Here is a 1153433-nt window from a genome sequence, read left to right on the forward strand (position 1 = left end):
ACTGAGGGAGGGCCTTTGTAGGTGTATTGTAATTCCAAAGTTTGATATATTGATCGTGTAAACACATCGTCCGGGTAAGAGTGTGTCGGCAGGTGCTGATGACACTATACTCATAGCGCTAACATTTTAAGCACAAGATAAACGTACTACATGGTTTCAGGTGGGTTATCAGAGTGTCGTGGTTGGTAGTAGGCATGTGAAAAATACCGTCTAGAGCCTGCGGAGTGTATGTTAAAATGTAAGCACAATATAAAAGTAGCACAAACTGTCCTTGTACATGTTTGACACCGGACACACACAGCAGTTTATACATAGTACGTCGGGGTGCGTGTTCGCACACTAACCAAAGAAAAAGAATGTGTGAGGTTTACAGAGTTAGTTATATGTGTTAGGCCCAGGATATACATTACACTTACGTTCGTGTTGGTGTGTGCACAAAACCCCGGAGAATGATGGGGGAAGTATTTAAGTGACAATTTATCATGTAAACATAGGCTGGCTGACAGGAAAGGCATAAATCGTGGTTAGAGTAATTTTCTGACGTGTTGGGGCACTAAGCACAGGATGTACCGGGTCAGGTTCACAGCGTATATGAATTGGGTACACAAGAAACATACTGCAGTGTCTAGTGGTGGGCAATGCTACATGAAACTGTAAAAGGGAGAGGAAGTGTATGTGACGGTAATTGATACCTGTATAGGTATAGTCATTGATTTTATAGTTGAAACAATCTTTGAAATTCTCTACGCTAATACTCTCCGTTTTGGGTCCTCCGTGCGGGTAACCGGTATCTAAGTTGGGCTGAACGAGGGTGCAAAGTGGAATTTGCAGTCCCAGACAGTTTCCCTGTACCTAGATGTGTCTTTGCCAGGGTATTAAATTAATGGCAATAACACACATAGCAGTAAGGGGTTTCTTAGTTTTGTTATGGGCTTGGAAAACCAGTAGTGTGCAAAAGACTCTTATGTCCATTTTATAGTGGGGAAACCAAAACGCTAAGCTCAGCAAGGCACCTGGGGTGAGCAAATTTAGTGTGCCACTGATGTTGAGAGTGCTCTATATGGGAGCTGCTTTCCACCTAAACTTGAAAACTACCCAGAGTTCTCTGCTTCTTTATTGCATAATTTATACAACACTTTTTTTCTGAATGTGTTTTGTTTAAACTTAAACTGGGTGCTCCCTTGAATAGGGACAGAGCTATACCTCTCTGAGGGCTCTAATGAGAGTGAAACACATGGCAGGGGGTTGCTTTTAATCATTTCAGGTTGGCTTGGATGGTATTTTCCCAAAAGCCAAAGCTGTAATGTTGGGCTTGGAGTTGTTAAAGGCTTTGGGCCATTTTACAGCTCGGCATGAATAGCACTGTGCTAATCCTTTGCTTAAAGATGTTGCTGCTGAACTGGCAAACGACTGTGACCCTTTTGATCTTATATCCTATGCCTAAAGACTTTGATCGAACAGCAGACATGGGAAGTGATGTTATGGGCTTTCAACATCATATGGTATTCAGCTATACTGGATTCACAATGCTCCGAGTCCCTTAGCTTCAGGTCAACCAGTCCTGAAAAGAGCTGGCGCACTATTACATTAATTGCAAGCGCTCTCAATTGGGAAGTACAAAGTCAATGTTACTCATGTAAGGGGAATGGACTTAGCGGGGGATTCTTTCATAAGGGACTGAAAGAGCTTCAATTTATACTCTATACCTTCCTTAAGTAACCATGATGGCGCAATTGATTCATTGTAGATACGGCATGTGCCCTCGGTGGAAATTGTAACAGTAACTAGGTTTATGGTTTTTCTGGAGCTATAAAGAGGGGTGCCATGACCTGTAAGCCAAATGCTGGCAGTGGGCTTGCACCACCATTAGGGACACCCACAGGGGTGTACCTGTGAAATGTGTTTTCAGACCTATCAATGTAGGGTCAGCTCACGTAGTTAGTGAATTGCCAAATATGGCTCAAATCTTCTTTTCTTTGCATGTAGGTTACCTCTGAGGCGGGCTCCAGGTTTTTCAACAAGGGATCGGTACTTACTGAGGGAGGTATGCTTAGCATATTACAGCAATTTCTTTAAATGGTGGGGAGGTCAGGCCTACTTGGCTATGGCCTTGGGGAGGGTCACTCAGGTACAGTCTCAACACTGACATCAATACACCCTAGGCCCTGTTGTCATATCTTCAAGGGTATCCCTGCGCGTTGTTGCGAGGGGTACATTGGAATGTGGGGCCTCTGTCTAAAGCCCTAGGTACCAAGTGGTTGTACATGTAAGCTTTTGGGGGGGGGTGTCATGTCACTCATACACGTATGTGTGGACAGACTTCGGGAATGCCAATAGCATCGGCCTGGCAAAAAAGGTGCTGGGCGGCAGATTACCTTTTAGTAACATAGATGCGCTTTTTCACTGCACTTCACACTGTGTACTGTCCTGAAGTAATCATGGGGGGGGCTATTGCATGCACTGTAGACTCCAGGTCTATTCCTTAATGAAGGTTATACTACCAGGCACCCTCACTGTAACACTAATTTAAATGCGTGTGACACAAACTAATGCTATGCTAAACACTCGCAGTGCAAGTTTGATGGGAATGCATCTGGTGCTAATCTTAGCTAATGCTTAGCATGTGACAGCAATGTAATACGGGCATGTGTACTGGATCTTTCGTCAGGAAGCCAGTAACACTAATCATTTGTGTTTGTTTTCTTTTATGTATGGCCGGATCCATGGCGGATACTTGGGAAGTGCTCCACACAGCAACAACTGCAAGAGGTGGACAGCCAAGGGGACCTCTACACCCGGAACGGGAGCGTCAAGCAAAAGCATCAAGTGTGATGGGCGGTCAATTCAACGGCTCAAGCGGTGCCAGCATGAGAAGGTGCTACCCATGCATTATAGTTGAAGTGTGTAATTGTCAGCCATTTGTGTTGCCAGTTGTGTGAATGGGCAGTGCACTGCATTACAGATGTATACCGTCACAGCTTGACTAGGAGCACAAGTATTACAGAGGAGGCATCACAACAACACCCTTGTTGTGAAACGGTTACTGCTATGACGACGCCTGTGCTTGCGGGCGCCTTCATAATTGACAAAGCGTGGTATTAGGAGGCTCCGTAGTAGGAAGGTAGGCTTGCACAGGGTTTAGCCTTACAATGGTATAGTTGCACCAACAACATTAACATTGACAGGGGAGGCGTGAATATCTGGTGCCCCATGATGCTGATGACGGAGGACAGGTAGTGGCTCCAAGAGGGGGTGTCATGTTCCTATGAGTAGGCCAGCCCCAGCTTTATGACCATGCAACTGGAGCAGGAACACTGAAGTACGTTCGTTTTGCACGTCTAGGGCCAAGATACGCCCTGTCACAGCGACTCCAGGGATTCCAAAGATGGTGTCCGTCCGTCCAGAGTAGGGGATGAAACCTTCAGACAGATCTTTAGGCACAGTTAGTGGTGTATAGTGAGGCGACCATTGTTTAAATATTGTTTATTTCAATTTTTTTTTTATTTTGTATGTTTTAATAAATACGGCTGGGGAGTCGAAAGATCCCCCGCCTTCCAAAGAAAGCCCTCTCACATCCTGTTAATAATATTGGTTAAGGGAAGGGTGGGGGTCCTCCTGCAATCCCTTGCCATATCAATTTTTGACCGGGTGGGGTGAGAAGCGGTGTAGACCTTGCCGAGGTTAGAATTCAAAATATTCAGACCTACGCAAATGACCAATCTAGCTCTTAACTAACCAAGGCGCACTTGAATAGGGGCGTTGGGATCTAAAATCAGAGGGGGAAAATAGGTAACTCGCAGCAGCAAAGCCAGTGTAACCTGGGACATAGTGCAAGGAAGGAACATGTCCCTTGGCTGCTGTTTGAATTATAAAGTACAGCAGTAACCAGGGCTCCTGAGCCCCTCGTGCCTCTCTGCCCCGGTGCCACTACACCTGCTGCACCATTGGAAGCTGCACCCATGGTAACATGTGCGAGTAGAGACATATCTGATCGCTGTGCAGGGTAGCCATCCACCAACAGACCAGTGACTACTCTGGCATGTTTAGCTGAGCGCATGCCCCTGTCTGGATGGAGCTCTCTCGAGAGCATGAGAGGTGATCAGGGAGTGAACACCTGCTAGAAACTGGCATCCCTCAGGAGAGTAGACGGAGCCAGTTCCATTAACGGTTCAGCTCTCGCATCCACGGGATGACGCGAGCAGCCATTGTTGTGGTCTCTTAGTGTGACTATGGTGCTCTGAGCCCTCATAGCCAGGTTCACGCTCTGGAAATACTGTCAGATAAATATTAACAGGGCGAAGAATTGTGGTTCGGAGCTCTGACTCCACACCCAGCTGCCGCATCCATAAGGTGTGACGCCCTGTCCTGCAGGGGTGAGATATGTGAATCACTCCCACCGACTCACAGATGCACCTAGTCACCTGAAACTTGGACACCCCTGTGCAGCGTCCAATAATTTTCTACCTGCCAGAAGCTGCAGCCGCGACCACTTCAACTCATCCAATGCCCCTCACACGGTATATAACAAAGATGTAAACAGTGGGCGCCCAGGACTGACACGTGCCCCTAGGGTCCCGGATCACATGGTTACCTCACAACATAATGTCCGCATCTTCCAGCGACAGATGTGTGATACCGCCAGAATCCAGAACTTTCACCCATACTCAGTGTTTCCCTTACATGTTTGCACTTGTGGGAGGCTTTCAGGGAACCAGGAAGTGATCACAGGAGGTCGGGCAGGATAGGGCTTAAGTGCCTCTAGGAGTAGGGCTGACACTGGAGAGAGAGCTTGCATCTCTAAAGTACAGGGACAGTTGTAATTGGAGCCTGAACGGACGCGCTCTGCAAAGGTAGCATGGGAAGGGGAGGGGCGGGAAAAGAGGTCTGCTAGAAGTCTACCATTCCTCACCGTGGCGGCCTGCGCCTTAAACAATAATGTAGTATCCACAGGCGCCCTGATGACCTCGTTATCAGTTTTACATCTTTACTGCAATGGTATTAAATTGTATTGTTTCATATGAGTGCCCTAGTTTCACAAAAGGCATCAGAGGAGTAGGGGGGGGAAGGGCACAAATAAATGTACATGGAGGACGCAGTTTAGGATTTATCTTGTGCGAGGGAGGTTTTTATTGTAATTAAAGTGCACAACAAAATAAATGAAGGACCCGTTATAGTTAAAGGAGTAGCACAGCTTGCCAAATTGCTTACTGTATAAATTACTGGTCTGTAAGCCGCTGCCTGCCAAACAAGAATGCACCTTGTAAAAGTAAAAAAAAAACAACCACACGCTCGAGCGCGGCAGCAGGGGGGAGGAGGGGGTCCTGCAAGATTCACTTGCTAGCGCGCGCTCCCGCAAGTGAATCTCCCGACGTGCACGCGTTGCCATTGAAGCCAATTGAACGCGTGCATGGTTTTGGGTGAAAAAGGGGACTGATGGCTTAAGGTCTCCTCCTATTCAGCGTGCATGCGCGCTTCGTAGGTGAGACCTAAAAATGGCTTCCCAGGCAGGCTCTAGGGGAGACAAGGGGTTGGATGGGGTTTGACCCTCCTTAGATCTGAGGCTCATGCACCAGGAATGTGGCAGGCACCAATCCAGGGCTTCTTTAGCTGATGGACTGGTGTGACAATCAGGAGCTTGGGCACAGTGGCTGTAGACTGGCGAGGTCTCTCATGCCCCTCTGGGGTGTGGAGCGGAGACAGGACCTAGTGTACAGGCCTAGGCTGATACTGGACCATGTTGGCATCAGACTGGGGATGATTCTGAGTTTCCTGCAGCCTGGACAGTTCCTGCCATCTGCACGCGAGAGGGAGGCAAAGCCAGGTTTCTCTAAACAAGGCGGGCCCACCTTCCATACCCAGGCCAGGGTGGCGTTGGACCAGGCAGGAGTCAGGGGCTCCTGTGGCTGAACAGTTCCCCAAATTCCTCCCCCCAGGAGAGGCTGGTGAAGTCAAGGTATTAGCCTGGGAAGTCAAGGCTCCAGGCAGGGGACATTTTTACCTTCCCTACCTCAGCCAAGGTGGCTTCGGACCAGGAAAAGTGTGGAGCTCCTGTGTGCTGGACAGGTCCTATAATCCCCCCATTACAGTTGGCTGAAGCCATTGCTTTTGCCTGAAAATCAGGGCTCTAAGCACCAAGCTCAGCCACCTTCCCTACTAAGGTCAGGGTGGCATTGAGCAAGGGAGGAGCCTGGGTCACCTGTGGGCTGATCAGCTTCTGTAAACCCCACCCCCTGTGAGCGGTGGGCAAAGCCATAACTTTCACATGGGAAACCAGGGCTCTAGGCACAGACAGGGTGTCAGGTTCCCCACAAGTACCTGTTTCTCGTGGAGAGTTCTCGCAGAGATGACACGAGCTATCGCCCCCACACCCACCCTACCCTACTCTGGATAAGGAACAAACTAGGAGAAGGATGGGAGCGAGGATGGTAGCCAAAAAGAAAGGATCAGGATGGTATCGGGTAGGTAGTAGTGGATGTCCCTCTGCTTGGATGAACCTTAGGCACCAGCTGGACAGGAAGACAAGGGAACCCCGGTTACCAACAACAAATGAACCCTGCAACCACTCACAAACATACACTCATGTAGAAACAGCTTACCTCCTATGAGGCCATAGAAGCTTGCTACCATCCAAAGAAAAGGAACTGAAAGTTTTTGTAATGCTGTACGCAAAAGAAACCAAAAAGCGCTCCTGTGCTATATATCAAAGAAACCCAGAAGCGCTCCTGCGCTATGTCCAAAAGAAAATAATGAAATGCTCCTGCGCTATTGAACAAAAACAACCCAGAAGCGCTCCTGCGCTATGTACAAAATATAGTCATAAGGCGCTCCTGCGTTATCGTCAAAATTACCCCAGAAGCGCTCCTGCGCTATATGCCCTTAGCGTTACTTCCAAAGTACCTGTGGAGAACAGTGCTCAGGCGAGACAGAGCCAAGAAGGCCTAGCCCTCAGCTAGCTGCAGTTCAAGCTCACTAAGGAGGTCCTAGAAGATCAAACAAACACACACGCGCGGCTGACTACTCACTCAGAAAGGTTTCTAGCCTAAGTGGAAAACAGGCAACGAAGCTGAAAGGCGCTCCTGCGTGGCGGGCAATTGCTCCGGAAGAACCTGCGGCTGTAGCAGGGAACAGGTCACGGATGCAAGCGCTCCTGCGCGGTCGGACCTGATATCGGCAAAGAGGAATCAGGAAACAGGCATCAGAATGAAATACGAAGCACCGTAACTGGGGGAAGCCAAGTTTGATAATCGGTCTTACCTGGAAGCGCTGATGACGCAACAGTACTTCCAGCCATAGGCTGTACCGCTAATGTGCGAGGCCGAAAGTGAGGAAACTGCGTCCCACGTGAGTGAAGACACACACTGGTAAACAGGTAAACAGGAGGGGGAACCCAGGAACCATGTTAGCACCCCCGCCCAAAACAGAACCCCCACCCGCACAGCAGACCTACACAGGGGTGGCCGGGCGAGGACTGAGGGGGTGACGGATATGGAAGGCGTGCACCAAATGGGAAGCGTGGCGAACATGGGTCAGGGGCTCCCAGGACCTCTCCTCAGGACCATAAACCTTCCAGTCAACCAGGTAAAAGAGCCTCCCCCGGGTACGACAAGAACCAAGTATAGCTCTAACCTCATACTCAGCGTGATCGTCTACAGGAACCTGAGCAGGAGGGGAGGACACGTCACACCTAGGGTGAACGGGATGCAGGAGAGAGACATGGAAAACGGGGTTGTCCTTGGCTAACTCGAACCGGGCCTGTTGCCAGAGCGCACTTAGCCGTGCGCGGGACTCTGAAATGGCTGGTCCGTGGCTCCTTCCATGGCATGATTCTAGGGTGCTTACCCTGGAGGCAATAGACGGGAGACCTGTCGATGGCAGAATGCTTATTGTTATTATAAGCGTATTCCACCATCCACAATACGTCTGCCCATTCTTCTTCTACTGACAGAGTAAGCAATGTAGATATTTTTCCATGGTGTGGTTAGTCCTTTCTGCTTGGCCGTCAGTCTGCGGGTGATATGCTGATGACAAGCGAACATCCAAATCCATGGCAGCACATATCTCATTCCAAAAACGGGACACAAACTGCGTACCCCGGTCTCTTATTACCACCGATAGTATGCCATGTAACCTCACCAAGTTCTGCAGAAAAACCACTGCTAGTTTGGCAGCCGAGGGTAGTTTTTTCAGCGGGACGAAATGAGCCATCTTCGTGAAGTGATCCACTATAGTGAGGATTGTAGTATGACCTGATGTTGAGGTTGGTAACTCCAAGACGAAAGTCATGGAGATGGTGTGCCAAGGATAAGTAGGAACGGGTATCGGATGTAACAGCCCAACCTATGGTCCAGTCATGTTCTTGCCCTGGGCACACGTCGCACAGTGTGCAATGTGGACCCTGGTGTCTTCCACCAATGTGGGCCACCAGAAGTGTCTCTGTAAAAGGTCCACCGTTTTGTGATAACCCAGGGAAATAGACAGAACATGGTCATGACACATGTACAGGGCCTGCTGTTGCCAAGCTACCAGAGGAAGATAGTATGTGTCACCTTTATACAAGAACCCATTCCGTGACATTACACCTTTGTGGTTAGCTGTCTCTGTAGACGGATTAATCTGTGTGAGGTCATACTGGAAAAGGGAGAGAAAATTAGAAGTCAGCACAACACCCTGGAAACATTGTTCAGGCATGATAGGCAAGAGTTCAGTGGCACAAACCGAATCATCGGTGTCTTCCAGGCGAGATAGTGCATCCGCCTTGGCGTTCTCTTTTCCTGGTCGGTAGGTGATGCGGAAGTCGTCCACATTAAAGAATAGGGTCCATCGCAATTGCCTAGACGTGAGGGCACGGGCTGAGCGAAGAAACTGAAGGTTCCCGTGGTCCGTGTATATCATCGCGGGATGTTTGGCTTCTTTTAGGTTATGGTGCCACTCTTCAAATGCTGTCTTTATAGCCAATAGCTCCTGGTCAGAGATGGTGCACTTGCGCTCTGCAGGCAGGAGTTTCCTGGAATAGAATGGCACTGGTTGCAGAAGACCTGTCTCAGCGTCTCTTTGCGACAACACACCTCCCAGAGCGTCTTGTGAGGGATCAGCTTCCACAGTGAATGGTAGTTCAGAGTTGGGATGCCTCAGAACGGGAGCAGTAGTAAATTTCTGTTTGAGTTCCTGAAAGGCGTACTCTGCCTTGTCATCCCAGCAGAAAGGCACCCCTCTGCGTAGCAAGCGAGTTATGGAGGTGACTATCCTGGAGAAGCCCGTGATAAAGCGGCGGTAATAATTGGCAAAACCCAAAAACCTCTGTATGTGCTTCACCGTAACAAAGCACATACAGTAGCCCTAGCCATGAAGTGCAGATGACACTGATGGAGGAAGATGCTGTACTTGTTGCTATCGCCATAAAAGCGTTCAGGTGGGGCTAGTTGTACAGGATGGGGAGCTATAACGTGGATGGCGTTTTCTGGTGGCGTGGTGGAAGAGGTGCCCTCATAGGTGAAGATGAGAGGTCGCAGCAGTCCGTCCTGCCTAACCCTAGAAGAAGGAGTGGGACACCAGGGACTCGTAACTCCCGCCGCTACATGGCCCAGTAAGGCCGTCATATCCTGGCGCAGACTGAGGTTTTCTGCCTGTATGTTGGCAAGCATAGCTGCTATGTCTTGCAGTGTTATTTCGGGATCAATCATGTCGTCTCGGCGAGATGTGTAACTTGGGCTTCGTATTCTGTCAGGTTTCCCACAAGTACCTGTTTCTCGTGGAGAGTTCTCGCAGAGACGACACGAGCCATCGCCCCCACACCCACCCTACCCTACTCTGGATAAGGAACAAACTAGGATAAGGATGGGAGTGAGGATGGTAGCCAAAAAGAAAGGATCAGGATGATGTCGGGTAGGTAGTAGTGGACGTCCATCTGCTTGGATGAACCTTGGGCACCAGCTGGACAGGAAGACAATTGGAGCACCTGTTACCAACAACAAACGAACCCTGCAACCACTCACAAACATACACTCATGTGGGAAACTGCTTACCTCCTATGAAGCCATAGACGCTTGCTACCATCCAAAGAAAAGAAACTGAAAGTTTTCGTAATGATACAAGCGCGCCTGCGCTGTACGCAAAAGAAACCAAAAAGCGCTCCTTATATATCAAGAAACCCAGAAGCGCTCCTGCGCTATGTCCAAAAGAAAATAATGAAGCGCTCCTGCGCTATCGAACAAAAACAACTCAGAAGCGCTCCTGCGCTATGTACAAAATATAGTCATAAGGTGCTCCTGCGCTATCGACAAAATTACCCCAGAAGCGCTCCTGCGCTATATGCCCTTAGCGTGACTTCCAAAGTACCTGTGGAGAACAGTGCTCAGGTGAGACAGAGCCAAGAAGGACTAGCCCTCAGCTAGCTGCAGTTCAAGCTCACTAAGGAGGTCCCGGAAGAACAAACAAACACACAAGCGCGGCTGACTACTCACTCAGAAAGGTTTCTAGCCTAAGTGGAAAACAGACAACGAAGCTGAAATGCGCTCCTGCGCAGCTGGCAATTGCTCCGGAAGAACCTGCGGCTGTAGTAGGGAACAGGTCACGAAAGCAAGCGCTCCTGCGTGGTCGGACCTGATATCGGCAAAGAGGAATCAGGAAACAGGCAGCAGAATGAAATACGAAGCACCGTAACTGGGGGAAGCCGAGTTTGATAAGGCGTTTTTCCCCGGAAGCGCTGATGACGCAACAGTACTTCCGGCCATAGGCTGTACCACTAACGTGCCGAGGCCGGAAGTGAGGAAACAGCCTCCCACGCAAGTTAAGACACACACACTGGCAAACAGGTAAGCGGGAGTGGGAACCCAGGAACCATGATACAGGGTCACCTTCCCTACCCGGACCAGGGTGGTATCAGACGAGGGGAGGAGTCTAGGGCTCCTACAGGCTGAACAGCTCTTGAAATACCCCTTCTCCATGAGATGCATGCAAAATCATGGCTTTCGCCTTAGAAGCCAGGGCTCCAGGCACTGGGCAGGGCCATCTTCCCTACCTGGGCCAGGGTAGCATTGGACCAGGAAGGAGCCTGGGCCTTCTTCAAGCTGGACAACTTCCTTAATTCCCCTGTTAAAGGTCAGTCTCCACTGGCCAGTGGTGCTAGCCAGCAGGCTGAGTCTCCTACACTGGTCAGGGCAGGATAGTGTCAGGAAGTAGCCCGTACTGCGCCTGCATCACTAAGGAAACTACACTTCCGATGATTCCCTCCCGTGTTGCACAGGAAGTACTTTAGGAGTCAGGACACGCTTCCTGTTGCGTGTTATTCTGGAGTTGGTTCTTGACGCAGTCGGGCGTGAGAGAAGGTTCTCTTCACGCCGTGTTCTTGTCTGCTGAGCGGGGCGGATTCTCCGGTCCGTTATTCAGAATCCAAGGTAGGATTCTTGGTGTTCGTTTGCTCGGCGCGTGCTGCCTTCTGCCGCACTGCCGAAAGGATTAGTTTGGTTAAGGCTGTGACTGCAAGGGGCTCGCTAGCTGGTTGCTACGAGTCTCCGTCTTTTTCTTTGGTTTGTTAAAAGACGTTTGCTAGAGAAACTAGTATCGTTCTTCTGAAAGACTTAGACTTGCCAGGGCTCTACATGCCCTTGGTTATTATGATTTTGGCTCAGGAATTTATGTCGCGGAGCGCAGTGGTGGTAGCAACTACGCGCTGCCGTGCCTATTGACATTATTAGATATAGAAGGAGGAAGGAAAAGCGGACCGTGATATGAAAGTATTATTTGTCGTTTCAGGTTTCCCTTTCCCTGCTGACCCCTTTGTTTCCCTTCCTTTTTTTCCTCCTCCTATTTTTCCCTCACCTAATGGCTCGAACATCATGTGCAACATAATCAAGGTGTTGGTGACATTTGGAGGTGGACCATTGTATGCAACAACTGGATTCCGTGGAGATAAACTTGACATATAGAGCCCCGAGCAAGGTCTGGTTTCAAGACGCCTACCAGTTAACTAGGCAGCTTCTTTGTGGGAAAAAAGGTCACTTGTCACTTTCTCAAGGCCAATTCAGCCAATGCACAAGCATGGGGTGGTGACCTACGTCAATAATCTTGCCTTCCTAATTTGAATTCTTCCCAGGCCTATCCCTAATATTCCATGAATCTTCACTACCTCTCTTAACAAGTAAATATAACGCACAGTTACATAACACATGAAGACAAATTCAAGTGTTATGTTATGAAATAAAAGTGGATTTCAACGGTTCAGCTAGAATTACAGCTCTCAGTTGGCAGCAAAAAACAGAACTCCATGCCAAACATTCACTGTGGAATTGAGAAATGTAATGTATAATAATCGACTAATGTCTGGGGACTTATTTCTGCTGGAGACAACCCACACCTTCTTTGCCAAAATGCCCTTTGGTGTGGGTGGAGCCGTTGCAAGTTTTACTTGGCAGGGTCGTCTAATGCTTTCGTAGTTCCAGATTTATATAGCACTCACTCTGCTACTTCGATTCGAGTCCTTGAGAGCAATATATTGTGAGTAAAAAGTATTTTATCATTTCTGAATTTCAAGGATGCCATACGGGTGCGAAGAGGCACCAGACAGGGCTGCCCCCTGTCCCCATTGCTGTTTTCCATGGCTATAGAACCTCTGGCTACATTATTGAGATCACAGGGGGAGGAGTGGGGAATCCCAATGGCGGATGGTATACATGCAGTCTCACTCTATGCAGAAGACCTGCTTCTATACGTCAGGGATTTGACCAACGTCCCAAGATCTCTGGCCACAATATTCCAGACCTTTGAGGACAGGTCGGGCTGATGAGTCAATTGGACTAAGTCGGGGGCATATTCATTCAGCCCGGAGACACCTGAATGCGACATCAGACTCGGGGGCGAAAGACTCAAGTGGTGTGACACGACGTTTCGATATCTGGGAATACACATATATAGGAACCCAACGGACGTATTGGATGGGAACCTGATGAAAGCGATCTCCTCATTGCGCGCACTGTTGACTTTCTGGAAAACCCTTCCCCTGAATGTGCCGAGTCGAGTGGCGCTAACGAAAATGATAGTTCTACCACGACTATTTTATTACTATGCTAATATACCGAACTACGTCCCTGCCAAGGTGTTCTGAGACTTGGAGACCCTGCTTCGCAACCTAATCTGGAACACGGGTAGGCCCCGTGTAGCGTTGGCGAAGCTATATATGACAACTGAGACAGGGGGCCTGGCGGTTTCCAATCTGGAACTGTACTATCTGGCAGCACAACTGCAATGGGTATTGGGATGGCTAAGTGGCAGAAATTTGGAAGACACAGCCACAGATACCACTCAATGGACCCACACACAAATTTGCACGTTGTTCCACCCCCTGACTAAAGTCTCACGCCCCACACAACTACACACAGCGGTAGCACACAAATGCTTCTTAATCTGCTTGAAATTAACCCGAGTGGTGAAACCATACGCCCCCGTACTCCCCTTACTGGGCACTCCCAGAGGAGATAGCGTACTGACGGAGGCTGCGCTGGAGAGATGGACACAGGCGGGAGTGGAGACATTAGGGGACCTCTATGCCGTCGGAACCTTACTCACCTTTGCTGAACTTGCAGCGGATACAAACTTACCAGCTGGTCAGTTTCTGACCCACAACTCCCTGGTGCGGACGCTAGCGAATGCCTGGGGCGATATTTCTGAGGTGCCGCCAATGCATCAATTCATACAATATCTGCAAGTCATGGGCAATGGCACCCACGTGGTACACTGGCTGATGCAAGCTCTCTTGAAACATACTCAACAACCTACCGACAACTAAAGACAAGTGGAAAGTGGACAGAGGGCGGGCCTGGACATGCAAAGAATGGGCAATGGTGCTGTGAAGCCCAATTAATGTCCCACGTAACTCCCGTTTCAAAATTATACAATTCTACATTTTGCACCACGCGTACCTGACACCTGACAAAATCAACAGATACTTCTCGGATACCAACGCTGCATGCCAGAGATGCTCCTTGATTGGAGCAGACCTGCTACATATGCTCTGGCTGTGCCCCAACATCCAGTCGTACTAGAGCACGATCACATCGCTGCTGACACAATGCACAGATGAAGAAATACCGCACACGTGGGAGGCTTGCGTCTTGGGGCTTTACAAAATGACCAAACAGAACAAGGTACTGACGCGATTTTGGGATCTGGGACTTGTCACAGCCAAACGCTTACATACCAGATGCTGGAAACATAGCGAACCCCCGCTTACCCGACACTGGTACACCTCTTTCATAAACTGGGCAGTGGCGGAGGGCACAGTGCTGCGCAGAGAGGAAACGATGGGACGGAGAAAATTCACAATTGCACACCTCTGGGATGCCACACTGAAATCCTTCCAATGAGCTAGTCTAGCACAAGGGATCACCTGAAATAAGACACACGTTCGGAATAGACCGAAGATATGGGAATAGACAGATGCCCTGTGTACTTCGTGCCTCCCTCTCCGCCAGAGACTAGCTACACAACGTGACATGCGTATCCACTTAACGGCAGAGATGGTAGGGAATGCAATAAATTGTAATCATACACCCAGCGCACATAGGCGTTGATGCTTCCCAATAGCATGGAAACAGCTGCACTGTCTCTCCCCCTCTTCCCCCCCCCCCCCGGGCGGACACCCCAATCCACGAGCTGGACGTGGCTAACACCTTCGCCGCCGGCCACTGAATCTCCCTGTGCCCGCATACCGACACTCCCCGCACACACCTAACACTGGCACTAGCAAACACATCTCATTTTAATCGTCTTTTTGGACCCCTTCCCAGTTTGCACTTACCTCTCCCCCACCTTTGTAAATTTATAGACAATTTTTGAATTTTTTTTATCATCCTTATTCCACTTTTCTCCCCAAGCTCATCTTACCCTCCTGTTCACACGATGGTTCCGTAATTGACAACTAAGCATGGGCGAATTTTGCGAATCGTGATCATCGAATTTGCGGATTTGTGAATTCGCGATCCGCAAAATTCGCGAATTTGTGCGAATTTTTGGGTTTTTTGCGTGTTCGCGGGGTTTTTTGCGTGTTCGCGGGGTTTTTTGCGTCTTCGCGAGCCGCTTGCATAGCGAAGTTACCCATGCAGTCGTTTATGGGAGAGGGAGAGATAGATAGATAGATAGATAGATAGATAGATAGATAGATAGATAGATAGATAGATAGATAGATAGAAAGAGAGAGAAAGAGAGGGAAAGAGAGAGGGAGAGAGAGAACGAGAGAAAGAAAGAGAGGCCGGATCTCTGAAGGGCCAGATTCCTGACTTGCCCTTACAGAACTTACAGCTTTTTATTTTTAGCAAAATGCATATGAAAATTGTGCTGTGAAGGTCTCTTTTAGTTTAACCCCTCCTGACAACTCAAAATGGGTGTATTTGCCATCCTCTCCCTTCTTCCTGTTTTTTATATCTGTAAGTGCTTCCTGATGAGGTTTAATTCCTTGGACAGGTGCCTCGTTGCGTACTTGTAACTATTCTCTGACCCTGCTTCAAGGGTCAGAGCAGGGTCAGAGAATAGTTGCAAGTAGATAACGAGGCGCCAGGAAGCAATTAGCAGCAGGTGTCCAAGTTGAAGTTAATTTGTTTGTAACCCTTTTATAAAAGGTTACAAAGAAATCAGGTTCAACCTTGCTTGGCTAAAAATTAGTCTCCGCTGATTCGCGGATTTTACCGCGATTTCGCTAGATTCGCAGATCGCGAAATCGCCGAAAATCCGCAAATTCGCCCGCGAAACGGATTTTACGCCCACCCTTATTGACAATAGGGTGCTATCACTGTTGATAAGACTTTTCTCAAAATTGTATATGTGAAATTGGTAATTGCACTTCATCTGGCACTCAGTACCCCCAAACAAGCTAAAGTGAGATATGATACACCACACATGGACAGCAAGATATAACCAGGAGGCTCATCACACTGAGAAGCACAAAAGAGATCCACTTCTCAGTACACTATTATGTCCTCCACAACGCTGTGTCCGACCACAGATGTCGCCGCATGCACACAAAGACTAGAGACAGGTCGTATGCGGCCTCACTAGACTATCCCCGACACCTATACGACACACATTTAATCTCCCGAAATTTATGAGCAAACTATTGTTGGGTGAAATAATTACAATAACGTTGTGAAGAGATTATAAATGATGTGTAATTTCTTATTTACAGTCTTCAACTGCTTTTTGTCATTATATGTACTGATTACAACTGCCAATGATTGAGAAATGCTATAAAAAAATATTCAAACAAAAAAATAATTTCTGAATTTCAACTCCAGAATTTTCATCTTTTTCTCCGAACATTGCTCGCTGCAGCCTGAAAGGAAATTATCATTGTGGAGGAAGGAGTTAGGTAAGTCTGCCACTGTGTACTTAAGACATGTGACTATATTTTTTACTGTACATTTGGGTAAACACATACTAGGTATTAGTTACACATTCGTATAGTTGTATCTACGTTCGTTTATAAAAGCAATATATATTTAAATTAACATCCAGATTTACATGCAGATACACCCTGCCAAGGACACTCCTTTAGCACTTTATATTGAGACTACGTAATAAAATTGACTTTTCCGATTTTATTGCTTTTTGCCTGGACTTAAACATACAGGATAGGACAGTAAAAAAAAAAACAGCCAGGTGAAAACCCTACTTACTCAGGAAGGGTATGTGACGTTAAAGACTGAACACTCAATGAATCATCTCCTACAGATTAAAGAATAAACATCTAGTCAGTGATTTTCCATATGGCCTATGCCAATGCTGGCAAATGTTCCCTCTCTTGCTCAACGGATTTCTCCCACCACTCAGTATCTTTCCACTTTGCACAGTACCTTTTATCCAATATTTCTATTTCTTTTAGAGAAAACTGAGCTTTCAGTCTCCATTGGTAGGCTTGAGACAACACCACTCTGGTTAGGGTGCGCTCAGCAAGGGTCACTGAGTGGGGGTGGAAGTGTCCTAATGTGGGCCGACCAATGTTCCTGCAGTCCTCGACTTGTGCTTCTATGCACACTGATCCAGGAAACAAGGCATGTACGGTTGAAGAGGAGGTGGCGCCAGAGTTGCATTGATCACGATCCACCTACCACCACATGTTGCCTCGTGCTAAATGGGTTATTCAAAATATTTAAAAAGGTATTGACATGTCAGTTCATACGGGGTCTCAGAAAAGTGGTTTATACAGTATTTATTATTCTTTCCCACTCCTCTCTAGAGTTGAGACCTGTGCTTACCGTGTCCAGTATGGATATATACCATTGTTCACATTTTTTACGCTTGGCGTCATATTGCTACCTCGCCTACTACCTGTTATTCGCTCAATTATGAACCATTTTATTTCATCAAAGGAATGGCCTTCTATGTTGCAATGTTCCACTAGAGGTGCATTCAGTTTATTATTCATAATGGCAGATTTATGTTCTAACAGGCGGGTTTTAAATTCCGGGCCTGTTTCCACCTCGTAACCTTTTCTGCATGGGCATATTAAGTTCTTAGTTCTGCAGTTATTTAAATCTTTGGACCATATTGTATAATTATTGTATGTAAAGTTCTTTTCTTCTATGCATTGACTACAAATGCTGCAATTGCAGCATTTGTATTTACCTACCACTTTATGGCCTGTGAGTTTAAGTGTGATTCCCTTGGATTGACACACCGATGATTATTGATTGAAATCACGGAACTTGGTGTCTCTTTCTGTTTTTTTAAATATCTTTTTCATTCTGACAATTTGTGATATTATTGTTTATGTATGTATGTCAATGTGATATTTTATGTTTTTTAATTAAATTGCTGATATCAATAAAATGTATAGATTGTAACAACATCCTGCTTAGGTGGCTTTATAAGTCCCAAGATAGGGAGGTTGGTAATCCAACACTACGCACAGATTTAGAAAGCACAGTAGTATTGTCAAAGTGAGTGGTGAATGCATGGACGGATGTATGAAATGAAATTTGATCCCAAGGTATATTGTATTTTACTTGACTCTTTGGTACCCTGTCCCTTGGATTGTCGGGCCATTCCCTTTTATTTTTTCACATGTTGTAACATTAGCAAATCCTGTTCTATTATGTCAATTGCAGAGGATACAATGCTGTCCAAAGAATATATTCTGGAGGACAGTTGTTAACCCATTGTCCACTACAGAGAGAGCTTTCTCTAAATTAATACAATCAATTTCTCGTATTCTTTCTGCAGTTTCCATTTGCGTTATTTTCCAAGCTTCGTTGTAGGCAGCGTATATACCGGCGTATATGAAAGGTTTTTGACGTGGTTTGCGAGGCCCCATTAAGAAATCTCGCAAATCATTGCCATCTTTAAGTAAAGATAAGTGTTGTTTGATTTCTGGAAGTGTAGACTTCTGTAGCCACTCAAGGCATAGCTTTCCTACACTGTCAGTAGTTACTATCCCTGGATGTTGTCTCTGGGAGTATCTTGGATCTGGTCTATTCTCTCTGAACTCTTGTTTTTTGTTCAGGAATCCATCTTGACAGTTATTCGTGTCTGTGGGACAGATTAACCAGTTTTTCCAATCAAGATTAGTTCTGTTTGATTTTAAAATATAAGGTATGTTTACCTCCTCTTCTGTAGTATCAATACTGTCAGATGTGGGTTTAGGTATAGACGATTTATTTAAATATTTTATCTTAGCCAGGCCAAGACGAGAAGTTTGTTGAACAGTGTCATTTAAAAACATTATTTGTTCTGGTATAATGCAGGCTCTGAACAGGGCTTCTAAACCTTGCACCTGCCAGTCTTTTGTGCCCCAGACAGTTTTTGTCTCAATGTTGTCTTTCCAAAAGTCAAAACCTAATGTAGACAGCTGAGCATGAAAGTTTTCAGAATAAATTTGTTTTGTATTGGTCAACATTGTTTTCATTCCTGTCTTATTCATATTTTTGAAATAAAACGTTGCTGGATTTGTAACATTAAACCCTGAGAAGTATGGAAACTTTTCATAAACATTTTTTGAGCTACCCTAAGGTGGTGTTGGACAATGTTCCCATTGATTATAAGTAAAAACATTCCTAGGGCTTGCAGATTTATGCAAATAATGGTGACCATAATGATTAAAACAATACATTTGTTCATAATCTGATAAATCTTCTAAGTATTCATGTTCTGTGAATTTAGCTGACATTTCTAAGTCTGTCATCATGTTATTAAAAGTTTCAAAGTCCCAATCATCACTAAATGTGCTGGGTGATACAAAGTCACTCAAAGAAACCTTGAACTGGTGTGGAATCTTCAGCAGTTCCACCGGGCCATAGATGTCACATTCAGTTCTGTCCCATGCTATAACACCAGGTATAGGAACGGCTGTGATGTTCACTGATGATAGGTCTCTTCGTTCATGTTGAGATGATTTGTTAGGTTTCAGAAGCAAGTTGATTTTCTTACTTGCTGTGTCCATTGTACTGTATTTTCCATCTATCATTTTTCCCAAGATTAAAACCAGAATGAGCCAGAGCAGGAGGAACAGTACAGCTAACACAATCCAAAATTTAATCCATGGTGAAACCAGATATGTTTTTTCAAGTTGATGAAAGAGTTATGTTATGTTATTTTTTCTTTGAAAGTTTTATTTGCTGGTGTATTTTCAGGTTCACTGCTATTCTCAGAAAATGTATCAAAGTTGATGAAATAGCCAGAGGCAGTCCTGTCAATTGTTGGAATTGCATCAGGATAGTTATTAATCTTTGGAGGTGCTTCTTCCTTTGCCATATTTGTATAGTCAGAAGCTACATCATTGTAGACAGGTGTTTCTTGACAAACTGTTATTTGGGGTCAAGAGGCACTAGTTCCATGGATTTGTTACATAGTCCTTCTTTTCTTACTGCAGGTTTATCAAAGGTGATACGTCTTTCAGTTTGAACCTCTTGGATTGTACCAAGATTTGATCTTCTGCTACTTCTTGGGAGTCCACTGGGCCTACTACTTATTATCAGCCACATGATGCGGTTTGACCAGGTCGATGGACAAAACTCTGTTCTCCCTTTTACCAGCAAGGGGTGGTAGCAATACTGATCTTGTTCTGTGGATTGCCAAGACAGGTACTGTTTTTCTATAAGAAGGCCCAAATTCCTTCTTTACCACGATCTTTTCCCTGACTAGATCCCCAATCTTTTGAATCCAGACAGGTCTTGCTGGGACAGGTGGTTTCTCTTCAGTGGTTGTTGGCTTCTGTATTGTGTTACTCAGACTTCTTCTTGTTTCATTTAAGTCCTGTAAAACAGCCAAACGATCTTTGACATCAAAGGGTTTTTGTTCCACCATTGAAGTTTGACAATCGAGGTCTTCGATTATCATTCTAGCACCAAACAGTAATTCATATGGAGTGATTCCACCCAGAGAATTCCTTGGCAGATTGTTCAGACTACGTTGGACACTTATTAGATGCTTGACCCATCCATCACCCGAACCTAATACCATAGCTGTTATAGATTACTTTATGTCACAGTTTTTTTCTTTCCCCTACCGCATTACCCTCAAGATGGAAGGAACTAGAATACCGCAATGCTCGTCCCAAGCTAGCCATGGCCTTTTTGTAAGCTTGAGAGCTAAACGCAGGACCCTGGTCAGAATGTAGCGTGCCGATTGCGTATGTGCCGTTAAAGACTCGCAAATCCTTTATAACAGTTCTCGCGTACGCCGGGCGATGGGACCACATCCAAATAAATGTTGTCCTATTAGTTGTGGGATCGCGTCTGTCCATGGTGACGTCTGCGTGTAGATAGTCTAATGCTGTCTAAAAATGGTGTCTGAACTGGGCTGGCTATAATATAGTCAGGTATCTGGTGATCTTCAAAGCTATGATATCTGTAACAGGTATTGCAGTTTATTCCAAATTTGTAAACTTGGACGCTCATTCCTGGCCATCAGTACATCTCTTCTAATTCTATTAGAGATTTTAATATCCCTTGATGTGTCAGACCCTCTCCCATATGTGCTTCGTGTATCAAAGCAGCTCACCTGTTCCTGTTTGGGATTACTCTGTCCCCCACTCCAGGGATTTGAACAAAAGGAACGGAATTTGCATCAATTATGTATGTATACGTGAGTGGATAGTTTAGAGGTAACGCTGCATAGCTGCCTTCCATTGAGGCTTTTACCGCTAGTAACGTTTCACCGTCTATTACTCTTTTCGAGCGAGCGATTGTAGCTACGGAAGCCGTTTGCACAGCTGCCTTTGTGGCTTCAGCAGCCAATGAATTCCCTGCAAAGTGAACGCCATCACGCTGATGACTCAGTGTGCGAATCACTTGAGTCTTTTGTAGTTCTTTCTGTAAAATAACTATTTGTTCCCAAAACATTTTGTGCTTAATTGTGCCACCGTTCGTGTTTTGTAAACCGTTTTGAACCCAGTTCTGCAAGTGCTTATTGTAGGATTCAAAGCAGAAATACGAATCGCACACTATTAGTGTGGGGAATTCGTGATCGGTATTTTCAAGCGCCATCTTGAAAGCCTGTAGTTCAGCTCGCTGAGCTGTACAGTCTCCGAGTGATTTAACGATCGCGCACGCAGCACTATAGGCTTGTTTACCCCCAATTGCGAGCTGTGCTGATCCGTCTGTATAGAATATACATCCTTAATGTTCTAGAGGCAGAATCTCGGTCGGCAGAGAACATTCGTGTTCGTATTGTAGGAATTCTTGTGTCTTCAAATAGGGGTCAAAGACGTATTCAACGTCTGTTGCAGCAAGAGAGTTAACCCACTGAATCCATCTCAGGTTCAGGTTCAGGTTTTATAGTCTTTATTTCGATTAAAAAAAAATCCTGAAAGACACGTATAACAAATTTTTAAAATATTCAAACAGTCTTTACAGTGTACTTTTGTGGTAGTTATAATTTAAAAGCACCACAACATCAACTTAATACAATAACTAAACAAAATAAGATAGGACTAGACAGATAAGGCAGAACAAAGCAAGACCGAACAAGGCCACATTAAGAAAAATTAAAATATTATTAAACTACATGAAATGCAAAGACAAACATGTCCAAGGCATAAATAATTTTTCTAAAATTCATAGAGTTTGGGAAAATACAATTTAAGCACAGTAAAACCGTTCCCAATACAGGATACACAATATACTAGTATTATCCTATGTTATTAAGAGAGGAGAACAGTTCCACTTTTGATGCGGATAACAGAGATTCAATCTAAGAGTTTATCCGCGTTTTGACCTGATAAACCAGGCCCATCCTAAGAATTTAGCTAGGCTCACCACAATCACCTCAGAGATGTTGGTTCTTAAGACCCGAATCGCCTCTGCAGACTTTCTAAAAGGGAGGCGCTGAAACAGGGGTTTTAGCCATTTAGTTCGCGGTGCTGAGTAGATAGGACAGGCAAACAAAAAATGACCCTCGGTTTCCTTGTGACATGGGCACCATCTACAGAATTCAGTGACACCATGAGTCCACTTATTTGTGAAGGTGTTTAATGGCAATGCTCCTACCCGAAACTGGTGGTAAAGTTTCTTGTCCAGCGATTTGGTAATGACATCCCAATATGACTCACGGGAGGGATCCAACTTGAAGGTCAGAAACCTTCCCGTGAGACTAGTGGAGCTGGAAGCAGAAACACGCATTTGGCGGAGCGAGGCCCAGTACAATGCCTTGAATTCCGATTTGGAAGGAAAGGCACTGGTGCTAGGAGATGTCTATAACTCTTCCAGTCCCATGTCTACTAGAATATGTTTTACCGTATGAAGCCAAGGGATTCTCCCAGAATCCCCAATTGACTTGACTTCAGCCAGTTCCTTTGCGAAAAGGGTGAGGTCGGGGGAAGTCCATATGCACCTCCAGAAGGCAACCAGTCTGAATCTAGCCATCTCATCGATGGGTTGGCACCCCAGGTCTAAACAAAGGGGGATAGATGGGGTCGATTGAGGTAGTCCCATCAAGTTCCGTAAGAACTTACACTGGGTTTTAAATAAACTAGAGAGATCCATGTTACCCCAGAGGTCAGCACCATATAAGATTGCAGAATTAATCTTGGTGTCATAAATCTTAAGTGCTGGGGTGACACGTTTTGTAATAGATCTCTTTTGCTCGTTTAATAGACAGCCAGTAAGTCGGGCAAGCTTAAGCTGTTGGGCACCAACTTGGTCCTTCCATCTCAAACGACGGTCAAGAGTAACCCCCAAATATGTCATGGTCTCAACTTGTTCTAGGTTGACTCCACTCATGCTTACAGAGCTCCGGACAGGATGCTTCCTTGTCAGGACCATAAACTTGGTTTTGACCACGTTTACCTTAAGGTCATTAATGACACAGAACTCCTCAAAGCGGTCCAACGCCCGCTGTAGTCCGCTACGTGTTCTTGAGAGAAGTAGGGTGTCATCGGCGGAGATGAGCATTGGGAACCTTGTCCCTGCCAGCAAAGGGGCATCAGTGGGAGTGTTTGCGAAGAATCTAACTACCTGATCTATGAATAAAAGGAAGAGTGTAGGAGCCAGGACGCACCCCTGGCGGACACCTCGGGTTACGGAAAAGGGTTCCGTCACTTGTCCCTGACCACCCCACCTCACCCTAGCATAGTTGTCATCATGCATTTTGACTATTAGGTCAAGTAGCTCTAAAGGCATTCCTAATTCCCTCAAGACACCCCACATTTTGTCCCTCGGCACAAGATCGAAGGCGGACTTCAGATCGATGAATGCTGCAAAGATGGTACCACCGCCAAGCAAGACCACCTTCCAGTAGATCAGACAAAATCTGAACACCTGGTCGATGGTGCTTGTACCCGATCTGAAGCCCGCCTGCATGGGAGATAGTATGTCCTCTAGTTCGATCCAACCTTGGACCCTGCCCAGAACCATGCATGCAATGATTTTTTTAATTGAATCAATGAGACTAATCGGGCGATAATTGCCCGGATTAGACCTGTCACCTTTTTTGTGTATTGGGAGTATCTCGGCCCCCTTCCACGACTTGGGAATTTTCGCTCCTTTGGCGATTGCATTTGCAATCTTGGTTATATAGGGCACCCAAAGGGCGGGGTTACCTTTAAACAGATCGGCAGGGATCAGATCCATCCCTGGCGCTTTTCCCTGCTGAGTCAGGCCAAGTGCTATTTCTACTTCAGTTTCAGAAAAAATAAGTTTCTCCATGCAGGTGGATTGCAGAGGCGCCTCACCCGATATGCATGGTGGGTTGTTATTTGCGACGCTAAATTGTGCCGAATAAAAGGTCACCCAAGCTTCGGGAGGGACATGGTTTGAGGGGGTGCGTGAGTCTGGATCTTTCCCCCATTTCACTAAATCCCAAAATTTGGTCGGGTTGTTCAAGGTGGAAGCATCCAAAAGGTCCGTCAAGTACATATCCTCGCACTCCCGTTTGGATTGCCACTGTATTTTCCTGTATTGCAACCTAGCTGCTTTAACTACAGCCATGTTCCGGGATTTAACTGCCTTAATAAGGTGACTATGGGCCTCCCTACACTTTTTATTGTACCATTTCTTGCGGGGGACATTAGGTTTAGTAGTTCCCTTCTGGCACGGAAGGGAGAGTAGAGACTTAAGTTGGTCAAAACAGCATTCGTGCAGGTCAATAATCATGTTTATGTTTTCGGGGCTACCCCCCGGCAAATCATTTGACAACATTTCATTAAACATTTTTAAAACCACGTTATTGACATTCTCCTGTAAGGTCTCATCCTCCACAAACCTAGACCATTTTAACCTTTTCCGATCATTAGTCATAGGCACGTCCCCTGTCCGTGAAGAACCAAGATCCTTCAATCTCTTCAATCCCGGTAGCCTTAGTTTAAGTGCCAGGGGATTGTGATCACTTTCTGGGCAGGATACCACTTCCATATCCACCAGCAAAGGCCGATATTCCATTTTTAGCAGAAAATAGTAAATCCGGCTTTTCCTTGGGCCATTATCGAAAGTGTATTTAGCATCTAGATCTGATTTGGTGCGGCCATTGGTGGCCCGGAAACCCCGTGTTAGACAAAGAGCCGTCCAGCTTATTGCTGCTTCACTTGCATTAACAGTTTTACTAGACAGCAAATCGGGGATGTCCCAAGCTGCATCCTCTGCTGATCCCCAACTGTCCCCAATGTCATAGAGCGGCTCAAAAGTACAGTTTAGGTCACCTGCTAAAATGATAAGATTTTCTCCGCCCAAGCCAGCAAGATTATGGTCCAGTACATCTAAAATAGCGGGGCAGCGACCGCCCAGTAAGCCTCGAGCATATATGTTAAAGACAACCAAATCCTGTTGGCCAGCCTTACTTAGTTTGATTATCAAGAGGTCCGGGTTCTCTACGGATATCTCTGAAGGGTGATATCCCAATGACTGCTTCACCCAGGCCAGCAGGCCCCCTGAGGCTCGCCCCTTACCACCTCTAATTGCTGGTTTAAAAAAGTTAGCATAGCCCACCCTATAGGTTGGTTCTAGTGCCCAGGTTTCCTGTAATAGGATGATTTCAAAAGTGTCCATGAACTCCAACCAATCTTCGGAGTGCATACAGCCCTTAACCCCAGCAACATTCCAGGACGCTATATTAAGTATTTCTGGATCGGAGGCAGCTGTAGGGGTCATAGGGGCTAAAACTACAGTAGATGCCAATTCTCCCCCAATACCTAGCCTACTCTCTATGTTCTTATGGATATCTGGGGTATCCCCCCCGTCCATGCATCTTTTGGGACCTTAAACGTTGTAACAGCGGCTTCTTCGAATGCTGGTACTCCCAACCACTCATCTACATCGTTTGTAGGTAATAGGACCTCCTGACATGGCGACACTATCGTATACCCACAATTCTCAACAAAGTTGGTCATTCTAGGAGGTGAATGATGTCAATCTATGGCCTCAAGATCAGAGAGGGGGCCAAAGTGATTGAAGAGAAATGGGGATTGCTGGAAATGTGGTGTCATGACTAAAGGGTGACTCCTAACAGGGGGTCTTGTAAGATTAGGGCGAGTTGGAAAAGAGCTCTGCCTATGGGGATAGAAATATGCTAGCCCCAAAGTTTGAACGTCGCCCTGTCTAGCAAACCTAGCTTCTCTTCAAATGGTATCCACCACCCAGGGATCCTTAAATGAGATTAGTATGCAGTCGCCCTCCAGATCTTTAGTGCCATGGCCAACCCAATCTACTCTCCTTACAAAGAGAATTTCAGTTGGTGAAGATGGTGGCAGAGGGCGGTTTTTGTTCAGCCAGAAAATCACCTTATTACCAAGGTCCCCGTACAATTCCTTACTACCAGCTTTTAAAGGGGCGACACCTGTTAATACAATTGTATATTGCGTTGCCTCCGGGGGAAGGTCTGCACGGGGGATGGTATACCTAGTGTGATTTCCTGCCATTGTGGTTGTGGGGCTTCGATGTTTAGATGTATGCCCTGATGATCGCTGTTGAGAGGTGGCGGGATTGGGTTTTGGCCGATCAGTTGGCCGAGCTATGAGAGGTCTGGCAAAATTGGATTTATTAGTGGCCTTCGTCTTTAGAGCCTGTGATGGAGTACCATCAGTTTCCTTAGTGGGGATAGCTGTTGACCTCCCCCCCCGCCCCCCCCATCGGTTTGTTGTTGGCTGCCCCTGAGGGTATTAGTGTAGTGGGTTTACTCATGGATGCATTATTAATACATGTTGTCTTAGGTGCTAGCTGAGTAGAAATACCTCCCACTATACCTGGGCTAAGTAACTTTTGTAGCAAGTCTAGGTTTGTGCTCACTACTGACTCCAGGGTATCTATTTTAGAAGTCATCAGCCTTGTCCGCTCCAAGACGGGAAGTAGGAGGGTTTTAATCATGGCTTCCATTTTTACTAAAAGAACTTCATCACTATTAAGACACATTGGGCAGGGGTTAGAGGATCCCAATGTGGTAAGGGGAGGCATAACACATTAGAGACAATTAAGGGTGTTGGGGTAACTGGGGGGTGCTCGAGAACAGGAGCATCATTGTTAGAAGGGTCTTTTAATTTGGGTATCTTGCGATCTCTCCCCCCGGTGACTCGAGTCTTGCTTTCTCTTTCGAGATGTTGTGTCTAGGCCCGAGGGATCTGCCTCTACTGGAAAATTCGATACAGTGTTACTGGCATTCGGGGCATTTGAAGATAAGTGGCTAGATTCCAAACTAAAGTCAGTTTCCCCACTGTCCTGGGTTTCAACCCCCCCACTAGATTGAGTGTCGTCTAAGTTGTGATCTACATGACCAAGGAAGAAGCAGGGAGGCCCCCCGCGCCCTCTATGTGAACTATTGCCTCAGTGGTGACAGTTTGAATGCAGTTATGTGCTGCATGTTTTGCAGGACTGGCAGTGGTTGCCAAACCACCCAATGATGATCGCTTCCCGCAAACAAGATTGAGAGAAAGTCTTTTTTCCACCATCGCGATTTCCTTTTCCAAAATCCCTGTAGCTCGGGTAATAAAGGCATCCAAGGGGCCCGAAACAACTCCATTGGTGGTTTGAATTTGAACTGTGCGCTCTTTACCTGATCTTAGAGGCATATTGAAATCTGCGTAGGACCAAGTATGACTATGTTATGTCTCACACGCTAATAGGAAGAGTGTTAAAAGTTTAGTAAGACCCACACAGACTACATATTGTTTCCTGTGCAAAACACAAATAGCTGTAAGGTTTTAATCAGACAGGGACTTCTGCCTGTAGGAGCAGTGCAAGGTCGGGCATAGGGGATGGGCCCGGGCCTGACTCTGCCGTACTCGAACGGCCTCAAACGGCACTCTCTTTGCCCGGTCTTCGCCCGAGCTGCGTCCCGCGCGCGTCTCGCTGCGCGTGATGGATACTCTGTTTTTATCCTCCCAAGTGGGTGGGCGTTGCCGCTGCAGGAAGAGGCTGCAGGTGTGTTGGTTCGCCTCACAGTCCCGCAGCAGTGTGGGCGGTATGGGTGTGTCCGGGGTCAAGCAGCAGCCATGGAGCGGGTGCCGCGACCGGGGGACAGCAAAGCAGGTTCCGGGCAAATGTTCCTCCAGTAAGTAGCCCAGTCGAGTCAGCAAAGCAAAGCCCCAGCAAAGAGTATCACCCGCACAGCGAGTGCTGCGAGATTATATCTGGGAGCCAGGCGGGGGCGTTGCCGCTGCGGGAAGAGGCTGCAGGTGTGATGGTTCGCCTCGCAGTCCCGCAGCGGTGTGGGCGGTATGGGCGTGTCCGGGGTCAAGCAGCAGCCGTGGAGCGGGTGCCGCGACCGGGGGACAGCAAAGCAGGTTCCGGGCAAATGTTCCTCCAGTAAGTAGCCCAGTCGAGTCAGCAAAGCAAAGCCCCAGCTAAGAGTAGCACCCGCGCAGCGAGTGCTGCGAGATTATATCTGGGAGCCAGGCGGGGGGGCATTGCCGCTGCGGGAAGAGGCTGCAGGTGTGTTGGTTCGCCTCGCAGTCCCGCAGCGGTGTGGGCGGTATGGGCGTGTCCGGGGTCAAGCAGCAGCCGTGGAGCGGGTGCCGCGACCGGGGGACAGCAAAGCAGGTTCCGGGCAAATGTTCCTCCAGTAAGTAGCCCAGTCGAGTCAGCAAAGCAAAGCCCCAGCGAAGAGTAGCACCCGCGCAGCGAGTGCTGCGAGAATATATCTGGGAGCCAGGCGGGGGGGGCGTTGCTGCTGCGGGAAGAGGCTGCAGGTGTGTTGGTTCGCCTCGCACGCCCGCAGCGGTGTGGGCGGTATGGGCGTGTCCGGGGTCAAGCAGCAGCCGTGGAGCGGGTGCCGCGACCAGGGGACAGCAAAGTAGGTTACGGGCAAATGTTCCTCCAGTAAGTAGCCCAGTCGAGTCAGCAAACCAAAGCCCCAGCGAAGAGTAGCACCCGCGCAGCGAGTGCTGCGAGATTATATCTGGGAGCCAGGCGGGGGGCGTTGCAGCTGCGGGAAGAGGCTGCAGGTGTGTTGGTTCGCCTCGCAGTCCCGCAGCGGTGTGGGCGGTATGGGCGTTTCCGGGGTCAAGCAGCAGCCGTGGAGCGGGTGCCGTGACCGGGGGACAGCAAAGCAGGTTCCGGGCAAATGTTCCTCCAGTAAGTAGCCGAGTCGAGTCAGCAAAGCAAAGCCCCAGCGAAGAGTAGCATCTCAGATGTAAAGCTTTAGCATTGGGAATGCTTGCTTTTGTCACTGCCTCTAAGGCAGGTACAGGTGTAATGATCATCATACGTTTTCCCTGCGCGAGAGCTCTCTTTTTTGCTACTGCAATTTGAACCGCTGTCAGAACTTTTTTCTGTTAAAGTGAATTTTATTTCAGCTTGTGTGTACAAGTATGATTTGTATGCTATTGGTAACTTTTCACCTTCATTAAAGGTCAGGTACGTGAATCCGCATCTACCTGGGATGATTCGGATCACAAGATTGCGCACATTGTCGCGTGTCTCTAACTGTGTTTTTGCTAACATGTCTGTTTGCACTGAACGCACAATTTCTGTATGGTTTCGAGTTCAATTTGTTGGTTTGAAATCAGGTTTGATTAGTTCGTAGAGAGGTTTGAAGCCTTTCTGCGTAATTTAGAACATAAGTTCTTCCGAAAATCAGGAAACCTAAAATTGATTGTACGTTTTTCAGCATTTTTGGAGGTTGGAGCAGCGCACATTTCTCTAGAAAGTTAGCTGCCAGGCTTTTGCTTTCACTTGAAAGTTTGTACCCTTAGAATAGGACGTTGAGGTGGGCAATTCGTGATTTTTTTAAATTGAATTTGTACCTCTCAGAAGCGAACCCAAGTATTATGGTGTTCACTCTTTTCTAGTGTACTTCTATATCATCGTCTGTAAGATAGATGTCATCGACATAAGATAATGCCTCATCATCATAGATTTATTGTAACTCTGTTACCCTGGCTGAAAATAACCCTGGACTATTCTTGAATCCTTGGGGGGGACGGCAAAATTGTCGCTGTGTCCCCATTATTGGGAAAGCGGTCAAATGCCTGCTTTCAGGTACAATGGCCCACATGCATCAATATGGGCTTTTGCGATTTCTAATTTACGAAAAATAGCGATTCGCAAATTAGAAATCGCAAAAGCCTATGCATAAATATTTTTGCATTTTTTATGCAATTCGGTAAAAATCGCTATTTTTACCGAATCGCATAAAAAATTCGATTTTCAAATTGCGAATTCACAATTCCCATTCATTCCTATGGGCTGAAATGCCCGTAGGAATGAATGGGAATTGCGAATTCGCAATTTGAAAATCGCAATTCAGCAATGCATTTCAAGGGTGGAGAGGGGGGTCCAAATGACCCCCCCCCCTTCACCCATGAAATGTACTTTTGAGTATAAGTTACATACACACATGTCCTATGGACATGTGTGTCTGTAACTTTACAGTTTAAAAAATGCATGTTTGTGCTTTTTTAAACAATTTCGCAAATTACCACGAGGTTCAACTTCGTGGTAATTTGCACTTGCAATTTCAAATTTCGCAATTTGAAATCAAATGATGCATAGCATTTTAGAAATCGCAAAATTGTGATTTCTGAAATGCTATCGCAATTTTAGAAATCGCGAAAAAGTTGTGATTTCTAAAAAAGCATGATGCATCTCAAAAAGCATTTTTGGAATCGCAAACGGCCGATTTTAAGGAATCGCACCGTTTGCGACTCCAAAAATGCTTGATGCATGTGGGCCACTGTTTTGACAGAAAAACCCATTTGAAATATCTAATGTGGTTTTATATTTTTTCTGCACGATGTTATTCATCAATGCTGCACTGTGTGCATTTTGTACTGCAAATGTTTTGCAACAGGAGTTTAAATGTCTGTAATCCAAAACCAGATGATATGAATTGTCTGGTTTAGAGACAGGAAACAAAGGATTGTTCATGGACGAGGTGCATGTTTCAATCACCCCTTGGTATTCAAGTTGATTTAAAATCTCCCTGACTTGTTTTTAGCTTCTTGCTTAACTGGATACTGACTTTGTGCAGTAGGCTGATTTTTTAACTGTATTTTATGGTGAGGAGAGTCCTCATCCCATCCTGCATGATTTTTATATAATGCTGGAGCTTGAGCTACTGCCCCTTTCCTGGCGTATGTGTATTTTTTATGAATTGGAATGTGATTTGAGAAGGCTGCCATAATTATCTCTTCGCCATGTGGGCACTCCCTGGCAAATTCAGGTGGACAGTCGTGTACAGCTAGAAGAATGTCATAACGCTTTGATAGCTTCTCCCAAAAGACTGCTTTTATTTTTCTAGGTATGTCCCCCTCCATCCGGATCGTTATTTCATATAACTTGTGGGGTACACTAACCCTGGTGTCTGCAGTTTCAACTTGAATGGATTCATTCAAGTCCACTGTCTCTAGATGATCCTTCAGGATCTTGCAAGCTATGGTGACTTCTGCTGTGCTGTCAAGCATTGTCTGGGCCCACTCCCCGTTCCTGAGTTGTGTCCTCAAGATCCTCGGCATGTCTGATCTTTACGCTTGCTACCTTCTTCTTGGTGAATTGAGTTTTCTTATTATTTGGAATGTGCTGTTTGTCTTTGGACTTCACACGTTCTTCTTTTTGTTCTGATCGTCCTCTCCTCTCTGATTTATGCGAGGAAGTCTGAAAGGTACGAAAGGAACGTGTATCAGTATCTTGATATCTGTCAGGTTTTCTTAGATTATCCCTATTTCTAAGGTTATATCTTTTTTCAGAGGGCTCCCGTTGTGGAGACCTACCTCCCCATTGGGGAGATCTTCCTCTGGACTGAGAACGTTTCTTTTTAGGAAGTGTCTGTTTACTATTTTCCCACTTCTTTTTAGGAGTAGTGAGATTATTTTTAATAAAAACTTTTTCAGGATTTTCTGTTAGTTGGGGTTTTAATGGTTTCCCACCCAAACTATCTCTTCCCAGTTCTTCATATGATTTTTCAATGATTCTTGCAAGTTCATATGGTTGGTCTGTTATATCTGTTTCTTTTAGTTTTTGGCAGATTGCCACGGATGCTGCTTCACCTTTAATGTTAGCTAATAATATAGCTGAGACCTGTTTGAAATCTTTCAGTAATTTCATACCTAGATTTAAGGATGGTTCTGGACCTTATTCATTTTGAATCTGTCTCAGAACGTCTGGTATTACTGCCATGGACAGTACACCATGTATTTTTGTGTAGATTGAAGCTAAGACTGTACCCAAGTGTCACAGTCCTCCACGTGTGGTGTAATCCCCATTGGTAAACAGATTGTCAGAATTCTGTGTTTCTCATGAGGTCTACTATCAGGGAATACTGCCTCTATCTGAAGGCGGGTTTTTCTAAGAAATCGTTGTGGATTCTTGGAACTTAGTAGAAGTAGCCATGCCATATTTGGGCTGCATAGGCTCAGTCTCATTATGGGTATGATTTCTATGCCTATATAAGGATCGGGTGATTTATACCTATATATGGGCATGAATCGGGAAAATTACACTAGGGTCCTAGATTTGTACCTAAAACTACCAATGCTCAAAACACCGTTTTGCCAACAGTCCAAAAACAAAAAAAGCTATCAAAATCAACATGGTGGGTGGCATAAGTTTTGGCGTGCATTGTATGCTTTGGAATTCATAACTGGTGGATTTCAGTAGTTTTACACTTTGAGAAAGAGCCATGCCTCAGTTTTTAACTGTGCATTATTAGCATGAAATCAGTTGCTATTAAGTAATGATATTTATCATCACATTTCCATTGAAAAGCCTTTTTTTGTTTCCCTGTAATTTTCATTATTTGACTAATCTTCACAAGATTTTCCCCAAAAAGTGTCATCGACCTCAGCTCCTTCCAGGAAAGATTTGAAAGGTGAATGTACACCAAATGTGGCAGAAAGCTAGATCTCAACACTGCGTTAAGATGTGGGTCCCAGTACTAGAGATAGTCAAAGGTATTGCCATCATACTTATGATGAGTGACTGTATTCAGTGCTGATCCACAAGCAAACCAAGTAAAACAGTTTTTAATGCGTCCAAAATTCATAGCTTTAGTTGTATTGCAATTCATAGGCAGTTTAATATTTTTGTTGCTATATGTAAAGGAAGTCTTTGTAAACCATGTCAAATCCAATAAGCTTTCACAGTCTGCCTATGCGGAAAAGCCAGAAAGCAGTATGCTGAATTTGCAATGTTAAACCAGATGCTTTTACGTGATTCTTAGGAACAAGGTATAGACCAAGCCATATATCCTGCACAGTATAGAGGCAGATTAAGATAATATTGCACCTTTCCATTGTATCCTTGTTGCCAAGGTCCCTTTCTAAGCAGTATGGAACCTATTGCAGCAGTTGCAAATGAAAGTCAACTGATTAGCACTGTGAGACTAATGTTGGGCAGACTTGCACTCTAGAAATGGGACTTTTGAGTGAGAAGAGAAGGAAGGAAGACAATGTTTGTGTTGCCAGCCATGAAGCACACACATTTTTGGGCGCTCCTCATGACCAGCATATGATAATATAGTGGTGTGTAACTTTATAAACTATCTACTTGCCCAAGTGATGGGATGCTTCAGAAAAATACTTACAAACGGGGACAGACAGTAAATCTCACCAGTATTATGAATAACAGTGGCTACGTAAGAAAGATGAAAAGTTTGTCTAATGATATGGAGTTTTGAAACTTAATTGTATATTAATGTAAACGTTTGATGATGTTTGATGCTGTAAATGGAAATACTAGTCATTGCATTTGTAATTGCAGTGACCCCTGACGAAGGGCATTAGAGGCCTGAAATGCATTGGGTATTAAAATAAACAACACTGTCCTTGACAAAATTGCTTTCCTTGTGTTCTGTGCAAGAGGTTTGGATGGCCCAGCCTTAGCATGTGAAATCTTGAACATTTTCAAATCTACTCCGCGTATGGAGAGAAAATGTTTGAAAAATTGAACAAAAGGGTGCATAAACTGGGTTACACAGAAATATAAGGGTTAACTTTGTTTAATTGGACAACTGCCTACACTAGGTAACTCCAGTTGTGCATTTGGCGATAACACACCCCTATTTTGAGAATGCAGTGAGGGCGTGGCACCAAGCCAAACGGCACGCCAATAGTGGACGTACTTGTATAAGTTTGTAAAGCGATTGTAAGAAAATGGTGTGCATCCCTACTCCTGAGAATTCTTTCAGAAATATACTTGCCATGTTACAAAATCCAGTTGTCCCTTTTGATGACATTCATCGTGTTGAAAAATGATTCCAACATCCTAATTCTATCAGCATACTGATAATAGCCTCTGCTATTATGCTAGATTCATATTATATCTGAGCTTTGATTCTAGCAAGACTCTAATTTTGCCATCTTTCCAGAAATGTACATGCAGGTGTTGGAAGTAGGCAGGAAGTAATATTTATAGGGTTGGGATTCACTGTGAATCTATCACACTCACATATTTACATGTTAAAGGGTATTCATCCACTCACATAACACATGACATAAAAATTGGATTTCAACGGTTTCCCTAGAATTACAGCTTTCAATTGGCAGCAAAAACATGGGAAATGTAATGTATAATAATCGACTACTGTCTGGAAGCTCATTTCTTCTGGAGACAAACCCACACCTTCTTTGCCAGAATGCCCTTTGGTGTGGTTGGAGCTGTTGCAAGTTTGACTTGGCAGGGTCGTCTAATGCTTTCGAAGTTACAGATTTAAACAGCACTCACTCTGTTACTTTGATTCAAGACCTTGAGAGCAGTATATCATAAGTAAAATCTCTTTATCATCCTGAATTTCAACTCCAGAATTATAATCCTTTTCTCCGCACATTGCTTGCTGCTGCCTTGAAGAAAATTATCATAGTGGAGGAAGGAGTTAGGTAAGTCTGCCACTGTTTATTTAAGACATTTGACTATTTTCTTTGCTGTACATTTGGGTAAACACATACTTGGTTTTAGCTCCAAATTTGTGTAGTTGTATCTAGGTTCGTTTATAAAAGCCACATATATTTAGATTAACATGCTGCTTTACATATTAGATTTAAAATTACGGATTGATTTCAGACTTTGCAAGGTTATCCTTGTTTGTGACTTTTATTTCCTATTTTATAACCGTATAAATCTTGTAAATATTGAGTGTGTTATTCATAAAGTATACAATGCATGATTTGTTGATTATCCAACAGTAGAGTGGATATGACTGTTTGTTTCATTTTCTGCTGTCCTAACACTGGATATTTGAAATTAAAGAAGTCACTGAACATGTTTACATACTCATTTGTTCAGTTCAAATTAACCAGCAAATTACGACAGACAGCCAACGCCAAGTATTTACACAACACAAAATTACAACTGTGATGGGACCTTTTTCAGGGGTCATTAGGTAAAGGGTGAATGTTGGGTTCGGACTGTGGCAATCAGAGCCTTTTATCCTGTTGTCTTTGGTGCTCAGTTTTGGGCTCCATACGATGGTTAAGCCTAAATGCTAAGGGCTTGACTTCAGGGGGTTATTCAGGACCAAACTGTCCGTAGTGGGCATAAGGCATTTGCCAGAGTAACTAGAAGGGTGGGGTGGTTTTGGAACGGTGGGGGCCAGTTTTGGATCAGTGGGAGCCAGTTTTGCAGTGATACTGCAATACCGGCCCCCAGTAACAAAAGCAGTAGTGCTAGGGACCGGGTTTGTTAAGTAGGAGCGCTTCACTCTTGAATCCCCCCAGGGGTGTAAGCCGGTCCCACAAAATTGCCAGGTCTTCTTTGGTTTTTCAGTAGAGTCTTGGTGGTGTTTGGGTTGTGAAACCACCAAATCAAATGCATTTCTGAGTTGGTTGTTTGGTCTGGGGGCCCTGAGTCAGGTCTGCTTAGTTTGTGTCAGTTTTTCTCATCCTGCTCCAATAATAAAATACAAAACAGTGGCATTAATGTGAAGCAGGTGAGAGAGAGAGAAAAAGAGATAACCATCTGCTGGCTGAATTCCAAAATGCGAAAACCAGATAACTGAAAATCCATACCACCTTCCCTGCTTTTCCAAAGTGTATAATCCTCGGAAAACATTTTGTTTCACAGAGCCTCCTTTTTCTTTATTTTCATATATAAGAGTACCTTTAAATAATTAATTTTAGGATGTGTACTTTAAAAGCTCCTTTCTTGTTTGAATTAATAGACTATAATCTTGTTCCATCTTCAATAGCAATCTCTGACATGTTTACGGCTTACATGAGTGCTGACTTGCCTCTTGGGCCACTAATGGTATTGTCATCAGGGAGAAAGCAGTTACAGTTTCTAGGGTCAAAGTCATTAATGTTTCTAGGTCTGATGTGCTAAAGAAAAATGCAGTTTTTTTTTACACAATATACACGCCAAATGTTTTCACGACTTGAATTGTGTGCGTACTCCTATAGACATCAAGACCCTCGACCTATTTTGCTGTTGCATCTACCTCTATTTGCAACTTGGGCTTTGTACCAGTTGAAGAGGTGGTGGCGCCAGAGGTCCATTGTTCATAATGCAGTGGATCTTGCCACTTGGGTTGTCCCTGAGGCGCAATCATGATCCCCAGCATCTAAACAATCTAATCAGCTCCGTTTCACAGTGAGGTGTTCTTCAGGCTGGTTTAAGTTCTTTCCATTGGAGTAGCACTCCCTCTGATACTTTTTGTCTTTAATAGTGAATTTCAGGATGGGGTCAGAGATTACTAGCGCCCTGATGTTTCTTGGCGCTGAGTTAATTTAGCGGAATGCACACAGTATCCATTTCCCTGGCACTCTTAATTCCAGAATTCCTTTTCACGTTCAAGCTGATTGGCCACTTCAGGGCTGCCAACCCAGACCCTGGGCAGAGCAGTGCAGGCTCTACCCTGTATTGCAACAGACACACTTGGTTCTTCTTGCCTCAGCATCTTTACAGCCCCTCTCCACAGCAGTGTCTTCTTCATGCAAGATCAACTCCAATTTCCATCCTGAGCAACTGTTCTTCTCTCTCCTTCAAATCACGATTGATGCAGTCTCTCCTGGCAGGTTTGTAGAACTCTGCATGTTTCACCTGGTGAGGAAGGCTAGCTGTAGTTACCCCCATACCTAGAGGTATAGTGAGTTTCTCGGCTGCCACTGGTTTGGAGGCACAAGATTTTAGAAGAGATATCTTTACGTGCATTTGCTCTAAATGTGCTGTCTCATCTTTATATCAATGTTGCAGACATCATTTGTGTATTCTAATAGTACTTTCAGGGGGATGTTTAAGGCAGTTCATACCTCTTATTTATTCTACTATAGCCTTTCTAGCCAGTAGCTAGATGGAAGGTGGGGTGCAACTGGGAGTCTTCTGTCAGCGTGACCCGAAAGAAGGTCAGAAAAAGAAAGACAGGCTGCCCTTACTTAACTACCTGTTAACTTATGGAGGGTAGCCCTACCAATGCTCGAAACACCGTTTTGCCAACAGTACAAAAACAAAAAAGCTATAAAAATTACCATGGTGGGTGGCATAAGTTGTGGCGTGCGTTGTAGGCGTTGGAATCCATAACTGGTGGATTTCAGTAGTTTTACACATTTGAGCCAGAGCCATGCCTCAGATTTTAACTGTGTATTATTAGCATGAAATCAGTTGCTACTCAGTAATGATATTTAGGATCACATTTCCATAGGAAATGCTTTTTTTGTTTGCATATCATTTGCCATTATCTGACTAATCTGTACAAAAGAGGGTGGTGATGGACGGAGCATCTGAATCAATCAAACACTCACACCGAGTCAAAAGATCTGGGTTAAATCCATCACCGTTCTTTAGCCCACTCTGCCACCCCAGTTCAGACATGGCTATATGCAAATCAGTCTGACCCTGTGCCTCATGGGAACAGTCCAGCCCGAACTGCCAAGCCATGTCTTCCCAGGACCGGAAACAAGCTTCTGAGCACCGGTTTCTGGCATTCCAGCCATCTTCAGCCCGGCTTGCTTGAATCCAGTGGCAAAGTGAGCAAGGGAGGACTAGAAAAAATGGTTAGGGGTTCTGCCCACCTCACCCTCCCGTACCTGAGCAGGAGACATCCACGGATGTAAAAAGTAGAGAAAAATGGTACTGAAGGGATCAATCCACTTTTATTTCTCAAACAAGAAACAATTAATTTTCTTGTGATTAGCAAATTAAATCAAGGAAGTATATCTATAAGTTCATATATACATATATGGGCGGGCAGCCAGAGAGGCACAACAAAAAACAATTTATATACAACACATCACATGTACATTTTATACAAATATACAACATATAAAATATCAAAAACACTTTTATGTACCCTAAAGACAAAAAAATATATATGTACAAATATATATATATACACACCAATTTACATATGTATCTCCTCTTAAGGTCTAGTGGAGTATACAATAAAAAAGGTAGTCCCAACAGACAAGCACCAGGGGGTTAACACATATACCCAACCTATATTTGTGTAGGTGCATCAATGAACAAATCAAATCTTTCTTGTATTAAACTAAGGGACTCCTTTCAAAGCCAAAGGTGTCGACGCAGTCGCGGTCGCGTTTCAGCCAGATGATATCGGCTTCATCAGGACATGGGTACTCTCATATGCACGGCCCTGGCCAAATCTAGGGCAAATATAATCAGTCAACCCACACACCCACCCAAGAGGGTGGGGTAGGTGCCACCGTCTCGGCTCAAGTCTCGAGTAATCTTAATCTCTTCACTGTGTCCGCCCAACACAATATATAGTATCAAAATAATTTAGTTCTTGGGGGTGGTTCAAGTCACACGATCTTCCTTCAATCTCCAACTGCTCCAATGGCGCGAGGAACCGGTATCGGCTAGCAACGTCTTCCTCCGTCAGCGTGACCCGAAAGAAGGTCAGAAAAAGAAAGACAGGCTGCCCTTACTTAACTACCTGTTAACTTATGGAGGGTAGCCCTAACAATGCTCGAAACACCGTTTTGCCAACAGTACAAAAACAAAAAAGCTATAAAAATTACCATGGTGGGTGGCATAAGTTGTGGCGTGCGTTGTATGCGTTGGAATCCATAACTGGTGGATTTCAGTAGTTTTACACATTTGAGCCAGAGCCATGCCTCAGATTTTAACTGTGTATTATTAGCATGAAATCAGTTGCTACTCAGTAATGATATTTAGGATCACATTTCCATAGGAAATGCTTTTTTTGTTTGCATATAATTTGCCATTATCTGACTAATCTGTACAAAAGAGGGTGGTGATGGACGGAGCATCTGAATCAATCAAACACTCACACCGAGTCAAAAGATCTGGGTTAAATCCATCACCGTTCTTTAGCCCACTCTGCCACCCCAGTTCAGACATGGCTATATGCAAATCAGTCTGACCCTGTGCCTCATGGGAACAGTCCAGCCCGAACTGCCAAGCCATGTCTTCCCAGGACCGGAAACAAGCTTCCGAGGGCCGGTTTCTGGCATTCCAGCCATCTTCAGCCCGGCTTGCTTGAATCCAGTGGCAAAGTGAGCAAGGGACTCACGTCTGAGCATACCCTGCCACACTTATGGCGGCCAAAAGCGGTACAAAAGGGGGTGGTGATGGACGGAGCATCTGAATCAATCAAACACTCACACCCAGTCAAAAGATCTGGGTTTAATCCATCACCGTTCTTTAGCCCACTCTGCCACCCCAGTTCAGACATGGCTATATGCAAATCAGTCTGACCCTGTGCCTCATGGGAACAGTCCAGACGGAACTGCCAAACCATGTCTTCCCTGGACCGGAAACAAGCTTCCGAGGACAGGTTTCTGGCATTCCGGCCGTCTTCAGCCCGGCTTGCTTGAATCCAGTGGCAAAGTGAGCAAGGGACTCACGTCTGAGCATACCCTGTCACACTTATGGCGGCCAAAAGCGGTACAAAAGGGGGTGGTGATGGACGGAGCATCTGAATCAATCAAACACTCACACCCAGTTAAAAGATCTGGGTTTAATCCATTACCGTTCTCTAGCCCACTCTGCCACCCCAGTTCAGACATGGCTATATGCAAATCAGTCTGACCCTGTGCCTCATGGCAACAGTCCAGCCCAAACTGCCAAGCCATGTCTTCCCTGGACCGAAAACAAGCTTCCGAGGACCGGTTTCTGGCATTCCAGCCGTCTTCAGCCCGGCTTGCTTGAATCCAGTGGCAAAGTGAGCAAGGGACTCACGTCTGAGCATACCCTGCCACACTTATGGCGGCCAAAAGCGGTACAAAAGGGGGTGGTGATGGACGGAGCATCCGAATCAATCAAACACTCACACCCAGTCAAAAGATCTGGGTTTAATCCATCACCGTTCTTTAGCCCACTCTGCCACCCCAGTTCAGACATGGCTATATGCAAATCAGTCTGACCCTGTGCCTCATGGGAACAGTCCAGCCCGAACTGCCAAGCCATGTCTTCTCTGGACCGGAAACAAGCTGACGTCTGAGCATACCCTGCCACACTTATGGTGGCCAAAAGCGGTACAAAAGGGGGTGGTGATGGACTAATCTTCACAAGAATTTCCACCAAAAAGTCTCATCCACCTCAGCTCTTTTCAGGAAAGATTTGAAATGTGAAAGTACACCAAATGTGGCAGAAAGCTAGATCTCAGCACTGGGTGCTTAAGATGTTAGTCCCAGTTCCAGAGATAGTCAAAGGTATTGCCATCATACTTATAATGAGTGACTGTATTCAGTCTTGATCCACAAACAAACCAAGAAAAACAGTTTTTAATGCGTCCAAAATTCATAGCTTTAGTTGTAATGCAATTCATAAGCAGTTTAATATTTTTGTTGCTATCTGTAAAGGAATTCCAAAGTCTTTCTAAACCATGGCAATTCCAATAAGCTTTCATATTCCGTCTATGCGGAAAAGCTAGAAAGCAGTATGCTGAGTTTGCAATGTTAAAACAGATGCTTTTATGTGATTCTTAGGAACAGGGTATATACAAAGCCATATATCTTGTACAGCATAGAGGCAGATTAAGATAATATTCCACCTTTCCCTTGTATTCTTGTTGCCAAGGTCCCTTTCTAAGCAGTACGGAACCTGTTGTAGCAGTTGTAAATGAAAGTCAACTGATTAGCACTGTGAGACTAATGTTGGGCAGACTTGCACTCTAGAAAGGGAATCTTGAGTGAGGAGAGAAGGAAGGAAGACAATGTTTGTGTTCTCAGCCATGAAGCACACACATTTTTGGGCACTCCTCATAACTAGCATAGGAGAATATATGGGTGCGTAACTTTATAAACTATGTACTTGCCCAAGAGATGGGATGTTTCAGAAATATGCTTACATACATGGACAGACAGTAAATCTCACCCGTATTATGAATAACAGTGGCTACGTAAGAAACATGAAAAGTGTGTCCAGGATACAGAGTTTTGAAACTAAATTGTATATTAATGTATTCGTTTGATGATGTTTGATGCTGTACTTGGCAAAACTAGTCATTTAATTTGTTATTGCAGTGACCCCTGACGAAGGGCACCAGAGGCCCGAAATGCATTGGCTATTAGAATAAACGACATTGTCCTTAACGAAATTGCTTTACTCCTGTTCTGTGCAAGAGGTTTGGAAGGCCCAGCCATTGAACAAAAGTGTGCAGAAACTGGATTAGAACAAAATATATGGATTTACTTTGTTTAGTTGGACAACTGCCTACACTGGGTAACTCCAGTTGTACGTTTGGCAGTACCCTGCCCCTACTTTGAGAATGTTATTTACCAGGTGCCGGGAGGGCATGGCACCAAGGCAAACGGCACGCCAATAGTGGACGTTTGAAAAACAATTGTAAGAAAATGGTGTGCATCCCTACTCCTGAGAATTCTTTCCGAAATATACTTGCCATGTTACAAAATCCAGTTGTCCCTTTTGATTACATTTATTGTGTTGAACAATTATGGCAACATCCTTATTCTATCAGCATACTGATAATAGCCTCTGCTATTATGCTAGATTCATATTATATCTGAGCTTTAATTCTAGCAAGACTCGAATTTTGCCATCTTTCCAGAAATGTACATGCAGGTGTTGGAAGTAGGCAGGAAGTATTATTTATAGGGTTCGGATGCATTATGAATCTGTCACACTCCCATATTTACATGTTTAAGGCCATTCATCTACTCCTCTCTAGTCATTTCCTGTACTAGAAATGATTTGAAATTAACTTCTCACAAGGAAAAAGATTGCGACACCCTCCGTTCGGATGAGTAGCTCTACAAAGGCTACTAAATTAAGCTAACTAAATTAGTAGGTGCTATAAATATGGTGTTTAGTGTAATTACTGCAGCAGATATCTACGTTTCAATTTTCTACAGTGCATCTATATCCCCTGTATACAGGGACCGGAAAAGTCATACACCTCACCCTAAATCATGGGTACTAGAAAATATTTTCCCAGGGGCAAAAAGGTCATTTCTGGTGTGACAGAGGAAGTGTAAAGTGGGCGTAGGGGAAGCAGCACATGTATATCTAGTAATTGAATTGCACCTGGGAGCCATCCCAGCTTCCAAACTGGACCAAACGGTGTGATCCTCGGCAATTGTTTTATTTCACTTTGCCTATTGGAATTGTTGTCAGGGTGGGGGAGTAAGGAGACATAAAAGTTTCTATATTCGTGCTCGAAAACTGTAAGTTTAAAGAAAGAAATTGCACTTTTAAAACCTGATGTACTGAGGTGAAATGCTTCTGCAAGTTAATGAAATACACTTTTCGGAATTTTGAAGGGACTTCATATTTTTACACGTTTGTTGCATTGTTGCAAAATATCTTTAAAAATAAAAGTGTTCTTAAAATCAAGATGTGCGGGACAGCGTCTGTGCTTCTTATTCTTTTCTTTTTTTTACTTTTTCATTTCGACTGTAAATAAATGCTTGTATTTATTTAATATCTTTATGAGTATTAGAGCTTTGAAAAGTAATCAGCAGCCTAGTGCTGCTATTTAACCAGGGCCCGGATGTAAAAGTCAGGCGGACCGCATACAGCCCCTGGAATTTACTTTGAGTTTCCCTGCTTTAAATGAAAGTGTTGAACAACGCAGCTCAATATGAATTTGCCTTGATGAAACAAAAGACAAGGCGTTTAAACAGGAAAAATTGGTTTAAATAAACACTGTGGCCAGGACTACAGCTTGCAGAAACAAATCTAAGGACTGTCTCAAAGCACAATCAATCCAAGCGATTGTTCTACAGTTTTGGGAGCAATAAATGTACATCCGGTGATCCGTGTTTGGTAAAAGAATGCGAGTCTTTTCTGTGGAGTCATAAATAAGAGGTACCTGGTAACAAATGCTGGTGGACCTTTGTGTGGGCACAATGTGGATGTTTGGGAAGTGTGTCCAGATGTCTGGCATGAGGGGCGCGTGATCAATGCATGTACTGTGTGTGTTGTGTCCTGATTGGCTACGTGTTCCTAACTCTATGTGGCATCTGACTTTATGATGTTTGGGAATGCTTGCACCCATCTGACCATGTGTGCTTAGTGAGGCTAATTTCCATGGACCATTATGGTGTCACTGTGCTTATCTGGAGGATGGACCTGAGTTTCCTGTTCAAAACCTTTATGCCAGCTATGTGCCACCCAATCTATGACCTGTCACTCAGTATACCACTGTCCTGGGTTAGAGAGCCTGCCTGATCGCGTATTTTCAAAATGGGGTTCATGGAGAGTTCATGATGGGTGAATTTGACAATAGCAATGGAATTTCATCTGTGTATGCAAATGGACCATCATAAGCCGGGTTTATCAATAACAACATTTCCCCTCTCTAATTGAATTTCTAACTACATTGTCTAACCCATACTTCAGAACAGTCACATTATTGGGGACATTCTGTTTTTAAGTTTTGACTACTGCTCCTATGTTCCTAGTTATTTGCATTCTACCTAATTTGAGGACAGCATTTTTACAGCAAGAAGCACCCAATTGAAAGAAACCACACAAGTTCAATAAAAGATGAAAATGGGCAACAGTGATGTGCACAGTCCAGTCAGCCACCGGGGGAGCCAGGCAAACAAGTTTAGATATAATCTCACTATAGTGATTCTAGAGGGAGGAATTCTTACCATCCACAGTAGCACTCCATGTAATCTGTATTTACAAAAGGTAACCGGATTGTGTATCCGAACAACTCACAGGAGAAACAAAAGGAGGGAAAAATGGACAGACGCACACAGTGTTAATACGAGAACCCTCACTCACCCTAGGGTGACATGCTTCATCAATGGATTCCTTCTTACACACCGGGACTACAAGATACACAGTGTGGGCTACAACTCTCCCGTAGGAGAGGAGTGCAAGATGTTTTTTATCATCCAATGTAGGGTGGAGTAAAAGGGCAGAGTGCTAAAAATAATAAAGTTAAATGTGAGTTCAAAACTATCTCCTGGTGGGGAGGAGCCAAGCTCGCGACCGTGATGGCCGCATTGTAGCTCGGCTCCGTCAACCTTCCTGCCTGCACCATAAATCCTGTACCTTATTCTGCCCCGAGAAGACTCACTCGACGGAATATGGAATTATGAAAGTCTGCTTGCACTCACCGTCTGTTCCGGGTGCTCCTGGGTGCCGCGGATTTTGAGCTGTGCCCTTGTTAGCTTCGGAGTCTCCGGGGCGTGCAGGCCGGGGACTCGCCTGCGACGGCCGGCCGGAGCGGGGTATCGACGCCGACCCCTGGTGGAGGAGAGGGGTCGGCCGGAGAGGCCATTGTGCGGTTGGACCCGTGGCGACTGACCGGGCCCGGTCTGGTGGCCCGGGGACCCAGCTGCGGGGTGCTGCCTCCCTCAGACGGGGGTTGGCCATACGGGAGGCTTGTCTCCCCTTTGTTCTCCTGTCCGGCCATCTTGAAGCCCTTCGCCCGGAATCGGCGGGCGGCGCCCATGGGACGGTGGCGCCGGCTGCCCCCAATATTTTGGTGGCCCATCTTTCTGCACCAAGATTGCCATTGGCGGACACCGGCGAGATCCCGTTGAGCCTTGCTTGACGGCCTAGATCGGGGTCGGAGAACGCAGCGGCCTTATTGCGCCAACAAAATGGCGGTCGGCGCCCCATGTCTCAGACCAGTTGGGGGCGGCGAAACTGGCCTGTCGAACTGCACGTTGGCTGAAGAGTGTGGGAGTGAGCCCACGATTGGCGATGTCTTCGCCGCCTTGTGTTCCTGGCGTACATCCATGGCTTTTGCTGCAGCTGGGCAGGATAGTGGCTTTCTCTCCGGGCTTGTTGAGCTGCCCCCCATGTATGCGGCCCGACCGAGGAAACGTGCTGCATAGTCTCTCCCCGCTGTTGAAGAGAATGCGGCCGCCGTTCGTCTGAGAGTCCAAATGCCTGTTGCCCTGTGTCTCCAGGAGATCTTCCTTGAGGTGGACGTGGTAAAGGGCCTCAAGCCGGGGTCCGTCCAGGTCAGTCTCGCTGGGGTACCCGGCGACCTTCTGACTCGAAATGCTTGTAAGGGATCCAGTGATTGTTCCGTGGGGGTAACTTCCCCCCTTTGGTCAGCGGGACTGTACCCGTGCTGCCTGCTGCTCCTGACGTTATTCTTCGCCAGTCTGGTCCGAGGACGCCATTATCTGTATTGACTTGGATCCCCTGCTTTGCACCCCTGGCCTGCCCTGTTCCGATCCTATGCACACTCCGTGCCTACAGCACTGGTCAGGAGAGGACAGGGATGAGATGGACTTGCCTCTGCGGATTGCTAATTCAATACATGGAAATGTGGACTGCTCGCAGCTGTAACAGTATGACCGATCCCTCTTCATGTTCCTGATGTCTGAGTTTGTGTTGATTTCACCTTGTCGTGGGTTCTAACTGTGTTCAGGTGGGGGGTGGGAGCTGACGGTTCTGATTGTATATCTCCTCTCCCACTGGTTTTTTCTTCCCTTTTTCCTTCCCTTTTTTTGTCTGTAGTGTTCCTTCTTTACTTTCTGACTCTTCTATATTTCGGGTTCTAATTAGGGCGACAGGCACGCTGCTGGGGGGGTAGGCCGTAGCCTTCTGCAGGGGTGCAGGGTGGTGTGGGTGGGATGGGGTCTGTATATTATTCGTTTTTTCTTTTATTTCGTTCTATGTCTCTTCTGTATCCCTTTCTCGGGACGCTGCGTCTGCATGCAGGCCCCATGGGGTGTTTTTTGACAGTTTGGGACATGTGTTCTTAGCGTTAATGATAATGACTGCCCACTTACGCATCCTCCTTACTTCGATCCCGGTTGCGGGGCTATTATTGAGTGCCTAATCCGCCATGGGGCGCATACTGCGACGCTGCGTTCTTTCTTCCCTGTTTTTCACATTCCTTCTTTACTCGTCCTTTCCCTTCTCTGGGTTGGTATAGTGGATGGCTATTTTTGTGCTGTAATTCTGATTTCCTTGAAAGGTACTAGCACATATTCTAGTGGTGACGGGTGGGCGGTTGGCAGTGGTGGGAACTGATTGACGGTGTGGGAACTAAGCTTTGCCTTCGTTAATTGTTGCTACTATCTCTGATTCTCACTGTTCCTTGTATTGCTGCTTTGCCAACTGCCCGCCATGGGACATCAGAAATTAATAGTTGCAATGTTCCTGCTATACTTCCTATCATAATATAAAATTAACCTTCTCTTATCCTGCTCCTAGCGGTTAACTTGGGACTTTAAAAGTAAACTGATTGCTTATGGACTGCTGGAGAACTGCTGGAGAATTCTATCCTATTCTGTGCGCCCGTACTGTGTTGTGGCCGGCCTGACTGGTTGTAGGCCCGTATTTGTATGCTTCAACTTGCACAATAAAGGTTTTCAAAAAATTTAAAAAAAAATTAAAAAAAACTATCTCCTGGTGGGCAACATTAAGATTTTATTAGTGTCCCCCGTGGATAGAATAAAAATGCTCTGTGAAGATATGGATATTCCCTATTAGGATCAGGTCGACATGTTTGCGCATTAAATAGACCAGAAAGGTTCTTGCCATTCCTCAGGACCGTTCACTATGTCACTTTGCTTAGTTAGTGCAAAAATATTAATATTAAGAGTAGGTTACCATACTTTTACTAGTGTAGGATTAATCAGTGGTACCAGCTTTTAGTAAGATCCACATTCTGTAAAGATATAAGAACACACATAAAAAACACAGTATGCATACTATAAGGTCCCATTATTTACAAAACACCAGTGTCCCTCACCAGCACTGCAAAAGTATGTGAATAACGTCAATTTAATGTATATAGTCTAAGCAATTAGAGACTATTAGTCAGCATCCACATTCATAAGTCCTTTTGTAGCAGGTATCAGGACTCTAAAGGTATACAATTTACAGTAACATATTGTCAGACAAAACAACAGATTCCTAGTCCTCTCCACCTTTAAAAATGAATCACACTATACTCAAGATGTGGGCAAAGTGTTGCACAGTAAATTAAATGTTTTTAACCATAATGATTCAACTTCTTGCGAGAGCTGAACTTTGTGAACTAGAGTCACATAGTATGACAGGACATTGTAAATGCTGCCACATAGCCCATCAAGTACATGTATTCCACCATTAAGTGAGCCTGCTATCACACTTGCAATCTGGGTTGATTAACTACATCACAGCAATAGAACAAACGAGCATTGGCATAGCCAATAGGTCTCGCTTTTGGGACCTTATAATTATTTAGATATGCAGCACAATATCCTTGGTGCAACAACATCAACTGTTGCATGGCTAAACACCTATAAGGTCCCAAAGGCGATACCTATTGGCTATGCCAATGCTTGTTAATTTGTGCCTTCTACCCGAGGTTACTAGCTGAGATTACTCCATGTCACGAAGAACGCATGCTTCAGTGCTGGTCTTTTCTTTTACAAATCATTATTTTCAGGTGCGTTTGTTGAACAGCATCAATTAGAGTGAACCAGGACCTCAACTCACTCCCAGAATCCATTCAGTCCTTAAACAAAAACCCAGACTTTGTGCAAATCATCCTTGTTGACAGATAGTCATTCGGCAACCTTACCCCTGATGTTTTCTATCCCCCTTCTTTTTGCCAAAATACATTTATTCAGGGTACTAAATAATTCAAACAACCAATCAACAAATATCATTACTACGAAGTGCATCTTTGTAAGCCTTCCTCAGGCAAACAGAACAGGAACAACATCTACATAGCAGCAGGCTTTCTGCCCACCAGAAGCACTTTGGCACCTTGACAGGTGTATGTAGGCCTGCGTATATGCAGTTTCAATTCAATGCAATAGACTAATTCTGCTGATGCAGCTGCAGGGCACAAAAACACAAAAAAGGTATGTCACATGCTGCAGTGCAAACCTACCTAACTCAGCCAACTTACAACACAGGCAAAAAGCAGGGCAAACTTCCATGGCACCCATTAAACAGCTACAGAACAGAGGGGTACCATGCTAGCATCCCTTGTCATTGAGTGTCATAGAGTTCTAATGTTGGATGACTTCAAAGTGGATAAACAAAATGACAAGGTTATGAGGAAAGAAACGTAATGTTGTCTTGCAAAGGGCTGTTGATGCAATTCAACAGAAAGGGAGGTTGATTTGCAGCTGCACAATTTTCTTAACACTGGTAAGGTCTCAGCTGGAGAAATGTATTCAGAATTGAGATTCTCTGTGCTTCCTAAATCTCTTGTAATTAAAAAAAATCTTAAAAGGGGCTTAGAATCCACCCATTATGTATCTTTCACTTACCATTGGCCAACTCTCACGTCACTCTTATTTCCTTTCTTCCGTTGGTCAGTGCCTCCTCCTCCATCCAGCTTTCTGCTTAGCTTCACGTCTTTGTCCTGGTGACAGCCAACCGAGGTAAGTTTTATTTCCGGTTTTTTTCATTAATAAAAGTTAAAAAAAAGAAAAAAATACCTGGGTTTGCCGTCGCCATCCGCCAACTCTCCTTCAACGCAGAAACCCGGAAGAACCCCGCCTCCCAGAATCCCCTGGCCTTACAGCAGTGTTGTGATTGGTCTGAGCTCTGTGGTTCGGTGGTCAGACAAGGGCTTGGAGGCTGGGCATGTTCTCCACCCAGGCTGTATAATACAGCCTATGGAGAACATGCACAGTGCGCATGACCGTTTGGCCGACCGGGAAGGCAGGCCAAACCGTCATGGCACTGATGGTGCAATCACCACTCCTCCTCCCGCCCTGCCTTAACAACCTAGTTGGCTTCAGTGCAACTGCAATACTTAAAATTAAATGATAATAATGTTTTGTTATTATCATTTTATTTTTCGTTTGCATTACCTTAAAGTAGTGGGGCAGCAATCCTCATCCTTAGCGGAGGAGCTACCCTTGCTTGTTTGTAAGTCCATTGCTTAAAGTAAAAAAAGGGCTATGATGCTGTCTGGCTACTTTATAACTTTTTTTTTACTTTAAGCTATCTAGCTGGGGACATTTTCTGTTCGGCTTACTTAACAGGAGCTGAGCATTATTTTATATATGGAGTGCTGGGGAAGCCTAAGAGGGCCTGTTGGTCCAAATCCATCTCAATATCTATGTCCTTGTATTGGCGCAATTTTTACCAAATCCTTGCCATCCGGCGCCCCAGCAATGGAAGAAGCCGAAGTGTCCTCTCCACAGCATTGTAATTTTGTGTAATATTTATACAGTGTGAATCGTCACCCATAAGGGAATCTTGGGCTTCAGAGAAGTAGCAGCAAGCTCGTAGTATCAGGAAGATAGGTAGGTTAAGGAAATTAAATGACAAGAATTAGGGGGATCCTGATTTTAACAGATTTATGGAATGCAAGTGTCCATCCATGAGATGGATGGAGACATGGCGGCTGTTCCAGTCTATTGCACCTCGATAAGAGTCGCACCCGCCTCCCAATTACGACTTCTTTAAGGACGGACCAGAAAAGATGAGACGATGATTTAAGTACCACAAGCAGCACAGTAAGACTTGAAACGTGAATGCAAGGCGGGGGGGAACATGACGGCCGGATGCTAACGGCCGTGATGGAGCCCCTCCCACTGTGTATGGCGTCTGATTCAAGCAGTTAGCGGGTGGTGGCTGTTTTCGGTTAGCGGCTGGTGGCATTTTCCTGCATTTCCCCGAGGGAATTTCGTGTATGAGCGGCAGGTAGCACAGGGGAGTGGCTGAGCGGTGAGCGGCTGGCTTAGTTTTCCTGCTTTTTGCGAGGCAAAATCCGGCATGAGCTGCGAGTCCTTTTCGAGGATGGTATAGCCATTTGTCAAGGAGGCTGGAATGCTGGAGAACTTCAGGGCTGAACTTTGAGAGGACTCAGCTGCAGTGCTACATAGTTTGTATATCGTTCTGCCTCCTCTTAGCGGCATTGTGCTCATATTTTTGAAGGCTTGTGTACACAGGCCGAATTTCTTTTCTTGTGGGGTCATTGCTGACACTTTTATTGGGTTGCTTTTTCCATTCCTCTCAAGCGGGTTAATGTCTGCGGGAGCTGCTCCAGCGATAGTCTTTTTTCTGCTTGGTCCTGTCAGCTGCAGCTAGATTTTGCTGAATCATTTATTTTTATTTTCCTTGCCGGGGAGAGAGCGGATGGTTTGTAGTGCTGGGGGCGGCGCGATGACGGAGCCTGCCTGGTTCCGGGAGCTCAGCACTGCAAGAGAGTGGAGGGACCCGAGACGCCTGACCTAGCGCCTCGGCCTAGGACTAGGTACATGTGGGCTGGAAGCATTCTTTCACGGAGGTGCGGTAAGACCGGGCATTTGTAAAGTGTCTGTAGCCTTGAAGCATTCCCGTGGGGGGGGGGGCGAGATAAAGAGGCTACTGATTTGGAGACCAGCTTTTTGACTCTCAATGGGGTATGGTCCTTCGGGATACAGGACTGGTGGCGGATTGACAATAGCGGAGCCTTGGAAAAGCCTAAAGTTGTTTTACAAATCCCCCCATCTGTACTGCTAGCTCTGCCATTAAATACCTGGAGTCCTGCATGGAGAGGCGTGGGCGTGCCTTCATCCTAGTACTCAGTTAGGTATCTCAGGCTGTCCTTTGATAGCTACTTTGCCTGAGGTGGGGGACTACACTACGAAACAGGTCTGCCAGAACTCTACCAGCCTCCTTTAAGCCATCAATCTCCCCTCCCATTATAGAAATTAAGGCTATTCCCAGGAAAGGAAAGGAGAGTCACATTGGTGTAGATACCCCCCCCCCCTGGGAGGTCAAAGGGTAGAAAAAAGCGAGGGGAGGTCAATCCACAGCACCTTAATTCACTCCATCACTGAAGTCTTACTCCGCTGTCTCGCTCACTTTGGATAGCAGCAACAATAAAGACACTGGGATGGCCTCTGTCTCTATAGGGGGCCTGGTTCCATCCACAGCCTCTCCCGTAGTTGCTATAGTTAGCGCCCCTCAACCTTCTCAGGTTAGCCAGCCCTCAGCCCTCTCTGTCTCCTCAGTCCCACCGGCAAATAATTGATCACCCTGCAGTGGAGCTATCAAATAGTTTTTCCGTATTAGCCAGTCAAGGTATAGAGCAGGGGGAGCAGGGAGAACTGGGAGATGCTGCTATAAGTTCCGTAGAAGGAGAGGTCCCTCTGACGAACGATGCAGTACCCACAGCTCCACAGTCAGTGCCGAGACCGGGCACTTTGGCGGACATTTTGTTGAGTTTAAAGGAGGATATCGGTAGGAGATTTACAATCTCGGAGGCAAATCAGGTTGCTATTCAGGCATCGTGTGAGGTACTGGCCCAGAAGGTTGAGGAGGTTGCAAAAAGGACAAACGCCCTGGAAGCTGAGTTACCCAAGTTCAAGGTCGATTTGGATTCCTCCTCAGTCGTAATGGATAAATTGGTACAGCAGAACGGGGAGATGAAGGATGATATCGAGCGTCTTGAAAATCACTCCAGAAAAAACAACTTAAAAATTTTGAACGTCCCCGAAGATATTGAAGGGAGTGATATTAAGGCATTCCTGGTCGCGCTCCTCAAGACAACACTCTTGAAAGACTCTCCGAATGCGGACTTGGATCTTTTAGGGGAAATTCAGAGGGTACATCGGGACCCATATAGGAGGAACCCTGGGAAAGAGCGCCCTAGGAAGATCTTGGTGAACTTTATTACTTACGCCATTAAAGAAAGGATTTTGTCTTCAGCCTTAAAAATTGGCTCTATAAAGTCAACCTTTTTCCCCAGCCCTTTTGCCTTTTCTATTCATTCAGATGTGTCCCATATAACTACTACAAGGCAATGGGAGCTGGGCAAGAGACTGGCTATTCTGAGCTCCTTGGGGCCCGGGCCCAGTTAAAATTTCCTGCAGCACTCCGCATAATGTGGAATAACCAAATGTACAATATACATCAGATGGAGGAAGCTGACAGCCTAATCGAAAAGATTAGGAAAGACAATAGTGGGGGTAGCGTGGCGGGGGTGCAATCAGCTGGGATGTAATTGCAGCTTGGTAAGAGACAACAGTACTTGTTACATTAAACTGTGCACCACGCATGTTGCATGGCCGCCTACCAAGCAACAGTCTCCACTTAGGATAAGCTAATTCATTCTTTGTTATTATTTTTTTTTCCTATTTAGTCTATACACAGGGGGGGAGGCATCCGCCCAAGAGCTTATGCTCAGAGAAGAAGAGAAGGTTCCCCTGGGTGGATTGGGTTCTTCGAGGTTACGGGGAGAGGAGAGGGGTGGGAAGGGGGGCACAGGTAGGGTGGCAGTGGGAGAAAATAAAAAAAGGAGTCCTCAGTTCCCCTTAATTCTTACCAGTTTTTGGTTGAGCAAGTTGGCCGCTGGGTGCTTAGCTAAAGCAAGAATGAGAGATATTACATTATTGCTAATATGAGATTAAAATGCAACTCCTTGAATGTTAATGGGTTTCGGTGCCCTCGGAGACGTAGGATGGTAATGAAGTACTTGGAGCAATATCCAGCTCAAGTTTTTTTCCTCCAGGAGACCCACTTAAGCCTCAGTGAGAGTAAGGAGATTTTTGGGAAAACCAGAGGTAGGATCATTTGCCTGTTCTGAGCAGACAGTGTTTAATAATGGGGTGGCAATATTAATCAAGGCCGGGTTATGTGGCTTTATGAAGTCAACATCTACAGACCAGTCGGGTAGGTGGATTCTGGCGCCTACAGATTTTGGCGGGAGGGAGCTGGCTATGGTATCTTATTATGGCCCTAATATTGATGATCCTGCCTGCTTGCTTAGAGTGCAGACCAGGTTGGTGGAGGTTACCCCCCCTGTGGTTATAGGGGGTGATTTCAATGTTCTCTTGGTCCCTCGCTAGGATCGATCAAACTATAGTCAGCATATTGCTGCTCCACAATCCCGTCGTGCCATGGTCAATATGCTTCACGAACAAGGCCTAATAGACACATGGAGGGCCAAGACGGGGCAGTCCCGGGTTTTACATATTTTAGTAAAAAATATTGGCATGCCTCAAGACTGGATTACATTCTAATGGAGGGGCCATGTTTAGATACATTAGTAGACATCAATATACTCCCAAGTGTCTTATCGGACCATGACCCCATTTTATTTACACTTCTGATTGGCAGCCCTAGGAATAATTTAGTGCCCAGATGGACCCTGAAAAGGGCAATGCTTCATGCCATTGATATAGTTACTGCGGTCAGCATTTCCATTGACAACTACTTTTATGATAACAATGGCTCAACATCGCCTGAGTTTGTTTGGGACGCATGCAAGGCCCATATACGGGGGCTAATGCATAGCCTGACCTCTGCTAAGAATAGGGAAGAGGCATTGAAATTTAAAAAATTGGAAGATAAGCTCTCTTCGCTAGAAACTGCTAGACTGAATGGGCATCCAGATAACCTGCCACAAGTACTTGAAGACCTGGAAGGTCAACGCTCTGAATATAGGGCCATGTTAGATCTAAAAGTTAAGGCGCAATGGGCTGCCCATGGTAGGGAGAACTACGTATATGGTGAAAAAGCTGGAGCAATCTTGGCCAATAATATCAAAGCGGATAGGGTAAGAAATATTATTAACAACTTAATTATAGATTATCAGGAAACTATCTCTTGCGATCAGGAGGATATGCAGAGGCACTTGCTCTCCCTATTCTCTAATCTTTATGAGGAGGAGGCTTCTCCAAGCCCTGATATCATCTCAAAATAACTGGAGAACAAGGCCTTACCATGTCTGACAGTGGAAGGCCGGAACATGCTGAATAGTCCCTTTACGGAGGAAGAAATTAGATCCCATATTAAGAAAATAAAGAATAATAAAGCCGCAGGGACAGATGCTCTCCCAGGAGAAGTATTTAAAGTGTTTCAGGAAGTCTTGGTTTCAAGGCTTTGTGAGCTCTTTAATTATGTATACAACCCAGAAGGAAGGGCTCCTCCATCATGGAAAGAGTCCATAATAGTGCTCATATTAAAACCAGGGAAGGATCCCCTTAAGGCACACTCCTATAGGCCTATCTCTCTGCTTAATGCGGACTATAAGATCATAACCAGCGTTTTGGCAGGGAGATTGGCTAAGGTGGCCCACAACTCATAACTTCAGACCAAAAGGGCTTTGTCCCTGGCAGACATATCCAAGAGTTAACTCTGCAATTAATAGGCAGTATCGATGTACAAAGGCAATGTGTAAAGTATTTGTGTGACACACAGGCACAGTAGCACAATGAATACACCAAAAAACATCTCCACAAAGGTTTAGAAAAAGGAAGACTTTTTATCTGAGTGAAACAAGACCAAAACAACAAAAATATAATAAGTATAAGCCAAGATATGAATTTTTAAAGAATAAATCAAAAATAGTACTTAGAAGGGAATAGCGGTCAAAAAGATTCTTGTGGTCACGAGGCACCAGTGCAAATCCAAAGTTCAGGCCAACCATGATGGAGGGCAAGCCAGATACTGGACCCACGCAGTGCCTGCTGAGAAAGTACCTTGGATGGAGCAAAGCGTCAACACTAAGGGCTCAATGTGTCAATCATTTCCAAGCAGTAGGGTCACTTCATTGTTGTCGAGACTTGCTGAAGTGTAGGCAATGCATCGCCAACAAACCACATAAACCGTTGACATCAAGCCATGCTGGCTGTGAAACCACTGTTGTCGGTCAGACGCTGCACCAAAGGGCAATGCAGCCAAATTTCTCATACAGTTAATGCAATGCATTGTTGTTTTTGATGAAAACAGCAGCAGAACCCACTTCTGAGGGCCAGAGCTTAGAGGGGGAACCTCAGTAAAGGGTAGGACTAACAGAAGACAGAGTCCAACAACACAAGCAGAATTGTAAGAAGTCTTTTGTGTCCCTGAGACTTAAGAAAATAGGCGGCATGCCAGCAAGCTCTTCGAGATCACTTTCAGGGAAGTCAGAGTCCTGTCAGCAGAGTCCGGGAGCAGCAAGCAGAAGGGTAACAAGCCAAAATGCACTTCTCCCAGAAAAGTAGCTCAGTTGAGTCCTTTCAGCAGCACAGAGTCCTTCTGACAGAGGTTCAGTTCAAGATCCAGAAGGGTCTAATTTTATGGGTCAGAAACCCAGTACTTATACCCAAAAGTGCTTTAGATGTAAGGGGTAATTTCAAAGGAACTCTCCGAAGTGCAGAAGGATCCTTTTCAACCCAGTCCTGTCTACCAGGCTAACACTGGGAGGAATATCAGTGCTTTGTGTGTGGAGAAGACACTACCTATTGAAGTGTAAGTGTCAGTCCCTCCCATTCTGCCCTACCTAGGAAGACCCATCAGAATGCAGATGAATGCAGATAAGCATCACCTCCCTGTGCTTGTGGCTATCTAGAGGGAATGTACAAAGTGTAGCTGGTACACAACCTAGACGTATATTGAAGACCGGGTGTCAGGCACATAGAGCAGTAAGTATAGAGTACACTTCTGTGTGTGGCACAATCAGTGCTGCAGCCCACTAGTAGCCTTTGAGGTTCATGCTCTTGGTATATGGTATACCACTTTACCAGGAGCTTACCGGTACACCACATATGCCAATCAGGTATACACCAATGTCATCATGTTTACGGAGAAGCACGTAAACTTTAGCAACGATTAGCAGTGGAAAAGTGCTCAGCATTCTAAGGCCAACAAAAAGAGTCTGCTACGATGGGAGGCAACAGACAAAATGGTTGGAGATTCCCCCAATAATTTTGTTTGTTACCTCTCATCTTTGATGATCTAAGGATGACAAGTCTAACACCCCCAAACCGTAATGATTACAAAATACAGTGGAGCCTAAGTTGGCATGGATAACTGGCCTCTGTGCAAGTGTGTAGAGCTGCTCGTTCATGGAATGTGAATGGAAGGGGGCAGTCTCCATTGCCCTTATGGCTCCACTTGTTCGTGGGGCACCTGGTGCTAAATTATTTGTAGACTTTCTGATTCTGGGTCAGGGTTCCATAAGTAGCCGAACAGCTACCTTGTTGCGATCTATTGAAAGACATCCTCTGTTCACAGCTTTTGTCTTAGTCTGTTGATGACTGTGTCCCCCCGGTTCTATCTGCTACTAGGCCGGTGGGAGAGATGGGGTGACAGCCCATGGGAAGCTGCCTCCAACATGTGCAGTGCAGCATGGGGGCCTCCTTCTCCTGTCCTGTGCCACTAGGTGTAGGGATGGGGACACAACACCTCACGGGGCAGCAGGGTGAACAGATGGCCAGAAAAGACATCACTGGAGCCGCCTAGTGATAAAAAGCTGGTCAGTGCCTCAAGGAAGTGACCTCCTGAGGGCTATCATCATCGTAGTCCTCTGCCAGAGTATTCAGGTCATCGGGTTTTGCCCAGCCACTTGGTTGCCAGGCTGGGTGACCAGATGACCAGCCAATGACTGGCTGACCAGATAACAAGTCAGTTGCTGGCAGGAGTGGGCACGAGGGCCTGCCGGAACAGACAACTTTGATGTTTGTCTCCTACCCAGGCTCCGTAAATCCCATGATAATCAATGAAAAATGGCTTTCCAGGCATGCTCTAGGGGAAAGAAGGGGTTGGCTTGGGTTTGACCTTCCGTAGATCCCAGGCTCATGGACCAGGAAGGTGGAAGGCACCAACCATGGACTTCTTTAGCCGATGGACTAGGTGAAAATCCATAGCTTGGGCATGGTGGCTGCAGACCAGCGAGGACTCTCATGCCTTTCTGGGGTGTGGAGCGAAGACAGATCCAAGTGTGAAGGCCCAGGCTGATACCGGGCCAGGTTGGTATCAGACTGGGAACAATTCTGGGTTTCCTGCAGCCTGTACAGTTCCTGTTATTTGTTCTTGAGAGGGAGGCAAAGCGAGGTTTTGTTGCACAAGGCAGAGCCACCATCCATATCCGGGCTAGGGTGGCGTTGGACCAGGCAGGAGTCAGGGGCTCCTGTGGCTGAACAGTTTCCCAGATTCCTCCCCCCAGGAGAGGCTGGTGAAGCCAAGGCTTTTTCTTGGGATGTCAAGGTTCCAGGCACAGGGCAGGTTCACCTTCTGTACCTCAGCCAAGGTGGCATCAGTCCGAGAGGGAGTCTGGAGCTCCTGTGCTCTAGACAGCTCACATAATGCCCCCATATCAGTTGGGTAAAGCCATGGCTTTTGCCTGGAAAGCAATGGCTCTAAGCACCAAGCACGGTCACCTTCCCTACTAAGGTCAGGGTGGCATTGAGCAGGGGAGAAGTCTGGGGCTGAGAGGTGGGCAAGGCATTGATTTTCACCTGGGAAACCAGGTCTCTAGGCACAGGCAGGGTCATCTTCCATACCCGGACCAGGGTAGCATCGGACCAGTGGAGGCGTCTGGGGCTCCTGCAGACTGAACAGTTTGTGTAAAACCCCTTCTACATGAGAGGCATGCAAAGCCATGAGAAGCCAGGGCTCCAGGCACTGGGCAGGGCCACCTTCCCTACCTGGGCCAGGGTAGCGCTGGACAAGGAGGGCGCCTAGGGCTCCTGCAAGCCGGACAAATCACTTAATTCCCCTGTTGGAGGCCCAGCCCTGAAAGCCAGTGGTGCTAGCCAACAGACTAAGCCTCCTACACTAGTCGAGGCAGGGTAGAGCCCCCCGCAAGGTCTGGTTTCAATGCGCTTACCAGTTAACTTGTCAGCTTCTTTGTGGAAAAAAAAGGTCACTTGTGACATTCTCAAGGCCAATCCAGCCAATGCACAAGCATGGGGTAGTGACCTAGGTCACTAACCCTGCCTTTCTTATTTGAATTCCTCCCAGGCCTATCCCTAAAATTCCATGAACCTTCGCTACCTCTCTCAACAAGTAAATATAACGCACAGCTACATAACACATGACATAAAAATTGGATTTCAATGGTTTAGCTAGAATTACAGCTTTCAATTGGCAGCAAAAAAATGGGAAATGTAATGTATAATAATCGACTACTGTCTGGATGCTCATTTCTTCTGGAGACAAACCCACACCTTCTTTGCCAAAATGCCCTTTGGTGTGGTTGGAGCTATTGCACGTTTGACTTGGCAGGATCGTCTAATGGTTTCGAAGTTCCAGATTTATACAGCACTCACTCTGTTACTTTGATTCAAGACCTTGAGAGCAGTATATCGTGAGTAAAATCTCTTTATCATTCCTGAATTTTAACTGCAGAATTGTAATCTTTTTCACCGCACATTGCTTGCTGCAGCCTTGAAGGAAATTATCATAGTGGAGAAAGGAATTAGGTTAGTCTGCCACTGTTTATTTAAGACATGTGACTATATTCTTTGCTGTACATTTGGGTAAACACATACTTGGTATTAGCTCCAAATTTGTGTAGTTGTGTCTAGGTTCGTTTATAAGAGCCACATATATTTAGATTAACATGCAGCTTTACATATTAGATTTAAAATTACGGATAGATTTCAGACTTTGCTACGTTATCCTTCTTTGTGACTTTTATTTCCTATTTTATTTATAACCGTATAAATCTTGAAAATATTGAGTGTGTTATTCGTAAAGTATACTATGCATGATTTGTTGATTATCCAACAGTAGAGTGGATATGAATGTTTGTTTCATTTTCTGCTGTCCTAACACTGGATATTTGAAATTAAAGAAGTTACTGAACATGTTTACATACTCATTTGTTCAGTTCAAATTAACCAGCAAATTACGACAGACAGCCAACGCCAAGTATTTACACAACACAAAAATACAACTGTGATGGGACCTTTTTCAGGGGTCATTAGGTAATGGGTGATTGTTTCGTTCAGACTGTGGCAATCAGAGCCTTTTATCCCGTTGTCTTTGGTGCTCAGTTTGGGCTCCATACGATGGTTAAGCCTAAATGCTAGGGGCTTGACTTCAGGGGGTTATTCAGGCCCAAACTGTCTGTAGTGAGCATCAGGCATTTGCCAGAGTAGCTAGAAGGATGGGGGTGGTTTTGGAGCAGTGGGGGCCAGTTTTGGATCAGTGGGAGCCAGTTTTGCAGTGATACTGCAATACCGGCCCCCAGTAACAAAAACAGTAGTGCTGGGGACCGGGTTTGTTAAGTAGGAGCACTTCACTTTTGCTTCCCCCCAGGGGTGGAAGCCGGTCCTACACAATTGCCAGGGCTTCTTTGGGTTTTCAGTCGAGTCTTGGTGGTGTTTGGGTTGTGAAACCACCAAATCAAATGCATTTTTGAGTTGGTTGTTTGGTCTGGGGGCCCTGAGTCAGGTCTGCTAAGTTTGTGTCCGTTTTTCTCATCCTGCTCCAATAATAAAATACAAAACAGTGACCTTAATGTAAAGCAGGTGAGAGAGAGAGAAACAGAGATATCCATCTGCTGGCTGAATTTCAAAATGCGAAAACCAGATAACTGAAAATCAATACCACCTTCCCTGCTTTTCCAAAGTGTATAATCCCCGGAAAACATTTTATTTCACAGAGACTCCTTTTTCTTTATTTTCACATATAAGAGTACCTTTAAATAATTAATTTTAGGATGTGTACTTTAAAAGCTCCTTTCTTGTTTGAATTAATAGACTATAATCTTGTTCCATCTTCAATAACAATCTCTGACATGTTTATGGTTTACATGAGTGCTGACTTGCCTCTGGGGCCACTAATGGCATTGTCATCAGGGAGAAAGCAGTTACAGTTTCTAGGATCAAAGTCATTAAAGTTTCTAGGGTTGATGTGCTAAGGATAAATGCAGGTTTTTTTTTACACGATATACATGCCAAATGTTTTCACGGCTTGAATTGTGTGCGTACACCTATAGACATCAAGACCCTCGACCTATTTTGCTGTTGCATCTACCTCTATTTGCAACTTGGGCTTTGTACCAGTTGAAGAGGAGGTGGCGCCAGAGGTGCATTGTTCAAAATGCAGTGGATCTTGCCACTTGAGTTGTCCCTGAGGCGCAATCATGATCCCCAGCATCTAAACAATCTAATCAGCTCCGTTTCACAGTGATGTGTTCTTCAGTTCTTTCCATTGGAGTAGCACTCCCTCTGATACTTTTTGTCTTTAATAGTGAATTTCAGGATGGGGTCAGAGCTTACTAGCGCCCTGATGTTTCTTGGCGCTGAGTTAATTTAGCGGAATGCACACAGTATCCATTTCCCTGGCACTCTAATTCCAGAATTCCTTTTCACGTTCAAGCTGATTGGCCACTTCAGGGCTGCCAACCCAGACCCTGGGCAAAGCAGTGCAGGCTCTATCCTGTATTGCAACAGACACCTTCGGTTCTTCTTGCCTCAGCATCGTTACAGCTTCTCTTCACAGCAGTGTCTTCCTCATGCAAGATCACCTCCAATTTCCATCCTGAGCAACTGTTCTTCTCTCTCCTTCAAATCAGGATCAATGCAGTCTCTCCTAGCAGGTTCGTAGAACTTTGCACGTTTCTGATCTCTACCTGGTAAGGTAGGTTAGCTGTAGTTACCCTCATACCTAGAGGTATAGTGAGTTTCTCGGCTGCCACTGGTTTGGAGGCACAAGATTTTAGAAGAGATATCTTTATGTGCATTTGCTCTAAATGTGCTGTCCCATCTTTATATCAATGTTGCAGACAGCATTTGTGTATTCTAATAGTACTTTCAGGGGGATGTTTAAGGCATTTCATACCTTTTATATATTCTCCTATAGCCGTTCTAGCCAGTAGCTAGAAGGAAGGTGGGGTGGAACTGGGAGTCTTCTGTCAGCGTGACCCGAAACAAGGTCAGAAAAAGAAAGACAGGCTGCCCTTGTTTAATTCCCTGTTAACTTGTGGAGGGTAGCCCTACCAATGCTCAAAACACCATTTTGCCAACAGTACAAAAACAAAAAAGCTATAAAAATCAACATGGTGGGTGGCATTGTAGTGTAGTTCCTATTTTCCCGATAGGCCCTGCGCATTGGAATAACATAAACAAAAGTATGGACGTAGAAGTGCGGGTCTTCCAGGTCTCTACTGACTATGCTAAACTTAATTGGGTTTGTTACCAACTAGCTCAGAGGTCACTGGAAACCTTCTTTCTTGACTGAATAGGAAGTGATCAGCTTCCCTGGTACAGACAAGAAGGGATTCAGTTTTCCAACAACCGCATAAACATGACAACTTTGCTCCTTAGAATAAGAGTCAATCTCTGGAGTCGTGTGAAAGAATAGACAGTTATTTTACTCAGTCAGTTGTGCAAATTACTTTCACCAAGATGCATAGAATAGAGAGACGGTTGTTTTCAATAAAGGTATTATTATTGAACAGTCTTTTCCTCTCATGCAAGAGAAATGTATTGCCACGATTGCAAGACTAGTTATTATAAAAAGTGCGTACTGTAAAATGAGTATTGCGAAATAATACTGTAAAAGCATTGATATGGTTTCTTAGCCATACAATGGTTAAAATGAATAAAATATATACATTCATATATACATTTAGCTAACGTACTCAACGGGTGCTTCTATCTATGCCCACCCCAGTGTACCTGACCTAAGCCTAATACTTGGGAGGGAGTAAGTAAGTAGCAGTTTTAGTTAAGTTGGTTTTGCCAAGGTTTGCTTCAAGAATTCTCTCTAAGGGTTTAGTCAACACCATACCTCTGGAATAGAATGTTGGAGGTCTTGTATCTCCTTCCAGGACTCGATATCCCAGTCACTCGCAAGAGTAGGCTGGAAACGCCGGAGCTGGATTTTCTTGGCAGGAGAAAAGACAGCGCCTCTCTCAGCGCGTCGAGGAGGAGGAGGGGCAGCGTCCGTGGGCAGCTTGCATCTGCTGGGCTCTGCAGGGGACAGCTGTTCTGCTCCTATGTTCACCACACCATCGCTATCATCGATGTTGTTGAGGCAGCGTTTGCTTAAGGCAACGTTGGTAATATTTATACCTGAAAGGTGCATGGTTTGACATAAGTTTTTGGACATAAGACGTCAATAAAGATGTCACTAGGAAGTGATCGTCTCTCAGTGCTCATTAGAGTTCTATTACTAATCAAAACATAGCAAGCGGGGTTTTCCCAGGTTGCTGAGTTTTATCTTGTTGAAGAACTCGGAGTGTAATCTAGGAATCTTAGATATGAGCTGCAGAGAAAGAGATTCTGAAATGTGGCTCTGATCGTGTTAGGCCAGAGACGAGTTTCTGAAATATCGCTCTTGATCGTTTATGCCATTATAGGGGAATAAATGGATTATGGCTGTATAGGGGCATAAAGTCACAGTATTGATGGGAGTCCTAGATTAGAACGCGACACCCACTCCACGAATTTATGTCCATCAATTTACTAAAAACTATAGCAAATGATGCATGTGTAACATTACCCACCCCAAAATACATATTTGCAATTGAAATGGCGTATTTGAAATACATGGATTGTACTGTACATCTTTAAGCATAGAAATCATTCAAAATTATAGCATATGTAATCATTGAACGATTTAGCGAAAAAATTACACATGAAATATCTCTTAATACAGAAAAGAAGGGCGAGATAATTTCATCACATATAAATGCATTGCTGTAAAATGTGCTAGAGGCAGATGTAAAGTTATTATATCTCTAGATTTACCTAAAAATAGAAGCTTCTGTTCTTTATGAATAGGTCTACTTTAAGCAAAGAATTTCGTGCCAGGAAAAAGGTAAATATTTTGAAAAAATGTTCAATTAAAAACTTTTTGAGTGAACGGGGGAATTGAGTTCCAACGCTTTTCAGCAGTTTTTGTTGATCAAATCTGAAGGCCGAATTCAGAGTTCATTGGAACGCTGTGTGTCGGAATGCTTTTCAAAAATATTGTTTCTGTTCAGAGGAGAACATCATATCAGACAGGCTCTCAAAGAATTGGTCTACAAAATCAGGTGACAGTTCGACCAACTTCGATAGTGCTGTAACTTGGCAGGTGTGAGAATGATTGCTATCATCAAAGTCTGGATCAGCAATGCTCACAGAAGGTCGTACCTGGGTGATGTTGCTTTTATTTCTCGCTCCACTGTTACCACCTAGTCGTAGCACAGGAGTCTCAACGAATGCCGTCATCAGGATTGGTAGCCGCTGGGGACAACACAATGCCTGAGCCGTTATCGGACTTAGCAAAGTATCGATATCCATTGGTACTGCTGATGGAAGTGCAAGACATATGTCCAACACGCACTCATCTCCGCATAGCATACATCGAAGCACAGGTAAGATGCAGGTCTTCCATATAGGTCTGAATGAAAGAAACCAGGTCATGTTCAGATCTCTTAGCCTGGCCAATCCAAGGACTCTAGTTATTCGGTCCCGGTAGCGTATTGCTAGGATCGTTTCTTCCATCCTTGTCGGAGTCATGTCTGAGTTTTGGTTTGCCATATCGGAGCAGGAGGGTCAAAAATAAAATGCCTGCTACAAGTACCAAAATCAGGGGTATGCCGCCAAAAACTGGATGGACAAAATTAGGACTGATTCCCAGAAAAATCATCTCAAATATGCCTGGGATGCCTATGGCGCTAGACATGTTAAGGATTTGGCTAAGCATTTCTGTGAAATGCACGGGGCAATTTGTTGATAAAAGGTCATGAATCTCTGATGTTGTCCTTGCAACATGGAGTTCATACGTCTCGACGTGATGGGCACTGTTGTCTGCAAAAGCACAGACTTCATTCTGCTTAAAGTATCAATTCGTATAGAAGAGAAATTCAAACGAGGCCATATGGGAGTCTCAGTGTCTCCAGGGCCGTTCGGAAACAATGCTTGCATACAGCATCTGACCATGGAAGTTACTTGAACGAGATATGCTTTCCCTGGCAAAAGGCCACTACAGCTGCGATCCGTTATTAGAATGTAACTCCCATTCGAGAGCTGCTTAAAGAAAGGCTCTATCTGCGTTGCAGTTGTGACATGTTGGTGGCATAAAAGGTTGTTAGAATTTCCTTCACAGGCTCCGTGTAAATTAATACCTTGGCACAAAAGTATACCGCTTAGTGAATGTTTGCAGTTTTCACCACTAAGAAATACATTTTTGTTGCTGTCACTATAGCATGTGTGTCTGTATGGTAATTTCCATGCTGACTTAATGTATCCTTTACCCAATCGTTCATACTGGCCAGTAGGTATGTATTCAAGGCAACTTTTAAATCGGAAAGTTGTTATCGGAATTGTGATAATCCTGTGTATTATCCATTCAATGACAGGACTTTCTGACATTGTCAAAGGTAATCTCTCAAGTTTTTCGATGCTCAGGATTGTATAGTCTGCTCCTTTCTGTGCCAAGCTGATTTGTTTATCAGTAAGGTTAAAGATGGAAAACAATGACGTTGTGTTGATTAAAGGCCAAGGCACATAGCCTGAACGGAGATTTTGCAGCGTCCAGCCTAACTGTACAATAGAACGCAATTGTGACTGGCCATGCTGTAACATTAGCAAGTCTTTGTCTATTATATATATGGCAGATGATACAATACTGTCCAGTGAATATATTCTGGAGGACAGAGTCATTAACCCATTGTCCACTACAGAAAGTGATTTTTCCAAATTAATACGATCAATTTCTCGTATTTTTTCAGCTTTTTCAATTTGTGTTATTTTCCAAGCCTCGTTGTAAGCCGCATATTTACTGACTGCTATGAAATGTTTTTGACGCTGTTCGCGTGGTCCCAGAATGAAATCGTGCAAATCAGCACCATCTTTAAGTAAAGATAAGTGTTGCTTAATTTCTGCCAGTGTGGATGATTCTAGCCATTTAAGGCACAGCTTCCCTACACTGTATGTTGTTACTATCCCTGGATGTTGTCTCTGGGAGTATCTAGGGTCTGGTCTGGACATTGCTAACCCCTGTGTTTTATTCAGGAATCTATCTTGACAGTTGTTTGTGTCAGTAGGCCAGATTAACCACTTTTTCCAATCAGGATGTGTTCTGTTTAGATGTAAAATTTTAGATACGTCTATCTCAATATCTGTTGTTGCATTATCAGGTATTGGCTTTGGAATAGACAGTTTGTTAAGGTCTTTAATCTGAGCTAAGCCAAGACAGGTTGTTTGTTGAATTGTTTCATTTAAAAACATTATTTGCTCTGGGATCATGCAGGCTCGAAATAATGCTTTTTGGCCTTGTACCTGCCAATCTTTTGTACCCCAGATGGTTTTTGTTTCAATGTTATTTTTCCAATAATCAAAACCAAATGTCATAATTTTTTCATAAAATGCTTCTGAATATATCAATTTAGTATTTGTCAGCATTGTTTTCAATCCTGTTTTATTTAACAGTTTATAATAAAACGTTTCTGCATCACTGGTGTTAAACCCTGAGAAGTACTGAAATTTATCATAGAATGTTTTAGAACTGCTTTTAGGTGGAGTAGAACAATGTTCCCATTGGTTATACTTTAAAACATTTCTAGGTTGTGCAGATTTATGCAAGTAATGATCTCCATAATGTGAGAAACAATACATCTGTTCATAACTAGACGAACCTTGTAAATAATTATGTTCTGTAAATCTCGCTGACAACACTAAATCAGACATCATATTATTAATACTTTCAAAATCCCAATCATCAGAAAATGTACTTGGTTTTACAAAATCACTTAAGGAAACCTTGAACTGATGAGGATATTTCAGGATTTCAACCGGACCATATACTTCATAGTCAGTTTTGTCCCATACTACCCCGCCGGGTATTGGAATGGCTGTGACATTTACTGTTGACAGTTCTCTTTTCTTCACGTGGGATGATCTGTGTGGTTTTAGGACTAAGTTGATGTTCTGATTGCTGTGTCCATTGAACTGTAATAAACCTTCCTAAAATTAAAACTAAAATTAGGCATAGTAGGAGTATAAATACCCCTGAAATAATCCAATGCTCAATAAATGGTGCATCCAGATATACTTCTTTGATTTGATGAAAGAGTTCTGTTGCTTTTTCTTTGAAAGGCTTTGTTTCTGGCATCACTTCGGCTTTGCTTTGATCCTCAGAAAAGTTGTCGAAGTTGATGAAGTAGCCAGAGGCAGTTCTGTCAATTGCTGGGATTGTTCTTTCAATTTGTCTTTCGGTAGCACATTCTGATGCCACATCATTGTAGACTGGTGTTTCTTGACGAACTGTTTTAATCTGTGTTTCAAGAGGCACGAGTTCCATGGTATTATTGCGTAGTCCCTCTCTGTGCACTGCAGGTTTATCAAATGTGATTAGTCGTTCAGTTTGAACCTCTTGGATTGTTGCAAGTTTGGGTATTCTGTTGTTTCTTGGGAGTCCACTGGGCCTACTGTTGATTATAGGCCACATGCTTGTGGTTTTACCAGGTCGATTGATACAACTCTGTTCTCCTTTTTACCAGCAAGGGGCAGTAGTACTACTGATCTTGTTCCTTTGATAGCTAAGACAGGTACTGCTTTTCTGTAAGAAGGCCCAAATTCCTTCTTCACCGCTATTTTTTTCTCTGACTAGATCCCCAATCTTTGGAATCCAGACAGGCCTTGCTGGGGCTAGTGGTGCCTCGTCAGTGGTAGCTGGCTGTTGCTTTAACTTTATGTTGCTTAAGGATTTTCTTGTTTCATTCAAGTCCTGTAAAACAGCCAAACGGTCTTTGATGTCAAAGTCTGTTTTCTTATCTTTTACCACTGACACCTGACTATCTAAGTCCTGAATGTACATTCTAGTTCCGAACGATAGTTCGTATGGGCTGAAACCTTTTAGAGAATTTCTTGGCAAATTGTTAAGACTTAACTGGACACTTATTAAATGTTTGACCCACCCATCACCCGAACCTAATACCTTCACTGTTATAGATTGCTTTATGTCCTGTTTTTTTCTTTCTACCACACTGTTCCCTTCGGGGTGTGACGGACAAGAATACCGCAAGCCAACTCCCATGCTGGCCATGGCCTCCTTATAAGCTCGAGAGCTGAAAGCAGGACCCTGGTCAGAATGGAACATGGCAATTGCGTATGTGCCGATAAAGACTCGCAGATCTTTTATAACCGTTCTGGCGTCCACCGAGCGCTGGGGCCATATTTTAAGTGAGTTTTAGTCTTAAATGATTAATAGGACACTGGATGGCATGTAGACAGCATTACGCTGTTTCTAATTGGTAGCCGGGCAACAGACTGGACCAGTTCGCTACTGCGATCCCTGTCACAGTCGGGACAGTTCTTTACATATATTTGATGTTGCACGCTCATTCCCGGCCACCAGTATACTGATTGTAATTCAGTCAGAGATTCCTTGATCTTTTTGTGCCTAGGACCCAATTTCATGTGTGCGTCTGCTATTAAAAATATTCTCCTGTTCATGTTTGGAATTACCCTATCCCCCACTCCAGGAATTCGAACAAAAGGAACGGAGTTTGCATCGATTACGTATGCATAATTGAGTGGATAGTTCACGGGTAGTGCTGCACAGTCGCCTTTTATGGACGTTTTCACTGCCAGCATGGTTTCCCCGTCTATGTATTTTTCTGAACGCTTTTTTGTGGCTACGGAAGCCGGTTTAGTTGCTTCCGCTATGGCTGTATTAGCCAATGAATTCCCTGCAACGCGAACGCCATCACGTTGATGACTCAGAGTGTGTATCACGTGAGTCTTTTGTAGTTCTTTCTGTAAAAGAACTATTTGTTTCCAAAGCACTTTATGCTTGATTGTGGCACCTGTGTCATCTTTGAAATCATTTTGAATCCAGCTCTGCAACTTATTATTGTAAGAGTTGACGCAAAAATGCGAATCGCACACGATTAGTGTCGGGAATTCACGTTCTGCATTTTCAAGCGCCATCTTTAAACATCTGATTTCAGCTCTCTGAGCCGAACAGTTTCTAACTGATTCAGTTTTTGTTATTTTTGGTCTGAATTTACCGCACAGCCAGCGACCTTTAACAATCGCACAGGCTGCATCGTAGGATTTGTTCTCTACGTTAAAATGCTGTACAAATCTATCTGTATAGATTATACAGGCGTACTGTGGGAGAGGCAGAAGTTCGATTGGCAGAGGATATTCTTCTTCATAAGTCAAGTCATTCAGTTTTTCAAGTTGCGGGGCGAAATAGTATTTCACATCTTCCGCTCCAAGAGAATCTACACACTGTATCCATTTCGGATCCAGTGACACTGTAGGCAGGTTTACTGGGCTGAATAGCGCCTCGAAGGCGGATTCCGCTTTGAGGATATTAATCCTTTTGCCATGTGCTAGTTCTCGTTCATTTGCTAATGCATTTTCTACTGCTTTCACAGTATTTTCTGTGAGACTGAATGTTTTTTCCGCTTGTACCTTTTCTCCCTCATTAGAGGTCAGGTACGTGAATCCGCATCTTCCTGGGATTACTTTGATTACAAGATCCCGTGTGTTATCACGTGTATCTAATTTTGTTTTTGCTAACATGTCTGTTTGCAGTGATCTCAAAATTTCTGTATGTTTTTGAGTCCAAGTGATTGGTTTAAAATCAGGTTTAATTAGTTCGTAGAGAGGTTTAACTCTCTCTGCATAATTTAGAATGTAAGTTCTTCCGAAATTCAGGAAACCTAGAATCGATTGTAAGTTCTTCAGCGTTTTTGGTGCTTGGAGCACAGCGCACTTCTCTAGGAAGTTGTCCGCAAGGCTTTTCCCTTCACTTGACAATTCGTATCCTAAAAATAATACTGTCAGATGGGTAATTCGAGACTTTTTAAAGTTGAATTTGTAACCCTCTGCTGCGAACCCAAGTATAATGGTGTTCACTCTTTTCAAGTGAGTCTCCAAGTCGGCGTCTGTGAGATAGATATCATCTACGTAAGATAATGCCTCATCATCATACATTTGTAGTAACTCTGTTACTCTGGCTGAGAATAGTCCTGGGCTGTTCTTGAATCCCTGTGGGAGTCTACAGAAATTTTTCTGTGACCCCATTACTGAGAAAGCGGTCAAGTATCTGCTTTCTGGTGCAATATTTTGACAAAAGAAACCATTAGATATGTCTAATGTCGTTTTGTATTTTTTCCTAACTATGTTATTCATTAGTGCAGCACTATGCGAATTTTGTACTGCAAATGTTTTGCAACATGCGTTAAGGTGTCTGTAGTCCAAAACTAGACGATATGAATTGTCTGGTTTGAAGACAGGAAACAAAGGATTGTTCATTTGAGAGGTGCATGTTTCAATCACCCCCTGGTATTCAAGTTGATCTAAAATCTCCCTGACTTGTTTTTTAGCTTCTTGCTTAATGGGATACTGCCTTTGTGCAGTCGGTTGATTTTTTAATTGGATTTTGTAAGGAGGAGAGTCCTCATCCCATCCTACATGATTTTTATATAATGCTGGTGCCTGGGCTACTGCCCATTTCCTTGCATAGGTATATTTAGTGTGAATCGGAATGTGATTCGAGAAGGCAGGCATAATCATTTCTTCACCACGAGGGCACTCTCTGACAAACTCTGGGGGCCAATCTTTTTCAGCTAACAGAATATTATAGCCTTTTGAGAGTTTATCCCAAAATAGACCCCTTATTTTCCTAGTCTTATCACCCTCTATACGCAGTGTTATTTCATATATCTTATGGGGCTTGCTAACTCTGGCTAACTCTGGTGTCGGCAGTTTCTACTTGAATGTATTCATTCGTGTCCACTGTCTCCAGATGACTCATCAGGATCTTGCGAGCTATACTGATTTCTGCTGCACTGTCTAGCATTGTCTGTGCCCACTCCTCGTTTTTCAACTGTGTCCTCAGTATTCTCGGCATGTTCTATTACTCTAATACTGGCTACCTTCTTTATTGGAAATTGAGATTTTTTACTTTGAGCAGGTTCCTTGTCTTTGGACTTGGTGTCCACTCCTGGGTCTGACCGTCCTCTTCTTTCCGATTTCTGCGAAAAAGATCGAGAGGGACGTGTATCAATGCTTTGATATCTGTCAGGCTTCTTCAAATTATCCCTATTTCTAAGGTTGTATCTTTTCTCAGAGGGATCCCTCTGGGGAGACTGGTGTTCTCGAGTCAGAGTTCTTTCCCTCCGTCGAGGAGACCTTCCTCTGGACTGGAAAAATTTTTCTTTGGGAGTGGATTGTTTATTTCTATCCCAGCTCTTTTTAGGAGTGTTTGAATTATTTTTAATAAATAATTTTTCAGGATTTTCGAGCAGTTGGGGCTTTACTGGTTTTCCACCCAAGCTGTCTCTACCTAGTTCTTCATAACATTTTTCTATGATTCTGGCAACCTCAATTGGTTGATCTGTTACATCTGTTTCCTTCAACTTCTGGCGGATCGTTTTATCCTCCATTGCCAATTGAACCAACTCTCTATATGCCTTTGCTAATTCTCCTATTTTAACTAAGAGTTCTTCACTTGACATTTTATCAATGTCTGGGTGTGGTGTGTAGCTGGCTAGAACCGGCCACGTTGCTCCTGGTCTACCTAGTGGACCGAGCCTGGTTATATGATCATTATGTTTTAGGGCGCCTTTAAACCAGAGAAAATGCTCTTGGAATTTTAATGGGATTTCAATCTCCTCGAAAGGAGCGTACTCTTCCGGTGGATCCACTTCTATGTAGTAGTGGAACTCGTGTGTTGCGGCGTTTGCAGCTGGAAATTTTATCCAAGAATAGAATACCTCTGTCTGCCGATATTCATGTGCCTCTATCACGAAGACGACTGTGTCACCTTGTGTCGTCAGCCCATTTTCTATAAGTTTTGACGTTATAGATTTTCTTAAATGTCCATGGATGATTATTGCACCCGGTTCAGTAGTACCGTCGGGACCCTGCTCAGTCGCATTTACTGCAGGTGCAGCGGTTACGTTTTCTCCTGGCAGTGCATAAATGCAAGGTTTGCAGAACAGGTCTCCAAGGAGACAAAGATTAGGTGCACAATATTTTGGAACACTGTATCCTTCAACGTTGAATAAACCAGAGCTTTACATAGGAATCTCTTCCTACTTAGTTCGGGCGGATTTTAACCTTTCACCCACTCCAGACGTCTATTGGAGTATTTACGGTAGAAAGGGGTCTGTGTGAAAAATGCACGACTGAGTTACTCTAACGTCTTGCGTTAGTTTTATCGCCTTACCAAACATTGGGCGCCAAGTAGTGTAGTTCCTATTTTCCCAATAGGCCCTGCGCATTGGAATAACATAAACAATAGTATGGACGTAGAAGTGCGGGTCTTCCAGGTCTCTACTGACTATGCTAAACTTAATTGGGTTTGTTACCAACTAGCTCAGAGGTCACTGGAAACTTTCTTGACTGAATAGGAAGTGATCAGCTTCCCTGGTACAGACAAGAAGGGATTCAGTTTTCCAACAACCACATAAACATGACAACTTTGCTCCTTAGAATAAGAGTCAATCTCTAGAGTCGTGTGAAACAATAGACAGTTATTTTACTCAGTCAGTTGGGCAGATTACTTACACCAAGATGCAGAGAATAGAGAGACGGTCATTTTCAATAAAGGTATTATTTATTGAACAGTCTTTCTTCTCATGCAAGAGAAATGTATTGCCACAATTGCAAGACTAGTTATTATAAAAAGTGCGTACAGTAAGTATTGCGAAATAATACTGTAAAAGCATTGATATGGTTTCTTAGCCATACAATGGTTAAAATGAATAAAATATATACATTCATATATACATTTAGCTAACGTACTCAACTGGTGCTTCTATCTACACCTACCCCAGTGTACCTGACCTAAACCTAATACTTGGGAGGGAGTAAGTAAGTAGCAGTTTTAGTTAAGTTGGTTTTGCCAGGGTTTGCTTCAAGAATTCTCTCTAAGTGTTTAGTCAACACCATACCTCTGGAATAGAATGTTGGAGGTCTTGTATCTCCTTCCAGGACTCGATATCCCAGTCACTCGCAAGAGTAGGCTGGAAACGCCGGAGCTGGATTTTCTCGGCAGGAGAAAAGACAGCGTCTCTCTCAGCGCGTCGAGGAGGAGGAGGGGCAGCGTCCGTGGGCAGCTTGCATCTGCTGGGCTCTGCAGGGGACAGCTGTTCTGCTCCTATGTTCACCACACCATCGCTATCATCAATGTCGTTGAGGCAGCGTTTGCTTAAGGCAACGTTGATAATATTTATACCTGAAAGGTGCCTGGTTTGACGTAAGTTTTTGGACATAAGACGTCAATAAAGATGTCACTAGGAAGTGATCATCTCTCAGTGCTCATTAGAGTTCTATTACTAATCAAAACATAGCAAGCGGGGTTTTCCCAGCTTGCTGAGTTTTATCTCGTTGAAGAACTTGGAGTTTAATCTAGGAATCTTAGATAGTGGCTTCTGCTGTGTCATTTGCTCTACTGAGCTGCAGAGGAAGAGATTCTGAAATGTGGCTCTGATCGTGTTAGGCCAGAGACGAGTTTCTGAAATATCGCTCTTGATCGTTTATGCCATTATAGGGGAATAAATGGATTATGGCCGTATAGGGGCATAAGGTCACAGTATTGATCGGGGTCCTAGATTAGAACGCGACAGCATAAGTTGTGGCGTGTGTTGGAATCCATAACTGGTGGATTTCAGTAGTTTTACACATTTGAGCCAGAGCCATGCCTCAGATTTTAACTGTGTATTATTAGCATGAAATCAGTTGCTACTCAGTAATGATATTTAGGATCACATTTCCATAGGAAATGCTTTTTTTGTTTGCATATAATTTGCCTTTATATCACTAATCTTCACAAGAACTTCCCCCCTAAAGTCTCATTCACCTCAGCTCTTTTAAGAACGATTTGAAATGTGAAAGTACACCAAATGTGGCAGAAAGCTAGATCTCAGCACTGGTGCTTAAGATGTGAGTCACAGTACCAGAGATAGTCAAAGGTAATGCCAACATACTTATAATGAGTGACTGTATTCAGTCTTGATCCACAAACAAACCAAGTAAAACAGTTTTTAATGCGTCTAAAATTCATAGCATTAGTTGTAATGCAATTCATAAGCAGTTTAATATTTTTGTTGCTATCTGTAAAGGAATTCCAAAGTCTTTGTAAACCATGTCAATTCCAATAAGCTTTTATAGTCCGTCTATGCGGAAAAGCTAGAAAGCAGTAGGCTGAGTTTGCAATGTTAAAACAGATGCTTTTATGTGATTCTTAGGAACAGGGTATAGACCAAGCCATATATCTTGCACAGCATAGAGGCTGATTAAGATAATATTCCACCTTTCCCTTGTATTCTTGTTGCCAAGGTCCCTTTCTAAGCAGTACGGAACCTGTTGTAGCAGTTGCAAATGAAAGTCAACTGATCAGCACTGTGAGACTAAAGTTGGGCAGACTTGCACTTTAGAATGGGACTGTTGAGTGAGGAGAGAAGGGAGGAAGACAATGTTTGTGTTCTCAGCCATGCATTGGGCACTCCTCATAACTAGCATAAGAGAATATATGGGTGCGTAACTTTATAAACGATGTACTTGCCCAAGAGATGGGATGCTTCAGAAATATGCTTACATACGGGGACAGACAGTAAATCTCACCCGTATTATGAATAACAGTGGCTATGTAAGAAACATAAAAAGTTTGTCCATGATTCGGTGTTTTGAAACTTAATTGTATATTAATGTATTCGTTTGATGATGTTTGATGCTGTACTTGGCAAAACTAGTCATTTTATTTGTTATTGCAGTGACCCCTGACGAAGGGCACCAGAGGCCCAAAATGCATTGGCTATTAGAATAAACAACACTGTCCTTAACGAAATTGCTTTACTCATGTTCTGTGCAAGAGGTTTGGATGGCCCAGCCAGAAACTGGATTACAACAAAATATATGGATTTACTTTGTTTAGTTGGACAACTGCCTACACTAGGTAACTCCTGTTGTACGTTTGGCAGGGGCGATAACATGCCCCTATTTTGAGAATGTTATTTACCAGGTGCCAGTAGGGCATGGCACCAAGCCAAACGGCACGCCAATAGTGGACGTTTGAAAAGCAATTGTAAGAAAATGGTGTGCATCCCTACTCCTGAGAATTCTTTCAGAAATATACTTGCCATGTTACAAAATCCAGTTGTCCCTTTTGATGACATTCATTGTGTTGAAAAATTATGGCAACATCCTTATTATATCAGCATACTGATAATAGCCTCTGCTATTATGCTAGGACTCATATTATATCTGAGCTTTAATTCTAGCCATCTTTCCAGAGATGTACATGCAGGTGTTGGAAGTACAGTTCAGGGGGTGTGTGAGGAGCACTCCTATTTAAGCTTAAGCGAACATTTTTATGGCGCAATTTGAAGCAGAACATTTGGTTGAAACTACAATGTGGACACAAGTTAAAATGTACTGTCGTTTCATAGACGACATCTTTTTAATTTGGCAAGGTACTGAGGAAACCCTATTGGATACCATACAACATCTCAATCAGGTGAACCCAAGGATTCAATTTACACACAAAATAGATCGTCACACGATGGATTTTTTAGATGTGAGGATACATAAACACCCTAGGGTTTCAACACAGACTATATACCAAATCTACAGATCGTAATAGTGCATTGCACTATACCAGTTTCCACCCAAGACCATTAGTGAAGAATCTACAAGTGTCCCAATTCATTCGCATTAAGTGGATTTGTTCACAAACTACAACATGTGATTCTAACATTGAAAGGTTTGCTCAAAGATACCAAGAACGTGGATATCCTACGCAAATAGTGGAATACAGTAGAGAGAGAGTTCAACAAATGGACAGACAAACATTGTTTCAACCAAGACCCCCAACTCACCAGGATAGATTGGTATTTGTGACAAAATTCACAACATTATCCACGAGAATTAAACGGTTTATCAATCAAAGGTGGGAACTTCTATCTACAGAGAAGGACTTTCATAGCGTATTTTCACAACAACCAATGCATGCGTACACGAGAGGTCCCAACATTAGATAAATACTCAAACGGACCACATTAGATGACCGCAATACCGACCACAAGGGCACCGTACTTTGCCAGAACTGTACACACTGTAACAACATAATTACAGGCAACACTTTTACACATCCAACCTCCGGCAAAACCATAAGATTGAGACACACCAGTGATTGCAACGTTCAAAATGTGGTATATGGGATTAAATGCCCATGTGGAAAGATGTATGTCGGCAAAGCTGAGCGGAAGATCAAAACCAGATTAACTGAGCACAAAAGCAGAATACATAACCAGCACTTATCATCACCGCTAGCTACCCACTGGAAGGAAGCCAGTCATAAGATTTCCCAACTACGGTTTTTCATTATAGAAAAAGTGAAGATTCAACCTGGCATTGATAACAGACAGAGACTCCTACAAAGAGAACTATATTGGATAAAACAATTGCAGACTATGCACCCTACGTGGTTAAATGACAGATATGATCTATCGTGTTACCTTTAGAATAAATGAGGTAGATTGCCTAGTGACCTAGTGTCTAGTATAGTTCCATGATTCATATTACTACTTTTAGAATGGCATCATGAATAAGATAATAAGAATAGATGTATTTTGTGATTTCTGACTGTACATTTCATTTGGTGAATGACACATGGTACCCTTAGCATTACAGTACAACATTGATGTTGAAAATAAGTTAGTACATAGATTATCATTTATGCCACTGTAAATCTTTTCAGTACATTAACACACATCTGTACATACGTCAAGTACGGGGAGAACATGACAAATGCGAACTTTGATATAGAACTTGAGTAATACAGTGAGCTTGCCCCCATCTAATTAATCACACAGAACCCGGAGCTTTATGACTCTCTGACTAATAGGAAACATGAACACTAAGTATGTTCTTTAACACCGTTTCTTTCTATATATAAAAGTAAGATGGAGCAATGGTGTCTTGTTACACTTGCTTCCGGATTAGATGCAATTTTCCGTATAATATACACATCATTCTAGGACTATTCTTATTTATCAGTCTCAAGACAATGTGATGTTTTCACAGAGAGAAGTAACATCTTCATATGAATATTGCACACTTTAAAATGGCGTTGTGCAACACCACCCATTTTAGTTACATTCTGAGGCTTGAGCACGGAGCAGGCGGAACCGTATAATGTACCGATCGTCACGTAGAAATTCAAATAATAATATAAGAAAGTGGTGTCTCGTAATCTCTTCCGGATTCGATGCATTTTCCTGTATAATACACACATCATTCTAGGATTATTCTTATTCATCATTCTAAAGATAATATGATTTTTTCGTAGATACAATTCTATATGAATATTGCACACTACAAAATGGCGCAGTGTAACACCACCCGTTGCAGTCACATCTTGAGGCATGAGTACGTCGTTTGTGTTTAGCATGTGGCACGAACCATAGAATGGTAAATACGAGTGAGACGCCGTGTGATCGCTTATCTCACCGGTAGAACTTGACGCGAGTATTCGGTTAAGAACACCGACTGCAGCAACTACAGGTATCTTCTCTTCATTTGACTTCTTCCGTTTGTAGATAGAACCGGCAATTTTAACAGTCCGATACTGAAAGCAATTTGTTTACTCCCTTTTTTTAGGAAGAATATTGATTCAACAGGTATGTTGTTCTAACCCGATGGTGATGATATATACCCCATCGTGAATGCACACAAATATCTAAACGCCCTATTATGCGCTTACAGGTCGTCATAACCAGTCAAGATAAGGTAGGACCTGCTATTTATTTTTTAGAATTATTCATCCATTGACACTAAGGAATGGTCACAATCAATTGCCGGGCTTTAACTTCTTCCCATAGAACTTCAAGTCCCAGAAATCATTGGGTAAGCATGAAGCTATGGCTTTTATGACTTAGATCTCATATTGCATCTTTCTAAATATAATATTCGGTGTCATGGTTTTTATTTTCAGCAGACTGATCACGCAAATACCATAGAGAGGTATGAAATAGAATTATTTACAAATAGTTACTCCCATGGCACATGTTATACACAATACATTTACACATTATGTTGTTTATTTTTTTTTTCAGATCATCCCCTGATGAAGGCACTATCTGGTGCCGAAATGCATTGGGCAGGAATTTATAAAATGTGAAATGTTAAGTCATGATTGGTTATAAAATATGTTATTACAGTGAATAATGTATAATGTATTGAAAAATATTGTGGACATTTATTTATCACAATTGTACAAAGATTATGGAATGCAAACATAAGTTGATTGATTGAGGAGAATCAGATTATGATATTAAATAACTGATTGACAATCGTATACAGAGTTGAAAGTGTATAATTAATTAAGGTGTAGGACAACACCATGTGCACAGTGCACAACTAGATGAGAGTTCATCCCATCATAACCGGTGTTGGAAGTAGGTAGGAAGTAATATTTATAGGGTTGGGATGCATTATGAATCTGACACACTCACATATTTACATGTTTAAGGGTATTCATCTACTCCTCTCTAGTCATTTCCTGTACTAGAAATGATTTGAAATTAACTTCTCACAAGGAAAAAGATTGTGACACCCTCCGTTCGGATGAGTAGCTCTACAAAAGCTACTAAATTAAGCTAAATAAATTAGTAGGTGCTAGAAATATGGTGTTTAGTGTAATTACTGCTGTAGATATCTATGTTTCAATTTTCTACAGTGCATATCTATCCCCTGTATACAGGGACCAGAAAAGTCATACACCTCCCCCTAAATCATGGGTACTAGCAAATATTTTCCCAGGGGCAAAAAGATCATTTCTGGTGTGACCGAGGAAGTGTAAAGTGGGCGTAGGGGAAGCAACACATGTATATCTAGTATTTGAATTGCAACTGGGAGGCATCCCAGCTTCCAAACTGGACCAAACGGTGTGATCCTGGGCAATTGTTTTATTTCACTTTGCCTATTGGCATTGTTGTCAGGGTGGGGGAGGAAGTAGACATGAATGTTTCTATATTCGTGCTCGAAAACTGTAAGTTTAAAGAAAGAAATTGCACTTTTAAAACCTGATGTACTGAGGTGAAATGTTTCTGCAAGTTAATGAAATACACTTTTCTGAATTTTGAAGGGACTTCATCATATTTTTACACGTTTGTTGCATTGTTGCAAAATATCTTTAAAAATAAAAGTGTTCTTAAAATGAAGATGTGCGGGACAGCGTCTGTGCTTCTTATTCTTTTCTTTTTTTTACTTTTTCAGTTCGACTGTAAATAAATGCTTGTATTTATTTAATATCTTTATGAGTATTAGAGCTATGAAACGTAATCAGCTGCCTAGTGCTGCTGTTTAACCAGGGCCCGGATGTAAAAGTCAGGCGGACCGCATTCAGCCCCTGGAATTTACTTTGAGTTTCACTGCTGTAAATGATAGGGTTGAACAACACAGCTCAATATGAATTGCCTTGATAAAACAAAAGACAAGGCATTTAAACAGGAACAATTGGTTTAAATAAACACTGTGGCCAGGACTACAGCTTACAGAAACAAATCTAAGGACTGTCTCAACACACAATCAATCCAAGCGATTGTTCTACAGTTTTGGGAGCAATAAATGTACATCCGGTGATCCGTGTTTGGTAAAGGAATGCGGGTCTTGTCTTTGGAGTCATAAATAAGAGGTACCTGGTAACAAATGCTGGTGGACCTTTATGTGGGCACAATGTGGGTGTTTGGGTAGTGTGTCCAGATGCCTAGCATGAGATGCGCGTGGTCAATGCATGTACTGTGTGTGTTGTTTCCTGATTGGCTGCATGTTCCTAACTCTATGTGGCATCTGACTTTATGATGTTTGGGAATGCTTGCACCCCTCTGACCATGTGTGCTTTAGTGAGGCTAATTTCCATGGACCCTTGTGGTGTCACTGTGCTTATCTGGAGGATGGACCTGAGTTTCCTGTTCAAAACTTTTATGCCAGCTATGTGCCACCCAATCTATGACCTGTCAATCAGTATACCGCTGTCCTGGGTTAGAGAGCCTGCCTGATCACGTATTTTCAAAATGGGGTTCATGGAGAGTTCATGATGGGTGAATTTGACAATAGCAATGCAATTTCATCTGTGTATGCGAATAGACCATCATAAGCATTAGCACCGTTTTTATCAATAACAGCATTTCCCCTCTGTAATTGAATTTTTAACTACATTGCCTAACCCATACTTCAGAACAGTCACATTATTGGGGACATTCTGTTATTAAGTTTTGACTACTGCTCCTACGTTCCTAGTTATTTGCATTCTACCTAATTTGAGGACAGCATTTTTACAGCAAGAAGAACCCAATTGAAAGAAACCACACAAGATCAATAAAAGATGAAAATGGGCAACAGTGATGTGCACAGTCTGGTCACCTACCGGGGGATTCAGGCAAACAAGTTTAGATATAATCTCACTATAGTGGTTCTAGAGGGAGGAATTCTTCCCTTCCACAGTACCACTCCATGTAATCTGTACTTACAAAAGGTAACCGGATTGTGTATCCGAACAACCCACTGGAGAAACAAAGGGAGGGAAAAATGGACAGACGCACACATGTGTTAAGACGAGAACCCTCACTCACCCAAGGGTTACATGCTCCCTCAATGGGTACCTTCTTACACACCGGGACTGCAAGAGACCCAGTGTGGGCTACAACTCTCCCGTAGGAGAGGAGCGCAAGATGTTTTTTATCATCCAATGTAGGGCGGAGTAAAAGGGCAGAGTGCAAAAAATACTAAAGTTAAATGTGAGTTCAAAACTATCTCCTGGTGGGCAACATCAATATTTTATTAGTGTCCCTCGTGGATAGATTAAAAATGCTCTGTGAAGATATGGATATTCCCTATTAGGATCAGGTCAACATGTTTGCGCCTTAAATAGACCAGAAATGTTCTTGCCATTCCTCAGGACCATTCACTATGTCACTCTGCTTAGTTAGCGCAAAAATAATAATATTAAGAGTAGGTTACCATACTTTCACTAGTGTAGGATTAATCAGTGGTACCAGCTTTTAGTAAGGTCCACATTCTGTAAAGATATAAGAACACACATCAAAAACACAGTATGAATATTATAAGGTCCCATTATTTACAAAACACCAGTGTCCCTCACCAGCACTGCAAAAGTATGTGAATAAAAACAATTTAATGTATATAGTCTAACCAATTAGAGGCTATTAGTCAGCATCCACATTCATAAGTCCTTTTGTAGCAGGTATCAGGACTCTAAAGGTATGCAATTTACAGTAACATATTGTCAGACAAAACAACAGATTCCTAGTCCTCTCCACCTTTAAAAATGCATCACACTATACTCAAGACGTGGGCAAAGTGTTGCACGGTAAATTAAATGTTTTTAACCATAATAATTCAACTTCTTGCGAGAGCTGTACTTTGTGATCTAGAGTTACATAGTATGACTGGGCATTGTTAATGCTGTCAGATAGCCCATCAAGTATATGTAATCCCACATTAAGTGAGCCTGCTATCACACTTGCAATCTGGGTTGATTAACTACATCACAGCAACAGAACAAAGAAGCATTGGCATATCCAATAGGTCTCGCTTTTGGGACCTTATAATTATTTAGTTATGCAGCACAATATCCTTGGTGCAACAACATCCACTGTTGCATGGCTAAACACTTATAAGGTCCCAAAGGCGATACCTATTGGCTATGCCAATGCTTGTTGATTTTGTGCCTTCTACCCGAGGTTACTAGCTGAGATGACTCCATGTCACGAAGGACGAACACTTCAGTGCTGGTCTTTTCTTTTGCAAATCATTATTTTCAGGTGTGTTTGTTGAACAGCATCAATTAGAGTGAACCAGGACTTCAACTCACTCCCAGAATCCATTCAGTTCTTAAACAAAAACCCAGACTTTGTGCAAATCATCCTTGTTGACAGATCGTCATTCGGCAACCTTGCCCCTGATGTTTTCTATCCCCCCTCTTCTCGCCAAAATACATTTATTCAGTGTACTAAATAATTCAAACAACCAATCAACAAATGTCATTACTACGAAGGGCAGCTTTGTAAGCCTCCCTCAGGCAAACAGAACAGGAACAACATCTACATAGCAGCAGGCTTTCCGCCCGCCAGAAGCACTTTGGCACTTTGACAGGTGTATGAAGGCCTGCGTATATGCAGTTTCAATACAATGCAATAGACTAATTCTGCTGATGCAGCTGCAGGGCAGACTTCCAAAAACACAAAAAAGGTATGTCACATGCTGCAGTGCAAACCTACCTAACTCAGCCAACTTACAACACAGGCAAAAAGCAGGGCAAACTTCCATGGCACCCTTTAAACAGCTACAGAACAGAGGGGTACCATGCAAGCATCCCTTGTCATTGAGTGTCATAGAGTTCTAATGTTTGATGACTTCAAAGTGGATAAACAAAATGACAAGGTCATGAGGAAAGAAACGTAATGTTGTCATGCAAAGGACTGTTGATGCAATTCAACAGAAAGGGAGGTTGATTTGCAGCTGCACAATGTTCTTAACACTGGTAAGGTCTCAGCTGGAGAAATGTGTGGGCACCACAAATGTGGCAATTGCGTGTCCTGTTCAAGGACACTGGAAGGAAATGTTTTTGACCATGATGGGGTCAAATGCAAGCATGATGCGTTCACAAATTGTATGACCAAGAATGTGGTCTATGCTGTGGTGTGTCCATGCAATAGAGTGTACATTGGAAAGACTTGCCAATCCATCAATGTAAGGATCACACAACACCAATCCCGAATAAAGAAAAAAGTCTTGTCCGCACCGATGGTTGAACATTTCTTGAATAACAACCATAGTGAAAATTATTTTAAATGGACAGTATTGGTCTGGATTGACCCCAAACATCAGTCCAGTGTTGAAACTGTGTTATTGCAAAAAGAGGCATATCTCATTATGAAATTCGACAGTGTCAACAAAGGACTTAACTGTCTAAGTGAAGTCAATAGGGCGTGAGAGCCACGTGCATCATAACAATTGCTTGGCCTAACTACAAATCCCATAAGACACTGCAACTGACTTTATGGCTCCAGACGTTTTGATTGGTCACACCAACATCACATGACCGACACTTGAATCTTGAACTTGTTGGCATTTCCGCGGATCCTGCTAGCTGCATGAATCCGGGGCAGAGTGAAACTGACAAACGCTGTTAATCGTGCCCTACAACGGTAAGCCACTGAAGTAGCACTGGCGGCTTCTTCCTGGTATTTCAATGTGGGACCAGTTCAGTGACTCTCTCCCGCCCTTTTACTCCCTACAGAACTGAAGCTCTTTGAAGCAGCAGCGGCCTTAATTTCCGTGTTCTTCTCGTTCCTCTTACGAGTAAGTCTCTTACTTTCTAATGAGTTTCAGTCGCTTTGCGGACACACAAAATTCTTACTTTGTGTCTGAATTTTTTCAGAGATGTGAACCGATCTGAAAAATTAATACACTTGCACGACAGTAGACACGCCGCCAGAGCAAGAAGGTTCAAGGTAAATAACATCCCTGCCCCCCACCCGCACGAGCATGAGTTGGCTCACTCTGGGAACCATTTCTGACCCAAAATGTACTCTATTGCAGCGTGATACCCACGGCACTGACGACATTTTAAAAGCAAGCGCATCCTTGGTTACGAGAAAAATAAGGTATTCCGCATCTTATTGATGCAACTTATTTAAAGATTAAATGGATTGAGGACCTCTTTGTAAAAATCTTCCCCCCTGCTTCTTTTTTTGTAAACAGTTCCCATGGCTCTGACTCATACTGCCCTGATGAGAGTCCTGTGAATCAGACAGCTGGACTCAAAACGCGTCGGCATTTCGTTCTTTAACGACATTCAATGCCAGGGACATTTGTTTGTTAATCCGCATCTATTCCCTGATTAAAATAAGTACAGATTGATACTGTATCATGAATTGGGGTGACACCTTACAAGTTTTTTCACCCCACAGGATTTGTATTGACGATTGAGTTTGTGATCATTGAGTTTTTAGTAACTGTTAATTGTTCCATGTTTTTGTAAATTGCGAGCACACTGTTGTTGTATCTATAATCACACGTTCACTGTTATGTTTTCTCATTGTAAATATTTATGACTAGCAGCCCGCCCCAGCGTTGGCTGGGGCAGAAAGGGGCTGAGGGCAGTACACCCGCTCCCGCCTGACCCCCTGCCGTCCTGACCCAACCCGACCCCCTCCCATCCCGACTCCCTCCCGCCCCCACTCCTCCCGCCTGCCCCTCTGTGCACACCCGCTCCCCTCCCGTCCCGACTTCCTCCCGCTCAGACTCCCTCCCGCCCGGACTCCCTCCTGCCCTGACTCCCTCCCGCCCTGATTTTAGTGTTTGTTTACATTACCTGAGCTGCCGCTCCGCTCCTCTTCGCCATGACGCGCCAAGGTGCAAGTTCTCTCTCAATGTTTACTTTACCTGAGCTGCCGCTCCGCTCCTCTTCGCCATGACGCGCCCACGCTCCTCAGCTCCATGTCTGCCGCGATTTCAATGTTTACATTATGCTCCTCAGCTCCATGTCCGCCGCTCCAACACGTCGTCATCACGCACGTCGTCGGGCGCGTCACGGCCATCGCTAGGTCCTGGCCGGCGCTACATTCAGGGGACTACTTTGTTTACAAATTAAATTTTTTTAATTTACTTTTTAAAAAAATTTATATAGCCTATGTCCATCTACACACCCTGACATTTTCATAGATGCATCGGGTGTGTAGATTGGCGCTGTGGTTCCCGAGTTTACCTTGCCAAAAGGTGCAAGTTCTCTCTTTATAATAGTAGTATAGATTTGTTCCTCACTGTGTCTAAAAGTATATGGTAATACATAAAGTTGACGACGGTCTTTTTTTTCTGTCTAGATATAAAAAGAATTTGATGATTTATCACAAAGAAAAATGACATAAACCAATGTCAGGATAAAACAATAAAGTTTTGTTTATCCCTTTTTCGACATTCATTGTTTGAATCTACATTAGAGGCTTACGTAAACCGTCTTATTTTATTGTATGGTGTGGCCCGACCTACCCTCTTTCCCACTGGGCCCAACCCCCCTTTTTTTTCTTCAAGAATAGGGAGGAGGCATTGAAATTTAAAAAATTGTAAGATAAGATCTCTTCTCTAGAAACTGCTAGACTGATTGGGTATCCAGATAACCTGCCACAAGTACTTGAAACCTGGAACGTTAATGCTCTGAATATAGGGCGGAGTTAGATCTAAAAGTTATGGCGCAATGGGCTGCCCATGGTAGGGAAAACTACGAATATGGTCAAAAAGCTGGCGCAATCTTGGCCCGTAAGATCAAAGCAGATAGGGTAAGAAATAATATTAACAACTTAATTATAGATAATCAGGGAACTATCTCTTGCGATCAGCAGGATGTGCAGAGACACTTGCTATCCCTATTCTCTAATCTTTATGAGAAGGAGGCTTCTCCAAGCCCTGATATCATCTCAAAATAGCTGAAGAACAAGGCCTTACCATGTCTGACAGAGGAAGGCCAGGACATTCTGAATAGTCCCTTTACGGAGGAAGAAATTAGAACCCATATTAAGAAAATAGGGAATAATAAAGCCGCAGGGACAGATGCTCTCCCAGGAGAAGTATTTAAAGTGTTTCAGGAGGTCTTGGTTTCAAGGCTTTGTGAGCTCTTTAATTATGTATACAGCCCAGAGGGAAGGGCTCCTCCCATCATGGAAAGAGTCCATAATAGTGCTCATATTAAAACCAGGGAAGGATCCCCTTAAGGCAGACTCCTATAGGCCTATCTCTCTGCTTAATGCGGACTATTAGATCATAGCCAGCGTTTTGGCAGGGAGATTGGCTAAGGTGGCCCACAACTCATAAATTCAGACCAAAAGGGCTTTGTTCCTGGCAGACATATCCAAGAGTTAACTCTGCAATTAATAGGCAGTATCGATTTAGCGGTGGTGCGGTCGGAGCCCTTGGCAGTGGGAGCGTATGACTCTGCAAAGACCTTCAACCGCGTCAACTGGGGCTTCTTATGGGAAGTGTTAAGAAGTATGGGCTTTGGAACAATCTTAATTGAAACACTTAGAGGGTGTTACGAGGGAGCTTCCGCAGCTATACTCTTAAACAGCCTCCTGACACCGCTCTTTAATATAAAAAGGGGCACGAGGTGGGAGTGCCCCATTTCGCCCCTTCTGTTCGATATTTATATCGAACCCCTGGCGTAGGCATTGAGGAAGGACGACTTGATCACCCCCTTTAGTGTTATGGATTACAGCTGAAAATTAGCCCTGTACGCTGATGATCTACTGGTATATACCAGTAATCCAGCAGAGGTGCTTCCTAGGGTTGAGGATACCTTGACTGAATTTGGTCTGTACTCTGACTACCTGATTAACAACTCTAAAACAGAGGTTATGTGCTGGGGGTTTGATAATTGGGCTGGTTTCCGTAGTGGCGAGTTTAAGTACCTGGGGAGAACAATAACACAAGACCTAAACAATATTACCCAGACCAACATGAAGATGGTGGCTAAGGAGATCAACCATCTATTCTCCAGGTGGCAGAACCTTCCCCTGACAATCTACGGCCGGTGAATTTGGTTAAGATGGTTATCTTGCCCAAATTGACGTACCTGTTTAGTACCATACCACTGGTTTTCCCAGATAAAATCTTGGGGAAAATCCAGGGGAAAATAGGTAGTTTCATCTGGGCGAATAAAAACTCCAGGCTCTCCTGGGAAAAGCTCAAGAGAAAGCTGCTAAAAGGAGGCCCAGCGCTCCCAGATGTGCTGTGGACCGCATTTTCTTTCCAGCTAAAAACTTTTTGCCGTCTCCTCTTTAGCCCTGACAATTCCAACAGGGGTCGGATTTTGGCTATAATGGCTAACCTTGAGGGTGGAGACACAGGCTTCTTATATCAATTTGGAGTGCAGACACCAATGGTGAAATGAGGACCTAAAATAAGATTAAAAAAAAAAAGAATCGTGAATGCAAGCACCAGGGAACAAACTGAAAGAAGGCTCTCGAGATGATCTGGATAGAAACAAAAAGCCAATGCAAGTTGTCCTGGTGGCAGACATGTTGGAGTGATGGGAAAGAAGGAAGAGAAGATGAGTATCATTGGTGCTCCCTGGAGAGAAGCTTCAAAATCAGCCCCCAGTAAGCAAACAAGCATTTGTAATGCAATAGGTTCTCGCATTTACGAAATGTTAAACTATTGGCGCTGTAAATGACAATGCCTTTTATTTCTCTATTTTCAAAACGAACACATAGATAAAAGGTTTGTCATTTACAATGCCAGTAGCTAAAAGTCTCGCAAATGCGAGACCTATTGCATTGCAAATGCTTGTTTAAAGCCCTCCCAAGAATGTGTGTAGACCACAAACATACCAGGATCCCAAATCGCAAAGCAGATATTGAAAAGAAACAAATAAATGGAATTCTTTTAGAAAGCATTTAAATTGTTAATTTCTTTCATGTTTACACAAGATCACACAGTACATTCGTGTTTTAATAGATCACAAAGTTACCACCTCAAGGTGAGAAGACTGAAACAAAACTCTGTTGCAAGAATGTAGCAGCCAGGCTGCTTGGCGCTTTAATCTCAAAGATGTTATCTTGTGCAATAAAGAATTCTGAAGTCGACCAAGTTAATGCACCCTAAGGACTGTGAACTGACCCAGATCACTAAATGTAAAAATGACGCCTATACTCAAATGGTTGTTTTGTACTATAAATGTGCAGCTGTTTGTGAAAAAATAATAGAAAATTTCTTATCGAACTGAATTTGTGCAAAGCGGTTCTAATGTGCTCCAAGCTAAATATAAAGTCAGGCTTGCACAGATACACTCATTTTCCCAAAAAGGGTGCAAGTCATTGAAGTTTACAGCAGTAAATACTCCTTAATAAGAGTTCATTTTTAAGTTCATAAGCAAAAGATCAAACGAACTTGAAACCATTTAATGCCCTCGTGTCTTTGTTACAAAGAAATATGCCCTTAAATAAAGTAACTGGTGACCATGTAATGCACCTTAAAGTCCTCTGGTTGTGTGTCTGCCGCTGTGAGCAGGTCATAGCCACGTGTAAACAGGACGCAAACTCTTAATACAAGCATTTGGACTGCAATAGGTCTCGTATTTAGGCGAGACCTATTGCATTACAAATGGGGGGCATCACGGACAATGGGAAGGGGGAAGGCATCATGAACAATGGGAGGGGAGAGGCATCACAGACAATGGGAGGGGGTGGTGGAGTAAAATGCACAGACAATGGGAGCGGGTGGGGTGGAATGAAAGGAACTGGCAACGGGAGGGGGTGGGGGAGTGAAAGGCACAAACAATAGGAGGGAGGGTGGAGGAGTGAAAGGCATGGACAACGCACACTGACAACGGGAGGAAGGGCAGGGGGGAGTAAAAGCCATGGACAATGCACGGACAACGGGAGGGAGGGAGGCGTGAAAGGTACAGACAATGGGAGAGAGGGGGGAGTGAAAATCATGGACAACGAGACGGAGGGCGGGCAGGGTAAATAATGCAAAAAAGCACGTCCTGCGTGGAGTAGGAGAACCTCATTAACGAAAATAGTGCTCCCAGTCTAAAATAACACCTGCCATGTAACACTTGAAGTAAAGCGGCCAGTCGCTATGGGAGACGACAAATGGAGAGGAGGCGGTACTAAGGAGGGACTAACTAGCCTATTGACAAATCTGAAGCCAGCATTTAGAACGGACAATGACATAAGCCAATGGCAAATATGAGTGGATAGTGGGTGGAGCTTCTACTCCGTACTCCTCTCAGGGGCGGCTCTAGGTTCATGGTGGCCCTGGGCAGGGAGCGTAGGTAGGGGGTCCCAGAAGATGGGGTCTGGACAGGGCGGAGCGCGGAGGCCAGTGAAGAGGGAGGGTCAGGTTGTTTGTAAGTGGAATAGAGCCAGAGGCCACCAAATCCCTGCCAGGGGCCGCCTCACAAATATGTATCCATCCTCGGAGGATTATTATTAAATTAAGGATATATATTGATGTGGTGGCCCCTGGGGTTTGGTGGCCCTGTGCAGGTGCACAGCTTACACATGCCTAAGGCCGCCCCTGCTCCTCTACAATAAGCCTTGCAGAGCAGTGCATTTGCGCCGGCTCTAGGCTCGACCTAACCAGCAGAACTGTGCAGCAAAATGACTCTTAAAAAAAAATAACTCACTGCAGAGTTTCTTGTAAACCCAGTAGTTTTTCTGCAACTATAAAAGTGTTAAGACAGATATCTCTGATTGTTTATCTTCCTACAGGAGATAGATTGGAGATTTGTTCGTTGGCAGTTTTGTGTTTTGACTCATCTAATGTAACGCACAGGGGTAATATGCCTGCTGCAAAGAAGGTGCACCATACAGATGGCAGAAATGTATTTAATGTTCCAAAGTTCTAAGTAACTAATGGGAAAGCTGGATCTGTAGTTTGAGGCTGTCATTAATTCATTGATGATTAAACCCATATTTTATAGGGACCTCTAAAAAAAATAGTTATTTTTTGTGAAATAAACAAAAGATTTAGAAACTTCATATTATTTAATGCATAAATATAAATTAACCATTGGTGATACTTCTTAGTTTTTACTTATAAAATGTCAAGCACCGACCAGAATCGGCATCAATAGCTAAACTGCAGGTTAGTTTTGTCAAAGGTTGGTCCCTTTGTATATGAGAGATGACTGGTAGAAATTGGGATAGTATTATGGCTCCCGTGCCAAAAAGATGTTTGCTTAGTAAAGCATAGGCAGGAAATGTACAGGAAGGTCAAAAAGGAAAGTGGTCCTGTGTAAAGGTCCTTAAGAATAACATGAATGTGCTTACATCAGAGGTCTACCCAGAGGCCTTCTTGTGATGATATGTTGTGCAGGAAGCTTTGTACAAAACTGCTCAAGTGTATCATTCACACAGGAACCCAATTTAAAGGATATTCAGAAAGAATATGGCCCACATGCATCAATATCGGCTTTTGCGATTTCTAAATTGCGATAAATAGCAATTCGAAATTTAGAAATCGCAAAAGCCTATGCATGATTATTTTTTTCATTTTTTATGCAATTCGGTAGAAATCGCTATTTTTACCGAATCGCATAAAAAATGCGATTTTCAAATTGCAAATTCGCAATTCCCATTCATTCCTATGGGCCAAAAGGCCCATAGGAATGAATGGGAATTGCGAATTTGCCATTTGAAAATCGCAAATCCTGATTGCATTTCAAGGGTGGTGAGGGGGGTTCAAATGAACCCCCCCTGCACCCATGAAATGTTGTTTCCGCATCATGTTGCACACACACATGTCCCAAGGACATGTGTGTCCGTAACATGAATGTTTTAAAAATGCATTTTCTGCGTTATTTACACTTTTTGCAAATTTACCGAGTAGTTCAACTACTCGGTAAATGTATCCCTCGAATTGCGAATTCTCAATTTAAAAAGTAATCATGCATTGCTTTTAAGAAATCGCAAATTTGCGATTTCTTAAAAGCAATCGCAATTTTAGAAATCGCAAAAATGTTGCGATTTCTAAAATTGCTTGATGCATCCAAAAAAGCATTTTTGGAATCGCAAACGGCCGATTTTAAGGAATCGCACCGTTTGCGACTCCAAAAATGCTTGATGCATGTGGGCCTATGTGTCTTACACTTACAGTGATCCGTGACGTTTATATCAAATAAGCATACATATTTTAAATAATGCATTGAAAAAGGCTTTACAGTAACTGGGCCGGACTGGCTGTACCGGACATCAGACGTTTCCTAGGGTGTCCGGAAGGATAGGGGGTCAATTTAGTTACTGGGGGCCAGTTTTGTAGTAGTGCTGGAGTTTTTTTAATTACTGCAAAGTTCCTTTTATATTCAGCAGGCTCTGGGCAACAATAAAAGTGTCAAGATAACTCTTGTGATCAATGTACCTGAAGAGAGAGATGGGAGGGAGTTTTGTCTAATAGCTGTTTTGACGCATCTAAGGTAGTGCACGGGGTTAATACGCCTGATGCAAAGAACGTGTACCATGCATATCAAAGAACAATAATTTATGTGGATAGCTCAGTGGGTTACTGCTTTTTGTTCACTTCCCGAATGAAAATATAATTTTGCCTTTTACTGTCAAGATCTCTCTCAAGTTTTTTGCGAGTAGAAGAGTTAGCCAAGCCGGACAGTTCAAAAGGTATCCTTTGCAAGACACTTGAAAACATACCTATTTTTGAGCAGCTAGGTAGCTGACATGAATGTGGAAGACTCCTGGTGAGTTTCTGTGAGTCAGATCAGATTCTCCTGAAGAGTCCCTTTCTCTTCTGATCCCTGCTTAACCACATCCTTGCTGTCCACGAATGCAACAAAGGCACACCTGTGTACAGGAGGAGCCTTGTATTCATGTTCTCAACGTTTGAGACAAAAATTACTCATTGATTTCTGAACAATGAGTGTAAAAGCGTTAGGGAAACATGTTGTTCCTGCTTATATTTTGCATGCTACACATAATTTTGCATTCCCTATGAGTGTTTTTTCCGTGATGTTATTTTTCTACAGGTAATGCATACTTTGAATTGAGTTACATCCAGGTGTTTATAATGGGGCAGAATTGGGTTGTAGCTGAGGACAGTGCAAGTTTCTCTCTGTGGGGCAGAAGGGTGTTCGGGGGGGGGATAGGATGTGGCACTATGGCCAGTGCTACCGAATTTGGAGCTGGGGAACCTGGTTCGGCCTTCATGACTAGTCCACAAGACCACTCTCCTGAGGGAGCACATTCCCATACTAGACCTTAGAAGGCAAAGCTAGACCTTAGAAAGCCTTGTATCTTAGCACCTTGAAGGCCTGTCCACCACAATCCATACTGAAGTTCACCTCTAGTCTTGCAGGCTGCTCTAGGGTGTGCTGCTTTTAAAAAGCAGCACACCCTAGAGCAGCAGTGACTGTGTCACTGAGGTCACATGACCCTTGAGGCCAGTGCCCCTCACTCATTGCTACCTCCATTGGCTTTGTTCTAGCAGTACTGATGCAGCTCACAAGGGATTGGCATTGTAGGATTTGCATGCACACCAGACTAAGGGGCATGTTTACAAGGGCCGTGCGCCATCCTTGCTCCACGCAACGTGGTACATGCCCAACGCAAAGCTCCAAGTCATATTTTAAAAGCCACGCAAAGCAACTTTGCATGTCTTTAACTCTACCAATGTTTGAGTCTTATAATTTCAGAATTGATGCTTTTTTAATTCTCATTGCTAACTAACTCGAGTAGCAATTACACAAACTACTAATACAATATTTGTATCTCATTCATCTGATACTAATAAAAAACAACTGCAAAACCAGCAGGTTTGGGTTGTCTATGTCTAGATACAATAACAGGAAACTAAGAGGCATCTGATGCTGGCTTCATGACATGTTGCGTGAAGCATGTAAAAAATGTAAGAATACAATTTTGCATTGAACTACGGGCACAGAATGATGTAATCAACAGTGCTCCCCAACATGTGGGCCCTCCTGTCGTACAATCTAAAGCCAAATGTTATGTTCAGAAGAAGTTAAAAAAAGGGAGGAGAAGTGCTGATGAAAGAAACTGCATGGCTTTGACACAAATGGCTTATGATGCCACTTATACGCGTATTCGTGACATTCTATGATTGAAAACGTATCCCACATTGTAAATGTATTTTAATGTCAATAACTCATATTAAACCTTAAATAAACGTGTATCTATTGGTTGCAATAAATAATCTTTATAAGCTGTAACTGGTTAGTGAAATGCCAAACATACTAAAAATTAGGATGTTTTGCTCTTTCTAGCCAAACCGTTGACTCCGCCCACTCAGATTATTCCCGCCCACAGTTCCCCAACTTTCTTTTCTCCATTTTGACCACTGAGCTGAGCGCGTGCCCCTGCCTGGATGGAGCTCTCGAGAGAGAGCGTGCAAGGCGATCAGGGCGCAAACACCTGCTCGAAACTGGCATCACCGAGGAGAGTGGACGGAGCCAGTGCCTTTAACGGTTCAGCTTTCGCATCCATGGGATGAAGCGAGCAGCCATTCTTGTATATGGTCTGATACTTACCTAGGTCCCCTCTCACCCTTACCCTCTGCCCCTGGTTCTAGGATGGCACCCCTTCCACCCCCCAGGCGCACAGGATTGGGGACACCACAACAGTTTGTTGTAAGTTTTTGGAATAGGGGGGAATGACCGCCCCGGCAGTATTTATTAACAAAAAAAAAACAATATTCAAAACTTTTAATTTTATACAAATTACGCAGAAAGTTCAGATACATTGGTAGACACATGTTACAAGAGCTATCCTTAACACAATCTAATACAGAAGGCACTCCTACCTTAAATCTAACAATGCATGATATTACTTTCTGCGTGTCCCTTCTAGAGCCTACGTCAAAGTCAATGTCTGGCAGCTTCTCCCGCCCTTTTTGTCCCAGGTCTACAACTATTACTTGTAGAGATGTCATTCTTGGAATGTTAATGTGTTGCCTAGTAGCTCAGAATGTTATTATTAGAGAGTACTGAACTGAGCTGTGAAGCAGGTTGTGGGTGAAGCTGGAGGTGCCTCTACAACTCTACAATAAACCTTATATTTCTTCAACTTGCCTGGACTCATCTTTACATTGGCGACGAGGGAAACCTACTAATTTCCTGCGCAAGGGGCAGATCTTGGTGCCTCCACCCTTGGACTTTAAACTTCTCACCCAACTTTTCTTTGTGAGTAAATTGATTTAATTCTGATCCAACTCTTCTGCATGAATGAGAGAGTTATTGATATTGGACTTAAAAACTTAAATGTGAAAACTACCTAGGAGACTACTTGAATGTGAAAGATACTTGAATATCTGCAAGACTTTATTCTGAAAGACTTTCACCATCAAAAAGAATAACAATCATTATTTTGCTAAGCTGCTGCTTACTTTGTGGAGCTTGATTATGCGCTTTGTTTACCCTGTGGAACATCATTATGCGCTTTGAATTGAATAACTGAGGAATCTTCATGCCTGTTGCTGTGTAACTGAACTGTAATGTGAGAGACTTTTGTTTTATAAACATTTTCCATTGAGAGGCTACCTCAATAGAAATCAAAGCAATTGATACGGCAAGTTCCGACTTCGCTACCTGTTTCCTAAACAAAATTGCCGTTTCAGATACTGAAGACACAATTGTCTCCCACCGGACGTTTCTTAACGGTCCCAGCGTTTTTTATTCCTTGAAGTTGTATGCCTCGTGGATGCGCTGCCATTTGTCCTCGCACTTCTTCTCGTTCGTCAGCTTGCATCCAACATTCACTCTCGTGAACCTGCAAGGTGTTCGAGATTCACGTCATCCATCAAGCCTCGCATTCACGTCATCTGTGGAGCGTCACTACGTGACTGACGTCTAACGTCTGTCGGCCATTTTGACTGGTTGGGCAGACTTGCATCTATTAACATCATCCTTATGCTCATCTAACTTTGGCTGTTACGAGCGCGTCTCTCAACAGTCGGACATCGATCATCGAGTAGTATCTTACAACCAACATTGCACTATTTATTCTTCGCTTTAATGCTGGAAGAAGTCAACATTTATGAAGGTTTTTATTTTAATCTTTTATTTTAGTTTATTTAGTTTTGACTAACAATTTGTTTTCTTTCAGGTGTGTTATCTTTTAGGTGTGTTATCTTAATAATATAACATGGGCGATCAAACTTTGTCCTCTCCTCCATCTTTCCTACCAACTCCTGGGGAACCAGCTATTCCTTGGAAAGAATGGAAGAAACTTTTTCTCACATACATTCTCGCTTCTGGGGCTGATTAGTATGGCCCAGTGCGTAAACAGGCTATATTATTGCATAATTTGGGGGTAGAAGGACGTAGATTGTACGAGAATTTACCTGAAGTTTCTCTTGGCACTGGAGATGGGCAAGCTGTGAACGTCTATGAGATGAGTTTACAAATGTTAGAAACTAGATTTTCTACTAAAGTCAATGTAGTTCTTGAGAGGCATAAATTCTTTTGTAGGATACAAAAGTTGGATGAAGATATTGCATCTTATGTTGCTTCTTTAAGGGGGTTATCATTAACTTGCCAATTTCAGACTCTGGCTGATTCGCTTATACGTGATCAGATTGTCAGATGAACTAATAACAAAAGAATACGTGAGAAGTTGCTTATAAGAGATTCAGAATTAGAAGAAGCTATACAATAGCTAAGGGTCTAGAATATACTGATAAGTGGATAAAAGAAATCGATAAGTGCTCGAATTCTCTTGTGAATAAGGATGAAGCAGCGAAGACTTCAATCTCTAAAGATTCTGAAGTTCATGCTAATGTTGATGAGACTAAAGTGGTTAAGCCATTTAATAAGTTCCAAGTTAAATCTGATAATAAATTTTCTGATATGAACAAGGAGTTTCTTCAATCTAGCAATGCTAATTTTACAACTTTTCGGCCCATTAAGTGCTATCGTTGTGGTGCTCCTGAACACATAGCTTCCAGTGTTAAATGTCTGGCTAGAAATGCGATTTGTAGAACATGTGGAATGAGGGGTCATCTTGCAAAAGTTTGTAGAACTAAAATGCCTTCTGTTCATCAAATAGATGATTCATGTGAAGATGTTCATGATTTTGTTCCTTCTGTTGATAATATTGTAGCTCATCAAGTAAACACACAGCAAGTGAATACACAAGATGTTAAAGCCATTGTTGGGAATGTTAATGCCACTAATATTCCTAGGGAAAGTACTGACAAGCTTGAAAAACCCCATTATGTCATCAAATTTGATTCTGTGGGGGTAAATATGCTAATTGATTCCGGAAGTTTGTATACTTTGATGTCTAAAGAAATGTATGTCAAGTCTTGGGGTGCATCAGCAGATAAAGAAGATTGGGACCCATCTGACATCAGAGCTGTTGGTTATGGTGGTAAAAGCATTGATATTTTGGGTTTAAAATGGATGGTAATTGAGTTTCTGAACAAAAAAGTTTATGGTCGTGTTTATTTGACTAAGCAAGGGTCAAATTTGTTGGGGTGGCGTCATCAAAAAGATTTGGGTATAGTTTTAAATCCTAATGCTACCAAACCAGTTCAATCTGTATTTTTAGTAAATGATAAGTATGATTCGTTAGTTATGGAGAGATACTCTGATGTATTCAGTGATGACTTGGGAAAACTCAAGAATTTTTCCCACAAGATTATTCTTAAGAGCAATGCTACTCCTATGGTTCATAAAGTAAGATCTGTTCCTCATCTCATGAAAGGTCCTTTGCAAGAAGAACTTGACAAATTACTGAAACTGGGTATAATTGAGCCAATTGAGGCTTCTGAGTGGTTGGCCCCCATCGTCGTCGCTCCCAAAGATGGGGGGAAGAAAATTTGCTTATGCATTGACCTTCGTGATTTAAACAAAAATATATGGGTTGATCGTCAACCTCTGCCAAATATTTCAGAAATGTTGACTGCTATGGGTGGAGGTAGTGTTTTTAGTGTTATTGACATGTCGTCAGCATATCACCAGATTGATCTCAGCGAAGAATCTAGACATTTGACATCTTTTGTAACACCGTTGGGGGCTTTTCGTTACCGTAGGATGCCCTTTGGGTTAGCTTCTGCTTCGGCAGTATTTCAAAGGGTGATGGGAAAAGTTCTTCATGGGATTAATGATGTACTTTGTTTTCAAGATGATGTGCTAATTGTTGGAAGAAGCTATGATCATCATGATCAAGTGATGGAAAGTGTTTTGTGTCGCATGCGTGAGCATGGGTTAATAATCAAGGAAGAGAAATGTCAATTGAGAAAGGATTTGGTTACTTACTTAGGTCATGAAATTTCCAAAGATGGTATTAAGCCTAAAAAAAGTATTGTTTCTGCCATCAAAGATGCACCAACCCCTACTAATAAAGATCAACTCAGAAGTTTTTTGGGTTTAGCAGAATATTGCTCAAAATTTGTGAAGAATTTTACTGATATCGTGGAACCTCTGCGCAAATTGATGAAAACTGGTGTTGAGTTTGTATGGTGCAGTTCTTGTGAGAATGCATTTGAGGAGGTCAAAAAAGGTATACTGTCAGCACCCAGCCTAGGACATTTTGATGTTAGGGCAAAGACGTATGTTACTACAGATGCAAGTGCCGTGGGTATCGGAGCAGTTTTAACACAAGTTTGTGGTGGTGAAGAAAGAATTATTGGATTTGCTTCGAGGAGATTACAGGGTGCTGAGCGATCTTATTCTGTGATAGAAAAAGAAGCTTTGGCGTGTTGTTGGGGTATTAAGCACTTTAGATACTTTGTGTGGGGTTTACCATTTAGACTCCGAACGGATCACAAACCCTTGGTGCATTTGGTTAAGGGCGGTAAAGGTCTTGAGGGGAGTGTTACTCCAAGGATATCGAGGTGGATTTTGTCTGTGTTGGAATATAACTTTGAGGTGGAGTACATGAAGGGGTTGAAGAATGTAATGGCGGATTGTCTTTCAAGGATTCCCTTAATGGTGACTGAAGTGGACTTTGAGACTGAGGAAATAATGTATACTGAAGAGCAGGCTTTTAGTTTGGAACAATGGAATGCTGCAATGTTAGAAGATGACGTGTTGAGTACGGTCATGCATGCTGTTTCTAATGGTTGGGATTGTGAACTGAACAATGATATGCGGTTCAGAGGTTTTTTCAATGTCATTGAAGAGTTGAGTGTGAGAGATGGGAAATTGTGGAGGAGAGATAAGTTAGTACCACCTGAGAGTCTCAAATCTAAGATTGTGAACATGTCACATGAAGGTCACTTAGGGAGGAATTTGACCAAGCGTCGTGTGCGTCAATCGTTCAGGTGGCCAGGTTTAGACAATGAAATTCAAGCAGCCGTCAAGGATTGTTATGCTTGTGCTGCTAGTGATAAGACCAAAGTTGTGCGGCAATCTCCTCTTGCTCCTGTCAAATTTCCTGATCGTCCTTGGGAGAGGTTAGTGATAGACTTTATTGGACCAATTTCCAGATTAGGTACAAGTTGCAGATTTCTTATGGTTTTAGTCGATTACCATTCTAAGTGGTTTGTTGTTGAAACATCTGAGGTTATTACAACGGAATTACGTTTCTAGAAAAAGTGTTCTTAAATGAAGGAATTCCAAAAATGTTGGTGTCGGATAATGGACCTCAGTTGGTTTCCAGAAGAATGGAGGAATTTCTTTGCAGTAAGGGTGTTAAGCATGAAAGAGTTGCTTTGTTTAGACCGCAGGCGAACGGCTTGGTTGAGAGGATCAATCGTTTGATCATGGACAATATTCAACTGTTCTTATGCAATGTTTTATCTTGGTCTGAGGAGTTGAAAAAGTTGATGTGGTCTTATAGGGTGACACCGCACTCTATGACTGGTGTTTCACCTTTCATCTCTCTTAAGGGAAGGGAACCAGGCTTGAAGGAGTTACCTGGGTGGTTGAAGTACAGAGATTGTGTGTGGGTGGATAGCGATGTAATTGGGAAGCAAGTTGCTAATAAACAAATTGTTCTTGCCAAACATTATGATCATTCCAAAGGAGTCAAGATTCCTGATATCAAATCCGGTGATTGGGTGGTGGTAAAACGTGGTGGTACTGTTGTCAAGGGAGATAGCAAATTTTCTAAACCGATCCAAGTAAAGGAAGTAAAAAGGAATGTTTTGATTTTGTGTGATGGGTCAACTTGGAGTTTTAGTAATGTTGCTAAATGTTTTTCTTTTCAAATGGGTGGTGTCTAAAGTTTTGACATATTGTCTTTTCATCATTTTTTTGTTGTATAAATTATTCCTTCCAATGTTGCTTCTTTTATTGTTGTATGTGTGGGGGGAGATGTGTAGAGATGTCATTCTTGGAATGTTAATGTGTTGCCTCGTAGCTCAGAATGTTATTATTAGAGAGTACTGAACTGAGCTGTGAAGCAGGTTGTGGGTGAAGCTGGAGGTGCCTCTACAACTCTGCAATAAACCTTTTATTTCTTCAACTTGCCTGGACTCATCTTTACACTACTCCCGGAGTAAGTTTGCGCAGGGGGTACAGCTTATCCCGGAGTTACATGATGCTGACCGCTAAATGCTGAATGTGAGATCTCTCAGCAAGCATTCTGAAGAAATTGCGCTACTCATTGAGTCTCTTGAGTTAGATGTACTCTTCATGACAGAGACTTGGACTAGAGCGAACAGCGCAGTGGAATTGGGGCTAGCTTGCCCTCCTGGCTATAAAATCAGACATAATCCCCGGATGGAGGCCAGAGGAGGAGGAGTTGGGCTGATTTTTAGGGAGACATTAGATCTTTCCCAGCTTGATATTAAGGCAATTCCAGGTTGTGAACTACTAGGCTTCTCCATAAATGGTCAGGGGGGTGCTTTATATACTGGGCTGCTGTGCTATAGACCCCCTGCCAGCGCTTTGTCTGTTGTAACGGAGCTTATTGATCTTATTTATGACTTATCTAACTCCCATACCAGGCTCATGGTGTTGGGGGATTTTAATCTGTGGCCGGAAGGACCGACTGACTCAGCCTTTAACCCTTTCGCTGCGGCGGCTATTCCGCCGCAGCGCTAAAAGGGCGGGGCGGCCGCACGGCGGCCGCATGCTGGTTACAGAACCGCTCCGTCACCAGCCGCGGTTGAGCTGTGCTCGTGACGGAGCGGTTCCGTCATGGCCCGCCCTGCTCAATAGAACGCGCCGCGCAGGCGCGGCGGCCGGGCCATGACGGAACCGCTCCGTCATCAGCACAGCACCACCACAGCTGATGACGGAGCGGTTCCGTCATCAGCAGGGGAGGGGTTAAAGAGTTGGTCCAGGCCAGTTGCAATATTCAGCTGCAGCAGTTAGTACTCTCTCAGACCCATCTAAAGGATCACGCCTTGGACTTGATCTTTGCTGATGCATGCGAAGTGACCATACGGAACATCTTAACTCAGTGCTGGACGTATCATGCACTTGTCCATTTCTCTCTCTCACTCCCCGCCGCATTAACGAAGAAAGGCAGCTTAGGAGCCACCATGGTGGTTAGACAATGGTCTAAGCTCCTTAAACAATCTTGTATGTCCACCACAGCGGAATGGTTGAGCCACAACTCCTTGCAATTTAACAGCTCCAAAACCGAATGCTACACTGCTCAATGGATCGCACCCCTAGGCCTCTTCCATCGAATTTCTGGCCTCCTTCTTTTCAGGGCACTAGTTTGTCGGCTGAATCCGTTCGTAACCTGGGGGTGATGTTCGGCTCCAGCCTGCAGCTAGACGTGTCCGTGAACAAAACGGTGGCCACTTGTATGGCACTGCTGCGGATGCTGCGGAAGATTTTACCCATGCTCCCTGTGCAGACCAGGCCAGAGGTAAGCGGAGCATCATCTTAAGTAGGCTCGACTACTGTAACGCACTACTTCTGGGGGCGCCCACGACCCTGGTGGGAAAAATGCAGCGTGTACAGAACTTTGCCGCCAAATTGGCCCTTTCACACAGACGATCTGATTCATCTACTGCGGCACTCAGGGATCTTCACTGGTTGTCAATCCTTCAGCGGATTGATTTGAAAGCCCTTTGTCTGGTATTTAGGGCCCTTCATGGACAGGGCCCATCTCCTTCGCAGGACCTGTTTTCCTGGTATGTACCGTCCAGATCTCTCCGCTCGGCCTCAGCTTATCTGGTGGTGGTTCCCAGGATTTTGAGGACCCGGATGGGAGGGCGGTCTTTTAGGTTCACCGCAGCGAGACTGTGGAATTCCTGACCTCTGTGCTTGAGAAGCATGGGAGATCTTGCTTCCTTCATGAAAGCTTTGAAAACACATCTTTTTCCGAGAACATTGTAAGCTGGGCAGCTGCTAAAACACTGTGTATGTATCACCTAAGTCTAAGCGCCAGGATACCCATTGGGTGACAGTCATTGCGCTATATAAATATACCTATACATACATACATACATACATACAAGACAGCAGACTAGGCTTACCACTGTTGATCGACTATCTGGCTCCCCTCCCACAGTAGGAAGGTCCTGTACTCTGCTTCAAACCCTCCAGCTAAGATATGATGTCCTCCATAAAGGCACCGTTCCCTTTATGTGAGAGGTGTACCCCGTCCTGCAGAAAAAACTGATCACCCCTGATGTACCTGTGCATTATGGTCCTCAACCTAGAAGTCTTAAATAACTTATCAAATCTGTTGTTGAGCTGCTTTACCGCGTGATTCTACGCCCTGACTGATTCACCACCCTTCCACTGGAACCTGGGTATCATGTGAGACGAAGCTATGATGGACTGAGGACACTGCTTTGCTATCCACCAAACTTCAGTCAGCAACTCTTCAACTAAAACTCTCCTACCTAACTTGGCCAGATCGTTGCCTCCTAAGTGCAGGATCCAGATCACTGGTGGTCTCGAGCTTGTGCATAAAGCGTGGTTCACCAGCTCCCTGAATTGCCCCACGCACAAACCACCTCGACTCACAAAGGACATTTTGGCTCCTAACTTTGTCACCCTATAATTGACGGACCCTGTAAAGAAAGTCTTCAGACGGCGAACATATGAGTGTCCAATTATCCAAATTTCTTGATTCTTCTGGTGCGAAGAGTAAACTTGCGTCACCGTGGTGTTGCCTTTGCTGATAACAGCCGCCTCTTCAGTGGACGCATGCCTCTCCCCTGAGTCACAGGGTGAAGAAGCTGCAAATAATTATAAATAAAGGTAGGGTCAGTGCATCTCCAAGTCGGCAATTCCTGCAACAACTACAACAACGTCAGTTATGACTTATTTTTGTGACAAATAACGCTCCCCTCCCTCTTGAGTCACAAGAGCAGGGGTCCCTCCTGTGTCTGAATGTTCTTTTAGGACCTTGATTCTAAAGCATGTGCAGCTGCACATACCTTTTGTAGCAGTCGGACGACCACCTACCGATCTTCGTAATACGTTCCCCCGAGACCCTTTCCGCAGCTTCAGTGGCTGCACCTATTCTGAAGGAGTGCGTCCTGAAATCACTGGAGTCCAACCCCGCCGCCTCTAGTGCCTTGAGCATAACTCTCTTAAACTGAAATACTGTCAGCGGTGTTCCGTCCCTATGTGTAAAGAATGGCCCACCTACGCTCTGTGCCCACTGAGCCAGGAAAGCCTCTAACCTAATGACTGGGCAACACGCGGCGTTCCCTGCCCTGTGCAAGACCACGCAATCCCCCCTGCCTTCTTGGTCGGTTTCAGATTTGGCTATGGAGATTCTCATTGAACCCTCACCTAGCTTCACATCCCCTCCTGGAGTCTCCCCCGCCAATCTTGCTTATGCCTTGCGACTAATTCCCCCACCCTGAAGGCACCCTAGAATGCTAAGCAGAAAGCAGCCTGGAAAAGGACTGCCTCACGAGGTGATGCACAGACCTGCGGTAGGACCCCTACAATCTTTCCCAGGGTTTCTAACCCAACGGGCCTCCTGAAATCTGGCTGGCTCCCTTGTAAACGTTGCCACCCTTTCAGGACCTGGCGGATCACAAAATGCTTGGTGGGGTCGCCCTTCCCATATAATTTGATGGGGTCGCCCTTCCCATATAATTTGGCGAAACAAGAGATTGCTGTAACATGACTCTTTGCTACTGTGCGGCCCTTTTCCCACATGAAGGCGAGGTACTCCACTACCGACTCATGATCCAGCCATTTGTCAACCCACTTATGCCCCAGAAAAAGACAAAAAGAACCAAACGCACCTTCATAGGCACTCCTTGTTCTAGGTACTAAGCTTGCAGCCACGAGGTGTGATACTCTGGGGCACCAAGTTGCCAAAGTCGTTCTGGGAAAGGTGTTGGGTGAACCGCTGCCTCTGGGATATGCGACCTGAATGCCTGCATTTTGAAACAAGACAATGCGTCAGCTGCATGATTCAGTACCCCGGGAACATGTTTTACTCCGAACAATACATTCAACTTCAAGCACTGCAACACTATCTCCTTCAGTAGGTGGAGTAACCACCCGCATTTTGCTGACTGACTATTTATGCATTCCACCACTGCATTGTTATCAGACCAGAAAATGACAGATTGGTCCCTCAAGGCCTCTGCCCAGACGACCAAGGCCACCAGGATTGGGAAGAGCTTGAGAAAGCTTATTTTACTGGTGAGCCCTGAACTTTTCCACCATTCTGGCCAGTGTTCCACCAACCAATCGTTTCCCAGGATGGCACCGAAACCTTCGCTGCATGCCGCGTCGGTCAGCAATCCCAGCTCTGAGTTAGACACGGCGGACCGGGCCAAACTACTCTGCCATTAAAGTCCCGCAGAAAAGCCCTCCATATCTGTATATCCTGCCTGACCTCTCTGGATAATCTAGTGTGATGATGCTTCTCTTTGAGGCCAGACAAGGCGTGAGCAATAATGCGGGGAAAGGGGCACGCCATTGGGATGATGCGTAATGCAAAGTTCAACTGACCCACCACTCGCTGCAACTGGTGTAGTGTCACTTTCTCCCTGTTAAGGCAGCATTCCAGGGTGAGCCCAAATTCCCTGACCTTGTCACTTGGTAGCCTGGACACCCCTTGAATAGCATCCAATTCAATTCCCAAGAATTCAATGGTGGTAGTTGGAGCCACCGTTTTTTCGGGAGCCAACGGTACCCCAAATTCCTGCATGAGTGTGCAAAATCCTTGCAGTGCAGTCCTGCATTCCTTAGAGCCTGGTGTCCCCAAAATGAGGAAGTCATCCAAATAATGGAGGACCCACTGGTGCCCTGACTTTTTTCTGAAAGCCCATTCTAGAAAGGAACTGAATTTTTCAAAAAAGGCGCATAACACAGAGCAGCCCATAGGCATACACATGTCAACATAATACTTGCCCTCAAACTGGAAACCTAGGAGGTGATAATCATCTGGATGGACTGGCAGTAAACGAAACGCTGATTCAATGTCAGACTTTGCCAGCATCGCCCCTTGCCCTAAGCTTCTCAGCATGGTCCCAGCCTGATCAAAAGAGGTGTACTTTACGCTATACAGAGTATCTGCGATGGCATCGTTCACTGAACTGCCCCTAGGTGCAGAGAGGTTGTGGATCAATCTGAACTCCTCGGGTACCTTCTTTGGTACCACCCCAAGAGGTGAACACACAAAATTTGGCATCAGGACATCCTCAAATGGTCCAGCCACCCTTCTCAGAGTCAATTCTTTTTGAATGTTTGCCCTTGCTATGTCCATATTGGATCTAACAGACATCTGATTCCTACAGTGTGCAACCCCGCTGTGCCCTTGCGCCGGTATCCTAAAACCTTCAACAAATCCTGATCGAATGACACTTGCTGATTCAGCACAATTGTACTGCTCCAGCCAAGGTATCATTGCCACGATGTTCACAGGAGACCTAGCCGTACCTAACCGTCCCTCACTGATCCTGTTTTCTATCCCCTTTGTCCCTTGCTTTTTTGTTGCACTTGGATTCAGGGTGAGAGGCGTTACCGCAATACCCGCAGGAATGTTTAAACTTACTCGTGCCGGGTTCCCTGGAGCAGGACCGTTTGTTATAGTCAAAACAAACCCCTCTCTTCCTGCCTGTTCCAGTTCTGGGCGAACTTCCCCCGCGTTCCCAGCATGGCCTGCCTTAAAGGGCTGAAACCAAGGAGTGTCCGTGACCGGCCCCCTCACGCCCTCTGGCGTCACCACTACCAAGTGTTTCAGATGTAGGAACATGTCTGTCTGACAACATTTTGTTTTGCTAAAAGCCAGGACTGGCCGAAGGTGTCACAAATGACCAGTATCCACTGGGAGGTTATGAATGTCTTGAGCTTTCCCGTTCTGCCAGTCTGATTCTGAGCACGGGGTTGGAGTCCTGAGTACATTATAATGTCTGTCAGAGGTAGAGCTATTAAAAACATCGAAGTCAAGGGAGTAACAATGGGTCAGAGTTCTCACTTCACGTAACAAAGTAGTGCATTCTGGGTGTTGTAGTCTTATTTTCACATTAACATAACGAATATGAACTTAAGGAAAAATATATCATGCCGTCAAGGGATAGAGTAAATTGGTAAGCTTAGCCTCAGTCATTTTCTCTGCACTTTACGTCAAATGTTGGTAATAAACGGCCCATTTTTACAAAAAGAAGTTGACCATTGAATATAGCAATAGGCTCAACTCTTCCCAAGTGTGCACATAGTCCTTTCCAAATACGTGCGTTTTTCCAGCTCCCTTGCACATGTGGGCTAAAGGAGTGTTTTGGAGGGTGCCCAGAGGGCCCGAGCCACTCCCCAAGATTGTTGCCCTGCCTTTTGGCTCTTCTCGAGCTTGGCTCTACGAATACGAGACTTCTTTGTAGAATGTTGTCCATCCTTGTGCGCCTGGCGTATAGACACAAGCAAGAGCTGCTATATATTGTCAATTTCCCATTCTCAGTGAGAAGCTGTGTGCTTAAAATGTTTGTTCAATTATCTGAATGCCATCATAGCTTCTTCTGCTAGGTAGGGCGCATAGGACCACGGACAAAAATGGGCTTTCTTAAGCAGAAAAAAATGAAAAATAATCTTTTTTTTCACATGCCCGGTACATCTAGGCTATGTAAAGTGGCACACCTTTACCAGTCTCTGCAGTCACAGTCCAGATTCTCACATTATAACATACGTGCGTTGTTCGTCCAGTCCTGTTTTGTTTTTATTTTGCATGCAATACTTTTAGTATTGAATATTCAATACAAAAATGCATGCAAGTCCCAGCCACAAATACCAGAACGTCGAAAAGAAAACCAAACAATACGAATAACACCCCTCTGTCATAGAGAGTTCATGTCTGACACTTTCACCATTCCATACTTATTGGCAATAAACATTCTGCATTCTAGGACCTGTAGTTTTGCGTTTCTTCTTTAGCGTATGTGCCCATAAATCCCAGAATGCAACATGAGGTTTGGTCAAAGCCTAGAACTATTATAGGTTTCAGGACAAGTGGTTAGTTGCCAAGTAGGACAGGCATGTAGGAGAGATAATAAGAGTAACACGCTTTGGTAAATGCATTAGGTATTGCCTATGTGTTTAATAATAAGTTGTTTTTTAAGCTTTAGTTTTGTTGTATGTCTATGTAGGACACTAATTCGATATTCACGATTCATGCCCTTATGTGGTTATAACTAATAATATCCTTATAAATGCATAAGAATCATATCCATATTTAGTAATAGCCCATGCCGTCCAAAACACGGCAAGGCTACTCCCATAGACTCCTAGAAATACAACGCGTTCTTTAAACAAACCAAGCCTCCAGCAGCCCGGGAACACTCCCTGCTTTTGTTTTGATTTGTATTTACAACAAGGGGTGGTGAGGGACAGAGTCTCTGAATTAAACAGAATACTCTCACCCAGTCAAGAGATCAGGGCTAGATCCAACACCGTTTTTTAGCTCACTGCACCATCCCAGTTTCAGAACCTGGCTGTATGCAAATTAGTCTGTTCCTGTCCCAGTGCATGATGGGAACAGGGCAAACCAAACTACAATAGCCAATTCTTACACTGGGAAGGAAACAAGCTACCGGGGACCGGTTTCTGGCATTTCAGCCGTCTTCGGCCCGGCTTGCTTGAATCCTGATGGTGCAATGAGCAAGGGACTCACATCTGAGTATACCCTTCCACGCTTAGGGTGGACAAAAATATTTACAACAAGGGGTGGTGAGGGACAGAGTCTCTGAATTAAACAGAATACTCTCACCCAGTCAAGAGATCAGGGCTAGATCCAACACCGTTTTTTAGCTCACTGCACCATCCCAGTTTCAGAACCTGGCTGTATGCAAATTAGTCTGTTCCTGTCCCAGTGCATGATGGGAACAGGGCAAACCAAACTACAATAGCCAATTCTTACACTGGGAAGGAAACAAGCTACCGGGGACCGGTTTCTGGCATTTCAGCCGTCTTCGGCCCGGCTTGCTTGAATCCTGATGGTGCAATGAGCAAGGGACTCACATCTGAGTATACCCTTCCACGCTTAGGGTGGACAAAAATATTTACAACAAGGGGTGGTGAGGGACAGAGTCTCTGAATTAAACAGAATACTCTCACCCAGTCAAGAGATCAGGGCTAGATCCAAAACCGTTTTTTAGCTCACTGCACCATCCCAGTTTCAGAACCTGGCTGTATGCAAATTAGTCTGTTCCTGTCCCAGTGCATGATGGGAACAGGGCAAACCAAACTACAATAGCCAATTCTTACACTGGGAAGGAAACAAGCTACCGGGGACCGGTTTCTGGCATTTCAGCCGTCTTCGGCCCGGCTTGCTTGAATCCTGATGGTGCAATGAGCAAGGGACTCACATCTGAGTATACCCTTCCACGCTTAGGGTGGACAAAAATATTTACAACAAGGGGTGGTGAGGGACAGAGTCTCTGAATTAAACAGAATACTCTCACCCAGTCAAGAGATCAGGGCTAGATCCAACACCGTTTTTTAGCTCACTGCACCATCCCAGTTTCAGAACCTGGCTGTATGCAAATTAGTCTGCTCCTGTCCCAGTGCATGATGGGAACAGGGCAAACCAAACTACAATAGCCAGTTCTTACACTGGGAAGGAAACAAGCTACCGGGGACCGGTTTCTGGCATTTCAGCCGTCTTCGGCCCGGCTTGCTTGAATCCTGATGGTGCAATGAGCAAGGGACTCACATCTGAGTATACCCTTCCACGCTTAGGGTGGACAAAAATATTTACAACAAGGGGTGGTGAGGGACAGAGTCTCTGAATTAAACAGAATACTCTCACCCAGTCAAGAGATCAGGGCTAGATCCAACACCGTTTTTTAGCTCACTGCACCATCCCAGTTTCAGAACCTGGCTGTATGCAAATTAGTCTGTTCCTGTCCCAGTGCATGATGGGAACAGGGCAAACCAAACTACAATAGCCAATTCTTACACTGGGAAGGAAACAAGCTACCGGGGACCGGTTTCTGGCATTTCAGCCGTCTTCGGCCCGGCTTGCTTGAATCCTGATGGTGCAATGAGCAAGGGACTCACATCTGAGTATACCCTTCCACGCTTAGGGTGGACAAAAATATTTACAACAAGGGGTGGTGAGGGACAGAGTCTCTGAATTAAACAGAATACTCTCACCCAGTCAAGAGATCAGGGCTAGATCCAACACCGTTTTTTAGCTCACTGCACCATCCCAGTTTCAGAACCTGGCTGTATGCAAATTAGTCTGTTCCTGTCCCAGTGCATGATGGGAACAGGGCAAACCAAACTACAATAGCCAATTCTTACACTGGGAAGGAAACAAGCTACCGGGGACCGGTTTCTGGCATTTCAGCCGTCTTCGGCCCGGCTTGCTTGAATCCTGATGGTGCAATGAGCAAGGGACTCACATCTGAGTATACCCTTCCACGCTTAGGGTGGACAAAAATATTTACAACAAGGGGTGGTGAGGGACAGAGTCTCTGAATTAAACAGAATACTCTCACCCAGTCAAGAGATCAGGGCTAGATCCAACACCGTTTTTTAGCTCACTGCACCATCCCAGTTTCAGAACCTGGCTGTATGCAAATTAGTCTGTTCCTGTCCCAGTGCATGATGGGAACAGGGCAAACCAAACTACAATAGCCAATTCTTACACTGGGAAGGAAACAAGCTACCGGGGACCGGTTTCTGGCATTTCAGCCGTCTTCGGCCCGGCTTGCTTGAATCCTGATGGTGCAATGAGCAAGGGACTCACATCTGAGTATACCCTTCCACGCTTAGGGTGGACAAAAATATTTACAACAAGGGGTGGTGAGGGACAGAGTCTCTGAATTAAACAGAATACTCTCACCCAGTCAAGAGATCAGGGCTAGATCCAACACCGTTTTTTGGCTCACTGCACCATCCCAGTTTCAGAACCTGGCTGTATGCAAATTAGTCTGTTCCTGTCCCAGTGCATGATGGGAACAGGGCAAACCAAACTACAATAGCCAATTCTTACACTGGGAAGGAAACAAGCTACCGGGGACCGGTTTCTGGCTTTTTAGCCGTCTTCGGCCCGGCTTGCTTGAATCCTGATGGTGCAATGAGCAAGGGACTCACATCTGAGTATACCCTTCCACGCTTAGGATGGACAAAAATATTTACAACAAGGGGTGGTGAGGGACAGAGTCTCTGAATTAAACAGAATACTCTCACCCAGTCAAGAGATCAGGGCTAGATCCAACACCGTTTTTTAGCTCACTGCACCATCCCAGTTTCAGAACCTGGCTGTATGCAAATTAGTCTGTTCCTGTCCCAGTGCATGATGGGAACAGGGCAAACCAAACTACAATAGCCAATTCTTACACTGGGAAGGAAACAAGCTACCGGGGACCGGTTTCTGGCATTTCAGCCGTCTTCGGCCCGGCTTGCTTGAATCCTGATGGTGCAATGAGCAAGGGACTCACATCTGAGTATACCCTTCCACGCTTAGGGTGGACAAAAATATTTACAACAAGGGTTGGTGAGGGACAGAGTCTCTGAATTAAACAGAATACTCTCACCCAGTCAAGAGATCAGGGCTAGATCCAACACCGTTTTTTAGCTCACTGCACCATCCCAGTTTCAGAACCTGGCTGTATGCAAATTAGTCTGTTCCTGTCCCAGTGCATGATGGGAACAGGGCAAACCAAACTACAATAGCCAATTCTTACACTGGGAAGGAAACAAGCTACCGGGGACCGGTTTCTGGCATTTCAGCCGTCTTCGGCCCGGCTTGCTTGAATCCTGATGGTGCAATGAGCAAGGGACTCACATCTGAGTATACCCTTCCACGCTTAGGGTGGACAAAAATATTTACAACAAGGGGTGGTGAGGGACAGAGTCTCTGAATTAAACAGAATACTCTCACCCAGTCAAGAGATCAGGGCTAGATCCAACACCGTTTTTTAGCTCACTGCACCATCCCAGTTTCAGAACCTGGCTGTATGCAAATTAGTCTGTTCCTGTCCCAGTGCATGATGGGAACAGGGCAAACCAAACTACAATAGCCAATTCTTACACTGGGAAGGAAACAAGCTACCGGGGACCGGTTTCTGGCATTTCAGCCGTCTTCGGCCCGGCTTGCTTGAATCCTGATGGTGCAATGAGCAAGGGACTCACATCTGAGTATACCCTTCCACGCTTAGGGTGGACAAAAATATTTACAACAAGGGGTGGTGAGGGACAGAGTCTCTGAATTAAACAGAATACTCTCACCCAGTCAAGAGATCAGGGCTAGATCCAACACCGTTTTTTAGCTCACTGCACCATCCCAGTTTCAGAACCTGGCTGTATGCAAATTAGTCTGTTCCTGTCCCAGTGCATGATGGGAACAGGGCAAACCAAACTACAATAGCCAATTCTTACACTGGGAAGGAAACAAGCTACCGGGGACCGGTTTCTGGCATTTCAGCCGTCTTCGGCCCGGCTTGCTTGAATCCTGATGGTGCAATGAGCAAGGGACTCACATCTGAGTATACCCTTCCACGCTTAGGGTGGACAAAAATATTTACAACAAGGGTTGGTGAGGGACAGAGTCTCTGAATTAAACAGAATACTCTCACCCAGTCAAGAGATCAGGGCTAGATCCAACACCGTTTTTTAGCTCACTGCACCATCCCAGTTTCAGAACCTGGCTGTATGCAAATTAGTCTGTTCCTGTCCCAGTGCATGATGGGAACAGGGCAAACCAAACTACAATAGCCAATTCTTACACTGGGAAGGAAACAAGCTACCGGGGACCGGTTTCTGGCATTTCAGCCGTCTTCGGCCCGGCTTGCTTGAATCCTGATGGTGCAATGAGCAAGGGACTCACATCTGAGTATACCCTTCCACGCTTAGGGTGGACAAAAATATTTACAACAAGGGGTGGTGAGGGACAGAGTCTCTGAATTAAACAGAATACTCTCACCCAGTCAAGAGATCAGGGCTAGATCCAACACCGTTTTTTAGCTCACTGCACCATCCCAGTTTCAGAACCTGGCTGTATGCAAATTAGTCTGTTCCTGTCCCAGTGCATGATGGGAACAGGGCAAACCAAACTACAATAGCCAATTCTTACACTGGGAAGGAAACAAGCTACCGGGGACCGGTTTCTGGCATTTCAGCCGTCTTCGGCCCGGCTTGCTTGAATCCTGATGGTGCAATGAGCAAGGGACTCACATCTGAGTATACCCTTCCACGCTTAGGGTGGACAAAAATATTTACAACAAGGGGTGGTGAGGGACAGAGTCTCTGAATTAAACAGAATACTCTCACCCAGTCAAGAGATCAGGGCTAGATCCAACACCGTTTTTTAGCTCACTGCACCATCCCAGTTTCAGAACCTGGCTGTATGCAAATTAGTCTGTTCCTGTCCCAGTGCATGATGGGAACAGGGCAAACCAAACTACAATAGCCAATTCTTACACTGGGAAGGAAACAAGCTACCGGGGACCGGTTTCTGGCATTTCAGCCGTCTTCGGCCAGGCTTGCTTGAATCCTGATGGTGCAATGAGCAAGGGACTCACATCTGAGTATACCCTTCCACGCTTAGGGTGGACAAAAATATTTACAACAAGGGGTGGTGAGGGACAGAGTCTCTGAATTAAACAGAATACTCTCACCCAGTCAAGAGATCAGGGCTAGATCCAACACCGTTTTTTAGCTCACTGCACCATCCCAGTTTCAGAACCTGGCTGTATGCAAATTAGTCTGTTCCTGTCCCAGTGCATGATGGGAACAGGGCAAACCAAACTACAATAGCCAATTCTTACACTGGGAAGGAAACAAGCTACCGGGGACCGGTTTCTGGCATTTCAGCCGTCTTCGGCCCGGCTTGCTTGAATCCTGATGGTGCAATGAGCAAGGGACTCACATCTGAGTATACCCTTCCACGCTTAGGGTGGACAAAAATATTTACAACAAGGGGTGGTGAGGGACAGAGTCTCTGAATTAAACAGAATACTCTCACCCAGTCAAGAGATCAGGGCTAGATCCAACACCGTTTTTTAGCTCACTACACCATCCCAGTTTCAGAACCTGGCTGTATGCAAATTAGTCTGTTCCTGTCCCAGTGCATGATGGGAACAGGGCAAACCAAACTACAATAGCCAATTCTTACACTGGGAAGGAAACAAGCTACCGGGGACCGGTTTCTGGCATTTCAGCCGTCTTCGGCCCGGCTTGCTTGAATCCTGATGGTGCAATGAGCAAGGGACTCACATCTGAGTATACCCTTCCACGCTTAGGGTGGACAAAAATATTTACAACAAGGGGTGGTGAGGGACAGAGTCTCTGAATTAAACAGAATACTCTCACCCAGTCAAGAGATCAGGGCTAGATCCAACACCGTTTTTTAGCTCACTGCACCATCCCAGTTTCAGAACCTGGCTGTATGCAAATTAGTCTGTTCCTGTCCCAGTGCATGATGGGAACAGGGCAAACCAAACTACAATAGCCAATTCTTACACTGGGAAGGAAACAAGCTACCGGGGACCGGTTTCTGGCATTTCAGCCGTCTTCGGCCCGGCTTGCTTGAATCCTGATGGTGCAATGAGCAAGGGACTCACATCTGAGTATACCCTTCCACGCTTAGGGTGGACAAAAATATTTACAACAAGGGGTGGTGAGGGACAGAGTCTCTGAATTAAACAGAATACTCTCACCCAGTCAAGAGATCAGGGCTAGATCCAACACCGTTTTTTAGCTCACTGCACCATCCCAGTTTCAGAACCTGGCTGTATGCAAATTAGTCTGTTCCTGTCCCAGTGCATGATGGGAACAGGGCAAACCAAACTACAATAGCCAATTCTTACACTGGGAAGGAAACAAGCTACCGGGGACCGGTTTCTGGCATTTCAGCCGTCTTCGGCCCGGCTTGCTTGAATCCTGATGGTGCAATGAGCAAGGGACTCACATCTGAGTATACCCTTCCACGCTTAGGGTGGACAAAAATATTTACAACAAGGGGTGGTGAGGGACAGAGTCTCTGAATTAAACAGAATACTCTCACCCAGTCAAGAGATCAGGGCTAGATCCAACACCGTTTTTTAGCTCACTGCACCATCCCAGTTTCAGAACCTGGCTGTATGCAAATTAGTCTGTTCCTGTCCCAGTGCATGATGGGAACAGGGCAAACCAAACTACAATAGCTAATTCTTACACTGGGAAGGAAACAAGCTACCGGGGACCGGTTTCTGGCATTTCAGCCGTCTTCGGCCCGGCTTGCTTGAATCCTGATGGTGCAATGAGCAAGGGACTCACATCTGAGTATACCCTTCCACGCTTAGGGTGGACAAAAATATTTACAACAAGGGGTGGTGAGGGACAGAGTCTCTGAATTAAACAGAATACTCTCACCCAGTCAAGAGATCAGGGCTAGATCCAACACCGTTTTTTAGCTCACTGCACCATCCCAGTTTCAGAACCTGGCTGTATGCAAATTAGTCTGTTCCTGTCCCAGTGCATGATGGGAACAGGGCAAACCAAACTACAATAGCCAATTCTTACACTGGGAAGGAAACAAGCTACCGGGGACCGGTTTCTGGCATTTCAGTCGTCTTCGGCCCGGCTTGCTTGAATCCTGATGGTGCAATGAGCAAGGGACTCACATCTGAGTATACCCTTCCACGCTTAGGGTGGACAAAAATATTTACAACAAGGGGTGGTGAGGGACAGAGTCTCTGAATTAAACAGAATACTCTCACCCAGTCAAGAGATCAGGGCTAGATCCAACACCGTTTTTTAGCTCACTGCACCATCCCAGTTTCAGAACCTGGCTGTATGCAAATTAGTCTGTTCCTGTCCCAGTGCATGATGGGAACAGGGCAAACCAAACTACAATAGCCAATTCTTACACTGGGAAGGAAACAAGCTACCGGGGACCGGTTTCTGGCATTTCAGCCGTCTTCGGCCCGGCTTGCTTGAATCCTGATGGTGCAATGAGCAAGGGACTCACATCTGAGTATACCCTTCCACGCTTAGGGTGGACAAAAATATTTACAACAAGGGGTGGTGAGGGACAGAGTCTCTGAATTAAACAGAATACTCTCACCCAGTCAAGAGATCAGGGCTAGATCCAACACCGTTTTTTAGCTCACTGCACCATCCCAGTTTCAGAACCTGGCTGTATGCAAATTAGTCTGTTCCTGTCCCAGTGCATGATGGGAACAGGGCAAACCAAACTACAATAGCCAATTCTTACACTGGGAAGGAAACAAGCTACCGGGGACCGGTTTCTGGCATTTCAGCCGTCTTCGGCCCGGCTTGCTTGAATCCTGATGGTGCAATGAGCAAGGGACTCACATCTGAGTATACCCTTCCACGCTTAGGGTGGACAAAAATATTTACAACAAGGGGTGGTGAGGGACAGAGTCTCTGAATTAAACAGAATACTCTCACCCAGTCAAGAGATCAGGGCTAGATCCAACACCGTTTTTTAGCTCACTGCACCATCCCAGTTTCAGAACCTGGCTGTATGCAAATTAGTCTGTTCCTGTCCCAGTGCATGATGGGAACAGGGCAAACCAAACTACAATAGCCAATTCTTACACTGGGAAGGAAACAAGCTACCGGGGACCGGTTTCTGGCATTTCAGCCGTCTTCGGCCCGGCTTGCTTGAATCCTGATGGTGCAATGAGCAAGGGACTCACATCTGAGTATACCCTTCCACGCTTAGGGTGGACAAAAATATTTACAACAAGGGGTGGTGAGGGACAGAGTCTCTGAATTAAACAGAATACTCTCACCCAGTCAAGAGATCAGGGCTAGATCCAACACCGTTTTTTAGCTCACTGCACCATCCCAGTTTCAGAACCTGGCTGTATGCAAATTAGTCTGTTCCTGTCCCAGTGCATGATGGGAACAGGGCAAACCAAACTACAATAGCCAATTCTTACACTGGGAAGGAAACAAGCTACCGGGGACCGGTTTCTGGCATTTCAGCCGTCTTCGGCCCGGCTTGCTTGAATCCTGATGGTGCAATGAGCAAGGGACTCACATCTGAGTATACCCTTCCACGCTTAGGGTGGACACAAATATTTACAACAAGGGGTGGTGAGGGACAGAGTCTCTGAATTAAACAGAATACTCTCACCCAGTCAAGAGATCAGGGCTAGATCCAACACCGTTTTTTAGCTCACTGCACCATCCCAGTTTCAGAACCTGGCTGTATGCAAATTAGTCTGTTCCTGTCCCAGTGCATGATGGGAACAGGGCAAACCAAACTACAATAGCCAATTCTTACACTGGGAAGGAAACAAGCTACCGGGGACCGGTTTCTGGCATTTCAGCCGTCTTCGGCCCGGCTTGCTTGAATCCTGATGGTGCAATGAGCAAGGGACTCACATCTGAGTATACCCTTCCACGCTTAGGGTGGACAAAAATATTTACAACAAGGGGTGGTGAGGGACAGAGTCTCTGAATTAAACAGAATACTCTCACCCAGTCAAGAGATCAGGGCTAGATCCAACACCGTTTTTTAGCTCACTGCACCATCCCAGTTTCAGAACCTGGCTGTATGCAAATTAGTCTGTTCCTGTCCCAGTGCATGATGGGAACAGGACAAACCAAACTACAATAGCCAATTCTTACACTGGGAAGGAAACAAGCTACCGGGGACCGGTTTCTGGCATTTCAGCCGTCTTCGGCCCGGCTTGCTTGAATCCTGATGGTGCAATGAGCAAGGGACTCACATCTGAGTATACCCTTCCACGCTTAGGGTGGACAAAAATATTTACAACAAGGGGTGGTGAGGGACAGAGTCTCTGAATTAAACAGAATACTCTCACCCAGTCAAGAGATCAGGGCTAGATCCAACACCGTTTTTTAGCTCACTGCACCATCCCAGTTTCAGAACCTGGCTGTATGCAAATTAGTCTGTTCCTGTCCCAGTGCATGATGGGAACAGGGCAAACCAAACTACAATAGCCAATTCTTACACTGGGAAGGAAACAAGCTACCGGGGACCGGTTTCTGGCATTTCAGCCGTCTTCGGCCCGGCTTGCTTGAATCCTGATGGTGCAATGAGCAAGGGACTCACATCTGAGTATACCCTTCCACGCTTAGGGTGGACAAAAATATTTACAACAAGGGGTGGTGAGGGACAGAGTCTCTGAATTAAACAGAATACTCTCACCCAGTCAAGAGATCAGGGCTAGATCCAACACCGTTTTTTAGCTCACTGCACCATCCCAGTTTCAGAACCTGGCTGTATGCAAATTAGTCTGTTCCTGTCCCAGTGCATGATGGGAACAGGGCAAACCAAACTACAATAGCCAATTCTTACACTGGGAAGGAAACAAGCTACCGGGGACCGGTTTCTGGCATTTCAGCCGTCTTCGGCCCGGCTTGCTTGAATCCTGATGGTGCAATGAGCAAGGGACTCACATCTGAGTATACCCTTCCACGCTTAGGGTGGACAAAAATATTTACAACAAGGGGTGGTGAGGGACAGAGTCTCTGAATTAAACAGAATACTCTCACCCAGTCAAGAGATCAGGGCTAGATCCAACACCGTTTTTTAGCTCACTGCACCATCCCAGTTTCAGAACCTGGCTGTATGCAAATTAGTCTGTTCCTGTCCCAGTGCATGATGGGAACAGGGCAAACCAAACTACAATAGCCAATTCTTACACTGGGAAGGAAACAAGCTACCGGGGACCGGTTTCTGGCATTTCAGCCGTCTTCGGCCCGGCTTGCTTGAATCCTGATGGTGCAATGAGCAAGGGACTCACATCTGAGTATACCCTTCCACGCTTAGGGTGGACAAAAATATTTACAACAAGGGGTGGTGAGGGACAGAGTCTCTGAATTGTTTTGATTTGCACAAGAACTCCTGGAGTCCGGAAAGAACTGTCAGTTCTTAGTGACTTCTTATGTCCAACCTTAAGTCAAACCCAGCACCTTTCAGGTATAAATATACCAACATTGCCTTAAGCAAACACACAGTGGTTGGGAGCAGAGCGACGTTCTACTTGCCCGGGAGCCCAGCTGTTATGAGAGCCGACGGAAACCGCCCCTCCCCTTGACACACTGAGAGAGACGCTGTCTTTTTCTCCAGCCAAGAAAATCCAGCTCCGGTGTTCCCAAGTCACCCTCGCGGGTTGCTGGGAGATCGAGTCCTGAGAAGCGAGATACAAGACCTCCTTCATTCTATAACCAAGGTACGGAGCTCATTAAAAACTTAGAGAGAATTCTTGATTCCGATACTTGGCAAAAACTTAACTTAACTTAAAACTGCAAACTTACTTACTCCTTCCCACGTATTTGGCTTAGGTCAGGTACACCAGGGTAGGCATATTTAGAAGCACCAGTTGAGTTCGTTAGTCAATGTTTTTATGTATGTATATATTTTATCCATTTTAAAGTATCATATGGCTAAGAAACCATATCAATGCTTTTACAGTATTATTTCATAATACTACTTTTACTGTACGCATTTTACTTTATAATAAGTATTGCAATTGTGGCAATTCATTTCTCTTGCATGAGAAAGAAGACTTCTCAATAAAATAACACCTTTTATTGAAAACGCCCGTCTCTCTATTTCTCTGCACTCTGGTGGAACTAAGCATGCACGATTGACTGAGTGAAATAGCTGTCTATTGTTTTCACACGACTCTAGAGATACACTCTTTATTCTGGGGGATCAAAGTTGTCATGTTTATGTGGTTGTCAGAAACTAATCCCTTCTTGTCTAAATCAGGATGGTTAACCATTTCCTGAACATTCAAGAAAGTTTCTAGTGACCTCTGAGCTAGCTGGCACAACTAATTAGGTCTAACATAGTCAGTAGAGACCTAGATGACCTCAGTCCTACGTCTACACTACTGTTTATGTTATTCCAATACGCAGAACCTATTGGGAACATATGAACTACACTACAGTTTAGTGGGCAGTTAACCAGTATAAATTCAAGAAAGCATGACTGAACTGTAGAGCAGGAAAGAGGTGGGTTTACCCCAGGCAGAAGGAGACGCACAGGTAGCTTCTGAGATACGTTAAATGGGAATCTTCACAGCAGGCCATCCCTGGTCACTGAGTGATGACTGAAATCTGTAATTTGGAAAGAGCCCAGTAAACAGAAATTTACACGGGGGCTTGATGCCCGCCTATTGCTTTAATACCACACCAGACCATTTCCCCTTCTAATGCACCTCCTTTAAATGGGGGGATAAAGTTGTGCAGGAATAAAGTCAGGGACTTCATATTTTTTCGTATGAGTACATACGAGATGAAAGGCGCAAAATAATTTAACAGCAAGTCACTGGTAAGTTCATCAGATACCGCCCCTCTGGGATTATAATGGGTTTGCCTCCTGATTTCAAGCCCTGATGCTTGCTGTTAAGTGGCTGAATGTGCTAGATTCTGACCGAGAGCGGTTCCAAACATTATTTAGTGATTGCTATTTGTGCAACAAGAGAATACTTGTTGCGTCCAGTGTGCTGGTGTGTGCCACCAGCAGGCACATATTTACAGACACAGCAGCTCAATCATGAAACCAGGCAACTGCCTGCATTCAAATGCGAGTGAACCTAAAAAGGAAAAAGCATACCGAGGATTAAGGTGGCGTCACCACGTTGCATTTCAGTCCAATATTTAATAAAGAAAAATCAAAATATAATTACCAAATGCTCTGCTCTGTTAGCTTGCCGTTTGACTAAGCTGCTTGGTTTAATAGGAAGTGGTGGCTATCAGGTCGAACCTAGGTATACACAAATGACTGGGGAAACAGACGCCTTCCTTCCTTCACAAGCAAATACAACGGCCATTTTTCCCAACAACTCTGCATTGTTCAGTAGAAGTTTCACTCATACTCAGTGTTCGCCTTACATGTTTGCGCTAATGGGAGGCTTTCAGGGAACCAGGCAGTGATCACAGGAGGTCGGGCAGGATAGGCGTTAAGTGCCTCCTGGAGCAAGAGCTTGCATCTCTAAAGCATGGGGACAGTTATAATTGGAGCCCTATCGGGCGCGCTTTGCAAAGGCAGCATGGGAAGGGGAGGGGCGGGATAAGAGGGCTGCTAGAAGTCTCCCGTTCCTAACCGTGGCGGTCTGCACCTTAAAAAATAACATAGGTTCTACAGGCGCCATATTGACCTCGTTATGAGTTTTACATCTTTACTGTAATGTTATTAAATTGTATTGTTTCATATGAGTGCCCCAGTTTCACAAAAGCTGTCCGAGGAGTAGGGGAGGCAGGGCACAAATAAATGTACACAGAGGACGTGGTTTCGGATTTATCTTGTGCGAGGGAGGTTTTATTGTAATTAAAGTGCACAACAAAATAAATGACCGGTCCGTTATAGTTAAAGGGGTAGTGCGGTGTGCCAAAGTGCTTACTGTATAAATTACTGGACTGTAAGCCGCTGCTGCCAAACAAGAATGCGCCTTGTAAAAGTAAAAGAAAACAAGCACCAGCTCGAGCGCAGCAGCAGGGGGGAAGAGAGGGGCCTGCGAGATTCACTTGCTAGCGCGCGCTCCTGCAAGTGAATCTCCTGACGTGCACGCGCTGCCATTGTAGGCAGTGGAACACGTGCACGGTTGTGGGTGAAAAGGTGACCAATGGCTTAAGGTCACCTCCGATGCAGCGCGCATGCACGCTGCGTAGGCGAGACCTAACAATGGCTTCCCAGGCAAGCTCTAGGGAAGACAAGAGGTTGCCTGGAGTTTGACCCTCCTTAGATCCGAGGATTATGCACCAGGAAGGTGGAAGGCACCAACACAGGGCTTCTTTAGCCGATGGACTGGTGTGACAATCAGTAGCTTGGGCATAGAGGCTGCAGACTGGCGAGGTCTCTCATGCCCCTCTGGGAGGTGGAGCGGAGACATGACCCAGTGTGGAGGCCCAGGCTGATACTGGACCATGTTGGCATCAGACTGGGGAGGATTCTGAGTTTCCTGCAGCCTGGACAGTTCCTGCGATCTGCTCGCGAGAGGGAGGCAAAGCCAGGTTTCTCTGAACAAGGCAGGGCCACCTTCCATACCCAGGCCAGGGTGGTGTTGGACCAGGCAGGAGTCTGGGGCTCCTGAGGCTGAAAAGTTCCCCAAATTCCTCCCACTAGGAGAGGCTGGTGTAGCCAATGTATTTGCTTGGGAAGTCAAGCTCCAGGCAGGGGGGAGTTTTACCTTCCCTACCTCAGCCAAGGTGGCTTCGGGCCAGGAAGGAGTCTGGAGCTCCTGTGGCTGAAGCCATTGCTTTTGCCTGAAAATCAGGGCTCTAAGCACCAAGCTCAGCCACCTTCCCTACTAAGGTCAGGGCGGCATTGAGCAGGGGAGGAGTCTGGGGCTCCTGTGGGCTGGACAGCTTCTGTAATCCCCACCCCCAGTGAGCGGTGGGCAAAGCCATGACTTTCACCTGGGAAACCAGGGCTCTAGGAACAGGCATGGTCACCTTCCCTACCTGGACCAGTGGGGTATCGGACAAGGGGAGGAGTCTAGGGCTCTGTAACGACCGGATTTTCGGACCAGATAGAATCAGCTCACCAAGACACCACCAACCCAGCCGAAACGTAACCACCTCCCTCCTCAGGACCCATCTATCCAGGCACCTGGGTACCTACCTGAAGATGGGGAACTAGCAATATACAAGCTCATATCATCAGAAACACCACTAAATCTATAGGGATTACTAGGAATACTCACTGATTACTAAGGACATCCATGCCCTACACCACACTCATACCTTATAGTCTCGCGGCAACTCAGACCCAGACTATGCTACCCTCCTACTCATAGTGAAGGGGGCAGTTCCAATAACTTACCATTACACACTGACACACTCAGTGCTCTCTCAAGCCACAATCTTGTGGGTATACGCACTGTGTCCTCCCAGTGCTCTCACTATTTCATACATACACAAGCCACAATCCTGTGGGTATACACACTGACCACAATCAGTGCTCTCACTAATGCCACTCTCTCTAGCAGCAATCTCACTACACACCGTGTCCCTCCGGTGTTCTCACAAGCCACAATCCTGTGGGTATCCACACCAGTATCCCCCCTGGTGCTCTCATTAACGCCGCCATACCACGACGATCACTTTCCTATGAATACCTTCAGCTCTCTCACTCTCTGTTGGGTAGTTTCTCTCACTATCCACTAAAAGTACAATACTATAATATTATGGATCACACAAGAATGGCCAAATTACACTGTGCACAACTTATTCTCTATTTCAAGGGCTCCTCTCTCCCTCATTATTCAGTTACCATTTACCTGATCGGGGGTAGCATCCGTTCATGCAACAGCACCTGACTAGAAGAAAGGTTACCTTTACTGTATAAAAACAAGAGGTACACACTGGTTCACTAAGAACTGGGGTTCCTTTATTAACAATAACAATATAATACTGCACTATAACACATAGCCTAAAAAGTAAAAGGGGAATAGACACATACACAGATCTGCGGGGTCTCTTTATAAAGATTTATTACTATAACACATCCACATGTCTAAAGAGGGAATGGATTATACTGCACACCGCAGAAAGAAAAAGGATTAGCAATACAGTAGGGCCAAGGTTAATGTTTAAATGTAAAGCAAACTAATATAACAGGACAGATTTCACCTGATTAGTATGAAGTCTTGCTCTAGCTGTCATCTGGGTTCCTCTCTCGTCTGTGCCTTAGCTCGTCTCAGATTCTCCCCTGCACTCTTGGACACGCATCTGCACTGATCACTCTGCACTGGATTCCTCTCCCCCACGAACTGTCTTCACTTCCCAGCTTCAGTCTAATAGTTTCTGCCGCTCTGATAACCGTTCGCTCCACTAGCTTCTTCACTCTGTCTGGTTATCCCAGCTCCAATGTCCAATTCACTCCAGCTGCTCCCACAGACTAATCCACAATATAACTTCAGTCTCTTCCAAAAGGCATCACTTCAGACTCCAGCTGATCACAACTCCTTCTGATAAATAACTGCTTCTGACTGCTTCCTTCAGTTCCAAACATCATCCCACTTCTCTCTGTTCAAAACACCATCTGCTCACAACTGCTTCTGACAACTCCAGCAATCATCTGTCTTCTCTCCCTCCAAGCATTAACTGACTTCTCTCTCCAGCTTCAACTGACTGACTTCTCTCTCTGGTTCCAACTCACTGACTGACTTCTCTCTGTTCCAAGCATCGACTCACTGACAAACTGACAAACTGACACTCCTCCTCTTCTGCACTTCGCTAATATGGAATGCTCTCTCATCATGGAAAGTTCCAGCCAGTAGCCTCCTCCCACCGGATCCATGTACCAGGCTCCTTGCTCTAGACGCCCCCACAATGACCAGCTGCTTGTTTTGTCTTGATACTTGAGCCCAGGGACACTTCTTGATTAGATTCAGCTCTGGCCGGTTCTCTCCAGTTTGCAAAGGGCGAACAACACCTCATAACTAAAACATCACCTTTACCCTGCAAGCATCTCAGTCTGCAGGGACAGAAACCAAAATGGAGTCTCTCTATTTCTGGGCCTTGTAGGCCCGAAAAGGATGAAATAACACTAAGCTCTATCAGAGTACATACACAAACCATACCAATATGAAATATAAAGTCAGGACTACAGGATCCACCCTCTACTATAGGTAGGATGATGAAAGGACACATAATTATGTCAAAGCCAGTATGCAATAGATGAATTAGAGTCAAGAATAAGGGATCTATCATCATATAACGCAGCTATCCTCTAGTTTATGCTTCTAGGTCTGAAAAGAGGCCTAAAAAGGACCAACACAAGGCAAGAATAGGGATTCAGGATGGTAGCAAGCTTAAAGTCACCATCACTCAGAAATAGAGCCAAAAACCCGGTCACTACATTGCACCCTGACTTTAACTTACTAACATCCGTAAACAACAACAAACAAATAAACAAACATCAACATAATCTATCAACAAAATCAAAAACCAAAAGACTCCTTAAAATGAATGACAACTAAGGAAAATACCACCTAAAACTTGATGTAGGGAATGTAAATCTGACAACCAATTGAAAACTAATCAAAGCACCCTTGACCTGAATGTTGAAATGTAACTAAGATTGATCTGATAACAACATAAACTAACCAAAGCACCCTTGAACTAAATGTGCCTCAACTTCTAGTGATAACTCATGAAATCTATTGATGTAGGGACATGTTTGTGAAATGAAAACAACAAAGGGCCTAAATGAGGCCTACCTACTTCGGTCAACTTAAGAAAGGATTTGGTAAAATCTAACAAATAAAAATGACAAAGGGTCCTCAAGGTCTGGGCAACTATTACTAATAGATGTAGGACATAACCTGACTAAAAGACACACCTCCCAGGACAACTTAAAGTCTAAGGTGACCACCCTTGGAACTAATCCCACTGTTCTAATTAAGAGTTGATGGATCAAAGTGATAGTGTAATAACAAGAGAACAAGGATAACCCCATTCCTACAAAATAGCTGGTGTAGCACTATGCATATCAAGCAATAAATCAAAGAAAGTTATCTAAGTGTGGTGTATATATTCTTCTACAAGATAATTCAGACATAAATAGTCTGTCCAGAAATCCCTATAGCTAAAATAGCTAAATCATAGACTTAAACTTGGGAAAATCAGTAATAGTAGACCATGCCAAAGGCAATAGGTAAAGGTCATAAGTCATCTAACTCAGGAAACAGTGTGCACCTAATCCCTCTGTATCAATCTGTGGAACACATGTGTGCACCATCATTTAAAACATTGCTTTCTTTCATTGGGAAAACTGTTTTAGAGAAAACAGGAAAACTATGAAATAGGTGAAAGATAAACAAGTGTAAGGTCGATCTGTATCAATAATGAAATAGCGTAGCATGCTAAAATCAAAATATCATGTATCACAGGGCATCAGATTATTAAAGCAGCTTACTAATCACCCTACACCCTATGACATTCAAATAATATCATTTGCATCATTGCATTAATGTGGCACTGCATCTTTTAGGTTTAAAGTATTTTATTGCAGCATTGAAAGAAAAAGGACAACATTACAAACAAGTAACCACAGGTGCCCCCCGCAAAATTGTGTATACAGTTCAACATAGGCATGAATTCCATTTGTGCAGTGCGATGGGCACATCCTGTTCCAGAGTCGCATGGCTAGTGCACCTGTGGACGGGGACAAACCAAAAGGAGAAAGAAAAACAAAATCCCCCCCAACCAACTGCCCCCTCCCAACCCCCCGACCCTCCCCACCCCCTGTACTGTGCTATCAAACTTCCATCTTTTCACTATGGCAGTGTAGTCATCCGTTTCCCCCTCTAGCTAACTACTCGGCAACTCAGATGGGCGGGTCTGGCGGAGGCATCAGCTGTAGCAATCTGAGATATCTAGGGCAAGTAATTTCTTTGAAATCTGACCTTAACAGTGTGTGAAATGTTGACCACAGCTCCTCGAATGTGTCCACCCCCCCCGCTACCACCAGGGACATCTTTTCCATGCCTAAGACATGCCACAGTCTATGTAGCCAACCAACAACAATAGGAGGCGTGGTAGTGCGCCAGTGAATGAGTATATTCTGTATCGCCGATCCCAGGGCGATCGCTATCTGCCTACCCTTCTTAGATCTTAGTGGGTACATCAAACCGTTCAGCAAGCCAAGTAGAACATAGGCAGGAAAGCGGGGTAATTCAATCTCAAAGCATTGGTCAACCTCGTTCAGCACCTCCTCCCAGTAAGGAGTCAGTAGGGGACATTCCCATAGTATATGAGTGAGTGTGCCAGTCTGTCCGCAGTCTTGCCAGCAGGTCTTGGGTATTGAGTGGTTCATTTCGTGAAGTTTCTCGGGGGTGCGATACCAGTAAGTGGAAATTTTTGTGAAAGTCTCGGTAAGCCCAGTGTGGTGAGCAGAGTGTCGTGCCCGGTAGGAGATGTGGTCCCAGTCAGTGTGGCTCAGCGATCGCCCCAGCTCCCGCTCCCAACGTTCTCTCCCGGGATTGTAGATGTGAAAGGGGGGAGGTTGCAACAATTTATAAAGGTCAGAGTTAAGCTTGGCGTCCGAGGAGCGAGTCACCAACCAACGCTCATATGCCGTGAGTTTCCGGTCCGCCGAGGCTCGCACCTGCGGCTGGAGCCTGCATGTATCTCATGCGCTCCGTCTCGGGCAGACCGAAGTCCAGCCGTAGATCCTGGAAGGAGACGGCACCTTCCGGGCCATACATGTGGAATAGGGCGGAGCAACGGGCCGCCCGCCAGAGCTCAAAGGCTCCCGGTTCCATACCCGGGCTAAAGTCCGGATTTCTGATTATCGGCGTAAAAGGAGAAGGAAAGGTGGTAAGGTCGTGTTTGGTGGACATGGAGTCCCAGATTCGGAGCGGGACCCGCGTGATGAAGGACGCATATAGGTTGGGGGGGCGGTGGGCCCTCCGCAGGAAGGGCACTTCCTGCAGCGTCCTGCCCGCCACCGCCTGGTCCTGAAACAACCAGTGCTTATCTGATTCCCACCGGCTCCACTCTACTAGATAGCGCAGTTGAGCAGCTTGGAAATACTTGTGCAAGTCCGGTATACCAAGGCCACCAGACTCAGGCGCTAGCGTGGCTATGGCTCTCTTGAGCCTAGGTTTGCGGCCCTGCCACACGAAGTGTGTTATATTAGACTGAGTCTGTCCGAGCCATCCCTTGGGGGGTTGCAACGGGAGGGCCCGAAAGAGATACAGGACTTGCGGTAGAAGGGTCATTTTCACCACGGCAACCCTGCCCAGCAACGACAGCGTGCCCTTGTCCCAACGGGTCAGTTCCTCCTTGATCTTCTTACTTAAGGCCGTATAGTTGGCCGCGACCATAGCAGGAAGAGAGGATGCTAGGAGAATCCCCAAATAGGGTACTTGGTCTTTAGACCAGCTCAGCGCAAAAAGCCTCTGTAAGTCAGCTCTGGTGGCGCCGGACAGCGAGATTTCGAGGGCTGCCGATTTCCCAAGGTTTACCTTGAAACCCACCACAGTCGCGAAGGTTTCCAGCTCTTCAATACAAGCAGGCAACGACCTCCTAGGGTCGTCGAGCGTCAATATCACGTTGTCCGCGTAAAGACTAAGGGTGTGGTGGAACTCCCCCATGCGGACGCCTGTGACATTGGGGTTCTGGCGAACTCTTTGTGCGAACGGCTCCATATAAAGAGCGAAAAGCAGTGGCGACAGTGGGCACCCCTGTCTGGTGCCCCTCTCTATCGCAAATTGCCGGAAGCTGCAACCGTTCACCCTCACCACCGCGGACGGGAATTGGTAGCAATTGAATACCAGGTGCCTAAACCTCTCTCCTATGCCAAATTTACTCAATACCTTCTCCAAGTAAGGCCAATGCACTCTATCGAACGCCTTCTCCGCGTCAATTGAAAGGAGCAGGCGTTCCCCGGGTATCCGTGAGGCCATTCCAGTATGTGGGTCACCCTTTTAGTATTATCGACAGTCTGCCGGCCCGGGACAAACCCGGCCTGATCCGGGTCAACCATACCCGGGAGGTGGAGTGCCAGACGTGCCGCTAGAATACTGGTGAAGATCTTCAGGTCCGAATTCAAAAGTGAAATCGGCCGGTAGGACCCGCATTCAGTCCGGTCCTTGCCCGGTTTAGGGATCAACGACACCGTCGCCTGAAGGAACTCCGGGGGGATAGCGCCCGGTTCAGAGAATGAATTAAACAGGCGCGTCAACAATGGTGCAAGGTCCTGGCAAAAGGTCTTATAAAAGAGAGGGATAAAACCGTCGGGCCCCAGGGCTTTCCCGTGTTTGAGCCGGGAGATAGCCGTAACCACCTCTTCAATTCGGATCGCCCTCTCAAGATATTGGGCCTGGTCCGGCGTGAGGGACGGGAGTGACACCGACTCCAAATAGTCAGTCTCGGCTCTCGCTAAGGGAGGAACACCGGCGTAGAGATCAGCGTAGTAACCACGGAAAACGTCCGCAATCTGGCCATCCTCCGTGACTGTCCCTCCAGTGGGGGCCGCCAGTTCTTTCACCCGATGCTGCTGGTGTTGTACACGGAGTTTATGCGCAAGAAGTCGGCCACACCTGACTCCGCCAGTGTAGTATTTGTGCTTCAGGCGAAGTACAGCGTACTCCGCCCTGTCCATGTCGAGCGCGGACAGGAGCTTTCTGGCAGCCTTAAGTTACCTCCAGACTCGAGGGGCTCCCGTCCGTTGATGCACCTGTTCCAGCTCCCTCACCTGGCGTGTAAGTTCATCCTTTTTAAGCTGTCGGTCTTTATTCTCCGCCGAGGAGATAGCAATAAACTCGTCACGGAGCACTGCCTTCAAGGCGGCCCATTGCATCGCGCGGGTGGTGTCATCATTGTCATTATTACGCTAATATTCCTCTATGGACTCGTGGATATGTTTCACCACGGATTGTTTGTGCAGCAAAGTGTCCCTGAGACGCCAGACCCCTCGCGAGGGGGACACCGGAGGTAGCCGGAAAATGCCCTCCACCGGGGCATGATCTGAGAGAGACAGGACCCCTATGTCGGCGGCCGAGGCCAGCTCGTACATCGGGCCCGTCTTCAGGAGATGGTCCAATCTTGCATAGGATTTGTGTGCGTGTGATTAGTAGGAATAGGCGCGAGTCGCGGGGTGGAGGCGCCGCCACATGTCATGCATATCAAGATCCTCCAAACAGGAACGAACCGAGCCCGAGAGCTCTCCTGATTGTAGGCGCCTTTGCACCGATCTGTCCAGGGACGCATCAAATACCATATTCAAGTCCCCCCCAATCACAATGTGCCTGTCAGGAGTGGATGTCACGTCCTCCAGTGCCATGTGCAGAAACTGATCCTGATGATCGTTGGGGCTATATATGGAGCCTACAGTTAACACTAGACCCCCCACCCTGACTCTATACGCCAGAAGCCTCCCCTTTTGTTCCGCTACCTTTAGCATTACCTCCCCTTTGAACCTCCTAGATATCATGAGTGCCACACCTGCTGTTTTGGAAGCGCAGGAGGAGAAAAGCTGCGTGGGGAACTTTGGGGTCCGTAGCCTGTGACAGTCTTTAGCTAGAAGATGAGTCTCCTGTAGAAGACAGATGTCTGCCTGTGAGTCTTCCAGGAGGGACAGTACAGCCTTCCGTTTAACCGGGTTATTCAGCCCCTTCACATTTAGGGTAATAATATTAAGGGCCATCAGTGGGGGGAATACCAGCATCGCTCTTCAAGGCGGGCACAGTCCGCTGGACCAAACTCAAAGGCATCAGCATGCGGCCACAGCACACAGTGATAGTAAACCACCTCATAGCACAGTACAGTCCCCGAGCCCCCAAACCCCCAGCTGTGAGGACCCCCTCCCTGGAACCCCAAGCACTCCCCTCTCCCCCGCTGCCCAGCGAACGCCCCAAACCCCAAACACACCCATTCAACTCCCCTGCCCACCCCCCTCACCCCAAACCATGCAGAGTACTTCATTGTCCCAGTCTGGTCCTCAACGGACAAGGCCGTGGAAAGTTGTTCAAGTGGACGTCCAGCCACCACCTCCAGCGCCCCCGCCAGACCCCACCCCCGGAACCCCCGCACCTGCGATGAAGATAGGCTACTGCAGACTCCCCCCGGAGCATGTTCAGGCCGTCAAGGCCACATCGCCATTCGCCGTAGTCCTGGAAGCCTCCTGTATGGCGCTGGACATTTCTGCCCGGATTGTAGGCGAGTCGGGTCTCGCGGGCGGTCGGGGATCACCGTTCCCCGACTAGCTGCCAGCCATCTCGCGTGCTCCGCCTGCGTCAAGGCGCCGGGGTGTCCGTGTCCGATGCCATGATTCCCAGCACCCCGCAGACATCCTGGAGGGACGGGAGCTGGTGTAGAGTTCCATTCCAGCGAAAGATGAGGCGGATGGGGTGCCCCCACGAGTACTGTGTGCCATGTTTCCTCAAGAAGTCCGTAGCAATTTTAAAGGCCTTCCGTTTCTGCAGTGTTATTGCGGACAGGTCCTGGTAGAGAGCCACCGGGTGATCCCTGAAGCGTAAGGGCTGTTGTCTTTGGGCCTCACGAAGAATCCGCTCCTTCAGGGGGAAATCCGGCAAGAAAGCTAAAATATTCGAAGGAGGCGCTGAGACCATGCGAGGCCGACCAACTCTATGTGCTCTGTCGATCCAGATTGGGAAGTCTTTCGATTCTCCCAGAATTTCACGGAACAGGGCTCCTAAGTAGGCGGCCACGTCCTCACCCTCCTCGCTGGATGGAACGCCTCAGACCCTTATGTTGTTACGTCTGGAACTGTTTTCAAGGTCTTCGGCATGGGCCTGTAGGTCAATCTGCTGATCCCTCAGCCTCAGGACCTCCTGCTGCAAGTGAGTGATTTCCTCGTCCCTAGAGTGGCCAGCCGCCTCCACCGTGTTCACTCGTTCTCCCAGGGAGTCCACCTCTCTCCGGACTTCCTGGACTTCCCCGGCCACCTCTTGCTTCAAGGCTTGAAAGTCCTCCCTCAAAGAGCCGAACAGTGACTCCAGGAATGATCTAGTCACCGGGAGTTCCCCGCCTTCTGCGCCCCGAGAACTAGTCGGGGGGCTGGGAGCTGGTTGGTTCCTGTCTTGCCTCGGGGCCCCTCTTCCCAGCATGTCCGGCAAGGTCCGGTCACCCTTCCTCGCCCCCTTGGCATTCGACATCGCGGAGGGGGGGGGATCACCAAAGCCCACGTGCTGTGGCGAGGAGGTAATACAGACCCGGGCAGCAGTGCAGCAGTAGGTGGCAATCCACACTGCTCGCGCCGATGAGGACCCAATCCCAATGAGGCGCCTCCAAACGCCGTGAGCGTGGCCTGCTCCAAGAGGTCGATGCAATCGCTCCGCTCCCGTCCAAGATGGCCGTCCGCTACCGCCTGGGGAACCAGCGCCGGAGTGGCGTAGACTTGTCTCCCGGACTATGTATGCACTGTTCTGCTCTGCCCAAGGTTGAAGTCAAGGTCTGCCGGTACAAGAGGGCACCACTGGACAGTCCTTCCAGTGATCGTCCCCGAACACCACTTCCGGCAATTCCGGCTAGGCCCGCACCAGGGGATCGCAGCAGTCCTTCCCCACTGGTCCACTCGATTATCACATGGCCGGTCGTGTGAGTCGTTCAGCAGTTGGGACCGGAGAGGGGTTAGGTCTCGTGGGCCGCGAAGGCGACCGTGGGTGCCGGAGGGGCTGGCAGCGCCCGGCAGTGGCTAAGGGCGGGGCTCAGGGCTGGGCCATGTGGCGCCGGCCTCGCGGCCCACCTGATCCCCGGGCTTGCGTAGCTGCTTCCTGTCGGCTCCGCCTCCTCACTCTCCGCTAATACGGCTCCGCTCCACCAAGGAAGGTCGTTTCAGGCCACAGCGGGGTCGTAGTGTCGGGATGCCCACAAGCCGTTGGACTACTCCGTGCTACTGGCCTCCCTCGCTGGATTACCGAGGCCCCACGATCGAGGGGCCCCCGGTCCTCCGGTGGCCCTCGCTGCGGACCGGTTCCCAAGCGGCTCCGCCGCCGCAGCAAGGAGACTGAGGGCTGCGGGCTGCTCCACACCACCACGGGGAGCACTGGGTGCATTTTCCGCTCGATCCGGGGGAGATCAGTGGTGTAAAAAGGTGCAGGTTTTCCAGGGGCTCGGGAGCTCACGGCAAGAGCGTCCTCTCAGCCCGCCATCTTGGCCACGCCCCCGCACTGCATCTATTAAACTGGAAAATCAAAACCATGAACAGGATTGAGAAATTTTAAATTGGATTGGGGCCTGGGGTTTGTTAGCTCATAGCTCTTGAGGCACAGCCGGGAGCAGGGACAGGATAAACTTTTTAAAAACTGCACAGATTTACTTGTAATTTTAAAGCGCCGTCAAGTCAAGTCAAGTCATAAAATTTGTATAGCGCACTACATACCCAGAGGGTTTCAAGGCGCTTAGGAAGGGGAGGAGGATTATTTGTCAAATATCCACGTTTTAAGCTGCTTTCTGAAAGCTAGGTGATTCTGGGTGAGGCGAAGGTAAGCGGGGAGTGAGTTCCATGTTTTGGCAGCCAGGTATGAAAAGGATCTGCCTCCCATGGTGGTCTTGTTGATGCGAGGTACAGTGGCGAAGGCTTGGCTGGAAGAGCGAAGTTGGCGGGAGGGGGTGTAGAAGGACAGTCGGGAGTTGAGGCAATCTGGTCCGATGTCGTAGAGTGATTTGTGTGCGTGGGTAAGCAGTCGGAAAGTGATCCTCTTATTGACGGGTAGCCAGTGGAGGTCTTTAAGGTGACCAGAGATGTGTTCGTTGCGTGGGATGTCTAATATGAGCCTGGCTGAGGCGTTTTGGATTCGTTGTAGTTTCTTCTGGAGTTTAGCGGTGGTACCTGCGTAGAGGGTGTTTCCGTAGTCCAGTCGGCTCGTGACTAGAGCGTGGGTGACTGTTTTCCTTGTTTCGGAGGGGATCCAGCGAAATGTTTTTCTGAGCATGCGAAGAATGTTAAAGCAGGAAGAGGATACGGCGCTGACTTGTCTGTTCATTGAGAGTGAAGAATCCAGGATGACGCCAAGGTTCCGTGCGTGGTCTGTCGGGATGGGTGCTTTTCCGAGGGCTTCCGGCCACCAGGAGTCGTCCCATGCAGATGGGGATGTACCTAAGATGAGGACTTCTGTTTTGTCTGAGTTCAGTTTCAGACGGCTTTGTTTCATCCAATCGGCGACTTCTTTCATTCCTTCGTGTAGGTTAGTTTTGGCGGTGCTGGGGTCCTTGGTGAGAGAAAGGATCAGTTGAGTGTCATCCGCGTAAGAGATGATGTTGAGGTTGTGATGGCGTGCAATGGCCGCGAGGGGGCTCATATATACGTTGAAGAGGGTGGGACTGAGAGAGGATCCTTGAGGTACGCCGCAGATGATTTCAGAGGCCTCGGACTTGAATGGTGGGAGGCGGACCTTCTGGGTTCTTCCGGTGAGGAACGAGGTGATCCATTCCAGTGCTTTTCCTTGGATTCCGATGTTTCTGAGGCGTTGTAAAAGGGTGCTGTGGCAGACTGTGTCGAAGGCTGCAGAGAGGTCGAGGAGGATGAGGGCGACTGTGTCTCCATTGTCCAGTAGAGTTCGAATGTCGTCTGTTGCTGCGATGAGGGCGGTCTCAGTGCTGTGTTTGGCTCGGAAGCCAGATTGTGAGGGGTCGAGTGATTTGTTGGCTTCGAGGAAGGCGGCGAGCTGGTTGTTGACAGCTTTCTCGATGACTTTGGCCGGGAATGGAAGAAGCGAGATGGGGCGGTAGTTTTTGAGTTCGGTGGGGTCTGCTGTTGGTTTTTTCAGAAGGGCGGTGAGTTCAGCGTGTTTCCAGTCTTCCGGGAAGGTAGCGGAGTTGAAGGAGCAGTTGATGACGTCTCGGAGGTGTGGAGCTATGACGGAGTCTGCTTTGTTGAAGATGTGGTGAGGGCATGGGTCTGTGGGGGATCCAGAGTGGATGGAATTCATCAGGCGGATGGTGTCCTCAGTGGAGATTGGGTTCCAGGCGTTAAGGGTGTTTACGGGGGGAAGATGGTCAGCAGATGGTAGGGTGGGTTGGCTTCCGGGTTGGTTGTCAAAGCTGTTGTGGATGTCAGCAATCTTGTTGTGGAAAAAAGAGGCTAGGGAGTCGCAGAGGGTTTGAGAGGGGGTGATGTCGTTGGAATTGGCCGAGGGGTTGGAAAATTCCTTGACGATGTTGAAAAGTTCCTTGCTGTTGTGGGCGTTGTTGTCAAGTCGATCCTTGAATGCTGTTTTCTTGGCTTTTCTGATCAGTTGGTGGTGAGTACGGGTGGCGCTTTTGAAGGCGTCCTTGTTGCTGGTGGATGGGTCTTTTTTCCAGGCCTTTTCGAGGGAGCGGCATAGTTTCTTGGACTTCTTGAGATCATCGTTGAACCATGAGGCCTTCTTGTTGCCAAGTTTGTGTTGACGTTTTTTCAGTGGTGCTAGGGTGTCGGCGGTGTTGGATAACCAAAGGGTGAGGTTGGAGGCGGCTTCGTTGGCGTTAGAAGAGAGGGCTGGGGAGGTTCGAAGGAGCGATGTGGAGATCAGATCCGTGGTGATTTTGTTCCAGTTTCTTTGTAGAGTTGGTTGGAGGTGGATGATGGGTTTCGGCTTGTTGTAGGTGAAGTGAACACAGCTGTGGTCAGTCCAGAGGAGATCCGTAGTGTGGCTGATGGAGACATGGTTGCTGGAGGTGAAGATGGGGTCGAGAGTGTGACCTGCGATGTGGGTGGGGGCAGTGACCAGTTGTTTAAGTCCGAGGTTGGAGAGGTTGTCTAAGAGGGTGGCGGTGTTGCGGTCGTTGATGTTTTCAAGGTGGAAGTTGAGGTCTCCCAGAAGGATGTAGTCTTTGGAGGGGAGCGCGTGTGGGGTGATGAAGTCCGTGATGTCTTCACTGAATTTTGCGCGGGGTCCTGGTGGCCTGTAGAGGAGGGTGCCTCTAAGAGTTGTCTTGGGGTCGGTGTGGATCTGGAAGTGAAGGTGTTCGGAGTTAGCGAGGTTGGCGTCAGAGCTGGTTGAGATGCGGATGGATTTCTTATGGACGATAGCGATTCCTCCTCCTGTATGGTCGGTGCGGTCCTTGCGTGTGATCTTATAGTCATCAGGGATAGAGATGGCGATGTCAGGGGCGGAGGAAGCGTTCATCCATGTTTCCGTTAGGAAGGCGACGTCTGGAGAGATGGCGTCTAGTAGGTTCCAAAGGTCGATGGCGTGCCTGTGGACCGAGCGGGTGTTGAGAAGGATGCATTGTAGGTGGTTGGGGTCGGGAATCTGTGGTGTGGTCGTAGCGGAGATGTTGTCGGTGCCGCTAAATTTGCAGGTGTAGCAGGAGAACGGTCCATGGGTGCGACCAGGAGCGGCTTGGACGCAGGTGGGGGCGCGACCGGGGTTAAGGGCTAGGAGGGTGGCGGCATCGTAGGTAATGCGAGAGGGCTGGCCAGCGCGCGGGGCAGGGGGTCTGGCGCTGGGCGCGGTCCAGGCGCGGACAGGCGTAGACGGGCTTACCTTTGGCGCACCTTCGGCGCGGGTTGGGCGCGGTCGCTGCGCGTGAACGCTGCGCGTGGGAGTAACTGTCATATATGGATGGTGGGAAGGGGGAGGGGCGAGGGAGGGTCAGCTGGGAAGGCGGGAGCGGGGTGGAGCCTCGGGCGTGGCGACACAAACAACAACAGCCTTAACACTAAAATGGCCGGCAGCGCGGAGCAGGCAGCCACAGCAAATAATCCAAGTGCAGGACAAACTGAGCGAAAGGGCAGTCAGGGCAACACAGGAACGGCACAGTGGTACAAGCAGCAACCAAGCAGGCGAGGTGGTCAGCGCTATTAGGCGACAGCAATTAGATCGCAGAGCGCAGCAGCTATATCACTGAAATAATTAAATAATATCGAAGTCTACAATTGCAGCGGTCCCGTAATGCGCGTTCAGACACAGATGGCAATGATTAGAATCAGCTGAGTAGAGTAACGATACCAGGCTGGAGTCAGGTCGGGGAGCAGCGAGGAGGAGCAACCGTGTCTGTGGAACACGTACCTGCACCACCCTTTCCCCACGCAGCAGACTGCATGCTGACGTAGACAAAGGATTCCCAGCTGTAGCGACTGGATTGGCCTGTCGCCAGGACACGCCCACTACCGAAGCCACGCCCCCTTTGACACAAAACGCGCGCTGATCACGAGCGCTGCATTTGTTAGCTCACAGCTCTTAGCTCACAGCTCTTGAGGCACAGCCGGGAGCAGGGACGGACAAATCTTTTTAAAAACTGCACAGATTTACTTGTAATTTTAAAGCGCCGTACCTGCGCCGTACCTGCAACACCCTTTCCCCACGCAGCAGACTGCATGCTGACGTAGGCAAAGGATTCCCAGCTGTAGCGACTGGATTGGCCTGTCGCCAGGACACGCCCACTACCGAAGCCACGCCCCCTTTGACACAAAACGCGTGCTGATCACGAGCGCTGCGTTTGTTAGCTCACAGCTCTTGAGGCACAGCCGGGAGCAGGGACAGACAAATCTTTTTAAAAACTGCACAGATTTACTTGTAATTTTAAAGCGCCGTACCTGCACCACCCTTTCCCCACGCAGCAGACTGCATGCTGACCTAGGCAAAGGATTCCCAGCTGTAGCGACTGGATTGGCCTGTCGCCAGGACACGCTCACTACCGAAGCCACGCCCCCTTTGACACAAAACGCGCGCTGATCACGAGCGTTGCGTTTGTTAGCTCACAGCTCTTGAGGCACAGCCGGGAGCAGGGACAGACAAATCTTTTTAAAAACTGCACAGATTTACTTGTAATTTTAAAGCGCCGTACCTGCACCACCCTTTCCCCACGCAGCAGACTGCATGCTGACGTAGGCAAAGGATTCCCAGCTGTAGCGACTGGATTGGCCTGTTGCCAGGACACGCCACTACCGAAGCCACGCCCCTTTGACACAAAACGCGCGCTGATCACAAGCGCTGCGTTTGTTAGCTCACAGCTCTTGAGGCACAGCCGGGAGCAGGGACAGACAAATCTTTTTAAAAACTGCACAGATTTACTTGTAATTTTAAAGCGCCGTACCTGCACCACCCTTTCCCCACGCAGCAGACTGCATGCTGACGTAGGCAAAGGATTCCCAGCTGTAGCGACTGGATTGGCCTGTCGTCAGGACACGCCCACTACCGAAGCCACGCCCCCCTTTGACACAAAACACGCGCTGATCACGAGCGCTGCGTTTGTTAGCTCACAGCTCTTGAGGCACAGCCGGGAGCAGGGACAGACAAATCTTTTTAAAAACTGCACAGATTTACTTGTAATTTTAAAGCGCCGTACCTGCACCACCCTTTCCCCACGCAGCAGACTGCATGCTGACGTAGGCAAAGGATTCCCAGCTGTAGCGACTGGATTGGCCTGTCGCCAGGACACGCCCACTACCGAAGCCACGCCCCCTTTGACACAAAACGCGCGCTGATCACGAGCGCTGCGTTTGTTAGCTCACAGCTCTTGAGGCACAGCCGGGAGCAGGGACAGACAAATCTTTTTTAAAACTGCACAGATTTACTTGTAATTTTAAAGCGCCGTACCTGCACCACCCTTTCCCCACGCAGCAGACTGCATGCTGACGTAGGCAAAGGATTCCCAGCTGTAGCGACTGGATTGGCTGTCGCCAGGACACGCCCACTACCAAAGCCACGCCCCCCTTTGACCTCCCTCCCTCTGCTACAAAGCATGTGCCTCCATCGGAAGCGCAGCGGACGAGCGCAGCGGGCGCGACGTCCGCGCCGTCTGCGCTCGTCCGCGCCGAGACCGGGCTTAGGGCCCCCCCTACCTGTTGCACACCAGCCCAGGATGCGCTCAGATACTGTCATATGGTTACTACGTTTCTATATATTGTGTTAAGTTAGCATGTGCTTATTAAATGTTTAAACGCCATATTTTCTTTCTGCTTCGGTTTGTACACGACACCTAATTGTTATTGTAGCTTTCAACCTAGACGAAAGATGTGATTTATTTGAGAAATAATATGTTATTGCACTGGTATCAGTCGTGCTTGGTACACTTGGTACAAATGTCTGCACACTGAGAACTGCACACTCTAAGAATAACCTAACATAAGGTTGCTGAAGGCCTGATCCTCGCACCACGTTAGTCATAACACAAATAATGTTGCTGCCAACATTGGGCTCTACGTGGTTTTAAGATAGAGTTACAGGGAATGAAACAACACACTTGATGCTTGGCATGCTAAGAGCTGGTAGCAGTTGATGTGATCTCCTCCTACTGAGAATTAGAGGTATGGGTCCGCCCTGCTAAGAACCCAGATGAGACCTTCTTAGATATAATATAATATGCTAATTAGGGTGCGCGAAATATAGGTGATACATATTCTATAGATTTTTGCATCATAACATGCTATCACCTTTTGCTTATTATGGATTAGTGACTATGCTGCTAACTCTGATTTTTATAATATGTATGTTGATATTATACAAGATACTGCGTTTGAGAATGTTGCATTGAAAAATAAACATTTCAAACTTGCACGTGTGTTCTCTGCCTCCCAGTTTCGGTTTGTAATGATTATGTAACGAAAGAGTGTTCATGTGTTCCACCATACCTGAGGTATTCTAAGTTCATGTTCTGGATTGTCTAAGTCATTGGGAAGTATTTACTACCGATGAGACACTGTAGCTAGCTTGGTAAGGGGATTTCTGAAACAAAGGTGAGTTCTGGGTCACCCTGACTCACCCAGGTTCTAGATCTCTGTGCACAGTTCTGTGGAAGAACGGAAACCCTGCTACATGGCGCCCAACGTTGGTTGGCCTTATATCATGACACTCGAGTAGTATAACATTCAAACCCTAACGCCTTCATTCCCGTTTCCGGAAAACGGCAGTGTCGGAAAAACCTACCTATTTTTGAAATAGGTCCTTTTCAAGCTTGAATCTAACTGTAAAAGGTTTCTTTGAATTACTACCCAGTTGTGCACAAAGTAATCTTTGTGTTTTCACTTTCCTGTGCTGACATGGCACAAGCCGTGGACATCCCGCAGCATAGTCGCATTGCGGTGCGTGACCATTTGCGGATGTATGATGTTCCTGTGGAAGGCTTGGCTGTCGTTCTGGTAGTGAGTGCGGAACATGCTTACCCGTACGAACTGTTTTATTCGTGGGTGACATTTCCGCCAGTGGACGCTAATTCTGGAGTGTTCCATTCATACACTGCTACAGCTGTACCGGCTGCGTATGCTCCGTACAGGGCACTGGAAGTTCCTATTGATGCATGGCAGCATGGAGTTTGGTTTGGTGGCGCCCTACCACACTTATTATCGGCTTCGAGGTTAGGTCCTTTGTCCATTCCGGGCACACCTTGGCCCGCTTTGGCTGGGTTCACTCCTCACCCTCAACGCGCCACTTGTAACGTGGCTGATCTGCGGCGGCTTCATGAAGTTCATAGAGCGCTTGTTCATTACACTAGCTGTAATGTTCAGGACGCGGCCCCTAGGGGCGCACAGCTTCGTGCAGAGCATGCTGGTCTGAAAATCAATCTGGTCATGGTAAATTCCGTGATGGGTAAAAAGCCCCAGGAAAAGGATGATTTTCCGTTCTGGCTCGCTGAGAAATTCGGACAGCTGGAAACTGTGTTTTCCAACACGAGTCCGGGGGATAAACACCGGATTCTTACACTAAGTTTACCGAAAGATTTGGCTCCTGAACTTGTTGACTGTGAGACCTGGGGCAAGACTTTTGCAGAGGTCTATTCGAGGTGCTATGGCTCCCCGTCTGTGACCAATCTGGGTGGGGTCCTTAAACGTGTTCAAGACGAACACGGACCGGAGTCGGCTGTTGAATTGGGTATGCGCCTGTGTGGCTCCTTTGATGTGGTTTGCGATCTGATCCTTGCAAATCTCAAGGGGGATGCTGTGAACTTTCAGGTGGCTAATGCATTGGCGTTAGTTCCAGAGGCCGAACGACCCCGACGGTTAGCAAGGATAATTGTAGCCGCTTACAAAATGGTTGGCCGCAATGCGAAGGGGGTTAAAGCTTTTCCTGATAAGGAGAAGAAACAGCCCCAGGGTCAGACATGGGAAACTAGTGGTCAACAAAAGTCCAAGAAGCAAAATTGGCCTAAAAAGCAGAATCAGGGTAAGCAACAACAACAACAAACACAGGTTTCTGCTCCTGCGTCTCCGTTGCCTGCGCAGTCGGATCGTGTTTATGATTTGCGCGACCGCGCGATGATTAAATCGCCTGACAGATTTCAGGCTTCTGACCAACGCTCTCCTCGTTCCTTTCAGGACTCATCGGCTCCGTCAACCGGTGGTGGAGGGGGCGGCAGGGGCCGGGGTGGCCAGCAAGGACGTGGTCAGCCCCGCCCGCGAAACGGTGGAGAGCAGCAGGAGGGTTCTACGCCCAAGAGACCACAGTTTGCCACGAAGAAAGTCGCCGCCCTGACAGCGCATCGTTATGCCCCAGATAGTGAGAACGCGGCTTCGGAATCTGACGTGGGCTCTGACCTTGCTGGACAGCGCAGCAGAGATTACCATAGTGAGAGAGGCCCTCCGTCCACTGTTGAAGGTGACACCGACTGATACTTATGTTGTGATTGAAACAGCTGACACGCATGTTCCTCCCCCTGAACGACTTTTTGAAATTGTCCTGTTAATTGAAGGTGACATGCAGAGAAACTGTAAAAGGGGTATTTTGGGAAAATCTCTCGTCTACGTATGACATTTTGCTTTCGGAGGCTGACTGGCCCCCACCTTTTGTTCTCGCAGCTCCGCGAGGGGAGGAGGTAATCCTACCCAGCTTCGCGCACACTGTGCCGAGAGTGGAAGCGCTGCATTTTGCAGAAGAGTGGGCTCTGGCGCTTGCGCCGGCTGTGTACCGTAATCAATGTGGCTGGGATAAATTGTCACCGAGCCACGAGATTCCTTTACGGTCTCAGACCCAGCCTCAACCTCAATATCCCATACGGCGTGAAGCCAAAGCTTCAGTCGCGGCTATCCTTGAACAATTGGAATATCAAGGTGTAATTGAAACGTGTGTGTCACCGATGAATAACCCCCTTTTTACTGTAAACAAGCCAGACGGCTCATATCGTTTGGTTTTGCATTATAGGCATTTGAACTCGCATTGCCGTAACTGCGCAGTACAGAATACTCATGGCTCTGCGTTAGTGAATAGTCTTGAGCGTAAACGGTTCAAAACCACGTTTGACATTTCCAACGGTTTTTATGCCCATAGATTAGACGGTCTAAGTTCCCAATGGACCAGTTTTACATGCGGCGGTGTGCAAAAAAAGTTTTGGCGTCTCCCAATGGGCTATAAGAACAGTCCTGGAGTATTCTCCGCCCGCATTGTCTCTCTTCTGGAGAGCTTCGACCCAGTTGCTTGTTCGTATGTGGATGACATTTATCTCACAGACGACGATCTTTGGGAGCATCTGTGTCGAGTAAATAGCATAATTTGTAACTTTGCTGACATAGGTTACAAGTTTAACTTTGCAAAGTCGCACATTGCAGAGTACACAGTGTTGTTTCTAGGTTACGAGCTTAACAACGAAGGGAAGGGTTTAGCACCCCACTTCCTGGAGAAATGCGCACAGTTGCGTTCTCCGACAACACTGAAAAAATTACAATCTCTGCTGGGCTTTTTGAATTTCGGGAGGACTTACATTCCGGAATATGCCCAGCGTATCAAGCCTTTGTATGCTTTGATACAACCATCTTTTTCCAAATCATGCTGGCTGCCTGAGCATTCAGCCATTCTATAGTCTTTGCAGGCTGATTTGCTCGCTTCTGAATCCTTACAGACTCGTGATAACCAAACCAACCTAGTGATAAGAATTATCCCTGGGGCGGTGGGTTTCACGTACATGACTTTTAATGAGGGAGATACAGTACCTATTGCTTACAAGTCACACTTGTACACTTCGGCTGAATTGCGTTTTTCCATTGTGGAGAAAGTTTTAACGGCTGTGCAGATGGCAATTCTTAAGGAACGTGCCCTGTCACAAGGGAAGCGCATGTTTGTTGTTACCCCGTGTCCTGCCTTAGAGGCAGTTACGAAGGCCAGTGTACCTAATTCCAAAGCTTTGCACCCTCGGTGGATTCAATGGGCTGCATCCTTGACGTCACAAGATGTCACGTTTATTTTTGACGCCACTTTACGGTCGCAGGAGTATTTACAGTACAAATTTGTTCATCCTGCTCCTTTAGCAATGCGGCCGTTGGAGGATTTCCATTGCATCATTTACACTGATTGTTCGGCGCAGGTTGCGCATGGCTCTAAACATGCCTACGTTTCCGCTTGCACCATTGTGGTTGGTGCCATGGTGAACGATGAGTTCAAGTCCAGTGTTGTGCACACGCAGACGCTTGGAGACTGCACCGCACAATTAGCAGAGCTTCGTGCTCTGATGCTTGCATTGGAGTACACAGATCCTAGTGTGACGACTTTGATCGTAAGTGACTCTTACTACTGTGTCCAGTCTTACAATGAAAACTTGTTCTTTTGGATTCAGAATGAATTTCGTGATTCCAAAGGTAGCACAATAAAACATAAAATGATCTGGGTCCGAGTGGCGGAACTTAAAGAGAAGCTGCCACTCGTGCTTGTGATTCATACTCTCGGTCATCAGCGCGTGGGGGTCCACGCTGTTGGCAATTCGCTTGCTGATGAAGCAGCGAAGTCAGCGGTATCAAAATACTTAGTTGCAGCAGTCACGAGGTCCAAAAGCAAAATAGATGATGACATCTTGGCAGCAGTTGCTGCAACAGAGAAGGGAATTAAATATCCTGCGGGGTTCCCTTCTAAATACACATACCACTTAAGTCCCGATAAGGTTCCTTATGTGAAAATCCCTGATGTTGGCGAACGTCTAGTTCCCAACTCGGATCGCAGGGCTGTTTTGATTGCAGCGGCTCATGAAGGTGTGGCGTCTGCGCATGCGGGCGTTTCAGCCACTGTAACTCAGCTACAACAAAGGTTCTGGTGGCGGGGGCTGTACAAACAGACGCGCAAATATGTTCTTCAATGTGACATTTGCCAGCAGATTAAGCCTTCAACTGCTGCGCCTCCGCCTCAGACACAGTTGTACATCTCGAATAAACCACTTGGATGCGTTTATTTGGATCACTGCGGTCCATTTTCTTCTGATACTGCATACAAGTACATCTTAGTAGCAGTAGATTCATGCACACGCTTTGTGTGGGTATGGCCGCATCGGAGCGCTGATTCACGTACTGTCATTAGGGATTTGCGAGTCTTTGTGGGAATTTTTGCCTGTGGTACCTTCCATTCGGATCAGGGTCCGGCTTTTGCCTCTAAGGCATATAAGGATGCTATGGTTTCGATGGGGGTCCAAGTCAAGTTTTCGAGTCCCTACAGACCCGAGGGTAACAGTGTAGTTGAACGAATGAACCGCGACTTAAAGCAATCTTTGACAGCTCGAGTTATAGGCACTGGCAGAAACTGGTTAGCCCACCTTATAGGCGTGCAGCGTGCGCTTAATAATCTCCCTAGAAGGTCTCTGGGTGGGCGGACCCCATACGAAATGCTCTTTGGTATCAAGATGTATGTACCTGACCTCGATGGGCTGGACTACAAGGCCCAGGCCACGGCCTTTGACGTAGATGAACATTGCAATGTTTTACAGAATCTACAAAAGACCAGAGACAGTCTTGCAAAGGAACATTTGCCCTCCACATCGGATGATGCGCTGCAGATCCCGGTAGTTGGCTGGCTGCCCCAAGTTGGAGAACTGGTTCGAGAGAAGATCGATAACAAGAAAGAGTTTGGTCCCTCATATCGAGCACCGGTTCGAGTTCTTGGAGTGAAGGGCACAAGAACAGTCATTTTACCACCACTTCCTGGTCGTAAGGAAAACAGATTTATTTCTATTGACAATGTCAAGACACACAGGGTGGCCGATTCTTCATAGCATGACACCGGCTGTATCCTGTCCTTCCATGGTGAGGCACTCTGTACTAGCAATAACATCTGGCGCAGAACAGGAGGTGTCCCTCGAGATGCCTGCCATATCCAGTCCTTTATTAAATACTATTCCTGTTACTAACATTGATGAGCTGAACTACACTTATCCTGCTGATTTATCGATGCCTGATCTGCAGACCCGTTTGGCCAACCAGTCCAGATTCTCTTTTGACTCTGATTCGGAACCTTCAAAGAAACACTCAAACATTGCAAGATATGCCACGTTGTTTAAAAAACATTTTTTAATTCCCCCTTGGACATACATTTGGTTGATCCTATTTTCATTTTATCTTTTTATGTCAATTGGTTTTGTGTTTTATTTTTTCCGTCTGATTGATGGTCACTACGTTAAAGAAAGAACAGGAATTCGGTACCTTAATGGAACATTGGCCCCTCTTTCCTCTTCACATTCAGCGCACAGACTGAAACGAAACTTAAATACAGTTAACATTACTGCTTGGCCCGTCCTTGATGGGATTGTGTGGGATGCGGTTAGGTTTCAGATACATGGGCCCACTGAAGTGATTAATGTTCCAAATGTGCTTAGAGTAAACATGGGAGATGTAATTAAACAAAATATACGTTCTGATGATTGGGATATTCAGGCCGTAGAAGCATTATTCTCTGATTTGAAGTATTATGCTGCCTTGGATGCTGAGGATCTGTATACAGACTCTATTAATTATGGCGATTTGTTTTGTTTTCAACACTATGGTAATCATTTTTTACATAAAACAAATTCCAGGAGGGTTGCTGTAAATTATACACAATGGGAACACTGCCCTGCTCCATTCGGTGGCAGCTCCAATACGTTTCTGAAAAAATACTCCTATTTTACAGACTTTAATCAATCAAATCCCGAGTCATTCTATTTTAAAATGACACAAAAGCCCATGTCCAAAGTTAGACTTACCGATACAAAATTGTTGTATTCGAAGTCCTTTCTAGACAGGTTGGCTGTAGATGGCTACGAGTTTTGGAAAGGAACAATTGACCTTAAATCGGTTTGGGGTACCAAAGATTGGCAGGTACAAGGCACTGAGGCTTTGCACCGTGCATGTCTCATCCCGAATCACATGTTGTTTTTAAATTCAACCATTTTCCAAACAACATGCTTTGGATTGGCTACTTCTAAAAAATTAAATACACCGACCATCCCAGATTTAGAGGAATATACAGGTTGGGGTAATTTTACTGATTTGTCCATTCATGAGTTGCAAACTCTTTTACACAATTCGTCCTTTAACATTTCCGGTTTGGATTCCAAGGGTTGGCTGGTGTGGCATAGAAGTGCTGATTCTTGCCAACGCCGTTTTCTGGGTTTGGCTGAGGGGTTCACAGAAGTCAGACTCGATCCCCGTTTTGAAGAAGACTATACTGTCACGACTTATTCTGTGGGGAAGCTGTGTCAGAATTGGTTACAACATTCCACGTTAGCTGCAGTTAAACTACATCTGTCTCTATTGAATGATAATGTGTATTTGAACGATTTTATAAAAGGCCCAGCTAAAGGTAGATCTAAACGATGGCTGTATGCGATTTACAATGAAATTTGGAAAGTTACCCAGGTTGAGGCTGCTAAACGCCTGAGAGCTATTGATCAAGCAAATTTAGAAAAGGTGCTTGCAGTTGTTGATAACAGTATTAACACGCTTTCTTCCCGGATTTACACGTTAAACAATATTGTGTCTTCTGTTGTTGACATTGTACATGATGAAGTGTCCGTGTTATATCATGGTCAAAATCAATTACGTTCTGTGATGCAGTTTGCTTGGACACTACAAACTCTTAAGTCTGGTCGAGTGCCTTGGAATTTTATGAACGTCTCATCACTATTTGCCCCATTTAATCTGACTGAAAAACAGCGCATGCTATCAATGAGAGATGCGACATTTTCTATGTTACACATTGAAAAATTAGAATCCTTGCCTTTTTCTGTGGCTGAGGTGACCGCTGCTACATGGCTTATCCATGGTGTTATTACCTTACTTTTTGCTTTGTACAAATTTACAAATTGTATGAAATATATAGCCATTGGGCGATATGAACCATTAGGCAGTGCTTTTCTCCATGAGACATGGTCTTTACCATACACTTATAGATGCCTAAAAGAGGGAAATGAAGTGAATTTGAATGGTGAAGAATGTACACAGTCACCTGACCGCTCACTAATATGCAGACACATCCAGTTGCATGGTTCTTGTAATCAGGACAAACCTAATTTGGCCTGTGTTTTGAAAGGGACACCAGTTCCTGCAATAGTTCCCACGTTCACTTTGTTGTCCAACGGTAGTTATTTACTTTTGAATAACGAATTCTGTTGTGAGTTAGAGGCCGGTATCGCATATGTGGTTACCGTGTCAGAAAGGGTGGTTTGCTGCAAGAATGTGTTATATCCACCCACGCATGGGAATTCAGATGTTTTAATTTGGCCAAGAATACCAACTTTGAAAGCTGAGTTCAATGGTTTAGGCCGTATAAGAGCCCTATTGTCTCAAAAGCAGGTGGCCCTGAGCTGTGCCCGCGAAACTTATGTCCTTCACATAGCAAACACACGCACAGAAGTACAGGCACTTTTAAGTACTGATTTGCCATTTCATTTGTGCGAGCTGGTTCATCAAATCTTCAATGCCTCCTCCACAACGAGCCTGGCTCATTTTTTTAAAATTGTTAGCAGTGGTCTCGTGACTACATTTGAAAAAGTATTTGGTATTATCCCTGCGTTCTTTCATTCTATATTCGCTAGCCTGTTTGGCGGATTTCCTGTTTTGCTGGCTTTGGCTGCAGGCGTTCTGGTGATATTTTACTTTATAAAACATGGATGCCCATCCTGCGCAAGGAAACGCTCAGCCCCTACTGATGCAGTTTCGCAACCGAATGCTTGATTACTATGGCTCCTTGCCGCTTGCGACTTTAAGCACGGCTTTTGGATTATCCTTCAGATTTTCCTATTTCACATGTGTCCAGCCCGTGTTTCATTGCCTGAGCTGTGATTTCGACTGGGCCATTGATTTGTGTCTCTGTTTACCGACTTCTCCTGACGTCAACTTTGATCAGCTGATGAACCCCGTAGTGGCTCACGAGCTGGTCTGTTCTGGTGAAAGGGTTATGGCTGTGGCAGCGATGCATGGACTAATGGGTCAGTGGGACATATTCGCAGCGGCGCATGACTTTCTGGCACAGAGCGTTCTCGAGAACCCACTGAGTTGTCCTCTGATGTTGCTAGAGGAACAGGTGTTGGAAGAGCACGTATGTTCTTTCCCATTGCTTAATTGGATGGCTGAACTGTTTTCGGAGGATGACAGTGATTTCATGTTGGAAGCTGTAGCTACCTATTTTGCATATTCATTCAACCATGAGTGACTTTGAAGACTTCCATCATTATGGCACGTGACTTTTTAGTAATTCTGAATGGTGCCTTTTTTCAATACGAACATTCGATTTTTTCATATGTTCTAGGCCTATTAACTGAGAGTAGGCCTTAAGTTCGACTTTTTATATTTTGTGTGGCCACTATAGGCATTCATACATAAATTTTGTTTTTGAATTTTACATACATTTGCATACATTTAGCTTGGCTCAATATCATTGAACTCTGCTTTCATGTCTTGCCTCTCATAGAGTATTGGCTTATATTTTTTCTTTTTTAACCGTCCTCGGATCATTGGGGGGGTGTCATATGGTTACTACGTTTCTATATATTGTGTTAAGTTAGCATGTGCTTATTAAATGTTTAAACGCCATATTTTCTTTCTGCTTCGGTTTGCACACGACACCTAATTGTTATTGTAGCTTTCAACCTAGACGAAAGATGTGATTTATTTGGAAAATAATATGTTATTGCACTGGTATCAGTCGTGCTTGGTACACTTGGTACAACTGTCTGCACACTGAGAACTGCACACTCTAAGAATAACCTAACACAAGGTTGCTGAAGGCCTGATCCTCGCACCACGTTAGTCATAACACAAATAATGTTGCGGCCAACATTGGGCTCTACGTGGTTTTAAGATAGAGTTACAGGGAATGAAACAACACACTTGATGCTTCGCATGCTGAGAGCTGGTAGCGGTTGATGTGATCTCCTCCTACTAAGAATTAGAGGTATGGGTCCGCCCTGCTAAAAACCCAGATGAGACCTTCTTAGATATAATATAATATGCTAATTAGGGTGCGCGAAATATAGGTGATACATATTCTATAGATTTTTGCATCATAACATGCTATCACCTTTTGCTTATTATGGATTAGTGACTATGCTGCTAACTCTGATTTTTATAATATGTATGTTGATATTATACAAGATACTGCGTTTGAGAATGTTGCATTGAAAAATAAACATTTCAAACTTGCACGTGTGTTCTCTGCCTCCCAGTTTCGGTTTGTAATGATTATATAACGAAAGAGTGTTCATGTGTTCCACGATACCTGAGGTATTCTAAGTTCATGTTCTGGATTGTCTAAGTCATTGGGAAGTATTTACTACCGATGAGACACTGTAGCTAGCTTGGTAAGGGGATTTCTGAAACAAAGGTGAGTTCTGGGTCACCCTGACTCACCCAGGTTCTAGATCTCTGTGCACAGTTCTGTGGGAGAATGGAAACCCTGCTACAATACAGCAGGAGCACACTCATGCTACTGAACGCACAGGCAGGAAAAACTGAGTGCCCACGCTTAGCTCCTCACGCAGTACAACAGGACGATAAGACTTGCCCTCACTGTCTAGTCCGGCTTCCATACATCAACCCCCTCCCCCCTAAATCAATCCTGATGCCTTATCCTAGCCCTGACAACATCAAGACCCTTTCCCCATCTACCCAAGGTGGAACCGAGCCCAGCATTAAAGGGGAATTAATCAACGGACTGCTAAATGTCCGATCCCTTCCAAAACACGCCACTGAAATACAGCTTCTGATCGAGACTAACAACCTCAACATCCTGTTCCTAACAGAGACATGGATGGCTGAAGGGATAGAGTCAGAGCTAGGCCTAGCATGCCCAGACGGGTTCAAGATCATTCAGAAACCCAGACACCCAGGTCGAGGAGGAGGCCAGGGGGTCATTTTCAGGGAACAACTAAACATCACTACCCTGGAAGTTGACACCATTCCCTCTGTTGAAATCCTCGGGATTTCTATAAAACATGATTCCGAACATTGCCTCATGTCCTGGTATGTTACAGACCTCCGGGGCACTTCAATGCCTCCCAACAGCAGGAATTTATTTCGGTCATAAATAATATGTCTATCTCCCACAACAGGCTGCTGATACTGGGCGATTTTAACGTATGGGACAATGACCAACTACGTACGGCCCTGAACAACATCACTCAATCCTGCCACAATCTAGGGCTGAAACAGTGGATAAACACTCCTACACATATACTAAGAAACACGCTTGATCTAATTTTTGCGGCAGAAGACTCACTGACCCTAGACTCTACTCTCCCAGTAGGCTGGTCAGACCACTATCTCCTCAGGTTCAAATCCCATACCCCGTCCCACACAGGATCCAAGAGACCGCATGTCAAAACCTTCTTAGGTCGCGACTGGAAGAACCTGTTAAAGAGGAAAGAGGAGGGAAAGCTCGATTTACACCAGATCGGGGCCTCGTTCAAAATAGAGAATGATGTCACCACAAATTATCTCTCCTTTTGCCACAAGACCACAAAAAAACTCGATTCCATCATCCCACTGAAAACAATCACAAAAAGGGGAAAACCCTCCGCCCCCTGGTATACAGATAAACTGAAAGAACTAAAAAACATCTGTAAAAAGGCGTAGAAGCTCTGGAGGAAAAGCTACTCAGACCAGGAGAAAGCAAGTTGGAGGATCACCATCCTACAATACAAGAAAGAAATAACCATAGCCAAATCCAACTACTTTGCCGAGATCATCCTCAAAAGCTCTAATAAAACCCGGGATACCTTCAGGATTATTAAAGAACTCTCTCACCCCGCCTGTGCTAACAGCCAAATCAAGCCCTCGCAAGAACTCTGAGATGGACTTGCAGTGTTCTTTCAGGACAAAATCAGCAAAATCTTAGATGGCATGAAGAGCTATCCCACCTCCTCAATGCCAGACAACAGTTCTCTAACGAACGACACCCCCCCCGTCTCAAATGCTATCATGGAAACTTTTTGATCCCCTCGGAACAGGAATTTCTAACAACAGCCCTCAATACCTCTTCAGGCTCTCCTTTATACCCTCTTCCCCATAGAATAGCAAAGAAATTTGAGGACGATGTCCTTCCAGCTCTGCACCAACTATGCAATCAATCTCTGCGTACAGGCTCCGTGCCCAAAGACTGGAAACTGGCGATTGTCACCCGCTCTTAAAAAAACCAAATCTGGACCCCAACTGCCAGAAAAAACTACCGACCCATATCCCTCTTACCATACCCAATAAAGGTCATAGAGAGATGGGTCAGCAGATCCCTAGCCCTCTTCCTAGAAACCAACAACATCCTGGAAGAGGAGCAGTTTGGCTTCAGACCAGTACATGGAACGGAGTCAGCCCTGCTGACAGTCATGGATGACCTGCGAATGAGGGCGGACAGGGGAGAATCAGCAACTCTGATTCTGCTTGACCTGTCTGCCGCATTCGATACGGTTAACCATGGCATTCTGATAGAAAGACTGAGGAACATCGGAGTCGGAGGGGTCGCGCTTGACTGGCTCCGCTCCTACCTGACAGACAGGTGGCAGGCAGTGGCAATCCCCCCCTACCAATCAGAATTCATCAAAGTCCCCCACGGGGTCCCGCAGGGGTCTGCTATCAGTCCCATACTTTTTAATATATACATGCAACCCCTGATGTGGATCATTAAAAGCCATGGCATCAGCGTGACAAACTACGCAGATGAAATGTCTCTTTGGCTCAATCAGAACTCACTAAAATTTAACAGTGAGAAAACTGAAATATTGCACTGTACGGTACGAAAAATCCCCAAAAATCTTCCACCAGACTTCTGGCCTCAGTCGATAGGGGATTCTCCCACCCCTGTGAGCTCAGTCAAAAATCTCGGAGTCACTATCAACAACAAACTAAGCCTTGAGACAAACGTCAACAAGCAGGTCAGCTGCTGTTTCGCCCTACTGAGAGGACTCCGCAGGCTGCTACCTCTTCTGCCCCCACAGACCAGAGCCGACATAGTCAGGAGCACTATCCTCAGCCGCCTGGATTACTGCAATGCTCTCCTGCTGGAATCCCCTGCCTATCTCATATCCAGACTCCAGAGTGTCCAGGCAGCTGCAGCCAAACTGGCACTTTCCCGTGAGCGAAGATCCTCTACCACCCTTGCCCTGGCCGACCTACATCGGCTGCCCATACACCAAAGGATCTGCTTCAAATCCCTATGTATCGTCTTCAGGGCAGTTCATGGACTAGGTCCACGACCACTCCAGAACAAATTCAAGTGGTACGAGCCCATCCGGTCCCTCCGATCCTCATCCCTACACTTCATTAGTGTCCCTAGGATCAAGAAAGCAACCTGCGGGGGACGATCTTTCAGCATTGCTGCAGCCCATCTTTGGAACAACCTCCCCATCGACATCAAAAAAATCAATGACCTTTTGACCTTTCAGAAAAAAGTAAAAACTTGGCTTTTTCCAAAAAACTCTCCCAAAACTCGTCACCATAAATAAATTCTTTCTGCCCCTTTCTCCTGTCCATGCTCCTGCCCCCCATAAAGCTGTAGCCATATAACCAAGCGCCAGGATGCCCGCAGGGTTACAGAGCGCTCTATAAATACCATAAATAAATAAATAAACTGTTTATGGTAACTGCAAAAGTGGCATAATGTCCATCTGAAATAGAAACATGGGAAAAAATGCAAGACTCAAGAATGCAGGCCAAAAAATTACATTTCAGACTCCTTTTGTAAAGGAACATCATTATAACCAAATAAAAATGGGTTCTTTTAGATCATCACTTGTAAAAGTCAATTAATAAGAAAAAATTCAAAAATAGAACTATTGGCTTTGTCAAGAATTTTTTTTTTAGGAAATCCAAGAATAGTATATGGGGTTTGAACCTGACTGCTGAGGCAGCCAACTGCAGATTGTAATACCAAGTTCGAAAGTTCAGTCAATATAAAAAGTTCTCTTCTGTAGTTGGTTGTAGTAGGAAAACAGTTCATTCGTATAGGCCACGATCCTCCATCTTCATCTGTATCCTTTGCCAAGGAAGCACGCCCTCCAATCTGGTCATCCGTCATCGGGTCCTGATAGGGCAGCTTCCGGTCTGGGTCCAGGCTCGGGGTTTTTTTTGGGGGGGTGGGGGGGTGCACTCATCCGAAAATAACAAAACACATCACTCCAAAATAAGAAAATCCACACTCATACAGGGCCCCCACAAGAAACAGCCATCTGAAACGAGAAACACGTATCATCAATCTTGCAAAAACACATTTTCCATTCAAAAAGCACCCCAAGTGCTTTTCATTTCTGTAAGAAACCTCCAAATTCATGAAAATAACTCTTCTAAATCCAAGGAATGATTTAAACATTCTACCTAAACCATATTCTTTAAATTTGTGTGGGCAAAATCTAATTTTGTCATACACAGCCAGAAGGGCTGGGGCCTAGCTACTCCTCATTCCTTTGAGAAACAGCCCCTCCCTCCAGAAAGATGTCCGCGCTCAGAGTTTTGAATCAGCTCCAACCATATTAAGCAGGAGCCGGGCTACACTGCGATGTAATATTTAATCACTGCCAAATGCTGATCTCATTGCAGGAGCGAAGCTCCTGCCAAGTTTTTTCTCTACACTGCCTTCCCTTTATCGTGATGTCACCCACAGGGCGCCTCCACCCTTTCAAAACTCTGAGCCGAGAACTGCTGAATATTTGCCAAAAATAAAAAAAAAACAAGGCAAGGACAGGTCTGCCTCAGATGGACGCTCCAAAAAGGGCCCCTCCATTGAAAACACTTATGAGAGCCTGGTAAGCTATCTATCAGCCAAGGTCAAACCAAATTCTTTCTAACTTGCAACATACCCGTTCCCAGGCTTCAAAGACCATTATTTCTAACTAATTTAAGCAGATTTAGACATGGTAAAAAGCATCCTAAAAACCGGAATTAATAAAGACATTGTTTTTTTGTAACCTAGACACATGCTAGCATTCTCAAATAAGAAGCAAAATAATTCTGTAGAATCTAAGACAAACTATATATCATATTGTACTACTACGTACTAAAAAGGAAAAAGATTAGAATAACATTTCATGCAGCAACATAGGAAATCACAACACATTTCTTAAAATAACATGTGAAACACCATCAATTTAAACAAGGGGAAAAAAAGTTATACATGTAATCTTGCACGGCATAACCAAGAATTCATAATTTGGTGCGCAAGCCTTTCTGTTCTAATTATTAAAAGGGTCAGATTTATTTTTTGCATATAGCCTTTTTTCCTAACTGAGTGGGTTTACTCTCACGCTGGTCTGCTTCATATCAGCGCAAAATACAGAATCATTTGCATTTGAACTTGAAACAAAAGGGGCAGCTTGCTTTAGGGAAATAATCACTTACATTTTCTAGATGTGCAAAATACACTACAGAACATTTTTTTTAAAGCACACGGTTGCATTTCACTGATTAAAGCACATTCTATAATGGGTCTGTTTTATTTCACAACTGGTAAACACTAATTCTAAAACACTGAGATGTATCTCCCTTTGCACCATCCACGCTGAGCTGAAAACCCTTTTCTTAATCCGACTGGTTGATTTATAATACTCCGACCTCCGAGTCAGACACATTAAATCATGTGTTCAAAGGCAAACCCACACAAACTCGTGGACGCATTTCAAACAGTATGTTAAATGAACACTGCTTTTTTTTTCTCCGTGCAAGATGTAACCCTTCCGTCAGCTAGCTGTCAAAGTACATAGGCGAACCCTGCAACTAATTAAAAAGTCAAATCAAACCATCATTAATCCAAACAGTCACTGACCTTTAGCGTCAGCTCACGTAACCATGCATGTTAAACAGCATGTTGAAATAAATACTACCGTCTCAATTCAAGATATTAACCCTTTGGCAGCTCAAACACAATCATTCCTCAATGTCTGCAGATACATGGGAAATTCAAGAAGTTATCTCTCCACGTTTTTATATAACACGTGCGCACATCTTAAAAACATTTTCTCCAAGCACTTGAAAGAGATCCAGCTCTCTCCTGCCTAACGTAAGGATAACATGCTATGTACAAGCCATATTCACAAGGCGTTATTCACAAGAAACTCAGCAAGTCATAATAATGACATGCAATTCACAAGCCATATTTACAAGGCAATATTCACAAGGAACTCAGCAAGTCATAATAATGACATGCTATTCACAAGCCATATTTACAAGGCAATATTCACAAGGAACTCAGCAAGTCATAAGAATGACATGCTATTCACAAGCCATATTTACAAGGAGCTATTTACAAGGAGCTCAACAAGTCATATTACACTGAATACATTTCACCTTTCACAGCATAAGCAAATGCAGCAAGCCATTTAATAGGCAATTTACAAACATTTTTCACACACATATGTACAACTGCAGCAACACCAAGATGTAATTGGCTCCCTCACGTACTGTTACCCTTCAAGCCTGTCAGTTCAAATACCAAGATGAAAAGCATTTCTTCTACACTGCATAAGTCAGATGCCATGATGTACTGCAATCTCCTTATACTCCAACTGTTCAAGCCCATAGGTCAGGGACTACACCTCACCATGCAAGTCACAGACTGTTCCTAGATGTCAAATTTAAAGGGTTTTAAGTCCAAATACATGTCAAGGGCTCCCTCCCACGCAACTTGTGCGAAGCTGCCGACTACGCCAGATGTAACGACCGGATTTTTGGACCAGATAGGATCAGCTCACCAAGACACCACCAACCCAGCCGAAACGTAACCACCTCCCTCCTCAGGACCCATCTATCCAGGCACCTGGGTACCTACCTGAGGATGGGGAACTAGCAATATACAAGCTCATATCATCAGAAACACCACTAAATCTATAGGGATTATTAGGAATACTTACTGATTACTAAGGACGTCCATGCCCTACACCACACTCATACCTTATAGTCTCGTGGCAACTCAGACCCAGACTATGCTACCCTCCTACTCATAGTGAAGGGGGCAGTTCCAAAAACTTACCATTACACACTGACACACTCAGTGCTCTCTCAAGCCACAATCTTGTGGGTATATGCACTGTGTCCTCCCAGTGCTCTCACTATTTCATACATGCACAAGCCACAATCCTGTGGGTATACACAATGACCACAATCAGTGCTCTCACTAATGCCACTCTCTCTAGCAGCAATCTCACTACACACCGTGTCCCTCCGGTGCTCTCACAAGCCACAATCCTGTGGGTATCCACACCAGTATCCCCCCTGGTGCTCTCATTAACACAGCCTTACCACGACGATCACTTTCCTATGAATACCTTCAGCTCTCCCTCTCTCTGTTGGGAAGTTTCTCTCACTATCCACTAAAGGTACAATACTACAATATTATGGATCACACAAGAATGGCCAAATTACACTGTGCACAACTTATTCTCTATTTCAAGGGCTCCTCTCTCCCTCATTATTCAGTTACCATTTACCTGATCGGGGGTAGCATCCGTTCATGCAACAGCACCTGACTAGAAGAAAGGTTACCTTTACTGTATAAAAACAAGAGGTACACACTGGTTCACTAAGAACTGGGGTTCCTTTATTAACAATAACAATATAATACTGCACTATAACACATAGCCTAAAAAGTAAAAGGGGAATAGACACATACACAGATCTGCGGGGTCTCTTTATAAAGCTTTATTACTATAACACATCCACATGTCTAAAGAGGGAATGGATTATACTGCACACTGCTGAAAGAAAAAGGATTAGCATTACAGTAGGGACAAGGTTAATGTTTAAATGTAAAGCAAACTAATATAACAGGACAGATATCACCTGATTAGTATGAAGTCTTGCTCTAGCTGTCATCTCAGATTCTACCCTGCACTCTTGGACACGCATCTGCGCTGATCACTCTGCACTGGATTCCTCTCCCCCACGAACTGTCTTCACTTCCCAGATTCAGTCTAATAGTTTCTGCCGCTCTGATAACCATTCGCTCCACTAGCTTCTTCACTCTGTCTGATTATCCTAGCTCCAATGTCCAATTCACTCCAGCTGCTCCCACAGACTAATCCACGATATAACTTCAGTCTCTTCCAAAAGGCATCACTTCAGACTCCAGCTGATCACAACCCCTTCTGATAAATAACTGCTTCTGACTGCTTCCTTCAGTTCCAAACATCATCCCACTTCTCTCTGTTCAAAACACCATCTGCTCACAACTGCTTCTGACAACTCCAGCAATCATCTGTCTTCTCTCCCTCCAAGCATTAACTGACTTCTCTCTCCAGCTTCAACTGACTGACTTCTCTCTCTGGTTCCATCTCACTGACTGACTTCTCTCTGTTCCAAGCATCGACTCACTGACAAACTGACACTGCTCCTCTTCTGCACTTCGCTAATATGGATTGCTCTCTCCTCATGGAAAGTTCCAGCCAGTAGCCTCCTCCCACCGGATCCATGTACCAGGCTCCTTGCTCTAGATGCCCCCACAGTGACCAGCTGCTTGTTTCGTCTAGATACTTGAGCCCAGGGACACTTCTTGATTAGATTCAGCTCTGGCCGGTTCTCTCCAGTTTGCAAAGGGGGAACAACACCTCATAACTAAAACATCACCTTTACCCTGCAAGCATCTCAGTCTGCAGGGACAGAAAGCAAAATGGAGTCTCTAGTTCTGGGCCTTGTAGGCCCGAAAAGGATGAAATAACACTTAGCTTTATCAGAGTACATACACAAACCATACCAATATGTAATATAAAGTCAGGACTACAGGATCCACCCTCTACTATAGGTAGGATGATGAAAGGACACATAATTATGTTAAAGCCAATAGGCAATAGATGAATTAGAGTCAAGAATAAGGGATCTATCATCATATAAAGCAGCTATCCTCTAGTTTATGCTTCTAGGTCTGAAAAGAGGCCTAAAAAGGACCAACACAAGGCGAGAATAGGGATTCAGGATGGTAGCAAGCTTAAAGTCACCATCACTCAGAAATAGAGTCAAAAACCCGGTCACTACAGGCTCCTACAGGCTGAACAGCTCGTGTAATCTCCCTTCTCCATGAGAGGCATGCAAATTCATGGCTTTCGCCTGAGAAGCCAGGGCTCAAGGCACTGGCCAGGGCAACCTTCCCTACCTGGGCCAGGGTAGCGTTGGTCCAGGAAGGAGCCTGGGGCTCCTTAAAGATGTACAACACCCTTTTTTCCCCTGTATGAGGTCAGTCCTCGCTGGCCAGTGGTGCTAGTCAGCAGGCTGAGCCTCCTACACTGGTCAGGGCAGGATAGAGCCCTCAGCAAGGTCTGGTTTCAAGACGCCTGCCAGTTAACTAGTCAGCTTCTTTGTGGGCAAAAAGGTCACTTGTGATATTCTCAAGGCCAATTCTGCCAATGCACTAGCATGGGGTAGTGACCTACGTCACTAGCCCTGCCTTTCTTATTTGAATTCCTCCCAGGCCTATCCCTAAAATTCCATGACTCTTCGCTACCTCTCTCAACAAATAAATATAACGCACAGCTACATAACACAGTGTAGAAGTGTGGCTCACTGGTTAGAGGAGGCAGACCCTGATACAGAGGTCAGACCCGGGACCAGGGTTCAATTCCCAACGCGGCAGGGTCTTGAGCTCAAAAATTTCCACGGACTCGATAATTCTCGCCTCGGGGCCTACTTGAATCATGGGTTCACACTCTGCAACTCTGGGCAATAGCTTGCTTAATCTCCACTATGGCCCCACCGCGATGGGATGCCTGGTCTTCACCTTGAGGATGCCCAGTAGGGGTTATCTCGCAGGGAAAGCCAGGACGGGTTCCCAAAGCAAGCGCTAAGAGACCTGTCGGTGATTTGGCGCTATATAAATCGAAATTAACATAACATAACATAACATAACATAAAAATTGGATTTCAACGGTTTATCTAGAATTACAGCTTTCAATTGGCAGCAAAAAAATGGGAAATGTAATGTATAATAATCGACTACTGTCTGGAAGCTCATTTCTTCTGGAGACAAAACCACACCTTCTTTGCCAAAATGCCCTTTGGTGTGGTTGGAGCTATTGCAAGTTTGACTTGGCAGGATCGTCTAATGCTTTTGAAGTTCCAGATTTATACAGCACTCACTCTGTTACTTCGATTCAAGACCTTGAGAGCAGTATATCGTAAGTAAAATCTCTTTATCATTTCTGAATTTCAACTCCAGAATTGTCATCTTTTTCCCCGAACATTACTTGTTGCAGCCTTAAAGGACATTATCATTGTGGAGGAAGAAGTTGGGTTAGTCTGCCCCTGTTTATTTAACATGTGACTATATTCTTCAGTGTCCATTTGGGTAAAAACATACTAGGGATTAGCTATACATTCGTATAGTTGTATCCACTTTCGTTTATAAAAGCGATATATATTTAAATTAACATGCAGATTTACACGCAGATACACCCTGCCAAGGACACTCCTTTAGCACTTTATATTGAGACTACGTAATACAATTGAGTTTTTCAAGGCTTAGTCATGTTTTTTGACACATTTTGTAGAAACAAATACTGGCCATTTCTTTACGTTTTGTTATTCTGAGACGGTCACGATCTGTTGTAAAGTTCTCAGGATTTTTTTGTTACATGTCAATTTTCCCTCTGCCTTCTGCAATAATTGCTAGGAAACAATTCACACAGCTCTTAAATACATTTTATTTGATAAATATATGTGTTTTCTGTTTCGGGATTATGTCTCGAAATAGAAAAAGTACCGATTTTATTGCATTTTTGCAATACTTTCACAAGCCTGGACTTAAACATACAGGACAGACGGTAAACAAAACAGCCAGGTGAAAACCCTACTTACTCAGGAAGTGGGTCTGAGGTTAAAGACTGAGCAGTCAATAAATCATCTCCTAGAGATTAAAGAATAAACATCTAGTCAGTGATTTGCAGTATGGCTTATGTCAATGCTGGCTAATGTTCCCTCTCTTGCTCAACGGATTTCTCCCACCCCTCAGTATCTTTCCACTTGGCACAGTACCTTTTGTCCATTATTTCCATTTCTTTTAGAGAAAACTGGACTTTCAGTCTCCATCGGTAGGCGAGAGACAACACCACTCTGGTTAGGGTGCGCTCAGCAAGGGTCACCGAGTGGGGTAGAAAGTGTCCTAATGTTGATCGACCAATGTGCCTGCAGTCCTCAACTTGTGCTTCTGGAGTTCTGGACTTTTTGGTTCCGTCCAGAGGTGTCAGGGACAACACCCAAAGACCCCGGAGTTCTACCTGTCTCGGTGCACAAATAAACAGAAACACGGGCTTCTCGATGGTGGCGTTAAAGACCAAAGGTTTATTACTGCAGGGACACAGAAGTCACAGAAACTACACACGGGCAGAATCTAGGAGCCTGTTCGATTTGTACAAAGAGGGTTGCTCCTTATATACGAAATATTGGCCTTCAGGCGAATTCTTCACATGTTGGTACATTCCCAAAACCTTTGTGTCCTAAACAATAAATATTTGGCGTTGCACAAGAATCGTCGATAATATCTGATGTCAAACATTACGAAGAGGGGTTCCCACTAGTCCATCACAATCCCTTGTCAACATTACATTCAAGAGCCGGACCGCCTCATCGTAAATTTCGTTACCTCCCCCTAATAAAGATTCAGAAAGAAAGGAGCGGAGCCAGGTGCGGAAGATAGAAAAGCAGGATAAGAGATGTTTGTGGGTCGTAAATGGGCAAGGCTACCAGCTTCGGCCGCCTAATCATGATCAGGCCAACGGACACGAGAACCAGTATGGCAGGACTGGCCTCAGGCAGAGGAGGCAGCCTTTGTCGAGTCATGCAGCCACAGCGTGTTCTGTTCTAAGGTGCACGTGTCACTAGAGAGGTGAATCTCCGGCTAAGCCTACGTGTCCTTAATCGAAATGGAGAAATCAGAGGTCATTGCGTGTCCATTGTCTATGTGAGGGCAAGAAATACAAAATGGCTGCCATGATCTAAGATGGATGCCATGGGTAGATCGGAAATGTGTTTGTAACAGGAGTACTCTTGCTCGTAGCATAGCGAAAACACCAGGATATGCTAAATGGATCATTTGCGGTTCACTGATACCAAAATTATGTATTTCCGACAATATTGAAAACACGGGTTCAAATTGTCACGGAACCTCAGACCCTCCTTTTGCCCTTACATAGGCAATTACTCAGTCTATGTCAGAATCTAGTTCTATGCTCATCAGGTCAGTGACATGCTGTTGTATCATCATCCTTTCTCGCGCCTTTTCTCCAAACGCAGGTGGTTTTCTAAAACAGGTTGCAGCACAAAGACTACACAGAGCTGGACCACACTGGATAATCAGGCAACACGAGAACAGGAATACTAAAATGACACCAATGACCATCAGAACCTTCCATCCCCACGCTGATATCAGAGTCCAAAACCACTCCATGAAGGACCAGTTTCCCTTGTCTACGTGTATAGAGTCGGAAATTTGTGTAGCTTAGAGATCGCCTCATAGACAGTTGGAGCATTATTGGGAATAAAAACACAGCAGCTCGATTGGATCATTCTGCATACCCCACCTCGATCTGCAAGTATCACGTCTAGAACCATACGGTTCTGCAACGTCATGAGTCGATCCGCCTGAAGCTCAGCCGTCAAGTTGCTAAGGGCACCAGCAGTTTCGGTAATAGTAGATTCAACTACCCGTGTTAGCTGACGTATGTTTCTACTATTGGCCATAGGCCCCCAGAACGGAAGGAAACCCTTGAAGAAGTCTCCAGCTTCCTGACCAGCGGTATCTTCCTTGCTGAAGACACCTCTTGCTACTCTGGTCTTGTGATAATCAGATGAAGCAGTGTATGTCGGAGGCAACAATCGAGCAATATAACATGAACCTGAAAAGTCAGCAGGCAACCATGTATAAGCTCTGTCTTGACAGATGAAGTAGGTACCCCTAGCAGTAAGAAAAGCAGGGGAAGAGTTAGACGGAAACACGTAAGTCTCAACGCACTCACTCCTCCCTAGCTGAGCTCTCGGATTTCTCCCATTTCCTTGCAAACAGACCTGACCTCGGTGAGGCACGACCCAGATTGGAGTTGAGCTTTTACGCTTGCTTTCTCCCAAACTAAGGCGATACTCTGAAGAATTCCAACTCAAATATACTCGTAATTCATCTCTAGGGTAAGATGGAGTATTATTGACATCCTTGATCATGTCAATAATTCCCTGGACTAAAGCTTTGTTAGCAGAGTTATATTTAGTGGAACATGGTGGACGCGGAGGATAGGTTTCAAGGGCATAAGCAAAAATGGTCTGAAGGGCCTGAAATGATCCATTATAGCTAAAAGGCAACACCAGATAGGGAATGCCTTTATCCATAGTGTGGGGTATCAAGCCACACACCCAGCAGTCTGTAGTGTTAACTACCAGTTGGTGTTGGTGCAAGAGTTGTACGAAAGTGTTATTGATGAATTCTGAGCGTCGAGCTTGCTCATGTTCAGAAAACGGGTGAAAAGAGTGCATAGAAGAAACAGTAGAAGTAGCAGGATCAAGGGGAGGTACTGTAGTTACTGGCATAAAAATCAAATTCACACCAAAGACGATTCCACCCACCAACGTTATCAAAACAATTAAAAATGTAATAGCACATTGCATCAGAAAACATTTGCTGTGGAGAATTCTGTAAAGTCTGTTTCTGCGAACATAGATCACATTTTTTCGTTGCAGCGCAGGAAGCTCCATCTTCTACAATCCGCTCGCGACCACTGATGATGTGTACATAGATGAAAATGCCTCTATCAGCCCTGGGAGTTCCCAGAACTAACAGAAAGATCGACCTTGTGTCTGACCCCCGCAGATTCAACTAGGCACACAGCCACGACCCTACGGCTACCCAGACGGCAAGGCAATTTAAAAATAATAAAACAATAGCAAACTTCCTGGCTGAGGGCAAAAGTTCAAAATTCAAATATCACAATAGGCAGTTTCCTGCTTTATTTGTCCATATTACGAGACCGTAAATTGTATCTTAGTTTTGCAGGAACTGTTTGATCTGGAAACAGTGTATTATCAGCAGATGTTGCAATGTTCAAGTTCACAGATGGCAAAGTTTCTTCTGATGCAGAGGACAAATGTTCAGAATTCAAAGGAGTAGTTTCAGGAGGAGAGTCAGAGTTCGATGTGTCAGTTATCAATTCGGCATCGCTGAAAGGGATAAACCTGGGTGTCCGTTCAAACTCAGAGGCACCAATTCCCTTCTTAACCCAGTTGTCATAAGGAAGTGGCAGGGGCACACGTTTGACGTGCGTCGTATGTATCCAGTGTTTGCGTCCGGCCACACGAACAGCAGTTCTCGTCACTAGCAGCACTTGATAGGGGCCGATAAATCTGGGCTGAAGGTTCTTCGTCCTGGCGAAGTTCCGCACCACAACGTGGTCACCTGGTTTCAGCTGATGACCTGGACTCTCCGGTGGCTTTGGCAATGCATCGAAAACCTGTTGGTGAATAAGACTCAATTTAGCAGTCAAGTCGTAAAGGTAGTCAATCAACATTGGATATTCCAGAGAACAAAATTCTTTTGGCCTAGGCACTCCCCAAACGTTAGCGGGACGACCGAAAACTATCTCGTAGGGACTAAGCCCTACTCTAGAATGTACAGTCGCTCTTGTTGATAATAAAGCCAAGGGTAGTGCATCTGGCCAGGATAAACCCGTGGATGCCTGTATTTTAGCGAGTTTTAGTTTGAGGGTGCCATTGTAACCCTCAACTAAACCAGCAGACTGGGGATGGTTTGCACTGTGAAATTTTTGCTTTATTCCTAAACCGGCACACACACTCTGCATAACTTTCCCTACAAACTCACTTCCGTTATCTGACCATACAATCCGTGGCATTCCGTACCTAGGGAAATATTCTTTGAGAAGAATTTTAGCAGTTGATAAGGCAGTATTCTCCTTCAGTGGATATGCTTCGATCCATCTGGAAAAAGCACAGACTACCACCAGGACGTATTTTAGGTTATTGCAACGATCCATGTGTATGAAATCTAGCTGAATCACTTCAAAGGGGCAGGAAGGAGGAGCGAAGTGACCAGCAGGTGTTGGGACTCCCTTGCCAGGATTATGCATCAGGCATACCATACAATTTTTCACCACTTTTTCAGCACACTTACTAATCCCATCATTCTTCCAGACTGGAGCTAACATCTTACAAATCCCTTTAGAACTAATGTGTGCTGTTCCATGTGCCATCGTCACCACTGCAAGCACGTACGCATCAGGCAACATCCAACGCTGTTGTTCCGACAAATCAATCCAACATCCACTCGAGTCCAATTTACCCGTACTCTCTTTCCATGCAAGCTTTTCCTCCTCAGTCGCTTCTTTCCGAATTTCTTTCACACTTTCCACTGTATCCTCACACATTCCAGACTCGGAAATCCATCTTGCAGACGTTGCAACATACATTCTACTCATCATATTTCTAGCTGCCTGTTTAGCGGTCTCATCAGCAAAAGCATTCCCCCGACCAACATCATCCGTGATTGCTTTATGAGCACTGCATTTCACAATCGCAACTTCAGTCGTCAAGGTTAGAGATTCCAACAAGTCGTTAACTAGCTGACCATGTTGAATCTTAGTCCCATGGGATGTAATGAAACCTCTTTCTTTCCACAAACGGCCAAAACTATGGGCCACGCCGAACGCGTACTGACTATCTGTGAACACATTCACTCTCTTTCCCTTAGCTAAAACACACGCTCTTGTTAGAGCGATTAACTCTGCAGCTTGGGCAGAATTCTGACTCACTCTTGCAGTCTCCACAATCGTCCTCAAAGTCATTACTGCGTAAGCAGCAGTCACATCACCATTCTCCAATTTAAAACATGACCCATCAACATACAACGTGCCATCTGGATCTGACAACGGAGTGTCTTTTAAATCAATTCGTCCTTTTGTCTCTTCCTCGGTTCTGAAACAACAATCATGGGGCTCGGAATCACTCGACTCTTGATTAGTCGGCAACAATGTTGCTGGATTCAATACATTGCATCTTTTGATTTGAATATGACTAGCTAGCAATGTCAGCTCATAACCTGATAATCTAGCGCTGGTAAGATGTTGCGTCTTAGTTCGATTCATGAGTGTATCCACAGCATGAGGAACCATGACCACTAGCATGTTGTTCATCACCAAACCAGCAGATTGTCGAATGGAAGCCGCAGCTGCCGCTGTAGCTCTCAAACAACTAGGTAATGCTCTAGCTACCGGATCTAATGTTGATGAAAAATACGCACAAGGGCGTTGTTTATCACCAAATCTCTGTGTCAGAACACTCAACGCGCAACCTTCTCTTTCGTGAACATAGAGCGTGAATGGCTTACTGTAATCGGGTGTACCCAATACAGGAGCTGAACATAATGCTTTTCGTAACTCAGAAAAACTCTCCTGACATTCAGCAGACCATGGCACCGGACTCGGAACACCTTTCCCAGTCAAAGCTACCAATGGTTTTGCTAAAAGAGAAAAATTTGGGATCCACTGCCTACAGTACGAGGTAATACCTAAAAAGGCACGTACTTCTCTCTGTGTACGGGGAACACTCATCTGCGTAATTGCTTTTATTCTCTCTGGGGTCAACTTCCTTCCCTCCTTTGACAAGAGATGACCTAGGTAGGTCACTTCTTGGCAGCAGTATTGCATTTTCGAAGGTGACACCTTATGATTCAAATTAGACAAATGATGCAATAACGAAATTGTAGCTGCTTTGCAATTTTCCTTGTCATCGGCAGCCACCAGAAGATCGTCTACATACTGTACTAAGGCAGAACCAGGAGGAAGTACAAAGGAATCTAACTGACTTTTTAATGCCTGACTGTAAATGGACGGACTCTCACAATAGCCTTGTGGAGCACGTTTAAACCTGAAACTTCGACCTCCTAAAGAGAAGCCGAAAATATCTCTGCTTTCTTCGGCTATCGGAATGCTGAAAAAGGCATTCTTCAAGTCGATGACTGAAAACCATGTGGCTGTAGCAGGAATCAACGTTAACAAGGCAGTAATGTCTGGAACCACAGGAAACTGCGGAACCACAATCTTATTAACCTCTCTGAGATCTATAACAAACCTATAAAGGAGGTTTTGAAGGATCAGTACGTTTCAAAATCGGTAATACAGGACTGTTACAGACATTTCCTCTAGTTTCTTCAACCACACCTTTCTTAATCAAATCTTGTACAATCAGTAAAAGTGCACGTTCACCTTCACTAGAAATCTTGTATTGAGGAATTCGTGGAAATTTGACATTTGCTTTCAAAGTGACTACATATGGTGGTATTTCCAAAAGGCCTACATCGTTAGGACCAGTCGCCCAAAGAGTATCAGGGAGTGAACGCAGCTCTGGCGGGAGTGCATCCATTGACAAGTACATCGGAGAGGTGATTCTTTGACCCAATGTAAGCTGTACTCCTGACGGAGAACAGTACAATGTCGCATATAGGCGTTTTAACAAGTCTAAACCAAGCATAAGGCAAGCTCGTCTGCGCTCGTCCGCGCCGAGGACGGGCCAACGGCCACCCCCTATGCTACTCCAGACCCACGGCCTCATCCACATACGGTGAGACTAACCTATTCCGCCGACGAACTACGCCAATTGAAACACCCAGCGGAGCAACCTCACTCACTTCCTACTCTAAGACACTCCAACCATATTGTAGGCCCTGTGTCATGTCCATCCTGCATCAAACGTTCCAGAATATCCTCAATAAATAACACACCTTCCATACAAGCGGCACTTATAAACGCCAGATCCCTTCCTAAACACAAAACGGAAATAGCCGACTTGATTGAGGAGTATAAACTCGACCTATTGTTCATTACTGAAACTTGGGGCGACGAGGCCTCGGGACCCGACTTTGCCGAAGCCACTCCTAACAACTTTAATGTTTGCAGACTCGACAGACCAATAAAAAGAGGAGGCGGCATTGCCATCATTTATAATAACCGTTTCAAACTCGCGACCAAACCACATATTTGTTCAGAATACGAGTCTCTTACTTTTACTCTAGGTTTATCAGCAAAAACATCCTTTAAGGGAATGCTGCTGTACCGCCCTCCTGGCTCAAGAGCGAAGTTTCTATCTAACATAGGGAATCTACTGGAAGCAGTCGCTGGCACCCCCCAGTTCACGCTATTAGGTGACTTTAACTTTCACCTTGAGATCTCAAATAATCAAGATACCTTACAACTAATTTCAGATCTCGAAGCTGCGGGACTAATACAGCTCATTAATTCTCCGACTCACCAAGCCGGCCATACATTAGACGGCATATTCACAAACAACCCTCTGGTAAATATTACCCAGATAATTCCTCTGATCTGGTCAGACCATTCAGTCATTTGTTTTACTATACAAACTACTGTCACTAAATCGAACAATGATGTACCAGCTCGTCTTACATACAGAGACTGGAAAAATATTGATATATCCCAATTATCAGAAATAATACAGGATACCTATGTCCCTACTGAGCAAGACCCCATCAAAGCATCTTTAAACTACCAGTCCAATCTGGACTCGGCATGTAATAAACTAGCCCCTCCCAAAACTACACACCGAAATAGAACAACACCTTCAGCCCCATGGTTCACGGAGGCCCTACGCATGCAGAAACAACATTGCAGGAACCTAGAAAGACAATGGCGCCGCAACTACAGCCCGGCAGACAAATCTACCTACAAAAATGCCCTCGCTATCTATAAAAGAGCGATAATTACTGAGAAAAGCCACTACTATGTTACTCAAATCAACCAGGCAAAAAACTCATCCGGAGAAATATTTAGGGTAGTAACCACCTTATCCAACCCCCCGACGCCGCCCCTAGAGACCTCTCAAGCACTGACCGATGCCTTGGCTAGCTTCTTTGAGGAAAAAGTCAGTTCCATCTTCCAGACTTTTTCACGTTCTAATCCGCTACAACCTGTGACGTCTCCCTCTACCAGTAACTCACCAACCTTTGTATCCTTTCAACCGGTAGACAAAGATCATATTCAACGTCTAGTAGTCAGCACCAAATCTGGCTCCCCCCGGGACCCCTGCCCCCCTTCCATTCTTAACCGCATACCAGAAGCAATCTCCCCTTCATTAGTCACAATATGTAATGCCATGTTCTCTACGGGAACATATCCGTCTGTCTGGAAAGAAGCAATAATAAAACCATTGCTGAAAAAACCCACTCTAGACCCTCTTATACCAGCAAGCTACAGACCAATTGCTTGTCTCCCTTTTCCAGCTAAGATTTTTGAAAAATCCATGAACCAGCAGCTGTCAAAATTCATAAACACCAACAACTTGCTAGACGATACTCAGTTCGGTTTCAGGCAGGGACATGGGACTGAGACGGCACTACTGAAAGCCGCTGATGAAATTAGAATAACTATGGACAAGGGAGGATCAGCTGTCTTGATACTCCTAGATCTCTCCGCTGCTTTTGACACGGTCGATCATATCACTTTGATCGACCGTGTCGCAGCCCTGGGAATAGGAGGAACGGCCAAAGACCTGATTGCCTCATTTCTCGTCAATCGGCCACAGATTGTCAAAATGGGTAACTACACCTCCCAGACCTTTTTTCTCCCATGTGGAGTCCCACAAGGTTCCTCGCTAAGTCCGACGCTTTTTAATATCTATGTATCGGACTTGGCGAGGGTGATAAAATCTTATGGCATTGCATTGACCACATATGCCGATGACACGCAACTAGTGCTATCGGTACATGACAACGGAACCAGTGTGGCAGCCAATTTCCGGGAAGGTATGAAGGCAATAGGCTCCTGGATGTCATCAAATTGCCTCAAGCTTAACTCTGATAAAACGGAGGTGATGACATTCGGGAGCTTGAAACCAGCATGGTCCCCACAATGGTGGCCACCGGAGTTGGGTTCCCCCCCCGAACCGGTGACTAAGGTTCGTAACTTAGGAGTTATCTTTGATAACAAACTGACCTTCCATCACCACGCCAATACTGTGACATCATCTGCATTCTTTATACTTAAAAAAATCAAGAAACTTCTCCCATATCTTCCTCAATCCGCGGGCAAAACTCTCATTAGTACACTGGTGTTCTCTAAAACGGACTATTGCAATTCCTTGCTTCTCAATGCGCAGGAAGGAGTCCTTAATAAATTCCAAACCGTCCAGAATGCGGCTGCAAGAATTTTACTTTCAATCCCCAAATTCACCTCAGTATCCCACCGTCTCAAAGAACTCCACTGGCTTCCAATCAGAAAGCGAATAAAATTTAAGGCTCTTTGTATAGCTTACAAGACCCTAAACTATCCAGGGCCTAAGTTCCTAAAAATAGCTCTTCATCCTCTGGAGCACCGCAGAACACTTCGATCCTCAACTACTTGCATGCTGTCTGTCCCTCGGACAAAGAAAGCGACTTGGGGAGACAGGTGCTTCACTACAGCTACTGCCAAGTTATGGAATACCCTCCCACTGCACATCAAAACTGCCCCCACCCTCATTAAATTCCGAAAGAGCCTCAAGACATGGCTTTTCTCTTCTGTTTAACCATTCTCATAGAGCAAGAGTTCCTTGAGCAACAGCGCCGAGACACCCGTAGGGGTATTTGTGCGCTTTAAAAATAGCAAGAAATAAATAAAATAAATAAATAAATTACAACCTGTCGTCAAAATCAGGGGTGCTTTCAATTGACACGGTCCCACAGAAATAGACAAAGGACCAGATACAGGATTGTAAACAGGGGCGCCTGAAAAACCTACAGAAACATTTGTTAAGCCGGACAAAGGTGCGCCAGGGAGTTTCGCATGAATGATAGAACTTTTTGCGGCACCAGTATCCAACAGAAACGGTTCGACTACACCTGATGTTGCTACTGCGATATAAGGCCCACTCTGATCCACTGGAACTGATACTACTCCCTCTCTCTGTCCATGGCTGTCCTAGTACCCATTCTGTTGAAATCCCTCATCCACTTCACAATAATCCTCAACATGATACTGTTGAGATCTGTTTTGTTGGGCAGACTGTCCATTTCGCTGATCAAAGTGATTAGAAGGGCGATCATTCGTCTGTGGAGGCATAGCACCTCGTCCTCGACCTCTAGAATTTTGCATAGAACCACCACGACCTCTCTGAGCTGCTGCAGCATTATTTTGTGCTAAGATCGGACAGTCATTTTTGTAGTGACCCTCTTTCTTACAGTACGCACACTGGTTCCACTGATATTGAGGCCTCGGTGAACTATAATCTGTCCTTTGATATGACCCTTGCTGCGTATTAGTCTGATTCATGCGAGGCGGATACGCCTGTTGCAAAAGAACTTTAGTCTTTAAGTCTTTCGTTTTTGTTATCTGATTTCTCTTTCTCCTCTTTATCCCTATTTTCATAATACTGTGCAGTTGCAAGTATTTGCGCAGTTGTAGAGACAGCCCACGCACTCTCGGAATCTTTCAATTTGTTGCAGAGCTCTGGTAGCAAATTGTGTACAAATTTATCGACAAACAATCTCTGTCCTCCTTCTGTGCTCATATCCTGACCACTGTGATCTACAAAAGTCTCTTCGAACCTCGTGAAAAAGTCGGAGACACTTTCGTCTTTCTTCTGCCTGCATGCGGACAACTTGTCCCAGTTAACGCGCAATGCTGGCATCAGAGTCTTCATTAAGTCAATTATCCTACCTGGAAGATTAGCAATTAGAGGTTCGGGTTTGGAACCACCTATTTGCTGACCATCCGCCGCTATGATAGCTGCCCAATCACCACCTAGGGCAACTAGATGATTCTCTTTACGTATCTTAGCCCAAATTGGTTGCGGAACTACATTCCCAAATAACATGTCAATGTCCGCTAGATTCATAACACAAGCCTCAACTGTCTGTGCTAACTCCTTATAGTACCCAGCAGGATTCTTACGCGGATCTGGCAAGGCCTGCTTCACTGCTAACACTTCGGCTCGCTTCCACGGAATGTGTATCCACACTCTCTGGAATTGCGCCGGAGCGGCAACAACACCATTTATTGCATCAGCTTGTACAGCTTCGCGCCAAATTGGAGGAACCTCCCTCATTGGATATTGGCGATTCTGCTTCGTACTCTGTCTTTCTAAATCTCTCGGTGAGCGAAGAGATGGATCATTCCTATAGCTTAAAATCAGTTCCATCGCTTCTTTTATATTTGGACCTACTATCATACCTGCAGCAAACTCTTTCTGAACCTTAATTAAGTCTTCTAAATTCGATTCAGAGCCATCTTCTTCTAGTTCCTCACGTAAAAGAGAGCACATCTCGTCAAACGCATATCGTTGCGTTGGTTCATTCCACTGCATAAATGTATCTAGTGCATCTCTCGTACTATATCTCCTACTCTTCGAAATCCATCTGAGAGCCGTGGAATCTAAGATTCCCCGTTCCTCAGTACTTGGAAGCTGACTACGTCTCTGTACAGACTCAGAGGCAGGAGTTTTAATCAAAGTGTTATAAAAGGGAGACAGAATATTAGAGACAGAATCAGTGATTCTTTGACGAACAGAAAGCGGAGTCATAATACTAGCAGATGTAGAGAACACAGTAGCAGTAGGAACAAATAGACCAGGAACAGTAGGAGTATCAGATAAGGTAGCTTGTGAAACAGTAGGTGTAAGCGATACAGGTATAGGCAAAGAAGCCGGCAACCCAGGAAGAGGGGGTGCCGAAGGAACATTCACATTAACCACAGGAGGTACAGGAGCTTGATTCTGAGGGGCAGGAGCAGGAATACCAGGTTGTCCAGCAACCGGCAATTGAACATTCGGTACAGGCGGAGCCGTAGCACCCTGTGCATACGGTGGGGGTGACTGTAACAAGTAAGACAACAGAGGATCGTTTTCGGGGTCCTCTACTATCTTAGTTGTACTCGATGGCAAGGCAGGATAGCACTTGTCGATCGCTAAATTACGCTCTCTAATAGCCACCTCTATGGCCTTCTCAGACTCGTTGACTTGCAGCTGCTTAGCAGCCTGTTCTAAAGTCAACTCTTGCTCTTTCTGTTCTTTCTTTAACCTTTTAATTTCTCTCTGTTTAGATTCTTTTCGCCAATAACGGAAAGAATCAAACATTGCCGGCCGGGCTTTCTTCTTAAACAATTTCGCTTCTAAATTGTCAAGGATTTCGGGTTCAAAACTACCATGCAGTGGCCAACTAAGGACACCGTCTTTTTCTGTATAGCGGACCCACACCTCATTATAAGATATAGGACCCACACCAAACTTACAATAAAGATCATATAGAGGAGTCCCAATCGGAGGAACCAGACATGAGTCCTCCAATTGTGAATCACTGTTGCAACCAAAATACGACAACATACAATTTTTCCGACTTACCATTTTGCAATCCGGAACACAGAACGAACAAAACACAAACAGATATGTGCACTCGAACCAAGAACTTAGGCCTACCAAAAGCGAACTAATGTATCGATACCCAAACTAAACCAATAGATTATCGTAACCAGAACAACCAGTGATAATCTTACGAAACCAAACCAAACCAAGAACCAAAAGGATTTTAACAACCCTCACGAAGTAACCAACTAGCAACCACTAAATACTTAACTGAGGCACTGAAGACGTCACCAAGGAGAAACCCGTCTTGTCTCGCCGTACTAAGGACTGCACCTCGGGTCCAAGACAGGGCGACGGTCAAGGCAACGGACCACTGCAGCCGTCTTGAACGGGAACCCTCGTGGAAGAGAACTTCGGGCCACTTTTGCGATATGCCGGGATCGATGAAGTGGGGCGCCTCCCTCAGGAATCTTCACACGAAGCTTCTCGAACTCTTCAGGCTTTTGGACCGGTACCGAATGACGTCGCCCTACGTTGGGCGCCAATTGGAGTTCTGGACTTTTTGGTTCCGTCCAGAGGTGTCAGGGACAACACCCAAAGACCCCGGAGTTCTACCTGTCTCGGTGCACAAATAAACAGAAACACGGGCTTCTCGATGGTGGCGTCAAAGACCAAAGGTTTATTACTGCAGGGACACAGAAGTCACAGAAACTACACACGGGCAGAATCTAGGAGCCTGTTCGATTTGTACAAAGAGGGTTGCTCCTTATATACGAAATATTGGCCTTCAGGCGAATTCTTCACATGTTGGTACATTCCCAAAACCTTTGTGTCCTAAACAATAAATATTTGGCGTTGCACAAGAATCGTCGATAATATCTGATGTCAAACATTATGAAGAGGGGTTCCCACTAGTCCATCACAATCCCTTGTCAACATTACATTCAAGAGCCGGACCGCCTCATCGTAAATTTCGTTACCTCCCCCTAATAAAGATTCAGAAAGAAAGGAGCGGAGCCAGGTGCGGAAGATAGAAAAGCAGGATAAGAGATGTTTGTGGGTCGTAAATGGGCAAGGCTACCAGCTTCGGCCGCCTAATCATGATCAGGCCAACGGACACGAGAACCAGTATGGCAGGACTGGCCTCAGGCAGAGGAGGCAGCCTTTGTCGAGTCATGCAGCCACAGCGTGTTCTGTTCTAAGGTGCACGTGTCACTAGAGAGGTGAATCTCCGGCTAAGCCTACGTGTCCTTAATCGAAATGGAGAAATCAGAGGTCATTGCGTGTCCATTGTCTATGTGAGGGCAAGAAATACAAAATGGCTGCCATGATCTAAGATGGATGCCATGGGTAGATCGGAAATGTGTTTGTAACAGGAGTACTCTTGCTCGTAGCATAGCGAAAACACCAGGATATGCTAAATGGATCATTTGCGTTTCACTGATACCAAAATTATGTATCTCCGACAATATTGAAAACACGGGTTCAAATCGTCATGGAACCTCACTTCTGTGCACTCTGATCCAGGAAAGCAGGGCATATACCAGTTGAAGAGGAGGTGGCCCCAGAGGTACATTGTTCACTATGCAGTGGATCTTGCCACTTGGGTTGTTTCTCAGGCCAAATCCTGATCCCCACCATCTAAACAATCTAATCAGCTCTGTTTCACAGTGATGAGTACTTCAGGCTGGTTGAAGTTCTTTCCATTGGGGTGGCACTTCCTCTAATACTTTTTATCTTTAATAGTAAATTGCAGGATGGGGTCAGCAATTTCTGAAGCCATGATGTTTCTTGGCGCTGAGTTAATTCAGCGGAATACATACAATATCCATTTCCCTGTCTACATACACAGATTTGACAGCTCCGCCAACAAGGCTTCTCACAACAGAGTGTGTGCCGTGAAAATGCATTTAAAACATGTGATCCCATGGCATGGAGTCTGGACATTGTGTTTAACGTGACCATAGTCACAAGGTCCCTAGAAGAACTACCAAGCCAGGTGGGGCAGGCAGGGGTCAAGCTTCAGGAAAGGGTTGGGGGTGGGGGGTGACACACCCCAAAGAAGTGTCGATTAAAGGGGTTCGAATGTGCTACATTCTGGAATTAACAAATAATGGCAGTAGTAGGCTTAGAAAGCAGTACCAGTCTCAGTTTTCCTCACATACTACTGGCAATTAGACACCCAAAAGTTGATAGGATGTATCCTTACAAAGTCTAACCACTTGCAATAGGAAGGGATAGCATTTCAACCCATCCTGTTTCACCCACTGTGCTACTATAAACAGAGGCCCACCCAATGCAAATCTCTTCTAACCCTGTTTATCACGGAAACAGTCCTCCCTGACCTTGGTCATCTCATCTTTCCACCCTGCAGCGCTCTCCTTTTTATAGTTGGGACTTAAAATTCATAGCCCCACATCTCCCTGGCTAAGATACACCCCACCAAGTGAGGTTACGTGGTTTTCGACTTCGCTTCGTATCTAGCCGCCATTTTGTTTTTAACTGCCATTTTGTGTTGCCTCACTCAGGCAGCACGGCAGACGTGGTGAACGCCGTGTTTTTTGCTTTTGCAGCTGCTACGTGACCTTCCCGTTAAAGAATAACTTCTGCCTATGTTTATAAAACCGAAGTCAGGGTCTCCCGAGTTTCGTAAATCCATGTCTAGACTGATTAATCCATGTCTTACTCCACTGTTTGGGTCCCACCATTCTTCTTCAATTTATCTTGTTTGACTGGCCTTCGCTATTCTCTTCGTGTGTTCTCTTGTTACATACACTTCTGTTCTACCACCTGTAAATTGAATTACAGGCACTAGTGTTGATTAACCTGGAGGGAGGAGAGCACACAGGGTCTGAAAGGAGGGTGTGTTTTAGACATTCGATAACTTGTTTTCGAACTATTCCTATTCGTCAATGTTGTATGCTTTGGGAGTTGGCATTGTAAACTTGTGTACTATAATAGTTTGTGCGCCACGGAATGAAGTGGCAGTCTCCTGAGAACCTACCATTGGTGTACTTACTGGACCACTGTGCTTAGCTGCAGCTAATAAATCTGCTTTTATACACCTAACAGAGTGTCACATGTCTCTGTCTGCCAAAGCAGGTGAACCCGGAGATCTTAGGCGTGCCCTGCGCCGCCTGGCCCGTAAGGTCAGGTTCTCCAATTGGCGGCCCAACGTGTTGGCGACTTCAGCGGTAGTAGTTTTGCCCGAAGATCGTGAGGAGCTTCGCAAGAAAATTCCGGAGGATTTCGCGAACCACGTGAGCGACCCCTGTATGTCAAAGTGGACCGAAGGTCTACTCCTCACTGACGGCTGCTGACCACTGCTGCCCTGACTGTCGCCCTGCTTTGGCCCCCTGGTGATGATTAGTATCGCGAGACATTTGATGGACATCTGTTGGCGTGAGAAAACATTTAGTTAAGTATTCGCGGGTAGCGCCCACCTTTTTGTTTTTGTTTTTTTGTTATTCGATTAGTGCACTAACCGAAGCCAAGGGGATGTATGATTGTGCTGTGACTATATTGTCTAAAATCCCTTGACGTTTGTAAGTAGTCCAGTTCGTTACGAAATGCCTGGATTTAGTAAGTTTAAGAAATTTTGTTGTTTTGGTTGTATTATGGATTCCAGGCTAGAGGGTTCGTGTCCGATTCCTCCGGTTGGAACTTCCACTTATGAGCTCTATTCAAAACATGGCTTAGGTCCTATTGTCTATAATGAAACATGGATTCGGTATACTAAAAAAGATGGTGTTTTACGGTGGCCACAAAATGGTACCTTTGAGCCTGCTATATTAGACAATTTAGAAACGATTCTATTTAAGAGAAAAGCCCGGCCGGCAATGTTTGACTCTTTCCGCCTCTGGCGTAAAGAATCTAAACAGAAAGAAATTAAGCAAATGAAGAAAGATAAGAAAGAGCAGGATATGATGATTTTACAGGCTGCCCAACAGTTTAAAGATGACGAAGCTAATAAGATGGTTGAGGTTTCGGAAAGACAGCATCGTATGGCATAGACAGATGTTATCCTGTGTTACCTACTGCCTCAAAGAGTAAAGGTTCTGATGAAGATCCTTTTGGGTCCCACCTCTTGACGTTAGCTCCACATTATGTGTCAGGCGCTAATGCACCTCCATTACAATCCAGATGTTCTGGTTCCTGCACAGTTGCCTCTTCCTGTGATTCCACCTCCACCCCCCTTGCCACCGACTTCTGTACCCCAAACTCCTGTGCCTCAGTTTCCTTTACCCTCTGTTGCTACTGGTTCTTCTCCTGCTTTACAGAATACGTTGTCGCCTGTTTTATTGTCAGATTCCCCTACAGCTCGACATTGTTTAGTTGAAACTGTTTCTGGTCTCTTGTCACCTTTTCTTGGACCTCTTTTCTTTTCTCCTGCTTCATCTCGAAAACAATCTCATAGTCAGATTCAAGATTTGGAAGAACGGACTAAATTGGATTCTCTTGCTCGTAATTGGATCACGAGCCGTATACAGTATAGTGTGCGTGATGTTTTAGACACATTTCTGCAATGGAATGCGCCTACGCAGAGGTAGGTCTTTAATATTATGTGCAACACTCTTATCAAAGGGTGGGAAGATATGGATTTGGATTTACCTCCTCAGGGTTTATTTGAAATACGGGATCAATTTGATAAGGGACTTATTGTGGGTCCTGATGTAGAGAGTGCTGTTCAGAAGCTTGTTACTTTCCGATCTTCCTTCTTTTCTCAAACTCCTCTTGAGCCTGATCCTGCGGTTCGTCATAAAATGGGACAGTATCCTATGCGAGAAGTTCCTCCGATATGGAGAGAGGCGGACGTAAACGCTAATCCTGCTGTCCCCGCTCATTTTCAGCGCATATGGGTACACGATCCTTGGAAAAGATCTGAAGTGTTGGCACTTAAGAAGTCCTTACCGGACCCTCGTAAGAATCCTGCTGGGTATTATAAAGAATTATCTCAGACTGTTAACGCGTGTATTATGAATTTGGCAAATATTGATTTGCTTATGGGAAATGTAGTCCCACAAGCTCTATGGGCTAAAATTCGTAGACAAGACCATGATCAAGCTTTAGGTGGTTATTGGGCTGCTATTGCGGCCGCAGATGCAGGACAAGTGGGTGGTCCCAAACCTGATGATCTGATTACGGAGTTGCCCGATAGAATAATAGATCTCATGAAAATGATGATGCCTGCGGTACGTGTAAACTGGGATAAGTTAGCAGCGTGCAAACAAAAAGTCGATGAGAGTGTCTCTGATTTCTTTACTCGTTTTGAAGAGACTTTCATCGACCATAGTGGTCAAGATATGAGTACTGAAGGTGGACAGCGATTATTTGTAGATAAATTAGTTTTTAATTTGCTGCCAGACGTATCGCATAAATTGAAGCAATCTGAGAGTGCATGGGCTGTTTCCTCACCTGCCCAGATATTGGCTACTGCTCAATATTATGAGAATAGGGATAAGGAAGATAAGGAGAAAGCGGAGAAGAAAACTAAAGAATTAAAAACGAGGGTTCTTCTGCAACAGGCTTATCCTCCTCGTTCTACTCAGTCCCAATTTCAACAGCCCCCACAGTTTCAGAAGCTGTTGCAAAAACCTGAGTCTCCAGCTCTGCGATTTCCATTGGGTCCTAATCAATGTGCGTACTGTAAAGAGGAAGGTCATTTAAAGATCAGTTCCCCGATTCTGTTGCAGCGTTATGGCGGATCACAGCCACAGGGTCGTGGAGATTCTCGGTCAGTATCCAGAGGTAGAGGGCGTGGTGCGTCGTCTCAGGAACGACGTCTCTCTCCCCCTCAGGACTCTGCAAATTATTTTGACCAGAGGAATTCTCAGTCTGCACAATATTACAATGACGATTATTGTACAGATGGTGAGTATGCTGATTTCCTCACTTGCTAGGACAGCCATAGACAGAGTAAGGGAGTCGTATCAGTTCCAGTGGATCAGCAGGAACCTTATGTTAATGTTGTAACGTTGGGTGTTACAGAACCATTTCTTTTGGATACTGGTGCAATGAGAAGTTCTATTATGCACTCTAAACTCCCTGGGGCACCTTTGTCTGACTTAACAAATGTTTCGGTAGGATTCTCTGGCACCCCAGTTAGCAACCCTGTTTCTTGTCCTTTGCCTATTTCCATTGGCCGTACGATTTAAAAGCTCCACTTCTTTTGACGACGGGTTGCGGAGAGAATTTATTGGGTTTGGATTTATTGAAACGTCTGTATGCCACATTGTATTGCTCACCCTCTGGTGAACATCTTACTTTCGGTGCTAAATTGACTTCTCCGATGTACGTGTCTAAAGACCAATTACCGCTTGAACTACGTTCGCTCCCTGCTACGCTTTGGGCTATGGGTCCGAATGATGTTAGTTTGCTTCACATTCCACCTTATGTGATTACTGTGAAGCCTGATGTTAGGTTGCCACGCATTCCGCAATATAAAATATCTAACGATGGTGAGAGAGCGCTGTTGGCTATTGTTCATGACCTGGTTGAGAAGGGTGTGGTCGAGGAGACCAGAGGAAATGTTTGTAATAGTCCTGTTCTGCCTGTTCTAAAGCGTACTGATCCTTCTCAGCCACCTGTGTATCGTTGTGTGATAGATCTTCGAGAGTTCAACACAATTGTTGTCCCTCAGTTTCCTGTTGTTGCAGACATTACTGCCTTGCTTACTATGATTCCTGCTTCGGCAGCTTGGTTTTCGGTTATTGATCTAAAAAATGTTTTCTTTAGCATTCCCATTGCTGAGGAAAGTAGGGATCTCTTTGGTTTCTCTCTTGGAGGCTGAAGTTTCCGATTTAAGCGTGCACCTCAGGGCTATTGTGAGAGTCCCTCCATTTATAGTCAAGCCTTGAAGTCAAAGCTTGACACCTTTTCTTTGCCATCAGGTGCTACTCTTATCCAATATGTGGATTATTTGTTAGTGGCTGCCGATTCAGAGGGTATCTGTAAGGATGCGACTGTGTCACTTCTGTGACATTTGTCTGATCTACATCACAAAGTGTCGCTTTCTAAGTTACAATATTGCCGACTAGAGGTTACCTACTTAGGTCACCTCTTGTCGAAGGAGGGAAGGCGATTGACCCCAGAACGTATTCAAGCAATTGCACAAATGTCTATACCATCCACACAAAGAGAGGTGCGTGTTTCTTAGGCATTACCTCTTATTGTAGACTATGGATTCTGAACTTCTCCCTACTAGCGAAACCTTTGTTGGCACTCACTTTGAAAGATACGACCCAATCGTTTCCTTGGACTGATGAATGCCAAAAGAGTTTTTCTGATTTACCTACTGCTTTGTGTTCGGCTCCTGTGTTGGGTACTCCAGATTATAGCAAAGCTTTTACACTCTATGTTCATTAAAGAGAAGGTTGTGCATTATCAGTTCTGACACAGCAATTTGGAGGGAGACAAAGGCCATGTGCCTATTTTTCGGCAACGTTAGATCCAGTTGCTAAAGCATTACCTAGCTGCCTTAGAGCAACAGCGGCAGCAGCGATTTCTATTCGTCAATCTGCTGGATTGGTGTTGGATCATACTCTTAATGTTATGGTGCCACACGCAGTAGATACTCTTTTGAATAGGACAAAAACCCAGCACTTAACGAGTGCTCGTTTATCAGGATATGAGTTGACGTTGTTAGCAAGTCATTTACATATCAGGAGATGTAATGTTCTGAATCCAGCAACATTGTTGCCTATTTTGGATGAGAAAAATGTACAAGATCAGCATGATTGTCTTCTTTGTACGGAAGAAGAAACTAAGGGTCGAGTCGATTTGAAAGATACATCACTTACGGATCCGGATGGGATCCTGTGGGTAGATGGGTCCTGTTTTAAGCTTCCTAATGGCGAGACGACAGCAGCTTATGCTGTTACAACTTTACATACAATAGTGGAAACTGCACGCATTTCACAGCATTCAGCGCAAGCTGCAGAATTAATTGCATTGAGAAGAGCATGTGTGTTGGCGAAAGGAAAAAGAGCGACTGTTTATACAGATAGCCAATACGCGTTTGGCGTTGCCCATAGTTTCGGCTGTTTGTGGAGAGAGAGAGGATTATTTACCTCCCACAGCACTAAAATACAGCATGGTCAGTTGGTGAGTGACCTTCTTGAATCACTTACCTTGCCCACTCAAAAAGCGATTGTGAAGTGTAGTGCGCATCAAAAGATTACTGATGACTTGGGTCGGGGAAATGCATTTGCGGATGAAATAGCTAAAGAAATGGCACGGAATGTTGAGGGTCGAATGTATGTTGCAGGACCGGCAAATTAGGTCCCAGATGCTGGTATGTGTGAAGACACAGTAGAAAGCATGAAAATTATTCAGAAAGAAGCAACTGAGAAAGAATTGAGTACGTGGAAAGAAAGTACGGGAATGTTGGATACGATGGGATGTTGGACGGAATTGTCAGAGCATCAGAGATGGTTGTTACCGGATGCGTATGTATTAACTGTGGTCACTATGGCTCATGGACCAGCCCATATTAATTCAAGGGGCATATGTAATCTCCTAGCTCCAGTATGGCAAAATGAAAATATTCCTAAATGTGCAGAAAATGTAGTGAAGCATTGTATTGTTTGCCTAATGCCTAATCCGGGAAAGGGAACTCCAACTCCAGCAGGTCACTTTGCTCCCCCTACATATCCTTTTGAGGTACTGCAAATAGACTACATCCATATGGAGCATTTTAATAACCTTAAGTATGTCCTGGCGGTGGTTTGCGCCTTTTCCAGATGGATAGAGGCCTACCCCCTAAAGGACAATACTGTTTTTTCCACTGCCAAATTCCTTCTGAAAGAGTTCTTCCCGAGGTTTGGTTTGCCGCGCATTGTCTGGAGTGACAATGGGAGTGAATTTGTAGGTCAGATCATGCAAAAAGTATGTGTAGGTCTTGGAATTAGACAGAAATTTCATGCGGCAAACCATCTTCAGTCAGCGGGTTTGGTAGAGTGTTATAATGGCACTCTCAAACTTAAGTTAGCAAAGATTCAGACTAGTACAGGCCTTTCCTGGCCTGACGCCTTGTCCTTGGCACTTCTCTCAACAAGAACGACTGTCCATTCTTGTTTGGGGCTTAGCCCATATGAAATAGTTTTTGGGTGCCCTGCTAATGTTTGGGGAGTCCCTCGCCCCAAAAAGTATTCAGACATTCCGTATCCATTGTTGGTTGACTATTTGCACAACCTCACCACTAAATTGTGTGTTATTCGTCAACAGGTCCAAAACGCTTTGCCGGAGGACTCCTCAGATCCAGGACACTCCATCCAACCTGGAGACTGGGTGTATCTGAAAAACTTCCAGAGGAAAAAGAATCTGGAACCTTGTTGGGGTCCTACTCACCACCAGTACAGCAGTGAAGGTCGTTTGAAAGCGAAACTGGATCCACAGCGTGCACTGTAAGCGGGTACCATTGCCTTTACCTTACGACCAGTGGGTCCGAGAAGGCGTTGGTGACAGTGAATGTGAGAAGGTACCCAAATTTGTACCATTTAGCAGTGCACACCTGGATTGGACTAGTTCCAAGAAAGAGGACGACAACGTTTTACAGGAAGCTGTACCTCCACATCTTCGACTAAACACGTCAGATCCAGAAACATTGGTCAAGGACCAAACAATGCCTGGCAAGACACGATACAACCTGAGAGAAAGGTTGCCTAGAGACATTTAAAGTTTTGTGTGTTCTAATTCTTGCCTTGTGTTAAGAAGTGAAAGATTCCTTTTCCCCTATCCATCAAGTTGCAGGGTCACGATAGGAGTCTTAGGCTGTGACCTGAATAATGACTAGGTCAACAGGACTTGCAGTGTCATAGGACGGCTAACAATCACAGCCAAGTGATTAAGGAAGATTATCGTGAGCAACGCCTTTAGAGTAATGGATGGCGCAGGAAAAGAGAATGATGTAAAAACAATGAAGAGAAAGCATTATAAGAAATTATTATTCCGTCGTTGTGGCGTAGCATTATGTATTTCAGTATGTTTATTCAGTTTATTAGCATGTATAGGATGGATTGTACACAGTGTGCAGCCGACACCTGTCTCTACTTCTACTTCTTTGATTCCCTCTACTACTATTTCTCCACACAAATTTTATGCACTCCCAGACCATGAGCAGATGAGGAGAATGGAGTATTTTAACAACTCATTTATCCAACTCTTGCATCAACATCAATTGGTAGTGAACACTACTGATTGTTGGGTTTGTGGGCTCATACCACATAACACAGAGAGAGGGATGCCGTATTTAGTTCTTCCATTCACGTACGAAGGTTCCGCTTGGGCTTATCTGGCTATGTTCTCTAATGCATACCAGAACCTACTCCGATATCCTCCTGGTGGGTACTATAATGGTGGAGTGGATTTCAGTCATAGCTCCTTGATCAAGGGAATAGTGACCATGGCAAAAACAGCTGATATTATTAAAATTCCCAAGGATGAGAAGAGAGCGTATGATGGAGGGAACATGGCCCGTACGTCACTAGTCTCACTGATAAGATTAAACAGAAGAAATTTGCACCAATTTGGGTTTTACCCCAGAGAGGTAATCTGTGTTTACGAATAAATGGTCAGAATACCAAAGTTGAGCAAGAAAGGAGTAATTGTTCCCATACATACGTCTATATACCCCTGACTCCTTCACCGTTAGTTCCATCACAAGGCACATATTTTATCTGTCATGATAAAGCTTATACATGGCTTCCCACACATTTCTCGGGGACATGTCATATAGCTTTCCTTCGCCCTCCGACATATACTGCTCCTACAGATCACCATAGAAAGAGATTGGTTAGAGGGGTTATTGATGCGGAAGACACGGCTGGACAAGAAGGAGGAGATTTCCTGAAAGGAATTCTTCCTTTTTGGGGTCCAATAGCAAATAGTAGAAACATTAGACGCTTGGTTCGTGTGGTCGATGCTACCATAAATATAACTTCTGGAGCATTGAATAATTTGACAGCTGAACTTCAGGCGGATCGCCCTATGACTTTGCAGAACCGAATGGTTCTAGACATTGTCTTAGCTGATAGAGGCGGAGTTTGTAAATTGATTGGGTCCAGTTGCTGCATTTACGTTCCAGATAATGCCCCTACGGTATACCAAGCCATCTCTAAGCTACATGTCATCTCAGAGTCCATTCATCAGGACACTGGAGATTGGTCTGTGATGGGATGGTTTTGGGGACTACTGTCCACATGGGGATGGAAAGTGTTAACTTTCCTTGGATCGATTCTAGAAGAATAACTTATGCCTATGTTTATAAAACCGATGTCAGAGTCTCCCGAGTTTCGTAAATCCATGTCTAGACTGATTAATCCATGTCTTACTCCACTGTTTGGGTCCCACCATTCTTCTTGACTTTACCTTGTTTGACTGCCCTTCGCTCTTCTCTCTGTGTGTTCTCTTGTTACATAGACTGTCCTTTGTAGCATTCAAGTGTGTTCTACCACCTGTACATTGAATTACAGGCACTAGTGTTGATTAACCTGGAAGGAGGAGAGCACACAGGGTCTGAAAGGAGGGTGTGTTTTAGACATTCGATATCTTGTTTTGAACTATTCCTATTCGTCAATGTTGTATGTTTTGGGAGTTGGCATTGTAAACTTGTATACTATAATAGTTTGTGTGCCACGGAATGAAGTGGCAGTCTCCTGAGAACCTACCATTGGTGTACTTACAGGACCACTGTGCTTAGCTGCAGCTAATAAATCGGTTTTTCTATGCCTAACAGAGTGTAAGTGTCTCTGTCTGCCAAAGGAGGTGAATCTGGAGATCTTAGGCGTGCCCTGCGCCGCCTGGCCCGTAAGGTCAGGTTCTCCACAAGGACACTTCTTTAGCACTTTATATTGAGATTACGTAATAAACTTGTTCTCCAAGGCTTACAAATTTTTTTTGCCCCATTTTGTAGAAACAAATACTGGCCTTTTGTTTACGTTTTGCTATTCTGAGACAGCCAAGCTCTGGTGTATGAAAAAGAACTGATGCAAAGTTCTCAGGGCTTTTTTGTTACATGTCAATTTTCCCTCTGCCTGCTGTAATATTTGCTAGGAAACAATTTACACTGCTCCTAAATACATTTTATTGGATATATTTATGTGTTTTTACTCTTTCAGGATTATGTCTCGAAATAGAAAAAGTACTGATTTTATTGCTTTTTGCAATACTTTTTCGAGCCTGGACTTAAACTTACAGGACAGGACGGTAAAAAAAAAACAGCCAGGTGAAAACCCTACTTACTGAGGAAGGGGATGGAAGGTTAAAGACTGAACACTCAATAAATCATCTCCTAGTGATTAAAGAATAAACATCTAGTCAGTTATTGGCTGTATGGCCTATGCCGCAAAACTAATCACAAGCTGTGTCGCTTGAGGGAGTCGCGCACTGTTCACCTGGTGTAAAAACACCTATTCATAATAATCATAATCATCACAATGTTAATTTTCACACTGTTGTATTTGCATCATTTGTTTTAAACAATAAATCAAAAAGTTCTCTAAGTTGTATACATAACAATGGAATGAATCAACTTGTATCCTTTACAAATCTTGCTATTGTACATTGTACATAATACATTAAATGAAAATCATTACAAGGACTTGATCATGATCATAGAAAAAGTCCCACTTAAAAATGGAGTAGACAATCACAAAAGACTGCTCCAACGAGAGACATTTTGGATTAAATTCTTAAATAGTATAAATACCATGATACCAGTAGGTTTAAATGACAGGATAGATTTTTCTTGCCACATTTGATTTAGGTCTTTATAAATCACATGTCAGGTACTCATCTGGTTCATAACACACTCATGAACAGAATACACGAACCCTTTCATCCAAATTTCCACACAGTCTTTATCCTTGGGACACTTACTTAAACAAGAGCATTACATCTAGTACACTCAAATAGGGGTTAAGTTGTACTTTTACGGTGATTTTGGTTTATCAGAATCATCTATATTAGTAACAGGTTCCATTGAGCATGATTTAGAGAGATATATATATCTTATCCATTATGTCCAGTTGGATTATGGGCACTGATTGAGCAATTGGCATAGTGTTGAGTTGGGGGAACTGTACCATCGAATGAACCAGAGTTATTGGCATCTTTAGATTATTCACATGTCTTTTGGTTGTCAGTTGCGGTATTTTGAACATTGTTTTTTTGAAAATCGCAAAATTGCACTAATAAGGAATTTGTTAATAAATTATTGTTGATATTGGCAATCTTATGAGTTTACATTGGTCTCGTTCAAAAAATGTTTTAATTTGAGCACACATTCAGGCAATAACAGTAGGCATTGAGCATTAATAAACATCTAGTCAGTTATTGGCTGTATGGCCTATGCCGCAAAACTAATCACAAGCTGTGTGGCTTGAGGGAGTCGCGCACTGTTCACCTGGTGTAAAAACACCTATTCATAATAATCATAATCATCACAATGTTAATTTTCACAATGTTGTATTTGCATCATTTGTTTTAAACAAAAAATCAAAAAGTTCTCTAAGTTGTATACATAACAATGGAATGAATCAACTTGTATCCTGTACAAATCTCGCTATTGTACATTGTACATAACACATTAAATGAAAATCATTGCAAGGACTTGATCATGATCATAGAAAAGTCCCACTTAAAAATGGAGTAGACAATCACAAAAGACTCCTCCAACGAGAGACATTTTGGATTAAATTCTTAAATACCATGATACCAGTAGGTTTAAACGACAGCATAGATTTTTATTGCTACATTTGATTTAGGTCTTTATAAATCACATGTCAGGTACACATCTGATACATAACACACTCATGAACAGAATACACGAACCCTTTCATCCAAATTTCCACACAGTCCTTATCCTTGGGACACTTACTTAAACAAGAGCATTACATCTAGTACACTCAAATAGGGGTTAAGTTGTACTTTTACGGTGATTTTGCTTTATCAGAATTAGATATCATCTGTATTAGTATCAGGTTCCATTGAGTAAGATTTAGAGATATATATATATCTTATCCATGATGTCCAGTTGGATTATGGGCACTGATTGAGCAACTGGCATAGTGTTGAGTTGGGGGAAAGGTACCATCAAATGAACCAGAGTTATTGGCATCTTTAGATCATTCACATGTCTTTTGGTTGTCAGTTGCGGTATTTTGAACATGGTTTTTTTGACAATCGCAAAATTACACTAATAGGGAATTTGTCAATAAATTATTGTTGATATTGGCAATCTTATGAGTTTACATTGGTCTCGATCAAAAAATGTTTTAATTTGGGCTCACATTCAGGCAATAACATTAGGCATTGAGCATTAAGTTTAAGAAGCATTGCAATCTTGGCAGTATATTCCCTTTTGAAGATGGCCGTCGTAATTGGACTTAGAGCAAGGAGCGTTTGTTTCGATGTCCGTCATTTAGTTCTACACCCTCAAACACATTAAGTGGAGTCCCGGTGCACCGACGAGGCAAACATTACATTGAGTTTATCGAATTGTCGGTTAATAATTTAGGTATGGACCGTTAAATCGAAGTTATTTTGGGGCAAAATAGAATATTTATTTATTCATTCACTTAATTAAGAGGTTTATATTGGACAGTGTTTTTCGTTTTTTCTAGATAATCGTTCGCGATAGAGAAAACTTGGTAGGATTACTTTAAGTTTTGTTACCCCACTCATGGTGAGTTGCAGCACATGGTGTTCTAACACACGTATTTATTCATATTCTTTTCAGTAAAAAGCTTTGATACTGAACTGAAGGAATGATTGGTTGTGTTAGTAGTTTAATTTACTGACATGCGAGTGTTACTTGACAATTTTAATTAGTTTTCACTTACAGTCATATGAAGTTCTGCATTCTGGCCCTTAATGGTAAGCTTAAACACATTCAGTTCTTTTTTGTGATTTCTTACTATCATTGCGCCATACTGGTGTCATGGATGCTTATTAGCATACCATTATTGTGCCATTTTGATTTTTGCAGAAAAGGTTGTCTTGAAACTTTAGGATTACCACACTGAAGTCAATAAGGTAGGCACATACCATGCGTATTTCATTTAACACATATATGGGTTTTGTTATCACCATGGACACTAACATCTCATTATAACACATTTTATTCACAGATCATCCCGTGAAGAAGGAACCGTTTGGTTCCGAAATGCATTGGGCAACCTCAATGAAATTGTTGCAATGATTTTCATTTAATGTATTATGTACAATAGTGAGATTTGTAAGGATACAAGTTGATTCATTCCATTGTTATGTTTACAACTTAGAGAACTTTTTGATTTATTGTTTAAAACAAATGATGCAAATACAACAGTGTGAAAATTAACATTGTGATGATTATGATTATTATGAATAGGTGTTTTTACACCAGTTGAACAGTGCCCGACTCCCTCAAGCCACACAGCGTGTGATTAGTTTTGCTTTTCAGTACACAAGGGGTGACATCCCTTGCCAGTCGCAGCACCATTAGATTTGCATGAATAAGGAGGAATTTAAACAAAACAGTTAATGAGTGCACCCCACATCCACATTAGTGTATCAAAATATTGATGCCAATGCTGGCCACAGCTCCCTCTCTTGCTGACCGGCTTTCTCCCATCCCTCAGTTTCTTTCCACTTTGCACAGTACCTTTTGTCCATTTTAGTTTTTTTAGAGAAAACTGAGCTTTCAGTCTCCATTGGTAGGCGAGAGACAACACCACTCTGGTTAGGGTCCGCTCAGCAAGGGTAACCAAGTGGGGTTGGAAGTGTCCTAATGTGGGCCAACCAATGTGCCTGCACTCCTTGACTTGTGCTTCTGTGCACACTGACCCAGGAAAGCAGGGCACGTACCAGTTGAAGAGGAGGTGGCTCGAGAGTTCCTTTGTTCACGATGCTGTGGACCTTGCCACTTAAGTTGTTCCTCAGGCCCAATTATGATCCCCACCATCTAAACTATCTTATCAGCTCCGTTTCACAGTGATGAGTACTTCAGGCTGGTTGACGTTTTTTCCATTGGGGTGGCACTTCCTCTAATACTTTTTGTCTTTAATAGTAAATTGCAGGATGGGGTTAGAGATTTTTAGCGCTGTGATGTTTCTTTGCATTGAGCTAATTCAGCGGAATACATACAGTATCCATTTCCCTGGCACTCTAATCCCAGATAAATATTTCTTGTTCAAGCTGATTGGCCACTTCAAGGCTGCCAACCCAGTATTGGGCAGAGCAATGCAGGCTCTTCCCTGCATTGCAGCAGAGGCCTACAGTTCATCTTGCCTCAGCATCCTTACAGTCCCTCTCCCCAGCAGTGTCTTCCTCATGCAAGATCACCTCTAATTTCCCTCCTGAGAAACTAGTCTTCTCTCTCCTTCAAATCAGGATCAATGCAGTCTCTCCTGGCAGTTTCGTAGAACTCTCCATGTTTATGATCCCTACCTTTTAAGGAAGGTTAGCTGTAGTTACCCTAATCCCTAGAGTATAGTGAGTTTCTGGGCTGCCGCTGGTTTGGAGGCACAAGATTTTAGAAGAGTCATCTTGACGTGCATTTGCTCTAAACGTGCTGTCCCATCTTTATATCAATGTTGCATACAGCATTTGTGTATTATAATAGCAATTTCAGGGGGTTGTTTAAGGCAGTTCATACCTTTTAGCCGTTCGAGCCAGTAGCTAGTAGGAAGGTGGGGTGGAACTGGGAGTCTTCTGTCAGCAGGACCCGAAACAAGCTCAGAAAAGAAAGACAGACAGTCCTTACTTAAATACATGTTAACTTGTGGAGGGTAGCCCTACCAATGCTCAAAACACCGTATTGCCAAAAGTACAAAAACCAAAAAGCTATAAAAATCAACATGGTGGGTGGCATAAGTTGTGGTGTGCGTTGTATGCGTTGGAATCCATAACTGGCGGATTTCAGTAGTTTTACACATTTGAGCCAGAGCGATGCCTCAGTTTTTAACTGTGTATTATTAGCATCAATCAATCATGGTATTTGTAAAGTGCGCTACTCACCCGTGAGGGTCTCAAGGAGCTCAGAGGGGGGGGAGGTCTGGCTACTGCTTGTAGAGCCAGGTCTTGCGGAGTCTTCTGAAGGCGAGTAGGTCTTCGGTCTGCCGTAGATCTGAAGGTAGGGTGTTGCAGGTCTTGGCCGCGAGGTAGGAGAAGGATCTGCTGCCGGAGGTTGTTCGTTGGATGCGGGGCAGGGCTGCAAGGGCGAGACTGGCAGAGCGGAGCTGGCGGGTGGGGGTGTGGAAGCTGAGCATGAAATCAGTTGCTACTCAGTAATGATATTTGGGATCACATTTCCATTGGGAAGGCTTATTTTGTTTGCTTATAATTTGCCATTATTTGACTAATCTTCACGAGATTTTCCCAAAAAAGTCTCATCCACCTCAGCTCCTTCCAGGAAAGATTTGAAAGGTGAACGTACACCAAATGTGGCAGGAAGCTAGATCTCAACACTGAGTTAAGATGTGGGTCCCAGTACCAGAGATAGTCAAAGGAATTGCCATCATACTTATGAGTGACTGTATTCAGTCTTGATCCACAAGAAAACCAAATAAAACAGTTTTTAATGCGTCCAAAACTCATAGCTTTAGTTGTAATGCAATTCATAAGCAGTTTAATATTTTTGTTGCAAATTTGTAAAGGAATTCCAAAGTCTTTGTAAACCATGTCAAATCCAATCAGCTTTCATAGTCCGCCTATGCGGAAAAGCCAGAAAGCAGTATGCTGAGTTTGCAATATAAACCAGATGCTTGTATGTGATTCTTAGGAACAGGGTATAGACCAAGCCATATATCTTGCACAGTATAGAGGCTGATTAAGATAATATTCCACCTTTCCATTGTATTCTTGTTAACAAGGTCCCTTTCTAAGCAGTACGGAACCTATTGTAGCAGTTGCAAATGAAGGTCAACTGATTAGCACTGTGAGACTAATGTTGGGCAGACTTCCACTCTAGAAATGGGACTCTTGAGTGAGAAGAGAAGGAAGGAAGACAATGTTTGTGTTCTCAGCCACGAAGCACACACATATTTTGGCGCTCCTCATGACCAGCATATGAGAATATAGGGGTGCATAACTTTATAAACTACCTACTTGCCCAAGAGATGGGATGCTTCAGAAATATACGTAAATACAGGGACGGACAGTAAATCTCACCAGTAATATGTTATGTTATATTATGTGACGTGGGGTTTTATAAAGTGCTCAGCTACTCAGGTAGAGTGTCCTGGTGCTGTCAGACCCAGCAGGCACAGAGCAAAAGGAATAGATGAAATTATTGTACAAACAGCCATGTTTTAAGATCTTTCCGGAAGACAAGAAGGTTGTCTAACCTCCGCATAGACAAAGGCAATGCATTCCAAAGTTGGGGCGCCAAACGTTTGAAAGAGCCTAATTGCTGGGACCATCGCCAGAGCTAGCGATGTAGAACGTAACGATCTAGACGGGAGGTAAAAGCCTATTCTTTTCCTAAGGTAGCGGGGGCCCGCACCGTGGAGAGTTTTGAAGATGATGCATTTGCGTACAGGCAGCCAATGGAGAGATTATAAATAACAGCGGCTACGTAAGAAAGATGAAAAGTTTGTTCAATGATATGGAGTTTTGAAACTTAATTGTATATTAATGTATTCGTTTGATGATGTTTGATGCTGTAAATGGCAATACTAGTCATTTCATTTGTTATTGCAGTGACCCCTGATAAAGGGCATCAGAGGTCCGAAATGCATTGGGTATTTAAAAAAACGACACTGTCCTTGACGAAATTGCTTTACTCGTGTTCTGTGCAAGAGGTTTGGATGGCCCAGCCTTAACATTTGAAATCTTGAAAATTGGCAAATCCACTTCGCATGTGGAGAGAAAATGTTTGAATAATTTAACAAAAGTGTGCATAAACTGGATTACACCGAAATATATGGATTTACTTTGTTTAGCTGGACAACTGCCTACACTAGGTAACTCCAGTTGTGTGTTTATCAGGGGCGATAGCAGGCCCCTATTTTGAGAATGTTATTTACCCAGGTGACGTGAGGGCATCGCACCAAGCCAAACGGCATGCCAATAGTGGACGTACTTATATAAGTTTGAAAAGCGATTGTAAGAAAATGGTGTGCATCCCTACTCCTGAGTATTCTTTCAGAAATATACTTGCCATGCCACAAAATCCAGTTGTCCCTTTTGATGACATTCATTGAGTTAAAAAATTATGGCAAACTCCTTATTATATCAACATACTGATAATAGCCTCTGCTATTATGCTAGGACTCATATTATATCTGAGCTTTGATTCTAGCAAGAATTTAATTTTGCCATCTTTCCAGAAATGTACATGCAGATTTTGGAAGTAGGCAGGGGAAGTAATATTTATAGGGTTGGGATGCACTGTGACTCTGTCACTCACATATTTACATGTTGAAGGGTATTCATACACTCCTCTCTAGTCTTTTCCTGTACTAGAAATGATCTTCTCATAATGAAAAAGATTGTGATGCCCTCCGTTCGGATGAGTAGCTCTACAAAAGCTATTTAATTAGGCTAAATATATTAGTAGGTGCTATAAATGTTTTTTAATGTAATTACTCCTACAGATATCAAAGTCTGAATTTTCTACAGTGCATCTATATCCCCTGTTTACAGGGACCGTAAAAGTCATACACCTCCCTCTAAATCATGGGTACTCGCAAACATTTTCCCTGGGGCAAAAAGGTAATTTCTGGTGTGACCGAGGGCCGCAATAATGCCAGCATGGTGGTGGTTGTTGGGCTTGAGAAGTGTAGTGGGCATATGGGAAGCAACACATGTACATCTAGAATTTGAATTGCACCTGGGAGCAATCCCAGCTTCCACACTTGACCAAACAGTGTGATCCTGGGCAATTGTTTTATTTCACTTTGCCTATAGGCATTGTTGTCAGGGTGGGGTAGGAAGGAGACATGAATGTTTCTAAATTGGTGCTAGAAAACTGTCAGTTTAAAGAAAGAAATTGCACTTTTAAAATCTGATGTACTGAGGTGAAATGATTCTGTAAGCTCATAAAATACACTTTTCTGAATTTTGAAGGGACTTCATCATATTTTTACACGTTTGTTGCAAAATATCTTTAAAGATGAAAGTGTTCTTAAAGTTAAGTGGTGCAGGACAGCATCTGTGCTTCTTATTTTTGTAACTTTTTTTTTACTTTTTCAGTTCGACTGTAAATAAATGCTGGCCATTTTTTAAATATATTTATGAGTATTGGAGCTTTGAAAAGTAAACAGCAGCCTATGGCTTCTGTTTAACCAGGGCCCAGATGTAAAAGTCAGGCGGACCGCATACAGCCCCTAGACTTCACTTTGAGTATCACTGCTCTAAATGATAGTGTCGAACAAAGATGCTTCAAAAAAGTCTTAGTGTTGCTCGATATGATTTTGCCTTGAAAAAACAAAACACAAGAAGAGTTTGGCAAAACAGGAACAGTTGGTTCAAGTAAACACTGTGGCCAGGACTACAGCTTGCAGAAACGAATCTGAGGGCTGTCTCAAAGCACAATCAATCCAAGCGATTGTCCCACAGTTTTGAGGGCAATAAATGTACATCGTTGTTCCTATTTTGGTAAAAGAATGCAGGTCTAGTCAGTGGAGTCATAAATAAGAGGTGCCTGGTAACAAATGCCGGTGGACCTTGTGTGGGCACAATGTGGGTCATTGAGTAGTGTGTCCAGATGTCTGGCATGAGGGGCGCGTGATCAATGCATAAACTGTGTGTGTCATGTCCTCATTGGCTGCGTGTTCATCACTCTATGTGGAATCTGACTTTATGATGTTTGGTAATGCTTTCACCCCTCTGACCATGTGTGCTTTAGTGAGGCTAATTTCCATGGACCTTTGTGGTGTCACTGTGCATATCTGAGGATGGACTTGAGTTTCCTGTTCAAACGTTTTATGCCAGCTATATGCCACCCAATCTATTACCTGTCAATCAGTTACCACGATCCTGGATTAGGGAGCCTGCCTGATCACGTATTTTCGAATTGGGGTTCATGGAGAGTTCATTATGGGGGAATTTGACATTAGCAATGCAGTTACATCTGTGTATGCGAATGGACCATTATAAGCATTAGCACCGTTGTTATCAATGACAGCATTTCCCCCTGTAGTTGAATTTTCAACTACATTGTCTAACCCATACTTCAGAACAGTCACATTATTGGGGACATTCTGTTTTTAAGTTTTGACTACTGCTACTACATTCCTAGTTTATTGCCTTCTACCTAATTTGAGGACTGCATTTTTACAGCAAGAAGCACCTAATTGAAAGAAACCACACAAGACCAATAAAAGATTAGAATGGCCAACAGTGATATGCACAGTCCCGTCAGCCACAGGGGGAGCCAGGCAAACCAGTTTAGATATAATATCACTACAGTGGTTCTAGAGGGAGGAATTCTTACCATCCACTGTACCACTCCATTTAATCTATACTTACAAAAGTTAACTAGATGGTGTATCCGAACAACTCACTGGAGAAACAAAGGGAGGGAAAAATGGACGGGCGCACACATGTGTTAAGCCGAGAACCCTCACTCTCCCTAGGGTGACATGCTTCATCATTGGGTTCCTTCTTACACACTGGGACTACACGATACCCAGTGTGGGCTACAACTCTCCCGTATGAGAGGAGCGCAAGGTATTTCTCTTCCAATGTAGGGTGGAGTGAAAGGGCAGAGTGCAAAAAAAGAAAATTAAATGTGAGTTTAAAAAAATTATCTCTTGTTGGGCAAGATTCATCTTTTATTAGTGTCCCCCGTGGATAGACTAAAAAAGCTCAGTTTTACCCTACTGATAATTTGTTGTTGCAGTAGTAATCCTGTTCAGCATGAGGGGAACTTTAGATTCGTACATTTGGAGTATATGCTCAGCTGAGGATCCAATGGGTCGATTATGCCATCTGTTGAATTATGACTAAATGCCTCTAAGTCAGAACTCCACTGTTAGAAATGGTATTCCTAGTTGGCTGAGTTAGGTACCTAGGCCAGGCAAGAACCACCACTCTAGTCAGGGTAAGCCAGACACACAATATGAGAAACTGTGCTCACCCTCTGGTAGCTTGGCACAGAGCGGTCATGCTTATGTACAAAGACAATGTGTAAAGTATTTGTGCAACACACAGACACAGTAACACAATGAATACACCAAAAAACATCTTTACAAAGGTTTAGAGAAATTGAGAATATTTATTGGAGTGAAACAAGACAAAAACAACAAAAATATAATAAGTAGAAGCCAAGATATACATTCTTAAAGAATAAACCAAAAATAGTGCTTAGAAGTGAATGGCAGTCAAAAAGCTTCTTGAGGTCACGAGGGACCAGTGCAAATTCAAAGTTCAGGGCGACCACGATGGAGGGTAAGCCGGCTAGAGGACCCACGGAGTGCCTGCTGAGAAAGTACCTTGGATGGAGCAAAGCGTCAACACTGAGGGCTCAATGTGTCAATAATTTCCATGCAGTAGGGTCACTTCATTGTCGTTGAGACTTGCTGAAGTGAAGGCAAATTATTGCAGACGAACCAAATAAATCGTTGGCATCAAGCTGTGGAACCACTGTTGTCGGTCAGACGCTGCACCAAAGGGCAATGCAGCCAAATTTCTCTCAGTCGATGCAATGCATTGTTTTTTGATGAAAACAGCTGCAGAACCCACTTCTGAGGGCTAGAGGTTGGAGGGGGAACCTCAGTAAAGGGTAGGACTAACAGAAGGCAGAGTCCAACAACACCAGCAGAATTGTAAGACGTCTTTTGTGTCCCTGAGACTTCAGAAAATAGTCGGCATGCCAGCAAGCCCTTGGACATCACTTTCAGGGTAATCAGAGTCCTGTCATCAGAGTCAAGAAGCAGCAAGCAGAAGGGCAACACGCCGAAATGCACTTCTCCCAGAAAAGTAGCTCAGTTGAGTCCTTTCAGCAGCACAGAGTCCTTCTGACAGAGGTTCAGTTCAAGATCCAGAAGGGTCTAATTTTATGGGTCAGAGATCCAGTACTTATAGGCAAAAGTGCCTTTGACGTAAAGGGTAATTTCAAAGGAACTCTCCGAAGTGCAGAAGGATCCTTTTCTTTTTTTTTTTTTCTCAAAGGTTTTTATTAAAGTTATTTGAAGTCAAATATCAATTACAAAAAGGAAAATATAATATGTCACAATTATACATTCACAGGCTTAAAATGGTAGAAAAAAAGAAAAAGAAAGAGATTTTAGTTACACAAAAAACTGTCCCCAAATCTTTTCAAACTTTGTTATCCCTCCAACTCGTGCTGCACCACTGGTACTTGTGGTGATCGCCAATTCTGCAGTAAAAGTGATCTAGCGACAGCCATTGCTATACAGACAAATTTAGCTAAATATTCTGGTAGTTGACAATCAGAATCATAACCAAACAGTAATAGTTTAACGTTACAGACAACTGGAATAGCGTAGTAGAATTGAAGAAAGTGAAAGATTGCATCCCAAAAAGGCTTAATTTTAGAACAGTATGCCATAGTATGAGACCAATTCGCCGGATCACATTGGAAACATCTGAAACAATTTGCAGACAGATTATTATACATTTTGGCAATAATGGCAGGGGTGCGGTACGAGAGCCATTTAACAAAAAATAACATTCTGCGCCAATTGGCGCCACGTAATGAGCCAAAATCTAACTTATTAATGGTTTTCCATGTATCGAGAGGAAGCACTATATTTTCCTGAATGTGCCATTTACGTGTTGCTTTATCACACAATTCCTCTTCCAGACTAAGGGGTCGATTAGGATCGCGGACGGACTTGCGTCCGTCCGCGACCCCAGAGCAGGAGGGAACCTCCGCATGGCATGCGGAGTTCCCTCCTGTGCAATTAGGATGTGACCGCCACCCTGGCGGTCACATCCTCTATTTTTAAAATTGCAGCGGGTGCAGCTTCAAGTTGCACCCGCGGCAATGTTAAAAGTGCACGCATTGCATTTGCATGCAGCAAGAGGCAGGCACTGCGCGGTGCCTGCCGCTTTCTGCATGCAAATGCAGGGGGGTACCATAGGTACCCCCCATGTGCACTCCCCACCCCCCCTTCACCTAGGGGGCCCGCAACGGGCCCCCGCAGTGAAGATCCGTATGCTTTTCCACGGCGGAAAACCCGCCGCGGAAAAGCACTTTTAAAAGCCCATCCTGATATGGCGGACGGTGTCTGAGAGACACCGTCACCATATCAGAGCTTTTCCGCCGCGGTTGTAAGCCGACCGCGGCGGAAAAGCTGCGGACAGAAACCAGGACCCACCAGCCATCCTAATGTGGCGGTGGGTCCTTGGTCAGTCCGCTGTGGTTTTTCTGCATCCTCTGGGCCGGCGGTGGCTTCAGCCGGCCCCGAGGATGCGGAAAAACCGCAATCATAATCGGCCCCTATGTGTCAAAAATGTTTCCCTTCCCCCGGCTTTTTTATTACCTTGTTTATAAAAAGGTCTTCAAACATTGGTGACGAAATACTGAGAAGACTCAGATCTAATGGAGTCAAAAGTTTAAGTATCTCGATATAAGACCTTATTAATATAAAATTGCTGGGAATCAAACGTTGCATGGCATCGAGCGTTAACCAAGACCCGTTATTCATCAAATCAGCTAGAGTTCGGAACCCAGCACGCTCCCAGTTCACGGTGATTGTAGATTGGATTTTTATTGCAGAAGGATCCTTTTCTTTTTTTTTTTCTCAAAGGTTTTTATTAAAGTTATTTGCAGTCAAATATCAATTACAAAAAAGAAAATATAATATGTCACAATTATACATTCACAGGCTTAAAATGGTAGAAAAAAAGAAAAAGATAGAGATTTTAGTTACACAAAAAAATGTCCCCAAATCTTTTCAAACTTTTTTATCCCTCCAACTCGTTTTGCATATACTTGTTCATATTTCCTGACCTTTTTCATTTTGTTCTGCCATTGCTGCACCACTGGTACTTGTGGTGATCGCCAATTCTGCAGTAAAAGTGATCTAGCGACAGCCATTGCTATACAGACAAATTTAGCTAAATATTCTGGTAGTTGACAATCAGAATCATAGCCAAACAGTAATAGTTTAACGTTACAGACAACTGGAATAGCGTAGTAGAATTGAAGAAAGTGAAAGATTGCATCCCAAAAAGGCTTAATTTTAGAACAGTATGCCATAGTATGAGACCAATTCGCCGGATCACATTGGAAACATCTGAAACAATTTGCAGACAGATTATTATACATTTTGGCAATAATGGCAGGGGTGCGGTACAAGAGCCATTTACTAAAAAATAACATTCTGCGCCAATTGGCGCCACGTAATGAGCCAAAATCTAACTTATTAATGGTTTTCCATGTATCGAGAGGAAGCACTATATTTTCCTGAATGTGCCATTTACGTGTTGCTTTATCACACAATTCCTCTTCCAGACTATGTGTCAAAATTTTTTCCATTCCCCTGGCTTTTTTATTACCGTGTTTATAAAAAGGTCTTCAAACATTGGTGACGAAATACTGAGAAGACTCAGATCTAATGGAGTCAAAAGTTTAAGTATCTCGATATAAGACCTTATTAGTATAAAATTGCTGGGAATCAAATGTTGCATGGCATCGAGCGTTAACCAAGACCCGTTATTCATCAAATCAGCTAGAGTTCGGAACCCAGCACGCTTTCAGTTCACGGTGATTGTAGATTGGATTTTTATTTTTAGAAAAGAAAAAGCACCGAATAGGGGAGTTAATAAATAAAAGGAAGGGAGGGAATATCTTTTAAGCATGGCATTACATCATTTGAAAAACCAGTTCAAAGTCTTATAGCGGACAAATTTGGGAGATTTAGGTACAAGGAGAGGGAATGGGATCTGAATTTCAGAGCATATTAATTCGAAAAAGAAGTTTTCAAAGGCATTTACGCCTGAAGATAAATTCTTAAAACGGTCCAAGTAATATACAAAATATGCATAATAGTATTCTCTTAAATTAGGTAATGAAACACCACCATATTCAGTTTTTTCGTATAGAGTACGAATGTCAATATGAGGGGGTTTATTTCCAAATAAATGCGGTGAACATCGATTCCACTCTATTGAAAAAAGACCCAGGGAGAAAGATTTGAGTAGTGGAGAATAAGAAATTAAAAAGGGGTTAGTATCAACATTTTAATCAATGCTATTCTTCCAAGAAGAGATAAAGGTAGTGGTTCCCACCGTGCTAACAATAAACGTACCTTTTGAATTAACGGCACAAAATTAAGTATATATAAATCCAGGATTGTAGGGGATAAAAAGATTCCCAAATATCTTTTAGGTTTTAGGTTAATACAGCCATATAGGTCCGGATGTAAAACAGGATTAGCACCCCCACAGACCAAAATTTCTGTCTTTTTTTTATTAATACCGTAACCCCCTACAGCCTCAAATTCTGAAAAGATGGTAATGGCCTGTGTTTGTGATCGAAGATCCGGTTTGATTAATAGCATGATGTCATCTGCATATAATTTGATCTTAGCCATGAAGGAGACGGGGGAACAATCTGAACACAGTTCCTGATAGCTACGGCGAGTGGTTCAATAAAATAAGCAAAGAGAACGGGAAACAAGGGGCACCCTTGCCTGGTTCCCCGCTGAACTAAAATTGATCCTGCTATTAGTTTATTAATAATTATATTAGCTGTTGCCCCGGTATACAAATTTTGAATTAGGGTAATAATTTGTTGTGGAATCCCAAAATGTTTCAAAATAATAAAAAGTGTATCCCAAACCACCAAATCAAAAGCTTTTTCAGCATCTAGTAATAAAACCAAAGCCGGTAATCTCCGTGACTCGAAAAAATCTAATGCCTCAATCAAAAAATGCGTATTGGTAAAAAGCTGTCTGCCAACAATGAACCCATTTTGATCGGGATGAATTAAATCTGCCGAAATAGAATTAAAACGAAGTGACAATAATTTGGTGGCAATTTTATAATCTGAATTTAATAGTGTAATTGGGCGGTATGAATTGGGGGTCTTTAGAATCTTTCCCTTTTTTCAAAAAGCTGACAACCGTCCCTTCGTGGAAAGATGCAGGAACTTGCCCGCCTTCGAGCATAGAATTTAATAGTAGCAGAAACAAATCAGCAAATGAATTAAAGAAAACTTTAAAAAAAACTCTGTAGGAATCCGTCAGGGCCACAGGCCTTACCCAAAGGAAGGTCCTTAACAATCAGATCTATTTCGGCACGAGAAAATGGGCGTCTCATATTTAGTTGGTCATCTAACGATAGGCTTGGGAGTGCATGTCTGCCAAGAAAATTATGCAACTCTTCATGATAAATGAAGTGCTGAGTACTATATATATTATGGTAATGAGAAAGCATTATAGAACTTATTTCAGCTTGGTTAGATGTCTCAATATGAGTGACTGAGTTTTTTAACGAATGAATCATATTGGAAGCAGCTTTAGCCTGCCAGGCTAAAAAATTTCCCGTGAAGTTACTTTCTTCGTAAACTTTTTGAGATTGATTACGAAAAGCCTCTTCACTCTGTGAATAGTAATAGGCATTCAATCCCGTTTTGCCGCATTAATTTGTTCCTGGACATTAGAGGCCGGATTCAGATATTGTTGTATTGTTAAAGCGTGAATTTTTTGTGAAAGAGAGTTCCTAATATTTTTTAGAGTGCGCCACTCAGCTGCGTCTTTACTTATAATTATGCCCCGAATAAAAGCCTTCAGAGAATCCCAGATAATGTGTAAGGGGGCAGATTCCAAATTTCGAGTTATAAAATCTGAGATCTCTGTTTTAAGTATCGTCACCCAATTTATCTCTTGTAGGTAGGCTTTATTAAAAATCCAATGTTTAGGTATCTTACTGTTGTTGTGACTCAGAGAAAAGTTAATAACCAACATTGCATGATCTGAAAAACCATTATGACATATTTTCTGTGAAATGAAATTAAGCTGTCTAGATGCCAAAAAATGGATGACTTAAACCATGCCGACCAACAAGTAAATTCGCATTTCTGTGGGTTTTTCACATGCCATGGGTCACATAGATCAAAAGTTGACATATTATTTATCATGGTCCGAAGGGATTTAGGTTTAGACTGTTTTTTAGAAGATAAAGTAGAATCCAATTTAGGATTCATAAGTAAATTAAAGTCACCGCCTATAACCATATCCCCTCTTAGTAATAACAGAGATTGAAACATTGCATCATAAATCTGGGGGTTATCCCCTATAGGAGCATAAAAGCTGACAAAGGTAATAGGTCTTTGTTGAAAATTGGTGTGGGAGCACACTGCTTCACCTCCCAGCAGGGTCGCCCCTAAGCATCATGGTAGATGTAGTCCGACAAGTGAGTACACTTGCAAAGTCTTTGGAGTGTTTCACCAGGTGGGTACAGATTAGGTCTTTGTTGAGTTTTGAAACGGAATGAAGCCCAACACCATCGGCCTAGACCATCTTGATCTGTCTGAACAATTTCAGCTTCTAGTTTTTTATTCAAAAACAGGGCAACACCTCGTTGTGAGCTAATTGCACATGAGAAACCCCGAAACGAGGCCCATGATTTAAACATAAGAAAATCCTCCTTTTCAGTAACAGAAAGATGGGTTTCCTGTAACATTATAACATCCGGATTTCAGTCCGAATCCATGATTCAATAGCCCGCATTTTTTTCCTATTATTTAGACCGTTCACATTAAATGAAGTTAATCTCAATCCCCCATTAACAGACATAATACAATTTATTAACTAATATAATCAGACATTGTGACTTCAAAAATAACTCAAAGCCTGTGAAGAGCATTTTCACAGAGAACCATCTGACTGCAAGAAACTTTGACTTTTCCCCCTTTTTTATGACCCACCCGGACTTCACCTGTGGCCCTCCTCCTACTGCTGTCACCCACGCCTGCCATTGGGTCTTGTCCCCTTCCATAGAAGTGTCTTGGATTAACACCCCATAACCTCCCAAGCCTTCCCACCCCCACTCCCGCACCCATCCACCAACCCCACCACAGCATATCTGTTATAAGACCATCGCCAAAAAAACGAGAAAACAGTGAAGAAGAACACTAAAGTAACCAAAAGCATCTAGCCAGACGACATTTTGCTAAGCAGATCATTAGCTTCATCAACATCTGTTAGCAGATAGAATTTGCCTTTAATCAGCACCTTTAGCTTTGACTGTTGTGCTATGGAGGCTTGTGCCCCCTTAGCTTTAAACAGGTGCAAGATTTCCACAAACTCCTTTCTGTGCCTAGCTGCAGCAGCAGACATATCTGAAAAGATCCGACATTTTGTAGTGGCGTTTGCTGCAAATTGACCTTGTTTTATGGCTTTTGACAAAATTGTCTCCCTAATGCGTATGTCTGCAAAATTTACCAAAATAGTACGGGGAGAGTAGAGTTTGGAAATGGCTGAGCAGGCACCCGATGAGCTCGGGTGATTGTCAAATCACCTTTGAATTCTGGGACGACTTCATGCAATAAAAAGGAGGAGACCCATTGGACCATATTAGATCCTTCAATTTTCATCGGGACCCCTACAATTCTGAGATTGGATCTACGATTGAAATTTTCCAGTTCGTCCAGCTTAGATTCCAGAGCCTTCGACGATTTGAAAACGTCCTTGACATCCTTTTGAAGCTTAGGCATCTCATCTTGTAGACTTGAAATTCTGGCTTCAGGTTCCTGAAGTCAAGGAGGGAGAGTAGAAACAATGTCCTCAATTTTGTCGAGACGATTTTGGATCCCGACCAGCTCTGCCCTCTGAAACTGTTTGACTTCATGAATCTCATCTAGGATTAAATTTAGCATGTCTTTAACTGATATTTGCTTGGTATCTGTATCTGTATCCGGAATAGTCTCAGTATACAAAGACAATATCGGGCTCAATATATCTACTTGTTCCACACCGCCCAGCTCTTTATGACTTAAATCTGAATTCACCTGGTTATCCACTCCATTTTTTAAATTGGTGACTAAAGCTGTTACTGGAGCGACCCCTACACTCGGGGTCGGTATTGAAACTGCACTGAGGTCTTTTGTAAGAGCTAATCCAGGAGTAAGTGAAGTGGAAATAGTGGGACTCAAAGTAGATAAATTACCCTTAGCATCGAACAGGGGGAACTGTTTTAAAGGTTTATTGAAAACCGTCGCATTCGACTGTGCCCCGTTACTTGCGGCAGAAAGGAAACTGGTTGAATAGTGTCAGTCTGCATTCTGTCAGGTAAAAGAGTCTCCACCACAACTGTGACTGAAGACTGTGTGACTGCCTCAATTTCTCCTTCAGAGCTCTCAGATGACATCTCTGCCCTGTCTTCCTGTTGACCCACTAATTTTGCTGCCGCCGCTTCTTTAACCTGAAGGCGACGTGCTCTTGCCTTAGCACGCACACCAGTTAGTTTGCCCATCCAAGACTATGGTTTTTTAAGAAGGTGGCTAGAAAGTGAATAAAAATTGAGCTAAAAAAATTAAAAAAAAGAACCGGCCACTAGAAAGGACCAGTATGTGAAAGTCAAGCCAATAAATGTTTTTAGAGCTCACTCACCAACAAACTTCTTTTCTTCCCACACTTCAACCACAGAAGGGAAAACATAAGGCAAACCAGCAGGAGTTTCACACCTCCACGTAGCACCTGAACGTCCTGCTCCTGTTTCTGCACTCCTCCCCCCCGCCACGAGTGCGATGGCGTCCACTCGTTTGAGGCTGAAGCTGTGGCACCGCCTATGCCACTAGTGAGCATTCTTTGCAGTGATCCACGTTCTTTGCTGTGCTCCGCGGTGGTCGAGGTGTTTTCCGGTTGTGAGGGGTCTGCACGGTGCTGGTATCTTCTGGCAGCTCTGGCGAGTGGTGGTGGCGAGAGGCGGCCCCTTGGGAAGCCGCTGCTGTGTTAGCTGTATTCCGCAGTCGGGGGGCCTGATAACCAGGTTTGCCAGAATTTGTGACAAGCAGCGTTCATCATACAACGTACAACGGGCTGCGGATTAAGTGCACATTGATTTCGCACGAATCCTGAGGACCACATTGCCTGCCTTTGATGACATTAGATGCCTTTGACGATTTAAGCGGCCCAGATTTCCTTACTAACAACGTTGCTGCAGAAACCGTTACTTTTCTACAGATGCCGACTTCTTCAGCCGTCTGCCTTTGATTAGAGACGTCAAGTGAGTGTAGGCTGGACTATATTGCTGCTGGTTTGCCTTATTTTTTCCCAGAAGGATCCTTTTCAACCCAGTCCTTTCTACCAGGCTAACACTGGGAGGTAAAGCAGTCCTTTGTGTGTGGACAAGACACTACCTATTGAAGTGTAAGTGTCAGTCCCTCCCATTCCGCCCTGCCTAGGAAGAACCATCACAATGCAGACGAATGCAGATGAGCATCACCTCCCTGTGTTTGTGGCTGTCTGGAGGGAATGTACAAAGTGTAGCTGGCACCCAACCCAGACATATATTGAAGACAGGGTTTCAGGCACAAAGAGCAGTAAGTATAGAGGATACTTCTGTGTGTGGCACAATCAGTGATGCAGCCCACTAGTAGAATTTGAAGTTCATGCTTTTGGTATATAGTATACCACTTTACCAGGAGCTTACCGGTACACCACAAATGCCAATCAGGTATACACAAATGTCATCATGTTTAAGGAGAAGCACATACACTTTAGCAATGATTAGGAGTCGAAAAGTGCTCAGCTTTCTAAGGCCAACAAAAAGAGTCTGCAAAGATGGGGGCAACAGGCAAAATGGTTGGGGATTTCCCCCAACCGTTTTGCTTGTTACCTCTCATCTTTGATGATCTAAGGTTGACAGGTCTAACACCCCCAAACCGTAATGATTACGAAATAATATAGAGCCTTAATTGGCATGGGATAGCTGGCCTCTGTGCCAGTGTGTAGAACTGCTCATTCATTGAATGTAAATGGAAGGGGGCAGTCTCCATTGCCCTTAGGGCACCACATGTTCATGGGGCACCTGGTGCTATATTATTTGTAGACTACCTGATTCTGGGCCAGGGTTCCAGATGTAGCAGAGCAGCTACCTTGTTGTGATCTATTGAAAAACATCCTCTGTTCACAGCTTTTGTCTTAGTCTGTGGATGCCTGTGTCCCGCCGGTTCTATCTGCCACTAGACTGGTGGGAGAGATGGGGTGACAGCCCGTGGGAAGCTGGCTCCAACATGTGCAGTGCAGCAAGGGAGCCGCCTCCTCCTGTCCTGGGCCACTGGGTGCAGGGATGGGTACACAACACCTCATGGGGCAGCGGGTGAACAGACAGCCAGAACAGACACCATTGGAGCCGCCTGGTGGTAAAAAGCTGGCAGTGGCTCAAGGAAGGGACCTCCTGAGTGCTATCATCGTGGTCGTCTCCTGCCAGGGTATTCAGGTCATCATGTTGGGCCCAGTCATCTGGTTGCCAAGCTTGGTGACCAGATGACCAGCCAATGACTGGCTGACCAGATGACCGGTCAGTTGCTTGCAGGAGTGGGCACGAGGGCCTGCCGGAACAGCCAACTCTGATGTTTGTCTCCCACCCAGGCTCTGCAAAACCCCGCGATAATCAATGAAAAATTGATTTTCAGGCATGCTCTAGGGGAAACAAGGGGTTGTCTGGGGTTTGACCCTCCTTAGATCCCAAGCTTATGCAACATTTGAAGTAATCAGGGTTCCCAAGGCCTACATGCTCCGAAGATAACCCACTTACACTCAAGAACTGTTGGCACGGAAACTGTAAAAGGCAAAGAACAAGTTTATTAAGACCCCATGGGGTGGTGGTACACTCAAACAGCACCCTTCGGTAATGCAAGAGGTATCACACCGAACACCGGTGTGACCCCGATTTATATACAGTTTGGGGCAATAAAAGATAGGCGGCACAAGTTAGGACCCATTTATGTACATATATGGTCATGTTTTGGAACACTGCCAGCTCATTGGAGGGGGCACAACTCCGCTGGTCAGTTTGGCGCACATTCCTAAAGGCTTACTGGTCAGTTGGGACTGCGCATGCGCAAGCTTGACCAGTACTAAAAATAGCCTGTTGCTGGGCAAACTGAAGTGGTCATTGGAACGGACAACGGACTAAAGGGCACGCTGGCCACGAGGCCGCTTATGATCTAAAATGGCCGCCACAGTATTCAAGATGGCGTTTTCGTATATAGCCAAGTTAAGGAGGACAACGTGTAGGTTCAGCTAATCGCTAACGCGGCCAGGCCAATTACGACAGACGACCCTTTTAGCGTTTAGCTGAATCTACCTCATAATAAACATAGTCAGGATGTTCGTCCTCAATATCTATTAACATGATTTGTGTTACTTCTTTATGAAGCATCATTTTGTCATGAGCAAGAGCTCGTCATGATGGTATGCAGGCTGATAGGCACATAGAACATAGGGCTGGGCCACATTGAATACATAGGCATATGAAAAACATTGCTCCAACAAGTATACACAGAATCGTCAACAGTTTCCAGCCCCAAGTAGCAAGCATGGACCAGAACCATCCCAAAAGTGTCCAAGTTCCATTGTCTGGGTGTATTTCAGCTGCAATCTTGTGGAGCTTGGAGATGGCATCATAAACAGATGGAGAATTGTCCGGAACATATACACAACAGCTGCTTCCGATAATTCTACATGCCCCCCCACGATCAGCCAAAACGACATCCAACACCATCCTGTTTTGGAGCGTAACAATCCTGGAAATCTGTAGCTCCTCGGTAATGTTCCCCAGGGCAATGGCAGTGTCATTCGCTACAGCCTCGACAACACGTGTCAGTCGTCTTATTTTCCGGCTGTTCAGAGCGGCCCCCACAAAGGAGAATAGTCCCAAATTAAAGTCCACATACTGTTGCAAGACAGTATCAGTCTGGTCAATGTCGTCCAGAACAACAGTTCGCTTAACCCTATTCAGGACGAAGTCATGATATAACGTGTAATCATTGTGATACATTGGTGGGGCAATAAATACAGGAGGCAGTACAAACGATACATAGCATGTGCCCAACCACCCCAATGGAAGCTGATGGTAACCCTTTGTTCCACAAATGAAATACGTATTCCGTGATGCAACAAATGAGATGCCATTCGGGCTATCAAAAGTGAGAGTAGTATTACATTCGCTTTTTCCCACTGCAATCGAACCCTTGTTTCTGATACATAAATCGGCTTTTGTGGCAATGACATTAATGACATGTGCACTGGATACATTAACATTCCTCTGGTTGCTGTACACACGTGGGGCAGACACGTTATCGGGCCTGTACTCTTCCCATTCAAATCGAGTACCCTCAGCCCGTGGAAACCCATCCTTGTCATGGGAACATACTTTATTCAAACGGAAAAGTACCCCCCCTTTGGTTGGCCATCTCAAGGTAAAAAGGAGGGTGTACCAAGCGTTGCATGATCCCTGATGTGAAAACGGGAGTGGAATAAGTGGGGTGCCCCCTCTCTTTTGGTGCCCTGGCAAAATCCCACACACCCAACAGTTTGAGGTATTGGTCATGTTATGTGTGTGGTGAAGAATCTGAATGAAGCTGTTATTTAGATACGTTTGCCTATGACATTCTTCATGAAAGGGTAATGTAAAATGAAAATGTTCAGACGGAGCCGGGGTAGTCGGCAGCAAATGTTCACGTACAGGCACCACAAGTTCAACTACCCAGGCTATAACAGCTATCACCACAATAGTCAGAACAAAAAGAAAGGCACCCAATACTTTCTTATCACGTGAAGCCATTGTTGCCATAGTTCAGAAATGTTCGTGCAAAGTCTTAAATAGCACAAATTGTTCGCAAAGTCTCAGATACACGTGCGTGTATACCTAAAAAAGAAAAATACGGTGCTGAACTCCGAGGTAGCCGTTGTTTTTTTCTCCGGGCCAAGACGGGTGTCGCTACACTGGCAGAACTGATCCCCCCCCTTGGAATTCCCGGTTTCCGTTTCACAAACCTGGAGCGGTAACCAACCAGTCTTAAAAATACAAAAAAAAATCTTCTCATCGAGGACGCAAGTTGTAGCGCTCTCGTCCGGCAGCAGCGTGGTCCGGGAAGGCTCCCTCAACTTCGGCCGACGTCACAGCTGGGCTCTTTTCTTTCTCCAAGATCTCTTTGTAGTCGGTCAATACAGCAGGAGTCACCAGATCCGGGGAGACACGGCGACAATGTGTCGAATGCACCCACCGCTTCCTGTTGGTCACTCGTACAGCGGTGCGGGTTGCAAGGAGGACCTGTTCGGGGCCCTTCCACCTGGGCTCCAGACTGCTTGCTCTCTCAAACGAGCGAATCATCACATGGTCACCAGGGCGGAGATCATGGCCCTCTCCAGTAGAGTTGTCAGGGAGCGCTTCTCGAACCTGTTGATGAATAGAGAGCAAATCATTTGTTAATCGTGCCAGATAGTCATTCATCATAACGCAAGGCACATCATGTATTAATCGTGGCTTAGGCACCCCCCAGATATTCATCGGGCGCCCAAACACCACCTCATAGGGCGTAAGGCCAGTTCGTGAATGGGGTACTGATCTAAGAGAGAGTAGTGCTAGCGGCAAAGCATCTGGCCACTTCAACGATGTGGACGCCACAATTTTGGCCAGTTTAAGCTTCAACGTGGCATTATACCGCTTGACCAGACCTGCTGACTGAGGGTGGAATACAGCGTGGAACTTCTGCTGAATCCCTAACCCCTTCAGTACATATTCCACAATCTTTCCAACAAAATGGGGCCCATTATCGCTCCACAGAAATTTATAAACTCCAAAGCGAGGAAAGAATTCCTTAAGCAACACCTTAGCTGTTGTCAGAGCCGTATTGTCTTTCGTGGGGTAGGCCTCAACCCATTTGCTAAAAGCACATACCACCACTAGGACGTACTTCAGGTTATTGCAGCGCTCGAGTTGGATGTAATCCATTTGGAGTACCTCAAATGGTGCAGAAGGTGGAACGAACCCTCCTTTCGGAATATGGGTCCCCTTTCCAGGATTGTGCTGTAAACAAACCAGGCAGGTCTGCACTACTCTCTTCGCAGTATTAGCAATCTCAGGATGTTCCCAAACTCGTGTTAGAAGCCGAGTAATTGCAAGAGCTCCGACATGCGCCAGTCCATGTGTCATCTGGACCATCGCCTGCAAGTAGGCCGCAGGCAATTTCCACTTCTCCATGTCTTTGCTTCTCCAACAACCCTCGTCATCTAGTACCCCATCTACTGCCCATGCCGCAAGTTCAGATTCAGTAGCTGATTTTTGAATATCCAGTATTTCTGCCCTAGCATCACTCCATCGTTCAGCCTGTGACTGTATCACGTACATGGGGGAGCTAGTTCGGGACATAGCCGTTTGTCTTGCTATGCTGTCTGCAAAGGCATTTCCTTGGCCCACTTTATCCGTGATCTTTTTATGGGCACTGCACTTCACTATCGCTAGTTTCTTTGGGCCAAGCAGCGCATTTAGGAGATCACGCACTAGCTCTCCGTGCATAATGTGCTCTCCATGTGATGTCAAAAACCCACGTTCTCTCCGGAGTAGCCCGAAGTCGTGTGCCACTCCGAAGGCATACCGGCTGTCCGTGTATATGTTCACACATAGACCAGTACTCAATTCGCGGGCTCTTGTTAAGGCTATCAGCTCTGCTGCCTGAGCCGATTTTTGTGGTATCCTAGCTGTTTCTACCACTGTCTTAAGTGTCGTGATCGCATAGGCTGCGGAAGTCGTACCGTCTGGCAGCCTTACACATGATCCATCAACCCACAGTTCCCCATCCACATCTGGAAGTGGGACATCCTGTAAATCGACACGACCCTTTGTCTGATCCTCGGTCAGGAAAACACAATAATGATGTTTTTCTTCCTGACCCTCCTCAGCCGGATAGGGCAATAAAGTGGCAGGGTTCAAAGTAGCGCATCTTTTCAGTGTAATATGTGGTGCCAAGAGTGTCAGCTCATATCCTGTTAGCCGTGCACTCGTGAGGTATTGGGTCTTTGTTTGGTTTAGCAGAGCATCTACTGCGTGAGGAACTAACACCAACAGTTTGTGTGATAACACTATTCCCTCACTCTGTCGTATGGCAACTGCTGTTGCTGCTACCGCTCGAAAACACCCAGGCAACCCTCGTGCTACAGGATCAAGAATGGCAGAGAAGTATGCACATGGTCTCTGCTTATCCCCGTGTAGTTGCACTAACACTGACAACACGCACCCATCATTCTCGTGCACGTACAATGTGAAAAGTTTCGTGTAGTCTGGTGTGCCTAACACGGGTGCGGAACAAAGGGCCTGTCTCAACTGTTCAAAAGCCTTCTGACATTCATCTGTCCATGCTAAGGGCATTGGTGTAGCTTTGGACAATAACGCTAGCAAGGGTTTTATAATGTGCGAAAAACCCATAATCCATTGTCTACAAAAGGACGTCAACCCTATGAAGGCACGTACATCTCTCTGCGTGCAGGGGACTGGTGTGTCTAGAATTGCTTGAATTCGATCACATGTTAATGCACGCCCCTCCTTAGACAACAGATGACCGAGGTAAGTCACCTGGGGTCTACAATATTGGAGCTTCTTTTTCGAAACCTTATGATTGTTCTGCGCCAAAAAGGAAAGCAACACAATTGTACTTTCTTCACATTGTGCATAAGTGTCAGCAGCAAGCAGAAGGTCATCCACGTACTGGATGAGAGCAACGCCAGACTGCAATTTAAACGAATCAAGCTGCCTTTTCAAAGCCTGGCTGTAGATGCTAGGGCTTTCAGTATAACCTTGGGGAACACGACAAAATCTATATGATTTATTATTGAGCGTAAAGCCAAACAGGTATCTGCTATCAGGATGAACAGGAATGGAAAAGAACGCATTCTTTAAATCAATGACGCTAAACGTGGTGGCCGTCGGTGGAACCAAGGTAAGCAGGGTCGTAATATCGGACACCACCGGGTATTGGGGAATGACAATTTTGTTGATCTCTCGCAAATCAATAATAAAGCGATAGATTTTGCCGTCAGTGTCTCTCTTAAGAATCGGAAGAATAGGACTGTTGCAGACATTATAACGGACCTCCTCTACCACCCCTGCAGAAATCAAATCCTGAACAATACGTGTCAATGCAATCTCACCCTCTCTCGAGATCTTATATTGTGGCACTCGTGGTAGAGGGGCCCCCTCCTTAACAGTAATGTGTATTGGTGGAATACGCATCTCTCCCACATCCGTATCTGAGGTCGCCCATAACGTATGCGGTAGAGAGGCCAAAGCTGGAACATCTAAGATGGCGTAAAACCTATCGGGGTCAGGATAATTGTCATTCAGGATAACCCGCACTCCCTCAGGGGCGCAACGTATCGTTGCTCGAAAATATTTAAGCAAGTCAATACCCAGGATATTGTCTGGTGTATGGGGTGATAACAAGAATTGACCAAAACTAAAGTATTTGTCAAGACATAGTGCAAGGGGCTTGGACAATGGGCTGGGGGAGGGTGTGCCATCAAACCCTACACATGTAATCATTTCGCCAGACAGGGGAGCCCTCGGAACCAAGTTTTTCGACAAAGCGCTACGTGTAGCCCCTGTGTCGACAAGAAATTGATCAGTAGAACCCAGAATACCCGCTGTTACATATGGACCCTGCTGATCTACCGGCACTTCAACTGATTCCTTACCCCATCCTACGCAGTCCTATGCATGCACATAATCCTGGTGTTCCACATTCTCTCCCTCCGAAATCTGATATTGATTCCGCCTATCAAACATATTTCGTTCATCCTGGCCACGGCCCCTCTCCTCAACCCGTCCACGATCACTTCCGCTACCTCTCGCTCCCGTATAACCTCCTCTCGACCTTCCACCTCCTCGACCACGCTGACTACGCTGCTCACGAAGTACCGGACAATCTTCGGCCCAATGCCCAAACTCCTTACAATAAGCGCACTGATCCTCCGCAATGTCTGTACGACCATACGACGTATTTCCTCCACCCCGTCTACCTCTATCATTCCCTCTACCCTGTTGTCCCCGAACCTGCGCCAACATCACCTTCGTTTTCAATTCCTTCGCCTTTTTCTCTACACTTTCTTTAGCCTCCAATTCCTGCCGCTCATAATACTGAGCCATAGTTAACAAGGACGCAGGGGTCGCCGTGGCCCAGGAACTTTCACTCGATTTCAATCGTTTTGCAATCTCCGGTAGGAGATTAGCCACATACTTATCTACAAACAAATGCCGACCCGTATCGTCTGTTAAAGATTGCCCACTGTAATCATGGAACGCCTCCTCAAAACGTGTAAAGAAATCTGAGACCGTTTCATCGGATTTTTGCTTGCAAGACGTTAACATGGTCCAATCAATCTTTTTAGAGGGAACAAGCATCTTTAATTTATTCAAAATAGCCGCCGGAAGATCTAGAATCAACTGACAAGGCTTACATGCTGGTTCCCTATCTAAATCAGCAGCGTTTATTTCTTTCCATGTGCCCCCCAGTATCGTTTCATCATTATTTTTACGAATTTGTCTCCACATATCAGGTGGCAGAATTAGCCCAAAGAACAAATCTATATCCACAAGAGTCATCACACAAGACGAAATAGCCCCTTCCACCCCTTCATAAAATGCCGCAGGATTTTTCCGAAGATCAGGTAAAGAGTTTTTCAATGCCATAACATCTGCTCTATTCCAAGGCGTGTACACCCAGTTATATACAAAATACCCTTTCGCATCTTTCGATAATTTATCATCATCTGTACCGTCCCCTTTAGGTGGAACATACAAAGGCGCGGCTTCACGCATAGGCATAACATGCAACGCAGAACTCTTATCTGAACCACGGAGAGAACACTCCTTAGCCTGCCCGTTATTCTCCAATTCGGACTCCTTTTGCCTCCTTTTCCGCTCCTCCCGCAATCTCGTCGTTTCGTCCCGCAGCTGGATCAGTTGCGTGAATAGGTCGTCAACATCTGCAAGATCAAATATACCTTGAAGCAAATTCTCACGATACACTGATACCGATTTAGGTTCTAACGTGACTGAAAGTTCACGATACGCAGCAACAACTTCATCTGCCAAACTAGATAAAAAATACATCAATTCAAGATCCGACCACGCCTTTTTCTCTGCAAGCAACTGATCCTGAGAAACACACTTCTTATTCACTTTACGAGCCCAACTACGTAAATGTGCGGACCTCTCCGCAGGAAACCTGAGAGCAGATACCCCCTTCTGTTTCGACTTATCCTGTCCATCGTCCTCCGAATCTGCAGCTGGTGCCGTCGGCGAAACATACGGAGGCGGTGACCGATCTAGCAATGAAAAATCATCAGTCTCATTATTAAGGACAGGATAAAGCGGTCGACGGATAGGAAATTGACCAGTCGTTTGCAATTTACGTTCCCGTTCCTCCCTCTCTTTCTTCTCCTGAGCCTCCTTTTCCTCAAGCTGTAAAGCCTTATCCCGAGCAGCCTTGCGCTGCTCTTTGTCCGCCAAGGCAACTTCACGCTTCATTCGTTCACGCACCGCTTTCTCCCACATTCGCACACAATCAAACATATTTTGTCTAGACCTGCGTTGAAACAAACATTGTTCCACAAACTGTACTTTACGTAAATCGAACGACCCATGTAGAGGCCATTGCAATTCAGGATCCGACTTGGTATACTTATGCCATAATTTGCTGTACATTATAGGGGGAAGGCCAAATTTTATATACATCTCACGATTTGGTGTTCCCTCTGGGGGAGCCGGCTGTGCTTCTGCTAACCTAATTGAGGTACCCTCTCCAAGACAGCACATCCCTCGGAGTGTGCTGAAAACAGGCATGTTCGAAAAGTATCACAAAAACGTGACACCGTACAAAATGGCACTTACAGTACTTCACACGATTGTGCCGCTCAGAGGAAAAAAACAAAGTTAGAGAAACATCTCTACATGCCTGCCTATGTGAAGTGCACTACACATATAAGTTCAAAGATCACAAATCACAATGTTAGCTAACTCAAATCAAAAACATAGATCGTAGGACTTCAGCAAGCGTCCAAGGACTACCTTACCGATCACAAATCATAGAACTTCAGTAAGCGTCCGAAGACTACCTTACCGAACACAAAGCTTACCCAACTTCTCAAACGTCCAGATTCCAACTGCCAAGGTCTTGTAAGCCAAATCAGCCAAACGGCACTATCTCAGCGATGCAGACACTCGAAAACTCAGTCGGAGACCGGCGCCACCTGGAAGGTCAGATCGGAAGGAAAGGAAGAAACACGGTGGCAGACAAGACTCGGGTCACTCATGGCAGCGCGCGTCCATGGCGAGTTTCCAAGCCTTCGTCACGACCTCTCCTTCGGGCATCCGAGTCGCCGATGAGTCCCTTCGTGGTCGCCAATTTGAAGTAATCAGGGTTCCCAAGGCCTACATGCTCCGAAGATAACCCACTTACACTCAAGAACTGTTGGCACGGAAACTGTAAAAGGCAAAGAACAAGTTTATTAAGACCCCATGGGGTGGTGGTACACTCAAACAGCACCCTTCGGTAATGCAAGAGGTATCACACCGAACACCGGTGTGACCCCGATTTATATACAGTTTGGGGCAATAAAAGATAGGCGGCACAAGTTAGGACCCATTTATGTACACTGCCAGCTCATTGGAGGGGGCACAACTCCGCTGGTCAGTTTGGCGCACATTCCTAAAGGCTTACTGGTCAGTTGGGACTGCGCATGCGCAAGCTTGACCAGTACTAAAAATAGCCTGTTGCTGGGCAAACTGAAGTGGTCATTGGAACGGACAACGGACTAAAGGGCACGCTGGCCACGAGGCCGCTTATGATCTAAAATGGCCGCCGCAGTATTCAAGATGGCGTTTTCGTATATAGCCAAGTTAAGGAGGACAATGTGTAGGTTCCGCTAATCGCTAACGCGGCCAGGCCAATTACGACACAGGAAGGAACCAACCATGGGCTTCTTTAGCCGATGGACTGGGTGACAATCCGTAGCTTGGGCATGGTGGCTTCAGACTGGTGAGGACTCTCTTGCCTTTTTGGGGTGTGGAGCGGAGACAGGTCCCAGTGGGAAGGTCCAGGCTGATACCGGGCCAGGTTGGCATCAGACTGGGGTAAATTTCTTGGTTTCCTGCAGCCTGTACAGTTCCTTTTATTTGCTCGTGAGAGGGAGGCAAAGCCAGGGTTCTCTGCACGAGGCAGAGCCACCATGTCCGGGCTAGGGTGGCATTGGACTAGGCAGGAGTCTGGGGCTTCTGTGGCTGAACAGTTCCCCAGATTCCTCCCCCCAGGAGAGGCTGGTGAAGCCAAGGCTTTTTCCTGGGAAGTCAATGATCCAGGCACAGGGCATGTTAGCCTTCCCTACCTCAGCCAAGATGGCATCAGTCCAGGAAGGAGTCTGGAGCTCATGTCCTCTGGACAGTTCCCATAATGCCGACGTAACAGTTGGGTGAAGCCATGGCTTTTGCCTGGAAAGCAACGGCTTTAAGCACCAAGCATAGCCACCTTCCCTATGAAGGTCATGGTGGCATTGAGCAGGGGAGGAGTTAGGGGCTCCTAAGGGCTGGACAGCTCCTGTAATCCCCACCCCCATTGAGAGGTGTGCAAGGCCGTGACTTTCACATGGGAAACCAGGGCTCTAGGCACAGGCAGGGTCACCTTCCCTACCCGGACCAGGGTCGCATTGGACTAGTGGAGGAGTCTGGGGCTCCTGCAGGCTGAACAGCTCGTGTAATCCCCTTTCTCCATGAGAGGCATGCAAAGCCATGGCTTTTACCTGAGAAGCCAGGGCTCCAGGCACTGGGCAGGGCCACCTTCCCTACCTGGGCCAGGGTAGCGTTGGGCCATGAAGGCGCCTGGGGCTCCTGCAAGCTGGACAACTCCTTTATGCCCCTGTTGGAGGCCCAGCCCTGCAGGCCAGTGGTGCTAGCCAGCAGGCTGAGCCTCTTACACTAGTCGGGGCAGGGTAGAGCCCCATACAAGGTCTGGTTTTAAGATGCCTCCCAGTTAACTTGTCAGCTTCTTTGTGGGCAAAAAGGTCACTTGTGACATATTCAAGGCCAATTTACCCAATGCACGAGCATGAGGTAGTGACCTACGTCACTAACCCTGCCTTTCGTATTTGAATTCCTCCCAGGCCTATACCTAATACTCCATGAATCTTCGCTACCTCTCTCAACTAGTTAATATAACACACAGCTTCATAACACATGACATAAAAATTGGATGTCAACGGTTTAGCCAGAATGACAGCTTTCAATTGGCAGCAAAAAAATGGGAAATGTAATGTATAATAATCGACTACTGTCTGGATGCTCATTTCTGCTGGAGACAAAACCACACCTTCTTTGCCAAAACGCCCTTTGGTGTGGGTGGAGCTATTGCAAGTTTGACTTGGCAGGGTCGTAGAATACTTTCAAAGTTCCAGATTTATACAGCACTCACTCTGTTACCTCAATTCGAGTCCTTGAGAGCAGTATATCGTAAGTAAAAACTCTTTATCATTCCTGAATTTTAACTGCAGAATTGTAATCTTTTTCTCTGCACGTTGCTTGCTGCAGCCTTAAAGGAAATTACTATAGTGGAGGAAGGAGTTAGGTAAGTCTGCCACTGTTTATTTCAGACATGTGACTATTTTCTTTGCTGTACATTTGGGTAAACCCATTCTAGGTATTAGCTACAAATTCGTACAGTTGTATCTACGTTCGTTTATAAAAGTGACATATATTTAGTTTAACATGCAGCTTTACATATTAGATTTACAATAACTGCTTGATTTCAGACTTTGAAAGGGTATCCTTGTTTGTGACGTTTATTTCCTATTTTATAACCGTATAAAACTTGTAAATATTGAGTGTGTAGTTGTATCTAGGTTTGTTTATAAAAGCCACATATATTTAGATTAACATGCAGCTTTACATATTAGATTTAAAATTACTGATTGATTTCAGACTTTGCTAAGTTATCCTTGTTTGTGACTTTTATTTCCTATTTTATAACCGTATAAATCTTGTAAATATTGAGAGTGTTATTCGTAAAGTATACTATGCATGATTTGTTGATTATCCAACAGTAGAGTGGATATGAATGTGTGTTTCCTTATCTGCTGTCCTAACCCTGGATATTTGAAATTAAAGAAATTAAAGAAGTTACTGAACATGTTTACATACGCATCTGTTCAGTTCAAATTAACCAGCAAATTACGACAGGCAGCCAACGTCAAGTATTTACATAACACAAAAATACAACTGTAATGGGACCTTTTTCAGGGATCATTAGGTAAAGGGTGATTGTTGGGTTCAGACTGTGGCAATCAGAGCTTTTTATCCCGTTGTCTTTGGTGCTCAGTTTTGGGCTCCATACAAAGGTTAAGCCTAAAGACTAGGGGCTTGACTTGAGGGGGTTCTTCAGGACCAAACTGGCCATAGTGGGCATCAGGCATTTGCCAGGAAAGCTAGAAGGGTGGGGGTGGGTTTGGAGCGATGGGGGCCAGTTTTGGATCAATGGGAGCCAAATTTGCAGTGATACTGCAATACCGGCCCCCAGTAACAAAAGCAGTCGTGCTGGGGACCGGGTTTGTTAAGTAAGAGTGCTTCACTCTTGCATCCCCCCAGGGGTGGAAGCAGGTCCCACAAAATTGCCAGGGCTTCTTTCGGTTCCCAGTCAAGCCTTGGTGGTGTTTGGGTTGTGAAACCACCAAATCAAATGCATTTTTGAGTTGGTTGTGTGGTCTGGGGGCCCTGATTCGGGTCTGCTAAGTTTGTGTCAGTTTTTCTCATCCTGCTCCAAGAATCAAATACAAAACAGTGACCTTAATGTAAAGCAGGTGAGAGAGAGAGAAACAGCGATATCCATCTGCTGGCTGAATTCCAAAATGCAAAAACCAGATAACCGAAAATCAATACCACCTTCCCTGTTTGTCCAAAGTGTATGATCCTCGGCAAACATTTTATTTCACACAGCCTCCTTTTCTTTATTTTCACATATAAGAGTACCTTTAAATAATTAATTTCAGGATGTGTACTTTACAAGCTCAGTTCGTGTTTGAATCAATAGACTATAATCTTGTTCCATCTTTAACAATCTCTGCCATGTTTAGGGTTTACATGAGTGCTGACTCGCCTCCTGGTAGTGGGGGTGTGAGGAGCACACCAAATTTGTCAAATTATCAATCTTATCTATCGGTGCTGCAACTGTTTAGGTTTGTCACGCCTGTTGTGACTATCAAGTTATGATGGGTTTAAAAACTCATTTAGTTGCGCACTGTGCACTTGGTGTTATCCTACACCTTAAATATTTTTACTCGTTCACTTCTTTTTACAATTGATTATCAGTTATTTATTTTCATAATCTGAATTGTTCAAATTATCATAACAAAATACATTGTTTGTACATTTGTACCCTGAAGCTGAGGTCAGCCCCGGGACCAGGGTTCGATTCCCGACGCGGCAGGGTCCTGAACCCAATTGTCCACGGACTCGATAATTCTCGCTTCGGTGCCCACTCTAAGCACGAGTTCACACTATGCAGCTCTGGGCAACAAGCTTGCTTAATCTCCACAACGGCCCCCTGCGGCGGGATGCCTGGCTTTCACCTTGGGGATGCCCAGCATGGGTGATCTCACAGGGAAAAACCAGGACGGGTTCCCAAGGCAAGCGCCGAGATGCCCAAGGGTAAAATCGAGCGCTATATAAGAACACACATACATACATACATACATACATACATACACTTTCAATCACAATTTACACAATACATTGTTTAGTGATACCAGTATTTCCACAATATAACCATTGATCACATTTCACATTTTTCACTCCTTGCCCAATGCATTTCGGTACCGACTGGTACCTTCATCAGGGGGAGATCTGAAAAAATATAAAATAAACTGTATGAATGTTGTGTATATGATTTGCCCATGGGTGTATTCATTTGCAAATTTTGCGATATCATACCTGTTTCTTGTATGTTTATGATCAATCAGCTGTAAAATAAAACCACAGTACCTAATGTTACATCTAAGACATAAGGTTTGAGGGTTCAGTCTGAGCCGTATAGTCTGCGTCATTGAGCTTACCTAGTGTTTTCTATATCCTGAGGCTTGTTAATCTGTCTGGAAAAATACATGAAAGCCCTGTGGTTAGTACTACTCGTTCCTATCTACCAATAGACACCATAACATAAAAACGATGTTTAAAACGGTCGGGTCCTACCTGATCTTCAATGGTTGTAATAACATGTCAATACATAATGGGATACTTTAAACTTAGCTCAGGATCACATTAATAAATGTGTCCCAGCTGTGATGTTATTTAAACATACCTGCGAAGGTATACTCTGTCGACATACAAGAAAAGAAACGCATAACGTATGTTATGTTATGTCGTTCAAATATACCTCAATTTCACTTTCTGAGGTTACGCTAGCTCTTGCTGAAGTTGAGTTTTCCAAGGCCTACTCATGTTGTTGCCATATGCTGTAGAATAAAGATACCGGCCATTTGTTTACGTTTTGCTATTCTGAGACAGCCAAGATCTGGTGTATGAAAAAGAACTGATGTAAAACTCTCAGGATTTCTTTGTTACATGTACATTTTCCTTCTGCCTGCGCTCATAATCATTCCGAAACAATTTACACAGCACTTAAAAACATTTTATTTGATATATTTATGTGTTTGCTGTTGAAGGATTATGTCCAAGATATTAAAAAATAAACATCCACTCAGTGATTTGCCTTAAAAGTGAAACTACTTTACTGGTTGCAAAAACATAATAATATTATACTCAGATATCAGCGGACAACTTTCATTGCTATGAACTTAAGTAATGTTTTATAATGTATACCCCTCTCCTGTCCGGCTTCAATTTGACAATAATCAATGGTACCTTTAAGGAAAAGTAAAACGCTCCATGGGAGTCAGTCTCCTGTGGTTCTGGAATGGCTAGTGTTCATGTGGAAGGCCCGTATGGCCTATGCCAATACTGGCCAACGCTCCCTCTCTTGCTGAACGGCTTTCTCCCACCCCTCAATTTCTTTCCACTTTGCACAGTACCTTATGTCCATTATTTCTATTTCTTTTACTGAAAAATAGGCTTTCAGTCTCGATTGGTAGGCGAGAGACAACACCACTCTGGTTAGGGTGCGCTCAGCAAGGGTAACCGAGTGGGGTGGAAAGTTTCCTAATGTGGACCAACCAATGTGCCTTCAGTCCTCGACTTGTGCTTCTGTACACACTGATCCAGGAAATCAGGGCATGTACCAGTTGAAGATGAGTTGGTGCCAGAGGTGCATTGTTCATGATGCAGTGGATCTTGCCACTTGGGTGCTCCCTGAGGTGCAATCATGATCCCCACCATCTAAACAATCTAATCAGGTCCGTTTCACAGTGATGAGTTCTTCAGTTTGGTTGAAGTTCTTTCCATTGGAGTAGCACTTCCTCTAATACATTTTGTCTTTAATAGTAAATTGCAGGATGGGGTCAGAGATTTCTAGCGCCCTGACGTTTCTTGGCGCTGAGTTAATTCAGCAATATGCACACAGTATCTATTACCCTGGCACTCTAATTCCAGAATTCCTTTTCACGTTCAAGCTGATTGGCCACTTTAGGGCTGCCAACCCAGACCCTGGGCCTCTACCCTGCATTGCAGCACACATCTTCGGTTCTTCTTGCCTCATCATCTTTACAGCCCCTCTCCACAGCAGTGTCTTCCTCGTGCAAGGTCACCTCCAATTTCCATCTTGAGCAACTGGTCTTCTCTCTCCTTCAAATTAGGATCAATGCAGTCTCTCCTGGCAGGTTTGTAGAACTCTGCATGTTTCACCTGGTAAGGAAGGTTAGCTGTAGTTACCCTCATACCTAGGGGTATAGTGAGTTTCTCAGCTGCCACTGGTTTGGAGGCACAAGATTTTAGAAGAGATATCTTTACGTGCATTTGCTCTAAATGTGCTGTCCCATCTTTATATCAATGTTGCAGACAGCATTTGTGTATTTTAATAGTACTTTCAGGGGATGTTTAAGGCAGTTCATACCTTTTGCTTATTCTACTATAGCCTTTCTAGCCAGTAGCTAGTAGGAAGGTGGGGTGGAACTGGGAGTCTTCTGTCAGCGTGACCCGAAACAAGGTCAAAAAAGAAGACAGGCTGCCCTTACTTAACTACCTGTTAACTTGTGGAGGGTAGACCTACCAATGCTCAAAACACCGTTTTGCCAACAGTACAAAAACAAAAAGCAATAAAAATCAACATGGTGGGTGGCATAAGTTGTGGTGTGTGTTGTATGCGTTGGAATCCATAACTGGCTGATTTCAGTAGATTTACACATTTGAGCCAGAGCCATGCCTCAGTTTTTAACTGGGTATTATTAGCATGAAATGAGTTGCTACTCAGTAATGATATTTAGGATCACATTTCCATAGGAAAGGCTTTTTTTGTTTGCTTCTAATTTGTGAATATTTTACAAATCTTCACAAGATTTTCCCCAAAAAATTCTCATCCACCTCCGCTCCTTCCAGGAAAGATTCGAAATGTGAAAGTACACCAAATGTGGCAGAAAGCTAGGTTTCAGCACATGGTGTTTAAGATGTGGGTCCCAGTATCAGAGATAGTCAAAGGTATTGCCATCATATTTATGAGTGACTGTATTCAGTCTTGATCCACAAACAAACCAAGTAAAACAGTTGTTAATGCGTCCAAAATTCATAGCTTTAGTTGTAATACAATTCATAAGTAGTTTAATATTTTCGTTGCTATTTGTAAAGTCTTTGTAAACCATGTCAAATCCAGTAATCTTTCATAGTCCGCCTACGCGGAAAAGCCAGAAAGCAGTATGCTGAGTTTGCAAATTAAACCAGAATGTATGTATGTGAGACCATGCCATATATCTTGCACAGCATAGATGCTGATTAAGATAATATTCCACCTTTTCCTTCTATTCTTGTTGCCAATATCCCTTTCTAAGCAGTACGGAACCTGTTGTAGCAGTTGCAAATGAAAGTCAACTGATTAGCACTGTGAGGCTAATGTTGGGCAGACTCTAGAAATGGGACTCATGAGTGAGGAGAGAAGGAAAGAAGACAATGATTGTGTTCTCAGCCATGAAGCACACACATTTGTGGGCCCTCCTCAAAAGCAGCATTTGAGAATATAGGGGTGCTTAACTTTATAAACTATCACCTTGCCCAAGAGATGGGATGCTTCAGAAAAAAACCTACATACGGGGACAGACAGTAATTCTCACCCGTATTACGAATAACAGTGGCTACGTAAGAAACATGAAAAGTTTGTCCATGGTATGGAGTTTTGAAACTTAATTGTATATTAATGTATTTGTTTGATGATGTTTGATGCTGTACATGGCAATATTAGTCATTTCATTTGTTATTGGAGACTGTCCTTGACGAAATTGCTTTACTCACGTTCTGTGTAAGAGGAAGAGGTTTGGATGGCACAGCCTTAACATGTGAAATCTTGAAAATTGGCAAATCCACTTCCTATGTGGAGAAAAAATGTTTGAAAAATTTAACAAAAGGTGCATAAACTGGATTGCTATTATGCTAGGACTCACATTATATCTGAGCTTTGATTCTAGCAAGACTCTAATTTTGCCATCTTTTCAGAAATGTACATGCAGGTGTTGGAAGTTGGCAGGAAGTAATATTTAGAGGGTTGGGATCCGCTGTGAATCTGTCACACACGCATATTTACATGTTTAAGGATATTCATTCACTCCTCTCTAGTCTTTTCCTGTACTAGAAATGATTCAAAATTAACTTTTCACAAGGGAAAAGATTGTGGCGCCCTCCGTTCGGATTAGTACCTCTACAAAAGCTAATAAATTATGCTAAATAAAAGTAGGTGTCATTAATATGGTTTTTAAGAACTATGGGCGCAAAATCCGTTCAGCTCGCAAAATTTGGGAATTTTCGGCGATTTCGCGATCCCCGAATCTTGCGAAATTGCTGAAAAATTTGCAAATTCGCTCACGGGCGGATTTTTTAAAATTTTTTTTTTGGATGGCCAGCTCACTCAAGGGACCAAAGTTACAGGCACACACGTCACTGGAGACAACTCTTCTGGGCCTTTACGCAGCTGTAGTGTAGCAAAAGTACTATACATTTACCCAACAAGGTTCTCGAGTGCAATCCCTGTGTACTTCCTGTGACCAAGAGGCTGTTTCTTCTCATCTGCTGCTCTGAACATTCTCTGACTCTTCATAAACATGGCATGTGAACTCGCATAGAAGCCCTGCCCGTTTGGCCCGCCCCACAAACACTAGGGTATGCAACGTCTTTGTGCCCTTTCGTCACAATGATGGACAGCTTACTCGAGGGGCCTCGGTGCCTATGGGAGCGATGGCAAAGTTTCAGACACACGTGGTCACTGGAGAGAACTCTTCTGGCCCTTTATGCCGCTGTAGTGTAGCAAAAGTACTATACATTTACCCAACTAGCTAGTACTTAATGATTAGCCAGCAGAAAGTACTCCAGTTGAGTAGAGGTATGGCACAACACGGTGGCATCGACGTGGATAAATATGCAGGCAGGATTCATTCTGGCACGATGCTCCTGTCACAAAAATTAAACCTCAACAGGAAGTACTTACAGATTATAAAGGTGCCAGAGTTGAAGCTCAAAATCAGTAACGCATTATAATCAGCCCCAACAACTAGTGAGCACGGTCGAGACTAGGCAGGTGTGCTTCCTCCCCATATCTACCGCCTACAATTAGATGTAATCCTTGATGGAGGCATTTGCATCCACGAGTTTCTCGAGTGCAATACCCGTGTACTTCCTGTGACCAAGAGGCTGTTTCTTCTCATCTGCTGCTCTGATCGGTCTCTGACCCTTTATAAACAAGGCATGTGAACTCGCATGGAAACCCTGCCAGTTTGGCCTGCCCCACACACACTAGGGTATGCAACGTCTTCGCTCCCTTTCCTCACTATGATGGACAGCTCACTTGAGGGACATCGGCGCCCAAACAACTAGTGAGCATGGTCGAGGCTTGGCAGGTGTGCTTCCTCCCCATATCTACCTCCTACAATTAGATGTAATCCTTGATTGAGGTCTGCATCCACGAGTTTCTCAAGCGCAATCCCCTTGTACTTCCTGTGACCAGGAGGCTGTTTCTTCACACCTGCGGCTCTGATCGGTCTCTGACCCTTTATAAACAAGGCATGTGAACTCACATGGAAGGCCTGCCCGATTGGCCCACCCCACACACACTAGGGTATGCAACTTCTTCCTGCACTTTCCTCACTATGATGGACAGCTCACTCGAGGGACCTCGGTGCCTATGGGCGTGGTGGCAAAGTTACAGACACACGTGGTCACAAATCCGCGAGTTCGCAGATTTTCGCGTGAACTTGCAGATTTTTTGCTGATTTCGCGTGAATTTGCGGATGCGCAATCCGCAAAATACTCCCATGCTTAGTTTTTAATGTAATTAACCCCTGCAGATATCTACGTCTAAATTTTCTACAGTGCATCTATATCCCCTGTATACAGGGACTAGAAAAGTCATACACCTCCCCCTAAATCATGCGTACTCGCAAACATTTTCCCAGGGGCAAAAAGGTCATTTCTGGTGTGACAGAGGGCCGCAATAATGCCAGCATGGTGGTGGTTGTTGGGCTTGAGAGGAACAAATTGGGCGTAGGGGAAGCAACACATGTGTATCTAGTGTTTGAATTGCACCTGGGAGCAATCCCAGCTTCCATACTTGACCAATTGGTGTGATCCTGGGCAATTGTTTTATTTCACTTTGCCTATTGGTATTGTTGTCAGGGTGGGGGAGGAAGGAGACATGAATGTTTCTATATTTGTGCTCGAAAACTGTCAGTTTAAAATAAAGAAATTGAACTTTTAAAATTTGATGTACTGAGGTGAAATGCTTCTGCAAGTCAATGAAATACACTTTTCTGAATTTTTGATTTCATCATATTTTGACACGTTTGTTGCAAAATATCTTTAAAAATGAAAGTGTTCTTAAAGTTAAGAGGTGCGGGACAGTGTCTGTGCTTCTTATTTTATTAAACTTTTTTTTTCCTTTTTCAGTTCGACTGTAAATAAATGCTTGCATTTAATATAATCTTTGTGAGTATTAGAGTTTTGAAAAGTAAACAGCAGCCTAGTGATGTTGTTTAACCAGGGCCCGGATGTAAAAGTCAGGCGGACCGTATACAGCCCCTGGACTTTATTTTGAATTTCACTGCTCTAAATTATAGTGTCGAACAAAGCAGCTTCAAAAGAGTTTGTGTTGCTTGATATGAATTTGCCTTGAAAAAAACAAAAGACAAGATGCGTTTGGCAAAACAGGAACAGTTGGTTTAATTAAACACTGTGGCCAGGATTACAGCTTACAGAAATGAATCTAAGGACTGTCTCAAAGCACAATCAATCCAAGCGATTGTTCCACAGTTTTGGGAGCAATAAATGTACATCAGGTGATCCTTGTTTTGTAAAAGAATGTGGGTCTTGTCTGTGGAGTCATAAATAAGAGGTACCAGGTAACAAATGCTGGTGGACCTTGTGTGAGCACAATGTGGGTCATTGGGTAGTGTGTCCAGATATCTGGCATGAGGGGCGCGTGATCAATGCACGTACTGTGTGTTTTGTGCCCTGATTGGTTGTGTGTTCCTAACTCTATGTGGCATCTGACTTTATGATGTTTGGGAATGCTTGCACCCCTCTGACCATGTGTGCTTTAGTGAGGCTAATTTCCATGGACCATTGTGGTGTCACTGTGCTTATCTGGAAGATGGACCTGAGTTTCCTGTTCAAAACCTTTATGCCAACTAGGTGACCTATCAATCAGTTACCACTGTCCTGGGTCAGAGAGCCTGCCTGATCACGTATTTTCGAAATGGGGTTCATGGAGAGATCATGATGGGTGAATTTGACAATAGCAATGCAAGAATCACATCTTCTAAAAAGCGAGGCCAGTGAGATACTGAAAAAACAGAAGTGGATTGACAAATTCATCAGTACTGATCACAACGCCAATATAAGAGGAATTCTCTTAATTTGTAAAAAAGCTGCAAAGGTGCAGATTCTTAACTTCAACGAGGACAACAGTGGAAGATGGCTGTTAGTTAAGTTGTCTATTGATGGATGGGTGTGTAACCTTGTCGGTTACTATGGTCCTAACATAGACGACCCATCCTTCTTAGAAATAGTCAGGAACAATTTAATTACCACCTCGGAACCTATAATATGGACGGGGGATTTCAATGTCATATTGAACCCTAAACTAGATAAATTCACCTATCACGGGAGACATAAAAGTCATCCTCCATCCAAAGCCAGGCAGTCTCTCAAAGAGATTATGGAGCAAATAGGTCTGGCAGATTTATGGAGAGAAAGGGCGGGCTCTAAACAAGGGGTATCTTTTAGGAACCTAAAATATAAACATACCTCAAGAATCGACTTTGCCTTGTTCAGTTATAGCCTTCAAAACTCTATATCCAGCATTAAGTATCTGCCCTCCCACTTATCTGACCATTCGGCACTCTCATTTACATTAAAACTCCCAGGTCAAGTCAAACATCCCTCTTGGTCATTTGATCGCACCATTTTTCTAGAATCGGAGGAAGTGACATACTTAAGGATGGAAACGAGCTCATTCCTTGAAACAAACCTAGGTTCAGCCTCTCTTGTTACAGTCTGGGAAGCTTTAAAAGCCTACCTGAGAGGGTGTATCACAAATAGAGCCTCGTATCTGAGGAAAGTCTATCTATCGAAAATTCAAACTCTTGAAATGGAATTAGAGAAAATCGAGCAGAGACTGGTGGCATCATCCGGGTCAATACAAGATCAAAATAATCTCTCTGATCTGAGAAATCGGCTGGACAATATATTACAAGAGAGAGTAACTAAGAGGTGGGAGGCTAGCAAAATTTCAAATTTTGAATTCGGGGAAACAGCGGGCAAGATTTTGGCATGGAGGGTTAAAGCAGATCAGACCAAAAGTCATATTAGAGGGATAAAGGCTGAAGGCGAAAATTATCTTAGAACATCAAACCAAGAAATTAGTATCGCCTTTAAGGAATTCTTTGAGGAAATATACAGGGAAGATACCCCTGATAACCAACAGTTAAGAGATATATGGTTAAACCAGATTACTTTACCTTCCCTGTCACCCATACAACGTGATGGGATCGAGATGGATATCTCTGAAATAGAAGTAAGGAGGGTCATTCTGTCACTTAAACATGGTAAAGCTGCAGGTCCGGATGGACTTCCCGGGGAATTATACCGTGTTTTGGTCGACGAAATCGCCCCTACTTTAACAGTCCTCTTCAACGATATCTTGAGGGAGGGCTTAGAGCCTCCTCGATCATGGAGTGAGACTACCATAGTATTGATTCCCAAATCCGGCAAAGACTTAACCCTATGTGGATCATATCGCCCAATATCTCTATTGAACAGTGATTATAAGATCTTCACGTCCATATTAGCATCTAGAGTGGGCTCAGTAGTGGGGGAAATAATTCACCAGGACCAGAAGGGATTTATTAAAGGCCGCCAGCTTTTTGATCTAACGTACGACCTCGTAGGGGCAATTGACATCGCCTCAGCCTTCTCCCTCCCGTTGGCAACACTCACCTTAGACGCAGCTAAAGCCTTCGATAGGGTAAATTGGGCCTACCTCAATGACGTGTTGAAGAAATTCAACTTCGGGGAGAGATTTTGTCGTACTATCAAACTTATGTACAACTTACCATCAGCCCGGCTCTTAATAAATGGCACACTGTCTGAGGCATTGGGGATTTCGAGAGGCACTAGGCAGGGTTGCCCGCTTTCCCCCCTCCTCTTCAATCTGTACATCGAACCGTTTGCAGAAGTCTTAAGACGAGATGTACTCATTCCATCTTTTAGGTTGGGAGAGTGGGAAAAGCGGGTAGCTCTTTATGCAGACGATATCATAATCTTTACTTCAGACCCAGAGACAACATTCCCAGAGGTAATAAGGAGAGCCAAAGAGTTTGGCCGTATCTCAGGCTATGAGATTAACCCAAGTAAAACCGATATCATGGCTTGGAACATTCCTGACTTACAGTTAACCGTAACCAACTCGATGAGATATCTGGGTATTCGGATAGTCCACGACATCGACAAAATCGCTCAAGTTAATTTTGCGAGAGTTTCTAATGAAAGCAAGAAACTCTTAAAATCCTGGGCTAGTCTTCCACTGACTGTCCTCGGCAGAATAAGTCTGATGAAGATGTCCATTCTCCCTAAATTCACTTTTATTTTTAGCACTATCCCTCTCGCTTTTGATAATGTGGCCTTGGAGAAATGCCAAAGAGAGCTTAATTCTTTTGTATGGTGTTACAAATCGGCAAGAGTGGCATGGAAGAAACTGAGAAGGAGGAGGGAAAAGGGGGGATTGTCTCTGCCTGATTTGCAGTATTATGCGTGGGCTTTCCAATTGTCTCACTCAAGAATGCTCTTAAAAGTCCCAACTAATACATCTATAGGTCTCATGTTTAAAGCGATGCTGACCGGAGCAGGTTTACCAACTAATGGCTATATGTTCAAATACGGTGATCAGAAATATTTCAAAAAAGTTAAATTAAAAATTCCTATGTCCCAAGCGAAGACCTGGTTTCATATAAGGAGGAAACTAGGATTGCAATATTACTCTAACTTTGCACCTATTTGGGAATCTCCGGGTTTGCCGCTTTGTCTGGAAGACAGGCTGGCAACTCCGCTGAGAGAAGGAGGAATAGCAACATGGGGAGATCTGTTGGTAGGCGAATCATTGAGGCCTTGGGAGGAGTTAAGGGACCAACTGGGCTCAGAGTTTTTGAGGTTTAAATTTTTACAAATAAACAGTTGGTTTAAAGCAATGAACAGGTCAGGGGTAACATTTGGGAAGTGCAGCTCCACTGAAGAGAAATTGGTAGGAAGACCAGGAGGGGGTAAAGAAGTCTTGCAGTGGTACTGGAGTCTGTTAGAAGAGATAGATGGAGAATTTATCCTCCCAGAACAGCTATGGGGCATAGAATTTGGGGCCCAGAGTATTGAAATCTGGCAGAAATCCTGCACCCTGCTATATAAATGTGTTAAACCAGCATGGCTTAGGCGCAACCATTTTTTACGATACATCAAGCCTATTTTACCCCCTTAAAACTGTCTAAATTCGTTCCAGGGAAGAAATGCAATAAATGCAATTACATCGCAGCTTCAGACATTCACATGTTTTTAGACTGCCCTAACCTATTGCAGTTCTGGAATGAGGTTAAAGCGACCCTGGATTCTATTCTTAACATCTCGATTTCTCTAACACTCCCCCTGGTTATTTTCGGGTGGGATAACAGTATAAAGGGCCATGCAAGGACATTTCTGTTTTATGCAATACTACTTGCAAGAAGAGAGATATGCAAGGTTTGGATTGAAAAAACACCACCAACACTTGCAAACTGGTTAACATCTCTGTATACAACCTCTAAAACTGACATGTTGGGATCAGGTGGCTCACGTAACCGGGCGTTTTGGAACTATTTGGTTCAGTGGAAGCAATAGCCGGGGTTTTTTTTTTTTTTCTTCCCCGGTCCAATGATTATGCCTTAGTAACTCCAAGAACTAGGCCCCCTCCGGTTGGCTCCAAGGCTAGTTCAACTGGTGTAACACCAAGGTTGGAGTCACACCCCGTCCTCTCTTCAGGCCATCTCCCGAGGGCAACCAATCGCATTATCAGGGGCAGCAGGAGGCCTGCACTCTGAGTAACAAATGCTTGGCAATTGGAGGCTGAATAAGAGGAGGATCAGGCAAATGAGGATTAAAAAAAAAAAATAGCAATGCAATTTCATCTGTGTATGTGAATGGACCATCATAAGCATTAGCACTGTTTTTATCAATAACAGCAGTTCTCCTCTTAACCCCTTCAGCGCGGCGCGAATTTTCACGCTGTACTGAGGGTTCTAAGGTTCTAACGGGCTCATGACGGAACGGTTCCGTCATCAGCACAGCTCACCCGTAGCTGATGACGGAACCGTTCTGTCATCAGCATGGAAGGGGTTAAATTGAATTTTCAACTACATTGTCTAACCCATACTTCAGAACAGTCACATTATTGGGGACATTCTGTTTTTAAGTTTTGACTACAGCTACTACCTTCCTAGTTATTTGCATTCTACCTAATTTGAGGACTGCATTTTTACAGCAAGAAGCACTCAATTGAAAGAAACCACAGAAGATCACTAAAAGATGAGAATGGGCAACAGTGAAGTGCACAGTCCAGTCAGCCACCGGGGAAGCTAGGCAAACCAGTTTACATATAATCTCACTATAGTGGTACTAGAGGGAGGAATTCTTACCATCCACAGTACCACTCCATGTAATCTATACTTACAAAAGGTAACTAGATGGTGTATCCGAACAACTCACTGGAGAAACAAAGGGAGGGGAAAATGGACAGACGCACACATACTTTAAGACGAGTACCCTCACTCACCCTAGGGTGACATGCTTCATCAATGGGTTCCGTCTTACACACTGGGACTACAAGATACCCAGTGTGGGCTACAACTCTCCTATTGGATAGGAGCGCAACTCGTGTTTTATTATCCAATGTAGGGCAAAGTGAAAGGGCAGAGTGCAAAAAATAATAAAGTTAAATGTGAGTTTAAAACTATCTCCTGGTGGGCAAGATTAATCTTTTATTAGTGTCCCCCGTTGATAGAATAAAAATGCTCAGTGAAAAGAGGGATATGGATATTCCCTATTAGGATCAGGTCTACATGTTTCCTCCTTAAATAGACCGAACAGATTTTTGCCATTCCTCAGGACCGTTCACTATGTCACTCTCCTTAGTTAGTGCAAAAATAATAATATTAAGAGTAGGTTACCATACCATCACTAGTGTAGGCATAATCTGTAGTGCAAGCTTGTAGTCAGGTCCACATTCTGTAAATATAAAAACGCACATCAAAAACATGATATGTATATTATAAGGTCCCAATATTTACAAAACACCAGTGCCCCTCACCAGCACTGCAAAAGTGTGTGAATAAAAACAATTAATGTATACAGTCTAACCAATTAGAGACTATTAGTCAGCATTCACATTCAGAAGTCCTTTTGTAGCAGGTATCTGGACTCTAAAGGTATACAATTTAGTGTAACATATTGTCAGACAAAATAACAGATTCCTAGTCCTCTCCACCATTAAAAGTGCCTCACACTATACTCAAGATGTGGGCAAAGTGTTGCACGGTAAATTAAATGTATTTAACCATAATGATTCAACTTCTCGAGAGAGCTGTACGTTGTGAACTAGAGTTACATAGCATGACAGGGCTTTGTTATTGCTGCCACATAGCCCATCAAGTACATGTATTCCCACATTAAGTGAGCCTGCTATCACACTTGCAATCTGGGTTGATTAATTACGTCACAGCAATAGAACAAAAAAAGTGTCCCTGTTCAATCTCCACTTTCTGAGAGCACATTATCAAATAAGGAGCTCAGAGGATATTCAACCACACGAAGTAATACATTATTCACAACATGTGTAATGTGCTCTGTAAACAATGTGAACTGACAGTGTGTCTTCATCCACAGATTGTAAGTAATTCCGCCTGGCTTTTCGAAATATTAACACCGTTCACTGACAGCCTTGAAGAGCCCAATTACACTTGAGTGGCAGTTTCTTACCCGCGCTCTGCATGTGTATGGCAAGTGTGTTGTGCTCCAAATTGAGCTGCAACGATCAGCTCCTGTATTATTAATCAAGTGTGCGTGCACCTGTAGCGCTCGAGACAGGGGGCCCCATAGTATTGTGTAAATTAGCTCTATCAAAGCTGATTAATCCTACTCACGGTATATGTATGGTGAGGGCGTCTGTCTCCGAAGTGCACCCAGTGGAGCAGCTTAGGTTAGCTCTTTTTGTATCAGCAGGTGTGTCAGTGCACAAATTGGAAACGGTATTAGTTAATAAACCGGTGTATGCACCATGAGGTGCTTTACCTTGTATCCTGTCTCCTGCATCGTTCACGGAAGGCACTTTTGATTTAAGCGTGGCTGGGCAGAAATGATCACATGATCTATTTCAGGTTCACGGGTGGGGGGGGGGGGGGGCTGATCTATTTCAATTTCACGGGTGTGGGGGGGGGCTGGGAATTGTAGAATTTTACTGAATTTTTATACTATCGGTGTCTATCATGATTATGGCTCCCAAATGTGCGTGTTAAAAGTAGTATTTTCTTTTCAGACCAATATAAAAACGGATGGTCATGTAGTAGAAATAGTTGAATGGAAAGACGGTTTAATCACAAAGCTGGTCAATTGTAGTTTATTCTATATTCTTATGATATTTGGAGCAAGGCACACTGTGAGGCCCCCATATATGCATGGTGTGTAATGAGTTTGCTACAAATAGCTGGGTATTACCATATTTCTCCGACCGTATAAATGGAAAATACTTCATGTGCTGGTCATATGGTGTATCTACCCACATAAATGGTAGATCTATTCTCTCCATTTTCTAGGTGGATATAGTAGGCAGGACGAATTACAATGAATAGGGATTGAATACACCTGGTTAGGTCCACCATATTTATATCTACCAAATATATCATAGTGAACACCGAGGGATATCATAATTAAGTCCTGTAGTGTGGCTCTAGTGAGGAGCACCCACATTTGTTCCCTCTTAAAGAGAACTCTCTATAAAGTACCCATTAGTGTGTCATATTTTGATTTGTCCAGGACCACCCAAGATAGATCGTCCTCTGTCTGTCCCGTTTAAGGAAGTATCTAGTCAGTCGTGTGTTTGACTATTTGCATCTAATAGAACTATAAAGCTCTACAATCCTATGTCTGACTCTACATGTGGTCATGCCAATATACTTGAGTGAACATGGGAATGTGATCATATAAATCACACCCCATGAGTTGCAATTTGTATGGTTATTTAATTGCCAAAGTGTCTGTAAGCCCAGATCTAGTTATTTAGTGCGTCATGTAAACGGACACACTTAATATGACCCACATGGGAAAAGTCCTAACACAGGGGGGTCCTCTCCACAATAATTGTTGTCCTTCTTGTATTTCTCTGCCTCTTGGTCGTGTGTGCACAAAAAGGACCTTAAGATTACTACTTCGTTTAAGAGCAAATAATGGTCTGTCCGGGGTCATCTCTCCTATATTTAGGATATGCCAGCTCTTGTTTATTGCTTTCTTGATGGCATCCATCAAGTGGCTAAATGTTGTCACACACACCAGTCTGTTTGTCTTTTCTTTGTGGTGTGTCTCCAGAAGGGCCTCCCTATTATTATTGCATGCCCTCTAGGCGACTCCACATACAAGATAATCAGGCTAATGGCGTGTCGGTAGCTCGCTGCTCAGATTTCTGGCATGTTGCTTGTATTTCGTACAGTTTCTCCTCCGCCTTAAGAATAGACCCACAAGGAGATTGTTCAGCAGTGCATGGGGATGAACGCTAGAATAGCTCAGTAAAGAGTTGCATGCCATGGGCTTCTGGTAAAGTTCACTGTTAATTCTGCCATCCTTAGGATAAAGCGGAAGATCCGAAAAGGAGACCTCTGCAGCACTCGATTCGCCAGTGAAACATAAGTTACGGGTATTGAACCAACTCAAGAAGGCATCAGGGGACATATGGTCTCCTTCTCAGATGACCAGAATGTCATCTATATACTGCCTCCACAACTTCAGGTTTTGTTGGAATGGATTGGTGATAGAGTAGATGTTCTTTGTCTCAAACCCATGCATGTATAAATTAGCCATGCTTGGGGCACAAGTGCTGCCCATTGAAGTTCCGGTGGTTGGCCTGTATAACTGTCCTTCGAACATGAAGACATTTTTTTTCAATGCCAACTTGGCACAATGCATGATGAATGAGTTGGGTGTCTGGTCCTGGCGAGGGTATCTTTCCAGGAGATGGTATATGGTGTCTAAGGTGTCATCCTGAGGAATATTACTATGCAATGATTCAACATCATATGTGACCATCAGGTTGGAGTGTGGATCAAAGGATACTGTTTCCAAAAGTTATAATACATGCTTGGTGTCCTGCTGGTAGGATGGTGTGTCAGCCACTATGGGGCATAGGAAGTGGTCTACAAATTGTGCAAGAGGTTCCAGGAGAGAACCTATTTCAGAGACAATAGGGCTCACTGGTGGTGGACTTTGCTCCTTGTGGATCTTGGGTAAGATATAGAACACCGGTATTGTAGGATGTTTCTGAATTAGAAATTTGGCTTCCCCTTTTGTGATTCAATCTGAGTACCTCCCTTCATTTATTAGGGCCTTAATCTCCCGTTGCAGTCTAGTGGTGGAATCACGTTGGATGGGTTTGTAGAATTTGATGTTGTTTAACTGTATAAGGCATTCACTAAGAATGACCTCCGTGTCCAATATCATTGTCGCACCGCCCTTGTCAGCTGGTTTGATGGTAATAGTGACATCATTGCCTAACTCCTCTATAGACTTCCTCTCCTCCTCGGAGATATTGCAGAATGGTAATTTTGCTGGATCTTTGTTAAACTCACATTCCTCCTCAAAAGTGGAGACTTGGGAAGGTTCCTGTTGTAACATAGGTAGGAAAGTCAATTTATTCCTCAAACCTGTATTGGAATTAGAGATGGATGTTTCTCTCTTGGAATTGAAGAAAAAAATAAAGGTGTACTTTGTGAAAAAACTCTGCTAGTTCCTTGTGTGTCATAAAATCGCTGCCCAATTTGGTGGGCACAAAGCAGAGAGCTTTCTCTAGGACTTGATTCTTCACTGCTGTGAGTCATTTACTACTCAAATTCACAATTAGGTTGTCAGGTCGCTTTTGGATGCCATGTGTTCTCTTGTCATGCTCCTGGTCACTCTCTGTTCCAAGGCAGGGTCCCAATTCACATGTTGTTGGTTGCATGTTGTGTGAATATAGTACTCAGGCAAATCTCTAATAAACACTAGCACATGAACAATGGCATTTGCCAAACACAAATAAAAAGTGATCAAAACAAGTTTTTGTACCTTGGATACATTTTAATTATTATTAAAAAACATGATTCAATTATAAAAATTGGGTACATTAATATACATGCATGATAAAGTGTTTCAACAATTTGTAACTATGTAGAATAAGCCTGGTAAAATAATAAGAAAACGTGCAGTGGCAGATAATAGATGAAATGGTGTTGACTGTAAGGTTGGATTATTGCAATGAATCTCTGAACTCCTTTGTGCAGAGTCTAATATTCCTTATCCATTTTCAGGAATTTTAATCAGCTGACTCCACCTGAATAAAGGCATAATCCCTCTGGATAAACAAAGCGAGGGAAAAAGGGAACTTTAATCAGCTGACTCCACCTGAATAAAGGCATAATCCCTCTATACGTCAATATATGACGTTAACCGTTATTTCTAGTCCATCTAGGTAAGCGGATATTGTAATAAAACGCTGAGCCAACTGCATACTGCTAGACAAGGTTTTTTGTATTATCTAATAACCCAAACGAATCATATAATGTGACACACACCATATAAAATCACTATGGGTAATTTGGGGATATATCATTCTTATGTCAAGCCAAGGTATTCAAAATTCTACACAAATAGTTTCTGTTTCTCCTGTCTCTCCTACTTATATGGTTTTTCACCCTCTATCATAGGTCTGTCTGTTGGTAAGCTTTGTTTTAAAGGCAATATATTCCTCAATAGGAGGGTACTAAGATAAAAAATCTACAGTGAACAACATTAGGTGTTCAGAGATATGTTGTAATTATGTAAATAGGTGTCTGTGGACTTGTATATAGATATATGTATATATGTACAAATGATGTTTCTTCTCTTTTTCTCTTTGGCAAACTTGTACATCAATGCGTAGCGGTATTATCAAATATGTGACATGAAAAACACTAGCTTTGTATGTATGTAATGACATAACTTAAATCATAAACGGTTATTTGCAGTGTAATACTTAGATTTGTAAATATTTGTAATATGTTTTACAGAAATACGATGGTACAGTCCTGAGGAAGACACACCCTGTGTCGAAAAGCGTAGACAGGAAACCATCTTTTAATTGTATTGTAAATGTATCTGATAAATGTCTGAACTTATGCATATGCTATAATGCTGAAACACTTTATCATGCATGTATATTAATGTACCGAATTTTTATAATTGAATCATGTTTTTTGATAATAATTAAAATGTATCCAAGGTGAAAAACTTGTTTTGATCACTTTTTATTTTTGTTTGGCAAATGCCATTGTTCATGTGCTAGTGTTTATTAGAGATTTGCCTGAGTACTATATTCACACAAAATGTTTTGCCCTGACTCAGGAAATTGATCCGTATCAGGGGGTCCTTGTTTTGTTTCACAGGAGGTTGGTTGCATGTTGACCGCCCCCTGTTGCTTCTTCTTCAACCTCTTCTTCCTCTGTCCTGTCCAAAAAGAGATTGGATGGAAGGGACTCCGAAAGGGGGGCATGTGTTGAAGGGTTGTGGTGGAAATGACCAAGGTTGTGGTGGCCAACAAGTTACCTGCAGAGGAAAAAGCTATGGTGTACCTCGGCATCTACCTCCCCTAGTGTTGGTCTTCAATGGGAGATCCGAATCTGAGTCATTGGAATCACTCCACTCATCTGAGTTCAAGTCCACTCGTCTGTGTCCCGGTGTCAGCCCCAAGTTCCTTTCTTATTTGTTCTTTTGCTCAGTATTGCCTAATACCCATCAGCTGTGTGCAGATACACCTTTTCCAAGGAGAATCTCTCTAGGTCTTTACTCAATTTGGTAATCTTGTATTTTACCAGTTCTTCTTTTGTCTCGTTCAAGTTTTTCATGATTTTCTCCAACTTATACGCTGTTATTTGTATGGAGGTTTTCATTTGTTTCTCCAAAGTCTGAATCTCTATAATCAAGAGATCAGATGTTTCCTTAGCTGTGTTTATCAGTAGAGCCAGCCAGTCTCTAGTACATCGCCAAGCTATTTTAGACCAGTTGGTAGTGAACACCTTATTGTCCAAAAAGAGTCATCGTGCATTGGACACTGTCAACCCTTGTGGGGCAATATTGCCTTTAAGGTATTCTGTTAGTATTGCTGCATGTAGAATAATTCTGACGTGTTGCTTTCTGATGCTACTAAGTTTGGTCCAGGCCTCTGTTTGTGAGAGTGTTTGTGAAATGTGGGTATCTAGTGTACTTGGTGTTTGTAGAATCGCCTGTACCATCTCATCATCAAAGGCTAGTCCTGTAGTCTCAGTCATGTCTAAATACATTGGTAACAAAATAGTGTAGTGCTACCACAAGGGAAAAGTAACAAAGGGTCTGAGTGTCTGATAATAACAACTGTGAATAATTAAAAAGTAACCAAGACCCACAGATAAAGTAGCTGTATTCAATATAGTTTCACTATAGGGGTTCAAGAGGGAGGAATTCTTACCATCCACGGTACCACTCCATGTAATCTATACTCACAAAAGGTAACCAGATGGTGTATCTAAACAAATCACTGGATAAACAAAGCGAGGGAAAAAGGGAAGGAAAAAAGTACAGACGCATACATAGTTAAGATAAGAACCCTCACTCACCCTAGGGTGACATGCTTCATCCTTGGGTTCCCTCTCACACACTGGGACTGCAGGGTACCGAGTGTGGACTACAACTCTCCCATAAGAGAGGAGCAGAAGGTGTTTTATATCACACAATGTAGGGAGAGTGAGTGGCAGAGTGCAAAAAATAATAAAGTTAAATGTGAGTTTAAAACTATCTACTTGTGGGCAAGATTAATATTGTATTAATGTCCCTAGTGGATAGATTAAAAAAACTCAGTGAAAATAGGGATATGGACATGCCCTATTAGGATACGGTCGACATGTTTCCGCTTTAAATAGACCAGAAAGATTCTTGGCATTCCTCAGGACCGTTCACTATGTCACTCTGCTTACTTAGTGCAAAAATAATAATATTAAGAGTAGGTTACCATACTTTTACTAATATAGGATTACTTTGTGGTACCAGCTTGTATTCATGTCCACTTTCTGTAAAGATATAAGAACACACATCAAAAACACATTATGTATATTATAAGGTCCTAATATTTACAAAACACAACTCTCCATCACCAACACTGCAAAAGTGTGTGAATACAAACTATTTAATGTATATTGTCTCACCAATTAGAGACTATTAGTCAACATCCACCTTCATAAGTCCTTTCAAAGTAAGTATCAGGACTCTAAAGGTATAACATTTACAGTAATATATTTTAAAACAAAACAACACATTTCTAGTCCTCTCCACCTTTAAAAATGCATCACACAATACTCTAGATGTGGGCAAAGTGCTGCACAGTAAATTAAATGCTTTTAACTATAAAGATTCCACTTCTCAAGATAGCTGTACTTTTTGAACTAGAGTCATATAGAATGACAGGGCATTGTTAAGCCCATCAAGTACATGTATTCCCACATTAAGTGAGCCTGTTATCACCCTTGTAATCTGGGTTGATTAACTACATCACAGCAATAGAAAAATAAAGGTTCCTGTTCAATCTCCACTTTCTGAGAACACATTATCAAATATAGAGCTCACAGAGGATATTTTACTATAAGTAATAATACAATATTCACAACATGTGTAATGTGCTCTATAAACGATGTGATCTGACAGTGTGTCTTCATTCACACATAGTACATAATTCAGCCTGGCTTTTCAAAGTATTAACACTGTTTACTAACAGCCTTGTACAGCCCAATAACATTTGTGCAGCAGTTTCTTACTCGCTCTGGAAAACTTCTCAAAGTATGTGAAAAAAGTTTGTCGTCCTCGCACACTTGGGTCTTGTTGGGGTTATAGAAATAGTCTTTGCAGAGGTGGTGTGTTGCTGTAAAGCAGGTGCACTGGGGCAGCTCGATTGCAGACCCGTTGGATAAGAGCTGCTGTTTGTTGGTTTAGTTCAGAAAACAGTTGCATCCTTACGCATATCATCATCATGAATTTGAATTTGAATTTAAAATATTTATAGAGCGCTGCGTTCACCATGCGGTTTCTTGGCGCTATGGAAGCAAAATTAGCAGAGGAACAGCAATAGAAACTGGTACAGTGAGAGGGGGCAAATGAGGACAATTTACTGTGGGAAGGCCTGCTTGAATGAGAAGGTTTTGAGGCCTTTACGGAAGAGAGAATAGTGCTTGGCCGACCGAAGGTGGTCGGGGAGGGAATTCCAAAAAGTGGGTGCCAAGAATGAGAAGTTGGCCCCTCCCCACTTTTTGCGCTTGTAGTGGGGTACCTGCAGAAGAGATTGGGAGGATGAACGAAGCTCTCTGGTAGGGATATACTCCTTTATCAAAGAGGTAATGAAGGCGGGAGCTGAGCCCTGACGTGCCTGGAAGACTATGCAGCCAGTTTTAAAAAGGGATCGCTCCCTGACAGGTAGCCAGTGAAGCGCCTTGAATAACGGGGTTGAGTGGTGGGAGTGGGAAAGGCCGTACACTAGTCGGGCCGCCTGGTTTTGAACCAGTTGGAGCTTTCATAAGCTGTAAGCTGGGATTCCGTTGTACAGGGCATTGGCGTAGTCCAGCCAGGAGATCACTAGGGCGGACATGATCAGTGTAATTGCCAGGGGAGAAAAGAAACGGGAAACAGTGCGAATAGTGCGAAGAGTGAGAAAGCAAGAAGAGACAACGGAGCTAATTTGTGAGTGTAGGGTAAGATGATTATTCATTTTGATGCCTAAGGTCTTAACTGTGGGAGAGGGAGTGGGAGGGGTACCTAAGGAAGAGGGCCAAAATAAAGAGTTCCAGGGACTGGAAGAGCCGCCAGTGAGAACCAACTCAGTTTTATCCGGGTTCAGCTTCAGGTGGTTGTGGCTCATCCAGTCCCTGATAAAAATCATAATAGTCTGGAAATTGGAAATAGAATAGGAAGAAGAGGAGAGGTTATCCTGGAGGTCATCCGCATAGTTATATACGGTGACCACCAGCTGCTGGAGTGCAAAGATTAAAGGATAGATATAAAGATTGAACAAAAGAGGGGAGAGAGAAGAACCCTGGGGAACACCACAAGTGACCTTAAGTGGAGTAGCCGAGAAATCCCCCAGCCGGACCGCCTGGGTGCGGTCCCTCAGGAAGGACGATAGCCAGACCAGGGCTGAGCCCCCGATTCCCGCCGCTCTGATATGTGAAAGCAAGATGGAGTGGTCCACTGTATCAAAAGCGGCGGAGAGATCGAGGAGCACAAGGGCCTGGTGTTTGTTTTGGTCCATGCCCACCCTGAGGTTGTCCAGGACCGACACCACGACGGACTCAGTAGAGTGCCTGGGCCGGAAACCCCTCATTCATTCTAGGTGATGTGCTTTTATATTCATACTTGCTATTTTAGTGGGGCACTGGAAGGTAGCCTTAATCAGGGATTTAAAAGCACACAGAATAAGTTACTTAAAATGAGTAAGTTACTCATTCTGAGTAACTTACTCCTTTTGGAATTCACAGAATGCACTTACTCATCAATGAGTAAGTGCCTTCTGTGAATACCAAAATGAGTAAGTGCATTATCTCAATACCAAAATGGTAGTAAGTTTATGATTTTGTAGTAAGTTAGTTCTGTGAATCGAGCCCGATGGACAGAATGCAGACATTCTACCCAGTCACAAAGATCTGGGTTTAATCCATCATTCTTTTGCTCACCATGGTGCCCCAGTTTGGACCCTGTTGTATGCAAATCAGTCTAGACCCTGTGCCTTATGGGAACACTCCTGCCAAACTGCCAAGCCAGGTTCTCCCTGGACTGGAAACAAGAATCCTGGGACCGGTTTTGGGACATCACCCCTCATCAGCCAGGTTGGCTTGAATTCAGTGGCGCAGTGAGCAAGGGACCCACGTCTGGGCATAACCTTCCCACATAGGACGACAAAAGCAAAAGGAACACCCCTAATCGGGGTAACTGGTACCCAGCAATAGGTGGTTATTCATGGGTCGCCTTCATGTTGATGGATGGGTCTCCAGCCCTCCCCTCCTCACCATGACAGAAAAGGGGTATTTTAAAGGATGGTCATTGTGAGCTTGTGGATGATTTTTGTTTTTTTAACTAAAGTTTTTTAGGGGTGTCACCAAGACAGTCTGTAGAAGACCTTCTGTGTTAGCTAAATTATAGGCCGGATACGGGGGTGAGCATATTCTGGTGTATTTCACAAGAAGCTGTGATGGGCTTTTGAAGACTCTCTTTCCTGGCACCCCTCTCTCTTGAGGTGCATCTTGTCCAGGAGATTTGGGCCTGCTCTCCCCAGCTGTGGACAGGGATGTTTAACTGGCGACAGGCTACTTCCATTGTCTTGGAGGGACATGACATGATGAGCAGGCTTCTGGATATTTAAAAAACTTTAAGGGAAAGGAGGCAGCAGAATATTGCTAAAATGGGAGTCCTGTGCGAGGCCAAAACTCATAAAAATTTGTCTAACCTGGACTCGGATATTTGGTGGTTCAGGCATTCGTCCCCTACTGACTGATTCTGTGCCGCATGGCGCTTTGCCACCTCCCGGATTTTGTATGGTGGGGGCCAGAGGGTCATCCCTATCCCGAGTATATGGAAAGACTGGCTCCCTACACTGGAGCACAACTTTGTTTTGGAACTAAATGGTGTCTCCATTGACTGGAGCTGCAGTTGCAACCACAAGGTACAAGGATTTTTGGTCCTGGGCCGGAGGCCCGAGTATGGGGTCCTTTTCAATTAGTCATAGGAACGAGTCCCAAATGGACTTAGGTGAGGGGATCTGGGTGCCTGTCTTTTAAGGATCTGGACGGGGACCACCCTGCCCTCCCCTGTGGTGTGGTCCGCCAGCCCGCCTTTGGGGCTCAACAGCAGAGGGTGGCCTAGGCTCTTGCAGGTACCCGAAATGGTGAACTCTAGGGAGGATTCCCGATCGGCATAAGGTACAGTAACTCTGAGATTCCCGAACGCATGTGTAGGCTTGAATTCCTAATGCTGCCTCACTAGTCTTTATTTTTTAAGTGAATGCTGAAGTATGCATGAAGTGGATATTTCACATTCGGTGTTTTCACTTACTGTGGATTTACGTTTTGTGTTTGCACAAAGGCATTACCTCCCCACACAGTTACCTTTCCCAGCCGTAGATGTAGCCCTGGTCCTTGTTGGGCTGGGTTCCCTGTCTGTTGCAGCTGTTGCCACATGTTTCACCAGCCTCCCGATCCTTGTTGCAGCGGTGCAGTGTCTGTTTTATTTACCTGTGGCTGAGTGTAAGGTTCATTTAGGTTACCCTGGGCTTGGTTTTGAGGATGGGGATTTTGCAGGGACTGGCCCAGGCTCACCCATCATTGTTCATGATATGGTTTTAGGCAGCATCAGTAGGCCTTGTGGCCCATTCTGTCGCAATATTAACACTCTCTGAGTTCTGGCTGCTGACAACCTCCCTGACCTCTGCCGTTGCGCCTGGGTTGAAACCCTCTGGGGTTTTGTGGTGGAGCCCCCTTTTATACTGGTGCCATTTTCACACTTGCAGCCAAAGTGACTCCCTCAAGGACAGTCTTTTTCAATTTGTGGCAGACCAGCTTGGCGGTGCCTCTATGGGCTTGCTCCTGTTTTTGCCTATACTTTTCCTGTTTCTTTCTGTAATAATGCAATCTGTCGGCCTGACTCTACTGCCAGGGTTTGTTGTTCAACCCTACTACTCTGTCCAAACCACTTTGAATTTTGGTAGACAGCCCCTTTTTGAGGATGTTATAGAAGAATGCAACCTGGGGGCCCGTATCGGTCCATAATTGTCCTGTCCCTTGTCCCCATTGTTCCCTCATGAAGTCCAAAACCTCAGCTATGGTCTCTCCAGGTTTTATGCTTTCAGCCATCACTCACCCAACATCTGGGCAGTCTGGGATTATTTCCCTCAGGGCCGTCCATATATGGTGCCTGTACAAATTTAATGCAGCCTCGTCATGCTCTGTGTTGCTCAGCATGACTGTTGGGATGCGGGCTTGTGTGAACACTGTTAGTCTGCTCTCCTTGAGACTGTTTAGCAGACTTTTCACATTGCCTACCACTAAGTTTATTCCATTGGTGTGCTTCTTAATACATGAGATCCATGGCCCCACTCCATCCAACAATGGCAGCAATTTGGTCCTGAGCCCTTCTTTGTCTAACTGGGCCCTTGGCACATAGATGGTCCCTGACGTGCCCATCTGCAGCAGCAGGGCCATTTTGGCTTAAAGTAGTGTTGCTTGTTTCTCTCCAACATAGCACTCCCATCTTCTTAGACAATGCTGCATGTAGGGGGAAGTATCGTTTTGATTCTAGTCTTCTGCAATGGCCATGTCCTCAGGTTCAAAGGATCCCTCCTCTGGCCAGGATCTATCGTACTGGCCCTCCATTTTGGTAAATGACATCTCACATCCATCCAATGGTTGACTGCCTTATCAATGTGAACTTTTAGTATTTTCTTATGTGCACTCTCATTCAACATGTAGCCCCACTCCTTCAAACCTTCGAACTGCACAGGTCAAAGCTGTGGTTACATTTCATACATGGCACTCCTCAAATTCTCAATCTTTTTGGGTGTTTGGGACAACAGATCGAGTTTTTAGTATCAGGATATAGAAATATTGTAAAAAACTATTGTGCAAAAAATATATTGTGATGCACAAATATGGCTATCAATCAAGAATATCATTGTTTTAGGTAAGTAATATATTTATTAAGAATGCTGTTGTTGTTAATATAGTTTTCAATATTATAGTTGTAAAGAAGATCATGTTTCAATTATTTTAATGTGTTTTAGTTCATATTTAGGAGAAGTTAATTAGGTAATAATGAATGAACAATTCATTTTTAATATTTCATTAATTGATTATTAATTATGTAAATTGTGTGCTAATTAGATGTTGGAGCTAAATTTTAGGTGTGGGTTGCTGGATTTGCACGGATATATGGTGGAAAGGTAATTAAGTAGTAATTATTTAACAATTCATCACTAATGTATTATGACTTATCAATAATTATTATATATATACATTATGTATAATGTGTTATATATATATATATATATATATATATATATATATATATATATATATATATATATATATATATATATATATATATATATATTATATAATGTTTTATGTATGTATGTATGGGCTGCTGGGTTTCAGGTAAGTATGGGCTGAAAATCCGTTCCGCTAGCGGAATTTGTGAATTTTTGACAATTTCGCGGTCCGCGAAAATGTCAAACAATTCGCGAACTGGCAGATTTTATTTGCTTGGTCGCGCTTCAAAAATACAATCCTGCATGCGCGGTATTGACTTGCCGTGATTCTGAGTTCGCCGAGTTGTTTTCCCCCCGGTTTGCGTGTGCTGCGCCATTTTCGATCTTGCTGCGTGATCGCGCGAGACTTTTCGACCACGAGTACGTCTTGGCGTGTTTGCACGAGACTTTTCGACCGCGAGTACGTCATAGCGTTCCGCCATCTTACACTGGGAGACTTTCAGAACGCAAATACGTCATAAGGGCCCACGATCACGTAGATGCGCCGCGCAGCTGACATCCGGCCTGGAGATTTGAACAGCTCGCTTTCCCGAAATTGCAAAAATTGCAATTATGCACAAGAAATCTATTGCTGGCAGCATAAACCTTCTGAAATTGATGATTTGGATCAGAAAAACTCCTCAGATTGGCATTTGGCTGCATTATTTTGTGCAAGGAGTCAATTTTTTTTGGGGGGGTGGGAGGAACGAAGTGCCCCACAGTCTCCAACTTCCTGTTCCTGTCCAGCAGGCTCCTCCCAGTGCTTTGTCCATGTCCAGGTCACTTTTCATTTGGATTTGGAGCTGGAAGAATTTTTGGGGATCACTTTTGGATTTGAGATTTTACAAGTAAGTTGGTGTTGTTTGTTTGGGGCATTGCAGTTGCTGCAACTACAATTTATAAACTTTTTCACAACTTTAATAAATATATATTGTGGGTACCCACAGTATCCAGTAGTCCCAAGGTTAGTCATGGGTGCATGATAAACTGTTTCTGTGAGTTTTGTTGAACTTAAATATCATTTATGACATGTTATTGAGTAGCTCACTGTTATATGTGGAAGTTTTTTTTAATTTTGGGGTGCGTGTTAAAGCCACAGTAGCCAGTAGGCCCAGGGGTAGTCAGTGGTGCATGGGCCATGTCTTTCTGTGGGTTCTCTTGAATTTAAACATCATTTAGGGCATGGGTGCCATTAGATTGGGGTGATTTTTATGTGTATTTTGATTTTTTGGGTGTTGTTGGGGCCTGGTACAGGACCTGGCCATGTGGGTTGGGGCCATTTTTAGGCCTGGCCCAGGCCTGGTCCAAGGGCCTTGCCATGTGGGTGGTGGTCTAGGGGCCATTTTGAAGCCAGGCAGTGTGCTTTGTTGTGCCATAGGCCTGCACCCAGTCTGCCTTGCTTTCCTCCATTACGCCCAGGGGCAGCCAGTGGTGCATGCGCCAAGTCTTTCTGTGTGTTCTCTTGATTTTGAACATTATTAAGGGCATGGATGCCATTGGATTGGGGGAGTTTATGTGTGTATTTCGATTTTTGGGGTGTTGTTGGGGCCTGGCCCAGGGCCTGGCCATGTGGGTGGGGGCCATTTTGAGGCCTGGTCTAGGGCCTGGCCATGTGGGTGGGGGTCTAGGGGCCATTTTGAAGCCAGGCAGTGTGCTTTGTGCCATAGGCCTGCACCCAGTCTGCCTTGCTTTCATTCATTATGCCCAGGGGTACTCAGTGGTGCATGGGCCAGGTCTTTCTGTGGGGTCTCTTGAATTTAAACATCATTTAGGGCATGGATGCCTTTGGATTGGGGTGATTTCTGTGTGTATTTTGGTTTTTTGGGTGTTGTTGGGGCCTGGTCCAAGGCCTGGCCATGTCAGTGGAGGCCATTTTGAGGCCTGGTCCAGGGCCTGGCCATGTGGGTGGTGGTCTAGGGGCACTTTTGAAGCCAGGCAGTATGCTTTGTTCGGCCATAGTTTTTCTGGGTGTTGTTGGGGCCTGGTCCAGAGCCTGGCCATGTGGGTGGGGGCCATTTTGAGGCCTGGTCCAGGCAGGGCCTGGCCATGTGGGTAGTGGTCTAGGGGCCATTTTGAAGCCAGGCAGTGTGCTTTGTTGTGCCATAGGCCTGCACCCAGTCTGTCTTGCTTTCATCCATTATGCCCAGGGGCAGCCAGTGGTGCATGTGCCAAGTATTTTTGTGTGTTCTCTTGATTTTAAACATCATTTAGGGCATGGATGCCATTGAATTGGGGTGATTTATGTGTGTATTTAGATTTTTTGGGTCTTGTTGGGGCCTAGTCGAGGGCCTGACCATGTGGGTGGGGGCCATTTTGAGGCCTGGTCCAGGCAGGGCCTGGCCATGTGGGTGGTGGTCAAGGGGCCATTTTGAAATCAGGCAGTGTGCTTTGTTGTGCCATAGGCCTGCACCCAGTCTGCCTTGCTTTCGTCCATTATGCCCAGGGGCAGCCAGTGGTGCATGTGCCTAGTCTTTCTGTGTTTTCTCTTGATTTTAAACATCATTTAGGGCATGGATGCCATTGGATCGGGGTGATTTTTGTGTGTATTTAGTTTTTCTGAGTGTTGTTGGGGCATGGTCCAGAGCCTGGACATGTGGGTGGGGGCCATTTTGAGGCCTGGTCCAGGCAGGGCCTGGCCATGTGGGTAGTGGTCTAGGGGCCATTTTGAAGCCAGGCAGTGTGCTTTGTTGTGCCATAGGCCTGCACCCAGTCTGCCTTGCTTTCATCCATTATGCCCAGGCAGCCAGTGGAGCATGTGCCTAGTCTTTCTGTGTGTTCTCTTGATTTTAAACATCATTTAGGGCATGGATGCCATTGGATTGGGGGGATGTTTGTGTGTATTTCGATTTTTGGGGTGTTGTTGGGGCCTGGTCCAGGGCCTGGCCATGTGGGTGGGGGCCAATTTGAGGCCTGATCCAGACAGGGCCTGGCCATGTGGGTGGTCATCTAGGGGCCATTTTAAAGCCAGGCAGTGTGCTTTGTTGTGCCTTAGCCCTGCACCCAGTCTACCTTGCTTTCATCCATTATGCCCAGGGGCAGCCAGTGGTGCATGTGCCAAGTCTTTTTGTGTGTTCTCTTGATTTTAAACATCATTTAGGGCATGGATGCCATTGGATTGGGGTGATTTTTGTGTGTATTTAGTTTTTCTGGGTGTTATTGGGGCCTGGTCCAGTGCCTGGACATGTGAGTGGGGGCCATTCTGAGGCCTGGTCCAGGCAGGGCCTGGCCATATGGGTGGCGGTCTAGGGGCCATTTTGAAGCCAGGCAGTGTGCTTTGTTGTGCCATAGGCCTGCACCCAGTCTGTCTTGCTTTCATCCATTATCCCCAGGGGCAGTCAGTGGTGCATGTGCCAAGTCTTTTTGTGTGTTCTCTTGATTTTACACATCATTTAGGGCATGGATGCCATTGGATTGGGGTGATTTTTGTGTATATTTCGATTGTCTGGGTAATGTTGGGGCCTAGTCGAAGGCCTGACCATGTGGGTGGGGGCAAATTTGAGGCCTGATCAAGACAGGGCCTGGCCAGGTGGGTGGTGGTAAAGGGGCCTTTTTAAAGCCAGGCAGTGTGCTTTGTTGTGCCATAGCCCTGCACCCAGTCTGCCTTGCTTTCATCCATTATGCCCAGGGGTACTCAGTGGTGCATGAAAAAACTCTCTCTGTGTGTCTCTCTTCTAATAATTTAAATATCCATTTTGGATTAGAATTGCAATTTTTATTTAGTGTCTTTCCGGTATTGGGTGTGTTGTGTTATAATAAATGCCTAGTTGCAAATATGAATTGAAGCACGACATATGCAACATTTATTTAACTGATGTACCTCTGGCTTCCTTTGCTTTAGGTGCCCAAATACTGACAACTAGGAATCATTCTTATCACTTGTTGTAATGCCAGGAAGAAGTCCTGTTGCTGTGTGTGCACAACGTCATATGACGTCACATGTGGTGGCCACAGACAACTCTGCAACTGCGTCCTGCTGTTCTGACATCTGAAAAAGATGGGCCCAAAAAAAGGAGGCCGTAGCTCCTCTACCAAGAAAGTTGCCAGTGCCACTGCCAGTAAGAAGGAGCAGAAGAAGCAAGTGGCGCCACTTACCAAGGCGACTGGTTTGCCGAAAGACACTTTATTGGGTATTGTTGGGGCCTGGTCCAGGGCCTGGCCATTTGGGTGGGGGCCATTTTGAGACCTGGTCCAGACAGGGCCTGGCCATGCGGGCGGGGGTCTAGTGGTCGTTTTGAACTCAGGCAGTGTGCTTTGTGCCATAGGCCTGCACCCAGTCTGCCTTGCTTTTATCCATTATGCCCAGGGGTACTCAGTGGTGCATGAGCCACGTCTTTCTGTGGGGTCTCTTGAATTTAAACATCATTTAGGGCATGGATGGCATTGGATTGGGGTGATTTTTGTGTGTATTTTGGCTTTTGGCTGTTGTCGGGGCCTGGTACAGGGCCTGGCCATGTTGGTGGGGGCCATTTTGAGGCCTGGTCCAGACAGGGCCTGGCCATGTGGGTGGTGGTCTATGGCCATTTTGAAGCCAGGCAGTGTGCTTTGTTGTGCTATAGGCCTGCACCCGGTCTGCCTTGCTTTCATTCATTATGCCCAGGGGTACTCAGTGGTGCTTGAAACAACTCTCTCTGTGTGGTCTCTCTTCTAATAATTTAAACATCCATTTTGGATTGGAATTGCAATTTTTATTTAGTGTCTTTCCGTTTTTGGGTGTGTTATGTTATAATAAATGCCTAGTTGCAAATATTAACTGAAGCACGACATATGCAACATTTATTTAACTGATGTTCCTTTGGCTTCCTTTGCATTAGGTGCACAAAGACTGACGACCAGGAGTCATCCTCATTACTTGTTGTAGTGCCAGGAAGAAGTCCTGCTGCGGTGTGTGCACAACGTCACGTGACATCACGTGTGGTGGTCACAGACAACTCTGTAACTTGTGCAACTGCTTCCTGCTGTTCTGACATCTGTCGAACATGGGTCCAAAAAAAGGAGGCCGTAGCTCCTCTACCAAGAAAGTTGCCAGTGCCACTGCCAGTAAGAAGGAGCAGAAGAAGCAAGTGGCGCCACTTACCAAGGAGAATGGTGTGCCGACAGACACTTTTTTGGGGGGAAAAAAACTATAACGAACACAAAGAGTTGGAGGGTCTGTTGACTAACAGAGCTGAGTCTATAAGGTCTTGTATAGGAGACCACACCTTTGCATTGCACTAACCCAGACCAAGTGGTCACATGAAACAAAAATATGATCGATATCCTATCAGCCCACCCATTTGGCGGAGCCTCGTCATGTAGGACGTCTAACCAGGGTGGTGAGTCAAAGCCCGGGTGAATTGGCCAGACAACACACACTACTGGTTCATATTGTCAAAGTGTCCATGCCACAGAGTGGTGCTGAAAAAGTGCAGTGCAAAATAAGGAGTGAAATAAGTGATGTTAAAATGACGGTCGAGGCAAAAGATTTTTTTTTATTGATATTCACCAGGACGCCAGGTTAAAAAGAAGTGTAGAACAGTGTGAAAAAATCACTGTGATGCTTTGCTGTGTTATGGATTAGGCCAACATGTTTCTGCCTAAGGTGAAACTACACCGGCATTCTTCAGGGCCAGATACACAAGATATTGCTACTGCAAAGGTACACTCAAATATTAATGTGTAAAGTGAAAAAATGAAAAGGACAGACCAAATCATTTGTTTAACGAACTGTCCAAACTAGTGGAGTGGTCATGTAGACCATCCTACCGTATCCTCCCGAACCAGTAGTTGGATAGAGGATGTGATCCCAGCAGTATGTGGGAGTCAAAGGGGAGGCCCCTTCGGCTTTGGTGTTAGCCGAGAGGTACCGACGGAGAGAGCGGGGCCTCATTCTCCGAGCCGTCGCCGGGTGAGGTGAGGCTTGACTCCCACATACTTTGGTGTTAGCCGAGAGGTACCGACGGAGAGAGCGGGGCCTCATTCTCCGTGCCGTCGCCGGGTGAGGTGAGGCTTGACTCCCACATACTGCTGGGATCACATCCTCTATCCAACTACTGGTTCGGGAGGATACGGTAGGATGGTCTACTTGACCACTCCACTAGTTTGGACAGTTCATTAAACAAATGATTTGGTCTGTCCTTTTCATTTTTTCACTTTACACATTAATATTTGAGTGTACCTTTGCAGTAGCAATATCTTGTGTATCTGGCCCTGACGAATGCCGGTGTAGTTTCACCTTAGGCAGAAACATGTTGGCCTAATCCATAACACAGCAAAGCATCACAGTGATTTTTTCACACTGTTCTACACTTCTTTTTAACCTGGCGTCCTGGTGAATATCAATAAAAAAAATTCTTTTGCCTCGACCGTCATTTTAACATCACTTATTTCACTCCTTATTTTGCACTGCACTTTTTCAGCACCACTCTGTGGCATGGACACTTTGACAATATGAACCAGTAGTGTGTGTTGTCTGGCCAATTCACCCGGGCTTTGACTCACCACCCTGGTTAGACGTCCTACATGACGAGGCTCCGCCAAATGGGTGGGCTGATAGGATATCGATCATATTTTTGTGTCATGTGACCACTTGGTCTGGGTTAGTGCAATGCAAAGGTGTGGTGTGATCCTGTCCCGCGTCCAACCCCGCCGGGACTACACACCCCTCCCGACTCACCGGTATCCAGGGGACCCCACAACAATCCCCGCTACCGAAAGCCCGTAACACACCACCATGACGGGGCGGCAACAGTGACTCGAAGTATCCCGCCCCTCTCTTCCATGCAGGAACCAATCCCCGGACGCCGCCAACAGGAAGCAATTGAATGCGACCCCGGAAGTCCCACCCCTACAACAGTGAAAAGCAACCCCAGCGCCCAGGACCCGGTCGGAGTATCGTGGCAGGATTCTCAGGCAGACGGAGAGGACGACGGAGCAGAGAGAGCGGAAGAAGACGTATGGTCAGAAGATTGGTGGAGTCCTTGAGGAGGTGGCTGAAGAGCGGCCGTAGTCCATCGGAGGGCTACGGCGGACCGCGTGAGTACCTAGTACCCCTTTCTGAACACCCTAGGTGCTCAGTGTATATAGTGTAAAGTCTCTCCTATTTAGACACGGAGCACGCTAGAGATACACTCACTGTATATTTTTGTAAAGCACGTTCACTGCATTGCCCGCTCCCCTCACTCACCCTTCGGACACCCTCTCTATTCCCTTCCTCCTCCTTCGCCCTCCTTCCTCCCCTTTTCCGCACTTATCTTCGTTTCTTGGTCCCACACGTATCCGGTGGTGGTGTCGGAAGGACTGCTGTTCCACAGTACTGGTCTAACGGTCCCTTCTTTCTCTTATTGCCCTCCGAGGTACCTCCCCGACATCTGATCCAACGCGAAGGTCAACAAGACGGGATCCGGGACAAGGAAAGAAGGACCGGACAAAGACCCTCCTCGCGGAAGTACAAGACCCGACGTCCCGGGAGTCACACCACCTGTTGTTCTGGGACTTACTTGTATACTTTAATAAACCACCATAGCTCACTATATACGGCCTCCTTGCCTGCTATTTCAGCCTGCGACAACCGCCCCTTCACATGTGGTCTCCTATACAAGACCTTATAGACTCAGCTCTGTTAGTCAACAGACCCTCCAACTCTTTGTGTTCGTTGTAGTTTGATTAGGGGTATTGAGTTTGGATGGTCTATAAAGATAGTCCCCTTGACCCTCCTTAACCATTGTTTTTCGGGAAAAAAACTATGCCTGCAGCAGCGGTGTCCGCCAGGGACCAAGCAGGGAGCAGCACCTCCGCTTCATTGGTCTCAGTGCCACCACACCAAGTTAGGCCAAAGTCCATGAGTGCGGCAGCGGCAGCCTCTTTAATTGCTCTTTCACCATCAACCAGTGATGTAGGCATTGACTCATCGCAAAGTAGCATCCAATCAACGCAGGGTGTAATTCATCTGACGAGTGTTCAACCACAGGTGCAACAAGGAGTGGCGCAAGGAGTGGCACAAGGAGAGGCGCAAGGAGTGGCGCATAGAGAGGCACAACTGCCCACAATGCTTGTTCCTCCAGAAGTAGGGGCACATCAGGAAATCGAGATTCAAGCAGAGGTATCATCCGAGCAAGCCACTCCTCCTGATGATCCATTGTCTTCCAGATACCCAGCAAGAAAAAGGTCAAGGAGGGCTATTACAAGTTCTTCTTCAAGCCCCCTTCCTTCTGATGATCTAGATCTTGATTGGAACCCACCAATGCAGTCTGAGAGGGAGGCACGCCATGAGCCGACAAAGGTAGCTAAAAGGAAGGTTCCCGCAAGGCTTTCACTTATGGGTGATGACGACGAACAAGAAGTAGAAGTGGTGTATTCTGCTGCTGATGAACAGTCTGACGATGACGACCCAGTCCTCACAGTCGTCACTCCAGCCCCAGTGGGCATGAAGCAGACAGACATTTTTACCTTATCCCGAATTGCTGCTGAGCGGGATGTGGGCGGCATGGCACTGGTACTACCACCAACACAGGTAGCTACTTGTCATAGGTGATCTCTTCAAGCGCAACCGCACACCGATACACAAGCCTCAGTACAAGGAAAGGCTCAGTACTGGTCCCAAACTACGTTTCCTAGAAGGCCTGGTGTACTGCTCAATATGATCATGTGAGCAACCAGGAAGAGCGTCAGATATTCTTCCTACCTCACCCTAGTTGCAGAGAGCTGTTTCGTGGTTGCATTCTTCTTAGGTAAGCCCGCATCCTGGTTTCTTTGTTGCGCTTGCTGAGAGGGAAGCAGTTTCCTTTCAGCATTTCTCCTAGATCTCTGCTCCTTGATTGATGCTTTCTCCGTTGGTGAGCCCACTGTTCTGGCGCTGGATTGAAGTACGCTCCTTGACTCCCAGTCGGCATTTTCAGCTGCCGCATCTTGCACCTTGTTTTTCCCTGGCTAGTGTCCTCCGTTGGTAGAGCTTCTTCTGTGGCGCTCGTGCGGAGGACGTTACAGGACATCAGACGGCATTGCTTGCCGCCAACTTGTGCCCTTCTGTTCTTTTGGCTATTGTGTCCTCCATTGGAAGAGCTGCTGTTGAAGCGCTCATGCTGAGGACGTTTACTGATCTCGGACGGCATTGTCGGCCGCCACTTAGCACGGGGTCCTCTGTTGGCGAACACTGGGATCAGAGTTCATGCAGAGGATGGTTCATTGTTCTCACTAAGTACTCTCAGGTATCATTTGATTCCAGTAGAACACCTGATTCCAGTAGAACACCAGATCTTCATTCAGGTACTCACATCAACATGCCTACATTATTTTTTGTTCTTTTGTCTTGATTACGGATTTAGACTTTGCTAACAGCGGGATTGTGATTAGCTTATCTTGGATGCAGCTTACCATGGTTTCGTTATTGGCAAGACTGATAGCAAAAATTGGTATGTAGTGTGACCTGCATGACATTCTTTTACCCCCTCCCCTGGAAATCAGCGCCCTTGTGGTTAATGGTCCATTGTCGATTCCTTATTTCTTTCCTCTGCAGTATACCGTCCTCATCCAACGCATCCAGAGGGTACATAAATCCAACCAGCTAGTATATATATATATATATATATATATATCTATATCTATCTATCTATCTATCTATCTATCTATCTATCTATATATATATATATATATATATATATATATATATATATATATATATATATATATATATATATATGTATATATATATATATATATGTATATATATATATGTATATATATATATATATATATATATATATATATATATATATATATATATATATGGTCCATGTTTTTTTTCTTTACAGGTATTACCACACGGTATAATAGAGCCACAGTACTATTGTTCAGGGGACGTTTCCAACGTAGTGATCTCTGTGCTTTGTCGTTTCAGATCTCCCTCCTCGCTGTTCCCTTTCTTTCCCTCCCTCACTTGAGCCTCCTAGTGACCTGTGCCATAATGGCATACAGGCTGTGGTAGATCAAGAGGTGGAACCCTTTTGTGCATCAACCTATCCGAGGACTTGCAAAGTAACATTACTACACCAACACGACCTACAGTTGCCATATTTTCTCTTCAGAAGGGCCGGCAGGGACCTCAATCCAGCTCGACCTCTTTTACCTCAAGTAGTGGTCCTGTAACCGTAAGTACACAACAGTCAAATTCGGCCACGTCCATCCTCCACTTTTCTGGCATTGAAAGAAGCACCTCCACCACCACCAGCAGACATCTCAACTCCCCAGTTTGGGACGACTTTAGTATTAGCAAAAAGGCGGAAAACCTAGTTATTTGTTTGATTTGTAAAACTGTAGTTAGTTGGGGTAAGCTTGGTACCAACTACGGTACCGGATGGCAGAGAGGTCATCTCCAAAAACACCACACTATCCAGTGGGAGGCACACCTAAGTAAGATACAGGAAGCCAAAATTACAACTAATCTAAATGTATCCATTGATATTGCATCTGATGATGACGAGGGGCTGATCGTGCAGGGGGAGGTGAAGAAGCGACAGACTTTTTTTCTGGTACACACAGTACCCCTTGCAGTAGCACTGCAGTGGTAGCACCCACACCGTCCTCTACCCCAGCAACATCAAGGAGGCACAGCAGTCTGGTAGAGACACCAAGGCGAACAAGTAAATCAATGAGTCAAACTGGATTGAAGAGGTCTGCATCCTCATCATCACGTATGAAAATGGTCCAGACCACCATTAAAAGCATGTTTTGGTTGGAGCGCAATTTGAAAGCAACCACCCAACTTTATAATGTAATGCTGGCTAAAATGTTAGCGCTGGAGCTTCTCCCTTTTTCTTTCGTGGAAGGAGTGGGTTTTCTAGAATTTGTGGCAACAGTCTGCCCTAAATGGAAGGTTAATAGCCGATCCTATTTTGCCAGAGTTGCGGTCCCAGCACTACATTAAGATGTGCTGGAGGTGATTGGGGCAGCTTTGCAGAAGAGAGCTGTTTAGACTATCCACCTGACAACAGACATGTGGACCAGTTGCCAAGCCCTTGATTACATGTGCATCACTGCACACTGGGTCTCTTTTGCAGGGGTTAGAGACATGATGTCTGCAGGTGTTGACACTGCCACAATTTTTCAAGCTAGTCGGAAACATGCAACAGTAGCCATGTTTGCCATGGAGAAATCTCATACTGCAGTAAACATTTTTGAGGAGTTTAACAGTAAGGTCTTTAAATGGCTGCGTTCAAGAGAGCGCATGATTAGTTATGGTTCCACGGATAATGGCAGTAATATAGGGCCATGAATGATGGTGGCTATTTCAGAGTGCCGTGTTTGGCGCACAGTATTAACGTTGTTTTTCAAGATTTCTTGAAAAAAGAAAACAAAGTCAGCAAGTTACTGACCACCTGCTGAAGAATCTGCACACATTTCAGCCATTCTTTTAAGGCCTGGAAGCAGCTGAGGATCATTCAACGTGTCCGTGGAGTGCCAGTCAGAGGATTCATCCAGGAGGTGGCAACACGTTGGAACTCAACCTTCTACATGCTTGAGCATCTGTTTGAGCAGTGCTTGATAATCAATGAGTGTCTTTGCACAGGGTTCTTCTATGAAAGACATGAGGCTAGAGTTGGAGGAATGGAACCTAGTTAAAAGCCTGACAGACATGCTTTGTCCTTTTGAGGTCTTCACGTGAGAAGTCAGCGGGGAGGACTGTACTTTGGGCAAAGCTATCCCATTGTTGCGCATGCTAGAGCACCAACTGAAGGTGGTGTCTTCAACGTTCAAAGATGATGCTTATAAGCAAGACGCATATCAGTTGGCGGAGAGGTTATTAACCCGCCTACTTGACAATGCAAGGTTTAAAAGAATACATCATGAACAACATTACATTTGTGCCACTATTCTGGATCCACGGTACAAAAAGGCACTGGCCAACAATGCATTCATTCCTTTTAATGAAGCAGATGTTTCAAAGTACAAACATTGGCTAGCTCTGTCAGCCACTCGGTTCGAATAAGAGCGGCAGGAAATTGAAGGAACCGCCGCAAGTGCTACTGAATCAGCAGGCCATCTGGCGTCCAGGTCCCATTCTGTGGCTGAAGGCAGTCACTTTCCCTCAGAGCTGTTACCGACACCAGCAACCGTATCATCATCATCACCTGCACCAGGCCCAGCCATAATATTGTCGGAAGCGGATTGGATAACTAATCGAGGGTTTGCTCGTTCCAGTGTTGATGCAAAGGCCACAGATGGCACGCAAAGTGGAGCACCCCATGCATGACCTTCAGTGGATGGTGCAGCCCTATCTAGATTACCCAACAGATGTCTTCATTGATCATAAGCCATTGCTGTACTGTTATGGGAAAAGGGGTAAATGGCCACTGATAACCAAGCTGCCTCTAAATTATTTGTCTTGCCCACTCGCAAGCGTGTCTTCTGAACGTGTTTCAATGCTGCTGATGCCATTGTCACTTCAAAAAGGACCGCCTCTTGCCCAAAAATGTGGAGAGGTTAACAATGATCAAGATGAATCAGCACTTCATACCATACCACCAGATTAGAAAATATGTGAATTCACGCAGGAAGAAGAGGACACCGACTTAGGTGACAGAAGTTCTTCTCTGTTATCTTACCTACTCCCGTTTCAATCCGCAGAGTTTGAGAATGAGCTCTACTTCCCTGACACCCAGGCCTGAAATACTGACTTTCTTTTTTTTCGTCTTTTATTCACTTTTATTCTTGTGTGTATTTCTTTGATTTGCAACTTTTACCACAACAAAACTCTAATCACAACAAATCCATCAGCAGTACTGTCTCCGTTTTATTTCCTTATTTAAGGTGCCACTGTCTGCATTCCTGAAGTTCACAAGTTCACACAACTCAGTCATGCTCCTCTACCCTCCTCCTCCAGACTCCCCCTATCCATTTCCCTCAAGGGGATGGCTGGATTACGCAGAATCAAGAAACTGTTGCTTCGTAGACGAATCCCCTCAAAGAAGTGGGACTGGAATTACTGACTATATGCCGCTGAATGTTACTTCTAAAATTGACATCAGAGGCTGCCCTGTGGGCCTTCACTTGAAGAATAAGATGCGGACAAAAAGTGGAACAGGTAATGAATAATGAGATGGCATGCAGTGGACAACACTGGCTGTCTGGCTCTGATGAAAGCAATTGTTGTTTGTTTGTTGTGCATGAAATTAATCCTATGCATTCTTCGGTTATTCATTAATCTTTTACACACTTGAGGGCCGATTCCGATCCAGTAAAAAGCGCTCCGAATAGCCGTTCAGAGCGTTTTTCCCATACGAATCGTACCCTGCAGCATCCCCCGTACGTACGACGGAGTACGATTCGTACCAGGAGCTGGAGTCCATACGAATTGTACAGAGACCGTCCGACTCTAATCTCTGTACGAGTCTCACCCTGAACCCGCTGTACGCGACATCTGTACGGTTCGCGGCTGCTTTTACCGAGTGTAAGGAGAGACCATGTGTTTTACCAAGAACAGAGTAACGTCGGTTATCCTTCTGTGAACAAGACGTTACTCTGAGTTTATTATTGAATTGCGGTAACATGCAGCTGGGAAACACAGACTTTTCAAAGTTATAAGAATCGTACTTTCTGAATTAATAGCAGCTGGGTTATACGAATAAGACCTGAGAGCCTTATTTTAGTCCTGAAGAAGTCTGTGGTCTATAACCACTAAAGACAAAACATGGGTTGGCAACAGCTAGATTGCATTAAGAGAAGGATTACTGCACAATAAAAGAAGAAACACTCAACTCTGTTTTTACCTTCTTGAATTCAAATTGTACTTCTACTGCAGGGGCCACTATAATGCATTTCTTAATATGGAAAAGGTCCTTGGACTGTTTGTAGACTGTGACTGCATGAACAACATTGAGTTTGCCAATACCATGATGATGATGAGTCTTGATGATCATGATCAAAGTTAATATCTTTCTGTACAGTCACTCACTGGGATGGATGGATCATAATCGTCGGTTTACGGAATAATTATGGCCATTTCATGAGTGGCAAACAGGTAAACAAGTCAACAACAACTGCAGCAGAACTACATGTCTGTCTAGTCGTGGTATGGAGTGGTTGAGCCAGTGTAGTGTTGTTATGCCAGAGTCCAGACAGCAGTTCATGTAAAATTGCGGCTTTGTGGCTTGCTGAATAAAATTAGATCTGCTTTGTCTGTCTGTGTCAAAGAGGTATGCTACATGGAGGTTAGTTCACTCAGTGGTGCCTGTCTGGACCGTCTGCTTGGCCCTGGCCTGCTGTGTGCTATTTACTATCCTTGAAAAGGAGACTCAGAGTACGCACTTTAGAAATGATGCTTGTGTAATAGTGTCGCCTCGGAAAGTGAAAGTGTTATTTTTGCACTATACACTGTACCTTATAATTTATTTTCTACGTGGTGTTTTAATATCCCTTCCTGTTTTTTCCATTGACAATTACAGACCGGCTTTCCTTTTACCCTGTGCTATGGGAAAAACATTAACTCAGGCTTACCATAGCAATCCGCAATTCTAGGGCAGATAGGCTAGTGAAATTGCGTAATTACTGCAGCCCTGTACTGTAAAATAGTTTATTCATAGTTAGTAAGTTGTAGTAACTACAACTTTTCAGTAACCTAACCATCCATTTAGCAAACAACTTCATGCATGCAGTGCACTTCCTTTATGTCCCTTAAAAGATTTATGGATATCTTCGTATCCAAAGATTTGTTTTTCTTCATTTGTTGTTTGTATATGCTGTGTTTTTTTCCCTCCTTCCACAAAACTTTCCCAAAAACCCACATTACCCAGTATTATGGGTGTCTTTCATAGATTCACATGCCTGAATCATTCCCCGTCGTCGAGACGGGAGTCTCTGGTACATACAAAAGTAATGTCCTATAGACATACATAGAGAATAGTAGGCCTAGAGGCCTCACCTTAGTAACATATCCATGTCCATTTGTAAAAAGGACCAAACTATAGAGAAGAGCCAATCAGCTGCCACCTCCCTCTAGAACCTTCCTGTCAGGAGCCTCAGTCCCTCAGATTTTCTACCGCACGTTGTGCTAAGGGAGTCTCCTCTGCTCAGATTCTGTGTTTTTGCACTTTAATAAATAACTTTGTTGTCAAGGATTCTTTTCAACTATGGATTATCTTCAAATACATTCTTTAAAGAAGGTCTGGTAAGGAAAGACTACAAGGTATGTCGCTCTTTCTCAATTAAGTTTTTGAGAGGTCGTGAAGGGCGACTTTTAATATGGTGTCAAACACTAGACCAGAAAGTAGGTTTTTTATTTTCTCCAGTGAAAGTGATGAGGTGTTGACCTCAACATCTAGGAGATCTCAAAAGAGAAGAAAATCTCCTCAAACTCATTCCTCAGGCGAACGTCCTGAAAAGGCCCTCAAAAAGACCACTCATGGGTCTTCTGGGTGCAGTTCTTCAAAATCTCCTCACTCTGTGGAAAAGGAGAGTAAAGAACTTGCTTTTGGAGAAAAATCATGTAAAAAAAGACTACTTCTGAGCCGTCAAAATCACCTCCTCTGGTCATAGGGCCCTTCAGGAAGGTGTCTTCTATACCTCTTGAGGTAAAGACTAAAAAGCCAACATCGTCAACAGGATCGTCGACGAAGAAACCATCATCATTGCCTATTACAGCCTCTTCGTCTACGATGGCCTCTTTTACGATGGCCTCCTTTACGATGGCCTAGTCTACGATGGCCTCGTCTACGATGGCCTCGTCTATGATGGCTCGTCTACGACGGCTCGTCCATGATGGCTCAACGACGACGGTTTGTCGATGACGACGACTGCCTCGTCTATGGCTGCTCGTCTACGACGGCCTGTTTACAGCATCGACGATGGCCTCATCTATGATGGCCTCGTCTACGATGGACTCATCGACGATGGTTTGTCTACGATGGTTTGTCTACGATGGCTCTTCTACAATGGCTAGTCTACGACGGCTCGGCTACGACAGCTCATCTACGACTGCTGGTCGATGACTGCCTCATCTATGGCTGCTTGTCTATGACGGCCTGTGTAAGGCGTCTACGATGGCCTCGTCTACGATGGCCTCGTCTATGATGGCCTCATCTACGATGGCCTCGTCTATGATGGCTCGTCAACGACTGCGTCGTCGACGACGGCCTCGTCTATGACTGCTCATCTACGACGGCCTGTCTACAGCGTCGACGATGGACTCATCTACGATGGCCTCGTCTATGATGGCCTCGTCTATGAGGGCCTCGTCTATGACTGCTCGTCTACGACGGCGTGTCTGGGGCGTCTATGGATCGTCTATGGCGTCGCCTACGACGGCCTTGTCTATGACTGCTCATCTATGACTGCTCGTCTACGAGGGAAATTCCGACAATTCTGGAATCTCTTATAATGTGGTAGAGAGAGCTGCTCAATGTTTTAAGATCTCAATGATCTCTCAAGAACAGGTCTGCTTCTTGTATGAATTCATAGAAGGCAGTAAGGTCAATACCGATTATCGATTACCTATAGTCACAAGAGGTAAAGGTCATGCAGAACCCCTCCTTTGTATCACCAGTGATCCCTCAGTTGGATAAGAAGCATAGGGCGCCAGATACAACACTGGCGTGTTTAACAGGAATCCTAAGCCGGACTCCGTGGTGACACAGGCGGCCCAGAGGACCTCCAGGAATCCTTCAGCCCCTTTGTCGCTTCCTCCATTTATGGAGGGAAAAATAGTGGACAACATTGGGAACAGGTTTTCCTCAATGTTGACAATGACGGTAAAGGCCGCGAATGCCCTAGCGCTCTTGGGACGCTATAATAGACAATTGTGGGCACTCATAGCCCCATACCTGTCGTCATTGCCAGATTCATCCAAAGAGGAAGTAAAGATGATTCTGCTAGATGGTGAAGCATCAGTGTCAGAAACTATAGACTGCGCAATGGATATCGCTATGACAGGGTTCCGCCAGTTGGCTGGAGCAGCAGTCTTGCGGCTCCAAGGCTGGCTAAAGGCAACCTCTTTCCGTCCTGAGGTGCAGACAAAGATTTTGGACAGGCCATATGATAGTCAGTTACTATTTGGCACAGAAAATTGATGAAGCAGAAACTGCGAGAGCTTTGGGCACTCTTCCGTATAAGAACCAGTCCTTTAGTATAAATAGAGGAAGAGGACAGTCTTCCTACAGAGGAAATTATCAATACAAGACTTCCTGCTCTTCAGGCCAGAGTTGACCGCAATACCAACAGTGCCAACAACAGCAAAACAAGCAATCCTTTTTTGGGAAGTCGTCCTTTCAAGGTAAAGGACAGCGGAAATAACAAAAATCTACGGCTGCTTCTACGAGAGATTTCGATTATGATACAAAAAGGAGCAATAGAGAGAGTACCTCCATCTCAGACGGGAAAAGGGTTTTATCCCCGCTTCTTTTTGATCCAAAAAAAAAGACAAGAAGTGGAAAAGACAAGAAGTGGAAACCAATCTTGGACCTCAGGGCCCTCAACAAATTCCTAAGAAGCAGTTGTTTTGCATGGTAACGATCCAGGAGGTCTTGCAACTACTGTAAGAGCAAGATTTTAGGGCGTCCATAGACCTACAGGACGCTTACTTCCATATCCCAGTTCACAGAAATCACAAAAAGGTACTTGCGATTTGTAGTATCGGGCAGACACTTGCAATTTCGCGTTCTGCCCTTCGGGCTCATGTCTGCACCGCGCATATTCATGAAATGTCGTACCCCGGTGGCGGCATATCTCGGACAGTGCCATCACCAAGTCTTTCCGTATCTGAATGACTGGCTGATCAAGGCTCCATCCTTAGAAGACACGTCCAGGTCTTCCAACGACTGTTTAAAGCTTTTCGATTGCTTGGGTTTCACCCTCAATCAGGAAAAATCGGTCATACAACCTTCTCAGTGCATCAGTTTCCTAGGTGCAACCCTGGACACCCAGTCAGCAAAAGCTTTACCATCCAGAGAGAGGATGAACAAGCTCCTTGCACTAGCTGCTATAGTAGCCTCGAAGAAAGTCTTGACAGTCCGCCTCTTCAAATCCCTCCTGGGGATGATGTCATCGGGTATCCTCCTAATTCCTAACTGTCGACTACAAATGAAACCTCTACAGGAGGTGCTCTCGAAGCTGTGGGTCTAATGCACAGGGTCATTCGACGACCACATAAAAGTGAATCCTCAGATGGTCGGAGCCCTGCAATGGTGGATGTCATCTCAAAACCTGTCTCAAGGCTTGTCATTCCTGCTTGCGGCTGCTCCTCATGTTGTCTCAACAGGCGCCTCATTGGAACGCCTGGGAGTTTTTTCTGCAAGAGCTACAGATAAGCGGGAAGTGGCCTCCTATGGAGAAGAAACTACATATCAATCTGCTTGAACTGCGGGCAGTCTTCCTCGCCCTTCAAGCTTTCCTGCCAGGAATCAAACATTCCCTGGTGCTCGTCCGGACAGACAACACCACGACTATGCACTACCTCAACAAACAGGGAGGGACACGCTCGCTGACGCTCTCTTGCGAGTCGCAAAAAATCTGGAATTGACTCATATTCCACAATGTAACCCTAAGGGCGGAATATGTCCCAGACACGGACAATGTGCTCACCGATGCGTTGGGCAGGCAGAAAACATCGTCACATGAGTGGGAGCTAGATCAACAAATTATCGAGCAGATCTTCTTCAGATGGGGCACGCCGCAAATCCATCTATTTGCGGCGAGAATGAACGCCAAATGCCCACACTTCGCAAGTTGGCATCCCCAGTCAGGGTCTCTAGGGAATGCATTTTCCATCGCATGGCGCAATGTCTTTGCATACGCCTTTCCGCCATTGCCGATGCTTTCCAGAGTCCTCAGGAAAATTTAGGTGGAGCCTTGTACTCTAACTTTAATAGCCCCAACTTGGCTCACAGAGCTCCACCTGCGGCAGTATCCATCCCTGCTCACAATGAACAACAATCAAGTTCAGCATCCGGATCTGAAGTCTCTCAGGTTAGCTGCCGGGCTCCTGAGTTCCGAGAGTTCCATAATTTAAATATTCCACAAGACTGTGTACACACATTCTTGCCAGAGCAAGGGCGGATAGCACGACCAAAACGTATTCCCTGAAATGTAAGCGCTTTTGTGTTTGGTGCACAGATCAAGGCGTTCGGCCTTTTTCCTCCTCACCGGAGCAAATCTTACCTTATCTATTACATCTGGCACAGTCGGGCCTGCCCACTCCTCCATTAAGGTACACTTAGCAGCAATATCTCGTTATAAAAGAACTTCAACAAGTGAATCTCTCTGGTCAAACAGGTTTATTAAGCAATTTCATAAAGGATTATACAGATCTTTCCCGCCAGTAAGGATGTTGTCACCTACCTGGCATCTCAATGTGGTTCTTAACCAGCTCATGAAGCATCCGTTCAAACCAGTACACAGAGCTGACCTAAAGTATGTCTCGTGGAATACAGCACTTCCTCCTGGCACTCAGATCTGCAAGGAGGGTCAGTGAGCTACAGGCGTTTTCAATCCAGGATCCTTTTCTACAGTTTTAAGAACGACAGAGTAATCCTGAGAACCAATCCTGGGTTTATCCCAAAAGTCCCGTCGGACTTCCACCTAAATGAACCTGTGGTTCAGCGTTCCTTCTTTCCAAACCCAAGCATGGCAGCTAAGAGATCGCTGCATTCTTTGGATCTCAAACGATGCTTGAAGTTTTACATTAACAAAACGAAAACATTCAGGAAATCTAACCAGCTATTCGTAGCTTACAGCAGACCTAGGAAAAGTTTTCCACTAACCAAGCAGAGCATCTCCAGATGGATTTCTGCAGCCATTGCTTTCTGTCATGACCAAGCTGGACAGCCATTGCATTCCAAGCTAAGAGCGCGCTCCACGAGAGCTATGTCCACTTCTCTGGCTCTCTTTGCTGGGGCGCTAGTCATTGACATTTGCAGGGCGGCAACATGGAAGTCGCTGCATACCTTCACTAGGCACTAATGCCTGGATACAGAGCTGATGCATGATGCAGCAGTGGGACAAACAGTGTTACGCCATCTATTTCAGTAAGGTGAGCCTTCCTCCATCCCTCCATCTTACTCTGATATGCACATTTCTTTACTAATACTTATTGTGGATGTCTAATGATGGTTCATGCTCACATGATGTGTATTATCTAAGGACTTGTATATGCTGTTCCATCGGAAATGTGCACTCTGCATTGCTTGCTACTCCGATTCAGGCATGTGAATCTATGAAAGACACCCATAATACTAGACAAGAAATGTGTTACTTACCTGTAACTGCAGTTATTCAGTATTGGTGTCTTTCATAGATTCACATCAAACCCTCCCGCCTTCCCTGGAAGGACTCACCTAATTCTCTCAGTACCACACCTACTTAGCTTAGTGCGTACGAAAATCTGAGGGACTGAGGCTCCTGACTGGAAGGTTCTAGAGGGAGGTGGCAGCTGATTGGCTCTTCTCTATAGTTTGATCCTTTTTACAAAAGGACATGGATATGTTACTAAGGTGAGGCCTTTAGGCCTACCATTCTCTATGTATGTCTATAGGACATTACCTTTGTATATACCGGAGACTCCTGTCTCAACAACGGGGAATGATTCAGGTATGTGAATCTATGAAAAACACCAATACTGGATAACGCATTTCTTCCCATCCACTTTTCTAACCCTAACCCTCTTCCCCCAGGGCTGTGGGGTTTTCATTGAGGTGTGACAGACTAAATGACAACAATAATTCCACACACTTGCTGGGGAGGATAAGGTCAAAGCAACAGAAAACAATTTCAAAGCTGGTGAAGGAATCCGAAGATATGTTATTCTTATTCTGCTTAACACACACCGATGAGTATTTGCAAATCAAATCAGAATTTCATGTGCTCCATCGAGTGGATTTATCATCCACTTTCTACATGTGACGGCTGCTTTGTCCTTCACCTTCAGTACTATTTCTTGTAGTAGCCATAGGCCATACTCCACGCAACTAGTAGTTATATTTTAAATACTTTAGCATTTCTCAGGTTATAATTTATGGCACTGTTCTTGTGTACTGTACTATCTATCGTACTGTTCTAATTCTCCGCTCAGGCCACTTAATGTTTCATTTCCTTTTTTTTCATATGCTGCTACTGGCAGTGTGTACCACTACTACTACCACCACCACCACAATGATGATATTTCATCCGTCCAGGATTACATAGCCAACCTTAATCGCCATTTGCCATGCAGCCAGCCAAGTGCCTAGCCCTATCCTCAAACACGAGTCACAGGTAAGATTAGCATTTTGGGGGAGGAAGAATAATGGAGTAGGAGGAGAGGAGAGACTGACAGTAGTACTAGTAAAGTAGTTGGACAATTGAATTCACTAACTGTCAGTGGCACTTTTGTTCAATTTTGGGCAATTTCAATCAAGCAGCCAGTTAAGTTTCAGGAAAACAAACATACAGTTACCCCCGCCTCCCCCACAGAACAGTAAAAACGCGTATGCTATGTTTAAGTAGAAAATAAATAATAATTTTGATCCCTAACAAAAATAAACTATCCTGAAAGACCCGACCAACCCCCTCCCTAACCCCGACATATGTCCATGAAATCAAATGTCCCAAAAGTCCAAAAAACACAACGCCCAATTCCCACCCCCCAAAATTCTTTAAAAAAGGGGCAAGGCACAGTCTCTCCTCTACTTCCGCCGGAGGTGTCCTTTGGCCAGGTGGTCATGCTCCTCTCTCTGGAGGTCCTTGAGCAGGGCTTTCAGCCTCGCCACCTCCTGCTCAAGGTTGGACACTCTGAGGGTCAAGCGATGCACACGAGCCTTACACTTGCAGGTACTGTGGGGGGCAGCTGATGTTTTTGCTGCTCGGTGGCGGCGGGTGGCTGCCGGGCCACGGCTCCATACCGCTGAAAAGTTGCGCTGACTGTATGACCCAGGGTCAGAGAAGGAGGATGCAGCTGCCGTGGACGTTGTTTACTGCGTGTCCTCCTCCTCCTGGGCCACCAGCCGCAGATATTCGGCGACAATAGCCTCCAGCTTCCGTTGCCGGGCCAATCTAGCCAACTCCTTCCTTGTTAGTTTGGAAGGAGCATCTATATAAAGAAAGACAAACATACTGTAACCAATGATCTTTAAGATTAACACAAAATAATTCAGCAGAAAGTTGTGTCATAGTAGCACTAGCAACTTGCAAGCACAGTACATAACATTTGTAGCATGTATCATGCAATCATTCTTCTTAATGTATCAACTGGACAAACCTTACTTTTTCTCACCAAAAAACACCCTTTTTATTTTATTTTGTAAACCGCCACTGCCACCAGCCATGCATCCGTGCTTGACTTGCATTTGAATTTGAACCAAAGGATATATTGTGCACGCATACAATTTCTGTTTCATCCACCCAGGCAGTCCTCTTTTCTTTCTCCTTCCACCAATCCTTGCTTCAGCCTTCAATCGGCCATGCATCAGATTCCCAGCTACCTGTGCCTGCATTCAAAAACAGGTATCATTCTTTGCCAGTCATTAATTTAACTCGCTCGTCCTTCCTTCCACCCTTCTTTCCCTTTTCGTTCATCCCATCCATCAAGTTTATCTCTGATCTGACTTGGCTTCTCGATAAAACTTTCACAGCTGAGTTGAAGTCAAATTTAGAGGAGGCCATTGGTTACTCATCAATTCCCGCCGCTAATGCTATTGCTAATGCGAAGTCAAGGGTGACTGTCTTTTACTTGTTTGATGAAAGCTTAGTTCTAAATTTGTAAGTTTTCTTAACAGTAAAGTGTACTTGTACTGTACAACATAGATATACACCACTGCAGCAAGCCTACTCTGCAACCTCAATAAGTAAGGAATATAAAAGCTTACCACTGCCCGCCACTACTGTGGCATCTTCCACAGCAGTTCCTGCTGGCTGTGGCACCGCTTCCGCCCCTGGAGTGCCAACCTCCTTGCTGGCCCCGGCACTGGTGGTTGCCTGTGCCGATGGTGTTACGCCTAGAAAATACATTTAATATTTTTAGATGCCACATACACCACTCCCTATTTTGTCTAGGAATGTAAAAAAGTTACTAGTACTGCATAAACACATTTAATAATTTTTGACTCTCTAGTCTAAACTAAAAATGTCCCTTTTTTCAGGGAAGGGTGTTTTTTATTTATGCTTAGCCATAACATGTGATGCTACACTTTTTGACACAACTGATAAATGCTTGCTTTTTAACATTTTTCTCATAACAGACAGAAGCTTCCCTTCTATGAACAAGAGCAAGATCATCATCAGATGTTAGTCAGGGTCATCAACGATTCATCCCCACCAAGACTTTAAGTTCCAACCAGGTGAGGGCTCTCCCACGATTAATGTGTGAAATCAGCGACTTTTCAGTTGTTCACCGTTTATCTCATATGACATTGATTTTAATAAATGTTTTTATATAATGCACAATTTAAATTGTTACAGAGTACACATAGAGCTATATGTTTTACTTTTATTAAAGCTTTAAAACTTACATAGACTCTGCGGTTTTTGGTCATGAGTGAGTGAGTGAAAGGGTTTCCAATTTGCAAGCATGAGTCCGTGACTCTGAGAGGTCGGGACTCTGACTCCATAGTCTTATGTTCTGGGTTGAATAATCATTGGGGATCATCGCTGCATTCGGGAGCTAAATAATCACTCTGACACACTAGCTAGTCAGTAAGGAGATTGGGAGTTTAACTTCTGTTATGACTGAGGTATGTGGAAAGTCTAACTGCGCCTATTATAATTTCTAACCAATACCCTATTTCTTGTCCATAGTTCTGTATGTGCAGAATAGTCCCTGCAACAGTAATAGTATGTCCTCCTATCCAATCAAAAAGTAAACTAGTATCTTATTCATAGTGGCCATTGACATTTCATTTTTGGGGATTGTCAAAGCATAAAAATTTAGAAGACTTCAATAGACATTATGGACAACCCAGAGGACTGCACTCAGTGCTATTGCTGAATAGAATAGGAGTTTTGTTTGACACCTTTTGCCAACTGTACAAGCTTAGCTAGCTATACAGACAGACAGACTAATAATAATACTCTAGTTGTACCACAGAGTCATAGTAGAGACAGGATAAGAACTTAGAAACAGTCTACAAGAAAATCAAAGATGATTTAGGAAAAAATAGAATTATGAGAAACGTTTGGAATAAATAGGTGCTGTAAAAAATAGGGAAGCATAATTACTATTATTAACAGGAAAACTTACAGGGGCCAGCAGAGGAGCCCTCACCGGACCTATCCTGGCCTTCCTGCTTCCCCGATGCCGCTACCTCCTCCTCTGTCCTCTTGCCCCTGGGGGATCTGATGTACATGAAAGAAATGCCCAAACATGGATGATTGTTGTCAACCAAATCAAACATTTAAAAAAAAACAATTTCAGGGAAATAGACAACAATTGCACTAAATTTATTGACCTATCTGCTGTGGTCTACTAGGATATTAGTATTGCTAGATTCACGGACCATCTACTTGGAAAGTTATGTAACTCCCTAAACCAACTACAAAAAGGTTCTACTAGGACTGGCAGGCAGCACTCTGCAGCACGCGAAGTGACAGCTACAGTCTGCCATGATTGCAGACCACCAAGAAGTTTCCTACTAAATAACCAGTCATAATATACTCAAACTATCAATCCACCCCACTATCTCTTCTTAGTGGCAGGAGTACAAGTCTCTAGTGTCTAGCATTATGCAGTTCTGTAAAGTACACTCATTCATTATCACTCAGGCCAAATAAGCACAAAATTGAAAACAAGTAAGCATAGTAGCACCGCCAGTGAGCAGGCGAGCACCTGCAATCACAGAACCTTTTGAAACATAATTTACCTGCAATGTAATCAGCAGCATTCTTGCTCTTTGGAAAAAAATATTTGCAATATCAAACCGAGAGCAGGAGAAAACAAAGTAGTGATCAAATAGATACCAGTACTCACCAAGCCCATGGATCTACACACCAAGCAGGTCGTGTTCCCGGTCCGGGATGTCTGACCACCGGTGCGTTGCCTGGTTGTAGGTGCGCCAGAACCCAGACTCCTGATACATGGCCCGGCAAACCTCCTCCATAGCTGGCGATGCTCCTGGAGCCCATACCCGGCACCGGGCCTGCCGCCTGCCACGATGGTCTTGGGGAGGTGGTGCTGGACAAAGAAAACCAGTGCGGCCACCTCCACAGTGCTGAAGATCTCCCGGGCAGTTACTGCCTCCCCCTTAAGCCCCCGCAAGGGAGCCGGGTGCTGGACCCTTCCCCTTAAGGTTCTTCCCGACTCCCTTTTCCAAGATCCTGGACAGCTAATGAAAAAAAATAGGAAAAAATAGGGATAAAGAAAAGAAAAGAGTTAAAAAAAGTAGTTTCAAAGTAACCAAAAGTAGAAAAAACACAAAATATAGATGTATAAAAATAAAGAGATAGATAAGGAGTAAAATGTTTTTTTTAAAGTTCAAAGAATTGCAAAGATTAAGGGAGGATTGAAAAAGCATGCCCAGAACCATAGCAATGAATGAAAAACAAGATGGCCGCGCCCATTGAGACCATGTGGGTAAGTTTGCACGATATTTCCCCCGCGAGCACACAAAAATGGACGCGAACACGCAGTTGCGGCCTGCACGTAGGAAATGCACAACGCGAGCATTCAACTGGCGCCCGGAAACGGAAATTCCCAACGAGAACACTGAAAACAAAATGGCCGTGCCCATGTACGATCACATGGGTAACTTTGCGGTCGCCGCGCTGAAAAAAAAACGCGAACACGCAAAGCGCCCTGTGAACACGCAAAATGAAAATCCTGCGAATTTGTGAAAATTTGCGATTTTGCGGACCGCAAATTGTATTTCGCGAAAATTTGCATACTGCGAATTAGCAAATTTCATCCATACTTAGTTTTAGGGTTGTTGTGTGGGGAGTTAATTAAGGAAATATTATTGAACAATTAATGAATAACTGTTAATTAGCTATTTAATAGATTATCAATAATGCAATTAGGTGAATATAATGTAGTTCCTATACCCCCTATAGGCTGTGCGCATTAGAATTCTCTACACTATAGCTTTTGTATAGGACTAAGGTCAGTATGCTCCTATCGAGGATATTAAACCAAAGTACTTTGTGTGCCAGCTAACTCTGAGGTCACTAGAAACTTCTTGAATGAACAAAAAGGGATTAGTTTCAGACAACCGCCTAAACATGACAACTTTGTTTCCCTTAGAATAGGAACAGTTCTCAGAATCGTGAAAACAATAGATAACAGTTCCACTCAGTCAATCGTCCATGCTTACTTTCTCCAGAGTTACACAGAAATAGATAGACGGGCGTTTCAATAAAAAGGGTTTATTGAACAGTCTTATTTCTTGTGCAAGAGATATGAGCTGTAACGATCGCAAGACAGCATGCAAAATATAATAAGTACAGCGTGAGCAGTAAGAAGAAATAATACTGCAATAGCATAGTCTTTTAGCAAAGATATATATTCATATAAACATACCTAAACAACACAGGCTAAAAATGTGAATACTCCTTTAATGCTTCTAAATAGTTCTACCCCAGTGTACCTATCCTAAGTGTAGTACGAGTAAAGAAGTAGGTGCTGTTTTTCTATAGTATAGTTTAGCTATAGTTTGTATTTGCCAGAAGTCCCTCTAGGTTCTAGTCTGCTCCATACCTTAGAATGAGAGAGGTTGGAATCTCTTTTCGGGTCTCAATCTCTAACACCCAGCAAAGGGAGTCCGAAACACTGGAGCTGGATTCTCTGTGAGGAGCATGACAGCGACTGGTCAGTGCATCAGGCGGGGACTCTAAATCCTTCCAAACTTGCCGTGGCAAGCCATATCGAGCCGTGTAGCCAAGCTGCGGTTTGCCATGGTAAGTGAAGGTATATTTATACCTGGAAGGTGCTTAGGAATGCTAGCATTGACATAAAAGTCGGGCAGAGGAACGTCATAAATAATCCCCTAAGGAATAGTTGTTCATGCATAATAAATGAGTTCTTGAAGAAACCAATAATCCAAGCAGGGAATGTCTGTAATGGTCTGATAATTCTGCCAATCATCAGGACATACAACCTTATCCCTTCTTGGGACCAAAAAAGGGACACAATACTTCACAATACTCACCCAAGAAAGAAATAATAACTACAGCTAACAAAAAATGGCCATTGTAGAGAAGCTCGCAAATAACAACAACGCAAGCAACGTACCCCAGGGTACGACAATGCAAACTAAGGGCCACTAGGTACGACAATGCAAAGGAAGCTCACCCAGATGTGACTACATCAACGTACCCCAGGGTACGACAAGGCAAACCAAGGGCGACGAGGAACGATAACGCAAACAAAGCCCACCCAGGTGGGGCTACATCAATGCACGCTCCTCTTAACAAGGCCTGGGGTGGAAGAATTAATATTTATACTTCCCTGGTTGAGAGCGGGACGGCTTTCCTTCAACAACTACCTGCAGGAAGGGAAACTTACCATCCTTCCAATACGTCAGCAATTGGATCAGAAGGCCCTGACCTCCAATACCAAGGAACACAGACAATTATATGCTCTGGGGTTTCTTTTATTACACAATGATAGAATGACAAAGGAAAAGACTCACTAATATGTCACGATAGGCCATGTATATCACTTACAGCACCAACTTCAAACTACCAATTATATGATCACTAAATGTAATCCGGAAAACATATAAAGAACTTATATGTATATGAATGTATGGAACCTCAAAAGAGAAGAAGATAGTTAAGCAAGAACAGTAGGAATATAAGAATTAGTGGAACACCTCACCAAGTATCTACAAATCCCATTTCCACTTTGCCAGAGGGGAGTACGTTTCCCTAGCGGAATCAGGATTATCTGCTCCACCGTCACAGCTACACGTCTGTACTGTGATGAACTACCAGTGGTCGAGACCCAAACACCCCCTTTAGTACAAGTGGAAACGTAGGACAAAGCTCCTGTGAGCCTCGCGCCCTCTCTCTCGTCAGATTCAGAGCCAGCCACTCCAAGGCCACAGCTTCTGCTGGCTAGGCATCTGTTAGGACTCCGGGGCAGAGTGAGCACATTCCTCCGACAAGAATAGTTTCTACCAGCATGCATAGTGCAGGAAACAAGTGAAAAGCAAAACATAGCTTCTCACCTAGAAAGGCTCAGCAGATGGAGTCACTTAAGCATAGGCCACTATTCCCCTAAAGAGCCAAAATTAGTATGCAAGATGGCATAAGATTCTGCCAAAGCCAATAGGCAAACCCTGCCATTAAGCAAGATAAAGTCAGAAACCGAAAGGTACATAATCAAACCCTACTTTGTAGTTCATTCTTACTAGGCAGGCCTACACATTACCATGTAATATGACAGTATAAATTTCAAAGCAGGATGACATGAGAGCATGTCAAAGGCAATAGTCAGCATTGCATTTAAGCAAGACAAAGTCAGAAACAGGCCTACACATCATTATATTAGGTAAAAATATGCTGAGAAGGTGGTGGGCAACGGTCATAATCGGGCCGTTTAACCATAAAATAGCTCAGTTACTACAAATGTCTCATGGCTTAAGGGTCTGGTTTCTAAGAACTCATTGTGATGTGGGATGGATGGATGTAGGTGACCATGCCTGTATTTGGATAACATGGCTGATGCCTAAATAAGGACTGGGATTCTATGCCTAAATAAGGGCAATGTGAGTTGTGCCTATAAATGGGCATTATTCGGAAAACCTATGTCCGGGTATCTAAATCAAAACACAACACCCACTCCAATTTCGTATGAACGACATTAGTAAATGCTAAATATGCTAAAGCATACTAAAATAGAGTTACACATGAGTTTCTAAAAACATGTCTAAAATATATTTTAAAATGCATTAAAACTGTTGCCATGCGTACACCCAAGGAAGAGGTCAAGAGCCTAGGAGTATGGATTGAAAACGACCTGAGCTTCAGAACACAGGCAAAAAAGACGGCAGGAATCTGCTTCGGACTTCTCAGGGCCTGCAGAAAGATCTTCCCCTTGCTCCCCGCGACCGCCAAGAAACTCCTGATTCAGGGCCTCATCCTGGCAAGACGTGACTACTGCAACGCAATCTACCTGGGAGCTCCCGAAGCCACCCTCAACACCTTGCAGAAAGTTCAAAACGCCGCAGCCCGCCTACTCACTGACACACCCGCCAGATCATCGGCAAAGCCAGCTCTTAAGCTTCTCCACTGGCTCCCAGTCAGAGAAAGGGTTGCCTTCAAGGCCCTCTGTCTGGCCCACAAAACCCTCTATAACAACGGCCCTCCCCTCCTCAAGGAATTCATTATCCCCTACAAAGCGGAAAGGGCCCTCCTACCAGCAGAGAGAACCTCATCACAGTCCCCAGAGTTAAAAAAGCCAGGTCCGGAGGCCGCCGCTTCTCGGTCCACACGGCCAAACACTGGAACAACCTCCCACGGAGACTGAGAACTGAACCCAATCTCCTCCAGTTCAGGAAATCACTAAAGACCCTTCTCTTCCCTCACCCATAACCCCCTCCATTGCTGAACACCCTTGAGTTTCAGGTTCTAGCGCTGGGATGCTCTAGGGTTACTACGCACTCTACAAAACCTTTAAATAAATAAATAAATAAATGTGTGAAGTGCAATGGTGCTGCACATATTAAAGCAATGTATGTAGGCATACTTATATAGCGCGACTGTCACCCAAAGGGCATCCTGGCGCAATGTTTCATTCTAAGCATATATTTACAGTGAATGCTAAATGAATGAACATACATTTATATAAACATGATGAAATGGCTCGTAAATACAGAAGAAAAAGTCTGGAACCATTTCACGTCAAGTTACATAAATCAATTGGTTGTTGACAAAGTGACATATTGTCTCTGGAAGTGTCCAAAGAAATATCGGCCTGATTCATGAACGGGCCGTTTTGCGAGGCTCAAATAGCGAATCATAAGGAATCGCTATTTGAGACTCGCAAAACGGTATTCATGTGGGAATCGCAATAGTAACTGCGATTCCCACTGATTCCTTATTTGCGATTAGCTAATTGCTAATCGCAAATAAGGAATAACTCCCCATGCATTCCTATGGGCCAAAAGGCCCATAGGAATGCATGGGGAGTCATTCCTCATTTGCGATTAGCAATTAGCTAATCGCAAATGAGATTGCGAGTACAAGGGTGCCAGGGGTGTCCAAAGGACACCCTGTAGCACCCCTGCATGGAAATTAACACAGGTGTTGCACACACACATGTCCAAAGGACATGTGTGTGTGTAACGTGCAACTCAGAAAAATGCATTTAAATGCATTTTTCTGAGTTTTCGCAATTTACCGCGAGGTTTGACCTCGCGGTAAATTGCGGCCCGAAATTGCGATTTCTCAATTGTAAAATGGATGATGAATTACATTTAAGGAATCTCAAATAGAGATTCCTTAAATGTAAATCCTCGCAAATATGCGAATTAGCAAATAGCGATTTTTGCATTTGGGATGTTGAATCCCAAATGCAAAAATCGCACTCGCAAAGGGCCAGATTCTCAGAATCTGGCCCTTTGCGAGCCGATTCGGCCTTGATGAATAAGGCTGTATGTTCTCTATAAATAGTTCTTCTGTAAGCAGGCTACTTGGCCAAAAAAAGAAAAATACAAATTTGGAAAAAAATTAATCATAGGAAAAAGTTCCAAGTTTAGTCTTTGTTTTGAAAAATGAACGCCAAGTTCAGAGTTTTTCCGGTACACTGTGTGCTGAATCAAAACTCAGTGTATGGGGATGGAGAAATCATTAAATCCTATATTCCTGTAGACAAAAAGTTGTCTACCGTTGTAGGTGAAAGTTGGATTACCTCATTTAGTAGATTAACCGCACATAGATGCAAAGCATCGCCTTCAGCATTGGAAGCTTCAGCAATGTCCGATTTTGAAGTTACCCGCGTGTCCGTTGTTTCCTCTCGTACCTCAGCAGTAGCACTTTGCGTCTGTGATATCTCAATGAATGCCGTCATCCGGATTAGTAGCCGCGGGGGACAACAAAGAGCATGGGCCGTTACCGGGTACTGCACAGCATCGCTATCCATTGACATGACTGATGGAAGTGTTAGACAGATGTCTAGCACTCATTCTTCACTGCAAAGCAGGCAGCGTAGAACAGGTAAGATGCAATCTTGCCAGATTGGTCTGAATGACAAACTGTGTGGTATTTAATTCTTATAGACAAGGTAAACCGAAAATGTGTACTATGCACTCATGACACTTCCTTTCTAGCAGGGCATTCTCCAAGATTCTCGGAGTGATGCTGGTGGATTGGCTTGCCATAGCGTAGTAGTGGGAATAAAAACAGGATACCTGCAACGAGTGATACAATTAGCGGCAGACCACCAAACGCGAGTGCACGAAGTTTGGAATGATTCTGAGGACTGCTTGAAAAGGTGTTAACCGTCCTAAACACATGTTCTTAAATACATGCACAAAACTGCTCATATCAGACATGTTTAGATGCGTTCCAACATTTCAGTGAAATGTATAGGGCAGTTTGTACTCAATAGAGCCTGCATCTCAGCCATAGTTCTTGCAATTTGTAGATCTTAAGTTTCTTTGGCCAACGTCAAAGGCACGGTTTGTTGCAAAAGAATGGCTATCATTCTGCCTAAAGTAACAATTCTTATAGAAGAGATGTTCAGTGAAGGCCATAAAGGCGATTCCCTGACTGTGTCTATTTGGGGGAACAAGACTTGCATACAGCAAGTGACGCTGGAAGTAACTGTTACTGGATATGGGATTTCTGGCAACATGCCAAAGCAGCTGTGATCTTTCAACATAATGTAACTTCCACTTGAAAGTTGTCCAAAAATTGGATTAATTACTGCTGATGGTGAACCTTGCAGGTGACAGGACAAGTTTGCAGTGGAACCTTTATAAGCCCTGTGTAAATTAATACCCTGACATAGGAGAGAACTGCTTAGTGTGTTTTCACAGTTTGCACCGCTAATAAAGACTTCACGCCCCCCACTCCAACATCTGTGTGTGTAAGGTTATTCCCAGGATGTCTTGATGTATTCTTTACCCATCCTTTCATATCTGCCTGTTAGTATATTTTTGAGGCAATACTGAAAATGGAAAGTTGTAACAGGCAGAGTTATTTTGTCATGTATGATCCACTCAATAGCTGTTTTTTCGGCTACCGTGAGTGGCAATTTTTCCACTTTTTCAATGCTCAGCACTGTATACTTTGCTCCCCTTTGTTCCAGTTCAATTTGTTAATCAGAGAGATTGAATTCTGAAAACAGAGATGACGTGTTAATAAAACGCCATGGCACTTAGCCTGCATACAAGTTTTGTAGTGTCCAGCCTAATAGCAAGATAGAACGTAGTTGAGACTGGCCTTGTCGCAGCATGACCAACTCTTGTTCCATAATGTCAATGGCAGAGGAAATAATGTTGCCCAATGAATATATCCTGGACGATAGAGTTTTTAACCCATTGTCGACTACAGCGAGAGATTTCTCTAAATTAATACAATCAATTTCTCAGATTCTTTATGCATGGCCTGCTTGGGTAACCTTCCATATTTCACATCCTCTAGTGTAGATTTCTGGAGCCAATCAAGGCACAATTTTCCTACACTGTATGTTGTTACTACCCTTGGATGCTGTCTTTGAACATAGCGTGGGTATGGCCTATTGATAGTGAAACCCTGTATTTTGTTCAGGAATCAATCTTGACAGTTGTTTGTGTCTGTGGGCCAGAGCAACCATTTCTCCCATTCAGGATCTGATCTGTTGTGATGCAAAATAGTATGTTTGTCAACCTCTCCCTGTATAGTGCTAATACTTGCAGGTGCAGGTATGAGCGGAGTGTTCTTGTCTTTGATCTTGGCTAACCCAAGGCAAGACGTTTGTTGGACAGTGTCGTTCAAAAACATTATTTGCTGTGGGATGATAGAGGCTCTAAATAAAGCTTCTATCCAATGGACTTGCCACTCTTTTGTACCCCAGACAGATTTTGTGTCAATTGTCTTTCCAAAAGTCGAAACCTTGTCTAGACATTTAGGCAATAAAGGCTGCACAATAAATCTCTTTTGTATCGGTTAACCTATTTTTCATTTCTCCTTTGTTCACATTTTCAAAGTAAAACGTTTCTGGATTGGATATATTTAACACCGGAAAATATGGAATCTTCATTGCAAATGTTTTTGAGCTACCCTTTAGTGGGGTAGGACAATGTTCCCATTGGATATACATAAATGCATTTCTAGGTGATGCAGTTTTATGCAATAAATGAAGACCATAGTGTTTGTAACAATAAAACTGTTCATAGTCTGATGAACCCTCTAAATATTCATGATTAGAGAATGCAGCATACATTTCTAGATCAGACATCATGTTATTAACAGTCTTGAAGTCCCAATCACCAGAAAAGGTACTAGTGGTAATAAAGTCACTTAAATACGTTTTAAATAAGTGTGGAATCTTCAAACAATGTCATATTCAGTTTTGTCCCAAACTATAACATCTTGGATAGGAATGGCTGTGATGTTGACTGCTGTTGACAAGTCTCTTGCTGCACGATGGGATGATTTGTGTAGTTTCAGATGTAAGTTCAACAAAATAGAAGGGGGTTCCCCAAAGGGTTCTTGTTTTCGATAAAGGCAGGAAAAAATAGGGTAAGAACAGTGTAATAGAAGGAGAGAACTGCCCTGCCAGGAAATGATTATGTGGTCCCTTCAGCGAGATCCAGAGAATGAGGGGGGGGGGGTGACAAAAATTAATGCTTCTGAGCCAATGATATAACAGACACATTCAGAACCAATAGTGAAAAAATAGAAACATTTATTATTTTTTTGGAGATAACAATTCATAAATAGAGTCCATGAGGTAACATTCTAGAGCATATATGTACACACAGGAGAGAGGTTTTCCTCCTATGACTAGGTAAGTATCGTCTATAAAAAGTTCCTACACAAAATACGAATTTGTTGGCGTCCACACACTCCCACAGTCATTCACTAAGCAAACATACACTTCTCATTCTCTCTCACAATCGAAATAATGCAATCACAACCATACAAGCATAGAGGGACCTGGGGGCCTGCAACATCACAATCAAAGGTTGCTAGGGTAGAGAGACCAACATGGAGGCAGTTAAGGATGAGGTACAGTAAATGATGATACACTGAAGGCCATCCATGTAGATGTAAGTTCACTCTTTTACTTGTTGTGTCCATTTGAATATATCTTCCATTTATCAGCATACACATAGTCATTACCAAAGCTAGCCAAAGTAGAAAGAAAAATATTCCAGAAACAATCCATAGTTCAATCCATGGTGAAACCAGATAAGTCTTTTTCAGGAGATGAAAAAAGTCTTGTGTTTGTTCTTTGACAGTTCTTTATGCTGGCGTTGTTTTAGGTTTGCTGGGATCCTCAGAAAATGTATCAGAGTTCATGAAATAGCCAGAGGCAGTTCTGTCAATGGTTGGAATTGCATCAGGATTCGTTGAAATTGCTGGAACCAGTTGATCACTTGTTATTTTGCTGTAGACATGTGTATCAGGACAAACTGTTATTTGGGTTTCAAGAGGTCCGAGTTCCATAGCATTGTTATTTAGTCCTTAATTTCTCACTGTAGAAGCTTTAAAGGTGATGAGTCACTCAGTTTGAACCTCTTGGATAGTAGCTAGAGGAGTGTGTCTGCTACTTGGTCGGTGTCCACATGGCCTACTGCTTAGTATCAGCCACATAGTGTGGTTTGATGAGGTCGATGGACACAAATCTTTTCTCCTTTATTCTAGCAAGTGGAGCAGAAGTACTGTTATTGATCTGTGGATTGCTTGGACAGGTACTGGTTTCTTGTCAAATTCCTTCTTGTCCTCAATCTTCTCTATGACTAGATCCCCAATCTTTGGGATCCAGACTGGCCTTGCTGGGACGGCGGGATTTTCCCCAGTGGTGGTTGGCTTCAGGAACACGTTGCTTTGTTTCGATCTTAGTTTATTTAAGTCCTATAAGACAGCCAAACAATCTTTGATATCAAATGGTTTATTTTCCACCACTGTGCCTTTTAAATCAAGGTCCGGAACCAACATTCTATTCCCAAATAGGACCTCATATGGAGTGACACCACCTAGAAAACTTCTTGGCAAATTGTTTAATGAGCGTTAGACCCCATAAAGATGTTTGACCCACCCATCTCTCAAACCTAATACTCTAGATGTTATAGACCGTTTATGTCCCATTTTTTTTGTAGGCCCGAGAGCTAAACGCAGGGCCCTGGTCAGAGTGTAGTGTGCCTATTGCATATGTGCCGATAAAGACTTGTAAATCTTTTATAACAGCTCGAGCATCAGCCGAGTGCTGAGGCCACATCCACAGGAACCTTAAACACAAATCCACTGTGACCATGATATATTTATAGTTACCATCCCTTTGTAAGGGACCGCAGTGGTCGAAGTAAACATATGCTAATGGTTTATCTGAAATTAACTGGGGCGTCTACGCAGGACGTTTCACTGTAGAGACTTTCATCTTCCAAAACATAGTTTTTGGTCTGTTTCCTAATACCTGGCCACCAGTATCTCTGTTTTAGTAATGACACTGTGGTGGAAACACCTGCATAGGCAGAGGCTATCCCTTCATTTTTAAAAAAAATCTGTTTATTGTTTTAACAGAGGCTATCCCTTCATGTGCTGCTAGGATTAGTCCTAATCTATGTTCCATATTTGCAATTACCCTATCCCCCACTCGAGGGATTCGAGCAAATGGAAAGTTGTTGGCATCAATTATATATGAGTATTTGAGTAGAAACATTTTAGGTAACGCTGCACCGCTGCCTTTGCTTGAAGCATTGACAGCCGTTAATATTTCACTCTCTATTCTCATTTTTGAACAAGTGATCGCAGCTATGGAAGCCATTTGCACAGCCCCCTTTGCGGCTTGATCAGCCAATGAATTCCCTCCAACGTGAACGCCTTCACATTGATAACTCAGGGTGTGTATTAATTGAGAATTTTGTAGTCCGTTTCGCAACTGAACTACTTGTTCCCAAAGCGTTTTATACTTGATTGTGCCACCTTTTGCATCTTTGAAACCATTTTAAAGCCAATTCTGCAAATATTCATTATATGATTGAACACAGTAAAAAGAATCGCACACTATGAGATTGATAATGATTCGGCAAAGAAAACCGTCCGACGATCCCTATTCGTAGCCTTTTCCGAACGAATCGAAAAAAAACTTTCGAATTGCGTAGTACGATCCGTTGTCCAAAAATACGTCCGAATGTTTGCTAACAGTACGAAAAACAATCAAAGATCCGTACGATAAAGACTCGGAAATTGGACCGTACGATTCGTAAACATGCCGTACGACCCAACAAGTACGATCCAGACCGGGGACTGAGAACGCGATTCGTACGGGTAAACATAGTCGCGTGTGAAGCATGATTCGTACGGAAAACATCGCGTATGAGCAAGCTGCACAAACAAACACGAACCGCACCCCTCATCAATAAAGCGCATGCGTACCCCCGGAATACGTCCCATATGAGCAAACCACACTAACAAATAAGAACCGCACCCCCCGTTAATAAAGCGCACGCGTACCCCCGGAATGCGTCCCGTATGAGCAAACCGCACCCACAAATACGAACCGCACCCCCCATTAATAAAGCGCACGCGTATACCCCGGAATACGTCCCGTATAAGCAAACCGCACTAACAAATACGAACCGCACCTCCCATTAATAAAGCACACATGAATCCCAAAAACAGCACAAGGAGGGTGCAAACGAGTCGCACAACACCACAAAACATGTCTCCTGTGTACAAACCATCAAAAATGAATAACCTAGCCACATCCTAACAGGCAAACAAAGGTGCTAAGTTGCACCCACCCCTTATAACAAGCCACCAACATTTCAAAATAAGCCACACCCACAAATGGACCAATAAAAGGGCCCACACACACAACCCATCATTCTTTGCAACATACCCATTTGCCTACAGACACTGACAACTGACACTGACAACACACCAACAACTGCACATATCCACCTTCACACATACACCCCTATCACATTCAGACCCACACCACCCCCTTCACAATAAGACCAATACCTCCCATCCATACAAACCATCACCCCCCTGATCACATTCACCCCAAACCATGACCACACCCAAGAATCCAAAGTTCACAAACCCGGAGCTGGAGATCCTTACCGATGAAGTCATCAGAGTTGAGCCACAGCTGTTTGGTGCATTGGTCAGACAGACCAGCATAGCTGAGAAAGCACGCCTGTGGGAGAGGAATCACAATAGGGTCAATGATGTTGCACCCATCAGGCGCAGCAGGAGGGATTGCCAGGCCAGGTGGTACGATCTGCAGAGGATGGTGAAGAGGAAGATGGACGAGAAGTACCTCCAGAGCCAAGTCACTGGAGGTGGTGGTCACCGCAGACCAGTACAGTACCATCCCTGGGAGGAGAAGGTCATGGCCCTGCTACCACCGGTGGAGATCATGGAATCGAAGGAGTTGTGGAGCCTGGTGAGTATACAAACAACTCATGTAACATGGGGGAACTCCCAGAGGTGCCCAACAGTATGGGGGTGGGTGCAGAGGACTCCCAGAAGTGCCCAACAGTATAGGGGTGGGTGCAGAGGACTGCCAGAAGTGCCCAACATTATGGGGGTGGGTGCAGAGGACTCCCAGAAGTGCCCAACAGTTTGGGGGTGGGTGCAGAGGACACAGAGAAGTGCCCAACAGTATGGGGGTGGGTGCATAGGATACCCAGAAGTGCCTAACAGTATAGGGGTGGGTGCACAGGACTCCCAGAAGTGCCCACCAGTATGGGGATGGGTGCACGGGACTCCCAGCATAGGCCAGACATATGAGTGGTGGGTGGATATGACTCCCAGAAGTTCACAGACAGTATGGAGGTGGGTGCACAGGACTACCAGAAGTGCCCAACAATATGGGAGTGGTATGGGGTGGGTGCAGAGGACTCCCAGAAGTGCCCAACAGTGTGGAGGTGGGTGCTCAGGACTCCCAGAAGTGCCCAACAGTTTGGGGGTGGGTGCAGAGGACTCACAGAAGTGCCCAGACAGTATGGGGGTGGGTGCACTGGACTACCAGAAGTGCCCAACAGTATGAGGGTGGGTGCAGAGGACTCCCAGAAGTGCCCAACAGTATGGGGGTGGGTGCACAGGACTCCCAGAAGTGCCCAACAGTATAGGGGTGGGTGCACAGGAATCCCAGAAGTGCCCAACAGTATGGGGTGGCTGCACATGACTCCCAGAAGTGCCCAACAGTATGTTGGTGGGTGCAAGGGGAGGGCCAGAAGGCTGCATGGGGGGAGGGTCAGAAGGGTGCAAGGTGTAGGGTAGGAGGGTGCACACATCCCATATGGCCCAGGTACACACCCATGCAACATGCTCAATGCACAGGGAGTGTGAAAGTACTGAAGAGATAGCTGACACTGGGCCCTGGTGTAGGTAGCACAAGGCCCTCCAGGGACCAGTGCAAACACTAACACCAGGACAAGGTCAGATATCTTGCACAGGAACTCACAACCACTTTCATGGCAGCATGCTCCATGGGGGGACAGCCACACCACAAGGGACGCCCACTTGCAAATCAGATTCAAACTACCAGCATGGCCTGTCACACAACCCCCTTACATAAACATAGCCTCTGGGGACAGGCAATGGAGTACCCAACTGTCACAATCGTCATGTATCACAACTAAACAAATGCAGAACTGATGACGCATCCAAGCAAAAAATGCACAGTGCTGAATCACAAGTCTCTTGTGCCTCACACACAATGCCGTTGATTCAGCTTTGTGATGCAGCGGATGCACTAAAGTAGCGCCATGGTCCTGGGTATTGACAAGGTGAAGCATCTGGGAGATGTGCCACGTTCTAAAGCCCTGTGCCAGAAGTCGGTGCACTGGTCCGGTGGGGTGGGCAGTGGTTGGCCCTCACGGAGCAGCAATACCTCCCAAAAGTTGATGAGTGAAATCATAAAGATTCCAATCAGTCACATCCATGCACATGTTGCCTTAAAACCCTGTGCATGTTTGAAGCAGCCGTTAAAAATTACGCTGCATTGTGCAGAAAGTGCCACACAGAGCATAGCTGGATCTGCGTTGCGCCGGCAACACAAGCCACAGCAATGGCTGTGCCAGTCATTGTAAACAGTCCCTCATATGTCAATGACCCCTGAGCACACATCAATTTGACCACACAACATACACATCCACAAGTGAACAATGAGAACAATCCAAAGCAGGTGGAACAGCGCTCAAGACAATGGATTTAAAAATTGGATGTTGCATTAAATGGCATTACCATTGTCTGTCTCTCACACCCACAGGGCAACGTGCGGAATCTACCCCCAACCAGGGGGAAGATGGATCCCAGTCCCAGGCTCCGCAGGACCCTTATCCCACCGACAGCGACGCCTCTCACCACACCATGGATGACCACAACCATTCTGGCCCTTCTGGAGCCCAAACCTGGGCAGCAGCTGGATCAGATACATCTGTGCCAACCACCACACCCATTCCAGCCACATCCCAGCAGACCGCTCGGAGCCCTGCCCACACCCCACACTTGAGCCAGTCTGACAATGAGGGACAAGGTAGGCCGGGAACCCAGGAGGTGGCAGACGACACCACCACTGCCATGTCTCAGGGGTCCCGTCGACTCAATGTACCCACAACAGCAGGCCAGGCTCGTGTGGTCAGGGGTGGTGGGAGTGGCACAAGGCGGAGGTGAGAACTTGACTAGCCAGCTGCAGGGTCCGGTAGGTCTGAACTGCAAAACATCATGGAGGCATACCTGCGGGACACCAGGGAGTTCAGGCAGGTAGTGGGCACCCTCAACGAAATAAGAAAGCAGCAGGCTGAGCAACACTTAAATCAACGACGACACCAAGGATGGATGGAGGCAAGACTGGATGAGCTCTTGACGGTGCAGAGGGACATAAGCCAGTCTCTCTGTCGGATCGCTGACAACATGCAGCGCCCTCCCTGTCTCACCAAGCCAGAAACATCTAGGCAAAGACCAACACCAGGCCCAGGGAGGGAGGAGGTGAGGAATTGTCCGGCGGAGCTTCCCAGGCATCGTCAAGGCCTGCACATGAGGGTCCCACAAGGAAGGTGGGTCGTCCACGGAAAAGACACTAAGAGGCAGTGGGCCATGTGCAACTCCCAGGTCACCTGATCTGGCATCTTGCCTATGTGTGCAACAGCATCACCTTATTGACTGTCCCACTCTCCCACATGGACTTGCTGGTCGCATTCTGACCAATGATGCCAAGCACTGTGGACTGGACTCTGTTGACTCAAACTGTAAGGCATCACATCTCCTGCTGTGAGCTTTGGATTCCTGGCATTTTTGTACAGCACATAGCACCTACTCATGTTTCCCGCACAAGATTGAAAAATAAATATAACAAACACAATACGCATTGATGTTGAAGTTTTGTTTCCAGAGTCAAAAACACATGTGTGGGGATATGTCAAAGTATGCCAGAGTGTGGAACAAACTCAAGCCATCCATACACTGGGATCTGAGTCTGGTTGAGGACACACATAGGTCACAATATATCATCAACTTCAAACATGGAGGGCAATACTCACCTGTGATGGTTACTATCTGCTGAAGTGGTGGGTGGCTTGCCATACTGCTATGACAGACAGTTACAGAAGAATAACATGAAGGTGTACAGATCATGGGTAATGTGTAGGTGTCCACAAAGGGAGTACCAGGTCTGTCTGTTGAGGTGTGAGAACTATCACCCGCATAAAGTAGTACTGTGGATGTGATTAATCTTGTTCAGGGCAAGGGTGGCAGGACGGACTTAAGTCAACGGGGTGTAGGATGGTAGACGTCGATATTTCTTTTTTGCCTGGGCTTGTGGAGTGCCTACTGAGTGTGGCTGAGGGAGTATCAAGGTGATCCTGCAGTTGACTGTGGGACTATTGTAGGTATCTCATGTGGACGGTCATGTGGCAGTGGCAGGGGATTTTGAGGATGAAGTGTGTGAATGCACCCTGGATGAGCACAAGTCCTCCTGGAGTTGGCTCTTGTTCCTGTGTAGAGGTTGCTGCTGTAGTTGAGCTGGCTGCTGTTGTTGACTTGGGTTGCTGTCTGTCTTGACTAGGAGTGGATCTATCTGAAGATCATTTCCAGCATGTGGAGGGACTTGCAGCATGAGGGAGTGATGGTGTTGACTTTGAGAACTGGATGCAAACGTTGATGTACCAATGCAGGATGGTGTATTGCTTGTGCTCCGGCAATGAGTTGCAATACCCCTGTCTCATGTAGTCTGTGAAGGTGCGGACCTGTGTGCAGATGTAGTAGTCCAATGTCTGAGAAGCAATCAGTAATGTTGATACCTAGCTCAGTGGTCTTAGATTGTGACACAATTAATGGGGAAGGCTCTATGCTCGATTTGCTGATGTGTCAATGCATTTCCCCTACTGACCCCTTGACTGCCAAGCAATACAATATCTTTTCTAAGAGTCACAATCACCATTCAAACGCCATTTATAACCTCAAACTCATATTGGGCTCCTATACAGATGCGTATAGACACCCAATCCTCCTGCATGTCTTAAGTATAGGCACTGCAGATCCTGACTATCCTTCAAGTTATACACCTAACTCTATTTTTCTGTCCAGGACAAGATTACTGTGAAATATTACATGCAGCAACTGATACCCTTTGTTGTAGATAATTGCCTACTTCACGACTCTCAATCCCACTTCCATCCCGGCCATAGTACGCAGTTGTCCCTCATACAAATGGCAGACTCTATACGCTGGGAGGTCAACGGAGGTTCCAAGGAGGTGTTGGTGCTGTTACAAAGAACCGCATTGAGACCATAGGTGTGGTGGCCTCAGTGCTGAACTGGATATTGTCCTGACGATCTGACAGCACACAGGAGGCCTGGATAGACCCATTCTTCCCCCCAGTCAAAACACTGAAGTGGGTCGTGCCACAGGGCTCTGGTCTGAGCCAGCAGATTTTTAACATTAACTTAAGCCCGCAGGTTGGATCGATTGCCATGTCTAAATTCAAAATCATATCATATGCTGATGATCTTCACCTTCTAATCACCAATAATCCTGTCTGTGTAGCAAATTTTTATACACTCCTAAATGTACTCAATATTGCGGCCTGGATGGACCACATTTACTTGAAACTTAATCCAGATAAAACCTAAGTTATGTACTCTTAAACCAACCTTCTGCCCTCTATTACAAACTTTGGTGGCCTGAGTAACTGGCCATTGCTCCGGCATACAAGGATTTGGTCATGGATCTGCAACTCAGACTGGACAATCAGATATCCCTTACCAGACAGGTACAAGATGCGGGTGCCATTTGTTTGTGAAACTTAAATCATCTGCAGATCCATTAGCTACCTGCACAATGTACCCCAGAAAACGGTGATTCACACACTGATCACCTCCTATTATGACTAAGCAAAATGCTCATCTGTGTGGCACACATGATGCTTGCTACGTATACTGCAGATGCTAAAAAAGAGGCTGACTGCATGATATGTGGAGTCTCAGTTTGGCCAAATTTCTCCCCATTTTAGGAAAGATCCATTGGCTGACCATGGCTACACAAATAGATTTCGATGTGCTGACATGCGCATTTAGGACAGGACAAGGCCGTGGGCCGGTTTACCTCATGAGTAGCCTCCGTCCCTATTGTCAATCACGATCTATGCGTTACAATGACAAGCACTTGCTCATTGGTCCTTGGTGTGATAAACGAAGATCAGGATGTGAAAACCTACAGGTAGGAACCACCCAATGTTGGACTAAGCCACCTCTTCCGCTGCTTATAATACGGTCTGAATGTGATTATTGCAAAGCCCTTGAAACATGTTCATTCTGCAAGCTCGATTACTTGCACCTCCGTATGCTACTCCTTTCTGGCGCACAACAGCGCTGGAAAACCATGTTGGGTCAAATGTGTGCACAATAAATGAATATCAATATAATTGTAGATGGCTTAGACAAATCGTGTGTGTAGGCTTGGAGATCTGTAGATGATAGTTACACTGAGGGTGGTGAGGGTGTTTTTGTGAAACTGAATGTGCAGATATTTGACAATGCTGAGTGTGTCCTTGCTGTTGTATGTGACTCTGAGAGTGTCCCTCATAAAGTTTGTCCTTTCAATATCCTGGATTGGGGTGTATTCCCTGCGGCTGATCTACTATCCGTCTGTGATTGCAATGTAGAAGTAGTGTGCTGAGGTTGCGTACTACCACGTTACAGTAATGAAGGCGATGTGTGGTGCTGTTGTGTCGATGAGTTAACAGAGTACAAAGTGGTGCTGGTGGAAGTAGCGGGTGTGCAGTATGAGGCACATGACCTGGTTTTACAGACATGCTCTCAAAAAAGTTTGAGAAGTGAATTAACGCCAAACACTGACCACAGAATTGAAGAATCCACTTGATTCCTCCTGAGTCACGTATCCAGGTAGGAATTGTTTGGTTACTTCTACTGGCAGAATGAGCTGGCTAATAATATCAAATAGCACAGTTTCTGACACAACCACTTGTGTCTTTTTAGAAAACGCACAGACTCGAAAAATCCTGTTTTTATACTCTGGACAAACCGATCATACCTCAAGTCCCCTGAGGTACGTTTCCCTACTTTTAAGTTGTACATAGGAGAAGGTATGAGTGGGCTGAGGAGAGCAATTTATAATGAGTGTCCGCAATTATTTGTGTTTTCACTAATAGGTTGAGAAACAGGGGAAAGAATTCATTTGGCCCTGAAGAGAGTTTGTGAAGATACCCTGCAAACTCGAAACGCGTAGGCGAACAGGATTACGTCCTAAGTTTGGAAATACGTTAAAATACTTGGGAATCTATAACCTTACAAACATTGTTTCCGAGAGGTTATTTTGTTTTCATGCAGATTCATTGAAAGGCTGCTCCTTGGGCAATAATTGCTTTATGGTTTGAAAAATGTTTGCTTAATTGCGTTTGTTGATGTTTTTGAAAAAACAATTTGACATCTTTCCCTCCCCACGTTCATGATATATGTTCACTTTGTTGTATACAAAAAACTTTTTACGCACTGTTTTCATATTATTTATGTTTGTAAATTTATGATTTGTGTAGCTAAACTTGGTTGGTTACTACGTAAATGGCAGTGTGATTTCTCTGTACACACAAACATTTTTTCTCAAAATTTGAAAAATAAAAACGGCGCAAATAATCGCCTTGATAAACATATTAAGTTTTGTTTATCTGTTCACCCAAAACAGAATGGTGTAATACAATTTGAAGTGTGGGTTACCTTCTTTGTTGCACTGTTATGTGGGGCAGCACAGTGGTGTCAGTATGATTTGCACACACAGCCTGAGAAGCTGTCATGGGTGCGCTTAGGGGTTGCCTGATACCAGGTGGATGATTGTCTGTTGTTCACTGTGTGGAGGGGGGGCAGGAGCATGAGTCTGTTGTGTCACCTGCATCATGGAATAACCAGAGTGTCTTGCAGTGTGCAAGTTGCAGGAGCTGACGGACCGGCCTTTGGCATGGAGGTGGTGCAACAGTGGCACAGACAAGCTATGGCATGCTTCAAGAATGGATGGATGGAGGAGTATCTTGTAGGCATGTGTGTTGCAGAATCGGGCCACTCTGTGTAGCGTTGTCGCTGGGGATGCAGCAGCAGGAATGAGTGAAAACATGACGGCAGGAGGGGTGAGACAACACGCTGCAATAGCATACAAAGACAAGGATTCTTGCAAGGCACTAAGTAACATGTGTATGGAAAGGAAGGAGTGTCTGATTACCCAAGGGTCACTGCAAGAAAATGGGTGAACCATCACCATAGATCTGCGGTTCCCAAAGTGTGCGCCGCGGCGCCCTGGTGCGCCGTGATGAGCAGCCAGGGGTGCCGCGCCACCATGCAGGAAGTCAGATGCAGATGATCAGAACAGTGGCTTTTCAAAGTATTTTTCCAGCTTGTCTTCCTTTTACCCGTGTGTTGTGCCCTGCCCTGCCGTGCCTTGCCTCGCCTGACCCTGTTCAAATCGGTAAGTAAGTGTCGCAGACGAATGCAGGAATGTCAGAATGTCTCATCACAATGCTTTTTAATTTTTCAATCGTTTGAACAGTAGCAAGTGCAGTGGCGCGCGATTTCACTGAGCTCCGCTTGAAAGCCCTTCGATTTTGCGGGTAACGTGAGATTCATGCCAAGCTTGTCTTCCTTGTACCCGTGTGTTCTCGGCTTTGCAGAGAGAGATAGTGTGAAGGGAGTTCTACATGGGAAGCCCGAAGGTGTCAGAGCGCTTCACAATAGGAACAGTAATGATAAATGTGAAAATTACAAGTGACCAAATTACAAAACCAAACGTTAAGTTACATGAGGCAGTAATATGAGCAAACAAAATACAAGAGGTAGCAAAAGGTACATTATAGGGGGCGCACGGAAGCAGCTCTGGGGGGGGGGGGGGTTGTTAAATAGTCCGGAATTAACCAGGACAGGTGGGAACAAAGCAAAGCACACACAAATAAAACATCTGTATTTTGCAGGCATGACTGCACCCATGCAGTTTTTCACTGATGGGTTTCAAAAAATGTATTTGCAAAAACTCCGGGTAAAAAGGCAAAACAACAGAGTCTGGTGCTTTAATGCTACCTTCATGGAGTGGAGCTCAGTATTTGGAGGTATTTACCACTTCCAGTAAATACCCGATCCTCATCTTCCAGTATTTGCAGGTGCATTAAGTGCCCCACCCTATGCCACCCTGCTCAAAATCAGGGCCTCATTATATGTAATTTAACCTCACATGGCTATCGTGAAAGTGCTACACAGGTCAGGCACTTGTGGGCCTACGTGGAATGCCCGAAGATGTCAGAGCGCTTCACAATAGGAACAGTAATGATACATGAGAAAATTACAAGTGACCAAATTGCAAAAGTTAAGTTGCATGAGGCAGTAATATGAGCAAACAAAATACAAGAGGTAGCAAAAAGTACATTACTGGGGGAAAAGTGACATGTGTGCAAGTTGTAAAAACGTACAAACTACAAGTAGAGGTATAATACTGCAATAAATGGCAGACACTCGAGCATAAGAACACATTGGGAAGGCACTTCCATAGTCATGGAGAAATTTCTGTACTGGAAGGTCTTCCTTAAGATAATAGAGAGGGCGTGAGTTACATTTGGAAGTGTCTTTGAAGGAGGCGAACGTTGAGGTCAGTTTTGAGGCCTGGGAGGAGGTGGTGGCTCCCGAACACATGCAGAAAAAATTGGTTTTCTCTGAGAAAAAGGCCCCCAAGCAGGGCGAGTTTGTCACTCCCTGGTGAAACTAGTGACGGGTAAACGGAGTGTGGCTGATCCAGGGGCCACCATGTCCCAGGGCGCCTCCATGCATATTTTGTTACTAATATCATTATAATACCTTCATTGCATCCCAATTACTTTACGGAAGACAACAGGAAGTACTCCCGAGGTCGGGCTTACATCCCGCCCACTGGTAAAAAAAAATAAACGGTGGGGAGCCACGGCCAACTGCCGATTAGGTCTAGGGAGCCACGGGTCAAAAAAGTTTGGGAACCACTGCCATAGATCATGGGCACAGGATTAGGCAACAAAAGGCCAAGCGGGCCACAGGACATATAGCGTCATCAGGTGTAGCCTGAACGTTGGGGGTATCAAGCGAAACAACTCATACACAACCTTGTATATCATGCACAATATGGTCCAGTAGCTTTTACAAACAGCATGTATGTTGCCACAGTAGACATAACCACATATGAACAATCATTATAAACAATGCCATATAGGACTCATGCAGACTGGCAAGAGAGCTGCTGTGACAGCAATGAGGCACATTGTACTGTGGGAAAACACAGTTTCTGCACAATAGGATAAAGTTTGTTGTGAGGCCATGCTTCTGTAGCCAATGTACATGCCCAGTGGCATTGCTCTGAAGACAATAACAGTCATGCAATGATGTCACCTGTAATGCTGGTGAAACTATCTCCACACGACTGCCAGGGACTGTCTGTACCTTTGATCCTCGGAGTGGTGCGATGCTGAAACGGGTCCATCTCCCAATAGCCCCTTGGTCTGAGTCAAATTGACAAACACAAAAGGGTGATCAGGCAAGGGAAGCAGAGGATGGGAACAGCAGGGAGGGAGATCTGAAACAGGTAAACAAGCATAAGGATTCCACACTTCTTGTCAATGAATCACAGAATACTTCCGGACCTATACTGTAACAGTCACACCTGTGAAGTGTGACCACAGCCACTGAATCCTATTTGGGATCACAGTTTTTGCAATGATATAAGATCTGAGGATTGAACAAGGACACATAAAAGGTAGCAGAGTTTGTCACATAAATGAAAGATTTGTAACGCTCACAAGGCTGCTCCAAAGCAATTACATCCATGCGGTCATCAAATACGTCACAGTGTATGATTGAGGCTCCAAATCATGAAAAATGTAAGGTTTAGCAGTGCTACTCACACAAAGCCAACAATCCGTACTTAGCCCTGTGAATCAGTCAGGGTCATGAAGGGAAATTACACATCACCCGCAAGAGCCGTAAGAAGCTCATCCAATGAGGAAGGGAATTATGTAAACACAAGTAAGCCCTGCAGGAGGTAGCCATTAATTGGCTTCGCGAACTGTGCCAAATAATGAGGAACAGACCAACAAAACCATCCCTACCATGACCAGGACATGCAGCACATCACAAGAGTATTCTGGGATTAACGTCACGCCACGTAAGCGTTTACATTTGCTACAGCACAATGTTGTGATGTTATCAGCGCAACATACCTGGCATCATGGGAATTGAAAGTTAACATCAACTTACAGAGAAGGCTGGCAAAGCAGTGTTCTCCACCGACACTGAGGTATCGACATGACAGTGACATGACCTACTGGCACAAGGGAAATGCATCCATACGAACAGACTCACAGGACAGTTGACTGAACATGTGGGACATACTCTGGCCCACACCTACACAACATGTTTTTTAGGAAATCAAACTGTACTGGCCCACGAGTTTGAGGGGATAAGCCAGACACATCCTGCTGCACACAGTTAGGCTGCAATTCACCACAGAGCCTGTGGTTGTGATGTCCCACACGATGTCAACCCATGGTATCTGCAATGTGTCAGGGGCAAGGTTTACACACATTGATGCATTCACCAGAGTCAGAACTCAACAACAGTTGACTGTCAAGAAGGGTGACTGTCCTGTCATAGGAGAGTTGCTACATTAATTTTCATCCATGGTAATGAGACATGTATGTATGGTCCCACAACATGCACATAAACATTCCCCACACATTCAAATACGATTCCAAACCAAAATTGCCTGTTTGGATTCCTTATCCGAACTGACATTTGCACAGGTCTGTGCATTGAACGCTGATTCGGCACACGTTGCAATCATCATGAGAAATAGCAGGAGGACTAAGATGATACGAACAAACAACAGGCAGGGTGACCTGGGAATGACAGACACACAAGGGGTCATGTTCAGAATATTTCCATACAGACATGGTCATGTGAACACCACTAATAGTGTAATACACTTGTACATTCCAAGATCACTCATTGCGCATATGTGTGTGGCATGACATCAGCACTAGTGTGACACATCACAACAAACATCAAAGTGACGTTGCATACAGTCAGCTGGACACCCAGTATGCTACACATGCTACTCTATGTTACAAGCTTGCACACTATTTTCAAGTGACTTACCATTATGAGAAGAAGTTGCGTATGAGCTGACTCTGGATATCCTCCTCCTCCTCCTCATCGCTTCCATCGTGGCCAAGGCCTTCTTCCTCAATGGGTGGGTGTTCCAGCTCCTCAGGATCCAGGATGTTGCAAGGCCTTCTCAACAGCCATGTTGTGCAGCATGCAGCACACAATGAAGATGTTACACACCTTGACCGGGGCGTATGGGAGGGATCCGCCAGTCTTATCGAGGGACCTGAACCGGCTCTTCAGGAGTCCAAACGTCCGCTCTGTCACTCGCCTGATCTGCCCGTGTGCATTATTGTACCGGTGGTCTGCAGCTGTTCTTGGGTTGTGGAGTGGAGTCATGAGCCATGGCATGTTGGGATATCCTGCATCTCCTACAAATATACATCATGGCAATGAGTGTGTAATGAGATGCCATCAGATAAAAAAAGAACATTAGACATACATGAGAAACAGAGTTTACCCACGAACAAGACATGCTCGATTGTTGCGCAGCTGCAGCATCATCTGTGGTACCCTGCTACGTCTTATGATGAATGCATCATGGCACGATACTGGAAAACGTGCACAAACATCGGAAATCAGCATGCTAGCAAGACACACCACCAGGGCATTTATAGAGTGGTAATGTTTCCTGTTGTGGTAGGCCTGCTCCTGAGCCTGTGGTGGACCAAAGCCACTTGTATTCCATCAATGGACCCAATGACAAGTGGCATCCCTCCTAGGGCATAGAATTCACCCTTGACAACTGTCAACTCTTCAGGAGTATGACATTTTATAAAGTCCTCAATGTGCCCCAACATAGCAGCTAATACATGATGTAGGACATGGCTAAACATGGTCTGTGACATCTCCACATATCAGATATGTTAAATTGGAACTGTAGCAAGGAAATGTAGGGCTGCCATCACCTTTACCTTGGGTGTCAGCGCAGTCGGATACCTGTGTCGCGGTTGGTGATGTGGTTCCAGCCTTTCCGTCAAGTCCTGTATCAACTCTCGAGTGAATCAGTAACGTTGGATGCAATCACGTTCCCTCATGATCTTCAAGTCTGGAAAAGGCCTTGGTAGAGGAGGTGCCCTGCACGACATATTTGTGAAAAATGGGAAAATACTGTCAACCAACTACGATAAAAATGTACATAGCACAAGCAACACTGCTACAACACATCAAATCACTTTTGACTCTGGCGTGGGCAATACATCGTGTGCATTTGACAAACCAACACCACAGCCATTGTCACGAGGCAGACATGTGTGGCTGGGACTAAATGATGTATGATGCCATCAGACACAAAGGTTGTGGAAATGCACATGTGGCATGGAGAGATTATATGTTAAACCTTTTCAATCACAACACAGACCCATTATAGATGCAACAACAGCAGATGCAGTTTATGGAACACGAACAGCAAGGACAATCTTTAACATGGCACACACATGACGTCAGCACAAACATTACGATGGAGCCTGCAAATTTAACACCTGGCTCTTACAAGCAATGGACAAGTTAGCCCCGGAAGAAGTTAAAAAACCTAAGATCCGCTCTGCAACCTCACAATGGTACACTCCAGAGGTTAAATTGATTACATTGAAATGCAGGAGGGCCGAGAGAATCTGGCGAAATGATTATAACCCTCAGTCCAAAAAGGAGTACACGGCTGCCCTACACGAATACAAGCTCGCCATAAAGCAAGCTAAGACCATATTCTATACTAAGAAAATCCAAGAGTCCTCAAACTCCTCAAAGGAACTATTTAAGACCATTACTCACTTAGCTAAAAGTCCGGGAGAAATCACGTTCCAACCTCACCAAGATTTTGTGGAAAACATTGCCCAATTCTTCCAACAGAAAGTTCAGACAGTTTATAATGACCTTCGATCGCTACCCCCATGCGAAGTGGTCCCCCATGAATCAGATCCACAGACACCAACTCCGGAATTCCCCAGATTTTCCCAGCTCAGCTGTGACCACGTTGCCACGCTGCTCCTTCAGACTAAGTCTGGCTCGCCAATGCACCCATGCCGCCCTCATGTTCTATATACGGTCCCTGAGACCATTAGTCAAGCCCTAACCCCCCTTCTTAATACTGAATAAACTCAGGACAATTCCCTAGCAGCTGGAGGAAGGCGTGCATCAGGCCTATACTCAAAAAGGAGCCCCTCGACCCCAAGGAAGCCAAGCATTACCGCCCTATATCATGCTTACCCCTACCTGCCAAAATTCTTGAGAATGCAATGAACCAGGAGTTAACAAAACACCTTGAGGACAACCACCTATTAGACTCCACGCAGCATGGCTTCAGGGCCTGTCACTCAACAGAAACTGCTCTGATCATTGCATCTGATGACATTCATCAATCTATGGATAAAGGAGGCAGAGCCGCTCTGATCCTACTAGACTTGACAGCGGCGTTTGACACCGTGAACCACGACGTCCTTTTAAATAGACTAACAACACTGGGCATTTCCCATACTGCCCTAAAACTGCCCCAGACCTTTCCGCAGGCACGCATTCACCAAATCCACTGGGACAGGCTCCGGTCTGAGGAGTTCCTCCTACCCTGCGGAGTCCCCCAGGGGTCGGCTCTGTCACCAACCCTTTTTGTATGTTACACCCCTTGCCGCACTGATTAAATCCCATGGCCTACACACAACTGGTGGTCTCACTGGCTCAGACAGTAGAAGCCACTGCCACCAGTTTCAGAAACTGTCTGTCAGACGTCAAGGCATGGATGAACTCTCACTTCCTCAAACTTAACACCGAAAAAACGGAGGTGATTGAGTTTGGCCAAAAACCTTCCATCTGGAACGATCTCTGGTGGCCCCCAGAAGCCGGCGTATGTCCCACTCCGGCAAACAAAGTCAGAAACCTTGGTTTCATAATGGACAAGGACCTCTCTTGCACAGCCCAAATCAACCAGGACACTTCGTCCTGTTTCTTCACACTGAAGGTCCTTCGAAAAATCTTGCCTTACATCCCCCTCGCCTTGAGGAAAACAGTGGTGGGTGCTCTGATTATGTCTAGGGTAGACTACTGTAACGCCCTATACATAGGTGCCAGCGAAAAACAACTTAACTGACTTCAGTCCATCCAAAACGCAGCAGCCAGAGTTCTGCTTAATCTCCCTAAACGACACCTCACCTCCAAAGCAATAAGCAAACTACACTGGCTCCCAGTCAGGAAAAGAATCCAATTCAAGGTCTTGTGCCTAGCCGACAAATCCCTATATGGGAAGACCACTAAACAGCTCTCCAATCTCCTCTCCCCATATGTTCCAGAGCACTCACTTAGATCCAGCACCCAAAATCTACTTCACATCCCTAGGATTAAGAGAGTCCGTTGGGGAGGCAGATCCTTTTCCCATCAAGTGCCAAAGCTCTGGAACAGTCTACCATCCTCACTACGTTCCGAAAAGAGCATAGCCAAGTTTAGGAAAGAGCTGAAGACCTGGCTCTTTGTGCTGCCATAACTCTGCCACCTCTATCTCTCCGTCTTACAGCGCCAAGACGCCTCGGCATAAGAGCGATCTAAAAATAATTCAGTCAGTCAGTCATTGTCACATAGGGTCATGGTGAGCGACAATTTGTCAAGTGAGACAGTGCCACGGTCCCTGCTATCATGAGACAGAAGCCCATACTGATGACTGTGCCATCCCAGTGTTGATGTGCATGAGAACATGTGCATGATGATACATAAGTGACAAGTGTAAAGGTAATGTGTACCACATATTTTCCCTTCAGAAATGATATGTCTCAACAGGTCATCACACATCAACTGTGCAACAAGATCACATGCACTGTGCTATTTCATTGCCTGCCACACCTAGAGCCTGCTCATGTAAGGATACAATGACAATAAATTCATGGACATCCTCATTAGAACCATACCCCTACATCCCTGCCATGTTTTTTCCTGGTTTCACTATTGTAATGGTGCCATGCATGAGCGTGTGAAATGCACCGTACCCCTGCATCCACTGGAGCGCGTGAAACGCACAGTACCCCAACTGTACATGCATGTGTGCGGGACGTTTCAGTGTTGAAATGGTGACATACGCGAGCGGTGCGTGCCCCGCCATTATGTGCGTGTGTGTGGGATGTTTTACTGTTGAAATGGTGACATACGTGAGCGGAGCGTACCCCAACTGTACCTGCGTCTGTGCGGGACGTTTCACTGTTGAAATGGTGACATACGCGAGCGGAGCGTACCCCAACTGTACGTGTGTGTGCGGGACGTTTCACTCTTGAAATGGTGACATACGCGAGCTGAGCGTACCCCGCCATTACTTGCGTGTGTGCGGGACGTTTCACTGTTGAAATGGTGACATCGCGAGCGGAGCATACCCCGCCATTACATGCGTGTGTTCGGGACATTTCACTGTTGAAATGGTGACATACGCAAGCGGAGTGTACCCCAACTGTACGTGCGTGTGTGCGGGATGTTTCACTGTTGAAATGGTGACATACGCGACGTGAAACGCACCATATACGTGAGGGGGTCTAAAAAAATACTCTGGGGACACCTAGGGGACAAGTATTAGGCCCTGAATTGTCATGGATACTGAGATTTGAATGTGTGCTACAGGTGTCCTGCAAAAGTCAGTTGGTCTAAAATATACAATGTTGCAAAATGATTGGGGAGCTGATGCTCAAATTTTAAACCATGCTAATGGGTGTCGGGCCTTAGGTTCAAAGGGATTGGATGAAAGGTAGGATACAAAGTGATCTGGCCTATCACACTATACTCCTGAGACCGAAACACCCTCAGCAGCACAGATTTAAGGCTGCATGAAGCCCTGAGAGAGCACTTGCCTGCACAACATTGGAGTGGACCACACAGCTGCTGTCTCTGCTTCCTCTGGACTGCCATGTCGCGTACTGTGGAGAGGCCCCAGCATTCTCTGAGAATGAAAACCAGGCCCTGCTGGATGCCCTCCTGCCACAGTACTGCAAGCTGTATGGGAGACCAGGGGAGCAGGTGAGTGCTGAATGCACTAGCTTTGACTGTGCACCTGTTGTGTGGGTGTCACAATAGGCATTGTGTATTGTTGGGACAGACATGCAATGTGGTATTGAGGGAGTCACAGGGGGTGTACATGGTGGTATCTCTCATGCAGAGCATGATGTAGTTCATGTGTGTTCACTCCTCACTTGCATTATGCGTACTGTGTCATTCAAAGCATAGTGAATTACGCATTTAGGCATGCAAGACCATGGTGGCCTTATTCACAAATGTCCTGAGATGTAACAGTGTTTCCCACGGGCTGACAGCTAAATGTATTCACAGATGTGAATGACTTTTGGGGACCTGTGGTGATATTCAACAAATGATGTTTCTGACCTCATGGACATTGAAGTGTGTGAATGTTCCTTGTCATCTGGGTGAGTGTGTGTGTGATGTGTTGCACCGCAGCTGCATGGCGTATGCAGCAGCTCTGGCCATCTGATGTGACAAGTGAGCAGTGCTGTGCGCATGACTAGCAAAGGTAGCATGCCACCTGTTACACCTCTTTGTGGAGTGGCACATATGCAAAGAGAGGGTTGTACCTACTGTGGTCATTGACAGGCGAGTGATCTGTGCCAGGGTGTATCTGTCTGGTCTTCTGAGGGTTATTAAGTGGATTCGGAAATGTGACTGCTTGCCATGTGCTGTCCCACACCCTGTAGTTGCATGTGTTGTACAGTGTGTCCCTTGATCAGTGAGTGTGTTGCCCCACTTATGCCATCTGTTGTCTTTTATAGGCATGTAGTGCATTGGGGCTTGCACACAGGCCACATTTACATGTAAGATGATGCAAGTTCTGTCAGCATCCTATGGCCTGTTCTCATCATCAATATAGTGCTAGTGTGTGTCTCTGAGACACAGAGCTGGTGTAGTGATGTTGTTTCACTTTGTCTTCCTGACAGGTAACTGCTTATGAGAAGGGGGAGATCTGGAGGGACATTGTCCGTGCTGTCAGGTCTGAGGGGGGCCCTCGCCGGTGGCTGGTGAACATCAGGAAGAGGTGGCAGGACATCCGGTGCTGGACCAGGCGTATCGCCCGGGTCCAGCTGAAGCTGGAAGCTCCACGCCGGCGTGGTGGAAGCCGTCACCTCACCCCCCACATGCTCCGGGTACTGGAAGTGGTCTTTCCAGACATACATAGGCAGTTGCAGGAGCAACAGCAGCAAGAAGGGGGTATGTACATGGATGTTTGTAGTGTTGTGTGTCAGCTGCTCTTTGAGGTGCTCTGAAGCCTGGAAATACTTCCACAGTTGGGGTGTCTGGTCAGACATGCTATTTGTGCATTGTAGTTTCTATTCCCCATATTCAGATGGTGCCCGTTTCCATCCCTTACTCCCCTCCTCTACATGTGTCCCCTGGTCTGTGTTATTGGGCATTTGCACAGGTTCTTCAAGGGTGCCAGGTAATTAGAGTGCACATTGATTTGCACATCATGTGGGAGGGAGGTCTGTGACATGTGTTGGTACCTTGCCTGTGCCATGACCTGTGAACTGTGTTTGTGCTCCATTTTGGTATGCACTGATGAGTCTCAACATAGGAGTGTGAGGTTTTAACTGCACACCCTTGCAGCATGCATGACCCATGCTGTGTTCTCAGACATCATGTACATCATTTGTGAGATATGCATAGAGCCATGACGGTTACTCATGGTACAGTCAGCTCTTTCCGTGACCACGGATAAGTGTGCCCACTACAGTCACCAGACTCACTCTGGCCTCCTAATCATGTGTGTCATGCAACACTGTGCCCATTCAATGTGTGTTCATCATGGCTCTGCCTCTGTGGCATTGGTCCCTGGCATGGTTTGTATTAAAGCAGTGTCTGCTACATGTGCACACTGAACATGGATACAAGATTTGGCTTGTGTATGGTCACACTTGGCAGTGCCTGTGTGCCTATTCACAACAATATTTGTGACTAATATGTATTGGCATCCCTACGAGGTGAGCTTGTGTTAGTATTAGAGTTGTTGTAGCACAGTTTTCGGTACCCTGATTTTTAGTTCACACTTCTTGCTCTGTATCAATGCCATTGACTGAGGGATGGGTGCGTTGTGCAGGGGAGGTCTAATGAGCCTGCCTGATTTTGACTTGCCAGGTGTGTCCTGTAGGTGAAAATTGGCTGGTCGATGTTTAACCATTCACTTCCCCTGTGATGGTGGGCAGTGCTTTTATTTTATGCTTGACAGCCTATCTTATTTGTTTCCAGACGTGATTGTGCCTCATTCATTTTCTCCACATGTAAGTAGTTGTGGTGGAACACAGTTTTGTCTCAGTGTGCACAGTACTGTGTTGTCATTTTGCCTGGATATGAGGGCCTGTCCACGATGCAGGTATGATTTTTTTTGCTCAATTGCAGGCCCATTAGCTTGAGCATTGTCCTGATTTAGGACATGTGGGCCACTTAACATGATAGCCAGTAGGTCTTATGTGCTAGCAACTGCATGATTAGGTACAAGATGCCCCTGTGAGGACTGACATATTTCGAGTTGACTCACATTAATGATTTTACCCTGGCACTCCCAAAACGTGTCCTTATTTCTTTGTTTTGAATGTGTACATATGATGATTTGTGTAAGTGACACTGATGTGCCTGCATGATAGTTGTCTCACAAGGCAGTGCACATGAGAAAACATTAGCAAATTTTGTGTTACAGGCTGGCAGCTTTGGAATGAGGCCAATGTTAGTGATTGATGTTGCATGTTGATCTCCATATACATGTCCACACAGTGGTCTTGGGGTCTTGGAACTCCTTTGTTCTCAGTTGTTCAGAATGATGTGTGTCAACCCATCAGGACCTCTGTTGGGCCATGCATGTAGCAAATCTGCTATGCCATTTATATCTGACAGTGTTTCATCTGACCAGGTGCCAGCTGTTTCAGTGAATGTGTCTATGTATATTGGCTGCATTTCCTTGTGAGTGTCCTTTCATGCAGGCACATACGTTTTCTCTTCACAAATTTGAGAATGTACACATTCAATACAAGTTGAATGTGTGAAGTATTGTGAGTCACAAGATGTAAACTATTTGGTACATCTCTGATCACCCAAATGTACTTACAGGGCTCTAAGTGTGGTGTCCCCTTGGGGAGTGAGGTGGGTGAGTTTGCCCTGAGGGCCACCACAACTTTTATTTTGTTTGTGAACTTAAAGTGCCTTCACTTCATTGTATGGGTCTGCTATCATGTAAACAAACAGATTCTTCTAAAGGTTACTCTCATTGAAGTTTGGGCCTGGTGTGCTCTTTGTATCCTTGTGTTCAAGTAGCATTTTGTCAATACCAACTGGTCAGTACTAGTCTAAAATATGTGCAGGGCTATCTGGCTGTTACTCATGATGCATGCCATGATTTGCAATGTGACCAACTGATTTAGTGCTCATGTGTCAGATGTGTACAGGTGACTGATGCATTTGTGTTTCTTCTCCTTGCCCACAGCATCATCAACCAAGCCAGAAGAAGGAGACATGAGCATGGACCAGGAGGAGGGACCCAGCCGCAGTGCCAACAGCACTGAGGAGTTTGAGGAAGCTTGTGTCATGGAGGGTGAGGGGAGTCAGCCGTCCATCCCTTTGGAACCCAACACTTCCTACCAGGCAGACGTATCATCTTCTGACTCCCAGGAGGAGGGGGAATACGCGGCAACACTCTCTGCCATCTCTGTGTCTGTCCCCGGCTCCTCCAGACCCATCTCCACCCTCCCAGCTGCTAGTGTCTCTTCTTTCCGTGCTGCCCACCATGTCTCCTTGGGCCCCGGCACCGCAGCCCCTGCCCCTGTCTCCCCTGAGCTCCCAGTGCGGAGTCTGTGGACATACTCCGGCAGATTCTGGTTGGTCAGACATCAATGCTGACTGTCCTCCATGGACACACTAACATACTAGCACAGTTGTAGTCATTCATGTCAGGTATGATGTCTGACCAAGGTCGGATTCTATCGTCCATGGAGTCCAAACTGACGGCAGCAGTATCCCTCCTGCAGCGGTCCGTACTCCCCCTCCTTTGGACTCATACACACCCCCTCTCTCATACCTGTCCATGGCACACACAGACGTACAAGATCATGCACATAAACAGACACAAGCAGAACACCACCAACACCAAAGTCTAAGCGCAGATCTCCAGGCACGTGATCTCAGAGGGATGCAGGCACACCCACAGGGACTGGGGACAGACGTCATGCACGCAGCCATAGACCTAGTCTGCTCGACTCACAGCCCTCTACCTCCACTCCCTTTGTGTCCCCGGGTGCAGGTGGTGGTCTGGTGGAACTGGCAGAAGTGTGCAGCGCTGAGTTTGTAGTCACCTTTGGGGCTGCACAAGCCAATGAGGCGGACTACTCCCCCCCTGTACCCACAACACCTACCATTCCTTCTACTGTCGCTGCGGTGCCTGGCCAGGACCAAGGTGATGCCCCCCACGGGTCACCAACTCTTTAGCTCCAAAAGGTGCAGGCAAGTTTGGGGTCGACAAGCTACCCAACGTCCCCATAAAGACTTTTAATGGACTGGCCACTGGCCTTGTTTGAGCCTGGACTCATTTACCAAATGATTTTATTCATGAGCTGAATAAAGCATTTTATTTTTCATTCTGAACTATTGCTTTTCAGGTACTTGCTTTCGGTGCTGGGGGCATAGGAGTTGGTGTCATGGTATATTTTTGGGGTTCTGTACGATGTCTATTTTATGATGGTGATGATGTGGACGATGGTATCTAAGTGCCATCACATTGTTGCATCTATTGATCTTTGGTTGTGTGTGTTCATTTTGGCTAGAGGCATTGTCACAAGGAGTGTTCCTTCATCATTGACACATGAGCTCTTCATTACAGACAGTTGCACAATTGTTGTTCTGACATGTGTGCAGATTTCCTATTTCATTGACCGTTCCCTTCAGCAATGGCCATGCCTGCTCACAGATGTCTACTGCTCATTAGTCTCTGCCATCCATTTTACTCACTGTACTTGTGTTTTCAGTAAGTATAAATGCCTTCCTGGACACATTCACCCTTTTCCCCACTATGCAGATGTGCAATCAAAACGTACACCTATATTGGGTTTTGTTATGCAGGGTATTTGCGAAGAGGAGTCACAATTTTGTGCATTGTATCTGAGGGGTTTCAACCCCATTGCTTCCATGAGAGAGTACATGTTGGTGGTCTGACCACCACCCTGACATTCATATCAGCCAAGGGATGTACATGACAGTGTGTGTTCCCTTTTGCCCTCTCTTTGTTTGGTGGTCTGTCACATTACTATACAGTATTGTGTCTTGATGTCAGGGTGTGTAGGTTGCCTGCAACCTTCATGGGTGGGTATGGACGTGGGATCTGACATCACACACACACATATGGTGTGTGACGCAGTGTGTGACAGAAGTACATCCTCCATGGAGTGGCACACTGCTGTGAGTGATGTGTTGCTATGGCACTATCAGTACTCTCACAGGTTAGGGATGTAAACATACAGCCATGTAGTTCTATGATGATGATAATGACCACCATATATCTGAGCAATGCTGGGAGTCATATCCACCCACCCCTCTTATGTCTTCCCTATGCTGGGAGTCCTGTGCACCCACCCCCATACTGTTGGGCACGTCTGGGAGTCCAGTGCACCCACCCCCATAATGTTGGGCACTTCTGGGAGTCCTGTGCACTCACCCCCATACTGTCTGGGCACTTCTGGGAGTCCTGTGCACCCACCCCAGACCACCCCCATACTGTTGGACACTTCTCGGAGTCCTGTGCACCCACCGCCATACCACCCCCATACTGTTGTGCACTACTGGCTGTCCTGTGCACCCACCCCCATACTGTTGGAGACTTCTGGGAGTCCTGTGCACCCACCCCCACCCTGTTGTGCACTTCTGGAAGTCCTGTGGACCCACCCCCATACTGTCTCCGCACTTCCGGGAGTCCTGGGCACCCACCCCATACTGTCTGGGCACTCCTGGGAGTCCTGTGCACCCACCCCCATACTGTTGTGCCCTTCTGGGAGTCCTGTGCACCAACCCCCATACTGTCTAGGCTCTTATGGGAGTCCTTTGCACCCATCCCATAACACCCCCATACTGTTGTGCACTTCTGGGAGTCCTTTGCACCCACCCCCATACATTCTGGGTACTTCTGGGAGTCCTGTGCACCCATCCCCATACCACCCCATACTGTTGGGCACTTCTGGGAGTCCTGTGCACTCACCCCCATTCTGTCTGGGCACCTCTGGGAGTCCTGTGCACCTACCCCCATACCACCCCCATACTGTTGTGCACTTCTGAGAGTCCTGTGCACCCACCCCCATACTGTCCAGGCTCTTCTGGGAGTCCTGTGCACCCACCCCATACCACCCCATACTGTTGTGCACTTCTGGGAGTCCTGTGCACCCACCCCCATTTTGTCTGGGCACTTATGGGAGTCCTGTGCACCCATCCCCATACCACCCCATACTGTTGGGCACTTCTGGGAGTCCTGTGCACTCACCCCCATTCTGTCTGGGCATTTCTGGGAGTCCTGTGCACCTACCCCCATACCACCACCATACTGTTGTGCACTTCTGGGAGTCCTGTGGACCCACCCACATACTGTCTGGGCACTTCTGGGAGTCCTGTGCACCCCCCCCCCCATACTGTTGGGACTTCTGGGAGTCCTGTGCACCCACCCCCATACCACCCCCATACTGTTGTGTACTTCTGGGAGTCCTGTGCACCCACCCCCATACTGTTGGGCACTTCTGGGAGTCCTGTGCACCAACCCCCATAATGTTGGGCACTTCTAGGGTCCTGTGCACCCACCCCCATACCACCCCCATACTGTTGTGCACTTCTGTGAGTCCTGTGCACCCACCCCATACTGTCTGGGCACTTCTGGGAGTCCTGTACACCCACCCTATACCACCCCCACAATGTTTACTACTCCTTGGAGACCTGTGAACCCACCCCATACTGTTGGGCACTTCTGGGAATCATTTCAACCCACCCCTCAGATGTCACGCACCGTACCCCAACATTAATGGCGTCTGTGCGGCTCGTATCACTATTGCGTATCACTATTGCAATGGTGATATATGCGAGCGTGTGGCGCACTGTACCCCAACAATAATGGCGTCTGTGTAGCGCGTACCACTATTGCAATGGTGATATGCGCGAGCGTGTGGCGCACCGTACCCCAACATAAATGGCGTCTGTGCGGCTCGTATCACTATTGCAATGGTGATATACGCGAGCATGTGGCACACCGTACCCCAACATTAATGGCGTCTGTGCGGCACATATCACTATTGCAATGGTGATATGCGCGTGTGGCGCACCGTACAGGTACACTTCTGTTGTTGCGGTACGTGATACTCTCCTTCTGCACCGTCGTTGGTTTCTATGCACCAGGCCGTAGGCGTACAGCACTGGGATGACACGGAAAATGGGGTTCATGGCGTGTATGTCGCGTACCGGGGTGCGTTTCGCGCCGGACTCTGCTTTTATGGCTGTCCCGTAGAAGAAAGGTCGTACGGAGTGTCGCTGAGACGGTTCGTACTTCCTGGCCCTGAAAGTGCTGCCTTTTTACGTGCGGACGGCGTGTACAGCGCGACCCGGATATTTATTGTAGGTATTTTTTGTTCGTATGGTGTTTGGTACGATTAGTATGTAAATGTGCTTTGGGGTAGGATCGTACTTCATTGTACGTACGGGGAAGTTGAAGGTGTGTGATTGGTATGGGAAATGCGCTCCATACAGCTAATCGGAGCGCATTTTATCGAATTGGAATCGACCCCTATGAGTGTGGGGAATGCTTGTAGTTCAGCTTGCTGAGCTGTACAATCTACTGGAGATTGTGTTTTTGTGACCATTGGTCTGAATTTGCCTTCGCGCATACGACCTTTAACGATTGAGCATGCTGCACTATAAGCTTGTTTACTCTCCGTAGCGGGTTGCGCAGATCCCTCAGTATAAAATATAAATTCATACTGTTCAAGAGGGAATATCTCAGTAGGCAGAAGACATTTGTGTTCGTATTAAAGGAATTCTTGTGTTTTCAAATAAGGATTAAAAACATATTCAACATCAGTTGCAGCAAGAGAATTAACCTATTGTATTCATCTTGGATGCAAAGCTTTTGCATTCGGAAAGCTCACTTTTGTAACTGCCTCTAAAGCTGGTACTAGAGTCACGACAATAATGTGTTTCCCCTGAGCTAGAGCTCTTTCTTTTGCTAAAGCGGTTTAAACAACTGTCAGAATTTTTTCTGTTGATGTAAAGCTCATTTTCGCTTGTGCATACAAATGTGATTTGTATTCAATTGGTACTTTTTAACCTTCATTAACAGTTAAGTAGGTGAATCCGCATTGACACAGAATGATTCGAATCACTAAATTGCATACATTTACGCGTGTTTGTAAGTGATTTTCTGCTAACATGTCAGCTTTAAGTGAACGCAATATATTTGTGTGTTCTTTTGTCCAATTTATGATTTTAAAATCAGGTTTGATTAATTTGTAGAGAGGTTTAAACCTGTCTGCATAGTTTAGAATGTAAGTTCTTCCAAAATTCAGGAAACCTAGAATCGACTGGAAGTTTTTCTACGTTTTTGGAGGTTGGAGCAGCGCACACTTTTCTAAAAAGTTAGCTGCCAAGCTGAAAGCTCATGTCCTAGGAAAAGGACATTGAGTTGGGCAATTCTTGATTTCTTGAAATTGAATTTGTAGCCCTCAGAGGCGAAGCCCAATATAACGGTATTCACCCTGTTCAAGTGCCTATCCAGGTCATCATCTGTCAGATAGATATCATCGACATATGACAATGCCTCGTCATCATAAATTTGTAGTAACTCTGTTACTCTTGCTGAGAATAACCCCAGGCTGTTCTTGAACCCTTGTGGGAGTCGTCAAAAGTGACGCTGGGTCACCAATATTGAGAAAGCTGTCAAATATCTACTTTCAGGTGCTATGTTTTGACAAAAGAAACCGTTAGAAATGTCTAATGTGGTTTTATATTGTTTATGCACAATATTATTCATTAATGCTGTGCTGTGTGAATTTTGCACTGCAAATATTTTAGAGCAAGAGTTCAGGTGTCTGTAATCCAAAACTAGACGATATGTATTGTCTGGTTTGGAAACAAGAAACAAAGGATTGTTCATTGATGAAGAGCATGTTGTAATCAACCCTTGGTATTCAAGTTGATCATAGATCTCCCTGACCTGTTTTTTAGATTCTTGCTTAAGTTGGTACTGCCTTTCTGCAGTTGGTTGATTTTTTTAACTGGATCTTATGGTGAGGCGAGTTCTCATCCCATCCTACATGATTTTTGTATAATGCTGGGGCTGGGGCAACTGCCCATTTCCTGGCATAAGTATATTTTAAATGTACTGGAACATGGTTGGAGGAGGCTGGCATAATGATGTCTTCGCCATATGGTCACTCCATGACAAATTCTGATGACCAGTCCTGTTCTGCTAGAAGTATATTATAACCTTTTGAAAGGCTCTCCCAAAAGAGTGCTTTCACTTTTCTTGGTAAGTCTCCCTCCATCCAGAGTGTTATTTCATATAACCTTTGTGGAGAACTAACCCTGGTGTCTACAGTCTCCACTTGTATGTATTTAGTCAAGTCCACTGTCTCCAGAAGTTCATTCAGGTTCTGGCGAGCTGTTGTGACTTCGGCTGCGCTGTCCTGTATTGTCTGAGCCCATTCTCCGTTCTTGAGTTCAATTCTCAGAATTCTCGGCATGTCTGATTTTCAGACCTGCTACCTTTTTCTTGGTGAATTAAGGTTTTTGGTTTGTTTTTCTGAACGTGCTGATCCTCTTTGAATGAATGAATGAAATGATCTTTATTCGGATTCAGAAAAAATCCATAAAAGTACATACAGGATGAATCATTTAAAATACATAAAAACATATACAAAAGTTAAAAGTTAAAAGTTAAAATACATCCCAATTAGGCATGAGCAGCATATATGGCATAAGGTGCATATTACATGATATAGTATCATAAACAGTTTAAAAAAGCATTCGTAAATTACTGTTTAAATAATACTAGTAACAATGTTTCCATACAGATTATTAAACCTCTATACAATTTATATTTAGAGTTTAAAGTGCGTTATGCATCCAGAGACCATTATGCATGTTCCATACTTGCCCTCGATTTTATACAGGCTTTTATAAAGCAGCTTATAGCAAATATAACATCATCGGTTGGTAACATTTGCAAGAATTTAAATGCCAATTTAAAGTCTCTTAGATTGTATTTTCTGAAAATTGGCAATAGGTAGTGATGGATGTACAATTTATAGTGACCACAGAAGATGAAATAATGCAGTAAACTTTGTCTCCCACCGACAGAACACGGGCATTCAAGCTCTTCTAGATTCTTATTATAGCCGAGTGGAAAGCTCAGTAAATTTACAATACTGCCATCGCGGAACCTAAATAAGAGGCTCCGGTTCCATCTTCCTGTCGGTAATGACAGATATCTACAGGGTTTGTAGGGTTCATTTAAAACAACATTACTAGTCACAGTTAGTGGAAGATATTTAATAATAGCTGGTTTCATTATTTCAATTCTCATGCGTTCCTCTTTGTATAACTCATACAATGCCCGTTTTACATTATTCTTATGGGCGGGCACAATGGTGTTTGGGGAGCTAAACAGGGAACCATGTCCAACACTAATTAGGCTATTCTTGACCGCGTTTAGCCAAGGTATGAGGTTGGATCGTTCATGAGATAAACAATCTAAGATTATGCTACGGGTCAAGGAAGCCGCTGGATTTGTCCATGTTTTTAACCAGAAAAGCGTAGGCCTTGACCTTATAAAATCAGCTATATATGGCAACTTAAGTTCTTGGTGGCAAATAAAGATGGGCGTACAAGAAATACCACCCAATACCTTCCTGCAAAATCTATTTTCCTCTAGCTGCAAAGGCAGGCTATTACAATAACCCCACACTTCGGATCCATATGTCCCAGTTGGCAGACATTGGGTACGATAAATATTTAACAAGGGGGTGATCACATCTGCCGTTCTCGGTTGGCGAAGGGATAAAATTGAGTTAATTGATTTGCCAATCTTATTTCTTGCGTGGGCGGTGTGATGTTGCCACGAGCCAGTGTTGGAAAATAATAACCCTAAATAGGGGAAAGTGCTTGTGCATTTTAATTCATTTTCGCCACTTTTAATTGAAAGAATGTTGTATCTTTTTAAACCACAATTCATGATAAATGATTTTTTAAAATTGGTATTTAAACCTAAATCAGACATAAAAACAACAAACGCATTTGGGGTACGCCCCATCAATACGGCGTCATCCGCATAGAGTAAGGTGGTGATGGGGGACCCATTAATAATTGGGACATCCTTAGTGTTCTTGCTCAGGGCAGGGCTCAGCCCATTAATATATAAAATAAAAAGTAGAGGGGCGAGTACACAGCCCTGCCGGACTCCTCTTTGGATGGAAATGTCACCAGATAGTTCACCTTCATTATTGATGCGTACTTTTGCCTTAAGATCCCTGTGTAAATATGAAAGAAAATATACTAAAGAATCATCTAAACCATATTCCAACAATTGTGACCATAACCTAGAGCGGTTAACAAAATCAAAAGCGGAACTCAGATCCATAAAACCTAAATAAAGTGGGGACTTTTTGACGATAATATATTTGGCCATGATTAGATTCAAGTTGAGACACTGCTCAACCGTACCCACATGGCTTCTAAACCCCAATTGGCTGCAGTGTAACACATTGTTATCCTCAGCCCAATCCCTTATTCTCTTAAATAGTACCCTACCAAGGACTTTTAATGTATTGTCGATCAGCGAGATCGGACGGTAACAGGCCGGATCGGCCCTGTCACCTTTCTTAAATATTGGTACGATAACGCTGTTCGACCAGGTTTCGGGGATGGTGCTGTCGGTCAAATGATTAAATAAGTTACATAATAGGGGGGCCCAGAAGTTAGTTTCCGATTTGATCTGGTCGATAGATAGACCATCAGGGCCAGGGGCTTTATTACTGGCACTGTCAGAGATTGCATCCTCCACCTCAGATATAGAGAAGTTCAGTTGATCAGTATTATTTAAAGACAATATAGAATCTATGCTAGGGGCAGCTATATTGTAAATTTTGGAGAAGTGCTCCACCCAGTCCTCTCCATTTATGTTACAGTTAATTGGTTGGATGTTAGAACCAAAAGACCTGAGTGATTTGACTTCTCTCCAGAACCCCGCGGTGTCTTTTAATAAGACAGTCCACGTTAGTGACTCCCAATGGTTAACCACTAAAGCCTCAGTTCTTATCCGTAGGGCAAGTTTATATTTAGCTCTTAATTCTCTCACTAGGTTAAAATCCCTAGAGTTTAGTTGTAAGGCCGCCCTCAGTTCCCTATTGGCTTTAGAACACGCAGAATCAAACCAGCGTGGGCTGTGGTCAATATTGGGCCTGGATGGTTTAGAGGATTCCCTTCTCACTGCCCCACAGAGATTGCTAAATGCCCCAATCAATACTTCATCAGTACTCTCAAGAGACAGACAGATGTCTATTAGCATTGGATGCTTTCTGATTACATTGGCTAGAATAGCTTTATTATCCGCCCCTTTCCATATTAGTCTTAGTCTATCGGTAGACAATACCAAATTTTGTGGCCCACTCTCAGTCTTTGATGCAGCCTTTCTTGTCTGAGGATGGTCTAGATGTATTCTAAGCGGATAGTGGTCACTATATGCGCTACAAATAACCTCAGCTTTTCGAATTATGTTACACAGAGATGAACAAAGAAATATATAATCAATCGTGGAGGCGCAGCCTTGGCCTATATAGGTGGGTGCAAATTTAGTTTCAGCACTAGTTCCAGCGATTTCCATAGCATTCACTAGGTTACGTGAGGCTAGTATATTCTTCAATTCCTCGCCATTTTGACACGGAGCACTAGTGCGATACATATGAGCATTAAAATCTCCCCCTATACAAATACCATCATAATGTCCATACTTCAACCCCTCAACGATATCATCAATGAAGCTAAACAAAGACAAGAAGTTTCCGTTGGGATGATTAACAAAATCATTATTATAAAAGTTAATTATACATAAAATCATCCTATTAATGTATTTAACAGCCATAAAACATTTGCCTGGTGTTGGGATCAGTTTGATTTGTACCCCAGGTTTTATCTTGGACCAGATAGATAGCCCCCCGCTTGGCCGTCCCATGGATGAGGCTAAGGCCTTTGAGTTATAACAGCAGAAGCCCTCCGTTGTAGGATTAGTTAAACACCAAGTTTCCTGGAGCAACAATAAGTCACAATTAGTGTTCACCCAATCAAGCCATTCTTTGATTTTCAGTTTGGATTTAAGACCCGCTATGTTCCAACTCACAACAGAGAGTACAAAATCCGAGGACTTATGATTCATAGATTGGCCTCTTCCAGGAGTCCCTATCAGGGAATTTGTATCTGCCTGGTTTCCGTTGGTGACAGATGATAAGGAAACAACTGAGTTGGCTGGTTTAATTAGAGAGGGTCAATCCAACATGTCCAACCCTGACAAGGGTGCAAATCTATTAAATGTATTGAAAGGGAAAGCAACTGGCTGGAAATGCATAGCTGGTGGCTGGGGGTACCTGGGTGGAGGGTAGAAATGCATTAAAGGCGGTTGGAATTGCATAGGTGGCTGTCTGTAAAAGTAGCTTAGGGGTAGCATAGTTGCGACCGTGGGAATAGCTGAGCAGTTACCACTTATATTAAGCAAATGTCTTACAGTTCCAGGATTTTTAAAATTAAGAACTACACAATCTCCATCCTTGTCTTTAGGTAGTGGTCCGATCCAAGGCACTCTGCGGGCTGATATGATTTCTCTTGATATGTCATATCCAACCCCTTTATGTTTAGTTAGCCAGTCTATGCATTTATTTCGTAATTGAACCCAGGTTTCCCCCTGATCCTCCCTCAGCACTGGTACTCCTGCCAAAATCAAAACAAACGGGCAGGCATCCGGTGGTAAGTGTAGAGGACGCACCGACCCTTCGTTTTTGCGGGGCTTATTTAACCTTACTTGGGTAGAACCTATGTTATCATTTACAGCTGATGTTGTAGCTGTAATAGGTTGAATAGGGCGGTCATCCTTGCTGGTTGGACTTTTGTTAGTAGTGGCCAGAGGGGTAGTTTTCCTTGGTGCAGGGGTTGGGATGGTTTTAGCAGCTGTACTGGATTTTGCACACTTAGCCCCTACATTAACAGTTCGCCGTTGCATTAAAGGTTGTGTAATGGGCGATGATGATGACGGTTCCAGATTATTCGTTCCCTTGTTCAATGCAATGCAAGCGGCCTGTATTTTAGATGGCAGAGTGTTGCTTAAGGATTCGAGATCCTTTAAAAGACGGTCGGCTCTAATTTGGTCCAGACTAATAGACCCCTTCCTTTTGGCTTCAACATTTTTAACCAGGTTGTCTAATCTGTCCAATCTTTTAAAAACATTATTAAATTGGTTGATCATAAGTTTCTCCACTCGGTTAAAAATAGTGTCTACTATAGTTTCGATAAGGTTCCCATTCTGTTTGGAAAAGTTATAATTATCTCCCATTAGTGTTGTTTGGGTCCAAACAGTATTACAGTTCCCACCGGGGTGATTTATGGGCAAAAAAGGAGTGCTATCTATATCCACTGAGTCTTTTTCCTCCATAGGTACGGTTACCACCCCCGAAGATTTTTGTTTGTTCCACAAGCTTTGGGGAGTAGGCTGACTCTTGTTTAGTGAGGGTTGTTTTCTTTTATTAGCGCTTTGCTTAATAATACCTCTTTTCCTTTTTCCCCGTTCTGGTTTGTTACTGCAAGACTCCGTAACATCCAGGGTAATGACATCCCCCTGGGAAACAGGTATGCTAATAGGGATAGTTTCTTTGAACGGAGGTGCCAGTTGGCTAGCAGCCGCCGTTCTTAAAAGGACAGGATCTGTAGCTATGTATGTAACAGTGTTTTCATCCTCCAAAACAATGGGCACAGCTACAGATGGGAGTAGTGGCTTAACCACAGTAATCTTGGGGATGATATGGATGTTTCCAGGAGCACTCGATATATTGTTAGTAGTATAAGAGCCCATTGAAAACCTCCTCTCCGTCTCTACAATTTCATTGAAGGCAGTTTCAATTAGTGTTTCAAAAGATGTAATAAGAGAGACTGAGGCAGAGGTATCAGCACCCTGGGAAGATATATCGATATGGGTGTTTATAGTAGTGGAATCGCCCATGTTTGTGCTTGGGTATGACACTTACGGTTGAGGAGATCTTAGGGGGGAGGCCCGCCCGACCACAGTCGTCCACGGACGGCCACAGACGGCCCGCCCTCTGCCCGGGCTCCGCCCGGCGCCGTCCGCGCGCGTCCGCGACGCGGAGGGAGCTCCGCGATTTTGAGCACCTCCTGGTGCGCGGGACAGGAAGTGGTGGTGGTATCCGGCCGCTAGGGATGCTGGGAACCGTAGTTCCTCCCCGCGGCAGCCAAGATGGTATGAGGCGCCGTCAACGGGGATCACCAACGGCGTCAGGAGCCCAGCACCCAGCAGCAGCAAGCACGAAGAAACAGCAGTGCCCAAGGGTAGGTGTAGACACGCTTCTACAAAGATCCTCTTTGGATTTCACTTGTTCTTCAAGGATCATCACTCAGCCCACCCTCTTCAACGTCTACATGAGACCTCTTGCAACCATCGCACGCCAGCACAACCTCAACATCATTTCCTACGCCGACGACACCCAACTGATCCTCTCCCTCACCAGACACCCCGCCACCGCCAGAACGAGCCTGCACGAAGGGATGAAAAGCGTCATCGAATGGATGAAGAACAGCCGCCTGAAATTGAACTCAGACAAGACGGAAATCCTCATCCTGGGACAATCGCCCTCCGCCTGGGACGACTCCTGGTGGCCCCCCACCCTGGGCACCGCTCCCAAGCCAACCGACCACGCACGCAACCTGGGCTTCATCCTCCCTCTCGATGACCAGACAAGTCAACGCTGTCTCCTCATTGTGCTTCAACACCCTGCGTATGCTCCGAAAGATATTCCGATGGATCCCGACCGAAACCAGGAAGACAGTCAACCAGGCCCTCGTCACCAGCCGACTGGACTACGGGAACACCCTCTACGCGGGAACCACAGCCAAACTACAGAAAAGACTCCAGCGCATACAGAACGCCTCCGCCCGACTCATCCTGGACATCCCCCGACGCAGCCACATCTCCGGCCACCTGAGGGACCTGCACTGGCTCCCCATCAGCAAAAGAATCACGTTCAGGCTCCTTACCCATGCACACAAGTCTCTCCACGACCTGGGCCCCAAGTACCTCAACGACCGCCTGACCTTCTACACGCCCACCCGTCAGCTACGTTCTACAAGCCTCGCCCTCGCCGCCGTACCACGCATCCGAAGAACCACCGCCGGAGGAAGATCCTTCTCCTACCTGGCAGCCAAGACATGGAACTCCCTCCCCATCCACCTCCGACTGACACAGAACCATCTCGCATTCAGGAAACAACTCAAGACCTGGCTGTTCGAGCAGTAGCGGACCCCTCCCCTAAGTGCCTTGAGACCCTTCCGGGTGAGTAGCGCGCTATACAAATGGTATGATTGATTGATTGATTGATTCCCTTTGATCTGACCGTCATCTTCTTTTGGATGTCTGTGATGATATCTGAAAGGTATGAGAGGAATGTGTATCAGTATCTTGATACCTATCAGGTTTTCTCGAATTATCCTTATTCCTGAAGTTATACCTCCTTTCAGAAGACTCCTTTTCAGGATTGAGAACGTTTCTCTTTTGAATGTCGTTTGTTATTTTCCCACTTCTTTTTTGAAGATGTAGGATTGTGCTTAATGGAGTCCTTCTCAGGACCTTCAGACAATTGTCTTTTAACTATGAAATTCTATTAAATCTTGTTCTTGATTAAGTAGTTCCTCGTCTGACATTGCTTCAATGTCTGGATGAGGTGTGTGGCCGGCTAAAATTGGCCATGTTGCTCCTGGTCTATCTAATGGATCGAGTCTGGTAATGTGATTGAAATGTTTTAGGGCGCCTTTAAACCAGAGATTATGCTCCTGGTATGTGAGTTGGATTTCAATATCCTCAAAAAAAATATATTCCTCAGGTGGATCACCTTCTTTTTTAGAGGTGAAACAAATGTGTTGCTGGATTTGACTCTGGGAATACTATCCATGAATAGAATACCTCTGTCTGAATAGCTTCATGTGCCTCTATCACAAAAACTGCTCTACCACCTCTCGAGGTTAGGCTATGTTTGATAAGTTGTAGAGTGATGGCTCTCCTTAAATTTGGAGGGACGTTTATACCATCGTCATCGGTTTCATTAAAACCTGTAAAATTAAAAGCTGGTGTGACTTGGTCGGCTGCAGCCCCACTGGTTCCGGTGTTGTTGTCCTCGTTAAAGGACATTGTTTAATGAAAAATGCAGAGCAAGGTTCAAGGGAACAAAGATAGGGTGCACAATATTTTTGGAACACTGTCTCCTTCAAGGTTGAAAAAACCAAACAGCTAATACATAGGATTTTTACCCTACTCGGATATGGAGGATATTATCCCTACCCACTCCAGACGTTTTATGAAGTATTATGAGTGGGGGTTTCTGAGAGTAGCACGACTGATTTACATCAGTATCTAGCGTTAAATTAGTGCCGTACCAAACTGTTGGGCACCATGTAGTGTAGTTCGTATACCCCTTAGAGGCTCTGCAGTTTGGAATAATATACACCATAGCTTTTGTATAGGACTAAGGTCAGTATGCTCCTATTGAATATATTAAACGTAATTACTTTGCGTGCCAGCTAACTCAGGGGTCACTAGACACTTCTCGAATGAACAAGAAGGGATTCGTTTCTGACAACCACATAAACATGACAACTTTGTTTCCCTTAGAATCAGAACAGTTCTCAGAATCTTGGAAACAATAGATAATAGTTTCACTCAGTCAATCGTGCATGCTTAGTTTCTCCAGAGGTACACAGAAATAGATGGACAGGCATTTCAATAAAAAGGGTTTATTGAAGAGTCCTACTTCTCGTGCAAGAAATATGAGCGGTTACGATCGCAAGACGGTATTCGAAATATAATAAGTACAGCGTGAGCAGTAAGAAGAAATAATACTGCAATAGCATGGTCTTTTAGCTATGACATATATTCATATAAACATACATAAATAACACAGGCTAAAAATGTGAATACTCATCTGATGCTTCTAAATAGTTCAACACCAGTGTACCTAACCTAAGTGTAGTACGAGGTAAGAAGTAGGTGCTGTTTTCAATAAGATAGGGTAGGTATAGTTTGTATTTGCCAGAAGTCCCTCTAGGTTCTAGTCTGCTCCATACCTTATAATGAGAGAGGTTGGTATATCTTTCCAGGTCTCAATCTCTAACACCCTGCGAAGGGAGATAGAAACACTAAGCTGGATTCTTTGCGAGGAGGATGACAGCGTCTGGTCAGTGTGTCAGGCGCGGACTCAAATTCCTTCTGAACTTTCCTTGGCGAGCCATATCGAGCTGTGTAGCCGAGCCTTGGTTTGCCATGGTAAGTGAAGGTATATTTATACCTGGAAGGTGCTTAGGAATGCTAGCATTGACGTAAAATTCGTGCAGAGGAACGTCATGAATGAACCCCTAATGAATAGTTGTTCATGCATATTAAATGAGTTCTTTGAGAAATCAATAATCCAAGCAGAAAATGTCCTATGGCTTAAGGGTCTTGTTTCTAAGAACTCGTTGTGACGTGGGATGGACGGATGTATGTTACCATGCATGTATTTGGAAAGCATGGCTGATGCCTACATAAGGACTGGGATTCTATACCTAAATAAGGGCAACCTGAGTTGGGCCTATAAAACGGCATTATTCGGAAAACCTATATACGGGTTTTTAAATCGAAACACAACAGTTGAATTGTGTAAATTGGTTAATTTTTTCCAAATTTTTTAAATAAGTGTAGTAAATATAAAATTTTCTAAATTCATATATTTATGCAAATATGTAATGTGTTGGAAGTGAAGAAATAGACCTGCTTTGCTGGGATTGAAGTCCAACGCTTTCCTTAATGTTGCTTGGACTGGAGTGAGAAGAGTAATTTTAACTGCTCCGAAGTCCAACGCTTTCCCAACTGTTGCAGAGACTGGAGTGGGATTAGTAAATTTTGCCCCTCTGAAGTCCAACACATTCCTTACTGTTGCACAGACTGGGGCAAGAATAGGAAATCTTACACCACTGGAGTCCAACGCTTTGCCTACTGTTGCTTAGACTGGAGTGGAATTAGTAATTTTGACCCTTCTGAAGTCCAGCACTTTCCCTGCTGTTTCACAAACTGGCGTGGGAATAGTAATTTTAACCCTCCGAAGTACAACGCTTTACATGCTGTTGCACAGACTGGAATCGGAATAGTGAATTAAACCTGTCCAAATTCCACACTTGCCTTACTGTTTCACAGACTGGAGTGGGAATACTAAATGTATCCTCACTGAAGTCCAATGTATCCCCTACTGTTGTACACTTGAGAGTGATAATAATATATTTAAACCCTCTTAAGATGTATGCTTTTGATTAAATAAACTTTTTAGGGACTGGTGAAAGAGATACATGTTGGACTAAATGATTTATGTGTGCTTGATTGGACAAGAAGGTCTCTGAAATCTTACTTGGAATGAACACCTGAGGGCTTATTTATGGGATTTTGCGTAGGGCAGTGCAGCACGGCACCTTGCTGCGCAGCCTACGCCCAAGTGAAATCACAGGAATGCACTGTATTTAAGCAATAAAGTGCATTCTTGTCCTTTCTCCCTGCGCTGGCACTGTTTCAGCAGCCTAGCACCAACCTAGGCACATTTGCACTATGGTGCAAGGGTACCTACGTTGCATGCAGGTTTGTTTTTGTGCAGGAAACGGCACCTTCCTGCACAACAACAATCCTAAGTGACGTTTTCTTTTTTCCATGTGTGCTGCAAAATGCAGCATGCATGGCAAGTAGAAAAAATGAGGAGAAATAAACATATTTCTTCTCATTACCCCTGACCTCAGAAGGCGTACTGATTTGGTGATTTCCCATGTTTAATTATATTTGGAAATCTGGGGCAGAGTCATATTCTATGAGTCATCCATATTGTGACCGTTGCAGATCTCTAATGTGGGAGATGTTGGCATATCATATTTGTAGCTTCACCAGCTTTGTCCTCTATCATCCCTTTCTTTCTCTTCCTCCTCCCAGCTCTAACCCCGTGATGTGGCCCCAACCCCTCATACAGATACACGTTACGTTCATTCTGTCTCCTTCAAGGCATTGATACCTTCTTGCAGCGAATAGTGTGTATTTAAGGTCAAAAGTAGTGATTTAGGGCCATATGTATCAAGCTAATTAGCATTCGCAAAGACCGAAATTGTGCGAATTTTGGCCTTTGCGAATGCTAATTTGACAAATGGTATGTATCAAACATGTTTGATGCAAAATAAGGAATTGCTAAATTTGCTATTCCTTATTTTGCGATTGCACTTAAGGAATCACAAATTTTGCGATTCCTTAAATGCAATGTATCAAACAAAAAATATCCAAAATATGCCATTAAGGATTCGCAAATTACCACCAACTTCTAGTTGGTGGTAAGTTGCGAATTCTTTACAAAAAGCTTTTTTCCAAAAAACCAAAGGTGCCATATGACGCCCATACATACCCTTAGGACATGTATGTGCGCCATATGCCCCCAAGTGTCTTTTTCAGGGGTGTAGCAGGGTGTTCTTGAGACACCCCTGCACCCTTGAAAAAATTCCTATTTTGCGATTAGCAAATTGCTAATCGCAAATTGCCCCTTCATTCCTATGGGCCTCCTGGCCAGGAGGCCCATAGGAATGAAGGGGCAATTTGCGATTAGCAATTTGCTAATTGCAAATTAGCAATGGGAAGGAATCGCTATTGAATAGCGATTTTGTACATACATACCGTTTTGCGAATTCCAAATAGCGATTCCTTAAAATTCGCTATTTGGAATTCGCAAAACGGAAGTAAGATACATATGGCCCTTAATTGTAGGTGAAATGCTCTGAAAACTCACATATGGATCTGCTACACTTGAGCGGGCAGCAGGAATGAGTTACTGTTTCAGGGATTGAATTAATTGGATGAATAATGTCCCTGCTGTGTTTTATTGTATCTCTGCTATTGTGTATTCCTTATTTCTTCTGGCACTGGAATAGGAGTGTTCACATGAGAGGTTGGACTGCACTGGGTTGATTTTAACACTGATTCTTGATTCACAAGATGAGAGCCCGGTAGCTAACCTATGGAAAGAGTAACCGCTACATCAGCGAGTATGGTAGTCTGGTGTTAACACCATGGAAGAGAAGAAGTGTGCAGGGTAGGGGTCCCCAACTTTTCTTTAGGGAGAGCTACTTCTGATCAGTGAAAATCATTGTGAGCTATTGAAGGCTAAGCAACTCGCTTATTGTTACCAGACACCCCCACACCCAGATAAATTCACTTTGAGCCTTGTGTCCACAAAGCTAGAAACTATGGTTCGAACAAAATACTTTGCCTAGGGGCACTATGACAGGGCTTCAATGTGTGTCATTGAGAGCGTAATCTTTGGGGATGTATGAACATGTGTGTTTATGATTAGAATATATGTTTGTGGGTGACTGTGAACCTGTGTTGTATGCACTTGTGACAGGACATACCTTTCACAATATGTGGCACTGTTACATGTACAACACAAACATACAACCATTTTTTTCAATGGGAGAAATTTAAAGTGCAGAAAAATGTTCAACAAAAATCTTAATTATATGGAAGATTTTTCGGACCTTTAAATGTCTCCTGTTTAAAATAATGTCTGTATTTTTCAGTTATAAATATGGCAGTGTATACAAGTTACTGGGAGAAAGATGCATGCTTTGCGTAATGGTGACACTTTAAAGTGGGAGAAAATTAAACTGAAAAGCTAACTTTATGTTTATATGGATTACATAATACTCATTTTTAAATCTTCTCTATTTCCAAGTGTCACATTTACAAACAGCTGGCATCTTGCTCGTATTGGCCTGTAGACATGGGGCAGTATTTATAACAGAAAAATACAGACATTTGTTTAAATTGGAGGAATTTAAAGTGAAGACATATGCTTCATAAAACATTAAGGGTCTGATTAGGATGTCAGTCGGAATTTCCTTCGACCAACATCCCTGCGGTTTCGAGACTGACGATCTCGGGTCGGTGGTCTGAAACTGCAACTATAATGCGACCGCATCTGGAGAGGTGACAGACTCCCATTTAACTATGGAAGCTTGTGCATCGGTCGGAAACCGGCCACAGCACAAGCTCCCATAGAGAAACTGGAGTCACTGTAAATCCCTGCACTGTGTGGCAGGCACATCATGGTCTAAATAATCAACAAAGACCACCTGAAACAGACATACAATACATATTCCGATGGTGTTGGAATACACTCAGTGTGTTAAAATACCCCTCACACACCAAAAGGGCCCTTGGTGTCATGCTTCATCATCGGGGTCTTCCCGCCCCCGCTGCGGGACGGGGCAGTGCTGCGACAAGCGGCTACGCCGGAGCACCTTTTAATTGTGAGTACTATGTGAGTGATAATGGAGTGAGTGTCAGTGAGGTCAGAAGTGATGAACAGTGAAATTAAAGTTAAAAAATACCTGGCCTGGTGTTTAGAAAAAATTATTTAATAGGCACTGGCTGGTATCGTTAAAAGGGGTGAGGCGGAGTGCAAGATCGGGTTACTAGTCTTGCTCTCCTGTGTGGGTCAACATGTTTCGGGGCGACATGCCCCTTCGTCAGGACCGGGATGTATAGATCCCCCTGTCACTCACTAATGCGCTCCCACAGATAGAGAGTGTTGTGTTTGATCAATGTGTATAAATAATTTAAATACACGTGAAAGAAGCTCGGTCAGTAATACTGATGATGTAAGCCTGCAAGGATAAGAACACAGGATTTTAGAAAGAGCGCGGATCCCAATGCGCTTTACTAATGAATACCTGTAAGGAATGAAAATACACATAGGGGAAGAAAACACACTTTAGGCTGTTACATGTCACGCCAAAGACTTCTTAGGGGGACCTGGATAGCCGGATATGAAAAAGACAAAATATATAGAACTGTGGAGAAAAGCATTCATGGGCTTATTGCCTGGCTGGCCGAGGATTTCCCGGAGGGGCCAGGTAACTTCACAGGGTGCAAATGGGAAGGAAAAAACACACATAAAAATGTATACATACATACACACACCAATATAAAGCATCAAAAACTAGCAAAGAGATGCTTATTCACTTTTTATACATACTTATTGAATGATGAGACAATGCCCCATGAGCCAAGCTGGGCGAAGGGTATAGAGGGTCCAACTGTGGGGAGACATGGAGAGATAATGCCAGGACCTAGATTAGCTTTTTACCCTGAGTGAATTAAGGTAGTGTATACCAGGTCAGGACTGTCGGCTATGCCGTACTTACTCAACCCCCACACCTCAGTGCTTCCTCCTTCGTCAGTGGCTTCCGTGGTAATGGTAAGCCGGGGCAGGGCGGGTCTTATATAGTGAGGCCGTGGCTTGTTAGCAGAGCCTTAATTAATTAACTCGAAACCGATGTGCGTGTTCGGTCGAGTGGTTTGGGCGTGTGACCAGAGCGGCCATTGTTAAATGTCCGAGGTCGGCTGGGCCGGGATAGGTATTGGCAAGGGTCGGTTGCATTTCCCTTACGATAGGTAGTAGTTGGCGGAGGGGGTGGGTAGAATGCTAGGATACATCCCAGGTCCGCTCTGATGCTAGTATCTGCGTGTCAGGCGACACATGCGCCTGCGCGGTGAAGTGTCTACACTCCGCGCATGCGCAGTAGAGCTGCATAGTGACTATCTTGTCGCGCATGCGCGGGAGGGAGGTGTTCCTCCGCGCTGCTCATCAGGAGCCTGGGGGGGTTTTTTGCCAATGGAAATACGGAGGGACGCTTATGAAGATGTATAAATCATTGTCAAAGCGGAACATGTGTTATTTACCAACTGTCCTGTAGGCAGAGGTTGTACATGGGTGAAGACTGATATTCTCAAATTATGTTCCACTTACTTATAGGTGGGAAAATAAAGAGGCTCTTGTTAGGTTACAGCTATTCAGAGCGAAAAACTCTTATTTTTTGCACACAGTTTGTAAAAAGGAATAAATAAAATAAAAATTCGAGATTTTCATACACATTTACACATCATGTCGGCCAGGACCACATTGCAGGTTTCTGTGATTGCTGGTGGGACACGATGGTGTTGAGTTTTATATTAGTACTGTATTAAGGTCCCGAACTATGGAACTCGCTTAGGTTTTAATCATGCCTTAAATTGCGACCAAGGAATATCGTCATTTAATCCTGTGAGATGCGTGCCCAAGCGATAGACCCAACGTTGCTCTTTTGCAAGAAGGTCCTTGTCACTCCCGTAGGCTTCTATGACTGTCCATTGCAGATCGTCTATACTGTGACCCATTGTGGCATAGTGGGTGGCCATTCTTGTGGTAGTTTTTTTGCAACGTACGTTGCTTCGATGTTCGCCCATTCGTATCTTGACCGGTCGTGTGGTCATGCCAATGTACTCTTTTTTACATGGGCAGGTGATCAAATAGACCAAATTCCGGCTATTGCAGTTGGTAAAGGAACGTTGTTCCCATGTGGATTTGTTAGAAAAAGTTATGTTACGACTTTTTTTTGTATATTGACAGGATGTGCACGAGCCACATGGGTGGTGCCCTCCAATGGTTGAAATGGCAGAGGGTCTCTCGTTCGTGAGTTGTTTAGGTCTCGTGTGGACCAGCAGATCCTTCAGGTTCTTACCACGCCTGTGTGCAAACATTGGTTTTGGGAAATCTAGTTTTCCGCAATTCAAAATTTTCCAGTGTCTGTTCACAATTTTTGTGATCTGGTTCGAATTGGTGTTGTACGTTGTGACACAAATCGGGCGTTGGTCTTGTTCTTTTTCTGCTGTAGTTTCCAAAAGGGCATCTCGGTTGTTGTTCCGTGCTCTCTTAAAACCCTTGTTGACTACCTTGCTAGGATAGTTCCTGTTACTGAGCTTAGTTTTCAAATCAGCTGCTTGGGTTTTAAAATCTTGGATAGCGCTGCAATTACGCCTAAGGCGAAGGAACTGGCCATAGGGTAAATTGTCACGTAGATGTCGTGGATGGAAGCTACTATATAGTAACAGACTGTTTTTAGCCGTGGGCTTGAAATGAGTACATGTCTCTAGTTTGCCATTAGAGGGGTAGATATTCAAATCAAGGAAAACAAGGTTTTCATTAGAGGCTGTGTGGGTGAACTTGAGGAACCGATCTTGTTGGTTCAGCCAAGTCATGAATTGTACCACAGAGTTTTGATCACCCCTCCAGATGACTAATACGTCATCTATGTATCTTTTCCATGCGACCACATGGTTCTTATAGGGGTTCTGGTCGTTCAGGATTCTGGTGGCTTCGAGATGGTGCACATAGAGCCCTGCTAGGCTCGGCGCACAGGTGCTGCCCATACTCGTGCCTACTCATGTCCGAATATTTGAAATCAAAGACGGCCCCTCCCGGCCTAATAGTGAAGAATGAACCATTTATCTTCACGCACGATCTAGAATTTAAGAGGGATTGGTCTCTTATAAGCTGGAAGTGTACTAGGGACTGGCTAGTCCTTATAGTAAAAACTGCAACCAAACTAACACAAGAACTCAAGATTGAGATAACCCAGTTAGAAGTGAAGATAAAAAGTTACCTTGCCCCAGCCATTCTGAAAAAAAGACTGGAGGAACTAAATCAAGAAATGACAGAGTTTGAGTGCACCCTCAAAAAGAATAAGTATAAAAAACACAAAAAAGACACAGAGAACTTCACGCATGAACGTATTTACCCGTACATTAAAAAAGACCATGTATCCAAAAATCAGAACAATGACCAGGACACTGACATGTCCGATACTAGTTCTAACGGGTCAAACTCCAGTAGAAACAGCAACCAGAGCACACGAGGAGGTACACAATTCTCTGGCAGAGGCTATCCACGAGGTGGAAGAGGTTGGGGCCCATATCAAGGACCACCTCCCTTCATGCAAGGACCTCCCGGCTTCATGCAATATCCACCAGGGCCTGTCTTCATGGGGAATCAATTCCCACCGTGGGACCAACAAATGCCCCCCTTTAACCACTATGGCCAACCGCCTTTTTTAGGCCAGCGCCAAGGAACAAGAAAGGGCCGCAACCGGAAAGGTACACAGGTACACTGGAATCAACAGCCAGCGCAACCCCTAGGGGTATCAACCCGGAGTCAAACAGCGTCAACCAGTCGAGGAACTTAGTTGTAAACTTGTCTGACCACTTACTAACGGAAGCTCAGGAGAATGTCCTAAGTAAGGGCTTGGGCTTCGTCCCTACCCATAAAATGGATAAATTCAAACTCTGCCAAGAGATGAAAGAGTTTACGCGAAAACTTAAGCTAAAAGCTTTTTTTCAGGACTCTAACAATGAAATGAATGTCCAAACAGATACAGGCCTGAAGAACAAATCCTCTTTCACACCTCTAGACTCTACGCTACCGGTTGAACTGTTAACCTTTGAAAAGGCAGTTATGGCAGATCTGGAAAAACTAACCACTGACAGTGGGGATGTCTTTAACAACACCTCCACAGCTGAGAGAACGGCCTTGTATGAACTGGCTAATGATGAAACGATTGTAATCAAGCCTGCCGACAAGGGCGGAGCGACGGTGATACAAACATATACCAACTATGATAAGGAGTGTAGGAAACTACTTGAGGACAGACGCAATTATCAAATACTGAGGGAAGACCCGACTGAAGAAGTCAGGATCTGTATCCTCATAATGATTGAGGAAGCAATGGCACACGACTGGCTCACAAAACAAGAGAGCGATTTTCTGATTCAAAAGAATCCAAAAACTCCGTATTTCTACACCATCCCCAAGATTCATAAGGACGCCCCATATCCACCTGGGCGCCCTATAGTATCGGGAATCCAGTCAATCCTTGAACCCTTATCAAAATTTGCGGACGCTTTCCTTAGACCAATAGTACAGAAGACGAGTACTTATCTAAAAGACACGAAAGCAGTCCTACAGTTGGTAAAAGAGATACCTTTTGACCCCGAACACGACCTCCTGTTGGGACTGGATGTAGAGAGTCTCTACACGAGTCTCCCCCACCGAGAGACTCTAGAAATTATTGAGGAAGTCCTGTTCTCAACCCCATGGGCGTACCACACCCCGAGGCAAGTGGTCCTTGAATGCATCTCCATGACCCTAAAAAAGAATTTCTTCATGTATGAAAACACATACTACCTACAAAAACACGGCACGAGTATGGGCAGCACCTGTGCGCCGAGCCTAGCAGGGCTCTATGTGCACCATCTCGAAGCCACCAGAATCCTGAACGACCAGAACCCCTATAAGAACCATGTGGTCGCATGGAAAAGATACATAGATGACGTATTAGTCATCTGGAGGGGTGATCAAAACTCTGTGGTACAATTCATGACTTGGCTGAACCAACAAGATCGGTTCCTCAAGTTCACCCACACAGCCTCTAATGAAAACCTTGTTTTCCTTGATTTGAATATCTACCCCTCTAATGGCAAACTAGAGACATGTACTCATTTCAAGCCCACGGCTAAAAACAGTCTGTTACTATATAGTAGCTTCCATCCACGACATCTACGTGACAATTTACCCTATGGCCAGTTCCTTCGCCTTAGGCGTAATTGCAGCGCTATCCAAGATTTTAAAACCCAAGCAGCTGATTTGAAAACTAAGCTCAGTAACAGGAACTATCCTAGCAAGGTAGTCAACAAGGGTTTTAAGAGAGCACGGAACAACAACCGAGATGCCCTTTTGGAAACTACAGCAGAAAAAGAACAAGACCAACGCCCGATTTGTGTCACAACGTACAACACCAATTCGAACCAGATCACAAAAATTGTGAACAGACACTGGAAAATTTTGAATTGCGGAAAACTAGATTTCCCAAAACCAATGTTTGCACACAGGCGTGGTAAGAACCTGAAGGATCTGCTGGTCCACACGAGACCTAAACAACTCACGAACGAGAGACCCTCTGCCATTTCAACCATTGGAGGGCACCACCCATGTGGCTCGTGCACATCCTGTCAATATACAAAAAAAAGTCGTAACATAACTTTTTCTAACAAATCCACATGGGAACAACGTTCCTTTACCAACTGCAATAGCCGGAATTTGGTCTATTTGATCACCTGCCCATGTAAAAAAGAGTACATTGGCATGACCACACGACCGGTCAAGATACGAATGGGCGAACATCGAAGCAACGTACGTTGCAAAAAAACTACCACAAGAATGGCCACCCACTATGCCACAATGGGTCACAGTATAGACGATCTGCAATGGACAGTCATAGAAGCCTACGGGAGTGACAAGGACCTTCTTGCAAAAGAGCAACGTTGGGTCTATCGCTTGGGCACGCATCTCACAGGATTAAATGACGATATTCCTTGGTCGCAATTTAAGGCATGATTAAAACCTAAGCGAGTTCCATAGTTCGGGACCTTAATACAGTACTAATATAAAACTCAACACCATCGTGTCCCACCAGCAATCACAGAAACCTGCAATGTGGTCCTGGCCGACATGATGTGTAAATGTGTATGAAAATCTCGAATTTTTATTTTATTTATTCCTTTTTACAAACTGTGTGCAAAAAATAAGAGTTTTTCGCTCTGAATAGCTGTAACCTAACAAGAGCCTCTTTATTTTCCCACCTATAAGTAAGTGGAACATAATTTGAGAATATCAGTCTTCACCCATGTACAACCTCTGCCTACAGGACAGTTGGTAAATAACACATGTTCCGCTTTGACAATGATTTATACATCTTCATAAGCGTCCCTCCGTATTTCCATTGGCAAAAAACCCCCCCAGGCTCCTGATGAGCAGCGCGGAGGAACACCTCCCTCCCGCGCATGCGCGACAAGATAGTCACTATGCAGCTCTACTGCGCATGCGCGGAGTGTAGACACTTCACCGCGCAGGCGCATGTGTCGCCTGACACGCAGATACTAGCATCAGAGCGGACCTGGGATGTATCCTAGCATTCTACCCACCCCCTCCGCCAACTACTACCTATCGTAAGGGAAATGCAACCGACCCTTGCCAATACCTATCCCGGCCCAGCCGACCTCGGACATTTAACAATGGCCGCTCTGGTCACACGCCCAAACCACTCGACCGAACACGCACATCGGTTTCGAGTTAATTAATTAAGGCTCTGCTAACAAGCCACGGCCTCACTATATAAGACCCGCCCTGCCCCGGCTTACCATTACCACGGAAGCCACTGACGAAGGAGGAAGCACTGAGGTGTGGGGGTTGAGTAAGTACGGCATAGCCGACAGTCCTGACCTGGTATACACTACCTTAATTCACTCAGGGTAAAAAGCTAATCTAGGTCCTGGCATTATCTCTCCATGTCTCCCCACAGTTGGACCCTCTATACCCTTCGCCCAGCTTGGCTCATGGGGCATTGTCTCATCATTCAATAAGTATGTATAAAAAGTGAATAAGCATCTCTTTGCTAGTTTTTGATGCTTTATATTGGTGTGTGTATGTATGTATACATTTTTATGTGTGTTTTTTCCTTCCCATTTGCACCCTGTGAAGTTACCTGGCCCCTCCGGGAAATCCTCGGCCAGCCAGGCAATAAGCCCATGAATGCTTTTCTCCACAGTTCTATATATTTTGTCTTTTTCATATCCGGCTATCCAGGTCCCCCTAAGAAGTCTTTGGCGTGACATGTAACAGCCTAAAGTGTGTTTTCTTCCCCTATGTGTATTTTCATTCCTTACAGGTATTCATTAGTAAAGCGCATTGGGATCCGCGCTCTTTCTAAAATCCTGTGTTCTTATCCTTGCAGGCTTACATCATCAGTATTACTGACCGAGCTTCTTTCACGTGTATTTAAATTATTTATACACATTGATCAAACACAACACTCTCTATCTGTGGGAGCGCATTAGTGAGTGACAGGGGGATCTATACATCCCGGTCCTGACGAAGGGGCATGTCGCCCCGAAACATGTTGACCCACACAGGAGAGCAAGACTAGTAACCCGATCTTGCACTCCGCCTCACCCCTTTTAACGATACCAGCCAGTGCCTATTAAATAATTTTTTCTAAACACCAGGCCAGGTATTTTTTAACTTTAATTTCACTGTTCATCACTTCTGACCTCACTGACACTCACTCCATTATCACTCACATAGTACTCACAATTAAAAGGTGCTCCGGCGTAGCCGCTTGTCGCAGCACTGCCCCGTCCCGCAGCGGGGGCGGGAAGACCCCGATGATGAAGCATGACACCAAGGGCCCTTTTGGTGTGTGAGGGGTATTTTAACACACTGAGTGTATTCCAACACCATCGGAATATGTATTGTATGTCTGTTTCAGGTGGTCTTTGTTGATTATTTAGACGTTCATAAGAGGAGGATTAGCCCACCGCGGTGCCTTGTTGCACCACCTCTTCACTCCCTTTGTTGATATTTTAGGCACATCATGGTGCCTACCACATAGTGCTGGGATTTAAAAGGGGGGCACCATAACAGAAACTGCAGTAGAAATTGGTCCCAGATAGAGGACCCTAAAATTGCTTTCCAACAGGCTTTCCATGTCGAAAAGCCCGACATAGACAGCCTGTTGAAAACTGACATCATAACCCCGAAGGCAGAAACACCGTCTATAGGGGATTATGTTTTGGTGTCCGACTGGTCGATGGGCTCCTTGAGCGAATCAGAAGCCAGCCAGATTGACCAGCCGGTTTGAATTCTGACCGCCGAGATCATAAAATGGTGGTCGGATTTCAAACGAAGGATGTAGGTCGGTAAGCCTCCGACGAGCGGTTGGAGGCTTACTGACCGAAATCCTAATTACCAACTAAGTTGTAATTAGCTTAATTGAAAGTGGAGAAAAACATTCAGACTTCATATTTCATAGAAATATTTTTCTTCACTTCACAAATGACTTTATTATTTTGTTATAAATATGGCAAAGGCCTACTGGTCACTGGGAGATGTCTGCTGTTTGTAAATGTAACACTTTGAAATGGAAGTAAATGAAAATAAAGAGTTAACTTAAACATTAAGGTAACTTTTCATTTTGATTTTATCTCCTTTAAAAGCATTTAGAAACATTATTTTGTTCTCCGGTTTCAATACTGAGTTGACAAGGACTTTTATTTAAGAGTTAACTCACTCAGTACTTCAGTTCTTCACCTCAGTGCTCCAGCCTTGGTCCTAAATCTGACTGAGCACCTCTCATTATCAGGTCCTGCTATCTGCAGGCTGATGATAATAATGTAAACTAATCACAGCCTTCACTTAAGTTTAAAGCCTGTGCTTTTTTAAAAAATGAACTCAAGGCTGTGAGCTACTCTGAAAGTGTCTGAGAGCTACTGGTAGCTCGCGGCCGACTGGTTTGAGAAACCTGGGTAGAGAAATTTCACAATGTCTCCAGTGACCCTGAGAAGTAGGAGGAGCAGGACAGTATAGCTATATCTACAGCTGCTTTTCAGGCCATGATTTCCAGTGCTGTGTCAGCAGCCCTGAATTGTCTGTGACAAAGAGGTCATTATTTACCCTGACACATATGATGAGGACCCTGTGCCAAAAGGGAAATATATACAAGGAGCACAATTACTCCTAAAACAAGTAAGGGAACTCCTACACCTTCAAGTTTCTCCACAAGACGAAGGATGAACTTACATTTTAGAATGTCATAAAAAACAATGTGTTGCAGGAAAAGAGAGATGTAGACAAATCGAACCTCCTAGATTCTTCAACAGAAAATAATCCTTGGTGAAGTTTTAGGAGGCATTTTCTCAAATGCATAAGGTGAACTCATTTCTATCAAGTATAGCCTCTTCATCCTCTATGGCTTCAAACAAATCTATTTTCACATATTCTGCCAACAACATGATGGAGAGCTCTCTAAAACGCTCCTTTGCGCATCTCATTTTGCAATCAGGGCTGGAATATATGTGGCATATGTAGCACAACCGTTTTTAAAGAATTTCCAGTCTTTATTTCAGTCTTAAAGAAGGAGATAATCATGCTGTATTGAGGGCTGAGCCTCATTGCGCACATTGCTATGTTAACATAGGCTTATTTGAAGTTTAAACGCTGTTTTACCTTTTGCTGCTTTTGCACACAACACTGCATATAGCTGTTGTTGTAAGTTATACTCCGTGAATTACTTCACATGAGAAAAGCTTGTTTTCTGCATCCCTAGACTTACATCGTGACCGTAGTCTGCACAGTGAGTGCTAAAGCCTCCAAGGTTATCATAACAAGGTAGCATTTGTTCAGGCTGATCGGCTAACGTTTTAGACATAACACACATGCAGCTGCAGTCAACTGTGATTCTGGCGCCGTTATTATTGCACTGTAGGCATGATTTCAGGCACTTGGAAGAAATCCGTTTCCTGAGAGAAAGACCTTTTGCAGATCCTGATGTGAGACACTCCTGCTGATCTTGGAGGTATGGAGTCCCCTGTTCAAGCCTAAGAGATCTTCTATATTTTATTAAACATAGTTCCTAGATAGGGAGGGTTATATACTAGGAGCTATAGAACCTGTTTTCTCCTTTTGTGTTTTATGGAATTGTAACAATGCTGATCATATTATTTCTAATCATATGTCTGCTTGTGTTAGCAAAAATATTGCATCTTAGAGCACGTCGTTAAAATAAATATTTTAAACTTGCCCGTGTCTCTTTTTTACCCCTGTTGTGGACTGGTATGAGAATAACAAACGAAAGAGTGTTCTTGATTCCCACCATTCTTGAGTATAACCTAAGTGGCATGTTCTGGGTTGTCTAATCATTGGTTCCTTTACTATAGGATGAAGAGATAATGTAACACTGATGCTAGCTGGTTAGGGTTTCTAGGTACGTTTTTTGGTCCACCATAATTCATTGAGGTCCTGGGTCTCTGTGGTCAGTCTGTGTAGGAGCAGAATTCCTACATCAATACCTACATTTTGCCAACATGGAATGGTTGGCCCAGTTATTGTGATCTACAATCATTCTGGTCCTTTGAAACATCTGCAGGTGCATTAGTAGCAGGGGGAGGGATTCTGTTGATGAACTTTGGTATCTCGATGTTGGTAAAAAGCTCTAGTGCATCATCTACTTTGGTCCAAAGGTTTTTGTACCTGAATTTAATGAATGTTTTAAAAAATCGGCTAACAAAGATGATTATTACAACTTTTTTAGCCACATGTTCTAAACAATCCTTTGTCCAGAGATACAGAATCTAAGACTTTCTGGATGGATGTCTCCCCTTTCAAGTCAGGGCTGGGATCTGGCACGTGCTGAAAAATGTTGTCTCCACTCTCCAGACCACCCAGCAACAGCCCTGAATAGCATAATTATCACTGCCCTAAGGTGGGAGGCAGTATGAACGCTTTCTTAAGAAAATGGAAATAAATGATACAAGATAAATGGCTATTGTCCAATACCCAAGGTGGCGATCATATAAAATTCAAGGTCCTAGTCCTGAACCTCTGCCTATTCCCAATCAGAAATCAAGAAGAACTCTCTTTTTCAAGATATGGAATACCTACTACACACATATGCAACGATTCTTGTCCCTCATTCTCATAAACATTTAGGAACCTATTCTATCCTATTTCTGGTGCCTAACCAGGGCAGGAGGGTTCATCCAGTTTTATACTTACAGACAGTAAACCGTTATGTCCTCTATACTCTGTTCAAGACGGTGACTTTACAATCTGCGATACCTTGATGGTGCCCTCTGCTTGTCATCAACTAAAACATCTACTGCCTCCATTAGTGGCTTATTGATCTCCGGAAACAAAAAGGTATGAAAATATAGTTCTGAAAGGAATCTAAAGTGGCTGGTTCATGAAAGTCCACAGAAAGGAGTTATAATACTTTTCCAAATTGTCATTTTGGATACAGATGCAAGCCCTTAGGCATGGGGCTGGCTAACAGTGAGCGGATTAGAATTGAACAGCAGTTGGTCTCAATCAGAAAACCTGCGATCATCAAATGTGTTATTAATTTTAAATGATTCTAAAATCTCTGCTGTGGTTTTCCCTTCAATTGATAGGGAAATCGGTGATACCACAGACAGAAAATCAGGAGGCTCACAGTTATGTAATTTTTCTGGGGGATATGACCACCAATCCCCTAGTGCACACAGCCACAGTGATATTGATGATACAGTGATATTGATGGTACAAAAAGGGGTCCAGGGTAGGCATGGATTGGCAGTTCGGGCTGGACTGTTCCCATGAGGCACAGGGTCAGACTGATTTCCATATGGCCATGTCTGAACTGGGGTGGCAGAGTGGGCTAAAGAACGGTGATGGATTAAACCCAAATCTGTTGACTGGGTGTGAGTGTTTGATTGGTTCAGATGCTCAGTCCATCACCACCCCCTTTTGTACCGCTTTGTTCACCCTATGTTGGCTGGGTATGCTCAGACGTGAGTCCGCGCTCACTTTGCCACTGGATTCAAGCAAGCCGGGCTGAAGATGGATGAAATGCCAGAAACCGGTCCTCGGAAGATTGTTTCCGGTCCAGGGAAGGCATGGCTTGGCAGTTCGGGCTCGACTGTTCCCATGAGGCACAGGGTCAGACTGATTTGCATATGGCCATGTCTGAAGTGGGGTGGCAGAGTGGGCTTAAGAATGGTAATGGATTAAACCCAGATCTGTTGACTGGGTGGGAGTGTTTGATTGGTTCAGATGCTCTGTCCATCACCATCCCCTTTTGTAACGCTTTGTTCGTCATAAGTTGGTAGGGTATGCTCAGACGTGAGTCCCCTGCTCACTTTGCCACTGGATTCAAGCAAGCCGGGCTGAAGACGGCTGAAATGCCGGAAACTGGTCCTCGGAAGCTTGTTTCCGGTCCAGGGAAGGCATGGCTTGACAGTTCGGGCTGGACTGTTCCCATGAGGCACAGGGTAAGACTGATTTGCATATGGCCATGTCTGAACTGGGGTGGCTGAGTGAGCTAAAGAATGGTGATGGATTAAACCCAGATCAGTTGACTGGGGGTGAGTGTTTGATTTGCTTAAACGCTCCGTCCATCATCCCCTTTTGTATCGTTAGGTAATTGCAGCATTACTCTACTAGAGCACTATTGAATTTAAAGTTGAATTCATATCACACCAACAAACATTAGAATACCAAATGTTTACTTGAGACTTTGTGCTTTCCTGTTTCAATGAAACAAGAAATGTAATAGCTCTTGTTTGCAAATATCATAGTAATAAAGATCATACCATAACATTATTCTTTTCATACCATATAGCTGAATATTTGCCTTATGGATCTGAGAGCATAAACAGTTACACACTGTAAAAATATAAGTGGCTTGAACATATTATCCAAGCTGTGTTCTAAAAGTTATTTTCATTTTAATTTCAGCTAAGAGAACTACCAGGAAAGGTGAGAAGAAAAGACTGAGTAAACTCTCATTAAGTTGAACTTTTCATTAATTTTTTACAAGGCAACCACCATGGCATTTTCCCCGAGAAGCTTTGCATCACATGAAGTCCATTATGCTCAAGCATTCAAAGTGTTCCTTGACAAGTCGACACAACATATGTGCACGCAGGAATTTATTTCAAAGGATTTTCCAAAAATTATTTCAGGGTAAGTTATCTGTTTATTCATTATATACTGTTGTCACTGGGTAGTTACAGTTAAATAAGCATTTCCATTCGAAATGCTGTTTGCATTGTTTTAAATAACTTTGGTGCAAACTGACAAATCTCCACAACATTTTCTAATGCTTTTTCATCAAGTTTTTCTGTGGGAAGTTTCACAGTGATCCATCAAGCAGGTGTTGTGAAAAAAAGATGGCCTCAAAATGCAAAATCCTCATGCATTTTCCATAGATTTCCTTAACAAGCGCTACCGCAAAAACTGCTGAACGCAATTTCACCACATTTTTAATTCGGATGCTTGTGATTTGGTGTGAATCTGTTCAGTAGTTTTTAGGAAATTAAGGTTAAAAAATATTTGTAGATCTTGAAGGTGGGGTGTGCAGGACTCTTGCAAGAGTCCTGCAGGAACGCAAATTAAAAAATGGAACCATATATTTGAACAAGAGGCCTCTCATCAGCAATCTCGAGATGCTCCCTTAAGCCCTGTCATTGACTGGCTGTTGGAGGTTTAGAAATGAAATTGCCAACACTGCACTTTTGTTTTGTCTTTATAGAGACAGTGGTCCCTATCAAAAAAATTCTAAAAATATAGCAAATAACTCCAATGACAACTGTTTAGGTTTGGGAGCATGGGAAGCAAGATGGCGGCAGCCTGAGGCCTTTGTAGCTAGCCTGCCACAAACACTGTGAAACAGAAAGAATTTTGGAGTGAGGGGGAAAGGGATTAAGAGATTCTACTTACCAACGGGAAACCAATGACTCTTCGATGTAGGTATCTTCAGCTCTGTTGCTGACTCCTGATCAGGGCTTGGAGGCTACCTGGGGGCCGCGCTGTCCCAGGCGTGCTGTGCGGTGCTTGATCGGCTGGTGAGGTTGGTCTTTGGATACACGTGGCTGTCGGCACTGCCAAGGGAGACTGACTGCATTGATTGGGTCCCAAGACTGTCAGCACCACTAAGGGGCAGCCGGCCGCACCCGACGGCGATTGCAGACTCAGCAGGTGGCAGGAGGAAAGGCAGACAAGGTCCAAGACAGAGGCCTCATTCAGTGAGGTTGGCGCCAGAGAATGTGATGGCAGAAGAGAGGGAAAGGTGGAGTTTCCTCAGGATGACGCCTCCCTGGAAGTACAGTGTTAGAGCTGCTACGCGGTACAGGTGGAAAACAGGCTGTAGCTGAGGCAAAGGCTGAGACACCAGGCTCTGCTGAAGGATTAGTGCAAAGTAATGGATCGATGGCTAATGAGGTTGCTCTGCAGCACACTAGCATGGTCGAAGAGCTACACTCAGGGGCTGAGAGTGTAAGTACCTTAAAAGAGGGAGAGCTATTGAATTAAGAGGTGGCTAAAACATTGGACAGGTGTCAGTAGGAGGCTCCTGGACATCTCATATCATCCCTGAATCAGGACAATATGAATGGGGGAGCACGACGGGCAGGGGGAGGACCGCTAAGGAGACTCCCAACCGTTAAGGATCCACAAGTCTCTTAAGCACCTCAGCAAGTGGATGCAAGAGGTCAGTCCCAAGACCAAGATTAAGGCACTTCACATGCAAATCTCGAGGCTGAGATAGACCCTAGTGTTTTTTCTCCCTCTCTGATGGTCCAGAGTGGTTGACTGATGGCTCAGGATCCTCTATAGCCTCAAGCAAAATTGACAGTGACCCAGATGCAGCTGGAGGCTCCCTCTTTACGACAGCCTGACTGACTGGGGGAAAGAGAATGGGGCATCATATGCAGAGGGCTGCCACCTAAGAGTAGTTGCATGTGTGGGTATTTAAAGTATAAGAGATATCAATATATTGTAACTGATGGGAGTGTAAACTTGTGAGCCACCATAAATAATTTTACATTTTCGAAGGTACCATAATGGTAAGTCTCCAGATGGTATACAACAATATGGGTGTGCGATCCTTGATATATGCAAAAGTGATGAGCCACATACATAGAAGCTAGAATGTGGGTTTGAATTAGGAAAGTTATAAATCATAAAGACATTAAGTCTGAATTAGGAGACTTATAGAATCATAAAGTATAATAAGGAAGACGCAGGCACAGGAAACCACAGTTGGTATTACTAATAATACATGAAGTGTCTTCCATTGTTTTCATTTACGTGAGAATACAGTATTGACTAAGAGAATTGGAAATAGAAAACTGGAAGAGGAGGGCAGAGACAGACAAGGAGATCATAATGAAAAGATATTGAAATTGTCAGAGCTTGTGGAATAATTAAAACAACAAGATAGTTTTCAGAAAACAAATACAGGGATCTTGTTGTATGCCTCAGAGCAGATTAGTCCAGCCCTCCATTTGGTTAAGGCCGGCATGTAAACTGTTGGTTTGCAGGATCCACTTGAGATCCTCTTTGTTTAGAATTACAGTGATATCTGTACTTCGAGGTGGTGGATAGATCACATTGACAACTTGCCATTTCAGATGTTCCTCCATATGTCCCAAGTTCGTGAAATGTTCAACCAATGGCGCATTTGGTGTTTTACACCACAGATGGCTGTGATGCTGACAAATCCATATTCTTACCTTTTGAGTGTGTGTGCCAATATAAATTAGGTTGCATGGGCACAGAATAGCATATGTAACATTTTGTATATCACAATTTGAAAAATGGTTCAATGATACATCCATGCTGCCCGGGGTTGAATTTCTTGCTTTCAATAGTTAAGTGACAAACCCTGCAACCACCACATTTAAAATACCCAAGTGTTGGAGATAGCCCCCACATTTCCGTTGCTGTGCTGGAGGTTTTTTTGGAGTTGGGAGGGATGCCCTGACCAAATGATCTTTAATGTTTTTGTTTTTATGGAATGCAAACAGTGGTCGACCAAGGGTCAGACTCCCTGCATTCAATATTGTCCAGTGCTTAAGAATGCACTTTTTTACTTGGTTGAATATAGGGGAAAAAGTGGTGACACATACCAAGCGGCTGTTTTCTGCCTTGGGTTTGGGCATTAAAAGTGCCTCAAGTGGACAGTACCTAGCTTGTTTCAGGGATCATTTAACGAGTTTGCTGGGATAACCTCTTTTCATGAGTTTGGTGGATAAGTTCCCAACTTTGTGAAACTAATCTTGTTTGAAAAAACAATTCCTTTGTATACAAAGAAATTGTGGGAAAGGTAGACCATGTCTTAATGCCTGGCACGGGCCGAGGGTCAGTCCCCCTGCTCAGGCTATTATCAAGAACCGCGTCAGCTGGTCTAGAGAGCAACTCCTACAAATTGGATTGGGCTCTTGTGATATAGCTGCTCGCTGCCCCCCTGAAAACCTAGACGGCCATTCCTTCCAATGTTCTCAGTGCAACTTTGTTCTCCCCCCTTGGTGCGAACGCACATCCCCTCCACCCCCAGCCCCGACGGCTCGTCCCTTAAGGGTAGCGTTGATCAACTGCAGATCTCTCCCTCGTCACGCCAACGAAATTTGGTCGAACGTGACCACCTACAATTGGGACATTCTATTCCTAACGGAGTCTTGGACCAAGGATACCTCAAAACCTGATATTTACTTAGCCACCCCCCCGGACTATCGCTTCCTGGGCATTAACCGAGAAGGAAAAACAGGGGGAGGACTTGCCATCATGTTCAAATCCAACCTCAACATCTCTATAAAACAACTTACTAACATTGGGCTGATTGAAGCCTTGTTTTTCTCGATTGCCAACTCTGCATCAGTTTACCTAACTGGCATTCTAGTATATAACCCCCCAAAAGCTTCCCCTGCCTCTTTAACACAGTTGGTCCACATCATAACTGACCTGTCTCTCAAGCACCCGCACTTTATAGTGCTAGGCGATTTTAATTTACATGCTGAGGATCCCACCTGCACCTCAGCCACCCGGTTCTTCGATTCTCTACAAAACCTGAGCTTGACGCAATTAATTCAAGGTCCGACACATGAGGCGGGCCATACATTGGACCTAATTTTTTCTAATCTACCAGGTATTAGCACCTATCCCCCCCTGCCCCTTACCTGGACTGACCATAACCTTCTTTCGATCGATATACCTCTTCCTCAGTGCCCTATCTCAGTGGTATTGGTACAGACTTCAGGAGAAAATGGCATAAAATCACGTGCTCTTCCCTAGAGCCGGTATTCAGTTGCCCTCTGGAGCCTCACATAGACAATTTAGATGATGGTGTTTTCAGGCTCAATGCCGCCCTACTATCTGCGATTGACGGTATTGCTCCATCTCTACCGGTTTCATCTGCAAGATCTCGTCCCTCTGCGCCCTGGTTTTCAGTTGCCTTACGGGAAGAAAAAAGCCGCTGCAAAAAACTTGAACGCAACTGGAGACTGACATACGATACAGAGGCGAAACTTATATACAAAACGGCCTTGAAGCAATTCTTCAAGCTCAAAAAAACTGCCATGAAAGAGTTTTTTACCTCGCAAATTAAAGATGCAGACAATTCGGCTAAAACTTTGTTCAAAATTGTTAAAGATTTTGTCAAACCTCCCGCAATCACACCTAACAATGTTGCCAGCCAATCTCTTTGCGATGGACTATCTGACTTCTTCCAGGAAAAAATTGAGAAAATCTCATCCACCTTCCACCCAGTTGTGGCGTCTGAGTACCCTTGTCTTCCTACATCAATTAGCCACGACACCGCTCCTACCTTATTGGCATTCAAGGACCTCACTCCTGATTTTGCACTTAAACTTCTTATACAATGCAAATCTGGCTCCCCTTTGGACCTGGTTCCCCCTAAGATCATGACTGACTTAGCTACCCTATTATTAAAGCCACTAACCTCCCTTTGGAATGCCTCCTTACAGTTAGGCCAATTCCCCTCTGCTTGGAAAGAAGCCTTGCTTGTGCCTATCCTGAAGAAATCAGATGCGGACCCCACTCAATTCTGCAATTATCGGCCTATTTCCCTCCTCCCTAAACCAGCGAAGGTTTTGGAGAAGGCCGTCCAACTTCAATTGGCAGAATATCTCCTGACTAATTCCCTACTCCATGACTCCCAGTCTGGTTTCCGTGCGGGTTTTAGCACGGAAACAGCATTACTAGAAGTTTCAGAGACTGTTCGAGAGTGTGTGGATAAGGGCGAGGAGGCCATGTTGGTTCTCCTCGACCTGTCCGCCGCTTTCGATACGGTGTCTCATCAAATACTTTTAGACGGACTGGAGCAGATTGGACTGGGTGGTTCTGCACTGTCATGGATCACTTCTTTTCTCCAGGGCCGATCACAGAGGGTTATTCTCAGACCTTTTAAATCAGGGTCTAAACCTCTTGCCTGTGGAGTCCCTCAGGGCTCGGCACTGAGTCCTCTGTTTTTTAATGTCTACCTGGCCCCGTTGGCCAAGGTTGTGGAGGCATGCGGAGTCAGAGTGATTTCCTATGCTGATGATACACAGCTGATATTCTCTTTTAGAGATCACTCTGACTCCAGCCTTTCTAGCTTCCGCCACTGTTTGGGAGAAATCTGTTCTTGGATGGCCTCGAACCACCTTCGTCTTAATGGGGATAAGACGGAGGTTCTGTTCTTTAATCAAAAAATGACAATACCCCCCTCACTGTGGTGGCCTACGGCACTCAACCCCCCCTATTCCGGTGCACACCGCCCGTAATTTGGGATTCCAGTTTGACGACACGCTCTCCTGCAGCCCTCAAATTAATAAAGTCACGGCTGCCTGCTTTGGAAAGCTAAAAATGATGAAAAAAATATTTCCATTCCTGCAAATGGATGCGCGCAGAACAGTTACCCAGGCTCTAATAACGTCCCACTTGGATTATGCCAACAGTCTTTATGCGGGGCCCCTTTGTACTTAATTGAACGCCTGCAAGTTGTTCAAAACGCGGCAGCAAGACTGATTGGCAATATCCCTTTCCGACATTCGATCTCCATGTTTCGTAAAAAGCTCCACTGGCTTCCTATAGCCTGTCGGATTAAGTTTAAAATACTCACTCTTGCTTTCCGTGCTCTCAACGGTACCGGTCCAGAATACCTGAGAAAGAGACTGACATTATCCCATTCAGTGAGAGACCTACGTTCCAACAGCCTACGTCTTATGGTTGTGCCACGCTTCCGCCGCACACGTATGGGTGGCAGAGCTTTCGCTGTCCTTGCTGCAAAACACTGGAACGGCCTCCCTTTAGACCTCAGATTTGCCCCATCTGAAGCACTGTTTCGCAGCCGCCTGAAAACATGCCTATTCTCCTCATCTTAGATAGGTTCCCCTTTTCTCTGCTGACAGTTTTTTGCGCCGGGACACCTCCGATGGAGGTAGCTGTGCGCTCTACAAGATCCATAAATAAATAAATAAAATAAATGCCAGAGGGTGATGACTATAGTAGGCAAGTAAGGTATTCCTTTCAATAGGTTTCCTGAATAGTGTAGTACATAGTTTGCCTAATAATTAGTAAGTCCAAAAAAGCTATCTGAGTTGGACTATGTTTAAGTGTAAACCTGAGTCCGTTGCAGTGGGCGTTTACCCCACTCATGGAACAATCCAATGCTGGTAGTTTAAAATTAAGCTGAATGACTTGCTACTAATCTGTTTTCTACTGCTGCTATTTTAGAAACTTATTTTTATAAATTTTGCCGTGTTTTAAAAAGCACTCGCATTTCATTCAAGGCAACATCTTATTTGTGTTGTTGTGCTCTGTTCCTTGCTGCTTGTTCTCTACCTGCCTGTGCCCCGTTCCACCGCAGGTTTTCCGGTTTGCGTGGGGGGCACGTTGGCAGACAGCTGGTCTCCGCTCCCATAGGCTGTCCCCGGTCAGCTGGGGCGCCAGACTCGGGCCCGGCCATATTTAATCGTGATGTTTGGAATCCTCGGTTGTTTCCAGTTACCTGTGCATGAGCTACGATGCCTGGTAGTTTAAAATTAAGCTGAATGACTTTCTACTAATCTGTTTTCTACTGCTGCTATTTTAGAAACTTATTTTTATAAATTTTGCCGTGTTTTAAAAAGCACTCGCATTTCATTCATGGCAACATCTTATTTGTATTTTTGTGCTCTGTTCCTTGCTGCTTGTTCCCTACCTGCCTGTGCCCCGTTCCACCGCGGGTTTTCCCGTTTGCGTGAGGGGCACGTTGGCAGACAGCTGGTCCCCGCTCCCATTGGCTGTTCCCGGTCAGGTGGGGCGCCAGACTCGGGCCCGGTCATATTTAATCAGTATGTTTCTCTCCGTGCACAGCGGGCGTGCGCCAAAGTTAAGCCCGTCTGCGCCCGTCCGCGCTGAGGACACACTAGGGACTAGCCAGGTTGGACCTCGTTTTACACTTTATGAAAATCGTGAGTTGTATTCCCATTCTGCCCTTCTTGCACTTAGACCTGGGTTTAACCTTGTCACTTTGCGTCAACTCCTGATAACCTGGCTATGTTCAATTGTTGCAGAGAGGCTTCAAGACCCATTCGCCCTCGCCATCATTGTCATAGAAAACCTAGGAGACATGGAAGTCAGTTTCCTGCTCCTAATTATCTAAGTGAGGCTGGCCTGCTCCTTAATGCTAGATCGTTGGTTTGTAACAATGTTGCCTTCAGTGATTTTGTTTCCCAAAAAAGACCCCCTTGGGTCTTTATCACCGAAACCTGGGGTTCTGAAACCTCCAGCCATGACTTTGTGGAGGCAGTCCCCGAGGGCTATTCTTTGGCCAGAATGGATAGGTCAGGTCGAAAGGGAGGTGGCCTGGGTATCCTTTTTTGAGACACTTTTACTTGCACTATTGAGCCTCTTTCTCTGCCCTCTGACAAGTTTGAGGAACTGTAATTTTCTATTAATTTCCTTCCCTCAGCCTCTTTTTCCGGTATTCTCTGTTACAGGCCTCCTGGCCCCAGAACGACCTTTGCTCTTGACATCCTTAAACTTATTGAGCCCTACGTTGATAAGCCTCATTTAAGCATTCTTGGCAATTTTAATTTTCATTTAGAGGCCATAGGCTCTAAGGATACGTCAGTACTTGTAGATGGTCTAGCGGCATGTGGCCTGGGTCAGCTGGTAAATGGCCCCACACATTTGGCCGGCCATACACTGGATGGTATTTTCTCAAATGACTCTAGACTTTCGTCTGGACCTCCCATCCCTCTTTCATGGTCCGACCATTTGGCAGTCCTCTTCCATCTTAATGTTAATGCCTCTTTATCTAATAAACCCAAAAGTAGTGTATGGGAAATTAGAAGGAATTATAAGGTAATTAATGATGACACGGTGTCACCATTTCTTAATGCCCTCAGCTGCCCTATCCACGGTGATCCAAATAGGGCTGCCATTGACCTTTCAAATGCCCTAGTCAGTGCTATAGATTCTCTAGCACCAGAAAAACGCTACCACTCAGCTCGCAAGAGCTCTTCGCAACCCTGGTTCTCTGCCCATTTAAGATCTTTGCGCCAGCAATAGAGGAAACAAGAGAGGTCCTGGACTACTCACCCTGATCTACTGGAGAAAGCCCGCCATAAATCCCTGCTCAGAGACTACAAGAAGGCGATTATAGAGGCAATAAGGGTTTATTTCACCAACCTTACATCTTCTCTTAAATCCCCCAGAGATCTTTTTAACATACTTGACACTCTGTCAACACCTACGTCAGTCGATCCTACTATTGAAACCCAGGAATTGTGCAACAACATAGCAAGCTTTTTCCATTCTAATATTGCCGATATTTATAGAGCGCTGGAAATCAACAATCAAGAACTTGATGCTAATGTGGTAGGCTCCCCCTCCTCAACGTCATGTAATGCTGAGAAGGTTGATGCCCCGCTTAAACCGCAGCTCTTAGGTTTTCCCTTTTTGTCTTTAGAAGACCTCAATCTTCTTCTCGATGTTACCAAGGCTTCTTCGCCCCTTGACCCATGCCCTTTAAAAATTCTGAAGACCTGCAGAGGTTCTGTTCTCCCTCCTTTATTAGAGGTGATGACCCTGGCAATCCGCGAAGGGATTTTTCCCTCCCCCTGGAAGACTGATGTTGTCCGACCTTTGCTAAAAAAGCCCTCCTTGGACCCAGAAATATTAAAAAATTATCGCCCTATTTCTTTACTTCCGGCTCCAGCTAAGATCCTGGAGTCCCACATAAACCGCCATTTATCTGTTTTCATCGAGAGGTCCAACCTTTAAGACATCTCTCAGCATGGGTTTCGATCATCCCATAGCACTGAGTCGGCTCTCATGGTCGTGATAAATACAATCCGAGCTGAGGTTGACAGGGGACACCCATCGCTGCTAGTGTTATTAGATCTCACAGCAGCGTTTGACACCTTGTCCCCGTCAATATTGATCTCTAGGCTCAGGGACATCGGAGTAGGGGGCTCGGCCCTTAGTTTACTCTCTTCCTTTCTCCATCATAGGGAGCAGAGAGTTAAAATGGGCAGCTTCCTCTCTGATTCTCAAGAAGTGCAATGTGCGGTTCTTCAGGGCTCTTCATTGAGTCCCCTACTATGTAACTTCTACGTTACCCCACTTGCCAAGCTGATAAGTTCCTTTGGTCTGGATGTGTTATCGTACGACGATGACACCCAGATCCTGGTATCTATCACCCAGCTGGCCAGTGAGATTGCCCCTAAGTTTAGAGCCTGTATTGAAGCTGTTTCTACCTGGATGGTTCGTAATTTTTTAAAGCTTAATGGCGATAAGACCAAAATTATGGTCTTTGGTGGGAGCCAGGAGCTTTGGTCTAAGGATTGGTGGCCTCTATCCCTGGGAGAATGTCCTCGCTCCACTCCTGTTGCTAGGAACCTGGGTGTCCTAATTGACCCAGCCTTATCTCTTGACTCTCAGGTAAACAGGACGGTGTCAACATGTTGCGGCATCATTAGAATTCTCAGGAAGATTTCCCCCTACCTTTCCTTGGCAGCTCGGAAATAAGCCACAGCTGCCTTGGTTTTATCAAGGCTTGATTATTGCAACGCCCTTTATGGTGGCATTAGTACAGAATGCCGCGGCCAGAATGGTTTTAACTCTCCCTAGGAGATCTTCTACCACTATGGCTAGAAAAGAACTTCATTGGCTTCTGATCCCCTCTAGGATTTCCTTTAAACTCCTCTGCTTAGCCCATGGTGCTTTTCACGGCGCAGGCTCAGAAGGTATCAGGGCCCTTCTGTGTGTGTACTCCCTTAACAGAACCCTCCGGTCTTCCTCTAAGAATATTCTTGTGGTTCCCAAGTTTAGAAAGGCTAAGTGGGGAGGCAGAGCTTTTTCTGTCTTAGCTCCTAAACTCTGGAACTCTCTCCCTTTGGAGCTCACTAGCCAATCTTCCCTAGCGGTCTTCAAGAAACACCTGAAGACCTGACTTTTCTCCCAGGCATATTAGGGGCTGCGCCGTTAGTACCTTCCTGGTTCATCTATCTGGTAATGTGGACTCTCCGTTTGTTTGTTGGGCCTTGATGCCTCTTGGGGCTAAGTTTTGTGCGGTATAAAACATGCTATTCATTCATTCATTCAGGTGCGGATGCACAGCGGACAGGGGCTGAGTCTGCCGGAGTCTCACCTCCTGGCTTTTAAAAGGTGACTTTTTAACAATTTTAAAAGTTGCTTCTGGTTGGAGAGCATTAGGCTTTTATCGTAAGACTTGAGGGCACTTATTCTTACAATACAGGATTACCGTGTTTCCTGCTCTGATCTGTCGTGGCTGCACTGCCGATTGTACGGAGGGCAGAGCGCGCATTTCAACTTCCGGCTTAGCACTTCCGGCCGGGGACAGTTGGGCTGCTAGGCTGCTTATTTAATCCAATGCAGGTGCAGATGCGCTGGTAATGCGCACAGCGGGCGAGCTGCTGGTGTCTCAAAGGCAAGCCCATCTGTGCCCGTCATCCTCCGGCCGGGGCTAGGAGCCAGGAACCCTGGCTGTCGCAATTCAGACACACAAGTAGCAATAAGATATGACACAAAAGAATTGATACAGCTGAGACCAACTTCCAGCCCACTATGTAGCCACTCAATTGCACTGCTATACCTGACAGTACGTAAGATCACATGCACCCACTGCAAATGGTCAGTGAAGGATGAAAGTGTCTGTTTAAAGGGGTACCCAACAGAAACAAAGGAAAAACCAAGATGGAGAATGGGGCTAATAAACTGTAGGTATATCCTAGCACATAAATTGAGATTAGATGTCTAATTGAGGAAGAGCAACTGGATGTCTTATTTGTAACTGAGACATGGCTTAAAGAATGGTCTACGACAAATCTCACACTGGCTCTTCCTTCAGGATAGAACATGAACAGGCAGGACAGAGTGGGAAATACTGTAGGAGGAATAGCCATTATATCCAAAGGTATACACAGTTGTTCTATTACACCTAAACCCTCCTTAACTGTGACACTATTCTGTTCAGCATTAGGCTATCACCCACCCAAACCTTTTCAGGGATACTCATCTATTGACCACCGGGGTCCTGCAATACCTTCCTGGAACACTTCCCAGACCTCATAGCAGAGAGTATCACTTCCAAAAGTGCAATAACCATTCAAGGCAATTTTAACATCCACCTAGATAAACAGAATGACCCCAATACCAATAGATGTATCAAAGACATCAATGCCATGCAGCTGGGCCAGAGGGTGCAGTCAGCAACACACGAAAAAGGACATATCTTAGATGCAATATTCACCAGCGATCTAAAACTAAAAGCAGCATCTCCTACACCAGTGCCTTGGTCAGAACATTCTACATCCCTCTTCACTGACCAACGTGCACCTTTACAAATAGGATACATTGTACCTAAATTAGGTAGAGACCCCAGGGTGATTACGCGCTATATAAATCAAATAAATAAATAAATAAATAAATAAAATGGACGAGAACCATCCCAGAAACGCCGATAGAATCCCTAGAGAGACATACACCGGAAATGACTAGGGATGTAGAGTTCGCAGACTCAATCTGGACAAATGGCTCACTAATGGGGCAGAGCCCTGTAGTAATAGAGGACAGGAACAAACCAGATACAAAAGAAACTAACTTTGTTTAACAGACATCTGGCATCCCTAAAAAGAGCCTGTAAAAAAACAAAAGACCCTGGTGGAAATCATATGGCACTACCTTAAAGCCACAATATAAGAAAGAGATTAGACTCTACCACAACAAAATCAAGATAGCCCAAGCTAGATGTTTCCAGGAAAGAATAAAGTCAGCCACTCACTTTTCCAGAGAACTTTTCAAGGTGGTTAAATCCCTCACATCAATAGAACCGGATGCCTCTCCACAATTCTCGTCTAAGTAGAAATGCAATAAACTGGCAGCCTTTTTTAAAAATAAGGTTGAAAACATCTACAATTCCATGACAGGGAGTAGAGATAATCCAGACCCTCAAGGCACCAAAGCTTTTATTGGACACACAGCGAGACCTATACTAAAGGAATTTCCAGCAATAAATAAAGACACTACGACTAATATACTACAAGGCATCACAACAGGGTCCACTTTAAATCAAATTCCCCCTCACATTCTGTTACAGGGGGGAGACCCCATCCTGACAACCGACACAAAGTTCCTCACTCTATCCCTCAGGCAAGGGAAAGTGCTGAAATCCTGGAAACACGCCATAGTCTGTCCATTGCTTTAAAAGCCACAAGCCGACCCAAAAGATCGGTGGAATTTCCGCCCCTTTTCACTCCTACCCATCTTAGGAAAGATGGCTGAAAAACATGTCACCCACACGCTGTCCCAGTTCTTAGAGGAGAATGAGGTACTACACCAAACCCAAATGGGTTTCAGACCAGCACACAGCACTGAATCTGCCCTACTACTGGTCAAAGAAGAACTGAAGAGAATCATCGATCAAGTAGGTGCTGCTGCTGTCCTGCTCCTCAACCTGAGTGCAGCCTTTAATACAGTGGATCATATAACACTTATTCTTAGACTAAAGAGAGCAGGGATTCAAGACCGCTTGTTAAGGTGGATAGTATCATTCTCAAAGGACAGATCCTTTCAAACCATAGAAGGCGGACACTTCTCAGATAGTCTAGAGGTCACATGTGGTGTGCCACTGGGCTCCTCCCTCAGCCCTATGTTGTTCAACCTGTGCATTCAACGTCTGGCCAAGATTGTCCAAGAATTTGGAATGTCAATCGTATCATATGCAGATGACACCCAACTGGTAGTTTCAGTGGCAGGGGACCCCAACTCGAAACACAACCTAGTGTCTCCTTGCCCTTGCATGGAAATGGTAGCTAGCTGGATGACAAGCTGCAAGGTAAAACTAAACAGGGACAAAACTGAACTCATGTACCGAGGTAACAATGTGCCACAAAAAGTCACCATGGAATGGCCAAAAGAATTGGGATGTCCACCGGTTCATAGAAATTTCATAAAGAACCTAGGGGTGTGGATAGACCAAAACCTCACCATGGAAACTCAAGCCAGGAAACTGGCAGCCACCTGTTTTGGAATTTCGCGGATGCTCTGAAAAATGTTTGAACTCATTCCAGAGGAGTCCCAGAAAACAATGATACAGTCTTTGGTGGTCTTTGCTCCTAAATTTGCCATTATGAACTGGCTTGAAACCAATATAATTTTGTCCGAATGTAACCCTTTCCCTCCAAATATTCTAGAATGGAAGCAATATAGTGACAATATTTGCGTGATTTGGAACGGTCCCGAGACTGAGTTGATCATGTTTCATGAGTCGTTAAACGCCCACTGCAACAGACTCAGGTTTACACTTACACATAATCCTACTTAGATTGCTTTTTTGGATTTAGTCATTTTTGCCTATGAAGACAAACTATATACTACACTCTTCATGAAACCTAATGAAAGGAATACCTAGTCATCACTCTCGGGCATTAGGAGATTCTCTACATTTCCCACAATTCCTTCATATATGAAGGAATTGTTTTTTCAAACAAGATTACTCTCACAAAGCTGGGAACTTATCCATCAAACTTATTAATAGAGGTTATCCCTGCAAACTCGTTCCCTAAAACGAGCTTGGTGCTGTCCACGTGAGGCACTTTTAACGCCAAATCCAAGGCAGAGAACAACTACTTGGTATGTGTCACCACCTTTTCCCCTATATCCAACAAAGTACAAAAGTGCATTCGACCACTGTTTGGATTCCGTAAAAGCAAAAACATTAAAGATCATTTGGTCAGGGCAGGCCTTCCCTCTCCAAAAAACCCTCTAGCACACTAATTGAAATGTGGGGGCTACCTCCAACACTTGGGCATTTTAAATGTGGTGGTTGCAGTGTTCATCACTTAACTATTGAAATCAAGAAATTAAACTTTGGCAGCATATATGTAATATTGAACCATTTTTCAAACTGTAATACACAACATGTTATATTTGCTATTCTGCGCCCATGCAACCTAATTTATTTTGTCCAAATGACTCAAAAGGTAAGAATATGGATTTGTAAGCATCGCAGTCGTCTGTGGTGTAAAACACCAAATGCACCATTGGTTGAACATTTGCAAAGAAGAACGAGGAATGGGGTCAAGCACAATTGCACTTATCCATAGTACTAATTCGTACACATTATAGGTGCCATGGACCGGAGATTCACAAGCCTCTACGGGCCAGATGCAGGTGGCCAAATACCGGTCGGTAACGGCCGATTTTGGCCATTACCGACCGGTATTTGGAGTTTGAGATGTAGGGGGACTAAATATTACCGATTCGGTAAATTTACCGAATCTGTAAATTTACTGATTCTGTAAAATACCGATTCGGTAAATTTACAGAATCTGTAAATCTAGATGTAGGTGGCACTGAAAACAGTGCCACAGGCCCTAAAGAACTTGGTATTTACCACAAAATAATATTTTGTGGTAAATAACGAATTCCAGTGTACATGCACATCTGTGCATGTACACCTGTGCCATGTGGCACACACACATGCCCTAAGGGCATGTATGTGTGTCACATGGCATACAAGCCAGAATCAGGGGTGCAACAGGATGTCAAAGTGACACCCTGTCCCCCTTGACAATTCGTTAATTTTACTGATTCGGTATTTGCCATTGATTCCTATGGGCCTCAAGGCCCATAGGAATCAATGGGAATTACCGAATTGGTACATACCGATTCGGTAATTACCGAATCTTAACGATTGGGTAAATGTCACCGAATATTTGACTAAATGGCATTTACCGATTTGTCAATACCGAATCGGTAAAATTCGGTATTTATGAATCGGTAAATGCCATTTACCTACATCTGGCCCTACATCTCCTAAGACAAAGATTGTCCTTTTTACAACTTATAACACACAATGGTCCAGCACACTAATAAAGAATATAATCTAATATTTCAACAGTGATAACAATATTTCAAATCGATGAGGACAGTAATTCAGTGGAGTTGTTTGCAGTTCGTTCATTTATTTTTCTTCCGTTTCGTCCTTCACAGACTTCTTCAGGTCTACAATTAACACATATACATATATTACAATTATTTTACATACATTTACACTATTTACAGATAAAAACATTTTCTTTTCAAATAATTCATGAATTTTCAAATATCATTTTAAACATCATTTTTGAGAGTCACATAACTATAATTTACACCGTATTTACCAAGCATTATACAGTGCCGCACAGTATTCTTAAATGAAGAACAATACTATATCACCCTACTTTTACTATTTAATCATGTTCATAGCAATTCACACAACCTGAACAATATGCAGATCAAAATTAAGGCATTCAAAACCTTTTTATCTTCATTTTAAAAATCTGGTGGGCTCGCAGAGAATAGCGTTATAAAAAATCACCAATGGGCACAACTTGAATTAGAAAGTTAGCATTTCATACCAGAAAAAAGTGTAAAGACACACGGAGTAACATCTGAAATGGCAAGTTGTCAATGTGATCCATCCTCCACCTCGAATTACAGATATCACCTCAATTATAAACAAAGAGGAACTCAAGTGGATCCTGCAAACCAACAGTTTACACACCGGCCTTAACCGAATGGAGGACTGGACTAATCTGCTTTCAAGCATACAACAAGATCCCTGTATTTGTGTTCTGAATTCTGCCTTGTTGTTTTAATTATTCCACAAGCTTTGACAATTTCAATATCTTTACAGTATAATCTCCTTGTGTGTCTCCGTCCTCCCCTTCCAATTTTCTATTTCCAGTTCTCATAGTCAATGCTGTATTCTCACGTAACTGAAAATAATGGAGCACACTTCATGTATTGTTAATAATACCAACTGCAATTTCCCATGCCTCCTTCTTTCTTATCATTCTTTATGATTCTATAACTCTCCGAATTCAGACTTTACGTCTTTATGATTCTATACCTCTCCTAATTCAGACCAGCATTCCAGCTTCTATATATGTGGCTCATCACTTCCGTATATATCAAGGATCGTACACCCATTTGTAGATTTACCATTATGATACCTTTGGAAATGTTGAATGATTTATGGTGGCTCACGAGTTTGTACTCCCCTCAGTTGCAAAATATTGATATTTCTTAAGCTTTAAATATCCACACCCACAACTACTCTTATCATTTTGCTCTTCCCATCAACCTAATTGCACTTCCCAATATGGCATTGACAATTCACCTACATTCATAGTTACACGCATGCGCATCACATGTGGCTTATATCATGCTCTAAACACAGCCATTCCGCACATCGTAACCAGGGTACGCAGCCTGTCAGAACTACACAATCTCTCGCTGGGAACAGTCCAGCCCGAACTGCCAGGCCAGTGGGAACACTCACCCAATGGGAATAGTCCAGCCTGAACTGCCAGTTCAGGTCCTCCCTGGACGGGAAACAAGCATCCTAGGACCAGTTTCAGGGTTTCACCCCTCATCAGTCAGGATATCCTGACTCCAGTGTCAAAGGGAGCACGGGAACCATGCCTGGGCAAAATGGCCCCACTCGGGGTGAAAAATGCAAAAACAACAATTGATAGACAGAATGCAGAACAATGTCATTCATTCACCCCAGTACATATATCTGGGCCTAAATCCATTATTTTTTCTGCTCACCATGCCATTCCAGTTTGAATCCAGCTATCACTTTTTGCCCTGAGTGGGATGGGTATGGCCAGACTTGGGTCCCTTGCTCACTTTGCCACTGGATTCAAGCTAGCCTGGCTGATGAGGGGTAATACCCCAAAAACCACCCAGGATGCTTGTTTCCGGTCCAGGGAGGACCTGGATTGGCAGTTAGGGCTGGACTGCTCCCATGAGGCACATGATCCACACTGCTTTGCAGATAGCTGTGTCCAAACTGTGGTGGAGTAGTAAGCAGAAGAACGATGGGTTCAACCCAGATCTCTTGAATGGGGTGAATGTATGATTCATTCAGCATTCTGTTCTTCATTTATTTGCATATCACTTTTTGCCATAAGCAGGATGGGTATGCTCACATGTGGGTCCCTTGCTCACTTTGCGACTGGATTCAAACTAGCCTGACTGATGAGGGGTAATACCCCGAAACTGCTCCCAGGTTGCTTGTTTCCTTCCCGGGAGGACCTGGCTTGGAGCTTCGGGCTGAACTGTTCCCACGAGGCACAGAGTCAAGACTGAACTGTATATAGCTGGGTCCAAACTAGGGTGGCATAGTGAGCAGAAGAAAGGTGGATATAACCCATATATTTTGACAGGGGGTGAATGTATGATTCATTTAGCATTCTGTCCATCATTTATTTGCATATCACTTTTTGCCCTAAGCGGGATGGGTATGCCCAGACGTGAGTCCTTTGCTCACTTTGCCACTGGATTCAAGCTAGCCTGGCTGATGAGGGGTAATACCTCAAAACCGGTCCCAGGATGCTTGTTTCCGGTCCAGGGAGAACCTGGCTTGGCAGTTCGGGCTGTTTCCATGAGGCACAGGGTCAAGACTGATTTGCATATAGCTAGGTCCAAATTGGGGAGGCACAGTGAGCAGAAAAACAATGGATTTATCCCAGATCTTTTGACTTGGGTGAATGTATGATTAATTCAGCTTTCCGTCCGTCTTTTGTATATAACTTTTTGCCCTAACCGGGATGGATATGCCCTGACGTGGGTCCCTTGCTCACTTTGCCATTGGATTCAAGCTAGCCTGGCTGATGAGGGTAATACCCTGAACTAGGATGCTTGTTTCCAGTACAGGGAGGACCTGGCTTGGCAGTCCCGGCTGGACTTTTCCCATGACGCACAGGGTGAAGACTGATTTGCATATAGCTGGGTCCAAACTGGAGTGGCGTAGTGATCAGAAGAACAATGGATTTAACACAGATCTTTTGACAGGGGGTGAATGTCCGATTCATTTAGCATTCCGTCCATCATTTGTTTGCATATCACTTTTCACCCTAAGTGGGATGGGTATGCCCAGGCATGGGTCCCTTGCTCACTTTGCCACTAGATTCAAACTAGTCTGGCTGATGAGGGGTAACACCCCAAACCAGTCCCAGGATGCTTCTTTCCGGTCCAGGGAGGACCTGGCTTGGCAGTTCGGGCTGGACTGTTCCCATGAGGCACAGCGTCAAGACTGATTTGCATATAGCTGGGTCCAAACTGGGGTGGTGGAGTGAGCAAAAGTGCAATGGATTTAACTCAGATCTTTTGACTAGGGGTGAATGTATGATTCATTTAGCATTCTGTCAATCATTTGTTTGCATATCGCATGATTTATGTGTAGCATAAGATGTTTCTTACAATTGTGACTGTTGTAAATATATGTGTGAAGTCACTATACGAGTAATTGCCTGCGGTATGGAAATATGTTGATTTTCAACCCCGTTTTTACCTACTGCACCTTATCTATGCTTTGTTTCCTTGTCGTAATAACTGTTTAATTAAATACAAATTGCTCATTTGAAAAAAACCTACACGGTTCTCATTGCAGTTCTGTGCTATATTTTAAGAAATGTTTGTGATAGGGGCCACTGTCTCTATAAACAAATTGCACGCCCTTGGTCCCTCTGGACTCCTAGGGTTCTCTGTTTCCTTGTAAACCACCTCTGCACTTGAGCACAAAGCTTCAGGAATGATGGGCACAAAAAGTAAGGAGTAATATGGCAAGCGCAAGCAGTATCAGGTTCCTTATTGGGCATGGAACTGTGGGGCCATATTAATGTTGACCAGCTGGAAGTGACTGGGAACAAATTTGAGAGGTCTTTCCTGAAATTGCCCCAAAGTACTCATATAGTACCTTTTAGAGTAGACCTAAACTGAAAATGTATAAGGGTCCGAAATAAACTAAAGCCATGTCCGGATCTGAGCTGTCCCTGATCTAAAACAGTGTAGGGATTGCTTGACCAACATCTTAAATTCTCTGGGAGTGTTGAAATTACCTTGGCTCCAGGTTTTCAAGACATTTGTTGAATGTTTGGGGTTAAGTGAACTGTGGACGTACAGGGAGAGCATTGACCAGTCTTCCAGTAAGCTCATTAAGTTGCGCCACTGGGAGTGGGAAAATTGCACAGTTGCCCCAATTTAGAGAGATTAACCTGGTAGTTTTTGGTATCCAAAGCTGCTCCCTGTTGTGAAGTTTTTTTCTATTACATTAATTCCCCGTCTGTAAGGTACATTTTTGTTTGGTGTAGATTGTGTACAATGCCACTCGCCCACTTCACAGACATACTGAAGCACTACCCCACCCCCCTCCCCCGGCAACTTAATTGCTGTGCATGTGGTGTTGCTCCCAAAATCAAGGCCCACTTTCTTTTCTTTGGCAAGACGTATGAAAGAAAAAGAAAATTCGGGATACTACACCTTTATATGCAACTGAGGGTTAGATAATACAGAATGGCCCTGATTATCTGTAATTTTAATGCCAGCCTCTGCATCCCATTGTCTGTTGCTAACTTCTTCGAAGCAGTTTGGGCTATAAGAAGGTGGAAATCAAAACATGCAATCAAAGTGTAGAGCCAGATAGCTATGGGGGCCTTATTTGGGTATCTTTGTCATACACGCTTCAGCCTAGTATGTATATCCCAGTACCACATTAGACATTTGTCTCTAGCCTTTACAAAGCATTTGCGCTTTATCTTGATAATCACTTGTAGGCAATAAAACATTGCAATAGGATCCTGATCCCAATTCGGATCTAGTATACTGGAGGAAGCTGGGCTTCAATTTGCTGTAGTGCTGTGTGGATGCCTAACATATGCCCCCCTTTCAGGACAATCAAATATCTAATGACCGCAGGTTGTTGGAGGGAAACAGTCTTTGTAATTACCTTGCCATATAATGTTTCCTGCGGAATTGTTTGTGCATAATGGCTAACCATTTTTTATTGCTTTTTTCACATGTTTTAATTATACTGAGAAATTGCAAAAACAACAAGTGATGGACCGAATGTGGATCAATGTCACACATTCCCCCAGTCAAAAGATCTGGGCCTAAATCCATCGTTTTTTTGCACTCCACACCACCCTGGGTTAGACAATGGCGATATGCAAATCAGCTCTGACCCTGTTGCCCCATGGGAACAGTCCAGTCCGAACTACAAAAGCCATGTCCTTCCCAGAACGGAATCAAGCATCCGAGGACCGGACCGGTTTTGAGGTAACACCTCTCATCAGCCCGGCTAGCTTGACTCCAGTGGTGTGGAGTGCCTGGGACCCACGTCTGGGCATCCCCAGCGCACTTAGGGCGGCAATTGCAAAAACAACAAGTGATGGACCGAATGTGGATCAATGTCACACATTCCCCCAGTCAAAAGATCTGGGCCTAAATCCATCGTTTTTTTGCACTCCACACCACCCTGGGTTAGACAATGGCGATATGCAAATCAGCTCTGACCCTGTTGCCCCATGGGAACAGTCCAGTCCGAACTACAAAAGCCATGTCCTTCCCAGAACGGAATCAAGCATCCGAGGACCAGACCGGTTTCGAGGTAACACCTCTCATCAGCCCGGCTAGCTTGACTCCAGTGGTGTGGAGTGCCTGGGACCCACGTCTGGGCATCCACAACGCACTTAGGGCGGCAATTGCAAAAACAACAAGTGATGGACCGAATGTGGATCAATGTCACACATTCCCCCAGTCAAAAGATCTGGGCCTAAATCCATCGTTTTTTTGCACTCCACACCACCCTGGGTTAGACAATGGCGATATGCAAATCAGCTCTGACCCTGTTGCCCCATGGGAACAGTCCAGTCCGAACTACAAAAGCCATGTCCTTCCCAGAACGGAATCAAGCATCCGAGGACCAGACCGGTTTCGAGGTAACACCTCTCATCAGCCCGGCTAGCTTGACTCCAGTGGTGTGGAGTGCCGCCCTAAGTGCGCTGGGGATGCCCAGACGTGGGTCCCAGGCACTCCACACCACTGGAGTCAAGCTAGCCGGGCTGATGAGAGGTGTTACCTCGAAACCGGTCCGGTCCTCGGATGCTTGATTCCGTTCTGGGAAGGACATGGCTTTTGTAGTTCGGACTGGACTGTTCCCATGGGGCAACAGGGTCAGAGCTGATTTGCATATCGCCATTGTCTACCCCAGGGTGGTGTGGAGTGCAAAAAAACGATGGATTTGGGCCCAGATCTTTTGACTGGGGGAATGTGTGACATTGATCCACATTCGGTCCATCACTTGTTGTTTTTGCAATTGCCGCCCTAAGTGCGCTGGGGATGCCCAGACTTGGGTCCCAGGCACTCCACACCACTTGGAGTCAAGCTAGCCGGGCTGATGAGAGGTGTTACCTCGAAACCGGTCCGGTCTTTGGATGCTTGATTCCGTTCTGGGAAGGACATGGCTTTTGTAGTTCGGACTGGACTGTTCCCATGGGGCAACAGGGTCAGAGCTGATTTGCATATCGCCGTTGTCTACCCCAGGGTGGTGTGGAGTGCAAAAAAACGATGGATTTGGGCCCAGATCTTTTGACTGGGGGAATGTGTGACATTGATCCACATTCGGTCCATCACTTGTTGTTTTTGCAATTGCCGCCCTAAGTGCGCTGGGGATGCCCAGACGTGGGTCCCAGGCACTCCACACCACTTGGAGTCAAGCTAGCCGGGCTGATGAGAGGTGTTACCTCGAAACCGGTCCGGTCCTCGGATGCTTGATTCCGTTCTGGGAAGGACATGGCTTTTGTAGTTCGGACTGGACTGTTCCCATGGGGCAACAGGGTCAGAGCTGATTTGCATATCGCCATTGTCTACCCCATGGTGGTGTGGAGTGCAAAAAAACGATGGATTTGGGCCCAGATCTTTTGACTGGGGGAATGTGTGACATTGATCCACATTCGGTCCATCACTTGTTGTTTTTGCAATTGCCGCCCTAAGTGCGCTGGGGATGCCCAGACGTGGGTCCCAGGCACTCCACACCACTTGGAGTCAAGCTAGCCGGGCTGATGAGAGGTGTTACCTCGAAACCGGTCCGGTCCTCGGATGCTTGATTCCGTTCTGGGAAGGACATGGCTTTTGTAGTTCGGACTGGACTGTTCCCATGGGGCAACAGGGTCAGAGCTGATTTGCATATCGCCATTGTCTACCCCAGGGTGGTGTGGAGTGCAAAAAAACGATGGATTTGGGCCCAGATCTTTTGACTGGGGGAATGTGTGACATTGATCCACATTCGGTCCATCACTTGTTGTTTTTGCAATTGCCGCCCTAAGTGCGCTGGGGATGCCCAGACGTGGGTCCCAGGCACTCCACACCACTTGGAGTCAAGCTAGCCGGGCTGATGAGAGGTGTTACCTCGAAACCGGTCCGGTCCTCGGATGCTTGATTCCGTTCTGGGAAGGACATGGCTTTTGTAGTTCGGACTGGACTGTTCCCATGGGGCAACAGGGTCAGAGCTGATTTGCATATCGCCATTGTCTACCCCAGGGTGGTGTGGAGTGCAAAAAAACGATGGATTTGGGCCCAGATCTTTTGACTGGGGGAATGTGTGACATTGATCCACATTCGGTCCATCACTTGTTGTTTTTGTTAATTATACTGAGGCCAGAAAACGTTTGAAGGGATTTCATAAAGGGGTTCCCAAATCTGTCTAATACAAAGAGTGGAATTCCCCTCTCAGGGAACTCCAGCATTAGATTGTTGGAGGCCACTAGATGCCACTAGAGAAATGGTTGAGTCCGTGTTTAGTTTTAGGTTTGAAAGTTTCCAACTAACATGGCAGACCAGTATAGGTTTCATCTGAGAATCGCTCGCACCTGTGTGATCCACCATGACATGTTTTTTTCTAGCCATGATGCTTGTATGTATATTCATTTTTATTGGAATAAATTGTACTTTTTACATATGTTGTTAATTGAGAGGAGGTCTGTAAGGCATAAGCACAGTGATGAAAATAAGTGGAAATCCTTTTTTTAAATTTGTTGCAATCCTGTGAGACACTTGTGGGATCGTAAACAATTAGAGAGGGGTAGATAACATCCCTTTCCACTGTACTATGAACATCCGTAGCCCTAGGGAGGAGTCTCACTGTAGAGGTAGTTCATCATTACCCACCACTATGCTTATTTCTCACGCTGTAGTGTAGTCTCAACAGAGAGGCCAGTCCCTTCCCATACAGTGGATACCTGTCTTCCTGTAAATGGATGCTAGTGGATAGTCCAGTCCCTCCCGACACCCTACTTAGTATACCCATCACCCTGAAGCTAGCCATCAATGGGGAGATCAATCCTTCTCCATACCCTCCTATGCACACTCGTCCTCTAGGAGAGAAATCTCAATGGAGAGGCCAGTTCCTCTCCATACTCTAGTATGCACAGTCAACACCCTGAAGATATCATGCCATTCTTTCCTCACCTGTTATCCCAGAAAGAGGTGTTAGCGGAGATGCCAGTTATTTTTTTACACCCTTCTATGTACCCCCTTTATCCAAAAGACAGATCTAAATAGAGCGGTCAGTCCCTTTCCACACCCTACATAGCACACCCGTCATCCAAGAGTGAGATTGCAGTGGAGAGGCCATTTCCGACCCACACCCTACTATGAATGCCTCTTACCCTGGGCATGTGTCTCAGTGGAGAGGGCGCTCATTTGTCACAGCATATTATGCACACTGCCAACCTGGGGGGAGGTTTCAGCGGAGAGGATAATCGCTCCCCATAGCGTAATACATGTGTTTGATAACCTGGGGAAAGGTCTCGGCAGAAAGGCCACTAACTTCTCGTATCAAACTACGCAAGCCCATCAACTTGGGTAGAGTTCTTAGCAGCTTAAATATGTTGTTGATAATTTTGTAGTTGATATTGAATGAATCGGTATTTTTGAGATTATATGTTTATTTAAAGGCAACAATATATTTGTTTTCAATGTATGTAAAAATTGATATTTCGAACAACAATATTTGTGTTTTTTATAGTTACGTATACAGTGGCGTTATTTTGGTTATCAATATTCTATTTAGGATATTTTTTGTTAGGATATTTTGTGGATCGATATTATGCCAGGGGGCTTAAATCAAGCTTTTGGACTTTTCGCAACGTGAACAGGCCCGTTTGCACTGAGATCACGCAGATCACACCAAAAACCAGTGTGGAGTGTCACCGGTCCATCTCTTCACACAGCAGCATTAACCGTTCATGGGGGAACACCAATACAAAGCTCCAGCCTGCCCATCCATGATACACAGGCCTGTTCTTTGCCATTTGCAAGCCTTCCGCGATGAACATCTTGCTTCTCGCAGCCCTCTCCAACGCAATTGGGAAGGTACCTTTAAGAAGGGAAATCTTCAGTGGGACTAACGTAGGACTGTATCCAACATGCGCTTCATTGCAGTTGGCCTAAACTTATGAATTTTATCCGGTTTAGTACTACTAGATATCCCAAATTGGCACTTTGTGCTTTTTGGCACTATATTCTCTTTATTCTTTTAAAATTCATATCACGGGGTCTACTCATTGGATCTATGCTGTTTTGGACTTGTTTAATTTATTCAATTCAGCTCAACCCTTTTAACTTAGTGTCGGATACTTTCTCTGTGGTATTTTCACTCTGCTGCTGTTTGAGGTTTTTCACAAATACTTTACACATTACCTCTAAGTTAAGCCTGACTGCTTTGTTCCACCCTGGCAAGGATTGTGGTTGCTGCTTGACCAGGGCTCACACCCCAGTCAACCAGTAACTCAATTTCTCACATTGGTGATCAGAGGTGAGGATCAGGACTTATGTTTTCCCAGTGCCATATTTGCCCTATAGTGATTTGGTGTACACCAACACCCCCTATCTGAGACCATTTTGAGTTTTAAATGCTCCCCGATTAGCCTTTTTGGATTTGTAAACATTTTTTGTGTCTATGGACCAATCTGCAAGAATAAAGTGAAGTAGTGTGGCTCACTGGTTAGAGGCGGCAGACCCGAGAGCAGAGGACGGCCTGGGACCAGGGTTCGAATCCCGGCGCGTTAGGTTTCTGGACCGGGGTCAGCGGACTCGATAATTCTCTCGCCTCGGTGCCCACTCTGATCAGCGATCACACTCGGCAACTCTGGGCATTAGCTTGCCTCATCTTCACTAACGGCCCCACCAGACTGCCGGGGATGCCTGGTCTCACCCTGGAGATACCCATTAAGGGACCATCTCTCAGGGAAGGCAGGAAGGGTTTCGCAGCGGTCGAAGCGCCTTGGGACCCTCCGGGTAAGTAGTGCGCTATATAAATGCCTATACATTTACATTTACATTTACATTTAAAGTTCACCCTTTACAACCTGGACGGCTACATTGTGGCTGAGCTCAAAGAGTTTTCCCAGGAGTGGGTGATGTCTGGCAAAAGGAGCACCAGAAAGCGGAGCTTCAAAAGGCTTGGAGGGGATGGGCAGAGACCCAGCAGTTGACAGGCACAATAGATGACCAGCAGGGTGAGGATGATGTGGAGGGATCATAGGAGGACATTCAGGAGGGTCTCATAATACAGCCTGTTGAAGTGGAGGATGACTTGCCTCCAGGATTGGAGATCCCTCCTCGTTCAGGAAGCAGTGTATTCTCTTGCAACCTGTTCTAAGAGTAGCTGGTACAGAGGAGTGAGCAGTGAGCATTTAAACTGCAGATGGTCCAGTTGATAAGAAAGAGATTAAACTGGTCATGGGGAAAGGAAACTGGTCACAGAGGAGAGAATGATTTTGGAGAGGTTGGCACATCAGAGGAGCCATAAGGAGCTGGACATTAAAGCCAGACAGTCAGAGAGCAGTAGTGATGGTGGCAGCATTTCTACAACGCCCTCTAGAGACAAGAGGGTCCATATTCCTAAGGGTCTGGTGCCTGACTTTGTTGTAGGGAACAATATCAATAAGTGGTCTGAGGCTTATGAGATTACTTTACAGATGCACTGGATCTCTAAGAAGGATTGGGGGGCTGGTCTGTGGACGCATATCCCTAGCAAAGGGAGGGACATCCTACTGACACTATAGGGTGACAAGATGAGGGATCTCCCCATGAAGTAAGCCCTTGTCAGAAAGTATGCCTTACCCCAGAGAAGTAGAGTCAGAGGTCTAGGGACAGTAGGAAACTGGCCCAACAGCCCTGGGTAGATTGTGTGAATCCTTTTTGCAATGCTCTAGATGGTTGGGTGAAGGACAGTGAAGTAAAAGATTATCAGGGTCTGGACAGTTTGAATGAAAAGGAGCACATGTTCAGTCTTTTTTGGACAGATCACCTGCATCCCAACACCATTACCCCCATGGTTCCACTCAAACCCCACACCCCTAACTCCTCTCATCCCTCCTCACCACCCTCCCTTATCCGCGCACCAGTACTTCCTCTGTCCCACTCACACCCCTTATCCAATCCACCTTACATCTACAGGGCGCAATACTTCTCCCCTATGCTTACTTCTCCCCCAAATTACTCTAAAACCCACACCATTCCAAACACACCAGAAATCACTGCCCCCCCTCATCCCACCATCCCACTCATCCCTCCTCCCCTCACATCTACTTCCAAAGCCCCACACTTGACCAACATCCAGACCCCCACACTCCAGGCCTTTAAACTCCCTTCACCATAGATAGCAACACAAAATCCGCCAACACAAGCTACCTGATTACGACTCCCCCACAAATGACATACATTACTCAACTACATATCCCTCACCCACAATCCATACATTAAATATGGCAATTCGCACTACAGAACCCAGACTAGATGAGATATTACTATCACTACAACAAGTCAAAGCTGACAACCAAGCTCCACACAATCTGATTCTTCAACAAACCAAGCTCGCGCACCCTGAACTAGAATCCAGATCACACTCACACATCAAAAATTCGAAGCACACCCAACAACTGCACGTAAGCTTCCAGAAGCAAGAACCCCCAAGATAGAAAACAGGGCCCTACCCTTACGCCTTATCCTGTCTAGCTGGGATGAGAAAAGCCCTATTATCTAAAGACTCAAACTCCCTACTCCGTTCTTATTATCTCCCACTTCCCTCTGAGCTCCCTGATAACTTACCTATACATTCCCTAATCCAAACAATCCCTATAAATACCCACAGAGCCTCAAGACACAATTCCAGAGGCATAGTTGAAAACAACCTCACTCGAATCCCCCTCACACTCGTACCCAACACAGCATCCAACAAGACGCAGTTAAAATGTATACTCCTAAATTGTAGGTCGGCATCAAGACATGCAACCGATATAGCTGACCTTTTACTTGCTAATTAACCTGATATACAATCCTTATAGAAACATGGGTAAATGAATCATCTAGACTCATCCTGGACATACTAGTACCACCAAACTATAACATCACAAGACTAGACAGAATTGATGGGCCAGGTGGTGGTATTGCTTGCATACTTCAGAGCAATCTAACGGCGATGAGTTACACCACCCCTGCACTTTCATCCTTTGAATACCTTTGTTTAAACATCTCCAGCAATAAAAATTCAATGTGTTCACTAAACACATTCTACCACCCTCCAGGGGATAACCTCACCTTCACAGATCACCTTATGGATATACCATCTACAAATAATGGTCAACAAAATATTCAAACATTCCAGGGTGACTTCAACCTCCATTGGGATGACCAGAAGACCCAGGGGTCAACAGCCTCAAAGCTTTTCTCTCAGACCTTAACCTTAACCAAATCTGCAACAGCCCCACACACGATAAAGGCTCAACCCTCGATCTTGTAATCTCCAAAACAGACACAACCCAACTTGAATCGATACTCCCTTGTGACTGGTCTAACCACCACATCAGTAAATTCGGCATTAAGGAATCAGTTAAACTACTCTCTGTACAACCCATAAGAACAAAAATCTGTAAGAGGAATCTAAAAAAGGTCAGTTCCGACCGACTTTCAACCTCTGATCCCAACATCCTGCTTCCCCCTGCAGGCCTAGCCGATGTACCAGACCTGACTAACCATTACTAAGTATGGGTGAATTTTGCGAATTCGCGATCTGCGAATTTGTGGATTTTTTATTTTTGCGTGTTCACGGGTGTTCGCAGGGAGCTTTGCTTGTTCGCGGGGTGCTTTGCGTGTTCGCGTTTTTTTTTTTGCCTGGTTCATCACTGCCACCCTCTCGTTTTTTATGCCCTTCTGCCCTCTGTACCACTTATTAGTGCCTTTCTGCCCTCTGCCTACTCTTGTTTGTGCCCTTTTGCCCTCTGCCCCACCGGTTTCTGTGCCCTTCTGCCCTCTGCCTAACTCATGCCTCTGTCCCACTTTGTGCCCTTCTGCCCTCAGCCATAAGTCAGCTTTAACAGGAAGCACTAATAGATAAAGTAAAGCAGGTGCTCGAGTTGAAGGTCAAATTCAGTTACACAGTCATTAATCACCCCAAGTTTGATGTGATTAATGATTGTGTAACTGAATTTGAGCTTCAACTCTAGCACCTGCTTTACTTTATTAGTGCTTCCTGTTGAAGCTGACTTTTGTAACTATTTTAGAGGCTCTGGCAGCTTGCCGGCGCCATTCTAAAATAGTACCAAAAAGTCAGCTTGAACTTTTGACCCAATCCGTTCCGCTCGCGTATTTTGCGGGAAATTCGCGAATCTCGCAGATTGCGAATTTACCGAAAATCCGCAAAATCCGCGAGCGGAATGGATTTGCCGCCCATGCTTAACCATTACTTCCACTTCATCAACATGGTATTAGACAAAAAAGTGTCTCTACAATTGAAAAGAGTCTACTCAAAAGACTCTAATCCCAAGTATGATGGTAGGCTAAACGAAGACAGATGATCACTAAGATTAATTGAACGTCGATGGAGACCTGCACCATCCTCGGACCACCTCAAGCTACTAAGAACCACAAGAAACTCCAACTTTAGAAAGATAAAACGATCTAAAGCAGACTTCTTCAGTTATCAAATAGACCAAGCCAAGAACCGGCCCAAAAAAGCTATTCGAACTAATCAAAGCCCAAACCAAGGGTGTACACACCCAACCCCAGGCTATCCCGGACACACTACCCACCAGTGAGGAATTTGCCTCCTTTTTTACTAGGAAGACAGAAACGATAAAGACTGACCTGCACAACGATTGTATATTGCTTACTGACACTCAAGAAACACTTCTCTGCCCTCGAAAGGTGCCCCACTCATATACCCACAACATTCAGCCTTAAAAACAAGGCATCCTGGTCCTCCTTTAACACTTACAGTGAAGATACTCTACTAAAAACACTCTGGGCTTTGATTACTTCCAGCCACTTCACAGACCCTCTTCCCACAAACTACTTAAAAGACTTCATTCCACTGGTACTACCTCTATGGGCCAAGATTATAAATACCTCCCTCCTTCGAAGAACCATTCAAGAAATCCTTAAAACAGGTCAGGTATCTCCTACCCTAAAGAGACCAACGGCCGACCCATCTTACTTAAATAACTATCGCCCAATATCCAACATCCCCACTCTGGCCAAACTCTTTCATAAATGTGTTCTCTCACAGCTTAGCAACCGAATTGAGCAATTCAACCTGCTCAACCAATACCAATCAGGCTTCTGTGCAGGTCACAGTATGGAATCAGCCATGACTCACATAATAGATGGCGCACTAAAAATCATCGACCAAAATTAAGCTTGTTTATTAATCTTACTTGACCTTTCAACGGCATTTGACACCGTCAAACATGACCACCTGCTGGAGCTCCTGAAATACAGAATGGGATTGCCTCTTTCCTCCAAAATAGATCGCAGAGATTCAAGGTTAATCAATCTCTATCTAACCCAGTCCCAGTCACTTTAGGAGTACCCCAGGGATACTGCCTCTCACACAAACTCTTCAACTTTTTCATGGAATCACCCATCAAACTTCTCAGTCTCTCCAAGTTCCACTTTCACACATATGCATTTACACCCAACTCTACTTAAAGATCCACTCATTTGAGGACATCAAATCTCTCAATGCAACGCTACAAAAAAATCAAACATGGCTGACCGAAAACCATTCGAAACTAAACACCCTCAAAATGAAATTCCTCTTAATCGCCCCGCCGAACCTATAGACCACCATCCTTGACTGGCTAACTCACCTAACAGCACTCAAAGGGCAACCTCTCTGTTATTGTTAGCTGTGGTGACTTCCCTGCTACTCAGCTGGTGTGGCTCTTGGAATGCCTGATGACATAATAGAATCCTGGGTGCCTGGCTTGTGTGGAGTGTTTAATTGCCTGCCCACGCTGTGTTTGTCGTGTTCTTGTGAATGGACAGCTGCTGTGACACCTTCAAAATTGACACCAGCGCTATATATTGTGAGAACTGGTAATCCTGTTAAGTTTTACACCTACAAATCGGAGCAGAGTCTGGTAGGAGTGTGGCTGCCTGGCACAAGAAGTGAGTTGGAATTTCCTGTAAAGGAGTCTGCAGTACATAATTGGTGCCATCGGGCTATCAGCTGTTATGCCGGCGTTAAGAGGTAGATTATGCCCTTGAAACTACTGCTTGAGCACCAATGCCCGAGTGCTGTGTTTTGACCTTTGGTGTTTTCACAATGTTTTTATTTTATTTTTACTTAAGGAGTGGACGGTTTAACAGTCAGATTGTTTTAAATTATGTGCGAGCTAAGTATTGCGCATTCATCTTACCTGCTGTGTCCTGCGAGAGTTCCAAGGCTTTTCTGACCTCGTGCATTCCCCCATGTTGTTTTCAAGCACAGGCGTGCCGAGAGCCACCCGGTGCGCCGTGCATTACGTGCCGCCATCTTATGGTGCACTATATCGTTTGCTACCTGTTTTCTGCCAACTACTTTGTCCATTTTCATGTCTTCAGAACATGACTGCAGACGTTGTTACACCTGAGTGAACTGGTGATCATTTTCACCAGGGTATCACAAGTAAAATAAGTATGTTTTTAGGTTTTTGCATTACTAAGGAATATTCGATGTTTTGAAACGGATCAACAGTGCCATCTATTGTTTTTTTTTGGGCAAAACGGCACCAGAGCTAGGAAGGGAAAGATCATTTCATTTTGGAAGGAAGAATCGGACATCTGGATTTTCTTTTCCTGGAGTTCTGCAAGCATGATGTCAACCCGCTATTTGAGCATAACTTTACTGAGAATTGTGCCTTCAAGGGAATAATACAGCTACTGGCAATTTAAGCCCAGACAATCCTCTTTGGTTGGAGACCTCGGGTGAGAGATCGCTCACTGGAGCACGGGACTTTCATTTCATTATAATGCTGGTCACTATAATGCATGTCTTGTTTTGTGTGTGTGGGTTTAAGGTCTACGCTCTGTATCAGTTTATACTGCACCGAGGTCATGGGTGTTGTGTATCCTGTCCTAAGGTGATTTGTTAGTTATTAGGGTGGTTAGTGCCCCGTGCTGTTTATTTTGGGGTGGTGAGTGCCTTGTGCAGTTTGTCTTAGGTTGGTGGGTTCCCTATGGTGGTAAGTTTGTGGGGTGGCGAGTTTCCGGTGTAGTTTGTTTAGGGTTGTGAGTGCCCTATGGTGGCGAGTCTTTGGGGTGGCGAGTGTCCCATGTAGTTTGCTTTGGCTGGTGAGTTCCCTATGGTGGTGAGTTTGTGGGGTGGTGAGTTTCCGGTGTAGTTTGTTTAGGGTGGTTAGTGCCCTATGGTGGTGAGTTTTTGGGGTGGTGAGTGCCCCGTACAGTTTTTTTTAGGGTGGTGACTGCCCTATGGTGGTGAGTTTTTTGGGGTGGTGAGTGCCCCGTGCAGTTTGTTTTAGGGTGGTGAGTGCCCTATGGTGGTGAGCTTATGGGGTGGTGAGTGCCCCGTGCAGTTTATGGGGTGGTAAGTGCCCTATGGTGGTGGGTTTGTGGGGTGGTGAGTGCCACGTGCAGTATATTTTATTTCTGGAAGTTTCCTGGATTTTCATGCATTTATTGTTATGCTAACTAGTGTCCTTTATGCTTGTTTTATTTTTTTTTCCTGAAGGAGGGGGGATGGGCAATGTAAATGTTAAGTTTGAAAATGCATTGCTTATTTTGGGAGATAATGTTTTTCTCTTTAAAATGCAATGTAAATGCTTTCTTTTCACCATGCATTGTATAGCTTCATTGTATATTCTGATGGTTGCTCACATTTACTTCCTTCACTTGTGAATTGTTGTTTCCCTAAGGAAGGGGGATATGTTATACTTAGCTTTAGTGACTTCCCTGCTACTCAGCTGGTGTTGCTCTTGGAATGCCTGATGACATAATAGAATCCTGGGTGCCTGGCTTGTGTGGAGAGGCAGTTGATGGCAGGCAGACTGAGTGGCAGGGAGGCCGCTCCTGGTGGGGTTTTTGTCATCCTAACTTATTTACTTGAAACTGAACTTGGAACTAAGTTTTATTTAATCCAGCTTGTTTAATATCTGGCTGTAGGACTTCTTTAATTACAACACTCTCATTGTCGACTCAGCGAAATCGCTGGGATTGACGCTGGACAGAAACTTAAATATGCAAAAACATATCAGTGCCTCTGAGAAAACTGAAACCCTTCCTGCCAGCATACGATTTCAAGCAGACAGTGCAAGCCCTAGTAATCCCAAGAGTGGAATATGGGAGTGGTGCCATATGCGGCCTCCCCACATCGACGACGGCCCCGCTAAGAGCCTCAATCCACTCAGATGCAGGACTCATCACTGGCTCAAAAAGAAACTGTCACATGTCCCCAGACCTTAGAACCCTCAACTGGCAACCGTTCGAGGCAAGCATTCATCTAAAAATTGCTTGTTTGACACACAAGGCATTACATCACAATACTCCTATGTAGCTCAAACTAGTACTCTCCTGTGGTAACAGATCCTCCAGGAGCTCCAAGAATCTTCTACTGAAATCTCAATGATTCGCTAAGAAGAAGACTTACAACTGGACCTTCTCAGGAATGGTGCCCAAGATTCTGAATGCTTTGCCCACAGAAACAAGACTGAACCCTTCTACTGTCTACTTAAAAAAAGAAGTGAAATCGATTCACATGGCTAAATTCACTTGAATGACTTACTTAGCAATATATTATAATGACTAGATTGGACTAGTGATCACCTTGTGTTTGAATTTCCTATACTTGTTTTTTTTTTTCTTTTTCTCTATGCTCGTACCTTTTTCCAACTTCTACCCTGTAAAGTGCTCTGATACCTGGGAGGGTCTTTTTCACGCTATATAAAACCTTAAAATAAATACATAGATCTACACCAATGCTTGATTGATAGTAACCTCACTGACCCCAGGAAGCTTGCTGAAGAGGCAGACCGCTGGGTCAGCACCTCTCCATCCATGCCTGTGGATTATTTGCTTGGCAATGACCAGGAGCATACCATCTGGAAGGAGGTGGAGCACAGGTAGCACTTGGAAATGATAGAATTGCTTGAGTGGGTGTGCCTGACCACACTGTCCATGGATGCCCAAGAGGGTAGTTAGGAGGATCTAATAAATGTCCCAGGAAGGACAAGGGGGATGGGAGACCCACTCCTGAAACCCCCACGGTCCAGGAGGAGACTGATCCTGAGGGAGATGTCCCAGAGCCTACAGATGAGGATGTTGCCATCCAGGAAGAATCTACTTGAGATGGCCAACTGGCAGCAGGAAGAGGGTCCCCCGGAAGGAGTTCTGTAAGGTACAGATTGAGCCCCCCACTCCTGTGAGCATAGAATAGCAGGTTGAGGCCCAGGCAGCTGGTGACACCTCTGGTGATCACCGGATTTACTAACAGAATGTTCTCCTGTAGGGCGAGGCTAAGGTGCCTGGGCCAACATATGTGCTAATGGCCCCCCGGTGCTACAGGGCCATTCTACAGGACCTGGCTCATTATGTACCCCTGACAGATCATTTGGGCTGGACAAGAACTTTGACAGGCTTGTCATCCACTTTTATTGGCCTCAAATGAGGAGGGCATCAGATGCCTACTGCAGGTTCTGTTCTACCTGCCAATCCAGTGGAAAGTCAAGAATGAACCGCAAGGCTCCCCTGCAACCTTTTCCTGTTGTTGGCACCCTCTTCGAAAGTGTGGGTATTGACATGGGTATGTCTCTGGATCACAAGACAGCCATGGGAAACAGGTTTATCCTGGCCATGAGGGACCATGCTACCCAGTACGCGGAAACTATCCCTTGAAGAACAGTGACTACGCCTGCAGTGGCCAGGGTACTGATGGGGATCTTTACCCATATGTGGTTCCCCAAGGAGGCAGTGTCAAACTATGGTACCAACTTAATTTCGGCGTACATAAAAGCCAAGTGGAAAGGAATATAGGGTAACCTACAAGTTCTCCTCTCCTTACAACCCCAAACCAATGGGCTTGTTGAGAAGTTCAAGAAGAGCCTTAATGGTAAGATCATGGGCCTGTCAGAACTCTTGAGGTGGAAGTGGAACATTCTCTTGCCATGCCTGTTGTTTGCGTACCGGGAGGAGCCTCAGAAGGAGTTTGGCTATAGCCCGTTTGAGCTCTGTATGGGTGCCCAGTGCAAGGACCTCCCATTGTGGTCAAGAAGGTGGGGGCAAGCTCCCAGGAAGGCCTCCAGGGTATAGCCAGCTACATGCTAGTACTGTAGACCCAGATGAACCATTTCTTGAAGCAAGCTTAGATCAATCTAGAAGGCAGCCAAGACGTCTCATGAAACAGTGGTATGGCCACTGTGGTTGAGTTTCAGCATGGCCAAAAAGGCTATCTAGGAGGATCCACAGGCCCTACAAGACCCTTGGTCTGGGCACTATGAAGTGCAAGAGTGAGGTCGCCTACCCTGGTGGACCTCAAGATTTCCAGGAACTCTTTAAGGGTGTTGCAAATAAATCACCTCAAACCTCACTTTGAGAGGTCTGGGTTAACCGTGCCCATGGTCACGAATGATGGAGTGGAGAAGGAAAGTGCACCTCTCCCCGACCATCTTTCTTCCAAGTAAAAGGATGGGTCAGTGGAGATTAACAGCTTCTCTTCTACATTGACCCTAGACCAACAGAGAGGCTGCCACCAATTGTTGGGCAGTTTGTCTCATTATTCTCCCTACCCCAGGTACATTCTGTACCCATGGTATTGACATTGGGGACAGCACATTGGTGAAGAGTAAAACCTACAGAATGTCTGATAAGGTGAGAGCCACCATTACGGAGGAGGTCTCCAAAATGCTGGAGTTAGGGGTAATTGAGCCCTCAAACAGTCCTTGGTCCAGACCAGTGGTGTTGGTCCACAAGTTGCCCCTCCTGGTTCCAACCCAGAACCCACATTCTCTGTGGACTATCTGGGTCTCAATGCAGTCCCCAAGACTGATGCACACCCCATTACAGGAGCAGATAAGCTTTATAGATCAGTTGCCAGCTGCCATGTTCCTCAGGACGTTGTGTTCAAGGTCTAGGTACTGTCAGATTGCCCTATTTGAAGGGGCCAAAGAGAGGTCTGCACTCTGAACCCCAGAAAGTCACTTCCAGTCATGGTAATGCCCTTTGGGTTGAGGAATGCCACATTCCAGAGGTTGGTCAACCAGGTTCTGGATGGTTAAAGAACTTTAGTGCCTGCTGTATACACAACATTTCAGTCTTCAGTTCTAGCTGGGTGAACCATTTGTGTCATCTCTGGGGAGCGCTGTAGGTTCTGCAGAGGGCATGCCTGCCTATCGAGGCCAATAAGTGCCAGATTTGGTAGGGTTCAGTTGTCTACATGGGTCACCAAATGGGAAGTGGCAAAGTGCAGCCTGTCTGGGCCAAGAGTGAAACCATTGTGTCTTGGGACCTCCCCCCCTGAGACGCAGACAGATATTAGAGCAGTAAAGTTGCACTCGGTCCTTTGAGTTGGTAGAGAACTGCGCAACGCCAGTTCAGAACTGAGCCCCAGTTGATTTACTTGTACGGCCTACCCATTTGGAGATTAACTGCAAAATTGAATGTGCAAGTTTACCGTCCTGAAGATGGTCTCTGGATCTTCAAGACCGTTAGAGAGACCGAAACATCGACGCTCTTGCACCTTTTTGTTTGTATTTATGTTCTAAACAGGCATAATGAAAGCAATATGAAAGGACCTGTTTAACTCTGATATAAGGTAATTTTCATCCATATGCATATAAAAGCAAAAGGTCTGGAATTACTACTGCGAAATAAAAAGATATTATCAGTAGTACTTTAGTTGCCGTACATGTTGAATTGAATATTTTTCTCAAATAACTGGATTAAAGTAACAATTTGTATAACATTTCTTTTGAGAAATTTCCTGATTGTGAGAAATGATGTTCACTTTTGTGAAACGATTTGAAATAAGAAAGAATACTTGAATGATTCCTCTAGGGACATTTGCTTTTTGTGATTGATTATACCCAGTCACAAGGGGATAATTGGGTTGCCCTATTGTATATTAGACAAGTACCATCTGCAACAACGACGTGTGGCAGCAAACTTTCTAACTCTTTTCTCATGAGGAAATCATGAAAAGATGCTAGGGCTGGATAGGTCACACCCTCTGCAAGCCCGCATGAAACAACACCCAACATGCTCTCACCTGGAACCACCAGGGTGAAAAGAAAAGATGAAGGCAAATAAACACCTGGCTTCAAGTACTCAAGACTAACTGTAAGGAGAAGGAGATGGGTTACACCTGGAGTTTTATTGGAAGAAAATCCCAGGATTGAGATCGCTGGAGAGTCCTGAGTGATAGCCTATCAGGAGGGGTAATAGGCATAGCTCTGGGCCCGATTCATAGAACTAACATAAGACAAAATCCTAAACTTACTACCATTTTGGTATTCACAGAAGGCACTTACTCATTTTGGTATTCACAGAAGGCACTTACTCTTTCGGTATTCACAGAAGTTAGGACTGCTAACTTTATGACTCCTAAATGCCTTCCATGAATACCAAAAGTCTTAAAGTTAGGATATTTATCAGTTTAGGTATAGTAAAGTTAGGACTCCTAACTTCAGGACTCCTAAATGCCTTCTGTGAATACCGAAAGTCTTAAAGTTAGGATTTTTCTCAGTTTAGTAGTAGTAGAGTTAGGACTCCTAACTTCAGGACTCCTAAATGCCTTCTGTGAATACCGAAAGATTTAAAGTTAGGATTTTTCTCAGTTTAGGAGTAATAAAGTTAGGACTCCTCACTTTAGGACTCCTAAACGGAGAAAAATCCTGTGCGATTCGCAAAAATCGGCTGTTTGCAATAGCAAAATTTTAGCTTTTACGATGCATCAAGGGTCAAGGCCCTCGCAATTTGAGAATTTGCAAATAATTGCGAGTTCTCAAATTGCGATTGCATTTAAGGAATCGCAAATTGAGATTCCTTAAATGCAATGCATTAAAGTAAAAAAATTGCAATTTCCCTAATAGGGGACGCATATTACCATGAAGTTGAACTTCATGGTAATTTGGAAAAACTTTGAAAAATGCACTAAAGTGCACTTTTCAAAATTCCATTTTACACACACACATGCCCTTGGGGCAGGTGTGTGTGCAAGATGTACTCATATGCAGATTTCAGGGGTGCAACAGGGTGTCCTTTTGACACCCTGGCACCCTTGAAATTGCATTCTCAATTTGCGATTCTCTACTTGAGAATGACAAATTGAGAATGTCTTCCCATTCATTCCTATGGGCCTCTAGGCCCATAGGAATGAATGGGGAGGTATTGCTTAGTTGCGAGTCGCAATTAAGGAATGTTTAACAATCGCTATTTTTTAAGCGATTTCTACATGCATAGGCTTGTGTGATTTTTTACAAATCGCAATTCAGAAACCGCAAAATCCAACATAGATTCACGTGCCAGTATGTCCGAGTCTAATAGACTATATCTTAGTGGATGTTAGATTATGGCCCTGTGTATTGGATATGACAGTGACTAACAGAATAGACAGTGATCACAATGCATTTGATCTTTCATTGAGTCTAACCACGAGTAAAGATGTAGTTACAACTTTTAATCGTCTAGTTAGGCTCTCAGAGGAAACTACTAGACATATATATATAACCTAGTTGAAAGCAATCTGGGGGCTTATTGTTACTTAGACCTTGATTTAAATTAAGGAAATTCTTTGAATGCAATAAGGGAGATCCATTCCAATCTTTTTGAGGATCTCAACAATGTTTTTATTTATAGAAGATGGCAAACAGGACAAAATTAGTGAAATACTAATAAGCGATGTAGACTGGCCAAAGAATGCAACAAAAAACGAGGGAGGGAGTAGTAGAGGCTAGGTTTGTCCTCAATATAGATATTTATTCACAAAATCCGGAAGAATCGAAAGAAACCCAGCCTGGGAAACAGTGTGAAACGAAGCAATAGATCTCCACAGAAACAGTTAGTAGGAAAGATTTCAGCACTTTCACTTGCCTGAGGGATAGAGTGAGGAACTCTGTGTCGGGTGTCAGGATGGGGTCTCTCCCCTGTAACAGAATGTGAGGGGGAATTTGATTTAAAGTGGACCCTGTTGTGATGCCTTGTAGGATATTAGTCGTAGTGTCTTTATTTATTACTGGAAATTCCTTTAGTATAGGTCTCGCTGTGTGCCCAATAAAAGCTTTGGTGCCTTGAGGGCCTGGATTATCTCTACTCCCTGTCACGGAATTGTAGATGTTTTCAACCTTATTTTTAAAAAAGGCTGCCAGTTCATTGCATTTCTCCTTAGACGAGAATTGTGGAGAGGCATCCGGTTCTATTGATGTGTGGGATTTAACCACCTTGAAAAGTTCTCTGGAAGAGTGAGTGGCTGACTTTATTCCTTCCTGGAAACATCTAGCTTGGGCTATCTTGATTTTAGGGATGCCAGATGGCTGTTAAACAAAGTTAGTTTCTTTTGTATCTGGTTTATTCCTGTCCTCTCTTACTACAGTGCTCTGCCCCATTAGTGAGCCATTTGTCCAGATTGAGTCTGCGAACTCTACATCCCCAGTCCTTACCGGTGTATGTCTCTCTAGGGATTATATCAGCGTTTCTGGGATGGTTCTGGTCCATTTCCTACCTAATTTAGGTGCACTGTATCCTATTTGTAAAGGTGCACGTTGGTCAGTGAAGAGGGATGTAGAATGTTCTGACCAAGGCACTGGTGTAGGAGAGGCTGCTTTTAGTTTAAGATCGGTGGTGAATATTGCATCTAAGATATGCCCTTTTTCGTGTGTTGCTGACTACACCCTCTGGCCCAGCTGCATGGCATCGATGTCTTTGATAAATCTATCGGTATTGGGGTCGTTCTGTTTATCTAGGTGGATGTTAAAATTGCCTTGAATGGTTATTGCACTTTTGGAAGTGATACTCTCTGCTATGAGGTCTGGGAAGTGTTCCAGGAAGGTATTGCAGGACCCCGGTGGTCAATAGATGAGTATCCCTGAAAAGGTTTGGGTGGGTGATAGCCTAATGCTGAACAGTATAGTGTCACAGTTAAGGAGGGATTAGGTGTAATAGAACAACTGTGTATATCTTTGTATATAATGGCTATTCCTCCTACAGTGTTTCCCACTCTGTCCTGCCTGTTCATGTTCTATCCTGAAGGAAGAGCCAGTGTGAGATTTGTCGTAGATCATACTTTAAGCCATGTCTCAGTTACAAATAAGACATCCAGTTGCTCTTCCTCAATTAGACATCTAATCTCAATTTATGTGCTAGGATATACCTACAGTTTATTAGCCCCATTCTCCATCCTGGTTTTTCTTTTGTTTCTGTTGGGTACCCCTTTTAACAGACACTTTCATCCTTCACTGACCATTTGCAGTGGGTGCATGTGATCTTACGTACTGTCAGGTATTGCAGTGCAATTGAGTGGCTACATAGTGGGCTGGAAGTTGGTATCAGCTGTATCAATTCTTTTGTGTCATATCTTATTGCTCCCTGTGTGTCTGAATTGTGACAGCCAGGGTTCCTGGCTCCTAGCCCCGGCCGGAGGATGACGGGCACAGATGGGCTTGCCTTTGACACACCAGCAGCCCGCCCGCTGCGCGCGTTACCAGCGCATCTGCACCTGCATTGGATTAAATAAGCAGCCTAGCAGCACAACTGTTCCTGGCCGGAAGTGCCAATCCGGAAGTTGAAATGCGCGCTCTGCCCTTCGTACAATTGGCAGTGCAGCCACAACGGATCAGAGCAGGAAACACAGTAATCCTGTATTGTAAGAATAAGTGCCCTCAAGTCTTACGATAAAAGACTAATGCTCTTCAACCAGAACCAACTTTTAAAATTGTTGAAAAGTCACCTTTTAAAAAGCCAGGAAGTGAGACGCCGGCAGACTCAGCCCCTGTCCGCTGTGCATCCGCACCTGAATGAATGAATGAATGAATAGCATTTTTTATACCGTGCAAAACTTAGCCCCAAGAGGAATCAAGGCGCCAACAAACAAACAGAGAGTCCACATTACCAGATAGATGAACCAGGAAGCTACTAACGGCGCAGCCCCTAATATGCCTGGAAGAAAAGCCAGGTCTTCAGGTGTTTCTTGAAGACCGCTAGGGAAGATTGGCTAGTGAGCTCCAAAGGGAGAGAGTTCCAGAGTTTAGGAGCTAAGACAGAAAAATCTCTGCCTCCCCACTTAGCCTTTCTAAACTTTGGAACCACAAGCATATTCTTAGAGGAAGACTGGAGGGTTCTGTTAGGGGAGTACACACACAGAAGGGCCCTGATACCTTCTGAGCCTGCGCCGTGAAAAGCACCATGGGCTAAGCAGAGGAGTTTAAAGGAAATCCTAGAGGGGATCGGAAGCCAATGAAGGTCTTTTCTAGCCATAGTGGCAGAAGATCTCCTAGGGAGAGTTAAAACCATTATAGACCACTACTAACATACTACATAGCAATTGTAATCACTAAATGATATAAACACTGGTTTACTTCATAAGTAAGTTTAAAGCACAGCAACTGTGTCTGACCAGAGTAGGAAATCATGCAGTGAGTGCTGCTGTTTCTGAGTTTATTGCAAACACAACAAGTGATGGACAGAATGTGGATCAATGTCACACACTCACCCCAGCCCAAGGATCTGGGACTAAATCCATCGTTATTTTGTAAGTTTCTGAGTTTATGGCAGTGCAGTAGTGATTCAACAATATACAGACGCATGGTACACACAGAGGATAAAATGGTACAACAGAGAAGAAATGCTGGAAACAGTGAGACAAATGCTACATGCAGAGGCAAATTGGAGTACACAGAGGGGGAGATAGTGAAGACAGAGATAAAATGGTACACGCAGAGAGTGCGAAACTACAGGCAGAGAAAGAAAAGATTTAACATGATGGCACAGTCTAATACACACCAGCAGCCATATCATTATAGGCCTCTGCAGATGTACATGAGAGGGTGCAGGCAGAGGGAGAGGGAAGATATAGACAGAAAATAAAATAATGCAGGCAGAGACTAAACTGGTACAGGCAGAGGATAGATGGTAGAGGGCTGCAAGCAGAGGGACAGATGGTGGCGTAGTCAGAAAAAAGATGGTGCAGAGAGAGGGTGAGATGTTTAAGGCAGAGACACAGATAGTGCAAGCACACACAAACATGGTACACACAGAGGATAAAATGGTACAACAGAGAAGAAATGCTGGAAACAGTGAGACAAATGCTACATGCAGAGGCAAATTGGAGTACACAGAGGGGAAATAGTGAAGATAGAGATAAAATGGTACAAGCAGACACTGTGAGACTACAGGCAGAGAAAGAAAAGATTTAACAACACCAGCAGCCATATTATAATAGGCCTCTGCAGATGTACATGGGAGGGTGCAGGCAGAGGGAGAGGGATGGTATAGACAGAAAATAAAATAAGACAGGCAGAGACTAAACTGGTACAGGCAGAGGATAAATGGTACAGGTTGAAAGAAAAGATTTAACATGATGGCGCAGTCTAATACACACCAGCAGTCATATCATAATAGGCCTCTGCAGATGTACATGAGAGGGTGCAGAGAGAGGGAGAGGGATGGTATAGACAGAACATAAGATAATGCAGGCAGCGACTAAACTGGTAAAGACAGAGGATAGATGGTACAGGGCTGCATGCAGAGGGACAGATGATGTAGTCAGAAACAAGATGGTGCAGAGAGAGGGTGAGATGTTTCAAGCAGAGACACAGATAGTGCAAGCAGAAACAGACATGGTACACACAGAGGATAAAATGGCACAACACAGAAGAAATGCTGGAAACAGTGAGACAAATGCTACATGCAGAGGCAAATTGGAGTACACAGAGGGTAAATTGTGAAGACAGAGATAAAATGGTACAGGCAGACAGTGTGAGACTACAGGCAGAGAAAGAAAAGATTTAACATATTAGCTCTGTCTAATACACACCATCAACCATATCATAATAGGCCTCTGCAGATGTACATGAGAGGGTGCAGACAGAGGGAGAGGGATGGTATAGACAGAAAATAAGATAATGCAGGCAGAGACTAAACTGGTACAGGCAAATGATAGATGGTACAGGGCTGCATGCAGAGGGACAGATGGTGTAGTCAGAAAAAACATGGTGCAGAGAGAAGTTGAGATGTTTCAAGCAGAGACACAGATAGTGCAAGCAGACACATACATGGTATGCACAGAGGATAAAATGGCACAACACAGAAAAAATGCTGGAAACAGTGAGACAAATGCTACATGCAGAGGCAAATTGGAGTACACAGAGGGGAAATAGTGAAGGCAGAGATAAAATGGTACACACAGAAGGTACGAGACTACAGACAGAGAAAGAAAAGATTTAACATAATAGTGCTGTCTAATACACACCAGCAACCATATCATAATAGGCCTCTGCAGATGTACATGAGAGGGTGCAGGCAGAGGGTGCAGGCAGAGGGTGCAGGCAGAGGGAGAGGGATGGTATAGACAGAAAATAAGATAATTCAGGCAGAGACTAAACTGGTAGAGGCAGAGGATAGATGGTACAGGGCTGCATGCAGAGGGACAGATTATGTAGTCAGAAAAAAGATGGTGCAGAGAGAGGGTGAGATGTATGAAGTAAGTAAGAATGAGGATCTTACACGTTGATAGTAGATAATAAGCAGGTTTAATGCAGCACAGAAGAAAACAGGTCTGTAGCCTATCTGGCCAAAGCTCTAACTGCCACAGCATATAATACACATAGGCATCACAGATAGAATTCATAAACAATCTAGAAGGCTAACACTGAAGAAAAGCTAAGCAGATTACAACATATCTCCCCCCCTTAGATAACAAAAGAAATTAACAGAAAACAAAAGAAATAAAAGAGCAAAAGAATCATCAGTGAATGTAATCATCCAAGTAAACTGGAGGATGACGGGAACGTGGACTCCTCAGACTGATACCTAAGGGAGCTAAGCGAACAGGAACAGAATAAAGAGTAGAACTGGCAACGAGGGCAGAACCAACATCATCACACAATGAAGTAGAAGCATCACCACTACCCACCTCCCCCCGTACAGCAGACGGAGAAGAAGCATTAGAATTACCATGAGAAGATAACATGTAGCCATTGCAGTTTTTATCTCACACATTTGAAGAATCCCCCTTAGAAATAGCTCCACGTTTTTGGTAAAGAGCCACCCTCCTGTAATTCCATTTTTCACTATTATCAAGAAGGACAAAATGGGAAAAAGCCTTCTTGACGAAAAAAGGACCTCTAAACTTAGTAAGGCCTTTAGAACAACGACCAGGCTTAACCTTGACAAGATCACCAACTGAGATAGGTGAAGAAATCAAGTTAGGTGAAGAAGATGAATTATCAATACTTCTCAACCAAGAAGGAGTCAACCTCGAAACAGGGGGACGACCACGCATCAACTCAAAAGGAGATTTTTCTCCATGTTTATGAGGAGTTGAGCGATAGGCCCACACGAGTTCCTGAACACGCTCATTCGAGAAACATCCACTCGCAACAAACATCTGAATCACACCCTTCACCAAACGATTTACTCTCTCACATAAACCATTACTCTCTGGATTGTACAGACACGTGCGATGATGCTCAATACCACACTCACGAACAAAAGAGGTCATTTTGGCAGACTTCAATTGAGTGCCGTTGTCAGTAATCAGCACTGAGGGAAAACCCTCATCAATAAAGACACTCTTTAGAAAAGCAATAGTGGAGTCAGTAGTAATCTCCCTCATAAAATGAACAGTCAACTACTTAGAAAAGCAATCAATTACAACTACAGCAAAACGCTGATTAGAAGGCAACTCATTCATTGGACCAATGAAATCAAGGCAGATACTGTGCCAAGGTAGATCCTTAAAGGAAATACTCCCAATAGAACGAGAGCCTACAACTTTAAGACGTTTTTCTCCCTCCTTACAAAAACTACACTTAATTACACAATCAACAGCATCGGAGTCAATCAAAGGCCACCAGAAATTCTCCTTCACACGTCTTTGGGTGAGGGTCTGCCCCAAATGACCCTCGTGAGCCATGTTAAGAATCTTACTCCTCAAAGAGCTAGGAGGAATAAAATGATCACCCCTCCTCAAAACATTCTTACCAGACAGAGATAATTCATTCAATACTCTAAGAAAGGGCCTAACTGGAGGCTCAACTGTACTCTCTCTTCTTGACCCTTTGACGACAAGATCCACCACAGCTTTTAAAACAAAATCCTCCTCCATGCCTTTCGACCACTCCTCAGCAGAAAAGGAACCTTCTCCCAAGAACAAGACATCTTGTAAAAAGGCAACTGCAGCATCATCCGGCACATCATCCAAAGAGCTTTGCAACTTAATAGATTGCACAGGAAGAAGAGATAAGCAGTCTGCCTGGATGTTCTTCCAACCATGTACAAACTCCACTTCAAATTGATAATCCTGTAGACGAGAAGCTAATCTGGCCAACCTGGGTGAGCCCTTCCCAGTACCCCCAGGAGCAAAAACATTAAGCAGGGGCTTGTGATCTGTACGAAGAACAAATCGAGAACCCCACAAATAAGTTCTAAAATAACTTGCCCCCCAAGCAGCCGCAAGTGCTTCCCGTTCGATTACAGTATAATTTAATTCAGACGCAGTCAACGGTCTGGATGCAAAAGCAATGGTTTTCTCCACCCCACCATGTTTTTGAAGAAGAACAGCACCCAGGCCAATCCCACTCGCATCCACCATCAGAATAGAAGAGCGACTGGTATCAAACGGAGTAAGTACATTGGCAGATTTGAGTTCGGCTTTGATCTCATTAAAACATGAATCTTGCTCACTAGACCACAAAAACTTGACCCCCTTTTTTAACAAACATCTCATAGGAGCAGTTTTGGTTGAGAAATCCCTAACAAACTTAGCATAGAACTTGATTAGTCCCATGAAAGATCTGAGCTGCTCTTTGTCAGCTGGGGGAGAAGCTAACTCAATGGCTTCTAACAGGTTTTTCTTCGGTTTAACGCCTTCAGCAGACAAGCAAAAACCTAAGTACTCAACTTCTTTGACCAAGAACGCACATTTCTCTCTCCGCAAAGTGAGTCCAGCCTCAGCCACTCTGCGCAAAACACTTCGTAAAACACTGTTGTGCTCCTCTAACGAATCACCAAAAATCAGGATATCATCCTGAAAGTATATTACTTTGTCTAAACCCTTAAAAACCTCGGTAACCATACGCTGGAAAACGCTCGCGGCTGAAATTAGCCCAAATGGTAAACGAGTGAATTGAAAAGTCCCTTCACCCGTAACAAAGGCTGTCAGATGTTTAGAAGCTTCCTCCAGACGAATCTGATGATATGCATGTTTCAGATCTAACTTACTGAAAAATTTAGCTCCTTTGAGAGTGGAAATCAATTCCCCAATATTAGGCAATGGAAACACGTCAGCCACTTCTCACTTGTTCAATTAGCGCAAATCCACACGGAACCTAATTTTGTTGTCAGGCTTCTGGGAAATCACAACCGGGCAAATCCATGGAGACGCTACCACAGGCTCTATAATCCCCCCTTGTAACATTTCTTCCAGAACAGATTTTACCTCATTCCGCAGAGCAAAAGGCACCCGTCTAGCTTTGTGTTGAACAGGAATACTGCCCTCTTTCAACACAATTCTATGTGAGTACCCCTGCAATTCGCCTAATTGCTCTCTGAAGACATTATTGTAACTGGTGAGAATGTCATCAACAGTGAGATTGTCTAGAACCATAACAGGTTCTTCAGCCCTTGGATTTACCACAATGTGTAAGTCATATTGATGAGAACGTCCCAAAATGGCAGGGCCATCTACAGATACATACACTTTACCCCAAGTGAACCTGTCTTTGAAAATGATCTTCCCTTCAAAGTAACCAAGAAGATTAATTTTCTCTCCCTGATAACCAGAGTAGTCAGAAAAAACATGGTGCAGAGAGAAGTTGAGATGTTTCAAGAAGAGACACAGATAGTGCAAGCAGACACAGACATGGTACACACAGAGGATTAAATGGCACAACACAGAAGAAATGCTGGAAACAGTGAGACAAATGCTACATGCAGAGGCAAATTGGAGTACACAGAGGGGAAATAGTGAAGACCAAGATAAAATGGGACAAGCAGACAGTGTGAGACTACAGGCAGAGAAAGAAAAGATTTAACATAATAGTGCTATCTAATACACACCAGCAACAATATCATAATAGGCCTCTGCAGATGTACATGAGAGGGTGCAGGCAGAGGGTGCAGGCAGAGGGTGCAGGCAGAGGGAGAGGGATGGTATAGACAGAAAATAAGATAATTCAGGCAGAGACTAAACTGGTAGAGGCAGAGGATAGATGGTACAGGGCTGCATGCAGAGGGACAGATTATGTAGTCAGAAAAAAGATGGTGCAGAGAGAGGGTGAGATGTATGAAGTAAGTAAGAATGAGGATCTTACACGTTGATAGTAGATAATAAGCAGGTTTAATGCAGAACAGAAGAAAACAGGTCTGTAGCCTATCTGGCCAAAGCTCTAACTGCCACAGCATATAATACACATAGGCATCACAGATAGAATTCAAAAACAATCTAGAAGGCTAACACTAAAGAAAAGCTAAGCAGATTACAACATATCTCCCCCCCTTAGATAACAAAAGAAATTAACAGAAAACAAAAGAAATAAAAGAGCAAAAGAATCATCAGTGAATGTAATCATCCAAGTAAACTGGAGGATGACGGGAACGTGGACTCCTCAGACTGATACCTAAGGGAGCTAAGCGAACAGGAACAGAATCAAGAGTAGAACTGGCAACGAGGGCAGAACCAAAATCATCACACAATGAAGTAGAAGCATCACCACTACCCACCTCCCCCCGTACAGCAGACGGAGAAGAAGCATTAGAATTACCTTGAGAAGATAATATGTAGCCACTGCAGTTCTTATCTCACACATTTGAAGAATCCCCCTTAGAAATAGCTCCACGTTTTTGGTAAAGAGCCACCCTCCTGTAATTCCATTTTTCACTATTATCAAGAAGGACAAAATGGGAAAAAGCCTTCTTGACGAAAAAAGGACCTCTAAACTTAGTAAGGCCTTTAGAACAACGACCAGGCTTAACCTTGACAAGATCACCAACTGAGATAGGTGAAGAAATCAAGTTAGGTGAAGAAGATGAATTATCAATACTTCTCAACCAATAAGGAGTCAACCTAGAAACAGGGGGACGACCACGCATCAACTCAAAAGGAGATTTTTCTCCATGTTTATGAGGAGTTGAGCGATAGGCCCACACGAGTTCCTGAGCATGCTCATTCGAGAAACACCCACTCGCAACAAACATCTGAATCACACCCTTCACCAAACGATTTACTCTCTCACACAAACCATTACTCTCTGGATTGTACAGACACGTGCGATGATGCTCAATACCACACTCACGAACAAAAGAGGTCATTTTGGCAGACTTCAATTGAGTGCCGTTGTCAGTAATCAGCACTGAGGGAAAGCCCTCATCAATAAAGACACTCTTTAGAAAAGCAATAGTGGAGTCAGTAGTAATCTCCCTCATAAAATGAACAGTCAACCACTTAGAAAAGCAATCAATTACAACTACAGCAAAACGCTGATTAGAAGGCAACTCATTCATTGGACCAATGAAATCAAGGCAGATACTGTGCCAAGGTAGATCCTTAAAGGAAATACTCCCAATAGAACGAGAGCCTACAACTTTAAGACGTTTTTCTCCCTCCTTACAAAAACTACACTTAATTACACAATCAACAGCATCGGAGTCAATCAAAGGCCACCAGAAATTCTCCTTCACACGTCTTTGGGTGAGGGTCTGCCCCAAATGACCCTCGTGAGCCATGTTAAGAATCTTACTCCTCAAAGAGCCAGGAGGAATAAAATGATCACCCCTCATCAAAACATTCTTACCAGACAGAGATAATTCATTCAATACTCTAAGAAAGGGCCTAACTGGAGGCTCAACGGTACTCTCTCTTCTTGACCCTTTGACGACAAGATCCACCACAGCTTTTAAAACAAAATCCTCCTCCATGCCTTTCGACCACTCCTCAGCAGAAAAGGAACCTTCTCCCAAGAACAAGACATCTTGTAAGAAGGCAACTGCAGCATCATCCGGCACATCATCCAAAGAGCTTTGCAACTTAATAGATTGCACAGGAAGAAGAGATAAGCAGTCTGCTTGGATGTTCTTCCAACCATGTACAAACTCCACTTCAAATTGATAATCCTGTAGACGAGAAGCTAATCTGGCCAAGCTGGGTGAGCCCTTCCCAGTACCCCCAGGAGCTAAAACATTAAGCAGGTGCTTGTGATCTGTACGAAGAACAAATCGAGAACCCCACAAATAAGTTCTAAAATAACTTGCCCCCCAAGCAGCCGCAAGTGCTTCCTGTTCGATTACAGAATAATTTAATTCAGACGCAGTCAACGGTCTGGATGCAAAAGCAATGGTTTTCTCCACCCCACTATGTTTTTGAAGAAGAACAGCACCCAGGCCAATCCCACTCGCATCCACCATCAGAATAGAAGAGCGACTGGTATCAAACGGAGTAAGTACATTGGCAGATTTGAGTTCGGCTTTGATCTCATTAAAACATGGATCTTGCTCACTAGACCACAAAAACTTGACCCCCTTTTTTAACAAACATCTCATAGGAGCAGTTTTGGTTGAGAAATCCCTAACAAACTTAGCATAGAACTTGATTAGTCCCATGAAAGATCTGAGCTGCTCTTTGTCAGCTGGGGGAGGAGCTAACTCAATGGCTTCTAACAGGTTTTTCTTCGGTTTAACGCCTTCAGCAGACAAGCAAAAACCTAAGTACTCAACTTCTTTGACCAAGAACGCACATTTCTCTCTCCGCAAAGTGAGTCCAGCCTCAGCCACTCTGCGCAAAACACTTCGTAAAACACTGTTGTGCTCCTCTAACGAATCACCAAAAATCAGGATATCATCCTGAAAGTATATTACTTTGTCTAAACCCTTAAAAACCTCGGTAACCATACGCTGGAAAACGCTCGCGGCTGAAATTAGCCCAAATGGTAAACGAGTGAATTGAAAAGTCCCTTCACCCGTAACAAAGGCTGTCAGATGTTTAGAAGCTTCCTCCAGACGAATTTGATGATATGCATGTTTCAGATCTAACTTACTGAAAAATTTAGCTCCTTTGAGAGTGGAAATCAATTCCCCAATATTAGGCAATGGAAACACGTCAGCCACTTCTCACTTGTTCAATTAGCGCAAATCCACACGGAACCTAATTTTGTTGTCAGGCTTCTGGGAAATCACAACCGGGCAAATCCATGGAGACGCTACCACAGGCTCTATAATCCCCCCTTGTAACATTTCTTCCAGAACAGATTTTACCTCATTCCGCAGAGCAAAAGGCACCCGTCTAGCTTTGTGTTGAACAGGAATACTGCCCTCTTTCAACACAATTCTATGTGAGTACCCCTGCAATTCGCCTAATTGCTCTCTGAAGACATTATTGTAACTGGTGAGAATGTCATCAACAGTGAGATTGTCTAGAACCATAACAGGTTCTTCAGCCCTTGGATTTACCACAATGTGTAAGTCATATTGATGAGAACGTCCCAAAATGGCAGGGCCATCTACAGATACATACACTTTACCCCAAGTGAACCTGTCTTTGAAAATGATCTTCCCTTCAAAGTAACCAAGAAGATTAATTTTCTCTCCCTGATAACCAGAGTAGTCAGAAAAAACATGGTGCAGAGAGAAGTTGAGATGTTTCAAGAAGAGACACAGATAGTGCAAGCAGACACAGACATGGTACACACAGAGGATTAAATGGCACAACACAGAAGAAATGCTGGAAACAGTGAGACAAATGCTACATGCAGAGGCAAATTGGAGTACACAGAGGGGAAATAGTGAAGACCAAGATAAAATGGGACAAGCAGACAGTGTGAGACTACAGGCAGAGAAAGAAAAGATTTAACATAATAGTGCTATCTAATACACACCAGCAACAATATCATAATAGGCCTCTGCAGATGTACATGAGAGGGTGCAGGCAGAGGGTGCAGGCAGAGGGTGCAGGCAGAGGGAGAGGGATGGTATAGACAGAAAATAAGATAATTCAGGCAGAGACTAAACTGGTAGAGGCAGAGGATAGATGGTACAGGGCTGCATGCAGAGGGACAGATTATGTAGTCAGAAAAAAGATGGTGCAGAGAGAGGGTGAGATGTATGAAGTAAGTAAGAATGAGGATCTTACACGTTGATAGTAGATAATAAGCAGGTTTAATGCAGAACAGAAGAAAACAGGTCTGTAGCCTATCTGGCCAAAGCTCTAACTGCCACAGCATATAATACACATAGGCATCACAGATAGAATTCAAAAACAATCTAGAAGGCTAACACTGAAGAAAAGCTAAGCAGATTACAACATATCTCCCCCCCTTAGATAACAAAAGAAATTAACAGAAAACAAAAGAAATAAAAGAGCAAAAGAATCATCAGTGAATGTAATCATCCAAGTAAACTGGAGGATGACGGGAACGTGGACTCCTCAGACTGATACCTAAGGGAGCTAAGCGAACAGGAACAGAATCAAGAGTAGAACTGGCAACGAGGGCAGAACCAAAATCATCACACAATGAAGTAGAAGCATCACCACTACCCACCTCCCCCCGTACAGCAGACGGAGAAGAAGCATTAGAATTACCTTGAGAAGATAATATGTAGCCACTGCAGTTCTTATCTCACACATTTGAAGAATCCCCCTTAGAAATAGCTCCACGTTTTTGGTAAAGAGCCACCCTCCTGTAATTCCATTTTTCACTATTATCAAGAAGGACAAAATGGGAAAAAGCCTTCTTGACGAAAAAAGGACCTCTAAACTTAGTAAGGCCTTTAGAACAACGACCAGGCTTAACCTTGACAAGATCACCAACTGAGATAGGTGAAGAAATCAAGTTAGGTGAAGAAGATGAATTATCAATACTTCTCAACCAATAAGGAGTCAACCTAGAAACAGGGGGACGACCACGCATCAACTCAAAAGGAGATTTTTCTCCATGTTTATGAGGAGTTGAGCGATAGGCCCACACGAGTTCCTGAGCATGCTCATTCGAGAAACACCCACTCGCAACAAACATCTGAATCACACCCTTCACCAAACGATTTACTCTCTCACACAAACCATTACTCTCTGGATTGTACAGACACGTGCGATGATGCTCAATACCACACTCACGAACAAAAGAGGTCATTTTGGCAGACTTCAATTGAGTGCCGTTGTCAGTAATCAGCACTGAGGGAAAGCCCTCATCAATAAAGACACTCTTTAGAAAAGCAATAGTGGAGTCAGTAGTAATCTCCCTCATAAAATGAACAGTCAACCACTTAGAAAAGCAATCAATTACAACTACAGCAAAACGCTGATTAGAAGGCAACTCATTCATTGGACCAATGAAATCAAGGCAGATACTGTGCCAAGGTAGATCCTTAAAGGAAATACTCCCAATAGAACGAGAGCCTACAACTTTAAGACGTTTTTCTCCCTCCTTACAAAAACTACACTTAATTACACAATCAACAGCATCGGAGTCAATCAAAGGCCACCAGAAATTCTCCTTCACACGTCTTTGGGTGAGGGTCTGCCCCAAATGACCCTCGTGAGCCATGTTAAGAATCTTACTCCTCAAAGAGCCAGGAGGAATAAAATGATCACCCCTCATCAAAACATTCTTACCAGACAGAGATAATTCATTCAATACTCTAAGAAAGGGCCTAACTGGAGGCTCAACGGTACTCTCTCTTCTTGACCCTTTGACGACAAGATCCACCACAGCTTTTAAAACAAAATCCTCCTCCATGCCTTTCGACCACTCCTCAGCAGAAAAGGAACCTTCTCCCAAGAACAAGACATCTTGTAAGAAGGCAACTGCAGCATCATCCGGCACATCATCCAAAGAGCTTTGCAACTTAATAGATTGCACAGGAAGAAGAGATAAGCAGTCTGCTTGGATGTTCTTCCAACCATGTACAAACTCCACTTCAAATTGATAATCCTGTAGACGAGAAGCTAATCTGGCCAACCTGGGTGAGCCCTTCCCAGTACCCCCAGGAGCTAAAACATTAAGCAGGTGCTTGTGATCTGTACGAAGAACAAATCGAGAACCCCACAAATAAGTTCTAAAATAACTTGCCCCCCAAGCAGCCGCAAGTGCTTCCTGTTCGATTACAGAATAATTTAATTCAGACGCAGTCAACGGTCTGGATGCAAAAGCAATGGTTTTCTCCATCCCACCATGTTTTTGAAGAAGAACAGCACCCAGGCCAATCCCACTCGCATCCACCATCAGAATAGAAGAGCGACTGGTATCAAACGGAGTAAGTACATTGGCAGATTTGAGTTCGGCTTTGATCTCATTAAAACATGAATCTTGCTCACTAGACCACAAAAACTTGACCCCCTTTTTTAACAAACATCTCATAGGAGCAGTTTTGGTTGAGAAATCCCTAACAAACTTAGCATAGAACTTGATTAGTCCCATGAAAGATCTGAGCTGCTCTTTGTCAGCTGGGGGAGGAGCTAACTCAATGGCTTCTAACAGGTTTTTCTTCGGTTTAACGCCTTCAGCAGACAAGCAAAAACCTAAGTACTCAACTTCTTTGACCAAGAACGCACATTTCTCTCTCCGCAAAGTGAGTCCAGCCTCAGCCACTCTGCGCAAAACACTTCGTAAAACACTGTTGTGCTCCTCTAACGAATCACCAAAAATCAGGATATCATCCTGAAAGTATATTACTTTGTCTAAACCCTTAAAAACCTCGGTAACCATACGCTGGAAAACGCTCGCGGCTGAAATTAGCCCAAATGGTAAACGAGTGAATTGAAAAGTCCCTTCACCCGTAACAAAGGCTGTCAGATGTTTAGAAGCTTCCTCCAGACGAATCTGATGATATGCATGTTTCAGATCAAACTTACTGAAAAATTTAGCTCCTTTGAGAGTGGAAATCAATTCCCCAATATTAGGCAATGGAAACACGTCAGCCACTTCTCACTTGTTCAATTAGCGCAAATCCACACGGAACCTAATTTTGTTGTCAGGCTTCTGGGAAATCACAACCGGGCAAATCCATGGAGACGCTACCACAGGCTCTATAATCCCCCCTTGTAACATTTCTTCCAGAACAGATTTTACCTCATTCCGCAGAGCAAAAGGCACCCGTCTAGCTTTGTGTTGAACAGGAATACTGCCCTCTTTCAACACAATTCTATGTGAGTACCCCTGCAATTCGCCTAATTGCTCTCTGAAGACATTATTGTAACTGGTGAGAATGTCATCAACAGTGAGATTGTCTAGAACCATAACAGGTTCTTCAGCCCTTGGATTTACCACAATGTGTAAGTCATATTGATGAGAACGTCCCAAAATGGCAGGGCCATCTACAGATACATACACTTTACCCCAAGTGAACCTGTCTTTGAAAATGATCTTCCCTTCAAAGTAACCAAGAAGATTAATTTTCTCTCCCTGATAACCAGAGTAGTCAGAAAAAACATGGTGCAGAGAGAAGTTGAGATGTTTCAAGAAGAGACACAGATAGTGCAAGCAGACACAGACATGGTACACACAGAGGATTAAATGGCACAACACAGAAGAAATGCTGGAAACAGTGAGACAAATGCTACATGCAGAGGCAAATTGGAGTACACAGAGGGGAAATAGTGAAGACCAAGATAAAATGGGACAAGCAGACAGTGTGAGACTACAGGCAGAGAAAGAAAAGATTTAACATAATAGTGCTATCTAATACACACCAGCAACAATATCATAATAGGCCTCTGCAGATGTACATGAGAGGGTGCAGGCAGAGGGTGCAGGCAGAGGGAGAGGGATGGTATAGACAGAAAATAAGATAATTCAGGCAGAGACTAAACTGGTAGAGGCAGAGGATAGATGGTACAGGGCTGCATGCAGAGGGACAGATTATGTAGTCAGAAAAAAGATGGTGCAGAGAGAGGGTGAGATGTATGAAGTAAGTAAGAATGAGGATCTTACACGTTGATAGTAGATAATAAGCAGGTTTAATGCAGAACAGAAGAAAACAGGTCTGTAGCCTATCTGGCCAAAGCTCTAACTGCCACAGCATATAATACACATAGGCATCACAGATAGAATTCAAAAACAATCTAGAAGGCTAACACTGAAGAAAAGCTAAGCAGATTACAACATATCTCCCCCCCTTAGATAACAAAAGAAATTAACAGAAAACAAAAGAAATAAAAGAGCAAAAGAATCATCAGTGAATGTAATCATCCAAGTAAACTGGAGGATGACGGGAACGTGGACTCCTCAGACTGATACCTAAGGGAGCTAAGCGAACAGGAACAGAATCAAGAGTAGAACTGGCAACGAGGGCAGAACCAAAATCATCACACAATGAAGTAGAAGCATCACCACTACCCACCTCCCCCCGTACAGCAGACGGAGAAGAAGCATTAGAATTACCTTGAGAAGATAATATGTAGCCACTGCAGTTCTTATCTCACACATTTGAAGAATCCCCCTTAGAAATAGCTCCACGTTTTTGGTAAAGAGCCACCCTCCTGTAATTCCATTTTTCACTATTATCAAGAAGGACAAAATGGGAAAAAGCCTTCTTGACGAAAAAAGGACCTCTAAACTTAGTAAGGCTTTTAGAACAACGACCAGGCTTAACCTTGACAAGATCACCAACTGAGATAGGTGAAGAAATCAAGTTAGGTGAAGAAGATGAATTATCAATACTTCTCAACCAATAAGGAGTCAACCTAGAAACAGGGGGACGACCACGCATCAACTCAAAAGGAGATTTTTCTCCATGTTTATGAGGAGTTGAGCGATAGGCCCACACGAGTTCCTGAGCATGCTCATTCGAGAAACACCCACTCGCAACAAACATCTGAATCACACCCTTCACCAAACGATTTACTCTCTCACACAAACCATTACTCTCTGGATTGTACAGACACGTGCGATGATGCTCAATACCACACTCACGAACAAAAGAGGTCATTTTGGCAGACTTCAATTGAGTGCCGTTGTCAGTAATCAGCACTGAGGGAAAGCCCTCATCAATAAAGACACTCTTTAGAAAAGCAATAGTGGAGTCAGTAGTAATCTCCCTCATAAAATGAACAGTCAACCACTTAGAAAAGCAATCAATTACAACTACAGCAAAACGCTGATTAGAAGGCAACTCATTCATTGGACCAATGAAATCAAGGCAGATACTGTGCCAAGGTAGATCCTTAAAGGAAATACTCCCAATAGAACGAGAGCCTACAACTTTAAGATGTTTTTCTCCCTCCTTACAAAAACTACACTTAATTACACAATCAACAGCATCGGAGTCAATCAAAGGCCACCAGAAATTCTCCTTCACACGTCTTTGGGTGAGGGTCTGCCCCAAATGACCCTCGTGAGCCATGTTAAGAATGTTACTCCTCAAAGAGCCAGGAGGAATAAAATGATCACCCCTCATCAAAACATTCTTACCAGACAGAGATAATTCATTCAATACTCTAAGAAAGGGCCTAACTGGAGGCTCAACGGTACTCTCTCTTCTTGACCCTTTGACGACAAGATCCACCACAGCTTTTAAAACAAAATCCTCCTCCATGCCTTTCGACCACTCCTCAGCAGAAAAGAAACCTTCTCCCAAGAACAAGACATCTTGTAAGAAGGCAACTGCAGCATCATCCGGCACATCATCCAAAGAGCTTTGCAACTTAATAGATTGCACAGGAAGAAGAGATAAGCAGTCTGCTTGGATGTTCTTCCAACCATGTACAAACTCCACTTCAAATTGATAATCCTGTAGACGAGAAGCTAATCTGGCCAACCTGGGTGAGCCCTTCCCAGTACCCCCAGGAGCAAAAACATTAAGCAGGGGCTTGTGATCTGTACGAAGAACAAATCGAGAACCCCACAAATAAGTTCTAAAATAACTTGCCCCCCAAGCAGCCGCAAGTGCTTCCCGTTCGATTACAGTATAATTTAATTCAGACGCAGTCAACGGTCTGGATGCAAAAGCAATGGTTTTCTCCACCCCACCATGTTTTTGAAGAAGAACAGCACCCAGGCCAATCCCACTCGCATCCACCATCAGAATAGAAGAGCGACTGGTATCAAACGGAGTAAGTACATTGGCAGATTTGAGTTCGGCTTTGATCTCATTAAAACATGAATCTTGCTCACTAGACCACAAAAACTTGACCCCCTTTTTTAACAAACATCTCATAGGAGCAGTTTTGGTTGAGAAATCCCTAACAAACTTAGCATAGAACTTGATTAGTCCCATGAAAGATCTGAGCTGCTCTTTGTCAGCTGGGGGAGAAGCTAACTCAATGGCTTCTAACAGGTTTTTCTTCGGTTTAACGCCTTCAGCAGACAAGCAAAAACCTAAGTACTCAACTTCTTTGACCAAGAACGCACATTTCTCTCTCCGCAAAGTGAGTCCAGCCTCAGCCACTCTGCGCAAAACACTTCGTAAAACACTGTTGTGCTCCTCTAACGAATCACCAAAAATCAGGATATCATCCTGAAAGTATATTACTTTGTCTAAACCCTTAAAAACCTCGGTAACCATACGCTGGAAAACGCTCGCGGCTGAAATTAGCCCAAATGGTAAACGAGTGAATTGAAAAGTCCCTTCACCCGTAACAAAGGCTGTCAGATGTTTAGAAGCTTCCTCCAGACGAATCTGATGATATGCATGTTTCAGATCTAACTTACTGAAAAATTTAGCTCCTTTGAGAGTGGAAATCAATTCCCCAATATTAGGCAATGGAAACACGTCAGCCACTTCTCACTTGTTCAATTAGCGCAAATCCACACGGAACCTAATTTTGTTGTCAGGCTTCTGGGAAATCACAACCGGGCAAATCCATGGAGACGCTACCACAGGCTCTATAATCCCCCCTTGTAACATTTCTTCCAGAACAGATTTTACCTCATTCCGCAGAGCAAAAGGCACCCGTCTAGCTTTGTGTTGAACAGGAATACTGCCCTCTTTCAACACAATTCTATGTGAGTACCCCTGCAATTCGCCTAATTGCTCTCTGAAGACATTATTGTAACTGGTGAGAATGTCATCAACAGTGAGATTGTCTAGAACCATAACAGGTTCTTCAGCCCTTGGATTTACCACAATGTGTAAGTCATATTGATGAGAACGTCCCAAAATGGCAGGGCCATCTACAGATACATACACTTTACCCCAAGTGAACCTGTCTTTGAAAATGATCTTCCCTTCAAAGTAACCAAGAAGATTAATTTTCTCTCCCTGATAACCAGAGTAGTCAGAAAAAACATGGTGCAGAGAGAAGTTGAGATGTTTCAAGAAGAGACACAGATAGTGCAAGCAGACACAGACATGGTACACACAGAGGATTAAATGGCACAACACAGAAGAAATGCTGGAAACAGTGAGACAAATGCTACATGCAGAGGCAAATTGGAGTACACAGAGGGGAAATAGTGAAGACCAAGATAAAATGGGACAAGCAGACAGTGTGAGACTACAGGCAGAGAAAGAAAAGATTTAACATAATAGTGCTATCTAATACACACCAGCAACAATATCATAATAGGCCTCTGCAGATGTACATGAGAGGGTGCAGGCAGAGGGTGCAGGCAGAGGGTGCAGGCAGAGGGAGAGGGATGGTATAGACAGAAAATAAGATAATTCAGGCAGAGACTAAACTGGTAGAGGCAGAGGATAGATGGTACAGGGCTGCATGCAGAGGGACAGATTATGTAGTCAGAAAAAAGATGGTGCAGAGAGAGGGTGAGATGTATGAAGTAAGTAAGAATGAGGATCTTACACGTTGATAGTAGATAATAAGCAGGTTTAATGCAGAACAGAAGAAAACAGGTCTGTAGCCTATCTGGCCAAAGCTCTAACTGCCACAGCATATAATACACATAGGCATCACAGATAGAATTCAAAAACAATCTAGAAGGCTAACACTAAAGAAAAGCTAAGCAGATTACAACATATCTCCCCCCCTTAGATAACAAAAGAAATTAACAGAAAACAAAAGAAATAAAAGAGCAAAAGAATCATCAGTGAATGTAATCATCCAAGTAAACTGGAGGATGACGGGAACGTGGACTCCTCAGACTGATACCTAAGGGAGCTAAGCGAACAGGAACAGAATCAAGAGTAGAACTGGCAACGAGGGCAGAACCAAAATCATCACACAATGAAGTAGAAGCATCACCACTACCCACCTCCCCCCGTACAGCAGACGGAGAAGAAGCATTAGAATTACCTTGAGAAGATAATATGTAGCCACTGCAGTTCTTATCTCACACATTTGAAGAATCCCCCTTAGAAATAGCTCCACGTTTTTGGTAAAGAGCCACCCTCCTGTAATTCCATTTTTCACTATTATCAAGAAGGACAAAATGGGAAAAAGCCTTCTTGACGAAAAAAGGACCTCTAAACTTAGTAAGGCCTTTAGAACAACGACCAGGCTTAACCTTGACAAGATCACCAACTGAGATAGGTGAAGAAATCAAGTTAGGTGAAGAAGATGAATTATCAATACTTCTCAACCAATAAGGAGTCAACCTAGAAACAGGGGGACGACCACGCATCAACTCAAAAGGAGATTCTTCTCCATGTTTATGAGGAGTTGAGCGATAGGCCCACACGAGTTCCTGAGCATGCTCATTCGAGAAACACCCACTCGCAACAAACATCTGAATCACACCCTTCACCAAACGATTTACTCTCTCACACAAACCATTACTCTCTGGATTGTACAGACACGTGCGATGATGCTCAATACCACACTCACGAACAAAAGAGGTCATTTTGGCAGACTTCAATTGAGTGCCGTTGTCAGTAATCAGCACTGAGGGAAAGCCCTCATCAATAAAGACACTCTTTAGAAAAGCAATAGTGGAGTCAGTAGTAATCTCCCTCATAAAATGAACAGTCAACCACTTAGAAAAGCAATCAATTACAACTACAGCAAAACGCTGATTAGAAGGCAACTCATTCATTGGACCAATGAAATCAAGGCAGATACTGTGCCAAGGTAGATCCTTAAAGGAAATACTCCCAATAGAACGAGAGCCTACAACTTTAAGACGTTTTTCTCCCTCCTTACAAAAACTACACTTAATTACACAATCAACAGCATCGGAGTCAATCAAAGGCCACCAGAAATTCTCCTTCACACGTCTTTGGGTGAGGGTCTGCCCCAAATGACCCTCGTGAGCCATGTTAAGAATCTTACTCCTCAAAGAGCCAGGAGGAATAAAATGATCACCCCTCATCAAAACATTCTTACCAGACAGAGATAATTCATTCAATACTCTAAGAAAGGGCCTAACTGGAGGCTCAACGGTACTCTCTCTTCTTGACCCTTTGACGACAAGATCCACCACAGCTTTTAAAACAAAATCCTCCTCCATGCCTTTCGACCACTCCTCAGCAGAAAAGGAACCTTCTCCCAAGAACAAGACATCTTGTAAGAAGGCAACTGCAGCATCATCCGGCACATCATCCAAAGAGCTTTGCAACTTAATAGATTGCACAGGAAGAAGAGATAAGCAGTCTGCTTGGATGTTCTTCCAACCATGTACAAACTCCACTTCAAATTGATAATCCTGTAGACGAGAAGCTAATCTGGCCAAGCTGGGTGAGCCCTTCCCAGTACCCCCAGGAGCTAAAACATTAAGCAGGTGCTTGTGATCTGTACGAAGAACAAATCGAGAACCCCACAAATAAGTTCTAAAATAACTTGCCCCCCAAGCAGCCGCAAGTGCTTCCTGTTCGATTACAGAATAATTTAATTCAGACGCAGTCAACGGTCTGGATGCAAAAGCAATGGTTTTCTCCACCCCACTATGTTTTTGAAGAAGAACAGCACCCAGGCCAATCCCACTCGCATCCACCATCAGAATAGAAGAGCGACTGGTATCAAACGGAGTAAGTACATTGGCAGATTTGAGTTCGGCTTTGATCTCATTAAAACATGGATCTTGCTCACTAGACCACAAAAACTTGACCCCCTTTTTTAACAAACATCTCATAGGAGCAGTTTTGGTTGAGAAATCCCTAACAAACTTAGCATAGAACTTGATTAGTCCCATGAAAGATCTGAGCTGCTCTTTGTCAGCTGGGGGAGGAGCTAACTCAATGGCTTCTAACAGGTTTTTCTTCGGTTTAACGCCTTCAGCAGACAAGCAAAAACCTAAGTACTCAACTTCTTTGACCAAGAACGCACATTTCTCTCTCCGCAAAGTGAGTCCAGCCTCAGCCACTCTGCGCAAAACACTTCGTAAAACACTGTTGTGCTCCTCTAACGAATCACCAAAAATCAGGATATCATCCTGAAAGTATATTACTTTGTCTAAACCCTTAAAAACCTCGGTAACCATACGCTGGAAAACGCTCGCGGCTGAAATTAGCCCAAATGGTAAACGAGTGAATTGAAAAGTCCCTTCACCCGTAACAAAGGCTGTCAGATGTTTAGAAGCTTCCTCCAGACGAATTTGATGATATGCATGTTTCAGATCTAACTTACTGAAAAATTTAGCTCCTTTGAGAGTGGAAATCAATTCCCCAATATTAGGCAATGGAAACACGTCAGCCACTTCTCACTTGTTCAATTAGCGCAAATCCACACGGAACCTAATTTTGTTGTCAGGCTTCTGGGAAATCACAACCGGGCAAATCCATGGAGACGCTACCACAGGCTCTATAATCCCCCCTTGTAACATTTCTTCCAGAACAGATTTTACCTCATTCCGCAGAGCAAAAGGCACCCGTCTAGCTTTGTGTTGAACAGGAATACTGCCCTCTTTCAACACAATTCTATGTGAGTACCCCTGCAATTCGCCTAATTGCTCTCTGAAGACATTATTGTAACTGGTGAGAATGTCATCAACAGTGAGATTGTCTAGAACCATAACAGGTTCTTCAGCCCTTGGATTTACCACAATGTGTAAGTCATATTGATGAGAACGTCCCAAAATGGCAGGGCCATCTACAGATACATACACTTTACCCCAAGTGAACCTGTCTTTGAAAATGATCTTCCCTTCAAAGTAACCAAGAAGATTAATTTTCTCTCCCTGATAACCAGAGTAGTCAGAAAAAACATGGTGCAGAGAGAAGTTGAGATGTTTCAAGAAGAGACACAGATAGTGCAAGCAGACACAGACATGGTACACACAGAGGATTAAATGGCACAACACAGAAGAAATGCTGGAAACAGTGAGACAAATGCTACATGCAGAGGCAAATTGGAGTACACAGAGGGGAAATAGTGAAGACCAAGATAAAATGGGACAAGCAGACAGTGTGAGACTACAGGCAGAGAAAGAAAAGATTTAACATAATAGTGCTATCTAATACACACCAGCAACAATATCATAATAGGCCTCTGCAGATGTACATGAGAGGGTGCAGGCAGAGGGTGCAGGCAGAGGGTGCAGGCAGAGGGAGAGGGATGGTATAGACAGAAAATAAGATAATTCAGGCAGAGACTAAACTGGTAGAGGCAGAGGATAGATGGTACAGGGCTGCATGCAGAGGGACAGATTATGTAGTCAGAAAAAAGATGGTGCAGAGAGAGGGTGAGATGTATGAAGTAAGTAAGAATGAGGATCTTACACGTTGATAGTAGATAATAAGCAGGTTTAATGCAGAACAGAAGAAAACAGGTCTGTAGCCTATCTGGCCAAAGCTCTAACTGCCACAGCATATAATACACATAGGCATCACAGATAGAATTCAAAAACAATCTAGAAGGCTAACACTGAAGAAAAGCTAAGCAGATTACAACATATCTCCCCCCCTTAGATAACAAAAGAAATTAACAGAAAACAAAAGAAATAAAAGAGCAAAAGAATCATCAGTGAATGTAATCATCCAAGTAAACTGGAGGATGACGGGAACGTGGACTCCTCAGACTGATACCTAAGGGAGCTAAGCGAACAGGAACAGAATCAAGAGTAGAACTGGCAACGAGGGCAGAACCAAAATCATCACACAATGAAGTAGAAGCATCACCACTACCCACCTCCCCCCGTACAGCAGACGGAGAAGAAGCATTAGAATTACCTTGAGAAGATAATATGTAGCCACTGCAGTTCTTATCTCACACATTTGAAGAATCCCCCTTAGAAATAGCTCCACGTTTTTGGTAAAGAGCCACCCTCCTGTAATTCCATTTTTCACTATTATCAAGAAGGACAAAATGGGAAAAAGCCTTCTTGACGAAAAAAGGACCTCTAAACTTAGTAAGGCCTTTAGAACAACGACCAGGCTTAACCTTGACAAGATCACCAACTGAGATAGGTGAAGAAATCAAGTTAGGTGAAGAAGATGAATTATCAATACTTCTCAACCAATAAGGAGTCAACCTAGAAACAGGGGGACGACCACGCATCAACTCAAAAGGAGATTTTTCTCCATGTTTATGAGGAGTTGAGCGATAGGCCCACACGAGTTCCTGAGCATGCTCATTCGAGAAACACCCACTCGCAACAAACATCTGAATCACACCCTTCACCAAACGATTTACTCTCTCACACAAACCATTACTCTCTGGATTGTACAGACACGTGCGATGATGCTCAATACCACACTCACGAACAAAAGAGGTCATTTTGGCAGACTTCAATTGAGTGCCGTTGTCAGTAATCAGCACTGAGGGAAAGCCCTCATCAATAAAGACACTCTTTAGAAAAGCAATAGTGGAGTCAGTAGTAATCTCCCTCATAAAATGAACAGTCAACCACTTAGAAAAGCAATCAATTACAACTACAGCAAAACGCTGATTAGAAGGCAACTCATTCATTGGACCAATGAAATCAAGGCAGATACTGTGCCAAGGTAGATCCTTAAAGGAAATACTCCCAATAGAACGAGAGCCTACAACTTTAAGACGTTTTTCTCCCTCCTTACAAAAACTACACTTAATTACACAATCAACAGCATCGGAGTCAATCAAAGGCCACCAGAAATTCTCCTTCACACGTCTTTGGGTGAGGGTCTGCCCCAAATGACCCTCGTGAGCCATGTTAAGAATCTTACTCCTCAAAGAGCCAGGAGGAATAAAATGATCACCCCTCATCAAAACATTCTTACCAGACAGAGATAATTCATTCAATACTCTAAGAAAGGGCCTAACTGGAGGCTCAACGGTACTCTCTCTTCTTGACCCTTTGACGACAAGATCCACCACAGCTTTTAAAACAAAATCCTCCTCCATGCCTTTCGACCACTCCTCAGCAGAAAAGGAACCTTCTCCCAAGAACAAGACATCTTGTAAGAAGGCAACTGCAGCATCATCCGGCACATCATCCAAAGAGCTTTGCAACTTAATAGATTGCACAGGAAGAAGAGATAAGCAGTCTGCTTGGATGTTCTTCCAACCATGTACAAACTCCACTTCAAATTGATAATCCTGTAGACGAGAAGCTAATCTGGCCAACCTGGGTGAGCCCTTCCCAGTACCCCCAGGAGCTAAAACATTAAGCAGGTGCTTGTGATCTGTACGAAGAACAAATCGAGAACCCCACAAATAAGTTCTAAAATAACTTGCCCCCCAAGCAGCCGCAAGTGCTTCCTGTTCGATTACAGAATAATTTAATTCAGACGCAGTCAACGGTCTGGATGCAAAAGCAATGGTTTTCTCCACCCCACCATGTTTTTGAAGAAGAACAGCACCCAGGCCAATCCCACTCGCATCCACCATCAGAATAGAAGAGCGACTGGTATCAAACGGAGTAAGTACATTGGCAGATTTGAGTTCGGCTTTGATCTCATTAAAACATGAATCTTGCTCACTAGACCACAAAAACTTGACCCCCTTTTTTAACAAACATCTCATAGGAGCAGTTTTGGTTGAGAAATCCCTAACAAACTTAGCATAGAACTTGATTAGTCCCATGAAAGATCTGAGCTGCTCTTTGTCAGCTGGGGGAGGAGCTAACTCAATGGCTTCTAACAGGTTTTTCTTCGGTTTAACGCCTTCAGCAGACAAGCAAAAACCTAAGTACTCAACTTCTTTGACCAAGAACGCACATTTCTCTCTCCGCAAAGTGAGTCCAGCCTCAGCCACTCTGCGCAAAACACTTCGTAAAACACTGTTGTGCTCCTCTAACGAATCACCAAAAATCAGGATATCATCCTGAAAGTATATTACTTTGTCTAAACCCTTAAAAACCTCGGTAACCATACGCTGGAAAACGCTCGCGGCTGAAATTAGCCCAAATGGTAAACGAGTGAATTGAAAAGTCCCTTCACCCGTAACAAAGGCTGTCAGATGTTTAGAAGCTTCCTCCAGACGAATCTGATGATATGCATGTTTCAGATCAAACTTACTGAAAAATTTAGCTCCTTTGAGAGTGGAAATCAATTCCCCAATATTAGGCAATGGAAACACGTCAGCCACTTCTCACTTGTTCAATTAGCGCAAATCCACACGGAACCTAATTTTGTTGTCAGGCTTCTGGGAAATCACAACCGGGCAAATCCATGGAGACGCTACCACAGGCTCTATAATCCCCCCTTGTAACATTTCTTCCAGAACAGATTTTACCTCATTCCGCAGAGCAAAAGGCACCCGTCTAGCTTTGTGTTGAACAGGAATACTGCCCTCTTTCAACACAATTCTATGTGAGTACCCCTGCAATTCGCCTAATTGCTCTCTGAAGACATTATTGTAACTGGTGAGAATGTCATCAACAGTGAGATTGTCTAGAACCATAACAGGTTCTTCAGCCCTTGGATTTACCACAATGTGTAAGTCATATTGATGAGAACGTCCCAAAATGGCAGGGCCATCTACAGATACATACACTTTACCCCAAGTGAACCTGTCTTTGAAAATGATCTTCCCTTCAAAGTAACCAAGAAGATTAATTTTCTCTCCCTGATAACCAGAGTAGTCAGAAAAAACATGGTGCAGAGAGAAGTTGAGATGTTTCAAGAAGAGACACAGATAGTGCAAGCAGACACAGACATGGTACACACAGAGGATTAAATGGCACAACACAGAAGAAATGCTGGAAACAGTGAGACAAATGCTACATGCAGAGGCAAATTGGAGTACACAGAGGGGAAATAGTGAAGACCAAGATAAAATGGGACAAGCAGACAGTGTGAGACTACAGGCAGAGAAAGAAAAGATTTAACATAATAGTGCTATCTAATACACACCAGCAACAATATCATAATAGGCCTCTGCAGATGTACATGAGAGGGTGCAGGCAGAGGGTGCAGGCAGAGGGAGAGGGATGGTATAGACAGAAAATAAGATAATTCAGGCAGAGACTAAACTGGTAGAGGCAGAGGATAGATGGTACAGGGCTGCATGCAGAGGGACAGATTATGTAGTCAGAAAAAAGATGGTGCAGAGAGAGGGTGAGATGTATGAAGTAAGTAAGAATGAGGATCTTACACGTTGATAGTAGATAATAAGCAGGTTTAATGCAGAACAGAAGAAAACAGGTCTGTAGCCTATCTGGCCAAAGCTCTAACTGCCACAGCATATAATACACATAGGCATCACAGATAGAATTCAAAAACAATCTAGAAGGCTAACACTGAAGAAAAGCTAAGCAGATTACAACATATCTCCCCCCCTTAGATAACAAAAGAAATTAACAGAAAACAAAAGAAATAAAAGAGCAAAAGAATCATCAGTGAATGTAATCATCCAAGTAAACTGGAGGATGACGGGAACGTGGACTCCTCAGACTGATACCTAAGGGAGCTAAGCGAACAGGAACAGAATCAAGAGTAGAACTGGCAACGAGGGCAGAACCAAAATCATCACACAATGAAGTAGAAGCATCACCACTACCCACCTCCCCCCGTACAGCAGACGGAGAAGAAGCATTAGAATTACCTTGAGAAGATAATATGTAGCCACTGCAGTTCTTATCTCACACATTTGAAGAATCCCCCTTAGAAATAGCTCCACGTTTTTGGTAAAGAGCCACCCTCCTGTAATTCCATTTTTCACTATTATCAAGAAGGACAAAATGGGAAAAAGCCTTCTTGACGAAAAAAGGACCTCTAAACTTAGTAAGGCTTTTAGAACAACGACCAGGCTTAACCTTGACAAGATCACCAACTGAGATAGGTGAAGAAATCAAGTTAGGTGAAGAAGATGAATTATCAATACTTCTCAACCAATAAGGAGTCAACCTAGAAACAGGGGGACGACCACGCATCAACTCAAAAGGAGATTTTTCTCCATGTTTATGAGGAGTTGAGCGATAGGCCCACACGAGTTCCTGAGCATGCTCATTCGAGAAACACCCACTCGCAACAAACATCTGAATCACACCCTTCACCAAACGATTTACTCTCTCACACAAACCATTACTCTCTGGATTGTACAGACACGTGCGATGATGCTCAATACCACACTCACGAACAAAAGAGGTCATTTTGGCAGACTTCAATTGAGTGCCGTTGTCAGTAATCAGCACTGAGGGAAAGCCCTCATCAATAAAGACACTCTTTAGAAAAGCAATAGTGGAGTCAGTAGTAATCTCCCTCATAAAATGAACAGTCAACCACTTAGAAAAGCAATCAATTACAACTACAGCAAAACGCTGATTAGAAGGCAACTCATTCATTGGACCAATGAAATCAAGGCAGATACTGTGCCAAGGTAGATCCTTAAAGGAAATACTCCCAATAGAACGAGAGCCTACAACTTTAAGATGTTTTTCTCCCTCCTTACAAAAACTACACTTAATTACACAATCAACAGCATCGGAGTCAATCAAAGGCCACCAGAAATTCTCCTTCACACGTCTTTGGGTGAGGGTCTGCCCCAAATGACCCTCGTGAGCCATGTTAAGAATCTTACTCCTCAAAGAGCCAGGAGGAATAAAATGATCACCCCTCATCAAAACATTCTTACCAGACAGAGATAATTCATTCAATACTCTAAGAAAGGGCCTAACTGGAGGCTCAACGGTACTCTCTCTTCTTGACCCTTTGACGACAAGATCCACCACAGCTTTTAAAACAAAATCCTCCTCCATGCCTTTCGACCACTCCTCAGCAGAAAAGGAACCTTCTCCCAAGAACAAGACATCTTGTAAGAAGGCAACTGCAGCATCATCCGGCACATCATCCAAAGAGCTTTGCAACTTAATAGATTGCACAGGAAGAAGAGATAAGCAGTCTGCTTGGATGTTCTTCCAACCATGTACAAACTCCACTTCAAATTGATAATCCTGTAGACGAGAAGCTAATCTGGCCAACCTGCGTGAGCCCTTCCCAGTACCCCCAGGAGCTAAAACATTAAGCAGGTGCTTGTGATCTGTACGAAGAACAAATCGAGAACCCCACAAATAAGTTCTAAAATAACTTGCCCCCCCAAGCAGCCGCAAGTGCTTCCTGTTCGATTACAGAATAATTTAATTCAGACGCAGTCAACGGTCTGGATGCAAAAGCAATGGTTTTCTCCACCCCACCATGTTTTTGAAGAAGAACAGCACCCAGGCCAATCCCACTCGCATCCACCATCAGAATAGAAGAGCGACTGGTATCAAACGGAGTAAGTACATTGGCAGATTTGAGTTCGGCTTTGATCTCATTAAAACATGAATCTTGCTCACTAGACCACAAAAACTTGACCCCCTTTTTTAACAAACATCTCATAGGAGCAGTTTTGGTTGAGAAATCCCTAACAAACTTAGCATAGAACTTGATTAGTCCCATGAAAGATCTGAGCTGCTCTTTGTCAGCTGGGGGAGGAGCTAACTCAATGGCTTCTAACAGGTTTTTCTTCGGTTTAACGCCTTCAGCAGACAAGCAAAAACCTAAGTACTCAACTTCTTTGACCAAGAACGCACATTTCTCTCTCCGCAAAGTGAGTCCAGCCTCAGCCACTCTGCGCAAAACACTTCGTAAAACACTGTTGCGCTCCTCTAACGAATCACCAAAAATCAGGATATCATCCTGAAAGTATATTACTTTGTCTAAACCCTTAAAAACCTCGGTAACCATACGCTGGAAAACGCTCGCGGCTGAAATTAGCCCAAATGGTAAACAAGTGAATTGAAAAGTCCCTTCACCCGTAACAAAGGCTGTCAGATGTTTAGAAGCTTCCTCCAGACGAATCTGATGATATGCATGTTTCAGATCTAACTTACTGAAAAATTTAGCTCCTTTGAGAGTGGAAATCAATTCCCCAATATTAGGCAACGGAAACACGTCAGCCACTTCTCACTTGTTCAATTAGCGCAAATCCACACAGAACCTAATTTTGTTGTCAGGCTTCTGAGAAATCACAACCGGGGAAATCCATGGAGACGCTTCCACAGGCTCTATAATCCCCCCTTGTAACATTTCTTCCAGAACAGATTTTACCTCATTCCGCAGAGCAAAAGGCACCCGTCTAGCTTTGTGTTGAACAGGAATACTGCCCTCTTTCAACACAATTATATGTGAGTACCCCTGCAATTCGCCTAATTGCTCTCTGAAGACATTATTGTAACTGGTGAGAATGTCATCAACAGTGAGATTGTCTAGAACCATAACAGGTTCTTCAGCCCTTGGATTTACCACAATGTGTAAGTCATATTGATGAGAATGTCCCAAAATGGCAGGGCCATCTACAGATACATACACTTTACCCCAAGTGAACCTGTCTTTGAAAATGATCTTCCCTTCAAAGTAACCAAGAAGATTAATTTTCTCTCCCTGATAACCAGAGGGAAAGATGTCACAATCTTGGAGACACTTGTCGCCCCATACAACCTTTAACAAAGACGCAGGAATGATGGTCCACTTTGAACCAGTGTCCACCATTAGACTGATACACTTATCATCAATCATAAAATCAGCTTTTGGAATTCGCTCTCTTTTCTCCAGACAGTAACATACTGAATCACACAAAACAAGAATTTTGTTCACATCTCGCTTTAGCTCACCAAACTCATCCACCACAGTTACCCTTGAATTAGACTTGTTTTTGCACATCTTGGCAAAATGACCTAGCTTACCACACCGCAAGCACTCTTTGTTATTCGCAAAACAAAACTTTGCCTCAGATGAATGTGAATAACTACCACATCTTGAACACATTTTGGGGTGTGGGCTATTAGAGGGTTGATAGGAAACATTTTTCTTTTGAAGAACATTACCCTTTTTTCTCACAATAGCAATAGCAGCCGCTTCACTGTCACTGTTATCACTATTAATCAATTTGTGTGAAACTTCAGCAACTTTTGTTTCTAAACCACTCTTCTGTAGTTCCTTAATGCATTTTTCGCTCTCTTCAACTATTTTGGCTAATTCAATCACCACTTTCAAAGTAGGGTTTTTAGCTGCCCATAGACCCTCTTGTATTTTGGGATTATTAGCTTGTACTATAAGTTGATCACTAATGAGCTCATCCGCCATTTGTCCAAAGTTACATTTAACAGACAATTCACTCAAACGTGCAACAAAATCATCAATACTCTCATCTTCAAGTTGTTTGTTCTTATAAAATTTGTATCTCTGTAAAACTAAATTCTCCTCTTTTCCAAATCTCGTCTCCAACCTTGTAACTGCTTCTTTAAACTCGTCTAGAGGTGAGGATGAATCAGAAGGTAAAACTTGTGGCAAAAATTTAAATATACGCTGTTCCTCCTTCCCCAAAGTTGTCATGAGAAGAGCCTTTTTTCTTTTAGGGGAAAAATCATCTCCATCTAGTGCCTCTATATAGTTATTAAACATTGCAATCCAATCTTCCCAAGCAGTAGATGGGTTTCCAGGCTCGCTAAGGAATTGAGGAGGAAGAGCAACATTGACTGGTTGTGCCATTATCTGAACACTTGACTCAGGAATAATATGCAAACAAAGAACCACAAAAAAAAATATAAAGTGGTTTGAGCAATGTGTTGAAGAAATCTTTAAAATAAACGCTAATGTCACAGTACAAGTTGTTATAAATAAATCGTTAGAATAGTTAATTCCAGTAACAATCCAAACAGTAGTTATTAACTTGTGTAGGAGAGTGAAATTGTAAACAACTTTTAAAAACAAACTAGCACAAAAAGAAATGCGCGCTTACTGCCGATCCGTTGAAGTAGTTATAATGAGAGAACAGGAAAATGACAAGTAATCCGATGAATGGCCGAAGGTGCAAAAGAAGATGCACATTTAATTAAAACGCACTGACGCAGTATTTTCCAAAACCATCGAAAGCCGATATGCTTTCCGAAAGATGGCCGACAGTGTCAGGCGTCATGTCAGCGTCAAACATCACGCGCGTTTGACCTTACGCTAGTGACGTGGAGTATCAACTGGTTGCCAGGTGACAAGAAGAATGCTGTGCGTCAGCTGCAAGAGCTTCTGAGTTGCCTTAGAAACAAGGAAATAATTAACTCACCGCAATGCTGTTGCTAAGACGACACAGAGGTGACGTCAGTAGATTGAGGCAACGGAAATACCAAGATGGAAAAACAATAAAGATGTAGTTCCGCTTCGTTTTTCTTGGCACCGCTCGACGTCAAAAGCAAAAGAACGTCTTTTTCTTTCAGTGCTTGTCACGCAGGATTCAGTTGGAAACAGAGCACTGTTCTTCTGTGAAATTCAACTCCACTGCAATTCATGAACCTTGAAGAATGGCCAGAAACATCCACAAGCCAAGTCGCCAAATGAAGTAAGTAAGAATGAGGATCTTACACGTTGATAGTAGATAATAAGCAGGTTTAATGCAGCACAGAAGAAAACAGGTCTGTAGCCTATCTGGCCAAAGCTCTAACTGCCACAGCATAGAATACACATAGGCATCACAGATAGAATTCATAAACAATCTAGAAGGCTAACACTGAAGAAAAGCTAAGCAGATTACAACAATGTATCATGCAGAGACACAGATAGTGCAAGCAGACACAAACATGGTACACACAGAGGATAAAATGGCACAACACAGAAGAAATGCTGGAAACAGTGAGACAAATGCTACATGCAGAGGCAAATTGGAGTACACAGATTGGAAATAGTGAAGACAGAGATAAAATGGTACAAGCAGACAGTGCGAGACTACAGGCAGAAAAAGAAAAGATTTAATATAATAGCACAGTCTAATACACACCAGCAGCCATATCATAATAGGCCTCTGTAGATGTACATGAGAGGGTGCAGGCAGAGGGAGAGGGATGGTATAGACAGACAATGAGATAATGCAGGCAGAGAATAAACTGGTAGAGGCAGAGGATATATGGTACAGGGCTGCATGCAGAGGGACATGGTACACACAGAGGATTAAATGGTACAACAGAGAAGACATGCTGGAAACAGTGGGAGAAATGTTACATGCAGAGGCTAATAGGAGCACACAAACAGGCAGATAGTGAAGACAGAGATAACATGGTACACACAGAAGGTACGAGACTGCAGGCAGAGAAGGAAAAGATTTAACATGGTACCACTGTCTAATACACACTAGCAGCCATATCATGGGTGCAGTGCAGGCAGAGGGTGCAGACAGAGGAAGAGGGATAGTGCAGACAGAAAATACATTTCCAAATTACAGCACTATCTCTATATCAGCATTTAATGAAAGCATGAGACACAATATCAAAATAAAGATTACTCTATAAGCAGAGAGATGCAAACTGTGAATAGACACAGGTGACATCATAGAAAAGGTGCAAATATAATTCTTTAAATTAAACAGACACTCAGTATGATCCTAGTCAAAAATGTTAAAACCATACATTTTACCAAAACACATATACCACAGTAAATCTTTAAAGAAACAGAACACAGCCCATGTAAATGAGCACTACATTACAGTGCAGAAACCAGACTCATTTCCAAAATATTTTTCCAATATGCACCATTACTTTTTAGAAAGCATTACATCCAAACATGAGACACAATGCAAAAAGAAAGAGGCCCCATATGCTTGTAAATCTGCCCAAGAGTGTATACAGTACTCTATCTATATTAAGTGGATCATTGCTAAGAAGAGATCTAATAAAATAGACAGTATTATGAAAAAAGCACATGAAAGGGTGCAGGCAGAGGTTACAGGCAGAGTAGGAGGGATGGTGCAGAGAGAAAATGAGATAATGCAGGCAAAGACTAAACTAGTACAGGCAGTGGATATTTGGTGCAGGGCTGTATGCAGAGAAGCATATGGTGCAGTCAGAGAAAAGATGGTGCAGACAGAGGGTAAGATGATTCAAGCAGAAACACAGATAGTGGAAGCACACACAGACATGGTACACACAGAGGATAAAATGGTATAACAGAGAAGAAATGCTAGTAAAAGTGAGACAAATGCTACATGCAGAGGCAAATTAGAGCACACAGAGGGAGAGATAGTAAAGACAGAGATAAAATCGTACACACAGAAGATACAAGACTACAGGCAGAGAAGGAAAAGATTTAACATAGTACCACTGTCTAATACACACCAGGAGCTATATCATAATAGACCTCTGCAGATGCACATGAGAGGGTGCAGGCAGAGGATGCAGACATAGGAAGAGGGATAGTGCAGACAGAAAATACATTTCCAAATTACAGCACTATCTCTATATCGGCATTTAATCAAAACATGAGACACAATATCAAAATAAAGAGTACCTTATAAGCAGAGAGATGCAAACTGTGAGGAGACACAGGTGACATTATAGAAAAAGGTGCAAATATAATTCTTTAAATTAAACACACTCAGTTTGATCCTAGACAAAAATGTTAAACCATATATTTTACCAAAACACATATACCATAGTAAATCGTTTAAGAGACAGAACACAGCCCATGTAAATGAGCACTACATTACAGTGCAGAAACCAGACTCATTTCCAAAATACATTTTCAATATGCACCGTTAGTTTTTAGAAAGCATTACATCCAAACATGAGACATAATGCAAAAAGAAAGAGGCCCAATATGCTTGTAAATCTGCCCAAGAGTGCATACAGTACTCTATCTATATTAAGTGGATCATTGCTAAGAAGAGATCTAATAAAATAGAAAGAATTATGAAGAAAGCACATGAAAGGGTGCATGCAGAGGTTACAGGCAGAGGAAGAGGGATGGTGCAGACAGAAAATGAGATAATGCCGGCGACGGAGAGAGAAAGAGGGAGTAAATCACATGGAGAGATGGAGTTAGAAAAGAGGAGCAAAGGAAAGGGATAATGACAGTGAGGAAAGAGTTATGAGGTTAAGGAAAGGAGAGTAAGAGAAAAAAAAGCATATTAAGAAAAAGGATAACGGAGTAAGTGGAACAGAAGGATTTATAGAAAAAGAGAGGAAGAAAAATCAATAGTGGTGGAGAGAAAGGAAGACAGTGAGACAGATTGAAACAGAGGGAAAGTGAGTTACTTCCACATTAGAACACATTTTTAATATTAACTTACACTGGACAACATATCCATACAAATTAATAACTCACCTTTAAAAATGCTTTTGAAGATTTAGAACAGTGTCAATCACACACCAGATTTTCTTAAGCAGAATCTCTGAAATGTACCTCAGACACTGCAACCACAAGATGGCCCTGATTCCCTCTCATTTGTCACACATATGTCTATACTTGACCAATTAAATTTCTTCCAACACGAATTCAAAACAAAACTGACATTTTAATTGGTTGTACATTTCAACACTATCAACCTTCCCCCACTGCTCTCTCTGCCTGTTACCATGATAACTCTCCATGGAACACATAACTGAACTCAAAAGGTGAAAAGTTCATCTCTCAATGTTGCAAACCAAAGCAGCAAGTGTGTTTGACTTCTCAATATTCCAGCTTATCCTGTGCAATGTTCTTTTCAATGACTTTTTCTAAACCAATAGTATTATTCCTTTTAAAAAACAGTAATATGCACCCTAGTTTTCAATGGTAAATTATCAGAAACCACCAATAATTTCTTTGTTTTTCAAGTGCACTGAATCTCATCCACCTTTTTTTCTAAACTCCAAGTTTTCAAACTGCCTTTTCATTTCCAGAGCCGATCTGAGTACAACCAGATCTGCCTTCAAGATGCTTAGAGTGTGGATTGTAGGACACAGTTTTATATTCTGGAGTGAAAGGTATGCAGCAAATAGATGCTTTCCCAACCTTGATTTTCCAAATGTAGATATTATGTGGATTGGCCAGAGAGGATTAAGATGTCACCAATTGATACCGTTGGTAAAATCCTTTTTGCATCTCCCACACCCTGACCTCATAATTGTGCACTATGGTGGTAATGATCTGTGCACTTTGACTGGGGTAGGTCTGGAAATGCTTTTAAAGGACACCTTTGGGCAATTGATGTCACTTTTTCCACAAACTGCCTTTGTATATTCTAATACTAGCAGCCCGTCCCGACCTTGTCCGGGAGCAATAAGGATTCCCCGACCCCCGCCTGCCCCGACATTGCCCAGCAGCCCGAGCCCCCGGCCGCTCCGTCCCCCGCCTGCCCCGATATTGTCCCCCGGATGTCTCAAAGCACCAGTGTTGAGCCGCTCTGCATAAATCTCCATGGCAGATGCTGTAAGTCCCCGTCCCCCACCTGCCCCGACCCCCGCCTGCCCCGACATTGTCCCCCAGAGCCTTTCCTCAGCCGATGTAAATTGTACCCTTCTGTTTTGTTATAACTCCCCGTCCCTCGCCTTCCCTGACCCCCGCCTGCCCGACATTGTCCCCCGGAGCCTTACCTCAGCCACCGCTCCTCCTTCTGTTTTGGTTTTGAGTCCCCGTCCCCCGCCTGCCCCGACCCCCACCTGCCCGACATTGTCCCCCGGAGCCTTACCTCAGCCGCCCCTTCTCAGTTCACCGCTCCTCGCCGCTGTTCACCGCTCCTCCCGCCGGTCCGCTGCTCCTCACCTCCTCCCTCGCGTCATGTCCGCATCTCCTCCTCGCGCTCCTGGACGCCGCTCCTCCCCGCGCTCCTGACGTCAGCACGCAGGTCGCGGCCGGCGCTACTTCGAGGGGACTAATTCTTTTATAATGTCAATTTTTTAAATATAATGTATTTTTTTACTCTATATAGCCTATGTCCATCTGCACACCCTGAGGATTACAACGATGTATCGGGTGTGTGGATTGGCGCTGTGGTTCCCGAGTTGACCCGCCTCAAAGTTCTTCCTTTATAATAGTAGTATAGATATGCCAAAGGCAAAAATGGAACTGGTCCAACCAATATTGTCCGCAGATTGAGAAAGCAAGGAAACATGTGAATAAGTCTGTTTCTGCTTTCCTCAGAGACTATGGAATAGGTTTTATATACTACAACAACTTGCGTTACAACATGCAAGGCATCTATAGGAGAGATGGTGTACATTTCACAGATGAGGGGAACAGAGTATTCCTTTTAAACACAACGGCTCTTTTTAGAGCCAACCAACATCTGAACACTCAAACTTGTTATTTAACTGTCTTTTTTATGTTGTTTTTTTCCACCTTGTGCGCACCGTGCGCACACCCCGCAAATTTTTCATATAATTTTCTTTTTCAAGCATACTTTTATGGGGGGGGATAATCACAAGGTACGCGTACGGTAATTGCACCGTTATTTTTACTGTTAATCATCCTCTGCACAAACTCCCCAAAAAGTTATATAAAGTTAAAATCGTTATACCTACATTTTTATTGTACATTTTAAAGCTAGACATTATCTAGGATAATCAAGAAAATGTTTTTTTTAAACTTAAAAGAACCGTATATTACTTAATCTCGCGAGGGTACGTCGCACATAAACGCACCGTGGGAGCACCGTAAGCACACAATAAGATCTTTGTGTGCTTACCTCCAAAAGTTTTATAATCTTACAAACTTAATATCTACGGGCCCGATTCACAGAACTAACTTAAGACAAAATCCTAAACTTACTACCATTTTGGTATTCACAGAAGGCACTTACTCATTTCGGTATTCACAGAAGTTAGGAGTCCTAACTTTAGGACTCTTAAATGCCTTCTGTGAATACCGAAAGTCTTAAAGTTAGGATTTTTCTCAGTTTAGTACTAGTAAAGTTTGGACTCCTAACTTTTGGACTCCTAAATGCCTGCTGTGAATACCGAAAGTCTTAAAATTGGGATTTTTCTCAATTTAATAGTAGTAAAGTTAGGACTCCTATCTTTTGGATTCCTAAATGCCTGCTGTGAATACCGAAAATCTTAAAATTGGGATTGTTCTCAATTTAGTAGTAGTAAAGTTAGGACTTCTAACTTTCGGACTCCTAAATGCCTTCTGTGGATACCGAAAGTCTTAAAATTAGGATTTTTCTCAACTTTACTACTACTAAACTGAGAATTTGTGGAAGAAGACCCACGGCCCAAGAAAAAGAAAGAAGCCATTGTATGGCAATGTTTTACCTACCCTGAAGGTGAAAAAAAGTTAACTCCCCACTAGTCACATGCAAAATATGTGACGCCAATAAAAATATTCTTTTGGAAGAGCAAGCATGGAACGCCATGTTAAAAACCTCCATCCTAAAAATTGGGCAAGAGCAGTTGTCAGAAGATCAGAGGAGGAACAGGGCTCTGCTCCAAGCACTTCAAGGGCACCAAAAACACCAACACCATCAAGTATGATTCCTTCTTTGCAGCCAGAGTTCAGAAACGTAATGGTTCGCTGCATACATTGCAACCAATTGATTTCTTATGGACAACAGTCCATGGAAATAATTCTTCAAAAGAACAGGAGCCGCAACTGCTCACAATAATTTTTTTTTTAAGTTCTTTGTTCCTGTTGAACACTTGTTTCGTTTACAAAGTAAATATTTTCTCCTTTTTTGAAGCAAAAACATAAAAAAAGTTATTTTCAGAACTACCTCTACTGGTCAAAAAAAGAACTATATTTGTATGTTTGTATGTTTTAGTTTGTCATAGTGAATGTCTAGTTCCTAAATGAATGAATGAATATGAAAGTGCAAAACTATAAGGATGTGGTACAGCATAAATCTATAGGGTATTTACCTATAGTATACTGTAGTACATCCAGAACACTTAAATGTAACATATGTATATAAATATGTTACAACTCTGTGCTTCAATTTGCACTATTAGTGAAAGTGTGTGAATGAATTTATATGTATTAAGGGCAGTTTTATAATCCCCTTGTGTCACTTTTTTTTGCCAACGTGCACGCACTGTCCTTGTACGGGTGTGTGGACCATGCGTGCACCTCGCAATTTTTTCAACAAAACAAAAATATTTTTATGGGGCCTTCAGGGTCCTTCAGGGACCCCCTGAGAAGGTCTAGGGGGCCAGGGGGTCTCTACCATGCCCCCTTTTCCTGTTTTCCACTTTTGTTTTGAGCTCTCTTGTGCCTCAGTTCTCCCGAGAGACAAGATGGCGGCCAATACTTCCTGGTTTGAACAGTTTGGAATGTTGACAGACAACTGACAGCCAATTACAATTTCGCTTCTTGCACGCCAGGGTCCATGTACAGTGCGAGGACCGTGCGCTTACGGTGCGGGTACTAGATATATATATATTTTTCTTTTGATTTTCTCAGTAACTACTGGAGGGATTTACACCATTTAAACAAAAGGGCGATCTGTGAATCATACTCTACAATTTTGCCAAATTTCTTGTAATTCCATTCAGCCGTTCGGGCTGTAGCTGTGTCTAATCGTCCTATGGAAAATAACTTGGTGGAAACACGTTTTGGGACCCCCTTTTTTCTCGCCCCCCACTTGACGAATCCCCCCAAAACTTTCAGGGAAGGAGCGGAGCGGGCCATCTTCTTTGAGAAATTCACAAAGATTCGTCAATTGGCGCCAAAGTTATTCCCAATAGAAAGTTGTGGATTTTCTATGGAAACTAGGTCCTAACTATAACTACCTATTGGCGACCGCCAGTAGGTAATATATATATTCACTTAAAAAAACATAGGTTTCAGGCCTTGTATAGTTAGGAATGAGCATTTGAAAAACCATTGAAATTGCGAAATATAGTTAGTTGTACTAACTATATTTCGCGTACCTGCAATCCACTGCTGATGATGTCACATATTACATCATTCATGACATGGTCAGTGACATCACTGATGACATCACTGATGACATCTCATTTGACATCACTGATGACATCATCCAGTGACTGTGTGTTTCTGTAAAGTTTAAATATGTTTTACATATTGAAGAATGAGCGGATGTATAAAAGTCTGGATGAAGGATTTAGTAGGTACGTGACTGACTGTATGAGTGAGTGATTAAATGTGTCTTACTAAATGCATGGGTTAGTGACTGAACTGTCTGAATGTGTGCATCAGTATGTCTGTTGTTGTGTAAGCTGCTGCATGTGTTGATCAGTAGCTATATGATTAACTATATGGGTTATTGATTGGTTGCCCAAGTATTTGCATGGGAGACTGAGTGTGTGTGTGGGTGGCTGGGAGGTGTGTGACTCTGTGCATAGATGTGTGAGCAGTTGATTTACTAGGTGTATGAATTCAAGAGTGCATGTTGAAACAGCTATATGGGCGGTCGACTGTGTGCATGGGTGTGTTGGTGAGTGAATGGATATCTCAGTGCTGCATGTCCAAGTTAGTACATATGTTAAACACAGTGCATGTGAGAGTTGGTATATATAGATCACTATACATGAGAGCCAGTGAATGTGCGAGTGGCTGTATGGATCATTGTGTACTTGTATCAGTGATTTTATAATTGAGTAAGTATGTGTTAGTATATGTTTGAATAAGTAAAGTGTTGTGTGTATAGCTGTATAGTTGAGGAAATGGAAGTGTGATTGATTCTTTGCATGACTGACTAGGTGTGTGAGTAACTCCATGGATGAGTGGCAGTGTGTGAGTGTCTGTATAGGTGTATGAGTGCATATGATAGTGTTGTATTGATGAGTGACTGTATGTATGAGTGATTCTATGGGTAAATGAGTGAATGTGTGAGCAGACCTAGGAATCGTTGAGTGCGTATGTAGTAACTGGTATTGGTGTGTCAATGGTTTCAAGAATGGTAGTCTGTATTTAACGGTGGGTGTATCAAAGGTTATATTAGAGTGTGAGGAGGTGCATCGTATTATCACATGAATGATATCATCAGTGATGTAATCAGTGATGTCAAATGAGATGTCATCAGTGATGTCATCAGTGATGTCAAATGAGATGTCATCAGTGATGTCATTTGAGATGTCATCAGTGATGTCATCAGTGATGTCACTTACCATGTCATGAATGATGTAATATGTGACATCATCAGCAGTGGATTGCGGGTGCACGAAATATAGTTAGTACAACTAACTATATAGGAGTAATTTCAATGGTTTTTTAAATGCTAATTCCTAACTATATAAGGCCTAAAACCTATGGTTTTTTAAGTGAATTTGCAAGGTTTTTAAAATGCTAATTCCTAACTTTATAAGGCCTGAAACACAATGGTTTTGTAAGTGAATTTGAAAGTTTTTTTTAAATGCTAATTCCTAACTATATAAGGCCTGAAACCTATGGTTTTTTAAGTGAATTTGCAAGGTTTTTTAAATGCGAATTCCAAACTATATAAGGCTTGAAACCTATGGTTTTTTCAGTGAATTTGCAAGGTTTTTTAAATGCTAATTCCTAACTATATTAGGCGTGATACCTATATGTTTTTTTCAATAAATTTCAAAGGTTTTGTAAATGCTAATTCTATTAGCGGATAACGTTTATATATGTTATATTCTGGGACCACCTGAGCAGCCATCTTGTTTCTCAGGAGAAGTGTGGCACAAGAGAGCACAAAACAAGAGTGGAAAATGCGAAAAGATAGAAGGATGTAGACCCCCTGACCCCTAGCCCTTCTCAGGGGGTCCCAGAAGAACCACCAGGTGCAAAAAAAAAGTATTTTTTTTTAAATCACGGGGTATGCGCACGGTACGCGTACCGTACGCGTACAGTGTTCGTACCCCGCGTTTTTTTGGATTTTCTTTTTTTTGCCCTTGGTGGTCATTTTGGGACCCCATGAGAAGGGCTAGAGGGTTGGGGGGTCTCTACCCTGCCCCCTTTTCAAAGTTTTCCACTCTTGTTTTGGGATCTCTTGTGCCTGAGTTCTCCTGAAAAACAAGATGTGGCAAACACTTCCTGGTTTGGACAGTTTGGAATGTTGACAGTCGACTGCCAGCCAATCAGAAACTCGCTCGCGCACGTAAGGGTATGCGCACGTACGCGTACGGTATGCGACCGTACGCGTACGGTGCGCGTACGGGGAGCGCATATAGATATATAATTTGCTCAAATTCAATTTTCTCAACAACTTCTGTAGGAATTTTCACCAAATATAGAAAAGGCACTACTGCATACCTGTCCCTACCATTTTGCCAAGTTTGGTGTAATTCCGTTCAGCCGTTCGGGCTGTAGCCGTGTCTAAAGGTCCCATAGAAAATGCCATTTGAAACATTTCAAATTCACATTTCTCACGAACTACTGGAGGGACTTTCACCAAATGTAGCAAAGGCACATCTGCATACCAGGCCCTACCATTTTGCCAAGTTTGGTGTAATTCCATTCAGCCGTTCGGGCTGTAGCCGTGTCTAAAGGTCCCTATGGAAATTAACATGAGGAAAACACGTTTTGGGACCCCCCTTTCGGCCCCCGCTTGACGAATCCCCCCTGAATATAAAACAAGGGACAATGTCAAATGAACTGATTTTCTTACCAGTGAAAAATGCATGAAAAATTGACATAAAATGTAAAATTGAAAAAAAATGATAAAATAAGTAAAATTGTAAAAAGAAATAATTCAAATGTTTAATATAAATTCACTTTTGTAGTGGTTTTTAATTAAAACTACAATATCCACAATGCAATGTGATCAGGAAACAGGAAGTGATGTAACACCCATCCACGAATGCATTTAAATTAGTTTGAAAAAAGTGTAGAGTTGATCGTGAGCAAGATGCTAGCAGCATCTAAACGCTTTGATCACTCGCTTTCATGTTGAAAAGATCTAAATAAAAATCCTGTTGTGGAAATTCCAGAGGAGTGCACCCAATTCTTTCACGAGTCGAAGGAAGTGTTGGAATATATATATATATTGGAGATCCTGCATCTGCTAACCAGGAGTTGGAACGTGACGACATGTTAGAGAGCCGATTACTCAAGCCGGCACTCTCTGATACAGGATATCCGAAAGCGGTCGATGAAATGGGCTGTAAAGTTAACCGAGGGGCTCCATAATCAACCACCCAGTGATATGACAATATCGAGGAGGCACGTTTCTCTTCCCGTTTAAGAATGGAAATATTGCAACAAACAACTACAATTTGGCAACAGAAAAACAAAGAAACAGACACTCCAAGATGGAGGCGTAAAATCAGAAGGGAATGCAACTCAAATGCAGTCCCTCCTTGCTGAACACTGGGTAGGAGGAGCCCAACAAGGCTTTTAAATGAACTGAAAAACACGAACTTCCTGAATTACCAGACAGCATCTGAGGAAGTCGGAACAGACGAAACGCGTCATGCTGTACGTAATAAAGGACTTCAGAACCCCATTGTGTGCTCCGTGAGTGTTCATGAAGGAGGGACACATTTGTTCAACCCTATTTCACGTGCATGCTGCTTGCACGAAGGAGGCACCCATCGAGTAAAGTGTTCGGCAGAACGGGCGGCTTTGTGTTGAAATATATATATATATATATATATATATATATATATATATATATATATATATGAGTTTAAAAAAACTGGTATGGTCCTATATGTAGAAACCGGAGTCGAGGCCCAAATTATGTTTTCAATGCTCAAGGTTTAATTGGCAAAAAAAGTATACAGCCCCAACGCGTTTCGAGGTAAGCCTACCTCTTTGACCCGTGACCAAGAGGTAGGCTTACCTCGAAACGCGTTGGGGCTGTATACTTTTTTTGCCAATTAAACCTTGAGCACTGAAAACATAATTTGGGCCTCGACTCTGGTTTCTACATATAGGACCATACCAGTTTTTTAAACTCATTTGAAGGATCGGCGATCCTGTCGAGCGCCCGCCGTGCAAGCGGCAGAAGCACGCCATCTGTTCGTGTTATATATATATATATATATATATATATAGATTATCTCGCCTTTACTCCACTCTGAACACGGAAAGAACGAGCGTGGACCCAAAATTTGTGCAAAATCTTTAATTAACCATTGCTGCCATTACGCGTTTCGGGAGATCTCTCCCTTGATCACATGACAAATATATATACATATATATTGACTGAAAAAACCATAGGTTATAGACCATATATAGTTAGGAATTAGCATTTACAAAACCTTGAAAATTCACTGAAAAAAACATAGGTTATAGACCATATAAAGTTAGGAATTAGCATTTACAAAACCTTGAAAATTCACTGAAAAAAACATAGGTTATAGGCAATATATAGTTAGGAATTAGCATTTACAAAACCTTATTTTACTCACACAAAACCATTGAAATTCGCATATATAGTTAGTTGCACTAACTATATATCGCGCACCCGCAATCCACTGCTGATGATGTCACATATTACATCATTCATGACATGGTCAGTGACATCACTGATGACATCACTGATGACAACTCAAATGACATCACTGATAACATCACTGATGACATCATTCATGTGATAGTACGATGAACCTCTTCAGACTCTAATATAACCTTAGATACACTCAGTGGAAACAGACACACACAGACTGTCACTCATCTATGGAGTCTATAACCTATGGTTTTTTCAGTGAATTTTCAAGGTTTTGTAAAAGCTAATTCCTAACTATATATGGTCTATAACCTATGGTTTTTTCAGTGAATTTTAATGGTTTTATAATAGCAAATATCAAAAGCTTTAAAATGTATTCTTCTTTTAAAGGAAAAATATATTTTATATGTATTTAATATCAATTGATGACACTTTTTCCCCAAACTGCCTTGGTATATTCCAATATATGCCAAAGACAGAAATGGAACTGGTCCAACCAATTCTGTCCACAATTTGAGAAAGCACGGAAACATGTGAATAAATCTGTTTCTGCTTACATGAGAGACTTTAGAATGTGTTCAATATACAACAACAACTTGCGTTACAACATGCAAGACATCTACTGAGGAGATGGTGTGCACTTCTCAGATGAGGGGAATAGAATATTCCTCCTGAATTTAAGACTCTGCATTGGAACATACTTGTAGGTACCTAAATCAGCCACAGAACCCAAAAGCTCTTTTCAGAGCTACCCTACCTCTGATCATTCAAAACGTTTATCTTTTTCTAACTTTTTTCACTACTTTTCACCCTACCGGGCGCTCCCCACGTGAATTTATTTATTTTTTTGCCTATATGAGCGTCCTAAGCCCCCCTCAGAAAACCTAGAGGGTCACGAAGTGTCTACAGTGCCCCCTTCTACCCATTCCCAACATTGTTTGCCCTCCATCTTGTGTCTCAATTCTACTGAAACACAAAATGGAGGACTCCCGTAACGCTGCCGGTAAGCGATTGCTAAAAAAAGGTGGGAAAGTAATTTACAGAAAAACCACTGGAGACACTTTCATCAAATATAGAATAGGCCCTACTACATAGCAGTCCCTACCATTTACCCAAATGTGGTGGTATTCCATTGAGCCATTTGGGCTGTAGCCCTGTCTAAATATCCTGAGGTAAATTACATGACAAAAACACAAATGAAACTGTTTGAATTTTCAACCAATTAAAATGTTACTTACATTTTGTACTTTTATGTGCTGACATTTGATTGGTTAAGTACATGAATATATATAAAAAATGAGAGGGAAACACAGCCATTTTGACTAACACTACCTAAGGTACATTTGGAAAAGAATTTGACAGAAAACTTCAACTACTTTGAAGAAGGTAAGTTGTTAATTTGAAAGGAGAACTATGTTATGTACTTTAAGTTAATTTTGTAAAACGTTTTCAGATAGTTATATACTGTCCCTCTATAAGAGTTAGTCATTGAGAAAGGCTTATTTATTTAAATTATTGATTGAGTTAGGCTTCTGTGGTATAATTATGAATTTTCTTAGGCTTCATCACAGGCACTTTTTAATAGTTCTACTTCCTGCCTGAAACCATACACTGCCCAAAGATAACTTCACAAGTACCTGTCTGAACTTAAACCCAACAGTGCCCTATCTCTACTGATATATTTATTTTTTATGCAATTTACAGCAAGAAAATGGAAGCACAACAAAATAAAAATAATATTTAATTTCCAATTAATATGGAACACAATCCTAAGGAAGACAAAGAAGAAATAGACTTTTTGGATGACACTGTAGACCAAGACTTAATTAAATGTGTTGAAGAAATTGAATCATGGAATGAAAAGGAGGACATACCAGTTGAATTAATGTTGCAAATTCTTTTAGATTTTGAAAAATCACAACAATAAATTTAAAAAGTTAAAATTGTTTGAGACATTATTCTTTTTTATATGAAAATTATGAAATAGTACCCAAAAAGATATAATATAAAGTGAGACTTAAAATATACTGTGCAACTTTTTTGTGTTACATAGTAAGTTTGCTCATAGTTACTTCCTTTCTCCAACTATAGTATCTCCAATGTGTATTTAACATCTCTTTATCATCTCCTGCCTCCATATTGTTACTGCTTTCCTGACAGACTATGGTATGAATTCCATATACCACAATAACTTCTGAAACAACATGCAAGATGTCTACAAAGGAGACTGTGTATATTAAATTTTAGACTCTGCATTGGTACCTACATGTTGCTACTTAAATAAAAAAAACAACAAAAAAAACAACAAAAAGAACAATCAATAAACATACAATATTTGAAAAGTCTATCATTCTCTTTTCCCCATAGTATGCTCCCCGGACCGCTTCCCGGTGCGCGTACCGGGCGCTCCCCCCACAAAAAAACTTTTTTTTTTTTTTTTTGCCCTGCGGGGCCCTTTTAAAGCCCCCACATCAAACCTAGGGGGTCAGGGAGGATCTACTCTGCCCCTTATGGTCATTTCCCCCTTTGTTTTGGCCACCTCTTGTGTCTCGATCCTACCGAGACACAAGATGGCGGCCGCTCCGGACTGTTTAGAATGTTTACAGACACCCGAGAGCCAATCAGCTTTCCACGCGCAAGTCGCGTAGCGCGCATGGAGCGCTCCCCGGTGCGCGTACCTGGGCGCGCTTACAGATATATTTATTTTTTTAACCTAAATTACTCAAAATCCACTAGAGCACATATCTTGAGACCTAGTAAAGGCACATCGGACTACCAGTCCCTACAATTATGCCAAGTTTCATAGAAATCCATTCAGCCGTTCGAGCTGAAAGTGAGTCCAACCGCCCTATGGAAAACTCAATGTTAAAAACACGTTTTGGGACCCCCCTTTTTTCTCGGCCCCCACTTCTTGAAACCCCCCCACACTTTAAGGGGAATCTCAGAAACAAAATGTGCCATTTTCCTGAAAATTTCAACGAATTCCGTCCATCAACGCCAAAGTTATTCAACATAGAATTTGCAGAAATCCCTATTCAAAAAAATCCTAACTATATATACCTACTGGCGACCGCCAGTAGGTAATATATATATATATATATATATATATATATATATATATATATATATATATATATATATATATATATATATATATATATATATATATATATATATATATATATATATATATATATATATATATATATATATATATATATGTTTATATATATATATATATATATATATATATGTTTATATATATATATATATATATTTAATCTCCTCTCACTCTTTTCAAGGAAGGAATCAGCACTCAGGTTGTAGTTTGGAAGTATTTAATCTACAAAGGACACAATCCACATGTTTTGGCTCGTCTGAACTTTGATAACGATACAAGACGTCATTGTACCTTCCTTATTTAAATGTACAAATGCTTCCAGTAGCCAACATTAACAAAGGACTGCATATTACTTTAATCCAAAAAACTGGCGGACATATTGGCCTGGTCACAATGTGAAAATTCAGGAATTGATACAATAAAGAAAAGAAAAAAAGTGTTAATAGGCACACAAAGTCATTTCAGCATATATTGCCCTGTGACCGCCATGCCACCGCCCTCCATTTAGCATGATGTACAAGTCCACTACTCATGCCCCCCCATTGCCCAATTCCATGCCCCATTATTGACCACCTGCTTAGCCTCTGTGCTTAGCTTGCTGTGCCAATTCTCCTTCCCCCTACCCTCCGATGTCTGTGTGCATGCCCCATCCTTTTTGCCCACCATGTTCCATGGACCTGGCCCTCCTATCTACTCTGAGTGTTCTGTTTTGCTGCCACTCCCCTCCCACCTGCCTAGCATTTCCAGATGACTGTAGCCTATCCCTGCCACATTCACACTGCCTGTCTACATTCCGTGCCCCTATCCCCTTCCTCCTGTCCTCCATGGCCCATTTTACTGCCACACCCTTCAGCCCTCCCTGGTCTGTTGTGCTGCAACTACTCCTCCAGCCTGCCCCACGTGGTCTGTTGTGAAGCCCCCTTCCCCTGAACTCTCTTGTCTGTGCACAGCTCCTGACTCGCCTGTCTATCCTTTATGGGTCTTTGTGCATGCCCCTGCCCCGGATGTACCATGTTACAACGCATACCGTTACAACTACCTACCATTACAATGCGACCATTACAACGCATACCATTACAACGCATAGCGCTTTGAGGTGCTGGATAGTGGTAAGTATAATTTACTATTCTAACTCCAGTCCCCGTGGACCCTAGGGAAGGTGTTGGATAGTAAATTATACTTATTCCCTATCCTAGAGCGCCCCCCAGCGCAATGCGTTGTAATGGTATGCGTTTTAAAAGTCGTGTTGTAATGGTAGTGCGTTGTAAGAAATGCGTTGTAACAGGTGTATACCCCCTGCCCCTCCTTCTTACCCATCATTGCCATTGTGCTGCCACTAACCCTCCGCTTGCCATGCATGGTCTTCTGTGCTGTCACGACCACTTCCAACGTTCCTGTGTGGTCAGCTAGTTTCTTTCTATGGATTGTTTTGCTGCACTCCTGTAATGGCTGCCCTTTTGGCTCCTTTGAGGGGAAGAATGATGGAGAGTGACTCCAGCCTATCACCCCCATAGCATAGGGATTAGGACTATAGACAGGGCCCCTGCCTTCCATATATTAGAGCATTTTTGTGTCACTTTCCTTAGTGTAGGGCTTATGAATTTAAGTTAGGGGTTAGATATATAAGTATTAGTCATAATCTGCCCATTTGCTAATATGTTAGGATATTTTCCATGGAGTTACGCATATTGTGGGCCCTGTAGGCCTTAAACGAGACAGACTCCATTTTGCTTTCTGCCCGGTAGCTCGAGAAGGCTTTCTAGGTGAAGTGTAGTGTTTTAGTTTCAAGCTGTTGTTCGCTTGGAGAGAACCGGCTCAGGCTGGCCCTTATCGAAGGAATGTATTTTTCTCCACACCGAAGACACAACTTCAGGCCGGCCGGCTGGGAACGTGTCCTTGGTACGGGGAGGTACAAGAATTTGGTGGGCGGCAGGTTACTGGCCGTAGCTTTCCATGAAGGAACGGGCTTTGATATTAGCGAAGGTGTTAGTCAGTTTTTCAGTTAGTCCGTAGGCGGCATCTAGCCGTTAGCATCTCTGCCCTTAATTATCTCATGGCGGACAGTCGCCATCTTTGAAGTCCGAAAAAGATTTAAGACCGAAACTCTCTGAGAAAGACTGAAGGAGAATTAGCGCGGAGCGCACTGATACAGAGAGAGAGAGAGAGACTGTAGCTAATAACCAGCAAGGTTCCGGTGCCCTGGAGGGAAGCAGACGAGGTTGAGCCTAGCGGTGCAGACGTGTACTTGTGACGGCTGGGGTGTGACTGCAAGGCGAGCCAGGACACAGAGACGAGAAGGGAACCTAGATGACTGCCGAGTCCAGACTTCATATTAACCAGGTGACCTCTGTCCTTTTCCCACTTAGCACGCGTTCTAATCTTTATCTTTCCTTTGCAGAAATTATGTTGCATAGTAATATGATTTGTGTCTATTGTCAATAAATACCCTAATTCTTATAGAATTATCGTGTGCCTTGTGTTCCTGTTCAATCTTGGTAAATGCAACTCCTAGTCGAGAGTTGTTTATGTGAGCGGATGTGAAATCCCGATCAGGTAAATGGTGATCGAACAAAGAGGGAGTGAGTGGACCTTTGATGCCAAGAATAGGAGGTACAGTATATAATTTGGAAACCATATCGAAAGTCATAATTATAGCTTTATCCCGAGTAGGTAACTGAGACATTGTCCTGATAATGGTTCATAGGAATGTGGTCGTCGTTGATATGCGGCGTTAGTGAGAACGTTGGGTGGGAGACCAACGCGTATACCCACAGGATTGTGGCTTGAATAAGTGAGAGCGCCAGGGGGGAGACTGGCGTGGAGGTTCGCCGGATTGTGAACCGTTTGGAAAAGGGAGCATTGGGTTCTGCAGGCCCATGTGTAGACGCACCGGATTGTGTGTCAGATCTGCCCTAGGGTAGACCGGTCTGGGTCGGGGTGGCCGCGAGACCAACTGATGTGAATAAGATATTGTAGAGAATCTATGTATATTCCCCATCCTTAGGTACGACCTGTATATATATCCGTACATCTATCCATTGTGAATACTGTCTAAGGAGGGAAGGTGAGTACGTTTTGGCTGGGTCATAGGGGCCCCTGGGGGCTGATCCCATCTCAACGAAAAATCCAGCCATTACATCTGGCGTCACGAACTGTTTACGAAGCCTGTGTGCATTGTGTTGTTTTAATATTGTTGGTTTGCGCTCGGCTTGTACGTATAAAATTTTGTTTATAATTGTGTATATAATTTTTTTGTGTCATTATGTTTGCGAAAAAATCATCGTCGGTTTTCAAGTTACCGATTCAGATTCCCGGCTGGGAATGTACCCCTTACGAGGCCTTGGCCCGCGAGTGGGCTGATTCTACTGGTTTGAGTGAAAATTGGTCTTCATGCTTGGAGCAGGCGGAGCCTGCCGATGTGGTATCGTGCTTGCAGAAAGCGCCAGTAGTGAAGGGTGATGAGCTTCCTATTTTAGGACGCAGAGGTTGGATTGTTCTTAATGCATATAGAATATTGCATGAGAGGTTTGTACAGCTACAAAAGCAGTTTAAGGACATGAAAGGACAGTGTGTTGAGTTGCAAAATGCGCATACTCTTTTGCGTTGTCAAAATAAATTGCTTGCCGACAAACTTGAAACATATCAGACCATTGCCGAAAGAGCTGCGGTCCGTATTGCACGATATAAGTATAAACATCGTCGTGGTCGTGTATCTACACGTAAGGTGCGTATGGTTGTAGCAAAAGCCGGAATGGATTGGAACCCCGATGAGTGGGACGGTAATATCTGGGATTCTCATACTTCTGACTCCTCGGCAGAGGAGGGTGACAAGCGCGGGTCTTCTCGCTCCGGACGTGATTGTAAATCTGCTTCATGTACTGATATAGGTCCTCACAGCGACCGTGCTCGTTCTTCCCATTCGGATGACGTAGCTTGCCCTGATTGCCATTCTAAATCTAAGATGCGGGCTTCCTCGGAAGCTCTTTCTGAAGTTTCTGCTCACCCTGTTTTTCAACGTAAACTACAACAAGCCCCTGGTAACCCGGCTGGTATAGCTTTAGACTGTATTGAAGATTTTACTCAGCATGAGGTTAGTGACATTTTACAACGATTTCGACAACGGCCTGGTGAGGCCTTGCTTACTTGGATGGTGCGTCTTTATGAACTTGGCGCTGCCGGTATTATGCTCGATGCGGTTGATTGCTTACGATTTTGCTCTTTGAGTTCTGATTCTACGATTCAGGATCATTTTCGAAACTATAATGGTGCTGGTCAAATTACTTTGCTCCAGCTTGCGTCTGACGGCTGTAATCATAAATATCCAACTGAATCTGATTGGCCCACTGATGAGAAACCATGGTACACTTTGCGCGATGCGTCGCAACGTTTAAAGGAGGAAGTCAAGAAAACGGCTATCTTTCTTAGTACTGCTGATAGGTTACTGGATGGTCTTTTAACATCTTCTGTGCGCAATCGCATTATCCGTTCTTCTCCTGTTGCTTACAAGCAGGTCATGATGACATTATTGATTAACCAAACTGGCAATGCTTTGTCTGCTGTGCTTGAGTCTGTTCGTCAGCTTGGTGAGCTGGGTGAGTAGTTTAAACCTGAAAGACAATCTCGACCTGAGGGTCGTACTGGTGGGGACTATAAGTTCTCTAGACGTGACATGTTTCTTGCTCTCATTGCTGATGGTGTTAAAAGGGAGGACATTGACGGTGAGCCTAATAATCGCTTATGGGACATGTTTCGTAAGCGTGGTTTGGATCGAAAGGAGGGTGCCCGTCGTGTGCGAAAGAATGACTGTGACCGTGGTTCGGATGACAGTGGTGATGAGAGGCGACGTGTGAATTCTGATCGCCATGATGATCGGCGTTATGAACGTGATGGATCCCCTCATCGTAATGACGGGAGGGGGAGAGAGGATGATCAAGAGAGGGGGAGAGATGATCGTGTTTCCAACAGACGAAAAGATGAAAGGAGTTATTCCCCTGATATGAGAAAAAGAGAGGATCGTAACAGACTTTCTGACCGTAATTCACAACTTTTTGGACATGACACTAATCCGTTTCGTACTGGAGACGGATATGAACAAGATATTTTGATACCAAAGAAAACTGAGAGCATTTACCCTGATTTGTCTTGGTTGACTGATCGCGGGAAAAATGACTAGGAAATAGGTCAAGCTCCGGTACACAAGTGGGCTCACAGAGACAACAGACCCTATGTAGATATTGAGATTTTTTGGAAACATCGTAATATCCAAAGGGCCCGAGCATTAGTTGATACTGGGGCGGAGGCCACTTTAATTCATGGTAAGTCGAAGAAATTTCATGGACAGTCTTTTACGATTACTGGTTTGGGTGGTAAAGAAACACCCGCAGTTCAAACTGCACTCGAAATTAAAATTGGTAGGATTGCTCGTAGAGAATACTCTGTGTTGGTTGTACCACTTTTGGAATTTATAATTGGAATTGACATTTTGAAAGGAATGACTTTGCATTTGGATGATGGTTGTTATCAATTTGGAACTAGACAGTACATTTCGACCAGACCCGTACGGGTTGGCCGTTTACGAATGCCACCTATTACAATACCTTTAGCCACGAAGGTGGTTTGTCAGAAGCAATATCGTATCCCAGGTGGTCATGAAGAGATTACTGCTACTATTCAGGATTTGGTTGACGCGGGAGTCATTACTCCGGTCACATCTGCTTGGAATAATCCCGTTTGGCCCGTGCGCAAAAGTGACAATTCTTGGCGCATGACTGTTGATTATCGAGAATTGAATAAAAACACACCTAAATTGACCGTTGCAGTGCCTGACATTGTCACGCTAATTCAGAGAATTCAAAAGCATCCAGGTACGTGGTATGCTTCAATTGATATTGCTAATGCTTTCTTTTCGATACCGATTGCCCCCGAATGTCAGGAACAGTTCAGTTTTACATGGAATGGACGTCAAATGACGTTCCGAAGTCTTCCTCAAGGCTATGTGCTTAGTCATACGATCTGTCACCGGCTGGTGGCAGAGCATTTGTCTGAAGTGCCCGTGAATCCACGAGTTCAGGTCTGTCATTATATTGACGACATTTTGATTCAAGGTGAGACGCAAGACCAGGTACAGTCCCATTTAGATCAGATCCTTGATTGTTTGCGAGCGAAAGGTTGGGAAATTAATCCTGATAAATTACAAACTCCATCCCAAAATGTGAAATTTTTAGGAATTAATTGGCATGAATGTCACAGAGAAGTGATCCCACAGGTAAAGCGAAAAATACTTGATTTTGCAGTTCCCAGAAACAGGAAAGAGGCTCAATGCTTCATTGGTTTGTTTGGATTTTGGCGTCAACATATTCCCCATCTAACTCAGATTTTAGCTCCATTGTATCGAGTCACTCGTAAAAAGAATGCGTTTGAATGGGGTGAGTCTCAACAGACTGCTTTTAATTTGGCTAAAGAAGCTATTCAGTATGCCTTGGATTTGTGGCCCGTGAGTGAAGGTGATGTGGATCTGAATGTGTCTGTGGAAGCCTTGTATGCCAATTGGAGCTTGTGGCAAAAGCAGGGCAGACAAAAAGTGCCCTTAGGTTTTTGGACTAAAAAGTTACCTGAGGCTGGTGAGCGTTACTCACCCTTTGAGAAACAGTTACTTGCTTGTTATTGGGCTCTGGTGGATACCGAGCAACTGACCCTAGGCCATGCTGTGATTTTGAGGCCCGAAATTCCGATTATGCAGTGGGTTTTGAGTTCACCGAAATCCCATCGAATTGGACATGCTCAGGAGGCTAGTGTGATTAAATGGAAATGGTACATTCAGGACAGGGCACGTGTGGGTCCGAAAGGTGTGGCTGTTTTACATGAGCGAGTGGCGCAGGCGCCCTCCAATGAGACTGACAGTGAGTGTTCGGTTCCCGTGGTGCAAGAGTCTCCCGTTCAGTGGGGTAAATCATTTGATGATCTATCCTTGGAGGATAGAAAACATGTGTGGTTTACGGATGGTTCAGCGAAGTTCATTGGTGACAAAAGGCATTGGAAAGCTGTGTCTTATAACCCGATCACGCAGAAATTATTGAGTACAACTGGGGATGGTAAGAGTAGCCAGTATGCTGAACTCTATGCAGTTTACCAAGTTTTGAAACAGGAACTACCTGGCACATGTCATATTTTCACTGATTCCTGGTCCACTGCGAATGGACTGGCGGTATGGTTACCAACATGGCATTCTCATAATTGGGAATTGCATTCAAAAGAATTGTGGGGAAAGGAACTGTGGCAAGAAATTTGGGAGCTGCTCCCGCAGAGTACTGTAACAATCTTTCACGTGGATGCTCACACTCCGATTGACTCCCTTGATAAATTTTTCCATAACATTGCAGATGAAAAATCTAAAATTGCTGAGGCAGTGGTGGATATGCAAGATTCTGATTTGGCGGGATTGGCGAAGTGGGCCCACCAGAAAGCAGGACATTTTGGAGAGAAAGCCACTAGCAGGTGGGCTGCCGATAGAGGAATTCATATTCCTTTTTCTTTGATTAAAGATGTCATTCTACATTGTCCCATTTGTCAGCATTCTAGGAAAAAGGAGGTGCCTCAGATTGTTCGAGGCCACTTGCATCGAGGTAAATTGCCCGTTCAAATTTGGCAGATTGACTATATCGGTCCGCTCCCTATGAGCAGAAATTGTCAATATATTTGTACAGTTGTTGACACTTATAGTGGCCTTTTGGTCGCTTTCCCTTGCAAGAACGCTACCCAAGTGAATACCATTAAAACCCTGGAGCTACTTATTCTATATTATGGTGTCCCATTCCAAATTCAATCAGATAACGCATCCCACTTTCGTGGAAGATTGGTGCAGGAATTCTGTGCGGAAAATAATATTGATTGGGTGTTTCACATTCCATATTACCCACAAGCTTCAGGCTTGATTGAGAGAATGAATGGTTTGTTGAAAGAACAGTTGCGCAAATTGACTGATGACCGATACAGCCAGTGGAGAGATGTCTTGTTTCAAGCTTTATTGATTCTGAATAATCGCCCTTTGTTACATGCTGAATCCCCTTTAATGCGTTTGTTTCCTCCAAATGTTGATGTGAAACCTAATTCTGTATCAAACACTGTCATGTATTGGGAAATCACCCCCGGTGCTTTGGCTCCATGTAGAGCGACCCCAGGCTCCGCAGGCCTCGACCTGCATGCTTTAAATGATGCAAAATTTCCAGGAAAGGATCGAATCATTATTGAAACTGGCATTGGTGTCTGTATACCTGCCGGTAGTTTTGGATTAATTGCCCCTAGATCTGGCCTGGCCCTGAAAGGTGTACAAGTGCTCAGAGGAGTAATTGACAGTGATTATCAGGGAGAGATTAAGGTTCTCCTGCTTAATAGCAGTGAGACTGATTTGTTCATTAAAAAGTCTGACCGTGTTGCTCAGTTACTGATTATGCCTGTCTTCAGTGGTGAGATCAAAAAAGGCTCTGCCCCAACGTTGCTAACTGTGCGAGGACAAAAAGGCTTCGGATCATCTGATCTTCCTGGAGCTAAGATATGGGTGCAATCGCCTAAAAATCCTCCTGAACAGGCTGATATTATTGCGACCGGTCATGACAACACCGTTTTGGTGATGAAGCCAGGGAAAGATGGCTGGGAAGCTGTCCCAGCTGATAAATGTTACTTACGAGAATGATTAAGGCCTGTGTTTCTATTCTTCCAGATCATTCTCTGGACTGCTGCTGCAGGATGTGTCGGCGCTGGACTCCTTTTGGCCTGCTACGCGGGGAGAGGAGAGGATCCACCGACGCCGGTTGATGGGATAATCCGAGCCCCGCGGTCTGCGTGGGCCGCCTCGTCCAACTTTTGGATTACACTCGCAAAGCGGGTGACGAACTCTCCGCATTTCTGTCTTACCCCAATGAAATCTGTCACTGACATTTTAGCGACCTGTTTGGTTGCCGTCCCTGCATCTACCGAGACTTTGCGACATATTTTTAATATCTCAAATGCCCGACCCAATGTTATTCTGGGCGACTTTGCGGCCCACGAATTTTGTCCCTCATGTACTGTTCTTCCAGACCTTGATATCGCTATTAATTCCCGAATTACTACTTTTAATATTACCCCTGGAGACCTATGTTTTATTATGACATGTGACCCTAAGGCTATCACCGAATGCTTGAAATTAAAGATACAGGCTTCTACTTCTTTTTCAGCTCATCAACGATTGCTGTGTTTAAAGAGACTTCCGAATTCGTGTCTTTCTGTAAGGAACAATATGACATGTCAACGTTTATTAGTAGCCCCTAGTTATTATCGTTCAATGTTGTTACCAGCTGGATGGCTGTTCTCCTGCGGGAATTCATCTTGGCCCTATATTCCTGCGAATATTTCTGGTGGTCCATGTGCCATCACTAGATTGAGCCTATTAATGTTTTCATCACATCCTACTGCACATTCCCGTATTGTCCGTGATTCTATGTCATTGCATGAGGATTGTGATTCCTCTGTTCACCTTTATTCTAAATCTGAATACCTTGGTTTAGCTTTTTCTATTATTGGAGTGCCTGCATTGGCCGTTTATAATGCCAAGACAATCGGCAAAATGGCCTGTTGGATGGTTAAGTCCATTAACCAAACATGTACTGTTTTATCTGACCTTTTATTAGACGCCCAAGGCGAACGTAGAGCTATTTTACAGAATCGCGCTGCTATTGACTACCTTTTGTTAAAACATGGACATGAATGTTCTGAGTTTGAAGGTCTATGCTGTTTTAATTTGTCTGACCATTCTAAATCTATCCAATCCCATATTGACAAACTCCACGACTTGACTGCAGAAATTAGACAACACATAGATCAGGGTTTCTTTGACTGGCTCTTTAATTGGCTGCCTGACTTACATTCTTTACGACAGATTTTAGGGGGAGTTATTGTTGCTATTTGTGTCCTGATAGCTATTTGTTGCTTTATTCAGTGCATCCCTTCCCTGCTCCAATTCTTTAAACTTGGTAAGAGTCATAGATCAGTTAGTTTTGTTTCCTATTATTCTTCTACTGATGTGAGTTCTATTTAGTTTGTGGTTAATAGACTGGAGTCAAGGGGTGTAATGTAATGGCTGCCCTTTTGGCTCCTTTAAGGGGAAGAATGATGGAGAGTGACTCCAGCCTATCACCCCCATAGCATAGGGATTAGGACTATAGACAGGGCCCCTGCCTTCCATATATTAGAGCATTTTCGTGTCACTTTCCTTAGTGTAGGGCTTATGAATTTAAGTTAGGGGTTAGATATATAAGTATTAGTCATAATCTGCCCATTTGCTAATCTGTTAGGATATTTTCCATGGAGTTACGCATATTGTGGGCCCTGTAGGCCTTAAACGAGACAGACTCCATTTTGCTTTCTGCCCGGTAGCTCGAGAAGGCTTTCTAGGTGAAGTGTAGTGTTTTAGTTTCAAGCTGTTGTTCGCTTGGAGAGAACCGGCTCAGGCTGGCCCTTATCGAAGGAATGTATTTTTCTCCACACCGAAGACACAACTTCAGGCCGGCAGGCTGGGAACGTGTCCTTGGTACGGGGAGGTACAAGAATTTGGTGGGCGGCAGGTTACTGGCCGTAGCTTTCCATGAAGGAACGGGCTTTGATATTAGCGAAGGTGTTAGTCAGTTTTTCAGTTAGTCCGTAGGCGGCATCTAGCCGTTAGCATCTCTGCCATTAATTATCTCATGGCGGACAGTCGCCATCTTTGAAGTCCGAGAAAGATTTAAGACCGAAACTCTCTGAGAAAGACTGAAGGAGAATTAGCGCGGAGCGCACTGATACAGAGAGAGAGAGAGACGGTAGCTAATAACCAGCAAGGTTCCCGTGCCCTGGAGGGAAGCAGACGAGGTTGAGCCTAGCGGTGCAGACGTGTACTTGTGACGGCTGGGGTGTGACTGCAAGGCGAGCCAGGACACAGAGACGAGAAGGGAACCTAGATGACTGCCGAGTCCAGACTTCATATTAACCAGGTGACCTCTGTCCTTTTCCCACTTAGCACGCGTTCTAATCTTTATCTTTCCTTTGCAGAAATTATGTTGCATAGTAATGTGATTTGTGTCTATTGTCAATAAATACCCTAATTCTTATAGAATTATCGTGTGCCTTGTGTTCCTGTTCAATCTTGGTAAATGCAACTCCTAGTCGAGAGTTGTTTATGTGAGCGGATGTGAAATCCCGATCAGGTAAATGGTGATCGAACAAAGAGGGAGTGAGTGGACCTTTGATGCCAAGAATAGGAGGTACAGTATATAATTTGGAAACCATATCGAAAGTCATAATTATAGCTTTATCCCGAGTAGGTAACTGAGACATTGTCCTGATAATGGTTCATAGGAATGTGGTCGTCGTTGATATGCGGCGTTAGTGAGAACGTTGGGTGGGAGACCAACGCGTATACCCACAGGATTGTGGCTTGAATAAGTGAGAGCGCCAGGGGGGAGACTGGCGTGGAGGTTCGCCGGATTGTGAACCGTTTGGAAAAGGGAGCATTGGGTTCTGCAGGCCCATGTGTAGACGCACCGGATTGTGTGTCAGATCTGCCCTAGGGTAGACCGGTCTGGGTCGGGGTGGCCGCGAGACCAACTGATGTGAATAAGATATTGTAGAGAATCTATGTATATTCCCCATCCTTAGGTACGACCTGTATATATATCCGTACATCTATCCATTGTGAATACTGTCTAAGGAGGGAAGGTGAGTACGTTTTGGCTGGGTCATAGGGGCCCCTGGGGGCTGATCCCATCTCAACGAAAAATCCAGCCATTACAACTCCCGTCCCGCATGCCCTGCGTGTATTGTGCTGCTGCAAACCCAGATACCTGCCCTGTAAGGTCAGTTTGGTGTACCTCTCCATGTCCCTCCTGCCCTCTGTTATCCGAGTCCATGTCCCTACCCCAATTCCTCCTGCCTTCCATAATCCAATGTACCATACTTGCTAACATTTTCAACTTGGTAAGAGGGAGATTTTGAAAACAAACTGGTATTGATTTTCCCATTGACTTACGTTGAAAAAGAGGAGATTGTAGACAGAAGACAGATCAAATTAAGCCCAGTTGGGCTTAAAAAAATTGGGTGTTTCCTGGCTGAATCGGGTCTGCTGGCAGGTATGGTTGTACTACTACTGCCTCTTCCTTCTGCCCAAATTGGTCTATTATATTGCCAAAGCCTCTCTTGCCTGTCCTGTATTGATGGTTTGTTGTACCTGCCCCTCTTTCCACTGCCATCCATAGTTTGTTGTGCTGCCACTGCCCCTCCTGCTTGTCCAGTGTGGTCAAATTGTTGCCTCTGCACCCTTCTACCTGCCTTCAATTTTCTGAGTCTGTGACCCTAGTTCTCCCTCTCAACAGTATCCTAATGAACAACTAGATTGCTAACATTCTATATTTATAACAAAAGTGTGGCACACCTGACGGCATCTTGATGTAATCAAATCTGTAATACCTAGAGCATTTCCTTTAGAAATTACATAGATAAGAGAGTCTTATTTGCATCAAAATTATGGTTCATGCTGTAAAAAACTAAAATGAGAGCATATCTGAGTTTTCAAATAGCGACAAAGCACTTTTAAATTATTTGTAATCTTTATGTTTTTTATCCAGTTGACCACTTGATTAAATGTTTCACTTAGGGGAGTGGATGTGGTGTTACTTCCAGAGCTGTAGACTTTGCAACTGGGGACCAGGTTGGAGTTTCTTCTTCAGCTCGAAATTCTGTGATTCTGGTCAAATCCCTTAATCTCCCCATGTCTACAACCAAAATTAATTTGTCCTTGTGTGATATAACCATTGCTCATGTAGAGCACTCCAATACCTGACCAGTCTGCACTATATAAAACTGCAAAAACACAAAAAAATTAAAAGTGTTTTGCACACTTCTGTCAAGTCAAGTCAAGTCAAAAGCAAGCTTTATTCGATTACTTAAAATCATAAAAGCAACAAAACAATACAAATGTTATAAATTTTCATATCACATAATTCATGACATTAAAATCATTATTAAGTCAAACCCAGTTGCGGTATCAAGTGCTTTCAAATGCTTAAAAAATTGATACAAGAACGATTCAATCACATTGTAATATAAAAGAGAATAGATAGCTTAAAAACATTTACAAAATCTACAGTATAGTGAGGTCACCCTTCCAAGTACCTCGGGGATAGCTTCCTGGCCTTCGTACACATGGCCGCGACCAGAAAGCTAGCAACCCCGAAGACTATCCTAGTGCTTCCTAACAGCTGTAAGTAAAATAGGGCTGGGCGTACTTGTGCAAAACCAGCTTCTCTTAGGATAGGGGCCAAGAACTGCTTTCTGCTCCTCTTAAAATGATCACAAAACATTACAAAGTGCATGAGGGACTGCTCTGAAAAATTATCGCAGGAGTACTGTATAATGTTGAACCTAAATCTAATAAGCAGGTGTCGATGGTATGGGCGGCTTACAATTTTTAGATAAGGTTCAATTGAGGGCGTAGTCAGGAGGAGGAAGTTGGCTCTGGCTCTAGGTTTAATCAGTTCCTCACTCTCCCTTATTTGAGTTGCCCTCCTCAAAAAGTTTTCCTTAATCCATTTCACATCCCCCCTACAAATTGTGTTTGGGTGGCTAAAAAGATTGGGCCTGCCAAGACTTTCCAGCGCGTCTTTTACATAGACCAGCCACGGAATCTTTAAAGCGTTATCCAGAGCCATGCAGTCCCTAAGAATGATATGGTTGAGTGTCATGTCATTGTTCAGCCAGGTTTTGGCCCAGCATATCAATGGTGCCAGAAGAAGCAGGTCAGTAATATAGCCTAAACCTAACTCAGAGTGTAGTGAAAAAACTGGTGTAGATTGTGGAACACCTAGTAGAGATCTAAGAAACTGGTTTTCCGCAATCTGCAAGTCACCCGTTGAGGAGTAGCCCCACAGCGGTGCACCATAAGTGGCTATGGATAAACATTTAGTTTTGTAAACTTTCAGTAAAGCCTCCATTGGTCGTGACCCAAGTCGTTTTGCGAAACTCAACAAAGCTGATGTTGATCTAGATACAGCTAGTGATTTCGCGGACACCTGTGGTTTCCACAAGCCCTTCTCCTCGAAAATCAGGCCCAAGTAGGTAAAGACTTGCACCCTTGAAACCCCCTCTCCACAACAGGTAAAGGATTTTAGCTTTTTCGGCCTTTGCCGCCTCCCCGCCACCATAACATGTGATTTTTTATTATTGATCAAAAGGTCTAACTTTGCCATAAAATCACCAAACGCATCCAGAAGCCTTTGTAGGCCCACTCCCGTGCGGGCTAGAAGGACGGCATCGTCCGCATACAGCAGAACAGGTACTGCGGAACCCCCCACATACGGAATATCAGGTGTGGACCCCTCCAAGGCTTTATCCAGGGAGTTAATGTAAAGAGTAAAAAAAAAAAGCGGGGCTAAAATACAGCCCTGCCTCACGCCTCTTCTGGAATTAAAAGGTCTGGTGGTATTGCCTTCTCGGGTGATTCTACTGGAGGCTGATAGGTCTTCGTGGAGTGCGGCCAGGAAATCTACGAGGGGAGGATCAAAACCAATGCCAGCCAGTATAGCCCATAGCTTGGCCCTATTGACCAAGTCAAAGGCCGAAAAAAGGTCCATAAAGGCCAGGTATAGGTGGCCCTCCTTCACCATGGTGTACTTACTGACCAGCATATGGAGATTCAAACACTGGTTAATTGTACCTTGTTTCTCACGGAAACCATACTGGAGGTCGGAGAGGACCCCCTTCTCTTTTGTGATATTACCCAGTCTGCGTAGAATGACTCTGCCAAGGATCTTAACTGCAGAGTCAATTAGCAAAATCGGCCTATAACAGGCCGGATCGCTTCTCAAGCCCTTCTTATATATAGGAACAATAGTTGAGGTGGACCAGGATTCAGGAAACCCCGCTGTGACAGTTGCATTAAAAACATTTGTGAGTATTTTGGTCCACAGGGATGGTCTTGAGCTGTATAGGTCTACTGGGATGCCGTCGGGACCCGGGGCCTTATGTTTGGTCATCTCATCAATAGCCCTGCTAACCTCTAATTCTGTAAAAACAAGGGGGGATACTTCTGCAAGAGACTGTTGGGATCTACCAGGTGCTGGAATCATATCACTATTATAAATTTTACTAAAGTGATCAACCCAAAGGTCCTCAGGAATCACACAGTCCATAACAGTGTTTGTTGATGATGCAAAATAAGAATGGTTTATAACCATCCAAAATTTGGAACTGTCCTTCAAGACATTAGCCGCTGTTAAACTGTCCCAAGCCTCACTTTTTATTGACTTTTTACGGGTCTCAATGGCCAGTCTGTATTCCTTCCTAAGCCCTGCCACCAAAGCCCTATTTCTTGGCTGCTGTTTCAGGGCGTGAAGTAAGTCATTATGTGTCTTTGAGCACTCCCTGTCGAACCATCTTGGGGTGGAGGAATCTACTTGCTTCTTTGTACTTGTTAAATCCCTATTGATTTTAGAGCATATGGTGGAAAAAGAGCTAATAATGGCAGTACCTTCGGATGTGCTATGCATACAGATTGTCATATCATCTTGTGAGTTCAGCACGAGGTTGTCCATAAAGGTATCCGGCACAACCTTTGCCCAGTTCAGTCTATGACCCTGCTCCTTAGGAACAAGGGTATCACCAAGGCCCCCCAGACGCTCAACCTGGGTGACGATGTTGCGACCCATGTTTAGGAACAAGACTACTGGGTTATGATCGCTAAATGGGGACAAACTGACTTCATAGGATACCACTGTGTCGATTATCCCTGGTGAAGTAAAGATATATTCAATAACAGTGCTATCATCCCTACCAACAAAGGTCGGCGTTCTCACATCCCCCCATGTCCCTTGTGCCTCATACATATTTTGGTTGGCTAGTAGGTTTTCCAATTCCACCCCCTGTGTGGTATGCTCAAAGTGAGTACTAACAGCTCCCGGAGGTCCCAATTGCTCTTTATCCTGGCACCCCCAGCTACATGGGTGGACGTTAAAATCTCCCAACAACAGGGTTTCGAATAAAGCGGGTTGCTGTAACTTATATCTTGTTAAAAAGGAAGATAGAGAGCTCAAGTGTGAGCAGTTTCTATCCCTATCAGGTGCATTATAAAAATTAATTATTAAAATTAGCGGGGAATTTGGCCTAGCCCACTCAATACCTAGGATGTTTTCCGGTGTGTGAACAATTTTCCGTGTGGTACCCACCAATTTTAAAGAGAAGAGTATATACAGACCACCCTTGTGCCTGACACCCTCCCCAGGAATAGCTTTGACTGAAAAGCTCCGGTACCCGTCTATGAAGAAATTATCACTGGTATCCCATGTTTCCTGGAAACCCAGGATATCATATTGTGTTACAAAATTTAACCATCTAGCGTCAGTGACTTTCTTCCTTAGCCCAGCGATATTCCAACTCACTGCTGTAACATCGCAATAGCTAACTATGGTAGCGACTTCCTGACTCGGTGAAACGGTGAGTAGTTGTCAGTCGTTAGTATCTAAAGTAGAGGTGTTCAAGAGAGGAAGTTACCTGTTGCTAAGTACAATCCCTTGCCCCTGACTGACAGTATGCTGTTCTTGGGGGACTGGTGCTGCTGCGGTATTTGATCTTGGCCGCAATAAAGCCTGCTGAGTTTGATAGGATACAAACGGCTTCGCTCTTATGCCCTCTGCTCTACTTGGTGGCGGTTGGATATGCAGGTAATGTGTTTTGGGCTGAGGATAGGTGGGGGGAGGGTAGAAAAACCCTAATGGGAGTGGTCTAATACCTACACCACCTAGATCAGATCCATCCCAGAGTAGAGTGTCTGCTATATTTGGTGTATTAAAATTAACGATCACACAGTCTCCAGTGATGCATTTAGGCCTCCTCCCCACCCAGTCTACCCTTCGTGCAGCTATGATATATTTACCCACGTCCAGGCTTCCACTACTAAACTGCGTGCACCAACTCCTCGTTCTGTTTAGTAAATCTAGCTCCGATTCCCTCTGGTGAGGTTTAAGACACGGGATCCCAGTTAAAATAACAACTAGGCTTGCTGCATCCGGAGGGAGATCCACCGGTCGGCTCCGTCTTTTTCTGGGTTCGCTAGGGTAATGCTCCTGGGGTCTAGGGGTGGATAACACGTTAGGGTGCCCTGTCCCCTCAACCCCTGCCTTTTGTTTCCCCCGTGAGGAAGCAATCTTATCATCACGTGTTGTGAGTGCGGGTAAATAATTTGTACTAAGCACTTGCATTGGTGGACTAGATGGTGGGTCAATAGGTATATTATCCCTCCCCTGTTGCTCTGATACTGTTTTACTCCTAATTGGGATCTGGCAATGTGGGTTAAACTCCTTAAGGTATTTATCAATTCTTTCGCATTTTTTCATGATATTGTCCACACATAATTTAAGAGTGTCCACAATGTCTTTAGCTATATCAGCCAATAATGGTTCCAGCTGTGATTCAAAAAGTCCCTCCACCACGTCAGTCAGGTTAGCCTGGAAGTCCTCAAGTGTCAGTTTCTCCGCACTAACAGTGTGATCCTTACGGGGTTTCTTACCTCGTATGTTTTTTGCCTTAGGTGGCATGTTCATAGTGGTATCGGAGTGTGCAGAGTCACTACCCAGGTCGTGTGGTGGAGTGATGGTCTTAGGCATGGAGGGAGCGGAAGGAGCTGTGACAACTATTTTAGGTTCCAATGAGATATGTGAGGTAGACTCGGGAACTATTACGTCTATTAAATCCCTAGGCTCTGTAGGCAACTGATTGTGACCCAGTTCTTTTTCCGCATTAGCAATCTCATCATTTATTGCCCCTACTGCGGATGTCAGATATGAGATGATAGTCTCAGACTTCCTAGGTACTTTGGCCTTCTTACCTTCATCGCAATTCGCCATCAGCTTGCGTTTCCCCATGACGTGGGGTAGAGTCTTGGGCCCTGCCCTGCCTTCCTCCTGCCAACGACTGCCAACGACTGTCCCGCCCTTGTCCCGGGCGCTCCCGCGCGCGACTCGCGGGGCGAGAGGGCGCAGGGTGATTTGTAGCGCCTCAAGGCGCTCTCGTGACGCGTGTGTTCAGCGCCGCCCCCGGGTCTGCTGGGGATTGTAGGCGAAGGGAGTCTCCTGGCTTTCGTGTCTGCCAAGGTTCTGCCGAGATGCTGCCGTTTCCCTCACGGCGTGCAGCAGCGCCAGGAGCCGATGCCCCCTGCGCTGTGTTGGACTTTGCTGTGGTTCCCCCCGGGCTCACGGGCGCAGGGTGATTTGTAGCGCCTCCAGGTGCTCTCGTGACGCGTGTGTTCAGCGCCGCCCCCGGGTCTGCTGGGGATTGTAAGCGAAGGGAGTCTCCTGGCTTTCGTGTCTGCCAAGGTTCTGCCGAGATTCTGCCGTTTCCCTCATGGCGTGCAGCAGCACCAGGAGCCGATGCCCCCTGCGCTGTGTTGGACTTTGCTGTGGTTCCCCCCGGGCTCACGGGCGCAGGGTGATTTGTAGCGCCTCCAGGCGCTCTCGTGACGCGTGTGTTCAGCGCCGCCCCCGGGTCTGCTGGGGATTGTAGGCGAAGGGAGTCTCCTGGCTTTCGTGTCTGCCAAGGTTCTGCCGAGATTCTGCCGTTTTCCTCACGGCATGCAGCAGCGCCAGGAGCTGATGCCCCCTGCGCTGTGTTGGACTTTGCTGTGGTTCCCCCCGGGCTCACGGGCGCAGGGTGATTTTTAGCGCCTCCAGGCACACTTCTGTCATTGGGCTACAGGTGGGCTACATCTGGGTGATATTTGTGCTACACTTGGGCTCTTTTGTCTCTGGTGGCCATCTTGGGAGATTTATTTGTTATGAAGTTTCCTCATTTCTGCAGTCTCCTCAGTAGGAAATACTTTCTGTTTTTTACTTTGATTCCATCAAGAAGGCACTCAGTTATTTCACACATTTGCCATAAATTCAGAATGTTCGCACTCTAGTTGCTCATTAGTTCACTGTAGTAATGCTACTGTTCACCAGGGAAGTCTGCCCTAAGTTTTCTTTCTGCAGCACTAATAATAATTTATATGGCAAAAGTAACCCCCTCATTTTGTTCCTTTGCACAATAAATGTTTTAAGTATTACCACTTTATTCCAATCAAGATGGCATCAGATGTGCCATACTTTTGTCGTAAGACTGTTAGCGCTCTAGTTGTTCTTTTTAGAACACTCTAGGACATTCTGTCTTTCGGCTATACTTGGGCTAGATCTGGGTGATATTTGTGCTAAATGTCGGCTCTTTTGTCTCTGGTGGCCATCTTGGGAGACTTATTTGTTATGAAGTTTCATAATTTCCTCATTTACTAGAGTCTCCTCAGTAGGAAATTCTTTCAGTTTTTTACTTTGATTCCATCAAGAAGGCATTTGGATGTGTCACACATTGGCATTAATCCAGAATGTTAGCCCTCTAGTTGCTCATTAAATCACTGTAGTAAAGCTACAGTTCATCAGAGAAGTCTGCTGCTGGTATTAAAAGTGCATGTTTCAGTCTGCATATCTGAATGTTTTTAATGAAATATACGAGGATTTGAGAAGTCACTCAAAATAAGCCCTAAGTTTTCTTTCTGCTGCACTAATCATAATTTCTATGGCAAAATGAACCCCCTCATTTTGTTTCTTTAAAAATTAAATGTTTTAAGAGTTACCACTTTATTCCAATCAAGATGGCTTAAGGTGTGCAATACGTTTGTCATAAGTAAGACTGTTAGCCCCCCAATCGTTCTTTAGAACACTCTGGGAAGCTGCAGTAGAACACAAAGGAATCAACTGACAGTCTCTGCCCTTGTTGGATGTACATGTTTTACTGAGACTGGCAGACTTCATTTTCACATGATTGAGAAAGATAATGTGAATTTACAGAAAATATGCTCTCATTTTAGCTTCTAGATCACCTTCCAAACCTCTGTGGGAAAAGTATGAGAAAATAGTTTTCTCCTAAACATGACTCATGATATCCCAGCAAAAGGAAATCACCTTAGAACACATCACAATTCCTAAAATTAGTATGGTACCATCAAAAAATGATTTATAATGTAACTAACGTCTTAAAAAGTTCTATTCTTTGCAATGCTTTTTAATGAGGTGCTATCATGTATATTGGTCCCAAGACGGCTGCCTACACTTCTTGGATGAAGTGCTGACAGCCAATCAGATCTCCCGATGAGATGTGTAGTTAGGCTCCGCTCAGATATATATATTTCTTTTTCCATTAATATTAAAAGAACTACTGAATGGATTTACACTATTTAATGAAAATGGCTCTTTCTGAACCAACAGCTACCTTTCTGCCAAATTTGGTATAATTCCGTTCAGCAGTTCTGGCTGTAGCTTTCTCTAAAGTTTCCTATGGAAATTTACATGGAGAGAACATGTTTTGGGACCCCCTTTTTCTCTTGGCCCCCGCTTGCCCAATCACCGCAAAACTTTGAAGATAGGAGCAGACTGGAGTGCCCCATGAGTTTCAAAAATTTCGCGAACATTTGTCAATAAGCGCCAAATTTATTGGGAATAGAATGTTGCGATTTTCCTTATGGTAAATAGGTCCTAACTAAAACTACCTACTGGCGACTGCCAGTAGGTAATATATATATGTACGCCAAGGTGTATTCGAAGAATGAGTGGCTGCATGAGTGTCTGTATGGATGATTTAGTGGGTGCATTACTGACTGTATAAGTGAATGATTAAACGTTGCTTAGTGTTGCATGGGTGAGTGACTAATCTGTGAATGTGTTTATCATACTATCAGTAGGTGTGTAAGACATGAGTGTGTCTATGGGTATAGATTAGCTGTCTGAGTAACTGTATGGTGCCAGAGTGTCTGTATGGGTGGTTTATGGGGTATGTTAATCCCTGCACGGATGTATGAGTGAAACCCAGGGTGTATGGGTTCATCAGTGCATCTGTGAGGGACTGTAGGGGTGAGTGTGCGTATGGCTGTGTCAGTGAGTGAATACATGTCTCAGTGGTATATGGGTGAGTAACCGCATATGTGAAAGGCAGTATATGTGAGTGTTGGGGTATTTAAGTGACTGTGTTTGAGTGAGTGATTGTGAGAGTGGCTGTATGGGTGAGTGTGTGCTTGTGTTAGTGACTGTATGGATAGTAATTATTTGTTAGTGTCTGTATAAGTAGTGAGTATTTGTGTGTTTCTATGTGATTGAGTGTTTGGGTGAGTGAGTAGGTGTGTGAGTAGCTTATGGGTGACTGGTGGTGCATGAGTGACTAAATGGGTATATGCCTGGATATCTCAGCTGCTCTATTGGTGAGTGAATGGCTGTATGAGTACCTATATGGGTGAGTGAGTGTATGTAGACCTACAAATCCGTGAGTAGTCTGAAATTTGGAGTGGGTGATTGATAGGTTATATTGGGGTGTGAGTAGGTACATCAGAGATTATGTGGATGTCATCAGTAATGTCATTTTGAGATGTCATCGGTGTTGTCAATGACCATGTCATGAGTGATGTAATATTTGACGTCATCAGCAGTGCATTGTGGGTGCGTGAGTATAACGCTGAATTTCTCTGGTTTTGTACAAATGAAATGTCAGCCTAAACTATAACATCCCTGAACCCTGTGTTTTTTTTTGTGAATATCCAAGGTTCTTTAAATGCTAATTCCTAACGATAATGTCCCTGAAACCTGTGGGTTTTTCAGTGAATATATACGTATACAGAAGAGGGTGGGAGCACACTGCATCGCCTCCCAGCACAGTTCACCACTTAGCATTATGGTAAATGCAGTTCCTGGTAAATGTTCATTTGAATATTTACGGGAGTATTACCAAAGTTGGTGCAGGTTAGTGCTGTAAATCTCTATCCACACAGGTGTTTTTGAATATCATCCATCATCAGTAGGGATACAAACAATTTAATCTGGGGTTGCTGAGCAAGCTGCCACAATCCCCTCAGTCCCAGTACCTCTCACAGGCACATCACCACAAGCTCGTCAGCTCAATGGCTCAAGAGAGATTTTTCAACCAGAAGGGGATGGGAGTACACTGCTTCACCTCCCAGCACTGTTCACCCCTTAGCATTATGGTAAGTGCAGTTTCTGGTAAATGCTTTCTTTTCCTTTCCTATATATCCCCTCACTTTTGTCCCACAGTAAATCCGGTCACATCCACATCACGGGGCTGGTGCACAACAACAGGTGTGAGTCCTATTAGTCAAAAATAATTGCCAGACCTCATGAATGCTATCAAGGAAGAGGGACAAAAAGGGCTTATGGAGGTCCAGCATACAGGCACTAGTCTAAATACCAAACAGAAAGAGTATTCAGTTCTGAGGGGATTAAAGGTGGATACGTGTGGGATGGGATCCAAAAGTGGCTAACGAGAGGAAGGATGCCCTCACACACCCAGCAGGCTGGGTGTCATGCTTCATCATAGGGCATGCTACTCATCGGGGCGGCACTAACATACCTGATGGAGACCCTATGTAGAAGCTCTTTGTCAGAGATCTTTCATTCCTAGCTGTATGGTGCAGTGCGTGTGAGGGGCCCTAAAAGTGTAAAAGTGCAGCTGATCAGGTTCTAGTAGACCATGTAGGTTAAATCAGGGAAATAGGAGGATCAGGGAGACTCATTTTAATGATCCTGCCTCCCACCCAGAATAAAATCGGTATGGCAACTATCTACAGTGATGTTGTAGAGAGTTGCAAACACAACAGGTGATGGACCGAATGTGGATCAATGTCACACACTCACCCCAGTCCAAAGATCTGGGCCCAAATCCATCGTTTTTTTGCACTCCACACCACCCTGGGTTAGACAATGGCGATATGCAAATCAGCTCTGACCCTGTGCCCCATGGGAACAGTCCAGTCCAAACTACAAAAGCCATGTCCTTCCCAGAACGGAATCAAGCATCCGAGGACCGGACCGGTTTCGAGGTAACACCTCTCATCAGCCCGGCTAGCTTGACTCCAGTGGTGTGGAGACCATGTAGGTTAAATCAGGGAAATAGGAGGATCAGGGAGACTAATTTTAATGATCCTGCCTCCCACCCGGAATAAAATCGGTATGGCAACTATCTACAGTAATGTTGTAGAGAGTTGAGCTTAAATTACTTTGGCCGACACGTTTCTTGCCTATTTAGTCGGATGGATCTGGCGGCAATTCTTCAGGACCTAAATAAAATGATGTATCTACACTCAAGTCAGTGGTAATGTGATGTATTTACCTAGTTTTATAGGCTTGTTGCACCAGAAGGATGTGATATTCATCGGTGCAGTAGTCAATCTTAAATAGAATCATGACTGGCCCCATCGAATAGTGGCATAAAATGGACACATTAAATTAACGAGTGTCGTTTGACTCGAGCCCCTCAGCGGACGACCTACCCTACGGTGCCGAATCCGGGAGGAATCACAGAGGCAAGGAGAGTCTGCACTCAGCGATTCAATTAAAGATGCAATTTATTCAGCAATTGAAGGGCAGAGTATGGACTCTCCTTGCCTTGGTGACGTCAGGCAATTATATATATATATATATATATATATATATATATATATATATATATATATATATATATATATATATATATATATATATATATATATATATATATATATATATATATATATATATATATATATATATATATATATATATATATACTTTACAAAGGGGCTCCTGCTGGCAATCCGACCGCTTTAAGAAGTGGCTCGTATCCGGCGGAGCAGCCGGAATCAATATTCCAAAGAAACGGCATACCGACGAGCACTCAGTAGAACAATCACAGAGGTCAGGACAAGGTTCCAGAGCAAAAGGGTTTATTAATTCATAAAACTTGTGACGCGTTTCGCGCTTAAAAAGCGCTTGTTCACACAAAGTCTGCACCATTACAATAATGCTTTATGGACATAACAAAACAAAGTCAAATGATAATATCCAGTAAATTAATGACGCCGTCATTGGTTTCACATACGTTGAAATGAATTGTCAGCCAGAGCGCACTAGCGAGCGAAGTATTTTGTTTATAATGTATTAGACGAATGCACACTTTTTTTAGATGTTTGACATACAGATGTCATTAATTTACTGGATATTATCATTTGACTTTGTTTTTGATATACAATGAAAAACTGTGTATATGTGAACCATTTACCATTCAAAGATGGCGAACAACGTCAGTCCTCTGTTGATGTCCATGACACGGAAGTGGTAATGTCCATAAAGCATTATTGTAATGGTGCAGACTTTGTGTGAACAAGCGCTTTTTAAGCGCGAAACGCGTCACAAGGTTTATGAATTAATAAACCCTTTTGCTCTGGAACCTTGTCCTGACCTCTGTGATTCTGCTGAGTGCTCGTCGGTACGCCGTTTCTTTGGAATATATATATATATATATATATATAGTATTAAAAATTGTTACAAAAAGAGATAGCAGGACGAGGGAATTATAAAGTGAGGCACCAAGTTGGTGTTAAATGTATTATTTTTACATGATTTGCAAATGTAAACTACATATCCCAGAATACCATTGTGAATGCAAACAGATTGGTGCAACCATGTGACCAAGGTGGGCGTGAACTCCCTTTTTAAAATACACCCAGCAAACAGTGTTTGAAACAACCGTGATCAAGTTAGTGGGGAGCTAACGAAACGCGTTGGTTTTGTGCTGTGAATAATGCTGCAGAGGATTTAAGAATAAATTAAGTTGTCTCACACAAACCGAGTGACTGGAGTGGCGGCTTCTTTTGTTTAACCGGGGGATCTGGGATTCCTTGGTAAACGCAGTTTGGATATATATATATATATATATATATATATATATATATATATATATATATATATATATATATATATATATATACACACACACACACACACTCACACACACATATAATCAATCAATCAATCAAACAGGGGGTTTATATAGCGCGCTACTCACCCTTGAGGGTCTCAAGCCGCTTGGGGGGCGGCAGCTCCAGGTCAGTCAAAGAGCCAGGTCTTGAGGTCTTTCCTGAACGTGTGCAGGGTGGGGGAGCGTCTGATGTTCACAGGGAGCTCATTCCAGGTTTTTGCTGCGATGTAGGAGAAAGCTCTCCCGCTGGTTCTCTTTCTGCGTATGAGGGGGACCTCCACCAGGGCAAGGTTGGCGGAGCGGAGGTTCCTCTTGGGTAAGTGGAAGGATAGTCTCTCGTTGAGGTAATTGGGTCTGATGTTGTTGAGGGATTTGGAGGCTCAGAGAGAAGTTTGAAATGGACACTCTTCTTGACAGGGAGCCAGTGGAGGCCACGTAAGTGTTGGGTCATGTGCTCATGGCGTAGTGTTCTGAGGACGAGTCTGGCTGCAGCGTTCTGGATGGTTTGTTGTTTGCGTAGACTAGTTTTGTTAATTCCGGCGTAGAGGGCAATGCTGTAGTCCAGTCTGCTTGTTATGAGTGTGTGGGTGACGGTCCATCTGTAGTCGGGGGGATCCATTTGAAGGTCTTACGGAGGATGCAAATGCAGTTGAAGCTAGTGGAGGCAAGGGCCTTGATCTGGTGGTCCATGGAGAGGGAGGAGTCAAGGATGCTGCAGAGGTTTTGAGCTTGGTTTGTAGGGGTGGGTGGGCTCTTGTGGGTGGGTAGTAAGCATGGGCGAATTTTGCGAATCTCGCGTTCGCGAATTTTGTGGATTTGCGAACTCGCAATCCGCAAAATCCGCGAATTCTCGCGAATTTGCGGATTTATTTTTTTGTGTGTACGCGCGGGTTTCTGCCAGTTCGCGAGGGTTTTGTACAATTTCGCAAACGCGAACTTACCTGTCGGGTCGCAAGTTTTGCGAACTTGTTGTTTCTACATGTCCAGCCTGTTTGGGACACTCTTCTTCATCACTGCCACTCTCTGTCACCACTGCCACTCTCTGACTACTCATGTCACTCTCTGGCCCACCCATGCCACCCTCTGTTTCATCACAGCACCCTCTGGTTGTCCAGTGTACATTATTGTGGCAAAGCAAAGCACACCTTCCCTGCCTCAAGTGACCTGAATTAATTTGGAGCTGATTAATGTGTCACAGAATATTTTTTTAGCTGGCACCTGCTTCCTTAGTGCTTCCTGATTAGTGATCTTTTGCACTTGCTAAGTGCTTTCATTGTTGCAAAATTAGTTACAACACCTGCCCTGCCCCAACTGACAATAATGAATTAGGGGCTGATTAATGTGTCACTGGATTTGAACTTCCAGCCTGGCTCCTACTTGTCTGCCTTAGCTGTAATTCAGGACCTTTGTGTAACTATTCTGAGGGTCAGAGCAGGGTCACATAATAGTTGCAAGTAGGCAACTGAACTCTGGAGGGGCCCCTCAGGAAGCACTACAGGAAATGGCTACTAATGATGAGCTTGAACTTTTGAACCTGGTTAGTAGTTTCAGTTTTGCTAAGATCGTATTTCTGCAATTTAGCGCTTATTCGCGGGGCGCGAAGTTGAACTGGGAAGCCGCGAACTCACGCGAACAGTGCGAGCAAGCCATAAAATCCGCTGCTCGCGGATTTTGCGGGAAATTCGCGAATCTCGCGGATTGCGAATTTACCGAAAATCCGCAAAATCCGCGAGCGGAACGGATTTTCCGCCCATGCTTAGGGGTGGCCACCAGGAGTTGTCTCAGGCAGTGGTGCAGGGTCCGAGGATGAGGATCTCGGCTTTCTCTGAGTTTAGCTTGAGGCAGCTGTCCTTCATCCAGGCTGCTACGTTCTTCATTCCTTTCTGGAAGCAGAGTCGGGTGTCTTTGGGATTCTTTGTGAGCGAGAGGATGAGTTGGGTGTCGTCGGCATAGGATACGATGTTGAGCCCATGCTGTCTGACGATGGCGGCGAGGGGGTCCATGTAGATGTTGAAGAGCGTGGGGCTGAGAGATGATCCCTGGGGTACTCCGCAGCTGATTTCCATGGGTTTAGAGAGGAAGGGTGGGAGTCGGATCCTCTGGGTCCTGTCGGAGAGAAAGGATTGGATCCAGTCGAGGGCAGCTCCCTGTATTCCCGCGTCGTGAAGTCTGGCAGCGAGTTTGGGATGTGAGCCGGTGTCGAAAGTTGCAGAGAGGTCTAGAAGAATGAAGGCTGCGGTGTGTCCCTGATCAACAAGCATGTAGATGTCATCAGTGGCTGTGAGGAGTGCTGTCTCAGTGCTGTGGTTACTGCGGAATCCAGACTGAGAGGCGTCCAGGATGGAGTTGTCTTCAATGAAGGTGGTCAGCTGGGTGTTTACGATTCTCTTAGTGACTTTCACTGCAAAGGGAAGGAGAGAGATGGGCCGGTAGTTTTTCAGGTCCAATATACACATACAAATGTACACACATATATTTACAAATCGATATATATATATATATCTATATCTATATCTATATCTATATCTATATATATATTACTTTGTATAGGGAATTGGCAACATTCTATTGGGAATAACTTTGGTGCCGGTTGAGGAATCTGCCTGAAATTTTCCTCAAGTTTGCCTCGCGGCGCTCCGCTCCTTCCCTGAAAGTTTGGGGGGGATTCGTCAAGTGGGGGCCGAGATAAAAGGGGGTCCCAAAATGTGTTTTCCCCATGTTAATTTCCATAGGGCGGTCAAACTCACTTTTAGCCCGAACGGCTTGTTGCTTGCTTATCTAGGATCCTGATCGATACTGTGACCTTATGCCCCTATTCGGCTATAGATCCATTTATTCCCTATATTGGCATAACCGTTCAAGTACAATATTCAGAAAGTCATCTCTGGCCTCACACGAACAGAGCCACATTCCAGAATAGTTTTCTCTGCCACTTCCTTTGCAACCAATTAGTGCAATGACAGAGCAGAAGTCACTATCTGAGATTCCTAGATTAACACTCCGAGTTCTTCAACAAGATAAAAACTCAGCAAACCTGGAAATCCCCGCTTGCTGTGTTTTGATTAGTAATGGAACTCTAATGAGCAACTGATAGCGATCACTTCCTAGTGACATCTTTAATTGACGTCTTATGTCCAGCAAACTTACGTCAAACATGGCACCTTTCAGGTATAAATATTACCAACGTTGCCTTAAGCAAATGCTGTGTTGCTGCTACTGTTGTTAGCTGTGGTTCGCTGAAGCTAGCACCCTGTTGCCCATCACCTGAAGCTGCTGTTATGCTGAAGATATCATAGCTGCTATCGCTACTGCTATCGCTGCTAACTGGCGAACGATGGTGTGGTGAAACTAGAAGCTGAACAGCCGTCCCCTGCGAAGAGCACAGCAGATGCCAGCTGCCCGCGGACGCTGTACCCCCTCCTTCTCCTCCTCGACGCGCTGAAGGGAGACGCTGTCTTTCTCCTGCCGAGAAATCCAGCTCCAGCGTTTCTGGTCTACCCTTGCGGGTGACTGGGATACCGAGTTTCCCTGAAGGAGATACCAGACCTCCATCATTCTATTCAGAGGTATGGTGTTGACTAAACCCTTAGTGAGAATTCTTGAAGCAAACCTTGGCAAAACCAACTTAAACTAAAGCTACTTACTTACTCCCCTCCCACGTATTAGGCTTAGGTCAGGTACACTGGGGTAGGCGTAGTTAGAAGCACCAGTTGAGTATTTTAGCCTAATGTATATATGACTGTATATATGTTTTATTACTTTTAAACCATTGTATGGCTAAGAAACCATATCAATGCTTTTACAGTATTATCTCGCAATACTTATCTTACTGTACGTACTTTTTATCATAACAAGTCTTGCAATTGTGGCAATTCATTTCTCTTGTACGAGAAGAAAGACTGTTCAATAAATGTTAACCCTTTATTGACAAACGCCCGTCTCTCTATTCTCTACATATTGTGAAAGTAATCTGCACTAACCTGACTGAGTAAAATAACTGTCTATTGTTTCACACGACCCTAGAGATTGACTCTTGATCTGAGGAGCAAAGTTGTCATGTTGCACAGTTGTTGGAAAACTGAATCCCTTCTTGTCTGTGCCAGGGAAGCTGATCACTTCCTATTCAGTCAAGAAAGTTTCCAGTGACCTCTGAGCTAGTTGGTAACAAACCCAATTAAGTTTAGCATAGTCAGTAGAGGCTTGGAAGATCCACACTTCTACGTCGATACTACTGTTCATGTTATTCCAATGCGCAGGGCCTAGTGGGAAACTAGGAACTACACTACATGGCGCCCAACGTTTGGTAAGGCGATAAACTAACGCAAGACGTTAGAGTAACTCAGTCGTGCATATTTCACACAGACCCCTTTCTCCCGTAAATACTCCAATAGACGTCTGGAGTGGGTGAAAGGTTAAAATCCGCCCGACCTTAGTAGGAAGATATTCCTATGTAAAGCTCTGGTTTATTCAACGTTGAAGCATACAGTGTTCCAAAATATTGTGCACCTAATCTTTGTCTCCTTGGAGACCTACTCTGCAAAACCTGCATTTATAAAATGTCAGACAGTGAAGAAGAAAGGGAAGCAGCTAGGCTGGCAGCCCAACTAATAGAGGAAGACTCGAGTCTCCTACAGACTGACCTGGATGCTATTATCATCCCGGTCCATTTAAGAAAATCTAAAACTTATAGAAAACGGACTGACACCACAAGGTGGTACAGTAATTTTCGTGATAGAGGCTCACGAATATCGGCAGACAGAGGTATTCTATTCATGGATAAAATTTCCAGCGGCAAACGCTACAACAAAAGAGTTTCACTATTACAAAATAGAGGAACCACCGGAAGAGTACGCTCCTTTCGAGGAGACTGAAATCCCACTAAAATTCCAAGAGCACCTGCTCTGGTTTAATGGCGCCCTAAAGCATAATGATCATATTACCAGGCTCGGTCCACTAGCTAGACCAGGAGCAACGTGGCCGGTTCTAGCCGGCTACACACCACATCCGGACATTGCAAAAATGTCAAAAGAAGAGCTGTTAGTACAGCTAAAAACACTTATAAAAATACATAGGCAATTAGTCCAATATGTAATGCGGACTGCAACAGTCCAACCAGCTGTTAATGTACCGCAGCTGACCCCTCATCAGGGGAACACTAATAAAATTACACCACAGAACATACAGTCATGTCTTGGTAAAACACCCATAAAACGGGAACAAATTCCTTTCTGGTTAGCACAGAAAATCACTCAAATAGAGGCAGTATTTCCTGATACTACCCCTATAGAGAAACACAGAATCTTGACAATCTGCCTTCATATGGGAATCGCACCACACGTGGAGGACTGCGACACTTGGGGTACAGTCTTTGCTTCCATTTACATAAAAACACACGGTGTTCCGTCTATGGCGGTAATACCAGAAGTGCTAAAACAGATTCAAAATGAATACGGTCCAGAGCCCGCTTTAAATCTTGGTATGAAATTACTGAAAGACTTCAAGCAGGTCTCGGCTATATTATTAGCCAACATAAAAGGAGAAGCAGCATCTGTGGCGATCCGCCAGAAGTTGAAGGAAACAGATATAAAAGATCAGCCAGTTGAGCTTGCCAGAATCATAGAAAAATGCTATGAAGAATTAGGTAGAGACAGCTTGGGTGGGAAACCAGTAAAGCCCCAACTGCTCAAAAATCCTGAACAATTATTTATTAAAAATAATTCAAATAGTTCAGTTCAATTAGTCTTTATTTCGAATATAAAATTCATAAAAGACAGCAAAAATGTTTTAAAACACATTTTCAACATTACAGCATTATACAATGGATCCCCAGATACATAAAAGATTGACTACAATCGTATACAACATTAAAAACTGATTACTGTTAAAAAAGGTTTTGCAGTTTCTTTACACGAATTAGCCACAGCCAGCCCAAAAATTTAGCAACGCAAATCACTGATTTAGCAGTGCGTAGATCTCGCAATTTGAGCAGGGCGGCGTGGCTACCCCTACAATTGAGTGTTTTGCAGATTGGTTTCAACCATTTTAATCTAGGCGATCGATAAGCAGGGCATGCAAAGAATAAGTTGGCCTAAACTTTCCGCCTGGTCAGGACAGAAGGGGCATTTGTTACTTGAATTCATTGCCCACTTTGCAGTAAAGGACTTGATCGGCAAGGTTCCTACCCGAAACTGATGATACAGCTTGCGGTCAAGTGTCTTGCATATCAGGTCCCAATAGGATTCAAGGAATGGATTTATCTTATGCATTAGAAACTGTCCCGTTAGGCTATTTTCTGAGGAATGGGTGACCAGTACAGATTTTTTAACAGCCCAATATAGCTCTTTGAATTTCACTTTAGATGGGAAGCTAGAACATTCGGGATGTAGCCATAGTTCGGGCAGGCCCATAGAATACAGTATTTGTTTAACCTCCCGTAGCCATGGAATTTTCTGGGCACCCCACAATGCTCTGACCTCACCCAATTCATGAGCAAATAAGCTTAGCTCTTGGGTCGTCCAAAGGCGACGCCATAGAGCTACAAGACGGTACTGTGCCATCTCATCCAGAGGTCTACAACCTAAATCTAAAAGCAATGGTATAATGGGGGAAGATTGAGGAAGGCCCACTAGGTTCCGAAGAAACTTATTCTGTGCAGTGGTAAGGGCGGACAAGCCTTTATAACCCCATATGTCCGCCCCATACAGGGTAGCCGCATTCACCTTGGCCTCATAAATTTTTAACGCAGGTGTGATGCGTTTGGTCAAGGTTTTTTTCTGTTCCTTCAACAGGCATCCTGTAAGGCGGACAAATTTAAGGGTTAGCACCTCCAACTGGGGTTTCCATGTAAGTTGATGGTCGAGAGTCACGCCCAGGTATGACATGACTTTAACCTGTTCTATTGGGACACCCTCTAATAAAAATGAACTGGTAATAGGTTTGTTTTTATTAAAAATCATGAATTTAGTTTTATCAGCGTTAATCTGAAGGTCATTGATTGTGCAAAATTCAGCAAATCTGTTTAGGGCGGCCTGTAGGCCGCTCCGAGTCCTGGAGAGGAGCAGGGTGTCGTCGGCGAATATTAACATGGGATACTTTGAACCCCCCAGGGTTGGAGCATCAGTATTTACGTCATTAAAAAATGCAACCACCCGGTTAATAAACAGGAGGAACAAGGTGGGGGCCAGCACGCAACCCTGCTGGACCCCACGTTCGACAGGGAAGCTAGCGGTCACCTGACCCTGTTTACCCCATCTTACACGGGCAAAGTTATCCTCATGTAGACGCCTAACCAGCTCTAATAAATCAGGTGGAAAGCCCATGAGTCTTAGGGCATCCCAAAGTTTTGCCCTGGGAACCAGGTCGAATGCCGACCTGAGATCAACAAAAGCAGCGTAGATGACACCACCGCCCAAAAGAACCACCTTCCAGTACAGCATGGTAAGACGAAACACCTGGTCTAGAGTGCTAGTCCCTGATCTGAACCCTGCCTGCATGGGGGAGAGTATGTTGTTTTGCTCAATCCACCCCTGAATTCTAGCTAGGGCCATTCGTGATACCACTTTTTGAATAGTATCGATCAGGCTAATGGGGCGATAGTTTTTCGGTGAAGATCAATCCCCTTTCTTATAGACCGGAATTATCTCCGCCCCTTTCCAGGACTGCAGTATCCTTTCCCCAGCTGCGATGGAATTTGCTAAAGTTGTTATATAAGGGACCCACAAATCTAAATTCAATTTAAAAAGGTCAGCTGGTACTGCATCAATGCCTGGAGCTTTCCCAGACTGAATGGAACCTAGTGCGTGTTCAGTGTCCGAAATACTAAAAATAAGCCTATCCCCATGGGATGCTGATGTGGTCCCGGCTATGTGCTCTTCAGCCAACTTGGAGACATTTGGGTTGATGAATTGTGCGGAGAAAAATTCCACCCAATCTGCAGCCGAAACATGGTTTTCAGGGGATAATGAGTCTGGGCCCCTGCCCCGTCTGACTATCTCCCAAAACTTAGTTTGGTTGGACGACTCACAGGCTTGAAGAAGATCAAGCCAGTAGGAGTCGTCCCAATCCCTTTTCGCTTCCCAGATAATTCGTTTATAATCCTGTCTCGCTGCCCTGATATCGGGGGAATTTCTAGATTTGACCGCAGCAATGAGAATGCTGTGGGCTTCTCTACAATTTTTATTGTACCAGCCTTTGAGTTGCTTCGCCTTCTGTTTCCGGCAAGGCCTAGTAAGGAGTTCCTTAATAGCCGCAAAACAAGCCTCATGGAGGTCGACAATTTTGGGCTTAGGCATGTCATTTGGGGTTGCTGCCATCATCCTGTCTTTAGTATCTAAGACCAGTTCTTCTATCTGGCAGACAAGCTCTTGATCGGCTATCACCCTTGACCATTTGACCCGTCTTCTGTTATCACGCAGGACAAGGTCAGATGTGATACAAGCTGATTCTGCCTGGGGAAGCCCTAGTCCAGGAACCTTAAGTACAAGTGAGAGAGGATTATGATCGCTCTCTGGCCTGGATTCTATTGTCATGTCAGTTACAGAAGCCCAAGAGTCAATGTTAATTAATATATAGTCAATGCGACTTGCGCTAGACCCATTATCAAAGGTTGGTTTCCCCTCCTTGTCAGATATACTACGGCCATTCACCGCCCGAAGCCCCCATTCTAGGCAGAGCCCAAGCCAGTTAAGGGCAGCCTCAGTACCCCCGACTCCCTTGCTAATTGATAGCGGGGGAATATTCCAAACGGAATCTTCTTCTAGCCCTACATCCTCAGCAAGGTTCAGGATGGGTTCGAATGAGCAGTTCAAGTCACCAGCCACTATACTGAGCTGGTCACTTTTGTACTCATTTAAGAAGGCTTCCAAATCATTAAGGATTGGTTGTTTCTTACCACCCTGACATCCTCTGGCATAGATATTAATAAGGATTATATCCTTGCAATTCTCCTTGCTTAAGGATATACAAAGGAGATCAGGGTTCGTCACCGGAATTTCTTTAGCGCTGAACCCAAGGGTATTTTTTATCCATATAGTGAGGCCACCCGAAGCCCTACCCTTGACACCCTGTATTGCTGATTTGTAAAAGTTTAAAAAGCCTAATCTAAACAAGGGGGCAACTGACCAGGTTTCCTGGAAGATGATGATATCATGTGCGGTGATGTAATCTACCCAATCATCATTATCCAGGCGACCCCTTAAGCCCGCTACGTTCCAGGAGGCTATTTTAATTTCATTAGCAGGGATACTAGGGCAAGGAGTTCCAGGCTGGACCAGAATTCCTAGCTCAGCCGGGGGGGGATTTTGGGCATTGACAAGTGTTGCTCGTTGGCCTGATGGCGGCATGGGACAAACCGTTCTGAGAACTGACATGGTGAGCGGGCTGTCTTCTGCTGAGTGTTTTATAGCATCCCCCCCCCCCGAGTCAGTCAACCTCCTCTAAACAACCAAACATATTAGATGTAGGAGCCCCCTGCCACCAGATGTTCTGGTTTGGTCCCCCATTCCTAAAACCCCTATGCCTGGGTTTTTGAATTGTTGTCCAAGGCCCACCCATTCTATGCTGATTTCTAGGAGGATAGAAAAAAGTTAGGGGTCTAACTACAACAGTGTGGTCTTCTTCACTAGGGGCCCATGAACAAAGATGCTGTGCAGTATGGGGGCCAGCGAAGGTCACCACTATGCAGTCGCCCATGATGGATTTATGGGTGGGTCCGACCCATGGTACTCATCGCACCATTAGTACCCGGCTTCTTTGGTGACTTGGAAGCTGTCTATTAGTATTGAACCAGTGTATTACCTTATTTTTAAGAGACTAATGGTCCTCTTTTGTTTGTGGATCAAGGGTAGGTACACCTGCTAATACAATGACATATAGACTAGCTTCCGGTGGTAGGTCAATATAGCCACCACGAAAGTTAGGTCGACTAGCTTCAACAGGTGGCAGGGTATTATGGGTTAACTGGTTAGACTGCTGAACAATAGGTTGAGGCCTGGGTTTTGAACGTACTATATTCTGCTGGGAATGTGGATCAGTCCCAGCATGGTGTACATTGTCCTTAGCGTGACAGGCAGTATGCTTAGGTTTAGGTGGGGCTGGATCCGCTAAAGGGGGGCAAACACTATGATTTGGAATGGTGATGGCGTTATTCCCAATTTTCGTGCGAGGTTTAGGTACAGGTTTGGGTCTTAGAGAAGGAGCAGCCGGTCCATCTACCTCTAAAGGTTGTGAAGATAAATCCTCCCCCTGTGGAAATCTAGCTTCCATCTGCCTGAGACTAAGACTAGCCAATGTGACGATTGTCCTGTCCATCTCAAGCAAATGGTTTTCCATTCTGGAAAGTCTAAGTTCCAATGGGGTGAGTAACTTCTTAAGCGTGTCCCAAACAGTTTGTACAAATTCCTCATCAGCCCCTCTTGTCCCCCTCTACCCCACTCAATTTTCCCTCCCTTGACCCATCATTACTCAGGTCAGGAAGAGATTCCACCAGGGGAACATTCACAGTACCATCCAGGACATTAGAAGTAACGCTAGCAGGCAAAATTGTATTGGTTGTCATTAGTTTCCCCAAGCCCAGAGGTACCTAATTGCCGTCGACAATTAAAAAACTGGGCTCTCGCAATTTTGGCCTTTTTACGGGCAAACGCAGACCTAGCCAAGCTTTTCTTTTGTTGAAGGGTAATTTTTTTTGCATGTGCAGCAGCCCTGGGCGATATACTCTTTACCTTGGAGCTTACACCAGCTACAAGAGTGGGTGGCGTGACCTCCTCCGGAGGTTTTAATAAGGGATCCTTTGCTTGCTCAGATAGAGACAGAGATAGGCGGTGGTGTATATCAGCCATTGTAAGCAAAGATCGAGGGCCAGATATACGCTCAGGGGTAAGTGCTAAAGCAAGGTTGCCTAATGATGATTTCTTCGAGGAAGCTATATTTAAAGACAATTTGCGAGCGGCTTCAAGTTCCAAGGATACCCTATGTTGCATTTTATTAATTTCGGCATCAATGGCCAGATTTGTCTTGGTTAGAAAATCATCCAGGGTCCCGCTAGGTCTATTTAAACCCCTGGCAGTTTTGCTGCGTGTGGCTCGTGTGCACATGGTAAACAATAGGGAGCTAAGACACAAATTAAAAACAAGAGATGGCTAACTCACATGTACACAACCAAAAGTTCAGCCAAGGGATATGGCCCAGCCCAGACCTCTTAGACCTCGAACGGCCTCAAACGGCCCGCTCTTAGCCCGGTCTTAGCTCCGAGCTGCGTCCCGCGCTGCGGTAGAGCAACCAGTGTTTATAGTTTTTGTGAAAGGGCGTGGGGCGGAGCTCCAGGGAGAGCGGACTGGAAGCTGACCACGGTCTCGCAGGGACACCTGGGTAAGGTAGTCCCTGCACGCTTGCAGCCCTGAAGTTCCCGAGTTCACCCAAAGTCGCCCCCACCGAAAGCGGGCAGAGTCAGCACCAGCACAAGATCCCTCGACGAAGCGGCACCCGCGGAGCGGGTGCGGCGAGCAGCAGAGCAGTAAACAAAGGGTGAGGTGAGCGCAGATCCAGCAGTGCGCTTGGCAGCTACAGCGATGTGTCCCAAAGGTCAGTAGCAAGCCCAGGTGGTTTTAACTGCCTTCTGATGGGCGGGGGGCGGAGCTCCAGGGTGAGCGGACCGGAAGCTGACCACGGTCTTGCAGGGACACCTGGGTAAGGTAGTCCCTGCACGCTCGCAGCCCTGAAGTTCCCGAGTTCACCCAAAGTCGCCCCCACCAAAAGCGGGCAGAGTCAGCACCAGCACAAGATCCCCCGACGAAGCGGCACCCGCGGAGCGGGTGCGGCGAGCAGCAGAGCAGGAAACAAAGGGTGAGGTGAGCGCAGATCCAGCAGTGCGCTTGGCAGCTACAGCAATGTGTCCCCTGTGTCAAATACTCCTAAAAAGAGCTGGGATGGAAATAAACAATCCACTCCCAAAGAAAAAGTTTTCCAGTCCAGAAGAAGGTCTCCTCGACGGAGGGAAAGAACTCCGACTCGAGAACACCAGTCTCCCCAGAGGGAGCCCTCTGAGAAAAGATATAACCTTAGAAATAGGGATAATCTGAAAAAACCTGATAGATATCAAAGTATTGATACACGTCCCTCTCGATCTTTTTCGCAGAAATCGGAAAGAAGAGGACGTTCAGACCCAGGAGAGCACACCAAGTCCAAAGACAAGGAACCTGCTCAGAGTAAAAATCTCAATTTCCAAAAAAGAAGGTAGCCAGTATTAGAGTAATCAACCATGCCGAGAATACTGAGGACACAGTTGAAAAACGGGGAGTGGGCATTGACAATGTTGGACAGTGCAGCAGAAATCAGTATAGCCCGCAAGATCTCGATGAGTCATCTGGAGACAGTGGACACGAATGAATACATTCAGGTTGAAATTGCCGACACCAGACTTAGCGAGACCCATAAAATATACAAAATAACATTGCGTATAGAGGGTGATAAGACTAGGAAAATAAAGGGTCTATTTTGGGATAAACTCTCAAAAGGCTATGATATTCTGTTAGCTGAAAAAGATTGGCCCCCAGAGATTGTCAGGGAGTGCCCTCGCGGCGAAGAAATGATTATGCCTGCCTTCTCGAATCACATTCCGATTCACAAAAAATATACTTATGCAAGGAAATGGGCAGTACCCCAGGCACCGGCATTATATAAAAATCATGTAGGATGGGATGAGGACTCTCCTCCTCACAAAATCCAGTTAAAAAGTGAACCAACTGCCCAACGGCAGTATCCCATTAAGCAAAGAAGCTAAAAAACAAGTCAGGGAGATTTTAGATCAACTTGAATACCAGGGGGTGATTGAAACATGCACCTCCCAAATGAACAATCCTTTGTTTCCTTTCTCCAAGGCAGACAATTCATATCGTCTAGTTTTGGACTACAGACACCTTAATGCATGTTGCAAAACTTTTGCAGTACAAAACTCGCATAGTGCAGCCCTAATGAATAACATAGTTAGGAAAAAATATAAAACGACATTAGACATATCTGATGGTTTCTTTTGTCAAAATATTGCACCAGAAAGCAGATACTTGACCGCTTTCTCAGCATTTGGGTCGCAGAAAAAATTCTGTCGACTCCCACAGGGGTTTAAGAACAGCCCAGGACTATTCTCAGCTAGAGTAACAGAGTTACTACAAATATATGATGATGAGCTATTATCTTATGTCGATGACATCTATCTCACAGACGACGACTTGGATACTCACTTGAAAAGAGTGAACACCATTATACTTGGGTTCGCAGCAGAGGGTTACAAATTCAACTTTAAAAAGTCCCGAATTGCCCATCTGACAGTATTATTTTTAGGATACGAATTATCAAGTGAAGGGAAAAGCCTAGCGGACAACTTCTTAGAGAAGTGCACTGTACTCCAAGCTCCAAAAACGCTGAAGAATTTACAATCCATACTAGGTTTTCTGAATTTCGGAAGAACATACATTCTAAATTACGCAGAGAGGGTTAAACCTCTTTACGAACTAATTAAACCTGATTTTAAACAAATCAAAAACACACAGAAATTTTGAGATCACTGCAAACAGACATGTTAGCAAGAACAAAATTAGATACACGTGACAATACACGCGGTCTTGTAATCCGAGTCATCCCAGGAAGATGCGGATTCACGTACCTAACCTCTAATGAGGGAGAAAATGTACCAATTTCAATTAAATCTCACTTGTACACACAAGTAGAAAAAACATTCAGTCACACAGAAAGAACTGTGAAAGCAGTGCAAATTGCATTAGCAAATGAACGAGAACTAGCACATGGTAAAAGGATTAATATCCTCACAGCGGAATCCGCCTTCGAGGTGCTATTCAGCCCAGTAAACCTGCCTACAGTGTCACTGGATCCGAAATGGATACATTGTGTAGATTCTCTAGGAGCGGAAGATGTGAAATACTATTTCACCCCGCAATTCGAAGAACTGAATGATTTAGAATATGAAGAAGAATATCCTCTGCCAATCGAACTTCTGCCTCTCCCACAATACGCCTGTATAATCTATACAGATAGATTTGTACAGCATTTCAACGTAGAGAGCAAATCCTACGATGCAGCATGTGCGATTATTAAAGGTCGTTGGCTGTGCGGTAAATTCAGACCGAAAGTAACAAAAACTGAATCTGTAAGAAACTGTTCGGTTCAGAGAACTGAAATCAGATGTTTAAAGATGGCGCTCGAAAATGCAGAACGTGAATTCCCGACAGTTATCGTGTGTGATTCTCATTTTTGCGTCAACTCTTACAACAATAAACTGCAGAGTTGGATTGAAAACGATTACAAAGATGACACAGGTGTCACAATAAAGCATAAATTGCTCTGGAAACAGGTAGCTCTTTTACACAAAGAACTACAAAAGACTCACGTGATACACGCACAGAGTCTTCAACGTGATGGCGTTCACGTTGCAGGGAATTCATTGGCTAACACAGCCATAGCGGAAGCAACTAAACCGGCTTCCGTAGCCACAAAAAAGCGTACAGAAAAATACATAGACGGGGAAACCATGCTGGCAGTAAGAACGACCGTAAAAGGCGACTGTGCAGCACTACCCGTGAACTATCCACTCAATTATGCATACATAATCGATGCAAACTCCGTTCCTTTTGCTCGAATCCCTGGAGTGGGGGACAGAGTAATTCCAAACAGGAGCAGGAGGGGCTTCCTCTTACTGGAAGCACACATGGGGTTGGGTCTGAGACATCAAACAATTAAGGATTCTCTGAAAGGATTACAATCAGAGTACTGGTGGTCAGGAATGAGCATAGATATCCAATGTTTTGCTCAAAATTGTGAAAACTGCAACAGAGATCGCAGTAATGAACAGGCTAGTGTAGTTTCAGGAACCCTGATAGACAGCATAAGGCAGTCTATCTGCGCAATCAAAGAAGAGAAGCGCGTCCCATTGTACATCCTTAAGGCTAAACACACTTAAAAAAATGTGGCCTCCAGCGCTCGGCTGACGCCAGAACGGTTATAAGAAAGATCTGCGAGTCTTTATCGGCACATACGCAATTACCACGTTCCATTCTGACCTGGGTCCTGCTTTCAGCTCTCAAGCTTATAAGGAGGCCATGGCCAGCATGGGAATTGGGTTGCGGTATTCTTGTCCGTCGCACCCCGAAGGGAATAGTGTGGTTGAAAGAAAAAAACGGGACATAAAGCGATCTATAACAGCGAAGGTATTAGGTTCAGGCGCTGGGTGGGTCAAACATTTAATAAGTGTCCAGTCCAGTCTTAACAATTTGCCAAGAAATTCTCTAAAAGGTTTCAGCCCATACGAACTATTGTTCGGAATTAGAATGAACATTCAGGACCTCGATAGTCAGATATCAGTGGTACAAGAAAAAACAACAGACTTTGACATCAAAGATCGTTTGGCTGTTTTACAGGAACTGAATGAAACAAGAAAATCCTTAAGCAAGATAAAGTTAAAGCAACAGCCATCTACCACTGACGAGGCACCACAAGCAACAGCCCCAGCAAGGCCTGTCTGGATTCCAAAGATTGGGGATCTAGTCAGAGAAAAAATCGCGGTGAAGAAGGAATTTGGGCCTTCTTACAGAAAAGCAGTACCTGTCTTGGCAGTCACCGGAACAAGATCAGTAGTACTACCGCCCCTTGCTGGTAAAAAGAAGAACAGAGTTGTGTCTATCGACCTGGTAAAACCACAAGCATGTGGCCTATAATCAACAGTAGGCCCAGTGGACTCCCAAGAAAAAACAGAATACCCAAACTTGCAACAATCCAAGAGGTTCAAACTGAAAGACTCATCACATTCGATCAGCCTGCAGTGCACAGTGAAGGACTATGCAATAATGCCATGGAACTCGTGCCTCTGGAGACACAGATTGAAACGGTTCATCAAGAAACACCAGTCTACAATAATGTGGCATCAGAAAATGCTACCGAAAGACAGATTGAAAGAACAATCCCAACAATTGACAGCACTGCCTCTGGTTATTTCATCAACTTCGACAACTTCTCTGAAGATCAAAACGACACCGAAGTGATGCCAGAAACAAAAAAGACTTTTTGAAGAAAAAGCAAAGGAACTCTTTCATCAACTGAAGGAAATCTACCTTATTTCCCCTTGGCTAGAGTTCTGGTTTGGTATAGGTGTATTTTTCCTCCTGCTGTGGCTCATCATGGTACTTTGTTTGGGAAAATTCATTGAGGGAAAATATAGTACAATGGACACAGCAAGTCAGAACATCAACCTAGTCCTCAAACCACACAGATCATCCCACGTGAAGAAAAGAGAACTGTCAACAGTAAATGTCACAGCAATTCCAATACCTGGTGGGGTAGTATGGAAGAAAACTGACTATGAGATCTATGTTCCGGTCGAGATCCTGAAGTATCCTCATCAACTGAAGGTTTCCTTAAGTGACTTTGTAAAACCTAGTGCATTCTCTGATGATTGGGACTTTAACAGTATTAATGACATGATGTCTGATTTAGTAATGTCAGCTAGATTCACAGAACATGATTATTTACAATGTTCATCTAGTTATGAGCAATTATTCTGCTACACACATTATGGTGATCAATACTTGCATAAATCTGCACAGCCTAGAAATGCTTTTTAGTATAATCAATGGGAACATTGTGCTACACCACCTAAAAGCAGTTCTAAAGCATTTTTTGAGAAATTCAAGTACTTCTCAGGGTTTACCACCAGTGATGGAGAAACGTTTTATTACAAACTGTTAGATAAAACAGGAATGAAAACAATGCTGACAAATTCTAAATTGATATATTCAGAAGCATTTTATGACAAAATGATGACATTTGGTTTTGATTATTGGAAAAATAACATTGAAACGAAAACCATTTGGGGTACAAAAGATTGGCAGGTACAAGGCCTTGAAGCACTATTCAGAACCTGCATGATACCAGAGCAAATGATGTTTTTAAAGGACACAATTCACCAAACATCCTGTCTTGGCCTAGCTAAGATCAAAGACCTTAAAACACCGTCTATTCCAAAGCCAATACCTGAAAATACAACTACAGATATTGAGTTAGATGTCTCACAAATTTTACATTTTAACAGAACACATCCTGATTGGAAAAAGTGTTTAATCTGGCCAACTGACACAAACAACTGTCAAGATAGATTCCTGAATAAAACACAGGGGTTAAAAATGACCAGACTAGACCCTAGATACTCCCAGAGACAACATCCAGGGATAGTAACAACATACAGTGTAGGGAAGCTCTGCCTCGAATGGCTAACATCATCCACACTGGCTGAAATTAAGCAACACTTGTCTTTACTTAAAGATGGTGCTGATTTGCGCGATTTCATTCTTGGACCACGCAAACAGCGTCAAAAACGTTTCATAGCGACCAGTATCTATGCTGCGTACAACGAGGCTTGGAAAGTCACTCAAATTGAAACAGCTGAAAAAATACGAGAAATTGATCGTATTATTTTGAAAAATCACTTTCTGTAGTGGACAATGGGTCAATGACTCTGTCCTCCAGAATATATTCGTTGGACAATATTGTATCTTCTGCCTTTGACATAATAGACAGAGACTTGCTAATGTTACAACATGGCCAATCTCAATTATGTTCTATTGTACAATTAGGCTGGACGCTGCAAAATCTTCGTTCAGGCTATGTGCCTTGGCGTTTAATCAACACAACGTCATTATTTTCCATTTTTAACCTTACTGATAAACAAATCAGTTTGGCACAGAAAGGAGCAGACTATACAATCCTGAGCATCGAAAAACTTGAGAGATTACCATTGACAATGTCAGAAAGTCCTGTCATTGAATGGATAATACACGGAATTATCACTATTCCGATAACAACTTTCCGATTTAAAAAGTGCCTTGAGTTCATACCTACTGGCCAGTGTGAACGATTGGGTAAAGGATATGTAAAATCAGAAAGGAAATTACCATAATTACATTCTTGCTATAGTGACAGCGACAAAAATGTATTTCTTAGTGGTGAAAATTGTAAACATTCACTAAGCGGTATACTTTTGTGCCAGGGTATTAATTTACATGGAGCCTGTGATGGAAATTCTAACAACCTTTCATGCCACCAGCTAGTCACACCTGCAACTCAGATAGAGCCCTTCTTTATGCAACTTGCAAACGGAAGTTACATTCTTAGAACGGATCACAGATGTTGTGGCCTTGTTCCAGGGAAAAGTTATCTAGTAAGTGTAACATCCATGGTCAAATGTTGTATGCAGGCATTGTTTCCGAGCGGGCTTGTAGACACAGAGACTCCCATCTGGCCTTGTCTGAATCTCTATTCTATACGAATTGATACTTTAAGCAAAATGAAGTCTGTGCTTTTGCAGACAACAGTGCCCATAACGTCATCAAAAGAGACGTATGATCTTCTAGCTGCAAGGACAGCTACGGAGGTTCATGACCTTTTATCAACAAATTGCCCCGTGCATTTCGTAGAAATGTTGAGCCAACTCCTTAACATGTCTAGTGCCACAGGCATCCCAGGCATATTTAAGACGATTTTTACGGGACTGCTAACACCTTTTCAAGCAATTCTGGGAATCGTTCCTAATTTTGTCCACTCTGTTTTTGGCGGCATACCCTTATTTTTGGGACTTGTAGCAGGGATTTTATTTTTGACCGTCCTGCTTCGTTATGGCAAGCCAAAGCTCAGACATAGCTCCCATGGGAATGGAAGAGACAATCCTAGCAATGCGCTACCGGGGCAGGATACCTAACGTCCTTGGATTGGCCAGGCTGAGAGATCTAAACATGACCTGGTTCCTTTCATTCAGACCTATACGGCAGAACTGTATCTTACCGGTACTACGATGTATGCTATGTGGAGATGAGTGTGTGTTGGACATCTGTCTTTCACTTCCATCAGCAGTACCAATGGACGTCGATACTTTGCTCAGTCCGATAACGGCTCACGCATTGTGTTGTCCCCAGCGGCTACCAATCCTGATGACGGCATTCGTTGAGACTCATTTGCTACGACTAGGTGGTAACAGTGGAGCGAGTGACAAAAGCAACATCACCCAGGTACGACCATCTGTGAGCATTGCTGATTCCGACTATGATGACAGCAATCATTCTCACACCTGCCAAGTTACAGCACTATCAAATTTGGTCGAACTGTCACCTGATTTTGTAGACCAATTCTTTGAGAGCCTGTCTGATATGATGTTCTCACCCGAACAGAAACAATACCTTTAGAGAAGCTTTCCGACACACAGCGTTCCCATGAACTCTGAATTCGGCCTTCAGTTTTGAACAACAAAAACTGCTAAAAGCGTTGGAACTCTATTTCCCCATTCAAGCATTAATTCTTTTGAATTGAACACTTTTTAATATTGACCCTTTTTTGGCACGAACAATTCTTTGCTTAAAGTAAAAACTATTCTTAGAGAACAGAAGCTTCACACTTCTATTTCTAAACACATCTAGAGACATAACAAACTTACATCAGCCTCTAGCACATTTATTGCAATGCATTTATATGTGATGATTTATCTCGCCCTTCTTCTGTTTCAGAGATATTTCATGTGTAATTCTTTTTGCATAATCGTTCATTGATTTCATATGCTATAATTTTTGAATGATTTCTATGCTTCAAAAACGTACAGTACCTAAATTTCACGTATTACAATATACGCCTATTTCAAATGCATTTATGTATTTTGGGGTGGGCAATGTTACACATGCATCTTATTGCTCTAGTTTTAGTAATTTGATGGACATGAACCCGTGGAGTGAGTGTTGCGTGCTTATCTAGGCTCCTGATCGATACTGTGACCTTATGCCCCTATTCAGAAAGTCATCTCTGGCCTCACACGAACAGAGCCACATTCCAGAATAGTTTTCTCTGCCACTTCCTTTGCAACCAATTAGTGCAATGACAGAGCAGAAGTCACTATCTGAGATTCCTAGATTAACACTCCGAGTTCTTCAACAAGATAAAAACTCAGCAAACCTGGAAATCCCCGCTTGCTGTGTTTTGATTAGTAATGGAACTCTAATGAGCAACTGATAGCGATCACTTCCTAGTGACATCTTTAATTGACGTCTTATGTCCAGCAAACTTACGTCAAACATGGCACCTTTCAGGTATAAATATTACTAACGTTGCCTTAAGCAAATGCTGTGTTGCTGCTACCGTTGTTAGCTGTGGTTCGCTGAAGCTAGCACCCTGTTGCCCATCGCCTGAAGCTGCTGTTATGCTGAAGATATCATAGCTGCTATCGCTACTGCTATCGCTGCTAACTGGCGAACGATGGTGTGGTGAAACTAGGAGCTGAACAGCCGTCCCCTGCGAAGAGCCCAGCAGATGCCAGCTGCCCGCGGACGCTGTCCCCCCTCCTCGACGCGCTGAAGAGAGACGCTGTCTTTCTCCTGCCGAAAAATCCAGCTCCAGCGTTTCTGGTCTACCCTTGCGGGTGACTGGGATACCGAGTTTCCCTGAAGGAGATACCAGACCTCCATCATTCTATTCAGAGGTATGGCGTTGACTAAACCCTTAGTGAGAATTCTTGAAGCAAACCTTGGCAAAACCAACTTAAACTAAAGCTACTTACTTACTCCCCTCCCACGTATTAGGCTTAGGTCAGGTACACTGGGGTAGGCGTAGTTAGAAGCACCAGTTGAGTATTTTAGCCTAATGTATATATGACTGTATATATGTTTTATTACTTTTAAATGATTGTATGGCTAAGAAACCATATCAATGCTTTTACAGTATTATCTCGCAATACTTATCTTACTGTACGTACTTTTTATCATAACAAGTCTTGCAATTGTGGCAATTCATTTCTCTTGTACGAGAAGAAAGACTTTTCAATAAATGTTAACCCTTTATTGACAAACGCCCGTCTCTCTATTCTCTACATATTGTGAAAGTAATCTGCACTAACCTGACTGAGTAAAATAACTGTCTATTGTTTCACACGACCCTAGAGATTGACTCTTGATCTGAGGAGCAAAGTTGTCATGTTGCACAGTTGTTGGAAAACTGAATCCCTTCTTGTCTGTGCCAGGGAAGCTGATCACTTCCTATTCAGTCAAGAAAGTTTCCAGTGACCTCTGAGCTAGTTGGTAACAAACCCAATTAAGTTTAGCATAGTCAGTAAAGGCCTGGAAGATCCGCACTTCTACGTCAATACTACTGTTTATGTTATTCCAATGCGCAGGGCCTAGTGGGAAACTAGGAACTACACTACAGGCTGAATGGATTTCCACCAAACTTGGCAAAATTGTAGGGACTGGTAGCCCGATGTGCCTTTGCTATGTCTCAAGATATGTGCTCCAGTGGATTTTGAGTAATTTAGATTAAAAAAATATATATATCTATAAGCGCGCTCCGGTACGCGCACCGGGGCGCGAACCAGCGCGCTACGCGAGTTTGCGCGTGGAAAGCTGATTGGCTCTCGGGTGTCTGTCAACATTCCAAACAGTCCGGAGTGGCCGCCATCTTGTGTCTCGGTAGGATCGAGACACAAGAGGTGGCAAAAACAAAGGGGGAAATTACCAAAAGGGGGCAGAGTAGACCCCCCCTGTCCCCCTAGGTTTGATGTGGGGGCCATAAAAGGGCCCCGCGGGGCAAAAAAAAATTTTTAATTTCAATTTGCGCAGGGGGAGCGCCCGGTACACGCGTACCATAAGGAATAAAGAATGACAGATTTTTTTTTTAAAGTAGCATTTTTTTATAAATTGGAGGTAGTTCTAAAAAGAACTGTTTTTTAATTCTTTTTGTTGTTTTATATATTTTTTTTTCTGAACATTTTTTTACTTTTTTTGGCTTTTATGAACAGTTTTACAGTTTTATATTTTTTTGTAATTTTTATGGGGAGAAACAAAAAACAGGGATTTGTAAATGGCTCAACTGGAGCAAAAAAAATCAGGAAAAAAATTTAGGTTTTTTTCTGCAGATATGGTTATCTCCTGCACGGTTGATTAGGTTTATACTTTTTTCGCCATATGTAATTGTAGTCCCACAATAGATACAAACAATTTTAAGAGATCCAAACTTGGTTTGGATGTTTGGGACCATCTCCCTTGCCTCTGGACCCGATGGAGTGGGTTCTTTGCTTGTTGAGGTTCTGAAAGAAGATTGGGCTAGGTTTCTGGACAGTTCTCTCACCTCTGCCACAGAATAGTTGTTAGGATGCTTGCGTTGCATATGGCGAATCATGGTGTGATTACAAAAAGAATATTTTTTTGTAGGGTTCCCCCTGGAAAGTTCACAGCCACAGATCAGACAAGTCACTTTTGCTGCATTGACTTTCTTCTGGCCTCTTGGGAATTTAAAAAACTCCCACACAATGTGCTCTCTCGGTTTGTAAGGGGGATTGTCTTCAGGAAGGAATGTCCTCTCCTCCTCCTTCTCGTCCTCCTCCTCCTCTTTTTCACCACCAATGTGGTGTTGTGGTGGTCCTTGTGGTGGTGGTGGTGGTTGTGGTGGTGGTGCAGATGATCCTGCTGCTGCTGCTACTGTAGCCATTTCTCAATGAATGAAAACAGGTCTTCCTCACTCAAAGAACAAACAGAGAATAAGGAGAAAAGGTGGTTTTTTCAGGTCACATGACCAGGGCTTTCATCATTTGGAAACCAAAACTCTCCCGAACCAATAAAAAGTGTTATTTTTAGGTCACATGACCCGTCGCCCAGGGGCGTGTCGCGTAAATGGGTCGGATGGTTACGTAACGCGATCGTATGCGCTCGAGTGCTTCCGGGTGCGCTTACGCCGTGCGTATCACACGGACGCGGCTACACGATACGTCACAATAATGTTTTCATTCGCGGCAAAAGCGCTAACGGGACACTCACCGGTACGCGCCCTGGGGCGCGCAGCAAGATTGCGCTTACCGGTGCGCTCACCGGGAGCGCTCCAGGGCAAAAAAATAAAAGAAAAGAAAAAACATGGACTATATACTTTAAAAAAAATAGTATTACATAAATATAAAATATAGGATTCATTATAAAAAATATTACATTTCATACCTATAGAAATTTGCTATTAAAAAACCTTTGACATTCACTGAAAAAACAGGTTTGAGGCCATATATATAGTTAGGAATTAGCATTAAAAAAACCTATGAAATTCACTGAAAAAACCATAGGTTTCACACCAGTTATAATTAGGAATTAGCATTTAAAAAAACCTATTAGATTCACTGAAAAAACCATAGGTTTCACACCAGTTATAGTTAGCTGGAAATTTTACTGACATAAAACCATTGAAATTCCCACGTTATAGTTAGTTGGACTCACTATAACTTGCGCGCATGCAATGCACTGCTGATGACGTCACATATTACATCACTCATGACATGGTCAGTGACATCACTCATGACATCACTGATGACACCATCCTTGTGACAGACTGACAGACCTCCTTTCAGTGTAATGTAACCTTTGAAACACATATTCAAAAATAGAAACTAACATTTTCAAAAAAATGGAGATACCCATACCAGTTAGAACAACCAATTCAGTAATTCCACCATCTATATACACATCCACTCATTCAGCAACAGTTCTATATAGTCACTCATACATCATATGTAGTGATACACATATACATCCTGTTACACACCAACAGTCATCCAAAAGTTACTCACACACATACTCACACATGCAAAGAAACTATTGAACATCCATTTATTTGCATATAGAGCTATACACACACTACCACCTGGCCCCCACATCAAACCTAGGGGGTCGGGGGGGGGGGTCTACTCTGCCCCCTTTTGGTCATTTCCCCCTTTGTTTTTGCCACCTCTTGTGTCTCGATTTTACCGGGCGCTCCGGACTGTTTCGAATGTTTACAGACACCCGAGAGCCAATCAGCCTTCCGTGCGCACCTCGCGTGGCGCGACCGGTACGCGCCCTGGTGCGCGTACCGGGGCGCGCTTATAGATATATATATTTTTTTGAACCTAAATTACTCAAAAACCACTGGAGCACATATCTTGAGACATACCAAAGGCACATCGGGCTACCAGTCCCTAGAATTTTGCCAAGTTTGGTGGAAATCCATTTAGCCGTTCGGGCTAAAAGTGAGTTCAACCGCCCTATGGAAATTAAAATGGGGAAAACACGTTTTGGGACCCCCCTTTTATCTCGGCCCCCGCGTCACGAATCCCCCCAAACTTTCAGGGAAGGACCGGAGCTCTACGAGGCAAATTTGAGGAAATTTTCAGCCAGATTCGTCAACCGACGCCAAAGTTATTCACAATAGAATTTTGAGATTTTGCATTGAAAAAAATCCTAACTATATCTACCTAATATATATACCACAAGAGACAAGAATAAATAGAACTGGAGAGACACAGCGGGGATTACAGGTGAGAGCTTTAATTCAATATAGCAATGGCATGATGCGTTTCAACATAATGTCTTCCTCAGATGCCTGCTCGACATTGCTTTTCATGCCAGGGCACTTTAAATACCTCCCCTCGTTCTGTCATCAGTGGACAATCCAGGTGCACCGGTTTAAGTCAGTACAGCCCCCTGTAGCTGCGTCGGCAAACTACAGTGCCCAAAATGCTATTCTCACAGCAAACTGGTAACGTGACATATACCTGGTGCATGTGTCCTTCCTTGGGTCCTGGATTCAATTAGGAATGGGGTACTTGTGCTCTGGAAAGCACAATCCCTGAAAGAAAGTTCCCTCTGGCCCCCAGTACGCCTCAACCGTAACAGTCCTTTTTCCCTTCAAGCCTGGAAATGACAGAAACAATGTCCTGAAACTCCTCCGTGCAGTATATATATATATATATATACACATATACACACACACACACACATAGATGTATATATGTATATATATATCACGAGCAAATGCCCCAGACGGGGGGAGCAACTTGATAGCTGGTGCTGGCGGCGAGGTTAGGACAGCCTCGCAAAGTATTTGTAAGCAAACTGACCTTCAATCAAGAAGACGCCGCACACCACTCCAGAGATTATTTTGTTTTTTTATTTCATGTAGGTATTCCCCACATATGCGTTTCGGACAGTAAATGTCCCTGGTCACGGTTAACAAACATTTGTCCTTTGTTTGTGTTACTTATTTATACCATAGTCACCTTATAGCAGTGTTACGTTGCATTATGGGCTTGGTTGTTTTTAATGCTTGCTGATTTTCGAAGCTCATCCTTATCTTTCGGCAGACCGGTGTCCAACATTTATGAAACATTATGGGGCGTAATTAACAAATCTATGTTATCAGCAGTATGCCATTTCTCTAGATGTGATTGCTCGAATACATTCCTGAATCATCATCATGAGATAGCGTGTTTCAAGCGTATGATTTATGACTGAGTGTCATTTGACATAATTAGCTAAGTGCCTTTGTTTACTTTTTGCCCCACTGGCTCATTCATGTCGATCTCCTGGTGCCAGTTCATCATTAAAAAATTAGTTTACTTCACATGTCTTCCGATTTTAATTAAGTAAAGTATAAGTTCCAGTAGACCAGTTTGATGCTGGTCCAAATTCAAAGAAGGGTTCCAATTCGTTGACAACATCACAATTTTCAATAAGTCCTTGATTGTTCACATTTGTTCTAGGTAACAGAGATGTACATGCATTTCCTCATCCGCGTTCAGTCCCCATGGGCTCAGGGTTTTGAAACGTATTATTAGTTTAGATTCAAGACATCTCAATTGTTTGTTTCTGTCTCCACCAGGTTCATTCTCTTTTATCATTGCAATTCCCGCATACTTTATATCTTTCCAGGTTTTGCCTGGATGACTTTTCAGATGTTTTGCAATGGCATAACTGTAATCGTTGTTTTGAATTGATCGAATATGTTCAAGTATTCTCTTTTTGAGAGGGAAAATAGTTGATCCAATATATTTCCGACCGCAGTAGCATTGCAATTGATAGACCACAAACTGTGAATCACAGGTTATCTTGTCTTTTATCTCAAAGTTTCTTCCCTTTGGATCTTTGCATGCCTTGCATGATTGGCATTTGGTGAAACCTAGTTGTCGTTTGTCCAGCCATGTAATCGGTTTGTCTTTTTTGAAATGACTTTTTACCAAGGTGTCTTGGATTGAAGGAGCTTTGCGGAATGCAATCAATGGTCTGTCTCCTATCAATGATCCTATTTCTGTGTCTTTTTTTAGGACACTCCAGTATTTTGTTAGAATGTGTCGTATCTTGAAGCTTTCCTTTGAGTACGTGAGAATCAGTCGTGGTTTATCATCATCTACTTTGATATTGCTTCTGTCCCTAGGTATGAGGGTTTCTGTTCTTGTTTTGATCCTTGCTCTTTGTTCGCATCGTTGGTTAGTGTGTTCCTCATAACTTCTAGTTCTGCCACAACTAGGTCATGGTAGGTGTCTATGCGGTTGCCTGGGTATAAGACAGGACAGAATTGGGATTTACTTTTGAGGTTTGTTTTGGAACATGAATTTGTTGGGATTCCCATTTCAGAGATTGCTTGAGTGTCGGTGTGTTCAGTTTCTTCAAGTTGGTGTGCCAGCTAGTATGCAGTTCATAGGCTAGTTGCATCGCCAACTGAGAATTGTTCTTGATCTGTCTTTGATGTGGGTTCAGTAGATGTTACGTCAGCTCTTTCACCACATCTTTTTTTTGCGAAAAACTTTTTCAGCTTTAACTTTCTAATATATTTGTACACATCGATTCTTGTTTCAACCTAGTCTTGATGCTTGTCAGGGCAAAAAGTGAGACCTTTTCTCAACAGCGTACATTCAGGTTCTGTTAGTGTGTAGTCCGATAGATTGACAACCACATTTGGATCCGTTTTTGTTAACTTGGTTGTTGTTACTTCTTTAGTGCTGTCCTGTTTCACTGAGGATACCTTCGATTTGCGGCTTCTCCTGGTTTTCCTCCTCGGCATTGGCTTGCCACTTGTCCTCTTCCTCCTCCTTTTGCTTGGGGATTATATATATTGAGATATATATATATTAAGTATGGGCGAAGTTTGCGGATTTGCAGTCCGCAAATTCATGCGAAATCGCCAAAAAATCTGCGAGTTCGCGAAAAATATTGCGGACTTGCGGATTTGCACAAATAGACTGTTTCTGGCCAATCAGTAAGTGCTAGCTTATTGGGTAAATGTATAGTGCTTTTCCTACACCACAGCTGCGTAATGTGTGAGAAGAGTTGTCTCCAGTGACCAAGTGTGTGTAACTTTGCCATAGTGCTGAAGGGCGCTGGGGTTCCTTGAGTGAGCTGTCCATAATGCAGTAGATAAAAAACACTAGTGGTCTGGCTCCAGGGGTGGGTGGGTGGGGTTCCTTGCTGGAATGATGATAGAGCCATGTGGGGGACAATCCCACATACCCACTGTTTCCTATTTTTCCATGTTTATGGGGGGGCAATCACTCAAATATTTTACACCTTGAGGGACCAACAGCATCCCCTGCCCTCTCCTTCAGAACCTGAATCCTGTCCATGAGCTGATACAATTGTGCCTCTGTTTCTCAAGCATGAGGCTGCAATGTAGCAATTGTCTATTATGAAGCCCGAGCTTACGGTGATAAGCGTGCAATAGCGTGAGCTGATGCGCTACAGTGTCTGTTTTGCATTCCAGAGAGACCAAGGATTTTTCCGTAGCTGTCAGGACAATATCCAATTTGTCATCAAGGCACTCAGGGTCTTTGGGATTGCCCGAAGAATACGCATATTCTGCTGATAGACCAGAAGTTATGGGCGGGTGCAAAGGTGCTTCATGTGTTCCTGTGCATAGGTGACCATTTGGAACCAAAATGGAAGAGCCATAGGAGTAAAATCAATTCCAAAGAGAAAGTGGGCTTGCTTGTGGGTGTCTAGAAGTGCACCACAACACTGCAGCATGAGCTGCCCTGTCCTCACATCTGAAGGTAAGGCAGTCTATAGCGATCGTGTAGGTTGCCTATCCAGCGTGGAAGGGCGATGATAATGGGGACACGCAGAGGCCCCTAGTGTGATTGTCCAAAGCCAATAATGAGGTACAATCAATGCAGGAGCCAGTGGTAGGCAGAGCCCACTTGCACTCACATTTGGCCCCTGGTGTGTAGTGCAGCACGTGCAGCCCTACAAAGTGAAGGCCACAGCAGTAGTTTAGTCACTTCACAGCCACAAGAGGTTATCTTGGTCATCCGGATCACTGCAAGGCTGTAACTGAACTGTGTAAAGGCAGATCTAGACAATGCCCCATCCAGACTTGAATGTGAGCTGCTTAAGTGGTGCTGCCAAATTATCTATGAGCTGTGAAAATCTATGCGGACATCCAGGCCGTTGACAAGGGAGATACAGTAACTGGGAGGAGAGGAAGGGTGGTGAGGATGGAGGGCCGTCCTAGCTCACCGCATGTTGCTTGGGGTGGCTTGTGTAAGAGGGCAGTACCTCCCTCTTCACAGGGCAAGCTCCAGTTCTACAGCTCTCTATTGAGATTCGTCTCACTCCTGCGCCGTCAAAATCAATACTGGAAAGGATACTGTCCACAGTGCCAGGTAGAGGGGTCTTGGGGGAGTAAGTAAAAGCTTGAAGCAGCACAGCTGTCATGTGGCTACTGGCATCAGCAGCTTCGCCAGCCCTGAATGGGGCAAAGCCACGTTTATGTCACATGAGGGTAAAGGGCGGGAGGACAGTGCACACTGCGCGTGTGTTTGGGTTGGGGCCAAATGGGCGGGACTTCAAGGCGAGTTCACATGCCTCTTCTGCTTATAAAAGGTCAGAGAGCAACAGAGCAGCAGATGAGGAGAAAGTATCTCCTGGTCACAGGAACTGCACGGGGATTGCGCTCGTGCAAAGTGAAGGATGCAAAGGCCTCCATCAAGCATCACAGCTAATTTTCGACGGTAGATATGGGGAGTAAGCACACCTGTCCAGCCTCGACGAAGCTCACGATTACTTGGGCTGATTAATGTGTTACTTAATTTGAGCTTAAACTCGGGCACCTGCTTTATTTATATCTGTAAGTGCTTCCTGTTGAGGTTTAATTTTGTGACAGGAGCATTGTGTCAGAATGAATCCTGCCCTGCATATTTCCCCAAGAAGAGGCCACAGATTTGTGCGATACCTCTACTCAACTGGAGTACTTTCTACTGGCTAATCAGTAAGTGCTACCTCGTTGGGTAAATGTATAGTGCTTTTCCTACACTGCAGATGTGTAACGGGCCAGAAGATTTGCCTCCAGTGACCGTGTGTGCCTGTAACTTTGGTCCCCTTGAGTGAGCTGGCCATAAAAAAAAAGATCCGCCCGCGAGCGAATTTGGCGAGATTTGTGGATCGCGAAATTGCCGAAAATCAGCAAATTTCGCGAGCGGAACGGATTTTTGGCCCATGCCTAATATATATATACACACACACACACACACACAAAAACAGTGTTTCAAACAACATGATAAGTTAATATGTCAATGACAGCATTGATTTATTCAAATTTAATAAAACACAGGAGAAATAGTAGAAATCTGTGATAACCTGATGCTCAAACATCCATTTCCAGTGGCTAAACTATGAAACTTGGAATCACTGTGGCATCAAAGGGTTTATCCTGGGTTAAAGTAAGCATCCAGTAATTCCTACATACTCAGAATGTGGGTATATGTTGAACTGGGTTTCTGGTTGTCAGAAAAGGAACACTTCCCAAGCAGGAACCACTTCTCTAGTCAAGATGAGCTTGATACACTAAAAGATAACCTGTGCTCACCCTCTGTTAGCTTGGCACAGAGCAATCAGGCTTATCTAAAGGGGCAATCAAAGGGAAAAGTGTGGGTTCCGACTGGCACAAAGTCATTACTGCATCAAAGTTGATGATTCTGGAAAGCAGAAGTCGCTTTGAAAGGCCCAGAACTGGGACGGCATTACTTTCTTGGGGCAAGGCTCACAGATGGCAGATTCCAGGTGCTGCTGCAAGATTGAATGAGGTCTTTGATGTCCCTGAGACTTCAGAACAGAGGGCAAGGCAGCAAGCCCTTGAAGTCACTTTGGGTTGAAGTGAGATGGAAAAACAAAAAGGTGTGTGGAGGGTCAAGGGGCATGTTTACCGACCTGTCTGCTATCACCCCTATTTAAACTATGAAACAACAACAAAGCAGACCAGGTCGAGCAAAGGTGTGTAACTGTACCAGTAACTGGAAACCAATAGCATGCAAGTGCGTATCTGTGCCGAAGGTAATAGATGGCAACTTATAGCTAGAAATAATCCCATCAGACCACCCTTCTTGGTGGAGTTTGCGTCATGTGGGAGTCGTTGATCATACCATAACACTTATGGCCATATAGTGCCGCAGTGCAAATGGATGTCAGTAATCTAGCCATAGTATATGCCATAAAGTGGACATACTAATGTGCAGTGCTCAAGTGACAATAGTGAATTGGAAGTGAAATAAAATTGACTACCTTAGTTCTGGCAGAATGTACATACGTAAACCTTGGTGTCAGAAATTAAATTGATTAAATAAAAACGCCTGGTGAAAAATCTACCCTATGGCGCTGTGCAGGTTGGTCGACATGTTTCAGCCTATGGGAGGTTCTCCCGGCTTTCTTCAGGACCATCGAACTACAAAAGCTACTGCAACTGTAACCACAATAAAAGTGTTGGGTAAAAACTGATACTTATCAATCCAAACGTTTTAGGCGTCCACTAGTGGGAGAAGACTGTCTTCTTCCTATCAACAAACAAAAGATGATTGTACAACAACAACACAGAATTACACCCACATAACTACCTGAATACAGAAAGACCGCATACAGGGACACACCTGCGTGAATACATTATATTCCGCATATATAGGAAAAAGCATAATAGCTCAATCGCCTAGAGGCATTTCCTCTAAGTGATACTCACCCAGCCTTGTGTGGGTGAAGGCCTCACCTCACCCGGCAACCGCTCGGGAGTAGGAGGCCCCGCTCTATGGTGTAGAAAAAGTACACAGTAAGTAAAAACTTTACGGTGCCTAAGCCAATCGCTCTACACACAGAACCCAACAAAACTGCAGTGCGCACCCCTCCACCAAGTCCAGGTCACCACATACCAGCACCAGCGACATTGTGAAATCGTATCTCTTGCGAAATGTCTCACGTAGCGAGACTTAATATAGACCCTGGGGAGTGTCTATATATAGCAATTACTGTTCTCATTAACTAACTGCTACATCCCAAACATATGCTCAAGTTGTAAGTATAGGCTAGGAGGTAGTCCTATGATGATCGACAGTGAATTGGAAGTGAAATAAAATTGACTACCTGTCCAGGGCGGTTTGTTTGATACCTCCCACTCCGCTTGGCTAACATGCTGGGGCACCGACGGACAGGTGAGTGGCTGTATGCTTTGTTCTCCTAATAATTGCAGACTAGACAGCAGCACTAAGCATTATAAGATCGAATGGAGCCTGCACGGTGCCAGCTATTTGTATTTTTGGGAAGTCTCAGGGAACTTACTTGATTTACATCCCATTTCACCTTAGCTGTTCATGGGCAGTACAATTGAGTCATCATAGGACTACCTCCTAGCCTATACTTACAACTTGAGCATATGTTTGGGATGTAGCAGTTAGTTAATGAGAACAGTAATTGCTATATATAGACACTCCCCAGGGTCTATATTAAGTCTCGCTACGTGAGACATTTCGCAAGAGATACGATTTCACAATGTCGCTGGTGCTGGTATGTGGTGACCTGGACTTGGTGGAGGGGTGCGCACTGCAGTTTTGTTGGGTTCTGTGTGTAGAGCGATTGGCTTAGGCACCGTAAAGTTTTTACTTACTGTGTACTTTTTCTACACCATAGAGCGGGGCCTCCTACTCCCGAGCGGTTGCCGGGTGAGGTGAGGCCTTCACCCACACAAGGCTGGGTGAGTATCACTTAGAGGAAATGCCTCTAGGCGATTGAGCTATTATGCTTTTTCCTATATATGCGGAATATAATGTATTCACGCAGGTGTGTCCCTGTATGCGGTCTTTCTGTATTCAGGTAGTTATGTGGGTGTAATTCTGTGTTGTTGTTGTACAATCATCTTTTGTTTGTTGATAGGAAGAAGACAGTCTTCTCCCACTAGTGGACGCCTAAAACGTTTGGATTGATAAGTATCAGTTTTTACCCAACACTTTTATTGTGGTTACAGTTGCAGTAGCTTTTGTAGTTCGATGGTCCTGAAGAAAGCCGGGAGAACCTCCCATAGGCTGAAACATGTCGACCAACCTGCACAGCGCCATAGGGTAGATTTTTCACCAGGCGTTTTTATTTAATCAATTTAATTTCTGACACCAAGGTTTACGTATGTACATTCTGCCAGAACTAAGGTAGTCAATTTTATTTCACTTCCAATTCACTATTGTCACTTGAGCACTGCACATTAGTATGTCCACTTTATGGCATATACTATGGCTAGATTACTGACATCCATTTGCACTGCGGCACTATATGGCCATAAGTGTTATGGTATGATCAACGACTCCCACATGACGCAAACTCCACCAAGAAGGGTGGTCTGATGGGATTATTTCTAGCTATAAGTTGCCATCTATTACCTTCGGCACAGATACGCACTTGCATGCTATTGGTTTCCAGTTACTGGTACAGTTACACACCTTTGCTCGACCTGGTCTGCTTTGTTGTTGTTTCATAGTTTAAATAGGGGTGATAGCAGACAGGTCGGTAAACATGCCCCTTGACCCTCCACACACCTTTTTGTTTTTTGTATTGAGAGCAACTTTTTAGTTGCGGGTCCATTAAATTCAGGTGGAATCATTGGTTATTCGCACCTTGTTAGCTCCCCTAACTTGATTGTGGGTGTGCTCCTTCTCTGCCCGGCCCCTTTCCTCCGCATCCCTTCCCAAGTGACATGTGGACACTATCTCCACATCTATTACTCATTCCCTTGACATTCAGCTTGTGGAAACTTTGACTCTCTAGTCTAGTCGCCTTAGAACTTTGTATGAATTTCTTCCAGACTGCTGATGTACTCACATTAATACGCAATGCTCCCACATGAGTATGTGTAATTACTTTCTACAGTCAGTTTACTGTTTGTTTACATCAATAATATAAGCACATATTATACTTAACATCTGTACCTGCTTTTGACACCTAAAATGTCAGTTGCTCCCTGATACAATGGTTATTCTCCTATCTGGAGCGCTGTCGCATCATTTTCGAATAGACTGAGGGCTGTGGACACACAGTCGCCGGGCGCATGCTCCAGAGAACAGCGTCTCCCGCATTGGGCATGCTCCCCGGCACTGTGACAAACACTGAATCTTAACGCAGGTCGGCCCTCTCCTAAAGGGGTTTATAGCTGCATCTTATCTAAGTTTGAGGATATATTCTTTCCTCTCTTTCTTACATTGCGCAACGCAATGCTATAACGAGCGAGTAGTATGGATTGACGCCTGACTACCGCCCGCGCATGCGCGAGGGAGCAGTGTCTCCTATCGCGTTTTTCTTCGTTGCCTGGAAGTTATTTAAATGTCCAGGGCGGTTTGTTTGATACCTCCCACTCCGCTTGGCTAACATGCTGGGGCACCGACGGACAGGTGAGTGGCTGTATGCTTTGTTCTCCTAATAATTGCAGACTAGACAGCAGCACTAAGCATTATAAGATCGAATGGAGCCTGCACGGTGCCAGCTATTTGTATTTTTGGGAAGTCTCAGGGAACTTACTTGATTTACATCCCATTTCACCTTAGCTGTTCATGGGCAGTACAATTGAGTCATCATAGGACTACCTCCTAGCCTATACTTACAACTTGAGCATATGTTTGGGATGTAGCAGTTAGTTAATGAGAACAGTAATTGCTATATATAGACACTCCCCAGGGTCTATATTAAGTCTCGCTACGTGAGACATTTCGCAAGAGATACGATTTCACAATGTCGCTGGTGCTGGTATGTGGTGACCTGGACTTGGTGGAGGGGTGCGCACTGCAGTTTTGTTGGGTTCTGTGTGTAGAGCGATTGGCTTAGGCACCGTAAAGTTTTTACTTACTGTGTACTTTTTCTACACCATAGAGCGGGGCCTCCTACTCCCGAGCGGTTGCCGGGTGAGGTGAGGCCTTCACCCACACAAGGCTGGGTGAGTATCACTTAGAGGAAATGCCTCTAGGCGATTGAGCTATTATGCTTTTTCCTATATATGCGGAATATAATGTATTCACGCAGGTGTGTCCCTGTATGCAGTCTTTCTGTATTCAGGTAGTTATGTGGGTGTAATTCTGTGTTGTTGTTGTACAATCATCTTTTGTTTGTTGATAGGAAGAAGACAGTCTTCTCCCACTAGTGGACGCCTAAAACGTTTGGATTGATAAGTATCAGTTTTTACCCAACACTTTTATTGTGGTTACAGTTGCAGTAGCTTTTGTAGTTCGATGGTCCTGAAGAAAGCCGGGAGAACCTCCCATAGGCTGAAACATGTCGACCAACCTGCACAGCGCCATAGGGTAGATTTTTCACCAGGCGTTTTTATTTAATCAATTTAATTTCTGACACCAAGGTTTACGTATGTACATTCTGCCAGAACTAAGGTAGTCAATTTTATTTCACTTCCAATTCACTATTGTCACTTGAGCACTGCACATTAGTATGTCCACTTTATGGCATATACTATGGCTAGATTACTGACATCCATTTGCACTGCGGCACTATATGGCCATAAGTGTTATGGTATGATCAACGACTCCCACATGACGCAAACTCCACCAAGAAGGGTGGTCTGATGGGATTATTTCTAGCTATAAGTTGCCATCTATTACCTTCGGCACAGATACGCACTTGCATGCTATTGGTTTCCAGTTACTGGTACAGTTACACACCTTTGCTCGACCTGGTCTGCTTTGTTGTTGTTTCATTGAAGTGAGATGGATCCAGTCCTTGTCCTAAACAAGGCAGAGATCAGTAGACAGCAGGGCAGCACAGCAAACCTGAAAAACAGTTCTTCCAGAGCAGCAGTCTAGCAGATTGGCAATCCTTGAAGCACAGCAGTCTTTACACCTGACAGACTTCTTGACTGGTCCAGTAGGGCACTATCTTGGTTGATTCAGAGCCCCTGTACTTTTACTTAAACCCAGTTGTGGCTTTGAGTTACTGTGGGAGTGACTTCGAAGCAAGCCCTTGAAGTGCACCCTTTTTCCCCCAGTCCTGGCTTTGAACTATTAGTAGGGGATAAGCAGCCCTTTGTGTGGAAACAATACACAGCTTATTCAGGAATAGCTGTCAGCTCCCCTCTCTCTTCCTGCCAAGGAAGAGCTATCAGGATGCAGATGAATGCAGATGAGTTCTCTGTTATAACCACTCTTCCTGTGTTTTTGGCTGTCTAGAGGGAATGCACAAAGTGTAGCTGTCACCCACCGCAGACATGTATTAGAGACAGGTTGTAGGCATACATAGCAGTAAGAGTAGAGAGGCCCACTTTCTAAAAGTGGCATTTCTTTAATAGTAATGTTAAATCCAACTGTACCATTAAAGAGGATTTAGCATTACCATTCCAAGGATGTAATACATAATACAGTACTCCTTTCTGATGAGGAATTACAGCTTATATGGGTATTAAAAAAAATCTTAATGCTAGCCTATGAGAGGAGTAGGCCTCACAGTGGTGAAAACCGTGTAGTTTGTCACTACCACGACATGTAAACTTAAAATGACATGTCCTACCTTTTAATAAGACACTACCCTGCCCTTACATCTACCTAGGTCCTACCTTAGTGGTGAGGTATGTGCAATAAAAGGGACGTTTAAGGCTTGACAAGTGGTATTAAATGCCACGTTGAAATGGCAGTAAACTGCACACACAGACTCTCCAGTAGCAGGCCTGAGACAGGTTTGAAAGGCTACTTATGTGGGTGACACAATCAGTGCTGCAAGCCCACTAGTAGCATTTAGGTTACATGTCCTGGGTATGTGGTATACCACTTTACAACAAACCTACAAGTAAACTAAATATGCCATTTGTGTATACACCACTTTTACCATGTTTAGGGGAGAAGCATATGCACTTTCGTACTGGCCAGCAGTGGTTAAGTGCTCAGAGTCCTAAGGCCATCAAAAAGATACAACAAAATAAACAGGCTAGCAGGCAAAAGTGTTGGGGAACCACCACCCTAAGGATGACAGGTCTAACATGGGTTCCTCTCCAGCTGAAAGTAGGGAGAGCTACCCAACTCTAGGGAGTTCTCATCACTAAGCAGAAGAACCTGGATAGACTATCAGCATTGGCGTGGTCTACCCCTCATCTGTGTCCAACCCTGATGTCCATAACCTGTAGGGAAATGGACCACCTCAAAAGTTTTGGATTCTCACTCCTCATTTGCGTGAGCCACTTGAGGGGCCTCTGGTCAGTCTGCATCAGGAAGTGAGTGCCAAACAGGTATGGAGGTATGGTCTGATCTTCTTCAGTGTCCAGACCAAAGCAAAATCTTCTCTTTCCACAGCATTCCACCTCTGTTCATAGGGCCCAGTCCAACTGTCCTGGAGGGCCCTGGGTCCCACAGGGACCATAACCCACACTTTCTGCCTGGGTTGTAATTCTACAGTGGTAGAAGTTTAGTCATACCACTCTTTCATCACAGCTTGACTGGCTTCTAAGTTGTCAGAAGCTTGCTTCCACAACTTGCGTCCTGAAAGCCAGCATGTAGCTTACTACACCCCGGGGAATCTTCCTGGAAGCTTGCTCCCATTCTTCCTTGACCAAACTAAGAGGTCCTCTGGCAGGGTGCCCATACAGAAGCAAAGATGGGCTGAAGCCAACTACTTTCTGTGGTACCTCCTTGTAGGCAAACAAGAGGCATGGGGCACCATTCCTTAGGCCCTCAAATGGGCCTCCAATCATGCCCTTTAGGGTCTTGTATAGTCTCTCATCAAGCAGGTTACCACACACTCCTTCCACATTGACTGGTGTATGCAAGCACCTGCTCGAGCACCTGCTTTATTTTATCTATTAGTGCTTCCTGTTGAAGCTAACTTAGTAACTATTTTAGGATGGTGCTGGCAGCTTGCCGGCGCCATCCTAAAATAGTTACAACAACTTCAAGCTTGAAGGCTTGAACTTTTGCCCCCCGGATCCGCCGCTCGCGGATTGCGGATTTACCGAAAATCCGTGAAATCCACGAGCGGAACGGATTTTGCACTCACGCTTACTCCACACAGGGTTAGTGAAGTAAACCATATTTTTAGGAGTAAAACAATGCCAAAACAATCGAACTCGATTAAATAGAACCAGGGTTATGAATTTTTAAGGAATTCATCAAAATGTAGTGCTTTAGGGGTTACTTAAGGTTGTCCTGGACCGGTGTGAATCCAAAGTTCAGGCGACCACGATGGAGGGCATGCAGGCTACAGGACTTACACAGGTCCTGCTGAAAAATAACCTTGGGTGGCGGAAGCATTAACGTTGAAGACTCAATGCGTCTGTTCCAATCTGCGCAGGCAATTATAGCTTCTTCGACAAACCCTTTTATGATGCAGCGGATGCGTCGTCCTTGAGCCGCGCTGTCCATCATTGTGAAGCAATCTTGAAGCAAGGCCGCCCTTCGAAATGATTTCATTGATTGTCTCCTGCCTCAGTGTCGAAGGGCAATGTGTTGGTTTCCGATTGGCACAAAGTCATCACAGCACCAATTTTGATGGTTCTGGACAGCAGAAGTCATCTTTTAAGGGTCCAGGCTGGGTTAGCACCACTTGGCAGAGCAGGACTTACAGATGGCAGAGTTGAAGTGCTGTTGTAGAGTTGAAGAACATTTTTGATGGCCCTGAGACTTCAAAATACAGGGGTAGTCAGCAAGCCTTTAGGGTCATCCTGGGTTCAAGTGAGATGGGTCCATTCCTTGTCGTCAGGAGAGCAGAGATCAGCAAGCAGCAGGGCAGCGCAGCAAAGCAGCAGTCAAGCAGAGTATCAATCCTTGGAGCACAGCAGTCTTTACTCTTGGTAAAGTTCTTCACCGATCCAGTAGTGCAGTCCCTTCATAGGGTCAGAGCCCCAGCACTTAGAGCCAGTTGTGCTTCTGAAGTGGGGGTGACTTCAAAGCAGTCCCTTAAAGTGCACAGGTCTCTATTTCTTCCCAGGCTATTAGGTGGGTGCAGATGAGTTCTCTGTCACAAGAACCCTTCCTTTTTTTGTGGCTGTCTAAAGGGAGCCACCAGCTGCTCTGCGTCTTTCGTGGGCGCTGATCGTGGGGGTAGGTTCTAACGGCCTGGACCGCGCGCCGCCAGAGGTACCATACCCATTTCGCCGGTCCCACGGGAGCAGTCTGCGGGGCACCTTTGGTACTTTCCCAGGGTTGCATTACTTAAGCAGGACCAATTGGCCTGCCCACCCACAGACCTACAAACTAAGGTTGTATCTTACACTTTGTGTTTATAATTTTCCTTTGTGTTGTACTGAACTATTAGGTCCTGAAGAATTGCCATTATGTCAAGAAACATGTTGACCTGACCTGAGGGTTGTAGATATACTGCTTCGACTCTTTCAAGCATATATCTCCCCTCCCACCCTTTTAATTAAGGGAGTCAACCACGCTAATAAAGTTCTTTGTGGAATGACCCACCTTTTTTAATTCACTTTCACTTCAAGACTACACTTCCCCTGCCCTCTCACACGCATGCACCATATGGCTGGAACAAAAGATCTCCGATAAAGAGCCTCGGTTTCGGGACCCCGTCAGACATTGCAGCGCCAGTCTGACGAGGAGCAGAACCCATATGACGAAGCATGACACCTAGTTCACTGGGTGTGTGAGGGTTTTAGTTCCAACAAGGGAATTCCCCCCTTCTCGCTCTCCCTAGTACACTCACTTAGTTTTCTCTTCTCCCGGGGAACTTTGTACCCTTCTTGTGTTACTGTCTATAGGGAATGCACAAAGTGTAGCTCTATAATATTTTGGAGCAAAGAAGAGGAAACTTGTTTGGACTGTGTATCTGGGACTACATGTGGTTAGGAGGATATATCTATCCCCATTGATCTTTTTTAGAATTAATTTGTATTTGTTGATTTGATCATGTGGTGTGAGACAGTGTTTTTGTATGAATATTGCCAATTGTAAACCTAACCTTAAATATATATTGTTTATGTGATTATTACTCTTTGTACGATAAATAGAAGAATTGTGAAAATAAATAAGAAACATTTTGTTTGGCCAGTATGCATAAGTTTTATTTCATTATATTGGTTATACTGTAAATGGTGTCTTCTGCCTAATAATTATAGTGTTGGATTTAAAGACCAGCAAAACACAGAGTATACTGGAAATAATCCAACCAGGGACATTTTGTTTTTTGAAGTAATTACCCAGTTTCCTTGGGGAATATTGTATTGCCCTAGTGTGGTAAAATATACTTTCTAAAAGTGTAATTTTAAAATAATAATGTTAAATACAGCTTTACCATTAGAGAGGATTGATCTTTACCATTCGAAAGATTTAATACAGCTAGTCCTTTCTACTCAGGAATTACAGCTTAAAAGAGTATCAAGGAATTTCCAATGCTAGCCTATGAGAGAAGTAGGTCTCACAGTAGTGAAAAACAACATTAGCTGTTTGTCACTACAAGGACATTTAAAACTTTAAAGGCCATGTCCTACCTTTTACTAACACATTATCTTGCACTTATGGCTACTGAGGGCCTACCATGGGGGGATGTATATGTAGTAAAAGGAGAATTTAAGGCTGGAAAGTGGTTTTAAATGCCAAGTCGAAGTTGTAGTAAAACTGCAGACATAGGCTCTACAATCGACTTTAGCACTGGTCAGCAGTGGTAAAGTGCTCAGAGACCTAAGCCCAACAAAATGATACAGCAAAACGAGAAGGTAAGCAGAAAAAATTGGGGGGAAGACTACCCTAAAGATGACAGGTCTAACAGTATATATATATGAGACAATACCAAAACCGAAACTAATCATGATGTTTTGATTCAAAAGTATTTTCTTTTTGATGCCATTCATTCGAAAAAATACATACAATATCTCAGCAGTTCAAATACCTCTTCCATTAAACTGTAATTCTGTAATAATTCAGAAATGTGTGATTAGAAAAACAATGGTCCTCAGGTGATAATACTACTACACATTTTCGATTAAGCATAAGTATATCGTTTAATTGATTCACAGCAATAAAATGTTGTATCCATTTTACTTTCAGGACTGGACAAGGGAAGTCTTCAATCAATGTCTTAGGTATAGGGAGTGGAACAGGTTTGTAAGTTTGAGTAATTTCAATGTATTTATTTTTCCTAATGCGTTGCTTTTTTGGGGGGCTTTGATTAAGACACCACTTGAATAATGTGTGCAATGTGACTGTCGTAACATTTGGTCTAATGTACTGTAAATGCTAGACGATAGCCATGCAAATAATCCCGACGAGTATGTGCATATTTGCCTTTTTCAGTGACACAAGCAATTGGTGAACTTATATTTAGTCATATGAATGTTAACCGAATCTATGTTCTTGATTTCGCATGTTACAAAACATTATACAATATTGCTTGAACTATTGTAAATTTCAAGCGTTCAGCCAAGTTCCTGGTAATGTAAGAGTCTGGCTTGTGTTACGAAGTGACCGGAAAACACAATGGAATGGCTGCTATTTCAACTATTGCTAGAAAATAACGGGGCTATATTTAGAGGGCATGTGGAAATAATGTTTCAAACATATCAATAAAATATGTCTCCTCCAGCACAGAAAGTGGTCTGTAAACATTTTCGATTATTATCAGGGGGTGTTTAGTGTCTCCATAGTACCTCTTGGACATTTACAAAAGTGTTTGTAACAGTGAGCAAAAACAAATTAGGTAAAATGATGAAAAAAAAGGCCTAGCTAAAAGCATTGTCTTTCCTGTATTGCTACCTCAAAAAAGTGTGAAGCTGTCCACCCAACCACTTTACTACCAAAACGTCAATTCATATTTGTATGAAGACTATCTATATATAAAATAATCTATCTTCTACTGACATAAAAGAAATAGAACACTGCTCTCTCAAATGAAAAAAATTACCCTTGCAAACTGCACTCATCCATCCAAATGTGTGCAGAATATAAACTTTATGGGGATTATTTATTTGCCCTTGCGTCACATTTGCAGCACCGGTGCGTCACTTTTGGTGATGCACCAGCAGGGTAAAAGTGTGCCATGTTGCATCATATTTACAAAGTGATGCATCTAGGTAGATGCTTCCCTTTGTAAACCACTGCCCCACATTTGGAAAGGGGCGACCACTCGGTCCCCCCGAACGTATGGCTGAGTGCCTCGATCCCCCCGGGAAGCCATTTTTGGGCGGGAGGCGCGTCTCGGCTGGTATGCCCGAAGCGGCGTAGCCGGGGCGCGCCTTTTTCCCGCCCTAGAGTGGGCTGGCCTAGACACCGACGCAGCCAGCCACGCCCTCGGGGCGGGCAGGGGCGGGTTTTCGCCCGCCCTGAAGACGGATAAAAGAAGGCGCAAGACCAGAAGACGTCCTCTTGTTCTTGTGCTCCGAAGCTGCACCTCCTCGCTACACGTGAGCTCGGGACGGAACGAAGAGCCAATTTTGAGCGTTTTGATCTTTTTCTTTGTCTTCTAGATACTTCGTAGGAGAGATGCCCAAGAAAGGCGAAAAAAGAATGACGACTGAGCAGATGGTTCGGGCACTATTCAAGGATATGTCCGACATAAAGAAACGGTTGGCGGAGCGAGATGGGGAGGAGGGTTCGGGCCCTTCGCCGGCTGGAGGGAGACCTAAGAGGCCGAGAAAGGTTCCAGCCGGTGGGGACGTCCCGGTTCCCTCTGCCCCTCTCGAGGCGCCGACCCCAGTACCGATGGAGGGGAATCCAATCCCCGTTGTCGTCACCCCGACATCGAAGGAAGACATGCCCCCCGAGCTGGCAGCACAGCTAGCAGCATGGTTGGGGGATAGTGGTGATGGCGCCACGGCTGCCGAGGCACAGGCGCTGATAAAAGGGCTTCGTGAGAAGAAAGAGGCAGCTAGAGTGGCGGGGATAGACAAGCCGCAAGCGGCAGATGCTGCGTCCGGTGCAGGTAAGCGGCCATTGCCGATTGCAAGGGACGAGTCAGCACCCTCTCGTAGAGAGAGATTGGGACAACATGTGCCTTTAGCTATAAAGGAAAAGATCTGGGCGGGGGAGTACGTGAATATTTTTTCCCTGCTTGTTGATCATTATGATGTGGAGCATGTGAAAAGTCAGAAGGACTTAATGCATCCGAGTGTTTGGCGCGCTAAAATGGCCGCCTTTAAGGTAAATGAGAACATTGGCAACTGGGGCAATGCGTGGGGTATTTTCACATCAATTTTGGGGGAACGTAGGCCCGAGTTGCTCCCTGAGTTTCCCGTTTACCAATCACGAATTATGGGTTACTCGACAACGTATCAAGGTAACCATTGGTTTTGTTATGACAATCTGTTCAGGAAAGAAAAGGAGCATAACAAGAGTTTGACTTGGGATTGTTACGATTCGTTAACATGGGACAAAATGAAAGAATCAGGAATGTTAAGAATGCCATTGGTCGGGAGCAATGTTGTTGATTACTCCCGCCAAAATGTGGGGACGCCCTTTCGACCGAGTACGAGCAGCGACGACCAGTCGAGGCCCGCAGGCAATACAGGGAGAAAGGGTTTCTGTTTTAATTTCAACAAGGGGAAATGTACCAGGCCTCCGGGATCGTGTAAGTTCAAACATGAGTGTAGTACGTGTGGGTCGTCCCATCCTGAGTCATCGTGCAGAGCCAAAACGGGTGAGAATGGGGGTAAGGGAGGCGCCAAACAGGTCTAAGCTAGGCCGAGGGGCGCCTTTACCAACCCCGATTGATACCTTGGCAATGATTCCCTGGCTCAGCGAATACCCGGATCGTACTTCTGCCGGGGTGCTACGGAACGGTTTTACACATGGTTTCCGCATCCCGGTAGGGGACTTTCGGGGTGTAGGGATTTGCAAGAACCAACTTTCCGTTTTACAACATTCATCTGTGGTGCAAGAGAAAATTCACAAAGAGGTTAGCCGGGGACGGGTCGCCGGCCCATTTAGTGTACCCCCGGTACCGGATTTTGTTTGTTCTCCGTTAGGGGTGGTTCCCAAGAAGGACCCGGGTGAGTTTCGTTTGATCCATAATCTGTCTGCCCCACACGGCCTTTCAGTAAATGACGCAATTGATCCAGAAGTTTGTTCGGTGCGATACGCATCGTTTGACGAGGCAGTAGCCATCTTGAATCGCCTGGGGCCCGGAACGTTGATGGCGAAATCAGATATCGAGTCAGCGTTCCGGTTGCTCCCGGTACACCCAGACGATCAGCGTCTTTTGGGGTTCGGGTTCCAGGGGTCATTTTACATGGATAGGTGTATGCCAATGGGATGCTCTATATCATGTGCTTATTTTGAACAATTCAGTACTTTCCTGCAATGGGTGTTCACTAAGAAATCGGGTTTTCGAAATGTAATGCACTATCTTGACGACTTTTTGTTCCTTGGTCCCGCCGCAAGTCCTGAATGTGCTCAGGCCTTAGCTGAATTCTGTGTGTTGATGGGTCATTTTGGCGTGCCATTGGCACCGGGTAAAACTATGGGTCCCACGACTTGCCTCGAGTTTTTGGGGATCGAGTTGGACTCAATGGAGGGGTGTTTCCGTTTACCAGCTAGCAAAGTGTTGAAATTCAGGACAGCCCTCCTAGTATGTTTGAATACACCTAAGGTTACACTGCATCAGTTGCAACAATTAGTGGGGAAGTTGAACTTTGCCTTGAGGGTGATCCCAATGGCTCGCCCCTTTTCCCGCTCAATTGCCCAAGCGATGGTTGGCCTGAAAGAGGGTCATCATCGCACGAGGTTATCGGCTGAGGTCCGCCAGGACATGCGGATATGGTTAGCATTCTTGGCGGATTTCAATGGCCGAGTCGTCTGGAACAAGCCAGCCGTGTCCTCGGAAGAGCTTGGGCTATGGACAGATTCAGCAGGGAGCATAGGTTTTGGCGCCATCTTCGGCACGAACTGGTCTGCTCAAAGATGGCCCCTATGGTGGCACGAGAAGGGGATAACGAGTAATATTGCTTTCCTTGAATTATTTCCCATTCTCGTGGCCCTGAGAACCTGGCCAGAAGGTTTCAGAGATCATTCTGTCGTTTTTTGGTCCGACAATATGACCGTGGTAGAATGCATCAATAGTCAGTCAGCCCATTGTAAAATGATTTTGAGGCTGCTCAAAGAAATTGTCCTACTATGTATGCAACTGAACGTGGTATTCAGAGCAAAACATGTCCCAGGGGTGTTGAATCAGGCTGCTGACGCACTGTCTCGTTTTCACATGCAGGCTTTCTCGGGTTTCCTTCCCTCAGCGGACCCGGAGCCGGCACCCTTCCCCGAAGCTCTCTGGTCTCTCGGTGCCCCGAACTTCGTCACCTCGTGGGAGAGAGTCTAGCACCCAGGACAAGGAAGGCATATGAAGGGGCGTTCCAGGCCTATTTAGCCTTTTTGGGGGCAGAGAGAGGGGGTCTTTGGGGTCAGGGAGAGTGTGTAGTACTTTTTCTGATGTCTTTACGTAGGGCTGGGAAATCGGTGGCTACGGCCCAAAGGCATCGTGCCGCCATTTCCTTTGTTGCCAGGGCCCATGGCATCCTGGACCCAACAGCGTCTTTCACAGTACAGAAAGCGCTGCGTGGGTGGCAACGCCTAGAGGGTCGCAGAGTAGACGTAAGACGACCGATAGGTCTAGACAGGTTGTCCCAGTTACTGGCCACACTCCCTAACACATGCTCGTCCCCTTTTGAGTCCTGTTTGTTCCGGACTGCATTTACGCTGGCGTTTCACGGGGCTATGAGAGTTAGTGAGCTGGTTGCAAGGAACAAACACGATGTGACGGGGGGCTTGTGCAGGGAACATGTTCAGATCAGGGGGGATGCGATGATTGTCTCCTTTCTCAGGTCTAAGACCGACCAAGATGGGAGAGGGGACTGCACGATCATTCGCAGGAACCCCGAGTCATCCATGTGTCCGGTACAGTGCTTAGAAGATTACCTAGCACGGAGAGCGGCATCATGGGGGGGGACATTGTTGAGGCATGCAGACGCCACCCCGCTGACGAGGTTTCAGTTTCAACGGGTGCTTGCAATGGCCGTTGCCGCAGCGGGCTTGGACCCGGGCGAATTTGGGACCCACTCCTTTCGGATAGGGGCTGCCACTGAAGCTACAGCCAGGGGTCTTAATGTAGAGCAAGTGAAACGTGTGGGGCGCTGGTCCTCCAATTGTTATAAGAGGTACGTGCGATTGCATATGTTGTGAAGCTGTAACCATGTACTCACGCCTCTTGTCTTTTGTTTGTTTGCAGTTGCGCAAGCCTACGCGGCAGGGCAGACTGTGCAGTCAACCCAACACCAGGCCAGCGGTCGCACGTCACCGGCTGTGAGGAAGGAGGTGTGGGTCGTGGGCCACTCATACGTGAGACGGGCCGCAGACGTATTCAAGGCAGGTGACATGATTCACGTACCTGGGGAATACGGGTACAGAGTGTCCTTCTACGGAAGGGGCGGTCTCTGTATTGACCAGTTTCAGGAATTTTTTGAGGGTTTGTTAGAGCGGATGAGGTCACCGCCGTCCATAGTCATAGTGCATTTGGGGGGCAATGATTTGGTCACCACCGGTAGACGACTTCTCCTGGAGGCTATGCTTTCCACGGTAAGTTGGTTAGCGAGGAGAGTTCCGGGGTGCCTAATTGCGTGGTCTCATATGATCCCACGAAAAGTGTGGCGGGGAGCTATCTCGATCCCTGCTTTGAATCATTCTGTTAAAAAATTGAATAACAAAGTGAGTAGGTTGTTCCGTTCCAAGACATTGCATTCGATCTCGCATAATTGTATTAATGATGACAGTATGTATTTGGGGGATGGGGTGCATTTGTCGAGGGCGGGGAATGAGTTACTCATAGGAGACTTCTTAGCCTGGTTAAAATCTTTAAAACATGACCTTTAGGTAGGAGTTTTGTGGGGGGTCCGGATAGCCGGTTAACTATCCGGACCTGTGGCGGTAAGGTCATGATCGGTGAGCACTAATTGGTAGATCCCTATGAGTGGGCGTCACCCAACACGGATGGGAGCGCTCGGGAGAGGTGGCCATTGGCCCCTCGGTGGGGAGGCGGTCCCGTCTAAGGGCGGGTCGCCGGAAGTAAAGGAAAGGCGGTCAAGGCCCCTTCCTTTGTAGGAGGGGTTACAGCCCCCTCCTGGGGAATTTCCCGGGGCCAGTGTCATCTGCGACGGCAGATGCGGTAAGTTGTGTGGGGTGGGGAGAGGTCAACGATACCTTCTAGATACCACGCACAAGTGTTCGAACGACCTTTAAATGGCGTCGAGTCTTAAGTGCCCCCGTCAAGACAAGGGAAATTGTTAGTAGTTGCACTTGAGGTAAGCCTCTGTGCTGTCGCCCTTCCCAAGTGGGAGGGGTAAGTCTGGTTAGGGATCTTGACACCGGTTATGACCTTGCCGTTGGCCCTTAAACGTTAGGATGTACAATTTCAGTGTTCTTAGAGAATGTTTTTGTAGGATGCTAGTTCGGCTAGGAGAACCTCTGTATTAGAGATTATGTTAAGGTTAGCCAAACATCGTAATGTGATAATGAAATTGTACATAATATGAAAACGTTTAATGCTTTAATTTTTTGTTTTAATAAATACGGCCGCGGGATGGTCACTCCATCCCACATCCAAAAACTTTAAGACTGTTTCCGGTTTCCCTCCTTTTGGGGATTGTGTTGAGAGGGGGTGGCGGGTATCTCAGCCATATGGAAAGGGGCGACCACTCGGTCCCCCCGAACGTATGGCTGAGTGCCTCGATCCCCCCGGGAAGCCATTTTTGGGCGGGAGGCGCGTCTCGGCTGGTATGCCCGAAGCGGCGTAGCCGGGGCGCGCCTTTTTCCCGCCCTAGAGTGGGCTGGCCTAGACACCGACGCAGCCAGCCACGCCCTCGGGGCGGGCAGGGGCGGGTTTTCGCCCGCCCTGAAGACGGATAAAAGAAGGCGCAAGACCAGAAGACGTCCTCTTGTTCTTGTGCTCCGAAGCTGCACCTCCTCGCTACACGTGAGCTCGGGACGGAACGAAGAGCCAATTTTGACCCACCCACCAGCCCCTGAGGACAGCAAGTTGTTGTGCAATAAAGTTAATTTATAAGTTTGTTTTTTCCGTTTTCGTTTACAGGCTGTGACAGTATCAGTTTGTGGTTAATCATAATAAAGTATGGTGAAATATCGTCTAGGTTGTTACGATTAAAATGAGTTGTGTAGTGTTACATTGCTAGTATGTTCTTTCGGTCGTAGCGACCAATCTTTTCATAGGTTTGAATAAAATTGTCGTATTTATTTTTGGTAGGCGGTAAGGTCATGATCGGTGAGCACTAATTGGTAGATCCCTATGAGTGGGCGTCACCCAACACGGATGGGAGCGCTCGGGAGAGGTGGCCATTGGCCCCTCGGTGGGGAGGCGGTCCCGTCTAAGGGCGGGTCGCCGGAAGTAAAGGAAAGGCGGTCAAGGCCCCTTCCTTTGTAGGAGGGGTTACAGCCCCCTCCTGGGGAATTTCCCGGGGCCAGTGTCATCTGCGACGGCAGATGCGGTAAGTTGTGTGGGGTGGGGAGAGGTCAACGATACCTTCTAGATACCACGCACAAGTGTTCGAACGACCTTTAAATGGCGTCGAGTCTTAAGTGCCCCCGTCAAGACAAGGGAAATTGTTAGTAGTTGCACTTGAGGTAAGCCTCTGTGCTGTCGCCCTTCCCAAGTGGGAGGGGTAAGTCTGGTTAGGGATCTTGACACCGGTTATGACCTTGCCGTTGGCCCTTAAACGTTAGGATGTACAATTTCAGTGTTCTTAGAGAATGTTTTAGTAGGATGCTAGTTCGGCTAGGAGAACCTCTGTATTAGAGATTATGTTAAGGTTAGCCAAACATCGTAATGTGATAATGAAATTGTACATAATATGAAAACGTTTAATGCTTTAATTTTTTGTTTTAATAAATACGGCCGCGGGATGGTCACTCCATCCCACATCCAAAAACTTTAAGACTGTTTCCGGTTTCCCTCCTTTTGGGGATTGTGTTGAGAGGGGGTGGCGGGTATCTCAGCCATAATACCTGCGCTGGGTTTAATTTATGCAGGGTGGGCATTTTGACACAAGTAAGCCTTGTAAAAGTGCCACCGTGAAATCTGAGATTTTACTGCATCACTTCTAGGATGCAAATGTGTCAATATCTTATGTCTGCCTCACAGCAGGAGAAAGACTGACGCAGGTGCATTTGAAATGGGACTTGCCCATGTGAAATGACCAATTGATGGAGTTGAGCCACTTTCGTGACACACTCTATCAAAGTGTCATTTTTACACCTACAGATACGTCAGAAATACTGACATATCTGTAACTCCTTGCAACGTGATGCATCATACTGTAAATATGACGCATCCAGCATGTTTCAAGGAGGGCGCAATGAAAAGTGACGCATTGCTGTTTCACGCAGCGATGTGTCACTTTAAATAAATGAATCCCTATGTGTTCCTTCATAAATTATCAAGTCTAAGGAACATCATAGAAACAATATTCAAGTCTAGGTTCCCTTGTAGCTAACACATTCCTTCAGTTTAAGGTTTAAATTATCCAGGATGCTTAGAGATACCAGAATGGCCTCATTTATCAAATAGTGTACCTAGTTTCAAAGCAGGCTCCTATAGTCCACCTTTTATTTGTAGTTCATCCACCAGAAAAAAGTCTGGAAATCTCTGATCTTCTTGTTTTAAAAAATTGAATGCTTTGGGCATCAAGATGAAGATGAACGCATTGTGATGCAGCAGCGGCTCCTCCGGTAAGGCGAAGGAGGGTTGCCACACTGCTTTGCGAGCAAAAAAGTAAAAAAGAAAACTAAAATGATAATAACTAATGTTCATATCATTTTAGTTTTCCTGGCTGCTCGGGTGCAGGGTGGGGTAGGGGAGCCGTGCTAGGCAGTGCAGGGGGCAGGGGAGGAGTATAAAGCACACCCTAAAGTGCGCATGACGGTTTGACCGGCCCTCTTGTATCTTCCCCACCAGGCTAGCTGCATTAGACAACCTGATGAGGAAAAGTTTAAGGAACAGTTTAAGCCTCCAAGCCCCTGTGTGAGTGCCGAACCATGGTGCTCAGACCAATCACAACGTTGCTTGAGGCAGCGTTATGATCAGACAGGGGATTTTAGAAGGCTGAGAGCTTCCTGTTGCAGCGCAGAGGAGATGGAGCAAGGCGGCAGCACCCTTCGGCTCCCAGGTAAGTGTGTTTATTTTTATTTTTTGTATTCCCCCCTCTGCTCCCCCTCCGCACCACCACCCATGCCCCATCACTCACGCTTAGTGGAGACCACTACTATTGTGGTGTGCTTAAGAATGGAGGAAAACTCAGAGAAAAGCTGTGCAGCAGCAAAGCATTCTGAGTCAGCTAATGTGAGGAACCAGGCTTTTTACAGGTTTCCACCTGCCCCTACTTTTTGCCTCCATTTGGAATACTAGCTGCCGGTTTTTCAACTCTGAGAGTGCACGGAGGTCAGCTAACCAGATCAAAAGGCCAGTGTTCTAGCCACATACAAAATGTATGTTGAATTGGATCTCCTGAAATGGCATATGCAGACTTACTTATAAGTTCCTAGTATATAGATCTAAGGGGACCCAGGAAATTAAAGTTAGAGCATCCACACAGGGCGTCAGCACTGGTTGTGCCATCCTGCATGTGACAAAGTAGAAAATGGCTCCTAGCCTGCCACTGCAGTCTGACAGAGCAGTTTTAAGGCTAGTTCGACTTTGCCATTCAAGCCAATGGCATAGCCCCAACTTCCCTCAACACTACATGTGTCTGCCTTAAGGAAGGCATATTGATCCCATAGGCAGGAAGCTGTATATTTTTAAGTAGGACAAATGTTAACATGTCCTAACAGTAAAACATCCAAATTGTCAGTTTTACTTGGGGAAGGTTAGTAGCTCCATTGGCTAATACCGAGTTACAGGCTTACATCTCAGTTCTGTTAACCTCTGAATTAGTTTACCAAAATGAGTACTTCAAGATATCAAATTAATCACAGCATTACACCAGACTAGATGCCTACGTCAAATTTAATATCACTTTTAAGGAAAGGCAACGTTTAAAAAGTTGCTACTCTTTTGTCCAGTTTATCTGGTGGCCTTTTGCTGTTGGTGGCCAACAGACAGTCTTCTGTCGTCCTAGGGAGTTGTACCAACGACTCCCAGGCTCAGGAAAAAGAAAGGCCTGCCAGAAAGAGAGGTGTTACCTCGCCCCTGTAGGAAGCCAAAAAAGATGCTGACCAAAAAGGCAAGCTTCAGAGGGTGGTCAAATGGTGATCACACTCGTGTAGGGCTGCCCTTTCATTCAGGTAGATGGGTTGACGCCAGCAACACAGAGGTAAAACCAGTTTTTTTGTGGGAGTGTAGCTCAGAGGTAGCCACACTTCTAGGGTGGGCTACCAAGCTTCTAATATCCAAGGAAAGGTTCAGACTTTCTGGAAGTGGCCATAATAGTGCACTCTGGGATTGCTAAATTCTACACAGACCTAGAAGTCATCATAAGGCAGGAGGGATCCGGGTAGCCCATTGACTAGTGACCGCATCATCTTCCCAGGGCACTTTTTGGGCATACATATGGCACCCCTGGCACCCTGAACCTCACACCGCATCTGGATTGGGGAGAATACCAAAGAAGGACTGCTCTGCTGACCCCTGTACCTGGCAAGAGAGGATGAACCTTCCACTGCACTGAACCTGCTTGCCCTTGGGCTACTGAGGAGAGGACTGTGCCAAAGACACTAGCACTCACCAAAAGATACAGCTGGACCCACTGTGATCGGAGATCGGTAGCCCAGCCGCTGGTGGGCTTCTACTGGTCTGAAGAAGATTTCAAGGGACTCCAACCCCTGTAACTAAAGTCACGCCACCTTACCCATGGACCGAGAAATAACCCCAGGCAGGCCCCTGTCAACCACACAGCGCCATAAGCATCTTTCAGCATCCTCAGCATCCTGCATCCCCAGCATCAGGACCACTTCATTGAAGTCTATGTTGGTCTAGATGTAAAGCGTGAAATTGGATGAGGGACTTCTTTGGTGACCAGGTAACAGTCCAAATACTCCTTATTGCCACCTTGACATTTTCCTTGTTGGAATTGGTTGTCCAGTCTGGGCCAAAGTAGCCGAACACAACTTTCTCAAACTTTTCAAAAGTTTACATACTTTATGGTTACCACTGCTTGTTAGACCTTTGGACTTAAAAGTAGGGGTGGTGGAACTCACAGAGTTTTCTTCCGTGGAATTACATGAGTTACATGAAAACTCCACAGGATTCTGCAGAGTTCTGCTAATGGGAGGAATTAGGCAAGTTGCCCTGCTTGTACTGATTTCTAGCGCTGGGAGCTCGTTCTGGCCTGAAGAATCAGCGTGAATGGCACTACGTGGAGCGCGAGTAGATTTTCTACTCGAAAGGCATCTTTCTGACCGCAAATGGTCGTCACTGCCTGCTATTGCCCTCATTGGGAAAATTACGCCTGGTGTCCTACCAGTGACTTGGGTACGCTAAATCTTGCTCACTCTTGCCAACTTACAATTGGAGAGCCGTGTGTGAGAAAAAACTCTGGCATGAGGAGGTTGGTGGAATTTGGCCTGAATGCCAGGTTACATGCAAAATCTACACCTACTCCACTGGTGAAGCAGAATTCATCACCCACCCCCACTGAAAAGCTGAGATGTAAGTTTTCCTGAACCCTTCAGTGGATTTTAATCATCTTGGTGTCCAAAAATTCATAAAAATATAATCTATCTTTGTAAGTTGTTGTAAGATTTCTTTTTTGTTGTGTCACTTTCTGATTTTGTTGTTTGGTGGTTCCTAATGTTTTGGGTATTATAAGGTGCTCTAACAAAATTAAATCTCCTGGGACCATTTGTAAAGTGCTATTTTGTTGTGGAAAATGCTCTGAATCATTTAATCTGAGTCTTTGCATGTGCTAAATAACTTTTGAGTATGTTCAGAACACAAATTGCAATTAATAACTCGTTACTGAATAGCAAAATAGGTGTGTGACTACATATTCAATCACAAAAGAAAAAGGACATGTTTAGGGTGTCCCTTCCAATATGCGATTCCTTATGGTATGTACCAGTGGATTGCACCCACAAATCATTGATAGGTTTCCGACACCTCAAACGAGTAGGTAGTGGTCCCTGGTTCCACTGTTTACTTTTTAAAAAAGTTTTGGAAATGTTCCTTTTTCTTCTTTTAAAAGCATCCCGTTTCGTTCGAGGAAAACAGTCTGTGTTGAAAAAAAAAATTGCTTTATTTAAAATCAATCACAAAGGGGTGTGGCCAAGATTGCAGGCAGTTGAGGTGAGTATCCTGATCTCTCCGTCCCGAGCCAAAGGGCCTTCTCTTCTAGAGTCTCAAGTCAGGGTCTGAGGCCCCAATTCGGACAGCTGTAGACTTCGTGCTTTTCATTGCACCAGCAGAGTGAGTTTTCCAACCCGTCCTGCCGTGGACACACTACTGTGCCAGCCGAGAGAGATCAGTGCCGCATCTTCACAAAATGGAGGTTTAGGTGCATCGAAGATCCAGACACTCGGCCCTCTGTTGAACACCTGCTTGAGGGAGCCGTGGAGGCCACCAGTTCATTGCTGTGCAATGGCCCCGAGTGCTAGCGCTCCTCCCACTGCCCAGATGGAGGTGCTCCATCCTGGAGACCTGAATACGCCTTACAGACACTCCCACATTGAGCCTGTGGTGTTGCTGCCAAGGCACTGCATCCTATGGAGGAGAAAGCAGCTGGTTTAGGAGGTGATCGGCCTCCTCTGGGAGCCACCCTTGGTGGACTCTGGAGCTGATCCTCAGCTGTGTTGATGCCCCCCCAGGAAGACTGACAGAGAGAGCCCATGAGGGCCTTAGTGTGGAGGACCCCAAAGTGTTTGGCTGATGATTGTCTAATTTCCTCTACTTCCCTGCCACCTGACTGATCTGATGCAAGGGAAAGTGTGGCCTGCTCTGGAGGAACAACAGTATCTGCGGCTACGGCTGGTGGTCGAGGTTGCCCCCCTCTGAGTCCCTGAGCTTAGAACTAGTTTCAGCTCTCACGACAGCTTTGCACCTGACAGACCCTGTGGATCAGCAGCCGCACAATCTACATACCTTGTGCTGCCATATGGAGCCTTCGACCTCCCTCAACCTCAGATAAGTGCCCCCTACCTCCTTTTCACATTGCGCTTTCAATTGCCTCTTTGGAGTTATGAGATGGTGTGTTCAGTGTACCGCACCCTGTGTATTGACTGCCTCTCTTGGATATTGCTAGTGGGACAGAGGGCTTAGAGGGCAGAATCATGACTGTTTTCTGGACTCTCTGCTGTGGCTGACCCCCATATTTGGCCCTACGTGCTTAGGCATTATCGGACGATGCTGAACAGCCCTTGGAATTACAGACTCTGAAGCACACACTACATGCACCGCTATTTTGAGGGCCACAAGTAAGCACTTGCATATTACTCCTGTTGTACATGCCAATATTGATCCTACTTTAGCAGTCACCTATAGAGGCTGAAAGATCCCTCCTCCACCCGCGGGCCTCACATCTATATGGCTACATGTTCTTCGCCACTCCCCTCAAGGTCTCTTATTAGTCCCCTAGAATACTCTGGGAGGTGAATTTGGCTTCATTGTGGCTGTAAGAACACCCCAGGCTATATTCACCATGGACATTGAACGGGGGAAGAGACACTACATGCTAAAGGACATGCTTATCAAAACTTCTGAACCTCAGCTGGAGGATGCCGCTGCGGCCTTGGGTAAAGATGAGACACTAGATTCTGGGTAACCTGATGCTCCAATCACCATCTCCTTTATTAGAGAGCTGTTTGCTACCCTGAGAAATGATATCCAAGCCTTAAAAAAGAGCTCTTTAGTTATCTCAAGGAGGTTCGTCGAGACAGAGAGCATTAGAAATGGAGTCTTGGTGCTCAAAGATCAAGAATCAAACTGAAACAAGGAAGTTGAGCAACTCCAGCAGGAAGTCTTCGCCTTCAAGACCAACACTTAGACCTGCAAGCCTTTGTGGAAGATTTAGAAGTAGGTCATGGCACAAAAACATCTGTATTAGGGGCAACCCCTCTGGTACGGCTGGCTCAGACATCACATCATTTGTGACTGAACTTTTTTGCTCAATTCTTGAAGCACCTTCAGACACTAAAATCAAATTGAATCGCACCCATTGAGTTGGTCCTAAAAGGTCAGCTCCGGCACACCCTGCAGACACCTTTCAGTTCCTGCTGAAAGGATACATCCTCCAAATGGCTCGAGACAAGCACCTGATCCAGTTTGAAGGACACAATTTGAGTCTTTATAAAGACCTTGCAGCATCCATGCTTCAAAAATGTGGCCTTTTATCCTGTCACTACCCACCGTAGATCAACTGGTGTATCATATTCATGGGGACACCCCTTCAGACTGGTCTTCCGCCTTGATGAAAAACTTCATTAGCTATGCTCACATGAAGAGGCATGTGAAATATTGAAAAAAATTAAAGATGTCTCCCCGGAGCTGTCTCTCAATGACCGGCAGGATCAAGAAACCTGGCGAACCTGCAAAAGGCGAGCCAGAAGACTATCCCCTGCAGAGCTACGCCCAGACCCAGAGACAGGCAGACCTGGTTTCGCTCAGTGGAGATTCAGCCAACTCAACAGCAGCATGAAGCAGACCACATCCTTTCCTCCTCTGCTTCTCATGTCCTCTTCTTCCTTTCTCCGCACTCTTGGCAGCTGACCCAGGTGGGGGCGGTAAAAAGGGCGTAGTGGCCACTGTACACCCATTTTTTCTGTATTCATTTCCATAGGGTGCTGAGCCCTGGACATTGACACTGTTCACAATGTTTCTACAACTGCTTGTTTTTTTACCCTTTGGGTTGTTTATTCCTTTGTTTTTTGGGACCTAAAAACTAGAGATCCCCTTTTCAAACACCAGTACTCTGGATATGGGCTTTCTCATGACACTCAATGGGATCCATACATGCGGCTTAAAACACCCCATGGAGGTACCTCTGGAGCTCACCAACCCCGCTCGTGCAGATGATCGATGACCTGATGATTCTCACCCTCAATGTTAAGGGTCTAAATAATCCCACTAAAAGACACGCATGTAAGTGGGGCTTTCCTCTCGCATACGTTTTGGCTACTTATTTTTAATTGCGCCTATCGGTGATTTAAAAAAAATTATCTTTGTGTGTATTTTATGTTGGGCGGCATAGGTCTAGGAGCTGTATTTTTCGTTTAGCCTAGCAGTCTCCTTACACCCCGGCGATTCTTTTGTATTTGCCTGTAGGTAACTTGTCTTTTAATTTTCGGCGGCATAAGTCTAGGAGCTGCTATCTTTCGTTTAGCCTAGCAGTCCCCCTACACCTCGGCGATCTTTTTTACTTGGCTGTAGGTAACTTGTCTTCCTGCCGGCGTCTCGGCTCCCAGTCCCGGTTTTCACATCTTCACCCCCCCGTTCTGACACAGGCTTGCTTGATTGAGCGGAGGGTGTGTGAGGAGGCAGAGGAACCACCTGATCCTGGGGGGGCGGAGTCTCCGGCAACACCTTCTCTTCGCCTGCCTACATAGCCCACATGCCTTACATCACGCGCAGCGGACGCATGTAAGTGGGGCTTTCCTCTCGCATAAGTTTTGGCTACTTATTTTTAATTGTGCTTAGTGATGATTTAAAAAAAATTATCTTTGTGTGTATTTTATGTGGGGCAGCATAAGTCTAGGAGCTGTAATTTTCGTTTAGCCTAGCAGTCCCCTTACACCCCGGCGATTCCTTTGTATTTGCCTGTAGGTAACTTGTCTTTTTATTTTGGGCGGCAGAAGTCTAGGAGCTGCTATCTTTCGTTTAGACTAGCAGCCTCCTTACACCTCGTCGATCTTTTTTACTTGCCTGTGGGTAACTTGTCTTCATGTCGGCGTCTCGGCTCCCAGTCTCGCTTTTCTCATCTTCACCGCCCCGGTCCAACACAGGCTTGCCTGATTGAGCAGAGGGCATGTGAGGAGGCCGAGGAACCACCTTATCCTGGGGGTAGGAGTCTCCGGCAACACCTTCTCCTCTCCTGCCTACATAGACCACATGCCTTACATCCCGCGCAGCGGACGCATGCAGCGGGCGCGCCGCTGGTGTGCCGAAGGTAAGCCAAAGGTAAGCTCGTCTGTGCCTGTCCGCGACTGGCCGGGACAAGGGGCAAGACACCCTGCTCAATTTCACAGGTATTCTTCTCAAGAACTTTTGGACCTGCAGAGCAATTAGGCGTTCCTGGACCATACCCTTTTAAGAATTCAAGAAATAGGTATTTCAAACGCAATTTTTCCGCACAACCTCTCCCCTTGTTAAGTCCTTTATCATGTTCTTTGCCCCTTGCTGGACACTCTCTTCCATTATTATTTAACCATTGGCTTTTCTCTGCTTGTGACCAGCTTGCGCCCCTTAAGTTATTGAAAACTCGATGCCTTCATGAGTCTAATAGATGGTTCTCACTTGAGCTAAAATTAAAAAAACTGGCTCTTAGACGCGCGGAACAGCAATGGAGGCTTGGTAATTGCCCTACTTTAAAATCCATTTATTGCACCTTGCTTAATGATTATAAAAAATCTATTCTTTCAGCTAAATCGGTTTACTTTAAATCCAAAAATTCTCATCTCCTCAAATAAATCTAAGGCTATCTTTTCCATTGTCCATGACCTTGCCACAACTACAAGGGCTATCCCTAAACTTTTTCCTTCACAAGCACTTTGTAATTCTCTCAATGAGTATTTTGTTGAGAAAATTATCACTATTAAAGCAAATATCTCCCTTTCCTCTCCCAATTTTTGTTGTCCTGTTCTTCAGCCCAATACTCAATCTTTAGACAAGTTTCCTCATATTTCCAGGGAAAAATGTTTTATTCTGCTTTCTAAAGTCAAATCGGGCTCCCCTCCTGATAGTTGTTTTGAAAAGTGGTAAGTGTGTTCTCCACATAAAATTACAACGATTTTCCAAGATTAATATCCATTCTTTCCAGATCGTAGTATGGAGGACAGAGACATTTTTGTTTGCAGTGAAGTTTCTTTATTTTTATTCATAGAACAAGGACAGCCGACACGTGTTTCGCCCCCTCTTGGCGATTTGCGCCGGGGCTTTCTCAAGGCTGTTGAAAGGGATAAGAGAGAAAGTTTAAGTTGTGTGGTCTGAGAGCAGTTGACCCCAAGAAAAACAGAGGAAACACCTAGTGTGAGGAAGTGGTTAGGGTAATTTTGTGATACCATGACAAGAGAAGAAATTAGCTTGGTGCTCAAAGAAAGGTGGTGATTCTTAAGTCAAATGCAGTGATTTGGAGATTTCCCGAGCCGCGCAAAGCAGGATTAAGAAAGAAACGATATAAAAGTTTTTAGAATTATTTTTGAAGGACGGCAAGATCATGGTAAGCGTGGAAGGAAGTGTCACGATATTCAGTTTGTCAATCAAGAAAAAGATCCCAAAGTGCCAGAACAAAAAACGGTAAGTGAATAGAAAAAAGTACAGTGTGGTAGATGAAATACAATCATAATACCAAGGTTGGTTAAATCACGTAAACAGTTGTCGTTTCCAAATATTTACAGTGTCCAAAATACGAAAATATAGTTCTTCATAGGTAAAACATATTTCTGTCAATTCAAACAGAACAATTCATAAGTACGATAGTATTGACATCCAGTCTTTTGTATAACATGTTTGAATAAAACATTGTGAAAGATACAGGCAAACTTGCATTATATAAAAGCATCTATCTATGTAAAAAAAAATTTGCCAAACGTGAATATCCGGGTTCGTGATATCTTTACATGAGGTATATCTAACCCATTGGCGGTAGTTTGCCTGTATCTTTCACAATGTTTTATTCAAACATGTTATACAAAAGACTGGATGTCAATACTATCGTACTTATGAATTGTTCTGTTTGAATTGACAGAAATATGTTTTACCTATGAAGAACTATATTTTCGTATTTTGGACACTGTAAATATTTGGAAACGACAACTGTTTACGTGATTTAACCAACCTAGGTATTATGATTGTATTTCATCTACCACACTGTACTTTTTTCTATTCACTTACCGTTTTTTGTTCTGGCACTTTGGGATCTTTTTCTTGATTGACAAACTGAATATCGTGACACTTCCTTCCACGCTTACCATGATCTTGCCGTCCTTCAAAAATAATTCTAAAAACTTTTATATCGTTTCTTTCTTAATCCTGCTTTGCGCGGCTCGGGAAATCTCCAAATCACTGCATTTGACTTAAGAATCACCACCTTTCTTTGAGCACCAAGCTAATTTCTTCTCTTGTCATGGTATCACAAAATTACCCTAACCACTTCCTCACACTAGGTGTTTCCTCTGTTTTTCTTGGGGTCAACTGCTCTCAGACCACACAACTTAAACTTTCTCTCTTATCCCTTTGAACAGCCTTGAGAAAGCCCCGGCGCAAATCGCCAAGAGGGGGCGAAACACGTGTCGGCTGTCCTTGTTCTATGAATAAAAATAAAGAAACTTCACTGCAAACAAAAATGTCTCTGTCCGCCATACTACGATCTGGAAAGAATGGATATTAATCTTGGAAAATCGTTGTAATTTTATGTGGAGAACACACTTACTACTTTTCAAAACTGTCTCTTTATTTGAAGCCCAAGAGGTCCAGAGCTTCGAGTGTGTCTCCACCCACCCATCAAGACTACTTATTCAAGTGTTGTTCAAAGCCTTAAATTCCCTGGACCTTTGCTACCCCACTCACATCTAAATATATGGATTTTTAAGGCTCAAACAACTGATTTTCTTCAAATCCACTAATCAGCACTAAAAGAATTTCACCACTGTGGTATACAAGACAATCTAACAAACAATGGCATCATACAACTCGAGACGTGATAGACAAAATGACAGACTGGAAGCAGCATTTGACCCCACAGGCGCAATTATAAGTCGAACACCCAGCACCACCAATTTAACGTCAGCTAAAAGCACTTTCCAGGCCTTGGAAAAAGTTGCAAAGAAGGAGACCTCAAAGTGGTGGGAGGTAGCATCCCTCAAAAAATATTTGGAACATAATCTCATCCCACGGGGATTACGTATTTTGATCTTTCCTCCAATTGAAACAACAGCTCCCGAAAAATTACAACTATGGGAAGACAACCTTCGTACTGCCTCTAACAACATGATCCGACAACTTATAGACATTGCAATGGAAGAATATGAAACCAACAAAAAAGAAGTTGACATTTTATCCAAAAGAATCGAAGATGCAAACTGGGGTGAGATCACAACAAAAAACTATGAGATCCTCAACAAATTTCTGGACGAATTTGAGGAAGATATTATTCAAAGAAAAAATAGGAAATTCAGACGTGACCTGCAGGACTATCAACAAGGGAGAGTGTACACCTTTGCACAAAAATACGACAACATCAACACCTCCACAACAAGCAACACGGTTAGCGAACCGATACAGACACCATCGTCATCTGAGGCAGGGTCATTAGAAAACCTATCCATATCATCCAATCTGAGACCGCAGGTAAATTTTCGGGAGGAGGTTTAACGACACCGCCTAGGAAACATACAAGACAACCGATCACGACCACCAAATTTGGGTATACCAAAACCAAATACACTGGGTGTACAAACCAGAGCAAGGAAAAGGGAACAACATCTGACCAAAACATAACCAACAACCTGGTACTCAATTTGTCTACAACTACCTTGTCGGAAACACACAATCAAATCCTAAATAAAGGACTGTCCTTCTGCCCAACTGCTCAATGGGATCTAGTGAAAACCAAAATAGATCTCTTTAAATTCACTAGGAGATTGAAACTACATTCCTTTTTCCAGGAAAATCCGAGGAAGACGGACGACGACCAACCACAATAACCAAACTAGTGACCTGTCTGCACAAGACTTGGAAAATAGCAATCTCCTACTTCACCTATCCTCTGAAGAAACACCGGATGACTTGGAATCACTCACTACAACTGCAGAGGAACTAGGCATAGACATCTTTCATACTAAACCGAATCCCTTGAAGAAAAAATCAAGATTCACCCCGTCACTACCACCTGGCAACTCGATTGATATGTTTCTCTCTAAAGTAACCGAAGATCTAAATAAGGAATTTGACAAGTACAAAGCCAAGCAAAAATATACCCCAAAAAACATTACAGCCAAAGAAAGACTTGCTTTGGCTGAATTACGACAAAACAAGGATTTGACAATAAAGGAAGTGGACAAAGGGGGAAATGTAGTTATTTTAAATACCTCAGATTACCTCTTAGAAGCACAACGACAATTGGATGACAATACCTGTTACCAGGTTTTGGAAAAGAATCCCACGCAACAAATCCAAGAAAGACTATCTGCATTACTTGACCTATGGTATGAAAAAGGCCTCCTCAGCATTGAAGAAAAGAATCTCTTATACATTAAAAACCCAGTTGTACCAACTCTGTACCTATTACCTAAGGTGCATAAACCAGGGCGAATACCAAAAGGAAGACCTATAATCGCTGGCATTGATTCTGTCTGCTCCAACCTAGGAGCTTTCATTGACGCGGAGCTACAGCCTCTAATGAAATCCCTACCGTCCTTTATCAGGGACACAAAGGATGTACTTCAAAAACTAGAAAATATAACGTGGCAAGAAGACTTTTTTCTAATTGCAATTGACATCACCAGTTTATATACCTCAATTAAACACTCAGATGGTATAGCTGCTACTAGAAAATACCTGCAAACTCGCTCAGTTCATCTAACGGCGCGCAACAGAATGATTCTTGACTTTCTTGAGTTCTGTCTATTTAACAACTACTTCCTCTTCAATGGGAAATACTACTTACAACTGCAGGGGACCGCAATGGGGGCAAAATTTGCTCCCCCATATGCCTGCCTTCTGATGGGCATGGTTGAACAACATTGGCTGTGGCAAGAAAGATCGGAAGATGTGACAGACAACGTAATAATGTGGGGTCGTTACATAGACGACATTTTAATGATCTGGCAAGGAACCGAGGACAAACTACGATCATTTATCAAGTCTATGTCACCGAATCAATGGGGTATTGAAATCACACATAACATCTCGAAAACAGAAATTGAATTTTTGGACCTGTCTATTTACATCTCAGAGAATCAGCTACACACCAAAATTTATGGAAAACCGAGCTCTGCAAACTCCATCTTACATGCCACCAGCAGCCACCTTGTCCACACCATTACAAACATTCCAGGAGGGGAATATAGAAGAGCACGCATGAACTGTAGCTCTGTGGAAGAGTATGAAACGCACTCAGAAAATATAACCGAACGCCTGAGACAAAGAGGTTACAAAGAACAACGACGGACTAAAGCACTTACCAAATTTAAAAAATCTGATAGACAGAGCTTACTGCATAACAACCAACTACAAGAGAAGAAACAAACGATTCGCTTTACAACTGAATACAATAGCGGTCAACAACATATTCGTAAGACCCAACAAAAACACTGGAACCTGTTGAAAGATAACCCAACCCTGTCCGATACAATACAAGAAAAACCTCAGATGGGCTTCTCGCGAAGCAGGAACTTAAGAGATATTATTTGTCCATCTTTTCTAGATATTCAGCCAAAACCAAGAGCATTTCCACCGCAGACCATTGGCTTTTACACTTGCATGAACTGTTCAATCTGCAAACTGGGCAAATCTAGAACTAAAGAGGTCCTAATCAATGGCAACAAATATAAGATCAGAGATCTCATCAACTGTGAAAGTACCTATGTTATTTATCTAATAACATGCCCCTGTGGACAACATTACATTGGCAGTTCTAAAAGACCTTTGAAAGTCCGAATACAGGAACACTACCGGAATATCCATGGTATAGACACTAGACAGTCCCTTGTAGATCACTTTCCACAGCACCATAAGAACAACCTGAGTGTCACCTTTGTTGGCCTAAAAAGACTAAAAATCCCCAAACGAGGAGGAGATTTGGACCAGATGCTTCGTCGAGAAGAGAGTTCATTAATCATTGGAATGGAAACTGTAACAAAAGGGCTTAACCAGGAATATGAGTGGCATCACTGGCTGTAACTGACCACACGCCTCTCACTGTGAGATGATGTAATAACCGCATGGACACAAATACAGGTTTACAACAGTTGAGAGAAATTATAGACTATAACTTTTTTTCACTCTCCCGTAAGTGAGATATTGAAACAATGCCATGGACAAAGTTACATACACAACAGATGAGATGTACAATTACATCTGCGTTTGTAAACTGTGTATTCGCTCTGGAAATAGCCAATATGTTTGATTATTTGTCTGACAAAATCCATTTAGTTTTTTTTTTTTGTTTTGTGAAAATGCTGAGACCGAATGTAGCAACACATTTTTAAGTGGACATTAAGGGTGTTACAAAATGATAACAGTTCATACCACCTTTTAAAAAAACGATCATTAGATGTGGACTGATCAAATCCTAAGTGCCCAAAAATGTGTGTTTACATCCCTGCTTCTGCATGCCCTGAGACTAATCCAATAACTGCCATTTGACAGTTGGTGGTAATGTAATTCGAAACTGAAAAGTTACCTGCTATTCAGAACAAATCACTCTACTTTTCTTGTGCTTTAAATAAATACAAGATATATGGGTGAACATACGTTACCCGCTAATAGGACATAAGGTGCTAAAACGTGACATTTTGCTTAGCAGGCACTCACACCTCTTAGTAATGGCGCCCGCTCTAACGAGCCGACCGGGACACCATTTCGAACAAATCCTGCAGCTAAATACCTTTTTTCCTTTCGCATAAACTATTTTACTGCTAAACAACTAAAAATAGCACGGAGAATTTTCACATGTTTATCTTGCCTCTTCAACCACAATAAATAAATAAACACTTAAAAATTTTGATTAACCAAAGGCCAACCCAACCTTGAGGTTACCACTTCCGGGTCGTTCTGTTTAACTACCGGGTTCCCGCGACTGTGAGAAGCGCGGGGATTGAACCCAAGAACCACCATGTCGGAAGGACTTTAGGCTCAGGGGCATTAGCCTAATAAGTAAGTCTCTTGTGCATGCCGCTTAAAATTGTTCTATGCGTTTCTCTGTAAATTACGGATGTATACCATTCCCTTCCCTCATGGACGGAAACGTCCGAAATTATACGCCATTCTCATTATACGTATACAATTGGTCTAATTACTGCTGCACGCCGTCCCGTTTTTTCGCGTATAACCGGCCCATTAAATTGTTCATGTCCTTTGCTCATTTCTCATATAATCCTAACACGACGAACGGCACTTTTACCCTTCAGGTATAAACCATCTTTACAAACAGATGTACCTATTAGGGCGACACTGCCTTTTAAAAGCAACCCTAATGTTTGTACAGAAATGTGGCTTAGCGCTTTCCACATGCCGATTTGTCTATGTCACAATAACAGCAACTTTAGGAACTCATTAATATCTGCACTGCTATGCAAATAATGCCCGTTTTGACAAATCAACAGAATATAGGAATGCTTTTCCGTTTTAAAATAATGCTACAAAATGTGTAAAAAATATGTAATGAAGATGTATAGATCGGTTAATATTTTTAATTATGTATCTCCTGAATATAGAAACTAAGCAAACTCCTCTTAATAGAGGTAAGCCAGGACTTTGCTACATGCATGTGATAACCCAATATAAGTCACTAGGACCATTATCATCTTGAACTAATTACCAATATATGATCTTTTGGATGGCAGTCCTCATGGTGCAGCCACAATAGCCATGTTTAAACCAACTGAATAATAGGCAATACCGCCAATGGGTTAGATATACCTCATGTAAAGATATCACGAACCCGGATATTCACGTTTGGCAAAAAAATGTTTATATAGATAGATGCTTTTATATAATGCAAGTTTGCCTGTATCTTTCACAATGTTTTATTCAAACATGTTATACAAAAGACTGGATGTCAATACTATCGTACTTATGAATTGTTCTGTTTGAATTGACAGAAATATGTTTTACCTATGAAGAACTATATTTTCGTATTTTGGACACTGTAAATATTTGGAAACGACAACTGTTTACGTGATTTAGCCAACCTAGGTATTATGATTGTATTTCATCTACCACACTGTACTTTTTTCTATTCACTTACCGTTTTTTGTTCTGGCACTTTGGGATCTTTTTCTTGATTGACAAACTAAATATCGTGACACTTCCTTCCACGCTTACCATGATCTTGCCGTCCTTCAAAAATAATTCTAAAAATTTTTATATCGTTTCTTTCTTAATCCTGCTTTGCGCGGCTCGGGAAATCTCCAAATCACTGCATTTGACTTAAGAATCACCACCTTTCTTTGAGCACCAAGCTAATTTCTTCTCTTGTCATGGTATCACAAAATTACCCTAACCACTTCCTCACACTAGGTGTTTCCTCTGTTTTTCTTGGGGTCAACTGCTCTCAGACCACACAACTTAAACTTTCTCTCTTATCCCTTTCAACAGCCTTGAGAAAGCCCCGGCGCAAATCGCCAAGAGGGGGCGAAACACGTGTCGGCTGTCCTTGTTCTATGAATAAAAATAAAGAAACTTCACTGCAAACAAAAATGTCTCTGTCCTCCATATTACGATCTGGAAAGAATGGATATTAATCTTGGAAAATCGTTGTAATTTTATGTGGAGAACACACTTACCACTTTTCAAAACTGTCTCTTTATTTGAAGCCCAAGAGGTCCAGAGCTTCGAGTGTGTCTCCACCCACCCATCAAGACTACTTATTCAAGTGTTGTTCAAAGCCTTAAATTCCCTGGACCTTTGCTACCCCACTCACACCTACTGATAGTTGTCCAGCTTACTTATTAAAGGAGGCCTTTTGAGTCCGTCCCGACCCTCCCCTATCTTTGTTAAACAACTCTCTCACATTGGGGGTGGTCCCTGATCTTTTCAAATCTGCTAAAGTCATACCTATATTGAAGAAACAGGGGCCGACCCCTCCCTTCCCACTAGTTTTTGTCCCATTTCCTTACTCTCCTTTTTGGGGAAGCTTTTAGAGAGCCATGTCACTTCCTGTCTAAGCCAGCTCGTTGAGGCCTCTAATTTTTGGGATTCCCATCAAGCGGGCTTTCGTCCTGCGCACTTGACGGAGTCCGTCATTCTTACGGTTCTTGATGAACTTAGTCGTGGCTCCGACATGAATTCCTTCCAGGCCTTGGTCCACCTGGATCACTCGGCCGCAGTTGACACGGTCGACCATGCTATCTTGGTCGACCGTGTCAAGAATGCTGGCCTACGGAGACCCGCCTTTGCTTGGATTTCCTCATTTCTGGAGAACAGTTATCAGGCGGTTCAGCTAGTTGGCTTTTCAGCCACAGCCTGCCCCATCACTTCTGGTGTCTCCCAGGGTTCTTCTCTTTCTCCTCTTCTTTTCAATCTGCACATTCTTCCCCTTATCTTGGCTCTTCATAAACTGGACGTCACTAGTTTCAATTACGCTGACGATCTTCAGCTTATTTTTAATATCTCATCTTCTTCTTCTTCTATTCTCAACTTTCAATCTGTTATGATCTTTATCAGCTACTGGATGAGCATGAACCATCTCAAGCTCAATCCAGATAAGACCGAGCTGGTCCTTACTGGTGGTGCTCCTAGCCCCTTCTATTTTCTGCCCCCCTTCTCTTGGCTCTCCTCCCTTCCCTTCTCACACTGTTAAAAGTTTAGGCATCAAGTTAGTGCGGTAGTGTCCTCATGTTTTCTTAATTTGCGTATTATACGCAAAATATCCAGTTTTTTTCCTATTGAGGCACTTAAAACGATCTTGCTAGCTATGGTTATCTCGAGTCTTGATTACGCAAATGCTCTGTATGTCGGTATACCCGCCTACGAGCTTCGCCGTCTTCAAATCATTCAAAATCAAGCCGCACGGCTAGTTTTTAAGCTTCCTAAATCCCATCACATTACTCCCCTTCTTAAATCCTTCCACTGTTTACCCCTCACTGAACGTTCTTTGTTTAAGCTTGGCTGTTTGATATTTAAGGCATTACCTGGATGCGCCCCGTCAATTGTGTCTATCAAACTTAAGCCTTACATTCCCAATCGTGATCTTCGTTCCTCCACTAAAAACCTATTGCGCGTTCCCCGCTTTAAAAGTAAGAAACATGGTGGTCGGTGTTTTGCCTATTTGGCCCCTGCTTTTTGGAACTCCTTACCGCTTACTATCAGAACCACAGCTTATTATATGGAGTTCCGCAAACTGTTGAAAACCTGGCTGTTTTCACAAGCCTTTGCTGAGTGAGTAGTTCTTCCTTTACATCTGTCCTTAGCGCCAAGGAACCGCCTGGTCATCGTGAGCTCAATAAATTCCTTTCAACTTCAACTTAAACGCTATCCTCTCATACTTTGTGCATTCTGGGGTTTATAATTGTCTTATTTATGAAAAGCACCTTCTTACCAGTGATACTCACAGACTGCAATCTAAAGCTTTTTCCCACCAATATTTCCTTATCCCTTCAGAGTAAAACTGCAGGAGTGGCAATTCTAGTCTCTAACTTCTTTCAAGAGAAAGTAAGTCCAAAACAGGCCGGCTGAAATTAAGGGCAGATTTCAGGCATATACGTTGATAGTGGAGAAGTGTGGCTCAATGATTGGAGCGGCAGACCCTGATGCAGAGGTCTAGCCCGGGACCAGGGTTCAATTCCCCGTCTCGGCAGGTCTTGGGGTAAAAAATTCCACGGACCTGATAATTCTCGTCTCGGTGCCTATTCCAATCATGTAGTCCCACTCTGCAACTCTGGGCAATAGCTTGCTTAATCTCCACAACGGCCCCCACAACGCTAAGGATGCCTGGCCTCCACCTTGTGGGTGCCCAGGAGTGGACGCCTCACAGGGAAAGCCAGGATGGGTTCCACAGCGGTATTCGTACAAGCGCCTTGAGACCCTTGCGGGTGAGTAGTGCGCTATGCAAGTATCAATTTACATTTACATAGTGGGCTCTTATACTTTCACCTAAAGAATGGCAGGAACCCTTTTTCTGACAAGCAGTGCAGAGGTGATAAACACCCCAGATCAGCTGATTTTACAGGGAGGGAAACTGAATTTGGTTTTACAGGTCAGTCCAACTTCACTGACAACTGGGAGCCCTTTCCCCTGAGTGGCGCTATGGTTAGGTGACATAGGCTTAACGGACATCTGGCTGGCCATCCAGGTGCACAATCGGGATTACACATTTTATTCCCAAGCACCCAAAACACATGCTAGATAAAAAAAATGTTTTAGCTCACCTGAGGTCAGGTGCATAGGGAACGTCCTCCGAGATGGAACCCTGTTCTTTATCGGACCATGCATCTGTAACTATTGCCTTGACTGTATCCCCAATCAGACCACCACCCAAAAGCGGGTGACTTTGAGAAACCTCAATGCAATGCTCTGAAGTTGTAAAAGAAAGCACTAAATCGATGGAGGAATTCTTAGCTATTAATAACACCCCAACATTACTATTACTACACTATGGTAAACTCTAACGGTTGTTGTTAGCGGGGAGCTGATTGTGATTTTTGCTGCAGACAATGAAATACGCAAGGAAAACTCGAACACCTGTCCCACCTGGTTTTAGAACTGGAATGCATTCTCAAATGGATGAACTTTCCCTGGATATAGCAAAAGCTCGAGGCTGCCCATTCCCAACTGGTGGGTACTGATCTGGAAAGAGCGAAATATGCAGTACTCTGTCTCTGCAAATTGTATTATATTGGGTGCAATAGATGTTGATGCCTTTTAGCTAATAGATTGCAGGTGCAATGGCAGACGATGGGGCTCCAGACAGAGTTTTATTTCTTTAAAGACATTTATACGGCCCAAAGCCTGTCCACAGACACGCCAGCCACATACCTCCAAGAGGCCCACACTCCAAAATTAGCAGCAGAACAAGCAGCCAACGTTGGCTGTTCCATCCGGATTGAGGAGGTCATCTTAATTATAGCCCTCAAAAAACACTTAAATACTTAGGCCCAGATGGCCTCTCTGCACACTTTTACAAAACATTTTGCTCGGTTTTAGCTCCCCCCCACACCAGATTATTAAATATGATTGAGGATCTTTCCTCAATTCCCCCTTCAATGTTGACAGAACCCATTGTGATTATTCCAAACATAGGTAATGATAGACAGTATTGTGAATTATATAGACCAATATCACTTTTAAATACAGATCTTAACCTCTTCACTGGCATCCTTAAAGCCCGTTTGAGCCCCTTGTTGACTGGCCTGATAGATCTGGATCAAGCAGGTTTTGTACCCAATCGCCAATGTAGTGATAATATGAAACGAGTACTCCATCTCATTGACAAAGCCCAGCGGTCAAATCAGGAACAGATGTTTTTAGCAATAGATGCTGAAAAATAAATTGATAGAATTCATTGGCTGTACATGGCGGTTCACTGGTACAACATCGATGTCACAAATATTGATGTAAAAAAGTATTGAGGAAAAAATATAGACTAAAAAAATATCGATTAGCATACCTAAACAAGAAAGTACAAAAATATTAACTCATAAATATTGATGTTAAAAATATAGATGTAAAAAATATCGATTTATATATATAAATATATATCCATCACAAACAGTTGCCCACTGTGAGGAGCCCGCACAATTCTGTATCTTAGTACAATGAGGTCACAGCCAGCTCGCAGTCACCAAACTGGCAATGTACAGTTCTCTTGGCTCTACGCGTTTTGAAATTGCTTTCTTGTTCACAAGCCTTAATAACATTGCAACACCAGCAAAGGTTTGGACCAACTGTTCTTTATTTGAATCAGACCCCGCCTTTCTGAGCGCGATCTGCAGCTTGCACAGGTGTGTGCCGTAGTGCATCATGGTATGAGCAGTTCAAGCCTTGCAGTACTACCCAAGTGGGTGCTGCCGTTGCAAAAAATATAAAATCAGTGAGTGTTCTGTGCAAGACAGCAGGCGCTGCCACCCAACTGACATTGACCCACTTGGGGGACACTTTGATTTTATATTTTTTGCAACGGCAGCACCCACTTGGGTAGTACTGCAAGGCTTGAACTGCTAATACCATGATGCACTACGGCACACACCTGTGCAAGCTACAGATCGCGCTCAGAAAGGCGGGGTCTGATTCAAATAAAGAGCAGTTGGTTCAAACCTTCGCTGGTGTTGCAATGTTATTAAGGCTTGTGAACAAGATAGCAATTTCGAAATGCGTAGAGCCAAGAGAACTGTACATAGCCAGTTTGGTGACTGCGAGCTGGCTGTGACCTCATTGTACTAAGATACAGAATTGTGCGGGCTCCTCACAGTGGGCAACTGTTTGTGATGGATTAATTTGCGGCTTGGTCCAAGTCGCGAGGAAGCCCTTCCGCAGTGCACGGACATGTGGCGTTGGAAAGGTTGGCGCCGCATCAAGGACAATTCCGTTTAAACAGTGAGTGTTCTGTGCAAGACAGCAGGCGCTGCCACCCAACTGACATTGACCCACTTGGGGGACACTTTGATTTTATATTTTTTGCAACGGCAGCACACACATGGGTAGTACTGCAAGGCTTGAACTGCTAATACCATGATGCACTACGGCACACACCTGTGCAAGCTGCTGATCGCGCTCAGAAAGGCGGGGTCTGATTCAAATAAAGAGCAGTTGGTCCAAACCTTCGCTGGTGTTGCAATGTTATTAAGGCTTGTGAACAAGAAAGCAATTTCGAAACGCGTAGAGCCAAGAGAACTGTACATTGCCAGTTTGGTGACTGAGAGCTGGCTGTGACCTCATTGTACTAAGATACAGAATTGTGCGGGCTCCTCACAATGGGAAACTGTTTGTGATGGATATAAATATATATATATGAGTGGGTGATTCGCGGTTGTGTGGATTCAAAAGTTCATCTGGAAAAGGGATGTATGGGTGAGTTAGTGTGTGTATGGGTGTGTTGGTAAATGAATGAATGTCTCAGTGGAATATGTGTAAGTAACAACATATGTTTTAAGGCAGTATATGTCAGTGCTAGATTATATAAATTACTATACATGAGAGTAAGTTATTTGAAGAGTTGGTGTATAAATGAGTGTCTGCTTGTATCAGACAATAAGTATGTGTTAATATCTGCATGAATAAGTGTTATGGTGTGTGTAAAAATAACTCAGTTGGTGTGTATAACTGTATACATCCGTAAATGAGTATGTAGTTCATTCTTTGCATGACTGACTAGGTGTGTGACTAACTATGGATGAGTGGTAGAGTGTGACTGTATATATAGGTATATGAGTACATGTTAAAGTACTGTATTGATGAGTAACTGTATGAATTAGACACTAGATGTGTGTATAGACCTAGGAAATAGTTGGTGGTATGTAGTATCTGGCATTGTTGTGTGTATGGTTTTAAAAATAGTAGTCTGTAGTTTAGAGTGGGTGTATCAAAGTTTATCGTAGAGCATCAGTATGTGCATCAGATTATCACATGGATGATGTCATCAGTGATGTAATTTGAGATGTCATCAGTGAAGTCACTAACCATGAGTGATGTAATATGTGACGTCATCAGCAGTGCATTGCGGGTGCGCAAGTTATAGTTAGCTCAACTAACTATAACTGGTGAATTTCTCTGGTTTTATATGAGTCAAATGTCCAACTAACTATAACGTCCCTGAAACCTATGGTATTTTCTGTGAATTTCTAAGGTTTTTCAAATGCTAATTCCTAACTACACCGTCTGTAAAACCTATGTTTTTTCAGTGAATTTCAAAGGTTTTTTAAATGTTAATTTCATATTTTAATATTTATAAAACCTATATTTCTTCTAATTGTTTTTTATTATTTTCTTTTTTTTTACTTTAAAAATTATGTAATGCAAGGCGATTTTAATTGCAAGGTGTGCCCCCTATCTAAGTGTTCAGCTTGTCATTTACTGATGGGGGCAAGCAAAGGTGGCCAACACTTTAACCACAACCCTTGTGGGAATATGTTTAACTCGCTGTGGATAAAATATTCTCTTTTTTTAACTATTGATCTCCTAGAAGAAACAAGTGCAGATTTAGTAACATATGTTGGGAGAGGCCGAGGCACCCTAATTGATTTTATTGTCTTATCTGATTATTTTAACTTGTACTCAGTGTTTTTTAACATCCATAAAAATGGTTTTACTGAGACAACAAGGGTGATATTCACTAAGAAATCAAGCTGTAAACAACAGAGCATCAATTGGTGATTTAATAGCGAATGCACACTACGGAATAATAAATTAGTAAAGGCCTTAAAAGTAAAACCCAGAAAGCCCATGGAGATAAAATATTTACAGTATGCCTATAAACAAGCGCTGAAGAAACGCAAAATGAAAATTAGGCAAGAAGCGTTGGGCCAACTCCATGTGGCAAGTCAAAGTAAGGATTCTAGGTTTTTCTGGTGCATCGTAAATCAGGAGCACTTTAATAGCTCCAAAAATGGCAGTTTGGACATGACAATTATGCCTGTATCCAGGGTAGACCATTTCGTTAGACTTTACAAAAGTTGCAATATTTCATATGATAGCCCTAACTTTCAACATGGGGCTCCCACCCTGGCACCGCCGGTGTTAGATGAAGTGGACAGAGCCCTTTACCAGACAGTGAAAAATAAGGCATCTGACCCGATGGTATACCTGCAGATCTGTTTTTAGCCAATCTTCCCCTGTGGTTACCGCTGCTAACGAATTTATTGATATGTTATGCATCCCAGGGTCCCCCTGACTCCTAGAGAACAGTAATAATAGTTCTTATTTTTAAAAAGGGAGACAGGTTGGACCCTAAGTGTTATCAACCCATATCTTTAATTGACTGTACCTGTAAAATTATGGGTCGAGTTATATTGGAGAGGTTAAAGTCCTGGGTAGCCGAAAAGGGGAACTTCTCCGATGTCCAATATGGGTTTAGGAGATGTCTGGGCACAGTTGAACAGTGCCTCAACCTGCACCTGGTCATCGCCAAATACATCTTAGCCAGGCCTGGACCCCTTTATTTAGGGTTCATGGACCCGACGTCTGCCTTTGACTGGGTACAGAGGGGGAGACTCTGGGAGAAGATGCAATACATGGGGATTTGATTCACCAATTGTCCAGTTTTCAGCAGCAATGCATCAGGGTGTTACGGGTAGAGTGCGGTACGGTACAAATGGTGAATTAACCGCTCCAATAAAGATGGATCGCGGGGTCCGACTGGATTGCGTACTTGCCCCTTTTTTATTTTGCCTATACATTAATGATTTAGAAAGCAATCTTGATAATGGGGATACAGACGCACCGTTAATAGAGCACAGACCTCTCCCAGCACTTTTATAAGCTGATGATTGTGTGTTAATGTCCAGAACTGGAGGGGTTGCAGAGGATTTTAACTGGTTTTAATAATTTTATGAATGACCTTGGCCTGAAAACAAATTTTATAAATGATGAAAAGTTACTTTACGTACCCACCTTTTCTTATTTGGGCATGCTTTTCAATCAAATAATTCCTGGTCTCACCTAATTGAGGCAAGAATTGGGGTTTCTTATCAAAATATTGAGGCCATGTTCAGATTTACAAAAAAACTAGGCTCTCTGCCTATAAAAACCATTATAGTCATCAATAAAGTTCGTACGTGTGCCATCATTATGTATGGTGCCGGTGTCTAGGGATTTTGTAATGTTACGGCATTACAGATCGCTGAAAACATGTTGTTGCAAAGATTATTGACAGTCCCGAAAAGTACTGCTGCTACGATTTGTCATAACAAACTAGGTGTGACCCCTTTATCTTTTCGTATACAACTAGCACCTCTTTTGCTCTGGCGTAACATCTGGGCAAAAGAAGAGACAGGCGTGAATCGTGCTATAATCACTGACTGTTTAAAGCTGGATTGTGTAAAGACAATTCCTTGTATTTCTATGATTTACTGGGGAAGTTGGGCTTGTCAGAATGTATTGATAGCCCTGGAAACATGGTCAAAGTTTTAAGAGCTGAGCTGAAAAGAGGTTTCCTGTTTTATTCCTTTTCAGTCAGAGATCATAAAGAGTTGACACAGAAAAGGGTTGAACACTCTTTGTTGGTTTGCTCCCCAGGCATCGAGCCCTATCTTTCTTTTTATTTTAATCATGTTAAGATGTTTTATTTCATAAGATTTAGGATGGGCACTGCTTATTTACTGGTTTCGTACCCACGTGATGCACATTGTGATGCTAAATTGGACCTGTGTCCTTGTGACTCAGAATCGGAACAGAGCACTTCATGCTATCCCAAGACCTTCTTTTTTAAAACCATTATTAAGATTTTTAAATATAAGAAAGTGTATAGTATTTTGTCTTAGGTTAGTATTTTGTCTTAGGTTAGTATTTTGTCTTAAGTTAGTATTTTGTCTTAAGTTAGGATTTTGTCTTAAGTTTTTTGTTAAGACAAAGTCCTAACGTATAGCAAAATACTAACTTAAGACAAAATACTAACTTAAGACAAAATACTAACTTTACTACTACCAAATGCCTTCTGTGAATATCAAAAGTAGTAAGTTTAGAATGTTGTCTCAGATTAGTTCTGAGATTCGTCCCCTAAGATCTTGGGATCGCTATAGTAAATATTACCCCCCAAATAGCAGAATATATTCAGTTCCCAAGTGAGATCTTTACAAGATTTTGGAAGTTGTATTACAGCCAGTTTCAGGAGGAAGAGGAAAAGGCTAGACTGCAAAGTCATTACAACTGTCCGAACTAACATAGAGCATTGGCATATGAGTCCACTTATGTGCATCATGTAGGACACAAGTATCATCCACATATAGCAAGATCACATGTGGTCCCCTAGCTGTGGTAATTTTCCCACGCCTGCCCTCTAGCCTGTGTACAGTTGCCAGGCTTTCTATTACTAGCTCACATATAATTGAGGACAGCAGGTAGCCCCTCCACTTACAATGTACAGAGTTCCAATGCAACTAATAGATTTGCTTCTTGCAGCTTGGCAGGCATACAAAACGGCAACCTCATTCTAAATCCCTGCTCATGGCCAAACATTCTAAGCGTTAGAAATGAAAATCTCAAACATACTGTATGAAGCACTTTTTTTCAAATTCCACATTACTGCAACAGCATTGTGTGGGAAATATGGAGCATTGTTCAATAAGCGAAGACCCTACAAATATTAAGGGAAACATTTCTACTCAGCACAAAGCCATTTTGATCCAATTTTTTTTCCAATTTAATACATCATAAAAGACATACATTACAATATACACAAAAGTATAACATTTATATAGAACTAGGTAAAAACATCTAAGACCATAATAAATCTCATGCACGGGCTTCTTATGAACGAATATAAAGATTAACAATAAAACACATAGATGACCACATTAACACAAATCAAATTAAAGCAGTGCATTCAGAAGTAATGGTTTTCAAACATGAATTTAGAAATGTTCACGCCCCCCCCACCCTGACAACAATGCCATTAGTAGATGGTTTTGTACATCTCTCATCCTGATCTTTTGTATTTCGGGGTCCTCTTATATGTGATAATGAAGAAAAAGGAGGGAAAGTGAAATATAACAATTGCCCAGGGTCACACAATTTGGTCAAGTGGCAAAGCTGGGATTCATCCCAAGTTTTCTGGTTACACATTGCGCAACTGAGTCAAGAAAGTAGATATACATGCTTCGCTTTCCATACACCCATGTTACACCCTTTCTCCCCCGCTGGCATCAGTGCGGCCCTCAATCCCACATAGGACCAAACTTGATGGCCCCCGGGAAACTGTGAGTACCAATGCTCTATATCTTATAACTAGCGTCCTTGCTGGGTTTTGGTAGTGTCACAAATAACACCTAAAACATTGCCAGAGGCAAAGCACTTTCTTGCAAGGTCACTGAGTCAGTTCTGTGAGTTGTTGCAAGTAGGTCTTGGAAGTAAGGTAAAATTCCACCTGAAACTCATCAGACCCGGGGGGTTTCCCTTTCACAATTTCATTCATTACAGTCACAATTTTAGATGTTTTATTTGTGGCACCCAGTTCTTTGACTTGCTGCTGCAGCAGTGCTGTATACAACAACTTGATGGGTGTAATCCTTGATTTAATCTCAACCAATGGTAATTAGTCAGGGCGGCGCCACAATCTGTCCTTATTTTGCCCCTCTTGCATGCCTCCTCAGTGTGGCGCAGGTATATGCAAACCAGTCTTGACCCTCTTCCAATAGGAATCGCCCTGGGCAAACTGCCAGATCCGGTCCTCCTTGAACCAGTATACAAGCAATGCAGGATTAGTCTTCCCATGTTTGGGGCTCTTCAGTCAGGTATAGCTTGGTTTCAGTGATACAATGAGCATGGATCCCATGTCTGAGCACACTTGGCACTTAGGGTTGTAGGCATGCGATGCTGAGTATACTGTCTAGCGTAACATGGAGTTAACAGACTGGGTAATGCCCTTTCCATATATCAACCAGGTCCCAGTTACCACACCATTCTTTCAACAATCAGGTCAGCCCCATTACTAGGGAGTTAGTTAGCAGTGAGTAAAACGTATTTAAACGGATATTGCTCATGCAGTTTAAATCATCACCCCCACTATCACCAAATTAAAGCAATTGATCTAATAAATGATAATAGTAACTTGGCTGTTCTGTTGGATCATAGTCGACATAGTCCCCTTATACTCATGTCAATATACAACCACATACCAGCCTTCCTTATCCACTTATGACATGATCAGAGTAAATGGAACCAGGGGCCTGATTTAACCCCCACCCCCTTGTGTAGCATAAGAAATAAATGGAAAGCAGATGACCTCTCCATCTTTAATGTAATTTCTTAACGTCCTCTTGTATAAGCATGTTTCATGGAGAAATTTTATACGTGTTCTGCATCTTTTCCAGACAAACAAATTGTATACCTCTTAATATCTTAATTCATACCCCCGGCATCCCACATTAGGAACTTAGAAGTCATCAGGCCATGATGAGTTTTAGCATTTGTCAGTACAATTGCCACTGTATACTGTGGTTTTGTAGGCAGGCAATCACCGCTCATTCTATCAGACTTTCCCATGGTGTCCCCTAACCATGCACAGCACAGGGTTGCTACTCATAAACAATTGACCCAGAAGTATTCCCCCACACACACCTCCCAGGGCTGAGTAGCAGCAGCCCCCATTCCACTAACAACACTGTAATCATTGGAAATGCAGCAACTATATCTTCTAAGGGGCAAAAAGTAATGAGTGGGCTAAGCTCAATGTTCAATGACTGCTGTTAGTAACCACAATTGCTTGCAAAGATTTTGAGTCAACACACATTTGTTTCCAAGTAATATACAGAGGCTCTGCTTGAAGCACCCTTGCAACCTCGTATTAAATTCTCAACAGAGCCTCGCAATATTCAGCATCACAACAAGTTGTACGCTATTCTGGGAGTGAGCTTCAGTGGGGCCATTTATTTTCCAGAGGCCTGCCTAGATCCCTGGCCATTGTCACAATCATTATCTCTGCCACTCCCAGAGCTCTCCAGCTTCTGCTGGCCACCCTGCAGCACACCTGCCACAGGCTCCAGATTTCCCCTTCCTTTGTCAGTGGTCACGCCTAGTTTTGTTTTTCATCTTTTACTAATCAGTCCCACAATGTTAACACTGATGCCTTGCCATGCCAATTTGCTCTTCTTATGTGTTTCCAACCAATCCCAGGCATCTGTGAGTTCAAAGAAGAATACTGCTTTGTTCTTCACCATGATTTTGTGTTTAGCTGGCAACAAGAGGGTGTAGTGCAACCCCAATTCTTGTCTGTGGTTTACTGTCAGGAAGCAAACACACAAGGACTGGGCAGCCAGCATGTAATAACATAACAGCAGAACAATACCGTTTTCCACTTCAAAATATCTTGAGTCCCAAACCTTTTATACAATCAAGTCTCTGTGTCTGTAGTTTAAGATACTAACTACTATTGGTGTTGGGGCCGAGCTGGGTGGTGAAGATTTCACCAGGGCTCTACATGAAATGTTCTGTAAAGTAGAATTTTGAAAGTCCTTCCATTCACAATGTTTGAGAAATCCAGTTCTCCAAAAATAGAGAATGTTATGCCTTATGGCCTTTCCAGCATCTATTAACTCATATGCTATTTCTCCTGGACTACCCATCCATGTGCATAGCTGTATGTTCACGGAACCCCACCCTCTAAGTCAGCTCTTTTAATTTTTTCCACAGTGCTTTTGCACTTGGTTAAAGTTCACTGTGCACTGCTTCCACAGTCCCTCTGTATTTTCCAGCTTCTTCTGGGTTTGTCTAATTATGCCATGAGTGATTATGATACACACAAAAGGTGATGGGTTGCAGCTTGTAATACATCTAACCCACTGGCAATATCAAGGGGTAGCTCTCCAACCCATTGTTCTTTTGCTCACCATGACAGCTCAGTTTGGAACCAGACATATGCAAATCAGTCTTGACCCTGTTCCACATGGGGACAGTCCAGCCCGAACTGCCAAGTCATGTCCTCCTGACCCAGGACACAAGCAACCCAGGGCCGCAGGCAACCCTAGTTGGGGTCTCATCAGCCGAGTACAACTTGGTTCCAGTGACACAGTGAGCATAGCACCCACATATGGGTAAAACAATGCCACTTAGGGTGGTACAATAAACACACAAAGATGATGTTTGGCAGCTTGCAATAAGTCTAACCTCTGACAATCGCTCGGGGTAGCACTTCGACCCAACGCTCTTTTACTTACCATGCTACCTCAGTTTGGCCCCAGCCATATACAAATCAGTCTTGACCCTGTTCCTTAGGGAAACAGTCCTGCCTAAACTGCTAAGCCAGGTCCTCCCTGGACCACATGTAAACGAGGACCGGTTTGACCCTAGTTATGTCCTCATCAGCATGGAGTTAGCAGCTGGCGCTTATTCCACATGCGGCACAAGCCATTCGCATTGAGATCGACATCTTGAAATTTATAACACCTTTGGAAAGGAATAAATCCCTGAATCACATCTTTTAGATTTCTGCATTACACAGGATATCAAGATTTAAGGTTGTGGCTTCTCATGATGAAGGCACTTTGAGTGCCGAAACGTGGGTAGATACCAGCTGGGTCCGTGCCAAGTTCTTCCTGTCATTTTCTCAATGCAGTCATTATTTGGGTCTCAGTCATATCTTACCCATCATCAGAATACTAAAAATACATTTTAACCATTCATATATATATCAAGGAGATTGACTAGCCATTGCAGAGTTGGTCATATGTATTGAATATCATTGTGTGTTTTTTTGTCATTCTGATTTTAGATTTGTGGATGTTTGAGTACCTGTAGACATGACTGAAGCAAGTATGTGAAATATTTTATTAAATTTTGTATTTGCTTAAAATAATAAAATATATATTGCATTTTTGTACAACTTGTCTTTTTCAAGATTATTTTACAACTTTTTTCTTTCAAGTGTCCTTTGAGTTGCCTTAGGACTTTCCACGTATTAGCTTGCTGTTTATGCCAGTCCTCTACTCTCTATATATCTATTGTCCAGGAGTGATCCAACTCTCTTCCCAGTAGTATCACTGCACTGCTGCCGGGTTACAGCCAGTGAAAGTGGGTGGTGGCTTACCAGGAGCATTCAAATTGAGTATCTGGTACCTAGAACTTATTCGGCCTGATTTTCTGTGTATCCAGACACCAAAAGGTACAATCTCAGAATCTCACTTCTCACTCCAGCGTATTCAGAATTTTCAGTTGCCCACAGCAGAAGTCTTTTACCCACTCTGGCAAGTAATGATTCCTTGTGCAAAATCTGGACAATTGAGGAGTAAAGAGGAACAAGAAGAGATCTGTCCTCTAGTTCCTGGGCAGTCATCCTCTCCTCCATTGCCACCAGGACCAACACCATACATTTGGTACCCTTGCGCAGTCCACTGCTCCCCAGAGTTTACTCTCTACCAAACAGGATTATGCAAGGGGGCAGCACTCTCTACTTTCTGCGCTAGATCACTCCTGGCATTCACTCATGTGGGCCTCTGTTCATCACAAGCCTTCTGCCCAGAAATGATGATACTTAAGTTGCTCACTAGTTGATTAGAAGTGCTTGGGACGCATCGGAGGCTTTGATAAACACCATATTGGAGAAGTCTAGAAGCCAGGAATACCTGCTGTCTAGACTCCAGTCCTCGGTTTGCAGCAGCAGCGAGGTGCAGAAGCGAGTGAGCGGCGAGTGGAGAGCGCCAAAGCAGCTGGAAACCCTACCAAGGCCAAAGCTGAGGCGAAGCTGAATGGGTCGCTAAAGGCCGCCGCCCTCCGCCACGCCGAGCCGCAAAACCAGAGAGCCAGGGACCGGGCCCCTTCCACAACTACCGGCAGCATCAGCAGCAGTGGTAAGCCCTTTGGTCTCCCCTTGCCACAGCAGTTAACGCAGCAGGGGCATACACATAACACTTAAGTTTTCACATTGCAAGGAGCGTGTTGGGCAGGGGAGCGGAGGGAGAAAGGGTAGTCAGCACCTGGGAGAGGCTGGGGCCGCCAGCCACCAAGAAAAGCAAGATCAGGGACTAGCCCGGCCCTCAACCTGGTCTCTATCCTCTCTTCCCTTGTCCTCCTCCAGAGGCAGTATCCAACCATTCAACCTACCCGACCGAGCAGGTGCTTTACACAGCAGGAGCAGCATTCTAGCTTCTCCTACGCCTAGCCAACCCCACTCCCCTGAACTCAGCATCTTGCCATCAAGGGAGGCAGAGGGTGGAGACAGCAGTGCAAATTACAGTCAAGTGGTGACTAGAGAAGTCAACAGACGCACAGAGGCAACTAGGTCAGGCAAACAAGGCGGGCAAGGCTTGCTCTGCCTTCCCTGCTTCGCCCTGCCTCGCCTTGCACAGACAGAGAGCCTGAGAGTCAGAAAGCTTCGCCCATAGGGCCTCGCTCTCATCTCGGGGGGGCTGAGAGAGAAGGAGTCCCACTTTCTGCATACATCCTGCAACAGTAGCCCACACCCCTCTATACGACTCTACCCACCCCAACACCTATTTTCAGGAAACAGAGGCAAGCAACCAGAGGGAAGCAACCAACAGTTGACAGTTCATAATCGGCAGCCACTACACCCAACTACCAACCAACAACTCTCTCCCCCATCATTATGCCCCCCGCGGACCTCCTTGGAGTGAGTCAGGAAAAGCAACAATGGGGCAGGTGGAGGGGCGGGGAAAAAGCAGAAGCAAGCAGGAACCCTATTCTTACTAAACCACTTGCAATACCACAACCATCATATTAACTCAACACAGCCTTGGCTCCAACCTCATTCATCCCTCTCTCCTCAGTATGAACATAAGGTCTGGAAGAGTAAGAAGATCGATAACAAGACCATCACCCAAACAAAAAGAAAGAAAGTCGCATGTGAAAACCACGGATGCAAATTGACTCCAGATAACAACAATCTGAATGAAATTAGCATCAAGGACAGCAAAAGCACCAGTAAGGAGAACATCAAGGACACAAAAACATGCTCAATCGATTGTCCGATAGCTAACAAAGAAAACAGTCCATCATCCATAACAGAGCTAAAAAATGCAAATCAGCTAAACGAAACACCCAAAAGTGACAAAAGAAAAAATCCTTACAAACTTATAAACAAAGACGGACAACCTTCAAGGAAGATCACAAACTCTTACCAGCCAAAAAACTTTACGAAATTCACTTTTCTAAAAGATCCAGGCAAAGTAATCTACTCAAACAATGACACCATAATGGGTCTACAATCCCCACTGCGACCCGCTGGAGCAGACAGTCCCTTACCCCGAACATCAAAAATCACAGCTGCGATAATTCATATGTTCAAAAACCATACAGAGACCACAGTCCACCTGAGAAGTATAATGGGGGATGGAGCTCAACGGGGGCAAGATGGGAACACCATTGAAGCAACTCAGGGGGCCAGCACCCAAAACAACTCCCCAAAAGACTCCGGTGACCAGGAAAAAAACTCAAGGGGACTCGTGCCCGAGAAGGAGAACGAGAGCAAAAGGGCCGTAGAACTAGAAGGGCTCCCGGAGCACCAGAGTCCCGACGACTCAAAAGGTCCGTTATCCTCCATCTACATTTCCCCATCCCATCAGAACACATTGAGCAAAGATGGAGAGATCATACCATCTTACGCAAAAAATAGTTCCCTCCATAATCAACCGACCATACAAGGTGACACTCCAACAGAAGACAAACAGCAAAGGAATATTGACCCAGCAAATCTCCCCCCACACTCGCTACACGGGGACTCGTCTACCACAGAGAGTGACATGACCTTTCTGGCGTCACATGAATGGGAGGGCCTAGTAGCAATGTAACACCAACCTTCAATAGCTCCACCGAAGAGCCGCACACTGAGGGGAGTAGGGCCCCACTGAAACATTCTGGGTAACCTTACTAAACACAATCCAGCTGTCGTGAACAGCACTGCATTAACAACGACAGAGGCTGTCCAATACCCCTGAACCAGGGACAATTAATAATAACACCTAACAAGAGGTTCAGGTACACAGATACAATAGCAACTATAAATTCATACTAGAAAATTCATTCAGGTAAAGAAGGAAGAAAAGAAAGAAGCCTATATTTCAGAACTAATTATAAAAAATACTCATAATTTATTAGACATATAATTTCAAGTAAAACACTTTACAAATCAAATGAACGCTCACAGAAAAGTGTTGGCAAAACTAGGACAACCAATTCATATTACCAAACACGTGGCTAACATACAACCATTACATGTACAGAAAGAACAACAAAAGCAATTATAATGTGTCCTTCACAATTTGTGGCCACAGAATGCGTCGACGGCGTTTCTACCGCTGATTGACTATGCGGTCATCATCAGGACAAACAATGGTTTGAGCGTTTTCAGTAACAGCATTAAAAGCAGACCATTCAAGATTTGAACGGCAGGTGCTGTGCGTTAAAATGTATTGAACAAATCACAAGTCCTCATAACACAAGTCGAGGACTGATAAGAAAGCTTGCATGCAAGTGTATCTTCAGTAAGAAAAGAAGTCCATGGGGAGCATTTAATTATGGCCCAGCGTTTGCTTAATCAATCAGCATAAGTCGCAGTGCTGCGAATTATCCCGTCTGACCCATTCTATGGCCACAAATTGTGAAGGACACATTATAATTGCTTTTGTTGTTCTTTCTGTACATGTAATCGTTGTATGTTAGCCACGTGTTTGGTAATATGAATTGGTTGTTCTAGTTTTGCCAACACTTTTCTGTGAGCGTTCATTTGATTTGTAATGTGTTTTCCTTGAAATTATATGTCTAATAAATTATGAGTATTTTTTATAATTAGTTCAGAAATATAGGCTGCTTTCTTTTCCTTCTTCTTTACCTGAATGAATTTTCTAGTATGAATTTATAGTTGATATTTTATCTGTGTACCTGAACCTCTTGCTAGGTGTTATTATTGTCAACAGCACTGCAGCACCAATCCGATAAACTAGACATGCAGCTGATCGTTCTGCAAACGCTAGCAGAAGCTATCTCTGGGATAGAAAGAAAACTTGCGGATCTTAATGGCCTCATAAAAAGAGGACAAGAAGCAGCAAAACTATCTCCAATAGTCAGAACTAACTGCGTCTGTTTCCCAATAGTCGACAAGCTATCTACACTGCCCACGATGTTAGGGAACCTCCTGGTGGATCTAAAACTAAACACAAATACACTCCCTACAACGGAGGCCAGGTCCGGAAGAACAGGCCTCAGCAAAAAACCACCATGGAACTGGCAACGACCATCACACTGCCATCAAGCAAGGGGACTCATCTCCAGAACACAAACATACACCAGAAGTGCAAGTTTTAAATGTCTCACGCAACGAAAGAGCCGGTGCAGAGATATCTATGAACGCGCAAGCATGCCGCAAACAAAAAAGGAAGGGTAGGAACAAAAAGACAAAAGGAGTAGGTTACTTTGACGAGAACCAGCAAATTGCATATGGAGATAAAGAGCAAACAGGAGAAACCATGAAGCTCATCGAAGAAAAAAAGTCATCACCTCAAGACAAAAAATCATCAGACACAAAGATCTTAAATGCAGCAGAGACCCCAACATCAACATATTCCAATGAGAAAATAAATAAACAGACAGAGCCGAAGGACATCGGCCAAGCCAAATGCAAGCAAACCAGTAACAGACCAGAACCGGAAAATGACACACGGAGCTAAGAAAGGAGCTCGGCAGAAAACTTACAAACAGTAAAAATACAAACCAGTACACAGGTCACAGAGCAGGCCCTAGAGGAGCCTGTCCACATTAACACAGAAGCAACAAACACTGACCTACCTACAAACAGTGTTACTTATCGCAATGAAATTACCTTCCAGGAACAAAAGCTCGAACAAGCTAGAAAATGAACAGGCAAAATAGGACTTCTACGGAGTCAGTGCAGCAAGCCACGACATAACAAATAAAATCCAGCCCTCTCACGGGGTCAAACAACACGAGCTCACCACCCATAAGCGAGTACCAACCCCTAAAAAAAAAGATACTGACATTATCCTATTTATCCCAAAATTCAAATCCAGAGGAAGAGTAGATACCCTAAACAGGTGTAACATACTAAGACTCATCCAATCAATTGAAAATGAAAACATATTAACACAACAGACCTGCTTGCAATAGAAGTTCACTCTTCCTCAGATCAACATGGACATGAAATGACAAAAACAATATGGAAAACAAACAACTCAGCAGAACAAATCCTGGGGGAAACGCTCAGATTCTCTCAGTGGGGAATAAAGCTTGAAGCAGAAAAAAGACTAGCCTACCCCACCCCACACCTAGAAGAAAGTAAAAAAGAATGCCCACTAACAGTCAAATAGATATTAAAAGGAGCACGTAGTTATTCCCCAGGACCCAACAGTAATTTACCACACCTAAAACACCTAGCAACTCAGCAACCAGATCTAAACTAGGTTAACATACAGCAGACTATAACCACAGAAGATACAAATTGACAAAGGGAACCAGGCCAGTCCTCTACAAAAGTTGACACCTCTAATATTAAAATATGTATCTGGAACATAAACGGTTTTTCAAGCAAACTGGAAGACCCAGATACTTTAAACTATTTAAAATTATTTGATATGATTTTACTCCAAGAAACCTGGGAAGAAAAAGTTACCCCTACAAGGATACACAACTTAAACCGACCGAGCAATTAGAGGTTCTCCTTATGGTCACAGCTCAGGAGGCCTGGCGTTACTTGCCTCAATACTAACAATAGGAACAATTGAAGAAATCAAGGTAAAATTCACTCCCCCTAGTGCCATGCAGGCAATAGCAATAACAATTGAATAAAACCAGGTGACTCAACCACTACATATAATAAATACATACATACAACCCAAAGCACAGACTAAAAGGGTCAAGAGAACTGGTCAGTGAACTGGTAAGGCTCATGGAAGAAAGGGAAATGGAGAATTTACTTCTGGAAGGCTACTTCAAAATCAGAAGATGAAATAGCACAGGAATTGAACATTGCATGGGGAATACGAAACCAATCCCCAACCTCTCCAAATAAGCAAACAAGATGCTCAACCCAACTATTTAAAGATCTGGAGCAGCTAAACCTGAGAGTAATAAATGGTTGATTCAAAGGGGACACACCGCCAGCAATAACATATTTTTCTTCAAACACCTCTTCTTACCTCGACTTCTCCCTTGCAACATTACCACTGTTTGATATAATAAGTTCATTCAAGATTGGAGAAAATGGCCAAAGGGACCAGCTGCCACAAAAAGTGAAACTAGGCGTCACTAGTGGGAACTACATTGAAGCAAGAGAAAGTGTCGCCACAGAGTATACCTCCAACTTTAGACGCTAAAATGTGCAAGATCGATAGAGTAGAAGAATTAACAATCAACGCAAAGATAATCTTCAACCGAAAAACAAGTTTGACAAAGAACATATTGGAGGCTTGGGAACAATTTGTAACGGAACTTGGAACAACACACGCCACAGTGCAAAAAACCCACAAAGGGAACATATCATGCAACATATTGGGAAAGGTAACCACATCAGAGATAAAAAAACCTAAAATGGAAAATAAACCAGATCCTAAGGCAGCTCCACAAACAATCTAACAATGAAGCTCTGCAAAAGGAGTTGCGAACCCTAAAGGCTCAGCAAAAGAAGAAGACTTGGGAAAGAAAAAGGCAAATGAACGAGGAACTCTGGGCGAAAATCGTGTTTGATTCGAAAAAGAAAAACAGTACAAGATTCTGGAAAACAATCCATAGCCTCCAATGGCCAGGTCACAAAGTAATACACTCACATATGTCTGAAACCGAATGGGCACATTCTTTATCAAATCACTTCAACGACAAAAACATAGAGGGGGACCCATTCAGAGTAAAAACTCGGACAATCAAGATGTACCCTATCACTAACAAAACTGGAACACACAAACAGGAAGTATATGATGACTCCAACCTTACTGAGACCAACCTTGCAAACCTGGAAGAGGAAGGAACAACAACCTCCATATTATTCACAAACAGGAAGGAATAAAATCACGCAGCAACAGTGGCTAGGATCAAGGCACAAATATCAAAAGGGAAACTAGAAGGTGCTCCTAGCCCCAATTGAACCCCACCAATAATGTACAAGCAAGACACTGACTTCTGGAGCGACACCCTGCCGCCAGTCTTCCAGGAAATTAGGGAAACAGCATTATGTCCATCATCCTGGAGAGGATCAATAATAAGTCAGATCTATAAACAGGGCGAAAGGAACAATCCAAATAACCATCGACTTATCGCCTTAATTGACAAAGAGGCAAAGTACTATGCGGGACTTCTCTTGGAGGAACTAACATCCTGGGCTACTTCAAAACACATCATCCCAGTAAATCAAACCAGTTTCTGTAGAGGTCAGGGCACAATAACTAACAGCATGGCACTAACTCTTCTGCCAGACGTGGTTAAGACAGCTAAGAGCTCTCTATTTCTTTGCTTCATAGATTACAGTGCTGCGTTTGACCATGTAGACCGTAGCAAACTGTGGCAGAAACTGGAAAAATGAGGGATTCTCGGGCCACTTTTAAAACAGCTGATACTATTGCATATTTCTCTTTTTTCAGACCATTATTATATGGGAGCGCACACAAGTATACCTGCATTGTGGTGATGAGATTACTACAGAACTGTTTATGGTGAGTTTTGTATAGCTTAAGATTGACCGACTGCTTATTTGGCAAATCTGGTTATGGGCCTTTTTGTCACCCGACTAGAAATATTCTAAATTAAATGTTGGTATAATGAATCTTTACTGGACAATTAGAATTAGCCTTGGTATACCTGCAGACCGGGACTGATGTTTGGAATTTTCTGACATTTTGATTGATTACAATTTTCTTTTCTTTTTTCACTTGGCGGCCTTCCGTTTTTTTTATTTTTTCCCCACTCTTTTCTCTTCTTTCACTTCTATTCCACTCATATCATTGATTTGATATGTGCACATTGGGTGTCCTTAAAGGATAAACTGACTCTATCCTCCATTTTTTTATGGCTTATTGTGAGACCTCTTGGTAGATGATAACCTGATTGTAATACAGAGTACAATTTCTGTGCTTTTTTGTTACTGTAGCCCAGAGGAAGTCATTGGGTGATTTGTCCCCAAGACGAAACACGTGTCGGCTGTTTGGCTACATCGGATGATATCAACTACACAGGATCATCTTTGAGTACATGTTACCTCAAATCTCTACATAAGAAAATAAAGAAACAATTTTGTGAATAATTAAATCTGGAGGATTCTTTTGGACTGAAAATATATATATGATTATTCTTTAATACTACATCCTGGTTGCTCGGGGACAAAATATTGTTTGTAGCTATTTCTCTGTGTTTTCACACTAGATTGTTTGGCACGCTGGTGGCCGTTGCCTCTTGTGTTCCCTGGAGCATTTATCATTATTAATTTGTTTTTCCAACACTTACATTGGTTTTGCGCAAGACACTACCCAGCCACGTCTTCTTAGTAGGATCAATAATAAGTCCAATCTATAAACAGGGTGAAAGCAGCAATCCAAGTAACCATCGACTTATCGCCTTAATTGACACAGAGGCAAAGTACTATGCGGGACTTCTCTTGGAGGAACTAACATCCTGGGCTACTTCCAAACACATCATCCCAGTAAATCAAACCGGTTTCTTTAGAGTGCAGGGCACAATAACTAACATCATGGCACTAACTCTTCTGACAGACGTGGTTAAGACAGCTAAGAGCTCTCTATTTCTTTACTTCATAGATTATAGCGCTGCATTTGACCATGTAGACCGTAGCAAACTGTGGCAGAAACTGGAAAAATGGAGGATTCCCGGGCCACTTTTAAAACAGCTGATACTATTGCATACCAACACTTTGGTCAAAATTAAATTGGGATATGGAACGCACCTTTCAAGGCAAATCAACACCACCAAAGGTATAAAACAAGGATGCGTTCTAGCCCCCATGTTATTTAACCTTTTACTCATAGATCTTCCTGGAGAACTGGATAAAACCAAATTGCATGCCCCACGGTTGGGAGACATCTAGCTATCAAATCTCCTGTACGCAGACAACCTGGTATTAATTAGTCGGTCCCCTATTGGACTACAACACCTTCTGGACACCACCAACAAATTCTCAATAAACAATGCATTAAAGATCAACTTAAACAAATCAAAAGTTATGTCAGTTAACTATAATAAAACAACGACATTTTCATGGTTCCTGGAAGGACAGAGGCTAGGCCACGTAGCCAATTACAAATACCTAGGGGTACTATTAGACAGCAGAGGTTCGTTTAAACCCCAACTAGAGGGTATCCGTCAAAAGGGCACAACATTCTATCTTTCAATAAAACCCCTGAAGAAAGTTCTCCCAGATCGATCACTGTACCCCCTCTTACAGGTGATCAGAGCACGTCTACAGCCAATGCTCACATACGGCAGCGAACCCATGCAAGGGAAAGACGTGACGGCTCTAGACAAAATAATCAGTAGAGCATACAGGGCAATTTCCATCCACTGAACTACATGTTCCCTGCCCAAATCTGCCTTGAATTTGGTCTCCAGAGACAAACGGTGGAGAGAAGAGGCACCTATTTAAAAAACTGGCGCAAACAGGGGAGAGGGAGTCAGATGTGCATATGGTTTCTGCTGCTAATGTTATTGTTTCTTGTTTATATGTACGCCATCTGTTTGCATGCCCAAGATGCAGGGTCAATATTGGACCATACAGACAGTTGAGGAGTTATCAAATCGGTCCTCACTAGTGGCCTCAAAGACTGCATCAGGACTGGTGAAAAGTAGCATAGTTACCTCCTGGGTGAGCATCCTCTGTTCCATTCACAGCAATGTTTGTATGCTTGTAAAAACACCATGGCCATATGCTGACACACTTATGAATAACCTGTGCATGATTGTGAGGTACTATGTGTGATGTTTGCGCTGTCAAGTGTAATCTTAAAACAGTAAAAACAGATTTGACAAGACAAAAAAAAAAGCTGGTGCACAATCAGAGATGCGGAGCAAATCTCTCTAAACACCATCTCTGGACCGAACTGTCTACCCAAGAGAACTCACCCGCTAGGAAATATCTATTCGAATCATTGGAGTAACTGGAACTAACCAATCTTTGAGAGTCATCCACAGAAAATAATAGCTTCAAAAAGGTGGTAACAAAAGTAACGAAAATGATTTCATCTATAGAAGATAAAGCAATACTGGCCACGAGGGCTCATGGATGGACAATGCTGGAAGATTATAAAGCTCTTAAACCGCAGGAATGCCAGAAAACGGGCCTCACGCAGAAGACAAAAGACAATTTCTTAAATCTACGCTTCGGCATACTACCAATACTACCTCATCTGGCACCTTGGAAAAGGGGAGCAGAAGACCACCTATGCTGTCTTTGTAGAACAGGGAAAGAGGACCTAATACACATATTTTGCCTCTGCCCAAACCTGATGGACATAAGGCGCGCCTTACTCCGAGTATTATGGTAGCAAAAGGGCATAACAAGTTGCAGGCAGGCCGTGAAGCTGTGCTTTAAACCTGAAGAGATCCAGCTAAATTGTAGACGAACAAATGCCCACATGCATCAAAGTTATTTTTTGCGTTCTCTAATTTGCGAAAATTAGCGAAACGCAGATTAGGAATCGCATAATGGTATGCATCATTTTTTTCGCATTTTTTTTGCGATTCGGTAAAATTCGCATTTTTTTCCGAATCGCAAGAAAAATGCGATTTTTTCCGGTGCGACTTCGCACATTGCGAAATCGCAAAATGCGAATTCGCATTTTGATGCATACCAATGAGGACACACCCAGGAAACCAGTACACAGATTAGACACAGCTGAAGTTCAGTTTAAACTGGGAGTGGCGGTTGGCAGTTGAAGCTCTGCTTTCAGCTACTGGAGGAGTGTGTTTGGTGTGCCCTTGACGGAGAGATGGCTGCGGAAAGTGCCGTTGAAGACGTGCAAGCAAGGAAGCGAAAATTAAAGTTTAGTGACCAGGAACTTGAAATCTTAATTGAAGAGGTCACTCTGAGGCATGACCAGCTTTTCGGTAAGGATTCCTTGAAGGTTCCAGAAGGAGTGAAGAGGAAACTGTGGCTGGCCATTCAATCGAAAGTGAATGCGGTGGGGGTTGCCCACAGAGATATTACAAACTTACAAAAACGCTGGTATGACTTGCGCAGCCGTGCTAAGGACAAAATTGCATCCAGGATAAAATATGCAAACAAGACAGGTGGTGGACCCCCAAAGGATAAACCAAACACCCCACTGGAGGAGATGGTTGAGGGGACCCTGCTTACTGAAGCAGTGGTTGGAGTGACCAACATAGATACATCTGAAAAGCCTGGTACTTCGCAAGGTAAGTGTGTAACTGTAAATTTTATTACTTAACATATGTCACAGACATTTGCCTACTTAGGAAATCTAAAATTTATTATTAAATTACAGCATGTTCAATGAAACACACACTAAAAGAGTCATAGGAATAAATGGGAGTCTGCAATGCATCAGTGCATTGTGGGAGATGTAGTTCGTATGAAGTTTAATCTTAACATTTGTTTGAATGAAACATTCACAAATGACTTACGAAGTCAGAGGACTGAAGAGTAGTCGAATTGCTACATAAAGAACACGCTTCTTTTATTGAAGAAAAGCATTTTATTTGAGTTAGAAGGTAATTGACATAACTGCAATAATGTGAAACAAACATTTTTTTTTTTAATTCGTAGATTTATTTCAAGACATGGAAATCACAGATTTGGAGAACACTGTCAATGCAGACATAGAGGACATGCCAGTCCGTAGTCAAAATGTTCCTTCTCCAACAGTATCTCTAAAGAAAAAATGTAAAAGGATACGACAACTGGAAGAGTCTGACAGTGATGAAAATATCAATACACAGGACAGTTTGCAAGAACCTGTTGGAAGTAATGCAACGAAAATAATAAATCAACGCAGTAGACTCAGACAATTTTACAGGAGAAGAGCACGTCCTGATCACCAGGCAATGTCCACACCAGATGACAGCCAGGCCAGTGCGGTGGAGAAAAAGCTCCTCAAAGTTCAAAGGCTGCAAGGCAAAGACATCAGGGTTATGAAGGGCCAACTTAGCCACATCAAAAGCAATATTAGCACCATGAGTGACAGCCTTGTCAGAATGGTTTCAGTTTTTGAAAATGCACATTTGGCCAATACTTCACAATTTGAGCGCATGGCAACAGCCATGGAGAGAATGTCTGATGCCATGGAGGCACAGAACATTGCAAATGCGAATAGGCACCTGAGGATGTACTCTAGTATACACACGTACACCAGAGCAATACATCGTATATGCAACACGAACACCACACTAATTACAACAGCAATGTCTATGCAAAAGGACTTAAAGAAATGCTGCAAGGCCCTGTCAGTTAAAATGGCTGCCAAAAGTAATGCCAAGGAGGTGATGCAGGAAAACGTGACTGTGTTTCCATCAACAAAAGGGTGCAATGCAAATGATGGTGCAGAAGTGATTACAGCATCAAAAACTGAAACGGTGGTTGGCCGACGTAGTGCCAGACATGTGACACTGCAGGGCCACTCATCTACATCTACATCTGTCAAGAGTAGTAAATGCAAGGCTTTAGGTGTGAGAGGACGAAAATGAATGTGATAAATGATGAATGCATCACAACTTGGCAATAGTGGGTTTAAGCAGCTGAAAATTGAAAGCTAGATGTTCTTTAATTCACAACTTCTTTTGCGTTCATGTAACATTGGTTTGACATTATTGCTAATTTCTTCTACAATTAAAATCATTATGAACACATGACATTATCTGGTTTCTTACCTTTTTTTTAAAAATAATGCTCTGTGATTTCTGCTCGTCTTCGCCTTCCTTCTGCAGCATCAGGTCCACGTATTCTTGCATGAGGTTGTTGAGGCTGGTTGTCATTATTTGGTAGAATGTCTTCTGCATCCAGTTCCAAGCCTCTCCGTGTGGCAATGTTGTGGAGGATGGCACATGTCGCTACAATTTTGCAGCATACATCTGGGCGATATTGCAATGCTCCCCCAGTTTTGTGAAGTATCCTGAACCTAGACTTCATGACCCCAAAGGTCCGCTCCACAACATTTCTAGTTGAAATATGGGCATGGTTGTAGTTCTGCTGCTTCTGGGTTGATGGATTCAGGTATGGAGTTAGTATATATGTCCTCACACCATATGCACTGTCTCCTATGAGAGTTGCAAATATTGGAATTACACTTAAGTCTTCATGTAACAGTAAGAGCAATGTAATTTGAGTAGTAATGCATGACTTACCTAGCAAATATCCATCTCCGAATTCACCAGACAACAGTCGCCCATGGATTGCACTATGTTTGAATATATATGAGTCATGGGCACTCCCAGGAAAACTTGCAACTAGGTCAGTGATTATTGTTTTGGAATTGCAAGTTACTTGGATGTTTAAAGAGTGGTAGTTTTTTCTGTTCCGAAAAATATACTCATTGGTAGATGGAGGACATATGGGAATATGGGTTCCATCTATGCAACCAATGACATGTGGGAAATTGGCCATGTTGTAGAAGTCCAACTTGGTTTCCAACAACTCTTGTTGATTTCTAGGCAAATAGATGTGATGCTGTATCCTTGTCAGCATTGCATTTAGGAATTCTTTGAAAAATCTAGAAAGTGCACTCTGTGAAACCCCCCCAGCAATTGCTATTACTCCCTGGAAGGAACCTGAGGCTAACAGGTGTAGACAACATAAGACCTGCACATGGGTAGGTATGGCTTGGGTCCTACGTGTTTGTCTGCGTAATATTGGGTCTAATTCCGCAATGAGATCTATTATGGAGTCACCATTCAACCTATACTTGTCATAGATTTCGGCCTGTGTCTGTCCAAACAAAGTAATCCGCAATCTAAATATCCTTTCACTGAGCATCCTCCTTCTCCTTCCTGCTGCTCTCAACCTCCAGCGACGGGCAAGAAAAATGACTGCTGCCATCCTCAAAGAGGTGTGCTGCTCATTGACAACCCCTTAAGTACCCAAATAATTGCTTTCACATGTGTCCTCAAAAAAAAAAAAATTTTACCGACTGCTCCCAGTACTTCTAATTTTAGAGATTCCTAAATGCGAATCCTTTGTCAAAACGCAATGTGCGAATTTTGATGCATACACATTTTTGAGTTTTTTTTGCGATTCCTTAAAATTGCGAGAATATAAGGAATCGCAAACGCATTTGCGAATTCGCAGATTGAGAAAAATACCATTTTGAATGATGCATCTCAAAAACAGAATTTGCATTCGCAAACGTCCGAAATCTGCGATTCGCACCGTTTGCGAATGCAATTCTGTTTGATGCATGTGGGCAAAAGTACTTTAATATAGTGACCAGAAGACTCATGAGCTAGCCATAGGGTACTTCTGAAACATAGCAAGCAACAGCACTCTAATCAAATAAGTAACAGCCTGCTAAAACACTTGCCAAGCCATAATATCGCTCAGGCATACTGAGTCACATTCAATTTATAAATTTAGAAAAGGACAACACAGACAATGCAATTGAGACTGGCACATTTTTATAGAGTATAAAACACCGTTTTCTTTTTATTTTAATAATGTAAGTGTAAAGCAAGGTTCAAAGGATTTTTTAATGATGGAAGTTTTTATATTGTGAGTATGTATTAACTGTACAATAAAGTTATTCTATTTCTTTTTTTTTATTATATTGGAGTACATTTTGTGGGAAGCTCCATCCATTTTTTAACAGTTATGCACATGCTTTTTAGGTCTAGCCTACCCAGTGCACATGCGCTGCATAGGAGAAAGACCATTAGTCATCGATGCGCCTTTTTAGCCAAAAACGTGCGCGCTTTGCATTGCTTTTAAAGACAACGCGTGCACATCTGGCGATTCCCTTGCGGGAGCGATCTTTGACACCATATGTTTGCATTAAACTTGCAAACATATGATGCCCCTGCTCACTCCCGAAAGGGTAACAGGTGCTGCCTCCTTCTTTAGCGTGAGGCACGCGCGTGTTTGTTTTTCTAGGTTTTTTTCCTTGTTTGTATAGCGGTTTGGTCAGTTGCTGGCTGCCCTGTTGGTTGACAGGCTGTAACAAATAAACTTCTTACTTCAACTCGGTTGCTACCATCCTTGGAGTGGCACTTCTTTGCAGTGGCATCGACCGGAGCACCCTCATGTGTGGTGGGGCAGCAGATGTTTCATCTGAATACTTGAATTCAGGGCAGTCTGACGCCTGGTAGCAGTGGTTGGACCAGGACACAGGCGGCTGAGAAAACTGTTTTGATCCCGTCCTATCTACAAGGATTTATTTTATTTGATCCTGTTTGACCGCATTTTCGACAAAGCAATGCCAGCTCAACGTCATTGCAGCGCTCAGAACGTGGCCGTTTGCATGTAGAATGTCAGCGGCCAATTGAGTGCATTTCCTGGAAACCAACAACTTCGGCATCGCTGTGCCCTGTCGAAACGGAGAGGAGTACTCGGAGCAGCTGTATTCTGTGCCCATCATTGGATTAAAAGTGTTTCTTGTTTTTTTTTGCACACTTCTCATCAAAGCCCAGTCTCTTGAAACCACATGAGCAAATCCATGTATGTGTAAAAGGGCACCTCAATGCCCCAGCTGACGTCATCAAACAAAGCCTCATTCTAGAAGACCTGTTGCTGGTGATTGTTAGAGATACAGGACTAGACGTGGCGGTGCCCTTGAGTATCGACCATGATGCCCGACACAGGCCCCCGCAGCATCTTTCCCAAACTGTACTCCTCCTATTCTCTCAGGCACGCCCTGTGTTTTATTGGGTACTTCTCTGTAATTATACCCGACGATGACGGTATATTATTTCGCTGCCAGCCTGGCAGCGCTAGCGTTGGTGCATTTATGTAAAGGAGATAACTGTGTGTGCTAGGGCGTCAGGCATTTCAGTGAGGACAGTGCCAACATTCATGTATCGTGGGTGGATAGTGGCGGCATATGAGGCAACAGTCACGCCCTTTGCCACTTCTCTGCCCGCTTTTTGTGAAAAACACTGCAACACTCATTACACATTGGGGCGGGGTTCATGCCAGCAAAGCTGAGAGTATGAGAGTAACAAAAAGATCGTGCCAGAGAATGAGACGCTCCTGGTGATGGTGGAAAGATAGATATATAGCAATGCCATTTTTTCCGGGAGACTGGCGGAACGTCAATTTTTAGACACTATCACCTCGCCCCTTCTAGACTGTAATATCATTTACAGAGTGAACAGACTATTACGAGGTTCGTCGCCACGGCAGGTAATATGTAGTAATTTGCGCTCGCTTAAAATCGGAATCACTGTGATACTAATTTAGTTCTGGTGTTATCGAGGCACTTGTGCTCTTTCTAAATTCATACCCATTCACCGCACCGTGAACAGTGACCAATGGCATTTCAATGTAACACTAGAGCGCACCGTCACCAATCAATCAATCAATCAAAGCATTTATATAGCGCACTACTCACCCAGAGGGTCTCAAGGCGCTAGGGGACGGGGGTCCGCTACTGCTCGAACAGCCAGGTCTTGAGTTGCTTCCTGAAGGCGAGGTGGTCCTGGGTCAGGCGGAGGTGGGTCGGGAGGGAGTTCCATGTCTTGGCGGCGAGGTAGGAGAAGGACCGTCCCCCTGTGGTGGCTCTTCGGATGCGGGGGACGGCGGCGAGGGCGTGGCCGGTCGATCGCAGCTGGCGCTTGGGAGCGTAGAAGTTGAGGCGGCTGTTGAGGTATCCTGGGCCTTGGTTGTGTAGGGCTTTGTGTGCGTGGGTGAGGAGTCGGAAGGTGATTCTCTTGTTGACTGGGAGCCAGTGCAGGTCTCTCAGGTGTCCGGAGATGTGGCTGCGACGGGGTATGTCCAGGATGAGTCGTGCTGAGGTGTTCTGAATCCGCTGGAGTCTCTTCTGGAGTTTGGCGGTGGTTCCGGCATAGAGGGAGTTGCCGTAGTCCAGACAGCTGGTGACGAGGGCCTGGGTGACCGTCTTCCTGGTCTCGGTGGGGATCCACCGGAAGATCTTACGTAGCATGCGCAGGATGTTGAAGCACGACGAGGAGACAGCGTTGACTTGTCTGTTCATGGAGAGGGAGGAGTCCAGGATGAAGCCCAGGTTGCGTGCGTGGTCTGTTGGTTTAGGTGCACTGCCTAGGGCGGGGGGCCACCAGGAGTCGTCCCAGGCAGAGGGTGAGGATCCCAGGATGAGGACTTCTGTCTTGTCCGAGTTCAGTTTCAGGCAGCTGTTCTTCATCCATTCGGCTACCTCTTTCATCCCTTCGTGAAGGTTGGCTCTGGCGGTGGCGGGGTCGTTGGTGAGGGAGAGAATCAGCTGGGTGTCGTCGGCGTAGGAGATGATGTTGAGGTTTTGCTGGTGTGCGATGTCTGCGAGGGGGTTCATGTAGACGCTGAAGAGGGTTGGGCTGAGCGAGGAGCCTTGAGGAATGCCGCAGATGACTTCGGTGGCTTCAGATCTGAACGGGGGGAGGCGGACTCTCTGTGTCCTTTCGGCGAGGAAGGAGATGATCCACTCCAGTGCCTTCTCCTGGATTCCGACGTTGCTGAGTCGCTGCACTAGTGTACAGTGGCAGACCGTGTCGAAGGCCGCGGAGAGGTCTAGGAGGATGAGGGCCGCTGTTTCTCCATTGTCAAGCAGAGCTCGGATGTCATCGGTGGCTGCGATCAGGGCGGTCTCGGTGCTGTGGTTGGCCCGGAAGCCAGACTGCGAGAGGTCGAGGGATCCGTTCGTCTCAAGGAAGGCGGCCAGCTGCTTGTTGACGGTCTTCTCGATGACTTTTGCAGGAAACGGGAGCAGCGAGATGGGGCGGTAGTTCTTGAGGTCGGTGGGGTCGGCTGATGGCTTCTTTAGTAGAGCGCTGAGTTCGGCGTCCTTCCAGCTCTCCGGGAAGGTAGCGGTGTCGAAGGAGGTGTTGATGATGTCCCGCAGGTGGGGTGCGATGACAGCGTCGGCCTTGTTGAAGACGTGGTGAGGGCAGGGGTTGGTAGGAGATCCGGAGTGGATGGAGTTCATCGTGCGGACGGTGTCTTCGGTGCTGATCGGGGTCCAGGCGCGGAGGGTGGTGGTGGGGGGCGGTGGTTCGGTCGTGGCGTGCGTTGGTTGAGTGCTGAAGCTGTTGTGTATGTCCGCGATCTTGTTGTGGAAGTAGAAGGCGAGGGAGTTGCAGAGGTCTTGCAAAGGGGTGATGTAGTTGTTTCCGGCGTTGGGGTTGGAAAGCTCTTTGACGATGTTGAAGAGTTCCTTGCTGTTGTGTGCGTTGTTGTCCAGTCGTTCCGTGAATGCGGTTTTCTTGGTGGCATGGATGAGTTGGTGGTGTTTTCGGTTGGCGAGCTTGAGGGCAGTCATGTTGTCCGGTGTTGGGTCTCTGCGCCAGGTTCTCTCGAGGGCTCGGCAGTTCTTCTTGGAGCTCTTGAGTTCGTCGGTGAACCATGGGGCTTTCTTGCTACCGGGTCTGCTAGGCGGGGTCTTCAGAGGGGCGAGGTCGTCTGCGCAGTTGCTGATCCACTTCTCAAGGTTGGTGGCCGCCTGGCTTGGGTTTGTTGCTCTGGTGGGAGGGTTCATGCTCAGGGAGGTCCCGAGCTGGTCGGCTGTGATCTTGTTCCAGCTTCTGCGTGATACCTGTTGCTGGTGGTGGTGGATCGTGGTCCTTCTGAAGCTGAAGTGGACGCAGCTGTGGTCCGTCCAGTGGAGTCCAGTGGCGTGGCTGAAGGCGATGTCCTTGCTGGATGAGAAGACGGGGTCGAGTGTGTGTCCGGCGTAGTGGGTTGGGGTGGTGACCAGCTGCTTGAGTCCGAGGTTTGCGAGGTTGTCTAGCAGGGTGGTGGTGTTGCGGTCGTTGTTGTTCTCCAGGTGGAAGTTGAGGTCCCCGAGCAGGATGTAGTCAGCGGATAGGAGGGCGTGCGGGCTGATGAAGTCGGCGATGTCTTCGCTGAATTGTGTGCATGGTCCCGGGGGTCTGTAGATGAGGGTGCCTCTGAGGGTGGTCTTGGGGTTGATGTGGACCTGGAAGTGCAGGTGCTCGGCGGGTGCGAGGGTGTCGTCGGTGTTGGTCGTGATGCGGATGGTGTTCCTGTGGATAATGGCGATGCCTCCTCCGGTGTGGTTGATGCGGTCCCTTCGGATGATCTTGTAGCCGTCTGGGATGGCGAAGGCGATGTCGGGCGCTGAAGAGGCGTTCATCCAGGTTTCCGTGAGGAAGGCGACGTCTCGTGAAGTTGTGTCAAGCAGGTTCCAGATCTCGACAGCGTGTCTGTGGACGGAGCGGGTGTTGAGCAGGATGCATTTCAGGTGGCTGCTGCTGTTGTTGCTCGTCTTGGTCTTGGTTGGTGCTGGAGTAGTGCAGGTCCGGATGCAGGTGAACTTGCAGGAGTTGCAGCAGAAGGGTCCGTGGGTGCGTCTCGGGGTGGCTTGGTAGCATCCTGGGATTCGGCCGGCGTGGAGTGCGTTGAGGGTGGCGGCGTTGTACGTCCGGCGGGTGGGCTGGGGTCTGCGGGGGTCAGGGCTCCTGGCGCGGACCGGCGCAGACGGGCTTACCTTTGGCGCACCTTCGGCGCTCAGTCGGCGCTCCCGCTGTGCGCGTCTGCTGCACGGTCGCTCTGGGGGCGTCATAAGAAGGGGGACGGCAGGGCGGGTCAGCTGGGCGGCGGGAGCGGCTCGGCGAATGGGCCGGTGGTGGGCGGGGCCTGTGGCGAGCTGCTGCGGGAAACTGGCGAGCGGGCGGCTCTGCTGTGGCTGGGCCGCTCAGAGGGCCAGGGGGGCGTCTGCGGCGGAAGAAGGCGTCAGGGCTGGCAGGCAGGAGCAGGAGGCGGCAGGAAGAGCAAGGGGGTGACCCGGCCTGGTGAGAGGCGCAGCGGTCACCAATGGCGCCTGTTGCCCAGTTTTATCTCAGTATGGGCGAGAACCATCAACAATGGCGTCCGCTTTCACTGTGACCAGTAGTGCGTCGCCCGCTTTTATCTCAACCCAGGTGCACACTGTCAGGGGCGGATTGGCAAGGCGGGCATTCGGGAATGGGCCGATGGGCTGATGCCTCAGTGCCCTCTGTGGGCTGGTTTTTTTCTCCCCTGTCCCAGTCCACAGAGAGTGGACTAGGAAAGGGGAGAAAAAAAAACGGCCCACAGAGTGCACGGAGACAGAGACTGAGAAAATGAAAGCAGCCTCGCTGTGCGGCCAGACAGCGATTGTCAGCTGTGGGCTCTCCTTCACCCCTATCCTGCCAAGCAATCAAGCTGAGGCTGGGCTGGGGAAGGGTGATTGTTTGCAATAATCGGCCTCCCTGGGGGCCAGTGTTTCTCAGGCCTTTGAGCCATTTGCACCTCGGCCCCCTGGCGCCCATGCAGCCCAGAAACGGTGTTAGTCTTAACACCTCGCCCACAGCCCTTCACATTCAGGGCATAGTGGGCGAGGAAGAATGGGTCTTGCTGTGAGGGCCTGGTGATGTTTGGAATTATTTTGTTTTATTTATTTATTTATGCGATTTTATATAGCGCTGACTTTACCCGCTTCACACTAGGAACAGCAATAATACATGAGGAGAAAATGATAAGTGGACAAATTACAAAAGCAAACGTTAAGTTACATGAATCAAAAGTGACAATAGAGAGCAACCAAAATACAAGAGGAGCAAACAATACATTACAGGAGGAAAAAGAGATATGTGTGCAGGTTACAAAAGCGTACAAAATACAAGTAGAGGTATTATACTGCAATTAATGGCAGACACTCCAGGACAAGAACAAACGTTACGTAGGCAATGGTGGCACTTGTGCAAGTATCTTAAGCAAACAAAAGTGAGAGGTAGCAAACAGTGTGTTACAAGAGAAAAGTGACGTGTGCAAGTTACAAAAGGGTACCATACACAGGTACAAGGGTAATACTACAGTAAATGGTAAATACTCAAACTGCCAGAACACACTGGGAAGGCACTTCCCATGCACCAGCTTCACCTCAGCCTCCCCCCTGGCTACCTGGCTACCTTGGATGACCCAGAAAGCTGTGCTTTGTGCTCCCCTGCCAGGACATTTTCCCAAGGCCTGGATGGTTGATTAATTTACTAATTGCAGGGGCCTTACCTCTGTTCATGTGCTCCTGAGCTGAAGGTCTGAGGAGGGCTGAGTAGGTTAGTAATAGCAGGGGCTTTGCTGCTTTTCAGGTGCTCCTGTGCTGGAGGGCTGGAATAATTGTGTGACAAAAAGGGGCCTTGCTAATTTTTTTTAGTTGCTCAGCATGTAGGCCATTGTCACCTTGGCCCTGTGCCATGTGCAAGAACAATATCCTACCACTTTCATTCCTTGTCTGTGCAAATGGTGTTTCCCTTAAATATGGGCCACGCCTCTTGAATGTGGGCCACTTTTTTCGTCAGTGCCCGGGCCGAATTGTGATCCCAATCCGACCCTGCACACTGTCACCAATGGCGCACGCTATCATTAACACTAGTCCGCACTATCACCAATGGCGCCCGCCGCCTGCTTTTATCTCAAGGTTGTGTAGTGGAAACAATGTTTTTCCTTTCACAAAAGATGATTACATAGTCCCAAATATGCTTGCATAATTTAGCCTTGAGTAAGTCATTGACTGTGATGCTTGCATAGTCTCAAACACGGCTTCAGGGCGCTTCGGACTGAGACGTTTCTACAACACTAACAGCCACATGCATCAAGCGAATTTGGAGTCGCAAACATTGCGAATCGCAAAATTCGGCCGTTTGCGATTCCAAAATCACTATTTGGGATGCATCAATGCAAAAGTACAAGAAATCGCTATTTTTTGCGATTTCAGAAAATGCAATTGCATTTAAGGAATCACATTTTTGCGATTCCTTAAATGCAATGCATGAATGTTTAAAAAATTGCGAATTCGGAAATAGGGAAAATGCATTTTTGAAAGTGTCATGTTACACACACACATGTTTGTGTGAAACTTGCACTTACATAAACATTTCAAGGGTGCAGGGGGGTCCCTTTGGACCCCCCTCAGCACCCTTGAAATGCATTAACAAATTGTGATTCGCAAAATGAAAATCGCAAAATGTTAATCTCTTCCCATTGATTCCTATGAGCCTTTTGGCCCATAGGAATCAATGGGAAGGTTTTCCTTAATTGCGATTCGCAAAATGTGAATCGTAATTAAGGAAAAATAAGGAATCGCAAAAAAAAATGCGATTTTTTGATGCATTGCCGTTTGCGATTCCTTAATTGCGATTCCTTAATTTCCGCAACTAAGGAATCGCAAACGGCACCAATGATGCATGTACCTGTTAGAGGCATGCACAACAGAAAGGATTCTCTCCTCACAGAAACAGGATGGAGAATGCTTCCATGGCCCTTACAGAGCCAGTACAATTTCGAGACAGTCTGCTTACTGATGAGGGTTTGTTGTCAAGCAGCCATAGTACTTTGCGGGGCTCCAAGTTATGTGCTGCACACTTTCCCCAGACCTCCAGGCAGATTTTGATTAGGGGTGCAAATTGGTATTATTAACCAGATCAGTATCCCAGTCCTGGAAGGAGGACCAACTGAGTCATCCCTGGCATGCTTGCTGGCAGATTAAACAGCATCTCAGCAGCAACGATGTTATCTGCAAGCAGGGGCATCCTGAGGATGGAGGCTAGAGCTTGCACTAAAGTAGGGATGACTCGTTTTCATAGTTTGTAACGATGCATGATAAAATGTATACTGGGACAGACTGTGAACGTGTTAGTAAAGGAGTAAATTATATTTATATTGCTGTTTTATTTCAAAAACATAAGGTGCAGGCCATCGACATCGCCGGACCTTAGTGCCTTGATTGTACTTTCAAAGTAGCTGATATAACTTATAAAATAGATGTACTTTACTTTGTAACACACGCACGTCTTTTTGTATCTGTTACAAAACCTCTAAAGTGCTCTGACTTTCTCTGCTCTCCTATATCCCATTAAGAATGTCACTAGTTAAAATAACAAAATAGCCTAAGAAAGCGGTCAGAGACCTGAATAGTAGACACAGCTTTCTGTGTTTAAAGAATTACAGTACTTAAAGGTGCCTGTCACGAAGCGGTTTGAACTTCAGCACACAGTAAATGCCTGAGGACTAATAAATGAAGGGATTTCCAATTTTTCATTGATAATGCTCTATCTGAACTGCGAGGATTTATAAGTGGGCTGCGGAACCCCTTCTTCCAGCGACACTGTGTCTGTCAAACAATAATACACAGCCCCCCCCCCCCCCCCCCCCACCCGGTTCCATCGACTCATTTATTTTCAGAGTTTGGCCCTGGTGCATCAGTTTGTTAATTCCAGGCACTCGGCAACAGCGCATTCAGAGATAGCCACTCACCTTTTTTCCCAAAGAAAAACTACAAACTGGGGGGGGGGGGCGTGGGGAACGGTATGTTATTTATAGAAGGCTGGCTGGCGGGCGGGAAATTAACTGTGCCAGAGGGAGGTGGGAGGAGAGGAATTTAGTTTGTGAGCTGTGGGTGCGTGGAATTATGGAGGCGTTGGCTGTTTGTTTGTCCTTGCTGTCGGTGGAGGACGAGGAGAGCTGGGGGGAGCAGCCGTGGTTCTGGAGCAGGTCGAGGCGGGCTAGGAAGTGCAAAGGCTCCACATGCAGCAGCTCCTACAGCCGTACAGGTATGTGCTGTCGCTGCCATTTTTGGAAAGCCGTCCGTTGTTCCTTTACTATTCATTTTGGGCCATATGTATCAACCAGAAATTAGCTCGCAAACGATGCGAATCGCTAAAAATAGCGTTTGCGAACACAAAAATCGCAAATTCCAATGTATGAAGTTGAAAATGCATGCAAAAGAAGGAATCACTATTTAGCGAGTTCCAAACCGTGCGAAAGTGCTAAATAGCGATTTTCATAGCGAATTCCAAATTAGCGATGAAACTGGTTAGCGAAAATCGCAAATCTGGGACTCGCAATTAAGAATTCGCAATAGAATGTATCAACCAATCGCAAATTGCGAAATAAGGGAATTCGCTAATTAAGGAATCGCAATTACCATCAAGTGGAAGCAGGTGGTAACCAGGTGCAAAGTATAAAATGAAGCCCAGAATACAACACACTCTTATCCACAATGTCTGGGCTCTACATGATAGTGAGGAGGCGAAGACTGAGAGCCATGGCGCAGAGGAGGAGACGGCAGGAGAGGATATTCCGGTTGCGCACCACCATCTTCCAGCGCACTGAGGAGGACATCTACACCCATTACAGACTGGATGAAGGGTGCATACTTGATTTAATTGAGGAACTCAGGCCCCACCTACAACACCCCACCCGCAGTACCCAGGCCATACCCACACACATCCAGGTCCTGTGTTCACTACACCTGCTGGCCTCAGGCAGTTTTCAGGGTGTCATAGCCTCAGCAGGAGGGGTGTCACAAAGTGCCCTGTCGCGCTTCTTCCACGCGTTTCTCGACGCCATGACACATAGGATGCAAGACCACATACACTTCCCCAGCACCCCACAGGAACTAGCACAGACCAAGCAGGACTTTTACAACATTGCCCGATTCCCCCACGTCATAGGATGTATAGATGGGACACATGTTGCCATTTCCCCCCCCCCTCAAACATAGAGTATGTATTCCAGAACAGGAAATGCTACCACTTACTGAACATACAGATGGTGTGTGATGCCAAAAACATAATCACCGACATAGTGGCAAAGTATCCACGAAGCACACATGACGCCTTCATATTCAGTCACAGTGGGCTATACCGTAGACTCTCAAGAGGGGAATTTGGAGAGGGATCCTACTAGGTAAAAGCACACAATGACAGCCCACATTCCAAATGGCCAGCATGTGCATGTCAGTGACTGACCTTTATACATTTCCACCCACAGGGGACAGTGCCTATGCAGTCCCGGATTTCATCCTGACACCCTACCTGAATCTTGCCACTTCTGGGAAGCGGCGCTACAACCGGGCACACATTTCAACAAGAGGCACCATTGAGAGAACATTTGGCATATTGAAGAGCAAGTCCAGATGCATTCACAAAAGTGGAGGAGCCCTCCAACACAGCCCAGAAACGTGCTGCAAAATTGTAGTAGCTTGCGCCATGCTGCACAACATTGCTACCAGGAAAGGGACACCAATGGAGTTGAGTGACTCAGAATCCTCCGACGTGAAGGGACTTGGACCTGTACACATGGAATCTGGCGTAGCTGCTGCTGCAGCTGGGCGACAGAGGCGTGATGAGATCATGCACAACTACTTCTAGGTGAGAAATAATGATACCATGACAACGTAAGCCTTTGCTAATGTGTTTAATTCCCAATAGCAACAATGTCACACATCCAAAGAAACATAAAGGAACTCTCCCAATCCAATGCACATGTTGAATTCACAGTGCAACAATTGTAGTCTAATCAGAGTAAATGCAACACTGTTGCTGGCCCAATGTCTCCCCTGTGTGAAATAGTCATTTTGCAGCAGTTCCTATTGGTGTGTGGCAGGCCTGGTGCTCCTGCCACTACTGCGCCTCTCAACAGTGGGTGGTGGGGTGTTGGAGCTTCGCACTGACTGTGAGTCCTCCTCACTGGGTGTCAGCACCCCTGGACCAGCAGTACGCAGTGCGCGCAGTTCATCCAGGCTAGCAGTTGACTGCACTACCACAGTGGCAATATGCTGGATTCCTACTGGGTCTCTATGGCACGCCTTGCCAGCATATTGGTGGAGGAGGTCAGCCGGTTAATAGCGCAAGTGTAGTGGTTCATTTGGGCCATTTCTTTGCGCCTGGCTGCGCGTTCTGCTCGCAACTCGGCAGTCAGCTCCTGCACAGCTCCCCTGATTTCTTGGCGTATTCCCCTGTCCCTGCCCTAATCTCCCGCTGAATAGCCTTCATATGTTTCGCTTGCAGGCGGTGCACCTGGAGCATGTGCATATCGAGGCCAGCAAACACAGAATCATCCTGCTGCTCACTGGAGCCGAAGCCTGTGCGGGGTCTACGACTGCCTGTGGTATGTGGTCTTGGCTCCTGCTGCTGGGTAACTGGTGCTTCAGACTGCACTGTCACATTGTCCTCATCCTCATCTTCCATGATCCTCAATGGCCTCACAATCCTCCTTCTGTGTCCCTGTGGTTGGGTGAATGGACAGTCCTCCCCATCTGTATCCTGGCCGTGGCTAGCTTCTCCAGAGGCTTGGGGCCCTGTGTCACTTGCACTGGCTGTTGCCTTTCCACTTGCAGGTGCTGTGGATAGAACAGCACACATTAATATTTTGTTCCTGTCATGTGATGTTCAAATAAATTATTTCACAGTTTTCCCTGACTTTACTTGTGTCGTTCAACTTTCCTGACCTGCACATGTGAAATTTGCTTTAGTTGGACTAACTTCAAACATTACTGACTTTTGTGACTACATCTCCCATAATGCATTGCTGTGTTTGCCTGTGTACTTGCTCAGGGCTGACATGTGGTTCCCCTTATCCCTAGGTCGCTGCAGGGGGTTGCTGGGGGTGGTTTAGGGTGGGGAAGGCATGCTCCTTACCTGGTCTTGCAGCCGGTTGAGCAAAGCTGTCTAGCAGGGACACGCCCGCCACACTCTGTGGAGGCAGTGTGCCCTCTACCAGTTCCTCCAGTGGCGTTGAGTCTGTGACATTGGAGGTTCCCCTACCGGTGAGCTGGGACTGCTCCAGCCTGGCAGCCAACTTCTCCTTGTGGCGCTGGCGCAGGTCGTACCAACGCTTCCTCAACACTTCTATGGTACGGTGTGTCACTCCAAGGGCATTTACTTCTCTTCCTGGCTTCAGGCACCTTGTGTGAACTCCTCCCAAATAATGTCTCATGGTGTGGCACCATTTCTGTGATGAGGGTTTCTAGTTCTGCCTCAGAGAACTTGAGCTTTCTCTTCCTGGCTGCTTCCCCCTCTTGCTGCTCCTGCTGGGTTGCCGGAACATCCTGATTTCCTCCTTCTGCCATGGCTCCTGAGTAGCAAACAACAGTCACACACTCTCTCAGTAGCAATGCTGAAGCACCATGGGAAATCACTCACTTCCTGGATGGTGATGTCATCATAAAGCATCAGGATTGAGATTGGAAGTTTCCAGAAAATCGCAAAATTGCGATTTTTCCCGTTGGAACGTCGCTAAATTGCGATTTTCGGGCTGCGATCTCGCAAATTTGCGATTTATTTAAATTAAGGATTCGCTAAAGTCCATCGCGCAATTATTTAGCGACTATGGCCGAATCGCTAAATATTTGCGATTGTGTTGATACATTCCGATTTGCGATTCTGAATTTGCGATTCGGTAAAATTCTTAATTTCAGAATCGCAAATCGATTTCTTGATACATATGGCCCTTATTTGTCTTATGCTCTTTTATGTGGGGCGGACTTTGCCCGAGGGTGTCAAAGCGCTTCGCAGTGGGAACGGTAATTATACATGAGGAGGAAATTACTGATGAACTAATTAGAAAAGCGAACGTTAAGTTACATGAGGCAATTGTGACAATTGTGAGAAAGCAGGATATAAGAGGTAACAGGGTGCATTACAGGAGGACGGAGTGACGTGTGTGCAGGTTACAAAAGCCTGCAGAGTACAAGTGGAGATATACACCCACATGCATCAAGGTATTTAGGAGTCGCAAACGGTGCGAATCGGTAAATTCGGCCGTTAGCGATTCCTAAATATCTTTTTTGGGTGCATCAAACATTTTTTGGAAAATCGCTATTTTTAGCGAATTCCAAAAGTGCGATTGCTTTTAAGAAAATGCAAATTTGCGATTCCTTAAAAGCAATGCATGATTGCATTTTAAATTGCGAATTCGCAATTAGGGGGTGCAAATTACCACGAGAGTGAACCTCGTGGTAATTTGCGAAAAAGTTTAAAAATGCTCAAAATTGCTATTTAAACACTGTAATGTTACAGACACACATGTCCTTAGGACATGTGTGTGTGAAACATGCACATAAAAATGCATTTCAGGGGTGCAGGGGGAGGTCATTTGGACCCCCCCTGCACCCATGAAATGCATTAACATTTTGCGAATCGCAAATAGAAATTCGCAAAATGTCAAAGCCTTCCCATTGATTCCTATGGCCTTTTGGCCCATAGGAATCAATGGGAATTGCGTAATCGCAATTTAGAATTCGCATAATCCTTGCGATTTGGTAAAAATTGCGATTTTCACCGAATCACAAAAATTATGCAAATAAATTGATGCATCCCATTTTGGGATTCCTTATTTGCGATTCCCTATTTTTCGCAAATAAGGAATCGCAAAATGTCCCGATGATGCATGTGGCCGATAGTGCTGCAGTGGATGGCAGACACTCTGGCACAAGAACCGACGTTGCGTGGGCGTAGGTGGCACTTGTGCAAGTATCAAAAGCGGGTACAGTGTAAGAGGTACCAAACGGTGTGTTACAAGAGAAGAGTGACGTGGTGATGGTGGGGAAATGAAGCAATAGGGGCAGGTGTACAGAGAGCAATGTGGCGTCAGCTCTTAAGTTGAGCAAGTGACAGTAAGTGACTGCAGCCCCGGGGATTTACAATAATGATTTCAGCAGGGCTGGGAAGCCTCAGCATTTTCATTGCGGATCCCCCCCAGCCTTGGCTAGTGAAGTTTTGCCTGCTTGCACCCTTTGGGGTTTGCCACATGGAGGGGGATGTCCAGACCAGGGAGGGTTGCTAATAGTGCAGGTCTCTGGTGCGGGGGGACATGGTGACGCAGACTGAGTTCCTGGATGACGCAGAGGGAGTGCATTGGCCTATTTGGTCCCAGCACGTGGATGGTGCAGGTGCCGGGTTTGAGCAGAAGGTTGGCACAGGTGTCAGGCCTGCTAAGGCTAGAACCAGAATTTGGCATGATGTTTGTGTCTTGGCGAATGCACAAAGGAGAAATATTGAAAGAAGAGCTATGCAAAATGGCAATTGGACTCGGGCGGTTCATTTGCGGAATTTCAAGATGGCCGCCAACCTGGAAAGCGAGTTGGCGGTCTAGTGCTGTTCTTCGTTTTCAGGTGTACTGCTCTAGGTGAGGCGCTTGAGCTAATTCTGCTGCACACTTCACCAGAGCTTTTGGATGATTCAGTTGCACTTCCTGAGGTCCCAGTTTCAAGAGTAGAATTGCGTTGCGTGTATTATTTTGTAGTTAGAGTCCCAATACTCTTATTAGCCCTTCATTCTGTGATAAGAGTATTCATTTGTATACTTAATCTCAAGTACCGCTTTCAGCGCTTCTGAAGTAAGAAGACTCTCTTTGACAAGCGATCCATTTTGCGAAGGAATACTGTCAAGACAGAAAAGATAGTTATTGAATTAGCGCTTAATATTAGTTTCACCGCTACGACAACTCTGAAGTAAGAAGACTCACCTTGAATAGCGGTTCCGGCTTATGAGGAGTATCTTTGAAGACAAGAGCATTCAGATAAGTTAATGAATTGAGAACAATGGTATTTAATATTGAATAATGAATGATAAGTAACTTAGAGATATTACGAGTAGAATACTAACCACTGGTCAGCAAATCTGTATCCTTCAGAAAGAGTAAGTCCAGCTAAGTCTTCATTCGACATAAAAGAGACAGATAGAATCCAAATACAAGGCAAATTAACTCTAAAATGAGGTATGTTAAGTAGAAAAACAGCCAATAGAAAAATAGTTAGGAATTACTACAGAGTGTAATTACATTATCATTGGTTGTATGTGTTTCCTATAGAAAGAGTACCAAAGACAAATAAGAATAAAAGAAGAGAGAGAAGAGTAGCTAAGCCTTAGATCAAGTAGGTGAGAATGTAGTAAGATATATATAGAGCCCATAGAAGAAGAGGGGAGGAAGAGTTTGAGCTAAATATTGTGGTGTATTCCAATTAGGTCTTCCACGGTCTCTCCGAACTGACGACATTGGAGAAGCCAAGAAGAAGAAGACCATCAAGGGCAGCCTCTTCTTGTTGTTTATTATTTTATCCAATTTGCCCCTTCCCCCTTGAAAAGTCTTGAGGGTCCAGTTAACTGAATAACGGACTCTGGGAGTTTTTGGGGTGGAGTTGGGAAGAAGTCTGCAGACTGTTCCCGTGCAATTCGTGGAGAGAACGTATCCTTTAAAAGTTGATCTGACAACAGGTCAGGTTACAAGGCAGTTGGTTCGCCCCTGCCATGATGCTGGGACAGCAGGTAGTGAGCATGGGAGGGCCAATTCAGGGGGTCGCCCAGGACTGTGCGGGAGGTCAGTGGGTATGGGTGGGTAGGGGTGTCACGTCCAGTGAGGTAAAGGGTATTAGGTCTGAGGGCATGCATGGTCCATCGGGTGCACAGGAACAGCATTGCAGGATGTCAAACCAGCAATTTGCTAAATATTTGAACTATTTCCTGTGGATATAACATGGAATAAAACATGATGGAAATTACCATTTCTTGAAGTTTGAGTACAATTCTTCAGAACGTCTCTACGTCCAATTGGTTGTGCCCAGAGAGACGGCACTTATCTCAAGTGTCGCAGACTGTTTCTTGATTACCACACCTCTTCGGGGAGTGATATCTCAGGAGCACACCACAACTTATAACACATCAGCAACTGCGGAGTGCGTTACCCTAACCCTTTTTTGTTTTTTATACAAGAACACAGGTTGAGAATTTGGTTGAGAGCTTCGAAGACGGTTCAATTGGGCAGGATAAAATGGGTTTTTTATTGAACAAAAAGGGGCGTGGGGGCTTTGCTGTCCTCTGGGGGAATGGGAGGTCTTCAAAGCTTCTAGAAATTTCACTTCAGGCATTATATTTATATATAGTTTCCCATGTTGTTTCTGATGTGTTTTTTGGGAGGCCTCAGGATTTGCTGGGCATTTACCTGGATGAGAATGATCTCATTGGTTTACCTGGCCTAATTCTAATAAAATTAATGAAACTGGTTCTGGCCGGCATCAAGGCTAACTGGGAGGGCACCACAGTGATTTTGTCTGAATTCATATTGCAGCTTCGCCGCCTGTCTGAGAGAAGGAGCTGTCGGTGCACTCCCCGTGCTCCATCCAACTCCATCCTCCCCGCGCGCCGTCACTCCTGGCCAGCCACTGCCATGTCTGAGCAGATGACCCTTCGGGGTACCCTTAAGGGTCACAATGGATGGGTGACACAAATCGCCACCACCCCGCAGTTCCACAACATGATCTGGAGTTCTAGCCGGGATAAAAGTGTAATCATGTGGAAACTGACCCGGGACGAGACAAACTATGGCATCCCTCAGCGTGCTCTTCGAGGACACTCTCACTTTGTCAGTGACATGGTCATTTCCTCGGAAGGCCAGTTTGCGCTCTCGGGTTCCTGGGATGGCACCTTGACGTTGTGGGATCTTACTACAAGCACCACCACCCGCCGCTTCGTGGGCCACAACAAGGATGTTCTGAGTGTTGCCTTCTCCGCTGATAACCGTCAGATTGTGTCTGGCTCCCAGGACAAGACCATTAAGCTGTGGAATACACTTGGAGTATGCAAGTACACCGTGCAGGAGGAGAGCCACTCGGACTGGGTTTCCTGTGCCCGCTTCTCACCGAACAGCAGTAACCCCATCATTGTGTTCTGCGGTCGGGACAAGATGGTCAAGGTGTGGAACTTGGCTAACTGCAAGCTGAAGACAAACCACATTGGACACACTGGCTTCCTGAACACCGTCACAGTCTCCCCTGACGGCTCGCTTTGTGCCTCTGGCAGACAGGACGGACAGGCCATGCTGTGGGATCTGAATGAGGGCAAGCACCTGTACACTCGAGATAGCGGAGACACCATCAATGCTTTGTGCTTCAGCCCCAACCGCTACTGGCTGTGTGTGGCCACTGGCCCCAGCATCAAGATTTGGGATCTGGAGGGGAAGATTATTGTGGCCGAACTGAAGCAGGAAGTGATCAGCAACAGTAGCAAAGCTGAACCACCTCAATGCACCTCACTGGCATGGTCTGCTGATGGGCAGACTTTGTTTGCTGGGTACACGGATAACCTCATGAGAGTGTGGCAGGTCACCAGTGGGACGCGATAAATATGCAGATAAAAAATATGCCTTTATTCCTGTTCATATTGCAGCTGCATTGGAGAGGAGCAAGAAACCACACACCATTGGAGAAGGCGAGACGTAAGCTTAATGGAGCCATGGGACTCTTATGGGGGGGCATCAGGGTCAAGGTTCTATGTCACTCTGATATACAAAGCACTGAGGGGTATCTTTTTGTGAGGACGGGGTGCGTTTATCTCAGATTGGGCAAGTGTACTCTTTACTGGAATTAAGGGATTGATGGCACAAACATGGAAAGGGAATATATGTCATAATTTTCTCCTTGTTGGGGCAGGAAAACTCTTCGAATTTCCTGGATGGCGGAATTTCTGGGGGGTGGGCAGTCTTGAGCGGGATTGTCCATCCTCCAAGGGGGGAGGTGGGGTACACAGTCATGTGGAAAGGAAATGAGAATGAGGGGGATCTCTCAACAGGAGTCAGTTATTCTGGGTTTGCTTGGGTCAACATTGGGGTTGCGTTTTTGTAGATAGGTTAAGATAAGCTTGGGAAATTGCTTTATCATATAATTGCAAAATGTATTTTTGAGAAAATATACTTTGAACCTGTCTTAATAAAGTGGCCTTTTTTGCTAAGAAAAGAAGTTGTAGATCGTGAGATATTGTGTGAGGGGGGTCCCAGGGGGAGCTGGGCACGAGCTGGTCTCCCCCTGGGATTTTTCGCACAATGGAGCAGCCACCCCAGGTGCAGAGGCAGGGATAATTAGGGAGGCAATAGGCGTGCGGGGGGGTATTTATAGTAGGCTTACTGGCGGGCAGGAAAGTAACTGTGCCAGAGGGAGGCGGGAGGAGAGGAATTTAGTTTGTTCCACCCACCTTTCCCTCTTTTTTCATCTGTTACAATTTTTGTCAGGAGTAAATTTTTTATTAGCCTTGGTTACTGCCAGAGGTGTCATATGTTTTTCTGCCACAATAAGACAGTTTTTCTTTTAGCCATTTAGAACTGGTAGGTGGAATTTCTGGGGGGTGGGCAGTCTTGAGTGAGATTGTCCATCCTCCAAGGGGGGAGGTGGGGTACACAGTCACGTGGAAAGGAATGAGGGGGATCTCTCAACAGGAGTCAGTTCTTCTGGGTTTGTGTGGGTCAACATTGGGGGTTACGTTTTTGTAGAAAGGTTAAAATAAGCTTGGGAAATTGCTTTATCATATAATTGCAAAATGTGTTTTTGAGAAAATATACTTTGCACCTGTCTTAATAAAGTGGCCTTTTTTGCTAAGAAAAGAAGTTGTGGATCGTGAGTTATAGTGCGATGATTCCAGTGTCTCTTCCGTAGAGCCGCTCTGTTACTGACAGGCCGTCCCTGCGTTCGCTCTCCCCGTTTTCACTGGCGCTGGGGTGCCACGGTGTCTAAGACTACACCGCCCTGGAGCGGTAGACTCAAACATCATGAACATTATTTTGACCACATTAGACTTACCTGTCAAAAACTTGTAAAAGAAACAGTGTAATTTAGTGTGCTAAATTATTGCTGCACCTGTCAAGCGCCTGGAAACAGCAATGGCGCTGTCAAGCCCCTGGAAACAGCAATGGCGCTGTCAAGCGCCTAGAAACAGGCGCTGTCAATTGTCTAGAAACAGTAAGGCGCTGTCTAGCGTGGGGAGGGGCACCAGCGCTGCGGCTTGTGACATCCCAGAGCCCGGGCTGCTCTGGGCACTACGCTCCTCTGCGGCGGGTGCTGGCTGTAACAGAGCTGGTGGTAATAGGCCCATCACAGACAAATAACCTAGCCTTTGAGCGCTCTAATTTTCACGTTGAAAATTAAATTACCTCTCTCTCACCCAGAGCACAAGTCCTAAACAAGCATTAAAAATGCAATAGGTCTCACCTTTCATTAAGTTAAAGCCATTTTCTTTGCTATACAATACCATTCACAAAGAAAATGGCTTTAGCTCAATCAAAGGCAAGACCTATTGCATTTTCAATCCTTGTTTATTATTGATTCCTTGGAAATATGTGTAGCTTTAATGCTACTATGAGCAGAATGTTGGAAAATTGTTTGTCCTGTTGAAGGAGTCTCCTAAGTAGGTGGATACCTGAAATATTGATGTTTGATATGCTACAAGAGACATGTACGACAAAATAGAAATATGCGAAGAATTAATATAATATGCAATCTGACGAGAATGTTAGGAAACTTACTCCTGCCAGCTCTTTCCGCTCCTTCTGGCATTGACAAATGTATTACCAAATGTGAAGAAATGCATTACAATTGTGATAGAATTTAATAGAGCACTTTTGAAACAGGTTAGGTAGTTTGTAGTACAATAATGTATTTTTAAACTATTTGGAAGGTGTAGGAAAGTGCTATTTTTGGTGTGATGACCTATATATTTTTATTGGACTAATGCTTCGTTTTTTTAACGCTGACAATGGGGCGCTGCAAAACAGGTGACTGTTAGGGGTGGGCGGGTGTATCTCATGTAATTTGCAGTGGAGAAATTATGTGAGTGCTAAACAGTATGTAGTCCTATTTTCTTATTGCAAAATGCTGCTTCCGTAGTGCAAAATGCACCCATGCGTCCAAAATGGACAAAAGGATGCATTTTGTGCTAATAAAATGATTGCTAAATGCAACAGAACACAAGCAGCAGAAGCCAGGTTCTACTTGCTCTTGCTAAGTTTGTTTTACCTGTGCTCCTGCTTTGGCATTTTTGTGCTAACTAAGTATGCAAACTGCTGTAATTGCACAATTTTCAGTAATTTTACATCAAAAGACTAACCGAAAATTACTTTGATTACTCCAGCATAATTGAAATGTCCCCTGTGCCTAGTGTTTAACAAAATAGGATAACTCCTAATTGCCAGCCTTAACATCTCTATAAGATCATGTTATATGGTGAGGAAATACACTCATGGCATTATAGGTTATATGACTAGTATCAGGAGAGTAGAGGGGATTCCTATACTGAATCCTGTGGTGCTCCTGCGGAGGATAGGGACCTCAATGTTCAGAATTTGTGAGTCAGCAAGTTTAAAAGACCTGAAACGTTCATCTGGATATACTTTATTCCAAAGTTCATATATTATTTTTCATATAGACTTCGATCAAGATTAATGTATGTTCAACATGTTATTCACCACCAAAACGATTCCTAAATGCCAAAATCCCAATGCATTTCCGGACGAGAGTCCCTTCGTCAGGGGAATAACGTACTCTGTGAAAGAAACCAAACACTGTTTCAGGGGGCAGATATTATTTACAATGACTAAAAAATACAAAAAGGAAAAATACCAGAGATGGCCTAGAGACATGAACAGGAACCGATCATGAGTGACAAAGCAGTGTTAAAAGAAGTCAAGTTATGAAAGGTGCACCGAAAAAAGGACCGTGAGTAGCAAAAACGTGTTGTAAACAGATTCAAAGGTAATCAAATTACAGGAGAAACACCACGGGTACTAGCGTGAATTTGGTAATCAACAGTTGTGAGTTCAAGGAGAACCGTTCACCGACACAAATAGATTAAAAGAAATTACAGTCCACCGATTTCCCAAACATTGTGCTTACCGGAATCTTCAGAATCTTATGTTCAAAGACTGCATACTCACGAGCGTAGAGGTGGAGAGTTAATAAAGAAGCTAGCTGGAGTTGCGTGCAGTGCGTGACATAGAGAGAGGACTTCCCGTGCAGGCGAAGGGGTTACTGTAGATTAAAACGTACAAAAGAGCCCTGGTAACCTACATAAATGTGAATAATGGGAGAGGATGAACAAATAGGTACTGGAGTCAGCGGGTCAAATGAATATTAAAATAAACAATAAATGCAATTGTTCATGTGCATCAAGGTGTCAGCCATCTTGGATAGGGGAAAGTAAACAAAAGCAACAGAAAGTAAGATCAAAGTTATAACAGGAACAAATAATATTCATGAAAACCAGTGAACAGTGCTAAGAGGTTATAGGGATGAACGATAAAGCAAAATAATAATTAAAAAAAATAAAAAGTGGAGTATAGGAAAGATGAATAATAAATGAATAAGTAGGAATGGGAGCTGTACAGTTGAGAAAGTGAATAAAGATGATTAGACAGGTGACAGATAAGCAGCATGTTATAAAAGGAAACAACTAAATTCTATCCGATCATTAAGTCCTTTCGGTTGGCATGATTCCAACAACTTAATCCAAAATAGTTCACGTTGCAGTAGTTTTTTCCGGTTGTCAATGCCAGGTCTCGTGGGGACAACCTCTAGGACAAGGAACCTCAGCTGGCTTATGTTGTGTTGGGATGAGATGAAATGTGAAGTTACAGGAGATTTCAGGTTCTTGTTCCTGATTGTGCTTTTATGTCCGTGAAACGGACTTTTACCTTCCTTTCGGTTTTTCCGACGTAAGGTAAGCCACAAGGGTACTTCAGTAAGTACACAAGATTGATAGAATCACATGTGGCGTTCCTTCTTAGTTTGATTTGTTTACCAGACCGTGGGTGATTGATGTAATTTCCCCCGATTATGTTATTGCAGTGACTGCAGTTATGGCAAGGTTTAGTTCCAAAAAAAGTACAGTCTGATGGCTTGGGGTTGAATTCCAGCATATTTTGGAGATTTTTTGCTCTCTGGTAAGCAAACAGTGGAGTACAATTGAAAATTCCTTGAAAATCAGGTTCAAATTGTATCATCTGCCAATTCTTAAGAATAATATTTTTTATCTCAAGACTTCTAGAAGAGTATTTGGAAACAAATACAGGTCTGATCTGTTTATTAGTTCTCGGGGTTTGAGACCAGAAGGTCATTTCTGTTTTTAGAGCAATTCGATCACTTGCGGCTTGCAGAGTCTCTTCGGGATATTGTCTGTCTTGGTATTTCTTGAGAATGATCTTAGCAGTGTGAGAATATTCCTCCGGTTCAGAACAGATCCTTTTGGCCCTCATTAATTGAGAAAAAGGTAGATGCTTTTTCAATGGGGTAGGATGACAGCTGGTGTATAGGAGGGCATTGTTTCGATCAGTGGCTTTTACGTACAGTGACGTATTTAGACAACCATTGTCTAGGGTGACTAAAATGTCCAAAAATGGTAGACTCACAGGGTTGACACTGTGGGTGAATTGAATGTGATCATCAACTCCATTAATGTACGAAATAAATTGGGATATTTCATCAGGGGGTCCTGTCCAAATCAAAAAAATTTCGTCTATATATCTCCAATATGTGGCGATTTTGTCACACCACTGGGTGTTTTCCAAGATGTAGTCAATCTCAAAGCGATGCATGAACAAATTTGCGTGGCTGGGGGCTGCACAATTGCCCATTGAAGTGCCCACTAGTTGAAGGTAGAAGTCGTTGTTCCAAGTGAAATAGCTGTGATACAGCATGAACTGCATAAGTTCAAGTAACAACACTTTCAAATCGTCGTTCATGGAGTTTTGGAGTAAGAAGGATTCCATTGCTTCAATGCCCCTGTTATGAGGTATTGATGTGTATAACACACAGACGTCAATGGTAACTAGAGTGTACTGGGTATTAGGTATTAACCTCACTTTTCTCAGTTGGTTTAGAAAATCGGTAGAGTCACGTATATAAGTAGACATGCCCCTCACTATGGGCTGAAGATACATATCAACGAACTTCCCAGTGGGTTCATGAATGGAATTCCTGGTGGACACAATCGGTCTAAAAGGTGGTTGCTGCAGGTTTTTATGGATTTTGGGCAGCATGTGGATGCTGGGACACTTAGGGTACGGGTGAATCAAATATTTCAAGTCTTTCTGTGTAATGGTACCCAATTCCATGGCCTTTTCTAGGATAAATTTCAAGATATTAGAGAAAGTTTCGGTAGGATCGGACAGCAGTTTCATGTAAAGGGCTTTGTTGCTTACATGTGTAGTGACACTTTTTGATAAAACTCCTGGTCCAAAACGACCAGGGCTCCGCAGTTGTCCGCTTTGCAACAGGTGATTTTCTTGTTCATCGTGATTTCTTTAAGAGCTCTGTAATCTCTGATTTTGAAGTTGGTAAACTTTGGAGATGGTTTCTTGAAACTTTCTTTCAGGCATTGAGGATAATTATTTCATAAGAATCCAAAATCTTATGACTCACTGGAGCCATAAAGGAGCTCTGGCTTCTGAGATCTTTACAAGTGTGTTGAACCCGCGGTGTTTTTCCCGTTATTTGATTACCTTCGCATCTGTTTACAACATGTTTTTGCTACTCACTGACCTTTTTTCGGTGCACATTTTCATTACTTGACTTCTTTTAACACTGCTTTGTCACTCATGATCTGTTTCCTGTTAATCACCCTTACAATGGTGGGGTCTCTAGGCCATCTCTGGTATTTTTTCGTTATTGTATTTTTTAGTCATTGTAAATAATGTCCGCCCCCTGAAACAGTGTTTGGTTTCTTTCACAGAGTACGTTATTCCCCTGACGAAGGGACTCTTGTCCCGAAATGCATTGGGATTTTGGCATTTAGGAATCGTTTTGGTGGTGAATAACATGTTGAACATACATTAATCTTGATCGAAGTCTATATGAAAAATAATATATGAACTTTGGAATAAAGTATATCCAGATGAACGTTTCTAGTCTTTTGAACTTGCTGACTCACAAATTCTGAACATTGAGGTCACTATCCTCCGCAGGAGCACCACAGGATTCAGTATAGGAATCCCTTATACTCTTCTGATACTAGTTGTTACTTCAAGTCCCCCACCAGCCAGAAGGGACAATATCCCGAGGTGCCCAAAAAAGTTTGAACTTTGGATCTAGGATTACCTGTCCTGAACTTGTTTAAAAATGTAGGTGCGCTACACCACCACAAGTCTTTTCATTATAGGTTATATGCCACCTGTGGACTGCAGCACATATAGTGTCATCTACTAGTGTCTTAAAGGAAAATATGGCTTCATGACTATTTCTTTTTCTTTTTTTTTAAGGTTTTATATAGCGCGAAAATGACCCATGAGGGTATCAGAGTGATTTACAGATACAATAGAGTAATACAGGGTCCTGGCAGGTCATAAAACAAACATACTGGTAAAACGATAAAATTTTTTACATAGGAGAGCTTACAGAAAATCAGGGGGATAAAGGTGGGACAGGGTAGCAAACAGGCACTGTACCTGGGGGATAGGATAGGCTATACAGCAGGACAAATATAATACATGAACAAGAATAAGGCAATAGTCTCTCAGGTGGCTGAGGGAACGAGATTAGCCAAGGAATCCATGAAAAAGGCCTTGGCCTCTTTTTTGAAGTGAGCAAAGGAAGGGATTTTTCTAATTTTGGGAGGGAGGGAGTTCCATATTCCTGGTGCAGTTCCGGTGAAAGCCCGGTTGTAGGTTTTTATTTCCCTAAAGCGTGCAGGCCGGAGTAAGAGGGCCTTGGTCAATCTTGAGTTTGTTTCCTCCAGAATACACAAGCTTCTGTGCAAGATACGCAGGGGAGTTAGAGTGAAGGGCCTTGTGCGTGATGCATGCCAGTTTGAGGTTAATCCTCGCCTCGGAGGAGAGCCAGTTTAACGCTTTCAAGTGAGGAGTGATGTGATCGAATTTTTTTGAACCTGTAAGTAGTCTGGCGGCTGCGTTGAGGCAGGCTTTTAAGGGTGCCAGCGAGATCTTAGGTAAGCCAGAGAGGGTGGAGAAGCCGTATTCCAGTCGAGAGATGACTAATGATTGGACAGCGAGTTTTAGGTCCGGACCGTCTAGAAAGGGTTTCAATTTCCATAGGTAGCTCAGGTGGAATCTGGCCAATTTCGCCATTGTGTTGATGTGATCCCGCATGTTTAGGTTATAATCCAAGGTAATTCACAGAGATTTGGCTGAATTCACAATGGTCAGGGAACAGTATAAGGCTGTGATGGCTTTAATCCATGTCTGGATGTCGGGGTTATTCTTGGGTGGGGAGATTAGAAGGAACTCAGTTTTCTTGGCATAAGTTTTAGTTGATTGGAGGATAGCCATCTGACGGTCAGCTTCAGAGCTTCATTCAGGGTGAGGATCTCTGCAAGAGATGAGATTTTTATGTAGATCTGAGTGTCATCAGCGTACATATGGAAGGAGGTATTTGCATTAAGCAGGACTTCGGCAAGGGGTTCCAGATAAAGATTGAAGAGGGTGGGGGACAATGTTGAACCCTGAGGGACTCCCACCGTGACCAAGGAGGGAGCGGACAGTTCGCCATTGACTAGAAATCGCTCAGATCGGTTATGGAGGTAGGATCTGAACCAGTTGAGGACTGTGCCTTCTAATCCCATCCTGAGTTTAAGGCGTTCGAGTAGCATCACATGGTTGACCGTGTTGAAGGCCGACAATAGATCAAGGAGGATCAGGAGACAGGTTTTGTCTTGGTCAAGGGCTTGAAGAGCATCATCAATGATGTGGAGCATGGTGGTTTCGGTTCTGTGCCCCGGTCGGAAGCCTGATTGACAGTTATCGAGTAGATGGTAGTTGTTGATGTGGTGACTTAGCTGTAATTGTACACACTTTTCCAGCACTTTAGCCAGGAGCGGAATGTTGGAAATTGGTCTAAAGTTGTCTGGGGAGGCTGGGTCCAGCGACGTTTTATTCAGAATGGGTAGGACTTTGCCTGTTTTCAGCGAGGTCGGTATTGATCCCTGTCGTAGGGAGGCATTGATGATTGCAGTCCAGCTAGGAATGATGGATTTGGTAACGGTCACGAAACAGTTTGAAGGGAGCGGGTCATTGAAGTGGTTGTTGGGGTTCAGGGAGGCAAGGATTTTCCCGACAGCGACTTCGTCATAGGATGCAAATTCGGACCAGTGAGCTAAATTCTTTGGTACGGATCGTGGCGGCAAGGAAGGAGGAGGCAGAGGGTCAAAGTTCGGAGGGGGGAAGGAGGCAGCCTTGAGTTCAGTATCTAAGGTTTTGATTTTGTTTGTGAAAAATGAGGAGAAAACCTCAGGGGAGATGAGAGACTTGGGGTTTTCTTTCACTGTTTTGGACAGTTTGTTCAATTGTATTTTAACCATCTCAAAGATTTTGCGAGGTCTGTTCTGGGCATTTCCTAGTTCCGATCTGAAGAATTCTTTTTTTGAGTTGACGATGTTCTTGTTGTAGATATTTCTGGCCTGGCGAAGGAGTTATAGGGGTCTGTTGAGGTGTGCTTTCTCCAGGTTCTTTCATGATGTCTGAGGGATCTTCTCTCATCATTGAGGGAACCAGTGAACCATGGGTTTTAATCTCTCACTTGAGTTCTTTTTATTTTAAGAGGGGCTAGGTCATCCAAGATGCTTGACATGGTAGCCGAGTAATGATCGTTGAGGTCACTGACCGAGGTGATGTGGGGGGGGGGGGGGTGGTAGGTCAGTTTTGCAGCGGATCTCAAGCTTGTTGATGTCTAGGTTTTTGGTGTCTCTGACCCAGCGTTTTGGGAGTACCTGTTGTGGTGTTCTTGTCTTGTGTGTGCTAAGTAACAGAAAGGCGATGGTGTGGTAGTCAGACAAGTCGTAGGGCTCTATCGAGGGGAGCTTGACGGCGGTTCCCTTGGAGATGATCCAGTCAAGAGTGGCTCCTTTCGAGTGGGTTGGGAGAGTGCAAGCTTCGGTCAGGGCTAGATCGGCCAAGAGGTCTTTTATGGCGTTGACATGGGGATCCTTAAGATCATTCCAGGGCAGGTTGAAATCGCTGAGGAAAATGTCCTTGGAGTTAGGGGAGTTCTTAGCCGTAATAACTTCCATGAGGTAGTCAGTGAAAGGTTTGTTTGTGCCTGGGGGGTGATAAAAGATGTGTAGGTTACATATGTGGATGATGCTACTGAAGACTGAGAGGGCTAGATTTTCGCAGGAGTCAGTAGTATCCGTTAAAAGCTCAGTGACAAGAAGGTTAGAGTGATGGATGCAGGCAATTCCGCCTCCTTTTTTGTCATGTTGTCTGTCGAGTCTTACAATGTTGAAGTTAGGGGGGATTAAGAGGTCGAGGCACGGGGATGAGGATTCATTAAGCCATGATTCTGTTAGAATGGCTATGTCGGTGTTGTTTTTCAGAATGAGTGCGGCGACATCGGCGCATGCATCACTGCAGAACAACAGTTGATTAAGAGACCCGTCAGGGCAGGGAGAGGAATGGTGGAGAGGGTCGGGACAGACAAGGGCACTGGCGTAAGGTTGCTTCTGAGTATTCTTCTATTACTGGGGGGGCTGATATGTGTGGGTCGATGGCTACCATGCGGATGGGGTGTGCGGCACTCACGTCACTCACATCAGGTAGACAGGGAGAAATAGGGGCTGTGTTAAGGTCCAGAAGGAGGTCCTGGATTTCCTTTTCGGTGAGATCTAGTAGGTTAGTTGTGGTGAGAGAGAGGTTGTAGTAGAGGGCGAGGTCAAAGGTTTCCTCCTCAGACAGGCAGCTAATGTGCTTGTGAGGGCGCAGATGTCTTGAGGTTGTCGGAAGTGGTCATTTGGGGAGCTCTGGGATTAGAAGGGAGGCAGTCTGGGGCATTAGCTTTGCGAAGGAGAGTTCAGCGAGGTGAAGGAGTTTTGTGAGATCAAGGATGGAGGAATGGAGGTTCTGAAATATTATGGAAGCTCTGGAGTGCAAGGAAATGATATCTGCGGAGTGGGGTGTAGTCGGGCACGGGTGGACTGAACTGGGAGTTGTAGGACAGGTGGCTTGAGTGTTAAAGGTGTTGGCCTGATCTGGTGCAGTAGGAGTCGTTGAGGGGGGTGGGGCTTGGTGGCTAGGATGGATTATGTGTGTGGTCATAGAGGGAGTGGCTTGAGTGTTAGCTGAGTGGGTTTGACCTGCTATAGCCCGGGTCACTGGTGACGTAGAGGTAGTGGTCCTGGAGATCGAGAAGGGAGCACGGCGGGAAGGGGTCAAAGGTTCAGTGTTGGGTTCGCTCGGGCGGTTGAAGGTGGCCTGATAGGGTTAAGGTGCAATGTGATGGGAGCCGTGGATTCCGAGTGGGAAGCGTGGGGGGGGTGGCTCATGTGGAGGGGTGGACTCAGGTCCATAGCGTTTGGGAAGATTGTAGGCATAGTGATGGGATTCGGATGTTCTGTATTGGGCAAGGGGGTAGGTGTACAGTTTGGCCGGGTGTTGGTCGCGACCCTGTGTCTTGCACATAGTTTCAGAGAGTTATGAAAAGCTCTGAGAATTTGTCAAGGTTTTTAGGTGAGGCTTGGGTCAGTACAATGCTGCTTCTGTGGATGGTGAGGGTGAGGTCAGCTCGAAAAGTTGTTGAAGGCGCTATTGTGAGCTTAGTGCCGTAGGGAATGATCCTGGATGAGTGAACATTAAGGAATAGTGAGAAATTGTTACGCCAAGCAGGGATTCCTTCGGAGTAAAAATCTAGGTCATTGGTGACAGTGCCTAAGTCCGCACAGAAACGTAGGTCCGCAATCAGTGTCTCCGGATGGTTTTTGAGGGTGAGGTGTTTTAAGGCTTTTGAGGCATTTTTATGGAGGTTTGGAGAGTAGACCAGTGTGAAAGCGTTTGAACCGTAGGCGGTTAGAGCAGGGCCAACCATGATGGCTAGGGATGGGTATGCACGAAGCGAACTGGATCAGTGAGCATCCGACATTGGGGTCATCCTCAAATAGTTGTTATGTGTTAAAAGTAGTCTCAAGGTTTAAATAAGAGTGAGTAGACCACTTTCAGATTGAGGAGAAGTAGAGAGCGGTCATTTTCCTGTTGCCGTGGGTAGTGAGAGGAGAGGATGCCTGTCATTTGAATCTGCGAGTTGGGTTAGTGCCACAAAAAGATGGCCACCACAGAGATAGAGGAGAGAGTAGTCCTCTTCAGTTGCAGTGAGAAGTGAAAAAGCAGTCCTCTTTCTGTTTCTGTTGCTGTTGTTGCAGTAAGGGTTTGTGCAGGCTTCTTTCTATGGAGGCAGTTTCCCTAACATCGCAGTCCTCTTTCTATGGGCACTGATTAGGGGTAGCCATTTTGTCTCATGTTGGGCTTAAAACAACAACATCATGGTGAATTCGAGTAGAAAATGTTATTCCCCACTTTCACTTGTCTGAAAGGTTGTGGAAAACTATTAACCCATGTATTTGTTTTCTTTGTTTTCTTTACGCCAAAAGCAATAGTCACAAAAAATCGAGTGCGCAAAAACACTCGAAGTGTTGGAGTGAGTGATTGTGCCTCGCACCCACTCTGCTTGCCGTCTGCCCCAGAAAGTAATCGACAAGCGGAGATGCCGACAGACAGCTCTGAGAGCACTCTGAGGGCAGGCTTTGGTGAAGCAAGGGAGAGAGAGTAGCAGGCTGCCACGAAAGTTGCACCTCAAGCCCTTTCCCTGGTAATTACCACGGGAGTGCTGTGGGAGGTGGGAGGGTCGTGCGCACCACCGCAAAAGCAGTCAGGAGGCACAGTCTTTCGGGAGCGGGAGGGGGAGGCAGGGGGCCACACTTACCTTGACCCTCGCCAGTAATGAGCTGCTGGAGCCTTCCTGTTTAGGGACGTCCAACGGGAAACCTTGGGACTTCGGCAGGGAGGGCGGCCAGAGGTTGTGGTGACTTCCGCAGGCAGGACTCGTCGGCAAAAACAGCGCTGGCGGTCACCCCGTTGAAAGTTTGTGCAGAGACGTCCACGGAAAACCTCAGGACTTCAGCAAGGAGGGCGGCCGGAGGCCGGTGGTGGCCTCCGCAAGCAAGACTCGTCGGGTGAAAAAGCGCTGGCGGTCGCTCCGTTTCAAAGTCGGCATCAGGCTCCAAGAGGTGAAGACCAGTCGAGAAACAGCACCGGTGCCCCCGGCAAGCAGCAGGCGATCCCCGCGGCTCGAGCTCGAGAGGTCGAGAGGGGAAAAGATTTGCCGCACAAGTCTGTGGATTCCAGTAGAAAAGGTAAGATAATCTCTCTAAAATAGTCAGATTACCCTGATGGATTGTTGGGCTCGATGGGGGGGTTTCCAGGAATTTACGCAGATTGCGATCCCTTACCCCTGAAGCAACTCTGGAGGAGCTCCTTCTCCATCGGCCATCTTATCCTTTTCACCTGATTGCTGCAGTGAAAACATACAGTGTGGTTTTAATTTTAGTAGCTCACCCCTAAGAAGGCCATTTTGCCCACAAGGTAGGGTATATGGTATTTAAAAGTGGGACATGTGCAAAATTAATGTTGGCATGACCCTACAGTGATAATGCCCAAAAGCCTTTTCCACTGTGGCAGTCTTAGCTGTCCTATGCAGAAAATCAGAGTACAGATTGAAAAACTAACACCATGTTATATTTTAGCATGATAATTGTTGCATTATTTATATGATAAATATTTTCAAGACTCAACTCATACACTGTCTCTTAGAGCCAGAGTCAGCGATGGCTCAGCTTTGGTTCAGCTCTCCCAGTTATTTCATTGGCTTGCCAACTTCTAGTGCTAATGACTTCATTAGCACTTATGAGCACTGTGAAATACGTGATATCAGGATGCAATTTGTACTAAAACTAATCCTTTTTTGTTCATTGCACAACCTGAGCTCACGAATTTTAAACATAAACAAAGTGGAATCCACTCAAGGTGGTGGTGATCCTTAAAGTGATGGGAAAACACACAGTGTTGTTTAAATGCCCCTCACACACCAACAGGCCCCTTGGTGTCATGCTTCATCATCGGGGCCTTCGCACCCCTCTACGGGATGCGGCGTGCTACGACTCGCGAATACGCAGGAGCACTTTGAAGTGGACTATGTGTGGGGGTGTGTGTAGGATCAGAAATGTGAGTGAGGTGAGGTGAAAAAAGTGAAAAGTTAAAAAATACCTGGCACGTCGGAGGAAAACATTTTTTAATTTAATCCCCGGCTGGTATTATTAAAAGAAGTGCAGGGCGTGGTTAGATAGATACGAGTTAAGGTATCAAAAACCACTAGTATAGTGTCAACATGTTTCGGAGGTCACAGCCTCCTTCTTCAGGACAAGGGTTATGCACTTACCCTCCCCTTACTCACATGCAGAATGTAAAAGTGTATTCAAAAATTAATAAAATTACCACAATGTGTAATATTCCTAACAGTGTTTTTTGTGTTAGCGAATGCAGTTGCGCCCAGTTGGCGAAAGAACCTGCGGAAAGAAATGCATAAGTAAATACATGCAGATGTCACAAGACCCTCATTGGAGGAGAAGAAAAAACCTTCTCTGAGTATCACCAGGTCATACCAAAAATAATGGGACCCTGTAGATAAAAGAAAAAGCACACAAGTGGACATGACAATACTGACACACACACATATACAAAACACATAATCACTCTCTGCTCTGATTGAGAAGAGCACATTAAAAGAAAGAGAAAGTCTTACTTAGAGTTCTAAAATATAAGACCTCATGAGCCTAAGCGTTTATTGGGGATCCTTCCTTCCTGCTCAGAAAAGACCTAAAGATATGAATGAACGGGGTTCAGTTGGAAACAAGGCACAATATTCAATCTACCAGGCTACAGGGAAATGCTAGTCATTGACACCCATAAACTCACGGTTACTGCATCAGCAATTCGCCTGCCTTCCCTCAACGCGGCTCCGATGAAGTGAGCCTGTGTAGCGTCAGGGTCCTGATATATATACTATCCCTCCTACTAATTAGAGAAGGGTAAATTGGTTAATTGGGATCGGTGTATGCCCAAATACGGGAAAAACCAACACCGAAGGTCCGGTACTGCGCTCTAACTGAACGCTGATGGCGCACATGCGCACTGCCGCCTGTCAGGTGCGCATGCGCGGACGAAAGGGACGACCGCGCATGCGTGAGGCAGACACGCTACTCATTGTGCCATGAAAGACGCGGAGGAGCATTCTACAGTGCCTAACACCTTATTGGAAAACGCGTGTATTTACTGGCCTCAGTTCGTAAAACGGGCAAAATCTACATGTTGCAATATTGAGGGACAACTTAACACATGTTATTAAATAGGTATTCAATTCATACAGTACTGCAGAACGGTGTATAAAATCCAATAATATCTAAACCCCCGAATTTATACAAAGAGGAAAATAACCTATTATAAATAGGAAACAAAGATAGACACTGGCATGGTTAGTATACAGAGTGATGTCAGTTGCAGGGGAAGGAGGCCATATGTGCCTGGTAAAGCGATTGCAATATAGCCAGATGAACCATATGCATCATAATTCAGGATCCGGACAGTATATTGTATCAGAGACAATTACTATCTCAAAAGGCTCCAAGGGATAGAGTCGTTAAGCCCCATTGTGTCAGTTCCCAGCCTGAACACCCATCGTTGTTCCTTCTCCAAAAGGCCCACTTCTGAGGGTAACTGTTCAATAACAGTCCACTGCAGCTCATTCACACAATGTTGGTGTTCAATAAAGTGGGTAGACATCTTGGTAGTGAGTTTCTTACATCTGATGTTGCTTTTGTGTTCATTTAATCTCACCTTGACAGGTCTTGTTGTCATACCAACATATTCCTTACCACAGGGGCACGTGATTAAATATACAACATTCTTGCTGTTGCAATTTGTGAACACATGTTGCTCCCATTGTGTTCCATTTGAGAAGGTCAAGGTCAAGCTTTTTTTGGTGAGATGGCAGTTGTTACAATTACCACACGGGTGGTGACCATGTATGCCTTGAAGTCTTGTTTGGTCCTTTTTGGTTGGAGGGGGTCTTGTGTGGACTAGCATGTCTCTCAAGTTCCTGCCCCTTCTATGTGCAAAAAAAAGGCTTCTCCAAGGTCAGACCGCTACTCGTCAGAGTGCGCCAATGTTTGTTCACCAGCTTTGTCACCTGGTTGGTAACTGGACTGTATGTGGTGACACATACTGTTCTTTTTTCGGCTTCCTCCCTACGAGGGTTATCCTCCAGGAGGGCCTCTTGGTTGTTGTTCCTTGCCCTTTTTGATGCTTTTCTGATTACAGTTTCAGGGTATTTTCTTTGTCTCAATTTCACACTCAGATCCTCAGCCTGAGATTTAAACTTGGCGATGTCACTGCAGTTTCGTCGAAGACGTAGGAACTGCCCATAAGGAAGGTTCTCCCTCAGATGAAGTGGGTGAAAACTGTCAAATCTGTGGAGACAGTTCTTGGCCGTTGGTTTGAAATGTGTTTCTGTTTTGAGCATTCCTGCTTCACAGTAGATGTTTAGATCCAAAAAGACCATGCTTTGGTTAGACATCTGATGAGTAAATTTCAGATAGGCATTTTGGTTGTTAAGCCAAGCTGTGAAGTCAGTTACTGTAGTCATATCTCCTTCCCAGATGACCAAGATATCGTCTATATACCTCCGCCATGTGAGAATCCTCGGCCTGTATGGGTTGTCTGGGTGGAGGATTTTAGTGGACTCTAGATGATGGACATATAGTCCAGCCAAGCTCGGGGCAAAAGTACTGCCCATACTGGTCCCATGTTTTTGCCAGAAGAGGGTGCCCTCATACTCAAAAAAATTTTTGGTGAGGGCCAAGGAGATGCACTCCAGTACTACATTTCGTGGAGTGTGGTATTTCCAGTTGGTAGAATGTGGTACCTCCTCAATGATTTGTAATGTATCTTCGTGTGGGAAACTCGTATAGAGGCTCTCCACATCAAGACTGAGGAGCATCTGGGAGCTGGGATCAAAAGTTTGGTTGTTCAGTAATTGAAGTACTGCCTTCGTATCCTTCAAATATGTATCAGTGGCCTGTACAATTGGTCGAAGAAAAGCATCCGCAAATTTGGACAATGGTTCCAGAATTGATGAGATGCCGGAAACAATGGGGCGACCAGGAGGATTATCAAGGTTTTTGTGCACCTTGGGTATGGTGTAAAAATAAGGAGTCCGTGAATTCTTTTGTATCAGAAAATCCGACTCTTTTTCCAATCATAGGCCAGCGCCTCTTCCACCATACCTCCTATTTGAACTCTCAATGATTCAGTTGGATTTTCAGTGAGGACCTGATAGTTCCTATCATCAGACAGGAGCCTCCTGCATTCTTTGTCATAGGCTAAGGCGGTTTGGATAACTACTGCGCCTCCCTTATCCGCAGGTTTTATAATCAAGTTCTTGTTCATCCTCAACTCCTTGATGGCCTCATTTTCCATTCTCAACATGTTTTGAAAAACCCTCTGTTTATTTTCAAGATATTTTAATTCTTGCATTATGGCTTTTTCAAAGGCCAGGACCTCTACCGGGAGTTGATTATCCAACGGAGTAAAAGTGGATCTTGGTTTTAAACCGGTGTCAGAGGTCTCTGTGGATGGTGCCTTATCTTTGAAAAACGCCCGCAGTTTAATAGTTTTAATAAACTCCTGCATTTCTTTGTGCAATAAGAAAATGTCTGGTTTGTTCGTGGGGACATATCCCAGGCCTTTGTTCAGTACCTCCCTCTGTAGGTCTGTGAGGGGCCAGGGGGTTATGTTAATAACTAGGTCCCCCTGCTGCTCGATGACGCCTGATTCGCCGTCATGCTCCTCGTCACCACCCGTGGGTCTGTCTCCTCTGCGGGTTGCCAGTTGACGTTGTTGCCCTTCTTGTTCCGCCCTCTGCGGGGTCCTTGGCCCCAGGATAAAAAAGGTTGTTGATTCTGGGGAGCGTTGGTTTGATCCGGGACCCATTGGGGGTACATTTGTCCCATTTGTGGTGGTCCAAACTGGTATTGTGGGAATTGGAAAGGTGGTTGATAAGGATTAAATTGGGGTCCTTGGAAACCTCGCCAGCCTCTCTGGCGTGGGAATTGGGCCCTTTGCTGTCGAAAACCTCCCCGTTGTTTTCTTTGTTGAAAACCTCCTGACTTGTTGCTAGAATTACTGCCATCAGAGTTGACACTGTCAGTATCACTTGAGTTATCCTTCATGACATAATCAGCTCGGGTGTAGGGGTAGGCTCTCTCCGGGGTAAAGCGATCTTTATCTTTTTTAAATTTATTAAATTTGCTTTGTTTTAAGGTAGCCTCAAAATCCTTCTTTTGTTGATTCAGTTCCTCAAGGCCTTTTTTTATTTCAGCAGGGGAAATGAAAGCTTTTAGCTGTACTTCCAGTCTTTGGATCTCAACTTTTAATTCCACTGACTTTCTTGCGGCGGTTTGAACTATGAGTACCAGCTAATCCCTGGTACAATGCCAAGAGATGAGTGACCAAGCCTTTTTAAAAACGAGGTCATCTTGGAAAATAAACGGTTCTGTCTTGACTAGTAGGCCCTGCGGGGCCATCTTGCTCCGTAAGTATTCCCTCATTAGTAAGCCATGAAGGGCTGTCCTGATTTGGGTTTTTCGGACATTCATTAATTCATCCCAATCGGCCACAGCAGGGCCAGGGTCGCTGTTACTAAGACCTTCAAAGGGTTTGTCATCAACCAAGATACGGTCAATGTCATCTTCACTGAAGGTTAATCCGTGTTCATCCTCCATGTTGTTAAGTGAGGAGAGCAGGAAGATAATGTGGAATTCAAGTGTTTTGTATGTGTGTGTCTAGACACGTCCAAAAGTGAAACTAAAGATGGGAAAGGGGCTCCCACAGCTGTGCGCTGTCAATACACAAATTATAACAGAAGGGGGGAGAGAGAGAGTCAGTGGATTCAGTCTCCCTGAATGTATACATAAACAAAGTGGAATCCACTCAAGGTGGTGGTGATCCTTAAAGTGATGGGAAAACACACAGTGTTGTTTAAATGCCCCTCACACACCAACAGGCCCCTTGGTGTCATGCTTCATCATCGGGGCCTTCGCACCCCTCTACGGGATGCGGCGTGCTACGACTCGCGAATACGCAGGAGCACTTTGAAGTGGACTATGTGTGGGTGTGTGTGTAGGATCAGATTAACCTTCAGTGAAGATGACATTGACCGTATCTTGGCTGATGACAAACCCTTTGAAGGTCTTAGTAACAGCGACCCTGGCCCTGCTGTGGCCGATTGGGATGAATTAATGAATGTCCGAAAAACCCAAATCAGGACAGCCCTTCATGGCTTACTAATGAGGGAATACTTACGGAGCAAGATGGCCCCGCAGGGCCTACTAGTCAAGACAGAACCGTTTATTTTCCAAGATGACCTCGTTTTAAAAAAGATTTGGTCACTCATCTCGGCATTGTACCAGGGATTGGCTGGTACTCATAGTTCAAACCGCCGCAAGAAAGTCAGTGGAATTAAAAGTTGAGATCCAAAGACTGGAAGTACAGCTAAAAGCTTTCATTTCCCCTGCTGAAATAAAAAAAGGCCTTGAGGAACTGAATCAACAAATGAAGGATTTTGAGGCTACCTTAAAACAAAGCAAATTTAATAAATTTAAAAAAGATAAAGATCGCTTTACCCCGGAGAGAGCCTACCCCTACACCCGAGCTGATTATGTCATGAAGGATAACTCAAGTGATACTGACAGTGTCAACTCTGATGGCAGTAATTCTAGCAACAAGTCAGGAGGTTTTCAACAAAGAAAACAACGGGGAGGTTTTCGACAGCAAAGGGCCCAATTCCCACGCCAGAGAGGCTGGCGAGGTTTCCAAGGACCCCAATTTAATCCTTATCAACCACCTTTCCAATTCCCACAATACCAGTTTGGACCACCACAAATGGGACAAATGTACCCCCAATGGGTCCCGGATCAAACCAACGCTCCCCAGAATCAACAACCTTTTTTATCCTGGGGCCAAGGACCCCGCAGAGGGCGGAACAAGAAGGGCAACAACGTCAACTGGCAACCCGCAGAGGAGACAGACCCACGGGTGGTGACGAGGAGCATGACGGCGAATCAGGCGTCATCGAGCAGCAGGGGGACCTAGTTATTAACATAACCCCCTGGCCCCTCACAGACCTACAGAGGGAGGTACTGAACAAAGGCCTGGGATATGTCCCCACGAACAAACCAGACATTTTCTTATTGCACAAAGAAATGCAGGAGTTTATTAGAACTATTAAACTGCGGGCGTTTTTCAAAGATAAGGCACCATCCACAGAGACCTCTGACACCGGTTTAAAACCAAGATCCACTTTTACACCGTTGGATAATCAACTCCCGGTAGAGGTCCTGGCCTTCGAAAAAGCCATAATGCAAGAATTAAAATGTCTTGAAAATAAACAGAGGGTTTTTCAAAACATGTCGAGAATGGAAAATGAGGCCATCAAGGAGTTGAGGATGAACAAGAACTTGATTATAAAACCTGCGGATAAGGGAGGCGCAGTAGTTATCCAAACCGCCTTAGCCTATGACAAAGAATGCAGGAGGCTCCTGTCTGATGATAGGAACTATCAGGTCCTCACTGAAAATCCAACTGAATCATTGAGAGTTCAAATAGGAGGTATGGTGGAAGAGGCGCTGGCCCATGATTGGATTACCAAAAAAGAGTCGGATTTTCCGATACAAAAGAATCCACGGACTCCTTATTTTTACACCATACCCAAGGTGCACAAAAACCTTGATAATCCTCCTGGTCGCCCCATTGTCTCCGGCATCTCATCGATTCTGGAACCATTGTCCAAATTTGCGGATGCTTTTCTTCGACCAATTGTACAGGCCACTGATACATATTTGAAGGATACGAAGGCAGTACTTCAATTACTGAACAACCAAACTTTTGATCCCAGCTCCCAGATGCTCCTCAGTCTTGATGTGGAGAGCCTCTATACGAGTCTCCCACACGAAGATACATTACAAATCATTGAGGAGGTACTACATTCTACCAACTGGAAATACCACACTCCACGAAATGTAGTACTGGAGTGCATCTCCTTGGCCCTCACCCAAAAAATTTTTGAGTATGAGGGCACCCTCTTCTGGCAAAAACATGGGACCAGTATGGGCAGTACTTTTGCCCCGAGCTTGGCTGGACTATATGTCCATCATCTAGAGTCCACTAAAATCCTCCACCCAGACAACCCATACAGGCCGAGGATTCTCACATGGCGGAGGTATATAGACGATATCTTGGTCATCTGGGAAGGAGATATGACTACAGTAACTGACTTCACAGCTTGGTTTAACAACCAAAATGCCTATCTGAAATTTACTCATCAGATGTCTAACCAAAGCATGGTCTTTTTGGATCTAAACATCTACTGTGAAGCAGGAATGCTCAAAACAGAAACACATTTCAAACCAACGGCCAAGAACTGTCTCCTCAGATTTGACAGTTTTCACCCACGTCATCTGAGGGAGAACCTTCCTTATGGGCAGTTCCTACGTCTTCGACGAAACTGCAGTGACATCGCCAAGTTTAAATCTCAGGCTGAGGATCTGAGTGTGAAATTGAGACAAAGAAAATACCCTGAAACTGTAATCAGAAAAGCATCAAAAAGGGCAAGGAACAACAACCGAGAGGCCCTCCTGGAGGATAACCCTCGTAGGGAGGAAGCCGAAAAAAGAACAGTATGTGTCACCACATACAGTCCAGTTACCAACCAGGTGACAAAGCTGGTGAACAAACATTGGCGCACTCTGACGAGTAGCGGTCTGACCTTGGAGAAGCCTTTGTTTGCACATAGTAGGGGCAGGAACTTGAGAGACATGCTAGTCCACACAAGACCCCCTCCAACCAAAAAGGACCAAACAAGACTTCAAGGCATACATGGTCACCACCCGTGTGGTAATTGTAACAACTGCCATCTCACCAAAAAAAGCTTGACCTTGACCTTCTCAAATGGAACACAATGGGAGCAACGTGTGTTCACAAATTGCAACAGCAAGAATGTTGTATATTTAATCACGTGCCCCTGTGGTAAGGAATATGTTGGTCTGACAACAAGACCTGTCAAAGTGAGATTAAATGAACACAAAAGCAACATCAGATGTAAGAAACTCACTACCAAGATGTCTACCCACTTTATTGAACACCAACATTGTTTGAATGAGCTGCAGTGGACTGTTATTGAACAGTTACCCTCAGAAGCGGGCCTTTTGGAGAAGGAACAACGATGGGTGTTCAGGCTGGGAACTGACACAATGGGGCTTAACGACTCTATCCCTTGGAGCCTTTTGAGATAGTAATTGTCTCTGATACAATATACTGTCCGGATCCTGAATTATGATGCATATGGTTCATCTGGCTATATTGCAATCGCTTTACCAGGCACATATGGCCTCCTTCCCCTGCAACTGACATCACTCTGTATACTAACCATGCCAGTGTCTATCTTTGTTTCCTATTTATAATAGGTTATTTTCCTCTTTGTATAAATTCGGGGGTTTAGATATTATTGGATTTTATACACCGTTCTGCAGTACTGTATGAATTGAATACCTATTTAATAACATGTGTTAAGTTGTCCCTCAATATTGCAACATGTAGATTTTGCCCGTTTTACGAACTGAGGCCAGTAAATACACGCGTTTTCCAATAAGGTGTTAGGCACTGTAGAATGCTCCTCCGCGTCTTTCATGGCACAATGAGTAGCGTGTCTGCCTCACGCATGCGCGGTCGTCCCTTTCGTCCGCGCATGCGCACCTGACAGGCGGCAGTGCGCATGTGCGCCATCAGCGTTCAGTTAGAGCGCAGTACCGGACCTTCGGTGTTGGTTTTTCCCGTATTTGGGCATACACCGATCCCAATTAACCAATTTACCTTCTCTAATTAGTAGGAGGGATAGTATATATATCAGGACCCTGACGCTACACAGGCTCACTTCATCGGAGCCGCGTTGAGGGAAGGCAGGCGAATTGCTGATGCAGTAACCGTGAGTTTATGGGTGTCAATGACTAGCATTTCCCTGTAGCCTGGTAGATTGAATATTGTGCCTTGTTTCCAACTGAACCCCGTTCATTCATATCTTTAGGTCTTTTCTGAGCAGGAAGGAAGGGTCCCCAATAAACGCTTAGGCTCATGAGGTCTTATATTTTAGAACTCTAAGTAAGACTTTCTCTTTCTTTTAATGTGCTCTTCTCAATCAGAGCAGAGAGTGATTATGTGTTTTGTATATGTGTGTGTGTCAGTATTGTCATGTCCACTTGTGTGCTTTTTCTTTTATCTACAGGGTCCCATTATTTTTGGTATGACCTGGTGATACTCAGAGAAGGTTTTTTCTTCTCCTCCAATGAGGGTCTTGTGACATCTGCATGTATTTACTTATGCATTTCTTTCCGCAGGTTCTTTCGCCAACTGGGCGCAACTGCATTCGCTAACACAAAAAACACTGTTAGGAATATTACACATTGTGGTAATTTTATTAATTTTTGAATACACTTTTACATTCTGCATGTGAGTAAGGGGAGGGTAAGTGCATAACCCTTGTCCTGAAGAAGGAGGCTGTGACCTCCGAAACATGTTGACACTATACTAGTGGTTTTTGATACCTTAACTCGTATCTATCTAACCACGCCCTGCACTTCTTTTAATAATACCAGCCGGGGATTAAATTAAAAAAAAATTTCCTCCCACGTGCCAGGTATTTTTTAACTTTTCACTTTTTTCACCTCACCTCACTCACATTTCTGATCCTACACACACCCCCACACATAGTCCACTTCAAAGTGCTCCTGCGTATTCGCGAGTCGTAGCACGCCGCATCCCGTAGAGGGGTGCAAAGGCCCCGATGATGAAGCATGACACCAAGGGGCCTGTTGGTGTGTGAGGGGCATTTAAACAACACTGTGTGTTTTCCCATCACTTTAAGGATCACCACCACCTTGAGTGGATTCCACTTTGTTTATGTATACATTCAGGGAGACTGAATCCACTGACTCTCTCTCTCCCCCCTTCTGTTATAATTCCTCACGAATTTTAAGCCAGTCATATTCTCAAATTATACAGGCTTATCATGAGTGTCCCAGTTTAGTATTGCAGCCCTCCCCAGCCCTCGCGCTCTGCTGCTGGCTCACTTTATAATAAAAAGGATTCCTGAAAGGCAGACACCAGGGCATCGCAAGCAGCCTCCTGTAAACCAACTTGTGACATCATACCTGGATCTATGTGGAAACATACTATGTATTCTATGTGGAACCTGACTATGTAAGGGAGTTCTACTGTTGTCACTTACTGAGTAGCAGTTGATGAATGAGGTGAATAAATCAGACAAGAGCCTTACTTGGTGCTTGTCTGTTTATTCCTGATGTGGAAGACACAACATGTAATCTGGCGACGAGCAAGGGCATCACCTCAACATCAGACAAGAGCTTTTTCCCTCCTTTTTCATTGTTAGAGAAGTTGTGGTCATCTCTTCTCCAGTGGCGAACATAAGGCAGACAAGTAGATGTGCTCCCACTCTTCTCCAGTGGCTGTTTTCGGTTTCATGGAGGAGAGCCTACTGCCAGGAAAACACCACAGTCAGGTAATCTACGGGACGGGAATGTGGTGAGACGCATGTGCGTTCCACAGTCCTTGCACGTCATCTCTAAAGAGGTTAGTTAGGCCTCAATTGGCCTGTGGGACGATCAAGTGTTGGAACACATTTGGGTTCCAGTGACGAAACGCTCATAGTCAGTATACCACAAGCATCCTGACGTGTGTTGTCACACAAAGGCGCCATCTTGGAGTAGTGGAAAGTTTTTCACAGCACTGCTCTGTGGTTAACGTGGTGCACAACGTGGTGCACAACGTGGTGCACAACGTGTGTCTGAACGTGTGTTGCCACGCACGGGTGCCATCTTAGAAGATTGGGAAACTTTATATAGGACAACGCATAATTCAAGTTATTTACGTCCTACGCGCAAGTGTGTTGCTGAGCAACTGTGTAACACATAATCTGTTCTCTCTGTTTGGGAAGTTGATTTGTTTCGCAACGACCTACGGTGATTGGCACACCTCTGCTTTTGCTTCATATATTTTGTGTGTCAATGACAAGTAACCACAGTGATTGGGACACCATAGCATAGTTACTGGAGCAGTAAGTCCTTCATCTCTCCTCTTTTATAAACTGAGTACTACTTTGTTTGAGCTGATTTGTATTCACTAAATTTATAAATATATTTTTTTAAATGAGGGATTTGACAATTTTGAAACAGAAGGAAGATTCAACACAAAAAAAGTATTTGAAGGAAATTAAGACTTTTGCTTCATCCAAGGCGTAAGGGTCCAGTAGCTGGCTTTGATTTTACAAAGTTAACATGCAGAATGTAACTTAACCACCATTTTTCTGGACCAGTCATGGAGAGACAGCAATAAATTGGCAAAAATGAAAATTGATCTTCGTAAACTATGCAAGAGTCTGTGGGACAAACAAGTGCAGAAAGTAAACATTCTTTGTTACTTCATTGTCTAGGGGGTGGGGAGGACAGGAGGTACTTGAACGTTTGCCAGAACTCAGTCCTGCTGATCAGAGGGCATTGAATGAGTATTAGATATCTGTACTACAACTAGATCAACACTATCTCCCACGTGTAAGCACTATAATAGACAGATACCATTTTGGTTTGCGTGAACAGAAGAAGGATGAGTCTGTTGAAGAGTTTATGACAGGGTTAAGAAAACTTGCTGCCTCCTGCAAGTTTGGTGGTGCGGTAGAGGAAAGAATTAGAGATCAATTCATTTTGAAGTTTGCTCATCATAAAATAAGAGATGGAAATATGGTAAAAAGATGTCCCACCCTTGGATGAGGTTTTGGCGATTGGCAAAAGGGTCGACATATGATAAAATGTGTAGACGAGTTAAGTAATGCAAAAAACAAGTCAAATGCTTTCACCACTAATACTGATGAAGTTATTTGTCAGGTAAAAAATAAGGCATCTGATGATATTGAAATTGGAAAGCCTTCTTGTGTCTGTTTTAGATGTGGCATGTCAGGCAATAGAGCTAATGTTTTCTTCTGTTCAGCTATGCAAGTCTATTGCAAGTGTGCAGAAGGAGATTGAGAGTTTGGTTGTTATGGGTGTCATTGTGTCTTTCGAGGCAACTGAGTGGTTAGCTCCAATAGTTGTTGCAAAGAAAGCCAATGGCAAGATTCATCTCTGAATTGATTTGCACTCTCTTAACAAGGAGGCAGTTGTGGATAGGTTTCCCCAACTAAACATCAATGAGATTGTCAACACCTTAGCAGGTGCTAAGTACTTCACTACCCTAGATTTCGCGTCCACCTACCATCAGGTGGAGTTGGACATGGCTTCTCAATATTTGACAGACTTTATGACACCCAACATAAATTCCTTAGGATGACATTTGGGCTTGTTTCAGCTGTGTCTGTATTTCAGCAGATCATGTTGAATGTGCTCAAAGGTCTTTCTGGGGTGAAGTATTAGTATCAGGATGGCTTGCTAATTTATGGTAGCACTAAGAATGAACATTTTTCAAGGGTTTGTGCTGTGTTGGAAAGACTGAGGAAAACTGCTTTGATGCTTAAGACGGAGAATTGTAAGTTTGCTGTTGAAGAGGTAAACTATCTGGGTCATTTCATCACTTGGGAAGGTGTCTTCCCTAAAAAAGAACTTGTTAGTACCATTGTGAAATTGAATGAACCTTGTAACAAGGAGGAGTTACTGCCCTTTTTGGACATGGTCAATTTCACTGTAAATTAATTCCAGGGTATGCTGACAAAAAACAAAGTTTTAGGAGATTGACAGGCAAGAATGTGATCTTTGAATGGACTACGGTTTGTTCAAGGGAATCTCCTTCCATCAAAAAAGATTAGAGGAAAGCTCCCTCCTTACAGGCTTTTTTTCCAGGTGATGAGACTCACATTTTCACTGATGCTAGTGCAAAGGGCATAGGAGCAGTGTCGCTTCAGAAAAGTTGTGGAATAGAACATCTGATTGCTTGTGCTTCGAGGTGTTTGAGGGGCTCTGAGCTGATGGCCTTGGCCATCTTTTGGGCTTTGAGGAAGTAAATGAATTTGATTTGGGTTACTAAGGTAAAAGTACTTTCAATAAGCCCTTAAAGGAAGTTTTTTCAAAAAAAGGTGTAGATTCAATTTCATCTAGGATAAGGAAGTGGATAATTTCACTTCAAGAGTATGACTTTGATGTTGATTATATTCCAGGAGTGATGAACAGCTCAGCCGACTGTTTGTCTCATTTGGTAGATGTCAAAGAGATTGATTATGGATGAGGAGAGCCTTGTTGTTGAAGTGAATAATGTCTGTGAGTTTATGTTGGGTGCAGTTGACGAGACTGAGTGGAGAGATGAGATTGCCAAAGATGTAGAAATCTCTAAAGTGATTGAGTTGCTGTCGTTAGGGAAGAACAAGTATCTTGAAAAGCCTTGGTCCATGGTTTGTGAAAAGTCATCAGTCATGGATGGTGTGCTTGTACGTGGTACCAAGCTAATTCCACTGTTGGGTGTACGGAGTAAACTCCTCACTCTTGCACATGTTGGTTATCCAGGCATAGCTAAAACAAAGAAGTATTTGAGGATGCAATTTTGGTGGCTGGCGATGGATAAAGAGGTTGAGAGGATGGTCCGGGATTGCCTAAAGTGTTGTGCAAGTGATAACATTTTGAAAAACAAGCAAATGCCCATGGTCTGAAGGAAGTTACCAGAACATCCCTGAGATGAAATTGCCACCAATATTGTTGGGCCCTTGCATGGTGTGAGTGATACCCTTTTTTTGACTGTAGTTTTGGATCTTTATTCAAGATGGATTGAAGTAAACTCAGTAAGGGAAATATCTTCGACAAGTGTCATTAAGTTCTTAGAGGAAATCTTCAAGAAAGAAGGTTATCCCAATTTTCAGATAATGGTCCACAGTTGTGTTCTTCTGAAATGCAGACCGTTTTGAAAGATTTTCGAATAATTCATAAGAGGAGTTAAGTTTACTATCCAGAAACAAATGGGCCTGTATAGAGTAAATAAAACTCTCAAAGAAAGCATTCAATAGCCAGGGCCAGTAATTTAAACTGGAAAACTGTCCTGCAAGACAGGATAACTGCCTATCGTATGTCACCCCACATGACCACAGGAAGGACACCCTTTGAGTTATTCAAGGGAAGGGCATCCAACTCTAAGTTGTTTCCAGGTTGGATGGTTTTGAACAAAGGGCTGAAAAACAACCAGCTAGGGGATTGGAGGAGCAGAGAGCTTTATAAACAGTGGGCAAGGAAATTGTACTTTGATGAAAAAAAAGTGTGTTCAAACCACTGACGTGAATGTAGGGGACTATGTGAAAATTAAGGCTCCTGTTGTTTGGCAACCATGGTCTAAGTACAGAAGAGTAAGAACAGTTGCTAAAATATTTAAGAATACAGTGAAAACTGATAATGGTAGGATTTGGAATAAAAGCAGAGTTGTCTTGGTCAAAACAAATCCAAATCTAGCTTTCAGTAAAAACGGTCATACTGGCATTAATTTATCAACAAGTGATGTTGATTCTTCTCCGACAGGGTCTATTCCTTGCCTGTTAATGTTAGAGAGAGGAGTCAGAGGGTGCACAGACCACCTGTGTATATGAAGGACTATGTTAAGTTCTCTTTTATGCTTTGTCAATTACCTCCCGTTGTTATTTCATATGCCATGTTTGTAAACACTTCATTTTCCCTCTTGTCTTTTCATGTTTTGTTTTATTTCTATTTTTTTTAAAGAGGGAAGATGTGTGACATCATACCTGGTTCTGTGTGGAACATCACTAGGTATTCTATGTGAAACCTGACTATGTAAGGGGGGTTCTACTGTTGTCAGTTACAGAGTAGCAGTAGATGGATGAGGTGAATAAAATCAGACCAGAGCCTTACCTGTTATGCATCTGTTTATTCGTGATGTGGAAGTCACCACACCACCCTTTCCCAGATCGTCGTGTGGTGGGGTCAGTGAGACTTGTGCTGGCCCAACCCACCCTGGGACAACCTGGGAGATGGTAGGATGGTGAGGAAACCTCAGCAATGACTGACAAGCAGCACTGGGAAGTAAAGAACTGATTCCCTACATGCCCGTGCAGCTTCTAAAATATGATGCTTCTACACATCATCCGTGGGAGGTCCTCCATGTCTCAGATTCCGGCAAACCTGTGCTGGTGCTAGTTTAGTCCTACTTAACCTCCCCAAAAAAAAAGTTAACTGCCACATGTGCATATGCAACTATAAACTGGCTTGTTGCCTGAACCTCAAGTGAGCAAGGGTTAAAGAAAGGCAGACACTGAGGCACAGAAATATTTTGTTATGCATGTGAATGCTAATTGTTAAAAGCAATTCCTAGCAATTAACAATTTAGCAATTAACATCCACAGGCCTGCATAATTAGGAGAACGAAACCCTGATGCTCAAACACCGGAACCGCCCCTGAATACAACACGTAATAAAAATCATGAAACAACTATTTTTAACGGTATTAAAAATCCAATTCAAAGGTGAAGTTGGATTTCTTATAAATATTTTGGATAAGTAATTTAAAAAAGTTACATATTCCATGTCTGAAGTACAAATTTTTATTAACACTCCAGATACGGCCATCCTGAATGAGGCGTGACTGAGGTATGGAATTCGTCCCAGGACCTACATAACAGTTCATTGTGGTAAACAGGTCACGTTGAATAGACCGAGATTACTCATTTGAACTAAGCAGAATAATGGTGTCCTGCCATTTTGCTGAACCTCAAGGTCAAATCCTACCTGAGAGGTCTGGTTGAGCAACACTTTACATTTTGACACCCTTGAAAGGGAGCAAACAGGATACCCGGTAAATTCATGTGCATCTTGTTTTTGTCTTACTGGACCTCTGTCTCATTCTTCAAACTAGGTTTTAGTGTTAGCTGTGGGTGGACACCGGTGATTCCCATAGTGCTCTCTCTACAACCCCCCAGCATTCAGAGCCCAGGTTCAGTGTTGCTAAAGACTTAGGCCATTTTGAAATTGCCCTGACACATGGCCCCTTGGAGCTATTTGTGATCAAGCAAAGTGGATCTACTGAATATGTGAGTTGGAGTAGCCCCAGGAACTTTTACTCCATGGGTTAGGGAGTGCCTAGGATTTACACTCACCCACTAGCTTGTGCCAGACATACATGTGGCATGCCAAGGCACCTCCCGAGAAATACTTTCAGGATTTGCAAAAGAACAGACTGACTTGCTGTCTTCACCTGAAGAACTGGACTGCTGCCCCTTGTACCTAGGTCGAAGAAGCTGACTCCAAAGGCAAGATGAATAAACTCCTGTGTGGATACATGGACATAAACAAGCTGTAAGAAGCCTTTTGCTGGAAATTCACAGCTGAAGAATGGCAAATAGAACTTCGACTGGAGTTTTCTCGTGGCCTCTGCCTGACACCATGGACATCTTTAAATGTCCCTTTGTGGTCCTTAGAAGTGTACACCTGTGGTTGTTTAGATACTAAAGCCATTTAGAAAGTTTAGAAACACTTTTGATCCAGAGCTTCAAGAGTACCTGCTGAGAAAAGTATCCGACCGGCAATTCCACAGACTTTTTAGACTTGTGTAGTTCCAAGCACCAGCGGGACCAATTTATTCAGTGTATCGGACCTGCGCTTCATCACAGTCGGTATAAAAACACTCCTAGTTGACGGTCTACAGTGACCATTGACCAAAGTTCATGACTCCTGTTCCCCTCATTGGATTTATGTTGTTTTGGTGTAATTTTGTTTATTACATTTTTCTCTATATGGATACATTGGATTGGGATTTGTATTGTGTATTTCTTTGACTTTCAAATTTTTCTGGTACTGCTGAATACTTTTTGTGTTTTCCTTAAGTTAAGCCTCTCTGTTCTCTGCCATATCTACCAAGAGGTGGGGCTCAGGTTAAAATTATTTAACCTTGTGACTGGACCTACCAAGTTAGTGGACGCTATTACTCATCTATCATCCACCCCAATTAATAATTCACTGTGTCACAGATGGTAAATGCTCATAGTATACAAAAAAAGTACAACTTGGTGAATTGTCCTTTTAGGTGAAAAATCATTTAAATAAATTGAGGGGGGATTTATAACTAGAGGAATGGCTCCATGATGGAGGTACCACCCACGTAATTTATAAGACGAACATTTATAAAGGCATTGACCAAAACCGCTGTGTTAGAAATGGGATCTCTGGTTGGCTAAGGCTTGCGCCAAAGCCAGGCAGAGACCACCACTCTAGTTAGGGCAAGGGAGTTACACTCCAAAGATAACCCCTGCTCACCCCCTCGGTAGCATGGCATGAGCAGTAAGGCTTATCACGGAGGCAATGTGTAAAGCATTTGTGCAGGCACCCACCAGCAACAATATCCCAGGTCCCACACAAAAGGAACTCCACACAAGATTATATCAAAAATAGCCTTTGTATTCTCAAAACACATTAGAATAATAATCACATTATGTACACTGTGCCAACTGGCATGGGGCAATATTTACAAGGGATTATGTACAACTGACAAGGCCACCTGGACCACTGTCCAATAATAAAAGAATATATATGACCTTAGAACACAGCCAGAAATCATTGGCAGACACTTTACTCAGCGTCAACCTGTAATATAAATCATAACAGGCACAGTATCCCACAATTCTTAATACATTAGACCATACCCACCTAAGTAAAAATAACACTAGGGGCGTTATCACACAGTGAAGTATAATCTCCCTAACACAAACCAGGATAGGTAAAACAACCTCATAATCAACCATATTTAACGGTATCAAAACAGGGTGCGCAAAACATACTGTACAGAATACATTTCCTAGCACCCATAGCATTAGCTCAGAAATCACATTAGGGCCTGGCGCCCTATATATGTAAAAAAAACCCTGGCCAACTGGCCATCCTAGAAAGGGGGCTCAGGGACTCTCTCAGGAATTGCGCCTAAACGGTGCAGCTGTCCACTACTTGCTGGGCAGCTGTAAAAGTAGAAATGCGGCATAGGCCTGCACTGGCCCTTTAGAACACTTTGTGCCAAACGTTGGAGCCATCTAGGCTCTGAGAAGTGAGTAATGCCTCAAACACTAGTGCTGTAAATAAATGAGGCCAGGGTAGAGCCACACATGCTCTTTAAACAAAACATGCCCCCTGGGAGCACTCTGGCTCCTAAACTAATTAATCGCCCAGTGTTGGGGGCTTGCCCCCAACACTGAGGCATCTCACAGGAGAGATAACATGGGCCCCTTGGGCCCTTGGAACACTCAGGGCCATGGGCAGCTGCCCTTTCAACTAAGGCCTTGATACCACAGGGAGGACCTAGAAATGCCCACGGGCCCCTTTGGCCCCGATGAATAATTATGCCTGCAATGGTGAAGTGGCCCGCTCCCCTGGTGGGACCGCTCGAGCTCGGAGACAGCCCCTACTCACCAGAGATTTTTATTCCAAAGCGAGCTCCTCACAAGGAGGTGGAGGGGGCAGGCACCAGCAATGTGCCTCGCACCCTCTCCACAGGAATCACTCTGCTCAGCTTGCGGCGGGGATCAAGCGGAGTGCCCCGCACCTCTTCACGGGGCATTCTTGCCTTCTACGGGGTCCCCGGGGCTCCCACCAACTCCTGGGAGCCCTGAGCAGCAGTCGGCCATTGTTCGGTCGGCTTCTCTCTCGGCAGCGTGGGTGGGCGCGGGGCTTCCTTCCGTACACTGGAAGTCCCGCCCGCCATTAGGCACCATTCTGCCTGACGTCCGGGTCGCTTGGGCTGCGGCAGGGAAAGCGCGGGGTGGGCACCCGCTTCAGGTTTAAATAAGTTAAAAAAAAGGCTAAATGAGGGGTAGGCTCCCTCCAAATCGGGCTAAAAAGCAGGTTGGGCTCCTGCTAGTTAAAGTATACAAATAGCGGCCATAATGCAGAGTGGGCACTTTAAAAGTCCCAGCAAACTCGTGGGAATGCCTATGCCGGGGATTCCTTCTGGGAAGCTCAAGCAACACCGCGCTGTGGAGGTTATTTAAAATCAAGCTCTCGCTATGCGCTGGGACAGGAAAAAGGTACTCAGAGATACAGAAGGGATCCTGGGGCAAAGCAGTAGGGTCCCAAGGAAATAAGGGCTCCAAGGCATCCAGGGGAAGGGCAGGGCCCAGGGAGGCAAGCCTTCTCCTGGGCCCCAGCAGCAGCACGCCCCTGGTAATTTCAAGTTGCAAAAAGCAAGAACATTTTACATGGGGTCACAGCCTCTTTTTGTACAAACATTATCTTTGTCTCCAAAGGTGCAGGCAAGGGGAGAACCAGATGCAACTGGTTCTGGAGCACTTTGTTTTGCTCCTCTCCCCTCTATTCACAGGACAGGCCAGGGACATTAAACGCACCTCAGGGGGTGGAGCCAGCATTGTGGAGGGAAGGCTCAGCCCTATTCAGGTCCCATGTGCAACTCCTCCCTCCCATCTACATGCAGATCTCCACATTCACCACCGGGCAGACCCATCCTGACTCCTGGAGCCATGCACACCAGCCAGCTCCCGTTAATCACAAACCAGACAGTCAATTCACACTCACTGCACACAGAAAGGCAACTTCTAAAAGTTGCACTTCTACACAAGACACATTAAATCTGTGCACACTGTCATGCAGCATTTAACCTCACGAGTTCGCACATACCAAACTCGACCCTAAACTCCCCACACATCAGGACCTACCATGGACACTCATATCCCCTTGCATTCCTATGGGAGGGAAGGCCAATCTCACCACGCACACTCAGAGAGCGCCCGCACTTTACACTGGGTCACAGTGCTAAAGTGCACAGAGACCAGAAATCAACTAACATCATGTCATATTAAAAGGCAAAAAGTTCAGGGGTGAACCTGCCAAAAGGGCCAAGTCCAACATGCTGTAATTGCGGTTCAGTTAAATGCATTTTCCTATTCTTTTTTTCTTTAAAAAAAAGAAAATCCAGTCCTGCCAAGCGTCACGCAACAGGTGTGACGCTCACGCATTTCAGTGCGGTGATCTGCATCACCGCACTGAAATGCATTGTCACGCATTTTGCCACCTGCTGCTACCAGGTGCGCCACCTGCAGCGCCTGTCACTGTGCCCGGGCTCCCTCTGCTGCTCCGAGAGAGGTGCGCCTGCTTCCGAGTTCCTAAACAGCTAACCAGGGACTGCTTTCAGCTCTGTGGCTGAGAGCGCTACAATGTATCTCTCTCGGCCAGAAACTTCCTCCTGCTGTGCATTTGGTGTGCCAGCGCGGCTACTCTCAGACTCATCACACACTGCAGGGGGATGCCCTCTCAGTCGATACTACAGCTGTCAATCACCGACCGTTGCACCAGGGGGCTTGGATTAAATCCGGATGTGCACAACCCACGCAGCGCTGTGCACGCGACGCCAGTGTCACTTATTTATGTAATGTTCAGCACGTAGTGTGTCCAATGAGAGACTGTAACTGGATGGCTGCCCCTCCACCTGTGGCTCAGAGGAGTCGGACACCCTCTGCCTGGAGGAATATCACCGCAGGCATCCTGGCGGCAAACCTGATATGCCAGGGCGGGCCTGTGGTGGCTCACGCCGGCCTGAGCCTGCCTGCTGCAGCCAGCTTTGCAGAGCACAGTCGCTGCCTGCAATTATGGGGCACCATTCGCCACACTCTAGTTCGGATTGACTCTAATCTGCTGCGTCCTCGGCCCAAGTAAGTGCCTGTGTGTGTTAATATAACACACAATGCCGACTGACAACAGACTCACTGGTCAGATTCCTAATACTGATCTATTTTCAGCGAGGTTTTAGAAAGGAACTCACCTCAGGTAACTTCTCAGCAGAGTGGAAGTGTCTGGGAGATGCAGGCGGCGATGGGAGCGGCTGCCTCGAGTCGTGACCAGTTGTGCTTATCTCCCAAGTCATCCCTGTTCGCTGCCTGTACATGTAAAGGCCAGAGTTTCGGCCTCTCCGGGGAGTCCTTGCCCTCACCTTCGAGGTCACTGGCCCAGAGAGCCCATCGATTCCTGCTGCTGTAGTGCCATGTACAGACCTCGGCTCCTCTCTGTTGGCTTCGGGGGTGTTTGTAATTAGAGTCATAAGAAGTCAGTCAACTGAAACTTCAAAGGACGTGGCGATTGCCCAGCCTCTTAACCTTGAAGGCCCTGGCACCACCCCTTGGCACACGCCTTGGCTGCTTATGTATCAGGCCCGCCTCCAGAGATTTTTACTTGGGTGGGCCAAGGGTGCATTTGGGTGGGCCACTGATGGCCCGATTTATCGTTTTTATATCTAGCCAGGCCTGCTTCTGGGCCCTCCTTTATCTCTCCTTAGCCTTACAAAAAACGCACTCTTTTCCAAGTCTCTTTCTAAATGTCATTACTCTCAAAAAGTACTTTTTTTCATGTAATGTCCCTTTAATGGGAAGAGGAGGTTTCAAAGGCGGGAGTATCAGGCAAGTGACACTACTCGGGATCCCTCTGTGCGAGCCTTCAGGGAGAAAACCTCTTCATTACTACCTCCACCTGACCCCTGACTCTGCAGCACACTCCCCTACAGGCTTGATTATCCACTTTTCTACCCCCCTTTCCTCTGCGCCTTATCTCACAGCTGACCTTGGACCCAGCCCCCTATCAGCCACCGTTCGGTTCCACTTTCATTATTCCGAGTAAAAAAACAATAGTAAAATCACCTTCAAACTAGAAACATTGAATATAAAAGTAAATGTAATTAGCATGCACTTTAAAGTATTTTTTTTTTTTTGTCCTCATTACGCAACAGTTAAAAGTCAGGAGTTTTCAGGGACCTTTCTCAACTTCTTGGCGCCCTTAGAAAAAGAAAAGGAAACCCCTTACGTCCACATACTTATAGGGAGAAGGCTTGGTTATACGTGGTAGGTTGAGCTAGCCATTTTTGCTACTCTTACATGCCATTCTCATCATTGTTGCGATAGCGTAATCATTGGACAGTGGACGGAGGAGGTGTTAGGGAAACCAGGAATGTTAGCTTCATATTGCATACACATATTATATAAACCACTCACATTAATTCACCTCTTATGGTATTCTTCCCACAAGTCCCAGAATCTATATTTTTTAGAGGCATGCTTCTTATTTTTATCTAAATTAAACACTTTCAGGATTGAAGCCAACCATTCATTAGGAGTAGGGGGAACCGGAGTTATCCATTTTACACAAATCTCCCTCCTTGCCAAAAGAATCAAGATAAAAAGTAAATTTTCTTGAGTTTTAGTAAGAGGTCTTTCTACATTTGTTCTTGATATCCCAAAAATAACTAGGTCCATACTTACAGAGAGTTGTCTTCCAAATACCTCCTCTAAGGTAGTACCCACTTCCTTCCAAAAGGCATCCAGGCTAGGACAACGCCAAAACATGTGTAGATCATCAGCCAGCTGTAAATCGCACTTTGGGCAGTTCTTCACTGTGGCCCCTTTAAAATTTGGATAACTTTTTCAGAGTCCAGTAGGCTCTGTGTACAGTGAGCAAATGGTTTCTTTTAAGAGCAGCAGAAGTTACAATTGACCAGCAAATGCTCATAGATACTTGCCATATGTTACTTATATCCAGCGTCGGCAGATCTTTTCCCCAGATACCCTCTGGAATTCGAAACTCTTCCTCCCCAGCCGAAATTAAGGCCCAGTACCAGAAAGAAGTTTCTTTCCAAAATGGTTTATCCGTCTGCATCTTTATCTCCAGGGTGGTATTCCCTTTTCTAATTTCTTTAAGAGACTTACTCCAACTCAGTAATTGGTAGTATTTGAATTTCGAAAGAGTATAGTTCGTACGATGAGACAAAATATCCCAATCAAGCAGTTTGTTTTGAAACAGGAGTTGACCCCAGTCCATTATTCCTTCTGATCTTAGCTATATTGCTAAGCTATCCTTAAGACAGTCTGGTGTGGTCTGAGAATCCCAGATCGGGGCCTTATCACTATAGAAGGGGATATCCAATGTAGATCTGATACAATACCATACTCTAGCGGCAGATTTCAGGACCTTTAGTTTAATTTTTTTAAAGAACTTTGGATGCCCAAATTTGTATAGAAAATGGCTGGTATTGCTTGTTAAAACACGTAAGAATAGTGGGTAGCCCAACAGCACCCTACTACTTTTGAATTGGAAGGCCCTGCAGTATTCTAATAAATCTGGGCTTGCTATTCCTCCCTGCTCTTTAGATCTTCTTAATTTACGCCATGCAATTCTTGGTTTTTTAGATGACCATATGAAACTGGATAAGTCTCCCTGGATCTTTTTTATCTTATCTCTATTGAATTCGAGAGGGATAGCGTTGAAAATGAAGGTAAATTTTGGTAGAATTGCAATTTTTATGATGTTTGATTTCCCCAGGAATGTTAATGGCAGAGCTTTCCAGACTTTCAGTAACTTTTTTACTTCAACCTCTACCCTATGTAAATTTATTTGGGTAATTTTATCAATCTCCTTTACCAGATCAATACCCAGATATCTTATTTTATCTTTAGTAAAGGGGAATACGAAGTTTTCATTCCAACTTACGGTTTCAGTTTTTGTTTGATTTATCTGATAACCAGATATCCTCCCAAAGCTTATCAAAGTCTCTTCTGTTGTTTTAAGAGCCTCTTCTAGGTCTGAGGTAAAGATCATGAGATCGTCCGCATATAACGCGACTTTCTTGTGCCACCCTTGGTAGGAAAATGGGGAGATTGAAGGGAGATTCCTAAGATGTTCTGCGATCGGCTCAATATAGAAATTAAAAAGTAGGGGGGAGAGGGGGCAGCCCTGGCGTGTACCTCTACCTATCAGAATATTATTTGTTAGGTGGCCGTTAATTAATATCTTGGCTCTGGGCGAGTTGTAAATATTTTCTACAGCTTTTACGATGTTTTCCCCCAGATTAAATTTCTTTAATACTTCGCTTAGATAAGACCAATTTACTCTATCAAATGCTTTAGCAGCGTCAATCGTAATTATTGATAGTGGGATCTTTTCTACGGTAGCGATATCAATGGCTGCAATCAGCTCATGCGTAAGGTCCTGTAAATGCCTTCCTGCCATAAAGCCTTTTTGATTAAAGTTGATTAATGTTCCCGCTATTTTCCCTAGTCTTTTTGCTAGGATTTGAGTAAAAATCTTGTAGTCGCAATTTAGAATCGATATTGGGCGGTAGGATTCGCATTGCTTTGGATTTTTACCTGGTTTCAGTATGATGGAGATGGTGGCGTCATTCCATGACTCCGGTATTTTAGCGTTGTTTATAAAAATCTTGTTAACTAGTAGTGTTAAATGGGGAACCAGCGTATCTTTTAACTTTAGATAGAGTTCGTTTGGGAGGGCATCAGGCCCTGCAGCTTTTCCTCTTTTTAACTCTTTAATAGCTTGGGCAACTTCTTCTGATTTTATTTCACTATTTAAAGTTATTTTTTCCTCTGGGGTTAAAACTGGAATATTTTGTGTTAGTAGGAAGTTAGTTATTTCTTCTATTTTTGGGTTGCAATCCTCAAAGTAGAGTTTAGTAAAAAAAGCCGAGAATTCTTCTTTTATAACTTTCTCTTAATACCCATTTTGAGAGCTGTCTGTCGGATGTATATAGTTTATTTTATTTCTAACTTGGTCTGTTTTGAGCTTCCACGCAAGCATCTTTCCACAGCCTTCTCCATACTCATAATAGGCAAGTTTACTACATTCCCATCTTTCCCTGATTTTTCCTTCTAATAATGTCGATATTGTAGGAAGGTGGATATCTGACTATGGTTACCCCCAAACCTTTTGCCTGGTGTTTAGCTGGTTTTTGACTTAGTTGGCCTGGGATCCTGCTATTCAGGGCCCCAGGCTGATTGCTCTCTCCTTAAAATGGACTCCATGTACCTTAGGTGCATAACACAATTGGAATTGGTTCACCTTATAGGCCCCTGTAACAGTGTACCATAGGTACCCAGGGCATAGGTGTAGCCAAGGCCTACCAGGGGCTGCAGCATGTATTGTGCCACCCCTGGCCTGGCCTCCATATTTGACACAACTGGCTGATAACTCAGCTGGGGTAAGTTGGTGTCATCACCTCTTACTTAGGTACAGTATGCCTGTGCCTAACCCTAAACTGGACACATATGTTCCTATCAGCCACTCCTATGGAAGGCCTCATCAATCCTGGAGGCAGAGTGCTTGGAAATATGTGAGATGGTGCTCTAGCATGAGCTGAGCCTGTCTGCAGCTGTCGGGAACCACTCCCTAAGCTGTTCCGGGATATTGCCATACCATATACTCTTAAGTGCATTATAATCCTCGCGGTTAAATGCTATCTTTGGTTTGGCTTTATCAAAACATGTCGAGTAAGGTGTCATACGAATTGGAATACTATCCCCTCGCCAGTTCTGGAGACGGGTATAGCATTCCACCCTTCTAGAGGGACACGACATGTGTGTAGCCTTAACCCCGGTTAAAGTTAAACAGAGCCTCAGCATCACAAAATGGATGCTGCCACCACAGACACATGTCTGACCTCCTGCTGCTGGGAGTCCTTCCAGCGAGGAGGGCCTGGACAAAGGGTTTCCTGCCTGGGGAGGTGCGAGCACCACCCCAGACAGGGTTTTGTGTATTGGGTAGGACAGGGCTGAATAGATTGAGACATGCCTGGGGCACACAAGGTGTCCCTGTGCATAAGCCAGCCCAAACCGGTTCTGGGGCTTTCCAGCCCCAGTCCTGGCGAGGAGCTGGACAAAGGAGAGGGGGTGTAACCACCCCCCTTCCTGGTCCCACCCATAGGGGAGGGACCTAGTAGGTGATCCACCCCTCAGATTGGGAATAAGAGTGGGAGCAGTGCCATTGCACAGCAGATCATCCTGAAATCAACTTTAAACAAGAAGAAGACTGGACTTCGACATTCTGCTGCACAGAAGACTGAAGAGAATCTCCCTTGTGGCCTAGGAGGGGCCACCCTGTGAACACAGGCATCACCCAGCACCTCAACATCTGCTTTGCCGCCGCCTCCCGCCGGAGCCCGAGTGCAGAGCCTGGCAAGACCCAGCTTCCCAGACTTCTCCCAGCCCGATCCACAGTCCCTGCAAAGAAGGGACCCGTGGAGGCACCGAGAGACGTGGGAGCGGACATCTTGAAAGACCCCCGAGACGCTGACTGCGCAGCACCCGAGGCACCCTCGACTCTGTGCTTTGGGGTTTAAGAAGCCCTACAACCGAGCAGCATTTGCACTAAAGATCAGCCCTCCAGCATCTCCACGATCTGCGTGGGGCCCTTTTGCTTTGTGCCACTTGACTCACAATCCCGGTCGCTTGTCACGTGATCAGCGGCCATCTTGGCGACGAAACCTACCATTTACACTGTGGGTCTGGTTGCTCCAGACCTGCCCTCGCTCCTGTAGAAAGGAGTACCCGCTCTGACCTTGCTGGTCCGAGTAATAAGCCTTTTTCACTTTCCCCGTGGCTTGCATTAACCAAGGCGTGTTTGCTTCAATCGAGTTGCCAACACCGCCATCAGCTAGAGCCTTCAAGGGACAGCTCGTGATCGACTCCTGGACGTCCTTGACCTCTTCGTGTTTACGTGGCTGCAGAGAGAAGCAACACCTCATCACCTGTTTGCACCCGACTTTGCCTGGTTCCAATCTGGTTCCATGGTGGTCACTGGTCAGTGACTTTGAACATTGTCCCCTCTGCTTTCAGGTCTTCACCATTTCAGATCCACCCTTGGATCCACCGGACACTTCTCCTTCACATCGCCTGCAGCATCTTCAGCTTCAAGCGCCAAGAACCTGCGTGTCAAAACCCGACGCCACTTCGACCCTGTGCACCCACTTCCTGTGGGTGAGGTAACATTGCAACGCCGGTGTCCCTACACTGGTACACACCTCTAGGGTCTGTGTCTTAAGTTTTGTTCCTCTAGGTTCAGCGGAAGTGCCCTTAAACTAACTTTGTACTTTTTAAGCACCATAGACTTTGCATTGGAAAGTGCGTGCACTTTGAACACTGCACCCGAGTCCCGTGGGCCTTTCCCGACTTAGTCATTGCCAGTCTCGAATAGCTCCAGCGATTCCCAAGGCCCTAGGCCTCTTCCCTTTCCTATTGGTATCTCTTATACCACTTTCTTAGTATATGGTTTAGGTGGCCCCTAGGGCTCATCCATATTGTGCAACTTTTGTGTATTTTAAACTGTCTTGTGATTTAACGCTTGTGCTTCTGTGCTCATAAAGAGTCCAGGGGATTTTATAGTTAATAAATCAATATATATTTTCAATATATATCTGTGTGGTGTCCCTTTCATTTGGTATTCAAGGGGGTTGTGTATGGTATAACAGCTGGCTTCACATGCCTTTCAGAGTTTAGCCTAAGACTGCTTTGTCCACGTTACCACTAGGATAACTGGTCTACAAGGTTGAATTACAACCATCATCATAAGGGTTGCTTGGCATGGTACAAAGTGATCACTAAGAATTAGTGAGCATTATATACCAGGCCAACTTCTCACATTGGTGAGCAGCGGATTGGGATCTGAGCTTGCTGTTGTTTTACCATTACAATCTTTGAGATTATCATTTGAAAGATCATACAGGTCCCTGCTAGGTACATATAAAACAAGACTAGTATACTTAAGTTCTACTGAACTTAGTTGTTGTAGAGCAAAGGGAGTAGCACACCCTAGCTACAACTACTAGATAGGTTTAGTAGGTAAACACCAGTGTAGGTAGATTGCAACACATCCACCCACACTAGAGCAATGTCTGGAGCAGAGGGGTCCAGTGGACTTACTCCTGTTGAGAGTGACCCTCCAAGGGCACCATCCAAATTTGCTATTTTTTCCTTTAAGGAATAAAGACAGCTTTGTGTCTTAAGGGGTCTGAAGACAGGGCCTTCCCCTACTACAGACCACCTAAGAGAGCTCTTAGATCAGTCTGAGACTCTAAAGCCCTCTAAAGCAAACCCCACAGGGAATGCTGAAGGAGGCCATCCTTCAGAGGATGACACTGTAGACACCCCTGCCCCTATCATCCTGGTAGATGAGGAAGCCTCCACCACTGGAGCTCCTCGGGTAGATGAGGAGGAAGAGGAAGAGGAAGAAGAGGAGGAGGTGGAAAGCAGTGAGTCAGATGATGACAGAAATAGTCAGGTGCTGGTCAGTAGGCTGAACCAGGCTAACTTAAGTGTGTTTGGGACTGAGGCAAGGCTGACCTTGCCCAGCCACCCAAATGGACTTAACCAGGGGCATAGGAGGAGGAGGAATCACTCAGGTGAATCCAATACCTCCCATGTCTCTAGAGGCTCTCATGGTCACTCCAGGAAGGAGATGACTAGCCCTCAGAGAAGGGAACATGAGGCCAAGATGAGAGAGGCTGAGCTTAGGATCCAGAGGCAAGAGTTAGAGGTTGCCCTGGCCAAGGAGAAACTTGCTAGAGCAAGACAGCCTAGAGAGAGTGGATTAGGATCCACTGGTGGCAGCACTATCCAGAAGGATAAAGACAGGTCCTTTGATACAAGAAACCTGAGTAAGATTGTGCCCCCCTACAAAGCTGGGGATGATATCCACAAATGGATGACTGCACGAGAGAGCCTGCATGGTACAGCAGATCCCTCAGGAGCAGTGGGCAGCAATCTTGTGGATCCCCTTTGAAGGTAGAGGCAGAGACAGACTCCTCACAGTTAGTGATGAGGATTCTAGAAACTACATGGTCCTGAAGAGTGCTCTGATTGATGGGTTGGGCTTAACCACTGAACAGTACAGGTTAATGTTCAGAGATACCCAGAAGACACAGACTCAGGACTGGTCTGAATTTGTTGAATGTGCCACTAAGGCTCTGGAGGGCTGGTTGCTGGGAAGTAAGGTTACTGACTATACAGGATTGTATAATTTAATTATGAGAGAGCAAATCTTAAGTAATTGTCAAAATCAGCTTCTACATCAGCACCTGGTTGACTCTGATCTGACCTCCCCACAAGAATTGGGTAGGAGGGCAGACAAATGGGTCAGAACCAGGATCAGGCCTAAGAATCAAGGTGGTGACCAAAAGAAAGAGACTACCAAGCCTCAAGAGAAGGGTGGGGATAAAAGTAAGGAAAGTACTTCCCCAGGGCCCCAAAACTCCAAGAATGGGGGTGGGTCCCAAGACACTTCTACAACCCAGAAAAAGCCTTATTGTCATGCCTGTAAACAGGTGGGGCATTACAAAACAGATAACTGTTGTCCCAAGAATGGCAATAAGGAGAATATACCTCCAGGTAAGGCTCCAACACCTCCTGTCACTGTTAGCAGTGGTCCCCCAGGTGGTGGGAGCACCCCCAAGAATTTGGGTGGGTTTACTTTTGGAGGACAGGTGGACTCTGGCCTATCCAGGTCCCCTAACTCAGATACTCTTGTCTATGAGACTGGCATTTGGTTTGCCAATTTCACTGCTTGCCCAAACACTTTGAGCAAGTATAGACAGGAGCCCCTCATCAATGGTTTGAAAGTTGAGGCCTTCAGAGACACAGGGGCTAGCATCACCATGGTGGCTGAATGTATAGTCCCCTCAAGGCAACTTTTACCTGATGCCAAATATCAGGTGACAAACATTGATGGCATAGAAACCAATCATCCCATGGCAGTAGTCCATCTTAGCTGGGGAGGTGTCACTGGCCCAAAAAGAGTGGCAGTGTCAGCAAACTTGCCTGTAGATTGCCTACTGGGAAATGATTTGGAAATCTCAGCCTGGGCTGAGGTTGAACAGCAAACCCATTCTAGAATGGTAAATCTCCATGGAAAGGTTAGTGGGGCTGTGATGGCTACAGCCCCAATCCAAGATGTCCTTCCTGAAAAGGTTGGTAGGGCTGAGCAAACCTCAGCCCCATCTTTAGATAACCTCCCTCCTGAAAAGAGTAGCAGGGCTGTACTAGTAACAGCCCATACCCAAACTGAGTCTCCTCCTGAAAAGGTTGGTGGGGCTGTGATGGCCACAGCCCAAACTCAAACAGATACATGGGTAGTGAAGCCTGAAATGATGGATCACTCCACCCAAACAGAGAGCATGGAGGAGGAAGAGAAATCTACCCCTCACCAGACTTTAGGAAAGGATCAGCCTCCTCAGGGAACTGATCTTACCCCTGATGAAGGAACTGTCCCAGAGGTTTTTAGGCCTGGCCTGACAGAGCCTCTGATGGCAGTGGACCCTTCTCAGGTGGGACCCAGTCTGGAGCAGGTAACCTGCCCCTCTCTACCTTGCCTTACTCAGCCCAGGGCTGCAGAGGACAAGAAGGACAGTGAGACCCAAAGGGCCCCCTGTCAAATAAAGCACCCCCATCAACAGATTAGGGGCACCGAAACTAGTAGCCCTAGTGAGGTGCAAACTTTAAAAACTCCTGAGGGATCCCCCTTAAAAGTAGTTAGGGACCTCCCCCAGATGGATATTGTTGGGCACAGCCAAACCTGGGACCCTAAGGGCCCAAACCTGAACTGTCCCTCCAGTAAGCCAAACAGAGGGACTCCGCCTCCAGCTTTAGGTAGCCGGAGGTTGACCCTGAGAGCACAGTGCAACTCAGTCAGAGAAAGAAAGGCACACATGGTGGAGAGTGATTGGAGGAAGCTGAGCCCTACAGAGGAATCTCACTTCAGTACTCCATTTCAACACCAGCCTTTGACTTTGCAAAGACACACCACAGGTAGAGATTCCCTATGGTGGAGACCCTCAGATACCCTTAGGGTGAGGGATTGCTTAGTGGACCATGAGACAGGGGGTTACCAAGCCAGAGCTGGTACTTCCTTATATGGCCACTTAGGCAATATAGGCTTACCTGGTCAAGGATAGCCTTATCTCCTTTCGTTTGGGGGGGGGGGGGTTATGTAGGAAGGTGGATATCTGACTATGGTTACCCCCAAACTTTTTGCCTGGTGTTTAGCTGGTTTTTGACTTAGTTGGCCTGGGATCCTGCTATTCAGGGCCCCAGGCTGATTGCTCTCTCCTTAAAATGGACTCCATGTACCTTAGGTGCATAACACAATTGGAATTGGTTCACCTTATAGGCCCCTGTAACAGTGTACCATAGGTACCCAGGGCATAGGTGTAGCCAAGGCCTACCAGGGGCTGCAGCATGTATTGTGCCACCCCTGGCCTGGCCTCCATATTTGACACAACTGGCTGATCACTCAGCTGGGGTAAGTTGGTGTCATCACCTCTTACTTAGGTACAGTATGCCTGTGCCTAACCCTAAACTGGACACATATGTTCCTATCAGCCACTCCCATGGAAGGCCTCATCAATCCTGGAGGCAGAGTGCTTGGAAATATGTGAGATGGTGCTCTAGCATGAGCTGAGCCTGTCTGCAGCTGTCGGTAACCACTCCCTAAGCTGTTCCCGGATATTGCCATACCATATAATCAATCAATCATTGACACTTATAAAGCGCGCTACATACCCGTAGGGTCTCAAGGCGCTTACAGAGTAAATATACTCTTAAGTGCATTATAATCCTCGCGGTTAAATGCTATCTTTGGTTTGGCTTTATCAAAACATGTCGAGTAAGGTGTCATACGAATTGGAATACTATCCCCTCGCCAGTTCTGGCGACGGGGATAGCATTCCACCCTTCTAGAGGGACACGACATGTGTGTAGCCTAAACCCCGGTTAAAGTTAAACAGAGCCTCAGCATCACAAAATGGATGCTGCCACCACAGACACATGTCTGACCTCCTGCTGCTGGGAGTCCTTCCAGCGAGGAGGGCCTGGACAAAGGGTTTCCTGCCTGGGGAGGTGCGAGCACCACCCCAGACAGGGTTTTGTGTATTGGGTAGGACAGGGCTGAATAGATTGAGACATGCCTGGGGCACACAAGGTGTCCCTGTGCATAAGCCAGCCCAAACCGGTTCTGGGGCTTTCCAGCCCCAGTCCTGGCGAGGAGCTGGACAAAGGAGAGGGGGTGTAACCACCCCCCTTCCTGGTCCCACCCATAGGGGAGGGACCTAGTAGGTGATCACCCCTCAGATTGGGAATAAGAGTGGGAGCAGTGCCATTGCACAGCAGATCATCCTGAAATCAACTTTAAACAAGAAGAAGACTGGACTTCGACATTCTGCTGCACAGAAGACTGAAGAGAATCTCCCTTGTGGCCTAGGAGGGGCCACCCTGTGAACACAGGCATCACCCAGCACCTCGACGTCTGCTTTGCCGCCGCCTCCCGCCAGAGCCCGAGTGCAGAGCCTGACAAGACCCAGCTTCCCAGACTTCTCTCAGCCCGATCCACAGTCCCTGCAAAGAAGGGACCCGTGGAGGCACCGAGAGACGTGGGAGCGGACATCTTGAAAGACCCCCGAGACGCTGACTGCGCAGCACCCGAGGCACCCTCGATTCTGTGCTTTGGGCTTTAAGAAGCCCTGCAACCGAGCAGCATTTGCACTAAAGATCAGCCCTCCAGCATCTCCACGATCTGCGTGGGGCCCTTTTGCTTTGTGCCACTTGACTCACCATCCCGGCCGCTTGTCACGTGATCAGCGGCCATCTTGGCGACGAAACCTACCATTTACACTGTGGGTCTGGTTGCTCCAGACCTGCCCTCGCTCCTGTAGAAAGGAGTACCCGCTCTGACCTTGCTGGTCCGAGTAATAAGCCTTTTTCACTTTCCCCGTGGCTTGCATTAGCCAAAGCTTGTTTGCTTCAATTGGGTTGCCGACACTGCCATCAGCTAGAGCCTTTGAGGGACAGCTCGTGATCGACTCCTGGACGTCCTTGACCTCTTCGTGTTCACGTGGCTGCAGAGAGAAGCAACACCTCATCACCTGTTTGCACCCGACTTTGCCTGGTTCCAATCTGGTTCCACGGTGGTCACTGGTCAGTGACTTTGAACATTGTCCCCTCTGCTTTCAGGTCTTCACCACTTCAGATCCACCCTTGGATCCACCGGACACTTCTCCTTCACATCGCCTGCAGCATCTTCAGCTTCAAGCGCCAAGAACCTGCGTGTCAAAACCCGACGCCACTTCGACCCTGTGCACCCACTTCCTGTGGGTGAGGTAACATTGCAACGCCGGTGTCCCTACACTGGTACACACCTCTAGGGTCTGTGTCTTAAGTTTTGTTCCTCTAGGTTCAGCGGAAGTGCCCTTAAACTAACTTTGTACTTTTTAAGCACCATAGACTTTGCATTGGAAAGTGCGTGCACTTTGAACACTGCACCCGAGTCCCGTGGGGGGCCTTTCCCGACTTAGTCATTGCCAGTCTCGAATAGCTCCAGCGATTCCCAAGGCCCTAGGCCTCTTCCCTTTCCTATTGGTATCTCTTATACCACTTTCTTAGTATATGGTTTAGGTGGCCCCTAGGGCTCATCCATATTGTGCAACTTTTGTGTATTTTAAACTGTCTTGTGATTTAACGCTTGTGCTTCTGTGCTCATAAAGAGTCCAGGGGATTTTATAGTTAATAAATCAATATATATTTTCAATATATATCTGTGTGGTGTCCCTTTCATTTGGTATTCAAGGGGGTTGTGTATGGTATAACAGCTGGCTTCACATGCCTTTCAGAGTTTAGCCTAAGACTGCTTTGTCCACGTTACCACTAGGATAACTGGTCTACAAGGTTGAATTACAACCATCATCATAAGGGTTGCTTGGCCTGGTACAAAGTGATCACTAAGAATTAGTGAGCATTATATACCAGGCCAACTTCTCACAGATATTTTTTCCTTCCAATTAGCCTTTCCCTCATTAGTTCTTGGCATCTCGGGGAGGAAGTGTCTACTAAGATCTGGCGGTCCAGTATTTTTATGTTTTCTTCCATTTTCTGGATCTCTTTTTTTGCCTCTCTTGATTTATGTATAGTCAAGCTACAAATCTTGCCCCTAATTACTGCCTTGTAAGCATCCCAGATCAGTTGCGGTGAAGCGCTCCCATTATTGTCTTGAAAATACTGTTCTGTCTCTAGTGAAAGTTGGTCGATTATTGTGGGATCCTGGAGCACTGTACGGTCTAGAGTCCATCTCGGTATAGTTGTAACATCATTTATTTTTAATGTCATTTGGACAGCCGAGTGATCTGAGAGATGAGCGGGAAGGCGGGTCATTTTATGAGTGTTTTCTACTAGTGCCTGATCTATTAAGAAATAATCAATTCTTGATTGTATTCCCAATTTTTTATTGTTAAACGTAAATCTATCCTGTTTGGAGCCCTTTTCGTCCCATACATCAAGAAGATTTAGATCTCTTTTATATATTACCAGCCATTCTCTCATTTTGGGCAAGGTGTTAAATTTCCCTTTTGGTATCCGATCTGTATTTGGATTTAAAATTATATTAAAATCTCCACCTAGGATCACAGGAAAGTTTACCAATATTAAATGGGAGTATAATGATTGTAATTGGGTGGGATCGTCTATGTTAGGGCCATAATACCTGGCTAAAATAAAGGTATTGTTGAGGAAGGTAATCTTGGCTAGGGCCCATCTCCCTTTAGGATCAGTCTCGGTGGATAGTATTTTTGCCTTCAGGTATTTTTTTATAAGAATAACAACCCCTTTTGTGGCACAATGTTGGTCCGTACAAACGTAATCCTCAACCCAATAAAGTGTTTTAATGATCTCCTCCCATTCTGATTTCATTAAATGAGTTTCTTGTAAAATTAATATTTCACTATCGGCAATTTTTAAATATTCAAAGATTTTCCTTCTTCTGCTCTTGACCCTTAACCCGTTAACATTCCAGGTGATTATTTTTATATTCTTCAGATTTTTTTCCATCTCCCTCGGAGAAGTGTGTGGCGCTCTTTACTAATCATCTGGTTCCAGATTTTCTCCTTTAATTTGGAATGAGGAAATTTTTTTGTTTTTTTCCCTATTTTGCTCCCAACCCTCATGTGCTCCCCACCCTCCCCTCTTAAGATGGCTAAAAGCCACTTGTGTATGTGAGAGTTTACAAAAATTATAGAAAAGAAAAGAAAAAAGGAGGGACGGGGAGACACAAACCCTCCCTGGGAAAGCCTCCCTTTCCTTTGGGCCTTAATTATGGCCCTCTATGAGCTCCGTGCCTGTAGAAGAAAAAGAATAAATAAGGATGCTGGTGTTATAAGTGTTATAAATGTTATAAGTAAGTCTTAATTCTAACTTTCATAGGATCATTATAAGGTCATTATAAGAGTAGTCGCCATATCAAATGTATTTGACGTTTAATCTAAGAGTGAGTTTGAGATTGAATTTGAATCTGATCCCGCATCTGTACTAACAGATTGTCAACTTCTAGAGGATCTTTAATATTATACATCTTGTTCCTCCACATAATCCTGAGTGAAGCCGCAAACTTCATATGGACTGTAGCTCCAAGTGATTTTAACTCGGGCATTTTTTGACCCAATTCCCATTGCCTGTCTTGAGTCACCTTCTCAATGTCAGATCGGATCCTAAAAGACCAGTCATCTCTGTTAAGTGTTCCTGTTTTTAAAGCTTCACTCAGGATCCTCTCTTTGATGTTATATGATTTAAAATTCACCAAAATCTTCCTTGGGTTCTTTCTTTCTTTGGATTTCCCAAAGGGGTCACGGTGAACCCGTTGAATGTCATTTTCCAGGTCTGAGGATTTACACCACGGAAAATATTCCTCTAGTAGCGAAATAATGAATTTCTTAATGTCTGACCCTTCTCGCCCTTCTGGCACATTAAGAAATCTCAGGTTTGATCTCCTAGACTGGTTCTCCAAGGCCTCGAGCTTTTCCTCTATACTTTTGTCCTTTGCTTTTAAAAATCTTATGTTTTTTTCTGATGCTTCCACCCTCCTTGTCAGGCCCACAGCTACAGCTTCTACTGTAGAGACTCTCTCATTTAATGCCAATAACTTTGAGTCCAAAGATTCAAACCTATCGTGAAGTTTGATTTGGTTATCTTCTGATATCTTAAATCTAGATGTCATCTCCGTAAACATTTTTTCCATAAGGATCTCCATATTACTGCTAGACTCACAATGATTTTTAGCGGGATTATCAGCTTTATCAGCGTTGGAGTTAGTGTTAAATATATCTGAGGTAGAAGCATCAGGGGGTACAGCGTTAGGGGGTACAGACTCTGTAGCGATCTCTAGCTCTGGAACGGGAGACATAGTGGAACAACTAGGGGTAGGATCAGTTCCAAAGAGGCCTTGAGGTTTGTTTATTGTCTGACTCAGCGATTGAATGGAGGTCTGGGCCTGGGATTGAGCTATCGTCTGTGAATCCACAAGTTCTTGGTTCTCTATCTCCCTCATTGAGAGTTCAGTCAAGAAGTTGTCCGGGTCGCTTAAATCCCCCGTTAGTGGCTGGGGTGAGGTTCAGTGACAATTGTAAGTGATGTTTTCGACTCGTACGAATATGGTCGAGTCTGGTATCTACGAACCGCAAATGATGAGTTATGTAAGTGTGCGCAGTTTCGCTGTGCTAACTTAAACCGTTCGTTTGCTACGTGGGTTTTTCATCTGTACCCACGGGTTCCATCTTAGATACGGCATCCATTTTTTCTCTTGCCCTCAAGTAGCCAGCGAACGGACGCTGTCCGCTTCGCGACCCTGGGACTCCCAAGATATTTGCGGAAGACACATGTCCTTTGTAAGTGTCTTTATGATGAGGGGGATGATACTGTAAGGCAGATGGCCCCGCTCGAGGCTCATCTCGCCGTGCCGGTTTATTGTCTTAGCCGTGCATCTCATTAGGCACGTCCCTTTGATGCCTGTAGCTCGTGTTTCCCGATACCTCCTCTTTTACACCCTTTCCAATCTCCCCACTGTTTCCATCTTCCTCTACACCTGTCCTTGTTCCTATTTCGATCTGTTTTACTGCTGATTGGAATGTACTAATGGTGGGAAGATGGGTTTTTACAGTTGGGAACCGCCAAATGTTTCCGCACTTATGTTCCGGACCTTATGAGTATCAAAGTGACCAAAGCGACCCCTCTCGGGGATAATTGTGGGAACCGGGTTGTAAACCTTTGTCTGCTATGCAAACCTATGGGAAAATCGTGTATAAAAGGAGCGATCCACAAAACCAAATTGAAGCAGTCTCCCCAAGTTGCACGTGTTGTACTTGTCGTGACTTCTGTGTTCCCTGCAGTAAATAAACCTTGAATCTTTGACGCCGAAGGAAGTGTCCCGTGTCTCTGTCATTCGTACGCCGGAGCAGGTTACCCACGAAGGTTTCAGGTGTTGTTCCCTGGCACCGCTGGGTCTTAAAGAACCCAGTCCTTCAGGGGTAAAATTGGTAACACTGGTGAAGCGGACTCTTCCATTGCGGGTATAGAGTGTGCTCTGTCTTGGAGTCTGTCCTGTACTTTAAAGTAAGTCCTCAAAGAGGGTGTAATTTTTATTACAGATTTTTTCTTCCTCTTATCAACTGGTTCCTGCCTACCTTCCAAGGCTCCTTTCTTATTTGCTGGTATCCCTTTATCTGATTTAGGGGTTTTACGCGAAACTCTCTTTGTGATTCTCGGGATTACTGTTTGTTTAATAGCAGGAGGAGCTGATTTTTTAAGAAAAAGCCTATTCCTTAGGCAGTAGGAAGATTTTTTTCCTGCCGGAACAAATCCAGATGAGGCTAGTTTTCGCGTCCAATTCAAGATTGTCCACTACGGTATCAATTTTATCTGCACCTAATTCACTGCAGTAAGGAAAAACTCTTGTTTGATTTAGTGGTTCTGGGATTAGTGGGGGTGTAGTGGTGCAAACTGTGCTTTCTTCCTGGTCCTCCACTTTTACTCTGGCCAAACTCCCTAAAGTAATATATTGTAAGTATAATTGGGAATGTTGAGAATGTTGAAACAATATACTGCTCTCATTAGGTCCTAGCAGGAGAATCAGCTGAGGTAAATAGTCTGGACTGGTAAATTTGTATGATTTCCCCAAAACAGGCTTGTCGAATGCAGAGTCAAATATAGAACAAGAACTTTTCTCAGAGCCTGAATACTTAGTTGAGAAAAATGCCCAGTTTCTCAGAACTTCTATCCCCCCCGCCTTACCCCCAGCACCGAACGAAAATCGGCTCACTGCCTTTCTGCAGGTCCGCCTTGCACGCAGGGCAGCCTCCCACTTTCCAGTAACTGAGCTCGCGAAGGTCTGTGAGTCGAGCCCCAAGCTATCGATTGAAGGGAGCCGTTTGCCGGTGCCGGTGCAGGCGCCCTCTGTCCCACCAGCGGCTGGAGGGGAAACTCGAGCGGTGGCGCCAAGCGGAGTCAGCATCCGTCCAGAAGGATCACACGGAGCTAAATACGGCAGGTAGGAAAAAAGAAACGGGGGACACTTCTTTTACTCGCCAATGGAGATGCGGGAAGAGACAGTCACTCCAAACTAAACCGCCAACTCTGTCCCTTTAGAAAGGTAGCAAGCAAGCAATATCCAGGATTTGCGACTTAGTCCATCATGACTTGACCGAACAAAAGAAAAAGAAAAATAAATCCTATTCCACGGGTCTCACGAGCATCCTCGCCAGGCGGAACCGCATATGGAGCTCAGGCACGGAGCTCCCGACCGGTCTCAACAGCCGGCCGCCATCTTTCCAAATGTTTGTAGCTATCTCTCATGCACTTTAAAGTATGCTCCACAGTTGTCCTAATCATCTGACTGTTAATTAAATAAACGAAAACAGAAAGGCCATGACAGGGCCGACTTAAGTGCAGGTGTGAAAGTCATTTTTGGAGCCCCACCAATGACCTCTTTCTCTGTAGATAACTTAACTACCACCCTCCAACATTGCCCTTCATCTCTCCATAGCCCCTCCCCCTCATGGCCTCCTCCTCAGACTCCCTAACTACCATCCTCATCCAGTGCCCCATATCTTTCTGTAGCTCCCCCACCCCATGACCTCCTCATCGGATTCCCTCACTGCCACCCTCCACTAGTGCCCCTCATTTCTCTGTAGTTCCCCCCCACCCCAAGACCTCCTCCTTGGCTTCCCTCATTGCCAACCTCCACCAGTGCCCCTCATCTCACTGTAGTAGCCCCCCACCCCATGACCCCCTCATCGGATTCCCTCACTGCCACCCTCCACTATTGCCCCTCATCTCTCTGTAGTTCCTCTCCACCCCATGACCTCTCCCTCGACTTCTCTCATTGCCACCCTCCACTAGTGCCCCTAAAGTCTCTGTAGTTCCCCTCCAACCTATGACCACCTCCTCAGAGTCCCTCACTGCCACCCTCCACCAGGGCCCCTCATCTCTCTGTAGTTCCCCCAACCCCATGACCTCCTCCTCGGATTCCCTCACTGCCACCCTCCACCAGTGCCCCTCATCTCTCCGTTGCCCCTCTCTCATATCCATTACATTTGTTGTATAGCGCTACTCATATCAGTGTAGGGTGTCACAGTACTTTACTAAATAGCACACGTTATACAGAGACAATAAATCAGTCTACGGGGAATGTCACATAAGCCAATGAGGATTACAAGGTGTAGAAATCTCATGTCATCCATACTGGTGGGCAATATATTTTACGAGGGTTTGATCTGGAGAAGCACAAACTTAGGATTTAAAGTGTACTCCAGTGGTTGGGGGTTGGCTTTACTGATAAAAATGGATAACTGCCCAAACAAACTCTTTTTAACAACATTAGAATAATGAAAGACTGGAGAAGCTCTAACTATATCACAACATAAAAAAGAGAAGTTTGTATGCAGCTCTTTGATGACAGTTCATAGGTCACTTCTGAACTGCAAGTAACACAAGGATATCTTTGACAAAGGCAGTAACCCACTGAGCTATTCCCATAAAATTCAGTTTATCGGAATTTTAAAACTACTAACAGACAAATGGTTGCTCTGCAGCAGAGATCATAAATCACCAGTTTTTTTATTGTTGTTGTACATCAGTGGCAGATTCACTGCAAGTGGCAACGCTCATGTTTGGGTGGGCCAGGCTCTTGTTTGGGAGGGCCTGGCCCACCCTCTAGAACCGGGCCTGTTATGTATGCAGGAAAATCACAATATTTTCTTGGGAATGTTGTTGTTTTCAACTTCCTCCTCTATTTTAACAGGCAGGGTGGACTATAGGTTGCTCCAGGTACTGAAGTTAATATTGAGCCAGGTCCGTTGGCAAGGCCGCAGCAAATCTTTTTTTTGTCCTGAACCTTACTATGTCAGAGAGGCCGAGAGTAGTACGAAATCACCGAGACACATGCTGCGAGGGCCGCAGGGGGTCATGCACAACTTTACAGCTGGGCCTGGCACATTTTAGGAGCAATCAACAGTCACTCACAACTCAGGGAGCAGTTACATATCAAAGGCTCACATCGAGGATCTCACACCTTGATTGAAAACACAGAAAGACAACCATTAGGGCAAGAGCATAGACAGGAAGCACACCACCTCACTGCTAAAAGAAAGGAGAAAATGTACATCAGCTGTGTCTTTCCCCTACTGAAAAACCCAGCGAAAAGGACCAAACATATTCACTACAATTTAGCAACACATCAGGCAATATATTTTAAACAATGCACACCTGGCAAATTACCCGCAAAATGTTCATCTCACCCGCAGATGCACAGCAAGACCTGCTTATCCGTGTAATTTGATGAGAATTCTTCTCTTCCGGCTGTGAGACAAGAATTCTTACCTGCACAGCACTATGAGTTAGAAAAAACAAACTGTCACTTCATTGTCTTTTTATTTGTAGAAGCACCACTAACCCCCAAGCAACAGGCTGAAATAGTGCCCAAGTCAGTCACAGCGCCGAGTACAGGGGGTAGTTTTGTGCAGCAATGCTGCACTTGCAGACTTCAGTAAAGCTCTGATACATAGCTCAGTTGACTCGCTTCTAGGCACTACTCGCTGCTTTGAAGACTGGAGTTTCAAACTGTGGTTGACGTTCTTGTGTCTTTGCCATGGTTGCTCGAGGGAAGTATTCAAGGTGGAAAAAGAATTTCTGGAGCACCAAAGACACTGCAGTTTCTGCACGAATCTCGTGCAAACAGGGCATGACTTTCAACACATTCCATGTACGAACATTGCCTAATTTAAACTATACAAACATGTGACCCCTAGAGTGCACTGCTACTCCTTATATATCTGACATTATCTGGTATTTTTACATGTTTGCAATGTATATCCCAAGCAGGCGCGCAACACCCATTGGGCTCACCGGGCTTCAGCCCCCAACCCGTCGCCTCCTCTGTCCGGGCTAAGATGACACGCACTGAAATGGTGCAAGAAGGCTGCGCATCCGATCCGAGAAAGTGATTTTTTAAATGCTTTCTGAGAGGCCCAGCAGCCCGAGCCAGACAGCCAGCCTCTGAACAGTTTCAGCGTGTGAACCCCCCTGCCCTGGCCTCTTGTGTTTCCTTTAGAGTGGAGCAGAGGTGAAATCCTTGCCTGAAGGCAGGGATTTCACCTAAGCACCTGATGGGTTGTGCTCATGGGGTGTGAAGATGTGCACAGCAGGGGGAATGCATGGCCAGTTAAGGTGATGCTTTTCCTTTGTAAAGGAATTTCTGCTGGCATCTTAGCCCAGGGTGTGCTGTCTGTGCACTTGTATAGATGTGTATTCCATACAAGTGCACAGACAGCAAACCCTATGACGCCAGCAGGAATTAATTTACAAAGGAAAAGCTTCACCTGCACTGGCCATCCCTTTCCCCCTGCTGTCTGTGCATTTGACCCACATTGATCTACACAGTGAGACCTTAGGGAGGGGCTGGATGCCAGGACACAGTGCTGCTGATCAGCCAGACTCCACAGTATAGTATCAGAGGAGCAGGCAGCAGTTTTTTGTGTAAGTTCCAGTAACTTTAATGCATTTTTCAGCACAGCATTACCTACTGCCTACATATCTAGGTTACTGTGAATGTTGTTCTTGACTTACATACATAGAAACGTCAAAGAGGACAGTCCCCTCCAAATATGCAAATGTAGTGTAAGTTTGTAGTGTTAATTTTTTTTGGGGTGCTAGTGGGTAATTTTAGAGTTCAGGGTGGGTGTGGGTTTTAGGGTGCCAGGGAGTAATTTTATGGTTCAGGGTGGGTTACCGGTGCCAGGGGGTAATTTTAGGGTTCTGAGCGGGTATGTGTTTTGGTGTGCCAGGGGTAATTTTAGGGTTCAGGGCAGGTGTGAGTTTTGGGGTGCCAGGGGGCAATTTTAGGGTTCAGGGTGGGTATGGGTTATGGGGTGCCAGGGGGGAATTTATGGTTCAGGGTGGGTATGGGTTATGGGGTGCCGGGGGGAATTTATGGTTCAGCATGGGTATGGGTTTTGGGGTGCCAGGGGTAATTTTAGGGTTTAGGGCCGGTGTGGGTTTTGGGATGTCAGGGGGCTATTTTAGGGTTCATGGTGGGTATGGGTTATGGGGTGCCAGATGGGAATTTATGGTTCAGCATGGGTATGGGTTTTGGGGTGCCTGGGGTAATTTTAAGGTTCAGGGTGGGTTTGGATTTTGGGGGGCAAGGGGGAATCTATGGTTCAGCATGGGTATGGTTTCTGGAGTGCCAGGGGTAATTTAAGGTTCAGGGCGGGTATGGGTTTTGGGGCTCCAGGGGGGTGATTTTAGGGTTCAGGGTGGTATTGGGTTTTGGGGTGCCAGGGGGTAATTTTAGGGTCTGGGGTGGGTATGCGTTTTCGGGTGCCGGGGAGGGATAATTTTAGGGATAGGATGGGTATGGATTTTGGGGTGCCAGGGGTAATTACAGATTTCAGGGCGGGTATGGGTTTTAGGGTGTGAAGGGGTTAATTTTAGGGTTCAGCGTGGGTATGTGTTTTGGTGTGCCAGGGGTAATTTTAAGATTCAGGGTGAGTATGGGTTTTGGGGGGCAATGCATCAAACTAACAAAAATGTGTGCTTTAATTGTTGTCCAGTTTCAAATGCAGAATTCACCACTTTTTTTTCTCAGCTTGACCTGAGCATTAACCGATCCTGATTATCTGCCATTTTAGCTCCGCCCATTGATTTACATTAGCCACGCCCCTTCCTCTGCCATGTGGGCCCCCCCGAAATTAAGACCTAGTTGCGCCCCTGATCCCAAGAGTAGCGTCAGTTGTTGCCTTTTAAAACAGGTGGACACTTTCTGTCCAAAGGCTACCTGTGTTTTTGTTTAAGGAAATATATATATATTCTGTTAAATCATGCATTTGTTTAAGTAGTTCCTACACTGTCTCATGAAGTTTATAATGTCATGGAGACCGGCAGTTGGGCTGCAGTGTGACAGGGCCTGCCTGTTGCCGCAGCTCTAGCTCACCAGATTCGCAAAAACAGTAATTCCCTGAAACTGAGTGACGTTATATTCTCATAGTTGCACTTGCTATGCTATCAACCATACTTATCTAGGCTAGCACACAGTCCATGAATGATCAGATTAATGACATTGTCTTCTGAGCAGCTGGAGTCCCTGCCTACCCTCTGTTACTGAGAACTGCAGTCATGAAGTCTGTCTCTGCTGAGTACCATTCCATTTCTGGTGCTATGCAGCAGTTTCAAGATCTTCTTAGAGGTTCATGTTGCTCAAATGGATGTAAATGTATGATATTTATATGTTTCCTTCGTCATCATTCCTTGATGCGAGAAAGTGTCACTTATAGTCATTAAAATGTCACTCATAATTACACTGAAAATATAGAAATGTCACACATAGCAATTTGAAACCTTGGCAGCTATGAAAATCCGGAACAGGATTTTTTTTTTGTAAAGAAAAAACACATTACTCCCCTTGGCATAGGACTTTTCTCCCATGGCTGGAGTAACATTATAATGTTTAAATTGTTCCTTTCTGACAGGTTTTAGGATTATATAGGATTATAGCAGTGGTTCCCAAACTTTTTCGACCCGCGGCTCCCTTCACATAATTGGTGGTTGGCCGTGGCTCCCCAATAATGTCAATGTTTTTCAGGGACGTGAGGAAATATAAATTTTATGGTCAAGAAATGTTCCCTAGCGTGTACCCCACCGTCTCCATGTATGAGCTTAAAGTGCATGTAACTTCCCTCCTGTGCCAGCTATGAAGACACAAATACATTTGCGTCCAACGTTAACATGTCCTCTTTCAGATCCACCCTGAACGGGTTGAATATTCCGTTCCTAAGTATGCCATGCCAACGTCTTTTGTGGTGTACTTTACACGTTTTTCAGCTCTGGCGAAGTAGGCCCTGAATTCTGCCATCGAGCTTTTTCCTGCTTTCTGACTCTGAACGCCTCAGCCTGGGCTGCCTCTGTACCCGTGACCTCTGCCTTACTCCCTGCGCGGCTAACGGCGCTTAGCTCAGCCTGCTGCCTGCCAAGACTGTATTCAACCTTCGAATTATCTGCTCCGCTCCTCAAACATACATTCCTGCCTACTAGTTCAAGTAAACATCCTTCCAGCTGCAGAGCAAAGGGCCCGGCCTCACTGTCTCCGTGCAAGTAATTCATAGCTTCTGTTACCATGGTAGGTCCATGCCCCCTCGCATCTCATGCAGACACGTAGACGCTTATACATGCACTCACAGTCAGTATAGAATAGCCTCTGCCCAAGAGACCTTTCCCTCTAGATAACATGGTTCCCAAACATCAGATATCAGATATGATATAGGTACGAGTTGATCTGACATACCAGACTTCTGTCTCTTTCCGCTGGTGTAAATGTCAAGTCCCCTGCACCCTCCAGCTCCACGTCAATCACACGTCATGCAGCTGCGCGCGCACCCAGACCTCAGATTTCTGCTGACACTGCAAGATTCTGCTATGTATCCACCCACTTGTGACACTTTTATGTGACGTTTCTAGCACACACCTCTATGTTCACGCCCTAGTTCACGCCTTTTGATTACGTATTGCTAACACGTGTGTGTTTTTATCTTGTTTCTCTCAGCTGTTACGCCTACTGTATTGATATTCATTATATGGTTTAAGTATAAAAGTTATGTCTTGTCAATAAAGTATGCTCTATCCCTTCCTGCACCCCAGTGGTGTCAGGAACCCGATATCCGGTACCAGAACCATTCCTTTTTAAGGAATAAAACCCCTAAGAACTCTAACACCACGGACTCTGCGTCTTTCTTTCCGATTGAGTTATTTTTGTTTAAGTACTTACCTGCATAGAAATTAGGACGGTAAATCAAATATTTACCACATTATTTTGGCGCCCGAACAGGGACCCCTCCCCCACCTTACGCGCCGGTTGGTGCGTTGCAACCTTTGCCCCCTGCCATAAGTCAAGACGGACAATTACGCGTACCCACAGGATTTCCTGTATCTCCCTCTGGCCCACGGAGGTGACGGAGACTGCGATCAGCACCCAGACAAGGCGGTGAGGAGTGCGGAGGATCCCGACCAGAGCCTAGCCGAAAGAAGCAAGGTCCGAGGTGTCAAGAGGCCCACCAGTTTCCGAAGTATCCACGTGTCGAGTCGAGTCGAGTCCAGTCCGGTCCAGTCCAGTCGAGTTTTCCGAGGCCTTCTGTTCCGTGCTTCCCGGTGAGTACCATTGCTGGGACGTATCTAGACGGGTGCATTATTATGTATCCGGTAAAGACTGGTTTGGGTACACAAACGCGGTCTGCACTGTTTTAGACAGTGTATCTGTACTGTTTAGCAGTATATCAAGCATTCAAGTTCTTGCACTGTTCTCGACAGTGTATCTGTGCTGTTTAGCAGTACATCTAGTATCAAGGGTAGTGATGTATGTTCAAAATGTTTTCATGTGATTAATGTCGTGGTATGAGTGACTGTTTGATGTACATTACTGTGTTTTTGTGTAACTAGCTGTGTTCAGAGTAAGTAACAAGTATCAAGTATCCAATACTAAGTAATAAGATGCCGTTTTTCAATAAATTAAGACAGATAGGAACTAGGAAAGGGATACTAGAGGAAGAAATTCCTATCCCCCCTAGGGACACTCCTGGAAATTTTATGTACCATAAGCATGGCTTAGATGCCACACTGTATCTAGATTTATGGGCCGATTATACCAAGCACCTAGACGAGAGACACAGATGGCCCGTTACAGGAACATGGGATGCCGAGTGCATCATGAAGGTAGAAGAAGCGCTATGGAAAAAGAAAGCCAGACAATCTCAGAAAGACGCCATAGAATTTTGGCGTAAAGAATCACATAAACGTGCTGAAAGAGCACTCCGTAAAGAAGACAGACATAGAGAAGAATCGGATAGAGTCCGAGAAAACGAATTAGTTAATGAAGGGATCCGAGTAAAAGCAGAACAAGTAGACCGCATGCGAAACAATCTTGTAAATGGCATGTACTTAGTGGCCGAGGGTTTGCCTGAAGCCACTTCGGAAATACCGAAAAATCTGCCGCCTCCATTGGTTCCGACTAAAGTAAATCACAGGACCACCAAAGACATATTCCTTGCTTCCTATCTAGACGATGTAGCACCCGCTTACACCAATCCACGTGCCCGCGTCCCGCCTACTGACGGTGACGGAGGTGGCAACCCGCCTCAAGACCATATCCCGCCATTGCCGCAACAAGGTTCACCCGATCGACAGCCTGCTCCACGTGTTCCTCCACCTCCACCACTTCCCACACCTAAGATTAATATACCGAATCCGACTGCGCCTGATCCCAGTAAGAGACAAGCTCAGGTACACATACAGACTCCACAGAGAAATAATGCTCAAGCTTCTGCCTCAGGAGGTGCGACAGGAGGTCTCCAGACCCCGCCAGCAACACACAGATTCAACTTAAGGGACATGCTGAAGCAACATACACCCCAATCACCCCGTCTCGACATGCTCAAAGAACCCCTTCCAATTTGCAGATACGATCCAGTACCCGGTAAAGACGATAGAATGTTGATAGCATCACTACGCTTGCGACAAGCTACAGATTACCTAGTGTTATTCCCAGGGATGGCTGATCACCTAGATAGAATATTTCATTTTGTCCAGACTGGGGAAAATCCCGAAAGTATTAAGGAGGCTCTGGCACACCAGAAAGTTGACACTCAAGCATATATATTACGTTTTTTCATAAATTGCTTAATAAGAGACCGAGACAGGCCTGGGGTGGACCAGGAAGAAATGGAAGCACTAAACAAGTGGGGTCAAAATATAGCCGACGGAAAGCATGATAAACTGAATTGTATAGCAAGCATGTACAAGAAAATCAGAAAGGAAGTAATAGAAATACACAGAAAAGAACAAGAAAAGGAAAGAGAAAATGACAACTCCTCCGAGGAGGACGAACCTGAAGAACCAGAAACGACTAAAGAAATGATAGCGTATGTAGGTAAGGGAAATTATCTTAGGAAAGGCATTCGTCCGGAAAGCAAGAGAGTTTTTCTCTCTGGCATATCAAAACCAAGCTCTCCCGAATATCTGTTTCAAGTTACCGATAAAATTCTTCAAGAACAAATGGGGTACCATGTACTCAATTCTATGGATGAACAAGAACTAGCCCGGTCAGCAGTGCTATGGGCTGACAATCCTAACACATACAATGATGATACAGTAGCACAGACATTTCTGAACCTTTCCCCAGACGAGCAGAAATTAGCTGGTGTATACATGATTCAGCATCTCATCACGTTATACAGACAACAACATTCTGATCCAGGTCCCTTACCTGATACATTAGAAGCACTACTTATGAATAGATGGAGAGGCCTAAGTACCAGATTAATTCAAATAATTCTAGAACAACGACGTAAATATAACGCTTTCTTAGGCCCACAATATGTTTCAGCTCAGCCACCAGAAAGAAAAATGTGTCATTTTGAGCATTTTGACAGGCAGAATCCTTTACGAGAAGTACACCCAGTTATGAATGCAAATCATGCCTTGGAACGTGTGTTTGTGTACACACCTTTAACAAAGTTAGAATTGTTAGAAATGAAGAAACTAGTACCCTGTCATGATAAAGACCCTGCAGGTTTTCACCGAGAACTTAAAGACATGTTACTCATGGGAGATTACACTTATACGGACATTATGAAATTGTTAAAAGTACTGCTGCCCACCGGCATCTACGAGAAACTCAAGGAAAAAGAATGGGAGGTGGGAGATAAAAAGATTATATGGACTGAAATAGAAGACGAGGAAAAAGGTCGTACCCCAGGGCTAGGCCTTGTGGACAAAGCTAAAGCATTACCAGGTTTAATAGTACAGGTCTTGCCAAGATTATTGACAACTAAAAAGGAAGACTGGGACGCAATCTCAGCCTGTAAACAGAAACACGATGAAGATACCAGTGACTTCTATTCAAGATTCGAGAAATGTTTCATTATTAATAGTGGCCTGAAACCAGGTAGCGAGTCGTACCCGCATCTTTTTGTAACAAAGTTAGTCGAGAATTCCCTGACATCAGTTAAGAACCGTGTATATAAAGTTGAAAGTACGTGGCAAGCAAATACGCCATCCCAGATGTTACAAATGTTACAATACCACCAGAACAGAATTAGAGAAGAACAGGATCACGAACAGAGACGTATGAAAGACACGAAAATGAAAATGTTAGTGGCCCAGTCGGTTCCAGCCGACGGCCAGAGAAAGGGTACGACCCAGACAGGTAATTCAGCAGCTCCCGTTAAAGGGACATGCAACTATTGCAAGCAGCCAGGTCACTACGTACATGAATGTCCAGTCCTGAAACACAATATAGCAACAGGTAAAACTAAAGAAAGACCGCATCCGCCTAGACAAGACCAGGTCCAGCAACAGACTTCACAGAATTAACAACCTATGCATGCTTCACCACATACAGCACAGACCGCAGCTGTATCACAGCCACAGCCACAGCCACAGCCCATTGCCGCGACACAGCAAGTTTCACGACAGATGAACCAGTATGCCCAATCTGATTATCCCGATTATCAGCGATACACATGAAACAGCCTAGAGAGGGAGGTTGGCTTGCCCCTTATTGAGATTCCTGTAGATCAGGAGGGTCCTTATGTACACAGTCAAGTATTGGGAAAAGACAGAAAATTTTTAATAGACACGGGGGCAAGCCGCACAACAATCAGCCATGATGAAGTCCCAGGGGCACCCCTCTCAGGCTCACAGAATGTTTCCCTTGGTTTTTCAGGACAGCCTATTGTAAATGAGGTATCAAAACCAGTCCCCCTAGCTGTGGGTCCATTATCACGTGTTACAGACTTGTTACTCACGAAATCATGTCCAGAAAACTTGTTAGGTATCAAAACATTGAAGGCTCTAGGAGCTGTGATATGTTGTTCTCCGGAAGGAGTTAGACTTTTCCTGCGTGACTTTAAGGGTCACTATGTATTACGAGAGTTTGATGTCAGATTAAAAAATGTACCGAAGCACCTGTGGGCACAAGGCCCAACTGATGTAGGTTGCATGTACATCACACCATACCGTGTTACACTCAAACCTGGAGTTGTTTTACCGCGAATCAGACAATACAAGTTACCACCCGATGCTGTAGTGGCTTTACTGGAAATCATTGAAGAGCTCATTGCCCAAGGAGTGGTTGTAGAAACCGACTCCAATATCTGTAATTCCCCTATCATTCCGATTCTTAAACGTACTGATCCCAATGCACCGCCAGTATATCGGCTGGTGATTGATTTACGAGAACTGAATAAATGCATTGTTCCACAGTACCCTGTAGTTCCCGACATCTCATCCCTATTGACTGCTATTGATTCAGAAGCAACGTTCTTTACTGTAATTGACCTCAAGAACGCCTTCTTCAGTGTGCCCATTGATCCAGAGAGCCAATACCTCTTCGGATTCAGTTTAAATGGCCGAAGTTTCAAATTTTCACGCGCACCTCAAGGATTCACAGAAAGCCCCAGCATCTATAGTCAAGCACTGAAAAGACAACTTGATTGTATCCAAATGCCAGTTAATACCGCCTTACTACAGTACGTCGATGATCTGCTGATCACCGCACGAAGTGAACCCGAATGTGAACAAGCATCACTGACAGTTTTACATTTTCTGGCCGACAAGGGACACAAGGTGTCTCCTTCGAAGCTACAATTCTGTGTTCAGCAAGTTGTGTACTTGGGTCACTTGCTGTCCAAAGTGGGGAGACAGCTCACACCTGACCGCATCCAGTTAATTATAAATATGCCACAACCCCAGACACAAAAGGAAGTGCGGGCCTTTATAGGCCTCACCTCGTACTGCAGACAATGGATTCCTCAATATGCATTTCTAGCTAAACCACTCATTCAGTTGACAACAAAGGAGGCAGAGACTTCGACTGCCCTCCCTTGGACTCAGGAACATACACAGGCCTTTGAGGAATTAAAGAAAGCTTTATGTCAAGCACCAGTTTTAGCGACACCATGTTACAGCAAACCTTTTACACTTTTTGTTACAGAACGTGATGGTACAGCGTTGTCTGTCCTCACTCAAGATCAAGCAGGTTCACATAAGCCTTGTGCTTATTTTTCAAGTACATTGGATTCAGTAGCCCAGGCACTCCCTGCGTGCTTAAAGTCAGTTGCAGCGATAGCCCTAGCAATCAGACAGAGCGACTCAATCGTATTAGGACATCCATTAACAGTACAAGTTCCACATTCTGTAGAGGTTCTTCTAAACCGAACCCAGACTCAACACTTGACTATAGCACGACTGACAGGTTATGAATTGACGCTATTCCAGCCACACATAGAAATCAGACGCTGTAACATTCTGAATCCTGCAACATTGTTACCTTCGATTATGACAAATTCAGCCCCGCATGATTTTATAGAGATCATTAATGCAGTAACAAAGCCCTGACGAGACTTAACAGATGTTCCACTGACAAATCCAGATCTGACACTTTACGTGGATGGTTCATGTATGAGAACAAACACAGGAGAATTAGTGGCCGCGTATGCAGTGACCACTGAAACTGAAGTTAAAGAAACATATCGTATTGATACACTGTCCGCTCAAGCAGCAGAGCTCATCACTCTGACCCGAGCCTGTATACTAGCCAAGAACAGAAATGTTAACATATACACAGATTCACGTTATGCTTTCGGAGTCGTACACGACTTCGGAGTGTTATGGCAAGAACGAGGTTTCTTGACCTCTCACGGTGCCAAGATCCAACACGGTCCCCTCATTCAAGCACTATTAGAAGCAATACATCTGCCTTCAGGCATATCCATCATGAAGTGTAAAGCACATACTAAAGTTACAGATTCCATTTCCCAGGGTAACGACCTGGCAGACCAAACAGCAAAACATACAGCATTGACTCACACCCAGACAACTGATGTGACAAAGACAATAGTGCCGACACAGTGTATGACAGTTAGGGATCCCACACTAGATGTAATCGATATTCAGACACATGCTACTCCAGATGAAATCAAGAAATGGACTGAACTAGGAGGGATCCAGACAGATCAAGGATGAATGACGAAGGGAAAATCTACATGGTTTCTCCCCAACTCTATGGTTCAAGTCATAATAAATACAGCACATAGTCCAGCACACCTAGGAGAAAAAGCTATGTTAGACAGTTTACAGAATCTCTGGTACAACAAACATTTACGAGCAGCAGCAAAACAGAAAGTGCGTACTTGCATGATCTGTTGTCAGTTCAATCCAGGTAAAAGCGTCCCTGTAGAGCAAGGTGGATTTCACCCTCCTGAACACCCTTTTGAAGTCCTCCAGATGGATTATATCCAGATGGACTGTTGTCGAGGATTCAAGTATGCCCTCGTAGTTGTTTGTGCACTTTCCCGTTGGACCGAAGCATATCCAGTCCCAGATTACACTGCCCCGACCACTGCCAGGCAGCTGGTTCGAGAATTCTTCCCACGGTACGGCTTGCCTCGTATCGTGTACTCAGATAACGGACAGCCATTCTCGTCCGAGCTCATGAAGCAGGTTTCACTTCTGCTAGGATATCAGTGGAAATTCCATTGCGTCCGACATCCCGAGGCAGCTGGCCTTGTAGAAAGACATAACCAGACACTGAAAACACGCCTTGCCAAAATATGTAAAGAGAAAGGGGTCGACTGGATAGTCGCCCTGCCAGTTGCACTGTTCTATATGAGAATGGTCCCCCATTCGAGATCAGGACTATCCCCGTATGAGGTGGTCTTTGGCCGACCACCAAATATGTGGGGGACGCCCATGCCTAAGAAAATAACCGATGTTGATTGTAATATGCTGACAGATTACCTTGCCTCCTTGATGTCTGCACTCCAATCATGTCATTCACAGGTTGCCGCAGCCTTTCCCGACAACACTGATGTAAAGCCACACGATGTCCATCCAGGTGACACTGTGTTGATTCGCAACTTCGACAGGAAAAGCCCGCTGGAGCCCCGCTGAAAGGAGCCGAAGATCGTCCTTCTGACCACGAGGACGGCAATTAAAGTTGAGGGCCGAAAGGGGTGGATCCACACGAGTCATATTAAAAAATGTAATGAACTGTTGCCAGAGACTGACTCTTCCACCCCCTCAAAGGACTGCCTCGATACTAGTGACTTTAAAGTTCCCAAGAGAGAGAAAACTCCCCAAGAGGAGTATAAAGCGAAACTACGGTCTAGCAAGTCAGACAGTTTAATTGTTTAAGTCCTCCCCTAGGTGAATCGGTTAAATTAGTTTCTGACATGTATCCCCTATACCGAGATAGAGAGAGAGAGAGAGAATTCAAGAAACGTGCATATTGTAAATCACTCCGTAGTCACTGTATAGTGACATTATTGGTTATGTTTTTTTCTAAGTCTTTTGATTATTGCTGCCAGTATATTACTGCCTATATATTACCCTATCTTCAAGCGTGAACAATCTGTTTACAATGTCACTGCCGAACATTATTTTAGTGAATTACCCCCTCATGAGTTATCTTACAGACTTGCGCTGCGCAACAACACATTCATTAGTATGTTACATCACTCCCATCAGACTAATAATGCTACAAACTGTTGGATATGTGGCCGACTCCCTCCCTATCAGAAATACAAGGGAGTTCTGCCCCTCTTTCCGTACCCGTTCACTCACAATGGCTCATGTGGAGCATGGTTTAGAATAATTAATTCCTTAGATCCTGATATTGCTGTTTTCGAAGGAAATTGGGTTTGGGGAAACCTGAACTTAGTTCTGCTTAACGCCTGTTATCCCGACAAAAAGGGACTTCCCACTAGAATAGGAACTGATCTAGAAAATGAAGTATATGGATTAGGTAATTATACAATTAACCTTATGATTCTTACTGTTGAATCTGAAACTGCACCAGTTTTGCCTGCTATGTCAGTATTACCAGTCACAGGTGACTTATGTGTCAGAAAGAAGGGTTCAGTACACTTAGGTCATAGTAAATGTACTACTGTGGTCGAATTCAGTGATCAAGGCAAGTCTTCATTTAGAGCTACTCGTCATTCCTACTTTGTTTGTGGTCATACCGCATACATACGCTTACCTCCAGATTGGGGTGGTACCTGTTACATTGCATTCCTTCTGCCACCTGTTTTCCTCGCCCCTCCTGACTATCACAGAAATACAAATCTAGTAAAGAATAGACTCCGAAGAGATCTCCCGATTGTCGACTATACTGAAACGGCATGGGAGCAATACACAGACTTCAATAAAGGTTTCTTCCCCTACTTAGGTACTGTCTTTAATAGTAAACTGATACAAAGATTAACTAGAACACTCGAAGCAGTAGTGAATGAAACTACCTCCGCTCTAGGCAACTTAACAGAGGAGCAATCTGCCATGCGGGTTGTTGTTCTCCAAAATCGTCTTGTTATTGACGTCATCCTAGCAGATAGGGGCGGAGCTTGTAAGGTCATCGGGTCAAGTTGCAGTGTTTTCATTCCAGAAAACGCGCCAACAGTATATAAAGCTATCACACGTCTTCATAAAATTGCAAGTTTGATACATCAGAATCCAGGCACCTGGACTTGGTCCGGTTGGTTCTGGACAACGTTGACCGCTTGGGGATGGAAGATCCTATCCTTCCTAGGCATTGCCCTTGTTATAGTATTCAGTTGCTGCCTGTGCCTACAGTGTGGGCCAGCGATTTGTGGTCTGTGCGCCACATCATGTATTCCACATTCCAGTTTTCACTCAAAACGCGAAAGGAAGAAAGAAGAGCAAATGATGTTACAAGAACAGACTGATCGATTTATGAGGATCGATATATCATGAAGGGTCCGTAGGGAACAAGGAGGGAATGAGGAAATATAAATTTTATGGTCAAGAAATGTTCCCTAGCGTGTACCCCACCGTCTCCATGTACGAGCTTAAAGTGCATGTAACTTCCCTCCTGTGCCAGCTATGAAGACGCAAATACATTTGCGTCCAACGTTAACATGTCCTCTTTCAGATCCACCCTGAACGGGTTGAATATTCCGTTCCTAAGTATGCCATGCCAACGTCTTTTTGTGGTGTACTTTACACGTTTTTCAGCTCTGGCGAAGTAGGCCCTGAATTCTGCCATCGAGCTTTTTCCTGCTTTCTGACTCTGAACGCCTCAGCCTGGGCTGCCTCTGTACCCGTGACCTCTGCCTTACTCCCTGCGCGGCTAACGGCGCTTAGCTCAGCCTGCTGCCTGCCAAGACTGTATTCAACCTTCGAATTATCTGCTCCGCTCCTCAAACATACATTCCTGCCTACTAGTTCAAGTAAACATCCTTCCAGCTGCAGAGCAAAGGGCCCGGCCTCACTGTCTCCGTGCAAGTAATTCATAGCTTCTGTTACCATGGTAGGTCCATGCCCCCTCGCATCTCATGCAGACACGTAGACGCTTATACATGCACTCACAGTCAGTATAGAATAGCCTCTGCCCAAGAGACCTTTCCCTCTAGATAACATGGTTCCCAAACATCAGATATCAGATATGATATAGGTACGAGTTGATCTGACATACCAGACTTCTGTCTCTTTCCGCTGGTGTAAATGTCAAGTCCCCTGCACCCTCCAGCTCCACGTCAATTTTATTTATTTAATTGCTTGTATCGCGCAGGAATCGACCAGAAGGTATCTCCGCGCTTTGCTCGCAAAAGTTCTGAAGTATGTTGTTTCTGTGGAAGCCATATGAAGAATTATGCCATCTGAAACAGGAGAGTTTTTAGGGTCTTCCTAAAACACAGGTGGTTGTCATTGTGTCTTAGGTCAGAAGGAAGTTTATTCCACATGGTAGGGCCAATAAATGATAGGGCACGTCCACCTTGTCTGACTTTTTTTACATTGGGGGTTTCCAGTAGGCATTGATTGCTCGAACGTAATAAACGTTCAGGTTTATATATCTGAAATTTTTGTGCCAGATATTTGGGGCCTTGCCCATAGAGACATTTGTGCACTAAGCAACAGATTTTAAATGTGACACGTTGTCGTATGGGCAACCAATGAAGATGACTTAACAGAGGTTTGGACGGGGTCCTTGCGGGAGCATTCAGAATTAATCTGGCTGCCGTATTTTGGACCACCTGCAAACGATTTAACGCCTCCTCGTTTGCTGATATGAGGAGGCCGTTGCAGTAGTCTAGGCGACTTATCACCAGTGCCTGTACAAGGGTCTTCTTGTGATTGTCAGGCAGCATGGGGAAGATTCGCCTTAACTGGCCAATTGTTCTAAAACAAGCTCCTGTAACAAAGTTAGCATGTTCCTTTAAACTCAAAGTCTGATCTAGTTTTACCCCCAAGTTCTTAACAATTGGCTTTGGGCATGGGACGGGGCCAAGATCTAAAGGCCACCAGTCGGGAGACCAGAGCATGCTAGCTTTCCCAAATAGCATTACCTCCGTCTTCCCGACATTACACTGGAGGCAGTTGGTAGCCATCCAGTGGGACACCGCTCTCATGCCCTCGGCAAATTTGTTCTTCACATCGGGTGTCAGAGAGTTAAAAGGAAAAAGCAGCTGTGTGTCATCAGCATATGACACTGGTGTGAACCCAAACCTTCTCACAATCGCTGCAAGGGGGGCCACATACACATTAAATAATGTGGGGCTTAGACATGAGCCCTGTGGCACCCCCTTAGAGAGTACCCTCGAGGTGGAACGATAGGGTCCCATGCTAACAGATTGTGAGCGGCCGGAGAGAAAGCTCTCCAACCAGGACAGTGCCAATCCTCCAATACCCACTCTCTGCAATCGGCCGAGAAGAATCTCATGAGACACAGTATCAAAAGCCGCCGACAGGTCTAGCAGCACCAGAATCATTGATCCTCCTCTATCCTGTGACATCTTGATGTTATCAGTCACGGAGAGGAGCGCTGACTCTGTGCTGTAGTTGGGCCTGAACCCAGATTGTGATGGGTCCAGGCCCCCTGTCGCCTCTATGAACCTGGAAACATGGATATTTACGTGCTTCTCGGCCAATTTACCTAAAAAAGGCAAGAGAGAGATGGGACGGAGGTTGGAGAGTTCTGTCCATGGTAAGGCCGTGTTCTTCCGTATTGGGTTCACAACTGCCTCCTTCCACTGCCGAGGGAGCTGGCCTTCTTTAAAAGAAAGATTCAGAATCTTTTGAATTGTGGGGCAAACAATTGTATTCAAGGTGGCAATAATTTTAGCTGGTATCAAGTCAAGAGGGGATCCTGTTTTCATATTAATAATTAGTGTTTGGGTTTCACTATGGCTAATCTCAGGGAGGGTGAGAAGAACACCTCTGGATGTAGCAGGGGAATGATTTATACTGGAATACTCCGAATCACTGGGGTATTGGGCAGTGATAATTTTTTTACAAATTATCTCAATTTTGTCCTCAAAAAATTGGGAGATGTTATTACACAAGAGTTGTGAGAATTTGTCTGGACTTTCACATACAGTTGGTTTAGTGAAAGTGTCTAAGATTTTATACAACTCTCTGGAGGAATTACCAGCCCCCTCTAACTGTGCATTAATGCTATTCTTCCTTGCCTGCTTAATGTTTTTGTAATAGGCAGACATTGCTTTTTGATAATTGATCTTATTTTCACTGGTGTGAGTTTTCCTCCAGAGTTTTTCCAGCCTCCTACATCTTTGCTTTTCCAATTTTAAGGATTCAGTATACCATATATCCCTCTTGGCCACAGACGGTTGTTTAACTGTTCTTAAAGGGGCCAAATGGTTTACCATGTCAGATAAGATGGAATCAAATTTAGACACAGCTGATCCAATCTTATCGGAGTCCAGTATTACGGGCTCAATCCAGACTTCCTTCACTGTTTCTGCCGTGAATTTATACCAAGGCCGACGTTTAACAGTCAGTATACTAGAGGGCTTGTTTAGTTTATTTATACCTTTAAGAGTAAATTCTAGCATACTGTGATCTGACCAAGTAACCGCTTTAAGATGATGACAGTATACCGAAGTGCAATTGGTGAATATTAGGTCCAGTGTATGGCCACCCCTGTGGGTAGGCCCGCTATTCTGTAACTCAAGACCCAATAAGGCCAGGTCAGATATTAGGGTTTTCGTCTCTGGATGGTCCGCTTTGTCCACATGAAAGTTGAAGTCTCCCAATAAGAGAAACTTTCCTCCAACCTTCATGTGTTGGGCCAGTAATTCCACCAAAGCTAAGGTAAAACCAGCATTAGGTCCCGGGGGGCGGTAAACTAAGGCTCCCTTCCAACACTCCTTAGGTCCCAGTACAATTGAAAATATCATGACTTCCATAGTAGGCTGGGTAATCTGTTCTAGAACAATGACTTTAAGATGTTCTTTATGTATAATAGCAATACCACCCCCAACTTTTTCCGGAAGGTCCTGCCGTAAGATTTTATATCCAGCAGGGATCCCCAATGTAATAGAAGGGGTAGTATGCGGCTTTAGCCATGTTTCAGTGAGGAAGCTTACCTCAGGCTTAAGAGTGTGGATAAGGTCCCATATTTGTAAGTGGTGTCGTGGAAAGGAGCGAACATTTAACAGGCAGCATTTCCAGCCTTCTATCATGGCATCGGTCTTCCTAACGTGGCCCCTGATAATTGATGTGTGTGTAGCCTGAAACCTACACCTGACACATGAAAAAGGTCCTTCAGGACTTGGCCAACAGGCGTTAATACAACTATCCAGCCCCTGAGGCTGTAGATTTAATAAATCGTAAGAGGAATAACTAATACGTGAGTATTGCGTGGAATCCATGACGATAGGGACAGAGTGACAGGCCCCAGGCCCGGTCTGGCACGGACGGGCACAGACGGGCCACTCTTTGGCTACTCTTCGGCTCCACTGCGCGCTCCCGCTGCGCGTACACAGGGAGGCGAGGGCTAAATAGCCCCGAGCTAATAACCGCTAGAGCGCTGACCGCTGAGCAGTGTGCAACCAAGAAGTGGTGTCCTCCCACCCTTTCCAATCAGGGCTCAGGAGGAAGCGCGAAAAACGGGCTGCAAAGCGGCTCGAAAGTGCCACTAAGCCCCCAGCAGTAAGTATACAATTCAGTGTGTGCAATGTAGAGTGTCACCAGTCAATTTAAAAACTGTCTCAATCAAATTTTTTAAATTTCGTACTTTCAGATCAGTAACATTAAAATAGTTTCAGGCACAAGCGCACTCAGCACAACATAGGTTTTTCACTGGAAGCTTAGGCGAGCGAGCGGGTCGGGGTGACGCTGCCACAATCACCTTTACCGCGTCGCGCCGATGTAAGGCTCCGCCTAAATAGCCCAGAGCTAATAACCGCTAGAGCGCTGACCGCTGAGCAGTGTGCAACCAGGAAGTGGTGTCCTCCCACCCTTTCCAATCAGGGCTCAGGAGGAAGCGCGAAAAACGGGCTGCAAAGCGGCTCGAAAGTGCCACTAAGCCCCCAGCAGTAAGTATACAATTCAGTGTGTGCAATGTAGAGTGTCACCAGTCAATTTAAAAAGTGTCTCAATCAAATTTTTAAAATTTCGTACTTTCAGATCAGTAACATTAAAATAGTTTCAGGCACAAGCGCACTCAGCACAACATAGGTTTTTCACTGGAAGCTTAGGCGAGCGAGCGGGTCGGGGTGACGCTGCCACAATCACCTTTACCGCGTCGCGCCGATGTAAGGCTCCGCCTAAATAGCCCCGAGCTAATAACCGCTAGAGCGCTGACCGCTGAGCAGTGTGCAACCAGGAAGTGGTGTCCTCCCACCCTTTCCAATCAGGGCTCAGGAGGAAGCGCGAAAAACGGGCTGCAAAGCGGCTCGAAAGTGCCACTAAGCCCCCAGCAGTAAGTATACAATTCAGTGTGTGCAATGTAGAGTGTCACCAGTCAATTTAAAAAGTGTCTCAATCAAATTTTTAAAATTTCGTACTTTCAGATCAGTAACATTAAAATAGTTTCAGGCACAAGCGCACTCAGCACAACATAGGTTTTTCACTGGAAGCTTAGGCGAGCGAGCGGGTCGGGGTGACGCTGCCACAATCACCTTTACCGCACACGTCATGCAGCTGCGCGCGCACCCAGACCTCAGATTTCTGCTGACACTGCAAGGCCAAAAACTGACAGCAGTGGAGGTGGTGCGGTGACGCTGCGACGGACGAGGGACTTATCATGGTCTTCTGTCAATGTTAAGAATACTTGAACTCACCTTCACGAAGCATGATTTCTGAGTAACTAAGTCTATTTTTCCTTACGCACTACCATTGCTTTGGATGCCAGTTCGTGTCCACTAGGAATATACACCAGGATACCGGATTATAAAGATTGTGTACCTAGGAAATCTCACCTTTAGGAACAACACTTTTGGTGTGATCGTAGAACTTGGCCTCCTCGACCTTTGAGAACAAGAATCGTGATGCCCAATACCACTGCACTCTTCTCATCTTTTTGGCCTTGAAAAAGTCTCAAAGGAGACGAAACACGTGTCGGCAGGACAAGCTGGAAATAATTTTAAATGATTATGAAATAAAAGAATTGAAGTCTAACGCCTGACTCTGGATCCATATTTTGGAAAATATATCTCTTATTGATGAACTTTATTCTACAGACTTATGACTTATGATCATTATTATTTGGACCTTTACACAACTCGTGAGGGTGCTTGATTTATGCCTGTTTTCTACTTGATACTTAACATTAGCGAAAGATTTCCTTTTTTGCTAATTTAACACTCCTGGTGGTGGGTGTTTTACAGGTTAATAGTGCACCTCACACTAAGAACTGTTTAAGAGTAACAATACACGTAGACGTGTTTAGAGATTTTTATTACTTCAAGGTGCTGACGTTTTCTCATTTTGAGAAACACTACCACCAAAATACTGTTTGACAATCTATTTTTGTTTAGACAGCACCGTTCTGTCCAACCAAGGGAATGTGGTGTCCAGATTTGCAAAATTATTTATTTTAACCTGGCTCCTGTTTCATTACCAGCAGCAGGGAATCTATACAAATGTTACTGGGTAAATAAAACCTGACATTTCTTTTTAGGGCATTACATTATATTATTGCATTATCAGTGGAACCAGCTTGTTATGGAGCTTTAAGACGCTTCATATGCCCCCTGCAGTTTGCCCTGCCTCTTCCTGTTTGTTTCTAGGGTCGGAGGCTTTAATTAAAGCACACACTGTCCTTGAAATTCAGCAACCATCTTTGATCGACTGAGGGCCCCAAGTTATCAACGGCTGTTTTCCTTAGAGAGTAAATGTTGTGAGCAGGAGTTGAACAATGTAGTAATGTCACAATTAGTAGTTTATTACTATCCATCCAAATCTTCCTGACCTGGTCAGAAACGGTCGCTCCACCCGCTCCTGGCCGTCTTTGTACCGCATCAACACTCTGTGCCAGACTGTGCCCCCGATCTCGCCTTCATCCTGGGATATATCGTATCTGTGCCCCCGATCTCGCCCTGCTTGGTGTGGTATCGTATTTGCTGCTGTAATTAATTTTTGTGCCAGACTGTACTTCGCGTGGTATCGTATTTACTGCCTTCATTAGTATATGTGCCAGACTGTGCCCCGATCTCGCCTTGCATTGCTTTGTTGTTTTTTGGTGCCATTTTGTTGTCCCAGCCTGTCTCTCCTCCCCGCTCCCTGCCGCTGCTCCCCTGCGGCCCTACCCCCGCTCCCTACAGCATCTACAATCGATCCCCTCCCCACTTGCCTCCCAGCTGCTCCTCCCTCACACTGGAACATAAGGATAGACCGGAGCAGTGAAGAGCTGTGACCGTCCTGACCTGGTCATAAATGGTCGCTCCATCCGCTCCTGGCCGTCCTTGTACCGCATCAACACTCTGTGTCAGACTGTGCCTCCGATCTCGCCTGCATCCTGGGATATATCTTATCTGTGCCCCCGATCTTGCCCTGCTTGGTGTGGTATCATATTTGCTGCTGTAATTAGTTTCTGTGCCAGACTGTGCTTTGCGTGGTATCGTATTTGCTGCCTTCAATAGTATCTGTGCCAGACTGTGCCCCGATCTCGCCTTGCATTGCTTTGTTGTTGTTGTTCGGTGCCATTTTGTTGTCCCAGCCAGTCTCTCCTCCCCGCTCCCTGCCGCTGCTCCCCCGCAGCCCCACCCCGCTCCCTACAGCATCTACAATCGATCCCCTCCCCACTCGCCACCCCGCTCCCGCCTCCCAGCTGCTCCTCCCTCGCTCCTCCCTCGCTCTGCCCCCCTCCACTCTCCACTTATGACAGATACACTTATGCGAAGCGGACGCGCCCTGAGCGTGCCGAAGGCGCGCCAAAGGTAAGCCCGTCTACGCCCGTCCACGCCTGGACCCCTGAACCCCGCAAAGGCCACCCCTCACGCCCAACTTACGACGCCGACACTCTTACTGCACTCAACACTGGCCGACTCCCCGACTGCCACCAAGCCGCCCCAGGATGCACCCACGGTCCCTTCACCTGCCAATCATGCACGTTCTGCTGCATCAGGACCCACACTACATCCACAAATGCCAAACAGAGCTCCAACAACAACCACCTGAAGTGCATCCTGCTTAATACCCGCTCCGTCCACAGACACGCCGTGGAACTATGGAACCTACTCAACACCACATCGGCGGACGTCGCCTTTATCACGGAAACCTGGATGAACGCCTCATCAGCACCCGACATCGCCATAGCCATCCCAGACGGATACAAGATTATCCGAACGGACTGCATCAACCAAACAGTAGGAGGCATCGCCATCATCCACAAGAAAACCATTCGCATCTCGGCCCGCTCCGAAGACACCCCCATAGCCACCGAACACCTCCACTTCCAGATACACACCGATCCCAAGACCACACTCAGAGGCACCCTCATCTACAGACCTCCAGGACCCCGCACACAATTCAGCGAAGACATCGCTGAATTTGTCAGCCCACACACCCTCCCCTCCAATGATTACATTCTCCTAGGGGACCTCAACTTCCACCTTGAGAATAACAACAACAACAACACCACCACCGTGCTGGACAACCTCGCCAATCTCGGACTCAAACAACTGGTGAATACCTCCACCCACTACGCCGGACACACGCTCGACCCAATCTTCTCCTCCAGCAAGCACATCTCATTCAATCACGCCAAGTGACTCCACTGGACAGACCACAGCTGCGTCCACTTCAGCTTCAGAAAGACCACGACCCACCACCACCCGCAGCAAGCTCCCCGCAGAAGCTGGAACAAAATTACCACCGACCAGCTCACCACATCACTGAACCAAAACCCTCCCGCCATCAAGCAGCCATCAATCTCGCACAGTGGATCTCCCACTGCGCTGACAAATTAGCACCCATGAAAAATCACCCCAACAAGCCCGGAAGCAAAAAAGCCTCCTGGTTCACTGACGACCTCAAGAACTCCAAAAAGAACTGCCGCACCCTCGAGAAAACCTGGTGAAGAAACCCAACCACAGACAACATGACCGCCCTCAAGAACGCCACCCGCAAACACCACCAGCTGATCCGCACCGCCAAGAAATCAGCCTTCAAGGATCGACTAGACAACAACGCCCACAACAGCAAGGAACTCTTCAGCATTGTCAAAGAACTCACCAATCCCAGTGCCGGCAACAATGACATCACTCCCTCTCAAGACCTCTGTGACTCTCTAGCCTCATTGTTCCACAGCAAGATCGCTGACATACATAACAGCTTCGGCGACCAGTCCACTCCCCTCACCACTGAATTGAAGCCCCCCACCACCACCCTTTGCACCTGGACCCCGATCAGCACCGAAGACACCATCCGCTTGATGAACTCCATCCACTCCCGATCACCAACCGACCCATGCCCCCATCACATCTTCTACAAGACCGACTCCGTCATCGCACCCCAACTCCGGGACATCATCAACTGCACCCTCAACACCGCTACCTTCCCAGAAAGCTGGAAACTTCCAGAACTCAGTGACCTCCTGAAAAAACCTACAGCTGACACCACCGAAATTAAGAACTACCGCCCCATCTCGCTCCTCCCATTCCCCGCCAAAGTCATAGAAAAGACCGTCAAAAGTCAGCTTGCCGCCTTTCTTGAGTCTAACGGCTCCCTCTACCCCTCACAGTCCGGCTTCCGAGCCAATCACAGCACCGAGACCGCCCTCATCGCAGCCACAGAAGACATCCGGACTCTGCTCCACAACGGGGAAACAGCGGCCCTCATCCTCCTGGACCTCTCCGCAGCGTTCAACACGGTCTGCCACCATACCCTTGTACAACGCCTCAGCAACATTGGAATACAAGATAAAGCATTGGATTGGATCATCTCGTTCCTTGCTGGAAGAACCCAGAGAGTTCGCCTCCCCCTTTCAGATCAGAGGCCACCGAAGTCATCTGCGGCGTACCACAAGGATCTTCGCTCAGCCCCACCCTCTTCAACATCTACATGAGTCCTCTCGCATCCATCGCACGCCAACACAACCTCAACATCATCTCCTACGCTGACGACACACAGCTGATCCTCTCCCTCACCAAAGACCCAAACACCGCCAAAACCAACCTACACGAAGGGATGAAAGACGTAGCCGAGTGGATGAAGAACAGCCGCCTAAAACTGAATTCAGACAAGACGGAAGTCCTCATCCTAGGGTCATCCCCCTCTGCCTGGGACGACTCATGGTGGCTTCCGGCCCTAGGCAACGCACCCAAACCAACGGACCATGCTCGCAACTTGGGATTCATCATAGACTCCTCCCTCTCAATGACCAGACAAGTCAACGCCGTCTCATCATCATGTTTTAACATCCTACGCATGCTCCGAAAGATCTTCTGATGGATCCCCACCGAAACAAGGAAGACGGTCACCCAAGCACTTGTCACAAGCCGACTGGACTACCGAAACACCCTCTACGCCGGAACCACTGCCAAATTGCAGAAAAGACTTCAACGCATTCAGAACGCCTCCGCTCGACTCATCCTAGACATACCCCGCCACAACAACATATCCGGCCACCTGAGAGACCTACACTGGCTCCCCGTCAACAAGAAAATCATGTTCTGTCTCCTCAACCACGCACACAAGGCCCTCCACGACCTAGGACCAAGTTACCTCAACACCCGCCTGACCTTTTACACCCCTACCCGTCAACTACAATCGTCCAACCAAGCCCTCGCCGCGATTCCACGCATCCGGAGAGCCACCATGGGAGGAAGATCCTTCTCCTACTTAGCGGACAAAACCTGGAACTCCCTCCCCACCCACCTCCGCCTTACACAGAACCACCTCTCCTTCAGAAAGCAACTCAAGACTTGGTTGTTTGATCAGTAATGAACCCCCCTCCCTCAAGCGCCTTGAGACCCTCTGGGTGAGTAGTGCGTTATACAAATTTTTTGACTTGACTTGAAACACTCTGCATTCATCCTGCAGCTATGCACCTGGACTAGGCATTTTAATCAAATTACCCACACTGAAACGAGAAGAAAGACATGTTACAAAGAAGGTTCTCCTGCATAACAAAAAAAAAGTGGAAAACAGTATTTTACTTTTTTCATACTCGTTGGTCTTATGCAGCATTTATTTTACTTGATAACTGTCTTCTGGAAAAATCAACTGAGAAAATGCTATAGCGCATTTCAACGATTATTGAGATGCATATTGCCTGGGAGCGTTTAATCAAGAATAAGGAATGTAGAATATGTTTCTTTTGAACTGAGAAGTTTTTTTTTCAAGTTTCTGTGTTCAGCAAATATACCTCCTCAAATGCCAAAGACAATTCACCTCAAGCAGAGCAAAGTAAGCCCTCCTGGGAAGAAGAATAATATGCCAATCAACAAATTACTGTAGTTCAGAGAGGTATACCTGTTTGGACTGATACAAGATGTGATTTACAGTGATGAAAATGGGCTGACTCATAGTTCACACTAGGTATATTATAGAAAATAAGCCTTGCAGAGCGCTGAAGCGAACAAGACAGACTTAAAAGATGCACAAGTTACTAGGAAGTGTATTCAGCTTGAAGCAGTCTGTGATTTGCTTACATTTTCAGATTTTTTAATGTCATATATTTTCTACTTAGGAAAAACGGATATACAGCTTTTGTCAAAATTGCAAGCTCAGTGCCCAGGAGTCCAAGTTAATAATCATGTGGTTGAACCAAGTTCTGTGCATCTCTCAGAATACCAAGGTAATGTATTCAGAAACATGCATACTATATGAAGTTTAAAGTGCGTTTAACTCAACATCGGTTTACAATGTGTTTCCAAACTTCTATCATTGTTTAACCTCATTGTAAGGTAGTATTTAATATGGGTAATCGTATAATGAGTTTATGTTTTTCTGAAGTAGCCCAAAAGACTCCACTCGTCCTAGAAGTAACAGTCCAACCGTAGGTCTTAATAATAGTTCAAAGAAAACACTGAGGTAGGCAGACTATTCAGGGCAAGGGTGCAGCTTTGATGACTGTGTCACTACAAGGGCCCCGTCCCTCCCGTGCAGAGCTCATGGGGCTTTATTATAGTGATAACAATATCTTAAGCCAAGGAGATGCCTAATTAGGTTTTGTATTTGCATGAAAACAATTGTTTCATCATATTCTTTCTTCACCTTAATAATAATTAAGTTTACCTGCGTTGTTGGTTTTGCTGCCAAGAAGGACCGGAGAACGCACTGCCAAGGGACTCCAGGTCCCAGGGGGCCACAGGAGACACCACACCTGCGCCGCATTGCCCACAGGCTATTAAAGTGCACCATCATCACCGCTGCGCGGTATGTGCATGGGCGCGCGCGCGCAGGGCGGGCCCGTTTGAGCCCGTTGGAGACCAGTGGAGGCTGGGCTGGGCCCCCCTCTGAACCCTGCGCTCCAAGGTTAGTGCTTATAAGACTGTCGCACATTTGTGTTACTATCTCCATCTGACGTCTATGAACTTGGGCTAGGCTGTAGGTGTGGCTACAAAGTTGCGATGTCTATCAGAGGAGGTAATGGGAGGAATTCAACCACGAGTGGGCCAGTGGTGGGGACACTGGACCAGTTTTTAATTAGAGCAACATCGGTATTGGAGCACAAAATTAAATTAACTGAACGAAGTTCATCCCTGGACCCCATGTTAGCCAAACGTTCATCCCTGGGCGGCTTAATGCATGTAAGGTCACCCTAGCAATCTTTAGTCTCGGCCATTGATCCTCTAGCCCCTACAGGATGCGCCAGCCAGCCACCACCGGATCTATTGAACCCAGTGAATCCAGCAAACACTTCCTGTTCTCTGGAGTCTGCAACAACGATCTCGCCTATTAATTCTGCGAGCAAAAAGTCTGCTAGTATTACATCCTTCCGAACTCTAACAAGGTCTGCTTGTCGTTCCACATTACAAGCGACAGCTCAATTGCGAGAGCCAGCAGTAAAGAGCAAGCGGGGTGGAGGTCCCCAGAGAAAAAAAAATGCCAAAATCCAATAATCTACAAGGTCAGGCACAACGGAAATGATAGAAGCGCCAACAACATCCGAAACCTGTTCCTGGTCTCACATGGAGGGCATGACTGCTCCAAATTTGGGTGATGTCCATCTGTCCCAAATTGAGGTGGACTTTTGTGCTAGAATGGAAGCGCTATTGACTAGATCACTTCTACCACTCCTGGAAAGGCTCTCTTTATTGGAGGAAAGGCTTTTGCATTATGAAACATTATTTGCTACTGATCATGCTAATATTGCTAACTCGATAGTGGGGAGACATTGGGCCTTCTGAAACAACAGCTAAAGTAGTGTGTTCTTCTTCTGCCCCCTCTAGCTCATCTTTTCCAGTCTTGTCTAACCCACCTGCATCCTTTAGTAGTGGGAGTGCCGAGGCTCCCACTGTTATAAATTCTGCTAGTATGATACGTGGGGTGGTAGATACTACTGAGAATACGAATAGAGCGATATTGATCAAGGGGGGGGGGGGGTGATTTGGTGTCTGAAGCCGTGAATAGAGATAAAACTTATGCCCTACACGCGAGCTCGCTGAGTCAGGGTTCAAAGAAGCCAATCTTGCAAAGTATACATTTACCACCCGCATCCACTCCGTATGTTGTTGTACTAGCTGGGGTCCCTGAGTTGGATTATAGTACAGAGGAGTCGTGTTTTGACCTCAAGAACAAATGCATCTATTGGTTAAACATTAACAGGCCACTTCCACCGCTGGTACACAGAGACATTTTATTTGCCCGTAGAGTCAACTGGGTGGGCCAAAGAACAAAACATATCGAGGGCGATTGCATCCTGATTAACTTTAGGGACAGGTGGGTGGTAGGGCACATATGCCATTGGCAGTTGACATGGTCTTCAACCCAGATACATTCTCTCCCTTTAACTTATTTTTATCCTCCCATTCCCTTTCAGTCATCAATAGAGGGAAGGAGCTGGGAATGGGAAAATTGGGTAAGAGGGGACTTGAGAGCGCAGGCAGGAAAACCTTACAATGGGCGTTGTATTTGACACCACCCTACCAGTCACCTTCCCTGTAAGCAACAGATTTAGTGTTCTAGATCAGGTAGACTGACTAATCATCAGTAGCCATTATTTCATTCCTGAGGCCCACCGGCTAGGCATCCTTACTGTTGGTGAGGGAGTTGTCGCCCATGAGCAGTCATTGTTGCCGAACAGGGAACTGGTGAGTAAGAAATCGTCTATGGGATCGATTGATAAAGGTTGTGCATTTCCCAGCAGGGTGAGGAATAAGTCTACTGAGACTCATTGTAGGAAACCCATTTCCTTACACCAGGTTACAGAAGCCAAAAGGCAACAGGTAGTTGAGGCTCCTGATCATCCGGTGAGGATGAGTAATGATCTGGTTTTAATCAAGAATCTTAACGGGTCACTCGCTTTCCATCCCGTGGCCATTGTTGAAACTATTGTTTGTCACGATGAGGAAGCGCTGTCTGTGTCCTATGAGAAAGGGGATCCAATTTTAGATCCACAGAGTAATAAGGTACCCATAGCACAGGGGCTAAGGATGCTCTCCTGGAACATTGCTGGCTTGAGTACCAAAATGGATCTCCCCGATTGGGCTGAATTCATGGACACTCATGAGATCTGCCTATTCCAGGAGACATGGGCCTTGAAGCCTATGCGTAGAGTGGGGTTTGTAACATATTGTAAAGCAGCGACACATGGTTTGAGGGGAAGACCGTCGGGGAGTTGGGTATCTGGGTTGGCGTCCACTTAGACTGCTCAGTTAGGACAATTGAAACTCACTTCCCTGATATCCTCTCTATTATCCTCTACCTCATTAATTTCCTAAAGGTGACCTCTATTAACGTCTACGACATCGCAGACATTAGATCACCTATCCTCCCTTCTTTCTACGCTGCCTGATGGAGTTTTGCCCATAATTGGTGGGGATTTCAATTGCCACTTTGAACCTTTGAATTCTCTACCTGATTCAGTCACGAGTGATGAGGATTCATCGTGGGGAATTCCAATGTGTAACCATTACCCAGTGAAGGGTTGGACCCCTCTATTCCTGCAATTGACCACTCTTTCTCTCTCAGCCATTCAAAGTTCAAAAGATACTTTATTTGGTTTAAATCACAAAAACCATAAAAGTGCACAAGCATAAAAGAGGTCCACAAGTCACCAGGCTGCATAATATATGATAAAAAACAACATGAAAAGGCAGGGAGTACCCAATAAAATATGCAATACATGATGGCAAGAATTTAAAAACAACAGCATATACAATGATCAAATAATTTGGGGAATTCATAAGAAGTTGTAATTTAAAAAAAAAAAAAAACTTGATTCAAATTACATTTGTGGAAAATCAACTAGGACCAAGCGATCTTTTTGCTGAGTCTCACCGCTATGGTTAAAAATTTAGCCACGTTGTAGATTTCCCATATTTCCGTCAAGAGTTGAAGGTACAACAAAGCTGGCTTCACTTGCCTAAAGCCTTTTCCTTTTAACAATGGTATAATGAACTTTTTCCTGATGCCCTTAAAATAATCACAAAATAACAGAAAGTGGACAGTGTCCATGATTGAGCAGCCATCGCATTTGCATAGATCCAAGTCCGTACCCCTGGTCCAGCCAGGGCGGCCACAAATTAAAAGGTGAATGTTGTTCAATCGGAACTTCGTTAAAAAGGTACCTATGATTGGCGTCGTTGACAACTTTGAGGTAAAGTTCCGGTTCAGGGCCGGAGGAGACGATCAGTTGATGGGTCCTGACAGAGGGCTTTAGCAGCTCCCTGCCTTCTCTGTCCATTCCTCTGTTCAGCAAGAAAGTGTTTTTAGCCCATTTCAAATCACCTTTCCCCAGACTAGAGGGTTTATCGAACAATTCGGGCCGGCCCAGCTTTTCGCACATTTGTTGTACATATTTCAACCAAGGGATCTTTTCCCAATGATCTAGCAATAGACAGTCTTTTAGAATTTCATGGTTCATATCAAGCTCTGGGTTTAGCCAAACTGCTAACCATTTTAATAGGGGGGCCATGGCAATTTTATCCTCCAAGTAGTCCACGCCGCATTCTTGATGAACTATGAAGCTTGCAGTGGATCTTGGGAGGGAAAGAAGCGTTTTTAAGAAATTGTCTTCCGTGACCTGAAGCGATGTAACTGGCCTAAAGCCCCACAAATCGGCCCCATACATGGCGATGGCAGTACATTTGGCAGCATATACTTTTAGTGCTGCCTCAATGGGCTTCACCCCTAGTTTACGGGAGAAGCCCAACACCGCAAAAATCGAGCGTGCCAGGGCTGTTTTTTTCTCCACCATTTGGGGGTGCCACGTGGAACCTTCATCAAAAACAACCCCCAGGTTAGGAAATCTGGGGCCTCGTGACAGCTTATGTCCATTACAATATAATGACATCACATTTTTTTTGGTCTTCGCTTTATGGCCCACTACCATGACATGGGATTTACCAAAGTTAACACTTAAATCAAGATCATTCATAAAAACATAAAAAGAGTTCAACAGGCATTGAAGTCCTACTGCAGTTCTGGCTAGGAGGGCAGCGTCATCCGCATACAGTAAGGCTGGCAGTAAATATTTCCCTGCCCTCGGGATGTCCTTGCACGCTGCACCCAAAACTCTACCTAGGTCATATATAGTGTAAAGAGCAGGGGAGCAAGAATGCAACCCTGCCTCACACCATTGATAATGCTGATTTTTTCCGTGCAGTTCCCCTTTCTGTCGTAACGGACCGTTGCAGTGATGTCCCTATGGAGGTCTGCTAGGAAGTGCACTATGTTAGGATCTATTCCGATGTTAAGGAGCTGACCCCACAATTTGGATCTGTTTACTCGGTCAAATGCTGAGGACAGATCCATAAAGGCAATGAACAAAGACCCTTGCTTAGCTAAGGTGTACTTCCCGATAAGCAATTGTAGGTTTAGGCTTTGGTCAATAGTACTGCGCCCCTTTCTAAAACCGTACTGTAGAGGGGAAAGTGTATCAGTCTCCTCTAACCAATTGGTCAATTTACCTAAAACCACTCTCCCTAAAACCTTAACTGCAGAATCAATGAGGGATATAGGTCGGTAATTGCCAGGGTCCCCCCGGTCCCCTTTTTTATAAATGTGTACAAAAACCGACTGTGTCCATGACTCAGGAATGCCTGTCTTAGAGACTCTGTTAAAAACATTGGCTAAAACTTTGGACCAAAATAAAATATCGACTTTAAAAAGATCAGAGGGAACGCCATCTGGTCCAGGAGCTTTATTACTGGTCATCATACCAATGGCCATGGCCACCTCCTCCTCATTCACGATTAAGGTATAAGGCAATTGGGGGAAGGCAATCATGCCTTCTGCCACCAAAGTCTCTTGTTCGTAAACGGACCTAAAGTGCGAGTGCCATTTGTCTTCTAGGATTCCACAGTCCAATTCATTATTACTGGAATCAGAGAATTAGGGTTGATTGACCACAGCCCAGAACTTGGCGCTGCTTTTTAAAACATCAATTGAGGTCAGGTCGGCCCAGGCATCCTCTCTAATTTCACGCCGCCTTCTTTCGATTGCGGTCTTGTATTCTTTCCTGAGAGTAGCCACGAGCCGTCTGTCTACTGGGTTAGACTTAAGTGCTACCTTAAGTTTATGGTTAGCCGCTGAGCAGTTCTTGTCAAACCAGCCTTCCTTCCCTTGTTTTCTGCTTTTACCCTGACGCGTCAGGTTGGAGAGAATGTTGAGGCAAACCTTTTTATACGCCTCCATTACTTCACTATCCCCAGCCTGGTCATCCATACATAGCTTTAGGTCCTCCCTACAACTAAGACAGAGGTTACAGAAAAACTCTTCTGGAATTAGCTTACACCATTTGATTCTGCGTGCTTGGTCTGTCAACCGCATATCATGTTTATCTACCAGGTTTGGGCAGCTTTCCTTAATGACAAATATGTTCTTAGCTTTTAATACAACAGGGTTGTGGTCGCTAAAGTGGGACCCTAGAACTGAATAGCTACTGATTTGGACTCCACAAATACTACTGAGGAATATGTAATCAATCACGGAACCACTGCCATGACCTATAAACGTGGGGATATCCTCCTCACACCCATTTGGCAGAATTAACCCATTTTCGGCCAACAAGGTTTCCAAAAAAATACCCTGCTCTGAGTGTTCAAAGTGGATATTTTCTTCGTCCGGGGGGGCCAAATAACACATTTGGGGGGCATTTATCCTGACAACCATGAACATTGAAATCTCCCATCAACAAGATGGCACAATCATGCTCTGCGGACTCTTTAAAATCAACCAGGAAAGAGCTTAACATCATCAGGTTACTAACTGGCCTGTCCCTATCAAAAGAATTATAAAAGTTTATGACCAAAACATTATGGTAGCTCCTATAAGTAATTAAAACAGCAAGACAATAAGGACAGCCAGTAGCTATTTGCGTGTATGTACCTGGGATTTTTGCAGAGATCAGGGTTACCAGTCCCCCTCTGGCCCGCCCCCTTGTTGACCCGACAGCCGGTATAGAGAAGGTGGTGAACCCATCCACTGTCAGTAAATTTTGGGTGTCCCAGGTCTCCTGCATAGCTATTAAGTCCATAGATCCTATGAGGTCCCGCCAGATCGGGTCATCCACTTTATTTTTGAGACCCACGATGTTCCATGTTGCCATAGTAATATCCCGTCCACCCAGTACCTCATCCATTTTTTTGTGCAATGGGGCCCCGCCTTCAGCACCCTTGCCAAAAGTGGGGATTGGATTTAACATCTGCCGATCCAAGATGCTATTTTCCTTTTGCAGAGGGGTGGGGGAGTTATTAGGCCTCTGTCTAAGTGGTGAACCCTGTGTTTGTCAGTCGACCCAATCCAGGGTTGATAGACAATCATAGCGGTTAGCAATTGGGAAGTTGAAATGATTATCATATCCGTTTGCAGTCTGATGGTAATAATATGGGTAACTATTTTGAGGCCCTGCAACAAACCCCCTTGAAGCGGTCTTCCTCTTCTTCTCCTGACCGGGTTCCTTTCCTCATCGCCACCCTCGTCCCAGCCCTGAGGATGCGCCTCCCATGGGGGGCTAAACCTCTGACTGGCTTTTTGCTCATGTGGGCCCCTTAACCAACTCCTTCTTTTATCTGCTTGGTTCCCGGGTAGGTAGAAATAAGAGAGGGGCCTAGCAGTAACAGTGCTTGCTTGATATCTAGAGGATCCTCTACATATATATTCTACCACCTGTGTGTTCTCAAAAGTGACCACAACACAGTCCCCTTGTAAGTTTTTTCTATTCCCTCCCACCCATGGGGTTCTCTCCACCATTAGAATTTTACTTGGAATATTCGGCGGTAAGGGATGGTTTTTGGAGAGCCAGTGGCACACTTTATTTTTCAGGGCCTAGTAGGATTCTACTTCAGATGGTGAATTTTCAGTGACTCCGGTAAGAATCACTACATAGGGGCAGGCATCTGGGGGAAGATGGATGTTTCTACGGGCCGCTACCTTAACTCTTGGAGCCGGGTCTGGGTTTGGGGTCGGCGGAGTGGGATCATTAGATTTAACTTGGGGAGTTGTCGTAGATTTAGTTGAGTTCTCTGGTTGTTTTAGATCAGGGGTCTTTGCTTTAGTGCCTCCCAGGTTTGGAGTGTTACTAGGGTTCTTGGGAACATTGTTTTTAGCCACAGTGATGCTTTTGCCAGCCAAAGATGACTTATTAGCTGTATTCGCGACGTGGGATGTCTTAGTGTTCAAGGTAAAGCTTGGGGCACTTATATCCTTATGAATGTTTTTCAAAATGGTTTCTAAGCAACGTAATCTAACCTCTATGGGTTCGAGAAGGGCTTTTAACAAATTAAAAATATTATTATTAGCCGTGCTTGACCCACTCCCATCCTGGCTATGTTTGGCTAGATTAGTGACTTAACCACCAAGTTCAAGGATTTCCTCCAGACTATTGTCAATAATGGTGTCGTCTGGAAGACTTAGAGGCAAGCCAATTTTTGTCGAATGCACCCCCCCCTATATCATTTGCACAGACTGCCAAGTTATTATTCACAATTGCCGGGTCTAAGATGGTATTGTCTCGGTTGTGGGCAGTTTGTGCTTTCTTCCCTTTAAGGGTGGTGGGTTTATTGGCCTTTTGTTTAGGGATTGCCCCTTCTTTCAAACCCCTTTGATTTGTGGCACTTGCCAAGGGTGAATTGTCTAGCTCATTTCTGTCTAAGCCACTCTCTGTCAGAAGATTTAAATTAGGGGTAGCTTCCAAATCCTGTTGTGAGCTTAAGACATAAAAATCCCCAGTATCCCCAGTGTTGTGTACCATGGCGAGAGTGTTGGGGCGGGACTCGGTGTTGGGTGTACATGCCTGGGCAATAAGGCCTAGGGAAGATCTCTTGGCCATAGCTAGATCTTGGGACACCCTCATGTCCATTAATACTATCCCCTCATCAATTAATGCATTGGTGCGAACAATAAAGTCGTCCAGAGTCCCGGTTAACTTTTTCGCTCCTGCAACAGCCATGCTTCAGGTCTCCCGACAATTCATGACAATCCCCAGTGCTAATCTCAAATGACCGTTTGAAATGTTAACAGTGTGATGACAGCCCCATGTACTTAAGGCTTAGCAATGAATGACAACTAACAGCCCTGTATAATGTAGTGAGATATTAGCAGACTTACAGTTTCTGTGTCCAATAGTCACTTGGGTTGAAGGAAATCGGGCAGGGGTAGTGGCCCAGGCCAGGCTCCTCAGGCCTCTCAGGGCCGCAGAGGGCCCGCCCTTTGCCCGGGCTTAGCCCCGCGCTTGGTCCCGCTCGCGTCCCGCTACACGGAGGGGGCGTTGTTGTTTTAAGCGCCTCCGGGCGCCTACTTGCGCGTCACTGCTGCGCGCCCCCGCAAAGGCTCCTGGGGGTTGGAGTCCCCCCGCTCTGCGTCCGCGTTGGTGATGAGAGGCAGCGGCAGGGGGGACTCGGCTCCTGCTCCTGCAGCCGTGGCTGTCCCGCTGGCAGACTCGTTCTCTGCTTTCAGAAAGGTAGCGTTTCCTCCTTTAGTTGAGTGTAGTTTAAGAAAGGGCTCCCAAGGCGCTCCGGCCGCGCTGCTGTTTTAAGCGCCTCCGGGCGCCTACTTGCGCGTCACTGCTGCGCGCCCCCGCAAAGGCTCCTGGTGGTTGGAGTCCCCCCGCTCTGCGTCCGCGTTGGTGATGAAAGGCGGCGGCAGGGGGGACTCGACTCCTGCTCCTGCAGCCGTGGCTGTCCCACTGGCAGACTCGTTCTCTGCTTTCAGAGAGGTAGCGTTTCCTCCTTTAGTTGAGTGCAGTTTAAGAAAGTAATGATCTGGTTTTAATCAAGAATCTTAACGGGTCACTCGCTTTCCATCCCGAGGTCATTGTTGAAACTATTGTTTGTCACGATGAGGAAGCGCAGTCTGTGTCCTATGAGAAAGGGGATCCCATTTTAGATCCACAGAGTAATAAGGTACCCATAGCACAGGGGCTAAGGATGCTCTCCTGGAACATTGCTGGCTTGAGTACCAAAATGGATCTCCCCGATTGGGCTGAATTCATGGACACTCATGAGATCTGCCTATTCCAGAAGACATGGGCCTTGAAGCCTATGCGTAGAGTGGGGTTTGTAACATATTGTAAAGCAGCGACACATGGTTTGAGTGGAAGACCGTCGGGGAGTTGGGTATCTGGGTTGGCGTCCACTTAGACTGCTCAGTTAGGACAATTGAAACTCACTTCCCTGATATCCTCTCTATTATCCTCTACCTCATTAATTTCCTAAAGGTGGCCACTATTAACGTCTACGACATCGCAGACATTAGATCACCTATCCTCCCTTATTTCTACGCTGCCTGATGGAGTTTTGCCCATAATTGGTGGGGATTTCAATTGCCACTTTGAACCTTTGAATTCTCTACCTGATTCCGTCACGAGTGATGAGGATTCATCGTGGGGAATTCCAATGTGTAACCATTACCCAGTGAAGGGTTGGACCCCTCTATTCCTGCAATTGACCACTCTTTCTCTCTCAGCCATTCATTGGGAGCATGTAATGGCCGCCTATCTGCTGATAACCCAGGGAAATACACCTTTGAAAGGAATGGCCAATCCTCTGCAATAGATTATATTTTGATCAATGTGGAGGTGTGGCATAGGATTGTGAACTTACTAGTGCAGCCCCGTACCCAAAGTGATCACAACCCGTTGGTTGTTACCATGGAGTGAAGCCACTTGGCAGAGGGACAGGTTGTGACCATCCACCCCCCCCTCTGATTTACTTGCTGTTGATGGAGGCAGAAGAATTTGATGGGGAACCTTTCTATAATCCCCAGAGGGATTGTATAAATCTATAATACCCCTTCTAGGTAAGCTCATTTGTAGATAGCAACGGCACCACCGACCCGTTAGAAGTGTTGGTGGAAAACCATGTGGCTATGGTCAGCACCCTAGCTCCGTTTTCTTTAGTGAATCAACCCACATAATCAAAGAACTAATAACCCTTGGTACAATAGGGCATGTAGAGAAGCAAAGAACGCCCTGTTGACCCATTTACGACAGGGTGACACTGTACGTATAAGGAAGGCTAGAGAATCTTTAAAAAATTTTATTTTAGAAGCTAAATCAGAATGGGAAATTGACAGATGGCAGGCTATTAAGAAAGGCCTAGAAGATAAAGACTCCAGAGGGTTTTGGAACTTGGTGAAGAATGAAACACCTGAGGGCAGGAACGCCATTGAACCAAACCTTGGGGAGGAGGTTCGGTGCTCCCACTTTGAACCTCTGTATTCTAAACATCAAAATTGACTCCTTGTGATGGGGTTGCCCATTTTGATTTTATCCTCGTCCCCGAGGCAGATTTACCCCTCTTTTCATTGGTTAAGGTCACAGTGCCCCTGTCCAACGTCTTCCCAAACAAGGCACCCGGACTGGATAGGATCCCAGGAGACCTGTTCAAATCTGAATTGGAGGTCTGAGGCTCGTATCTGCAGAGCCTATTTAATGCAATCCTCCACAGCATGACACCACCGCAAACATGGGCAGGTGCGGAGATTATTACCATTCATAAAAAGGCTCCCCCTTAGAACCGGAAAACTATCGGCCTATCAGCCTAATTGATGTAAACCAAAAGATTTGTGCTTGTGTTCTCTTGGGAAGACTGCAGAGCTGGATGGTCGACCATAATATACTTACTACCCTACAAGCAGGCTTTAGATCTAAAACCGCCACTATAGGCTAATTTCACGCCGCCTTCTTTCGATTGCGGTCTTGTATTCTTTCCTGAGAGTAGCCACGAGCCGTCTGTCTACTGGGTTAGACTTAAGTGCTACCTTAAGTTTATGGTTAGCCGCTGAGCAGTTCTTGTCAAACCAGCCTTCCTTCCCTTGTTTTCTGCTTTTACCCTGACGCGTCAGGTTGGAGAGAATGTTGAGGCAAACCTTTTTATACCCCTCCATTACTTCACTGTCCCCAGCCTGGTCATCCATACATAGCTTTAGGTCCTCCCTACAACTAAGACAGAGGTTACAGAAAAACTCTTCTGGAATTAGCTTACACCATTTGATTCTGCGTGCTTGGTCTGTCAACCGCATATCATGTTTATCTACCAGGTTTAGGCAGCTTTCCTTAATGACAAATATGTTCTTAGCTTTTAATAGAACAGGGTTGTGGTCGCTAAAGTGGGACCCTAGAACTGAATAGCTACTGATTTGGACTCCACAAATACTACTGAGGAATATGTAATCAATCACGGAACCACTGCCATGACCTATAAACGTGGGGATATCCTCCTCACACCCATTTGGCAGAATTAACCCATTTTCGGCCAACAAGGTTTCCAAAAAAATACCCTGCTCTGAGTGTTCAAAGTGGATATTTTCTTCGTCCGGGGGGGGCCAAATAACACATTTGGGGGCATTTATCCTGACAACCATGAACATTGAAATCTCCCATCAACAAGATGGCACAATCATGCTCTGCGGACTCTTTAAAATCAACCAGGAAAGAGCTTAACATCATCAGGTTACTAACTGGCCTGTCCCTATCAAAAGAATTATAAAAGTTTATGACCAAAACATTATGGTAGCTCCTATAAGTAATTAAAACAGCAAGACAATAAGGACAGCCAGTAGCTATTTGCGTGTATGTACCTGGGATTTTTGCAGAGATCAGGGTTACCAGTCCCCCTCTGGCCCGCCCCCTTGTTGACCCGACAGCCGGTATAGAGAAGGTGGTGAACCCATCCACTGTCAGTAAATTTTGGGTGTCCCAGGTCTCCTGCATAGCTATTAAGTCCATAGATCCTATGAGGTCCCGCCAGATCGGGTCATCCACTTTATTTTTGAGACCCGCAATGTTCCATGTTGCCATAGTAATATCCCGTCCACCCAGTACCTCATCCATTTTTTTGTGCAATGGGGCCCCGCCTTCAGCACCCTTGCCAAAAGTGGGGATTGGATTTAACATCTGCCGATCCAAGATGCTATTTTCCTTTTGCAGAGGGGTGGGGGAGTTATTAGGCCTCTGTCTAAGTGGTGAACCCTGTGTTTGTCAGTCGACCCAATCCAGGGTTGATAGACAATCATAGCGGTTAGCAATTGGGAAGTTGAAATGATTATCATATCCGTTTGCAGTCTGATGGTAATAATATGGGTAACTATTTTGAGGCCCTGCAACAAACCCCCTTGAAGCGGTCTTCCTCTTCTTCTCCTGACCGGGTTCCTTTCCTCATCGCCACCCTCGTCCCAGCCCTGAGGATGCGCCTCCCATGGGGGGCTAAACCTCTGACTGGCTTTTTGCTCATGTGGGCCCCTTAACCAACTCCTTCTTTTATCTGCTTGGTTCCCGGGTAGGTAGAAATAAGAGAGGGGCCTAGCAGTAACAGTGCTTGCTTGATATCTAGAGGATCCTCTACATATATATTCTACCACCTGTGTGTTCTCAAAAGTGACCACAACACAGTCCCCTTGTAAGTTTTTTCTATTCCCTCCCACCCATGGGGTTCTCTCCACCATTAGAATGTTACTTGGAATATTCGGCGGTAAGGGATGGTTTTTGGAGAGCCAGTGGCACACTTTATTTTTCAGGGCCTAGTAGGATTCTACTTCAGATGGTGAAATTTCAGTGACTCCGGTAAGAATCACTACATAGGGGCAGGCATCTGGGGGAAGATGGATGTTTCTACGGGCCGCTACCTTAACTCTTGGAGCCGGGTCTGGGTTTGGGGTCGGCGGAGTGGGATCATTAGATTTAACTTGGGGAGTTGTCGTAGATTTAGTTGAGTTCTCTGGTTGTTTTAGATCAGGGGTCTTTGCTTTAGTGCCTCCCAGGTTTGGAGTGTTACTAGGGTTCTTGGGAACATTGTTTTTAGCCACAGTGATGCTTTTGCCAGCCAAAGATGACTTATTAGCTGTATTCGCGACGTGGGATGTCTTAGTGTTCAAGGTAAAGCTTGGGGCACTTATATCCTTATGAATGTTTTTCAAAATGGTTTCTAAGCAACGTAATCTAACCTCTATGGGTTCGAGTAGGGCTTTTAACAAATTAAAAATATTATTATTAGCCGTGCTTGACCCACTCCCATCCTGGCTATGTTTGGCTAGATTAGTGACTTAACCACCAAGTTCAAGGATTTCCTCCAGACTATTGTCAATAATGGTGTCGTCTGGAAGACTTAGAGGCAAGCCAATTTTTGTCGAATGCACCCCCCCCTATATCATTTGCACAGACTGCCAAGTTATTATTCACAATTGCCGGGTCTAAGAAGGTATTGTCTCGGTTGTGGGCAGTTTGTGCTTTCTTCCCTTTAAGGGTGGTGGGTTTATTGGCCTTTTGTTTAGGGATTGCCCCTTCTTTCAAACCCCTTTGATTTGTGGCACTTGCCAAGGGTGGATTGTCTAGCTCATTTCTGTCTAAGCCACTCTCTGTCAGAAGATTTAAATTAGGGGTAGCTTCCAAATCCTGTTGTGAGCTTAAGACATCAAAATCCCCAGTATCCCCAGTGTTGTGTACCATGGCGAGAGTGTTGGGGCGGGACTCGGTGTTGGGTGTACATGCCTGGGCAATAAGGCCTAGGGAAGATCTCTTGGCCATAGCTAGATCTTGGGACACCCTCATGTCCATTAATACTATCCCCTCATCAATTAATGCATTGGTGCGAACAATAAAGTCGTCCAGAGTCCCGGTTAACTTTTTCGCTCCTGCAACAGCCATGCTTCAGGTCTCCCGACAATTCATGACAATCCCCAGTGCTAATCTCAAATGACCGTTTGAAATGTTAACAGTGTGATGACAGGCCCATGTACTTAAGGCTTAGCAATGAATGACAACTAACAACCCTGTATAATGTAGTGAGATATTAGCAGACTTACAGTTTCTGTGTCCAATAGTCACTTGGGTTGAAGGAAATCGGGCAGGGGTAGTGGCCCAGGCCAGGCTCCTCAGGCCTCTGAGGGCCGCAGAGGGCCCGCCCTTTGCCCGGGCTTAGCCCCGCGCTTGGTCCCGCTCGCGTCCCGCTACACGGAGGGGGCGTTGTTGTTTTAAGCGCCTCCGGGCGCCTACTTGCGCGTCACTGCTGCGCGCCCCCGCAAAGGCTCCTGGGGGTTGGAGTCCCCCCGCTCTGCGTCCGCGTTGGTGATGAGAGGCAGCGGCAGGGGGGACTCGGCTCCTGCTCCTGCAGCCGTGGCTGTCCCGCTGGCAGACTCGTTCTCTGCTTTCAGAAAGGTAGCGTTTCCTCCTTTAGTTGAGTGTAGTTTAAGAAAGGGCTCCCAAGGCGCTCCGGCCGCGCTGCTGTTTTAAGCGCCTCCGGGCGCCTACTTGCACGTCACTGCTGCGCGCCCCCGCAAAGGCTCCTGGGGGTTGGAGTCCCCCCGCTCTGCGTCCACGTTGGTCATGAGAGGCGGCGGCAGGGGGGACTCGGCTCCTGCTCCTGCAGCCGTGGCTGTCCCGCTGGCAGACTCGTTCTCTGCTTTCAGAAAGGTAGCGTTTCCTCCTTTAGTTGAGTGTAGTTTAAGAAAGGGCTCCCAAGGCGCTCCGGCCGCGCTGCTGTTTTAAGCGCCTCCGGGCGCCTACTTGCGCATCACTGCTGCGCGCCCCCGCAAAGGCTCCTGGTGGTTGGAGTCCCCCCGCTCTGCGTCCGCGTTGGTGATGAAAGGCGGCGGCAGGGGGGACTCGACTCCTGCAGCCGTGGCTGTCCCGCTGGCAGACTCGTTCTCTGCTTTCAGAGAGGTAGCGTTTCCTCCTTTAGTTGAGTGTATTTTAAGAAAGTAATGATCTGGTTTTAATCAAGAATCTTAACGGGTCACTCGCTTTCCATCCCGAGGTCATTGTTGAAACTATTGTTTGTCACGATGAGGAAGCGCAGTCTGTGTCCTATGAGAAAGGGGATCCCATTTTAGATCCACAGAGTAATAAGGTACCCATAGCACAGGGGCTAAGGATGCTCTCCTGGAACATTGCTGGCTTGAGTACCAAAATGGATCTCCCCGATTGGGCTGAATTCATGGACACTCATGAGATCTGCCTATTCCAGGAGACATGGGCCTTGAAGCCTATGCATAGAGTGGGGTTTGTAACATATTGTAAAGCAGCGACACATGGTTTGAGGGGAAGACCGTCGGGGAGTTGGGTATCTGGGTTGGCGTCCACTTAGACTGCTCAGTTAGGACAATTGAAACTCACTTCCCTGATATCCTCTCTATTATCCTCTACCTCATTAATTTCCTAAAGGTGGCCACTATTAACGTCTACGACATCGCAGACATTAGATCACCTATCCTCCCTTATTTCTACGCTGCCTGATGGAGTTTTGCCCATAATTGGTGGGGATTTCAATTGCCACTTTGAACCTTTGAATTCTCTACCTGATTCCGTCACGAGTGATGAGGATTCATCGTGGGGAATTCCAATGTGTAACCATTACCCAGTGAAGGGTTGGACCCCTCTATTCCTGCAATTGACCACTCTTTCTCTCTCAGCCATTCATTGGGAGCATGTAATGGCCGCCTATCTGCTGATAACCCAGGGAAATACACCTTTGAAAGGAATGGCCAATCCTCTGCAATAGATTATATTTTGATCAATGTGGAGGTGTGGCATAGGATTGTGAACTTACTAGTGCAGCCCCGTACCCAAAGTGATCACAACCCGTTGGTTGTTACCATGGAGTGAAGCCACTTGGCAGAGGGACAGGTTGTGACCATCCACCCCCCCTCTGATTTACTTGCTGTTGATGGAGGCAGAAGAATTTGATGGGGAACCTTTCTATAATCCCCAGAGGGATTGTATGAATCTATAATACCCCTTCTAGGTAAGCTCATTTGTAGATAGCAACGGCACCACCGACCCGTTAGAAGTGTTGGTGGAAAACCATGTGGCTATGGTCAGCACCCTAGCTCCGTTTTCTTTAGTGAATCAACCCACATAATCAAAGAACTAATAACCCTTGGTACAATAGGGCATGTAGAGAAGCAAAGAACGCCCTGTTGACCCATTTACAACAGGGTGACACTGTACGTATAAGGAAGGCTAGAGAATCTTTAACATTTTTTATTTTAGAAGCTAAATCAGAATGGGAAATTGACAGATGGCAGGCTATTAAGAAAGGCCTAGAAGATAAAGACTCCAGAGGGTTTTGGAACTTGGTGAAGAATGAAACACCTGAGGGCAGGAACGCCATTGAACCAAACCTTGGGGAGGAGGTTCGGTGCTCCCACTTTGAACCTCTGTATTCTAAACATCAAAATTGACTCCTTGTGATGGGGTTGCCCATTTTGATTTTATCCTCGTCCCCGAGGCAGATTTACCCCTCTTTTCATTGGTTAAGGTCACAGTGCCCCTGTCCAAAGTCTTCCCAAACAAGGCACCCGGACTGGATAGGATCCCAGGAGACCTGTTCAAATCTGAATTGGAGGTCTGAGGCTCGTATCTGCAGAGCCTATTTAATGCAATCCTCCACAGCATGACACCACCGCAAACATGGGCAGGTGCGGAGATTATTACCATTTATAAAAAGGCTCCCCCTTAGAACCGGAAAACTATCGGCCTATCAGCCTAATTGATGTAACCCAAAAGATTTTTGCTTGTGTTCTCTTGGGAAGACTGCAGAGCTGGATGGTCGACCATAATATACTTACTACCCTACAAGCAGGCTTTAGATCTAAAACCGCCACTATAGGCCAGTTGTTTAGACTTCAACGGATCTATTGGAAAACTATACTGTTGGAGGGAGGTTCTCTCTATCTAATGGTTGTGGACCTCAAATCTGTGTTTGATATGGTAGATAGAGACCAATTTTGGGATTTACTGCTTGAAATACGGTCTCCAGTTTACCTTTGCCAACAGCTTAAACGTTTACATGAAGGTACATTTGCAAAAATAAGATTTGGGAAAAGTGGGAATCTTTCTGCACTATTCCCTGTAGAGAAGGGAGTGAGACAAGGTTCTGTGCTTGCACCAACTCTTTTCTCCCTCTTCCTAAATGGGCTTATATAGGACCTTTTAGCTGTTAAGGACATAGACTCGCCAAAACTTGCTAACCACAGAATACCAGCTTTAATGTTTGCGGACTACAGCTCGTTTTGCAAAAAAGGGAATCTGGAGGTCAACATTTTGAAAACAAAGTATATGGTTTTCAATGCCGATTCTACCAACTGCCCCCATCTTAAAATGGATTCTAGACCACTAGAAAGGGTCAAATGGCTTAGAGGCAGCACCAGGTATGCAGTCACAGAAGAGTCAGGAGTAAACTTTTATCAGTATTCTTTTATTCTTCTTAGTTTTAAAATTGGAACAACAGCCAACGCTTTTCGTTCCTTTCAAAGGAACTTCGTCAGGGCAGATAATATAATATGCTGATCACAGATAGTTCCAAGTCGTAAGCAATCAAAATCAGATGGCGCCTAATTGAATCCAATATCCAAACATTGTTTAGGCCAATCTCCTGTTCATATATTATATAAGTCGTATTCGGAAGTATTCAGTCAGCTTCAATTCAAATCCGAAAATAAATCATCAAAGTGGCACAATTCACAATAAAATATTAATCATTCATGTAGGCAACCAGATTTCAGCTGAAATCTGGTTGCCTACATGAATGATTATTATTTTAGTGGCTGTTGTTCCAATTTTAACACTACGAAGAATAAAAGTATACTGATAAAAGTTTACTCCTGACTCGTCTGTGACTGCATACCTGGTGCTGCCTCTAAGCCTTTTGAAGTTTTCTATCTGGAATTCCAGTGGGACCCAACCACAGCAGGTCCTGGAGGCCCTATGCACAGAAATTGATATATATGGGACTTTAGGATGGAGGTGCTCAAATTGTAGTCGGCTGTGGGTGCTATAGTGTTTCTTTTTCAACCACTAGAAAGGGTGCCTGTTTTTGACTATCTGGGTCTCACTTTGAATGAGAAAATGGAATGGGGGCCACAGATTTTTAAGGCTAATCTCAAATTAACCCAAGCAAGTGGGGGAATTCTAAAAGTCTATAGAAGTTGTGCTGTTAAAGTTATTGGCCCTCCTGCAGAAATATATAGGGTCCAAACCAGGGCAGCTTCTTTATACGGTGCTGAACTTTGGGGTCATTGCCCAACTAATACCTTAACTGTGACAGAAAATAACTTTTTAAGGCATCTCTTGGGTCTACCTCAGAGCACTCCCCTAATTCCATTGAGGATGGACCTGGGAATCGCTCCCATTTCTGACCTGATCACCTCTTGTCCACTACTCTACTGGCGTCGGTTATGGAGGGCGGGGAAGATCCCTTGGCTGTCCTTCATTCGGGACACTCTTCGGAAAATAGGGAGAAATTACTTGTGGTCTGTACCTGAGGAGACTTGTCCTGTCACTTCCAAACAATAATTAACCTCTGCCTTGAAAGAATTTAGATTGACAAGAATTATGTAATCAACCAAGTCATCTAGTTTAACCTCCAGGTTTCTGGATGTAAAATTGCATTATACCCTTGAGCCGGTTCTAGACCTAATACAACCTCTTGTAGGTAAGAAATTGTTTCTCCGCGTTGAGAACGATTGAGGATGAATAAATGCTGGATGCTGGATGCCGGATTCAAAATAGTTGTTATTTTTTCCCGGAAAGCAATCTTGTTACCGCAAGTGAGCGCAGCCTTGGGTTTCAGTTAATGCTCCCCGGAGTTGCTTCCCTGCAATACAGACTTTGCTCAACTTGGCAGTGTCCCATGCATTCCTGGATTTTGGACTGATTCATTTTAAACTTTGGGGACTGATCTGGACTCCCTTTGACTCCCTGTTCCCCGCTTGCAGCTCCTGGCTCCTGGCTCCCGGCTCCCTGCTCCTGGCGCTGGTCTCCCCCCCGCCGCCGCAGCCTCCTGACATCCCGGAACGGCCGCAAGAGGGGGGGGACTACATTACCCAGGGACCCTTGCAGCACGAAGCCGCGCAAGCCTATTCCGCACCCGGAGGCGCGAGGCCGGGCCGGGCTAGGTTATTAACATTATTCTCACAAAATGAAGTAAGACTTTGGCGTAAATTGTGTGTATAGGTTTGGAAATCATATTGGAAAACATATTTTACCAAAACTTTTACCAAAAATTGTGTTGGGCAGGGGCCACTGTATGTTTTATGGCTTCTGTTTGTTGCTTATTTATGTAGGCGTCTTTATTGTTGATTAATTTAGACAGTATTTTGTGTTAGGCGAAAATGAATAAACCGAAGGAAGGCAAAGGGAAAAGGGGTAGTAGGCACCCTGGATGCCTTCCTAGTAAAAGCTACTTCGGTAGATATAAATGAAATCAAGTTGACAAAACGCAGGTTGTCATTAGATTCGCAACTGCATCAGAGTCGTCATTGTACCCCTAGCATCACCAGCCTAAATTTAGAGGAGGGACATGAGGAAGGAGGTTCAGAATTAAACGAGTGCCCCTTATCAGTGCCAGAGTCTCCCTGTATTCAAGAGATTTTAGAATCCCCGATAACAAGAAACAAATCAACTGTTACAACAAGGGCACAAAAAACCAAATAGACAAGTGGAAGTGGCCCTGCTGTTATGGGTAAAAACTGAAAGGGCCAGATAACTAGGAAGCCTCGTAAACAATACATACCCAAACTTCAGGCCAAGAAAGGCACGCAAGAGATCATGAGCCAAGACTAGATCCAACTACTGAAAACAATGATTCTCCAATGACAAATATTACATCTACACAGATTACACTCATTATGCATCAGAGTACAGAGGAACATTTCTGGTCTAAGATGAAAGTATTGATGAATGCCCATTTAGGACCCATTTTAACAAAATTAGTTGATATTGAAAACCGGCTATCTTATATGGAGAGCCAACAACTAAATATTAGTACACCACAAGCTGAACCGAGGTCTGGGTTAAATAAACAAATGGTTAAAAACAGAAGTGGGGATATTGCCACAGTGGACTGCTCAGGGCATAGTATGATACAGCTTGGGATGCCTAAGAACAAACTATTGGGGTAGGAAAAACCCAAAAAGAGGATAGAGGGGAAAAAACTTGGCCATTGAAGCTCCCCCACGTCATTTGCATGTAGACAGACCAGACTCCATCCTAAATTTGCCACCCCAAGCTACACCATATATTGTTGTTTTAGCAAACGTATGTCCATTAACATCAGGGGAAGGGGAAGACTGGTTGCCTCTGAGAAATAAATCATTGCACCTCATTAAAGCTAAGACAGTAATAGATAGTAATGTCTTATTTTTTGAACTCATTATGGCTCAAAGGGTCAGATGGGTTGGACCAAGTAAGAAATCATTGGAGGGGGATTGCATAGTCCTAACTTTTTGGACCCCAGGGCTTGCAAGAGCCATAATTGACTGGATGTTTGGTCAAATCATGGAGAAATCAAAAGTCATAATTTTATCACCGCCCCATATGGCAATCCAATCTAGCAAGAACAGAGTGCCAATATAAAGTACATCAGCAACTAGAGTGCCCACCATGGTGTCATGCAAATAGTTTTGGCCCCCTGAGCACATTAGCTGAGGTTGATTGACTACAAGTAGGGACCTCAATAAGAAATGATGTTAAAGATACGCTTGCTCCCTCACTAAACCTTGAGGATATTAACGAATGCATTCTATTTATTGACTCCATGGGGGAAGATGGAGATCCACAGTTGTCCGAAAATACAGATAACATGGGGGTATTGATTATGGATTCTGAGGATAATCGTGATATGTTGAATGCTGACCAAATGGGGGAAGGGATTAGCATAAGTAAATAAAGTAAACATCCAGAAATAATAAGTAATCGATTGGACAGACGTGCCTTCCGCATAATCTTGTGGAATGTAGCAGGTATCTCACAAAGATTGCGGGCTAAGGCATGGTTGAAATACATAAAAACTTTTGACATCATCTGTCTCCCAGAAACCTGGAGCAGAACAAACCAAAATTTTGATGGATAACATTCATTCACTGTTCATGCTGTACCTTCTTTCTCAGGGAGGGCAAAGGGTGGCCTAATGACATCTATTTCGGTGAAATATAATTCACTGAAAACACATGAAATAGTGGTCTCCCCATGGTATCAACTGATCTTGATCACACATTTGTTTTCTGTCCCCCTGCTTTTAATTAACTGGTATCATAACATCTTTGAAACTCATATTACATCTGTTGTCAACGGTTTACAGGTTGAAATAGCTAAAGTGACTGAAAGTTTATCACTCCTGTGTATCATGTGGTTAGGGGATTTTAACTGTACCTCATGCCATCAAAATGCGAACAAGGTTTGCGGTTTACTTGATACAGCCAGCAACCACTGGCACATTTTAAGCACACCACACAGGGAGATGCATTGAATAATATTATTATGATAAACAATCTCTGTATGCTAGAAATGTCAACTAATAGCTCATTGGTGCCAATACAAACCTTCCAAGGGACTGGGGGTCAAATGAGTGCAATTGACTTTGTATTGGTCTCTAGTAGGTATCTTCATATTATTGATGATTTTAGAATAGAAGTAATCCTGCTAGTCCTTTGAACAACCAATGAAATACAGTCAAAATCAAGATCTTAGGTTAAAGTGGGATAGGGTTGATTCTAAAAAGTTTGAGGAAACGATTTTTGGAGCCAATTATCTTCAAGTAGATACTTGCCTAATGAGTACCTGTGAGCCTGAACTGATAATCCAGAATTTTGAACTTCTTTGTGGGAGTGTGGCCACATACCTTCTGGGAAGGGCGATACCCGGGAGTATAAATGGTTTGATGCTGAATGCTCCGCAGCACAAACATTATTGAAGAAGGCATTACATCAAGTTCCTCGGGACAAGGAAAGGGTAAAAAAGTCAAGGAGAAATTATAAGCATTTACAAACGAAAACTGGAATTGAAAAAGCAAGCCTGGGATGACCTTGAAAAAGCATGTGATTTGAGGGACAGTAGACTGTTTTGGGAGGTAATAAATCGCCCCATCCTCAGTAATGAAAAAAGAAGTATGATTGCCCATATAACCGGGTAGACTTGGGAGACCCATTATTCTAGAATTTTTAACCCGAAGGGTGCCGTTTTGACAAATGAAGGTGAGGTCAAAAAGTTGCTTTAATACCGAAACTGCACAACAACTCAGCCTCTCACTTTCTTTGGGTGAAGTTGAGGAGGCATTAAGAAAAGGTATTCCCCTCAAGGCACCAGGTCCTGATGCTATACCATTGGATCTTTTTTAACATAATGTTGATGTATGGGCGCCATTGCTCCTTAATGTCTTTAAGGCAATTATTGTTGGGTGTATCCCATCATCCTAGAAAGAGGCAGTAGTTGTGCCAATTTTTAAAAAAGTTGAAAAAAGCGACCCTTGCTGTTACAGGCCAATTTCTTTAAAAGATGCCTCCTGCAAGTTAATGGGGAGAGTAATTTTGGCCCGTCTGGAGACATGGGCAGATTCCAGTGGCCTTATCGTGGACTCACACTATGGGTTTAGGAAGGGTAGGGGGACAATGGAGGGATGTCTCTATTTAGCCCTGATCATGGGTAAGTACATGAAGGCCAGGGGTGTTTCTATACACCTGGCCTTCATGGACTTATCCAGTGCCTTCGATACTGTGTGCAGGGAGAAATTGTGGTTGTTAATGGAGGCTATGGGGTTTGAGGAACCCTTAGTCACCCTGCTGCGCAAATTACATGCTGCTGCTTAGGTGGCCATTGGATATGGCCCTGGGGGCGAAAAGACAAGGCCTATCCCATCAACCGAAGGTGTCCGTCAAGGCTGTATGTTTGCTCACTTTTTGTTTTTAGTTTATACAAATGGATTAGAAAATTTTTTATTGGAAAAATGTTCAGACTTCCCTAAAATAAACAGCAAACAAATACCTTTATTGTTCAAGGCTGACGATATAGTGTTAATGACCTTAACTGCAAACAATATGCAAATATGTTTGAATTCGTTTAACAAATTTATGCTGGGTTTAGACCTTAAGGTCCATTTTACAAAATCTTTTACAATGGTCTGCGGTCCAAGCGGAACAAAAACTCGCAGGTTTGTTGTAGATAATTTGATCATTGAAAAGGTCCCAAATTTTAACTACTTGGGAAATCTTTTTAACAAACCTCTGAGATGGGACCCGTTAATAACGACACGAGTACAAAATACCACAAGATCAGTAGAGGCCCTCTTTCGTTTTGCATGTAAATTAGGCCAAAAACCTATTGCTGAATTGAGGATATTGAATAAATCCAAATGCTTGCCTGTCGTGATCTATGGAGCGGGAGTATGGGAATATTATAAGTGCGCCCAACTACAAGTTATGGAGAACAAGTTTTTAAAACGTCTTTTATCAGCTCCGATTAGTTCTCCAAACACTTTTGGTCATAATGAGTTGGGTTTAGAATTTGTGACCGATATTATCCATGTGTCCCCATTGCTCCTATGGGGAAAAATCTGGTGCTCAGAGGATTTGCAGCTTTCAAAAGAAATCCTAAAAGATTGTGTAAATTTGGATCATGCCATGCAGATCCCATGGTTGTGTTATGTGAAGGAAACTTTTTATAAAATTGGCCTTGGAAACTTTTATGAAAAGCCAGATTCTATGAAATTAGATGCAAAGATGGTAATTAAGAATGCGTACTGTAATAATTTGGGTTCGTCTAAAAATTATGAACTACCATTACACCAGGCAGGTAAACTACAACACCAATTTTATCTATCGTTTACTATACACACACAATGGCGTTTTTATCTGACAAGATTTCGATTAAATACACTGCACTTTCTAGTTGCCTTTCCGAAGCAAGGAGGTTGGTGTGAGAGGCTACATCCATGCCCATGTGATAATGAAGCCCAACAAAGAACTTTGCACTTTGTACTTTTTTGCACTCTCTATAAGACTCCAAGAGACCGATTTATTAAACCCATTCTTAGGGAAATCAGACCTTGTAATTTTAAAGAAGGTTTTGAGCATTTAAGATTACACACTGTTGCTATGTGTAGCGCTATGCTTAGCTTTATTAGACTGGCACTTTTAAGTAGGAATCATTATTGATAATTGATTCTTGTTTTGACTCCTTGTGTTTAAAATTGAAAGAAATTGAAAATCATGAAATTTATAATTTATATGAATATATTTTTTGTTCATCTGTTCTTCGCTTTGCAGCTATCTCTCAAAAAGTGGGTTGAGAGGTTAACACACTAATATATATGATGCTGTAGTTTGACAATCTATAGTACATTTTATTTCGGTCTCTTTAGTTGACAGAATATGTAAATATGCAACTAAAAATTTGTAAAATTAGGTTGGATAGTGTGAGAGGCTAACCAACTTATTTATGTGATATTGTAACTTAAAAATGCAGAGTGCACTTTATACATGTTAGATTGTGTTTTTTAGATGTTTTATTGAACTCTGTGTTTTTATAGAATATCATTTTTACTGATAATGTGCTTATGACCTTCTGTATGCTGTGTGTCTGAACCTTTTTGATATGAAATACCATTTGTCAATTTGTATGTTCCAAATGTATTCTTTCATGATTCTTTTCGAATCGAATAAAGTTTTATGATGATGAGATGCTCGGATTAAGGACTAGATGGTGTTGCTTCACTACTGATCAATTTCCTGATTTTAAATGGTATTAATTGTTGTTGAAATCTTTTAACCTCCCCTGTTAGTCTATTTATATTTTTAAACTTACATTTTTAGTATTATATGACTGTATTTTTCCATCTTGATTTTAAAGATTGATTATATTTGGGATGCTCGATTTTGCCTAACTGTTACCAAGGGTTAACCCATAGAGGGGTAGTCTCCCTCTTCATATTGCTTAGTTTTTGATATTTATGGTTTAAATGCGAGAGAGCAAGTATTGTAATTGTTTTTTTATACTTTACTATGCTATTTTATGCTGCTGCACTTTTCATGTGTTCTACTACTGTACTTTTATGGCAGCATTGCCGAAATAACGTTTTTGAACTGGAACTGGTACTGTATTTGCATGAAAACAATTGTTTCATCATATTCTTTCTTCACCTTAATAATAATTAAGAAGGCCTATTAGGTTTCTGTAGGAGTGGAATAAGGGATCATTTATCCTGGTCCTGACGAAAAGCCTTAGGGGATAGGCTAGAAACATGTAGGCCAGGAGACAGACACCCATTACAAAGTATTTTTTTAATACCAGCTACAGGATTTAATACATTTTAGCCTCCATGTAGCCAGGTATTTTTTTAACAAAAACTCACCTACTTGACCCTCCCACTCTCATATCACCAATCACTTATTTACCCAATGGTCAATACCCTACAAAGTGCTCCCACTTCCCCGTTGGTTGTAGCATGGCCCGTCCCGCAGCGGGTCTGGAAGAATCTGATGATGACGCATGCCACCATCATTGTTTTCCTTGAACTATTATTAAGCCCTATGGTAGCACCATTACTTCTTGGACAAGTGGACTCTTTTTGGTTACTTACATTAGATAGGAGGCTGAGTCCACATCGAACCTGACCTCTCTCCCCCCAATTTGTTTATTTCATATGTTTTTCCGAAAACAATGAGTTCTTTTGCATGAAATAGTTTTTTACTTTCATAAAACATGTTATGTTTCCTCATCTCTTGTTACCATGACCCTTTCAATATTAGTAAATATATTCTGAGTTGATCCAGGTAAGAGAGATTTTCTTCAGTATGAAGTGTGGGTGGTAGCTGGTTGGATTTTAAAGAGGGAACAGAGATTCCCCTAGCAGTCGGGTTCTATGAGTGACTGCACCCATCTGCAGGTCGATATCTATGGGGCAAATTACAAAGAAGTACGTCCAGTACAAACAGAGTAAAATGTGACCGGGCCTATAAAAAATGGGAGAGGAACCTTTTTAGGACGAGATCCCTCTCTCATCCGAGGGTGACATGCTTCATCATTGGATCCCCTCCTCACACTGGGACTGCAAGGTCCATGGTGTGGGCTACAACTCTCCAATCGGAGAGGAGTGTGAGGTGTTTTAGATGAGTAGATTGGTATTCACCTGTTACAACGCATTTTTTACTCCGCACTACCACTACAACGCAGGCATTACAACGCATACCGTTACAACGCATTGCGCTGGGGGGCGCTCTAGGATAAGAGGTAAGTTTAATTTACTATCCAACACCTTCCCTAGGGTCCACGGGGACTGGAGTTAGAATAGTAAATTATACTTACCACTATCCAGCACCCCAAAGCGCTATGCGTTGTAGCGGTATGCGTTGTAAATACCGCGTTGTAATGGTACGCGGAGTAAAAGTATGCGTTGTAACGACATACATCCGAGTAGATTATATGGAGTGAGGGAAGAGCAGAGTGCCAAAAATGAATAGTGGTGAATAAATCTACCTCCAGGGTACGAAAAACCTTTATTCTGTGGCCCACTGTGGATAGATTTAAAAAGAGGACCTGGGTTATGCAAAATATTAACCCAATCTAAAGGTCAAGAGGACAAAAGGTCGACATGTTTCTGGCTTCAGAGTTCCCACAATTGGGAACCTTGGCATTCCTCAGGAACAAAGCAAAAATATTCACTATGTACAAACGTGAATAAATGAAATGATACTGGCCAATAAGATTAACCTTATGTGTGGTGGACCATATAGATTCGGGGTCCACCGAAATTCAATAAATAATACCATGGCTAATAAGTGAGGAACTCCATAATGGCAGTGTTCGTGAAGGGATAATCATGCACTTCAACAAAGAATATTACAAACATAATAAAAGTAAATCCTAGAAAAATGTGCGCGAAGGAATTGCTGCTATTCATCATAATTACAGTGCTCGAATGAGGGACCAACATTCATGTTTACCAAATGGCCCTCACGTGTCTACACACTCGTAAAGAACCAAAGAAAACAGCAAAACACACACGGAAATTTTGCCAGACGATTGACAGGCATAAAATTCAAAGTTGGAAGTAACAACCTGAAGCTCAGTTGCATGCCCCACTCCAAGCTCAACTCAGGCATGTGCCTCAACAGCTCGCCCTGTTCCAGATTCCCACTTCACGGTTAAAATCTTACAGTAAAGGGCCCCCAGAAGGTATGATAAGTAACGTATAACAGCGAACTCAGTGTTGGAGTGTTGGTGCTCCGACTGTGGATGGCTCGGGAAAGGTAAAACCGGGCACCATGGGTTCTCCTTAAAAGTAGAACCAGATGTGACACAGGTACGTGAAAATGTCCTAGGAATGCTGGGGGTTGTAGTCTATCTGTCAATGCAATGCTACACTATCTAGATTCACAGTCTTTAACTATGATAATGAATATTCACGTGTCCTCGCTAAATAATTAATTCAGAGAATATTTCCAAATCATGATCATAAGGCGCATACAAGGCGGACTCACCTCCGTGAGTCAGTGCTCTGACTACGGATGTTCCACCGGCAAAAGTGAAGCAGGTGTTGTGTAATATCTGGTATCCCCACGATATCGTATATCCCCCGCTCTTCGGCACTTTTCGGAAATGAAACTCAGCTCGGACAGGTTCAGACCGAGGCAGCTGATTACTGCTCGCGCTGAGTTAGGGGATACACGATTTAACAGGATGCCAAATTCGGATCTGGCGATAAATTAAAAATTTGCCAACATTCATGACAAGAATTTTAAATTCTATTAAGGACAACGGAGGCGAGGATTATGCTTCGCATGTTCTTTGCTTTATTACAGCAGGCAATAAATAAACAATCTTTTCTATTCAACATGTTATCATAAACTACAAGTCCCATGAGCACACTGCCCTGTCTAACCATAGAGACTGTGCCTATATATTGTCCAACTGAGGCACACACATCCTCTTTCTTTGCGAAACCGTAACAGTCCAACATCCTCAACTTAGCATTTTCTTGCACGTCGTCCGTGAGAAAAAATGATCATAAGAACCAGACAATCTGAAGACCAATGGGAAAAAAATTTGATTTAACGCCAACTTTTGGTTGATAAACCTGGTGAAGAAACACCAACTTCGTAGAGGGAAAATCACTCTCCACGGCAATTTGAAGCCACCAATACGATCCTCACTTGCCATTTGAATCTGAAATAAGAAAGAAATTACATAATAACGAACATCCCTGAACTAATTGCCAACAGCAAAACATAACGGGGGGGGGGGGCAGTGAAAATCAAGCCATTAGAGCGCTATACAGACAGACATCGTATTTTCACATTGTATGAATTTGTAAATAAAGGCATAAATGCTGGGTGGGATAATCCTCGCCTCCTTTGTCCTTAATAGAATTGAACATTCTTGTCTTGAATGTTCGCAAATTTTTAATTCTATGTCAGGACCGGAGGCTCTGATTATGCTTGTTCAAAGCTGAGCCACCACCACTGATGCAACATCTTTAATAGGTTTGTAATAGAAATATTTAAATGTAGTTTCCGTTGACCAATCGGCTGTGTTCATGACGTCAGCGAGGCTTACTCCCAATGAGAAGGATTTAGACGCCATTGCACCACGAATAGAATGGGCGCCAAATTTAGATATATCAATGCTTGCTTCACTCATGAGCCAATGTACCCATCTAGCTACGGTAGCTGGCGTCACTGGCCTGAAAGGTTTTTGCAGTGCAATAAACAGTTGACCTTGCATATCACAGCGAAATTCAGAGGTACTTACCTCGTACGCTTTTAAACACTGCACCACACTTTATTTGGGATTATGTGGAAACATTGGGTAAGACACTGATGTAGAAGTACATGTGGTGCGTCTAGAAAAGAAATAGTAAAGGTGACCCCTTCTGGGGAAAAGGAACGACCAGCCAGATCCAAAGCTCTGATTTTGAAAACTCGTCTGCAAGAAACTAGACACAAGAGCATAGCCAACTTGGCCAAAAGTTGCAATTGAGATAAATACTTATTCACCGGCCAAGTTTCTAAGAACCGGAGAACTACTGACACATCCCACAGGAATGAATACTTGGGGCATGGTGGTCTGACCATCCTAATGCCTCTAAGCAATTTACAAACCAAGGGATGCTCCCCCACTGGCTTGCTTTCAATTGGGGAGCGTCCTGCCGAAATCGCGGACTGAAAACTGTTAACTGCCCTATATGCCGAGCCCGAGGAAGCCAAAGAAGCTAGGAAATTCATGACCTTGGAGATATCAGCTGTAGTGGGATCGACGTTACGTCGAATACCCCAGCTTCGCCACATGCTACATGATGATGAATACAGCTTGTGGGTATTACTTGACCAAGCCTGTTTGATGAAGTCCGAAGCATTTGTCCCGGAAACTCGCCATGCCACCAGTGGCAGTTGACCCGCGCCTATTAGAGGGTGAGGGATCTTGTGAGGGTCCAGCAACAGGTTCCATCTCTGAGGAAGGAGGACTGGTACAGCACAATACATTCCCAACACCATTGGGAACTATGTCTGTGCTCTCCACAGAGGGTTTATTAGCACCAATTCCGCCCGTTGCCGCATGGCCTGTGCCAGGACTCTGGTGATCATGACAAATGGCGGGAAGGCATAACAAAGGACTTGGGGCCACGTCTGAAGAAACGCATCCGTGGCCAGAGCCTCCGGGTCTGGGCACCAACTGTAAAACTCCGGGAGCTGTTTGTTCAGATGTGATGCAAATAGGTCCAACTGACAACGACCCCATAAGAGGTTCAGCATTCGGAAAACTTAAGGGTGTAACCGCCAATCGCTGTAATCCCTTAGATAACAGGAGTTCTAGTCGGCCACTTCGTTCTTGCATCCCAGAAGGTATTCCGCCACCACCGACAGTCTGTGTTGTAGACAATAATGCCAAAAATCCTTGGCGATTGTGGCCAGGATACGAGACCTCGTACCTCCCAGTTGTTCACGTATCGAACCGCCAATACATTGTCCATCTGCAACAGGATGCAACAGTCTGTCTTCTGTGGGGAAAGGCTGCGGATGGCAAACCAACCAGAAACTCCAGGCAGTTGATATGAAGAAAGAGCTCCTCCGAAGACCATCGACCCCCAGTTGAGATCGGACCGCAGTGGGCACCCCAGACTAAGCAGCTGGTGTCCGATTCGATCATTATCTTGGGGTTCGAGCCGAAGATGGCTCTCCCATTTCACGACTCCATGTGATCTAACCACCACAATATTTCCAACCTCGTGTCCTCAGAAAAAGAAATCTGTTCGGCATAACCGAGGCCTTTGCGGAGATATTGGATCTTCAAGTGTTGGAGTGCGCGGTAGTGAAGGGGTCCTGGGAAGATTACCTGGATCGATGAGGCCAGTAACCCCACTACTCGGGCAATGGACCTCAAGGACACAATCTGCCTGCTCACAATCACTTTCAATTCTCTCTTGATTGCTCTGATCTTGGAAGAGGGCAGGAGAAGCTGGCAGCTGCAGGAATACACTTGAAATCCCAGAAACTCTATGGATTGTTTTGGGACCAGGACTGATTTCTGGGAGATTACCACAAATCCGAGGCTCTGAAGGAGCTGGATGGACCATTCCAGATAAGTAGTCGCTAGTTGAGGGGATTGCGCCAAGAGGATGATGTCATCCAGATAGACGATCAGATGTACCCCTTGCGTGTGCAGGGACTCTACCACCAGACGAAGGAGTTTTGTGAAGCACCTGGGTGCTGACGAAAGTCCGAAGGGAAGGACGGTGTACTTGTAATAGACACCTTGCCATAGAAACTGAATGAAACGATGATGTGGGGCATAGACAGGGACAGATAAATATGCGTCTTTCAGGTCCAACCGGACCATACAATCCCCTTCCTGTAGAAGATCGTGCAACAGGTGGACGCCTTCCATTTTCAAATGGCGATAGACGATCCAGCCATTGAACTCTTTGAGATTTAGGACCAACCTGGACCTGCCCCCTTTCTTCTCGACCAGGAATATATTTCTGAGTAAACCCTGGCGATGACATTAAGTAATCGCAATCGCCCCTTTCGCCAGAAGGGCACGTATCTCTTCCGAGATAAAGTTCTGATCTTGTTGGGAACATTTTTGGGGCAGGCGGTGACGAGTTTGGGAGGGTGTCTCGTACATCTCTAGTTTGTACCCTTGCACCGTCTCCATGATCCAAGAATCTTGCGAGAGGGTGCACCATTGTTGCAGAAAAAGTTGAACACGTCCCCCCAAGACCACCTCCGTTTATGGGATTAACCTCACCTGTAGATCAGGTATCCTGATGATTTCCGTGGTTGCTTCCGAACCGTCCCCTGCGGAACCGGTTCCTCGCTCTTCGTGAAGGGTAGAAATTTGGGTTGCCGGCAGAGTTGTCTCGGTAACCACCTCTTTGGTGCTGCTGGCCATGTGGGGCACCTTGGTTGTTTCCTCGGCCGAACGAGCGCCTTTGACTTCGTCCAGCCATGGTGAAAACTGGTTTAAAGGCACGGCGAAGAGATTCCTGAGCCTTATACAGGCCACTAAAAGCGCCCACGAATTTGGTCAGTTCCTTTAAGAACGGCTGGCCGAAAAGTAGACCTTGGGCTACCGGACCCGCCTCTGACGAGGACAACTCGGACAATTAAGGGTCCAGCTTGAGGAGGATAGATCTCCTCCTATCGCTGAAAATGGCGCAATTGGCGTTGCCTAATAGGCAGACTGCCCGTTGTGCCCATCCAATGAGGGCGTCAGGACTTATTGATGTTCCCGATTCCTTGGCATGGAACCCTAACTCCAGGATTTTTGTTAAGGACCCTGAGAGATCCAGCAGTTTGTCCTGGCATGACCACCAGGCGCGGTCAATGCCCTTTTTGGGATCCTTTGCGTATTTTTTTAAGTAGGTGAACAATATCGGATCCACTTCAGGAGGATCCACTTCAGGAGTTTACGTGACTCGGGCCGCCAGGTCCGGACTGGGGCATTCTGACCGCAGCCAGGCCCTGACATTATTATTGAAAGGTCCGCGTAGATGAGCCTGAACGTAGTCCGTCACCTCTTGAGGTGGGAGCCACGCCATAGAATTGGGGTGGACAATGTCCATTGGATCATAGTTCAATACCTTGGGTTGCTGAGGCTCGGTGTGGTGCTCTTTCCTGAGCTTCTTTGCCGGTTGGGGGCTCACCTCTACCTCTGAATCCATATCGGTGTTTGAGGTGAAAGAGGTATCTCCTTGGGTGCCTTGGGCAGACTCATTCTGATCTGAGCGTGCGACATACGAGTGATCGTTGGCCAAGGCCTTGAAGAGGTGAGCAAAATCTTCAGCATGCGGGTTGGTTGCTTTAGGGTCTTTGTCATTGTGGCACCCTGCCGCCGCCGGGATCCATCCTGCTAAATGGCATATTTACTCAAGTGTCGCTTAAAGGAGGGTGCTATAGCCCGCACCAGGGCAGAATTCACAGAATGCTGCACACCAACATCCAGGGCCTCAACTAGGTCCTGCTCCAGGGAGCCTGACGGCTCTTCACCATAATAATCATCCTCATAAACGTAATCTGCCATGATAGAAGGACAGCACCAGCTATAATGCTGTATTAGACACTGAGGAGTAAGGGGGGAGAGGCACAACCCCCAGGCAAGCCAGGCCAGACAGCCAAATAAAGTAATCGTGAGTGGAGGGAGGCCCTTCCTACACCAGAACCTCTCTAGGCAGTGCCTATGCTAATTATACAGCCCGCAGCACTCTTCAGCGTTGGGCGTTCGCAGGGCAGCAATCTACATGGGCTTCGTTATTTGAAAACTCGTCAATTTACCGCTCCGATCTAGGCAGAAGATCACGGCGAAATTGACAGCCGGGCAAAATGGCCACCGCGCATGCCTGGACTCGACTGCCCGGTAAAACAGAAAGAGGACTGAGCACCTTGAAATGCGCGGTCCTCAAGCCCCACAACTCCCGCTCCACTTAAACAGGACTCGGGCGCGTGGCTCCCGGCCGGGAAGGCTGACCCGCTCCCTCCTGCCGCGTGCCGAACATAGGCGGAATCAGGGACAGCGGACAAGCGGGCTCAACGCCACCACATCAGGTACACGCCAAGACTTGTGCAAGACAAGTAATAAGGGGGAAGGCACTTAACTGGTTGCGGAGCAGCAAAGAAAGAGGACGTGTGTGCCTCAGTAGAACAATATATAGGCACAGTCTCTATGGTTGGACAGGGCAGTGTGCTCATGGGACTTGTAGTTTATGATAACATGTTGAATAAAAAAAGATCGTTTTTTATTGGCTGCTGTAAAAAAGCAAAGAAAATGAGAAGCATAATTGGAGCCTCCAGTTCTGAGATATGACACCTGAAACTTTTGCACGAAGTCAGGCAGAGAGCGCAATAAATACAGAAAATGAATCGTAATGAAAATAGCAATGAACTTAATAAACATTGTGAAAGCAAAGAAACTATAATTGTTGAAGCATATCGAAACGTTACGAAATAACACGAGGGGAAGAGAATAGAAACAACAGCAGGGGTTCAAATAAGGAGAAAATTAATATCAAAACGTGGGAAATGTTAAAGGGTGAAGGTTAAATAAAAGGCAATGGAAAAAAGCAAAGTATTAAAATGGGGAAATAAAGAGTTTTTATTTTCACATAATGACTATGTTACAAGGTGTTAATGACATACATATAACTTGCACAGTAAGTTGAAAAACAGTGCATGTTTAGTTAGACTCATACAACATACTTGGCATTTTACCAGCTGCCTTATATTTTTGTGTCCATGCTAAATAAACAAGCATTGGTAAGCGCAATCGGTATCATACTTAATCAATCAATCAATGACATTTATAGAGCGCACTACCTACCCGTAGGGTCTCAAGGCGCTTAGGGGGAGGGGGGTGCCGTTACTGCTCGAACAGCCAGGTCTTGAGCTTCTTCCTGAAGGAGAGGTGGTCTTGGGTCAGGCGCAGGTCGGCCGGGAGGGAGTTCCAGGTCTTGGCGGCCAGGTAGGAGAAGGACCTTCCTCCTGTTGTGGCTCTACGGATGCGTGGAACGGCGGCGAGGGCGTGGCTGGCAGATCGGAGGTGGCGTTTGGGAGAGTAGAAGTTGATTCGGTTGTTGAGGTAGCTCGGGCCTTGGTCGTGTAGGGCTTTGTGTGTGTGGGTGAGGAGCCGGAAGGTGATTCTTTTGTTGACGGGGAGCCAGTGCAGGTCTCTCAGGTGTCCGGAGATGTGGCTGTTCCGTGGGATGTCGAGGATGAGTCTGGCTGAGGCGTTCTGGATCCGCTGGAGTCTCTTCTGGAGCTTGGCGGTGGTTCCGGCGTAGAGTGCGTTGCCGTAGTCCAGTCGGCAGGTGACGAGGGCCTGGGTGACGGTCTTCCTGGTCTCCGTGGGGATCCACCAGAAGATCTTCCGAAGCATGCGCAGGATGTTGAAGCACGACGAGGAGACGGCGTTGACTTGCCTGGTCATGGAGAGGGAGGAGTCCAGGATGAAGCCCAGGTTGCGTGCGTGGTTCGTCGGTTTGGGTGCGGTGCCCAGGGCGGGGGGCCACCAGGAGTCGTCCCAGGCGGAGGGCGAGGAGCCCAGGATGAGGACCTCTGTCTTGTCTGAGTTCAGTTTCAGGCGGCTCGTCGTCAGCCACTCGGCTACCTCTTTCATCCCTTCGTGCAGGTTGGCTCTGGCGGAGAGGATCAGCTGGGTGTCGTCGGCGTAGGAGATTATGTTGAGGTTGTGTTGGCGTGCATTGGCCGCGAGGGGGCTCATGTAGATGTTGAAGAGGGTAGGGCTCAGCGAGGATCCTTGAGGGACGCCGCAGATGACTTCGGTGGCCTCTGACTTGTACGGTGGTAGGCGGACTCTCTGTGTTCTTCCGTCGAGGAAGGAGACGATCCATTCCAGTGCCTTCTCCTGGATTCCGACGTTGCTGAGGCGCTGCACTAGGGTGCGGTGGCAGACTGTGTCGAAAGCCGCGGAGAGGTCTAGGAGGATGAGGACCGCTGTTTCTCCGTTGTCCATCAGGGCTCGGATGTCGTCGGTGGCGGCGATGAGGGCGGTCTCGGTGCTGTGGTTGGCACGGAAGCCGTACTGCGAGGGGTCGAGGGATCCATTCGTCTTGAGGAAGGCGGCCAGCTGTTTGTTGACGGTCTTCTCGATGACTTTGGCTGGAAACGGGAGTAGTGAGATGGGGCGGTAATTCTTGAGTTCGGTGGGGTCTGCCGTAGGTTTCTTGAGTAGAGCGCTGAGTTTGGCGTGCTTCCAGCTCTCGGGGAAGGTGGCGGTGTCGAATGAGGTGTTGATAATGTCCCGCAGGTGGGGTGCGATGACAGCGTCGGCTTTGTTGAAGACGTGGTGAGGGCAGGGGTCGGTCGGAGATCCGGAGTGGACGGAGTTCATCATGCGGACGGTGTCTTCGGTGCTGATCGGGGTCCAGGCTCGGATGGTGGTGGTGGGCGGCGTTGCTGTGGTCGTGGCGTGGGTGGGATGGGTGCTGAATCTGTTGTGTATGTCCGCGATCTTGTTGTGGAAGTAGGAGGCGAGGGAGTTGCAGAGGTCTTGCGATGGGGTGATGTAGTTGTTTCCGGCGTTGGGGTTGGAGAGCTCTTTCACGATGTTGAAGAGTTCCTTGCAGTTGTGTGCGTTGTTGTCCAGTCGGTTCTTGAAAGCCGTTTTCTTGGCGGTGCGGATCAGTTGGTGGTGTTTCCGGGTGGCGAGCTTGAGGGTGGTCCTGTTGTCCGGTGTGGGTTCCTTTCTCCAGACATTCTCGAGGGCTCGGCAGTTCTTCTTGGAGCTCTTGAGTTCGTCGGTGAACCATGGGGCTTTCTTACTGCCGGGTCTGCTGGGCGGGGTCCTCAGAGGGGCGAGTTCGTCCGCGCAGTTGCTGATCCACTTCGTGAGGTTGGCGGCGGCCTGGCTGGGGTTCGCTGAGCTGGCCGGAGGGTGCTGGCTCAGGGAAGCGGCGAGCTGGTCGGCTGTGATCTTGTTCCAGCTTCTTCGAGCAACCTGTTGCTGGTGGTGGTGGATCGTCGTTCTTCTGAAGGTGAAGTGGACGCATCTGTGGTCCGTCCAGTGGAGTTCTGTGGCGTGGCTGAAAGCGATGTCTTTGCTGGATGAGAAGATGGCGTCGAGTGTGTGTCCGGCGAGGTGGGTGGGGGTGCTCACCAGTTGCTTGAGTCCAAGGTTGGCGAGGTTGTCGAGCAGGGTGCTGGTGTTGCAGTCGTTGTTGTTCTCCAGGTGGAAGTTGAAGTCCCCCAGGAGGATGTAGTCAGCAGAGGGGAGGGCATGCGGGCTGACGAAGTCGGCGATGTCCTCGCTGAATTGAGTCCGTGGTCCCGGAGGTCGGTAGATCAGGGTGCCTCTGAGGGTGGTCTTCGGGTCGGTGTGGGTCTGGAAATGCAGGTGTTCGGCGGAGGGTGGGGTGTTGTCGGTGCAGGTCGTGATACGGATGGTGTTCCTGTGGATGATGGCGATGCCTCCTCCCACCTGGTTGGCGTTGCGGTCCCTCCGGGTGATCTTGTAGCCCTCTGGGATGGCGATGGCGATGTCGGGCGCTGAGGAGGCGTTCATCCAGGTCTCCGTGAGGAAGGCAACGTCAGGAGCTGTGGTGTCGAGGAGGTTCCAGAGTTCGATGGCGTGTCTGTGGACGGAGCGGGTGTTGAGCAGGATGCACTTGAGGTGGTTGCTGCTGGTGTTCGGCTTGGCGGGTGCTGGTGCCGGGCAGGTCCGGATGCAGGTGAACTTGCAGGCGTGGCAGCTGAAGGGTCCGTAGGAGCGTCGTGGGGTGGCTCGGTAGCATCCTGGGAATCGGCCGGTGTTGAGTGCGATGAGTGTTGCGGCGTCGTAGGTCCGGCGGGTCGTCTTGCTTCGGCGGGGGCCAGGGGTCCTGACACTGGGCGCGGTCCAGGCGCGGACGGGCGTAGACGGGCTTACCTTTGGTGCGCCTTCGGCGCACAATCGGCGCGCCCACTGCGCGTGACCGCTGCACGTTCGCACGGTCGCCATATATGGCCAAGTGCGCGGGTGGGCGGAGCAGCTGGGAGGCGGGAGCGGGGAGGGTACAGAAAGAAAAGGGGCGGGGTTAGCGGTGGTGGCGGGAAGCGGGGAGCGGGGAGGGATGAGATGGGGGTGGCAGAGGGAGGCAAACCAGGGAAAACAAAGGAGGCGAGAAAAAAAACAATTTGCACAACAAACAGCAATACAATTACAATTTAAACGGACCAAAAACAAGGCAAAAACGAGTACAGGGACACAGGGCAGGAATCGAGTGCAGACCACGCCGCTCGGTGGCAGGGGGCGTGGTCTCGCGGCGGAGACGGGGCAGGCGAGGCACAGGGCGGGAAGGCACACGCAGCAGCTGGTGGCCGTGCGGCGCGGGGGTGTCCCAGAACTGGGTCACTTATGTGAAAGTTAGAGCTATTGGGGTTGTAAATGACAATGTTTTTTATTAATTTTTAGGTGGAGCCTGAGCAGCGCATGCGCTACTCTGTGGCATGATGTATTGGAGTATGGAATAGAAGCTCCACCCATATTTGCCATTGGCTTGTGTCATTGTCCTTCGCAAATGCTCCCTTCTGATTTGTTAATATGCTTCTAAGTCCTTCCTTAGTACTGCCTTGTCCTCATTTGTAACGTCCCATGAGGATTGGCCCTTTTATTTCAGTTGTTACACAGTAAGTCTTTTTTAGTTTGTAAACACTATTTACTTTAATGAGCTTCTCCTACTGCAGGCACAACGTGCTTTCCTGCAAAATTTAGTGCGCCATGCGTGCTTTCACCTTCCGAGCACTCCGGGATAATGGCGGACACTTATTTGAATAGGTCTTGCATTTACAAGAGTTTGAGTTATTGGCATTGTAAATGACTATGCCTTATTTATGTGCTAATTAGCAAAACAGATAAATAAAAGTTATTGTAATTTACAAGGCCAATAGCTTAAACTCTCGCAAATGCGACACCTATTGCATTGCAAATGGATCTCATACATGGGTCCTGGTGCACACTGGTGGCGCACATTCCAACGTTCGTTTTTCACATTGCTCGTCTTCGTATGCAGATACTGGTGCACACTCGTGTGTCAGGCTGCACTGCACACATTCTGTGACTAGTTCCCTTACTCCCTTTGTTCGTACACGGATCCTGGTGCACACTGGTGGGTCACGGCATACATTCTGGTGCTGGCTCCCTATGTGGCAGGTTTTTGTACAGGAATTCTGGTTCACGCCCATGTCACTCACTGCACAGCACACTCTAATGCTGGATTTCCACATAGCAGGGCAGGTTTTCCTACACAAATCCTGGTGCACACTTGTGTTGCATGCTGCACAGCACACTCTAATGCTGGTTTTCCACAAGGGTATTTTTCATGCACTTATCCTGGTGCACGCTCATGTGTCATGTGGCACTGCACACATTATGATGCTGGTTTTCATACACAGATCCTGGTGAACGCTTGTGTCTCACGCTTCACAGCACATTCTAATGCTGGTTTCCCACATGGCTGGCTTTCGTGCAAAGATCGTGGTGCACGCTCGTGTATGAACATTAGGAACAATGGGGCAAACTCTCGCCCCATTACCGGACGCACAGCGATCATAGAAGCATTCCAATAATGCAACGTTGTAAAACAAGTTCATTCCAACCATAGTTCAAAGTTTATTCAAGTTGTTCGCAATTTCCAAGGTATATCCAAAGTCAAGAGCGAGGCATTTTGCTAGCATCACTGAAACCTCAAACCCTACAGACATGCCGAGGCATTAATCGGTAGCTAGGAGTGTATGCCAGTAATCTTCATAAATTCTTCACGATAACCCAATGCATTTCGGGCCTAATCTTTCCCCTTCGTCAGGGGTATTTCTACAATTAAAAAACAAAGTTTCAATACAAAAAAGATGTATCTAAGTACATATTTAAACATATTGATGAGCAATTATGTCATAACCTTTTCAACGTTTTCCCGCTAACCGTGACTATAAGCTGCCACTGAATTCTTAGTTGATGTCTAGGTCTCCCTCCCTTATAATTCACATGTATAGTTCAATTTATGCGTCCCTTTATGGTGATCTTAAAAATGGCGAATGTGATGTACTACCTCCATTTAATTTCTACACTGGTAATAACTGTTCTTTATGAAAATACTGTTCTTCAAATTCATCTACAAACGGAATCTCTTCTATCAAATTCCTTACCCTTTCAAACGTCCTTCTCCTTCACTTCCAGGTGGTTCACTAACTGTGTTTTACCCGCTCGCTCGTGTATCACATTGCACAGCACACACTATTGCTGGTTTTCCGCAGGGCTGGTTTTAATGCATGGGTCCTGGTGAACACTCATGTCTCGCGCTACACAGCAAACTCTAATGCTATTTTCCCACACAGCTGGTTTTCGGGCACAGATCTCGGTGTACGCTCATGCCTCATGTTGCACAGCACACTCTAATGCTGGTTCCCACATGGCTGGTTTTCGCTCACAGATCCTGTTTCACGCTCATGCCTCACGCTGCAAAGCACATACAAATGATAGTTTTCATACATAGACCTGGGTGCACGCTCATTTCTCTCGCGGCACAGCACACAGTAATGCTGGTTTTCCATAATGCTGTTTTTAAGGCACAGGTCATTTTGCACGCTAGTGTCTCATGCTGCACAGCACACTTTAATGCTGGTTTCCCACATGGCTGGCTTTTAATCACGGAACGTGGTGCATGCTTATGCCTCATGCTGTACAGAATAATGTAATGCTGGTTTTCCAATGGATGTCTCCTACTGAGGCAGAACGCGCTGAATGTCCTGCAACATTCAGAGCACCATGCGCACTTTCACTTTCCAAGCAGCCCAGGACAATGCAGCTTCTTTGCTAAGAAATAGGTCTCATATTTACAAGTGTTTGAGCTATTAGCATTGTAAATGACAATGCCTTTTATTTATGTGTTAATTACAAAACAGATAAATAAAAGGCATTGTCATTTACAAGGCCGATAGCTTAAACTCTTGCAAATGCGAGACCTATTGCATTGCAAATGCTTGTTTTTGTTTGCAGTGGAGTGATAAGTTAGAAAATGGAAGTAAAAGCTATTGGCGTTGTAAATGTAGATATTTATGTGTTATAGAGTAGGGTCAGTGTATGTCTTGTTTAGTGGAATCATGTGGCTACCAGCCAGATAATGTGAGCATTCAAGCATTAGAGGTGAAGTTATGTTGGATGGATTGGTAGAATGATAGCTATTTGTATGAATGCTTGAATAGATGAATAGCTGTATGAGTACATGCATGGATGTCTGGGTGATCAGATGAATGAAAAGATGGTAGGTGATGCATGGGTAGGATTGTTACAGATGGTTGGTATGGAAAGAAAAAGATGGATACATAGGAAAAATATTTATAAAAACGAAATTTGAGTAGCATTATCGCCTTTTTGTTCTGAGGACTGCAACATTTCTGAGTGAGCCTTCACACCAGCAGCTTCCCAGTATCTTTGTTGCTTACTCGATTGGAAGATCAAACAAAATATCTGAGGCAGTAATACAGCTGACTGCGCTAGGGCTAATTGTCACAGAGGATCGGTCTGTAATGCCCTGTGATGTTGGCTCAGACTTTGAACTATGTGTTTATGTACGTTTGTGTCTGAGGGCATATTGTATTGGCGCACAGACGCAAACGCACATAAAGACAGACATACTCTGGTGCACAGCGACAATTAGCGCTGGCGCACTCATCTGTAATACGGCCCCAGCATGTTTAATGTACTGCTTAAGTTGATGGGCTAGGTGAAACTCCTTATTCTCTCACCAAACACCTGACCCATGCATTCACTGAAGCACTACGAAGAAGAAATAAGGCTGCACTGTGCTCTGAAAAAACCTTAGTCTAGCCTCACAAATCACCAGTATAACAATACCCAAAGCACGTTCCAGAAACATTTTGTTTGCCTTACAAAGATGCAAATAACAGTTTCAGGTGTTCAGCATGTTTTGTATTAAAAAGCACTCCTGCGGAACTTGTGTTGCTTTACCTGCCTGGACAGCCCACCACCCCTGCCCTACCTGAACAAATGGAGCTCCAAGGCCATTTGCATTGCCTGCTCCAGCTTCGTGAGGCCTAGTTTCACCTACTGATGCAGCAGCATGGGTACCATGGGTTTGTTGCTGCCTTCCGCGGCCTCTAGCAGCTCAGCCAGCACCGGAGGCAGAAGGAAGGCAATAACGGGATTACTTTGACAAGCGCAGCACCCGTACATTGTCACTCTAAGGGCGCTATATTAGTTAAGGTACTATCAACGCTGAAGGTAATCAGCGTAAGATCTGCCATTTTGGTTAAGGGATCGCAAACTGTGTAATCATGGTTGAGGGCTCACAAACATAATGCAGCGCAGCAACACAAAACAGCCACTAGCGAAAGAAGCGAGACGGCTCTTAGCAGAGGCACTGTCATACGGAGGGCAGACTTCATGACTTCATGCATTTAAGTTCACAGCATCCAGGCGAGCCTCCACTATTTTATTCTCCCCACTGACTGATGAGAGAAATGGGGGGTTGTGGGCTGGGAATTAGAAAAATGTAGGGGTCGGCGGCTATACATACGAGCTGGGGTGTACATTTGTTGCACAGTGATAAAGCATGACAATAAGAAAAAATAGTTATCCCCAACAACAGATGAAAAATGCAAGCAGAAAGAAACTGTATTTAGCTGGTGCTCTTCTGCGAAAAACCGAAGCGAGGTATCGCCACATGTACCAATTAGGAGGCAACAAAGTCGAGCTACACTGGACTGAACCAATGGTAAGCAGTAGGCAAGAACAAACTCCTTTATCAATATGACAGGTCTTCCAGAGAGCTCATGTTCATTGGCTAGACTCAGCATAAAAAGCAATGCAACTTTGTATTTGTTTTTTCCTTTTCACATATACACCTAAAACAAGAAGCATACAAAGCAGTCTTTTAAAAATATGCATTTCTTCTATGATTGCAAAAAATCGGATTCATACTTGGGGTGGACAACCATCCATCTCAAGGAATAATCACAACTCGAGATAGCGTGGACCTTTAAAGTCGCTAATTAACCTAAGATTCACCCGCCGATAGGAATGGTGTTGATAAGAGAGGATTAATTTAGGGCAGTGTGTGACTTATTCATTCACTGTCAGAACAGTAATAAAGTAAAAACACCAAGCAATAAAAATATCAAACCAAATTATAAAAATAGAGTAAAATGTAATAAGCATAATGACACCAAAACAAGAATAATCCATTAAGGTATATAACAGATATGAATTGTAAAGATTAAATTGATAATAGCACTGAAAAGAATTATGTGTCAATGATAGTCAATGACCACAGTAGAGTTTTTCCTTGGGGCTCAGTCTCTGAAATTGAAGTCAAAATCTTTCAGTAGGTCAAGCTGCCAGGCTGTATCCGACGGTGTGTTCCATGAAGCCGGGTACCTTATCAATCAGAGCCCACTGATTTACTGCTGTGGAGAAGCTCCAAGTGGGAGAAACCACTTTCTTCAAACCAGCGTGGCTATGCCTTGGGTGGATAGAATGCGTTTGTGTTTTCCGATTCTCCTGAGAACTGGAAATCCAAAACCTTGTAAGTTCCAACTTTTCAAAGTTGGTATGACAAGTGCATTTAGACACAGTTCAGCTTTCCAGGACAAGAGAAACAACATTTGGGAGTCAAGACTCTCTCCAGGAGAGGCAATCAGCAGGTTCCAAGTCAGGTCAAGTTGGTATTGGTCAGCTGAGCACTTCAAGGAAAATTCCTCTTGCAGCTTGTTGTGGCCCTAAACCTGCACAGACAGACAGACACACACACACATACAGCCTCTCTTTCACACACACACAAACATGCACACAGACACACATGCAGACACATAGATGCAGTAGATCAAACCGTGCCCACTGCAGCAATAAGGGAGAAGTATGGGGGGGGTGGCACTGCTACCATTATGGGGACAGGCATTAGGCACTAGTGAGGTGATTTGCATGGTCCTGATGAAAGCAGCATGATAACTTTTGGCTCCATTGAGTCTGCAGAAACATGTTGACCTTACACACTAAGTAGTAGTTATTTGCTGAGAATACTACTGTCGCATTCTTTTATTGGTTTGGGAGTGAAGAGGTGTTTATTAAAGGGTATTAACCTCCTCACTATCCAATTTTAGTCATTAAAGCACACTTTATTTTATTTATTATTAGTTTCACATGTTTTGTGCACTGCTCTACAGTTGTTCCCTTACACCCAGATACACAATAGAGTTCACTGGGCTTCGCTGGACAGATGAGTTATATACACCTTGCTTATCTGTAATGGGTACAAAATCTTACCTTCATGGTGTGAAGGATCCCAGATGATGAATAGGGCGGTATCGATCGACAACTGATGGGTATTTTTTTACATGGAAAGAGTACCCAGTGATTTAGTGTAATATCACTTAGCCACTTAATAATTTTTATTTATTTATTTAGATTCACCATTCTTTGGTTCTTTCTCCTGTTGTTTCAGATACTTAGTTAGTTTATTCTTCTCTCTGGCGCACTGCTACATTTTGTTGATTCATTGTGTATTTTTGGGGGCTGTAGCGGTGGTAGGTCATTAAATATCCCCTTGGACCCTCACATCCCTCTTTTGTTCATGTCAATGGTTAGAGCGGCAGACCCTGATGCAGTAGTCTGGCCGGGACCAGGGTTCAAATCTCAATTTCCCCGGACCTGATAATTCTCGCCTTGGTGCCTATTCTGATCATGAGCCCCACTCTGCACCTCTGGGCAATAGCTTGCTTAATCTCTACAACAGCCCCAACAATGCTGAGGATGCCTGACTTCACCTTGGGGGTGCCCAAGAGTGGGCTCCTCACAGGGAAAGGTCAGGAAGGGTTCCTCTGCGGTATTCGTACATGCGCCGAGATGCCTCTGGGTAGTCGTGCGCTATCTAAGTGCGTAATTATCATTATTTTATTATGGAAGGACACTTTCTCAGCCTCTCATCCTTCTGGCGATGTGAGCCTTTGCTTTGGGTCAGATAGGGGCCCATACTGACCAAAGGAGTGGCAGCACTGGGGCCAGATTGAGAAGCTGTACTTTATATCATCATTGATACGTGTGGGGGGCGAACTGTTATCGAAGACGCTGATTGTCGTAATACACATTGCCAATATTCTATTGTTGCACATACTGAACACTCGTCCCTAGGCGATAGGCCTGGCTTCTCATGGCAAGCTACTAAGGGGGTGAGCAGGGCTATCTCAAACAGTGCCCCTACTTGGCCTAATGTTGAATGAGGAGTCCCGGGTCTTGCCTTTTGTGAAAGTGGTGCGGGACGGCGACTCCAGCTTCCAACATTTGGTGGCAGAGGGGTGGGATATGATCTTAAACGTAATTGAAAAGTGTATGTGCAAAACCACTCACAGTAATTGGTGTACCTCATAAAGTGATCGCAGACCACTACGCAAAAAAATAGCCGGTGAGGCTGCAGCTGCAGAATTCGAGTTTAACATTGAGGCATTGTTAACCTACAAGGTTGATCAGTTGAAGAAATTCTGCGGAGCTTTGGGATGTCCCATGAAGGTTAGCGCCAAGAAGGAGGAGCTGCAAGTGGCCTTGAGGGCCTGGTGGGAAGCTAAAAAGTCCCAGGAGACAGGTGATTTTGGGGTGGATGAGGATGACCCAGGGAATGGATTTGGTCCACAGGATTTGCCAGTGGAGGGACTAGCAGAAGGGGCTGGTAGTAGCCATTCAGAGAGGAGTTTTTCACTAGCACCTTCGCTGCTAAGGCAATTCCCCTCCTGTGCTGGAAATTGCTATTTTCATTGTTTTATGACGAGCTGGGCTCGTCATCAGCACACGACCACTGTGCACCATGACGAGCCCAGCTCGTCATCAGCATCGAAAGGGCTAGAGGAGTTGGTGGAAAACCAAAGGGTCAGACTGCATGAGTTGGAGGTGTTCAAACTTAAAACTCAAGCAGAGGAGAGCAGGAATGCTCTCGCGTTGGAAGAGAAACAGATTCTGTTCTCTCATAAGTTAAGCATGAGGGAACTGGACATTAAGGGTAGACCAACAGAGTCCAGTGTGATGGGTGGCAGCGCACAGCCAGTGCCAAGTGTGGATAAGTACTAGTGTACACTGGAAGATTGGCTAGTGGTTAGCATGGTAAATGATTAGGCAGGGTTGTCCAATTTTCAGAAATACTTTTCCAGGATTGCGTTTTTTTGCGTTTTTTTGCACTCCACACCACCCTGGGTTAGACAGTGGCGATATGCAAATCGGCTTTTGTAGTTCGGACTGGACTGTTCCCATGGGGCACAGGGTCAGAGCTGATTTGCATATCGCCATTGTCTAACCCAGGGTGGTGTGGAGTGCAAAAAAATGATGGATTTGGGCCCAGATCTTTGGACTGGGTTGAGTGTGTGACATTGATCCACATTCGGTCCATCACCTGTTGTGTTTGCATATTCCGCCCTAAGTGCGCTGGGGATGCCCAGACGTGGGTCCCAGGCACTCCGCACCACTGGAGTCAAGCTAGCCAGGCTGATGAGAGGTGTTACCTCGAAACCGGTCCGGTCCTCGGATGCTTGATTCCGTTCTGGGAAGGACATGGCTTTTGTAGTTTGGACTGGACTGTTCCCATGGGGCACAGGGTCAGAGCTGATTTGCATATCGCCATTGTCTAACCCAGGGTGGTGTGGAGTGCAAAAAACAATGGATTTGGGCCCAGATCTTTGGACTGGGTTGAGTGTGTGACATTGATCCACATTCGGTACATCACCTGTTGTGTTTGCATATTCCACGCTAAGTGCGCTGGGGATGCCCAGACGTGGGTCCCAGGCACTCCACACCACTGGAGTCAAGCTAGCCGGGCTGATGAGAGGTGTTACCTCGAAACCGGTCCGGTCCTCGGATGCTTGATTCCGTTCTGGGAAGAACATGGCTTTTGTAGTTCGGACTGGACTGTTCCCATGGGGCACAGGGTCAGAGCTGATTTGCATATCGCCATTGTCTAACCCAGGGTGGTGTGGAGTGCAAAAAAACGATGGATTTGGGCCCAGATCTTTGGACTGGGTTGAGTGTGTGACATTGATCCACATTCGGTCCATCACCTGTTGTGTTTGCAGTTTGCTAAGTAAGCATGTTGTCCTGAAAAGTGCAACCATTTGTCAGGCCTTACTTTCCCCTTTGCGTACACAGTGGGCACCCTGTAGTAGGTCCCAGGTAACCACTGGGCAGGTTGCAGTGTAAGTACAATGCAGCAAATTTTTTGAGGTGTGTGCTATGTCCTGACAGTGAAAAGCACTCCATTTCGGTTTTCACTGATGAAAGGCGACCCTGCCCGTAGGACAGAATGGGGAGGCTGCGAATTGTGTTTTGTTAGCCCAGGTTCCTATAAGTTTAAAATGGAGGGGTGAAGTTTAGTATATATGAACTCACAGAGTCACAACAGATCTTTCTATGAAAGTGGTTTTGTCACTGTGTGTTCAGAAGCCACTCTTTTAGAAAGTGGCTGACTTTTGTGCTTTAAGCACTTCTGTGTGTCTCTGCTGGATGTGGATTGACTGTCTGGATCTGAGAGGTGAAAGGAGCTGTGAGAGGTCTTGACCCAAAGAGGGGTTAAAATGGCTCCAGGCTGCCCTGCATCTGGAGAGTAGAGGAAGGAGAAGCCCAGGAGGTGAAAAGGCATGGGCTGCTGCTATAAACCAATTGACCAATCTCCTGCTGAGTGTTTAGGGTCCAGACCCACAGTATCAAAGGGAGAAAGGTTTATTTATTTATTTATTTATGCGTTTTTATATAGCGCGGACTTTACCCGGAGGTGTCAGAGCGCTTCACAATAGGAACAGAACTGATACAAGAGAACATTACAAGTGAACAAAATACAAAAGCAAAAGTTACATTACATGAGGCAAAAGTGACAATCATGAGCAAACAAAATACAAGAGGTAGCAAACGGTGCATTACAGGAGGAAAAAGTGACATGTGTGCAGGTTACAAAAGCGTACAAAGTACAAATAGAGGTATAATACTGCAATTAATGAAGGACACTCAAACACAAGAACAAACATTACGTAGGCAACGGTGGCACTTGTGCAAGAATCGAAAGCAAAAAAAATGTGAGAGGTAGCAAAAAGTGTGTTACAAAAGAAAAGTGACGTGTGCATGTTACAAAAGAGTACCAAACACAGGTAAAAGGGTAATACTGCAATAAATGGCAGACTCTCAAACCACAAGAACACACTGGGAAGGCACTTCCATAGTTATGGAGAATAGAAATTTACTATACTAAAAGGTCTTCCTTCAGATAACAAAGAGGGCATGAATTATCTTTGGAAGTGTCTTTGAAGGAGGAGAAGTTTGAGGTCAGTTTTGAAGGCCTGGGAGGAGGTGGTGGTCTGGAGCTGAGGCGGAAGTGAGTTCCAGATTCTCACGGCGTTGCCTGAAAAGGATTGGGCAATCGATCTTTCCTTCTTGAAAGTGGGAGGTTCAAGCAGTAGATTTTCCGCATTTTGTGATGGTCTAGAGCCTCCAGAGAGTTTCAGTTTATTCGCCATCTTTCTGTGATCTCCGCAAGAAAGGGTAGGTGAGTGATGGGACAGAAGTTGTTGAGGTCATTCGCATCAGCAGTGGGTTTTTTAAGCAGAGGGGTGACCTGCCCAGTTTTGAAGGGAACAGGAAGGGGGCTTTGACAGAGGGAGAGGTTGATAAGAGTGGTCTAATAGGGAAGAGAATGGGTATAGAAGTCAATGGCAATGGCACTAGGGATAGGGTCAAGAGAATGGTTGGAGGGCTTTGTTTCGAGGAGGCACTTGAGGAGGACATCTTTAGAGATGGGGTTGAAACTCTGCCGAATGGCTAGTGATTTGCGCTCCTCTGGAGGGGTAGGATGAGCGACCTGATCGACAAGTGATTTTACTTTTTCGTCATTGAATACAGCGACATCCGCAGCTTTCTTTGTAGAATCCTCAAACTTGGAGTTTGGGGGAGAGCAGTTAGTATTCTTGATGAGATCAAATAGTTTTTGGGTCTATTTTTGGCTGAGTCAAGGAGGGTTCTGAAGTGTGATGCTCCCCAAGGAAGATGTGCTTGTGGTACTTGGATCTTGCTGAACGAAGCGTGGCCAAATTATTGGTGGAGGGCGCTTGCCTCCATTGTTTCTCCAGGAGTCTTAGGTGCTTCCTTTCTTCATAGAGGGATTTGTCGAACCACAGTGCTGAGGGAATGGACCTTTTCTTTTTGCTTTGGACAGGAGCGACGTTATTGATTTCGACTGCAAGGACTGAGAGACATTGGGAGGTGAGATCATCAACATCTAGGTTCGGGTCTAGCCTTGGAAGTGACAGCAAAGCTGATTCACAGAGGGAAATGGTGTCAATGGTTTTCGTATCACAGAACCAGGAGGTAGCCCTCTTAGGTTGGCCAAGAGTTATAGCGTGTGCTAGGTGAGGAGAGAATGGAATGAGGAGGTGGTCAGACCAGTCTATGTGAATAGAGGTAGCGATAGAAAGCATGCCAGCTTTAGAAATAACATGGTCCAGGATTGAGTCCTTAGAGTGTGTTGATTCTGTGCAGTGTTGGATAAGATCGTTTGTAGAGAGGAAGGTAGCCAGCAAGTTTGTGGAAGAGTCTTGCAGAGAGCCCCAGTAGAGATTGAAGTCACCCACGAAGGCCTGATTGTCACTTTGCGAGTATTGGATGCTGATGAAGTCAGTGAGTTCCTCCATAAACGAAGGGCCACTGCCAGGTGGGTGGTAAATGAGATGGAATCTGAGAGGTGAGCGGTGGTGTAGTTGAAGCTCAAGAGATAGACATTCAAAAGTGCGGAAGGCGCTGATGGGAGAAGCCTTAAGTTGAAGGGAGTTTCTAAAGATGACTGCAACACCTCCCCCAACTTTGATAGGTCTGTCATTCCTGAAAATAGAATAGCCTGTGGGTAATAGGAGATCAACCATAGAGTGAGAGGTATCGTTGAACCAGTTCTCTGTTAGGAAGAACATGTCAATATTGTGAAGGGTGAAGGTATCAGAGATTTCGAGTTTGTGTTTTATTGCAGATCTGCAGTTGTGGAGCATACAGCGCAGCTCTGTCGAGACTGTTTTGGTGACGGGGGCACTTGGGCTAAGAAGGGTGATAGGGATATTGTACCTATACGGGGGTGCACGGGAGGGTTTAGGTGGATGGTTGTTTCTGACAGAAGAGATGGTTGGAATAGTGTAGATAGTTGGGTTACTCGGTGATGCAAGTTGAAGAAGGGTGGTGTTCAAGGGCTTGTGTGAGTGAACGATGTTTGCAAACGACAGGTTATGCTTGGCTATGATGGGGTGAGGGGGCGAGGTGCATCTCGTGGGAAGGTGAGAGTTTTTCAAAGGAGTTGAGGTGAATGGGAAAGTGGAAATCTTGGCGCTTAAAAGAGAAATGGAAGCTACAAGCTGGGAGATGGAGGTGATAAGAGAGCCTAGCTTATTTTCAATAGAGAGTAGGGCAGAGCACGGAAGGTTGGGTGTCTCAATGGCAAAAGGAGGGTGTCAAATTGGTGGTGGAAGGCAGGGAGAGGTGGGGGACAGGAGGAGAGTTGGGGTATAGGGTACATAGGTGGGGAAAGGTGGAGGTTAAGAGCGGGGGTTGGTGTATCGGAGGTGAAGGGAGAGTTGTCTTTGTTGGCGTTGCACGAAGTTAAGAAGATCATTGTGACATTGTGACATTGACACTGAGAGGGAGACACCCAGAACTGATTTAGGCAGGGGTCAGGGATCCCTGAGCACAATGATCTTCAAAGACATTTATGGGTATAACTATGAGAGCTGAGGCCCCTGAATGTTGGAATGGAAATGGATTGAGACTGAAAAGGCTTAGACCCATTTTGTGGTAAAGAGGAACCTCTACTAAGGAAGGAACAACTGAAGAGACTGCTGGGAAGGACCAACCCTTGCTTCGTGATCTGGGGCTGGTCTGCAGTTTGCTGTTTTAACCAATGAAAAGGCTGTTGGGACTTTGCTGTGTGCGCTGGGTCCCCCTGCTTGAAGAAGACTGTGCTTTTTGTTGTGTCTTGTTACCCCAAGGGCCCAAGGTGAGCTGGCTCCCTGTTTGGAAACACAGGAACATAAAAGTTTACGGAAAAGTTGCAAGCGACGCGGTGGGCCTGTGTTGTGTCAGCTTGAGACCCTCGGAAGGTGTGTCCTGTGATCTTGGACACAAGGAGGAGAAGAAGGACTCGGACGCGTTGGGTGCATGTCGGTGTGCACAGGAGGTGTTGGTGAAGAGCGCCTGGTCAAAGTGTGCATCGAATGTGAAGCGAGTCTTGGGTGCCCTGGGTGCGTGTTGTGGTACACAGGGGGTGTTGGTGAAGAGCACATGATCAACGTGACGTGTGCATCGAAGGTGAATCGAGTCTCCGATGCGCTGGGTGCGTATTATGGTGCAGGAGGCGTTGGTGAAGAGAGCCTGGCCAACGTGTGCATTCAAGGTAAAGTGAGTCTCGGGCACGCTGGTTGCATGTCATGGTGCACCGCAGGCATTGATGAAGAGTGCCAGGTCAGTGTGTGTATCGGAGGTGAAGCGAGACTCTTTTGATTGAGTTAATAAATCCTTTCACATTCCAAGAAACAACTCTGAATGTAGAATATCAAAAATATACAAAGAGCAACACTTTTAACAGTGAAGTAATAATGTAAGTAAGAAGGAAATGGAGAAGGAGAGAAGGATAAAAACTGCAATGGTGTCATTGAAAGGGAAAGGAATGTTGAAGTGAAAGATACCATGAAAACATGTAAATAGAAAAGTACCACGTTGGAGAAAGAAGAGAGATGCATAGGGAAAGAGAGTGGTACAAAGAGAAGAAATTGCAGCAGCTTCAAGAAAAAGAGAGGGTGATCAACACTAAAGAGGAAAGAGGAAAAGGGACCGAAAAGAAAGAACAAGAAGACACAGTACATGTCAGAACCTGACGACTGTAATACATACCTCCACAGGGGAACAGAAGGAAGAATGAGGAGTGGCAACGGACATTCGAAGACAGCACACCCAACAAGGGGCAACGCACCATATCGGGACGTCAATTTAACATAAATAGGAGTGGGAAAATAAGGTGGGTACACAATGAGTTCAAAAGGACCTGTAATAGGAATAGGGAAGTCGTGTGAACAAAAAAACAATCAAACAAAGTAACATGCCTCAATGTAAGCAAAAATTATTAAGGTTACAGAAAAACTATTAAAGTCAAGTGTTAGAAGGAGGACCAGCAATCTCCATAGAGCAAGTAGAATGAGAGGGAGTGAATTTTCTAAGATCTGCAGGATCCTCAAATGAAGAAGTTTTATTCAAAGAGGTGACCTTAAATAAGCAGGGATGGAATAAACCATAGCGAGCACCAAGAGAGCAAAGAGCAGGGTGTCCAGGAATTTCTTTCTTCATTTAGCGTTGAAAGTTGAAACATCTTAAGAGATAAACCGTCTTGTAAAAGACCAAAGAAGCAGTTTTTTTTAATTTAGCTGCATTTAGAACTTGTAAAGATCAGTAATCTGCAGAAATAAGAGAATTACTCTGCAAAGCTTGGAGGGAGCAGATGAGGATGACAGACGCGGACCCAGTCTATGTGTCCATCGAATAATTCATTTGGTCATTGTGGGGAGGTCCAGAAGCTGTGGGAGGAGAGTGGTAAAATACATAACAGGGTCATCACCTTCGAGGCCTTTAGGAAGGCCATATAAGCAAAGATTGTTACAACAATTTTTGTTTTCAAGGTCTCCAGTCGTTCTTTTTAGTTGCAACACCTCGTTCTCCAAGAGTGTAATTCTATAAGATGACTCCTGGTCATCGCTAATTTGTTGTTCCACCAAGGATAAGCGGGAATCCATAGACGACCATTTGTTATCCAGAGTCTGTAGATGAGTATTTGTTTCCTCAACAAACAGTCTTAGAGCATGTATTTCCTCCCAGACAATATCCAAGGAGACGGGAGAAATAGATTTGGGTGGAGAAGGGTATCCTGTTTAATTCTTTTGTTGGTAGACAAAGATAATTGTGCTTTAGACACCATGATACGCAAAACTGCAGGGCCAGAAGACGCTGATTGTGCCATTTCCTCAGACAGCAATGAGGAATTATTGAAGGAAGTAGAGTGGGTAGAGAAAGACACTGTTTCATTGGACTTATGTCTCTTGGTGGAGTGTAGTAATATTTTGCTCCTACTCATGAACCAAAACAGCCAAGGACCAAGAAAAGGCTTATGTGACGAAGCACATTAATTGACGAAAAGTACTTTTCTGGTTTCAGAATTCCTTTAAATAAATGCTCCTCCCGGTACAGGAATACAGTTCAGTAGTAGAAAATTCAGAAAAAGTTGTTAAAAAGTGTGGAAAGGAGCATTCCAGAGCACAACAGACTGATTTCTGAGGAGAAATAGAGCAGGCTAGAATACAAAATGGCAGCTGAAAAACCACTTGCAGAATCACCAGAAATCTTTAAGGTCTATCAAGGAACATAGTGAGCTACAATGTCATCCTCCTCCGGGGAAGGTGTTCAGAAATAGAGAAACACCTGCAGAATGCCAAAAATGGCGCTGGAACTGCCAAAATCTCATCGATGACCCCAGAGGCGGCACGGGGCTCCGCATCTAGGCAGCCATCTTAGGTCACGTTGCACGCGCTCCCCTGATGGCACTTTATCTGGATTATCTCATTAGATAGTCTGAGCAGTTTTGGTGGGGGATACGGGCACCCCGAAAGTAGGCACACTAAATATAGACACCTGAAAACCTTTAGGTTCTCTAAAAAATGTTAGCATCCCATCATCTGGATTCTGTCTGCCCCAGTAGTTTCTAAAATTGATTATATGCAGTGTTACGTGTTCCGGAGCTTTTCGGGACCAAAGAAAAGTGAATATAAATATGGCTAGATGCATTGTGTTGTATTTTGGTTTTGTTCAAGTGCATTGTGGTTGTTTGTAGTTTGGGTATGTTCGGTATGAATTACACTGTGTGTGACCTCTTTTACATTGCAGTTCTGATTTGCGGGTCTTTAGGTGGCCTAGTTACTGTGATTTCAATAATTATGTCATATTTATGAGCTTGGTTTATGTGTTTGTTGATATGTCTATCTAGATTTTAATGTGGTTGGAATTGAGTTATTACTGTTTGGATACATTTGTTGACTGGTGGCCATGCCATTGCACTAGAAACCCCGGGTAGTGATTTTCAAGCTTTGCTATTTAAGGGAGACCTTCCCTTGTATTTGTTTAACTTTTATAAGAATGATTTTGTTAATATTTCAAACTCAAGGGTCACTTGTGTGTAGCTGGGGATTTTATTGCAAGATTGTCCACCAATCCTAAGGTACAGAATCATAATTATGCTTGAGAGGGTTTTGATCAAAGAGGTAAAGAGGTAGAGGCCTTCCTCTTATCACTTGATCTGCATAACTTGATTCATGAGGCCAGCATTAGTGACCCGGGGTTACCCATCGTCAGGGGCAGGGGCAGCTCATCCATTATCGATTAGATGTTTACTACCAGTAATATGAATAACTCACTAATGCCTAGTGCCATCATGTGTTCACATTTCAGAGACCATAACCTCATCAAAGTAGCTCTGGCCGTACCATCCAGGGTGAAATTTAATTTTGGGGACAGGATTGGCAAATTACAGTCATCCACAGATATTCTTAGAGAGGTATGGAAACTTCAGAATAAAAGTCAATTTCTGGATAAAGGAATAAATAAGAACATGGGGTTGGTTTTGAGTTGAATGGCAGACGAGGGAGGTAATGGGGCGATATTCACTTCTTTTGTGGATCTTTGTTTAAACAATAAATAATCCTTTTCAAAACCTTCTAAATTGACTTACCGAGATGTCTTAACCACAAATTCTAGGCAGCTAACCAATCACTCAAAGGACCCTCTCTGCTAACCCAGGTTCCCTCCTATAATAGCTGTTGTCTGGAAACAGTATAAATCACCTACTGTTAAGAGATGGAAGAGGTCATCTCACAGCAGTGGGATACAATAGTGTATGCTGCATCCAAAAAAGACAGCAAGTCCTTCTGGACTGCTGTATCTGTTGTGAGAATTGCTGACTATACAGTCACCCCAATTCGGTGTCATATCCACAGTGAGGCATGTCACAAACACGTTTCCCTAATATATTCTGCTGCAACAACAACAACACAGTTTCTCACATATGAAGGTTAACCTATCTGAAGTTGTTGCTTCTAATCAACAGAGTTTTGGTGGAAAGACTCCTGGCCCAGATGGAGACCCTATAAATTTAATTAAATGTAACATCAAACTCTGGGCCCATAGCTGACTAATGTTTTTAACAATCTTAAATATTCATCGGTACCGAGTTCTTGGGCTATTTTTACTATAGTTGCAATCTTCAAGAGAGTAACAGGTCACTGCCAACTTGCTGTTGTCCCATCTCGCTGATCGATACTGCTGTTAAAAGCATATGAACAGTATAATAATACAGAATTAAGGCGTATTCAGCAGTAAAGCAATTATAAATCATTGTCAATATGGCTTCAGAAATGTATAGGCACTCCTGAGCAATGTTTGAACCTAAATGTAATCATAGGCAAATACACAATAGCAAAGAAACACCTTTGCATCTCACATTTATGGGCTTATCCTCGGCGTTTGACTGTGTTATTCACTCAAAGCTGTGGCAACTCTTTCTCTCAATAGGGACGGATGTTGCACTCGTACACTTTTTAGCATCTTCGCATGAGAATATCAATGAAAGGATAAGATTTAACCCAAATGGTGAAGTTTCTAATGAAAGTGAGATTGGTTACAGGGCGCGGCAAGGCTGTGTGCTTGCCCCTTTTCTGTTTATCTTGTGTATTACCAAGCTCAGTCCTTATTTATCCTTTTGCATCCCTGACTTTATAAAATTGTAAATTGATACTTGTATAGCTCACTACTCACCCGCAAGGGTCTCAAGGCGCTTGTACAAATACCGCTGTGGAACCCATCCTGGCTTTCTCTGTGAGGCGTCCACTCCTGGGCACCCCCAAGGTGGAGGCCAGGCATCTTTAGCGTTGTGGGGGCCGTTGTGGAGATTAAGCAAGCTATTGCCCAAAGTTGCACTCCATGATTGGAATAGGCACCAAGGCGAGAATTATCAGGTCCGTGGAATTTTTGAGCCCAAGACCCGCCGAGGCGGGGAATTGAACCCTGGTCCCGGGCTAGACCTCTGCTTCAGGGTCTGCCACTCTAATCATTGAGCCACACTTCTTTTCAAAGATAAACGGTGCCTCTCTCCCAGTATTACTATAATCAGATGATGCCGTAATGAAGGCCTGTACCCTAAAAGCACTGCACTCATTTGTACAATTTATGGCTGCCCTCGTTTTACAGACTAATTTCTCCGAATCATATATTATGGTGTGCAGCCCTAAGTGTACTCAGCTTTCATATTTTGTAATCAGCAAGAACCGTTTACAAAGTACTAGCACTTTTTCTTATCTAGGGGGCACACGCATCACCCACTATTGGATGAAGTTGTCTAGGGCAGTTTGTTCACTCTTCAGTCTCCCACAACCACCTGGAGGTGGGCACTTTCTCCACTACTACGGGTATATATCACACAATGGGTACCTGTGGCAACCTAGGGGGCTGAAATCTCAGGTATCGCAGATTGTGTTACTATACAGGTGGAGAAAGACCACTTGTGCAGAAAAGTTCTGTCCTTCTGCCATTTTCTCTGTCATAGAGCGCTGAGTTTAATTTATTTGTGCAATCGTATTAGAACACGCCCACCGCTGCTGTGGTTATCCGTCTGGAGAACGGAGGAGACATTAATACTGACTGTCTTGCATGTGTCAAAGGTTTCTCCATCCAATGGTTAGCATTTGTAAAGAAAATTTTTCTTAGAGATTGGGTTTGCCCATGCCTTCCTTACAATTTCATTGTGTGACAACTTTAATAGAAAGCATGTGCAAGGGGTATTATTTCCCAGGCTCAATCTAACAGGCTAATTACAGCAATGCTAAAGCCCCTGTTGCAGCTTATCTGCATTTGAGCCCTGATATATGCCCAACTAATTACTTGTTTAAACTTTTTGATGCTTCGTACGGCCCCCGGCCATCCGATGTAGTGGTGGACGTGTGTGCACGCTAAGCATGGGCGGAAAATCCGTTCCGCTCGCGGATTTTGCGGATTTTCGGGAAATTCGCAATCCGCGAGATTCGCGAATCTCCCGCAAAATCCGCAAATCCGCGAGCAGCGGATTTTGCTCGCACTGCTCGCACTGTTCGCGTGAGTTCGCGCCCCGCGAATAAGTGCAAAATTGCAGAAATACGATCTTAGCAAAACTGAAAGTAACTACTTACCAGGTTCAAAAGTTCAGGCTCATCATTAGTAGCCATTTCCTGTAGTGCTTCCTGAGGGGCCCCTCCAGAGTTCAGTTGCCAGTTGAAACTATTATGTGACCCTGCTCTGAACCTCAGAATAGTTACACATATGCCACAAAGGTCCTGAATTACAGCTAAGGGAGACAAGCAGGAGCCAGGCTGGAAGTTAAAATCCATTAATCAGCCCCTAATTCATTATTGTCAGTTGGGGCAGGGCAGGTGTTGTAACTAATTTTGCAACAATGAAAGCACTTAGCAAGTGCAAAAGATCACTAATCAGGGCGCACTAAGGAAGCAGGTGCCAGCTAAAAAAATATTCTGTGACACATTAATCAGCCCCAAATTAATTCAGGTCACTTGAGGCAGGGAAGGTGTGCTTTGCTTTGCCGAAAATAATGTACACTGGACAACCAGAGGGTGTGGTGATGAAACAGAGGGTGGCATGGGTGGGCCAGAGGGTGGCATGAGTAGTCAGAGAGTGGCAGTGGTGACAGAGAGTGGCAGTGATGAAGAAGAGTGTCCCAAACAGGCTGGACACGTAGAAACAACAAGTTCGCAAAACTTGCGACCCGACAGGTAAGTTCGCAAATTGCGAAATTGTAAAAACCCTCGCGAACTGGCAGAAACACGGGCGAACACAAAAAAAAAAAATCCGCAAATTCGCGGGAATTTGCTGATTTTGAGGATTGCGAATCCGCAAATCCGCAAAATTCGCGAACACGAGATCCGCAAAATTCGCCCATGCTTAGTGCACGCGTCATTTTTTCCCACAGCGTTGCGGACAAGAGGTTAATATATGGGGGTACTGGGAACTATTACTTTTTCGCTTCACTGCAGATACAATTAAATGCCTACTCTGTTTTCTGCTGGGCTTCCAAAAGAATCTAGATCATGCCCTTGTGATGACATGGAGTGGGTAATCAGTGATGCATTTTACCTTTTTTGTGGTTTTTACAAAACATTTACCAAATTGTTTTTAATTCCTTTTATGAAGTCTCCAATTTTAGACAGTGCACCCAGTCTTTTTATTCATTGCAACAACTGTCTGATGACAAGTCCTGTTTTTATGCTAGTTCTTGCGATCCACTGTTTGGGTACTTTGAATAATGTCTTATCTCTTTGTACTGAATTATTTGTATGTGTATATATATATTACACTGACGAAGCCGCAAGGTGAAACGCGTCTGTCGGGGGTGAGGGGTTTCCAATAAAGAATTTGTAATATGGATACCAGCGTGCTTGCCGTTTTTGACTCGATGGAGCCAAAGTTTGTGGATATATATATAAATATATATATGGATCAAGGGCATAACTTGCCAAAAACACGTAGCTGGTCTCTGTGCGTCAATAAAACTTACTGATGCTGATTCGTTGTGGTCCGTCTTCCTTTGCTTGCTGGTGTGCGAGGCTGTGCCTGAGACGCCGAGAGATGCGAGGAGGAGCTACATGGTATATATATATATATATATTTATATATATATATATATATAAATTCCAAAGTCCGCTCTAAGACGCTGACCGCGGCCCCTCGGGAAGTGGCACCAATGCCGGCCGAGCAAGCCGGTAATTCAATTGCTTCAAAGTTCCAACCTTGAAGGTGCTCTCGGTCCGCACGTTGAACGTGAACAAGGCTGTCCGCAGCCGAAACATGTTGTTAGTTAAATAAACACCCTTGAAGTCTACAGTGGTGTTGTGTTGTTTTGCGGACCGAGAGTACCTTCCAGGTTGGAACTTTGAAGCAATATATATATATATATATATATACACATTTTTATCACTGCACTGAATTTTCATTTGAGATTTATGTCATGTCAACTGAAACCACACTGAAATGATCATGTAAGCATTGCCTGTTTTTACTGTTGTTTTGTGAACTTTTATGGCTGCTTTGGTACTCAAAGAAAGTTATTCTGAATTCTGAGCTTTTCCAGAATTTTCTGAGGTAATTGATGACATTTTTTTATCAAAACCAAGATCTCTTGATATTCATGTTTGTTTATCTGGGCTGCACAGTGGAGATGTGTAGTTATGATGGTCCACATTCACACAAGTGTAGGACATTTTTCTGTGTTGTTACTAAAGGACTGGTTGTGAATGCATTCTAATTTAGACTGGTCATTGTTTACTCTTTGTGGATGGAACTAGACGCTGGTGGTAAACTTGCTTATGTGTGGTGTTATTCTCTCTCTGAGTGAAATTAATGTACCCTTCATTTTTCTCTTTTGTGAAGTGAAGCAAACAAGGGATTTTGTTTTGAATAGATATAAATTGTTCATTAGTATTTTTTTTTTCAAGAGGAGAGCATTGCGACACACAAATGGTGCTGCTATTGGTTGAATGTCACAGGCAGTCCTACTGTGATAAGCTTGCTGTAAGAAATTGTGTTTTTGGTTGACGTGAGTGTTACACCTTCTCAAGCAGCAACTAGAATCCTTTTTTAGGGTGAACTACAAAAGACATCACATTAACGTGTGCTTAATCCTATGGTAGTCTTTACTATAATGTGAATGGTGAATGGAGAACTGATCCACGCTAGACGTCAGCAGACCAGGAGGCTTGTGGCAGATCAGCAGACCGCTGATGGCAATAATTCACAGCTCAATCCTCGACCTGCCACAATGCCGCCAGACCCCGCCAGACCCCGCTGGGTCTCGCCGACTACTACCCGCCGTCCCGCTCCTTGCACAATTTGGCACAATTGACGAGGGAAGCAGCGGAGGAAGGAAAGAAACACCAGGGAGCCAGAGAGCATGAAGCTCTAAGCGTCAGCACTAGCGGCAAGAGATGTGGCTGAAGGCCTTCTTAGAAAAATCCCAAGACCCAGAGTTGGGAGATCCATAATCCTGACCATACCCTAAAACGCGCTGAGAGGAGGTGAGTGAGCTGGTGGCCTCATGGACCAAGGAGGTTGTAGCTCCCCTGGGGGTGTCAGCAGGGTCAGAGGGTAGATCAGTGGGTAGATCAGCGACTGACTAGATGCCAACAAGCCAATAGGTGGCCAACTAGGTGAAGCAGGAACATAAGCAGCCCCTATCAGCATCAAACGACATCATCAACACCTCCTTCGACACCGCTACCTTCCCGGAGAGCTGGAAGCATGCCGAACTCAGCGCCCTACTCAAGAAGCCATCAGCCAACCCCACCGACCTCAAGAACTACCGCCCCATCTCGCTGCTCCCGTTTCCTGCAAAAGTCATCGAGAAGACCGTCAACAAGCAGCTGGCCGCCTTCCTCGAGACGAACAGAGCCCTCGACCCCTCGCAATCTGGCTTCCGGGCCAACCACAGCACCGAGACCGCCCTGATCGCAGCCACCGATGACATCCGAGCTCTGAACGACAACGGAGAAACAGCGGCCCGCATCTTCCTAGACCTCTCCGCTGCCTTCAACACTGTCTGCCACTGTACCCTAGTACAGCGCCTCAGCAACGTCGGAGTCCAGGAGAAGGCACTGGAGTGGATCATCTCCTTCCTCGCCAGAAGGACACAGAGAGTCCGCCTCCCTCCATTCAGATCTGAAGCCACCGAAGTCATCTGCGGCGTTCCTCAAGGCTCCTCGCTCAGTCCAACCCTCTTCAACGTCTACATGAGCCCCCTCGCAGACATCGCACGCCAGCACAACCTCAACATCATCTCCTATGCCGACGACACCCAGCTGATCGTCTCCCTCACCAACGACCCCGCCACCGCCAGAGCCAACCTCCACGAAGGGATGAAAGAGGTAGCCGAATGGATGAAGAACAGCCGCCTGAAACTGAACTCGGACAAGACAGAAGTCCTCATCCTGGGATCCTCACCCTCCACCTGGGACGACTCCTGGTGGCCCCCCACCCTAGGCAGCGCACCCAAACCAACAGACCACGCACGCAACCTGGGCTTCATCCTGGACTCCTCCCTCTCCATGACCAGACAGGTCAACGCCGTCTCCTTGTCGTGCTTCAACATCCTGCGCATGCTACGTAAGATCTTCCGGTGGATCCCCACCAAGACCAGGAAGACGGTCACCCAGGCCCTCGTCACCAGCCGTCTGGACTACGGCAACTCCCTCTACGCCGGAACCACCGCCAAACTCCAGAAGAGACTCCAGCGGATCCAGAACGCCTCAGCACGACTCATCCTGGACATCCCCCGTCGCAGCCACATCTCCGGACACCTGAGAGACCTGCACTGGCTCCCGGTCAACAGGAGAATCACCTTCCGACTCCTCACCCACGCACACAAAGCCCTACACGACCAAGGCCCAGGATACCTCAACAGCCGCCTCAACTTCTACGCTCCCAAACGCCAGCTTCGATCAACCGGCCACGCCCTCGCCACCGTCCCCCGCATCCGAAGAGCCACCACAGGGGGACGGTCCTTCTCCTACCTCGCCGCCAAGACATGGAACTCCCTCCCGACCCACCTCCGCCTGACCCAGGACCACCTCGCCTTCAGGAAGCAACTCAAGACCTGGCTGTTCGAGCAGTAGCGGACCCCCCTCCCCTAAGCGCCTTGAGACCCTCTGGGTGAGTAGTGCGCTATATAAATGCTTTGATTGATTGATATATCTACAACTACAAATACAATCACTCCTGCTACCTTCCTACAAATATCAAACGCTAATTACTGCACCCCAATGGCACATCATTGGCATACCACTGGCACCGCTTGCCAACAGCAGTCGCAACATTGGCAATACTTGTAGCAATAAGTTAGGCCCCAAGTGATCTGAGTGGAACTACTCTAAAGGCAACTTTAAGGAAGGGTTAACAACGTGTTACTTGAGGATAGATGGGTACAATGACACCAAGACTGAAATAATTTAAAATCTTCAAACACATTTTAATAAACGTCAAATAACTTTAGATAACACTTCAAACCAGCAAGATCTGAGCAACACAGAGTGCAGGCTAAGAAAAGACAGAGGGTGGTGCCAGTAAGCATGTCTACTTTAACACTACGTACTAGCTCCAACTTAGACCCGTCTGCCTAGAGGCAAGAGAAGACGGATAGCTAAGGACAGCCAAGGAACCTGGTGTGGAAGGATAAAGACAAAGGCAATAAAGGTGATCACTGACTCGCCGTTGAAGGAACAAGAAAAGAGGAAAAAGGAAAAAATAGGAGGGCCACCACCAAAAATCATAATGAGATCAAGGAAAGTAAGACAGCAGGTGGTAACAAAACCGAACAAAAGGATGCACAACACAACTAACAAGCCTTTTACTATAGCAAGCAAAGTTTAACAGGTGAAGAAGGAGGAGAACTGCTCCTTGATCTCACCACTCCTCACTAGCCCGCAGGGTCTGATAACCACTACAACGTATAGTGCGACCACTCCAATGAAATTTAGCCATCAACCAAAAATATACAGCAAATTCTCTTTCATAAAAGACACCGGGGAAGTTCTGTGCTTGAGCAACGATAAAGTAAACAATCTCCCTTCCCCTCTCCAACCAACCATAGCACAGCAGATAGTACAATGGCAGCTGAAGACGGAACTTGGAGAGCTTGTAACTTACAGAAAAGGCACAGGCGCAACAAAACTAGAAGAGCTTAGAGACCTGACGGTGATAACGCCTCTATAAATATGAAATACAAATACAAGAAGCAAGGGAAGAAGAGAAGGCTAAAGGAACCTTGGAAAGGGGGCAAGCAAGTCAAGATCATTTGTACCAGCCAGACTTGGCAATGCCTCAAAATTCCGCAAAACTCACTGAGAGTGGGAATGAGGGCCCAGGACAGGCTATGATCTATGCAGCGGCCACGAGAAAGAAGGGAAAAAACAAAAACGACAACCTTAACCCTAACAGGCACTCACAGGAAGAAAGCCCAGATAGATGGCTCGCAAACCCCATGAACAAGGAGGAGGACGAGCCACAAGCAAGCAAACACCTCCCTCATAACACCATCACCTCAAAGGGAGAGGCAGGACTCTTAGAGATGTTCCAACAACATGAGTCATTCAGGGCACAGGCAGAGGCAGAATCTAAACTAGAAAGGCAACTAACCCTCTCAATCATGCCTGAGGTCATCGAGGTCACTATGGGGAACAAAGACCACCACAACTTGATAGCCGTTAAAGAAGTAAAACAATCACCAGACTCACTCTAAACAACAACAGTAGAGCAGTCCAGGAACAACTGCACCACCAACTCCTGCAAAGCATTATTCAAACTCAAGCCCACCAAAAAATGCAAGTGAAAAATGCATTAAAAACCTGGGATTTGGACTTAGAGTAATTTTACCTCACAGAAGAGGAATGGGAGGAACGGGTAGCTTCATACACCTAGGTCTCCTGAGATTAACGATAAGAAAAAACTGGAGCTCTCCACAACAGAACCTCAAACAAGGCAAACTGCAGGACAAAGAAGACTTCTGGACCTCACTGCTGCATACAATTCAAATGTCTGCAAAGTACATGCAATACCAATCTGACAAGATGGACATTCAACTGTCAGTTTTAAACTCACTTTCCATCTTTGTTGAAAGCATCAATGCTAAACTGGCAGACCTAAACAACCTGATTAGGAGGGCCCAATCAGAGACGCTGCTCACTCAGGCCAGGTGCACTTGTGTAAGAATTGTTGACAAATTGTCAACACTACCAACAGTAATGGACAATCTCTTATCTCACATGAGAGAGGCTATGACAAACCAAACTGCGAAAAGTACAGCACCTTCCAGAAATAATGAGCTACCAGTGACAAACTCAATAACCCAGGTTCAGGGCCAGCTTACTTACAACTTAACATCATAAGCAAAGCCGTCTACGAGATCATGGAGCCAAAAGGAAAGGATTCTAATACTCCATTGTCTCAAAGAGCTTCAACTCCCCCAAAGGGAAACTTCACCCTTATGAGTAAACCCCCATAGGAATATGACTCACAAGTAAGTGCACAATCCTCTAAACAGCAGAGGAAACAGAGGAGGTAGGGTCCAAAATAGAAATAGATCTAACCAAAATCTCCCACTAGGGGCCAGAGCCCTGGCAATCAACTAAAGGAAGATTAACGAGACATCTCAACCTCGGTGCGAGACCCGTCCGATCATAATCACGAGTCAGCAGAGAACACCACTCTGGAAGGGCGGCTAGAGGGAACAGGAAGCATTATCCTAAAAAACAAAACAAGCAACAACAGAAACACTAAGGATAAACCCAGAAAAGGAAGAGAATGCACACATGGGGACATAGCTACAACAATAGGTCCTCGCACAGAGACAGTCCGGGCAGGGGAAACAAGCTCATAAGGCCTGGTACCAAAAATCAAACTGATTTAGTCACTTGGCGAACAAACAGCTCAACAGTACTCACTTGGTGAACAAACAGCTCAACAGGACTGAACAACAATTGTGGTTCACCCAGAGTATAAATCAAAGGGATGGGTCAAAATACTAAATATGGGAAATATCTTGCGTCTCCTAAAGTCTATCAGCCGCCTGAAGAACTTAGACACCAATGACTTAAAGTTAATCAAAATTGTGGCGGCACCAGATCAACATGGAGTCGTAGTAACCAAAACAGTCCGGGCCTCCCCAGACTTAGCTGAGAAAATCTTAAAAGAGCACGCCCAACTTAATGCCTGGGGCATTAAATTGCGGCCCTTTATTAAATCAAGATACCCAGAGCCCCAACTAGCCGAACTAAAAAATCTACCAGAACCCCGCCAGGACCAACTCAGTACCCAATCATACTCAATATTGTGAGGAGACTTCTGCAAATCCCCCAAAAGCAATGAATACATGAAGCAGCAGAATCTTATGATAAATAAAAACCAAAGTATAGCTGCACAAGAGTGGGTATGGCTATCCGGGACTATAGCAGAAGAAAGGTACAAAGTTCCCCGGGAGAAGAGAAAGCTACGTGAGTGTACTAGGGAGAGAAAGCAAGGGGGGAATTCCCTTGTTGGTACTAAAACCCTCACACACCCAGTAAACTAGGTCTCATGCTTCATCATATGGGTTCTGCTCCTCGTCAGACTGGCGCTGCAATGTCTGACAGGCTCCCGAAACCGGGGCTCTTTATCGGAGATCTTTTGTTCCGGCCAAATGGTGCATGCATGTGAGAGGGCAGGAGAAGTGTAGTCGTGGAGAGAAAAAATCCAGGACTATAAACATAAAAAGTCTTAATCTCTGAAATACCTTGCCCATAACACCAAAAGCAAAAAACACGCTGCTCCTGGAATATCAATGGCATTGGAAACAAGACATCGGATCCGGAACTGCAACTATGAACATTATTTCATTGCAGTTAACGTGGTGCGAACTACCAATAGACCTGCAAGGATGTAACTCACATCATTTACCAGCTACATATTTGGCCATAGTCTTGCCACTTATAGCTCTATAAGGAGCATTTATGCAGTGGAGCCTCTGCCCCACAACTTAGCGCCCCCCAACACAATGCAAGCACTTAGAATTAGGACATAGGCGGTGGATAAAAACGAACATATGATACTAATAAATACTAATAAATGTATATCAATACCCGTGTGATAAAACCAAAAGGCAGCCTCCAGCTGGGGGAAGAACTAATGAAAATATTGACGAAGGAGTAATCGAACATCTTGATTATTACTGGGGATTTAAACCTATACATGTTCAGCGAAACAGTCGACGACAACCACATGGACAAGAAACGATTTGCATAGGAAACACTACCACAAGAAAATAATACTTGCAGAAGACATTCTAAAATAGCACAGAAGCTTCTTGCAACCTTAGAGCAGCTGGGCTTCCACGCACTAAACATCAGACTTCCAGGAGTACGCCTACAGGCATCAACATTCCATAATTCAGTAGCAAGTACAACAATATCCCGTCATATGTTCTCAAAAGTAGAGGATTACCACATCGGAATCCTGGACTACAGCATCACCTGCCCTAAGAAATCACAATAAAAGTGTTCCTAACAACTCAATTACAGCTAGCAAATGTACACTGCCCAGAGTATACAACTAATAGGAAAAGAATAAAATGCAAAACAGATGACCCGGAAGGCCTTTTGGCCCTTGCAAAGCAAATTCTCTGAACATTTAAGCTGCAGAGCTTGATACAATAGAAAGGTTGAGACATTCACTAAAAATCTATGAAACCAATATGGAGTCAGAAAGGAAAACCAAAAAAATATGTTTGTCCTCAAAACAAATCCCTCGACTGCACCGTTGGAAATAACGCACAAGTAAAACATCTCAAAGCATCCATAAATCGCGCACATTGGAAATTAAGAAAAAGGCGGTCCTGACCCCATGGTGCAGTGAGATAAATAACGGTGATGGATCAAGCCCTGATCTTTGGACTGGGTAAGAGTGGTCTGCTTAATTCAGACACTCTGTTCATCACCACCCCCTTTTCTGAATCGTTTTTGGCCACTATAGGTGTGGCAGGGTATACTCAGACATGAGTCCCTTTCTCACTGCACCATCAGGATTCAAGCAAGCCGGGCCGAAGAAGGCTGAAATGCCAGAAACTGGTCCCCGGTAGCTTGTCTCCTTTCTGGTGAAGAATTGGCTTGGTAGTTTAGTCTGCCCTGTTCCCATGATGCACTGGGCCAGGGACAGACTGATTTGCATATAGCCAGGTTCTGAGCTGGGATGGTGCAGTGAGATAAATAACGGTGATGGATCAAGCCCTGATCTTTGGACTGGGAAAGAGTGGTCTGCTTAATTTAGAAACTCTGTTCATCACCACCCCCTTTTCTGAATCGGTCCTGACCCCATGGCCTTGTATAAACTGAGGCAATAAAAAGCCACTCGCAGGACACTAAATTGGCACCTCAAAATAGAAGCAGAAAAGACTCTGTGGGCTAAACTACTGCACGATATTGAGACCAATACCAGCTTGTGATTTTGGCAAAGAAACAATATTCTAGCTAATCCATTGAGCCAAGACATCAATTCATATGTGACCGAAGAGGTTTGGGCAACTTTTCTCCAATCACATTTTACCAGAGGCCTAAGAACCCAAACTTGCACAAATATACTTTCAACCAAATTGGAAGCATCATCGCCCCAAACTGACTCCATTTCCACATCGGAACAGCTATTAACAGTTATGAACAATCACATTTGTAAAAGAATTTCTAATGGCAAGCGGGAGGGAGCTCCAGGCCCCAATGAGATCTCGCCAATATTGTTCAACCTTGATCAAGAATCAATCCTGCAAACATCAATGATACCGTCAGCATGGAGGGGCTCCATTATCTTTCCGATTTATAAAAAAGATAATAGTAACGATCCACAAAACTACTGGTTAGTAGCGCTATTGGAAAATGATGCCAAATATTATGCAGGGTTAATGCTACAAGAACTAACGACTTGGGCTACAGAAACCATAGAAATATCACCAAATCCGTAGGAACATGGGGACCACTACCAATATCTTAAACCTCTCACTAATGATAGGTGATACACTTGCACTAAAACAACCCCTATGTATATGTTTTATTGATTACAGCTCAGTGTTTTATCATACAAATAGAAACATACTGTGGCAAAAGTTACAAAAGCTGAATATTCCATCTTTACTTTTAATACAACTAATCCTTCTACACACAACACCTTGGTGCAAGTAAAACTAGGTGCAGGAGATTATTTAACATACAAGATCTCCATGGCCTACGGTCTGAAACAGAGCTGCATACTGGCCCCAATACTTTTTAATCTCTTTATGACAGATTTATCAGACAGGCCAAATGAAAGCAGCTCACATGCCCCGAAGCTTGGGGGCCTGCACCTGTCAAATCTATTTTATAGGGATGATCTTGTGCTCATCAGTCAATTGGCCTACAGCGCTTGCTCAATATAACATCCCAACATTCAGAAGACAACAGACTTAGCATTAATCAAGCAAGAAAAAAATCAAATCATGAGCGTGAATATCTGCAAAACAAAGTCACTCTATCACTAGCATCTGGCAACACTGAAGCTGGAAGAGTACAAATTCCTGGGAGTCATCATTGACAATAAAGGGAAGTTTTCTGCTTAACGTGAAGCCATAAAAAAGAGGGAGAGATATAGTGACAGTCGTGGCACTAAGAAACTTAAAACATAAGATCTCTGGCAAAAGCTTCTCCTTGCTGACTTAGGTGATACAGGCGAAACTCATACCATCCATCACCTACGGAAGTGAAGCCATGAGAGGGAGAGATGCAAGAACATTGGATGGCACCATAGTAAGAGCACTGCGAATGATTTATGGGCTACCAAGAGATACATCCCCTGCACAATTGAGATTAAAGTTTGGGATACAGAGATAAGAGCTGGCCCGTAAAGGAGCTTATATTATAAGCTGGTATAAAATTAGAAAGGGGAAACCGGAAACCCTAAGTGCCTACTTAAGGAAAGAACTGCAAGCTAAAGAGGCAGGCCCAGCTAGATGCTAACTGGAAGACTCACTCGATCAACTTGGTCTACGAGACCTCTAGGAGACGTTGGGGACTTAAGCGAATTTTAAACACAAGTTAACAACACTGTCAAAAGAGAGTCCCTTATAGAAGAAAAAGCTATAGTGTAGTTCCTATTTTCCCAATAGGCTCTGCGCATTGGAATAACATAAACAGCAGTATAGACGATGGACTGAGGTCATCTAGGTCTCTACTGACTATGTTAAACTTAATTTAGGTTTGCGCCAGCTAGCTCAGAGGTCACTGGAAACTTTCTTGAATGAAGAGGGATGGATAACCTTCCCTGGCTCAGACAAGAAGGGATTCAGTTTCCGACAACCGCATAAACATGACAACTTTGCTCCCTCAGAATAAGAGTATATCTCTAGAATCGTGTGAAAACAATAGACAGATATTTCACTCAGTCAGCAGTGCATACTTAGTTTCACCAGAATGCAGAGAAATAGAGAGACGGGCGGTTTCAATAAAAGGTGTTATTTATTGAGCAGTCTTGCTTCTCATGCAAGAGAAATAAATTGCCACAATTTCAATACTTAAAGTAAAGTAAAGTGCGTACAGTAAAAGTAGTATTATGAAATAATACTATAAAAGCATTGATACGGTTTCTTAGCCATATGATACTTTAAAATGGATAAAATATATACATACAGAAATATATTGACTAAGAGGCTCAACTGGTGCTTCTAACTATGCCTACCCCGGTGTACCTGACCTAAGCCTAATACGTGGGAAGGGACAAGTAAGTAGCGATGTTAAGTTAAGTTGGTTAAGATAATTTTGCCAAGAATCTGCATCAAGAATTCTCCTAAGGGTTTAGGCAGCTCCGTACCTTGGTAATAGAATGTGGGAGGTTTGGTATCTCTTTCAGGACTCGATATCCCAGCAACCTGCAAGGGTAGGCTGGAAACACCGGAGCTGGATTTTCTCGGCTGGAGAAAAAGACAGCGTCTCTCTTAGTGCATCAAACAGGAGGGGCGGCTTCCGCGGGCACTCGCATCAGCTGGGCTCTCGGGCAAGTAGATGGCCGCTCTGCTCCAAACCACTGTGTGTTTGCTTAAGGCAACTGTTGGTATTTTATACCTGAAAGGTGCCGGGTTTGACGTAAGGTTGGACATAAGACATCACCAAGAACTAACAGTTCTTGCAGGACTTCAGGAGTTCTTGTTCAAATCAAAACAAAAGCAGGGGGGTTTCCCGGGCTGATGGAGGCTTGGTTTGTTTAAAGAATGCAATGTGCTTTCTAGGAGTCGATGGGAGTAGCCGTGCTGTGCTTTGGATTGCATGGGCTATTACTGAATATGAATCTGATTCGTATGCCTTTGTCAGGACATTATTGATTATAACCTCACAAGGGCATAAATCGGTAATATCGAATTAGGGTCCTAGATAAGAACACAACAAAGCCACCTTCTCAGGGTGAGCACACGGCTGATTCGCCATTGAAACCTAAATCAGGCCACGCGTCAAACGTACCTTCAAAATGGCTTTTCCAAAACCACCAAAGAAAAGTTCCTGAAATTCCACCTAGGTATACTACCATCTGCGTACCACCTGCCGCCATGGTTACGCCCCCGATGCCAGCAACCTGTCTTCTCTGCTGGAAAGGGCAGGAGGATATCCTGCACCTCCTAACTATCTGCAGGAAACTAATATGGGAGTGCCAAGCGTTACTCAGACTACGTTTTAAAAGGAAAAATATACCATCTTGCAGACAAGAAGTGCTAGCAAGTTTCTCAGGAAAGGATGTCCAATTGAGCTGCCCTTTGGTAAAATTTCTAACCATTGTGGACACAAGAATAAAAAAACTAATCAACAAATGGTTGCATAACAGCTCAACCAAATGAACTTAAAGGCGACCCCGGGCAGATGTGGCCGTTATCAAAATTGCAGCAGAAGGGCCTATCGCGCAACAAACTAAATGCTGCTGCAACTGTTGTTTTTTAGCTGCACTGGAATGCTCTTGGAAGCTCGCCATTGCTGCATTCATACTTAAAACACACCCACTTCGGTTTCTCCGAAGTAAACAAACTCAAAGTGACCTTGGGCAGATGAGGTCTTTACCAAAACTGCAGCAGATGATCCGACTGAGCTATAAAATAAAAGCTACCACAATCTTTGGCTTTTAACTGTACTGGAAATCCTGCTATTTTTGCACATAGAACTTGCCCTCTTATCTCCCTTACGGGGGACTTAGAACCACAACACCCTAGTGATGTCATTTTAAATATGTTAACCAACCTCTCTTCGATTTTATATGCAAAACCATGTTGTTGTAAAAATGGATCATTTCTTGCTTAATTATTTCAGTTTTAAGTAAATTATTGCAACAGTTTTAATTAATCATGCAAATAAGGTATGCTATGTTCTGCTATGGTAGCTTGGCACAAAAACAGTCAGGCTTAACTTAAACTGTGTTAAGCTTTTATGCAGCACACAAAAAATAATAAAGTGAGAGCAAAACACGTGAAAAGTTCCACAATACCATAGTAAATTCAATAAATAATTTGAGATGCGTATGATAAAAATCCAATCAATAGAACCAGAGATATGACATTTCAAAGATTTAGATAAAAATAGCACCTAAAAGCACAAGGTGCCACTCGGGGTCATCTGGTCGTGCTATACTGGGGAGAAGTCACAAGTTCAGGCCAACCGTGATGGAGCATGGGCAGAATACAGGACCACCGAAAAGTTAACAACTAATTAATTGTCAATAACAAAACATAATTAATAATAAAAATGAATACCAATTAATAATTAACAGTAACTTAATTATCAATACACAAAAAGTATTTTTAATATGTTATTAATTACAATTACATTACTTCCCACCCTATTCCCCTATAAACCCACAACCCACTACAGAAAATAAATTCATAAAATAATCATAATTATCAAATAATTAATTAATAAAAACGAATTACCAATTAATACACATTAATTACCAATTAAAAATTACTTTACAATAAATTCAAAATGAATACCAATAAATATATAACAATATTTAATTAATTATAATTAAATTACTTCCCACCCGATTCCCCTAAAAACCCACAACCCGCTACAGAACTAAAAAGCTAAATTATATTAAAAATAATTAATAATTGCTAAAAAATAATATTTAATTTAATATAATTAAATAAATTCCCACCCTATTCCCCTATAAACCCACAACCCGCGTACAGAATTAAATTAGGCAAAAATTAAGTAACATAAAATTAATTACTTAAAATAAATTAAACATACATTACAAAAATAATATACACTTTTCACACATATACTAACATAAAAAACACTCTAAAAAATTTGATATTATAAAAAATTCGATATATTTTAATGCCTATATTATATACTTCGATATTTTAAACTCCTTTTTTTTTGCCAATCGATATTATATTACTCACCTTCAATTCGATATTTTTAACCACATAATGTCCATTCAATATTTTGTCCATTCTATATTTTTACTTTGATATTATGTCCATTCTATATTTTGTATTCGATATTATGTCTAGTTACCTCTCTGACAGCATGGGCCTCACTCCAACTATGTCCATGGCCGAGGTAGCCATCATTCCCAAGCCAGAAAAAGACCACTCTCTATGTGCATGATACCGCCCTATCACCCTCCTCAACACCAATGCAAAAATGTACACTAAAATTCTGGCACATGGACTGGAACCCTATATACCCACCTGATCGATCCGGACCAGGTTGGTTCATACACCAGCGTAAGGGGGCATGTTTACTCTCTTTAGATACTGAAAAAGCATTCAATCGTGTTGACTGTACCTCTAGAAAATAGGCATGGACCTGGCTATGCTCTCATGAATTATGGCCTCTTACACCTCCCCCCATGCACAGATCAGGGTTACCGGCAAACTCACCCAGCCCATAAATTTGTATAGGGGCACCGGGCAGGGCTACCTGCTCTTGCCCCTACTTTTTGCCCTCGTGGTTGAGCCATGGCAATCGCTATCTGATAAGCTGGAGACATCAAGGGCATCCCCTTTAAAGGCACTGAGCATAAAGTAGCACCATTCACTGATGATCGCTTGCTTATCTTGACTGACCCTAGGAACTCCCTGTCCACACTGATATCACTCCTTGCTCTTTTAAAGGAACCTCAGGTTTTAAAATCAACTTGGCTAAATCCCAGACACTGAATCTATGGATTCTGATTAATGAAGATATTGACGCCATGTTTATTACAGAAACATGGCTAGACGAAGCTTCCTCCCCGGATATCTTAGAGGCTATCCCTAACAACTATAGCCTTCTAAGAATCGATCGTCAAAAACAACGGGGGGGGGACTGGCAATGATTTGCAAAGAAAAACTAGAATGTACCTTAACTGAATTCAAGATCACTGACAGTGAATGTGGCAGATTCACCATTAAACTAGATGCTACTACCACTATCAATGGCTTACTTATATATAGACCTCCTGGTGCAGCGGTGCCCTTTTGTAGCCAACTGATTGAATTTGCAACCCAGCTCGCTATTAGACACCAAAATGTCATCATCCTTGGCGACCTCAATATACATCTAGAGGATAGCCATTCCAAAGAAGCTCAGCTCCTATTGAATGCCTTTAACTCGGTTGATCTTAAACTCCTCTCCACTCTGCCCACCCATCAACAAGGACATTTATTAGATCCCATTTTTGCTAACTGGGAAGGCATTAACAGCTTGCCGCCCATCCCACTAATATGGTCGGACCACAGTATGGTGCCGTTTAAGATAGCCAGACAACATATCAATAACACCCATGCTAAACTGCCACCTTATAGGCACCGTAATTTTAAAAAATGTACTCCTGAACTTCTCTTACACGAACTAACTGAACATCCTCCTCTAACAGGAAGCTCCCTACAGGAAGTTTGGGATAATTATGAATCTTGGCTGACTAAAGCCCTGGACAAAATTGCTCCATGGACTAATAAACCACCAGCCAGACAATCTAAAAGTGCCCCATGGTTCACAGAAAAACGCAAAAATGCCAAGGCCCTTTGCAAATCCATAGAACGGAAATGGAGAAAAAACTACACTCCGGAACTCAAAGAAAACTATAGAAGCGAACGGAAAAAATATCAAAAATTGGTAAGAGCAGAAAAAAGCTTCTATTACAAAAGCAGAATTGTGGAATCCAAGAACCCTACGAAGGAGCTATTCTGTATCTATAGAGAAATTACCAATCCATCACGCCTAGATACCAAAGATACATACTCCACGGAGATATGCGATCAGATAGCGGATTTCTTTGTGGAAAAGGTTGAAAAAATCTATGCTACCTTCTCCAGTAGCACTAATACAACAATAAACAATGATTGCAACCCAGGCTCCCTCTCTTCTAAATCTTTCCTCACCAATTTCAGGACCCCTAACAAACAGGAATTAATAAAAATCATTAATGGAATTGGCTCAGGATCCCCAATGGATGCCTGCCCCCCGGAACAATGTAAAGCGGTCATGGAAAACATATTGCTAGATCAAATTAGTAACATGATCACCTTATCATTCCAAGAAGGCCACGTCCTGAAAAACTGGAAATCTGCCCAAGTTATACCCTTAAAAAAGAAACCAAATATCCCAATCTCTCAGCTCCAAAATCTCAGGCCGATCTCGCTTCTCCCTTTCTGTGCCAAAATCATAGAAAAGGTGGCTAACTTACAACTCATGGAGTTTTTGGAGAAAGAATCTCTCCTCCACCCATCTCAGTCAGGGTTTAGATCAGGCCACTCAACTGAATCTGCAGTTCTGTATTCAACCGAACAGATCCGGAAGTTGGTGGATGAGGGAGAGAAAGCAGTGTTGGTCCTATTGGACCTAAGTGCAGCGTTTGATACCGTGCTGCACTCAAAGCTGCTGTCTCGACTATCAGACATGGGAGTTAAAGATCTAGCCCTCACCTGGCTCCAGTCCTACCTTACTGACAGAACGTTCAAACTCCACTGCCCACCCTTTAAATCTTCGCCTCGCGGTGTCTGCCATGGGGTTCCACAGGGCTCTAGCTTGAGCCCTACTTTATTTAACATCTACATGGAACCCCTGGCACGCATCGCGGAGGATTTTGGAGTGGGCATTGTCAGCTACGCTGACGACACTCAGTTGATATTCAAACTAACTCCAGACAGCAGAGACTTAGCTAACAACTTTTCCAACTGTATGTCAGCGATAGCGACTTGGATGAACAACAACTGCCTCCGCTTAAACATAGACAAAACAGAGGTACTAATAGTAGGCTAAGCCATATCTGCTTGGTCCCAGGCTTGGTGGCCTAGTGAACTAGGAGAATTACCTATGCCAGTGGAGAAAGTGAAAAATATAGGCATCATGCTGGACGCTGACCTCTCAGGCAAAGCCCACGTGAATAAAGTGACAAGCAAATGCTTTAGCACTTTAAAAATTCTTCGCAAAATACTAGACCTCTTGCCAACCGAAGCGAGAAAAACCATAGTTCACGCTTTGATATCCCCTCACTTGGACTATGGAAATGTTCTCCTGTTAGGCCTAAATCAGAAGGGACTGCACCAACTACAATGTATACAGAATTCCCTCGGAAAACATCCACTAAAAATGCGCTTGCCAAACTTCACTGGCTCCCAATTAGAGAGAGAATTATATTCAAGACTCGCTGCTATGCTCATTGCATTGCCCATAATAAAGGCCCTAGCTATCTGAAAAACCTCATCACTATTCACCGCCCGATCAGAGATCTGAGATCATCGGGCATGATGCTATTCAAAATCCCTCGCATCACAAAAGCCAAAATGGGTGGAAAATCCTTCCTCTACCTTGCCACTAAGTCATGGAATGCTCTACCTATCCACTTGCGGATGGAGCCCTCTGAAACGAGATTCAGAGCAAAACTGAAAACTCACCTCTTCCCTAAACATTAACTTCTGTCATCTCTCGAACTATTCCTTGGACGAGTTTGCATTTGCAGTTAGCGCGGGGGGACACAGTTTTGTGTAGCCAGGCGCTCAATAAATGCCTTATTATTATTATTATTATTATTATTATTCCTAATAAAGATATGCCAGATTTGCAATCACTCACTCCTTTTCAATGTGCTCCACACTCACTCTGCTATCTCAGGCTGAAACTAATCCTGTCTTTATCAATATGGACCCAGGAAAACTGGCCAGAGTGTAGGAAATAAGTATTAGAAGAGCTACGAACCTGGAAGCTGCTCTCAATCTCCTGTCTTTGGAACAACTTAGTGCGGTCAAAATATCTATTCTGCAAAAATTTCTATACCTATTCCAAAGGCTGCCAACCCCTTATACCACAGGCAGACATACTGCATCTATAGATGGACATTACCGCTTTTATTTGGGGCAGGAGGCATCTGAGATTTCTTAACAAACTCCTCATGCTACCCAGGGATTGGGGGGCCTGGCATGCCCCAAGCTCCTGTAGTACTACTGGGCGTCACACCTCTGATTCATTATGAAATGGGTGGTCCGCAAAAGTGAGAAATACAAGTTCCATATGGATCGGGCATTGGCCTGCAGACCGCTCTGGGACATGGCTTGGCTCCTGCGGCATGCCCGGCCTCCTAGTGCTTATATAGCCACCCCCACGAAAACAGTCCTAGACATCTGTGACAAAATCATAGTACAAACGAGCCTCACCTCCTTTCCCTCTCCCAACACTCACACTCCATTGGCACACAAACTCGACTTTCCCCCTGCTCTATATGCGCAATCAATCTCAACATGGAGAGAGGGCAAATGCTGTACGATTCAAAATCTCTTTGAGAGAGATACGTTCAAAACCATTGATGAGTGCAGATGCAGTTTTCACCTACGGGGCGAGTCTAGACTGCAATATTACCAAATCTCACACCACTGAACACTCAAGGGGCAACTCGGCCACTCACCACTTTTGAATCACTAGTGCGCTCCTATGATGGCTCGCGGGGCGTGGTCTCTCGCACTTACCAAGTACTACAACACTCTACCCCGACCAGACTTCACTCATACCAAACAAGCTGGCATGCTGACGCTGCAGAGGAGATCCCTCGAAACAATGGGAGCAGTTATGGCACGACATTCGCATAATATACAAAAGCATACCGCAGCATGAAACTGCTTATAAACTTATGACAAGATGGTTCTACAACCGCTGCACTTGCAAAAGATGTTCCCCGCTTCCTCTCCCTTCTCTGTCACTGTCAATCTGTGACTGGGGTCTTCAATCATATATGGTGGTCCTGTCCCTCACTGACCCTTAATTGGAAGGAAGTTCTGAGCCACATCAAAGGCACCATCGGCTTCCCCATACCAAACATATACACTGTGGTTATATTGGGAGTACGGCTTCCAGCACTCACTGCCATGACCCACTCCGATTGTCACCTCATCTCACATATGCTTGGTGCAGCTAAACAATTACTAGCCCTCCAGTGGAAGAAGCCCTCTGCCCCATACATTGCTCTATTTTTTTACTCTCTTCTGGCATGTATGGCGATGGAACTTTTTTCATGTCGGGTGACACTCACAGAACTCAAAGTCACGCATATCTGGCAGCCATTGATCGACCACTTCTCCAACTGAAACACATTTGCTTCACCCCTACTTGGCTCTGTGACCTCCTATTTTTTAAGGACCTTTCGCAAGTGCAGGGTGCTGAAACCCCTCGTGAATATCCTTGGCTTGAAATTGCAGAGAACCCGATGTCTACCCCTTGACCCCTATAAGAGGCCTACTTGAGATACCTCCCCCTCCTCACACTCCCACCCTTTCCTGGCTCCTTCTCTTCCTTCTATATTTTACTTTCTTGTCCCTTTCTATTTCTGTATTGCCACAGCTATTGCTCCTTTAGCAAGATACAGTTATGATCTTAGCTGCCATGCTACTAGAAATGTGATGCACAATGTTAACGTTCCCACTATAGTTGTGCAGCCTATAATGCAGGATGTACACTATTGAAACACTTGTCATATGTCTCCATGCTGTGGTATAAGATTTCAACCTTTCAATAAATAGATTTGAAAAGAAAAAAAAAGAGATGATTTACTTCTTGATTTGAGATACATAGTGAATTTTATATGTAAAAAGATAGGACTAATTAAAAGTGCAGAGTCAATAAAAACTTTCAGTGATATTAATGCAGCCTTTCCTCAAGGAAATCCTCAATGTAATCTTACATGAGAAGTAGAGGAGGGAATGAAGCCCGTAACTGAAAATACTATAGAACAGTGAATTCTAAAGGAAGTGCTAGGTTGTGCCCATAATTCCCCTGTGGTGGGAATTTAAAACAACAAGCGGAAAATACCGGGTTGTCCCAGATCTTCAAAATATCAACAAAATTGCTGGTTCATGTTGTCCTGTGGTACCCAATCTCCTGCTGTGATTATATTTCACATTCCTTCAGATGCAGAATGGTACACAGTTATCGATTTATGCCAAGCGTTCCTCTCCTTTCCTCCTAATGAAGATAGCCACTATCTTTTCACATTCAGATCCTCAATAAAGTTCTTTTGGTGCTCTATCCTACAAAGTTATGCAGAAAGCCCCTCAATCTTTAATTACATTCTAAAGAAGAATTGGAAAATCTGCAACCACCCTGTAATTCGGTGCTCGTGAAATATATTGACTATTTGGTTGCAGCAAAAACAAAAGAAGATTGCAAGTTGGATGCAATTGCGCTCTAAAATCATCATTCTGATAAGGGTTGTAGAGTGTCTCTCACAAAAATGCTTTATTGTGTGAAAGAAGTAATCTATTTGGGTCATAATATTGAAAACAGGGCAAGAAAGAACATGTTACTGAGACTGAATACTCCAAACACATGAAGAGAAGTAAGAATGTTCCTGGCTCCTGGGAATAGTAGAGAGTGGATTCAACACTTTTCCTTCTTTGCAAAGCCTTTACTGAGACTTCCTCACAGCGTAGTTCTAATCCTGTGTAGTTTGAAGACAAATGCATGGGTGCCTTCCTTGTGCTCAGAGATAAACTCTGTAGTGCACCTGCTCCAAGTATGTAAAATGTTCCAAAATATTTCTGCCTATTCTGCCATGAGAGAGAAGGATGCACATTCTCTGTGGTTGTTCAAGAATATGAGAAAATCAGGAGAACCAGGGCTTATTTTTCTGCCACATTAGATCTAGCTGCTGCTGCACGTCTTGGATGTCTAAAGTCGGTTGTAGCAGTGTATCTTGCAGGTTCAGCACAGTGAAGGGATTGTGAAGGAAGGGTAACATATAGGGACCTTGATTCACAAATGTAAGCTTACACTTTGCTTAAGTTTACTACTTCTACTTTTAGTTAGTCACAAACTACGTGCAGAGTTATAAGACTCCACGCTCCCTATTACTTATGTGTGCAGAGTTTTTGGGCTGAGAACTCCACACACATAAGCAAAGGGAGTTCAAAGTTATAGAACCTGTCATGTAGTTTGTGAATATCTAAAAGAAGTAAACCTACACAAAATGTTTAATTTACCTTAGTGAATCAGGCCTTATTCTGTTAGTCCCTCATTCAGCTGGGATTGTGATGACTCGTACACAAACTCAGCATCTGACAAACAGTTGTTTTTCTACATTACAGTGAATAATTTTGGTGGCTGACAATATTTCAATCAGAACAATACTATGAGTTAATATATAAGTTTACGATTAGGGATACTCCACAGTTGGGGTGGAAAACTCTGCATATAAAAGATAAGCCTGTCTCATAATTTTATTGTAGAGTTCCCTGTCCTGACCATGGAGTCTCTCTAGTCGTAAACTTACTATTAACTATTGCGCCATCTTTTAGCCCTTTTTTACACATCTGCCAGATAAACAATTCTCAACCAAGTTACACAAAGTTAAACGTGATAGAGCCAACTTCTTGCCCCCACCCCATACATCAGCTGGAAACATATTCCTCAAAGAAGCTACATGGAGTCAAATGTGATAGAGAGAATGTATTTTCTTTTAACTGGACTGTTCTTCAGAACCCCTTTGTTATTGACCAGATCAAGATCATATCCTATTTCCTACCCCTTTTCCTATACTCTTAAATCTGCCTAATGGTACTTCTCTCGACCCAGGATGGTCCGCACTGCCATTTTGAGGATCATGTTTTCTGTCCTCAAAACTGTAAAGACTATAGAACTCTGGACCATAACCTGAAATTTTAATCTAATTCATTACCTGACGTTTTCCTGGCCCTGACAGTATGTTGCTATGCACCACTCAAACCCAATACATCCTGTCTCTCTTCTTTGATCCTTCCATTTGCGTCCAGCTCCCTATCAGACATGGATCCTGTTTAACTCAATGCACCAGACACCTACCTGGAATTTGACTGCTGCAATGCCCATAAAATGAAATACCCTTCCAATCTAACAAAAAAAGCCTCCAAGAACTTCAAGCACAGACTACTCCATCTGTACCCTGAAGCCCTAATCTCTGAGCCATACTTCTGCACCAGGAACCATAATAAATGATGTCATCTTCTACACAAAAAAAGAGCTCAATGAAGGAAAGCCCTCTACTCGATGCTCTTGATCCCTACATCCAGGAAAACCTTGCATAGTCTAAGACTATATGTTGCTCCCTCACCTGCCTTCAATGCAAAAATAATCATCTCCATTTATGACAATGGGATAATCCTCATCCACACACCAACAGGTCCCTTGGTGTCATGCTTCATCATTGGGGCCTTCGCATCCCTCTACGGGATGTGGCGTGCTACGACTCACGACTACGTAGCAGCACTTGAAGTGTACTATGTGTTGGTGTGTGTAGGGAAAATAAGTGTGAGTGGTGAGGTGGTGAAATGTGACGGTTAAAAGATACCTAGCTCGTAGGATGAAAAATAAGATGTATTAAGCCCTCGGCTGGTATTGTTAAAAAGGGTGCCGAGTGAGGTTGCTACTGTGTATTAAGGTACATCAACCTCAGAAAGTGCGTTGAAGTGTAAAAACTCCTTCGAGGAGGGGTGCGAAGACCCCAATGATGAAGCATGACACCAAGGGGCCTGTTGGTGTGTGAGGGGTATTCAAAACAATACTGTGTGCTCCCCACCATTGTAGGGACCACTACCACTACCTGAGTGGATTCCATTTTGTTTATTTAAATTGTCAGGGGAGACCGAATCCACTTTCCCTCTCCCTCCCTCCTTTGTTATACATTAATCCTCATCCAGTCATCGGACCACAACCTAGATATATTCAGCATATTCTTCCCTATCATCAAACAATCAGTATCCAATAAGGACTCAGCCCTCTCTCTAGATCATCCTAGATCTACACACGACCCGCAGGTGCCCCAAATATTGTCCTCGACCAGGCTTGCTAAATTAAATTGTCCACCCTTATCCCCTACACACTCCACCACAGCAATCAGCCCACACAATACCAACTCTTACATACCTCCTGATGGTCCAGAATAATTCCCATCGAATCACCCAACCAATACACACCCACAAATAACTGCTAAAACAAGGGCCATCGAGTCACAAAGCAACGAAAATATCTTCACCACGCCGACTTCACCCCCGATCTCGGAATACAATCCAAAAACTATCTCCAGGCAGACCTCACCATCTCTCTCAGACCTGCACCAACCCAAATACAGAATCTAGAGCACCCCCCACCTCTGCATCATGGTCTGCCGCTCTAACCATTTGAGCCACACTTCCAAAATGTGTTGTCCTCTGACACACATCCGTAGCTACTAATGCCTTTTCCCAGAACACATGCATCTGCCACTTCAGCTCACTAGCCTTGTGCTCTTAACCAAGCCATTTCAACCCTTACTATTACAGATGCTGACCTCAAGCCAAGTTGCTATTGACCTTCAAAACCCCCTCAGTAAACTGAAAACATCAACCATTGTTTTTTTATATGCTTGCTCCATTCTTCCAAACATGTCACCCCTAAAGTCATCTCCCCCTATATGGCTTGATCCTTCATATTGGGGAATCCCCCATTCCTGGATTCCTGGACCACAACATTGAATGTTAATTTATTTTGGCAGCAGAATACAAACATTCCTACAGTGAGAGATCCAGATTGATAACCAATGAATAGGCAGCCTTTGGCTGGGACAGGAAAGTGAACTGATGTCTCCATTGGACTTCACGAGAGAAATTTAAATCCATTCATTCAAGAAATGATTGAGTTATTTGCTGAATACAATAATCTCTTATTCTGAGTTTTCCTCTGAAACATGCAGAATTGGCATTTTCTGCACCACATTCTATAGGTATTGAAATGTACCTAATATTTTACACCTGTTGAGTTTTACCAATGGGAAATGGCGGTAGCGCAATATTTGCTGCACATCTCAGTATTCAGTTTTCTATGCAAAGATGAGATTGCATACGGATCCGAATTTACCCTTAACTGTGATCTGGACCATAGTCTGTTTGTGCCAGCTAGGCCATTCAAACATTTAATCGATCACAACACCAGTAGACAGTCTACGACAATTTTATCTGCGTTAGGGCTCAAAAACGCAATGGGTTTCCAATTACATTTACTATGGAGTACAGCTGTTTTCACTGTAAACTCAACTCAGCAGGGATGTTTTAATAGTTCTGTAAGCAAGGCTTTGTGTGTGGTAAATGGCATTTCTATATGTACTTCGATCTGTGCTCAATCATCGCTCTTTCTTTCCTTAGACCTATACTTTCCCTCATCCTATAGTCATGGGTTATTATAAACGTGCTTTCTCCTTGTCTTAGCCAGACAACCTTAATCCCATTAAACTGCTTTCAGCACGTGGACACTTACTTCATTGGGAAAAGCCTCAGGTAAGCCAGCTCCTTCAACCGAAATACCTTATTGCTGTTGAAGCAATTTTCATGAAGCTCCCGACTATCCAGAATGAGCTAGATTAATTTCTAGAATGAATTGGAAAAGAAAAATATTTAAAAAAATGACAAGCAATTTTTTTTTTCAGAGCTTGTCACCAAAACATCACATCTTGAAAATATACATTTCACCTGGAATGAAATGACTGTAGAAGAATATCAAAGCGAAATGGAGGATAAAAAAGAGCAAATCAAATTTGACTTTATCCACATGATTCAGGTAAATATCCACATGGTATATGAACTCAGAAGTAAAGAAATCAATGTTTGCCAAATAAAAGTGATGTACACATTAAGCTGTCAGGCCATATTCTTGAAAATAAAGTTTCTTTAGCAAATATAAAAAAGCCTGGGTCACTGAGAATTTTACAGGAATAAAGAACTCTTATAAATCTGCAGTTCTCCTGCCCTCTAAACTTGTAGCTCCCCTACCCCATTCAGAGCTGGGAAACCACGATTGACTCCCAGCAGTCAATAAAAGCTTTGCCTTATCTACCACACTAAGCTGCATTTTAGGTACCAAGAGGACCACCCTAAAAGGGCCCGATGTATATTTTCCAAATGACAAATAACAATGAACCTCACACACTGGGAAAAAAACACCAGCTGACAATCCACAGTGATCCCCACACATGGAGAAAACGGCGTGTGCCACAGGACCATATGTTTCCTTTTCATAAACAAATGACCACGTTGGAAGAGTTGTCAATGAAAAATAACAAGCATTGGAAAAACCCAAAAGTCCCGTCTTCCCCCTCCTCCGTGGAGCCTATCTTCTTTGCCAATGCTATTTTCCCCATAGATGGGCACCGAATGCGTGCTTTTTTCTTAAAGCAAAATAAAAATTTTCAAAGATGGCTGCCATACAACATACGGAGGTCCTCTTTGAATGATTACACTGTACATGCACACACAAATGCTGCAACGGACTTTCTAATTTACTGTAGATTTAGAGTTCTAGAATTGCAGGAATTAAGTATTCATGAGCTTCAATGAAATGGGAAAGAAGTGAGCTGCCTGATATTAGTGTGCCTCTGCTGGCACTTTACAGAAATTATTTAAAAATAAGAGTGAAAAAGTGGCAAAAGGGCAGTTGGGAGTGTCGAGAGCAGAATATGTAGGAGCAAAGCAGATCCCCCAAAGGCAGAGGACCTGCCGCAGGTCCGCCTCATGCTCCACAAAATGACCATCAACAAGTGACTCCTTATCTTGAATTACTAAGGACACCTCCTTCAAGGAGAAACATAACTTCTATGCAATTCAGCACACCAAATAGCTCTATCAATTGATGACCCTTCTGTCTTTTATATACAATGTGGGTGTGAACAATGGATAAAGGATTGGCTTCATTTTAAATTGAATTACTTACTTTGTTGCTCTAATGTTGCTGGAGTATGAGTCATTCGGGAACTGCATCTCATGTCATGGAGAGATGTCAGTTTATTATATTAATGGGATTTTGTTTTGGCATGCTCATTTGGACTCCAAATTAAAAGGTCAAATAGACCTGAACCTGGGCTGTGCCACAGGCGTTTTGAATTTTACAGAACTGTTTCTTTCTTTGTGTGCTGAGGGGGTTGATTGAAAAGTACCTGGTCAATTTTGAAGGGTGCAGTTCATTAAAGGGAAAGAGCAGTTTCATCACTACGCTGACCTGCAACACCATCATCCTGGAACAGCTGCTTAGATGATGACACTAACTCAGGGAATGTGTGACTGCCATATATGCAGTTCCTCCTCACAGATGCACATATACGCCTCTCCTAGCAGACATCCACCACTGCTAATGCTACCAGCAATAAGGTATGGACACCTCTGTTACCTTGCCTGATCAATCCTCTGAAGCATGCAAAGAAACAGTGTAAGGGCAAGGGCAGACGCCAATTGGAACACAGTGGCAGATGGCTTGGGTACAGGTTGGTATTCTCACCCAGGACCCCATGCACAATAGTCGGAGACACATCTTCACCATTCTGCACACTATAACCAGTGAATGTCTTCATGATCATCCTAACAAGACATAGAGCAAGTCAGTATGCTTACAATAGAATGACCAATAACTGTGCCCTCATTCGCACTATTGAGCAGACAAAACCGATGACAATGAGATCTCCCTATAATCTTTGTCCCGTTGGCTGCTCTGAACATTGTGCTGTGTCACGGAAGCCTTTTTATTGCACTTTCAACATCATGCACATCACTAATGTGAATAGTCACCACCTTAAGTCTCCCTGATTTGGAGTGTGACTGAGTCAAAGCTGCCCACCCTTGCAACTGTTGACCCACCATTTTCTGTTAGTCACATAACTCTTATTGCCACTTTCTTATAGTGCTCCCTACCCTATGTATTTGGTACATCACATTCAACTTTTGCCTAGTACCAGTCAATGGTAAGAGGCAAAGGTTTCCCCCACTACTGATAATGTCAATATGCTTAGGCAGGGCTTCTCCTCTACCAGCATTTAAAGTTTCTTGAGTTCCATGTAGTGCTCTCAGGGTATGTACTCATCCTAGCCTGCCTGTTGAAATGACATTCTGGTCACTCAAAACTATGGAAAAGTCGTTTCTGACCAGTACCGTCGAGGTTCTAACATTAAGTCAATCCATTTGCATGTGTTTCTATGTTTTTCCATCATCTAAGAAAGGGTATAGTAATGATCCAGTTATTCGCTCTGGTGATCGTAAGGGGGCGGCTGTCTCCCCTCTTGCTCTTACCTTTGACCGCAAATGAACACAGGAATCACCACCCCCGCTCTTAATCTATGGCCGCCGGGCAGCAAAAGCAGGAGGCGCTATGGGTGGCAAAAGTTCTAGATACGCCACCGCTGGTGATGGAAAGGTTACTCTACGCTCATGTTCACACATGGGATTTCTGGTAAATGCCAGGGAAAATTGCATTTTGTTGTTCAGAAGTTGGTTCAAGACATATGTATCATGTGGTTGACGGAGTCCAGCATCTATGTTGTTTATTTATTCCCATGCCTCTCTTAGCAATTAAAATAAAAAAGGAAGTGAACAAAAATTCCAGATGCAGATTTGGATCTCTGGCAAGGATTGTGCATCTCAATGAACATTCCATGTTAAAGCAAGCTGAATTTCCTTCTGGAACATATAGACATATATTAACTTCAGCACCATCTCCTACAGTTTCACAAGGGGCCTACTGTAGATCACTGACAGAATATCGACGTAGAGAATATCGAGCTCCAGGAATATCGAGTCTACAATATCGATGGACATATCAACAGCCTATCTCTACACTGGTAAGTACAAAAATATCGAAACCAAAATATTGTTGTTTAAAATATTGTTCTTTTTAAATGTCTTAAGCATAATATAAAAATTGTTAAATAATACATAAAAATAATAAAAACATAGTTAGAATGTTAAAAACTGATAATTGATAAAGGTAATATAAAAAATATTAAGCATGCCTATGTATATATTTTTAACCTAATCATATTAATTCATAATTATTTTATTTAATTATTAAATGTTAGAAACATAAGAAAAGTTATACATATATATATATATATTTACATAAACATGCACTGTAATTATAAAAATCATATATATATAATACATTAAAATATTTAAATTATTATTTAGTTATAAAAAAACAATTACACTACATTAACTATAAAAGTAGGGAAATGTTGGATAGCATATGGATAAAATTACTATTCCTACTACAGAAAGTAGGGAAAGTGTTTGATAGCGGAGGGGAATAATTTACTATTCCTACTCCAGTGAGTGCAACAGTAGGGAAAGTGTTGGATAGTGGGTGGGTAAAAATGACTATACCCACTCCAGCGAGTGCAACAGTAAGGAAAGTGTTGGATAATGGGTGGGTAAAAATTACTATACCAACTCCAGCGAGTGCAACAGTAGGGAAAGTGTTGTATAGCGGGTGGGTAAAAATTACTATTGCCACTCCAGTGAGTGCAACAGTAGGGAAAGTGTTGGATAGCGGGTATATAAAAATTACTATTCCCATTCCTGTGAGTGCAACAGTAAGGAAAGTGTTGGATAGCTGGTGGGTAAAAATTACTATTCTCAATCCAGCGAGTGCAGTAGGGAAAGTGTTGTATAGAATGTTGCAATAATTTCCTATTCCCACTCCACCAAGTGTAACAGTGGGGAAAGTGTTGGATAGCATAGGGGAATCATTTAGTATTCCCACTCCTGCAAAATAATTAACAAAGAAATAATTTTTCAAAAATAATTTACCTCCCACTAAATTCCACTTTAAACGTCACCACCAATATTGTAAAATATTACACAATTACCATAATTATTTAACAATTAATTCATTAAGTAATAACAATTAACAACCAAATTAAAAACAATTAAAAATATTAGTTCACACAATTAACACTATAAAATTACTATAATAAATATTGCATACAAAAATGAATACCATTTCTATTAAAATTAAATGTTCTCCTATCAACCCACAACCAACTCTTAAGAAAATAACATAATTAACATATATACAAATTATTTAACTAATAATTAATATCCAATTAATAACTAATTATTAACATTTTTAACACAAATAACAATGTAAAATATTAATGACATAACTTTTAATGAATACAATTATTAATATTTAATTATTATTACATTATTTCCCACCCTACTCCCCTATAAAACCAAAACCCTCTTCTAAAAAAATTACACAACATATTTACCACTTAATTATTAATAACAAATGAACAATGAATTAATAACAAGTTAATTAACACAACTAACAATATTAATTATTAAATACAAAAATATTAATTAATACAATTATTAATTAATTCATTAAAATTCATTTACTTTTCACCCCAATCCCCTTTAAACCTACAACCCGCCATGGAACTAAAATGCAATATTTATGTTTTTTTTAAATTATTAACTTCTAAAAAAATATTATGAAATATATTATAATTAAGTTACTTACCACCCTATTCCCCTATCAATCCACAACCCGCTACGAAACTAAAATATGAAAAAATGATTTAGCTTAAAATTGCTTACTTGTAAAAAGCTCAAACATACATTACAAAAAAAGCTATATTTTTAACACCTATACTAACATACAAAACACTAAAAATAAATGTGATATTTTTAACAACAATATTTTGACTGACAATATTGCTAACATCGATATTAGTTAAAACAATATTCCATACCTACATTTCAATATTTTGATCGACTATATTCTTGATGGTCGATATTCTGTCATATCGATATTTAAACATCGATATAATGGTATATCGATATTTAAACTTCGATATTATGTCTGCATACCGCCTACTGTGATATGCTCAGCACTCTTGTCAATGCCACTGAATGATGTATCTCTCTATGAGGATATCAATAGAGCTCCTCAGTTAGGTGCACAAAAGACAATGTCAGTCTAATATTTTGACCCTTGGGCATACCTAAGTGCCATCAGAGCAAATGTCCCAAGACAGAACCCACAGGGATGGAGTTTGTAGACTCTATACCCCTCATGTGATTTGTTGACATGGATTTCTTCTCTCCATTGCTGTTGCAGGGAAGCACAGATGTCATAAATGGCACGCGTTTTCAAGATTCATCCATGATTGGGAATGTTTGTCGGCCTATTGTACTAGTGTACTTCAGGTGGAGCAGGGCCAGTAGTTGTCAAGGCACAGATTATAGTACAGCGTCTTTGAGCAATTCTCAGCGTGCATACCCAGGAGTTGTGCGGCACTGCATATTAGATGCAGTAACTGTTTGTTCAGTGGATGTTCTTAACTTACTAAATCCTATAGCGTACTTTCCAATGACATGCAGCCCTGCCCTTATGGAAGCAAGAGGTCATTTTTTAGGGCCAGCAAAGGTGGCATTCTTGGAAAACATACTTTTGAAAGCCCCTTAGCCTGAACTGCAGCCCTAAACTCATTCTGTGGGGGAATAGTTTTAATATGTTAAGCAGGTGACATTGTCAATAGGCCGACTAGAAATTGCACTGAGACCCTAAGTATATTGGAATAGTATGTAACTCTAGGATATATCATGTATCTAGAGTATTGTCTGATCCGCATTGAGAATACACTTCTCCAAATGGTGGTCAATAGGAATATTATGTTGCTCCTCTCCAATATAAGGAATTCTGTTATAATGATTTTTATTAAAAGTGTTTAGTATACTGACCCTTATGCACCCAGCACCAAATGATTACGTTTTGTCAAATTCAGTCTCAGTTAGCTCCAGAGATATGGCTGATTGTCCTCTGTGTATTAGGGCACAGGGATGCTTAACTGACTATTGAAGACTATCAATGATTTATTGTACAGACTGAACAATACAGGTTCAAGAAAGGAGCCCTAATGTGACCAAATGGCATAGGGTTGGGGAAAACTCATCTAGCCCGCTGCAGTCATTTGGTACAGAATGAGGCAAGCCAGACTCTCTCCATGAGACCAACTATGCTGATCAGGATTAGAATGAGAACATTACCATGTAGCAATGTAAAGCATCTGAAAGAACTTGTAAATAGGTACCCACAACTCTAGGCCAGATGACTTCTCATACAGCACCAATACATTTGTAGGGCAGATTTACAAGAAAGTAACACATCTGTAAAGATGTGTCACTTTCCCTGCGCCACCCTGAGAAACCCTTGCACCTATATGGATGTGCCGTATTTACAATACGGCGCACCATGGTGCAAGGATTGACAGATGAGTCAGAAATTCTGACGCATCTGTTGATGCAAAAGTCACGCTGGAGTTGTGTCGCAAGCACGACACAACTCCAACAATGCAGGGGAGGCCAATCCTCATTGTGCTGCTTCAAGTAGGCATAAGAATTTGATGCAGTGGCTTATTGAAATCTTGTAAATTTCACTGCATCACTTCCAAGAGGCTTTTTTTGTGTTGGAACGCCCCGCCTGCATATATCATACCTGACACAGGTATAATGTGATGCAGGGCTTTACAACGTGACACATCTTCCTAGATGCGTCACATTGTAAATGGCCCACATTTTTACGCTGCTGCGTCACAACAGTGGTACAAAAATGATGCAAGGGGCTTGTAAATCTGCCCGCTGGTATCTCATTGTGTATCGCAACTTGCTGACATTTTTGACCAGTACAGCCGGACCTCATGCTTATCAAGTTGTCGAAATTAAGGTAAACATCTTCGACACCTACAATTCTTCCGGAGGAAGAAAGATAACAGAGAATTACTTGTACATTGCATTAATCCAAAACCGAAAATTGCTGAGTAGCCACAATGCCATTTCTAAGTGATACTGCTATTTTAAACATCTCAAAGACATTCCTTGTTTGGTACCTTTTTAGTGGAAAAAATATACATTTTTAATGTATTTTGTTAATTGGGTAATATTCTTAGCACAGTTCTTAGCACATTGTTCTCAATATATCTGCATTATTATTTGTAGGTGCTTTATTATGTGAAAGATGTCAAGAAAACTATAAACTACTTCAGAAATTGCTTGGCACCAGGTGGGAAACTTCTTATCATTCTAGTATCAGGTGGGTAACTTTGAATCTTTACTTGCCTCGCTAATCCGTATGTATTGCACTTACTATTTGCATTTCACTTGTGATTTTAATATAGAGTTCACCTTGTCCCACACTCACTAGCAATTATTCAAAGAAGATGCAACTGAAGACATGAGATAAGATTAGAGGATGTGTCACATGCAGGTTTCCTCCCACACATTTAAAAGTATATTATGTGTTCGCTTCTGCACTTTATACTCTTCTTGTTTTTCCTCATGGCATTCTATAGCACCTGGTCCTTGTTGTAGCTTCTATTTCAAAATGTAACATTCTCTTTGCGTAAAGACAGAGATACACATTTAGATAGCATTACAATAATAATTTTGTCACCCCTTGTGGTTTTTCAAGCAACCAAGATCAAACTTTCATTTTTCATTTTGTTTAAATAACTTTCTTTATCAAAATCAGTTTTCCTCCTTTCCCTATACTTGGTGAGAGTCACTGAACTCAAGATTTTAAAGTGCTAGTCAGTTAATTTGCATACTTTGGTGTTGTTTTTTTGACTATGTAAAACATTTTTCACTCATGATCTCTTTCAATTATTGCTATGACTTGTACTGCTAGCAAGAGGCCTGTCCCTGCTCCCACATCACATGGCTATTTCATCACATTCATGTGGCCATATCGGAAAGGTACTTAGGCATCCAGATGTTCAAACAAGCAAAAGCAGTCTGCAGCATGGATGGACAACAACAGATGCTGACAACTACTCAAGTGACCCTGAATTTCCCTTTACTATGATAAAGGGCCCCGAAATGCAACAACAATATTGACATGTAGGTCTGGCTGCCCTATGGAGGCTCTTTAGACCCCAGATTTTGCTTTGCAGAAGGGTGAACACAGTGTGTGTTACAGCAGTTGGAGGGCCTGAGCAGCACCGTCTTTTGGCATCAAAGTTGTAAGAAATTGGATTATTACTATTTGAGAGGGGTGGAAGCCCCTACTCTAAAACTAAACACAATCCTTCACAGGGGAACCACAAAAAGTCACCAAAATAACTTGTGCTTAGCCCTCTGATAGCTTGGTACAAAAGCAGTCTAGCTTAACTCAGAGGGAACGTGTAAGGTATTCATGCAGCACACACAAACAGTAATAATGGAATAACACAACACATGAAAAATCTCAATTCAATTTAGCAAAATGGAGTATATTTTTATAAATAAAATTATACCAAATAAACAAAATCCAAATAGTGGAACTGGAGCTGTGGATTTTTAAACTTTTTTGTGATGTTTAGCGCCAAAAAGAACTAAGTGTATCTGGTGTCACATGACTGGAAAAAGTCAAAAGTTAAGGTAGGCTGCTATGAAGTTACAAAGGGTGGATTGGGCCCGGCCACCGCTTACCTTCAGACTAAAAAGAAATTTCAGAAAATGTTCTTAGAGTCTCAGTGTAGCAAGGTACCAGGCTGTATCTGAGGATGTCTTGTGGACAACAGGGAGCCACTGGATGAAATCTCAGTAAAGCTGTTGACCAGGCTTACTCAGAATGGGAGAAGTCAGTAATTCATGCCAAGGAGATGTCATTGTCAATGGGATACTACTTGTCATCGAGGCAGGCGAAGTTTTCTACCTTTCGACTTAGAAGTTTTTCTGGAGCAAAATTCCTTCAGCATGTAGAGGCTAGAGGTATAGCCAAAGAGGGCTTCATGAGGCAGGATACCGTCAATGAGAGGTCCAGCTGAAGAGGATTTGCTGCTGTGGAGAAGAACATAGTAGTGTCTGTGGTAAAGTCAATCCCACTGGCAATGCGCCTTTTTCGGATCTGTGTGCAGGTAGGCCCTGGTCTCCTGGCCTTTCTAAGAACAGTTTGTGCTAGAAAAAGGTTTTAAGTCCAGTTTTGGTAGGAAATTGTCATTTTAGCACAACACTAAGAGTACCAAACCGGGTGTGGTCATTACTTGAGGGTCAGGACTCACTCCAGCAGTGACTATCAGCAGCAGGCAGGCAGGGTGCAGAGTCTCTGGAGGTAGTGATCCTTCATTCAAAGAGCAGGTCCAGTGTTTCCCAAGCAGCATGGCAGACATTCCAGCATCAGGGCAGTAAGACAGTCTTTCTTCTCATTCTTTCACACGTTTATAAGCGATATGACCTGGGGGTCAGAGAGTTACACGTTTTTATCCCGAGTGCCATATCTTTCTGTAGGGGGCAACGCCTGGCCTACTCCACTGCCCTTCCTAGCTTTGTCTCCCAAATGTCTAAGGTGACAAAAAGCTTGTGTCAGGTCCTTTGTGTGAGCTGCAGAGAGGTCTTTTGAAGTGTAATTTAGGTCTGGGCACAACTCATCCCCAGCCATTCTGCTAAAAAGGCCCATACTGTCACAATTATGTCTTTTTTGTTCCTATGTCTGGGAGGAGTACACGTCCTACAGCAGGAGAGCCATTAACATTTATGTGACCCAGTAGACTGGCAGTAAGGCACACTGGTTTAGGCACAGAAAATGCCAACTTCCCAAAAGTGGTAGTTTCAGAATCAAGATTTCAAATCCAACTTTACCATTGAAGAAGATTTTGAATTACAATTCATTTGAGTGTAAACATAATTTCCCTACCTCATAAAAACTTACTTTAGGAATTTTACACTGTAAGGACATGTAAAACCTAAACCCAGATCTCCTACTTTTCAAATTCCTTGCACTCTGCCTTAGTGCCTACCTTAGGGGTGACTTATACGTATTAATAGGAAAGGTTTAGGCCTGGCAAAAGGTTTATTTTTCCAGGTAGAAATGGCAGTTTAAAACTGTACTACAGGCTTGAGACATGTTTTAAATTGCTTCTTTAGTGTGGCACAATACGTTTTGTGGGCCCATTAGCAGCATTTAATTTACAGGCCCTAGGTATGAGTAGTACCATTTACTAGCGGGTTATAAGTAAATAAAATTTGCAAATTAGTTACAGGCCAATTTTTCCATGTTTTAGGGAGAGAGCACATGCACTTTCTGCATTTTCCCACTGCTATCAGTGCTAGAGTCCTAAGACCAACAAAATAGAATTCAGAAAAACATGAGGCATTTATCCCCTTCGCTGCAGGGGTAATTCCCCCGCTGTGCTGGGGGGGAGTGGGGCGCGCACAGCGCCCGCATGCTCATGACAAGCTGAGCTCGTCATGAGCTACAGTGCTCCTGTGCTCATGACGAGCTCAGCTCGTCACAGGTGCATTGGCTCACGTGGAACGCTCAGCACAGCAGGGGAATTCTCCCCGCACCTGAGCATTCCACGGCCCATGACGAGCTGAGCTCGTCATGAGCACCGGAGCACCGTGCCTCATGATGAGCTCAGCTCGTCATGAGAATGCAAGGTGTTAAAGCAAAACATTTGGTGGTAGACCATCCTAAGGCTGGCAGGTGTAACATGTGCCAACCTCCTGGGAGTTCTCATCACTAAGATGGAGGAACATGGACAGATCTTTAGCACTGGAGTTGTCTGTGTAGGATGGTGCTCCACCATAAACTCCATTACCTATGAGGTGATGTACCACCTCAGCAGATTGGGATTATTACCCCTCATTTACATGAGCCAATTGAGGGGTATGTGGTCTGTCTGAACCTGGACATGAGTCCCAAACAAGTAGGGTATCTGCTTCTTCGGTGCACATACCACAGCAAAGGCTCTCCTTACGATAGCACTCCAATTCTGTTCCTTGGAAAGTAACCTCCTTCTGATGAAGGTTACAAGTTGGTCCAGGCCCTCCTTGTTTAACTATGATTACACAGTCCCTACACCATTCTCTGAGAGAATGGCCTGTTTGAGGGTGTCAAAGGCTTTCTGACAGGTCCCTGCCCAGATAACCTTCTTGGGCTGCTTCTTGGAAGTCAGCACAGTTAAGTGGCACCATGGGTGCCGTATTCCTTAACAAACCTCCTGTACTATCCAGGTAGGCTCAGGAAGGCTCTCACTTCTGTTTGAATTTTTGGGGGCTACCAGGCCAGGAAAGTCTTTATTTTGGCCTGGAGGGGCTGCACCTTCCTGCTGCCAATGAGGTGTCTCACGTTCACCACAGAACTCTGCCCTATTTGAGTCTTGTTGGACTTGATATTCCGGCCTGCCTATTGCAGAGCCTAGAGCACTTCCTGGAGATTAAACAGGTGGTTCTCCCAGCTGCTACTGTAGAGTGCTATGTCTTCCAAGTAAGCAGCCTAAAGGCCTCAATTCCAGCTAGGACTTGGCTCTGGAAGGTGGCACGAGCAGTATTGAGTTTAATCGGCACCATCCTAAACTGGAAGTTGCCCTCCTGGAGTAGAGCATGCTGACCTCTCTTAGACCCCTATGGTTAGAGCCAGTTCCCTCTCAGTAGGTTTAGATTAACAGAATTTTCAACTTCTTTGAACTTACATTAATCAGCTCACAAACGTCTGTAAATCATGAAAATAATTAAACCAACAGATGTGCAGAAAAATCACTAAGTATTATTACAACATATTTAGTCATTTAAAGTAACAATCTTTAGAGGGTCAAGAAGGGAGGACAATGTTCTAGGGAACGTGTAAGAAAGAGTGCTCAAGTGTATATATAGTAGACAAGAGAGCTCAAAGTGTGTAGAAAAGTAAAGGGCATATATTTACAAGACTGTGCAAAACTGATATCCAATAAACAGTTTGATGCAGCCTGGCCACATGCAAATTATTCATTTGAATTATATATTCTAAAGTTGTAAGGCGAGTTTTCTTAAGGCTGTAAACAGAGGTAATGGGGAAGGGGAAATTGGTCCAGGTGCGGTAGGGGGTAGCATCTATGTTTCGATCCGGCTTATTGGCAACCAAGGGACTTTATTACCTCAGCCATGCGGATCTTCCACAAGACAAGGGGACAGTTGAAGTGACCCTCATTGATCTTGCAATGCTCAATTGGAGTTCAAAACCTGGTTACACCAATTGAGTGGCAAGGACAAATCCTGTTATTCAGTAGATATAAACCATGACGGTGGTTCCCACACCATCCATGGAACATAATATTCAGGGCCATATTTGTGTGGTAAGAGTTTGCTGAATGAATCAGGCAATCCTGGGCACAGCGTAATGTATACAACTAGAGACGGTCTGATCGACGTCCTTACTCTATCGCGGTAGCAGCCATGGAGTAAGGACGTTGATCAAATCGTCTCCAGTTGTATAAATTATGCTGTGCCCGGACCAATTTCCCCTTCTCCATTACACCTGTTTACAGCCTTAAGGAAACTCTCCTTACAACTTTAGAAAATATATTTCAAATGAATTATTTGCATGTGGCTAGGGTGCATCTAACTGTTTATTGGTTATCAGTTTTGTACCGTCTTGTAAATATATGCCCTTTACTTTTCTACACACTTTATATATACACTTGAGCACTCTTTCTTATACGTTCTCTAGAACATTATCCTAACTTCTTGACCCTCTAATGACTATTCCTTTAAATGACTAAATAAATACATTGTAATAATGCACATCTGTTTGTTGTAATTATTTTCACGATTTACAGTTGTTTGTGAGCTGATTAATGTAAGCTCAAATAAGTTGATAATTCTGTTAATCTAACTCTTCCTTGAATAATTGGTGCAGGACCATTGTTTCTTTATAATAACTGATACCCAGGTCGAGGGACCATTTGGGAATACCCCATTGTTTATAATGGCCTTCTCAGTAGGTGGCTGAATAAAAATGACCGGATGGATCACAGCCACCTTTTCATAGTGGTGTGACTGAGCATGAACTAAATCATGTATTCTAAAAAGAAAAAGAAGAATGGTGCTGGGGAGAAAAATATTACTGAATCAATGGTGAGACATAAGGTGGTAGGTTCCAAAGGCACAATGGCTGCCCTAGACACTGTTTTCAAGACACTTGCTAAAGTTGAGTAGTTATTGGTCATGGTCAAGTGTAGACTGCAGACTTCAGCGAAAAATTTTAAAAAGCTGGCATGCTCAGTGAAGGGTTTCTGTCTAAAGCAAATGGCAGAACAAATCGGCCATTGAAGAAGGATTCAAAGGCCCATAAGGAGTTTAGGGGTGGAGTGCAGAGGGCTCTGTTGGTTCTGTAAGGAAGAACTACATTTAATCAAAGGTAAATGGCTCATGTTAGAGTGCTGGGGCTCCCTGCGCTGGCACTCAAAGCATAACTGACTGAAGCAATGGAAGCACCTTATTGGATCACATCTCCCTGGGGACACTACCGAGAACTGATAACACTAGCTTCTGACTTTCCTCTGAGCAGACTGGGTGATTGGAAAGGAATAGCAGCAGGGCCATACTTGTGGTTCTCAGGGTCTCCTAGTTACCAACAGGCATCCTCAAAACCACAGTAGTGTTTGAATCAGCCTTACAGGCTTCTGATAATAGGATCTTTACATTCACAAATCTAAGCTTAATAGCCCAAGTTAAATGGGAGGAGTCTGTAACTGACTAACTGCTGATGCCAGATATCACATCTTCCCTCTGCTTTCTGCCTCATCTGAATGTGACGTGAGATTACAAGACCTACGTGTAGGTTCAGACAGAACGAAGTTAAGAAATCCACTGCAGTGGTATCTTTGGCATGATAAAGCTCTGCTGGTGGTTTAATACAGTGTCTGTAAACAACGTGAGTCCCTTGAGTCCTTTGGACCCATGAGTCCTTGAGGAGAGAGGTAGTGTAAAGGATTTGGTTCGGAGGATAGGACTTTGGAGAATTATTATTATAGTACAGTTGCTGAGAGTTACATTTTTTTAGTGTACCATGGAACAATGGGCCAGGCAAACAATATATGGTTGAAGAATAATTTACATGTTATCGAGGTGGTGCACTAATATTGGTAACTTTGACCTTCTATTTAATAAAAAAATAATTGAGGAAAATGTATCACACCAAACCTGTTTTGAAACAAGCGAATTGGAACCAATAGCAAAGAGGATTGTGTTCAAATCATTGTGTGTGTTTAATTGGAATTTCCATGACTCTAACCCTATATTTTAAAGTGTAACATTGTGCAAGTAAACACCTACACAATGGCCCAGTTTGTCTTTTAACCTATTCAGGATTCCTGCTGTCTAGCTAGGGACCTAATTACAGGTATGGTGGACTGATGATGGGGAGATATGTGGGTATGATTAGCTATTCCATACAGTATCTCATTGTCAACATGCAGCCATTGCTAGATAATACCCCCGAAATGGGGAACAACCATATCGCTCTGTAAATGCCTGAACCTTTTCAATGGGTTAGCCCTAATTCTGGGGACATTTCTGGTAACATTTACTTCCTGCTTTGGGCAGGAGGGTGTGGTTTGACAGGGCAGGCTCTGATGTGACTGGAGGGAGGGTTGCATGATCCCAATGTGCTGTGGCATTGGGTCGGGTGTAGGCCTAGCTGAGGCGCGTGTTCATGCGTCAGACATCAGGTTCCGGTGGTTTTACCAGGTGAGAAATCACACCCAGTAAAAGTGTGAACGGAGCTTCTGCACCAAGTAGACCCAGGTGCGGAAACCAAGGGGGTACCTGCGATTGGGTGGACTTACTTCTAGGAGTTACTGCTTTTCCAAACTCATAATGCAACCGTTCATCTATTGTGAAGACACAGGAGCTTATTTACAATCCCCTTGCGCCGCCAGTACGTCACTTTTTCCCATGGTAAGAGAGACTCACCAGCAGCGCAAGGGACCTGTAAATGAGCCCCACAGTTTTCTAGGTCCAAGTTCCAGTGCACTGCATTAAAGCATGAGCCAAGCCAGAAATCCTTCCACATGGCTTATCTAAATAGCTACAAATAAATCAAAATTGGTCGTGGGGATCTATATTCCAAATCTTCAGGGCATTTAAAGAGACTGTGGGCCATAGATTACCTTAAATAGGAAGCTATTTAAACCTTAGTGAAACCTCATGCAGTTGTCTTCAACTTAAATGGTGATGGGGAATCATGTCAATAAAATTGACCTTTGCATATGGAGGGATTTGCTGAAAAAACAGATCCTGAAATGGAAACTAATCTCCCCATTGTTTTAGAGATTACATTAGTTGCCACTGCAGTTGCAGATTATCTTTAGGACACTGATACATGCCCAAAAGACTGGGAAATCAGGCTGCAACTCTAGACAAGGTTTCAGATCTACAGACATGATGCATGCCAAATCCAACTTTGTTAGTAAAATACAGTTTTCATGTGTCATATATTTGTGACTCTCTGCATCTCAGATGTATTTCAGAATAAGGTTATTAAAAACTTGAGGTTATGTCCAGATCCTGGGAAGTTCTGAAAGCTATCTGATGTCCCACTGAGACTCCCAGACATATGTTTTGTTCTTCAGTAAATAATTCTCCAGTATTATACATGTTTACATGTACTGTAAACTACGTCAGCATAGAGAAACTGGTATTACCACCATCATTGCTGATGACTTGCCTTCCTCAAGCAAACCCTCAAACATCCACCTGGTTTCTCCCTGAGCACTTTCCTGCTGTTTTTTGTTTCTATGATTCAGGATCAGATGCTATGGTATGACAAGGAGATACCTTTTTTATTAAATGTTTTAAATATTCTAAATTTTTAGGTGTCGCCTGCACAGCGGGTTTGCTGAGCTTGGGAAATGTATTGTTATAAATAGAAACTTAAAAGGGGCTTACATCCCACCCCCCTCTTTCCCCGCTTTTCATTGGTTACTGTGTGTGCCACTTAATTTTCCTCTATTTCTATTGGCTGCAGCATATTTTCCTACATTTACCACTCCTTGTTCCTCGTCTGCTTCTCTTATCAGTAGTTGAAATGATTTTAATATCCGCTTCGATGGAACTATTTTTTCATAAAGCTTTGCCTGTTTCTGTTTTTTTGTCTTGAAGCAGATTTATATAAAGAAAGTCCACCCGTACGTCAAAACATTTCTATCCTTCCAGTAGATGTTTTGTACAAGTCAGGAAAAGCAATGAGATTTCTTAGAATAACCCTCACCCACCAAAAGGTCCCTTGGAGGCATGCTTTATAATTGGGTTCTCTCAGTCCCGCTGTGGGACAGGACGTGCTACGACCAACTGAGATGTGGGTACACTTTTGTGTATTACTACTGTGAAAGTGGAAAAGTCGAGGAAATGTTGTTAAAATATACTTGGCTATGTGGAACCTAGACATTATTAATTCCTGTGGCTGGTATTGTTAAAAATGGGGAGAGGAGAAATGTACACTATAATGTGTGTTTTTCTCTCTGGTCTACATGTTTCAAGCCTTCCCCTAGACTTTTCTTCAGGACCAAAGTGATTGATCCCTTTGAGCACTCATTAATAACCTATTTGGTCTCCTTGATAACTGTCAAGGTGGAATGTGTATATGAACACGCATGTTATGGTGTACGTTTCTCCTCTCCCCATTTTTAACAATTCCACCAAAATACGTTGCATCCTTTGCAGTGTTTTCCGAATTTTTTTTTCAGGATGTACATGAGGCACATACATTTTGCGCTAGTTCGCGACGCCTCGCATTGTAAATACGCTGCAGTGCTATTTACTTTCACTCACATAGCGCTAAGGTTTTCTCGTGTAGAGCGAATTCTACTCAACCTTTGAAAATCTCTCCCTTGGAGCCATCCCTTCCCGAAAAGCATAGACACAAAGGGGCAGATTTTCAAAGGTCGAATAGAATTCACGCTGCCCCAGAAAACCTTAGTGCTGCACAAGTGAAAGTAAATTGTGCTGCGTCACAGCACACAAAGAAACAGCAAAAACAAAGAAAAATGAAACATTTCTCCTTGTTGCCCCTGTTTGAGACCAATTTTATCCCTGATCCTAATTTTGGCACTGCCCTATATTTATGCTGCCCCTGGAAATATAGGGCAGTTTCAAAATCAAAGGGTGTTGCGGTGGAACGCCCACAGCAGCACCCATTGCCTACCCTTTTCACGCTGAGTATAGCGTGAAAGGGTGCTTATTTACAAGGTAGCATTAAGCCACGTTAAGTGGCTTAACGCTGCCTTGTAAATAAGGCAAAGCCCCTATCGCCACTACTACGTCCTGAAAAGTGGGCATATTTACCACAAAGTGGTGGAAGGTGGCATTGGTCTCCTTGGCTTAATGTCACTCTGCCACTTCTGAAATGCAGGGGTGCACCATATGTGCAACAATATGATGCAGCTCTGCGTTTCCCCCTGTGCTGGCACTAAATTTAGCAGCCTAGCGCTAACACATGCTCTTGTGTACCATGATGCAAGGGTGTCTGCCTTGAGGAGAAGATTGTTTATGTGCAGAAAGGTCTCCCTTCCTGCACATAAACAATATTTAAATGGCGTTTTGTGATTTCTATGTGTGTTGCTTAATGCAGCACACATAGAAGTTGCAAACGTCATTTTTTTATTGAAGGTTCACCGTCCTGCACATAAACAATCAATGGCCTTTTGCTGTTTTTATGTGTGCTGCACCATTAAACATTTCTCCTTGTTGCTCCTGTTTAAGACCATGTTTTCCCTATTCTTAATTTTGGCAATGCCCCATATTTACGCTGCCCCTGTAAATATGGCGCAGTGTCAAAATCAATGGGTGTTGAGGTGGAACACACACAGCAACACCCATTTTCCATCCCTTTCACGCTAAGTATAGTGTGAAAGGGTGCCTTGTTTACAAGGCAGCATTAAGCCATGTTAAGTGGCTTAACGCTGCCTTGTAAATAAGGCAAAGCACCGAACGCCACTAGAACGTCCTGAACAGTGACGTTATTGTGGAGATAGGGGCTTGTAAATATGCCCCTTAGTTTCTCTCTTTTCCATGACCACCACTGCTATCAGTGGAGTTTTAAGGTACCGTCATTTCACCAAACCTCGCAAGCCTAGATATGTGTCCCCTGACTTACATTCTGAGATTGCCACAATGTGGTATAACAGATGTTCACAAAGGCACACATATTCACGCCAGAATAGAAGAGATCTCTGGATGATGCACACCCAGCTGCTTGAAGAATGTCCAACATTGTGTGAAACAAAATGCACTCTGTCTGAACAGCCAAAAGACTAAGACCATCCTCTCGGCCCTGCAATCCCATCTTTGCTTCCTATCGACTGTCTATATTCTAAGGGATTTTCAACGACTTTCCAGGGTGCGGAATGATGGTGTCTTGTTTAACAAAGATTTCACTTTCCTCCAACTATTGAACACAATTACCATGAATGCACTTTGACATCTCTTTCTGGCCTGAGGTATACTCTCTGTATGTCTTCTTTCACAAAACTTACCTTGCTACTTTCATTGTTCTCATCTTGCCTAGGCTATAGCAACATGATGCACATGGTTCTGCCTAGGTAGACACTTAACAAATTGCAACCCATTCCCAAAACTATCAAGCTTGGTGTATATTTGTTGTAAGACAATTGGATCTTCTAATACTCATATATAGGAGAATCTACTGACATCCGATCAGGAAGAGGAAAACATGTAAGACTTGTTTGCAAGGTAGGCCCAAGATTTCCTTGCTAAAGTAATTTACCCCTATCAGCGTTCCTGAAAATCAGCCAATGTGAATATAGTGGACCATTCCTGTAAAATCTGGTGAAAACGTTTTCTGTGTACAAGATAATACCTCTGGACATTTCTGATGACTGAGAAAAGCTTGAAACCTATCTCTTCTGCTTGGCCCTCAGTTCGATTTGACTGAACTAGAATACATGCTCCAAACATTGCCTTATGTGCACTTGCCCCATACCTGGTCAGAGCCAAAAAGTTGGTTATGGTCGTTGTTAGATTTGGTCTCTAGCTGGCATAGATAGGTACCAGTGACAAATAGGGACCCTTGTGTCTAGTCAAGGTAAGGGGGTGCACTCCTAAAATAACCCCTGCTCACCCCCTTGGTAGCTTGGCACGAGCAGACAGGCTTATCTCAGAGGCAGTGTGTAAAGCATTTGTGAACACATACAGTAATCAAGTGACAACACTACAGATGGACACCACACAGGTTTTACATCAAAATAAGTATTCTTTACAAAGACTTATCACAAGACCACAAACGACGAAAATCCACAATACTGTACTTAAAATGGTAGAATTAGCTTAGTTCTCTTTAGGATGTAAAATACGACACTTTGAGTCAATGTACCTCAAGATGCGACATGCAGGGACACAAAAGTGTTGCAGGAAAGGTGATGCGGTAGTCCCTTACACGCAAGGATGGTGATGCGTTGAAGATCTGGTGCAAAGACATAAAGATGGCGCTTTCTTCTTGATGTGACATGCTTTCGAGTGGTAAAGTGCCCAGAGTCATAAAACAACCAACAACATGTAAAAAAAAATACAGGAGCCTACCATCCTTCCATGAGCATAAAGTTGGTGCCATTAAACTTGATAATATAATAATAGAATATAATAAATTCAAGGCAACCTGACGGGCGAGCAGTACCTGATTATACAATCAATAAAGCAATAAGTACTCTTCTCAATTCATTTTCTATACAACACTATTAGAGTCTTGCAGTGACAAGTGATAAGGCAGTCAAAAATTATTTGAATGATGCAACAGGTGCAATGACTCCGGGCCCAACAGTTGGCAGAACTCTTCTAAACACCTAATATTGCTATAGTTTACAACTAAACAGGCAGTCATGAGTGCAGTTATCTAGCAATCACTAGGGTGGTGATTTTAGTAGTGCAGGTTTAGTGGCACCCCCATTAAACACCTAATTGTGTTATATAATATTCCTAAACACACAACCACAAGTGCAGTTACCCTGTAGACAACAGGGTCATGTTTTAAATGGTGCAGCAGGTGCAGTAGCACCGGGCCTAAAATAACTCCTCTAAACACATACTATTGCTACATCTGACTACTGAACAGGCAGTCACAAATGAAGTTACCTTGCAGTTAAAAGGGACTGGATTTGAATGGTGCAGCAGGTGCAGTGGCACTGGGCCAAAAGTTCTAGGGAGCCCCCTAAACCCAGATTACTGCTAAATGTTACTACTAAACAAGATAGTCACAAGTGTAGCTATCTAGAAGCCAATAGATTCATGATTTGAAGGGTGCAGCAGGTACAGCAGCCCCAGGACCAAAATCGCTAGGCACCACTCTAAACACCTAATATTGCTATATTTTACTACTAAACAAGCAGTCACAGATGCAATTAACTTGCAGAAAACAGTGTCATGATTTAAATGGTGTAGCAGGTACAGTGGCACCCGGCCCAAAATGTGTCAGAACTCCTCTAAACCCCTAATATTGCTAAAGTTTACTACTACACTGGCACACACAATTGCAGTTACAAGGGGCCTGATTTGAATGGTGCAACAGGTGCAGTGGCACCGGGTGCAAAAGCTTTAGGGACCCTTCTAAACGCAGAATATTGCTACATTTTGCTACTAAGCAGGCAGTCACAAGTGCAGTTATCTACCAGGCACTAGGGCCATGCTTTCAATTGTGCTGCTGGTGCAGTGGCACCGAGGCCAAAAGCTGTCAGAACTCCAACAGGGTCATGATTTGAATGGTGCAGCAGGTACAGTGGCACCAGGCCCAAAAGGTTTTAGAAGTCCTCTAAACTCTTAATATTGTTAAAGTTTACTACTATATAGGCAGACACAATTGTGATTAACTTGCAGTTACAAGCGGCTTGATTTGATACAGGTGCAGTGGCACCAGGTCCAAAAGCTTTAGGGACCCCACTAAAGTCAAAATATTGCTTAAGTTTGCTACTAAACAGGTAGTCACAAGTGCAGTTATCTATGAGGCACTAAGCCCATGCTTTCAGCTGTGCTGCTGGTGCAGTAACACCGAGGTCAAAAGCTGTCAGAACTCCTCCAAACACCAAATATCGCTATATTTAACTACTGAACAAGCAGTCACAAGTGCAGTTACCTTGCAGGCACTGGAGCCATGATTTCAATGGTGCAGCAGAAGTAGTGGCACTGGCCCAAAAGTTGTCAGAACTCCTCTAAACACATAATGTTGCTATTACATCAAATAATTCTATCATTTCCCTCTTTCATTTCTTTTTTCAGAGTGTTGCTTTTACTTGCTCGCACGATACCACTAGTAACATGACAATATATTGCCTTTTTGTACGTAAACAAGTCATAACACATTAACAGACTTTCTGTAACTTATATTTTTTAACGACTCAGCAAGCTACAACTTACAGCAAAAAACTGTTAATTATTAATCACATAGGTGAAACCTAATGTCTTTGCCAATGCTTGTTTTGTTTCTAGAGTGACGTCAGGGGGGTTCAAACAGATCCCAGATCACACATTTCATCCACTGGCACATTCTGTACCTGATGTATGTAGTATGTTTATTCAGGTGCACAATACCTTCAATAAGGCACTCTCGTTCTCTTTGGTCTTCTCAGTCTTTGTTGATCTTCCTCTGTGTCACGTGCACAACTTGCCTTTCTTTCTTCAGTGATAGTTGGTAGTATTTGATCACCTGACATGATTCTTATCAGTTTCCTTTGAACATAGTTTTGTGGCCACTCAGCATTACAGGTGACTCTTCTTGGTCTAATGCTTGTTTCTTCATCGGGGTCTTCGGTTTATGCTGGTGCTATCGCAACAGCTTTCTCAAGTTGAGGTTTAGTCTCTTCTTTTTTTGTCAGAGACTTCAGTTCCACTTTACGAAATCCCAGGAACTTGTATCGGCGTCACTGGCTGTAGCTCTTCACCCCTTTCTTTTCCTCGCTGCTGTGATCTAAGTGATACTGCTCCTTGCAGTCGATCAGCTTATGGTGATACAATCAATCAATCAATCCAATCAATCAATCAAGCATTTGTATAGCGCACTACTCACCCAGAGGGTCTCAAGGCGCTTGGGGAGGGGGGGTCCGCTACTGCTCGAACAGCCAGGTCTTGAGCTACTTCCTGAAGGCGAGGTGGTCTTGGGTCAGGCGGAGGTGGGTCGGGAGGGAGTTCCAGGTCTTGGCGGCCAGGTAGGAGAAGGACCTTCCTCCTGTGGTGGCTCTTCGGATGCGGGGGACGGCGGCGAGGGCGTGGTTGGTCGATCGAAGCTGGCATGTGGGAGTGTAGAAGTTGAGGCGGCTGTTGAGGTATCTTGGGCCTTGGTTGTGGAGAGCTTTGTGTGCGTGGGTGAGGAGACGGAAGGTGATTCTTTTGTTGACCGGGAGCCAGTGCAGGTCTCTCAGGTGTCCGGAAATGTGGCTGTGTCGGGGGATGTCGAGGATGAGTCTTGCTGAGGCGTTCTGGATCCGCTGGAGTCTCCTCTGGAGTTTGGCGGTGGTTCAGGCGTAGAGGGAGTTGCCGTAGTCCAGTCAGCTGGTGACGAGGGCCTGGGTGACCGTCTTCCTGGTCTCGGTGGGGATCCACCGGAAGATCTTACGTAGCATGCGCAGGATGTTGAATCACGATGAGGAGACGGCGGTGACTTGTCTGGTCATGGAGAGGGAGGAGTCCAGGATGAAGCCCAGGTTGCGTGCGTGGTCTGTGGGTTTGGGCGCGCTGCCCAGGGCAGTGGGCCACCATGAGTCGTCCCAGGCGGAGGGTGACGAGCCTAGGATGAGGACTTCCATCTTGTCTGAGTTCAGTTTCAGGCAGCTGTTCATCATCCACTTGGCTACGTCTGTCATCCCTTCGTGTAGGTTGGCTCTGGCGGTGGCGGGGTCGTTGGTGAGGGAGAGGATCAGCTGGGTGTCGTTGGCATAAGAGATGATGTTGAGGTTGTGTTGGCGTGCAATGGCCGCGAGGGGGCTCATGTAGACGTTAAAGAGGGTGGGGCTGAGCGAGGAGCCTTGAGGAACGCCGCAGATGACTTCGGTGGCTTCTGATCTGAACGGGGGGAGGCGGACTCTCTGTGTCCTTCCGGCGAGGAAGGAGATGATCCACTCCAGAGCCTTCTCTTGGATTCCGACGTTGCTGAGGCGCTGCACTAGGGTGCGGTGGCAGACAGTGTCGAATGCCGCGGAGAGGTCCAGGAGGATGAGGGCCGCAGTTTCTCCGTTGTCGAGCAGGGCTCGGATGTCATCGGTGGCTGCGATGAGGGCGGTCTCGGTGCTGTGGTTGGCCCGGAAGCCGGACTGCGAGAGGTCGAGGGATCCGTTCGTCTTGAGGAAGGCGGCAAGCTGCTTGTTGACGGTCTTCTCGATGACTTTGGCCGGAAACGGGAGGAGCGAGATGGGGCGGTAGTTTTTGAGTTCGGTGGGGTCCGCTGATTGTTTCTTCAGTAGAGCGCTGAGTTCGGCGTGCTTCCAGCGTGATACAGTTACCAGTTCTGTCTGTTCAAGGTCAAAGCACACTGTTTCTTGATATGGATTCCTTACTCTTTGGGGGTGCAAAGCATGCACCCTTTTTGATACTACGGCACACTTAACAGTAGTGTTTGTGATTAATATCACCTGGAAGGGACCTTTCCATCTTGGTTCCAAACAAGTCTTCCGAACGTGCCTTTTGAATTCCAGTCGCCAGGACTGAGGCCATGGCATTGTATTTTATGCAGGTTTAGAGTGGCAGCTTCAACCTAGTGCCAGACGGAGCGCACCACGTTAGACAATCCTTCGCATTAATCGAGTATCATATAATCTGTCATGTTTAAAAGTGCATTTGCAGGTACAGCAGACAGTATTACAGCACACCCCATCAAGATCTCATGAGGATATAACCAATGTTTCTGTCGGATATACTTTGGAGACTCATCAACACCAACGGTAAAGTATTTGGCCGTTTCAGCGATGTGGAAGCACAAACGTTTGTTAATCAAGTCTTTATGAATGTAAAGATCTGTTCAACTTTGCCAGAGCCTTAAGGTCGATAGCTACAGTGCAATCTCTGAGCAATCTGTAATGCTTTACAAAGCATCCTCAGGACCTCATTATTGAAATGAGTCCCATGATCTGACTCCATAAAAGCAGGCAATCCATACCTTGGTATGAACTCTTGCAACAGTAATAGTTACATTAAGACAGTCATTCCTCCATGTTGGGTAAGCTTCCACCCATCAAGAGAAAATGCATACTATAGCCAGTAAGTATAACAACCCATTACAAACAGACATCTCTATAAAGACCATTTGCATCCTATTGAAAGGACACCAGATCTACCTATGTTACTCAGTGTTACTGGTGTTCTTTTCTCCACATTCATTTGTTGACATATCACACAACAATGGCACCATTCCTCTACGAGCGTACTGAATCTGGGGTTAAACAAATCTTGTCTGGCTAGCCTCACCACTGCATCTCTCCCTAAGTGTGTTGGGCCACGGAAATGTGTAATTGGGAGCAACAAACTGTCAGGTAAAACTGGTATTTAATCAGCTAACAACCAGATGTCATTTGAATTTTCCTCACAACCTCCTCTGAGCCAGCCCTGCTGCTCAGCTTTTGAAACATTTTACTGCAATCTTTTGAACTCTTCCCATTTGTCAGTTACTGGCAAAAACATTGAAAACACAGTGACCTGCTCATATTCACCTGTGTAAGCTCCACTAAACGTCTTTGTGACCATAACTGTCTAAAATCAAGAAAAACACCATAGCCATACTGACTGTCTGTAAATATAGTCACTCTCAATTTGAGTTGTTAACCTGCATGCTCTCGTAAGGGCACTTAGTTCTGCAACTTGCTGAGGTAACGCCTCGAACCCTTGAAGCATCCTCATCATTAATTGTACAGACGGTGCAAGCAGCTCTCAGGGTTCTTTCATTATTTCTCAAACATGAGCCATCAACAAAGATTACAAAATCAAGCTCATTCAAGAGTTCATGTTTAATGTTGGCGGGTTGGTGCATAAGTTTGTACCATCTAGACAATCATGTTCAACTTCATCACAATTTGGTTGATGGGTAGAAGTGTTTAGAGATTCAGAATTTGGCATCACCTTAAAATCACATTCTCCGATGCCAGGATTTGCTGCTCATACTTAGTGAGCTTATAGTCAGTCATGTACTAGGCTTTTGTTCTGGTATTATCTCAATGGAATAAGGAACCATTACAGTGAAAGGATGTCCCATCACTATGTTCTCACTCCTCTCAATACTGAAACCAAAGGCTGTGACCGCTTTAACACAGCGGGCTATCCTGCCGAAACAGGGTCAAGGCTAGTCAAAAAATAAGCCACAGGTATTTTTGCTTTTGAGAAAGCACTGAAAGAGTGCTGCCCTCTCTCACACTGCAAAACAATGTAAACATCTAACCATAATCTGGCATTCCTAGTGACGGGGCACAATAAAGACTTTCTCCAAGCTCTAGGAAAGCTTTCAAGCAATCGTTGCCCCATAGACGCAGATCAGGCACATCTTTGTCTGTCAACCCCAGTAAAAGCCTAGCCACTAGGGAAAAGCCAGGTATCCACTGCCTGCAGTATCCAACCATTCCCAAAAACATTCTGACTTCTCTGTGTGTTTGAGGTGGAATAGTCTGCAAAATTGCCTCCACTCTCCCTGGGGACACCTTCCATGCTCCTTTCTCAATGATACGCTCCAGATATTGGACTTCTTTCTGATAGTATTGCAGGTTACCCGGAGACACGTTGGGCCTTATTTACAAGAAGTGACACATTGCTGCAGTAAAGCATTGATGTGTCAAATGTGTTTGCACCTGCGGCAAACATCATTTCGACACCATGGGTGCGCTCTTTTTACAATATGGGACTTCATGGCAACAGGACCCAAGGATGAATCCAAAATACCAATCAATCTGTGGGAAGAATGCCAAAAGGCATGAGGCCAAAATGTTGTGCATTGCTATAGTAGGACATAAGACTGACACAACTGCAGCAATGCATCAAAAAAACAGAGGCAATGCATCTGTATTGACTGACAAAAGTAGCCTACTGAATGGGGACCAGTTGAAAAACTCACCCTGGACTCTATTACATTGGTCCTGTATGTCTTGCATATAAGTGCACATAGTTTACTTCTATGTACCACAATACCTACGTATGTGTGGCATATTCTGTGAAACTACTATATGTGTGGATACAACTCATCAAAGTTGTGTAATGTGGCATTTACTGTGTTTCCTGCCATAAGTGTGCACTTAACTATTGAGGGGACGTGAGTTCCTTGCAGATTAAATTGTTGGAAGTGATTTCAGCTGGCCAGATTTGTATGCCACAGCCAATGCGCCATTCCTATGCATGGTTTTTAGAGGCGTACAAATTCTGAAGCATTGCAAGCGCAGCACCCCCTTCCTGATAATACATCACTTTTCCAAAAAGTCCTAAATACCACTGCATCAGTTTTACGTGGGATTTTACATGGGAATGCCTACCTTGCATATATCAATTTTAACGTGTCACAGCTGATTCAGATGAAGGTAAAAATCAATGCAGGCCAACGAAAAGTGATGCACCTGCCTAGATGCATGCCCTTGTAAATATGGAGCAAAGAAAGTGCAGTCAGTATTTCAAAAGAATGATGCAGCAGCGGAGCAAGGTCCTTGTAAATTATCCCCTGTGTGTTCATTCTCAGTCAGGTGATTCAATAATGCAATTGTATCTTGTTAGCAAGCTTCTCATGTCACTGATGCCACAAGTATGTAATCAATGCACTGCATGAGAATTAAACTGTAGAACATCTGTAGTTTTTCAAGATTTGGTTGAGAATGGAAAGACTCTCTGTATACCCTTGTGGAACCCAGGACCATGTCAAAACCCTCAGTTGAAAAATGAAGTAAAATAGAAGAAGATAGTCTGCACAATCCAATATTTACCATTAGGTTTTTGCAAACCCATGATTGGAGAGTTGCCAAAACTTCCAACAAGTTCTTTTAAAATCCATGTATTCAACATGTCTTCAATTACGGGTATTATTCCTGCAATCGTTTATGGAGTCAAATTGTATGCTGTTGTTCTTGGATACACCAAGTTTGGCTTTACTGTGAATCAGACAGGTTCTTCATTGTTAATCAGTCCTCTATCCTTTCCTGTGAAATCAAATTTTTCTGGGTTCACTGTCTCTTTCAAATCAGGAATTAACTCTTCAATTGTTCTCACTAGAAATAATGCTACTTTTAACAATGGGGTCTCTAGTTGGCAATGGTTTGTACCCTGTCCAAGTAGGGACTCTCACTCTAGTCAAGGTAAGGGAGTTACACAGTAAAGATATCCTCTGCTCAACCCTTTAGTATCTAGGAATGAGCAGTCTGGTTAATCAGTGGAGGCAATGTGTAAAGTATGTTTTACACAAACAAAAGTAATTCACACCAGTTTAGAAAAACAGCCAAGATTTATCTGAGTAAAACAAGACCAAAATGACAAAAATCCAACATATCAAATCAAGATATTACTTTTGCAAAGATCACTTAGCAGTATAGATCTTAGAAAACAATAGTGCCAACTGGAGCTATATTGACATTGTGACAGGTACTAATCCAACAGTTTAGCACCGACCATAAAGAACCGTGGGCCGGCTGCGGAGTCTAACAGACCCCCAGTTACAGAACCTTAGAAAATGAGAAAGCAAAGATTTGCACGGTGTCAGGGAGGTGAGGCATCGCTGGGCCAGTGCTGTGTCAGTTCCTTACTGCCACAGGGGAGGTGAGGCATCGGTTCCTTACTGTTGAAGGGGAGGTGATGAGGATTCAGCGGCTATGTGTGGGTGTTGATGAATTTTAGGAGGTCACACACATCGGTTATCGATTCTGATGTGTTGGGGTTGAAGCGTTGGCGTCAACAGGTGTAAGTGGGACATTGCATTGTGAGTGGGGCCCTTGGCTCTGGTGCAGACAGCAGAGCAGCATCAGTGCAGAGCGCTGTCATCAGGGAGGTCAGGGGTGTGGCATGAGTCGGGTGGTGCATCGTGCTCTTCATGAGTGGTGCCCTCGGATCCGATGCAGGCAGCGACCTCGATGATCGAGTCACGGTCAATTAGTTGCTGCACCAGGGCTGCAGTGTAAACCGGGGCAGTGCCTACTGCTTTTTACGAGCGGTGCCCTTGGCTCAGGTGCAAGCAGTGGCATTCCAGATAGTGTCAGGGTTGTTTTTCTTGAGTTGCAGCACCAACTACACGATTCCAATGGCCTAGCAACCAGATTTAAAACCATTTGGCAATCAGACCTCCCAGCCAAGATGTTCAGGAGCTGTTAACAAGGTGCATGTGAAGTCTTTGATGGCCCTGAGCCTTCTTAGCAGGAGTCAAGGACACAGAAGCCCTTGGAAAACCTTGGAAGCAGAATGTAGAAAGCAAAGTCCAGTCTTTTCACTCCCAGAACAGAAGCCGCAGCAGACAGCCTGCATCATTAGAACTTGTTTCTGCAGGTATAGGCCTGCTCTCCTTCAAAAGGAGATTTTGGAGAGCGGGGATTGTCCTATGATAAATCATGACACCAGGAGGTGTGTGAGGACAATTCCCATTTTTTTTATGCCCAACACTTGTACTGAGTAGTGTTGGGAGGGATGCATCACATATCTCTATAAATTGCAAAATTCTCAGGGAGTCTAATTTTTGAACATATGTTTCTTTTTCTTCTCATGCTTTCTTGCTCACTTGCTCTCTAATTTTCCAAAATCACTCCATTTATGGATGAATTTTACTGGTTAATGTATGTGTAATCGCATTCCTGAAGAGCACAGTGGGGGTCATTAGGATATCAGGTGTATCGCCACCACCTGGTGGGCGGTGGCCACCCTCGGCCCAGCAGTGGCGATCCTCCCGTCAAATGTCCCTGGTTCATCCCCCGCCATATTAGTATGGCGGGGGCACCGCGTGGCGGATGGAAAGACCATCTGCCGCTTTTCCAGCGGTCGGATTGCCGGCCAGGCAGAAAAGGGACACAATATGGTGGCGGTGCATTGCAGGCACTGCCATCCATATTACTATGCCTGCGGTGGGATGCCTTTCCATGGCAGAGACTCCGCCATGGAAAGGCATGCAGTGAAAACGTTGGAGCCCGTAACGACCCCCCGGAGGTAGGGGGGTGGGTGACTGCACCTAGGGGGTACCTATGGTACCCCCTACATTGGCGTGCACTAGTTGGCAGGCACCATTCGGTGCCTGTCACGTTGTGAATGTCAATGTACAACATGCATATTTTACATTGTGGCGGGGCTGCAGAAAGCACCGCCTGCAACAATGTTCAGTATTCAGGATGCGACCGCCCGGGTGGCGGTCGCATTGTAATGGGCACAGTTGGATCGCTGCACCTCTGACGGTTGGTACAGTTTACCGTTATGGTGGTGGGCGGACTTTGTCCACCCGTCATCGTAATGGACCCCATTCTCTCAATAGCTTCATCATCTAATTGTACCCTATAACTTCTCAGTAACGGAAAACTCTTTCAAAGATCGACTCTGGCTAAATCATTTAATTTATCATGTGTCATTGCTGTATACCTTGTAATTTGCTTAAGTAAATCAATTATTTTTCATGATACTGGTTCAAATGTTTGAGTTGAAAACATTCCTTAATTATCTGCTCCAATTCAACCTTTAATTGTGAAATATTAAGGGCCCTCTACTTTTCAGGTTCTAGTGTAACTTGTCGTTCTTCACTCGCTGTCTTTTTAAGCCCTGCAGATTCCTCAACCAAGGTGGAAAAATTCCGTCTTCAAAAAGATGTGTCTCTCCCTTGACTTTTGGCTTCATAAAGACAATCCTTCTCCCTTCCTTCTCTAAATGCATCATTTGTGGTGGTGTCCATGTAACTATCTGTGATTTATGTGATGCCAGGATGAACTCTGTTGCAGTCTTTCCTTCACAAGCTCCTTGACCTTCTAAATTAGGGGAAATGTTTTTGTGGCAGTCGCAATTATAACTGGGGCAAGGTCAGTCTGTTCTGTAGCAACACATGGTATTTGCACTTTAACAGTTACAATCAAAGCAGTAATGCACTGTGTTACCACAGTTGATGTTATACCAACAGTTGCAGGAGCAACCTGGAATGTTTGAAATGGTATTTCAATCTGAATTACACTCTGTTGAACAGGGGCACTAGCCACTGTAGTACTAATTTTACCTCATCATTGTCCATCTAAATCCCACCTCACCTGGCACCCACAGCCCCACCACTCTTACCTGCACAGGCCATGGCTGCCTGAATCACTATCTGTATTGGGCTTCTTTTCATCCTTTTAATTTTCTACTCCCTGTGTTTTATCCATTGTTTGCTTCTCAGTAGTAATAGCAAGGTGTAGTCTATTTCCCTTGACTATGGCCTTTCTCCATCTCTTGTTCCTCATCCCAAAGATCATCTTTATAAATACGTACTGCTTTCTAGTCTTACTCTGGTACTTCTCTCTTTCTTTTTCGGGTGGTGTTTATTCCCAAATATTTAATGCTTCGTATTGTGTGTGTCTATATGGTGGCTTCATTTTATATAGCTTCTCATTCAATCCATCAATTATCTTAAGTTCTTAAATTCAAATGTACCATACCTTGGAAAAATCAACAGACGTTCATTGTCAATGATCTAGCACCATTGGCAAAGCCATAAACGTGTGCATCCCAAATGTAGTTGTCACATACTATGCAATTGTACCCTCGGGATGAGTCTCTTCACCTTCTTGTATCGGAATTGTAACTTTTCACAAGATTCTTAAATCCTTTAAGACATTTCATGATTGACGCTAAAGTTCAACAACAAATTATTCAATGATTCAACTAAAATGTCAACGTCATATTTCTTTTTCCAATCCTGACTCAGCTTTAATTCTTGAAGACTTGTTACGCATTCTTATTTGCAGAACTAACACAACAACTTGACCTGTCACAGTGTGTCACTCTGTGCCCTCTTCAACAATTCGCAGAGCAGCAGTACACCAGCCAACCAAATCTCAGCGCGGCACACTATGACATGTGATTTCACTCCTTGCAGCGATTCACCCTCCTGTACAATTTCCCTTTGTACATACAATTCTACAACTTTGAACAAATGTAAACAGACAAATATTTGTATACTTCACTAAAGAAACAAAAAGGCCATTCAAAAATAGAAATATAATGTTTTTACACCTACCGACTTTTTCCCTCAATAACGATTTTCACATTTGCAATTGAAATCTGGACCAATGAGAAATCCCACTTATCAATGTGGCTTCATTCTTTGCGCACCTAGGTTCTGCTTATACTAATCATTATAAGAAAATTCACAACAATTCCATCAAAGTCTCTATCACAATATTGTAGTCAACTATACCTCACGATCTACACCACAAAATCTTAGCAGACAAGAGAACCATAAATAGTATTCCACACCTTTCTGAACATCAATTAAGTGTATTCCAAAGTTTTCTCGACATCAATTGCTTTCTACAGGTATCTCAATATCAATCAAATGTATTCTACACTTTTCTCAATATACCAGCATCTTAGGCTACCTGGAGCCTGATAACTTCACCAACTTATTCCCAATAAACACATAAACACTACTAAGTCATTCATCACACATACTCCAATGATCTCACCAATAAAACACCACAATAATTACCTTCAAAATCTCAACTTGTCAGTCTTCGAGTTCTGGAGATTGGGCTTTGGGACTCAGGCATTATTCTAACTTGGGCAAATACTTAAAGCTCCTTTTCTCAGAACATAAACCATTCCTCTGCTACCAACCTTTTCTGGAGTAGGAATCAGTTTTAAATGCGGTTACCATCTTACACAAGGCTGGTCCCTGCTTGGGTCTCTTGATGTGGCTTGGACCTTTGTTGTTGTTTTAGAGAAGATAAGGACTATTACCACAATCTCTATTCTAAGCTCAGTCAATAACAAGAGCTAATTGTCAGTTTTGAAGGCTGTTACAATTTATTTAATAAATCATCTTCATTTAAAGTCATAAATTGCATTCATTAGTTTCCGTAAATCATTCACGAACAGACATAGATAATAACATTGATTTATCAGAAGTTCATAATAAATGCATAAAGCATGTTCCAGAAAGGAAAGAATCCTTATTCTAAGAAACGTGCAAAAAGGTGTCAGCTAGAACCCACAAAGAGTTCAAGCTCAAGAGGGTGAGAGATCAACCATAAACATCATAAGTACTTTCAAAAATCTACATTCGATCAAGAAGAACCTCCCATGAAGAGATGTTCGAGAAACTCAGTAGAGTCTTAGAGCAATAGAGAATAAGGTGGGGTAGAGGGGTGTCTCTGTAAGTCATAAAGTCAACCGATATAATGGGTCTGAAATTGGCAATGGGAATATGGTGAAAAGGTGGGGAATACCCTACTCTAGGAACACACACTAATATAAACAGTTGGAAACAATGTTGCAGTTAATGTTGCATCTGCTTTTGTTCCTCTCCTAGGAATAGGATCACTCCTCTTCTTCTCACATGAATACAATAGACTTCAGACAGTGTTAGATTTTAAAACGAAACTGTAGCTCTGTGCTCATGTTAGCACATTTGCAGATTCAAACTATGTTCCCATATCGTGTTTTAACCTTCTGAATATGAAATGTAAAATGTCACTAACAATGATCTATATAGAAATCGAAACTTCTGCAGTAAGGAAAAGAAAACATTTACACATCATCATCATCTGGAATTAAAATAAGTATGATGAAAGAGGTCAAGTTCAGTTCATTGCTGCATTTTATATGTGGCTATTCTTCCTAATTCTACTAAACTGACAATTTATACGCAAGTATTTGATAGCTTTCTTTGTATATGTAGAAACATTTCGCAGAGTTGTGCGGAAATCTGTTGTGTGCAAATAATTGTAAAAAACAAGATGATCACTGAAAAGTAAAAAATATTATTTTATGCACGTTTCAGCACGTCAAACTACTTGTTAGTCAATGCTGCTTTGAACACATTTGAGGCCTAGTGCAAGTAAAGATAATTACCTACTATAATTTTACACATTTTAAACTTGTTTTTCATTCATTTTGAGTTTGCACATTCATATTGCACATGTATTATATATTTTGCGTTTTATTTAAAATGTCCCTTCATGCATAACCCAGATTCTGGGAGTAAGTCTTTTCAACCCAGGGTGCACTAAATGGCTACCATGGTCACAAATTCTATACATGGCCTGGCAGTATAGATCCTTTCCTGGGCTACAGAAGGCCAACTTCAGGTCTCCCCAGCACAGCTCCTCACAGTCGCCGACTGTTAGGCAGCCTTTACTTTATACAGGTGAACCTCCAGGACCCCTCTTCAACAGTCAGTGGGATCCATCCTTTAAGGTTGCTCAATGTAGCTCCTTCAAAGAAAATTCAGATCCCAGAATCCTGACATCGGAGTTGGCAGTCAAAGATTCAAACACTGGAACACATCATTCTTTCTCTGTCCCCCCAGGTGTGGGATTTCTGGAACAGTTCAATGAGAAATGTCTCCTTGGTATTTATCCTACTTTTTCAGATGCAAATGTGTATCACTGAGTCCATTCCTCAGGGGGCGTGGACCTTATTCACACAGACTGATCTGCGATATTTCCATGATTTGCAGATTTAGGGAGGAAGATGATGGAGCTTGGTGTTTCTTGTCAGGGGAAGTAAAATAAAATGTCTCAAAGGGAAAGGAGACTTCCTGTCCTGGTTACTGCACAAAACTGTCTGCAGCCCCTCTCCCCCTCCCGAGGTAGAATGAAGTATGAGAGGGGCAGGGGATATCCACGCTGTTTATAGGTGGTTTCTGTCACTCGCCCTACACTTGTTAGCCCCTAACCCACTTCTAAATGTCCCAGTAATGTTCCCCGGCTTTATACCAGGTCACATGACAGCCTGGCAGGCTGATCTTCAACCTCTATCTTATCTACAAATCACATGCAGGAGTCCCAAAATAGACACCGGTTTGCATAAAGTAAGCACCTCATACATATCCATGCTAACTCTGTCCATCCACAAAGAGCAAATATATCTGCTGCAACCATATTCTTAAGGGTATACAGAAGGACCCGATTGAAATGAAGTGGTACATTTTTCTAAACTACAAAGGCTATTGGGCAACTATGACATTGAAGATAATGGATAAAAAGGTCACTCGACCACCTCACTCCCTGCACCATACACTAAAGGCCATATTCACGAAGGTAAGGACACTTTTGCATAAGTTTATGATTGTTTGCTATTCACAAAGGGATTTACGAGTAGTATATTTTCTCTGCACATAAAAACACCAATGTTTTTATGTGCAAAGACCCTGCACTCGTAAAGATACTACTGTAAATCCCTTTGTAAATCGCAAAAAATCATAAATTTACACGAACGTTTGTTTACATTTGTGAATTTAGCCCTCAGTGTGGGAGTGTTGGCTTTTTGTCCAAGAAGGACACTGACACAGAAGAAGAGATAAAAGGGAAAATACCTGAACAGCATTAGGATGGGACACCATCCACAGTGGAAGGGACAATATTTCTATTAAAGAGTGTTCCAGCAGTCTCAGCCCCTAGTTCTCCGGACTTCTAAATAGCATAGACATAATTCTGATCGGAATATCCACCTACAATGTCTTTAAGTCAGACTGGATGTCAAACAAAGGTAGATTTATTTAACACAGGACCTTCCTATGCCCTGAATGTTATTTTTATCATTGTCATCTTCATAGTGTATTGTACTATTTAATGTGTGCTTCTCTTAAGATGAGAGCTTTCCACATTTGTATGAATGTACCGCTAGAAAGAGTTCAACTTGAGTGCACTGCAAGACAGTCAGCATTTTTCAAGCACTTCATTGGCGCTATTTACCATGCACAATGCTTGAGGCATCTCCAGCTGCCAAGATGTAGATGACCTGAGTCACTGGGTGTGATGAAACCTAGCAACCTGTACATGACAAGAAGCTGCCAGATGAAATCCACCATTGTTATGTTGCAGGTGATAGGAAGTTGTAAGGTAGGCTGAAATTTAACAGCTGTTTGCAGCAAGATCACAGGAGCCTCAAAAATGTTATTTTCATCAGAGCCTGCCATGATGAAAATGAGAGAAAAATAAAATACTACAGTACAGCCGGAAATGCTCTGCACTATAGTAGACCAAAAATTTGAGAAGTTTTAAGGCATGGGGAAAGTGGCTGGTTGCCGGAGGGCCCCACCTTTCAGGTGCACAACCCTGGAAAAGTGAACTTTCTCTCTTTCTCACCTCACTGACTTTCTCTCTCTTCACCCAGTGTCATGTTAAGGAGTTTTGGAGCCTTTAGAAAGACATATTTCAACTGATGTTGTTTAACTTCATTTCTGAAAGTTTGTTTTGTATCATGCATTTGACATGAAAAATGACTAGCTCTGCTTGAGGACAGGATGGAATTATCTGGAAATTTTCTGAAATGGTTTGAATCCTTCCTTCAGAACAGATCACAAAGATTCCTATCAACCAGACGCTATCCCCATCATTCGCTAATTCGATTGGAGTTCCGCAAGGATCAACATTATCTCCATCACTATTTAGTCTATATGTCAAACCCCTTACAGAAATCCTCCAACACGCAAACATTTCCTATCGCATGTGTTCTGATGACACTCAGATATACATAAAAATCACATCACTGGAAGAGATCAACACTGTTAGATCTGGGGGTCTCTAGTTGGTAGAGGTAGGTATCAATGTCCAAATAGGGACCCTTGCTTCTAGTCAGGGTAGGGGGATACACTATTTGGCTAACGCCTGTTCACCCCCTTGGTAGCTTGGCACGAGCAGACAGGCTTATCTAAGGCAATGTGTAACATATTTGTACCAACACTCACAAACACACAGTGAAAACACCACAAATGGACTCCACACCAGTTTAGAAAAATAATGTATTTTTATCTAGACTACACAATACCAAAACGACAAAAATCCAACATACACAGTTCAAGAATATGATTTTACAAGGAGTTCAAGGGTTTGGGTCAAAATAATACACAGTTGCATCACTTTCAGTCCAAAGTACCTGTAGATGCGCCAAAAGTTCTAAACAGCAACTGCAGCGTTGAAAAAACAGGCGATGCGTCACTCCTGAGACCCTGGGGAGGCGATGCAACAACCCCGCTGCACGCAGCAGGCGCCTTGCGACGAATCCGGTCTCTATGGGGAGCGATGCAATACCTTGTATGGATTCCGGGGTGCAGCTTTTCCTGTAGGATGCGTCTCGCACAGGCACGATGCGACTATCTTTGAGGCGGTGACGATCTTCGGTGCGGCAGCGATGCGCGGCGCAGCATTGATCCTCTTCTGCCACAGCCCTTTGATGCGTTAATTCTGCGACGATGTTCGCAGCGACGGGATGTGGTCAGCAAGCAGCAAGCGGTGCAACGGTTTCTCACAGCGACGACAGGGTCTCTGACGATACTCGCAGCAACAGGAATCTTCCTGCACCGGGGCGATGCGCTCAGCAAGTGAATGATGCGTCGGTTCTTGCTGCAGCAACAGGCGCTGCGAAGATCTTCGCGGCGATGGAAATCTTCTTACACTGTTGACAATGCGCCCCGCACGTGAGCGATGCATGCAAATTATAGATTTTCTTCTTTTCTTCTTGTCCAGCTCCCCAAACAGCAGGGAACAACCTCCAGAGGCCACAAAAATGGATCAAGCACTCAAGGCAGGTCAGAACTCACACTGCAGAGTTCAGTAGGAAAGCTTGGGATGAAGTCCTTTTGTTCCTGGGACTTCTTAAAGTACTTCCCCTCTCCTTGGCAGAATAGCAACTGCAGGTCAGCCCACAAACACACAGCGGACAGTCCTTCCTCTTCAGTCTTCCAGCTTTTCTCCTTGGCAGAGGTTCCTTCTTGATGCAAGGATGATCTAAAGTTCGGGGCTCTGGGTATCCCTTTTTATACCAATATGTTCTTTGTCCTCTGAAGGCAGAGAGGATTTTGCCTAGTCCAAACCAGTTCTGGTCAGTCCTGGAGCACTCTGTTTACATGACTCCTTCTTTCCTTTGAGAGAGAGGGGCAGGGTTGTCAGCTGCCCAGCAGGAGGTGGAGCCAGCATTGTGGAAGGCAGGCACAGCCCTATTAAGGCCAAAGTGCTATCCCCTCCCACCACTCAAGATGCAGATGGAATTACTCAGTCCAGTGATGACTCATTCAGCCTCCTGGAGCCACCCCAGCCCCTATCACTCACAAACCAGACAGTCAATTCACAAAGAGGCAAAGGCACACAGAAAGGTTAGACAAGAAAACAGCCACTTTCTAAAAGTGCTGTTTTCAAACACAGGATTTAAAAACCATCCTTCCTAAAAGATGAGTTATTACATTCTGAGTTCAGGGATACCAGACTTCAATTTTCCACCTGGCTCCTATGGGAAGATATGCAGGTAAGCATTATACACAGCATTCCCCATTCTAGCCAATGGATAAGATAGCCTTTCAATAGTGAAAAAACGAAATTGACAGTATTTCACTATCAGAGCATGTCACCCACACTAGTACATGCTCTACTTTTCACGTACACTGCACCCTGCCCAGGGGGGTACCTTGGGCCTTCCATAGGGGTGTCTAATGTGCACAGAAAAGGAAGGGTTAGGCCTCGCCAGTGGGGACACTGGCCAGGTCAGCATGGCAGTTTAGCAACTGCATACAGGCACTGCGGTGGCAGGCCTGAGACACTATTTTAGGGCTACTAATGTGGGTGGCACAATCAGTGCTGCAGGCCCACTAGTAGAATTTGAATTACCAGCCCTGGCACACTCGGTGCACTTTACTAGGGACCGACTGATGAAACAAATTGGCCAATCATGTATAACCAATCATATTAACAATTTATACAGAGAGCATATGCACTTTAGCACTGATCAGCAGTGGTATAGTGCCCAGAGTCCTTTTGCCAACAACCACGGGTTAGGAAAACAAAGAAGGAAGAAAAGACAATGAACGAGGCTCTGAAAATGGCAGTCCAATGGTTAACTAGCAATCATCTAAAATTAAATGCACAAAACAGAATTCCTATTAATATCACCGCCAAAGCTCCCCACAAATGTGAAGGAATGGACTAAACTGATCACAGCGCTAAACTGCACCTCTACCCTAGTTGACTTGACCATATCACTAGGAGTCACACTTGATAAGAACCTAGACATGAAAGCCCACATAAGAGTAATGGCAAAAAGTGGACAGATTCACCTGAACTATATTAAAAAAATTTTGAAAACTCATTACTGCGGCAGAACTCAAATTGGCAGTTCAGTCCTTAGATATATCAAGGATTGAATATGAATGTACAACACTAACAGGTCTACCTCAAATCTCGACAGCACCACTAAAAGCCTGTCTCAATGCAGCTGCAAGGCTCATTACAGGCTCCAGAACATATGACCACATTTCCCCACAACCGAAAGCATTAAACTGGCTACCATACAAAGCTAGAATTCAACTTAACCTGGCATGTATTACCCACAAAGCAATCCACTACAAACCACCAATGTAAGTAGCCCAGATAATTGAGCTCTCAGGGGGAAGCAGACCTTCCAGGAGTGCCGGAAACCTGTTGCTGAAACCACCCATCTTTCAGAAGAAGAAAACGTATTATAGAGCATTCTCCGGAGCGGGCCCCAGTTTCTGGAATTCACTCCCTCCAAACTTTAGAAAAATTACAAGCACGACAACGTTCAAGAGGGAAATGAAGATCTTCCTAATGAGCAAGTTCCTTCCCTAGCCAAGACGGATCATCGTCTGCATCGTGGTAAAAAGACAGACATATCACAGTCCTATCATAGAGGGATTCATCCTGCACTCAAAGACAACAAAGAACATCAATACTAACCAAAGACAAATGTAATGATAAACTCATCAGTTAGAGGCAAAGACTTCCTAGACTGTACAATATTACATTCAATGGCACGTGGTAATAATGATGTTAAAAATACGAAAGGACATTTTGGAACCAATGCTTTACATTTGGTAAATTAAGCTAATCCTAAACGTGTTATTGTTAAAAATGCTAAGAAAGTCATGTTCAGGAGTCATATATATATAGTATTGCTGCTATACATTCTGCATCCTAAAATATTTACCTCATGTAGCAATAATTGTTTAAAATGTTAAGAAAGTTATGTACAGGAATCATATATATGTATATATATATATATATATATATATATATATATATATATATATATATATATATATATATATATATATATATATATTACCTAATGGCGGTCGCCAGTAGGTTGTTATAGTTAGGATTGTTTTCTATAAGAAATCCGCAACATTCTATTGGGAATAACTTTGGCGCCGGTTGAGGAATCTGCCTGTAATTTTCCTTAAATTTGCCTCGCTGCGCTCCGCCCCTGAAAGGTTGGGGGGATTCGTCAAGCGGGGGCCGAGATAAAAGGGGGTTCCCAAAACGTGTTTACCCCATGTTAATTTCCATAGGGCGGTTGGACTCACTTTTAGCTCGAACGGCTGAATAGATTTCCACAAAACTTGGCAAAATTGTAGGGACTGGTAGCCTGATGTGCCTTTGCTTTGTCTCAAGATATGTGCTCCAGTGGATTTTGAGTAATTTAGGTTCAAAAAGATATATATATCTGGGTGGAGCCTAACCACACATCTGATCTGATTGGCTGTCAGCACTTCATCCAAGAAGTGTTGGCAGCCATCTTGGGACCAATATACATGATAGCACCTCATTAAAAAGCATTGTAGTTAATAGAGGGTTTTAGGACTTTAGTTACATTATGAATCATTTGTTGATGGTACCATACTCATTTTAGGAATTGTGATGTGTTCTAAGGTGATTTTACCATGTGGAAAATCCTTCTGCTGTGATATCCGGAATCATGTTTGAAAGAAAACTAATATCTCATGATTTTCCCACAGTGGTTTGGAAGGGGATCTATAAGCTAAACTGAAAGCATATTTTCTGTAAATTCACATTATCTTTCTCAGTCATGTGAGAATGAAGTCTGACATTCTCAGTAAAACATGTACATCCAACAAGGACAGAGACTGTCAGTTGATTCCTTTGTGTTCTACTGCAGCCTCCTAGAGTGTTCTAAAGAACAACTAGAGCGCTAACAGTCCTACTTATTACAAAGGTATAGCACACCTGAAGCCATTGTGATGGGAATAAAGTGGTAACTCTTAAGACATCTAATTTAAAAAGGAACAAAATGAGGGTGTATATTATGCCATGGAAAGTATTATTAGTGCTGCAGAAAGAAAAATTAGGGCACATTTTGAGTGTCTTCTCTAATCCTCTTCTATTTCATTAAAAAATTCTGACATGCAGTCTCCCAATATGGCCACCAGAGACAAAAGAGCCCAAATGTAGCCCAAATATCACCCAGATGTAGCCCCAGTATAGCCCAATGACAGAATGTCCCAGAGTGTTCTAAAGAACAACTAGAGCGCCAACAGTCCTACTTATTACAAAGGTATGGCACACCTGAAGCCATCTTGATTGGAATAAAGTGGTAACTCTTAAAACATTTAATTTAAAAAGGAACTAAATGAGGGGGTGTATTTTGCCATTGAAAGTATGATTAGTGCTGCAGAAAGAAAAATAAGGGCACATTTTGAGTGACTTCTCAAATCCTCTTCAATTTCATTAAAAAATTCTGACATACAGTCTCCCAAGATGGCCACCAGAGACAAAAGAGCCTAAATATAGCCCACATATCACCCAGATGTAGCCCAAGTATAGCCCAATGACAGAATGTCCCAGAGTGTTCTAAAGAACAACTAGAACGCTAACAGTCTTACTTATGACAAAAGTATGGCACACCAGAAGCCATCTTGATTGGAATGAAGTGGTAAGTCTGAAAACATTTAATTTAAAAAGGAACAAAATGAGGGGGTTCATTTTGCCATAGAAAGTATGATTAGTGCTTCAGAAAGAAAAATTAGGGATCATTTTGAGTGACTTCTCAAATCCTCTTCTATTTCATGAAAAAAAATTCTGACATGCAGACTGAAACATGTACTTTGAATACCAGCAGCAGACTTCCCTGGTGAGCAGTAGCTTTACTACAGTGATCTAATGAGCAACTAGAGTGCTAACATTCAGAATTCATGGCAAATGTGTGACACATCTGAATGCCTTCTTGATGGAACCAAAGTAAACAAGCATTGAAAATGCAATAGATCTCGCCCTCGTTTAAGTTAAAGCCATTCTTTTTGTAATGAGGTGGCTTTTTAGCTTTGCTTTTATTAGTGTTTTTTAAACTTTCATGTAAATAACATGCATCTGTATGCATATATGTATATGTATGCATGCATTTATATTTGTATTTATATAGATATACAGATTATATATGTTTATATATGTATGTATGTGTATATATATATATACATACACATACATATATATAAATGCATATGCATATATATATGTGTATATGTGTGCGTGTAGAGAGAGGTTGAGAGGTAGAGGTGTAGAGGTAGAGAGGTAGAGGTAGAGAGGTAGCGGTAGAGAGGTAGAGACTAGTAGAGAGAGAAGTAGAGAGAGGTAGAGAGTAGAGAGTGAGTAATAGGGAGTAGAGAGTGAGTAGTAGAGAGTAGTAGAGAGCAGTAGAGAGATTAACAGAGTGTGAGTAGTAGAGAGTAGTAGAGTGAATAGTAGAGTGAGTAGTAGAGAGTAGTAGAGAGTGAGTAGTAGAGAGTGAGTAGTAGAGAGTAGTAGAGAGTAAGTAGTAGAGTGAGTAGTAGAGAGCAGTAGAGAGTGAGTAGTGGAGAGTAGTAAAGAGTGAGTAGTAGAGAGTAGTAGAGAGTGAGTAGTACAGAGTGCGTAGTAGAGAGTAGTAGAGAGTGAGTAGCAGAGAGAGAGAATAGTAGAGAGTAGTAGAGAGTGAGTAGTAGAGAGTGAGTAGTAGAGTGAGTAGTAGAAAGTGAGTAGTAGAGAGAGAGTAGTAGAAAGTGAGTAGTAGAGAGTAGTAGAGAGCGAGAAGTAGAGAGTGAGTAGTAGAGAGTAGTAGAGAGTGAGTAGTAAAGAGTGATTAGTAGAGAGAGAGTAGTAGAAAGTGAGTAGTAGCGAGTAGTAGATAGTGAGTAGTAGGGAGTGAGTAGTAGAGAGAGAGTAGTAGAGTAGTAGAGAATGAGTAGTAGAGAGTGAGTTTTTGAGAGTGGTGGAGTAGGAGAGAGTAAGTAGTAGAGAGTAGTGGAGAATATGTATGCATGCATTTATATTTGTATTTATATAGATATACAGATTATATATGTTTATATATGTATGTATGTGTATATATATATACATACACATACATACATATAAATGCATATGCATATATATATATGTGTATATGTGTGCGTGTAGAGAGAGGTAGAGAGGTAGAGGTGTAGAGGTAGAGAGGTAGAGGTAGAGAGGTAGCGGTAGAGAGTAGAGAGAGAAGTAGAGAGAGGTAGAGAGGTAGAGAGTAGAAACTGAGTGATAGGGAGTAGAGAGTGAGTAGTAGAGAGTAGTAGAGAGCAGTAGAGAGAGTAGCAGAGTGTGAGTAGTAGAGCGTAGTAGAGGGAATAGTAGAGTGAGTAGTAGAGAGTAGTAGAGAGTGAGTAGTAGAGAGTGAGTAGTAGAGAGTAAGTAGTAGAGTGAGTAGTAGAGAGCAGTAGAGAGTGAGTAGTAGAGAGTAGTAAAGAGTGAGTAGTAGAGAGTAGTAGAGAGTGAGTAGTAGAGAGTGAGTAGTAGAGAGTAGTAGAGAGTGAGTAGCAGAGAGAGAGAATAGTAGAGAGTAGTAGAGAGTGAGTAAAAGAGTGAGTAGTAGAGACTAGTAGAGCGAGAGAGTAGTAGAGAGTGAGTAGTAGAGAGTGAGTAGTAGAGTGAGTAGTAGAGAGTGAGTTGTAGAGAGAGAGTAGTAGAAAGTGAGTAGTAGAGAGTAGTAGAGAGTGAGTAATAAAGAGTGAGTAGTAGAGAGAGAGTAGTAGAAAGTGAGTAGTAGAGAGTAGTAGATAGTGAGTAGTAGGGAGTGAGTAGTAGAGAGAGAGTAGTAGAGAGTAGTAGAGAATGAGTAGTAGAGAGTGAGTTTTTGAGAGTGGTGGAGTAAGAGAGAGTAAGTAGTAGAGAGTAGTGGAGAATATTCCAAAGTTTGGAACAGCACCACTTGCACAATAAGTCCAATCAAATCATATCACTTAGAGTCCTTATTGAAGCGCTGAATCTTGGTGTATATTCAAATGCTTTTATTTTCCTTAAGTTTATGTACCACAGCCAGCCGAAACGTTTCGTTCTGTACAACAGAACTTCTTCAGGGCGTTCTTATTTGCTTCAAGTTATGTCGGTATCCTGTTGTCATATAACTAGATATTTCTTCCAAATGTTAGACGAGACGTAAGTACATCCTTATTCAAAGTGACTAGGTATCAATTTTTTCCACACAATTCGCGCAGACTTGAGTAATTTATAGCATCCTCAAAGTCAGTCTTACAAAAATTCCAAAGTATAGGACTTGATAATCCAAATCCGAATGTTTCTCAAGAAAAGTCATTTTCAATCGTTCGGAATATCGGTGTTTGGGCAGATATGACCCAGGGACCCCCAGTATGCAAGGGGCCAGTGGCCTGAGTTACAGAGAGGTGTAAAAAGGGGCATAGCCTCATTACATCTTTGTGCAATGCAGCCCCCTGGCACATACTGGAGGTTCCAGGTGGGCTAGTTGGCCCCCAGGGACCCCTAGTATGCAAGGGGAATTAGTTCCCCCTCTTCAAACATGCACGGGGGCTGCGTTGCAGAGAGGTGTAAAAAAGGGTGTGGCCTCATTACACCTCTCTGCAATGCAGCCCCCTGGCGCATACTGGAGGCTCCTAGTGGGCTAGTTGGCCCCCAGGGGCCCCCAGTATGCAAGGGGAATTAGTTCCCCCTCTTCAAACATGCACGGGGCTGCGTTGCAGAGAGGTGTAAAAAGGGGTGTGGCCTCATTACACCTCTCTGCAATGCAGCCCCCTGGCGCATACTGGAGGCTCCTAGTGGGCTAGTTGGCCCCCAGGGGCCCCCAGTATGCAAGGGGAATTAGTTCCCCCTCTTCAAACATGCACAGGGCTGCGTTGCAGAGAGGTGTAAAAAGGGGCGTGGTTAATCAGTTTAATACTTTGCTCTCCATAGCAAATTGTCCTTCCACAAAATTTGCAAACAATTTTGAAATCTCCAAACTGGGTTTAAATGTTTGGGACCATCTCACTTGTCTCTGGACCCGATGGAGTGGGTTGCTCACTTTGGGAGGTGCTGGGCGAAGATTGGGGAGGGTTTCCGGTCAGTTCTCCGACCTCTGCCGCAGCATAGTTGTTTGGGTGCCGGCGTTGCACCAATCATGGTGTTGTTGCCAAAAGAATACTTTTTGGCAGGGTTCCCCTTGGAAAAATACAACAAGACTGGGGTCAGAGCTATTTTCTACCTGCACACTATTCCACTATATATAGTCTTTAGTCAAATGCTCAGAACCCTGTGCGTATTGGTCGAGGGCGTGACCCGTGAACACCCCTAAATAGTGATGCAAGACATCACATGCAATGAGAAGAACACAGTGACCCGCACAAGGGAAATTGTACACAAATTGTATTTTTTGCCAAATAATGCAACAGTAAAGTACAGTGCCACAGATCAGACAAGTAACCTTTGGTGCATTAACTTTCTTGAGGCCCCTTGGGATTTTAAAAAACTCCCAGACAATGTGCTCCTTTGGCTTATAGGCGGTAGTATCTTCAGGCAGGTACCGCCTCTCCTCCTCCTCCTCCTCCTCCTCTTCTTCTTCTCCACCACTGTGGTGTTGTGGTGGTCCTTGTGGTGGTGGTGGTGGTGGTGGTTGAGATGCTCCTGCTGCTGCTGCTACTGGAGCCATTTCTCAGTACAAATAGGTACAAATAGGTCTGCAAACAGGTCTTCCTCAGTCAAAGTAAAAAGTGAGAATGAGGAAAAAAGGTGGGGGCTTTCATCTTTTGGAAAACAAAACTGTCCTGAACCAATGAAAAGTGTTATTTTCAGGTCACATGACACTGGCTTTATCATTTGGAAACCAAAACTGTCCTGAACCAATGAAAACTGTTATTTTCAGGTCACATGACCACATGCGCTTACGCTACGCGCCCCGGGGTGCTTACGTAGCGCGATCGTATGCGCTCGAGTACTTCCGGGTGCGCTTACGCCGTGCGTATCACGCGGACGCGGCTACGCGATACGTCACGATGATGTTTTCGTTTGCGGCAATAGCGCTAACGGGACGCTCACCGGTACGCGCACCGGGGCGCACCGCATGGCAAACAAAAAAAACCACAACAAACCATGAACAATATACATAAAAAAATAGTATTACATAAATATACAATATAGGATTCATTATAAAAAATATTACATTTCATAGCTATAGAAATTTGGTATTAAAAAACCTTTGAAATTCACTGAAAAAAACATAGATTTGAGCCATATATATAGTTAGGAATTAGCGTTTAAAAAAACTATGAAATTCACTGAAAAAACCATAGGTTTCACACCAGTTATAGTTAAGAATTAGCATTTAAAAAACTTTTGAAATTCACTGAAAAAAACATAGGTTTCACACCAGTTATAGTTACGAATTAGCATCTAAAAAACCTATTAAATTCAATGAAAAAACCATAGGTTTGACACCAGTTATAGTTAGCTGGAAATTTTACTGACATAAAACCATTGAAATTCCCACGTTATAGTTAGTTGGACTCACTATAACTTGCGCGCCTGCAATGCACTGCTGATGACGTCACATATTACATCACTCATTACATGTTCAGTGACATCACTCATGACATCACTGATGACACCATCCTTGTGACAGAGTGACAGACCTCCTTTCAGTGTAATGTAACCCTTGAAAACACATATTCAAAAATAGAAACTAACATTTTCAAAAAAATGGAGATACCCATACCAGTTACAACAACCAATTCAGTAATTCCACCATCTATATACACATCCACTCATTCACCAACAGTTCTATATAGTCAATCATACATATACTCACTCATCATATGTAGTGATACACCTATACATCCTGTCACACACATACTCACACATGCAAATAAACTATTGAACATCCATTTATTTGCAAATACAACTATACACACACTACCACCCTACTTCTACGGAAACTTACACATACTTGCTCTCTTAAACAATCACTTATTGAAACACATACTTATTTAAACAGGAACTCTTACAATATCTCACTCTCACATATACTCACTTATATACATCAATACTCACATATACTAGATTAAAACATATGTCGTTACTGATAAAGACACAAGTGAGACAGTCATTCACTCACTAACACACACATATACACACTCGTCCACCCATACAGTCCTGCACATATACTGTCTTCAAAACACATACAAACAGTGAGTCAGTCATTGATGCATCTATGTGCTAAGTAATACCCCCACCAAACCATACAGACACTCATACTGATACTAAAAAAACATCTAATAACCCATATACACACATGTAGCTACTCACCAACCCATGCAGCCACTTATACACAAAGTGAAACACTGATACATATATTTAAATATTTAAACATTACTCGCTAATATATGTATTCACTAAGATACACTTAATAAGCCAGTTAACCAATCACATTTTATTTTTTAAAAACATCCTTTTAGACACTTATTTAAACATTTATTCTTCCATCAACCTTTACATATACATATATAAAACATATTTATTTTTCAGAAAGACACACATTCACTTGATGGTGTCATCAGTGATGTCATGAGTGATGTCACTGACCATGTCATGAGTGATGTAATATGTGACGTCATCAGCAGTGCATTGCAGGCGCGCAAGTTATAGTGAGTCCAACTAACTATAACGTGGGAATTTCAAGGTTTTATGTCAGTAACATTTCCAGCTAACTATAACTGGTGTCAAACCTCTGTTTTTTTCAGTGAATTTATTAGGTTTTTTAAATGCTAATTCCTAACTGTAACTGGTGTGAAACCTATGGTTTTTTCAGTGAATATATATTAATGCAACTGTAACAACTGTATTCTAAAATAGATCCTCATGTAACTGTGAAGTGCTCTGATGCCCTTGGGTCACGTTCGCGCTATATACAACTCTATAAATAAATAAAAATAAACAAATGCCAGCTTGAGCCAGACGAAAAAATGGGTAAAAACATTTCCAGCGCCAACTGCTATAAAAGTTGCCCACAAGTTCCCCTGAGGCTATGTGACGCAGTAAAACCTGAAAAAAAGCGAGGACCCAGTGACAGCTGCAGGGGAATCGCTGAATACCCTGCATCTTAAAACAACAAGCATTGGCAAAGCCAGTAGGTCTCAGCTATGAAAGAACTATTGTGCGTGGCTGCTGTTCAGCATGTCTAAAAGTTAGTGTCGACAGTTGAATGTTGTAGAGCCAATTGGAGTAGAGTAGTGAAGAGTGGAGTAGGTGGCAAACAGTGAAGTAAACTGGCAAACTGTGGCGTGAAGCACAGGGACATTTTTTTATTATTTTATTTTTTTAATTTATACAGCGCATAGCTGCCCCAGTGACGAGGCAACCCAGCTCTACCCAAACAAATGACTCTGGGCCACTCCAACCCAAGGGGGTAGCCTACTCAAGGAAAAGCCTTTATGGTTTTATGAAATGCTAAATGGTTCTGAAGGCCTCTAATTGAGATCAGAATTCCAGAGGTGCGCTGCCTGGACCTTGAAAGAACGGCCGCCAGGTCTGGCTCATTGAGCATAGAGTAGAGGGGCATGGAGTGGAATAAAGTGTAGTAGAGTGGAGTGTCAAAGTGAGAGTGGAGTGACAGAGTCGTAGAGTGTAGTGGCATAGAGTGGAGTGAAGTAGAATGTTGAAGAGTGGAGTGTAGTAGAGTGCAGTAGATTGGAGTACAGTGTTGCAGGGTGGAGTGGAGTGGTGTAGGGTGTCATAAAGTGGAGTAGCATAGAGTGACTTGAATTGGACTAAAGTAGAGTGTCAGAGTGGAGGGGCCTAGATTGGATCAAAGTGTCATAGAGTGGGGTAGCGTAGAGTGGTGAGGCATAGTTTCGAGTGGAGTAAAGTGTCATGCAGTGGAGAGGCATAAAGTGGAGTCAAGTAGCATGGAATGTCAGTGTTGTGGAGAGTTTTAGAGAGGAGTGGTATAGCGTGGAGTGTCGTAGAGTGACCTAGAGTGATGGGACTGAGTGGAGTGTGGTGAAGTGTGATAGAGTGGATTAGAGTGTCATAGAGTGTCATAGAGTGGAGGGACAGAGTGGAGTAGAGTGGAGTGGCGTAGTGTGGAGGATGCATGGTTTCAATTTAAATGTCCATTACATTTGCACAATACCGTTTTCTTATAAAACTATACTGCCCTCAAATGATGTATATAGTTACGGACATGTAAATTGTGTTGTGTGCTGGAAATAGTTTTTTCTTACCCAGTACCAGCAAGATTGTCACATACATCCTCTCACTTTGAAGTCAGAGAAAGAAAAGTAAATACCAAGCTCTCCCAGAAGACAGATCCTGACATTTGACATCAGTCTTTGAATGCACAGCAACTTTGTCAAAATAAGAACAATAATGAAAGGCCTGTTTACAGACAGCAGTAGTTGTGGAAAAATACAGGGAGCAATGATGAATAAGCTTTGCTCCATAGGAGTCACAAAGACACGCTGGACAGCCGAAAACAAACAAAGCCAACACAAATAAAGTCAGAAAATGTGAGTTACAAACCACTAAGCAAATGGTAAGCAATGGGCGGAATGCATGCCCTATGAAGGTTTCAGAATGCCCACTGAAAGCTTTTTTGCAGCCAAACTGTGCTGTGCTGTCTGGTTGTCGTCGACCTAAAAAGGGCCTCTACAGAGAACTACTTTTTTTTTTCCTTTTTTAAGTTCAAGTTTATTGTCACCAAGCATAGAAAAATACTACAATAACATAGCATAAGTAATATAATAGAAATATAAATAAAAATATACAATAAGGGCATATAGTATAATAGTATAATATTTTTATTTAGATATAAAACAATGTCTTTAAAAGTTTTTCCCAAATCACATTTTGTACAGTTTTGTGAGAAAAAAGGTTTAAAAGAGAAATCCGTACAGACATAAAAAGCATAAAAAATAAGAATTTAAACTGTTTTATAAAAAATGACCTGGCGTGTCTCAAACATCTCCCATCGTATTCAATTATAAAATCAAGCCATAAAGGGTACATGCTACAGAGTTTCAATTGGTGTTGTTACCTTCCTGGTTGTTGGGGATTCAGTTACAGTACATTAATCAGTCTAGAAAGTCAGTGGCAATGCCATGGCAGTTTTCTTGGTGTTGAGGCAGTGATACGCTTGTTGAATAAATTGAGCAAATTTTATGTTTAAAACAGTATTGTCCGTGGACAAAGCGGCAATGATGGCATGCCTACAGGTCCGAACCCCCAACCTGTTCCATTCTGACCTAAGCATGCACCTGCATTGGTAGTTAAAGGTAGGGCAGATGCAGATCACGTGCATAATTGATTCTATCGCTAACCCACATCCACTACAGGTCGTGTCCTCCTCCGTACGGCGCCAGATGGGTAGATTTTGACGAAAGCGCCAGTCCCCCATTCTTAGGGCGATGAAGCTGCGTTTTAAATGGAGTGAAAAGGTGGTGGATAAATACGTGGCTGCGGATACTTGTTTGTAGGAGTTAACTACTGCCCAGGAATGGCTGCGTTTCGTGAGGAGGGCTTTATCAGTAGCAAGAGATATCGATCTCACACATTTTTTAATTGCATTTTTAAAGGAACACTGGCTAGGATTGAGGGCCCAGAGGTCAGCGGCCGACGTCTGGTGGATATAATCCTTCAAAAGACAGCCAAAGTATCCTCCTGGATTACTCTCATAAATTTCTTTCCAGACTAGAAATTCTAGTGAGCCAGATTCAGCCTGTCTTAGTTTGTGGCAGAGCTTGAGATATGTACCGAGGTTCTGGGCTTCGTAGTTTGTTAGCCCCAGCTCTAATCTAATCTGTGCAGGGGATGCGGAGTTTGGCAGATGGAGTACTTTTTTGTAAATTTTTGTTGTGTATTTTTTTAAGACGATGTTCATTTTACCTTTAAAGGTCTCTATACCATATGGTAATGTGTCTTTGCTCTTAGTACTTCTAATAGAGGAGAAAGGGTTAGGCCTGAGAGTTTCGTCAATAGCTTGGACAATGATACCATTACTGCTGTGGCTTTGGCTGCAATCACATTACTCTGCTTTACAAAATTACCCCTGGAGTCCAAGTGGACGCCTAGGTATTTGTATGATTGGCCAGTGCTGAGGCTTGTTTTGTTTAGAGACCAGCCACCACCTCCATAATGTTTCTTGCCAAAGGGAACAATCAGGGTCTTTTTCATGTTGACTTCTAGTTGGTTAATCGTCGTGTATTGCATCAATGAGTCAAGAAGCCTTTGTAACCCTACCCTTGTGAGGCTGAAGAGGGCCAGGTCATCGGCATATAAAAGGTTACATAATGCTGTGCCTCCTACTTTGGGCGGGTGACTGTTTACTTTATCTTGGGTGCTTGACAGGTCTGCTATGAAAAGATTGAAGAGAAGGGGGGCCAGCACGCATCCCTGCTTAACTCCTCTTGAGGTCATGATTTTTCGCGAGAGATGCGTGCCGGACCCTAACTTCACTCGAACCCAGGTATTAGTGTGCAATTGAATAATAGGGTTCAGGATTTTGTCTGGAATTCCCCACTGCCTCAATTTTTCCCAGAGTAGCGCCCTGGGAACCCTGTCAAATGCAGCTTTGAAGTCGACAAAGCAGCAAAATAATGTCCTAGATGTTGAAACGGCTTTGTCGATGATGGTAGAAACTGCTAATAAGTTTGTCATGGTTCCTGAGTTGGCAACAAACCCTGTTTGGTTCGGTATGCACCTGTTACAACGCATTTTTTACTCCGCACTACCACTACAATGCAGGCATTACAACGCATACCGTTACAATGCATTGCGCTGGGGGGTGCTCTAGGATAAGAGGTAAGTTTAATTTACTATCCAACACCTTCCCTAGGGTCCACGGGGACTGGAGTTAGAATAGTAAATTATACTTACCACTATCCAGCACCCCAAAGCGCTATGCGTTGTAGCGGTATGCGTTGTAAATACCGCGTTGTAATGGTACGCGGAGTAAAAGTATGCGTTGTAATGACATACATCCGTTTGGTTCAGTGGAATCAGGTTGTGGTCCTTTACCCATTGCCCAAGGTCCTCCAGAATAAGCCCCGCATAGTGTTTCGCCTCTATGTCCAACAGGGCAATTAGTCTGTAGTTTTTAGGGGCAGCGCATGATCCAGATTTGTGAATAGGGTGGATGATTGCACCACGCCATGAGTCCGGGATTGTTGCTGTCCTCAGGGTATAATTGAAAAGGGATGTTAGCTCTGTGGACCAGAAGGGAATGTCTGAATTAAACAACCTCTGTGGGAGGTCGTTCGGGCTCCATCTTGTCTCCCTTTTGTCACTGCTTTGATGACTCTTTCTTCAGGTAATACATATTCCGCAGTGGGCTATTGTGCTAGAACTAAAGGAGTGCTCAATGTTACACTAGCACCAGTGCTGTGTGCACTGAGTGGACCAGTGTGGCCCGAATGATCTTGTACCTGAAACTGGACCTTTAGATATGTTACCCATTCCGCTTCCTGAATATTTGCTGAGCCAGAATTTGTCAGGTTTTGATTGGTGCGGTTCACGAGGGCCCAAAATTTCCTCGAGTTTTTTTTCTTGCTTTCCCACACCAATTCAACCCAGTATTGGGATTCCTGCACCTTTTTTTCTTGGATAATTGCCCTCCTGAATGCTTTTTGGGCTTGTTGGTAAGTTATGTGGTAGGCGCTATTCCCTGGAAATTTTAAGAATAACCTTAGGGCGTTGTTTCTCGTTCTCTTTAGAGACTTTGTGTCGGTGGAAACTCTGAGCTCAGCTGATGGTGTGTGGCTTGAGCCCTGCTCTATCTCTGGAAAGTTATTAATTAGATGAGAGCAAAACAGCGACCATTTCACTGTCGGGGTGGCGTCTTGATCAAATCCGCCTTTGAGGAAGTCCTTGCTTACTATTAAGATGTTCTTGCTGTTATTCTCGCTCCATTTGAGATGCTTAAGATTTTCAGAATGTATTCCCTTGTAGGTTGCGGGCGCCGTTTTGTGGAATTCTATCTTTGTGTTAAAAATGATAACCTGCGGCCTGTGGTCACTTTCTGACCGTGGATGGATGCTGAAACTGTCCAGGTTGAATAATAGTTCTGAGTTACTGATGGTGAAATCTAGATATGATTTTTTGCTTCCATTAGACCAGGTCCAATTTGGGGGGTGGCACCGGTTGACCTTCCATTCATAACCAGGTAGCCTGCGTTGTAGAATCTCATCACAGAGAGCTCACCCAATTTATTAAGAGCTTGATTCAAAGGTTTAGTTTGGGTCATGGCCTCGATGATGTTAGTCAGAGCAGGCCCTTCCATGTCTGCGGCTTTCCCCTGAAATAGGTTGGTATTGAAGTCCCCAGTGACAATACAATCTGAATTGGAATGTTCTGTGGCAATATCGTTCATGATTTCACTGAGGCGGGCCAGGTTTTTTTTTTTGGTTCGAGTGCTGGGGTTAATATAAACATTTATAAGGTAGAGTGGACGCTGCTTCCTCCATGGATTAATTTTGACCCCTAGTAACCAGTCTTCTTTAAGTGAAAGGTGATTGAATGTGCCTTTTAGGTTGTTGGAAATATATGTGGACAGACCGCCTTTAGGGTGATCGTAATGGCTGTCCCTTAGTGCTGGCTTCCAAAATTCAAGGTAGCCTGCGATGGGGCAGCCCTCTGTGGCCCAGGTGTCCTGTAGTGTGATTGCTTCGTGTTTGCATAGGAAAGCCAGAGTGTCATTGATAGTGTTTTTTTGGTGGAGCCCACTGATGTTCCATGAGCACAATGAAAAGGGCAACAGCCCCTGTCTGTTGTCTTTTTTTGCCTGTGATTCTGCTACCGAGTGTGGTTTTCCGGGGAGTTTATATTTATCCACTTGCATTCCGGCCACGAACGGTCAGTTTGCATTTTTTGAGGACAGGAGAGCTGGCAGCCACCCCCAGCCTTGGCTTGAGTTAACCTGGGCGCCTTCTTTTTCAAGTGGTCTGGTTTGGGCTTCTGGTTCTGACGCGTTTTTTAGGATGGAGTAGGGCCACGCTGGTACTATTGGTTTGGAAGTGGTCGGTTGTCTGGGTGGCATTAATCTGGTGAGCAGGGAAGTTGGGTACCCTGGCAAGAAATATGGGTGCACTCTAATTCCCCAGTTTCTCAGGGTGAGCTTATGTTCCAAAAACGCTCCTACCCAACTGGCCGATTTAAAGGTCACCACAGTGACCTCGGACGGTTGGTTGCCTCTGGGAGGGAGGAATGTTATGGAATCTATGCTATCCGTTGACAGCCTTGCGAGCCCTGGAATGCCTTCCACAAGTTTTATCAGATTCAATCTATTTAGAATGTCATGCCGGCCCTTGGATTCATATTCAGGAACCAGTAAGATATGATGGCGCGATGGGTCGTTTTTGCTCCCGTCCGATGCACTTGGAGGCAGGTTGTCCAATTTTTCGGGTGGTGTGACTGGTTTGGTTTCGCGTGTCTGTTGTGTCAGTCTTTGAGGGGCCATCTTCAACGATGGGCTGTAACTGGTCGGGGTTATTAGATTATTGCAAATAGTTTTAGAGAAGTTTGGTCTTGACGTTACATTGTCCGAGGCGAATGAAATTAAAGCCGTTGAAGCTTTAGCTTTTCCTGTTGTCATTAAGGGCCCAGTTACACTTATCTTGTCTGAGGTCGTTGTTGTGTTTTCTGTAGATACGCCAAGGTTGTCCATTTCTGAGTCCAAATTTGCATTACTTTGATCCTGGTGACTCCTCGCTAGTTGTTGAGTAGCTGTTGCTGGGGGATCTCCATTGTGATTTGTCGTGGGCGATAATGCACTAGTTGTGGTGAGAGATTTTTTATTTTCTGTTTTTAGAAAAAGAGGGAAGAGTTTCTGGTGGACCACATTGGTGCTTTCCCTGAGGTTGTTTCTCTTTTTATGCTGGCATTTGCGCCCTCTCTTACTGCATAATGGGGGGAGCGGTGGGGGAACTTCCGCTGTTGGCGCGGTCTGGGGCGCTGGACTATCTTTTGACCCGGTCACAGCTTGGTCTGGGCCAGTTGTAGGCCCAATTAAGGTACAAGATGGACCGTTGTCGTCTGTCAGTTTTGGTTTGATTGGCCATGGTGGCTCTGCCCGTCTCGGGTGAGGTGTTGTTGTTCTTGCAGTGAAGGGGAGGGAGGTATGGTATTAACGTTTCCTCCCCTCATCAGCTTCACTTCCCTTATGTCAGTAGACAGGCATTCTGGGAGCAGGGAGAGAGAGTCTATGACTGGGGAGCAGCAGCAGACTGGTTGGGAGAGCTTCGCGGATGCTTGTGCCCTTAAGAATAAATTGTTTCATTTATCCAGTTTGCTATCGATCCCAGACGTAAATAAGGCCAGGGTGTTTAATAGATCCACCTGCACCTCCAGTTTTACCGAATGGGAATTTAGTGCGTTAACAATTTGTTCGAGAGTCTGGAGGAGTTGTGGCCAGGCGCTGGTTGCCATGTGTTCTTCGGGGTTAGACTTATCGTTTGGGATGTGCCTGGGAGAGTTTTGATTTGGTCTTGAAGAAGAGAGATAAGTCTGAAATGAGCTGATCATTCGATTCGGGCAGTTCTGGCTGATTTTGCAGTGAGACCTTTGGTAATCCAGGTGGTGAACATATCATATGCAGCGGGCTTAAAACTGGTGACGCAATTGGAGTGATTGAGGTTGGTGATGCTGAGGGTGGTTGGCTGCTTTTGAGAGGCACAAAGTTGTCTTCGCCATGGATTTACGCCGTTGTTGTTTGCCGGTGCAAGACTAATGAGGGCTCCATTGGTGTCGCCAGGCGGATATCAGGAGGCTGTATTGGAACTGAGTAGGCCTTTGTTGTACACAGAATACCCGCCGGCTGAGTTTGCGATAATTGAGATGATCCTTTGTCCTCTGCTGGGGGCAAGGAAGAGTTGCCCGGCGTGGAATAAGTATGTTGAGAGTTTTTGCTGTTTGCAATAGAGGTTTCCTCTTTTTTCTGCTTCCTCGAAAATTTGTTATGGGTAGATCCAAAGACGTAGACTTCAGATGGTTCCGTTGCCTTTTCGATTTCGAATGCCCAATGTTGCGGGGAAGCCGATTGGGTCAACCCTGATTGAGTCGGGATTATAGGTGTGGATGTGGTCACCTCCAGAGTTTGTGGGTTTGATTGTGACAGTGCAACAGTTTTTGCTGGCGTTCTTCTAAAATAATCCCGTAAGCTTAAGGGTTTTTGAAGTGTTTGCGGTTTTGGTCTGTAGTTGGCCTCGTTTGATGCCTCGGTGACTTCGGAATGATTAGATTTCTTTCGCTTAATTGGCGCAGTGTACTTCCTGACTTTCCCAGACCTCATATTCAACGATGTAATTAGGGTGTGGTTGGACTCTTCTGGATACTCCCGGCCCAGGGCTTGACTTATCTGGGCCGAGCTTACGGTCGCTCACTGTGGGTTTTTTCTTTTTACAACGTGTTTTTTTTTAAAGTCTAGCCACCGTGCGTTATGTCTGTGTAATTATAGCTATGTATGTGAATAGCTAATGGCAACCCCCTGCTCACCGGATCCAGCCCGCCCTGGGCCCCCCAACCTTGACCCCACCAGCTGTCACCCTCACCCCTCCAATTCAAACTGAAGCCTGAGAGAAACTGAAATTTCGTGCTATGCGGAGCAATGTAATCACAGAGCGCCGAGCACGCTTAGAGGGGGTGATTGGGGTGGAGCTGGCAAAGCCTGGCCGAGATGGTCGGGACCCAGGAAGGCTCCGGAGTAGGGAGCAAGGGGAGCAGCCCCAAAACTAGTGATTCCCAGCGGCTGGCCTGGGTGGCGGACGAAGAGGTAGGGGATGGCTGAGGACTGGGGGCGCGGGTAGTGGAGCCCCTGCCGAGAGCCCCGTGGTAGCACTAAGCTGCGAGGGTATGTTAAACAGGGAGAACTCGGGGGGGAGGTCTAAGCGCGAGGGGCACCTTGCGCCAAGCAGCTTCGTGTGGTTAGGGGGGGTGCGGGAGAGAGAGCTGCCGGGCGCCTATACACCAAGACTGGTGAACGACGGGAAATGATATCCGCCTCCCGGACAGCCACTGTGCCCCACGCCTCTCACCCCTCACGTGTGCTGGCTACACGCGGACGCCTTACCGCAGTACAGCTGGTCTTTGACTCGCCGACTCCTCTGACTCCCCGAATCCCCGAGTCTCCTGAGGCTGCAAGCGTGCAGGCGTTCAGCCGCCCAAGGCCCACGCAGCACCCGGCACCCAGCTCCCGGTTTTCCGGCTCTCACACACGCCGCGCACCCACTGCCACAGCTTCTTCACCCACCTGCGTTGACACGCCTTGCCTGATGAGCTGCGGCAATCGCTCTGATGAGACGCGGCCGGCATATGAGTAAAAGGAATCAAACAATAAAGTCTAGATAAGGATTAGAAAAGGGAGAAGAGGGAAAAAGAACAAGGGAAAGAAACAGGGTGTGAAGAGGTGTAAAACAAAAAGTCAGGCTTTCTCATTAAGAACTATACATTGTATGCATATACATATCAATAAAGGCAAAAATACAAGCAGTTTATAAAAAATAAAGAAAACAATAACAATAAAAAATGAATTCAGAGAAATAAGACAACAAGAAAAATGCTCATGTAGGCTTGCGGACTTCATCAGACAATCGCATTGGAGTATTAGAAGCAGGATTTGAGTGAGAGATGGATGAAAGAAATGAGGTAAGAGGAATCCAAAGGTGGTCTCTTTTAATTGCTAAGGAAACAGGAGTGACGTAGTCCGTGTCTAATTTGTGATGAAAGCAAATGGCATTCCACCACGCAGAATACGTAACTTTAGATGAATCTTTCCAGTTGGAAGTAATTAAATGCAATGCAACAGCTATGAGTAAATCAAGCAACTGACAATGAGAAGGGGCTTGTGGCCAGGAGGGAGATAGGGAACCTAAGAAAATAGCTGAGGGTGAGAAGGGAATGGTTGTGTTAAATATGATATTTATGCGAGACCAAATTGAGTTCCAGAATGTAGAAATGGCAGGGCAGAGGAAGAGCATATGCATTAAATCGGCATTAGGAGAAGAGCAAGACCAGCATGAGGAGGAAAGATCAGGGGAAAAGGAAGCTAATCTAGCGGGGGCTTACAATAAACATTGATAAATTAAATAAAGGGTTTGAGTACTATTAGCTGCTCTGGAGGTCTTGTGAATTTTTATCCAAATTTTGTCCCATAAGGAAATCAGCCAAGAAGAAGACAAATCTCGTTCCCAAGCCAATTCAGTCTTAGTTTTGAGTCGATCTGGAGTGGACAAAAGACATTTATAGTGGCTTGATGCAGACAGGGAAGTTTGTAGAAGCGGAAAGATTGTGGGGCAGGAAGTAGGAAGAACGGGAGAAGGAGGAAGTGACTGAAGATAATCCTGAAGGGAAGGAAGTAGAAGATCATATTGTTTTTTAAAAGATTTAGGAAGATGGAAAAGAGATTGAAGAGCAGAGAAAGACACAGGTACATCAGCTTGGAGAAGTTGTGAGACCTATATTAAACCCTTGGATCTCCATGATTTCGAATAAAAAGTACAATTCTTAATACAAAGTAGTTTGTTATACCAAATAGGTTGTTGAGATAATGAGAGTGGAGAAGGATAAGAAGAGGGGAGAAGAGGGGCCAAAAGTTGAAGGGTGTGAGCAATAACCTAAGAATGTAAGAAGGAAGAATTAGCAGTGAAGGCAAGAGTTTCGAGAAAGTTGAAAGGTGAAATAAAGAATTTCTCAATGGATAGCCAAACAGGTGGGTGAAAGGGGAGTTCAGTAGACAACCACCTAGAAGCTTTTTTAAGAGAGAAAGCCTAATGATAAGATTTAAAATCAGGGAACTTAAGCCCTCCATATATTAGATCTTTTTTAAGGTTTGATAATGCTATTCGTGGAGACTTATTTTTCCGAAGAAATTTTGATAAGATCGAATCTAATCTCTTGAAGTAATAACCTGGAATACGAACAGGGATCATAGAAAGAGAATATAGGATTATAGGCACCAACATCATTTTGATAGAGTCTAATCTGCCCCACCAAGAAAGGAAAATAGGATGCCATTTGGTAATTAAATCATTTAATTTTTTCAGTAACATACTCAAAGTTGAATTTTAACGCATCAGAAATAATTGAGGAGAACCAAAGTCCTAGATATTTTAATTTAACCGGTTGCCAGGAAAATCCTGGTTGATCAAAATAATGGCAAAGACATAAAACGTTAAGAGGTAAAACCTCACATTTGTCCCGATTAATGCGGTAGCCTGAGATTTGTGAAAAAATATCTACTTGGTGGAGAAAGGAGGGAAGAGGAACATCAGGGTTGGAACAATATAATAGGATATCGTCAGCATATACAGACAATTTAACGTAAGCAGAACCAAGTTGAATACCAGTATTGTGTATATCTTGCCGTATTTTTGTCACAAAAGGCTCCATCGCTACTATGAACAATAACGGAGATAATGGACACCCTTGGCAGACACCTCTAGAGAGAGAGAAGTAGTCTGAGATTTTACCAATGGCAAAGATAGAGGCCTTAGGGCCAGAATACAACAGGGAGATCAATTAAATTATTTCGGGGGCGGGGGGGAACCTATCCATTTCAGAGCATGAAACATAAAATCCCAGCCAATCCGATCAAAAGGCTTTTCTGCATCTAAAGTAATAGCAGCCAATGGATAATTTATGAGGAAGCTTTACTAAGGACAATTAAAAAGACTCTAGAGTTATCTGAGGATAAGCGACCTTTAACAAAACCAGACTGTTCTGGACCAAGAAGTTCAGGTAGAATGGGATCAATACGAAGCGCAAGAATTTTCGCGAAGATCTTATAATCCGTATTTACAAGAGAAATGGGGTGATAATTTTTACAAAAGGAGGGGTCCTTATTGTCTTTGGGGATCAAACAAATCATAGCTTCTTGAAAAGTACCCAGAGAAGAATTATTCGTAATAAAGAAATTAAAGAGCGAAAGAAGATGAGGAAGAAGGATCTTTGAGAAGTGAGTATAAAAGTCTATGGTAAACCCATCAGGACCAGGGGCTTACCGCGTCGTAAGATGGAGACAGCATGAGAAATTTCTTTCAAGGTAATATCCATTTCAAGTGAATCAAAGTTAATATGGGAAGAAGAAGGAGAAGTAGGACCATGAAAGTAAGAAGAGATATCAGATTGAGGAGGAATTGATTCAGGAGTATAAAGCTGCTTGTAGAAAGCAACAAATTCTTGTAAGATATCACCATCTTTAAAGAGAGAATCACCATTGGAATTAATGATAGAAGTAATCAGAGTTCTATCCTGGTGGGACTTTAAATAGGAAGCTAAGAGTTTCCCCATTTTGTTCTGACCACCATGGTATTGTGCGCTACTTTTCAAAAGATAAGAAGCTGCAGCTTCAGTGGATAATTTGTTAAAAGTGATTTTGGCAGATAGGAGGTCTTTAAGGAGGTTTCAGTGAATGAGCGGAAATAAGCAGATTCTAGTTGTTTAATTTTGGTAAGTAGCTGAGCCGATTGCTTTTCAAATGTTTGTTGAGAATGAAAGCCCTCGCAGTTGCTTTGAAAGAATCCCAAATCATAGCAGGAGAAGAGTCAGAGATTGTATTAGTGTTAAAAAAGTCCGTAGCAAGATGGTGGACGCATCGGCATCTGAGTGAGCAGCATCGCTAGCGGTCTCGCTGACCTAAGCCTTCCAACCCTTCGCATCCTTCCTGACAGCTTAGTGGTTTAGCGGCGAACAGCGCAATAAGGGGATATGCGTTTTCTGATTCTGAAAAAACCTTAAAAAATCCTACCTGTTTTCTTGTCCCGGGATGCGGCTGGATCTCTGGTGTTGGTTTCGCCGGACGCTGCAACCTACGCGGCGGCATCCATCTCTCACGTTCCTAAGGGCGAAAACGGAACCACGGACTGGAGCGGGAGCCAGCTTCACGGACAGCTCTATCTCGCAGCAATCCGCTGCTTTTGGCAGACGCTCTCGAGTACAGAGACGACATAATGGAGACACTAACGGAGCAATGGCACCAAAGAATCCCACGACGACGGCCCCTAAACCACAAAATAAGCCGAAGACGAGGGCAACCAGGGCAGCACAGGAAGGAGCTCAGACTGTTCAAAACGCCCAGACTTCGCAGAAGGTGCAGAACAGAGATAATGTTGGCAATACTGGTAATACCATACCGCAGGATAATCTTCAGAACCCTCCTCTCCAGAAACAACAACAGGTACTTTATAACTCTGATTCTGTCTTTGTGCCTGGTCTCATAACAGCCCTAGTAGCTCAAGCAGCTCCAGCCGAAATTACTACCAATGGCAACACCCGCTTGATAGTGGGGGATTCTCTGAGTTGTAGGCTGCGAGCTATTCCCAAAAATCCGGACATGTTTGCACAGAAAACAAATAATAAAATACTAGAACCGGGAAATACTTGCTTGAATAGCAGAACGGGGAAAGCCGCCCTAATTGGAAATGAGAGGTTAAAGATATCTAGCGACACTGGGCGGAACAAAGACACTGGCACTGGCAATGGTAAAGTTGGGTCAAAAGAGAGTCAAAATTCAATCCCTCCACGCCCGATTATTTTGGAAAACCTCCAGACAGCTGTGGATCTAATCAATAGCGCACAACCAGAACCAGAACCAGCACAGGACATACCAGAATCTTTACTAGTTGTGGAAGATGTTGAATCACTAGATTCTGCGGGTAATTTCTACTCTATGACTGACTTGTCGGTGGCTCTAGAATATGAAATCCTTGAAGCAGACGGTGGATGGAGAGATGATATGAGTGGCAAGAGCTCGGGATCACAACACGAATCACTTGGTTCAATGGGACAGGAGGAGGGGGAAGATGAAGATGCAGAACAGGGTGAGGATGAGGATGAAGATGCCCCTCAACACAGATTGGAATTCGGTGCCAAAGACTTTACAGCACTCACAGCACATTCTCCCCAACGATCCAAGTATGGCTGTACCACAGAATCTTCAGACTCAGGATACCACAAAATCACAATCGACTGGTACTATGTTAGATACACTCTGTCAGCTTATGATCCAGCATCGGAAGAGACAAGGGCAGAAAATCTTCGCACGCAAGGTGCTATTCGATGGCTTCAAAATACCTCAGAAAAGTTGCTAAATCTTGTAGTGAGACGTCTGCAAGAGTGACTGAGGCTGAGGGAAGAATCTCAGTGCTAGAAGAAACCGTGACAAGTCAACAAACTCAAATTTCATCATTGGTAGGGTAGAGAGACGAGATACACTGGAAACCGGTGGACTTGGAGAACAGATCATACAGAAATAACCTTTGAATCCTGGGTATTCCTGAGGGAAATGAAGGCGGTAATATAATACAATACGTAATTGATCTTTTTTTCGGAAGCCTTCCCAGAGATTGTGCAATGGAAATGGGATCTGGAAATTCAACGCGCACACCGATTTCGTAATTTAAAAAAAACACCAAACAGGACATTAATTCAAAACCCAGGGCAATCTTGATATGCTTAAACAACTTTCTGGCAAGAGAGGCTCTCTATGACCTGGCCAGGCCAGATAGGAAAAGAAGGGGGAGAGGTGTCGAATTCTTTGTTTGGCCTGACTATTGTCATGCCACAGTAGAACAACGTTGGTAGTTTCGACAGTTAATACCTGCCTTCCAAGCTAAAGGTGCTCAGGCCTTTCTTCTGAATCCTTCTAAACTTAAAATAATCTTCAAAGAAAAATCACACTTTTTGACCTCGGAGAGGGCAGCTAAAGAGCTTCTGGCTTCATTTTGAATGCAATTGCTTTAAAAGAATATTGGTACTTTATTTTCTCCTCCTCACGCTATATGAGAGTTACAAAAAGGGTTTTTTGAGATATCTCAAGAACAAGATTGCGGAAACTAATTTTGATTTTTTTGTCTTATACATACAGTCTTATTGATATAGAAGCATTTAATTAACTATTTTATTACTTGCTGACTAAAATAAGACAACTTCTATGTTTTTTTCTCCTCCTCACGCATTTTGAGAGTTACAAAAAGGGGTTATTGAGATATCTCAAGAACAAGATTGCGGAAACTAATTTAGCTTTTTTTGTCTTATACAGATAGTCTTATTGATATAGAAGCATTTAATTAACTATGTTATTACTTGCTGACTAAAATAAGACAACTTCTCTGTTGATCAGGTATAAAAAAAATGGTGGTATAGTGGGTGAATAGCAAGAGTTGAATAAAGGAAGGAGAGGGCAGTGAGACACCAGATGCTTCTCACATCATCCATATTAGGGACTACTAGTCCTTATGCCCGAGACGGGGTGGGGTCAAGAGGAAGGGGAAGAGGGAGGGGGTAGGGGGGGTCACCAGGTTGGGTGGGGGGTGCAAGCCAAAACAGTAAAAAATTGTTAAGCTATCTGATTGATGCTCCATCAATGCCTTTTATTTTTTTGTTTAAAGGGGTTGAGAACAGAAATCTGAGTTTGCATATAAATGATTATTGTACTAAACAGTATTGATGTACGCAGGTGGATAGAAAAGAAAACCGTATAATTGATGATGATGGGTAAACTCCAAATTTGCTCTTGGAATGTTTGTGGAATAAATAACAGAAAAAAAGGGGGATTTGTAACCAGATTATACAGAGCATGAATATAGATATAATGTGTCTTCAAGATTCAATTATTAGCTTGTACTAAACAAGGTACCACCACAAAAGGCGTGGCAATTCTTATGAGACATGGACGAGAACACTTAAAACGCACAAAGGTCGATCAGTATGGAAGATGGGCAATAATCGAGATTGAGATAAATGCTAAATTATGGACAATCTGCTCGGTCTATGCCCCAAACTCAGATGACCCCGAGATTATAGACTATCTAAGCTTAGAATTAGCAGACTGGCCGTCCTCGCTCATATTTTGTGGAGATCTGAACATGCATCTTGCAGAGGGACTGACATATCTAGTGATATTATATACCCAGGTTAAAAAAAAATACTTATAGTGCTGTTAAAGGTTTAGCAACAGAATATGGTTTAAAAGATGTGGGATACATAAAAAACCCTTCCTCACCTGGGTTTACTTTTTTTTCTAATCCCCATCAGAAATGTGTCTGAAGAATAATTGCTATGATGGACTGGGCTCAAGCCACTAACACATCCATTGGAATCACCCTGTTGAATGCCGAGAAGGCATTCGACAGGGTGGCATGGCCTTACTTATGAGATGTATTGGCTCTGAAAGGCTTTGGACCAAAAATGATTAAGGCTCAGAAAACCTTATATTTATCACCATCGTCATGTATTAAAATTGGGTCCTGTAATTCTAGTCCATTCTCCATCTTTCGGGGTACTCGGCAAGGGTGCCCATCATCTCCACTTCTATTTTCTATATATATTGACATATACCTTAATAAACTTAATCAAGAGGAAGATATAAAACCGGTGGAGGTTGCAGGGACTCCTTACAGAGCATTGGCATATGCTGATGATGTGGTAGTGATTACCACAGATATCGTAATGGCAATTCCAAAGATTGAAGAGATAGCAAAAGAGTTTGGTGTTTTTTCGGGCTATAAATTAAATTCCTCAAAAACCCAAATTCTATTTGTAGGTCAAAATCCACCTACACACCTCAACATAGTATCCACTGCAACATTCTTAGGAATTAAGATTACAAACCCAATTTCTGATATTCCCAAGCTTAATTTCACCCCCATTCTCAAAAAAGCAAATACTACCCTGGAACGGATTAACCACTTATACCTGTCATTACATGGCAGAAATAATGTATTAAAAAGGTTAATAGTTCCGCGATTTCTATACCTTTTTCGAACCATACCCCTTGAGTTTCCAATATAATTCTTTAAAAAATTGGAGAGAATGGCGGGAAGATTTTTATGGGGATACAAACGTCACCGTAGAGCTTTTAAAAAGCTGACTCTCCCTAAGAACCTAAGAACAGAGGAGGATGGACCACACCACATTTTTTATTTAACTACCTAGCATCAATATTGCAGTTCATCAATCCTTTAATTATTGGCATTAAAGCTCCAATTCACGAAGCACATTTCCCTTCCATTTATGATTTTTTTTTAGGGGCAGAAGCTCGTGGCTGCTTTTAAAACATTTTGAACCAAGTTACTTCAAGAAAATCAAATTTAAGACTGTAACAGCAGCATACCGGGCATGGAAGATTATTAAGCGACACCTAGGGATTCCTAAAATTTTTAGATATACCCCCTTGTCATCTAAGCATATATTGCCTGCTATATTTAGAGATCAAATTATTTTAAAATGGAGTAAACAAGGAATTAACTGTATCAATGATTTATGGCGCTATGATGAAATGATCTCTTTTCAGGCTCTTCAGGCTAAGTTCAATATTTCAACTCTGGATTATTTCAAATATTTTCAATTACATAGCTATTTTAATACCTTATCTTCAGAACAAAGTTTAGGGATCCAGAAAATATCTTTGATTGAATCTCTATGCATTAAAAGAAAGATAGGCTTCTTTTACAACTTATTGATTTCATCATACTCAGATGACCTATCTTTAGTTCAAGAAAGATGGGCAGAAAAACTTGGGGTGACAAATGTGCTGATAGAAGATTCCATTATGTTGGCTAACTCTATTTTGCTGACGGGTAGATCGCGCACTCAGCACTACATGGTTCTCTATGATTTATATCATACCCGCGAAAAAATCTCTAAATGCGGAGCATCTACAGGTACCGAATGTGAGAGATGTTTGCTGGAAGCTGCGGATGCAACTCACATGTTCTTTTTTTGTCCGCTGCTTTCATCAGTACTTAACCAGATACAGATTTTTATGTCTTTAATTCTTGGATGTAACATTATCCTCACAGCAGAGATCGTTTTGTTAGGTACCTCCTCTGTCAACATTCCTGAGGATAAAAAAAACTGTTATTTATATGTATGTCTGGTTATCGTGCCTGTGTTACTCAGGAATGGATTAGTCCAGATCTGTTACAATTTCATACTTGGAGGGCCCGGCGTTTAGCAAAGTATAATATAGAACAGGCAATCTATGCTGGGAAAGGACGTGTTAAAAGACTAATGGGGGGGAAATTTGGGCTCCAGTTCATCATTGGATACAGAAAGAACTTGGAACTTAGCAATTTTCTATTTAATATTAACTAAACAGATCTTTCTTTTTGCTTCTTTTAGATATGAGCATCTGTTGAACTGCAATGTACTCCTTTTTTATGTCTCTTCTTTTATTATGTTTATGTATACCTTTTCAGTATGAAATATGTATCTGATTTTGCTTGCAATAAAATTTTAAATAAAAAAATAAAAAAATAAAAAAAGTCCGTAGCAAAAGAACTGAATTGGCTGGAGAATTGAGGGTCTGTAAGGAGGGAATTATTAAAACGCCATCTACCCGAAGGTGGTTTAAAGGGGAGTATACCAAAATCAACATACACCGGGGCGGGTTCATAGATTAAAATGGAACCAATTTCTGAGTGAATAATGTGTTGTGTAAGGGATCTACTGAAAAAGAGATAGTCAATACAGGATTGAGTTTTGTGAGGAGGGGAAAAATAACTATATTCTTGAAGATCAGGATAACAAAGTCTCCAAACATCGATTAGGGATTTACGACAAATGGTGGAAGTAAATTGAGAGTGCATTTTAGAATGCACATATTTAACTGAGGAGCGCCTATCTAGGATAGGATAAAGGACTTCGTTGCAATCACCTCCAAAAATAATATAATCATCATCAAATGTAAGCAATTTGTCTGAAACAAATAACCAAAAATTATTATCAACAGAAACTGGAGCATAAACATTAAACAAAACTAGAGGGACATTGTCTATTAATAATTTAACAATTACCAGACGACCATTTCAGTCAATTTCTTGATGAGCAACAGAAACATTAAACTTTTTGTGACATAAGATCACAACTCCATTCTTTTTGTCTAAAGCTGGAGAAGAAAATACATTGCCAACCCAGGATCTTTTCAGTTTAGAAGCTTCAGAATCAGATAAATGGGTTTCCTGTAACATGGCAAAGTCAGTCTTCAGCCTAGCTAAGTGAGATAACACTTGTTGTCTTTTAATAGGGTTATTTAAACCTTTAACATTCCATGTAGTTACCCTGAATTTTCCTGCAGTAAGATAACATTAAACATGAAATAAGCATGCAATGTAATAACAGTTTTAAGAGGTAAAGCATACAACTTATGGAGGATAATACAATGAAATATAAAGATACAATCAAGAGGATATAGGAAAAAAATAGGATAGAAAAAAGAAAAGGAGATATAAAAGAAGATATGAAAGAAAGAAGATGAAGAAGAAGAGGAGGACAAAGAAAAGGAAGGAAAGGGGAAGCAAGTGCAACAGATGAGGAAACAAGATATATCAATAAGGGGATAAAAATAGAGAGGGAAGGAAACTTACATAAATTGTAGATCATACGAAGGGTGGAGGGTGGGAGGCCATACGGAGGAATGACGTTACCCAAACTCATGAAGGAGGAGCGGGGGAGGGGAACAGGACCAACGGACCGTTGATAAACATGGGGAGAAGGAGGAGGACTGGGCAAACAACCTGTTGAGGAGAAAAAACAAAGTTGAGTACGTAATATAAAAACAAGCAACTAACAAAAGAACCTGTAAGTAGCGAGTGAGAAGAAAAAGAGAAAGATGTAAGAACCATAAAGACAAAAGATAAAGAACTATAACCGTGCTAAACAGTATACCAAGAAAGATATATTGGAGGAGGTGCGAAGCATATTATGAACAAAGTGAAACACATGCAGAGATCAAAAACCAAAACAGGTTAATTAAAAGTAGATGCAGAGGAAGTATCCATGGGATCAGACCGGAAGGAATAGATAAAACTCTTGAGTTTCAACGGATCTTCATAAGTGGTAGTCTTATTGTTAATAGTGACTTTAAATAGACATGGGTGGAAGAGACCATATCTTGCACTAATAGAACGTAGCTGAGGTCTCAAAGCGAAGAACTCTCTTTGACGTCTGCGGTAGATTTAGCGTAATCTTGAACAAAAAATAGTGAATTCCCTGACCAAGTAATTTTGTTCAAAGCTCTGGCAGCAGCTAAAACTTTTAAAAGGTCAGTATATTCAAGAAACTACAGTATCATTCCTCTGGGTTTACTCAGTGAAGTGGAAGATGCATGGTGCGATAAAGAACCTAACCAATGTGCTCTTTGAATGTTTCAAGAGGTGCTTTCTGGAAGTTTGAGAAGCTTAGGTAAAAAGGACTTAAAGAAGGAGTTGGAATCTGATCCCTCTGACCCCTCCGCCAGGCCATAAATACGAAGATTGTTACGCCGATTCCTGTTTTCCAAATTCTCAACCTGTTTGTGTAAACTGTTGAATTGGGAGCATAAAGAATCAACCTTGGAAGCAGAGGAGTTTAAGGATTCAACACTTTGTTCCAGCGTAGTAACACGACTTTCCACATTTAACCATTTGTTAGAGAGTTCTTGGAGAGTAGTAGTTGTTTCCTGGAGAGTGGTAGTGGTTTCCTCAACAAATGGGCGCAAGGCCCTGATTTCTTCAAGCAAAAGGTCCATGGTGACTGACGAAACTGGTGTTGGGGAGAAGGCGGATCTTTCTTTAGTCTTTTGGTTGAAGCTTTGTTGCCAAGAATAGTCGGAGTATTTGTTGTTGAAGAAGCAGTTTTGGGTGAGGAGGCGGCTGAGTCATCCATGACTAAACACTGATATCGCAAACTAGTGTGAAGCAAGAATTTGCATGAGGTAGCTTTGGAATGAAGCGCCTCTTTAAGGTGTTTGCCCATGTGTAAAGAACAAAAAGGAGTGATAAACTAACATTAAACATGAGAGCGCACCCTGAAAGAAAACGGCATTGTAAATAGTAACAGGTCTACCTTCCCAACAAGTAATATGCTGGAAAAAAAAACAAGTAAAACCAGTATAACAATATTATAAAAAGTGTTAGGCTGTAGAGGAAGAAAACATGAAGAGCCACTCCAGGTGTATTGTGCTTGCGTGAATTAACAAATTGAATCTCACTCAGCCGGTAAAGTTGTAGACGATGGTTGACATAGAGGCATGATAAGCATCAGGTGTTTAAGAATTGTTCCAGTCAGCGTGAAGGTAAAAAATTGATACTTGTATAGCGCACTACTCACCCACAAGGGTCTTAAGGCGCTTGTACGAATACCGCTGTGGAACCCATCCTGGCTTTCCCTGTGAGGCGTCCACTCCTGGGCACCCCCAAGGTGGAGGCCAGGCATCCTTAGCGTTGTGGGGGCCGTTGTGCTCATGAGGAGAAAATCAGACAGCACACAAGTCTGTGGAGAAGCGCTAATGCAAGGCTAATAAAGCCTCAATTAACAGTTGGCATTTCCCATCAATCTTAGCAGTGCATAAAATACTAAATCTAATTCCAAGCACCAAGGGCATAGGAAACGCAGCGTAGAGAAGAAGAAATCCTGTAAGAGGGGCTACTCCAGGAGGTTGCGTTTATTTGAGTGAACAGCATTGAGCCTCACTCGGCCATAAAAGTTAAAAACAACTGCTGACAAATAGGAATGAGAAGCATCAGGTGTTAAAGAAAAGTTACAGTCAGCGAGAAGGTAGGCACATGAGGAGATTGTCGTACAGCACACAGTTCTGTGAAGAGGCGCTCAATCCAGCCTCATTTAGCAATTGGCATTTCCCATAAAGCTCAATAGTGCAGGAGACACTAAATCTACTTCCAGGCACCAAGGGGAGAGGAAACGCAACACAAAAAAGGAGAAACCCTGTAAAAGGGATTATCTGAGAGCGTTTCGAAATACCGCGATTCAAAATGGCGGCTGAAAATAGAATACGCTGCAAAATCCTGTGAAAATACGGCATTAAGGTCTCAAAAGATAGCGAAGGAGAGACCAAAGTCACAGCATGAAGCGCAGGCAGAGCAGAGGAGGCAAGTAGACATAATGAGCGCCACTCAGGGAAGTTGCGGTAAGAGAGCCGTTCCGTGGCTGAGTTCACAAAATGGCAGCCATGCAAATCGCGGGAGAAGAAAATAGAGAAACTGCAGTCTACCTTCGAGAAATGAAGTTGGTAGGACGTCGTAAAATGACCCCTACATGCTCGCAAGCATAGTCCTTCAATTTGGGCTCAGTCCAAGAGGAAGAAGGGCACCGCTGGTCCGTCTCTACCCTCGTAGTCCACGGAGAGCTACGAATATGCCGCCATCCTCGTCGGGCGCAAGCCAAGCCCCCCCACAGAGAACTACTTTCATCCCCATTACCAAAGTCATAATGTAAACTCAGGGTTAAAATGCGATTATCTACGAAATGTTGTGGGATTGACTGGTAGCTCATCTGAGCAATGCCTAATTATTTTTATTTTTTATTAATGTGTTTATTTGTAGGTAGCTAAGGGCATCAATAAATACAAATGTACAACACGTGGCCAATGAAAAGTAATTAATTAACCTGCAGCATGAGGCATGTGAAGCAAAAAATAGGCATTAAAAAATAAAAGAAAAAGGTATGAATGACTCTTCTGGTCGAAACAACTGTTCTCAAGTTTATGACCTTTTTCCCTTGGCTTTTAGGATGGCGGGTTCCATTTCATAAAAATAATACATTAACGTCCATCAATTACTCATCGAGGGTGAGAGTTGACATTATCTAGTCTCTTTGTTTACACAATCTTGCATTGACTATAACAATAGATACAATATGCACATCCCCGTCAGGCACATTACATTCAGTTCCCAGCATAATATCAAGCACAGTAAGCTCCATATCCATTTTAAGTCTTTCAGATAAACATGTAGTAGAACCAGTCCAATACTGGTAAAGCAAATAGCAATTTGCAAACATTTGTATTATGTCAGCATTTAAATGTTCGCAACTGGGAAATTTGGACATCATGCATACAGTTTTAAATTAAATTACTGTAGTTTTGACAGGGTAAATACTAAATGTGCACAAGGGGTAGTGAATGCTTGTTCATTTTCATAAATATTTTATTATGTTTTATTTAGGAGGTTTTATAAAGTGAAAACAGGACCCCAAAGGTATCAGAGCACTGTACATAGAAAAAGGTTGTTTCGATTACACATATAAGCCCAATACAACTGTTAAACATCAACATAACAAGAGAGAAACATTGTATAACCTTTATTAAATGTATGCATGCATAAAATGAAACAAGACAGTCAACGATATCACTGCAGTTTGTAGTGACGTGATAGAGCATCCCTTTAATGCTTCATGTTTACAGAGCCTACTCATGGTCACTGGGTAGCTTGTCAAAGCCCTTCCCCAGTTTCCTATAACCAAACATCCTCAAGGACTTGTCAGCTAGGGAGGTATATGTCTAATAGGATCCTTTTGACATCAATTATGAAATTGACACTCAAAGGGTGAAGACGAATCTCCAGTGGGAGAGAATTCCATATTTTTAGTGCCAAGCCAGAGAAGGTGAGGGCTTGAATCATTGATTTATTTTCTGAATCTTGCAGACTCTAGTAGGAAGGAGCTTGTACTTTCTAGAGAGCAACCACTACCTGCGAGAATTAGATTATCGGGTAAGTGCCCAGGAGTCCCATAGTGCAGGGCTTTGTGAGTCAGGCAAACTCTCTTCAGAAGGAAACTTGTTTCAATTGGAAGTCACTGTAGGGATTTGAGTGAAGGTGTTATGTGGTCAAAATGCTTCATACCCGTTATTAGTCTAGCTGTGGCATTGAAGGTTGCCTTTTGTGGTGCCATTTGTGTTTTGGTGGATGTTAGTGTTGCGTTTTTCATAGTCGAGACTGGATTTGACTAGGGATTGTACTGCTCTTTTGAGGTCAGTTGTTGGGATGAATGGTTTCACATTCTTTAAGAGTCTGAGTTGGAGGAGGGTCCCATATGTGCTGATGTGGGTTGCATGTTGAAATTTCTGTCTAGTGGTAACCCTAGAAGTTTAGATGCTTCAACAATAAGGGCCTCATTTATGAAAGCCTTGCGCCACCGGTGCGTCACTTTTTCCCATGTTAAAAGTGACGCACCGGCGGCGCAAGTCCTTCATAAATAAGGCCCTAAGTGTCTGCAGTCAAGAGCATCCAGGTGCTCGAGCCATTTCTGAAGAGGCGAGAAGCTATGTGATCGAGTGATGAATAGGAATTCAGCTTTCAGAGCATTTGGGGGCAGATTTACGACTTCAGGCACATCTCTGCTAATCAGAAGAGATGCACCAAAAGAGTTGCGATGCATCTGCCCACCCGTGCGCCACCACGGATGGGCTGCATTTACAATGCGGCTCACTGTGGCGCTCGGATGGGCAGATGCTTTACGCATCCCCGGGGAAATGCGGCACATTGCTGAAGTTGCGTTGCAAGTGCGACGCAGCTCCAGCAAGGCTCGGGGGTGACCTTTCTGTAAAATGCTGCATCAATCCTTACGCCTGCTTCAAGCAGGTGCAGGGTTTTGACGCAGCATGGCCCTAAATGTGACTGAGTGAAATCTTTTAGGAGGCGTTCCTGCACCGGAACGCCACCCCCCCCTGCACCAAATCACCTACATGTGGCGCAGGGCTTTACAACATGACCCATCTCCCATATGAGTCATGTTGTAAATGCCTTGCAGCATGGCGCTGGCTTTGCGCCGCTGCTGCGTCACAAAAGTGACGCAATGGTGGCATATAAGAGGCGCAAGGGGCTTGTAAATCTGCCCCTGACTTTTTGTTGTTTATTAGTAACCATCTTTGGATTGTCTGCAGTGAATTGTTGAGATGGACAATAGCTTCTAGGGAGGAAATCTTTATGCAAATCTAGGTATCATCTGCATACATGTGGCAAGCAGATTGGCTTGTTTCAGAATCTCCATCAACGGTTCCATGTAGGGATTAGAGAGCACTGTGGAGGTTCTGGAATCTTGGTGCTCCCAGTCTGACCAAAGATGGCTTAGAGAGCCAGTTACTCAATTTGGTATGCTCTGATTGGTTTTGTTAATAGGAGATGATGAGGATATAAAGTTTAAATACAGAATAGCGCAAAAAAACTATCATGGATTCTGTAGAACTGCTGGGGCCACCTTCTACTCAGAAAAAATCTCTTAAGCCAAAAACTGGCCAAAACTCTTTTCAGAGTAGTAAAGTAACCCTCTGACCCATAAATTGTATCTCCTTCGCCGACATTGTCCTACATACAATGCAAGGAGCTGGCACACTTCTTTGTCAAAAAAGTAGTGGACATCCAGCATTTCCCGATGACTTACCGAATGGAAGCATCCCAGGTGACCAGCAGCATGCTTTGCTCCAGACCAGGGAAGTCTCCTCTCACTGAGGACTCCTTTACCTCGCCTGATGTATAGCCCGACAGAAATTGAATTAGTGGGCTGATGGACACTCCTCTGTTTCTGTCCCTACTTCAATCAATAAAATCAGGCTCTCTGCAAGAATTCTTCCCTTCTGCCGAGTATCTTAGATACAGCCCTCAGTCTGGTGCTAGTAGTACAACTCAATTCCTCGCTACAGGAGTATCATATTCCACAGGCATTGCGGCACACCTTCGTCCTGCCTCTGCTGAAGAAACCTAATCTGGACCTTACCAATTTGTCAAATTAAAGACCGATCTCCATGTTGCCTATTGTATTTAAAATTTTGGCGAACACTTTAAAAAACAACTCTCCATCTTTGTGGAGTCTCTATATGTTTTTTATTCGTCCAAGTCAGGTTTCAGAGCAGAACATAGAGGCCCATTAGGATGGCGGACAGAAACGGGTCCCGTCTGCCATGGTCGCGGCAAAAATATTCCCGACTGCACCGCCGATAATCCGCGGTTGCAATTAGGATATTTCTGTCATCACACACTGACCGCGGTGGACGGATCACATCAAAGACCACCGCAAGCGGACGGTACCACAGAAACACCGTCCCCCGCGGACGCATTGACCGCTGAAACAGGCCCAACCACCGCCAGACCTGTGGAGGGTCCGGCCGCACGATTAGGATAACTCTGCCATCCCAATGGAACTCACCACCTTCCTCGACCGCCGTGGAAAAAAAGCACCGACAAACGGAGCTTGACTGCGGAAGGACCAAACAAACATCACCCCTGCCGTCAAACCGATAAAAAAATGGCAAACGGAAGTAAATTTAAAACAAAAAAACAGGACACACACCCGTCTCAAAACACCCACCCCCAACAACTACATGCCCCATTGACACCCCCCCAACCACAAACAAGAGCACCCAAGTCACCACACCCACAGAACACCTGACTGGCAACAACCATTGGGACACAACCACCACACAGAGTATAAAATGAATCCCTCCCATTACTGCAATCCTTTGCATCACAGCACAGCTGGAAGAAAGAGGCAGAATAGCACAAACAGCAGACACACACAAACACACATCCAACCTGTACACCAACACACCCACCACACAAACCCCCATAACACCATCTCTACATACCACACACCTGCATACCCCACCACACCCCACCAACACCTTGCACATCACACACCATGGCACCCAAGAAAAACCTTAAGTTCACAGAGGGTGAGTTGAGGGTTATGGTGGATGAAATCATCCGTGTCGAACCACATCTGTTCGGTACCCTAGTCCAGCAGACCACCCTGGGAACTAAAACCACCATGTGGGACAGGATAGTGACCAGAGTCAATGCTTCAGGGACCGTGCCACGCACGAAACACGAGATCCAGAGGCGTTGGCAGGACCTCAAGGCAAGGGTGAAAGGCATCAGGGCCAAGAACCACCTGTGGCCACAACACACTGGCAGCGGCACTCCCCCGGAGCCTATACCATTTTCCAAATGGGAGGAGAAGGTGCTGGGCATACTGCACCCTGAGAGCCTGGAAGGAATAGAAGAGGGACTAGAGGCTGGTATGTACAAACCAATGACCACTATCACACTGTCATGGTCTGCCTTGCACAACTGCCAAGACACATCTCCCAGGCTCCAATCCATACATGTGGACCACACAGTCACCCACATGTGAAGTCCAGGGCTCAAATGCACCCACCATGATCAACCACTAATGTTTTCTCCTATGTTCCCAGGCTTGCATGTTAACAAAGCAGCTAACACCACAACTCCCAACAGGCCCCCATGTCCACATGGAGGATGGTGGGGGCGTGGGGGGTGGAGGGGGGGGGGTTTAAGCACTACAACTCCCAACAGGCCCCAATGTCCACAGGGAGGGTAGGGGTGGGTGGGTGAGAGTCCAGCACTACAACTCCCAACAGGCCCACATGTCCACAGGGAGGGTGGGGGTGGGTGGGTGAGAGTCCAGCACTACAACTCCCAACAGGTTCACATGTCCACAGGGAGGGTGGGGGTGGGTGTGTGTGTGGGGTGAGAGTCCAGCACTACAACTCCCAACAGGCCCCCATGTCCACAGGGAGGGTGGTGGTGGTGGGGTGAGAGTCCAGCACTACAACTCCAAACAGGGCCCCATGTCCACGGGGAGGGTGGGGGTGGGTGGGTGAGAGTCCAGCACTACATCTCCCAACAGGCCCACATGGAGGGTGGTGGTGGGGTGTCCAGCACTATAACTCCCAACAGGCACCCATGTCCACAGGGAGGGTGGTGGTGGGGGGGTGTGTGGGGTGGTCCATCACTACAACTCCCAGCAGGCCCCCATGTCCACAGGGAGGGTGGGGGTGGGTGGGTGAGAGTCCAGCACTACAATTCCCAACAGGTCCACATGGAGGGTGGTGGTGGGGGGTGGTTGGGGGGGTCCAGCACTACAACTCCCAACAGGCCCCCATGTCCACAGGGAGGGTGGTGGTGGGGGGGGTCCGGCACTACAACTCCCAACAGGCCTCCATGTCCCATCACAGAGCAAGCTGGAGTCTGCCCACCAATTGCTGACCAGTGCATCTCCCCCGTCAAACTTACAGGTAGTTAGCCATCTTCACAAGGGCACCATCCAATAGCAGGACCGGTACACACAAAAACAAGTATTGTCTCCCCACCTCCACACCACCATAATAACCAGTACAGTCTACCACACCAACATGATGACACCAACCACCATGTCCTGATTCCCTAGAAATTTTTAATGTAACAACAACAAACATGTCATGTCCACAGCATTGATTAATACATTCTTGTCCCTCAGGTGATCGTAACTTCACAGGCGAAACCAGCAACCACCAGCACCAGTCGCCCTCCTCACAGCCAGTACTCTCTGGTGAAGATTCCATGGACACCTCGGGTGCAGAGGACAATGCTGGCCCAAGCACACTCCCAGGGCCATCAGGCTCCCAGGACATCCCTGCCTCCACCACCTTGGCCAGTGTCACAACACCAACACCTGCCATTGTGAGCTGTGCAGCTACCAACACCACCTCCACCACCACTCCTGCCAGTACCACCCTGCCTGACCCATCGTCCGATGATGGTCCATTACAATCTCAGGCTAGCAGGGAGAGTGGATGGGGGAGGACACAGGTAAGGCCACAGCTCACAAACAAGAGTGCAGGTGCAAGGTGAGGTCGGGAACAACACCCAGCCCATCCTGGGACCGAGACCCTGGATGCCATTGCCAGCGTGCAAGCCTCCTAAAAGCAGTCGCAGGCACAGGCGGATCGGGCACACCAAGACTCGCTACAGACCTGCCAGCTATTGGGTTCCATGGACACCCGAATGGGACAAATTGTTGACCTCATGGGGCAGCAATCAGCTCTCTGGAGGGAGTGGTTATCCAGTGCCACACCACCTCCCCCTCCCCCAAGTGGCCAGCGGGACAGGGCACCAACACCACCTCCCCCTCCCCCAAGTGGCCAGTGGGACAGAGCACCAACACCACCTCCCCCTTCCCCAAGTGGCCAGAGGGACAGGGGACCAACACCACCGCCACCATCACCTGAGGCCACTGACAGGAAGGTGGTCCCAGAACAACATGCCCCCGCAGCTGGCTCCGCTCCAGCTCCAAGACGGAGGGGCCGCCTGAGGCTGGATCCAGCACAGAGCAGTGGCAAATAACCATCCACCCGTTTGAAGATGGGCCGCCACTGACTTCCCCCTTCCTTGAGCCTGGCATTCACTCTGTGAACTATCTTGCCCCACAATGCCAAGCAAATGGCAAATGTACGTTCCACCACCCGACGTGTCTTCCAATGGGCCTCATTATAGCGCATTTCACCTGGGATACTTGGAATTTGTATGGGGCTTAGCAGCCACTGGCAGTTTGGGTACGCAGAGTCATCTAGGTGGGGGGATGACAGACACATACATCATTACCAGGATTGGTGTGAACAGCATGGCATACATACAACAAAGTAGTCATCACAGCACACTCACCTACAAGCCATACACGTTCTTGATGCAGATTAGCCATCAGTTGGGGGACAATGCTGCTCCGCAGGATGTGGGAGTCATGTGCGGACCTGGGAAATCTGGCACACACATGGGAGATGATGTTGTCAGCCAGGCACACCACTTGCACATTGATAGAATTGTAGTGCTTCCAATTGCGATAGATGGGTTCACGATCCTGGGATGGAATCAGACCAATATGTGTGACATCAATGGAACCCACTACGTGTGGAATCTGCCTGGGCCATAGAAGTAACCTTTCACTGCAGCCAGCTCCGCCGGACGTGGGAAATGGATGTCATCATCCTTGTAATGCATCATGGCTTCCAGCGCATCCAGCAGTACCATGTTGAACATGGATTGTGACATCCCCCCGGCATTACCAACTGTGTACTGGAAATTGCCTGTCGCAAAGAAGTGAAGTGCCGCCATCACCTTTGCTGTGGGTGTAATTGCTCCTGGATATGGCCTGCGTGGCTGCAGATGAGATGCCAATTGGGCTACAAGGTCCTGCAATGTCGGTAGGTCAAGCCGGAATTTGCGGATAACCTCCTCTTCAACCATGTCCTCCAGCACAGTGTCAGATGTCAATAGACCAACACCGCACAGCTGTTCCACACTATCACATCTTGACCAACACAAAACAAATAATACATGTTGCAGACACTGATTGAATGTGTGACGTGACAGAAATATAAGGCACTACAGCTAACTACACACACAATGTTTACCCACAAACAACATCCTGTGTGCAAACATGTCCAATGGTACGTGCACACATGTTGAAAGAACAGCCATGACTGAGGGACCATGTGTGGACAAGCATCCCCACAGACACACATGGACGTGCACACACAACACAAACATGGAACACACCCTCCTTGTCTTCATGCACCCATGACCCCACCTACAATGCTGTGCATCCTCACATGACAGGCATGGACATACAACAGGTGACACACAGACGCATACACAGAATGCATGTATACCCCCATCATTGCTACTTGCACACACAAACCCCACACTCACGAGTGCTTCAAAATCTGAGTACACAACCTTAATGTACTGTGTAGATGTGTACAATTAGAAACGTGTGACCTCAAAACCAAGATAGCCATGCACATATGACGCAACTTGGGCTCCCATCAGTGGTCTTTGTTAACCACTGGCAAGGTCAATAGTATGACCACACATGCAACTAATGGCCATAAATGAGACAAGTAGGCACAGGCCATTGCCATGACATAATGATTCTTGACGCATTTCGGACATGGCCTGACACACATGTATACCTATAAACATTACATGTGTGCGGAAACATGCAGTGTGTGTACACACAGCATCTGGGTACGCCTTCCGCCAACACAGAAGATGATCCTTGATACTGCAATTGTGCGTAACATTTGCTGCATGGTCAAGGACCATCACGGTCACACCCCGGATGGTCACCCACCGCCCGCACCCGGCGGTGGGTGTCCGGCCATGGCCATTCATGCCAGGGTAACATCAATACACAGGGCGGTCACCCACCGCCTGCACCCAGCGGTGGGTGACCGGCCATGGCCATCCATGCCAGGGTAACATCAAGACACAGGATAGTCACCCACCGCCCGCACCCGGCGGTGGGTGACCGGCCATTGCCATCCATGCCAGCGTAACATCAATTCACAGGGTGGTCACCCACCGCCCGCACACAGCTGTGGGTGACCGCCCGCACACGGCGGTGGGCGACCGCCCGCACACGGCGGTCTGTGGTGGGTGCCTCTATGTGACTGAAAAGGGGGATACCAACTGCCATTTCCACTTGCTTATTCAAGTGTATGTGTTTGCCTGCCCTGCCCCCGCAGAATGGTGCCCCGCCATTGCAATGCCAGTAAGTGATGATTTTCAAAAGATGCACCACCGCGGTAGCGCACACATGCGGTTGGCGGAATGTGACCGTGATGGTCCTTGCACATGTAGCCAATGGAAACAGGTAACGCGGGACGCGTAAGCGATTTTAAAAATAGCGGAAGCTGTGCACCGCCACAGCAGGGCCAGTCATTGGCTCATTTTGAATAAGGCAGCGCGGGAAAACCAATTGCTGCAGACGGTGCCACTGATATGAGCTCAGGGCCCTATAAATGTGTGAATTTCTGGAGCACACATCCACTGCTTACAGCCACTGCTGCCTTCACCCATCACCTCTACCTGCTGCATCTGAGCAATCCACCAACTGCTGCCTGCACCCATCACCTCTACCTGCTGCTGCTGAGCAATCCACCAACTGCTGCCTGCACCCATCACCTCTACCTGCTGCTACTGAGCAATCCACCAACTGCTGCTGTTGTGCCACAGTCCTGGACCTTGCCATGCCGAAAGTTCGAGAGATTCGGTCTCATCCCTTCACCGCAGCGGAGCTGGAGGTCCTTGTGGACGGTGTGCTCCGCCACTATGAACGGCTCTACGGTGCCCCCGGACAGGTGGTAAGTGCAGTGGGGGACATGTTGGTGTGCATGAGGTGGGCACCTACTCCTGGCTTCAGCAATCTTGGCGGTGTGCTGTGTGACCTTCACATGTGCTGTACTGTGCATGACTGCTGAAAGATATGTGTTGCTCCTATCTGTGTGAATGGCCAACTGTCCACTGACTTGCCCCCTCTTGTCTCCCATCATGGTAGGTCAAGCTGCACCGTTGCAAGGCTGTGTGGAGGATAGCACGTGATGTACGGGCAGTGGGGGTGTGCAATAGGCGACACACACACTGCCACAAGCGGTGGGACGACATCTCCAGGCTCAGCAAGAATGTGGCAGAGATTACACTGGGGATGATTCCAAGATCAGGCCAGCTTGCACAACGTACCATCTCAACTCACATGGTACGTATCATAGCTGTGACACATCCTGACCTGTCCGCCCGGTTGAGAGGGGAGCAGCAGCAAACGAGCGGTAAGCAGACTGAATGGGTTTGTGACTTGTGAGTGCATGCATGTATTGCTGCTCAGACACAGTAGTGACAGCGGTGGTGTGTATGTTGTGCTGTAATTGCATGTTGGTGCCATTAGCGGAGTGAGCGTTAGCATCCATGTCAGCCAGGTGGACATACCTGTTGCATTGCAGTGCAGGGTCCCAGGACATGCCGTTGAGGTCTGTGGTCCCAGGGCATCACATGGGTGGTGGTCAGCATGCACTTGCCCTGTTTGTTTGATGTACATGTTTCACAGGCACCCCCGGTTCTATGACATGAGGATGTCTGGTAGGGGTGGTTTGTGTGCAGGATGGGTGCTACATGTTGGTCAGCAGTCAAGGACGTTTTGATTTTGTAATTTGCAGTACATGAGTGTGGCACTTAGGTATACCTCTTTTCACTCTCTTTCAGCTTTAGCCAAGGGCACTGACCCACGAACGACGGAGCTTAGTGGTGGACATGCATCCGGATCAGAGATCACACACACGCAGAATGAGACTGGAGAGAGCAGCCCCGGAGAAGGGGACAGAACTGTCCCTGAGGACTCACATGTGGAGACACCATCGTCCTCATATTCAGACAGTGTTGGTGAGTCAGCACTGTTGGTAGACACAGGGAGTGGGCAATCTTCACCTTCAGTCGGTACACAGCACACTGGGCCCACACTGCCACCAACTGCAACAAGTACTGCTCGTGCTCACCAGAGTAGGGGGAGCAGAGTGGCCTTCGGTGCAGGCACCGCTTTCCCAGCCCCTGTGACACAAACTGCCCTTTGTGCTGAGGCAGTTGATCTGCTGCGACAGCTGTGTGTAGGGCAGACCAACATGATCAATGCATTCCAAGACCACGATAGGAAGTTGAGGCAGGTCGTAGCATTCATGGAGGGGATGCATGGCGATGTTGCTGGTCTCAAAAGATCAGTTCAGTCATTATCCAACACAGTGTCTGCAGCCATTCAACAGTCGCATGGACAAGGTTCAACTTCAGTTCCCCCATCCACACCACTTGATGTCTCAGGGGAGAGTGACATTTCTGACCAGGCCTCATTTTCTGGGTATTGTACTAGAAACAGGCACAGGCAGCAAGGCAGGACACGGAGGCCACAGACACCATCCCCTAGGACAGAGAAATATTTCACTGAACACAACATCAGCTACCCTGGAGTTGACACACAGGATCCTCAAGGGGTGTTATGGGACAGGGATTCACATGTAACACAGGCATCCCCCTCAAAAGGTACTCCCAAGGCAAGGGCACCTCCCAAGGACAGGGACAGTCCCAAGGACAAGGACACTACAAGGGACAGGGCAACTCCCAAGGTGAGGGACACTCCCAAGGACAAGGACACTACAAAGGACAGGGCAACTCCCAAGGCGAGGGATACTCCCAAGGACAAGGACACTACAAAGGACAGGGCACCTCCCAAGGCCAGGGACACTCCCAAGGACAAGAACACTACAAAGGACAGGGCAACTCCCAAGGCCAGGGACATTCCCAAGGACAAGGACACTACAAAGGACAGGGCAACTCCCAAGGCCGGGGACACTCCCAAGGACAAGGACACTACAAAGGACAGGGCAACTCCCAAGGCCAGGGACACTCCCAAGGACAAGGACACTACAAAGGACAGGGCAACTCCCAAGGCCAGGGACACTCCTAAGGACAAGGACACTACAAAGGACAGGGAAACTCCCAAGGCCAGGGACACTCCCAAGGACAAGGACACTACAAAGGACAGGGCAACTCCCAGGGCCAGAGCACTGCCAACGGATAAGGCACATTCCAAAGACAGGACACCTCCCAGGGCCAAGGCTTCTCCCATTCACAGGACATCTACCAAGGACAGCCATATATCACCCCTGCGTCCCCTGAAGCTGATGTTCTTGAAGGAATGTACACCACATGTGTCAGAGGTGGAGTCCCCCATACCTCTACTCCCATCCACACCCCGGTGAAGCAGGGGAAGGAGTACACTGTTGTTGCATCCCCCATTACACATGATACAGAGGGCAGAAGGCAGGGCCATAGCAAGCGTCAAGCAGGGTCCAGCACGTCCCCAGAGAGCAGACCACCACCAGCACATGAACCACCTTTGATGGGTGATGTTTCAGATGAACCCGCACCACTTACCAGTCCAGTCATGTCCAGGGTGCCCTTACATATCCCAAAGAAATGGAGACACACACCAGTGACACCTGACCACCCCAAAGTCGCTCCAGTACAGCTGTCCCCAGCTCCCAGAGCCACCCTGCCTCCTGGACCATACAGCCATGTGGCTCATCATTTCAGTGGTTCTTGTGGGTCAGATGCAGTTCACTCTCATGTGTCAGATAGTGGCACAGTGTCTGTTGTTCGCTGCCATGCCTCATGTAGTAGCACTGTGCCAGTTGTGCCCTCTCCTGTTTCAGGTACTGCTACTGTGTGTGTCCGCAACTCTCATGTCTCAGATGCTGGCATGGTAATTGTTGGTCCCTGTACAGGGACATGTCCTGGCAGTGTGTCTGGGTCTATGGCTCATGTGTCAGTCAGTAGATCTGTGGCTGTGTCTCACTCTCCTGTATCTGGTGCTGGTAGTGTGTCTGGGTCTATGGCTCATGTGTCAGTCAGTAGATCTGTGGCTGTGTCTCACTCTCCTGTATCTGGTGCTGGTAGTGTGTCTGGGTCTATGGTTCATGTGTTAGTCAGTAGGTCTGTGGCTGTGTATCACACTTCTGTATCTGGTGCTGGCAGTGTTTCTGGGTCTATGGCTTATGTGTCAGTCATTACATATGTGGCTGTGTCTCACACTCCTGTTTCTGGTGCTGCCTGTGTGTCTGGGTCTCTTGCTCATGTGTCAGTCACTAGAGCTGTGGCTGTGTCTCACACCCCTGTTTCTGGTGCTGCCAGTGTTTCTGGGTCTCTGGCTCATGTGTCAGTCACTAGAGCTGAGACTGTGTCTCACACTCCTGTTTCTGGTGCTTCCAGTGTGTCTGGGTCTATGGCTCATGTGTCAGTCACTAGAGCTGTGGCTGTGTCTCATACTCCTGTTTCTGGTGCTGGCAGTGTGTCTGGGTCTATGGTTCATGTGTCAGTCACTGGTACTGTGGCTGAATCTCATGATCCTGTATCAGATACTGCCACTGTGTCTGAAGCTACTAGGTCAATCAGTCCACCTGATTCTGTGTTGTGAGGTGCAGTTCCCATCACTCACATGTCATTGTACTTGGTGTCTGGATTGTCCATTGTGACCACCTATGCATTTTTTAATGTCCATGGGACGGGGCGCATGACACACGTCCTTGTGCTGCCTCAGATGTACCTGCTCTGTTCTGTACCATGGCCTGTTGATGCTCGTTGCCCCTCTCATGTGCTGCATCAGATGTACCTGCTCTGTTGTGAACAATGCCCTGTTGCTGTTAGGATGCTGCATTATGCCCTCTCATGTGCTGCATCAGATATACCTGTTCTTTGCCAGGGACTGTTGATACACGTATCCCCTCTCATGTGCTGCCTCAGATGTACCTGCTCTGTTCTGTGCCATAGACTGTTGATGCTCTGCGCCCATCTCATGTGCTGCATCAGATGTACATGTTCTTTGCCATGGCCTGTTGATGCTCTGTGCCCCTCTCATGTGCTGCCTCAGATGGACCTGTTCTTTGCCATGGACTGTTGGTGCACTTATCCCCTCTCATGTGCTGCATGCATCAGATGTACCTGTTCTTTGCCATGGCCTGTTGAGGCTCTGTGCCCCTCTCATGTGCTGCCTCAGATGTACCTGCTCTGCTGTGAACACTGCCCTGTTGCTGTTAGGATGCTGCATTATGCCCTCTCATTAGCTGCATCAGATGTACCTGTTCCTTACAATGGCCTGTTGATGCTCTGTGCCCCTCTCATGTACTGCCTATGATGTACCTGCTCTGTTGTAAACAATGCCCTGTTGCTGTTAGGATGCTGCATGGTGCCCTCTCATGTGCTGCATCAGTTGTACCTGTTCTTTGCCATGGATTGTTGATGCTCTTATCCCCTCTCATATGCTGCCTCAGATGGACCAGTTCTTTGCCTTGGACTGTTGATGCACTTATCCCCCCTCATGTGCTGCCTCAGATGTACCTGCTCTGTTCTGTGCCATGGACTGTTGATGCCCTGTGCCCCGCTCATGTGCTGCATCAGATGTACCTGTTCTTTGCCATGGCCTGTTGATGCTCTGTGCCCTCTCATGTGCTGCCTCAGAAGTACCTGCTCTGTTGTGAACACTGCCCTGTTGCTGTTAGGATGCTGCTTTGTGCCCTCTCATGTGCTGCATCAGATGTACCTGTTCTTTGCCATGGACTGTTGATGCTCTTATCCCCTCTCATGTGCTGCCTGAGATGGACCTGTTTTTTGCCATGGACTGTTGATGCACTTATCCCCTCTCATGTGCCGCCTCAGATGTACCTGCTCAGTTCTGTACCATGGCCTGTTGATACTCGTTGCCCCTCTCATGTGCTGCATCAGATGTACCTGTTCTTTGCCATGGCCTGTTGATGCTCTGTGCCCCTCTCATGTGCTGCCTCATATGTACCTGCTCTGTTGTGAACACTGCCCTGTTGCTGTTAGGATGCTGCATTGTGCCCTCTCATTAGCTGCTTCAGATGTACCTGTTCTTTGCCATGGACTGTTGAGGCTCTTATCCCCTCTCATGTGCTGCCTCAGATGGACCTGTTCTGTGCCATGGACTGTTGATGCACTTATCCCCTCTCATGTACTGCCTCAGATGTACCTGCTCTGTTCTGTGCCATGGACTGTTGACGCTCTGTGCCCCTCTCATGTGCTGCCTCAGATGGACCTGTTCTTTGCCATGGACTGTTGGTGCACTTATCCCCTCTCATGTGCTGCATGCATCAGATGTACCTGTTCTTTGCCATGGCCTGTTGAGGCTCTGTGCCCCTCTCATGTACTGTCTCAGATGTACCTGCTCTGTTGTGAACACTGCCCTGTTGCTGTTAGGATGCTGCATTATGCCCTCTCATTAGCTGCATCAGATGCACCTGTTCCTTGGAATGGCCTGCTGATGCCCTGTGCCCCTCTCATGTGCTGCCTCAGATGTACGTGCTCTGTTGTAAACACTGCCCTGTTGCTGTTAGGATGCTGCATGGTGCCCTCTCATGTGCTGCATCAGTTGTACCTGTTCTTTGCCATGGACTGTTGATGCTCTTATCCCCTCTCATGTGCTGCCTCAGATGGACCTGTTCTTTGCCATGGACTGTTGATGCACTTATCCCCCCTCATGTGCTGCCTCAGATGTACCTGCTCTGTTCTGTGCCATGGACTGTTGATGCTCTGTGCCCTGCTCATGTGCTGCATCAGATGTACCTGTTCTTTGCCATGGCCTGTTGATGCTCTGTGCCCTCTCATGTGCTGCCTCAGATGTACCTGCTCTGTTGTGAACACTGCCCTGTTGCTGTTAGGATGCTGCTTTGTGCCCTCTCATGTGCTGCATCAGATGTACCTGTTCTTTGCCATGGACTGTTGATGCTCTTATCCCCTCTCATGTGCTGCCTGAGATGGACCTGTTTTTTGCCATGGACTGTTGATGCACTTATCCCCTCTCATGTGCTGCCTCAGATGTATCTGCTCTGTTCTGTACCATGGCCTGTTGATACTCGTTGCCCCTCTCATGTGCTGCATCAGATGGACCTGTTCTTTGCCATGGCCTGTTGGTTCTCTGTGCCCCTCTCATGTGCTGCCTCAGTTGGACCTGTTCTTTGCCATGGACTGTTGATGCACTTATCCCCTCACATGTGCTGCCTCAGATGTACCTGCTCTGTTCTGTGCCATGGACTGTTGATGCTCTGTGCCCCTCTTATGTGCTGCATCAGATGTACCTGTTCTTTGCATGGCCTGTTGATGCTCTGTGCCCCTCTCATGTGCTGCCTCATATGTACCTGCTCTGTTGTGAACAATGCCCTTTTGCTGTTAGGATGCTGCTTTGTGCCCTCTCATGTGCTGCATCAGATGTACCTGTTCTTTGCCATGGACTGTTGATGCACGTATCCCCTCTCATGTCCTGCCTCAGTTGTACCTTTTCTTTGCCATGGACTGTTGATGCTCTTCTCCCCTCTCATGTGCTGCCTGAGATGGACCTGTTTTTTGCCATGGGCTGTTGATGCACTTATCCCCTCTCATGTGCTGCCTCAGATGTACCTGCTCTGTTCTGTACCATGGCCTGTTGATACTCGTTGCCCCTCTCATGTGCTGCATCAGATGGACCTGTTCTTTGCCATGGCCTGTTGGTTCTCTGTGCCCCTCTCATGTGCTGCCTCAGTTGGTTCTGTTCTTTGCCATGGACTGTTGATGCACTTATCCCCTCACATGTGCTGCCTCAGATGTACCTGCTCTGTTCTGTGCCATGGACTGTTGATGCTCTGTGCCCCTCTTATGTGCTGCATCAGATGTACCTGCTCTTTGCCATGGCCTGTTGATGCTCTGTGCCCCTCTCATGTGCTGCCTCATATGTACCTGCTCTGTTGTGAACAATGCCCTTTTGCTGTTAGGATGCTGCTTTGTGCCCTCTCATGTGCTGCATCAGATGTACCTGTTCTTTGCCATGGACTGTTGATGCACGTATCCCCTCTCATGTCCTGCCTCAGTTGTACCTGTTCTTTGCCATGGACTGTTGATGCACTTATCCCCTCTCATGTACTGACTCAGATGTACCTGCTCCGTTCTGTGCCATGGACTGTTGATGCTGTGTGCCCCTCTCATGTGCTGCATCAGATGGTCCTGTTCTTTGCCATGGGCTGTTGATGCTCTGTGCCCCTCTCATGTGCTGCCTCAAATGTACCTGCTCTGTTTTGAACACTGCCCTGTTGCTGTTAGGATGCTGTATTGTGCCCTCTCATGTGCTGCATCAGATGTACCTGTTCTTTGTAATGGATTGTTGATGCTCTTATCCCCTCTCATGTGCTGCCTCAGATGGACCTGTTCTTTGCCATGGACTGTTGATGCACTTATCCCCTCTCATGTGTTGCCTCAGATGTACCTGCTCTTTGCCATGGCCTGTTGATACCCTGTGCCCCTCTCATTTGCTGTCTAAGATGGACCTGTCCTTTGCCATGGACTGTTGATGCACATAATACCTCCCATGTGCTGCATGCATCAGGTGTACCTGTCCTTTGCCATGGCCTGTTGATTCTCTGTGCCCCTCTCATGTACCTGCTCTGTTGTGAACACTGCCCTGTTGCTGTTAGGATGCTGCATTGTGCCCTTTCATTTGCTGTATCAGATGCACCTGTTCTTTGTCATGGCCTGTTGATACGCTGTGCCCCCTCATATGCTGCCTCAGATGTACCTGCTCTGTTGTGAACACTGCCCTGTTGCTGTTAGGATGCTGCATTGTGCCCTCTCATGTGCTGCATCAGATGGACCTGTTCTTTGCCATGGACTGTTGAAGCACTTATCCCCTCTCATGTGCTGACTCAGCAGGTACTCCCCTTCCGACAGCGATTGGTGTGTTTGCATACCTGCATCGTCGTCGGCGACGGTCCATGACTTGCTGGTGGTGGAGCACGAAGAGGAGCGGACATGCGTGCAGAGCCGGGTCCATGACGGCGATCTGCCTGTGGTGGGTATCTCTCTGCAATGTTTTGCCTCTCTGCTGTGGGGAATCCGCCGTGTTCAGGCTGGTGGTTTTTCCGCTGCGATTTGCTGTGTCTTTTACGCCATCGTGATTACGGGGACGGTCGGAGACGTCATTCCGTACGGCGGTGTCTCTGGATTGGTTACGGCCACCGCGGGGTCCGGTGCATTTATGCGGCGGTGCTTGTTCTTCCGCGGCGTAGAGAAATTTGACAGGGCTTCCCATCCTAATATGGAAGATGGACTGGCCTCGGCTGGCGGACTGAAAAATAGGCATTTTCCACCTACTCCAGGCCGGCGGTCGTTCTTCCGTCCGCCATCTTAATCGACCCCATAGTACTGAATGTGCCCTTCAGTAGTCATGGAACACATTAGGTGGGTCCTAGATAAGGGTGACACTGGCGTGCTGATTTTATGCGATCTCAGCGCTGCCTTGGATACTCTGTTGCATGAAATTCTGCCAGAGAGACTGACTAACCTGGGCCTTCAAAAGACAACTATTTCCTGAATTTCATCTTGTTAGACTTTGCTCCATTGGCGTGAGTCTCCCTTCACTTTTTGCTGTTGCCTCATCTGTTTTTGCTGGTCTAGATGCTTTGGACACTTTGCCACTGCTGTTTAGTGCCAAAGTGCAAGTGCTCCCTATTGTGAAATGTTGTCTGGATTAGTGATTCCATGATTGGTTATTTGATTTGCTTGTCAGTCACTAGTCCAGTGCACCATGTGTGCCCAGGGCCTGTAAATCAAATTCTGCTGGTGGGCTAGAAGCACTGATTGTGCCACCCACAGAAGTAGCTTGTAAAATGTGGCTTAGGCCTGCCATTGCAGAGCCTGTGTGCAGTCTGGGACTGCCATGTCGAGTTGGCAAGTGAATGCACTTGCCAATCCCTAAATCTTCCCTTTTTTGCATGTTAGTCACCCCTAAGGTAGGCCCAAGGTACCTCTGTGGGCAGGGTGAATTGTATGCGAAAGGTAGGACATGACCTGATGTGTGTGGCATGTCCTGATAGTGAATTATAGCCAATTTCCTGTTTTACTATTGCAAGGCTATCTGTTCCCATAGGCCAGAATCAGCTGTATAACATCTTATAAACTTAACTGACCCAAGGAACAAGATAGGAAAATAAAGTTTAGTATGCCTGAACTCAGATTGTTAAATTGCATCTTTTAGTATGGGTGATTTTAACATTCTCTGTTTGAAAATGCCACTTTTAGAAGTATTTTCTTGCCTAGTCATCAATTATGCCTCTGCTAGGTTTGTGTATTGCATGTTTGGCTTGAGAGTAACAGGAACTGGGAGAGGGCTGCGGCTGCAGCAGTCTGATGATTCAGGGATGGTCTGAATGGGACCTGGGTTGAATTTAGAGTAGGGGGAGGAGATTTCCATTCATCTGCGTGGGCCAGGTCTGCTTTCAACAATGCTGTCACAATCTCCTTCCAGGAACCTGCACCAGTGAAGACAGAACTGGCTTTGGCTGGGTACAGACACTCTCTGCCTTCAGAGACAATGGATTTGTGTGTATACAAAGGGGGAACCAGACCCCAGAACTTTAGATCACTTCTGAGAATTTAAGAGGAACCTTTGCCAATGATAAGAAACAGGAGAAGCTTAAGAAAGATTACTGCCCCTGTGCTGTTTGCTGTTTGGGGTTGACCTTAAGTGGTTACTTATTGCCAAGGAAAGGAGAAAAGGACTTTGCTGTCTGCTTTGTCATCTTGAGGAAGATCTCCAAGGGCTTGAAATTGAGCTTGCCTCCTGTCTGAAGTCTCAGGGACACAAAGACTTCACCAACAGCTCCCCTGAATTTCCTTGCTGGGAATTCTAACCTGCAGAGTGGTGCCTGCTGCTGTTTAGGACCTCTAAAGACTGTTTGTCGCTGGGAGCGGTAAGGGCGATGCAAAGACAAAAAAGCCTTTCGCATGCGCACTTAGACTGGATGCATCACCGAGAACATCGTCGCAGCGCCTGCTGTGCGGCTGCCAAAGTTCACGCATTGGACCAGATGACTGCATCGCATCAAGCTGCCATTTTATCGTATCTCACCGTGTTGTCGCATCGCATCAAGGTGCCATCTTGTCGCATCGTAACCAGAACTCAGTTAGAAACTGATGCATCAACTCCCCATACAGTAAGGTAGCAATGCATCTCCTCCCCTGCGCTGCAGTAAGGAACAGACGCATCCACTTCCTGAGTGTAAGGAATGGCACATCACCTTCCCTGCGACCCTTTTGTTTGTTTTTCGTGATGCATCTGAGGTGCTTTGTTGGAAAAGTGCTGCATTTACAACTTGCAATGAACTGAGCTATTTCTACTATTGAAGAGCCTATTTTTGATACTGTATTGTGAATTTTTGTCCTTTGGTCTTGTTTAGATAAAGGTTACCTATTTTCCTAAACTGGTGTGGTGCCCATTTGTAATGTTTTTACTCTGCTACTGTTTGTGTTCACAAATGCTTTAAAGACTGCCTCTGAGATAAGCCTGTCTGCTCGTGCCAAGCTACAAAGGGGGTGAACAAGGGTTATTTTAGGAGTGTATCCCCCTTTCCCTGACTAGAAGCAAGGGTCCCTATTTGGACAATGGTGCAAACCATTGCCAACTAAAGACCCCCATTTCTAACACATATTTTTGTAAACAAACATACTTTCCAGGATTTATGTGCCAATGCCCACCGCTCTGGAGTTCCTCAAGGATCAGCCCTAAGTCCACTTTTATTTAGCATCTATGTTCATCCACTTAGTGGAGAGCTATGGTCTTACTCTATTCTCATACACAGATGACCCACAAATCATCTTCTGCCTGTCTTCTGTGCAGGACCACAAATCGGAATCCTTAAACTCATTCGTGGGTTTGATCTCAATGTGGGTGAAAAGCAATTCACCCAAATTCAATGGCGACAAAACTGAGTGTGAACGTGGGGTGACGGCGGGCTGGAAAAGCAGGCAAGGAGGCCAGATGTAGTGGGCAATATCTGTTCTTTTATTGCAACACAAAGTCGGTTTTCAGGGAAAATAGGAAAACAAAAACGAGGCTCCAATGTACGGCGTCTTGATCCTCTCGAGGTGGGGCTGGGTCTTGGGTCCTCGGGAAGTCGGGATGTCCAGAGAAGGGGGAAGGTCCTCGGAGGTCAGGAAGAGAAAATAAATAAGGAGCCGTTAGTCCTGCTAGGCTTACTATAGTCACAACCGTTACCAACACCAGAGTTCCAGTGAAGGGCTCGGAAGACGACCGTGAGGGAAGGGAAAGGGGGAGGAAACTTCAGGGAGAAAGAAAGGAGGGTGTCCGGTGAAAGGCTTGAGGGAAATGGAGTAGTTCTTAGTGTTTTACAGGGGGCCGGGTGCTTTACAGGCTTTTACAGTGTTACCAGGTCTGTGCCTAAAAGAGAGGGACTAAATATATACAGGGATACTATATACAGAGCACCTAATGTGCTACACTAGGGGAGGTTTGTTGGTACTCACACTCTCCGCTGCAACTCTCCGATGAGTTGCAGCCGCTCTTCAGCCACCTCCTGGGGACTCCACCAGTCTTCCGTCCACACGTCTGCTTCTTTGTTTGTCTGCTCCTCCTCCGCTGCGGTCCGAGTCTCCTGCCACGAGATCGCTCCTCCGACGGCGTCTCTCTCTCTCGGCTTCCGTCTTTTCCCTGTTCCGGTGCTGTAGTCGAGGCGGGATTTCCGGGGTCAGGGCGATGTGCTTCCGGTACGTGTCCTTCTCCGATTGGTTCCTGCAAGAAAGAGAGGGGCGGGGATCTTGTTGTCAGGGTTGCTTCCAAGGACGCCTCGGGATACGTTTCTGAGAAGGGCAGTCGTCCAAGGGGTGGAGGTCCAGGGAGGGTGAGTAACGGGGTCGCATCATACTGAGGTACTAGTGCTGGGAAAGAACCCTTTGTAGTGAGGACCACAGCACTGGCCAGAAACCTTGAGTGCGGTCCTGGAGCCAGCTCCCAAGTTGAAGAACCTTTGCTTCTGGCTGGACAAGAAGTTGTCCAAGAAGCCTCAAGTGGCTAAGGTTGCCACAACCTGCTTTGGTGTCCTGCAATAGCTGAGGAAAATCAATTGGGTTCTCCTATTTTAAGCCAAATGAAGTAATTCAAGCCCTAATTCTTTCATGTTTGAACTACGGCAACATTCTTTCCCTGAGAGCTGATAAGGTCTCCATTAGATGTTTGCAAGTAGTCCAGAACTCTTCTCTACCTACTCCCAAAATGTGCTTCGCCTTCCGCCCTTCTCCAAGAGCTTCAATGGCTCGCGGTGGAGAAGTGGATTCAATTTGAAACTTTGTGCTTCATGCCCAAAGCCAGGGCAGGTATAGGCCCATGGTACCTTCATAAACTGGTGAGACCCTACCTACCTGCCTTCTCACTGCACTCAAGTAATTTGACCCTGTGCACTGTCCCCAAAGGCAAACTGGCACATATGGGAGGTCGTACTTTTCTTACCTTGGCCCCAGCTGTGGAATTACCCCCAAGAAACTGCACCTCATTGTCAATTTTTCAAAGACAGTCTAAACTTAGATGATCTAATCTGGTAGGTTCAGCAAGACCTTACCTGCAGCTAAAGTGCCTGGAAACCCTGTGTGGGTAGCTGTTACGCTATATAAAATTCCAATCATCATATTATTAGGAGATTTGCCATTTTAGAATGATTCCTGGATGAACCCCAGTATTAATAGGTGAAGGAAAGTGCCCTTCTTGGATGATCACCCCCTACTTCTTGCCGTAGCGGCTGTGTTTTGGATCTGAAAATGCACGGGACTTGCTAAGCAGGTCCAAGTGCCAGTGCTCCTTACCTCAATAGGTAATTGGTACACCCAGTTGGCAAGATGCTTTATCCCCCCTTTATAAATCTCTAGTATCTGGTACCAGTGGTACCCAGGTCAAGGGTGTTAAAGGGGTCACCAGGGCTACAGCACTATCTGAGTGACACAAGTAAAAGTAAAGTCTGCAGTACTGCTACCGCAGCCTGCATGACCAGCTTCCCTACTCGAGTTTGACTCTGCTCACATCATGTGTGGCAGAGTTCCCTCACTGCATTGAAATATGTAAGTCACCCCTACGGTATGCCTCCTGAAGCCCAGAAGGAAGAGTGCATTATTTTAATGGTGAAGGCATATGTTCAGACATATATGTCTCAACAGTAACCTTGCAATTCAAGTTTACTGTAAGTGAAGGGCGGTCCATAGGCTAAAGTGGACTTGATGCCGGACAAAACTGAAAAACGCCACCTCCATGATGGTACCACTGAACTGAGTCATGATTGGTATCGAATACAGTTCCTTTTCACACCTGACACGATTCTCATGCCGGGGGTGAGCTGGCATGCAACCAGGTGGCATCCTTAGAGGTTGCCTACCAAGATACCGAGATCCCTTGTGCCTTGGTGGACTTCCTGGACCATTTGCTGCCAAGACAGATGTCTGCCCACCTTCTAGGGAGGGTTTTCACTCTCAGAGCATGAGACAAAAAGAGGTCACACCCCTCCTTGCCCGGATGGCTAGTGAAAGACTTATCAGGATAGTGAGCCTCAAAGGCTTCACCACCTCTGATATGTAAGTGACCTGTCCCTCAGTGTAGGCAAAGCCCCCCTGTGAGAAGTTAGCCTGGCATATGCTGTCCACTATTCTAGTGGGCACCTTGCACCAGTCTAAACGACCGTTATTGATGGTGGTTGTAAAATCAACCTTATAGACAAGCTATCCTAGTGGTAGCATGGACCAGCATTCTTAGGCTAAACTCCAAAGAGCATGTGAAGCTGTTTGTTTTACCAATTATAATCCCTTGAATACCAAATGAAAGGACACCACACAAGGTATATATCAAATATATATGTATTTATTTCTAACACAACCCCTCTGACTTCTTTATGAGGTCAGTGATCAAAGTACATCACAAGTTACTTAAATAGCATACGATAAGTTGCACAAATAAATGTTTGCCCTAGGGGCCTCACAAACCATATATACTAAGTGAGTGGTATAAGAACCACTTCAGAAATAGGGAATAGGCCTAGGGCCTAGGAAATTGCTGAGGCTACACTAGAAAACCAAAGGTTAGGAAGTAGGAGACCCACGGGAGAGGCGTGCTGTGTCAAACACAGTCGCGAGTTACCATTGACTTAGAATGGAGAACGTAAAAGTTAAAAAGTTAAAGATTTAGGGCACTTCCGAAAGGACTATGGCATAACCACTTTATACTAGGACACTTGAATAGTCAATACCCATGGGAGCACCGGAGTACTCGAGTTACCTCACCCAGGGAAGCCGGGTACATAGGTGTCGGGTTTCGTTGATGTTTCCTATGGAGATCTGCGAAGAAGTGCTGCAGGCGGCCAGGGGAAAAGTGTCCGGGTGGATCCAAGGGTGGATCAAGGAACTGCATAACTTGAAAGCAGAGGGGACAGAGTCTGGGTCACTAGCCAGTGACCAGGAAGGAACCAGGAAGGAACCAGGCAATGTCGAGGAGATTTCAGATGAAGAGATGAAGCTTGTCTCTGCAGCCACGAGGACCAGGAGGTGTCAACGACAACCAGGAGCTGGATTCAAACTGTCTCACAAAAGATCTAGTTGACTGCAGTGTTGGTATCTGGATTGGACCCAACAAGCCTTGGCAACCGCAACCCCCGCAGGAAGAGAAGATTGGCTTCGAGTCAGACCAGCAAGGTCTGGGGAGCTTCTTCTTTGCAGGGAAGCTGAATCAAGCCTGGAGCAACCAGACCAGTGGTATAAATTCAAAAGGAAGTCTTCAAGGGGCTAACTAGCCAGCAGGCTAGCAACCGGGAAGATGCATCAAGCTAAAATGCAGGAGCAGGCCCCACGCAGCACTCTTGGAGTGTGGAGGTCTGAGCTTTGGTGCAAATGGCGCTGGGGTCTGGGGCTTCTCATACTCCAATGCACAACTGCAAGGGTACCCCGGGAATTGAGCAGTTAGCAAAATGCAGGAAGTCCAGGGCGTCCGGTCCCACGTCTCTCGTGTCTGCCATGGGTCCCAGCTTTACTGTGGATGTGGATCGGAGTTGGAGAAGTCTGGAAGTCTAGTTTCTGGGTTGCTGATTCTTTGGGTTTCAGCAGGAGCATCGACAAAGCAAACTGGCAAGTTACTGGTGGTGCCTGTTTGCACAGGGTGGTCACTCCTTGGACACAAGGAAGATGTCTTCAGTCTTCTAGTCGAAATATAACGTCAATGGTCTAAGAGCTTCATTTCAGAGTTTCAGTCCAGGATAATCTAAAGTCGCTAGACACAGCTCCTTTCTTAATACTGATTTTAGGGGCTGGATTACCTGCGAGGTCCCTCCTATGGGTGGACCTGGGAAGGGGAAGGGTACATCCCTTTCTCTTTGTCCAGTTTTGCGCCAGAGCAGGACTGGGGTGCCCCAGCAACTGGTTTGAACCGGGCTATGCATGGAGCACCTTGTGTGCCCCAGGCAGTGTCTGGAAAAGCATCTTTCCTTTCAACCCACCCTGCCCCAATACACTACAGGCTGTCAGGATGTCTGGGGAGTTGCTAGCAACTCCCCTGATAGGAAACATATTGTCCAGGGCTCCCTTTCCGGAGTTTCATCCAGCAGCAAGAGGTCAGACTCGTGTCTTTGGCAGCAGCATCCATTTTGTGATGCTGAGGCTCTGTTTGACTTTAACCGGGTAAAGCAGTAACTACATGTCTTTTCCCTCTAGAAGGGTGGAATGCTACCCCCGCTGCCAGAACTGGCGGGGGGTAGTATTCCAAAGTGTTTGACACCTTACACAACATGTTTTGATAAATCGAAACCAAAGTTAGCATTAACCGCGAGGATTATAATGCACTTAAGTGTATATGGTATGGCTATATCATAGAATAACTATACGGAGATGGTTCTGAAAGCTGCAGAGGGGCTTGGCTTATGCTAGGGCACCCTCTCATAAAACCAAGCACTCTGCCTCCAGGATTGTTAAGGCCTGCCACAGGAGTGACTTATATGTTACTTATAGGTTACTATGTGTCGATATATATAAGGTAGATATAGATATACTATATCTAAGTAAGGGGTGATTACACCACCTTACCCAAGAGTGATCAACCTGTGGTGTCAGTTTGGATGGCCAGACAGGGGTGGCATATTACATTCTGCAGCCCCTGGTAGGCCTTGAATGCACCTATGCCCTGGGTACCTAGGGTACACTATACAGGGGCTCACAAAGATGACCCAATACCCAATCAGGTATGTACCTAAAGTACATGGTATCAATTTAGAGAGAGAACAGCTGGGCTGTGGGTCTGATTAGCAGGCCCACAGCCACATTAAAGTCGAAAACCAGAGATTCGCAGCAAAAAGTGGGGGTGACCCTACTCTCCTACATCCCCCTCGCCCCGAGTACTCGTGTTTGCGAGCAAGTGGGAAATTAGGTATTCAGGAGGATTACCACCCCCAAAAGCTAGCCATGCCTCTACAGTGGGCTGGTGGGATCATACAGCCGAGGATGGCTAGTGCCATTTTAAAAAGTCCAAAGAATAGTGGGTTCTGTGTAGTTTGGTGACATACACCCACAGGATGTAGTCACCTCAGGGGCGTATTAGCCAATGGAGTAGCAGCACATTGGCTACTAGCCCTCATACTCATAAACACCCACTAAATCAAAGATTTAAGGAGCACCCCAGACACCAGATCTCCAGATTAGCTTGGAAGAAGAAAAGGATAAAGAAGAGGCCCATGTCAGCACAAGACAGGACGTCCAAAAAGAAGAAGCACAAAGATTGCACCATGTGGCAGTCCACCTGCAGCCGCCATACTGTGACTCGTCCAGGACCAGAGACATGGCCAAAAGGAAGGTGAAACCCTCTGCAACCTGAAGACATCACCAGGAATTCCTAGGACTAGAGGAACTAGTTGCCTGCAGTTGGCAGGCACAAACAACACTTCCATAATCTGATGAAGGACTGACCACTGAGCTCCATCATAGACCACCCCGAAAGTGACCAGTCAGGTGCCCTTCTGGAAAGCCCATTCCTGAACCTCAGTGAGTCTCAGCCCTCTACGGCGTTCCCTGGGCCTCTGGAATAGGATTGAACAAGCTGTGACCTTTTCTGGGACCAAGGCTTGTTGGTGGTCTGGCTGACTGCCAACTACTTCACTTGACGCCCGATGTGGAGAGAGCCTTCTGCATTGCCCCCCCTCCACCCCTGTGGGGCAGTGTTTGAGGTCTTCCATCCCAAAGATGGCTTTGTTGGCATGCCTGGTAATGCCAGCACCTACAGTTCCATGTAGCACCACGAACAGCCAGGCACACCTATGCAGCCGAGAGGCCCGAGGTAGGTAGATCTGTTCTACATGGTGATTCATGGTCCAGGGGCTCCTCCAAGTTTTCTTCAAGGGCTCCTCTGAAGCACTATTTTTGACAGCTCCTATGTCTCTAGTTCAGCACCAAGGATAGCCAAGTCACCTCTACACCTGGACTCCTTGGGAAAGGTAAAATAACTCTGACTATTGAGGCTTGGTCTGTGGACCTGTAAGACCTTAACTCTTAAGTGGGTTCCATTGAGATTTTCCCCATTAACTGCAATGGTAAAGTTTGACAGCTCTGCAAAATACTGATTTATTGAACACTTTAAAATAACGCTGGTTATACGCCTTGTATGGATTTCATTCTGGTATTTATATACAAATAAGCTCTATTTTTATATATTGGTGTCAGAATTATTTTGAGTTGTGTCAATTACTTATCGTCCATGTTGGTACTGTGCAATGCTCAACATATTCCTCTAAGCCGGTATGCTCTTTGCCACTCTACCAGGACTGAGAGAAGGATTACTAGTGTGAATCCAAGGTCGATTTTGGGTTTCATGTTAATATTACATGGTAAGGCCTCCCCGCCATACCACATAATATTGCCACTTTGCCACAGTACCATTAAGGCTAATGGGGTGACTCTGTATCCCTCAGGACCTAAGTATTAACAATACAACAAAAATTGGTCCTGTCGGGTATTTCAATTGCTTTGCTACGTATATATTAATGTTAAGAAAAAAATGATTCAATTAATATAGAAAACAAATGTACATTTTCAAATGCAATAAATAAATTAAAGTTTTGTAATTAGAACACACCAGAGAAACCATTGTTTTAAAAAAATAACGTTTTTATCCTTTGGTTTTTTCAAAAGTAAGGCTGTCATACATACAACTTAATTGTAGATAAATAAATTGTGACAATAGTGAAAGTAGGTGAAATGTGGTGATTGGTGAAGTGGTGGTGCACTATATACAGGATGTACTTGATTGGCATAGATGATTAAATACAAAAACAATTTCTTCTCCATATGTACTGTCCTTGGTTTACACATGCATTCTAAACACAATGGTTAGTCTATAATGGGGTCAAGGAGGCCGTGTGGACAGGTATGTTGTTAACATTGACGTTTCAACCCTAGTATACAAGGCAAATGTGGTGCGTCAAAAGTCGATCTTCCTCTGGACTGTGACTGGCAGAAAGGACAGCTTGTAGGCATTAAATGAATGGAATAAAGGTGAGTTCAAAGTTACAGGCTAACCAAAAGTATGGATTACCCCTAAATTAAAGTAAATAACCAAGAAGAAGAGGTGGCTGATTCCACTCCATCTTAATATGTTATTCACAGGGGGCTGATTCCAACAAAGGATTATCCCTAAAATAAACAAACATGGGGACGAGGGATCTAATTCAACTCCACCCGTACAGGCTATTCAGAAGAGACTGATTATACTAATGGAGGCAGTGATGAAGCTGAGACTCGGACAAAAGAGATTTGCTCAGACGCAATCCTCTCATATAAACCCGTAATGAACTATTAATAATGTATTATGATACTAATCTGCACCACATTTCCAATATTTTATAGATAGAGGAAGCTTGCCTATGTGTTTAACTAACAAGTAACCAGAGTGTGACTTAAAATGGCTGCTGATGCGGGAAAATGTATTGAGCATGTGTCAACTGCACTTACGCAGAATGACGTCTTTACGCTTGGAGGGAAAATTCTGCTTCTGCACAAATGCATCTAAAATGGCCGCTTGGAAACACATGCTGTGCATCTGCTTGGCTGAAACTAAAATGAGTTATATACTAAATGCTTATGCATGAAGAGTCTTTATAAGTTAATGTGATTAGAGTAGAGATGGGTGGTATACAGTGAAATAATTTAATTTTGAAAATAATACTTTTTCTTTTGACCTCTCTATTAGTTCGTAATTGGGCATCTGAATGATGCTAAAGTCCGCCGCATACGTGGTTCCTCCTGCATGCGCAAAAATGACAAGTCTGAAACAATGATGTCAAAGCTTGAAACTCGTCCAAAGACATTCTCAGTACATGTCCTGGGAACCAGCTGAACATCCTGAAGATTCAATGGACAACTGTGAAATGTATACATTGTTGTTTATAAAGTTTGCAAATGCATGTTGAAAATAAAGCTTGGGAGAACAAATTAATGGGCGGGAACTTAAAACAATAAACTAAAGAAAATGATTAAAACTTAGCATGGTTTGATGAAGATCCCCTCAGCCTGTCCAATCAGAAGTAGGGGTTTCATAAAGTTGAAACAATTAGGGGTGGTACATGCCATTAGAAAAGTCTAATTAAGGTAGTTAGTTAGTGCAAAGAAAAAAAGAAGGCAGTCATATCAAGAACGCTAAGAAACTGAGATGCTGTCTGAATGCTGATCAAATACCTGGAGAAGCAGACTTAGAATTTTAGAGCGAAATAATCACAGAAGACTTGAGGAGGTGATGGAAATAGAAGAAGATCGCGGAAGAATTAAAGAGGTAATAGAATTATTAGAAGAAGATTGAGGAAGACTCGAGGAGGAAGTTCATGTCAGAGAGGGGTGAGACGCAGGCGTTGAATCCAGAAGAGATCATCTATCCTGCCCTGAAGTGCCTGTGACGTGTTCTTTACTCGAGGACCTATTAAACTCTTAGCCTGAAGAATCTGATTTTGACACCATCCTAGGTAAATATATCTCCCTGTACTACATTTTTGATAAAGATCTTACCTCTTCGGAAAGATGGAGTTAACACTGTAATTTGTTTTGCACATATGATATAATTAGATAAACATTTAAACTTCCCAGAGTCTGTGGTTATTTAATGAATAGGAGGTGAATGAATCTATGTCTTATCACCAATTACTATTCCAGCTAAATATGTCCATTGCCTAAAAGATAGGGCTTTAGGACCAGTGATAGATTAGGTTACTGATAAGTTAATGATCTTTTTAAGCCCCTATAAAAAATTTGACCACCTGTGGTGTTGACCAACCTATATAAGTGAGTGTGTATATGGGCCCAGATGAATGTATGGTGATAGATTTTATCAGGTTCGTTGACTGCTGGATCAGTAGCGAAGAGACAGTTTGCTTACTTTAATAAACGGGGAGAAGGAACAACAAATTCCCTACTTATTTAAATTACTATACTGCCTGCTATATAGTGTGAAACCTTACCAAAGTCCTATATTAATCGGAGCTGAAGGAAATCAATCATGAATAATCTGGACATCCACCATCCGGTTGGAGTCTCATCTGAATTACAGCCATTTTCATTTTTCACTATTGAAGGGCCCTCTGTTCCCCATAGGCCAAAATGAGCAGTTTGAATATTATACCTTATTATCCTAACCGACTCAGGGAACATGGTAGAAATTTGAATTTAGTATGCCTGAACTCAGAATGATAACATACATCTTTTAGTGAAGTTGGTTTTAACATTCTGTGTTTGAAAATACCACTTTTAGAAAGTAGGCATTTTCTTGCCTAACCACTAAACCTGCCTCTTCTAGGCTGTGTTTTCCTTGTCTGGAGTTGGAGTGACAGGGGCTGGGGGATTCCAAGAGACAGAGTGAGTCAGCACAAGGCTGAATAGAGAGTTCTGCATGCAGATGGGAGGGAGGAGTTGCACCTGGGACCTGAATAGGGCTGTGCCATCCCTCCCCAATGCTGGCTCCAACTCCTGTGGTGTGTCTGATGTCCCTGGCCTACATGGTGAAAGGGAAGAAGGAATCTTCTCAACAAAGTGCTCCAGGACTGTCCAGAACTGGTTTGGACTAGGCAGAGGCCTCTCTGCCTTCAGAGAACAAAGAGAATATGAGTATAAATATGGGGACCCAGACCCCAAGACTTTAGATCACTTCTGGAAACAAGACAAACCTTTTGCTGAGGAGAAGAACCAAGGAAGCTCCAGGAGTTTGAACTGCCCCTCTGCCAGAGTGCTGTTTTCTGGGTTGGCCTGCAGTGGTTTCTTTATTACCAAGTAAAAGAGAAGGGACTTTTAAAATACTTTCATCATCTTGCAGAACATTACTCCAAGGGCTTGAATGTGTGCTTGCCTCCTGCTGAAGTCTCAGGGACAAAAGACTTCAGCACCAGCTCGCCTCTGAATTTCCTTGCTGGGAATTCTGTCTGCAGAAGCCTGTGTGTCGCTGGGAGCTGGAAGCGCGATGCATCAAGAAGAAGCATGTCGCTCTGGCAGCTGTTGCCGTCGCATCGCCGGAGAAGTGTGTCGCCGGCGCATAGGTTGCCGCCGCAACACAGAGAAGCGTGCCGCAGGGCCTATTGTGTCTCTAAAGCTACAGAGTTCGCTGCATGGCCGCTGGGGGTGCACGCATCATCGCATCATGGGCGTCATCTTATCGCATCTCACCGGATTGTCACATCGCAACAAGGCGCCATCTTGTCGCATCGCAAACATAATGCATCACGAGAATCTACGTATCACCCCCTCTCCAGTAAGGACCAAGACGAATTCCCTACTCAGCGCAAGCATTGAGGCGTGAAGCATCGTCTCTCCCGAAGCAAGGAAGCAATGCATCTCCCTTCCTGCAAACCTATTTTTTGTTTTGCGTTACGCATCCAAGTACTTTTGTGAGAACTTTGCTGCATTCATCATCAACCTGAAAAGTAACTTCTACCATCTTTAAGTCTATTTTGAGTACAGTTTTGTGGATTTTTTTCATTTGTGGTCTTGTGTTAAGTCTATATAAAGAATACTTATTTTTATAAAACCTGTTTGGTGTCCATCTGTACTGTTTTCAATGTTTTACTGTGTGTACTGTGTGTATTCACAAATGCTTAACACACTGCCTCTGAGAAAAGCCTGTCTGCTCATGCCAAGCTACCAAGGGGGTGAGCAGGGGTTATCCTGTAGTGTAATCCCGTTTCCCTGACTTAGAAGCAAAGGTCCCTATTTGGTCAAAGGTGTATACCATTGCCAACTAGAGACCCCCAGTTCTAACATCCGGTCATACTGATTAGATTCTTGGCATTTTGGTCTTGATTTATTTATTAAAGTTTATTCTATTTATCTAATTTGGTGTGGGATTTTCCTTGTGTTTTCACTTTATTACTGTTTGAAGTGCTGCATAAATACTTTACACATTGACCCTAAGATACACCTCACTGCTCTGTGCCATGCTACCAAAAGATTGAGCACAGGTTAATTTGGGGTATTCTTGTGCGCAACACTGAGAAGAATTGTAGTTTCGGCTTGAGTGGGTTTCACCCCCTCAACCTACTAGCAGAGAGCGCGAAACCCTTCTCAAGCAGCAAATACAATTTGTTAAAATTGGGAATCATTACAGGCAACTGCTAGTGTCACTCTTGAACAGCTCCTGACACAGGGCAACCTTAAACCTTAGAAATGTTACAAGACAAATTCCACTTACCATTCAAACAAAAATTGAAATATGTACAGCTTAGGCACTGTCTCTAGAGCCGACTAGGGGTACCACCCTGAAACATACAGGACCGCCCTACTGAATGATACCTAACACATTGGGACCTTCATAAGGGGGAGTTGGCAGCCGTTTATAACCTTTTAATGTCTCAATTGCATGCCAGGCCATTTACTAACAGAAATGGCAAAAAATGTTACTAGTTGAATACACTGCCATGGAATGAAAAGAAATAATCAGAATCTTGATGGGCGGGATGGGAGGTGAGGAATCTGAAATGAAATGGTCTTTCTTATAATAATTCAGAATTGGTACTGGAACCACAAAAACTGTTTACAGACAATCTACCTCACTACATGCACTGTTGGAGATGTGTCCAGGTGGTGTGTGATATAGTGCATGTTCTCAATGGCTGCTTAAACATACTTGGACCCTTGATATTCCACTACCCCTAACGTGAAAGTTGATCATGTTGCTTGGCATGACTGACTTCCCTTCTTGAACAAACAATAAACAACATTTACTCTCCACAGAACAAACCATGGCCAAAATCTTTATTCTATGTCACTGACGATTACCACACCTACATGCTCATGATGATTGATTAACTGAAATGTATACAACTGCTTCATATTAGATGCTCATATACAAGTTACAGGATAGTAAAGAAGTTTATCTTCAATCTGTTCACCCTTTCTCAATGATAGCGCATAGATCCACAGTTAGGGTAAGAGCTGGACTAGAACTTCTATTAGTATCCTCCCTGCCCCCTCCTCTAACCCCTCGCTCATTCACCATCTTTCTCCCCCAAGCAACGTATCCTTGGCATAATCACGCATATCATATCTAATGACCACGAAGCTGCAGTGCTGTCTATTGCTCCCTACCTCGTCCACTAATGTCATGTCCATGTATGCACACAGGACACTTTGTTTTCTTGTTTGGTTCCTGAACTTTGGTATTTTTGTTATTTGTTCTTTTGTTGAAATGATGCAGGTATATTTTGTTGAAATGATGCAGGTGTACATGTAAATCTCTCAATATGCACTCCTTGATCCTACCCTAATGTACTCCACATTATTATTACAATTTTATCATGTCACATAATTTTATTAGGTTGGTAGATTTGTCTGCTGGGCTGATTTGCCTACATTCATTATCTTTTATCATTTGTTTTCAATATTAATATAATACTTTATTGGATCACAAACCATACTCTGTAATATTCTGCTAGACATGGACCTATGAAGATCTGTACTCATTTTTGTTAATGATTGCCAAGGACAATTTCTATGTTTCGTTGTACATTTTCAAATATATAAATACATAATTTTAAAAAATATCCTGCAACTTATGTTTTTTTTCCAGCAGTATGGGATTATTTTTGGCATAGCATGAACTCAAATGTAAGTCTACATATACATGGCTTGTTGGAATTAATACATTCAGACAAGACCACCATTGGTCTTGTCGGATATTTCAATTGCTTTGCTACATATGTATTAATGTTAAGAAAAAATAATGATTCAATTAATATGTAGTGTAGTTCCTATATTCCCAATAGGCTCTGCGCATTGGAATAATATAAACAGCAGTGTAGACGTAGGACTGAGGTTGACTAGGTCTCTACTGACTATATTAGACTTAATTAGTTTTGCCAGCTAGCTCAGAGGTCACTAGAAACTTTCTCGAATGTTCAGGAAAGAGTTAACACTCCGGATTTAGACAAGAAGGGATTAGCTTCTGACAACCATACAAACATGACAACTTTGCTCCCTCAGAATAGAGTGTATCTCTAGAGTCGTGTGAAAACAATAGGCAGCTATTTCACTCAGTCAACCATGCATACTTAGTTTCACCAGAGTAAAGAGAAATAGAAAGACGGGCGTTTTCAATAAAAGGTGTTATTTTATTGAGCAGTCTTCTTTCTCATGCAAGAGAAATGAATTGCCACAATTGCAATACTTATCATGAAGTAAAGTGCATACAGTATAAGTAGTATTATGAAATAATACTGTAAAAGCATAGATATGGTTTCTTAGCCATATGATACTTTAAAATAGATAAAATATATACATACATAAAAACATTGATTAACGTACTCAACTGGTGCTTCCACTACGCCTACCCCCGTGTACCTGACCTAAGCCTAATACTTGGGAAGGAGTAAGTAAGTAGCAGTTTAAGTTAAGTTGGTAAAGATTGTTTTTGCCAAGGATCTGAATCAAGAATTCTCTTAAGGGTTTAGTCAGCTCCGTACCTTGGTAATAGAATGTGGGAGGTCTGGTATCTTTTTCTTCAGGACTCGATCTCCCAGCAACCCGCAAGGGTGACTCGGGAACACCTGAGCTGGATTTTCTTGGCGTGAGAAAAAGTAGCTTCTCCAGCGCGTCAAAGGGGAGGGGCGGCTTCCGTGGGCTCTCGCATCAGCTGGGTTCTCGGGCAAGTAGATAGCCGCTCTGCTCCAAACCACCGTGTGTTTGCTTAAGGCAACTGTTGGTATATTTATATCTGAAAGGTGCCGTGTTTGATGTAAGGTTGGACATAAGACGTCACTAAGAACTAACAGTCTTTTCTGGACTCCAGGAGTTCTTGTTCAAATCAAAACAAAAGCAGGGGGGGATTTCCCGGGCTGCTGGAGGCTTGGTTTGTTTAAAGAACGTGTTAAGCTTTCTAGGAGTCGATGGGAGTAGCCGTGCTGTGCTTTAGACTGCATGGGCTATTACTGAATATGGATATGATTCTTATGCCTTTATAAGGATATTATTAATTATAACCGCATAAGGGCATGAATCGGGAATATCGAATTAGGGTCCTAGATAGAAATACAACACCTACTCCATGGATTAATTACCATCATTACTAAAAAAACTAAGCAATAGTAAACATATAACAATGCATGTGTGTTTTCCAACCCACCCCAAAATACATATTTCGCATTTGAAATGGTATATGGTAAATACACAAAAATGAGTGTTAGTACTGTACGTTTTTCAAGCAGTGTCATCATTCAGGTAAAAGCATATATATATATATCAGCTGAATGAATTGCGAAAATTACACATGAAATGGCTCTGAATACAGAAAAGAAGGTCGAGACCATTCCATCACATATTTATACAAAATTCTGTATATGTGCTAGAGGCTGAGGTAAAATATTGTCTCTAGTATCCTAAAAATAGAAGCTCTGTTCTCTAAGAATAGTTCTACTTCAAGCAGAGTACCACGTGCCAAAAGAAAGGTAAATATTTTGGAAAAATTGAGAAAATAATTTCGCTTTCAGGGGAAAAAATAGTTCCAAGTGTTTTCAGTAGCTTTGTTTATCAAAACTGAAGTGTTATTCTTGTTGTTAGGAGAGAACATCATATCAGACAAACTCGCAAAAAATTGGTCTACAACATCAGCTGAAAGTTCGACCAAGTTCGAAAATGCTGCAACTGTGCAGTTCGGAGCATGATTGCTATCATCGATGTTTGGATCAGCAATGCTCACAGAAGGTTGTACCTGTTTGGTGCTGCTTTCCTCTTGTACCTCACCACCACCTACTCGTAGTGGTGAAGTCTCAACGACTGCCGTCATCAGAATAGGTAGCCGCTGGGGACAACACGATTCATGAGTCGTTACAGGACCTAGCAAAGTATTGATATCCTTTGGTACTGCTGATGGTAGTGTAAGACAGACGTCCAACATGCATTCTTCTCCGCATAGCAGACATCGAAGCACAGGTAAGATGCAATCCTGCCAGATTGGTCTGAATGAAAGAAACCAGGTTGTACTCAGATCTTTTAGCCGGGCTAATCCGAGGACCTTAGTGATACAGTCTCTGTATCGTATTGCTAGGATCGTTTCTTCCATTGTTGCTAGAGACCTTGTCTGTGGTTTGGCTTGCCATATTGGAGCAGAAGGAACAAAAATAAAATTCCTGCCACGAGTCCCAAGATTAAGGGTAGGCCGTCAAAGACAGAATGGACAAAATTCGGGAAGATGCCCAGAACTGTTTCAAAAGGTGCTAACGGTCCCGAAAAAACTGTCTTAAATGCATGTGCGATGCCACTGGTATCAGACATGTTTAAGATTTGGCTTAACATTTCTACAAAATGCACCAGGCAATTTGTCGATAAAAGAGAATGTATCTCTGCCAATGTCCTTGCCACTTGCAGATCATACGTTTCTTTGGATGACATTAAAGGCACAGTTGTCTGTAAAAGAATAGACTTCATACTGCTTAAATTATCAGTTGGAATAGAAGAGATATTCAAAGAAGGCCATAACGCAGCCCCCATATCTGGATTGCTGTGTGGATACAATACTTGCATACAGCAAACGACCCTGGAAGTTACGGTCATGAGATAAGCTTTCCCTAGCACCATTCCACAACAGCTGTGGTCACTTATTAAAACGTAACTCCTGTTACTAAGTTGTCTAAAAAATGGCTCTATCTGTTTTGCAGGCGTGCATGCAGGTGACATGAAAGGTTATTTGCAGACCCTTTGCAGGCTCCATGCAAGTTAATACCTTGACACAGAAGTGTACCACTTAGTGATTTTTTACATTTGTTACCACTAAGGAATACCTCATTTTTCCCTTCAATATAACATCTGTGTGTATAGGGTAAACCCCAGGTTGATTTGATGTATTCTTTACTCAACCTTTCATACTGGACCGCAGGTATATACTCTTGGCAGTATTTAAACTGTAAAGTTGTTATCGGAATTGAAATTGTTCCGTGTATTATCCATTCAATGACAGGTCTCTCTGACATTGTCAATGGTAATCTCTCAAGTTTTTCAATGCTCAAATTCGTATAGTCTGCTTCTTTTTGTGCCAAACTGATTTGTTCATCAGTAAGGTTAAAGATACCGAATAATGAGGTTGTGTTGATTAAACGCCATGGTACGTAGCCTGAACGCAGATTTTGCAACGTCCAACCAAGCTGTACAATAGAACATAATTGAGACTGACCATGTTGTAACATTAGTAAATACTGCTCTATTATATCAATAGCAGACGATACAATGCTGTCCAATGAATATATTCTGGAGTACAGAGTCGTTAACCCATCGTCCACCACAGAAAGTGATTTTTCCAAATTTATACGATCAATTTCTCGTATTTTTTCTGCTGTTTCAATTTGCATTACTTTCCACGCTTCGTTGTATGCAGCGTATATACCGGCCGCTATGAAACATTCTTGACGCTGTTTGCCTGGTCCCAGTATGAAATCACGCAAGTCAGCACCGTCTTTAAGTAAAGTCAAGTGTTGCTTAATTTCAGCCAGTGTGGATTTCTGTAGCCACTCAAGGCATAGTTTCCCTACACTGTATGTTGTAACTATCCCTGGATGTTGTCTCTGGGAGTATCTTGGGTCTGGCCTGGTCATTTTGAACCCCTGTGTTTTGTTCAGGAATCTATCTTGACAGTTACTTGTGTCTGTTGGCCATATCAACCACTTTTTCCAATCAGGATGTGTTCTGTTTTGGTGTAAAATATGGGATACGTCTATCTCCACATCAGTAGTGCTATCACTATCAGTCATGGGTTTCGGAATAGACGGTGTATTTAAGTCTTTTATCTTAGCTAAGCCAAGACAAGTAGTTTGTTGAATTGTGTCATTCAAGAATATCATTTGTTCTGGGATCATGCAGGCCCTAAATAATGCTTCTAGGCCTTGTACTTGCCAATCTTTGGTACCCCAGATCGTTTTTGTTTCAATGTTGTTTTTCCAAAATTCGAAACCAAATGTAGAAATGTTATCATAAATTTTTTCAGAATAAATCAATGTATTATTTGTCAACATTGTTTTCATTCCTGTCCTAGTTAACATTTTAAAAACTTTTCTGGATCACTGTTGTTAAACCCTGAGAAGTACTGGAATTTGTCATAAAATGTTTTCGAGATGCCTTTTGGCGTTGTTGGACAGTGTTCCCATTGGTTATAAGATAACACATTGCTAGGCTTGCAGTTTTATGTAAATAGTGATCGCCAAAATGATTATAACAGTATAACTCTTCATAATTCGATGAACCCTGTAAGTAATCATGCTCAGTAAATTTGGCTGACATTTCTAAATCTGACATCATATTATTAATGTTTTCAAAGTCCCAATCATCAGAGAAAGTACTTGGTGTCACAAAGTCACTTAATGAAACCTTGAACTGGTGTGGATATTTCAAGAGCTCAACCGGGCCAAAAATGTCATACTCAGTTCTGTCCCATGCTACCCCACCGGGTATTGGATTGGCTGAGATGTTTACTGATGACAGTTCTCTTTTCTCGATGTGGGAGGATCTGTGAGGCTTTAGGACCAAGTTGATGTTCTGACTTGCAGTGTCCATTGTACTATATTTTCCATCAATGAATTTTCCCAAACATAGAACCACAGTGAGCCAAAGCAGGAGAGTAAGTACACCTAACACTATCCAAAATTCAATCCATGATGATATCAGATATGTTTCTTTTAGTTGGAGAGAAAGTTCAATTACTTTGTCTTTGAAAGTTTTTGTTGAAGGCATTTCTTCATTCTCGCTCGGATCTTCAGAAAAGTCGTCGAAATTGATGAAGTAGCCAGATGCAGTTCTGTCAATTGTTGGAATTATTTCCGGATTTTCATTTGCTTTTGCATTTTTCTTTGTTTCATTAGCATATTCAGAGGCTACATTATTAAAGATTGGTGTTTCTTCACAGACTGTTGCAATTTGGGTTTCAAGAGGCACAGGTTCCATGGCATTATTGCATAGTCCTTTTTTATTCACTGCAGGTTTATCAAATGTGATTAGTCTCTCAGTGTGAGCCTCTTGGATTGTAGCAAATTTCGGTATTCTGCTATTTCTTAGGAGTCCACTGGGCCTACTACTTATTATTGGCCACATGATTGTGGTTTTACCAGTTCGATGGATACAACTCGGTTCTCCTTTTTACCAGCAAGGGGCGGTAGTACAACTGATCTCGTTCCGCTGACAGCTAAGACAGGTACTGCTTTTCTGTAAGAAGGTCCAAATTCCTTCTTCACAAAGATCCTCTCTCTTACCAGATCCCAAATATTTGGAATCCAGACAGGTCTTGCTGGGACAGGTGTTTTTTCTTCAGTGGCTGTCGGCTGTTGTTTCAACTTTATGTTATATCAAATTAATTGGAGCCTCAAGGGGATGAAAGAGGGAACAGGCCGCCCCTCACTCAAATCTGTAATAAACAACAAATGGCCTGTCCCTCCTGACACATTTATAATTTTATATACACGAAATGTAGTGGTGAACAATTTCTACTTCCACAGGCCCACCAGTTTTGGGCTGTTCATAACTGTATACGTGTCAGAAATTATTAAGGTACACACAGGTTCAAATAAAATAAAGTTGTCACGCTACCAACACCCACCAAAATTACAGTGGAAGAAATGTGGCAACAAGAGTGAGCCCCTCACGTAAGAACCGCCAAATGGGTTATCTGGCTATCAATTGCCAGTGTACCCATTTATCATCATCGGTAACTCACTCTTGAGCAGGTGGAAAGGAAAAACAAACACAAGAAAAAGACACCAACATAAAACAGTGCTTTTACTTAACATCAGCCCCACAATCTGCTGAATGTTCTTACCAGAGCCACTTAGTGTAAACCCTAGCTATTACAGTGTACACATACACAAACCCCTAGTGAGAAATGAAAACGCGTATCTCACACAGTTAAAATTGAAGGATTCACTGGCCACTATGGATTTATTCTGGGCTGTGAATACTTCAAATTAAAATGACTCACACCAAGCAAAGTCTTGTGTGAATCAGTGTCACCAACATGTTTCGTTGCTTGTAATTTACGCAACTTCTTCAGGGCATACAGGGGTTATCCACTTCACTGAATGATCACGTAGCCCACTGGGAGACCCGCTATCATCAGGTACTCCGTGCCGGATCACCGGCAACTCCTTATCTCAGCCACGGCTACGTGATCATTCAGGACATGGATGCAACAGTTGAGTGGGGTAGCAGGTACACGTGAGAGACGCTAACCCCAGATGTGGTTTACCAAAGAGTGGAAAGGGAAGTGGAGTTCTTCCGTGAGGGGCTCACTCTTGTTGCCACATTTTTTCAACTGTAATTTTGGTGGGTGTTGGAAGCGTGACAATTTTATTTGAACCTGTGTGTACCTTAATAATTTCTGACACGTATACAGTTATGAACAGCCCAAAACTGGTGGGCCTGTGGAAGTAGAAATTGTTCACCACTACATTTCGTGTATATAAAATTATAAATGTGTCAGGAGGGACAGGCCATTTGTTATTTCAACTTTATGTTACTCAGGATTTTTCTTGTTTCATTTAAATCCTGTAAAACAGCCAAACGGTCTTTGATATCAAAGGATTTTTCTTCTACCACTGAAGTGTGACAATCAAGATCCTGAATGTGCAATCTAGTATCGAACAATAGTTCGTATGGAGTGAGACCTTTTAGAGAATTTCTTGGCAGATTATTAAGACTTCGTTGGACACATGTTAAATGTTTGACCCACCCATCACCCGAACCTAATACCCTCGCCGTTATAGATTGCTTTATGTCTCGTTTTTTTCTTTCCACTACCGCATTTCCCTCAGGATGGAAGGGAGAAGAGTACTGCAATGCAATGCTCATGCTGTTCATGGCCTCTTTGTAAGCTCGAGAGCTAAACGCAGGACCCTGATCAGAATGTAGCATGCCAATTGCGTATATGCCGATAAAGACTCGCAAATCTTTTATAACAATTCTTGCGTCAGCCGAGTGCTGCTGGTCTACATTTTTAAGTTAATTTTGTCTTAATAATTATGGGGACGCATTTCTCCGGGTGGATTTCTGCATTATAGATAGCCTGAAGCTTTCTAACAAAGATGTCCTGGCAATAGTCTGGTCCGGTTCACAGCTGCGATCTCTGTTGCAGTCTGGACAATACATTGCAAATTTGTAATTTTGCACGCTCATTCCCGGCCACCAGTACTCTGATTGTAATTCTTTATCCAATATGGAAAGCACCGCTTTGTAACTCAATCCCATCCAAATCGAAGAAACTAGACAACTCTCTTAGTATCTTCACACACAGACGCTGAGTCTTGATGTAAATTTGCAATGCTCATTTAATGATCCGTTTTAGGAAAAAAAACAGCCAATGCTTTTCGTTCTGAAAACAGAACTTCTTCAGGGCGAAATAGTTGTTCCAATGCACATTGGTTTCCAATCTTAAAGAGTTGGGGAAGGGGGAAAGAAACCTCTGTGTCCTTATGCTCCTTATGTATTCCTTATATTTGGATTTCCCCAAATAGAGCTCCAAATTAGAAGTATTGTGTTTGCCCCACTCGGATATTATTCCTTTAATGCTAGAAATCAGTTAGTTTCCAAATGATTTTTTATATAATGGCAAAGATCTTAGGAACGCAAGTCCGTCCTACATGGTATGAAGTGTGTATGTTCTAATCCAAAGTCAATAAGTATCAAACCGGTAATCACCTGGGATGTTGATCACGATGCATCAACACTGCAGCGTTCCGCCGTTTCAAAAAGCCGCTGTGCCTTTTCTCTTGATAGGTCCACTGTCCAAAGTGTTGTTATATAAATAATCTGATTGTAATTCTATTAAAGATTTCAAGATCTGTTGGTGCCTCGGACCCAGTCCCATGTGTGCGCTTTTCAATCAAGAAAACTCTCGTGTTTGGAATTACTCTATCCCCCACTCCAGGGATTTGAGCAAAAGGAACGGAGTTTGAATCAATTATGTATGTATTACTGAGTGGATATTTGAGAGGTAATGCCTCATAATCGCCTTTTAATGAGGCTTTTACCGCCAGCATGGTTTCCCCATCTATGTGTTTTTCTGAACGCTTTTCAGTGGCTACGGAAGCCGGTTGAACCGCTTCCGCTGTGGCTGTGTTAGCCAATGAATTCCCTGCAACATGAACGCCATCACGTTGATGACTCAGTGTGTGTATCACGTGAGTCTATTGTAGTTCTTTCTTTAAAAGAACTACTTGTTCCCAAAGCGTTTTATGCTTTATTGTGGCACCTGTGTCATCTTTGTAACCATTTTTACTCCATGTCTGCATGTCACTGTTGTAAGACTTGACGCAGAAATGCGAATCGCACACAATTAGTGTCAGGAATTCACGATCAGCATTTTCAAGTGCCATCTTTAAAGATCTTATTTCAGCTCGCTGAGCTGAACAGTTTCTGAGTGATTCAGTTTTGGTAATCATCGGTTTGAATTTACCAGAGCGCCAGCGACCTTTAACAATCGTGCACGCTGCATTGTAGGATTTTTCCTCTACATCGTAGTGTTGTGAAAATCTGTCCGTGTAGAATACACATGTGTACTTTTCGAGAGGCAGAATTTCGATTGGCAGAGGATATTCTTTTTCGTATTCTAGATAATCTAGTTTTTTCAGTTTCGGGTCAAAATAGTATTTCACGTCTTCTGTAGCTAGTGAATTTTCCCATTGTACCCATTTTGGATCTAATGCCACTGTATTCAGATTGTGTGGACTTGTTAATGCCTCAAGGGCTGATTCTGCAGTATAAACAGTTATTCTCTTGCCTTGGGCCAGGGCTCTTTCTTTTGCTACAGTAGTTTTGAACCGCTGTCAGAATTTTTTTGTAGAGCTTAATTTCATTTCAGCTTGAGTGTACAAATGTGATTTGTAAGCTATAGGTACAGTTTCTCCCTCAGAGGTCATGTATGTGAATCCGCATCTTCCTGGGATGACTCGGATTACAAGATTGCGTGTGTTTTCGCGTGTTTGCAATTTTGTTTTGGTTAACATGTCTGTTTGTAGTGATCTTAAAATTTCTGTGTGTTTCTGAGTCCAATTTATTGGTTTGAAATCAGGTATTATTAATCCATAGGGAGGTTTAACCCTCTCTGCATAATTTAGAATGTATGTTCTTCCGAAATTCAGGAAACCTAGTATTGATTGTAAATTCTTCTGCATTTTTGGTGCTTGGAGTACAGCACATTTCATCTCTAAGAAATTGTCAGTTAGGCTCTTGCCTTCACTTGATAATTCATATCCTAGAAACATGACAGTTAGATGGGCAACTGTGACTTTTTAAAGTTGAATTTGTAACCCTCTGAAGCGAACCCAAGTATTATGGTGTTCACTCTTTTTAAGTGAGTCTCCAGGTCATCATCGGTGAGATAGATATCATCGACATAGGATAATGCCTCATCATCATATATTTGTAGTAACTCTGTTACCCTTGCTGAGAATATTCCTGGGCTATTCTTGAATCCCTGTGGGAGTCGACAGAAGTGTTTTTGTGACCCCATTATTGAGAAAGCGGTCAAATACCTGTTTTCAGGTGCAATGTTTTGACAAAAGAATCCATTAGAGATGTCTAATGTCGTTTATATTTTTTGCGCACAATGTTATTCATTAGTGCTGCACTGTGTGAGTTTTTTACTGCAAATGTTTTACAACAGGAGTTAAGGTGTCTGTAGTCCAAAACTAGATGATATGAATCATCTGGCTTGGAGACAGGAAACAAAGGATTGTTCATTTGTGAGGTGCATGTTTCAATCATCCCTTGATATTCAAGTTGATCTAAAATCTCCTTGACTTGCTTTTTAGCTTCTTGTTTAACTGGGTATTGCCTTTGTGCAGTGGGCTGATTTTTTAACTGGATTTTGTGGTGAGGCGAATCCTCATCCCATCCTACATGATTTTTATATAATGCAGGAGCTTGGGATACTGCCCATTTTCTTGCAAGTGTATATTTTTTACGAATTGGTATATGATTAGAGAAGGCAGGCATAATCATTTCTTCGCCATGAGGGCACTCCCTGACAAACTCTGGTGGCCAGTCTTTTTCAGCTAACAGGCTGTCATAGCCTTTTGAAAGGTTATCCCAAAAGAGACCCCTTACTTTCCTCGTCTTGTCCCCCTCTATACGCAATGTTATTTCGTATATTTTATGAGGTTTGCTAACCCTGGCATCTGCAGTTTCCACCTGAATGTATTCATTCGTGTCCACTGTCTCCAGATGATTCATCAGGATCTTGCGAGCTATGCTCACTTCTGCTGCGCTGTCTAGCATTGTCTGGGCCAGCTCTCCGTTTTTCAGTTGTGTCCTCAGAATCCTCGGCATGTTTAATTCTAATACTTGCTACCTTCTTTCTGGGAAATTGTTATTTATTACTTTGATGAGCAGGTTCTTTGTCTTTGGACTTGACGTGCTCTTCTCTGTGTTCAGACCGTCCTCTTCTTTCTGATTTCTGTGAGGAAGATCGAGAAAGATTGAGTGAGAGGGATCGAGAGGGATGTGTATCAATATCTTGATATCTATCATGTTTTCTCAATGTATCCCTATCTCTAAGGTTGTATCTTTTCTCAGACGGCTCCCTTTGGGGAGACTTGTTTCCTCGGTCTGGAGATTTTTCTCTCCTTTGAGGAGACCTTCCTCTGGACTGGAAGCTATCTCGGCAACAGGCGGTCCAGGGTCCAGATAGGCTCACACGCTTCCATTTTCCATGACAATGACAAGGGTGTTCTACAGGGATCCATATTGAGCCCAACCCTTTTTAATCTATATGTCTCCCCCCTTGCGTAGGTCATCAGAGCACATGGTTTTGGGACCGTATCTTATGCCGACGATACTCAAATCCTCATCACCATCAATAAGAACCCTGATGACACAAAAAGGAGGTTCAAAAACTGTATGGTCAGCATACAAGAATGGATGACCAGGAATGACCTCATGATGAACGCAGGAAAGACAGAGGTCATGTTGTTCGGCAAAGCCGACAAAATCTGGTCGCCAGACTGGTGGCAAGCTTCCCTCGGTCCCTGCCCAGCCCCCAAGCCCTCTGTCAGGAATCTTGGAGTAATCATGGATGATAAGCTAACCATGTCTGAGCACATCAGAAAAACCATGGGCACCAGCTACGGCCTGATGCGCAGTTTGAGGAAGATCTTCAAATGGATTCCATTCTCAGCACGTATGCCCCTAGTCCAAGGACTTATTGTTAACAGGATAGACTATGGAAATGCTCTTTTCTCAGCCATTAACTCAACACTACTGAATCAACTGCAGGTCCTTCAAAACACCGCCACCAGGCTAGTACTCGATCTACCCCCTCGCACCCCCTCAGCCCCCTGCCTTCGGACTTTGCACTGGCTACCCATACAGAAGCGAATAAAGTTTAAATTATGCTGCCTAGTCCATAAATCTGTAAATGGTCATGGACCTGTTTATCTTGAACACAAGCTCAAGGCCCACATCCCGGTTAGAACGCTACGCTCTTCCAGCAAGGCCCTTCTCTCTGTACCTAGAGTTCGGACAGTCATAAATGGTGACAGAGCTTTCAGTAAAACCGCCCCCAAAGCCTGGAACTCTCTCCCCATTCAGATCAGGCTAGAGCCTGATCATGTGAAGTTCCGTAGACAGCTAAAAACATGGCTTTTTTAGCCAGATGAGCTTCCCCTGCTCTCTTGGATTCGTTGGACATGAGGTTCCTTTGCCTGCTAGCGCTCTGAGACCTTCGGGTGATTTATGCGCAATTCAAGTGCAATAAAATGGAAAATGGAAAAAAATTGAATCGTTTTTCCCTGGGAGTGGACTATTTATTACCATCTCAACTCCATTTTGGAGTATTCAGATTACTTTTAATAAAGGTTTTTTCAGGATTTTCACTTAGTTGGCGTTTTACCGGTTTCCCACCCAAACTATCTCTTCCTAGTTCTTTATAGGATTTTTCTATGATTCTGGCAAGTTCAAATGGTTGGTGTGCTACATCTGTCTCCTTCAATTTCTGGCGGATCGCCACAGATGCTGCTTCTCCTTTTATGTTGGCTAACAATATAGCCGAGACCTGCTTGAAGTCTTCCAATAATTTCATACCCAGAGTTAAAGCAGTTTCTGGACCGTATTCATTTTGAATCTGTCTAAGTACATCTGGTATAACCGCCATAGACGGAACACCATGTGTTTTTGTGTATATTGAAGCAAAGACTGTGCCCCAAGTGTCACAGTCTTCCACATGTGGTGCGATCCCCATTGGAAGACAGATAGTCAGAATTCTGTGTTTCTCAGTAGGAGTAGTATCTGGAAATACTGCTTCTATTTGAGTAATTTTCTGTGCCAACCAGAATGGAATTTATTCCTGTTTTGTGGGTACTTTACCAGGACATGATTGTATGTTCTGTGGTGTGATTTTGTTTATGTTCCCCTTATGAGGGGTCGGCTGTGGAATATTAATTGTGGGTTGGACTGTTGAAGTCTGCATGACATATTGGACCAATTGTCTATGTATTTTAATTAATAGTTTTAGCTGCGCTAAAAGTTCCCGGGCTGGAATTTTATCAATGTCTGGATGTGGTGTATAGCTGGCTAGAACCGGCCACGTTGCTCCTGGTCTACCTAATGAACCGTGCCTGGTGATGTGATTTTGATGTTTTAGGGCGCCATTAAACCAGAGCAGGTGCTCTTGGTAATTTAGTGGGATTTCAACGTCCTCGAAAGGAGTGTATATATCCGGAGGTTCCTCTATTTTGTAATAGTGGAATTCTTTTGTTGTAGCGTGTGCTGCTGGAAAATGTATCCATGAATAGAATACCTCTGTCTGCCGATATTCATGGGCCTCTACCACGAATATGACTGTACCACCTCTTGGTGATAGCCCATTCTCTATAGGTTTAAGAGTTATAGTTCTTCTTACATTTACCGAAATGATTATAGCATTCGGGTCATTGTCTTGGATGGTTGTGTCATCCTGTACGAGCTGAGCTGCTATTCTAGCTCTCTCTGCTTCATCGTCACTTTCCACCATTTTTACTGACAGAAAGCTCTTTGTTGCAGATCAAGTTTCAAGGAAACAAAGATTAGGTGCACAATATTTTGGAACACTGTATCCTTCAACGTTGACTAAACCAAAAACTAATACATAGGAATCTCTTCCTACCAAGTTCCAGCGGATATTAACCTTTCACCCACTCCAGACGTCTTTTGGAGTTTTTACGGAGAAAGGGTTCTGTGTGAAAAAGCACGACTGAGTTACTCTAGTGTCTTGTGTTAGATTATTGCCTTACCAAACGTTGGGCACCATGTAGTGTAGTTCTTATATTCCCAATAGGCTCTGCGCATTGGAATAATATAAACAGCAATGTAGACGTAGGACTGAGGTCGACTAGGTCTCTACTGACTATATTAGACTTAATTAGTTTTGCCAGCTAGCTCAGAGGTCACTAGAAACTTTCTCGAATGTTCAGGAAAGAGTTAACTCTCCGGATTTAGACAACAAGGGATTAGCTTCTGACAACCATACAAACATGACAACTTTGGTCCCTCAGAATAGAGTGTATCTCTAGAGTTGGGTGAAAACAATAGGCAGCTATTTCACTCAGTCAAACGTGCATACTTAGTTTCACCAGAGTGCAGAGAAATAGAGAGACGGTGTTATTTTATTGAGCAGTCTTCGTTCTCATGCAAGAGAAATGAATTGCCACAATTGCAATACTTATCATAAAGTAAAGTGCATACAGTATAAGTAGTATTATGAAATAATACTGTAAAACCATAGATATGGTTTCTTAGCCATATGATACTTTAAAATAGATAAAATATATACATACATAAAAACATTGACTAACGTACTCAACTGGTGCTTCTAACTACGCCTACCCCGGTGTACCTGACCTAAGCCCAATACTTGGGAAGGAGTAAGTAAGTAGCAGTTTAAGTTAAGTTGGTAAAGATTGTTTTTGCCAAGGATCTGAATCAAGAATTCTCTTAAGGGTTTAGTCAGCTCCGTACCTTGGTAATAGAATGTGGGAGGTCTGGTATCTCTTTCTTCAGGACTCAATCTCCCAGCAACCTGCAAGGGTGACTTGGGAACACCGGAGCTGGATTTTCTCGGCGTGAGAAAAAGTAGCTTCTCCAGCGCGTCAAAGGGGAGGGGCGGCTTCTGTGGGCTCTCGCATCAGCTGGGCTCTCGGGCAAGTAGATAGCCGCTCTGCTCCAAACCACTGTGTGTTTGCTTAAGGCAACTGTTGGTATATTTATACCTGAAAGGTGCCGTGTTTGACGTAAGGTTGGACATAAGACGTCACTAAGAACTAACAGTTTTTTCTGGACTTCAGGAGTTCTTGTTCAAATCAAAACAAAAACAGGGGGAGATTTCCCGTGCTGCTGGAGGCTTGGTTTGTTTAAAGAACGCGTTGTGCTTTCTAGGAGTCGATGGACTGCATGGGCTATTAATGAATATGGATATGATTATTATGCCTTTATAAGGATAATATTAATTATAACCGCATAAGGGAATGAATCGGGAATATCGAATTAGGGTCCTAGATAGAAATACAACAAACATATCAACAATGTACATTTTCAAATGCAAAAAAGAAATACAGTTTTGTAATGAAAACACACCAGAGAAACAGCTGTTTAAAAGAATTTAAGCTTTTATACTTTCGTTTTTTTTTCAAAGTAAGGCTGTCACAGATACAACTTAATTGTAGATAAAAAAATTGTGACAATAGTGAAAGTAAGCGATATGTGGTGATTGGTGAAGTGGTGGTGAACTATATACTAGACGTACATGAGTGACGTAGATGATTAAATACAAAAACTATTTCTTCTACATGTTTACTGTCCTTGGTTTACACATGCATCCTAAATACAATGGCGAGTCTGTTATGTGGTCAAGGAGGCTGTGTGGACAGGTATGTTTTTTCAACCCTAGTCATTGGTGTGAGTCTCCCTTCCATTTTGAAGGATTGCCTCCTCTGTTTTGATATGTTTTTTTGCTGGATTTAGGCTTTGGGCACTGTGCCACTGCTAATCAGTGCCACAGTGCAAGTGCTGCCTATGTTAAATGTATGTACTAAGTGGTTATTCCATGATTGGGTTATTTACCTGTCAGCCCCTAGTATAGTGCACCATGTGTGCCCTGGGCTTGTAAATCAAATGCTGCTGGTGGGCATGCACCACTGGTTGTGCCACCCACAGAAGCATCTTGTAAAGTGTGTTTCACGCCTGCCATTGCAAGGCCTGTGTGCAGTCTAGCACTGCCATGTCGACTTGGCAAAGTGCACTCACTTGCCAGTCCCTAAACCTTCTCTTTGCTTCATATTAGACACCCCTATGGTAGGCCCAAGTGAAGGACTGGGTTCTTTTGGACCCAGCGGTGCCAGGGCACAACACCTGAAACCTTCGTGGGTAACCTGCTCCGGCGTACAAGTCACAGAGACACGGGACACTTCCTTCGGCGTCAAAGATTCAAGGTTTATTTACTGCAGGGAACACAGAGATCACGACAAGTACACAGCGTGCAACTTGGGGAGACTGCTTCAAATTGGTTCTGTGGATCGCTCCTTTTATACAGTTTTTACCCATAGGATAACATGATACACAAAAATTTACAACCCGGTTCCCACAATTAGCCCCCAGAGGGGTCGCTTTGGTCACTTTGAAACACACAAGGTCCGGAACATAAGTGCGGAAACATTTGGCGGTTCCCAACTGTAAAAACCCATCTTCCCACCATTAGCAAATTCCAATCAGCAGTAAAGTAGATCGAAATAGGAACGAAGACAGGTGCAGAGGAAGACGGAGACAGTGGGGAGATCGGAAAGGGTGTAAAAGGGGAGGTATCGGGAAACACGAGATACAGGCATCAAAGGGACGTGCCTAATGAGATGCACGGCTGAGACAATAAATCCGTGCGGCAAGATGAGCCTCGAGCGGCGCCATCTGCCTTACAGCAGCAACCCCCTCATCATAAAGACACTTACAAAGAACATGTGTCTTCCGCAAATATCTTGGGAGTCCCAGGGTCGCGAAGCGGACAGCGTCCGTTCGCTGGCTACTTGAGGGCAAGAGACAAAATGGATGCCGTATCTAAGATGGAACCCGTGGGTACAGATGAAAAACCCACATAACAAACGAACGGTTTAAGTTAGCACAGCGAAACTGCGCACACTTACTAAACTCGTCATTTGCGGTTCATAGATACCAGACTCAACCATATTCGTGCGAGTCGAAAACACCACTTATAATTGTCACGGAACCTCAGACGCTCCTTTTGCCCTCATGTAGGCAAGCACTAGTCGGAATCATATTCGATATTCATCAGACCATCGAGATGTTGTTGCAGCATAGCTCTGTTCAACCGAGTCCCCTTGGTAGCAGATGGCTGTCTCATACACGTTGTAGCACAGAGGCCACATAAGGCAGGACCACACTGCACACAAAGGCAACACGTGAACAGGAACACTACCACAACTCCGATGATCATCAGAATTTTCCAACCCCAAGTCGACATCAGGCCCCAAAACCATCCAAGTAGCGTCCAATCCCCTACATCCACGTGTATGGATTCGGAGATCTTGTGCAACCTCGAGATGGCTTGATAGACAGTAGGAGCATTATCTGGGATGAAAATGCAGCAGCTCGAATGGATCACCTTACATACCCCACCGCGATCTGCTAGGATGACATCTAAAACCATTCGATTTTGTAACGTCATAAGCCTCTCCGCCTGAAGTTCTGTGGTGATATTACCAAGGGCACTGGCAGTAATATTAGCTGTCGATTCTACCACTCGAGTCAACTGTCTCAGGTTCCTACTATTAACCATAGGTCCCCAAAACGGGAGGAAACCTTTGAAAAAGTCTCCTGCCTCTTGACCGGCAGTGTCTTCTTCGCTAATTACGCCTCGTACAACTCTAGTCCTATGATAATCGGCATCTACAGTGAACGTCGGAGGCAACAGATTTGCAATAAAACATGTGCCCATGAAGTCAGCGGGCAACCATGTGTATGCACGATCATAACAGATAAAGTATGTACCCTTAGCAGCCAGAAACACAGGGGACGAGAACATCGGCAGAATGTAATTTTCAGTGCAAGCACTTGCTCCAAGTCGGGCTTGCGATCTTCGACCACGACCCATAAGACAAAAATTACCAGTGTGGGGTACGACCCATATTGGAGGCGAGCTTTTAAGCTGCTTTTCACTAGTGAACACACTATATTCACCTCTACTTAGGACCTTATAGGCTTGTACCTCTTCTTCAGGGATAAGCGAATAGTCATGGATCTCACTTTCCATATCCTCTATTGCTATCGATAAAGGCTTCTGATATGAGGTAGGACCAGAGTAGGGGGAATGTGGTTCTCGAATGGGGTGGAAACCCAGTGCGCTTCGAAACATTGTTTGGAATGCTCGAGCTGACCCTTGGGAACTATACGGTAACACCAGATATGGAATTCCCTTATCCGTAGTATGTGGCATCAGCCCACACACCCAACAATTAGTAGTGTTAACCACTAACTGATGCTGATGGAGGAGCTGAATAAAGGAATTGTTGCGGAATTCTACACGTCTAGCCTGCTCGTGTTCCGGTAACATGTGAAAGGAATGGGGAGAAGCAGTAGAGGTAAGATTGGGGTAAGGAGTAGGAGTAGGTGTAGAAGGTAAAAAGTAAGACATCGTGTAATACACCCCACCCGCCAATAATGCAGAAGCAGTCAAAAACAACACAAACAATTGAAATATGAAACATTTGGTACGACTGAGTTGCTGCAGCTTGAATCTATGCGCCTGAGCTCCTTCCAAATCATTCAGCTTCGAGAATGCCATTCCCTACGACCGTCCGCAACGTTTCTTGACGCACTACGTTCTGTGCAGCAATAGTCAATCCCCAGGAGTTCCTAGGAACCGACGGCCTTTAACCTAGCGTCAAGACCTACTGTCCAGAAGGAAGTACGCGCGCGGCCCTACGGCCTTCAATACACAATATGTATATATATAAGCACAATGTCTCTCAGCTGTGGAAGTAAAAAGATACAAGGAGGAAGCTTGATATATGTACAAAAAATTTTCAATGATACGAATGTTCAAAACTGATCACGGGAAATCGGGGATAATGCAGTTGTCAATTTAGCAAAGCAAAAATATTTTATTTGTCCTTAGTGTGAGATCGCAAAGAATATCGATGTTTCCCGGGACGTGTCTGCTCGTCGAACAAAGGATCCGTTGAAGAGACAGCGTCCTGCTGATCAGTTGATTGTTCTGGTCTTGAGTCTTTTGCTGATAAGTGTTCAACAGTGGCTTTCTGCTGCGCTGAGTGTTCTCCAACAGGCTGTGCGTCACTGAAAGGCACAAACGCCGGCAATGTTTCTGTTTCTGTTGACGCAATGCCTTTCCTTACCCACGGGTCTGCCGGCAAAGGAATAGGGACTCGCTTACAATGGGTAGCATGTACCCAATTTTTCCGCCCCTCAAGACGAACGGCAGTCCTCGTGGCCAGGAGTACCTGGTAAGGTCCGGTAAATCTAGGGTCCAGATTGTTCTTTCGTGAAAAGTTGCGTGTCACTACCCAGTCTCCGGGCTGGAGCTGGTGGCCTGGACCCTCCGTCTGCGTTGGCAATGCGTCGTAAACCTGTTGGTGAATTAACCTCAGTTTAGCAGTCAAGTCATGTAAATAGTCAATCAACATCGGATACTCAAGATCAGAAAATATTCCTGGCCTAGGAACCCCCCACACATTCGCAGGACGGCCGAACACTATCTGATAGGGGCTAAGCCCTATTCGGGAGTGTACAGTCGCCCTAGTTGACAGTAATGCTAAAGGCAAAGCGTCAGGCCATGAAAGACCAGTCGTAGCCTGAATCTTTGCTAGCTTTAGTTTAAGGGTGCCGTTGTACCCCTCAACCAATCCAGCTGACTGAGGATGATTGGCGCTGTGGAATTTTTGGTTAATTCCAAGGCCCTTACACACACTCTTCATCACACTTCCAACAAACTCACTTCCGTTATCTGACCACACGACTCTAGGCATTCCATACCGAGGAAAATATTCCTTCAGTAGGATTTTCGCAGTAGACAAAGCAGTATTGTCTTTGAGGGGATAGGCCTCGATCCATCGGGAGAATGCGCAAACCACAACCAAAACGTATTTCAGGTTATTGCATCGCTCCATATGGATGAAGTCCAATTGAATCACCTCAAAGGGATATGAAGGAGGAGCAAAACTGCCAGGGGGAGTTGGGGTTCCTTTGCCAGGATTGTACATTATACACACCATACAATTCTTCACCAGACGTTCAGCACATTTCGTAATACCATCATTCTTCCACACAGCAGCCAACAACTTGCAAATACCTTTCGCGCTAATATGTGCTAACCCATGTGCCATTGTCACAACGGCCAGCACATACGCATCAGGCAACATCCATCTTTTCTGATCCGACAAATCAATCCAACAACCATTCGCATCCAACTTTCCCGTACTTTCTTTCCACTTCATCTTTTCAGTCTCAGTGGCCTCATTCTGAATTGCTTTCACACTCTCTATAGTATCTTCACACATACTCGATTCTGTAGGCCACCTGACCGGACTCGTCACATACATTCGAGTGCTAAGGTTCCGGGCAGTCTCCTTAGCAATCTCATCTGCAAACGCATTACCACGACCAACATCATCCGTCACTTTACGATGCGCACTACACTTAACAATCGCAACTTGTGTAGGCAAAGTCAAAGCATCCAAAAGATCGTTCACAAGCTGGCCATGCTGAATCTTCGTACCGTGCGACGTCAAGAAACCACGCTCTCGCCACAATCGTCCAAAACTATGTGCTACACCGAAAGCGTACTGGCTATCGGTGTACACATTCACACGTTTCCCTTTTGCTAACACACATGCTCTAGTGAGAGCGATCAGCTCTGCAGCCTGGGCAGAATTCTGATTTAATCTTGCAGTCTCAACAACAGTATTCAATGTTACAACAGCATAAGCAGTAGTCACATCGCCATTCGGCAACTTAAAACATGACCCATCCACATACAGAGTGCCATCCGGATCTTCCAATGGGGTGTTTTTAAGGTCCACTCGACCTTTCGTTTCCTCTTCCGTCCGCAAGTAACAGTCATGTTCTGCTACTTCATCTGACTCTGCACTAATTGGTAACAAAGTTGCCGGGTTTAGGACATTACAACGTTTTATCTGAATATGGCTTGCCAAGAGCGTCAATTCATACCCAGACAACCTCGCACTCGTCAAGTGCTGAGTTTTCGTTCGATTTAAAAGAGTATCGACTGCATGCGGAACCATCACCGTAAGCATATTATCCATGACCAATCCTGCTGATTGTCGGATGGAGACCGCAGCTGCCGCAGTTGCTCTCAAACAACTCGGCAATGCTCTAGCTACTGGGTCTAAGGTCGAGGAAAAATATGCACATGGACGTTGCTTACCACCAAAAGGTTGCGTTAGAACACTCAAAGCACAACCTTCCCTCTCGTGAACATATAACGTGAATGGCTTGCTGTAATCAGGGGTACCTAACACAGGAGCCGAACACAATGAATCACGCAGTTCAGAAAAACTTTTCTGACATTCTTCCGTCCATGGTAAAGGAGTTGAAACGTCCTTACACGTAAGAGCCACCAATGGTTTCGCTAGCAATGAAAAATTAGGAATCCACTGCCTGCAGTACGACGTGATACCTAGAAAGGCACGCACATCTCTTTGGGTTTTTGGCACAGCCATTCGCGCAATCGCTGCAATTCTCTCTGGGGTCAATCTCCTTCCCTCCTTTGACAATAAGTGACCTAGATAGGTTACTTCTTGACAACAATATTGGAGTTTAGAAGGTGACACCTTGTGATTTAACTCACAGAGGTGTTGCAGCAACGACACTGTAGCAATTTTGCAAATGTCCTGAGTATCGGCAGCCACCAATAAGTCATCGACGTATTGGATTAAAGCCGCACCAACCGGCAACCGAAACGCATCCAGTTGACCCTTCAAAGCTTGACTGTAAATCGATGGACTTTCACAGTAGCCCTGAGGAGCGCGTTTGAACCGGAAGCTACGTCCACCGAGAGAGAAACCGAAAAGGTCCCTGCTCTCTTCGGCAATCGGGATGCTGAAAAACGCGTTTTTCAAATCAATCACCGAAAACCATGAAGCAGTAGCTGGAATCAGAGTCAGCAGCGCCGTGATGTCAGGCACAACAGGAAATTGAGGAACCACAATTTTATTTACCTCCCGTAAATCGATAACAAAACGATAAACAGGCGGTTTTGTAGGATCAGTACGTTTAAGAATGGGCAGTACAGGACTGTTGCACACGTTTCCCCTGGTCTCTTCAATGACATCTTTCTCGATCAAGTCATAGATGATCGCTAACAAAGCTCGTTCACCATCAAGGGAGATACGGTATTGGGGAATACGTGGCAATCGCACATTCGATTTCAACTGAACAACATAAGGGGAGATATCAAGTAGGCCCACGTCATTTGGACCCGTCGCCCACAAAGACGCAGGAAGAGAACTCAATTCCGGTGGAAGCTTATCGAGGGACAAATACATGGGAGAGACTACTCTCTCTCCTAACGTAAGCTTTACACCCGCAGGAGAACAATACAAAGTTGCATACAAACGTTTAAGCAAATCCAGGCCCAAAAGATTTTCACCACAACCAGTGGTCAAAATCAACGGAGCTTGGAGCTCACGCGACCCTATGGTAAGGGGCAAAGGGCGCGAAACTGGATTGCTAACGGGGGCGCCAGAGAATCCAACGGAGACATTTGTTAAGCCAGACAAAGGTGCGCCAGGGAGTTTCGAATGCATGATAGAACTTTTCGCTGCACCAGTGTCCAACAGAAAAGGCTCAACGACGCCCGATGTAGCAACTGCGACGTAAGGCCCTCTCTGATCAACCGGAACTGATACCACTCCCTCTCCTTGTCTTTGGCTGTCCTAGTAATTACTGTCGTCAGTTCCCTGATCGACGTAATAATCGTCTACATTGTACTGCGCAGATCGTCCTTGCGATGATCCACGTTGATCGAAACAGTTATTAGAATTTGATGAATTGTCTGAGCGATCGTTCTGAGCACCACGACCTCTACCACGTGATGCGTGCTGTGCACCACCACGACCTCCTTTAGACGCATTACCGCTATTACGTCCATTTAAAGCAGGACAATCAAATTTAATATGTCCCTCCTGTCTACAATAAGCACATTGATTGTACCCTAACGAAGATCTTTGGAAGGAGGAATCATTACGTGGCTGCGATCGATTCGATTGCGACTGCGATCTATTCTGTTGAGGCGCATTCTGATTAGAACGCGGCGGATACGCTTGTTGCAACAACACTTTAGTTTTTAGGTCTTTCGTCTTTTTATCAGCACGGTCATTCTCCTCTTTCTCTCTATTCTCGTAATATTGTGCCGTAGCCAATATCTGAGCTGAAGTAGAAACAGCCCATGCACTTTCTGAATTCTTCAATTTATTGCTCAAATCGGGCAATAAATTTGACACAAATTTATCCACAAACAACCTCTGTCCACCCTCAGTACTCATATCTTGTCCACTATGATCAATGAATGCTTCCTCGAACCTCGTAAAGAAGTCGGAAACACTCTCATCTTTCTTTTGCTTACAAGCTGACAATTTGTCCCAATTCACCCTCATAGCTGGCATAAGAGTTTTCATTAACGCTATTATTCTTTGAGGGAGAGCAGCAATCAACTGTTCAGGCTTAGCACCACCGACTTGCAACCCATCTGACGCTACAATGGCCGCCCAATCACCACCCAATTCATTTGCGTGATTTTCCTGACGAATCTTAGCCCATACCGGTTGCGGTACGACATTACCGAACAACATGTCGATATCGGCAAGATTCATTACCGTAGCATCTACGAGCTGCGATAATTCCTTGTAATACCCTGCAGGATTTTTGCGAGGGTCAGGCAAAGATTGCTTCACTTGCAACACTTCCGAACGTTTCCATGGGAGATGTATCCATACTCTCTGGAAATACGGCAGAACCGGAGGGGCAGCAGTAGGATCGCCTGGCATCCAAACCGGCGGAACTTCACGCATGGGGTATTGGCCAGACTCGTCTGGTTGTTTTTCAATATCCTCAACAAACAATGCATGAGGTATGGGAGCGGGACGAAGAGATAGCAATCGCTCAATAGCACGTCGAACATTAGTATCTACTATCAGTCCAGTTGCGAACTGAAGTCGAAGCTCAGAAAGGGCGGTTAGCACCTCGTCAGGCGCAACGGCCGCTATCTGATCATGAAGGAACTTGCACATTTCGTCAAACACATATCTCTGAGTTGGTATGTTGAATTGACTAAACGTTTCGAGAACAACACGAGGTGGATTTCTAAGGGGGTTTACCATCCATCCCATCGCCATATTATATAGCGCAACACGTTCTCTGTTTCCAGGAAGCTGACTACGTCTCTGAGGACCATCAGAACCAGCGGACCCATGAACAGGTCCGAGCGACTGAAAGAAGCTTGTCGCAAGGGGAGAATTACGATTACGGGTAGAGGGAGAAGAGTAAGACACAGGGCTAACAAGAGAAGGAGTAGAAACAGTAGCAGCGACAGGGGTTAACAACACAGGAGCAGTAGCGGGAGCAGGAGTATGTGGAAGCGGAGGAGCAGTAGGAATAGAAACAGACAAAGGAGCAGGAACAGGCGGAAGAACGGGTGCAGGTTGAGGAACAGGTGGAGGAACAATAGGTGGAAGAACAGGTACGGCAGGGACCACAGGAGCTGCGGTACCCTGTACGTACGGAGGTGGCGACTTCATGAGATAGGACATTAAAGGATCCTCAACTGCCTCTTCCTTCTTATCCAACTCTGTAGGCAAAGCGGGATAACATTTATCTATGGACATACGCTGTAGCCTCTCAAACACTTCCTTATCCTTATCCTCCTTATCACGCTGGAACTGCTCAGCTTTCTTTACTATGGTAGCAACAGTATCTCGCTGACTACGTTTATTCTGTCTGATTTCTTTCTGTCGGGCTTCTTTACGCCACAACCGAAAGGCATCAAACATGGCCGGCCTTGATTTACGTTCGAACAACTTCACTTCCAGATTATCTAAGATCGACGCTTCGAAGCTACCGTGAGGTGGCCAACGAAGGTCGCCGTCTTTCTTTGTATATTTAACCCAATAATCGTTAAAAGCAATCGGGCCTAGCCCATGTTTGCTATATAAGTCATAAGTAGGAGTTCCAACCGGAGGTATCGGACACGAGTCCTCCAGCAGGGAATCCGCACCACAAGGTCTGAAACAACTGAACAAAGTACTGCGACCAGGCATCTTGCACACTAGCCGAGTTTCACAAACTTCAAGGGTTACGGGATTTACCAAGTCCCAGCAAAGAACAAAACCCTCGGTTTTTGGCGGCTGCAGTCGTCAAATAATACAACAACAAAGTACGCTAGCAAAGTGTCACCGACAAAAACACTCACACAGCGTAAACAACAAAAAAAAACACTCGCTAAAGTGTTCAACAACCAAGAACTCTGGGAGCGACCCACAAATACTTAACTCAAAGATCGATGGCGTCACCAGGAAGGCCCGTCAATCGTCTCGCTATACCAAGGTCTACGCCAGGCGCCAAAACAGGTCTACAGTCAGGGCAGCAGTCCGTCGCAGCCGTCAGGAGGCGGGAATCTTCGCGGGAAAAGTCTTCGGGCCACTTATTTCGACAACTGGATCGATGAAGCGGGGTGCACCTTCCCTCGGAGATTTCACACGAAGTTCCTCACGATCGTCGGGCTTGGACCGGTACCACTGATGCAGCCCCACGTTGGGCGCCAACTGAAGGACTGGGTTCTTTTGGACCCAGCGGTGCCAGGGCACAACACCTGAAACCTTCGTGGGTAACCTGCTCCGGCGTACAAGTCACAGAGACACGGGACACTTCCTTCGGCGTCAAAGATTCAAGGTTTATTTACTGCAGGGAACACAGAGATCACGACAAGTACACAGCGTGCAACTTGGGGAGACTGCTTCAAATTGGTTCTGTGGATCGCTCCTTTTATACAGTTTTTACCCATAGGATAACATGATACACAAAAATTTACAACCCGGTTCCCACAATTAGCCCCCAGAGGGGTCGCTTTGGTCACTTTGAAACACACAAGGTCCGGAACATAAGTGCGGAAACATTTGGCGGTTCCCAACTGTAAAAACCCATCTTCCCACCATTAGCAAATTCCAATCAGCAGTAAAGTAGATCGAAATAGGAACGAAGACAGGTGCAGAGGAAGACGGAGACAGTGGGGAGATCGGAAAGGGTGTAAAAGGGGAGGTATCGGGAAACACGAGATACAGGCATCAAAGGGACGTGCCTAATGAGATGCACGGCTGAGACAATAAATCCGTGCGGCAAGATGAGCCTCGAGCGGCGCCATCTGCCTTACAGCAGCAACCCCCTCATCATAAAGACACTTACAAAGAACATGTGTCTTCCGCAAATATCTTGGGAGTCCCAGGGTCGCGAAGCGGACAGCGTCCGTTCGCTGGCTACTTGAGGGCAAGAGACAAAATGGATGCCGTATCTAAGATGGAACCCGTGGGTACAGATGAAAAACCCACATAACAAACGAACGGTTTAAGTTAGCACAGCGAAACTGCGCACACTTACTAAACTCGTCATTTGCGGTTCATAGATACCAGACTCAACCATATTCGTGCGAGTCGAAAACACCACTTATAATTGTCACGGAACCTCACAAGGGCAAGCTGCATTGTAAGTATAAGGTAGGATATGCTCTGATGTGTGTAGCATGTTCCAATAGTGAATTGCAGCCATTTTCTTTTTCACTAGTGAAGGCTACCTGTTCTCATAGGCCAGAATGGGCAGTTAGATTATTACATTCTTATAATCCTAACTGACTCAGGGAACACTGTTGAAATTCGAATTTAGTATGCCTGAACTCAGAATAATAAAGTACATCTTTTAGTAAAGATTATTTTAATATTCTGTGTTTGCAAATACCACTTTTAGAAAGCAGGTATTTGCTTGCCTAACCATTTGAGCCTGCCTCTGCTGGGTTGTGTATTCCTTATCTGGGCTTGTGAGTGACAGGGCTGGGGAATTCCTGGAGACAGGCTGGGGCATCCGGTGGTGAATAGAGAGATCTGCATCTAGATGGGAGGGAGGAGTTGCACCTGTGACATGAATAAGGCTGTTTCTTCCCTCCCCTGTGCTGGCTCCACCTCCTGTGGGGCGTCTGATGTCTCTGCCCTGCACAGTGAAAGGAACAAGAGAGTCATGTAAACAAAGTGCTCAGGAATTGTTTTGGACTAGGCAGAGGCCTTCAGAGAACAAAGGATTTTGCGGTATAAATATTGGGACCCTGATCCCAAGAAATTAGATCACTTCTGGAACAAGAAACCTTTCTGCCAAGGAAAAGAACCAAGGAATCTGCAGGAGTTGTACTGCCCCTCCGCCAGTGTGCTGTTTGCTGGGTTGGCCTGCAGTGGTTGCCTCATTGCCAAGGTAAAGGAGAAGGAACTTTGGAAGGATTTTCATCTACAGAATATTCTCCAAGGGTTTGAACTGTGCTTGCCTTCTGCTTGTCTCAGGGACAAAAGCCTTCACCTCCAGCTCCCTCCTGAATTTCCTTGCTGGGAATTCTGACTCCAGTCACTTGCGTGCCGCTGGGAGCTGGAAGCGCGATGCATCGAGAAGGAGCGTGTCGCCACCGCAGCTGAAATCGTCACAACGCCGGAGAAGCGAGCCTTCGCTGCATCTCCCTGGAAGCGTGTGTGTTCATCGAAGCTGTCTGCTGTCGCATCACTGGAGAGGCGTGACGCCATCGTGAGAGTCGCCATCGCATCACTGGAGAAGCGTGTCGCAGGGCCTGTCGCGGCTCCAAAGTACAGAGTCGTCGCAAGGCTGCCAGGGCATCATCGCATCATTGTCGCATCGCCGCATCAAGGGCGCCACCTTCTCGCATCGCAACTGGATCATCGTATTGCATCAAGGTGCCATCTTGCGCACCGCAACGGACCCTCAAGCCGAGAATCTACGCATCAACTCTGCACAGGTAAGGCTCACAACGAGTCCCCTACTCTGCGCAAGCATTGAGGAAGGACGAAACCGTTCTCCCAGGTCACGAAACCGACGCATCTCCCCTTTTGCATGCCTTTTGTTCACTTTGCGTTATGCATCCAGGTACTGTGTTAAGAACTTTGTCGCATTTACCAAACAACTTGATCTAAGAGACTTAAATCATCTTTTAAGTAATCTTTAGTGTAGTATTGTGGATTTTTCTTGTTTGTGGTCTTGTGTTTAAGTCTACATAAAGAAAACTTATTTTTATAAATCCTGTGTAATGTCCATTTGTAGTGTTATCACTGTATTACTGTGTATATTCACAAATGCTTAACACACTGCCTCTGAGATAAGCCTGTCTGCTCGTGCCAAGCTACCAAGGGGGTGAGCAGGGGTTATTAAGGAGTGTAATCCCCTTATCCTGACTTAGAAGTAAGGGTCTATATTTGGACGAAGGTGATTACCATTGCCAACTAGAGACCCCCAGATCTAACACTCTACTTATTTAAATTACTACACTGCCTGCTATATAGTGTGAAACCTTGTTTCACACTAAATGGCAGGCCTGAGACACTCTTTACAAGCTACTTCTGTGGGTGTCATAACCAGTGGCTGCAAGCCCACCAGCAGGATTTGATTTACAAGCCCTGGGCACACATAGTGCACTGTATTAGGGTCTAACAAGGAAATCAAATAACTAGGGGTGGGCGGAATTTACATAATCGCGTTACGCAAATCTCTGCAAAATGGTAAAAAATCTCCGCGAACAAGCAGAAATTCTGCAAACAAGCGGAATTGCTTGTTTGCAATGCTTTTTTACTCTTTGCAATCGCTGTTTGCGTGCTCGAGGGGAAATATCTCCCAAACATGCATTTTGAGAACTCGAACAAGCTAAAATTTCACGAAGTCGCGGAACGCTGAATTTTGGGCAATTTTGCGTTCTACGGCGAATGCGAAATTCCGCAAATTCCGCAAATTCCGCGAATGGAATGGAATTTACCGACCAGGCCTACAAATAACCCAATCATGGAGTCACTAATTAGTAGATCAATTTAACATAGGGAGCACTTGCACTGTGGCACCGAATAGCAGTGGCACAGTGCCCAAAGCATCTAAAACCAGCAAACAGATCAAAAACAGAGGAGGCCATCAGAAAGGGAGACTCATGCCAATGATACCGGATCTAACATGTGTGCCCTCCAGTTGAAATGTGGGAAAACTACCCTTCCCCTTGGAAGTTCTCTTCACTAAGGTGGAAATATCTGAACAGACCATCAGCATTGGCATGTTCTGTACAAGGGCATTGTTCCACCGTAAAGTCCATCCCCTGTAGGGAAATGGACCACCTCAACAACTTTGGGTTCTCACCTCTCATCTGCATCAACCATATGAGGGGCTTGTGGTCTGTCTGAACCCAGAGGTGAGTCCCAAACAGGTATGGTCTCAACTTCTTCAGTGCCGAGACCACAGGAAATGCCTCACGCTCAATTGCACTCCACCTCTGTTCCCGTGGAAGTACCCTCCTACTTATGAAGGCTACAGGTTGGTCTAGGCCCTCCTCAATAATCTGTGAAAGAACAGCCCCCACACCATGCTCTGAAAGTCTGTTTGAAAAACAAATTCCTTTGAGAAGTTGAGTGCCTGAAGCACGGGTGCTGTGCACATGGGTATCAAAAGCCTTCTGACAGGTGTCAGTCCAGTTCACTTTCTTTGGCTGCTTCTTGGAAGTCAGCTCAGTCAAGGGTGCAACCATGTTGTCATACCCCTTGACAAACCTCCTATAGTACCCCGTGAGTCCTAAAAAGGCTCTCACCTGTGTCTGAGTCTTTGGGGTTTCCCATGCCAGGATGGTATCAATCTTGGGTTGCAGGGGCGCCACCTGGCCGCTCCCTACCTGGTGTCCCAAGTACACAACGGAATCCTGCCCGATCTGGCACTTACTCGCCTTGATCGTGAGGCCTGCCTTACCCAGTACCATCAACACTTTCCAGAGATGGTGCAGATGTTCTTACCAACTGGCGCTGAACACTGCAATGTCATCCAGGTAGGCGCCACCAAAATCCTCCAGTCCAGCCAACACCTGGTTGACCAACCTCTGAAAGGTGACAGGGGCATTCTTCATTCCACAGGGCATTACACAAAATTGGTAGTACCCATCTGGTGTGGAGAACGCTGACCTCTCTTTGGCCCGATTAGTCAAGGCAATCTGCCAGTACCCAGATGTCAAATCAAACGTGCTGGGGTACCGTGCAGCCCTTAACCGATCAATGAGCTCATCAGCTCTGGGGATGGGATGTGCGTCAGTCCTGGTGACTGAATTGAGTCCTCGGTAGTCCACACCGAACCGGAGTTTGGGTGTTGCACCAGGCCCAGTAGCCTTTGGGACCAAGAAAACTGGGCTGGCCCAAGGACTATTGGAGGGCTCAATCATCCCTAAGACAAACATCTTGGAGACCTCCTCCTTGATGAAAGCTCTGACCCTGTCAGTCACTCTGTGAGCTTTGTGCTTAACAGGAGGACTGTCCCCGGTGTTCACATCATGGGCGCACCACTCAGTGACACCAGGAACCAGGGAAAACAAATCAGAGAATTGTTTCAACAGTTGGCAAAAATCTTGCTGCTGTTCAGGGGTCAGTGTGGCAGAGAGGCTGACACCATCCACTGACCCATCTTGCTCTGCTGCAGACAGGAGGTCAGAAAGAGGCTTGGTCTCCTTCTCCATTCCATCATCTTTCACTAGGAGCATGCCCACTTTGGTCCTTTCTAAATGGGGATTCAGGCGGTTAACATGCAGGACCCGCAAAGGGTTCCTAGGAGACCGCAAGTTCACCAAATAGGTGACATCACTCTTGCGCTCCACCACCTCAAATGGTCTGGTCCACCTGTCCTGGAGCGCACAAGGCTGCACAGGGGCCATTATCCAAACTTTCTGTCCAGGTTGAAGCTCAATCAGAATGGCATTTTGATGGTACCACCTCTTCATTTCCTCCTGGCTGGCTTTCAGGTTCACCTGAGCAAGTTGTCTGAATAACCGAGTCTGGTTCCTGAAGGCCAGCATGTAACTGTGTACATCCTGGGGAGGTTTCCTGGGAGATTGCTCCCAGCATTCCTTGACCAGACTCAAAGGTCCTCTTACTGGGTTTCCATACAGCAGTTAAAAGAGGCTGAGACCTAGGGACTTCTGTGGCTCTTCAGGGTAAGCAAAAAGAAGGCATGGCAAGAGGACGTCCCACTTACACCTCATAGGTTCCTCAAGACCCATAATCATGCCTTTAAGGCTCCAAGTTTTGCAATATTCAGAAGCAAGAATGGTCTTGAACAAACCCAGACGCTCCCCTACGCGACCCTTGCTTCAAGCCCTACATTGGCTTCCCGTAAAAACAAGAGCAGTCTTTAAACTCTTCACACTGGTGTTTAAGGCAACTGGAGACCTGGGGCCAACTTACTTAAGGAAAAAGACGAGGCCTTATGTTCCCGGTTGATTCCTCAGGTCAGGTAATCAAAACCTGTTAGTGCCTTGTAAAATTAATAAATACAGAATGGGAGGGCGTGCATTTTCCTATCTGGCCCCCTCCACTGGAACAGGCTGCCGGAAGAGATACGTCATTGTACCTCGCTGGGACACTTAAAAAAAAGCCTAAAAACCTGGATGTTTTAGGGGTTTACATTGCTCTTGGTCACTGTCTGTTGTCATGCCTAAGCGCCGTGACATACCCCCGGGGTGGGGATGATATGATGCGCCATACAAATTTTAAATAAATAAATACATTTAAGGGTCCGTTTGAACCTCTCAACCAGCCCATTACCTTAGGGGTGGTAAGGAGTGGTGAACTTGTATGTAACACCACACTCCTTTTACAGGGACTGCATGTAATTAGATATGAAGTTGGTATCACGGTCTGACACCACCTCTCTGGGGAACCCCACACGGGAGAAAATCCACATCAGTGCACTTCCCACCACGGGGGCCGTCACTGTCCTGAGCAGGATGGCCTCCAAGTACCGGGTGGCATGGTCCACCAAGACCAGGATAAACCTGTTGCCCATGGCTGTCTTGGGGTCCAGTGGCCCCACAATGTTAATGTCCACCCGTTTAAAGGGGGTACTAACTACAGGGAAAGGTTGGAGAGGAGCCTTTTGCTTCATTCCACTTTTCCCTCTTGCCTGGCAAGTTTGACAATTCCTACAATGCTTATCTGACCTACGCTGCATCTGGGGCCAATAAAAGTGGGTGACAAGCCTTTCAAAGGTCTTACCCTGCCCCAGATGTCCAGTCAAAGGCACATCATGAACCAAACACAGTAGGAAGGCTCTGAAGCGCTGGGGTACCACCAGCACACGGGCTCACCCAGGCTCAGCAGCCGTAGGCTCGCTATACAGGAGGTCGTTCTCCCAGTAGATCCAACGTGATCCAGACTCATCACCTGCTTCCTGGTTTGTGGCCTGTCACCGTAAACCCACAAGAGAAGGGCACTTCCTCTGTTCTGCACGAAATTCCTTCCTGGAGGGTCCCTCCTTCTTGCTGCCAATGGGTCAACTCAGGTAGGTGCCCCAGTATAGCAATTTTTTCCCCTGTAGGTTCCAAGGCATCCCCCTCAAGGTCTGTCTCCTCCTGGACCGTGGGATCAATGGGGGCTGGTTTCCAGTGCCCCGTACCTCTTTTCTTTAAGGCAGGTATCTAGGCCATACTTTCAGGCTCCAGGATCTCTTGTACACCCTTACTAGCTGCCATAGACCGAGTGGTCACACACGCCCACTCAGGAAGACCCAACATCTCCAAATGTGCCGTCTTATTCACCTTATCCCAAAAGGAGCTTTCCAAATCATTGCCCAACAGACAATCAACAGGCATGGCTTGCCTCACAGCTACTTGAAGAGTACCATAGACCTCCCCCCCAACTCAAAGGGAACCTGAGCCACCTTCCTGTGCCTTTCAGAGTTGTCAGCGACAATAACTGGGAAGAATGGATTGGGGACCACCTGCTCTTCAAACACCAAGTGACACCTGACAGCTGCTACACTGGCTCGTTGTCTCTAAGAGCCTCCGCTTTATGGCCATTGATGGTCACCCACTGCCTATATTTCTTAGTGTTAGCAGGCAGCTGAGTTTTAGGGACCATCTCAAAGTCTCCTAATGAGACAAGGGACATTTCTGCGGGACTCCACCCACCTTGGGCACCCATCTCCTCCCCTTCTACATATATACAACAGGTCTCATAAGTTTTATCCTTAAAAACAACAGTGAAAAACACTTTTAAAATGGACATGGATCCTAAGAAAAACCACAAAAAACACAAGATATTACATGCTATGTACACAATCATGGTGGATTATAAACTTATGAGACCTGTTGTATATATGTAGGGAAACTGTATATATTTAGTATGAAACTCAGCCCATTTATTTACTGCAATTTTCATTGCTTCCAGCCTTGAAAAAGCCCCTGTGTGGGCGAAACACGTGTCGGCAGTGCAAAGCTGGAGAACTTTTAATGTGCTTAAAATAAAGATTTTTGAAGATACTACGTACGGTTTTGGATCCATACTTTGAAGCCCATTTATTTCTCATGAACTTGTGTCTGAAACTGATGAAAAAGTGGTGAAATAACCAATGTGTAATGCAGAATTATTACTGATTCCTGACTCCTCAGAGGGTGCTTGTTGCAACTTGGTTTCTTCTTAATTATTGACACGGGCATTAAGTTGCTTTGCATCACACCCCCGGTGGTGGGTGTTCTACCAGGTTGGCAGTGCACCTCTATCCTTGAATTTTCACACGCAACTTGACCAGTGAAAATAGTCGTTAACAGAAGGTGCGGACGTTTTCTCGTCTCGAGAAACGCTACCACCAACATTGTTGTATCACTAGTAGTGTATACCAATAACTGTATAAGAGTCACAAATGCAGGTCCAAATCCTCACCGCTGACCACTAATGTTAGAACTGAGGGTCCCTATTTGGTCAAAGTTGTATACCTTTGCCAACTAGAAATCCCCTGTTCTAACACCAGAGATATGCAATTTTCAACTTTTAGTGCAAATAGCACAGAAATGCATACACAGCACCAACAGTGGATATCTAATTATGCCAGACCAGGACAAAGTCACAAGTTCAGGCTGACCATGATGGAGCACAGGCCGGCTATAGGGACCCACTTAGGCCCGCTGAACAACTGTTCCTTAAAGTCTGGTTGTAGAGCATTGCAATGTCCTGCATCAAGGATGAGTTGCGCAGCTGAGGTTGATGAGTCGGTTCAGTGGAGCTATGAGGTTGAGATGTGAGGTCCTGCATCATTATCATCGAGGCGCCTATCGATGAGGTGCTTGCGCTATGAAGTTTGGCATCGAGGATCTGTCATGCAGTTTGAGCGATGCATTGGTTCCAAGTAGCTGCATGCCCCCGATGCAGAGTCTGGCATCATTGTCAAGGTTGCTGTCCATGAGAGGCTTTCGATGTGAGAGTCTGTGGCAAGAATGTGTCATGCTGTGGTAGTTCTAATGAGGCTATGGGCGGTGAGGGCAATGTGAAGTCCTGATAACTGGAAAGGCCACGCAGCAGAGGTGATACGTCGGTTCTGAATGGAGTTATACCATGCAGCAGAGAAGATGCAAAGGTTCTGCTGGTTTCATGAGACTGAACCCTTACAGTCAGGAGGGCGGTCTTCACTAAGTCAGGAGGGTGGCAGGGCAGCAGCCCAGCAGAGTGGCAGTACTTGTAGCAGCACAGCAGACCTTCTTCCTGGCAGAGTTTTCTACAGGTTCAAAAGTGTACTGGGGCCCAATATCTATACCTGGTGCCTTTTTTAAGGTGGGAGAAACTTCTAGAGGATTACCTTTGAAGTACTCAGGTTTCCTGCCTCTCCTGCCCTGCCTCCAGACATAAGCCCTGATTTAGATCTTGGTGTACGGGATACTCTGTCACAAACATGACAGACCTCCTGTCCGCTGTATTACAAGTGCCATAGGACATAATGCACTTGTATTATGGTGGACAGGATATCTGTCACGTTTGTATAGTGAGTATCCCAACAGCCAAGGTCTAAATCAGGCTCTAAGCCTATTAAGGTATAGGTGGATTAGAAAAAAGACCAACTGTCAACTACACCTTGTCATGTGGCCCAGAGGCAGGCTGCAGGTACTAAATGGGTAAATGGCTAAGGCAGAAAAATAAAATACCAACTTTCTATAAATGGAATTTCCAAAATTGTCATTCAAAATCCAACTTCACCATGACAGAGGATTTTTCATTACAGTTCTAAAGACATCACACATGAACTGTTTACCTGTTCCCGTTTGGAAGACATCCTTTTAAAAGTATTGAGTTAACTTCACTGTTATCCTATGGGAGAGGCAGGTATTGCAATACAGAAACATGAATTTAGGAGTTTTTCACTACCAGGACATGTAACACTTAAAAGTACATTTCCTACTTTTTAAATACACTGCACCCTGCTCTCTGCTGCCAAGGGTCTACCCTACAGGTGACTTAAACCTACTAAAACAGAAGGTTTAATACTGACAAAAAGTTTTTTTGCCAGGTCGAAATGGCAGTTTCGAAATGAACACACAGTCCGCAATGACAGGTCTGAGACATGTTTAAAGGGCTACTTAAGTGAATGGCACAATCGGTGCTGCTGGCCCACCAGTAGCATTTAATTCACATGTAGTACCACTTTACTAGGGGCATACATGTAAATAAAATGTGCCAATTGGGTATAAGACAATGTTATCATGTTTAGAGGAGAGAGTATGTGAGAAGTTGGCTCAGATATTTGATGTTCACTTATGTAAGTGGACACCTTGCACTGATCCAGGCAACCCTTATGGTGATATAAGCTGTCTTAGACAACCTCAGAAAGCTCTCTAAGCAGTTGCTGTGGAGAGCAGCCTTCGGGCTTAGTCCAGAAGGAGTGCAAAGCAGTTCGTTTTACCAGAATTTAATCTTATAGGTATAGCTTAAATGAAAAAGAACCACACAGTGTATTTATAAAAACATGCATTTATTATAAGACACTCACTAACACATACAGATATCTCCTAGCCAGAGATGTACACAATGCTTTACGATAGAAACAGGTAAGTAGCAAAGAATACACAGTGCTCACAAGAGGGGGACCAAACCATATACTAAAATAGTGGTATACGAACCACGACTTGAGTCAAGACTATACCCAGAAGATGTAAAAGTGTTGGGGACCCAAGAAATCCCCCAAGGTAAGTAACCAGCAGTCCCACGGAGGTTGTGTGCAGAGTGGGAAAACAACCGCAGGATCAATAAAAGTCAATGGGTAAGTCGCTGTTGCAATTTTTAAGGAAGAGGACCCTTCCCAGCAGACCCTGAAGAAACCCTGTGGAAGAGAAGAGCTTGGAGAGCCGACCCACCCGTAGATATCTCTGGAACCGGGATACCTGCACCAGGGAAGCTGGGTGCATAGGTGTGAAGTGGCATCGGAAACCGTTGCCAAAATCAATGGGAGACTTCAGAAGGATGCTGCTGCTGGAGAAGGTGAAAGTGTCCGGTGGAACCCAGAGGTGGGTTCAAGATGTGAAGAACCTGCAAGCAGAGGGGACAGAGGCTTTGCCACTTTGGAGTGACCAGGAGGCATGGAAGACGAATGCCCACCGATAACATGTGTTTCAGGAGAGTTGACTTGACCTTTAAACTGCAGTTGTGTGGACGATGCAATGCTATGGAAGACCAGGAGCCATGCACAAGCTTTGCCACATAGGATGGCAAGAGTTGAGAGGTTGTGTCCGGCGGGATCACCAACAAGCCATGGCAATTGCAACCAATGAAGAAGTAGAAGAAGGTACAATGTCCGTACCAGCAAGGTCCAGGAGACTCACCTCAAGCAAGGAGTCAGGGCAGACCCCAAACATTCACGAGAACCCACAAGAATTAAAATGTGACCCTTGAAAGGACCCACAGACTGGAGGCACTGGAGTTGCAAGAGGACCTCGAGCTGCTACCAAAGAAGCAGGCCTGAGGTGCAAGTAATGTGGTGTGGTCAAAGATTATGGTCAATGGAGATTATTGAGGTTGGGGCTACTTGGAGCCTGAAGATCTTGGAGAAAGGAAGCCAATAAGCCTTTGCAACTGCAAGTCAACGCAGTGCCCAGGGGTTTATTTTCTGCAGGTCTGACAAGGGATATTGGACTCAAACGTGGTGAGAGGACAGGGCAGGCATCGAAGAAAGTGAAGAACCACAATCTGCTTTGCTGACCCTTTGTGAGTCCATAGGAGCCCTGGATCAGCAGACCGGTTAGCTTAGTTGCAGTACCTGCAGATGCATGGAAGTGACTCCTTTACTTCAATGGAGATTCCTTCAATGATTCCACAGTGCGGACAAGCATTCGGCACTGTGCAATCATTGAAAACGGCATCTTGCACAGTGTGAGCTGTTGTTTTCTGCCTCTCGAGTAGTTTTTTACTCGAGAGGCAGCTTTCTCAACGTGGACTGGTAGTTTCTCATCACGAGCGGTCGCAAGCATACGCAACCACTCGCAATGAGAAACCTGACCTCCCCCCGTTGGGAATCTTACCGGGAGTTGTATTGCTTGATGTTGCTGATCACGAACGAGGAAAAAGTCACGCCAGGATGTTATTTTGCTTGCTCGCGATTGACAACTTGACGTTGAGGACCGTGAGCAAGCAAAAAATGACTGCTGCACTACGGCTACGCGTGTTTGCACTGTGCTACCTGCAATTTGCGTAGTGCAAACTTCGCAAACTACGCGAGCGTATCGTAGTGTTTTGCCCAAAGCTATTGTCCAAAAGCCATGGACGAGATCCTGTATGGAGCCCGGGCACAGACTTTGGAGCAGACAAGCTGGGCAAAGAGATCAGGAGCAGCAGGAGTCTTCCCTGTTGCAGCCTTGATACCCAGAGCGAAGTCCAGCGAAATCCAGAGTGCGCAGATGGTCAAAGTTGAAGTGGTGCTTGAATTGTATCATGTCCCACGATGCATATAGGGACCCACCCACATGTAAGCCCTTAAATACACTAAGTAAAAGGTTGGGATGATACAAGAGTCCCTCCCTAAGGAGGGGCTGGACAAGGGGGAGGATTTTCCCCTGTCCTTTGTCTAGTTTCACTCCAGAGTGTGAGACAATAGTTCCCTGAACTAGTTTGAGCTGGAATAAGCATCGAGGGCACCAAATTGGTCCTGCATGCAGACTATGTGGCGCTGACAAGCGCTCCCACCCTGCCCGAATACACTAAATCCAGTCTGGGTGTTGGTCACACCTCCCTGTGACAGGATGCCTATTGTTCTGCCTACTCCTGCCCAAGCTTGGCTCGGCAGCAGGATGGCAGAAACGTGTCTCTGGCATGCAGCAGCCCTAGCTTGCTGTCTGGGTCTAGACGACTGGTACCAGGAGCACTGAGGGCCTAACAGAGGGCCTTTACAGTGCTTGGAATCATACCCCCCCACAGTTTACAGTGTGGGGGTATGATTCCAACATGTTTGATACCAAACATGACAGGGTTCGTTACAGCCAGTTTTGAGATGGTCTTCGCTTAATGATACTGTGCCCCTCTAAATATTAAATGGCTGTCTCACTTTCAACCCTGGAGAATAGACTCCGAAGGTGGTAGGGGTGTCCTGCTCATAGATGGGCACTCTCCAACTTAGAACCATGCACCCTGTAAAAAGGCCTGCTATAGGAGTGGGTTATAGGTTTTAAGTGCATTGATATTAGATATAGGACAAACCTATATCTTTTGTAAGCAGTGCTATCACCAGCTTACATAGGCTGCAATCATTACAAATAATGGGGTCACCCTAAACGGTCTTGGACCTGGGTACAATATGACACAAAAGACAGTGGACCTTGACCTTCTCATAGGAAAAGAGATTAATCAGTTAACCTTTTGTATTCAATAAATCATTTCTGAGCATGCTAAAGAACAATCCATCTGCTCATAATACTTAATAACTTACCCAAAGCAAAAACAAAGAAAAGGGAATTGCAACATACCAAACTCTATTTCACCATGCATTTTATTTTCATGTCAAATGGTGAGGCAATTGAATTACTGAACACTCTACATTTGATATTTACACATTAGGGCTGCTCCAAGGGGAACGTGCGTAAAGAAGGGTGCTCAGATGTGCAGTGGTGAAGAAAGAGAAATCATGGAAGTGACATAGGGAAAGAATTAGTACGATTAAAAAGGGGGCGGACTGGTTGTAAAACAGTGTCCTTAGAGGCCTGGCCACAGTTTCTAGTTACAATTTTTCATGGAATTATATTCTTATGTGGCACGTTTAGATATAGATTTAGGGTCCAGGCCCTTTAAAAAGGTGTCGACGTTTCGACCCGTATTGCGGCCATACGGATGGGTTAGACCTTGGCCATGCGGGTCTTCTTCAGGACAGGGTGGGGCAACCCTAGGTAGGGGGATGGGCCTTTCTTGTACCCCCCTCTACGATGCTTGGGGTGTCACTCGATTTCAATAGTCATAAAAACTGGTCCACATGCTCCTGTGGCCGTGGAGAAAATTCCAGGCTGGTCGAGTTAAAGCATGGTTATTAATTCCTAATTGTGTGGAAAGCAACCAGACTTTTCTGTAGTGCGAGGGTACTCTGAGTAGTTAGGACATCCTTCTTTTCAGAGCTACAACTACATAACAAGCTCCAGAAACTCCCTGCAACTGCCAAGCTGACCTGCTGCATGGACCTACAACTGGACCTGCATCTGGACCTGCATGAGTCCTGCTGGCCTCTGCTGGAGTGAGTTCCTGACCCCTAAGTTGTGCCTCTCAGGTCCTGAAACTTTGCTGTGGCTCTGTTGAGCTCCCCTGAAGTTTTCCGACTCATCGTGACTGATATTGGGCCTGTTCGCACCAAGACCTAGCTGACTGCACCAGCCACCAACTCAAAGTTCCAGAGAACCAACTCTTTGCCCTACTGCATCGATCAACAACGCAGCCCTGATAGTCTGAGGCGCCAACAGGATCTTTGAGCTACAGCAATGAAAGTCTGTGATGCCCAAGCTGGCTCTTCGCACTACTTTTACTGAGACCCACAACACTCTCCCTACTCCTCGTCTCCCCTTCTACCATGAACAGAACTCTTGACACTTGACTGAGGTCACTTTTTCAACTGGACTAACATGGCCACTGTATCTGACATACGCTCCATCGCGGTTGGCTTTAACTTGTAACTTTCACCTGGGCATGCAGACCCAGACAGCCACGAGTGGTGCTTTGGATTTTTGGTACAATTTTCACTCTAAAAATTCATAACTCCAGTTTGACTGATTATATTTTGGTTGTTTTGGTGTAAAATTATTTATCAAATTTTACTCTATTTTTCTAAATTGTGTAATTTTTCTTTTGATGTGTTTTAACTTTATTACTTTTTGAATTGCTATATACATACTTTACACATTGACTCTAAGTTAAGCCTGACTGCTCTGTGCCCAGCTTGTGTATTCACCCTGACAAGAATTGTGGTTGATGCTTGAGAAAGGTTTTAACCCCCCTTAACCAGTAACCCAATTTCTTACACCTTGTTTAAGCTCACAGGCTAGCCTTAAGGTCAACAAGTTTTAACAAATGATGAACAGGGATGGCGTTCTGCTTAGCTCACGAAACATAACCTAATGTATCTGAGAGAACTAGTTCTTGGTGATGATGTACACAATAACCCAATTAATGGTTGGGACAAATGGAGACCACATTGTCAGAGCTGAGCGACAGCTCCAGTCCGAGGAGTATATCCTCACTAACTTCTGTGCTGGACTTGTAGAATGAAAAAAGGTCTCTCCTTGTAATGGGGAAGCACACCTTCTCAATCACTTCTCTAATTCATTCAAGGAAATCAGATATGAATGTAATGCAGGTTCGGTTAAAGTCCCTTTTGTAGCGTTATTTCACATGTTCCCTCTTTAGGGGTAAAGACCATTGGTATTCAACCATGGGTGGTCTTTGTCACTTTTTCCTTGTTTCCCCTCTAATTAACAAGCACTGTACCACAACCAATGATCCAATTGGTGAAGGCGCCGGTGAGTTAATGTGGCACCTCAGTACACATATAGGTATGGTAAGACCTATTCCTGATGGTGGGGGACTGGTGCTGCTGGATCACTTCAATGACAATGCATGTTCTCACTGAGTGGTTTGGTGCCTTTCCTTTAGACCACATAAAAATGATGCGGTTATGCACAACGCTTGAAAGTGGAGTGTTGCCCAGGCTGATAGGATTGAAGGGCACATAGCAAGGGATTCTGGTCTGGTAAATGTGTGCCCTTGCAGTCTTTTGAGACATATTCTTTCCACTCCTCTGTACGCTGTGCCAGTACCTGGCTGCAGTTACTTGTCTGGGTGTGGTTCACCACACCACCACCTCATTGGGTGAACAGCAGCATCCTCACTCAGGTTCCCAGATGCTCACTGGCTGCAGGCAATATAGAGAGACACTCTCCTCTGGGCTTCCTAATTTCTCCTACCCTTTTCCATAACTGATATGTGTCTTGTGCCAGTTAGATCATCTTTTTGACTTCAGTTTTCTTGCTGGCCACCAGCGCTTCCCATTGAAGTGGCCATCTTCATCCGTGGCCAGACTCCTGAGATGTTGCTGGAGTCTTGGCTTGAAGATCAGAGAATGTTTGAAACCATATGATCTAAGAGAAACTAGCAAATGGCCGTCAGGCCATTTCTGTGCCATTTGTGATGAGTACAATTGCAAAAAAACAAAGGAAAAAGTGTTACTCCAAATCTGTGTGTATGAGTTGATATTAGTGATATTATAACATTTGCCCCAAACACATCATATTTTGGAATTGTCTTAAATCTCAGTGATTTAAAATAATTAGACTCTTAACTAAAACAACTACTGGTTTCCGTACCCATAACAAAGATTCTGTGGAGACATCACTTTTTTTTACCCTTCTCTCCATTAGAAGAGAGCAGATACACCAACCAAAGGATGACCTGAATTACATTTTAAAGTTTGGTAAAGCCTAGCTTTAGGAATCAGATAAATCCTCGAGCCCATATAAAGCTGCCAATGGCTAGTTCTAGTTGCCTAAAAAAAGAATTTGGCAAAAGCAATAGGATTGCATGAAACAAAAAGGATTCATTTTCACAATTTGATATCGTCCAATGAGACCTATCTGGAACCGGTACATGTGACACATTTTGAATCTTCATTGAACACGTTGCATCATAAACCATGAACCAATGTTTCCCTCTGGTTTATACTTCAGAATAATCTGTGTTTTAATAGTGTTCTGTTTATTCCGAGATACTATGCCAATCTGCAGGCCTTGCCTTCGATATCAGAAATAGTTTTAATGGCATTAGTAGAATATATGGCCACGCCATCAGAATGAGCTGTGATTTGAACTTTGACCCCACTGATGGGGATATTAAATGTGTTATCCATTTTCCAATGTAGATTGAGTTCAAGATTAATTGCGAACAATAATGGTGACATTGGGTAGCACTGGCAGGTGCCTCTGTAAATCAGGAATAATTGGGACACTAGACTGGTAATAACAACTTTTCCTACGGATTTTTGTTTATGAAGTGCCTGGACCCGGTTCACACATTTCACACTGAATTCCATCATAATCAAGGTGGCCCATAAGAAAGGCCACAAACCTCTATCAAACGCCTTCTCTGCGTCTAGGAGGTTCATTCCAACTAACTTTTCAAAGCAGCATCACACAATGAGATTGCTTCATTTTGGTGAATGGTAATATCCCTTCCAAGTATAAAGCCATGTTGTTCTGGACTAACAAGTACCTCAATAATGGAAAAAGGTGAGTGGATAAAATGTTACCATATATTTTTGCATCTTTGCGATATAGGTAAGTACAATCCTATGTCTTCAACAGGCTTCCCCCTTTTAAAAAAAAACTGCAATATTGATTGAGTTCCTGTGAAATGACATTTCAGATGCATGTTCTATACCAGTGTTAGTTACAAAAGAATCAACCAATCAATAAATCAATCAAACATTTGTAGAGCGCACTACTCACCAGTGAGTGTCTCAAGGCGCTAAGGTGGGGGGGAAAGGGAGAACTGCTCGAACAGCCAGGTGTTGAGAAGTCTCCTGAAGGTCGGCAGGTCCCCGTTCTGTCTCAGGTGGATGGGGAGGGTGTTCTATGTCTTGGCTGCGAGGTGGGAGAAAGATCTGCCGCAGGTGTTAGTTCAGTTGATGCGAGGGACGGTGGCGAGGGAAAGGTCAGCAGACCTCTTCCTCGCCCCCCAATTAGCTCCTAGACTAGAAGCTAATTGACATATAAATGCCTTATTAGAGTCAATAGGAATGCCATTATTTACAGCACCTTTCCCAGATGGTAAGGATAGTATGGCAGATCTAATCTCTTCTAGGAAGATTTCTGCATCTAATATTCTAATTTTAATTTTATTTAGCTTTAGCTTATAATGATTTTTGTGTAAGACTATCGAGTCAGGAGAACATGCTGAGTCCTCACTATAAACATTATATAGTGTTTGGTAAAATATTAGGAACTGTTTGGGGTATCAAGTCAAGTCAAGTCGATTGGTCTTTATTCGGATATAAAATATCCATAAAAGTACAATCATCACCGCCAATAGGACATAAAATATACAATCATCAAGTAACAAAGTACATTAAAAAGTAATAAAAATAGGGTTTGGTAAGTCAAGTCTAACAATCAATAGGTAGCATGAAACCAGTGTGCAAAGGATAGCAATAAGTGCAAATAGAATACTATATAAACATGTAGCGGACATGAAAACTAGCAGCATCATTGTGCAAAATCGCAAGTTGTAAACTTTGAACTCAGTGCAAAATAGGCAGATGTAACTTTGGACTAGGTACAAAGTAGGCAGTTGCATATTTGTTAAATCCTCTTAAATAGGTATTACATGTGCAAAAAACAGTAGTGTACTATATAACTTGCTAACAGAGCGATTGCAGATATCTAACTTGTTTTAAGGTGTGTTCATAGAGGCTCGTGAACGTACCACAGCTTGCAAAAATGAACTTAATCGGAAAATCATATCATCACAGCCTAGCTGCAGTATTTCCTGATATACCCGAGTATAATCAATAATTGCATATGCCTTAAAATAAGGGATTAAATATTGTTTGGTGTATCTCACATAAAATTTGCAAAAAAACAAAAACATTAACAGTTTTTGTTTGCAAACGATGCCACATGGACAGCGCAACTCCTCCAGATTATTATTGAAACCAATGGGGAAACAAGGGAATATTTTATCCTGTTATCCCTGAGACGGAAAAGCAAACTCCTATTCCATCTCCCGATATTTATCCTGAGATAGACCTGTGGCATATGATATTCAATGCTTGATGACACCAAGATAGGGACATATCTGATAATTGATGGTTTGCAGAGCTCAATGTTTCCTCTTTCCTTGCGGTATAAGTCATACAAAGCCCCTCTCACTGTTTTTAGATTTATACCGTCTGCAGGTAAGGGGTGATGAAAGGCATTTTCCAGCTTCACGCTGGCTAGGCTAGTATGTACTGCACCGAGCCAAGGTATACAGCTACCCCTATCCCATTTAACCACATGGCTGCTAAGGCAATTCCCCTCCTGTGCTGCAGATCCTCCTTTCTCATTGTTTCATGACGAGCTGAGCTCGTCATAAGCACACAACCAGTGTACTGCATGACGAGCTGAGCTCGTCATGAGCAGCGAAGGGGTTAAGACAATCTGCAATTATCTCTTGAGTTAAAATTGCAGCTTGGTTTCACTGTATCTTTAGCCAGAATAATGCTGGTAGGGATTTAATAAAAATCTTCCACATAATGTAAATTTCATTCTTTATGGCATATATAAGTAGGCGATAAGATTTGTGCCCCTAGTACACTTCTACAAAACCTATTTTCCTCAATTTGTATCCCATTACAATTTACATACCCCCACACTTCAGCACCATAAGTTGTCGTTGGTGCACATTGGGTTTTATAAATCTGTGATAGGGGTATCACCACCTCTACCTTCTTAGGCTGTTGCAGGCTAATGATAGAGCTAACCGCCTTGCCAAGTTTATTTCTACCATGGGCTACATGTGGTTGCCATGATCCTGAGTCTGAGAAAGCTAAACCCAAATAAGGGAAAGTGCTAATGCTTTTTAGAGATTTATTTCCCAACATTATGTGCTTAATGCGATGCATTTTTGGCCCACAGGACATTATATATGATTTTTTTAAATTAGTACAAAGGTCCAAATCTGCCATACAAGATACAAAACCCGTAATTAAAGTGCGAAGTGCGTTTGGTGTGCAGCCCATAAGGACCGCATCTTCCGCATATAAAAGTACGGGGAAGAGTTTACCAATAATTTTGGGTATGTTGCTTGTCAGTTTGGACAGGGAATTATTTAGTTAATTTAAATAAAGGATAAAAAGTAGAGGGGCTAAGACACAACCTTGTCTAACCCCTCCACCAATTAAAATATCCCTGGAGACCTCTCCTTCAATGTTTATCCTCACCTGTGCTTTCCGGTCTCTGTGCAAATAAGCCAAAAAATGAACGAGTGCATCATCCAACCCATAATTTATAAGAATCTCCCATAAACGTGATCGGTTAACAAAATCAAAGGCTGAGGTTAAATCCATAAAACTCAAATATAATGGAACTTTTTTAGCGATGGTATATTTGCCCAATATAAGATTTAAATTTAGACACTGTTCAACGGTTCCAACGTTACTCCTAAAACCCAGTTGACAACAATTTAAAATTTGATTTTCCTCTGCCAATTCTTAATCTTATTAAAAGCAACCCTGCCCAAGATCTTTAAAGTATTATCTATCAGAGATATTGGGCGATAGCAACTAGGGTTGGATCTGTTGCCCTTCTTAAAAATGGGCACAATTATACTGGTTGACCAATTTTTTGGAATTGGGGTGTTGGTCAAATTATTAAAAACATTACATAAAAGAGGGGACCAGAACTCGGGTTCAGATTTGATAAGATCAATTGACAAACCATCAGAACCTGGGGCTTTATTCCCTGCACTTTGAAGTATGGCGTCTTCAACTTCAGTTATTTATATGGCAACCTTAGTAACTGGGGGATGACTGTCAATGTTCGTTGTGGGGGCTGTGTATATTCTTGAGAAATGCTCCTCCCATGACTTACTAGCTATATTGCAGTTTAGGGGAGTGATGTTTAGTCACATAGACCTCATAGCTTTTACCTCACTCCAAAACCCAGTTACATCTTTAAGAGCGGAAGTGTAGGCAAGGGAGTGCCACCGTTCCTTCAGTATCTCCTCTGAGCGTAATTTAGTTGCTTTCTTATAGCGCTCTCTCAATAATCTAACTAAAGTCATGTCCCTAGGTTCACCAGCTAATGCTTCACGAAGTGCTCTGTTAGCCCGAAAAAAGGCGCTGTCGAACCATCTAGGGATTTTACTCAGGTTCGTGACAGGTTTAGAGATCTTGTGTTTGATGCCAGCACATAACCCAGTAAAGCCCTGGACGATCGCTATACCTGAGCATCTACTAGACAAACACGTCTCCACTAATAGGGGATAAGATTTTATAGTGCAGGCAAGTAGGGACTTATTATCTATGCCCTTCCAAATCACTTTCAGTTTGTCGGTTGATGCTACCAGGTTATTTGCCCCTATTTCTTTCCATTTTATAAATTTATTAAAAAATCTAATAGTTGTCAAAATTGGGTTATGATCACTGTAACAAGTACCTAAAACTTCAGCCTTGTTAAGCAATTTGAGAGAGAGGAGGATATAAAAACATAATCGATGGTAGATGAACATCCACGTCCTCTATAGATAGGCAATAGGCCTTTGTCTGACTCACATCCGACCTTGTCCATTACATTAATTAAATCTCGAGTGGATAGGTAATTGTGCAATTCTTCCCCTCTTTTGCACGGAATTAACCGGACAGGTGTGACAGCAGGGTTATCCATTCTATTGTACAAATGTGCATTGAAATCCCCCCCAAACAGATTCCATCCAATTTGCCATACCACTCTTCATCTACCAAATTGTCAATAAATTCAAATAAGTTAATAAAATTCCTATTGGGCAGTGATGTAAAATCATTATTATAAAAATGTATTAAACATAACGTAATCCCCTGTGAATAGATCACAGCCTGAAAATTACCATTGTTTCTCTCCAGGGGTTTTATATTAATTCCTGCAGTAATCTTTATCCATGGGGATAGTCCGCCACTAGGTCAACCAAGTTCCAGGCTGGGTACAATATTATTAAAACAGACAAATCCCTCAAGAAACAGGCCACTGGTGCACCATGTCTCTTGGAACATTAAGATGTCAAAATTACTAACCAAGTTAATCCATTCCGCTATATTCAATTTGGGTGTTAGACCTGCGATGTTCCAGCTAAGTATACTTAGGTTTTGGTCTAAAGGTCGCGGTTCAATAGTGACGGTACAGATTGATAGCGGTTCTACCAAGCAAACCTTTTGAGGGATATCAATGGACCTAGATTCTATAACAGCCAAACGGTCCGTTAGTGAATCCACTGACCCTACTACAATATTCAAAGGTATATTTGGTAGTCAGTCCTGTCTCTCCAGGTCGGACAGAGCAGTGAACAGGTTATATGTAGATTATAACGGGGTGGCTAAGTTGCATGTTCTCTGTGGGGTTCTGTAAAAGAAACCCAATGATAGTAGAGTGATAAGTATAGGAGTACTGAAAAGGTCGGTTGGGCTTTTCAGTAACCATTTCACCAGGGAAGGGTGCCTGAAATTCATGACTATACAGTCACCCATAATATTCTTAGCTGAAGGTCCTACCCATCCCACCCGTCGCACTATTAAGATTTCGTTGGCAATTTCCCTCCCTGTCCCCTTATATTTGGAAAACCAATCAATACACTTATTTTTTGAGTTGGTCCCAAGACTCACTTTGATCTTCTTTAAGTGGGGGTACGCCAGCTAGAGTTATGGTATAAGGGCATGCTACTGGGGGTAAATGAAGAACAGCCTCAGCGTGTTTTTTAACTTGTGTAACAGGGGTGGGCTTATTACTTGGGTCTGTTGCCGATTTTGTGGGGGCTGGCACAAGCATTGCAGGCGGGGCTACTGTAGGGGATGGATAATCGCTAGGGGGCCTGTTCTCGACAGGTACATTACTAACCACAGTACAAGACATGAGATTAGGTGACAGGCTGTTCTTTTTACCATCACATGCATTATTGGTACCAGAGAGTATACAAGTACAACTAGTATACTGTCAAAATATCGAGTTTTTATTATCGATTTGCATTAATATCGATTAAAAAATATAGAATGGACACAATATCGACTGGACAGAATATAGACTACAAAAATATTGAATAGGATAGCATTAATATTGAAGTAAAAAATATAGAATGGACATAATATCGAATGGACAGAATATAGACTACAAAAATATAGAATGGACAGAATATAGACCACAAAAATATAGAATGGACAGAATATAGACTACAAAAATATCACATTTGAGGTAAGTAAGTTAATACCAATTTTTAAAGTGTTTTTATTGTTAGTATATGTTTGCAAAGTGTATATTTATTTTATTATTTATATTAATTCATAATTTTTATGGTATTTAATTTTTGCGTAATATAATTCTGTAGCGGGTTGTGGGTTTATAGGGGAATAGGGTGGGAAGTAATATGAAATGAAATGAAAAATTATATTTGTATAGCGCCTAGACTACCCGGAGGCCTCGCAGCGCTTTAACTGAAATCCATGGCAGTAGGCTGGGGTGATTAACAGGCTCTTCCGAACAAGTGAGTTTTGAAAGACCTCCTGAATGCCATCCGGTTGTTGTTCTCTCTAAGGTCAAGCGGGAGGGAATTCCATATTTTCGCAGCATTGTGTGAGAAAGAGCGACCACCCCAGCGAGCTTTGTTTATCTTAGTCGTGGTGGCTAGATGCAACGAACTGGAACGAAGAGAACTGAGGGGGAAGTAGGGAGTATCTAGAGGGTACATTATGGCTGGACCTGTTCTATGAATGGCTTTTTGAACAAGACACATGGCTTTGAATTGTACCCTAGCTGCCACAGGAAGCCAATGTAGCTTCTTTAAGGCATGTTTGGCCGACTGCCAGCGTGGGATATTGAAGAGCAGTCGGGCCGCGCAGTTTTGGGTGACCAGGAGTTTGTTGATCGCTGCCACCTGGGCACCTAGGTAGAGAGCATTACCGTAATCCAGGCAGGAGAGTATCAGGGCCTGGACCATGACTCTCCTCGCCTGGAACGGGAGCAAAGGGAGCACTTTCCATGGCATTCTCATCTCAATAGTAATTTTTACCTCTTCGCTATATTAATAGCTAACTAACTGTAATAATTAAATTTAATTTGTAATTTTAATTGATTAAATATTATATTATGTTAAATTGGTAATTACTTTTAATTAATTTTTTATAGATATAATTTTTTTTAAAAATAATATATGAAGTATTTACTTTCCCTACTGCTGCACTCTCTGGAGTGTGAATAGTAATTTTTACCCCTACGCTATCCAACGCTTTCCCTACTGTTGCACTCTCTGAAGTGGGAATAGTAATTTTTACCCCTACGCTATCCAGCGCTTTCCCTACTGTTGCACTCTCTGGAGTTGGAATAGCAATTTTTACCCCTACGCTATCTAACGCTTTCCCTACTGTTGCACTCTCTGGAGTGGGAATAGTAATTTTTACCCCTACACAATCCAGCGCTTTCCCTACTGTTACACTCACTGGAGTGGTAATAGTAAATTTGACCCTTTCGGCTAGCTTACGGTAAAAATATTGTACGTTTTCTTATTAATATTACGTATATATATATATATATATATATATATATATATATATATATATATATATATATATATATATATATATATATATATATATATATATATATATGTACTAACAAATCAATTTGTATGATTTTTTTTACTTACATTAATTATTTATTAATTTTAAGGTTATTTAGGAATTTTAATTATGTTTAAATTCATTATATTTATTATTTCATTAATTTTGAATTAATTTAAAGCATTTTAAAAAAATTCGCTATTTTGACTAACTATATTTTTGATTCAATATTTTTGTACTTGCCTGTTTGGAGATAGGAGGTCGATATTTTGGCATTCTATATTTTTACCTCGATATTTTGGTAGGTCGATATTTTGGCATTCTATATCATGTCAGTGATCCGATAGTAACCCCTTTTCTTTTGACATGCTATTTCTTCACCAGGCTTTCCAGTCTATCCAAACATTTAAAAATGGCATTAAATTGTTTATCCATTAGACTTTTCAAACGATTAAAGGTAGAGTCCTATATTATGTCAATTAGATTTTCATTTGGTCTTCCTTGTATGCCGTTTACAAATGTTGTTTCAGTTTGTGTGCAAGTGGAAAAGGAAACAGCTTCTGTTGTGGTCAAATCTACAGTACTGTTGTTTGGTTGCACAGTCGAACTAACTGACACCCAACTTATTCCAGTCTCTCCTTGTGACCAAATACTCAGAGGGATAGGTTTAGATTTATTGCGGAGAGGTTGTTTCCTCTTAATTATTAGGCATTTTTGCTGGTCCTCTCTTCCTTTTTTCCCCCACATTTTTTGTAGATACAGCTGGAGTAGTAACGCTAGTATTAACTTGGAACCCCTGCTGAGAGTCTGGAATATCTATTACATCTTTATCGGTCACAGAGCCCTCAGGTAACTTTCCATGATGGATAGATTTATTAATTATTATAGTAGGTGATAACCGCGAAGGCGCCATTGGCCCACTCTGCTCTAGTCCATCAAACATATGTGGGTGAGATGTTGGTTGGCCCATAAAGAAGCTCCTCTCAGTGATTTTGATCTCAGAATTAACCATGTTAACCGTGTTTTCAAGCATGCTTTCAAAGGAGGGTGTAATAATAGTGGTACTCTTGAGGCCCGAGGTAGATGTAGAAACTATACGTTTTCCCATGATACTTGTTGGGGCTATATGCACTTCCTGGCACTGCTGTTACGGCGTCAGAGCGCGGCGCGCCGCTGAGGCTGCTGGGAATTGCAGTCCCGGGGCGGCAACGGCGCTGTTGGTTGCCTCTATGACTCTTGACGTTGGCGGCAGCAAAAGGTAGGGACCTCCGCTATGGCTCCGGTGGTTTTCAGGACTCTTGGCGGTGTCGGCAGGCTCCCTCCTGCCCTGCTCCGCTAGTCTCCCGCTAGTTTGGGGTATCTTCGTTGGTTGAGAGAGAGTGCCTCCCTGACTAACTGATGAAAGAAGTAATGGTTTTATTCAATATATTCAATATACTTTTATATGCCAAGGCTTTACCAAATGATTTGTCATATTCATACTCTGTTCTCTTGCATACTTTACAGGCAGAAGCAGCTTGTTCCCTAAGTTAATGGCCCTAAGTAAATAGCCAATTTGTGTTCTATAGTGAGCCAATTGGAGAATAATATATTTTCTCTCAAGGATCTTGAGTCTATAATAATCTAGCAATTTCCATTTCTAGTGTCAATAGGTTTAAATAAATGTTTTCTTCCCTTTGACTTTGTAGCATGCTTTGATTGGAGACAAATGTAATAGTAACTCCCCTGAAATATGCTTTGAGAGTGTTAACAATCCATGTTATTAGTCAGAAGCTCATGTAGGGTGGTTAGTAACTATTTTGTATTCAAGATCAAGGTAAGGGGAACATTAGTTATTAAATTTCTGCTTCCCCTTGTTGAATAAATAAGATGACAATGATACAATATCACTTTAGAGGAGATTTCATACGAGCATTAAATGTTATTTTATATAATGTTAGGCCCAAATCCATATAGGAGTAATGTTTATTGGGAGGGAAGTGTAGACTGTTTTATCTCTTTATAGCGCTTGGCAGAAATTGATAAAACCATCAATTTTCATCAAGGCATGTATTACATTGCAAGCTCTTGACATCCAGGATGAGGCACTAGGAGAAAAGTCAATTTTATATTCTGGCATGCAACTGAAATTGCTAAGTATGACTAACTCCCAATGTCAAGCTTCAATCCTAGAACTAGAATATCAATATTCTAAGGATAATCTAGATTATTACAAATTACACATATACCATGTAGAACATGCTCCATCTCAGGCAAGACTATGACCCATGCATCAAATTGGTCAGCAGCCATCTTGGACACTCTCATAAAGACACGACAACCACTCTGCAGATAGTCTTATGTGGCACGTTTAGATATGGATTTAGGGTCCAGGCCCTTTAAAAAGGTGTCGACGTTTCGACCATTCTTCCGGCCATACGGATGGGTTAGACCTTGGCCATGCGGGTCTTCTTCAGGACAGGGTGGGGCAACCCTAGGTAGGGAGATGGGCCTTTCTTGTACCCCCCTCTACGATGCTTGGGGTGTCACTCGATTTCAATAGTCATAAAAACTGGTGGACATGCTCCTGTGGCCGTGGAGAAAATTCCAGGCTGGTCGAGTTAATGCATGGTTATTAATTCCTAATTGTGTGGAAAGCAACCAGACTTTGCTGTAGTGCGAGGGTACACGGAGTAGTTAGGACATCCTTCTTTTCAGAGCTACAACTACATAACAAGCTCCAGCAACTCCCTGCAACTGCCAAGCTGACCTGCTGCATGGACCTACAACTGGACCTGCATCTGGACCTGCATGAGTCCTGCTGGCCTCTGCTGGAGTGAGTTCCTGACCCCTAAGTTGTGCCTCTCAGGTCCTGAAACTTTGCTGTGGCTCTGTTGAGATCCCCTGAAGTTTTCCGACTCATCGTGACTGATATTGGGCCTGTTCGCACCAAGACCTAGCTGACTGCACCAGCCACCAACACAAAGTTCCAGAGAACCAACTCTTTGCCCTACAGCAGTGTTTCCCAAACTGGGGTCCGCGGACCCCCAGGGGTCCGTGACACATTCCCTGGGGGTCCGTAGGCAACAGTTTTAAAAGCACAGAAAAGTTTCTTGTATAATTAGCGGAGTTCGAGAAACAATAAAAGTGTCAAGATAATGCCAGTGATGAATGTACCTGCTGGAGAGCGAGGAGAGTTTTGTTCAGTGGCAGCTTTGGCTTAACTAATGTAGCACAGAGGGTTAATGTGCCTACTGCGAAGAATGTGTAACATGCATTTTAAAACGCAGTATTTTATGTGCATAGGTGCGTGGTTACTGCTTTTGTCACATAGATTCTTTCGTTACTGTGCACTTCACAAGTGACATTTGTAATTTAGTAGAGGGACCTATAAACTGTTATCAAAGAGCTGCTTGCAAACTGCATGGTACCAGTTAGTAACTTATGTTTTTCCCCAGTTATTCATTATTCTGATGCTGCTAGAAAGGTTTATTTGGGTGAAAATACATTTCTAATGTTAAAGTCAGTGCTAGCCACCGTGTTATGTTCTGAATCCTGAGTTTGTGCTTTTACAGGCCAAGCACTCTTTAAACATTTTATACCCACACTGATTTACATGTATGATTCAATGTATCTATATATGTGAGATGTAAAGTGCTCTGGCATCCTACAATAGTATGAGAGATGCTATAAAACAAATAAAATGTATGTGACAGAGGGGCTCTTACTTCAATATAAAATACTAGGGCCAGATGTATGATCCTTTTTTATATGCGCGAACGGATTCGCGAACCTGTTTGCGCATGCAAAAACCCATTGGGCCTTGTACATTGCCTATTTCGCGAGTCGCAATTTGTTTGCGACTCGCTAAATACATTTTGCAACTTGATATTTGGAAGGGGCATTTCCTTCCAAATAGCGAGTCTCAAAACCATGTACAAATGTTTTGCGGTCGCAAAACATTTGCAATTACCACCTACTTCAAGTAGATGGTAATGCATTTGCAAATCGGAAATGGGACTCCTTCCCCTTTGCAAATGCATGCAAAATTATTTTTTAAGGGCAGTCAGTGGTCCCAGGGACCTCTGCCTGCCCTTAGAAAATGAAACGAAAATGTTTCATTTTCTTTTTCTTTAAATGCATGGTAAATTGGCTGCATTTTCTTTTTTTCAACTGCTTTATTTAAAAGCAGTCCCAAACATGGTGGTCTCCTGAGCCCAGCAGGCCACCATACCTGGAAGGGCTGGCATTCCCAATGAGCTGCAAATTGCGAGAGGCTCATTAATATTAATGAGTCTCGCAATTTGCTAAACACACTGTTGTACATTTCATTTAGCGACTCGCAATTTGTCATTTGCCATGTGTCGCCAATTGCGAGGCGCTAAATGAAATGGTCGTACATCTGGCCCCAAAATCCTTAGTACTTGTATTTGTACTTGTTTTGTATGCACATATGTGTATTTTTTTCGAATTACTGTTTTAACATTTGAAATTCAACTCATACAAATTGATTGGGGGTCCCCGGCTTCCAGTGGTGACTCAATGGGGGTCCTCAGGAGTCAAAAGTTTGGGAACCACTGCCCTACAGCATCGATAGACAACGCAGCCCTGACAGTCTGAGACGCCAACAGGATCTTTGAGCTACAGCAATGAAAGTCTGTGATGCCCAAGCTGGCCCTTCGCACTACTTTTACTGAGACCCACAACACTCTCGCTGCTCCTCGTCTCCCCTTCTACCATGAACAGAACTCTTGACACTTGACTGAGAAGGTCACTTTTTCAGCTGGACTAACATGGCCACTGTATCTGACAGACGCTCCATCGCGGTTGGCTTTAACTCATAACTTTCACCTAGCCACGCAGAACCAGACAGCCACGAGTGGTACTTTGGATTTTTGGTACATATTTCACTTTAAAAATTCATAACTCCAGTTTGACTGATTAGATTTTGGTTGTTTTGGTGTAAAATTATTATCTTTTACTAACCGTCCTGTTAGGGAGCTATTTAAATCACATACATTCTAGCATGTTAACTTTATAGTTGCCATGTAATCATAAATGTATTGCCTCCATTCTGCTTTGTTTTCATTTATTTTTGCACACTACCTTCTGTCAATAGAAATTCAAACCTATTTGCCCTTCTCTTCTTTTTTACTCCCTGTGCCTGTATTTAATCTGTCATGAATAAAACTCTTGTTCAGTCTACCTCAATAGTATAGTTTCCATGTCTATTTCTTGAAGACTTAATTTTGAATTTCTCCAATTGTTTCAACATTTTAGCAATTTTCACTTCTGTAGTACAAAAGTAAGTATAGCCATGTCTCTGAATCTTCAGTAAGATGGTGTTTTGCAAATACACCTGTGCCCTTGCTATTTTCTATGGTTCGATCATTGTGCATAGTCGTCACTGATGCACTAAATTTAAATGGCAGTAACCAGATCAACCAAAAAAAGATGTAGTGCTAACAGGATTGAATTAGTAGGGTGTGCCTTTAGATGGGTTGTTTGTCATAATAAAGAGTTACCAATATTTATTAAAATAGGTCTTTGTTTGGTAGTTGTAAGCAAATTAGATTGCATATATATAGCCAAATGAAGCCAATTGGCCCGTGGAATTTGGTAGGCAAAACCCAAGTCAGTTAGGTCAGGAAATAGTTTTTGGCATAAGAGTATAATGAATTGCTGGGGATCATTCCACTACTGATCTTCTAGAATACCAAAAACCTGAAGATTATCCGTCAACTGTTAGTTCACTAGATCTTCAATTTTTTGCATTGGATTTTCTGAACTTGTCACTCATGCCCTTGAGCGGACGCAGTTATCCGTGCTATGTCTTTTTTGGTCTCTGCAGTGCATTTTCAGACTCAGCCATCTGCTCAGTCAGGGTACAGATTTTTCTGGCGACATCTGCTAAGAACTGTTTGTTCTTCAGCTCATCAGGCTTGGCCTTCTTATAGTATACTAATGGCTCATGTCTATGTATCTGAATCAGTTGAAAGATGGCTTCCAAGGTAAGTTCTTTGATCTGTGTGTCATTATGAATTTTCCTTAAGTTGCTGGAGCTTTAATGGGTTGGTAAACCAATGAGTCATCATAATACGGGAAAAATAAGTAACAGATGGATGACTCTGTTTCAATAGGCTATTTACACTTCTGTGCTGATACTATGTTTACTGCAGAGATTCTTAGGATTTTGCAGCATCGTATATGGTTGGCCCTGAAGTTTAGGCATTACTTTCTTATTGTCAATCATATTTGGATCGCCTCTCTTATTTGTAAGTTTGAGCCCCCTTTTTCCGATGGAAACATTGTTAGGCTGGGCTTCGAGCATGTCTGTTGCTGTTTTACCGATGACCACCTGTCTAGAATAAAGAATATATTATATATTTCAGAAGAGTTGCTGGAGCCATTTTGTCCTCTGAAAAGCAGTGAAATTTCAAATGTATGTAGGCTTATTTAAAGACCTGGTTTAAGTTTATGGTCTAGCACTTGTATAATGGGGTACCAACTGTACATCAGTCCACCCTTTGAGGAGGTGCTCAGCATTTATTATTTCAGGGTGGATATCTTATCAGTGGAACTCAAGCTTCCTTTGAATGTTTCTGGGTTTGTTCAATATTAGTGAATTGCTTTAGTTTCTCAGATGAATTCATTTGAAAAGAGTTGGAAGAGACCGATGCTATTCTATCAGAATTGAGTGCAACATTTGTGTCTCTGTTTGTTGCTGAACAAGCAGCTTTGTGGGATACTTTTTTGTCACCACAATCCATCTTGCCTTCCGATGTAGCCCCTGCCTGTGACCTTAATTTCACCTCCAGGTGAATCTGAGGCCTTCTCATGGAGTTGGAGCACTGATATCACAACAAGTACTGCCGCTGAGTTCTCTTGAAAGGCATTACAGAGGCATGAATTGACCGGGGAATCCTAAACATTGGCTATTCTATTGGTTTGAAAACTGGCTTGATTGGATAGGTATCAAGCACCCATTGTTCATTGTTCAATGGCTGATTCCAGTTGCTAAATTGTCACCTTTCTGTTTGCTTGAGCCCCAACCATGGCATTCATTGCCTAGAGATCAGAAGCCATGGCCGCTGCTGTTGCCTCCCCTGGGTGCAACTATGACACTGATGGTTGCTGTTGTCATCCACTGAGAGCCGATAAGTATGGCTATTGAAACTGACAAAACTAGACTCAGTACTCTCTCCTTTTTTCTTCATAGCTGAAAAGACAACCATATATCTACATGGTGTGGGACTGGCAGGAGAGTGAACAGCACTGTCTGTGGCTCTCTTTGCCACCATTTGTTTCTCCCTTAGCAATGCCTAATTCATAAATATAACTGGAAACACAATGTCAAAGCATCATGCAGCTGCATCTTGATTTTGCACATGAAGTGGGACACAAAAGGTGTATGAGCCACAGGTTTGCAGGTTGGTATAGAAATACCTCACATCAGATAGTCACTTGGGTCCACATTTTGAGATCAGCCCTTATCCTCTTTGAGAAGGTATTCAGGAACTTGCATGGCTCTACAGGGAAAAATGTCCCACTGATGCAGGATTGTAGCAAGGATTATGAGGCAGAGGAGCCATTCTGAAACTGAGATTTCTCCTTTGACCTCATAGTTTAAGTTTAGGTCGTAGCAATGTTGGTCCTAGCTGAGCTGTCTGTGAGTCTGATTATGAGTGAGTACATTTCTGCTTAGTGCATCTCTTTAATTTCTCCTCAGCTTTCAACATTATTTTATAGAACATGACTTAATATGTGTATTAAACTATATTTTCCCCTCCACAGGAAACAGTGGATCGGCCACATTATGGAAGAATTATGGCCAGTTTTATCCCAAGGATTATAAAATCTCAATGCGTACTTCTTTGGATGTGAAGACATTTCTAGATGAGCAAAAAGTTAACTATGAATATTACCATTTACCATCTGAAATAGACATTTCAGAATGCTATGTCCAGGGAAGCAGAGATGGAGAACTTCTTCTGGATTTTTTAACACGCACCATTGACTTTCATAAAGTAGCCACATCTGATAGGGTAGTTAAATTATTGGACATTTTAAAACAACCAGATTGCAGTGATGAGAAAGATGGAAAGTTTTTTTTTAAAATAAATCATGAAGCAATTGTGATTACACAGTGAATATTTTATGCCTACATTGCGGGGAAATAAATATATTCTTAAAGGGACGGGTTGGGGTCTTGATTATTTTCGTGCTATCGTATCTGTGTACTGATGATTGTTTACCCTATCTTAAGATCAATAAATCAATGAAAAATTTATTAAAAAATGTTAGTGTACCAAGTAAAAAGCATGAATATTTTACTCTGCTAAATTATCTTTACAAATGTATTTTCAATCAGGTGTGAAACATTAGGTGATGGCATTAGTGTTAAGGGATTTTTATTTCATTTTTATTTCTTTAAAATTCACAAACATGGTGTATTGGCTTATTTGCATATAGTCAACAATAAAATAGTGCCATCCAAGTTATGGTTTTCCACATTTAATCATGTTGTGGAGCAGTGTTAACATTTTATATTGAAGTTTTCTAATGTTTGAAGTAAGGAATATTTTTCTTTACTTGTCAGTTGTTTCTGTATTGAATGTGTGGGATATATCCAAATAATATGATTGTCTTCTGAGTTACTCAGGGAGAGTCTTTCTCTATGCAGTACATCAAGACATGTTAGACATTTACAACATAAATAGAAGGCAGAATTTTTGCTGTTAAAGTCAACTATGGAAAAACAATGTACAATACAGTAAGTTCCAACTACTTTGCACATTGCACTGTTCAGGGCCTCATCATGACGGTAGTAATTCTGCATCTACAGAGTTAACAATGCAGAGGGTCCTGTTAAATCTGGGGGTGCAGAATTAACCTGGATTGCTCGTTGAATCCTAAGATTCCCCAGAGAATTTGGGAATTACCTTTGAGATCTGAAATTCTAGGTAAAATTCCCCTGTTAATTCATAATTTCTCAAAGACTTTCATTTATCTGGGGGACGTCTTGGGGTGAAAGTATACAATTCTGCTGTTGTGGCATGGGTTCTGTAAAACACAGTGTTAGATTGGGGGTCTCTAGTTGGCACATGTAGGTACTTGTGACAAATAGGGACCCTTGCCTCTAGTCAGGGAAAGGGGGTACACTCCTAAATTACCCCAGCTCATCTCCTTGGTAGCTTGGCATGAGCAGACAGTCTTATCTCAGAGGCAGTGTGTAAAGCATTTGTGACCACATACAGTAACCCAGTGACAACACTACAGATGGACACCACACAAGGGTTTATATCAAAAATAGGTATTCTTTATATAGACTTATCACAAGACCACAAACAACAAAAATCCACAGTACTATTACTTTAAAATGGTAGTTTTAGCTTAAGTTCAGTTCAGTTCTTAAGATGCTACACATTGCGTCAATGTACCTTACGATGCGTTGCGCTTCCACAACAAGCAATTTTGCAGTGATTGAAATGCGTGGAAGTTCAGGTGCAAAGAAATAAAGATGACACTCTCTCTTCGATGCAACATGCTTCCCAGTGATGCAGTGGCTTCTGCGGCGAAGTCGATCCTCTCTCCTGGCGATGCGAATTGCTTTCACAACTATGAGCCGCGACAGGCCCTGAGACATGCTGCGGTGTCTGCGGGGACCTAGGTCCTTCTCTCTTGACACATGCTTCCCGGTGATGTGTTGGCACCTGCGGCGACGTCGATTCTCTTCTCCGGTGTTGCGGGGTGCTTTGTGTTGTGAAGCGGCAGCGGCAGTTTGGCAACACGCTTCTTGAACTTAAGTCGCGCTTCCAGCTCCTTGGGACATGCAAATCCCTCACAAAGTCCAGCACAGCTGCAGGCACTTCAGGAAGACTCTTGGGGAGCTCGTTGGTGAATTCTGTTGTCTCTGAGACTTCAGCAGGAGGCAAGCTCTGTTCCAAGTCCAAGTTGAAAATAAAGCACAAAAAGTTCTTTCTCCCTTCTTTAGCAGTCAGGCAACCACTGCAGGCCAATCCCCCAAGCAGCACTTCAGCTTAGAGATAGTCTATCCTCAGTTTCTTCAGGTTCCTCTCCTCAGCAAAGGTTTCTTCTTGTAGTCCAAAAGTGATTTAATTTCTTGGGATCATGGTCCCAATATTTAAACCCCTAAATCCTTTGTTCTCTGAGGGGGGAGGGGCCTTTGCCTAGTCCAAACCAGTTCTGAAGAACTCTGTTTACAAGACTCCTTCTTTCCTTTCACAGTGCAGGGCAGAAACATCAGACACCCCACAGGAGGTGGTGCCAGCATTGTGGAAGGCAAGCACAGCCCTGGAGCACTTTGTTGACAGGAATCATTCTCTTCTTTCAGTGTGCAGGGCAGAGACAACAGCTGCACCCCAGGAGATGGAGCCAGCATTGTGGAAGGCAGGCACAGCCCTATTCAAGGTTCAGGTGCAACTCCTCCTTCCCATCTAGATGCAGATATCTCTATTCACCACTGGGCTGACTCATCCTGTCTCTTGGAATCCCCAGGGCTGTCATTCACAAATCCCAGACAAAGGAATACACAACCTAGCAGAGGCAGGCTTGAAAGGTTAGGCAAGAAAATACCTACTTTCTTTTTAAAAAAAATGTTATTATTGCAAGAAAGACAACTTAGTACAATTTACGTAACATAAAATAAACAGACAAAAAGAAAAAAAATCAATGAAACCAATAAGTAGCATCAGAGACAGAGGATCAACAGTTACATATTAGAAGAGAAAGTATAAATTTACAAGAGAAATAAACACAAATTTTACTGGCCTCAATAAGTAAGAGATTTTACAGGTCAAAAAGGTTTCGGCAAATTTTTTCCTTCTTTTTCAAAGCCTTGGGACCTCTGAGTTTAGCTAACGAGAGTTCCATTACATTTATTTCATTTATCACGGTCCACCATTCGATAACATTCGGAGGTTCTTTTAATTTCCATGATCTTGCTATAACAAACCTAGCACATGCAAATACTATGGTTATTAAATCTTTGTATTGACAATTGACATCCTGGATATCAAGTAAAACCAAATGTGCTGTAAGAGTTGGAGTAGTAATTTGTTTACTAGCTAGAACATCCATTATGCCCTTCCAATATGAAGATAACACCGGGCACGAAAAAAGCATATGTTCTATACCTGCTGCATCCGTATCACATTTCGGGCATTTTGTTCTGTCATTAGATCGGGCCCCCAGTGCCCAGCTAGAAATTCTTTGAGGAGTATAATATAGCTGCGTTATAGTTCTATACAGCTGTAGCTTCAGGTTAGAAGACTAGACTATTGAGTTTATATGGCATAGCGAAAGAGATAACTGTGTTTGGGTTAATATTAATTTCCAGCCTTGATGACCATTTAGCTGCTATTTTCACAGTATCATCAATTTTGCCTAATATTAAATGTCCATAGCCCGAACCGATAAGTGATTTTGTTTTATCTGAGTATAAACATCTTAATGTATCCGACGGAGCCACTTCAGCTATTTTCATTTTACAGTGCAAATAATCTCGTATTTGAATGTATTTAAAATACATATCATTGTTTAGTTCATAAATAAGTTTTAATGTGTCAAAATCCATAAGCCCATTCGGTCCATACAAGTCACCCAAAGTACTAATACCGTGTCTAGCCCATCAGGTAAACCTGGAGTGCCCCATAATCGAAGCTCAGCATTAACCCCTTCGATGCTGATGACGAGCTCAGCTTGTCATCAGCCACGGGGGGCGTGTGCGGATGACGAGCTGAGCTCATCATGTAACGCAGCTTTTGTAAAAAAGCCGCGCAGGGCAAAAATGACCGCCGCAGCGATGCGGTTAAAGAAAGAAATGTTGTCAGTAATTATTACTTCATCCCAATTTTTTTTTATTTATCTAGCTGTCTTAAATTTTACTCTTTTGTAGTAGTTAGTATCGTTTAAACGAAATAAAAATTGGTTACAGTCAGGTCCCAACATGTATTGATGATAGAAAAGCGAACTTTCGTTTTTCATCAGGCTTCGTATACGGCGAAAGAAGGTAGCAAAAAAGTATAACCTAAAATCTGGAAATGCTAATCCCCCCTTTTCTATTGGTAACTGTAACAGTTTTATTGACCTACGTGCTTTTTTGTAACCCCACAAGAAGCTACTGCAAATACCTTCTAATTTTTTAAAGAAAAGTTTGCTAGGTTGTAAGGGGATGGATCTGAATAAGTATAGTACTTTGGGCAGAATCTTCATTTTTACTAGGTTTATGCGCCCCACTAAGCTAATCGGGATCTTGTGTCATTTTTTCAAAGTTAAGGCGATTTCCTTTAACAAAGAGTCATAGTTCATACTTAGTATCTTATCTGTACTAGCTGCTAACTTAATACCTGAATACGTCACACTTTGGCATTTACCAGGAATCGTGTCCGAGGGTTTATAATTAGTAATGACCTGCGTCTTACTTACATTTAGTTTGTATCCTGATACATTACCAAACAGTGCAGCTTCTTTAACTATTTCTGGGATAGCTCTTACTAAGTCTGTAGTAAACACCGCAATATCATCTGCAAAAGCAGTTATTTTTAGACTCTTCCCGCCGGCACGAAAATACCTACCTTCTAAAAGTGGTATTTTCAAACACAGATTGGTAAAACCAACTTCACTAAAACATGTATTTTACCATTCTGAGTTCAGGCATACCATGTTCTCTGAGTCAGTTAGGATTATAAACATGTAATAATCTAACAGCCCATTCTGGACTATGGAGAACAGGTAGCCTTGCAATAGTGAAACACGAAAATGGCCATGCCACACACACCAGGGCATGTCCTACCTTATACTTGCAATGCACCCTGCCCTTGGGCCTACCTTAGGGGTGTCTGATATGAGGAAAAGGGAAGGTTTAGGGACTGGCAAGTGGGTGGACTTGCCCAGTCAGAATGACAGTACCAGACTGTACAAAGGCTCTGCAATGGCAGACCTTAGACACCTTTTACAAGGCTGCTTCTGTGGGTGGCACAACCGGTGCTGCAAGCCCACTAGCAGCATTTGGATTACAAGCCCCGGGCACTCCTGGTGCACTGTACTAGGGTCTGACAAGTAAACCAAATAGTCAATCATGGAATCACCAATTAATACATTCATACAATAGGGAGCACTTGCATTGTGGCACTGGACAGCAGTGGTACAGTGCCCAAAGCATCTAACACCAGAAAAAACACATGAGGCACAGCAAAAAATGGAAGGGAGACCCACACCAATGGTGCCAGGTCTAACACACAGTGATTACGCTCTAAGGGCATTCTTGCTCTAAGCGGGGTACAGGAAAAAAAACATGACCACTAGGCCAGAAAAGCAATTTAATAATTGGGTTTTCAGTTTGTGTTCCGAAAATCAGTATTCTGGAAATAACAAGTTGCATCATAAATATGGAACGAAGTGTACCTCAAATTGCTCAATCTTTTTTTCATTGGTTCATTCTTATTGATTTTTATATTTGTAAAATGGATAATTACATTTACTATATTTCTTGGTCACGTAATTGTAGAAATGGCATATTACTACATATGTTATTGTTTAATGTAAATGTGTTAACTTCATTTTGGACCATCAAATGGTCTGAATCCTTTGAAACTTTGCAACGTAATGTTCCCCATACATTTAATAAGGTTGTTTTGTATCTCAATACAACTTTATTCGGTTTTAGCAAACCATAAAAGTCACACAAAGAAATACACAAAATACACGAATAACATAAAAGTGGTAGAGAAGCCGTCTCAGCAAAATTAAAATTAATAAAAAACACATCAGGGCCATCCAGCTCAGGAAATTTGAAATTCATTAACCTTCTTCAGACACAATAAAATGATAATCATTCAGTTATATCTAAATGTAAGAGTTACGAAAGACATTAAAAAATGTTTCAAGCACAACATAAAACCCTAAAATAAACATTCTTTAAATTGCACAGTGCCTATAAAATGAGGTAAAAAAGAAGGAATAATAAAAAGATAATCACTCTGATAATTCCATATTACTGGGAAAAAGGACTCAACTAATTAAAAATATGTTCAGGCTCAACACAAAAACCTGTGAAGGAAACATTAGTAAAGAACATAATGCCTTTTTGAAAATACAAAACAGGATTGGATCAAATGCGATCTATTATCCTCAAAAGAATAGGATCATTCAAGCATTTCCAGATTATCTGGGATGCAGTGCTAGATCAATGAATACATCACAAGATGTTCACACATGACATCCAACCTTAGAAGCGGACATATTTCAAGGTGCATAAAGCCTTTTGAAAACGCCAGAAGAATGGTAAATCCTCCGAAGGTTGCAAATAATCTGTCTAGACAAATTAAAGAGATCAGGTTCGGTACTTAAACTAAAAAAAGTAAGAAAGCAATAATTTTCCAACTAGCCTCTTTAAACGAATTGCAGCAGAAATAAATCTATATAACATTTCATAAACGTATTCTGTTTGAAGTAGCCGAAGGTGGAATAGAGCCAACCTTTATTTTCTAATATTCAACATCCTCAGGAGTGGTAACGTAAGCTCCCTGCATGGTTTGTCTTATAGCTGACAAAAAAAAGAAATGCAACATGTTCTGACTTGATATACAGTCACAGGGGGAAGGATCCAGATAGGGATCGGGAAATATTTTACTGGGGTAAGGCACCAAGTGAGCGATGCCAATGCTAAATCCTTTAAGATAAAAAAAACGTATAATGTCAAAAAGGGTACAGGAGATTTGCTCAATTCCGTCAGTAGTAAGCAGACGTAAATAGTCGGCTACATGATTTTTACTAAGCTCCACATGTTCTCAACGCTCCATTAAGCAATTAAATGTTCTCCTTTCAGTTGGGGTTTCATGACAGAAGTGATAAGATGAGGATTTGTAAAAACAGTCCAGCCTCCTCACGAGATCCATCTGGATCTTAACATAGCCAAGCCACAGTATTTTGTGTGCGTAGTCACACTTAAAAATATCCTTAAATATTTCTGGGTTTAGGGCTGGCTCTTCATTTTCCCAAATCGAGCACCACAACATGATTGGGCAATCTGTATTCGATCTGCTAGGGGCATTAGCCCCAATTCCTTGTGACAAATGATAGAGGGCAGGCTTGTGGGGGTGGGGGGCCATAAATCTTCTAAGGAGGACATTTTAAGTAATTTGTATAGTTAATGAATTAAAACATCTCCAAACCTCAGCCCTATACAAAACCACTGCAAAAAGAACAATTGGTGGACAGAATGCAGAACAGTGTCATGCATTCACCCCTGTACAGTGATCTGGCCTAAATCCATAGTTTTTTTGCACAGCCATTCCAGTTTGGACCCCACCATATGCAAATAAGTCTTGACCTCGCACCCAATGGGAACAGTCCAGCCTGAACTGCCTGACCTGGTCCTCCCTGGACTGGAAATAGGCATCCTATGACCGGTTTTGGGCTTTCAGCCCTCATCAGCCAGGATAGCTTGACTCCAGAAGCATGGAGAGCACGCAACCCACACTGGAAACACCCGTCCCACTCGGGGTGACAAATGCAAAAAGAACAATTGATGGACAGAATGCAGAACAATGTTATACATTCACCCCAGTACAGCGATCTGGGCCTAAATCCATCAATGTTTTGCTCACCATGCCATTCCAGATCGGACCCAGCCATATGCAAATCAGTCTTGAACATGCCCCCAATGGGAACAGTCCAGCCCGAACTGCCAGGCCAGGTCCTCCCTGGACTGGAAACAAGCCTCCAGTAGCATGGAGAGCCCAGGACTCCTGGTGTTTGCTTTGTTCGCCCTAAGATGGCAGGGTATGCCCAGACGTGGGTCCCCTGCTCAAGACCTGGCTTGGCAGTTTGGGCTGGACTGTTCCCATGAGGCACAGGGTCAAGACTGATTGCATATAGATGGTTCCATGAGCCTTTTTGGTTGAAAAGAATGCCTAGATAGGACAAATTTTAAACGTGGGATAATTTTTCATTATTAATAAAACCGGATCTTTTCTTTCACAATGTGCTTTCCTCAACACCATGAGGTGTGACTTGGCTATATTAGTCTTTTGACCCAGCTCACTCATAAATACATTAAATCTTTTGACAAGGGTTTGCAGCCTCACACCTGTTCTTGAAATTAAAATGCAATCATCTACATATAAAAGTGCGGAGATATTTTTCAGCCCCATCCTTGGCCCTTTAATCACCCCTTCATTCAAGAAGCTTTCCAAATGTAAAGACAGAACAGGAAATTGGCCAGCACTCACCCCTGTCGAACGACACTGTTTATTTTAATCTGAGATGACAGTTCTACGTCCTCCCCATACCTCACTCTGCCTGTCACGTCGCGATGCATCTGTGCAAAGAAGTGAACTAGGGGAACATCTATGCCGATTTTTAACATCTTTTGCCATAATTTCCCACTCATCACACAATCGAAGCAGATGTTAGGTCCATAAAGCCCAGATATAAATTAGTGTTTTTTGCCAGTGTATATCTACTTAAACCAGGTATAGATTAAGGCACTGCACCACAGTACTCAGGCCTCTTTTAAAACCAGTTTCAGCTATCCATGTTTCAAGGCGATCGAGTAAAACCCTGCCCGTCAACTTGCATGTGGTATCAATCAGTGATATTGGGCGGTAACATTTGTGGTTCAACCTATCTTCTTTTTTAAAAATAGGGACAATTACAGTTGACCAGGATTCTAATGGTCCTGTAACAGCAACGCAGCTTAAAATATTAGTTAAAATAGGGAGCCATGAATCAGGTTTCCCCAGAAAGAAATCAGCCAGTATGCCATAAGGAATGGCTGCCTTATTTTTCTTAGTCAAACTGAGTGCCTTTGTGACTTTGTGGATTGGGAGTGGATCTAACCTTATCACAGCCCCTGTTGCATAATTATCACAGTCTATGATGTCAGTAAAGCCCCCTCCACTCCTGTAGATTTCAGAAATATGGTCAACCCATTCATTTGGGGGGAGTGTAACATCAGTGGTGTTATAATGACTATCCTGGAAGAAAGGGCAATTAATGGTCTTCCAAAAAAGATTACCGTTTTCAGTAACACTGGCTTCATAGAGTTTCTCCCATGCCTCCTTCCTGATAGTCTTTCTACGTTCCGCTAGGGTCTTTTTATACTGCATCTACAAACCCTTTCTGGGTCTCTGGGATTTTGGTTTAGGGCCTCAACAAGTTTTTGTGGCTTCTTGAGCAATTGATAATAAACCATTTAAATCATTTACGAGAATTATGCCTTCAATGTTATGTTATGTTATTGCAGTTTGTAATGCACACATTTAATCAGTTTTTAGCAGATTTGATTCCGTTACTAAATGCAAGCAACTTGCATGCTCCAAGATTGGGAATCTAATATTACCATGCCTACTCTACGCTGATGACCTAGTATTGATCAGACAAATGAAGGTGGGTCTACAGCGTCTTCTTGACATCACGTTTCAGGCCTCAGCAGCCTCATTGAGAAACCTCAACTCCAGACTGACGGGCCCCTCACTAGCTCCTTTGGTTGAAGTTATACGGGCACAAATTCTACCCACAATAACCTATGGGATCGAGGCACAGAGGGGGAGGGACTCAAAGCTCTTGGATGCTGTGGTCGCAAAAGTATACAGAATAATTTTTGGTCTACCAACACGAGTCTCTCCAGCACAAATTAGGCTCGAGTTTGGTGTGCAAACACAGATCATTACAAGGAAAGGTGCAACAGTCATCTTTTGGGACAAAGTAAGGAAAAATTAACCTGGTACCCTAAATTGGCACTTGTGGACTGAGCTACAACAGAAAGAGTTATCACCAGCGGCAAAATATCTTGCAACACGCTTGTGAATGCTGGGTCTTACCGAACTTTGTGCAACACCGACAAGTCACTACCTCCTTAAAAAACTAACAAAGAAAATAGTACCAAATTAATCTTGGATTGAAGACAAGGCAGCCCTAACAAGGAGGTCGCATGGTTGGATGATTCTGGGTACCTATTCCTCTCTGGCGGCACAAAAGTATCTAGCTTTGGGTTTTGCCAAACATACACAAATTCTATTTTTAAAAATACAGATTAGGCTTGTTCCCATGCACAAAGCACCTTCCACATTGGCTGAAAAACCAATCTGAGTCTAACTGCCGTTTATGTGGGACAATGCAAGAAGATATGCTGCATCTCCTCAGCGCATGTAAAGATCTAAAAGAGGAAAGGAGACGGCTTCCTAAACCACTTTTTAACCAGAGAGGCATTCGCACACGGAGACATGCTGTGTTGGAATGTTTTGCACCCGAGGACACACAGCTTAACTGTCGCTTTGTAAAATTTTTGAGACAAGTGGAGAAGAAAATGCTAAAGTCTGTACAGCTATACAGCAGATAAGGAAAAAGACTGACGCTGCTATAATAATTGCTTATTTTTTAATGTACTGTAAACACCATTTGGTTATAATGTCTTTTAACCAGTTTTAATTTGCAATGAGATATTTTGTAGCTATGGTTTTAAGTAACTATGCTAAATAAAATAAACTTGAAACTAATGCACACAGCTACTCCAAGGAGTGTCCTGTCACGAGTTTTGAGGTAGGAAGAAGTGTTAATTTGTTAAAAAGAAATATTTTATGCTGTTTTTAAAACAAACCTGATCCTGAATCATGCGCAGAGTGTAAGGAAGAGAGTTCCAGGCTGTGGCAAACCTAAAGGCAAGAGAAGTGTCCCCCATTCTTCGGAGGTCAATACAAGGTATCTGGGACGCTGACCTTAGCTGTCTAACAGGGGGATAAAACATGAATGATCAATTTTTAGAGTTTTGTTTATTATAGTAATGTTGGTAAATGATTCTAGCATGTTCTTTGGGTATAGATCACTTTCGAGGCATGTCAGGAATTGTGACCTATTTATGTTCAAAAGTTTTTCCAGAACCATCTCAAGATTCGTGGATGCCCATGAGCACATGGGGCTCTTATTTCTACTACGGGTTAAAGTAGGCGCTACTATGGTCGCTTTCTTAATTTGCGCTTCAAACTGAATTTCTAAGAGAAAGTGGTCACTAAGAAATATTTTTAAAATTGAAAAATATATGGATATAGGTTTATAATAGTCAGAGAGTGCGATAAAATCAATAAGACTACCCTGACCACTACTAGTGTGTGAACTCCCGGTGATAAGGTCTGTGGTTAAAAAAAGGGGGAATTTAGATAATATAAAGTTAAAAACATTACCGCAGGGGGTATGTTCAAAATAACAATGATCCTCAGTGGATTCTTCTGTGTGAGTACATGGCAAAACCTGTGACAGTGTACAGGGTCTACAAATAAAATCCCCACCCCTTAATATAATCAGTCTTCAGCTCCATGATGTGTTTACTTAGAGATGTTTCAAGTAAAGCAGCTATTTCAGTGTTAACAGAAATAACATTATTATGATAAAAAATGTACAATAATAAATGTGATTTTTAATTTATACGTGTTATTTTGTATTTCATTAGTCTTTTCTAATTGCAACTCTACTTTTTTTTAAATTATTTTTATTGGTCAGCTTGAAAATGCAGGAAGAAAACAAAGTACAAAGTAATATAAGCAAGGCAAACATTTCAGAAAATAAATGCATATTGTTATTTACAATTAAAAAACTTACGGATAGATAACAATAATAAGTTGGTTAAATAATACATGGCTTAACGGGGGAGAATGTACAAAAAAAACAAATGTAGTAAACCGAGTAACTGATTAATTATTCAGCCAAAGCCTAAAGGGCCCCATATTTTCAAGCCCCTTTCTCGCCTTCTTTTACCCCCTCTTAAGAACACTGCTGACTCTAAATTATGGAGAGCTAAGATCCTTGCCCTCCAATTCGCAAAAGTGGGGGGAGCCGGGTTAATCCATTCCGAAGTTATACAAAGTCGAATCAGTCGAATTAGTGACATTGAAATACAAAGAAAGGATGCCTCATAATAGGATCTATCAAGGCTTGCATCATATTCACACTCCGTTATTACCAATTCGGAAGAAAGAATCACTGATATATTAACAGAGCTGTTTATAAATGATTGGACTTCTTGAAGGAATAAATCTAATTTAGCACACGAGAAAAACATATGAAAATCATTAGCTGCCATGAGGTCACATCTTGGACACCAACGAGCACCACTACCTCCCCATTTTGATATTTTAGCGGGAGTAAAATACAAATCAAACAAAGCCATGTAGCTTTGAGAGCGTAAGCTCCCAGAGATTAACACAGAGTTAGAAAGATCTAATGCATGAGTAATATCTATACCCACCTTACCTAGCTTGACTTCAAATTTTGCATTTTGTATAGCAAGATCGTCGGGAAGTCCCGATATTAGATTTTGATACTGAACACCAATTCGAGCCTGCCTTAAAATCAATTCCATAAGTAGATTTTTGGCTAGCGCAGTTGGAGTATTATGGAGAAGTTGAGTTAGATAACTGTGTATCTGCAAATTCTTAAAAAAATCATTAGTGTCCAATACATACTTATCTTTTATATATGAAAAAGAGGCTACATTGCCTTCATAAGCTAAATCCCCCAACGTGAAAATACCATGGGATCTCCACCTAATTGTAACCACGCCTTGAAAGATAGATGGTAAAAGCCTAGCAGTGGCCAGAGGTGTGTAAAAATTAATGTTGGGGATAGACCATTTCGGACGCACCTTCCTCCAAACTGAATACATTGCTGAAATAACCTTAAACTTGTTTTTTTTTATAATAACTGGTTTTTTAAAACGAGGAGAGACGCTTTGGCCTCTTCCCCTAGGCCAATCTCGAAAAAAGGAGGACTACATGATGGTGGGAGTGAAGCACGTAAGCCTAAAAGTGGCAGGGACAGATGTTGCAGTAAACCGGCCCAATTATACAACAAAAGGTTGGGGACTGACCACCCACCCCCGTCTAGAGTTAAATACATCCAGTTAGCAGCTCTGCGTGGAAGACGATAGCTCCACAAAAACCTATCGCAACATCTTTCTGCACTAGAGAGGCTAGAATGGGCAAATTCAAGGGGTATGGTCCTAAAGATATATAAAAATGTTGACAAGATCAACATCTTTAATACGTTCCTCCTACCAAATAAAGAAAGATGTAGGTTATCCAACTTACGCAAAGTGGAGTTCACAGTATCTATAATAGGTATGATATTCATTTTGGGTAGTTGCTCAACTGCAGCGGTGATTTTAATCCCCAAATACTTAGCACTTTTGGCGACTGGAACTTCAGACGTGCCCATGGCCGATGATTGTAAAACCTGAGTTTTCTGGACATTAAGTTTGTACCCTGAAAGTCAGCCCAAGGCTACCGCCAAGGTCTTAATGGCCGAAAATGAAAGTAACACATTGCTGGTTATGACAATAATATCGCGGCATATGCCAGGGCTTTAAAATGACCGCATTGATCTTAGCCGGTAAAATATTACAAGCCAGCTCTATTTTGTTTATGAAAGGGTCGATGTAAAGGGCAAATAACAGGGGCGAGCAGGGGCAACCCTGCCTTGTGCCCCGGCTAATATCAAAAGGATTTGAGACCACCCCTGAAATTGACAAAGTTGCTTGGGGGGCTATATAAAGTGATTGTACAGCATGTATAAAATTCGGAGAGAACCCTTTCCAATATAGAACCTTCCAGAAGAAACCCCAAGCAACCCTGTCAAACGCCTTTCCAGCGTCCAACATGATTGATCCAAGATGAGATCGCGTGGCTTGGGCCCAGTCAAAGAGAGCTATAACACGGTGGATATGATCCGCTGTGTCCCTTCCGGGAATAAATCCATGTTGCCGGATGGAGACTAATGGGGTTATCACCGATGCCAGTCTAACAGCCAGAATTTTTAAAAAGATTTTACTGTCCGTATTAATTAGTGAAATCGGCGGAATGAGGCAGGATCTAGCTCAGGTTTATCTTCTTTTTTAAACAAGATGATCATTGTATAGCGCCAAGAATCTAAAATCCTACCAAGCTGAGCTTCTCTAAGGATCATTAAAAGGTAATCTTTGATCTCAGACCGAAATGTACTATAAAACTCCAGGGGGATAGAATCAGCACCGGCTGCCTTGCCGCTAGCCAATGAGTTTAAAGCTAATTCAACTTCTTCCAACGCAATGGGTGCGGCAAGAACCGCGTTTTTATGATCTGACATTTTAGAAGTACTAAGCCCATCTGTATAGTCACAAAACTCAAGATCCACCGTTTGGTTACTAACTTCCTCAGTATATAGAGAACGATAAAATTCAGAAAAAACTGTCCCAACTCCATCAGGGGTATCATGAATAACCCACTGAGAATCCTGAATCCTACTAATACGGTTAACTAAGCCTTGCTGCTGCAGCCGTTTGGCGAGGACACGGCCAGATCTCTCACCATACTTGAACATCGTCGAGCGATACTGCAAATATTTGGCCGCAAGATCCCGACCAAAGAACTCAAGCAGAGAGGCCTTAATACGTGCCACGTGTGACTGACTAAGAGGTATATCACCACCATCCCTAATTTTACTTATAAGCTGAACCTCTGCACAGCATAGATCGTCCATCCGACCCTTAATTTGTTCTTGAATTTGCTTCAGGCGAAAAAATGAGAAACTTTTAGTCTCACCACGAACTACGGCCTTAAGTGAATCCCAAACTATGTTACTAGGGGCGGAGCCTCTATTAATGTTCAATAATTCAATTACCCAGGGTTTCATGTGGTCTAAATAGGAGGATTCTAATAATAGTTTTCTCTCAAAAGTTCAGGGTCTGGAAATTCTTGCAGCACCCCTTACCGTACAGTCAACAATCACAAGGTTGTGGTCCGAGATGATTCTGGGAGAAATATTAATTGATGTGGTGTCTGTCAATTGATCAGACACAAAGAAATAATCCAAACAGACCATTTTCTTATGGGGGGCAGAAAAATATGTAGAACCATCTATATTCCTACAATGATAGTACCACAAATCAATCATAAGGTGTTCTAGCACAATGGCTTGCAGAGCTCTATAGACTCTAGGTTTTTGACCCACATAGTTCTGCCCTCCAACAATATTGAAATTGGCTGATAAATTAATATTAAAATCCCCACAGAAACAAATAGACTGGGGCCAAAGGACCGGTTCTATATTTAAATAATCTATAAGTGCAAGGACATCCAGATTTGAGTTATACACAGTGCAGACCGCCATCGATGAACCGTTGATCAAGAGCTCTGCAATAGCCCATCTCCCCCCTGAATCTTGGCTGGTTCTTAAGCATGAGCCCAGGCCATGCTTCATTAGAATAGCCACACCTCTTATCATGGAGGACTGATGAGAGCAGACTACTAAATCAAACCCAGGGATTTTAAGACATTCTCTATTATTCCAGGGAATGTGTTTCCTGCAAACACAGTACCTCAAAATGCAAAGCTTGAACAATCCGTGCAAATAAAGCTCGCTTCTTCCCGTTATTCAGTCCACAAACATTCCAAGAAGCAATAGATATTTTACCCAAAGCCATTGACAGTTTTTAGAAAGAACATCACACTTTTGATAATTCTCTGATTTAATCCATGATTGCCTTGTTATAAAAAAAGGACATTTTTCAAGCTTAGTTTTTTAGATGCACCCCCAACCCCACCTTCCCCAAACCCCCCACCCCTGAAAACCCCCCACTCTCCCCCATAAGCCCCAACCACCCCCCAAACAAGGCAGGAACCGAAGTTCCAGTGATGGAGAAGCTGGTATGAGGGGGACCCCCCAACCTGAACTCACCAAAGATACTTGAGAAGAAAAAAAAATGAGATACATCCCTTATGAGAGCAATGACCCTACTAATAGCTTAAAGAGAAAAGGAAAAAAAGAGAGCACTTCACCTGAGATTCTACTTGAGGAGCAACTGAAAATCCAGCGTTGTGAAAGCTAGTCAGGGTAGACTCGCATTATCCGTGGTTAGCTTCTTCGGTAAATATTCAGGTTCCAAAAATATTAAGGTCAGTGCTAATTCTTAGTTTCTTCCCAAGTTTAAAAAATCAGTTAATCATTTTCTTGTCGAGTGAACATTAGCTTCCAAAGAGAAAAAAATAAAGGTTGTTTCCTGAAACGAAGACTAGTCACAGAAATATTAAGAACTTGAACTTCAAAGTATCACTTCTTTAAATATAATTTCAGAGTTAAATACATTCGGGCGTTACCTTTCAACACACCGTGTTCTGAAGAGCCTCTGTAAGAATCTAATTAGTCGATGTTCTGATGCAAGCACATTTCCTCTGCGTGCTGCATTAGTCTTTTCTTGTAAAATATAAAACATTCCTTCGAGCACTTATTTATTCCTTGTGCCTCAAGTTTAGGAAAGCCATAAATAATCACTCTGACACACAAGGTTAATTTATTCTGTGAACTGTGTTGTATTTGTGCTAATTAGACGGACTATCACGAGAAGGGTTTCCTGTTTCTGTGTTCGTCTTTCATTAGCCTTAGAAATGGAAAGCGCTCGGCTTCTTTTAGTCAAGGAGTTTTCTTGAAAATATTAGTCATTCTTCCCACCTCCTCTAAGAAGTCCCAGTATAAGAGTTAAAAAGAGCTTCCTCATTATACCTTAAAAAACGAAAATACTACGTGGGCTGGAGGAGTTGGTTTTGGAGAGAAGCAAAAGATTTCTACAATATTTCAGACCCCCCCCCACCCCCACCCCCCCCATTAAAAGATCTTCAAGTCTACTTGTTAAGTGAGTATAAGAAAGGAAAGAATCCTAAGGAACATAATCATAGAAATTAGGAGAGAACACACTTACCTTGTTTCCCCTCAAAATAGACAGAACAGAGAAGGAAGCAGAAAGGCTAGGAAGGAAAAGAACAAGAGACTTAGAGAAGACTTCTTTTGATGAAATGACACATCCATCAGGAGAAGTAAGAAGAGAGGCAAGCCCAAAACAACCTCCTGGTAAGATAAGTTATTCATGTGACATTAAAGGAAAGTGAGTTTAAGGCAAGCAGAACAAGTTATGTAAGCATTGATTTTTAGCCTGAACGAGCTGAAGAAGAAAAAGAACAGAAGAAGCAGCCAGGCAGTGTTTTGAAGCAGTCTCTTCTCTATCCAAATCCCCTTTTCCCTCCTGGGTACTTACCTGCAAGGGAGTAACTACCTACCTTGCCTGGAGGTTCTGAGAGGGGCATTGGGACCTAGCAACATTCTGTTTCTGTGTGGTATATTGGCTGTTTGTGAGCAGCCCCTTGACACTATTACAGTAGAGGTGGTGGAGGAGTTTGACTACTTGGGTGTCAGGATTGCCAACAGAATGAAATGGGACTCCCATGTGGCCAAAATGCTCTTAAATCTTAAAAGAACTGCTGGAGCAATCTTGAGAAATCAGCGCTTGTCTACCAGCAGACCAGTAGCCCCAGCCCTGGCAGTCTATGATGGCAAGGCCTTGGCCTCTGCTATCTACGGCTCGGAGCTGTGGGGATGTGAAAACACCATGAACCTGGCAAGAGCGGAGAATAAGTTTATGAGGGATATGGTTGCCCTTCCGCCCTCTACTCCTCTTAAACCACTTTTTATAGACATGGGAAAACACTCTATCTCAGACATAGTGCGCCTCCGTCCTCTGCTGTTCTGGGTGCGCTGGAGAAGGACGCCAGAACTAGCAAACTATGCCTTAGTGTTGGATGAGTTGATCATCTTGAATAGTTCAAATAAGATCCACTGGCTAAACAAACTAAAGCAGTTGGTTTTGAATTTAGGGCTGGGAGAATTCTGGATCTCCCAATCCCCTGCCCATAAGCAAATTATTAAAAGAAATCTATTGGGAATGGGTCCAGGCGGAGGAATTAAAAAGTACAAAGTGGGGGTCTTTAACTACAAAATTTTTGGAACAAAAACCCACCAAGAAGTTTAAAACCCTTCCTTGATTTTATCCAAATCCCGATAGGTTGCTCTTCATGAAAATGAGATACGGAGTACTTCCTCTGAACAAATTCATGGAGGGTTGGAAAGGATTCAGGATTCATTCCCATACCTGCCTCGGCTGCCCATGTATGAGCGAATCTTTACCCCATTTCTTGTTCGCTTGTACAGCGTATAAAAAACCAAGAGCAAGATGTTTAAAACCTGTATGTAGAGAGTTGGGAGTGAGAGATTTTAGGATTGCTCTACGTATCCTCTCATCAGATACTGCATCTCTGTTTGTCGTATGTGGGATTGCTAAGTATCTATCAAATGCATGGTTTATACGATCAAGGCTGCTAAAAACTATTGAAGGCTAGAATGCGGCTTCTAACTTGTCACCTAAACCTGCTATTACATATGATTTACGACTTTTTTTTATATATAACCAAGTGTTTTATATGTAAATATTCTTTTATCTTTTTAAAATTATGAAATGAATCGAATATGATATTTTAGATGTGTGTTTTATGTTTAAATTGTTTGTACTTTTGAGATATGTATATATCGAATAAAGTATTGAAATAATACTTTATTTCGATAAAAACAAACTTTATCATAAAAGTACATGCAATTCATTATTTTTTTTAAAAAAAGAATAAAAACGTTAAAGGTAAAATCTTTTCAGAAACAAGTGGAGGCGCAGGAGGTTAGGGGCTAGATTAGAAAAAAGTCCTGAGACAAACAACCGGGGGATGGCCTGGTGCATTGTTATATACAGTTTCCTACCCCATTCTCGATTTTATCAGTCTAGAACGTATCTGCCAGGCCTTTCCCAGGAATTTGGCGACTCCGCAAAAAATCGTCAAGGATGTTGTGTCAGTTACCAGTATGCGGAGTGCCATCGCATGGTGCCTAACTCCCAGTTCTCTGCATACTGGCTTTAACCACCTTCTCCTGGGTCCGCTGTATGCTCTACAGGCAAATAGAAAGTGAGCTAGAGACTCATTAGGGTTTGGGCATCCAGGGCAGCTAGAATGATTGGACATAGATGTGTTCCAGCGCCTAGTAAAAGTGTTCAAGGGAAGTGTTCCATATCTAAACTTTAAAAACAAGGTTCTGTCTCTAGGTGCTTTAATGACATCAAGGAAGGGTTCAAACTTCTTCACCGGCTTGTGTTCTAGGAATTGGTCAGTTAAAACCCCCCAGTTTGATTTTTCAAGCTCCTTGGCTAGGACCCATTCCCAGTATATTTTTTTGATTGTCTCTTTCGGGGGTGGTGATTGGGACAACCATGTATCGCTTAGCCCCAATTTGGCGAGCATGTCCCTTAGGTTGTCCAACCATGCAATCTTAGTCATCTTATTCAGCATAATAAGTTCATCCAGAGCTGCAGCATAGTGTACCAATTCCGGTGTCCTTCTTAGTCGTACCCAATATAATAACGGTCGAAGGATTACAATGTCTTTGATTGCACGGCGGCCCATGTCTTGAAGCAGTGGTTTCAAGGGGGTAGAAACTGGGAGGCCCACCAGGTCTCTCAAGAATTTGTTTTCAGTTTTCGTTAGTTCTGTGATGTTATCAAAGCCCCATAGTTCTGCCCCATATATTGTTGCAGCCAATGCTTTCCCCTCATAGATGGCAAGGACAGGGGCAATGGGCCTGCTTGCAGAGGCTCGGTGTTCTCTAGCAATGGCTCCCGTAGTCCTTTTCAAATTCAAGTGCATTTTTGATAGATGGGAGTCCCACTTCATTCTCCGGCTCACCCTTACTCCCAAATAGTCAAATGCATCAACCTCCTCCAGTGTACATCCGTTAAGCGCAACATTGATCTTCCTTGGTCTCTTAGTTTGGGACAGAACCATTAGTTTGGTTTTTGCGGTATTAATTGTTAACCCACGTTCCTCACAGAAGATGTCAAACTTGGTCAAAAGTTTTTGGAGACCAGAGGGGGTTTTGGACAGGAGGAGGGTGTCGTCCGCAAAAAGGAGGGTCGGTATTTTTTCACCTGCCAGGGTTGGAGCATCCGCAGGGTCCTCCCTCAAATGGTCTGCCACCCCATTTATAAAGAGGGAGAACAGAGTGGGAGCCATCGCACAACCCTGGCGAACCCCCCTGTCCACTGGTATTTTATCAGTTAGTTGGCCCTCACTCCCCCATCGAATCCTTGCATACGTGCCTTCATGCAGTCTTTTAACTAGCTCAAGGAGGTAGCGTGGGTAACCCATGGCCTGAAGTACCTGCCATAATTTGGTGCGTGGAACAAGGTCGAATGCGGTTTTCAGGTCTATGAACGCTAGATATAATGACCCTTTGCTGACAGAAACAGTCTTCCAATAAATCGCAGTGAATCGGAAGACTTGGTCTATCGTACCGACCTTTTTCCTAAAACCTGCTTGTAGGTGTGTTAAAATATCACCCTCCTCTAGCCAACTCACAGTTCTAGATATGAGGACCCTGCCAACCACCTTCTGAATGACATCAATTAGACTGATTGGTCTATAATTGGCAGGGTCCTCTCTAGCGCCCTTTTTGTATATCGTAACCACTTCTGCCCCTTTCCACGACTCAGGGACTGGGTATCCCTGAGTGAGAAGGTTCATTAGTGGAAAAATAAGATTGGCCCATAGGGTCGAATCGTGTAATAAAAGATCTCCAGGCAAGCCATCCGGGCCTGCAGCCTTCCCTGGAGCAATATTTTTAATAGCAGCTTGGACCTCGAGAAAAGTAAAGGGATCTACTGGTTTGACATTCATGATTGTTGGTTCAGATTCAGGGTGTGGGTCTTGCAGTTGTGCGGAGTCAGCTTCGCAGGAGTAGAGTTTCAGGAAGTGGGAGTACCATTGCTGTTCGGTTATATGGTGTAAAACAGAATCCCCTCCCCTTCTTGATGATTTGTTTATTAGATCCCAAAAGAGAGTTGAATCTTTTATGGAAGCAGCACTCCTGAGTTCCTGCCAATGATCTTCCTCCCATGTTCGTTTTGACAGTTCTACAGTTTTTTTATAATCTTTCCTAGCTACCCTTAAAGCTGCTGGGTCTTTTTTTTGAATCGCTAGAGAAATGGCTTTCCTTTTTTTCCTACAATCTGTTGAAAACCAAGGGTTGCCATTTTTAGGAGTAGTGTGTGTCCGCTTGTTTGGTCCTATAATTTTGAAATAGGAGCCCAGCCTTACTATAAAATCATTGTAGATATTGCCCAGTTCTGGACTAAGGACACCACCCCGCAAGGTGTTCAGCGTACTAAATTCCAGTCCCTTAGATGCCACTAAAAGGCCTATACTATCCAGAGTTTTCTCATCGGATGCCACCTTGTGCCATTTTAACCTTCTATTGCAATTAAATGGAACTACTTCTTTGGTGTATAGGTGATTATTAAGAGTTTTCTTTTTTAAGTCCCATCTAATTTCAGCGGAGAGAGGATTATGATCACTGTCTGGCATCTGCTTAACATCCATGTCGACAACATTCCCCCATAATCTTGTATCCAGGAGAATGTAGTCAATACGGGATTGGCCGTTGGGGCTACTGAAAGTCATGGCCCCGTTAGGGTCTGAAGCTGTTCTGCCATTTAAAGCACGCACATTATATTCCAAAGTCAGAGCATTCATCTGCAATGCTCTAACCGACCATCTCTTAATGGGTTTTAGATTCAATGGGGGGATAGACTGTTTAATGTCCTCCTCAGTGACCCCTAGTAGGTCATCCTCCGTTAGAGGTTCATACGTGCAATTGAGGTCTCCTCCCAATATGATATTGGATCTTGGGGGGGTACCCTCTAGAGCCGTTTCCAATATGGATATAGTTTCTGATTTTTTGCAAGCTGGCGCTCCTCTAGCATAGACGTTAAACAAATCTACTCTGTTGCCCTTTAGCGGACCCTTAAAAGTTAGATGCAGGATATCTTCTGAATTTGTATTATGGCAGGTAATATCTAGATTCATTGTTACTTTGACCCATATTATAAGGCCCCCTGATGGGCGGCCCCTACCTTGGCTGACAGCAGGAGCGAAGAAAGTAGAGTAACCTGATTTGTACAGAGGTGTCGTACTCCAAGTCTCCTGGAACATGCAGACCTCGTGTTTCTCAATAAAATCATTCCATTCTGGAATTACCAGGTGTTTTTTGAGGCCAGCGATGTTCCAGGAGAAGATACGAATTGTATCTGAGGTGTCCTCCACTTCTATATTATTTCCAGTTCTATTCTGCTTTGAATGGATTGTGACATCAGTGCCAGAAGGTTCATTCACTGGGGTGGTTAAATTTCCCGTAATGCCCATATTGAGGCTGCTTTCCGGATCGATATAATAATTACCATTATTTAGTCAATCTACTCTATTTAGATCTGAAAAATTATCATCTTGAGTGATTGACCACCAAGGGGACGATCTAATCTGTATATTAGAGTGTCTCGGGGGGCAAGTTCGAAACTCTAACGTCACTAGATTCTCTGCCAGGAATTTGTTACAAAGTTGGATTTCGATACAGTCGGTGTGCGAACTCGACAGGGACAGTCTTTTGATGCTAGTTATATCCTCCCTTATGATAGATCTTCAGCCCCTCACATGTCTTATCCAATGGATAGCTTTGTTATGAATTGAATCTCTTGTTTCTTGTTCAGAATTCGAGTGTAATTTAGGAACACCTGTCATATAGACTGTTGTAACTGGGTTCCTTATCACACTGGATTGGGGTGTTGTGTTTTGGCCTGTCTTAGAGTCCCCATGGCTTCCCAACCTTATACCGTTTGGGAAAGATACCTGATTATTCGCAGTCTTGTTATCTAGTGCAGGGCCTTTTGACATAGTGATTTCCGCATATGATTTAGTGTTACGGCTATGCTGCACATCAGTCCTACTTAACACTCCCGCACCACTAACCGGCTGCCCTTTTTTAGTTGGAACATTTTTGTTGGGCAATCCAGGAGTTGTGCGTTTGGTTAAATTAGGTTTTGTCGTAGGTATTGCGGGTGTTTCGGGCTGCTGAGTGGTGTTTGTTATGTCAATGTTTCCCTTCTGAGTTGGTGGATTAAATAGTTTCTTTATGAATACTATGTCCCTTTCTAGTTTCTCTAATTTTTTTAGGATCGCCCTGTGAAAAGACCCACATTTTAGACAGTCATCTTCTAGGTCTGTACTAGCATCCGTAGCTTTGCTACCACTTTTAATAGCCCGCGCGATTACATCTGCGGCTTCCCCAGATTCTCCTTCCAGGACGGCAAACTTATTAGTGCACATTGTGGCTGGCTCCCCTACATTTTTTGTGTTGCCCCCCTGATCAATACTTCCACACACATTAGTTACAGTACTATTCTCTTCAGGAGAATCCAGCCCGGGCCCTCCCTCTTGGGAATTATGAATAATACAAGTGGTTACGTTTTGGGGGGGTTTTCTATTGAAAATAGCTGGTATCACTTTCCCTCGACACTGTCCTTGGCTTTCTATCCCACTATCAGGGTTCTTCTCCTGTTGGGTATTGGGGTTATCTATCAATATTTCCTCAAGGTCATTGACCAGAGTTTCAATGCGAGTCAAGGTACAATTTGAGCCAGGGTGGGTCAGTTTTTTCGCCTTTTTCCCTTTTCTTGGTAGAGACTGTTGAGCCATCCCTTCCATAGTTTTTCTCTTGCCCATTGTTAAGAGGAAGGCAGATAGGTTAATTCACTCTCGGGGCCTTGTTACAAATGGGTCAGTACGACAGAATATGGAAACAGGGTTTAAATACTCATAGGTCCCTTCGCACCACCCGGTACCTTTTAGAACTTGGATCCTGTTTTCCGCAGTTCGATGATGAATGGGCAGACGTTAGATGTGTGGCCCAGCCCGGCCTCGGTCGGCCCCGGACGGCCAAAGAATAAAGTATTACAATACAATACAATATATTACAGTGAATCCAAAAATACTTTGGCCTGAATCTCAGACTCAAGAATCTAGTCTGGCCTGATGAATAATTTTAAGCTTAGATGGAAAAAGCAGAAAAACCTGTGCCCCCTTAGACTGAAAAGGGGCAATCAGCTGACGGAGCTGCCACCTCCATTCTACCGTGGCTGGACAAAAATCCGGCCTCACGAAAAACTGACAGCCTTTTCCAGACCTTTGCCTATCAGGCCTGGCTAGATCATAGATCTTTTCTCTTGCTAAAAAATTATGCATGCAAATTAGGATAGCGCAGGGTCTGGTCGCTGCTTGGCCCGGGCGCAGCTTCAGTTTGAAGGGGAAACAATGGGCACGTTGGATCTCCAATCGCCAGTCCCATTCCTTCACCTCTGGGAATGCTTCTGAGAATATGTCAACAACAAACTGACGAGTATCTGATCCTTCCCTCGGGAACCCCCAAAATTCTTAAATTGTTTCTCTGTGCCCGGTTCTCAATGTCAATGAGCTTTTCTTGAATGTCTACCCTCCGTTACTGAATTTCATCCATCGCTGGAGTCTGCAGCAGTTCGGTGTGCAGAGCAACGATTTGTGGATTAGACGTGGGACCTAGTGGGACTACGTCTCCCAGAATCCCCCTTGATAGTACATCCAAGCCCAGGACAGAGTCAATGCATGAAGCTACCACAGGGATATTATCAGCAGGCTGCGTCTCCTCAATTTGTGCGGTTACAGTTGCAAGCTTATCCCCAACAGTATTTTTACAGACTGCTACAGGAGGGGGAGACAAAGTATCAACGTTTGTCTTACCGGTTTTAGCTGTGACTGCGGACTCTGCTGTGACTGTGAGGGTAGCTGCAGGGCTCTGGACACCATTCCCTGTGGAACTCCCCTGTGGTTTAAACATTGCTGGTACCGGGATTAACACCGGCTTTGGAGTTTTGCTGGCCCCTGCCTGTATCTTTTTTGAAGTATCAGGGACAGGTAAAGCTGCTGCTGGCGGCATAGACCGAGCTGGTGCTAAGGCTGGGGCAGGCACTGATGTTCCTACTACGGTCTTAACTGCGGCGCGAGGGAGACTCTTCAATTGATTTTTCTGAGGCATCCTGCCGCCGATGAAGGGCTGGGCGGGCCGACCTGGCTGGATGTACTGAGCACAATGATGCAAAAGCAGACAGCCGCCGGAGAGACACAGTTCTCCCAAAATCCAGTGCGGGGAGTTGCGGAGAGAAGCACAGAGCTGCCAAAGCATCATCCGACGACGAGGCAAGGTAAGGATCCAGCACTTGATTAAGACCTCGCGCTATAAGGCATGAATGTTACCAGCTCTTGGAGTGGGGAGAAAATGCCAGTACCAGCTCACTCGACCAGATGACTGGCCGACATCTTGCCTCCAGTACCACAACCGCAACTCTACTTTTAATGTCAATTTATTAAACTTGTTTCTTGCTGTTGCTTTCAGGCAAATGAGTTTGTGTTGGAAAGACTTTTCAAAATTGTCGAACCAGACTTGGTTGAATCATTTATGTAATATTCACAGGATAGATATTTCTCATTAGAAAATAAAAGCAATTTAGTAATGATTTGTCATGGTTGCCTCTTAACTATATATTCATCTAGTTGCTCAGCTGTTTAAATAATGTCATACTTTTGTATTCAATTTTTCTAATGTCTTGCTTCTTTTATTCTGTACTTTTTCTCACCTTCTTTTCCTCTTTCTGTATGTTCAATTTAAATAATTCTTATAACTCTAAGAAGTAACATTTTTAAAATGTTCCAATAGTAAAGTAATGACATTGCCATAATACGTTTGGTATTGTCTGTTTTATTTTATGTAATACTGCTTTTATTGCTTTGAATAACATTTTATTAAACAAAAAATGTTTTATTGGGGATATATTTCAGAAAACTTCTGATAGTAGATTGGCTTATAGAGACCAGAAAGCTGTACTTCGAAGGTGAAGTTTTAATTTCTGTTTAAGAACCCTGGGACTACAGTTGTGAGATGGTCAATGTACTAAACATAATGCTTTAGATATGGGGCTAAAATTCATAGATAGCCACTGTAGGTCACACTAGGTGCAAAGACAATGAAGCATGCATAGTTTGACCAAGAATTGGCAGCAGAGGTTTGAATGATCTGAAGATGATGGGAGAGGTAATCAGGGAGTCCAAGGTAGAGTGAGTTCTCATAGTCCAATCGAGAGACTATGAGAAGCATATTACTGTCTTACAGGCTGGAGAAAGAAGTAGGGATTCACAGTTCACGTTGGTTAAAGATTAAACCCAAATTCCTGCCAATTAAAATTGTGGCTTAGGAGATTCACATTTTATCTGATCACCAAGATTTGGACTGCAGAGTTGTTTTTCGGCCAAACCTAAAAACCTATGTGTTGTCCTTACTAGGTTTAATGCAGTGAGAAATCATTTCATAAACAACAGAGCTAATGAAAGCAGAAAAATGTGTTTGGGTATGTATGAAATCATTCAGTATGGAAATAATGAGTGACATCTGCATGGGAAATCTTGTCAGGACCAAAGGAACAAGTAATCATTGTACAGCATAAGACTATTAGAAGATCACTTAGGAACCCCCCCCCCCCAAGTAAATGAAACTACATTAGATTTGAAAGGTAGTAGATAGACTACCTGTGCTTTCCTACAGTGAAAGGATAACATCTATTTAAGTGCTGAATTACAAATCTCCAAGGTCGAAAAAGGCTTTGATCAGAGTGGAATGAGATATGTATTGTATACCATTTACAGGTTAAGTAATACGGGAGCGGTGGAATGTCCCCGCTATTAAATACATCTTAGGTCAAGTGCTATTGAAAGAAGAGCAGTTTCTATGCCATGAAGCGGGTGAAAACCAGATTAAGAGTAGTCCAAGAGATAGTGGCCTTCAAGATATTGTGAAAAGTGTTCTTGATGACTTTAATTGGAATGGGTAAAAGCAATATAGGAAAAAGTTGAATAGGATTTTGAGGTCACAGGTATTTTTGTTTTGAGAATCAGAACCACATGTGCCTTCTTCCAGTATTCTGGTACTGTAGCTGAAGCGGTTGCATAAAGTAGAGCGGACAAATCCCATCAACTGTGAGGCGTGACTGCTATTCTGGGAGAACAGGTGTCAGGTGAAGAATCTAACTTTGTGCCTCATTTATGAGGTTTTGGAGCAAGGCTGTAAGGAATCTTGCAACACTGTCCTACATTAAAATGAAAGGGCAGGAATGTGCTATATCTATGCGATACCGCACATTCCTGTCCTTTTTCCCTGCACTGGTGCACAACGGGCTGCCATGCAACAACGCAGGCACCCTTGAATGATGGTGCAAGGGTGCCTGCACGGCGGGGCTGAAAAGGCAAGGAGAAATCAAAACATTTCTCCTCTTTGCGCCTTTCTAATTCCACCCCTGGGGTGGGGTTACATTCTGAGGCATTCCCAGGTTTACAATTTCTCGCAAATCTGTGAATTCTTTAGATTCCATGGGAGTTGCATGGGAACATCCACAGCAACACCCACTGAATGCCCCTTTCACGCAGTGTTCTTTCTGAAAGGGGCACATATTTACAAGGCAATGAAATGCATGTTATGAGCGAGTAGTGTTGGTAGGGCTAGAGGATTTATCCAAGGATCCCATAACTGAGAAAAGATATGGTTGAGAGGGAACTTTTTTCGCTATTATGGGTATTTTGTTAAAGGGAAAAGAGTACTGGTTTTGGTAGAGTTGAGATGATGGGAAGATAGATGTGAGATTAATGCTGAACATTTCTCATGAAGAATTGGACAAGGTCTTGAACTTCTCAATAAAGCAGGAGGGACAAATCATCGTAATCAGAAGGTGGGATTTCTGCTTTATAGCTTTGTTGCAAGGGACGTAGGAAAGGCACAATTGGCGTTCTAGGGCCTTGCCATGATGTTTAACTCTTGTTAATTTCCCCAAATATCATCAGGTAGAGGGAGATATGCAGTGTGAAAAAAAAGTTTAGATGAGATGGTATCATCAAGGTTATTTATGATCAAACAATTGATCAGAGCAGAGATTGAAGGCAGAGGTAGCTTATCGGGCCTTACTTTACAACAGGATAGACCTAGATGAGAGGAGGGATTAGCCTTTATTGAAGGCAGATCAGATGCCATGGAGAAGATAAGCGGAGCAGCTAGGTGGTATGGCCAGTCTACGGGTAAGTGCATGATAACTATCATTTAGTGATTAAGAACAACTTTTAAGTGCTGGTACAGATCTTTATTAATCTGTTGTTTTTAGTTTCCTTTCAAAAATGTGTACAGTGATATTATGTGAAGGGTGTGGAGGGCTACTCATTTTACTGAGTTATGGGTGGGTTTGTCTGCATTTTTGCACTTCTGATTCCACCACAGAGGTGCCATTTTAGTCCCCACACTCTAGTGGTTGGAGTCAGTCTCTTTCCTAGGCATTTAAATCGGGCAATGTGTCAAATGTGGAACGGGTTTTAAATGCTGGTACAGATTTTTTTATACCTGTTGTGTTTAGTTTCTTTTTAAAAGACCCCATCTCCAGGACTATATTCCTTAAACCAGTGTGCCCTGTGAGGAAGAGGAGAGCATTAAAGGGAGCACGATCCAGTGAAGCGCCATGTCAAGTAGTCCCGCTGTGTGAGTTGTGAGGAAACAGCTGCTGCAGTGATCGGGTCAGTGCCCATCTGCAGGACCGAGTTGATGACTCCTGTATGCCAGGACAGACCCACCGTGAATTGAGCTATGAGGCGTATTGTGCCTTACTACTTACTACTTTTGGTATTCACAAAATGCACTTACTACTTTTGGTATTTACATAATGAATTTACCACTACTAACTTTACGACCACACTCCGGCCGGAGATTCCGGCCCGGAGGTGGAGATTCTGGGCCGGAAGTGGTGATTCTGGCCCGGTTGTGGAGATTTTGGCTCCGTTGTGGAGATATCGGCCATGGCTAAGTCTCTGCCACTGGCCCGAATCGCCACCTCCAGTGTGGACGTAAAGTTAGTCGTCGTAAGTCCTTTCTGTGAACACCAAAAGTAGTAAGTGCATTCTGTGAATACCAAAAGTAGTAAGTACGTTCTGTGAATACCAAAAGTAGTAAGTTTAGGAATTTGTCTTAACCTCTTCCGTGCTCATGACGAGCTGAGCTCATCATGAGGCACGGTGCTCGTGTGCGCATGACGAGCTGAGCTTGTCATGACCACACCCATTTATTTTGATCCTCAGCACAGAAGAAGAATATCTCAAGCAGCGATGGTGTTCAGTTAGTTCTGTGAATCGGGACCTGAGTCTTTAAACTTTTATGTTGGGGTTCTGCTTCTTTTGAAGTATCCACTCTTCCGCTCTCTCTTTCTCTTGAAAAGTAGTCAGTCAAAGCAGGAGCAATTCCCAAGCTGATAGCCCCACAGCACAGGCATGGGAGTGATGAAAGGTCACACCTGAATGTAAGCCACAGTGATATGTCTATCAGAATGTTAGCTCAGGACTCCTATCCCTACTCTTTATGATTCTCTTATTGGCCCCATCTCCATCCTTAGATGTGCCCAGACCCCATTCTTGGGACCTCTCATAGAATCAAAGAGCTATCTTTGAAGTCTACAGGGGAAGCCTGGCTCTCCACTCCCCAGGGTATGCCCTACTCAGCTTACAGAAATGCAGCAATGCACAGATCTATCTGGGGGATTAATCTACCTCCTCATGCTTTCACCATGCAGGCCTGGGTCTCTCAAAATGGAAACCAGGGTCCTCAAATCAATGTACCATCTGCAGGCACATGTATGGATAGAACATGCACACACCGCAACACACTGTATACTCCACGTACTGTACCAAACATTGGCACTCTTACACACAGCACAGACACCTTACCATGAATGCACTGTGCAGCACTGTGTCCTTCATGTATTGTAATGCTCACAGGCCAACATACATCCAGCACATACATGCAATAACTACCTAACACTGTATCCCTTGTGCATTGTACCACTCCTAGGTACACATGCACCCAGCATATGCATATAGCATGCACATACTGCACAGCACTACCTCCTTCCAGTATTGTACCTTTCACAGGCACACAAACACCCAGTATATGCATCCAGCACACACATGCTGCACAGTAATACACCATTTGTGTATTTTACCATTCACAGGCAAATATACAGCCAGCACATGCATTAATTATGCGCACACTACATAGTTCTGCATGACCCTTGTATTTGACCCTTCCCAGGCACACATACATCCAGCGCGAAAACACCAGTCATGCACTGTACTGCACTACACACTAAACTGATGTAAGCCAAGGGGTGAGTTAAGCACACAGCAATGGGTCTTTTACAATGTGAGAGCCAGTTGGCCTATCTCCAGAGACACAGGTTATAAAGGAATTGTTCACTTCTCCTGATCACTACACGGGATGCTGCCCTTACTGCACTTGTGCTGCATAACTTCTGTTGAAGGCAGTAGCCTTTCACCACTATGAGGGTAGCGCTTTGGGTACCCCTCCTGGTCCAACAAAACTGCAATCCATGAAACAGGCTTCTAGCATGGCACACACTCATGATCCATGTTTGCCTATGCAAAAACAACAGGGTGATGGATGGAATATTTCAACTAATCTCAACCTCTGGCAATTGCTCTGCAGCATCCCAATGCATAATTTTTTGCCCACCATGCCACCGCAGTTTGGATCCAGCTATATGCAAGTTAGTCTTGACCCTGCTCTTCATGGGAACAGTCCAGAACAAATTGCCAAGCCACGTCCTCCCTGAACTAGAACACAAGCAACCTAGTGCTGGTTTTGCCCTAATTAGGGCTCTTCAGCCAGGTATATCTCGGTTCCAGTGGCGAGTGAGCCTGCAACCCACATCTGGGCACTAAGGGCAGCAAATGCAAAAACAACAAGGTGATGGATGCAATGCTTTAATCACTCTCAGCCACTGGCAGTTGCTGGGGCCGCATCACAGGTTATCGTTTTTGCTCACCATGCCACCTCAGTTTGGACCAAGCCATATGCAAATCAGTCTTGACCCTGCTCATCATAGCAACAGTCCAGCCCAAACTGCCAAGCCAGGTCACCTGTGAACCAGAACACAAGCAACATTGGACCGGTTTTGCCCTGGTTAGGGCAGCATGGTATAGCTTGGTTTCACGGGCACAGTGAGCCCAGGACTCACGTCTGGGCATACCTGGTATACTTAGGGCAGCCAATCTAAAAGTTACAAGGTGATGGATGGAATGCTTGAATTAACCTCAGCCACTGGCAAATTCTTGGGCAGCTGCCCAATCCATCATTTTTTGCTAACCATACCAGCTCAGTTTGGACCCAGCCAGATGCAAATCAGTCTTGACCCTGCTCCTTATGGGTCCAGTCCAGCCCAAACTGCCAAGCAAGATCCTCCTTGATCCAGAACACAAGAAATCTAGGACCAGGTTTAGTTAGTTTTTGGAATTTGTATTGCGTGACAGCTACCCAAACAGGGTTTCCTGGTGCAGACAAAATAGTAGAGGCAGCAGGAAACCAGCAAATTTTATTTATCAAACAACCAGGTGTTAAGTGACTTGTGGAAGGTGATGTAATTTGTCTCATTTTAGAGCTAGACAGGGAGTGAATTCCAGAGTACGGGCCCTAAATGCGCAAAGGATTTTCCCCCCATCCGGGCCAGTTTGAATTTGGGGACAGCAAATCTTCCCTGCGTGGCTGATCGTAGATTACGGGATGGGATATATGGTTTAGCCAGAGCAAGAAGGTAACTAGGGGCCATTCCTGATTTAATTTTATGCATATAGGTGAGTGTCTTAAATTTTACTCGGCTCTCAATTTTCAGCCAGTGAAGTTTACTTTGTTGCGTTGAAATTGATGAGGTCTTAGGAACTCTACATAGTAGCCTGACAACAGCATTTTGTGCTACCTGTAATCTATGTATTACAGATTTGTTTTCTCCCATTTAAAGCACAGTACCGTAGTCCAGCCTTGATGTAATCAAGGCATTGACTGCGTTTATTCTGGTCTCTTCTGGTAGCATCCAGCAGATTTTTCGCAGCCATTTGATGATGGTAAAACAAGTGGCTATGACTTTAACTGACTGGGAATGCATACTGAGGGTCTCATCAATTAGCACACCTAAGTTGCGTACTTGCGATGAGGGAGATGGAAGAGCACCCATTTTGCATGGCCAATGTTGCTGACTCCAGAGATTTTTCTGTTTTCCTTGTACCACTATCTATGTTTTCCCTCCATTTAATTAAAATAAAATTAGATTGCATCCAAGCTGCTATGTTATTTAGGCCTGCTTTGAGTACAGAGGTGGTAGGGTGCTAGGGTAGTTTACCCTAGTTTGGGCTCTTCAGCCAGCTTGGTTCCATTGGCACTGTGAGCCCAGGACCCATGTCTAGGCATACCAGGCGCACTTAGGGCATAAAATGCAAAATCAAAAAGGTGATGGATGGATGGAATGCTTGAATTAATCTCAGCCACTGGCAAGTTCTGAGGCCGCAACCCAATCTGTTGTTTTTTGCTCACTATACCAACTCAGTTTGGACCCAGCGATATGCAAATCAGTCTTGACCCTGCTCCTCAGGGAAACGGTTCAGCCTGAAATGCCAAGAAATATCCTCCCTGAACCAGAACACAAATAACCCAGGACCAGTTGTAAATGAGTAAGGGTTCTTCAGCCAAGTATTGCTTCGTTCCAGTGGCACAGTGAGCCCGGGACCTCAGCCTGGGCATAACAGGTGCACTTATCGAGGCAGCAACAACAAGGTGATGGATGGAATGCTTGAATAAATCTTAGCCACTGGCAACTGTTCAGGCCGCATTCCAATCCATTGTTTTTTGCCCACCTTCCACCTCAGTTTGGACCCAGCCATATGCAAATCATTCTTGACCCTGCTCCTCATGGGAATAGTCCAGCCGAAACTGTCAAGCCCGGTCTTCCCTGAAACAGAACACAAGCAACCTAGGACTGGCTTCACCCTAGTTTGGGCTCTTCAGCCAGTTATAGCTTGGCTCCAGTGGCACAGTGAACCACTGGAACCAGGTGGGCATACCCGATGCACTTAGGGCGGCAAATGCAAAAACAAAAAGGTGATGGATGAAATGCTTGAATTAATGACAGCCACTGGCAATTGCTCAGGGTTGCGTCGGAATCCATACTTTTCTGCCTATCATGCCACCTAAGTTTGGACCCAGCCATATGCAAATCAGTCTTGACCCTGCTCATCATTGGAGCTGTCTGACCCAAACTGCCAAGCCAAATCCTCCCTGATCCAAACCACAAGCTACCTAGGACCAGTTTGGCCCTAGTTAGGAATCTTCAGCCAGGTATTGCTTGGTGCCAGTGGCAATGTGAGCCAAGGACCTACGTCTGGGCATAGCAAAAACAACAAGGTGATGGATGGAATGCTTGAATTAATCTCAGCCACTTGCAATTACTATGGTCCGCATTGCAATCCATAATTTTCTGCCCACCATGCCACTTCAGTTTGAACCCAGCCATGTGCAAATCAGTCTTGACCCTGCTCCTGATGGCAATAGTCCAGCCCAAACTGCTAAGCAAGATCCGCCCTGAAGCAGAACACAAGCAACCTAGGACCAGTTTTGCCCTAGTGAGGCCTCTTCAGCCAGGTATAGCTTGGCTCCAGTGGCACACTGAGTTTCGGAACCCATGCCTGGGGTTAACTGGTGCACTTCTGGTGGAAAATACAAAAACAAAAATATGATGGATGGAATGCTTGAATGACTCTCAGACACTTTCATTTGGTCGGGCCGCATCCCACTCCAGCGTTTTTTGCCCACCATGCCATCTCAGTTTGGACCCATCCATATGCAAATGAGGATTTACCCTGCTCCTTCTGGGAACTGTTGAGCCCTAACTACTAAGCCAGGTCCTCCCTCAACCAGTAAACAACCAACCTAAGATCAATTTCACCCTAGTTAGGGCTCTTTAGACAGATATATCTTGGTTCAAGTGGCACAGGGAGCCTGGGACCCACATCTGGGCATACCCAGCACATTTAAGGTGTCAAATGCACAAACAAAGGTGATGGATGGACTACTTGAATCAATTTCAGCCACTGGCAATTGCTAGGACCACATCCCAATCCATCATTTCTTGCCCACCATACCATCTCAGTTTGTACCAAGCCATATGTAAATCATTCTTGACCCTGCTCTTCATGTTTGATATGACAACAAACATTTGCATTAGGGTTTCAGACATCAATACACTTGGGCACTCAGGTCAGGGGTGCACGTCTGTTACCATGCAGTGGACATTTCCTTCCCAACAGAGGCCCCTCCCAGATCAGAGCACCCTGAACCATCTTGAAATCTGGAGAGGGTGGGTGATCAGATTGATAAAACCAGGGGGAAAGTCCATCACCATTCTCATTGCACAATCCGGTTCTGTGCTCAACCAAAACGTCTGACTATTGCAAAGAACTATACTGTTAATAATAAGGTCTCTAGTTGGCAGAGGTATGTCACAACACAATCCTATATTATCCGGTGCTCACCCCCTGGTAGCTTGGCACAGAGCAGGCAGGCTTAACTAAGAAGGCAATCTGTAAAGTATTTATGCAATAATCCATACAACGTCAGAGCAAATACACCACAAAAGGACTCCACAACAGTTTCGAAACATTTAAAATATTTATGTGAGTAAAACAAGACAAAAGTGATCAAAATCCATCAATTAGAAGTCGAGATTTAGACTGTTGAAGAAATAAATGCAATAGAGCACTTAGAAGCAGACTGTGCTAAAAAGGTTAGTTCAGGTTAAGAGGGAATGGTGCAAATCCAAAGTTCAGGCCAACCGCGATGTACCACGGGCCGGTTACAGGGAACCACTTGGGCCCGCTGAACAGAGTACCTTGGATCCTGGAGTGCAGTCTGCAATGAGAGGCTTTACGTCATTCGACCTCAGTTCCAGGAGGATGTGCGATGAAGCTTTGCGAGGCTTCAAATCATCTGACATCAGTTCCGAGAGCTGTCAGCTGTAGAGTGATGCTTTGTAGGGCTTTACACTGCATCACATCAGATTAGGCAGAAACTGAGCCGCAGAACCCACTTCTGAGGCCCAGAAGTTGGAGGGGGCACCCCAGGCAAGGGTAGAACTCACAGAAGGCAGAGTCCAGCAGCACCAGCTAAACTGCAGGAAGTTTTTTGTGTCCATGAGACTTCAGAAAAGGGAGACAAGCTAACAAGCCCTTGGAGATCACTTTGGAGAGAACGTAGAGTCTAGATCTCCTTTCATCAGAGTAAGAGAGCAGCAGGCAGCAGGGCAACAAGCATGAAAGCAGTCCTTCCAGAAAAGCACTCCAGTTGAGCCCTTTGAGCAGCACCGCAATTCTTCTGACAGCGAATCAGAATAGGTCCAGAAGTGTCTGACTTGGGAGGGTCAGGGACCCAGTCCTTATACTCAAATGTGCCTTTGATGAGGACTAAACTTCAAAGAGTGGCTTTGAAGTGCACAAGTACCCCTTTCAAACCAGTCATGTCTGCTAGGTTAACTGTAGGGATCACCAGCCATTTGTGTGGGGTCAGGTCATTGCTTTTTGATGTCCCAGTGTGAGCCCACTTTCCTCCCGTTTGCCCTGGCCAGCAGAGGGGTGATCATCCGCCCCTGGGCTCCCTAGGTTTGTGGCTGTCAGGGAGGAATGCTTGAAAGGGATCTGTCACCCTGTCCAGATTGGTATTGAAGACAGGATGAATGTCACATAGAGCAGAGTTAAGAGCAGACAAATGCCCACTGTCTGTAAGTGATATTTATGCAATAGTAGTGTTAATTCCAACTTTACCAGCAAAGCGCATTCATCACTACTATTCCACCCATACCAAACATGATGGAGCTACTCCCATGGGATCAGGAATTACCACTTAGAAGCACTTATGAGAATTCCCAATGCTGGTCTATGAGGGGAGTAGGCCTCATTGCAGTGAAAAACAAAATAGGCTGTTTTTCACTACCAGGACATGCAAAGCGTATGCCCTTCCATTTGTTTGTACAGCACCCTGCCCTCTAGGATACCAAGGGATGTCCTTAGGGGTGACTCATATGTAATAAAAGGGGAAGTTCAGGGCTTGACAAGCAGTGTTGCCTGTCAGTCATAGCGAGAGCAAACTGCATGCACAGGCCCTGCAATGGCAGGCCTGAGACATTGTTAGGGGGCAACTTAAGTGGATGATACAATTAGTGCTGCGGCCCACTAGTAGCATTTAATTTACAGACCCTGGGCACCTCTAGTGCACATTACAAGGGACTTGTAAGTAAGTTAAATATATGCCAATTGGGTCAGATCCAGTGATACCATGTTTTAGGGGAGAAAACACAAGCACTTTAGTACTGATTAGCAGTGCTAAAGTGCACAGAGTCCTACAACCAGCAAAAATGGGTGCAGAAAAGGGAGGGAGGCAGGCGAAAAAATTGGGGGAAGGCCCTCCTAAGGCTGTCAGGTCTAACATATACCATCTCAACAACTTGCGATTCTCTCCCTTCACAACCATCAACCATTTCAGTGGCTTATGATCCATTTAACAAACAAATAAACAAAAACTTACACAAGGTCCACACTATGGCAAAGCACTCTTTCTCAATAGATGTCAAGTTCTGTTCGCTTGGTAGTAATCTTCTACTGATAAGGCTACTGGATGCTCTCTACCTTTATCATCCAGTTGAGCTAACATTGCCCCAACTCTTTCGTTAGAGACATCCACCTGTACAATGAAAGGTTGACTCTAGTCAGATGCTTTCACTACATGTGCAGTGCATAGCACCTTCTTCAGTTTCTCAAATGCTTTCTTACACTCTATCCTGGGCTGCTTCTTAGATATCAAAGCAGCCAATGGGACAATTATACTTCCATAGTTTGCCATAAAGTTCCTGTAATACTCAGTGAGCCCTAAAAAGACCCTCACTTCAGTCTGGGAAGTAGGCACTTTCCACGCCATCACAGACTGAATCTTGGCATTCAAGTGGCAAATCTTCCCAATACCCACCTCATGCCCTAGGTAGACTAAAGGACACTTTGGTTACGTTGATGGTCAGTTTTGCATCCTGTTTCCTACATAACACCTGTTCTAAGGGCCCCAGATGGTCCTGCTATGAATTGCTGAACCTAGAAATATCTTCCAGGTAGGCCTTCCAGCTCTGTTAAACATGATTCCCCAGACACGGAAAAGTGGCTGGAGCATTCTCAACCCAAAGGGCATCACTTTAAACTGATATAGCCCTTCTAGTGTGGAAAATGCTGTCTTCAAATCAGCATTTCTTGACAAAGCAATTTGCCAATATCCACTGTCATATTGAAGGTTAGAGTTAACCAATTCACAAGCTCATCCGTCCCTGGAATTGGATGGAAATTGGGTTTGATTACCTAATTGAGGGCTCGATAGTCCACACCTACTCACAAATCAGTAGACCCTTGCTTTGGTACTAGAATCACAGGACTTGACTAAGGAATATTAGATCTCTAAATCACCCCCAGGTCTTAATATATGCGAAGTTCCTCCTAAATGCATCCTTGAACACAGTCAGAGATTTCGTACATTCTGCCCTTCACTGGCCGATTGTCACCCGTGTCTAATTCATCCACAGAGACAGGTGTAAACCCTGGAGTCAGCATGAAGAGGTTGGCAAACCATCCCAATACTTCTCTACATTCTCTGCTGCCCAGATGTTAACTCAGCTGCTAACTGAACCCCCTACACAGTACTATCCCTCATGTCATTATGTAGCAAGTCTGGAATAGGATCACTGTCTTCCTCTCCTTCCTCTGCCATACCCATGACGTTCACTGTGTAATCTCACTGGTGATAAGGCTTCAGCCTGTTTATCTGGAACACCCTCTTGCGTTCACTTGTGGCACCTGTGTCCACGAAGTACTTTACCTCAGAAATCTTCTGAATTACCTTATATGGCCCACAATATTTGTCCTCGAAAGCCCTGGGAAAAATATGCTTTAGTATCAACACCTCCTGACCTTACTGATACCTAGTCAGCACAGCATTCTGGTCATACCATTCTTCTTCAGCTCTTGGCTGGGCTGAAGATTTTCTTTGCCTGACTCTTGTGTTGCGCCATCAACATCCTGAGGCCAATCACACAGTCCACCATATCCTTTTTGTGGAGACTCCGGGGTTTCTTCCCATCCTTCTCTGACTAAGGTGAGTGGGCTACATACCAAGTGTCCATATAGAAGCCCAAAGGGACTGAACCCTACCCCCTTCTGCGGAATCTCTCGCTATGCAAACAAATGGCATAGCAGGAGAAGATACCACAGCCCCTTGAGGTTCTCTTGCAGAGCTCCCATGATGCTCGTTATTGGTGGGCAGTGAATTCCACTCAGCCAGCTGAGTTCGCAGAGTTTTGCCCATTCTGCAAAACTCAGCAGAGTTGCACAGAGTTTTCCTCTTGCCTGGCTCATCAATATTAAGTTGGTGAGCGAGGAAAATCATACGCTAGACCACTATTGGGCGTGAGTTCTCAATGCAGCCGGTAATGGCAGGTCATTATTGCTTGCGCTGAGAAACCTGCTGCTGGTGTTGAGGAATGCTGCAGCTCAAGTAGAACATCTTCTCAAACAGCAAAAAGTAGCGGACCCCTTTTGTGATGTGCATGGTGCCACTCGCTCTGATTTTATAGCACTGGTAAAACTCTAAGCGCTAAAAAATCAGCCCAAGCAGCATGACGGTATACAACTGTTACAACGAAGTTTTTACAACGCACTACCATTACAACGCAGGCATTACCACGCATACCATTACAACGCATTGCGCTGGGGGGCGCTCTAGGATAGGGAATAAGTATAATTTTATATCCAACACCTTCCCTAGTGTCCACGGGGACTGGAGTTGGAATATAAAATTATACTTACCACTATCCAGCACCTCTAAGCGCTATGCGTTGTAACGGTATTCGTTGTTAATACCGCGTTGTAATGGTATGCGTGGTAAAAGTATGCGTTGTAACGTCATACATCCAGCATGACTTACCACACTCTGCCGCTTGTGGACTGCAACAGATTTTTTTCGGCACTTCGCACAGTTCTGCGTGGCAGAACTGCGCAAACTTCGCCCAAGCCTAATGCTCTTCAGTGTCTAGTTAAACTGCACCTTTAAACCACTGGTTTGGGGATGATATACTGTGAAGAAGTGGCATGTCATATCAGTTTGCTCCCACATCTCTCTATTGTGAGAGGAGATGAAGTTGGTTCCCTGGTCAGAAATTACCACCCTTGGAAATCTGACCCTAGACCCTAAACACTTCTGGGGTCTGCCACCCCATGCCAGATCCCGTGTATGATGAAAGAGGCTGGAAGCTCGAAATTTAGAGATAATAGCACACACACAGCATGTTAAACAAGCATTTCCAATGCAATTGGTCTCGCACTTAGAATGTTTGAGCTATTGGTACTGTAAATGACCCATTTTTTTATTTATGTGTTGGTTTTGAAAATAGCAAAATTAATAGCTTTGTCTTTTACAATGCCAATAGTTATAACTTTCGCAAATGTGACACCTATAGCATTTGTAATGCAATATGTGAACACCAAGATAAGATGTTTTAAGATTGCTCTGTTCCTAACGGGCAGCCAGTGCAGGGACTGCAGCAGGTAACGGGACGGGGTACGTCAGGGCTTATTCAGAGCCTTTCTTGTGGTGGTATTTTGCAATATCTGGAGCCCACAACACAGGCTATGCGAGTGACTAGAATTCAAATCCTGGATGTCAGCCACAATGATATGTGCATCAAAAGGTTGGTCCAGGTGTAGCAGACCTACTCTTTGTGATTCTCTTCTCAGTAGGTCTGGGCAGAAATGGCAGTTTCATTCAACAGAATCACATTAAAATTCGGCCAAATTCTGCGGAGGGGCAGAATGGGCAGTGGGCATCCTGCAGGGACGAACAACAGATCCACGCGCGCCGCAGTACCAGTAAAAAGTAAATACAGGCTCATGCTGGGCTGCACTCCCCTCCTTCAGCTGCTCCACCTCCTGCCGGTCTTGCAAGTTGTACTCCAGCCAGCATTTGCCTGGACTTTGGGCTGCCTGGAAAGGGCAGCCCAAAGGCCATGACTGGAGGAGGAGAAGACACTGCCTGGGTATGCTGAGGTCACGGAGCCTTCCAAGATAGGCAGTCTCGTGTAACCACAGATGCTGAATATAAGGATCAGCAGCACTCACGTGCTTGCGCCGAGACCTGTGAGACACTTTCAGGGGCTTGCACACAAGTGGCAGGCTAGATGCACTGGAGGCAATGTTTTATTGGGTCACATTTCGCATTCCTTACTCAGCATCTCATTGGCCTCCTTCTGCAGGAGGAGGGGGGATCAGGTTAAGGGTCATACCCTACCTCCTACACACAGTATCTCTTAAACTCAGTACCTCACTGAGGCCTTGACGAGTGATGCTCGAAACTGGCGCAGCCCCTTACCCCCTCACCGCTTTGCAGACTTTGCCGAAGCAGTGCAGTTGACGACGCTCGGGCAGTTAGAACTTACCGCGCCTCCATACAGGGGCGGCCTTAGGCATGTGCAAGCTGTGCACCTGCACAGGGCCACCAAACCCCAGGGGCCACCACACCAATATATATCCTTAATATAATAATCCTCTGAGGATGGATACATATTTGCGTGGTGGCCCCTGGCAGGGATTTGGCGGCTTCCGGCTCTGTTTCATTTCCTAACACCCTGACCCCCCCTCTCTTCACTAGCCTCTGCGCTCCGCCCCGCCCGGATCCCCTCTTCTGGGGCCCCCTACCTACGCTCCCTGCCCAGGGCCGCCATGAGCCTAGAGCCGCCCCTGCTCCATAGCCCACCAAAACGGAGCAGCTCTTCTCAAAGGAGTGAAATCTGAGGTAATGGAGACCCTGGAATGGTGTTTTTCACAGCTCATGACTATATACGACCTTCCACCACCTATTGGATTTAATATGTTAAGAGGTGAGGAAACAGTGTATGAGTGCAGGGAGAATGGTGTGAATGCTCTCTGTGCAGGGTGAGTGTGCAAGAATGAAGGTTGATAATTGTTCGAGTGCTGGGTGAAAGTGCCTCAAAGCATAGTGATTGATGTGTGTTCAGTTCAGAATGAGAATTGTGTGACTGTACAGGGTGAGAGATGTTACCTTGTGCAAGGTAAGAGGTGTCCAGGTCTAGGGTGAGCAATGTCAATAGTATAAGTGTAGGATGAGTGGTTTGAGTTCACGGTGAGAGGTATGGGTGGAGGGTGAGAGAGGTGAGAGGAATGTGAGTGCGGGGTGAGAGGTATGACAATTTCGTGTAATTGCAGAGTCAGCACTGTGTAAGTGGTGGGTGAGCAGTATCTGACAGCCAACGCAATGTCAGGGTGACTGTGCAGAGTAAATAGTGGGGGAGTGTGTAGGGTGAGTGGTGTCTGGAAATAGGTGAAATGTATTTAAGTGCTGTGCAAAGTTACAAAAAGAGGCAAAGCCGTGCTTTGCAGCTGCCTGCAAAGTAAATATCAACAGTGGCGACAAAAGCCTTTATTTCCATTTGCTCCCCGAGATGTGCTATACTTCAGAATTACTACACAATCTGCGGCCACTGTGCCAGCTTCTCTTTCTGTTGGGAGGCAGCAGCTGTTAAGCGTGATATCTGGACTTTGAAATGGCATGGAGTAAGAATAAAAGAATGGGGTACAAATAAATTACTTTGATAAATAAGATATGGGTGAGGAATAGAATTACTTGGTGAAAGAAAAATAATATGGGACAAGAAAAATGTGTAGGAGTAGAAGAAATAAAAAGGGAACATAAGGGCATGAGGTAATGAAAGAATAAAGTAACAAACATATGCAAAGTCAATAGGTCTGAGTTTAATGTGCTAATTAATCCATTGATTTGTACATGACTTTGTTTTCTGTCTTTACTACATTAAAGCCAGACCTATTGGCTGCACATATGCTCATTTTGTTTCAAGCAACTAGATTGACTACATGTATACGTGTGTGTGTGTGTGTGTGTGTGTGTGTGTGTGTGTGTTGTAAAGATATGCGCATGTCTGTGACTTCCTTGTGATTCCTGCCTAAAACTTAAGGAAAATGTTTAGGTCTGTTGTAAGCAGCTCATGTAGTCCTGAAACATGGAGGGTTGACGTTGGTGCTGATTAATACAAATAATATGAAATACCTTTACAAACAACATATATAACACGCTGTAAAATTCATCCACACACTTGTATTGACAGCACTAGTAACATACAGATAAGAAATGGAAGAAAATACAATTGGCCGAAGGTCTTTGGAGCGAATATGCAATGCATACAGCGTTTGTAAACAATACAATTCAACCTCATTTGCATGTGCCCAGATGCTCGATCTAGTTCATAAAACTGTGCTGTGCAAGCCTGTTCATTAAACCATTTATTCATAATCTTTACAAACCCTTAGTTGTACAGAGGACTGCAAAAGTTAAGTACAGATTTAACCAGAAGCCATACAAGTGACAGATGCAAACATTCGGAAATACTCAAGTGGAAACAAAGGTCTGGGGATCAACGAACTCATTCAAGTTTTTACCGCCCTAGATTTATGAGGGAAAAGAAAAACTAAATAGCTAATCAGTTTAAGAGCACTAATCGGACAAAAAAAGAGAAAAGTCTGTGTCCTAAAAATGGAGCGATGTATGCTCGGATGTGCTCCAGATGTAAAATAAATCGCTATACAAAAGATTATGTTAAAAAAGTGAATTCAGGCTTGCTCAAAAACAGCTGGGAATACCGAAGGAGGGAAGCAAAGAGGCCCATGCCATCATATTCAGAGAGCAGGCTAGCAAACATCCTAGCAGTTTACAGAGATCGAGCAGGCAGGTAATCCGCACAGCCATACATATAGATAGAGCAGGCAGCCAGCCATTATTTTGCAGAGATTGAACAGAACAGGCACGCTCCCAGCAGATCGCAGAAACAGGACTGATGTGCTAGACTTGGCTTTCCCCTCCCCGACTTTCTGCTTTTTGGTCTCCTTTTTTATACCTCTTGTTTTATGGTTATACGGACTCTTGGCACTTACCACTGCTATTCAGTGCTAAAGTGCATATGCACTCCATGGAAATTGTGCTTATGGACTGGTGTTTCCATGATTGGCTTATTTTATTTACTACTAAGTCCCTAGTAATGTGAACATGGGTGCCAAGGGCCTGTATATCAAATGCTGCTTGCGGGCCTGCAGCACTGATTGGGCCACCCACACAGGCAGCCTTTCCAAGGTGTCTCAGACCTGTCACTGCAGTGTCTGCCCGCAGATTTTGCTACCTTGTCGACCTAGCAAGTGTACCTACTTACCAGGCCAAAAACTTCCCTTTTCTTAAATGTAAGGCACCCCTATAGGTAGGCTCAAGGTACCCCCATGGGCAGGGTGCAGTGTATGTGAAAAGTACGACATGTGTGTTTTACATGTCCTGATAGTGAAAGACTGTATATTTCGTTTTCCGCTTTTGCAAGGCTGTCTGTCCCATATATTTATCATGGGAGTTGCCATTGGGATAACATAGAGAAATTGAATTTAGTATACCTGAACTCAGAATTTAGAAATACATCTTTTAGTAAGGATGATTTTCATATTAGAAAGTGGGTATTTTCTTATCTAACCATCCTGTGTGCCTCTGCCTTTTGTGTATTCCCTGTCTGGGTATAGTGACAGGTGCAGGGGATGTGCATTCACACTAGACTAACACAAGGGGGGTTGAGGTGTGTCCTGCCTTTCCTGGGTGCCTCATAGCCAGGCTGAATAGACCTGGCTGCATTTAGAGTAGCGGGGGAGTTGTTGCTTGCACCTGAATGGACTGTGTCTGTCTTCCACAATGCTGTCTCCACCCCTTGGAGTGAGCCTGGCATGAGCCAGGCAGGACTGGATTATGTATGCCACTGGAACTTTGTTTGTGCCATCTTCAAAGCGAATTGTGGTATAAATATCGAGGTTAACATGTCTGAGATTCAATACTCTGCACTTTATGGTAGCTTTTCGATCCTTGACTTCCCATCATGTGACTCTTCCATTATACTCCTGTGATAATTATTTTACACAATGCTCTTTGCACTTATTGTTCTTTTGTAAATATTATGTGGAATATTTACAATAAAGTGACAACGCATGCCGTTAAGCCAAGAAGTCTAACAACACAATTCGTCACTTTAGAAAGGCAGGGCTGCACCATATTTACTAGAATATCGTGCAGCCCTGCGTTTTCTTCCTGCAATGGTGCTAACTTTAGCTGCCTAGCGTCACCGCAAGCACCCTTGCACTATAGTGCAAGGGTGCCTGTGTTGAGGGGATGATTGTTTATGTGCAGGAAGGTCCCCCTTCCTACACATAAACAATCTTTAAAAGCAGTTTTGTAACTTCTATTTGTGCTGCTTAATGCAGCACACATAAAAGTTACAAAATACTTTTTTAAAATATTGTTTATGTGCAGGAAGGGACACTTTAATGCATATAAACAATCATAGGCAATTTGGCGTTTCTATGTGTGCTGCACAAAGAAGCACACATGGAAACAACAAAAACTAGGAGATTTTCCCTGGTCTGAATTTTTTGCGCTGCCTTCTATTTACGCTGCACTTGTAAATAGGAGGCAGCATCAAAATCATGGTTGTTGCAGTGGAACGCCCACCACAACACCCATTGCCCACCCTTTCACACTAAATACAGCGCGAAAGGGTGCCAGCTTAACACTGCCTTGTAAAGATGGTGAGGCCCTTATTGCCATCACAAGGTCACTGAAAGTGACTTGTGGTGGTGATAGGGGCTTGTAAATATTTCCCTATGTCTGTCCTAGAGGTTGTTTCCTGATGCCTCTTTTAAAATGCAAATTTGAGGCATTGCATGGAAGCCTCGGCTTGCATTCAATTGTTACCTTTGTTGTATATTTGCTGGGTTGTGGTAAATTTATTACTGTGTGTAATCAAGCTGCGGAAATTGTTGAGCTGATTTTATGTTTTATTAAGCTTGGCCGTTTTACTGGTATCTGTTTGATTATATATATTTTAATACTGTGAATTAAGTTTTTTGTTAATTACTAATGCCATAAATGCTTTTTTATATAAAAACACAGAGACCAAGGGTGCTATGAGACAAGAAAAAGAAAACAAAAAGAGGGTCAGGATATACCAGCTACAGCAACCTACACCCTACATATATGTGTCTAAGTTAGTCAGCCCAAACAACATGAAAAATACATCTCACTGATAGATCCAAGCAAAATATTAGATATTACAAAGACTGTAAAAACTCTTTAGCTTGGACCTCAGATGTAAAAAATCTATTATGATCTTTATGTAGAACTTTTAGTTCTGCCGGAATAAGTAAAAAAGCTAGAGCCCCTTTAGCCTGGAATGGTGAGATAATGAAATGAAAACAAATTTATAACGCGCTGACTCAGCCCATCGGGCATCAAGGCGCCTACAATTTTTTTATATATTTTTCATGTCCAGAGAGTTGAATTATTGGTAGGCCTTTCTTGAAACACCATGTTTTAGGGGCTTTTTAAAAAGGGGCAGAGAGGTTAGGGACTTGAGTTCCAGTGGAAGTGCATTCAAAAGGCGAGGGGCAATTGTGGAAAATGCTCTTCCACCCCATCTGGACTTCTTAGTTCGAGGTATCACCAACAGATTGTGTTGTGATGACCGTAAATACCTGCTAGGGGTATAGCCAAAGAGGAGAGATCCCAGCCCATCAGATGTTCCCGCCTTCAGAGCCCTGTGCACAAGACAGATGATCTTAAAAAAGATACGATGCTCTATGGGAAGCCAGTGAAGGCTCTTTCTGGCTAGTGTCGCAGAGGAGGAGCAGGGAATGTCTAGTACAAATCTTGCGGCCGCATTCTGTACTGTTTGGAGGCGCTGGATCAGTCCCTTGTTGATCTCTGCATAAAGAGAGTTGCAGTAATCCAATCTTGCCCCAACCAGCGCGACTACTGTCTGTTTTCTAACCTGGGGAGTAAGGTAGAGCACTATTCGTCGGAGAATTTTAATAATTCCCCAGCAAATAGCCAGAGTTCTGTTGACCTGAAGGGTCATTGCCAAGGGTCAGTGTCAAAAATAACCCCTAAATTTCTGGCTGAATGAGAGGGGACAGGGTATGTTCCCTGGGAAGGCGGCCACCATTTATTCGACCATACATCCTGGTCCCTTCCAAATATCAGCACCTCGGTCTTTTCGCCATTCAGCCTCAAGGAGTTGAGTATCATCCAGTCAGAGACTGATTGCATACAACTCCTGAAGCTGGATGCGGATTTGCTGGCCGTTTGGGCCAGTGACACCATGACCTGAGTGTCATCTGCATTTGACACTACTTCCAGACCATGTGCTTTTACTAGTCTTGCTAGTGGGGCCACATAAATGTTAAATAGGGTAGGGCTTAGAGCCGACCCCTGTGGTACCCCACATTGCAATGAAGTAGCAGGGGAGAGGTATTCTTCAAATTTGACCCTCTGTTCTCTAAGATCTAAGAAGGAGGACAGAAGGCTCAAGGCGGCCCCTCCACTCCTATCTCCCTCAAACGAGATGTAAGAATTGAGGGAGATAGGGTGTCAAATGCTGCGGTCAGATCGAGTAAAACTAGCAGCGTTGTCAGTCCCTGATCCACTTTCACTCTGATGTGACTTGTCACCATGGTAAGTGCAGACTCCGTGCTGTGCAGCTTCCTGAACCCATGCCGGGTCTGATCTAAGAACCCCGTGAATTCAATGAAAGCAGACAGGTGTGAATAAGCTGACGGAGCTGCCAGCGCTTTTCTACAGTGTGGTGGCAATAAGGGCACACAAGAAACTCCAGCCCTTTCCCAGCCCTCTTTCTATCAGGGCGGGCCAGCTCAAACAGCTTCCCATGCCAAAAAAATGATTGAGAGAAATTAACATCATTCTGGGTCTAGCAGTTACTTGACCGGGTCCAGGATGAATGGAAAAAGGGAAACGATGGGCCTCTGTACCTCTCTATGCTTTTCCCACTGTGTGAGATCTGGGAAGGCCTTGGTGAACATGTCGATAATAAACTTGCAAGGATCCTGCCCCTCTATGCCCACCAGAATCTGCACAATTCTAAGATTGTTCCTGCGTGAGCGAATTTCTAAGTCAGCCAGCTTCCACTGAGTGTCATATTTTAGGGAGCGTAAAGTCTCAGTTAAGGCCTTCTGTGCTACAAGTTCATCTTCTAAAGAAGAAATCTGTGCCTCAGCTTTGTGGGATCTAGTTGTAAATTCCGTGCAGGTCTTAGCTATACTACACACCGAATTCTGAAGTTTGTGGCAAGAGCTTTGCACTCTCTGGCTCTCTGACTATGTCTCCTTCCTATGGTTCATTAAAGTTTGATAGATCAGGGCAAGTGATACCTCTTCAGATGAACCAGGTGCATCTCCTTTAGCCACCTCAGTACCCGTTCCATTCTCCTTTGTAAAAGAGTAATCCCACTGCAGAACATTGCCACCATTGCCGCTGTCTACCAATTTGGGACCCTCTCTAAAATTCTGTTTCTTTCGCATTGTATGAGGGCTGTCTTCAGATGTATCCCCTCCTCTATCCTCCAGATGTACACTGCTAAAGTCGCTGCTACTGGCCCCATGCAATCCAGCTTGAGTTTTTAGGCTTAGCTCTGGTTCATTGCTGGAGGAGTCAGAGTGGTCTGACAGAACATAAAATTATTCTTCAGAGTCTGTTTCCTTCTGGGGTGATTTTATCTTTTGTAAATCATTTTTTATGCCCAGTTCCAAATTTCGATATTTTCAGGGATCAATGCATTAGCACTTGACGCTCCTTCAGGGATAGAGATAAATATGTGTTATGTAGAAGTGTTTTTCTCTTGCTTTACATATTGGAGGGGTTTTTACACATAAGGTGGCATGTTAGTACAGTTGGGGGTCACCTGGTGGCGGGAGCTTATCATCACATGGAACATGGTTCCTATTCCCCTATTGAAGCTTTGGGGAGGGGGGAAGAGGGAGGGGGTTTGGGAAGCCAGATTGGGTATGGGGTTAGGGGTAAGGTGAGTGGGGGTAAAAAAGAAAAATAATCCACAGTATTGTTAAGTCCGTGAAATTGAGAGATAGCAAAAGTTACTTAAGAGAAATTAGTAAGGGATGGCATCCATGTTTGTGTTATGGCTATGGTAGGGCTCCAAACATGTTCGGTAAATGTCTGTGGGCTTAATAGTTACAATAAAAGACAAAGAGTTTCCGCACAGCTTAGGGTGATCCACCCCGATCTTGTTTGCATACAGGAGACACACATACCTTGGGGAAAGCTGAAGGTCCTATCAGAATTTGGGTATGTAGTCTTAGCCACCTCACAGCAAACAACAATGAATCGTGGGGTAGCGGTGTTGGCCAAATGAACTATACTTACATCTGGACGCACTTCTGTGGATAGACATGGGTGGTGGCCAATTCTGGAATGCATTTGAGGGGCTCTAGGTTTACGTTATGTACAGCGTATGGTACTAATCTGGATGAAGCCCCTGTTCTTGAACATCTAAATCTCAAGCATGCATCATGGCCCACCCCGCTTGTGTTATGTGGAGATTTTAACATTAACTTGGTGCGGGCGAATTACAAGCAAACATTCAGAGCTATACTGGTGGGACACCTAGGGTGTTCAAGGTTTTATATCATTTCATCTCGAATCATGGCTTATTAGATGTTTGGGAGGCGCTTAAAATATCCAATTCTGGGAATACATTTTATTCTCATCCGCATGGCAAATTAGTACAGCTTGATTATTTTTTTATCTCGCCGCTATTACTTTCAGAAGCCCAGATACAAGTTGTGAGAAGTTGGCCTGGCATATGCTGTCTACTATTCTAGTGGGCACCTTGCACCAGTCCAAACAACCCTTATTGATGGTAGGTTTAAAGACAACCTTTATAGAAAGCTATCCTAGTGGTAGCTGTGGAGAGCATCCTTCAGGCTAAGTCTTGGAGAAATGTAAAGCATCTTGTTTTAACAGTCCAAAATCTTGTGAATGACCAAATGAAAGGAGAACCACACCAGTTATATATATATAACATATGCATTTATTCTAAACACATCCCTCTAGTTCCTTTATGAGGCTAGAGGCAAAAGTACGTTCAGTAAACTTAATAATACACAGTAAAATAGCACAATATACATTGAGCCCTATGGGCGTCCCAAACCATATATTAAGAAAGTGTTATAAAAACCACAACTGGATTAGAAACAAGGCCTAGAGCCTGTAGAAGTGCTGGGGCCACAAGGAATCAGCCAAGGTAGTGGCACAGGGGGCTCATGCAGTGTCTAACACAGCAGCGGATCATCATTAACTTCTATGGGGAAAGTTGCGGTTGGAAATTTAAAGCTTAAGGACACTTAGGAGAGGACTTTGAGCAAACCCCTTAAGACTTAAGGGGTTCTAGGGCCAAAACCCACAAGAGCACCGGAGTACTTGAGTTACCTCAACCAGGAAGCCAGATGCATAGGTGTCTTTTGGTGTCTGGTTTCGTCATTTTTAATGGTGAGCTGCAGCAAAGTGCTTCTGCCGTCCAAGTGGAAAGTGTCCGGTGTGGGCCAAGCCTGGATCAATTATGAAAAGAATCTGAAAGCAGAGGGGACCGGGTCTTGGTCACTTGCCAGTGACCAGGGGCACGATAGTCAAATGCCCACTGATGTCGGGTGATTTCAGGTGAAAGAGGAGAAGTTTAACTCTTCAGCCACGAGGATAAGGAGGTGTCGATGACAACCAGGATTTGGAATTGAGCTGTCTCACAAAGGATGTGAAGTGCTGAGGTGTTGGTGCCCGGGTTGGACCCAACAAGCCTTGGTAACAGCAACCCACGCAGCAATCAAAGAAATGCTTTGGTGTGGACCAGCAAGGTACGAGAGAGACTCACCACGTGGTGGAGAGTCAGGGCACAGAGAAGCCCAATGAAAATCAGAGTTGCCTTTGTAGTGACCCACCAGTCGACAGACCAGGGATCGCGAGGGAGACTCAAGCAGAAATGCAAGAAGCTGGCTCACGGAACTCTCTTGGAGTGTAGGCCCACAATCTTTGGTGCAGATGGTGCTTGGGACTTGGGCTATAAGTAATTCAATGCAGAACTTCAAGGGATGTTGAGAAGTTAACGCACTAGCAAATGTGCATGGTGTTGAGAGGTTCCGGTTCCACATCACTCGTGATGGCTGAGGATCTCAACTTTGCAGGGGACTCGGATTGGCCTCTAAGAAGTCTGGAAATTCTCTTCTTGTGTTGCAAATACTTTAGAGTCCGGTCGGAGTTTTGAAAATGCAGACTGGCAAAATGCTTTGTTGGTGCCTGCCATGCAGGGGAGTCACTCCTTGACCCCAGGGGAGATTCTTCCATCCTCTAGTCTTTACTAGAGCGTCGAAGTTCCAGTATTCAGTTTCAGAGTTTCGTCCAGTTGTAATCTAAAGTCCTGTTGCCAGGGGTTCCTTACTTATTCTAAAGAAAGAGGTTGGACATACCCTGGGGACCCATCTATGGAAGGGTCTGGAAAGAGGGCTGGTTACAACCATTACCTTCATCCAGTTTCATGCTAGAGCAGGGGCTGGTACTTCTTGCAACCGGTTTGAACTGGACTATGCACACGGACACCAAATGTGCCCCCAGTGCAGACTTTCAAAGCACTCATGGAGTGCTCCCAACCAGTCCCAATACACTAAAGCCTGTCTATGAACTGGTTACACCTCCCTGTGAGAGGAAAGCTATTGTCCAGGCCTCCCCTGCTGGAGTTTCGGTCAGCAGCAGGAGGCCAGACTCCTGTCTGAGGCTGCAGCATCCATTTTGTGATGCCAGAGCTCTTTTAAACTATTACCGGTTAGACCAGTGTGTACATGTCTCTCTCTCTAGAAGGGTGGAATTCTACCCCCCACCTCCAGGACTGGCAAACATGACATGTTTCTATGCAGCCATACCAAGTTTGGATTTACAGCGAGGTTATAATGCACTTAAGTAACTTTAGTATATGGTCTGGCTGCATCACAGAGCAGCCTCAGAGAATAGGCTCTGAAACCTGCATAGGGGCCCAGATTATGCATGGGCACCCTCTCACAGAAAACCAAGCACTCTGCCTTCTGGATTGATAAGGCCTGCAATAGGTGTGATTGATAGGTTTATATGTGCAATGGTTATAGGTAGATGTAGGTAACCTATATCTTAGTAAGGGGTGCATGCACCACCTTACTTAGGCTGCAGTAGCGGTCCTGTAATTTCATTTTGGAAGGCTTCCCAGAGGTGGCATAATACATGCTTCAGCCCCTGGTAGGCCTCTAGAGTACCTATGCCCTTAGTACCCAGTGTACCATATACTAGGAACTCACAAGGGTACCCCGGTAATCAAACAGGAGTGTACTTATAGTATATGTAATCAATTTAGAGAGGAAACAGCTAAGCTGGGGTCCTGGGTAGCAGGGCCCCAGCCAGACTAAAGTCGGAAAACAGTGAAACACCAGCAAAAGGTGGGAGCAACCATAGTAAGCAGATCCTACTCTCCTACACAAGTTTTCCCCCGAATCACCTCTCATCATGCTCCAGTGGTGCTGGATATTCCTGCTCTGGGTATTAATTCAGTTCCAAGGGGATTTACTTTTGATGGAAAGCTCCTGGATAGTGTTTTTATTGACCACATGAGGAATTGGATTGGGGATTTTTTTCAAAGCAATACACGTATGGGACTGTTTGGGATACTTTCAATGCCTGTTTTAGAAGGGAAATGTTAAGTTTAGGACTATATAAACAGAAACAGGCTAAACAGATAGTCCAGCAGCTGTATAATAAATTGAAATCTGCTGAAGAAAACTTAACACATGGGATTTTGTGCAGAAGCAACATTATCAGGCTTCAAACTAATGTGGCTAGATGTAAGGCCAGTAATAATCTGGCATGGAGTAAAGAAATATCAGCTCTTTGAAAAAGAATGTTATGAATATGGGGATGCGACAGGGCGTTATTTAGCTCAAAGGTTACACTCCAAAGAAGCGATACAAAGAATAGAAGGCATGAAGAATACTTCTGGTGTCTTGGTACAATGATCCACAGGAGATTCTAGAGATTTTCCACAACTTTTATCAAGAGCTTTATACAGAGCAGGATATAGAACAGGATGCTAAAGATCTGGGGTTTTTAAATGTACAATTTCAGCAGCTGGCACATGAAGAAGTAGGAATATTAGACAGTTCTATTACGATGGATGAGCTAGAATAGGCTATTAATAGCATGACGAGGGGTAAGGCTGCGGGTCCAGATAAGCTTCCATCTGAAATTTACTGGATTTTTTTCACAGACCTCAAAGTGGATATTTTGGCTGTCTGTCAGGCCGCTCAAATTGGTGCGGTACCACATTCGTGGGACGATGCTAACATTGTTGTTTTAAAGAAGAAGGACAAGCCATTTGATCTCCCGGGGACTTATCGCCCAAATTGTGACGGGAAGGTTTATGCAAAGATTCTCATGAATCTACTGGCTAAGGTTATATCCCCTTTGGTTTCCTTAAGACAGGACAGGTTAATCCCTGGAAGGGGAACCGTGAATCACATTTCTAGAGGTATTACCATACTGGACATCGCCCAGGTGGACTCTCTGGATGTAGGAATAGTGATGCTCGAAGCCTAGAAGGCATTCGACCGCATGTGGTGGAACTTTCTTTTGGGGATCTTACAGTTGATGTGATTTCCTCCAGGTATATCTGGGCTTTGCAGGTTTTATATTGCTCTCCTGTGGCTGGGATCTGTTCTATGGGATTAACATCTGAGGTAGTTCAGATTTATAGAGGTACACATCAGGGGTGCCCCTGCTCTCTGCTTTTGTTTGCACTTAAAATCAAACCTTTCTTGGATATGCTCAAGAGGAGCGCAAGGATAAGGCCATTTATGGTGGTGCAGGATCAGTTCTGTGTCTTCGCATTTGTGGATGACATAGCCATAGTAACATCTGATCCTGTGATGGCGCTACCCGAAATGGAACATTTGGCACACTAATTCGTCCGTCTGGCTGACTATAAGCTCAATATGTCTAAACCCAGATTCTTTGTACTAATATAATTAATGATTATGATCCAAGAGTTGTTAGTGAGGTTATGTATCTGGGTATCAAGATACGGGTTGGTCTGAAAGAGCTGGTCGATGTCAACTGGGGGGCCATCACTGGAACTATTAAACAAGCTCTTGAGAGATGGGAATGTCTTCATCTGTCTTTGGTTGATAGAGCTAATATTCCTAAAATGAGACTTTTGCCAAAAGTGCTATATTTTTTTAAATTGGTACCTTTGGAAATATCTTGGCTGCGATTACAATAGCTGCAATCACTCTGTTCTAGATTTTTGTGGGCCCCGGGAAAATCATGTAGAGCGGCACGATTTATGACTCTTCCACGCAACAAAGGGGGGTGGTCAGTCCCTGATTTTGCATGATACTATTATGCTTGTATTTTAGCAAATATACGTCTATTGCTGACTCGAGAAATAGTAGATAACCCCGCTGAGGCTCCATCAATCTATCAGATGGTGCTTGGTAAATTGCTTGTTTAAAATAATTGATGTTGGCGCCTATAAAATAACTTGTTTCAAAATCTTGGGTGCAGTCTATAAGGTGTGGAAGACCGTGCAAAAGAATTTGCAGATTGGGGGGCTCTCATTTTATACACCTATGTCCACAGCAGGAATTCCCCCATCGATATTTCATGATTATTTGGTAGGGAAGTGGAGACTGTCTGGTATCATGCAATTGGGGCATTTTACGGAGGCTGGTAGGCTGTACTCCTCCTTTTTGAAACTGGCGGATAAGTATCAGCTACCCAAAAGCCAATTTTTAAAATATCTTCAGATACATGATTTCTTAGTAAACATGTTACGATGCTAAAACAACATAAGATAGTTAAAGCTATCAGATGCCATGAAAAAATTGGGCTCTCAATATAGGGTTGTATGACATTACAACTCGGGCTTTTACCCCACGTGCCATTACGACGCTGTTTTTACAATGCAAGTAGTTACAACGACTTGCGCTGTAAGCGCTGGATAGTTGAATAGTTTAATTTTCTCTTCCAACTCCAGCCCATGTTACAGTAGGGAAGGTGTTGGAATAGAAAATTAAACTATTCCTTTTCCAACAGCGCCCTCCAGCGCAAGTCGTTGAAATGACTTGCGTTGTAAAAGCAGCGTCGTAATGGCAGCGCGTGGTAATGCCCGCGTTGTTATGGCTGCTCACCCTATAAAGTGCTACAAGTATCTAAAGTCGATAACCTAGAGAAACTTAATCTTAAATGGGGGAATTCCCTTGGTGAGCAAGCTGTGTCCTTCGAGAATTCTATCGATATAGCAGAAAAAATTCTTATGGCAGCGAATTTAAAAACACAGCATTACAAAACATCATTTACTTTATATCACACTCCTGCAAAAATGAAGAAATGGGGGTGTGTGTATGATGGGAAATGTTTCCGAAGTGGTGCGAAAGTTGCTGATATTTCTCATGTATTTTAGTCATGTATTAATCTGGCTGTGTATATACAACACATCAAGAGGTTTTTATCAGAGGTTACTGGAGTAGCAATAAAGATTTCAGCCCCTATAATGTTACTTGGGACTGGGGAGGATCTACTTCAAGGGATGCCGACATATAAGTTTAGGTACCTCATTTTTATTGATATGGCAGTTGCACAGTTGTGTATTGCATCCACATGGCTCCATCCTGAGGCACCTTCTTTTGAATTGTGGCGTGCTAGGTTTTATAATACATTTAACCTAGAGTTCAGCTTGCACTCTGTCAAAGGCCCAAGAAAGCGAAAGTTGGGTATGTATATATGGGGGTATGCTTGATCATTTGACCTGCTGAAATTATTCTATTGGGGAATGGAATGAATTTATACTTATTCATCATTGTAATTTGATTTATGATGTGTCTGTATTTAATGGTTTGATACAGTGGATTCTTAATAAATATATATATTTTTTAATTATGTTTTTTGTATTGTTTTGAATTGTACTTTTATTTTCATGGTTGATGTATCTAAATGAATAAAGTAAGACTTGACTAGACTTGCCCTGAAAATATTTCACCCACATGTGATGTGGTGAGAGAAAAGGGAAAGAAACGCCCTCTGCCAAATCAACAGTAAGGCAAAAGTTAAAAACTACAAGCCATAAATAAAGCAGACAGCCTGCAGACATGAAAAACTAAATGCATACTGAGTATCAGTATCTCCGTCGACTGTCGTTAAACACCACACAAGGAAAAGTGGGAGGAATTACAGTAACTACACCACAGAGTGATAGAAGTAAACCCCAGCACGTCTATGAAAGAAGCAACCTACGCAGTGTAAAGCAAGTAGGTGATGTTACCAGACTTCCTCCCTATGTCGTGCTAGCTGGTCTTTCTCAGTTGTTGATACTGATGGAGCAGGGTTTTTGTATAAAATAAACCAGCTCGGATTGAACCCTCAGTAACATTCACTAACCGTGTGCAGTGAAAAATAAAAGTGAAAAGTGAAGCATTGGAGAAATGCTTCTGCGCAAGCGCGAAATAAACTACTAAAGTAGGTTGCAATAATGTCTTGATTAATAAAAATAAAGGACTAATGCCGCTTCAAGCGAATGTTATTATAGCTTTAATGCAGAAACTGACATGGGTTGCGCTGGGATGAATGCAGCATTTGGGATGGTGCGTAAAGAAATGTATTTTCAGTTGGTAACTAAATCTTTGAGTTTTGTTCATTATAGAAACAAGTATGGATTTTGTGCTTCATGACAAATAACAAGTTAAAAGTCATTCACGTTAAAAAATCAAATACTAGAAAAGAAAAATCTGAGCAGGAGAGAAAGCTGAACCTAACTTCATAATCCGGAATATCTGCCAAGATCCGAATGAAATGAACAATGTTGTGCACTTGGAATGAGGCTTCTTCTGCAGAGAGGTGTTCGGAGGAAGAAATATACATGGTTAAAGATGATTGTCAGAGAGGAGGAAACAAATTATAGTAACTTGAATCTTGCTTCCTGAGGAGAAGGTTGATGTCATATGGATGAATAAAACAAAGAACTGTTTAAAACTTAGGTGTGCGTAGAGTAACCAATCAAATGTGAAGCATGACCTAAGTAAGATACTTCTGAGGGTTGGTCTTTTAGGTTTTAGGGTATAATTGAGGTGCCAGGAGGAAGGAGTTAGGACAGACATTTTTGCTGACTGTAGGGGTGAGAGCGTCGTATGTCGTCGGTTTGCTATTTCTCTTGTGTTTCCTGACTTAGAGGGTCATTAGGATGGCGGGCGGACTTTGTTGGCCCCCCACCTTTTCGGAGATTGAAATCCCCCATTCATGACATCAGAATGCGCCCGCCACACTGGCGGGTGCATCCCGCATTCTTTACATTGCGGCTGGTGGTGCTCTCACCGACAGCGCTGTGCCTGCCATGTTGTGCATGAAACTGCAGGGGGGTACCATATGTGCCCCCCCTTGTGCACCCCCCACCCACCAGAATCCCTGGGGGCCCACTACAGGCCCTCAATGGCAAAACCACCTGCCTTTCTGTGGCGGCAACGCCGGCACGGAAAGGCACAACCCGCTGCAATTATAATATGGATGGCGGTGTCTCCCAGACACCGCCACCATGTTAGCAGCTTTTCCGCCCGGTCGACTCTGCGACGGGGCGGAAAACCGGCGGAAGGTCTTTCCATTTGCCGGGGTCCCTCCAGCCATGGTAATGTGGCGGGGGGAATCATAACCGGGCAGAGGATTTTAGCAAGTAGATCGCCACCGCCATACTGGTGGTGGCGATCCGCGCGCTATCCAAATGACCCCCTTAGTCTATACCTCTTCAAATCTTCTTGAAGGGCCCATGCTATTGCCCTGGCCAGGTGACAGTGTTTCCTAATTGGGTTAGTATAGCCTGATATCTAAGTTTGCATAATCGTTTGCAAATGTATTTTTATCTCTGAATCTTTTGTCTCTTCTCCTATCCACTCCGAGATGGAATGTCATTGATTAAGAATTTGACATTTTCTCTTCTAATGTTGTTTGCTTTGTGATGATCAATGATTGGTACTGTGTTGGAGTACTGTATAAACATTTATTCACAATATTTAGATAAATATTTTAAATTTACAAATGAGTCGGTCTTAATTAGAGTATTTTATTCATGAGTATTGATTTGTCATTAAATGCCAACAACATAATGATTTAATTGCCATATTTGATAAATTAGGTAGAGCATACTAATGGAAATTGGTATGTTGGTATAGTCATTAGAATCTCACTGCTAAACTGACTCAAGTGTGAGGGAGCTAACTTGTTGGGTAACGGAAATTGGGCCCCTGTCTTTGGAAATTTGTAAGTTCCTGAGCACTGGATCAGTACAATGACCACTGAACTGCTACAGGTCTTTCCTTTAAACCAAACTGTGAAGTCACTGCCCTGCAGGTTTCTTTTCTTATAGACAGCAAGCCACACCTAGATACTGAGGTGAACAATACCTAATTACAGAACCCTAGCCAAACAAGAAGCTTGAAGAAATGTAACACACAGGAAAGAAACAGAAAATGTAGGTCTTAAAGTTAGGATTTTGTCTCAGATTACTTTTGTGAATTAGACCCATTGATTTTATCACTTTCCCTTTGGACAGGAAACTCTACATGAAGTTCCGTTTTGGATCACTTCCATTAAACTCATACACTAGCTCCAGGAGGCAGGCATCTATTCCTTTGCACTATTGTCCCATGTGCATATTCGCTGTTGAGACCATTACCTACGTATTTTTTTTCCATAATTATGGTACTCCAAGACGCAAATGGCTGAAACCAATCTGTAAATTGTTGGGCATGCGTCGCAATGTTGAAGCCCTGCGTATTTTAAGGGCAGAAACCTCCCTGGCAATTGTTTGGGCTGTTGCCAAGTTCTTGGGTCACATGTGGGCAAAAGGAAGGCATTTGACAATAGTATGACATCTGTATATAGATAAAAACTCTTTTTAGATATTTTATTCATATGGTTTTAAGTTACAAAGAGCACATTCAAGACTGGGGCAAGAACAGTTTACAACAATTTCAATCAACCCCCCCCCAACCCCCCTCCCCCTAGAGGACTTGAAAAAGATAGCTCATAGTATAAGATCAGGCTCTCCTACCAATCCAGCTACTCCCGAGGTAATTGGTACAGGGTTAGAGGTAATACTCCCCTATATGCAACAGCTGTTAGACTCCTCCTTTCGAGAAGGCCATCTACCTGATAGATGGAAACGTGCTATGGTTCGTCAAATTAAGAAAAAATCTTCAGCAAATCTATGACCAGTCTCACTGCTACCATATTTCTCAAAAATAGAGGAAAAAGTGGTTAATAAACAGCTTGAACTTCATATAAAGGAGAATATTCTACTACACCGCACACAATCTGGCTTTAGGCCAACCTACTCAACTGAGACAGCCTTGCTTTTTGCTACTGAAACAATACGGAAGAGAGTAGATGAAGGGCTGACAACTGCGCTAGTCTAATTATACTTGAGCGCGGCATTTGATATGGTGTCACACAAGCTGCTCATCCATCGCCTAAGGAGAGGGGGTGTGACTGGGACTGCGATAGACTGAATGTTATCCTTTCTACAGAACCGCAGCTTTCAGGTGATAAAATCTGTGTACACATCTAAACCCATTAATCTGGCACAGAGGGCGCCTAACTCTTTTTAATTTATACATCGCACCCCTAGCAGACATAGTAGAAAATCATGGAGCTTCAATTGTGTCTTACGCAGATGACACCCAGTTAGTGGTAACTCTGACGCCTAACTCACCCCAGGCAGCAAATAACATTGCAGCCTGCCTGAAAGATCTGGCAGGATGGATATCAGATAACTGTCTGAGTTTAAATGGCAGTAAGACAGAGGTGCTAGTAGTGGGAAACTCCCCATCTATATGGTCACCGCTATGGTGGCTAACTATGCTAAGACCTACTCCCGACCCCAAGATGGAAGTGAAAAATCTGGGAGTATGGATGGACTCAAAACTGTCCTTCGAGGCCCAAATTAATAGAACAAGAGGTAAATGCTTTGGCATTATAAAATTTACCAGAAAAACCCTGGACATCCTTCGTATGACTGCCAGAAAAACCCTAATCCATGCACTTGTTACATCAACAATGGACTACGGGAATGTGCTGCTTCTGGGTGCACAAAAAATGGTCTTCAGAAATTGCAATCCATACAGAATGCAGCCGCCCGTTTGGCCCTGAACTTACTGAGAAAGGCACCATCTAAAAATGCACTGAGAACACTGCATTGATTGCCTGTGCAGAAGTGGATAAAATTTAAGGCACTTTATTTTGGTCATCGCATTTTGCAAGGGAAAGGCTCTGCCTATCTGCACTATCTACTTCTACCATATAAAACGGTACAACAGTTAAAATCAACAGGGACACACCAAGTAGTTGTCCCAAAGATAAGAAGAGCACGTATGGGTGCACGCTCATTCAGATATTTGACAGCAAAGAGCTGGAACAAGCTTCCCACTTCTCTCCGAGTGGAACAATCACATACAGTTTTCCGCAAGAGATTAAAAACCTGGCTGTTCACACAGTTAGACTGAAGGCAACATAAACTGCATGCAAATGGCCCTTTAAGATATTCAGTTGGAATGGAAAGAGCGTGAGGACACACCAGCTGGTGTAACCAGGCGCTTCATAAACCCTAACTGAGCTTTAACTTTTTTTAACTTGAATTACATGTCGCTCTAAAACACCCTGACTTGTATTGAATTGTTTCTAATATCTTTTCATAAAAAATATCTAACTGATTTTTAATGAGTTTAATTGTGCACCAGAGGTTTTATTTTTTTAATATTAAGGTTTGCAAACAGGCTCTCTCTTTCATATGAAAACTGCACACTAAGGTCTTTAGTGGTTTGTGGTAAAGGAGATGGTGTGACTATGGATTATATGGGATAAAATACGCCTTGGTGTACATGATAAGGAAATTGCAAGTCACCTCAGAGTTCCATAATCATATGAGGGAACCCGGCTTTTGCCCTCATTCCACTATATGGTAATGAAACTCCTCTGTGACTTGCAATGTCCTTATAATGTTTGACAGTACCAGAATGGGGAGATGACTAGTCTGAATCGGTTTCTAAAAGGTGTTTGACAGCTTAAATGCTTTAAATAATGAACAGCAGTTAACTATCTATCTATCTATCTATCTATCTATCTATCTATCTATCTATCTATCTATCTATCTATCTATCTATCTATCTATCTATCTATCTATCTATCTATCTATCTCTCATACCTTTGAATGGAGAAATTTCAGAGCCATGAGCATGTTAGTCGAATACCAAAACCACCCCATAATCTTTGCAAACTGAATTGTAGTCATTGTCATTTTATGGCCATCAAGATTAGCAGAGAATGTTCTTTTGCATCTAGACCAGATCAAGATTATGACCACAGAAAGGACAGAAAAATGTGACCCTTTTCATAATTGAATTGAAGTCTACAGCCTTCAAACGTCCAAATTTTTCAAAATGATCCACTTTCTATAGATCTTGGGGCAAAATAATTTAAAATTGCAATTTTCTTAGATCCCAGAAAGAGGAATAAAAGAGGTCTTTTGAAGAACATTATAATCCAATTTACAAAGCCATTTGCATTTGTAAATAAGGTTTATAAGTCAAAATGGAAGGCGTTATGGCTGCCAGGACTCCCGAAATGAGGACATGCATCTGTAAGTCTGTTGATCTATAAGAAGATTTTTACCACAGCTGCACACATCATGACGCAGAAAACACCAAGCTGAGGACAAGGAGTGGATCTTACAAGTTCCAGTCGCCTTCTAAGCATGTGAAAACCCACAAAGTAGTAAGCTTGTGATCATTCAAAATCTTCTATCTGACTTTTTTATACCCTGAAACCCTTCTGGTGTGTGGCTCAGGTTGAGCTCTCCCACAAAGACTCTGAGTATTGAGAGGAAGAACCATGCAACCTAAAGCATACAACCTAAATGAGTATGTCGATGGTAATCGTGGTTGTTTGGTAAGTACTCATAAATCAAGAAGGATCAGTATGCATATTTGTGGGATGGAATTGTGGTGAATAGAACTTCTCCGATCCAACTTATTTTGTGCCATGCACGATAACGAATGTTTGTGAGTGCATGTTTCTTACATGTATGCAGAATCAAGAATAGTGGGGAGTCACTTTTTGAATGATCGCAGTGAGCGAGTGCATTACCACTTTGAACTGGGTGGTATGAGAGAGTGAAGAGAGGGAGCCAACTAAATTGTTTTCAAAATCTTCCAGCACTTAACGTGTATTATATTGCTTTTAGTAGGTTGTGCATTTTTTAACCTTATGTGGAGTCAGGTTATTTCACGTAAAAGTAGTTCTCCCTCTTTAACCATTGTCTATGCAGATATGCTGCAATTTTTGGATACAAAAATATATTGTGAGGGCTCCTAGAATGACTGCCTATGATGAAACATCAGGAATACACTACTTACCTAATAAATATGGGGGTAATGGTTATACTTGGCTCTCTCCACAGATTCACTCACAATTTTCCCTATGTTGCCTTCACCCCATCAGTTTTTGCTGAATTTGTTTTTAGAAATTTGGACATGTACTTTTAAGTTTCATATTTCCTGGTAGTGAATAACTCTTAAATTAGTTTGTCATTATCGCCGGGCCTACCTCTCCCATAGGATAACATTTGGTTGCCTTACTAAATCTAATAATTGATAACTTTTGATTGGAATTAGGTAAGAATATCATGTTTGGTGTCTGAGAAAATGAAATTTGAAGTACCTCTTTAGTGGTGGAGTCAGATTTTTTTTAAAAATCCACTTTTTTGAAAGTTAGTATTTTCTTGCCCTAACACTTTGGTGCATACAGTTTGTTTCTGGGTCACACAACTAGGTATATTTGAAGGTTGGTCTTCGTTTATTCCTCCAAGGAAGCCACAAAATAAAGGATCGGGGTGTTGACATGATGGGCCATTCTGACTGACAGGGGCAGAGCTTTCACCTGTATCTCTTGTACTTCAAAGACACTACCTCAGCTTGCACACAAAGGAATTCCTACTAGCATATTGTGCATGCAGAAATACTGGGACCAGGACAGGGAGACAGGAAATTCCAGACAAATCTGTAGACTCCAGAAGTTTCTTCCACTTCAAAATGAGTACAAGTTATAAAAAGGGGACCCTTTGACCCACTCTTCAATACACTCAAAAACCTGTGGGAGAAGATTTACAAGAAGGTGCCGCAGCTTGGCACCGCACGCCTTTTGCTGCGCCATTCCGCGGCACTTTCAAACCACAGGTATGTGACATATTTTCAATAATATGTTGCATTGCTGTGCTCTCCCCTGCACTGGCGCACAAACAGTTGCCATGCCCTGGTGCAGGCACCCTTGCACCATGGTGCAATAATGCATGCATCACGGGGAGATTGTCTTTTGTGTAGGAAGGGGCAACTTCCGGCACAAAAACAATCACTACATGTATTTTTCTCTTTCAATGCATGCTGTAGAATGCAAAACGCATTGAAAGAGGAATAAAACTAGGAGAAATGAAAATATTTCTCCTCGTTGTTCCTCGCTATACCACCCCTAGTGTGGCGTACCATATTGACGTTTTCCAGCTTCACAAATCCTCATAAATCTGGAAATGTGCCTGGTTCCATGGGTGTTGCGTGGAAACACCTACAGCCACACCCATGGAATGCCCCTTTCACGCAAAGTACTGCATGTAAAGGGGCCGTATTTACAAGGAACAGGACAAAATCCTAACTTAACTTTAACTTAAGTTAGGATTTTGTCTTAAGATCAAAACTTAAGACAAACATAAGACAAAATCGTAACTTAAGTTTAACTTAGGTTTAACTTGAGTTAGCATTTTGTCTTAAGACAAAAACTTAAGACAAACTCCTAACTTTACTACTCCTAAATGCCTTTTGTGAATACCGAAAGTCGTAAAGTTACGATTTTGTCTCGGGTTACTAAGGTGAATTGGGCCCAAGATATTTTTCATAAGATCCAACAATTTTAAAATTAATAAAATCCAAGGTCAGACGACCCCATGAGGAGCTAGTAGCTGAACCCTGGGCTACCCAATTCCAGTACTGTTTTTTAAGTGCATCTTTCCTAAGAGGCAGAAATTGGTTCTTACTGTTCCAGAGACCCTCTAGACCAAATGCTCTTAAAGAGGAATTCAGATTGAAAATCCAGCCAACCTCCCTAGAAAAGGCAAGTGCGACCACTTCATCAAAAGTTGCAGCTTCCGAGTTAGACCTAATGTACAGTCAAAATATTAAGGGGCAAAGTTTAGCCTTCTCTACAATGGTGGTTCTACGCATATCAAGTCTTAAAGGGTGTAGTGGCGTGCTTTCTGGTAAAGCGACTAGGGACCTCAGATATTTGTTCCCCATTTTTAGTAAAACACCCATCCTTTCAAAGCTCCATAATATATGCACATAACCCACAGCTTTAGCCTCATAGATCTGAAGTGGGGCTGCCAGTGGTTTGGTAAAAGATGTACTATGTTCTTTGAGCAGAGCCCCAACAATTTGTCTTTGCTTGAGTGTCTGCTTATCTATATGGGGTTTCCAAGACAAATTTTCAGAGATAGTAATTCCAAAGTAGTCAAAAGAGTTCACTCTTCCAAGGACACCTGTCCTATTGTAAATTTACCTTTGAATGACTTGTGTGGATTGAGGAGGAGATGCTTCGTCTTTAGAAAATTAACCTCCAGACCCCGTAAGTCACAGAAGGTTTTGAACCAATTCAAGAGGAGATGGAGTCCACTTAGTGTTTTCGATACTAACAAGGTATCATCAGAGAATAACAGTAAGAGATGCTGGACTATATCATTCACAAAGAGGTAGAAAAAGGTGGGGGCCAGAACACAGCCCTGTCATACCACCCTATTGATTCCAATTGGGTCGGTGTGCTGACCTTGGCAACCACAATGCACCCTAGTAAAATTTGCCTCGAGAACACAAATGATAAGTGTTAAGATCTTCTTAGGAAGGGCCATATCATTTAAAAATTGCCATAGTTTATTTTTAGAAACAAGATCGAGGGCGGGCTGGAGATCGATGAAGGCTACATAGAGACTCCCATAACCCAAGAGCACGATCTTCCAAGTGAGAAGCAGGAAACAAAACACAAAGACAATGGTTCTCTTTCTCTGCCTAAAGCAAGCCTGACATGAGGAAAGATTCACTCATCCAGTCTTGGACCTTAAGCAGGAGTGCCCTGGCAAAGACTTTTTTCATACAGTCAATCAAACTGATTGGCCTGTAATTTCCCAGTAGACATCTATCCCTTCAGCTCCCTTTCAAGAGATGGGTATTTGTGCCCCCGCAGCTATGGCATTGGATAAGGCCAGGATATAGTCTGCCCAGTTCTCACTGTCATATTTAAACACGACACAGGTGACCTCATTAAGCCCGCACCTTTGGCCTTGGCAATGCAATTAATACAGATCATGTTTTCACTTCGAGAAATCATTTGCTGAAGCAGGGTCATGGCCATATGAGGCATCCTCTTTTCCAAATGTACTGGGCCCAGAATATAGCCGGGAGAAGTGATCGTACCACGCGGTAGTAGAGATGTAGTTAGTGGGGCTGGGGTCTTTTAGCAGCCCCCCTGTTGACAAGGAGCCAGAACGTTTGTGAATCCTTGTTATAGCAAGCCTCCCTAAACAGAGCCCATCTACTCACATCACACTCCCTTTTAGCCTTCTTTTGTGCTACCTTGTACCCCCTCCTCAAGTCCCTCATTATTGTCAGATTGTTCTCTCTGATTGACTGGGCTTGGTGTCATCTTATGACTCTACATTCCTTGTTGAATCAGCCTGTCTTGGGATATACGTTCCAGACCGATTTACATGTGTGCACTGGCTCGTAAAAGAGAATGGCTAAATGCTCAAAAAGATGGGAGTGACAATCCCTAATCTGTTCCAGCCCTCCCGGTTGGTCAACATCCATAACTGGCCTCGGGCCGCTCAAGGTGAGGATTGTCATTAGAAACGTGGCTTCAGGAATGCTCCGGACCGGATATTGCCGTGGCTCTACCGGACTCATACGCCATTATGGGACTAGTCCGGAAAAATAAGTTAGGTGGAGGAATAGCAATTATTTTTAAAAGCGTTTACAACTGTGAATTCAACAGAATCCCATGTTCCGGTTGTGAAGGTGCTATTTTCAAACTCATACTTGCCCCAAATTACACCTTTTCAGGAGCAGTTATCTATCGACTGCCAGGTGCGAGGTCAAACTGGTTGACAAGTATGTCAGAACTTATTGGCCCCTTAGTAATGAAAACTGACAATTTCACAATCATTGGTGATATGAACCTGCATTTGGATAAAGGGGACTGTATAACTGCCACTGAATTTATAGCTGATCTAGCCTCCCTCAACCTGATTCTGAAAAACTCTGGACCTAGGCATATTGCCGGTCACTTGTTGGATCCTATTTTTTCCAACATCAATGACATCGTCACTTTTCCTGCCCTACCCGTTCCCTGGTCAGACAATTTTCCTATCAAATTTTCACTTCAAGTACAACTGTCGAAAAAGGACATAATATCGGCTCCAACCCAATTCGTTAGGAAGTGGAAACAATTTGATATTGACATTCTTAACTTTTTTTTGGAAGTACATCTACCCTGTATCAAGTTAATGGTTCAAAATCTATCGACATCAGTTCAAAAATGGCTCATGACAGCCATTGATTCATGTTTACCTAAAAGAAGTTAAAAGGTAACAATCACCGCCCCCCTGCTCCGTGGTTTAACGAGATATTAAAGCAAGAAAAAACCAGATGTAAAAACGCTGAGCGTCAGTGGAGGAAGACCTATTCTCCAGAAGCAAAGAAAGAATATAAAATAAAATTAACAAACTATCAAACGATGTGTAGTAAAGCTAAAGCTGAATTTGTATGTACCAATATTACAGAGGCCCTAAATCAATCTAAAACACTCTTTAAAATAGTGAAAGAGCTGGCTGGCTCAAATACCACACAAACCACGCCAGACCTGAATAAAACACAGTGTGATCAATTGGCTACTTTCTTTGTAAATAAAGTTGATAAATTTATATCAGGGCATTGAGCAAGCACAAAATGAACAAAATAAGGCAAACATGACTGTCCCTAATACCTTATCTGTTAGACTGAGCAATCATACTAACACACCAGGCCCTAGCGCCCGTGATATTTCTCCCGTCACATTAGAAAACTGGCCTATGCTTAATACCGATATTGTCTTTGAGCTACTCAATACGATCAAATCTGGTTCGCCCAAAGACCCTTTGCCATGCTCAGTCTTAAAACAACTTAACAGGGGAGCTATGGCCATCATCCCCTACCTTTTAAATGCATCCCTTCTGGAAGAATATGTGCCAGATGAATTGAAACATGCAATTATTCATCCCCTGCTAAAGAAAGCAGGTGCTGACCCTAATCTGCCTTCTAATTTTCGGCCAATCTCCCTCCTGCCCATCTTTGCAAAAATCCTGGAGAAACACGTTCATTGGTCCCTTACGAAATTTATAACTACACATGACCTGCTGCCCCCCAATCAATCAGGCTTTCGCTCAGGCTTCTCTACTGAGACTACCTTGCTAGGTGTAACAGAGAGCATCCGTGCCCTGTTGGACAGAGGAGAAATGGTGGCACTTGTGCTTCTCGATCTTAGTGCTGCATTCAATACGGTGTCACATGCGGTACTTATACAGACCCTCTATTCCATAGGCATTCGAGGTGCAGCCATCAATTGGATTAAATCATTGTTGGACAATCGCACATTCCAAGTTTTCTCTCAATCTGCCTGCTCAGACACCCTGACTTTCAAACACGGAGTACCGCAGGGTTCGATTTTGAGCCCGCTACTCTTTAACTTATACATGAGCCCGCTTGCTAAAGTAGTGGAAGAGACTGGATTTCAAATGTTTTCCTATGCTGATGATTCTCAGCTTCTCTTCTCTCTTTCCTCTGCGGAAAGTGACAATCCTTCCACCGTAAAACTAGGATTGGGAAAGATTGCAGGGTGGATGCAAGAAAACTTTCTTAAACTGAACGGTGATAAGACCGAGTTAATTGTCCTGGGAAAAAATAAAGAACTGTGGGGACCCCAACATTGGCCATCTGAAATGGGCACTCCCCCCGGTTCCGGCTACGCAGGTCCGAAATTTAGGTGTCATTGTTGATGACTCCCTGAACATGCACCAGCAAGCTGTGAAGACATCGGCCACTTGCTTCGCAATACTAAAATGGTTCAAAAAGATCTGCTGGATGCTACCCGAATCCACTAAGAAAACGGTCATCAACGCCTTAATAACATCCAGGCTTGACTATGGCAATGTGCTATATTTGGGGGCAAAAAAGGCAACGATCCGCAGATTGCAGACAGTGCAAAACGCTGCGGCAAGACTGTTATGGAAAATCCCTATTTCCTCATTAACCTCCAAATATATTCGGGAGTTACACTGTTTGAGAATAGAGAACTGGATTATATTTAAATCCCTGTGCTTTATGCATAAGAGCTCCACTAAAAATGTCCCTAAATACTTACAAAAGCTAGTCCATCCCTATCATCCCTCCCGGACTCTTCGATCTGCAACAGCTAATCACTTTGTGATCCCAAAAATAAAATTATCACGCATGGGTGGAAAATCCTTTGCATTTCTTGGACCTTCACTATGGAATGCTATGCCACACGCAATACGTAATGAGGTGAGTTATATGAAATTCAGAAAAGCCTTAAAAACCTGGCTGTTCAACATCTGAAAATGCCTTGTCCTGTAACATACCATTGAATCACTAGCGCCAGAAAACCCTTTGTTGGGTAGCTGTTCACTATATAAGTGAAATAAATAAAATAAATAAATAAATAAGGGAGTATCTCCTTCAAAGACAGGACTTTATTTGGAGAACTAAGGGAGTCCACCCAGAGTGGCTAGCACAAGAGTTGTAGAGGGTTATGGTGGCTATCCAGGGTGGAACCCACACACAAATCACGCACTCTGTGCCATAGCCTAAGGTCCACCAACATGTCATCTATACGGCTTAAATTGCTAGTCCTGTTAAAACAGAAAGCTTGGACAAGGTCAATGCACATCCTCCTCGGTTAGGTATCCTCCGTGTAACGCATCTATCGTATGCAGACGATGTGGTACTGCTGAGCCAGACAAAAATTGGCCTTCAACGCCTATTGCACGATATGACCGCTTATACAAAAAAGAACTTCCTAACAATAAATATTAGGAAAACAAAGACAATGATCATAACACGACGACACAAAACTCCACCAACTTTCCGAATAAACAATGACCAGTTGGAATCGGTAAATAGCTATAAATACTTAGGGGTACATCTAGACAAGCGCCTTAACTTCCAAGTGCATTTTAAGGACATGGAAAAAAAGGGGTCTACTTTACTGCACGCCTTTACTAGTTTGGCAACTGAGCTAAAAGGTCCTCTTGTCTCCCCTTTGCTAACCGCAATGAAAGCAAAACTATTACCCGCAATAGCATATGGGAGTGTACTACATCATGGGAAAAGCGCAACTCTCATAGACAAAATACAAACTAAAGTCTACAAACGGGTTATCTCCTTACCGAACAGTTCTTCACCTGCGCAAGTACGACTTGAATTCGGGCTACAATCTCAAGTACTACTGAAAAAATATGAGGCCGTCAAATTCTGGTATAACGTTTGGAGGAACAAGGAGAACAAAATAAACAGGAGCATTGTGAGAAGCAATCGACATATGCCCGAACTCTGAGTATGCAAAGTACCTAAAACTCTCATTAGACACAACGGAGCTGGGACCATTGTGGGAAACAAAATTGACGGTTTCTTCATGTAAACAGGTGGTTAAGAGGATCGCTAAGAAGCACTCATTCCTCAATGACAAAATAACCTTTAGCGCCCAAACCCACGCTTGGATGACTATCAAAGCATGCACAAAGCCCACACCAGCAGCTTATTTAGACATTGCATTCTCACTCTTCATTAAACGTAAATTTCTCCACTTAAGGCTGGGCAATCTTCCAACAAGACTGGACCAACCAAAATAGAGACCACAAGAAACAACAGAACGCGACCTTTGTGGTGCAGGCAAACAAGACAGTATTCATATAGTTTGTATCTGTCCAGCTATGTACCAAGGTCGGCGGTACTGGTTAAAAGACAAGCTCAATGAGCAAGGAGTACGCACCTGCAGGACTGCCATAGTCCAAATCCTATGTACAGCGGATCCACAACTGATTTGCAGATCAGTTAAAAATTCTGGACAGCTTTGCGAGAAAATGAGGCCTATTGCCACAGGCCCGACCTTTATCTTGACTTAAGAACTCAGCTATTAAAGACAATCTTGTGCTCCGAACACGTCTACTGAAATTCACGACAGACTCTCGGTCACTGATTTTATTCTTTTTCTTTTTTATTGTAGCACTAAAAGCTTGTTTTAACAACTGTGAAATACTAACATTGTAATGGTTTTAATTAACCAAACAATAAAGAATTACTTACTAGTCCTGTTAAATGTGTTAGCCCCCACTTTTGCCTAAAATGGTTTGCTGCCCCTAGCACGAATTCCAAGGACAATGCATTTAATTTGAGTGCCACTTGTGTCCATTTTTTACAGAGGGAAGATCAAGATGGGGGAAATGCCACAGTTTGTTCTCCTGGCTGGACTCGCAGACATCCTCGCTCTCCAGAGGTTCGAAAGTGACATTGAAGTCACCAGCTGCAATCAATAGAGCTGGAGTAGCCCTATCATCCAGGAAGCCTCCAACTCGTCTAGCGTGGCTGACATCTTTCTCACCTTAGTTCCTCTGGCTTTGAGTTGCACAGTTAAAATGTCCAGGCTATCGGACCTCAACTTGAGAATTGTACATTGGAGTGCCATCTTGATCCCAGTTTGTTGGAGATTGCTGGGCAATAGAAAGTTACATAGCCAGGGACCTAACAAGGCTTGGTACTCCAAGACTCTTGCAGTGTACATGTGTCAAAGAATTTGATAAACTGTAACCAGTGTTGGAGGGTCAGGGGTATGAAAACTCGGAGCGCCATTGGGTAGCCTTGTTCAAAATATATGGGGGGCAGTTAAGGAAAGATGATATCCTGACTTAATGTAAATACTGAGGAATTGGAAAATAGGATAATGGAGGTTTTAGACACAGATAATTGCTAGGTAATGCAAGTCAATCATTGGCTTCTAGCTTTGAGTCTCTGTCTGGATAAGGGAACAGAAGATTGAGCTCCCTTGGGCAATGAGTTCTGCGAGAGGAAATACTTAAATTGGATGGGAGAGTATGTAGGGGCACTAAATTTTGATTCTAAGGCTATCAGGTTATGAGGCACTTTTGCATCAGCCAGGCATACTTCAAGGAAATACACGTGGTCGCTGAGGCGGGTTAGCCTTCTGGCTCCTAAAATGTCATATCTAATTACTGAGCGATAGCCCCTCACATGACGAGTTCAATGAACAATTTTATTTTTGACCCCTTCGTATTTCTGATTCGACAAATGTTTAGGGACTTTGGTCATGAAAATAGATCTGGGGTGAGAGATAGAACGCATACACTGTACCTTTGGATCGTCAGCTGAATGAGCATACCTAGGGAGTCTGGGCAAAAATTCGGAGTTGGACAGAGAGACCCTTCTTGGCAGTGACCCCTGCATAATTTGGAAATCTGTGCTAGTTGGCCAAGAAGGCCCAGTTTGCCTTGGTGCATCTGTGGGTTTTGGCTTGAAGGTAATGGGAGCAGTAGTCACATGGGTTTGAGTCAAGATTGAGTGCAGAGGGGAAGGTGTAAAGGCACAATGCCTGCAATGTGATGTGAGGCCGCATTCTGCTGGCACTGCTAGCAATTGTTAGGCTGATCTGGTCGGTGAGATCGTAAATAATTGAATTCAACATGTTAACTTCAGACCTTAGATAAGTTATGATTTTAAAAATACCTAAATTAGTCACTGTTGGGCCTTCGAAATGTGGATCATTTTCAACTTCACCTAAAGTCCCCCCAAAATACCAGGTCTTTCCCTTCCCCACTCAGTCTCTTAGGATCGTTGCTACCCTCTAGGTCATTACTTTGGTCCAATAGTAGTAAAAATAGTGGTAAAAACCTATTGCTCAGTATAAGACTAGTAGCCTGAATATCGGGGGCTAATTGGATTTCCAGCATTTCTGGATAGATAGGCTTGCTATCAACCTCAGTGGCAAAGCAGTAGGCGATCCTTGTGCCTGTTTAATACTGTGTGTTGTAGGCTTTTTAAACATTGCAGGAATATGTTTATGGGCCATGGGTTTAGGGCCTGCTGGAGTCACCTCTAAGGTAAAAACTGGAGTGATCACGGGAGGGATTAGGATCTTCTCACATTCGCCCAGAAGGTCATCAATACAATCCAACATGCAATTGTTCCCGGCAATCTTGCGTGGAAGCTTGGCTTTACTTGCATTTGCTTGTAGCTCTACCCCCCACCAGATTTTTTCTTCCCCCTAAATAACTTTCCCCAAAAAATGAGAAGCAAGGACTAGGAGAGATTATTGGCCCTTATTGCATTGTCAATGCAAATAGACCCTTGTTGTCTAGAACACCTGACTTTGCTATAGACTTACGCACTCTAGCTATACCTCTATACCAATGTACTTTTTATGTTTACTTAGCAAAAGATTATGATCAAATGATAACTGTGACAAGAAATTAGCCTTGTGGATATTTGGGCTTCGTCCAAGGGGCCGCACAATAGACACGTAGGTAAACAGACAGGAGTCACTTTGGGTCCTAGACTAGAGGATTCAAGTATGGATTGATATGGAGTATTGGTATAGTGCAGACGAGCTTCAAAATACCAGTAAAAAATAGGAGTGGGCACATGAACACAGTACCTTCTGTTTAGGCCAACAGGATCCAGCAGCTTCTAAATATAAAACGTAAGGGGTGGCCCTACCCTGCCTCTGACAGACAGATAGATAGGTAACTGCTTCTCTTTATTTATTGCATTTCTGTAAGCAAACATTTTTTAGAAACCATTTCAGACTAGCCATTTTGCCATTCTGTTGCTACCAATCCACCTATCTAGCTGAAGATATTCATATCTAAGATGAGGTTTAATCTTTCCGAATGCACAGTGGATAATTTTACCATTTTTGCTTGACCCAACAGGGTTTCCATCGCATTAAGCCAATGTGATTGTAGGAGGCTCGTTTAGATACCATAGAAAACAGACTCTCACCACTATGGTTTATTATGAATAATTGTATGGTTGCGATGTGTTTTCTTTGAGTCTTGGGTCAATCATTTTTACTGGATTGTGGTGAATATTTCTGTTTACCACTGATGGCCCAAGTCCTTAGAAAACTCTGCATTATTTTTGCACAACTATATGCTCTAGTTATAGTCCTGCAAACAAAACAGGTGATGGACCGAATGTGGATCAATGTCACACATTCACCCTAGTCCAAAGATCTGGGCCCAAATCCATCGTTTTTTTGCACTCCACACCACCCTGGGTTAGACAATGGCGATATGCAAATCAGCTCTGACCCTGTGCCCCATGGGAACAGTCCAGTCCGAACTACAAAAGCCATGTCCTTCCCAGAACGGAATCAAGCATCCGAGGACCGGACCGGTTTCGAGGTAACACCTCTCATCAGCCCGGCTAGCTTGACTCCAGTGGTGTGGAGTGCCTGGGACCCACGTCTGAGCATCCCTAGCGCACTTATGGCGGTATTGCAAACAAAACAGGTGATGAACCGAATGTGGATCAATGTCACACATTCACCCCAGTCCAAAGATCTGGGCCCAAATCCATTGTTTTTTTGCACTCCACACCACCCTGGGTTAGACAATGGCGATATGCAAATCAGCTCTGACCCTGTGCCCCATGGGAACAGTCCAGTCCGAACTACAAAAGCCATGTCCTTCCCAGAACGGAATCAAGCATCCGAGGACCGGACCGGTTTCGAGGTAACACCTCTCATCAGCCTGGCTAGCTTGACTCCAGTGGTGTGGAGTGCCTGGGACCAACGTCTGAGCATCCCCAGCGCACTTTCTCGCCATTGTCTAACCCAGGGTGGTGTGGAGTGCAAAAAAATGATGGATTTGGGCCCAGATCTTTGGACTGGGTTGCATGTGTGACATTGATCCACATTCGGTCCATCACCTGTTTTGTTTGCAATTGCCGCCATAAGTGCGCTGGGAGATAGCCCACCTCCCCTCCATTATATGTTTGCTTTGTGGATTACAGTGCCGCCTTTGATGGAGTTGATCGAAATATCCTGTGGGCAAAATTGGCTAAATGGGGAATACCATGGACACTGCAGGTGGCAATCTTATCACTCTACACCGGCACGTGGGTGCGAGTAAAGCTAACTAGTACATGCGCAGCTGCCAAGAACAGGGGGCTAAAACAGGGCTGAGTGATTGTCCCTACCCTGTTTAATTTATACACTGCTAACTTGAGAGAAGCACTGTTAAAAACTAACATCTTTCCTCAAAAATTGGGACACCTTAGACTGCCAATTATGCAGTACGCGGACGATCTTGTTTTGCTGGATCATAAAAGAATTGGCATGAAAAGGGCATTAGAGATGCTACATAATTTCAACACTGAAAAAAAGCTTGGAGTTAATGCATCAAAGATTAAAGTGCTCATCTTTGGCCATAAGCCAAAAAACAAATACTGGCATGGCAGCTGGGCCGTCTAAGGATAAGCATGATCAATAAGTACTCCTACTTAGGAGTGCAATTTACAAATACCTGCAGACCAGCACTGCAGGTCAAAGCACTGGAGGCAAAAGCAGCTAAGCTATGGCTTGTGAAAATTACACCATAATCTTGTTAGCCACTCGACAGAGGGGATCCGACGAGTTATCAAAGCCAAGCTAATGCCCATACTCAGTTATGGCCACCTTGTCTTTCCTGGTCTGTTGACCAAAAAATTGGAAGACCTATACACAATGGCGTATAGAAAAGTCTTTAAGCTCCCATACTCGACCAGGCGTTCACTGATCCGATTAGAGTTTAACATCACAGCAATGGACATTGAATGTAAAAAAGACATAGTCAAACTCCAGCATAATGTCATTAATGCTTGCCCGGGCACAATCAGGGCTGCGCTACAGGTGGCCTTCTCAGATAACAACAGTCGCTGGGCGAGGTATCTCTTGATTGCCAAACAAACATTGGGAATAACAATTGAACCTTCTACAGACATACTACTAACAAAGTATAGCTTAAAGATCCTGCTAAAAAAGTGTGGTAAGAACATTTCGAGGCAACAAGACCTTGAACGGATCAGATCAGTCCCAGGTGCAGAAGGCCTTGGTGACTGACATGAAAGCACTACATGTCATCCCTACTTAAAAGCAGGTCTTGGAAGGCAAGCCCTACATAATTTCTTAAGAGTGAGGCTCTTAACTTTGCCCATACAAGACTTTACAGCCCACTGGAAAAAATGGTCATCAATTGGCTACAGCTGTTGTCTGTGTCAACATCCCGCAGAATCTGCGGAACATGTTATTTGCTGCTGCCCAGCTTTGCTACCCCCAAGGTGCTAGTATCTGAGATCTATGTTCATATACCACGGTGTTAGATCATGTAAGGAGGCTTTAAGGCACATCTACACCACCACAGTCCCGATGGAGCTGGAACTAATTGGGGAGTTTTATGCTGCTGCTGGAATGCTCATACGTTCATCCAGAAAAGTGACAGTTGTATAAATTAGGCTCCGTGCATCACTGAGACTTAAAATAATTTATAACCGTATTTCCATTAATACACATGCCTACACTAACTTTCGGTAGGAACAGGTCGCTCAGAGCAGTTTTGCACATTCCTTGTTTGACAATGACTGCATGTGTTGTTTTTTAATGGACCGCTTTTTCCCCTTTACTTGTTTTGGTACTAAGTCATTCGCGTTTAGCAACCTTATTGTATCTTCGTACTTTAAAACATGTTATTTTTTTAATTTAGATTTTATGTATTTTATTATCACTGTTCTTTTTAAACTTGCACTTTCTGCCATTTTTGTAAAGGATTTTAATTAATCATACACTAAAGATTCAATGTGTCGGTACTGTTGCCAGATATCAACCGGAACAAGAAGACCAAAAAACATTTCAATATTGGCTAGAGTCATCACACTGGAGGAAGCAGCCTCTGTTAGCTCCTCATAATAAGTTTTGGATTTTTCCTAGAATCAGGCAATTGTTTGATAATAAATAGATTTTTTGTGTATGTTATTACATTCCAGATTGTATCTGAGAACCAAACGTGCTAACACTTCCTTGAGGAAGCCTTGGCTACTAGCACACCTAAAGTGCCAGGACTATAACTAGCAAACAAAACAGGTGATGGACCGAATGTGGATCAATGTCACACATTCAACCCAGTCCAAAGTCCAGTCCAGTCCAAAGATCTGGGCCCAAATCCATCGTTTTTTTGCACTCCACACCACCCTGGGTTAGACAATGGCGATATGCAAATTGCCAGATATGAAAGTGCGATGGAGTTGTCCATGGTTGACGAATTTGGCCGAAAGTCAGTCTGATAATGTGGGATTACTTGATTTTTTGTGATCCATGACTCTAGCTCTTTCAGGAGCATTTTTGCAAATGCCTTTCCTTCCACGTCCAGTAGTGCAATCAGTCTATAATTCCCTGGGTCAGGGGCATCCCCCTTTTTATGAATGGGATGCAGGATGGAGCCTTTACATGAATCCGGAACCACAGAAATATTGTAGGAATGACTAAGTAAAGTTTGACTGAGGGGTGCCCAGTATTCACAGTCTTACTTAAAGATATACCCAGGCAGGCTGTGGGGCGCTGTCACTCCATCATTCCTGATGCCCTGGAGGATGGTTAGTGTTTCCTTTTCTGTTAGGTAGAGATCATCCCCGTTGCTCTCTTCATGTTGGTGGTCTTTGGCCTTGACAGTGCTTTCCATGGATATTTTCTGATCAATGTATAGGTTGGTGGCATGAGCAGCCCATTTGTTAGCAGGGACAGCATTATGAGTGTGCTGGACACTATTTAGGCCTTTGACATAGCTCCAAAACTCCTTGCTTTTATTGGGAGCTAGTAGTGTATACATGTATCTCCATTTTCCCACTATGTTGGTTTGTTTCAGTTGCCAAACTATTTTTTTATGCGCTTTCCTTGCTGTCTTCAATTGTTTTCCTGTTTGAATGGATTTTTCTTTCCTTTGCTTTAATTCTGCCAAACGGCATCTCTTTTTACTCTGAATAAAGATTTGATTGTCTGTGTAATTAACTTGTCCCATTTGCCTGTATTTATTGTTATAAGTAGGTTGTTTTCCTGGAGTCAAAGCATTGACAAGCGAAGTCATAGTTTCGGGAAAACTACTCTTTTTGCCGTTTATCCAGGTGTTCTGCTTCCATTTGATATACTTTGCACGGCTTATAGGCCCCTATTTGATGCATTTAATTGAAACTGATTCATTATCTAGACTGAGCATGCTGCCTGCAGTTCGATGTTCCTCATGCATCATGCTGGTAGTGTTGACCAGGATTGGTTGATGATCGCTTCCGGGAGTGGGCAGTACCTTTTACGCTGCACATCTCCTTAACAGGTTCTTACTCATAAAAATGTAGTTAAGTGTGGAGATGTTTTTAAATGTAGGTTGTGGAATCGTTTTCAGCTGGCATGTGTTATTCGCGGACCCCTGGTTGAATTTGTTAATGCAAGCTTCCATAAGAATATGACTGTGGTCCTCGTGATTTTGTTCCGAGTCACATAGATCTCCTATGTTTAAGTCCCCAGTTATGATGCATTCATGTTCAGGGTTCTCGTGGAGGTATGCTTTAATTATACTAACGATCCTTCTGATGTTTGTATTTTTCACCTTTTATTTGGGTTGACAATTAGGTTACCGTATTTTCCGGCGTATAAGACAACTTTTTAACCCCTCAAAATGTTCTGGAAAGTCGGGGGTCGTCTTATACGCCGGGTGCCAAATTTGAAAGTATGTTTTCAAGCGTTTTTTACATAGCGCGGACTACACCCGAAGGTGTCAGACTGCTTCTGCATTATAAAACAATGGGCTGATGTGGTTGTTTTTCTACAGGAATCCTCCTGTAACATAAATTGCTCAAGCAGTGAAAATACTAAGGCGTATTGGGCGCACTGGCTGGTGAGGGGCTGATCTTGTGTTCGTCTTGTGTTTGAGTTCCCTAAGCTGAACCATTTCCCGCCCGCGCTGCGGACCCAGCCAGGGGCTCTAATCCGCCGTCCGTGCCCAGTGCCGGAGCTCCCCCTCCCCTCGCACCGCGGGGGCTGTGGGGGATATTGGTACGTCACTAGCGCAGGCGTCAATCATGCACTAAAAGGTTTATGCGATTTTATATAGCGCGGACTTTACCCGAAGGTGTCAGAGCGCTTTACAGTAGGAACAGTATTGATACAAGAGGAACAATTACAAATGGACAAATTACAAAAGCAAATGTTAAGTTACATGGATCAAAAGTGACAATAGTGAGCCATAAAAATACATGAGGTAGCAATCGGTACATTCCTAGAGAAAAAGTGATAAGTGTGCAGGTTACAAAAGCATACAAAGTACAAGCCAAAATAAAATAAAATACATTCTCAAAATGGCTATGCATAACTGCGTTGGACTGCACTGGAAGTGGGGGTAGTCTTATGCGGCGAGTATAGCACGAAACCTACATTTTATCAAGCAAAGTAGGTAGTCGTCTTATACGCCGGGTCATCTTATAGGCCGGAAAATATTACTCCAAGTTTGAATGGAGTGCCCTCTACTCTGAACCCATTTATTGTTATATCAATCAATCAATCAATCAAAGTGCTTTATTCGGTTAAAATTAATAACCATAAAAGCATACAGCATAAAATTTCATATACAACATATTTTACACATAATTCCCAGTCCAAATCAGGTTTCCTTGAGGACAAACAATAAGAAATCGATCCAACAAAAGAGATTTAACAATTTAAAAACAATAAAAAGTATGGAAGGCATGTAAAGCTATGTTTAATCTATAAATAAAAGAACACTTGGCAACATCAGTTAGGATTCGAATTCATCGCCATAAAAGTACTTCATACGGGAACAGTAATTGAGATGATATCCTTATCCTTGCAGTTCAGCATGTGTAAACCATAGAGTAGGTCATAACGGTTGAAGGTAGGTATCCTGTAACTGCTCGGTACGGGACCCCTCCCACTCTTCAAGTAGTTTTCCTCCACACTCCATCTTGAGGATGGTGGATGAGCGATTCTGGGATAAAAATCGCACAGTTCCATTGTTGCTATTGGCTCATCTCCTATTTGTGGCTGCCACCTACGAAGAAATGGGACGACCTGGTTATCCCTGAAATTTACAATAATCAGGTCTCCAGCTAAGTCCTTGGGACAGGATCCTACCCACCCCACCCTTCTAACATTTAGGATACTACCATCAATGTCTATTTTTGGTTAACCAAAATGATACCTTGTTTTTAAGCTCCTGATAACCTTCAACTTTCCCGATTGTAAGCTCGGGCACTCCCGTAAGGACACATACAAAAGGTGCTGCCTCTTGAGGTAAGTTTATACAATTAATTTTTCTTTGCATGTTACCCTGATTAGCAAAAGACCCCTCAGAAAACGTAGCTACCTTATTCAGCCCTGCTCTAGGAGCAGAACTCAGTACATTTGGTGATTCTTTGGGTACTTCCTTGGCTTTTGAAGCTAATAGTCTAGTAGCGACAGGACAATGTTGGGCCATTTTGCTAGGCATATTGGAGGCAGCTAAGTTCTGAGTTTGCTTGTTACCTGACATTCTATTTGTAAGCATGTTTGCCTTGATGGATTCTTCTATCATCGTGACCTTTTCCCCTATTCTATCCATCCTTACTATCAGCGGGGATATTATAGTTTTAACCAGTTCTTCAAGCTGGGCCAGTAGCAGGGCCGGACTGGGAAACAGATCCGGCCCTGGCAAAGTGCTCGGCCGGCCCCCCTCACCCACTCCGGGAGGAGAGGGGAGGGGGGAGAGGTGCGACCGCGCTCTATGACAGGGCCGGTTTTCGGCCGTTTTTGTTACAGGGCCGTTTTTGCAGCATAACGGCCCTGTAACAAAAACGGCCCTAGTGGCCCAAAACCGGCCCCCAACCATGCGGCCCACCGGGGAATTGCCCGGTGCCCTCAACGGCCAGTCCGGGCCTGGCCAGTAGTTTAGATGGTAAAATAAATAGCGAAGTCTCCAATGTTGGACATGCCTTGGATATTTCTGTGGTGGTGGCAATGACCAGTGGGGGACTTGAGTTTATTTTCTGTTGTTTCGCTAGCCTCCCTGTGTCTTCCGCACCTTTACGCTTTCTGTTGGCAAGAGGGACCTGAGGGAGTACTATCGGTTGGTTATTGATTATTGATTGATTATTAACTTTGTCTATTATTGGGAGGTGGGTTTCCAGAGGACTTTTATTTAATTGAGGTGATGCACTAAGCTGGGGGCTTCTATTCTCCATGGGGCTTGCGGGAGCACCAAATCACTCCTTTTCCTGTTCTACTGAGGTATACCTGCTGTTACAGATTTCATTTAGTTCCCTCATTAAGGAGGAGTTAGCTAAGTCTTCAGGCATCATGGGGGATCGTATATTAGGTGAAATTTCTATGGCAAGACTATGTTCTGCTTTCTCTAATGCCAATGATACCCTGGTTAGATAATGGTCCAAAGTCCCCTTAATTGAACCGTTCTGAGACAAAGTTTGTTTGGCGGCCCCTTTAGAAGACATGTTGCAAATACCTATTATGCAATACACCTGAAATAGTAAGGTGGGTATCTTGATTACCAGTATTTAGTCCCTTTGAAGAAACCAAAAGAGTTTGTAGGTAGTCTCTAGGGCTTATACCTTGGGTCGTATCCTTTGACCCGCAAAAACCAAGAGGGGTTGCCCGACCCGACCTCCTCTGACCTCTGATGGCCGCAGATGGCCCGCCCTCTGCCCAGGCTCAGCCGGGCATTGCCCGCGCACGTCCCGCGGGATGGGAGGCGTTCCGCTCTTTGTTTGCACCTCCGGGTGCTGCCTATGACGTCCCAGGTGCGCCTCTGCCACTGGGGCACCTGGGAAATGAAGTTTCCGCTGGCCGTTCCCCTCACGGCACTCGGCGGACTGGAGCAGGAGTGGTGGGCAGGTACTGGGCTATGCGGTTGCCGTCACGGCGCTGTCTCTGCCTGCTGCTTGGATCCCAACAAACGCCCCGACAGAGCGCTCAGCGCTCCGCTCTTTGTTTGCGCCTCAGGGTGCTGCCTATGATGTCCCAGGTGCGCCTCTGCCACTAGGGCACCTGGGAAATGAAGTTTCCGCTGGCCGTTCCCCTCACGGCGCTTGGGGGACTGGAGCAGGAGTGGTGGGCAGGTACAGGGCTATGCCGTTGCCGTCGCAGCGCTGTCTCTGCCTGCTGCTTGGATCCCAACAAACGCCCCCACAGAGCGCTCGGCGCTCCGCTCTTTGTTTGCACCTCCAGGTGCTGCATATGACGTCCCAGGTGCGCCTCTGCCACTGGGGTACCTGGGAAATTAAGTTTCCGCTGGCCGTTCCCCTCACGGCGCTCGGCGGACTGGAGCAGGAGTGGTGGGCAGGTATGGGGCTATGCCGTTGCCGTCACGGCGCTGTCTCTGCCTGCTGCTTGGATCGTTAATCCGGATATCTGATGCATGCGTGGGCCAGTCCTCGATTTGTAGTTGCAGGTTTAATTTTGTAAATATCGAGATCCCACCACTTGGTCTTCCGAATATGTTTTTTTACTTGCCATTGTATGGATCGCCTGGTTACCTTTCATGTAATTCGGTGTTTCCAACCAAGTTTCCTGCAAGTATAAGATGTCCCCAGTCATCAATGATTTCATGGCTTCATTATTGGTCTTGATTGACTTAAACCCTGCCAGCTAATTAGCCTAAACATAGAGTTTAATATCTCTGTATTAGTGCCACTGTGAATGTGTATCTTAGTCCTCCCTGCCGGGCCATGTTGTTGTTAACCATGCAAAATTTGTGTTTTCCTTATACTAGGAATTTCCCCAGTCCTGGAATGGGAATGCAGAAGTAAGCCATGCCCAATCTTCCTGTTTTTTGACCTGGGAGATGCACACCTCCTTGCAATGTCTGATGGTGGTATCTTTATGTATCTCAATCTTAAGGTCATTGTTAAATGATAGGCTTGAATTTGTCTTGGTGCCCCTTAATGTACGGCACTGTGCGCGAAGCACTACTTGTTTTTTTTACCTCTGAAGTAGCACTTGTGGGTACTTTTCAGTTGGATAACTATCTAATCGGATTCTCCAATCTTTAAGTGTGTCAGTTTCTGCCATTATGTTTTGGATGTCTTGTTTATTGAGCCACTTTGTCAGGGTCAACTCCTTGTTCCCTGCCCAAGTGTATTTTTTAAAGTGGACCGCTACGAGTTGAGCAGAAGTTAGATAAGCCAATGAGGGTATGCTTGTCAAAAGATACAGAATGTTAGACCGATTTAGGATATCACCTGGGCCCCTTGTCTCAAATTTGGGGGTAAACATAACTTGGCCCATGATACGTTTTTTACTATAGGCATTGTTTGGATGTTATTCAGGCCTGGGGCAACGTTTGCTTCTTCTTCTAAATTAATGTTAGGAAAGCATGGGTGCTCATGCATCTGACTCCTTAGACCAGATGAAGAGGTCTTTCTTACTTGTATTATCTTTGTTGTTTGCAAGGGGAGAGAGCTTGCTGCTTTTTTAGCTTTGCAAGGGCATTCCATGTTAAATTGGTGGGTTTTTGCTACACCAGGTTCCTTCTTAGTTGCCAATGTCATTAGCTCAGTTTTCTCTCCTGTTAGCTTTTTGCTGAGCATCTGACCTGTTGAGTGGGAAACCGTACAATTACTGGTGTCTAGCCTAAGCCTTGGTTCCTGATTTTCTTTCCCTCTTAATGGATCTACTCTAAGGTCACCGGTTTCTGGTCCGTTGGGTGGGTTGTCAAAGTTTGTGATCACCATCTAATCATATGCTTTTACTTGTGGATTTAAAGGGGTTTGTATATTACAGAGTAATACACTTTCCTTATGTGGGTCTTCCATATGCTGCCTTTTCAGACATGTTTTCCCAGGAATTTCCTGGCAGTTATTCTCATTGGATGCTTTGGATGAGGAGCTGTTTCTCATTTGAAAAATTGGACAAGTCATAGGACCCTCTTTATTGCTGGCAATTCCAATGATAGCCTGATTGCTGGGTTGGATTAAAGAGTGGGTTGTTTCATGTTTTTTTAGCATTGTTAACATGCCGCCTTTCCGTTTGTTTGCTTTTAGAATTTTCCGAAGTTTTTTCTTTTGACGTCTGGATAGCTGTCCATCGGTTGGCTTTTGACCAGTGTTCTCAGTTTGATTAACCTCCCCTATACTGGTACGGGGCTGGCCCTTTTGACCGGGGATTTGCAGATGTTTGTAGCTACGTTGTCTTTTATGGCCTCGGAGTCCGTAGCTGTAGACATATTTATGGCTCAAGGGCTGCAATATTTCTTGTTTAGTGTGGGATTTATCCCTGCCTCATTGCATTGTTTAATTAACGTTGCCAGCAGATTTGGGAGTGCGATTAATTTCTCCACAATTGCGTCACTGAAGATTTTTGCAGGGATTGTGGTGCTCCCAGCGCCCTTTTCACTGACAACCAACTGTTCAACATTGTGAATGATCATGTCCACTTTTTCGTTAATTATCAAGACCTTTTGTACCAGCATATGTATTAAATCCACTTTGATCTCTAATTTGTGTGATTGCCAGGAGAGTGCCTTTACGGCTTCCAGTAAGGACACATTTATTTTATTCAAGATGTATTCAGGGCCATACTTTTCATTTGACTCTTGTTCCTCACTCTGGGTTCTGCAGTGTCTGACAGTTGTGGCCCTGCAGAGCCCTCTCCCAAAAGCTACACTTTAGGGTCTGCTAAAGGTGCTATTTTGGTAATTCTGTGGATGCCAATTCTAAGACTCTAGCGGCACCTAATTGATGTTGTCTTTGTGTCCTGCCTTGGTTACTGGGTGTGAAACAGCTCTGGGTGCTCCCCTGACCACTCGGATTAATAAAGGCATCTGAATTGTCCTGTGGCTGGTTGTTTAAGTCGTGATGGACTAAAGCCTTTATGAGAAAAACCTTCTTGTTGCGATTAGGCTCGCTAGATTGAAGGCCCTGAGGTATATTTAACGTTTCTGCATCATTTAATGTCGATGATATCTCAATAAATTGCTCTGACCCCTGTTCCTCCGATTCATTGTTTTTAAATTTAGCAGTGGTAACTTTGATGGCATTCTTAGTCGTGTCTGCCTGCTCCACCATTTCTGCGAGCCTCGCCATCTCAAAAATGAATGTCTCCTCCAGCCTGTCCTGGGCTGTGCTTTTTAAGTTGACGGGGTTATCCTCGCCCAGTGTTCTCAGCTTTTGGCTGTATAAACTGATACTGGGACTGTTTTCTATTACTCCCCCTTTTTTCGTCTTGCGGGCCTTATGAGTGCTGGGAACTTCTATTTTTTGTCTTGTGAAATATTGATGAATCTGGGGAACCCCTATTATTGGTAATGGGCCTCTCGTTTTTTTTTGCTGCAGCTAATTTTCCTGGCAGCAATGCTATGTCTTCGGGCCACAAATACTTTATGCGAGTACTTCCAGTTAGAGTGAAAAGAAGAGCGCTGTAGCCTTACCCCACGGTCCTGAGCTCTGTCCGCTCTCTAGCCTTCTGCTGCCTCAGAAGGCTGTGTCGAGACACTATTTGCGCTTGCGCTTGGTGAGCTTGTGCTGCCTAGTACATTAACTCAGTAGTCGAATGAGCGGATGCTGGAGCTAAATCGTGGTTTATAGGAATTGAAGCGTGGTTTAAGCCAGTCTGCTGGGCTGCTAGTCTGTGAACCGTTAATTAAGCTTTAAAGGTGCTACTTCCTGCTTTTGGATGAGAAAAAAAAGAAAAATGTACTTGTATCCATCCACCAATAATGATTGCCTTTTTGTGAGCTTGTTGCAGGGCTTGTCAATAAGCCAACAAGTCTATAGCACTGTGCATTGCCCCACAGGCAACATGAAGCTGTACCTTACTGCAGTAATAATAATGATGATGAATAATGCTGCAATAATAACGAATAGTAGTAAGTGGGGGGTGGTTAAGCAACCGCAGTGCTGAAGTTTGCTGAAAATTGCTAAAATTGCAAAAAAATGATTAAAAATTGCCCCCTTGCAGAGGCACTCTGCAGTTGCTCTGCGGCCTTCTGCAGACACTCTGCGGTAGCTCTCCGAACTTCCTTGCTCCACTCTCTCTGCTCCAACAGCGGCTCTCAGCGGGCGCTGGTGTTCAACAGGAAGCGGCCTGCGGCTTGCTTAGACTGCACAGCACTCAACATCCAGTGAATACGATCAGTGATTAGTGATTAGTTTATGAAGAGCTGCGTAACTCTGGTATGGACCTCTATATGTGTTTCAAGGACTTTAAGTCTGGTTTAACATCTAAGGTTGACTTTTTTTTTTGTTCCGCTTTGATGCCTACAATGTGCCTTGCCAGAGTTGGACGGTACAGGAGGTAAGCTGCCAACAGGTCGCAGATATAGCAGCAGCGGCAACCGCGTGTTATCTCCTCGGCTGCGGTGGTGGCGTTCACTGCCTGTTCTGCACACAGGCTTGGCAGGACAGAACAAGTGAACTGGAGGCAGCGACCAAGAACTCCCAGTGAGCCTGAAAGGGCAGCAGGGATGAAGCTGCAGGCCCCCCTCAAACCCCCTCAGACAGCAAACCTCCCAGAGGTGCGCCAGCCAATCCTGCAGTGCTGCAGTCCCCACAATCCCCCTAAATGGGTGATCTGCAACCCATGCCAAGCACACAGCCGCTCTGTGGCTCACAGGCGCCCGCAGCTCTCACCTCCGCTGCTCCAGGAGTTCGCCACCGGCACTCAGTTGCCCGCAGGGCCAGTACAGTGCAGTCCGGTCCGGGGGGCACTGTAAATGAAGCATCAGGAAAATAAGGCTCCAGGCGGGAAGGCAGCAGGTCACAGGCTTCAGGTGGCAGAGCAACAGTCAAGCTGCGGGCAGCAAACAATGGCAGGCAGATAGCAAGGTATCAAGCAGCAGTGGCGGTGTGTGGCTCCTCCTTTTCCTCTAGATCTGTGATTCCAGCAGAGCTCCGTATGCCGACACACACCTTATGTGCGATATCTGGCAACATGTGCTGCTCAAGATCATGTTTAGAAATTGGGTGGTACATGGGATGTGATTAAATGATTGGATCAGGAGAGGAAACCTGGCGATAAGCCTCACGCTGAGATACTTACTTTGCCGGGTCTTTTATTACATACATGCACAGATCTATTACGTTGGTATAGTTGGGATAGGTTGACAGCTTATGGCAGAATAAGAATGAGAGTGTATCAGATTTCTTTACACAGTTTGAAAACACATTTTTGGATTATAGTAGGCAGGATATGCCCAATGAGGGAGGAGTTGGGCTGCTTATTGATAGGTTTGTTACTAATCTTCTTGCCAAAATAATGACTTGTTTGCAGGCGTCTGAGAGTACTTGGTCTACATCTTCCTCTTCTGTTATATTTAATATGGCTCAATACTATGAATATCATGATTAGAAAGATAAAGATAAGACAGATGAAAAACATAAAGATTTGAGGACAAAGGTGTTATTGCAGCAAGCGTTTAGGGTAAATAATAGGGGACAAGGTGGTCCTTCTAGGCAGCTTTCATGAACAAGTAGGCAGCCGTCAGCGACACCTTTGGGGCCAAATCAGTGTGCATACTGTAAGGAGGAAGGTCATTGGTGTAGTGAGTGTCCTGTGCTTTTACTGAAGGTTGCCTCCCCTAGAAGGCAAGGTTCTTGAGGAAGAGATCGTGGGTCTGAAAGAGATCAGAATGCTGCGGTTTCGCAAGGTCGTTCTGATATCAATTATTTTGATGACCCTTGTGATGGACAGTATTATCATGATGACTATGCTACGGATGAGGTGACAGGAATGTCTTACAGCTAGTACAGCGTAGGACAGGGTGAGGGACCAGTCCAGATGCCTGTTGATCAGCGTGGTCCTTATGTCACAGTGTATTAGCAAGGTTTGACTAAGGAATTTTTGGTGGACACAGGTGTGACAAAGAGTTCTGTTTCTCGACATATAGTCCCTGGGGCTGCTCTGTATGGCCACAAAAATATTCTGGTAGGTTTTTCAGGTGTACCAGTTATAAGCCCCATTTCACATCCCCTTGAACTGACTGTTGGCCCTTTTACTGTGGAGCCCCATTTTTGTTGACATCTAATTGTGGTGAGAATTTTATGGGTTTAGATTTACTGAAGAAATTGCACGCTACAATTTATTGTTCTATGGCGGGTGTTTATCTTACAATGAGCCCAGATGTAGGTACGATACAATATTTGTCCTAGGATGCGCCTCCTCCCGCCAAATTTGCTGAAGTGCCATCCACTTTATGGGCAACAGGTGACACAGATGTAGGGCTGTTGCATAATCCACCAGTTTCAATACAGGTTAAAGACCATGCCATTTTGCCTCGCATTCCTCAGTATAAAATACCTCAGGCAGGAGAACGGGCCCTTCTCCAGATTATTCAGGATCTAATACAAAAGGGAGTAGTTAAGGAGAGTTCTGCTAATATTTGTAATAGACCTATTTTTCTGATTCTTTAAAGGACACCCTCAGGCTCCTCTGATGACCATGAGGATGTTTATCGTTTTTTGATTGGTTTGTGCAAGGTTAATACCATTGTAGTTCCACAGTTCCCTGTGGTTCCTTATATCACCACACTTTTGATGGTGATTCCTTCTACTGCTGAATTCTTTTCTGTTATTAATTTGAAAAATGCTTTCTTTAATACCCCTATCCATACAGACAGTAGATATTTCTTTGGATTCACCCTGGCTGGTAGGTGCTTTAAATTCTGTTGCGCTCCTTAGGGCTATACAGAGAGTCTGTTGAGAAGTCCTGTGAGTCACTTCTGACGTTTCCTTTTGAAGCTGCAAACTCCCAACCCCCTCAAGGATCAATTAACTCAATCAGGATTACAACTCTGACTGAATCAACTTTTCCCTCAGGGAAAGGGGAAGTGGACAGAGAAACTAACAACATATAAATAAACACTGTCTTCTGCTGTTGTTTCTCGAAAAAGTGTTCCAGGCCGTAGACCTCACTTAGTTGCGCTTCACTGGTTTTCACGCAATTCTGTAGTTTAAATTTAACTTTTGTTAAAAATCTCAAACCAAATTTCTTAACACAGAATTATATTTAAAACTTCAGTAACTGACCATTGGTTTTGATGGCCCTTGTTCACACTCTTTTAGATATCAGAATTTGCTCAGTCTTTTCTCAATCACTTTTTAAAAAGGGGAAAAAATTCCACATTAGCAAAAGCTTCACCTAATTAATGGATTAGTTTGTTAGTTAGTTTTAGTGAACTAAACAGGCTGAAATCATGCAAACTTGTACCTGAAGACTTCGGCAACTCTTCAACTTGTTGGGAATCTGCAGTTAGGAGATAGTAAAACAACAACCTACTCCTTTTAACTACTGCAAAAGGATCTAGACTCAGGAAATTATCTCTAAAAGAATTACTCAACTAACAGAGTCTTTGCTGTATTCTATTTACACCTTAATGAAATTACTAAACAGTTTTAGTTGACTTTACTATAATTCATTGTCTTAGCTTAGGCTTGTTTTTTCTTTCACAGGAGAAAAAACTCTTCCCAATTGAGAAGTCAGTTTATGAAATCTCCTTGCCTTTGCCAAGGCCTGTTTCTTCTGTCCGCTTAAATAATAGAATGTCTTTTTCCTAACAACGTTGCACTCAGATTCAATTTCCTTCACGTAGAACTCTAGAAACGTTAAGGTCTATGGCTTCTCCTTCAAAAGAGTTAATTAGCCTTACTGTACATTGTACTCGCTTCACTGTGCAGACTGCCTTCCAGCAGAGATGAAAGTAACTTGATCTTCCTTCTTGCGCGGTGAAAGGGACTCGGGTTCTCGGCTTCAGCAAAGCCACAAATCACACAGGAACTGACAGCTAGGGTGATGGCTCGAGATGGGACCAAAAATTCAGGTTGAATTGAGGGCATAAAAGAAAGTCAAGGGCAAGATTAAGGCTTGAGGCGATCCGTCATGACAGGAGCAGAAGCGCTCACCAGGGCAGCAACACGAGATGAAGCGCCGAACCGTTGGGCTTCAGTCTATTTATAAACAAACACAGTCACGAGAGCAGCGCAGGCTCTCTCCTCATGTGGATTCTAATCTCGAGAGCCTGCGCGAGCCTCTCTCGAAAAATGAGCGCACAATCTTGATTGTTAACCCCTAAGGCTTAACACAAAGACTAAAAGTAAACAAGCATTGTTAAATGCAATTTCCTAAACAGTATTTACATTGACCTAAAACAGAAAATCACCTACTTAAATTATTCCAAAGTTTCATACAATTATTAAATTGAACTGACAGTTTATTAAACACATGAACAGAACCTAAATCCCACTAGATGAAGTAAGACGACCAGTAGCACCCCTAACAGTTCCTCCCCCCAAAGGTTGTCTTACAGGTCGAGGTTTGTCAGGGTGTAAAGCATGAAAAGACCTAACAAGTCTAGGGGCATGAACATTCTTTTCGGGTTCCCAAGATCGCTCAGAAGGATCATAACCCTTCCTATCAACCAAATAAAACAGAGAACCTCGAATCCCTTTAGAATCTAAAATAGATTTAACCTCATATTCAACATGATCACCAATCACCACTGGTGGAGGTGGATTATCAGGTCGAGTAGAAGGTTCAAAAGGTTTCAAAAGAGAAACATGAAATACTGGATGAATAGCATATTCCTCAGGCAAAACTAATTTCACAGACACAGGATTCAAAATTTTCTCAATTTGAAAAGGCCCTAGATACCTGGGTTTCAACTTCCTAGGACCCTCTAACTGAATGTTTCTAGTAGAAAGCCAAACCAATTGACCCTCCTTGTACAAAGGAGAAGGTCTACGCTGGGAATCGGCTGTTCTTTTCATAGTTTCCTTACTTTTAATCCACTGTTTTCTTGCCTTTTCCTGAATATCCATTAACGAAGTCAACCTATCATTAACTGCTGGCATGAATTGCTGTTCCTCAGGTAAGATAATAGGGAGAGATCTTGGATGTTGACCAGTGAGAAAATAAAAAGGAGAACAACCCAAAGCCGAATGAGTGGTGTTATTATAAGAAAATTCCGCCCAGGGCAAAACTTCATCCCAAGGCCTAGAAGAAGTTGTTAACAAACATCTTAAACCCTGTTCTACATGTTGATTAACCTTTTCAGTTTGTCCATCAGTCTGTGGATGAAAAGAAGAGGACAGAGCTAACTCAATTCCTAACTGTTTACTAAGCTGTGACCAAAATTTTGATATAAATTGAGGACCTCTATCTGAAATAATCTTGGAAGGAAGACCATGAAGTTTTACAATATTAGATAAAAACACATTACTAAATTCTGCAGCAGATGGAATCTTGTGTAAAGGAATAAAATGTCCCATTTTAGATAACAAATCAACCACTACAAGAACCGTAGTATAACCATTAGATTTAGGAAGATCCGTAATAAAATCTAAACTGATCGTGTGCCAAGGTTGAGGAGGTATAGTCATTGGACGAAGTAAACCCATAGGAGCTGCATGTAAGGCCTTTTGTCGCGAACAAACTGGACAAGCTTTCACAAATTGCTGAATTGCAGAAATCATCTTTTCCCACCAAAAATGACGCTTACATAAATCCAAGGTTTTATTAATACCAGGATGAGCAGCAAATGCCAAATCATGATTCCATTGCATAACTTTAATTTGTAAGTCTTTTGTGGGAATAAATAATTTATTGTTGTGATAGAAAAGACCTTCCCTGATAGAATTCCCTTCCTTAGATAACCATTCATGAAAATTAAAAGTTTTCAAAACCTCCTTAACAGAGTCTAGGAAATTTTCAGAATGAACCTCTGCAGCAATTTTTTCCATGGGCAAAATACTTGGTGGTTCTTTAACAGAATTAATATTTTTTTTCACAAACTAATCGTGAAAGTGTATCTGATAACAATTGCTTATTACCAGGTCGATACATAATTAAGAAGTCAAATTCACTAAAAAACTGTAACCATCTCATCTGTCTAGGAGTGAAGGCCTTAACAGAGGAATAAAATTGTACATTTTTGTGGTCAGAATATACGGTGATAGTATGTTTAGCCCCCAAAAGATGATGTCTCCATTCCTGAAACACATCTTTAATAGCTAACAGCTCTCGTTCTGCAACTGTATAATTCTGCTCAGCTAATAATAACTTCCTAGAAAAGAAAGCGATGGGATGTAAATGACCAGTATTTGCATCCTTTTGAAGCAACACACCACCAACGGCAGTTTGAGAAGCATCAGCTTCCACAAAAAAAGGCTTATCAGGATCAGGATGAATCAAGATTGGAGCAGAAGTAAAAGTCTTTTTTAACAAAGAAAAAGCTTGATCAGCTTCCTCAGACCAAGAAAAGGCTTTCCCCTTTTTTAATAGCTGAGTAATGGGAGTGACGATTTCAGAACATTTGGAAATGAATCGCCTATAAAAATTGGCAAATCCAAGAATTCTTTGTATATCTTTAATTGAAGCAGGAATTGGCCAGGTTAAAATTGCTTCTACCTTCTTAGGATCCAAATGAATCCCTTCAGGTGACAAGCAATAGCCAAGAAATTCCACCTTGGAGGCATTAAAAACACATTTTTCCAATTTAGCAAATAATGAGTGATCTCTCAGCCTCTGTAAAACAGATTGAACATGCAGTACATGCTCTTCAGTATTCTTAGAATAAATTAAGATGCCATCAATATAAACTATGCAACAGACATCCAACAAATCATGCAAGACCTCATTGATAAAATATTGAAAGGCCGCTGGAGCATTGCAAAGACCAAACGGCATAACAGTATATTCAAAAAGACAAACTTTCGTACGAAAAGCGGTCTTCCACTCGTCACCCTCCTTGACTCTAATCATATGGTAAGCTCCTCTAAGATCCATTTTGGTATAAATACTGGAACCCTTAATTTGATTAAGAAGCACAGGAATCAAAGGTAACGGATATTTATTTTTAATTGTCGCTTTGTTAACAGCTCTTTAATCAATACAAGCCCTCAAATCACCTGTCTTCTTCGCAACGAAGAAGAGAGGAGACGAGACTGGGGAAGTGGAATGACGGATAAAACCTAATTCCAACAGTTCATCCAGATACTTCCTTAGATAATCATTTTCTGGTTCCGTTAAAGCGTAAATCCTACTGCAAGGTAGAATAGCACCAGGTACTAAGTCAATCCTACAATCAAATATTCTATGCGGTGGTAATTTAGTTGCTTCAACAGGATCAAAAACCCTTGAGAAATCCCTATACTCAACTGGAAGCTCATTAATTTCAGGATTCAAAGTAGCACAAAAAAGAGGCATCACCGGGTCTCTGGTCTCTTGATAACAATGCAACTTACAAAATGAAGACTCTAAGGTAGCAGTTCTTTTAACCCAATCAATTCTTGGATTATGTAATTCTAACCAAGGAATACCCAAAATCACTCCAAAGGTAGGTGCATCTATAAGATCAAAAACCACCTTTTAAGTATGCCCATTGTCTGCCACTAAAGTTAATGGTTCTGTATTAAATTGAATCATCCCAGAAGACAGAACCGAACCATCAACAGCTCTTACAGACTCCGGTTCCTCCTTGGCAACAAATTTCAAATTTAATTTATGGGCAAACTCAATATCAAAAAAAATTCCCAGTGGCCCCAGAATCCAAAAGTACAGGAATGCTATGTCTTTGAAGAGTAGTTAAAATAAAAACCATCCGAATTGTAAAATGTTTAGGAATATGCGTAGTTACATTTGTGACAAATTGGGAGATCTTAGAAAAAGATTTACTCGAAGAAACGATCTCATCTTTCCTCGAGAATTCTAGTTTTCCGACGGATTAGACGAAAAAGTCTCAATCACAAGAGCCTTCTTTTTAGCAGGTTTAACAGTACAATCCTTAGCAAAATGACCAGGCTTGCCACAGTACAAACACAAGTTACCCTTACGTCTTCGTTCTTTTTCCTCAGGGGTTAAAGGTCCTTTAAACCCTCCCGAAAGAACAGGTTCAACTAAGGTATTCTTAACTTCTGACTCTTTTTTCTCAACTCTAACTTGTGAGCTTCTAAAATCACTTCTTGTTTTCTCATTTTTACGTTCACCTAAACGGTGATCAAGGTCTTGAAATTCCTTAAAATCCCCAGGCTGATCAACAATGTGTGCAAGAGAATCTTTCAAATCATCCCTCAGACCTCTATAAAACAAAGAAATTCTTTTCTCTTCAGGCCAATGAGTTTCAGTCAAAAGTCTATTGAAAGTAGTGATGTAAGAAATCAGATCCTTGCTCCCTTGCCGAAGACTCAATAACTCATTATCTGAAGACTGAACAAAGGTATGCTTAGCAAATAAACTGGACATGGCTTTTTTAAAATCTCGCAGATTATGAAGCAAGGGATCATCATTATCTATCAAAGGCATAGCCCAATTTGCGAGCCACCCCTCCCAGATAAGAAATAATAAAAGCTACCTTAGCTGTGTCAGAAGAAAAAATCTGAGGTTTACACATGAAATGCAATTGACATTGGCTAAGAAAAGTTGCAAATCTACTATTATCTCCGGAAAATCTTTCTGGATTTGCCAAAGGGACAGGTGTCGGGGTGACTACTGTGACTTGAACTGGTTGACTTTCAGTCTGGTCACCTAAAGTATGTGACTGACGAACCTCAGTTCCAAATCTAGTTGGCGCTAAGACTGGCTTTTTCTCCTTAATAGGATCCCTCCAGACAGAGAACCCTGCTCTGGTTTCATCCAAATCCTGACGAAGCGTTAGGTTCTCTAAACGTAAATTCTTCATCTCCACAGTCATTTTCTGCACTAACTGTGACAACTGCGAGATATCCATGAGGGTGAGTTTACAAACTCAAGAGGAAACGATTAAGGTATGTGGCTTCGTCTACTGTTGAGAAGTCCTGTGAGTCACTTCTGACGTTTCCTCTTGAAGCTGCAAACTCCCAACCCCCTCAAGGATCAATTAACTCAATCAGGATTACAACTCTGACTGAATCAACTTTTCCCTCAGGGAAAGGGGAAGTGGACAGAGAAACTAACAACATATAAATAAACACTGTCTTCTGCTGTTATTTCTCGAAAAAGTGTTCCAGGCCGTAGACCTCACTTAGTTGCGCTTCACTGGTTTTCACGCAATTCTGTAGTTTAAATTTAACTTTTGTTTAAAATCTCAAACCAAACTTCTTAAGACAGAATTATATGATGGCCCTTGTTCACACTCTTTTAGATATCAGAATTTGCTCAGTCTTTTCTCAATACCTTTTTAAAAAGGGGAAAAAATTCCACATTAGCAAAAGCTTCACCTAATTAATGGATTAGTTTGTTAATTAGTTTTAGTGAACTAAACAGGCTTAAATCATGCAAACTTGTACCTGAAGACTTCAGCAACTCTTCAACTTGTTGGGAATCTGCAGTTAGGAGATAGTAAAACAACAACCTACTCCTTTTAACTACTGCAAAAGGTTCTAGACTCAAGAAATTATCTCTAAAAGAATTACTCAACTAACAGAGTCTTTGCTGTATTCTATTTACACCTTAATGAAATTACTAAACAGTTTTAGTTGACTTTACTATAATTCATTGATTTAGCTTAGGCTTGTTTTTTCTTTCACAGGAGAAAAAACTCTTCCCAATTGAGAAGCCTCAAACGCTAAACCTCTGTCAGTTTATGAAATCTCCAAAAACTCTTCCCAATTGAGAAGCCTCAAACGCTAAACCTCTCAGTCAGTTTATGAAATCTCCTTGCCTTTGCCAAGGCCTGTTTCTTCTGTCCGCTTAAATAATAGAATGTCTTTTTCCTAAAAACGTTGCACTCAGATTCAATTTCCTTCACGTAGAACTCTAGAAACGTTAAGGTCTATGGCTTCTCCTTCAAAAGAGTTAATTAGCCTTACTGTACATTGTACTCGCTTCACCGTGCAGACTGCAGCCTCGAACTGCCTTCCAGCAGAGATGAAAGTAACTTGATCTTCCTTCTTGCGCGGTGAAAGGGACTCGGGTTCTCGGCTTCAGCAAAGCCACAAATCACACAGGAACTGACAGCTAGGGTGATGGCTCGAGATGGGACCAAAAATTCAGGTTGAATTGAGGGCATAAAAGAAAGTCAAGGGCAAGATTAAGGCTTGAGGCGATCCGTCATGACAGGAGCAGAAGCGCTCACCAGGGCAGCAACACGAGACGAAGCGCCGAACCGTTGGGCTTCAGTCTATTTATAAACAAACACAGTCACGAGAGCAGCGCGGGCTCTCTCCTCATGGGGATTCTAATCTCGAGAGCCTGCGCGAGCCTCTCTCGAAAAATGAGCGCACAATCTTGATTGTTAACCCCTAAGGCTTAACACAAAGACTAAAAGTAAACAAGCATTGTTAGATGCAATTTCCTAAATAGTATTTACATTGACCTAAAACAGAAAATCACCTACTTAAATTATTCCAAAGTTTCATACAATTATTAAATTGAACTGACAGTTTATTAAACACATGAACAGAACCTAAATCCCACTAGATGAAGTAAGACGACCAGTAGCACCCCTAACAGAGTCCTAGTATTTACAGTCAAGCATTAAAAGGTCTGTTGGATTCTTTTTTTTTTCCCCCCTCAGATAATGTATTGAGGCAGTATGTAGATGATCTCCACATAGCTTCTGATACAGAACAGGATTGTAGAGATAGTACTGTTAAATTATTGTTGCATTTGGCCCATCATGGACATAAGGTTAACCTTTCTAAGTTTCTGTATTGTTAATAGCAGGTCACCTATTTAGGTCACCTGCAGTCGAAGGAGGTTAGGAGGTTGACCCCTGAGAGCATCAGTACTACTGTTAAAATGCAAATTCCAGAAAGTCAAAAAGATGTGTGCCCTTTTATAGGGATTACTTCCTACTGTTGCCAGTGGATACCCAAGTACTAATTACTAATCAAACAATGAAAGAAGTGCATGAGCCTTTGCCTTGGATGCCTGAATGTCTTCAGTCTTTTGAGCAATTGAAAACTGCTGTTTTTTTCGGCTCCAGTACTTGCCACTTCCAATTACAATAAACAGTTTGTGCTCTATGTCCACCAGACTGCTGGTTGCACACTCTTTGTTCTAACACAGTGATTTAGGAATAAAGAGAGACCTTGTGCTTATTTTTCTGCTGTGCTTGACCCTAACGCAAGAGCCCTCCTGAGCTGTCTGATAGCGGTCGCAGCTGTGGCCACTTTCATCAGACAATCAGCTGGACTCATACTCAATACTGATCTCACAGATATGGTACACCATGCTGTGGATACGCTTTTGAATTTGACAAAGACACAGCACCTCACCAGTGCACGTCTTACTAGCTATGAATTGACATTGTTTGCTAAACACATTAGGACCAAAAGTTGTGCCACTCTGAATCCAGCCACGTTACTATCCCTTCATTTTGAAGATGATGCAGTTGACAAACATGATTGTATCTTCCGGACGAAGAAGAGACGAAAGGACGATAAGACCTGACTGATGTCCCCTTATCTGACCCTCAAGGGAAACTATATGTCAATGGATCTTGTATTAAATTACCAGACAGCACCACCACAGCAGCTTATGCTATGACTACATTGCATACAGTAGTGGAGACATCGCGGGTCCCCTATCAGTCAGCTCAAGCTTCTGAGCTTGCTGCCCTTATTCGAGCTTGTGAGTTGGGTGAAGGATTGACCGTCAATATTTATACTAACAGCCAGTATTCCTTTGGGGTCGTGAATAACTTTGGCTGACTCTGGGCTAAGAGAAGGTTCCTTACTTAACATGGCACCAAAATTCAGCATGGTCACATTATACTGAGGCTTTTGCTGCAATAACGCTTCCCAAGAAATTAGCTATCGCTAAGTGTAGCGCCCACAGGAATGTCACTGATGATGTGGGTAGGGGAAATGCTTTTGCTGATTAGACAGCTAAGGAGACGACTTTAACAAATATAAAAGAATGATTGTAGCAGGTCCGGCTAGGTGGGTTCCTGAAGTTGTCATATTTGAAGATACCCTTGAAAGTGTAAAGAAGATACAGAGTGAAGCCATGACAGATGATTTAGCAGAATGACGGGAGAATACAGCACAGTTGAATGAAGAATTATATTGGATTGATAAATCAGGGAAGCCGAGATGGATGTTACCAGATGCATATATTCTCCCCGTGGTGACAATGGCACATGGTCCACCTCATATCAGTGCCAAGGGCATCTGTAAATTGTTAGATCCTGAATGGCAGAATGGCAATATCCCTAAGACAGCGGTACATTTGGTGAAATATTGCAAGGTTTGTATGATGCATAATCCTTGAAAGGCTAACCCGACATCACCTGTTAGTTTTGCACCACCCATTTTTTATTTTGAAGTCCTTCAAATGCACTATATTGAATTAATTGCAATAATCTGAAGTATGTTTGGTGGTTGTATGTGCATTCAGTAAACAGGTTGAGACTTATCCCACTAAAGATATACAGCCATTACGACTGCAAAGGTACACCTGAAGGAGTTCTTTCCTCGTTTCAGCTTTTCCCGAGTTATCTCGAGTGACAACAGTAGTCATTTTAATGCAAAAGTGTTTCAATTGATTTGTGAGAGTCGTTATTTAAAGCAGAAGCTCCATGCTGCCAATCATCCACAGTCAATGGGTTAGGTTGAGAAGTACAATGGTACTCTCAAACTAAAATTGGCAAAAATACAAGAGACAACATGAATAAAATGGTCAGATGCTTTACCGTTAGCACTTTTGTACACAAGAATGACAGCTCATTCTAGGACAGGATTGTCTCCTTGCGAAATCATGTTTGGGGACCGGCAAATGTCTGGGGCGTCCCGCTTCCTCATAAGTTTTCAGATATTGAGTACCCTATGTTGCTTGATTACCTTGGCCAGTTAACCAAAAGTTTATGTTGTATTCACCAACAGGTGCGGGAGTCCCTATCTACTATACGAGAGGGACCCGGCCATAATATTCAGCCCGGAGACTACGTTCGCCTGTAGAATTTACAGCGCAAGAGTCACGCTGAAAGGGACCTCTACAGGTTCTGTTGGTGATACGGACGGCTGTAAAAGTTGTTGGGCAAAAGAACTTGGTGCATATCACCCACTGCAGAAGGATTCCTTTACCTCTACCCTACGATCAGTGGGTTAAGGACAGCATTGGGTACTCAGAGTGCAAGCAGGTGCCCAGGTTTGTCCTATTCAGTGATGCCCAGCTAACATGGACACAGATGGATAATAAAAATGAGAATGTGTTGACTGAGGTTGTTCCTCTAGAAATACGAGCTATCCAAGAGCCTTTGTTCACTGATCACACTGTGTCTGGGGCTACCAGGTACAATTTGCGCCCCTGGCTGAGGGATACGGATTCTAAGGTGAAAAGAGATTAGGGATGGACTGCATAGGATAGGTTATACGGAATTGTGGTATCAACGGAATTAGTTGGAACTAGTGTAGGACGTTTAACTCACTTATTCAATTCAATTCTTAATTCAATTGTAATCTTTATTCGATCAAATATAAATAATGATAAAAGCACAGATAAAAGAAAACATAATTTCATGAAGGAAGAGAAAGAATCACCCCTTCTAATTCATCATAAATACTCAAGTAAAAAAGACAAAAGCTAATACAATAAAAATATTTCATTAAATAAAAATACTACACAGCTGACTAAATCATGGGGTAAGTTCACAATACTTGGCTTGGCAAACCACCCTACCTCTTTCTTAATCAGGCCCATAGGAAAATCGCTACCAAATAACAGATCAATGCAATGGATCAGATAATGATTTAAAAAAATATAGTGCCACTCTGCACTGTTTAAAATTCCTTTGTTTTAAAATTGGGAAAATGTGCTGTTTCCTCTCTTTCTTATAGAGCCTGCAGAAAAGAAGGAAGTGCAACTCTGTCTGTGATGAGAGATTGTCGCATGGGCATGCACTTAAGTCTGAATGATTGTATTTTTCCCCTGGAAACCCTAGCATCAAAGGAATCAGATTCAAGCGGAGTCTCAACAGTATAAATCTGTGCTGTAGCCAAGTAACGTTTAGTAATCATAAAAACCCCTCTTCTAATAAAGGGGGGTTTTGGCGATATAAGCAAACCGCTTGTTTCTCTTTATGAAGCTCATTACGTTTGTACTCAGACCTTAATAAGAACATGTTTGTACCTTTTTGTTTAAAGACCTTTTGGCAAGCGAGAGGATTATAAACCAAGTCAGGGAGGCTGATCTCCTTTAGAGCAGATTCCACATAACTCAGCCATCTGGAAGTTTTCCACTTATCCATACTTAAACAACTCTTCATTATTGTTTGGGTGAGTGTCACTGTATCTCTCCGCCAGATTGAGTGCCAGAGGAGAATCGGGGCTAGCTGTATAGAGTCTAAAATATAAGATATAGCCAATTCTGAGTGGAGGATATAGTTTGATGTTGAGGCAGGGAGTCCCACTAGGGATTTAAAAAAAACATTTTTAGGGGATTGGAGTGATGTCGATGTTGCCATACCCCAGACACCCGCCCCATATGTCGCTGCTGCCTTTACCTTGGCCTAGTAGATCTTTTTCATAGGTAAGATAGGTTTAGCGCCCAGTTTCTGAGCAAAGTATTTAACAGAAGTGATGCCTCTATCCATTGCCAACTTCCTTCCCTCTATCAATTTAGACCTTGAGAGGTCTTTGCCAAACTGGACCCCCAGATAGGGGAAAGAATCCACCACCTCTATTTTCAAGTAGGGTGTTTTATCTTTGTTTTTCTCGCCCGCTATTATTACAAAGGACTTGGTCTGATTTACCTTCAAGTTTAGTGAACCCATAAAGGAGACATTTGCGTTTATCAAATGTTGTAGACCGAGTCCTGTTCGGGCGATTAACACAGCATCATTTGCGTAAGCCAATATCGGTAGCGGTTTGGTATCAAAAAGAGGGACACCTTGGGAGGCCATAGTGAGTGCTTTCTCGACTCCATTAGTGTATAAAGAAAAGAGGAGTGGGGCATGGATACCTCCCTGCCCCACTCCTCTTGCAATTTTGAAGGGGCGTGTACAGTCTGCGTCCTTGGTATAGTGGACTGTTGCCTCAGCATTTGTATAAATTGCCTAGTGAAGTTTAGTATTTTTTCTTCGACCCCCATCACCTCCATTATATTCCAAAGCTTAGCGTAGTCCACACAGTCGAATGTGGCCGTCAGGTCCATGAAAGCCATATAAATCTTTCCAGCCTTCATTTTGGTGTATTTTTCAATGGTCAGTGCTAAATTTAGGCACTGATCCACGGTGCCCCTTCCCTGCTGAAACCCATACTGGGCCTGGATCAGGATATTATTTTCCTTTGCCCATTCCTCTAACATGGAGAGGAGAAGATGTCCCATCAATTTAGATGTTGTGTCCAATAAGGAGATTGGTCTATAATTCTTTGGACTATCCCTATTTCCTTTTTTGTGGATTGGAACAATCACGCCTGTGGACCATAATGGTGGGGGGCTTACCAAAGCTACGCTATTCATTGCATTTGTCAGAAGGGGTCAAGGTTTTCCTGGAAACAATCAATTGGGACACCGTCTGGGCCTGGGGCCTTTCCCTTGCTACTAAATTCTAATCCGAGTCTAACTTCCTTAAGAGAAAATATGAGGGGGGATAAGACTTTTGCTCTACAATCGTGGAGCAGGTTAGAGAGTTGGATTTTAAAGCAAAGATATTTTCGAAATATAAGACCCATGTTTCCTCATCCACATTTATGTCTATTGAAGGGTCACTATGGTTTTTAAAATATGGTGCATTCACCAATTTCCAGAAATCTTGGCTATTTTCCTGAGCTAGAGGCCCTATCCAGCTCTACCCATAAATCCTCCTTGATGGTCCTTTCTCGATTTTTCTGTGCCAGTTTATATGAGGCGCGTAATGTTTTTATGTCTTCAGGAGGTCTGGGCCTAGTTTTCAAAGCTAGGGTTAGTGCCTTCCTTGCTTTAGTGCACAGTGAATCAAACCAGCTCCTATCCTTTGCTTTATCTGACTTTTTTTCTATATAAGGGCCAATTTCACCTTCTCAAAAATATCTCCAAAAGCCTGTACCACTCCCCCTGCATCATCCTCTGGATCTTGGCGCAATAATATATTATCTTGTGTTTTTGTTATGACATCTAAGGATATCTTTGAAGTATCAATAGATGCCCATTTAAATCGCACTCCGTTTTTCCTTTCCACTATTGGGGTTCCAGCTTGCTTATGATTGTGTGTGTTCCATAAAGGTACTTTCATCTCCAAAGATAAAATAGAGCGATCACTAAAGGGTGTAAAACAGTTACCTACCCTGGAAACCCTTAATCTATCGTTGACTCGTGCCAGTTTCGGTGGAAAGTTCACCCCAAATGTTCTATGGCAGGATCAATTTCACTGACTACTCCCATATTCAGAGAGGCTAATAACCTGTTTAGGGAGTTACCATACTCATTATGAGTAAAATGAAATATGGGGTTTCCCTCGGTGTTCTCTAGTCCGCGAACCAGGAGTGCGTTGGGACCACACGCAAATGTTAAAGTCACCCATCCAAATAATATTGACATCAACATCCTTAAGGTTATGGATAATGTTTTCTATAGCTTTGAAAAGCTCACCCACAATTAGATGCATGTTTGGGCCAAATCTAATATTATAAAAATGTACTAGTAACCATATCCCTTCTTGTTGTATCTCTAATGTCAGGATGTGGAAATTGGATTAGTACAGTCACACTTTTTCACATTGATATTTAGATCGTTTTTGATTAGTGTTAAAATGCCTCCCTTTGCCCTCCCGGAAATTGATGGTGTGGCTTTAGTCTGGAAGGTGCGGTAGCCATTAATATACACTGGCCCCACAGCCCACGTTTCCTGGAAACAAACTATTTCATTCTCTTGCCAAACAGTTAGCCAGTTGTTATCACTCAATTTGGGAGTGATACCTGCTACGTTCCAGGAAGCTAATTTTAGGGTCACTTTTTGTTTCTCCTGTGATCTTATTGGCATCTGTTGTGTGTCGCCGGATGCGGGGGCCAACCTGGGGTGGGTTTCACTACTCTCATTTCTCTCTATGTGACTCAATTTCACTGACTGTAGTCAGTCTCAAGCTTCTAAATCAGAGAGGGGTGCAAATCTGTTTTCGGGTCTCAAATCTGTAAGCCTGGGGATCCCCCACAACATCCCCCGTGTTTTTCTCTCCATTTGTTGGAGGCGGCTCACTGATGTTTGTCGGGGGTTTGGTCTATAAAAGTAACCTAATGGTAACACCATAATGTTAGTGTTTCTGTCAATGACATTTTCCAAGGTGTCCAAAAGAATTCGAACAATAAAACCCTTATTAAAATTCAAAACCACATAATATCCCCACATTTCATTCCTAGTAGGGCCTACCCAAGTAACTCTTCTAGCCATATTCATTTGCCTTTGTAGGTTCCCACCCCGGCCCCTGTCCCCCTCCAGATTTTGGACCACCCAATGCATATCTTGGACATTAATTGAGATGTTGATCTAGCCTGATCCTCCCGCAGGGGTGGCACATTTCCCAAGACCACTACCAGGGGGGCAGCCACTGGGGGAAAATATAAGGGCTGGGTTCCAGCTGTCAATAATCCACGGGCTAATCTTTCATTCTTCTTGTTGACTCCTGGCTGCCCTTCCGTGGAGATACACTACTTTGACCAGCTTTTGTACCGTTAAGGTTGTCCGATGATAGATTAATTTTATCAGCCACTTTTTCCAATTTTTTAGCGCAGGGGGGACTTGGGTAACTTTGGGAAAATTCACTGGATATGTCAGCTATGAAAATGTTATTCACATCAAGGCTAATAGGCGTCTGTAAGGGAGGCCGAATTTTGGGGTGCAATCAACATCATAGCTTTCAAAGGTTTTGTATTTGGGGCTATTTTGCTTGCCTCTTGAGTGACTTGGGTAGTTTGAATTCCTCTGTCTCAAGTTGGCCTGTTTCTTACTAACAGTGCAGCCAAAGCACGAAAATTGTTTTTAGCCTGCGATTCCAGGCCACTTATTTTTCCTTCAATCCGGCTCAGTCTCAATGTAATTGGATTTAGCATGGTGGATACCAGGGTTCCTAATCTCTGCCACATGGCCTCCTTCGACGCCAGACAAGTAGCGGGGGTCATTGTTTCCAGGTTGCTACGGTCTCCTTGGTCTGTATCTAATGTACCCCTCTGCATTTTTTATTGGGCTTTGAGATCTTTGCAGGTTTTGATCTTTGTGGGCCTCCCCCCTCTTTCTCTGTACCGCAGGGTCAGACATGGGTCCTGTGGTTTTTGACAATACTGCTGCCCTAGAGGCTCTTTGGGTAATCTGAATTGGTTCAGGGACAGGAGATATGGGGCCCATGGATATCTCTAGGACTGGCTCGGATTCTATATCCATATCCCTGTCTGGGCTCAATGAATTGCCAGGAGTAGTATGGAGTTAAAAAATGATCGAGTGTCCCCACGATGCTTCCTCCTAGTTGGACGCCCTTTCCCTCTCCCTCTTGCTTACTCATCTTGCTCATTTTATTTGTGGCTGCCTAACTCCAGGATGGGTGTTCGAGCAGACACTGCCAATGTCAATAGCCCTAAATTTTAAAGTCAGCAATTAAGTACCTTCTGTTGGCACAGATTTTTGAGGGAGGGGCCAGCCCAGTCTCCTCCGGGCATGAACGGGCCCAGGCGCGTCCTGCGACCGTGCGCTAGTGTTCCTAATCCTCGGGGGGGTGGGGGGCAGAGTCAACAAAGCCCCAAATACAGCTACAAGGGGCCACGAGCCGGCGTGCAGGTTTAATAGCGCGACCGTGCGCTAGTGCTCCTGGAGCTTGTGGTCCTCTAGGGGGTCAAACAGCAGAGTCAGCAAAGCCCCAAATGCAGCTACGAGGGGCCGCGGGCCAGCATGCAGGTTTAATACCCCGACTGTGCGCTAGTGCTCCTGGTGCTTGTGGTCCTCCATGGGGGGCAAACAGCAGAGTCAGCAAACCCCCAAATGCGGCTACAAGGGGCCACAGGCCAGCGTGCAGGTTTAATAGCGCGACCATGCGCTAGTGCTCCTGGTCCTCCAGGGGCGCAAACAGCAGAGTCAGCAATCCCCAAATGCAGCTATGAGGGGCAGCGGGCCTGTGTGCAGGTTTAATAGCACGACTGTGCGCTAGTGCTCCTGGTGCTTGTGGTCCTCCATGGGGGGCAAACAGCAGAGTCAGCAAACCCCCAAATGTGGCTACAAGGGGCCACGGGCCAGCGTGCAGGTTTAATAGCGCGACCATGCGCTAGTGCTCCTGGTCCTCCAGGGGCGCAAACAGCAGAGTGAGCAAAGCCCCAAAAGCCGCTACGAGGGGCCACGAGCCGGCGTGCAGGTTTAATAGCACGACCGTGCGCTAGTGCTCCTGGTGCTTGTGGTCCTCCAGGGGGGGCATACAGCAGAGTCAGCAAATCCCCAAATGCAGCTATGATGGGCAGCGGGCCTGTGTGCAGGTTTAATAGTGCGACCGTGCGCTAGTGCTCCAGGTGCTTGTGGTCCTCCATGGGGGGCAAACAGCAGAGTCAGCAAACCCCCAAATGCGGCTACAAGGGGCCACGGGCCAGCGTGCAGGTTTAATAGCGCGACCATGCGCTAGTGCTCCTGGTCCTCCAGGGGCGCAAACAGCAGAGTGAGCAAAGCCCTAAATGCGGTTTAGCTCACTTAATTTTAGTTGTATGAACATTAGTTAGGAAAGACTGAAGTAAACCCGGAAGTTATATCATCTTGATCGACGTGGGATACGAGCTTAGGACAGAGTAAGCTCCACCACGGGTGCTCAAGAGTGCCAGCGGATTGATGGACAATAAGAGCCTGTACCAGTGAGGCTCTGATGGACACTGGGAACTTGTGTATCTTTTGCATTTGGCCCCTTTTATTATAATTTGGGTATCCCTTTGGTAGAAAGGTCGTTGACGTAGAACAGACAATTGTTATTGTTGCTCAACATTGTATGGTGTACACTCAAAAGAGGAAAATTGCATGTGTTATCCTGTTGATTCTGCTGATCATATAATTTTGTCATGGATTTTGGAAAATGATTACAATGTGCCTTAGCGCAGCAAGGGTAAAGCTATTTCCCCGAAAAGAAGTAAAAGAACAGTCCCAAGTAATGTATTCCTAGATACACATAAGCGATAAGAAGGAACAGCTTCTTATCCCACTGAATCTGTCACTAGTTTATGGTCTGCATTCCTATTGTCACTTGTAAACTATATATATACTCATCCACAGCAATTTACAGAAGTAAAGGACATTTTTGGATTTGGCTATCCAGGTCCTTGTCTGTATTATAGAAAACCATTGTGAATGGGTTATCTATGTTGTGCTAACAATACCTATTGTGATAATCTCTATATAAAGAAGTAGTTTGTCACATTGGTGGGTTGGCATTATAAAGAACTGGTAGTCAAGTCAAGTCAAGAAAAGCTTTATTCAACTAAAATATTAAACAATCCTAAGAGCACATAGGAAACATAATAAAATTACAATACAAAAATTGATGAAATAATCACCTAACACCTACTTACAAGTTACAAAGAGTTAAAACATCACTAAAAAGAGCCACATGTTAAAGGAGGGTAGGTATACAGTGGTTATAATTCATCAGTTAACACACTCTTCCTGAGTTGGAGCACCTTCTTTGAAAGCATGGCTAGCCTCTATTCTACATGTACATTGTCAAGTAGTTGAAATCGGATTAAAGCTGGGCGGCATTGCCTCAACCCCTGTTGTTTTAATAGTATTATTATCCAAGCTTTCCTTGACTCTACATGAAATTTACAATAAAAGGCTAAGTGAATTGCGGATTGCTCAGATCGTTTATCGTGAGGGCAGGGTATCAACATTCGAGACCAGTCATTCAGCTTTGGGAATAACGCTAGCCTATGAACATTACCCAAACTAAATATTGCTATCATACCAACGGACACAAATGATAAGTACGGCTCCATTTCCAGGGTAGTAAGCATTAATTGATGTTGGATGACGGTAGGCTTTAGGATTTCTTCTGACATTCTTACGAAGCTCAGTACTTCCAGACCCTTTTTCTTTAAAGCCTTCCTGGTAGTCACCAGTATAGCGGTTGGATTCGTAAAATAGTCTGGATGGCCAAAGTCATTTGTGAAATCCCCTACAAACCTAACCCAAGGAATCTTAAGGGCCCCATCCAGTCTTAGAATATCTTGCAAAATCTCCCTGTTTAATTTGGTCCTCACTAAATAACCTGTGCCATAAGAGTATAGGTTCTATCTTAATGAGGTCTGTTACATAGGTGAGACCCAGCTCCTTGTGGCACATGTGGGAAGAAGAACTGGGTGGAATGGACAGAATATACTTCAATAAAGAGTTTTTCAAAATTTGGAGAGCAGAGGAATTAACAAAACCCCACACCCCAGCTCCATACGTCGTGGTGGGAATGCACTTGGTGTTATATATTTGCAGGAGTTCACCTGGTGGCTTCTTGCCAAGATTCTTAGCAAAAGATGCTAGAGCTGTAGTTGTCCTAGAGAACACCACTTTTTCACAATCATCAATTGACCCCACAAATCATTTTGGTTAAATAAGATGGAAGAGCAGAAAACCTCTTTGTTGAGGTCAATTTCCTGTCCCCCAAAAACATGTCTCAAGACCTCTTGGTCCCATGACCACATCTCATAATGTATGTCTTGGTGATGTTTATACTTAAGCCAAGGTCCTCCATATAATTATTAAAGCAGTCCAGGACCCACTGTAGGCCTATTTCTGTGCACACCATCAAAACGGCGTCATCCACATGAAAAAGAGCCGGTATACAATGCCCCTTTTCTTGGGGATAATCTTGGCCCTTCTTTAAAAGCGCTTCACCCAGTCCATTGATATAAAGATTAAAAAGGAAGGGGGGCAGGACACAGTCTTGCCTGACCCCTTCCTGATAGGAAACACTTTAGAGCGCTCGCAGCCCAGGCGGTATCGCACACTAGCAGTAGCTCCACAGTGTAGTCGTTGAAAAAAGTGATTTTTGAGACTTCTTCCTTCCTTACAGCCCCCTTTCCCAATACCAAGAATATGGAATGCTCATAAGGAGTTTTATACATGGTCATCTGTTTTCCTGGTTTTATATTTTCCTTGTTGCTGTCAGAAAATGTTTCAGCTCATGCTAAAAGTAGGGTCTGTTGGAATAGAAATATTCATGTTTGCGTATTTCTCTATGTAAGCATTCACTGCACCATTTTCTATTCGGCCACCATTTTGAATCATAATCGAAATTATGAGAAAAGGCCCCTGTTATGTTTTGTTTCTGCAGTGTTGGATTTTGCTTCACTAATGAATAGACTGTTCATATTAGTGCATATCTTTTTTACTAGATTGAGGCCCTATCCCACTTGTCTGGCAGCGTGTGCAGGGTGAAACGAGCATGGGTTGCTTTAGATAGTGTGAGAAATGAGAAGCAAAACTCATTCTTTTGGTATTTCACTGTCCAGCTGCATCTGCTTGGAAAATTCCACTTTGGGCGTGCCTTCACCCGGTCATGAAACGGGCATAATTTATCTATATGCTTGTTGATTTCAGTCCTCTCTGCAGCACTCCTAGCAACTTGACAGACTGGGATCCGCTCTGAGGGCCTCATTTATGAGAAGTGACGCTTCGCTGCATGAAAGCAGCGATGCATCACTTCTCAGTGTGCCCTCCTACGACATTATTGATGCGTCATATTTACTGTATGACACATCATGTCGCAAGGAGCTACAGATATGTCAGTATTTCTGACATATCTGTATGGCACAAAGGTAACACATTGCTGGAGTGTGTCACAAAAGTGACACAACTCCAGCAATGTGTCCTTTCACATAGGGCATGCCCCATGTGAAAGGGCCTGTAGCAGTCTTACGCCTGCAGTGAGGCAGGCATAAGATATTGACGCATTTGCACCCTAGAAGTGGTGCAGTGAAATCTGGTAGATTCCACTGCGTCACTTCTACGAGGCTTACATACGTGGGAACGCCCACCCTGCATACATTATACCTGACACAGGTATAATGTAGCCCAGGAGTTTACAAAGTGACACATCTGCTTAGATCCTTCAATTTGTAAATTGGGCCCAACAGAAGGCATGATTTACGCCACTGATGCGTCACAAAAGTGATGCAATGGAAGCGCAAAACTGTTGCAAGGCCTCATAAATAAGGCCCACAGTGTATAATGAATAAACAGTTATTGATTTGCATTCTCTACTGTCTGACCAAATTCTTTATTTGGTACATAAGGCCGAGACGTGGTCACAGGGCTCTTGTGATCCTAAACAGGCCTCTTCCTTCTTACCGTCACACTGAGTTTTAGCTGAAGTCTTATTCTTCATGTTGAAAATCATCAAGATGGATGACTCAGGAAATCATGCATGTCCATGGTGAGCCCTCCCTTGGAAAGACTCTGCATTTTGTCCGGGACCCAACCAGTTGTGATGTTGTGAATGTTCATTTCTTAGTCTTGTGCAGGGCTAAGGCTGTTAACTGATGATCATCAAGCAAGAGCTGTAAAAGGAGAGAGAAGTCAGCCCCTGGTCCTTCCTGGACTTGGCTAAACTGATTTTCATGTTTCAGCCAAGCAAAGGAGACCCAAGATCTGGGCAGCAATCACCCCTTCCTCCTTCTGAAGCCCCAGTGACACTGACCTACAGGAGGATGTTGTGAAGACTCCTTGTGTCTCGCAAGACGGCTTCTAGCTTTACCTTTCCTGTGGCTAATCCATGTATTTTCATGTATTTTAAAGAAACAGGGGTGAAAAGAAAAGAAGAGGACGTTAGGACTTTGAAACGTTGAGTGCAGAGGGACTATACCAGCTTAAATGGGCCACTGCTGCTCCACTGAATTTGACGGAGCTCTCAACATTTCATTATTCTAATATTCCAGAGAGCCTTGGGTTTAAAGATTTTCTGGATGTGTATCACATGTTTGGGCAAATAGTCGGTGTGTATGCACAAAAAGAAGATAATTAAGGCATAAAACCTGTTTCTAGAATATCTGCAACTATCAGGTTAACAGTTGCACCAGGCAGAGTTACAAGTCAGAAAATTCAAGGAGAGTTCGGGAATTAGATTTACGATCTGTAAATACGAAACACAGGCTTGGGAGCCACAGAAGATTTCATCTCCTCAGTACCTGATGCCTTTGTTTTCTCAATTAGGACTTTCTTCCCTTGTGGGTCAAAATGTTCTATTGACTTTATAGGCCACTGTAGATCAGCCATACCAGCAATTATTGGCCCGCTCCCTTCTTTAAAACTAGAGCGGCCCTTTAATGACCAGTATAGCCAGTTACAGTGCGCTATAAATCTTTATTGTTTGAACTGTAACATAAAATATATTTACAAGATTAGTATAACTTGTGTTTCCTATAAAACACACTTGTTGCCTAGTTGAATATATGATGTAACATAGCATACCATTACAATGCATACTTTTACAATGCAGATTTTAGAATGAGACTAGTGGCTCATCAGCCAGGCTAGCTTGAATCCAGTGGCTAACCTGGCTGGTGAGGGGTGTTACACAAAAACTGGTCCCCGGATGGTTGTTTCCGGTCTAGGAGGGACCTTGTTTGGTAGTTCAGGCTGGACTGTTGTCATGAGGCAAAAGGTCAAGACCGATTTGCATAGAGCTAGGTCTGAACTGGGGTGGAAAAGTGAGCTAAAAAACGATGATGGATTTAACCCAAATCTGTGACTGGGAGTGAGTGTCTGAAAAGTTTCAGTGCTCTGTCCATCCTCTCCTTGTGTTTTCTTTGTTCGCCCTAAGTTGGCAGGGTTTGCCCAATCTTGGGTCCCTTGCTTACTTTGCCACTTTGCCACTGGATTCAGCTAGCCTCACTGGTGAGGAGTGTTACCACAAAACCAGTCCCAGGATGCTTGTTTCTGGTCCAGGGCGGACCTGGCAAGGGCCGTTCAGGCTGGACTGTTCCCATGAAGCACAGGGTCAAGACTGATTTCATGTAGCTGGGTCTGAACTGCAGTGGTTAAGTGAGCTAAAGAACGATGATTGGTTCAACACAGATCTGTGACTGGAGGTGAGTGTCTGAAAAGTTTCAGTGCTCTGTCCATCATCTCCTTGTGTTTGCTTTGTTCACCTTAAGTTGGCAGGATATGCTCAGACTTGCGTGCCTTGCTTACTTTGCCACTGGATTCAAGCTGCCTGGCTAATGAAGGGTGTTACCCCAAAAACGGTCCCAGGATGCATGTTTCTGGTCCAGGGAAGTCCTGCCTTAGAGGTTTGGGCTGGATTGTTCCTATGAGGCACAGGGTCAAGACTGATTTGCATATAGCTGGGTCTGAACTGGGGTGTCAAAATGAGCAAAAGAACGATGATGAATTCAACCCAGATCTGCGACTGGGGGTGAGTGTTTAAAAAGTTTCAGCGCTCTATCCATCATCTCCATGTGTTTGGCCATAATTAATATTCTAACTCCACAGGATGCTTTAGTCAGGGAAGATGCTGGTCAGTGGTGTGGGCCAAACATATTATTCAAACTCCACAGGACGTCTACCACAGGGAAGGTGATGGTCAGTGGTGGTGGGAAAGCTTACAATTCTAGGTCCGCAGGATGCTTGCCTTAGGGAAGGTGCTGGTCAGTGATGGGTGGCATAATTAATATTCTAAGTGTGATCAATTAGAAACTGATGACATCCCTTAGTGCCCTAAGGGATGTCATCAGTTTCTAATTGATGTAATGTAATGTAATGTAATTTAAGGGACATTTCTACCGCGCGGGTTTCACTCCAAGGAGTATCTTGGCGCTCACACAACTCAGGTGGAAGAGTTGGAAGGGAAAGGGGTGTCCTATGTTCTACATAAACATTACACCAAGGTCCTACATGTAGCGTCAGGCAAAGAGAAAATCCAAGTTTTTAATGCCTTCCTGAAGGGGGCTTCTTGAGAAAATGACCGCAAAAAAAGAGGAAGCTTGTTCCAGGCCTTAGTGCCCAATACAAAAAGGGATTTGCCACCTTTTGTGGCCAGTTTGAAATGAGGGAGGGTAGGTATCACACTTCGCTTACTTTTCAAATTCACTCGCCCAAGGGTGGAGGGCGACAACTTAGGAGCACCTATTCTAAATTTGAATAACGTTTCATTGAACTACTTTCAAATATAGGTTGTGCACGGGCCAATCAAATTCTTTATAATTAATATTCTAACACAACAGGGTGCTTGCCTCATGGAAGGTGCTAGTTTCTCCCTGCTTTATTACATGTAAACAAAAAAAGTGAACACAAAGAGTCATTAACTTTTTTTTTACACAGCTTCAGTAAACTCCATTTAAAATCAATACAATCAAATTCATCAACTGTACCTCAATACATATTCTCAAGCACTTGTTCAACAAGCAGAGGGCCTTTCACAGGTGAAATAGTTGAAAAACCTAATATTTCAACCAAAGCTAACAAAAACATTTCTTTAAAGAAAGCAAAAAAACAAACAAAATTAAATCATACAAATCCACATTTCCTTTTAGACCTACCCAACATCACTCTGAAGTGAGAAAAATATCTGCAAAAGCAGCTGCAGATACAGAACTGCACCAGCAAAGGGCAAAAAAGTAAACAAAGGAACCCTTCAAGGTGAAACATACTACTTTACCGATATGAAATGCAGCTTTATCTTTTAGCAGGAATCAACAACAAAGCATTTTAGAAAATCATAGCTCGCAAAATATAAACCCAACAATTTAATAAACAACATTCTCTATTAACCATTACTTTTTTGCTGGTTGCAAGCAATAAACAATTTCAAATTAGAAAAGTACTTCATAACAGCAAAACATTGTGAAACATGTATTCTTAAATATAGACAGTCAAACGTACAACTGATAACATTTTCTTTACAGATTAAACATTCATTTTGAAATATATAACTTAATAACTCTTTTTATCCCCTTTTTTACATTCATATACATAATGGCATAAGGAAGAGAAGCCACCTAGATGAAATCTCAAAGAGGAAATCAACTCCTAAAGAACAGTGTCTTCCATTTTTAACTGAGATTAACTGTGCCCAGGAGTCATTGGAGAAGTGTGCAGTATTACTCATCCCATTGCACAGGTAGAGTGGGTACTCTTGGTGACTCTGTTGAAAGGAACACAGAGCACAACCACTCTGCCTCTTCAATGAGATTGAGGTTAGAGAAAGCATTAACCAAAAAGAAGAACTTGCATCCACCTCCAATGAACCCTGGGTTGCAGTTTTGAGGGAGTTATCCGATTCAGATTAGCTTAATTCGATTTTAGTTTTAAAAAATCATAAAAGCAGTAACAGTAAAAAATACAAACACCTTAACATTTCATTACAATAACGGTTGTTAAAAACAAGATTAAATGGGTAAAACAGACCAGCTAATCAGTATGGAAACATTTCAATGTCAATGAGACAGGTCTAAAAACAAAGAAATCGTACATACAAACTAAGAGGCCGGGAAAAGACATCAGGTAAGCCTCTGTCGGTAATTTGTTTGTTAATTACATACTGCCCTATCTAATAAACTCTAGCTCATGGATGGCCTCTTTGTGGTACGGTCTAATAAAATTTCTGGGAAAAAATTCTAATCTATTGAAGGCTTGAAAGTTAGTTGCACGAGAGGCACAAGATCCCCTTCCCCATGAGTTGTATTTTCTTATCGTTGGTGTTTGTAAGGGGATGTGTGATTGACTTGGGTAAAAGTCATGCAAGTCCCAGATGGAGATGGGGCCGTATCTATCTTTGGGCGGACAGAATCATAGAAAGGGGACAATGTTCATGTTCTTAAATTTGATAAGCACCAGGTCCCCCGCAATGTCTTTGGGCAGCGTACCTAGCCTCCCCACCCTCCTGACACTCAATATTCCACCATCTAGTTGAGGTGGCAAGGGTCTATTTTTCTGTAACCAAAAAATGACCTTGTTTAGCAGGTCCTCATGTGATTCATGTGTTCCCTGACTTAGTGCGGGAACCCCAGAGAGGACAGTTACATATGGGGCAGCTTAAGGGGGTAAATTAATGTGTGGCATTCTTACCAAAGTGGGTCTGGCCCCTGTGTCAATTATCTCAGATGGTAATAAAGCTTTAGGGCCAGTCAAGGTAAGTGTATTAGGAGGCTGTAATTGATTTTCACCTTTTTTATATGTAACAGACTTAGGCTTCACGGGGGCGATTGGATGATTAGGGCAGACAGATGTTACTATTTTATTAGATGGAAGAGAGTTTTTTTTAATAAGTTCCTAAATGCTAGTCAACCTATCCACCAAGTCATTAATTTTTGTTACCAGTGGTGAGATAACAGATAATAGCAGTTGTTCAATTTGGGCCAGAAGTGGCATTTGGGTGGACAACGCAGGATCGTCTATTTTGTCAACCGCCTTGACCTCCATTGAAATTGTTGGGTTAAAGGGAGATGAGGTAGGACTGGTGCACATATTTTTGGTAGTGGCGTAGTTCTTATTGATGCTATCATAGTCATGGTTCCCTCTAGTATTAGGATCCAGGGACGGTGTGTTTAAAGGAGTGTGTTCTTTATTAGAAGGTGGAGCTAGGTCCCGTGAGATATCATTAAAAATAACAGAGTTAGTGTCCTTAATAGGGGGGGTTAATACATCCGGAATGTACTTAGTGCCGCACAGGGCGTTAAGTTCCTCCCAAAGGGACATAATTAGTGAGATGGTGAACGAAAATAGTCAATGGGTAACAAGCAACCCAATACCGGTGCCGCTAGGGCGTCTGGGTGTTGTAGTCCGTGTTGCCCCCCCTCCGCACTGCGGCCGCTGGTGGCTGTGAACTGCGGCGGCGGGAGGGAGGAAGACAGGAGCAGGTTTGGCAATGGCTGAAGTTTGCCGAGTTTGCCCCCAAGCTGCAGGTGAGTCCCCCCACCACTACTCCAATTTGGGAGCCCGAGAGCAATGAAGCTTCACTCCCAGCCCACCTCTAGCAGGCCTGCCTCCCAATTGCCACACGGCTCCACTGCGTTAAGGGAAAAGAAAGAAGGTATTTTTTTTCCGCCTGGGGAACAGCAGCTCACACACAGTCCGTTCCGCTATCTCCCTCGCGATATCGCTCCCTTAACAGAAAATCACCACCAAGACTGTCTCAGAAAGCGGCTAATTACCACCGCGTTTAAACGTGCAGGCTCTGCAGCATTATTTAATACTCCTCGATCGGCTCAGCGCGCTCCCGCTCAAGTGAGCCGTTACTCCAGCTGCTCTAACTCAGGTGAGCCCAGTGGGGACGGGAACAGGCTTTCACTTGCGGAGAGGAGCTCCATGCTCTTCTCTGAAGATTGTCTCTTCCTCAGGGAAAGATCCACACCACGACAGTCCGCGGGAAGCTCCACATACTCTAAACGCTTTGACCCCCGCGCCCACCGTACACGGAGCAGCTCCCAGAGGTACTCGATCACCGCAGCAGGTGAGGACCGGAGGTAAGCAGAAGCAGCTGCGTTCAATCGCCGAGACTCTCCAGGTTCCTCCACTATAGCATCACTCTGCACTGCAGACCGACCACAGCTTTCCCGACCACAGCACCTCGAGAGCACGAAAACTGCAGCTCAGAGCTCCACCGGGGATACAGATGCAGCAAAGAATCGCAGGTAATTCAGCAGGTAGTTCGGCATCGAGTAGGGACCGCTCATGCACCACCTCTCACTCGGCCGCTGGTGCGGCCGCCATCTTGCAGACCATCCAAACACATTCCTACATCTGTAGCAAGTTATAGGCTTACAATCCCAAACATACGCAGATTTATACAGAGAAAGAAACAGGCAAGTAACCCCTAACTTGAAGCACCCTCAACATATTCTGATATTAACATTCCTCCTGAACTAACTGTTGCTGTTACTAATGAAAACTTTATTTTACATAACAACAAAAACCCACAGAAAAAATACTAATCTTTAGCACACTCTGTAATCTTGTAAAAGTGGAGACTAGATATATTTGGATGATGGATTGGATGTTTAAATTCATACCCCAACAATTCACCCAAATATACACTATTCACACCTACATTAATAACACTGTAGTTCCCTTAGTGTACAGTTTACACCCGAATAAGCAAACCTTAACTTACACTGAATTTTTAACAGTGCTAAAATCTAGTCCAATAAAAGTGATAATTGATTTAGAATTATTATTGATTAACACCATAAACAAAATGTATCCTGCAACCTAACACTGTAAATGAAGATACATTGGGCGGCCTACTACATTACTTTGAGGATACATGGATTGGTCAAATAAGCAAGTCGAGTAGCAGGAGGAATTCAAGGTTTCTTGTGAAGTGGCAGAACTGTTAAATAACATGCTTAGAGGAAGGCGAAAAGACCAATTAGGCCATAGAGGGATGGCACCATGCCTTCAATAAATCAATTGGAAAACTTCACCCAAACATTTATCATTTCTTGGAAATTTTGAAGTAGCAGCAAAATGGACGTATTTTCAAAACAACAAAAGAAATGTTAGAGAGACTATTGCGACAAATTCAACAGTTTTTGTTTATGATGACTTCAGACTACCTAGACAATATTGCACACATACTCCATTTCTAACTATCACCACCACCCATTCTGTCTTACTTGCCTGTTTTGTAACTTTAAAACAAATTAAATTGCCATTTTTCAAAATCCATAAAAAAGTCGGGTTCCTTACTTCAGTTGTCTTCCTTCTTCGACTTGTTTTCTTTTGTAAAATTCCAAAGTTCAACAAGAGTCTGCAGCGCACCAAATATCCAAAGCATCAGCTCCATATTCCACGATTTAATCCGAAGCCTGTGCAAAACTATCAAAAGAAACACAGATTGGCATAGACATATTTTACAACACACTGCTGCAAAATATATGATGTAAACTAAAAGAAAATGCATCCCCAAACTAAATTCCTGAAAAATGAAATACGTTTTGGAAACAATGCAACAAGAAATCTATTGTTGGAAGCCTCTCTACATCAATTTTCTGACAAAAGAGTGCCAAAAACAAAAAATTCATAACTTTAACGTCCAGAAAAAATCCTCCAGTAAGTTAAAATCTATTTGAAAAAATTCCAAATTGTTCAAAACAGTCATTTGGCCACCCATGCCATCTGTGTTCTCCATGCCTCCAAGTGCTTGAACATCCATGAATACAATATATATATATATATATATATATATATATATATATATATATATATATATATATATATATATATATATATATATATATATATATTGTTTTTTTAATGTGATACACCAATAAGTAAAACAAAGTATTGCTTCCTTTACACATTGATTTAAAAGAAATGTTAATAATTCTTTAGAAATACTTAATTTTTTTCAAACCAAAAGTGTAAAAAAAGCAATCAACTCGATATGGGTCGCCAACCACTACCTGTATAAGAATCAAACTTGGCTTACAAAATACATACTGCTAAATACTAACATCTATTTAACTACCTCCCTCCTCACTCCTTACAATAAACTATGCTACCAGCAATGTCTATTAAATAAATAAAATGTCTTATCCGACTGCAGCTCTTCCTTGCTTCTGATCTAGAAACAAATTGTGTACGTCCTCTGTAAAAGTAAAAAGAAAAAAAGGACATTTTCATCCATTCACTTCAATGGAAAAATGTGGGAAAAATCAAAAGAATATGTATACATTTTTTTTAATGTACTCCTTTGAAAAATATATTGTTTTACAATAAATACATAGTTTTAATAAATATGTTTATGTGTCCTATTCACTTATTTAATTAGAAAATTATAAATAAATGTATTTTTCTTATTTTCCTATTTACTGTTTCTTTATAAACAGATTGGAGTTTACATATGACCTTTTTTCCTTTTTTCGAAAGTTTTATTAATTTATTATGTATCAACTGTTTTAATATAAATAATGTTTTAAAATACTACTCACCCCTACACAAAACATCTATTTCTATATCATCCCATGCCAGATTGTGCATGATGAACCCTCATATTTTTTTAATTTAGTTATGAGAAATATTGTAAAATTATTAATATTATAAAATGTAATTACTTAACAAGTATTAAAATTATTACTAGGGTATTAATACAATGCCCCACCCAAAGCGCCTAGTTCCCTTGCTTCCCTTCCAGAGAAAGGGTGTCACACCATCATAAGTATTATTTAAAATATTATTAAATTACTGAAAAGTAATGTTAAATGTATTATGTATTAATCCCCAGATTTAAAAATGTATACCTGAGTATTAATACACTCCCTCACCCAAAAGGTCTAATTCCCTTGAATCCATTGCCAGAGAAAGGCTGTCACGCCCTCATATGTATTATTTTTAATTATTATTCAATAACTGAAAATGTAATATTCATCATTGTCCAGGTATTAAATGTAGTACCTAGGTATTAATAAACTCCCCACCCAAACTGCTAATTCTCTTACATTCCATGCCAGACAAAGGGTGTCACACCATCATACACCATCATACAAAACATTTTTAATATTTATTACATTGATAATAATTATTGGTAAATGTAACAATCATTAATACCCAGGTATTACAATTAATGTTCGGACATTAATACACTCCCCACCAAAAACCCTTATTTCCTTTGCATCCTGTTGCAGATAAAGGGAGTCAAACATAATCATAATATGACTTTAGTTATTATTAAATTGCTAACAATTAGTATTAAAAGTATTAATCATTACTACCTAGCTATTGAAATGAATACTTGAGTATTATTAACCCCCCACAAAACCCACGTATTCCCCTGTATCCCCTGTCAAACAATAATAATTACACCCTCTAATTTTTATTACATTGCCTAACATATGCAATAATGGGCAAATTACGATGGTGGTCAGAAGTGCCTCTAACCAACACTGCATCTAAGAATCAGGACCGACTGACCGCCGGATTATGGACAATTTTATTTTTGGATTTATTTAATGGACATTGGTTGGAGACTATATTTTTGAACATTGTTTGGGGTTAGGAAGAGGGGTAGGTCAGGTGTTGTGGGATTTTTTACATTAGTTTATTTTGTTAGGGGACTCAATTATATTTATACTTAAACTTTACATATGATGTAAATGTTTTATGGGGGGGTTACTCTTTTACATCACACGGTTTCGTTCCTTCGCTGCTGCAGGGCGACGGCCAGTTTTTGATTTAAATAATCTGCTGATTTTGTAACACACAAACAGATGGATGCGGTACCCTCACTGAGTGACTTGTCCATCTAGTACAGTCAGTCTCTCCTCCCAGTCTATGCAGCCAAAAACTGGACTTGAGGGCGTTGGGTGTGTGAATTAATGAATTAATTTCCATTATTAATTATGCCTTCCACAAGCTTCTTCTCTTACCTGTGATTGCTGTTTAAATGTAGGCACAGCTATGGCTGCATGGTGATGATGGTTTGGTTTCCCAAGATGCCATGGTGTTAGGGTTTGTGCACAGCAAAGAGCATGTCCCCTCTCATTGCACTAGTGGTCTCTGCAATAGCTCTCTTTAAACATACTACTGAAAGCCTTTCTTGTTATCTCAGCTCCTCTCTAAGACTTCTGTGTATGTTGCTCAATATATTCACAAGTTTGGACATTGCTGTATTGTTTGCACATTGAACCTTGCTTTTACCAAGGCTTATATAGAAAACATTGAACCTTGCTTTTACCAAGTCTTATTTAGAACACTCCTCCCTAGGCCATGTGTTACTTCAACTCATTAGCATAATAACTAAAGCTCTGCACACCTGCTTGTGAGAACCACACCCAGTTCTTCGAACCACACCCAGCTCTTCGAACCACACCGAGCCCTGTCTATAAAAGGCAGCCCCTGAGCCTCACCCAGTGCTTGTGCTCATCTACCTCCCACTTATCTGAGAACAGATCCTTCGGCGCTGGCACTCCTGCTCTCTCCAGACCTTCATTGACTTCAACGGGCACGGCTTCTGGCTCTTCCTTATTCTGGTTTCCGGCTACTTCTTGCCTCAGCCCCTCTTCTGTCCACTGCAATCAACCTGCAAAAGAGAAAGAGGTCAAGGTTAGACTGATCAGTATCCCTTTTCAGCAACAAGTAAGTGCAAAACCTTTTATTACCTGAAGGAACTTTATCTGCGATTTCTGGATTCATGTAAAGACAATTTGGAACAACATATCTCCCACAAACTTTGTGGTTCAAACCCTTTGTTACAAGAATACTTTGTGGAATAAACATTGTTTTACAGGGAACTTTTTTAAGAATTGAACAGAGGAAACCATTGACAGCAAGGTAAACAATAAATCAAGGACTTACACAAATTACCTGCTGTATTTTGATGTAAAAGTACAGTATTTGTTTTATAAAAAGTCTGGACATGTGTGAAAAGTGAGTTTGCTATTAAGAATTTAGGCCTTAGTTATATTAAGGTGAATGTTAGACGTTTGTAATTCTGATAATGATATTCGTTTGATTTTACAGAAGTTTTACAGTAAAAGAAAGCACATCCCAGAACAGTAACACATTCCAAACCTGGAAGCTTCAGACCAGGATCCAAGAAGTACTTGTAGAAGAGAATTTCTAATAAGTTTACGGTTTAGTCAGGAACACATGATGACTGGTTGGGAAGGGGTATTTGAGGGAAAGGTTTGACAAAGACAAACACTACAAATGTACAACAACAACTGAACACACACAATCTTGGCAGACAACCATCGTAAATCTGTTAAGGGAAAAAAAGGAAATGATGCATGACGATAACTTGATGGTTAATGATGATAAGTAGTACTTACTAACTGGACTAGTAGATAGTACACAGCAGCAGTATATTAATAATTATTATTATGCTATTTGCCTAGCCTATCTGCCTTCAGAGACACCCAAAATACATACATTTTATGTTCTGTTGTACCGGGCTTCCTTTTAAAACTAGCAAAGAAAATTACAAAATATCTGTAGGGATACATTATAAGCTAAGAGCAAACATAATAACAACAACAGCATACAAACAGTTGCAATGATTGGAGAGAAAAAATAAATACAAATATTTAAAAGATGATGACTGATACTAAAGTTACTGTATATTATCCTGGTCAAATTGGGGAGTTGCATCTCGGCATTCCTCTTGGTCCTTCCTTTCATGGATGCTGCGTCCGTCTAACTTGGGTGCCACTACCTGCCTGGTGGATGCAGATTGGTAGGTGAATGTGAGTTGTTTTTCTCTGTTTAACACAGGGTAAAGGCTGGCCTGTAAGTGTAGATGGAAAAACAGAAGTGATATTGAAAAATCAAGGAGAAAAAAAAGCATGAATTACAGAGGAGTGCAAACACTTTCAGAGGCGGCATGGCTGAATCATGTCTACTCTGTTGTATGTTTCCAGCATTAACCTACAACAGCAACAAGACAGAGCCCTCCCAACCTCCACTTAGCTTAGATTTTGACTGAGCCAGACATTTACAGAGCACACAAATACAGCAATATAGCATTTGCCAAAGTAGTAACTAAATCAATGTATGCCTGTCAGTAATACCACTACTACACTTGTGACTACTCAACTACACCACTACACAGACATGTAGGTCTGCTGTGCTTGTTGTTGACTTGTTTACCTTTTATGCCACTTCATCATTTGAAATGCCCTGAGTTATTCCATCAATCATATCTGATCCAACTGACTGTCTGCGAAGATACTATGTGGTCATCATTACGGTGTTGTCCAACTCAGTCTGTAGTGTAAAAATTGAGTCCAGATTCCATATTCAAAAGTGCAATGGAACGGCCTGCAGTAGAAGTACAATTTAGTTATTACACAACAAGAAGGGAAAGTTTGAATTGAGTCACTTTTAGTGTGTGGATAAAATACTAGTACATTTCGACTTCATGTGCACACCGACAACAACACAAACACCAATCACTCAGACTCTGCGTCCTTTGCATGCCATCATTACCTGTTTCTTCTCATATTAAGTTAAGGGGCTGTCCCTCTCGGCTCAGAAAGGAGGATAGCTATAGTCATCATTTTCCACTTCTTTTGGAGGGACTCGATGAGGTAACATTTCTTGTACTATTCTCCATCCAATGCCTGGCTTGAGGGAAATGGATTCAGGGCGAGTCAGGAGGATGGAGCAGGACTCAGAGGAGTGGACTTAAATGCACACAGCTGCAACTACAATATGGCAATAAAAAGAGAAGACAGTTGTCATGGATTTGTTGCAGTTCGAACCAGAAAGACAGAGACACATATAAATAATCAAAGTAAATAAGGAAGAAAGAAAGTAACAAGTTGAAAGCCTAGTTGTCAGGGAAGTATAGCTCGTCCTCAAACTCTCGTGGTTCAACCAGAAGTAGGTAATCTAACACACTACTTCCGTCACCTAACTCGCTGTCCTCATCCTCCTGCTGTGATTCACGTATTTTGTAATCCGGTGGTATAAAGTGCTGATTCATTTTGATCATGGTTAACCTATCCATGTTTTTGGGCGAGAGACTGGTCCTTTTCACTGTTACAATGGCACCATCAGCAGTGAAAACATGCTCAGAAGAGACACTTGCGACAGAGCAAGCTAGAAAATGTATCGCCAGCATGCTGAGCCCTGGCCATTGGCACCTTTTCCCATACCAATCCACCAATGGTTTTTGATCAATGTAGACCTCTGTTGGGTCATACAGATAGGCCTGGACCATCCGCTAAATGCTCAGGGGTGCTCCGCTTTGCTGGGCCTCTTTTGCCTTTAAACCAGCACGGGACCTAACAAGCCCTTGCTGTAGATACCAATCCTGTGCCGATTTCCCCGGGATGATGATCCTGTACTTGCTGTTGTTAATAATGTTGGTGACTGCTGTGAGCCAAACGCACTGCCTTCAGGCTCTGAAGGTAAACTTTACGCCAGATGCCCTGCAGTACTTGTTGTGGGTTGGAGTAGCTGGCTTTTAATTACCAACCGTTCTTTTTCCAAGTCACTGGCTACCTCAGCTATCCAAGTTTTTTACTGGGCAACATCCACTTCTAAAAAATGAATTAATGCCTTTTTCAGTGTTGATTTATACAGTGGATCCAGAATTGTGGCAGAAATGTAATATTTGTCTGATACAATCTTAGTTTGCACCATTGTAGTTTCAGCTAAGCGAAGGGCTAAGCTCAGCACCAACTCATTTGCTTTTTGTTTTCCTCCACACCTGCATACATTTCAGACACCGCCCTCAGCTGCTCTAGCCGTTACAACAATGGGATAGCTTGGCCCATAGTACAGTCCTCCTTGCTGGCTTTATGGGTGAAGTGCTCGAAAGAAAGTAGCATCTCTGTCAAGCATTTAACTAGGACCCATTGGTACATCTCAAAGGTTATGCCTTTCACAATAGAATGCCCTAGTCTTTGATTGACATAGTCATTGATTGGCATGTACTGATCAAACAGATGATCAAGCATGTAACAAGTTGAGTTACAACGTGTTGGCACCTTCTTGATGAGTGCTTTGTCTGGCACACTATGCTCACATTCAATGATCCTCAGCTGCTTCCAGGCTTTAAAAGAATGGCTGAAATGTGTGCATATTCTTCTGTCGGTGGTCAGTAAGTTTTTGACTCTGTCTTGAACAATGATGTTATTGCAGAGCGCCAAACACAGGACCCTGAAATAGCCACCAATGTGCATGGCCTTAATTATATTACTGCCATTGTCCGTGGCAACAAAATACCTTGCTGTTACAGTCTTCCAAAATGTTTGCAGCAGTATGAGATTTCTCCATGGTGAACATGGCTACAGTTGCTTGTTTACGAGTAGCATTAAAAATCTCAGCAGTGTCAACAAAAGAGATCCAGTGTGCAGTGATGCACATGTAATCAGTGGCCCGGCAACTGCTCAACATGTCTGTTGTAAGGTGGATATTGTGAACAACACTGTACTGCAAAGCTTGTCCAGCAATTCAGAATGTTGTGATGTAGTGCTGGAACAGCAACTCTGGTGAAATAGGATCGGCTGGGAATCTTTCATTTTGAGCAGATGGCTGTCACAAATTCCAGAAAACCTACCACTTCCACAAAAAAAAGGGAGAATGTAAGCGCTAGGTCCAGCGCTAACATTTTTGCCAGCTTCGCTTTGTACAAACGTGCCGTTGGGTGGTAGCGTTCATACTGCCTCTCCGACCCAAGCATGCTGACAATGGTAGGCTGGATTTTTTCCTTTCTGGTGCCACTGATGCAGGTGACTTCTGGAACCCAGATGCTGTTAGGCTCAACAACGCACTTTTTTTCATTGCAGTACTCTGTTGCCTTGGTGTCTCAGCCTGACTCTTACCAGGGTGCCACTAAGATGTTGCTGAGGATGATGACGATGTGGGGAGTAGTGGTATCACTGCACTGCTGGGGACAGGGCTACTTTGTGTACCAGACAAAATGTCTTCCTCTTGTTCACCTTTCACTGCGATTGTCTCTTCTTCTACTTCTTCATCCCCAACACCAACAATGGGTGCAGTTTTTTTGCTGCTAAGATGCACCTCCCATTGGATCATGTGGTGTTTTTCAGATGGGTACTTTCGCCTCCAGTACAATTGTTTGTACCAAGCTTACCCTGACTACCACCTTGTCGACATATTGAGCGTATAGCAAAGTTCTCCTCCTTACTGCTTACCAAAAAGAATACCTAAACTGGAGAGGTGAACTCTCCTACATTGCTGGTGGTGCCACTTGTAATGTTGGATGAACTGGAGAGTTGCCTGGAATTTGACTCTGTGCAGTTCCACTACTTACTAAGGTGGTAGTTGTGCTGTATGTAGGTCCCTGCCGGGCCTTTGCAAATACGGAAGCTAGAGGTAGTGTTGGTGTTACCTGTGTTAGTGGTATCCGTGCCACATCCCTCACAGCAATTTGGAATGGGGTAATAATTTCAGTCTTCATCTCCACTGGGGCGGGAGTGATGTTCCTGATGACTGGTTCGTCATCATCCTTTTCTTCTACATCTACCTCCATAACTCTAAAGATTTCTGGAACCTTCCTTTTCCCAAGCCTTGTCTCGTGGCATGTCCCACTCTCAGTCTGAGCTGGTGGCTTCCAAGTGGCATCTAGATCATCAGAAGGGGAGATTGAAGAACAAGTTGATGGACTAACCCTACTTTTCTTTGCTGGGGAGCTGGAAGACAATTGCTCTTCTTCTTCCTCTATAGGAAGCTCGATTTCCTGAACTACCCCTACTTTGGGGGGAAAAACTATTATTGTGGGTAATGTTTGTGGCTGTTGTTGCAGCTGTAGTTTCCCACTTATCCACTGAGCTTCCTCCTGCGGTGATTGGTTACTACCTTGCAATAATGATAAGTCAATTTGAACATCACTGCTCGTTGGCGTTTTCGCAATTAGACTGGTTGCCTCTGCGACACTCATAGGCTTGAGCCTAAAATGGTGGGGTGGTCCTACTGAAACGGAGATGCTGCTCCTAGCTTGCTCCCTGGACACTGCTGCTGCAAGGTAAATATGTAGTTTCCCCAAAAACATCCTAGGCAGCACACCAGCCTTGGTAAGTTCCACTTCTTCCTTCTGTTCCTTTTTCTCACATGCAACTTTCTTGGTTCTGTAGGACCTGGTACCTTTCTTTGGGACCATCTACTTCAGATGTTAGCAGGACGCAGTTGCACAATTTGCAGAGATGTCTGTGGTCACACGTCACGTGACGTGACGTTGTGCGCAGCAGGACTTATGTTTGGCAGTACAACAGGTGATGATGACACCTCCTCCTCAGTCTTTTGTGCACCTAAAAGCAAAGACGCCAGAAGATCATCAGTGAAATGTTGCATTTGTTGTTGTGGTTCAATTACTACTACTACTACAAACAAACAATTGTGATATATAACTTAGTATGTTGTGGTCACACTTGTTAGTGTTATGTTATTACATTTTAATAACTCAGTTATTAAAAAAACATAACAACAGTGTAGCCATTTGTGAGACTTTGACAACAAGGGCTTTCATGGTATAATGTGTACCCTCGGGAAGGATAGGAAAGAAGAACAAAAACAAAAATTCAAATGTAATGACAGTGGAACCTGTTTGGCATTAATTTGTGCATCACATCATTCAGGGACCTTCAGCTGGCAAAGGGGATGGAAGCAGTAGGCCAAAAGGAACAAAGGACAGACATTCAGGCCTATATGGCAAAAGCGTCCCGCTTTTAAACTACCACCACAAAATGGCCACCAGACACATGGTCACTCACAGTCACAATAAGCAGGAGGCATGGAAAACAATTAACACCAGCAGGCCTATAATATGGCAAGACAAAGGAGGCATGCTTGTTAAACTACACAGCTTTAATGCAAAAAATAATATCGACAAGACTAAAAAAGGTTGGAAAGTTACACAACACAAGTACAACCACACCACACACACATCCAACAAAGGCCTTTATTTAACACACATCAAAAAAAGTGAAATACCCCCCAAAAACACACTTTGCAATTCAATCCAATGACATCCACACCCTAATTGATGTTTAAATTCAACAGACACAACAGCAACAGTTGTTTCATGCACCCATGAGTAGCTCTGGGCCTACTGGCTGAAATGCCTATTGGCAGACTTGGCCACACACTTGCAGGCCTATGGCAAATGCATACTGGCTGGCTCCACAAAATTGTCGCCACCACATGGCCAGGCCACCCACAACAACAGAAAAGGGAAGACAGACAATGCAGGCCTATGGCAAAAGCACACTGCCTGGCTTCACAAAATAGCTGCCAGCCACATGGCCAGGCCAAAACAATAAGAAAGGGAAGACAGACAATGTAGGCCTATGGCAAAAGAATCCTGCCTGGCCTCACAAAATAGACACCAGCCACATGGCCAGGCCACAACAACAAGAAGCATAAGCCAAGAGGAACATAGCAAAGACATGCAGGCCTATATAGCAAAAAAAAAAACAACACACTATTGAACTACCACCACAAAAAAGTGCCACCAGCCACATGGTAAATCACAGTCACAACAAGCAGGAGGCCTGGAAAACAATGAACTCAAGCAGGTCTATTATATGGCCAGACAAAAGAGGCATGCTAAATTACACAGCTTTAATGGAAAATTATAAAAACGAAAATCCACAGGGGTAAAAAAGGTTTGCAAGTTAGACAACAGCCACACCACACACACATCCAACAAAGGCATTTATTTAACACTCACCACAAATAGTGAAAAGCCCCCCACAAAACTTTTTGCAATTCAGTCCAATGCCATCCATGCCCTAAATGATGTTTAAATTCAAAAACACCACAGAAACAGTTGTTTCATGGACCCATAAGTAGCTCTGGGCCTACTGGCTGAAAGGCCTATTTATTGGGCCAGAATACTAGTCTAGTGAATTAAATAAATATTGAAAATTGACTAGTAGAAAAATTGCATACAAAGAAAAACAACTAGGCCCCTACTGAAACTACAGGCCACCCACAATGAAAAGCCCTTGTAAGGTGCAGTCTTGTTGTTGGCTCGGTTTCTTGGAGAACCTAAAAGTCCTATATAGCTCCGTAACCTGAAGAATTCAGTGGATATAACAGTATATTGATTTAAAAAATCTACCTTAATAAGAAGTTACAGATGAAAATGAAGACACAAATGGCTGTTTATTTCAACTCGATTTCAATATATCTTTTTTCAACTATTAATTATTATATGAAAACCTTAAAGGATCTACAGAATGGCCCATTACTGAATTAAGATTTTTGTCTAGTTTTCAGAAATGTGTAGCTTTACAGGCTCCATCATGGGTTTCACACTCGTTTTGTTAATGTTGAAAAAGTCACTGTCAGTATGAATATTGATACAGTCATGTATAAAAACAAAATCGCATCATTATTGACAAATCCACCCATTATGAACTCCACGTCAACCCCGACTCAAAAATACATAGGCCCAGGCCCAAGGTAACAGGTTGATAGATAGGTCAAGATAGGTAGCAGACAAACGCGCAAACAGGAAATCCCAGATCGATCCTACAGATAGGCGCAGGGACACCACAATGGTTCAGGGAGATATGCTCCAATAAAGCATACATGACCAGAGGGGTGTGTGCATTACATGTCACAGAAAGTTAGGAACACTTACCCAATAAAAAAAAGCACACGCAGTGACTATGCACTTCCCATCAAAGACATCGGGACATGTTACCCACTGGCCGCATTGTGTCCGTGCAAGTTCAAGGCCCACCTGGATTCCTCATCCAATACCCTAATTTATGGCTTCTGAGACAGAGGTACACATTACTTACCAAAAAAAGATCACCGGATCCATTGTATTGCTTTCAATGAACTGTATAAAAGTCTATTTTAGACCAATTGTAAGTTGAGACAGCCCTTAGATATTATGATGGTGACTGTGCTCCCGGAAGCATTGTTTAATTAAACAAACTGCTCCTGTTATGCCAAATACCTCCGGTCTCTTATTTTTTCAAGGTATTTGAAGTTCAAGCAACAGTCTTATTGTTTTTGCAGTATTGTTTTTTGCAATTTTCACCCCGAGTGGGCTGGGTATGCTCAGACGTGAGTCCCAGGCTCTCCACATCACTGGAGTCAAGCTATCCAGGCTGAAGAAGGCTGATAGCCAGAAACAGGTCTTTGGATGCTTGATTCCGGTCTAGGAAAGACATGGCTTGGTAGTTCGGGCTGGGCTGTTCTCATGAGGCACAGGGTCAAGGCTGATTTGCATATAGCCATTGTCTGACCTAGGGTGGTGTGGAGTGCAAAAAACAATGGATTTAGGCCCAGATCTTTGTACTGGGGTAAATGTAAGACAATGTTCTGCATTCTGTCCATCAACTGTGTTTTTTGTTTTTTTCAAGCAGCAGTCTCCACCACAAACTGGAATGAGGTTGGAAGCACAAATATAGGAAAAATGGGCTTTCTCCCAGTAAAATGACAAAACTGTGTTAAGGAATGTGGTTTTCTGATTTAAGTCTGCCTGTTCCTCAAAGATGGGAAGATGGTGATTTTAACACTGCAAAACCTTCATTGATGTCATTTGCAGGGGAAAAAAATGGATGCTTTCTTCTGCAGCACTTTTTCCCATTTTTCCCCCAAAAACCAAACATAGTTATATTTTGACTAATTTCTCAGTCCCCTCTATGGAAATCCACAAACTCTGGGTACCTTTGGAATTCCCAGGATGGTAAAAAAAGGACACAAATTGGGTGTAGATAGCTTATGTGGACAAAATGTTATTGAGATCTAAGCGTGAACTGCACCAAATAGCCAAAAAAAGGATTCATACTGGGTGGGAAAAAGGCCTAGCAATGAAGGGTTTAAGGCCCAGCACATGGTCAATACATATATACAGCGAGGTTGGATCAATGGAAACCATGTGATACCCCTCCTGCCATGAAATGTTCTGAGGGCGGCAGAGAAAATCCTTTGTATCTTGTATGTTTGAACTCAATTGCTTTACTTTACGAGCAAGGTATTTGTGAAGGAATTTTGAGGTTTTTCAAGAAGTAATCCAATGCCGGAGACAGTTGGTTCCCCTGGTGGTTTAATGGCATCCTTGCACACCCTTGAACAAAGTATGGACCTCATTTATAAGACTCCTTGCACCTCCGGAACATCACTGTTTTAGACATTCCGTGGCACAGAAGCCTGCTTGATATTTATCAGGCAGCACTAGGCCACTTTTTGGGGCTTAATGCTGCCTGATAAATATCAGTCCCTTTAACGCAGTGTTCTGCGTTGAATGGGCATGCAATGTGTTTTGCTGGGGGCGTTCCTAGCAACATCCATGGCCTTTTGACACTGCCCCAGATTTACGAGAAATCATAAATCTGAGACAGTGCTAAAAGCTTTTGCCTCCCCAGGGAAGGCGTAAGGGGCGCAACGAAGATAAATATCTTTATTTTTCCTTGGTTTTCCTGTTTCTATGTGTGCTGCATCCTGCAGCACACATAGAAAGAGGAAAAATCCTCTTGTGATTATTTTTGTACAGAAAGGTTTCCCTTCCTTTACAAAAATAATCATCCCCGCCATGGTGCAAAGGTTCCTGCGTTGGCGCACTACAGCCCAATGTGTGCCAGCGCAGGGGAAAAGGACAGGAATGCACGTATCTTATAGGTAAGGTGCATTCCTGCCCTTTCTTTTGTCGTAGGGAAGCACAGCTGTAGGCCTGCTGCCCTGCACTATGACGAAACCTCATAAATGAGGCCCTGTGTTATGGGCATAATAACATACTCCACCATCAAAAATCTTACCACCTCTTCACTTACAATGCTTGAAGTTTTTAAATTTTCAATGTATTCCCAGTTACACTTTTAATTTATTCCAGGCCATATTTCTGTAACATTTTGGATCATTCGACTGTCTGCAGTCCTTCTTCATGTAACCAGCTCTAGATTGAATTACTATACCACGGGCCCCCATTCCCGACTCATGAGAGAGTGCAACAGTATTATCCATATACAATAAAAAGTGATCGTTCCCTACCATGTAACTACAGGCCAAAAAGTCCTACAGACTAATAGCCTGATTCATGAAAACCGAATTCTGCGATTTTTAAATTGCGATTTACAGCGAATCGCAATTTAGAAATCGCAGACCGGCATTCATCAAAATTAGCGAGAAAATAAAGCGATTCGCACGCGGCCGCAAAAAGCGTTTGCGATTTTCAAAAATCGCTGAAAAATTGCTATTTCCGTCAACATCCGTGTAGGAATTGCGATATCGCTAATTGCGAGATCGCTAAATGCGATCTCGCAAAATCGCGAGTTCGCAAAAACGGGAAGTCGCATTTCGAGCACAGTGATGACATCACAACCAGGAAGCAGCCAGTTCCCACCCCCATTCAGAACAGTGAGGCTGATCTTGAGGCTGCATCTCACTGAGCTCCTTCCAGGACACCTCCAAACTTCAAAATCCTTTTCTTTTGTGACTGCAGCAATGGCAGAGGATGCAGCACCAGGGCCCAGCGACACCGGGTGCAAGCGGAAGCTCAAATTCTCTGAGCAGGAGTTGGAGCACCTGATTGACGGAGTGGTTGATAAGCACCCAAAACTTTTTGGAAAGGACTCCAGGAGGGTGCCTGAGGCAGAGAAACGCCGACTCTGGCTTGGGATAGCCGCAAAAGTCAACTCAGTGGGCGTGGCACACAGGTCGCTGGAGGAGCTGAAGAAGAGGTGGTACGACCTCCGAGGTCGTGCCAAGGAGAGGGTGGCAGAGAGGCTGGGCGAGACCTTGGCTACTGGAGGCGGAGATCCTACAGTCCCTCCCAACAACCCCTTGGAGGACCGTGTGGAGGACACTCTTGAGCCAGAGGCGTGCATAGGGGTCATCAATCTGGACTCATCCCGACCCACCCAAGACAGCCAAGGTAAGTGGCATGCGACTGCGACCCTGTCCCCTAACAATGGCCATGACCCTATAGCCTCCCATAATCATCCCAAGTCATGCAATCCATGCACATTAGGTCATGCCCAAAAGCATTGTGGGACATGTAGTCTGCCCACAATGTACAAGAACCCCAATGCAGCCAGACATGTCCCAAAGTACGCAATGCCACAGCCAGTCAGGGAATGTCATCCAGCATGCATGTAGCAACTGCACGTGTGACAGATACATGCAATTAATGTACGTCCACTTCCCCTCACAGGTGGCGCTGACAACAGCAGCGACAGCGACAGGCTGCTCATTGACGAGGCACCAGAGGATGCAGAGGAGGTGCCAACAGCGACACATCCTGCACCATCATGCGCTGCACCTATCCCCGCAGCCAGGGCAACAGCATCTGCGCCAGCACCATCAGGTGCAGCACCTATCCCCGCAGCCAGGGCAACACCATCTGCGCCAGCACCATCAGGCGCTGCACCTATCCCTGCAGCCAGGGCAACACCAGCTGCGCCAGCACCATCAGGTGCAGCACCATTGACAACCACAACTCCACCACCAGCGGGACCCTCCCTGGCGCAGCAGCAGCAGATGGTCCAATGCTGGGAGGATGTGGCGCGAGTCTTGGAGCAGGTCACCACTGCCGTACTGGCATTCCATCCTACTGGGCCAGGCAATGTCGGTGAGGACGACACCAGTGAGGGCACCTCCAGTGTCAGCAGCCTGTCTGCCTCACAGGTTGGCGTGTTACGCCACAGCACCAGGCCCACTGCAGGGTCACGTACCGTCCCAGAGGAAGAGCCAGAGAGGCGATTGAGTGCTGTGCGCCGGAGGTGCACTTGACTTAAATGTACATTGGCTGGGACATGCTGATGATACAAGCATGTCCTGTGTATTGTTTGGAGCAGTATGGCGCAATACTGCTTGCATGTAAAGAATAGAAACATTACATTATTATTGTACCTTCAACAATAATATTTATTCTAGCATCATACATCGGCCTCCTGTCATTATTTCCATTGGCATGCAATTGTGATTTGTTGGGTGAGGGGAGTGGGTGCACTAGAAACTGTTCATTGTGATGTGGTTGCGGCGTCTGTGTCCTTACATGTGCAGGTGGTCCCCGTCCGATTCACTGCCAGAGATCTCTACAGGTATCCGGCGCTTGGTAGCAATGTTGTGTAGTATTGCACACACAGCCAAAATGCGGCAGCACACATCAGGACTGTAGTACATGGCCCCACCAGTCTTGCGCAGTATGCGGAATCTGCTCTTCAGTAGCCCAAATATTCTCTCAATGCAATTCCTTGTGCGTATGTGTGCTACATTGTAACGCCGTTGCTGTGGTGTAGCAGGGTTGAGGTATGGGGTGAGGAGGTATTCACGGAGTGCGTAGCCACTGTCACCTGAATGAGAGGAGCAGAGGGTGAGTGCCTGTGCAGCGCAGCTACTTCGTCGCAGTGTAACATTGTGGGCCAAGTGTACTTACCAAGTAGGTGTCCTTCACCAAAGTCTCCCCTGGCCAGTCGTGTGTGGAGGCCGCAGTGCAGGAATAAGAAGGAGTCATGTGTACTCCCGGGTACTGTGCCACTATGTCTGTGATATATGTCTTAGCATTGCAGACCATCTGGATGTTGAGGGAGTGGTAGGACTTGCGATTGCGCTACATGTACTCCGTTGCAGCTGGTAGGCAGATGTGGATGTGGGTACAGTCAATGCATCCTATCACATGTGGGAAATGCGCAACATTGTAGAATGGATGCTTGGTCTCATCCAAATCCTGTTGGCTGGTGGGAAATTTGATGTGGTGGTGTAGCTGGGTCAGCATTGCATCAAGGAAACTCCCTAGGCAGAGGGACATGGTGGGCTGGGATATCCCTCCAGCAGCCGCAACTATCCCCTGGAAGCTCCTGGAGGCCAGGAGGTGCAGGCTACACAATACCTGTACATGTGTGGGCACAGCATTGGTCCGCCTTGTTGGGTGCTGCATCAGGGGGTCAAGGTCCTGAATTAGCTTGATGATCATTGGCCCATTCAGGCGGTACTTTGCGTATATTTGCTCTCTGGTTTGGCCCAGCAGGGTGACCCACTGGCGGAATATCCTGTCCTGGATTCTGCGTCTCCTCCGTGCTGCTCGCTGTAGCCTTCCCTGCCTGACCACCATGTAGAGTCCTGGCATTCTGAGACTCCTTATGCTGATGCTGCATCTCCTTAAGTGTGTTTGGTCAGGCCTGCACCTGTTACTGATTGGGCAACGGATTTTCCAAAAAAAAATTCAAATGGCTTTGATGGTTACCACCTGCTTTAGGTTGTCCTTAAATTGCGCCTCGCAAACAGCGATTTTGGGGTTTTTCGCTATTTGCGATTTTTCATGATTACTGATTGCGATTGTATTAATTCGCAGATTCCGTGGTTTATCGCAAATTCCGATTCGCTAATGGTTTACTGCCGGCATTCTGCGAATCTTTTAGCGATTTCGCTATTCTTTGTTTGCGATTTCGCACTTTTCTTGGTGAATACCGATTTTGAAAATTGCGCGCGCAATAGCATTTTCGCAGCTATTGCGAGCGCAATTTTGCTTCATGAATCAGGCTGTAAGTCCCCAAAAATCTTTTGTCGCAATTTTCTAGCTAAAATTCAAGATATTGGAAAACAATGCTCTTAGTCCATTCCAGGCTGGTTTTCGTTGGAAGGTATCAACTATTGACCAGGCCATCTGACTAATGCTGATTTATTGGAGGACTGTTCTGATTGGCGAGGGCAACCTTTATGTTGCCTTTGCTGGTCTGAAATCGGCCTTTGATTTGATCCTCAGCCTGGCCTTCGGGAAACTCTGACTGATCTGGCAATGATCTCACATATTTTAACACTTTTAGGTGGATATTCACAAGGACTCATCTCCAATTTATCTCCACCTTAATGCATCAAAAGTGGAGATAGATATAACAATCAATTCACAAGCTGATAAAAACTGCAGACATCGCCAGTATTCCCGCGATACCTGCCCCAAAATGTATCTCCACGGTGGACACCACCAACTAACCCCAATGAGATGCAGAGTGGGCATTCTTGTGCAAAACCACAAGAAAAAAACCACAACACCACTTTCTCAACGAACTGCCAGATCTGCAATCACCCCTTAAAAAACAGGTGATGAGCCGCAGTAGCAGCAGGGAATTAAAACCTGCCTTTTGCTGGTGTTAAGCAGGACGACTACCTGCGGCATAAAAGGGAGCCCAGCCAAGAGCCACACCTGAAGACTCACAGATGCCTTGGAGACAATGACCATGCAACACAGATACCCATGAGGGCCACAACACCCACCACAATCACCCAAGGCCCACCACCACCCCCTGGACCCGTTCCCCCCCGGGAACACCACAGAGGCAGCATACACAAAGACAGCAGACCCACCTGATACGCACCTGCCGCCAAGAACAAACGCCAGAGGAGGACAATTCCCATTACAGGCCCAAAAGGGCAACCATCCCCCGCATCCTGACCCACATCCCCCACCTGCTGAAGGTCCCAACCCAATGGACAACCAACATCCCTCCGCAGACAGAGCTACCAGCTGCGCACACCTTCAAAAACCAGCGTTGGCATGGACCTGGACATGCGCGGATAGGCATTACAATGGTGTGCCGTTGGAGTGCACGTGATGCAATCACGCAGCGCACACAAATGTGGGGGCTGGTGGGAGGGAGGAGCAGCTGTGTGGCAATGTACCACACAGTGAGGCCGCTCATGTGCCACGTTCTGGGCATATCATCCACGATTCCCAAGGTCGCAGACATCCCACCACACCCACAACAGGTCTCTGTACATTTCCTGTATGCATGCAGATGGTGAAGTTACTGTAGTGACGAAAGGTCCTTTGTCTGAACTATCAGGCGGTAGCACATTTGCAGCTCCGTGCAGGAACTTGCATGTGCTCAGCACCCCCTGGCAGATACAATAGCATTTGATTGCGACTCCCATGCTATGCACTGCCCGTCATGAGACCAACGTGTACACATCCCACACGCAGAAGTACTTGGTTGTAGTTAGCGTACGTGAAATGGCCTTCACAAGTACTACCACCTCACCCCAGGCCTACACCTGCTGCACACAGACACTGCGCATTGCACCGTGATGTGCCATTTTATCCACAGGACTGGTGCAGGGCAAGCCAGTGCTGCTTCAAGCACAGCCACGGACACAATGGCAGCCCACCCCAGACACCTGCTTGACTCCAGTCTCCGGGACCTGTACCGTGCACGTCTGCTGAATGTACTGGGGATACTTCCGTTGGCAGTGTTGCGGATCAGTTACCGGCTGAGCATCCACCTTGCGGACTTCACCTGCGTTCAGCCTGTGTTGAATTGTCACTCGTGCATATTTGAGTGGTCCATGGATGTCTGCCTCTCCAACGTAACAGTAGCTGACCTGTATTCCGGCATGTGTGTGCGCCCCCTGTTGGCCCACGACAGGAGTGTCACTGTGATGCCCATTTCTGGCATGCATGGATGTTTGGTATGCAGGCTGGAAACTGGACAGGGAAGATTGCACGAGCCTCTACCCGATTAGGCTTTGGTTCACATTGGGTCCAGTGGTTGGAGTTAGCACATCTGACCGGGTCAGCTGATGGATTACATCGACGACATGTCAGATGTGGTGACAACGATCGCTCATTGGAGATGTTGGCCTATGCTGCTGCACTCATGTTCATAGATGAGTGACAAGGTGCCTGCAGCCACAACTGGATGTGACCCATTGCAGGTGTCCCGACGCCTGGTTGCATGTTTGAAATCTGGTCACATGTCCAAAGACGACAGTGGACATAGCTGCATTGGCCTTGACTCATGATCCAGGTGTTGGTGATGGAGTCCCCCGAGCTGGACATGGGCGATTTCCTACGTTCCTCATTCAGGCATGCTTCTGCATTGGTCTGCATATTGTGGCACTTCTCTTGGTCGTACTGACATGCACGTGTTGATAAGGTTTCCGCACTTTCACTTGTCTCCAACTTTGTTGTGTCTTGATTTGCATCCCAATGTGTGCGTCACAGACTCTCTGGCTCCCTGCCATATGTGCATTGCTACCCCATCAGGACTGTGGGTTTGTACTTGTGCATTATCATGTCCCTGATTTGTGCTTTGCCAGATGCATATGGCCGTTTACCAGCCACAGGCGGGTGCACTTGTGTCCTGTGTTCGGTTGTGCAAATGTTTGTTTTTGTACCACATTGTGTTCGATGTTGGGGTGCTCTGCTACCTATGTGTGTGTGCTGCATTGTGTGTGAGATGTCCCTTCAGCTCTGATTTGGCTCACCCTTCTCCCTTTTAGGCAGTGTGGTTTTCACTTCTGTGCTTTTTCAGTGGTATGATATTGCCGGGTTGTGTGACTTGTGCTCTTGGTTGGCGTGTTTCTGGGTTTTTTTGTGCGTTTCACATCATTCCGGATGTTCTGGTTTTCTTCCATTATCCTTCTCTGCTCCCAGGCTGCATTCACCTTGTCTAAGATGGCCAGTAATGTACAATGTTTTGTTGCCAATGGGGCTTGTGGGGTTATATACGGGCTTGGGTTGCCTCCATTGGGCTTGGCTGCAGTATTCTGTTTGGTTTGTCTTTCTTTTCAGGCTTTTGTTGTGCCTATTCCTGCCTGCTGTGTGTGTCGTGGGCCTGGCGGTGCTTATCCCTGCTTTCCTCATCGCGAATGGGCACATCGCACATTTTTTTCTGTTGTGGTTTGTGGTTTTATCTCCGTCGAGGTGGTTGTATCGCGGACATTGGCCGCGGTTTCGGCAGACTATCGCATGCTACAGCCTTGTTGTGAATTTCACACTGGCACAGGGTTATATACCAGCGATAGGCTGCGATGTGTAAAGTTGTGTTTGCATTTTTTGGTGATGTTTAGCATACGTTCTTGTGAATATACCAATTAGTCCGTTTAAATGAGGACAATTATGTGTGTTAGAGGTGGTTGGAACAGGGCCAACTTACTGATAGGATAGCTGATCGCAAATGTGTTTTCCAAGGTTGAGTCCTGGCACCCACTTTGCTCTCACTATTTATCAATGACATTGTCCACTTCTTGTCTCAGGGTGACATGGATGCCCTATCCTTGGCATAAACTAAAGCTCCAATCCTCCTTTTCATGGACAACACCTTGTTTATCTCCAAGACCCCAAGCAGGCTACAGAAACTCTGTACTCGTTGAAGATGTAATTTAACCAACAAAATGTAACCCTTGAGAAGGTTGATTCTTTTGCGTACCTTGGAGGTCACATTCTCAGAGGGAAGGTCCTTGCACCTTAACATTAATAAGGCAGCAATTAAACTTAACCCCTTGTATGCTCATGATGAACTGAGTTCGTCATGGCATACAGTGCTCGGGCGCTCATGACGAGCTCAGCTCATCATAAGCCCCACCCATGAGGGGAGCGCCAGCGCTCCCCCCGCAGGTGCCCGATCTCCTTTGTTTCTGCGTGGAAGGCAAGGGAAGACCTTCCCCTGCCTCCCCCCCCAGCAAGCGTCATCAATGACGTCAGCAAATGAGACGCGCTTTTCATTGGAGGTTTCCTTTCTCCTCCGACGTGCAGGGAAGCCATTTGCTTCCTGCGCGTCGAAGGAGAAACAGATCATTTTGGGGGCGGGGGGGGGGGGATTTAAACTAAAGAGGCATTGGGGGAAAGGAAAGTGTTTTCCTTTACCTCGATGCCTCTCTGGAGCATTCCTGCTGCACGATCGTGCGATCGTGCAGCAGGAATGCCCACTAGACACCAGGGTTTTTTTTTTAAAGTGGCAAAGTTTGTTGGTTTGGTGTGCGGCCCCTTGGGCAAGGGTCGCTCCCGTTTAGGGGGCATACTTTTTAAGTTGTTGGCCAGCCGGGAGAGGGCACAACTTTATTTATGTATTGAAAAAAATGTATAAAATCTGGCATTGTTTTGGAGAGTGGGCAAGGGCCACTCTCACGGGGGCCATTTTAGGTCTTCTAAAAAATTATTTATTTCGTTTTGGGGAGCGACCCCTTAGGCAAGGTTCGCTCCCCTTTAGGGAGCATTTCGTAAGCCTTTGACTACCCCCCGGGGGGGTCAAATGTTTGGAAAATATAAAGGATGTGCTGGGGAGTGGCCCCTTCGGCATGGGTCACTTCCCTTGGGGGCCATTTTAGGTAACCCACATTTTTTTTTGTGTAGGGGAGCGACCATCTAAGACTAGGGTCGCTCCCCTCTTGGGGGCAAATTTATTTTAAATTTAGGGATGTGCTGGGGAGTGGCCCCTTGGACAAGGGTCACTCCATTTTTGAATGCCCACTTTTTTGTCTATGTTTTGAGGGCCATCCTTTTAGCTTTGTTTGCCAAAATAAAAGTTGTAATAAATTGTTTGACACACTGTGCCAATTGTGTAAATGTAGTGGGGAGTGTCCCCTTGGGCAAAGGCCACTACCCTTTTTTGGGACAAATATTTTGCCTTGCCATTTTGGTATGCCCATGATGTAAGGTTGTAGCTCACTGCAGCACCCCAGTTCAGACATGGCCATATGCAAATTAGTCTGACCCTATGCCTCATGGGAGCAGTCCTGCCTGAACTGCCAAGCCATATCTTACCTGGCCCGGAAATAACCATAATGGGACTGGTTACTGGCTAATCAGCCGTTATCAGCGAGGTTAGCTTGAGTCTAGTGGCAAAGTGAGCAAGGGACCCATGTCTGCCAACTTAGGGCAATCAAAGCGCAAAGGGTCAGTCTGATTTGCATTTGGCCATGTCTAACCTGGGTTGATGAATTGAGCTAAATAATGATGATGTATTAAACCGAGATCAGTTGACTGGGGGTGAGTGTTAGATTTGCTCAAGGGCTCCGTCCATCATCCCCCTTTTGGTGTCACCTTGAAGGGCAGTTTTGCTGTTTTTTTTATGGGTCACTAGGGGACCAGGGTTTATTTTTATGTTAGGGATCCGCCCCTTGGACATGGGTCGTTCCACCTTCATGGGAGGATGATTGTGGCCTTTACTGCCTCTTTGAGTGGTAGAGTAGCAGAATGTGTTTAGTCCTATCTGTCCCCAAGGGCGGCAGAAGCCACTAGACACTAGAGTTTTTTTGATTTTTGTTTTGGTGGGGATGGCCTCATGGGCAAGGGTTGCTCCCCTTTTGATTTTATACTGTTAGGCCCGCCTACCCCTTAGCTTGGCAGGTGGACTGGTGCATTTTTTGAATATGTGATTCTAATTTTTTTTTCTTCTTTTTAAATCTAGTGTAAAACTTTTGCTTCCTGTTTGCGGTTTCAACAGTGGTTGTTCTGCAGTTTTGTGTAGTTGCATTTTTATGGGTAAGAAAATGTATTTTTGTTGTATGTACTCCAAATGAGTAATATTGCAATGTATGAATTTTATTTTGTAAGCAGTGTCATAGTGGCATTTAGTTACAGTTTTGAGCATGAAATTCTTTGTGATGTGTTTTGCATTGTCTTATGTGTATTTTTGTTTTCTCTTTCTTTTTTAGTAGGATATTATTGATCCAAACTGTGTCTGTGCAGAGTACGTGGTGGAGAGTTTAGCTGCTTCAGGCAAGTGAGTGGTTTTTTTTTGCAGCGTATAGGTATTTTTGATAAAGGAGAATTTTGTTCATTGCTTATTTTACATAGTGATTGCTGTTGTTGACTTGTGTGACAAGTTACTTTTATTAGTAATCATTATGGCTAGCCGTAGAATGACTGCTCAGCAGGTGGTTGGTATGCTTTTGAGTTTTCCTCAGAGCCGGATTATGACACTGACAGTGCGTCTGAGGGAGAGGAGGGAGGGAAGATTCTGGCAGTGAGTTTTCTCTCCACATGTAATCATTGGATGATGAAGGTACTCTCAGTGCAGATGAAGGGCCTGTTTTAGAGGAGGACACTGCTGTGCCGATGGTGCAAGAGGCATCTGGATTGCAGCCTGAGGCTGCTAGTCTTCCTACTGGAAGTGTTGGACTCTGAGTTGATCCTAACATGTTGCAGCCGGTGTTGCCTGCCTTTAGCGGTGATGCAGGGTGTAGAGTGGATTTTGAAAACTTTTTGCCTATACAGTATTTTCAGTTATTTATGGATGATGTGTTTTTGGGTGAGATTGTTGAGCAGACTAATTTGTATGCTGAACAGTTTTTGAGGGTCAACAGTGACAAACTTTGGCCCCACTCTAGAGCTACCCGGTGGACTCCCACAAATCTGGAAGAGCTGAAGAAGTTTTTGGGTTTTACTTTATTGATGGGTTTGTTAAAGAAGCCGAACCTGGTTTAATATTGGTCTACCAGTCCCTTGATGGCAACAGCCATATTTCCAGCTGTTATGCCTCGTGATCGGAATTTACTTTTGCTACGCTTGTTGCATTTTGTAGTCACCCTGACTGTGACCGTCTTTTTAAGATTCGGCCCGTTCTTGATCACTTTGTTGATCGATTTTCAAAGATTTACATTCCTGGGAAAGAAATATCTATTGATGGGTCTGTGGTTTTGGTCAAGGGTCATTTGGTTTTTAGGCAGTACATCCCTAGCAAGAGAGCACGCTATGGAATTAAACTGTAAATGCTGTCTGAGAGTAAGACAGGGTATGTTTTTAATTTTCGTGTGTACACTGGTAAAGATTCCACTATTGACCCCCTGGTTGTCCATCCACTTTTGGAGTATCAGGACAATTGTGTGGGATCTTGCTAGAAGACTGTTCAACAGAGGCCACCATTTGTACCTTGATAACGTCTACACTGCTCTGCAAATGTCTAAGGAATTGTTTAAAGTGGACACTTTTGCATGTGGCACAATCCGCTCTAACCGCAAAGGTTTTCCAAAGGAGCTTGTTTACAAGAAACGTCAGAGGGGTCAGTGCAGTTCCTTACGATGTGGCGAACTACTAGCTGTGAAATTTGTGGACAGGAGGGATGTGTACATGCTGACTACCATCCATGATGAGAGTACTTCACCTCTGCCAGTTTGGGGTCAGGTTGCTGAAGTGTACAAACCTGTGTGCATTCTGGACTACAATAAGCACATGGGTGGTGTTGACAGAGTAGATCAGAGGTTGGAACCTTACACTGCTAATCGGAAGGTTTATGTTTGGTATGAGAAGTTGGCCATCCATTTTTCCAACTTAGCATCTTTCAAAGCTTTTATTGTGTTGAAGGAGTGTTCTCCTGGGTCAAAGTTGACATTTCTTCAGTTTCAGTACTCTGTGATATCTAGCCTTGTTGTTGTGGAGCAAGTAAGTGTTCCTAGATTTGGAGTGGTGGAGGATGTGGCTCGATTGTAAGATCGCCACTTTCCTGATTACATTCCTCCCACATCTACAAAAGACTTTCCCACTAGGAGATGTAGAGTCTGTTGGCGAAGAGGTTTGCCCTGGGTGTCCTTCTAACCCTGGGCTGTGTGTGCCTGCTTGTTATAGAGCTTACCACACACAAAAGAATTTTTGGGAGTGTCCATGAGTGGTAAAATGTACTTGTAGGGCACGAGTAAGGGAAGCATAGTCAATACTAAAAGGAATATGTATTCTTTGATATGAGAACAACCTAAAGGCCACCACTAATGGATATTGTGACAGATCACGAGAACAGCACCCCATACGAACATATACCGAGCTACCTCATATTGGTTATTTGTTATATATACCTGTTTTAGTTACAAGTTTAGCCATAGCATATTTTAACGCGAACGCCTCACGTGTTACGAATATATAGTTGTTGTACTTTAACTGTTTTATATATGTTAACTGTTTTTATATATGTTAACCCTCTACCTCTCCTATGTTAAGCGCTCTGATACCCAAGAGTCTTGTTCGCGCTATACAAAACTCTATAATAAATAAATAAATAAATAAATAAATAAATAAATAAATAAATACTGCCTGGTCTGTGTTTTTTAAATAATTTGTATTCTCTTTTAAGGTTGGCATTTGTGCAATGTATTTAGTTACAGATTTTGTGTTACTAGATTTTTATCTATTTGCATTTATTTTGTTCAAAATGTGATGGCGGTGGGCGTAGGCTAGCGCTTGGCTGGCGGTGTGGGCGAAGTGGCGCTTGGCTTGCAGTGTGCGTGGAGTTACGCTTGGCTTGCAGTGTGCGTGGAGTGGCGCTTGGCTGGAGGTGTGCGTGGAGTGGTACTTGGCTGACGGTGTGTGTGGAGTGGCGCTTGACTGGCGGTGTGCGTGGAGTGGTGCTTGGCTGGCGGTGTGCGTGGAGTGGCGCTTGGCTGGTGGAGTGTGTGGAGTGGCGCTTCACTGGTGGTGTGCGTGGAGTGGCACTTGGCTGGTGGTGTGCGTGGAGTGGCGCTTGGCTGGGGGTGTGTGTGGAGGGGTGCTTGGCTGGCAGTGTGCATGGCCTGGTGCTTGGATGGTGGTGTGTGTGGACTGTTGCTCGGCTGGTGGTGTGTGAGTAGTTACTTTCTGTTGGTCACTACACACACTGCTAGTTGAGCGACACTCCACGCAGTCCATCATTATGTGTAGTTGCTGTGTCAGGAATGTGGGCGTGTAAAAGTGATGGGCCCTTGAATGGCGCTGTCTGCTGGTGTGAGTGTTGTAATGTGATGGGCCCGCGGCTGGCGGTGTGAATGTTTTGTATGTGTCACACGTATGAAAGGTGTATGAATGGCCTGTAAAGAGGTTGGAGCCTTGACGTGGCTTTACAGTTCAGTTTCTCATACTTTCAGTTATTCGCATTGCATTTCATTTTTGTGAAATTACTTGCGAATACAATTGTATGTACTGAATCGTCACTCACCCTCGTGCCAAATCCAACCAGTATGTGTGTGTGCTTGAGGATTAGATGGCTGTGTAGTAATATTTGTCTTTTTTCTCTTTCTGAAGTAGGGTGTACCTTGTCCCTTTTTGTGAATGTTGTAATGGGTTGCTTTTCCTTCCCGATGGTGTCAATGGTCTGGTGTGTATCAGGTATGAAAGGTGCATGAATGGCCTGTAAAACGGTTGGTACCCTGTCGTGGCTTTACAGCTCATGAGTTGCAAGTCACTGGTTCGGTGTTTACGCATTTATTTATTGACAGATCATTTTCATTTCTGTGAAATATCTTGTTAGCAAAATTCTATATCCTGAACCATCACTCGCCCTCGTACCAAATACAACCTGTATGTGTGTGTCTTTGAGGAATAGATAGCCGTGCTGTAATGATTGACTTTTGAGTAACTCTGTTAAGGTGTACATTACAGCTATAAATAACTTACTAAATGTAGATATTAATGTTAAACCATGGGAGTATATGGTCATGTTTTTTTTGTGAATTAAAAGTTATTTTTTTATCCACAATGTCCTGCAAACTTGAAAATGTCTGTCACAATTTCCATGCAATATTGTCCCAAGAATCTCACGCTGTCGAACTGAAAACTTAATTCAGTCAAAACAATTTGGTTTTGCAAGGGAGCTTACCTGGGTTTTTGGTCTGGTGCTTGGTGGCCATCTAGGGAAACCTATCAAACTCACACATTTCTAAAAACTAGACATCTGGGGGCTTCCAAGGAAGTATGGCTTGCGTTGATCCCCCGAACGTACCCTTGCCTAGAATCCCTTGCAAACCTCAACTTTTGCTTGAAGTTTTCACACATTGTTAGAAAGCATGGCATAATTGGGCCCACACAACTGTTTCCCCAGGTCTCCCAATAAAAATGGTGCCTCACTTGTGTGGGAGGCCCTAGTACCCGCAACAGGCAAGGGCCCAAAACATAGTGAGGCGACTGTAAAATTGCCTATGTTAAAACCACCTACTTTTGCATCAGGGGTCACCTCGGTCTGCCATCTAGGGAAACCTACCAAACCTACACATTTCTGAAAAGTAGACATCCGGGGTCTTCCAAGGAGGTATGGCTTGCGCAGATCCTCCAACGTCATCTTACCCTGAATGCCTTGTAAACCTCAATTTTTTGCAAAAAAATTACTTTTTTTCACACATTTTTGTTTGGGTAAGCATGGCATCACTGGGCTCACACAACTTTCGTCCCACCAAGTGTTCCCCTCGGTCTCCCGATACCAATGGTACCTCCCGTGCGTGGGTGGCTCTAGCACCCGCAACAGGCAAGGGCCCAAAACCTAACAAGGCATCATCAACATTACCCATCACAAACCAACCTGGAATTGCAAGGGGGTTCCCATGAGTTTTTGGCCCGGGGCTCGGCCGCCATGAAGGGAAACCTACCTAACCTATACATGTCTGGAAACTAGACACCACTGGAGTGTGGGGCAAGATGGAGTCTGCGTGAGCTTTTGCCGCTCGGCTGTCCACGCCAGAAGCGTAGCACTGCGTCAGCCTGACAGATGCCAGAGCGATGCAGAACGAGGCGAGTTCAGACGCTTCAGACGCTTAATCGCCTGCCAAGTCGTCTGACCTACAGGAGACCCCGGAGGCGCTGGACAGTGACAGCCTTTATCCCAGGCAACTTGGGGACTTATAGCGCAGTATTTAAAACGCTACTATTTTTCTTCTTCTTAATTGCCGGCTTTCGGACACGAGGGCTTTTGAGAAGTTCTCTGTCCACAAATTGCTTCCTCCTCATGGCTGTTTCGACGGCCCCCCCAGAGAGAGGTCATAGAGGCTCAGCACTTCAGAGGCACCTGCATCGGAGCAGCATCATGAGCAGCACGAACACCAGAGGAGCACGGAAAGGCTCCAGAACAAAAACCCCTATCACGACGAGTGAAGCGCAGAACTCAAGGAATGCGGCGATTGCTGCTGTCGGCGCCACTACCTCAGGAGGGGCCCAGGGAGGTGCATCGAACCTGAAAACTGAGGTTAGTGTCGGGCTAAAAGGCATGGGGAAGACGGTGGCGAGGTTAGGGGGGGGACCGGAGGCAAGGACCTCAAAAACATTGATACTAAGCATCCTCCCCGCCAAGATATTTTTGGGGTCAAAAAAGTCCACAATTCCCAAACCACATCAAATCCCTCAGGCAGAAGGGGCGGTGCCAGTAGAAAGTCTCAGCATAACACCCCTACAATTGCCAGAAGAAGTGACTTGTTCTGTTATGGCCCCGGCCCTATCCCCCCAGGCCTTGACTGCCCCGACTACTGCAACACTGGAGCTCTCCTTTCCATTAGAACAGCCCTCCAGCGACTGCACCCTCGAGACACCACTGTCCACCCCTAACCTCCTGTCTCCAAACAACTCCAAGGAGATCAGTAAAGCCATACAAAATTTTGTGGTGCCTTCCACTGTTCAAACTCCCTGGACTCCTGGAGGACTTTTACTCTGTCTCCGATGGCACCCTCTCGTCTAGCGAGGAGGCAACGGATCTGACTGGTGGAGCCAGCGAGGGTGACTGTGAAGTTTCCCATAAAGACACAGATACTGTCCAGAGGCCTAAGAAACCCAGCTGCAGGAATAAACGACGGAGCCAAATAAAGTGGAACTACTCCAATTCCCAAATGTCTTACCTAGCCGAGGAAGAGGACCTCAATTCTACCCAGTGGGGGAGCTTAAAAAATCTACTGCCTGAGCCGCCAGAACCCTCGCTTGCCTCCATTTTAGCCTCTATTAAGGAGTTCCAGGAAGAGGTCAGAATAGACAATCGGGTCGCTAAAGATGCAGCCAAAAAAGTACAAGGTGGGCTAAGACGTCTAAATAAAAGCTGCTCCGAGATCAGTGATCGCGTAACTATGGTAGAGGCACGCACCGAACACCTAGAGACTGAAAACCTAGCTGAAAAACAGTTGGGAGAATCTAACTCTGCTTGCATGGTTGACTTCATGACCAAAATGGAGGATCAAGAGAATCGTCAGTGCTGAAACAATCTGCGCCTCCTGGGTATCCCCGAAGGGAAAGAGGGAGACGACCGAAGGCGCTTCATCGTCAAGCTGTTAGAGGAGTCTTTTCCTGAAGAGAATAGCTGGGACTGGAACTACGAGGTACAGAGGGCTCATCGCTTCCCCTTCCATCTAAAGCGACACAATCCTGGAGGACACCCGAGAGCATTCCTTGTATATTTTGGAAACTTTCTCCTACGGGAGATGATCTATGACAAAGCTCGGTTCAACTCAAAAAAAGGCGCTAATGGTATAACCTTTTTTTTCAAAGCTAGACTTTTGCCACCAAACTGTTGAACGAAGACGGCGTCTAAGACAATTAATCTTACCATTCCAGCAGCAAGGCGCTGACGTTTACCTGATGAACCCTGCTAGACTGAAAGTCATCTATAAAGGAACCACTAAGATCTTCCTGTCGGAAATAAAAGCTGGGGAATACTTATCTGAGACAAAAACCAGAGACAACAACCGATGACCTAGGGACGCTTGATAAATACTTGCTTTGTGCTGTGTCCTCTGGCTTCTTTGTTTCTTCTTCTTTTTTCTCTCTCTTTTTTTTGCACTTTTCTGATCTTGTTTAAGTTTATTGCTCATATTGTTGTGGAGATTGAGACACTTAGAAACACTTAGAGAGAGAAACACAAAAGCGGGACTAAGGTTTCTTGTGGACTCATTCCGGCGTGGCAGACGGCCAGGACTCTTGCAGACTTCCAGCATTCAGGGTTTCCCTGATTGCTCAAGAAGGGGGGGGGGTGCAGCTCTATCTTCTTTAGGGGAAATGGGGTACAGAAACTATATGCAATTTCTTTTCACTTTTGTATTACACTTGCACATGCATATGCTAAATGACTGTATTGTTCTTTTTGCGAAAATTGCTCTCAGGTTCTTCTATATATGGTATAGAAGACACGGAAAGCCCCTATATATCCTTTACCATGGCTAATGCGGATACATTAAGAATTGTATGTGTGAATATCTGGGGACTGAACGATCATTCTAAATGGCAAAAAACTGCCCAGGGGCTTAGAACCTTGAGGAGGGATATTTATTGTCTTCAAGAGACCCACAATGAAGACGCGCAGAAACACTGCTGGACTCCCCGGGGTTTAAAGTTCTGGGGACAACCACTCACGGCTCCAAAACTAGAGGGGTGGCTACTCTCACAGAAAAAAGACTTCCTCTCAACACTCCCCGGCTTAAAGCAGACACATTGGGGAGGTGGGTCATATCTGACTGCTTTCTCCCCGGCAGTATTCCCTTCACATTGTGTTCGATCTATGGCAGCAATATTGATGGCCCAGGAATTATTAACTACATCTCAGGTGAACTAGCCCACTGGCCTACCCCTATTATTCTCTGTGGAGACCTCAATTTACACTTGCCCAGCAATTGGGCTACTGACAACAACTGGCGGTATACAGGCAGGAAAACACTGGTATTCCAGGCACTGAGTAATCTGGTAACAATACACGGGCTGAAAGATGTCTGGGCTTGCCTACATCCCTCACTGTCCGGCCACACTTTCTTTTCGGCGCGTCATCGCACTTTGGTTAGGCTAGACTACCTCTTTATTTCCTCTGTACTTCTTAGCAACAGCACCATCGAGATTAGCCCACGCTTCCTGTCTGATCATAATCCCCTTATTCTTAGCATAAGGGGGCTGGGAAAACCAAGAACGCTCTCCTCCTGGAACTTCGAGAAAGCGCTACTCCAGGACCCACTGTATCAAACGCATATGCGGGCCCGGTTACAGGACTTCCAAGATACCAACCTAGTGTCCGCTTCACTGCCAATAGTCTGGGACACACTAAAAGCTGGCATCCGGGGAGAAACACTTGGCTTTTCAGCAGGAAGAAACAAGAAAGAGAGGCTTATTATGACTGACCTCCAGGGAAAGCTTAAGGAGGCTAAACTTAAGTTAACCCAAGCCATTCAACTAGGGCTAAATATAGAGAGTATTCAAGATGAGGTGGTCCTTGCTAGGGCAAAGATAGGAGCCATATTTACTGAAAAAGCAGCATCTAAATGGACTAGCATGCAGCAAAAAAGTTACGAGTGCAGTGATCGCATTGGACACCATCTGGCAGTAAGGACGTGAAAGCAGGTCTCCCATAATGAGATACATGCAATTAAGCTCCACTCAGGAGAAGAGACCAATGACTCTGAGCGAATAAGAGAGGGTTTTCAGGAGTATTATGCTAATCTCTACTCAGAGGAGAATAATGATCTGGCGGGCTCCCTTAAGGCTGACATAAATAGATACCTTACGGTGGCTAACCTACAAACGCTCACTACTGACTCTAGTGAGGCCCTAGATTTAACTCCCACCTGGGAAGAGATTCTGGCTTCTCTGAACTCTCTTCCTGATGGGAAGGCGGCTGGGGTAGACTGTATCCCAATAGAGTTCTATAAGACCTTATCTCCAAAGATTAATAACTGATTTAATGACATCCATTTTCAATGGGAGCACGCCTCCTCCGTCATGGTCTAACTCCAGGATTGCAATCTTCCCTAAAAAAGGCAAATCTACCCTTGACATGAGCTCATACCGACCCATAACACTCATTAACACCGACTCCAAACTTTTCTCTAAAATCCTGGCAAACCGCATCTCCAAAGTCGTGGGATCCCTTGTCTCCAAATACCAACACAGGTTCATCCCAAAAATAGGAACAACGGAACAAGTCAGAAGAGTCATTACTTTGTTTGACGCGGCACAGGTAGCAGGGGACCCCCTGTCGTTAATACTACTGGACGCCGAAAAGGCCTTTGACCGGGTTGCCTGGAAATACCTGTGGTCGGTCATGGACAGGATGGGTTTTGGGGAAAACCTGATCCATGCTGTACAATCGCTATACTTAAATCCTACCGCTTGCGTCACTATAAACGGCCAACTCACTAAACCATTTAAGATATCCCGTGGCACAAAGCAAGGGTACCCTTGTTCCCCTCTGCTTTTTGCTCTCTATTTAGACCCCTTCATTAAACATATTGAAAATAGCCAATTCATCCTACCAGTTGACTTCCAAGGCTGCTCCACTAAAATTCTTCCTTACGCAGACGATTTGGCCAAAAACTCTCCAGACTCACTAAGCGCCATAACAGGTCTGGAATTAGAAGCTAGCAAATTCGGCAAAATGTCTGGCTACACCCTCAACAAAAACAAAACACAGATAATAACTAACAGTCAAATCTCCTGGACTGATCACAGAATAGTTTCTAAAGCCAAATACCTAGCTGTCCATGTATCCTCTAATCTGGACGAAATCGTCCCCTTTAATTTACTACCGCTCTCAACACAAACCAAAAAAGCTCTGAAACAAATTGACAACTTGCATCTCACTCTAGTTGGCAGGTGCAACGTCATTAAAATGACTTTTTTTCCTAAATTGTTTTACTTTTTCTGTACGATCCCCCTAGAATTCAACAAAGCCACCCTTACGAAATTACAGCAATTCTATACACAATTCATCTGGGCATATTCTCAACCTAGGAGGGCCCTCAGACAATTATGCCTGCCAAACGATAGGGGCGGCTGGGCCTTCCCTAATATCACTCTGTACTTCTGGGCTTCTGTTATGCAATATAGCTCTGACCTATTGAAAGACCAGCCCTATTCCTACTTGATAACACCGCCCTCCCCTTTTCAACTACTGGTTGGGGAAAATACCTGGAGATGTGTTGAGATTCACCACGCTCCAGCTCAGGTTGTTTCCTTTTGTTGCTGCAAACCCCCAATTTTGTAGGTTTGCAAGGCATTCTGGGTCACAGAACCTGGTGGGAGGCAGTCGAGTCACCCCATCCTGAGTTCCCCAGGGTGTCTAGTTTTCAAAAATGTATAGGTTTGCTAGGTTTCCGTAGGTGCCGGCAGAGCTAGGGTTAAAAAACTACAGGTAGACACTTTGCCAGAAAAGGGCCAGTTTTCACTGTGAAATAGAGGTGCGACTGATGAAGCAAGGATTCGCATGTAAAGCGCCTTGCTCACATACAAGAACCTTGCCTAAATGTATAATCATATTAATCCAGTTGTTCGTCATTTATTAAACGTTTTTTTCAAACACGCGGGTGTCCCTAGGATGCTTGCTTGTATGTCTTTCCCATACTAACGAAGCTTGCACTAAAGAAACGGCTGCTTCGCTGAAGTTCAGTCTGCGCATGCGTCGGTCATACCCATGTGATGTGACGCACTCGCATTCTGGAGGGAGTCTATTGCACATGCGCACTGCTGTAAACATGGCCGCTTGTCTTTTACCACGCTCTGTGCTCTTACAGCTGCTTCAGCCTATCTGTCTTTTCGCACTAAACAGTAATGCTATAGTTATTATAAAGTAAGGGATGTTTAGAATTTCATCATGGTATACAGTGTGATCATTTTATATGTGATTTTAATTTGTTCTCGCTTACTTTTCATGTACTGCGTCTCTGGGGCTGGGAAATTCGGGAGTGGAGCCATACTTGAGGCTCTGCTGGGCTCCGACATGTGACCAGGGAAAAAACTCTACTGCGCAGAAGCTGAAACTAGCCAGCTGGCTCCTGAAGCACAATGCGCCTGAGAAACTCTCTGGGAAGAACAAATCTCACCTTGGAAGAAGCAATACTGTTGCTACATATTATGAACTTTACTGTACTGCTGTATGCTTATGCATGGGAATGTGAACCCAAGGGGCGGGTAGGAAAATTTTAATATTTAGGATGGGAAAGTCGAATTCTAGGAGGTGGTAATGACCGCACCACCTCCCCTGACCAATCATAATGTGGGAAACTGTCACTTGCAACATTAGTGGGTGGTCTGAGGGACCCCAAAACAGTATAACTGCCCTAGTTTAGCTTAGGAAAATTGTCCGACTTGTCCGAGTAGCAGACCTGTCACTGACCCTACAAACTCTATAGGTGCTCAATCCAAAGTGCTGCGGAGCACTCTGTCCGTACTTTCCACAAACTCCTAAGGGGTGGAAATAATCCTAAGTGCTGGTGAAGCACTTTGCTGGGAAATTTGAAAACCCAATCGGGGTTGCTGGCGGATTACTTGCAGGAGAGGGGTAACGCAGGCGTTGCTGTCCGAAGCTGTGGGTGTTGGTCGTACCCTGGGAGGCCCAGTCTTGATCCAAAACCTGAGGGGTATCCTGTCCTGACTGTCCTTGGGCTGTGTCTACTCGCATCCTGGGAGTCCAAATCCTTGAGGGTCCTTGTCCCCGTCTTTTCCAAACTGACCCGTGGCCAGGGTTAGTTTCTCACTCCTAATTAGGTAAATATGAACTGTGGGTTTGCGTCTTTTCCATAGTCTTCTCTCACTTAGACTCATATCTTTTTATTCTTTCTTAAGGGAATAATCTTGACTTTGAGATTGATTTCTGAAATGCCAAACTATATACGTCTTGCTTGTTAGAATTGTTCCACATCTCTCCCTTCCTTTAGAACTTTGCTGAATTGTCGAATTTATTAGTATGTTCCAATTTTTTCCCCTTCCTTTAGTATGATTGCGGTGAACTTAGCAAGAATAGTCTAAAGAACGTAGGTTAAGTACATGTTCTAGGTCCCATCCATGTCCTATGTCCTAGTATAAAGTTGCAGTGACTAGCTCTGTTCTAAATTCCTACCTTTAGTCTTCCCATATACTCAAATGGTCCTAAGTTTAATTCATAGTTACTTAGTGGTTTTGATACTGATGATTGACGTATTATTCTGCATATCACTTATTGCCTTGTCTTATTTTCTTTGAAATTCTATATAAAACTTTTAACATCATTAGGTGTCTGTGGTCATTTTACAGAGATTGTGGATAAGTATGTACTGATTTATAAAGAGTATTTTTCTAGGCCCTGTCTACTATTTCCCTGATAGCTCCAGATCTGTTATAAGTAATGTGCCTGTGGTAAGTCGGGTACATGGTAAGCAGAGGTGAAACCAAACTTTAATTGCTCATAGCAGCGTGCAGGGGGAGAAGGAAAAAGGTAATCTTCACCCGGTTCACCCAAATGTCATTGTTATATCTGAATTTGCACGCCAGGGCCCAGTGCGTGTAAGAAATTGGTAATCTCGGTGACCCGGGTGGACTGCGCGCTCTATCAGTAATTTTCTGGTAACCAGAGGATGGTTTGGACTAGTTAGATTAGGTAGACAGGATAACTGATAAATAAACCGTGAAAATAAAATGTGCTGCTGAAATTTCTATGCTGCTGATATTTTTTTATTATTACATTGATTTAAAGATTTTGAAAATTTTAGGATATATATGTCTATGTATATGAATATTGCATTGCTGCTATTAGTGTGTGTGTAATATTAACAGAAAAATTGTTTGTAAATGTTCAGTGTAGTCCGAATCCCCGGGGAAGTATTTAGCTAACGGTGAGCAGAATCCGGTTAGCTGTTGAAGTCACTGGTTTTGAGTCATTAGTGCAGGGTTAGGAATAACTGGAAGCACTAATTAGGACCTTTTTTTGCATCTGAAGTAAATGATAGCTACGAGTCCTTTATAAAACTTTCCTTGCGACATCACCTAGTAAGGGTCGCATACGGAAGAAGTAGTAGGGTCTCCGAAGCTTGAATGGTAAGTAAATTAGTCCGCTGGTGAAAGCCTGACTTAGTATATATCCCAGGAAGAAGTGGATAAGTCAGGGGAATAACAGGTTCTATTTTACGTATGTAAAAGGTTAGGCAAAGAAGTCTATCCGGAGTGAATGAAAAGTAGACAGAAGTGGTTTACTAGCAGTGAGAGAAAATTCTTTTATCTCTTTAGAACACTCAGACATAGTGGCAAACGTTGCGTGTTGTTGACTAAGATTTGCATTCGCACTTTAGGGAGAGTAAAAAGTTTCCGTTATCTTGTGAAGGAGGGAGTCGGGCGGAAAGCTGCTCTGACGTCACTCCGTGCCGCGCTGGTATTGGTCAAAACAGCGGGTGTGTAGTGAAGCTGAATTTGTGAAGGAGGGGTGAGTGCCGAAGCGTGAGACTCCGTCTTGCGGAAAGGCCGCGCACCCATTGGTTAAGGATCTTTTGTGTTCTCTGAGTTGATTGGGTATTACGAAATAAAAGTCGCGCTAGCATTGGAAGCACAAAGGTAAACAAAATTAATCAGGCCGAGTTAGAAGCGAGTCTGGAAAGTTGCATGTGGTATTCAGATTTCATACCGAATCCAAAATACCTAGGATTTCATAAGGATCAGCTTATATGAGGTAGACCGCACATGATGTATGGAATAAAAAGGAAAATGTCATTTACTGATAAAATAAAGAATTTTTTTAAAACTGACAAGCCATTAGAACGAGGGAAGGCGTGCTCATTCCCCCGCCGAATACTCCAGCCTCTTTCATGATGTTTGATAAAGGGTACCATACCTGTGTATGGTTAGAAAACTGGGCAAAGTATACCGCAGATGACGGAGTCCTAGCCTTCCCTGTTGAAGGTACATTTAATGGTCGGATTCTGTTTAACTTAAGGACCCGCATGAATGAATTACATCCTAGACCTAGGTTGACCCAGTACGAAGCCTTGGAGGAATGGGAGATTGAGGCTCTAGAGCGAGATAGACCCCGGATGGACAAGGGAGTAAGTAAATGGTATCCGAGGGTTCAAGCACAGACCAAAGAGCAGAAAATGAAACAGTGGAGGCAAACCATGATGACTGAAGGACTGTTCCCAATGATGGGGGTGTTAGAAGAGGGGAAAGGAAAAAGTAAAGAAAAGACCCATCATTTAATGCCCGTGGGGGACTCAGAGGATGAGCACCTAGAAGATCTGTTAATGAAAAATCCACCTCCCTATGTTGCAGAATCAGAACCTGTGCATTCTCCAAACCCTTTTTCGAAGTATCCCAGATGTCGGAGGGATAGTGATACAGATGGAACGGGTACAGACAGTAAAACCAGTAATGGGGATGGGTTTTGCAGACCAAAATGTACGGTCCCAAATTATCAGCCGTTCGGAGAAGATCCACCTCGGTTGGTCACTCCGACTGCTCCCAGTATTTTTCCTCCCTTAGTACCTCAGGTATTGCATGACCACTCTGCAGAAAAGGCTTTACGAGAAAAGGAAAAAGAAGCCCTGGCTAGACAGCGAGATGATTTAGTTCGAACCATTGCCCAGATACATCCCCATCCTGATTCCCTGACTATTCCAGTAACTATTGGTCCAGCTATTCCACTGTATAGAGATGACATGGCTAGTCCTCGTCCTCCTGTTATCTCCCCAATACTGCCTACTCCTAGCATCCCTCCCCCGAGGAAGGAAGTATTCGTAGATGATGATCAAGAGAGTGAATGTGAATCTGTGGTCCTGATGGACTTGCCCATTAGAGAGCCTAGGACTAGTATGTCGGGGGCAAGAAGTCAGATTAGACCAAAAGAGGTGTTGATTGAAGGTGCATCTGGGGTTAGGAGTGCCACCGTAGTATCCCCAGAAGAATTAGACAGATGGACCAAGGAGCTGGAGAAGGAGGCCACTCCCCAACCGAAAGCATTAGAGATATATAAATTGAGAATAGAAATAGAAGAGATGATGGCTGGAAGTGTGGGAGTGGAACGCCTGAACTCTTTCAGTGAAGAAGAGTTACTGTTCATCAGTAAAAACCTTACCCGAAACGCTAGGTTGCTCCATGAAAGGATAATGGATACAGCCACAGAAATGGGAATCGATGTTAGTCGCTCCAAAATACTTCAGAAACCATACAGAGTAGACTTTTCAGACAAAGATTTAGAAAGCTTGAATGTAGTGGGAAAACAGATCCAGATAAAGGAATTGTTGAAGCTCTTGCAGAAGTGGGGAGAGGTGGGGAAATGGAGAACCCGGTGGGCAAAGAAAAAGGAAGACAGCAGGGCTAAGTCTCAGGCTTCAGAATTCGTGTTGAAAGAAGTAAAGCCGACAGAAAAATTGTGCCCCATGAGAGAGGTCCCAGGAGGAAAATATGTACACGTCCCTTGGTCCCGACAGGATATTGTGTCATTTACTAATGACTTCCCGAAATTACGGGAGAAACCAGTTGATTGGTACAGGCAGGTAGAATGCTTCATAAAAGTTCAGAAATGTCTCTTGAAAGACCTAGATGGGTTTTTCGACATTGTGGTCCCTGTAGACCTATGGACCGAATGTAAAATAGAAATTGATTGGCCTAATGATGAATATCCCAGAGATGAGAAAACAGGAGCTCCCTCACCTGATGTAATGAGGAAATATGACCAGGTCATACAGTACCTCAAGAAAAAGGTGCCCGCAAAGGAGACAGATTGGACCAGAATAGACAGAACCACCCAAGAACGTGATGAAACTGTACATTCCTTTTATGAAAGGTTACTACAAGTATTCAAGACTTACAGTGGAATCGATAATGTAGACATGAAAGACATGACCCATTTCAGTTACAGATTTGTGCTAGGATTAAGACCTGAAATATCACAATGGATTCGAGATAATAAAATCAGTTGGCAGGGAAAACCCATAGATGATGTCCTGAAGTATGCAAAATACTGCGAAGATGAAATCGAAAATAAAAAGAAGGCTCTCAAAGAAAAGGTAATGTGGGCACAGGTGAAATTAGCTGAACAGCAGGAAAAGCAGTTAAGTAAATTGACTTCTAGTAATAATGCTCAGAATGCCACTGCTGGGGGAGGAGGAAAACCCCGAGCTAAAATGAGTCGGGAAGAGGCCATGAAGAAGTTTCCTTGCCATGGGTGCGGCCAGATAGGGCATTGGAGAGACGAGTGTCCACACCTGCAGGCCGGTAATGCCCCTGTAAATGGTTTAAATCCACAGGTGCCGAAAGAGGGGACAAGAAAGAACCAGCAACAGGTAAAATTACCTCCAGTACCTCGCGCTCCTAGACAAAATTTTAAGAATCAGGGTCAGCAGAATGAGAGGGCGGAAGTATGGGAAATCGAGAATGAAAGAGATGCCATCATCCCACAGTATTTGTTAAATGATACCTTCCTCCGTGAAGATCAAGATTGACGGGGCCTGAGAGGGGAGGACGAGGAGTGCGTGCTTGGCGCCTCCTTACCGGTAGACCAGACTGGACCATACATTGAAGGAAAGGTTGAAAGAAAAGACGTCACCTTTCTGTTGGACACTGGTGCTACCAGATCTACTGTAAGAACAGTGGATGTTCCTAACCTACCCCTCTCGGGAGAAGCGATCCAAGTAGTGGGTGTCTCCAATCAAATAATAAGTACTCCAGTAACGGAACCAATGGAAGTTTCTATAGGAAATTTCAAAGAAATGCACAGATTTGTGGTCTGTGATTCCAGTCCTGTGAACCTGCTAGGACGGGATTTGTTGTGCAAGATGCATTGTACCATCTATTGCACACCAAAGGGCGTCGAAATTCAGACCCCCGATGAAGATGGTTTGTACAAGCTGATGTTGGTCAGACAAGATTCTGATATCAAACCTTTAACAGTTGAGGATTTACCTGAAGAGCTCCAATTAAGAGTAGTTCCAGAAGTATGGGATTTCACAGGAAAAGATGTAGGCTTAATGGCAAATGTGGACCCAGTTAAAATAGCAATAAAAACAAATGCTGTATACCCCAAAACGAGACAGTACAAAATGGGTGCAGAAGTAAAAGCAGGAGTAGCGACTGAGATTACCAGGCTGCTCGAAGCAGAAATAATAGAGGAAGTGATGAGCAGTCCCTGTAATTCACCTATCATTGGGATCAAAAAGCCTAGTGGGAAATACCGGGTAGTGCAAGATTTGCGCAAGGTAAACCAGATTGTTGTGCCTTGCTGTCCTGTGGTGCCTAACCCTGCAGTGATACTATATCAGATTCCCTGGAATGCAGAATGGTTCACTGTCATCGACCTGTGCCATGCATTCTTTTCCATCCCATTGCATCCAGAAAGCAAGTTCCTTTTTAGTTTTGAATTTGACAGTCATATCTATGTCTGGAATCGTGTCCCCCAGGGGTACACCGAAAGTCCATCGATTTTCAACCAGATACTAAAAAAGTGCCTTGAAACCCTAGTGCTGCCAAGAGAGTCTGTTTTGGTACAGTACATAGATGACCTGTTAGTGGCATCTAAAACCCAGACGGACTGTGTCACAGACACAATTGCCTTGCTGAATCACCTAGGAAAAGGAGGACATAAAGTGTCACCTGACAAGTTACAATTTTGTAAGAACTCAGTGAAGTATCTGGGGCACCAGATAGAAAAAGGAATCAGGAAAGTTACTACAGAAAGAATCAAAATAATTAAAGCAATGGAACTGCCCAGAACACAGAAAGAGGTGAGAATGTTCTTAGGAGTTGTGGGTTACTGCAGACAATGGATTGTAGGATTTGTGGCTCTAGCAAAACCCCTGATAAAAATGACCAAGAAGGGAGTAGAAGACCCCGTCAGTTGGGACAGTGAAAGCATGAACGCTTGGGTAACTCTGAGAAACTGTCTATGTACCGCTCCTGCATTGGGTATGCCTGATTACAGTAAGCCCTTTGAGCTATTCTGTGACACGAGAGAGAATTGTGCTCTTTCAGTCCTGACCCAGGAGCACGGATTAGTTAGACGACCAGTGGCCTATTTTTCGGCCACCCTAGATCCGGTGGCTCCTGGATTACCTGGATGCCTGAAAGCAGTGGCTGCTACTTGCGTCAGTCTGGAACAGAGTGAGAACATTGTCATGGGACATCACGTCACTGTATATGTTCCTCATTCTGTTGTAATCCTACTGACAAGAACTAAGACCCAGTACCTCACACCTAGTCGGCTGACTAAGTATGAGAGAATTTTGATTGGTGCTGAAAATGTAACCATTTCCCGGTGCAATGTCCTAAACCCTGCGACACTGTTACCTGTTCCTCTGGATGTAGAAATTGAAGAGGGAGGGGAACATAATTGCATCGATTTAACTGAGTTCAGTACTAAGCCCCGTCCGGACATCCGGGAGATAGCTTTACTAGATGGAGATCTTACCATCTTTGTGGATGGCTCGTGTTTAAGACATGAAAGTGGAGGACTGTGTGCTGCCTATGCTGTGGTCACATTGACGCACACTCTGGAAGCATCTTACCTGTGCGAGGTGAAATCTGCACAAGTGGTAGAGCTCATCGCGTTAACCAGAGCATGTAAGAGGGGTAAGAACAAGAGAATAACTGTTTACACCGACAGCCAGTAATGTTACGGGGTTGTTCATGACTTCGGCCAATTGTGGTTGCAAAGAGAATTCATGACTTCCTCAGGCACCCCTATCAGAAATGGAAAGGTGGTGCATAACTTACTGGAAGCTATCCAATTGCCCAAAGAATTGGCTGTGGTCAAGTGCGCGGCTCACAAATCTGGGAATGATGATGTGACCGCCGGTAATAGGTACGCTGACCAAATTGCCCAATTTTGTGCCCGATACCAAATGTCCCTCCAAATTGCGTTGTGGGGTGGAACCAGCTGCCAACTTATGTTGTTTGAGAATGTGTCAACGTGGGAAGAATTAAAGGATTTGCAACAGGCAACAGACAGGCAAGAAAAAGGCAGGTGGGCAGCAGATGGATGCAAATTGAGAGATGATGGTGTGGTGGTAAACTCGACTGGGGTGCCTGTATTGCCTGACAGCCTGATAGACCCCATGGTCAGAATGATACATGAACCAACACATATGGGAAGGGACGCAATGTGTCGAGTGTTTGACAAGGTGTTCTGTAATTCAGGATTCAGGAACTAGGCGGAAAGGCTTTGCCAGAGGTGCCTAGTGTGCCAGCAATTCAATGCAGGAAAAAGGACTGTGGTAGAACAGAGTACTATCGGAAAGGCAGTAGGTCCCTTTGTCAGAATGCAGGCAGACTTTATAACAATGCCTAGGTGTCAAGGGTATAGATATATCTTAGTCATAGTTTGTCTATTCTCCCGGTGGGTGGAAGCGTATCCCGCAAAGAAAAATGATGCCCTAACTACAGCCAAGTTATTGCTCAGGGAGTTGATACCTAGGTACGGAATTCCCGAGACAATCGAAACGGACCAAGGTGGGCATTTTGCCAACGATGTCCTAGAAGAACTCTGTAAAGCATTCAAAATGAAGCAAAGACTGCATTGTGCCTACCGTCCAGAGGCTTCTGGGGTAGTGGAGCAAATAAATGGCACCCTGAAATCCAGATTGGCCAAAATGTGTGACTCCACAAAGATGAACTGGATAGAGGCTTTACCCCTTGTGCTGATGAGTTTGAGAAGTATCCCGAACAGAAAAACTGGCCTAAGTCCCCATGAAGTGTTAATGGGAAGAGTGATGCGACAGGCATGGGTACCCGGACACAAACTGCTAAGCATTTCTGATGATATGGTATTAGAATACTGCAAGCAGCTGGGTGACCAAGTGCGTTCTCTCTCTCAGCAGATTGGAGAGACAGCTGACGAGTGGCCAAAGACTCCAGCACATAAACTGCAACCAGGAGATTGGGTGGCGTTAAAGAAACACACCCGGAGCAGTTGCCTGAAACCAAGGTGGGGAAAGCCACGACAAGTGATCCTCGTCACTACAACTGCTGTAAAGTGTGCTGGTGTACCGAAGTGGATCCACGCCAGCCACACAAAGCGGGTAACTGGAGAAAACGCGACTGGAGCTGAAGGCAGCGCAGTTGAAGAGGCTTCCGAGGAGGAAAGTTCGGAGCTAGCTGACATCGAACTGCCGAGCACAAGTCGAGACGTTGAATGGTTCCCCGCCGACGACCAGGTTCATGACCCAATACGAACCAGGAAATATTCCTACTTAGACAGTGAGTGGGATAGTCCAGGTGAGCTAGAAATAGAGGAAGAAGGTCAGGTCAACGAGAACCACATCACACCTGATCAGGAAGTAGGCCAAGTAGGGTCAGATCAAGACATCGAAACTCCTCCTGAGACTCCGGAGACTGGAGAGGGACAGATAATAATTAGAGCTGACGTTCATGCAGAAGAAAACGAAGAGATCGAAGAGCATGAACAGGAACAGATAGAAATAGACCAACGTGCTCAGACAACCGAAATAAAAGCAACTAAAAATAAAAAGCAAGTACGATTTGAATCTGAGCAGGGTCAGATTAGGGACCAGGCAGAAGAAATAGATGAAAGACCTGGAACTAGTCAGACAGGCAGGGAAACAGAGGTGCCACAACAAAAAGAAAAGAGAGTGCACGAAGAAGGCCAAGTTTCCTCAACTACTGGGAGGCACGGAGGCAGAAGTGCACCCCGATACGTCAAGAGACTGAGGCTCAGACTAAAGACAGTCGAAGAAAAACTGAAAGACCGAAAAAGGGATGAAAGTGAAAGAAAGGCAGCCCAAGGCAAATCGCTAAGAAAGAGCGACAGAGTAAAGAAACAGAACCGACTGTATCGGAGCCCTGAATGGACTTACTTTGTGTTGGAGGAAATTGACGAGCCCCACCACAGTGGCAACAGTGACGAAGAGTCCATCGCTGATCGGAGTTCTGACGAAGACCCTCCTTGAAAAAGCCCCGAAGTGAGCCTCTGGTACAAAGAAACGAAGAGGGGTAGCAAAAGCCACCTGTAAGCTAAAAATGTCTGATCCGAATGTCTCTGGAAGATCCAGATGTGGGTGTCTTAAAACTTGCTGTAAGATATGCTTGTGTAGTATAGCAATGCTAATAGTAATGTGGATAGGACTAACGGTTTTTCTACCTTTTATGATAAATAAAAATCCTAACTTGTCCCCTACTGAACCAGAAGCAGTAGACGTAGGGGCTGTACAGACTGCAGAGACACCACGAAGCTTAGAAAGACGTGACAAACAAGTAAGTCTGACACACACACGACCTAATTTAGAAGCATCAGATGAGGATGGACTACACTTTCACAAAATGAGAAACAGGACACATTTGAATATTTTTGCTAACTTGTTAGTGCATTATGTAGAAGCTATGGAAATAGAGGACTATTATGTCTGCATGAAGCTACCTACCTCAGTGGCTGAAGGCGTTACATATCACCATCTACCTTTAACCTATGGAATTTCCTGTAGTATATTAGCTAGCTTGTTTTATAGGAGCACTTTACAGTACTATTATTCAAATGCTGACGTAGTATTTTCTGAGCTTCCTATTAGAGGACACCTGAACCTTGTACATATTAAAAGTGACGTGACCCGTTATATGGGAGAATATTTTCTGACTATAGGCAACATAGATTTAGATGAAGCAAGACAAGCTAATCTGACCTGTTCTCTACAAGAGCAGGAAAAGATGTTCTTAAAAATGGCAGACAGAAGGAGGGAAAAGTTTCAGAAGAAAGCAAATGACGAAAAGGATAGAGTCCCTAGGTGGGCTGAGCACATGGATAACACCTCGCAAGGCGAAGCTAATCCTGCCTTGTTGTTGGATTTTGAACGAAAGGGTAAACTTTGTATCCATAGGGAAAAGACAGAGTACTATAACAATGTATTCATCGGTTCCAGCGAGTGTGAACATAATTACAAGGTAATTGGAGGTTGGGGTTTCAAAAATGGGTCAGAACCTGTGTTTCCCGGAATATATTATATATGTGGGAACAAGGCTTATTTCAAATTGCCGGATCACTGGTATGGAAGCTGCTACTTTGGCATTGTTTTTCCGAAAATATATCATGTGAATAATGCAGCTGGAAGCGATGAAGAGACTAATGGCTTAGTGCGTAGTAAACGTGAAAGTGTAGGCAAAATTATAGGTGATATTTTTAGTGCACTGATACCTGGAATGGGGGTAGTTCTGAACACTCATAGAATCTGCAAATTGTCTACAGTAGTGGACCGGCTATCAACGGACACTGCTGCTGGATTCCTGATGGTCAATACTGAAATGGTTGCGATCAGATCAATGGTTTTGCAAAACCGTCTTGCTCTTGACACCCTATTAGCAAAAGAGGGCGGAGTCTGTAGAATGTTGAAAGCGCAACATTGTTGCACTTACATTCCTGATAAAAGTATCGAATTAAAACAATATGTGAAGAACATAACTAATTTGGAAAAAGAACTCAAACCATTGGAGGTTGACAGTGCCTGGACGAGACTGACTGGAGGTCTCTCCTCTATAGGTAGTTGGTTTACTAACCTAGGTAGAAATATTTTGTGGAAAATACTGATGCCAATAGTTGTAATAGGCGTAGTTGTATTGATCATTTTCATTTGCTGCAAATGCCAGAAATCCAAAAAGAAATATACAGTAAATAAGAGGGGGGTGAAGAGAAATATTGATGAACTAGAATTAGAAGAATTAAGGAATGAAGTCTACAAAAAGGTGAACAATCACCACTCTCATAGAGAAGCTGAAAGAAAACTCAACAATAAGTTTGTTGAAATCCAAATGAGTGATGTGGATGAATGAGAAAAAGTTGGCATCTGTTTCCTTTATGTGGTGATGATAGTAAATATCATCAAAGAGGGGATTGATGAAGCAAGGATTCGCATGTAAAGCGCCTTGCTCACATACAAGAACCTTGCCTAAATGTATAATCATATTAATCCAGTTGTTCGTCATTTATTAAACGTTTTTTTCAAACACGCGGGTGTCCCTAGGATGCTTGCTTGTATGTCTTTCCCATACTAACGAAGCTTGCACTAAAGAAACGGCTGCTTCGCTGAAGTTCAGTCTGCGCATGCGTCGGTCATACCCATGTGATGTGACGCACTCGCATTCTGGAGGGAGTCTATTGCACATGCGCACTGCTGTAAACATGGCCGCTTGTCTTTTACCACGCTCTGTGCTCTTACAGCTGCTTCAGCCTATCTGTCTTTTCGCACTAAACAGTAATGCTATAGTTATTATAAAGTAAGGGATGTTTAGAATTTCATCATGGTATACAGTGTGATCATTTTATATGTGATTTTAATTTGTTCTCGCTTACTTTTCATGTACCGTGTCTCTGGGGCTGGGAAATTCGGGAGTGGAGCCATACTTGAGGCTCTGCTGGGCTCCGACATGTGACCAGGGAAAAAACTCTACTGCGCAGAAGCTGAAACTAGCCAGCTGGCTCCTGAAGCACAATGCGCCTGAGAAACTCTCTGGGAAGAACAAATCTCACCTTGGAAGAAGCAATACTGTTGCTACCTATTATGAACTTTACTGTACTGCTGTATGCTTATGCATGGGAACGTGAACCCAAGGGGCGGGTAGGAAAATTTTAATATTTAGGATGGGAAAGTCAAATTCTAGGAGGTGGTAATGACCGCACCACCTCCCCTGACCAATCATAATGTGGGAAACTGTCACTTGCAACATTAGTGGGTGGTCTGAGGGACCCCAAAACAGTATAACTGCCCTAGTTTAGCTTAGGAAAATTGTCCGACTTGTCCGAGTAGCAGACCTGTCACTGACCCTACGAACTCTATAGGTGCTCAATCCAAAGTGCTGCGGAGCACTCTGTCCGTACTTTCCACAAACTCCTAAGGGGTGGAAATAATCCTAAGTGCTGGCGAAGCACTTTGCTGGGAAATTCGAAAACCAAATCGGGGTTGCTGGCGGATTACTTGCAGGAGAGGGGTTACGCAGGCGTTGCTGTCCGAAGCTGTGGGTGTTGGTCGTACCCTGGGAGGCCCAGTCTTGATCCAAAACCTGAGGGGTATCCTGTCCTGACTGTCCTTGGGCTGTGTCTACTCGCATCCTGGGAGTCCAAATCCTTGAGGGTCCTTGTCCCCGTCTTTTCCAAACTGACCCGTGGCCAGGGTTAGTTTCTCACTCCTAATTAGGTAAATATGAACTGTGGGTTTGCGTCTTTTCCATAGTCTTCTCTCACTTAGACTCATATCTTTTTTTTCTTTCTTAAGGGAATAATCTTGACTTTAAGATTGATTTCTGAAATGCCAAACTATATACGTCTTGCTTGTTAGAATTGTTCCACATCTCTCCCTTCCTTTAGAACTTTGCTGAATTGTCGAATTTATTAGTATGTTCCAATTTTTTCCCCTTCCTTTAGTATGATTGCGGTGAACTTAGCAAGAATAGTCTAAAGAACGTAGGTTAAGTACATGTTCTAGGTCCCATCCATGTCCTATGTCCTAGTATAAAGTTGCAGTGACTAGCTCTGTTCTAAATTCCTACCTTTAGTCTTCCCATATACTCAAATGGTCCTAAGTTTAATTCATAGTTACTTAGTGGTTTTGATACTGATGATTGACGTATTATTCTGCATATCACTTATTGCCTTGTCTTATTTTCTTTGAAATTCTATATAAAACTTTTAACATCATTAGGTGTCTGTGGTCATTTTACAGAGATTGTGGATAAGTATGTACTGATTTATAAAGAGTATTTTTCTAGGCCCTGTCTACTATTTCCCTGATAGCTCCAGATCTGTTATAAGTAATGTGCCTGTGGTAAGTCGGGTACATGGTAAGCAGAGGTGAAACCAAACTTTAATTGCTCATAGCAGCGTGCAGGGGGAGAAGGAAAAAGGTAATCTTCACCCGGTTCACCCAAATGTCATTGTTATATCTGAATTTGCACGCCAGGGCCCAGTGCGTGTAAGAAATTGGTAATCTCGGTGACCCGGGTGGACTGCGCGCTCTATCAGTAATTTTCTGGTAACCAGAGGATGGTTTGGACTAGTTAGATTAGGTAGACAGGATAACTGATAAATAAACCGTGAAAATAAAATGTGCTGCTGAAATTTCTATGCTGCTGATATTTTTTTATTATTACATTGATTTAAAGATTTTGAAAATTTTAGGATATATATGTCTATGTATATGAATATTGCATTGCTGCTATTAGTGTGTGTGTAATATTAACAGAAAAATTGTTTGTAAATGTTCAGTGTAGTCCGAATCCCCGGGGAAGTATTTAGCTAACGGTGAGCAGAATCCGGTTAGCTGTTGAAGTCACTGGTTTTGAGTCATTAGTGCAGGGTTAGGAATAACTGGAAGCACTAATTAGGACCTTTTTTTGCATCTGAAGTAAATGATAGCTATGAGTCCTTTATAAAACTTTCCTTGCGACATCACCTAGTAAGGGTCGCATACGGAAGAAGTAGTAGGGTCTCCGAAGCTTGAATGGTAAGTAAATTAGTCCGCTGGTGAAAGCCTGACTTAGTATATATCCCAGGAAGAAGTGGATAAGTCAGGGGAATAACAGGTTCTATTTTACGTACGTAAAAGGTTAGGCAAAGAAGTCTATCCGGAGTGAATGAAAAGTAGACAGAAGTGGTTTACTAGCAGTGAGAGAAAATTCTTTTATCTCTTTAGAACACTCAGACATAGTGGCAAACGTTGCGTGTTGTTGACTAAGATTTGCATTCGCACTTTAGGGAGAGTAAAAAGTTTCCGTTATCTTGTGAAGGAGGGAGTCGGGCGGAAAGCTGCTCTGACGTCACTCCGTGCCGCGCTGGTATTGGTCAAAACAGCGGGTGTGTAGTGAAGCTGAATTTGTGAAGGAGGGGTGAGTGCCGAAGCGTGAGACTCCGTCTTGCGGAAAGGCCGCGCACCCATTGGTTAAGGATCTTTTGTGTTCTCTGAGTTGATTGGGTATTACGAAATAAAAGTCGCGCTAGCATTGGAAGCACAAAGGTAAACAAAATTAATCAGGCCGAGTTAGAAGCGAGTCTGGAAAGTTGCATGTGGTATCCAGATTTCATACCGAATCCAAAATACCTAGGATTTCATAAGGATCAGCTTATATGAGGTAGACCGCACATGATGTATGGAATAAAAAGGAAAATGTCATTTACTGATAAAATAAAGAATTTTTTTTAAACTGACAAGCCATTAGAACGAGGGAAGGCGTGCTCATTCCCCCGCCAAATACTCCAGCCTCTTTCATGATGTTTGATAAAGGGTACCATACCTGTGTATGGTTAGAAAACTGGGCAAAGTATACCGCAGATGACGGAGTCCTAGCCTTCCCTGTTGAAGGTACATTTAATGGTCGGATTCTGTTTAACTTAAGGACCCGCATGAATGAATTACATCCTAGACCTAGGTTGACCCAGTACGAAGCCTTGGAGGAATGGGAGATTGAGGCTCTAGAGCGAGATAGACCCCGGATGGACAAGGGAGTAAGTAAATGGTATCCGAGGGTTCAAGCACAGACCAAAGAGCAGAAAATGAAACAGTGGAGGCAAACCATGATGACTGAAGGACTGTTCCCAATGATGGGGGTGTTAGAAGAGGGGAAAGGAAAAAGTAAAGAAAAGACCCATCATTTAATGCCCGTGGGGGACTCAGAGGATGAGCACCTAGAAGATCTGTTAATGAAAAATCCACCTCCCTATGTTGCAGAATCAGAACCTGTGCATTCTCCAAACCCTTTTTCGAAGTATCCCAGATGTCGGAGGGATAGTGATACAGATGGAACGGGTACAGACAGTAAAACCAGTAATGGGGATGGGTTTTGCAGACCAAAATGTACGGTCCCAAATTATCAGCCGTTCGGAGAAGATCCACCTCGGTTGGTCACTCCGACTGCTCCCAGTATTTATCCTCCCTTAGTACCTCAGGTATTGCATGACCACTCTGCAGAAAAGGCTTTACGAGAAAAGGAAAAAGAAGCCCTGGCTAGACAGCGAGATGATTTAGTTCGAACCATTGCCCAGATACATCCCCATCCTGATTCCCTGACTATTCCAGTAACTATTGGTCCAGCTATTCCACTGTATAGAGATGACATGGCTAGTCCTCGTCCTCCTGTTATCTCCCCAATACTGCCTACTCCTAGCATCCCTCCCCCGAGGAAGGAAGTATTCGTAGATGATGATCAAGAGAGTGAATGTGAATCTGTGGTCCTGATGGACTTGCCCATTAGAGAGCCTAGGACTAGTATGTCGGGGGCAAGAAGTCAGATTAGACCAAAAGAGGTGTTGATTGAAGGTGCATCTGGGGTTAGGAGTGCCACCGTAGTATCCCCAGAAGAATTAGACAGATGGACCAAGGAGCTGGAGAAGGAGGCCACTCCCCAACCAAAAGCATTAGAGATATATAAATTGAGAATAGAAATAGAAGAGATGATGGCTGGAAGTGTGGGAGTGGAACGCCTGAACTCTTTCAGTGAAGAAGAGTTACTGTTCATCAGTAAAAACCTTACCCGAAACGCTAGGTTGCTCCATGAAAGGATAATGGATACAGCCACAGAAATGGGAATCGATGTTAGTCGCTCCAAAATACTTCAGAAACCATACAGAGTAGACTTTTCAGACAAAGATTTAGAAAGCTTGAATGTAGTGGGAAAACAGATCCAGATAAAGGAATTGTTGAAGCTCTTGCAGAAGTGGGGAGAGGTGGGGAAATGGAGAACCCGGTGGGCAAAGAAAAAGGAAGACAGCAGGGCTAAGTCTCAGGCTTCAGAATTCGTGTTGAAAGAAGTAAAGCCGACAGAAAAATTATGCCCCATGAGAGAGGTCCCAGGAGGAAAATATGTACACGTCCCTTGGTCCCGACAGGATATTGTGTCATTTACTAATGACTTCCCGAAATTACGGGAGAAACCAGTTGATTGGTACAGGCAGGTAGAACGCTTCATAAAAGTTCAGAAATGTCTCTTGAAAGACCTAGATGGGTTTTTCGACATTGTGGTCCCTGTAGACCTATGGACCGAATGTAAAATAGAAATTGATTGGCCTAATGATGAATATCCCAGAGATGAGAAAACAGGAGCTCCCTCACCTGATGTAATGAGGAAATATGACCAGGTCATACAGTACCTCAAGAAAAAGGTGCCCGCAAAGGAGACAGATTGGACCAGAATAGACAGAACCACCCAAGAACGTGATGAAACTGTACATTCCTTTTATGAAAGGTTACTACAAGTATTCAAGACTTACAGTGGAATCGATAATGTAGACATGAAAGACATGACCCATTTCAGTTACAGATTTGTGCGAGGATTAAGACCTGAAATATCACAATGGATTCGAGATAATAAAATCAGTTGGCAGGGAAAACCCATAGATGATGTCCTGAAGTATGCAAAATACTGCGAAGATGAAATCGAAAATAAAAAGAAGGCTCTCAAAGAAAAGGTAATGTGGGCACAGGTGAAATTAGCTGAACAGCAGGAAAAGCAGTTAAGTAAATTGACTTCTAGTAATAATGCTCAGAATGCCACTGCTGGGGGAGGAGGAAAACCCCGAGCTAAAATGAGTCGGGAAGAGGCCATGCAGAAGTTTCCTTGCCATGGGTGCGGCCAGATAGGGCATTGGAGAGACGAGTGTCCACACCTGCAGGCCGGTAATGCCCCTGTAAATGGTTTAAATCCACAGGTGCCGAAAGAGGGGACAAGAAAGAACCAGCAACAGGTAAAATTACCTCCAGTACCTCGCGCTCCTAGACAAAATTTTAAGAATCAGGGTCAGCAGAATGAGAGGGCGGAAGTATGGGAAATCGAGAATGAAAGAGATGCCATCATCCCACAGTATTTGTTAAATGATACCTTCCTCCGTGAAGATCAAGATTGACGGGGCCTGAGAGGGGAGGACGAGGAGTGCGTGCTTGGCGCCTCCTTACCGGTAGACCAGACTGGACCATACATTGAAGGAAAGGTTGAAGGAAAAGACGTCACCTTTCTGTTGGACACTGGTGCTACCAGATCTACTGTAAGAACAGTGGATGTTCCTAACCTACCCCTCTCGGGAGAAGCGATCCAAGTAGTGGGTGTCTCCAATCAAATAATAAGTACTCCAGTAACGGAACCAATGGAAGTTTCTATAGGAAATTTCAAAGAAATGCACAGATTTGTGGTCTGTGATTCCAGTCCTGTGAACCTGCTAGGACGGGATTTGTTGTGCAAGATGCATTGTACCATCTATTGCACACCAAAGGGCGTCGAAATTCAGACCCCCGATGAAGATGGTTTGTACAAGCTGATGTTGGTCAGACAAGATTCTGATATCAAACCTTTAACAGTTGAGGATTTACCTGAAGAGCTCCAATTAAGAGTAGTTCCAGAAGTATGGGATTTCACAGGAAAAGATGTAGGCTTAATGGCAAATGTGGACCCAGTTAAAATAGCAATAAAAACAAATGCTGTATACCCCAAAACGAGACAGTACAAAATGAGTGCAGAAGTAAAAGCAGGAGTAGCGACTGAGATTACCAGGCTGCTCGAAGCAGAAATAATAGAGGAAGTGATGAGCAGTCCCTGTAATTCACCTATCATTGGGATCAAAAAGCCTAGTGGGAAATACCGGGTAGTGCAAGATTTGCGCAAGGTAAACCAGATTGTTGTGCCTTGCTGTCCTGTGGTGCCTAACCCTGCAGTGATACTATATCAGATTCCCTGGAATGCAGAATGGTTCACTGTCATCGACCTGTGCCATGCATTCTTTTCCATCCCATTGCATCCAGAAAGCAAGTTCCTTTTTAGTTTTGAATTTGACAGTCATATCTATGTCTGGAATCGTGTCCCCCAGGGGTACACCGAAAGTCCATCGATTTTCAACCAGATACTAAAAAAGTGCCTTGAAACCCTAGTGCTGCCAAGAGAGTCTGTTTTGGTACAGTACATAGATGACCTGTTAGTGGCATCTAAAACCCAGACGGACTGTGTCACAGACACAATTGCCTTGCTGAATCACCTAGGAAAAGGAGGACATAAAGTGTCACCTGACAAGTTACAATTTTGTAAGAACTCAGTGAAGTATCTGGGGCACCAGATAGAAAAAGGAATCAGGAAAGTTACTACAGAAAGAATCAAAATAATTAAAGCAATGGAACTGCCCAGAACACAGAAAGAGGTGAGAATGTTCTTAGGAGTTGTGGGTTACTGCAGACAATGGATTGTAGGATTTGCGGCTCTAGCAAAACCCCTGATAAAAAAGACCAAGAAGGGAGTAGAAGACCCCGTCAGTTGGGACAGTGAAAGCATGAACGCTTGGGTAACTCTGAGAAACTGTCTATGTACCGCTCCTGCATTGGGTATGCCTGATTACAGTAAGCCCTTTGAGCTATTCTGTGACACGAGAGAGAATTGTGCTCTTTCAGTCCTGACCCAGGAGCACGGATTAGTTAGACGACCAGTGGCCTATTTTTCGGCCACCCTAGATCCGGTGGCTCCTGGATTACCTGGATGCCTGAAAGCAGTGGCTGCTACTTGCGTCAGTCTGGAACAGAGTGAGAACATTGTCATGGGACATCACGTCACTGTATATGTTCCTCATTCTGTTGTAATCCTACTGACAAGAACTAAGACCCAGTACCTCACACCTAGTCGGCTGACTAAGTATGAGAGAATTTTGATTGGTGCTGAAAATGTAACCATTTCCCGGTGCAATGTCCTAAACCCTGCGACACTGTTACCTGTTCCTCTGGATGTAGAAATTGAAGAGGGAGGGGAACATAATTGCATCGATTTAACTGAGTTCAGTACTAAGCCCCGTCCGGACATCCGGGAGATAGCTTTACTAGATGGAGATCTTACCATCTTTGTGGATGGCTCGTGTTTAAGACATGAAAGTGGAGGACTGTGTGCTGCCTATGCTGTGGTCACATTGACGCACACTCTGGAAGCATCTTACCTGTGCGAGGTGAAATCTGCACAAGTGGCAGAGCTCATCGCGTTAACCAGAGCATGTAAGAGGGGTAAGAACAAGAGAATAACTGTTTACACCGACAGCCAGTACTGTTACGGGGTTGTTCATGACTTCGGCCAATTGTGGTTGCAAAGAGAATTCATGACTTCCTCAGGCACACCTATCAGAAATGGAAAGGTGGTGCATAACTTACTGGAAGCTATCCAATTGCCCAAAGAATTGGCTGTGGTCAAGTGCGCGGCTCACAAATCTGGGAATGATGATGTGACCGCCGGTAATAGGTACGCTGACCAAATTGCCCAATTTTGTGCCCGATACCAAATGTCCCTCCAAATTGCGTTGTGGGGTGGAACCAGCTGCCAACTTATGTTGTTTGAGAATGTGTCAACGTGGGAAGAATTAAAGGATTTGCAACAGGCAACAGACAGGCAAGAAAAAGGCAGGTGGGCAGCAGATGGATGCAAATTGAGAGATGATGGTGTGGTGGTAAACTCGACTGGGGTGCCTGTATTGCCTGACAGCCTGATAGACCCCATGGTCAGAATGATACATGAACCAACACATATGGGAAGGGACGCAATGTGTCGAGTGTTTGACAAGGTGTTCTGTAATTCAGGATTCAGGAACTAGGCGGAAAGGCTTTGCCAGAGGTGCCTAGTGTGTCAGCAATTCAATGCAGGAAAAAGGACTGTGGTAGAACAGAGTACTATCGGAAAGGCAGTAGGTCCCTTTGTCAGAATGCAGGCAGACTTTATAACAATGCCTAGGTGTCAAGGGTATAGATATATCTTAGTCATAGTTTGTCTATTCTCCCGGTGGGTGGAAGCGTATCCCGCAAAGAAAAATGATGCCCTAACTACAGCCAAGTTATTGCTCAGGGAGTTGATACCTAGGTACGGAATTCCCGAGACAATCGAAACGGACCAAGGTGGGCATTTTGCCAACGATGTCCTAGAAGAACTCTGTAAAGCATTCAAAATGAGGCAAAGACTGCATTGTGCCTACCGTCCAGAGGCTTCTGGGGTAGTGGAGCAAATAAATGGCACCCTGAAATCCAGATTGGCCAAAATGTGTGACTCCACAAAGATGAACTGGATAGAGGCTTTACCCCTTGTGCTGATGAGTTTGAGAAGTATCCCGAACAGAAAAACTGGCCTAAGTCCCCATGAAGTGTTAATGGGAAGAGTGATGCGACAGGCATGGGTACCCGGACACAAACTGCTAAGCATTTCTGATGATATGGTATTAGAATACTGCAAGCAGCTGGGTGACCAAGTGCGTTCTCTCTCTCAGCAGATTGGAGAGACAGCTGACGAGTGGCCAAAGACTCCAGCACATAAACTGCAACCAGGAGATTGGGTGGCGTTAAAGAAACACACCCGGAGCAGTTGCCTGAAACCAAGGTGGGGAAAGCCACGACAAGTGATCCTCGTCACTACAACTGCTGTAAAGTGTGCTGGTGTACCGAAGTGGATCCACGCCAGCCACACAAAGCGGGTAACTGGAGAAAACGCGACTGGAGCTGAAGGCAGCGCAGCTGAAGAGGCTTCCGAGGAGGAAAGTCCGGAGCTAGCTGACATCGAACTGCCGAGCACAAGTCGAGACGTTGAATGGTTCCCCGCCGACGACCAGGTTCATGACCCAATACGAACCAGGAAATATTCCTACTTAGACAGTGAGTGGGATAGTCCAGGTGAGCTAGAAATAGAGGAAGAAGGTCAGGTCAACGAGAACCACATCACACCTGATCAGGAAGTAGGCCAAGTAGGGTCAGATCAAGACATCGAAACTCCTCCTGAGACTCCGGAGACTGGAGAGGGACAGATAATAATTAGAGCTGACGTTCATGCAGAAGAAAACGAAGAGATCGAAGAGCATGAACAGGAACAGATAGAAATAGACCAACGTGCTCAGACAACCGAAATAAAAGCAACTAAAAATAAAAAGCAAGTACGATTTGAATCTGAGCAGGGTCAGATTAGGGACCAGGCAGAAGAAATAGATGAAAGACCTGGAACTAGTCAGACAGGCAGGGAAACAGAGGTGCCACAACAAAAAGAAAAGAGAGTGCACGAAGAAGGCCAAGTTTCCTCAACTACTGGGAGGCACGGAGGCAGAAGTGCACCCCGATACGTCAAGAGACTGAGGCTCAGACTAAAGACAGTCGAAGAAAAACTGAAAGACCGAAAAAGGGATGAAAGTGAAAGAAAGGCAGCCCAAGGCAAATCGCTAAGAAAGAGCGACAGAGTAAAGAAACAGAACCGACTGTATCGGAGCCCTGAATGGACTTACTTTGTGTTGGAGGAAATTGACAAGCCCCACCACAGTGGCAACAGTGACGAAGAGTCCATCGCTGATCGGAGTTCTGACGAAGACCGTCCTTGAAAAAGCCCCGAAGTGAGCCTCTGGTACAAAGAAACGAAGAGGGGTAGCAAAAGCCACCTGTAAGCTAAAAATGTCTGATCCGAATGTCTCTGGAAGATCCAGATGTGGGTGTCTTAAAACTTGCTGTAAGATATGCTTGTGTAGTATAGCAATGCTAATAGTAATGTGGATAGGACTAACGGTTTTTCTACCTTTTATGATAAATAAAAATCCTAACTTGTCCCCTACTGAACCAGAAGCAGTAGACGTAGGGGCTGTACAGACTGCAGAGACACCACGAAGCTTAGAAAGACGTGACAAACAAGTAAGTCTGACACACACACGACCTAATTTAGAAGCATCAGATGAGGATGGACTACACTTTCACAAAATGAGAAACAGGACACATTTGAATATTTTTGCTAACTTGTTAGTGCATTATGTAGAAGCTATGGAAATAGAGGACTGTTATGTCTGCATGAAGCTACCTACCTCAGTGGCTGAAGGGTTACATATCACCATCTACCTTTAACCTATGGAATTTCCTGTAGTATATTAGCTAGCTTGTTTTATAGGAGCACTTTACAGTACTATTATTCAAATGCTGACGTAGTATTTTCTGAGCTTCCTATTAGAGGACACCTGAACCTTGTACATATTAAAAGTGACGTGACCCGTTATATGGGAGAATATTTTCTGACTATAGGCAACATAGATTTAGATGAAGCAAGACAAGCTAATCTGACCTGTTCTCTACAAGAGCAGGAAAAGATGTTCATAAAAATGGCAGACAGAAGGAGGGAAAAGTTTCAGAAGAAAGCAAATGACGAAAAGGATAGAGTCCCTAGGTGGGCTGAGCACATGGATAACACCTCGCAAGGCGAAGCTAATCCTGCCTTGTTGTTGGATTTTGAACGAAAGGGGAAACTTTGTATCCATAGGGAAAAGACAGAGTACTATAACAATGTATTCATCGGTTCCAGCGAGTGTGAACATAATTACAAGGTAATTGGAGGTTGGGGTTTCAAAAATGGGTCAGAACCTGTGTTTCCCGGAATATATTATATATGTGGGAACAAGGCTTATTTCAAATTGCCGGATCACTGGTATGGAAGCTGCTACTTTGGCATTGTTTTTACGAAAATATATCATGTGAATAATGCAGCTGGAAGCGATGAAGAGACTAATGGCTTAGTGCGTAGTAAACGTGAAAGTGTAGGCGAAATTATAGGTGATATTTTTAGTGCACTGATACCTGGAATGGGGGTAGTTCTGAACACTCATAGAATCTGCAAATTGTCTACAGTAGTGGACCGGCTATCAACGGACACTGCTGCTGGATTCCTGATGGTCAATACTGAAATGGTTGCGATCAGATCAATGGTTTTGCAAAACCGTCTTGCTCTTGACACCCTATTAGCAAAAGAGGGCGGAGTCTGTAGAATGTTGAAAGCGCAACATTGTTGCACTTACATTCCTGATAAAAGTATCGAATTAAAACAATATGTGAAGAACATAACTAATTTGGAAAAAGAACTCAAACCATTGGAGGTTGACAGTGCCTGGACGAGACTGACTGGAGGTCTCTCCTCTATAGGTAGTTGGTTTACTAACCTAGGTAGAAATATTTTGTGGAAAATACTGATGCCAATAGTTGTAATAGGCGTAGTTGTATTGATCATTTTCATTTGCTGCAAATGCCAGAAATCCAAAAAGAAATATACAGTAAATAAGAGGGGGGTGAAGAGAAATATTGATGAACTAGAATTAGAAGAATTAAGGAATGAAGTCTACAAAAAGGTGAAAAATCACCACTCTCATAGAGAAGCTGAAAGAAAACTCAACAATAAGTTTGTTGAAATCCAAATGAGTGATGTGGATGAATGAGAAAAAGTTGGCATCTGTTTCCTTTATGTGGTGATGATAGTAAATATCATCAAAGAGGGGATTGATGAAGCAAGGATTCGCATGTAAAGCGCCTTGCTCACATACAAGAACCTTGCCTAAATGTATAATCATATTAATCCAGTTGTTCGTCATTTATTAAACGTTTTTTTCAAACACGCGGGTGTCCCTAGGATGCTTGCTTGTATGTCTTTCCCATACTAACGAAGCTTGCACTAAAGAAACGGCTGCTTCGCTGAAGTTCAGTCTGCGCATGCGTCGGTCATACCCATGTGATGTGACGCACTCGCATTCTGGAGGGAGTCTATTGCACATGCGCACTGCTGTAAACATGGCCGCTTGTCTTTTACCACGCTCTGTGCTCTTACAGCTGCTTCAGCCTATCTGTCTTTTCGCACTAAACAGTAATGCTATAGTTATTATAAAGTAAGGGATGTTTAGAATTTCATCATGGTATACAGTGTGATCATTTTATATGTGATTTTAATTTGTTCTCGCTTACTTTTCATGTACCGCGTCTCTGGGGCTGGGAAATTCGGGAGTGGAGCCATACTTGAGGCTCTGCTGGGCTCCGACATGTGACCAGGGAAAAAACTCTACTGCGCAGAAGCTGAAACTAGCCAGCTGGCTCCTGAAGCACAATGCGCCTGAGAAACTCTCTGGGAAGAACAAATCTCACCTTGGAAGAAGCAATACTGTTGCTACCTATTATGAACTTTACTGTACTGCTGTATGCTTATGCATGGGAACGTGAACCCAAGGGGCGGGTAGGAAAATTTTAATATTTAGGATGGGAAAGTCAAATTCTAGGAGGTGGTAATGACCGCACCACCTCCCCTGACCAATCATAATGTGGGAAACTGTCACTTGCAACATTAGTGGGTGGTCTGAGGGACCCCAAAACAGTATAACTGCCCTAGTTTAGCTTAGGAAAATTGTCCGACTTGTCCGAGTAGCAGACCTGTCACTGACCCTACGAACTCTATAGGTGCTCAATCCAAAGTGCTGCGGAGCACTCTGTCCGTACTTTCCACAAACTCCTAAGGGGTGGAAATAATCCTAAGTGCTGGCGAAGCACTTTGCTGGGAAATTCGAAAACCCAATTGGGGTATATACGTCTTGCTTGTTAGAATTGTTCCACATCTCTCCCTTCCTTTAGAACTTTGCTGAATTGTCGAATTTATTAGTATGTTCCAATTTTTTCCCCTTCCTTTAGTATGATTGCGGTGAACTTAGCAAGAATAGTCTAAAGAACGTAGGTTAAGTACATGTTCTAGGTCCCATCCATGTCCTATGTCCTAGTATAAAGTTGCAGTGACTAGCTCTGTTCTAAATTCCTACCTTTAGTCTTCCCATATACTCAAATGGTCCTAAGTTTAATTCATAGTTACTTAGTGGTTTTGATACTGATGATTGACGTATTATTCTGCATATCACTTATTGCCTTGTCTTATTTTCTTTGAAATTCTATATAAAACTTTTAACATCATCAGGTGTCTGTGCTCATTTTACAGAGATTGTGGATAAGTATGTACTGATTTATAAAGAGTATTTTTCTAGGCCCTGTCTACTATTTCCCTGATAGCTCCAGATCTGTTATAAGTAATGTGCCTGTGGTAAGTCGGGTACATGGTAAGCAGAGGTGAAACCAAACTTTAATTGCTCATAGCAGCGTGCAGGAGGAGAAGGAAAAAGGTAATCTTCACCCGGTTCACCCAAATGTCATTGTTATATCTGAATTTGCACGCCAGGGCCCAGTGCGTGTAAGAAATTGGTAATCTCGGTGACCCGGGTGGACTGCGCGCTCTATCACGACCATGTTGCGTTTTGCACCGTTTCCTCTCGCAGGCACTAGGTAGACCCAGGAAAGTGAGGTACCACTTTTCTCATAAGACTTTGGGGAACATGGGGTGGGTGGAAATTTGTTGATCCACCAAGATTCCAGAACTATCCACCACAGAAATGTGAGGAAAATGCGATTTAAAATTTCTTTTTAGGTTTGCATGGGAAACTGGGTAACAGAACCTGGTGGGAGGCAGTTGATTCACCCCATCCTGAATTCCCCTGGGTGTCTAGTTTTCAAAAATGTATAGGTTTTCTAGGTTTCCCCAGGTGCCGGAAGAGCTAGGGTTAAAAAACTACAGGTAGGCACTTTGCCAAAAACGGTCAATTTTTCACTGTGAAATTGAGGTGCGACCACGTTGCGTTTTGTGCCCTTTCCTGGCGCAGGCACTAGGCAGACCCATGCAAGTGAGGTGCCATTTTTCTCAGAAGTCTTTGGGGAATGCGGGTGGAAGGAAATTTGTTGATCCACACAGATTTAGGACCTTTCCACCACAGAAATGTGAGGAAAATGCGCTTTTTTGTCAATTTTTAAGATTTGCAAGGGATTCTGGGTAACAGAACCTGGTGGGAGGCAGTCGAGTCACCCCATCCTGAATTCCCCTGGGTGTCTAGTTTTAAAAAATGTATAGGTTTGCTAGGTTTCCCTAGGTGCCGGCAGAACTAGGGTTAAAAAACTACAGGTAGACACTTTGCCAAAAAAGGGCCAGTTTTCACTGTGAAATAGAGGTGCGACCATGTTGCGTTTTGCACCGTTTCCTCTCGCAGGCACTAGGTAGACCCAGGCAAGTGAGGTACCACTTTTCTCAAAAGACTTTGGGTAACATGGGGTGGGTGGAAATTTGTTGATCCACGCAGATTCCAGAACTATCCACCACAGAAATGTGAGGAAAATGCGTTTTTTGTCATTTTTTTAGATTTGCAAGGGATTCTGGGTAACAGACCCTAGGGGGAGGCAGTCGAGTCACCCCATCCTGATTTTCCCTGGGTGTTTAGTTTTTAAAATTGTATAGGTTTGCTATGTTTCCCTTGGTGCTGGCAGAGCTAGGGTGCAAAAACTACAGGTAGGCACTTTGCCAAAAAAGGGTCAATTTTTAACTGCGAAATTGAGGTATGACCATGTTGCATTTTGCCCCGTTTCCTGTCGCAGGCACAAGGCCGACCCACACAAGTGAGGTACTGTTTTTATCTAGAGACTTAGGGTAAATCAGATTTGTAAATCAACTATTACCTATTGAGTTTTCATGAATTTCTCCCTTCAAAATGAAAGACAATGTGTAAAAAAAAAATCATTTTGAAAAATGACCAATAATTCTCATGCTAGTAGGAGTATTCCCAATTTTGAAAATGTGGAAATATATACTGTTTCTAAACTCTATAATTTGTACCCAATTCAGAAATACATAGGTGTCTTTCATACCGATTTTTCCATGTATACATTTTCCCAGAATAATTGCTCTATACCCGGTACACAATAAAAAACCATTGCAAGTTGCTGCTCAGTTTTTGGCTCTGGGTTCGTCGGTACTTGGCGGAACTACAAGTCCTGTATATCCTCACAACCAGGAAGGTCCAACGGATGTAACGGTATATTGCTTTTAAAGAGGTGACAAAATTGCAAGAAGTTACAGGTGGAAACATTGAGACAAAAGGCTGTTTTTTTCAACTAATTTTCATTTTTTTCAATATTTAACTGTTAGTTTCTATAAAGAAACCTTCATGGATTTAGACAAATGACTCCTTTCTGAATTCAGAATTTTGTGTACGTTTCTAAAATCTATAGCTTTTCAGGATCCATTATTGCTTTTAAACTAATTTCTACCATTAACTGGAAGGAGGTTGAAAGCACTAAAAATAGCAAAAATAGGCTATGTCCCAGAAAAATGCCAAAACGGTGTGAAAAATGTTGGTTCTCTGACAAAAGACTGTCATTTCCTAAAAGCTGAGAAAATGCTGATTTCAGCCCCAGAAACCCTTTTTTGATAACATTTGCAGGGAAAAACCCAGAGTCTTTCATTTGCAACCCGTTTTCCCCATTATTCTGAAAAAAACAAAAATGTTACTGTATTTGGCTTAATTTCTGGGACCCTTCCTAGGGAATCCACAAACCCTGGTTATCTTTGGAATTCCCATGACGTTGGAAGAAGAGGACGCAAATTTGGCGTGGATACCTTACGTGGTCTAAAAGTTACAGGGCCTAAGCCCGCACTGACCCAAATCGCCAAAAAAAGGCTTAGCACAGGAGGGGGAAAGGCCTAGCAGCGAAGGGGTTAAACAGACATCTGGTGCATTATATAAGGAATTTTCTTTGTCCTTTACTAAACGCACTTAATGAGGACAAAGCACTTGGTTCTGCCTTGGATGGGGAGGAAATGTGGGCTTTTCCAAACACGATTAATTGACTATAACTGAGATAAAAAATTTCAGAAATATGGTTTCATTTCCCTTTAGTACACCATTTCACCCACTGTTTATGCATCTGGGAGTAACAGGGGTGTCAGGTAAAATTTGATTGCTTTCCCTATTGAATTGGAGACACTTATGGACACCCCTGACCTTGTAAATTATGTTGAAAGTCTTGAAGATTTCATGAAGGCTGATCAATTTAACAAGGTTCCCTGACTTTCAAAACAAAGTTGGCTCTGTATTAACTCGAGATGCACAATTTGTGGGACCATCCGGATTCCACAGAATTCATGCAAAGGCCCTCCTGAAAAAGCAATATTGGTCATCATTAGTGGCTGAGGAATCTCGCTGAGCAGTTTGTTCCAAACTCACCAGTGACTTCATTGATTTCAATCCCACTTGTGGTTTTGAGCCATCCTGTGATCTGTTGTCAGTTGTACTGGACAGGAAGCTATACTTCCAGGCACCTTACCCCTCAGACTGTTCACCTCCAGATTGTAACTCTCCAAAAGAGAGCATCCCACATGTTCTGTATGTGTGCCCAGGCTATTCCTCTCCTCGTTGCACTTGGTTAGCCCTAATATGCAGGATACTTGTTGTACATCACCACTCTTTCACCCTTCGCATCCTCAGGGTGGATTGTTGTCCAATAATAGCCATCTCAATTGTGAAATTCCTGGGTGCAATTTGGGTTCTCCAAACGAAGGCCCTTCCTCCCACTATTACTGACTTTGCCCATATTCGCTACCAGGCTTTACCTTGCTGTACTGTTTTCTAAATTCCTGGTAGGAGGGTTTTTTTTTCTCTCACGGCAGCTATATGTATTGCCTAGACGTCTAATGGTCATTAGTATAATGTATGGTTTTTAAGCAAATGCCATGTAAGCCCAGTTTTATATATTGTATTCAGTTGTTTTACTTGCGTCTTGCTTGTAAAAACATTTGTATGCATGTTTTATTCAATTTTACTCTCTTTTATATTGTCTGTACTTTTAATGGCCCTGCCGGCCGAAATAAAGTAATTTGAACTGCCTCAATTACTATACCGGTACAAAAGGGGGTGGTGATGGATGGAGCATCTGAATCAATCAAACACTCACACCCAGTCAAAAGATCTGGGTTTAACCCATCACCGTTCTTTAGCCCACTCTGCCACCCCAGTTCAGACATGGCTATATGCAAATCAGTCTGACCCTGTGCCTAATGGGAACAGTCCAGCCCGAACTGCCAAGCCATGTCTTCCCTGGACCGGAAACAAGCTTCCGAGGACCGGTTTCTGGCATTCCAGCCGTCTTCAGCCCGGCTTGCTTGAATCCAGTGGCAAAGTGAGCAAGGGACTCACGTCTGAGCATACCCTGCCACACTTATGGCGGCCAAAAGCGGTACAAAAGGGGGTCCAGGGAGGACATGGCTTGGCAGTTCGGGCTGGACTGTTCCCATGAGGCACAGGGTCAGACTGATTTGCTCCGTCCATCACCACACAGTGCAGGAATGAACAGTGGGGGCACCATAGGTGCCCACTTGGCCACCAACCGGAGGCCCCTGGGCCATGCTAGGGGGCCCCAAAGTCTCTTTCCGACAGGCATGGAAACCCTGCTGGAAGCCGACATCATAATCCGGACGGTATAAAACGCTGTCCATAGGAATTGTGTGCTGGTTCCGACTGGCAGACGGGCTCCTTGAGCCAGTTGGAAGATGGGCAGTAAGCATGGGCGAATTTTGCGAATTCGCGATCCACGAATTTGCGGATTTGCGAATTCACGATCCGCAATATTCGCGAATTTGTGCGAATTTGCGGATTTTTGGTTTTTTGCGTGTTCGCGGGGTTTTTTGCGTGTTCTCGGGGGGGTTTTTTCGTGTTCGCGGGGATTTTTGCGTCTTCGCGAGCCACTTGAATAGTGAAGTTACCCATGCAGTCGTTTATGGGAGAGGGAGAGAGAGATAGATAGATAGATAGATAGATAGATAGATAGATAGATAGATAGATAGATAGATAGATAGATAGATAGATAGATAGATCGATAGATAGATAGATAGATAGATAGATAGATAGATAGATAGATAGATAGATAGATAGATAGATAGATAGATAGATAGATAGATAGATAGATAGATAGATAGATAGATAGATAGATAGATAGAGAGGGAAAGAGAGAGGTAGAGAGAGAACGAGAGAAAGAAAGAGAGGCCGGATCTCTGAAGGGCCAGATTCCTGAGTTGCCCCTACAGAACATACAGCTTTTTATTTTTAGCAAAATGCATATGAAAATTGTGCTGTAAAGGTCTCTTTTAGTTTAACCCCTCCTGACAACTCAAAATGGGTGTATTTACAATCCTCTCCCTTTTTCCTGTTTTTTATATCTGTAAGTGCTTCCGGATGAGGTTTAATTCCTTGGACAGGTGCCTCGTTGCCTACTTGTAACTATTCTATGACCCTGCTTCAAGGGTCAGAGCAGGGTCAGAGAATAGTTGCAAGTAGGCAACGAGGCGCCAGGAAGCAATTAGCAGCAGGTGTCCAAGTTGAAGTTAATTTGTTTGTAACCCTTTTGTAAAAGGTTACAAAAAAATTAGGTTCAACTTTTGCACCTGCTGCTGTAACCCTTGCTTGGCTGAAAATTCGTCCCCGCCCATTCGCGGATTTTACCGCGATTTCGCGAGATTCGCGGATTGCGAAATCGCGGAAAATCCGCAAATTCGCCCGCAAAACGGATTTTACGCCCACCCTTAATGGCCAGATTGTCTGGCAGATTTCCAAGCACACAGCCTCCATTGGAATTAGGCTGTTGGTTTTGAAACCGCGATGAGGCCCAAGGTATGCTTTCTGGAAGAAAATCCATCTATCTGTCAAATTTTATGTAAAACCGTACACCTGGTCAGGCTGTATCTGTGTCTAATATTCCTATAGAAAAATGAATGGTGAAAATGTGTTTGCCCCCCTTTTCTCTGCCACTGCTTCACTGATTACCCAGGAAGGAGCTGAGGTTGAAAAACATTGTTTTTGGGGAATGTTTTGTGTAATTTCAGAAAACAGTTATTAGGAAAAGAAAAATGATTTTCCTACGGAAACAATGCTAATTACAATTACTCACTGGCTAATGGAGGCAAAGCTAGACCAAGCAGTCGGAACTTTCAGCAAACTTCTCTGTGTGCTAATGAGGCATTTAAGTTCAACATCTGGAAACCACAAGGCCACACTGTAGGAACCATGAGACATCCCAGAGAGCACTGAGGGACAATATCTATTATGGCAAATGGCAGAGAGATCAACAGTTTAGGGGATGAAATAATGGAAGGATTTAGCTAAAATATAAAGCCAAATCCAGGGCTTAGTGCAAGTGCTCACAACAATGCCCCTTCATCACTGTGTAAACCGAGGGCTTTGTGTCATGCTTGCACCACGCAACGTGGTACATGCACAACGCAAACCTCTAAGTCATATTTTTTCAAGCCATGCGTAGCCACTTTCCATGGCTTTAAATGGCTTAAAAAAGGAGTACTGCAAAGCAGTGCAAATCAATGTATGCATTACTCCGTGCAAGGGAGGCATTCCATGGGCATTGCAGTGTGTGTTCTCAAGCAAACCCCATGACTTCTGATGCAATTCCAGATTTACCAACCCTGCTAAACCTGGGAATGCACCAGAAAGATTCACCTCCCAGGTGAGGCATACGTTACCTCCTCTTTCTGTGTGTGCTCTGTTCTTCAGAACACTTAGAAAGAGGAAAACGGCTCTCAGGATTGTTTTTCCTTCCTTCTAAAATGTAATTCTGCTTACAATACAAACACTCTTGAACCATGGTGCAAGGGTGCCTGCGTTGGAAATAGGCTTTCAAAACAGCACCTGCCCGTTCCCTGTGATGCAGGGCAGTGCAGCAAAGTAATTTGCTCTACTGTCCTGTGCCCTGACCCCAAGATTAATGAGTTGCAGACTCCCAGCAGTGAAGGGGTCAGCAAACCACAGGCAAAGAACCAAGCCACTTATACACATTGGGACTCCTACATAGAGCGTTTTGACTTTATATTGCACACCTGCTTGGACTGGCCATATCTGGCATTAGAAAATTCTCCTGGGTCGTGGAGCCCTGTAGACTAGTACTTGTAGACCTGAGGCCACTTTTGTCATTCTTTATAACCTCCCACCCCCACACTCACACTCCCACTCAGTGGCTCAGTGGCTGCTGGCACTGCCATTCATTCCTTCACAATTCCTGGCAGAGAAAGACCATGGGGGATATTTCCAATAAAATGTTGGAGCGTGGTGCTACTCCAAAATTGGCAATGCCGTGCTCCGACACTTTTAAAAAGCGGTCCAAAACGGGGTGGTGATGGACGGAGCATCTGAATCAATCAAACACTCACACCCAGTCAAAAGATCTGGGTTTAATCCATCATCACCCCGAGTGGGACGAGTATGCTCAGACGTGAGTCCCGTGCTCTCCATACCAATGGAATCAAGCTATCCTGGCTGATGAGGGCTGAAAGCCCGAAACCGGTCCTTGGATGCTTGTTTCCAGTCCAGGGAGGACCTTGCTTGGCAGTTCGGGCTAGACTGTTCCCATGGCGCACAGGGTCAAGACTGATTTGCATATGGCTGGGTTCAAACTGGAAAGGCATGGTGAGCAAAAAAACGATGGATTTAGGCCCAGATCTCTGTACTGGGGTGAATGTATGACATTGTTCTGCATTCTGTCCATCACCTGTTATTTTTGCATTTGGCACTTAAAAAGCAGCCTAACACCAGGACAGGCACCCTTACGCCATGTTGCAAGGGTGCCTGCACTGCAGGGGTGATTGTTGATGTGTAGGAAGAGACACCTTCCTGCACATAAACAATCTTTAAAGGCGACTTGCTCTTTCTATGTGTGCTGCAGAATGCTGCACACATAGAGAAAGAGCAAAATACGAGGATAAATTAATAATTTCTTCTTGTACCAGCATCCTAAGCCCATCCCAAGAAAAATGAAACTTGAATTGCAAGAAAAATGGAATAAAAAACGTTAGTTAGAAAATAACTCAAGGATGTTATGCTTGTGGAAAGCAAGGATGTTACGTCTGCAGAAATGAAGAGGTGATATATTGAGAAGAAATGTGAGAAGGCAAAAGAAAGGAAGAGAAAGGAAATTACAAGAAAAGGCAGTATGTGAAGAACATTTTGAAAAAAGTTGCACTTTATCATTTGTTCAAAAATGTCTTTGGAGGGAATTCCCTAAGTACAACTTACAGTCCTCGCTCCATGCATTATGTTGTTGGTATAGCGGAATTAGGCAGGGCCTTTGGTGCTGAATCTGGCTGTGATTAGAAATCCAGGCATGTGCGTGTCCTAGTGTTTTACTCTGCAGAGAGGAGACAGAAAGTTTACGCAAGTGGTATTCAAGGGTAATGCTCCACACAAAAGTGCGCTTGATTGCCATCTCATATTTTTCAGTTGTGGTGAGAGGAATCATTGATGCCTCAGCCAACAGTGGCAAGTCAATTGTTGCCGATAAGACCATTTACAGAGGACAAGATTCAATAACATTGTGGGGCTGATTTACTATAATTTTACACCATGTTTGCTTCAAAAAAGTGACACAAGTCAGTGCAAAAGCTTTTTGTCTGACTTTCTTTCCAGCGCTAAACTAGCACGCTGGAAATACTTTCAAGGTAACAAAATACAGCGCATACTTAGCGCTGAAGTGCTGTACCATGGGTGGTGCATGGGCGTTCTGTTGCAACCACCCAAAGTTGCGGATGCTAAACTCAATACTTTAAATTATGTAGTCAGGGTTTAGTGTAAGAAAATAGTACACCCTTCAACCAGGCTCTATGAAGGAGAAATTATTCTCCTTTATTTTCCGACTTTGCATGTGTGCTGCATTGTACGTCACGAATATGTTTAAAATTAGTCTAAGGATGGTATTTTGTACTGGAAGGTTATCCATTCAGTACAAAACCTTTGCTTGACTCACAGAGAAGCCCTTGCACTATGACCTAAAGGTGTGTCTGAAGGCACAGTGCAGCTAATTTCAGCACCGGAACTAGGGAGAGGGGAGCAGAGTGCCATTTTCATTTTTTATTTTTTTTATTTTTTTGAAAACCTTTATTTATCGTAAACAAAGTACACAGCGTCTGCCTACAACCACTGCGGGCCGGCCGCTATGACACTGTAAAACATTCCAAGGCACCTTGACCTGCAATAAATGACAGAAATAACAACACTACGATGTACTAGCAAGGAACTACTGGAAAAGGATAAAGAGGGTTTCATTTTGTAATTTTGGCGAATCGTCCTAAAGTCAGACCGGGTAGCTGAGAGGGCGGGCCACATAGCAAGGTATCCACAAGTGAAACAGCGTTATCAAAATACTGGCGTAGGTCATTACAAGCAGGTTACACTAGCGCGGGAGTGCATGTCGCCCCAGTTAGCGCCCGCCCAATCAATATATCACCTCAGGAGTTGCGATCTAGCTTGTCTATGGTATACTAGGATGTAAGAGGGTTCATTCTATAGCATCAATGAAAGGATCCGACGACATACATAAAGGCATACATTACGTGGGACAATTCGTAGACAGGATATGCGCCCTCAAGCAGAAGTATAGGAGGGAAGGAAAAGCAGAATATGCAATCATTCAGTAACTATGCATTAAAATCGATATCTTAGCCATAGAATCAATAAACCATGCAATAAAGACATAGACGCAAAGCGCAAAAATCGTCCCAGAAAGAACCAAACCCTGACCCCCCGTCTGACCCAAGTTATATAAGAAAGAAGAGAGATACAAGAGAAAGAACAAGAAAAAAGAGAGGCCATAGAAACAAAAAGAAATGAAAGTCAAGCCCCAGCCCCCCCCACCCTGCACGTCGAAGAGGCTACGGCCCACCCCCCAACTAACGTGCCTGTCGCCCCAGAAATACCCACATAAGGGAAAAGACGGGGGAAAGTCAACACAACCAGACTCCAGCCCCACCCCACCCGCACAAAGTAGCTCAGGCTCGATCACAAACAGACTAATAGGTTGGCAAGCAATGGCGGCGTCGCAGTATAGGTCAGCAAAGCGTTCACATCATGATGGGTGACCGGGCATCTGTCCTGCGATAGATAGAGGAAGAGTACACCCCCGTCTCAGCTTGACCCTTCCGTCGACACGTAGCCACTGGATCCCCCCACTCACACAAAATAGCTCAGGGTCGATCATGGTGAAGCCAGCTCGTTAGCAGGCAATAGCGGCGCCGCTACATAAAGCATTAAGCAAAGTCAACACACTAGACGTCCGGGGATCCGTCCTCATAACGCAGAAGGAGGGGTCACCCCTGTCCCATTTTAACCCTTCCATCTAAGCGTGGCCACTGAAAGTTAGTAATGCAGTACTTCAAAAGATCAGGGTGGCAAGGCAAGCAAGGCAGAACCGGCCGCACGGGTGATCTCGCCATCCAGAGGCTGAGAAACCAATCTTTCCAGACGTGGAAGAACATCAGCAAAGTACCAGGCCACCTCACCAAGTCGCAACACAATAAGGGCAAATCAGATTCGATGGTCACAGGAGCCATTCCGTGAAAGCGATCCACCTGCAGCACAGGTTCAAGTCCCAAAGTCACACTCAAGCAGTCGGCCAGCCTGAAGCCGCCTCCATTGCTGGCCAGGGTCCCCCATATGACCACCCGTGAAGGCATAGTCACTTCTCCCATTTCCTGCATAACGCTGTCTGTGGCCCCACTCACCGTCCGATCGGCAGGGCTCTCATGCATCGGCGAGCTATAATGGCGTCCAGTCGTCTACCAAGGTCTTCGGCTCCCCTTACCCAAGTAGCACGGAGGGAGTCCAATGCATTCAGGATGTGTTGAATAGAGGGCTCCATCCCGCGAGGCCAGACCAAGCGCATACCCCCGCAAAGTAGCGTCCTCACAAGACAGCGCCAGATGTTGACGCGGTGCCCCCTAGCTGAAGAGCTCCTAGGGGATGCATCAAACAGGGGCCGGCAAAGCACATAGTCATGGGATACATTTCACCATGTCCACTACGGCCACAGGCAGGGCACTTAAACCTCGAGCATTACATGGGAGACGCCGGCGATAGTCGCGCTTCATGGTACGGGGTCGTGATGATCAGGATAGACAATGCAGGATTACCGATCCCCGTACCACTGAGATCCAGGACACACAAAGCACAGGGCTTGCTCCAACAAACAAGTTACACAACGCAAAGCCTGCTCCAAAATGGCGACCCGCCTCCGAGTAGTCAAGCTGTACAAGCAGCTTCGAGAACAAAGGGACGACCTCACAAGCCGATATAGTGGACTCCCCAAAGTGTGCGTCTGTTTCTGGTATTGCGCTCGGTCTCCGCGCTCATCTGTTTGGCTCCAATGCCATCTTAAGCATGTCGGATCTCCGGATGTCCCGGCCTACACAGCCGCGGTCTCCTGTACCATCTATAGCCGGCGTCCGCATCCGGCCCCTCGGTCAGCTGCCCGACTCGGTCACAGCTCAAGCGGCAGAGAGCAGGGAAGGGGGATGCCGGTCTCGTCGAGCCCCAAGGTTTCAGCCAGTTACTCCCCGGACCTTCCGACGCCGCTGAAGATCAGCGCCAAGCTGGTGCAAGCGGGGGAAGGCAGGATAATTCCAGGATTAATGCCGTGGCGAGCGGAGCTCACAGCCTAAGCGGCCATCTCGCTTCGCGCTCGGCCACGCCCCTCCAGAGTGCCATTTTCAGTAAATTTGGCGTTCTCAGACTCTCTCCTTCTCACACAGCTCAATATTTGCAGCTTCTGCACTGCGTGAGAAATTGGTAAATCTGTCCCTTTCTGTCATGGTTGTGCAACTTTTTTGTTACAGCCACCACGAAAAATGCGAGTCCAGATTTACAAAGCCAAGCAATGGCTCACTTGCATTTCCTTGAGTGGATTTGTAACGAAATTCAGTGCTTCCATGCATCCATCTATGTGTTATGTAGGATACAAACTCCGACTTACTAAAAGCAGTAAACCTGGTTTGCACCAAAATGGTGTACCTACATGAGAGATGCGTAAAGAGGAGAACTAGGGGCAGGCCTGGACTGGCCATAGCGGGCACTGGGCAATCCCCCGGTGCGCCGCACGGGTGGGGGGCCGGATTTGGGCCCCTGGTGGCCATTTTTGTTACAGGGCCGTTTTTGCAACATAGTTGCAAAATCGGCCCTGTAACAAAATCGGCCGAAAACCGGCCCCGACAAAGTGCTCGGCCGCCCCCCTCCCCCGAGTGGAAAGGGGGGGCCAGCCGAGCACTTTGCCAGGGCCAGTTGTGGTTCCCAGTCTGGCCCTGACTAGGGGGCATATTAAAGTCAGGTATTTAGCAGACGTTAGATTCTAACGTGTGCTAAACTCCTGTGGGCTGCCTTGTAAATATCGCAATGTGAACATCAGCAATATTTTACAAGGTAGACCATTAGGGTACGCCCAGTGACGCCCACTTTGCATCTTATTAAAGATGCAAAGGCAGGCTTTGGGAAAAAGGGTGCTAACATGTGATTATGCATGTTAGGACCCTCTTGTAAATAGGGTGATAGTTTTATCTCTGTTTTTTTTTTTAGCTTTTTATGCCAAAAAAGCGGAAATAAAGCCCTTGTTGATATGTCCCTAGTTCTCTTCCTTACTTATTCCCATGTGTGATACATTCTACAGGTATTTAAGGAGTTTTATATATAGCCACATTTAGCAATGAAAACAATGCGCACATGTGCTATTGTTATTTAAAATTATTGCTTTTGGTATGTAAAATCGCATTCCGAAATTTTCAAAGTGGACCAGATAAAGAATGTGAAAGGAACACTTCGGACAATACCTTTTTTTCGAGATATTTTGAGCTCGTGTGAATCTTTATGTCCAGACGAGACCATCTTCTTGAGCCTTGGGTTTAGCTTGCTCCACATAGATGGAGGCTAGGTTTTATTTAGTTAAATAATCTGTGGATAACATATCTGCAAGATTTCAATTTTTATCATTGGAGTTATTTATTGTACAAGAGTATTTCTTTACCAGCCAGTACAGTACTAAACGTAAACAGCAGATGGCAACAGTCACCTTCCTAAATGTTTTTTCAGGTGCGTTTTTCAGTTTCGTCGCTGCAATTTCTCTTACATCTTTAATAGCTACTAATACTCTGCGTGGGTCACTTTAGGGTTATGGTCTAGCAGGATGCAGTCACTCTATCTGGACTTTTCTGCTCAGACCAAGGCACTTCTACGTGTTTCAGTATGGAATTCGCTTTCAAGTATAACAAGAACGTTTATAATGAATTATGTGCATTCTAGCAAAGCCGTTGTGACGCTTACGAAGCCTACATTTGTTCGTTGTATAATACTACTTGACAGTTTTTTACTGTATAACATAAAAAAACGATATTGTTTGCAGTATTTCAGAATTTAATCAATGTTACCCAGTACCAAGTGGCACCATCGGCAGAATCAATTAACTTTAGCAAGCAAAATAATGTTTGTGCCAAAACTTGGGGGCATATGTACAAGCCCCTATCGCTCCGAGAACATCACTTTTTCCGACGTTCCTGTGGCGATAGAGGTATCGCCTCATGTACAAGACAGTGTTAAGCCACTTAACGTGGCTTAATGCTGCCTTGTAAATAAGGCCTGGCTATCACGCTGTATTTAACGTGAAAGGGGAGGGCAATGGGTGTTGTGGCGGGCGTTCCAAAGCAACACCCACTCATTTTGACGCTGCCCCCTATTTACAAGGCTGGCGTATATAGGAGGCCGCAACAAAAATTAAAACCAGGGAAAACCTGGTCTTAACTTGGCGAAACGAGGAGTAATGCTTTATTTCTCCTCATTTTTGCTTTATACATGCATGATCCCTTGGGAAGCACACTTGGAAAAAGCAAAACGCCCTGTATTGTGTATGTAAAAGGAAGGTGTCCCTTCCTGCACATAAACAATCATAAAAAGAATAGAGAGACTTTGTAACTTCCATGTGTGCTGCATTAAGCAGCACACAAAAGTTACAACACAGCATTTAAAGATTGTTTAAGTGCAGGAAAAAACACCTTCCTACACATAAACAATCTTCCTATGCATGCAGACACCATTGCACTATGGTGTAAGGGTGCCTGTGTTGGCGCTAAGCTGCTAAATTTAGCACCAACACAGCGGAAAAGGCAAGGCTGCACAATATTCTTGTAAATATGGTGCAACCTTGCATTTCTTAAGTGGCGGAGTGAGGCGTTAAGCCATGACAGCTAACTTCTCACTCCGCCACTTCTTTGTACATATGGCCCTTGATGTGAGCATGGAAGCGAAGCAGCACTAAGGGTTACATATATCAAAATTACAAATTGCGAATAAATAATTGTGATTTTCTGAGAATTGCAATTAGGTAATCGCAATTTACAATGTATGAAACTCAAAAAGTTTTATAAAGCGATTCCTAGGGGGTCGTAAATTGCACTTCCTCAAGAGGTAGATCGCAATATGAGACCCTCTAGGAACCACTAAAATCACGGAGATGGTGGCCTGCTGGGCTCAGCAGACCACCATGCCCATGATTTCTTTTAAAAAAAGCAATTTTTAGGTCGCGCCTACGCAGCACACATGCGCTACATAGGCAAAAGACCTTAAGCTATCGCTTCGGCTTTTCAGCCAAAAACGTGCACGCGTTCCATTGCCTTCAATGGCAACGCGTGCACATTTGGCGATTCCCTTGCGGGAGCGAACAAGGGACCATATGTTTGTAATTAACTTACAAACACATGGTGGTCCCGGCTCGCTCAAGCAAGGGAAACGCTTTGTGTGCTCTCAGCGCACTCCCCCCACCCCTCCCGCTTGTTTACTTCTTGCTCCGGCTCTACACCCCTGTTCCCTCCTCCTCACAGGTTGGGCCCTCCCTGTCCCCCTCCTCCCCTCTCTCACACGCAGGGCTTTCTTGTCCCCTCCTCCTCTCTGAGGATGCCTCCCCTGTTGCATGCCTACAGGTCTCTTAAAGGTGGGCCCTGCATGTCTCCGTGAGCTTCAGTTCTCATGAAGTGGTTGACCTCCATGTTCCTCCCTCCTCAGTGGGTGGCTCCCTCCATATATCCCTCTTGTGACCCTGGCCCTTTCTATCCCCCTGCCTCAGGGGGTGTCGCCTCTCTGGCCTCCGTGTTGCCTCCTCGTGGAGTAGCCCTTTTCTCAGGGGGTGCCGCCTCTTAGTGGGTTGGCCTGCCCTCCTCAGACGGTGTGCCTCCCCTCCCGGGGCGTCACTTCCCTGGGCCTCTCCTGGGCGCCCCACCTGGCCCTGGCTCTGCACGCCCCCCCTGCCCGCCTCCTCTTTCATGTAGCTCCTTCCCCTCAGTGGTGCACTCTCCCCGCTGTAATATGACGAAGGTGTACGATCACTTCTTCAAGCTGCTGCTGATCGGGGACAGCTAGGGTGGGGAAGACCTGCCTCATCATCTGCGGAAGACAACATCAACTGCGCCTACATCTCCACACTAGGTGAGGGGCCAGGGGGTACACTGACACCCTCACCTCTACCACCGGTAGGGTTGGGGGCCGTCTCGTGGGGGGAGATGAAACTCCTGCTGGCCCCTCTGCCGTCAGGTCACGGCCGGTGCAGATCTACCCCCAGAGAGTGAAGTGGTCTGTGTCCAGGGTCTGTAAACGCACAGGCGCCTAATTCACCACCGGCAGGATACTATAACTTTGTATGAACTATTGCACAATCTGCTCCCTTCGTTGATGGCGCTATGATCTTGGACAGCACCTAGACTCCCCCGGTGTGCACCCTGGCGCTCTCTATACTGCCTTAGTTTCTACCTCATCTCTCCACTCCCCCCATTCCCATTCCCATTGCATCGCTCCGCTACACACAGTACCACGCGGCCGTCCTCCGCTTCATCCATTGCTTCACCCCTGCGCATTACACCCCCTTCCGAATTCCCTAGGCCTTACCCAAACTTTACCCATTTTAACCCCTTCTTTGCACTGTACTCCCCAATACTCGTTCTCCTTTCTTAATGCTCCCAGCCGTTGAAGACAGCAAAGCACAAATTGCCGTTGTGATTTTGGTAGCCAAAGTTTGGGTGACAAACTACAAATGTCACAGTATAGCTGAAAATGTTGTTTTTTCTTGACCCGTGTACATTTCTTATCGGTTTCCACTTAGCTCAAATTTTCCGGGCCCCTGCATGAGTAGCTCATCCATTCCTTGATTTATCTTTGCATTTTGAAACTTGTATTCCTCAGTTCCCAATTCTATAACAAGTTACTGAATCACAAAATGCATTTTGATACATGTAAAAAGCGTTTTTAGCATTCGCAAATGAGCCGATTCTGCGAATCAGCCCGTTTGTAAATACTAAATAGCTTGATACATGTAGCCCTATATCACACAGTGTGGAACCCTTGGTACTCCATGGAAAGTGTGTAATACAGGGAGAAATGTGCAAGCACCCTGAGAATTCCATGTAACACCACATCAATTAAATTCATGCAAAGTAACATGCTTCGGCCTTGCATGAATGTGTAAAATCCTAAAGCCAAGCAAAAATAGGTGCCAGCAAAGAGTACAAAGTAAATGGCTGGGCAAGTGGATATTTAAATAACCACTTGCCCAAAATTACACATACATATAGTTGCAAGGTTGCCTGTGTAAAGAGATTTACTCTGGAGGTTGTACCTCAAGTGTAAAACTCATGCTAAACACTGCTTGGTCCCCACTGCGGGCCTCATTTATGAGGCACTAGCAGCACTTGTTCACCACAGGAGCATCACTTCTTTTGCCCTCCTGTGGTGCAATGTGCAGCAGCATATTTCCAATGAAACTCCACACCACTTCATGTGGCTTCCTATTGCTGTGTAAATATATGCCCCTTTCATGCAGAACACAGCATGAAAGAGGCATTTCATTGGTATTGCTGTGGGTGTTCCCATGCAACACCTATGGAATCTGAGGCATTCCCAGATTTACGAGGAATCGTAAACTTGGGAATGCGTCAGTTTCCTACTCCGTCCAGTCGTGGCCGGCACAGATCGAGAGTGGAAGGGTCAGGGGTGGGTGAAAAAAAGGAACAAATAAAATGTATCTCCTCACCATTTCCTCACCATGTCTCTCTTCCTGCCAGAACAGGAAACACACCCAGGGAACCCAAAGCCAATCACAATGCTGTAATGCAGCATTGTGATTGGTCTGAGCAACATGGTTCGGCGCTCAGAGCGTCAGTAGGATCCTGTGCTTGTTCTTCACCCTGGCTGCGATTCAGCCTGGATGGAGAACATGCAATGTGTGAATAAATGTTTGGGTGGCCCGATATGGACCTGCCAAACTTCATGCGCACTTACAGAGAGTGCTCACCACTTCCACTGCTCCTTTGTCATTGGAGCAGCTCCACCCGCCATGCAAAGCTGCTGAAGCAGGACTAAATAAAATGGCAATAATATCAATTCATTATCATTTTATTTTTCGTTTATATCACTGCCGCAAAGCAGTGGGGTGACGCTCCAGGGGAGGCATAACAGTTGGAAAAAGGAGGAATACTTTTATTACTCCTTGTTTTTCCCTCTTTCTATTCATGGTGCATTCTGCAGCACAAATAGAAAGAGTAAAATGCCATCAATTAGTGTTTTTGTGCTGTAAGGTCTACCTTCCTGCACATAAACAATCTTCCCGCAATGCAGGCACACTTGCAACATGAAGCAAGGGTGCCTGCGTTGGTGCACAGCTGCTGTTTGTGCACCGGCGCTGGGGAGAAGAATAGGAAGGTGCTGCATCTTGTAGATATGGCGCATTACAGCCCTTTTCTTTTGAGGAAGGTCTGCTGCGCTGCCGTGCATCAAAGGTTTGTAAACTATGCCCTGTATCGTTTGCCTTATCAAAGTGGGGCAGTGATTCAGTTCTTGAATACAGAGGCTGGAATCAATTATGTACAACAATACAAAGAAGGTACCTCTGTAACCATAAATAAAACATTACTGATACCACAATACTCCTTTTTATTGACTCCGGGCTTCATTCACTTATATTTTCTTTTGTTTTTTCAAATGTTTTCTTCCCATATTATAAATTCAAAGATACACCTCTAAGTATTTTTTAATATGTACAAAAACTGTGTCAAAGGAACAGTATTTACATGACATACGTACACATTGCATCACATTGCATAAAATGTTGGTTGCTTTTGGCCCAGCTTTGGCCACAACATGAAAGAGGCCTACAACAAAGTGTGCAATGTAGGAGTACACTTGGGAGATAGAAGTGAAGAATGACTTTGAACAGTCTCTGGGCATGATTGTGACCTCGGTGCTAAAGAATAACCTCCCATTTTCTGTAGAAATACTCACATCTGTGGACACCCTACCTGTACTTTTTCCTTCTCTATTTCGTGCCACCCTATTAGATGGGACATCTGCAGGGAGCAGTGTGATAACAATGTTGTCTCCCTATCTGTGAGAACTGTGCCAGATATTGTTGATGAGCAGTTGGGTGATAACCTTCATATAGAGATTAAGAGTAGAAGTTGTACCTTAAGTAGAAGGCCTTTGTGAATACACTTGCTCGCCTTTGCTGTTTTCACCCTTGAGGCGGAAGCCGGGGGTACACTGCACTCTCTTGCGCGCTACTTTTAAAAAACGCTGATTTAATAGTGCTGGCATTGATTTAAGAATCATTTCTCATTTAAAAATCTGTATATATTTTAAATCGCTAACTTTTATCTCTAGCCCCCACCTAGGAGCGAGAATTACTTCACCAAAGGTTGTTTTCACTGCATGACACAGCGCCGCTGTTGCTAGTCGCTGGTCACTTCCCCTAGCAACTTGAGCCGCCATCTTTGGCTGGGGAAGGCTCGCGCTGCAGATCTCCGTCCCTCCCACCCTCCTCCCACTTCTCGAGATGTATTTAAACCACCATACCGCCCGTCCGCGCAGCGGGCGCGCCGGCGGCCGCTGAAGGCGCGCAAAAGGCGGGCCCGTCTGCGCCCGTCCACGCCTGGACCGGGCCTAGGGCCAGTCCCCCTGGTTCTCATCCCTTGCCCCCAGGAAGAACTTACACTGCTAATCAGCTTCGACACTGGCGCCTGCCCCAAGACCAATCTTGCACTATACTCGATCCTAGCCTCCTTACTGGAAATTCACCTCACTGTTGTTCGAATTGCTCCGCATCAATACCCTTATATCTGACACACCCTCGGTGTAACCCTAACAATACACATAGCTCTCATTCAATTGCCCTTATCAATGTTCGATCGCTCGGCAAACACCGACAGGAAATATTCGAACTTATAGAGGACAACAAACTAGATCTTCTATTTTTGACAGAGACCTGGATGGACAACGCGTCCGATCCGGACGTAGTCATTGCTGTCCCTCACGGTTTCTCTATTTATAGACTGGACAGACAACGCAAGAAAGGGGGTGGGATAGCAATCATTGCTCGTGGTTCATATGCGGTAAGAACCAACGTGATACCGCTCCTTTCCTGTGAGGCTCTTCAATTCTCTATTAAACTGACCCCTTCGGTGAATTTTAAAGGCATTCTCCTCTATCGCTCACCAGGGCATAGGTCTGGATTCATTTCCAACATTGGGTCTGTTCTGGAAGTGTCTGCCCTTGATAGCTCATTCACCATCTTAGGTGACTTCAACTTTCACTTTGATAAAATTGAAGATAACGATACAGCTACTCTCCTGGCAGACCTGATAACCTTTGGCCTTTCCTCGCTCCCTACTCACGAAGAAGGTCATATCCTTGATGGGATTTTTACTAATTTGGAGGACCTACATGTTACCGAAATACTCCCCATCACCTGGTCAGATCACTATGTCGTAATGGCTTCATTTATCACCCATGACACTGGAGCACTTATGGCAAGTGTCAGTCCCCGCCAGACATATCTGGCCTGGAACGACATTGACCGTGACAGTCTAAAATCACTCCTGACCACCTACAAACCTCTCCTCTCACATGACCCAAATATTGCCATGACTCAATTTAATGAGTGGGTGGGATCCGCGACCTCTGCTTTGGTCCAGACCAAACAACGCTCTTGCAACAGATCTTCCCTGTCAGCCCCCTGGTATTCCGAGACCTTAAGAACACAGAAACAATTGTGTAGAAGGTACGAAAGGTGTTGGCGTAGAGACTATTCTGAAGAGGCCAAAACCAAATATAAAGAAATGGTGACCAAATATAAAACAATGATAAGTGAGGCCAAGAACAAGTTTTACTGCGAAAGAATAGAACTCTCTAAAAATTCCAACAAGGCCTTGTATGAGACCACTAAACAGTTAGCAGGTGACTCGCCCAACTTACACCCTCCCCCCTCCCAACCACTCTGCGATGCGCTGGCAGAATTCTTTTTTAATAAAGTTAATGATATCTATGCAGCCTTCGCTAACGGTGCTAAATCCACTCCTAAAACCATCTCTGAGCTGGGTTGTATCCCAAGGACCAGCCCATCGCTCCTCCAGTTTGCAGAGGTCTCCACAACCCAGATCAGGGACATTATGTCCTCCATTAAAGCAGGCTCCACCCTTGACCCATGTCCTTCCAAAGTATTATCTTCAGTTACTGAAGTGGTTCTTCCTGCTATTACCACCATTTGTAACACCATGATCACTACAGGTATTTATCCACTTACTTTGAAAAAAACCCTAATAAGACCTTTGCTCAATAAAGTCAAATCTCGACATGGATGAACTTAAGAGCTATCGGCCCTTTGCTAACCTCCCAGTCTTGGCAAAGATTGCTGAAAAGGCTTTGAATATTCAACTTTCAGCCTTTATAGAGGAACATCACTTATTGGATGATTCCCAGTTTGGCTTTCGTCAATATCATGGGACGGAGTCGGCCCTGATCAAGGCTGTGGAGGATATTAGAGCTATTGGGATGCTGGGGGAACAGCAGTTCTTATACTGCTGGACCTGTCAGCAGCATTTGACACGGTTGATCATACCATCTTGATCGACCGTGTCGAAGGCATTGGCGTTCAGCAAAAGGCCAAGACTCTCCTGGCCTCCTTTTTGGCAGAAAGAACCCAGGTGGTCACCATAGGACCCTTCCAATCTGCCACCTTATCACTGCCATGTGGAGTACCCCAAGGCTCATCCCTGAGTCCGACACTTTTTAATATATACGTGTCAAACCTTGCTAATATCATTCGAACTCATGGGATGAGCCTTACATCCTACGCTGACGACACCCAGCTGGTCCTTGCCATCAGGAATGATGGCCAAAAAATTGCTGACGAATTCAATCTGGGCATGCAAGCCAGAGGGAATTGGATGGCCTCCAATTGCCTGAAATTGAATTCTGATAAGTCCGAAGTAGTTATCTTCGGAAACTTGACCCCTGAATGGTCGTCCAGCTGGTGGCCACAGTCTTTAGATCCTCCCCCCACACCTGTAAGTAGGGTGAGGAATCTGGGAGTCATTTTTGACGACCGTCTTACCTTCCTCCCACATGCCAATCAGATTACCTCCTCTGCTTTTTATAAGCTACGACTTATAAAAATAAATTCTCCCTTTCCTTCCGACCTCAGCAGGCAAAACTTTGATTACGTCCCTGGTTCTGTCCACCTTGGACTATTGCAATGCCCTATTCCTGGACACACAAGAAAGAGTTCTCAATAAAATGCAAGCCATCCAAAATGCAGCTGCCAGGCTTTTGGGAGGTGTTCCCAAATTTCACTCAGTGTCAGGAACTATCAGAGAACTCCATTGGCTTTCTATCAGGAATAGAATAAAATTCAAAACTCTTTGCATTGTTTATAAAGCTTTGCATAACCAGGGACCAGCCTTTCTCACTCAAAATCTTCCATTACCGTCCCCTTAGACCCTTGCGATCTTCTAACTTACACGAGTTAGTGGTACCCCGTACCAAACTGGTGTCATGGGGTGACAGAAGATTCCTCGTGTCAGCACCCAAACTCTGGAATACTCTACCTTTGGCCATTAAAACCAGCTTGTCTCTTTGGTCTTTTCGAAAGCAGCTTAAAACCTGGCTTTTTAATCAGTGATCCCCTTCCCCTCTTTGGCTGTACATAGCATATATTTTTAGCGCCGAGATGCCCAAGGGCCTTCGTTCGCGCTTTACAAGTGCTATAAATAAATAAATAAATACATTTGTGTCCCACTGAAATGCAAAATCTTGATTAGCTTCCTACAAACAAGACAATGTTTGCACTAGCGGACCATGACTCACAGTCGTTGATGGATTAAACAAGAGTTTATTCCAGGATAACTACACAGCAGACAGGAGCATCAGGTAAGTAGTGCAACTCTCTTCAACAGCTCCCAGCGATTTGAATGAAGCACCTAGCAACAGGGTAACCAAGCAGCACAACAACATTCCACCTGATGAGCCCTGAAGTTAAGAGCAACTTGAAAGGAAGAATACAACAAAGTTGTACCTCAAGTAGAAGGCCTATGTGAATACACTTGCTCCCCTTTGTGTCCTACTGAAATGCAAAGTCTTGATTAGCTTCCTAAAAACAAGACAATGTTTGCACTAGCGGACCAAATACACCATCGTTGTGCATCAAGTAAAAAATATGTCACTTACAACCCCATGCTGCCAGTAATTTAAATCATATTTTCTCAAAAGCTAACGCAGTTTTAAATAGGTGCACCACCTAATAATAACAGCCATGTTGTGCCTCCCAATGATTAGTTTATCAAAGCATTACATATTAGATTGATTTCATTTATGAACGTGCTTGAGAAAACAACATTGTTTGGGTCAGATGGTGATGGATTAAACTTTTCGTTTGTTAGTCAAGTGAATAAGAATTAAAGCTTAAAAAAAAAAACACCACAATATGAGTGGTTGTGCTTGATGACTATTGAGCACGGGGCATAAAGGTGCGAAAATTGTATTAAAAAAAATGTTTTTTTGATTATTCTGACACCAGTTCTGAACACTAATCTAAAATCTAGGAACAGTATTATTCATTGTTTTGAATTCCCCTTTATTTATTTCAGCCCAAAAGTGTTTATGATTCCTTTGTTGACTTGCATGTGGCAATGTGGTCCAAATGCCTTCACTATGTTTGGATTATAGGTCTGTTTCATTTTTCAAGATGGTTGATTGAGTCTTGACTAGGTTGATTTCCACGCAAGTGTGCACTTCTGAGATCCTTAGCAAGAATTTATTCACGTTCCTTAATTCTGGAGTGAACCATTATTCCCTGTTCTGGCCTATAGCTGGTAGGGTTGTGTACTTGAATAAAAATGTCAGTATAAAGGTTTCGACGACGACCATCTGAGCCAGTGTCGAGGTCATCCTATCTTCGAGGCTCGATACACCCTGATAGAGGCGGATTGTAATGAAGACCATAATTGTATCTGTCACCTCTCCCTTTCATTCGATGGGGCAGATTTAAGACTTCTGGTGCATCTCTGCTAATCAGCGGAGATAAGCCAGAAGAGTTGTGACGCATCTGTTCACCCTTGCGCCACCACTGATGCGACGCATTTACAATGCAGCGCACCGTGGCGCTCAGATAGGCAGATGCGTGACGCATCCCCGGCGAAAATGCAGCACATTGCTGGAGTTCCAAACGCCTGCTTCAAGTAGGTGCAGGGTTTTGATGCAGCATGGCCCGAAAAGTGACTGAGTGAATCCTTCTAGATTTCACTCAGCAACTTTTAGGAGGTGTTCCTGCGCCGGAACGCCCCCCCCCCCCCGCACCAGAACTCCTTCATGTGGCGCAGTGCTCAACAACGTGACGCATCTCTCAGATACACTGCCAAACTTGGGCTGCGATGGTTTCCTCCGATCAGGTAGTGATAGTGATATCAGTCCCTGGCTGCTCGGAATTTGGTCTGAACTCCATTGCTTCTATGTTTCCAGACCTGGCGTGATTTAGGCCCGGCAATGCTTCCAGCAATCTTAGTACTGTGCTTTGGTTTGGAATGTTGTGAGCACCCTTTGATTTGTAATGTGGAATCAACTCAATCTTTACACATTTCTGAATTATAAAGCCCCGCACCTGTCCCCAGTCCCCCTCTGTGGGGTTTACTGCTGATGACCATACATGGATTTTTGTAGCATGTTTGGTTAACTCAACAGGAGAATGGGAAGTTCTTTGGTGGTCTATATGGGGGAGGGGGGTGGGAGGGGCTTCCCAATGACTCTTCTTGGTGGTTTTCTTCCCACTAACTGTGAGGCGTGTACATTCCATAAGTCAGGCCTCTCGATAGAGAAAGGTTTTTTGCCACTAGGGGGATCCTCCGTTCTTTGTTCTCTGATTTGCAGGGATCGGACCAAGGAGGCTTCATTACTTCGATCCACTGCTGATTTCTTGGCAGGTCTCCTGTGAGGATAGTTGAGACGTATTTGAACTATGGGTAAAATGACCCGGAAGGCCTCTTGTCACAATAGCCTCGGCTGATTCTGGGCACTGAAATATTGGGTACGGAGTAATGGCAGGAGTTGGATGTTTAATTGGTTCTTTGGCTGATTCTATGGCTAGCTTCTTATTACTATGTGAGCTAGGGGCTTGCATTTGGGAAGGTGTAATGAATTCAGCCGGTTCTATAGCAGACGTCTTATCGCTAATATTGCTCCAGGCTTGCATTTGTGCAGGTGTAGTAGAGGTGCTTTGTCTTTTTTTCCTTTGCTTTTCCTGGCTTTCCTCAAGTGTTTGCATTCCCTCTTCGTGAGGGAAACTTGTGGCTTGTGCTTGGTGAGACTTGTGCTGGTTTTTCTGTTGGAGCTGACTGTGATGACGAGACGTTTGGTAGTCCATTCATATGTATTATCTCCATGTGTAAGGCAAATATTTTTTTCAGGCTCCATCTGCATGGGAGGTGGGGTGCAAGCTACAGCTGGCTGACTCTTGCAATGGCATTGTGTGGTGTTGACCCACTGATGGCGGGTGTTGGGGGTAATTTCGAGACTCCTTTACTTTTCCTGGTAATTGTGTCTATATGGTGGGAACCGTGGCAAGTGTGTCCATCCTCGAGGAGGAATGACATGTATTGTTGGCGGTAACTGGCTTCGTAGAACTTTTATTATCATATTTGTTCAATGCCTGCAGTTTGTGTTCAGTTTCCTGAACATGATTTTCTAGTGCATTCGATAGATCCACATGCATGTCCATCTTATCTGCATGGTATGTTAATGCCCTTGTATATACCTCCATGGTGCTTAACAACTGTTGCCAGGTAGGTGAATCTGGCAGTTGGTTTATATTGCATGTGAAGAGCCTTTCCAATTTCCATATGGGTCTTTTGCTTTTTAATCAGAGCCTCTTTGGCCCCATTTACACTTGTTGCGGGTGGCTCCTTGGTATCGATCTTAAGGTGACTATCTTCCTAATAAACAATGTGGCCCCCTGAGCTATTTTGATGTGGGAGAGCAGGGTGTTGATGTTTACACTCTAAAGAGGAAGAGGAGCAGGACTGAGCAAGAGGTAATGCCATTGGCTGTTCTACTGTAGGAATAACCAACAATCGGTATGAAGGAATAAATAATACACTCATTTTGGTGAAGGTATTTTTACTTTACCTTCCCTATGTTTTTTAGTACACAATGAATATATCATACATAAATTGTCTCATCCTAGCCAATGACACCTAATCAATGAATTACACAAATTCACATGTAAATACTTTACATACAAGGACATAAGCTCTATGAGAAAACCACTAAGTAATAGTGGCTTCTATTCACATCTGGTCAGACCACTCGGAGGTAGTCGTAGTGGCTGTTCTACTGACTTAAGAGGATCTCCCACCAAACCGCTGAGTCATCTGGGTCCTCCTTTTAAGCAGAGTTGTTTAACTAGCTTGGTGACTGAATAGATGTTTGTGTCTGATGTGTCAAGGGCAGGTAACAAGCATTATATTCTGCCGACTCCCTTTGCTCATGTACCGGAGCCTCCATCAGAAGCAACAGCCAGACCTGAGTTCCGCCGGTGATGATATGGGGGGATTGATGCAGGACAGTGATCGAAACTCTGAAATCTTGCCCGGCATGCCTGGGCTCCTCATCAGGCTTGACACTGGCTGTGATGGCTTTGGTAGCTGTTTGTTCTTGGCTATGTTGAGAAGAGTTCCCTTCTCAGAGGATAGCTCTATTTTGATTAACTAGCCCATGGGCTACTTGGGTCGTATAAATGGGCCCCTGCGATACATGATTAAACCATCCATTATCTTTACCTTTTTGGGGCCCTTGGCTTGGGACTTGATGTAATATGGAGTGATGACTAGTGTCCCTACCTGTTGGCTCTGTATCTGAATCAGAGGTTGGGTCCGGAGATCCTTTGTAGTTGATTGTAGGCTGTTCCTTCTGCTTCTTAGCCCCTCTTATGTTTTATTGCTGATTTGGAGGCTCTTTGTACTTTTCCCAACCTCATGGTGGTCTATTAGAGCAGTTACAAATAGATGATATGAAATATTGCTTGATGGAATGCACTGATGGATTCAGAAGCTTGTTGCTGCAGAGCTTCTCAGGAGGTACTAACCACACCTGAGCCTAGCCAGGCCGCTTCCATGCCCATCCCAGCTCAACACTTAACAACAGCCCATAATGCTGTCTCGCGCCCTTTCAGTGGAGTACCACGCTCTGTTTCCGGGTTTCAGGTTCCTCCAGATTCTGCAATCAGCACCGCCTCACCTTCCCCTGTGGCTAAATCACTGCTAGTTCTGCTGGGAAGGGGCACCAGCATGCTTCTGTCTCTGAATAAGAAGATCCAATAGTTGCTATGCCTGATTTGCTTCTCGGCTTGAGGGACACATGGATCAATTTGCTCTCAAAGTTAAGCTATACATTTCTCAGTGATTGTGCTTTGATAATTGAGCTTGCTGCAGCCATGCCTATGCGTTAACACACAACTATTTCCTGGTGTGTGTGATTGTGTGTCCCCCTGCCCCCAGCACTTCTTTTCATTTACTTTTGTTGGCATTCACTGAATACTCACTGAACACTCCAGAGTTCCGGTCCTGGTCTTCCCGTCTGCTCCTTTGCTCCGGCCTTGGTCGCAAGGCCACTTCTATAGCCACCAAAGCGTGGACCCAGTACTGGGGCCGGTGCCGGTGCCAGGGGTCCAAATATAACAAAAAAACAAAAAAAATATTGGTAATCAGTCTGTGATCAGAGCGTAATGTGAAGTCTTGGAGAAGAAAGTGGGATTATTGAATGCAAGGACTGAGACCTAGGAGGGTTCAGTTGAGGACCTTAAGGCTAATCTAGGGTCGGCAGAGGCAAAAATTCAAGCACTACGCAGAGATGGTGATGCCTTCACGCGGAAATAATCTACGCCTCTTGAAGATCCCATAGGGGAAGGAAGGGAGCGACATTAAGACCTTCATAATGGAGCTGCTTAAGGATTCTCTGAACCTCGAGGAGTCAGTGGGTTTTTTGGAAAAAGATATTCAGAGGACCCACAGGGATCCGTTTCGATTAAATCCTAGTAGGGCTAAACCGAGGAAGATTCTCATTAATTTCCTCACCTACACTGTAAAAGAGAAAATCCTGAACTTGGCACTCAAGGCTAAATCGTTAAAGGGACCAGATTTCTCATTTGAGGTGCGTTCGGATCTAGCTAAAGTGACCTTAGAGCGTCACTGGGAATTAGGCCAAAGAATGGATAAGTTCAGGTCATTGGGGGCCACAGTGCAAATGAGATTCCCTGCTATTCTCAAGATCATGTACAATAATAAAATGTATGATATCAAATCTCCTTATGAGGCAGACGTGCTACTGGAATCTATAAGCAGCCCATACCGGGAGAAAGTCCGGCTTAGGCCTTCTTTCTTCCCCGCTCCCTTTAGGTTTATTTTATATATGAACCTTAATTATTGAATATAATGGGGAGGAAAAAAAAGGGTTAGGAAAAATATGACTACAACAGTTAAAAAAAAAAGAAGAAGAGAATAAAAAAAAACTAGGAAAGAAAATGGTTTGAAAATATTTGATAAGTTGGTGGTGGGATGGAATGTTATGTATAGATTTATCACAGATTTATTATTCATTTAGCACAAGTTAGTATAGTTTAAGGGGTAGGGAAGGGGGTAAGTAGCAGTAGGACGCAGACTTGGCCATTCAACAGGCCAAAGCAATAAGGGATGGGTTTCCCAAAGGGTGGCGGGGGGCACAGGGGGTTTAAGAGTAAAATGTCCTCATTTGCTGACACCCTATCAGTATTACGTATTCCTAAAGTTTTGTGGTGATAAAATCCAGGGATCTCAGCTGTTTGCTAAGGACAAAAAAGGCCTGAAACTAGACTGTGGCTGTGGGATGGCATTCATGGTAGCGATGAAAGAGACACCATTACTTTGTTGCAGTATCTGTCCTGGAATGGCAATGGCCTGCGCACAAAGAGTAGAAGAGTTAGAATTCTTCAATATTTAAGAGACTCTCCGGCGCATATCATCGCCATCCAAGAAACTCACCTTCTCAAGTCAGAGACAATAGAATTGTTAAAAACCCAGAGATGGGTTGATGTCTTTAAATGCACAGATCAATCAGCGAACATTAGAGGGGTGATGTTTTTATTTAAAAAGCAAGCCAAGGTGCAAATATTGGAATGCAAGGAGGATCTTAGTGGCAGATGGCTTTTATTAAAGACGTTATTAGGGGATGCGCTTTTTACTTTGGTGGGTTACTATGGTCCCAATCAGGATGACCCCTCCTGTTTGGACACCATTCGCGGCCACCTCATTGACTTCCCTGATCCCGTAATTTGGGTAGGAGATTTTAACATTGTTCTAAACCCTAAGGTAGATAAATCTCCAAACTCCAGAGCTGTAGTTCCTTCTAAATCACGGCATATGCTTATGACTATAATGAAGCAGATCGGTCTCTCTGCTATATGGAGGGAACGTGCAGGAGACCAACTGGGGTGTCGTTCATCAATCTAAAATACAATCATTAATCTAGAATCGATTATGAATTGTTTAGTTATACCCTCAAAGATTTTGTCAAAGATGTCGTATACCTGCCATCCCACCTGTTGGACCACTCTGCAATAGCCTTTAGTCTAACACGTACACAGCAACAACAGAGCAGATCGTGGTCTTTTGACCGTAGCATCTTATTAGATTATATACATAAAAAAATTATATTAAATACATATAAAATATATTTTTCCTTTAAAAGAAGAATACATTTTACAGCTTTTGATATTTGCTATGTGAGAGTTGACATATATAAATAACTGTGCATAAGAGCCAGTGAATGTGTGAGTGGCTGTATGGATCATTGTGAACTTGTATCAGGGATTGAATAAGAGAGTAAATATGTGTTAGTATATGTTTGAATAAGTAAGGTGTGTATAACTGTATAGTTGAGGAAATGGAGGTGTGATTGATTCTTTGCATGACTGACTAGGTGTGTGAGTAACTCCATGGATGAGTGACAGTCTGTGAGTGTCTGTTTACACTGAGTGTATCTAAGGTTATCTTAGAGTCTGAAGAGTTTCATCGTATTATCACATGAATGATGTCATCAGTGATGTGATCAGTAATGTCAAATGAGATGTCATCAGTGATGTCATCAGTGATGTCATTTGAGATGTCATCAGTGATGTCATCAGTGATGTCATTTGAGATGTCATCAGTGATGTCACTGACCATGTCATGAATGATGTAATATGTGACATGATCAGCAGTGGATTGCGGGTGCGCGATATATAGTTAGTGCAACTAACTATATATGCGAATTTCGATGGTTTTGTGTGAGTAAAATAAGGTTTTGTAAATGCTAATTCCTAACTATATATGGTCTATAACCTATGGTTTTTTCAGTGAATATATATATATATATCGCCAGTAGGTAGTTATAGTTAGGACCTAGCTACCATAGGAAATCCGCAACATTCTATTGGGAATAACTTTGGCGCCGGTTGGGGAATTTGCGTGTAATTTTCCGAAATTTAGGGCAGCTCTGCTCCGCTCCTTCCCTGAAAGTTTTGGGGGGATTCGTGAAGTGGGGGCTGAGAAAAAAGGGGGGTCCCAAAACGTGTTTTCCCCATGTTAATTTCCATAGGACGAATATACAAGGCTACAGCCTGAACCGCTGAACGGAATTACGCCAAACTTTACAAAATTGTAGGGACTGGTACGCAGATGTGCCTTTGCTATATTTGGTGAAATTTGCTATCTATAGGCGCGCTCCGAGCGCTCACCGGTATGCGTACCGGGGAGCGCACCCGGCGCGCTACGGGAGTGCGCGAGCGGAAAGCTCATTGGCTGTCGACATTCTAAACAGTCCGGAGAGTCCACCATCTTGTGTCCCGGTAGAATCGAGACACAAGAGGTGAAAATAAAAAGGGGAAAATGATTAAAAGGGGGCAGGGTAAACACCCCCTGAACCCCTAGGTTTTCTGAGGGGGGCCTAGAAGGAAGGTTTTTGCAATTTTCGCGGGGTAAGCGATGGGTGCGTTCCCATGTAAGCTCACCAGTATGCGCACCCTAAGCGCACCACAGGGTAAAACAATGAAAGAAAATAGTGTAAAATAAGAATTTGGATTGCTTAGAGGTAGGGTAGCTCTAAAAAGAGCTGTTGTGTTATGTGGGTGATTTAAGTACCTACAAGTAAAGGTCTAAAATTCAAGAGAAAGACTATGTTCCCCTCATCTGAGAAATGTACACCGTCTCCTCTGTAGATATGTTGCATGTTGTAATGCAAGTTATTGTGGTATATAGAACTCATACCATAGTCTCTCAGGAAAGCAGAAACAGATCCTTTTAGGAACCCCTGAGAAGGTCTAGGGGGTAAGGGGCACTCTACCCTGCTCCCTTTTCACGTTTTGAACTATTATATTTCACTCTCTTCTGTAACTACACAAAATGGCGGCGATAGGGTGCATCAGAGACAGACAGTGAGAGAAAGGAGGCAGGAGATGAAGAAGAGATGTCAAATACACATTGGAGAAAGTATAGTGGGAGAAGGGAAGTAAATATGAGAAAACTTACGATGTAACATAAAAATGTTGCACTCTATACTATAAGTATCACATTATACTACAATCACTTCGCTACTACCTCATAAATTAGAAATAAAAATGAATAATATGTCAACTAATTTTTAATTTGTAAATATTAATTTATTGTTCAGAATTTTCATAATTTAATAGAACTTGTAGCATGTCCTCATCTGGAATTTCCTCTTCAATCATATGATCAGGAATCTCCTCATGAAAAGTGTGCAATGATGATTGTTGGAATTCTATTGTATCCAAAGATTCGATAAATTCTTCGTCAAGAGATTCATCAAAAAAATAATTCATGTCATCTCCTCCTTGTGATAAAATTGTGCTGTCAATATCCGTGACATTTTGAATTTCAATAAATGTAGTTGAAATTTCAAAAGAAATTTCCTTGGTCTCCTCATTCTGATCAAATTTAATTTCAAATTTCTTGCTGTAAATTGCAGAAAAAAGTAATCACTTTCATTTATCGTTTTTAGTAATACATAATATAAAAGTAGCTTAATCAAGTATTTAGTTCTTTAAAATTAATTGGTAGTGTATAGTATCAGGCAAGAACTAGAAATATAAAGCACTGCACGTGATGAAGCCTATCTTAATCCATAATTATATCAGAATGACTGTAAATAGCTAACAGAAAACATTTTCCAAATTATCTTAAAGTGTACAACATAGTTCCCCTTACAAAGTAACAACTCACCTTTTTGAAAGTAGGAGAAGAGTTAGTACTGTGTAATTCAAACTCCAGAAATTGAGCACCCAAAATTCCTCTCAAAAGTACCTCAGACAGGAGTATCACAAAATGGCTGTGTTTTCCTCTCATTTAAGATATATACATAACCAATCATACTTCATTACACACAAATTCAAAACGAAAGTAACATTTTGATTGGTTCTAAATTTCAATACTTTCAAATGTGTTTTCCCCATGCAATTTTCCATAGGACATTTAGACACGGCTACAGCCCGAACGGCTGAATGGAATTACACCAAACTTGGCAAAATGATAGGCACTGGTACGTAGTAGGGCCTTTTCCATATTTGTTTAAAATTGCTCCAGTGGTTTTTATGAAAAGCAACTTTAAAAACACGTATATATCTATAGGCGCACTCCGAGCGCTCACCGGTACGCGTACCGGTGAGCGCACCCGGCGCGCCACGGAAGTGCGTGAGCGGAAAGTTGATTGGCTCTCGGGTGCCTGACAACATTATAAACAGTCCGGAGAGTCCGCCATCTTGTGTCTCGGTAAAATCGAGACACAAGAGGTGAAAAAAAAGGGGGAAATGATTAAAAGGGGGCAGGGTAGACACCCCCTAACCCCCTAGGTTTTCTGAGGGGGCCTAGAAGGACCCTGAAGGGCAAAAAAACTTTTTTTTTTTTTTGCAATTTTCGCGGGGTAAGCGCTGGGTGCGTTCCCATGTACGCTCACCGGTACGCGCACCCTGAGCGCACCACGGGGAAAAACAGTGTAAAAAATTAGAGTAAAAAAATAATTTAGAAAAAAAAGCTGTTGTGTTATGTGGGTGTTTTTTGCACCTACAAGTAGGTACCGATGCAGAGTCTCAAATTCAAGAGGAAGACTCTATTCCCCTCATCTGTAAAATGTACACCATCTCTCCTATAGATGCCTTGCATGTTGTAACACAAGTTGTTGTGGTAAATGGAACCCATACCATAGTCTCTGAGGAAAGCAGAAACAGATTTATTCACATGTTTCCTTGCTTTCTCAATCTGTGGACAACATTGGTTGGACCTGTTCCATTTTTGCCTTTGGCATATATTAGAAAATACCAAGGCAGTTTTTGGAAAAAGTGACATCAATTGCCCAAAGATGTCCTTTAAAAGCATTTTCAGAACTACCCCAGTCAAAGAGCCTAGGTCATTGCCACCACAGTGCACAATTATGAGGTCAGGGTGTGGTAGATGCATAAAGGATTTTATCAATGGTATCAATTGGTGATTCCTTAATCCTCTCTGTCCAATCCACACAATGTCCACATTTGGTAAATCAAGGTTGTAAATACCTCTGTTACTTGCAAATTTTTCACTCCAGTAGACAAAGCTATGACCCACAAACCAGACTTTTGGCATCTTGAAGGTAGATGTGATTGTATTCAGATGAGTTGTGGAAATGAAATGGCAGTTTGAAAGTAGGAATTATGAAACAAGTGGTTGAGATTCAGTGCACTTGAAAAACAAGAAATGATTGGTGCTTTCTTAAAATTCACCACTGAAAATTAGAGTGCATGCTTTTTTTTTAAAGAAGTCATTTTAATGGCTGAGAAAAAGTAATTTAAAGAAACATTGCATATGATTAGCTAGTACATTGAGAGGTCAAACACCCTTGCTGGATTTTTTTGCAACATAGTATGATGAACTTTTCAACTGTGTGCTGGGTTAGGTGGGAGTTACCATGGTAACAGGGTGAATGAGCACTGGGGGGGATATGTGAATATTATGTGAATTTCTAAGTGTTGAAATGTACAATTAAAATGTGCAGTTTGGTTTTGAATTTGTGTGGGAAAAATTTTCATTGGTTATGTACAAGAATATGGGTCTGAAATGAGAGGTAATCTGTGCCATTATTCTGAGGCTGCAGTGACAGAAGCATTATTCAGAGATTCTGCTGAAGAAAATCTGGTGTGTGTGACCGACACTGTTCTACATCTTAAAAAGCATTTTTAACGGTGAGTAATTATTCTTTCTATAAAGATAGACTGCTGTATGTACTATGGGAAAGATTAAGAAGCATATTGTGCTTCTTTATTCCTGCATTGTGTGTCATGTTTTTTTGTAATGCTGTTAAAAAATGTAATGGGGCATACTTGAAATGAATTTTGGAAATGAGTTAGGTTTCTGCCTTGTTTTGTAGTGGTCATTTAAATGGGCTGTACTCTGTGTTAAAAATGATTTACTATGGAATATGTTTTCTGGTAAAATGTCTGGCTTTTAAATTTTTGTCAAGGATTACAGTGAGTGTGTGTGTGAAATAAGGAACTATGGGCCCGATGTAGGTAGCCCTTTACCGATCGGAATCGGCCGAAAATACCGATTTTCGGCCGTTTCCGATCGGTAAAGGGCTATCGAGATGTAGGGGCACATTTTCGGTAATTTTACCGAATCGTTATCATTACCGAATCGGTAAATTTACCGAATCGGTAATATTTACCGATTCGGTAATGATAACGATTCGGTAAAATTACCGAACATGCAATGTAGGAAGCCAATGTTCCATCAGCACATGGCTTACAGAATCGGTATTTTACCTTGGAATACAAATCCATGGTAAAATACCGATTCCTGTGTACATGCACATCTGTGCATGAACACATGTGCCATGTGACAGACAGACGTGCCCTTAGGGCATGTCTGTGTGCCACATTGCACACATGCCCGTTTTGGGGGTGCTAGAGGGTGTCAAAGTGACACCCCCTGCACCCTTGTGAATTCTTTAATTACCGATTCGGTAAATACCGAATCGGTAATGCCTAATCATTCCTATGGGCTTCAAAGCCCATAGGAATGAATGGGCATTACCGATTCGGTATTTACCGAATCGGTAATTAAAGAATTGTTAAGGATTCGGTAACAAATCCAGATGTTGGGACCTACATCCCATTTACCGATTTTGAAATACCGAATCGGTACAATTCGGTATTTCAAAATCGGTAAATGGGATTTACCTACATCGGGCCCTATGTTTTCACATTTTTCAATAATGTCACATGTGTCTGCTGTCAGTTTGCCTCTCTTAGCTTAAAAGGTAGTCTGTGCCTGTGTTTTATGTCACTTTGCATGTGCATAATCTCTCTTTTTATGTGTGTCATTTCTCTCTTTGTGTGTGTGTCATGACATGTGTCTCATGTGGCTAAGATTAAACTGTGAGTCAAGCTCGATTTTAAATGGATCTGGGTGAATAATTTGCTTAGTTGATGTTATGTTATGTTATGTTAAAAAAAAATTGTAAAGTGCAGCTAACATCTTAAGGTTTCTTGGCGCTTGTGCTGAGGGGACAGTGAAAGAAACGTGAGGGGGAGAACTAATTGTAGGCCTCAATGAAGAGGAAAGTCTTAAGAAGGGATCTGAACCTGGTGTGTGGGGAGGGCAACCTAAGAGGAAGGGGAAGGGTGTTCCAAAAAGAGGGAGCTAAAAATGAAAACCTGAGGCCGCCATGCTTCTTCCTCTTGAATCTTGGAACTGATAGCAGGGCCATCTGAGATGACCGGAGATTGCGAAGAGGAACATACGGGTGAAGAAGGGAAGAAATGAAAAGGGGACCGTGACCTGCAAGGGATTTAGAAATGATGCAGCCTAGCTTGAACTTACAGCGAGCAGAGACCGGAAGCCAATGGAGACTTTTTAAAAGAGGGCGGACATGTTGATCTCTAGGTTGGCGGTAAATCAGGCGAGCGGCCTGATTTTGGATCAACTGGAGTCTCTTGATTTGATAGTCAGGGATGCCTACATACAGTGCATTTGCGTAGTCGAGTCTGGAAATGACTAACGCAAGCAAAGCCAAGGTAAGAGCCTCGGTAGTGAGTATGCAAGAGATTTTGCGGATTTTCCCGAGCTGGAAGTGGCTAGAGGACACTACTGCGCTGATCTGGGGCATCATAGAAAGATCGCTACTAATGACGACTCCCAGACTTTTGGCTGAGTTGACTGGGCAAAGGGAGCTGCCCAGACTTGCCGGCCAAAAGGATGGTTGCCAAGAGTTGGAGGGTCCCCCGACAAGAACCAGCTTGGTCTTGTCGGGGTTGAGCTTCAGATGGTTTGAGCTCATCCAATTACTAATAAAACAAAGCGTGGTTTGAAAAGTGGAGATTGATTCATCCGAGGAATCAATAGTGAAGACCAATTGAATGTCATCCGCGTAATTGAACGCAGTGACACTCAACCCGCGGAGGGAGCGGATTAGAGGAACCAGATATAAATTAAAAAGAAGAGGGGACAAAGAGTTACCCTGCGGGACGCCGCAGGTCAGCCCGACCAGAGTGGTGGAGAACTGGGACAGTCTGACTGCTTGCTGGTGTTTGATCAGAAAAGACTGAACCCAGTCCAGGGCGGTAACCTGGATGCCGGCCTCTCTGACACGGTCGACCAAAATGCCATGGTCGACCGTGTCAAATACGGCCGACAAATCCAGGAGAACCAGGGCCTGACAGATGTTAGCGTCGGCCCCTCTGCGCAATTCCTCCATCACAGAGAGGATGACTGCCTCTGTGGAATGCGCAGGTCTGAACCCGGCCTGCTGGGGGTCCAAAAAGCCCGATTCCTCAACAAAAGAGCTGAGAGTTTGGGTTACATGTGACTCCAAAACTTTACTGAGGAAAGGGAGAAGGGATATGGGGCGAAAGTTGCTCATGATGGAGGGATCTGCCGAGGCTTTCTTCAAGATGGCAACCACCTCGGCCTGCTTAAAGGAGCAAGGAACCTCCCCCGGGGCAAGAGAGTTGTTCAAAAGGGCCAGGGGGGGTTCAGGGCAGGCGGTAAAAGCTTCCCGAAGGGCCGAGGGGGGCAACAGTCGCTAGGTGAACCAGAAGAAACTTTGTGCAAGAGGGCAAGAAAATTGTCTTTCAAAATGAGGGGAATCTGAGTTAGGATGTGAGTATTGGGATGGTGGCAAGAAACAGCAAGCAGAGGAGGGACTGGCGGGGCTTGGACAGAAATACTGTTTTTAATCTTGATAATTTTTTCCACGAAGAATTGGTTCAGGGAGTCACATAGAGACTGAGAAGGGAGGGGTGCAATAGTGACTCTCGCTGGATTGGACAACTCCTCAATGATTGAAAATATATCTTTGGATTTGTTGGATGAATCCAAGATTCTGTTGGAGAAGTAGAGAGATTTAGCCGAGGCTATGGCTAACTTATACTCTCTAAGCAGGGAGGAGAATATCTGTTTGGTCTCAGGGGAATACCCCCGGCGCCAGCGCCGTTCTGCCTGTCGAAGCCCAAGTTTTTGGGCTTTGAGATCCTCGGTGAACCACCTTTGGGCGTCGTGACAGCGCCTCGCTCTAACTAGTTTTACAGGTGCCACGGAGTCAGAGGCAGAAGTGAGCCAGTGAGTCAGACCCTGTGTTTGAGAGTCAATAGAAACAAAAGATCCTGTGCTGGGTGGAGCGAATGTGCTAAGAAGGGAGGTGAATTTGTTCAGATGTGTTTAAAAATATGGAAATACATGTTTTCTTAAAGTCAGTTGGGCTTTAGCATATGTACTAGTAGGGAATCTTAGGCAGCATGTCTGTTAGGCCTCTTACTTCACAAATAGGCTTTAAGCTGTGCAATCAAGATACAGGGTGTGCCGTTGAAATTAAAAAGGAATGTTATGTCTTGCTTATATATATGTTCTCTGTTTTTTGCCAGTAGAGACAGTGAAATAGTATGAGCAGAGACACACATATTGCATGCAGAGACAGACATGGTAGATTACATGTAACATCCTGGTCATGTGCCTAAGATCACACTGTGAGTCAAGCTTGATTTTAAATGGATCTGGGTGAATAATTTGCTTAGTTGATGTGTTTAAAAATAGGGAAATACATGTTTTCTTAAAGTCAGTTAGGCTTTAGCATATGTACTAGTAGGGAATCTTAGGCAGCATGTCTGTTAGGCCTCTTACTTCACAAATAGGCTCTAAGCTGTGCAATCAAGATCCAGGGTGTGCCGTTGAAATGAAAAAGGAATGTTATGTCTTGCTTATATATATGTGGTCTGTTTTTTGCCAGTAGAGACAGTGAAATAGTATGAGCAAAGACACACATATTGCATGCTGAGACAGACATGGTAGATTACATGTAACATCCTGATCATGTGCCTAAGATCACAATGTGAGTCAAGCTCGATTTTAAATGGATCTGGGTGAATAATTTGCTTAGTTGATGTGTTTAAAAATATGGAAATACATGTTTTCTTAAAGTCAGTTAAGCTTTAGCATATGTACTAGTAGGGAATCTTAGGCAGCATGTCTGTTAGGCCTCTTACTTCACAAACAGGCTCTAAGCTGTGCAATCAAGATTCAGGGTGTGCTGTTGAAATGAAAAAGGAATGTTATGTCTTGCTTATATATATGTGGTCTGTTTTTTGCCAGTAGAGACAGTGAAATAGTATGAGCAGAGACACACATATTGCATGGAGAGACAGACATGGTAGGTTACATGTAACATCCTGGTCATGTGCCTAAGATCACACTGTGAGTCAAGCTTGATTTTAAATGGATCTGGGTGAATAATTTGCTTAGTTGATGTGTTTACAAATATGGAAATACATGTTTTCTTAAAGTCAGTTAGGCTTTAGCATATGTACTAGTAGGGAATGTAAGGAAGCATATCTGTTAGGCCTCTTACTTCACAAATAGGCTCTGAACTGTGTAATCAAGATCCAGGGTGTGCCGTTGAAATGAAAAAGGAATGTTATGTCTTGCTTATATATATGTGGTCTGTTTTTTGCCAGTAGAGACAGTGAAATAGTATGAGCAGAGACACACATATTGCATGCAGAGACAGACATGGTAGATTACATGTAACATCCTGGTCATGTGCCTAAGATCACACTATGAGTCAAGTTTGTTTTTAAATGGATCTGGGTGAATAATTAAATGAGAGTTAGAGAGATGGAAACTGTGAGGAGACACAGGTGACATTATTGAAATATGTGAAAATATAATTCCTTATTTCATACAGACACTCAGTGTGATACTTGTCAAAAATGTTAAAGCCATACTTTTTACCATGAAACATTTACCGGAGTGAGATGAGACACACGCATACAAACAAATGACACACAGAAAGAGAGAGAGATGGGGAGACACAGAGTGAGATGAGACATAGGAACAGAGTGAGGTGAGACACAGGCACAGAGTACCCTTTTAGTTTAGAGATGCAAACTATGAGCATACACAGGTGACATTATTGAAAAATGGGAAAATATAATTCCTTATTTCATTTAGAGACTCAGTGTGATCCTTGTAAAAAATGTTAAAGCCATACTTTTTACCATAAAACATTTACCAGAATGAGACGAGACACACACAAACAGACAAATGACACACAGAAAGAGAGAGAGATGGGGCAGGCACAGAATTGTTGTATCGGGTTCCCAAGGCCTACATGCTCCGTAGATAACCCACTTACTCTGAAAGAACTGTTGGCACTGATACTGAAAAGTACAAAGAACAAGTTTATTAAGACCCCATGGGGTGGTGGTACATTCCTACAGCACCCTTCGGTAATGCAAGAAGTATCACACCGAACATCGGTGTGACTCGTTCTCTCATACAATTTACAGGTAATAAAAAGATAGGCGGTACAAAATTACAGAGCTTTATGTACATATATGGTCATTTTTGGAACACAGCCAGCTCATGGGAGGGGTTACAACCCCACTGGTCAGTTTGGCGGCACATTCCTGAGGGGTGACTAGCCAGTTGGGACTGCGCATGTACAGGCTTGACCGTTACTAAAAATAGCCTGTTGCTGGGCAAACTCGAGTGGTCAGTGGTACGGACAACGGACTAAAAGGCACGCTGGCCACGAGGCCGCTCATGATCTAAGATGGCCGCCGTAACGTACAAGATGGCGTTTTCCAGTGTAGTCAAGTTAAGGAGAATAATGTGTAGCACAGCTAAGCGCTAACCCAGCCATCGTCAAATTACGACAGACGACCCTTTTAGCGTTTAGCTGAAGCTACCTCATAGTGGACATAGTCCGGGTATTCATCTTCGATATCAATCACCATTAGTTGAGCAGCTTATTTATGCAGTACCATTTCATTCTGAGCAAGAGTACGTCTGGACGGGATGCAAGCTGATAAACACATGGAACATAGGGCGGGACCACATTGTATACATAAGCATATGAAGAACAGTATTCCAATAATGACACATAGAATTGTTAATAGTTTCCAACCCCAAGCTGTAAGCGTTGACCAGAACCATCCTGAAAGAGTCCAAGTTCCATTGTCTGGGTGTATTTCGGCGGCTATCTTGTGCAATTTTGAAATGGCATCATAAACAGATGGCGAATTATCAGGGACGTATACACAGCAGCTGCTTCCGATGATTCTACATGCCCCCCCACAGTCAGCTAGAACCACGTCTAGAACCATTCTGTTCTGGAGCGTAACAATCCTAGAAATCTGAAGTTCTTCAGTAATATTCCCTAGTGCAATAGCAGTATCATTGGCTATCATTGGCTACAGCCTCAACAACACGAGTTGTTCAAAAGGGCCAGGGGGGGTTCAGGGCAGGCGGTAAAAGCTTCCCGAAGGGCCGAGGGGGGCAACAGTCGCTAGGTGAACCAGAAGAAACTTTGTGCAAGAGGGCAAGAAAATTGTCTTTCAAAATGAGGGGAATCTGAGTTAGGATGTGAGTATTGGGATGGTGGCAAGAAACAGCAAGCAGAGGAGGGACTGGCGGGGCTTGGACAGAAATACTGTTTTTAATCTTGATAATTTTTTCCACGAAGAATTGGTTCAGGGAGTCACATAGAGACTGAGAAGGGAGGGGTGCAATAGTGACTCTCGCTGGATTGGACAACTCCTCAACGATTGAAAATATATCTTTGGATTTGTTGGATGAATCCAAGATTCTGTTGGAGAAGTAGAGAGATTTAGCCGAGGCTATGGCTAACTTATACTCTCTAAGCAGGTGGGAGAATATCTGTTTGGTCTCAGGGGAATACCCCCGGCGCCAGCGCCGTTCTGCCTGTCGAAGCCCAAGTTTTTGGGCTTTGAGATCCTCGGTGAACCACCTTTGGGCGTCGTGACAGCGCCTCGCTCTAACTAGTTTTACAGGTGCCACGGAGTCAGAGGCAGAAGTGAGCCAGTGAGTCAGACCCTGTGTTTGAGAGTCAATAGAAACAAAAGATCCTGTGCTGGGTGGAGCGAATGTGCTAAGAAGGGAGGTGAATTTGTTCAGATGTGTTTAAAAATATGGAAATACATGTTTTCTTAAAGTCAGTTGGGCTTTAGCATATGTACTAGTAGGGAATCTTAGGCAGCATGTCTGTTAGGCCTCTTACTTCACAAATTGGCTCTAAGCTGTGCAATCAAGATACAGGGTGTGCCGTTGAAATTAAAAAGGAATGTTATGTCTTGCTTATATATAAGTTCTCTGTTTTTTGCCAGTAGAGACAGTGAAATAGTATGAGCAGAGACACACATATTGCATGCAGAGACAGACATGGTAGATTACATGTAACATCCTGGTCATGTGCCTAAGATCACACTGTGAGTCAAGCTTGATTTTAAATGGATCTGGGTGAATAATTTGCTTAGTTGATGTGTTTAAAAATAGGGAAATACATGTTTTCTTAAAGTCAGTTAGGCTTTAGCATATGTACTAGTAGGGAATCTTAGGCAGCATGTCTGTTAGGCCTCTTACTTCACAAATAGGCTCTAAGCTGTGCAATCAAGATCCAGGGTGTGCCGTTGAAATGAAAAAGGAATGTTATGTCTTGCTTATATATATGTGGTCTGTTTTTTGCCAGTAGAGACAGTGAAATAGTATGAGCAAAGACACACATATTGCATGCTGAGACAGACATGGTAGATTACATGTAACATCCTGATCATGTGCCTAAGATCACAATGTGAGTCAAGCTCGATTTTAAATGGATCTGGGTGAATAATTTGCTTAGTTGATGTGTTTAAAAATATGGAAATACATGTTTTCTTAAAGTCAGTTAAGCTTTAGCATATGTACTAGTAGGGAATCTTAGGCAGCATGTCTGTTAGGCCTCTTACTTCACAAACAGGCTCTAAGCTGTGCAATCAAGATTCAGGGTGTGCTGTTGAAATGAAAAAGGAATGTTATGTCTTGCTTATATATATGTGGTCTGTTTTTTGCTAGTAGAGACAGTGAAATAGTATGAGCAGAGACACACATATTGCATGGAGAGACAGACATGGTAGGTTACATGTAACATCCTGGTCATGTGCCTAAGATCACACTGTGAGTCAAGCTTGATTTTAAATGGATCTGGGTGAATAATTTGCTTAGTTGATGTGTTTACAAATATGGAAATACATGTTTTCTTAAAGTCAGTTAGGCTTTAGCATATGTACTAGTAGGGAATGTAAGGAAGCATATCTGTTAGGCCTCTTACTTCACAAATAGGCTCTGAACTGTGTAATCAAGATCCAGGGTGTGCCGTTGAAATGAAAAAGGAATGTTATGTCTTGCTTATATATATGTGGTCTGTTTTTTGCCAGTAGAGACAGTGAAATAGTATGAGCAGAGACACACATATTGCATGCAGAGACAGACATGGTAGATTACATGTAACATCCTGGTCATGTGCCTAAGATCACACTATGAGTCAAGTTTGTTTTTAAATGGATCTGGGTGAATAATTAAATGAGAGTTAGAGAGATGGAAACTGTGAGGAGACACAGGTGACATTATTGAAATATGTGAAAATATAATTCCTTATTTCATACAGACACTCAGTGTGATACTTGTCAAAAATGTTAAAGCCATACTTTTTACCATGAAACATTTACCGGAGTGAGATGAGACACACGCATACAAACAAATGACACACAGAAAGAGAGAGAGATGGGGAGACACAGAGTGAGATGAGACATAGGAACAGAGTGAGGTGAGACACAGGCACAGAGTACCCTTTCAGTTTAGAGATGCAAACTATGAGCATACACAGGTGACATTATTGAAAAATGGGAAAATATAATTCCTTATTTCATTTAGAGACTCAGTGTGATCCTTGTAAAAAATGTTAAAGCCATACTTTTTACCATAAAACATTTACCAGAATGAGACGAGACACACACATACAGACAAATGACACACAGAAAGAGAGAGAGATGGGGCAGGCACAGAATTGTTGTATCGGGTTCCCAAGGCCTACATGCTCCGTAGATAACCCACTTACTCTGAAAGAACTGTTGGCACTGATACTGAAAAGTACAAAGAACAAGTTTATTAAGACCCCATGGGGTGGTGGTACATTCCTACAGCACCCTTCGGTAATGCAAGAAGTATCACACCGAACATCGGTGTGACTCGTTCTCTCATACAATTTACAGGTAATAAAAAGATAGGCGGTACAAAATTACAGAGCTTTATGTACATATATGGTCATTTTTGGAACACAGCCAGCTCATGGGAGGGGTTACAACCCCACTGGTCAGTTTGGCGGCACATTCCTGAGGGGTGACTAGCCAGTTGGGACTGCGCATGTACAGGCTTGACCGTTACTAAAAATAGCCTGTTGCTGGGCAAACTCGAGTGGTCAGTGGTACGGACAACGGACTAAAAGGCACGCTGGCCACGAGGCCGCTCATGATCTAAGATGGCCGCCGTAACGTACAAGATGGCGTTTTCCAGTATAGTCAAGTTAAGGAGAATAACGTGTAGCACAGCTAAGCGCTAACCCAGCCATCGTCAAATTACGACAGACGACCCTTTTAGCGTTTAGCTGAAGCTACCTCATAGTGGACATAGTCCGGGTATTCATCTTCGATATCAATCACCATTAGTTGAGCAGCTTATTTATGCAGTACCATTTCATTCTGAGCAAGAGTACGTCTGGACGGGATGCAAGCTGATAAACACATGGAACATAGGGCGGGACCACATTGTATACATAAGCATATGAAGAACAGTATTCCAATAATGACACATAGAATTGTTAATAGTTTCCAACCCCAAGCTGTAAGCGTTGACCAGAACCATCCTGAAAGAGTCCAAGTTCCATTGTCTGGGTGTATTTCGGCGGCTATCTTGTGCAATTTTGAAATGGCATCATAAACAGATGGCGAATTATCAGGGACGTATACACAGCAGCTGCTTCCGATGATTCTACATGCCCCCCCACAGTCAGCTAGAACCACGTCTAGAACCATTCTGTTCTGGAGCGTAACAATCCTAGAAATCTGAAGTTCTTCAGTAATATTCCCTAGTGCAATAGCAGTATCATTGGCTATCATTGGCTACAGCCTCAACAACACGGGTCAATCGTCGTATTTTCCGACTATTCAAAGCAGCCCCCACAAAGGAGAACAGTCCCAAATTAAAGTCCACATATTGTTGCAAAGCAGTATCAGTCTGGTCGATGTCGTCCAGAACAACAGTACGTTTAACACGATTCAACACGAAGTCGTGATAAAGTACATAGTCATTATGATACATTGGTGGGGCGATAAATGCAGGGGGCAATACAAAGGATACATAACAAGTGCCTAACCATCCCAACGGAAGCTGATGATAGCCTTTCGTTCCACAAATAAAATAAGTATTACGAGATGCTACAAACGATATGCCATTTGGACTGTCAAATGTAAGTGTAGTGTTGCATTCACTTTTTCCAACCGGGATTGTACCTTTATTACGTATGCACAAATCAGCTTTAGTGGCAATAACATTAATAACATGTGAACTGGATACATTGATGTTCCTTTGGTTGCTGTAAACACGGGGTGCAGATGCATTATCGGGGCGATATTCCTCCCATTCAAATCGAGTACCCTCAGCTCGTGGATACCCATCCCGGTCATGGTAGCAAATCTTATTCAAACGGAAAAGCACCCCCCCTTTCGTTGGCCATCGCAAAGTGAATAGAAGAGTGTACCAGGCATTGCAGGATCCATTATGTGAAAACGGGAGTGGAATGAGTGGAGTGCCCCCTTTCTTCTGATGCCCAGGCAACATCCCACACACCCAGCAATTGGAAGTATTGGTCATGTTATGAGTATGATGCAGGATCTGAATAAAGCTATTGTTCAAATAAGTCTGTCGGTGCCGTTCTTCATGGTAGGGCAAGGTGAAATGAAAATGTTCAGATGGAGCCGGGATAGTCGGCAGCAAATGTTCACGTGCAGGCACCACGAGTTCAACTACCCAAGCCATCACTGCTATTACCACAATTGTCAAGACGAATAACGTGGCACCAAGTATTCTTTTGTCTCGCGCTGCAGTGGACCCCATAGTTCAAAAGAGTTCGCAAAAGTCTCAAATAGTTCAAAGAGTTCACAAAGTCTCAAATGTACATATGTGTATACCTAAAAAGGAAAAAAATACGGTGCTGAGCTCCGAGGTAGCCGTTTTTTCTTTTCCGGGGTCAAGACGGGTGTCACTACTCTTGGCAGAACTGATCCCCCCCCCCCTTGAGATTCCCGGCTTCAGTTTCACAAACCCCAGAGCGGTAACCAACCAGTCTCGAAAACCCCCAAAAAAAATCTTCTCCTTATCGTGGCCGCAGATCGTAACGCTGTTGTCCAGAAACAGTGTGGTCCGGGAAGACTCCCTCAACTTCGGCCGATGTCACAGCTGGGCTCTTTTCTTTATCCAGAATCTCCTTGTAGTCAGTCAGCACGGCAGGATTCACCAGATCAGGAGAAACACGACGGCAGTGAGTTGAGTGCACCCACCGCTTTCTGTTGGTCACTCGTACAGCTGTTCGAGTAGCCAGGAGGACCTGCTCGGGGCCACGCCACCTCGGTTCCAAGCTGTTCGCCCTCTCAACGACTTCAACATCACAAAGTCACCAGGACGAAGATTGTGAGCCTCTCCAGTAGAATTGTCAGGGAGCGCTTCTCGAACCTGTTGATGAATAGAAAGCAGATCATTTGTTAAACGTGCCAAATAATCGTTCATCATTATACAAGGCACATCATGTATCAATCGCGGCTTGGGCACTCCCCAAATATTCATAGGCCTTCCAAACACCACTTCATACGGTGTGAGGCCTGTTCGAGAGTGGGGCACTGATCTGAGAGAGAGCAATGCTAGCGGTAAAGCGTCCGGCCACTTCAATGACGTAGATGCTACAATCTTAGCCAGTTTCAATTTCAACGTGGCATTGTACCGTTCAACAAGACCTGCCGACTGAGGGTGGAACACAGCATGAAACTTCTGCTGGATCCCCAACCCCTTCAACACATATTCCACAATCTTCCCGACAAAATGAGGCCCATTATCGCTCCACAAAAATTTGCAAACTCCAAATCGAGGGAAGTACTCCTTGAGCAACACCTTAGCTGTGGTCAAAGCTGTATTGTCTTTTGTGGGGAAGGCCTCAACCCATTTGCTAAAGGCACACACCACCACTAAGACATACTTAAGGTTATTGCAACGCTCAAGCTGGATATAATCCATTTGGAGTACCTCGAATGGTGCAGACGGTGGAACGAACCCTCCTTTCAGAGTATGGGTTCCCTTTGCAGGATTGTGCTGTAAACATATCAGGCAGGTCTGCACTACTCTCTTGGCAGTATTGGCAATCTCGGGATGCTCCCAAACTCGTGTTAACAATCGAGTGATTGCAAGAGCTCCCACGTGCGCCAATCCATGTGTCATATGAACCATCGCCTGCAAGTAAGCTGCAGGCAATTTCCATCTCTCCATATCCTTGCTTCTCCAACAACCCTCATCATCTAGTACCCCTTCTGCTGCCCATGCCGCAAGTTCTGATTCAGTAGCTGATTTCTGAATATCTAGTATCTCTGCTCTAGCATCATACCATCGCTCAGCCTGTGATTGTGTTACGTACATGGGGGAGTCAGTTCGAGACATAGCCGTTTCTATCTACAAAAGCATTTCCTTGACCCACTTTATCAGTGATCTTTTTATGGGCACTGCATTTAATTATCGCTACTTTCTTTGGACAAAGCAACGCGTTTAAGAGATCACGCACTAGTTCTCCGTGCATAATGTGTACTCCATGAGAAGTCAAAAACCCACGCTCTCTCCAGAGTAGCCTGAAGTCATGCGCTACTCCGAAGGCGTACCGGCTGTCTGTGTATATGTTTACACATAGGCCAGCACTCAATTCGCAGGCTCTTGTCAAGGCTATCAGCTCTGCTGCTTGAGCCGATTTCTGTGGTATTCTAGCTGTTTCTACCACTGTCTTAAGTGTCGTGATCGCGTAGGCTGCGGAAGTCGTACCATCTGGCAGCCTCAAACACGATCCATCAACCCACAGTTCCCCATCCACATCTGGAAGTGGCGTATCCTGTAAGTCGACACGACCCTTTGTCTGTTCCTCGGTCAGGAAAACACAATCATGATGTTTTTCTTCCTGATCCTCCTCAACCGGATAGGGCAATAAAGTGGCAGGGTTCAGGGTAGCGCATCTTTTCAGTGTGATATGTGGCGCCAGAAGTGGCAGGGTTCAGGGTAGCGCATCTTTTCAGTGTGATATGTGGCGCCAGAAGTGTGAGCTCATATCCTGTCAAACGTGCACTCGTGAGATACTGGGTTTTCGTCTGATTCAACAGGGCATCAACTGCATGGGGAACTAACACCAACAATTTGTGCGATAAAACTATTCCCTCACTCTGTCGTATAGCTACCGCTGTTGCTGCAACTGCTCGAAAGCACCCAGGTAACCCTCGTGCTACAGGGTCAAGAACCGCCGAAAAGTATGCGCATGGCCTTTGTTTGTCCCCGTGTGCTTGCACTAACACTGATAACGCGCACCCATCTTTCTCGTGCACGTACAACGTGAAAATCTTTGTATAATCCGGTGTACCTAACACGGGTGCAGAACAAAGGGCTTGTCTCAATTGTTCAAAGGCATTTTGACATTCATCTGTCCATTCAAGGGGCATTGGTGTAGTTTTGGACAGTAACGCTAACAAAGGTTTGATAACGTGCGAAAACCCCATAATCCACTGTCTACAAAAGGACGTTAGTCCTATGAAGGCGCGTACATCTCTCTGAGTGCGGGGAATTGGTGTGTCTAAAATCGCCTGAATTCGATCTGATGTTAATGCATGCCCCTCCTTAGACAAAAGATGACCGAGGTAGGTCACCTTGGGTCTACAGTATTGAAGCTTTTTCTTGGAAACCTTATGATTGTTCTGTGCCAAAAAGGAAAGCAAAGCAATTTTACTCTCCTCACATTGTGCATAAGAGTCTGCAGCAAGCAAAAGGTCATCGACGTACTGGATAAGGACAACCCCAGACTGTAACTCAAAAGAATCAAGCTGTCTTTTTAAAGCCTGGCTGTAGATACTAGGGCTCTCAGTGTAACCTTGAGGAACACGACAAAATCTATACGATTTATTATTTAATGTGAAGCCAAACAAATATCTGCTATCAGGGTGGACAGGGATAGAAAAGAACGCATTTTTCAAGTCAATAACACTAAATATCGTTGCCGTTGGTGGCACCAGTGTAAGCAATGTTGTGATGTCAGATACCACCGGGTATTGGGGAATGATAATATTGTTAATTTCTCTCAAATCAATAATAAAGCGATAGACTTTGTCGTCAGTATCTTTCTTAAGGATCGGGAGAATAGGGCTGTTGCAAACATTGTAAGGAACCTCCTCCACCACTCCTGCAGTTATCAAATCATGGACAATCTGTGTCAGGGCAATTTCACCTTCCCTGGAAATCTTATACAGTGGCACTCGTGGCAAAGGTACTCCCTCCTTTACAGTAATTCGAATAGGTGAAATACGCATCTCTCCCACATCCGTATCTGAGATCGCCCATAACGTGTGCGGGAGAGAGGCCAAAGCTGCAATGTCTTGCATAGTACAAAACCTGTCCGATGCAGGGTAATTGTCATTCAAAATGACCCGCACTCCTTCGGGAGGGGAGCGTATCGTTGCTCGAAAGTATTTAAGCAAGTCAATCCCCAGGATGTTATCTGGTGTATGGGGAGATAGCAAAAACTGACCAAAACTGAAAAATCTATCGAGACAAAGTGCAAGGGGTTTTGACAATGGGCTAGGGGAGGGTGTGCCATCAAACCCTACACATGTTATCATTTCGCCAGACAGGGGAGCCCTCGGAACCAAGTTTTTTGACAAAGCGCTACGAGTAGCTCCTGTGTCGACTAATAATTGATCAGTAGAACCCAAAATGCCCGCTTATACATATGGACCTTTCTGATCTACCGGCACTTCAACTGATTCCGTACCCCATCCTACGCAGTCCTATGCATGCACATAATCCCGATGTTCCCCATTCTCACCCTCCGATATCTGATATTGATTTCGTCTATCAAAAGTATTTCGTTCATCCTGGCCACGGCCCCTCTCTTCAACCCTTCCACGATCAACTCCGCCACCTCTCGCCCCCGAATAACTACTCCTCGATCTTCCACCTCCTCGACCACGCTGACTACGTTGTTCACGAAGTACCGGACAATCTTCAGCCCAATGCCCAAACTCTTTACAATAGGCACATTGATCCTCCGCTATATCCGTACGACCATACGACGTATTACTTCCACCTCGTCTACCTCTATCATTCCCTCTAGATTGTGTTCCACGAACCTGTGCCAACATCACCTTCGTTTTCAATTCCTTCGCTTTCTTATCAACACTTTCTTTAGCCTCCAATTCCTGCCACTCATAATACTGAGCCATAGTTAACAAAGACTCAGGGGTCGCCGTGGCCCAGGAACTCTCACTCGTTTTTAATCGTTTTGCAATCTCCGGTAGGAGATTAGCCACATACTTATCTACAAACAAATGCCTACCCGTATCATCTGTTAATGATTGACCACTGTAATCATGAAACGCTTCTTCGAAGCGTGTAAAGAAATCTGAAACCGTTTCATCTGACTTTTGTTTGCACGAAGCTAACATGGTCCAATCGATCTTTTGAGAAGGAACGAGCGTTTTTAATTTAATCAAAATAGCCGCCGGGAGGTTTAGAATCAACTGACATGGCTTACATGCTGGTTCCCTTTCTAAATCTGCTTCGTTTATTTCTTTCCACGTTCCCCCAAGTATTGTTTCATCATTATTTTTACGAATTAATCTCCACATATCAGGCGGAAGAATTAACCCAAAAAACAAATCTATATCGACAAGAGTCATCACACAGGACGAAATAGCCCCTTCCACCCCTTCATAGAATGCTGCCGGATTCTTACGAAGGTCAGGCAAAGAATTTTTCAACGCCATAACATCTGCTCTATTCCAAGGCGTATACACCCAATTATATATAAAATACCCCTTTGCATCCTTCAATGTTTTATCATCGTCTGTACCATCCCCTTTTGGTGGAACATACAAAGGCGCAGCTTCACGCATAGGCATGACATGCATTTTAGAACTCTTATCTGAACCCCGGAGAGAACACTCCTTAGACTGCCCAGTGGACTCCGGCCCGGACTCCTTATTCTTTTTCCGCTCGTCCCGCAATCTGGAAGTCTCATCCCGCAGCTGGATCAGTTGCTTGTAAAATGTATCAACATCTGCAAGAACAAATAAACCTTTATCTAGATTCTCATGATGAACCAATACAGCCTTAGGTTCTAGTGTATCCGAATATTTACGAAATGCGGTAACAACTTCATCAGCCAAAGTAGACAAAAAACACATCAATTCTAGTTCTGTCCAGTTACCCCTCTCGGTAATAACTTCAGCCACAGTTACAAAATTTGTATTCAATTTACGGGCCCAACTACGCAAATCCGCGGATCTTTCTGCAGATAACCTGACACTCGACTTGCTCCCTTTTCCCGACTTATCCTGTCCGTCGTCGTCCGAGTCCACAGTCGGAGCCGTAGGTGGAACGTACAGAGGCGGCGATCGATCTAGTAACGAAAAATCATCAATTTCATTATTAAGGACAGGATAAAGCGGTCGACGAATAGGGAATTGACCAGTCATTTGCAATTTACGTTCCCGTTCCTCCCTCTCTCTCTTTTCTTGGGCCTCCTTTTCCTCAAGCTGTAAAGCCTTATCACGTCTTTGTCCGCCAAGGCAACCTCACGTTTCATTCGCTCACGCACTGCTTTCTCCCACATTCGCACACAATCAAACATATTTTGTCTAGACCTTCGTTGAAACAAACACTGCTCCACAAACTGAACCTTACGCAAATCGAACGACCCATGTAGTGGCCATTGCAATTCAGGATCGGTTTTGGTGTATTTATGCCATCATTTACTGTACATTATAGGGGGAAGGCCGAATTTGATGTACATTTCACGGTTTGGAGTTCCTTCTGGGGGAGCCGGCTGTGATTCCGCTAACCTAATTGTGGTACCATTCCCAAGACAGCACATCCCTCGGAGTGTGCTTAAAACAGGCATGTTCAAAAAGTATCACGAAAGCGTGATACCGTATAAAATGGCCGCTCAAAAATAGAAAACAAGATTAGAGAAACATCTCTACATGCCTGCCTATGTGAAGTGCACCACACATATAAATTCAAAGTTCACAAATTCACAAATGTTAGCTAACTCAAATCAAAGTAACAGTCACAGAACTTCGGCAAGCGTCCGTAGACTACCTTACCGATCACAAATCATAGAACTTCAGTAAGCGTCCGCAGACTACCTTACCGATCACTAATCTTACCCAAATCGCAAAAGGTCCAGATTCCAACTGCCAAGGTCTTTAATCGAATCAGCCAAACGGCACTTATCCAGCAACGCAGACGATCAAGAACTCAGTTGGAGACCGGCGCCACCTGGAAGGTCAGATCAGAAGGAAAGGAAGAAACACCGTGGGTGCCAAGACTCGGGTCACTCGGTGGCAGCGTACGCGTCCATGGCGAGTGTCCAATCCTTCTTCACGACCTTTCCTTCGGGCATCCGAGTCGCCGATGAGTCCCTTCGTTGTCGCCAATTTGTTGTATCGGGTTCCCAAGGCCTACATGCTCCGTAGATAACCCACTTACTCTGAAAGAACTGTTGGCACGGAAACTGAAAAGTACAAAGAACAAGTTTATTAAGACCCCATGGGGTGGTGGTACATTCCTACAGCACCCTTCGGTAATGCAAGAAGTATCACACCGAACATCGGTGTGACTCGTTCTTTTATACAATTTACAGGTAATAAAAAGGCGGTACAAAATTACAGAGCTTTATGTACATATATGGTCATTTTTGGAACACAGCCAGCTCATGGGAGGGGTTACAACCCCACTGGTCAGTTTGGCGGCACATTCCTGAGGGGTGACTAGCCAGTTGGGACTGCGCATGTACAGGCTTGACCGGTACTAAAAATAGCCTGTTGCTGGGCAAACTCGAGTGGTCAGTGGTACGGACAACGGACTAAAAGGCACGCTGGCCACGAGGCCGATCATGATCTAAGATGGCCGCCGTAACGTACAAGATAGCGTTTTCAAGTATAGTCAAGTTAAGGAGAATAACGTGTAGCACAGCTAAGCGCTAACCCAGCCATCGTCAAATTACGACAGAATGAGATGAGACACAAGCACAGACTGAGATGAGACACAGTCACAGAGTGACATAAGACACAGGCACAGAATGAGATGGTGCTGGCAGAAAGTAAGATTAATAATGAAACTGTACTGCACTGTTACTGTGACACATTTGCTGTGGTATAAAGTAACTTATGTTGTAAACTAGTGTTTATATTGTTTAGAAGGAGATATCAATTTATTGAAATTCGTAGACGAATGTTTTATAACCGAATAGTTACAAATTTATTAACAAATGTAAAGCTGTATCAATAAAAGACTACTTTTTACAAGAAAAGAAAACTTGGTGAAGATTGTGGATGAAGCATTTAAAGTGAAAAAGTAAATTATTTTGTTTAGTAATCAATAGAATCCGTACACTAGATAAGGTAATCAATGTCTTCAAATCAAGATGTAAGTGGAAAAGAGTAATTAATCGGACTAATTTTTGTGATGTTTTTTCTGGAGAATGGAAGCTTAGTTCAAGTTGTGAGCCATTTTTTAATGAAGAAAGTTACTTTCAGGATAATGATTTGGTGCATGCAGTTGACACCAGTGGTCGAGCATATGAGGTGAAGGACGGTTGTCCGGTTGAAAAAGAAAAGATTGTGCCTAGAAATACAGAAGAGGTGTTAGCTGATGCAGTTTTAGGGAGATGTCGTATGGCTCCAGTGAATACTTGGAACTGTAGTAGTATTTGTAGTGTGCGACAGGATTCAATTGATTTGTCTCTTAGTTTCTTACGGACATATACTAAGAAAAGTCTAAAACAAAAATGAAAATTTTACAAGAGTTAGATCCTTGTAGAGTGAGAGAAAAAAACAGGTTTGCATGGACATTCACTGGCTTGTCTTTCAAGAAAAGTATGTCAGAGTGTTTTTCACCGTTTTAGGATGTTAGCAGTGCATCATAATAAAGTAAGGAAATTAGTGAGAAGTTTATATTATGCAAAAAGTCCAGCACTTAAGCTAAAACAGTTAAACAGTGCTCTTTTGCATGGAACTGAATTAGATGTGAAAAACATTTGCAAAGAAATTGAGTTTTGTTACTTTGGTGAAAAAGAGGACAGTGCAGAAACTGATACAGTAATAGAAGGTAATGTGGAAGAGAATGTAGAGATTTCAAGTACAGAAACATTTGACCATGAAATTACAAAGTTTAAGGTCAATGCAAGTGAAAGGCCTAATTTGACTTGTGTGTGTTTTCGACAAACTCATTATAAGAATCAGACTAGATTAGTTGATTTATATGTAAAAAGTGAAATGGAAAATAATAATGAGTGGAAGGACTTTGCAACTTATTTGTTGGCAGAAAATTGTTTTGATTTGGGTTCTGATCAACGTATTTGTAAATATTGTTATAATAAATTAAATGAAAACAGAATGCCTGCTAGAGCTGTTCATAATAATCTGGAGTTGGTAGACATTCCTTCTGAATTGATGGATTTAAATACCTATGAGTCTATTCTGATTCAATGTGTGTATCCTTTTCAGGCTATTGTTCGCATGGAGCCTAAGACAGGGAAATTGCCTCCTTCAGATTTACAGAGAGGATTAAAGGGAAGAGTTGTTTATTTGCCTCTATATTTTAAGAAAAATATTGATACAATTGGTTTAGAAAAAGTAGAAGATGAACCTCTGGGTATTCTAGTTAATGGTTTTCCGACAAAGAGTAAGAAAATCTGGCAAGAATTAGTGGATGTTAGGAAAGTCAAAAAGGCAACGTTGTATTGGGTAAAAAATAATCACTACTACAAAAATGTATATGTAGGAGAAGAGGAAACAACTGTAGAAGAGGACAGGGATTTCTCAGCTGGGCAAATTGAAAAAGTTGATGTCTCTAGAAGTGAAGAAGTTTAAGAACATTATAGTGTTCATATATTACATTCCAAAGAAGTAATGGGGAATGCTATTGACTTCTTTCAAATGAAAGAAGCAAAAGGAAGTCCCATTAGTGTATGGGAAGAAAGTTTGGAAGCTCGTTGCTTTCCACAGTTATTTGCAACAGGTCAAGGTGGTTGATATGACGACCGACCTGTTCAAATTCCTGCATCTGAATACCGGACTTCATGATTATATGCAGAAGATCCAAGGTTTCGTCAATGCATTCCATATTTGTTCCATCTACTATTTGAGAGTGACTTGTCTGGACTTTCTTATGCAGTGAACCATATACTGAAAAGTGGAGTACATCTACAAAATGTTTCGGCAAAGGACTTTATGGATAAAGTAAAAATGCAAGACAGTGTTTTGGAATCTCAGCAAATTAATCTCATGGCATGTCAGCGTGGTACTAACGAGTATTGGTACCGTCGTCATGGGGAATTGAAATGTATGCTAAGAAACTTAGGAACTCCTACATGGTTCCTCACTCTTAGCTGTGCTGAGTATGCTTGGGAAGACTTACTTCAATTTCTACGAGAGGCAAATAAAAACATTGAAAATATTGAATACAAGACACCTGGAGAACTGTGCTCTTTGGATCAAGTTAATGTATGCAGGTATTTCAATCATAGGTTTGAAGCTATGATGTCTTTTATTATAAACAAAAAAAATCTTCCGCTTGGAGAGGTTTTGGATTTCTTTTGGAGAAAGGAGTATCAAGCAAGAGGTGTTCCTCACATACATATGCTACTATGGATTAAAGATGCACCAACATTTGGAGCAGATTCAGATGACAAAGTGATGAGTTTCATTGAGCAGTATTCCACATATGCTGTTCCGAAAAGTACAGAAGAAAACAATTTAAGACATCAAGTTTTACGCTTTCAAACCCATCGTTGTGGAAAATACTGTCATCGAAAATACAAATCCAAGGACAAGTTCTACATAAAATGTCGTTTTGCATTTCCACGTCCAGTAACATCGAAAGGAAGAGTGAACAATTTTATGTCTTCTCTGCGACATACTGTTACAAAAAAATCACCTAAAAATACATACAACCTAAGAAGAAATGAGGATTCGAAATACATAAATGACTACAACCAAGTCATTTTGTCCATGTGGAATGCTAACATGGATATTCAATATGTTGCTGACAACTCGATTGCTGTGGCTCGATATGTGACGTCTTACATCACACAATCAGAAAAGAATGAACTGAAGGAAATGTGGGAGGAAATTTCACATGAAAAGAGTCTAAGCAAGAAAGAAATTATACAGTTACAGTCTGAAGATGTTGTCGCATCGAGAAATTGGAGCTTATAAATGTTCGGATCAGTTATCATCAATAAGTCTATATGCCAAATCTAGAACCATCATTTGGGTGAGTCTAGGTATTGCTGCAACACGAAACCGAGTTTTGAAATCTGTACAAGAAATAGAGTATTTGCCGGAGAAAGAACCAAACAGTACAGATATTTTGAAGACAAACATGTTGGATACATACTATCCAAATAGAAGTAGTCACCTAGAGAACATTTGTCTGTATGAAGTTCTGCAAACCTATACTTTTAAGAAGAACGTCACAGAAGATATCAATAAAGGTGTATATGCTATAATTGGATGTGAAGGCTGTCTGGTGAAACAAAGAAAAGGCCATTTGATTAATCATCGAAAATTGAGTTGTGAATCTCCAGACAAAAGAGAATTTTATTACTTAGCTCTTTTGCAACTCTTTAAGCCTTGGCGTACAGAAGAGGAACTACTTGGATATTTTTTTACTTATGAAGATTCATTCAAAGCAACCAAGGATACCATAGGATGTCCTGTTTTTTCAAATTATCTGCAAATGTTGAACAAGGAAACACAGCAAGAAGCTACAATTGCAGCAGAGATTACTAGTTACTAGAGACAGTTCTCAAGACAGTCAAAGTTCTGCTTCATTGAGTCAGGATCCACTAGGAGGACCAATTATCCAAAATGAAGCTGCCACTGCCATGGATGAAGTTGAAAGAGCCATGGAACAAGCTCAGGAGGATGTAGTTAACTTACAAGATTTGGAAAAAGAACTAAACGTTGAGCAGAGACAAATATATGACGAAGTCACAGAACAGATTGAGCATGGTTTATCTCATGAGAAAAAAGAGTGCTCATGTACATCATTTATACCTGTCCGACTGTACATGAGTGGAGAAGCAGGAACTGGAAAAAGTTTTCTGAGTAAAGCAATTGCAAATTATCTGCAGAAAAGAATGGAGTCATCGCTGTCTTGTGTTGTTACCGCTCCAACTGGGTTGGCAGCACATAACATTAAAGGAATTTATGTTTAACATTTACGTGGCCCCCTTAGCTAATTTGATAAGATCTTTTGGATTTACTCCTGTATCATACGCTGACGACACCCAGCTGCTTTTCCCCTTCCAAACTTTCACGCCGGCAACTCAATCATCATTTGCTAGTGGGATGAGGGCGGTAGCACATTGGATGACTCAAAATTTTTTACAATGCAATGTATCCAAAACGGAGGTTATGCTGTTTGGAGGGGCCACTCTTCTCTGGTCCCCAGATTGGTGGCCTCTGGAACTTGGCCCCATCCCTAAGCCCAAACAAACAGCAAAAAATCTAGGTGTTAAACTAGACCAAGCGCTCCTTCTAAAGGAGCACACCACGCAAGTGGTAGGTGCCTGCCTCCATGTGGTGGGGCTTCTGAGACGAGCCTTCCCGTTCCTACCCCTTAACCATAGGAAGACTCTCATCCAGACCCTGATCATAAGCAGAATGGATTACTGCAATGGTTTATACATCTCAGCCAATGAAGCACAGGTGAACAAACTCCAGGTCGTACAAAATACGGCGGCCAGACTGGCCCTTAACGCCCCCCCCAGAACACCGTCCAGTCCCTTACTTCACCAACTCCATTGGCTACCCGTAAAGCAGCGCATCAAATTTAAAATATGCAACGTTATATACAGATGCCTGTTTAGCACAAGCCCCAGCTATCTAAAAGAAAAATTTCTGCCCTACATCCCTGCCCGCACACTACGGTCCAGCAACCTTCTCTTGCTTCAGGTCCCAAAAATCAGAAGGGCCAGACAGGGTGGTCGAGCACTGTCCTACAGAGGGCCAATTCTTTGGAACTCCCTGCCTACTGAACTAAAACAAATTAGGAGCCTGGAATTATTTAGAAAGAATTTAAAAACCTACCTGTTTACCATGCTTTAAAATTTCTCAGGTTTCTCCTCCTCAGCTCTAATCCCTACAGGAACCCTCTAATATGCGAGCACCAGCGCAGAGATATCCCTTCGGGAATTTATTCATGCGCTTAACAAGCAAATAAATAAATAAAATAAATAAATAAATTACTTTACATCGGTTATTGATGCTGCCAGTAGAGCATGATAATAAATTACAATACTACAAGCTATCTGGAGAAGCTTGTTGTGAAGTTACCCGAGTCTTGAAGAAAATGAAACTTCTTATTATTGATGAGGTAAGCATGGTATAAAATGTAATGCTTTCTTTTGTGCATTTAAGAATGCAAGAAATTCTTAAAACAGAGCATGATGTGTTATTTGGCGGCAAACACATCATTGTTTTTGGATATCTACTGCAGCTAACTCCAGTGAAAGGACAACCAGTGTTTAAAATGCTTACACATGAAGATACAAGGAAGTGCCTCGAAAGCATTGGAAATGTTAACATATGGTTAAAATTCAAATATGCATAACTGCTACAAAATATGCGACAGGCAAAGGATGAAGATTATAAAAATATTCTACAAGATGTAAGAATTGGAAAAGTAAGTGAGCATGAGAAAGCAGCTTTACATGCACGATTAATATCAAATTTGTTTCCAAACGAAAACATTCTCCCAGAGAATATTTTTAAGAAAATTCCTGAAAACAAATCTGTCATATGCTTGATGCCAACTCTGCAAGAATGTTCAATCTTTAACAACAAAATGTTAAAGATGAAAAATCAAGAGATTGTGAAACTGGAAGCTATTGATAAAAAAGAACATGAAGGAGAAACTATTATTTTGTCAGAAAAGTTGAAATCAAAATGGGATTCTTTAGAGAAGAAAATATTTAAAACTGCTGGTTTGGAAAAGAATCTGTATGCATCTTTAAATTGTCGTATACTTTTACGACGTAATTTACATGTGGAAAGAGGTTTAGTAAATGGAGCAATGGGTCATGTTGTTGATTTAGTGAATTACCGAAATAGAGATGGAATTGAATTTATAAAAAATAAATTTGATGATATTGAAGAAGTACAACAAATCAGTCGTTGTTGTGCCCGATTTTTGCTTGTGAAAGATTTATATGTCCGCAGAAAACAGTTTCCTGTTTCTTTGGCATATGCGGTGACTATTCATAAATCTCAAGGTTTAAGTGTAGATAGTGCTTTAGTGAATATTGGAAGTTCTGTGTTCAAGGAGGGTATGGCATATGTTGCTTTATCTCGAGTCAGAACTTTATCTGGATTGTACTTGATTGATTTTGATGAGACAAAGATTAATGCAGATCTAAATTGTGTAAAAGAATATAATAGGTTAAGAAGAGAGTATGCTCCAAATTTACCTCAATATCCTCTATTTGAAAAGTGTGTGTTGGCCGAAAAAGAAGAAATGAGAAAATTGTAGTGAAGTTGTAGCAAAAAGAAAAAAAGAAGATGAACCAGTAATTGTAAGCAGAAAGGAAAAGGATTCAGTTAAAGATGTTGTTGGATTTCAGTTTGAAAACACTTCTTTTTTTTTTTTTTGTGTCCTCATATATGCCACCAGAAAGTAATTACTCTGAATAGGCGCTCTTCAGGCCACTGACACAAACCTTCCTATTCCAACCCTCGTGTTTGTGGATAGCCCATGAAGATTGCCCAGAGGTAGGGTTGTTACCTATCCAACTTCCTGACGTGATGGAACTTGCTACACAGGAAGGACAGGACCACAAAACCTCTGGCATAATCATTGGACCATAAAGTTTATTTTTCACTCCATGCATTTAAGGCTGACCATAGATTTACTGACTTTTCTCCACCACATAACAAATCAAATTTACTCACCACCATGATGTTTTTAAGACAATCTGCAAATGTCGGAGGGAGTACTGATTTCCATACTTTACAGATTTCTCTTCTAGCAATCACTATTACATAGAAAATAAACTGTGATAAATTACTATCAAGAACATAATCCGATTGGAGGCCAAAAAAAACCAGTCCGGGGGTACATAGTATTGAAAGTGCAAGTACATCCTCCAAAAACTTACACACCTGTTCCCAGAAATTACGTATATTAGGACATTCAAAAAACATATGAATATCATTTGCATCCTGTAACTTGCATCTGGGACAAAAATAGTTAACAACAGACATCTTGGAGAGTTTCGCAGGAGTCCAATAGACTCTATACATAGTGTATAAATGATTTCTTCTTAGATTAGAAGGTTTGATTATTTTCTGAGACATAGTGAAAGAATCTGTCCACAGTTTATTTAAATTATCTGAAATCTGGAGCGTTGAGGGGTCCCACAGTTTAACAATCTTTGATTCTAAATTTTCCTTATTATCAAGTAGAATTTTATACAATAATGCCATCTCTCCTCTCCTCACTCTAGAGTTGTTAATTAAATCCCAAAGGGGACTCTCGTCCTCTACATCCCAGGTTTGGCTTCCCCACCAAGCTGACAATTGATAAAACTTGAATCTTGTAAGAGTGCCCCCAGTTAAACTAACCAAAAATTCCCAGTTTAATGCATTCGAGGCATCTAAAAGGTCCCCCCACCTCAAGAGACCAGCTCTCTTCAACGGGAGGGCTAGTTGATTATTCAAACAATCAGGGGTACCAGGGGAGTCCCATATCGGAGCATAAGAATGATAATAATGAATACTTAGCAACTTACAAATTTGAAACCAATAATGTAGGGCAGCCTTCAAAACCTTCAATCTAACTTTTTTAAAGAATTTTTGGTCTCCAAACTTAAACAAAAAGAAATCTGCATTGTATGGGAGGTCATGCAACATGGCCTGAAAAAGTATACTATTAGACGCAAAGTCCAATTTATTGGCTAAAAGCCTAAAATTTTTGAGCAGGAAGTCATAACAATAAAATAATAAATCTGGAAGAGCCAAGCCTCCTAATTTTAGTCCTCTCCTTAACTTTTTCCATGCTATCCTTGGGGATTTTGTCGCCCAAATAAAAGACCCTATCCTACCTTGTAAATTAAGGATATCTTTTTTATTGAATACTAAAGGGATAAAATTAAACAAAAATGTTACCTTCGATAAAATGATCATTTTAACTAAATTCACTCTGCCGTAGATGTTTAAGGGTAGAGAGTTCCATTTAAGCAAAAGTTTCTTAATCTCCTTTATCACGGTATCCCAACTGGTCTTAGGGATTTCTTCTAGCTTCTGAGTCAGTTGGATACCAAGATATCTCATCTTAGACTTAGCTTCAGGTATAGAGACTGGAGTATTCCAACACATAACATCTGTTTTGTCCCTATTGATGCTGTATCCAGAGACAATACCAAAATCATCTGCAAGTTTAAATAATCTGGGTATTGCTTCAGATGGATTTGAAGTGTAAAGAAGTAGGTCATCAGCATATAAAGCGGTCCTAATTATTAATTCCCCGATATTAAAGGGGATAATTACAGGGTCTCGTCTTAAGGCACAAACAAATGGCTCAATATAAATGTCGAATAGTAGTGGAGACAAAGGACACCCCTGTCTTGTTCCTCTATAAATATGCAACCAATCAGACAGACTACCGTTTACCAATATCCTTGCTCTCGGGCCCCTATATAAGGTTTTTACCCCATTAATGAATATCTCCGGAAAGCCGAATTTAGACATTGCTTTCCAAAGAAAGGGCCAATTGACTTGGTCAAAAGCTTTGGCTGCATCTATTACAACGATAGCAAGGGGCTTCCTCTTTTCTATTGCATAATCTATGGCCCCAATTACTTGAAATGTGAGTTCGTTTAATTGGCGACCGGGAATAAATCCACTCTGATCAGGATGAATGATATTTTTAATAACATTTGCCAATCTGCTAGCCATAATTCCAGAGTAAATCTTTAGATCAGAATTTAAGAGTGAAATGGGTCGGTACGACTCAATTTTTACCGGATCTTTGTTTGGTTTTGCGATTAATGAGATTGTTGCATCTAGCCAAGAGGACGGGATTTGTTCTCCCTTGATAAAAATTTTATTAAATAATTTCTGTAATGAAGGTACAGTTTCTTCTATATTGTCTTTATAAATCTCTTTTGGAAGCCCATCGGGGCCTGCGGCTTTATTTCTTGCCATCTTCTTTAGCTGAGATCTGATCTCTCCTTCAGTTATTTCCTTTGTCAAAGAAACAATGTCTGTGTTACTTAACTGCGGGAGATCCCTAAAAAAAAACAAGTTTTCTAATTCCTCCTCCGGCCGATTAATTTTTTCCTGATAGAGTTCTTCATAAAAAGATCTAGCTTCCTTCTTAATCTCTCCGTCTTCTGACAGGAGTAGACCCGTTCCGCGTTGTATCAACAATTTAATAATATTTCTAGTCCTCTCTGTCCTGGCTTTCCACGCTAACAGTGATCCACATTTCTCTCCATACTCGAAATTACGTAATTTACTAACTTCCCATTTATTTTTAAGAATTTTTTCAGTTCTTAGTCTAAAATTTGTTTGTAACTCAAATAATTCCTTTTCCAGTATTGATACATTACTTTGATCATCATGAATAGCAGCGAGGAGTTGCTGTTCTTTTAATTTAATCAAACTGAGATCCTTATTATCCTTTTCTATGGTAAGCTTCCTAATTAGGGTCATTTGAGAGCCATATATTCCCCTTAAGACAGATTTAAAAGTATCCCAGACAATATAATCAGGAGCTGATTCTTAATTAAACTCAAAAAACTCTAATATCTGTTCCTTAATTTTAAGGTTAAATTCTCCATTTAACAAAATAGTCCTATCTAATGTCCATCTATATTCAGAAAAGTTCTTTTGTATGTTAATATTCATCTCAACCGCTGAGTGATCTGATAATCCATTAGGAATATAAGAAATAGAATGAGTGTTTGCTAACAACGATCGATCTAGCAGAAAAAAATCTATTCTCGAAAACTGATGGTATTGTTTACTAAAGAAAGAATATTCTCTCTGATTACCGTGTTTAACTCTCCACACATCACACAACATATATTCTTTCATAATGTTCTTCAGCACTGAGAGAGATTTTTTTGGACAATTATATTTGGCTTTTGAAGTGCGATCAACAGCGGGGTCTAGTAGTAAATTAAAATCACCGCCCAGCACTGTGGGAATTGTAAATAGTATAGTTTTCTAATTTATGTAAGAAAAAAGGATTATCCTCATTTGGACCATAGTAAACCCCACATAAAAACTTAACAGTACTAATAGAGATTAGTGCAGCCAACCACCTTCCTGAGTGATCTGTAGCCCAATCATGAACATTAATTCCTTTATTAGCGCTGATTATCATCGCAACACCGTTGTATTAGTTTGCTTTGAACAAAAAACATCCTGAACCCATTTATTCCTAATGAAAACATTTCTGCATTCCTCGGCTTCCAAATGAGTTTCTTGTAGGAGAATTATAGAAGAATCAGTATTTTTCAAAAAATGTGATACACTTAATTGTTTCTTACGGCTCCCTATGCCATTCAAGTTCCAGGAGAGGATCTTGGTATATCTAGATTGAGGCATTGTGTATTTCTGCACTTCTACCTTTTAAGGCCAACATAGAGCGCATAAAGCGCCCTGATCTATAGAGGCTTATGAATAGTAAAGAAAAATACCATTTTGTGACACATGAGGACTTTTTTATTTGATTTTCCCCTCCCCCCCTACGAACCCCCCTCTCCCTCCCCCCGAGGAACCCTGCCCTCCTGGTTGGCATGACTACTCCTTAGGAGGCCCTTGACCCCTTGAGCCCTGCCAATTTAAAAAGATAGAAGTGCAGGTCTCTTATTCTGAATAAACATTTTTATTTGTTTCTTCTTTTTTTCTTCTTTTTTTCTTATTTTTTTAATTTTTATTATTTCCCAGTTCCCTTTTTAGCACACCACAACGCCCTACTATATATATTTTTTTCCCCCTCCTTCCTCTCCCCACCTTTCAATCGCACACCCCCATATCACTCTTAATAAGAATTTAACAAGAAAGTACCAGTTAAACTACGTAGTGATACATAGGGAAAAACATACACAATGAGAACAGACCAAAATTAATCTGTCTGATCCTTCATCTTAGTTAACACTGCATCGGCTTCCTCAGGGAAATGGCACGTATACATTTTGTTATTCCACATTATTTTGAGGAGTGCTGGAAATTTCATTTGCACTTGTGCCCCCATGGAGCGCAGCTCAGGCATTCTGGAACCAAGCTCCCATTGTCTTTGGGCTGTCTTACTGCCTATATCTGATCTAATATGGTAGGGGTTGGCTCGATAATGCAGAGAGGTACGGGAGAGGCATCTAATGAGAATCAGCTCTTTTACACTATAGGTTTGAAAATATACTAGGATCTTCCTAGGTGCTTTTCGATCAGGGTGCAACTTAAATAGATCTCTATGGACCCGCTGAATTTCTGCTTCCAAATCAATGTCTGGACGATCCTTTAGGATGTCTTCACGTAGCAATCTACATACAATCCCTTTAAGTCTTCTACCTCTGCCCCTTCGGGAATTTTTAGAATCCTCAAGTTGTTACGTCGAGTCTGTGTTTCCAACCTTTCCAAGTCCATTGCTAAGGTGCGGTTCTGAGCTTTTAGGGCTGCTATATCTTTGGAGTTCATTTTGGAGGATTCAGTTAAAGATGTTACCTTCCCTTCTAGGACACTGGTCCTAGCGCTGATACCCTCTATTTTTGCCTCTAACAAATCGAATCTATCATGCAACCCCCTCTGATTTTTTTCCGAAATCTCAAATCTCCCCAACAGGTCCTCTCTCAAAGTATATAATAGGGATCCCAGCCTTTCCTCTCCAGTTCCACCTCCCCCACTTGCCCCGGCTCCCCCATTCGAGTAAGAGAGTAGGCTAATATTTTCCATACTTGGAGTAGGCAGTAAGGGAGAACCCATAGGTTGAGAAGAAGGCTCCGTAGTATGAATCCTTTGATCTCTGCTCGTGGAACTTTCGCTAATTTGTATACTATTACAGTCAGGGGGAGATTGTACTGACACCCCCGGTAATTCTTTGAGAAGTCCAGAGTCAAACACCGCATATTTATTACTCAAAGGAAAGGCAGCTAAACAGGCCGTATTTGATTTATCACCTTCATTACATGTAGAATTGCTTGTAGGAGAAGTGGGGTTTCCTACTTCATGTAAAACATTATCATTTTCTCCAGTTTCAGGGATTGTTTCTTTATCACTCTTATTCTTGGAGGACACTGCTTGCTCCATAATTTTAAAGTAGCTTTTTAATGAGGGAGTTCCTCTAAGTAGTTGTGTTTGTTTTATGCCTTTAGATTTTCCTCTTTTAACTTCCCTCTTCCTACTTTGTTTATGCGGTGAGATGGGCGCTGGACCAGCACTCCCTCCTCCCGTCAAGTCAGTGGGACTAAGGACACCTTTTTTCTTAAGCTCTTGTTTAGAGCGCAATTGATAACGCTTTTTTACTACTGTTTTATTGGTACTCTTGATGATAGCCTCTTTAGTTATGGTATCCGAGGAGCAGGCGGATGCAAGCCCCTCCGCTGTTGTTTCTCTTCTGCAGGTATCTTCTAAACTGATAGTAGCTTTATGTGACTCAGGTGCCTCCTTATCTGCCTCCATACAAACAGCCAAATAGCTAGCAGTACTGGTCCCTAAGAGGGAAACCCGGTGTGTGAGTGCAGCTGCTCTGTACCAAAAAGCAATTCTCGAGCGCAGCCATAAATTGTTGCAGCTCACCTGCAGACCGGATTCACTCCAGGCTCGCACTCCACCTCTAGCGCCTCAATTTGTACCTGCTGACCCCGGTCTCAAGCTCCCACTGCCTGGTTTACTCGTTATCCGGTATAACAGACCGGAATACGGCACCTCAGCATACCACCGCTCTTGCATTGAAGATCGTGCAGGTCCTAGTGCCGCCGGATTCCGTGCACCGTGTTCGGCGTTCGGCAGACCGGAGCTCAAACGAGAAAAAAAAAAAACACAGAAAGAGGCTCAATAACTGCCTAGCAGGTCCGTATAGTGTATCATTCCTGCTCACCCATATATTAGCTGCTGCTGTTGATATTCAGAATTTCTAGAGACTGCATCTGTGCTCATCTAGAGCGTTCAGGGTCGGAGCCTCGCAGCAGCCGTTAGCCTGCCGCCGCAATGTTCCTCGGAAAAAAAAAAACTCTAGTTTGAAAACACTTCTGGTGTCAACTGCTATGCTAATGTGGTGGTTAATGTTTTTTTTTTTTCCAAACTGTGCAAGAACAGATTGCTGAAAATCGGGACCAAAGATTTTGTTCTTTGTTGAATTCTGTGTTTGAGAGATGTAGTAGTGATAGAACAAAAATACAAAGTGTTTCTGAAATTCGAAATGTTTTAGACATATGTTCTCGTCTAAATCAATTTTCACAGAATATTCAGCAAGATTGTCAGGAATTTCTAATGTATATGCTTGTTGTATTGCAAGATGAAGGTGTAGATGTAGAAAATCTTTTTGGCCTTTCTTATAAATGGCAGCATGACTGCGACAATTGTTCCTTTTCAAGTAGTACTACAATAGACACTGAAAGATTTATATATTTGACTTTACCAGACTGCAAATCAGTGTCTTTTAATAATCTAGTTAGAGAAGCAAATCAAAACATGGTCTGTACTAAGTGTAAATCTGCAATGCTATCAACATTATTTATAGAAAGATATGGACAGTATATAATTTTAATTTTCCAACGATGTAGACCTGATGGAACTAAATTGACAACTTTAATTAAAAATGTTGTGGCTTCTCAATTATCAATTTTAGGAAGAACCTTTGCAACTGTAGCAATTATTTACCATGATGGTCCTTCAACAACATCAGGACATTACACAGCTTTTTTAAAATGTCAAAAAGGCTGGAAACATTGTAATGATACTCAATTGACTTTCAAACAACGTTTGCCTTCTGACTTACAAAATTCTTACCTAGTGTTCTTGCATCCGAAATTTTAGGGAAGGTAATTGGCCTATGAAGATTGGAGCAGTTAATAAAACTTAGTTTGCTGTTCAAAATGACTTTCCGAGTGAGAGTGATCAAGATAATAAAAAACATGTAGTTCTCATAGAGGTAGTATAAGTGTATCACGTAGTGTGTGATGTGAGTATTCTAGGAAATATTAATAAAAAGTAAGATAGAGGTGGAAATAAAACTATTGTTTCATAATGTAAAAGATGTTGGAGCTTTTCTTTCAGAAACTCGGGTTAATGGGAGATTAAGAATACTCTTGAGTAATTTCCAAAGAAAAGGACTTTCCATATACTATTTGGCCTCGTGGAAAAGTATGTGGATCAAAAGTGAGTTAAGATATGTTTTTTCTAAATTTTACATTATTTATTGAAACGTTGTATGGGTTTTTTAACCACAATCATTTTGATTGTGGTTTTTTTTGCCCGCTGTCATATGATGAGTAGTATTGAAGTCACTGTTTTTTTGATTTCAAGAAGATTTTATTAAGAGAGATAATGATAGCAATAATAAAACCAAATACAATATAAGTGATACATTTTGACACAAGAGAAAAATACAAACATGTACTCGACCATTAGCATTCGCTAAACAAATGTATCACCTTCTGATTTAAGGATGGGGACAAGGGAGGTAGCAGAAGAAAAGAAAGAAAGGAGGAAAGAAGAGAAAGAAGCAAAAGAAAGACGAAAGGGAAGAGAGGACAGGAAAGAGGAAATAAGAAGAAGAAGAAGGATTCCCACAGGACTGGCCCAGTGTAGAACAAGAAAAAATAGACAACAATTAGACAGACAAATCAAAAGGGAACTGAGGGACCAACCCTTTCGAGGACAACTCCATATAATCGTCCAAGGCTGTCCAGACCCCTTTAGAAATGGAAGGCGAAAGGTGTGCTTGATCAACCGAGGTGTGAGCACTGCGTAAAAAGGAAACCCACGCCCACCACGTATGATAAGAGACAGACGCAAAGGATTTCCATTCCATAAGAATGATTTTTACCGCTACAGTCAAGAGAAGATCTAGTAACTGTAATTCCAACGGGTCTAAAGGGAGAGGAATAGGAGCAGCCAAGGGACCTAGTAAAATTAAAGGAAAGGATTTTGATTGTGGTTTTTTTTGCCCGCTGTCATATGATGATTAGTATTGAAGTCACTGTTTTAAGTGAAATTCAATATATTCTGAGAACAGCAAAAATAAACCATATAACATGTTGTACAAATTATTTTGTATTATCAAATATATATTATTCTCCCTTCTCTTATGCTCACTCACCTTTTTCCACCCTCTATCACTCCTTTTAACTCACTGTCACTGGCCTTCTCTCACTCTCCCTCACCTCCCTTCCCTTATTCCACTTCCCTCACTTATCCTCATTCTCCATTCCTTCACAGCCCTTTCCCTCTCTCCCATCCACCACTTTCCAGCTGTCAGTCACTCTACTTCACTCCCCTTCCCCTTCTTTCCTTTCTTTGCTCCCTCAATAATTCCCCTTCTCTCTCTCACCTTACTCCACTTCACTCACTCCTTCTCTCACTCCCTCTGTCCTCCCACATCCTCACTCCCCTTCCCTCACTCCCTCTCTCTTAGCCTCACTCTCTCGGTCCTCTCACTCTCTCACTCCTCTTCCATCACACTCACTCCCTATAACTCACCCATACTCCCTTACTTGCCTTCCTTTGCTCTCTCACTCAGTCCCTTTCTGTCACTCTTTCCTTCACTACCTCTATGTCCTCACTCCTTCACTCCCCTTGTCTCATGCTCACTTGCTTTTATCCTCCCTCTATCTTCACTCTTTCCTCAACCTCACTGCCCTTCACTCACCCTCCTTCACCCTTGTTCCCCTACTCCGGTTCCCTCAGTTATCCTCATTCATCATCCTTAACTCCCCTTCTTCTTTCTCTCCTCACGCACTCACCTTTTCCCAGTCCCTTTGCTTCACTTCTCTTCCCCTTCTTGCCTTCCTTTGCTCCCTCAGTCATTCTCCTTCCCTTACTCACCTTACTCCCCTTACTCACTCTTTCTCTCACTCCCTCTGTTCTCTCATATTCTCACTTGTCTTCCCTCACTCCCTCTCTGTTACCCTCACTCCCTTTGTCCCCTCACTGTCTTATGACCCTACATTCACCCTCACTCACCTTCCATCCCTCATTGTCATGAATCCACCATCACTCACTCCTGCTTCCCTGTCACCCACTTCCCTTTCTTTACTCCCCTTTCTTTACTCCCCTTTCTTCCTTTAGTTTTCCTAATGCACATTCCTTATGGCTGAGATACCCGCCACCCCCTCTCAACACAATCCCCAAGGATGGGAAACTGGAAACGGTTCTGAACTTTTGGAAGACGGGAGGGAGTGACCCTCCCGGCCGTATTTATTAAAATATGAAACAAAATTAAAACATTAAAATAACAGTTTCATATTATGTACAATTTCATTACCACATTGCGATGTTTGGCTAACCTTAACATATTCTCTAATACAAAGGTTCTCCTAGCCAAACTAACATCCTACAAAACATTTAACTTGAAATTTTGAAATTGTACATCCTAACGTTTAAGGGCCAACGGCAAGGTCGTAACCGGTGTCAAGATCCCTAACCATAAATATCCCCCTCACTTGTGAGGGGCGACCGCACAGAGGCGTACCTCGAGTGCAACTACCAATTTCCCTTGACTTGACGGGGGCCCCAATAAACTCGACGCCACTTAGAGGTCGTCCGAGGACTCGTGTGAGGAATCTAGAAGGTAGCGTAGACCCCCCCCCAAACCCCACACAACTTACCGCATCTGCCGTCGCAGATGTCCTGGCCCCGGGAAATTCTCCGGGAGGGGCTGTAGCCCCTCCTACCCAGGAAGGGGCCTTGACCGCCTTTCCTTTCCTTTCGGCGGCCCATCCTTAGAAGGGACCGCCTTCCCCGTTGAGGGGCCAATGGCCACCTCTCTCGAGCGCTCCCAACCGTAATGGGTGACGCCCACTCATAGGGATCTTTCAATTAGTGCTCACCGATCATGACCTTACCGCCCGACCAAAATAAATACAACAGTTTCTAAACTAAAATGACTAATTTACCTAAAAAACAGTTAAACAACAACTTTCTTAAACAGCATGCTACTGATCAACACTAGAGCAGGAATACTTTATTTGCAAAAGATACCAAAAATTGACCATTTCTTTATTGCATATTCAAAAATTATCACGATAATAATCCGAACCTGTAAACAAAAAAGGGATTACCACATCAAAACTTTATTCAAAACCACTTGCTGTCCTCAGGGGCTGGTGGGTGGGTCAAAATTGGCTCTTCGTTCCGTCTCGAGCTCACGTGCAGCGAGGTGGTGCAGCTTCAGAGCACTGGAACAAGAGGATGCTTTCTTGGCTTGTTGCTCCTTTTATCCGTCTTCAGGGCGGGCGTAAACCCGCCCCGGCCTGCCCCGAGGGCGTGGCCCGGCCGCGTCAGTGTCTAGGCCAGCCCACTCCAGGGCGGGAAAAAGGCGCGCCCCGGCTACGCCGCTTCGGGCATACCAGCCGAGACTCGCCTCCCGCCCAAGATGGCTTCCCGGGGGGATCGTGGTACTCCGCCATACGTTCGGGGGGACCGAACGGTCGCCCCTTTCCATATGGCTGAGATACCCGCCACCCCCTCTCAACACAATCCCCAAGGATGGGAAACTGGAAACGGTTCTGAACTTTTGGAAGACGGGAGGGAGTGACCCTCCCGGCCGTATTTATTAAAATATGAAACAAAATTAAAATATTAAAATAACAGTTTCATATTATGTACAATTTCATTACCACATTGCGATGTTTGGCTAACCTTAACATATTCTCTAATACAAAGGTTCTCCTAGCCGAACTAACATCCTACAAAACATTTAACTTGAAATTTTGAAATTGTACATCCTAACGTTTAAGGGCCAACGGCAAGGTCGTAACCGGTGTCAAAATCCCTAACCATAAATATGCCCCTCACTTGTGAGGGGCGACCGCACAGAGGCGTACCTCGAGTACAACTACCAATTTCCCTTGACTTGACGGGGGCCCCAATAAACTCGACGCCACTTAGAGGTCGTCCGAGGACTCGTGTGAGGAATCTAGAAAGTAGCGTAGACCCCCCCCCCAAACCCCACACAACTTACCGCATCTGCCGTCGCAGATGTCCTGGCCCCGGGAAATTCTCCGGGAGGGGCTGTAGCCCCTCCTACCCAGGAAGGGGCCTTGACCGCCTTTCCTTTCCTTTCAGCGGCCCATCCTTAGAAGGGACCGCCTTCCCCGTTGAGGGGCCAATGGCCACCTCTCTCGAGCGCTCCCAACCGTAATGGCTGACGCCCACTCATAGGGATCTTCCAATTAGTGCTCACCGATCATGACCTTACCGCCACAGGCCGGATAGTTGACCGGCTATCCGGACCCCCCACAACACTCCTACCTAAAGGTCATGTCCTAAAGTCTTCAGCCAAGCTATAAAGTCTCCTATGAGTAACTCGTTCCCGACCCGGGACAAATGAACACCATCCCCCAAATACATGCTGTCACCAGTAATACAACCATGCGAAATAGAATGCAGTGTATTGGAACGGAACAATCTACTCACTTTGTTATTAATTTTTCTTACTGAATGATTCAGAGCAGAAACAGACATCGCCCCCCGCCATACTTTCCGTGGGATCATATGGGACCATGCAATCGTGCACCCTGGAACTCTCCTCGCTAACCAACTTACAGTGGAAAGCATCGCCTCAAGAAGAAGTCGTCTACCAGTGGTGACCAAATCGTTGCCCCCAAGATGTACTATGACTATACACGGCGGTGACCTCGTCCGCCCTAGCAAACCCTCAAAAAATGATTGAAACTGGTCAATACAGAGCCCGCCCTTTCCGTAGAAGGACACACTGTACCCGTATTCCCCAGCCACGTGAATCATGTCACCTGCTTTGAATACGTCCGCGGCACGCCTCACGTATGAGTGGCCCACGACCCACACCTCCTTTTTCACAGCCGGTGATGTCTGACCGCTGGCCCGGTGTAGGGTCGACTGCATAGTCCGCCCCGCCTCGTAGGCTTGCGCAACTGAAACCAAACAAAAACAAGAAGCGTGAGTACATCATTACAGCTTCACAACATGTGCAACCGCACATACCTTTTATAACAATTGGAGGACCAACGCCCCACACGTTTAACTTGTTCTACATTCAGACCCCTGGCTGTAGCCTCTGTAGCAGCCCCTATCCGAAAGGAATGGGTCCCAAATTCGCCCGGGTTCAAGCCCGCAGCGGCAATCGACATCGCAAGCACCCGCTGAAACTGAAACCTCGTCAGTGGGGTGGCGTCAGCGTGTCTCAACAAGGTCCCCCCCATGATGCCACCCTTTGTGCTAAATATTCTTCTACACAACTCACCGGTCACATGGAGGACCCGGGGATCTTTTGTATGATTATACAATCACCCATCGCACCCTGATCGGTCTTGGACCTGACAAACGAGACAGTCATTGTCCCCCCTCTGACCTGAACGTGCTCTCGGCACAGTCCCCCCATCACATCCTGCTTGTTCCTTGCCACTAATTCGCTTACCCGCATAGCCCCATGGAATGCCAGCGTAAAAGCGGCTCGGAATAACACTGTTTCATACTGGGATGAACACGTTGCAGGGAGTATGGATAATAACAGGGCCAACCTATCCAAACCTATCGGGCGCCTTTCATCTACTCTGCGACCCTCAAGGCGTTGCCACCCACGTAGCGCTTTTTGCACAACGAAAGACGCTGTCTGGTCCTGGATCCCATGAGCCCTAGCCACAAAGGAAATGGCGGCCCGATGCCTCTGGGCCGTAGCCACCGATTTGCCTGCCTGATGTAAAGACAGCAGAAATCCTACTACAGACTCTTCCTGACCCCAAAGCTCCCCCCTAGCAGCCCCCAAAAAGGCCCAATAGGAACGGAACGCCCCTTCATATGCCTTCCTCGTCCTGGGTGCTAAACTCTCTCCCACGAGGTTTTGTAGTTCGGGGCACCGAGAGACCAGAGAGCTTCGGGGAAGGGTGCCGCCACCGGGTCCGCTGTGGGCAGGAAACCCCAGAAGGCCTGCATACGAAAACGAGAAAGTGCATCAGCCGCATGGTTCAGCACCCCCGGCACATGTCTTGCCTTAAATAACACATTCAATTGCATACACAGTAATACAATTTCCTTGAGCAATCTCAGAATCCATTTGCATCGTGCCGCCTGGCTATTGATGCATTCAACCACGGTCATGTTATCAGACCAGAATACCACAGAGTGGTCTCTGAACCCGTCAGGCCAAGTTCTCAGGGCCACCAGAATGGGGAAAAGTTCCAGAAAGGCAATGTTACTTGTCAGTCCACTATCATGCCACCAAGACGGCCATTTTTGTGCCGACCACTGAGTGCCGAATATGGCACCAAAACCAACGCTCCCTGCCGAATCTGTCCACAGCCCCAGCTCCTCAGAGGACACCGCCGGTTTGTTCCAGACAATTCGACCATTGAAATCCGCCAGAAATGCCAACCAAATGCGCATGTCCTGGCGAACCTCTGCCGAAAGCCTTGTGCGATGATGACCCTCCTTCAGGCCGACCATGGCTTGAGCGATCGAGCGGGAAAACGGGCGGGCCATTGGTATAACTCTTAGGGCAAAATTCAACTGTCCCACCAATTGCTGCAATTGATGTAGCTTAACCTTAGACTCACTTATACACATTTGCAGGGATGCCCTGCATTTTAACACCTTGTCACCTGGTAACCGAAAACAACCTTCTTTGGAGTCGAGCTCGATCCCCAGAAACTCGAGGCAAGTCGATGGACCCACAGTCTTACCTGGTGCCAATGGCACGCCAAACTGATTCATCAAGACACAAAAAGCAGTCAAAGCCTGTCCACATTCCGGATCCCCGGCTGCCCCCAGAAACAAAAAGTCATCGAGATAATGCATAACATGTTGAAACCCCGTCTTCCTTGTGAAGACCCATTGCAGGAAGCAACTGAACTTTTCGAAATAGGCACAAGATATAGAGCACCCCATCGGCATACATCTATCCATGTAATAGTGACCCTGAAACATGAAACCAAAGAGACGCTGATCGTCTGGGTGTACCGGGAGCAACCAGAACGCTGACTCGATATCGGATTTTGCCATCAGCGCACCGGGCCCCAGGCGATTCAATATGGCTACGGCCTCATCGAAGGATGCGTACCGCACCGAACATACTTCCGGGTCTATCGCATCGTTTACGGAAAGACCACGTGGGGCTGATAAATTATGTATCAGCCGAAACTCACCCGGGTCCTTCTTGGGGACCACCCCTAAAGGGGAACAAACAAAGTTAGCAACTGGTGGCACCTTAAATGGACCGGCGACTCGACCTCGAGCCACCTCCTTCCCGATCTTTTCCTGTACCACAGTCGTATGCTGTAAGACTGATATCTGGTTTTTACATTTTGGTATACCCTGAAACTCCCCCACTGGGATGCGGAAACCATCTGAAAATCCGTTACGCAACACCCCAGCGGAAGCGTGATCCGGGTATTCGTTGAGCCAAGGAATCATTGCCATGGTATCAATCGGAGTAGGTAAAGGCGCCCCTCGGACTATGTCAGACCTGTTTGGCGCCTCCTCTACCCCCGTTATCACCCGTTTTGGCTCTGCACATGGACTCAGGATGGGATGATTGCCCACACCCCCCACATTCGTGCCTAAATTTGCATGACCCCTGGGGCCTCGTACATTTCCCCCTGTTAAAGTTCCAACAAACCCCCCTTTTACCTGCGTTGCCGGTTGGCCTCGCGTGATTGTCGTTACTCGTACTTGATCGAAAGGGTGTCCCCGCATATTGGCGGGAAGATTCACCAATGTTACTCCCTACCAAAGGCACTTTCAACATACCAGAATCCTCCATTTTTGACCAGGACACAGAATCATAACAATCCCAAGTTAAGTATTTATCATGCTCTTTCGCTTTTCTGAAAACATTGTCGTAACAAAACCAATGATTGCCTTCGTGAGACACCGAATACCCCATGATCCGTGACTGATAGATCGGCAATTCGGGCAGCAATTCGGGCCTACGTTCACCCAAGATGGATGTGAAAACCCCCCAAGCTTTGCCCCAATTACCAATGTTTTCGTTTACCTTAAAGGCGGCCATCTTTGCGCGCCAAACACTCGGATGCATGAGCTCTTTCTGGCTCTTAACATGCTCCATCTCATAATGGTCAGTAAGCAACGAGAAGATGTTTATATACTCCCCTGCCCATATCTTCTCTTTGATAGCCAGAGGGACGTGTTGACCCAACTTTTCCCTTCGAGAGGGTGCCGACTCATCCCTCGCAATCGGCAATGGCCGCTTACCTGAACCGGAAGCTGTATCTGCGACTGGACCTGAGCCAGGTGGTTTCTCTACTGCCGCAGCCGGCGATGTTGCCTTCGTCGCTTCCCTTGTTTCCCGCAGCTGTTTCATCAACACCTGCGCGTCGTCAGCCGTGGCGCCCTCGCTACCTTTACCCAACCACGCTGCAAGTTGCGCCGCCAACTCGGGCGGCATATCCTCCCCGGACACGGGGGTGACCACCACGGGAATCGGATTCCCTTCCTCAGGCCCCGGAATGGGTGCTTCGAGTGGGGTAGAGGGTACTGGGACGTCTCCCCCAGCAGCCCCCCTTCTGGGCCTCTTGCCTTTTCCTCCCGGAACTACTCCTGCCAGAGGACGTTTAGGCCCCCCTTCCTCGTCTTTCTCCGCCATTCGTTTCTTTAGGTCGGTCACCTCCTTCATGAGAACACGCAGCATCTGGTCGGTAGTCATTCGCTTTCCCGCTTTCTTAGGCATTCTCCGACAGAGTATCTGTAAAATAAACAAGAAAGATTACAACGCTCAAAATTGGCTCTTCGTTCCGTCTCGAGCTCACGTGCAGCGAGGTGGTGCAGCTTCAGAGCACTGGAACAAGAGGATGCTTTCTTGGCTTGTTGCTCCTTTTATCCGTCTTCAGGGCGGGCGTAAACCCGCCCCGGCCTGCCCCGAGGGCGTGGCCCGGCCGCGTCAGTGTCTAGGCCAGCCCACTCCAGGGCATACCAGCCGAGACTCGCCTCCCGCCCAAGATGGCTTCCCGGGGGGATCGTGGTACTCCCCCATACGTTCGGGGGGACCGAACGGTCGCCCCTTTCCATTAGTATCTTACTCACCTTCACTTATTTTCTCTCTCCTGCTCTTCTTCTCTGTCACTGAATGTATCCATGTCATTATCCTTTTAGTAATTTGCTCTCCCTCTATTTCTTTTTCACTCTCTCTGACTTTCACCATTCCTTTGTTCTCCTTTCTGAGTCCTTCACTCCTACTTTATCTCTTACTACCCTTTTATGACTTTTAATCTCCTGCTTTGTCTCTTGTATTGTAAAATCTATATTGTAAATATCATAACTTACTATTTTTTTCTCTTTCACAGATATTAAATTTACTGAAAATATGTAATTAAGTTTACATTACTTATAAGGTAAGTTTGACGTACAAAATTTACTTTCTCAACACTCTTTTCCTTAACCTCACTACTCTTCTCTCACCCACCCACACCCCCGTTCTCTTACTGCGCTTCCCTCACTTATTCTCAATCCCCTTGTTTACTCCCCTTTTCCTCACTCCCCTCCCACACTCACCTTCTTTCAGACCTTCTCCTTTACTTTCCTTCCTCTCTCTTCCCTTCCTTCACTCCTTCACTCTTTTCCCTTCCCTTACTCTTCTTACTCCACTTCACTAACTCCTTCTCTTACTCCCTCTGTCCTCTTACTTCTACACTCCCCTTCCCTCATTCTCTCTCTGTTAGCCTCATTCTCTCCGTCCTCTTAGTCTCTCACTCCTCTTCTGTCACACTCACTCCCTATAACTCAGCCACACTCCCACACTCACTTTCTTTCAGATCTCCTGTTTTACTTCCCTTACTCACTATTCCAGGGGTCTCCAAACCGGTCCTGGAGGGTCGGATCCATGCCAGATTTTTTAGATATCCCCATTGAGATACATGTAGTAATTTCAAAAATCTGGCATGGATCCGGCCCTCCAGGACCGGTTTGGAGACCCCTGCTCTATTCCCTTCTTTTGCTTCTTCACTCTTTTCCCTTCCCTTACTCTCCTTACTCCACTTCAATAACTCCTTCTTTTACTCCCTCTGTCCTCTTACTTCTACACTCCCCTTCCGTCATTCTCTCTCTGTTAGCCTCAATCTCTCCGTCCTCTTAGTCTCTCACTCCTCTTCTGTCACGCTCACTCCCTATAACTCAGCCACACTCCCATACTCACTTTCTTTCAGCTCTCCTGTTTTACTTCCCTTCCTCTCTCTTTCCTTCCTTCGCTCCTTCACTCTTTTCCCTTCTGTTACTCTCCTTACTCCACTTCAGTAACTCCTTCTATCACTCCCCCTGTCCTCTTACTTACTCACTCCCCTTCCCTCACTCTCTCTCTCTTACCCCCATTATGTCCATCCTCTTAGTCTGTCACTCCTCTTCTGTTACGCTCACTCCCTATAACTCAGCGACACTCCCTCACTTATCTTTCTTTGCTCCCTCACTCAGTCCCTTTCTGTCACTCTTTGCTTCAGTACCTCTATCCCCTCACTTCCTCACTACCTTTGTCTTACCCTCACTCAGTTTTATCCACCCTCTTTCATCCCTCTTTACTCATGCTCTTTGTTATTCTTTCACTCCCGTTCTCTTAGTCTGGTTCCCTCACTACCCCTCATTCCATATCTTTCTCTCCTTTTCCCTTTACTTTCATCCCCCACTCACCTTCTCTCAGTACCTATGCTTCAGTTCTCTTCCCCTCTCTTCCCTTCCTTCGCTCACTCACTCTTTCCCCTTACCTTACTCACCTTACTCCACTTCACTCACTCTTTTCTCACTACCTCTATCCTGTCATATCCTCATTCTCCTTCCCTCACTCCCTCTCTCTTAGCTTAACTACCTCCATCCCCTCACTCTCTCACTCCTCTTCCGTCACACTTACTCCCCATAACTCACCTACACTCCCTCTCTTATCTTTCTTTGCTCCCTCACTCAGTCCTCCTCTCTCACTCTTTCCTTCACTTCCTCTGTCTCCTCACTCCCTCACTCCCCTTGTCTCACGCTCACTTGCCTTTATCCACTCTTTATCACCACTCTTTCCACAACCTCACTGCTCTTCTCTTACCCTCCCTCACCCCCGTTCCCTTACTCCGCTTTCCTCACTTATCCTCATCCCCATGTTCACTCCCCTTCCACTCACTCACCTCCCACACTCACCTTCTTTCAATTACCCTACTTCACTTCCCTTCCCCTATCGTCCCTTTCTTTGCTCCCTCACTCATTTTCCTTTCCTCTCTCACTGTACTCCACTTCACTCACTCCTTTACAATATATAAAGAATATAGATCTTTTTGGAGAATTGAAGGTAGTTCTAAAAAGTGTTTTTTTCTTCTTTTTTAGTTTTTTTTTTTTGCTTTTTCCGAACGTTTTCAATTTTTTGGTTTTTTTTTTTCAGAACAAAAAAAAACTAGGGAAAGCCAACCTGCTCAACAGGAGCAAAAAAAAGATGAAAAATTAGGGCTGGGGAGGGCAGCGGTGTTCTTCCCTTTTTCGAACAATTAGTAGGATACTCTGCTCCCCATAACAAAGCAGTTTGTCACACTGCTTACATCTAATGGTAATGTTAGTAAAAACAGGCTCAATGTTTGCTATCAGCTCGACTGCTCTTCCTCTCCCCGATGATGTTGCTCCTCTGGTGGAAGTCGAGGCGCCATCTCTCGGTGCATTCTGTGCCAGGTCCCTGACACTCTCCCAGGCATAGTTCTGGGGGTGCCTTTTTTGCACATGCATGATCATGGTGGAGTTCCCAAAGCTGTGTTTTTTTCTGGGGTCACCACAAGACAGAATAGTGTTGCAGATCTTACATTCCACCTTAGGACCATTTACCTTCTTCTCCCCTTCTGGAATGCTAAAAAACTTCCAGATGAAGTGCTGCTTCACTTTTGGCTGAGGTGGTTCCTCCTGGAGAAACTCATCAGAGTCATCACTGCTGCTTGGTGGTCTTGCAGCCATTCTTTGCAAAGAATTGAAGAGAAGAAGGGAATAGGTCTTGCTCTCTCCAAAGTGAAAGAGGTAGTGAAGGAAATGGGTGGGGGTTTTCATTAGTTGTAAGAAAACTGTTAACAACCAATGAAAAGTGTTATTTTAAGGTCACATGACTTGACGAGCTTCTGCTACGCACTCCGGAGCGCTTCCGGGGGCGCTTACGCGGCACGTACGTAGGCGCTTCCGAGGGCGCTTACGCGGCGCGCCTGAATGACGTTTTGTTAGATTTTAGGAAATGCGTTTAAAGGTGAAATACGGTTATTAAAAATGAAAATTAGTACTTTTATGAGTATGCCACTGAATGTCTTGCCTTATTATTTACTTTAAATACATAATTATATATTTTTTCGCATGCGGGAATACCGCTCTCGCTACGTGTACGGGTGCGTTTTGGGTGCGCGCACCCTTAGCACTCCGAGGTAAAATGGTAAAAAAAAAAAAAAAGAAGAAACAGGAAAAATACATTGAAAAATGTATTTTAGAAAAAAAATAATAATAATGTTATAAAAAATATTATGATTAATAGTTATAAAAACAACTATTAACATTTTTTTATAATTCACTTTAAAAATCGTAGGTTACAAACTCGTTATAGTGAGAAATTAGCTTTTAAAAAACCTTTGAAATTCACTGAAAATACCATAGGTTTAACACTCATTATAGTTAGGAATTAGCATTTAAAAAAACCTTTGAAATTCACTGAAAAAACCATAGAATTCACACCAGTTATAGCTAGCTGGACATTTTACTCATACAAAACCATTGAAATTCCCATGTTATAATTAGTTGGACTCACTATAACTCTCGCGCGCGCAATCCACTGCTGATGATGTCACATATTACATCATTCATGACATGGTCAGTGACATCACTGATGACATCATTCGGCATATTTTCATTACGAAAGTACCATGACTCCGCAATGCCATTATAGCGCATGGCATTACATTTTATATGCTTTTACCACGCAAACATTTACAACGAAATTCGTTGTAAATGCATGAATGGTAAAAGCATGTTTTTTTAAATGTTTGGATAAGGTAAGTATGGGTATAGGGGTATATGTTTTGGGATTACTGAGGTATATCTTTTGGGGTGTTTGGGTATTTTAAGGGTTCAGATATAGTTTTGGGTTATGGGGTACAGGGGTAGTTTTAGGGTTTAGGGATAGGTATGGGTTTTGGGGTACAGGGGTATTTTTAGGGTTCAGGGCTAGGTTTGGGTTTTGGGGTATAGGAGTATTTTTAGGGTTCAGCGGTAGGTTTGGGTTTTCGGGTACAGGGGTATTTTAAGGGTTCAGGGCTAGGTTTGGGTTTTGGGGTACAGGGGAATTTTTAGGGTTCAGGGTTAGGTTTGGGTTTTGGGGTACAGGGGTATTTTAGGGTTCAGGGGTAGGTTTGGGTTTTGGGGTACAGGGTTATTTTTATGGTACAGGGCTAGGTTTGGGTTTTGGGGTACAGGGGTATTTTAAGGGTTCAGGGCTAGGTTTGGGTTTTGGGGTGCAGGGGTATTTATAGGGTTCAGAGGTAGGTTTGGGTTTTGGGGTACAGGGGTATTTTAAGGGTTCAGGGCTAGGTTTGGGTTTTGGGGTACAGGGGTATTTTAGGGTTCAGGGGTAGGTTTATGTTTTGGGGTACAGGGGGATTTTTAGGGTTCAGGGCTAGGTTTGGGTTTTGGGGTACAGGGGTATTTTTAGGGTTCCGGGGTAGGTTTGGGTTTTGAGGTACAGGGGTATTTATAGGGTTCAGGGCTAGGTTTGGGTTTTGGGGTACAGGGGTATTTTTAGGGTTCAGAGGTAGGTTTGAGTTTTGGGGTACAGGGGTATTTTAAGGGTTCAGGGCTAGGTTTGGGTTTTGGGGTGCAGGGGTATTTTTAGGGTTCAGAAGTAGGTTTGGGTTTTGGGGTACAGGGGTATTTTAAGGGTTCAGGGCTAGGTTTGGGTTTTGGGGTACAGGGGTACAGGGGTATTTTAGGGTTCAGGGGTAGGTTTGGGTTTTGGGGTACAGGGGTATTTTTAGGGTTCAGGGCTAGGTTTGGGTTTTGGGGTACAGGGGTATTTTTAGGGTTTAGGGATAGGTTTGGGTTTTGGGGTATAGGGTATATTTATAGGGTTAAGATGGGTTAGTGTTTAAGGGTGTTGGGGTATTTTAAGGAGTAAGGGTGGGTTATGATTATGGGGTGCAGGGTTATTTAAAGGGAGCAGGGTAGGATTAGCACACGATAAAAGACATGGCATGAAGGGCGGAACGTACCAAACGCCCCCAGCGTTTATCACGCCCCCAGCACACGCCCACAGCACAATGCAGACACACCCACAAGGGACTACTTTGCTGGCACGGTTCTTTTACTTTTTAAATGTATGTGGTGGGCGTCTGCATAGCCTATGTCCTTCTGCTGCAACTGCCCTTTCCAACGCTGTATTGGGTGTTGTGATTGGTGCTGTACTTTTTGTGTTTACCCGCCTCAAAAGTTTAGGCTGTCTCTTTATATTATTAGTATGTATATATATATATATATATATATATATATATATATATATATATATATATATATATAATAATCTATCTTCTACTGACATAAAAAATAGAATACGCTCTCAAATGGAAAAAGTCCCCTTTCAAACTGCACTCCATAACTCACCTACACTCCCTCTCTTATCTTTCTTTGCTCCCTCACTCAGTCCTCCTCTCTCACTCTTTCCTTCACTTCCTCTGTCTCCTCACTCCCTCACTCCCCTTGTCTCACGCTCACTTGCCTTTATCCACTCTTTATCACCACTCTTTCCTCAACCTCACTGCTCTTCTCTTACCCTCCCTCACCCCCGTTCCCTTACTCCGCTTTCCTCACTTATCCTCATTCCCCATGTTCACTCCCCTTCCACTCACTCACCTCCCACACTCACTTTCTTTCAATCCCCCTACTTCACTTCCCTTCCCCTATCGTCCCTTTCTTTGCTCCCTCACTCATTTTCCTTTCCTCTCTCACTGTACTCCACTTCACTCACTCCTTTACAATATATAAAGAATATAGATCTTTTTGGAGAATTGGAGGTAGTTCTAAAAAGTGTTTTTTTCTTCTTTTTTTTTTTTTGCTTTTTCCGAACGTTTTCAATTTTTTTTGGTTTTTTTTCAGAACAAAAAAAAAACTAGGGAATGCCAAACTGCTCAACAGGAGCAAAAAAAAGGGGAAAAATTAGGGCTGGGGAGGGCAGCGGTGTTCTTCCCTTTTTCGAACAATTAGTAGGATACTCTGCTCCCCATAACAAAGCAGTTTGTCACACTGCTTACATCTAATGGTAATGTTAGTAAAAACAGGCTGAATGTTTGGTATCAGCTCAACTGCTCTTCCTCTCCGCGATGATGTTGCTCCTCCGGTGGAAGTCGAGGCGCCATCTCTCGGTGCATTCCGTGCCAGGTCCCTGACACTCTCCCAGGCATAGTTCTGGGGGTGCCTTCTTTGCACATGCATGATCATGGTGGAGTTCCCAAAGCTGTGTTTTTTTCTGGGGTCACCACAAGACAGAATAGTGTTGCAGATCTTACATTCCACCTTAGGACCATTTACCTTCTTCTCCCCTTCTGGAATGCTAAAAAACTTCCAGATGAAGTGCTGCTTCACTTTTGGCTGAGGTGGTTCCTCCTGGAGAAACTCATCAGAGTCATCACTGCTGCTTGGTGGTCTTGCAGCCATTCTTTGCAAAGAATTGAAGAGAAGAAGGGAATAGGTCTTGCTCTCTCCAAAGTGAAAGAGGTAGTGAAGGAAATGGGTGGGGTTTTCATTAGTTGTAAAAAAACTGTTAACAACCAATGAAAAGTGTTTTTTTAAGGTCACATGACTTGACGAGCTTATGCTACGCGCTCCGGAGCGCTTCCGAGGGCGCTTACGCGGTACGTACGTAGGCGCTTCCGAGGGTGCTTACGCGGCGCGCCTGAATGACGTTTTGTTAGATTTTAGGAAATGCGTTTAAAGGTGAAATACGGTTATTAAAAATGAAAATTAGTACTTTTATGAGTATGCCACTGAATGTCTTGCCTTATTATTTACTTTAAATACATAATTATATATTTTTTCGCATGCGGGAATAGCACTCTCGCTACGTGTACGGTTGCGTTTTTGGGTGCACGCACCCTTAGCACTCCGAGGTAAAATGGTAAAAAAAAAAAAAAAGAAACAGGAAAAATACATTGAAAAATTTATTTTAGAAAAAAAAATAATAATAATGTTATACAAAATATTATGATTAATAGTTATAAAAAACAACTATTAAAAAAAATGTATAATTCACTTTAAAAATCGTAGGTTACAAACTCGTTATAGTGAGGAATTAGCTTTTAAAAAACCTTTGAAATTCACTGAAAAAACCATAGGTTTAACACTCGTTATAGTTAGGAATTAGCATTTTTAAAAAACCTTTGAAATTCACTGAAAAAACCATAGGTTTCACACCAGTTTTAGCTAGCTGGACATTTTACTCATACAAAACCATTGAAATTCCCATGTTATAATTAGTTGGACTCACTATAACTCACGCGCCCGCAATCCACTGCTGATGATGTCACATATTACATCATTCATGACATGGTCAGTGACATCACTAATGACATCATTCGGCATATTTTCATTACGAAAGTACCATGACTCCGCAATGCCAATATAGCGCATGGCATTACATTTTATATGCTTTTACCACGCACACATTTACAACGAAATTTGTTGTAAATGCATGAATGGTAAAAGCATGTTTTTTTTAATGTTTGGATAAGGTAAGTATGGGTATAGGGGTATATGTTTTGGGGTACTGAGGTATATCTTTTGTGGTGTTTGGGTATTTTAAGGGTTCAGATATAGTTTTGGGTTATGGGGTACAGGGGTAGTTTTAGGGTTTAGGGATAGGTATGGGTTTTGGGGTACAGGGGTATTTTTAGGGTTCAGGGCTAGGTTTGGGTTTTGGAGTATAGGAGTATTTTTAGGGTTCAGCGGTAGGTTTGGGTTTTCGGGTACAGGGGTATTTTAAGGGTTCAGGGCTAGGTTTAGGTTTTGGGGTACAGGGGAATTTTTAGGGTTCAGGGTTAGGTTTGGGTTTTGTGGTACAGGGGTATTTTAGGGTTCAGGGGTAGGTTTGGGTTTTGGGGTACAGTGTTATTTTTATGGTTCAGGGCTAGGTTTGGGTTTTGAGGTACAGGGGTATTTTTAGGGTTCAGAGGTAGGTTTGGGTTTTGGGGTACAGGGGTATTTTAAGGGTTCAGGGCTAGGTTTGGGTTTTGGGGTACAGGGGTATTTTTAGGGTTCAGAGGTAGGTTTGGGTTTTGGGGTACAGGGGTATTTTAAGGGTTCAGGGCTAGGTTTGGGTTTTGGGGTACAGGGGTATTTTAGGGTTCAGGGGTAGGTTTGGGTTTTTGGGGTACAGGGGGATTTTTAGGGTTCAGGGCTAGGTTTGGGTTTTGGGGTACAGGGGTATTTTTAGGGTTTAGGGGTAGGTTTGGGTTTTGAGGTACAGGGGTATTTATAGGGTTCAGGGCTAGGTTTGGGTTTTGGGGTACAGGGGTATTTTTAGGGTTTAGGGATAGGTTTGGGTTTTGGGGTATAGGGTATATTTATAGGGTTAAGATGGGTTAGTGTTTAAGGGTGTTGGGGTATTTTAAGGAGTAAGGGTGGGTTATGATTATGGGGTGCAGGGTTATTTAAAGGGAGCAGGGTAGGATTAGCACACGATAAAAGACATGGCATGAAGGGCGGAACGTACCAAACGCCCCCAGCGTTTATCACGCCCCCAGCACACGCCCACAGCACAACGCAGACACACCCACAAAGGACTACTTTGCTGGCACGGTTCTTTTACTTTTTAAATGTATGTGGTGGGCGTCTGCATAGCCTATGTCCTTCTGCTGCAACTGCCCTTTCCAACACTGTATTGGATGTTGTGATTGGTGCTGTACTTTTTGAGTTTACCCGCCTCAAAAGTTTAGGCTGTCTCTTTATATTATTAGTATGGATATATATATATATATATATATATATATATATATATATATATATATATATATATATATATATATATGTATATAATAATATATCTTCTACTGACATAAAAAATAGAATACGCTCTCAAATGGAAAAAGTCCCCTTTCAAACTGCACTCATCCATCCAAATGTGCGCAGAATATAAACATTATGGGCCTCATTTATGAGAAATGACCCATCGCTGCGTGAAAGCAGCGATGCGTCACTTCTCAGTGCGCACTCATTGCGACATTCCTGATGCGTCATATGTAATGTATGACGCATCATGTCGCAAGGAGTTACAGATACGTCAGTATTTCTGACGTATCTGTAAGTGCAAAAGTGACGCATTGCTGGAGTGTGACACAAAAGTGACTCAACTCTAGCAATGCGTCCCTTCACCTGGGGCAAGCCCAGTTTTAAAATTAGGATAATATTTGCTTCCCCCTATGTGATAGGTGGTTGAACTCCAACTACCAGAATTTTATTAAACACCTCAACCATGAAAGGGATAACTATTTCACCTAATTTCTTATATATTTCCGCAGGGAGGCCATCTGGTCCTGCAGCTTTGCCCTTTTTACAATCTGAAAGAGCCTTCCTGACTTCTTGATGTGTTATTTCTGTCTCCAAGTGTTCCCGATGTGTTATATCAAGTAAAAGTAGCTGAATTGGATTCAACCAATCTTGTATAGATGTTCTATCAGAGTCACTTTCATCCTTATATAATTCCTTGAAATAAGCAAGGAAGATTTCTCCCATCTACTCCTCCCTGCTTATTAATGAATTAGTGTGTGCATCCTCTATTTGTTTAATGTGATCCCTGACTCTATTTGTTTTGGCCTTCCAGGTGAGTAGCCTGCCGGCCCCCTCACCATATTCAAAGTGGGCGAGCTTGCTCGCCTCCCACCTATTGGAGATTTTTGTTTGAATTGTACTCTCCAAAAGGGCTTTTAACAAATCTAATTCTGCCCCTAGTGTCTCTCGGAGTTCTTGCTCTTGATCGGTTACACGATTAATCCTTTCCTCCAGCACCTTCATTTGGCACTCCACAGATGCAATTTCCTGCCTGTGCTGTCTGTTCTTATAAACAGTTTTGTTCATAATCAGGCCTCTCCAAAAAGATTTCAGGGCGTCCCATAAGACCATGATGTCTGCTGATCCTATATTGATATCCAAAAAGGCTTTTACCTCCTGGATCAAATACCTGGTTACAGCATCGCCTAAGAGTAGTGTGCGGTCAAAATGGTTTTCTATTTTTTGCTATTCTATTAGCCAGACGGGAAATATGTAAGAGATGGGTCGAGACAACATCCCCTACACAATCGGATTGGTTATTTTCGCTATATAAAACCTCTAAAATAGACTTGGCCCTACTGAAGAACTCTAAGAAGAGTGCCATTTGGAAAAGCTTGTTAAATTGGACTTCAGTCTGAATTTTATTTTTCCTTTTATTAAGCCTCAGTGGAACTCTCATACTGTGCTGGAGAGGGCTATAACCTTCTAGGTTTTAGCCTGCCTAGATTAAGGTAGGCCACCAGCTTCAGTCTTCGGTCTCAAATCCTGAAGAGAGTAGAACCACCCTCTCCTTAACAACAGGAGGGCAGCAACTGGAAGGAAGTCGGTTTTGCTACTGGTAGGCGTGGGACAAAGGGCGGAAATGATTACCCTGTGGCCTACTTCTCTTATTTGAGCAACAGTGGCAACCTTCTGATCTTTTGTTAGCTGAGGTTGGAGGTGAATGAGGAAAAGAAAAAAACAAAGGATAGAGCTGGACCCACTGTGATCGGTAGCCCAGCCGCTGCTGGTTTGAAGAAGATTTCAAGGGACTCTGACCCCTGGGACCAAAGTCACCCCACCTTACCCGTGGACTGAGAAATAGCTCCAGGCAGGCCCCTGTCAACTACAGAGCACCACAAGCATCTTTCAGCATCCCCAGCATCCTGCATCCCCAGCATCAGGACCACTTTATTGAAGTCTATGGTGGTCAAGATGTAAACCATGGAATTGGACTAGGGACTGCTTTGGTGACCAGTTAACAGTTCAACTATTCCTAATTGCCACCTTGACCTTTTCCTTGTTGGAATTGGTTGTCCAGTCTGGGCCGATTTAGCCGAAAACAACTTTCTCAAACTTTTCAAAAGTTTACATACTTTACGGTCACCACTGCTTGTTTGACCTTTGGACTAAAAGTAGCGGTGGGTGGAACTCGCACAGTTTTGTTCTGTGGAATTCCACAGAGTTACATGAAAACTCCATAAGATTTTGAAGAGTTCCGCTAATGAGAGGAATTAGGCACATTGCGCTACTTGCACTGATTTTTAGGGCTGGGAGCTCGTTTTGGGCTGAAAATCAGCGTGAATGGCACTACATGGAGCGCCAGGGGGTGCTGCATCTCAAATTTATTTTGCTGCTGCTCAAGTATATTTTCTACTCAAACGGCATCTTTCTCACTGCTTGTGGTCACGACTGCCTGCGATTGCCCTCATTGGGAGAAAATTCTGCCTGGCGCCCTACTAGTGACCGAAAATTGTGCTTGGGGACGCTAAATTTTGCTCACTCTTGCCAACTTACCATTGGTGAGCCGTGTGCGAGTAAAAACTCTGGCATGTGGAGGTTGGTGGAGTTTGGCCTGAATGCTATATTGCATGCATACTGTGGAGTTGCCAAACCTCCACCAACTCCACCTGATGAAGCAGAATTTATCGCCCACTCTAGGAGAGTAGGATCTGCTCCTATGTTTACCCCCACTTTTTGCTGATGTTTCACTGTTTTTCGACTTTAGTCTGGCTGGGGCCCTGCTAGTCAGTACCCCAGCCTAGCTGCTTTCTCTCTAAATTGATTCCATGTACTATAGGTACACTCCAGTTTGGTTACTGGTGCACTCTTGTGAGTCCCTAGTATGTGGTACACTAGGTACTTAGGGCATAGGTACCCCAAAGACCTACCACTGGCTGAAGCATGTATTATGCCACCCCTGGGAAGCCTTCCAAATAGACACCACAGAACTGCTACTGCAGCCTTGGTAAGGTGGTGCATGCACCCCTTAGATATAGGTTAATATATCTACCTTAAATCACTACACACATACACCTATCAGTCACCCCTTTGGCCGGCCTTATCAATCTTGAAGGCAGGGTGCTGGGTTTTGTGTGAGAGGGTGCCCCTGCATGAGCAGGGCCCCTCTGCAGCCTTCCTAACCTATTCTCTGGGGCTGTTCAGTGATGTAGCCAGACCATATACTCTTAAGTGCATTATAACCTCACGGTAAATGCTAACTTTGGAATGGTTGCACGGAAACATGTCGTGTTTGGTGTCAAAGCACTTTGGAATACTACCCCCCCACCAGTCCTGGTGGCGGGGGTAGAATTCCACCCTTCTACAGGGAGAGACATGTCCACACCGGTATACCCGGTAATGCTATTAAAGAGCCCTTGCATCACAAAATGGATGCTGCAGCCACAGACCCGAGTCTGGCCTCCTGCTGCTGGATGAAACTCCGGCAGGGGAGGCCTGGACAATAGGTTTCCTGTCACAGGAAGGTGTAACCACCTCCCAGACAGGCCTTAGTGTATTGGGGCTGGGTGAATGCACTCTGAGAGTGCTTTGAAATCTGCACTGGGGGCACATTTGGTGTCCCTGTCCATAGCCTAGTTCAAACCGGTTGCAGGGGCCACCAGCCCCTGCTCTGGTGCAAAACTGGACAAAGGAAATGGGTGTAGCCACCCCTCTTTCCAAATCCTCCCATAGGTGGGTCCCCAGAGTATTTCCAACCCATTCCTTGGGTATAAGAAAGGAAACCCTGGATACAGGACATTAGATTACACCTGGATGAAACTCTGCTACAGATATCCTGGCAATGCGATGATCTACACGACTAGATGACTGAAGAATCTCCCTTGGAGTAAAGGAGCTACTTCCCTGCTTGGCAGGAACCTAAGACGCATCTGACCGGTCTGCATCTCCGAAGCTCCCGCCGTACTCCGAAGTAATTGCAGCCCAGGAGGTGGATTTCCAGACTTCTCTGAGTCCCCAGCAAAGCTGAGACCCGCAGCCCTTGTGAGTACTGTGGAACCTGAATCCCTGGACACTGTGCACATTTGAATGTGCATTAGCTTCTCGAAGTTCCTTGAGGCTGTGCATTGGGTTACTTGTAGCCCAGACCCTGAGCACCTTTTTCCACCAAAGATTACTTGCCTACACTCCACAAGTGTTCGGTGAGCTGGCCCTTTGTGTTTTCAATCGAGGTACCTTTGCAATCCCTAGTCCATTAACAAGTGGGTCTCTGAGAAGGCCACTCTGACTTTCTATGGGTTTCCCTGGTTGCTCCAGATGTGCCCTGACTCTCCACCACTTGGTGAGTCCCTCGGACCTTGCTGGTCCACACCGAAGCATTTCTTTACTTTCTGTGGGTTGCTGTTGCCCAGGCTTGTTGGGTCCAAGCCGGTCACCGACGCCACAGCACTCGACATCCTTTGTGGGACAGGTCGAATCTAGCTCTTGGTTGTCGTCGACACTTCCTGGTCCTCGTGGCTGCAGAGTCAAGCTTCACCTCTTCATCCTGAAATAACCCGACATTGGCAGGAATTCGACTATTGTGCCCCTGGTAACTGGCAAGTGACCCAGACTCTGTCCCCTCTGCTTTCAGGTTCTTCTCATCTTCAATCCAGGCTTGGATCACCCCGGACACTTTCCACTTCGACTGCAGCAGCACTTTGCAGCAGATCACCAGTGAAATCAACAACGATTCCTGAAACCAAAAGACACCTAGGCACCAAATTCCCTGGGTGAGGTAACTTGAGTACTCCGGTGCTCCAGTGTGTGTTGGCCCTAGAATCCCTTAAGTCTAAAGGGGTTTGCTCAAAGTCCTCTCCTAAGTGTCCCTAATCTTTAACTTTCCAACCGCAACTTTCCCCTTAGAAGCTAACGGTGATTTGTGTCTGTGTTCTCACACTGCACGCGTCCCCTGTGGGTCACCTTTGTCACTACCTTGGGAGATTCCTTGTGGTCCCTTTGATTCTACAGGCTCTAGGCCTTGTGTCTAGTCAAGTCGTGGTTTATATACCACGTTCTTAATATATGGTTTGGTACGCCCCAGGGCTCAACATATATTGTGCTAATTTACTATGTGCTATTAAGTGTAACTTATGTGCTTTGACCTCTAGCCTCCTAAAGAGACTAGTACGGTGTGTTTAGAATAAATCCATATATGTTATATATATACCTGATGTGGTTCTCCTTTCATTTGGTCATTCAAGAGATTATAGACTGGTAAAACAAGCTGTTTACATTCCTTCAAGACTTAGCCTGAAGGTTGCTCTCCATAGCTACCACTAGGATAGCTTTCAATAAAGGTTGTCTTTAACCTATCACCTCTAAGGGGCTGTTTGGACTGGTACAAGGTGCCCACTATAACTAGTGGACAGCATATGCCAGGCCAGCTTCTCACACCCACCCCTACTGAAAAGCTGAGATGTATGTTTTCCTGAAAAATCTATATCTCCTGAACTCTCTAGTGGATTTTAATCATATTGGTGTCTAAACATTCATAAAAATATAATCTATCTTTGTAAATTGGTGTTAGATTTCTTTTTTGTTGTGTGACTTTCTTATTTAGTTGTTTGGTACTTCGTAATGTTTTACACTAGTTCCTTTGTTTAAGCCTTGCTGCTTAAAGCCACAGCTATCCAGGGTTGAGCTAGAGGTTTTAAAAATAAGCCTGACCGGACCCAACATTGTTTCTTGAGTGTACTACCCAGTAAAGTTGCACAGTCATACTATATAATACACCACAATCCTCACATCTCCAAAGCGTCATGTCACTCTAATACCATCCAACCAAGGCAGTGGTTCTGGTATGAGACTTTTGGTATTACTCACAAGGTCCACAGATATAGATATCGTGAAGATTTAGTTTATAGCAGTGTCCTATCAACCAAGTCAAATGCTCTGCTGAAGTCAAGAAAAGCGGCACACCTGCTCCTGAACACAACATGTGTGGTAATGTATCATCCATAACATTTACTTGCCTGCGGTGAACCACTTGGTGTAAATGTTGTCACTGATAACAAGCAAGGAGATGGTCCTAATTGGTGCTGTTAAACAGTCCCATTTGAAACAAGATACAATCTACTTTTGTTACTAGGAGGTTGGGGACTGTTTACATTTGCAAAATTTCTGTAAATACAGGAACCATAGTCGGCCCACTCTTCAGGATTTCTAGCAAAAAATTGTGGATTGTTTGGCTGCTGGTTGTCTCTTGTCCTCTACCTCCCTATGCCCCACCGCTCTGATGCAAGGGAAAGTGTGGCCTGCTCTGGAGGAGCTGCAGTATCTGCAGCTGGTGGTGTAAGGTGCCCCCCTCTGAGTCCGTGAGATTAGAACTAGTTCCAGCTCTCACGACAGCTTTGCACCTGACGGACCCTGAGGATCTGCAGCTGCACAATCTACATACCTTCTGCTGCCATATGGAGCATTCGACCTCCCTCAACCTCAGATAAGTGCCCCCTACCTCATTTTCACCTTGCACTTTCAAAGGCCTCTTTGGAGTTAAGAGGTGGTTTATTGAGTGTACCCTACCCTGTGTTATGCTTGCTGCTCTTGGATATTGCCAGGGGGAGAAAGGGCTGTTTTCTTGACTCTCTGCTGTGGCTGACCCCCATATTTGGCCGTACGTGCTGAGGCATTATCGAACGATGCTGAACAGCCCTTGGAATTACAGACTCTGAAGCACATGCTACATGCACCCCTATTTTGCGGGCCACAAGTAAGCACCTACATATTACTTCTGTTGTACACGCCAATATTGATCCTACTTTAGCAGTCACCTATGGAGGCTAAAAGAGCCCTCCTCCACCCCCGGGCCTCACATCAGTATGGCTACATGTTCTTATTAACTCCCCTCTGTAAATGTAAATGTATTGCGATTTATATATCGCACGTATCACCCGAAGGCATCAAGGCGCTTGCTTAGGGAACCCGTCCTGGTATTCCCCTGTGAGCTACCCCGGCAGGGTATCCGCAAGGTGAAAGCCAGGCATCCCACCGCGAGGGGCCGTTGTGGAGATTAAGCAAGCTATTGCCCAGAGTTGCAGAGTGTGAACCCGTGAATTGAGTAGGCACCGGAGCGAAATTGTCGAGTCCATGGACATTTTAGGACTCAAGACCCTGCCGAGCCGGGAATTGAACCCTGGTCCCGGGTTGACCTCTGCTTCCAGGTCTGCCTCCTCTAACCAGTGAGCCACACTTCTCCACCCCTCTAGGTCTCTTAGTAGTCTCCTGGAATACTCTGGGAGGTGAATTTGAGGATTTGACTTCATTGTGGCTACAAGAAAACCACAGGCTATAATCCACATCATCACAAAACGGGGGAAGAGAGACCGCATGCTAAAGGACATGCTTATTAAAACTTCTAGACCTCAGCTGGAGGATGCCGGTCCGGCCTTGGGTACAGATGAGACGCTAGATTCTGGGAAACCAGATGCTCCAATCACCATCTCCTTTATTGGAGTGTTGTATGCTACCCTGAGAGATGATCCCCAAGCCATTAGAAAGAGCTATCTAGTTATATCAAGGAGTTTTGTCGAAACAGACAGCATTGGAGACAGAGTCTTGGTGCTCAAAGATCTCGAATCAAGCTGAAACAAAGAAATTGAGCAACTCCAGCAGGAAGTCTTCGTCTTCGAGACCAACACTAAGACCTGCAAGCCCATGTGGAAGATTTGGAAAATAGGTCGTGGCACAAAAGCATCCGTATTAGGGGCATCCCATCCAGTCATCCAGTATGGCTGATTCAGACATCACATCATTTGTGACTGCACTTTTTTTGTTCAATTCTTGAAGCACCTCCAGACACTACAATTAATTTGAATCGCATCCATTGAGTAGGTCCTAAAAGGTCAACTCCAGGACACCCTGCTGACATTTGGACATATGTTAATGAGTTCCTGCTGAAAGAATACATCCTCCAAATGGCTCAAGACAAACACCTGATACAGTTTCAAGGACACAATCTAAGTCTCTATAAAGACCTTGCAGCATCCATGCTTCAAAAATGTGGCCTTTCGTACTGTCACTACCCAACTTAGATGGTGTATCATAATCCTGGGGACACCCCTTTAGACTAGTCTACCGACTTGATGTGAAATTTCATCACCTTTGCTCACTTGAAGAGGCATGTCAAATATTGCACATTAAAGATGTCTTCCTGGAGCTGTCTCTCAATGACCGACAGGATCAAGAAACCCAAAGAACCTGCAAAAGGAGAACCAGAAGACTATCCCCTGAGGAGCTATGCCCAGACCCAGAGACAGGCAGTCCTGGTTTCGCTCACTGGAGATTTACCCAACTCGGCAGCAATATGAGGCAGACCACATCCTTTCCTTCTCTGCTCCTCATTTCCTCCTTTTCCTTTCTCCGCACTCCTGGTGGCTGACCCAGGTGGGGGCGGTGAAAAGGGGATAGTGTCCACTGTACATCCATTTTGTCTGTTTTCCTTTCCATAGGGTGCTGAGCCCTGGGCATTGACACTGTTCACAATGTTTCTACAACTGCTTTACCCTTTGAGTTGTTTATTCCTTTGTTTTTAGGGGACCTAGAGACTAGTGATCCCCTTTTCAAACACCCTTACTCTGGATATGGGCTCTCTCACGACACACCAGGCGCTTCATACATACAGCTTAAAGCACCCCATAGAGGTACCTCTGTAACTCACCAACCCCTTGTGCAGATGACCAGTGATCTGACAATTCTCACCCTCAATGATAAGGGTCTAAATAATCCCACTATGAGGCATGCTATCCTCACATACTTGAACCATTCTGGGATACTCAAATTCTTACCAGTGATACTCACAGACTATCAACCAAAGCTTTTCCCTACCAATATTTCTCATCCCTTCACAGTAAACCTACACGAGTGGCAATTCTAGTCTCCAACTCTCCTTTCAAGGAAAGGTAAGTACAACACAGGCCAAAATTAAGGGTATATTTCTGGCATATACTGTGTTATTTTGGGCTCTTATATTTTCACTTAACGAATGGCAGGGACCCTTTTTCCGACAAGCAGTGCAGAGGTGATGAATACCCCAGATCCGCTGGTTTTACAGGGAGGGGAACTGAATTTGGTTTTACAGGTCAATCCAACCTCATCGACAAATGAGAGCCCTTTCCCCTGAGGGGCACTAGGGTTAGGTGACATAGGCTTTACGGACATCTGGCAGGCCATCCATGTGCAGAATCAGGTCTTCACATTTTATTCCAATGCACACAAAACATATGCTAGATTAAATTATTTTCTGAGCTCACCTGAGGTCAGTTCCATTGGGACGGCCTCCGTTCTTTATCAGATCATGCAGCAGTAACTATTGCCCTGACCGTATCCCCAATCAGACCAGCACCCAAAACCGGGTGACTTTGAGACACCCTAATGCAACACCCTGCAGTTGTAAAATAAATCAGTAAAGCGATGGAGGAATTCTTAGCCATTAATGATCCCTCAACATTACTATTACTACACTATGGGAAACTCTAAAGGCTGGTGTTAGTGGGGAGCTGATTGTGATTTCTGCTGCAGACAATGAGATATGCAAGGACAAACTGGAATGCCTGTCCCACCAGGATTTAGAACTGTAATGCATTCCCAAATGGATAGACGCTCCCTGGATATAGCCACAGCTCGAAGCTGCCCGTTCCCAACTGGCGGGTATTGATATTGATAGAGTGAAATATGCAGCATTCTGTCTCTGCAACATGTATTATATTAGGGGCAAAAGATGTTGATGCCTTTTAGATAATAGATTGCAGGTGCAATGGCAGATGATGGAGGTTCAGACAGAGTTTGATTTCTTTAAAGACCTTAATGCAGCCCAAGCCTGTCCAGAGACATGGAAGCCACATACCTTCAAGAGGCCCACACTCCAATATTAGCGCCTGAATAAGCAGCCATTCTTGACTGTCCTATCCGAATTGAGGAACTCATCGCAATTATAGCCCACAAAAAACTTGAATTCATAGGCCCATATACAATACATTTTGCTCATTATTAGCTCCCCTCCTCGCCAGAATATTTAATATGATTGAGGATCTTTCCTCCATTCCCCCTTCAATGTTGACAGAACCCATTGTTATTCAATTTAATTCAAAAATACTTTATTTCAGCCTTTATGGTCACAAAAGCACAGATATACATTTTACAAAGATAAAGTATGCGTGCATTTCAGTATTTAAAAAAGAGTTCCGAATATAAATGTAAAAAAGATGCTAATTTGAAATAGATATTTTTAAAACATTTAAAAAGGTAGTTGAAAAAGATTTTATACGTTTTTATTTGCGTTAACATTTTTAATATGGATGACCGTAGACACCACATCGACAACAAGTAACGAGTGACTGAATACACTATGGGCAGACTAGTATCGTATTTTAGGAGCCTAAAGGCCTCGACGCAATACTTTGTCCCAAGATTCCAGCATACCTGTTGTAGCCATCGAAATCTAGCCTTCTTGTATGCCGGGCAGACAATTAGTACCCGTTGGTCCGTCTCCCGATTATCTGCACAAACTGGACAGCCCTGAGTCAGATAATTTCCCCATTTTTTTATAAAGGTTCTAGCTTATGTTGGTTTTGGCCTCTAGAAAAGATAGGGTCAATGTGCCAGTGTCGGAATTGGCCTTTATCTGATTAAGTGTAAATTATCTAAAAATCTTTGACAAGGCCTTCTTGGGAGTTATCGTGCAAGTTGCTTCAGCATTAACCCATCGGTCTCCCATCCTCATATCAGCCAAGGTGTTTTCTAATATAGGACAGCCATGGGATTTTGACAACTCTTTGTTGATTTAAAACCTCCTTTAGCTCTTCTCTAAAGAACTCAAGTTCTGGAGTACTTCAGATAAATCTCCAATAGAGAAGAGGTCTAAGGGCAACTTCCTCTTCAATTGGGTTAACCCCAATGTCCATGCAGAATGGCGTCAGTGGTGTGCTTTTAGGGAGACCTAATAGCTGCCTAATAAAAGAGTTCTTGTTATTAGCGAGGGGATCAGATGGTCGATGGCCACAGATTTCTGCCCCATATAAGGCGGCTCCCCTACCCTGGGCCTTGTAAATATCCATTGCTGGACCAACCATTTTGTGGGTGCACTTCCTAGACATCTTTGCTATCCCCCCAGCTGTCTGTGCCAGCTTTAAGCTAGCCTTCTTGATTTGTGCGGTCCTCTTCATTTTGTGGTGAGTGTTAGGCCAGTAGTCGAAAACAGACACTTTCTCAAAACAGATGGAAAATAGCCAAGGCCCTCTGTATTCCCAATGGGGACTTGTATAAAAAAAGGGTATCATCGGTGAACATCAGGGCCGGAACCCTGTTGTGCGCCAGTCTAGGGGCATCTTTGTCCCTCCCAGCATTCAGAACCTCCACCAGAACCTCCACCAGACCATTGATAAATAAGAAAAAGAGAGTCGGACCAGGACGCATCCTTGTTTTACCCCTCTGTCTATAGGAATGAGGTCAGTAAGATCACTGTTTTTACCATACCTAAATTGAGCGTACTTGTTTTGAGCGTACTTGTTTTCATGGAGCCATTTCATCTGGTAACAGAGGTAAGGGGAAATCGCCAAATCTAATAAAATGGACCACAATTTATTCCTAGGGACCAGTTCAAAGGCCGATTTTAGTTCCACAAAGATAAGATAGAGAATGCCTCCCGCCAAAAGCACTGTCTTCCAGTACAGACGTTGCAGCCTTAGTATCTGATCTAATGTGGACATCTTGGCTCTAAAACCTACTTGGTAGGGACTGAGTATAGAATGTTCCTCTATCTAGCTTTCCATTCAATCCAATAGCACTTGTGCGTATATTTTTTGAGTGACATCTATGAGGCCTATTGGATGATAGTTGACAGGGAGGAGTGGTGAACCCTTTTCATGAACTGGAATAATCTCCGCCCGCAGTCATGATGGGGGAATCGACATTCCATGTAAGATGGCATTAAACAGGGTCCATAGGTAGGGGGCCCAAATATTAGGTTCATTGCGTAATAGGTCACCTGGGATCTTATCTAGACCTGACACCTTTGAGGGGGATACCCTTCCCCTTATCTCTAGCAGGGAAATTTCAGTGACAGCGAAATTATGGGACTGCAGGGAAACACACTCATTATTAGCTTGCCGCGCTTCTTCCTCTTACCTTGTATAGAGGGCTTCAAAACGGATCTTCCAGATTTCTGCCCCCAAATTTGGGTCTATTCTCGACTTGCCCTCTGTGGAGCCAGTGTTGACTAAATTCTAAAAGGCTTGCATGTCCCTGGAACATAAGGCATATCTCAAGCTTTACAAAACACACTATTTAACGGAGATTCTCAGGGCAGGTTTAACGACTCGAGACTGGACACATGCCCCTATACAACTTATAACAACAAAGGGTGTCCAGGAGTCGCCGCTTAATGTTTGTACTCTAGACCCTTCAACCAGTGACTATATGAAGTAGACTGTGTGTACTCAGATGTGAAAAACATTTAACTACTCATATATACGGCATGCAACATGGGTAGGAATTTTTCCATCAGTTGCCGTTCTGTACCACCATTATTACATCATGTGGTTTCTCCTTACCCAGGAGTTAGTATACAAGATCAATCACACTTTAACAGTTGTGAATAGTGGGGAGACCGATGTAAAATGTTTGTGTGATGGTATCAAAATATGGTGTTTTTTAAGCAAAAGGTTGTACACCTGAGGGAAAGCAGTGCAGTGAGTGTAAAGTGATAAGTGGATAAAATTGGGTGAAACTGAGTAGAAAAGTGATTTATTAGTATCTCTCAGACCCCAAGGTTAAAAACAAGTGAAAGGTAGATTTGACAGAATATCTACCAGCAGGAGGTCAACATGTTTCTGCATACCATCGGAAGATTTTCCTTATGCATTCGTCAGGACCTAGATGGTGCTACTGCTTGTAAACTAATAAGTGAAGTTTAAAAGGGAAAAATTTCACCTGAAAAGCAGGTGTAGAATCTCCACCACAGTCTACAAAAGTCACATAGGAGACAAAGAAAAGAGAAAAACATTACACATATTAGAGAATGCACTAAATACATCGTGCTATTCTAGTGGTCACGTATTAACATTTAGACAGACGTGATAACACTCACCCAAAACTTGTGGGGATGGCGCCTCACCTCACCTGGCAGCAGCTCAGGTAGAATAGGAGCACCGCTCTGTTTAGCAAAACATAATCACAGGGACACTCAACCGATTCCGTTAGAAACAAGGCAAAAGAACTATCATGTGTGTCTCCGATAACATGAGAGACAGCTTGTAAGTTTTCAAAATGTCATCGGTGCCGTACCGGAGTAGTTATATAAGTATAGACTTCTAACGCTGTTAGGCTAGGTGCTCATAGCGAACAGGGTTGTCTAGCTAGATTACATAACCACACTCTCACCTCTCCGTCGGTGTCTCCAAGCGTCCCTCTGGGCTGTTCTGGGGAGGTACCGAACAAGAGAAAAGGGCGGGTATATGACTGAAACCTGTGTGGTGCATTCTGGGAGTCGTAGTTTTGGTGACAGGGAAACTTGGAAAAGATGGATAATGGCTCAATGGTTTCATAATGACATCCATGGTATAGGTTCGTTCAGGCCATCCTTGTCACTGTTTAATTTGTACACCCACTTCTGCTCTATTTTAAACAGAAACTTTCCGACATCAGGGCAATGTTCGGGTATTGTCGGCTGTTCGAGTATTGTCCACTTGAACTCACTAGGACCGTGGCCTTTTTCCAGAAAGTGGGCTGTCAGGCGAGTTGCTTGCTTCCGACAGCGAACTGTGCTCTTATGCTCGCCGATCCTTATTTTGGTTTTACGGGTTGTCATTCCCACATATCTCTTTCCGCACGGGCAAGTGATCATGTAAATTGTATTCTCGCTGTTACAGTTCGTGAACTTACGCTGTTGCCATGGGCGCATAGTTCCGATATCCACACTGGTGGACTTGGTGGTTTGTGGACATGCTGAGCAACTGCCACACGGATGGTGTCCTTGTACCGGCGGTAGGTCCCAAAGTGCTCCCACTTGTCTAGATTGTTTTGTTTTGGGACGAGTGTGAACTAGGTGGTCTTTTGTGTTTGGTCCTCTTTTAAAGGCAAACAGTGGTGGTGGTAAAGTTTCTCCACTGGAATTCAAAATAGACCAATGTTTAGTTATTATTTTTCGCACATCATTGGATCTTGTGTGAAAAGTGTTCACAAAGGTCATTCTGTTGGATCTTTCTTTCGGAATAGTTTCCAATAGGGCATCCCTGTTATTGTTAGCGGCCCTTTTCTTCGACTGGCGGATGATTTTGGCTGGGTATTTCTTTTCTCGTAAGTGTTCCGAGAGTGTCTCAGAGTGTTTTTCGAATGACTCTTTTGTCGAACAGTTTCTCCTGAGTCTCAGGAATTGCCCAAAGGGCAAGTTATCCCTGAGCGCCCGAGGGTGGCAACTCTCGTAGCTCAGAAGAGCCTTGCGTGCCATTGGTTTCCTGTACAGTTCTGTTTTTAACACCTCTTCTGTGGCCACTATCAAGAGATCTAAGAAAGGTAGTTCCTTTCTACTGAACTCTAAGGTGAAATTCAGGAATTCATTGCAGTTGTTAAGCCAATTGTGGAACTCTAACAGACTGGCTTCAGATCCTCTCCATATAACAAAGACATCATCTATGTATCGCTTCCACAGGCGAAGCGATACATAGTATGGGTTGTCTTGGTGCAGTATTTTTGTTTCCTCTAGTACATGGACATAGAGGTTCACCAGACTAGGCGCAAAAACACTGCCCATGCTGGTGCCAGAGGTCTGGAGGTAGATGGTATCCTCAAATTTAAAGTAATTGTCTTTCATTGCCATTTCTGCCTGTTCCATAATGAAAGAAACTGGAGTAGTTGTCTGTAGGTCCCTTTCTTGAAGGATATTGCCTACCACTTCCAGGGTCTCTGTTTGGGGAATTGACGTGTACAGAGACTCTACGTCAAAGGACACAAGTAGATCCAAAGAGCTATCAAAGTTTACGTCCGGAAGTAAGCGTAACATATCCTTTGTGTCCTTGAGATAGGTCGGCATTTCTTTGACAATAGGATTGAGGAAGTGATCCACAAATGTAGAGAGTGGCTCTAAAACTGATCCTATGCCAGAGATGATTGGTCTCCCAGGTGGTGGTCTCTTCTGTTTGTGCACTTTAGGCAGACAGTAGAAGTAGGGGATTGACGGGTGAGAGGTACAGAGAAATTGGCCCTCTTGTGGAGTGATCCAACCTTGAGACGTTGCCTCTTCCACTAAATGGCTGATCTTAGTTTTAAGCCTTTCGGTGGGATCGTCTTTCAGAGGTAGGTAAGATTTGCGATCTTTTAGTTGCCTGAGACATTCTTGTCTGTACATTTCTTTGTCGAGGATCACAATGCCACCGCCCTTATCTGCAGGCTTTATAATGATCGATTCATTGGATGATAATGACTGTAGTGCTAGTTTCTCTTTGTTCGGTAGGTTTACAAAGGATTTTGGTTTCTGCGTTTTGAAAAGACGTTCAATATCTGTTTCGACAGCTTCTTCAAAGGTTTGAACCCTACTTGGTAATCCAATTGTTGTCGGATTAAAGGTCGATGGTTTCTTCAGACCAGTATTGACGACCGAGTCTGTGTTTTCTCCAGGATTCTGTTTGGCAAAGAGGTAGTGGAGTCGGACCTTCCGGAACAGTTTAGAAATCTCTATTTGAGTGTTAAATTGATCCCCTTGGTTGGTTGCCACGAAGCCTAGTCCACGATTCAGGAGTTGTTCCTCATCTTCGGACAGGTTGTAAGAGCTCAGGTTGATTACGAGGCTGGTTGATCTGGGGTTATGCTCGTCCCCGCTCTGTCCTGCGGGATCTTCTTCCCATTCCTCAGGTCCATGGTTGGTTGTTGCAACGGGGTCGTCCATCGCACCTGGGATCCTTGTCCCTGTCTTCTTCTCCCTCTGTTGGTCCTCTGGCCATACCCTAAAAAAGACGCTTGTCCTTGGGGTTGCTGCATTTGTGGAGGGAAGAAAGGGGGTCCCATTTGAGGGAAGTTGGGACCATACATCCATGGGCCCGGTTGCCAAAAGGGTTGGAACTGATTTGGACCAAAATTGTTAAAGTTGCCTCTATTGCCTCTTCTATTACCACGTCCTTTGTATGGTCGTCCATTTCCTCGTTGTGATGTATCCGAGTCACTGGAGTTGTCATCTGAACTTGAGGTCGCATAACTAGAACCCCTTCGACCTCCAGTCTGGTTAAATGTAGGTGCTACATATGAGTCGCTGGTGTATGGATACACCTTCTCGCTGGAGAATTTAGCTAGGTCCTTTTTAAATTTCTTCATTTTTGTAAAGAGAATGGATTCTTTAAATTCGGTATTCTTTTTGTTGACATCATCCTGCCCCGTTTTGTAGGCAGGGTTCTTTAGACTGGCCTTGATTTTACCTTCTAGGAGTTGGATCTCAACTAGGATTTTATCAGCTACACGTTTGGCTGTTTTTATAATAAGGACTAGCCAGTCCCTTGTGCACCGCCAGGCGATTAGTGACCAATCTTTTAGAAATTCCTTATCATCTAAGAATAATCTCGGTGTATTGGTCACAATTAGTCCTGATGGTGCACAATTCCCATGGAGGTACTGGGCCATGATGGTTCCGTGCACTAAAGTTCTTGAGTGAGATTTTTTAAAAATCAATATCTTGTTCCAACCCTCATCTGGATTGTTAGTTGCAGGCGGGGTATTCCCCAATAGACTAGGGTTGTCATCCAGGATATTTTGGATTTCTGCCTCTTCAAAAGCCAAACCGCTGTTTGATGCCATGTGTAACACTAGTGAATCTGCCAAGTTCCTCACAAAAAAGGGAGCGTCCAGTGACTAAAGTACGAGTCAAAACAGAGCTGAATCACAGGTCTTTGTAAGCCTGTTTTTTAAGGAAGACCCACAGCCGGAGCTGTACTCAATCACAAAACACACTATTTAACGGAGGGTCTCAGGGCAGGTTTAACGACTCGAGACTGGACACATGCCCCTATACAACTTATAACAACAAAGGGTGTCCAGGAGTCGCCGCTCAATGTTTGTACTCTATACCCTTCAACCAGTGACTATATGAAGTAGACTGTGTGTACTCAGATGTGAAAAACATTTAACTACTCATATATACGGCATGCAACATAGGTAGGAATTTTTCCATCAGTTGCCGTTCTGTACCACCATTATTACATCATGTGGTTTCTCCTTACCCAGGAGTTAGTATACAAGATCAATCACACTTTAACAGTTGTGAATAGTGGGGAGACCGATGTAAAATGTTTGTGTGATGGTATCAAAATATGGTGTTTTTTAAGCAAAAGGTTGTACACCTGAGGGAAAGCAGTGCAGTGAGTGTAAAGTGATAAGTGGATAAAATTGGGTGAAACTGAGTAGAAAAGTGATTTATTAGTATCTCTCAGACCCCAAGGTTAAAAACAAGTGAAAGGTAGATTTGACAGAATATCTACCAGCAGGAGGTCAACATGTTTCTGCATACCATCGGAAGATTTTCCTTATGCATTCGTCAGGACCTAGATGGTGCTACTGCTTGTAAACTAATAAGTGAAGTTTAAAAGGGAAAAATTTCACCTGAAAAGCAGGTGTAGAATCTCCACCACAGTCTACAAAAGTCACATAGGAGACAAAGAAAAGAGAAAAACATTACATCGTGCTATTCTAGTGGTCACGTATTAACATTTAGACAGACGTGATAACACTCACCCAAAACTTGTGGGGATGGCGCCTCACCTCACCTGGCAGCAGCTCAGGTAGAATAGGAGCACCGCTCTGTTTAGCAAAACATAATCACAGGGACACTCAACCGATTCCGTTAGAAACAAGGCAAAAGAACTATCATGTGTGTCTCCGATAACATGAGAGACAGCTTGTAAGTTTTCAAAATGTCATCGGTGCCGTACCGGAGTAGTTATATAAGTATAGACTTCTAATGCTGTTAGGCTAGGTGCTCATAGCGAACAGGGTTGTCTAGCTAGATTACGTAACCACACTCTCACCTCTCCGTCGGTGTCTCCAAGCGTCCCTCTGGGCTGTTCTGGGGAGGCACCGAACAAGAGAAAAGGGCGGGTATATGACTGAAACCTGTGTGGTGCATTCTGAGAGTCGTAGTTTTGGTGACAGGGAAACTTGGAAAAGATGGATAATGGCTCAATGGTTTCATAATGACATCCATGGTATAGGTTCGTTCAGGCCATCCTTGTCACTGTTTAATTTGTACACCCACTTCTGCTCTATTTTAAACAGAAACTTTCCGACATCAGGGCAATGTTCGGGTATTGTCGGCTGTTCGAGTATTGTCCACTTGAACTCACTAGGACCGTGGCCTTTTTCCAGAAAGTGGGCTGTCAGGCGAGTTGCTTGCTTCCGACAGCGAACTGTGCTCTTATGCTCGCCGATCCTTATTTTGGTTTTACGGGTTGTCATTCCCACATATCTCTTTCCGCACGGGCAAGTGATCATGTAAATTGTATTCTCGCTGTTACAGTTCGTGAACTTACGCTGTTGCCATGAGCGCATAGTTCCGATATCCACACTGGTGGACTTGGTGGTTTGTGGACATGCCGAGCAACTGCCACACGGATGGTGTCCTTGTACCGGCGGTAGGTCCCAAAGTGCTCCCACTTGTCTAGATTGTTTTGTTTTGGGACGAGTGTGAACTAGGTGGTCTTTTGTGTTTGGTCCTCTTTTAAAGGCAAACAGTGGTGGTGGTAAAGTGTCTCCACTGGAATTCAAAATAGACCAATGTTTAGTTATTATTTTTCGCACATCATTGGATCTTGTGTGAAAAGTGTTCACAAAGGTCATTCTGTTGGATCTTTCTTTCGGAATAGTTTCCAATAGGGCATCCCTGTTATTGTTAGCGGCCCTTTTCTTCGACTGGCGGATGATTTTGGCTGGGTATTTCTTTTCTCGTAAGTGTTCCGAGAGTGTCTCAGAGTGTTTTTCGAATGACTCTTTTGTCGAACAGTTTCTCCTGAGTCTCAGGAATTGCCCAAAGGGCAAGTTATCCCTGAGCGCCCGAGGGTGGCAACTCTCGTAGCTCAGAAGAGCGTTGCGTGCCATTGGTTTCCTGTACAGTTCTCAGGAGACTCAGGAGAAACTGTTTGACAAAAGAGTCATTCGAAAAACACTCTGAGACACTCTCGGAACACTTACGAGAAAAGAAATACCCAGCCAAAATCATCCTCCAGTCGAAGAAAAGGGCCGCTAACAATAACAGGGATGCCCTATTGGAAACTATTCCGAAAGAAAGATCCAACAGAATGACCTTTGTGAACACTTTTCACACAAGATCCAATGATGTGCGAAAAATAATAACTAAACATTGGTCTATTTTGAATTCCAGTGGAGAAACTTTACCACCACCACTGTTTGCCTTTAAAAGAGGACCAAACATAAAAGACCACCTAGTTCACACTCGTCCCAAAACAAAACAATCTAGAAAAGTGGGAGCACTTTGGGACCTACCGCCGGTACAAGGACACCATCCGTGTGGCAGTTGCTCGGCATGTCCACAAACCACCAAGTCCACCAGTATGGATATCGGAACTATGCGCCCATGGCAACAGCGTAAGTTCACGAACTGTAACAGCGAGAATACAATTTACATGATCACTTGCCCGTGCGGAAAGAGATATGTGGGAATGACAACCCGTAAAACCAAAATAAGGATCGGCGAGCATAAGAGCACAGTTCGCTGTCGGAAGCAAGCAACTCGCCTGACAGCCCACTTTCTGGAAAAAGGCCACGGTCCTAGTGAGTTCAAGTGGACAATACTCGAACAGCCGACAATACCCGAACATTGCCCTGATGTCGTAAAGTTTCTGTTTAAAATAGAGCAGAAGTGGGTGTACAAATTAAACAGTGACAAGGATGGCCTGAACGAACCTATACCATGGATGTCATTATGAAACCATTGAGCCATTATCCATCTTTTCCAAGTTTCCCTGTCACCAAAACTACGACTCCCAGAATGCACCACACAGGTTTCAGTCATATACCCGCCCTTTTCTCTTGTTCGGTGCCTCCCCAGAACAGCCCAGAGGGACGCTTGGAGACACCGACGGAGAGGTGAGAGTGTGGTTACGTAATGTAGCTAGACAACCCTGTTCGCTATGAGCACCTAGCCTAACAGCGTTAGAAGTCTATACTTATATAACTACTCCGGTACGGCACCGATGACATTTTGAAAACTTACAAGCTGTCTCTCATGTTATCGGAGACACACATGATAGTTCTTTTGCCTTGTTTCTAACGGAATCGGTTGAGTGTCCCTGTGATTATGTTTTGCTAAACAGAGCGGTGATCCTATTCTACCTGAGCTGCTGCCAGGTGAGGTGAGGCGCCATCCCCACAAGTTTTGGGTGAGTGTTATCACGTCTGTCTAAATGTTAATACGTGACCACTAGAATAGCACGATGTATTTAGTGCATTCTCTAATATGTGTAATGTTTTTCTCTTTTCTTTGTCTCCTATGTGACTTTTGTAGACTGTGGTGGAGATTCTACACCTGCTTTTCAGGTGAAATTTTTCCCTTTTAAACTTCACTTATTAGTTTACAAGCAGTAGCACCATCTAGGTCCTGACGAATGCATAAGGAAAATCTTCCGATGGTATGCAGAAACATGTTGACCTCCTGCTGGTAGATATTCTGCCAAATCTACCTTTCACTTGTTTTTAACCTTGGGGTCTGAGAGATACTAATAAATCACTTTTCTACTCAGTTTCACCCAATTCTATCCACTTATCACTTTACACTCACTGCACTGCTTTCCCTCAGGTGTACAACCTTTTGCTTAAAAAACACCATATTTTGATACCATCACACAAACATTTTACATCGGTCTCCCCACTATTCACAACTGTTAAAGTGTGATTGATCTTGTATACTAACTCCTGGGTAAGGAGAAACCACATGATGTAATAATGGTGGTACAGAACGGCAACTGATGGAAAAATTCCTACCCATGTTGCATGCCGTATATATGAGTAGTTAAATGTTTTTCACATCTGAGTACACACAGTCTACTTCATATAGTCACTGGTTGAAGGGTCTAGAGTACAAACATTGAGCGGCGACTCCTGGACACCCTTTGTTGTTATAAGTTGTATAGGGGCATGTGTCCAGTCTCGAGTCGTTAAACCTGCCCTGAGACCCTCCGTTAAATAGTGTGTTTTGTGATTGAGTACAGCTCCGGCTGTGGGTCTTCCTTAAAAAACAGGCTTACAAAGACCTGTGATTCAGCTCTGTTTTGACTCGTACTTTAGTCACTGGACGCTCCCTTTTTTGTGAGGAACTTGGCAGATTCACTAGTGTTACACATGGCATCAAACAGCGGTTTGGCTTTTGAAGAGGCAGAAATCCAAAATATCCTGGATGACAACCCTAGTCTATTGGGGAATACCCCACCTGCAACTAACAATCCAGATGAGGGTTGGAACAAGATATTGATTTTAAAAAAATCTCACTCAAGAACTTTAGTACACGGAACCATCATGGCCCAGTACCTCCATGGGAATTGTGCACCATCAGGACTAATTGTGACCAATACACCGAGATTATTCTTGGATGATAAGGAATTTCTAAAAGATTGGTCACTAATCGCCTGGCGGTGCACAAGGGACTGGCTAGTCCTTATTATAAAAACAGCCAAACGTGTAGCTGATAAAATCCTAGTTGAGATCCAACTCCTAGAAGGTAAAATCAAGGCCAGTCTAAAGAACCCTGCCTACAAAACGGGGCAGGATGATGTCAACAAAAAGAATACCGAATTTAAAGAATCCATTCTCTTTACAAAAATGGAGAAATTTAAAAAGGACCTAGCTAAATTCTCCAGCGAGAAGGTGTATCCATACACCAGCGACTCATATGTAGCACCTACATTTAACCAGACTGGAGGTCGAAGGGGTTCTAGTTATGCGACCTCAAGTTCAGATGACAACTCCAGTGACTCGGATACATCACAACGAGGAAATGGACGACCATACAAAGGACGTGGTAATAGAAGAGGCAATAGAGGCAACTTTAACAATTTTGGTCCAAATCAGTTCCAACCCTTTTGGCAACCGGGCCCATGGATGTATGGTCCCAACTTCCCTCAAATGGGACCCCCTTTCTTCCCTCCACAAATGCAGCAACCCCAAGGACAAGCGCCTTTTTTAGGGTATGGCCAGAGGACCAACAGAGGGAGAAGAAGACAGGGACAAGGATCCCAGGTGCGATGGACGACCCCGTTGCAACAACCAACCATGGACCTGAGGAATGGGAAGAAGATCCCGCAGGACAGAGCGGGGACGAGCATAACCCCAGATCAACCAGCCTCGTAATCAACCTGAGCTCTTACAACCTGTCCGAAGATGAGGAACAACTCCTGAATCGTGGACTAGGCTTCGTGGCAACCAACCAAGGGGATCAATTTAACACTCAAATAGAGATTTCTAAACTGTTCCGGAAGGTCCGACTCCACTACCTCTTTGCCAAACAGAATCCTGGAGAAAACACAGACTCGGTCGTCAATACTGGTCTGAAGAAACCATCGACCTTTAATCCGACAACAATTGGATTACCAAGTAGGGTTCAAACCTTTGAAGAAGCTGTCGAAACAGATATTGAACGTCTTTTCAAAACGCAGAAACCAAAATCCTTTGTAAACCTACCGAACAAAGAGAAACTAGCACTACAGTCATTATCATCCAATGAATCGATCATTATAAAGCCTGCAGATAAGGGCGGTGGCATTGTGATCCTCGACAAAGAAATGTACAGACAAGAATGTCTCAGGCAACTAAAAGATCGCAAATCTTACCTACCTCTGAAAGACGATCCCACCGAAAGGCTTAAAACTAAGATCAGCCATTTAGTGGAAGAGGCAACGTCTCAAGGTTGGATCACTCCACAAGAGGGCCAATTTCTCTGTACCTCTAACCCGTCAATCCCCTACTTCTACTGTCTGCCTAAAGTGCACAAACAGAAGAGACCACCACCTGGGAGACCAATCATCTCTGGCATAGGATCAGTTTTAGAGCCACTCTCTACATTTGTGGATCACTTCCTCAATCCTATTGTCAAAGAAATGCCGACCTATCTCAAGGACACAAAGGATATGTTACGCTTACTTCCGGACGTAAACTTTGATAGCTCTTTGGATCTACTTGTGTCCTTTGACGTAGAGTCTCTGTACACGTCAATTCCCCAAACAGAGACCCTGGAAGTGGTAGGCAATATCCTTCAAGAAAGGGACCTACAGACAACTACTCCAGTTTCTTTCATTATGGAACTGGCAGAAATGGCAATGAAAGACAATTACTTTAAATTTGAGGATACCATCTACCTCCAGACCTCTGGCACCAGCATGGGCAGTGTTTTTGCGCCTAGTCTGGCGAACCTCTATATCCATGTACTAGAGGAAACAAAAATACTGCACCAAGACAACACATACTATGTATCGCTTCGCCTGTGGAAGCGATACATAGATGATGTCTTTGTTATATGGAGAGGATCTGAAGCCAGTCTGTTAGAGTTCCACAATTGGCTTAACAACTGCAATGAATTCCTGAATTTCACCTTAGAGTTCAGTAGAAAGGAACTACCTTTCTTAGATCTCTTGATAGTGGCCACAGAAGAGGGGTTAAAAACGGAACTGTACAGGAAACCAATGGCACGCAACGCTCTTCTGAGCTACGAGAGTTGCCACCCTCGGGCGCTCAGGGATAACTTGCCCTTTGGGCAATTCCTGAGACTCAGGAGAAACTGTTCGACAAAAGAGTCATTCGAAAAACACTCTGAGACACTCTCGGAACACTTACGAGAAAAGAAATACCCAGCCAAAATCATCCGCCAGTCGAAGAAAAGGGCCGCTAACAATAACAGGGATGCCCTATTGGAAACTATTCCGAAAGAAAGATCCAACAGAATGACCTTTGTGAACACTTTTCACACAAGATCCAATGATGTGCGAAAAATAATAACTAAACATTGGTCTATTTTGAATTCCAGTGGAGAAACTTTACCACCACCACTGTTTGCCTTTAAAAGAGGACCAAACACAAAAGACCACCTAGTTCACACTC

General features: G+C 44.2%; 1 protein-coding gene and 1 pseudogene across 4 annotated transcripts; both read left to right on the forward strand.

Annotated features, from left to right (window-relative positions):
* The first annotated feature begins 16265 nt into the window (after window positions 1–16265).
* On the forward strand, window positions 16266–871899 carry LOC147732923 (histamine N-methyltransferase A-like). 4 transcript variants are annotated; one of them, XM_086957455.1, is made up of 8 exons: window positions 211827–211881; window positions 230631–230791; window positions 328584–328811; window positions 479769–479821; window positions 628804–628911; window positions 711049–711179; window positions 718385–718478; window positions 871197–871899. In XM_086957455.1, exons 3-8 carry the CDS (start codon window positions 328675–328677, stop codon window positions 871550–871552), a joined length of 879 nt encoding a protein of 292 aa, XP_086813581.1. In that variant the 5' UTR covers window positions 211827–211881; window positions 230631–230791; window positions 328584–328674; the 3' UTR covers window positions 871553–871899. The 4 variants fall into 4 exon arrangements, with proteins under 4 accessions (XP_086813584.1, XP_086813582.1, XP_086813581.1 ...); XM_086957458.1 differs by lacking the exons at window positions 211827–211881; window positions 230631–230791 and adding an exon at window positions 16266–16354; XM_086957456.1 differs by lacking the exon at window positions 230631–230791 and having other exon boundaries at window positions 211792–211881.
* On the forward strand, window positions 549129–550171 carry LOC147732924 (small ribosomal subunit protein RACK1 pseudogene; annotated as a pseudogene).
* Window positions 871900–1153433: the final 281534 nt, after the last annotated feature.

This window comes from Lissotriton vulgaris, chromosome 2_1 (genome assembly GCF_964263255.1).
Source record: "Lissotriton vulgaris chromosome 2_1, aLisVul1.2, whole genome shotgun sequence".
Classification (NCBI taxonomy): domain Eukaryota; kingdom Metazoa; phylum Chordata; class Amphibia; order Caudata; family Salamandridae; genus Lissotriton; species Lissotriton vulgaris.

Excerpts from the sequence above, each read along its gene's own strand:
- LOC147732923 (XM_086957458.1), top strand. The coding sequence starts at position 328,675 with ATGGCATTTTCCCCGAGAAGCTTTGCATCACATGAAGTCCATTATGCT. Across the intron at positions 628,912-711,048 it reads GCATCTCTCAGAATACCAAG|AGCTTGTCACCAAAACATCA; the intron begins GTAATGTATTCA and ends TTTTTTTTTCAG. Across the intron at positions 711,180-718,384 it reads ACTTTATCCACATGATTCAG|GTGCTTTATTATGTGAAAGA; the intron begins GTAAATATCCAC and ends TATTATTTGTAG.